The 1153433-nt window shown below is 38.0% G+C and overlaps 9 protein-coding genes, 5 long non-coding RNA genes and 1 other non-coding gene across 36 annotated transcripts; 8 read left to right on the top strand and 7 right to left on the bottom strand.

The window, feature by feature from the left end:
* The first annotated feature begins 12559 nt into the window (after positions 1 to 12559).
* LOC113256299 (olfactory receptor 5K1) lies at positions 12560 to 13528 on the top strand. The gene has a single exon (XM_026500082.2). It carries the CDS (start codon positions 12560 to 12562, stop codon positions 13526 to 13528), a length of 969 nt encoding a protein of 322 aa, XP_026355867.2.
* Positions 13529 to 42640: 29112 nt separating this feature from the next.
* On the bottom strand, positions 42641 to 50293 carry CLDND1 (claudin domain containing 1). 4 transcript variants are annotated; one of them, XM_026491724.4, is made up of 5 exons: positions 50186 to 50293; positions 48474 to 48783; positions 46294 to 46404; positions 44226 to 44363; positions 42641 to 44078 (listed from the first exon to the last, which is right to left on the bottom strand). In XM_026491724.4, the coding sequence occupies exons 2-5, from the start codon at positions 48763 to 48765 to the stop codon at positions 43858 to 43860; spliced, it is 762 nt and encodes a 253-aa protein (XP_026347509.1). In that variant the 5' UTR covers positions 48766 to 48783; positions 50186 to 50293; the 3' UTR covers positions 42641 to 43857. The 4 variants fall into 4 exon arrangements, with proteins under 4 accessions (XP_026347509.1, XP_026347501.1, XP_044237234.1 ...); XM_026491716.4 differs by having other exon boundaries at positions 46294 to 46425; positions 50186 to 50283; XM_044381299.3 differs by lacking the exon at positions 50186 to 50293 and adding an exon at positions 49008 to 49073 and having other exon boundaries at positions 46294 to 46425.
* A 7596-nt stretch (positions 50294 to 57889) lies between these two features.
* GPR15 (G protein-coupled receptor 15) lies at positions 57890 to 59108 on the top strand. Its single transcript, XM_026491738.3, has one exon. The coding sequence runs from the start codon at positions 57920 to 57922 to the stop codon at positions 59000 to 59002; it is 1083 nt and encodes a 360-aa protein (XP_026347523.1). The 5' UTR covers positions 57890 to 57919; the 3' UTR covers positions 59003 to 59108.
* Positions 59109 to 84019: 24911 nt separating this feature from the next.
* Positions 84020 to 99360, bottom strand: LOC123000639 (uncharacterized). The gene is made up of 3 exons (XR_008957278.1): positions 98848 to 99360; positions 98554 to 98650; positions 84020 to 92458 (listed from the first exon to the last, which is right to left on the bottom strand). It is a non-coding gene; the product is annotated as an uncharacterized LOC123000639 (long non-coding RNA).
* A 4018-nt stretch (positions 99361 to 103378) lies between these two features.
* On the bottom strand, positions 103379 to 117992 carry CPOX (coproporphyrinogen oxidase). Its single transcript, XM_026491789.4, has 7 exons — positions 117310 to 117992; positions 115101 to 115244; positions 114740 to 114850; positions 112960 to 113101; positions 110762 to 110980; positions 107317 to 107421; positions 103379 to 105402 (listed from the first exon to the last, which is right to left on the bottom strand). Exons 1-7 carry the CDS (start codon positions 117836 to 117838, stop codon positions 105315 to 105317), a joined length of 1338 nt encoding a protein of 445 aa, XP_026347574.1. The 5' UTR covers positions 117839 to 117992; the 3' UTR covers positions 103379 to 105314.
* Positions 117993 to 118006: 14 nt separating this feature from the next.
* On the top strand, positions 118007 to 153915 carry LOC113250385 (soma ferritin-like). Of its 6 annotated transcripts, XR_007188727.1 has the most exons (8): positions 118022 to 118206; positions 121754 to 121832; positions 123817 to 123888; positions 129442 to 129574; positions 147083 to 147203; positions 151248 to 151391; positions 152367 to 152492; positions 153615 to 153915. XR_007188727.1 is itself a non-coding variant. In XM_044381316.2 (6 exons), the coding sequence occupies exons 3-6, from the start codon at positions 123844 to 123846 to the stop codon at positions 153765 to 153767; spliced, it is 468 nt and encodes a 155-aa protein (XP_044237251.1). In that variant the 5' UTR covers positions 118007 to 118206; positions 121754 to 121832; positions 123817 to 123843; the 3' UTR covers positions 153768 to 153915. The 6 variants fall into 6 exon arrangements, 2 of the variants coding, with proteins under 2 accessions (XP_044237251.1, XP_044237253.1); XR_006408762.2 differs by lacking the exon at positions 129442 to 129574; XM_044381316.2 differs by lacking the exons at positions 129442 to 129574; positions 147083 to 147203 and having other exon boundaries at positions 118007 to 118206.
* Positions 137983 to 146863, bottom strand: LOC130542607 (uncharacterized). Its single transcript, XR_008957279.1, has 2 exons — positions 142706 to 146863; positions 137983 to 139853 (listed from the first exon to the last, which is right to left on the bottom strand). It is a non-coding gene; the product is annotated as an uncharacterized LOC130542607 (long non-coding RNA).
* Positions 153916 to 165913: 11998 nt separating the features above from the next.
* Positions 165914 to 170371, bottom strand: LOC113250400 (uncharacterized). Of its 3 annotated transcripts, XR_003314035.4 has the most exons (3): positions 170254 to 170358; positions 170073 to 170175; positions 165914 to 166382 (listed from the first exon to the last, which is right to left on the bottom strand). It is a non-coding gene; the product is annotated as an uncharacterized LOC113250400 (long non-coding RNA). The 3 variants fall into 3 exon arrangements; XR_008957277.1 differs by having other exon boundaries at positions 165914 to 170142; positions 170254 to 170371; XR_008957276.1 differs by having other exon boundaries at positions 165914 to 170175.
* LOC123000643 (uncharacterized) lies at positions 166250 to 184917 on the top strand. The gene is made up of 3 exons (XR_008957274.1): positions 166250 to 168055; positions 179146 to 179187; positions 182625 to 184917. It is a non-coding gene; the product is annotated as an uncharacterized LOC123000643 (long non-coding RNA).
* On the top strand, positions 170168 to 176547 carry LOC130542606 (uncharacterized). Its single transcript, XR_008957275.1, has 2 exons — positions 170168 to 170844; positions 171381 to 176547. It is a non-coding gene; the product is annotated as an uncharacterized LOC130542606 (long non-coding RNA).
* A 59797-nt stretch (positions 184918 to 244714) lies between the features above and the next one.
* ST3GAL6 (ST3 beta-galactoside alpha-2,3-sialyltransferase 6) lies at positions 244715 to 305205 on the top strand. 6 transcript variants are annotated; one of them, XM_044381359.3, is made up of 12 exons: positions 245039 to 245530; positions 254081 to 254257; positions 263198 to 263352; positions 275688 to 275787; positions 278339 to 278416; positions 280491 to 280594; positions 281604 to 281667; positions 292900 to 292995; positions 295906 to 296092; positions 296203 to 296340; positions 299834 to 299986; positions 301329 to 305205. In XM_044381359.3, the coding sequence occupies exons 4-12, from the start codon at positions 275699 to 275701 to the stop codon at positions 301413 to 301415; spliced, it is 996 nt and encodes a 331-aa protein (XP_044237294.1). In that variant the 5' UTR covers positions 245039 to 245530; positions 254081 to 254257; positions 263198 to 263352; positions 275688 to 275698; the 3' UTR covers positions 301416 to 305205. The 6 variants fall into 6 exon arrangements, with proteins under 6 accessions (XP_026347676.1, XP_044237294.1, XP_026347657.1 ...); XM_026491891.4 differs by lacking the exons at positions 245039 to 245530; positions 254081 to 254257 and adding an exon at positions 244715 to 245020; XM_026491872.4 differs by lacking the exon at positions 254081 to 254257.
* On the bottom strand, positions 303081 to 991638 carry DCBLD2 (discoidin, CUB and LCCL domain containing 2). Of its 6 annotated transcripts, XM_057306590.1 has the most exons (21): positions 991119 to 991638; positions 851506 to 851593; positions 834381 to 834423; positions 725395 to 725642; positions 562284 to 562361; positions 401813 to 401910; positions 366841 to 367068; positions 346392 to 346529; positions 328341 to 328392; positions 326062 to 326134; positions 325606 to 325739; positions 323737 to 323777; positions 322687 to 322902; positions 321736 to 321860; positions 317015 to 317165; positions 316163 to 316249; positions 315899 to 316024; positions 312903 to 312996; positions 310949 to 310998; positions 307338 to 307475; positions 303081 to 306673 (listed from the first exon to the last, which is right to left on the bottom strand). In XM_057306590.1, the coding sequence occupies exons 7-21, from the start codon at positions 366953 to 366955 to the stop codon at positions 306204 to 306206; spliced, it is 2010 nt and encodes a 669-aa protein (XP_057162573.1). In that variant the 5' UTR covers positions 366956 to 367068; positions 401813 to 401910; positions 562284 to 562361; positions 725395 to 725642; positions 834381 to 834423; positions 851506 to 851593; positions 991119 to 991638; the 3' UTR covers positions 303081 to 306203. The 6 variants fall into 6 exon arrangements, with proteins under 6 accessions (XP_057162573.1, XP_057162574.1, XP_044237280.2 ...); XM_057306591.1 differs by lacking the exon at positions 851506 to 851593 and having other exon boundaries at positions 991026 to 991638; XM_044381345.3 differs by lacking the exons at positions 562284 to 562361; positions 725395 to 725642; positions 834381 to 834423; positions 851506 to 851593; positions 991119 to 991638 and adding exons at positions 422194 to 422401; positions 423666 to 423815.
* On the bottom strand, positions 770502 to 770631 carry LOC113257040 (small nucleolar RNA SNORA20). The gene has a single exon (XR_003316797.2). It is a non-coding gene; the product is annotated as a small nucleolar RNA SNORA20 (small nucleolar RNA).
* On the top strand, positions 938435 to 938656 carry LOC113250463 (non-histone chromosomal protein HMG-17-like). The gene has a single exon (XM_026491962.4). It carries the CDS (start codon positions 938435 to 938437, stop codon positions 938654 to 938656), a length of 222 nt encoding a protein of 73 aa, XP_026347747.4.
* A 150-nt stretch (positions 991639 to 991788) lies between the features above and the next one.
* Positions 991789 to 1140644, top strand: COL8A1 (collagen type VIII alpha 1 chain). 2 transcript variants are annotated; one of them, XM_026491952.4, is made up of 4 exons: positions 991789 to 991980; positions 1090645 to 1090763; positions 1134675 to 1135005; positions 1138698 to 1140644. In XM_026491952.4, the coding sequence occupies exons 3-4, from the start codon at positions 1134678 to 1134680 to the stop codon at positions 1140602 to 1140604; spliced, it is 2235 nt and encodes a 744-aa protein (XP_026347737.2). In that variant the 5' UTR covers positions 991789 to 991980; positions 1090645 to 1090763; positions 1134675 to 1134677; the 3' UTR covers positions 1140605 to 1140644. The 2 variants fall into 2 exon arrangements, with proteins under 2 accessions (XP_026347737.2, XP_044237348.2); XM_044381413.3 differs by lacking the exon at positions 991789 to 991980 and adding an exon at positions 1060678 to 1060825.
* The last annotated feature ends 12789 nt before the right edge of the window (positions 1140645 to 1153433 follow it).

Genomic DNA, 1153433 nt, shown 5'->3' with positions numbered 1-1153433 from the left:
GCCAGGGTCACCGAAACAGAGGAACGTATTAGTGAATTGGAGGATGGGTTAATAGAGGAAAAAACAAAAATAGAAGTTGGTCTTAAAAAATCCACGCCCATGAATGTACTTTATGGGAGATTACTGACTCAATGAAACGATCCAATGTCAGAATCATCGGCATCCCCGAGGGCGTGGAGAAAAACAGAGGTCTAGAAGAGATATTTGAACAAATTGTAGCTGAAAACTTCCCTAATCTAACGAGGGAAACAAACATTCGTGTCCAAGAGGCAGAGAGGACCCCTCCCAAGCTCAACCACGACAAACCTACGCCACGTCACGTCATAGTGCATTTCGCAAATATTAGATCCAAGGATACAGTATTGAAAGCGGCCAGGGCAAAGAAATTTCTCACGTACCAAGGCAAAGGCATCAGAATTACGTCAGACCTGTCTACACAGACCTGGAATGAGAGAAAGGGTTGGGGGGGCATTTTTAAAGCTCTTTCAGAGAAAAGCATGCAGCCAAGGATCCTTTATCCAGCAAGGCTGTCATTCAGAATTGATGGAGAAATAAAGACATTTCAGAATCGCCAGTCATTAACCAATTTCATAAGCATGAAACCAGCCCTACAGGAGATATTAAGGGGGGTTCTATAAAGGTAAAAAGGCCCCAAGCGTGATACAGAAAAGAAAGTCACAACCGATACAAACAAAGACTTTACTGGCAACATGGCATTATTAAAATTCTATCTCTCAGTGCTTAGTGCCAATGTAAATGGTTTAAATGCTCCCATAAACGCCACAGGGTTGCTGATTGGATAAAAAGAAATGACCCATCCATTTGCTGTCTACAAGAGACTCATTTCGAACCCAAAGATGCATTCAGACTGAGAGTAAGGGGATGGAGTACCATCTTTCACGCAAATGGACCTCAAAAGAAAGCTGGGGTAGCAATTCTCATATCAGATAGATTGGATTTTAAACTAAAGACTATAGTTAGAGATGCAGAAGGGCACTATATTATTCTTAAGGGAAGTATTCAATAATTGGATATGACAATTATAAATATATATGCCCCCAACAGGGGAGCAGCAAGATACACAAGCCAACTCTTAACCAGAATAAAGAGACATATAGATAAAAATACATTAATAGTAGGGGACCTCAACACTCCACTCTCAGAAATAGACAGAACACCCTGGCAAAAACTAAGCAAAGAATCAAAGGCTTTGAATGCCATACTCGACGAGTTGGACCTCATAGATATATATAGAACACTACACCCCAGAACCAAAGAATACTCATTCTATTCTAATGCCCATGGAACATTCTCAAGAATAGACCGTGTTCTAGGACACAAAACAGGTCTCAACCGATACCAAAAGATTGAAATTATCCCCTGCATATTCTCAGACCACAGCGCTCTGAAATTGGAACTCAACCACAAGGAAAAATTTGGAAGAAACTCAAACACTTGGAGACTAAGAACCATCCTGCTCAGGAATGACTCGATAACCCAGGAAATCAAAAATCAACTTAAACAATTTATGGAGACCAATGAGAATGAAAACACAATGGTCCAAAACCTATGGGATACTGCAAAGGCAGTCCTAAGGGGGAAATACATAGCCATCCAAGCCTCACTGAAAAGAATAGAAAAATCTAAAATGCAGTTTTTATATTCTCACCTCAAGAAGCTGGAACAGCAACAGAGGGACAGGCCTAATCCACGCACGAGGAAGCAGTTGACCAAAATTAGAGCTGAAATCAATCAAGCAGAAACCAGAAGTACAGTAGAGCAGATCAACAGGACTAGAAGCTGGTTCTTGGAGAGAATCAATAAAATTGACAGACCGCTGGCAAGACTTATCCAAAAGAAAAGAGAAAGGACCCAGATTATTAAAATTATGAATGAAAAAGGAGAGGTCACGACCAACACCATTGAAATTGGAAGGATTATTAGAAATTTTTATCAACAGCTATATGCCAATAAACTAAGCAATCTGGAAGAGAAGGAATCCTTCCTGGAAACCTATAAACTACCAAGATTGAAACAGGAAGAAATTGATTTTTTAAACAGGCCAATTAATTATGAAGAGATTGAGTCAGTGATAAACAACCTTCCAAATAACAAAACTCCAGGCCCGGACGGTTTTCCTGGGGAATTCTACCAAACATTCAAAGAAGAAATAATACCTATTCTCCTAAAGCTATTTCAAAAAATAGAAACAGAAGGAAAGCTACCAAACTCATTCTATGAGGCCAATATTACCTTGATCCCCAAACCAGGCAAAGACCCCCTCAAAAAGGAGAATTACAGACTGATATCCCTAATGAATATGGACGCCAAAATCCTCAACAAGATACTTGCTAATAGAATCCAACAGTACATTAAAAGGATTATCCATCATGATCAAGTGGGATTCATACCTGGGATGCAGGTGTGGTTCAACATTCGCAAATCAATCAGCGTGATAAATCATATAAACAAGAAAAGACTCAGGAACCATATGATCCTCTCAATTGATGCAGAAAAAGCATTTGACAAAATACAGCATCCTTTCCTGATTAAAACCCTTCAGAGTGTAGGAATAGAGGGTATATTTCTCAATCTCATAAAAGCCATCTATGAAAAGCCTACTGTAAATATTATTCTCAATGGGGAAAAGCTGGAAGCCTTTCCCTTAAGGTCAGGAACATGACAAGGATGCCCACTCTCGCCACTATTATTCAACATAGTACTAGAAGTCCTTGCAACAGCAATCAGACTACAAAAAGGGATCAAAGGTATCCAAATCGGCAAAGAAGATGTCAAAATGTCTCTCTTCACAGATGACATGATACTGTATACGGAAAACCCAAAAGAAGCCACTCCCAAACTATTAGAAGTTATAGAGCAATTCAGTAATGTGGTGGGATACAAAATCAATGCTCAGAAATCAGTTGCATTTCTATACACGAATAATGAGATTGAAGAAAGAGAAATTAGGGAATCCATCCCATTTACAATAGCACCAAAAACCATACGTTACCTTGGAATTAACTTAACCAGAGACGTAAAGGACCTATATTCTAGAAACTATAAATCACTCTTGAAAGACATTGAGGAAGACATAAAAAGATGGAAAAATATTCCATGCTCATGGATCGGAAGAATTAACATAGTTAAAATGTCCATGCTACCCAGAGCAATCTACACTTTCAATGCTATCCCGATCAAAATACATTTTTCAAAGAACTGGAACAAATAGTCCTTAAATTTGTATGGAAACAGAAAAGGCCCCGAATTGCCAAGGAACTGTTGAAAAGGAAAAACAAAGCTGGGGGCATCACAATGCCGGATTTCGAGCTGTACTACAAAGCTGTGATCACAAAGACAGCATGGTACTGGCACAAAAACAGACACATAGACCAATGGAACAGAACAGAGAACCCAGAAATGGACCCTCGGCTCTTTGGGCAACTAATCTTTGATAAAGCAGGAAAAAACATCCGGTGGAAAAAAGACAGTCTCTTCAATAAATGGTGTTGGGAAAATTGGACAGCTACATGCAAAAGAATGAAAATTGACCACTCTCTCACACCATACACAAAGATAAACTCCAAATGGATGAAAGACCTCGATGTGAGACAGGAATCCATCAAAATCCTAGAGGAGAACATAGGCAGCAACCCCTACGACATCGGCCAAAACAACCTTTTTCATGACACATCCCCAAAGGCAAGAGAAACAAAAGATAAAATGAACTTATGGGACTTCCTCAAGATAAAAAGCTTCTGCCACAGCCAAGGAAACAGTCAAAAAAACTAAGAGGCAGCCCACGGAATGGGAGAATATATTTGCAAATGGCACTACAGATAAAGACTGGTATCCAAGATCTACAAAGAACTTCTCAAACTCAATACACGAGAAACAAATAAACAAATCAAAAAATGGGCAGAAGATATGAACAGACACTTTTCCAATGAAGACATACAAATGGCTAACAGACACATGAAACAATGTTCAAAATCATTAGCCATCAAGGAAATTCAAATCAAAACCACACTGAGATACTACCTTAAGCCAGTTAGAATGGCAAAAATAGACAAGGCAAGAGACAACAATTGTTGGAGAGGATGTGGAGAAAGGGGATCCCTCCTACATTGTTGGTGGGAATGCAAGTTGGTACAGCCACTCTGGAAACCAGTGTGGAGGTCCCTTAAAAAGTTAAAAATTGAGCTACCCTATGACCCAGCCATTGCACTACTGGGTATTTACCCCAAAGATACAGACGTAGTGAAGAGAAGGGCCATATGCACCCCAATGTTCATAGCAGCAATGTCCACAATAGCTAAATCGTGGAAGGAGACAAGATGCCCTTCAACAGATGACTGGATTAAGAAGTTGTGGTCCATATACAATGGAATATTACTCAGCTATCAGAAAGAACGGATTCTCGACATTTGCTGCAACATGGACGGCACTGGAGGAGATAATGCTAAGTGAAATAAGTCAAGCAAAGAAAGACAACTATCATATGATTTCTCTCATCTATGGAACATAAGAACTAGGATGATCGGTAGGGGAAGAAAGGGATAAAGAAAGGGGGGGTAATCAGAAGGGGGAATGAAACATGAGAGACTATGGACTATGAGAAACAAACTGAGGGCCTCAGAGGGGAGGGGGGTGGGGGAATGGGATAGACCGGTGATGGGTAGTAAGGAGGGCACGTATTGCATGGTGCACTGGGTGTTATATGCAACTAATGAATCATCGAGCCTTACATCGGAAACCGGGGATGTACTGTATGGTGACTAACATAATATAATAAAAAATCATTAAAAAAAAAAAGAAACTAGGAATTGTTCTGGCTAATCTAGGTCTATTGCATTTCTATATCATTTTTCAAATAAGCTGGTCAATTTCTACAGAAAAGTCTGCTGGGATTTGATGCAAGTCTGCTTGTCTGCTAATAAAGACTGTTTTATAAACATCGGGGTGCATGTATCCCTTTGAATTAGGATTTTTGTATTCTTTGGGTAAATACCCAGTAGTATTTACCTATTGCTGGGTCTGAGGGTAGTTTATAGCAACATTATCAGCAGTAGCCAAATTATGGAAACAGCCCAAGTGTCATTGACTGATGAATGGATAAAGAAGAAGTGTATACAGAGAAAGAAAGAAATATATATATATATGTATATATATTCATATATATGTACATATATATATATATGAATATTACTCAACCTTAAAAAAAGAATGAAATCTTGCCATTTGCAGACATAGATGGAGCTGGAGAGTATTATGCCAAACAAAACAAGTCAGAGAAAGACAAATACCATATGACTTCACTCATCTGTGGAATTTAAGAAACAAAATAAATGAGCAAAGGGGAAAAAGAGAGACAGAAAGGCAAACCAAGAAATAGACTCTTAACTAAAGAGAACAAACTGATGTTTATCAGAGGGGAGGTTGGTTGGGGGATGGGTTAAACAGGTGATGGGGATTAAGGAGTTTACATGTTGTGATAAGCACCGGGTGTTATATGTAACTGTTGAATCGCTAAATGGAACACCTGAAATTAATATTACAATGTATGTTTACTGACACATAAATAAAAACTTAAAAAAAACTAGGAGTGGCGCGCCTCGTCGCTCTTTTGTCTCTCACATTTTTAGAAATATATCTCTTGGAGATGAGCATGTCTGAACTTCCAGGTGACTGAGAAAAGACAGCATCTCCCTTTTAGATTTGGAGATAGGTAAGAGGCCTTCCTATAGGAAATCATAAATACGAGATGAGCAACTCACTCATATAAACCAGATTGTCAAGATCAGCAGGCTTCAGACCATCATCAAACCCCCTGATCTGTCACAATCAGCTATGAGATGCATCACAATGAATGAGTTTCCAATAATAAAGTATCATAGTTTAATAGGATTTATATTTTTAAAATGCAACTAGAGTGAATTCCAGATTACCTCAGTAATACCTTTCTCAACCCTTTGCATTACAATATACTGTCTTGAGTGTGAGAAAATAAAGGGGAATCATAGTTAGCCAGCTGGCAATTGCTCATTACTGGAGGAAGCCCAGACGAGTGTCAACATCATCTCCCAACTTGCTCTCTCAGTGGGGAGACAGGGTTGAGTGCTGCTCTTCCAGTTGTATATTAATACATTTTGTTTCCCGTTGGTTATCTCCAAGTCCAGTCAAGGCATATACAACAGATCCCTCTTAATTTCTGTGCAGCAGGGAATCATTTGGGCCACAGTGAATGAGAGAAGAATGTCTTCTTGTGGCTCCCAAGGGTTTGGCAGCAGTGGTGACTACTTCCCCAGGGAGAAAATGAGAATCTGGAGAAAGGTTTGGAGGCTGTGGAGATTTGTTCCTCCCACATAGACAGTTGATCTCTAAAGTATTATTTTATTTGGAAAAAGACAGTTTTCTTACAGAAAACCTTTTTTAACATGCCCAGGAAAATTAAGTCACTCCCATCTGTTCTGAATATATAATTATATTATAGATTTTATTATTTTGCATTCTAATCATTTGTTTACATGACTGCCTCCCCAGTACGGTAGGTCACAGCAAAGAGGAATTAGGTCTTACACTGCTGTGAATTACTGTTGCTTATTAGCACTATGCTTGGCATTGTAACAAGCACTACCAACTTTTGATGATGAGTAAAACACGACTAGAAAAGCAAAACAACATTCATCACATTAATTTGGGTCTTTTTGTTATATTCACTATTTACATATAAAAATCTTAATTTAAAGTGACCTTTATTCCACAGCTGTAATCTTACATGGTACATAAGGGGCACCCAAATATTTGTCGATTAATTTATCATCCTTGTCATATCAATATTCAAAATATAGCATACAGAAAAAGCAATGAGTCTCACATGGAATTGTTTTTCTGAAACTGAGATTTGATAGTCCCTTGACAAATTTAGTCAGGGCCTATTAAATGAAATTCAAGCTCCTTGATTTGGCATTCTGACCCCACTATTTTTAGGATACATCCTGTGATATCTGTATCACTGCATTCTACATGCACCAGGCATTTTGTATGCTAGATAATCTGGTCTAATGTAAAGCAGAAAGTCCCTAAGGGCTCTCTCCTGATCACCAGTCTCTCTTCTGCCTGCCCACTCTTCCTAGTTCCAAGGCTTTAAATATGAACATGCCAATGACTCCTTATCTTTCATACTCAGTTGCCTGTTTGACATTCTCTGCTTGAATAACTGATATGCATCTCAAACATAACATTGAGAAAATAAAACTCATATTTTTACCTTCACCCCCCTCCACCAAGAATGTATTTCTGCTCATGTTCTTCAATTCAATAAATGCTACCATCTTTCCCTTAGATGCTCAAGGCAAAAAAAATCTAGGCATTTTTCTTGCTAGCTCTTTAACCCCCTCACATCTCCCTCTCAAATCCAAATCATCAGCAAATCCTATTGACTCATCCCCAAAACACAAACACAGTGGGGATTCATTACACTATCACTGATGAGGGAGTCCTAAATAAGGGAGTACTTTGAGGAAAGGAGCTTTTTGAGAAGCTTCTAGATTTGCTAGAACAAATTAAAGTTTATTCTAGTACCTAAGATGTTAGATTAAACACATTAGGAATATATTTTTCAAGAAAGATTCTAGAAGTTGTCTACTGATTTTTCAAAAAGGTGGGAAAGGTGTCACTTTAAGACACGTGCTCATCCCACACGTTCTTCTTTCTGGCAACAAATCCTAGCTTAGCTTTCACTTCTTTTATAAGCCTTTACTGACCAATCCAGTGAGAATTTTTTCTTTCCACTTAGAAGTCTATATTCAGATTGATGATAAGGATAAATGCTATAAATACAAATTAATTAAAATCAAAACATAGCCCTTAAACTTTGTCTGGAAAATGGGCATTTGCTTTACTCTCCAGGTCCCGAAGGATACATTTAATTATTCCCATTAAGTGTTTCTGTAATGTTTAAAAAATTAGGTCTCTCAGGCTATACTCAATGTCAACGCCAAGTAAATCCCCTCAGAATTATTTAAAATTTTAAACCATTCTCTATCAATGACACAAATATTATCACTGACCTGTCAGTAGAAATATTTCCCTAAACATTCAGAAGGATAGAGTTTTATTTGTGGATCTACTCTAAACATCAACACCAGACAACCGCTAGCTTTTATTAAACTCTTAACAGGGAAATCCAGGTGAGTGAGGATTTAACACTCTTGTTGTTGTTGTTGGAAATATTAACCGCCAGAAACATTTCTTTAAATTCTTTAAGGTTTTTTGGTTGCAATTCTTATCTTTCAATCTTTTAAGTTCTTTTAAGTCTTTCCTTTAATGTAAAGTTTATTGTGCAAGAAATATACAAATGGCTATAATTCATTTGTATCACTTCTGAATTTAAGAGAAGCCTAAATTTACTAAAAATAAATAAGTAAAGGTGTACTTTTATAGTAATAACGAAAACATTTACAGTATTCTTGAAACTTCTTTAAGTAATATGGCTTGCAATATAACTTACAACTTACCAGATGAAATAGATTATTAGTCTATATAATGAAATGGTATTTAAACTGTTTGTTTTGGACATTCCCTATATATAAAACAAATCGTATGAGAAAGGAATGTACTATTAACCCTTGAACAGTGTGGGTGCTAAGGATGCCGACCCCATATATAGCTGAAAATCTACATATAACTTTTGACTCCCAAATCTTAACTACTAATAGAAGTTAACCAGAACTATTCATAGCACCCTTTTTGACAACATAAACAGTAGATTAGCACATATTTTGTACGTTATACTGTATTCTTACAGTAAAGTCAGCTAGAGAAAAGAAAATGCTGCTAGGAAAATCATTAGGTAGAGAAAACACACTTACAGTATGGGAAAAAAAAATCCATGTTTAAGTGGACCTGCACAATTCAAGTCTGTGTTGCTCAAGGATCAGCTGTAATTTTAAGCTATTCTTTTAAAATCTTGATGTAATTTGAGGGAACTTTCTAGTTTCTCTTTTGATTCTTAGAGGAATAAAATATCCGTGTAAAACTTACTTCCGTCTAATTATAATCAACTAGGAAAACTCAAGGAAATCTTACTATTTTATGTAACTCCAAGCTGGCAAGTGTAAGGCATTTAATGGAAAAAATTATTGAAATTATATAGGTTTAAAATATTCATTTTTAGACTTCAGGTTGCCAAGAGTAAGTCATTTAATGAAAACCTAATTCAAAATATAGAGACTTCAAATGTTCATTTTTTAAATATTGCTCCTAAAGGAATCAATCCAAAATAGTCTTAAAAGTTAATAATATTTTCAGGAAGGCAAAAGGGAAGAGATCTTACATCTCTCCAAAATGCCCTTCCTTGGTTCCTGAAATACAAAGTGTGATTATGGTCAATGAATATCCAGAAAACTATCAACGTGGAAATGTCCAGAGGATCAATTGATCTCAGAAAATATGTAGCACAGAGCAGGCATTTAGTAAATACCAGATCAATGAATGAATGATTCTTGAATTAACTAAAATAAGCAAAGGTAGATTGAAATACAGCATTCTTTAATAAATTAGAACTCTGTTATTAAGGAAAAAATGTAAGGGATAGGTCACTGAAGTTTTAAAAATATACTCAAAGTGTAATAAATTATGGAAGCTTAAAATACCATGTAAACACTTGACACTAAAGAGAGTAAAACTTGACACCAAAGAATCATTGCTTTACGTAGAGACAAGTTTCCTTAAGAATACATTACCACAAGATGTGACTATATTCCTGAATGACTCAAGATACACCCAAGACTGTCAACTAACTATTATTATTTATAACCGTGTATGTCATGATCACAAAGATGGAGCAGATACTTCCTCAACACTTCCATTGTGATGTTATCCACAATACAACTGTAAAGTGCAGAAAACATTAATTAGATCCCTAATGATTATTGTGGGGTAATAAGCTATAAAATACAGCAGACCTAGAGCATATCATGGAATTTATTTAATAAAATTTTTTTATCCTGAAGTGCCTGGTGACTCAGTTGGTTAAACTACTGCCTTCGGCTCAGGTCATGATCCCAGGGTCTTTGGATCAAGCCCCGCATCAGGCTCCCTGTTCCATGGGGAGCCTGCTTCTCCCTCTCCCTCTGCCACCCCCCCCCCCCCGCCGTTTCTACTCTCTCTGTCAAATAAATAAATAAAATATTTCAAAAAAATTTTATATTCTGATTATAAAAGCAATATTCATTGCAGAAAATTTGAAATAGAGGAAAATATAAAGAATATTCCCATTGCACAGAGAAAACCAGTATTAACATTTTGATGTATTTCTGTGCTGCTTTTCCTTTACATTCATAGTAAGTATTTATTTGGAAAATTAGCATTATTCTGTATATGAACATTATATTTTATTTTTCCCGTTTTATTGTGCCTATTTTATCATTATATTAAATATTAAATAATGATTGCACAATATGCCATCATATGGATGATTCATACTTACTTAATCATACTGAGCAAATGTTTACCATTCAGGTATTTTGAATTTTTCACTATTATAAATGATTTTACAATGGACATCATTACGTGGAAGTCTTTATCTGAAGTTCTAATTATTTCTTTCTGCGAGATTTGTAGCTACTGGTCACAGGGTATGAACAGTTAAGAATTCCATTAACTTCCTACCAAATTATTTTCCAATGATTGCACCAATTTATACTTCTACTAGGCAGGGCTTTGGGTTCCCATCTCACTGTATTTTAGACAACACTATTATCGTAGTTTCTTTTTTAAAAATATTCTATCTTGGGGCCCCTGGGTGGCTCAGTTGTTAAGCGTCTGGCTTCAGCCCAGGGCATGATCCCAGGGTCCTGGGATTGAGCCCCACATTGGGCTCCCTGCTGCACTGGGAGCTGCTGGGAGCCTGCTTTTTCCTCTCCCACTCCCCCTTGCTGTGTTCCCCTTCTCGCTGCCTGTCTGTCTCTCTGTCAAATAAATAAATAAAATCTTTAAAAAAATAAAAATAAAATAAAATAATTCTATCTTGATAAGCAAGGTAAATTGCCCTCATAACTTAAAATGCTCTCTGATTAGTAATGAAATAAAACAAAATTTTATTTTGTTAAAATTGTATTTCCTTTGATATTTTTCTGTTCCTTTCCTTTTTCTTTTTTCTAGTGATTATTCCTGTTGGTTTCTATAAGCTATATCTAGGATACAACTATGGAAACATCATCATATTTATTGCAGTAATTTGCCAGTTTGCATTAGACACTTGCTTTTACTCATGATGTGTTTGAAATATAGTTATAGAATTAAATTTATCTATTTTTAACCCTTAAGATTTCTGCAATTTCTTTTTTTAAAATTTTTTTATTATGTTATGTTAATCTTCTGATAGCATTTAAATTTCTTATGCATATATGAATAACTTTACATTTCATGCAGAAATAGTATTATAAGTGACCTGGAAGATTTTACATACAGCCTGATTTTTCTTTTCCCTCTTCCTCTCTCTCCTGTCTGCTTCCATCCACATCATTTTCCCTTCCCAACCCCCAGAGTTTTAAGTACCTGGTAAAGAGCACTACTTATTCCCAAAGAGCATTTTATTTTTAAATGTATATTTTGTTCTCATTAATGATAGCAAATTGCTAAGAATTTGTAAATGAAAATAGTCTTTTAAAAAAATTTTTATAATAAAATACACATAACTTAAAATTTACACCATATTTTAGTATATAGTTTAGTGGCATTAAATACACTATATTGTTTTGTAACCATCATCACTATTTCAGAATATATTCACCACACCAAAATGAAAGTCCGTACATGTTAAACAATAACCACCCATTTCCTCCCTCCTGCTGACAACTATCATTCTACTTCCTATCTCTATGAATTTGATGATTTTAAGTCATGTCATTGGAATCATACAATATTTGTCCTTTTGTGTCTACTGTATTTCACTTAGTGTGACATCTTCAAGGTTCTCCCATATTTTAACATGTGTCAGAATTCCATTCCTTTCTAAGGTTGAATAACATTTTGTTGTACATATATACCACATTTTGTTCATCCATTCATCAATGGACATTTGGGTTGTTTCCAGCTTTCACTATTGGAAATACTGCTGCTTTGAACATGAGTGTATGAAACAGTTTTCTCAACATCATTGTTAATCAGTACATATACAATCACTGAAATTGTCTGGGAACACTGATGCTAATGCTGACACTTAAATTATGAATCAGCTTTACCTGAACCATATAGAGAAGATTTTTGCACTGAATATTCCTCTCAAGACCTCAGTAGCCATCCCTGTGCATGTAATCTGATATTTTTCTTGAAAATATGCTGGAAGAATGTTAAGAGTAGCTGCATATGTAATAGCTTCGGGACACTGATACTACCCCAGAATTGGGCATGTGCCAAATCCGCATAACCTATGAAAGCCTTGTAGAATGTGCTCCTCGTCCTTCTGAATCAGTTAGTTTAGCAGTCAAATTGGGCATATTATAAATTAGTACCTCACTACTCCACAATTTTTTTCTCAACAGAGAAGGCAGGAATGGCTGAAGAAAATCATACCATGAAAAGTGAGTTTATCCTCACAGGATTTACAGATCACCCAGAATTGAAGACCCTTCTGTTTGTGGTGTTCTTTGCCATCTACCTGATCACCATGGTGGGGAATCTTGGCCTGGTGATAGTGATTTCAAAAGAGCATCATCTTCACACGCCAATGTACATCTTTCTGGGCAACTTGGCTATTGTGGATTCTTGCTGCGCCTGTGCCATTACTCCTAAGATGTTAGGGAACTTCATTTCTGAGAACAGAATGGTTTCCCTCTATGAATGTATGGCACAATTTTATTTTCTTTGCACTGTTGAAACTGCAGACTGCTTTCTTCTGGCAGCAATGGCCTATGATCGCTATGTGGCCATATGCAGCCCACTGCAGTACCACACCATGATGTCAAAGAAACTCTGCATTCAGATGACCACAGGGGCCTTCATAGCTGGAAACCTGCATTCCATGATTCACGTGGGGCTTCTGTTTAGGTTAGCCTTCTGTGGATCCAATCACATTAACCACTTTTATTGTGACATTCTCCCTTTATACAGACTCTCCTGTGTTGACCCATATGTCAATGAACTGGTACTATTTATCTTTTCAGGCTCAATTCAAGTCTTCACCATAGGCAGTGTCTTAATATCTTACTTCTACATTCTCTTTACTATTTTCAAAATGAAATCCAAAGAAGGAAGGGTCAAAGCCTTTTCTACCTGTGCATCCCACTTTTTATCTGTTTCATTATTCTATGGATCTCTTTTTTTCATGTACATTAGACCAAATTTGCTTGAAGAAGGCGATAAAGATATACCAGCTGCTATTTTGTTTACAATAGTAGTTCCCTTACTAAATCCTTTTATTTATAGCCTGAGAAATAAGGAAGTAATAAGTGTCTTGAAAAAAATTCTGAAGAATAAAATGTCTCCTGAAAGTTGGAAACAAATGACATCTACTATAACTTAGTGATTTAAAAGTGGAAAATACTTCCAAGTGAAAATACACAGAGAAGATGCACACATTATATGTAAAATATAAACATATATCATAATAAAATCAATTTAGGAAGCCATACTTATGGGAGAAAGCATACAGGAAAGAGAAAACTGTGCTAAATCTTCAAAATAACAAAAAGCAAAAACAAATTCGTAATTCATTCGAGAAACAGCCTAGCATGTTGCCAAGCTCATAGACTATGTTACCATCAGAGATTGGGCTTATCAGCCCCAACAGGAAAACAACAGAATTATCAGTGTCACATATAAAGAAGAATTCTATTTAACATTTACAGTCAGTCCCCTTTAAAAGCTTGGAGCATGAGCGCTCCAGTTAGACTAAAAGAGTGTAAGGGCACGTGAACCTTCAGCCAATGAAATTGCTCACAAACATGAGAGACAAATTTAAAGTAAATAAATTTTGAGGAAGCAGTTTTAATAGCATTGTGGGGGACACTATAGTTAGGATAGAGGTAATGAGGAAATGAAGGTGTCAAATAAAAGTGAGTTTATATCTCCAAGTTAAAGTTCCAATGGAGTTGAAAAACTCAACACAGAATGTCAACTTCAAGAGTAGTTATCTTCAGAAAGAGTTATTCACTCCCATATGTTCACTCATAAAGATGCCATAACACAAAGTTCCAGGCAAGTAATCAAACGTCATGTAAGATTTGAAGATCCTCCATTGTCAGTGAGCTACATTCAACTTCTCTTTCTTGAGGTGAGGAAAGTGTTCAACAATGAGGACAATACTATATTATATAGAGACATAAGGTATGATTGTTGAGCTGTAGGTATGGCTTGTCTACAATAATTCCTTTTTTTTTCACCATTGCAAAACCTGAAGTTATAGAATGTAAGTAGAATTAAATGATTTTATTTACTTTTTAGAATTAAATGATTTTAACGTGACAAAATGAAAGAATTACTTTTCATTTATTTATTCAACATAGATTTATTGAGACCTTGCTATACGGAAGGTTCTGGGATATATCAGTTACCAAAATACCAGCTTTTCCATCTTCTTATATAATAGAACATTGTCATGATTTTAATGACTAACTTCTGGATCAAGGAGGACCCATATGAAAAAGAAAATTTCCCCCTTCTACATCTTTTCTTGATGCTCTGAGGTCACATCTAAATTCCCAAAAGGCAATTGTCAGGTTACAACTCTGGTCCAGGCTAGCCAGCCACTGACGCTGACTTCACGTGGAAAATCAACATGCTGAGTCTATTTAGAAAAAGTTGTGGGAACATAGATGAAGTATTTCCAATCCCCTAACCCATGAATACAAACTCGTAATCACTTTGTTTTCCTTTTTAACCTCCGAAAAATCTAATCTATTTAATTCCGTATAATTAGACATTTCAACATTTCAAGATCGTCTTGGTTGTTTCTAATTTATTTTAATTCCTTTAAGATTTATTTATTATTTTATTTTAGAGTCAGAACACACAAGTGGGGAGAGGAGCAGAGAGCGAGGAGGAAGGAATCTCAAGCAGACTCTGCACTGAGTTTGGAGCCCAACTCAGGGCTCCATCTCACAACCCTGAGTTCAAAACCTGAGCCAAACCAAGAATCAGAGGCTCAACTGACACAGCTACCCAGGCGACCCTCATTGTTTCTGATTTAAACCCCATCAATTTAAGATTTGCCCAACCTTACCACCATCCTTCCTTGAGTGCATCTAAATGTATAGATATTTGTGTGATGGGGCATTAAAATGGTGTCATGTTACAATTGAGCTCTGTCCCTGCAATATTCCTTTGAGATGTTTGATCTTCTTTGACTTTCTGGTTATCTCTTGGTGCCACTATCAGTTTTTATTTCTGTGTTTATATCCAGTCCCCAGGCTAGACATGGAAGCATGATTTCACCTAGAACATTTGCTTTTTAATTTCACAAGGTTTCTGTCAAGTCTGCTGGTTCCGTCTCTCTTGCTATCTCCCTCTGCTAATTTCTGAGTAAATTCTCTTGACCCCCATGTTTAGGATAATTAAGAATATGGAAAAACTGGTATTTGAGTAATTGATATACTCCAGCACGTAGCTGAAGTAAAGTCCACAAGAAGGCTGAAGGGTACTATTTTAAACTTCTGATGACATGCAGTATGGGTTCAATGTAAGATTTTTGAAAGCTATCATTGGTCCCTCTGGAAGGTTCTTTTTGCCATATTTCTCCAAATGTCAATGGGCATTTGATTGTCACCCCATCTCATTCCCAGATCAGCCCCCCTCACCCCGAGAATGTGAGTCACAGAACACCATCTCAGCAAGCACCAATTATTTCCCTCGGATTTTCCTTTTATCTCCCAACTCACTACATCTTTATTTCTTGGGTGATACCTAGCTCATTATCATAGATACTTCCCAAATCTAATTTTATGAAAAAATTTAGACTTTGGAACAGTCCTTAAAAGTGAGCGTTTCTCAATCTATTCTTCCTGTCTGGATTTTCAAAGTTATGCTTAGGGAAGAAAGCAAGTGAGATTAGCATTGTCGTGCTCTGATCTTTCTCTAAACAATAAATCTGAACTGTACAAGCTACTGTCTGAAATGTCAGAAATGATCACTGGGCAGAACAGAATCACACAGTGTTTTCACCTATGTACGGCTGCATACAGGAAGAAAAGTCTAAATTAGTCCTTTTAAAATCTTGATGATTACTTCATTCAGGAATATTGTGTGTTATGACAAGTCTTACCTCCCTGAGGAAACACTGTCACTTCAGAGACTTACAAATTGATACTATGATAGCAAGAACCTCTGTGTTGGTTCATCAGTTAATATTGAAATGTGACCTCATTATGTATATAAATATTAACATTTGAGCTAATTTGTAGGTATTTTTAATGCTGACAATACTTTCTTTTCACATTTTCATTACTGGGGTTTTACCTGAATCCTATTATGCCATTTCCTGTTACCAGACTGAATTCAACTATCTGAGTATCCAGAGTTTGGGGACATGAAGAATATTTATTCTATACATACACCTCTATGCAAGTAATTTGCCTCCTCTTTATAGACCATTCCTTTTTAGGATTATATTAGTCCTCACTCAATACCCATTACCAGCCCAGAAAAATTACTCTAAAGTTGGCAATGCTTGCTGGTGCAGGTCTGCTTTATCAATGAACCAATTTCACCACATCATTTTAAATATTGCTTCATAAGTGATGCTGATTAAGTATCAGAGAAGCAGAATGTAATATCTATAGCCCATTCAACTCTAGAAATCACACTTACTGTTAAAATTTTGATTCCAATTAATATCATAACTCTCAGGTTGTACTTTAATCTGATAAGAAGGAACTATAATTGGACCGTGTGCAGGAGAGGAAAAAAGCCCCTATAATTTAGTAGATAATTTTTCCTACAACAGAGCAAATAAAAATCTCCTTGCATACTTGGATATTCCTGCATCTTGTATGTCTTTCAGAAATTTAATACTAATATAATGAATTATTTCTATTACTTTAAAGTTTTCACTAATCTATTTATAAAACAAAATTTTAATTAAATAAAGACATAAGTTTTCTGTTTATTTTTTTTTTTTTTTGAGGAAGGTAAACTTGCTAGTGGATTGGGTTCTTTCATTCCTTGAAAAAATACTTATTAAGATGTCTGTAGCACCAGCACTGGGTACATGAGGAATGAAAGGAAGTATGGTGTGATGCAAAACAATATAAATATACAATATACCACAGTAACTGTATTTATTCAAAAATATTTTAATGTGTATACACTTAATAGGTAAATTCCTAACTTGGTGCCATCTTCTACAGCTCGTAAGACATAAGTAAAAGAACATAGTAAAAGAAAAGGTAAGAGGAAAAGAACATAAGTTCTATTTTAATACAAACATTTACATCGTACTGGTATCATCAAAAATTTACTAATACTCTATGGATCTTGTAGTTAATGGATAAACAACTTTCAAAACTTCAGAAAACTTAATTTTAAAGATAATTTTTAAAATATATGTAACAATTTTGTTACATGTATGTTTTAAAAGAATTTAAGGCAATATGTTTTAAAAGATTTCCTAAGGAAATACTTCCTGGTTAACTATTCAAACTCTTAAAAATCAAACATGTCTCATGGACATTAAAAAGACGATAAAGAAATATTATGAACAACTCTATGCCTACAAATCTGATAACCTAGATCAAATGGACCAATTCCATGAAACACACAGTCTGCCAAAACTCACACAAAAAGAAATCGTATGGAAGAGTTAAGATGGCAGAGTAGTAGGGGAACCCCAGGCTTGTCTTGTCCCTCAAGCACTGGTAGTTCAACATCAAATAATTTTGAACACCTAGGAAATTGATCTGAGAATTAAGAGAACAATCTGCATAATTAGAGGGAAAGAACATGGCAGGTATGAGGTGCAGAGACATGAATTAGGGGAGAGAAAGCTACAGTGCTGTGGAGGGGAAGGAGCCCTTTTTGCAGAGAGAAGAGAGAAGGAGAGAGGGAGAGAGAACAGCACGTTGGTTCACACAAGAAAAACACTCCTCCAAAACCATTGACTGGGGATTTGAGAGAAACTGACTATCACAGGCGTTTGCAAACAGTGGAGCTAAATTCTGAGGTTTTAGAAATCTGTGCCATTCACTGGGAGTCAAGCCAGATGGGCAGCAGTGCTCCTGGGGAGAAGGAGGATGGAGGCCCAGGAGTGGACAGTGTGGTGTAGGGTTGCCCTGGGTCAACGGGAGAGAATGTTCCCCTTTCTGGAGTACATTTGGAAGAGTGTATATTGCCACTCAAAGGACAAAAGACCCTCCAGCACCATTGAGCAACCCGTCAACAGCAGGCAGAGAGAGGCACATGCAGAGGACAGATAATCTGGTTGCAGCTTTTTTCCGCGCTTCACCATAACTCCAGGCACCTGCACACCGCGTGATTGATTTTTCTGGGACAGAACAGCACCAGACACAGTGCTTTGAGGCTGTCCTCTGGAGGAGGGAAGCAGGTCCGTACCTTGCCAGGTCCTTTAAGATTTGGAGTTTTGAATACTAACCACCCAGAGATAAACACTGGGGTGCCAGGCGTGCTAATGGCCCAGGCACAGGCAAGTTGAGGGCAGGGATCTGATAGAAGACTGGGACTCGGGAGGGGAGACTGTTCACTTTTCTGTGATGGCTTCCTGAGTAGCCAGGGAGCAAACTCCACTCCCCACAACAAGAGCCAGGTGATGCCATCCTCCCCCCTCCCACCTGCCCACCAGCACTGACAGACTTCAGTGAGCAACACAGCACTCCCAGTGGAGGCTGGAGCGGCTTACACCAAACTCTGCCGCCCTGTGCCCTGCAGGGCAACTTTACTAGGACAGGTCTGACTGTGATCCAGTGCAGCAGGCCTCTCCCACAGAGAACCAACACAGGCCCCTGCATGTACCAAGTCTACTGATAACAGAGTGCTCCAAAACATCAGAATCAGTTCTGGGGGAAATAGGACCAGGCTTTCTTTTTTTCTGTTTTTCTTTCTTTCTCTTTCTTCTTTCTTTTTCTTTAGAATCAGGTTTATAGTTTTTTGTTTCTCTGTTTGTGTGTTCCTTTTCGTTTTCTCCCTTTTGGATCAAGCTCCTCCCTGCCCCAGCTTATTTTAACAAACAAATCAAAGCACAACTAGTTAAAGATCTGAACACTCCTCACTGAAAGCAAGGAGGAACTTTGAAGAGGACTGATCTGTGGGAAAGAACAGCCAAAATACAACAGCGGAGTGTGTACAACATATACCAGAAACACTTGCTGTTGTACCAGGCCCTGGACAGTATATGACCCTTTCTTATTATAGCATTACCCTTAGGAGAAGGAGACATAACAAGCTTTCATAACATGCAAAAGACAGAAACCTAGACAAAATGACAAGAAGGAGGAATTCTCCGCAAAAGAAAAATCACAAAGAAATCATAGTCAAGGATTGGCTCAAAACAGATATAAACAATATATCCAAACAAGTATTTAGAAAGACAGTGATAAGAATACTATCTGGGCTTCAAAAAAGCATAAAAGATACCAGAGAAAGCATTGCTGCAGCTATAATAAACCTAAAAACTAGTCAGACTGAAATAAAAAATGCTACATCTGGGATGCAAAACCAACTGGATGTAATCACAATGAGGATGGAAGGAGCAGAGGAATGAGTAAGTGATATAAAAGATAAAATTATGGAAAATAATGAAGCTGAAAAGAAGAAGGAAAGAAAACTATTAGATCACGAATATAGACTCAGGGAACTCAACAATTCTATAAAGTGCAATGTTATCCATATCACAGGAGTCCCAAAGGAAGAGCAGGAAAAGAGGGCAGGATAATTTGAATAAATTATGGCTGAGAACTTTCATAATCTGGGAAAGAACAGTCATTCAAGTCCAAGAGGCACAGAGAACTCCCCTCAAAATCAACAAAAACAGGTCAACACCAAGACATATCATAGTAAAACTTGCAAAATACAATGATAAAGAGAGAATTCTGAAAGTAGCTGGAGATAAAAGGTCCTTAACCTGCAAGATTAAGGCACATAAAGACCTATCCACAGAAACTTGCAGGCCAGAAAAAAAGTGGCATGATCTATTCAACATGTTAAATGGGAAAAATATGCAACCAAGAATACTTTATCCACCAAGACTGTCATTCGGAATAGAAGGAGACATAAAGAGTTCCCAAGACAAGCAAAAACTAAAGGAGTTTCTGAACACTAAACCATTTCTACAAGAAATATTAAAGGGGACTCTTTGAGCAGGAATGAGATACCAAAAGCAGCAAAGACTAGAAAGAAACAGAGATGATCTACAGGAACAGTGACTTTCCAACTAATACAGTGGCACTAAATTCATACCTATCAATAATTGCTATGAATGTAAATGGACTCAAATACTCCAATCAAAAGACATAGAGTATCAAGGTGCCAGGGTGGCTCAGTCAGTTAAGCTTCTGACTCTTGATTTCAGCTCAGCTCATGATCTCAGGATCGTGAGACCAAGCCTCCTGTCAGTCTCCATGCTCAGCACAGAGTCTGCTTGAGATTGTTTCTACCTCTGCCCTTCCTTACCTTGTGCTCTCTCTAAAATAAATACATTTTTAAAATATTAAAAAAAAAAAGGGTTTCAGAATGGATTAAAAAAACCAAGACTCATCTCTATGCTGCTTATAAGAGATTGATTTTAGACCCAATGACACCTCCAGATTGAAGTGAGGAGATGGAGAACCATCTATCATACTGATGAATATCAAAGGAAAGCTGGAGTAGCCATATTTATGTCAGACAAACTAGATTTTAAAACAAAGACTTTTATTCTAAAAAGAAGTATCTAAAAAGTAAATCTAACAATTATAATTATTTGTACTTCTAATTTGGGAGCAGCCAAATATATAAATCAATTAATAACAAACTTAAAGAAACTCATTGATAATAATACAATAATAGTAGGGGACTTTAACACCCCACTTACAAGAATGGATAAATCATCTAAGCAGAAGATCAACTAGGAAACAAGGCTTTAAATGACACACTGGACCAGATGGACTTAACAGATATATTCACAGCATTTCATCCGAAAGCAGTAAAATACATATTCTTTTTGGGTGCACATAGAACTTTCTCCAGAATAAATCACATACTCCATCACAAATCAGGCCTCAACCAGTACAAAAAGACTGAGATCATATCATGCATATTTTCTGACCACGATCCCATTAAACTTGAAGTTAATCACCAGAAAAAGCTTGAAAACACCACAAATACACGGAGGTTAAAGACATCTGACTAAGGAATGAATGGGCTAACCAGAAAATTAAAGAAGAAATAAAAAATACATGGAAGCAAATGGAAATGGACACACGAGAGTTCAAAACCTTTGGGATGCAGCAAAGATGGTCATAAGGGGGAAATATATAGCAATACAGCCTTCCTCAAGAAGTGATATAGTCTGTGAGAAAAGTGAGAAAAGTCTCAAATACACGACCTAACCTTACATCTAAAGGAGCTGAAAAAAGAACAGCAAATAAAGCCTAACACCATTAGAAGAAGGGAAATAATAAAGATTAAAGCAGAAATAAATGATATAGAAATTTAAAAAAAAATACAGTAGAACAGATCAATGAAACTAGGAGCTGCCTCTTTGAAAGAATTAACAAAATTGTTAAATGCCTAGCCAGACTTATCAAAAAGAAAAGAGAAAGGACCCAAAAGAAACAAAATCATGAATGAAAGAGGAGAGATCACAACCAGCACCTCAATTATAAAAGAATATTATGAGCAGGCACCTGGTGGCTCAGTTGGTTAAGCAACTGCCTTGGACTCAGGTCATTATCCTGTAGTCCCAGGATTGAGTTCCACTTGGGCTCCCTGCTCAGTGGGGAGTCTGCTTCTCCCTCCAACCCTCTCCCCTCTCATGCTCTCTCTCTCATTCTCTCTCTCTCAAATAAATAAAATAAAATAAAAAAAGAGAGAGAGAGAGAGAATATTATGAGCAATTATATGCCAACAAATTGGGCAATCTGTAAGAAATTGATAAATCCCTAGAAACATATAATCTACCAAAACTGAAACAGGAAGAAATAGAAAATTTGAACAGACCTGTAACCAGCAAAGAAATTGAATCAGTTATCAAAAATCTCCCAATGAACAAGAGTCAATGGCCAGATGGCTTCCCAGGGGAATTCTACTGAATATTTAAAGAACTAATGCCTATTCTTCTGAAACTGTTCCAAAAAAAATAGAAATGGAAGGAAAACTTCGATTCTCATTCTATGAGGCCAGCATTACCTTGATTCCAAAACCAGACAAAGACCCCACTAAAAAGGAAAATTACAGACCAATATTCCTTATGAACATGGATGCAAAAATTGTCAATAAGAATCTAGCAAAATGAATCCACCAGTATATTACAAGAATTATTCACCAGGATTGAGTGGGATTTATTTCTAGGCTGCAGGGGTGGCTCGATATCTGCAAATCAATCAACCTGATACATCACATTAATAGAAGAAAGGATAAGAACCATATGATCCTGTCAATAGATGCAGAAAAAGCGTTTGACAAAATACAACATTCTTTCTTGATAAAGACCCTCAAGAAAGTAGGGATAAAAGGAACATACTTCAACATCATAAAGGCTATATATGACAGATCCACAGCTAATATTATCCTCAATGGGGAAAAACTGAGAGATTTACCCCTAAGGTCAGGTACATGACAGGGATGTCCACTATCACCACTGTTGTTCAACATAGTACTGTAAATCCTAGCCTCAGCAATCAGACAACAAAAAGCAATAAAAGGCACCCAAATCAGTAAGGAAGAAGTCAAACTTTCAGTCTTTGCAGACAACATGATTCTCTGTGTAGAAAGTCCATTACATTCTATCCAAAACTTGCTAGAATTGATATATGAATTCAGCAAAGTCACAGGATATAAAATCAATATACAGAAATCTGTTGCACTTCTATACACCAATAATGAAGCAGCAGAAAGATAAATCAAGAAATTCACGGCATTTATAATTGTAACAAAGCCCATAAGATGCCTAGGAATAAACCTAACCAAAGAGGTGAAAGATCTATAATCTGAAAACTATAGAATACTTATGAAAGAAATTGAAGGAGATACAAAGAAATGGAAAAGCATTCCATGCTCATGGATTACAAGAACAAATATTGTTAAAATGTCTAAACTACCCAAAGCAATGGACATATTCATTGCAATCTCTATGGACATATTCATTGCAATCTGTATCAAAATACCACCAACATTTTTCACAGAGCTAGAATAAACAATTCTAAAATTTGTATGGAACCAGAAAAGACCCCAAATAGCCAAAGGAATGTTGAAAAAGAAAACCAAAGCTGGAGGCATCACAATTCTGGACTTCAAGCTATAGTACAAAGCTATAAAGCTATAATCAATAAGATAGTATGGCACAAAAACAGACACATAGATCAAACTAACGAAATAGAAAACCCAGAAATGGACCCACAACTATACGGTCAACTAATCTTCGACAAAGAAGGAAAGAATATCCATTGGAAACAAGACGGTCTCTTCAACAAATGGTGGTGAGAAAACTGGAGAGCAACATACAGAAGAATGAAACTGGACTACTTTCTTACACCATACACAAAAATAAATTCAAAATGGATGAAAGACCTAAGTGTGAGACAGGAAGCCATCAGAATCTTAGAGGAGAACATGGGCAGCAACCTCTTTGACATTGGCTGTAGCAACTTTGTACTAGACATGTCTCTGGAGGCAAGGGAAATAAAAGCAAAGATGATCTATTGGGACTTCGTCAAGATAAAAACTTCTGCACAGCAAAAGAAACAATCAACAAAACTAAAAGGCGATCTACAGAATTGGAGAAGATATTTGCAAATGACATATCAGAGAAAGGGCTACTATCCAAAATCTATAAAGATTTATCAAACTCAACACCCCAAAAATGAATAATCCAGTTAATAAATGGGTAGAAGACATAAACAGCGATTTCTCTAAAGAAGATATATAGGTGGCTAATAGACACATGAAAGATGCTCAACATGTCCCATCATCGGGGAATACAAATCATCCATGATGAGCTACAACTTCACACCTGTCAGAATGGCTAAAATTAACTCAGGAAACAACAGATGTTGGTGAGGATGCAGAGAAAGGAGAAAGGGAACCCTCTTGCACTGTTGGTGGGAATGCAAACTGGTGCAGCCACTCTGGAAAACAGTATGGAGGTTTCTCAAAAAATTAAAAATAGAACTACCCTAAGATCCAGCAATTGCACTACTAGGTAGCTATCCAAAGGATACAAAAATTCTGATTCAAAGGGCACATGCACCCCAATGTTTATATTAGCACTATCAACAATAGCAGAGTCATGGAAAGAACCCAAATGTTCAGCAACTGATAAACAGATAAAGAAGTGGTATACATGTATAATGGAATATTACTCAACCATCAAAACGAATGAAATCTTGACATTTGCAATGACATGGATGAAACTAGAGTGTATTATGCTAACTGAAATAAGTCAGTCAGAGAAAGAAAAATACCATATAATTTCACTCATACATGGAATTTAAGAAACAAAACAGATGAACATAGGGAAAGTGAAGGAAAAATAAAATAAGATAAAGACAGAGGGAGGCAAGCCATAAGAGACTCTTAAGTATAGAGAACAAACTGAGGGGTGCTGGAGGGAGGTGAGTGAGGGGAAGGGCTAAGTGGTGGATGGGCACTTGTGGAGGACACTTGTGATGAGCATGGATTGTTAGATGTGTATTGTATTTAAGTGATGAATCACTGGATTCTACTCTTGAAACCAATAGTACACTATATGTTATCTAACTTGAACTTAAAATCTTGAGAAAAAAATAGAAATCGTCTGTATCTTGCAAGAAGAAATGCTATTTTTAATGAAGTTCAGCTTATCAATTCTTCCTTTATGGATCATGCTATTGGCATTATATCTAAAAAGTCATTGTCAACCCCAAAGGGATCCAGCTTTTCTCCTATGTTTGTTTAGAAATATAAAAGTAAATCCAGAAAAACAGTTAAAAGAGTTGAAGTCGTTGACAGTTGGGGAAGGCAGAAATTGCAGTCAGGTTATAGATGCCTTTTTTCATTTTAAGCCATGTAAAATAATATGGTTTCCAAATTCTGCATATGAATTATTTCGATAAAAATAAAAGATAAACTTGAAAACATTGGTAACAACATATTACTTTCAGCTTCAACACGTGTTCCTTTCCAATTCTAATGTTTATGGTAGAAAACTAAGTTAACATTTTTGAGGAAAGATATGTTAGTTTCAAATGATTGAAATTCCAAGCTTCTTTTGCCTTCTGTGTCCATCATAAATAACAGAAACTCCTTGAGAAAAGTATTCCATTACAAGAAGTGGCAAGAGAATATGCACCATATTTGCCAAGGCAGGACCTAAAGAAAGGTGTATATTAATTGTTGCATACAGGAAGTGAAAGAATTGTTGGTAAAAGGTGAGAGATAGGCTTCAGGTATCTAAAAAGGGTAAGACTTTATGATGTTCATCCTGAAAAATGCCAGAGCTGACCTAAGCAGAAGGCAGACAAGGCCTGTTCCTGTCACAGGTCATATAAAATATTGCAACTATAGGATATGTTGACCCCTGTGGAAAGAAAACTTCCTTTCTTTCCCACTGTGACTGATGCTCCAGTTAGTTATTGTTATACGGCCTTTAAACTCAGTAATTTAACATGATAATAATCACTGTATTATTATGTCCCATGGTTGGGGGTTGACTGTGCTCACCTGGGCAAGTTCTCACTCAGTATTATCATATAGTTGCAGTCAGATGATGCCTGGGGCTGGAATCATCCTAAAGGTTTTTCCATTTGTATGACTGGCCGTGGTCCTGACTGCCAGATGGGATCTCAGTCAACATGGGTGCCTCCTTGTAACCTCTTGTTATAGGGTTGAATTGTGGCCCTAAAAAGATTTGTTGATGCTCTAACTCCCAGTACCTCAGAATGTGACCTTACTTGGAAGTGAGATCTTTAATTAGGCAATCAAGTTAAAATGAGGTCATTTGGGTGGGTCTGAATCCAATGTGACTGGTGTCTTATATACAAGGGGAAATTTGGACACAGAGATATGCAGAACGAAGAAAACACAGAATGTCCAAAAATGCCCGCAAACCACCAGAAGCTAGGAAGAGGCAAGGAATGATGCTTCTGTACAGGTTTCAGAGGGAGCATGGCTCTGTCAACACCTTGATTCAAACTTCTAGGCTCCAGATCTGCGAGATGATAAATTACTGTTGTTTCTAAGCCACTCCCCTTGTGATACTCTGTGACGGCAGTCCAGGAAACAAATACATCTGAGTTTCCTTACGGCAGGGCTACTGAGTTCCAAGAATGAGTGTACCAAGAGAACAAGGCAGAAGCGCATGGCACTTTGGAGGTCCAGTTTTGGACATCACATAATGGCACTTCTGCTAGCTTTCATCACGGAGACAGCCACACATTTTACTTGCATTCAAGGAGGGGGGTAGAGACTCCTTGATGGGAAAAGCATCGGCATCACATTGTACGAACTACATGTGGAATGAGGTACAGTGTGTTGGACATCCCAGCTTACACAGATTATAAGGGTTCAGGAAAAAGTGAGAAAGATAATAGGGCGGCAGTGAGAGCCGAGTTCAAGGACTGCTTGACTCACTCGTTCTTCGTAAAATTTGTTTTCCCCTGAAAAAAATGTAAGATGGTTGTTTTGAAACAAAAAGTAAAGTAGTGAAGTTTGAGTTTGGCTCTTCAGTTTCTGGGTCCCCCAGATCTTCCCTCACTTCTATCCCCCCAGTAAGCCAAAATACTATGAGAGAGGCACAATTATTATCCCCATGCAAGAAAATAAAGCCCAATACAGTTTAGTCACTTGATCAATATCGCACAGTAGTATTTTTCATCTGAACCCCAGGCTAACTACAAAACCCACATTCTCACTTATCACACAGGAAGTCACAAAGATCCTCCAGGGGTTGCACAGAATTGTTTTAGTTTAGCCCAGGCCGTGCAGAACAGCATAGTACTTTTTAAAAATTAATTTCCAAGATTTAAAATCAGGAGAACATTTATAAAAGCAAATTTTTACTTCTCTTGAAAAGTTGGGAGATCTGGCAAGAATTAGCTCTTTTTATGCCACCTATCTGTCCCCTTTGAACACTTGAATGTGTGATTTTGCATTACAAAATACTGCCTCTCAGCATACTTAATTGTTTCAATACTTACTACAGTAAAAACATTTGCCAACTTACTATTATAAACTATAAAATCTGCTGTTTGAATAGTTTCCCGCTGTTTCAGCTCACTTTTTATAGTGAAAACATTAAGAAGAAGAAATAACCAAAAAGACCCAGAAGGGAGAATTTATTAATTCACTAATTAATGTGCAGTCAGCTACATAGTGGGTGATTAAAAAAACAAAAATAACTAACAGTAAATAAATAAGCTAAATAAGTTTATTTTTCAAAAGGAAAATCTCATATAGTAGACAGTTGACTGTCTTATTTTTTTTAAATTGTTTTAGTTTTATTGGGCAGGAGGTACACGTACGAACTCGATAGAAATATGGTAGAACAAAGTCAGTATAATTCCTTGTAAGCAAACATGCTCTCCTTTTATTAACTAGAACTTATCATCTTACTTAGTTTAAATTATCTTCAACTCTTTGCATTATACTTTTACATTTGTTTTTGCTGGTGAGTCAATACCAATCCCAGGAGACAGACACAAGACTAGTTAGTCTCCTTTAACTTGTTTACAAGGCAATTCTCTTTCGTAAAGGAACGAAAGCCAAATGCTAATGTGGGAAACAGTGCATTATCAAGTTAGTATGCTAATTTTGGAGAAATGAATCATTATATGCTGATATTACTTACAGACACATTTTCTTTAATCCTTTGAAGGTGAGGATAAAAGAGCACATGTGAAATAAAGGAAAACTGGCTGAGATAAAAGTCCAAATCTTTCTGTGAAAAGAAAAAAAAACCACGGGGAATTTTTTTAATGCAAAAATATGCATCTGTGTGGAACTAATTCTTCATAAAAGCAAAGGGGGAGCATGAGAAAAGAACAGCCTCAGGGCTGTGACACTGACGGGCAAGCTATGCAGGCATCTAGGCTTACAGGTATGTCCTCTCAGAGGAGGCTGTGGGACTATGTTTAGCATATTTGCCATAAATCTGAACATATGCTAAAAGACTTACTTGAGGTGACCACAACCGAGGCAGGGACAATAGGGCAGGGAAAATTGATTTATTCACCTCTGGAAGACAATGCATGGACTAACTCTATGAGTGTCACAGTAATGTAATTTGAGGGGCTCTAAGCTATTCTCCTAGTCGAAATATCTCTCCATCTTGATAGCAATGACATATTCCACTATTAGAACATTGAGACAAATATGGTGAGTAGATTTTATATTTCCTGCCAAATGAGCAAGCAATAACATGATTAATTAATGAAGGGTATTGTTCATGGACTCAAAAATGAAATATGTTTTGCTTCCCCATTAGAGAAAACGATTTGTGTTGTGTTTTTAGTGGCTGCCCGTGTTCCACATGACTTCCAAGAGGGCAGGGGTGCGGTGTGCATTCTCGGGGCCTGTTACAGTGCCGGGCATCAGCTGAGGTATTCGAAGAGTATAAGAAAGAAACAAAGACAAGCAAGAAGGGAGAAAGATAATAAATGAAAAATTAAGAATAATGTCTTCAAAGTCCAGGTGTTAAAATGGAAATAACTTACCTGGAAGGTATGACTCATTATCCCAACAGCACAAATCAATTCAATCGGTATTTTGACAATGATTCAGAAGGAAACAGCCTAGAGGAATGAGGCACAAACCTGGGAAGCCATTATTCTCACACACCAAAAGACAGATAATGCCCCAAACATGTGGTTCCCGGAAGGTGGGGCAGCCTGGGAACACCAGGATGGACAGGAAGAAGCAGAACTAAAAGTCTCCTTCTTCCTGAGGCCCCTGAAACAAATTATCTTCTTAGTTTTATGTTGGCTACACTGGAGGTGTGACTCTCAAAGGGACACATCGCCTGAGCACTCTCTTCATCTTATCACAAGAAACAAACGTAATACTGAAATTTATTATGACAAGAATTCTTACAGAAGCAAGCTATGACCACCAAAGAGATGAAGTCTTTGACATAAATTTCCCCAGTAACCTGAGGGTTGGCCTCCTTTTTACTGCTCTCCAGTGTCCTCAACCCCTCCTGTATAGTATGTCATCTATCTCCCTGCCATCCCCAGGAAAGCATGTACTGAGCTCCTGTTAGTGCAGGAAATGATACAGGACTACACACAGTAAAAAGAATTACATAGGCATAATTCCTGCTCCTCAGAATGTATCTCATGCAGGCTATTTAAAGGAAAGAAAATGGTACAGGATATTTATAGTGTATTCAATATAATTGACCAAAAGTAGACTAATAGAACTTCATTCTCCACAATGCTTCCCCTCTCTCATTTGTTTCTTCTATTTAACTAACTTCATAATTAAGTATGTAGCCCCTACTTAGAGGGGGTACTAATTTTCAGAATAGAAGATTTATTACTCTCCTCCTGAGGCAATGTGCTCCAAGAAAATAACTTTTATTCATTTGAGGACTGATGAGAGGAAACAGTGAAGCACAAAACTTAATAATTATGTGTATATCTTCATGGTTACATCTGAAAAATGAGGACTGTGGATAACAAGATTTAAAAGATTAGTTCATACGGGGCGAGAAGTCAGCTGCATAACTTGTTTATTTATTCAATAAGTACTCATTGAGCATTTCACCTTATGTCATACACTGTGCTAAGCAGTGCTGTAGTATGAAGGAAGTCAGACAAGATTCTGCTCTTGTGGTTTTAGTAACCCAGGGGAGGAAGAAGATGATAAACAAGAATTATTGCAATTCAGTGTGTAACAGGATTTAAATGTAACTTACCCTGTCATTTCAGTTTAGTTTTATCAGAAGCTCCACATTCCAAATTGAGATGTTAGAACCCTGTACAGGATTTGCAGAAAGTGGGTCTAAAACCTATCTTGGGACTTCCAGGGTCTCACCTCCACAAAGATACATAAATGATTTGGGGTGATCAGAATTTGGAAACTAGGAGAGAGACATCTCTTGGGAGAGATGCTGCAGGCTTACAGGCTTTCCCCAAGTCCCACCCACTGTGTGAGGAGGGAGCTTGCCAGTGAAGAAGGTTTTTACTAAGGGAACTTGCCATGTGCCCCCTGGCGTTTGAGAAATCTGTGGAAGAATATTTAACTCACACTTGAAAAGTCTGGCAATAAAAGGGACTGGCCAGATGTGTCTGAAACATGAAGCAGTGAGACCCAAGTTGAATTGAGAGAGACTTAGCTGTTCTTGTTACCTGGGAGCTAAAGGTCTCCCTCACAACAGGAGCTGACTTGGAATCCTGGTAAAAGAGAAAAAAGAGAGAGAGAGAGAGAACTCCTGAACAACCTGAGAGCAATATGACCCCAACAGAGAGAAATCTCCCCACCAGGAACCAGGGACGGAGAGGGGGGTGGTAAGCACACAGCTAAAGGAGAGACATTGATTTCACTTGTTAAAAGAAATACAGTCTGAAGGTCTGCAGAGGGGGGTCTCTGAGAAACTCCCCAAAGTGGATTTTAAAAGAAAAAGAACCAGCAATTGTGCATGGGCTACATGCCCCAATGTCAAATGACAACTGTACCAGCCATATTAAACTGTCTTTCTCCTTAACCTACTCTTCCCATGGTTTGACCATGGAGGGCCAGAAAGTCTCTGTCCATGTAGGAGAAAGTGACTGAGGGCAGAGAGAAGCCAACTAAGTCCCCTCCCTTATTGTAGGCCTCCCAGCCAGAGACAAGCCTAAGCTAAGAGAAGAGACAGTTTCAACTTTGAATGCCATTTTAGTTTTAATATTTCACTGACTTACCTGGATTATCAGACTGGACTGAACTTTTTTCATGTCCTTCTCAAAAAAGACTTCATAATTATTTAGTAACCCCAGACTTCCCTGATATTATATTAAGGTATGGGATGATTGGATCCATGGAGTTTAAAAGGAGTGATGACACGTAGAATCACTCCCCAACTTGGACTTTACTACCACAGTCAAGAACTTCACAGTTTCTGAAATAATAAGAGGGAGAACGAGCCCAAGGTAGATGGTCAGGAAAAATTTGCTGAATAAGTAAATATTAAGCTTGATTAGAAAAATCAATAGGAGTTAGCCACGCAAAAAAGTGGAGAGCATGGGGTGGGCGGTCAGAGAAAGCCATTCAGAAAGAGAAAAAAGACCTTTTGAAACCCTGTGGTGGGAAAGGAGATTATTCTAGATACTGTGACTGCATAATTAACAACCCCAAAATGTAGCAGCAAAAAACAACAAATTACTATTATCTCTTACAGTTTTATAGATTGGGCTTAGCTGAGTTGTTCTTGATTGGAGGCTTGTAGGGGTACAGTAAGATAGTGGTGGGGCCAGAGTCGTCTGAAGACTTAGCAGGACTAGACATCCAAGTTGGCTGAACACATGGTTGGAAGATGATCTTGGCTGTCAGCTGGGAGCTTAGCGTGGGAATTTGACTGGATCACCTACACAAAGTGTCTTCGTGTGGCCTGGGCTTCACAGCATGGCAAGTGGGTTTGGAGAGGGAATGTTCCACAAGTGAGTATTCTAAAAACCAAGTGTTTCAAGAGAGCCAGTCTAAAGCCACATAACCTTTTATGACCTCACTGTATTATTTAAATCAAACTCTATTGGTCAAAGTGATACAATTCAGCCCAGATTCATGGGACGGGGACAGAAAACACACCTCTCAATGGGAGGGTGATCAAAGAATTAATGGGTCATGCCTACTATAGGCATGACCCATTGAAAAAATTCAGAAGTCAGTTTGTTTGAAGAATGAAAATTGCTGGCAAGAGTATAAGGCCGTTTTAGGAGCTTGGAAGGTATCCTAAGAATAATGGAACAAAATGAAAGATTGTTGATAAATAATTACCAAGCACAATTTAGGAAATCATAAATTTTTATTGAACCAAAATATCTGACTAATTTCCTTTGAAGGAAATAAAATGTTGTTTATTAAATATCTATTAATCAAGGTGAGTATTATTTTAATAATAAGAGAGAATGGCATAATATTGTACAGAGTTCTTTGAGAACAAACCCTGATTGGAAATATATGATAAAATTTCCTCTTGATGAAAAGTTACCTCTTGATGAATATGCCTTTGAAATAAGACATCTTCATTTTCATATCCATTAAAGTACTCGTACTCCCCTTGATTTACCTATTAAACTTGTAACTTTATTAACAATGCCCCGATTTCATTGTAGAACTCTACTTCATAGTTTAAATATAGATAAGGATAGATAAGGATTTACTCCATCAAACTTTTCCAACAGTGTTGAGTTCTGAATTTTTTTGTTTTTATTCATATGTTGTTATTGAATATGTGTTTTGATAGTATCTCACAAAAGGAAAATATTATAGTAACATACAGTAAACATTACAATATAAATGACAATTTGTTCATGAAAACTGGTAGTGGAATTGAAAAGAGCTTTTGAGGCAATTGAATTTCTCCCGAAATTTGTTGACTGAATAATAGTCATTATTCATCAGCTTTTTCAACAGGTGGCTCTCAGAGCCAGTCTGTAAATTACTGGTGATGGCATTTCTTTAAACATTAGGTGGCATCAGGCTCCATTACTTTTTAAAAATTGTAATTCCAGTATAATTAACAGTGTTGTATTAGTTTCAGGTGTACAATATAATGATTCAACAATTCTGTACATTATTCAGTGCTCATTACAACAAGTAAATTCTTAATCCCCTTCCCCTATTTCACCCACCCCTCTACCCACCTCCCATCTGGTAACCACCAGTTTGTTCTCTATGTTTAAGTCTGTTCTTTTGTTTGTCTCTTTTTTCTTTGTTCATTTGTTTTGTTTCTTAAATTCCACATATAAGTGAAATCATATGGCATTTGTTTTTCTCTGACTTATTTTACTTAGCATTTACCCTCTACATCCATCCATGTTGTTGTAAATGGCAAGATTTTATTCTTTTTTATGGCTGAATAATATTCCATTGTGTATATATATACTACATCTTCTTTATCCATTCATTTATGGATGGGCACTGGGTTGATTCCATTATCTGGCTATTGTAAATAATGCTGCAATAACCATAAGGGTGCATATTTCTTTTTGAATTAGTGTTTTCATATTCTTTGGGTAAATACCCAGTAGTCGAATTACTGGATCATACGGTAATTTTATTTTTAATTTATTGAGAAACCTCCATACTGTTTTCCACAGTGGCTGCACCAGTTTGCATTTCTACCAACAGTGCACGAGGCTTCCTTTTTCTCTACATCCTTGCCAATTCTTGTTTTCTCTTGTGGTTTTAATTTTAGCCATTCTGACAGGTGTGGGGCGATATCTCATTGCAGTTTTCATTGCATCTTTGGAGAAATGTCTGTTCATGTCTTCTGTCCATTTTTAATCAGATTACTTGTTTTTTGGGTGTTCAGCTATATAAGTTCTTTATATATTTTAGATACTAATCTCATCAGATACGTCATTTCCAAATATCTTCTTCCATTCAATAGGTTTTTTGTTTTGTTAACTGTTTCTTTTGCTGTGCAGAAGCTTTTTATTTTGATGAGGTCCCAATAGTTTAATTCGATTTTGTTTCCCTTGACTTAAGAAATATTTCTAGAAAAATATTGCTATGGTCAATGTCAGAGAAATTACTGCCTATGCTCTCTTCTAGGTTTTTTATTGTTTCAGGTCTCACATTTAGGTCTTTAATCCATTTTGAATTTATTTTTGTATATGATGTAAGAAAGTGTCTCAGTTGTCTTCTTTTGCATGCAACTGTCCAGTTTTTCCAGCACCATTTATTGAAGAGACTTTTTTCTATTGCATATTCTTGCTTCCTTTGTCAAAGATTAATAGACCATATAAGTATGGGTTTCTTTCTGGGCCCTCTATTCCCTTCCATAGATCTATGTGTCTATTTTTGTGCCAGTACCATACTGTCTTTTATTACTATAGCTATGCAATATATCTTGAAATCTGGGATTGTGATACCCCCAGTCTTGTTCTTTTTCAAGATGGTTTTGGTTATTGGGGTCTTTTGTGGACCCATAGACATTTTAGGATTATTTGTTCTAGTTCTGTGAAAAAATGCTGTTGGTATTTTGATAGGAATTGCATTAATTCTATAGATTGGTAGCATGGACATTTTAACAATATTTGTTCTTCCAATCCATAAGCATGGAATATCTTTCCTTTTTGTTTGTGTCATCTTCAATTTCTTTCATCAATGTTTTATATAGTTCTGAATTTTTATCTTCTGATCAAGTTGATAAAAAACTCTAAACATTTTATAGGATAAGCTTTTCATATGAAATGTGCAAAAAAATCACAAAAGCCTAAGTGATTAACTTAAATTGCTCAGTTGCCATCCCAACTGGCAAAGAAATGTACCTACATCCTCTTCTAGGAAAGGGAGGGAAGGCTAAATCTATAAATCTCAAAGTTACTTGCAGGATCTGTTACAGAGCTTTCCCACCTAAGTGTTAAACTTGAGCTCTTGTATATCAATTCTTATTCTTTTCTAGATAATTTAATTTCAAGCATATATTTTACAATGGGGCTTTCCAATAATTTCAAGGATTATAACTCAGAAACCTCTTATTTCTTGAGCGACTACTCTTTGCAAGGCAATGTGGAAGATGTTGGGAGATACAAAGATTAAAGAAGCAATGAGTTCTAGTACAGAAGATGAATGCATATTAATCAGTGTTATGTAAAGTAGAAAGTGACCAAAGCCACCAGAAAGAGGTTACTGCGTGTGCTATAAGGAATTCAAAAGAATAAGACATTTTAGGTAAGCTTTAAATTATTCTACTTGGTAAAGGAAAATGTTATGATTTTGAAACTGTAATTTCAATAAAGTGATATGGACAAAATTTGAATATATGGAGAACAGTATCCCAGAAATAAAGGCGGTATAATAAGAAGCATGGACCTAAGAAAGCACTAACTGGGAACAAGCAATAGTGAGTTTGACCGAAGTTAAAGGAGGGGAACAGAAAATACTGCAAAGATAGAAGTAGCTAGTGCTAGAACTTTGATGGAAGACTAAATCTAGATTCTTCTAGATTGTTTCTATAAGCAATGGGAAATCATTGAAAGTTTTCTTTTAAAGATTTTACTTATTCATTTGAGAGAGAGAGAGTGAGAGAGAGAATGAGCAGGGGAAGGGGCAGAGAGAGAGGGAGAAGCAGACTTCCCACTGAGGAGGGAGCCTGACAAGGGCTGGATCCCAGGATCCCGAGACCATGACCTGAGCCCAACACAGGCACTTAACTGACTGAACCACCCAGGCTCCCCTCATTGAAAGTTTTTAAATAAAAGGTTGATGTGATCAAATCAATGCTTTTGCAAATTGGACGGCAGCGTGTGTAAAATGGATTACAGGAGAGAGCCTGCAGTGAGGAGACCAGCAGAAAGGCTACTCATCCAGTGGCCTGAAGCAGGGTAGGACAGAAGGGTTTTAGTGAGATGGACATTATGGGAGTAGAATCATAAAGCCTTGATAACCGACTGGATATTAAGGCACAGAAACAAGAGGAGTTGAAGGCATTGTCAGCATTGAAAATCTAGGTGATGGACCACATCTTATTAATCCAGTCATCTGTTGAAGGGCATCTCGGCTCCTTCCACAATTTAGCTATTGTGGACAATGCTGCTATGAACATTGAGGTGCATATGGCCCTTCTCTTCATTACGTCTGTATCTTTGGGGTAAATACCCAGTAGGGCAATTGGTGGGTCATAGGGTAGCTCAATTTTTAACTTTTTAAGGGACCTCCACACTGTTTTCCGAAGTGGCTGTACCAACTTGCATTCCCACCAACAGTGTAAGAGGAATCACCTTTCTCCACATCCTCTCCAACATTTGTTGTTTCTTGCCTTGTCAATTTTTGCCATTCTAACTGGTATAAGGTCATATCTCAACGTGGTTTTGATTTGAATTTCCCTGATGGCTAATAATGTTGAACATTTTTTCATGTGTCTGTTAGCCATTTGTATATCTTCCTTGGAAAAGTGTCTGTTCATATCTTCTGCCCATTTTTTGATTTGCTTGTTTCTCGTGTATTGAGTTTGAGAAGTTCTTTGTAGATCTTGGATACTAGTCTTTTATCTGTAGTGTCATTTGCAAATATCTTCTCTCTAAGGCTGCCTCTTAGTTTGTTTGAGTGTTTCCTTGGCTGTGCAGAAGCTTTTTATCTTGATGAAGTCCCACAAGTTCATTACTCAGCCATCAGAAAGCACAATTACCCAACATTTGCAGCAACATGGATGGGACTGGAGGAGATTATGCTAAGTGAAATAAGTCAAGCAGAGAAAGACAATTATCATATGGTTTCACTCATTTATGGAACATAAGAAATAGCAGGAAGATCGGTAGGAGAAAGAAGGGAAGAATGAAGGGGGGTAAACAGAAGGGGGAATGAACCATGAGAGACTGTGGACTCTGGGAAACAAACTGAGGGCTTCAGAGGGAAGGGGAGTGGGGGATCGGGATAGGCCGGTGATGAGTATTAAGGAGGGCACGTATTCATGGAGCACTGGGTGTTATACGCAAACAATGAATCATGGAACACTACATCAAAAACTAAGGATATATGTATGGTGACTAACATAACATAATAAAAAATTATTATAAAAAAAAAGAAATGTAAAATACGGAACAACCACTTCAGAAAAGTCTGACATTACATATACTACTCCCACAAACTGAGAAACTTTGCTCCTAAGTATATATGCAAGAGAAATAAAAACACGCCTACATTAAAATGCATATGAAGTTCACTGCAGCTATGTTCATAACAATCAAAAACTGGAAAGAGAATGGATAAACAAACTGTAGTATATGCATACCATAAAATATGACTTAATAAAAAAGAGAAAGAAAATCTAGGTGATGGAAGAAACATAAAATGAGAACTGGAAAAATTATGAGAAGAAAGATGAGTTTAAATCTGGACATGTTAAGTTTTAGGTATCATGAAAATATTCAAATGGAACTGTCTTGAAGGCAATTAGAAAGCTTAGAGCTAGAGCCTGGGACAGAAGGGAAGGCTGGGGATCTGAAATCATCTGCAGATTAATTATGGTTAACATTTCTTGAAATCCTAAAATGTGTTGGTGTTTTGCATGTATGATTTAAGCCTCACAACAAACATGAAGACGGACATTTTTATCCCACTGAGACGTAAAAAATGTATTTAAATTGGCAAAGTTTCTCAAGCAGTAAAAGGAAGAGTTGGGATTTTCAGTAGATCTGTCTAAATCCAAAGCAGTTCTGTGAATGTGAAAGTCTTGAATGAACCAGAGGGTCACACTGCTTGTTTGCCTAGAATGGTGTCTAGCATGTGGAGGAAGTCCATACCTGCCTGCTGTGGAGGAGGAGAGGAGAAGGCCACAATATTCTGAGACTCAGGCCTCTTCTTCCCTTTTCTCCCTGCCGTCACTTTCTTAAGTGTGGAGGGAGGGGGAGCACTGCCTGGGGTGATGGTTGCAAAGTTAGGATAATAAAATCGGTTCTGCTACCACTAAGTAAGGCCTAGAAGGGGTTTAAGTGTTTGAAGTCTTTCTAGAATTTTTTTAATTTTTAAATTTCTTGTCTTACATGCCCTTACATGCTCCTTTAAGTCCAGGGCAACAAGAAAAGTGCCACTCTGTAACTTATTATAAGTGCTCACGAATAATACCCAGACCTTGGACCTATCGTGTGTGTTCCTGAAATCTGTTGCCATGCTTAGCTCTTCAAATGAACCATCCAAATCAAATTGCATTGCAGGTGGCTAGCAGTTGATTTTAGGAGCCTGAGAATAAGCCACAGAAATCCGAGTTCTTCCTGTTCCCTCAATGGATATGGATTTAAACAAGATAAAGACAGGTTTTTCAGGCAGCTAATCTTAAATCACCAACTGATGCTTAGCAGAACCATTGAAAAACCAAAGATCCCACATGAGTGCAGTCTTGTCTGAGACAAAAGATAAAAACAGAAGCTTTAAAAATTCTTCCACTTTGAGATGCAAGGATGGCTAAAAAGCCCATGTAACGAATGAAGCACTGTCTGTTTTGAAACGAAACTTCAACTGGAAACTAGACTCTCCCGCTAACTTAGCCCCAGCCCCAGCCCTAATCCCTGCTGGACGGCAGTCACAGGACAAGCCAGAGCAGCTCCAGCCCCTGCACACACTAGAGCCTGACCACACAGGCCGGGCAAAGGCTGCCTCCTTCCCGTGTGCTGTGTTGGCCTCCAGAAACGAACACCTACCGTTTATTAAGCTCTTACATTTCAGGATCTGTTTAACTGTCATGGTAACCTGTCAAGACAGATACTATTTTTTTTTTAAGATTTTATTTATTTATTTGACAGAGAGAGACAGCCAGTGAGAGAGGGAACATAGCAGGGGGAGTGGGAGAGGAAGAAGCGGGCTCCCAGTGGAGAAGCCTGATGTGGGGCTCGATCCCAGAGCACCTGGATCACGCCCTGAGCCGAAGGCAGACGCTTAACCACTGCGCCACCCAGGCGCCCCAAGACAGATACTATCTTATCCTCATTTTCTATGTCCATTCTCAAGCACTTCCGGCTTGTGCAGAGATTAGTGTCAATCACTCATGCCCCTGTCCTGTGTGATTCTAACTGAAAGAGCAGGAATGCAATGAATTGATAAGCAGACAGGGGTCAAAGTACTCACTTTATTTATCCAGGCCTAACCACTCCAAAGTACAGGGTCCCTGAAAGTACCAGATTAAAGAAAGTAATTTGGAACTGAAGCCAAAACAAATGAGGTTTCCTATACCTCTTGCCAAATCTGAATCTTAGGACGAGCCACAGGAGTGTATCGGGTCTTCAGGCACACGCTTCATACACATCTCCACTCAGCAGTGGTGTGATGGATTGGGGCCTGTCTCAGAGAGCCAGTTATCAACAGAAGAGAGTGCTGGAAAGGACAGGAAAGAAATGGCTTCTAGAAAGTAGGCACTGTACCAGGTCTATTTACTTGACAGAGCACACAGTCACATTCCAACAATCTGCCTAGGAGAGAGGGAATCCTATTTCTTGCTTTTAAATGTAGTTTCAAATATAGTTTCCAAATATAGTTACCCACTGGAATCACTTTGAAAGGTTTAAAAAAATCTTAGTGACCTGGCCACACCCTACACTGAATAAATCAGAAAATCTCTAGGGTACAAATATTTTTTAAAGTTCTCCAGGCAATTCCAATGTGCAGCCTAGGCGGAGAAGCACTGCTCTGTAGGCTTGGTAACCTCATCCCCTCCTCATGCAGCCAGTCATAACTAGCATTTTTTGACTGACTACTCTATGTTCAGCAATTTACATAATTGCAACTGTATGAGGCAGGTATGATAATCATAGCATTTCACAGATGGGGAAAGTGGGTCTTGGAAAGGCTAAGTGACAGACCTGGGATTATAAATTTAGTATTCCAGAATGTCTCCTGAGCTAGATACTTAACCATCACACACTGTGCTGTTTTTTGTGGATGCCGTGATCCTAGCAGTACCTCTAATCATAGTATATTCCTTCTTTTTTAGGGAGGAGCAAAAATGACTGGAGAAACTGAAAGAGTTCATTCCAATATTTCCTCATCAAAAAGAACTCAAAACTCCCTCTGTGTAAGTTGAGGAAGAAGAGAAAGGTTTTCCAACAACTAACTGTTGTAGAGATTTGGAGAACGTGTGGTAGGGAGTAATGATACATCAACAGTTGGAGATGGTTTAAATTGTCGAGCAGCTAAAGTCGAAGAGCGTAACTTTTTAAACAGAATCAGCTGAACAGTTTTCAACAGCCATCCTTGGTATCTTGAGACTGAGAATAAGAAAACTGGATAGCACCTTCTATGAAGATAAGCCTTAAGCCTAAGGATTGTGAAGGGAGGGGCCGTGGAAGGTTTTAGGAACGTGGGAGTCCACGCTGCTCCTGGACATACTGAATACAGCACAAGCCGCATAGAGAGCAACAAGAACAGAAGTCTAGAAGACTGAGAAGGGCGGAAAGGCTGAAGGAGAGCTGAGGTCAAGTTCACACCCCGAAACACTGAGTCAGATGAAAGGTGATGCATTACCCAACAAATCAAGTATTTTAAAAGGTGAAGACAAAACAGAAAGAATTATCTTTTTCTCATTTCATATTTTAAAAACACTGCAAAGGTAGAAAGTAATATAAATTGGATCTCACTTTATGTTAAGTTTGCAAAAAGTGTGTAAATGTTAATATGTCAAATAAGATATTAACTTTGCTAATAGATTTTTTAGCACTGAAGAGGAATTAAAGGACTCTAACGGCAATTTCTTCCATAGAGCAAATAGCCTAATTTATTCTTTTTGCAACTTAAAAGTCTCATATAATGAATTCGCAAGGTGCTGGCATGCATCATAATTTGATCCAAGGGAAAATAGTATGTTGGAACACCTGATGAGTAATAGAAAAAATTCCTATACACAGATGTGTTTCTTTGTCTTATTCCTCTTTTCGAAGTACGAATCATTATTCCCTTAGGAGCAGAGGGCTGAAAGGAGGACGAGACTACACACATCTTGGCCAGCACAGAGTTCCATCGAGCTTGTGAAATTACAATTTGCATCTTCGAAGCTGAGCCCATTTATTCGCTAGGAAATCTCGGAGAGTGTTGTAATAGGCAAAATCAGGTTAATTCAATAGGTTGTTTTCATTTCTGGTGAAAGTTCATGAGGGTTACTTTTTAAAATGCCCTTGCACTGGGGCGCCTGAGTGGCACAGTCGTCAAGCATCTGCCTTCGGCTCAGGGCGTGATCCCGGCGTTCTGGGATCGAGCCCCACATCAGGCTCCTCCACTGGGACCCTGCTTCTTTCTCTCCCACTCCCCCTGCTTGTGTTCCCTCTCTCACTGGCTGTCTCTGTCAAATGAATAAATAAAATCTTTAAAAAATAAAATAAAATGCCCTCACACTATCTTCTTATAGTCAGTTGAACATGAATGGATCTATAAGTTTTAATAGTGCTTGTCTACAGTTTGGTGGTCTCTAGAATGGATAAACAAACTAAATTGATCTGTTCTATGGTCGTCTCATTTTTCTCACTGGTGTTACTAAATCAGTCCATCTTTAAGTGACTTATCAACTCTGTAACCTCCCCAACACACAGACACAGAAATACTTTTAAGCAGGCAAATGTTAACACATTGCTATTACTACATTATTAAGTTATTGAGACCCTAGATATCATGACACAGATAGTGGGTGCAGTGTTACCTGAATAAATTTTTCTGGATTATTCTGCCCTTTTTATTGTGTCAACTTTTACTGTTTTTATGGCTATCTCTAAAAATTTTTGAATCTTTTGCCAAAAAGGATATAAAAGATACTTATTCATATCACTTAATAAGGTTAGGAACCATAAAATTATGATTTTAAAACATGTTTCTTAAAAAATTACCATAAAACTCATGTTCTGAAAAATCTGAATATTAAGTTTTAACTCTGGGGGCTGCTTTCAAAGATTAGGTGAAAAGAGATTAACGAAACTTTACTTGCCACTGATTTTTGATTATCAGTTTTAAACAAAAATGGTCAAATATCAGCAATTTCACACGGTTCTACCTAATTAGAAACAAGAGAGAGCGGAAAAACTAATTTTCACATCAAATGAAACACAGTCCTATGCATTCCAAAGAAAAAAGTCTTCGCAAGACAGGATGACCTCAGCTATTTTGAAATGTGCTTGAATTATCAACTACAACACATATGCAACAGCAGGGCTTATGGTGCTGGCTTTCCATGTTTCAGGATGCTACCAGTGAGGCTGTAACTCCCAGCCCGATAGTGACTGTGTTTCCACAGTGCATATTAAAGGCTGGTGTTGGACTGACAGTCACAGACAACTTTGGGGTGACAAGAGGCAGGGACGTTGTCCAAAATAAGTATCTTCCCAATACAAAAATGTCATGTTGGTCAATAATTTTAAAACCCCGTGCTTTGTATGTTTTGTATGTTTACTTAGCTTTTCTACCTTCCACAGAAGGTGCTGAGGCAACGAAACTTCAAGAGTGAGGAAGAGGTAGAAAAGTGAGTAAGCAGCAACCGCACGGGCAACAGTCATCTGCAGAGTAGCATTGGCTTTAAGTCAGAAGCAGGCTTGATGATTTCTGTACAGACACAAACATCCACAGCCATTATGTGACTTTTTAAAAATCTAGCCACATTAAATGAGACACATAGAGATCACAGAACTACTTTGAAAATATGTTTCTAAAATTCTGAAACACAATGGATAAAGAGGCTCTTGTTTGCTAATGGGGGCAAGGGGTTACCATATTATTTGGAAGATAAAACAGAGACCCCAGAAACAAGGCATTTTCCAAAGAACCACAGAGATACTCATTCAGAATACTGTACTCCTTTATCCTAAAATACTGAGATTTAAATCAACTCAGACACTATACACAATTGAGTTTCTTCTCATTTTTTATTTTTTAAAAAAGACAGATTTAGGATATTGTAAGAAATTACTAAGTTACATTTTTTAAAATCTGTCAAGTGCTACAGTAATGGAATAAATAAATAAGATTTTTTAAAGTTCAATGTTTATAGACATATTTATAAAAAAATGACTGAATTAGAAGATGTTAAATAATGTTGATACACACCAGGAAGGGATTTAGGCAAGGAAAGGCACATCATTTCACCACAAGAAATAAAGACCATAGTTGGAAGTTAATGACCAGCCAAAGCTTTAGGTCTTGTGGTAGTTTTCCTAGCTCCGGAGGGTCATTATGGTGGACACTTCTTCATGGTACTGAGCTGGAATAAATAGATAGCAGTTGGAAAATTTTAATCTGTGACCCCAAAGTAGTGTTAGAAAGAAAGCACTCTTAATAAGTCTGATGTGTGAAGAGGCAAGGAGCAAAAATCCAAAATGGTTTGGTTGTACTGAAAATCCTATTGACATATTAAGGAGAGTTTTAAAAAAATACAAAAAAAGATAAAGTAAAATAAGGTTAATCCTCTTGTCTGGCTGAATTGGAATTCTTGCAGTTACAAAGTTAAAGTTTCAAGTAAACACTGTATTTTTCACTTCCTTTCTTGTAGACAGACACAGTATGGATAAACAGCTGCCATACTTCACCTTGAATAAAGCTATATGCCAATATTTGGGGGAAAGGATCTTAGATAATCTCCTTATTTTATATAGCTTAAGTCTTTGAAAATAGCACTAATGCTCTGGCTGACTGGCTAGCTACAATTGCAAAGTGACTGTAAGTTCTGACCACGATGAGATGTTTCTCAGAGACACTAAAAGGTTTCTAGTTCAATTGACAGTTATTTACTGAAAAGTCTAACAGACATCAGTGGATGTGTTTGGGTCAATTTCCCACTATCAGTTTTCTTTCACAAATTTGTGCCAAGTGTCTACCCATTTCTTGCTGTCTGGACTCTGAACCTAGATTAGTTTTTAAAAGATGGAATCATTCAGAATAATCCATATAAATTTTAGTGGTATTAAGAAACAACTGTCTGTATGAATAAATAGAATGGATTTTCAGGATAAAAGTTATATCCACAAAAAAAAAAAGAACTAAATCAAAAACAATGGGGGGGGAGACAAGGGGAAATAGTAATATTGAAAAATAAAAATGGCAATTGCAAAGCAGGCAGCTTCCCACTCATGCCACACGATATGCCTTCATTAAGGTGTACTCTTTCCGGTTGGTATGAGCAGCCCAGATGAAGAGAGCAGAAGCCATGAACTGTAAGGGAGCTGAGACGCAAGCCAGGCAGAAGGACCATCCAAATTCACCAGACACGTTCTCAGGCAGCTCTAGCTTCTGGTGCAGTAGCTCAATTCCAGCAACGTAACAACTCACTGAGCCCAGCGTACACAGACCTTGGAGGAAAACAAAACATAACTAGATAAGAGCACAGTAAGAGCTTTTGAGGCAACAGACAGGGCAACAATGTGTGAATGTTTAAGAATTATGCCTCTGTGGAAACCAGGAAGAAAACAAAAGGTAAGCGTGATGACAAGACTCACCTGCAAGGAGATGGAGAATGCCTGTGGCAATGGTGGGATAGAGACTCCGGCAAATGCAAGCACAAAGTCCAATCACAGCCCCAAAGCACATCAAACCTAGACTAACAAAAGGTAAAAGGAACTGGCAACGCCAAAGATCTGATTTTGAAAAAGAGAAAAAAAGATATGTTACCATGATTTCAGACAGTTTTCTCACAATGGCAACTTCTTTCATGTACTAATTAGATCTTTTCTCAAAAAGTGAGAAAGGAGGGGCCCCTGGATGGCGCAGTCGGCCGAGCACCCACTCGTGGTTTCTGCTCAGGTGGTGATCTCAAGGTCCTGAGACCAAGCCTGGTAACGGGCTCCACGCTCCGTGGGAGTCTGCTTAACATTCTCTCTCTTTCCCCCTCTACCCCTCCCCTGCTCATGCTCGCTCTCCCTTTCTCTAATATACACTTTTAAATCTTTTTTTAAAAAGTGAGAAAGGAATACTTCAATATTGGAGTTCCTTTTCTAAAGCACTTTGTTCAAAAGGAGGCCACCTGATAAAAGTAAAAGGCACTAACAGTTAACAATTACTGAGGGCTCACTGTGTGTCAGGCGCTGTTCTACGCATCTTTTGTGTATTAATCCTCCCAAAATCCCTATGAAGGATGTACTATTATCTCCATTTTATAAATGAGGGAACTGAGGCAGAAGGTATAAATAACTTGTACAAGGTAACACAGTAAGTGGCAGAGCCAGCATTTGAAGCAAAACCTTCTAGCTCCACATACAAATGAATCTACATCCTTATAGGATCGCAAGGCAGGCCTAAGAAGGAGATGAATGGTGATTGTAAAAGACCTGTTGAAAGAATATACATAAAGCACAAAACAGAGGATCTCTGCACTCAATAAATGGCAGTTGTAATTATCATAAATTCCCTCAACAACATGGGAAGAAAGCTGATGACTTTACAAAGCACCCCCTTCCATTTTTACATTATTTTAATTATTAGTAATGTATTAATATCAACTCTAAACCAAATTCTACCCTCTAGTTCTAGTTTTACTTTTTGGAACTAGATAAAAGTCTTTTCTTCAACTTCCCTTCAAACTCTGTTAGTAATAAACTTCCTCCTATATATTTGCAATACAAAACTGAATACCTTGAATAACACGGGTTTAACTGGCAGGCTGACTTACATGCAGATTTTTAATAGAACAGTACTGTAAATGTATTTTCTCTTCCTTATGATTTTCTTAGTAAGCTTCTCTTTTACTTTATGTAAGAATACAGCATATAATACATATAACATACAAAATATGTCTCCATTGACTGTTTTATGTTACTGGTAAGGCTTCTGATCAACTGTAGGCTGTTAGTAGTTATGCTCTGGGGGAGTCAAAAGTTACACATGGATTTTCGACTGCATGAACGGGCCAGTGCTCCTAACCCCTACATTATTCAAGGGTCAACTCTACTTGCCATTTATTCAATGCTTCCTCTCATGACATGGTCATTCTTATGGGCCAGCTCCAGTAAGTCTCTATGGCCTAAACATTAGGTCCAAATCTGAAGACAGTATTTCCTAGGTAGTCTGACCATCAAAGAACAGAATGCTCCTAATAAATACTTTCATTTGTTTTTGGTATCTATACTTTTGTTACTACCTCCTAAGACGGGATTAACATTTTTGGTAGCCCTGACCCTTGACTCACATAGAGCTTATAGTCAACTTTTTTCACATATCCCTATCTGAACTCAGGTAACTGAAATGCTTATCTCAAATATAGGAATTTATTATTTATTCTATTAAATTTACTCTTTAAAAGGGCCCACTAATAACATCTTTTGGGGAGGTCTGGATTCCGTCATCCAATGTATTCACTGCTTCTCTCAACTTCATATTTGCCATTTGGTAAGTACGTATCTAACTTTAAAATATGTTATCAACAGAACAGAGTTCACTGAGATACCATTAGAGATCTTATTTCAAGTTGATGTATTGTACTGACTCATCTTGTTCTAACAACAGAGATCAATGAATGGCAAATTTATTTCCTTTCTCCCCCAACTGTACTGCTGAGATCAATGTACTCACAGGTCCGAAGTAGATCAATCCCACTATTGTGGTTTCCGGGATCAACAAATTTCTCCATGAACTGATCATTTAGCGTGAAACTCATGCATTTTGTGACCACATCAAACGACTCTGGAACATGAATAACAATGACTGCTTGCTGTTTTAATCATAAACATTTAACAAAAATCTCTTTCAGTAATTATTCTCTGAAATAAAAAGTGATATAGAAAGATGTCTCCAGAGAACAGCAACCTCTTTAGCCTTGAATGACACACAGGATTCACTGATGCCCAATGGATGCCAGTGGTTCTAAGCAGTAGGCTTATGACATGGGCACAAGGAAGGAAAAAAAAAAGTAGGAGCAATAAAAATGAATGAGAATAGATAGGCAAGAAGACTAGGAAGGAGGAGAAGACAAAGACTTAAATAAATAGGAACTATGATTTTCTCTTTCCAACCTACTCCCCCAGCCATGTTCCCATCTCAGGTAATGACAATTCCATCCTTTTCCTCAGACCAGAAACTTTAGTCATTGTTGCCCCACATGCATCCCACCAGGAAATCCTAGTGAGTCTACCTTCAAAACCTATCTAGACTCCAACCACTCACTGCTCAGTACTACCACCATGGTCTCAGTCACAATCCTCTCACAAGAATTAGTGCAACAGCCTCTTGGCCTCCACCTTTGTCTACTGCCTATTTTCAACACATCTGTCTAGATGACCAGATCATTTCTCCTCTGTTCAAAGCTCCACAATGCTCCATCACATTCAGAGTAAAAACCCAAAGCCCCTATCATGCCTACAGAATCCTGCAAAGTTTGCCCTATTCCCAGAGTGATTTCTGACAGCATTCTCAACTCTCCCTCCCCCTCCATTCCAGCCCAGTGGCTTCCTTGCTGGTCCTTGAATATTTCAGGCATGCTCCCACCATAAGGCCTTGCAGTTGTGGTTCTTTCCAACTTGAAAGATTCCCCCTGCAGCTTTCCATATAGCCAACTCCTAATCAAGTCTTTACTCAAGTGACATCTTGTTGAAGCCTATCCTGCCTATACTACTGAACATCATTAACTATGCCCATCAATATCCCTTTCCCTACATATTCCAAATCCCTTTATTTCGCTGCATTTTCTCATAGCATGCGTCATCTTCTAACATACTATATAATTAACTATTGTTTATGCCATTATACTTTTTTATTCAGTTTACTGCCGCACCCCTTATTAGAACATTAGCTCCCCAGGACTAAAGATATTTGTATTTTTCCCTGATGTGTTACATGGAATATGGAGGCATGTAATAAGTATTTGTTGAATGAATGATAAATGATTGGTAAGATTCAAACATCAAGTGTTCCTATGCTTTCATAAGTAGAACTGAACACTTTACAATTAATTTCAATCAATCCCCCCAGACCCCACCTACTTTCTTTTTCCCATTATATAATCACGATTGTCCTTTTGATGTATGGTAATTGTTATGCTGTGATCTGAATACAGTGCTTCCCACTAAGTGATCAATAGAAGTAGTCATAAATAGAAACAAATTGTAAAGTTTTTCCTTAGAGCTCTAAAGTTTCCTTTTAATAACTGGAAATTAAAATTTTTTAATGTTAATGCTTGCAAAATAAATCAGACAATTTCTTATATTTTTTTTTATTTCTGTTATGCATATTTTTAACCTACAAACTCTAGATAAAGATTGTTATAAAACAGCCTAAAACATGCACAATTTGAATGCAGAGTTGGTCAAATTATATCCTCTAAGATTTACAGGGCAAATGATAATAACTACCAAAACACAGCTAACACAGAAAAAGACTATCAATTCATATTTGTTGATTTGATTTGGATACTAACTCTTTTACCAGTTACCAAATATTTAAAGTCTTCCTATGTACCTTTCCAATTATTTCCTCATGACATATGTGAAATTAAAAAAAAGAATTTTACTAAGTACAAAGATTTAAAATGGCTTTCCCATGATGAGGACAGTTACTTATCCAACCAATATTAATGAGTATCATGGTAATTCATAGAAGTTGGGCAGAGAAGGTGGTTGGGCAGAGAGAGAAGAGATATGTAGATTTATTTCTTTGGAGAGAAAAAAACCCACAAACCTGCTTATACATAATTGGGTCATCATCACATCACTTTGTTTATTATTGAGTAAATAGACAGAATAAAATAAGAGAAATACCTGTCCTTTCTGGTGGGCTATACCAGTATGTATTTTGAGGTATAGTGATACACCGTCTCCACAATCCCATTGTGCCATTAAATCGGAAAAGTGCATCATTATAAGTCTTTTCATCTGCCTCATCACTAACGAAGTCGGTCCAGATGCTTTTGTTCAAATCACTGGAATTTTCTTGAACTGGACTTCGATATTCATACCAGAAGTCTGTGCCAATTGAGGCTGCCATGTAGATGGTGGAAATGAGGCTAAGCACACAAGCAATTACAAATGCTGTAGCAAAACGGTTATCCATTCTGGCATTCAGACTGCTCTGTTTAAAAGTTGGAGAAAGAAGAAAGTTAGACTTCAAGGACATACAGAGATTATTTTGAAAGGAATTATCTCAAAATCACCCTTTATCCTGTTCCCCACCCCTTGACCCTTAAAGTAATGTATAATCATTAAAGAATAAAAATAAATAAAGGCAAACATGTTCTTAATTAAGTTCAAAATAAAACTCATTATCATGAAAGTACTTATTGAATGCTCACATACCCAGGATGCTACGGAGACAGAGGTCTTGTTCTCTAGTCTATCACCTGCACACTAAAACAGACAACACTGAAATGGACATACACATTACAGATACAAACAATAGACATGCTCAGAGTCAGCAGTGTACCATACATAAATTTTTAATTACAGACTGAATTTTTATTCAAGCTGCAGAGCATTAAGGGTTCTGGGTTTGAGAGTGAAACGGGCGTAGGAAAAGCAAGCTGAGAAAATTGGCTCCTCCCAGATTCCTGAGGAGGAAAATCTTCTAAAAACAAGGTTAAGAGTCAGGAGCTACTTGGAAGGCATAGTTGAGATGTTTGTTAACCCACACAGAAAGGTTGTTCGGGTGCGCAGAAGAGCAATGAGAACAGTAACATATAATAATGCTAGATAGCAATCGGCTCCTAATCTATGGAAGCTAAGGAAAACTCCCCTACGCTGCCAAATTCTCCACTCCTATCTACTCTCCCCATTCCTTACACTTTTGAATCTCCTCATCTGCAAACTAAATGATTCCTCCTCAGCCAGAAAGAAAACTGAATTAGGCAAAATATGAACACTCCCAAGGCGTGGACAGGGCTCTACGGCAGTAGTAAATGGCCGCAGTAAAATGACTCAAGGCGGATCAAGCTGAGTCAAATACTGCAAGTATACACCGTGACCGCACCAAACACCTTACAAAGGCGCACGAAAACAGGCTCTCGCAAACTGGGGTTGCTGAGTTTGGAAGACAGGAAGTGTGACACAGAAGAGATCAGGGCAATTACAGTGATTAACAATAACTCCAGAAGTTGGTATTGTATTCTTATTCTTTCTAATCCTCTTTCAACCTGGTGCTCTCAAATGACCTTAAAAGGTCCCAGCACCGTCAGTGGCGGTTGCCAGGCCGGCCAACTGGCTCTGTCACCTCGCAGGGCGCACTACCGAGCCGGGGGAGGTCGAGGCAAGCTGGGGCCAGGGCCCGGCAGTCCTGCGCCACCCCAGGCCAGGGGCCCCAGGTACTCGACCAGGCCCCTCCCCAGACCATTCGGCCGAAGGAAAAACCCCACCGCAGCGCTGCGGCTCGGAACCCGCCCGGCTCCGGCCCCTCCCGGGGAGCGACCCCTCTTCAAACTCCTGGAAACGTCCAACGGCTACGCGACCCCCACCCAGCGACGCCGACCCCGCTCACTCACCGCCCATCCTCCTGCTCCGCCAGCTTCACCCTCAAGCTCGGACCACAGCACCCTACTCTCCCCGCGCCTTCTCTGACGCACTTCCCTGCAGATCCCGCCCCCTCCATAACTCCCGCGCCTCCGCCTCCGCCTCCACCCGAGGCCCGGCCTAGGCCCGGGGCCGAGGGGGCTTGTGGGAGTTGTAGGAGGGACAGAGGGAAAGCTGAGGGAGGTGGCGGATCGCATTTCTGGCGCCGCGCGCGGTGCATTGTGGGGGATGTAGTTCGACTCTGTAGGGAAAGGAGGTGCTGCGCCAAAGGGCGGTCTGGGCTGATGGAATTCTATAATTTATGAAGGAAGGAACAAAGGTCCGCAAAGTAAGAGGACTTCTCTCTGGTCGCGGCTAGTCACTGATTGTGACTTATATAACAGGCTTTCCAGGCCCGTGCTTTCCCTGTCACACACCCTACCTCTAAACATAAACATGTCAACAGCAATGAGATTATACTTTTGAAGTACTAACCTATTTAATTTCCTTTCTTACAACCTGACACAAATTGAAGCATAGTCTTTCTGGTTTTATTGCTTAAGTTTAGACTAAGAAGGCTGTGACTTGATGTTATGCACGTAGAATGTAATGACATTGTTTGGGTTTCATATAATTTATGTTAGTGGCTGCTTTTTTTTATGACAAGTGATACTAATTTTCTATTTATTGTAGTAAAGTTTCATTTTAAAATCAATTCCAGTTAATTAAATTAAAGTACTAAGTTATAATAATACTGAGGGTACCAGATATGTCAGAAACCATGAATTTAAAAAATTGTTTATGTAGTGTGAAAAAGACTGAATTTGGGGGAACATAGCTTTGAGCAAATAAGGTCACGGACAGCCTCAGAATTCACAGATGGCCATGTGTTCACAGCAGGAACAGAATGACTCTAAGCCTTCAAGTATTGTGCAGAAATTCACTGACAGAAAGCAGAGACATCTTTGCACTAATGCGTGTGGACCCGTGAACATGGCCTAGGACCAGTAAGTGATGGATTTCTCAACAGATACCTACAGAGACAGCTAACTCAAGGACCAGAAAACCTCTCAAACCCCATGCCATTCACAAATGGCCTTGGAATTTAGCTCAAAGTTGATATTAAATTTCTAGCAGCCTGACAGATTGAAGGCATCGTATCTGTTTCTATGTAGTTATATTTCTTTCACCTGAGTTGGCAAACTGATATTCATATCCAGTACATAAATAAAATAAGGTAATAGTCAAATATAATATTAAAATATGACTGGATTTTCATGTAGGAGAACTTTTGTCAGGCACCAACTAGAGAAAGTGGTGGAAGTACGCAGGCAGATTGTTAATGTGCAGTTTGACTCCTAAATTCATTTATGCACCAGGAAGTATCTTCATCCATTGGCCTTCTTAGAAATCCCCTACCTTCAGAATACCTCTGTGATGAAATCACATGGTAAATAAACCCAGGTAAAAGGGAAGTCTGAAAGAGGAAGAGGAAGACAACACCTCAATTCATAGTCAAGGAAGCTGAGCCCAGGGTGAATAACTGACTTATCAAGCTTGAAAAATGGGGTGCACTGACTAGTTTTGTGACATTAGACAGCTTAGTTAACCTCTTAAATCTCAGTTTTCTTTTCTCCAAAATATGAATGTTGTTAGTACTCCCTATCCCAAGTGACCATTATGAGGATTGAATGAAAAAAATGCATATAAAATGCCCAGCCCAGGGCCTGGGGCATAGTAAACAATCATTAAATTATTAGTATTTGCAAATATTTGTTGAATATCTATAATGTTTGGTTAGGGTCAGTATAAACAGCATCTAAAAGCTTCTGATTCTCCTAGAACCTGGAAATAGGCCATTTATAGAGGTAGATGTCCTACTCAGTCCAGGAGGGTTTTGAACCTCTGGACTAACTGCAGTTGACTAGGAAGGACTTGCCACAACCAGATTCCCAGGCTGGGCTCAGAGCATACATAAATCTTCATAATTCAGGAGATAGATGTTCCTGGGCAAACCGGTAAAAGATGCCGCTTGCATCCGTCAAGTCTGCAGAATGAGTAGAAAACACACAACACACATTCCGCTCACAATTTAGTATGGACCTGGAAGCGTCCGTGTGTTTGAGGTTGTGACAATCCTGCTCACTCAGCACAGAGGACTTGAACTGCCTCATGACACCAGTGCCACTTCTCTTTTATCTCTGCATTTTGGGTGTTTTCTGTTTTCTGTTTTGGGTGCTTGCTTGTTGTGCATGCAAAATAAATCCTTAAAAATTAATAGAGATAATTTCTGCTTCCATTCCTTACTCTGCTCTTTGGGAAAGAGTAGCTGGCCTGACATGTTTTCACAAGTGTTAAGGATGATTTAGTACAACCAAGTACAGATTAATGAAATTTAGATTAAAATATAAACTTGAACTAGACTCTGGCTTAATTTGTTAATGATGGTTCTAGTCTCACCAGGAAGGTGTTGTGGTTACAGTACATTTTAAATAAACCCAATAACTGAAAATCTAGATATGCAGATATTATAACTTGTTTATATTATGTGTTTATGTAATGACTACTTGTGTGAGAATTCCCTTCAATACCAAATTCCCTAATATATTTAAATATTACTTTTAACCACACATTTTTAGAAACTAAAAATTATCTTAAGAAAGATAAATCTACATTATGTTTTTCTCATATAATTTTGTCCTGGTTGTTTTCCTTATAAACTCTGGAATGCAAAATGGAGAAAAATAGAAATATATGCGAGCTGTGGGTTCCAATCAACAGCCTTCCTCAGAAAAATGTATCAATCTTTGAATTTCCTTGTACCAATTCACTACAGGACAATGGTGAAATTAATCAAGGACAAGGCAGATAGACAAGTGCATGTAAAATGGTTTTCCTTTTAGCAATTCCTGTCAAATGCTACACAGAGTAGCAAACTATAGTTGTTTAGATGTCCATGCTTCTGAAGGACAGTGCATGGACCAAATGTAGGTGAGAAGTTTAAATTTAAATTGTCCTCTATTTCAGTATCATCAGTGTGAGTCTTTAGTAAGTGATCCTTTCTCAGTCCCAGCGTCCTCATTCATAAAATGGATATACTAGATGATCAGAATAACGTAACTCTAAAATATGGTTATCATAGAGCCACATGTTTTTAAGTTTCATTAGGAGATTCTTGTATTCTACACCCCCAGCCTAGGCAATGTACAAGAAGACAGAGATAGTGGGAAATGCAGACGGATAAAGGAAAAGAGGAAGGCTCTGTATTTCTGATTAGAAAAGACAGAGTAACACAGGCCTTTGCTGTTTCAACGATAAACAGTAATCATGGAAAACAGAAGCTGTCTAAGAAGTTTGTGAAAAGTCCCTATTCATTGGAAATAAACTCAAAATTCAAGCATAGTTCAGGCCAGATCTACAAATACTAATTGGCTATCTGTCATACGCCAGACATTGTGCTGGGTACAAGGGACACCAATATAAATAAATACGATTTTTGTTATGCACAACTAAATCCAGATTAAATCAACTATCATGAAGAAGCCTAAAGTATATGTGCCTAAAATAGGAACGTCGCTTTTGTTTGTGTCAATATGGGGCACCAAAGGAAATAAGCTAATAATTGAAGTGGGGGAGGACCCTGATGACAGCAAATACGTGCCACTTAGTCTGGCATGATACGTTACTTTACATTATACTACACTTGCCAAGGAACTGTCCAAATATAAAAGTCACTGACTCTTAGAATATAAACAGATCTCTTAAACTGGCCTGTTTCAATGGTTATACCCTTTATGATACTCAAATAAGAAATGGACAAGAGAATCTTTCAAACAAATGAATATATAAGTCACTTTCATTGACCGATAAGATCAATGAAAAACAAATACTTTGCTTCATAATCTTTGTCACTTATTCAGAAACATATCAGTAGAGCATATGCATAGAGATTTCTTTCTACTGTGCTATTTGCTATATAATCTGATTAATCCCTACCTAATATGGGGTCAGAGAGATTGACAGGGAAAAAGCAGAAGTAATATGCAATAATGCCAGTTACGGTTGGCTGTACTCACACAAAACCTTTAGGCAACCTGTGAAGCACAGTCTGCAAGTCACAGCTAAGGCTGTGTGACAGATAATATATTCACTCGAGCAGGAGCAGGTATTTCCGTGAACAACACCTTACTCTTTCCCCGTCTTCAACATTTGACTCACTACTGCACATATCTCAGAAACGGAGATACAAAATAGGGAGGGCCCAGAAGTCTAAATTAATTCTGAAAATTTTGTGAGATCCAGGCTAGAAAATTGCTAAGAAGTTCAAGTGTATTTTTTTATTTAAATTCAATTATCCAAAATATAGTACATCATTAGTTTCAGATGTAGAGTTCAATAATTCATCAGTTGCATATAACACCCAGTGGTCATCCCATCACGTGCCCTCCGTAATGCCCATCACCCAGTTACCCCATCCCCCAACCAAGTTTAGGGGTGATTTGGAAAAAGAGCCAAAATAGTGATGAAGCATAACATATAAAGTTGGTTGAGATATATAAATTAGAACTGTGATTCTAACCTTTAGTGTGTGTAAGAATCACCTTGGAGGTTTGTTAAATATAATGTCTTGGAGTCCACTCCAAATGATTCTGACTCAGTAGATCTGAGACAGGGCTCAGAAAGCTCTAATTTGGGAGTCACCCCAGGTGATTCTAATGGGGAAATGTGGCCTGGCATCCACCGGTTCAAAACAATGGCTTTGAGAGTCCAAAAAAGACTTCAGTTGGGTAACTCCTATGCTAGAGACAATGAAGAGATAATGGATGGTCTCTCCCTTCAGGTTGCTCATGATCAGCTCAGGAGGTCACACACCAAAACAACTAACCATGTGAAATGAGGTAATAAGAACTTAATAAGGAGTATTGTAAAAGTTCTTAGAGAACACAAAGGAGGAAGCAATTATCCCTGCCAGGGATGGAAAGCATAACATATAAAGTTGAATATAAAGTGTATCTATGTACTTGTATATAAAACAAAGGAAAGTTGAGCATTTTTTTTTTTGGAAAAACAATTCTTAAAAGTGGACATGTGCACTGTCATTCGGTTGTTAATATTTACATCTTACTCTTTTTTTTTTTTTGTCATCATCTTGTTCTTGCTCCCTTTTTATAGGCTTATGATATCCAGTGTTGTTTCTGAGTTTTGGTCTTGTCTACTTGGTTATTTATTGTTAGTATCCTCATGTTTATTACAAAAAACATGCAAAGTTCTAAAAATGACCGTTGCACTAAGCTTATTTGGAACAATGACTTCCCCTACTTTATCTAGTTGGCTTTTATTGTGGGTTCTGTCTTATAATAGCTTTGCACTCTGAGTTATTAAAAGCCCAGTACTATGCTATTTGTTCCCCTTTTGCCTCAAAACACTTAATTTGTTTTCTGACTTGGGTCCCAGGATAGTTTTGATACATGGTAGATATTCTCACATTGCAACATTCTACCACTAACTATCGTATTCCAAAGTGACTGTATTATGATAAAGCAAAACATTTGGTCTACAGCTGCTTCAAACTTTAGTGAGGAAGTCAGATTTCTTTGAGATAGTTTACACCAAGCCAACAACTTTGGAAGGCTGAAATAAAATTTAAGGCCTGCAGAATAAATATAGGCCAGACGTTTTCCTCTAGAGTGTGGGCATGAACTTTTCTCCATTTTATAACACTTTTATGTGGAATTCTTGAGACACAAGAAAAATAGATATACAGAGAGACATATATAGATATAGTGTTTCAATATTCTATGTTTACCGCATCAATCCTTGTCAAGTAAATATTGTCCTACCTCAAAACTATTTGACAAAATGAATTATTCTATTAAATATGTAAGGCTTACTTAGTGGGAAAGATTTCTATCCCAGAAATTTCAAAACATTAATTAGTTTCCCTCATCTGCAACCTATACTTAGGGAAGGATTACCCCCCCCTCCCCATGAACAACACCGAGCTGCCAGGGACATAAGAGGGGGCAGAGCCAAGTCATAAACCAAATTTCAAGTGACTTGCTGGGGCTGCCCCCGATCAGGGGAGCCCTCATCCTTCCCTGCTCTACAGACATACACCTGAGACTGAGGCCACGTTAGAACACATCAGGAAAAAGAGCAGAATCACTCTTTTCAATATATTAATTATGGGAGAAATAAAAATTCAGTAGAAGGGACCTTATGTGTTTAACAATGGTGTTTTTATCCACCGCATACATTTTTCTATGCAACAGTAATACCAGCCTGAAACTGGAACTTTGGTGACGAGATGAGGTGGAGGGAAAAAGAGAAGGAAAGAGCCTTGAGCTACATTGGCCAGTAAAAAATGGAAATAAATGGAGTCGGTTTCAGAATTTAGATTTCATTGTAGTTTTCCTAATAGAAAAAGGAATATGTGAGAGAAGACTAGGATAGGATCCTTTCTGATGTTGGCTTGTTTCTCAAGTGTTCTGAAGGAACCCCAAATCTTTCTTTTATCATGCCCGTATCAGCAACTCCATCATAATATCACTGACTAGAGGTCTGCCTCTTGCTAGGTCAATAACCCCCAAAGTGAAGCTCACTGATGTGTGGAGGTACTTAAAAAAAAGTCACAGTTCAAAAGCTAAAAATCACTGCTACAAGGTGTGAAGACGAGAAGATCAGAGGAGACCTAGAGTCTGCTGAAAGATAGTTATTCGAAGATTAGTAGGAAGCAAATCTCCTAATCAAGGATTTTAACTCTAATAAAAGGGAACTTCTTTGGTTGAACTACAATAGCAGATAAGAGCGTAAAAATGGCAATTTTTAAACCTGTGCCTGTAAGCTACAAAACTAACAAAAATACCTACAGTTGAACTCCAATGAACACATACTTGCTAGTTATACTGGATCACGAAAGAGTTTTCCTAATTAATTCAAATAAACTAGCATTTCTAAAGCACCTCCCATTTGCAAGGTGCTGCACTAATGACAGCGGAAAATTTTTACAAATGATAATAACAATAGCACAAGACATGTTCCCAGGCTCTGGAGGATTTAAGACTTATTGAATGAAACAGGATTAATTATATGTGAACTGAGAGAGCCTAATAAGTGGAAAGAATCTCATACCCTAATTGGAATCATTATGTTTGCAGCACATGTGGACTGGTATGATTTGGGGAATTATTAATTCACTCTTCCTGCAGTGAAAGACTGTTTTCCTCACTTTTATGTAAATAAAAGGAGCATCTTTGTCATCCTCACCTTAAAAATCTAAAAGAAAGTAGTATCTTGGGTGTGCAACAGAAAGTTAGATCAAAGGGATTGGCAGTGTCAGAAAAGGATACCTTTAAGGTAGGTAAGGGGGAAAAAGTTGATGTGTTTTTTAATTCCTGGATTTAAAGAAACAAACAATATCTTCAAGACAGAAGTCAAAAAACACCCCAGTCTCCAGGCAAATGCAAATAAAGAAAACCACAACCACAACCACCAAACACCAATCAGGGTGTTGTTCCTTGTAGGCCCTTTCTGAGGATTGGTAGAAACTGCATTTTTTTTTTAATCTCTGTTTTTATGCTTGTCCCAAAATCTTTTAAGGGGTGGGGTGGTGCGGGTGGTGGGGAAGAGGCAGCCACAATATAAAAGAAGCCACCTTGTGATTTCAAAAATTTATACAAAAACTTCCTAGAGAAGGAAATACCAGATTTGGCAACTGATCCTTTGCGATGGACCCAGAAGCAACCTCAGTTTATTTGGATTATTTCTATGCTACCAGCAAAAATCCTGATCTTGAGGACACCCACTCCCACGTTCCTTATACGGCGGTCTTCCTTCCAGTCTTTTACACGGCTGTGTTCCTGACTGGAGTGTTGGGGAACCTCGTCCTCATGAGTGCCTTGCACTTCAAACGGGGCAGCCGAAGACTCATTGACATCTTCATCATCAACCTGGCCGTGTCTGACTTCATTTTTCTCATCACGTTGCCTCTCTGGGTGGATAAAGAAGCATCTTTAGGACTGTGGAGGACAGGGGCCTTCCTGTGCAAAGGCAGCTCCTACATGATCTCAGTCAACATGCACTGCAGTGTCTTCTTGCTCACCTGCATGAGTGTGGACCGCTACCTGGCCATCGTGTGTCCAGCCATGTCCAGGAAATTCAGGAGGAGAGACTGTGCATACGGAGTCTGTGCCACTGTCTGGTTTACCTCCTGCCTTTTGGGTTTGCCTACTCTTCTGTCCAGGGAACTCACCCTGATTGATGATAAGCCATACTGTGCAGAGAAGAGGGCTACGTCGATGAAACTGACTTGGGCCCTCGTGGCCTTAATTTTTACTTTCTTTGTCCCTTTGGTGAGCATTGTGACCTGCTACTGTTGCATCACAAGGAGGCTGTGTGCGCATTACCAACACTCGGGAAAACATAACAGAAAGCTGAGGAAATCCATAAAGATCATCTTTATTGTCGTGGCAGCCTTTGTCTTCTCCTGGCTGCCCTTCAATACTTTCAAGCTCCTGTCCATTGTCTCTGGGCTGCAGCAAGAACTCTACTTTTCCTCAGCTTTTCTCCAGCTGGGCATGGAGGTGAGTGGGCCTTTGGCATTTGCCAATAGCTGCGTCAACCCTTTCATTTACTATATCTTTGACAGCTACATCCGCCGGGCCATCGTGCGCTGCCTGTGCCCTTGCGTCAAGAACTATGACTTTGGGAGCAGCACGGAGACATCAGATAGTCACCTCACTAAGGCTCTCTCCAACTTCATTCATGTAGAGGATTTTGCCAGAAGGAGGAAGAGGTCTGTGTCACTCTGAAAGGGACTGTGACATTTCGAGCTCTTGGTAGACTGGAGAGTTAATTTGTGTCAGCAACAAAGAAAGAGGAAAAATATTGCTGATACCATTCAGAGTGCTTCATAAATACAAGGAAGAGTTCATTTTTAGAGAGATGACTGAAAAGTCCCTGTGTTCATGGGTATGATTGGGTCGTATGCTGGTTTGGGTTTTTTTTTTTTGTTTTTTCGGGGTTTTTTTTGGCTGAGTGGCCTTCTTCAACTCCTGTCAATCAAGTTCACCAGGCAAAATAACGACTCTTATGGTCCTTGAACTCTGACATAAAGGCTCCGCTTGGGCCAGTTCCTTTCGTCATGATTGCTTATGCATATTCAGTCCTTGTCGTCTCTCGAGAACCTTAATCCACACCACCCTTCATATTGGGCTCCGACTGGGCTACATCTAAAAGATTCTGCCCACTTTCATCTGGTGAGAAATGTGGTAACAATGCAGGTAGCAAAAAATATACCTGTGCCCTGTAATTAATTGTTACTAACAAAGTAAGAGCTTGGCCTTAATCTTTAAAAGTTTGTATAGTGATTCTTTACTGTCTTCCAATATTATCTTTCACCCTTTGCCATTCACAATAACTTTGGACTGGCAAAAAACTCATGGGGATAAAACCATTCTGTATTGTGTTTGTGATTCAGGACTTAATTTATCACCTGGTCTTCTAGAGTATTTTAACAAGAAAGCATTGGGCAAAGTTTGACCTTTATTTTCTTTGTAAGATATATTAGTAAAAATATATCTCGTTATAATGTTATAGTAACCATTTTTCCTTAGGGTTTTACTATGCTCTTTTGTTTTCCTTGAGTTCATAAATTAGGGTATGACTTTGCTTTAATTACATGTTTTTAATTACCCAGTTATTCAGTTATCAAATGAGAATGTTACTACTAATATAATTAGAGCTCATCAAATGCTTAGCTACAGCATCCTGTGGATTATCATTTTGCATTTTAATTAAAATGTTAGTGCTACACATTCCCTATGGCATCATCTGCTTGGTGTATATCATTTCAAGACTTGATTCAGTAATATAGGAAGACAGGATGCTCTGTATTCAGCTGAAGTTAAAATTCCATAATGAAGATGTTACTGGCATTTTATATATATATATTTTTCCAAACCCAGAGACTTTCCTGAATTCTTTCACCCAATAAATATTTATTCAGTCTACTTGTACCTATATTCCTTTTAAAGACTTTGAAGTGAAAAACATGTAATTAGCAGCAACCACAAAAGGCTTTGCTGCAGAAAACATACTATTGTAAACATCTTTTGATTCAAGAGAAAGTGGGTTATGTTTTGACCTTCGGTGTTGACTCAAATGAATTACTGTTTTACTTCTAAATATTAGGTTTGAACATTAGAGAAACCTTATAATCTTTTCAGAGATCAAATAATTCAAGTTCATCCCATGTATCTTTCACATTAAGAGAAATCTCATATTGGGCAAATTCTAATAATCTATTTGGAAGTTGAAAATACAGTTTTGGTTTTATAAATTGGTTAATTTGTTAATTTCTCTTAAACTTTTATTAAATAAAAATATTTCCTTATTTAAGTATTCTATATTGTATTAATTTCTATCACACATTACTATAATATTGATATTATAACAGCCTTTCAATACTTTGTCATAGATAAAGAAAAAAATGACTATAAATCATAAGAAATAAGTTTTCTTTTCTTTTCTTTTTTCTTTAAAAATTTTATTTATTTATTTGACAGAGAGAGACAGCCAGCGAGAGAGGGAACACAAGCAGGGGGAGTGGGAGAGGAAGAAGCAGACTTCCAGCGGATGAGCCTGATGTGGGGCTCGATCCCAGGACCCTGGGATCACACCCTGAGCCGAAGGCAGACGCTTAACGACTGAGCCACCTAGGCGCCCCAAGAAATAAGTTTTCTTGGAAAACGTCAAAACTGAACTCAGAATAATTAAAATGATCTCCAAATGTTAAACAAAAACAAAATATAGAAGGTAGAAGACATCCGCTTTTTAAAAACAAATCAGCAAAAGCACTATTACTAATCAGGAAAATAAGTGTCCTTGAGAAATGCTACTTTTAAAAAATAGCTCAATCAATCATGTAAAGCATTTGTTAGGAAAAGAAAAAAATTGGGTTATTAGATTCAGTTTCATCCTTAATGTTGGGTCATTGAACAAATCATTTTAATTTTTCATACCTAAGGGTAGTTGCTAATATCTATGTCTATAGAATTCTCAACAATATTATAAGACTCATAAATATAAAGGTATTTTAAAATCTTGAGTTAAAAATTATTATACAAAGCTATTGAGTTTCTACTCTCAATTATTGAGATTTGCTTTAAAATTTCCAAACTAGAAGGGTTCCTGGGTGGCTCAGTCAGTTGAGTGTCTGCCTTCAGCTCAGGTCATGATCTAGGGGTTCTGGGATCAAGCCCCAGGTTGGGCTCCCTGCTCAGTGGGGAGTCTACTTCTCCCTCTCCCTCTGCCTCCTTCCCCACCCCTCCCCAAGCCCCCTGCTCCTGTGTTCACTCTATCACTCAAATAAATAAGTAAAATCTTAAAAGTAAAATAAAATAAAATTTCCAAACTGGAATATCAAGTGATAATCACTCTCATTTAACAAATATTAAGAATCCATCTTACTTCTGTTTCATCCCTTTAGCTTTTTCCGGGAATATGTAAAATAACATTGAAGAAAAATATATTATTGTACTTTTTAATACCTCAAGTAGATATGCTAATTTTGTACATTAGAAAATCTCAGCGGATTGTACATTCATAATGCCCCAATGATGGAAGGAAAAATAGACATAATTTTACAGATGGAATAACTCTGAGAGTAAAACGTTCGAAATTTGATTAAGTTGGTATGTCATACGGATTCCTCTGGTAGGAAATGTAATTTGCGTTATAATAGCATTAAAAGGTTTATTATAAATTATATGGTTAGGTTCCATTTTACATATTTCTAAACCATAATATTTCCACATTTTCAATACAAATTTGTTTATATACATATATACATACAGACACATGTAGAAACATAGCTTATCAAGATTTTTATTGTCTCAAACTACTCTGAGGGCTACTTGGTTGTAATTTCATGTCATTATTAAAATAAATCAATACATAATGCCATGAATTTTTCTAGAAAATTAATCTGACATCCTAACAATCATGCCTTGCCAGTTATATCTAAAGTTAGAAAAACAAAATAAAACTTGATAAGAGTAAATATATGAGGAAATCACTGCAGAGTAACTTTATTTGTTGTGATTTGTCTAAGCGGTCCAAAGCTACCGCCAGGATTTTCATGACAAATATAAAAGGATAGTCATTTCCCAAGCATTTCTCAAGCGATTTTTCTTGAACTTACCACAGAAAAGCTCTCCAAGAAAGTCTGTACAAGATGTTGTCAAAGACCTTCTAATTAATTTTAAAATCGAGGTACTCAAGGTGCACAGAGTCGCAAGCACTCCATTTGGGCCATACTGAAAGACTAGAACTAACCTGATGTTTCTGGGAGTCCCATAATTTGTCCACTCTAATGAGTCAAAATCACCTCTGAGTGAGACTAACACTAGTAAGAGTAACGGTCTTAAAGGAAATCTATGTGCGTGACTGAAGGTGGAATGTTACTAGGGGTCACAAGTTAGTTTTTTAAATAGATGCAGAAATGCACAGGATGATGGTGAGCTGAGTGAAAGAACTCTTCTCCTATGATTCATCTTGACTCCTTCAATCATTCTCTATACCCCCTGGCAATCTCAAAAGTGAGAAATGACTTGTCAGGTGTACGTGCCACAATGAACAGTAAGCGTCAGTTTTCCTGCAGAGCTCATTCAAAGAAGTTAAGCAATAGTAAAACAATTACAAATTTACCTGTAAAAGAGCCACTGGTGTAGCCAGCTAGCAAGATGATGGTCTCCACACCAGGAGAAAAGGAAGTGCCAGGAGAAAAAGCAGGAGAATAATTCCAACCATCAGAATATTTGTAAACAGTTATTGGACTTTGCCTTCCACAGAGACTGGGATGGATTGGATGGTCCATTGCAAACGGCAATTTTTGTTTTAGATTCTTTTCTTCGAGTCAACATTCTTTGTTTTTATCAAGTATATGAGTAAACAATTATGATTAGACTTTACATACGTGTGCAGGGAGAAACAACAGTACCAGTGCCCTGATTTTATACTGCAGATATAAAAATCCACCTTAGAATGAGTTACTCTTGCCGCTTCTCATTGTCTTTGTCACCTCCTTAGTAGATGTACATTTCTTAATCGTATTTTAAAAATGGGAATTGCATCCTAAGACTGCATCCTGCAACACTGAAAAGAAAACAAACAAACCTACTTAAAATATCCAATGAGTCAAATTGTTAATGAAGTGAAGGCTCTATGGCAAGTTAACTCATAGTAAAATATAAACTCACATGAAATGTCCCTTTACTAATCTCAAAGTAGGGGGAAGTATTCTGTTTGTTGACCAATCTTATTAAACTACAAAGTTCTTGGTTTAAGTATGTGAGTAACAAATTTCTAAGATACAAAGGTACTTTTAAATTATGGTAGAAGTTGTTCGAGTTGACCACATGTGATTAAGTTAAACTGTAGTTAACTTAAGCAAGTCACCCATTTAGAGAATATATGATACAATGTTCATAATATTTTTATAATGCTCTACAGACCTAGTAAAGGATATCATCAATCCAACATCATTCGGTGACTTTCTTATTTGCTACTTAAGAAGATTTAATAATTAGCTACTTTCCTATCACTGCCATATTAACAAGAGTTAGGCTTCATCTACGAGTACTTCATGATGTCAACACTGATGGGACAAGACATTTTTATCTGCTAGCTCCTACCAGTTCTGATTGGAAAGATTTCATTTCCATATTACCGTTAGTTCAAAATGAAATATAAACGGTTCTCCCTGCTAGAAAACTTTATGATCTATACTGCATAAATTCATCCATCCACTTGCTTTTAATTATATACAAGGCAGAAGATATAAATATCCTTGTGATGTTCTTAGATCAAATAAAATGTTATGCATCAAACAATATATGTGACTGAAGACTATTTTTAATTTTTAAAAAATTTTCTGTGGCAGAGTCTTCAACAAGCAACTCTGCTCTTTTTCTTTTTGGAGGACAGCAAGTATTTATGAACTTTGTATTGCAAAACCTTCACAAATTTCTAAATTTGCAAATTCTAGAATCATTTACTATATATGAATTTAATACAGTGTAACTTGTTCAGAGCTACTGTATGACATGTAGATAAAGCAGAATTGAAAGGTCAATTCTGTATGTTTGACCCCACCCAACAGGGCATTTACTGCTCTTTACATCATAGGTCAGTGGTTTAAATCTATGCCTTTTATGCCATAGGCTTGTGGAGTTCCTTGAACACAGTCAATAACTCAAAAAAATCCCAGTGTTCTTGCAAAGTGTCTACTGTACGCAATGCACTGTGGTAACCCAAATTCCTTATTATAATTGACGGATCCCAAAACAGGCATTTAGCAGTCACTTATAAACCTTCTCTTTTTCTCTGTTCATCTCTCATACACACACACACACACACACACACACACAAACACACGGTGTACAAATGCAGTTGATAAGTATCTATTGAATCTTGTTGCTAATATTCAGTCTAAAGTACTTGACGGAGTGCAAGAAAGAAGAAAACAAAGCAAAGGAAACATACAGTAAATGGGAAATATAAAGTAAAATGGCATATGTAAATATATCAACAATCACAACAAAAATATAAATGGATTATAATTCCCTATTAAAAGGTGGAATAAATAGCCTGTTCCCACAGTCATCTACTATATATATACAGCACTAATAGACTCCGTGGGATTTACAGAGGTTAAAGTAGAACTTGTTTCTTCACGAAATTTATAATCCCCATAGTTTCTTGTTTTTTTGAACCAAGGAATGAAGTACTAATGCCCAAGAAGAGCTTATTAGACGGGGGGGAAAAAAAAAGACAAAGCTTATTAGACGGGGGGGAAAAAATGCTTTCTTTGATCTTTTCCAATGTTTACGGAAAGGCCCATGAACAGTCCTTATACAAGTCACTTCATGTAACTGCCATTTTGATACGGTGGTTTCCTAAATATTGTCACATTTTTAAAGAAATGTTCATATTGGCATCCCAAATAAAAATACCTTCATTGTTTTTAAAGATTCTCAGAAGTAAATGATTATTTAAACATGAGAATGCATATTGAATAGTATTAGGTTTAAATTTATTTTCAAATGACAAACTAAAATAAGATATGCAAAATAGATAACTCTATACAAATCTTGCCCAAAGACATTGATTTAATGAGATGCCCTCTCACTTACCCTTCCTTTTAGACCAAAAACAAAACTGACAACTCAGGTGGAGATGTGGCAACTGAGAAATGAAACCTGACCTGTGGTTTCATGTTTAAAGCAAAAGGAAAAAAGAAAAAAAAACAAAAAACAAAAAAAACCAGATTCAGACCAACTAAAGGTAGATGGAGAAGGCTACTCAATCTTAATGAAAAAGATGTCATGCAGTGACCTGACTCATGTGCATTAATAAAAAGTTTAAAATTAGAAAATTAGTAAAGAATTGAAAAAAAGGAAATGCAGAACTGCACACTTCTACGGTGCTCAGGATTATAAACAACAATGTCAGTTCTATGATTCAAACATAGACAAAAATACTACCAATAAACTTAGGAGAATATTTAGCATGATAATCAAAGACTGCCAAATTAAAATAACAAAATACAATTTTTACCTATTAAATGGGCAAAGATATAAATGTTAAGTACTGAAGTGGACCAGGATTGGAGGTGTGAGGTGCGGGCAAGACTTCTTGGACTGTCGACGGAGTGTAAGTTGATTAAGCTAGAGAAAATTTAGAAACATGTATAAAAAGCAATTTCGCTTCTAGGATGTTAATGTAATCATGGAATGTAATTGTGTATGAAATTATGGCGCCGTGCAAAAATATACGTGCATGCATTTTTATTTCAGCATTGTTTGCAAAAGTAGAAAAGTGAAAATAACCTAAATGTCCACTGATAATGACTGAATAAATTAAGGTTCCTATACATCCTTAATGGAAAACTACACAGCCTTTAAAAGTACTGTACCATGTACTGACATGAACAAAAAATCTTCATAATAATTAAATGGAATTAAGTTAAAAAAAGACCAGGCTACAAAAGAGTATCTAAAGAATAATCACATGTTTGTGACTATTTCATTTATATAAGAATACAGGAATTCCAGAACCCTATACAGCAGAATGTTAACTTCGTTCCTCACTACGTAGTGAGGTAACGGGTGATTTTCATTTTTGTTATTCCTTATATTTTCCAAAAACAATATGCATTAATTTTGTGGAAAGAAGAAAAGCTGAATCTAGTTCAAGTTTTTTAAATGAAGTACACAGGTAAAAATAGTAGCTCAAAAGTAAATTTGTTGTAAAACATCCATTCCACATCCTAGGTCCTCCAATTCTTCCTTGTACTGTATTTCTGATTTCTGAGTGAGTATAACTCCTACATTGGCCTTGAAACTTCCCTAATAATCTAATGATTCTTTTCAGGAGGGCTTTTCTGTTACCCGTACAGGAACCTGATTCCTTAAGAGCAACAATTTCAGAGCTGTTACACGTTTAAAACGTTTAAATGGTGATGAGGGGTTGACCATTCCAGCATTCATTCCCCATTTCCCAGTGTCCTCCCGTAGCACAGCGGCACTGCGACCTGCCTATGGAGTCATTGGTGGTCTGTCCCCTGCCTAGAGCGAGGGGGAGAGCCATGCTTTCATTTTTGTATGTCTATATCCTTGCTCCAAATCAGGCCCTCATGGTTATTGAACTAAACTGAACACTCTAGAAACATCACGCCTTTGGCTAACATTTAAATGAAGAATTTTTACAAATGTTAAATACTCTAATTTTTAATTTTTACTTCTTTTGCTTCTAATACGTTGTAACTTTGAGGCCCTGGAAACCTGAACCAGTTACGCTTCATTTGGGGACACGCATCTTGACACTCTCGTTTAACTTTTTAGGTCATTCTGGTTGTATTATGATTAGAGAAGTAATTGGTATAGTAACTCTTACTTAATTTCTCACTGTGACACTGATTTCCTATTTAAACGGAAGGTTTTTCTTCAGTGCAAATCCAATACAGTAAAAAAATAGTGATTTGCAGTTATAATCATGTGATAGTCAAGAGTTCCTCCAGCTGTTGCCAGGATACTGTAAGCCTTTTCACAAACTCCAAGCCTATATTCCATATTAGATAGTAAGTAATGTATATGACTCTGCACTTCCGAGAGGAAATGAGAATAGTATTACGGGTCAAGTAATTGCAAGGTAAACTCCATAAACTCCATAAAAACTAAGGAAAACGCCACAGCATTTAATAATCTGTTTCTGGCATGACCTGGGAAGAGCAGAGCTAACTCAAATACCATGATATAAGACATTTAAATCATTAGCTTATAGTATTCATTATGGTACAGCAAGAACCACAGGGAGGGTGATATAGCATTGTGGCCAAAGGACACAGATCCAAACTTGCCATCTATTATCTATGAAAGGTGAGCAAGTTTCTTAACATTCCTGAGTCTGTTTCTCTCCATAGAATGGGGACAGTTATACTCGCCTTAGATCACGTCAGTTCTAATTAATTAAAGTGAGAATATAAGGAGTTTGGCAGAGTATCTGGTACACATTAAGAGCTCAATGAGGGGCGCCTTGGTGGCTCAGTCGGTTAAGTGTCTTCCTTCAGCTCAGGTCATGATCCTGGGATCAAGTCCCACGTCAGACTCCCTGCTCAGTGGGAAGTCTGCTTCTCTCTCTGCCCCTCGCCCCGCTCATGCTCTCTCTCTCTCTCTCTCTCTCTTGCTCTCTCTCAAATAAATAATAAAATCTTTTAAAAAACAACAAAAAAAGATCTTGACAAGTGACTGTTGAGAAACAGCTCCATTTTACAGGTAAAGGAAATTGGATTCAAAGTAATCAGATTTCACATCATTCTTAACGAACTGGACCAAAAATGAAACTTGGTTTCTGTGAAACCCAGGCCTACCTATGTGATTCCAAAACTCATGCTTTTTCTACTTCATATTTGTTTCCTCTGATTCCCAGATTCTTTAATAGATTCTGTTAACACCACACCCTTCCTCTGTTTTAGTTTATTTTTTCTATCTCTCATTACTTTTCAAATTCAAATTCTATTTCTTATTTTTTCTAATGCAAATATCTCAAATCACCAAACCCTTTGCCCATTTATGGCTAACATAATGAAGATACTGCTCAAGGGAAGAGGAAGTCCACTTAATTGAAAATACAATCTCGAAAGAATAATATTTTCTTGTAACACGTTTCCCTGTAATGTGATCCCTTAATCGTAATTCATTGGAAATGACATCTTCTATACTTTCCAGCAGGTCACTAAAAATCTGATATAGACAATCCAACGTATGCTGCATGTAGGGAAGGGACAGCTGTCTCTTTTCCTCCCTCTCACACCCAACCCCACATTAAAGGACAATAGCATCTAAGACAGTGACCTCACAGGAAAACTTTTTTTTTTTTTTTTTTACAGAGCATACACATACTAGGTAAGAATTATAGTCTCGTTTTCTTTCTTTCTCAAATTTTTTCTAGTCGCAGATTTCTTATGATATTTCTAGGCAAGAAGAAAAGATAAATCCATTGCCAAAGTTCCCACTATAGACTGTGTGCCTATGGGTTATGTCATCAGAACTGGTATCAGACACGGAAATGTTTACCATCTGTCTTATGAAATGCTGTTTGTTATGACAAAAAGCTGCACTCACTGCTCTACGTGCAGAAGAATTTCAAAAGACATGACTCTTGTCCTCTAGGAGCCTCATTTATACTTTTTAGAGAGCATACGTAAAAATTTGTACCAATGACTCCCTAATATTACTAAGGACTTCCAAATGGAGCTTTAAAAAAACATAGGGGTTTTTCAAATTAGGAACATTTGTACTGCCCCAAACATGTAAAATCTTGATTTAAATTTACTTTAAATAAGAAATAATATTTTCCATGCAACATTTTTAGGAGGGGCAGTTGAGTATGTTCTGAAGTAAGATGATAATAAAGTCAATAGCCCAATGACCACAATCAAGGAGAAAAGGAAACATAATTTTTAAGAATAAGAGAGCATAGTATTCGAGTATTAAACCTGCTATTTATTTTATAAATACATATATTTTTGAGAATAATTATCTCAGCTTGCTTTATTTTGAAAGTATATTCAAATGTCAACAATAGTTGTTTTAGGTGGTAGAACCAAAGACAATTTTATTTATTTATTTTTTTAAGATTTTATTTATTTATTCGACAGAGATAGAGACAGCCAGTGAGAGAGGGAACACAAGCAGGGGGAGTGGGAGAGGAAGAAGCAGGCTCATAGCGGAGGAGCCTGATGTGGGGCTCGATCCCATAATGCAGGGATCACGCCCTGAGCTGAAGGCAGACGCTTAACCGCTGTGCCACCCAGGCGCCCCAAAGACAATTTTAATTTTAAATATTTTTATGAATGTTTTACATTTTTTCTAATGAATATGTATTTCTTTCTTAAACTTTAAGATAAAGGATGCTAAAATAATGTCGCATGTGGCATAAAGCACACATTAATATTTCAGCACAATTTTGCCTCTTCCTCTCAAGTCAAAATAGGATTTTTTCAAATGTCATGTTCAATTTTAAATTTAATATCTGTAACTTTGGAATTATTTAACTTTGGACAAAGCCTTAATAAAACTCAACCAAATCATATTTGCTCTCATATCAAGTGCAGCAACTCATTGTTTGGTTCAAGGCTTCCAATTTACTTTTACTAAATTGGCTTGTCCATTAAGTCAAAGGTCAGGCTAGTTTGTGTGCATAGATGCAGTTTTTTAATCTCATTTTAAAATATTTCAACTTTTCAATTAAGCACAAATTAGAATTGGTTAAATAATAGATGACTATGAGTTTTACCATTTAGTCCAAATGCTCTATTTTAAAATATTTTCAAACAACATATTTCTCAAAAAGTGCAAATATTTCCAAGTGAAAGATTACTAAAATAAAAGTAACGATTTTTTTAATTGAGCAATCATATGATGAAGAATGTTGACTTTTAACGTTTTTCTCTGTCACTTGGACTTACCTAGAAACTTTGCCAGCTTTCAGGATGTCTAAACATCGTTTGCTAAGCACTCAAGGAAGGAGAACCCCTGGCCTGACATCAATTTTCCATTGTAACGGTACAGCTCTGTTACCAAGAAAAATGCACGGGGCAGATGACTTGTAACAAATATCTACAGTTCTTGGTGTACCTGGGTGGCTCAGTCAGTTAAGTGTCTGCCCTCAGCTCGGGTCACGATCCTAGGGTCTTGGGATCGAGCCCAGCATCAGGCTTCCTGCTCGTGAGCGCTCTCTCTCTTTCTCTCTCTCGCTCATTCTCTCTCTCAAATAAATAAAATTAAAAAAAAAACAAGTATCTATAGTTCTATCACAATGATTTTTTAAAATGGAGATTAAGAATGAGATCTATGTTTATGAAGTATTCATTTAGTGCCAAGGAACTGTTAAATGATTCACATATGTTATCACACTTAATCCATAAACCAACCCATGAGAAAACCTATCCAGTCCTCCTTCCTTTTCTCTCTTTTTCCACAGTGGTCAGAGCTCCTTTTCCATCTGAAGCTTTCTCTCCAGCCTCTCTAGCTTCTTCTCTCAATAAATCACTTTCCTACTCTTGAGGTCTGCTTCTCCGCAAACTTGAACTAACATATAAAGGGGAAAAAATCTAAGAGAATATAAATTTCTAGGGTTAAAGAACCCTTTTGGAAAATACTTTCAGACATGTCAAAGATGGAGCATGTTATACATTAGAATAACAAGCGTTTTGTGCATTTTCAGACTGCTAAAGTCATATGTTAAGCAGGGAATTGTAAAAATGTGCGTTTGAGAAGTATCTTGATTAGCTGTCTTAAGAAAAGTCCTCGATGACGCCTCAGGTAATAGGTAATAATTCTCAGCACTACAGTGATGGCTGCTATTGTAGTCATCATTAGAGTTTATTTGCACCTTTCTACTCTTTTCAACCTTTCACGCACATTCCTAGAAAATTAAAATGAGGAATGCCTTCAAGTAATGGAGTGAAAAAAACATGGTGTGATGTAGTGGAAAACATAAAGGCTTTAGAATCAGCAAAATATGAGTTGGAAACCACAACAAACGACTACTGAAGTCTGTGTAATCTTGAACAAGTTATTGACATTCTCTGGCTCAGTTTTCTCACCTATGAAATGCGGGTAACACTGTTCCTTGGGGGTTACTGAGGACTAAATAAATGAGCAAACTTCTGTAGGTGATAAGAGTAATGTTTGTTTTGTTCTAAATTCCGTACGAATCTTGTATGCTCACAGTTGTATGTATGTATCTCAAAAACACATTTTAATTTAAAATAATTTAATTGTGGAGACAAGGTTTATCAAGTTGCTATTGGAGTATATGTAAACTATATATAACATTAAATATTAGGCAGACTATATACGTATCCAAATATGCAGACCCAAAAAAACAGGGTCTTTATTCATGGTTAATAAATTTAATGTATCCTCTGGGTGGCAAATTTTATAAATTATATTTGAGAGCTATTTTGTTCAAAACATTATAATACATTTATTATTTAGCTCTAGTTAGCTGTAACAAAAAAACACCTTTAAAGAGATAAGATGATCTTTATCCCTGTGACTCTACGTGTTTTCTTAGAAGTCTCTCTAAGAAGTAGGAAGATCAGTAGGAGAAGAAAGGGAAGAAGAAAGGGGGGATAAACAGAAGGGGGAATGAACCATGAGAGATTATGGACTCTGGGAAACAAACTGAGGGCTTCAGAGGGGAGAGGGGTGGGGGAATGGGATAGGCTGGTGATGGGTATTAAGGAGGGCACGGATTGCATGGTGCGCTGGGTGTTATATGCAAGTAATGAATCATGGAACTTTACATCAAAAACTAGGAATGTACTGTATGGTGACTAACATAATATAAAAAATTGTTATTAAAAAAAAAAAACTCTGTAAGGGGGGCCTGGGTGGCTCGGTCATTAAGTGTCTGCCTTCGGCTCAGGTCATGATCCCAGGGTGCTGGGATACAGCTCTGCATTGGGCTCCCTGCTCCGCTGGGAGCCTGCTTCTTCCTCTCCCACTCCCCCTGCTTGTGTTCCCTCTCTCGCTGGCTGTCTCTCTCTCTGTCAAATAAATAAATAAAATCTTAAAAAAAAAGAAGTCTCTGTACGATTTTTCAGCTGGATTAATTAATGCAGTTGTGTGTATACCTAAAACTCTATCGGAAATTATGTATAAAGATGGAGAGGGACCTACGGATGTACCAAACCAGGATAGCTCTTTGCTCTGAAGATAGGAGAAAATATTGGCTATAGTCAAAAATTTCTCTCTTTGAAAGTCAAAACCTTTCTTGGCTTTGACATTTTGATGACTTAAATACAGAAATCTACAAAAATAGATCTGCAAATATTTTAAATGCTCCCCAGACAGACTAAACATTCAAAATACCACAAACATTTTACACATGTCTCTACGTAGGAAAAAAATAGGAAATAGATATAATATTCTTCCCACCCATAATTCTGGTGTCTACAGACAACACTGCCCTTTGGAATAATTAAGTCTGTTTTGGGGCAAGGGACTGGGTGGGGAGGTACAAGGGACAAGGAGGAGGATGGGAAATGGGAAAAATAATCATCAGTGTTACGGACTTTCCATTTACTTTAGGAAAAAAGATTCCTTCCCTCTGGTTTTTTGTATCTGAAAAGACTGGCGAGTTGAGGACCTACGAGGTTGGGAAGGCTTCTCAGGGAGTGAGAGAGCAGGCAGGCCAAGCCCTGGAGAAAAACTCACATTCTCAAAATTGCACACCAGCTCTGCCCTGAGGGCACTGACCCGGTGGGAGAGGAAATGACCTATGACTGCTACTCCCTCTACCCCTCCACCCTTGGGTAACCCTACCAACAGCGGCCATGAATGAATTACTTCAGCCACTGAACCATATTCACATGAATGGATGGCTTCCATCTTAACTCTTAATTTTTCTTTAGCCACTTCTGTTTTTGTACTTTTCTGCTTTCTGATAAGGTCAAAACAACATTAATCGTTTTTAACGTGTTAAATGGTTGTTCCCCCCCCCCCGCCTTGTTTTACTGTAAAACACAGAAAATGAGAAACAAGAAACCCTTCATGGTCTTTAGAAATAGTGCATTTGAAAATTTCAACATAAAGATCTAGTTAAATTCAGACTTAATTCAGTTAAATTTAATGTGCCAAGTTTTAAATGAAAATTTGGTTCTCTGCATTTTAAGATGCATAACTGTTTACTATATTCTAGTTAATGCAGACGTATCACAATGTGCATGATAGATAAAATTAAAGGCTTATTTATATAAATTTTATAGAATATAGCACAAACATTGCTGTCAAAGGAGTTGTAAAATCATCTAATTTAATCCACTCATTTTTCAAATAAAGAATTAAGTGAAGAATCTTACTCACAAGCAAAAATTTTTTGCATTTTTAAAAAAGATCATTGAGCTAGGGGCGCCTGGGTGGCTCAATCAGTTAAGCATCTGCCTTTGGCTCAAGTCATGATCCCAGGGTCCTGGGATCGAGTCCTGTGTTGGGCTTCCAGCTCAGCGGGGAGCCTGCTTCTCCCTCTCCCTCTGTGGCTCCCCCTGCTTGTTCTCTCTTGCTCTCTATCTAATAAATAAATAAAATTTTTTAAAAAAATCATTGAGCTAGTACACATGGGTACAATTATAAACACTGTTAAATTAAGACAATGTTGTATTTCTGTTTCAGCTGGTAAATAGCTACTACCCTGAGTCCTCCGGGTGCCCATCTATCATAGCCCTCTGTCACCTTCCTTAGGTGGACCCTGGACCCTGGACCCTGGACCCTGCAACATCAAGCGACTAAAGGGTTAACACTCTGCAAGCAAGAGGCCTTTGGGAGCCAGGCTGGCTGGTGCCCAAGAGGGTGCAGGCTGTTGACAGTTTTGAGTATCACCCCCCCTGCACGCAGTCAATGGCAGCAACATAAATTCTCAGCCTTACTGGACATTTGTTCGTTGACCCAGCGTCCATTCTCATGCTCTACCCTTACCCCAGGCAATCATCAATCTGTTCTTTCCCACACAGTTCCTGTGTTTTGGTAAAAGTTGAACCCACTCTCAGCCCCATGGAAAAGCCTGGATAAACTTCAGGTCCTCGGTAACTTCTATCCTCTGGCTACAGGCACCACAGGGCAAGCAGGTGACCAGCCAACCAGGCTATCCAGAATGCCAGGACAACATTGCTCTCTCCTCTCCCAGGCCCTGTTGAAATTTGCAACCACCTTATTAAGAGCAAGAGATCCAGTCCTGGAATAAAACTAACATTGTTGACAGTAAAGAGATAAGACAGAAAAACAAAGCAACACAAAACAAGCCAAAATGAACTGTGTCCTTACTGGCACGGCTGAGGTGCTAGATCAACCAATCCTGAAGTCCTCCCTAATTTGGACTTTCCAGTCACCTGTACCTAAACATTTCTTTTGTTCTTTAAGACCTTCTGAATTGGCTTTTCTTTAACCTGAAAGCTTATGGGACTGCATATGTTAATATAGCGGCCCCCCAGCAAGTTTAGCTAAAATTCTCCAGTACAACACTTTAGTTAATTATACCACAAAGTTATAAAACAAAGTGGATTTTCTCAAAATGTGTTTTGAAGAATGACTAAAATAAAAAATACAAGAAACAAGTGTTGGCGAGAGTGTGGAGAAAAAAGAATCCTCTTGCACTGTTGGTGAATGTAAATTGGTGCAGTCACTATGGAAAACTGTATGGAGGTTCCTCAAAAAATTAAAAATAGAACTCCATGATTTAGCAATTACACTACTAGGTATTTGCCCCCAAAATACAAAAACGCTAATTCAAAGGGATACATGCACCCCTATGTTTATAGCAACACTATTTGCCATAGCAAACTATGGAAGCAGCCCAAGTGTTCATCAACAGATGAATGGATAAAGAAGATGTGGTATATATATTAAACCATATGTTATATCATATATATATATATATATATATATATATATATATAAAATATTATGCAGCCATAATAAGGATGAAATTTCGCCATTTGCAATGACATGGATGGAGTTAGAGAGTATTATACTGAACAAAATAAGTCAGAGAAAGACAAATACCATATGATCTTACTCATATGTGGAATTTAAGAAACAAAACAAATGAGCAAAGAAAAAAAAAAGAGAAAGTGACAAACCAAGAAACAGACTCTTAACTATAGAGAACAAACTGATGGTTACCAGGGGGAGGCAGGTGTGGGGGATGGGAGAAATAGGGAATGGAGATTAAAGAGTACATTTATCATGATGAAATAAACTAAAAATACAATAAAAAAATTATTCTGAAGGGCACAACTTCCAAAAGAAGTTGATATTACGGTCCTGAAGAGGAACAGCTCAATATACAAAGTCAAGTAGATAGACCTGGATCATCTAACAAACAAGATTTGTGGTAATACTCAAAACACAATTTAATTTTTTATTCTCATTCAATTCTTTTCAAATTTATTCAGTAGGGCAATGATTCCCTGCCCATGCCTGAGGACCTTGGCAGGTCTATGACTTTTCTACTTACTCTTTGGGAAGATCTTTAAATCTCTTTAAATAGTATTAATTCAGAAAACAGAACAACTTCTGCTCTTTCCTTCCCCTCACCATTCACCTACTCACCAGCTGCTAGGGGAAAGGTGGGGTGGGGGTAAGTTTGCCAGATTTTGTAGATAAAAATATAGGATGCCTAGTTAATTGGAATTTCAGATGAATAACAAGTAATTTTTAATATAAGTATATCCCAAATATTGCATAGGATATACTTATAATAAAAATTGTTCATCGTTCATCTGAAATTCAAAATTAACTGAGCATCTTGTATTATAGTGCTTACTTTCCTGAGTGACTTCACATTCCTTGGGCATGGCAGATGTTGAAGGTGACTCATATGTGCCAATTTGGAAAGTTCTTTGGACATTCCATCCTAGGAGACCTCTCTAGCATCAACTTGAGAGATACTCCTCATTCGCTCCAGATGTCCACCCCATTTAGCCCCTAGTCACCAGCTGGGGGCCCCACAGTGGTTACGACCCTCTGCATTGTCTTATGGGGAGCAGTGAGGTATCTTTGCCCCCATGCAGCAGTAAGCGCTTAGATTGGCCACCAAAATGCTAATAAGCCAACTTTTGGATCTACATTTCCAAGGAAGGAATCAACCTCAGTCTGCAGTGTCCCTGACATATGGGAACACACATTAATGTCCTTAAGTAGTCCCAATGAAGCCACTGGGCTTGGTGTAGGAGGCAGCAACTTTCCCAAGGGTTAAAGGTGGGGACACCGTAGCAAAGTGACCAGTCTCTCAAGAAAATCTCAGGAAAACCTCTCTATTCTCTGAAAGGATCCAAGAATTGTGGAAAAGTCCCCAGATATTATGTCACATGGCGACTTAGCAACTCACTTGGGAATTTAGCATTTATTTTATCTTGATGCCTAGTTGAAATTTCAATTTTACATTCTGTTATATAGGTTTCTTTTCTGGGAAAATTCTCACAACTTTTAATATAGCATACATTATGAGTCTACACGAAGGGGTGGTAGTTTGCAGTAGTTCCCAAATGTATTTAATTACATAAACTTTTTCCTTTTTCTTTTTCTCAGGAGATTGGAATAAAATTGGTCTTCCATGGCTCAGACATTGGAATGTATCATCCTAGAATATTTTTTGTTTGGTGATTAAGAGCAAGATTAAGAGGTCTGAGTCCAGATTTGACTTCCGGCTCTGCCATTTACCATGTAACTTTAGGCTCTGCGCCTCAGTTTCTTTATGTAACTATAGAGAATGGTATCTACCTCACTGACTTGTTGTGGAAGTGAAATTAGTCAAAACATGGCAAAGCACTTGGAACGGTGCCTGGCACCGAGCATGTGCTCAAAAACATCAGCTGCCATTAGCAGCAATAGCGTCGGTCACAGTCAAAGTAGTAGTCTTGGGGCTGCTTAGGTGATCATTATGAAATGACAATCTTAAATGTTTGAGACACCGTGTCGGTTTGCAAATCCACCTGTTTCTACTCTTACAGATCTGAAAAGCAAATGTTCCCATACATTGGAATATGGCTAAGTGAATCAAAATGCTCCAATAGTCCTTTAAATAATACCATAACTTTTGAATCCTCTCGTGTGTAGAAATACAAAACTTCTTTGTAATGTTGGACCTTGTTTTCACAGAGCTAGAGGATTATATAATTAGGAATTACCCTTCTTGTTATCATTAGGTACTTTTTAGAGAAAGGAGCAAACTTCATCTCAAAGAAAAAGGACATCCTTAGCAACTTTGGGTAAGAATAATAACTGCAAAACACAGAGTAGTCTAGTTCATAACCAAATTTCTAAAGATGTGCAACCATTCCTGCCATGTAATTTTTCATCGCTTGCAGCTCTGCCTGAAGCCCCCGTCCCTTAATGGAGAGAACCTGCCAAAGACACCGCTGTCATTGCTTCTCGGGCAGTGTCTCTCTTGCATGTGAAACTCAGCAGGGGCAGAGGGAACACACCAGGAGCACCAAGCCCAGCCAGGACACGCCCCCAGACCACTCACTGGAGACACAGTGCTGTGTCCTAACTTGTGGCAAGCAGCACACGCCAAGCCAGGGTGGGCGCTGGAGACGCCCGTGAGAAGTGGCCATCAGCCCGTTTGGTTCCGAGTAGCACAGAAAGCTTGAGTAGCTGCGTAGCTATTTCATTCCCAGTTTTGACAGATGGGATTGTTATGGGATGAACTGCGCCCCCTCCCCCAAATAAAAAAAAAGATGTGTTGAAGTCCTAACTGCTGGCCCCTTAGAATGCGACCTTGTTTGAAGACAGGGATTTCCCAGAGGTAATCAAGTTAATCAAGTTAAAATGAGGTATTTAGAGTGGGCTCTAGTCCAGTGGATGTTCTTATTCAAGAGGACATTTGGACACAGACATACACAGAGGGAACACGATGGGAAGAGAGGGAGAAGATGGCGTCTACAAGCCAAGGAATGAGGGAAGCTACCAGAAACTGGGAGGGAGAACAGAGCAGACCCTTCCTTAGAGGATTTAGAGTGAGCATGGCCCTGCTGACACTTCGCTTTCAGACTTCTGTCCCCCAGAACTGAGAGAGGACACATTTGCGTTGTCCTAAGCCACCCAGCCTATAGCACAGTTACAGCAGCCCTGGGAAACTCATACATTGTCTGAAAGTAGATCTTGCCAAACACGCCAATTCCTAAAAGCAGCTGTTCTATCCTTTTTCCTGCTCACTTTCAATAGCTCCTCAAAGCTCAGGACCTCCCCGACGACGTTGGTAGAAATTCTGCATAGAAGAAGCCCACATCATGAAGATACAAAGGAGATCAAATTAGACGGACAAGGGGCACCTGGGTGGCTCAGTCATTAAGCGTCTGCCTTTAGCTCAGGGCGTGATCACAGGGTCCTGGGATCGAGCTCCGCATCGGGCCCCCTGCTCTGCTGGTGATCTGCTTCTTCCTCTCCCACTCCCCCTGCTTGTGTTCCCTCTCTCGCTGGCTGTCTCTCTGTCAAATAAATAAAATCTTTAAAAAAAAAATTAAACAGACAAGAATGCCATTTTTGTATTGTCAATTTTTAGGTCAAATAGTTAAGAAAATATCTCTTTTACTGAAGGGGTCACAGGTATATTCTTCTTCTGAGGTCACCACATTTAAAAAGAAAACATTAGTGTTAGAGGCCAGCCCCACTACATCAAGAATACAGGCATGCCTCGGAAATACTGCCGGTTCGGTTCCAAACCACTGACACAGAGCATGGATAGTAATAGAGTCAAATGTATTCTGGTTTCCCAGTGCATATACAAGTTATATTTACACCCTACTGCACTTTATTAAGTGTGCCACAGCATTATGTCTAAAAAAAAATGTACATACTAGAATTAGAACATACTTTATTACTAAAAAATGTGAACCATCATCTAAGCTTTCAGCAAGTCATAACCACCGGTCACAAATCATGATAACCACAATAATAATGAAAAAGTTTGACATGTTGCGAGAATTACCAAGATGTGGCACAGAGACACGAAGTGAACAAATGCTCTTGAAAAAACGGCGCTGATAGACTTGCTCACCACAGAGTTGTCACAAACCTTCAGTCTGCAAAAAGAAAATGCGGTATCTGTGAAGGGCAATGAAGGGGCACACAATGAAATGGAGTGTGCCTGTAAAATGTAAGTGTAATGGATAAACCCTGGGAGCCAGGGGCGCCTGGATGGCTCAGTCGTTAAGCGTCTGCCTTCGGCTCAGGGTGTGATCCTGGCGTTCTGGGATCGAGCCCCACGTCAGGCTCCTCCACTGGGAGCCTGCTTCTTCCTCTCCCACTCCCCTTGCTTGTGTTCCCTCTCTTGCTGGCTGTCTCTATCTCTGTCAAATAAATAAATAAATCTTAAAAAAAAAAAAAAACAAAAAAAAAAACCCTGGGAGCCAACCGATGATTGACAAGATGCCTCCACTCCCTTCCCCATAACTAGCAGGTGAAAGCTTGAGCCCAGCTCAGCCAGGCTCGGAGCCACCCCGGGCCCTCATGCACAGGGCACGACTAAAACAAAGCAGGGGGAGGAAGTAGGCTGCTGTCATGGGCTACCTGTCTCACACATGCCCTGACCCCTGACTATTTGCTGAAAATGTCCTCCGTATTAAAAAAAAAAAAAAAAAAAAAAAAAAAAAGACAGAAGTTTTGGGTGGCTGGATCACTGTAAGATTCCTGGTAAAGCACATTCCTCAAAGCATACCTTGGAAAATTCTCACAGAAGTTAAACACGTTTCCCCTTTTTTCTTTTGTTCTCTTCTTTTCATCCTTCCTGCAAAACACCCTGGGGAGGCCTTTACTCCTCAGGCCTCTAATCTGAGCCGTGGCACATGTCAAATCCAAAGTCTCAGGGCAGAAAGATTAGACCAAAGAAATTAGGGCCATAAATTTCATGGGATCTGAGTAAACACTAACTAGGGGCTTTGCATGAGGGCCTTCACCATCTGGTTACAGAGATCTCCGTTTCCTCTGCATGGAGGGAGGAAATTGTCCTACATGGCTTCAAATGACCCTTGTGACATGAAAATCCTGTGACTTTGATTCTGTAGTCACAAGAGAGGAGGGTATGGGTCCTGTAATGATCTCACATTTTAGGTTCATTTTAGAAAGAACAAAAGGAAGAAGTCTCACTGGGAAGATGGAGACATTACCAAAGGAGAGTAGAGGGTTTTTGTGGTAAACTCCTGTGGCAAGTGTTACAGTTAAATGATCCTCTCTGGAAATAGTAAAGCAAGACTTGCAACTGCAAGAGACCAAGCCATTCCCGGGCAGTGGGTCCCACCGGCAAGCAGAGACCTTGGTGTCTCTCCTTCTACCTGGCCCCCCTTCTACACTTCATATTCCACCAGTTCGGAGTCCAAAGCCCTATTACAACTAGTGGAAGAGCTCTGTTTCTCTCTTTGTCTCTCTCTCACTCTCAGATGATACAAACTCATACTTCACATTGAAGATATCTCTTACATTCTCTCATTCTATTGCGTGATGTGTCAGGCTCCCAGGAGGGAGAAGATGGCTTGCCAAAATTACAATAATTCAAGGCGGCTTAATAAAGAGGGTTAATAAAGGATAGTGCAGTAGCCTGAGATTGACAACAACAGAGCTTGAATCGTTCAAAAGGAGCAGACGGAGAGCAAGCCATTGCCACACATGGAAGGAGAGTCGTGCACCCCCCCCAAACATCACTGGAGGGGGCTGCCAGCTTGAAGCAACCCCGCAGACAGGGAGCCAAGGGAATGAATCCCCTCGAAGCCAATACAAGGCATTTGGAAAACATTTCAATCCTTGCTAGTTGAAGAAAACTTCCTGAAATAATTCTCACAATGTCCCCAATCTGGTAAAAATGTATGCTTACTGAGGAAAAAGCCAGAGGTAGATAATTTTTGTGCCAATGCACTCTCTAAGCAATGCAGAATTTTTGGTGTTGGATAGATACAAGTGTGCAGATTTAAAAAGATTCCTTAATCCCAGAATAAGCTCCTCTACCTGAGAAGAAAAGGTTGTCAAAATTAAAAAAAAAAAAAAGTTCTAAAATTTTGCTACTTATTACTCTTTGTAATTAAATACATGAGAGACTGGGTTTTCTTTGGATACACTCAATGTGAATACAGGGAACCAATGACCACACTCCTAGATTTAACACCGGGGAAGTCACTCTCGAGCCCTCTCTTAAATGCCAGCATTTGTTTCCGAAGGCCATTGGGATCACACTTCTACAGTCTTACCATAGAGCTATTTCAATCTGAGAATCTTATCCTGTGTCCTGCTTTGTCCCGTGTCCCCTCCAAGTTGGATCTATTTTAATTACATTCCAACACCCCAAAGCATAAGCCAAATTCTCTGCAATGTCTTATCTGGGGTAGCCCATAATATTGCAAAGGGTTTCCACTTTTCACTCCCATACTCACAAGAGATGTGACTAATCAACCCGTTTTCAGTTCCTGGAAATTATGAACTATGGTAGTGTCTCTGTCAACCAATTCTCTGTTAAGCAAAGGAATTAGCTTCTGCACCCTTCCTCTTTTAGTCCCTCCAGGCCTTCAAGGTGGTGTTAATATATACTATAGAAGCCTTGTTACAGTCTATTGCAGTAAGTCATTACCACATAATAATCGCTCGCTCCCCTGCAATTAACCTCCCGCTGGCATTGCTTATAAATCATGCTCCTCTTTCATATCTGCTCCAGTTGATCTTGTAACATCCCTGGTGTTAAGGAGTAATCATAACTAATTACATTTACCCTTCACGGAGGCCATGCTCTAAATACTCTGGTCAACAGTTTGTTTTCTTACGGGTTTGCCATTTACAACCTAAACAAGAATTCTTCCACTTCTGAATGAAACTGGAATTTAACTGAGGCAGAGAGAACATCAATTGGGGGATACAGCATTCCCTCTCTGTCTTATGCTTTAAAATAAATCAAATGAAATCCTGGAATACCAAAGTTGGGAGGAAAAAAACCTTTCTTGATGCCGAAGACAGGTAATTTTTAAGATAATGCAAGACACTTAAAGAACTTGTGATATACAATAAGTAATTTAAACTAAGATTAGCTTCAAGGGAATGTAGATAATTATTGGATAGTTTACTTTACGGTCCATTCATTTGATCAACGAATATTAAGCATTACCAAGACAAACAACTGGCATTGTTCACAGGCTCTTCCCAAACTTTAGAAGTTGCCTGGAGGGCATTTACCAGGTCATTCCACATACTACCCTTGGATCTGTCTGAAACAGGTGGGAGAGAGGTAGGTGGATCCAGATCTGATCCAGTTTGGCATTTCCTACAATCTTTCAGCATTTTTTTTGCAGATACTGATTTACTCAAATGCATAAGAATACTACTACTAATCCAAACGCTTTGATCTGAGTGATTATAAAGAACATGTATAAATAGACAAAAATAAACATTCCAATTGAAGTCTTACCTGTTCATCTGATTAAAATTCTAATTTTTTAAAAGATGGATGTTTTGGTCAAATAGTTGACTTTTTCTATCCTGTGTATGGGGCTAAATCCGTTTCTCTAATACCGACTTTCACACCAACTTTATTCACTGCTGCCCAAAGTCCTTGTGTCTAATGATACCAGTCTGATACTACCCAGTCTGATAATATACTGAATTTTTGCCAACAAGAAAGAACGCTCATGGAATGCAATGATTAGCGACTAAACTATTTGAAAATGCTATTGGTTTGCTTTCTTTCTAGAGGATATACACACAGGAACAATAATAAAAGTTCAAAGAAGCCAAAATCTTTCTTCCCCCTTTTACCACATAAATTGCCTCCTCCTTTATAAACAAGTGATTATTTACAAAGCTGGTTAAAAAGTAGTTTAAATTAGGATTCGTTTAGAATTTCTCAGCCACTTATTTTGTTTTTCTCCTATTATTTAAGAATTATTTTATTGCACACATCATTCCAAGTACTTAAACATTGTTGCGATTTTTTAAAATGTAGTTAGAAAAACAACAGAGGGGAAAACATGGCACTGGTTTTGAAAACAGTCATTGAAACCATATTTATCTCAGGAAGAAAAGGAAACCAAGGATGCAACTTAAGCAAAAAAGATTTTTCTAGTATTGTACTTGTTGACTAGGAGGTGACTGATCTTTAGGAGAATAAACACACCCACCCTTTTCTACTATTCAAAATACCTTGTCTTTACACATAAGCATGCAGAATCTTACCTTTAAGGGGACGACCGCAGCCTACTCTATCACTGCTCTTTTAGTCCAACTAAAAATCATACCTTGGTGTTTTTTAAAAGTTAAATGAAATCCAGAAAGCCAAATAAGAGACAGAGAAAAATGAAGGAAACCAGATGTGTGCTGTATTTCAGGAGGAAGGGTTTCTGAAGGCTTTTTTTGAAACCTCTTTGGTCCAGCTAAGGTTGAGGTTACCCCGAGCATCGCGTGCCATTCTTGAAGGGCCCTCGGGCTGACTCATTTGCTTTATCATTTCTTGTGAAAACGAGAGGTGGGAGCCATCACTGGAGAGCAAAGGGTGACTTGGTGACTGATCTCTTTACTAAAATGAGTAAAGCAATCACACGCAATGTTCAGTCTCCCCGCTCCCAGAGACACCCAGCAGCTTTATAGAAAGGAAGTTCTTTCTATCTAAGAAGACAGGTGGCAACTGAAAATACAAATGAAGAAAAGAAGAATAAACATCTTTTTCAGATATGTATCAGCAGTTACAAATAATGAGTGTTATTCCAATTCTCTTAACTGCATTTTGCAAGTTAAAATAGAATTGATCGCTGTGTTTGTAAAGTTCTGTCTTTTTAAAGTTCTCTGCCTTTCTAAATGTATCACTTCACTTTTAACTGTCCAAAGAACCCTTTAAAGTTTACTTCCTCTAAAACAGCTGCAATTTTAGTAGAACGGTGGGGGCCAAAGCCACACTACCACCCAAAGAGTTGAGGAAGGAGCATGGGCGCAGTGTGCACAGAGAGGGGTAGGAAGTAATAAAAGCCCTAAGAGAAGTCATGGGAAGGTCAGAGCTCCTGTCTGCTGGGACCGTGGGGCTGGACTTCTGATGGAGCTGAGCTTTGGGGACAGACACTAATGTCTTCCCTGCGGATCTGGAAAGGAAACAGAAACAACAACAACCCTTGCCGAACACTTAACATGAGTGGGAGGAGGGAGAGACAGATACTTTTCTAAATACTTTGCAAGCATATCTATTTTTAATCCTTAAAACAATCTGGAGAAGTAAATATTGTTATCCCAATTTTAGAGATGAGGAAGTTGAGACACCAAGTTTAAGAAGGAGAGTAAAACTGATGAAATCAAAGCAGACTGATCCGTTTGCCATTTTGGAGTCTAGATGTTTCTAAAGCAGATCTGGTTCCTATGTGACTAAACATTTTTGTATTACTTCAACTAATGAAGCACATTCTCTTACATTGTCTCAATTTATCTTCATTAAAGCACAGATAGGGGTGCATGGTGGCCCAGTCGGCTAAGCGACCGACTCTTGGTTTCAGCCAAGAGGTTTTGATCTCAGGGTTGTGAAATCGAGCCCTGCTTTGGGGCTCCGTGCTCAGCAGGGAGTCTGCTTGAGACTCACTCTCTCCCTCTGCCCCTCCCCCCACCATACTCACTCTCTCTAAAATAAATAAATAAATCTTAAAAAAAAAAAAAAAGAAAAAGAAAAAAGCATCGATAGGATGCTCTTGTTGTTAGGCTTGTTACTCAGGTGAGAAAAACGCGTCTTGGGATCACTCATCCAGGAAATGATAAAGCCTCAACCAGAACAGAGATCCTGTGCCTTCAGTTCTTCTGCTCTTTCAGTTTTGTCTCTAGCCTTTCATCTCTGCTCCCGTCCTTGCCTTATGATTCACGGGAAGGCTGTGCAGTCTGTAACTTCTCACCTCCACCTGCAGCCAGAACTGAAGTGTTAGTCCATCAGCTTTATAGCTTTGTTCTGGTTAAAACACAGAAGCCCTTAGGAGAAGGGATGTTTTAATCTTTCATTTGCCCTTCAGTATGACAAAGGGTCTGAGATCAGGTTTTCTTAAATAAACTTTACTTTTTAGAGCAGTGTTGGGTTCATAGGAAAATTGAAGGGAAGGTGCAGAGGTTTCCCACATACCCCATGCGCCCACACATGCACAGCCTCCCCCATCATTAACATCCCCTGCTAGAGCCGGACATTCATTACAACTGATGAATGTAGAGTCATGCATCATTATCGCCCCGAATTCATAGTTTACATTAGGAATCACTCTTGGTGTTGCATATTGTAGAGGCTTGGCTGAGTGCATAATGACATGTGTCCATTATTTCTTTATCATGCAGAGTAGTTTCACTGCCCTAAAAATCTTTTATGTTCTGCCTATTCGCCCCTCCCTCCACCCTAACTCCTGGCAACCACTAATCTTTTTATTTATGTTTCTAAAATCAGCTTTTGATGGTGGTAGATGAACATAAGAACAACAAACAAAAAACACAGAAGATGAGAGCATTTAGTTCATAAGATATACGGGGCGGGAGGGGGAGTATGGGTTGGGGAATTAAATATCTAAAGGTAAACTCTAGCAACTTTACGAGTGAGTTAAGAGATGCACCTCTCTGCCCCCCCCCCCATCCCCACATCTTGCTGAAGGCTCAGCTCCTGGATTTCAAGCATTTTTAACAGTGAAACCTATGTTGAAATAAAAGCTTACAGGGATGCCTGGGTGGCTCAGTAGGTTAAGCATCTGCCTTCAGCTCAGGTCATGATCCCAGGGTCCTGGGATCAAGTCCTGCACTGGGCTCCTTGCTCAGTGGGGAGCCTGCTTCTCCCTCTCCCTCTGCCTGCTGCTCCCCCTGCTTGTGCTCTCTCTCTCTCTGACAAATAAATAAACAAAATCTTAAAAAAAAAAAAGAAAGAGAAGCTTACATTTATATGCATAATACAATAACTAAAAATGTAATTGTTAAAAATTTATGTTAGAATGAAAGTTTAGGTATTTTAATGACTGTCATAGTCTTACATACACCTCAGCATCTACTTCTGCTGGCAGCCTCCAATCTATTTGTTTAAAATTTTTACTCTGTTGTGTGGCATTGAAAAAAATCTAATTCAAAATAATAAATATCTTCAAACAGTTCTTTAAAAGAACTCACCTGCAGTCTTGGACTATTTCCATTAAACTGAATCAGAACGTATGAAGGGCACTACTTTCTTTCATTCTCTAGTATAAACATAAAAGTTTGACATATATCTAAAACATAAAGTTAGCATTAACACTATGTATATAAAAATATCAAAATATGACCAAGTTATGTGCTCAGTTGCTTTTATCTGAGTGTTGATGCTTGAGGAAAACATTCACTGAAAGGCATCCCCGGGTCTTGCCAGGAATGCGATCACGTAAGCATTATCATGGTATACTTTTAGTGGTGTGCATTTATAGGCTTAAATTTTGCAAGTGTCAAGCTATAAACCTGTCTAAATCAATCACTTGTCTGCAAGAGCAATCTATGAACAGAGCCAGGGTAAACTCCAGAAGAGAAGACTATTGAAGAGGACTAGCCTTGCCAGATATTCTAAGATATTACAAAACTCTAGTAATTAAACTATTTGTGTGTTGGAATAGATGGACAATCAATGAGAGAGAAAAGGGTACAGAAATAGACCCAAATATATATGAGATATAAATATGATATGAATATGATAAAGTTGAGCATTTCAGTATAAAAAAAGTGAATTTACCATTTTGGGGGGGGAAAAAGCCATATGGAAAACAACAAAAAAAGAACCTGGATCTTTCTCATCCCTTATGTCAAAATACATTTCTGGTGCAGTGATGTGCTAGACCCGCCATATACCAGCTGGCAGGAGCCAATTGTGCGCCTCTCTTCCTAGCTAACTCTGTGCTCAGTTCACATTGATAGCTTATAATTGGGCATGGTGGGGGTGTTTATACTTCAGTCATTGGCAAATACTACAAATCAGGGCTCTTGTTGTTGTTTCCGTTTTTTGAGACCCAATTTTCCAGTCACCACTGCTGGTAGAAAAAAACGTACAAGATATGAACCAGAAGATAATATGAAGATTTTTCTTTTAGTAATTTTAGAGGTGGTAGAGAAAATTTTTTATAAAATCCAAAATATTTTTTAAAAGATACCCTGCAAAAAATGAAAATATTCTCTGAAAAAAACTCTATAAGTCATGTTAAAATTAAAATGTCAAAATGGGGTGAATATGACACATATAAAAAACAGCTAATTTTCTTATGCAAAAAGCTCTAATGAATTAATGGGAAGAGGCTGAGCAATTTAATATAAAGGTGAGTAAAGACAGCAATTGACAGTTAACAGAAATATTAACTGGTTAATAAATCTATGAAAAAATGCCCAACCTCATGCATAACTAAGAAATCCAAATTGAAAAAAAAAAGATCTTTGTTTTTAAATCTACAAAATGGCAAAAATCTAGTGTAGGCTGTGATGTTGGGGCAGATGTCAGGAAACCCATTTGTTCATTGCCATTGTAGGACAATGTTAAATTGAACGTTATTAAGTGAAATTTACAATTCACATTCTTTCCAACTCAGTAATTTTACATCTAGGAATTTGTTTTATAAGATTTCATAGTGTCGCAAAAATGAGCAGACAAGGATGATTGTTACGGCACTGTTAGTGTTGTAGTTACCCATTACTGCCTAAGAAATTACCCCACGACTTAAAAGCTTTAAATCATAATAAACATTATTATCTTACAGAGTTTGTGTGTCTCAGGAGAGGTGCTTAGACAAGACGGTAGGCAAGGTGTGGGTGGAGGCCTCTGAAGGTCTGACTGGGGCCGGGAGATCAATGTGACTCACTCATACGGCTGAAAGCTGTAGGAGGATTCGGTTCCTCACCCCACAGACTTCTCAGTCAGCAGAAGGCTGGAGTGTCCCCGTGACATGGTAACTGGCTTCCACCAGACTGAGGCACCCGAGGGAGAGCAAGGCAGAAGTCCCAATGCTTTTTAGGACCTAGTCCTGGAAGTTATACATCAGCATATCCATAATACCTTCTTGCTACACAGGTCAGCCCCATTCAGTGAGGGATGGGGATACACAAGGGCTGAAGGCCACAGATGAGACTCCCTGGAGGCCATCTTTTGAGGCTGGTCATCACAGTCTGAGGTAACAACAACAAAAAAGGAATCTCAGTATCCATTAATAAGGTGCTGGTTAAATAAATTTCTTAAAAGAAATGTTGTAGAGCCTTTGAAAAGAAGGAAGCAGGAGCATACTATATGTGCTGCTATAGAAAAAGTGACCCAAATTTGGAACATACATTTATATGTTTATGGTAAGAATCCCTGAATACTCTCATAAAAATAGGCATATATGCATAATTGCATAATGGTATACATAAGAGTATACAATTTCTGCAACAATTTATAAGGAGTTTTATTAGTGGGTAGAATTGAAGGTGATAGTGGTTAGGGATATATAACTTTTTGCTTTATGCTGTACACTTATACTGGTAATGTTTGGAAAAAATGTTACTATGCACATATATCACATTTATAATTTTTAAAGCTAGTTAAAAAACAGGCTTCACAAAGGACTGGTATCCAAGATCTACAAAGAACTTCTCAAACTCAATACACGAGAAACAAATAAACAAATCAAAAAATGGGCAGAAGATATGAACAGACACTTTTCCAATGAAGACATACAAATGGCTAACAGACACATGAAAAAATGTTCAAAATCATTAGCCATCAAGGAAATTCAAATCAAAACCACACTAAGATACCACCTTACGCCAGTTAGAATGGCAAAAATAGACAAGGCAAGAAACAACAATTGTTGGAGAGGATGTGGAGAAAGAGGATCCCTCCTACACTGTTGGTGGGAATGCAAGTTGGTACAGCCACTCTGGAAAACAGTGTGGAGGTCCCTTAAAAAGTTAAAAATTGAGCTAACCTATGATCCAGCCATTGCACTACTGGGTATTTACCCCAAAGATACAGACGTAGTGAAGAGAAGGGCCATATGCACCCCAATGTTCATAGCAGCAATGTCCACAATAGCTAAATCGTGGAAGGAGCCGAGATGCCCTTCAACAGATGACTGGATTAAGAAGTTGTGGTCCATATATACAATGGAATATTACTCAGCTATCAGAAAGAACGAGTTCTCAACATTTGCTGCAACATGGACGGCACTGGAGGAGATAATGCTAAGTGAAATAAGTCAAGCAGAGAAAGACAGCTAGCATATGATTTCTCTCATCTATGGAACATAAGAACTAGGATGATCGGTAGGGGAAGAAAGGGATAAAGAAAGGGGGGGTAATCAGAAGGGGGAATGAACCATGACAGACTATGGACTCTGGGAAACAAACTGAGGGCTTCAGAGGGGAGGGAGGTGAGGGAATGGGATAGACCGGTGATGGGTAGTAAGGAGGGCACGGATTGCATGGTGCACTGGGTGTTATACACAACTAATGAATCATCGAGCCTTACATCGGAAACCGGGGATGTACTGTATGGTGACTGACATAATATAATAAAGAATCATTAAAAAAAAAAATAGGCTTCACAGATATTTACAGGACAGATAAAGAAAGGGGGATATTATTTGAGCCAAGCTCAGACAGACTTCCTCCTCACTCTAGCTCCTGCTCAGAGCTGCTGAGGGGTAAGCAGGAGAAACACAGGAGGATTTTCTGAATCGGAGGATTGAGTGCTATGAAGTCTCCCTAATCTCCAGGTCTCCAGACTCTGCAAAACTGGATTAATATGAGACGGGAATTATCCCAAAGTAAAAAGCCGCTGTGGTGGATTTCTCCCTATTCTGAGGCCACAGAGTCCTATGGACGGTCTGGCAGCTGAGAACGTGCAGGAATGCCAGGATTTATAGTGTGCAGCGGCTACACAGGGTCACTCAACCATGGAAAGCCTCACAACACCTCAGTGTTGGTGAATCTCAGCGCCCATGGATTTCCAAAGCATCCACTACCAGGAACACAGGGAATGTGGACCTCGGTCCTGGAAGATCCTCAGGGACTGCAACAGTGATCACTTACGATGGATGATCGGGATGGGGATGTGGACCCAGGTCAGCATATTACAAGGTCAAATTTGTATTACAAACTTGCATTACAAGGTCAAGAAGACAGGCACTGGGTTGAGGAAGAGGACGATTGAGGACTGTCTGCACAAGCATGAGCAAGCTAGAGTTATAGATTTTTAAGGAATCCTCCTAATAGTTTGTAACAAAATGCCAAAAATACAATGATAATAATTATAAAGATGCAGCTGACATTTATTGAATGTTTATTATTCATTTACTAATTATGCCCATTTTACAGATTAAAATGCAGAAAATAGGAGAAGCTACGCAACCTTCCCGGGGATATTACACAACTTTTTTTGGAATTTCAGTTTTAACACATAATTCAAAAATGTATTTTAAAAAAATAAAATTTGAACCAAACATTCTAAAAACCCCTAAAGCACTTTTGCTCAAGAAATCAGAAAACCACTGCTTTGCTTAGGGGCGCCTGGGTGGCACAGCGGTTAAGCGTCTGCCTTCGGCTCAGGGCGTGATCCCGGTGTTATGGGATTGAGCCCCGCATCAGGCTCCTCCGCTATGAGCCTGCTTCTTCCTCTCCCACTCCCCCTGCTTGTGTTCCCTCTCTCGCTGGCTGTCTCTATCTGTGTTAAATAAATAAATAAAATCTTAAAAAAAAAAAAAAAAAAGAAAACCACTGCTTTGCTGATCCAACATCTGAACCAGTGAGTAGCATTTACAGAAGGATAAATTTCTGTTCAGTATAAAGTATAAACTGATTCATACTTAAACTGTCAATCATGGAAGGACATTGGTTGAGATAGTAAGCGTCCTATCACTGGAAATGTTCAAGCAGAATTACAACTGCCACCTGCCAGGTATATGCTAGAGAACTGTGAGCCGCATACCCTCGGGTTCCTTTCCTATCTGATCTCTGATGTTGCTACGAGAATAGAGGCTTCTCTGTTGTTATCCTTCAGGTTAACTGAGTTGAAGCTGCTGATTGCAGGAGGCGTGATTAAATCTATTTCCTAAGATTGTGGAGTTTTAGTAATAATAGTAAACAGAGATAAAGTACTGAATTCGGTGCCTTGCACTGTTTTAAGTGCGCTCCATAAATTAACACAAGTAATCTTTTCAACCATCCTAATGAGGCCTGTATTATTTACGCAGATTTATCTAAGATCCAAACCTCAATATCTCGCTACCAAATCCACGCTCTTCCACACTGTGATACCGTAGTGAAATAGCTGCAATTATACGACCCTACAAGAAGAGAAGTTTCACTAAAACTCTGCAGATAAATGAATAAACAGACACAGGAAGTGGTTTGTTGCATAATAGGGAGTTTCTGTCCATGTTTCTAGTTTTGTCTCCAAAGCACAGGTTGATACTTTGAAAAAAATCAGTGCCAGAAAAGCCTCCCTATCATTAACATTCCTCCTTTCTGAATTCAGTACAAGTCAGCTTAATCTAAAATTTTTAATTTAATGGAGAAAAAAAAAGATAAGGAGAAAATCATAAAAATAGTATTAGTAGAGTATAAGTTCCCTAGCGTTTTTTTTTTCTTTATTTTTTCCGTAACAATAGGATTTGTTTCCACAGAGGAATAACCACACACATTTACAGGTCCCTTATTGAATGCAAATCATGGTGAAGTGCTGAAAAGTACCCAGTTGTGAGGCAAAGTCTTGACTCCAAAGGAGCCTTCCTAACTCAGACTAGTTGGGGCTGGGAATACTTCACCCTCACCCCCACACCTCAGTCTTACTCATACATGCAATGGGGATAATGGTACCTACCCCCCCATAGGAATATTTCTAATATTGAAAAGTTAACGCATGTAATTCTAGAACAGTGCCCGCCATGTAGTAAATCCCCAGTTAGGGTAGCTATTAATATTAGCTAGTGTGAGGAGAAATAGAGCGTGTAAGTGTAAATCTAAATTTACAAAGAGATAAATGATACTGCTAAGCAGTGTGTGAGAATCAGATGGTAGTTACAGATACCAAATATTCCTGGGTTCAGTGTCGGGTGAGAAGAATATGGTGGGAGGACCAGGGCTGACTGTCAGGGAGGAGGCTTTTGCAGGGCCAGGAAACAAATTCTTTTGGCCACCTTTGATGTGGCGCACTTTCAAATGCTGTCCCCAGTCTGTGATGTACACTTGACCCTAAAGGAAAAAAACAGAAAAACAAAGAAGAGAATGAAAAAGTTAAATAATAGGTGGGAAACAGTGCTAAATAAAAGAATTAAGATACACAGAGGTAACATGTTACTTCCTTTCCCCAATAAATATATATTTTAAAATGTGCTTAATATTGTGATGGATGTGTAAATACCTATCACTGAATTGTTTGTCACTTTCCCAGCTAAATTCCTCCGTCAGATGACCCAAGTTTCTTAGCTTTATTTTTAAGATTTTATTTATTTGTTTGTCAGAGAGAGAGAGAGAGAGTGGCACAAGCAGGGGGAGCAGGAGGCAGAGGGATGAGCAGACTCCCCACTCAGCCAGGAGCCTAATGCGAGACTCAATTCCAGAACCCTGAGATCATGACCTGAGCTGAAGGCAGATGCTTAACCAACTGGGCCACCCGGGTGTCCCTCAAATTTCTTAGCTTTAAAAGTAATGATTAGTTTTTACACTGACCTGAAAAAGTGAAAAGCAGTTTAATTTTAATTTTTTAATTTAATTTTTTTTCACACCAAAGGGTTTTAATTTAAGACCCCATAGCACTGAAGCTCTGGGATTGGTAAAGTCAGTTTTGATGGCCGCTGCCTCCAGGCCAGGCAGGTGGCACAGGTGTTTATGTGTGAGGCAGAAGAATCCAGCTTCCCCCCCCCTACCCCCCCCCCCCCCACACACACACAGGAAAACGGACAGGCAGTTTTATAAATCCCACCTGGAGGGGAGCAAGCATAATGCAAATGACTCGACTTTTCTTCCTGACAAGTCTCACCTCCTCCTTACTTTTAAAGTGACCACTAATCATTTGTCTAGTTTTCTGATCGCTTGTTTTCATGTCTTCGAGATGGTTTTAACTGATTTACTAAATACCTAATGTTCAGACAACACTTACCAGGTTACAGCACTCTTTCCCACACATGATCTCACAGTAATTTTGAGAGGTGCACATTACTCATTCTAGTTTTCAGATGAGGTAACTTAAGAGTAGAGTCTGTGTGACTTTCCCTACATCACAAAGGCACGACTGGTCTATCTGTCGGCTGGATAGATTGGGAATATTATAAAGGGTTTCAGAAATGCTCAGTATGCATTTAAGGGTCCCCTGGTGTCTGGTCGAAAAAGGAAAATTTGGGGGAGGAACAGACAGTACAGACTTATATTTGAGTCTCTGCCTGTAACTTTTTTGTGTTGCCATCTATTGGTCTTACTTTCATTTCATTTTTGTTTTTGTTTTCTCTCTGAAAGAAAACTAGAAGGTTATTTTCCCTCGCAAAGTTCAGAACCCTGCTGGGAGAGCAACTTATTCCCACAACCTCCTGACTACGGCCTGGGGTCCCTATTCAGAGAAACAAGAGGTAGAATGATGGAATGAGATGCCCCTCCAGCAGCAGAGACCCATCGGACCAGACTGCTGGGTCCCAGGAAGCTTTTCCCAGAACTGCCCCATTGCCTTGTCCTCATTGGGGTTTAAAGTCAACTGTTAAAGCCACAACTGTGTGTACTGGATTCATGAGCACCTAGGCAATGTGGCCTGGGTTAGCAAAGCTGCTTCCTACTGTGAAATGCTTTAACAGAAGTGGTGGTTCAAGACAGGCCTGGAACAACATAAAGAGTTTTTACAAGAGCAAGGGGGGCAGGACCATTGGAGGAGAGGTTAGCAGGAGCCCAAGACACCCCAGGAGCCTATTCATAAGCAGTCCTTGTCCATCAAAAAGGGCGAGGAGCTTCACCCAATCCTGGAAATAGGAACTTGTGGCCTGATGTCTCCTTAGTGTAAGATGTAAGAAAACAAGGATTAAGGCAAGTTTCAAAGACTAGGAAGAATTGAAAGGAGGCACGTACAGAGGCAAAGAAAGGTAAGTGGAGGGTAAAGGCAAAGAGCAGGCTTGAGGGTGTGATGGTTCATTTTATGTGTCAACTTGGCTGTGCTATAGTGCCCAGATAGCAAAATAGTAAGATGGTCAAGAATTATTCCGGATGTTTCTGTGAGGGTGTTTTTCAATAAGATTAACATCAAAATCAGTGCATTTTGAGCAAAGCAGATTGCCTTCCATAATGTGGATGGGCCTCCTCCAATCCCTGAAGGCCTGAAGAGAACAAAAGACCCACCGCCCCTGAGCAAGAGGAAATTCTGCAGTTGTTGGCCTTCACTTGGACTTGAACTGTAGCATCGGCTCTTTCCTGGGTCTCCAGTCTGCGGGATTAAGATTTTGGACTTGCCAACCTCCATAACTGCATGAGGCTATTTCTTAAAATAGATCTCTTTATGTGCATATATACTTTGATGTGTGTGTGTGTGTGTATGTGTGTGTGTGTGTGTGTATCTCCATATATACACCCCAAATACATATTTCTCTGGAGAGCGTTGACTAATAGAAATGAGTTGTAATCCTCAGGCTATAAGAAAGAAAATTGACAATTGAGGCTGGTGAACAAAAACCAGGGATACAGCACTAAGAAACCAAACTGTGGCTCTGACTGGCAACATACAGGTACTGACTGCAGTCTTGGCTTCTTCATTTCTCAGCATTAGTTTCTCTTTGCTAACTTTTCTTACTTTCAATTGAATTCATCCCCTCCTATTTTATGTGTGGTTATAAATCACCTTAATTCTTTTTTAGGACAAGTTAGAAGTATACATAAGTAAATAGATTCTCATCATTTCAAGCAATTATGTAAGGCTAGATTGAGATTTCTACGTTTAAGGAAGAGGCATATGAATTATCCAAATTGAAGAAGAAACGATGAGGAGAGATAGATGATAAACGCCCAGAATCTAAGGAGATATTCAATGAAAGTCCAAGTGCATGTCAAGGGAAAATACTGTCGTAACAGAAAAGTATTGAAATTCATCCAGAGGATAAACACCAAGCCACAGAGATGTGATAAAGAACCAAAAACTCCACATTAAAAAAATAAAAGATGAGTTACAAAAAGAGAAAATGCATTTGTGTTAGCATATCTACCTAAATTTTTATGAGATTTATGTAATTAAAAATATTTTATGATGGGAGAAAATTAAAGGGTTCAAGGAAAAGACATGAGTAGAAAAAACATTGTAAAACAATGAAAACATTTTGCTATGTTGTCTTTGTGTATATGCATTTCAAATGTGTACACTCTAACATATTTTTCTGAATTAATAATAACTTAGGTACAATTTCATGCTATGCTAGTAAGAGGAGTCTGTGGCATTTACGACTTTATGCAAGATGACAGCAAGGGACTGAAAAATTACGAGGAGCAAACATCAGTGGAAGAATGTCCCACCGCAGAAGTATAATAAGACTGAGACGACTCCACCCCGCCTGCCCACATAAGAACCTGGCCAGGGTGCAAACCCAACCATCTAACAACACTGATAGAAAGCCCAAGATTTCAGGAAGAAGGATTCTTCAGCTTGTAACTCATTTTTCCTCAACGGAAAGTACCCTTCAGTCTCATCTCTTTGCTCACCTGTGTTGTATCTCAGACCAGTCTGACCATGAAGTCACCATGCTGTGGTGGCTTGCCCATAGATTGTGACAGTCCAGGGAGGAGGCCAGGTGTTGTCTCTAAGACCTGGCTTGCCTTATTCCCTCCATACAGCTTCCTCTAATTTGGTGGGAATCAAAGGGGAGCGTGAGGGGTTGTGGGTTTTTGTTCTTTAATTGGGTAACTTTCCTTTCATTTCCCCATTCTAGGGATTGCCAAGGAAACCATGCTGAGGTTTTTCAGCCATTGGTAGCAGGCCCTTCAAATGTCACTAAAATATACTTTGAAGAAAACAAAAAGTAAAGCTATAAAAACTGGAACATGTTTTGTTTTGTTTTGTTTTGTTTTTAGGTTTCTTTCTTTACAAACACAAATATGCTCAAGTTCCTCTACGACTCATGAGATGCCTTTGTGGTTGAGCCAGAAGGCTACTGCCTTTAGAAAACATAACCCAGAAACTGTGGTCAAGCTGTTAGATGGTCATTCACTTCAATATAACTTCTAAACTCCCAAGCTAAAACTTTAAGTAGGTCACATATCTGGGTCATTGTCCAGCACCCGCCCTCTGAAATACCTTCCCCATATACCTGGATGTGTATGAAATACACAGTTTGAATTGTATGAACACTAATTTTACTTATTAGCATATATAGAAAAGATACTTGAGTGCCGCACAGTAAGTTCTATGAATCCTGAAGAATTATTAGAACCTATTAAATAATTCTTTTTTCTAACGTATCTAGTCTCTTAAAGTAGAACTATTTAGAACATAACATGCATTTAATTAATCTTAACAGTGAGGTTAAAAACAGGAAGAGCTCTTTAAAAACACTGATAAAGTAATGACAACTCATGATAAAAAATTAATGTAACAGAATGGAAAGTTCTTTCTGATAAGAAACACCTACATGATGGAAAAATATGCATAAAGAAAATGATATTTTGAGACCTTAAAAAAATAGATGGCTTTTACTTTTTAATATTCATATTAATCTAATAAATCAATGCCTGCAGTTTAAAAAAATCAAATATAAATAAAGGCTTATAATGAAAAACAGCCATCTTCTATCCCATTTCTATCCACCCCAGTCCTGCTCTCCAAAAGCACTGACTTTTAAATCTTTTAGGTCTATCTTCTGTTTACCTCCATATTTCTAAATAAGAAATTTAATCTCTTATCTGTCTGAGGATATTAATACTACAGGTCTGTTTGTCTCTTGTCTCTGCTTATTTCTCTCTCTTTCTCATATTTGGAGATTTTCCCCAAAAATCTGATGATCCATTCCTCAGAAGAGACACTAAAGACTGGATTAGGTGCTCTGGAGGTAGAGAGATGGGGGTGCAGGGATGGGGGTGTACAAAGGAAAGAGCTAATCGTTTTGTGGTGAAAACACCAAAGCTCTCAGTGGTAACGTGTTATTTTTTTTTTTCCCCTTTAGAACTGTTCTAGAAAATAGTTTTCTAGAAAACAGCCCTTGGATCTCCTGCCCAGCTGGAAGCCAAACTCCCTTGGACAAAGAGGGTAAGCAATGGTTTGAGCCCCCAGTCAGTAGCACACTTCCAACAAACCTGTTTTCAGTCCCAGCCTGTCCTTTGCTTTTGAAAGTCTTAAAAGGGAGAAATGCTTAAGATATAAAGTTAAATGGGAACTATCAGGATACAAAATTATATACATAGTATGATTTACCTGTATTCGAACATGCATGAAATAGCTAGAAAGAAATACACCAAAATACTGAGTAGTTTTGATGATTTCTGAGTAGTGTATAAAGTGTGATGGTTATTTGCTTCTTGATACTTTTGTTTATTTTCCAAAATTTCCACAGAGTATAGGCATAAATTTAAATATTAGGGAAAAAATACTTGGTTTAAAAAAAAAAAAAACACATCAAGATGCCAACAAGAAAACCCACAGAGGTTTATGTTGATATCAGAGGAAAAAGTTTTTTAGCTCCTAGCTTGGAAAATTGACAAGTAAATGTTTGACATTTATTTACATTTAGAAAATATGAGTAGTATGCTAAGAAATTTCCTATTGATGTGTTGAAATACCAAAATGGCCACTTGAGAACTTGGAAGCGCTCTGTAAGTCCTGACCCAATCCTTCTCCCCACTCACCTGAATTTGTGTTGTCGTTGGTTTTTCATTAGTTTTATCACCTAAAAACAGCCTGTATGAAAATTACAGCCTAGGGAGTATCCTCAATAGTATCATAATAATGTTATATGGTGACAGATGGTGACTACACTTTGTGGCGAGCAGTGAATAATGCATAGAACTGTTGAATCACTATGTTGTACGCTTGAAACTAATAAACATTGTATGTCAACTACACTTAAATAAGAAAAGAAGTCTATGGTCTAGCTTTGAATCCTCTGAATTTTATACAAATGAAATCATACTGTATGTCTTATTCTACAGGGTTTTTTTTCACTCCATATTATATTTGTGAGTTTTGTGGATAATTCTGGTATTTGTATTTCTATTCTAGTGAATACTTTTATTATTATATCTTCATTTAACATCTCAGTTCTTCATTTCTTTAGACATTATCCATTAGTTCCCTCTAAAATCAATGAGAAATTAGCATATTTACATTTCCCCACCTGTAACTCCAGCCAGAAGTCAAGTTGTATTGTTTGTATGTTTTCTTTCTTTATCAATATATTCTGCTTTCTGATTTCTCCACTTTCATTTTTAGTCCTTAAAAGTAAAAATGTACACCATTTATATGGACAAGCAAATTTTGAAATTTTTTGATCATGTGCTACTAATTTTATACCCCTAAAATATCCTTATTTGTAAATTAAGTATATGCATTAATGTGCTAATTTATTATGGACAAATAATTAATTACACACAAAAGTAGAACTCTTGAAAGGATAAAAATGTTTTCTTACCTTTCTTTCACTGAATTGCCAGGCACATCCTCTGGAGTAGAGACGCTCTCCTGATTTAGATGAACAGTGCCCAGTCCTTTCAGGATCCTGTATCCTTTTGAGAGTCAAGTCAGCATTACAAACTCTAAGAAAAATGCACACATTTCACATGATTTCAGGCAAAAACTCAGGAATTCCCTAGGAATTCAACAGTATTGGGATTAGAGACATTGCCAACTCCAGAATCTCTGTAATGAAGAGAAAAATAAAACATAATGGAGCCGTTTGCCAAGATATAAACATGATAGTCAAACTAACCCTGCTTGATGAAGTATGTAATAACGTGTTTAGATAACCTCGCCAACAGTAGCATAGTTGAATGAGTGATCCCAAACAGTTCTATCTTCTCTACTGCCTCCCTCTTCTTTCTGTCATCTTCTCCCTCTCTCATGTCCCTCTTCTCTCTCTCCCTTTCTCTCCCTCCTTGTTTACTTTTCTTCACTTTCTCTTCCCTCTCCTCCTGCCCCCCCCCCAGTAAACCCCCAAAACCCAGGATTAGATTTTCTTCAACAAATGTGCTCCACCTACTGGTACTTTAAAGAATTTCACATTTAAATACAATTTGAGAAACTGGAAACACTATCAGATATTTTAATAGAAATTATTTTATTACCTAAATTTTAGTACCTCAGAAGATCTTGGTAATTTATGGACTAAGATCATTTCTAAGAATCTAAATACATGATTTGTCAAACATTCACATGCACATGGAGCATGTATTATTTTAATATCCTCTCATATGTAGAAACACAGCTTTTGTAATGTTTTAAAACTTATCAAAATCATATCCAACTCGTCCCATTTTTAAAAAAGATTTATTAATTTTAGAGAGAGAGAATGCGAGCGGAGAGAGGGGCAAAAGAAGAGGGAGAGAGAGGAAATCTCAAGCAGCGTCTCCTCTGAGTGTGGAGCCGGATGTGGGGTTCAATCCCAGAACCCTGAGATCTTGACCTGAGATAAAATCAAGAGTCGATTGTTTAAAGGACTAAGGCACCCAGGCACCCCCCCCCCCCCCAACTTGTCCCTTTTGATTTCCTTCTTCCCTCTTCCATTGGCTCAGGAAGCTACTTCTCATCCTCTTTCTCTCCTCCCGGTTCAGTCTCTGACTTTCCCTTCTTACTACACTACTTGTAGTACCCTACATGTACTTCCTTGGATGACTCACCTTCTTCCACTTTTTCAATTATTGCCTTTACACAAATAATTGGTAAATATTTGTTTCTAGAGTGAACTCTCCTGAGCCTTAGACTCACATCTCTAAATACCAGCTTGCAGGCACGTCAAGCTCATCAAAACTGCTCTCCTCTCTTTTGTTAATAACATCTAACCTTATCCACTTATCCACTGGTCTTGAACAAGCCACCCCAAATTTAATGACATAAAATAGCAACCAGTTTATTATGTTCACAGCTTCTGTGAGTCAAGAGTTATGACACAGCAGGGCTGGCTTGTCTCTGCTCCACATACAAGGGCGTCAGCTGAGAAGACTGTCTTGCTGTTACAAGATATGGTATTTCCCTCACCTTACTAAAACAGTGGAGGAAAGGGAGGTAAAGATGAAAAGTAGGTCCTTGTTCTGTTTCCTAGAAACATTCCCATTATTTTGAAGTACCACACTCATGTTAAATAGCATATAAGATCAAGTTCATAATAAAGAATAAAAACTACTTCCAGCAGAAGTTAATTTGTATTGATATAATTTACAATGTTCTTTTGAGAATAAATTTTTTTAAAGATTTTATTTATTTGTCACAGAGAGAGTGCGCGCACAAGCAGGGGGAGGGGCAGGCAGTAGGCGAAGCAGGCTCCCCGCTGAGCAAGTGTGACTCCATCCCAGGACCTTGGGACCCTGACCTGAGCCACCCAGGCGTCCCTCTACTGAAATTTTTAAAGAATCTACAACTGGAGCTACAAAGCAATTGATAAGTTGGGTTGAAATTTTGCATATTAAACTTATTAGAAGGATGTCAAACAGCAGACATGGAACATTCTGAAAGCCTCAGGCTGCCTCACCAAATCAGAAAAGGAAAGTAACTTGACCAACCTACATTTTAAATTTATGGATGCACTATTCCCTTGTTAAATAAAGGCATCCAACTGGTGCAACTTTATTTATAAACTTGAGTTTGATACTTCCTTAACCATTTCATAAGCAAGCACGTCAGTGACACCGTCCATGTTGCAACTCCAAAGCCAGTCTGGTTTCCTAAATGTATTTGTGTCAACTCCTTGAAACCATGATGGAGTAAACTGTGTCCACTTTTATTTTCAAGCATGTTGTGAAGTATGAATGGAATGAATAGGTGAGGCATTCTTTAAAATGCTGATTACTGATTCATGAGTTTAACTTCTAGAATCAAAACCAAGAACATGGATTGGAAGGTGAAATGCAATTTAATTACCTTGCTCTGCTGGTCTGCTAGTGTGTATCTGGTATTAACCGACCTGTAGAAACAGGTCTGTGAGGTTTTTTATTGTACGGCCTATGACTTGGTTTCAGGCAACACTACTAAATTCAGTCAACTATTTGTAAGTGTCTAAGCTTCACTAACTTAAAGGTGCTAACTTAAATTCGAATTTTACAAGTGTGTTTCTTTAGGAAGAAGGATCAATTTTTTTTAAATGTGGGATTTCAAATACACAGTACTCATGTCAGGGATAATACAATACATCCCCGAAAACCATTTCTGAACGGGTTGTTAAGAGATGCATACTTCTCGGGGCGCCTCGGTGGCTCAGTCAGTTAAGCGTCTGCCTTCAGCTCAGGTCATGATCTCAGGGTCCTGGGATAGGGCTCCGCATTGGGCTCCCTGCTCAGCGGGGAGCCTGTTTCTCCTTTTCCTGCTCCCCCTGCTGGTGTGGTCTGTCAAATAAGTAAAGAAAATCTTAAAAGAAAAAAGAGAGACACATACTTCTCTTAATGGGAACTTCTGTCTTCACGCACTACGAATAAGACAGTTACATAGAAAGCCAAATAATACTAAGTTTGATTATACAGTATACTGTACAAGTGTTGGAAGACAAGGGTTAACATGTCATGCGCAAGGTAGCTGGCATTACATACGAGGAAAGACCCACCTTAGATATTTTGGAGTAAGTAGAGTATACGTTAAATGACAATGTGCATACAGACTGTGATGAGAGCAATACTAACAATGAAATGTGCAGAGGGGTGGAAGAGATTGACTTCTGGGAAGGTTTCTTGGAAATCTGAACTGGGCATGGAAGGATGGATGGAAGCATAAGAGATTCCAAGCACGGGTGGCAGCAGCCTGACTAAAGGCCAGATCATAGAGGTTTAGGAAATGCTCAACAAAATGATGAGTGGTGGTCATGAGGTCCGAGGCCAAAGTGCAGAGGAGGAATGTAGAAGAAAGAGCAGAGAAGAGAGGTCAGACTCAGATGGTAGATTGCTTTGAATGTCGAGTTGAGTTTAGCAGCATCTTTTCTGTAGAAGGGGGGATGCTTAGAATATTTGAGGAAGGCAGTGATAACGGGATTTGGGGAAGTTATTTTGAAGGGAGAGAATGGAAGTCAGAGTGACCAGAGACCGGTAGGACATTGCAGAAGTAAGAGGGAATGTGGGACCAAGGTAGAGTGGTGGCAGTGGACGGAAGATTGGGAAATCAAGAAACATTTCAAAGCTATACTCAACAGGAATTGACTAGGGCAATGAAAGAGGGAAAGAGTCGGATTTACTTTGTGGTTTTGGGATCTAATTCCCTTCCCCTTGAATCTGGAGCTGGCCTTAAGTGATTCACTGAAAACCAGTGCAGTTTGGAGGAAGTGATACTACACAACCTCTTGGACTAGATCAGAAGGCAACCATGATACCTCTGCCTTGTTTGCTGGAATATGTGTGCTGAGCCACCTGAAGGCACTGTGCTCTACAGTCCCGAGTCCTGAGCTGAACCTAGCCTTCAAGTTGTCCTAGCCTAGGCATAGAGGTGTCAGACGATTCCTGGCCAGATGAACTGTAACAGCAAAAGACACATGGAAGGGTAAGTCATAAAGGAACAGATTATTCGGCATTCTAATATGGTGCTCTTTAGCATGCAAAAGTTTTTGTCTCATTAAACATTCGGTTGCACAGGTGGGTAAGCTGAGTATAGTGATGGATATAAAGTAGTGGTTAGAAGTTTGCTCCAAAGCATTTACATACCATCCCCCAAAGTTCCACCCCTTATGACCACTAAGATGCATGTATAAGACACCAGCAGTTAGGTGTTCAGGGCATTTGGAGGTACACCCTGGGCCTCTAGTAGACTCAGAATAAACATCAATATGAATTTAAAAGAGAAATTCATTTTGAATAAGAGTAGAATGATCTATTTTCCAATAGTTACTCAATTCTTTTCTTTTCCCCCATCTGTAAGAGAAATACATGGTTATTAAGAGAATGAAAAACTGATATTCTGAACTTTCGAAATTTCATCTTAGTCCAATGCCCAGACCTGACAGTCCTAAACACAATTAAATAAACTAGCAGAACTATATGCCAAGATACTTTTTATTATAAAAAGTAAACTGAGGTTTATTTGAACATTTGTTCCTATACACCTATATTTTTTCATTTAATCAGCTTTATTAACGTATAAATCAAATATACAATAAAACTCCATGATTTTAAGTGCCAAGGTCAATGAGTTTTGATACATGTAAACAGTCTGGTAACCACCGCCATAATCAATATATAGAACATTTCCATCCCCTCAAAATATTCTTTTGTTGCCTTCCATAATCAATTCCCCAGTCCTAGCTAGTCCTAGCAAGCACCGAGGTGCTCTCTCGTTTGAATTTCAGCTTTTCTAGGTTTTCACATAGTGTAGTCATACAGTGAGTCCTCTTTTGTGTCTGACTTCTTTCACTTGGCGTAATGCCATTTTGCCATTCGCCCAAGCAGTTGTTCCTTTTCACTAATTAGTAGTATTTTCACATACTGATATGTCATCATTTGTTTATCCAGTCATCTGTTAATGGACATTTCTCTTGTTTCTAAGTTTTGGCTATCTTGAATGAAGCTGCTATGGAAATCTGAGTGAAAAAAACTTATATTTTTCTTGGGCAAAATACCTAGGAATGAGGAACGATGGTTTTAATACTAAAAAATATTTATCTTCCCTATATCAATTATTCTTTAAAAACTGAAAAATACAAACAATTCTTAGCCATATATCATAATAAAATTTATCAGCAGATCTGTGGTAAGATAGTTGAAGAATTCACACATTTTCCCAGCCCTAAAGAGTCACACACAATCACACACATTTAACATATTCCAAATAATGCTTAATAATATGTAGGAAGATACTATCCCTTACAAGCTTCAATATATTATGTAAAATAAAATACACTAAAAAAAAAAAAAGTAAAAAAAAATACACTCATACTATTATACGAACAAAGAAGCCACATTAAGAATTCTGTTGTGATTTTCTCTTAAAGGCAAAGAGCTGCAGAATCTCTAATTCTAAAAGAGGACAATTTTAATAAAATGCCTACATGCTTCTCACACGAGTTATGTTGACTTTAATTAACGAAGGAAAATATTTCTCATTTGGCAAATGAGAAACATTTCCTAACTCACAACAATCCCAGGATTGTTCTTAAAGCTCCATATAGAAAAGTCTGGAATAGGAAATTTCAAATATCAGACTCCAAGGTTATAAGGTTTCACATTCAAAAGTGCAGAGAATCCAACATGAACAAATTATAGTTCTTCCAAAACCAGAACCACATCTTAGATGTCCCTTATTTAAATAACAGTGATGGAGTTAACCACAGGGAATCGCTGAACTATAAAACATGGAGAGATTAAGAAAACTTCAAGTGTTCCTAAATAGCATTAGAAAAATGAACACTTTACAATATTGATCTCTAGAGAAAGACACGTCAAGATCATGATCAACGAAACTTCAGTCACGTCAAAGTAAAAATTTTACCTTCCTTTCAAGCTGCTTTCTAAACATATGAAGTCTCAACCTCACTGAATTAATGAAAATAAAATGTATCCCACAACAGATTTTTGTGGCAGAAAGTAAAACCTGAACAAATACATGAAACGAAAATAGCATGAGAAGTTTCCTGACATAAACTATATTTAGATTCCCTTAGCTCAACACTTGGAAACTCCATTTCATATTTTGTCAACTAATCATATAAAATGATTCTAAAAGTATAAATGAGTTTTATATCAACCAATTGACGCTGACAAGCTGCCATGTCGCCACCTGTCACCGGCAGCTTCCAGTGGAAACTCGCAGCACTTAAAACACAGGTCAGCACCTGCCAAGGAGGCAGACTGCAGAGTGAGGACTGCAGCTCTGAGACACAGCTTATGAACTGCCACACAGTGGCAACGCTGCCAGCCCGGGGACGGGGCACACGCTCTGTGTCCCCCACGCCCCAGGAAGGCCGCTCCGTGTGCATCAATGCACCCAGTCTCTCGGATGGCGCAGAACTTCCAGAATTTCCGCTTCCTTGGAGTTCTCTGGGGGTGAATGCATGTACTCCCATCTATAAAGGTCCAAAACAAAAGCAAAACATGTAATACTAATAAAAATTATAATGAACAATACACATACCTCTTTACTTAAAATCAAAGAAAAATAAAATTCTAAGTAAAAAATGTCTTATACCTCCTTGTCTCCAACGTACCTAACATACCTTTTACCTACTAGCCATTTTTAAAACAGTTGCTGCTAAAGAAATATTTTAATAATTCCTGAGCATACTTTGACTAATATTAATATCCCACAGCCAAAATACACTTTTACTATAAACCAGGGTTTCACATATTGTAGAACCGCTAATGATCCACGGGCAAATTTTGTTTTTTAGCTTAATACTTACGCATTTATTTTAATGTGTTACTTTCTATTTATAGCAATAATATTGGTTTGCTTTTCTAAATAAATTCTCTCAGAAAAAATAAGAGTAGAAAATTTAAGCAAATAATACCTCAGATAATATACAAATATAGTCAAAACGGTTATAACTGTAGTATGAAGTCTGGCAGACACTGGTTTAGACCAGGAGTCAGCAACCTTTTCCTATAAAGGGTGACAGGTAACTTTAATTTAGGCTTTGTGAGACCACATGTAGTCTTTCGCATATCCTTTTTTGTTTTTAATAATCCTTTAAAAATGTCAAATTCATTCGTAGTTCAAGGACTGCACAAAAACACTTCACAAGTGGACCTGGATTCATCTTACAGCCTGAAGGTTACACACCCATGGTATCGACTATAAGAAGCCAGAAGGGACCGTCATGTTAACTATTCAAATGAGCAAGGGACTGATGTATAATCGACCCATTATCTGCGGCTTGGAATGTACCTTATAATTAGGGGCCAGTAGTAATCAGGAAGACTACTGGAGGCCTTAAAAACTTATCTCTACTTTTTATTCACATCTCGTCTCTAGGGCGGCAGGAACACCTAGCAGGGATGTGCATGAGCTTTCAGGACACGAAATCCCAAGAACAGCAGTTATACAAGGACAGAGCCAATGCCATTCTGAAGGCAGGCACAACCATACAGGGTACTAATCTCACCAGGATAGATCTGGACAGCAGAATGAGACAAGGCATTCTTCCAGTGCCATCCAGCAGTCCATTCTTATTTGGACACTTACACCCACAGAAAAAAAAGAAGATTCTAGGTCTTATAAAACAAGCAATGTAATTTTTCTTTTTTTCTGATCTTTTCCATTTCAGTCGGGACACACATCATTCTCACTTTCTTATAGTCAAAAAGTCAACCTAACTGAACCAACATAAATATATCTGTCTTTAAAATTCCCCCCATAGGGTGACTGGGTGGCTCAGTCAGTTAAGGGACTGACTCATGATCTCAGCTCAGGTCTTGATCTCAGGGTTGTGAGTTCGAGCCCTGTGTTGGGCTCCACGCTGGGCATGGAGCCTACTAAAAAAATTGCCCCCACAGATTCAATTAATCTTTATGGAAGCCCACCACAGCAACATATAAGCAAAAAGAGAAGGCCAGGCACCAACAACAATCCCTTATATTTTCAAACAAGCCATACTTCATACTGGAAAGTAAGACTTTTCCTCACAAATGTAACAATTTCTAACAAAATTAAATTGAAAAACCTGATATGCTCAAATATATTTGCTTTGTCCATAACTTTTCCTAGAAAATTACCAAGTAGGCAAGGACACCACCATCCACCCCATCTTCTCACTCCCTCTACCCTTCCCGGCTGTCACCCACAAAGCCATGTCATTCAATCTGCCATTCATTCTTTAAAAAAAAAAATTACTTATTCTTTGACTGTGATTTTATTATAAAATCAGCAAAGTCAAAACCAATGAAGTCTTTAGATAAGACATTTGCAGTGTTAACGTTCATGTTTTGTAGGGGGTTAATAGACAGAGAGTGGAGGGATAACTACGATGACTTATTCTTACCGAGCAGTTAAAGGTAAAGACATCAAGATGCTTTCAATCCTGGATCCCGGAGTGAAGAGGCCAAACTTTGTACCCCGATCATACAGCAGGTTAAATTCTACATACCTGACATAAAGACAACAAATAACATTAAAGACCAGCTGAATAAAATCTTTCTTAAGATTAGTCCATAATGAATACTCTAAGGGGAGTAGGGGATGCTTCGTGCCCACTGACCCTCCTCCTCTCAATCAGCTGGAACAGGCACAGGGAACGCCAGTCTACAGCCAGCTGAGTCTTCTCCATCTGGACAGGCATAAATAAAAGGGCATTCTACCCAACAAACAATAGGATATAGATTCAGCCCCAAATTAGAGCAGTTACAAAACAAGAAGGTTATGTTTTCCAATAAATAAACAGAATGAACACAAAGCTGAGAACTTTAAGGCACTAAAACAATTAAAGGGAAAGAAATGGCACCCTTATCAGTATAGAACACGGCCTTCCACCATGGTCTGAGATGTTTCAGAAGACTTTATTTCACCCCCTATAACTTCCATGTACTAAGATACAAAACTTTCGTTAATTGAAAGGCCAAGTACAGGTAATGGCAATCTACTAATTATTACTAATGTATTCTAGAAATTTCCTTTTCTTAAAGTAGTTAATAACATTGATAAGCAGTCATATAATTCAGTCTTCCTGCAAATTAGGGGCAATCATAATAATGAGTGGTTGAGTGGCAGTGCTCAATTTTATTTTGCTAAGAAAAATATCCTTAGCATCAACTAAAACTTGGTTCAATAAATTTATGTTTCATTAACTGACACGGCGTCAGATCTAAACTCTGTCTAGCTTAAAAATCTCTGACTGCCTTTAACATCATGGCATCTTTTGTAAAAGGTTATTTAAACTTCAAAGATAATTTTTACTACTCATATGGAATTTAGAATGACCCATAAAGCTGAAAATTCAATGAACAGTCCCCCTTTCAGAGTATTTCTCAACTCATTCGGAAACTATTCTCTTGGTCTAAACTTCCCTCCCACAGTCTTGTTTACCTACTGATCAGTTTTAGTCACACCTGCAGGAAGATATCCTCTAGAATCCCACAGTACTTGAATTCTTAGAAAACACCCGTCTGTGTGCAAACTTGCCAAAAGCCCTGAGAAAGTTTAAATAAATTACATCCATGGATCCCTTTCTAGTCCACAATATTGATTCATCACAGATTGAATTTTGTGCATTAATAACTATTTAACCTCTTCTACCTGTTTCAAAAGATAATAGAAAGCAAAACTTCTTAATTTCTTCCTAAGACCATGGAAAAGAATTTCAGTCTCTCAGCCACCTTTTTCACCCCTGCTGCTGCCGTTCTGAAACACAGTATTGAAGGGATGGCTGTGATTCCCCAGTTTGTATAGATGTCTCTTTCAAAGGCCCTTGTATGGAACTCACTAAATGCTTTTCTGTAAGGATCCCTGTACTGCTTTTCTTTTTTGAGTGAAGAATGCCTCTCTGACTCCTACCAGGTTTCACTTAGATCTGATCTTTCTGTGCCTTCTCATACATTTATCCTCTCTGAGATGTCTGCAAACCATGAACCTTAGCCATTCCCTTCAACTTAACAGAGGCGTAAATTTTATCCTGTTTCCCTTACCTAAAATACAGCAAAGCGACAAGAAGTTCAACATTAGTTTCTGGGGCGCCTGGCTGGCTTAGTCGGTGGAGCATGCGACTCTCGATCTAGGGGTTGTGAGTTTGAGCCCCACACTGGATGTAGAAAGTACTAGCATACATACACACAATCAATCAATCAATAAGGGCAGCCCTATCTGGGGCTGAGGAAGTGAAGCAGGTGTAACCCGTGAAGGACACAGATAGGGTGACACGTGCCGTGTGCACGGTGAAGACAATGCTGACAACCGCAGTGAAGAGCTGCGGTTATCTGAAGTCCCAGAGTTTACTGCCAGCTTAAGGCCCAGAGATAAGGGTGGTTGAAGGAGGTTCTCTGTGAGAAACAGTCACAAAAACCAAAACCAACACAAAAAACAAACACCAAAAAGAACACAAAACATGATTCCTACATCTAAGAAGTTTTAAGGTTTCACCTAATTAGTATTCACAGAACCGGTCAGCTTTTTTTTTTTTTAAAGATTTTATTTATTTATTCGACAGAGATAGAGACAGCCAGCGAGAGAGGGAACACAAGCAGGCGGAGTGGGAGAGGAAGAAGCAGGGTCATAGCGGAGGAGCCTGATGTGGGGCTTGATCCCTTAACGCCGAGATCACGCCCTGAGCCGAAGGCAGACGCTTAACCGCTGTGCCACCCAGGTGCCCCCGGTCAGCTTTGCACATAAAATCCTATGCAAAACTAGACCACTGCCCTTTCCAGAGGTTTTTTTTTTAATAAATTTTCATTGGATATTTATTTTATAGACATATAATTGTTATTTTAGTTTCAGGTGTACAATATAATGATTCAACAATTCTGTACATTACCCCATGCTCATCACCAAAAGTGAACTCTTAATCCCCTTCACCCTATTTCATCCATCCCCCCCACCACCAACATACCGCTGGTAACCACTAGTTTGTTCTCTGTATTTGGCTCTAGTTTTTTTGTTTCTGGCTTAGTCAGTAGAGCATGTGACCCTTGATCTAGGGGTTGTATGAGCCCCACGGTGGGTGTAGAGATTATTAACATACATACATACATCAAATAAATAAATAAGGGAAGCTCTTATTTGGGGCAGAAGGAAATGTCTCACATATTGGCTGGCACACAATAAGGACTCCATAATTAGTTAATATTATCATTAAGTATAAATAGTTTCAGAAATGATTATGTCCATTACAACGACCTCCATGAAATCTTAAAGATGAATGGAAGAGTCTGGGATTCCAAATTTATAAAGCAGCAAAAACATTAAATGATGCCCATATCTTGGCATAAGGCTGGAAGGCATTGCTAGAAGACTAAAAGGAATCAGCTGAATTAAACTCAGCAAGTACCACTACCTGGCTGCTATGCATCTCTAACGTACAGACAAATGAAATAAATAAAAAGCTTTAAAAAAACCCACAAAATTTATTTGCGAGAGTGTGAGCAAGCACGGAGGGGGATTGTGCAGGGAAGAAGCAGAGGGCGAGGGAGGAGCAGGACCCCCACTGAGCAGGGAGCCTGTGCGGGCTCGATCCCGGGACCCTGAGATCACGACCTGAGCCGAAGGCAGACGCTCACCCACCCAGGTGCCCCAACCTTGCTCTTTTTATAATACTATTTAACACGATTTTTAATATTCACTAAACATTCATCTAGTTATAAACGCAGCTCAGGATAGTATTAATACAACTCTAGCAAAATATCTGCCCAAGACAACACACCACCCACACTTACTCCAACTGCTCCGCTTCCCCCGCCAGTTATGCAATGAGACTATCTATTCTCCTGTTGCTCACTCACCGTCCTCTCCGGAGCTGCTGCCACAGCTTCTCCTGGGGCGTGAATGACTCATCATGGTGCTTCTTCACAAGAGGAATATAAGAAGGAACAACAGCCTGGGCGCAGCTCTGCACAAAGCGAAACACTTCCTCCTTGGAAGGAGAGTCAAGATCATCGAAAAAGATGCCCCCGATGCCCCTCCTTTCCCCACGATGGACTATAAAGAAGTAATCATCACACCTGGAAAACACAGCAAGGCCTTGTCAAGGATCAAAGGGGAAAAAAAGACATGAAAATCAATGTGAGCATTTCAGCTTAGGGCACGCTATCCTTGACTCACGTCAACACAGGGTCCTTACTTTCTGTCCAACTATGAAAATGAAACTAGGACTTTAGTCAGATTTCCTGTCATTAGCACCCATGTAGAAAATGCTTATGCTTCTATCTGCAAAGCAAGTAAGGAATTTAACACACGTCTATCGAAAGGATATGAAATCTAAAAACTTTAGTGAAAAAGAAACAAAGAGCCCAGTATTAATAGTGTATTTCTCAGAACGAGTGACGTGGCTGCCCTCAGCAGCACTGTTGCTTTTGCAAGAGGAAAGACAGGAATCCTCCACCAACACCACCAACCAGGTCTGTCTGGGCGCCAACCCTTCAGCTCTTGAGTTAGTTCTTTATTCACCAAAGTACAGTAAATAATCTCTAAGATCTCTTTCAGCAATAAAATGTGAAGGCTACAGAGCGTGCAGGACCGAGGGAGGGGCTGGTGGAAGGAGACGTTCAGAGAACACCTACAGACATAGGAAAGGTTCCCCTGTGAGCCAGCACATCGAACTAGCCATCTGGTCTTGGTCTGGAGTCTTCCCCCTCTCTGTGCCTACCACAGCGCGTTTCTTAAATGCTAAATTCGCAGAACAGTTTACATTGTAGAAATAGCTTGTTAGATGATCTCTAGAAGAATAAGGGTAAGTAGAAAAACCTGTACAAACAAAAACTAAAAGCTATTTAAAAGGTTCTATTAAAAATAACCTTAATTTAAAAAAATAGCCTTAATAGCTTAAAAAAAAAGGTAGCAGCTGCAAAAAGGTAGCCTAGAGCTGATGCATCGGTCTAATTAACCTTGACTGTGACTTGTTGGCTTTCCTTCACATGCACATTTTATGAACACAGTTGAAGTACATCCTGAGCAAGGCTGTGGAGTCAGCTTTAACCAAATCACACTATTTCAAAAGCTCCATGAAATTACAAAATTAAAAAATATGCTAAATACTTATATTGAAAACTTAACTAGCCTGCATTCTAGATATCTTAGTAACTCAAATCACTCAGCTGAAGTCATCTCAAAAATAGCAGTTAAAGAAAACCCAAAAAAAGACAATGTTATCCATACCAGTTCTTTTCCTGGAAGGATGCTGATTTGTGAGAGAAAAAAAATCCCTCACACATCCAAGCTTCCACAGCTGTGCAGTTTCCAGTGGCAGTATCAATCAAAAGGAGAATGTATCTGAGGATTTTAAAGCTGAACTCCAAATCTTACATAAATAATATCAAGATTCCACAGTTATTAGTTCAAAAACCAAAGCAAACCCCTCCCCAAATAAAAAATCACCAAAACCTCGCCTGTCCTTCCCTTTTCAAGAATGCCAACTAGCTCTAAGCAAAGTTGGGTACTTTACTCCTATTCCAAACAATTTATCCCTCGACTCCATTTCACATCTACCAAATATCCTGGATCTCCTCACAACTCATTTGTTTCCCTTTCCTTTATCATTAGAGTTTCTTTAACAGAGTTCCAATCCCACTTTTCTCCTTGTCCAAAGCATCTGGTATATTTGCATCTTTTCCTAATAGTTCTCCAACCCTTCCTATGTTCTATTATTTCCACAGCAACAACAGTTCTCATCTGAGAAGTTAATATCCCACAGGAGGATTAAAAAACTTCTAATTCTGAGGTACAGATCACATTCAAATTTATATCCTAAATCATCTGGGATCAAAAAATATGCTGTTACCCAATTTTTATTACAGATATTCAAATATTTCTAAGTAAATAACCTAATAAAACCACTTCGAACTGGTATCCCACTTCTAGTGGGCAAAGAAAACAGATCGACCTTCACTGAAAAAGGTATTTAGTGACATAGTAGTTGCCTTCAGGATCTGCAGAAGGAAGGAATGAAATATATTTTAGGTGTCATGACAATACCTTTACCTACCATTTTTTAAATTTAGGGTAGAGATCGGGACCATGCTGGTCACAAGCCTCCTTCAGAGTTCTGTGAAAATGGACAGCATCCTCTTGGTTCAAGTATGTTGGAGTAAGGTCACATCCACCGCCAAACCACCACTGTTTGTTACCTACGAAATCAAGACATGACATTCTCATGCACGCTTTGGACTCTGAGACGTAGCACACTACTCACTGTATCTGCAAACCAAATTTATCAGCTTAGTTGACTAAACACGGAATGGGTGACAATCAAAAAATATTTAACTAAATTTAACTCTGAATGACCACTAAAGCCCAGGCAGGAAAGAAAAGGTAAAAGCAGAAAGAAAAAGAAATAGGAGGGGTGCCTGGGTGGCTCAGTCGTTAAGCGTCTGCCTTCCGCTCAGGGCGTGATCCCGGCGTTCTGGAATCGAGCCCCACATCAGGCTCCTCCGCTGGGAGCCTGCCTCTTCCTCTCCCACTCCCCCTGCTTGTGTTCCCTCTCTTGCTGGCTGTCTCTCTCTCTGTCAAACAAATAAATTTTAAAAAGGAAGGAAGGAAGGAAGGAAGGAAGGAAGGAAGGAAGGAAGAAAGAAAAAGAAATAGGAAATTAAAAAGCGAGAGAGTAGAACCAGGAGCAAAAGGACACATACGGCAGTGAATGATGAAACATCACATGGGTGGACTCCAGCTGTGTATCAAATCACGTGAGGAGCGTAAAATGCCTCTGCTAGGTCACAACTTAAAGACCAAACAAAAGACAAGCAGATCTCCGGCCCAAGCATTGGCAGTTTCTAAAAACTGCCCAGGAGATTCTGATGTTCCCTGTATTAAAAACCACTGCCCCCCTCCCCTTACCCCAGAAAGGGTAAAAACGCTTGCAGAGGGACACAACTTACCATTTGAGACTAACTATTTCATGTGCTTAGTTGGGTCTATAAGTTGTCAGTACCAGTTACCAACTTCTAACATTAAAAGGCTGAACCAAACTAATGTCTTCAAAATGCAAGTTAAATACATGGACTTTAAATGCCAATACCTGCAGACACACCCACAGCCCCAGGGAGGCACTGCACAGACCCTCCGCCGGGAGGGAACACCTGGCCCAGCTAACTGCAGACAGGGGCTGGAACCACATGTCCATAATGAGGCACGATCAACTCCACCCCATCTTAAACCCACCGACAATGTGCTGGTGAACAGTGAAACGATGCATGTGAAAGATATTTTCCATAAGCAAGTTCTTCATTTCAACGTAACCTAGTACATAGGTTTTCCTTTGGATTTCCTAAGGATTTCCTTTCCTGTGAAAGAACCCTGCGTGCACCCTGAGTCTGAGATTCAGTAAATCATTCCTTCTGTGTTGGAGGAAATAGGGGGAAGTCAGAGCCCAGCCAACACTATTTTCTCTTTTCACCTCTAGCACATAATCCATTGCACCTGCCAAGGAATCAGGCTTCATCTGCCTTCTGAAAAACCTAGTTAAGATTTATATGTTCCTTCTCACGTTTAGATTATACCCTCTGGCTTTTTTTTTTTTTTTAAGATTTTATTTATTTATTTGACAGAGGCAGCCAGCAAGAGAGGGAACACAAGCAGGGGGAGTGGGAGAGGAAGAAGCAGGCTCCTAGTGGAGGAGCCTGATGTGGGGCTCCATCCCAGAACACTGGGATCATGCCCTGAGCTGAAGACAGACGCTTAACAACTGCGCCACCCAGGCGCCCCGTAGCTTGTTTTAAGATATACATTTTTTGCACAATATTTTGCACAGCTCCAGGGATGCTTACCATCAGCTTCTTCTACTTCAAAGTACCTGTAGTTGAAATGGATAGTAGGAGCATGAGGATTCTTGGGGTGGATAACAGAGCTCACACCCATAGCGGAAAATGGCAATTTACCTGGAAAATAAAACAGAGTGAGCAGCGCTCAATCAGCCAGCTTCATTAACTCCAACACAGTTTCGGAATCAATTGTCAAAAGCTGCTTTTTGTGTCTTAAAAAACAATTTTAAAAAAGGAAATGTGAGCATGCTTCTCTGGCCTATGTACCCAAATGGATTTTTACAGAAGCACTATTTATTTTACAAAGAAAACGTGTGGGGGAGACAAGGTGTGCAGGGACTGTGACAGGCTGTGGAGACTGATTTACCATCTGCAGTCTTCAGAATTTTTCCTCGGCTTCTCATTTGTTTTGCTGCTTCCTCAGAAAGATTCCCATGGACAACAGAAATGCTCACCCCAGCCTTTTCAAAAACATGCCCGTCTTGAAGCACGCAGCTGATGCCGCCACCTCCTGTTTACAGAAATAGCATGTGAGGAGACAGTAGAAGGGTAGATGCAAATCCGAAACAACCCCTGCGCGACGGCGGTGGGATTAGGAGTTATTTTCCTCCTTTATTTTCCAAATCTTCTATAATGTCAGTTTATTTGTAATTTTTAAGCACCATAAAATTAGATAATCAGCTTAGCTCGAGGACATTGCTACTGATAGTGGGCAAATATCGTATCTCCCCCACATCACTAAACGGAGGATTTCTTCCACATCTAAAATAAATCACAGGAATATTTTCCCTTCAACTACTGTGCAGAATGACATCCACTGGTGATGATATATGAGAGAAGGCTGAGGTTAAAAACAGGTATAGGTATATTTGAGGAATGTTCTGTTATTACCGAGTTTAAGAACTCCATATTATTTCAATTGTTTTTTCTCAGCGTGTTACCATTTAATTTTGTTTACAGGCAATTAAACAGTAGGTAGTTGAACTCTTCAGGGATTTGGGAAGCTTAAACTGAATAAGACACACATTAATATTTAGGTATCTGAGCTTTATTATTAATAGTTTGTTTTTAAGACACTAGAGTTATCACCAAGGGAACAGTTTCACGGAAGTACCTATTTGTCTTGTTTTATTTCTAAGAATTTTTAGAGCTGGATGGGACGTAAGATGATCCAGTGAAACCCCCCCAACCCCCCCCCCCCACATTTCAAATGAGAAAACGAGGCCCAGAAAGACAAAACACCTTATCCAAGATCACATAGCCGGCAAATGGACCAAACAATTTGTTTTTCTACACATCAGACAATATTTTAAGCACTTCATTTACATCCATCCTTATAATACCCTCATATATTATTTCTAATCTCATTTCATAGATGAGGAAACAGAGGCACACAAAAAATTCAGTGACTTCTGAAGGCCACACTAGCTATTCTAGTACTTGAGGTTGTGGTCTGGTTCAATGGTCTTCACTTGAAAACATGACAAGATGGAAAACACTTTGAAGACCAGATTTAACTTCATTTAATACAGATGTGCAGTATACGGCTCAAAATCTGCTAATGAGAAGCTGCTGCAGTATTCCTAGCTAAGAAGTCAGGAATTCTTCCAGTTTATGACCAAGATGTGCAGTTTCACTCCATAGGCAATACCATGGTCATGAATACATGATTCTATAAAAACTGGGTTTTTATTATTGAAGTATTAGCATATAACATTATACGAGTTTCAGGTGTATAGCCATTGATTCAATATTTGTATACATTGCAAAATAAGTCTAGTTACCATCATCACAGTTACAAAATTTTTCTTACAATGAGACTTTTCAAGATCTATTCTCTTAGCAACCTTAAAACATGCAATACAATATTTTTGACTATAGTCCCCATGCCGTACATTACCTCCTCATGACATATTTATTTTATAACCAGGAGTTTGTCCTCTTGATCCCCTTCACTCATTTTGCCCACTCCCCTCACCCCCTCCTTCTGACAACCACCAATCAGAAGAAATGGGTTTTAACACAGAAGATTTTTGCCACTGGAAAGTAAGATTTTCCTAGCAGGAAATCTGATGTGTGCATTTGGAAGAATTACTGACAAGCCAAATATTTCTTGTGCAACTTGAGAAAAAGACATACTGACACAATTACACCCTCGGCTGGAGGAGTCTGGCCAGATACTTAGCAAATAGAAGGCAAGTTCATCTTTCCATCTCTAAAGGAGGAGAAAGGGTAAATGCACCCAGAGAAACATGAAATGTGGGTAAGATCGATGCTCAGTTACAACTTTGGACATCCAAGCTTGTTGGCTAAAAATAACCGTAGGACTTCCAGAAAAATGCCATTATAAAATCGCATAGATTTTGAAATGTACAGTTTTAGAGTGACCAAAGATCTGCATCCAGATGTCTCATGACCCTTTTAGTATCCCTCTTTTTAAAGGTGTCTCTTCTAACCTAGCAGCTGCTCTTGTAGGTACCTCTCTCCTACTTTCATCCACCATTCTCATTTTCTGCCAGCAACTTAAAGCCCCAACTCTAATTCCCACCTCCACCTCCCTCTACGGTCCTCCTCACCTTCCTTCCTCTCCCACCGGTCCACGGAGAAGCGGGCGCCCCCATCGACCTGTGCCAGCGCCTGGCACACCTGGGCCTGGGTCTCCAGGATCAGCAGCTCCATCTTGGTCTTCATGTCGCTCGGCCTCCCCCGCAGCTCGCGCAGGTCGGTCACAGGAGGGGCCATGAAGCAGCTGCAGCGGCGGGTCAGCTCATCCTCCTCCTCCTCCGGCCTCCCGGACGAAGGTCTCAGCGCCCCCGAGCTCTTGGGCACCATCTCCGCCCGCTCCAGGTGCCCGAAGGCGGCGGCGGCCAGCCCCGCCAGCCCGGCCAGCCCCGCCAGCGCCGTGGTCAGGCCGGTCCCCAGCCGGGGACCTCCTCCCGTCGGGATGTGCCCCAGCCCCCGGCACTGCTCGGTGCCCGCCGCGCCCGGGGCCCGGCAGATTCGTGCGGCCGCGCCGCGCCGGGGCCGAGCGCACAGCCCTCCGCGGCCGCCCTGCGCCGCTCGCCAGCAGGAGCTCGCGCTCAGCCTGCCCAGGTGCAAGGCCATGCTTCCGCGCTGCCACCCCGGCAATGTCCACGTCCCGGAGACCGGCCCCTGAGTTCCCTGGGAGTCCCAAGCTGGCGAGCCGCTCAGGCAGAAGGAACCTTTGGCGGAGAAGAGCTACTACCGGGTCGGCTCCCGGGCGGCCGGCGGGACACGGGGATGCTGGGAGCTGTAGTTCGGCCGCTATCGCCGCCTGCACGGGCGCGCCGCGGAGATAAAGAATCCACCGCCCCAGAAGGGCGGGTCCCAAGACAAGGGATCTGGGTGCGGGGGAAGCGGGAGGGCAGTGGAAGCGAAAGCAGAGATAAGAGGCTTTCTGGTCACGTACAACTTCTGGTCTGCTGGCCAGTCAACCACAAGGAGAAGACAAGGTAGGGCTGGACGCTGAGGACTAACGGGGCAGAAGTATGGCCAGAGACCCCCGCCCCAATTTACATTTTCAAGCAAATTCTGGTTCTGAATCTACAGAAAGCCCGTTCGAGCCTAGTTCCAGTCCGTGAGACCTTCTAGAGCTTGCAGGATTGGCTGGGGGCGGAGCCTGGGAGACTCCTTACTTACCAGCAGTTTATAAGGGGAGTCGGCAAGGGCAAGCTAGAAAAGGGCGCGTAAGAAAATCCTAGTAAAAGAGTTTCTGGGATCAATTCATATCGCAGTTCATCATTAAAATCTTCCCAGGTCTTGCTCCTGCACTTCCCACTTGATTATTTTAGAAATAGGAAAAGCAAAGTGATTGTTCTACTAAACCACCATAAAACTAATGACCTGGTGTGTTTGGGCGACCAAGGAATAAGAGATTTAGAAATACTTAAAATTTGGGATGCCTGGGTGGCTAAATCGGTTAAGCATCTGTCTCCGGTTCAGGTCATGATCCCAGGACCGTGGGATGCAGTCCTGTGGGCTCCTTGCTCAGCAAGGATCCTGCTTCTCCCTCTGCCTGCTGCTCCCCCTGCTTGTGCTTGGTCTCTCTGACAAATAAAATATTTTTTAAAAAATAAAATAAAAAATAAAAATACATAAAGTCCTATAATTGTGGGGTCCTGCCAAGTATTTCTCACCTGTAGTACTTTCAAAAACTCCTGTAAACTAGGCCCCGCAAACATCCACGCTTCTTCCTCCCTGCTACCCCCAACACACACTTTCTCGCACACACACAGTCTTCAAAAAAGAAGAAAGAAGCTAACGTAGATTTGACAGATTTTTTGTTGTTGTTGTTCCTGTAACCCTACCACAGTTCTATGTTGTCTGGACATAAAAGTGTTAGAATGACTGTCATGGAATGGTTTTAATTTTTTTTTTTAAAGATTTTATTTATTTATTTGAGAGAGAGAGAGACAGCCAGCAAGAGAGGGAACACAAGCAGGGGGAGTGGGAGAGAGAGAAGAAGGCTCCCAGCGGAGCAGGGAGCCCAGTGCAGGGCTCGATCCGGGACTCTGGGATCATACCCCGAGCGGAAAGCAGACGCTTAACGACTGAGTCACCCAGGTGCCCCGGAATGATTTTAATTTCTAATGGTAGATAATAATTTAAGCCACTGGTGGTAGTCTCTACAAGTTTTTTCTTAGTGGCTAGATGCAGTGATGGAACTTCCATGGCTATGGGTCAGACCGGCTGTTCAAGCCAGTGTATCTTACCTATCCACAACTGCGCCTGGCAACACTCCCACTGGGACACAGCGTTAGCTGGGTAGGCACACTTGACTTGCTAGCAGATTCAATGAAAGGTAAAGGCTTGGATTGAGAAGTGAATAAACTACTTTGGGAGAAGAAAACCAATGGCTTTTAGCTATAGTGTAACTTGCTGCCAAGCTGAGTTGCAGGAGGAAAGGGAAGGTAAGAACCATCACTTTAGGAAGAGTTGTCTCTCCTAGATGCCTGTGATAGGATTTGGCTGGGCCTGGGGGTAGTAATTGAACCTCATTAATGGAAAGAACCTCTGTAGCCTATCTTTCTAGAAGAACCCCCTTTCATTATTGCTCTGATTCTGAGAATACCCATAAAGGCAAGAAAAGATAAGCAGGCACAGGCCATTTTGAACATATGCCCAGTCAGATAGTCTGGTCTTGAGCCAATTGTGTACTAGTTTGCAGGTTTCCATCCCTCCCTGTCCTTAGCCTCTTTATGCAAGGGGCTGCTCTTCTTTCTGCTAAAATCCAGAGCCCTCCCTACCCTTACCTAATTATACTATGCTTAAGAAAGTCTTTTATGACTATCAACCTTAAAAATAAAATAGCCTGTTATTCAATCAACAAAGATGAGTTTATCTGGGAACAGCAAAGGAACTGCGACTCAGGACATGCAGATTACAGCACACAGAGGCAAGAACAATAGAGAGGAATGAAGAACAGAGGAGAGGGACTTGCTTTTATAGAGGAAAGGAGGGTGTTGGGAGGGGTTTCTTTGGAGGAAAGTTCATAGGAGGAGAAGGAGAGTTCTAAGTTGTGGTGGCTTCTAATTGGCTGGGTTGTTGCTGGGTGAGGAGAAAATCTTCCTTCTTCCTGCAGGGTTATGTAAAGTAAGCTGGGATGGATGCTGAGGGAGCACCATCCCTTCATTGCTCCTGACCCTACTTTGAATTGGGTTTTCTTTATTCATTTTCACACAGCCTGATTAGTGTGAGTTTAAATCGTCTTCCTATGGGTAGAAATTGTCTCCAAGGGATTTAAGCCCAATTTTTCAACATGGGATTTAAAAAAAATCCCCTATTCAAGCAATTTCAAACATCAGAATGCTAGTGGGAACAAATAATAGGTTTACAGTAACTTATAAAACGTAAGGGGTAAGGTGAGGGTTCTCATCCTTTTTTGAGTCCAGTTGCCTCTATTGCTTTATGCTCTGTATGACCCTACCAAGCAACAAGATTCTGAATAGCCTTACACAAATTCATGAATTTTTGAAACTCCACATGCTTCTCAGAATCCTTATGAATTTTTCCTCTCCTCTATTCCCCAAAGCCTTGAGCATAACTGACTTTAGGCCTGCCCTTTTTTAGCGAGAGTCAGAAGGGACTCTGACTTCATCCCCCTGACAGCTTTACTGTCTTTTAACAACACACACACACACACACACACACACACACACACACACACCAGGCCGGGCTGCGGGGGGGGGGGGGGGGGGGGGGACACTCATGAGTCCCATTAGCTTTACTAAATTGTACTATTTTCACCAATTCCCCAATTTTGAGATCTGAATTTAAGAAATGCATGATCAAAGTGACTCAGGTCTGCTACTCCCATATAGATAATTAGACTCTGGCTAATTATTAACAAAGTATTGCCAAACAGATGTGTTTACCTTGGTGCATTTCTGCCAATTTATTAAAAATTCTAACGGGGATGTTGGTGGGGTGGTAGTAGTGCAATTAGCAAAGCAATGGACTTTTTGCTGTTTTTACTCTATTTTTTTACAATTTATTTTTTAAGTGTTTAGGTCTTTAGAGGCAAGTATTTACATATTTCATTAAAACAGTTGGTTCTTAAAGTTAAATGTAGGTTGAATATCCAATGCAATTTGGTGTTGTTGCCTTGCTTTTTCTTTAATTTTAAAGTTAGTTTTTCAGAGAGGTATAGATACCACCCAAATATTCCAGAAAAGTTTTATGAAAGGGAGGAGTCATGGTGCCTGCCCCTTAGTCCTTCGCCTTTTGCCTTTAGCCCCTCCATATTTTTCCTCTACAATAATATGCATATATCTGGAGTTGCAGCAACCATTTGTGATGAAGATTTTAAAAGTCACATGAAAAAGTTTGCAGAGCAATAAGATAGAAGGAGCCTGGTTCCTGATACATCCTTGAGCAGATGTTGTAGCCCTGGGCTAAAGTTCTTGTTATATGAGAAAAAAATAAATTAAGGTGCTGTCTGTCAGCTTAAGTCTTTCTAACATCCTAATTATTCCATCTTGATTTGGATGTCTACCCTAGAACCAACCAACAATGGCCAGGAGGAGAGGATGGAATCATATTAGAACATGATGACCTCCCACCATAACTGGGGGGAATGGTAAGTGTGGGGTATCATTTCTAGAAAAAGGAAATATGATAAGCAGACAATACCAATGATACCCACTATAGAGAGAAATTTTTGAAGATAATCCTGGGGTATTGAGTTTGTGAATCTAAGATGACAAAAGTATTGAATTCAGAAAGAACTAGCAAGTTTAGGTGTATAGGAGGTAATAGGTTTAATCTAGATAATTATTAAAAATTATTTCTATTGAGGTGCCTGGGTGGCTTAGTCAGTTAGGCAGCTGACTTTTTTTTTTCTTTAAGATTTTATTTATTTATTTGACAGAGAGAGACAGCAAGAGAGGGAACACAAGCAGAGGGAGTGGGAGAGGGAGAAGCAGGCTTCCCACCGAGCAGGGAGCCTAATTTGGGGCTTGGTCCCAGGACCCTGGGATCATGACCTGAGCTGAAGGCAGACGCTTAACGACTGAGCCACCCAGGCACCCCAGGCAGCTGACTCTTGATTTTGGCTCAGGTCATGATCTCAGGGTCCTGGGATTCGGCCCCACATCAGGCTCCATGCTCAGCGGGGAGTCTGCTTGGGGAGTCTCTCTCTCTCCCTCTTCCTCTGCCTCTCCATTCTCTCAAATAAATAAATAAATCCTTTAAAAAAAAGTTATTTCTACCAGTTCAGCCCAAGTCTCTAGCTGTTCCATTTGCCTAGGTACAGAAGCTTCCTGATTACCTCACCCCTTCACTATACAGTGCTCTCCACAACCAGTCTCAGAGGCTTAAGCATGCCATGGGCCAACTGAAAGGAAGAGTTGTTTGGGAAGATGTTGGGACAAAGTGTTAGGGTCTATGCAGGTATCCCTGCTGTCTCAGCAATCAAGGAACAACGGGCATGGGACACGAAGACATCAGACAGCAATAAGAAAGATATTTAACATTGCTCATGTGTATCTGCTTCCATGGTGATTTCATGGCACTTGCAAATGGTGGTGTTTGCTCAAGAGATGCAAAGCTGCTTTCACTCATGTCATGGCGAGTTCATGGTGAACTAGAACGCTCTCTTGGAAAATACACATCTAAGACTTTTTAGCTTAAACTCATATCAACATCTTTTTAAATTTAGGAGTCAAGAATCAGTTCCCTTAGTTCTCTGCATCTATCTACAGAAATATTTTCTTCTATGTCTAGCTATTTAACTGGGACCAGGATCTGCTTCTAGAAGTGATGAGGTTGAATGAAAACAGAGGGAGAGGGTTGCCTGGGTGGCTCAGTTAAGCATCTGCCTTCAGCTCTGGTCATGATCCCAGGGTCCTGGGATCAAAAAGGTCCTGGGATCAAGCCCCTCATTGGGCTTCATGCTCAGCGGGGAGCCTGCTTCTCCTTCTGTCTGCCACTCCCCCTGCTTGGCTCTCTCTATCTCTCTGGCAAATAAATAAATAAAATCTTTTAAAGAGAGAGAGAGAGAGAAGAAAAAAAGAAAGCATAGGGAGAAAAAGGCACATTTGAAATAGTCTCTTTTACTGCAAGACATGCTGATATGCTGGTGGGTTACAAACGGAAATGTGGGTCCAGAGGTGGGAGGACTGGACGGGTAAAGATTTGTGAGATACCCACAGTTCTGTAATGATGAAAAGGTCATGGGAGAACTTTTAGAACAAAAGGATAAAGTGCTCCAAGTCAGAACTCAGGGAAACAGAACATTTAGGGACGAAGGAAACAAGCAGTCATAAGGCCTTTGGTGCCATGTCTCAGAAGCATGGGGGGGGGGGAAGTCCTCCAGGAGGAGAGTGTGGTCAGTGGGCAGAAAGCTGCCTTCTCTGCTCAGAGAACACAAGTGCTGAGTACCAGATACTGGGAATTACAAAGTCGCTGACTGCCTTTGAGACACAGCTTCAGACTAGTTGAGGGGGCTGCTAAACTGAAAGGGTACATAGAACAATAGTAATGCAGGCTGAGCAGGTACAAGATGCATCTTTTGTTTGAGGTGGAAAATTAGAGCATGTTTTATGTTTGTTTTTTGCTGAAAGGAGTGAGGCAACAGAGAGAAACTAAAAATGCAAGAATATGCACCACTAGGAGACCCCACGGACAGAGCCCAGGTTTGTTTTCTCTGCTCCTTTTCCTAAATTGAACCCGGCCTCCATTCAGACAGCACAAAGATCACGGGGAATGGGAATGTCAACTGGGCCAAAGGGATGAAACACCCTTGGTCCTAACATATGTACCTTCAAAGGACCTGTCCTTCTTGCTCCTAATACCTCCCCCCCTTTCACCCTAACCAGCACCCAGGCAGCCTTAATGTTCTAGCCTCAACTATGAGAACTTTGTAGGGTTACTACTTTTGGTCAAACTATGTCCTGGATCATTCATTTCTCTGCAGACATTTATCTAGCACTTGCATGTGCTATGTTCCAAAGCACCCCGTAAGGTAGATGGAAACACTGTTACGGCCCTTGTGTGATGGGTCAGGAAACTAAAGCTTAGATTTAGGCATAGATCAAGTGTGGATCTTGTTTCTTATGCCCTCTGAACATTACTGCACTGTTCTTCATCTGACCCAGGAGTGTTTTCCAGTAAAACAATGAAACCAGTATTTTCTAAACATCTATACCTTACTAGGAACGTCAGGGTACACAAAGAAGTTACTGCCCTTCTCCTGTCCTTCCAGAAACAGAGATTCCATTTGAGCCACCAGATAAACTCTTCCAATGAAATACTATAGAGGCAGTCACCACTTTGCATGGTACTTTAGGACCATGAAAATCACAGTGCAAGGGGTGCCCGGGTGGCTCAGTCAGTTTAACGTCCACTCTTGATTTGGGCTCAGGTCCTGATCTCAGGGTTGTGAGTTGGAGCCCCACCTTGGGCTCCACACTGGATGTGGAGCCTGCTTAAGATTCTCTCTCTCTGGGGCGCCTGGGTGGCTCAGTCACTAAGCGTCTGCTTTCGGCTCAGGGCGTGATTCCTGGGATTCTGGGATCGAGCCCCACATCCTGCTCCTCTGCTGGGAGTCTGCTTCTTCCTCTCCCACTCCCCCTGCTTGTGTTCCCTCTCTCGCTGTGTCTCTCTCTTGTCAAATAAATAAATAAAATTTAAAAAAAAAAAGATTCTCTCTCTCCCTCTCCTTCTGCCCCTCCTCCCACTTAAAAAAAAATCACTGTGCAAGCAGAAGCCAAACGAATCAATCTTAAAAATCAATGTGGAAAAAAGATGATTGTTCTGTGATCTTTAAAACTTTTTGTCAAAACATTAAAAACTCAGTTACTGTAGGTTATAAATGAAAAAATATCAAAACTAATATTTAGTGCACTATGATTTTAAGGCTTAGAAACATTCAGAATCAAAGTGTCTTATTTCTCTGTACTTATCAAGAATAGTTTGAAAAGTGCTGGCCTTCTCTTCTTATTCTGTAACTTCTTTTTTTTCTTTTTTAAGATTTTATTGATTTATTTGACAGAGGGAGACACAGAAAGAGAGCACAAGCAGGGGGAGCTGCAGAGAGAGAGGGAGAAGCAGGCTCCCCGCCGAGTAGGGAGCACAAAGCAGGACTCCATCCCAGGACCCTGGAATCATGACCTGAGCCAAAGGCAGAAGCTTAACTGACTGAGCCACCTGGGCACCCCTCTTCTTATTCTGTAACTTCTGACATGGCATGAGTATCTTTTCTCTACCTGGGTGAACTGTCGTGCTCTTTCTAAGTTTAAATCAGCTTCCAACATTTTATTCTTCGTGCTTTCAATGTTGTGGATTATCCCAAGAGTTGCTTTAAGTTTTATTTATTTAAGTGATTCCTGCACCCAACGTGGGGCTTGAACTTCTGACTTCTAGATCAAGAGTCACACGCTCCTCTGACTGAGCCAGCCAGGCTCCCAGCCCTGCCAAGAGCTCCTTTCACGTGAAGTTGTTGTTTTATCACCGTCACTTCTGGCTTGTCATAACCACTTTATTCATTTATATTAATAAGTTTGCCTTCACCAAGTTCCCGTGATGCTTAGTTTTCTGTCTCAACTTTGTTGGGCCGTGGTACCCACATATCTGGTCAAAACCTGAACTACAGCATCAGCTTTTCTCTGGGTTTCCAGTCTGTTGGCTCATTCTGCAGATTTTGGACTTGCCAGCTTCCATTATCATGTGAGCCAATTCCTTAAAATAAATCTCTCTTTACACACACACACACACACACACACACACTATTGGCTCTGTTTCTCTGGAGAACCCTGACTTATACAGGTCCTGTATCTGTTTCAAAATGTGGCAGTAATGAAATTTCCATAGTCAGCTCTTTCCTCTATAATTTCAAGTATATTCAATTGGAATTTCACTTCCAGTGTTACCACGTTTTGTTTCTTCACTACACTTTCATCTTTGTTGGCCCATTACCCTTTTCCTTTATCCACTTTTGTAAAATGTCATGTGGGCTTATTGCTGAGAGACAAGGAAGCAACATAGCTCCACACTTTGACTGAGTAACAGGCATGCAGTGACCAATCACGGACAGACTTAGAGAGAAATAATGTGATTGGTCAGTGAACCTTATGGGCACCTGTTATTTATGTTGTTATTTGTGGACTGAAGGGCTAGCAGAAAGTTTGTACTTTGTGCGATGACCCACAGTTATATAATGTGGTTACTGAAATTTGAACTGTGTTGTTGGGGGAGCTGGTGATATTTTAACTAAGCCATGGTAACTAACTGTAATTTGTGCATACTGAAACCACGCAGCACAAGGACTGCCTGTATTTACTTTGAAACCAGTCGTCTAGATCTATAATTTAGAAATCTCTACGATGAAGGAATCATAAGGCGAAGCAAACAAGGTTCAGCTTGCAGCATCTCTGTAAAAATTCTGTCATTTTATTAACTGGCGTTCTTGAAATACTTGAGACTTATTTTCTTGACTATTTTCTGTAAAGAACTGGCTGCTTAGAGAATAACAAAAAAAATATCCAAATAGAGGCAGTGGTTTGTGGTAGAGACAACTGCTAACCATCCATGTTCCCTCTCCTCCTTTAATGATGGTACTCCAGGTTTCGCGGGCCAGGTAGCTGCCTCACTAAGGACTATATTCCCATCCTCTCTTAGGGCTTATGACCAAATTCTGGCCAGTGGGTTGTGAGTAAAGCTGTCATCTGCCACTTCTGGGTTTGTCCTTAGAAGGAATGGTTATGCTCTTCCCTGGCCCCTTCTCCACTGCCTGGGATACAGACGCAAGGGCAGGAAGTGGAGCCGACGTTTTGAACCGAGAAATGGAATCTGTGTGTTGAGTGTGGGTGTCAGAGCTTCACTGTATAGACTACTATCTCTGGACAGTTGTCTCAGAGAGGATAAAGTCAATCTTGTTTTAACCATTACATTTTAGGGTCTTTTTGTTACAGACACTTAACTCTAACCTAAAAAATACACGGATGGCTTCCTGTTTGGGAATAAGCAATAGACTAACATAGTAAACAGGGGATTTTTACACATCATACTAAATAGTGAATGGGCTCTCCTCCCTTCCAACTTATTTTTAAAGAGGACAAGAGGAAAGCAGAAGGACCTGAGTCTAATCCTCTTCTGACATAATAAACTGAGTAGGACCTACTGAGGACGATTAATGATGTAATGAAGCCACTGCAAATAGGATGAGTAAAATCTGCCCCTTGCAGAGAGTGGGTGTGGTGTTTCCCAGTTATCACCTACTGTGCGCTAAGGATACGAACCTTCATTCCTAACAAACGGGCTTGTTGGATTGGAGCCTTCCAATATTTAAACTGAATTCCCAGGAGCTGTTGAGGTCTGATGATAGAGACTGTTACTGGCAATATTTATAGAATACTTTTGTGACAAAAATCAGTTTAAGGTAGCATTCATAAGTTAAGACATCAACATGGAAATAATTTATCCTAATACAGCCCTTAAAATCTGTACATCATGAAATTCGGCTATTTTGTACAAAATGATAAAAGATCTGATTCAACACCAACAAATGTGTAATGCTCAGGTGTATACACCAGAGGGCACTCATCTACTATTTTCTGTTTGAACAAAATTTACTGTAATGGTTTTCAAACCAGTGCATAGAAGAATCACCTTGGGATCTTGTTTAAAATGTATACCTCTGGGCCATGGAGGGGACCATGAATCTGCATTTTTAATGAGAGACTGTATGGAAGCATGGTAAAGAGAATGGCTTGTGGAGCCTGACTGCCAGGATTTGAAACCCGCCTTTGCCGGTTGTGAAAGTGAACAATTATTTCACCTCTGTGCTGTTTCTCATCCATCAGATGAAGTTAGAAATAAAAATAAAAAAATAAATTAAAAAAAAAAGGGTAAGAAAGAAAGAAGGAAAGCAAGCAAGCGAGCACTTACCTTTTAGGGTTATTATAATGAATGATTAAATGAGTTAACTTAGAACATACAACCTAGTGCCTGGCAATAAATATTCACTCTATTATTACAAGCATTATTTTCTTCCTTTTTTTTTTTATCATGTTCAGTTAGCCAACATATAGTACATCATTAGTTTTTGATGTAGTGTTCAACGATTCATCAGTTGCGAATAACACCCAGAGCCCATCACAACATGTGCCCTCCTTGATAGCCATCACCCGGTTCCCCATCCCCCCCCACCTCCCTTCTGAAACCCTCAGTTTGTTTCCTGGAGTCTAGAGTCTCTCATGGTTCGTCTCCCCCTCTGTTCTCCCCCCCCCTTCATTTTTCCCTTCCTTCTCCTAATGATCTCCCTGCTATTCCTTATGTTCAACATATGAGTGAAACCATATGATAATTGTCTTTCTCTACTTGGCTTATTTCACTTAGCGTAATCTCCTCCAGTTCCATCCGTGTTGATGCAAATGTTGGGTAACCATCCTTTCTGATGGCTGAGTAATATTCCATTGTACATATATACCATATCTTCTTTATCCATTCCTCTGTTGATGGACTTCTGGGCTCTTTCCACAGTTTGGCTATTCTGGACATTGCTGTTATGAACGTTGGGGTGCATGTGCCCCTTCTTTTCACTACATCTGTATCTTTGGGGTAAATACCTAGTATTGCAATTGCTGGGTCATAGGGTAGCTCTATTTTCAACTTTTACGAGTGTAATTTTTAATAAAGACTTTCATTGATTTTGTTGTGGGAAGATTTGAGGAACACATGACTACTCTTAAAAGAAAAATATATGTTCTCCTGATACTCTGCAGCCAGGCTAAGACTTCAGGTCCTGACCCTCTGCTGAGTGGTAATGGAATGGCAAGAACCAAAGGTGCAGGATGAATGGAACAAACAAGACCTGTCTTTGCATGTTCTGCTAAAGGACTTGTACTTTATTCAGAAGTCAGTGGAAATCCTTTGAAGGCACTGAGACCAAGGGTGGCATGATTAGATTTACGTTTGAGATACATCCGCTCTGCAAGCAGAGTGGGGGATGGAATGTGAGGGGTGAGGCCAGAGGCAGTTGGACAGAGGAGCTCAGGCAGTTGTAACGCTGCTCCTTTTCATTCTAAGGGAGAGTCTCCAGAAAGCATCAGGATTATTCACATCAGTGACTCTAATAATAACAATTTGAACCTTATAAATCCTTTCTTCTCCGGAGCTCAGGATACAGTCAAGTTTGTAATAAAACACTCTCTCTCCACTCCACCCTATGATTTACATACTCTATGCAGTATACACAGTTCCCAGTCGGCACGCTCCCTGGGTTTCGAGGCAGCAGATCCTGCAAGTAGGACTCATGTGAGCTACGCAGGCACCAGGGAAACACTGGACTGCTCTCCACGGCACCAGAAGCTGAGAAGTGAGGTAATTCCGCATCTCACTTGGTGATCCTGTAGACAGTGGGGCAGATTTCCGGGAATCATGGCAACTTTGAAATGACCGACCTAAGAGAAAGAAATTTCTGCTCTGACTCATCCCCAGCCAGAATGGGAGGAGCTGCGGGGGGGGGGGGGGTGGGCGCAGGAGTGCAGGAGAGGGGAGGGGAGGATGGGAGAGCTAAGGTCACAGTCTCCCCCTTGACCCTGCCTGGAATTCACGGACACTGTTCGCCTACTGTCAAATCAGCAGGGTCAGCAGTGCCAGGGAAAATAGCCACCTGCGTCTTTTAATACCTGAGGAGTGACTGGATGATTTCAGGAGAAAGGAATTTATCCCTGGGGGCTGCTCTGCAAGATCCGTTCCTGCCTGTGCACTCGGCCAAGCTTTGTATCTAGTCTCGAAGTCTCCTGGAAACCTATCTGATTCTAAGTCTCTGAAAACATGTAAAATGTAAATAGATAAAACAGCTCTTCCTCTGTTAGAGTTGTTCAGATGGAAGAATGGTAGGGTATTATCTTAGACTGTTTGAGATGGAACTCAATCTAATGGTTTTCAAATTTGTTTTAGTATCAGATCCCTTGAAATGAAATCCTATGAAAAAGTTCCATTAATATGTGGGCAGAAAGCAGAGCTGCTTCTATTGAAGGAGATTTCTGGTTGGCGATGCCTCTCCAGGTTGTCATACTTCCCACATCCTCTCGTGTGACTTAATTCTTTGAATCCCTAGAACCTAGAGAAGCAGAGATAATGATTAAATCAATTCTTCCATTTTATGGAGGACAAAAATGAGCCCCAGAGAGGTACTAATTATTTGAGTGCAAAGGCAGCAGTGCACAGAAAGAAAACTGAAGGTACTAAACAAATTCATGGTAGAGAATGGAGTTTGGTTAATGGTGTCTTCGGAGTTGGATCAGTGAGTCAAGAAGAAAGGCAGATTGGAATGTGTGAGTGGTGAGAAGAAGGTTTACCTTAGATCCGGAGAAGGATTTCCAAGAGGAAGGGATACAAACTTTGGAACTTTGATGTCTCCTGCCTGGAATTTGTATAATGTAGCAAAGCTGATTCTCTGTCTAGAGAGAATCAAAGCAAGCTTTGAATTATAGTCCTGCATTGAGGTGGAGACCTTCAGCCCTCCCAGCCATTAGTCATCATCGTCCCTGACATTATCAAACATCCATGAAAGGTCATTACCAGTTAAACACAGAGGCGCATTTCCCGCCGGACACCGTGAAGGTCAGTAGTTTAGACAGAAAACAACATGGCAATTTCCTGATAATTCATGGGAGAAACATTACCCAGTTTCAACCTGTAGAGGCTGCTTTTAGGCAACAGACTTGAGCAATGGAAACGAGAGCAAGGCCAAAGGGCCCACAGTGACCACTGAACAGAATACAAACAGGGCTCATAAAGCAACCCACCTCAAAATAGTCATAGACTCTAACCGACCAGTTACAACCAGGCACAGTTTTTAAGATTACAGAAAAAAAGGGAAAATTCCATACATCCCCATACTCCTTCACTCCGCCCTATAACTGCGGCCTCTCCCCCCTGCCTTGTGGCACACAGTCTCTCCTTTGCTGTCCTGCCCGCCACTCCCTTGCAGGGGTGTATTCAATAAACTTCTATCTCTTTTGTTCTGCCTTGGATGAATTCTTTCACTGCCCTGGCCACCCGCCCCCACCCAACTGGGTCGCCCCACATTTGATGGCCCCTACCCAATTGGAACACTCCACACAACCTTTCTTACTTTCTTTTCTATGTTCAAGATCAAACTCAAAATTTACCTGGTCCGGGAAGTGTGTACCCACCTGATTCAGTTCATTATTGGGTTTAGCAACTTCTATTCTTAATTTATCTCACTGAACCTCTGTTCTTCACCTATAAAGTACAGATAATAAGAAAGATTTCTCAGTGTTTTTATATGAATAAAAGGAAATAAGATATGTTAGCTGTTTAGCACAATTGCCTGATAGCAATTACTTGAAAATGGTTAGTTTCTTCTCTGGCATGGATTTCTAATCGACCAAAAAAAATTTTTTTTTAAGATTTTATTTATTTATTTGAGAGAGAGAGTGAGAGAGCATGAGCAGGGGGGGAGAGGCAGAGAGAGAGGGAGAAGCAGGCTCCCAGCTGAGCAGTGAGCCCCATGTGGGGCTCAACCCCAGGAGCCTGGGATCATGACCTGAGCTGAAGGCAGATGCTTAACCAACTGAGCCACCCAGGTGCCCCTCTAATAGACCAAAGTAATAAAAATTTGAAAGAGGTTAAATTTTTCTTTAGGTATCTTTCCCTCTTTTCTTTTAGAATCCACTCTAATTCTGGGCTCTCTTATTTTTTATTTCTTCCCATCTCCTCTGCCTTTCTTTTCATTCTGGACTAACTATGATTAGTTTCATAGTTAACATAGATAACTTTCATTAATGTGGAAGTTAACTCATTTGTCAAGAATCAAAGTAGAAAATGAGTCAGACACCAATATCCAGTAATATAGTTTGGCTTTGGTTACAAAATTGTTAGAATTCTTTCCCTTAGACATTCACAGCAGAGGTGTTTGTTTCTCCTGACTGTTTCACCTCTAGATGGTTAAAGAACATCTTGGATCTGTAAATAATAAATTCTATAGCATTGACCAAGGGTAAGTCTCTGTAGATCAGCATTTGGTCAATCCAGACCAGCTGAAATTAACCCATGTTATTCAAGTGGAAATGCTAGAACTGGAAAGTGCAATATCTGAAATGAAAAAATTCAATGGATAGGCTTACCAACTGTCTGAAGATTTTAGAAAAAAAGTTATTAACTTGAAGACAAATCAATAGAAATTAGCTATTGATAATTCAAATTCAATAGAAAGTAAACAATGGAGAAAAAAATTAAATAAGGTTGAACAGAGCCTCAGTGAGGCTCAGTTTGTGAGACAATATCAAAAAGTTATATATCTTTGTAGTCAGAGGGAGAGAAGGGGGAGGGAGAAGGGAGGAAATTGGCAGAAAAAAAATTTGAGGAAATAATGGCCCAAATTTGGTCAAAAACATCAGTTCACAAATATAAGAAGCTCAGCAAATATTTAGTAGGATAAATACAAAGCAAACCACAACTTGGAATACTATAGTCAAGCTAATGAGCACCAAATAAAGAGAAAATCTCCAAAGACAAAAGGCATATTTCATACAAAATAAAAATATCTGAAAAATGGCTGACTTCTAATGGAGACCGTAAGACAATGAGATCATATACTAAAGTTCCAAAAGAAAAAAAATCTATCAACCCAGAAGTCTATATCCAATGAAAATCTTCCTCGAAAATGAGGATAAAATAAAAACAATTTCAGATAAGTAAAACCTGCAAGAATTAATCATGATTAGACTATCAAAGACTACTTTTATTTCTTAATTTAAAAAAGAAACTAACCGCTTAAAGCAAAAGTAACATTGAACTATCAGTTTTTAACATATGTGTATATAGAACATATGACAACAATAGCACAAAGGATGAGGGAGGAAGTATACGGGATTCTGCTGTTGTAATGTTCTTAACTTTACATGAAGTATCACTATATTAACTCCAAATAGATTGTGATGATTTAAGGATGAATAATGTAATCACTAGAATACCAGTTAAAAAACCAAAGAGGTACAGCAGCAATAGAGTAGAGAAATTAAGATAGAATACTAAATTTTTTTTATTAATTCAAGGAGGAACAGAGAAACAGAAACAGATGAGAAAAATAGAAAACAAACTGCAAGATGGGTGTATGTATTCATCTTGAAGGGCAATGCTCCTTTCTGTGAACACCTTAGTCTTTCTCACAGAATTTGTTCACATTCCACCGTGCGCCATAGTTAGCTGTTTATAATTTTTTCCCCTCTTACTAGACAACAAGCTCTTTGGGGATGAGAACCCTAGCCAAATGGAAGAAGAGATGAAAACCATTCAGACCTTTAGGTTCACTAAAGATTCAGTTTAAGTGTCTTCCATGTGACTAGCTTGCTTCCACGTGAATCCAAAAAAAAAAAAAAAAAAATGAGTAGCAAAGGGTAGGTTTGAGCAATCTGTACACATACTTGTCATATTTCAAATAAACTTTTTGCCCCACTGGCCAACTGGCTTAATCATTTCTATATGGTGCCAACTGATCAAGAGGTCACGAAGACTACCTGTAAACCAGATGATAGAGGTTTCTTGTTGATTAAGGCCAACTCCAGCTAACTGGTCGTGTGGCCATATCACACTCAGCAGTGAAGAATGTCGCAATTGCCTTAATACCAGCCATGGGTACAGGTGGGAGAAGTACCAGCACACCTGGTGTTTAGCAGGATCCTGATTTAGGGTGTCATAATGCTCATGTTTACTGTGACTACAGTCCCTGGATTTTCCAGAGCAATCTCATAATACACTCTACATTATCAGATAATGTGTTCAAATTTGAGGTTCAGAGTATATGATCATCATATTTATGACAATATTATTCATATGAATCAACATGGAGTTTCCCAAAACACTCTCTACAAGCTCATCAGTTCCTATTCTTCCCATTGTTACTCTGCGAACGATGAGATGAACTTGCTAATTTCGGTCCAAGAGTAAATGAACTCACTTCATTCTTACTATTGTTCTTATGAAGGACACTTTTATTATACATATCCTAACGGGGTGATGTAATACCTCATTGTATTGAACTTTTTTTTGTTTGTTTCCTGTTTCTTACACACCTAATAGCATGAAATTAGTTTTAGATTCTCTTATTTCCAAAAAGACCTCACCTAGATGACACATATTGTAAGTGACCAATGAATTCTTCTTTAAATTAGGTTAACATTGATTAAATGTTCATTAAAACATCTAAGGATCTAACACACTTGCTAGGAACTGATTTAAAAACAGTAGCCTACAATAGGGACCACAGTAAGTTGAAAGACAGCTGCAGTGGTTTATGTTCCTTAAAATCCATAAAGAATTTTCAACTTCTGGTAATGGCAGACAGAATAATTTTGACGAGTTGTCCCAGAAAATTTAGACAAACTTTTTTCAAAAAATTCTACTTGTAGGTATTGGAGAGCTAACAAGGCAGTGAAGCTCATTAGGGCCAAGATTGAGGAAAGGAAGGAAAAGAACAAGGGTGGAACAGTACAGATGAAACTACCAGTTTGGTCACTTTTGTCCTAAGGGTATACACCAACTATGGAAGAGATGAATAAAAAGTTGGGCAGAGATTTTAATACCCTCATCTGGATGGAGGACAAAAAATGGATAATAGGGCTAATCAAGGAAGGGAGGTGGGGAATGGGGGGGTCATAATAAATACCCCAAAGGCTAAATGGTAAGAGTATAGAGATCAAGATTTAGCCTAGTCGTATGATATCTTACTCCCTGATACTATATCAAAGTGAACTTGCCTTGCTAGTAGTTCTAGACACTCCTCAGATAACTGTAAATCCACTTAAGAAGAATTGAAAACTCCTATGAGCTCTCTGTAGGATTAAGGAAAAAAAAATCTAGGTACATCAAGGTAAATTGATGAAAATGAAAGAGAAAATCTTTAAAAAGAACAAGAATTATTGAGATTATCTTCACAAGAGCGATTATTCAACTGGAGGCTGACTTAGTAATATAAATAATGGCATCCAAGACACACTCGAATGATTTACAGAGTTCTGAAAAATAAATATTGCCAATCTAAAATTCTTCATCCAGCAAAATACCCTTCAGGTATGAAGGAGAATGCATTCTTTTCTATTGCTATATAATAAATTAGCACAAATTTAATGGCTTAAAACAGCACCATTTATTATATCCCACTTTCTACAGGTTAGAAACTTGGGTATACCTTAACTAATAGAACATTAAATGGAGCAGTAAGAGTAATGAAATCAATCCAAAAGAAGGCAGAAAAGAGAAAAGAAACAGGCATGACATATAAAAACTGAATATTAATATAGTAGATTTAAACTCAAGTATATTGGTACTCACAGCAAATATAAATGCCCCGAAGAAAAAAATAATTTTCAGACCAGATTTTTTTTTTTAATTTTAAGTAGGCTTCACACCAAATGTGGAGCCTGAACTCATGACCTCAAGGTCAAGAGTCACATGCTGTACCAACTGAGCCAACCAGCTGCTCCTCAGACTGGATTTTAAAAATAAAACACAACAACTATAGGCTTCCAATAGTAGGTAGATCTTAATTAGAAACATAGAGAAAAGGTAAAAGATGGTGGTGCCTGGGTGGCTCAGTTGGTTAAGCATCTGCCTTCGGCTCAGGTTATGATCTCAGGGTCCTGGGATCAAGCCCCGAGTTGGGCTCTCTGCTCAGCGGGGAGTCTGCTTCTCCCTCTCCCTCTGTGCTATCTCTTTCTCAAATAAATAAATAAAATCTTTTTTAAAAAGTTAAAAGATGGACAAAATCATAACATACAAACACTTATGTAGCTAAATTGATATCAACAAAATGATTTTAAGACAAAAAGTATAACTAGGGTTCAAAAGGGATACTTCATAATGATGACACAGCCAGTTTACCACGAAGATATAGCAGTATGCACTTACAAAGCATCACATTTTATAAAACAGAAATAACAGACCCTCAAGTGAAAATAATGTATATATATAGAGAGGGAGCTGTTGATACACTTCTCCTGGTTACGGATAGAACAAGCATAAAACTTAGTAAAGTTAAAAAATATTTAAACGATACAGCTAATAAACATGACTTAACTCACACATACAAAACATGGAATTTAACAACAGAAAAGCAAGTGAACAGTTATTATTTACAGGAGTTGATCTTATCCTGGGTCGTAAAGGCAAGTCTCCACAAGCTTACAAATGATTGGTATCGTACAGAAAATGCAGCCCAAATGCAACTGGGCTGGACATGAATCATAAGCCATGACTAGAAACTCATCACGGATTTGGAAGGCATGTAATTCGTGGTTTAATACTTTTTTAAAGATTTATTTACTTATTTTAGAGAAAGAGAGAGAGCAGGGAGAGGGGCAGAGGGAGAAGAAGAGGGAGAGAATATCCAGCAGATCCCCTGCTGAGCACGGAGCCAGACATGGGCCTCGATCTCACAACCCTAAGATCATGACGTGAGCCGAAACCAAGAGTTGGATGCTCAACCAACTGAGCCACCCAGGCGCCCCATGTAATTCATTTTTAAATAACCCATCGGTCGAGGATTAAATACGATAGCAGTCAGGAATAGTTTGAATTGAAAGAACATGAAAATATGGTATAACCAAATCTGTGGGATGCACTCGAAGGGGTGCTTAGAGTGGACTTTATAGCCTTGGATACAAATATGAGAAAAGAAAACAGGCAGAAAATGAACTAGCTAAGCATTCTTGTCTAAAAGTGAAAAAAAAAAAAAGCAAGTTAATCCTAAAGAAAGCAGAAAGAAGGAAATCATAATGATCATGCACAGAATGATGAAACAGAAAAAACAAATTTACAAACCCGAAGTTGTTTCCTTGAAAAAAATGAATCCCTGGTGAGACTGATAAAGAAAAAATAGGAGAGAGTACAGAGATAATAAAGGGAATCAAAAACAGACAAACTAAACAGACAATAAAGATAGGGTTCTAGGGGTGCCTGGGTGGCTCAGTCGTTAAGCGTCTGCCTTCAGCTCAGGGCGTGATCCCAGAGTGCTGGGATCGAGCCCCGGATTGGGCTTGTCCGCTGGGAGCCTGCTTCTTCCTCTCCCACTCCCCCTGCTTGTGTTCCCTCTCTCGCTGGCTGTCTCTCTCTCTGTCAAATAAATAAATAAAATCTTTAAAAAAAATAAAAATAAATAAAAATAAAGATAGAGTTCTATACAATTCTGAACACTTTTATGCCAATGGATTTGAACATTTATATGGAATTGACATCAAAATCAATACAACTTTCCAAATATGACAAAAGAATAAAAAATAAGAATAAATCTCTAATTACTTAATCCAAAATTTAAAACCTTTCCACAAAATATTCCAGGCCCAGTAGACTTCAGCAGTGAATATTACCAAATAGTTAAGAAGAAGTAACACTGATCTCACACAAATTCATTCATATAATATTTCAAAAAGTAGAAATATTTCCTAACTCATTCTGTGAGGCAGCATAACCCTGATACCAAAACCCAGCAAGGATGTCATGAGAAAGGAAAATTTCAAGACAACTACACTAATCAACACAGAGGCAAAAATTCAGAGCAAAACATTAACAAAATCCAAAAATACGTAGTAAGAATAATCCATCCTGGGGTGCCTGGGTGACTCAGTCAGTTACGTGTCTGACTTTGGCTCAGGTCATAATCCCAGGGTCCTGGGATTGAGTCACGCATCAGGCTCCATGCTCAACAGGGAGTCTGCTTCTCTCTCTCCCTCTGCCCCTCCCCCCAACTTGTGCTATTTCTCCCCCCCCCCCCAAATAAATAAATAGAATCTTAAAAAAAAAAAGGGGGATAATCCATCCTGAACAAGTTACATTTAGCTGAGAATGTAAGGTTCCTTTAAATTCAAAGATTAAGCAACGTAATTCACCACAGTAACAGAATAAAGGAGAAAAATCATAAAATCATCTAAACAGGTGAAGATAAAGGCATTGGTAAACTTTAACATTTATTTCTGATTTAAAAAAAAAACAACCTCTTTGGTACTGCCACACTGAGAAATAGTTTGGCACTTTCTTATAAAACTAGACACAAAGGCCCCAGATGATCCAGCAATTGTGCTCATGGACATTTATCCCAGAGAAATGAAAACTTACATTCGCACAAAAATCTATACATACATGTTCATAGCAGTTTTATTCATGATGATCAAAAACTGAAACAGTGTGTGAATGTTAAACAAAATGTGACATGTCTATACTATGGAATACTACCCAGCAACCAAAAAGAATGGACTACAGTACTTATATATGAAACAACTTGGATGAATCGCCAAGGAATTATGCCGAGTGAGAAAAGCCAATCCCTGAAGATTCATTACTATATGACTTACTTGATTTATATAAAATTTTTAAAAATAAAAATTTTAGAAATAGGAAATGTTAGGGCTCACTGTAAGTTAGGGGTAGTGACCAGGAAGAGGATAGAAGGGAAAAAGTTTTGCTTATAAAAGGGCAACAGGAGGAATTTTTGTGGTGATGCAACTGTTCTGTATTTTGAGTATGGTGGTAGATACAGGAACTACAGATGAGATAAAATTGTATAAAACTAATCCAAAAAAAAGGAACTAATACACATGGCACAAGTAAAACTGGGGAATCTGAGTAAGATTGGTGGATTGTAATGTAAAATCCTGATTGTAATATTATACTATTGCTCTGCAAGATGTTACCATTAAAAGGAACTGGGTAAAGAGTACATAGAATCTCTCTGTGTTATTTATTACAACTGCATGTTAATCTACAATTATTTAGAGGAATTATTAAATTATTTTTAAAGTATCAAAAAGCAATATAAGCTAAAGGAGCGTAGTACTTGCACAAAAATGGACAAAAAACCCACTGGCACAAAATAAAAAATGCAGAAACAGACAATGCTTGGATGAACACACAATTATGACAAAAGTAGAGTTGCAGAAAAGTGGGTAAAAGATGGTCTTTTCCATAAATAGTGCTGGGTCCATGCATTAATCTTGTATAGCTGTCATAACAGATAACCATAGACTTATCTTAAAACAACATAACTTTATTATTTTATGGTTCTTTATGTCAGAAATCCAACACGAGTCTCAGTGAGAGAAATCAAAGTATTGGCAGGGCTGTGTTATTCTCTGGAGACTCTAAGAGAAAATCCATTTCCTTGCTGTGCTCAGGTTCTAGAAGCTTCCAGTGTTCCCAACTCATTGTTCCACATTGACTCATGGTCCTTTTCCTCCATTTCCAAAGCCAGCAATGTTGCATTTCTCTGATAATTCGTTCGTAGTCACATCTCTCTCTGACCACAGCCCGGAAAAGTTCTCCTGGTTTAGTGACCCATTTGATTAAATGGGTCCCGATCAGAAAACCCAAGATAGTCTCCCCATCTCAAAGTCACATCTGCAAAGTCCCCTTTGCCATGGAAATCTCCGTGATTAGGACATGGACATCTTTGCAAGGCCATCATTCTGCCTACTACAGTCAACTAGACATCCCTATGTGAAAAAGAAGGAACTTCCTTTACCTCTTACCATACACAAAATCAATCCCAGGTGGACTGTAACTCCAAAAATAAATGAAATTTTGGAGGAAAATATAGAAGAACATCTTCATGTTTTTAGGGTGGCGAAGAATTTCATAACTAGGACACAAAAAACATTTAGCATAAGATTGAGAAATTGGTGTACATTAAAATTAAGAACTTCTTTTCGTTCAAAGATCCTATTTAAAAAGTGAAATGCAAGCCACTGAGCGGGAGAAGACGCATGGAACACACACCACCCAAGAACGGCTATGTCCGTTTGGATTCCCCCAAAAGCAGAGCCTGAGAAGAAGACCCAGGTACACTTTACAAACATACAAGTTAACAACATCGACTCCCACCCCCGGGAAGAAAGGTCTTAAATGTAATAGTTAAAAATTATGAAATGCTTTCTATCTGCTAAACTCTGGAGTAAGCATTTTGTGTATATTAACTCAGTTAAGGCTTAAAATATGCCGAAGAAGTAGGTTCCTTTAGAGTTCCCGTTGAGGAGGAAGCTGAGTTACAGAATAATGTCCTAAAGCTACTAAATATTGTTCCTGAAGGCGGAGATTTTGTCTTTTTTGTTTACCGCTACATTCCCAGTGCCTAGAGAAGTGCCTCTTAACTGAGTCAAGTGGCAAAGACGGGGTGCAAACCCATGCGGGCTCTGGCAAAGGCTGCCTTCTCCACCGTGGTACAAGACACCTTATACATTTTCTCATCAATTTCAAATCGCCTATTCGGGCCCAGGCTGTGAGAATAAAGATAATAAAAGTACAGGAAAATGAAAATTAACTTATAAATTTCATCCATTAATCTAGATGCCTTAGAGAAAAGGCAGATGGGAGAAACAAAAGCCTGATTATTTCAAAATACTTCTTCCCCACTCGGTTTAGGATTGAATTCCTGTTATTGCCAGTCACCACGTTAGCCCTTACCAATGATCTTCACGGATTATAAATACCAACCTTCCATAACCCTTGTCCCAACATCCCAGCCTAATCCCTCATGACACTCTCTCAGCGGAAAGACCTGTTGGGGCTGGCTGTTGGGTCAGCAGTGGTTACAGCCACTGAGTCATAGGGAGCCGAAATCATGTTCCTAAAGCAAACACATGTTCCTCTAAGTAACAGCCAGCCAGGGCTTTCACACTAAATACCGAGCATTTTTCCCCCCAGCAGTCTGGGAGCTCTAGCAGTTCAGGGATGCTGATCAAGAAATGTATTGTCCAAACTACAGATCCCCCTTTAGAAGTTTTTATTGCTGGTGGTGATGGTGGGGTGTTGGTGATGGTGGGGTGTTGGTGGTGTTGATGATAGTGTGTGTGTGTGTGTGTGTGTGTGTGTGTAAGTTCATTCAATGGTGCACTCTCCTTTCAAGAAAAGTGATTACAGTATAATTTCATATAATAAGACCCTAAAGTCTCTTCTGAGAGATCACAATTTCCCTTCTGTTGGAAGATGGCCAGGTTGTTTTTTGGTGGGCAAGGGGAATTATTCAAAAGTATTATTCATATTTTTTCACTGAAATGTGCATTTAAGTTAAGGACCACAAATCAACATTTGTCAATCAAAGCTACAGAAGCGGCTATTACCATGACTGTACATATAAGTTTTTGGCACTTGTGATTATGTCTCCAGGGAAAATAAGCAGTCTAAAATATTAATGGATTTCTATTACCTATGCATTTTATTTTCTATGAAGTATATTTATGTATACCTCCATTATCATATCAAATCACAATGCCTGATTATTGCTATTCCTTGAGCCTGTTGAAAATGGATGATTTATATTTATATTTTCCTTATAATATATTAAGTTTGTGTACAGTTACTTATTCAGTCAAAAAAACTAATTTATTTTGAAAACTATAATTTCACATACTCTTACTAGAATTATATGTAGTAAAGTTGCAGCCTGGAGAGAACAGTTTAAAAAAAAAAAGTATATCTGGAGGACAAAAGAACAAATTTCAAATATATGGTACACAGGATTATTTATTATTTGTCAAATATTATATTTTTTTACTATATTTTCATTTTCTCAATATAAGAGTCCATATGTAAAATTAAACGTGTTTGTTTGTCCTCTTGAAAATTGAGGGTATTTGTGATTTTCCCCTGAAATGAAGAGAGTTTACATAAGGGGTCTCTGGTATGGAAACTAAACCAGGAGAGAGCCAGGATCATTTTTAGGAGATGCAGTTAGTAAAAGGTGTCCACATTCCAAACCAAAAACCCTTGATGGTAATATGATAAAAGGGAGTTAAGGAGAGGAGGGACTCAAGGTTAATAATCAGCTAACTTTATGATAGGGAGATTATCTTGCATTAGAGGGATGGGCCCTAAGTAATTACAAGGGTACATAAATGTGGAGGATGGACAAAAAGAAAATGTATCAAAGTAACATGATGTGGGATAGATTCAACAGAACATTACTTTCCCCCAAAAAATGTTGGAGGGAATGTGTTGATTCTTTTCCCATTAATGTAAAATTTATTGAGTTCATTTGCACAAATACCCATGATTTATTTTTATATGTGCAACAATATACTGGGTTATGAATCAATAAAGAATTCAGAAAGTAAAGACACGCTTCCTAAAGCCCCAGGTGCTCTAGGAGCACAGATAATGTGCACCCTATAGAGGCATGATTATGGATGTGTTGGTGTTTGAAATATATGAAATTATATGGTGACTAGACTCATGCCAAGTCTGTAGTAAGAATTATATGAGGTAGCGTTAATTGAGAATAAATAGGTAAAATTAAAATTATAATGGCAGTGTTAATCTTGATTTTTTTCCCCCTGAGATACAGAATGTTTCCTCTTTTCCATTAAGATAGTCACTTTCCACTTATGTTACCATAGACAAAAAAAATGCCTTTTTTTCCAAGCTGGTATTGGACTCAGCCAAAACTTTTCTACTTCTCTTCCACTCCTTCTGGATCTCAGGCCTAAGGCCACCTACCTGATCACCTGCTACGTGGCCCTCATCCACAGAGTGATGCCCTTCACAATACTGTCCTTGGTGTCTTCACCAAGAACTTTTGAGTCACTGAATTGTCGGAATGACTTCAAACGTAAGGTGTTTTTCAACATGAACAACATGTTAAGGGACCTCTCCATCTGCAGCACCTGCTTTTGGACATACTCCAGGCCATGGTCATTAGCCCCAGCATCTCCTGGTTGGCCAAATTTAAACAGAAATCCACCAGTTATGTCTTCCATTTCTTCTCCTCGTGGGTCCCCAGTGTGTCTTTCGTAGTAGCCTCATGCTGTACGCCATGCTTCGAATGTGACCAAGACCAACCTGCTGAATATCAACAAATACTTCTCAGTTCCGCCACAAACTACATCATCTGGAGTCTGTTCTTCATACTGACACACTTTAGACATGCCTCCTCTGCAGGAATCATGCTTCTTGCAAGCACATACATGGTGGTGATTCTCTTGTCTGGGTATCAGAGGCAGTCCTAGCACCTTCACAATACCAGCCTCTTCCTAAGAACCACCTCAGAGAAAAGGGCCACACAGACCATTCTGCTGTGGTGCGTTTCTTCATGGTCATGTGCCTGGTGGACTTTATCACCGCATTCTCATCAACCCTATTATGGGCATATGACCCAGTCATCCTGGGTGTCCAGAGTTTTGAGGTAAATTTATTTAAAAAAATTTTTTTTAAGATTTTATTTATTTGAGAGAGAGAGAGAAAGAGAGAGAGTGCATGAGTGGGGGGAGGGGCAGAAGGAAAGGGAGAGGGAGAAGCAGACTCCCCGTTGAGCAGGGAGCCTGACTCAGGGTTCGATCCCAGGACCCCAGGATCATGACCTGAGCCCAAGGCAGACGCTTAATGGACTGAGCCACCCAGGCTATACCTATTCTTCCGAAGCTTTACCTGCCTGCGGGGGGCAAAGTGAATTGCATTTGTTTTTCTGCCAACCGTGTGGTCATGGTGAGCACTCAACCAATTAAAAATCGAAGGCTTTTTTCACATGAACTGCTGTTCAATAAGCTTTCCCTCTTTCTGTTTAGGGATTATTGGATTACTGAACTGAAATACTGGATTTTTTATTCATCTTAATTACATTTTATCATATTAACTTCAGCCAATTTGATTTTACCTGTTCAGTTCTGTTGGTCATTAATCTGTCATTATGCATGCTAATTATGCCTTCCAGACTTATGTTGTGTAGATCTGATTAAAGTGTAAAACTCTATTCATTCAATGAAACAGGCCCCTGCCCCAGAAGATCAGCAAGAACATCCAGCTGAGACCAAGTTTACCAATCAGAGAGAACTGTAAAACTGCCCTGCTAGGGGAAAATAGTACATAGGATTCATGTTTCTTTCCCCCACGATTCTTTAGTCTTTCAATTTTAATGAGTTTTCTCTTTCAATTTTCAACCAATTTCTTATTTATCAACTATTTTTTAAAATCATTTTTAACTTTCATTTTCACAGTTACATCCTATCTTTTCATTGTATTTAATTTTATTTTTGTATGCATATATATATGCTTTTCTTTCTTTACAATTTTGGGATGCAGTTTCTTCTAACAAACCAACCAAAATACACTCAGGATATAGTGTTTTGTTCTGTTCTGTACACCTGTCTATTTATATTCCTTCTTTTTTTTATTTCTCTTTTTTTGTCTTTTAATTTTCATTTTTACAGTTATAGTCTATCTTTTCATTCTATTTAATTTTATTTTTGTACATATGTAAGTTTTTCTTTCTTTACAGTTTCAGGATCTAGTTTTCTAACAAACAGACCAAAATACACACAGGATCCAGTGTATTGATCTAGTCTGTTGACCTGCCAGATTATATTCTTTTTTCTTTAATTTTATTATTTTTTTTCTTTTGCTTTTGGGTCTCTTCTGATTTGCTTAGTGTATATTTCTCTGGGGTCATTGTTGCCATTTAGTATTTTGTTCTCTTGTCCATCTATTCTCTGGACAGGATGACAAGACATTAAACTTACCTCAAAAAAGAGAACAAGAGGCAGTACTGATTGCCAGAGACCTAATCGGTATGGATGTAAGTAAGATGTCAGAATAGGTGTTTAGAGTAACAATTATAAAGATACTAGCTGAGTTTGAAAAAAGCATAAAGACACTAGAGAATCTCTTTCTGGACAAAGAAAAGAAATAAAATCTAATCAAGTCAAAATGAAAAAGGCTATTAATGAGATGCAATAAAAAAATGTAGGCTCTAACTCCTGGGATAAATGAGGCAGAAAAGAGAATTAGTGATATGGAAGACAAAATGATGGAGAATAAAGCAGCTGAGAGAAAAAGAGATAAACAACTACTGAATCATGAGGGGAGGATTCAAGAGATAAGTGATACCATAAAGTGAAACAATATTAGAATAAATGGGATCCCAGAAGAAGAGGAAAGAGAGAGAGACAGAGAGGTATATTGGAGCATATTATAGCAGAGAACTTCCCTAATCTGGGGAAGGAAATGGGCATTCAAGTCCAGAAGGCACAGAGAACCCCCCTCAAAATCAATAAAAATAGGTCAACACCAAGACATATAATAGTGAAACCTGCAAATCTCAGAGAGAAAGACAAAAATCCTGAAACCAGCCGGGGACAGGAGATCCATAACCTACAAGGGTGGAAACATTAGACTGCCAGCTGGCCTAACCACAGATACTTGGCAGGCCGGAAAGGACTGGCATGATATATTCAGGGTGCTAAATGAGAAAAATAGGCAGCCTAGAATACTTATCCAGCAAGGCTGTCATTCAAAATAGGAGAGAGAAAATCTTCCAGGACAAACAGAAACTAAAGGAATTTGTGATCACTAAACCCCTAAAAGAAATATTAAAGGGGATCCTTTAAGCAAAGAGAGAGTCCAAAAGTAACTTAAACCAGAAAGGAACAGAGAAAATATACAGAAAGAGAGACTTTACAGGTAAAACAATGGCACTAAATTCACATCTTTCAATAGTTACTCTGAATGTAAATGGGCTAAATGCCCCAATCAAAAAACACAGGGTATCAGTTTGGATAAAAGACCCATCGATATGCTGTCTGCAAGAGACTCATTTTAGACCCAAAGACATCTCCAGATTTAAAGTGAGGGGGTGGAAAATGATTTATCACACTAATGGACATCAAAAGAAAGCTGGGGTGGCAATTCTTATATCAGAAAATTAGATTTTAAACCAAAGACTGTAATAAGAGATGAAGAAGGATGCTCTATCATAATTAAAGGGTCTATCCAACAAGAAGATCTAACAATTGTAAATATTTATGCCCCTAACATGGGAGCAGCCAATTATATAAACCAATTAATAACAAATTTAAAGAAACACATTGATACTAATACAATAATAGTACAGGACTTTAACACCCCCCCCCCACTGCAATAGACAGCTCATCTAAGCAGAAGATCAACAAGGAAACAAAGGCTTTGCATGGCACACTGGACCAGATGGATTTCACAGATATGTTCAGAGCATTCCATCCTAAAACAAAAGAATACATATTCTTCTCGAGTGCACATGGAACATTCTTCAGAATAGATCACATCCTGGGTCACAAATCAGGTCTCAACCAGTACCAAAAGATTGGGATCATTCCCTGCATATTTCTGGACAACAGTGCTTTGAAACTGCAAGTCAATCACAAGAGGAAATTTTGAAAGATCTCAAATACATGGAGGATAAAAAACATCCTACTAAAGAATGAATGGGTCAACCAGGAAATTAAAGAAGAATTTAAAAAATTCAGGGAAACAGATGAAAATGAAAATACAACTGTTCAAAACCTTTGGATTGCAGCAAGGTGGTCCTAAGAGGAAAGTATATAGCAGTACAAGCCTTTCTCAAGAGACCAGACAGGTCTCAAATACACAACCTAATCCTACACCTAAAGGAGCTGGAGAAAAAATAGCAAATAAAGTCTAAACCCACCAGGAGAAGAGAATTAATAAAGATTAGAGCAGAAATCAATGAAATAGAAACCAAAGGAATAGTACAACAGATCAACGAAAACTAGGAGCTGGTTCTTTGAAAGAGGGCAAATGATGTAACGAGTCCCAGGTATTATATAAGGCTGATGAATCACTGACCTCTACCTCTGAAACTAATATACATCATGTTAATTAATTGAATTTAAATTATATATATACACCTATTTTTTATATTATATATACCTAAATTATATGTGTGTGTGTATATATATATATATATATATACAACCTAATGCCCAAGACCCATGAAAGTTTATATTTCTTGTTATTTTTTTACATTTTCATTCCCCTCATGTATTTGTCTTCCATCTTTTCATGTTTGCCCTTCAAACATTTGACCATTTACTTACTCTTTTATAGTAAATGGACATCTTTTGACAAACCTGCTGTACCCTGATCTTTGCTAGATGAGGGCAAAACCTAGTCATGACGCAAGTGTCCGTCTTCAAGGAGCTCATGCACTAGTAGAGAAGACATACAGGTAAGCAAGCAGTTACAAAGGTGTGAAAAGAATTCCTATCACCAAGGTGCACAATGGTGGGGATGCTGAAACCCAAAGTCAGAAAACATGTTTTGGAGGATACGACAGCCACGCTAAGTCTGGTCATAGAGGCTGCAGGCTACGTGTGCCATCATGTGGGTTTCTGTAGATGCCATCTCTCTCCTTCTCACCAGACTCATTTGGGAATCTTAGCTTACAAGGCCTACTACTGAGCTATTTGATATATTACCACATTTGTTTACACTTTCACCCATAACCATTTTTTAAAGATCCACTCAGTGCCTGGGACTATTAAATATCGTCCTTTCTTTCAAAGACTTATGACATAGAAATCCCTGTTTTCTCCCTCCCACATGATGTTTGGGAACTTTTGAAATCTGTTTTTCCAAAGTGCAAAGTACTCATTTGGCTCTGCCCATTGTTCCTTTCTCCACAGCAACAACTTTAAGCTTTTAGGTTCCTTTTTGCTTTCAAATTGTTCGGTCAATATAATTCACTGAGTGCTTTCTATGGGCAACGCACTGTATTCAGTGCTCTGGGAGACACAAAGGTGACTGAGATGTAGGCTCTGTCCTCATGAGGTTTATAAACTAATAGGAGAAACGTGCACAAAGAACACAATAAAGAGAATAATAAATGCTCCACTAAAGACATTTTATTTTTGATGATAAAAATTTCTTGGTTAGAATTAAGTCTAGAAGAGAGATCCTTGCTTCTTCCCTTAATCATTAGGGGGATGGTAAAATGAAATAACACCGTATGGACAGAAAATTTGGATCAGGTTAAAAAAAGTTTAAGAGGAGTTGTTTAACTAAAAAAAAAAAAAGTGTCTTTGTATTTTCAGCACATTCCAGGGGAGAGGGTACATGGACCAGTCTGATCATATTCCATAATTCAAAAGTCAATTCATCAGGTTACCAAAATTTAATAGTGGTGCTATGAATCAAATTAGATTTAAAGGTATATATCAGAACTATGGTGTTATCCATGGACTTTCACTTTCTACACTACATATTGTTGAAATTTTGGAGTACTTTGTAATGATCATACACTACATTTATAATTAGGAAACAAACAATATGTTCACAAATATGTATGTGAAGCTTCCATTAGAGAAAAGCATTGTGTTCATTCTCTAGAAAGGTTTTATTAGGTTCTTTTTCAAAATGAAAAATAGAGAGAGATTATAAAAGTTTCAAAAAATATGAAAAATAGAAAAAAGGGAAAAAATCGCCTATAAAGCTCCCATACTCACACAATTGTTACTAACGGTGATGATGTGTTTCTTTTCTCTCTTTTTTCCTGTATATTGGTGAGGTAGCTTTTAAGTGATCAGATGGTAATGTTTCTTCATTGTATTTAACCCACAAGAACAGGAACGTTTTCTTCTTATGTATCCAGTTCCGTGTTCAGGCCTAGATGGAATAGGAGGCCATGGAATGTTTACACGAAAAATCTTGTAGATACCTAGAAATATCCAAACTCTCATCTTATCTCCCAGGAAGTAAAAATCTTTATCTCCCAAATTCACCGTTTTGTAGATGGGGTTATATTAACAGTTATTAATCCAGATACTATGGTCACTTTTCCCCACCTGTTCACATCGGACCCTAATCTCCTGAAAAGTTTCCCCAAATTCTTTTGGGAGTTCAGGTAGTGTTTTACACAGACTGAGCACAAGCAGTTGACCATCCAGTCAACTCTCATTTCTTTCCTCTTCCCCAGCTCGAACCTTGGTAGGCCAGATCTTGCGGCTGCCATGGAGGGTCTGCAAGTGCTGACAAGCCAAAGCAGGGCAGGTGTGTGGAGCAGCAGCTTGGAAGGCCCCCTCTCCTCTCCCAGTAGAGGGCTCCCCAGCTGTGCCATTTGTGTTCCATGTCTTGGCACCCTTGCTCTTCAAAATGTGGTTCATGGACTGGCAGCATTTGGTGGACTTATCTGGACTTATCAGAAATGCAGAATCTCAGGTCCCTAAATCAGAATCCGCATTTTAACAAGAACCCCAGGTGATTTGTATTCAAATAACAGTTTGAGAGGCACCTACTTAAAGCACCTCCCTGGGATTAAAGCATGAATTCAATTAGGGGCAAGGGCAATGTTGGGTCAGGGAACCTAAGTGACAAATAATAGGACTTTTGATAATGATGCCTTCCCTTTGATGACCTCATCTTTGTGACTGGGCCCAACTTGGAATGCTTGGGTACTTCTGTTAGGAAGAGCTCTCCCTTAGGAGACGCCCTCCCTCCTCACCGCCTCAGAGAGATAGACTTTTGATGACCTGTCACTTCTATGTCAGTTCAACTAAACATGGCTGAGGCTCAAACTAAGAATCCACCAGACTATTGGAAATTTTACAGTGCTGCACACGTAAAATATATTTTTATTTAGTCAATGTTGATTTAGTACCTATTATTTACAAAATACTTCATGATGGGCTTTGGGAATACCAAAGTAAGTAAAACAATCTCTGCCCTCAAAGGAGGCAAATAAAACGTATGATGGGACAAGTAGGGACTTTCGGAGACAGTTTGAAGAAAGAGCCCAAAGTTTCCCAAATGAAGCACTCTTACTGCAGTTTGGAGAAGCCACTATTCTATCTTGTCCCTACAAGCCTCTGTGTGCCTGTTCTCCAGGTGGAACGCCCTGCTTCCATTTCCATTTCTCTCCATTCCAGCCTCCAAGGCCAAGTTCAAATGCCAACTTATGAATAAAATCTGCCCCAATCCTCTCAGCTAAATATGATTTTGACACTTTAGAACTCTCATCATAACCTGCCTTGAGACAAATTACGTGTGTTGAGGCCTTATGGGGTGGGGGATGTATCATTTGTAGGCAAAGAATGTATTGTAGTCAGTCTTCTTGGATTCCCCGTAGGACCTAGCATGATGTGCCATAAATAGTTTTTGAAGAAAGAAAAAAATTACATATAATGCATCTACTCTATTAGTGTTTCCCTGTTCAGGAAATGTACCAGCTCTCTCAAATCATTGTCAGAGTGAACACGAGGGAAAATGCTGAGCACTGCTGGGATAGTTAAGAGGATTATGCACCTTCCCCCCCCCCCCCCATTTTCCTTTGGTCAGATTGGTTCTTTCACACAGAAACAACATCCTCATTGGTAGATTAGTTGCTGTGAATCTCAGCTGAATGGAATTTCATCTAGCTGGATAGAAGTGGGCTGGCTGTATTTCCTGTTAGTATTTAAGAAGTCTCCTACTTTAATGGGTAGCGCTTTTTATGCCTGGTTTTCCCTAAAGCTGAGATGGCATCCCAGGCTCAGAAACCTCTTTGTGAGGCGTGTAGGGTTGCTGTTAATTATGCAGCATCTTCTGAGCTGAACGTCAGTGATGCTTATTTTACCATGGTTAGTATGAGTTCTTGAGGCAGCGTGAGGGAGGCTTCAGCTCTGATTTGGGTGATGACATGTCTTCTGTATCCTTAGTAATGGTGGTTATGGCCGTGTTTGTGGTTTGATACTAGATGAGACTTGGTGGCTAGGGTTTTGCTGTGCTGTGATCCCATGATTCAGAGCTGCAATTGCAAACTTTGGGAGATGATAGGGAGAATCACAGTTTTTTCCAGTGGTTTCCCAATGCTATATGGGCATCAACTATGTGGGAAGACTGAATAAATAATTTTTCACCCATATAGTATTTTAGAGTTAATGTAGATGTATTAAGATTGATGAAATAGATTGATATTTAAAATGTCAATTAATACTGGACTTGTGCCAGGAGTCCTCATGATTACTGGAAATAAGTATGAGCATGTCAGGCTCACAAATCTGATCCCTAAAAGGGCCATAATGGCCAGAGATTAAGCACCAGCGTATTAGAATCTGGGTGGCTTCTCTTTGAGACAGCCTGGGCCTTCTGCAAGTCAAAGGACAAATTAAGGAAAGAACAAAGAAGGTCCCTTTTGGACAACCACAGAAATAATGAAATGAGCTCATGTAAAATTTCCAGTCCTGAAATTCAGCTTCTCTCACCTCCGTTCTGTTCCCATTCTCACCCCCTGTTCCAGACCTGTTACTATGATGAAGAGTCTGATGTACCTGTTTACATCCCCTTTTTCCAAGACCAAGCAGAGGTGAAGAGACAACAGGCAAAGCAGTTCATAAAATATCTAAAAGAGCGTCAGAGTAAAGTCTGCCTTCCGGTGACTAAGGTGACTCTACCTTTGTTCTAATGATCTCCATGGGGCCTTTGCTGAGTCTAGGGAACTCCATGGTTAGTTGCTACCAAACTTGTAAGATTACTTGCTTTCTTTTCTTTTCTTTTCTTTTCTTTCCTTTTTTTTTTTTAATTAAGATTATTTACTTGAGAGAGGGTGAGTGAGCAGGGAAAGCAAGCAGGGAGAGCAAGAGGGGGAGAGAGAGCAGGGAGAGTAGCAGAGAAGAGAGAGAGAATCTGAAGCAGACTCTGCTGAGTGTGGAGCCCGATGTGAGGCTCAATCCCAGGACCCTGAGATCATGACCTGAGCTGAAACCAGGAGTTGGATGCTTAACTGACTGAGCCACCCAGGCGCCCTTGGTTATTTGTTTTCTTACGTGGAATTACAGCCACTGACTTTGAGGGCAAGCATGTACTTCTTTGTAACCTCTTTATATTATTGTGAGTAAATCATAACCACTAAATGCTTGTTTGAATTTTTGCTAGTTTGGGTTTTCTTTCTTAAGTTTTTATTTACATAATCTCTACACTCCAAAGAAACAGTCTAAACCTTAATTGGGGGTATTGCATGTAGTGACATCTGTAGTTACCCGATGGGTTCTTTTAACTCCAGCTTTATAAAGAGAACTAAATGTGTGCTGGTAACAGAACTGAGCTGCCATCACAGAATTCCAAAGCTAATGTAATAGTGCATGTGACTGTGCTGGTGGTCACCACGCTTTGTAACACATTAAAATTACCTGACGGGCTTTTGAAAATCTTGATATCAAATTTATACTCCATATCAATTAAGCCAGAATTTCTGCAGTTGAAAGCCATACACGAGTATTTAAGATGCCCTGCTGGTTCCAAGGTGCCACAAAGTTTGGAAACTACTAGCCTATGTAAACCTAGTCACAATCCAACCTAGGGTGTAGGGTGTAACAAGACTTCGGGGATAGAAAAGTGACTCCCTTGTTCTCTTCACCAGAGGCCTGACGTAGAGTCCTGGGGAACTGACCTGCAAGCTATAGTGATCGCTCTGGAGTTGGAAAAGGCATTACACAAACACCTGCAAGACCTGAAGAGCTTGGCTTCTAAGAATAGTGAAACCGATGTAAGTAGTTAATTGGTTCTGAGAGCAGGGTTATCTTTCACTTCTAATTATGACCTTCTTCTAAGACATGGGTGCAAAACAGTGGATCACCCAAAATGTGCTTGTTTCTCCCCAAGGCAGTATATGAACTTATTTCTGGGAGTTGGTTGGTGTGGGAAGAGTAGCTGTGCTGGAGGAATGCAACTCAACACAAGATGGAGAAGACTTTCCAGGAATAATGCACTCTGAATAATTAAACAAAATAACTTCTGTTGCTTATAAATCTCCTAGACCAAAAGAGCTTAAATTTTAATGGCTAACAGAATCACCTGGAGGACTTACTGAAACAAACTGCTGGGCCCTATCTCCAGAGTTCCTAATTCAATTGATTTTATGTGGCATCCAAAAATTTGCATTTCTAACAAGTTCCCAGGTGATGATGCTACTGGCCAGGGGCCACGTTTTGAGAACCACTATCCTTGAGTGTCCTTGAAAAAGTGAATATTAATGGTGACTTCTTATCCTATAAGCTTTTCTGAAGTCTTCTTGGTTAAGGATGAACACTCTACTTTGTAGTGGTAACTTTCTTACCAATCCCCTAGCTTCTCTGAGTCAGTGAAAAAAAAAAAATGTCCTAATACAAAGTTATCAACTCTAGATAATACTGGACTAACTGAGGAGTTCTGAAGAGCTACAAATGACTAAGTCTTACACCAGACCACCTAAATCTAAAACTTTGGTAATGGGGTCTGGGTGCCTACTCAAAACCTCCACGTGATTCAAATAAACAGGGTGGAAAAACCATTGCACTAGGAGCTCATTACTTAATCTGTATTGTTGATGAGATGCCTTAAAGCTCATATTCATTAAAAGTGGATATTTGTATTCACCTGGAGGTCTTGAATGTCTTAGATCAGGGCTCTTTGAATTTCAATATGCATATGAATAGCCTATTGCTGTCTTAAAATCTGATTTCCTAGGTCTGGGTGAGACTTGAGATTCTGCCTGTCTGACAAACTCCCAGGACTGCTGGTCCATGCAGTCACTATAAGTTGGTAGCAAGATCTTAGGTCGTCTTCCCTTGCAGACAAGGTCTTTAATGAGTCCTTCCCTTGCTTTTTTTTTTTTTTTTTTTAATTGTAGCTCTTAGAATTCCTGAAAAAGTTCTTGGATAAACAAAAAAGGAACATAAAGTATCTGGAATACCAGCATAGCTATCAGAAGGATTTAGAAAGGCTGACTGCGATGGAAGGCTCATCTGAACAGCTTGCCGCAGCGTCAGGCAAAGAGGCTTAACGTCTGAAAGCAGCACAGCAAGTCTTCCATTGTGGTAGTTCCCAAAGGCAACTACTTGAATCTCGATCTCTATTTGACAGAAGATGGCTTTCCTTTTAATCTAGTATCCCCATTTTCATTGTTAATCATGGAAATAAATTGATTTTGCATTACAATTTTGTGTTAAAGAGATTGCTATTGGAGTACAAGAGGGTTATTTCCATCACTGAATTTTGGTGAAAGCTTCTCAGGGAAACCAACAACAACAGAAAACCTTCCCTCATTGTCCCAAGGACACCCAGATGCAGTCAGGATTTGATCAATTCAACCACTCCAAGTGGATATGGTAGAAATTAATTTCCTTAGGTCTTATTAAAGCTCTCCTCCCGCCTAGCTTGTATACATATTTTAAGCTTCAAAATATTAGGGTTTTCTTCTAATTAAATACAAAGCTAAATTTGAAAACAAGAGCTCTTGGTCTAGAAAGGGTGGCTCTTACCTAAAAGTGGACAGTGGACAGGCAGCTACAACCCAGTGTCCTTTCACAGCTGGAGATAGACTTAGGGAATAGGAGGGTACACAGGCAATGAAGACACTGAAGACAAGTATGGGGATGCCCTTGCTCATCCCAGTGTGGGCCAACTAGCACATACTAGGGTAATTGCTTTAGGAGCATATAATGAGCATGCAAGCTTGGGTCACCCCAAGGGCCTCATGTAAATAGTATGAGTTGGGAAGAAAGGTTGCTCTATAGGATTGTGTACTTGCTCTAAAACTTACTATCTTCATGGCCTTGAATAAATTTTTTACCTCATTGACTCAGTTGTCTATGAAGTGGGGTTAATAGTATTTAGTTCATAGTTAACAAGATTAAGTAAATTGTAAAATATCTAGAAAAGTACCTATTCAGATGATATATTCTGTTAAAATAGTTTGTAAAATAGTGCCAGTTCTTAAACTTGAGGAAAGCCAATACATGATAGAAGCAATTACAATGAACAATCAGTGAGATTGAGACAGAATCTTAAAACATTTACTCTTAGACAAAAAGGAATCTCTTTTTTGAAGCAAGAAAAAGTGGTCATAAGAACCAATTAGATACCATGGGGTAAAAAGAAATCAAGTTAAAAAATAGACTGAATATTCAAACATAGGTAATCAAACAAGGGATTTAAAAGTAAGGTAAAAAATTCTCAGCCAAAGGAATAAAGAAATAGTTTTTAAGATGTTAAGACATGCAGTTCCAACAAAAGATCTAATTAGAGCTCTAGGAGGAAAGAGAAATTGAGGAAAAAATTATCCATGGTAGTGAATTTTTAGAGCATCAAGAATAAAAAAGCTCCCCATAAAGGATATCTCTTACGAAGAATGAAAACTGACATATTAATAACAGCTTTCTCATCAATATTAGAAGAAAACGGAAAACTGAAAAACAGCCTCAAAATGCTGATGAGGAAAATAAAAGTTCAGGCTGAATTAGACCTATTTGGACATAAAAATATTGAGTTCACAGATGCTTCTAACCTAAAGAAGGCCTTCACTGCAAGTGATACTGTTTTAATGGCAAAAAAGAAAGGCATACAGGTCCAGCGTAATCTAGCTGATATTAATTAATCTTGCATAGTAGTACTTTACGCTTTAGTAATTCCAGTGAGGAAGGGCATGTCCCCTGGCAATAATCAACCACATAATAGACTTTGTTACCTACCTTTTCACATCTTTTCTACAACTTTCTCTTTTTGAGAACCACTGCCACGATTAGCTTGTCGCTACTGGAGAATTACTAGTTCACAAAGCGTTCTTGAATAAATTCCTACTTTTATGATTACTAACTTATGTCAAATTTTATACCTGTTAATATTAGATATTCACGTTAAAATCAGAAATAAGAGAAGATTGCTTTAACCTCAGCACTACTTTTTATATTACTGGAAGTTCTCAAGCAGGGTTTCTCAATCTCAGCATTATTGACATTTTGAGCCAAATGACTCTTTGTTGTGGGGAGGTGTCCTACACCTTGTGAGATGTCTTACGGCATCCCTGGCCTTTATTTACCAGATAGTTGTGACAATCAAAACTATTTCCAGACATGACCAAATGTCTTCTGAGGGGCAAAGCTACTCTGCTTGAGAACCACTATTCCAGACAATGCAATAGAAAAACTAAAGGAAAAGAAGCTATATCTGTTTTAAAAGACTTACTTAATGCAATATGATTATAACTAGAACTGAACAACTATTTTAACTTACAAGAAAGTTTAATAATGTTGCTGGATACAGGATAAATATCTACAAAACAACCTTTCCTATATATAATCAGTAAACAGAGAAAACATTAAAAAACATTTCTTGTTTATAATATCCACAAATATATAAGATATCTAGGAATAATCCTAACAAAAGCAATTTGAAGACTGTATGAAATAAAAATGTTTCCTGAAAGAGAGAGAATAATGAATTTGAATAAAGGGCATTTTCTTGTAAAACTAAGCATATATCTACCCCATGAATTTTGGGAGAACACAATTTAGCCCATAGCAAATTATATTGTTGGCTAAATTTGGATGGAGAAAGCCATAGAGAAAAGAGAGTAGGAAGAACTTACAAGCTAACTCACTTGATGCTCATAATAGGAAGCAGTAGATATTGTCTGAATAAAGAAGGTTCTAAGGGTATTATATGAAAGTCTAATTATAAATGGAGCACTGGGTGGCACAACTGGCACCTGACTCTTGATTTCATCTCAGGTCGTGGTCTCGGGGTCCTGCGGTTGCCCTCTGTCCAGCTCTGTGCTCAGCATAGAGTCTGCTTGGGTCTCTCTCTGTCCCTCCCCCCATGTGTGCTCTCTCTCTCTCTCTCTTTCTCAAATAAATAAAAGAAATAAATCTTTTAAGAAAAGTCTAATTACAAAGGCAGGCACTAGAATAAAAATATATTAAGAACTATAATTTTTAAAATAATAGCCTCCTCATTGAAAATGTATATAAATATAATATTCATATGTACATTTTATTTTTACCCCTTAAGTTAGCCCTTGTTTTGGTCCTAGTTCTAATATTCACCTCCAGTCTTTTTGATGAAGTTTTGCCCGATCATCTTTTGGTTGAATGAATTTTGTTCTTTTGGGGATGCTTCAGTAAGACCTAATGTGAACGGTATTCCCTGAGTCCTTGAGTTGCAGCAATTTTTGCCTGTAGCCTTGACACTTGAAAGACAGCTTGAATGGATTTAAAATTGTTGGCTCAAACTTTCTTTCTTTAAGTATCTGACAATTATTGTTCCATTTGTTAGCACTGACTGTAGCTGTACCAACTTGGCTTTCTTTCACTAAGAAATGATACAATGTTTTTGCCCAGATGCCCAAAGTTTGCTACTGATGTTAGTAGGGTAAGTGTAATGTTTGTATCATTGGTGGTAGTAGGAAGTCTTGGTTTTGGTCATTCTGGGACAGTTCTTTCATATCTAGAATGTGCCTTTTAATACACAAATTCAAGTCTCCTCTCAGAACATTTTATAATGTATGTTTTACTCTATTTTTTCTTCCAATGGAAAAACTCAAATTAGTCTTATTTTGAATAGTTTTGCATATCTTTTATAACTCACGCTTTCTCTTCCCTTTCTTTTAAAAAACTTTTAACTTATTTCTCTCTCACTTTCTTCACTTTTCCTGTGTGTGTATATTCTCTATTTTGTGTTACTCTTTCTATAGTGTCTATTTCCTCTTACGCTTCTTGTAATTTCATCTTTATTTACAAAATGATTTTGTCTGTGTCTTATAATCCTTTTTTAAAAAGATTTTATTTATTTATTTATTTATTTTAGAGAAAGAGACAGAGATAGTGAGAGAGAACATGAGCAGGGAGGAAAGGGAGAAACAGGCTTCCCGCTGAGCAGGGAGCCCAATGTGGGGTTCGATCCCAGGACCCCGGGATCATGACTGAGCTGAAGGCAGATGCCCAAAAAAATGAGCCACCCAGGCACCCCTGTGTCTTCTATTTCTTTCCTAAATTTTGCTAGTTAATCATTTCACATACTTCATTGACTGACCATCACCTTCCATTTGTTGGCTCTGTCTTCCCTGAGTTCTTGTATTTTTTTTTATTTTTTTCTTTCCTGGGATTATGATTTTTTATTTATTTTTTATCTATTTTTATTTTTTTATTTTATTTTTTTAAGATTTTATTTATTTGACAGAGACAGCCAGCGAGAGAGGGAACACAAGCAGGGGGAGTGGGAGAGGAAGAAGCAGGCTCCCAGCGGGGGAGCCTGATGTGGGGCTCGATCCCAGAGCACCGGGATCACGCCCTGAGCCGAAGGCAGACGCCTAATGGCTGCGCCACCCAGGCTCCCCTCCTGGGATTATGATTTATCCCCCTTTATTCATGTTGGGATGTTGTGTTGCAATATTCCTCTGCTTTGGAGCAATATTTTTCTAGTAAGTATTTGTAGTCTGCAAGGAAGTTTTGTATCTATTTTCAGGTCCGTTTTGCTCTTTTCTTTTCCTAGAGTAGCTTTCTTTGGATCTAGTTCTAGTTGCACAATTACTTTGCTAATCATATTTGAATGAGTTGGATTTTCTCATTAGAAGGAAGATCTTTTGAAGTGAGGGAAGGAGTAGCTTTCCCAGTTTCTCAGTTAAAGAGCTCCCTCCTCTATTACTATGATAAATGCCACTTTAGGGACCAAGCCTCACTTAAATTTCAGATCCTAACTTGATTCAAAAAGGTCCCTACCACAGCTCCAAGCTTCTGTGGTATCTTCACTGCCTCTGGTGAAGAAGCCACCTGCACTGGAGGATCCTGCTTCTGCTTGCCACATTCTAACTCCCCTTTCTTTTAGAAGTGTTATCTTGTAGAACCTGCCCCCTCTGTGTGAGTTCTCACCCAAACACATTCTAAACCTTCTGTCTTCAACTGTCCCATCACACCTGCCCTCTTTGATCACAGCAGTCGTCACTGATGAGGGGCCCCATCCTTTAAGGAGTGAATATTTACTGTTGGTCTTTAACATCTGGCCCTCCCAGAATTCTTCTGCACACTCTGTTCTCAGAAACAATCACAGCACTGTGTGGTTTCCTGAACTAAGCCTGCTGGCTTCAGATAATAAAACCAGTTATTATTCAGGATACATCAAGAGAGACAGTGGAGGACAGAGAATCCAGTACTAATACATACCATAAAGCACACACACATTAAAATGTTTACTTCCCAACTGAGCAATACCTCTTGAGTGCAAAGCCATATCCTTTGCCTCCTAAAGAAGGTTCAGGAATAGGACTGGGCTGGCAGAAAGCCCTTTCAGAACTATAAGGTACGTAAACAGAAAAAGGCAAGGCTCTATAAAGAATCATGAAGACTAACTAGGTTGGAGGAAGGCAGTTGATTTTGTGACTATGGAAAAGAGAGAAACTGCATTAAAAAAAATTAAAGTCACTTAGCCTAGATTGCTATTCTGGCCCCTTTTCATCTACAGGAAACTCTTGAAAATAGATGATCCAGAAATTCCCAACTCAAACAACAATGAGAAATATGACAGAAAGAAGAAGGTGGGGAGAGAGCACTGGCATGGCCTCTATTAGATGCTATTAGAAAAAAAGCAGGGGAAATGAAAGAATGTATTAATATATGAAGAATACTTTGACATGGAACAGCTGAAAATCAATAAAAAACCTTTTAATTTTAGCTACTCTAGTGGGTAAGTGCAGCCATCCTACTGCAGTTTATTATTATTGAAGTATAATTGACATGTGATGTTATATTAGTCTCAGGTATATAACATACTGATTCAACAATTCTATACATTACTCAGTGTTCACCGTGATAACTGTAATTACCATCTGTCACCACAAAACATTATCACAATATTATTGGCTATTTTCCCCATGCTGTACCCCCCATCTCTGTGACTTATTTATCCCACAACTGGAAGTTTATACCTCTCCATCCCCTCCATCCTATTGTAGTTTTAACTTGCATTTCCCTGATGACTCTGAAAAGCAATGCTTAAAACTGTTGGAATAGAATATCAGAGAATGACTTTACTCTCTGCCTTGGTTCTCTAGGGCAGAACTGAGCCTGATTAGGAGAACTATCACAACTGCAATCTATTAGAAATGGAAAACACTGACACTGAAGACCCTCCAGTATCCTGCCTGTTCGCATTGGAGATATGACCACAGGGTCACTGAATGGAGGTTCACGGATGCTCACAGATATTACTGTTACTATTATCATTGTATTTACCTTAAGCCTGAAAGATACAAGAGCAATTATGCCTTTGCAAACAATTTTCCTGTGAATCTTTTTAATTCCTAGCAAGGTGACGTTACTAGCAGAAAATAAATTTCTTAAAAACACTGGATAGTTTCTTAAATATCAGAAAACAAGACTGCTAGATTTTGCCCCTCTTCAGTCATATTAAATCAGATCAATTAAACAAGTATATTTTGAGCATCTTCTATTTATCATGGACTTAACTTAGATCCTGGGAATATAAAATTGAATAGGCCTTGCCATTAAGACACGCACAATCTAGTACAGAACACACATATAATGGAAATAATTAGAATTCAGTTTGGTAAAGGCATGAATAAAAGCCTGTATGAGGCAGAGAAGAACACAGGGAAAGAGCAACCATATGTGCTAGGGAAGAGGGGATATGATACAAAATCTTCTGATCTGGGCTTGGATGGGTAACTCAGAGTTCAATAGAATGGGAAGGAAGAACAGAGCATTTCCAGATAAGCCAATGGCATATGGTCAGATCATGAAGTGCCTCTTATGGCACGTTAACATGCTTGGGTTTTGTGTTTCAGGGGATGGGAAAGCAATGAGGAGTTTAGACAAAGTTGTAATATGATCAGATTTGCAATTTAGAACGATGACCTTGTAGTACAGTCACTGATGGTGTTGCTCTTTTTTTTTTTTTAATATTTATTTATTTATTTGAGAAAGAGCAAGAGAGCAGGGCAGGAGGTGAAGAGGTAGAGAGAGAGAGAGAATCTCAAGCAGACTCTGCCCTGAGTGCTAAGCCCAATGTGAGGCTCAATCCCAGGATCCTGAGATTACTATGTGAGCTGAAACCAAGAGTTGGACACTTAACTGACTGAGCCACCCAGGTGACCCTGATGATGTTGCTCTTGACAATGCTCTCTGCTCTCTGCTGTCATATGGTAAAGCAAATAAGTAGTTATGTTGGTGTTTTTGAGAACTGGGATTTCCTGTATGGAATAAAAGAGAAATAAATGTAGGATCGATAAGGCTAAGTAAAAATCCTATAGATATTAATTATGAATATCAGAATGAGCTCATGATATATATATATATTTTAAAGTCCTAGCTGTCCAATGAAAAGACCTGGAAACAAGTAGCAATGATCATCCTTGCACCTTCATTTTGGTCTCTAAATAGCATTTGTCACTAAAAGGAACAAAGGCTCCTTTGAGAAATGGCTTCTTGTAGTTTGAGTCAGGAAATTTATTAAACAATCCAGAAACATTACCATATTAGAAAGCAAGGTTGTCAAAAAGAACTCAGAACCAACTTGAAGAGGCTTCTCTTCAGTAAGGATGACCACTTTCATGAGAAAAAAACCACAATGAGCTGAAACGTATCAAATATGCTTAAATTTATGAGTAAAATATTAAATAATAAGTACTTAATAATAATAAGTGATTATTAAATAATTATAATACATTATAATAAATAATACTAAAAAGAAACCAGTGGTCACCTTTGGAAGGTAGTAGAAAGTTAATTCATACTAAAACTCTGAAAACTGGTAAAGGAAAAAATTGTCTTTCTTATATGAACTACCTAGAGTACCCAAAATAGTTAATAAGGGGAATTACTCTTTCTACAAGATAATACAGTGTGCACAACACATTTTTGCCAAACGTTAAAAATAAGTAGGCAATGATCACCAATGGCTGCTTTTAACAGGAAAAAAAAAATGCAGCCAATCAGGCATTTTGTACCTCCTGATGAAATTACACACTAGTACGCAAGAAGTAATTTTGAAAAGAAAAAAAGGGGGGGGGTAAACTATATCATAACAAGCCTCAAACTTTAACTATCCTCTATAGGAGATACAGAAGAGAAGAGTCTATTGACACAACAGGAATGCACTGAACAAAATCCAGAATGTGGAAAACTACAGGACAAATGTCCCAAGTTCTTCAACAAATAAATAACATTGAAAAAAAAAAAAGAAGAAGAAGGAAGGAAGAGAAGTGTGGTCTTTGTTTGATCCTGATTGAAATAGAAATTTTTAAATGTGAAACTTGAACACCAAAAGAATATTTGATGATATTATGAAATTATCAATTATTTTTCAGTATGATCATTATATTATGGTTGTGTATAAAATAAGAATCATTATCTTTTGGAGAAAGAAATATTTATGAATGAAATGATAAGATTATAAAAGGGGGAAGAGAATGGGATTAAGATGAAACTAGCTTGGTTATTACGGAAACGGGGTGATGGGGTCCTTGGGAGTTTATCACACTATTCTGTATGTGTTTCAATAATAACTTTTTTAAAAAATCATTGCTTTTAAAGAGCAATTTTGTTTCCTAACATCTGGACTGGGGGGAGGCCGATTGACTATAACCTCCAAACACTGATGTTGGCACCCTGCATTTTTTGACAAGATCTCCATGTTTTTGTCTCAGAGCCCAGTGTAACAGTCATCACCCCAATGTTCACGCCATTGTGCTTACAGAGGTGGTCAGAGTTCCGAGAACTCATTAGCCCTCTTCAAGCTGCTACAGTTAATCACTGGACCCAAAGATGTCTGGTTTCTTATTTCCCTTAAGTAAAGCACAGTCAGATTGTCACCAGCAAATGGGATACGGGAGTATTTAACTACTGGAGTAGTTCTTTTCTGCATAATTTTTCCAAAACATAAACATGTTTCTAAAGAAGGCCTAAAAAGCAGCCCAAACACAGGTGTCCCTGATGTCTCCAGCTTTTATGACATCTGATGGAGGCTCTCACGTACCAGCCGTGTCAGCTGGCTTCCTGTGTCGCTGGGCAGCTGCTTTCCCTGTTTGGCTCTAACCAGCTCCATCTGGAGCCTGAATACTCATGCACAACAGACTTTACTGAAGATTTGGGGATAATGAAATGGAATTGCAGGGAAGCACAAAGAAGTAACCAATTTACAGTAGAATAGCAGCTGTCTCACTGCCCCTGAGCTTCTCAGCCATCCTGCCATCTCTAGCAGTTTCCTTCCGGGCCAGCCAGGCTCAGGTGGGGCCAGGCCTCTTTGTTCCATGATTTCTCCAACACCTGAGTACTTGGATCTCCATCCCTCACTCAGGAAGAAACGAAAATTGTTGTTTCTTTAATATGCAAAGCACTAAAGTCTTCTTTGTCTGAACCAGACCTAGAGGACCCAAATCTGTTCATCTATTTCCCTAAACAGATGCGCAACTGTCTTTCTAACAGGAATTCTGTCTCCCTCCTCAGCTAAAAAGCTCAAACTCTGGCTTACCTCCCAGGATCACAAGCATTTAAACTAACATTTTGTTTTCTTTTCCTTACACAATATTTCTGCTTAAACCTGAGCAGGCACTAGGACTTGCTTTACACACCGATGTAATAAAATAAGGTTGTGCCGACTCCACAGAGAGAGCAGGTAGATGAGAGCAAACACACCCACGATAAACACCCCCAGAAACGATGTTGCTTTTTACTATTTGCTTTGTGTTATAGGATGCTCAGTGACCTCAAGTATTGTCAGGAAGGGAAAAAATAAACTTCCTGTGCTGTGACTGACTTTTAGTCTTTGGTATAGTACGTTAATCTACTGTGAAACTAAAAGCATAGACATAGATGGAAAAACCACTTAAATGTGCTACTTACCAAGAAGCATAAAATGAAGTAGAAGCGTGACATGGTTTAAAAGCCATTTTGGAGGCGACAGGATAACAATAATAGCAGCCAACATCTCCTGAGAACATATGATGTCCACACCCAAGTGTTTCATATTAATGCGCTTAATGTACCTTCACTCCTCCTCAGTGCTTTCTACATTTAATCCAAGGAACAGCTATTTGATGGAGGCTCTGTCATTAGTCCCAACCACAGTGAGGAAACCAAGAAGGGCAAGTAACTCACGCAAAGCCATCTGGCTCCAGAGCCTCCACTCTTAACCACCATCCCAACTGCCTCAGGGGTAACCAGTCAGATGTGAAGATCCTCAATGATCTGAATTAGAAATAAGAGCAGGTAATCTCTTGGTCCCTGTTCTCTCGGGCTACGTAGTCTTTTAGCCGGCCCTGTATGTCTGCTTCTTTCTTTCTCTCTTCACTGTGTATCCACTTTGTTAATTCATGGTCAACTGAGTCCTCTCAACCTGATGTGTCCTTCATTGAAGAACGAGCAAAGACTGACCAATGGCCTTGAATTCAAAATCCAAAGTTCTAGGAAAAAGACTTCATTTAGGCTGAGATGTCAGGGATCCCTTGCCCCTGGGGTAAATGGCTGCAGCTATGGCGGAAAGGCTAGCTTGCGTGTCATAAAAATGGTTGCCTGGGTTCGCGGAAACTAGTTTCCAGAGAGGTGTATGGGTTGGCAACCCCCCCCCATGCTTGTATTATTACACTGGTGTATGTGTTCACTGTATTAACATTCTTTGCATATACAGGTTCATTTGGGTTAAGATCATAAGAATATTTGCAGGTTAAGGTCATATGAATATTTCCAGAACAAAACCTGTTTGTATTCTTCCATTACCTAACAAATAAAGAATTTGGGTAGACTTGAGATAGAAATCAGAGTTCGTTTTCTACATCACCACAACAAACTACCACAAACCGGGTACCTTAAAAGAACAGAAATGTATTTTTTCACAGTTCTTTAGGCCAAATGTCCAAAATCAAGGTCTCGGCAGGGTCAGTTCTCTCTGGAGGCTCTGAGGGAGAAACCATTTTATGCCTCTTTCCAAATCCCGGTAGCTGTTTGCAATTCTTGGCATTCTTGGCTTGTAGATGGCTCACTCCAATCTCTGCCCCCATCTTCACATTCCTTCTTCCCTGTATTTCTGTTCTTCTATCTCTTATAATTTTCACTGGATTTAGAGTCCACCTTAATCCGGTATGATTTCACCTCAATCTTGTACCCTAATTACATCCACAGAGACCCTTATTCCAAATTAGATTCCATTTTGAGGTTCTGGGTGGACGTGAATTTTGGGCGTACACGATCCGACCCACTACCACATCCATAATGCCTCTTTGTGACTAAGACCCTAGGAGCCCCACTTGTCCCCTCCAAATTGATTTGTTTTACTTTTACCAAACACTTAATATATGGCAGGCACCGTTCTAAGTATATCACAAATAATAACTCATTTAATAGTTGTTTAAATTGGTATTGTTTTTCTCCTGGGTGTTCCCTCCCATGAGTGAAAGGCTGACCCCCCTGCCCTTAGCAGCTGGCCCAGGGCTGTGTGCATGGTCACCCTGATAAAGACCAGCATGAGATCCGGCTGCAGCTGCCCGACACTGACAGTCTATGTGGGCTCTCACTTAAAAATAACATATCACCTCCCGGAGTAAGAGATTCAGGAACCCAACAGATGAGATTTAAGATTTCTTATGTAGGGGCGCCTGGGTGGCACAGCGGTTGGGCGTCTGCCTTCGGCTCAGGGCGTGATCCCGGCGTTATGGGATCGAGCCCCACATCAGGCTCCTCAGCTATGAGCCTGCTTCTTCCTCTCCCACTCCCCCTGCTTGTGTTCCCTCTCTCGCTGGCTGTCTCTCTCTGTCGAATAAATAAATAAAATCTTTAAAAAAAAAAAAAGATTTCTTATGTAAATATCTCCCTGGAGAATAAACAGCAGGACCTCTCCTAAGGAAAGAAAGAAAGGGATAATAATGAAGACAGCGGAGCAGCCCTGGGAGGAGGCAAGAGTGGCTGAGCCATGCCATGCAGGTTCATAGTGTTCAGGGATGTTCCCTTCACTGCAGAAACAGGGAACTTTCTGGACCATGTGATCCTCCAGGTTTTTCTACGTTGCCACTTGTTTCTTCTTGCCTTCCTTCAGACCCAGAGAGCCAACTCCTCACTGAGGTGATTAGCTGGATTGAATACGTTTTGATACTTGTCTCTTGTTTTAAAATACCACGAGGGTCTATAACATAGTAAGCTGGGAGCCAAATAAGAATCCAACAAATGACATTTTATTCCCTTTTAGTAGAATAACCAACCTAAGAGTTGACATGAGATTGGAGCTCCCGATTTACTTAGAACAGATTTTTATCAGCCCTGGGCGTGCAATGCTGTATTTTCGGTGTGTTTCTGTCTTCACGAAGTGTAGCTGAGCTGAAGTCTCCATTCTGGAGCCATTCCATAAAATATAGTGCCTTGTGGTCTGCCAGAAGGATTAACTGCCAACAGGTGACAAAGGTACATTTCACAGAACAATGGATGGATAAAAATGATTCAAGTGATAGAACCAAGTACTTATCCATTGTAAGAGTATCGCCCACAGTGGGGAGAACTGAAAGCCGGCATCAATTATGACGCCCTCTGTTCCAAACACAAAGGAATAGAGAACTGCAACAATCCAAAGCAGGCAGGAGTCCTACTGAGGCCTGCATCTTTCAGGAAGGAAGGTTCGGGTCACCCTACGAGGTAAAAAAATCATAACCAGTTTAGGTGTTCACTGAAGGCAAAGGGAATACAGAATGGGTAGTAGAAGGAGTCATACTAACTAACCAGACATTTACTAATGGGGCATGGTTTTTGTTCCAAGATGTTATTGGTTAGTTGGTGGATAATTTATTTTACCATGTTATTATAAGTAGAGCAATTTAGTTTTGAAAACTATCGGGAGATCTAAGCCTCACGGATTCTTTTCTTTCTTTCTTTTTTTTTGAGAGCGAGAGAGACAGGGAATGTGTGCGTCAGTGCAAGTGGGGGAGTGGGGAAGGAGCAGAGGGAGAAGAAGAGAGAGAATCTTAAGCAGGCTCCACACCTAGCCCACGCAGGTCTCGAAGGCAGGTCTCGATCTTGTACCCTGAGATAATGACCTGAGCCAAAATCAAGAGTCCAATGTTTAACCAACTGAGCCACCCAGGCACCCCTAAGCCTGATAGATTCTTATTACATTTTACTTGTGAACTTTTCAACTTCTAATTCTCTTATTTAAAATGTACAAAATAATTTCAAGAAAAAAGGTCAAATCTTAACCTATCTCTATAGTACTAGCTGAATTAGAAAACCAAAAGAAATAAAATATAAGATTTCATGATATTACATAACTGTGGGTTTTTGTTTTTTGGTTTTTTGTTTTCAAATTAGCCATGGTGGAAGAAGAAAGCATTCACTTCCACTTTTTGCCATTAGCTGCCCTGTCTTCCTACCCTTGATTATATTCAGGTCCTTGACAGCAAACGTAAATTCTGGCTGGAAAGGGGAAAGAAGAGAAGTAGAAATTTGTAGTTCAGGGCTGGCCATTCTAAAATTTGTGTGCCTTTGCCTCTTAGCAGGACACTTGCTTAAAAGGTGCTCATATACTTGCTTCCTCCAAGAACTTAAGTTTGTTAATGATGCTGTAGCCTGGGGTGGGTGAAAGCCTCCATAAAAGGACAGAAAAGGACCACAAGGAACACAAGTCCCAGTGAAAAGTCCAGCTCTGTCAATGATTTTAGCAAGTCCTGTTACCTTTCTAGGATCAAGAGATCTCCCCTGTAAAATGAGGAGGGGATCTGGCTCATCTGTTCTGTTCTTACCCCTTTCCTGCTGTGATACACACAGATGACCATCTCATGATCCCATTGAGAAAAAAAAAAAAAAAGAGGTGGTTTAGCTCACAGACATACCCACCTGAAAACGGACTCTGTCCACATACGAGAACGGTCTTACTAAGAATGTTTATATGAGTATTACTGTTGTTAAAAAAAATAAAGCTTTTTATATGTTTGAAAAATAACTGAGGAAAATAATCCAAAGCATTTTCAGAGACATACAGCAAAGGGCAAGCAGATTCGTTTATTTATTTTTTATCTGTTTGCTGTTGGTTTTAACACACCATGAGGGGCTATAACAGAGTCCAGCGGCAGTCAGATAAGAAGTCAGCAGAATGAACCTTAGTTCCATCTGGTGGAGTAGCCACAGTTCTGCTTTCCCCAGTTTCAGTTACCCACGGTCAGCCGTGGTTGAGGCAGATGACCCTCCTGAGGAGTGGTCGGTCAGGGCTACCTAAGGCCACGTCACAACGGCCGCCATTGTCATTCTCCTCACTTCGTCTCAACACGTAAGCATTTTATCATCTCACATCATCACAAGAAGAAGAAGGGTGAGTAAATATTTTTAAAATGAGAGACCACATTCACCTAAGTTTTAGTACAGTATATTGTTATAATTGTTCAATTTTATTATTGTTGTTAACCTCTTACTGTGTCTAATTCATAAATTAAACTTCATCACAGGTGTGAGGTAAAGGGAAAAACCTAGTATATATTGGGTTTGGTACTATTCCCAGTTTCACACATCCACCGGGGGTCTTGGAGCATATCTTCCGTGGATAAGGGGGGACTACGGTATAATGGTTAACAGAGGCCTGTTTTTGACATGACATTCCTAAAAGTATTTACAAGCTTATGGGGAAATCACCATTTATCTCATAAGCAAAAATAGAAATAATCCTTAAATTTTTCTTTGAAAAAATAAACATTGATATTTTTAAGTCTTCTACTCCAAGGTAAACTACACTGAACTGATTTCTTTATGCCTTTGCATATTTAATTTTCCGACATGGCTTTCTAAAAGAGTAATAGTGCAAACAGCACCACTCCCTGAAGCAGTGCTGTCTGGGACAGTGGTTTAAAAAAAGTTTGCGTGATGAGAACCTGAGATGTGGAACTGGAGACGTGGGGCTTGGTCCTAATTCGGCAGCTCACTGCATGCCCTCAGGCAAATCACCTGAACTCTGAAGTTTTGGCTTCATTTTATGATAATCACAGGTAATCAGCTGCACCTCTCAGAAATACAGTGAAAACAAAAAAAAGCTAGTGACTTTTTTAAAAGAAATATCATTTTATTACCTTACAGAAATACAGTAATAGTAATTCTTAATTCTAACAATGCATCCTTGATTTAATGAATAAAGAACGTTCATTTTTAATCAGCATTTATTTTTATGCAAATAGAAGCTATTGTAATACTCGAAAATAGTTCTCTTAAGTTGGGTAAACATTTCCCTCTGAAAATTTGTTTAGATTACTCCTTTGTTTAGCAAACTATAATGCAAATCTAAATGCCTTTTCGGTGTTGTTCAATTCACACAGGTGCTACCAACTTCTTAATGATAAATACATTGTTACTGGATGATAAATGCAATTAAATGTTTTCCTATTTGTTTGCACTTTGACAGAAGATGCTTATTTTTATTATAGATAGACCCAACCTTCAGGCCACACCTGAAATTTCTTCCTACTGACTGGAGTCACGGGAAATGGTTCAGAAGTGAAAATTTCATGTTATTTAATGAGAACCTATTAAGCACTTACTGTGTACTTCGAAAGATTCAAGATAGGAATAAGACATTGTTTTAGCCTTCAAGTTTCTCATAATCTGATTGCCACAGTTTACCCTGGAGTCTTACCCTCTTCAGTGCCTAATGCAAAAGTCACATTAATATCTCCCCCCCATTTTATTAAAGTCAATCCTTTTTTAAATACATAAGATGAAGGTAACAGCTAAATAAAAAACAGAGATGGGCATTTACATTCTCTACAGTTTGTAACCTCATTTAGGAAATGGGATGCTCATACTTTTATTTTTTTTATTTCTTGGGGAAGGGATGCTTACACTTTTAAAGTCTTCAGTATTGTCTTAATTGTTTGCAGATGCTATCAACATCTTTATAACAAGGAAAGAGTGAACTGTACCACACACAGGGAAAACAAGGAAGAAAAGTAAAAAAAAAAAAAACTGTACTATTTTTATTCTTTTTTAAATACTAGAAAGGTTATAAAAATGGATTTCATTTTAGTTTAATCCAGAGCTAGCAATATCTCATCCCTAAAACATTTACTTGCAGAAAAATTCTTAGCATACAGAAAATAAGGAACACTAGTTGAGCTTTTCTAATATTATAAAGTACATCTATTAGCCACTCAAATACATCAAATCAAGAAGAGGCTGGAAAGCCCGCCAAGATACGTGTGAACTCCAGGTTGGCAGTGGCATTAAAATTGGTGCACTATTTCTAGCAACACAGAACAAGAACCCTAAAAGAGTCACAGCTTTTGACCTAGCGAATCCACTATTAGAAATTTATCTTAAAAATAATAAAAACTGTTTATACATACCTTTGTAAAACAGTAGCATTTATAACAGCAAAGCCCTGGAAACGTCCGACTGTGCAGCAGCACCCAGTGGCTGATTGTACAATGACAAACGGTAAAGGGGAATCTGTGCAACCATTAACAACAGAAATAACTCTTTAATATGAAAGTATACTTTTATTTTGGGGAGATAAAATTTACTTACCATATGACTCATCCGTTTAGGGTTTTCCGCACCTGCCCACAAGGCCCTGGCTCTAGTCCCTCCGCAGTGGCGGAAGGGGAGGCCCCCGCGCCCCCTCCCCGAGCGTCCCCCCACCCCCGCCGGCCTCCGGCTCTGGGCACCGCCCTCCGCCTGCGTCTCCGCCCACAGGACCAGGGGCTGCCCCCTCCCGGGCTTGGCTGCCCCAGCTGGCGGGGTTTGAGCTGCGGGAACTCCACCGCCAGGAGCGCGGGCGCGTTCCAGGCGAGGCAAGAGCCGCAGATGTCCCAGAAGACTCAGTAACGGTAGATGACACGAGCAGAAACTATGGAAAGGGGATAAGCAGGTCTACCATCTGAAGCTGTCAGTATGGCATCCAATCAAACACTGGACGAAAAAATTTGAAGCAAGTATCATGAATCAATAAGCAAGAGCTTGCTCATTAAGATTTGGAAGGAGTTTCGTTCGAGGGGACATCGTAACGTGCGCAGAATTTTCCAAGGAAACTCTATAAACACTTGACTGCGCCGCCTTCCGTCCCGTGGTTGAAACCATGGGTACAGGTTGCATATTGTGTTACTAGAAAGGAATTGGGTAAGCAGTACACGGGTATATGGAACTTTCTGGGGTCCTCCCGTGAAAGACAGGCTGACACACTGCTCGTGCCTGGAGCTGGCCTGCTGTGTCCCGCAGCATTTTCACCCTGGCTTCAACGCAGCTCATGAAGAGCATGTCTTTTCACTGATACTTTTTTGATAGTTTTTATATATTAAAAAAATCCTTATCCAATTTATAACTGAAGATAATAAGACACTATAAATGAATTAAAGTAACATATTTGTGTTACCTTTCACTATTTCTATTTCACATTAATTTTTAGTTGTAAAATGTTTAAATTGATTCTTACTGTTAATCTCTACCTTTTTTTAACTGGTTTTCAGCTTTATTTAAGTGTCAGAGGATTTATTGTCTTAGGAATAGTGTATTGCTTTGCAATATTTAAAAAATAAGCCACTGAAATTTGCATGCCCGATGCACACTTTTTAAATTTAAATTCAATTAGCCAACCTATAGTACATCATTAGTTTTTGGTATAATGCACGTTTTGATTAATTTTCTGTATTCTTTAGTCAAAGGCATACATCACCACGAATCCTTCATAGCCATGGACACCTCCATTCTCCTTTGTGTGATGTCAGCTTCTCACCATGTTAATCCTATACTGTTTTCAAGGATTTCTGACTGATGGTTAGTGGGGTATTTGAAAAGTTCTTAATTGACCATGTGTAGCCACTTAGTACTGCAATGTAGATCACTCAATTTACCAATGTATTTTAAAAATTAAAACATTTTTATCCCTCTTAAAAAAACTCCTCTGTTTAAAGTATACAATTCATAGAATGCTTATTGTTTTATAATGTTTTTATAATTACTAAAACTTTTCCATTTTTTTTCTTTTAAGATGAGGCAAGAGATCCGTAGATCTAATTGCCTGGGACAAAAAACAAAACAAACAAACATGAAGGAGTCACATTCTATTTTGTTTAAGAACTACTGAAATATTGTTGCCACTCCACCCATGCAATGAACACAATTTCTGCCTAATATCCAAATAGATGTCCAGTCAGTCCAACAAGAGTTTCTAAAAATTCAAATCCAGATGGTTGCCGGGGGGAAGGGGGTCGGCGGCGGGGGGGGGGGGGTATGAATAAAGGGCAGTGGGAGATACAGGCTTTCAGTTATGGAATAAAACGTGCATCATAGGGAATATAGTCAGTGATACTGTAATAGTGTTGTATGGTGACAGATGGTAGCTACACTTGGGAGAATAGAATAACATAGAAATTTGTTGTATGTTGTACATCTGAAACTAATATAACATTATGTGTCAAATATACTTCAATTTAAAAAAAAAGAGAAACAAAACCCACTACTAACCTTAAAAAACAAAACCCACTACTAACCTTAAAAAACAAAATTCAAATTCATTGCTGCCAGTAAATTACCTTTTTATTTTCCAGCTTGCATTAAGTTTCATATTTTCTCCCAACTTGTCCTAGCAGTTCAAATCCAACATGTCTGATGCCAACTTTGGGACCCAGAGCTTTGGTAAGAAGAAGGGAATAATATATACATTGGCTTTATTCTCAGGAATAAATGTGGAATAATGGTAAACACACAGCCTTTGGATTTGGACTTGGATTTGAATCCTGGCTGTGTATTAACTACTCTGAAGCTTACTTGGCCCTGTGAAATAGGGCTAATCATACTTACTTTTAGGGTGATAACCAGCATGGTGAATCTAAAGTACTTAACACTTAGCTGGAATGTTGTTGAGGCTCACTGACAGGTGTAATTAGTATAATTATTAATCCTATTATATTAGCATAGACCAAAAAACACACAAGCCTTGTTTCTCAGACCACACCAACTCTGAGAAAACCAATTAAGGGTGTGAGTTACTCCTAAGGAAATTTTATTTCAACGCCCCCTCACCCATTTTCCTACAACCTTCCTTGCAACACCACTCAGGCTGTATGACATTCTAGAGAGGAGGGGAGCCCTTCTTCCTTCTGCATGCCTGCACCCATGCACATCCAGGGAGCTAGTCTACCTCTGCAGAGTCTCCACTACTCATCTTCCTCTACCACTGAGGACCTGCCCCCAACAAAGTGCCATCCTCACCCCAAGCACGTGGTTCTGCTTTTCCTAAACCATAGCTTTTGGGAAATTCTGAAGGCTGGTCTTGTTCCTTGGGGGGGGGGATACCCAGGCACACCAGTCTGTGACTATAGAATAAAGTTAAACTTCTACTGCTTTGGCTGGAGCCCCATCAATCTATTTTCTGGAAATTTCCATACGTACACCTCCACTTATACTGTATGCCAAATATTTTTGAGATGTTTCCAAAGTGCTGCCCAAGGCATTTTGGTTATAAATCCCTTAGGTTCTTCTGATAGTTTTCCTAGACTGCAGTCCAGGATATGACTTGTCTAAAAAGGTCAGAGCTCTAAGAGTTGAAAGAGAGTAGGGTGCCCTGGACTTGAGGGAAGCAGGTGGCAGAAAAGAATTTGTAAGTGGGAGGGCCTGTCCAGTTCCCACATGGGGGGTACCTGGGTGATCAGGCAACAGTGAGATTCCTAACTGTGAAGTTTGGTGTAGAACACATTGTTCAACTCGGACAGAGAACATCTGACAGTGGGATCAAGGTCAGAGGCCCATCTCAAATTTCCAATAGGCCTTGGGATTCCTCATAGACTCCTGAGATAGAAAACAGGTCCCACCTCCTCACTCCATGAATAACATTAGATTTTCTGTCAGCTGAAAATTGGATTTTCTTCCAACGTTGGTGGATGTGTGGGAGAACAGATTAATTTAATTTAGAAAAAATGTTTAAAAGTTATATTTCTTTCACTTTGAGCGAATGAAGTAAATCATGGTTACTTTCTTATTTCCACTACATTTAACTTGCAGGGCTCTAGCAAGTATCCTAGGCTAATTATTGAGAGGTTCTGTTAACTTCTCTGTTACCTTGAAAAGTAACATTCTCAAGGAATGATCTGGAAAGCAAAGACAGATTTATATACAATGGATTATTATTTTTTTTAATTGCTAATCGTTCCAGTCTTTGGATTGTATTTCTTTGGAATTTACATGATTAAATTCAACTATCTGGATTACTTAAGTGAAATATTTTCTGACGAGACAATTTGTGGATTCTGAAGAAAACTACAAGAGGTGACATAAATACAGTGCAGAAAACAAAACTTTTGGAGACAGAAAAACAAGCTGTGAGATGCTGGACAATTTGCTTACTTCCCCTCGGGCTCAGCATTTTCATCTATGAAATAAAGATATGGAGTATATTTTCCATCAGGTTATGATGAAGAAGATAATGAATACATACTTAAAAGCACAAGGCCTTCAATAAATGCTCATTTATCCTCTATTGTAGCCAAAATTGGCTACTTTATGATCTCCTTTATTTAAATAAGTTTATTGATATGTAACATACAGAAAAGTGCATCGTAAGCATAGAGCTTGATGGATTATCACAGCAGGAACACAAATTTATAATCACCATGAGATTAAGAAGTAGAACATAACTAGGGTCAGGGAAGCCTCTCCAGTCCGGTTCCAGTTGGTTCTCCTCTCCCTCCTCTGGTAATGTAACCAGTGTCCTATCTTCAACACCATCGTTTAGTTTAGTGTTTTGTTTGTTTGTCTTGGGTTTTATTGTGATAAGGACACACCATGCGATATATCCTCTTAAACATTAAGTGGACATTGTGGGCTACAGACACAATGCCATAGCACACCTCTAGCACTTTCTCATCTTGCTTAACTGACACTTACTGCCTGTTGATTAAACCATCATTTTAGCTTGGTCTGATTTTAAATGTCATAGATATTGAACCATAGAGCCTGTATCAGTATTCTTTCACTTACATTAATGAAATTCATTCATATTTTGCATTAAATAGGAGTTCGTTCGTGAAGTTCATTGCTAGGGTTTTTCCATTGTTTGAGTATACCATTTTATATTTGTCCATTCGAATTTGGGTGAGCATTTGTGTTGTTTCCAGGTTGGGGTCATTGTGAATAGTGTTGTGATCATTTGTACTCACAAGTATGCATTTCTGTCGGGAATATGCATGAGGGCCAATTTGCTGGGCCGTAGGGTATGTATATGAACGGCTTCTGAAGGTCCTGCCCAACAATTTTCTGAAAAGGCTGTGCCAATTTTCTATCTCACAAGTGGCAGGAGAGCTCCTGTTATTCTGCATCCCAGCACGTGGTATTGACAGTTTCTTCTTTTTTAATTTAGCCTTCTGTGCAGGATAGATTGTTATCTTGATGTTGACACTTCCCTGACAGCTACAGAGGTTGAACACCTTTTCCCACACTGGTTCATTATTTGGCTATCCTCTTTTGCGAAGTGCTTGTTCAAAAGCTTTTTGAGCATTTTTTTATTGGGTTGTATGTCTTATCATTAATTTCTTTAGTAGTTCTTTATATACAATCTTTTCTTCACTCCATGGCTTGCCTATTTGCCGTAGGCATTCAGATTCTCTAATTCCGTTTCAGTTGTCAACAGTCTATTCTTAACTATTGCGATATTATAGTAAATATTGATATTTAGTATAAGTGTTCCAACTTTTTTCCTTTTCTTCAAGATGATCTTAGCTCTTCTTGGCCCTTGCATTGCCCTATGCATTTTAGAGTTAGCCTGCCAATTTTTTCACAAAACCTGCTTGGGCTTTCATTGAAATTGCATTAAATCTGTAGGTCAGTTTAGGAAGCATTTTACATATTTAGTATGTTGAGTCTTCCAAATCATGAATATGATGTTTCTTCCATTTACGTATATCTTCTTTAATTTATTATCAATAATGTGTTGTAGTTTTATGTAGAGAGATTACAGCTTTCATTATTTTAAAAGATTGTATTTATTTATTTTTGAGAGACACAGAGAGAGAGCATGGGCAGGAGGTAGGGGCAGAGGGAGAGGGAGAAGCAGACTCCCCATTGGGCAGAGAGCCCCATGTAGGGCTCAATCCAGGGTCCTGGGATCATGACCGGAGCCAAGGGCAGATGCCTACCTGACTGAGTCACCCAGGTGCCCTTCTTTCATTATTTTTAACTAGATTTTGCTATTTTGGAAATTTCAACTTCTCAAGCTTTTATTTGTTTTTAGTATTAAGAAATATAGATTTGGTCTATATTACCTAATGCAATCTACACATTTAATGCAATTCCTATCAAAATACCACAGCATTTTTCACAGAGGTGGAACAAACAGTCTTAAAATTTGTATGGAACTCAAAAGACCATGAATAGCCAAAGCAACCTTGAAAAAGAAAAGCAAAGCTGGAGGCATCACAATTCCAGACTTCAAGTTATATTACAAAGCTATGATGATCAAGACAGTACAGTACTGGCACACAAACAGACACATAGATCAATAGAACTGAATAGAAAATCCAGAAATGAATCTACAAGTCTAGGTCAATTAATCTTTGACAAAGCAGGAAAGAATATCCAATGGAAATAAGATAGTCTCTTCAACACATGGTGTTAGGAAAACTGGACAGAAATATGCAAAAGAATGAAACTGGACCACATTCTTACACCATATACAAAAAGAAATTCAAAATGGCTGAAAGACCTAAATGTGAGATAGGAAGCCATTAAAATCCTAGAGGAAAACATAGGCAGTGACCTTTTTGACATCGGCTGTAGCAACTTCTTACTAGATACATCTCCTGAGGCAAGGGAAACAAAAGCAAAAATAAACTATTGGGACTTCATCAAAGTAAAAAGCTTTGGCACAGCGAAGGAAACAATCAACAAAACTAAAAGACAACCTATGGAATGGGAGAAATATTTTCAAATGACATATCTGATAATGTTACAGGATTTGTGTCCCCTTAGTGCCCACAGTTCTTGGTCACACCACTTTGAAGAATGAAGAGGTAGACCAGACAAAGAGTGGTGGGTGGCAAAGCAAAATTTATTGAGCAAGAGTATAAAGCTCCTGGAAAGGGAGGGGGGGTCCAAGTGGGTTGCCTCTAGAGTTTCTAAGTTTAGCGGTTTTTATGAGCCCTTTTGTGGAACTATCTCAAGCAATCAGGGTGTTCTGAGTCATTCCAATCAGGGCTTTGGTCACGTGTCTGTCTACCAATTGGGTTAATGTCCAAGTGCTGATGGTCTTTTTTTTGCTGACATCTGGGGACTTATGTCTTAATGCACTTGCCCATGATTTTGACAAATGCTTTTATGGTTAATTGTCTTATTTTAGGACATTTTGCAGAGGTCATTTCTGCAAAGGCTGCAAAACAGGATGTCAGTGCTGTTTTATTTTAGCTGTCCTGACTCCATATTTTCTTATTGAGGACCCTGGCCCTGACTACCTAACTGTCCAACTAAGTCCTAACAATAAAGGGTTAGTATACAAAATCTATAAAGAACTTATAAAACATGGGGCAACTGGGTGGCTCAGTCGGTTAAGTGTCTGACTCTCAATTTGGCTCAGGTCATGATCTCAGGGCTGTGAGATTCAATGTCAAGTTGGGCTCTGCATTGGGCAATTTATTGGCATAAAGTTGTTTAAAATATCCTCTTACAATGTTTCTAGTACTCGTAGAATCTGTAATGATATCTTCCTTTTCATTGCTGATATTATCTATGACTTCTTTCTTTTTTCCAGATCAATCTTACCAGGACTTTATCAATGTTATTAATTCCTTTCAAAGAACCAACCCTTGAGTTATTTGATCCCCTCTATTATAAATTTGATTTTTATTTCATAAATTTCTGCTTTTATCTTTATTTTCTTCCTTCTAGCTTCAGTGGGTTGAATTTGCAGTTCTTTTTGTAACCCCTTGAGATTACAAATTTAGTTATTTGGGTATTTAAATAATTAATTTATAGACATTTTTTAATATTTGACATGAAGGCTATAAATTTCCTCTTGAGCATTACTTTTGTCTAGTTAACAAGTTTGGATATTCTGTATATTCACTATCAATTCAGTTTAAATATTTGCTAATTTTACTGTGATTTTTTAACATATACCTCATTTAAAACAATGCTCCTTAATTTCCAAACATTTGAGACAATTAAATTATACTTATTTTAAGTGTGGAGTTCAGTGAAATTTGAACAATGTATGCACCTGTGTAACCTCCAACAAATTCAAGATAGTATACACTGCTATCCCCTCTCATAAAGTACCCTCATGCTCTTCAGTCATCAATTTCCCACATCCCTGACCTAAGAAACCACTATTGTGCTTTTGTCACTATAGATTAAGATTTTCCTATTATAGAAATTCATATAAATGGAATCCTATACAGAATGTAAACTTTTATCATCTGGCTTATTTTGTCAACATAGTGTCTTTGAGATTCACTGGTTTTTGTGGCATGCCTCAGTGGTTTGTTCCCATTTACTGCAGAGAAATATTTCATTGTATGGATATACCACAGTTTAGTAATCCATTAATCTGTTGATGGTATTTGCATTTTTCTGGTTTGGGGTTATTTTGAATAAAGCTGATACAAGTATTTGTCAATACATATGCACACATGTCTTCCTGTCTTTCCCAATGTGAAATTGCTGGGGAAAATGGTACTTGATAAGTAATTACCAAACCATTTTCCAAATGGGTTGAATCATTTTCTAGTCCCAGTTTATGAGTGGGTAGTTGCTTCACATCCTCACCAACACTTGGTATTGTTGACCCTTTTAATTTTAGTCATTATAGTAGGTTTGTAGTGGTATCTCACTATGTTTCTAATGTATATTTTTTCTGATGACTAATGATGGTCAGCAGTTTGCAGGTACTTGTTTGTTGTTTCTACATCCTTTTTTGTGAAGTGTTTGTTCAAATTTTGTGCTTATATTTTAAAATTGGGTTGTTTGCCTTCTCTTACTATTCAGTTGTAAATATATTTTTTAATGTCACCTTACTTTCCTTTTTTTTTTTTAAGATTTTATTTATTTATTTGACAGAGAGAGAGACAGCCTGCGAGAGAGGGAACACAAGCAGGGGGAGTGGGAGAGGAAGAAGCAGGCTCCCAGCAGAGAAGCCTGATGTGGGGCTCGATCCCAGGACGCCAGGATCATGCCCTGAGCCAAAGGCAGATGCTTAACAACTGACCTACCCAGGCGCCCCGTCATCTTACGTTCTTAATGGAATATTTTAAAGAGCAGAAGTTTTTAATTTCGATGAAGTCCAATATTTATTTATTTATTTACCTATTTATTTATTTATTGCTAGTGCTTTTTAGCTTTTCGTGTCCCCTTTTCGGTGATTTTGCCTACCAGTGGTCACAAAGGATGTATATGTTTTATGGAAGATTTATAGATTTTTTTTTCCTTTATATTTAGATGTAGAGTCCATTCTGAGCTAATTTTTGTCTGTGGAGTGAGGTAAGTGTTGAGGCTTTTGTTTTTTAACCCTAATTATCTTTTGGTTATTGATTTCTTGATTACTTGAATTGTCATCAGAGAATGACACAATTTCAGTGTTTTGGAATTTATCAAAACTTCGTTTGTGGCTCATGATATAATAAATTTTGGCAAATGATCTCTGTGGGATGAATGTGTATCCAACAGTTGCTGATCACAGTGATTTACATATATGTCAATTAGGTAAATTTTGTTAACTGTGCTGCTCAGATCTGCTGAAGGTCTACTGATCTTTTTCCTCCCACTCCTTCTCTTCCTCCTTCCTCTTTCAGCTTGCTCCATCAGTTATTGAGAAATCTGTGTTTATTTTTTTTTAAAGATTTTATTTATTTATTTGACAGAGATAGAGACAGCCAGCGAGAGAGGGAACACAAGCAGGGGGAGTGGGAGAGGAAGAAGCAGGCTCCCAGCGGGGGAGCCTGATGTGGGGCTCGATCCCAGATCGCCGGGATCACGCCCTGAGCCGAAGGCAGACGCTTAACGACTGCGCCAGCCAGGCAGGCGCCCCGTGAGAAATCTGTGTTTAAATTTCCCACCATGATTGTGGATATGCCTATTTTTTCTTTTGTGGTTTTGTATGTATGGTTTTACTTTAAGTATTTCAAAAGCTTCTTGTTAAGTCATTTGATTTTAGAATATTCTATCTTCCTGATGAATTAAACTTTTTATCATTCGAAATGTCCTTTTCATCTCTGAATGTTTCTGTCACCTTGTACTGCTCAGCACCTGCATGCTGTACATATTTCCGTCCTTTCTAATCTTTGTGCATTCTTATATTTAAGATGTATCTCTTGCAAGCAGCACATAATATTTTTATTATCAAGTCTGACAAGTATTGTCTTTACTTAGAATATTTAGTCTGTTTACATTTAACACAGTTACTTATACTTAGAAGTTTAAATTTAATGTTCGATTTTCTCACTGTCCCTCTGCTGCTCCTTCCCTCTCTCCTCCTTCCCTCTCTCTGCCTCTGTTCTGCAATGTTTTGAAGTAGGCCTTTTATTATTCTATATTTCACCTGTATGAGCTTGCTAATTATACATTTTCATTATTCTTTTAGCTCTTACTCTAGAGACTGCTACATGCACCCTTGACTTGTTAAAGTCTGATAAAAAGTAGTATTTTAATTACTTTCCAAATAATGCAAGGTTCATAGAACACTTTAACATCATTTAGCCTTTTCTCACCTTTTGTAGTATTGTCATGGATTTTACTTCTGTATATATAACTAAAACCCTTCCAGATATTATTATTATTTTACACATTACACATTCATTTAGATTTGTCCATGTATTTATCTTTTTTGTTGTTCTTTATTTCTTCCTGTTTCATTGCAATTTCTACCTGGAACAATTTACCTTCCTTTTTTTTTTTTTTTTTTTTTTTGAGAGAGAGCACGCATATGCGTGCATGAGTCGGGGGGGGGAGGGGCAGAGGAAGAGGGAGAGAATCCTAAGCAGGTTCCATGCCCAGCTCAGAGCCTGTCTTGGTGCTCAATTTTCAAAACCAAGATCATGACCTGAGAGGAAATCAAGAGTCCAACACTTAACCAAGGGAGCCACCCAGGTGCCCCTGGAACAATTTACCTTCTGACTAAAGAACTCCCATTAGTATTCCTTTAGTATAAATTGGTGAATAATTCTCCCAGTTTTTTTTTTGAAGATATCTTTATATTGCTTTCATTTTAAGAAGACATTTTCAGTGGGTGTCAAATTCCAGTATAGTTCTTTTCCTCCAGCTCTGATGTTAGATGTCATTTTATGTTTGTGGCCTACCTTCTTTTGTTAAGAATTCAAAATCTGTCTTATTGCTGCTATTTTGAAGATCATATATCTTTTCCCTCTAGATTGGATTACTATTTTCTTTGTCTTTGTTCTTTTTTTTTTGGCAAGTTTTACTATGATACACTCTTGTTCATTTTATCTATATTTAATTTGAATGGGGTTTATAACCTGAATTAGTGGCTTGACATTGTATAAAATTCTGTCATTTTGATCTTCAAATTTTGTCTCTGCTTCATTTGTCTCATCTGTTATTTTTTTCTTTTTTCTTTTTTTGGTAGATTTCAATTACAAATATTTACATTAAATATTTCACCATTTCCTGTGTATCTCTTATGTTTCCTTTTTTTTTTTTTTTTTTGGTATTTTTCCTTTTTTTTTTTAAGATTTTATTTATTTATTTGACACAGAGAGAGAGACAGCCAGCGAGAGAGGGAACACAAGCAGGGGGAGTGGGAGAGGAGGAAGCAGACTCCCAGTGGAGCAGGGAGCCTGATTCAGGGCTTGATCCCAGGACTCTAGGATCACGCCCTGAGCCGAAGGCAGACGCTTAATGACTGAGCCACCGAGGTGCCCCTCCATTTTCTTTTCTCTCTGTTTTTTGCAATGGATATTTTCTCCTAGTATGTGTTCCAATTTACTAATGCTCTCTTTAATTGCTCCTCATCTGCTTTAATTAACTTTTAAATTTTAGTTATTATATTTTTTCAGTTCTATATTTTACTTTTGAAGAATTTTTATATTTTCCAGATTTATGCTGAGATTTTATGCTATCATCTGGTTTACTGAACATATTAATACATTATATAAGGGTCATGTATAACATCCAAATCCAATATTTGGATTTCCAGTGAGCATATTTTTTATAATTTGTTTTTCTCTTGTTTTTTTTTTTGTCATGTAGTCTCATCTCCTGGTGCACATAGTAATTTTTGATTTGTAGCCAGACAATATATATGACAAATTATAGAGATAATTTAAGACTCTAGATAATACTATCTTCCAGAGAGAATCTATTTTTGTTTGGCAAGTGGATAAGAGAAAGATTAATTGTAACTCTGTCAAGGATTTAATTGATTGGATGCCAGCCTTCATTATATTTGAGGGCACATCTAGCCCTTCTGGAGTTCCAAGTTAAAACTGGAGTGTTCACCTGGGGCTCTCCTCGTTGGTGGTGCTCAAGTCCCATTTTTGCCCACCAATACCATAAGACTGTTGGAAACTCTGCTCAGCTCCTCAGCCTCTTGCTTTCTGCTTTCAAATAGAGAAATCTAAAGAGCCAATTTGGCTCAATTCTCCATACTTTCATTCTGTCTTGGCCTAAGTTCCCTAGAAAAGAATTGTTTATTGGGATGTATAACCCTGAGACAGTGAAAGTAAAGGGAAAAGAAAGTTGGGCAGAAAGGAAGGAAAAGTAAATACAAAATAGTATCTTATTGCAGATGACCACAGCTTCATGAAGAGACATAGCTCACTGCCTAGAGACAGCCTGTCTTGGAACAGTCTGTCAGAGGGAGAATGGGAGAGGAATTTATTCAGCGGCTTCCTCCATTGAATGACTTATCTTTCACTGGCCAACATTTACCCCACAAGGCATTAACTTCTATGCTTTTCCAGGTTTTTCAACTGGACTCTTCAGACCTACCGGAGAAACAAAATTCTCTACCCTGCAGCATGTTGCTTCATCCAACTCCAGAACTAGTGAGAGAAGTCAGATCCTTGCTGGGTACAGTGGGGCCTGCCGCCATAGCTGCCACACCTCCACCTGCATCAGGCACAAAGGAGTCCACACTGGAGACTGGCACTCACCTTGGGGGAGGCTGAGGCAGGCTGTGGTGCTATTGATGAAGTAGTGGTGACCTCAGGTCCATAGTAAGTTTGAGGACCTGGGAGACAGACAGGGCGTGGAAGATTTGAGAAGTTTCCTCAATTTGTGCAATGTGCTTTCTCCCAGGAATCTTGACCTTGTGGCTTCAGAATTCTCCAATGTCTTCAAGTTGATTGTTTTATATATTGTCCAGCATTTCAAATTCTCAAAGGAAGTTTTGGTCTACAACCAACTATTCCCTGTTACTGGAAAAGAAAAAAAAAAAAAAGATCGTTTCAAGATCTTCTTATAGTAATATAAAATGTTTACCCCATGTACCACTGACACTCAAACATAGTTAAAAACTAGTCGACATTGGACTTACAGTAAAATTTGTGGAATGTCAGGTTCTCACTAGTAGATATAAATCACCCCTGACTTATATATTGACTCCTCAGATGAGTTCAGTCAATATTTTTCAGTCAATGTCAAGCTGCCCTTGATTTTCTCAGATTGAGCCACTGACTATTACTCATCTAATGGAAATTCCCATCCTGACTTGAGCACTTAATCATGGGTGGTGCCTTAAAGAAAGGCACAAAATTTACCAATTACATCATCCCCAGGGCAGAAGATTCACAACTGGTTTAATCCTGATTGCTTCAAAAATTTAATTGAGACTGATGGGTATCTCTCCTTTCTCTTCCCAGCTATAAACCTACTTCTGGTCTAACCTAGCCCGTGATCAACTCCTTCTGACATACCCTAATAATTGCAGAATCTCCCCACCTGTTGTCCTAAAACATTACCGACTGTATGAACCCTGTAGTTTTAGGCCAAAGATATTAGTTCTTAATGAAACCATCTTATAGAAGTTTACTATGGTATCAGTTCTGTATTTTCATGTAATATGAAACAGAACACATCAATGGAAGGAACACTATTAGAAGGTCTAAATAAGAGTCTTCTCTCCCACTTGCTACCATCTCAGGGCACCTGTGATGCCTCTCTTAACATAAAGACCACCCTTTAGAGAATGGTAATAGATGCATGCTTATTGATAAAGATCATGGACATCCAGAGATGTTTCACTAGCTTTCTCCAAAATAACAAGTTCACTACAGAGATTTTAGGGTAGTAACCTTTCTGTACTTCCTCCCCATCTGTCATTTGTCACCACCATGGGTCATCTTCGCTACTGGAATTTGAATGTGTGGTCAGTGGGAAATGTTGACATTTCCAAAGGGAAGAGATCCTTTCTTCAGGAAAAGGAATATGTGTGGCTGTGGCTCCTGCTAGAAACTAATCTACAGCCCCCATCTCCACATCAAGAAATACTTTATCACAAAATTGTGTATGGAGTTTAAAAACTATGTGTGCAGTATGATCTCATTTATTTGTTATGTAGGTCTGTAAAACTTAAATGCATGTATGAGGATATGTACTAAAATGTTAGATGTTATATCAGGATCGTGAAATTATGGGAGCAATCTATACTTCTATGCACTTACTAATACTGACATCATTTTACTTAATGGGCGTATAGGTGTTTGTTTTTTTTCCCCAAAAAAGCTTTTTAAAAAACTGCTTGTCTGATGTTGGGCTCTTCTAGGTACAGTGCATGTGTTATGCTCCTCTAGGCAATTAGATCAGGTAATAAACATGAAAAGTATAGAACAGGACCTGGCACATAGTCTGTTCTAAATAAATGTTAGCTATTGTGTTTACTGTATAGGAAATTAAACTCATCTTTTTCACAAACTGCAAATTTTAAATACGTATATTTAGGGTCTTAAAGAACATACAGATCTACAAAGGCACCAAATGATCTATTAAGGATGCTTGCCTCCTTTTTTTTAAAGTGAAGTATAATTGAAACAGGGAGAAAACATCTATGATAACCGGTAGGCAAAGGAATATAAGAGGTTGGAAGTCAGCAACTCTGTGAGCGCTGCCACTGGTTAGCTAAGGTTATAATCTGGGTAGAAAAGAATGAAAAATATCTGGAGAGGAAAGTGATGAGCAAAGGAAGAGTGGAAGAGGGAAGAGACGGCAGAAATGGAAAGGAAAAATTGGAAAGAATGTAAAAACTAATTGGAGAAAGAGAAAGGAGAAGATAAAATGAAAGTGACAAATGGAAGAGGGGCATCTACAAGGCCAGTCAATGTAACTTACATTTGCCAGGAGTTCTGTTAAGTGTTTTACAAGAAATGACTCATTTAATTATTAGAACAGTCTTCTGAAATTAGCATTTTATTGTCCCCATTTCACAGAGGAGGAAACAAAGTTTTTCAGGATTGAACTGATTTTTCCCCAGATCATGGATTGCATCTCTTTAATAAGATTATGTCAAAAAAAAAAAAAAAAACCAATTCTCTTTGAGCTTCCTTTGGTCTGATTTGTCTTTTTGGGGGTATGATGTCAGATTTTCCCAGATTATAAAATAAAAACCCAAAATATCTTCCCCTTGCCTGATGTCCTCTATCTGGTCATTATTTTCTATCAACCTGTGAAGCAAGCAGGTGTATTAAGGTGCAGAACAACATAACATGAAGAGAAATGAGAGGCCTAACTTTAATACCATGTCCATATTTTTTAAATTAAAAATTAAATTGTTAATTTTAAGACATTAGACTTGCAAATTTATTTTATATGAAATTTTAGTAAGGTATAAAGAGAAAAATCACAAAACATTTTTTTGAAAAGCATCAAATTAAATAGAATTTGTTTGGCCCCAGAATTTTAATATTGTTACCATAATACCTGACATCTGTGTCACCCTTCATTAAGTAAGAAAATGTTTTTTTAAAAAAAGAGAAAGAGCTAAATGGAAAAAATAGCCTCTGTGAGGTTTTATATTTTTTGCAATCTTTCATTAAAAGAGTTCTGGGTTGGTAGTCACAGGGTCTGTGTTATTTAGCTCCTGCTCTGTCAATTGTGCAATCTTTGCCCCAGCTCCTAACTTCTCTTGAGTTTTAGTTTCCTGATCTGTGAAAGGAAAGATATGTTTGCAAAGATTGTAGGACTGTATAACCTATAAAAAACAAGGGAGGGAGTTCTCCTGTGATGAGAATTAGGTCACAAGGAACTTTAGAATAAATATTTTAAGGTTTCTAGTAACACTTTGCTGGAAAAAAAATCACATGTTGAATGATGATTGTTGACTTTTACTTGATGCCATAAGTGATAGGAGACATAGTAATGGTAGGTGATGATACTGAACAAAAGGAACAAAATAGGGGTGCCTGACTGGCTCAGATTGTATAGCATGTGACTCTTGATCTCAGGGTCATGAGTTCAAATCCCACGCTGGGCATAGAGCTTACTTAAAGAAAAAAATAGTCATCCACATGTGCCAAGTTAGTGAATGCTATTCATCTTCATTATTTTGTTATATTTGTATAAGATATGCAACAGCCAATAGCTTGGTCAAAATTGAAATAATCCAAAAAGAGTTTCATGCATTTCATTGATTTGCATGGTAGCAATCACTGGGGTGACCCAGAGTGAAAGTATTTAGGGGGGTAGGGAAGGTATGGAGGAAAGAGAGGTAATAATTACTCAATAGCTCTTAAAAACCATCCTTCAGTTAAGGTCAAATACCACCAACATGTTACTTTGTTAAGATCTAATAACTTGCTACTTAAGATACTTTTTTCCCAATTTAAAGATTTGGAAATCTTGGGGCGCCTGGGTGGCTCAGTCGGTTGAGCGTCAGGCTCTTGGTTTTGGCTCAGGTCATGATCTCAGATCCTGATTTCAGGGTCATGAGATCAAGCAGAGCCTTGCCTTGGGCTCCCAGCTGTTCAGGAAGTCGGCTTCTCGCCCATTCCCTCTGTCCCTCTCCCCACTCATATCCTCTCTTTCTCTCTCTAAAATAAATAAATAAATGTTTTTGAAAAAAAGATTTGGAAATCATGAAAAGTGGAAAATTTGAGAACAAAATTTTTTTGAGAAAAAAAATTATTTATTTGAAAGAAAGAGAGAGAGAGAGAAACAGAGGGAGAGGGAGAACCAGACTTCCCGCTGAGCTGGGAGCCCGATGCCAGGCTCAGTCCCAGGACCCTGAGATCTCTACTTGAGCCAAAGGCAGATGCTTAACCAACTGAGCCACCCAGGCGCCCCGAGGAAAAAAACATTTTAATTAAGTTTTTAAATAGCTATATTTCTCAAATCAGTGTGTGAGTATTCAGCTTCAAATAATAGAACTCGCTGCTGAAAGTGGCTGAAAAAATAGGGTTTTGTTACTTTCTAACCCAGAAATCTGGAGGAAACTATTTCCAGGTTTCTTAGAGCAGCTCCTCAGTTTCATCAGGCGGCAGGACTCCCCATCTGCCCTACGTGGCACATTGACTTGATACCTTCACGCTTGCAAGATGGTTCCCCCTGTTCCAGGTACCACGTGTAAATATGACAATATTTGGGGCCCCAGAATGGAGCCCCATGTGTCACTTTTTGTTAGAGACTCCTTATTTCCCACTGCCCAGAACTGGCTCCCCTGCCACAAAGGGCCTGTACAGGGTCTAACAAAGTGGTGCTTGCCATTTCCATCTCATAAAAGCCGTGCTTTGCCAACATGGAAAAGGGGGTATGCAGCCAACACACCCACTTTTACATGTTGGTCTATGTCCTTCCAGAAATTTCTTCCTTGCAGAGTTTTTATCTGCACGTTTTAAATCATACTATATATCAGGCTTTTGTAACTTGCCTTTATCCTTCATATTCTACCATAAACATTTGTCCCACAGTAATAGTCTTTGGAAATTTTATTTTAAATGGCGACAGAACATTCCATGCCAAGAAACATATCCTAATTTACTTCACTTGTCCTAAGCAGCATTCCTTTCATTTACACAATACTTACTGGGTAGTGAGTACTATATACCAGAGGCTTTACACCAGTGCCTCTAATCTTTACAACATTCCAGCAAGGTAGCTATTAGCATTCCATATTTATGAATGAGGACACTGGAACTCAGAGAAGTTAAAGTTTACCGATATTCCTGCTGGTCAACTGCAGAACATGATCTTGGGCTCAGGCCTATCTGATTCCCAGACCAGCTAACACAATGATATTTATTCAACATTGTTGGGGGAGGGGGGAAGAAATTATAGCCCAAATCAATGGCCTAATTCATAAATATAAATTAGGTAAGTTTACTATTGAGCAAAACCAACCAAACCAAACCAAACAAAAACAAAAAAGAATTCATGCAGGCAGCCAGCAAGTGACTACAAAGCTATAATGGAAATGTAGCTCTATTACCACGGATGTGAAGCTACAATTCATCATCTTACTTTGAGTAAAGCATCAGTCGTTATTCAATTTGCATCAGTAGTTACATCAAGCCGACTCTGACATCCTGTTTTTCATAAATCTTGATCAGGCTTATTTTCATGCTTTGTGCTTCATAATTATTCATCAGTACTTCCCATGGTTGCCTCTGACAGAGTAACTAGCACATACAATTAATTAGTCACATTCTTCAACATTCCTTGGTAAGATTAGATTAAGTTCAGCTCCTCAAAGCACCAATAAGAAAAAGCTCCCGATTTAAATCTTGTATGCCAAAATAAATTCCATTAGCCCACAGAACATTCTATAAACCATAGATTTTTATGATATTTCCTACAATACACTTTGTCCATATCCTCACACAAGTGGCAATCAGTCTTTTTGTTCTAAAGATATTAAGAAGGCCATACAGTATCTTACATACAGGTGTCAGCAGTTAAATGCAGCACATGAGTGAAAAATGAAAAATAGGGGCACCTGCGTGGCTCAGTCAGTTAAGGGTCTGCCTTTGGTTCAGGTCACAGTTCCAGGGTTCTGGGATCGAGCCCCACATTGGGCTCCCTGCTCAGGGAGGAGCCTGCTTCTCCCTTTGTCTGCTGCTCCCCCTGTTTTGTGGGCTCTCTCTCTCTTTCTCTGTCTCTCTCTGTCAAAGGAATAAATAAAATCTTTAAAAAAAAAAGAAAAAGAAAAAGAAAAGGGGAAGGAAAGCAAGGAAAGAAGGAATAAAGAAATGAACATACAGGGCAAGAAAAGGGAAAGGTGGACGGTGCTACAGTCACTGTTGATTCTGTTGTGATAGAATGAATTCTAGGCCAGACTGGAAAACAGCACAGGGCAAATGTTTCTGGCCAGCCAATAGGACCAGCAGAGACTAAGCCAAAAGGAACTGCTGTCCCTGACTGAATCACTTCAGGTTACCTTCCCTGAGGTCTGACTTTTCCTCCTCCTGCCCCTCTCCGACTTGGGCCACTGGTTACAACAAACTCCCTCCCTATTTGGTTTCAGGCGCTTTGGGCCTAGTCTACTTTGTTTTCCTATCCTGTTCCAGGACCTGCCCCAGAGCGCTTTCCCAAATACCACCTCTTTTCAACAAGGAGTCCTCACTTCTTGCTTCCACACCCCTCACGCCCCTGCCATTCCTGCCTAATGGCGTGGGTGGTTCCAGGAAAAGGGTGACATAAACAGGTTTCCTCCGGACTTGACACAGCAGAGCCAAATAGGAAAGGACGCTGGCAGCTTTCCCGGGGAGGCCAGACACTCACTGAAGTGTGTTGACAGTGTGGCAGATGGGGAATCAGTCCCTTAGAGAGCAGGGAACACTCACAGAGCCTCGCAGCCACTTTGCCCTCTGGGCTAGTTATCAGGGCCGCTCTAGGGTCAATAAACCAGAAAGTTCTCAGTCTGTCTGGCCAGACCAAGATAATTTGTGGGATTAGACCTCATCGTGGCTCTTTGTCCCGTCCTGATACAAGCCTCTGGAAGGGACAAAGGAATTCATAAATCTGCTTCAGTTTAATCTTTGTTACCAAGCAAGAAAAAAATGTTGTTCCTACTTTTTCTCCATTCTAGATTACTAATACTCCCACTTGGTACCTCATTAATAATCCAATGCTACAAGTCTGGGGTTTATTTGAGACAGAGCAAAATGATGTGTAAACAAAGATGTGAGAAGTACATCTTATTGGGATATTCAATATATACATCAAGATTATATTATATTATATAATTATATATTACATGGTATATGATTTATAATATATACTGTGTAATTACATATATGAAAAATCTTATTGGGATATATTATATATTATGATTACATTTTATAATTATATATTATATTATACAAGATGCACAAGCAAATTTTACAAGTTTATAAAAAGGAAAATAATAGATTTTGGATAAATACAGATCTGGTTTTCATTCTAAACACGGTAACAAAGGATAAGTTGACTAACTTTTCATGCATCAATCAGTTTTTTCATCACTGAAATGAAGGTTATGATATCTACCTTAGATGTTAAGAATTATGAGAGAATGTCTATAGGGTATAAGGTGTAGAGTGATTGAAACGAAATATTAGTTCCCTTTCCTCTCTAACCCATCAACACAAGAAAACACAGATTTTTTTTTTTAAGCTTTTCAATCAGTCTGCAAATGTACTGAAGTATTAAAACATTAGGGCTCTCAAAGAGTTTACAATTTAGTTGGGGATTTAATGTTAAGTCACGTGGAACAGTAAGAGAACAATAGAAGTTCACAATTTAATCGAGTAATCAATTGTGCAACATGTGGTTCCAGTTAATGAATTATAATTGTCGAGAAAAAAATGAAATAAAAATGGACAGAAGTTTTCTGTCACGTAGTCCTTCCCTCTTCTGAAATTTTCTAGGTGTTGTATGGAGCAAGAAATAAGTCTGAGTTAAAGTTAATTATATAAAAATATTAATTTATATTTTTCTGTATAAAAACAGACTGACATATACTTGATGACATTTTTAGGGGTGCTCCAGACAAAGTGCTACTAATCTTCTGAGGACTAGTCCAAAATCTCTTTCAAAAACAGAAAAATCCTCGTAAGAGTCCATGTTAAAATCAACCTCTCCTCTGACACTCATAATCCTCTAATTCTTTGCTGTCACTTTGTGCCTATCGTGATGATTACAAAAGTATTTTATATAGATAAATTGTCCCATGCTTATTTTCATTTGATAGAAGAATTCATCAAAAGTGTATGAAGTAGTAAGAATCCCCAAGCTCCCTTCTACTCCCATTCACCAAAGAAGCAGATAGTCTATCAAATACCAAAAATAATGAAAATATGCAAATCCCCCTCTGGAACTATTTCTGGGTTCTAAATTCTATAGCGAAAAAAATATAAACCTGTTAGATTTTCCATCTTTGTCTTTTACTTTTAGAGCAGTTGATAAAAAACATTTGCATTAGTAAAAGTATTTTCATATGATTCATGAATCATGTTCCTTCTTGGCCATCTAATACAAACCCAGGGTGTTATTTACCATGTCTATAGAAACTACTCTTTCATATGCCTCTGGTCAAATCTTTTGCCACCTACTAAGGAATTATGATGCTTTTACTCTCAAGAGTCAGACAAAGTCATAAGTGTGGCAGAAAGACAAAAAGTATTATCTGGATAAAAACCCAATAAGCTCAGTCAAAATTAAAGAAAAGAATAAAGTAACTTACACGTATTCTGCCTACCATGTGCCAGGCACTGTTCAAAACATTTTATAATTGGGGCCCCTGGATGGTGCAGTCGGTTAAGGGTCTGACTCTTGGTTTCGGCTCAGGGCATGATCTCAGGGTCACGGGATCGAGCCCTGCCCTCAGTGCAATCTCCTTAAGATTCTCTCTCTCTCCCCCTCTACCCCTTCCCCTCCCTCAAATAAAGAAATAAATCTTTAGAGAAAATCCCACATTTTATATTTCATGTAATCCTCCTAATAGTCCTATGCAGCAAGTATAACTGTCCCCATTTTGTAAACAAGAAAAGTGGGGTAAGAGTCACTTACTCAAGGTCAGAGAACTAGTAAGTCAGCATTCAAACAGACTAAATGGTTATTCCCAAATGGGAGTTTCAGAAGCACCAGTAAATTCTGAGTGAGCATTGTAGAATCTTCCGCTGGTATAATTAAAGAATGGAGTATTCTGTTAAGCCAGAAATTCCTTTAAAAGTCTACACTTTGTTGTAAACCTCCCTTTAAAATAAATTAATCTACTACTGCTTTTTCTTATAAATGTTATATATCAGCTATGAAATAAACACGTCCCAGGGATGTAAGGTATAACATGGTGACTATAGTTAATCTTACTGTACTGTATATTTGAAAGTTACTGAGAGTAGATCTTCAAAGTTCTCCTTATGGGAGAGAGCTAGCAAGATGGCGGAGGAGCAGGAGGTCTAAGTTCCATCTGGTCCCAGGAATTCAGCTAGAGTACTATCCAACCATTCTGAACACCACGGAACTCCCCAGGAGATCGAAGAAAAGAATAGCAATAACTCAATGAACAGAAAAGCGACCACTTTCTGGAAGGTAGGACATGTGGAGAAGTAAATCTGAGATGATATACGGGGGCGGGGGGAGGGAGCCGCTGTCAGCCGGCTACCGGCAAGTGCTAGAGCCGCGGAGCTCAAAATCGTAACTTTGTCTGCTCTGGTGAGGTACGTTACTCTGGTGGCTAAGCAGGTAGTGGGACCCTCGCTGGGACAGTGTGGTCTCAAGACTCTTGGGGTCACAGAAGGACTGTGGGTGCCTGAGTGCGGCAGACCTCCCAGATATCGGAGTGCGGAAGCTGCCGCAAAGAGTGAGCTGAGGCGTGGGCTGTCAGCTCGGGATGGCCATAAACCGTGATCCGTGGTACAGTCAGGCCGCTGCTCTTCGAGTGGGGCCCAACAAGCGGCAGATCTGGGGAGAGGTGAGCACTGCCAGGGACCAGGGAGACAGGAGTGATTGATGGCTATTCTCTGAGGGTGCACTGAGGAGCGGGCCCCGAGCTCTAGGCTCCTCTGGGGACAGAGACTGGGAGGCCGCCATTTTCACTCTCTTCCTCTAAAGCTGTGTGGAAAGCCTTCAGGGAACAAAAGCTACAGAGAGTAAAGCAGATTAGACATTTGGGCATCATGGCAAAGGCCCCTCCCCCAGAGATCAGCAAGAACATCCAGACAAGACCAAGTGTACTGATCAGTGAGAACTGCAAAACTCCAACACTAGGGGAATGCAACACGTAGAATTCATGGCTTTTTTCCCCATGATTCTTTAGTCTTTCAAAGTTAATTTTTAAAATTTTCTTTATTTTTTCTTTTTCTAATTCTTTTTTTTTAATTTTGCTTCTTTCTTTTTCAACCAACTTCTTATCAATGCCTTTTTAAAAATCTTTATTAATTTTCATTTTTACAGTCATATTCTATCCCTTCATTGTATTTAACCTTATTTTTTGTATAGATATAAGCTTTTCTTTCTTTAAAATTTTGGGACGCAGTTTCTTCTAACAGACCAAAATATACCCTAAATCTAGTGTAAGTCATCTGCCTGATCACATTCTCCCTTTCTTTCCTTCTTTCTTTTTTCAACCAACTTCTTATCTTATCAATTCCTTTTTTAAAAATCTTTATAAATTTTCATTTTTACAGTCATATTCCATCCCTACATTGTATTTACCCTTATTTTTGTCTATGTGTGTGTGTATATATATATATATATATATATATATATATATATATATATGTTTTAAAATGTTGGGAGGCAGTTTCTTCTAACAGACCAAAATAAACCCAGAATCTAGTGCATGACTCTATTCTATTCACCAGCCTGAACATATTCTTTTTTTTTTCCCCCTGGTTTTGGGTCTCTTCTGATTTGTCTAGTGTATATTTTTCTGGGGTCGTTGTTACCCTTTTAGCATTTTGTTCTCTCATTCATCTCTTCTTCTTGGGACAAAATAACAAAACAGAAAAACTCACCTCAAAAAAAAAAAAAAAAAAAAAGAACAAGAGGCAGTACCGAGTGCCAGGAACCTAATCAACATGGATGTTAGAATATTAGAATAGTTGGGATCCCACAATAAGAAGAAAGAGAGAGAGGAGCTGAAGGTATATTGGAGCAGATTATAATGGAGAACTTCCCTAATTTGAGGAAGGAAACATGCATCAAAGTCCAGGAGGCACAGAGAACCCCCCTCAAAATAAATAAAAATAGGTCAACACCCCTACATCTAATAGTAAAACTTACAAATCTCAGAGACAAAGAGAAAATCCTGAAAGCAGCTGGGGACAAGAGGTCTGTAACCTACAACAGTAGAAATATTAGATTGGCAGAGACCTATCCACAGAGACCTGGCAGGCCAGAAAGAACTGGCATGATATATTCAGGGCACTAAATGAGAAGAATATGCAGCGTAGAATTCTATACCCAGCTAGGCTGTCACTGAAAATAGAAAGAGAGATAAAAACTTCCAGGACAAACAGAGACTAAAAGAATTTGCGATCGCCAAGCCAGCCCTAAAAGAAATATCAAAAGGGGTTCTCTAAGCAAAGAGTGAGCCTAAAAGTAATATAGATTGGAAAGGAACAGAGACAAGATACAGTAACAGTCACTTATAGGCAATACAATGGCATTAAAGATCATTAAAGAGAATATAAAGATCAGAGCAGAAATCAATGAAATAGAAACCAAAAGAACAATAGAACAGATCAATGAAACTAGGAGCTGGTTCATTGAAAGAAATAATAAGATTGATAAACCCCTGGCCAGACTTATCAAAGAGAAAAGACAAAGGACCCAAATAAATAAAATCATGAATGAAAGAGGAGAGATCACAAGCAACACCACAGAAATAGAAACCATTATAAGAACATATTATGAGCAACTATATGCCAACAAATTAGGCAATCTGAAAGAAATGGATGCATTCCTAGAGATGTATAAACTACCAAAACTGAACCAGGAAGAAATTGAAAACCTGAACAGATCCATAACCAGCAAGGAAATTGAAGCAGTAATCAAAAATCTCCCAACAAACAAGAGCCTAGGGTTGGATGGCTTCCCAGGGGAATTCTATGAAACATTTAAAGAAGAATTAATACCTATTCTTCTGAAGCTCTTCCAAAAAACAGAAATGGAAGGAAAACTTCCAAACTCATTTTATGAAGTGAGTATACCTTGATCCCAAAACCAAAGACCCCATAAAAAAGGAGAATTACAGACCAATATTCCTGATGAACATGGATGTTAAAATTCTCAAGATACTAGCCAATAAGATTTTTTTAATGTTTTTTTATTATATTATGTTAGTCACCATACAGTACATTCCTGATTTCTGATGTAAAGTTCGATGATTCATTAGTTGCATATAACACCCAGTGCACCATGGAATATGTGCCCTCCTTACTACCCATCACCAGCCTATCCCATTCCCCCATCCCCCTCCCCTCTGAAGCCTTCAGTTTGTTTCTCAGAGTCCATAGTCTCTCATGCTTCATTCCCCCTTCTGATTACCCCCCTTTCTTTATCCCTTTCTTCCCCTACCGATCTTCCTAGTTCTTATGTTCATAGATGAGAGAAATCATATGATAATTGTCTTTCTCTGCTTGACTTATTTCACTTAGCATTATCTCCTTCAGTGCCGTCCATGTTGCAGCAAATGTTGAGAATTCGTTCTTTCTGATAGCTGAGTAATATTCCATTGTATATATGGACCACAGCTTCTTAATCCAGTCATCTGTTGAAGGGCATCTCAGTTCCTTCCACGATTTAGCTATTGTGGACAATGCTGCTATGAACACTGGGGTGCATATGGCCCTTCTCTTCACTACGTCTGTATCTTTGGGGTAAATACCCAGTAGCACAATGGCTGGGTGATAGGGTAGCTCAATTTTTAACTTTTTAAGGGACCTCCACACTGTTTTCCAGAGTGGCTGTACCAACTTGCATTCCCACCAACCATGTAGGAGGGATCCCCTTTCACCACATCCTCTCCAGCAATTGTTGTTTCTTGCCTTGTCAATTTTTGCCATTCTAACTGATGTAAGATGGTATCCTAATGTGGTTTTGATTTGAATTTCCCTGATGGCTAATGATTTTGAACATTTTTTCATGTGTCTGTTAGCCATTTATATGTCATCATTGGAAAAGTGTCTGTTCATATCTTCTGCCCATTTTATGATTTGTTTATTTGTTTCTTGCATATTGAGTTTGAGAAGTTCTTTGTAGATCTTGGATACCAGTCTTTTATCTGTAGCATCATTTGCAAGTATATTCTCCCATTCCGTGGGCTGCCTCTTAGTTTTTCTGACTGTTTCCTTGGCTGTGCAGAAGGTTTTATCTTGATGTAGTCCCACAAGTTCATTTTATCTTTTGTTTCTCTTGCCTTTGGGGATGTGTCATGAAAAAGGATGCTTTGGCCGATGTTGTAGAGATTGCTGCCTATGTTCTCCTCTAGGATTTTGATGGATTCCTGTCTCACATCGAGGTCTTTCATCCATTTGGAGTTTATCTTTGTGTATGGTGTGAGATAGTGGTGAAGTTTCATTCTCTTGCATGTAGCTGTCCAATTTTCCCAGCACCATTTATTGAAGAGACTGTCCTTTTTCCACTGGATGTTTTTTCCTGTTTTATCAAAGATTAGTTGCCAAAGACCAGAGGGTCCATTTCTGGGTTCTCTATTCTGTTCCATTGGTCTATGTGTCTGTTTTTGTGCCAGTACCATGCTGTCTTTTTGATCACATCTTCATAGTACAGCTTGAAATCCGGCACTGTGATGCCCCAAGCTTTGTTTTTCCTTTTCAACAGTTCCGTGGTGATTCGGGGCTTTTTCTGGTTCCATACAAATTGAAGGACTATTTCTTCCAGTTCTTTGAAAAATGTCATCAATATTTTGATTGGGATAGCGTTGAAAGTGTAGATTGCTCTGGGTAGCATGGACATTTTAACTATGTTAATTCTTCCGATCCATGAGCATGGAATATTTTTCCATCTTTTTATGTCTTCCTCAATGTCTTTCAAGAGTGATTTATAGTTTCTAGAATATAGGTCCTTTACGTCTCTGGTTAAGTTAATTCCAAGGTAATGTATGGCTTTTGGTGCTATTGTAAATGGGATGGATTCCCTAATTTCTCTTTCTTCAGTCTCATTATTCATGTATAGAAATGCAACTGATTTCTGAGCATTGCTTTTGTATCGCGCCACATTACTGAATTGCTCTATAACTTCTAATAGTTTGGGAGTGGCTTCTTTTGGGTTTTCCATATAGAGTATCATGTCATCTGCGAAGAGAGACATTTTGACTTCTTCTTTGCCGATTTGAATACCTTTGATCCCTTTTTGTTGTCTGATTGCTGTTGCAAGGACTTCTAGTACTATGTTGAATAATAGTGGCGAGAGTGGGCATCCTTGTCGTGTTCCTGATCTTAAGGGAAAGGCTTCCAGCTTTTCCCCATTGAGAATGATATTTGCTGTAGGCTTTTCATAGATGGTTTTTATGAGATTGAGGAATGTACCCTTTATCCCTACACTCTGAAGGATTTTAATCAGGAAAGGATGCTGTATTTTGTCAAATGCTTTTTCTGCATCTATTGAGAGAATCATATGATTTTTGAATTTTTCTTTCTGGATAAAATCTAAGACACCGATCAATTTGCGAATGTTGAACCACCCTTGCATCCCAGGGATGAATCCCATTTAGTCATGATGAATAATCCTTTTAATGTACTGTTGGATTCTATTAGCCAGGACCTTGTTGAGGATTTTGGCGTCCATATTCATTAGAGAAATCGGTCTGTAATTCTCCTTTTTGATGGGGTCTTTGCCTGGTTTGGGGATCAAGGTAATATTGGCCTCATAGAATGAGTTTGGTAGCTTTCCTTCTGTTTCTATTTTTTGAAATAGCTTTAGGAGAATAGGTATTATTTCTTCTTTGAAAGTTTGGTAGAATTCCCCAGAAAACCATCCGGGCCTGGAGTTTTGTTTTTTGGAAGGTTGTTTATCACTGACTCAATCTCTTCATAATTAATTGGCCTGTTTAAAAAATCAATTTCTTCCTGTTTCAGTCTTGGTAGTTTACAAGTTTCCAGGAAGGCCTCCATCTCGTCCAGATTGCTTAATTTATTGGCATAAGCTGTTGATAAAAGTTTCTAATAATCCTTCCAATTTCATTGGTGTTGGTTGTGACCTCTCCTTTTTCATTCATAATTCTATTAATTTGGGTCCTTTCTCTATTCTTTTGGATAAGTCTTGCCAGTGGTCTGTCAATTTTATTAATTCTCTCAAAGAACCAGCTTCTAGTTCTGTTGATCTGCTCTATTGTACTCCTGGTTTCTAATTCATTGATTTCTGCTCTAATCTTGGTCAACTGCTTTCTTGTGCATGGATTAGTTCTGTCCCTCTGTTGCTGTTCTAGCTTCTTGAGGTGAGAATATAAAAACTGCATTTTAGATTTTTCTATTCTTTGGAGTAAGCCTTGGATGGCTATGTAGTTCCCCCTTATGACTGCCTTTGCAGTGTCCCATAGGTTTTGGACCGTTGTGTTTTCATTCTCGTTGGTCTCCATAAATTGTTTAAATTGATTTTTGATTTTCTGGTTTATCGAATCATTCCTGAGCAGGATGGTTCTTAGTCTGGAGACTAAGTGTTTGAGTTTCTTCCAAATTTTTCCTTGTGGTTGAGTTCCAATTTCAGAGCATTGTGGTCTGAGAATATGCAGGGAATAATCTCAGTCTTTTGGTATTGGTTGAGACCTGTTTTGTGTCCCAGAACATAGTCTATTCTTGAGAATGTTCCATGGGCATTAGAATAGAATGAGTATTCTTTGGTTCTGGGGTGTAGTGTTCTATATAGATCTATGAGGTCCAACTCATTGAGTATGGCATTCAAAGCCCTTGTTTCTTTGTCGATTTTTTGCCAGGGTGTTCTGTCTATTTCTGATAGTGGAGTGTTGAGGTCCCCTACTATTAACGTATTTTTATATGTCTCTTTATTCTGGTTAATAGTTGGCTTGTGTATCTTGCTGCTCCCCTGTTGGGGGCATAAATATTTATAATTGTCATATCCACTTGTTGGATACATCCTTTAAGAATAATATAGTGCCCTTCTGTGTCTCTAACTATAGTCTTTAGTTTAAAATCCAATCTGTCTGATATGAGGATTGCTACCCCAGCTTTCTTTTGAGGTCCATTGGTGTGAAAGATGGTATTCCATCCCTTTACTTTCAGTCTGAATGTATCTTTAGGTTCAAAATGAGTCTCTTGTAGACAGCAAATGGATGGGTCATGTCTTTTTTTTCAATCTGCAACCCTGTGTCATTATGGGAGCATTTAGGCCATTCACATTGAGACTGAATATTGAGAGATATGATTTTAATGATGCCATGTTGCCAGTACAGTCTTTGTTTCTATAGATTGTGACTTTCTGTTCTGTATCACTCTTGGGGCCTTTTTACCTTTATAGAACCCCCCTTAATATCTCCTGTAGGGCTGTTTTTGTGGTTACAAAATTGGTCAATGACTGGTGATTCTCGAAGGTCTTTATTTCTCCATCAATTCTGAATGACAGCCTTGCTGGATAAAGGATCCTTGGCTGCATGTTTTTCTCTGAAAGAGCTTTAAAAATGCTCCCCCAACCCTTTCTTTCATTCCTGGTCTGTGTAGACAGGTTTGACGTAATTCTGATGCCTTTGCCTTGGTACGTGAGAAATTTCTTTGCCCTCACTGCTTTCAATACTGTATCCTTGGATCTAATATTTGTGAATGCACTATGACGTAACGTGGTGTAGGTTTGTTGTGGTTGAGCTTGGGAGGGGTCCTCTCTGCCTCTTGGACATGGATGTTTGTTTCCCTCGCTAGATTAGGGAAGTTTTCAGCTACAATTTGTTCAAATATCTCTTCTAGACCTCTCTTTTTCTCAACCCCCTCGGGGATGCCGATGATTCTGACATTGGAACGTTTCATTGAGTCAGTAATCTCCGGTAACCTACATTCATGAGCGTGGATTTTTTTAAGTCCAGATTCTATTTTAGTTTTCTCTTCTACTAACCCATCCTCCAATTCGCTGATACATTCTTCTGCCTCATTCACCCTGGCCGTCAGAGCCCCTAGTTTTGACTGCATTTGCCTCATAGAATTTTTAATTTCTGCCAGATTCACTCTCATTTCCGCCCTTAGAGATTCTATATTCTCATTAACATTTTCGTTAATACTTTTTTCAAGTCTACCAATCATCTTGACCATTGTTACTCTGAATTTCATTTCTGATAATTTGGTTATATCCATATCCATTAGTTCTGTGGCAGAGGCCACAGACTCATTGTCTTTTCTTTGCTGGGGGGGTTTCTCCTTCTCGTCATTCTGTTGAGGAGAGGTTACAGGATTGTCCAGAGCCCAAATTATTGACCAGACCCAGGCAGTGTGCACTTGTTTTATAGGGACCTTAGGGATGTGGGCTTCTTGATTTTTCAGCCTGCCTTCTGGGGGAGGGGCCTGCCACGCCGATACTCAGGCAACCCTGTTTGGGTAGAGTCTCCGTGTCCCCTGCGAGGGGGGGATGGGGATGGGCACAGTGTGAGCTGGTATTTCCAGGCTTTTGTTCTCCGGCGGCTTACCTTGGTGGTTTGCTGTGCCTCTTCTGAGACTCAGAGCAGCAGTGGCGGAATCTCAGTCTCTGTCTCAGAACAGAGGGATTGCGGACCGTTCTCCACTGATGTTCTGGCCACTTTAACTCTGTTTCTGTTGGTGCTGCCCAACCCTGCAGCGTCTCGGGATGTGTGCCCCACACCCGGCGTCCCAGCCCTCACTTTCTGGGGCAGCGCATCTCTGTCCTTTGTGTTTCTAACACCGCCAGCCGCCAGCCGCCCCTGCGCGCTCCGGAGCTCCCGGTCTCAGTCTGGTTCCAGTGAGCACACCGGAGCTCCGTTTCAGTCTGGTGGCGTGCGCTCCCGACTCACTGTCTCAGTCTGCTCTCTCGCAGGTGCGGGTCCACGAGTCCACCTGCTCCCCCACGCAGGTGGCTACCGATTCCCGGCATCCAAACGCAGCGGCTCCCTCCCCCTTCCGTTTATCTTCCGATGTCTGTGTGGGGTTTCACGGCTCCCTGCTTCGTACCTCAATACTCAGCGCTGGAGATGTTCATTTGTAGAGATCCAGATGTATCTTCCTGCGTCTCATGCTGATTCCATGGATGTTCAGGCTGGTCTGGTACCTATTCCTAGCCAATAAGATTTAACAATACATTAAAGGATTATTCACCATGACCAAGTAGGATTTATTCCTGGGCTGCAAGGGTGGTTCAACTTCCTCATATCAGTCAATGTGATACACTACATTAATAAAAGAAAGGACAAGAACCATGTGATCCTCTCAATAGATGGAGAAAAACATTTGACAAAGTATAGCATCCTTTCTTGATTAAAACTCTTCACAGTGTAGGGATAGAGGGAACATACCTCGATATCATAAAAGCTATATAAGAAAAGCCCACAGAGAATATCATACTCAATGGGGAAAAACTGAGAGCTTTTCTCCTAAGGTCAGGAACATGACAAAGATGTCCACTCTTACCACTGTTGCTCAACACGGTCCTAGAAATCCTAGCCTCAGCAGTCAGACAACAAAAAGAAATAAGAGGCATCCAAATCGGCAAAGAAGTCAAACTCTCACTCTTCACAGATGACATGATACTCGATGTGGATAACCCAAAAGACTCCACCCCAAAATTGCTAGAACTCATACAGGAATTCAGCGATGTGGCAGGATATAAAATCAATGCACAGAAATCAGTTGCATTTCTATACACTAACAATGAGACAGAAGAAAGAGAAATTGAGAAGTCAATCCCATTTACAATTGCACTGAAAACCATAAAATACCTAGCAATAAACCTACCCAAAGGAAAGGATCTGTACTCAGAAAACTATAGAACACTCATGAAAGAAATTGAGGAAGACACAAGGAAATGGAAAAACGTTCCATGCTCATGGATTGGAAGAACAAACATTGTTTAAATGTCTGTGCTAAGTAGAGCAATCTACACATTCATTGTAATCCCTATCAAAATACCATCAACTTTTTTCACAGAGCTGGAACAAATAATCTTAAAATTTGTATGGAACCAGAAAAGACCCAGAATAGCCAGAGGATTGTTGAAACAGAAAAGCAAAGCTGGTGGCATCACAATTCCAGACTTCAAGCTCTATTATAAAGCTGTAAGCATCAAGACAGCATGGTACTGGCACAAAAACAGACACATAGATCAGTGGAACAGAATAGAGAGCCCAGAAATGGATCTTCAACTCTATGGTCAACTAATCTTCCACGAAGCAGGAAAGAACATTCAATGGAAAAAAGACAGTCTCTTCAATGAATGGTGTTGGGATAATTGGACAACCACATGCAGAAGAATGAAACTGGACCATTTCCTTACACCACACACAAAAATAGACTCCAAATGGATTAAATGTGAGACTTAAAATGTCTCACTAAATATGAGACAGGAATCCATCAAAATCACTGAAGAGAACACAGGCAGCAACCTCTTCGACCTCAGCCGCAGCAACTTCTTCCTAGACACATCACCAAAGACAAGGGAAGCTAGGGCAAAAATAAACTTTTGGGACTTCATCATGATAAAAAGCTTTTGCACAGCAAAGGAAACAGTCGACAAAACCATAACACAACCGACAGAATGGGAGAAGACATTTACAAATGGCATATCAGAGAAAGGGCTAGTATCCAAAATCTATAAAGAACTTATCAAACAACATCCAAGGAACAAATAAGCCAATCAAGAAATGGGCAGAAGATATGAACAGACTTTTCTGGAAAGAAGACATCCAAATGGCCAACAGATACATGAAAAAGTGCTCAACATCACTCGGCATCAGGGAAATACAAATCAAAACCACAATGAGATACCACCTCACACCAGTCAGAATGGCTAAAATTAACAAATCAGGAAAAGACAGATGTTGGCTAGGATGTGGAGAAAGGGGAACTCTCCTACACCGTTGGTGGGAATGCAAGCTGGTGCAGCAAATCTGGAAAACAGTTTGGACGTTCCTCAAAAAGTTGAAAATAGAGCTACCCTATGACCCAGCAATTGCACTACTGGGTATTTACCCCAAAGAAACAAATGTTGTGATCCAAAGGGACATGTGCACTCCAATGTTTATAGCAGCAATGTCCACAATAGCCAAACTATGGAAAAAGCCTAGATGTCCATCGACAGATGAATGGATAAAGACATGGTGTGTATGCATACACACACACACACACATATACATATATGTATATATATATATGTATATACACACACACACACACACACACACACACACACACACTGGAATATTATGCAGACATCAAAAAACTGAAATCTTGCCATTTGCAACAATGTGGATGGAGCTAGAGGGTATTATGCTAAGCAAAATAAGTCAATCAGAGAAAGACGATTATCATATGATCTCACCTATAGTGGAATTTAAGAAACAAAACAGAGGATCATAGGGGAAAAGAGGAAAAAATGAAGCAAGATGAAACCAGAGAGGGAGATAAACCATAAGAGACTCTTAATCTCAGGAAACAAACTGAGGCTTGCTAGAGGGGAGGGGTGTGGAAGGGATGGGGTGGCTGGGTGGTGGACAATGGGGAGGGTATGTGCTAAGGTGAGCACTGTGAATTGTATAAGACTGATGAATCACAGACCTGTACCCCTGAAACAAATAATACATTATATGTTAATAAAAAATAAGAAATAAAAATAAATAAATAAATAAATGTTATATGTTTATATATGTTTATATACTATATATAATAAATCATATATATGTGGTTTATTTTAAGGAATTATGGAATTTATTTTAAGGAATTATTATATCATTGATAATTAATGATTATGATGGCTGGCAAGAGAACAGCTGATGCAATTCAAGTCTAAAGGCCATCTGCTGGCAGAATGCCCTCATGCCCTGGAAAGATCAGTCTATCTTTTGTTCCATCAGGCCTTCAGTGGATTCTAGGAGGCCCACTCACATTATGGAGGGCAATCCGCCTTACTCAAGTCCACTGATATAAATATTAATCTCATCAAAAACGCCCTCAGAGAAATATACAGAAAAATGTTTGACCATGTATTTGGGCACCATGGCACAAAATTAACCATCATATATGTGTCCATCATATATATATATTTTTCATAAAGGATGGAAGGTATTCTTGTAGTGCCTTAGGGATCATAAATAGGAACATTTCAAGTCACTGTTTAAGGACTGAAGATATAGAACATTGGGCTGAATTATGTACTGACCACTGGACAGAGCTCGAAATTTGGTTTCATAAATAAATCCTAAATATTAGCTTTATTTATGATCTACCTCTTTCTCTTAAAGCCTGAGAGCAAATAAAACAAAAATAAAATTAATCAAGATGTTCAATAAAATGAGATATTTCTTCATAAAAATACTGTATCTATTTATCTACCTGAGACTAAGAAGTAGGTCTTTGAAAAAATTAAAGAGTAGGACATACTTCCAAAGTCGTCTTATGAGGCCCCCATTATCCTGATACCAAAGCCAGAAAAGAACACCACACAAAAAAGGGAAATATCAGGCTAATGGACATAATGAACACAAATGCAAAAATTCTCAAAGAAATACTAGCTGATCAAATTCAATAATACATTAAAAAGATCCTATATCATAATCAAATGGAATTTGTTCCAGGGATGCAAGGATGGTTCAGCATACGCAAATCAATCAATGATACAACACATTAACAAAATGAAGGATGAAAATCATATTATCATTTCAATAGATGCAGAAAAAGCATTTGACAAAATTCAACATCCACGTATGATAAAAACTCTCAACAAAGAGCATAAAAGGAACATACTTCATTATGATAAAGGCCATATATGACAAACCTACAGCTAACATCCTGTTCAATAGTGAAAAGCTGAAAGCTTTTCCTGTAAGGTCAAAACCAACACAAGGATGCCCACTGTCTCCAGTTTTATTCAACATAGTACAGGCATACCTCATAGACATTGCAGGTTTGGTTCCAGACCACCACAATAAAATAAATATCACAAAAAAGTGAGTCTAGTAAATTTTTTGGTTTCCCCATGCCTTTAAAATTTATATTTATAATATAATCTATTAAGTGTGCAATAGAATTATATCTAAAAAAATGCACAAACCCTAATTAAAAACTACTTTATTACTAGAAATGCTAACCATCATCTGAGTTTGAAAGATTGTAAGAATTACCAAATGTGACACAGAGACATAAAGTGAGAAAATGCTGTTGGAAAAAATGGCTCTGATAGGCTTGTTCAACATAGGGTTGCCACAAACATTCAATTTGTATAAAACATAACATCTGCAAAGTGCAATGAAGTGAAACACAGTAAAACAAGATGTGCCTATTGTGGAAGTCCTAGCCACAGCGAGTAGATGAGAAGAAAAAAGGCATCCAAATCAGAAGAGAAGAAATAAATCTCTCTCTATCTGCAGGTGACAAGATACTGTATATAGAAAACCCCGAATACTATAAAAAAAAAACTGTTAGAACTGATAAATGAATTCAAGTAAAATTGCAGGATACAAAATCAATATACAGAAATCTAGTGCATTTCTATACACTAATAATAAATCATCAGAAAGAGAAATTAAGAGGAAAACAATCCCATTTATAATTACTATCAAAACAATAAAATAGCTAGAAATAAATGAAAGACCTGTACACTGAAGACTATAAGACACTGATAAAAAGAAATTGAAGATGACACAAATAAATGGAAAGATATTCTGTGTTCATGAATTGGAAGAATTAACACTGTTAAAATGTCCTACTATCCCCCCAAAATCCACAGTTTCAATGCAGTCCCTATCAAAATTTCAATGGCGTTTTCACAGAACTAGAACAAATAATTCTAAAATTTGTATGGAATCACAAAAGACTTTGAATAGCCGAAGCAATCTTGAGAAAGAAGAACAAACCTGGAATATCACAATCCCAGATTTCAAAGTATACTGCCAAGCTATAGTATTCAAAAACGGTATAATGTTGGCGCCAGAAATAAACCCACATATATATGTTCAATTAATTTATGACAAAAGAGCCAAGAATACACAGTGGGGAAAGGACAGTCTCTTCAATAAATGCTGTTGGGAAAACTGGACAGCCACATGCAAAAGAATGAAACTAGACCACTATCTTACACCATACACAAAAATTAACTTAAAACAGATTAGAGACTTGAATGCAAGACTTGAAACCATAAGATTCCTTGTGGAAAACAGAGGCAGTAAGCTCCTTGACATTGGTCTTAGCAATTTTTTTTTATTTTTTTGGATCTGACTCTACAGGCAAGGGAAACAAAAGAAAAATAAACAAATGGAACTACATCAAACTAAAAAGCTTCTGTACAGTGAAGGAAACCGTCAACAAAATGCAAAGGCAGTCTACTGAATGGGAGAAGATATTTGCAAATTATATATCCAATAAGGGGTTAATATCCAAAATAGATAGGGACACCTGGGTGGCTTAGTCAGTTAAGTAGCTGCCTTCGGCTCAGGTCATGATCCTGGGGTCCTGGGATCGAGCCCCATATTGGGCTCCCTGCTCAGCATGGAGTCTGCTTCTCCCTCTCCCTCTGCCCTTCCCTCTGCTCCTGCTCTCTCTCTCTCTCTCTCACAAATAAATAAATTTTTTAAATCTTAAAAAATATATGCAAAATATATAAATAACTTATACAACTCAACAACAAAAAACCCCCAAATACTCTAATTTAAAAATGGACAGAGGATCTAAATAGTCATTTTTCCAAAGAAGACATACCAATGTCTAAAAAGCACAATGAAAAGATGTTCAATATCATTAATTATCAAGGAAATGAAATCAAAACCACAATGAGATATCACCTCACACCTGTTAGAATGATTATTCTCAAAAAGAGAAGAAATAATAAGTGTTAGCAAGGATGTAGATAAAAGGGAACCCTCATGCACTGTTGATGGGAATATGAATTGGTGTAGCCACTATAGAAAACAATATGAGGTTCCTCAAAAAATTAAAAATAAAACTACCATATCTACCCACTCTTGGGTATTCCACTTCTGGGTATTTATTTGAAGAATATGAAAACACTAACTCAAAAAGATACATGTACCCCTATGTTCATTGCAGCATTATTTTCAGTAGCCAAGATATGGAAACAACCTGTGTCTATTGGTGGATGAATGGATAAAGAACATGTCCTATCATCTATCTATTATCTATCTATCTATCTATCTATCTATCTATCTATCTATCTATTATCTATCTATCTATCTATCTATTATCTATCTATCATCTATTATCTATCATCTATCTATCTATCATCTATTATCTATCTATCATCTATCATCTATTATCTATCTATCATCTATCTATCTATCTATCTATCTATCATCTATTATCTATCTATCTATCTATCTATCATCTATCTATCTATCTATCAATCATCTATTATCTATCTATCTATCTATCATCTATTATCTATCTATCTATCTATCATCTATCATCTATCTATCTATCTATCTATCTATCTATCTATCTATCTATCTATCATCTATCATCTATCTATCATCTATCTATCTATCTATCATCTATCTATCTATCTATCTATCTATCTATCTATCATCTATCTATCTATCTATCTATCTATCATCTATCTACTCAGCCACTAAAAAAAAAAAAGGAAAATTTACCATTTGCAGCAACATGGATGGACTTACAGGGCATTATGCTATATGAAATAAGTCAGATGGAGAAAGAAAAATACTGTATGATTTCACTTATATGTGGAATCTAAAAAACAAAACAAAACATATAGAGAACAGATTGGCAGTTACTAAAGGGGTAGGGGTTTAGGGAGTAGGTGGAATCGGTGATGAGACTCAACTGTATGGTGACGGATGGTAACGGTAGTGATCACTTTGTAGTGTTTACAGATTATAATGTTGTACACCTGAAACTTACATAATGGTATATACCAATTTTACCTCAAAAAAAAAAAAAAAAAGGTCCACATTCTACCTAAGCCAGAGCTGGGAAATCCTGTAAGGATTCTAGGATTCTAGGGCAGACTAGACCAAATATGCAGATATATGCAGATATTTTTGCTTTTCAAAAGGAGGATGGCAGACCTCCCCCTACAAAATTATGTACAAATGATTTAATTAAAGTAGTGTGACTTCTCCCAGAATGTTGTTGCTGGCCCTGGTGATGAGAAATTATCAAAAGCACTGCTGCAAATACTCTCCAGAAGGTACACCAGACAATCCACTGGGATGCAAGTAGAAAATACGGGAGTATATTCCTTCTCTTTATACGTAGTTTTAGCTTAAAATTAAATACACTTGCCCTTGTGACTACTGGTCACTTGCTGCATACACTATGAGAGAGAGCTAAGGGGTGAGTGGAAGGTAAACAGTTTGACAATGGCACCCCACCCTGTGGATTTGCTACATAGTGCAGACACGTGTCTAGTTAAGTGGATTTACATATTCTAGTTCTATTTGCAACATAACTAACCCTCACAAAATGAGTAGGTGACTAAAAAAACATATTCTGGCAACTAAAGATGCTGATTATGCACAAATGAACAATAAGAAAACTGCAGAGCTTCACTCTTCCTACCACAAGCTCTCGTCAGACATACTACAAATTAGCAAGAATATTATTGAAAAACCAATTTATTTCTTTTTAAAATTTTATTTATTTTTATTTTTAAAATTTTTAAATTTTTTTCACTTCTATTGTTTTTTTAATTTTAATTCCAGCATAGTTAACATACAGTGCTATGTTAGTTTCAGGTGTACAATATAGTGGTTCAACAACTCTATACATCACTCAGTGCTCATCATGATAAGTGTACTCTTTAATCCCCATCACCTATTTCACCCATCCCTCCATCCTTTGTTCTCAATAGTTAAAAGTCTATTTCTTGGTTTGTCTCTTTTTTCCCCTTTGTTCAATTGTTTTGTTTCTTAAATTCCACATGAGTGAAATCATATGCCATTTCTCTTTCTTTGACTGACTTATTTCACTTAGAATTATACTCTTTAGCTCCATCCATGTTGTTGCAAATGGCAAGATTTCATTCTTTTTTATGGCTGAGTAATATTCCAGTGTGTGCGTGTGTATCTCAAATCTTCTTCAGGTATTCATCTATCCATGGACACTTGGTCTGCTTCCATAATTTGGCTATTATAAATAATGCTGTGATAAACAATTTATATGCATTATTATGGTGTATGGCTAATATAAAAAACAAACACTATTATTGATTTAGTTTAATTTTTATTTCATTTTATTACAAGATTGCAGAAATGGCCACAAATTCTATTCATTCCCGTATGCATGTCCCTTTACAATGTGACTATGGCAGCCATTCCCATGAAGCGGTAAAGTCTATTCTTCTGTCCCTTGAAGCTGGACTTGACCAGGTGGACAAAGGGATAGTGGGGAAAAATTACATAAGCAGAGACCTACAAAGTGGTCGTATACTGGGGCTTGTTCCCTTGCTGCTTTTGGGAACCCATCAGCCACTGGCATATAAATTAGCCTGTGTCAGCCTGCTGGATGATGATGTGTGGCTTAGTACCCATATGAGAGCCAGCTAACCCCAGATATGTGAGGCCACTGTCCGCCAGCTGACCAGGAAACATAAGACTAGCTAAGACAAACAGAAGAACCAGTCCACAATGTCATCCCATAGGATCCGGAGCTAATAAATAAATGATTATTGTTTTAAGCAACTAAGATTAGGAGTGGCTAGTTACACAGTAAAAACTGATATAGAAATTAGTACCTAAAAGTGGGTTGTTGTTAAAAAAAAAAAAAAAAAAAAAGCAAGCAACCTTAAAACATGTGACCTTGGGTCTCTGCATTGGGCAGAGACTGACAAAACATTAAGCATCCAGCAGCAAAAACTAGAAAAAGGGTGACTGAACTATTGATGGTTCCTGGAAAAAAAGGTGAGAAAATTATTATAGCTGGCTAGAAAAATGGCAACATGGATCATGTAGTTAAAAGCAATTAGCCTGTAGTAACTTAAAAGATTAAATATATTTTTTCTTCTATTGAATTTATGGACCTTGCAAGATGACTTTCCAGCAAAACGTTGAAAGCGTTGATTGGTTTCATTTAGCTGCCTAGGAAGCAAGAAGTGAGCTAAAGAAAGAATTTAAAGGGAATTTGTAGAAAATAAAACTGCTTCTCATCTCTACTCACTTTAGCCAGTAAAAACACTTCAAGTGAAAGAAGTCTGCAGCCGAAGATAATATCAAGATGTGGCTATTAAAACTTCATTAAGATACTTCAAAGAATTAAGGGGATATTTGATAGACCCTCTCAACAAAAAGAAGGGGGCTGGGTAAGAATTTTAAGAATTTTATCCCACAGTAGTCACATCCACAAAATTCTATCTCCAAAAAATTGTGGGTGTGGCTTTTCTTGAACCAAGTCATCTCAAGTCAGATTCATAGCAAAACCACAAAGTTTTGAGAATCGTATTGATGAAAGGACCACACACTTCTGATGAAAAATTTGAGATTGCTCAAATTACAAAACAGCTTCTGGAACACTTGCTTTTTACCAATAGGAAGCAATCAGAGAAAGCTATTTAGCTATAGACTTGAGTTTTTCCTTATAGAAAAGGTACAATGTCCCAGAAGACAGAACCAAGAGCTCAGAAAGTAGGAGCTAAGAGCCTTGGAGGACAATGGAGCAGAGACATAAAACTGACCTAATCAAGAAACATTTCTTCCTCCTAGAATGGAGAGACCTGCAACAGATGTCTAATTGGATTTCAGAATCATTATACACCAGTGGCTGCTATGTGTTTTACATCCTTTCCTTTTTCAATGTCAGTGTGTACTGTGATGATCCAGTCTCTGCTTCATCATTGCATGTTATTGGGTATGTTGGGGACAGATAATTAGTCTTTTTTTTAGTTCATAAGTCTCTAGAACAAGAGGAGACCATCTGAGGATTCTCACCAGATCTGATTTAGATCCCAAGACCCCACACTAGCATGATGCCATCATTAGATGAGATTTGGGGGGTCTAACATGTGGAAGGAATAATAATTATTTTGTCCAAAGGATAGACTGTGCTAGATTGCAAAAATGGCTATAATACTTGGTAGCTTCTTTCATCAAGGTATGTGTAGTTCTCTTTGAATCTAAACTAGTCCTGTGACTTATTTCGCCATTAGTATGCATCAAAGGTGATGTTGTGCCAATTCCAGGCCTAGAATATCTTTGCTTTCTCTGTTCTGGTCAACCACCACCATGTGAACATGCAGGGGCTACCTGCTGATGATGAGAGGTCCAAGGCCCAGTCACCCTTGACACTCCAGCTAACAACTAACAGAAGCAAAAGCAGAGCTGCTTGATTTTTTTCTCTGCTCAGAGACACCTGAGTGAGCTAAATGAACCAGTTGAGAAAAGCATCCAATTGATCCCAGCCCAAATTTTTGACTTAAGAATTATGAAATAAACACATGGTTATTATTATAAGCACATCAATCGGAGGCAGGGGAGGTTATCATGCAGCCATAAGTAAGTGATACAGGCACCCAAATGTCACAGAACAATTTACTGCTATCCCATCCTTTCTCCTCTGATCTTCAATTCTTTCTCTGACATAAATCAAGTGTCTGTATGGCAGTGGGTCTGTCTGCGGCATTGCAGTCAGTCCCAGCAGTCTATTTGCCTGTGTCCACATCAGTTCAACACTATGTTTTCCAATGTAGCTTGATAACTGATGAGGCAAGTCTCCCCCAATGTACGTTTTTCTTCTTCATGAGAGTTTTGGCTATTCTTGGCCTTCTGTTCAACTCTGTAAATTTTGAATGAGTTTATCAAGTACAATAGGAAAAAAAACACCCCTGTGGGATTTTTCATTGAAATTTTATTAACTCTATAGACAAATTGGGAAGAATGGACATATTATTTATTTATTTATTTTCTTTAAAGATTTTATTTATTTATTTAGAGAGAGAGAACAAAGAAGCAGTGAGGAGGGGCAGAGGCAGAGGGAGAAGCAGACCCCCCACTGAGAAGGGAGCCTGACATGGAGCTTGATCCCAGGACCCCAGGATCATGACCTGAGCCAAAGGCAGATACTTAACAACTGAGCCACCCAGGCACCCCACGAATGGACAATTTTTTAAATTGGCTCTTCCTACCCATAAACTTCTCTCCATTATTTAAGTGTTCATTGGTCTCTTTTAATACATTTTTATAATTTCCTACGTAAATATTGGTTCCATCTTTTTCAGATTTATTCATAAGTACTTTATATTCTTATTGTTGATAGAAAATAATATAAATTAAATGAATATAAATTAGGTTTATAAATAATCTTAATCTTATTTAGATGATCTTAATAAATACAAATTAGATTTTTAAAAATTTTCCCAACCAACTGAATCAAAGTATAAATGACTCATCAATTATAATAATTTGTTTGTGTATATTTAAATATTTTTTATCTAATAATAATCTAGACAAAATAGCTCTCTCTCTACCCCTAATGCTTGGAGGAGTTCAAAGCAACAGTTGCACATATATAAGAACAGAGGAAAGAAAAAGAGACAAAGCCAAAAATGCTCCATTCTTCCACTAAAGGTGGCAAACTTGAAGCAGACAGAGAGGGGAAAGGAATAGCTACTTAGATAAGAGTTTGTAATTTTGACATTACACTTGCAGGAATGGCAATGGTAAATTATTATTAGACCAGACCAAACTTTTATTTCCTAAGAGCAACTGCAAGATCTCTGGCACAGCAGAACATTTGTTCTCTTCAGTGTCCCAAACTATAAAAGCAATTTAAGCTTTATGAAGAAAAAGAAGTGCGACATCTATTCAATGCTTCTCTGAGATGGCAAGGAAACTAAAGTACCCATGAATAAAAGTGGGAAGTGAAAACAACATGGAAGTTCCTCAAAAATTTAAAAATAGAATTACCATATGACCCAGTAATTCTACTATGGGTACTTACCCAAAGAATACAAAAACACTAATTCAGAAACATATATACACCCCAATGTTTATTGCAGCATTATTTACAATAGCCAAATTATGGAAACAACCCAAGTGCTCCTTGATAGAGGAATGGATAAAGAAGAGGTGGTATATATATACAATGGGATATTACTCAGTCATAAAAAAGAATGAAATCTTGCCATTTGCCACAACATGGATGGATCTAAAGAGTATAATTTTATGTGAAATAAGTCAGAGAAAGACAAAGACTGTATGGTCTCACTCCTGTGGGATCTAAGAAACGAAGCAAATAAAGACAAAAGAGGCAAACCACAAAACAGGCTCTGAGCTATAGAGAACAAACAGAAGGTTACCAGAGGGGAGGTGAGCAGGGGGAGGGGTGAAGTGGGTGAGGAGGATTACGAGCACACTTATCACGATGAGCACCGAGTGTTGTACAGAGTTGTTGAACCACTACACTGTACGCCTGAGACTGATACAGCACTGTATGCTAACTCACTGGAAATAAAATTAAAATGCATAAGTAAAATGGGAAATCTAAGAGGGAAGCGAGAATCAAAGCCAGCCTTTGCCTGAATGCATCTCCAGATCCCTGGCGGCTTTGCGTTTCTGTTTTCATGACTGACCAATTCTGGTGACAGAAGGTAAGACTCAGAGACCAGCAAGGATGGGAGTCCAGTAGGACTACCCCTTGCATAGCTGGAACCCTGGTAGGCAAATAACGGCCCTCCAGAAATGTCCTCATCTTAATTCCCTGAACCTGTGAGTGTATTGTTACATGGCAAAGGTGAACTAAGGCTGCAGATGGAATGAGAGTTGCCAGTGTGCCGAGTGTAAAGTAAGTGGGTCATCTTGGAATATCCAGGGGACTCAATGTAATCACAATGGCCTTTTAAATGTGGAATAAGGAAGACAGAGTCACAGAAAGATATGAAGATTCTTTGCTGCTGATTTTGAAGATGGAGGAAAAGACCAGAAGCCAAGGAATATAAGTGGCTTCTAAATGCTAAAAAAGGCAAGAAAACAGATTCTCCCATTCAGCCTCCGGAAACAATACCACCCTGCTGACACTGACTTTAGCCCAGCGAAACTCATTTCAGACTTCTCACATCCAGAACTATAAGACGATACATCTGTGTGGTTTTTAGCCACAAAGTCAGTGGTAATTTGTCACGACAGCAATAGAAAAGACCCCAAAGGGATAATATATTTCCAGAATGTTTTCAATACAGGATTGTTAGGGAAGACTATGGCTATAGAGATAATATAATAATTTCTATAATAAATGTTAAATGAATGTTGAAAATGAAATACACACAGCACACTCAACCCATACCGAAGCTCTTGCTGATTGAACTGGATTTAATGAAATAAAAAGCATTATCTGCCTCTGGGAAAAGCAGGGCAAGGTTCATTAATAATACATTTACTGGCAAAGGAAGAGCTGAGTCATTATGAGCCTGAAACATAAAAATGATTTCAGTCATTCTACAGAATTCAAATACCATAAATAGAAATAAATGCCCTTGTCTGCAATCGGCTCCTTCCTCCTCCTTTCAGATGCCTTGATCTTTTGCCCCAAACGGAAAAAGTGATATTTGTAAGTGAAGCAAATAATTCAAATTTCATGACATTTAAAATATGAATCATGAGAGCTATTTGGGAAACCTTTTACATGTAGGAAATGCAGAACTTAAGTGCACAAAGTAAAAGCTCAGTAATCCTTTCTGTCTCTTTCCCGAACATGTTCCTGCTTCCATACAGAAGTGTTTCCATCTTCTTTTAACCACATGGGCATTTGATATTATAGCGTGACCTCATAGTTTAATATTTTCCTCTCAGAGCTTATGTCTTGTGTTTTAGAACTTTCACTAATGAAAGGATTTTGTGGTGGTGGTATAGTGACCTCAAAACATTTGAAGGAAAGACAAATTAGTTGGTTGAATGGTAACCGGGATTAAAGGGACTCGATGTTGGGGAGCAAGGAGCGGAAGATAAGGGTCTAGCCAGAAGACCATATCATTGGGTTTATCCAGCGATATGAAACAGCAAATTGTATTCCCCTTTAATGCCCTTACCCTTGACTTCTGCCCCTTGCTACGTATTCAGGAACTAGCACTAAGCACTGGCAGCCTATACCCTCCCCACAGCTACTCTGGACAGAGCCCTACCTGGATATATCTTCTATTTTCCATCTTCACATCCCATCAAAGCTCAGCTGTTAGGATTTTCTCATTCCTCTGCTCCCACTTCTAGCTATTCTTATTAGGCAGCAGCTCATAAACTAATACGTACGTGATATTACATGTAAATGATTCCAGCATTGTTCTTCCTCCCTACAAGCCAACAATGACTCAGACCACGGTTTCTTTCCCCCAGTATCCATCCACCCACCCACCCAGGGAGTGTCTTCTCTGCCAACCAAGTCAGTTCCCAGAATTTATGTTGAAAGGTGGCAATGGAGGGAGAATCTGAGATGTGAGAGGAGGAAGGAAAGTGGTTAGGTTAATCCTCAAAAGAAAGAGATAAGAGAATTTTGGAAATTTAGGACAAATGAAAGATGCTGGTGTAGTGTGAGTATAAGGTAATCACGGAAGACGGTAAAAAGGTAAGAGAGATGTTGCTGGTGGGAGGGTGTTAAAGAATCCGCTTTAACACATTTATAAAAGCACAAAAATTAGAATGTAATTCCATTTTTATAACTAATAGATACTTGATCTGGTCCTTTATGAATGAGACTTTATAAACAGACCGGACCGTCTGGGTCAGAGGTTAAAAGGATTGGACACCAGTTCATTTTGGTTGGCCCAGGATGTCTCCAATCTTAGCACTAAAATTTTCATATCCTGGAAAGTTCTTCAGTCCTTGTCAAACTGGGATATTTGGTTACCCTAAGTCATTAGTAACCAATAATGGCTTCACATGTTCTGTTTCCTGAGAGAACAGTAAACTCGTTTTTCCTGAGAATTAGTTGCTGAAGATGAAGGGAAAATTATGATGACATTTGCCAAGAAAAGGATGAGGAAGAAGGAAGAAGGGAAAGAGGAAAAGAAAGAAGGGTGAAAGGGAGAGAGGGGGGGGAGAGAGCGAGCTTTTGTGTGTGTGTGTGTGTGTGTGTGTGTGTGTGTGTGTGTGTGTGTGTGTTTAAAGGGAGGACCTAAAGAAATCTTGACCTAAAGCGGTAGTTTTCAACCAGGAGCAATTCTATCCTACAGGGGTTATTTGGCAATGTCTGGAGAGAGTTTTGGTTGCACAGTTGATATCTACTGGAATCTAGTGAATAGAGGCAAGGGTGCTGCTAAACACCCTACACAGGACAGCCCTCCACAGCATCCAGATGTCAGTAGTGATCAGAAAAGCATACAGGAGGAGGGTTGGGGGTGCAGCCCTCCTGTCGCATTTTCAAGTGTCTGAAACGGAAGTGCTAGCATAGAAATAGCATGCTTGAAGAATATGAGCAAAAAGCAGGAAACAGGTGTCATTTCTTTTATTCTGATGCCCAGGTCTAGCATAAAACATTTGACCATGCAAATAACAGTCAATACTTTTCTCCAAGGTTTTCTGATGTTAGGAAAAGGGGGAGTATCCCCCTTTGCTCAGAATCTATAAAAGATAGTGTCAAATTGGTATTAAATCAGTCATTAGAAGAGGTGAAATTGATCTCATGAGTGTTAGAACCAGCTCATTCATTTGCTCAACAAGCATAATATCCTTTCATGCCAGGATTCTTGAGGAAGCTGGAGATGCAAAGATGAGCATGACGTGCTGAGGATACAAAATAAATAATTATTTAAGATGAGCATTATGCCATGGGAACAGAAGAAAGGAAGGTTCTGCTTGAAGAAGGTATCTCAGATCAGGTAAAATTTTACCTGGGCCTTGAAAAATGAGCAGTAAATGGGAGTAAATAATCCACCAGAGAAGACAAGGGAAGGACAACCCGGATGAAAGCAACAGTAAGGGCAAGTCATGGACCTAGGTTTCAAAGGACCTAGGTTTTTGAACACTCAACTTTGCAGCAAGTTGACTTCATGGAAAAAAAGAAAAGAAGAGATTGTATATCAGAAGTTAAGGAAAAGATTACAGGATGCTTACAAACCATTCTCTCACGTCCAACAGCATATACGTTGTCCCCACACCCAAGGTTGTCCTCTCTCCTGAGTCAGCCCACATGTCCCTCCCTCTTTATCCACTAAAATGCTTTTCTTCAAGGTCCCCATATGCACTCCTCAGGCCAAAGAGACATTTCTGTCCCTGCACTCTGCACAGTTCCTACCACCCAATACTCATTTACCCCTTCGTTGTAGTGACTGCATTTCCTGAGTATACATCTTATAATTGCCCATCTATGCTGTGAACTTTCTAAGAGATGGACCAAATCCATATGGCTTGGTTCCCCCAAGGATTAGATTGCCACAGTCATCAGCAATCATATGTACAGAATAAATGTTGGTGAATTAATATTATTAAAATAAAATACTGTTGGATGTGGACCAAAATGGAAAAGGACACTTAAGTATGAAACAGTTACTATAGTGCTCTGTTAAAGGTTATTTTTCAGGGGGAAAAAGAAAGTATTCTTCTACCACTGTGACTAGTAAATATTATGTTATTTGATACATAGCACATCTTAGACACTCAATAAATATTTGCCTAGTAAATAAAATGTCAAATAAGATGTTCAAAATTGAGTTGATGTTAATGGTTAGATTTCGTCTAATGTGTCAGGTCACTCTTTACCTCAGCATTCTATCCCTGTGCTTCTGCTTTCAGTGCAGAAAATAAATAATCAATTGCCCTGATACACCCTTACTCACATGTCCCAAAACGTATGACCATGTTTGTACAGAGCTGCATTCTTTTGTGAGATAGGCAGATGGGATTCACCCTGGCTGACACAGTACTGTGTTCTATTGAAGCTTTGTCGTGGGCGGGAGTGGGTGGGATGTGGGTTTCTGTCCTCTTTGAGAAAAACATGACCCAGTATATTGAACGTCACTTGGGCTTTTTGTTGATGGCTCAGTCTCCCCTAAGGTTTAACCAGAATTATCAGCAGATAGGAATTTTAGAATCATGAAAACTTCAAGCTGGAGGGACGCTCACAGGATCATTTTGTCTCATTCCCTGACTCTTGGCTATAATGTAGCATCATTCTTGCTCTATTTTTTATATATTTATTTATTGGTGAAAAAATTTAAATATTTACATGTATTTATTTATTAACTCATTTAAAGTAACAAAAATAAGCCCACTACATGTTATCATAATGTGAAACTATGAAAAATAATTATCCTGGGGCGCCTGGGTGGCTCAGTCATTAAGCATCTGCCTTCGGCTCAGGGCGTGGTCCCAGAGTCCTGGAATCAAGCCCCACATCAGGCTCTTCCGCTGGGAGCCTGCTTCTTCCTCTCCCACTCCCCCTGCCTGTGTTCCCTCTGTCCCTGGCTGTCTCTCTCTCTCTCTCTGTGTCAAATAAATAAATAAATAAATCTTTAAAAAAATACTAATAATTATCCTTTCCAAAACAAACAAAAGGCTGTGATACAAGCGACATTGTTTTATATGTTTGCCAATCTCTTTACTATTTTGCTTCATAGACGACTGGATTCTCATCCGTCCACTCCTTTAATCTGCTGTTATATACTGTTTTGGTTGAAATAAATGAAGAAACTCCAGCGTCACACATATGAATAATTGAAAAGGAAAGAGGCATTTTAATATCCTTTTCAAATAATCGAGGGTTTTATTTTCTGCCACTACCCCAAAATTTGACGTTGTCAAACTCTGAGATGAGACTTCACTTTTCTGAGCCTCAGGGCTGCTGTGAGAATTACGTCAGATTACACCCTCGAAGAGCTTCGGACAGTGCCTGCTACGTGTGTGTGTGCACGTGTCTGGATGTGTACATGACATATATATGTGGCACATATGTATATATGCATATCCGTGCATGAGGGGTTATTGAAATATGAGATGGAGACGGAAAGACCCTAAAGTATGAGTTATAACACATATGGATTCAGTTGATCATTTTAGATTCCACATTACAACTACTCTTTATTTTTCTTTCTTGATCCAGAATTTTTGTTCAGACTTGCTTGCTATTTTAGAAGTTATTTTATACATGTATAAAAGAATCAAACTGCAAAATATAGGGAATACTGTCTTTTCAGAACCAGCCCTTGAGCACTGACTAAATGCAAAAACGTAAATGTTTTTAGCCTTAAGAAAATATGGTAGCACACATTTTATATATACATAGATGTATACTTATATATTTACAAGTAAATTTGTATATAAAATTTATATACAAATTTATATATAGAGAAAGACACATACATCCCAGTTAGGTTTCTTTGCTTTGGACTGAGATAAGGTGGTTAAAACACTTTGGTTGTTGATAAACTTTACCTGCTTTCACAATACAAAGACTCTCCGGGCCTCCAGGAGGCTAGTTGATTAGATAACTGGTCACTCAGGCTGAAACTGGATGGCAAGGGAATGACTGTTTACTGTAGCTACCAGCTCAGAGAAGAGTGCCTGGTGTGTAACAGATTAAGAAAATTCTAAGAGCAAAGGCCTCTTGTTCCAGGAGCCAGCTAGTACCCAGCACATCAGGAATTTGGACGCTGGCTGAGCCCAAAGCCATGATCCTCTTACTCTTGCTCCTCACTGTTTCTGGAAGACAGGAGGCAGTGTGTGAGTGCCTCCTTCCTACATGGCGTCCTGCTGACCTTCCTCATTTCACAAAGTACAAAATCTTCTCACTGCACCCTTCTCACTGCAACAATGGGAACCAAATTTGTTTCTACCACAACTAAGGAAAGAAGGTAGGGCTTAAAAGAAATCATCCCCAAAAAGGAATTTCCATCATCTCATATGTATCTGGAGCTAACTGGAGCTTAGAAAGGCCAGTGGTTTCTTATGTGTCTATCTACAAACAATTTGACCCTGGTAAACCATTTCCTAAAAATGATTCTTCTGGTGCCCATCCCAAAGTGAACGGTTTTGTTTGGTCAAGTGTTGGTTTCTGGGTAGTTAGTGTATGATGAAATGTTACAGTCAAGGGGGTCAGGGGTGGACACCACTGCCTTCCTCCATTCTTGGGCTCGTCGGACCAGTTGGAAGAGATGAGCTCCTTGGTTGCTGGCAGTACTTTTCAGGCTATATGGACTGTAGAAGGGGTTTAGATCAACCCATTATTTCCCAGTCCTGACCTCCCACTGCCCAACTCTGTCCAACTAACTCCCTCACTTTTCCTGGGGGTTTCCTTTTTTTTTTTTCTGTTGATTGAGCCAAGGGCGAGGCTTGGATCTTAGGGTGGGAAAGACTTTAAACAATTTGCATTCGAAAAGAGGAAGCAGAAAAAAGAAAAGAAAAACATGAAGAGGCCAAGCCAGCTGTTTCCTACAAACCTTTGACAGCTTCGCAGCTGTTCACTGTCCTTTTGCCCCAGTGGCAACTGGCTTGCTCTGTAGCTCCAGCTGCTGATTTTCCGGTCTCCTTTGCCTATCCTGACAGCTGTAACCTTGCCACTGTCATTTCTCTTAAAAGGTAAGATTCTGAGATGATGTTATGTGAGTTCTGGGACCACTCAGTCAGTTCTTTACTCAATTATAACCAAAGCTGTACTTTTCTTATGAAAGCCAGATCAGATGACGTTGTCCAGTTACTGCCTCGTTCATCCTCACAGTTACCCGGTGAGGAAGACTATTACTATCCTCATGTCACAGGTGAAGAGAGTGACAGGTAAACTGGGTATCCAAGTCATCCGGCTAACTCCAAGGCCTGGTCTCCAAACTGAGGCTCCCAAAACATCTTCCCATCAGTTGTGTGTTGGTTAAAAACAGATTTCCAGGCAGCCAAGTCAGAGACCCTGATTGGGCAAATGTGGAGTGGAGCCCCAACCTGTTTCTGAGAGATGTCTCTCTGGTCAAGGCAGGATTTAAATTTACATCTTTATATACTCTGCTTGCTGCAGCCCTTGCACATTTCTCAGCTCTGATTAATTGTTCCTTCCTCTGGGTTCTCAGAGCACTCTGTTCTCAGAGCTAGTACAGCAGGAAACAAACACACTGTGTTAAAATTAGCTGATGTTATGTCCGTCTCCCTGACTAGTTCCCAACTACCTGATTTCCAGAATCCTGTTTCTCTTTCACTTCCTCTTCTTGAATTGCTTCTTCCATTGATCTTTCCATAGCGTGGTTCTCCTTTCTCAGAAGCACCGGTGGGCCTCCACTTAAAAGTTCCCTTCTCGGGGGAGGGAGTTAAGATGGCGGAGGAGTAGGGGACCCCTTTTTCAGCCGGTCCCCTGAGTCGAGCTGGATAGGTACCAGACCAGCCTAAATAACCACGGAATCAGCCTGAGACGCAGGAAGATGCATCTGAATCTCTACAAATGAACATCTCCAGCGCTGAGTATTGAGGTACCAAGAGGGGCGCCGTAAAACCGCGCACAGATATCAGAAGATAAACGGAAGGGGGAGGGAGCCGCTGCGTTTGGGCTCCGGGAAGCGGCAGCCACCTGCACGGGGGAGCGGGCGGACTCACAGAGGGCACCTGCTTGAGAGCGGACTGAGACCGGTGAGCCGTGAACGCGCGCCACCAGGCATCTCCCGGAACACCGGAATCCCGGTGTGCTCACGGGATCCAGACTGAGACCGGGAGCTCCCGGAGCGCGCGCGGGGCGGCTGGCGGCTGGCGGGCCACCTGCACGGGGGAGCGGGCGGACTCGCGGTCGGCACCCGCGAAACAGCAGACTGAGACTCTCAACCGGGTGCGCGCGCCACCAGGCTTCTCACGGAACTCCGGAATCGAGGTGTGCTCACCGGGCATAGACTGAGACCGGGAGACCCGGGAGCACGCGGGGCGGCCTGTGGCTGGCGGCATTAGAAACACAAAGGACAGAGACGCGCCGGCCCTGGAAGTGAGGGCAGGGACGCCGGGTGTGGGGCTCACATCCCGGGACGCTGCAGGGTTGAGCAGCACCAACAGTAACAGAGTTAAAGTGGCCAGAACATCAGTGGAGAACGGTCCGCGATCCCTCTGTTCTGTGACAATGCAGCCTCTGCTGCTCTCTCAGAAGAGTCATAGCCGGCCGCCAGGGAAAGCCGCCAGAGAACAAAAGCCTGGAAATACCGGCTCAGAGCGCGCCCATCCCCATCCTCCCTCGCAGGGGACGCCGAGACTCTACCCAAACAGGGTTGCCTGAGTATCGGCGCGGCAGGCCCCTCCCCCAGAACACAGAAGGCAGGCTGAAAAATCAAGAAGCCCACAACCCGAGGCGCCTGGGTGGCGCAGTCATTGAGCGCCTGTCTCCGGCTTAGGGCGTCATCCCAGCGTTCCGGAAAGGAGTCCCTCATCGGGCTCCTCCGCTGGGAGCCTGCTTCTTCCTCTCCCACTCCCCTGCTTCTGTTCCGTTCTTGCTGACTGTCTGTCTCCCTCTCTCAGATAAATAAATAAATAAAATCTTTAAAGAAGAAGCCCACATCTCTAAGATCCCTATAAAACAAGGGGCACAGCTTGGGACCCAGTCAATAATTTGGGCTCTGGACAACCCCGCAACCTCTCCTCATCAGATTGACAAGAAGGAGAAGCCCCCCCCAGCAAAGAAAAGACAGTGAGTCTGTGGCCTCTGCCACAGAAATAACGGATATGGATGTAACCAAATTATCAGAAATGGAATTCAGAGTAACAATGGTCAAGATGATGAGTAGACTTTAAAAAAGTATTAAGGAAAATGTTACTGAGAATATAGAATCCCTAAGGGCGGAAATGAGAGCGAATTTGACAGAAATTAAAAATTCTATGAGCCAAATGCAGGCAAAACTAGAGGCTCTGACGGCCAGGGTCACGGAAGCAGAGGAAAGGGTTAGTGAATTGGAGGATGGGTTAATAGAGGAAAAAATTAAAATAGAAGATGGTCTTAAAAAAATCCACGCCCACGAATGTTGGCTACGGGAGATTACTGACTCAACAAAACGATCCAATGTTAGAATCATCGGCATCCCCGAGGGGGTGGAGAAAAACAGAGGTCTAGAAGAGATATTCGAACAAATTGTAGCTGAAAACGTCCCTAATCTAGCAAGGGAAACAAACATTCATGTCCAAGAGGCAGAGAGGACCCCTCCCAAGCTCAACCATGACAAACCTACGCCACGTCACGTCATAGTGCATTTCGTAAATATTAGATCCAAGGAAACAGTATTGAAAGTGGCCAGGGCAAAGAAATTTCTCACGTACCAAGGCAAAGGCATCAGAATCACGTCAGACCTGTCTACACAGACCTGGAATGAGAGAAAGGGTTGGGGGAGCATTTTTAAAGCTCTTTCAGAGAAAAACATGCAGCCAAGGATCCTTTACCCAGCAAGGCTGTCATTCAGAATTGATGGAGAAATAAAGACATTTCAGAATCGACAGTCACTAACCAATTTCGTAACCACGAAACCAGCCCTACAGGAGATATTACGGGGGGTTCTATAAAAGTAAAAAGGCCCCAAGAGTGATACAGAACAGAAAGTCACAGCCAATACAAACAAAGACTTTACTGACAACATGGCAGCATTAAAAGCATATCTCTTAGTACTCAGTCTTAATATTAATGGTTTAAATTCTTGCTTAAAACGCCACAGGGTTGCAGATTGGATAAAAAGAAATGACCCATCCATTTGCTGTCTACAAGAGACTCATTTCGAACCCAAAGATGCATTCAGACTGAGAGTAAGGGAATGGAGTACCATCTTTCATGCAAATGGACCTCAAAAGAAAGCTGGGGTAGCAATTCTCATATCAGATAAACTGGATTTTAAACTACAGACTATAGTTAGAGACGCAGAAGGGCACTATATTATTCTTAAAGGAAGTATTCAACAAGTGGATATGACAATTATAAATATATATGCCCCCAACAGGGGAGCAGCAAGATACACAAGCCAACTCTTAACCAGAATAAAGAGGCATATAAATAAAAATACATTAATAGTAGGGGACCTCAACACTCCACTCTCAGAAATAGACAGAACACCCTGGCAAAAACTAAGCAAAGAATCAAAGGCTTTGAATGCCATACTCAACGAGTTGGACCTCTTAGATATATATAGAACACTACACCCCAGAACCAAAGAATACTCATTCTATTCTAATGCCCATGGAACATTCTCAAGAATAGACTATGTTCTGGGACACAAAACAGGTCTCAGCCGATACCAAAAGATTGAAATTATCCCCTGAATATTCTCAGACCACAACGCTCTGAAATTAGAACTCAACCACAAGGAAAAATTTGGAAGAAACTCAAACACTTGGAGACTAAGAACCATCCTGCTCAGGAATGACTCGATAAACCAGGAAATCAAAAATCAAATTAAACAATTTATGGAGACCAATGAGAATGAAAATACAACAGTCCAAAACCTGTGGGATACTGCAAAGGCAGTCCTAAGGGGGGAAATACATAGCCATCCAAGCCTCACTCAAAAGAATAGAAAAATCTAAAATGCAGTTTTTATATTCTCACCTCAAGAAGCTGGAACAGCAACAGAGGGACAGGCCTAATCCACGCACGAGGAAGCAGTTGACCAAAATTAGAGCTGAAATCAATCAAGCAGAAACCAGAAGTACAGTAGAGCAGATCAACAGGACTAGAAGCTGGTTCTTGGAGAGAATCAATAAAATTGACAGACCACTGGCAAGACTTATCCAAAAGAAAAGAGAAAGGACCCAGATTATTAAAATTATGAATGAAAAAGGAGAGGTCACGACGAACACCATTGAAATTGGAAGGATTATTAGAAATTTTTATCAACAGCTATATGCCAATAAACTAAGCAATCTGGAAGAGATGGAATCCTTCCTGGAAACCTATAAACTACCAAGATTGAAACAGGAAGAAATTGATTTCTTAAACAGGCCAATTAATTATGAAGAGATTGAGTCAGTGATAAACAACCTTCCAAATAACAAAACTCCAGGCCCGGATGGTTTTCCTGGGGAATTCTACCAAACATTCAAAGAAGAAATAATACCTATTCTCCTAAAGCTATTTCAAAAAATAGAAACAGAAGGAAAGCTACCAAACTCATTCTATGAGGCCAATATTACCTTGATCCCCAAACCAGGCAAAGACCCCCTCAAAAAGGAGAATTACAGACCGATTTCTCTAATGAATATGGACGCCAAAATCATCAACAAGATACTTGCTAATAGAATCCAACATTTCATTAAAAGGATTATCCACCACGATCAAGTGGGATTCATACCTGGGATGCAAGCGTGGTTCAATATTCGCAAATCAATCAGCGTGATACATCATATCAACAAGAAAAGACTCAGGAACCATATGATCCTCTCAATCGATGCCGAAAAAGCATTTGACAAAATACAGCATCCTTTCCTGATTAAAACCCTTCAGAGTGTAGGAATAGAAGGTACATTTCTCAATCTCATAAAAGCCATCTATGAAAAGCCTACTGCAAATATTATTCTCAATGGGGAAAAGCTGGAAGCCTTTCCCTTAAGATCAGGAACACGACAAGGATGCCCACTCTCGCCACTATTATTCAACATAGTACTAGAAGTCCTTGCAACAGCAATCAGACAACAAAAAGGGATCAAAGGTATTCAAATCGGCAAAGAAGAAGTCAAAATGTCTCTCTTCGCAGATGACATGATACTCTATATGGAAAACCCAAAAGAAGCCACTCCCAAACTATTAGAAGTTATAGAGCAATTCAGTAACGTGGCGGGATACAAAATCAATGCTCAGAAATCAGTTGCATTTCTGTACACGAATAACGAGACCGAAGAAAGAGAAATTAGGGAATCCATCCCATTTACAATAGCACCAAAAACCATACGTTACCTTGGAATTAACTTAACCAGAGACGTAAAGGACCTTTATTCTAGAAACTATAAATCACTCTTAAAAGACATTGAGGAAGACATAAAAAGATGGAAAGATATTCCATGCTCATGGATCGGAAGAATTAACATAGTTAAAATGTCCATGCTACCCAGAGCAATCTACACTTTCAATGCTATCCCGATCAAAATACCGATGACATTTTTCAAAGAACTGGAACAAATAGTCCTTAAATTTGTATGGAACCAGAAAAGACCCCGAATCTCCAAGGAACTGTTGAAAAGGAAAAACAAAGCTGGGGGCATCACAATGCCGGATTTCGAGCTGTACTACAAAGCTGTGATCACAAAGACAGCATGGTACTGGCACAAAAACAGACACATAGACCAATGGAACAGAATAGAGAGCCCAGAAATGGACCCTCAGCTCTTTGGGCAACTAATATTTGATAAAGCAGGAAAAAACATCCAGTGAGAAAAAGACAGTCTCTTCAATAAATGGTGCTGGGAAAATTGGACAGCTACATGCAAAAGAATGAAACTTGACCACTATCTCACACCATACACAAAAATAAACTCCAAATGGATGAAAGACCTCGATGTGAGACAGGAATCCATCAAAATTCTAGAGGAGAACATAGGCAGCAACCTCTACGACATCGGCCAAAGCAACCTTTTTCATGACACATCCCCAAAGGCAAGAGAAACAAAAGATAAAATGAATTTATGGGACTTCATCAAGATTAAAAGTTTCTGCACAGCCAAGGAAACAGTCAGAAAAACTAAGAGGCAGCCCACGGAATGGGAGAAGATATTTGCAAATGACACTACAGATAAAGGACTGGTATCCAAGATCTACAAAGAACTTCTCAAACTCAATACACGAGAAACAAATAAACAAATCAAAAAATGGGCAGAAGATATGAACAGACACTTTTCCAATGAAGACATACAAATGGCTAACAGACACATGAAAAAATGTTCAAAATCATTAGCCATCAAGGAAATTCAAATCAAAACCACACTGAGATACCACCTTACGCCAGTTAGAATGGCAAAAATAGACAAGGCAAGAGACAACAATTGTTGGAGAGGATGTGGAGAAAGGGGATCCCTCCTACATTGTTGGTGGGAATGCAGGTTGGGTCAGCCACTCTGGAAAACAGTGTGGAGGTCCCTTAAAAAGTTAAAAATTGAGCTACCCTATGATCCAGCCATTGCACTACTGGGTGTTTACCCCAAAGATACAGACGTAGTAAAGAGAAGGGCCATATGCACCCCAATGTTCATAGCAGCAATGTCCACAATAGCTAAATCGTGGAAGGAGCCGAGATGCCCTTCAACAGATGACTGGATTAAGAAGTTGTGGTCCATATATACAATGAAATATTACTCAGCTATCAGAAAGAACGAGTTCTCAACATTTGCTACAACATGGACGGCACTGGAGGAGATAATGCTAAGTGAAATAAGTCAAGCTGAGAAAGACAACTATCATATGATTTCTCTCATCTATGCAACATAAGAACTAGAATGATTGGTAGGGGAAGAAAGGGATAAAGAAAGGGGGGTAATCAGAAGGGGGAATGAAACATGAGAGACTATGGACTATGAGAAACAAACTGAGGGCTACAGAGGAGAGGGCGGTGGGGGAATGGGATAGGCTGGTGATGGGTAGTAAGGAGGGCACATATTGCATGGTGCACTGGGTGTTATACACAACTAATGAATCATCGAGCCTTACATCGGAAACCGGGGATGTACTGTATGGTGACTAACATAATATAATAAAAAATCATTATTAAAAAATAAAAAAAATAAAAAAAATAAAAGTTCCCTTCTCAGGGAAACCTTTTCTGATGACCTTAAGAATTAATTAAGAAGGCCATCACTCATTCACTGTCATATTACCCAATTTCATCATCTAGCATAAAGCACAGAGCTTCCCACAGTAGGTGCTCAATTAGAACTTGAAGATCCAAAGGCAGATTAAGCACATTTTTAGGGCACCAGTAAAAGAGGTACCAAACATTTTTTTTTATACCAGAGAAACTAGATTTTATCTTCTTTTTATTATGTTATGTTAGTCACCATACAGTACATCATTAGTTTTTGATGTAGTGTTCCATGATTCACTGTTTGCGTATAACACCCAGTGTCCCATGCAATAGGTGCCCTCCTTAATACCCACCACGGCCTATCCCAATCCCCCATCCCCCTCCCCTCCGAAACCCTCAGTTTGTTTCCTGGAGTCCACAGTCTCTCATGGTTCGTCTCCCCCTCTTTTTCCCCCCTCTTCATTTTTCCCTTCTCCTAATGATCTCCCTGCTACTCCTTATGTTCCACAAGTAAGTGAAACCATATGATAATTGTCTTTCTCTGCTTGACTTATTTCACTTAGCATAATCCTCCAGTCCCGTCCATGTTGCTGCAAATGTTGGGTAATCGTTCTTTCTGATAGCTGAGTAATATTCCATTGTATATATGGACCACATCTTCTTAATCCATTCGTCTGTTGAAGGGCATCTCGGCTCCTTCCACAGTTTTACTATTGTGGACATTGCTGCTATGAACATTGGGGTGCGTATGGCCCTTCTTTTCACTACATCTGTATCTTTGGGGTAAATACCCCAAACATTTTTTTAAAGATGTTGACATATAGTTATATTTTTAAACTATAGAAGTCACGTGAAAATAAAATTAGGATCTTGCTGGCCTCCATTCCACTTACATTATAACTTAGTATTATTTTTATAGAGAATTATATATATATGTATATATATAAAGATTTTATTTATTTCAGAGAGAGAAAGAGAGAGTGCGAGTGGGGGGAAGGGCAGAGTGGGGGAAGGGCAGAAGAGAGAGAGAGAGAATCTCAAGCAGACTCTGTACTGAGCACGGAGCCTGAGGCAGGGCTCAATCTCACAACCCTGAGATCATTACCTGAGCTGAAATCAAAGAATTGGATGTTTAACCGACTGAGTCACCCATGCACCAATCCGGAAGCTCTCTCTCACCCCCATCCTTTAGGGATTTATGGAGGCTTCCTTACATAGGCATGATTCATTAAATCATCGGCCATTGGTGACGGAACTCAACCTCCAGCCCCTCTCCCCTCCTCAAAGGTTGGGGTGTAGGACTAAAAATTCCAACCCTCTAATCACGTGGTTGGTTCCCCTGGCAACCAACCCCCTCCTTAGGTTCAGTCCTGAAGTTATCTCATTAATATAACAAAAGACACCTTTGTCACTCTCAACACTTAAGAAATTCCAAGGGTTTTAGGAGCTCTGTTCCAGAAATGGGACTCGTACCCGATATATACAAGTCTTTCCACTTTTTGAAAGTTTGAGTTAGGGCACTTCACTTTTACGAAAGAGCTTCGTACCTCAGTACCTGTTTTCACTAACCAAACACAATCTGAAGAGGATTTTCACTTAGTGAAAAGAGAGTTTAGTGTTTGTTTTGCATGGAGGCGTTACAGAGGCAGCACATACCAAGCAGTGAGAGGGGTGCGTCTGAGCTCCTTGCCTGGGAATCACACTCAGCATCTCAGCATCAGGCTGCCATAGTTTTGAACTGTGTCTGTGAGCATCTGTGCTTTGTCTCTATTTTGTGCACCTGCTAGCAAGATGTGTCCTGAGGTATTGGAAAAGCCTAAGAGAGGTTATTTTGGGGGTTTGGGAATGGTCAAAAAATATTTTCATATAAATTTCAGTTTATAAAAGATTTCATAGGAGTGCTCTACTTTCAGACCGTGGGGGAAACCTGTGTTTATAAATTACAATATTACAATATTCCACCAGTTAGGGAGGGCCCAAATGCCAGAGCATCTACAAATATAGAAAATAAGAAAATTGGGTTACGCACTTTTTAAAAAAGATTTTATTTATTTGTCAGAGAGAGAGATCGCACACAAGCAGGGGGAGCGGCAGGCAGAGGGAGAAGCAGACTCCCCGCTGAGCATGGAGCCAGATGCAGGGCTCAATCCCAGGACCTGGGATCTTGACCAGAGCCAAAGGCAGAAGCTTAACCAACTGAGCGACCCAGGCACCCCTGGGTTACGTACAGTAGACCTGTAAACTCCGTAAAGGTGATTGAAACATAGCAGCAGGCTTGTGGAAACCATCGCCTTCTAACTAGAAAAGGGTCTACGAGAAGTGGAAATGCTTGGTCTTTTCACTGATTCAGACATTGTAATTAAAGTTTGACTGGACTGACATTCTTCCGTAGACTCCAGGATGACATCAGATTTTCTCACTCTGTCCAGCTTTGAAAGAAAGGATTCTTACAAATGTGTTGTCCTTTATCAATATTCTCAACAAACTTTGGCAAGGATGTGCCTCAGAATGAAACTACTTTTTTTTTTTAACCTGTAAATGCAGACATGGGTCCTGTAAAATCTATAAAGAGAAGCAGTGTGAGAAGAGAAAAGCATGTCACTGTTATCTCTGAGGAGTTGTCCCTTTCCAGAACCTAAACTGGGCCAGCAAACTGTTTCAGCGCATCTTGATTCAAAATGAGGATCAGATGCAGGTGGCAGAAGAGGAAATGAAGTGAGAAGCCTAAGAAGATTATAAGGGTATTAGGGTTATATGGTCCAAAAAGAACGTTTAGCAGAAGTCAGGGATAGTTCTCTCTTCCACACAAGGGAAGAACATTTATTAAATAATCTTTTGCTGCAGCCTACATTAATTTGTTGTTGCTGTTGACATAGTTTTCTGACTGTCTCTTGGTTGAATTTTTCAATATCAGATGAATCAGTTTATCAATATATAGTGAGTTTAGTGCAGTGCTTACACATTTTGATGTCATAGGATTGTAGATATTTTAGAAATTAGGAAATTAGAAATTTTTACCTAGGCAGAAATTAATTCTGGGAGGGATTTATTTAATGCAGGCAATCCTTCCCATTTCTAGACACCCTGTAATGTTAACTATAATTGGTTGGATAAGTACATAGCACTTTAATGATATGACTTGATCCAAAAGATAAAACTGAGGATAAACAGAGAATAAAAATGAACCCAAAAATGTGTCTAACAGAATCTCCTACCAGAAAATCAGGTCAGTAATCTGCACTCAAAATTCATTCTCAAAGTCAGCATTTTGATAAGACCAACAGAGAGTCCGTGGTCATTTTCTGCTGAGAGCTTGCACTGTCGAGGGGTCTGTGATACTAGTTTTATATGCAGGATGCTTTCTGGGCTGCAAGAAAGAAAAGTGTATATTTTTTCTGACACCGAGTATATTTGACCGTATTAGGTATTAGTATAATAAATGACACACTACATGACGATTCCGGGGTTGGATAATCTGGTAGCCCATGCAGCCCATCAAGAACCCAGACCCTTTCTGTCTTCTTGCTCTGCCTTCCTCAGATGTTAGCTTTGTCCTCAGATGTGTCCTGTCCCACTTCAGGATGGATGCCACATCTCCAGGCATCACATCTTCACACAAAGGTGTCTCATAGTTGGAACAGAGAAAGAGAGCACTCACTTTCCTCGCTTAACTTTTGAAGGGATGAAGACTTTACCAAAGGCCTTCCTCTCCTCTCATTGGCAAGAAGTGGGTCGCAAATGCCCATTCCTGACCTAAATAACAACAAAAGCAGGGGTTACCGTGCTTGACTCAGACCAAGCCTGGCTAACACTCCTGGGGCTGGAGAGAAGCCCAGCCTCCCTTAAAGTTTATGGCCCACCGACTCCTGAAAATACTTGGGTTTCTATTGACAAGGGTAAAGAAGAAAATGGATGTACGACAGACCACCCCATAAAGCAGGCAGTGTAGGGGCGCCTCGATGGCATAGACAGTTAAGTGTCCGACCCTTGATCTCAGCTCAGGTCATGATCTCAGTGTCCTGAGATCGAGCCCAGCGCTGGGCTCCATGCTCAGTGGGTATCTGCTTAAAATGCTCTCTCTCCCTCTCCCTCTGCCCCTCCCCCGCTCTCTCTTTCTCTCAAATAAATAAATAAAAATCTTAAAGAAAAAAAAAGAAGAAAACAGTGTATTTTGACAGTGGTGCACAGAGAGGGGAAGGAACTGATTCACAAGTACCAAGATGAATGTTTTTGCCATTTCTACTGGGGCTTGGATATTTTTTTCTGGATAGAAGTAAAGTAAGTCTAATTTATTGTGTTGTGCCAACTGCCCAAGCATGGTATTTAAATACAGTTCTCACGTGACTCCTGGCTAACATCCCGAGGGCTCCTCAGCCATTCCTTGTGGTTTCCAATCCTTCACTATGTCTTCTCACTGCGTGTCCCTCACTTCTCCCTAGCTAACTACAAGAACCTGAACTTTTAAGACCCAGCTCTGGAAAACCTTTCCAAGTCCTCTGTGGCTGTTATATACTCCGTATTCTCTAGTCACTGTCCTCTCGCTCTCTACCTCAACGTCAATATTTATGAAACACTACATGCCAGCCAGTGTGCCAGAGGCGTTATGGAGAATCTCACCGAATCTTCATAAGAGCCCTACGGGACAGTTCTAAGTTTATCTCAATTTCAGAAGTGACAACATTGAGGCACAGAGAAATTAAGTAATTTGCTTAGGTCACACAGTATATAAATGGTGAGGCCAGGATTCAAAACCAGATGATTAGTCTTCGGAGTTCTGGCTCATACGCACCTCACTGTACAGCCTCATACGGTCTTATCTGTATCTGCAGAGTGCTCCTTGCCCCATGCCTGGCATATCGTGAACACAGATCTTTGCTGAATGAATGAATGATTCGTGGTCATTTTCTTCTACATAATACCATTTATTAATTTCTTCCTGGAAAATGTAAGCCCCCCCTATTGACAGCACTACTGCAAGTGTTTTTTGACCAGAAAAAACAAATGGCATATGTAGGAAGTCAAATAATGCCCCCCCCACCACCACCAAAGATGTATATGTACAGATCCCCCGAAACTGTGAATGTGCTACTTTAAATAGCAAAAGAAACTTATGGACATGATTAAGTTAAGGATCTTGAGATGGGGAGACTATCCAGGTGGGCCCAAGATCACAAGGTCCCTAAAAGAGGGAGGCAGGGGGGTCAGAGGCAGAAAGGGGATGTGTTGAGAGAAGCAGGCATCTCAATCAGAGAATCTGAAGATACTACACTGCAGGCCTTGAAAATTCTGGAAGGGCCATAAACCAAGGAACACGAGTGGCCTCTAGAATCTTGAAAAGGCAAGGAAATGAACCTCCCCACTAGCCTCCGGAAAGAGCCCAGCCTTGCTGACAAATTGATTTTAGACTTCTGGCCTCCAGAACTGTAAGGAAATTAATTTGTGTTGTTTCAAGCCGATAAAGTATACTTTACTGTAACAAACTTTAGCGGGGGGGGGGGGGTGAATAATTGAGCATAGATACTTTTTTTGATTGGTTATGATGTTTCTATTAATAACTCAGCATATCCAAGTAGTCCTCTTGACACTAAGCACGTTGGATTTTCAGACTTGCAAGTGGATTAAAATATAGATTCTCTCCATTTTCATGTTCTTCTTTAAAGCATCTTAATGCCTGTCCTCTCATGTCACCAGCTCCTCTGGATCGTCACCACCATCCTAGTGCCCGTTTGCTGTTGATGACGCTCCCTAAGAGGTTTGTCTCCCAAGAGGCTTGTTCACAGGAAACAACACAGTCCCCACGTCCCTGGGGCTGCCTTCTAATCGCAAAGTCTAACATTACACTACTTATTTGGACATAGTCAGTTTTTTTTTAAATTCTAAATTTCTAAAACATCTGACTACAGGAGAGGAAAAGAAGAGTTAAGTCAAATCATAAAGTATCCCAACTTCAGAGTATTTCAAATCTGGAAAATCCATGATAGAAGGAAGTTTCTACCTTCAAGATAATTGTCGCATTTAGGATATGAAATATTTATTATTTTACTTAGTTTTGGCTACCTACTTAAATTCGCATTTTGTGAGTAACTCAGGCCTTCTTCCTCCTGTGAAACAGAGATAGTATCTGCCTCACAGTCCTTTAATAATGAGTTTAACTTGGGAAGTTGGTATATTTAATTCCCTAAACCATGCTTCTTAAAGGGCGTGGTCCCTGGACTGGCAGCATCAGTGACTTCTGGGAGCCTGTTAGAAATAAAAGTTCTTGAGCCACAGGCTAGTTCTACAGAGTCAGAAGCCCTGGGATGATGCCCAATAATCTGCCTTAGGGCTTGGAGCTATATCGGGTAGTCAGAGTCAGAGTATCAGATATCTAAAGACCTTTTCGGAAAAGTCACACACATCTCAGTGGCTAGGAATCCTTGAGTAGAAGTTTTCTTCTGGCAAACTCTGAGTACATTTCCTCTATTTTAAGCAAAGGTAACTGTAAGAAAGGAAAATCCCTAAGGAAAAAAATAAGTGAGGAAGATTAGTTTCTGCATAAAGAAAATCACAAATGTCACCTTTCAAGATGCTCCCATTAGTTGTCTCCTCTAGTTTCCACCAGTCTAACAGTTATAATACGGTGATAAACAGTATCTGTCTACAAGTCTCCTAGTCTGCAAGCATCATCACAGTGGAGAGTCTGTCAGTTCACCACTGTTTTCTTTGAACCTAGCCAGTGCAGGACACATAGAGAATCTCAGCAAGCATCTGTAGTCGGAGTGTCTATTTCCCTCGTATCACTTCTCAAGACTGGAACGCTGATATCTAGAATTCGGCATGTCTGGAGCCTTGAATGCTACTGCATTGGGCATTTGGTAGGTTCCCAATAAACACTAAATGAACAAATCAATGTTAAATTATGATGTACTTATCAAATTCCAGTTCCACTACTAACACGATCATAAAGTTTTGCTGGAAATAAGTAGACATGGGTCAGTGCTAAAGGAATTTCTGTTGTACTATGATTTTGATTGCAAAATATTTAACATGACAGCATTTAGATCGTGCAAGCTACTTCTTAGAGACGAAGAAAAGCCAGCTAGCAAAAAGATACCAGATTATTTCAAATTAACCTGAATTTTGACCAGAATCCATTTTATTACATCTGAACCAAAACACAGTTTATAGGGGCACCTGGGTGGTGCAGTTGTTAAGCGTCTGCCTTCGGCTCAGGGCGTGATCCCAGCGTTCTGGGATCAAGCCCCACATCAGGCTCCTCGGCTAGGAGCCTGCTTCTTCCTCTCCCACTAGCCCTGCTTGTGTTCCCTCTCTCGCTGGCTGTCTCTGTCAAATAAATAAATAAATTCTTTAAAAAAAACCACACAGTTTATAATGATGATGAATCATGTTACTTACATAATAAAATATTAAGTAATGCTGATAACTGTATGGTTCCAAGAGCAACACGGTGGTGATTTTATAATAAATCTGTATCTGCAAGTTTGCCATATAATTTTTTTCTAAGTATATTTCTCATGAACTAAGTGACATTCATGTCCAAGTTTTATATTCATGGTTGATGTCATGAAAGGATCCCAGCCCTTGCTCTTCTAACTGGATACGTAGAGAATCAAATATACAGCAATTTTGTGTCTTGTTGCAACTGGCTTTGGGGGATAAAGAAAAAGTAAATCGTAATAGAATACTGAAGAAAAGAGTCTTTCCCCCACAAAAACGAGCTTGTTTAAATTTAACTATTAATTAAAGTTAAGCACTTGTTGTCTTGAATATGCTAATAGGTATTGTGTATGGCTTTAGGTGGGTTATAACTCAATCTTACTTGTCTAGGAATCCTTTGTTCTTTAAATTCAGATTAGTGTCTCGCAAAAGAACACAGTTTGGGAAAGGCCACTAAATTCCAAAAGCAAGTATTTAATCTATCATGAAATAATATTTGTAAAGAGAGGAACTAGGAAGGCCCACTGGACACTGCATCAGATTGTTTTTACTTGTTAGGTCATTCCTAGATGGGTCTTTATTTTTAAGGACAGTAAGAAGAGCATAGTTTCTACTAAGGAAAAACAGAAATGTTAACGTAATGGAAAAGTTTAGTTTGAAAATATTTTTAAAAAGACATAAATAGATCACTAATTTATTAAAATCCAGAAACTTGGGAGTTAAGTTATATCTGTTCTCTTTTTTTTTCTTCCCCTGTGTACGTCAGAGTTAGTTAAGAGATTTCTATGCAAAAGTATTAAATCCCTTTCCCTCTGCCAAGCGAATGTATGGAATGTAGGTGCCGGGGCTCTGGACCCATATAGACCTTGAATGAATCTGATTTCATTCCTGTTTTTGCTTTCTTCATACTGTCTCAATAATATCGAACTTCCAGGTTTGTTACAATGAAATGTGATAATGAACCAAAGCCCCTCCTTTAGTGCTCAACAAATGTTGCTGTTCCACCAGTCCTCTCACATCTGTCTAGGGCTTTATTCATTTGGGGCTGCCAGATTCTGCCTTGTGTTGTAAGATAACTGTTAGTAAGATTTTGTCCTAAACCTCTTACATCCCCCTTGGGGCTCCCCATGCACCCCCTTAAATCTCTTACATCCACCCATCCCTGCTGTAAATATCCCTCCCCCATCTCAAGAAGGTAACCAAGCTTTCGTGTTCTATTGGTGTTCAATGACTTTTCTGTTACAGGGTTAGAAGTTAGTTAACAGATCCCTAGAAGACATCTCAACTTGCGCTGTTTTTTGTTTTTTTTTTTTCCAAAAGACTGATAGAGGCAGAGTGGGTGGAGTCCAATGTTGTCTTTTCTTCTAGTGGTGTGAAGGGTCAGGGAGGCAGGGAGAAGAAGAGGGAAGCATTTCAACTGAAATCAAGATGAAGGGATCGACAAGATGACATTTGAAGATTCTTGCAGGACACTGTTAGTAAAATATAAGCTTCAGGAACGCAAAAATGTTTGCCTGTTTTCCCCACTGGCAAACTATTCTTAGCACCTAGAATAGTGCCTGGCAGGTAGCAAGCAAGTATGTATTTAACGACTGGATGCGGAGTGTGTTAAGGACATGAAGGATGGAAGTTCAGGTAAGATGGGGAAAAAGAAGGAGATCAAGGATAGCTCTAAGATTTTAAAAATGGGAAGTTGGGAGAAAAGCATTATCAGTAATAAAAATGATTAAGTGAAAAGAAAAAGCCGGTCAGGGTGGAAGACTAAAAATTTGGCTTTGGATTTGCCGACCCTGCTTTTTGTGAAATACTTTGCCTACAGCGGATGCTGATAAATACATGTTGAACTGAACGCTTAGCAAGTAGTTGCAGGTACAAGCCTGAGAATTAAGAAAGTAGTCAGAGCTAGCAGTAGAGGACTCCCAAGTCCCACTCTGGAAATGGTGAGTGAATCCTTGAGAGATCTCCAAGATATAGAATAAGTGTGTTCCCTGAACGGCAAGGGTATGCACATTTTCCGAAGTCATGTGCAAATGAATTTATGATCACCTCAGTTAAATAAAATTTAGGGACAACTTCCAAATAGTTAGTATTGGGATTTTATTGTTTTCCAGCTTGTGGATTAATTAAAATTTTGTCTGAGAGATTCTCCGTGACAGGACTCTTACTTAGCTCTAAAGGACCTAGGAAGATTCAATGGTTTTCAGCTTTTTACTCTATAGCCAGTAAAACTTTTATCAATTATGCAAAATTTGGTGGATCTGAATCTACGGCCTAGCTGACTTGGTTAAAATGTATTAATTTATCACGTGATAAGCACAGACACATACAGTTAAGTCCTGCCTACTCCCGTCTCTCTTTTTAAGCAAAAACATCATGTGCTTCTCTTTAGTCCCTTAGGCAGAGATTCAGAAATGCTTGATTTTATGCAATAATACTAAATGATGATAAAGATTAAGATTATTTGTATTTACCATTTTTGAAGCACTGCGGATAGCTGCTTGGATGGTCAGGGTATCACCATGTGGCTAATATACTTGTAATGATTAATAGTCATGTGAAGGATTTGGAAAAACTGCTGCCAATATGGCACCTGAGTGCAAAAAATAAATTTGGAAGCTTACCAGAAGATACAGTAAAGACAAAAATTGTAAAAACTGTAAAACAAAAATTGATTACTAGTCAGTTTGAATCCTTCGTTTTACCTCTACTTCAGATGTTCATGGAGGTTCCTATATCTAGAGCTCTTTATTACTGATACTGATTCTCTTGTGTTCATAATGTGCTATAGTGTAATAAACTGTTCCTGGTGTGGAATGGAAATGAAGAATTGAAGTACTGGGTTTGCATGCTCCTGGGAAGCTGCCAAACATGCTTTCTTTGTGATAACCTTGATGCCATTATAGTTACTGCTTCTGCTACTATAATTACCTTAAAAATGGGATCTATCCCTCAAAGAGAGTTCAGGTATGAAAGAGAGTGGACTCAGGCAGGAGGAATGATGACTAGGGTCTTGAAGAAAGGTTTCAGTGATCTATAGTCTATGTATCCTTGGAGAAGACATTCTGGTTTGGGGGAACTGGAACTGGGACAATGGGACCTAGAGGGACAATGGGAACTAGAAATGACCGCCATCCCAACTCAGCTGACATCTTGATACCCACACACAAAAAGCTAATGAAGGTTTCACAGGATTCCCATTCAATTAACCATGGTTGTAAGTGTTTTCCTGAAATGTCATACTCTAGCATAACAGTCATTAATTTTCTCACATCTTTCATCTCTTGACTAGAAAGGCCCTATGTCACAGGTGTGCAAAGAGAGCCTTGGAGTTCAACGTGGGTCCAAATTCTAGGTTTGATGCATGTAAGTTCTGCCCCTTGGACAAATTATGTAATTTTGCTCGGTCTTCATCATCTCAGCTCGCAGGATTGCTGTGTGTAGTAAACGATATAATCTATAAAGCCACCTAGCATCTGGCAGGAGTATAATAAATATGAGCTCACATTTGAGTGTATCTAATGGCTTCCACCTTGCCTTCTTTTTCCCCCTTTGCACTTGGTGTCTCCCGGTCCTATCTCCAGGTGTAATGGGGGAAGGCTGGGAGAGGTTCCTAGGTATAGGTGGGCCATGGTTCTTAGCGGAGTCTCCGGAAGCAACTTTGTATCCCAGTGGTATCTCTCTACTTGACAAGTCACTCTCTTATAATAGCCTTTGGTGATGTGACAATCTCCTGCAAGCTTGGGAGTAGACAAGTTTCTTTAATTCTGAGGTTGAGAATAGAAACCCAAAACACCGTCACAATCAAGGTTCAGATGAAAATGGTACACAATCACTCATTTATATCAAAGCTTTTGTCATTACCTCTCAGAAAAACCACTGACCACTTCCCTGACTCCCCAAGAAGTAAAGCTCAATTTGATATGTGTCTCTAAGCAACCACATGTAAAAATTCCTAAAATATAAAATGGTTTGAAAATTTTCCTTTTTTTCAGTTAAAAATAGTGAAAATCAAACATTCAGAATTGTCTAATTTAGGAAGAAAAGCCCTCCAGTGACAGCTAATGTTCACAGTTTATGTGTACTCCCTCAGATACTGTGTGCGCTCACACCAGCTGTATTGTAACTATCATTATTTCTATTTTTTTAAAAAACATATTTAACAACATCAGAATCCTACTAGGCAACCTGTCTTGCAGTGTGATACTTAAATTTAATAATATCTTGGACATTATTCCAAGTCACTAGATAAAAGACTAGCTCATGGTTTTAGTGACAGTACGGAATTCTATAGTATATGTATACCCTAGAATTCCAATCCTTACTAAAGGCTGTTTGAGTCATTCCAGGGTCTCCATTATAAGCAACATTTAAAAGGCAGTTCTTTTTTTTTTTTTTTAAGATTTTATTTATTTATTTGACAGAGAGAGAGACAGCCAGCGAGAGAGGGAACACAAGCAGGGGGAGTGGGAGAGGAAGAAGCAGGCTCCCAGCGGAGGAGCCTGATGTGGGGCTCGATCCCATAATGGCGGGATCACGCCCTGAGCCAAAGGCAGACGCTTAACAACTGCACCACCCAGGCGCCCCCTAAAAGGCAATTCTTATATACAACTTTATACAACTATGCAAGGATACCCGTAACAGAAGTTTCTATTGGTGAGATTTCTGTATTAGAGTATATAAATTCAATCAGTGCAGTCAAGACTCCTCAAATTTACTAGAATGTAAGCTGCATGGGAACAGGAATTATTATGTTTCCTTCACTGCTTAGATTAGTGCCTGGTACATAGCAGACATACATATTTGCTTAATTAAGTAATGTATGTTTTCTTTTTCTCTTCAGAGAGCTTCCTGTCCATATAGTTTACTTATTTTTCTATTAAATTCTTGGGTTTTTTTCCCCTAAGAATTCTTGGTAAAATAAGAAAATTAACCATTTGCCACATGTTGCAAATACTTTTACCCAGCTTGTCTTTGTATTTCTGTGTATTTTGCCATTTAGAAAGTCTACATTTTCATGAAATCAAATGTATTCTTCATGCTTCTTTTATGCTTAGTTTTTTTCCCAGCAAAATAAAAACAAGATTCACAAAGGTTTTCTTCTTATTCTTTCAATGTGGCCTTAAGGGTTTTGTTTTGTTTTCACCTGATATTTCTATTTTGGTCTCTATTGATTGGGGAAAAAATGCATTACATAGAATGAAGAGTACACAGGTAAGGAATCACCAAGGTAGAGAGCTCAGATATGTGCTTAAACACTGACACATTTTCATTCTGGATTTTTTTTTTAAAGATTTATTTATTTATGTGACAGAGAGACAGCCAGCGAGAGAGGGAACACAAGCAGGGGAGTGTGAGAGGAAGAAGCAGGCTCCCAGAGGAGGAGCCCGATGTGGGACTCGATCTCAGAGCACCGGGGTCACGCCCTGAGCCGAAGGCAGATGCTTAATGACTGCGCTACCCAGGCGCCCCTCATTCTGGATTTTTAATCTCTTTTCCTAAACACATAAAAATAACTTTGTTAGCACCTTCTTTTAATTACAAAATTTATTCGTGTACATTGTAAAAAGTTCAACTTGTCAGAAATATTTAGAATAAAAAGCAAAAATCTTCCTTCACTTTCTCTGCCTCTATAATTCCACTCTCTAGAAGAAATCTCTGTCAACACTCCCTATGGATTCACAACTATGTACACACATGTTAATGATCCTTTATTTTTTTCTGCTTGATATTAATGAATCATAATACCTATGATATACTATATGTACATTCAGTATATATTTTCTGAATGTAGAACTTCTGAAGCCAATATACTACAGCTGTCATCACATTCGTGAATTGAATGTATACACACATTTATAATAGCTTTGCAACATCTGCGTTCATTATTAGGAAATACCACAATCTAATTAGTCACTCTATTCCTGGACACTCTTCTCCTGTTTTTAAACATTATAAGCAATGCTGCTATGCCCACCCCTATTCATATTTTTGTATTTATATGTGATTATTTCTACAGATGAACTCCTAAAAAATGGCACTGCTGGTTTGAAGGTGACACGCATACATAGCAGATTGGGGTTTGGGAGACGTAGAGAAGCCCCTGTACCATTCCCAGCTCACTGTCATGACTCTGCCTTGCATCCTGCTTCAGAAGTGCTATTAAAAATGGTTTCTTTGGTTCATTTGTTTAGAGTGTGAATTTCTGAACATGAAAATATAAAGTAGAAAATTATTTGAGTGTAGGCTCATGTGTGCTTTGCCCAGGATTTTCACTTTTTGGGATCCGTCCTATAAAAACATTCTCATGAAGTGAAACAGCGTTAAGTTCAGCTCTGTAAACCAGCTGAGAGACAAAGGGGTTAGCTAAAAATGTTAATTAGTGGGCTGAGTGCCCCAAGGGAAGGTACCTGTAATACGCTGACAGAATTATCCGTCGAGGGACTGGAGTAGAAATTAGGAGAGCATCTCCACAGACAGATGGGGGGGGGTGGGACATCTCCCTCCTCTCCCGGGAGTGGACCCATCAGCGAGGACAGTGGTTCAGGCTTCTAACACTTCTCATAATCCAGTAAGTTCCCCAGCAAGCTGCTCCAAGATGCAGAGGTTTGCAGACTGCACCCATCCAACTGCAGGAGGAGCCCTACCCTCCCACGGTTTGTTCAGGGAGCTGCTCAGTAACCAGAAGGGCTGCCCTCTTTTGGACCAGGGCAACCAGGGGTCAGCTAAGAGATCCTCTGTCTTTTCCGCCCTTTCCTCTTTCCCACCCACTCCTCTCTCCTCCTTTGCTTGGCTTGAGGCCAACCTGTCTTCTAAGGAGGAAGTTAAGGAAGTTTAATTAGTATTTTGAAATTCAAACTCATAATGACCTTGTACATTTGATAGCAATCACCAAATTGCCCCCTAAAGAGGAAGTTCTACTTCATGCTTCCTTGAATAGTTTCCTTCACACCTTGATGGAGCTCATTAAGCTCATTAACCTTAGTTTTTGCCAATCTGATTTCGCATTTTAATCTACATTTTCTTAAGCAAAGACACGAAAATCACTGTACCTATTTGTGGATTATTTGTATTTCTTCCATAAATTGGTTGCTTAGGACCCGCGTCCTATTTTTAAATGGGGTATCTTCTTCTTACAGATCCATAGGCATTCTTGACATGTTCTGAATATTAACCCTTTTAATAATACACTGCAGTTGTCTTAATTATGGCTTCCCCCACCATACAGATACTTTACATGTTCCTGTGCTTAGAACACGCTGAACCCCAGGGCCACTCTCCCTCCTCCCCTCATCCTCCAACTTGTGGACGGAGAGCAAATGCAGTTCCTGAGACTGGGCTACCAAGAGCCCTGAAACCTTGACAGGACTAGCAGAATAAGGAGACACTATTGTTGAAGAAAGTTCCAAGAAGCTTCCAGATAGACTCGCATTCCTTTTTCTAGTGCTGGCAGTATTGGGGGAAATCCACACAATGGTTATTTCCATATGCAAACACGGGGCTGAGGCCGTGCTCTGCAATGGAGAAGTTAGAGAAGTTAGGGCACTGCTTAACAGAACTAAGCTGCCTTTCGCGAAAGAAAGAGTTTTCCCACACTGTAGGCAGAGGCAGAGCTCCTGTGAGGAGAGACACTGCCTCCTCCCTATGGCTTACTCTTCTTGAGATGTACATGTTCTTTAAATAATTGCTAACAGTAGCTAAAACCCCAAGATACCCGGAAGGCCAGGCGGGTAAGATCTTCACGGAGAGGTGGAGGCATAATGGGATGCAAAAGTGATGAGCTTGGTCAAACTCAGTCTTGAGCCAGATACTGTTTAAAACTGGAGAACCCAAGCCTTGAGAAATGTTCGAAAAAAGAAAATTTCTTTTTATTATTAACTTATAAGAGGATATTGTAAGAAAGTGGTCTCTTGTCACTTCACGGGTCTCTCACCAGTCCTGGGGTTCACTGGAAGTGACTGTCCTGCTGAGAGCACACAACTTTGAGTAGGTCTCCTCTATGTGAAGCAGACAGTCCTACATCGATCATGCCCAAAAAAGCCAGGACACGTCACCTGTAAAAGTGATATAATACAACCTATCTTCCAGGGTTTGTTCTTTTGGCAGGACCTACACTGGAATTGAGAAAGAGTACTATTTTCTGTAATCTTACTCTACGCTGTGCTTAATGGCAGCCCAGGGTGGTGTGGAGAACGTGGGTTTTACTTGTCCCTAGGGACACAGAGGCCATATCCTATGAAACAATGTGATTTTAACAAAGAGATTACATCATCCATAAGCACAAAAGAATCCTAGCAAATGCCCAACCTTGTATGTACAATGCCTAAATATTATGATTTTGGGGGCCATTAAAAGAATTTGCATCTTCCAAGAGTCCTCTCCTACTTCCTGGTCCTTCCGCTCCTACCTTATTAGGATAAACCTTTTATGCAAAGGCTAAATTACATATATTTACAGAGTGAAAACATTTTCCCCAAAACAAGTGCCAAAAACACTATCCCAGAGAGAGCTAAAACCCTATAATCCCATCACCCTGCTTAATTCTTTATCACCTTCCACAGGGACTCAAAATGTTTGCACAGCTGCAATCATGTGCCCATACAATGTGTCCTGCGTTAGAAAAAAAATAATGTCACACAGCTCAGAAGTCCCTGCTCCACATAACTACAGAGACATGAGCTGTCCTGGAAAGAATACTGATCTTGGTCTCAGGCACTTCCATTTGAATCACAGCTCCAATGTAGGCAGTGTGACCTTGGACACATTTCTTAACCTCCTGACTCTGATTTCTTCATTTCTAGGGTGAGATTATTCTCGCTCGCAGGATGGATGGGGGGAGCAGATAGGATGCAGAGGCAGCAACTGACTCATAGTGGGCAATGACTGGTAGGTAGGACTTATTTCCTGAACTGATGGTTTTTGTGCCAAGCACTGTGCCAAGAATTCTCTAGATCATCATCTATTCAAATCTTAACAACCCCTGAAGATAGGTTGTATTATATCCCTTTTGACATGAAGGAAGTCCACTGAGGTTAAGGCACTTGCTCAAGGTCGTGAGGCATGCCAGTGGCGGAGGTGGAATTTTAACTAGGTTAGGGTGAACAGTGCCTTCTCGGCCACTCCTATAAAGCAGCACAAACAGCACCTAAGAATAGCTGATGACCTCTCCCCTTAGCACATGACTTTGCAGATACAAAAATCCAAAGAAGGACTGAGTGGATGAGATGTAATGCTGGTTTAATTCTGAAGATCATGAACAAGAGAAGGATAATGAGAAACTAAAAGAGCAAAGCAACCTCAAGGATAATTGACCCAGATGGGCAAATTCCCTAGACATCATTCACTACTCTGACGCCTCGGGAGCCACCTTTAAAATTTCAAAATTTGTGTGGGTGACTTCAAAGGCAATTTGTAGAAAAGGAAAAAGATAGGCATTTTCTGAATGCTCTCAGTTTTTTGGTTAGTAAAACCGGGAAAATAACAAGTGCTGTCTCCTAGGGCTGTTGTTAAAATTAACACAAATACCAGAAGTTCCATCACAGATGAAGGACTTTGTTTCAGGGCCGTGACACATTGCCGCTTTGAATTATACCCAAGTCTGTGGCTCTTCCCTCTGGGGTCATTTGATGGCATGTGATTACAACGCTCATGTCCGAAGGCTGGAGCTATTAGCTGAAGGTTGCTAGACAATGAATTATTTCACAAACACTGAAATATAAAAAGTATTCAGAGCCATCCAAGTATGAGGACTTTATTAATTTATGCTTTTCTCAAGAGAGCTACTTTAACAAGAAAGAAAATGCACGTCCCATCTTCGTTCTTCTCCTCCAAAAGACAAAAAGCACTAACACATTTGTCCTTGGAAGGCGGAGCCTAGGAATTCCGACGCTCAGTACACCCCCCTCCCCCCTTCTGCGAGGGACCAAGCCGCCTGCCTCAGTCGGTGTCACAGAAGTCCCCGGTGCGCCAAGCAAATGTGTTTACTTCTGCTGCCCGCCAGCCCGGCGGGGAGGGGGAGTACCCTGGCCACCCCACACTTTCGCCCCTGCAGCTTTCCAAACAAACCAAGGCGGCATGGGAGTGTCTTCTTGGCTGTGGAACTCGATCCTCCTACCTTGTCCTGAAGCCACCCGCTGCTTTTCCCCGGCCCTCCCTTCGTGGTGATTTTCCTGTCCGGGACTCCCGGGAAGGGCGCGCTACTGGTGTCCGCCCAGCCCGAAAGGTACGGGCTCGGCTGCGCTCCGGCCTCCCTGCTCCGGGGACGCGGAGCCCCCCCAGTCTCCCTCTGCATTGCACCTTCCTCCGTGAACTTGGCGGCGGCGGTGGTCACCGCGCGTCTGGCGCCAGCAGCCGAGCAGGAGGAGCTTCCCCGCTGCTCCGGAGGCGCTCGGCGCAGTCGCCTAGGATCCGGACCCGGGCGCGCAGGGCAGCGCACGGGGTGCCGGGCGCGTCGGGGTGCCGGGCGCGTCGGACTCCGGGTGGCGCTGCGCCGCGCCTCGCCTTCCGCGGCTCCTCCGCCTGGTCGGTGGAGAAGGAATCGTGCCCGCGCCGCCCCTGACCCGGGCCACCTTCCTCCGGTTTCCGCCGGCCTCGGGCTTCCGTGGCCCGATGCGGCAGGCGCCGCGGGAGCAGCAGCAGCCGGCTGGAGCGAGCGGCGGCGGGCGGAGAGCAGCGGGCCTCCAGCCGCCGAGCCCCGTACGCGTCTGCGGTCTTCGCTCCTGGGCCTTGGCCGGTAACTCTCTCCCGCCGGCTTCCCGGCGGGTTTGCATTGACCGGGTGAGGGTGACTGGGGGTCGGGGAGACCGAGTTCCCGACCCTGGCTGGGGCGGCCAGGGGTCTGTGCAGCCTGAGGCTGAGCGTCGCGGGTCGGGGGCACGCTGAACCGACAGCTCCTCTGCGCACCCTCCCAGCCCCGGCAGCGTCGCTTGCGCTCGCCCCCGCGTTTAGGGGCTGGGGGCGCACCCGCGGCGGAGAGGAGCTGCTGGGCGCTCGGACCCCCAAGGCGGGAGGAGGGGCGCTGCGAGTCGAGAGGACCTGCTTTGGGACCCGCTTTTCTCTAATGAAGAGGGAGCCTGGGCACTCGCGTGCCGACAAGGGTGGGGGCTCCTTGCTCACCTTTGTTTCGTAAAAGGGTCTATATGCGAACGGGAGCTAGAGGTCTGGAAGGTTCTCGTCTTTAAACATTTCCACGAAACCTTCCTTCCCGCCACAGTAGAACTAGACCTAACAAAACAAGCACCGAGGCAGTTTGGGGGAAAGAGCGGTGGTGAGAAACTCGCAGGGTTTGGGCTGCGGTTAGTTTTCAAGATAAAAAATTAGCAACTTGTGATTTTGAGGCCCTTGTTCCAGGGTTCTCTGGAGATCTCAGCCTCTTTCTACTGTGCTGTTATTTTGGCTTAAAAGAAAATCTGTAGGTGATTTCTAGAAACTAAAAACAAACCCCAAACACCTTATAGGATCTTCAGTAGAAGGGATAGGGAGAGAGGGGTGGGGGGTGCTTGCTATTAAAAGGTAATATTTAAAAACTGTATGTGGGAGAGTGGATGAGAATAACATCCGCGGATGCCAGCAGAAACCACATAAACCGCAGATTCTAAGCTCAGAAAAGTCACATGCATCTGAGTACTCTGATTAGGTGGGTAGTTAAGGGAACTGCGGGAGGGCCAGAAACTCCTTGCCCTCCTTGGCTCTTGCCCCATTTTCACACTGATGTTTAGGGTTCTGATGGCTGCCGGTACTGTGCTAGCGTGGGTGTTTGACTTTCCGGTCTTCGAACTTCCTCTCCTAACTGCAGATGGTGGCACAATCTTTTTATTTACACGGGGATGTTAAGTATTTGGGAAGATCTGGTCAGGCTGCCAGGTTATTTTCCTTTTTTTTTTTTTTTTTTTATTTTTTATTATGTCATGTTAGTCACCATACAGTACATCATTAGTTTTTGATGCAAGGATTGCTTTTCACACCCAGATACACAAAAAAGACACTCAGATTGTTTTGTAGTCTGTAGTGGCTGATACGGCCCGTTGCCTCAGAGACACTTTATTATTTTTTTAAAGTTTTACTCATTTCAGAGAGAGAAAGTGGGGGGAGGAGGGGACAGGCAAAGGGAGAAAATCTTCAGGCAGATGCCCTGCTGAACACAGAGCCCAACACCAGGCTCCATCTCTGGACCCTGAGATCATGACCTGAGCCGAGATCAAGAGTGGGACGCCTAACCAGCTGAGCCACCCAGGCGCCCTGACTCAGGGACACTTGAGATAATAGCAACTTCGGTTTATAGGGAGAGAACTTTTTCAGAGACTGATTGTATTACCCTGATCCGGCTTGGTGAGCCTTCCTTAATTGTTTATGTGGAGAAGAAGATTGTCATTCCTTGCCCAGTGGGGCTTCTTCCCTGGAGCGATATTTTTACCATAGTCCCTGAATGTCACAATCCAGATTGTATGTCTCCTTATACAGATGCAATAAAATGAGACCACGTTTCAGTAGATTTGTTGGACATATTCAATTCGTTCTTATGCCCCAAATCCATAAAAGTCTTTGAGGCTCAGAAAGGAATAGACAGTAATTGCCAGAAGAATACCATTGAAAGCATACTGTTGGGAAAAAACAAACAAACAAACCAAAACATAAGTCTGTCTTTTGTGAAAATATAATTCTCAAGAAAATTATAATTCTCAGATTATCTCATTCGAGAACGTAGTGGCAGCTGTTTTCCTCTGTCGGAGGTACTTCTGTGTTCCACATCACGTGGCATATTGTAGGAGAGAGGCGAAATGTGCCGCGTTTCCCATAGGTCTCTGATAAACAGCCTCTGCTAGCCATGCAGATTACCCCTTGGCTTCTGTGGGAATGATTCCATCCAGGATCGGGGGCCAGATAGTTATTGAATCTACAGTCCAGTGATGCTTATCAAGGAGGTAAGGAAAACACGAAACTTCTGTGGCACCCACTGTGATCCCGTGTGTTCACATGTGTTATTTTATTAAATCTTCCCCCCAGCTGTATGAGACAGGAGTAATTAGCCCCATTTTATAGTTAAACTAAGATTGCCCTGGTGTGAGTGACTTAGAATGGATCCCATGAATGTCTGCTCACCCTCTGCCTTAACCCCATCCCAGGAACCTGCATAGCAATCATTCCTCACAGATTGTTCCATTATCTGTGCACATCATTCACCTTTGCCTTGCACACACTCAAGGTCTATATCCTCTGATCTGAATATACTTTCTCAGTTACCCCTCAGTCTGGGCTTCTGGAACAGGTGGTCTGCGTACTTTGTCTTTCTTTCCTTCTGACAACTTCCGACTTTTGTCAGGTATCTTCTGTCTTCTCTGTATCTTTGGTGTGCTGTGTCTGGCCAAATTCAGGAGGATATGTTATCTCCAAGGGATTGTGTTCTAAAAATTCTTTTCATTCTGAATATATTTTCACTGAAGTTCCTCCTCAGCCTTCTTGCCTGGAAGAAGTCTTCCCAGGGGTACATCCCTACTCTTACAGTTTAAATGAACCTCCCCTATTCTGACTATGGTGGATAACAGCACACACCAGAATTTCCAGGTGAACCCTTTATGGGTTGAAAATAAAAATCTACTTGTTATTACACCGTATGTTAATTATACTTCAATAAAAAATGTCTTTGATTTGGAGCAAGCTTGATGTCCGGCACCCAGTGGATGCATTGGACATCACAGCGGGTCAGTAAGAAACTGTATTTCTGGTTCTACAGTAGGATGTCAGAAGCGCTGTTCCCTCGCCTGCTGAGGTAGCAGGCGTTCTTTCCCCTGGTGGTGATTCCCAGCACTGAATAAGCAGTAGGGTCTTAGACCGGGTCAGGAACTTGGCTGCCATACAGTCAGGCTAAGAAGGGGTAAGGTTCTGGGGATGAGTTTGAGGGCAAAAGAAAGTAAGGACCAGTAGGACCTGAGTCTGTGTTCCATGCTCATATTTCCTCTTCTTGGAGACTTTTTGTTAACCGGGGGTGGGAGGCGGGTGGAGGTGGGGGAGTGGGGTTGGCTAGCTTACCATTTACTGTCAGCCTTCTGCACCGACCAGGGAGGGGCTTTCCTCTTCTTGGACCACTGGGAAAGAGAGGCAGGAAAGCACCCAGCCCTTGGGAATTTTTTTTTTTTTTTAAATCACAAACACTGAAAAGCTGGGTGAAAAGATGTTCTTCCCCATTCTCTCTTTTTGCCCTCGTACTTAAGACACAGTGTGCTTAGTGGCATGTAATGCTGGTCTTTGAAGGATCCTTTAAACCTTGACCTACTTTTATCTGGTTGGGAATGGAAAGATCTGTAGATGAGGAGCCTGAAGCCTCCAGATGAAGAAGACATGGCAAGGAAGCTGGAGATGCTTGCGAAGGACGCGAGCTGCCGCAGGTTGTGGAAGAGGGCCTGGAGCTGGTGTGGCTGTGGGTCACAGTCACCGTGGTGGAAGGTAGGGGTGGCAAGGGAGCAGAGAGTGGTTTTTTGGTAAATCTTGAGTGACTTTCTGCATCCTTAAGGTGGGAAGTGAGTTTCAGCTAATATTTACTCAGTATCCTCTACGTAACGGGAGATAGTCTAGGTACTGGAGATGGGGGAAGGGCATGCAGTGTTGAACAAAATAGACAGAGCTCCTGCTCTTATAGACCTTATGTTTTTGTGGGGAATGGAGTCAATAAACAAGGTACGAATAAATGAGAACTATCTTTCAGATACAAGGCAGTGCTCCTCAGGGCGTGCTAGAGAGGGAGCTTCTTTAGAGCAATAGGAGAGCGTCTCTGAGGAAGTGGTATTTGAACTGAAATGTGAATGAGAAGTGGCTGTCCAGTGAAAAGCAGAAGGCAAAGCTTTCTAGGAAGAGGGAACAGCAACTGCAAAGGCCCTGAGGCATGAATGAATTGGGGGGTCTTTGGAGAACTTGTAGGTGGAGAGGAGTGCAAAAGGGAAGAAGATGCAGTCAGTGAGGGAGATGGGGGGGGAGACCATTGATGCGAAGCCTTCAAGTTTTGGAAAGGAGCTTTAATTGTTTTCATTAGAATGGGATGCCACCAGAGATTTTTAACTAGAGATTATATCAGTCTTCACCCACTGGGCATGGGCTTTCCTGTTTGTGTCTCTCACTTTCTCTCCCTGTCTCCCCTCCCACTTCTCTCTCTCCCTCTGTCATACACACACACACGTAATCACACATTCACCCTCACTCAGCTTTACTTCTGTCTTTTAATTGGCCCTCAGTGATTTCTCCTGCCTCACCCCAGGCCAGGGCGCAGGCATCCATGCAGAGAAGCAGGGCTCAAAGGACCCCAGACGCTGGACCTCTTACCCTCTGAAATAAATCCATATACTCACTTAGTTTCATCTTCATGCGTAAGACTGCATCACTAGCTCTGATTTCTCAATCTCTCTCCAGACTGGACCTCTAGGTATTTCTAAGAAGTCTTTGGGTTGGCTGGTGAGATCTAAAACTAGATACTAAAAATTATGTTAGTTAGGCAAATCAATTGCAATTGATATCTTTTGTAAGACAATGATTGTCACAAGAGGTGAAAATTTAAGTAATCCAAAGGCCTTGCCTTTCCTGAATACCTGCTCCTTCTCTCCCAGGCTGATGCCTACGCAGTCTGTTATGGGAGGTTTATTTGCTTTTTAGAGTACAGTTTCAGTGGAAATGTGCAAGATTTTTGTAATATTTGTCATGGGAATAGCCTATGCCTGAGAAATTTCATTTCTATTGGTCTTTGTAAATGATTTTAGAGTAATACTTAAATCATGAAGGCTTATGTCCAGGCTGGTGTCTTCTACTAGCACTGGTTTATCAGAAATGAACAAGTCCCCAGCCTCTTAGCCATTATCCTTTGACTCCAGGATAGCTCCTCATCACCAGTATATTACCCTTTGGGGGAGCTTGGTACATTCCTTAGAAAATTGTTACTGAAATTCTTTAGCCACATGCCCTGTTTATTAACTTAAATACTTAATGACACTAATATACGTAACTTGAACAACTCACTTGAAACTTTTTGTATCTGTTTTTTTTTTTTTTTTTTTTTTTTTTTTTTTCTGGCTGATGGGCTAAAATCTGGAATACCTTTCTATCTAATAAGGCAATGATTACATCTTGTCCTGTTCGCCCCTGGTCTTCTGTACTTGGTGCAGTGTTACAGATAGAACAAACATTTGCCAAATGACTCAATCAGTGTCCTTGGATTAACTCACAATGTTAATACATTAGCTCAGTTGTAACATCTTTATAACTATTATGATTCATTTTTTGTAACTATTAAGATTATCAACTTGGTATCTCAAAAACTACCCATTGGAGAAAGCAGGTGAAAGATGAATTCATCCCTGTGGATTTATATGTTAATTAAAACTCTTTTGGCTTTGAAAAGGTTTTTCTTTTTGAAAATATTATAGTGTACTTGTGTTGACAGAAAGAGACCAGTATGTAAATGTCATCAGATGGATAGTCTTAAATTTGTTTCCATGTACAGTAAACTTTCTTCTTTTTTCTTTCCTCCCTTCCTGCTCCCTCTTTCTCTCTCTTCCTTCCTTTTTCTTTCCCTTTCTTTTTTCTTTTCTTTTCTTTCTGTTTTTAAGTAAGCTCTAAGCCACACATGGGCTTTAAGTCACGACCCCAAGAGCAAGAGTCGCGTGTTCAATCAACTGAGCCAGCCAGGCGCCCCAGTAAACTTTCAGTACAGTTTCATAATTCATAATTTATGACGATTTGAGTTGGGTCAGGTCTGTGGTCATATTACTGAGGAAATAAATGTGTGTGCCAAAGATGTGAATAATAAAGTCATTTCCCTCTTTAATAGTACATCTTTAAGTCCACAGTTTCAGGCACTTTGGTAGGCAGAGACATGTATTGCTCAAGTGCCAACATTTATTGTAAACTTTCTTAGATTCTTATCTAATAAGAATAAGAATCATTTAACCTAGTTAAATGAGATACATATAAATGCCGTGGGGGATGAAAAGTTCCCTTCATCAAGACTGCCAGAGCTGGGAGGAATGGGAAGAAGAGCTGGGGAGCAAGAACTGAGGGGCTGTGGTTCGTCACAGGGGCCAGCTAGGGGCTCCTGCTGAGACTCATAGTGACAAAGTTTCTCACAGAGAATGATGTCTTCCAGAGCACCGTTTTGGTTAATAGAGGTATTCTGTATTCATATTTTTAAAATCCTAAATATTTAGAGGTTTTGCCTTTTATATTTTCTGTCCCACAAACACATAATGCTGTATAAACACAGCCTTCTTGTTTTCGAGCTGTTTCTATGGAGTCTGCTCCCCCCACCCCATCAGATTTTAGTCCTCAGAGAGGTTATCAGTCCTTTGTTCCTGACAGTTGGTGGAATTTTCTTCTTAGAAAATATTCTATTGCAAATATTTAGGCAAGCACTGCAGAAGGTGCCACTTTTATTAAAATTAAACGTGTTTTTAAGATAAACTAATACAAAGAAAATATATGAAACAAAATTAAATGCTTTTATTAAAATCTTGGGCAATCCTTTAGTATAGAAGAGTTGTTTATGAAAGGGTAGAGGAGGCAAATATGAGGGAATGTGTACATTTTCTGTGTTTAGCATGGAGCCAAAGCATAAAAAGGTAGAGATTTAAAAAAAAAATTCCCAGACATTTTAATGGATAATTTATAGCTGTATTAACAAGTTGAAAATGGGTTATCCAGTTGCATTTAGATAAGAGCAATGAAATGATAATCCAGGCCTTCAACTAGGACATGAAAGGATATTCAATAGCTTTTTAGCAACAACAATTAATTTATAATTTTATTTAACTGATAGACTTGAAAGTTAAAAGAACTTTCTGTTGTAAATGTAAATGATGTTTGTGAGATAAAGGACACTTCTTTCAAATTACTTTTGATATTTGGAGCCAATATTTTAGGTAAATGTCAAATTTAGGTATATGCCAATATTTTAGGTAAAAGTAGTTTAGCTAATTACTCTTGTTTGATTCCAGCTTTGCTACAAATAAATTAGAAATAATTGGATATTTTGATAAGCAGGCTATTAAGAGGGAGGCATGCTTTCTGGTCATGAAGTACCTATATATGTTTCCAGACACTGAGTTGTTTGGAGGACAAATCTGGTCCACCTATTGCCAAAAAAAAAAAAAAAAAAAAAAAAATGTTTTCACAGCTTTGGTGGGTAGGGGTCTTCTGCTCTAACCATAAAATGATACAATAATATTCTTAATCTTCTATCTAAGCTCTCTACCTGTGACCACCAATATTCCTGTCCATGTACCTTTTATGATAACATCCTTGAAGCATGGTTTTCATTATGGAAATTTTTTCTACTCAGAAATCCAGAGAATTTCTCCAACTGGTCTTTGAAGTTTTCTGTTATCTCACGATGCTACCTTTCATTTTATTCTCCCATTGGAACCTGTAGTCACTGCCGGCCTTCCAGTGCTTTCGCTTGAGATGGTCTGTTGCTACTTAATGCCTTTCCCCTTCCACCCCACACTTCCCCCACAGGCCAGAGGATATCCTGTGTTCGTTTTCTAGCTTCATGGCTTATAACTGCGTGACTTTGCACAAGTTGCCTAATGACTCTGAGCATCACTTCCCTTGTTTATAAACTTGACGTAAGGGCCATATCACATTATTGCAATAAAAGAAAACACACATAAATAGGTCAGCATAGTTTCTGCCAAATACCATTTAATCTGTATTACTTACCGTTATTATTGTTAAAACTCTATAATGATAGCTATTATTACAATTCTATTCTTCCTCAAATTGTTAAAAATTAACTTTCTCCAGAAAGACTTTCTGCTTGGCCTCATCGAGCTCTAATTTTTCCTTAAGTCTGTTTCATCTTAGCACCTGGCTTCACTTTGGACTTTATTGATGTACTCATGTTGTTGTATTTCTTTATTCTTCGGTGAACAGGAGCCAATGTTTGGGCACCTATGATGTGCCAGGTGCTGTGCTGTTTATTATCTAGGGATCTAAAGTCACATGGAGGAATGCAGTGTATGTGTGTGCACACGCGTGTGCCCCCGCGTGCACGCACATGCAGGCATACGGGCTTTGGGTGGAATTGGGAATGAAAATCTGTTGGTTGAGTAGCACTAGGAGTTTTTCACAATAAACAATAAATTTAAGAAGTAAAAACTGCTCTATTCAGATGCCCACTAAAAATCTCAACATCTTTTAGCCTGAATTTTTTTAGGTGGTTTAAAAAGTATGATAGTTATCTTATTCTTGAAACAGCGTTACCTGTGCTTTCTTTCTTAGTCTCTCCTCTGTCCTCATCCGAATGCAGAGTGAAGGTAGAAAGTGAAGTCCTCCCTGAAGAGCAGAATACAAAAGATGATTCTGAGCTATGGTGGGGAGAGGGACTGTTGGGAAGGTGAAGAGAACATTCCAGAAGGTGCAAACAGTGCGGTCAAAGGTGCTGAAGCATGAAACAGTATTGAGAATGACTAAGAACTGTGCAAAGGTTAGTGCTTTTCGACCATGGTGTTCAAAGTGAAGCATTTTAGGAGATGCACCAGGAGAGAACATAGGCGTCAGCTCAGTCAGACTCAGACCTATGGCCTAGGATGTTTGCATCTCCTAAGAGGTCGCGCACTTGGGGAATGTAGGTCTATATGGACAATTTATAATAGGCAAATGGTTCACATTGCTTCTAATACTGGATTTGGATTGTACATGTGGCATGGAGTACATCTCTTCCATTTGCTGCTTTCATGAGAAAATGATGAAAACATTAGTAATGGTGATGGGTAATTGGTGTTGGAGCTCTCATTTTTAATAGTCCAGGTATTTCAAACATAGAAATATTAAATGTCATTTGAGACTTCTGAAGCATGGGATTCTATTTGCAAATTGAGAATAGGGATGGGCTTCAGTGGGACAGAGACACCCAGGGAGAAGAGTTAAGAGGATCACTACAACTTCCTAGCCTTGAAACTTTCGGTTCCTCCTTAATACATTTTACACAACAGAAAGCCCAGTGCTTCTGTTCATAGCTTCATTTTCTGTAATTGCATGCTGTGTTTTTACTCCAAAAATATGTTTTCCGCTAAGTCTGAGTGGTGTCCAGCACTTTAACTCTGTCCTTTGGTGTTGATTTCTCTTGCTTGGAGATTAAGCAATCGGACCCAGAACACCCTAACCACAAGAGTTTAAAATTCCCAGAGAAGAATGAGATGTGAAAGAAAAAACTTTGGAACTTACTTGAACTGTAATTAGCCTGAAAATGGAATGTGTGGGAGAGGTCTGCAAGGAGGGTAGGAAAACAGAGGGCAAAGCAAAAAGTGCCCTAGCATGTTTCCAGCACTGCTGAGGGGGGGATGTAGCCTTATGACTTATAATGGGTCTCTGCTAATCAAACAAAATTTTTAATTATCACTCATATATAGGAGTTTCCAATCTGCCAGTTCAAATATGTGATTCCTTGGCCTTCGCATTCTTCTCATCTTAAGTAAATTACTTGAGCATTTCTGGTTACACACCTGCTCCTAGGAGTTGAACATCTCAGGTAAACTGGTCACTCAAGTGGCTAACGCTTGGGTTGTGGCTTCTCCCAGACAGTGCCCCTCTCTGAGGCTCTGCTTAGGTTGCTAAGACCTCTATTTTCTTGGACAGCTCCAATTTCTTTAATTTTTTTAAAGTAATGTTTTCATGGAAATATATCGGACATACAGCGGAGTACAAAACCGTGTAAGTGTAGTTTCCTGCATTTCTTCCCAGCGAGCCCCCCCTCCCCATGTCACATGCCTCTGGATGAAGAGCTAGGGCACTGCCTGCCCTCCAGGGCTCCCACCCTGTCACCACTCTCCTCCTTAAACGTAATCACTGTTCTGACTTTCACTACCGAAGGGTAATCTTTTCTGTTTGTTTCTCTTTAACTTGAATTAACACCCAGGTATTCTAAAGAGCTCTAGAGCACCAGAGTCCTTCTGGCTGAGAGTGAGGACTGGGCATGTCAGGAAGAATGTTCTAGGTTGAATTGTGGCCCTCAGAAAAAGACACGTTGAAGTCCTAAATCCCAGTACCTGAGGTTGGGACCTCATTTGCAAATAGGGTCATTTCAGATGCAATTAGTTGAGATGAGGTCATGCTGGAGTAGCATGGGCTGCTAGTCCAGTATGACTGGTGTCCTTGTAAGAAGCACCCGTGTGAAGACAGAGGCACAGGGATAACACCGCATGGAGACAGTGGTTGGAATGACGCATCTATAAGCCGGGGAATGCCAAGGAGTGTTAGCAACCCCCAGGAGCTAGAAAGAAGCAAGGAAGGATTTCTCTGCTACAGGTTTCAGAGGGAGCACGGCCCTGCCGACACCCTGGAGTTCTAGCCTCCAGAACTATGAGACAATAACCTTCTGTCATCAGAAGCTACCCTATTTGTGGTACTTTGTGCTTGAAGCCCTGGGAAACAAACATAGAGCTTTCCCGTCATTGCCTGCCGGGCCTTTGCTGAGGAGTCCTTACCCGTCCTACCACACCCAGGCCCGGGCCGCATCCTCCAGCCAGTTTTCCCCGGTTCCTCTGGTCCTTGATAGGGAAACCAACCAACCAACCCAAACTTTATTCTTTAAATGAAATCTCTATTTTCAAATAGTATGGCATGCTGTAAATTAAGGTTTCATTTTGCTGACCTTAGAGATATCAAAGACCAGTTCTCATTTGAGAAAATAAAAAAGCCCTCAGCTCAAAAAGCAGCCCAACAATTAGGCTTTAGTAAGTAATAAGAAACTACGCAAAACATACTGGACAACAGAGTACTTCCTTTAGCAAAGGATTCGTTTTAGTCTGCCTTACAACTTACCTATTTTTTATTCCGGGCTGAGTTTCTGGTGTTAGGGAAACTACAAGGACTGTACTGTTGTGAGGTCCCCAGGGTGGGACCCACAGACTTGGGCCACTTCCTGTTCTCTTCGTTTGTAGCCTTGCTTGGGAACCTAGGGACTCGGTGGCTTTTGCCTTACTTAACTGCTCGTAGCACAGACTGTCCCTTAGCCTCATATGTCCGTAGCATATACCCCTTCCTTTCTGTCCAGAAGTCATTCCTTACTGCTACTAACTATGGGGAGGTCTTCAGGACATTTTTAAAAATCATCAGATGTGGGGGGGAGTTTCAAAAGTTCAAGTGATCCTACTTTTGGTTTCTGGTCTATCTGTGATGCCTTATACTTATGCTGAGTCTCTTTCAACTTCTGGTTCCTACTGTTTATACTATTTATTTCTATTTTGCCCTTTGAGGGGGAATGCAAAACAAAATTGTAGGTTTGGGGCTAATCATGTATTCTGCACGATACACATATTGTGTGATGAAAACTGATAAAATGTGCACTTTGAATCTGTAGGTAAGAGGTTAGAATGAGGCAGAAGGTTATGTTTGGTATGTTTGTCTGTGTTTAAAATTGTGACTGTAGGGGTTTGCTTTCTTGGCCCAGATACCCTTACACTGTGAGATCTCGTGCCATGGGATGTCTGAGTAATAAATACCTGTGATGGATGGACAGATAGATGAATGAATGAGGAAGCTGCCTCTTGGCCCGTTATTTTATTGAACTGCTGGTAGGATAAATTTCAGTTGGGTTCAGGGCCACCTCCGGAAGCCTGGAAGGGTTTTCCTAAGCTCAGTAACATTTCTTGGGCTGGAGTCCAGGGATCTAGAAGTGATATCTCCTTGACTTGCCTATGGAACGTGCTAAGACATTTGGCTTGTGTGAAAATGGGGCCACACAGTCTGAATCCATTGGGACCCCCAATGTGATGGAGTTACTTCTTTCATTGGAAATCCAGATTTCTTCTTCTATTTACCTACATGAGGGTGGTGTACCCTTCTTCGGAAACCTGCTAGGAGACTTTACTTCCCTTTCCTTCTAAGGACAAATGCCCTTCTTCAAATTCCCTTTTGCATTTTCTGGACTAAGTTGTCTTCTAGCATGAAGAATGCAGCTATTAGTAAACAGTTACCCATATTTTAAAACATCGGCCTTTGGAGGCTTTCCCAGAAATCTTCTTTATAGGAAACAATGTTAAAGGTGTAGGAATCCCATAGATGGGTCTTCACGGATTTGTGGAGTTGATTTTAGTTTACACTTTATAGTAAAACTTGCTACAGTGTCCTTTGAAAAGTTCCATTAATGTCAGTCGATGATTGTTTTCAGTCCCACTGTTTATAGGCCTAACGACTTCAAGATCGTTTTATTGCTTTGTTTAAGGGTCTTCTTTAGCAAACATTGACTCCGGCACATAGTAGGCAGTTGCCAGTCCCTTGAGTCTAAAGAAAGATTTGGTTATCTTTGTGTGTGGTTGTGCCTTGGATTATTTTCTGGCCAAAGCACAGAACAGAGCATTCCAGAGAAATGTTTGTTTTGTTTATCTGCTTGCTCAAATGCTCTGATTTTTCTGAGTGTGGTTGCCCAGAAAGAGAAAGTGGTTGTAAGATAACAGACTCTTTTCTGCACCTACTTTCTCTTCAGTCTTCAGTATGTTTTGTTTTCAACAGGATTAGTATAGATTCAACTTAACTAGAAATTTACTTTCTCATTTAAAACACTGTTAACTTCCCCTTTTCAGAGAGCTGCAGTATTTTAATGATCTAGGTGTTTCTATATGACTTGAATTATCAAAGATTTCTTTCTTTAGAGAAAAACCCTATTTAAAAGGGAAATTTTCAATTTTATTTTATTTTTTAGGAATATTTTATTTATTTATTTGAGAAAGAGAGAGAATGAGGAGTGGGGAGGGGCAGAGGGAGGGGGGGAGATCCCTGGACCCGGAAATCATTACCTGAGCTGAGGGCAGACGCTTAACCACCTGAGCCACCCAGGCACCCTGGAAATTTCAATTTTGAAGTATTTCTAGCAATTTCTAAGATTCACTGTCTCAGTAAAATATTTTATCTAGATTGGAAAAAAAAACAAGAGATTTGGCTCCGAAATGGCATTTAGATAAGCAATCCTCTGAAAGCAACCTAAATGTCTGCTAGTAGGGAATGGATAACTTTGTGATATATTTGGTCGATAGAACATTCTCAGAACTTGAAAAGAATGAGCCAGATCTTTCTGCATCACATCAGTATGGATGGAACTCAGAATCGAAAGTGTCGAGTGAAAAACACAAATTTCAGAACGTTATAAATTTGTTATGTAAATGTTAAACATTACTTAGAACAGTATCATATGCCATATAATGTTTATGAATGTGTGTGTGCGTGCGTACGTACGTATGCCTGCGAATAAAAAGTGGACTGGCTCTCTATCAAATTCATGATAGTGGTTGTCCCTGGGAGAAGAGGAACAGGGACAGGAAGGGGAGCATAAATGTGCATTTTAAAGAAGTCCCTGAGAAGATATGGTTATCTCAGTTAATGGGTTCACGGGCATTTGTTATATTAACATATGGACTTCCATTAATGTTTTGTAATAAAAAAATTCCTTGTAACATTTCCTAACGAAATAGGTTCCAACCAGGAACTGTGTGTTTATCAAGACTCTGGAAATGAGGCTGAAGCTATTCGAATACATCTCTATTTCACAGTGCCATTCTGTGGAAAAGGAAAGTTGACAGAACGAATCTGGAACGTGAGGAAAGCCCACGTTCACCTGCTCCTGGGAAGTTCTCGCAGCTTACGGGTCCAGAGTTAGCACCCAGGCAGCAGATTCCCTAGACGAGACCGCGGCTTGCCACCTTCCAGCTTTGAGATCCTGGGCAAGCTGACCTCTCTAAGCCTTTCTGTGGCCTTAGCTGTAGAATTCGAGTGACATTGCCCGGGCGGTGCTGGGGAGGACTGGGAGCTCACGCGTGCAGTAGGCATGCCGCCGAGATTAGCTGTTACCGTTGCCAGCGTTACTCCATCAGCAGCCTCAGTTCTTCTGTGTAAAGTTTTCATTCTCACCTAAGAATCTTTGCAAATGCTCTTTCCTCTGCCAGGAATGTTTTTCATTTTCACCCTCTTTCATCTGGTTAACTCTTCAGTGGAGTTCTCTGAGAATTCCCCCAGACTCTTCAGAGAAGCTCCCTGTCCTTCCGGACCTGGGTCAGTTTCTACCCATATCATAGTTGTACTTCAAATAATTACTTGTGAACTGCTTGCTAATATCTGCCTCTCTCCCGGTTGGTCATCTGGGTTTTTTTTCCTTCACTACTTTATCTTTAGTGCCTAGGACAATGTCTGGTATACAGTAGGCATTGAGAAATTATTTATTGATGAAATCAACAGTTATTATAGATGGTGGAAACGTTCAGAGTTAATTTTATCAGGAAATCAATTTGACTCACTTTGCCAAAAGGATTAACCTACTAGTATTAGAAAGTAAATCTAGGATTATATGATTTCATAAAAAAATACTTATCACATGTATTTGTTTACTTGTAATAATATTATAAAATACCCCAAATTAAGATTTGCATCGTATTTGTAGTTTGGCTTTAGAGAATCATCTGATGGATAGTAATATAAGTATCATCACATATTTTCATGTGCTGTGGAAAGCAGAAAATTTTCCAGTACTTTACTCTTAAGATTTTGTGCAGGTTCATCTGACGGCTTACCCATGTTAACTCACTTTTATAGCAAAAGAGGAATTAACAGGTGCTACTTCCCGAGGAGCAGAATAAGCTAGGTTCATTCAGAATTAACTGACAAGTAAATAAGCAGCTTGAAAAAAAGGGCTTTTGTCAATCAGATAGAATGCTACTTATAACTTTCAAGCAAACTGAAACAGCGAACTCTGACTTTCAGAGTCAGAAGAAAGACAGGAGACTGGTTCCCTCTTAGTTGTTGGTTTATTTACTCTGGGAGAGAAACATAAGAACGCTTTCAAATTTAAGGAAGGTCTGTGTTCAGATATTAGCACATTTCTCCAGGAAAGACATCACATAGGATTTCGAGCTGATTAAAGTCCAGATTTATTTGATAGGGGAGCAGAGCCGAAACAGGGACTTTCCAAACACTGAAGGAATTTTTATGACCCAGGTGGATGGTAGGGAAGTGAAATTTCAGGGCTAGATAAATAATGCAAAGCCCTCCATTGAAAAGGCCACAAATTGTAGCCTTGGGAGACTTACCCCCTCCCCACCTTTGGAGACACCCGATTTTATACCACAGAACACTGGGAAAAATTTATAGCTATATTTTCTTTCATTCTACTTCTCTGTTCGCTGTTGTATACTGAAATCATAAGTTACTGCATTTTTGAAAGCTGAGTGCTTATTTACAATGTAGTTATTTGCTTTTAAATATTTGCCAAGCTTGGAGGATGACCATCATTTTTTTTTAGTGGAAGTAAAACATCTCTTCTTTAGAATTGTGCAAAATTAATTATTGTTCAAAAGTATGATGGGGGCAGGTCCTGTAAGATACCAAGATACAAACTTTCTTTGAATTTTGAATGTGTGGACTCACAAAATCCTGCTAATCACCACTTACGCTATTTATTAGTCATCTGCCCCCAAATCAAGGTGGAAGAGTCCTTTTGAAGTCGTATGGTTAGAAGACTCTGTGCACTTTGGGGAACACTGGTTTAAATCACAGTCTAAGGCTTATAGTCGAGTCACATTCTTGACAATCTTGACTCACAGCCTTGACATTACCTGGCAGCTTGCTAGACATGCGGATTCTCCGGCCCCACCCCAGACCTACTGAATCAGAAGCCACAGTTTAACGAGATGCTCGAGTGATGCCAATGGACATTTAAGTTTGTTAAGCACTGCTGTCCAAATGCTTCCCAAGTGGTTTTTAGAACAGAGTATCTTTAGTAACAAGTGACTCATTAGCCAATAATGCAACCTGTATTATCTTTCGGCAACCCAAATATTAGCAGGTTCTCTCTTACTGAGCTCAAACCTAACTCCTTGAATACTGCGTTTACTGGTTTGGGCTTATACCCCCCCTACTCCCCCCCCCCCCCCACCTCACTAAGCCTTCAGAACCAGGCTAATGCCTCTTCTTCATGACGGTCATTCAAACATGAGAATGGGTGATCTTGTTTGCTGCCTTGATTTAAGTTTCTCCAGGTGTAACTAAGTCCCCATCCCCCAGCGTTCCTGATGAGACTGCTTGGGGTTTCTTTACCAGGTATTCAGACTCGATCATTTTAAAGGACCCTTCCAACTTCAAAATTGTGATTTCTCCTTTACTTTCAGCTGGTAATAAGTACTAGTGGGCAGAAGATGATAGAAACCCAGGAGCTGTACTTTCTTTGCATTTAGAGAGAATGATTCTGAGGCACAAATGTATAATTATCCATAATTTCCTTAGGCTCAAAATTCTGCTTCACAGTGGAGACTTCCATTATAATAGAAGCTACTAGAAAACACCACTTTGCCTTTCTTCTAATTTCTAAATGCATCAACTACTTGGCATTTCAAAAGTGGAAATAAGCGTTTTTTTGTGTCTTATAAATTTTCAATTTCAAAAACCAGAATTCCCTGTAACCCACAACTTAGCAGATCAGCGGATTTCATTTTTCTCTAGTGTCGTTCAGTAATGTGTCACATGCACATCCATCTTATACACAGAAATAATTTTCGTGTTCTCAGCTTCTCAAATTTTTCCTTCTTGATAGAATCTAAATATTTTTTCATGTTATTAAATGATTTTCATAATAGCTAAGTACAATTATTTCCTTATTGTAGGACATTAGAGTTCATAGTGACTTCTTAAAGTATTTGCCATATTTTGTTGGTTTTATATTTTGATATTTGTTTCCTAAAAAAAATTTTTTTAATAATATTTTCTACTAGCACAAGGGCAGAGTGTGCAATGTTTTGGTTTGTTTCTTACACAAGACACCGCAATGTCTTGTGTAAGAAAGGCTGTAGCAAGAGCAGTTTGGGATTTTTTTTTTCAAAATTTTTTTGAGAAGGTAGCCCACAGCACATTCTTAAACCAGTTGTTCTTGTAATTTCTCCATGCTTCCTTTCCCCTCACTTTCTTCTGGATATTTTCATTCTTCTTAACCTCCTCCTCATTCTCCTGTTTCCCTTCCCTTCCTCCTCGGAGGGTTTTCAGAGCAACAGCTCCCTCTCTCACCTCTGCATTTAACAATAAAGCTGTGTGTATGTGTGGAGAGAAGCTGAAAAATAAGACAGATGGTTCTTTCATTACCAGGTTGTTTTGGATTAATTGAACTGGATATGGGTTGTTTTTTTTTTTTTTTTTCCTCCCAAGGAGACCGAGCTGGACCCTGTGGATAACCAGCCTTGAACTATAGTAATGCAATATATGCTGCCGGTTTTGTTCTTGGATTTTTGTTTTGTTTTTGGTGATTTCATCATTCTGTCAAGCATTTTGGGAGGGGTCAGAAGTGAGTTTACTAAGATAATGTATTTATTAAACATTTTTTAATGGCTTAAGGTTTTTCTTGGGCAGTTGAGCCCATTCTTAATAAGCATACTATCTTTGTGTTTTCTTTCAGCTCTTGCAAGTAACGAAGCAACCCAGCCCTTTGTCTTGGGTTATTTCTAGTGGAGGGGCTCCGACAATTTAGCAGACAGGCTCCCAGGCCTCTGGGACCCTAACCACATCCCTCACCTTCGGGAGCCTTTGGGAAACAGATTCCTAAAAGTGCAGGTAAGAGAAGGCAACACTACCACTGCCTCAGGCTTCTTAGATGTGAGTTTGAACACTTGGAATGTTCTTATACAACGTTTCCACCTCTAGCAAATGACTTTAAAATGCCTATTAATTTATGTCTTACTAGTTCAACATGGGGCCAGAGGGCCCTTGAGACTTTTAATGTAACCAGTGACTCGTCAGCATATCCCAAAATTGAGCTATGGAAGTTATAAATACTTTTATTATTATTTTAAAGTTTATTTATTTAAGTAATTGCTACACCCAGTGTGGGGCTAGAACTCATGACCCCAGGATCAAGAGTTGCATGCTCTTCTGATTAAGCCAGCTGAATGCCCCTTAAATTTTTGTTTTATTCTCAGTGTGAATAGATCTTCTTTGGGACTATTCTAAGCTAATATGGAAGTGAAAGAGTAAGAACATTACATGCATCACAGCTATTGTAGAAACCACTGTTAATAAGCTGTGTAACCTTGGGCAAGATGCTTGCCCTCTCTGGGCATTGTTTTCTCAATAGAATGAACTCAGTTCCCTCTCCATCCTTAAATTAAATAATAATTTTATTAAAGTACCTTGTATGATTTTTAGGCCTATTCTCCTTATCATTCCTGGAACCCATGTACAAATTTAAAACCCCACTTCATAAATTTATTCTGAGAAAGCTCTGGAGCTCACATGTCCGTCAGGAATCAGTTCCACATTTTACCCGTGCATCTATACAGTCTTTCTGATTTGTGAAGGCTCATCAGAAAGAAGTTATTTTTCGAGCAAATTTGTTACATTACTGTTTTGTTTGAAAGTCGTTTTTGCGAAGGACACCCATTGGCTGAGAACATAATGCCTTAGTGGTACTGGCAAATTTGGACATGTACAATGGTTTTGGGATTTGGTCCTTGGGACTTTTCTGAGCTCTTCATTGTTCACACAGAGATTATTCATGAGTGGTTTCAAAGCCCTTCCCCGGGGTCCTGAGCCACTGGGCTTGCAAACTTTCGAACACCACAGACTTAGGGCTGGATCTGCAGGTTTCTTACTGCTCGACGTATCTTAATTTAATGGAATCTGGGCTGTCATCATCTTGGTGATTTGTAGAACTGTCTTTCCTGCCAATCTTGACATCTCCTGGCATCAGACGCAACTATTTTGAGTCTTTATAGCATAATGGTGAAGGGCATGGATTCTGGCGTGTGCCTGCGCTCGAATTCTAGCTCTGCCGCTTACTCCCCGGGGATTCTTGGGTACGTTACAATTTCTCTCTGCTTTAGTGTCATCATCCGTGTGACAGGGATGACAACAGAAAGGGGGATTTTGAGGATTAAAGGAATTACATATGTAGACTCTTTGAGCAGTTCTGTTATGTAAGCGTTCAGAACATTTAAACTGTTTTTATTGCCATCTGTTGCAGTGTTTCGTTTTCTGCTCCCGTTCTCTAAGGCTAACAGACACTCAGCTCCTCACCCTCACCTTGTTAGACATTGCTGATTGACCCTGCTATTTTTTTCTGAATCGAGAACACAATGTTTGAATCCTTCTCAGTAGTATAATGGTGTAAGATGAAACTTTTTGTCCACTCAAATTATTTCCAGAGTTCTTGATTTTATTTCTTGCTTCAAGACATAAATTTGATATGCTAATTACAAGTCTAGGTTGTTTTTTACTAAAACTCTAGAGCAGTTTTATTATGAAAAGCATAAAAAGATGTAGCTTCTCTAGCCAGAAATAGGGTCTAATTCTAACATGAGTTTTGCTGATGGATTGCTACTGCCTTGAACCAGCCCTTTCATTTTTTATTCAGAAGCAGATGAGTAAGTCTTCCTATCATGGATACTTTGAAATGTTGAAATGAATGTGCAGAAAGAGCTAGCATAGTAATGGAAGCTTCATTTTCTGAGGCTATTATTAGTACAACATCATTCGTTCTTTAGGGTCTTTGCCAGGATGTTACAAAGTTCATTTTTTTAGTAAGGGCTTGATCTGTGGGCAGCCAATATTTCACTAGTTTTAAAAGTAGAATGAGAACAAGATTAGGAGAGTCCTTACCGTGTGCCCGACTTACCCAAGTGCTTTATATTTACTACTTGCCATAGCTCTGTTGGGTGGTATTATTCCCATCTTACAGCCGAGAACACTGAGTTATGAAGAGGTTAAGCAACTTCCCAGGGTCCTATAACTGGTCAGATACGTAGAGCTGAGACTCAAACCCCCAGGGTCGGATTGCCATGCAGGCAACCTTAACACCTCATTATGCTGCTACCTGCAAAGAATAAATTGCATGGAGAGGAAGAGAAGACGACGGAAGGACCAAATTATAGAAGTCCGACATGCCAGCCGAAGTGATTTTCTGTTTCTTTGGCAGATGGTGGGAAGCCACTGATGGTTTCCCCGTGGAGTGGGTGACAAAGGAGAGCTGGGCTTTGAGGATTTGGCTCCAGGTGCAGCGTGTGGGCTGGTTTAAAGAGAAGAGAGATTAGAGATCATTGCTAGAAGCTGAGAAGAAATGGGCACATGGGTTTAGGAACTAGCATTAACTAAGATAAGAGCTTGAGCACGCCCACATTACGTGTGCCCAGGAGGAAGAGACCTAGAAACGTAGGCAGAGAAGTTAGAGGAGTGAGACCCAGGCCAGTGAAGTGCCACCCAAGGGAGGTGGCTTGGGAATTGAGAACCGTGGAGGTTGAAGAGGACTAGAACAAAACCAAGACTAGTGGGTTATTACTGTGCCCCCCACCATGAGACTGGAACTGTGCTGGAGGAAAGTCTGCATAAAAATGTGCTTCTGTGCCACGGACTCTGCTACTTGTGAGTGAGAGCCCCTTTGGCAAGTTTTTAAATTTTTCTAAATCCTGGCTGTCTCTTCTATAATATGGTGACGTAAGACCTTTCTCTGTCAAAGTGCCATGAGCTCTTCCCAGCTCTGAGGTCGGTAATTCCGGGGTTCAAGCTGGGAACAACAGTAATTGGGAATGCTGTTGTAAAGGTTTGCCTGGTGATGCAGTTGACCATTTTAGGCAATGCAGAGTGAAATGTGTGTCCTGTAGATACAACGAGAGGGGTGTTTCCTCCTAAAATACCAGGAGTATCGTGGTGATAGTGGTAGCAAGTGGAAGGATAAGACTGAAAACGATATAGGAATGAAAATGTTTAGGGAATTTACAAGGTGACCACAAATATTCCCTGGAATGTGAGGGAAATTCTTCTCAAAGCCCCTTATTTCAGAGAGAATCTGGTTTCTTCAGAGAAAATTCTGTTGATTGGAAAATTGAAAAGACTTTTTTTTAAAGGAGATAGTGAGGAACTTAGAATGAGCTTCTGGTTCCTCTCAAAAACCTTTGTTGTGAAGCCCTGACCCTCCCGGATATAATTTCTCTTTCCCTGACCATCTCCATCAATACTTCTCAAACACACAGATCACCTGGGGGGTCTTGTTAAAGTGCCAGTTTGATGCAGTGGATCAAGGGTTTGAAGCTGTGGTTCTGCATTTCTACCAAGTTCCCAAGTGATGCCAATACTGCTGGTCCGCGGACTCCACTTTGAACAGCAGGAGTCAAAATATTTTTCAGGTCTCCCAACAGATAGGCCTATATATTTAGAAACCGTGTAACAGTTCCCTCCACAGCCTGTAAGCTCTGTTTCTCAGCTGGGGGAGTACACATCCATGATGAGCGCTGGATAGTAACAGATGTATTAGTTCTTCTGTCAGTGATTCAAATTGTTCAGTGGCATCAGTAACTTGAATTATTATGGGTGGAGGGTTTTTTGTTTTTTCTTTGAGGAATTGAAGCAACTGTGTTCAGGAATAGGCACCAGAATATAATACAAAGTGTTTGCATAAAGTTAAACATACATTTACTGTATGACCCATGCTTATCCAAAGACTTGTACTTGAATGTTTAATGTAGCGCTGCTAACAGTAACAACAACAAAACCCAAAAAGAGCCAAATGTCTGTTAGATGGTGAATTGATAAGTAATTGTGGTATAGGCATACAATGGAATTCTACTTAACTGTAAAAAGGAGTGAAGTCCTGATACAAGCAACAACATGGACATTTTTTTCAAAAGCATTTATAGTAATTGAAATAAGCTAGAAATAAGATACTTACCATATGCTTCTATTTAAATGAACTTTTAGAAAAAGCCCAAGTATAGCGATAAACAGATCAGGAGCCAGGAAGTGGGGGAAAGGGAATTGGCCGTTAAGGAGGAACATGGGAACTTGGGGGGGGGGGGTTGTGGTGCTGGAAATGTTTAGTATGATTTTAGTAGTTGTTACATGACTGTATACATTTGTCAAAACTCATCAAATTGTGCACCTAAAGTGAATTTTATTGTATAAAAATTTTATCTCAAAGTTAATTTAAAAAATCAGCCACAATCATTAACCTGTTAACCATCTAATACTCCTTGGAGGTTATCTTACTAGTGGGGTATTAAAATTGGGAAATAGAGAAAATTTCCACTCTGGGAGAAGGAATGAGTCTCTAGGAGAAAATATGAATAAACAGTAGGAACGTAAGAAGTTCCCTTAAAAGCTTCTTTGTGTATTTCAATGTAGCTGAGTCTGAAGAGAGCGATCTTGGAAAACAGGAACTTGAGTTCATATATTTTTAGCATCCAGTATAGTATGCTATTAGCTGAATGATTTCAGTGTGTCCCACTGTGCTATTAAAAAACAAAATTCTGCTGAAAAGTCATTTCTGTCCTTTTTATATTCTTTGCAGTAAGCACACCCAGTTTTCAGGAGAGGACTTGGTCATCTGCTTTGGCAGGGAAAGCTTAGCTTTAATTAGGTAAAAAGATCTGTCCACATATGCTAAGGATGAAATCTGGCAAAAGCAGTGGCTTTCTTGAAAGACTGAAAGAAGAGTGTGTGTATAGTAGACCTAGCTGCCTATCATTGTATTAGCCAAAGAATTGGGGGAGGAGGAGAGAAAGTTAATTATCCATGTTCTCCTTTTGCCATGCAGAATGAAAAAACTATGTATTTAGGAATCAGCCAGGATGTATACAGGTGGTCCAGTTTGTTGAAACTAGACAATTATTTGGGAAAGGGGGATGGTGCGTAAATCAAATTCTCTATTTATTCAGTAATGTCCGATGTTTTCCCCGCTTAATTTGTATCAGATAGCAGCAACTCAGCATTTCAGATTTGAACTTCACTTTTTCAGGTATAATATAGCATATTAATTTTGTATGTGCTACTCTTTATTCTTTAATTATGGCCTACTGAGAATTTTCAGGTCCTTCTAGCAGAAATCTCATCAGAGTACTGAGTCCTTAAGATTTATTTTTTAAAATTATAAACATTTTTTCATATTATAATGTTTCTAAGTGTATTTTAATAAATGCATATATTTAATGTGTATCATTCCCCTTTTTTACTTTAAAAGAGGTATTAAGTGAATATAAAGTTCATGATATAATAGTTTTTTAAAAAGGTGATTATAGTTTCCCATATGTACAATTTAAAAGTTTTCCATAATGTGCAATTAAACTCAGATCTGAGTTTGAGTTCTGGCCACTGCTCTGGTAATTTAGCGTCTCCAGCATGGGGATACTCTACTTGCTTTCATCATCATGTGTGAAAAGGGCTTAGTGCACTGTTGGGTATTTAGTGAGTACTTAATAAACTGTGTTATTATTTACAGGATCATCAGCACCAAAGGGTGGAGTTCCTTTTATGTTAATGAGGCTACCAGACACATTACATCCAATTAGTAATAAGGACCATACTTTAAAAAGAGGTGGTAAATGAGTTAAAGAGGAATGAGCCCTTTACATAGTCTCCATTGAGGCTTGGGCTATATGGAGATGGCTAGGTCTAGGAGGCTTAGGGGACCTATGGGGCTGGACCAAAAAATCTAGACATTACTACATAGCTAGACCTGGAGCTAATGCTCACATGGGCATGTGATGACAGAATAGCCATAAACTGAGCAATAAATACAAAGAGGAAAGCAGCAGGATGTAGGATTTGTTGGCCAAGTTCACACAGTCTGGCGTGTGTCAGTGTGAGCTGGGGACTGGTAGAGACCTGTGTGGAGAAGGAGCTCTCTGAGGGCTGGACACCGGCTGCCAGCCGGGCCACCCAGTAAGGCTGCGGAGGTGAGCCAGGAACAGGGGCACCTGCCTAAGGGGAAGGTTGTGGGTGAAATCCTGCCCATGCCAAGATCTGTGCGTACGTGATGAGGGGAGCCAGAGGGGATGTTCTTATCTAATACGCACAAAGGCGCAGGTTGTTGGGTAAGACTGTGGAGCAGCAGTGCATGGCGTGCGAGGCGAGACCAAGGAGTGGAAGAGCAGTCACTGTCAGTCACTGAGGCGGCAGAGGGCATGAGGAACAGAGTAGATGGGGACGTGGTTTCAGGTCCAAGTTACCAAAAAGTTGGAAGTTTGGCTGCAGAGCTGCAGGGGTGGCTGAGAGAGAAGAATGCAGACTTTGGGAAACAAGGATGTCATCCAGTGAGCCGGCAACAGACTCAGGCCTGGTGAAGAAGATGGCAAAGGTCAGCGTGGAATGAGCCAGAACCTGACCAAACTATTGAGCTGCTCCTCCAGGGCTCCTCAGGCTCCCTTTCCTTGGGCCAGGATCAGTCCCAGAGCCTGGGTGGGCCTGAGCCTACTGACCAGAGGGGCGTTAGGGAGCGTCCGCAGCCAGGTTGTAGAGGAAATGTCACGGAGAGGCCAGGCAGGCTGGGTCTGTGTGCTCAGCATCTGGAAGAGTGAACACAAAGTGTGTTTGTTCCTTCGTGTTGTATGATCCTGAGATACCCACAGGGCTTTCGTGCTTGGTGAATAGAACAATTATTCCAGAATTGTTGAACACACTTTGTTCTAGCTGGATGTTGGTAAAACGAACTCCTTTGGGTTTGAGAGGGCATTAGGAGAGTCCAGAAATAAAAATCCGACCACTTTCAAGTGTCATTCCATAGGGTTGGTTGGTTGGTCTTTATAGGTAACGCCATCAGGCTTGCCCTGAGGCTCAGGAATGTGCATCGAAACAAGCACCCTCCTGTCCTCTCCTCTGTGTACTCCGGTTTGAGAATCCCTGCTCTGGGACACTCAACACAACCGCAGAGGAAAAAAAAATAATGGGTTTCCTGAAATCCAGCAGACTAAGTTGGGAAGAACAAGGTTGGGAGTAATAGGGTTTTGCTTCAGCCCCGTTTGCGACTACAACCTTCCTCTTGATTTCCTCAATCCCTAGAATTTATACTGCTTACGGAGCTGGTAGGATAGACAAATGAGAGAAATGTTTTGTAGTGTTTACTCTGCTCTCAAAAAGATGGGCCTGCACCCATGGATGAAAGCTCACATCAGGAGAGAGGCGTACAGTGCATGGGCTCCCGTCTGCTAGAAAACGGTTGGAGTTCTGGGTTTGTGACTTATCAGCTCAGGAGAGTTACTGCTCCTGTCAGAGCTTTAGTTTCCCGATCCATAAAATGGGAGTTGTAAGTTTACTAACCCCTTCACGGGGTGGTTGGGAGGATTACAAGAGGTAAGGCATCAAAACCATTCTTCACCTGCCTTGGCACGTGACGAGCACGTGCGCAATGCTCCTGTCTTAATGATGCTGATCAGCCATCACCCATGGGGCGTTTGCCACATGTTGGGCATTTCTCGTTACAAAAAACACAGCATCTAATTATGGGATGTGTAACTACATTCAACAGCTATCTACTTAACATCTTCTGTGTGACAGGTATTAGAAATGCTGGAAATAAAATGATAGACAAGACCGACTATCTTGCTCTTCGGGAGCTCATAGTCTAGTCAGGAGAACCACTGTAACATCTGTGGTGGTCTCTGGATTTCAGTAAACCCATTTTTTTTTTTCCCTCCCCGGTTCTCTCGAGCATACAATGGCAGTGAATTTCAAACTCTGGTATGTGTAAGAATTGTATTGAAAGGTGCTTGTTCCAATGCACATTCCTGAGAGCCTGAGATTCCGGTCCAATAGGAGCTCAGGAATGTGCCTGTTACCAAGCCCCCGTCTGGTGCTGACCCTTGGACCTGCCATGTCACTCGGGGGCACGCTGGCCAGAGCTGTTTCCCTTTCACGGATATCTGAATTTACCCTTTAGGAACTCTAGCAGCCAGAGGAGCATTGTCAGGAAGTTGTAGATTAGAACTCTCTTTTGGTTCCCCTCATGCCTTTTGTCTTGAGAGACAGGATGACACCAGGAATAGAACCGTGAGGAAGAAATGGTCAGACCTTCAGTCTATTTCTGTCTCTCAAACTGTGTGACCTAGGGCAGTTCAACCTCAGACACTTTCAGTTTCCTCATTCATCAGGAAGATCATGCCTATGTGCCATTTATCAAGCTTGTTGTGAGCTTTAAATGAAGTGAGTGACGGAAGAGATGAACTTTGAAGCTCCATACACTGTTACTATTAAAGAGAAGGGAAAACCGTTGCCCAAGATTGAGCTCACTATGACATAAGGAGATTATTCATAGATCGATATAATTTGAGAAGAGAGAAACAGTTGATCTCTGCCAATGTTCCTGTTCTCCCATTGAAGCCCTCTACCCACACCTGAGATAAATAATTGCTTTATGACTTAAATTTTGTAAAGAATGTTATCAGGAAAAAAAAAAAAAAAAAAAAAAAAAAGAATGTTATCAGGACCCTGGTCTTGGGAACAGCTGCAGCCAAGAAGCTGGGTCTGTCATGATTCATGTCAACATCTTGAAACTTGTTTGTTTTGGTAAAGGAAGCTCTACTGAGGGCTTGCTTTTTTTTTTTTTTCCCCTTTCCCTTAAAGCAGACATTCTATGTTAAATTGTTCAAAGCAAAATGGTCATTCCATTTATAGAATTATAATTAGAGAATTTTTTTATTAGTGGAAGTTTTTTTCCTATGAGCAAGCAGAGGAACTAGACATGTTTATCACAAGGATATCCTGGCTGGCCCGCTCTACTTTGCAACTTGAAAATGCTTTGACTTGCCCATGAAATACAAGAAAGTGGCTACGCTTCCTAGATTTTTCTCAGCTGGTGTATGCAATGGCTCTTCAAGAGTAGGTTCATTTTAATTTTTAAAGGAAAAAAGAATGTTCTCTCATACTTCTGTGTTTTCAGCTAAAATACATATCAGTGAATGAAAAAATCTCGCTTACTTATACTTTTGTGCTTTGTAAAATAATATATAAGTTTCCTGAAGAACGCATTTTTGGGGGACAGATGTGCAAATTGAATTGTAAGTACTGAGTTCTTTCTCTAGGCCTTCAAATACTGTTTTATCTTACATGTCAATAGGTTTTTAAAAATTTGCTGATACTGGTAAGTGGCATCCATGTTGGGTGTTTGCATAAATCATGTTATTCTAGGTGGAGCCTTAAATATTCGAGCATTTAAGCAGACTGTTCTGTGACTGTATTGGCCCATGGTAAGATACCTTCCAGGACAGTCTTAAGTAATTTCTAAAACCTTTTCAGTTCAAGTGTGTCCGGGGGACTCCTGGACTCTCAGAGTTGCCAAACACCCCTGATGTCTGTGACCATCAGCAGATACAACGAAAAGGGGTTAATTACAGTGTATTTTCAAGGGAGTCACAGGATATATAAATAATCCCATTGTGTTCTTTGGAGTCTTTTATATTTATCCTCTACCCATGTTTGGGTAATACCTGCATGAGGAGGGGAAAAAAAAGCATTTTTCTGAGGTCACATCCGTCAAAGGGATGAGACAAGCCAAGTCCACATCAGTTCCCCCTGAGCACTGATAGGCCTGTGTCTTGTCATCACGAAGCATTGCTCATGGCCTTTGGTCAGCATTTAATATGATCATGTCTCCCTGTATGACAGGTTGCCTTTTAGCACCCAGCTGGGATCCCAGTTCCTTGACCTTTCTCAGTGCGCCCAGTGCAAGGCGAGGAAGGAAAGCTAACCTTTGTGGAACAAGTATAAGGGCCAGGCTCTGGGCTAGCGCACTTCTGCGTCTTTGATTCTTCAGTTAGCCATTTCGGTGATGCATAGCAACACCCCAAGTGTCTCGCTGTCTTAGATTTTGGCTGATAATCCCAAACCTTAATTCTCCCCATCACTTGGATTTTACCAAGTATTCCTTAAGAAACAGAACCATACCTTTTTTTAACCTAGTAATAATCCTGCAATTCATTTCTTGCTTTTTAACATGAAGAATTTAAGGCAATTTTTCGAATAAGCCACAATGCATGAAGATAGTATCAAACATAACAAATGGATGAGGAAGACAAAACAAAGTGGAAAGACATGCGCAGGCCTGAGGGGCGGGAGCAGCAGATCTAAATGTTCTTTACATACTTCACTCCCTTCTCCATCAGAGGATGTGGGCTTTCTGCCCACACCGCATGCAACCACGGCTTTCTGCCCACACCGCATGCAACCACGGCTTTCTGCCAGGGTGGTAGGAACGCAGGAGCGGCCGCGGCGGGATAGGCCAAGGCTCACTCTGGCTTTCTCAAAACCTGTGCATATTTCCACTTAGAAAAAGAGCACAGCTGACTTTCGTTTTAGAAAACCAAGAGTAAAGTACACCAACTTACTCAGCACATATTTTGTGTCCTAGGCTGTGCGAGACACCCATCATTTGGGGTCATCTTCCTAATAGCTCAGAGAGGTGGGTTGTGTGCTCTCGCTTGTGAACACGTGAGGATACTCAAGCTGGAAGGGGTAAACTGATTTACCGAAACCCCAAGCCAGGAATTATGTGGCGCTGGGCCGTGATTCATGTCTTCTGATTGCCAAGTGGTGTTGACTTTGCACTAAGGTAGATGTGTCCAGTTAGCTCCTCTACTGCCTCTGTTTGCTTCCCTCACACGGGCATTTCTCACTAACTTGCAGGAACGGCGTGTGGGCGTGGGGCTACCTGCAGAGCAGTGAGAAGCAGGAGCGGACAGCGACGGGGGGATCCAGCAGTCTCCCCGGCATACGGACGGCTTCCTAAACAGTCCCACGCCGCCCTAGTTCCAGGGGAGCCCAGCACAATTATGACATTTGTTAAGATGACCCCATGTTATCAAGGAAAGCTTAAACTGTATTTATTATCTTTTACTCATGAAGGCAAAGGAGTGCTTTATTTTAAGAGTTCCACCTGGCCTTATTTTACTGTGAAAAGGGAGACCGCATGATATTACTTGGAAATTTACCTCCTCAGACTCACAGTGTTTGCACGGCGTTGCCCCGACTGAGGTTGGTAGATACGAACAGGAGTGGGAGGAGTGGTACGTGCAATTGCCTAGATGAACCAGAAACTTGATAAGAGAGGCAAAGAGATAGTCCACTTGTGTCAAATCACAAGCATTGAAATCTATTATAAGAACCATACATTAAATTCATCTTTTGCATTGAATTGCATATAGAAGTGAGAACTTACTCATTTCTAGGAAGCAGAAGTGGGAACTAAATATGGTTAGGTTTTTTAAAAATATATATTCTATAAAGGGTTTTTTAATTTATATTCTAGAGAGGATTGTGTCCTGGTTTTTATCTATCTACAAATAATGGACCAAACTGTGTAGTGCAAAATTAAGTAAGAAGTTAGCTAAATTTACCTGGGCTGTGATACTGAAAAATCAAAGCGTACACCTCAAAGTATATAAAAATGGAAGATGTGGGAAATATTTTTTAGTAGCTTTTTCCCCTCAGCTTTTATAAAGTGATTTTTTTTGGTTTTTGTTGTTGTTGGGGGGTTTTGTTTGGAGAGGGAGGGAAGGGGAGGGGCAGAGGGAGAGAGGGAATCCTGAGCAGGCTCCACACCCAGAGCCCAACTCAGTCTCACCACCCTGAGCTCACGACCTGAGCCAAAATCAAGAGTTGGACACTTAACCGACTGAGCCACCCAGGCAGCCCTTCCCAGTTTTTGAAAGTTACACAAAGGACTTGTAAAAATAACAATGTAGAGCATTTAAAAATCATTTTGAGCACTGAAGAAATGCAATGTTTGTTTACATCTCAAGGCATATATTCACTTTCTTTGGAAAGAGTGAAAATAGATATTTTTTAATGTTTCTGAAAAAAGTTTTGGATATGGAATAGAGGTATACCATTTTGTTCTGAATGAATTTTTTTCTTTTCTAACATGAGAATGTAGTAATGGAAGCCACCAGCTTTAAAACAATGGTACTGTTTATTGGTCTACCTACCTGACTAAAGAGGCTGAGGAGAGAGAAAAAAATACTCTTTTCCTGCAAATTTAGTGGATATTTCCAAAAATAATAGGCCTACATCATTTACTTCTCTTTTTCCCTCTCTGTATGTTTGTTTACTAATCTTGTATTTGAGCCTTTGTGTGAACCCATCTATAGAACAAATAATATTGCCTTTTCTTGGACTTCATTCCTGTGTTTCAGGTGGGCCAGCCATGAGAGGGTACCTTGTGGCCATATTCCTGAGTGCTGTCTTTCTCTATTATGTGCTGCATTGTATATTATGGGGAACAAATGTCTACTGGTAAGTTTCATTTTTGCTCTTTATTTTTTTTTGGAATTTATTTATTTATTTGAGAGAGCGAGAGAGGGGGAGAGAGTGTGGGATGGGAGGAGGGACAGAGGAAGAGAATCTCAAGCAGACTCTGTGCTCAGCACGGAGCCTGACGCAGGGCTCGATCCCACAATCCTGAGATCACTGAGCTACCCAGGCACCCCATCATTTTTGCTCTTTAAAAATAATCCCCAAACTAGTCTTTCACAGAGACACATAAATGATACTAGAGGAACCTATAAAACAACAACAACAGACCCTCTTTAACATTTTGAGCCTTTTCTAGCTTTCCATTATAAATTGGGGTTTTACCATTCCGATATCTTATATGTTGTACTCTAACAGTTTAAAAGCTGATAAAACAGCACCTTCTTTTTATTGACTTTGAAGCAGTAATGTTGATTGTCTTTGGGACATAACATTCCTTATATAATATTTCATCTCCTTGAATTGACGGAATAATTCTTGGACTCAGTGGTAGTTGACTGTTGGGCCTAAAGTGCGTGGATTGCTGATTAAAATATAGACACTACATGTGGTTCTCTTTGTTTAAAAATATTTGGTGAATGATGATAGATGTACCTCATGAAACCATGTTGACTTAAAATGTCACATATAAAACTTTGAAGAGACACAAGTAGTTTTATTGCAGAAAAAACTTATAAGCTTTTTATTCTTTTCCCTATTGTCAGTCCTTTGGCTAGGAATAAAGTTTTGATGACCTTTAAATCCTGAATGGATGGTAGCATATGATATCAAACTAAATCACATCATAATTTCCTGTCTTAAACTATCAGTACTCTGCCAGTTTTTCAATAGGAGATCTTAGATCACGTCTCTGGGTTTTTTTGGTTTTTTTTTTTCCTACTAGATAAAAAAAAAAAATTGATGCTTCTGAATTTATTTCACCACTGGTTGATTGAAAAATTATTGTAATGCTCTTCATGGAAGGAAGTTAGGCAAATGGTCACTGGGAAAACCCAATGCCAGGTGGGTAGGTTTGGACCTAAGTTTCTAGGCTTTGGACTTAAATACTGAGGTGGAGGACTTAGAAGTCTTATTACACACTACACGAGGGGTTATACTATGGGGGTCTCTCCTGTCTTTGCCACATCCTGTCTCTGTACCACACTTAGTAACGGAAGACAAGAACAGAAGAGAAAGCAAGGAGTTCACGAGATAGCTGCTTCCCTACAAATCCTATCGTGTGTCACAAGGGAAATGATAAGACAATGTAAAGAATCTGAATTCTACACTGTCTTCTGTCATACAGGATTTGAGGAGTGTTTATGACATTCCTAAGCTAACACATCACTCCAGTCACATAAAGTACCTGGGAGATTACCTCAGGTGGCTTTTGTGCTGTGAACTTGATTCCTTAAGAATTAATTTAAGATGGATAACTTTTTTAAGCCACTCAAAGTTTGTCTTCACAATCTCCTAAAAGGTTTTCTATTTGAATAACCTTAGAAACCAAGTAATATCTTATACTTCATTTTATCCTCTGAATATAATTTAGTTTTTATGGTCTAAAATGCTGGTCCACCATATTTATGTACCTTCCTTATGTATAACCAAGGGATTCTTGCCATTTGTGGTATTCACAAAAGATGTTTCTCTGATAAGGACTTTCCTGGCTTCTTAGTATAGAAACCTAGCAGTTCCAACTATGGGGATTTTTTTTTTAAACAAAAAAAATGAAAAATTGAGACCAATTCTTTTAGTTTGAGTCCTATGATTATTGAAGAAAATGATCAACCAATAATGTACTGTATGGTCACTAACATATCCTAATAAAAAAAATGAAAGAAAATGGATTAGTTTTTTAAGATGAGCTCTTCACATCCTTGATCACTAACATGTTCTTCTGTTAAGCAGTTATGAAGCTGTCTAAATCTGGATCCTGTCACCCTGTCCCCTTCATTTATTTTTGTTGTCATGCTCTGTCTTGTTTCACAATACCCTTTTAAATTGTGGAGACAAGCACTCCATTCAGGAGACCCAGAAGGGCCTAACCTGTGCCAAGAATAGAGGAGCGTTACATATGACTCTGAATAGTGTGGTTTGTAGAGGCCAGATCACAAGGCCGCATCTGAACTGCAGGTCTGTGTTTCTGTGGCAGGTGTCCCCAGATGTGGCATGGAGGACTGAGATAGCCATGTGCATGGGCACGTGTTGGGTTTCTCAGGCTTTGGGGGGGGTGGCGCTTCTAAAGAGTCAGCCTGCTTGGGGCTTCCCCAGTGTGGTAATCCCAGCCCCTCTTGAAGGCTCTTTGTTCACTGCTCATTGAATTACTTCTGGGTCCCTTGTCACCTCAGCCTTTCTCTCTCTTACCTCGTATCCACACATCCTCCGACGTGTGTAAGGTACTGTCCTCCCTCAGAGGTTTCTGTGAGAGTTTTTAATTCCATGCCTGAGAAGCCTCTGGGTGGTGGCACCAAGCAGATTCCCAGGGCATTCGCTTTCCTCTGGGCGGGCTGCCTGGTTCTGGTTTCTGACTGACCTTATTTTTGTCTCCTAGGGTGCCACCTGTGGAAATGAAGCGGAGAAATAAGATCCAGCCTTGTTTATCAAAGCCAGCTTTTGCCTCCCTCCTGAGGTAAACATCTGAAAGAAATTGTGACGTACAAAATGTTCAAAATGTGTTTGTAATCATTTTTCACACTTGTTTACTTCTTTGCATATAAATCTTAGCAAGTAGAAAGTAGACACTCTGTATTTAAGGAAGGGCTTGAATATCCGGTCTCTTTTTGTGCTTTTAGTCAGAACTCTGCATATATTTTCAGCAAAGACATTGAAGAACTCAATCAGACCAGTATTCTTTTTACGCAGGTGACATTAGAGAGGCCGATTTGTGTTTGATTATAAAAAAGTGAACCATTCTTCAGGATTTTGCTCCCCTCCCCACCTTGTTGTTTCCGTATTATTTTTCACATTTGTTATTTTGTGGCTGTTTTTCCCTTGCCTCTAGGTTAAACTTTATGATGACACCTTTTTCCTGACTTGGAGAGATTTTCAGTGAAGTACTTGGAATGTAAATAATGATCTTTGTATTGTTGTCAGGACTTGTAGAATATCCACAAGTATTCTTTTCCTCCGTCACCTCAGCTGTGACAGATTGCTGGTCACAATGCTTCTAGAGAAATAGAAATAAATGGCAGTCTGGTAATTGTGTAAAACAGGTACAGGCTTTTCAATATTTTATCCATTGAGGATCAAAAATGTCCGTTTTCCTTTAATTATGTTACTGGACCTTTCCATTACTGGTTCTTAACCTCTTGGGGCTATAGATTCCTTTAAAATCAACTCTCTGGGAAAATGCAGGTACACAAAACATTTCTGCGTATGATCACAGGTGCACCATGGCTACTTGTAGTCTTTCCATAGCTGGGTGTCCAGTTAGGACCAGTGCAAAACCAGAAGAGTAGTTTTAAACTTTTTTTGACCATGACCCATAGTAAGAAATACATTTTACTTTGGAACCCAGTCTACACCTGGGGATAGATACATTTTACCTTGGAACCCAACATGTATAAATAAGGCTGGACCCTCGAGACTGCTGTCACTGTCACAACTAAGTCTGGGGCACAGATCCTGTGTTAAGCAGGAAGGGCTCCTCCTCCTCTGTTTCCTTAGTCTCAATATGATGTGAGTTCTAACTCTGAAGACCTTCAGCTCGTGGGACTTGTCCCAGGTTAGTAGGTCCTGAGTGGCAAAGCCAGAAGGAAACTGAAGCTGTGTTACCCCATGCCACTGCTGTCGCTTTCCTTTTTGTCAGGCAGCCCCTGAACCCCAGGGCACTGTGATCTGCACTGCAGTTTTCAGACTAAGACAGGGCAGTGCTGATAGGACTGGAAAAATGGGGCCAAGCGTGGGGGTCGGGGTAAGGGACAGTTTGACTCGTTCCTTCTCTTTAAGTAAAAAAACTTATTTTTTTCCTACGTCATGCTGGTTTCCTAAAGAAGTAATCCGGAGTTGGAATTCATTCAGTCATTTATTAACCATAGTAGCCTGCTTACTCCGTGCTGGGTGCTAAAAGCGAGGGGGGGGGAAATGGAAGCACGTGGCGCCCTCGTCACACTGGCTCCCTTGTCTGCGACGGTACCTGGGTGGGGGTAGCCGGGCAGGCCAGAGCCGGCAACTAGAAGACAGTGCCCACAGTTCTTGTTCTCGAGAAAGTCTTAAGGATATCCGAAAAGAGGTTAATCCTCGGCGCATTGAATTTTTATTATGTTTTTATTTTCACAGCTGACACAGCCTCATGCGGACGGTACCTTTACGTCTGGGAGTGGCTTCGCATCCGTGCTTTTATTTTCCCTTATTACCTCCTTTGTCTCTTCCCGTATATGGCTAACGTGTTATCACCTGGTGTTGGTTTATTTTTCAGTTTTGATTCCCCCCCTCGCTAGCCCCTGAAGGAGTGATGTAATTTTGGTCCCACAACCTGGAAAGTGTTTCTGTTCTGGTTGTGTAGTTCCATGGAACATTCCATTCTATCTAATATTTAAATACTGTTTCAGGTGATTTTTAAAAGAACTTAAAAAATAATTACACATTCACATATGGTCAGTGTATCAAGATGAGCTCTATACTACTTATGTTCAGCTGTGATTTTAGAAGGCCGCAGATATGGTAGGCATTTGGAGAAATCACTCTTTTTCCTTTTCTTGCAGGTTTCATCAGTTTCACCCTTTTTTGTGTGCAGCTGATTTTAAAAAGATTGCTTCCGTATATGGTAGCGATAAATTTGATTTGCCCTATGGGACAAGAACATCGGGTCAGTAATATTCTTTACCTAGCCCTAGTATTCTTTACCTAGCCCTAGTATTCTTTACCTAGCCCTAGTATTCTTTACCTAGCCCTAGTATTCTTTACCTAGCCCTAATATTCTTTATCTAGCCCTAGTATTCTTTACCTAGCCCTAGTATTCTTTACCTAGCCCTATTAGCGTGAACGGTGTTTGATGTGAACCACATGTTTATATAATTTTACGGCCTTTTAATCTTTATGCCTCATAATGATTCCTAAAGGAAATGGTTTGGAGATGGGATGAAGGAAATAAAATTTTAATATAGAAATCCCTACTCCTGTTCGAGGCAGTGTAGAATTTAAGAAAAAAATGGTAGACTTGTTTTTATTGAGAAACTGCTTTTTTTCTTTGGTTTAGCCATGGTTTTATTCATGTGTTCTGATGCCTTAGTTCATTCAATGTAGAATAAGCAGGATAACCCTGTGGGTTGGTTGAACGTCCTCCCTAGCTCCCCTTTTCGCCTCTTTACCTCTGAGTTTTATTTCATTAATTTAAGATCTAGCTCCTTGATCAGGCTTCTAACCAGTGGGTATTTGACTTTTGCCAAATTGAGAGAGAATCACTCTGTCTACTAATGACAGGATCGTTTTCTCTTTGCTTATTGGCACGTGACCTGGCTCTATGTAGCTTGTGTTGTACGTTTGGGAGAGACCCTGAAAGCCCAGGAGGTGACAAGCTTGTGGTTTTCTGAGTCAGACTGTACATATTTTGGGGGTTACTTTTTTTGTGAGCGTTTTCAGATTAAGCATCTTTCTTTTTTCTTTTCTGGACTTCTACAAAGTGTCCTTAAAGCATCTTTGAGTGTGCCTGCTGGCTAGTGCTAATTACAGTTGTATCATCAGTCTTCACCACAGGATAAATCCGTGGGGCTGTACCAGTTTGAAATGGGTTTGGGGGAGGGCAGGGGACAGATGGCTCACTGTGTACCTAAGAAGCCGTGATTCCTTTTATTGATAATATTCCATTTGTTTTCTAGCGGAGTATTTTCGACTTGCTCTTTCAAAACTGCAGAGTTGTGATCTCTTTGACGAGTTTGACAAGTGAGTTTATTTCCTTGCTTTTATTTGACTTTGAGTTTGAGCTAATGGGGTTCAAAATGTGCGCCCCAATCTAAAATGTCTTCGTTCAAGAAAATTCATTAGTATCTGTGCTTAACGAAAACCTCTAGTAGTTATTTCTATGATGTTTCAAATAAAGTACAAAATTAACTTCGAAGCTGCATAACTTGTTGCCTCCCAAGTCTGCAGAGTGCCTTCTGATGAGTAAGGCTCGTTCCGGGGCAAGACACTGTAAGCTTTTCTAAGTTGTTGATCCTGAAGAATTAGTTCATAGCCTCTGTTAGTAGGCTCACAGCCCCCTCATGGGCTCTTTCCTGTACCTGTCCCCGTATCTTTTTAACTGCTCATGAGGATCCTTTCTGTTTCACTTGAATATTGGATTTCAGAAGCAGCTCTCTTCCTCTTATTCAGAATTATACTGGAGCGAAGCAAACAGCGTGTGTAGGTAATACATTTTCTGACTACAAAAGGTCATTGAATGTGTAGAATATTCTGGTGTCCAGTTAGCCCCATAGGAATGAAACTGCTAAAAGATAGACTTCTTAGCAGGTATTCCTACTTTTACAGAGATAGACTTTCTTCACAAATTTTTAGCTTCATTGTAGAGTTTGGCCAGTGGTCCAGTGGGATGGCACAGGTAGCCTGCAGATGTCAGGCCTCCATTAAAAAGGAAAACGACAGAATTTTCCCTCTTGCTCAAGAAGAGAGGGGTGCTATTTAGCAGAAACATAAGTGAGGGTAGTGGACAGAGGTGTGAAAATGGAGATAGAATTGACAGCACAGAGCTGAGGGAACAGTGCTAGATTTTGTCTGAATTTATCTCCTTTTTCCTGGGAGCCCAGATTATCAAAGTGTGGATTATGTAATAAATGTTACGCGTTTCAGCTTGTACTTACTTGTTATAATTTAAAACTATGCCATCAACTTAATCTCCATTTTTGATTGCATATCAACAGCAACCACATATGTTCCTTTCTAACCTGAAGTTTTATAGCTCTAATGGGTAGAATATTGTTTTGTGCAGACCTTTGGCATATATGGATTATATCATGCTTTCTAATTTTTACCACCAACCTGCAAAATATCCCTGATAATACTTTTTTTTTTTAGTGGAGGAACTGAAACTGGGCACACCTATGTAGTTTGTCCCTGAATGGGAAGGCTCTAAATATCAGATGCATTTATAAGACAGAAAGCTTCCTCTTGCTCACAAGTGTCACATAAATGAAATCAGCAGGTTAATATCCGGGACTAGTCTACGGTCAGCAAATGCTAGGGCCGGGATGTGAACCTAGAGAGTTCCATCCAGCGCCTGGATGTTTGACTTAAGAGTAATTATCTACAAGATCCTTGTCCCTGTAGATGTGAGCTACTGTCATTCTTGGGGGAGAGGGGTGTGACTAGAAGTTTCACTGCTGGTTTTTATCTTAGAACTAGACTGTGCTGTATGTAGTTGTGTGAGAAGCCCTTCTCACACAGGGGTTCGTCGTCTGGGTGTGCCTCAGCCAGGCCATTCCGTCTCTTCTCGCGGATTTGGTTTTGCTGTCCCCCACCCTTTCCTCCTTTGTCACTGAGCATACCCCCCACTCCCACCCTGCACCCGTGTCGGGCACAGAGCATCACCTGTATTAGAGGGGAGGTGGGTGTGGGTGGTGAGGAGGGATTGAAGGTCCTGCTGGTCACACAGGACTATTGAGTCTGAAGCTGTCAAGAGACTGGAGTAGAATAAATGCAGTCAGAGACTTTTCAGGTGCAGAGTGAACGGAAAATGTCCCTGTAGGACCCCCGCGCACAGGGATGCGCTCAGATGGTCAGCGTTGCTGAATTGCTTGTTTGACTGTGCAAACCTCTTTCCTAGGGACTTGAGAAACAGTGTTTTGAACATAGATAAGAATATGCTTGTGACACTATTATGTTCTATTTGTATACTACCTTTCGGGCTGGGTTCTCATGTCATAATAGATTGCACCTATATTTTAAGCAAGGCCTTGAACGTTTGTCTGGAAGCTACTGCACCAAGACGGTAACAGACCTGTGTTCTGAATAAACCAGAAGGGCAGAATATACCAAATTACCTTATTGTTGCCTCTGAGTCAGCTCGCTTTGGCCCCTGAATGGCCTTAAACATCTCGCATTTCTCCTCTCCAGCTGGGGAACATGCTCTAGGAGAAGCAGGTCTGAGAACAGTCTCTCTCTCAGGCGCAGGGGATGGACTACCCCACCCGTGGTTTCGGGAGCTTGGCCCCACAGGAGCCAGGAGGAAGCCTCGTGGGCATCGGCTGCTCACTCTTTGTTGTGGGTCTGCAGGTCAAGGGGCTGAGCAGGAGAGAGGGAGAGCTCGGCCTTTCCGGCCCTTTCCCCTGTGGGCTGCTGTCTTCACTGATTTTATTCTCCCTCTATCCTCTTTGTCCCTTCCAGAAAGGTTCAGACATTTCGTCACTGTTTGAACCCTCCTCCTTTACACTTCCACCAGATGCAAGTCCTAGTTTTGTTCGGTTACATCCTTTAGCTTGTGTGATGCCCTCCGTGAGGACGGATTCCACTCTGAATGGGAAGGCTCTAAATATCAGATGCATTTATAAGACAGAAAGCTTCATCTTGCTCACAAGTGTCACATAAATGAAATCAGCAGGTTAATATCCGGGGCTAGTCTGCTAGCGATGGTCAGCAGGGACCTGGGCTGTTCTGTTGTTGAGTCTGCCATGGCTATATCCAGAGCTTCCTCCTAATATCCAATATGATGGCTGGACTTCCACCAATCTTGGCTGCCTTCTGGCCGATAGGGAGGAGAAAAGGGGAAGGCCATGCGCTTATCCATTAAGACTTGCCTCCTGCTTTAAGGACATTGCCCAGAAATCACATATAATACTCTTACACCCAGGAATGAGCTGGAGCCAGTTGGTACCCACTTGAGAGCTGCAGTTCTTTCCAGTTCTGTGTTCAGTGCCATCAAGGTAGAAACTTGAAATTAGCCATTTTGGGAGCATATATACCATGAAACTGGCAACTCTGCAAACCCGGGCTTCTCCTGATTACCTCTTTTTCTCCCAGAGAGACCTGGTGGTTAACATTTGCTCACAACCACTGATTATACCCCATTGGCTAGGGATATAATCACAAGGCCACACCTAGCTGGAAGGTGGGCTAGAAGTGTAGCCTTAAAAAAAAAAATTTTTATGAAAAGTGGCTGTGTGCCCATATTTTAAAAAGTCCCGTTTTAAGGGACAAAAGAAACATGATTATTGAGGGTCAGCTGGTCTCCACCTGGCTCTGTGCCTTAGGATTCTGAAGTCAGTTATATAACTATTCTAACCTAGCCAAGTGCTTGAGGAAGCCAACCGTGGTTTGTCTCTTGGAGAATTGCTCACCCGTGGAAGCTGTTGAAACATATTGGTGGTGTAGGTCATTTCGAAGGGGCATTTCTTTTTTTTTTTTAATTTTTAAATTTTATTTTTTTATGAAGTGACATTTTTTTTTTAAAAGATTTTATTTATTTATTCGACAGAGAGACAGCCAGCGAGAGAGGGAACACAAGCAGGGGGAGTGGGAGAGGAAGAAGCAGGCTCATAGCGGAGGAGCCTGATGTGGGGCTCGATCCCATAACGCCGGGATCATGCCCTGAGCCGAAGGCAGACGCTTAACCGCTGTGCCACCCAGGCGCCCCTGAAGTGACATTTTTTTTAAAAGATTTTATTTATTTTAGAGAGAATATGTGCGAGTCGGGGGAGGGGCGGGGGGGAGAGAATCTCTAGCAGACTCCATGCTGCGTGCGGAGCCCGATGCGGGGCTCGATCCCACCACCCTGAGATCATGACGTGAACTGAAATCAAGAGTCAGATGCTTAACTGACTGATCCACCCAGGCGCCCCATGAAGTGACATTTCTTATGAAGGACTTATTACATATGCATATTTGTTGGTAGTGTTAGTAAAGTAACTCTAAGGCAGAGAGAACCTTTTCCGAAAGCTAATACCATGAAGAAGTTGGGTGAGAAATAACCAAGGAAGGGAACAGAGTGTGTGTGTTCGGCTATGACACTTGTGTGACAGGCCCCCGGACCTAAACCATTGCAGGCTTGTTCTCTGCTGGGCTCCTCCCTTCGCTAACCACCCCCGCCACTCGCCACCAAAACACAAAACAAACAAACAAACAAAAAAGACTCACCTGTGCTAAGTTTTTCATCACCTAGTAATTACAATAATTTGCCTCCATTTGTGTAATCATATCTGTTAAAAAACTAATTGCGTTATAGAAAATTGCCTTTCCCCCTAATTTTGTGCCAGGGATTCTCTGGTCTCTGTGAAGAGAGGATACCATGCGATGGGGACATGTGTATTACTCATTTTATTTTATTTTTTTATTTTTAGTATAAATCTTGTACTTTTTCCTTTGTATTGTTTGAGTTTCTCTCCTGAGCAGTGGCCCAGCAGGCTGGGCTGGGGTCAACACTGGGGCACTGTTCTGTTCTGTCGAGAGACCTGATTACCTAAGCTTACCTCCCCTTGCTGTGTTGTGTGGCCTGAGAGCCAGACTCTAAGGCAAAGTGGTAAATCCTAGAGATGGTCGGAGGCAGGAAGGGCGGAGATCTACTCCAACCCCCTCACTCGAAAGGTGAGAGAACTGAAGTCCAGAGAGGTTAAGTGGAAGGTTATGTGGAGGTCTGCAGACTTCTGTTCTCAGTACCTCCCTCCACTGCATATGCACTGATGCCAACCCCACAATTAAATGTCTTGAGCTGAGTATCACCTGAAGAGATAAGGGTGAGAATTCTGGAATTGTGAATTCTTATAGACATATTCTTTAGGATTTCCAGGACATCTCGTGCGTTATTTAATACAGCTTATGGCTTTATCCTTAACCTCAAACCATTTTTAGCCAGATGAACTTTAATACTCTGGCAGGGTTAAACCAAAACATCTCCAGGGTACATGAGTAAGTTCATTGAAAACACATAGGGCTTTTTTTTCTCTTAAAGATACATGATCTCCATAGAATCTTCTCTGAATAGATACTACAGGAAAACACATTTTTCTTTTCTCATCTCTTACTCGAAGATCAAGCACAGTAAAAGTGCCTCTGATTCTGGCTCTGAGCCAGCAGATCCTAAGTGTGGCAAAGAGTAAAAGTCTCCAATGTTGACAAACCATTTTTTTTTTCAATTGAGGTGAAATCTACATAAAACAAACTATTTTAAAGTGAACAATCCAGCGGCATTTAGTACATTCACAAAGTCACGCAACTGCCACTTCTGGCTAGTTTCGAAAAGACAAACTTTTTTTTTTTTTTTTTTTTTTTAAACAACTAGAGCAACCCTTTCCGCGTTTTTTTTTTTTTTTTTTTTCCATGTTCCTCCTTTTATGGAAGTGCTCAGATTGGCTCTCAGGCCAGGACTTCGGCAGCAGAGGAGTGATCAGAAACCGGCCAGGAAAGGAGAGCTTGAGAGACAGGGTTTTGGGAAGAGGGTCGGGGTAAGGGGAGCTGGAGACGGGTAAGGAGGTAGACAGACATGGGACATTTACATAGATGGATCAGCCCTTGTGAAAAAAGGCACTAACTGCTTTGTGACCTTGAGCAAGTTCCCACGCTTCTGAACCTTAGAAAAGAGGGAAATGGAAGGAACTTCATATGCACATGATGCCAAGTGTGGCTTTAACTGTTAATCGTTAAATCAGTGCAACCATTGCGCAGTTGTTAAGTCAATGCAAGCGTGGGGCGGGGGAATGCGGTAAAGAGTACACAGGAGTTCTCAGTACTGATTTGGCAACTTCCTGCGAATCTAGAATTATTTTGAAGTAGAAAGCCCACACTGAAACCTGGGACCACCGAATTTCTTCTATATGAGTGTTCGTAGGAGCATTATTCAGAATAGCCCTGGCGTGGAAACAACCCAAATGTCCAACTGCTGAATGCATAAATTAAATGTGTATCCACTCAAAGGAATATTATTTAGTCAGAAAAAGGAATGGGGTACCGATTCATGCCACAGTGTGGATGAACCTTGAAAACCCTACGCTCAACAAAAGAAGCCAGTCATGAAATCCCACACATATGGTTGTACCTGATAGAACACCTTACCGTGTGCAACTATTGCATGATGCCATTTGTATGAAATGGCCAGAAGAGACAGAGCTATAGAAACAGAAGATAGATCTGTGCTTGCAGGGGAGGGGGAGGGGAAGGGAGAGCTACTGGCTGTGGGGTCAGAATTACGTAGTGGTGATTGTTGCACAGCTTTGTGAATATGCTAAAGCCTGCTGAATTTTATTTGAAGGGTGGATTTTAAGGCTTGTGAATTATATTGCAATTGAAAAAACAAAATGCTTATTTATTTATTTATTTATTTATTTATTTATTTATATTTTACTAGAGGGGAGGGAGAGGGAGAGAGAGAATATTAAGCAGCTTCCAAGCCCAGCGTGTGAGCCCAACTTGGGGCTCAATCTCAAAACCCCGAGATCGTGACTTGAGCTGAAATCAAGAGTCAGACGCTTAATCGACTGAGCCACCCAGGTGTCTTCAAAAATAAAATGCTTTTTAAAAAGAGGTGGGGTGTTTGAGGTGACCTCTAGGTTCCTTTCTAGCCTCTGTGGCACTTTGTTCGGAAGGCACCGTGAAGCCATGCCTAGAACTAATGGTTCGGAGTGACAACTGCAGTTCTTTGGTCGTCGTTGCGTGCCGCTGCCGTGGATTTCTCGGGACTCGGGTTCCTCTCTTTATTCCCCAAAGCACAGCTCACATGAGGTGGCGGTGTTCGACACAGTTCACCAACGACTGAGGATATTGAAGGAGATTGCATCACAGAAAAGCAATACCTAAAATGTGCCATGTAACGAGGCACTGTCTGGCTGGCCACGTAGCTCGTAAGCACCGCTCTGCACCCAGGGCCCCGGAGGGCTGGCACCTCCTTAGTGGGAACACGTTCACCCCCGGCCAGAGCAGCAGAAACCTTGAATCACAGACTCTCAGCTCCCACTTCAGTGCATGAACCGGCTCTCCACCCCCAGCTGCCGCCCACCTGAGAGCCTGCCAGATTCTGTGAAGAATGCTCCAGGCCTGCGTCGACGGTTACAGAGTAACCATCCGTAAATCTCGTACCTAGTCCAAGCCCCGTGCTAAGTCCGTTGCGTGCTAAATGGACGGAGATTTGTGACAGCTGCCTCGTTGCTCACCCAGGCAGGATCCATTATGTTCCATCAGCAGAGCTGGGTTGGACTGGCAACCAGCCAGGGCGGGAGCATGGCCTTAGACAACCTAAAAAGAAGAAAACGATTCAGACTTCAGCAGTTGTCCATGAAAAAGAGCCCAGGCTCTATAAGGGATCTCAGTGTCTGCATCCCTAGCCCGGGCATCCTGCTGTTTTCAGCCAAGAGAACTTCCAAACCATGCTCTTGCTGGGGGTGAAATCTTTTCTGCAGCACCTATTAGACTTCTCTAATACTTTCTGCCAAGGTGGGGTCATGGGGCCACCTCCAGACCAACCATTGTTAGGCTTATGAAAGCAGGGCTCTGCGAGCAGGCACCCTGGGTAATGGGTGTTGGGAAAGTGGCCCGTGGGATCTGCATAGATGGTTACACTGAAGACCAAGTGATATATTTTAATGTGTGTGATAGTGCTGAAGGGAAAAATGAACGTCAGAAAGCATTCAGAAGACAGGCCGCAGGTCATTTAAAATGGGTGATTCATGTTCACTTTCTCTGTATGGACGGTGTTGATGTTTACCTCTGCACGAGGCAGTCCGTCTTCTGGGTTTGCCTGGCTTGATGAGAAGCCTGCCTTTCACGTGGGGAAGTGTAATCTCTCACTATGACTGTTTCAGCACTTTTCCAGATTTTCCATTAGCAGGTTCAGGCAGTCTGTAATGATTTTGTTTTCTGGGTGAGCAGTTTGGGGCATGTGCACTTCCCTCTCTGTTTCTGGGGTTGGGGGAAGGAAGAACAAGTACCTGCTTTTCCAGACACAACGTGAGAAAATACTCACCACCCTTAATGTAACAAACCGATTTCTGAAGTGCACGGCCTGTGAATCAGGAAGTTTTAGGTGGGAAGGTACAGTCATAGAAGTAAGACTCCTCTTGGCCTCTAGGGACTCACATTGTCTGTACTATTTGTGCATAAAAGTGGTGTTAATTAAACATGGTGAAGTTATACAGTCACCCAGAGGACCCTGGAAGTTACTGTTTCACACTCCAGGGTACAAGACAAGCCAGGAGCCCAGACCCCGTGGAGGAAGCCAAGGAGATGATGACTCAGACGTTTGGTAATGCGTGGGTCCCTCCTGGGGAGAGCGTTGTGAGATGTGGGGTCAGACTGCAGAGCTGTACCATTACCTGTGTCCCGGAGTCATGGGACAGATGCTGCTGCCAAAGACTAGGCCTAGGAATGCCCCTGAGAGTTTCTAGTATCTGTATGATCCTCAGAAAAATGTGTGGGGCTTTGCAATATCCCGACCAGGAGGAAAGTGAAATTTCACTGACAAGATTTCAGAGGTAGTGGCAAACTTTTTCTACGACAAAGAGCCTTCCTCCCAGCTGCCCCTACAAAGCTCACAGAGAAGAAAACAGAAAGTGAAATTTCTAAGAGTGTAAAGTGTCTTCAGAATTGTAGTTCCCTTGAGTGAGGCAGTATCTCTAAGATTTCTTTCCATTTTTCCCAAGTCCTTGACTCTCCTGGGATGACAAACAGGCAGAGGCCGTAGAGCTGCGTACGTACGAGGAACAACCTCGTTCCTCGCTAAGCCTTGGGGCTCTTGCGGTAAAGATCTGCCTCTAAACCCCCCCTCCCTTTCCCCTTGCCCGGAAGGCTTGGTAGGATCTGTAAGAGGTGGTCCAGGCCCTCGAGCCTGAGTGGGGACCAGGAATGTGACATATTCCTGTGACATGTATGAGAGATGATTGCTTCTCTTATCACAATACTCTTGTGGCCACATGTGATCTGGGGCTGGACGACCAGCTGTAATCCAGTCTGATAAAAATAACACTGAGGGAAAGCTTCTGCGAGCACGAAGGTTCCACCTTTGGGTTTATTGCTGAGCAGTGATCATGGGACTGGCTGCATCTGGGAGTGAGCGGGACGGCCTCTTTCTGGGTCAACTTCAGAGATGAGCCTTGTGGGTCGGGTCCTTTGTGGAGGCTCCGGGTTAGAAACTCTGGAGACACGGTGGCGTGAGTTCCTACCTAGCCTGGTGTGTCTGATGATGTTGGAGTCAGGCAGCCTGCTGTCAGGCTGGATATCCCAGGCCAGGATGATGCTGTAGCCCCTGGGGCACCTGGGGACACGGCGGTGGCCTCTAGCCATAGGGGAGAGGGTTAGTCTGGGTGCCATAAGGACGGTGATTCCTCCTGCAGCCCCACGCATCTTCCGTAGGAACACAGCTGTTCTTGGTGTCCTCCATGCGTAGCCACTCCCTCCCCAGTGCGCACAGCCTTCCTCAGTGGGGAGGTGGAGCCAGCTTCGGCATGTCCAGCCTCTGGTGTGCATTAAACTGACCCCACGGTTCTGGAAGGAAGAGTCAAACAAGCTGGGCGGGTGAGAATTGCCCTTGTTAGAGGGTGTGCGTGAGGTGGGGCTGGTGAGGATGATGACAACATACCCAGAGAGGAAAGGGCTCCGAGTGTTTGCCAGTGTTCCCGTCTTCTCTGTGCCACCCGGTCGCAGAGCAGAGTACCACGGAGAAAGTTGCCTTCCTGGAGTTCTAGAGCATATTGTGATCTGTCCATGATGGGAGTTTTGGGGGGTACATCAAGGAGTGCCTGGACAATGTCGCCCCAACCCAGTCTCTGACACCGGTGACACTCTGGATCTTCTCGTCTTTGTAACAGAGTAGACACTGATTTAGACAGGACTTGTTAAGTGGGGAGCTAAAAGCCCCAAGTTAAAATATGTGGAAAAGCATTTTCCAGTATGAAAAAAACCTAACCAAACAGGTGAGCTACACAAATTCTAATGAGAAAAGGTCAACTTATGCTTCCATACATACAATGTGTACATTGTCTCTTCTTAACCCGACAGGGCCAGTGCTTGGCTCTTTTTAATTATTCCTGTAGTCCCGTATTCTCTACAATTGTTTATTGAAGCGTATTTATTTAAGTAGTCTGTACACCCAGTGTGGGGCTTGAACTCATGGCCCGACGTCAGAGCCACATGCTCCCGCAGTTGGGCCGAGCAGGCGCCCCTCTAAGTTTACATGTGCTGCAGTGTTTGTGCCGTGTTGCTGCTCATGACTTTCCTAAGAGCCTTAAGGTCTAGCGTTCATCTGGTCTGCTTTATTTCTTGGTTTTTAGAGAAACAATTTTTTTCTTTATACTTTCATGTCATGAAGGCCTTGGAAGGACAGTCTCAACAGGCTTCCCCTCTGTAGTCTTGTGTCCTAAAGGAGAAGGATGTGATCTGTGTTGTTGTTTCTCAAGGCCCGGCCGGGAGGCGGTGAGAGCCTGCAGATAGATGGGCCAGGTCAGGTTTGCTGAGAGCTGACGGTACCCAGTCCGCGGTCCTAGGCTGACCCCAGCCAGCAGCAGGAAGTCCCGCTTCGTCATCTGCTTGAAAGCTCTCTGCTAGGAACACAGCGTGAACTTCTGTTTATATTGGTTAAGCTCCAAGAAGCAGGACGTGTTTGGGGGAATTGAAGTGCTCCTGGGCAGGTCCAGGGAAGATACACCTTCCCCACCAGATTTCAAACTGTCTCTACACACGTAAGATGAAGCAGTGACCCAGAGCTAGAATCTCAGGATTCTCAGGGAGTGGAAGACGCTGGTGAAAAAATGTACAGCTCTGTCATGTAAACACACTTGAATCAATATTAACATGCAGAATCGTAGGCCAAGTGGTGTTTTTGTTGTTCAAGGGTCTGGATATGAATCCTGATTCTGCCTCTTGGGAGTATGACTTTGAAATGTTAACCAACACTTCTCTGAACGCCTTTCTTCATTTGTAAAGGAAATACTGGCCTTACCTATCTCAGCAGGTGGTTATGAGAATCAAAGGAGGGAATGTGTATGGCCTCACAGGCAACTGTTCGTTGCTCAGGATTATATACTTCCTGTGGAATGCTGTATCTTTCTAATACATCCCTAGACCTGTAAGTCACAATTGGTTCTTTTTCTACTTGTGCAACAAGTGAACTTTGGCATTGGGTTCTGGAAAGTATGAACGAATTCTTGGAATCACCCAGTTATGTGAAAGATGTCTCAACCTCTCGCTTGTCTGTTTGCCTAACAGTGTGCCATGTAAAAAGTGCGTGGTGGTTGGTAATGGAGGAGTTTTGAAGAATAAGACATTAGGAGAAAAAATCGACTCCTATGATGTCATAATAAGGTAAATATATATTTCCTATTTGCTAACCTGGAATTGTTTCAAAAGAATATGGTTTTCTATTTTAGTATGACTTTGTTTAAAAGGAAGACAAGTTGCTTAGATATATTTAAGTATATTAACACAACCTGTCTCCGTCGTCAACTAGAGTAGGCCTAGATTTTCAGGTCATTCACTTAGCAGATATTTGTGAAATCTCCTTAATATGCCAGGCACAGTTCCAGCCACAGGGCGTATAGGAATAAGTAAGAACAATGTTCTTGCTCCCCGTGGAGCTTACATTGTAATGAAGGGAAGAAAACAATAAATAAGGAAATATAATAATAAACATTTTTGATTGCCATGCAAACAGTTAAAACATACGTGACAGACAGTGATTGAATAGCTACTGTAGAACGGATGACCACTTTGAGGAGAAGACCTCTAAGACGGACCTAAGTGACCATTAAAGTATCAGCCATATGAAGACTACGGAAGAGCTATCCAGACAGAAAGAATGTTTAGTGCAGATCCTGGGGAGCATGTGATCCTAGGTTTGGGAAGAGCAGCAAGAAAACCAGTGAGGGAGGAGGGCAGCGGGCTCAGGGAGAGTGGTACAATCAGAAGCCGAAGAGGAAGGCAAGGAACAGGTTGTAATAGGACTGCGTAAACTGAGATTAGAACTTGGATTTCATTTTAAGTACAACAGGAAACTTTTGAAGATTTTTCAGCAAGAGAGCAATTTGATCTGGTTATGTTTTTAAAATACCTTGGCTGTGGCATGGACAGTGGGGTATGAGGGACAAGGGTAGAAATGAAGAAGGCAGTTAGGTGGCTACATTCAGGCAGATGGTGGCCTGGAACAGGATTGTTGTGACAGAGGAGGATGTAAGGGGTAGACTGAGACCTGTTTTAGAGGTAGAGTTTTCAGGATTTGTTGATGTGTTAGGTGTGAGGAGAGATGGGGCTAAAGGAACCACATACCTCTTTCTAGGTTTTCAGCTTAAGAGATTGACTGGATAGAGGTACCGTTTATTGAGTTGGGGGAAGACTAGGGTAGGAAGGTTTTTAGAGGAAAATCAAGATTTCTGTGTCAGGTTTGAGATGGTCATTAGATTTGCAATGGTAAGTCAAATGGGCATCTGGTTGAACAGATTAAAGGCTCGGTGGTAAACAGCCTGTAAGCTATATTTAAACCATGGTCTGGGCAAGATGTCCCAGGGCGAAACAGAGAAGAGGTCTCAAGATGGAGTCTTGGGATACTCTGTACTTGGAGGTTGAGCAAAAAGGAAAAATAGAAGTAAAAGAAATGGAAGAGGATCCACCAGTGAGGTAGGAAGTATTTTAGAAGAGAAGGGCTCAGCCATAACCAGCTGGTGGTGAGAGGTCATGCAAGATAAGGACAGAGAGTTCACCATTGGACTGACAACCTGAAGTTCACCATACTCTTGACAAAAGCAGACTTGGAGACATGATACGGCGAGTGGCCCAAGCAGGGTGGCTTGAGGAGAGAATGACAGGTGAGAAAGTGAGAAACCAGTGTAGGCAATTCTCTTGAGAAGTTTTGCTGCGGAGTTGAGAAATGAGATGGTAGCTGGAGATAGTTATGGAACCAAAGGAGGCTTTTTTGTTTTGTTTTGTTCCTTTTATAAAGATAGGAGATTGTAGAGCATGTTGGTAAACTGATGGAAATGGTGTGGTGGAGAGATGGGATGGGGGCTCCAGAATGCAAGTGTGGTTGGTCCTCTGCAATGGAGAGGAAAACTGGGATCGTAGTTAGGGCTACCAAGAGTCCCACAGATGGAGTGGCAAGAAAATGAGGACATTTCTAGCTCTATTTTCTCATCGAAAGGTTGAAGTAAGGTCATCTTGTGTTGTGTGTGTTGGGAATGGCTATGAATAGTCTTTTGAAGAGAGCAGCAGTGCGTTAGGATGACCTGGCAGTGCTTGGGGGTTTTGCCGGGTTACAGGCTGCCAAGAGCTTCTGCATAGTGAGGTCACCTTAGTTTTTGTTCATTATACATTTTGAGGAAGCTATGAAAATTTATCCACTGACAATTTTGAAACATGAATTTCCTGACCTATGATTGTCTAAACATTTGATCATCCAGAACCACAGCAAACCCTCGTGGGAGAATGCCACGGGTACAGTGTTTCTGCAAGTCATTTCAAGTGTTAAGACTGTCTTACGTTACACGGAGTCAGTGGCAAAGGGTGAAACAGTAGTTATCCTCCCAGGGGACACTGTTTTGGAAGCAAAGCATTCCTTTCACTGGCATGCCTCAGAGCGTGTGCATAAATAGTGCGTGTCTGGCGTTGGCTCTGCGCATACACAGACGCAACAGCAGATCCTTTGCGGTTCTTCAGTTCACTCCAGCACTAACATTCGTTTGGTTGTGCGTGGGTATAATACGGTAATTCTGTATTATCACTTTATTGCAGAGCTCAGCAGTTTTGGTGGGTCTTCTGATCACCTTCACAGTGATTCTTGTCTGTCGGTCCATGTGCTACATGACTGTGTAACCTTGGGCAAGTAACTTTCTCTGGCCTGCAGGGCCCCCTTATCCAAGGGGTTTTGTCTGGATGTCCTCCAAGGTCCCTTTTAACTCTAATATTCTGTGGCTCTATGTTCCCATTTTGTTTTATTTAGTCTTTGGTTTTCCTGGAGGTAGGACTGAATTATCAGTGCCCCACAATTAATGTTCAAATCCAGATGAACATTTCTACCTTTGATCAAGCAGCCGTTTCATGAAAGGGAATTATTTCCTTGGCTGTTACACATTAAAAAAGAAACAAAGCAGTCCGTTGCCTTGTAGCTTTAAGCACTGGACCCGCGGCTGCTGCTGTTTGTCCTGCTCTGAAAGCTCGGAGACTGTGATGGAATTGGCTCATACTGCACTCGGTCTACATATTTGTGTGTTTTACTACCCACAGAATGAATAACGGTCCTGTTTTAGGACATGAAGAGGAAGTTGGGAGAAGGACAACCTTCCGACTTTTTTATCCAGAATCTGTTTTTTCAGATCCCAATCACAATGATCCTAATACTACGGCGGTTCTCACTGCTTTTAAGCCGCTTGATTTAAAGTGGCTGTGGGAATTGTTGACGGGTGGCAAAATAGTAAGTTGGCAACATCCATCTGTCTTCCGATTACCTTCAGTTTTCTTTTTCTATTAAAAAAAAAAAGACAACCACAATGTTCTATTTTCTGTGTTCTTATTTTATTTCAGAACACTAACGGTTTTTGGAAGAAACCAGCCTTACACTTGATCTACAAACCTTATCAAATCAGAATATTAGACCCTTTCATTATCCGAATGGCAGCTTACGAACTGCTTCACTTCCCGAAAGTGTTTCCCAAAAATCAGGTACGTATTTTTCTTTGCACAGTTCCAAACTAAAAACCTGGCTGGGGTCGGGTGGAGAGACCCCAGCGTTCTCAGAAAGGAGGAGGACCACGACGCGAGAGGCGCCTTCTGAAGGCCACACCCGAGGTAGTGAAGTTAGCTCTCTGTGGGTATTAGGTTTTTCCGATTGCAAGGAAAGAACCTTAAGTGGAGTGTTTTTTACTTTTTCCTGCCCTTGCAGAGCCCTTCGGGGGTCTCCTCCTGCATGGCCCCGCGACTCTTCTCATAACCTCATCTTCAGTGTTCTGCGATGGGGAGAGGCTGGCGGGGGTGGGGGAGCTGCTGGGCGGACTCTGCTCAGAGCAGCGGGACGGGCTTCCGCGCAAGCGCCTGGCTACTCAGGCTAAAGAGAACGGTCTCAGGTACTCTGATAAAAATGTCACAGGAAAGCCAGAGGAAAGGTGGTCATAGAGGAGACACTGGCACTGAATTCTGAGATGTTGTTGAAACTCCAAATTCTTTAATTAAAAGGAGTCTCACCGACTTTGACTGTTGTAGCCCTTTTGTTTACATTCCCTAGAAGACAGTACCCTCTGGACCCATACAGTGGCACGGATAGGTTTTTCCTTGAAGCCTGAGAAACTGTGTGACATAATATCTCCACTGGAATGACGTTTCAACCCCCCCTTTATTTTTTATTTTTTTAATTTTTTATTTGTAATCGGGGAAAATCCAAAGAAACACACATCATGTATCTTTCTTTTAGTATGATAAAAAAATTCTGAACTTTAGCATTAGATTCTAATGCTTATGATGAAACAACTTACAAAGGAATATATATATCAAGTATGATTTATATTATCTTTATATTCTGTTATATATTATATATTAATATTTATATGATACATATAAAAATAAAGGAAATCATCCTCTTCCCTCTGTAACTCTCATTATCCCTCAAGCTTTTTTTTTTTTTTTTTTTTTTTTTGCCTTTTATATCCTTCTGGGCTATTTTCTATGCATTTACAAACACGCATACTTTTTTGTTCAATATAATTACAATTATACCATACTGTTCCCCTATTTATAGACTTTTCTGTTTGTATCCAGCTTTTTTCTTCTCTAAAGTATTTAGAAATGCATGTGATTATAGGGATTTTCAGCCCACTTGTATGATTTCTGTAGGACAGACTCCTAGAAGTAGAATTCCCAAGTCAAAAAGCATCAATGTTTTAAACTTAAGCCTTATTTCTTAGTAATTTTGAGAGGAAAGGTCAACTTCCTGGTAATTTCTTGGTAATTTTGAGGGGGGAAGACAGCTTCTGAATGTATGCTTTGTGACTTTTTCACTCTTATTTCCTAAGTGAGGTAAGATCAGGTACAACCCCTGGTTTTTGCTTTAGGTAGTATCTTCAAGAGAACAGGAAGACCCTGATCTTAAAGATGGTGCGAAGACTAGGTGTAACTAGACTAAAATTCCATTAGAACATGCCATCCCTCAATTCGCCAAATTGAGGGCACAGCAGTATTTCAGAGAGGTCTGTTATGTGGGATGCTGTCCACGGGTTGAGCACAAAGAGTAAAGCCTGGTTCTGGAAATGTGAAGTCATATTGCCGATGTGGAGAAGAAGGAAAAAAAAAAAAAAAGAAACCCTGCTTGAATTAGGTTAAAGAGAACATGGGACATGAGCAAGTGGAGGCAAATCTTTAATGGAGTTTTGTTAGAAAAGGGGGCAGAGAAATGGTTGAAAGACATGGGATCAAGGAAGGTTGCTTTTGTGGTTGTGTTTTAAAGACAGATACCATGTTTATATGATGAAGAGAACGATTCGACAGAAGAAAATGATGAGAGCCAGTGGGTCATTGTGGCAGCAGATTTGGAGAGAGAGGAGATGGGAGGAAAGAGTGCATGAGGGGAGAGGTTGGCCATAGATAGGGACAGGGACATCGCATCCATGTAAGAGTGGGTGCGGAAAGTGCAGGTCAAGATGAGGGTAGTTTGGGAGTTGGGAAGCTGGTATAGCTCTTCTCAGTTTCTGTTAGTGAAACAAGGCTTAAATGGGCAGTTTGAAGTAGGAAGGAGGCTGAGACTGTTGGATAGAAAGGTATAAAACTGTCATCTTGGAGAGTAGGAATGGAAATTTACTAGGCGAATACCGAAAAGCCGCTTGAGACTTTGGCCATAAATGTCATGTGTACCCGGGCACGTGTGTTTTCTCTCAGCTTGTTCTGCTGCTCGGGTGTGCGTGGAGCCAGGGTGAAGCTTCTGTCAGGTGATCTGTTTCTGTGGGTGAGAGGTGCAGAAAACGAAGGTCTACATAAGGGAATGATTACAATGATGGATGAAGTCCTCTAAGGTATGAGGAAAGGAAGTGGAGGACATGAAGGGAGGGACAGAAGAGGGAAAAAGTGATGGGATCAATGAGGTTGAATGACTCCCAGTTGTTTTTTTAATGTTTTTTTATTACATTATGTTAGTCACCATTCAGTACATCCCTGGTTTCTGATGCAAGGTTCGATGATTCATTAGTTTTAACGCAACCACTAATTCCCCTTTCTAGCAGATGACAAAGGCTTATGGTGTTCACGGTGGGGCATGGGGTAAAGAAAAGCTTACGCAACAGGCAGTTTTCAGATTAGCTTGCCTCCTGCAGTGTATTTGATACTGTTGTGCTTCTTGGATTTTTTCCCTCCTCCTCAGAATCATGTTTGTTATTTCCATGGAATCTGTAAGTCATACCTTAATGGAAAGGAACTCCCCTTAGATGGCTGTTAGGAAGTTTAAGATGTGTTTTGTTTTTGCCTTTGAGGGCCATCCTGGTGAGAATTAAACTGAATGAAGCCCCCCCGTCAAACACGTGACTGCATTTTCAGGAGATATGTACATGTGAGGGTGCTTGGCTTCTTTCCTTTTTGGTTTTTAAATTGATAACGATCCAGTGGAGGCTGTGACATTACTCTGTATACATCTGGAATTTTTATTTACTATACAAGTCAGAATCTTAGTGTTTGCCTTTGAAGTTAACTGATGAGTCTTTCCCTAGAGCTAGTTAAAATGATTAGGATTGTAAAAGAGATCTATTTTAAGGCTTATGTGAAGCCTTTTACAACATGATCCCACCCCTTAGTGAATTAACCGGTCCTTATGTTTCGTGTCCGGGTTCAAAATTCAGAGGCTCAGCTGTGTGCAGAGGAAGCTTATAAAATGAGGCAGCAGTGTCCTTTCCCCTGCACCTCAGTGTTTCTTTGATAGTTGTCCTCTGGGCTAATACTGCAGTTAAGTTTTAGTTGAAAGATTTTCTAAGATATCAGTCACATTTATATGCTTCTCAGAGTTAGGAAATTAACCAGGGCTTGGGACTTGGGCCTTAGACACCATGAGGGTTTAACTTAGGTATTTCTCACCTGATTACGTGTTCAGAAGTCCCAGTTTTATAAGATGAGGTCACCCAACTATGCTTTGGAAACAAGTTACCTTGTTTGAGTTTTTAAAAACTTTCATTTCCCTCCCCAGAAACCCAAACATCCAACGACAGGAATTATTGCCATCACTTTGGCCTTTCACATATGTCATGAAGTTCACCTTGCTGGTTTTAAATACAACTTTTCTGACCTCAAGAGTCCTTTGCACTATTACGGGAATGCCACCATGTCTTTGATGAGTAAGGTAAGACATACATACACACTTGGGTATAATCTTTGATCTTTAGTTGGAAAGCCTCTATTTTCTATCATTTTTACTGAGGGAACAGGTTTTGAGTATTTGAGAGCTGCTTAACCCTACTAAGAACTACCAAAAGCTGAAACTGGGACTCAAATCCAGGCAGTTCCAGTTTGTGGGCCTCAGACCCTTACAAATAGGACATAGTTATTATCAAGTAGCATCAGACCCCTAGATACCAAGCCTTATCTTAGATCATGTTTGCACTATTTAAATATGCGTATAGGCAACTTGCTCTTGATAATATGTCAGATTCACTTAAAAGCATCGCCATGGAACAGGGACAGGCATCCCCGTAAGAGGATTGAGCACTGAAACACGGTAAAGATGAAGGTAAATCTGGAGTTGGGAAGATGATGTAGCTTTTTTGCTGTGCTTTTCAATGTATTTTTTTTAGTTACATAGATGAGGAGGTCTGTAACATCTTTAACTCCATGAGGGAATATTCCTCAAAAGGCTGCAAATTATAGATCGTGCTTCTCTTGAATTAGAGATCAATGGCAGTAGATAGGGTTTTGAAGCCTTTTTAACTGAATGGGAAGGAGTTGTCTGAGGTTAGGGGCATATCACAAGTGATAGTAAAATGTTACTGGACATTTTTAATATGGAAATATGAATGGTTTGCTGTAAAGCATATGGATGTATCCTATGTAATCCGTCCCCTCAGATCATCATCCCCGCCCACTACATAATCCGAAGAAGGGGTATGATTCAGGTTAGACCTTCGTACTATATTACCTCATCTCCCACCCTTTGTGAGACAAACACTTGAGTAGTTCAAGTGTTAGGTGCCTGGGACAGACTTCAGGATCATTTCTCCTCAGCCCTAATCTTTTAGCACTTGTGGGATTTCTAGTTATCTAAACAACAGAACACTGAAACGATTTCCTGAGAAAAATTAGGATATCCATCAATAGAATTATATTTTAAAAATATCTTAGCCATGCCTTACAATAGTTTCTTTAGGTTGACTTCTGAGTTTCAGGTGCTGCTTTTATTAAAGTGATTAACCCATTTTGACTTAAAATTGTGGTCTCTAGTTTTATCTCCTGATTTAGGAGACAGGGGAATGATACAAAGGGGTGCTCTTATGTGAGGGTTTAAGTGGAAACAGCCGGCTTTAGGGAACACTCTGGCAAAAGAATGAGCAAAAAAAAAAAAGTAACAAAAGTTAAGTCTACCTGTGCACTTACGACTTTTCAGAAGCTTTTTAGATACAGTGTATCCCACTGTTGCTGTTAAGATTTTGAGACTGGGATAGTGATTTTATTTTCCTTTTCTTCTCTAGAATGCATATCACAATGTGACAGCGGAGCAGCTCTTTTTGAAGGACATTATAGAAAAAAACTTTGTAATCAACTTGACTGAAGATTGACTGTACAGACTCAGAAGATGAAGCTAACAGTTTTATTTTTATATGGCAATTTTTAGTTTATTTTTACATATGTTGGATGCACTTGTCAAAAAATTGTGTATATTAAGTCTGTTGCTGCCTGGTGATTTACAACCACCAGCTTAATTTCTGTGAATATATTTAATTTATAAAAACCAAGTTATGCTTAGTTAAGATATCAGGGAAAAATTTTGATTGCATTGTTTTAAAAACAAGCTAGTTTAACAAAGTGTTTTTAAACATCTTTTTATAGACTTTTGAGGGGATGAGACTTCCTAATAAGGGGCTTTAGTTTACCACAAATTTTGAACACAACATTTGGCTACTGTAAATGGGGGGGGGGGTGAATGGCCATGTGGTTGTGCCTTGATACGGCAAACCGGAACCACTTTAGGCATGTAGCTAGATGACTGTTTAGTTCCTTTTTGTTGTACTTGAGGAAACGGATTTGAATCTTAAAGCAGCCCTGAACACAGCAGTAGATACGGTTATGGAAATCTAAGATTATACTGATTTCATTAGGTTTTTGTCCTGCAATTAAGTAAACCATGATTATAATGAGTAATCTGATAGAAGGAAGGTGGTGTTTTTAAGGTGAGGGACATAGGCTAAACATGAAATTCTGGATAACACAGGAATGCAATTTCTAAACTCTGGTGACTGTATTATTTTAAAGCTAATACAAAGAAGCAGAGCTAGGCAAGCTCAAGGAGAGAATTCTTAATTTTTTTTGCCTAGCTTAATATCTAAAATTTGGAAGTTGAATTATATATTTTATAATTTATAATTATTAATATATAATTTATAAATTATATATTAAAATTTGGAAGTTGAATTAACTTAGGAAAAATGAAGATGAATCCTTGAGACTCCTCAAGCCGTTTTTGGATTTAAATGGAACTTTGATGAAAAAATCTCATCTTCAAAGAGAAGGCTTACCTGGCTACCTGGGGTGCATCAGGGAAGAGCCCTACTGGATGCAAACAAGTCAAAACCTTCGAACAAATGTGAGCTAGTCTCCCTTCTCGTTTGATACAGCCAATGGCTACGGGGAGGGAAAAAGGAAGAGAAGAGAATTACAAGAGGGATGGAATTAAAAGTCTGCAGAAGAGGTAAGAGTCAAATGGATTGTTATCCTTTGAACGATAATCATCACTAGGAGACGCTGCTGGTGTTACCAGAAACCCACCTGCCTCTCTAAACAGAGTATGTCAAATGCAGTATAAGGGGGGAGAAAACTCCTGGTTGATTTAAGCAGATCTAGACAGTATTAAATACAGACTCTGTGAGCACCGGCAGACTTGCGCAATACCATGGTTTCACTGGATTCCTCTAAGAACTGGGGTGCAGAAGACGGGTGTTTGCGTGACCTTTCCCTCATACCACACAGCCGGAGTTTGCAGCCTGGCTGCTGAAGTTCAGTTTGTGAACTAATTTAGGCTTCAAAAACGGATGGTCCTGGCTGTAGTAAAAGAAGTAAAAAAAAACCACCGGTAGCATTTTCAAATGTTACTGTAAGGTCTAGAATAATGGCAGTACAATTTCAGACTGATGCTAAAATTGAGGAAGCGGGCATTTTGTGTAGTATGAGAAAAGGCTGCAAACTTCAACGTGGCTTTATATAAGCCAAAAGAAATTCTCAGCAAGACACATATATACAATTTATTAAAAACACACGAACACATTAAAATCTCACTATTTATACATTCTAAATTCTAGCAACATATACAAATACTGAGTGACTACAGTACATGCCGAGGTAAGAAAAGTACATTCTGGGAGAATATCACTGACCCTCAAGCCATTTTTATTTCTAATATGTATTTCAATATATGTTTTGTTTCCACCTTTCCCAGTGCCAAAAAAAAAAAAAAAAAAAAAAACCACAACAAAAAAACTAGTCACAAATTGGAGTAAATAAGAATTGGTGCCACAGTTGAACTAAAAAGTATTCTAATAACCATCCAACTCTTACTAGATTTTGCAGTTTAGGGACTTCAAGTTCATAACAGAAAGCAGAGCTAAAAGGCAGTTTTGTTTTGTTTTTTTAAAGGTAGAGCTTAACTGATTTCGCTTAAAAGGGTTTGAAAAGTTTTTGTCCCACAACCTGTTAGTTCTGTCCTCCGACCTGGTGTTCCTGTAGCCCTTTTGCTCTCCAGGTGCCAATGTGGGGCCAAGGCAAAGAAGTTCAAGCTTTCTCACCTTCCATAGAATTTTAGATGAATGCATTTTCTGCTGGGGCAGGGGAGGGCAAGAGTATACATGACACTATAGTTTCAATTGCTATATAAATTCTCTACACAAACCATTTCATCAGCGGATAAACCCATTGTTCAATGCAAAGTGCAAATAGTGAAACATGAATTTAAATAACTGGACTAGACCCTGCACATACAATAGGATCTATGTAATGTTACAGCTTTTAATAAAATATAAATCAGCATTCACAATATCTTTAACTGTGCTGGTTCCTAAGATCATGTAACAGTGAAGTCGGCATGACTTTATGAAAACCTGTAAGGGCCACACTTGCTGTACCACTGTCTGATTTGATTTTTATAATTGTGTTAACAGGAAAAAAAAAATCAATAAACCAGAGTGACTTAAGTCTTTAACATGTTTCAAGCAAAGAATAAAAATTCAAGGGAATTTTGTAAAAAAAAAAATTCACATTTTCAGTTGATTGTCTCCACAGCTGCATCAGACAGATAAAACCCCAAACAAAACTCTACTATGAAAACGAACTAAAAGTACAAAATCAGAATAACCCTTTGTATCAGGCTCAGCTCTCATTTGGAAAGTAAAATATACAAAAGCAATAAAAATATTTTGTAAAAATCATTGGTAGTTCAAGGACCGCACAGTGGCAAAAACATGCATCATTTAAGAAGAAACTTTGCACCTCAAAAAAAAAAGTTCCATGGGAAATTAGGTGCACAAAATTAAAAACAAGCATCTTTGGGAAAATGAGATCATTTCTCTTAAAGCTTCTAAAACAGGCATGTGATTGGAGAAGTATGTTCACTGTGTACTGAGGATGAATAAAAAAATAAATTGGTTTACTCTTCCCACCCGAAAGGGGGTGACTGCATTAATACATGTGCTTTACACATTCATGTCTTAAGAAAAGTTCAACATCTGTGCTTTCTGTTTCAAACATTTTGAAACAATATATTTTTTCAATGAATAAAATTATGCCTTAAAGTTTGTCTGGAAAAGCAAAAGCAAATGAAGATAATACCAACAAAAATCATCAAACTAGAGGCCAGAGAGGCTGTAGAAATAATTCTGGTTTTGAAGCAATGCTTTAGAACACTGATACGCCCATGGAAGCAAGCAAAGTGAACACTGTCTTTTCTCACATCTAGCAAATTCTGGGAACAGTCTGGGGGCACAGGCCAAAAGAAATGGCTAGAACCTGATGGGAAATTATATGTTTTAATCACAGGGCCAGCTTCTCATCTTGCCAAAGAATTTTTGAAGATTCTTACACTGTGGGCTAATCAATTACAGATGATTTTTATTTCACCCATCTAAAACTAGTTCTGGGCAAACGGTGACAAAGAAGTTGCCTGGAAGTATCCAAAACGAGACGTCAATATTCACCTGCTAGGATGCTAGAACACCTGTTCCCTAGGCCTGCAATAAAGGACTGTCATAACTCCCACGCCACAGAGCAGGCACGCTTGCGCAGAGCAGAGGAATTCACGTTGGTTTTGTATTTCTTTCACTATTTTACTGTGGATAATTAAATATACTTTTTGACCAAAAATAACTTCAGAGAAATATCTCTATACATTAAAGAGGGCAACCTCCCCCCCTTTTTAAGGTAATTTATCTGAGGATAAATAAATCATTCTGAGGAATGATTCTGCCTTTCACTGTGGTAAACAGAAGGGGTCCTGTTTATAATGTTCACTCAGATGCCCTCCCAAGTACTCACAACTCGAGAAGACCAATCCCGTTGCAAATAAAGTCGGGGGCAGGGAAAGAATCTGTTAGAGCTTTTTAAAATCAGAGGATTCATGAGGCTGATGAAGCAAGCATCACTCACTAAAAAAAATTCAAAACAGTTTATAAACACAAGAATGGGGCTGGACCCAGACAGAACAAGCAGGGAGGAAAGAGGTCACGTACCGTGAAGTGTTAAAGCTCTTAAGAGTGTCAAAAAGTGGAAAATCAATGACCCCGCCGTTTACAAGTCAGTTTCCCACCTATAGATCTTCCTAAGGAAAGATAAGTGTATGACTGGAATCAAAACAATGATTAAATCACTAATTCTTGAAAAAAAAAAAATCCGTAAGGAATACAGGGATAGAAGAGAGCGAACTCATGATAGTACCCACCTTTCACAAAGAGAGCAACATTTCAAGCCAATAGACATTTCAACAACAGTACCATGCGCTATTGCCAGTCAGGCGTACAGAGCCACCTCGAGTCCATCAATGTACCTGCAGCATTGGTAATAAATACTCTCAGTGATTTTTTAATTTCTTTGAAGTGCATAGTAGGGAGCTTCTTCTGTAGTAAAAAATAGTGTTTTACAGTAGTAACAAACAGGATGTTTGAAATTTAACAGGCAAGCCGTAACTGCCACAGTAACACTTTTAAAGCAAGATGGCAAGATTAGTAGTTCCCTGTACCTCGGTCATCACGTTTCCCCCACCACATCTGTGACAGATATGTAACACATTCTCTATTTCACTACCACTAACACATAAAAAAGGCCATGTGCTTTAAAACGATGCTTTATAACAAGCAGCATCACCTTCAAAGAATTTCTTTAAAAACATCACATTCACCATCCCTCCCGGCTCCTGAAGCCTCCTGGGTGCTCTGAGGCACCTGGTACACCAGTTCGTCTGGGGCACTTGCACCTGGCTTCCCACCTTTTGGGGTGTCGTACTGGGCACGGGCGGAGGAGCAGCTGTCAGTCCTGGAGAGGAGAGTGTTGTAGGCTCCCACTGCTGGGGGAGGCTGGTTCCCTGTAGCTTTGAAAGTGGACGTCGAGGGCAGACCAACTGAAGCTGTGGGGTGCCCGGACATATCCATGACGATTGGGGTGGCGTACTCGGGCCCAGTAATTGGCAGTGGTTCAGCATAGGCATGGTAAACTTCTTGCACCGGGGAGTTGTAAGGATCTACGTCAGCGTAACTTGCTTCTTTCCCTTCTTCTGGTTTAAAGGTGGATCTCTGATGAAGGGTGCCAACAATTCCCCCCACAAGTGGTTGTGCATACTCTGTGGATAACACAGAACAAGCAACAGAAAAGTCACCTCATTCATACAGGGATCAGACAATTTAGGGTGGCAGCTGTGGCCTGACACCAAAAACAAACACTTCTTTATGACACTTTTGTTCCTATCAATACGGACCTATGGATTTCTCCACCAGAACCAACTGAAAAAAATTAAACATGTTATCTTGTATCTCATAAGAAGTTAATATGCCACAGAGCCTCATTCATGAAATTTTACAAAGAATGTTTGTATATGCTTTTCAGATTTATAAATAGTATACCACTGGGGGGAGGAAAAACCCTATTCCATTATTAGAATGATATTTTCAAATAGGGCAATGTTTAAAAATAAATATGTACTAAATTAATAGGATGAATCCTGTAAGGCTCACTACAGCTTTCCTACTCTTAACACTCAAATAAAACTCCAGGTTAACAGATAAAAATGCCCAGAGCTTTCAGAAATGCATGCTCCTATTTTTTGGAGAACATCTAAGGTGCAGAAACGACTCTCTCAATGTAATCCTTTTAAAAAGTAGTTCTACCTCAAGAAAACAGTTCATCTCTTACATATGAAAAAGATAAAAGACACTATAAATCCCAAAGCGCTTTGCAGGTAAGGGCAGCAGCGTCCTGTACCCGTGGCGAGGGCTGCACGCGGTTACCTGCAGAGTCCGTCTGCAGCATCGTGGGGACTTCTCTTGGACTCAGGTGATTAACTTCACTGCTGCTGTAGCGAACGGGGGTTTCCTCGTGTTCCACTGATTTGGCAGGGAGAAACTGCTTCATTCCTTTCCACCAACCTTCACAGTGATTGTAAGCAAGAAAGACCATTAAATAAAAACCCAGGTCTGAAATGACGACATTGTTTACAGGAGAAATCCTGTTGCAGGTAAGCCATTTCTGTAACACGTCTATACAAACTAGACTCTATGTTCAATCTCTTCTTTTTTTCATTGTGGTAAAATACACATTATATAAAATTTACGAGCTTAGGCATTTTTAAGTGTAGGTCAGGTGGTTTAAAACTCATTCACACTGCTGTGCAACTATCACTACCATCTATCTCCCTAACTTTACATCTTGCAGAACTAAAACTCTATCCCCATGAGACAGTAACTCCCCATTCTTCAGCCCCCCACCAATGGCAACCACCATTCTACCTTCTGTCTTTATGATTTTGACTCCTCTAAGTACTTCATCTAAGTGGAATCATACGGTATTTGTCTTTTTGTGACTGGCTTATTTCACCTAACATAATGCCCTCAAGGTTCATCCATCTTGTAGCATATGATGGAAAATCTTTCCTTTTTAAGGCTAATATTCCACCGCACGTATACAACACATTTTGCTTTTTCATTCATCAGTTGATGGTCTCTTGGGTGGTTTTCAGGTTTTAGCTGTTGTGAATAACTTTGCTATGAAAACAGACGTACAAATAGCTCTTTGAGACCTGCTTTTAATTCTGTTGGGTGGAACTGCTCAGTCATACGGTAATTATTTTTAATTTATCAGGAACCGCCAGTGTTTTCCGCGGCACCCAAGCCATTTTACGGTCCCACCAACAGAACACGAGCATTCTAATTTCTCCACATCCTCATCAACTCTTATTGTTTTCAATTTTTTTTGATAGGAGACCCCTCATGGGTGTGAGGTGTTATCTCACAGTTTTCATTTCCCTAAAGATTAGTGATAACGAGCATCTTTTCACATGCTTATTGGCCATTTGTATACATTCTTTGGAGAAAAGTCTATTCAAGTCCTTTGTCCATCTGTGAATTGTTTTTCCTTTGTTGTGTTTTAGAAGTTCACTCTCTATTCTGGATATTAATCCTTTAGCAGATACATGATTGCAAATACTTTCTCCCATCCTGTGGGTTGCCTTTTTACTCTGTGGATAGTATATTCTGACACACAAAATTTTTAAATTTCCATGAAGTCTAATCTCTTTTATTTCTTCTTTTGTTATTTGTGCATTTGCTGTCATAGCTAAGAAGTCATTGCCAAGTCCACTGTCATCAAGTTTTTGTCCTGTGTTTTTTTTTCCTATAAGTTTTACTGTTTAAGATATTACATTTTGGTCTTTCATCCACTTTTGAATTAATTTTTACAAAGGGTGTTAAGTAGGATGGGGCGCCTGGGTGGCGCAGTCGTTAAGCGTCTGCCTTCGGCTCAGGGCGTGATCCCGGTGTTCTGGGATCGAGTCCCACATCAGGCTCCTCTGCTGGGAGCCTGCTTCTTCCTCTCCCACTCCTCCTGCTTGTGTTCCCTCTCTCGCTGGCTGTCTGTCAAATGAATAAATAAAATCTTAAAAAAAAAAAAAAAAAGGTGTTAAGTAGGAGACCAACTTCATTCTTTAACATGTGGCCATGCAATGTGCCCAGCACTGTTTATTGAAGAGACTGTCATTTTCCCAATGCTCTTGGCACCCTTCCAAAAATCATCTGTTCATATTTATGAGCATTTCTCTCTGGGCTCTCCATTCTACTGGTATGTATTTATGCCAATACCACACTGCTTTGATTTCTGTAACTTTGCAGTAAATTTTGAAACCAGGATGTGTGAAATCTTCTAGCTTTATTCTTTTTTTTCAAGATTGTCTGGGCTACACGGAGTCCCTTAAAATTAGAATGGATTTTTCTATTTGTACAAAAAATATGATAGTTTTGATAGGGATTGCTATTGAGTCTGTAGATTACACTGGGTAGTACTGGCATGTTAACAATATTAAGTTTTCAATCCACAAACAGAGGGTATGTTTTCATTTATGTCTTTTAAAATTTCTTTAGCAATGTTTATAGTTTACATTGTACAGGTCTTTTACCTCCTAGGTTAAATGAACTCCCAAGTATTTTATTCTTTTTGATGCAATTATAAGTGAAACTGTTTTTATAATTTCCTTTTCAGATTGTTCAGTGTTCATGTACAGAAATGCAACTGATGTTAGTGTGTTGACTTTGTATCCTGTTACTTACTTGGCTTAGTTATTGGTGTTAACAGTTTTTTGTTTTGTGTGTGTGTGTGTGGCATCTTTAAGGCTTAATTCTCCTTTAAATGTTTGGTACGATTTTTCTTTTTTGAGAGATTTTTGATTATTGAGTCAATCTCTTTAGTAGTTACAGGTCAATTCAGATCTTCTGTTTCTTTGTAATTTAGTCATGGTAGGTTTTATATTTCTGGAAATTTGTCCATGTCATCTAGGTTTTCAATTTCTTGGCATATAATTATTCATAATACTCTCATAATCCTATTTCTGTAGAATCAGTAGTGACGCCTGAACTTTCTTTTCTAATTTTAGTAGTTTCAATCTTTTTTCTTATTCCATCTAAAAGTCTGTCAATTTTGTTGATCTTTTTGAAGACCTAACATTTGATTTCACTGATTTTCTCTATTTTCCCATTCTCCATTTTGTTTCTCTCTTATCTTTATTATTTCTTTCCTTCTGGGTAGCTTTGGGTTTAGTTTGTTCTTGTTCTAATTCCTTAAGTTGTTCAAGCTTATTTTTTTTTCTTTGATGGAATATCTACTGCAATGCAGAACATGGTAGAAGTTTCTATCGAAAGCATGCACAGAAGCAAACCACTGCCATAAAATAGTTTGTCTGTTGTAGGGTGGTTTTTCGTAAGTTCTTCTGAAAAAATACTTCCCAAGATCTACCTTGGGGTGTTAGCAGCACAGAATCTCCCCCCGCCCCCCACTGCTTCTTTCTACCTTGGTCACAGCAGGGAACTCTTCTGCCTTTTATTGTTCCAGTAGTGAGACTGGAAAGTAGGGGACCTGTAGGGGGCCTCCGGTGTCACCTGCTACAATCTGCCACACAGAGTAGGAACTCAGAAGACGACCACTCATTACAGCACAGATGGCAGAACTCATGACCCGTAAACTGCTAGGTTCTACCTGGGAAGGACCCACAGCAGAGTGATAAACACACACTGTGTTACCAAGACCACAATCCTTGTACACAGTGTTCATGAGGGTCACAAAGAAAGCTGGTCTCTTCAAGAAAAGCAGATACGTGGGACAAACCACACAGGTTTTCCAGGAAAAAGGAACAGAGTGCATGTTACAAGAGATCCTCACTTTTCATTTTGTTACTTATTGACTAGAAGAGATTTTACAGAAGAGTAAAAATGATCAGAACATTAGAGGGATACCATTTTTCTCACAAGTTCTGGGGAGTTTATGTGGGCCTGAAAACAGCTTTCCTCTTTTACTACTGCCACCTGGAGGGGTGGGACTTCCCTCTGGTGGAAGGGGTTGCAAAGTCCCGAGTTACCTGCCCGGTCCCAGTAAGGTAAGTCATAGGTGCCTTCGGTTTTTTTCTTTCTGGAAGAATACAGAAAAAAACATGTTAGCAAACAGAGTGAATTCACAAGTAAGACAGCTCTCAAGGTGCAGGATAAACATGAAAGTTAATAATTAGTCAGGAGTACATTTCCATTTGCTGGCCTACCCGGCAGGGTCCTCTATTTCACTTGCCTTTCAAAGCTGCCATTGCTAAAACTCACAAATTTTGGACTCTCAATAAATTTTTAAGTAACTGTCTCCTGAGATAGCTATTCTGTTACCCAAGGTACTTCCCACTCAAGGGATAAGTTTGTAGATAAAAAGAATCTAATCAAAGACCCAGGGGTGACATGGGTTCTTACGGGAAAGTTACTGTTAGGTCTGTTTCAGTTTCAAATACAAACTATGCGAATCCATTGAATCCATCTGTGTCCTGAGCACCTGCACTTCCATGGGGTCCTTGAAGCACCAGCCCAAACCGATCTCAAGACTTGCGTCCTGCCTCCCCCACAACCTCCCAATCCTCACCCTCTGTGCTTTGACCACAGTGAATGAGACTCGACTGCCACACACTCGGTCAGACCACACATCAGGGGCAGGGCTCTGCTCTGCTGCGTGTGGACCAGGTGACCTGTATGCACTGTCTCATTTTCTTCTGTGAAACAGTACCAGCTTTGTAGGTTGTTTTGAGGATTAAACGAATTGAACCATGGAAAGCACTTACAACAATGCCTAAAATCAGCTTTCGTTCTCTATAAGAACCAGCTGTTGCTGCTGTCCTCAGTGTTACTGTTGCTTCTACCCAGTTCCCTGAGAGCATCCTGAACTTTCTGCCCTGCACTTTCCCCGCCCTCACAGTAACTTGTTGGGTCTCTGTCCAAGCAGCCTTCCTAAAACCATCAATCCAGAGCCACCCCCTTCTTCAGCTTCTTCCCATGGCACACCCTGTATCGTGGTACCATTGCTGCCTGTCTTCTGCACCATATCCCCTCCAGCCCGTGAACTCTGGGGCTCAGCCTGGACTCCCAGCACACGTCAGTACTCAGCACAAGGCAGGAGCTCAAATATTTGAGTGAGCGAATTATGTCCTCCTCTTGCTCCACCAAACCTGTCCTCTTGCCCTGACATCTCCACTCATGACACCTTTCCTGGTCTAACTTCACAAGCCAGAGCCTGACGATCATCCTCGATCCCTCCTCCTTCCTTAGCAGATAGCCAGCTGCCCATGACCTGATAATATCACCTGTCTGCTTCGCCCTCCGCAGTGACACCCCCTCTACAGAATGAAACCTGAATCCCTCCGTCCCCGAAGCCCTCCCTGACCCAAGCCCAGGCTGCACCTCCACAGTCCTCGATCCGTGCTTTCCCATGCCCAGCCCATGTGTTAGCTCTCATGACCCTGCCTACACTCCACATCTGTGCCTTCGCTCAAGCACAGAGGCTGAGCTGTTCTCTTCCTTCCTCCACCTAGGCAAATCCAACGTTCCCCTTAAGGAGAAACGAGGATTACTTTTTCCTGCAGAAAAGCTTTCAGATAACTCTCATGGTTCTCACATCTGTGCTCCCCAGCATTTCAAAAAGAACTCTTCAAGCCATATGGTTCCGTGTCTTTTCAATCAACCCTGCCAAACACCTGGGAGACAGGAGTTGTGTCTTAGTCTTTCAGGAAATACTAAGCACCTATTATGTGTCAGACTGTGGTTCTTATAAATGTGTATATTCCAGCACATAAAGCAGATTTTGATATAATAAAGGTACTCAGTGACTGTGTTACTGAACATACTCATTTTTTATGGAAAGGAGAAACCAATGTATTTAATAACTACCTTAACTTTCCCCTTCTCAAAAAGGCAAATGGTAATTCACCTTCTATATTTAGTTTTTATTTCACACTTGGAAACAGCCCTTCTAGGACCGACCAGGTGAACTGGTTACGGACTCACCTGTTTCTCCAGTGCCAAGCGCACACTACGACGAGGATGAGGGTGGTGAGCACCATGACGAGCACCGGGACCAGGACCGCAGCCAAGGCTACGTCTGAAAACATGCCAAGGCAGAGTCATGAAGGGAAAGTGGGAAAGTCACCCACATCATCCTTCAAAGCATTTCTATCTCAAAAAATACCATACACGTTATTTATGAAATGAGAATGGGCATGTGTGGGTAATGGCAGAAGCGTCCACAGATAATGTGAAAGTCTGTCACACTGTTTGCTTCAGCTTTGTCCACACTTAAAACTTTTCACAGTAGCTTTTTAAATCACCAAGACAAACTGAAAGACCAATGAAAAACTTGGAAAATATATTTCTGAATATGTGATAAAGGGTTATTATAATCTATATATTACAGAATTCACAAGTCAAAACCAATCAATAGAAAAATCAGCAGAGGTGAATGAGCAATACAATTAAAAAACATAAGTGACTATTCAACATGTTAGCTTCACTAGTAATTACAGAAACAGAAGTTAAAACAAGAATAAGATGATATTTCTGCTCATCGAATTGGCAAATATTTAAAAGAATAACTGCTAGAAAGGGTATCAGGAAAGTTATTCTTATGGGACTTTAAATGGACACTTTCTGTATCATTTTGGGGCTATATGTATAAAAATTACTTGGCAATTCCATGTCTAGAATTTATTCTTAGAAAAAAATTAAGACAACATTCAAAGATGCATTTTTAAGGAGGTTTGTTTCCATATCTGCAAGAGTGAAAAACCGGAAAATAACCCAAATGACCAAAAACGGAATAAATACATCATAGTAAAATACTATCCAGCAACTGGGAATGATATTGCAACATGATGGGGGACATATTAATATATATGGAAAGGTAACAAACAGCCTAGTGTTAAGTATGAAAAAGACAATGCATATCCACAGCGCAGAAAAGGACAATGCTTGAGCCTACAGAGACGAGGAGATCTTTTAATCCCCTTATCTCGCTCCACAGATAAGTCCAGGCCCAGATAGAGAAAATGGTCTAAGGTCATTTGAGACATCAGCTTCTTCCCTAGTCTGGCACCCCTATCCCGGCAATGAGGACGTAGCAGCCACTGCTGGTCTCTGCTGGGAGCCAAGCACCAGACACTGTGGGGCCTGACCCACGGCATCTTGCGTACGCTTATGATGTATCCAAAAGAGAGAAAGAGGCTGCCGATACAGGAGCGGGAGAGGATAATCAATAACCTGAGGCCTCGGAGAAGCTGGATGGATGGGAACGAGGGCACAGGTGGATCAGCCTTGGACAGTACAAGGAACTCCCTCCTTCCACGCAGTGGACAGAGCGTACACGTGAGTTCACAGGCTCCACAAGTAGGGAGTTCCTTTACTTGCTTTTACTTTCTTTGAAAAGTTGAAGTGGTAACTGAGAGTGAGTAAAGAATCTCTGAGTCAAGGGTCTGAAAAATACGGAGAAGTGACTACTGAGAACAGACAGACGAGCTAACCAAGAAACGGCAAGACTGCCGGCTGGTGCTGAGGCCCCTCCTGGGGGGATTCAGGAAGCTATGGTGGCACAGATCTGACCATGAGAGCATTTTCTCTGGCATCGCTCTCAGCCTGGATGTAAAAATGGAAGAGAAGTGCATAAAACAGAAATCATGACTCAGGGCTAGAAAGCACCAAGAGTTCAAAAGGGTAAATGTGCTTTATCCCTAAAATTTATGAAACTGGATAGGGGATAATCAGGTTCAGGTAGATACAGTTTGATTTAACCAGAGGTTTAAAAAAATCTGCTTAGGTTCAAAAAATAATAAAAAGGCTATACACCACCATCCCAGAGAAAAGGAGAAAAGAAGTCTTTAACTGAAAAGACCTGTACATTCTTTGTTATTCTTCTGAAGCTTACAGGAATGCTAGTTCTGGGAGAAAATACTTTAAGGGCACTTTCAGTCTTGAGATTTTAAGATTATATAATCTGACTTTAAGAAGAGCAATACTTTTAAGTGAGTGTTCTTCCATCCAGGCATGTGGTCTGGGATTCCGCCCAAACAGACATCTTCTACAAAATGGTAAATGTCTGTGGGACACTGAGACCTCTAAGGAGTCTTGCTTCTCTTTAGCTTTTCCAACAGCACGAGAAAGAAAGTGGTCTGTTTAGAAAATACCTTAGAAGATAGGAAAAAAAGTGACACGTGGAAAGTTGGAAAGAGTTATCTGAATCAGGCAAATGTTCAGAAGATGAGAATGAATAAAGTTCTGTGTGCCAGAAGTTATTGGAATGAATTGCTTTCTCTTCTCTGCACTGTCCTGAAAATGCTTTATCTGCCAACACTGAAATTAATTCCTCTGTGACACTGATGGTTTTTTCCTAACTGAAATTTTATTTTTCAACAACTAGTAAAATCAAAGTATTATGTTTCGTGTGTGTTAATACCTTTTTTGGTAATGAAATTTGAAAGTAAATTCTGCATTTATAATATGAAAAAATTACGATTGTAAACATTTTCAAAATAGAGACCAAAGTTTTTTTATGAATATATTAATTCACAGTATTTTTAAAAAAGTGTTAGTTTTTCACCCAAACTGTTTTTTTCCCCCTGTTCCCTTTCTGCCACCAAATTCCCTATCCAACAAATATATAACCAGAGGGGAAAAAAAAGTTTGTTTTCTGCTATGGTTTTAGTTATTTCTAGAAATAGAGACTCCTTGTGTTTAGCTGTGGTGGGAAAAAAGATCACAAGAGGAGACCCAGAATACAGCAGCCATCTCTAAATATTTAAAGAACAATTCTACAACGACACCAGAGAAGAGAAATCAGAGCAATATAATCAGTTTCTTTTATAAGGAGAGAAATAAAAGTTTTTTTGTTCTTAAGAAATACAGTTAAGAGCAAAAGAAACAGGGTTTAAAAGCTGAAAATGCTCCTGAAAATTAAGTTACAAACAACATGAAATGCTGCTATGTAACAGGTGTCAGTCTCTGGATCTGCATACCTTTGGTTACACTTGGAGTCACGGTAGTATTTCTGATATCAGGAGTGGCTGTGGTTTGCTCTGTCTGTGCAGGAAACTCATTGTTACTGCGAGGCTGTAGTGGTTGAGTAAATTTTGGGGCTCGACCTTGAAAAAAGTTTTAAAACCCCTTTATTCATCAACTTGATTAAGATGAAGTTATTTTATAATGCTTTTAATATATTTGTGGAAAATTATACCACAAATCCAGGGAACATCAAATTCTCACACTTAAAAGAGGCATACCTTTGGCTATTTTTGGAGGGGCTGAAGTGTTTTTGAGGTCATTGTTGTTCCGAGGAGGTGGAGCTTGAGTAAGTTTTGGAGGACGACCTTGAAAAATGGTTTAGAAAAGTTTATACATTTTGCTTATAAGAGTCACAGTTAAAAACAGTAATTTAAGTATCTTCGACATTTCCTAGAGGACTTATTTCTGCCCAGTAATTTTAAGTCTTAGAGAACAGTATGCCGGAAGGATCAATATACTATGCATTAAAATACGCACAAACTTACTGGGATTTCTCACTTCGTATATAATTAAATTGTTTTGAAACAATTCTCGGAGAAGGAGAGCACGGAGGAGATGGACGACGTTAAACTCTAAAGCTCCAGAAGTATCCTCACAGCTTGACATGCTACTCATTCAGTCATTCAGTAACTGTGGAGGGCCCGCTACGTGAGGGCATTGTGACAGGCTTTGGAGATACAACAGGAAGTGAAGTATTAAAATATTCTAGACTACTGAAGGAAGTTACTCCCACTTTTAATTTTTTCAAAGGAAAAGACACTTGGACTAAGTTATAATCATTGGTGCTGGGGATACAAGATTATCTATGCTACATGGGACCTGATTAAAAATTGTTAAGATTGAGACTAGATCTGAAAAACAACCTCATTACATTATCTCATCAACGATGCTCTCTCTTCTTCCACCTGTAACCTTGTAAAACATTCTGGTAACTGGCTTAATACGATAACTATTTCTTTTAAAAATCCTCTTTAAGAAGACATTGTAGTTAAAAGCTGAACACTCATCATTATTTATTTTCTCTGAGAATAGCAAAGCCATCTTAAATTAAATACATGCTGTTGCTTTACCTTTAGGAATAAACTGACATCCAAGCAGCTCCATTTTCATGGCAATTTTTTGCTGCCATTGCGTAGGATTCACTCTAATAAAACGTGCAATAATTGGTGGCAAAAAGTTATTACGCACATCCTGGTGATAATCTTTGTTTCCTTGAAATATCTTTAAAAAACAAAAAATTGGTACTTTACGTCAACAGAGGTCAGGGCTAAACTGTTCCACTGAAACATATTTTTGTTTTCTGCTTTGGGTCTTAAATGAGATCTGTAAAGTATGACAGTAAGAATTAATTTCTCAGAAAATAAATTAATCATAATTTGGACAAACTATTAAGCTGCACATTCTTCATCAAAAACTTATAAAAGTACTGAATACAAAAATGATTTTAAAATGATTGAAACATAGCAAAAATGCTAACTTGGCAATTTGAGAAGGTTTCAGTTGCAGTGAGACAGTATAATTCTTTTAATAAATTAGTAATTCGAGTCCTGTGGAATTAGCAGTTATTAAAATATATTAATTTTCTTTTCAAAGTAAAGCACAATTGAACATACAAGGTCTTAGAGGAAATGCTTTACTGTGTAGTTTTCATTATTTTTCCTCTCAGAAAAGAGACAGAAAGGGAACATACACTAAGGAATGCAGAACAGTTACATACCCCCACCTGCTGGATACACTACATAAAGACAGTTCCCATATTCCCCCTTTTCATTCCTCGTTGCTATCTACACTAGACAAATGATTCTAATTTTAATGTTGCCTGCCTAACTTTAATGATTCTAAGCATTAAATGTATTATATGAATAGTCTTTAGGTAAAAATATGATTTCGAGTGACTGTCTCATCCCCTCAACCATTTTGAGCAAATAATGATAGTATGTAACACTGCAAGAGCTCTTATTTACAAAGTATTTTCATATAATTAACTCAGCTGTTCTCGGACAACCCCATGAAATAGGCAGAACCCAGAAAACTGCAGCTCTAGAATGTAAATGGACTGCACAACCAGTCAATGACTGAGCGGTGACCTGAGTCCGAGTCTTCTGACTTAACTCTAGGGATCCACTAAGCGAGCAGTCCTCCATGTTCCTCTAGGCAAATCACCTGGCTAGTTTCTAAAGACTACTAATAAATAGATATCTGCCTAAAATCAAAGTGGTTGATATTTTATCAGTTAATGTGAGAGCAAGTAAATGTTTAACTCTTCCATCAAGTCATGTCTAAATATAGCTATCTTCTTTTGGCTGATTCACAAAGCATTAGATTGTAAACTTTTAAGATGTGTTAATAGCCTTCATTTTCTACAAGGTTTGTTTTGAAGTTACAATAATCTCCAAGCTAATAACTTTCCATTATTTCCTCAGATATTACTCTGAAATAAAATGAAAGCAAAAATTTGCAGTCTGTTACATTAGTGGAAAAGGAACAGTAATCACTTTAGGACATAAAAACTATCCCTGAGGTCTTATTCCACACTGCAGTTTCATTTTTATAAAAAACCTTAAAGGAGAAAGATTTTATATAAACTAAGTAAAAAAGATCTGCTATAACCTATGAGCATTTATAATCTATGAGCCCCTGTGTGTAGTGAGGTCTGCTAGGAGTCATGAGGATAAAAATGGAAATGGAAGTCCAAGTTCCCACTGTCAAGGAACTTAAATTTTACAGGACATTACCACACACAGATATGGCACATTATTAAAAAGCAATGTATTGTGAAGCAAGTTGTATATATATTCCTATCTTCTGAAAACAAACCCAAAAGCTGTCTTAGTCTGTATGTGCTCGTGCATGTGTGCATGCTTAGAAACGATGTCAAAATGAATACACCAGTGACTCTTGAGTTTGGAGACAGATGAGGGAGCAGATGGGCTAATGTGAGGCAAGACACTGGTATTCCACATAACTCAGTGTAAAGACTTCCACTTTTATCTGGGACAGATGAATAGGGACTACATTTACTCTTTGCCTTAAACATCTGAAAATCGGATATAATATATGAAACAACGGTTTTCTAACACTGACAATAGGTAGCATAGGGCAATAATCCCAGAGAGAAGAGAAACACATGAGGTGAGCCTTTCTACTGCCCCAATATTGTCTGGAGAGAGCCTTGGTGGTCTCACCGAAACAAGGACACAGAGCTCAGAGACGGAGAGACCAAGATAGCTAGAATTTGTAAGATAGATTATAGGAGAGAAGAGAACTGCACAGAGAGAGAAAAAGAGACTTCTCGGATCTGTAGGGGGACTTCCCCTTAAATCTCAGTTACACATAAAGAAACAATCTGTGGATGGGAAAGAACCACTGGAAGGAGCCCACAGAACAATTCTCAGAGCTAGGGAGGGTTGCGAACAGCTCACATTACCAACAGATAGAGTGGATAAAACTCATAATACATGACCCTTTGGGTTGAATACTTGGAACAGTACTAACAGTAAAAAAATACTAGAACCAAAAGCTGCTCGGGTCCCACCTAACAAAGCTAAAATGCAAACCTTAAAAAAGACCAAATAATTCCAAAGCAACCTGTGCCCCAGAATAAAGCTCAAAAGTAAATAATAAAAGAAAAATCTAGCACCAAACAATGTAAAAGTTCATAATGTTTGGCAACCAAAAAAAAAATTACCAGGCATGTAAAATATGACATATAATATCCATCAACATGAAAAGACCCACGTGTGACACATTAGTAGACAGAATCAGCAGATAAGGGCCTCAAAAGAGTTACTATATATTCCATATGTTTTAGGGGTAGAAAAAAAGCATCAGCATGCTCAGGAGAGACTTGGAAGAAATTTTAAAAGCCCAAAACTGAAAATCTAGAAGTAAAAATGCAACATCGAAGATAGAAGTACACTGGATGAGATTAATAGGTTAGACGTTGCAGAACAGATTAGTGAACTTGAAGGCAAAACAGTAAAATTTTCCAAACCAGAACATGGAGAGAGAATTAAAAAAGAAATGAACACAGCATCAGTAAACTGTGAGACATCTTTAAGAGTCATCACAGTCATGTAATTAAAATTAGGGAGGCAACATATTTGAGAAAACATGGCCTACAATTTTCCAAATTTGAAGCAAATTATGACCAGCAGACCCAAGAAGCTCAAAGAAACCCAAGCAGAAGAAACATGAAGACTACACAAAGGCACATACAGCATAATCAAGTTGCTTAAAACAAATGATAAAAAGAAAATCTTAAAAACAGCTAAGGAATAAAAAGACACATTACGCATTGAGGAACAAAGGTGTGAAAGATAGAATTCTCGCTGGAAAAATGTAAACCAGAAAACAGTGGAACAGCATATTTAAAGTGTGGAGGGGAAAACAACGTGAACCTAGAATTCTATACCTAATGAAATTAGGTTTCAAAAACGAAGCAAAAAAGAGTCTTTTTCAGAAACATAATTCAATGGTACCAGATGTTTTTATAATATAAGCATGGATAATTCTTGTAATTTCAAACAATTAACTATATTCCACAAATATAATAAATATTCTACAAATAAGTATGGATGTGCTCAGAGTAAAAAGTAGCCAAGCCTGGGGTTATTAAGCAGAAGGAAGATAGGTATAAAGACAATACAGTTATTTACTCCGATGGGTAGAGCCTCACCACAGATGAAGGTCATGTGATATCAGGCAGAAGAGAGGGAAGAAGGCCTTGAATAACAACGGAAGAGTTTAGATCCATATGACAGATTATAAGGAGCCCCTGGAGTTTTCTGAATAGAGAGATAAGAAAAGTGGTAATTGAAGATATATTAGCAAATCATATATATGACAGAGAACTGATAGTATCATATAATTGAAACGAAACTCAGGGAAGTTTCGTTAAAAAAAGTTAGTGCTTTTAATTTCAATTCTAGACAAGAAGAAATCTACCTTCTTTGAGGACAAGGACTCCCCCAGTTACAAGGTCCTCGTGGTGGAACATGGGCCAGGAGCCTGGGTGAAGGTGATAGCTAGAGGACAGCCACTTCTCCCTACTCCTCACCCCTTACCATCTACTCTGGAGCATTCCTGCATTATCACGGTCTGCTAACTAAAACAACAATTTGATAATTAACACGGAAGTTAAGAAAATTCTTCATGTAGGAAAAAAACAGAAGTTTTCTAAGACAAAATTTGGTAAGGTGATCTTGAAAGGACCTTTCAAGTCTATATCCAAGACTATAATGCACTTTTGCCTTTAGCTCTTGTCTTTTGTCCCCCTTGCCTGCATAGAAGAAATCTGGGAATAAATTAGGTTCTCCATCATTTTGTGGATTATCAAGAAAAGCTTATTTAAGAAATTACAAGTTCCTTTTTAGAATTTTTTTTTAATATGTTAGCACCACTTACTGAAAATTAATCATTCATTCATCCATTCATTCATTCATGTAGGCTCTACACTCAATGTGGGGTTTAAACCCATGACCCTGATCATGACTCATGATCAAGAGTCCCATGCTCTACCGACTGAGCCAGCAAGACGCCCCTCCTTTTTAGAATTTCTTAATAAAGTACCTAAACAACTGAGTTAAAAATGTTACAATCATCAAAAGGTTCTGAGGACCACTGAGAACTTCCTAGCCATAGTTAGAAGAGTAAGGCTAATAACCAACACAACCTAAAATAACCAGAAGAGAACAAAGACCAAATGATAGCTAACTTGAACATCACAGGACAGCTTTAGTGATTTTTGGCAGAGGCCCATCTTTTAAAATACCTTAGGCAATCACTTTACCTTATCCTGCTCCACACCAGGCTCTCTGTACACAGTCCATCTCTGTCCATCATCACTGTATAGAACTTTGTAGGCTGACACATAGTAATTGTGCTCCACCATGGTGGAGCCAGTGGTTACAATGCCTGCGAAATGGAAAATTGCTTTCATTAGTGCACATGGTCTGATCCTTGTCGTTTGTTCAGCACTGAAGCATAAATACCTAAAGTACACCGTTAAAACATTTTTGCCAAAAGCACATTACCATCTCTAAGTGCAAGGTTTCATTATAATAGCTATTAAATCCTTGGCTTTGTTCCCTTGTAAAGATACAAGAATTATGGGTGCACATAGGGAAAGGACTATTCTATTTTGACAGCTTGTGTTCATAACACTGTAAAATATATCTAACCTACCAAGTAACAATGACTCCCTGGGAATGAATGGATTGAAACAATTATTTTTTTTCAGTACCAAATCAAAATAAATCTTTAACAAAATTACCCTAACCCAATTCTAATAAATTATTCTGACCATTTGATAAACTGCTCCAATGAACTTGTATTCAGCACATGCAGAATATTATTTATAGCACTTAAAATGAACTCCTTGAATATAAATTTTTTTAATGTTTTTTTATTATATTATATTAGTCACCATACAGTACATAAATTTCTTTTAATGACTCTAAAAAATGGTTATTTCAAATTTCAAGATCGCTTAATTAAAACACTACCTTTAAAGAATCTTATTACAGTGAAAAAGAAAAGCTAATAAAAATCAAATACCAACTCCTTTCCTCTACCACGTTTTATGAAACCGACTTTAGGATTATTTAACACCAGTAAAGAAAACTTAAAACCAGACAATTACATTTGCAATGACCTAATTTTCTGTGACAATCTTAGATGTCATCAGGTTTCCAAATAAAATCAGAACTATAAATCATTCTAGAAAATTATGTCTTTTAACCTGTTATCTTCTTTTCTTTATTCAGATCTATTTGTAACCACTGATATTCATCAGTGGCAAAAGCAGCCCAAGGTGGTCCAGGTTTCTTCAGCCTGGCCTTTTCAGGTTTCCAGCTGTTCTCTTGCCCGGTGTGGTCAGTCCACTCCAGCATAGATGATGCTGTGATCTGAGGATCGGCAATCACGCCAGATTCCATCCCCAGTGTTCCATAACAACCTGAAACAAAAAAGACAGTAAATTGGTTTCCAGATATAAGTTCAAAATCTGTATAAATTTGCTCATTGGAAACTTTCTATTGTACATGTAATTAACATACACTATGCTAATAATATACTGTAACAGAGGAATTTCAAAAGTAGGCAAATGTTTCTTGGGTCTATGTCTTTGTGTCTTATCAGGAAATGTACATACATATTTATTCACAAGCAATAACCATCAATTTAATGGCAATACGTTATCCTCTCCCTGGAACACTCTCTCTAGACCAGTGAATGACTCACACCCTACAGCCATTAGGTGTTTGCTCAGATGTCACATTCTGCATGAGGCCTACCCAGACCCCACTTAACACTCCAAACCAGTCTCTCCTACATCGCCTAGCCTCATTCGTTATTTTTCTACACCTTCTATAATATCATAAAGAGTATATCATATATAGTAATTTATTTATCCATTGTTTACTGTCAATCTCTCAATACCAGTATTTAAGCTCAAGAAAGGAAGCTTTTGTTTATTCTGCTCACTTTTGTGTCACTAGCATCGGGACAGTGCCTGACAAATCAAAGGTACTCAATACGTATTTTCTGTTCAATTAATTATTTCTTCAGACATATTTAAAAAAATCACCCTTCATAAGGAACTTTCCTTGCTTACATGATCATTTCCCTATTAATATAAAACCTCCAGTTTATTCCATCCATTATATTATTGTGACATATGAGAAGGTGCAAAAAAAAAAAAAAAAGCAATTGGCATAGTGCATGATAGTGTTTAAAAAATATTAACTATTACACAAATTATAATAAGTTATAAAGTCCATGAGAGGCTTACCACTTGTCTTAAATGTAAAAAGACTTGTAGATAAGTGTCCCCTGAAAGAGAGAAAAGTTGTTCTTGGTGACACTCATATGTATATAGACTTCCCCATATTCGTCTTAGGAAAACTTTTTTTGTTTTTGTTTTACTGTATAAAGAACAATATTCTATGGCCATATATTTGACAACTGATGCTGTTCTTAGCCCCTCCCCCCCCAAAAAAGTCTCATTTCAAAGCAGAACAACTTCTGAAATCGGCATAAACAATTTTCTCTACAAGTGTCTAGTGCCTGTTTCATACATGAAATGTGCAAGTATGCCCATGTAACCTTTAGTATGTACTTATTTATCTTTCGTGGAAATACACCGATTCCTCAAACTTTTCTGTGTCATTTGCTTTTGTTGCAAGTACACTGTAATTCCCAGAGAATGAGGCTTAAGCTTCCTGGGAGTTAACAGAAAAAAAGCTGGCTACTAATAGGAGAGACTGCATTTGTTACAGGAAATAAACACAGCTAAAGACAAGTTTCAGTGTTACAATGTAGCACTGCATCTGGATTTCAAAGTAACAGACAAGTAAATGCAGTTGGGGAAATGGAGAGGTGGGACAAGTGACTAGTTTACCAAGGACTCTAGAAAACTTGAGGGGATAAAAAGAACTTGGGGGGATAAAGAACCTGAAGCCTCCTTCCTTCAGTACAACTTCAAACCATTATTACAAGTGGATGCAACCTGTCCTTATTTTTTCTTAAGGTATAAAAGAAAGAGAACTGACAAAAAAAATTCTAAAGGCAGAAGAGGGTAAAAGAATGATAAGGTCTGCATAAAGCCATCTAGCAACACACAGCATATCATTTAGTTTTTGAATAAAAATTAATTAAAAATAAAGAATGGAAATGGTAAATACAAAAAAAAAAAAGAAAGAAAAAGAAAAAAAAGAAAAAAAAACACCTAGGAGAAACGAAGAGAAGGAAAGGTTGATAACGCTATACCAGGGATGGACAAATGATAGCTCGCTCATGCATGGCCTGTTTTGTATGGCCAGGGAGCTAAGAATGGTTTCTACATGTTTAAAGAATTTTAAATGAACCAAGAGAGAATAAGTGACAGGGACATGTGGTCCATAAAGCCTAATATATATGCTAGCTGGTCCTTTACAGAAAAAGTTTGGTGACTTCGGTTTTATACTGTCATGGATACGAATCATGCTCTCATTTTCTGGATGAAAACTAGCCTAGAACCTTAGAAGAGAAGCCAGTTTCAATTAGGCTTAGTATTGTCTATAGGACTGAGCCCATCTAACAGGCAAGATTTACCAAAACAGATTCCAAGTATTATATTTCTTTTTAATGTTTCAACTTTTCCTGCTTTTGATGCCTCATCTATGTTTCATAAAACAGATCACTGTAGCGACCATAAAAATACACTCTTAAAATATTCTCTTTGGAGGAGAGGAGGATTCATAATATGACTACCCCCGATTAATGTCAAAATTTAATTTATACTCAAGAGGATTTCAGTTATCCTCAATCCATCCTAGGTTACACAGGCTACAGGAAACAGAGTAGTTATGCCTTCTAATCTTTAAAATGAAGTAAAAATTTGGCCACAAACTTTTAGACCCTTACTCTAGACACTTTCAAAACTCAGAAAAGAGCAAATCATCTTTCTAAAGGACTCTCTTTGTGACGGAGAACATGCCTAGGTAGTGCAACCCTGCCTGTGCTCTCGGTGCGCTCGGACATTGAGCGCACAGAAACGGGAGCGCTCACCACACAAATGTTATTTCATGAACACCGTGAGCAGTGATGTTGCTGAGGTCCAACTTGCTGCTCTCCCACCCCTGCCCCACACCCTCCTATGACCAATAACATATATACTTACACCACAGACGTGACGTTGTTAGCCAAAGAGCTCTCATAGTATGGAATGCCTTTACTAATTACAACACTGATTTGGCCACCCAAAATGTTTGACACTACTCCTGCGTGCACACCAGCCATGCACAGTGGTGAGGACTTGAGGAAAGGAAAAATAAAAGATTAGTATTTAATGTTCTTTTGATAATTTATAAACAAGACACTTAAGCTTCCACAAGAAATGAGTTGACTGGGACAGTTTTCTCAATGAACACAGGGTTACTGATGTGGTAACATAGTATAGACTTGTTGCACAAGAAAAAGAATAAAACATTACATACATAATACTAAAAGAAATAATTCCTAGAAAATAAATCAAGATTAAAGATATACAATAGGTACACCAACCTATTCTGGAATTAAAAAAAAAAAATAAAGTTGTATTACAACTTGAACGTAAGTTTATGTTGCTTAGACTTACATCTCTATATCCATGAGGGATTGTTCCTGATATCTCAGCAAAAGGAAGCAGACAACCAGCTGGGCAATACTTACTGTGAAATAAAAACAAGTTAAAGGATATAAAACAGTTCTGTACTTACTGGGGGAAAAGAAGAAAAAAAAAAGTCACATATTCATTTTACAGTTCATTCAAATACTTTAATCTCACTACCCTGAGAAGCACTACTTTGAAAAAGCCCTTTCAGACTTTATTCCATCCATCCATATAAAACATCTTCACCCACATATTTAAAATAATTGTTTCATATTCTACAAACCTTTTTATTTTACTTCATAATGAACGGCAAACATATTTTTACTATAAGATCTATTCATATTTAACAGGTCTATGCTATTCTATTTTGTAGATAAACCGGTTTATTTCACCAACCTGCTACTGATCAAATTTGACTTAAAAATGTTTGGCATTCATTCATTTATTCACTCACTCACCCACCCACTCAACACATTTACCTGAATGTCTATTGTTGTCTGTTGAGTGCTGGGCTGTACTAGGTACTGGGTTTACAAACCAAGTAAATATGGCCCAGTCTTCCCTGGGTTTACATTCCAGAGGTCGGGGGAAGACATTAAACTAATACTTAAATCAGATTATAACTGCTGTGAAGAAAGGGCACTCCATAAAATGACCGGGAGGAAGCAAACTTAACACAAACATACAGTAAATTTACTATGTGCCAGGAGGCCTTCTGAGTACCTCAGGAACCCACCCAGGAACCCCAATGGTAAGTATTAGTATTATCCTCACTTTACAGATGAGGGAACTGAGAAACAGTGCGCCCAAGTCCCACAACTGGTAAGTGGCATATGGTCTCCAGAGACAATGCTCTTACACAGGGCTCTGCACTGCCCAAGTCAGGAAATGGGGCTCTGAGGAAGTGAAGCCTCAGCCAAGGAAGGGAAATGCACCCTAATGGACAGGAACAGTATGCCCACGAGGCAAGGTGGCCTGTGTGTGTATCCAACTAAGGATGACCAGTGTAGGCAGAGTACAGTGAGCACTGTAAAGCTAAAAGGTAACATTAGTTTGAGAGAAGGCTGGAGAGGTGGGCAGGAGTCAGATCGTGCAGAAGCCTTGTGGGCTATGGCGATGCATCTGGAAGATATTTCTAACTCAAAATGGGAAGTCAATGAAGGATTTTAAAGCTTATACACACATAATCTGATTCATTTTTCTGAAAAAGATTATTCTGGCTCCTGGGAAGAGATTGTAAGGAACGCTGAGGAGAAGCAGAGATCTCGGTAGGCTGGTGGTGGAGCAGTCCAGGCAAGAGAAAACGGCAGCCTGCCTGTGGGTGGTGAGGATACAAGGCCCTGTGGCAGGTCTGTGCGCCAGACACTGATGCCAGAGTCACCCCTGCTGACTGGGAGTCTCCGTAAGTGCTGACGAGCACACCCATCCCGCAGGCAGAGAACTCTCCTTGAAGACAAAATAAAGGTTGCTCTTTGGGGAGTGGTAGCAAGTTGGAGGGAGGTTAGTGAGACTGGTTTTAGGAGATGAGAATAAATTTGCCAAGCAGAGAGGAGTAAAGCAATTTCAGGCAAAAGTTCTGAGCTCAGAGCACTGTAAAGAATCCGTAAGTACATAAGATGAGACTGGAAAAAATGGTCCAAGGACTACCTGTGAAGGATCCTGAAACCCAGGCTAAGACATCTGGATGGCATTTTGTCTTAATAATAAGGAGTTCCTGAAGATTTTAAAGTACAGGAATGATCAGGCATTTATTTTAGAATGAAACTTGGCAGCAATGTAAGTGGCAGAATGAAAGCCAGCAAAGGTTAGAAACGGAAACTCATATAGAAGGGAATCCTAGTCAAGGACATAAAGCAAGGAAACAGTAGTAAAAATGTTGCTTGGGCAAGAACACTGAAGAATTCTGTTATAGCCTAAATCGTTCTCTTCCCTTTTTGAGGGAAAAAAAAAAAAAAAAACAAAACTCCTCTAACTTCATTAGCAATTTTGCCACATTTTGAAAAGCAACCAGTTCTACTTTTAAAGTATACTGAAATGATACTTTCATTATAGAGAAGATCCAAATGCTACAATTAAAGCAAAATTTAAACACAGTAACTCTATTGCTTTAAATAAGTACTAATTTATTGACCTCTTGAACAATGATTGTATGTCACACCTGTGACACATACATTAATGTACATTAATCCTAAGTGTATAAGAATAATGATGAAGTAGATGAAGAGTAACATTTAAGGGGGAAAAAGTCACAAATGTGGTCATACCTGAACTCAGGTTCCAAAAAACTGGATGCAGTATCCAAACAAGTAATTAGATCTAGAAAAACAAAAATAAAAAATGGATTCAATAATACATAGGTTTACTCTTACTGAAACACCATTTCCAAATCCCAAATAACGCTCTAAATTTTAAATCTGAACAGCTGTGAAGGTAGGACTAGCAACTTTGTACAAGTTTTTGTTAGCACAATTTCTTTTTGAAGTATCTTGATTTCTGGGGCTATGCCTCTCTAATACTGTTTATTACAACATCCCCTCACAGAGTCCTGTATATGTATACAGAAGGTACAGATAAGTATAATGTATAGACTTAAAATAACTTCTATTAAATTCAGCTCCTGAAAAGAGAAAATTATTACGTAACTGAAAAGTGATCCTCTGCTAGTTACGCACAAGGAAAACAATGACAAGTCAGATGAATTAATTTTGTTACTCTAAGGAACTGATACTGAAAATTGAGTCCATGGCCAGGACCAGCAGCACCAGTATCTTCTGCAAACTTAACAGAAATTCAAATTCTTCAACACCATCCAGACTTACAGAATCTCTGGGAGTGGACACCCAAAAATCTGCTTTAACAAGTCCTCTAGATAATTCTTAAGCACACTAAAGTTGAAGAAACACTCATCTAAATTAAGAAGGAACTTTAAAATTTAATATTTCTGTCTAGTAATCAAATCTGAATAAGAGCTAACCTGCTTCATTAAGAATTAGTTCAGAGGCTGGGTAAAAGGTGGCTCTTGGTTCCAAGAGGTCAACGTCTTCCTTCTGCTCTAGGACAGAGGGCCAAGTCCTCAACACAGCCCGTAGGTCTGGAAGTGGCAGCCTGGTCCTGTCTAAATCTTGTTTTGTACCTGTGCTGGTTTCCTGCCATACTGGCCTTCTTTGGTTCCCCTGGCACATGGTGCCTCTCAACCTAGAATGATTTTCTACTGTCCCTTAGCCTTGCTGGCTTAACTGTCGCTTCTTTACAGAAGCTGCTCATTTTCAACAAGTCAAACACCTCTAGCACATAGGAGGCACCTAAGATTTTTTTGGTTGTTTTAATGAGTAGGTGACTATTATGTGTTCTCAAAGTACCATGGGTTATGTAAGAACGATCCACTGATGCAGTCGTAGAGTTCTAAGCAACATCATTTTATAATGTCTAGTCTGTGGACAGAGAAGGCTGACAGTCCTCACTTTTGTATTGTCAGCAGCAATCACAGCATATGGTGTAACAGGAGGCTTTCAATCAACATTTATTAAATAAATGGATGAATAAAAAATTGTGACTGTTAGCATGTTTGGCTAAGTCCAATCACAGACTAACTTGTATGGAGGAAAACCTAGAAGGTCCTAATAAGGCAATCACAAGGGTAAGTGATTTCACATGTAAATGCCTGGCCGATCAAGTGTGCTGAGGGTGACAATACACTGAAGAGATAACACCCCACAGGCATCCTTGCACACTGACGGCATGCAAATATTCATTGAGTTGGTTTTTTTGTTTGTTTTTGTCAGAGAGAGAGCACAAGCAGGTGGAGTGGCAGGCAAAGGAGCGGGCTTCAATACGGGACTTGATCCCAGGACCCTGGGATCATGACCTGAGCCGAAGGCAGATGCTTAACCGACTGAGCCACCCGGGCACCCCACAAATATTCATTAAATCAATGGCCTCTACAGCAAGCATAGATAACTGATTATTCCATTTTATAATTCTGAAGAAATTATGTGATTATCACCCAAATGAAATGTGTCTTGGAAGAACTAGAGCACAACTGTTATACCAAAAGGAAAGTGATATTTTGAGAGCAATTGCATGGATTAATTAATGGATTAATACACCACAGGCACTTGAATGATGATTAAATCTGTGTTTTAGGAGTTTAAGAGAATACATGTCTGGTCACGACTACCTGGCTGAATGATTGAGAAAAACAGACACACTGAATTATCTATACCCTGGTTATTCCTGGCAATCTTCACACTGCATCAATTAGAACTGATTTTCTGCTTTCCTCCTCCATCAAAAGAGTTTCTAACTCCTAAGATTACAAGTTGAACTTCTAAAAGCCTGGGATGCAAAGGTACCTGTGTGGTCCAACGTGGCACTCAAAACCACAAGAAGACTGCCAGCTGGCCTCATTACTTTCAGGCCACGTGCCAGAATGCTGGCCAACTATGGATATATTTGATCAGGACAGGGCTTTATTTTAAGTCCATGCAGTGCTGAAACTCCAGATTATGCCATGCAAATGTATGCAGTGCACCTTGCTTTCAAATTCCATGGGGGCTCAAAAGAGGTCCCTAGGAGGAAAATAGGAATTCAAAATGGACAGCTATGAGGAGAGCCAAGAAGACTAAAGACAGAGAAACAAAATCATGGTTATAAATACTGAGCTTTATAACTCCACAGAAGCAAAGAAAACTTCAATTAAGATGCTTTAAAATGTGTCTTTCCTGAAAGCTTTTCCCAAGTAAACAGCCTTCCAGAAAACCACTATTACTACAAGGCTCCCAGCTAATAACACAGCTTAGGCAAGATGAATACAGCTCAAAAGAAACCATCTGCCTCAGAGCTTTTTGATAGCAATGTATAAGAAGTTATAACGAATGGAACAGAAGTGAGAGTCCAGAAATAAATTCTAAATTTAAAGTCAACTGATTTTGATAAGGATGCTAAAACAATTTAGTGGGGAGGAAGAATGGTCTTTTTAACAAATGGTGCTGGGACAAGAGGATACCCACATGCAAAAGAATGAAACTGGACCCCTACCTCAGATCCCATAAAAATTAAAGGGGATCTAAGTTTAAGAGCCAAAACTATAACACTGTTAGAAGAAACTGTAGGTATAAATCTTGACCTTGGATTAAGCAATGTTTTCTTAGCCATGATACCAAAAACATACGTCACCACATAAAAATAGGCAAGTTGAATTTCATCAAAATTAAAAACTTCTGTGCTTCAAAGAATGCTATCATGAAAGAGGAAGATAATCCACACAATGGGAGAAAATATTTACAAGTCATATAATCTGATAAGGATCTAGTACCCAGGATAAAAAATTATTCCAACTTGATTTTAAAAAGACAACCCAATTTAAAAATGAGCAAAGGATCTCTATAGACTACTCCAAATGAGACATACAAATGGCCAATAAGCACATGAAAAGATACTCAACATCATTAACAATCAGGGAAATGCAAATCACGGTGAGATAACACATTATACCCACCGGGATGTCTAGAATCAAAAGGACAGATAGTAACAAGTGTTGACAAGGACGTGGAGAAATTGGAACCCACATGCACTTCTTGAGGGATTTTTAAATGGTGTAGCTGCTTTAGAAAACAGTTCAGCAGTTTCTTAAAAAACACAGAGATACCATATAGCCTAGCAATTGCATTATGAGAATATACTCAAGAAAAATTAACGTTATATGTCCATACAAACACTTGTATACAAATGTTTATCAACTGATGAATGGACCAATGTGGTATATCCATACAATGGAATATTACTCAGCCACAAAAAAGAATGAAGTACTCATACATGACCTCTGAAAATATGCTAAGTCAAAGCAGCCAGCCATGAAAGACCACACACTGTATGCCTCCATTTTATATGAAATATCCAAAATAGGTAAATCTAAAGAGAAAAAAAGTAGACTAGTGGTTACCTAGGACTAGAGAGGGACAGGGTTAATGGGTAGAGAATGGGAAGTGACCACTAGTGACCATGGAGCCTCTTTTGGGGTGATGAAAATGTTCTAAAATTGACTATGGTGATGACTGCACAACTGTGAATATACTGAAAATCAATGAACTGCATATTTTGAATAGGTGAAATGTACGGCATAATAAAACTAATAAAAACTTTAAAAATGAAGAAAAAGAAGCTATCAAAAAAGTAGTTAACAATTTTCCTTTATATAGAGCACATGTGCACTGAGGGATGAAATAAAGCCTAGAAAAGGAGCCGGGATGGGCCGTCCACTTGTTTATTTATTTGTTCATTCATTCACTCAACAAATATTTAGTAAGTAGAGATAAAGCAAATAACACTCAGACAAAAATCTCTGCACATACGAAATATAATCTGTGTGGGGGATAAGAGAAGATAGACAGTATGAACAAGGAATAGACATAGTGTTAGCAGGTGATAAACACATTAGAAAAAAATAAGGAAAGGCAGGGAGGAAAAGTTAAGGGATTGCATTTTAAGTAATATGGTCAGGGCAGACCTTACTGAGAAGGTGGCAGGTGAATAAAACTCTAAAATAGGTGAGGGAGTGAGGTATGAGTGTGTGGATAAAACAGAATAGGCAGAGGGAGCACACTTAGCATGTCTGCTGCCAGAGCGAGCAAGGGAAAGAAAATGAAGAGATGAAGTCAGACAAGGAAAGAGAAGCCATATCCTACAGGGCCCTGTAGGTAAAGACGTTGAACAAAGGGAGGTGAGAACTTCATTTTAATAGATCATACTCACCACTAGGTTGAGAGTAGGTTGAAGGGGAGAAAGGACAGAAAGAAAGGTCAGCAAAAAAATTTCTTGCCATAACTGAGGTCAGAACAGACGGTGCCTTGAATGGGAGTGGCAGTAGTGGCGGTGTTGAGATGTAGTCAGAGGCTGATACATGTACACACAGACTCTGAGAAGTGGCTAAGGTTTCTGGCCCAGCAAATTAAAAGATGAACTTATTACATGTAAAGTGCTTAGGCAGTGATTATAATAATAAATAATGATAAAGTACTCATTGTCAACTCAATTGTCACGCTGGACCCACTGTAAGATGTCCTGTAATGCCAGAAAATCAGTGATATGTTCAAAGTGCAAGGCAGTATGTAATTTACTCCCTTCTCAACTAAGAGCTTCTGCATGGGATTTTAAAAAAAGGAATAAAATATTATACATTAAAAAGAGTTTTTTTTTTTTTTTTTTATTACTACACAAAACCCTAAACATACAGTATACTTCATTGGGGTGCTCTGGGTCATAGAGAATGGCAGCACTAGGACGCAGAATGCCTTCAGGGGTTCTGCTGAAGCTGATTGGCGTTCTAGTCTTTTCCTTGTGCACATTGACGGACAAGCGGCATCTATAGTGCAGCTTCTACTCTAGTCTTAGCAGGGCGGTCTAACCCAAAGTGAGTGTAATTATAATTTCTCTAAGAGCCTCCCTAATATCTGCTGCCTTCCTTAACCCTAGAAGACTTTCTAGAGGAGGCAGGCCTCAGGTGGGGTTGTGAAGGCAGAATAATGTCATTGTGATGAAGAATATGAGAAAATACAAAAACAAAGGCAAGCCAACCGTCAACAACAGGATGAAAGATTTCAAGGTTTTCTTAATGAAAACACCAACATCAGATAGTCTAAGATAGCTCCCAACTTAGTAATATTACTATCAGCCATAATTGATATCCAATGCATAAATTTTTCTTAAAATTTAAGTGCAATTAAACATTTTTCCAATACCTAATAACTGCATAGGCTGAAGAACTATAACTGCCCTATGAAATATTTATTTAAACATGACATCTAACGTTAACACATAATAACATCACAGAAATATGATAAATATTTTATAAGTTCACAAATCAATTAAAAAATAGCCTATTGGTTATAATTGCAAAAATATTTTTGATTGACAGCACTGGCTATTTCTGAGACTGTACAATTATGAAATAGATTTAGATTTTCCCAATTAATACTCTGTTTTGTGTTACTGAATGAACTGAAAAAACTCTCAGCAGTGTTATCACTGACTATATTAACGGCTGGGTGTGATTTTTGTCCAGCTGAAACCATTTACTTCTAAAGGAAAGGAAGCCTGAGTGCCTATATTTACTCTAATTTAAGAAAACATAAAGTACTATAATAAGTTACCATATTTATTTACTCCAAAGAAGAAAATAAATGAAGATGATGCATATTCTTCTCCTTTATTTGCTCTAATATTCTTTAAGTAACACATTTCCCAGAGCCTGAAGGAATATGAAATCACACCTTCCTAATTCACACTTTGTCAGCAACCTTGCATTGTAGCTATGTGATTGCTACTTTGTTCAAGTGCCACAGGATGCAGGACAAGACTCATCTTGTTGCTCCAGCCAATATTAGCATGTGACCTTGGGCATAATTCCTTGTTTCCATAATAGGAACCTGGTATTAATTTGTACCATCTGTCATTTACTGAAGGAAATTTACATACGTAATAGAACATAATTTATTGTGATTCAGAGTTAAATAACATTTACTCAGTGGCAGGTACTATAGGAGGCATTTTATATCTTCTCTCTTTTTACATACTGAAAGTAGAGATCAAATCTTATGTTTCTCTTAGAAATATTACAACATCATCTACAGAAGCTGAGTCTAAAGCAGTCGATTTTTTTTTTTATAGATGATGCAGGCATGACTCAGGTGCTTAATAAACAATGTAGTCAGGCTATAAGGTACATTATGGCGAATCAAACCCTCTTCATACCTAAGTTCTTGTATACGTACGTTAAAAAACAAATACAAGAATATTAATCATTATAAGACATTAAAATCTAGATTTTATATAAATATATAAGATATTAAGAATATCTTAATTATTAAGAATATTAAGATATTAAGAATAAAAGATTATAAAACATTAAAATTCTTCTGTGACCTACACAGTACCTAGGGCACTAATGAATACATCAGTAAAAGCAGCAGTGAAAGAATGTCACTGGATAACGTAAAGACACCACACAAACACGAACTCAGTCCCCTCACAGCATTCCTAACGCACTAAAAAAAATGAAACACACATGAAACACTAAAATCATCAAGGCCCTTCAGGTTATCTGCCACTTGCAATAAACTCTATTTGCCTCTTTGTGTTAACACTCTCTTAACAGATTGTTTTTAAGTGCTCTTTCTCTGCAAAATTGTTAACACTTCATTGGTTAGCACCTTTCTTCTACAAATTGACACCAAAAAACCAGATTATTGTTCTGTATGTATATTATACACACAAACATAATATTCACTTGTGTGTAAAGACAAATCTAAAAATATGCATATAAACAGAGACTTCATTAATAAAAGCTTACTTAATAGTTTAAGAGTTTTAAAATGTTTGCCAGCTACAACAACAAAAATTAGGAACACAGTAGAAACACTAAAAATAGAAACCTAGCTAACTGCAGTACTCAAAACAAAGATTTCTATAAAATTACTGTATAATTAAGGTAGCAAACACTCTTAAGTAACTCATGCTCTGTTTTTAAAACCAAAAGCATCCCATGAAAAATAACAACAAAACAAAAAACCAAAATAACCAGTTACAGAAATCTGGACTCTATTAGAAAGTAGTTCTATATTCTGACCTGTTTCATTTACAAGTTGATTTAATCTAATGTAAGATGGAAAAAATGGAAAATATTCACCAAAAAAATGTTGTTAAAGAAGGTGGCAGTCAGAAAACTTTTAAACTGTTGGTGTTAATTCTAAAAATAACCTAAAATAGTTTGGCTATTGTGGACATTGCTATGAACATTGGGGTGCATGTGCCCCTTCTTTTCACTACATCTGTATCTTTGGGGTAAATACCTAGTAATGAAATTGCTGGATCATAGGGTAGCTCTATTTTTAATGTCTTGCAGAACCTCCATACTGTTTTTCAGAGTGCTGTACCAGCTTGCATTCTCACCAAGAGTGTAAGAGGGTTTCCCTTTCTCCGCATCCTTGCCAACATCTGTTGTTTCCTGACTTGTTAATTTTAGCCATTCTAACTGGTGTAACGTGGTATCTCATTGTGGCTTTGATTTGTATTTCCCTGATAGCTAGTGATGTTGAACATTTTTTCATATCTGCTAGCCATGTTTATGTCTTCTTTGGAGAAGTATCTGTTCATGTCTTCTGCCCATTTCTTGACTGGATTATTTGTTTTTTGGGTGTTGAGTTAGAGAAGTTCTTTACAGATCTTAGATACCAGCCCTTTATCTGTAATGTCATTTGCAAATATCTTCTCCCATTCCGTTGGTTGCTGTTTCCTTTCTACAACAAAAACTAATGATGTACTACATGTTGGCTAACTGAACATAGTAATAATGATAATAAAAAAAAAACAACATATAGCAACAATAACCCTGTCAATTGGGAATATTTCCCAGGCTTAGCTGTTCGTAAATCGTAAGCAGGTGGTTCTCAGATTCTAAGGGGTCAGCAGGCAATGAATAAACAAGTGTTTCTGAATTCCAATTAGAAAGTTCATTAATACCTACATTGGCTCATTTTATTTCACATGAAAATTTAAACTATTTACTATTTTTTCCTACAAAAAAAAGCACAAACATACAAATGTATGACCACTACAAAATTCTGGACTGGTAAAAACCGAAATAAAGAGGTTTAACATACTTTTAAGTGATAATGTCAAGTTCTCCAAAAGAAGTATCGACTATCACTTCTCAGCTGCACGTGTACACTAAGATGCGTACATCCACTCCCGCCAATTTATGGCACATAACAAATAGAGGCTGCCTTAAAGGACTTGAAGCTTTCGATGTAAATATAGATATGTCTTCTGAGCTCATTGTTCTAAACTAAAATAACTGAAACATCATTGCCCAGAGTCATCCTACAAATGTTGTGTTTTCCCTAGAAACTGGCTAATGTTGAACAGATTCAAAACCAGCTATTTGGATCACTCACCTATAAAATTTATTTTATTTTTCAAGTCCATCAGTAAATGTTCTTAATTTTATATTTTAGAATGAAAATGTCAGTCTCCTTTATTACTCTATTAGATAAAAAGATCTTACTGACTCTGGACCTCTGGGTAACTGGTTTTGCTTCTCAGTAAGACCAGCAGTAACTTAGGAGTTTCTCTCAATAGACCTTCTCACCAGCGGTTGCTAATAGGATGTCTAGGACGTCTCTAGACTCTACAAAGTTTTTCAATTTTCAAATAAAAATTTCAATTTCAAGAAAGGATGCTGTATTTTGTCAAATGCTGTTTCTGCATCTATTGAGAAGATCATATGGCTCTTCTCATTTAATTCATGTAGTGTATCACATGACTTGATTTGCAGATGTTGAACCACACGTACAGCCCAGGAATAAATCCCATTTGGTCGTGGTGAATAAACCTTTTAATGTACTGCTGGATTCTATTAGCTAGTATCTTGGTGAGAATTTTTGCATCCATGTTCATGAGGGATATTGGTCTATTATTCTTTTTGGTGGGGTCTTTGTCTGGTTTTAGGATCAAAGTAATGTTGGCCTCATAGAAAGAGTTTGGAAGTTTTTCTTCCATTTCTATCTTTTGAAACAGCTTAAGAAAAATAAGTATTAATTCTTCAAATGTTTGGTAGAATCCCTTGGGAAGCCACCTGGCCCTAGACTCTTGTTTGCTGGGAGGTTTTTGATTACTGCTTCAATTTCCTTGCTGGTTATGGGTCTGTTAGGGTTTCCTATTTCTTCCTGTTTCAGTTTTGGTAGTTTAACATTTCTAGGAATGCATCCATTTCTTCCAGATTGCCTAATTTGTTGGCACATAGTTACTCATAATATGTTCTTACAATGATTTGTATTTCTTCGGTGTTGGCTGTGATCTGTCCTCTTTCTTTTCATGATTTTATTCTTTTGGGTTCTTTTCCTTTTCTTTTTGATAAGTCTGGCAAGGGGTTTATCAATCTTATTAATTCTTTCAAAGAACCAGCTCCTGGTTTCATTGGTCTGTTCTACTGTTCTTTTGGTTTCTATTTCATTGATTTCTGCTCTGATCTTTATATTCTCTTCTCCTGCTGGGTTTAGACTTTATTTGCTATTCTTTCTCCAGCTCTGTTAGGTGTAGGGTTAGGTTGTGTATTTGAGACCTTTCTGGTTCCTTGAGAAAGGCTTGTGCTGCTATATACTTTCCTCTTAGGACCATTTTTGATGCATCTCAAAGGGTTTGAACAGTTGTGTTTTCATTTTCATTTGTCTCCATGGATTTTTTTCATTCTTCTTTAATTTCCTGGTTGACCCATTCATTTTTAGTAGGATGCTGTTTAACCTCCATGTATCTGAGATCTTTCCAAACTTCCTCTTGTGATTAAGTTCAAATTTCAAAGCAGTGTGGTGTGAAAATATGCAGGAAATGATCCCAATCTTTTGGTATTGGTTGAGACCTGATTTGTGACACAGGAAGTGATCTATCCTGGAGAATGTTCCATGTGCACTCGAGAAGAATGTGTATTCTGTTGCTTTAGGACAGAACGTTCTGAATATATCTGCGAAGTCCATCTGGTCCTGGGTGTCATTCAAAGCCCTTGTTTCCTTGTTGTGATCCACTTCGATGATCTGTCCATTGCACTGAGTGGAATGTTAAAGTCCCCTACTATTATTATTATCAATGTGTTTCTTTCATTTTGTTATTAATTGGGTTATCTAATTGGCTGCTTCCTGGTCAGGGACATGAATATTTACAATTGTTAGATCTTCTTGTTGGGTAGACCCTTTAATTATCACATAGTGTCCTTCCTCATCTCTTTTTGGTTCAAAATCTAATTTGTCTGATATAAGGATTGCTACCCCAGCTTTCTTTTGATGTCCATTAGCATGATAAATGGTTTTACACTCCCTCACATTCAATCTGGAGGTGTCTTTGGGTCTAAAATGAGTCTCCTGAAGCTTATTGACGGGTCTTGCTTTTTTATCCAATTTGATACCCTGTGTCTTTTGATTTGGGCATTTAGCCCATTTACATTCAGAATAACTACTGAAAGCCATGATCTTAGTGCCATTGCGTTGCCTGTAAAGCCTCTGTTTCTATACATTCTCTGTTCCTTTCTGGTCTATGTTAACTTTTAGGCTCTTCACTTAAGGGATCCCCTTTAATATTTCTTGCAGGGCTAGTTTATTGATCGCAAATTTTTTTAGTTTCCATTTGTTCTGGAAGCTTTTTATCTCTACTTTTATTGTGAATGACAGACTTGTTGGATAAAGCATTCTTGGCTGCCTATTTGTCTCATTTAGCACCCTGAATATATCATGCCTGTCCTTTCTGGCCTGCCAGGTTCTGTGGATAGGCCTGCTGCCAATCTAATATTTCTACCCTTGTAGATCACAGACCTCTTGTCCTGAGCTGCTTTCAGGATTTTCTCTTTTTCTCTGAGATATGCAAGCCTCACTATTACATGCCTTGGTGTTGACCTAGTTTTATTGATTTTGAGGGGGGTTCTCTGTGCCTTCTGGCCTTGAATGCCTGTTTCCTTCCCCAGATTAGGGAAGTCTCTGCTATAATATGCTCCAATATACCTTCTGCCCCCTCTTTCTCTCTTTCCTCTTCTTCTGGGATCCCAATTATTCTAATATTGTTTCACTTTAAGGTATCACTTATCTCTCGAATTCTCCCCTCACGATCCAGTAGTTGTTTATCTCTTTCTCAGCTTCTTTATTCTCCAATATTTTGTCTCCTATATCACTAATTCTCTTTTCTGCTTCATTTATCCTAGCAGTTAGAGCCATTTCTATTGTACCTCATTAATATCCTTTTTGATTACAACTTGATTGGATTTTAGTTGTTTTATTTCTCCAGAAAGGGATTCTCTAGTGTCTTCTATGTTTTTGTCAAGCCCAGCTAGTATCTTTATAATTGTTACTCTAAACTCCAGTTCTGACATCTTACTTACATCCATACTGATTAGGTCCCTGGCAGTCAGTACTGCCTCTCGTTCTCTTTTTGAGGTGAGTTTTTCCATCTTGTCATTCTTGCACAAAGTGGTCACTTTTCTATTTGAGAACTGCAGCAATTCTTTTCTTAGATCTCAGGTTGAGTTCACAGGTGTTCAGAATGATCTGATAGCAATCCAGCTGAATTCCTGAGACCAGACAAAACTAAGTTCTCCTACTCCCTTTTTTAAAAATTTATTTGAGAGAGAGAGAGAGAGAAAGCAGAGTGAGTGAAAGAGAACACAAGCAGGGTGGGGGAGAGGGAGAAGGAGGCTCCCCGCTGATCAGGGAGCCCAATGTGGGGCTTGGGATCATGGGATCATGACCTGAGCCAAAGACAGATGCTTAACCGACTGATACACTCAGGGACCCCTTTCTTGATTAAAACTCTTTACAGTGCAGGGATAGAGGTCACATACTTCAATATCATAAAAGCCATCTATGAAAAGCCCACAGCAAATATCATTCTCAATGGGGGGGGGGGGGGGAAAGAGCTTTTCCCCTAAGGTCAGGAACATGGCAGAGATGTGCACTATCACCACTGTTGTTCAACACAGTCCTAGAAATCCTAGCCTCAGCAAACAGACAACAAAAAGAAATAAAAGGCATCTGAATTGGCAAAGAATAAGTCAAACTCTCACTCTTCGCAGATGACATGAGACTCTATGTGGATAACCCAAAAGATTCCACCCCCAAATTGCTAGAATTCATACAGGAATTCAGCAAAATGGCAGGATATAAAATCAATGCACAGAAATCTGTTGCATTTCTATACACTAAAAAAGAAAGAAATTAAGGTGTCAATTCCATTTACAATTGCATCCCAAACCATAAAATACCTAGGAATAAATCTAACCGAAGAGTCAAAGGATCTGTACTCAGAAAACTATAGAACACTCATGAAAGAAATTGAGGAAGACACAAAGAAATGGAAAAACATTCCATGCTCATGGGTGGAAGAACAAATATTGTTAAAATGTCTATGCTACCTAGAGCAATCTATACATTCGAAGCAATCCTTATCAAAATACCATCAACTTTTTTCACAGAGCTGGAACAAATAATCCTAAAATCTGTATGGAACCAGGAAAGACCCCAAATAGCCAAAGGAATGTTGAGAAAGAAAACCAAAGCTGGTGGCATCACAATTCTGGACTTCAAGCTCTATTACAAAGTTGCAATCATCAAGACAGTATGATACTGGCACAAAAACAAACACATAGATCAATGGAACAGAATAAAAACCCAGAAATGGACCCTGAACTCCATGGTCAACTAATCTTCAACAAAGCAGGAAAGAATATCCAATAGAAAAAAAGACAGTCTCTTCAACAAATGGTGTTGGGAAAATTGGACAGCCACATGCAGAAGAATGAAACTGGACCATTTTCTGACACCATACAGAAAAAGAGACTCAAAATGGATGAAAGACCTAAATCAGAGACAGGAATCCATTAAAATCCTAGAGGACAACACAGGCAGCAACCTCTATGAATCTGGCCACAGCAACTTCTTGTTAGATAAAGGCAAAATGGACTGTTGGAACTTCATCAAGATAAAAAGCTTTTGCACAGCAAAGGAAACAGTTGACAAAACCAAAAGACAACCAACAGAATGGGAGAAGATAACTGCAAATGTCTTATCAGATAAAGGGCTAGTATCCAATATCTATAAAGAACTTCTCAAACTTAACACCCAAAAAACAAATAATCAATCAAGAAGTGGAAAGACATGAACAGACATTTGTCCAAAGAAGACATACAGAGGGCCAAAAGACACATGAAAAAATATTCAACATCACTTGGCATCAGGGAAATACAAATCAAAACCACAACGAGACACCACCTCACACTAGTCAAACTGGCTAAAATTGACAAGTTAGGAAATGACAGATGTTGGCGAGGATGTGGAGAAAGGGGAACCCTCTTACCCTGTTGGTGGGAATGCAAACTGGTGCAGCCACGCTGAAAAACAGTTTGGATGTTCCTCAAAAAGTTGAAAATAGAGCTACCTTATGACCCAGCAATTGTACTACTATGTATCTGCCCCAAAGATACAAATGTAGTGATCCGAAGGGGCACCTGCACCCCAATGTTTATAGCAGAAATGTCCACTGTAGCCAAACTATGGAAAGAGCCCAGAAGTCCATCAACAGATGAATGGATAAAGAAGATGTGGTATATATGTACAATGGAATATTACTCAGCCCTCAAAAAATTAAATATTGCCATTTGAAATGATGTGGATGGAACTAGAGGGTATTATGCCAAGTGAAATAAGTCAATCAGAGAAAGAAAATTATATGATCTGACTCATATGTGGAATCTAAGAAACAAAACAGAGGACTATAGGGGAAGGCAGGGAAAAATAAAACCAAACAAAATCAGAAAGGGAGACAAACCATAAGAGACTCTTAAGCATAGGAAACAAACTGAGGGGAGGGAGGTTGGGGGTGGGGTAACTGGGTGATGGACATTAAGGAGGGCACATGATGTAATGAGCTCTGGGTATTATGTAAGACTGATGAATCACTGACCTCTACCTCTGAAACTAATAATACACTATATGTTAATTGAATTTAAAATAAAAAATATATTTAAAAAATAAATGAAAAATCTATAAAATAATTTCAATTTCAGAAAGTCCAGTTGGAATTTGATGTAATTATACCAATTCAGAGTAAAAAAACCAGTCCTCTAATAATTATTGCACATGTTAATAGTTGTTTTAATTTGTCTTTCCTTGCTACCCAATGGAGAAACAAAAACTTTTCACTGGCAGATATAATCTTTTAAAATTGAGATTTATAGGTAAAAATGAAAAGAGATAACTGGTAATGGAAAAGACTGGATACTACTGCTCAAAGACCATTAAAACTAACTGAGAGGAACAAAACCATGCAAGTTATGAAGACTGGACAGAAAAGTGAAGAGGACACCAGGTAAAGTGCCCTAGGCACAACCTGGGTATTAGAGGAGTTCCGATTCATACAAGAGGGCTTCTTTGTGTCCAAAGCCTCTTACTATAACTGAAACTCATGTAGGAAGAATCCTAATTCTTTGAAATGTTATCTTGTAGTAGATATGTCTGTTTCTCAAGTCTTTAAAAAGAATTAGGATCTGGCTTAATTCTAGAGTTACATTTATAACAAGACCTCTTAATTCAATCATTTCTGACTCAATACCCTCCAATAGCCTCTTCATTGGACTCCCTACTATTATTCCTGCCTGTCTTCAACCCACTCTTCACAGAGCAGGGAAGATCGTAAAAATAAACAAAAACACAAATCCAGTCAGATCACTACTCAGCTCTAACAGCTTCCACGCACTCTTAGGAAGAAGCTCTAACCCTGACATTTTCTACAAGGCCCTGAATAATGTGACCTACTCACCACACACTCAGTTCCACCTTAGCTGTGCCAGCTTCTTTTCTGGCACCTCCAAAGCTCCTTCCCACCACAGGGCCTTTGCATCTCATTTTCTTCCCTAGAATGTTTTTCTTCCTTGTCTGTCTAGAACTTCCCAATTAATCCTTCAGTTCCCCCACTTAAAAGGGACTTCCTTGGAAGAGTTAGGCTCTTTATCAATCTCCCACTCCTCCCACCCTTCTGGCCTCCTATTGTTGGAACTTTCCCTTTATCATACTTACCATAACTGCAGCTGAGCTATCATGTGTTTGAAACCTTTTCCCAACCCTGTACTGTAAGGTCCATGAAGACATAATTGTATCTTATTTACTGCTGTTTTCCCAGTGCCAGGCATATTGCAGGACACAGGGCAGTGAAGGAAATATAATCTTGCTATGTGCTCTTGCATAAAGGCATGAAAATTAGTCTACCTCACACAAAATCATGACTCCATCAACAATACATAGTATAACATTAACAAGTGTTTGTGAGAGTTTAACAAATGAAGAAGCTGTTGAAGGAAAATTTTTCACAATCTTTTCATTCCCAAATACTCTAAATTTCCAAATAGTTTGCTAAGCTGGGGACATGTAGTGATATTCCTTCAAAATATTCATAGAATTCAGTGTGGCAGCAAAGTTTCCTGGATGGAAACAAACTGAGGCTCTCAACCAAAGCCAATCAGCATTCAAATGAATGAGTCATTAAAAGAAATCGTGTCTGAAAGGCCACCCAAGAAGAAATGGTAAGAAATTCAACCAGGGTTCTCTTGGATTTAGCCAATTCACTTATAACTTCAAATAAAACAAATGCTTCATAGAGGCAAGGATATGCAGAAATGTAAGTAAAAACTCAGGAGAGACCTATGAAATGAGGATTTCCTATGATTATGCCCTTCCTATAAAGAAGTTCCTGATTATGGTAGATATTTCAAAAAACTTTGGCATCTAAGATTCATCTAAAATAGTGACATAACCATTTGAAATTTGGCAGACATATGTAAGTCTACAACATACTGATTCTGTTATCCGAGATCACTGTCAACTCTTAAACTTTAATACAGGACATTTAGGTTTCTGTAGAATAAAAAGCTCCGTAACTTAAATACCCAATGTAAAAGAAAATTTTTTTAAAATGAAGGGATATTTATTTTCAAGAAACCTTAACAAGGGGCACCTGGGTGGCTCAGTTGGTTAAGCAGCTGACTCTGGATTTCGGCTCAGGTCATGGTGTCGGGGTCCAGGGATCCAGCTCCATGTCGGGCTTCACACTAACCAGGGAGTCTGCCTGAGGATTCTCTCTCTCTCCTTCTCCCTCTGCCCCTCCCCCTACTTGTATGTGTGCAAGTGTGCATGCACTCTCCCTCTCTAAAATAAATCTTTAAAAAACGAAATCTTCAACTCAATAAATAACAAAGAGAGAAAGGTGAAAGTATAAAGAAGAAAAAAAGTAACAAAGCTGATACCCAGCGGAGAAAACCCAAGGAGAATTAAGAAGCAAATGAATTGTACATTTTCTACCCTCTTACCTATTAACTCAAGACTTCCAAGAAATAAAACTGAAAGGATGGGAATCTACTCAGTGTTTTTTTTTATCTTTTTAATCTTACTCTCCTGATGGTGGGGAATGAGTGAGTGTGTGTGTGTGTGTGTGTGTGTATGTGTGTGTGTACGGTGGTGAAAGGGGAAAACTAACATTTGTTTCCATCCTACTGTGTCATGTGCTTACAGACACTACATGTGTATTAGAGTTAGTCCTTGTCACCAATCCACGGAGGTTACAGGAAGTGAAATGACTGGCCAGCAAGCACCTGGCGAGCACGTGGCAGAGGCAGGGGTGTTCCTCCTCCAACACCACGCGGCCTTGCTTGCCCCGGTTCTGCGGGAAATATCGTTCATTTAGCGTAATGTTTCCAGTTTTTTCCTTTCCATTATTCATCCAAATGAGTCTTCTTTCTCACTCTCTCAGAGCAATTTTATTAGCTTTCCCACTCTGTTCCATAGCTTAGAAATTAGGAAAAAGTAGACCTTTCTTCCCACAGAACAGCTGCTTCTCTATCACTTTCTAAATGGAACTGTTAATGAGACCTATGGTGTCTACCTCAAGCCCAAAAGAGCTGAGAAGGAACAGCTTGCACTGCCCTCAGTCATTCTCAGTGCCCAACATTCTCACACTTAGCAGGTTCTTAATTTTCTCATTTATACAATATAAAGTAACAGCTTTTTAAAAATTTTAAATTGTTAGCTTAATCATTGTTCAGTATCAAAATAATCATCTATTTTCTAATTTAAATGATTGCTTTGTTTGGCATATTCTTGCATTAACAGCACCTCTTAAAACTTTCCTACCACAGTGCTCCTAACAGCAGAGGAAACAAATCCATACCACAGTAGCCAAAACCCAGGAGAGATTTTGTTCAAATTTTGCATTTTATTTTAGAAATTCAAGGAAATTTTGCATTCTATTCCACTGAATACGCTTACTTTTAATTTTCCCCCAAGACTGTCAACATTAACAACCTAGCAAATATCTCAGGTTTATTTTGTAGTGTCAGACTCTATTCCTTTGAGAAGAATGGTAATGTGGTCTTGAACACAGTACTATGAAATGGTAAGCTGTGGATAATAAAGCTTCAAAAATCTGTATAATACATTTCAATAACTGACAAATTTTTTAAAAGTTATTGTCATTTGTGTTCCAATATTATAAAAGTGAAAAATCAGTATTTCCTCTACTATGGAAAGGGAAGTGTATGGAATTTACATAAATGTTAATATACTTCTAATTTTTAGAATTCTGAAACTGAACTAATTTTATTTGCAAAATTTATGTATGTATTAACTGTTCAGTCTTTCTACTCTATTCTAACCTCAGATAACAAGTACTAGAAGAAACACTTCATTTTTGTTTTTAGAAATTGTAAAATGTGGAAGTTGTGGTATAAAGTTGAAAATTACCTTGTTTATCTATAACTGAGTATGAGGCCAAAAATCCTCGTCCAGAAACATGGATTCCACTCATGAACAGCACTGTAATTTCATTGCTTTTTGATTCAATTGAATGGTTCATCTGCAACCCCAGACCACAGTATTTGCCTAGGAATGAGGGGAAAAAAAAGATATTTGGTATGACTCTCATGAAGTCAGAAATATTTACAATGTAGGTAAGAGCATCAGAATAATATACTGAACTGGACATTAAATAGAAAATGATGATTAGGATGTTTAGTGATTAAAAATCACATTGCTCTGAAGAAAGAAAAAATGCCAACTGTAAATAATTCAAAGGAAAAAAATGACATAGGCATCAGTGATCTTACAAGGATTGCATTTCTTATTAAAGACATTTCTTGTATACTCTTTAAAATAGGAGTGAGGGATTAAAAAAATTAAAGCATTTCACGCATGCAGGTGGCTCATAAACAAATTGACAGTTAATCAGTAATATTCCTAACATATTCCCCACAAGGTACCCCTAGATTCTTGGGCTTAGGGCACCCCTTAAACCTTTTTCAGACTCCCCCCAATTTTTCTTCCAAGGATTAACTTTTAGTCAGTCCCTTTAGGTGATCGTGCCCAGTCCTACAGCTTTAACTATGTTCTGACAATTCACATACACTCTCCCCAGAGCCTTTCTCTTGAAGTTCAGGCGTAGATATCCAACTGCCAACTTTTATCCTTTAATGTCTAATAGACATATAAAAATAACATACCCTAATACAGATTCATAAAAGGGAAGAAGAAAAAAATTAGAGCAAGATACCCACCAATAACTAATAAAAATGCATTTTCTTATGTGCTTGGTAAAAATCACAAATTCTGAATAAAGAATAACATTCCAAAAATGTTTTAGCTTATGGCAATATCATTCTAGAGTAAAAGTAATGTGTATTTCCACAAACACCATTTTCAAGGACTACATATGATCTTCTGAGTAAAATATCCTAAGGAATCAAGAAAACCCCAACAGAACTGGGTAATGGAACTTTTAACAATGTCACAGGATCAATATACAAAAATCAATTATATTTCCACATACTGGTCACAAATAATCTGAAATTAAATTTTTAAAACTTCACAACAGCATCAAAAATATTAAAATATTTAGGGATCAATTTTTTAAAAAAAAATTCAAGGGGTGCCTGGGTGGCTCAGTCAGTTAAGCATCTGACTCTTGATTTTGGCTCAGGTCATGATCTCAGGGTTGTGGGATCAAGCCCCCTGTCAGGCTCTGCACTGGGTGTGCAGCCTGCTTAAGATTCTCTCTCTCTGCCCTCCTCTCTCTGTCCCAACCCCCATGCTCTTGGCACTCTAAAACAAACAAAAAAAAACAAAACAAGTCAGTACACTTAAAAAAAATAGAAAACACTGGGGCACCCGGGTGGCTCAGCTGGTTAAGCATCTGCCTTCGGCAAAGGTAATGACCCCACAATCCTGGAATCCAGTCCCACATCCGGCTCCCTGCTCTACAGGGAGCCTGCTTCTCCTGCTGCTGCCTCTGCCTGCCACTCTGCTTGCTTGCTCTTTCTCTAACAAATAAATAAAATCTAAAAAAAGAGAAAGAAAGAAAGAAAAAGAAAACACTGCTTGAGAAAAATTAAAGGAAACCTAAATAAAATGGGAGACAGACCAAGTTCATGAACTGGAAGACTCAATATTGTTAAGATGTCAGTTCTCCCAACACTGACTTATTGATTCAACGCAAATCCCTATCAGAATCCTAGTGTTGTGTGTTTTTTTGGGTTTTTTTTTTAGAAAATAACAAGTAGAGCCTAAAATGTATATGGACATGTAAAGGACACAGAATAGCCAGAACTGTGTAGTGAAAAGACAGCTGAAAGACTACTATAACATGATTTTTACTATACTACTACAGTAATCAAGACAGTACGATACACTGTAATGGCAAATCCTGATCTATATCGAAATCTTTATTTATATTATATCTCTATCTATATCTACACCTATATCTCTATATATTTCAATGGAGAACAGAGTTCAGAAATAAACGCACATATGTGGTCAACTGGTTTCTGACAAAGGTGTGAAAGTAACTCAATAGAGAAAGGATAACTCTTTCAACAAAGGTATTAAACTAGGTGGATATTAATATGCAAAAAACAAATGAACTTAAAACTTTACTTCAAATCAAAATGGATCATAGACTTAATTCTAAGAGCTGAACTTATAAAACTCTTACAAGAAAACGCAGGAGAAATATTTGTGAATTCGCATTAGGCAAAGATTTCTTAGATCCAACACCAAAAGGAAAATCCATTAAAGAAAGAAATGAGTAATCTGCACTCAATCAAATTTAAAATGTTTCCTCTTCAAAAGATACCATTAAGAAAATGAAAAGACAAAACAGACTGGGAGGAAATATTCATGAAACATTAATCTAATAAAGAACTCATATCTGAAATGTGTAAAGAATTCTTACAACTCAATCTCATCTTGTAAAATGGGCAAAAGATTTAAATAGCCACATCTATAAGATTTTATTTATTTATGTATTTATTTATTTAGAGCACTCGAGCATGAGCGGGTGGGAGGGAAGGGGGGGAGAGAAGCAGAGGCAGACCCTGGGATCATGACCTGAACTGAAGGCATATGCTTAACCGACTGAGCCAACAAGGTGCCCCATTGTAATATTTGTATAATTATTTTAAATACATTCATTATTTTGTATTTTATGTGTTAGATCTAAAACCAGGTAATTCTTTGTTTTTTCCAGAAAATGGGAATGATTTAACCCTAAAGCCATACTGACAGTTGTCAGTTAAAACAAAACCCCCAAATTCTAAAACATCTAACACTGTCTATAGATTTTATACATAGAAAAGAAGAAAAAAAGAAAAGTACAATAGTTGACTCTGTAGGTGCTTAAGTGAGTTCAATATATACCAAATAAACACCTGCCCCCACATCTTACTCCCCGCCAAAATGAATGTCTCTCTCCTCACTTGGTTGTCCTTTGATCAAAGGTTTTACCCATTATACAAGTAATGCAAGCACTTAGCAAAATACTCTGGGAAAGGAAGAAGAAAATTCATTCCTAATCTGGGCAATATATCCTAATCTGAGCAATATACTAGTTAATTCTTTAATTCCATTTTCCTAGTTTGGCCATTTAAAGGTACTCCTAAATCAACATAAATCATTTAACTGCTAATAATTATAGGTTCTACTGATGGCTCTCAAGCTCCGCCAATATCTCTAGAAGTTTCTCATGGATAAAATAAGAATTTCAAAAAATAGTATATGGATACACAAAATTATAAATAAAAAAACTCATCAAGTACAGTAATCACCATAGACCTATGAAACACTGGTTTTAGTCTAAAAGAATCCAAGCTCCAGGCAAATAAAAATGTTTAAAAAACCATTACCCTTAGGAAATTAGAAAAACAAATTAAATCCAGAGTAAGAAGAAGATATAAGGATTAGAGCAGAAATCAGTGAAATTGAAAACAGGAAACCAATAGAAAAAATTAGTAAAGCCAAAAGCTGATTCTTTGAAATGAAGGTCAGTAAGTCTCTAATAAGGCTAATTAAGGAAAAAAGAGGACACAAATCACTAATATCAGAAATGCAAGTGTGGACACCATTACAGATCCAATGGTCATGAAAAGATATTAAAGGAATACTATGAACAAATCTATCTCCACAAATTTGTTAACCTAGATGAAATGAACAGGTTCCTGGAAACACACAATTTGCCAAAACTCAAACTAGAAGAAACAATCTGAATTTTTTTTTTAAAGGGGTATTTTATTTTATTTTAAAGATTTTATTTATTTATTCGACAGAGATAGAGACAGCCAGCGAGAGAGGGAACACAAGCAGGGGGAGTGGGAGAGAAAAAAGCAGGCTCATAGCGGAAGAGCCTGATGTGGGGCTCGATCCCATAACGCCGGGATCACGCCCTGAGCCGAAGGCAGACGCTTAACCGCTGTGCCACCCAGGCGCCCCAACAATCTGAATTTTTATTTAAGAAACTGAATCAATAATTAATAATCTTTCAAAAGAAAGCACCAGGCACAAGTGGGTTCACGGATGAATTTTACCAAACATTTAAGGAAAAGTTATACTAATTCTCTGCTATCTCTTGCAGAGGACAGAAGCAGAAGGAATACTTCCTAACTCATTCTATAAGGCTAGCCCTACCAGAAAACCAAAATCAAACATACTATATGAAATGCAACTACAGGTCATTATTTCTCATGGAATAGACATAAAAATCCATAACAAAATATTAAGAAATCAGGGGCACCTGGCTGGCTCAGTCGGGAGAGTGCACAACTCTTGATCTCGGGGTTCTGAGTCTGAGTCCCACACTGGGTGTAGAAAGTATTTAAAAAATAAAAATCTTTAAAAACATTAAGAAATCAAATCCAACAATATATTAGAAAGAATTATACACCATGATCAAGTGTGATTTATCCCAGATATGCAAGGTAGGTTTAACATTTTAAAATAATGTAATCCATCATATCAACATGCAAAGAAAAAGTACTATGATCAAATCAATAGATGCAGAAAAAGCATTTGACAAAATCTAACATCCATTCATGATATAAACTATCAGTGAACTAGGAATAGAGGGGAACTCCTTAGTTTAATAAAGAATATTGACAAAAAACCTAAGCTAACTGGGGCGCCTAGGTGGCGCAGTCGTTGAGCATCTGCCTTCGGCTCAGGGCGTGATCCCGGTGCTCTGGGATCGAGCCCCACATCAGGCTCCTCCACTAGGAGCCTGCTTCTTCCTCTCCCACTCCCCCTGCTTGTGCTCCCTCTCTCGCTGGCTGTCTCTGTCAAATAAATAAATAAAATCTTTAAAAAAAAAAAAAAAAACAACCTAAGCTAACATCAAACTTACTAGTGAGAAATTCAAAGCTTCTCCAGTAAGATCAGAAACAACGCAAGAATGTCCCTTCTCACCACTTCTCTTTTACATCATACTAGAAGTATTAGTTAACACAGTAAGACAAGGGGGAAAAAAGTACCAGATTGGAAAGGAAGAAATAAAACTGTTTGTTCACAGAAGATATGATTACCTATGTAGGAAATACATAGAAAAGCACAATGCAGAAAATTGTGCAACAAAATAAAGTGGGACTGTATCAAACTAAAAAGTTGTACAACAAACGAAACCATCAACAAAGTGCAAAGACAACCTATGGAATGGAAACAAAAATGCCTGCAAACCATTTATTTGTTAAGGGGTTAATATCCAACATATATAAAGAACTTATATGACTCAAAGCAAACAAGAACAACAAAACCCAATTAAAAAATGGCAAAGGACCTGAACAGACATTTCTCCAAAGAAGATATATGAAAGGCCAACAGGTACATGAAAAGATGCTCAGTGGCACTAGTCATTAGGGAAATGCAAATGAAAAACACAGTAAGATATCACTGCATGTCTGTTAGAATGGCCATCATCAAAAAAGTAAGAGACAACAAATGCTGGTATGGATTTGGAGAAAAGAAAACCCTGTGCACTGTTTGTGGTATTGTAAACTGGCACAGTCACTACAGAAAATAGTATGGAGGATCCTCAAAAAAATTAAAAATAGAACTACCATATGATTCAGCAATTCTATTTTTGGTAATATATCCAAAGCAAATAAAAACACTAACTCAAAAAGATATCTGCACCCCCACATTCATAGCAGCATTATTTATAATAGCCAAGATATGGAAACCACCTAAGTGTCCATCAATGGATAAATGGATACACGTACATGTAACAAAATATTAAACAACAAAAATATCATTCACCCATAAATCATGAGGAAATCTTACCATTTGTGACAATGATGGACCTTAAAGGCATTATGCTATGTGAAATGAGTCACAGAAAGACAAATACAGAAAGACAAAAAGTGAGATGATCTCACTTACATGTGTAATCTAAAAAAACCCCCACCAAACTCACAGAAAACAGTGTCAAGCTTATGGGTACCAGAGGCAGAGGCACCTACGCGTGGGGGTCGGGGGAAGAGGAGATGGTGGATGTTAGCTGAACCTACTGTAGTAATCATTTTACAATATATATAAATGAAACCATCATCCTGTACAGCTTAAATTTATATAATGATGTATGTCAATTATTTCCCAATAAACCTAGAAAAAAATACCAGTGAATTATCTTGTGGCTATCAACAAAATGATTTGAAAGGATATATGGAGGGACGAAAGACCCAGAATAGCAAATATAATATTAAAGAAAAAGCTGGAGGAATGACACTACCCATCTTTAATACTTACTATAAAGCTACAGTAATCAAGACAGTGTGATATTGGTGAAAGCACGAATAGATCAATGAAAAAGAAGAGAAAGCCAAGAAGTAAATCCACATAAATATGGTCAACTGAACTTTGACAAAGGACCAAAGGCAATACAATGGAGCAAAGATAGTATTTTCAACAAATGGTGCTGGCACAACTGGATAGCAATATGGAAAAGAATAAATCTATACACAGACCTTACACCCTTCACAAAAATTAACTCAAAACAGACCTAATAGTAAAATGCAAAGCTGTAAAACTCTTAGAAGATAACACAGGAAAAAATCTGGATGATCTTGGGTATGAGTAAGATGATGACTTTTTAGATAGGACACCAAAAGCCACGATCCATGAAAGAAATAACTGATAAGGTGGACTTAATTAAAATTAAAAACGTCTGCTCTGGAAAGACAATGTCAAAAGAATGAGAAGACAAGCCACAAAGTGGGAGAAAGTATTTACAAGATACACAGGTATCTTGTAGACAGAGGACACATCTGATAAAGGACTCTTTTCTAAAATATACAAAAAACTCTTAATACTCAACAATAAGAAAACAACCTGAAACAAAAATAGGCCAAGACCCTGACAGACACCTCACTAAAAATATACAGATAACATGTATATAAAAAGGTTCACTACATTACATGTTATCAGGGAAATGTAAATAAATAAATGAAATGTCACTAGACACCTACTGGAATTTAGAATGGTCAAAATCCAGAACACTGACAACACTAAATGCTGATGAAAATGTAGAGCAACAGGAACTCTCATTCATTGCTGGTGGGAAGGCAAAATGGGGGACTCTTTGGGATTTCTTTTTCTTTTTTTTTTTTTTAAGATTTTATTTATTTGAGAGAGAGAGAGACAGATAATGACAGAGACAGCGAGAGAGCACAAGCAGGGAGGAGAGGGAGAAGCAGGCTCCCACTGCAGAGGGAGCCCAACGTGGGGCTTGATCCCAGGACCCCAGGATCACTACCCAAGCCGAAGGCAGATGCTTAACCCACTGAGCCACCCCGGCGCCCCTCTTTTTGGGACTTCTTACAAAACTAAAAAGTCCCACCGTACAATCCAGCAATCACATTCCTCGATACTTACTCAAAGGAGTTGAAAACGTATGTGCATAGAAAAACCTACACACAGATGTCTATAGCAACTTTATTCATAAACTGCCAAAGCTTGGAAGCAACCAGGATGTCCTTTAGTAGGTGAATGGATACATCCAGATGATGAAATATTATTCGATACTAAAAAGAAATGAGCTATCAAGCCATGAACAGACATAAAGAAACTTTAAATGTACATTACTAATTGAAAGAAGAGAGTGTGAAAAAACTGCATATTGTTTGATTGCCATTTTATCACTTTCTGGAAAAAAAAATGATAAAAAGATCTACCTACAGTAGAAGACAATAAAAAGATCAGTGGTTGTGAGGCATTGGGGGAAGAACGATGAATAGGTAGAGCACAGAGGACTTTTAGAGCAGTGAAAATATCACAATGATGGATATATTTCACACATTTTCCAAACCTAATAGACTGTGCAACACACATACACATGCACACACATTGTTAGCCATTAAGGAATGCAAATCAAACAAACCCCAATGAAATACCACTTCATACCCACTACAATGTGAAGGAAGATCAAGGATCTGGAAAAACTGAAACCCTACCAACACTGCTAGTAAATGGTGCAGTTGCTTTGGAATACAGTCTGGCAGTCCTTCAAATGGTTAAACATGGAGTTACCATGTGACCTAGCGACTGTACTTCTAGGCATATACCCAAGAGAAATGCAAACATATGTCCACAAAAAAACTTGTAAATGATAGTTCAGAGCAGCAGTATTCATAGTAGCTAAAAATTACAAACAACACAGCCAGTATTCTGGAGTTCCCAGGATAAACTGTCATAGAGAGATGGTGATAAATCTGAAAGAAGGAACAACGTAACCTTTTGGAAACAGAAGGAATTTTGAGAATTGAGAAGATCTATCTGGAGTTGGCTGAAAAAGTGTCTCTTGTCTTTTGGGAGAAGGAGAGGATGTAACTTAATGGGAAGAAGTGTAATAAGATATGTGGGTCATCTGTGTGGAGTCCTGGGTGCTGGAGAGGGTTTGGTGCAGGGCTGTCAACCCCATGGGAAATGTAACCCGCAGCAGGGCATGAGGAAGCCTTGGCGAGGGACTCCAAGTGCGCTCCACAGGAAATGGAGGTGGAGGGCCTCAGGAAAACGTGGTAGGGTCTAGAACCAATCATCTCTGAAATAATTCTTTCTAAGTGGATAAGCCATAGGATATGTGACTATTTCCTTTATCATGGACATTTAGGTTTCCAATTTTTCCATACTTTGGATAATGATATAATAGATTCATTTACACATACAACTTTGTTCCATACCTAAAATAATTACTGAGGCCAGATTTTTTGAAATGAAATTACAGGACTATGTTGCTTTCCAAAAGTTAAATTAACTTACACTCCTACAATCAATAGAGGGTGTTTATTTCAAGGCAGCCCTTGTATCACCTTTTTCCAGTTTATAAGTACTTTTAAACAATCTATAAACTTCACAAAAATTTGGAATATAAAAAGAAAACAATAAAAAACAATAATCATTCTCACATCACCTTATTACACCAAGATAATAGCTAATACTACTTGGGAGGGTACCTCTCTCTGGCTCAGCTCTCTCCAGCTGTGAAATAAAAACAATAGTGTTTATCTTCTAGGGATATAGTCATCATTAAATGAACACAAATGTGTTTATAGGGTGCATACACATATGCACAAGCACAGTGTCATCTAGCTCTTCATTCATCATTCGTGCAGTCTGTGACTTTAACACGAACTATTCCCACTGAACTGCTTTTCAGAAAAGCTGTATCAATTTATTCTCCCCACGCTGCCCAGTAGTATTAGAGATAAAACTGGTAATCTGTTGTTTTCTTAATTTGTGAAGATGAACTTTTCCAATGTGTGCTTAGTTTAAAATTTCCTCTAGTATGTGATATTCTTATGCTCCTAGAGTATTTTCTTACCAGCATCCCTGCCTTTAAAAATTTTTTTAAATTATCTGTATATTGCATATATGGTAAGGAGATCTTCCTGGGTTGGCCTGACCTAATCAGGCGCTTTGAAAGCAGAGTGTTTTCTCTGGTTAGTCACATAACTGGAAATGAGAGAAATTCCTGCTGGGCTAGAAGAAAAAGAACACCTATGTGTTGATTGTAGGAGTGTAGGAACTGAAAACAGTCTCTGGGCAATAGGTAGCAAGAAAATGGGGACCCCAGTTTTACAACTACAAGAAAGTAGTAGTAGATTCTGTCAAGAGTCAGTGAGCTTGAAGAGAACCCTCAGCTTGAGATGGGAACCACATCCCCAGCTGACTACCTTGATTTCAGCCAGGCAAGACCTTAAACAGACAATCCAGTCGTGACAAACCCCGACTTTTGGTCTACAGAAACTGAGATAATAAATTATTCTATTTTAAGCTGTTACGTTTGTGATAATATTAAAAAACAATAGAAAACTAAGACAGTCAGAAATTTACTTTGGTGTACCAGCACACTTCATTTTATTGCGCTTTGCAGATACTGCCTTTTTTCTTACCGGTTGAAGGTTTGTGACAATCCTGCATCTAGCAAGTCTATTGGCACCATTTTTTCAACAACAGTTGCTCACATTGTGTCTCTGTGTCACGTATTCGTAATTCTTGCAATTTTTCAAGCTTTTTCATTATTGTTACATTTGTTATGGTAATCTGTGATTTGATGTTACTATCATAATTATTTTGAGGTGCCATGAAACCCATATGACTGGCAGACTTAATAAATGTTGTATGTGTTCTGGCTTATCCGCGAACCAGCCATTCCCCAACTCTCTCCTTCTCCTCAGGCCTCCCTTTACCCTGAGACACAACAATATTGAATTTAGTCCAATTAATAACCCTTCAATGGCCTCTAAGCGTTCAAGTGAAAAAGTCACATCTCTCTCACTTTAAATCAACAGTTAGAAATAACTAAGCTTAGTAAGAATGCATGTCAAAAGCTGAGATAGTTCGAAAGTTAGGCCTCTTGCACCAAATAGCCAAATTGTAAATGCAAAGGAAAAGTTCTCGAAGGAAATTAAAAGTGTTACTCCAGTGGACATGTAAATGATAAGAAAGTCGAACAGCCTTATTGCTGATGTGGAGAAAGTTTTAGTGTTCTGAAGAAAAGATCAAACCAGCCACAACATCCCCTTAAGCCAGAGCCTAACTCGCTTTAAATCTGTGAAGGCAGAGAGAGGTGAGAGGCCACAGAACAAAAGTGGGAGGCTAGCAGAAACTGGTTTAAAAGGTTTAAGAAACCATCTCTAGACCATAAAAGTGCCAGGTGAAGCAGCGAATGCTGATGCAGAAGCTGCAGCAAATTGTCTAGAAGATCTAGCTCAGATCATTAATGAAGCTGGCCACACTAAACAACAGATTATTAGTGTAGACAAAACAGCCTCCCATTGGAAGAAGATGCCATCTAGGACTTTCATAGCCAGAGAGGAGAAAACAAACCTGGCTTCAAAGAACATGCTACCTCTCCTGTCAAGGGGCTAAGGCAGCTGGTGACTTTAAGTTGAAGCCAATGCTCATTTCATTATTCCAAAAATCCCAGGGCCCTTAAGAAGGATGCTAAATCTATCCTGCCTGTGGGCTAGAAATGGAACAACAAAGCTTGGATGATAGCACAGCTGTATGCAGCATGGTTTGCTGAACATTTTAAGTCCAGTTAAGATCTACTGCTAAGGAAAAAAGATTCCTTTCAAAATGACTGTTCACTGACACTGCACTTGGTCACCCAAGAGCCCTGATGGAGATGTGCAATGAGACAAAGGTTGTTTTCATGCCTGCTAACATTACACTGTTTCTGTAGCCTATGGATCAAGAAGTGATTTGGCTTTCAAGTCTTATTATTTAAGAAATACATTTCATAAGGCTACAGGTGCCATAGATAGTGATTCCTCTGGTGGATCTGGGCAAAGTCAACTGAAAACCTTTTGGAAAGGATCCAACATTCTAGTTGCCATTAAGAACATTCAATAACATCAAATTATCAACATTACTGGGTTTGGAAGAAGTTGATTCTGACCCTCAGGGAATTTAGAGGGGTTCAAGACGTCCATGGAGGAAGTAGCTGCAGATGTGGCAGAAACAGCAAGAGAACTAGAATGAGAAGTGGAGCCTGAAGATGGGACTGAACTGATGCAATGTCATGATGAAACTTGAATGTATGGGGAGTTGCTTCTTACGGAGGAGCAAAGAAAGTGGCTTCTTGAGATGGAAACTAGTGGTGAAGATGCTGCGAAGATTACTGAAATGACAACAAAGGATTTAGGAAAGTTTATAAACTTAGTTGACAAAGCACTGGCAGGGTTTGAGAGGATTAACTCCAACTTTGTAATAAGTTCTGCTGTGGGTAAGATGCTATCAAACAGCGTCACAGGCTATAGAGAAATCTTTTATGAGAGGAAGAGTCAATCAATGCAGCAAAGTTCACTGTTGCCTTATTTTAAGAAATGTCCACAGCCACCCCAGTCTTCAACAACCACCACCCTGGTCAGTTAGAGCCACTAACACTGACACAAGATCCTCCACCAGCAAAAAATTGACTCAAAAGATTGAAAGCGCAGATGATTGTTAGCATTTTTAGCAATCAAGTATTTTTAAATTAAGCCATGTACACTGTTTTTGTTTTTTTTTTTTAGATGTAATACTATTGCACACTTTAAATAGACTATACTGTAAATGTAATTTTAATATGCCCTGGGAAACCAAAAAATTCGATTGACTCACTTTATTCCAATACCTGCTTTCCTGCAGCAGTACAGACCTGAACCCACCATCTCTCTGAGGTATGCCCGTTTAGTAAGACTCTCCTGCTCTAAGATGATCAAATCCGGGGAAGTACACAAGGCAGAATCTACCCATGGCTCGAGCCTGAACCAGATGTATTTTACTTGGCCTCTTGGACCATACAATTTGGGGTCCTAGACCACTTGCTTAGAGCTTAGAGGTATTAAGGTTGTGTTTTTCAAAGTCTATTATTAACCATACTTTTGGCAGATGATGAACAGCAACAAACCCTGGAAGTTGTTAAATGAAAATACTTGTATTCAGAAGAGAGGAGAAATCCCTCTGATTTGAAACAGATTGGAGGTGGTGTTAATACCATCACAAAACTTAAGGAATCTGATCTATGTTCTCAACTAAATGGAAGATCATTTAGCCTATGGAGAGATCTGCCACCGCACAACACTCCTCTTAAAAACTTGCAACTTAAAAAAAGAAGATGGGGGTGGGGAGTTATTTGCTAGAGCAAAAAGCATATCAACTGTGTCCACCTCCAATAGATACAACAGATGGAAATGGAGTTTGTTTAGGGAAGATCACTCTTCATGACGTATGAGTGGGCAAAGATTTTAAAAGAGAACACAAAAAATGGTAATCCTAAATGGAAAAAAATTAATAACTGTGAACATTAAAATTAAGTTAAAATTAATGTCTGTTTATCAAAAGGTACCAATGAGGTAAAAAAAAAAAAAAAAAAAAAAAAGGCCATAGAAAGGGAGAACATACACTTTAATACATATACCCCAAAGAACCCATACCAGACTACAGAAAGAATTCCTACAAATAAGAAAATGACTGCCCAATATAAAAAAGAATGCATAAAAAAAATCAACACTTTTCATAAAAGATATTCAAATGGCTAACAAACATAGGAAAAGAGAACAATATCATTAGGCATCAGGGAATGCAAAGCAGAGCTACAATGTGGTATCGGTACACACACACACACACACACACACACACGAACGGTTAAAATGGCAAAAGTAGAGACAAATAACTGGAACTCTCATACACTTGTGGTAGGTATAAACTCGTACAACCACGAATGCATTTATCAATATCTACTAAAGCTGAACACATGCACATGGGGAGCAACTCCTCTTCTAAATGTAGAATTGTACTTCTGCATTCACCAAAAGACAGGTAAGAAAATGCTCATAGCAAACAGTGATGGCTAAGAATTGGTTATATGCTAGATATACCTTAATTTCCTTACTGTTAGAAATTTAGATTGCTTCCAATTTTTCTATATAGTGAATAATGTTGGAATAGACATCTTCCTAACACAACTTCTATTTTTGAAATATCTCAAGAATGATTCTTAACATATACTTCTAGAATGCTAGCCAAGTGATCTACACCAACTAAGAGTCTCAATAAAAAAAAAAGTACCAATTTCACTACACCCATGTCAACATATTAAAAAAATTTTTTTTTACTAATTCAAGGAGGGAATATAGTTAGTTTTAAAATTTTGTATTTCTTTGATTATAAGCACAGTTGCCTCCTCCAATAAGCTCTTCCAGAATGGCAGGTTGGACAAAAGAACCCACAACTTTTTATTACTATCCATGACGGTGGCCAAAGGGCCTTGATGGAAAATTTTATAGTATTCATGTGGACCAAAATACCCACAAAGCAATACCAATCCTCCCCATCAAATTTTTCTTAGTGGGCTTCCCTTCTCTCTTATGAAACTTATGCTTTTAGGGTTTTAAGACTTATCTTCTGAACACCCACAAACTGCTGGACAAAAGAGAATGTCGTTATTCTGCTTTTATTTTTTAATAAAAACTTTTGAAAAGGTAGTGACTCAAGGCTTTGGTTTCTATTAAATTGACAGCTTCTTTCTTGATAGCTGGCAGAATTTCTCATACCAAGTATACTAATGTAAAAAGCAATGAGTCACAACAATGTGTAAACTTCAATAAAACCAGACGTGTTGTCAAGCATCACAGGTGAGACATACACAGCATACTCATGAAATTTCTTTCAAAGCTTTTTTAGAAAACTAAATTTTTACCACTTAGGAAATGTCAAAGCTTTTTAATATTTCCTGTAAAGGCTCACAAATAGGAATTCTTGGATAGGACTGCACAGATTAAGTTTTATCCAGTTGAACACTGTTGAAAAATGAGACAGTTGACAATTCCTCATTGACATGCCTCAAACCATTAGGGGAAACGTTTTGAAGTGATGATATCATTTATAGAAACAAAGCTTCAGTATTTATTTTCTGTTCTAGGCCACAAACCAGCTTGACCATTCCAGGGCACAAAGATTCACTTAAAGTCTTTTGAATTGTATATGATGTCTGTACTTTGCAACGCTACAAACAACCTCATATGATACTGTCTCATCAGGCACAAATCCAAGTTAAATTTAAGTTCCCATTGAGCCTTCTCATGAAAACCATCCACAGTAATCAATGTATTTTCATGATGAACAGATACGAGATGCCTTAGCCTTCTTGACTATTTTCCAAGGTCAGGACTACTCACATAAAACTCTGTGGCTCTTACATCTATCATTCAAGATAAGGTAAATAAACTTCTCAGAAAAACAATATAAAAAGCCAGGCAATAATGGAAGAGTATTGAAAAACAAAAAGAAAGAACAGGTCAATCAAGGACATATTTATATATAATCAAGCTGTCCCTCATGTCTCCACATAATAAAATTTTTAAATAAGCAGTTTTAAACATGCAAGAAATTCTGCACCCATAGGTCCCGCTTGGAATCAATCTATTCCAATATGAACTTCACCCACTCACAATACAACTGGGAGAACTTGCGCAAAAAGACATAGAGTGAACATTTAATATTTTTAAATACAGATCTAGGAAAGTTAGAGATGGGTTGAAGAATAAGATGTATGATGTAGGCTACATGTTATGAATTTATGATCTAACAGAGTCAAAATAGGGAGAGAAGGGAGAAGAAAAGAGGAAAGTAGAATAGTTCAAAGAATGTTATATAATAGGAGTTATAGACAATTGGTGAGATTTAACACCATTAAAAATAGCCAAATCGGATAGTAAAGATTAAGACAACGGGATCACAGGCATTTAAAAAAGTATAAATTTTTTTTTAAAGGTTTTATTTATTTATTTGACAGAGAGACAGCCAACGAGAGAGGAAACACAAGCAGGGGGAGTGGGAGAGGAAGAAGCAGGCTCCCAGCAGAGGAGCCTGATGTGGGGCTCGATCCCAGAGCACCGGGATCACGCCCTGAGCCGAAGGCAGACGCTTAACAACTGCGCCACCCAGGCGCCCCTAAAAAAGTATAAATTGAAAGATAACACTTAGAACAAAATTATGAGTTATTAAGCTCCAAAAGCAGTTTAAAAATAGAAGAAAACAATGTAAAGAAATAAGCACAACAAATACATATAAGTTAAAATACGACAGAGTTGAGACAAAACATTTCACATGATTCTATTTTGCAGACATCACTACAAATAAATTTGAAGACCCAGGTGAACTGTGTAATTTACCATGCAAAGAGCTTACTAAAACTGAACTACTTAAAGATAAAATCTGAAAGAGATCATTCTCCTTAGAAAAAATAAAGAAATAATAAGGACCTATCCTACCAAAAAAGCATCAGGCCTGGATGGTTTCACAGGGTAAAACCATCAAATACCAGCTTTCCAAAAACTCTTACATTTTTCCAGAGCAGTGAAAATGAAGGAAAACTTCTGAATTCTTTGCACTTCTTATAAAGTTAGGTATTGATGTTACATATATAAGGACAATGCAAAATAAATTATACACTAATTTTTGCTTATCAATATTTATATAAAAATACTAACTGGATTATCAGGAAACAGAATCCAATGCCACATTAAAAGAATGACACAACAAAGGGATATTCATTCCAGGAATGCAAAGTTTGTTCAATATTAGGTAATCCATTAATATAATCCACAAATAGATTTCAGAAAAAATCATATTATCATCTCCACAGATGTTTAAGAAGCTTTCTGACACAATCCGATTCTTTCCTAATGAAAAACACTCAAGAAAATAGAAATCAAGGATTACTTCCTGTTACATATCCCCAAAATTAATTTGTTGAAACTCCTCCCACTCCATGTGGACATATCTAGAGATAGGGCCTTTATGGAGGTAATTAAGGTTAAATAAGGTCATAAGGGTAAGGTCCTAATCCAATAGGATTAATTTCCTTGTAAGAACAAACCAGAGAACTCACTCCCTCTTTCTCTGCCATGTGTGGACAAAGAAATAAAGTAACTGTCGATAAAGCCAGGAAGAAAATTATCAGCAGGAACTGAATCTGACACCCTGATTTCAGAGTTCGAGATTCTAAAGCTATCAGAAAATAAGTTTCTGTTGTTTAAGCTATCCAGTATATGGAATTACGGTAGCCTGAGCTAACATTTCCATTAAGATCAGGAACAAGATAAAGATACCCACCATCTCCATTACTGTTTAAACATAGCAATGACTGATAATATTAGCCAATGTAATTAGGTAAGAGAAATCAATCACAGGCACAAGAACTGGAAGAGAAGTAAAACTATCTCTATTTGCAGATATGACTGTGTACCTAGAAATTCCTAGAAAGTGAATGATAAAACGGATTTAAAAAAACAGTAAAGTAGTAGGATATAAAATCATCATTTAGAAATCAACAGTCTTCATATAATTAGTAACTAGTAAGAGGATACAATAGCAAAACAAAACCAAAACATTTCCACTTAACAAGCAACAGAGAAGATATTTAGGAATAATTTTAACCAAAAAAATGTGTAAAATCTACATAAGAAAGTTCAAAACACCCTTGAAAACAACAAAATTAGATTTGAACAAATAGAAAAAGAGCAGCTCTTGTTCTTGAATAGGATGACTCAACAAAGACAAATTATGAACAATATAATCACAATAAAAAATACCAACGAACATTTTTATGAAGTTGGACAGGTTGATAATTAAACTTCAGATGGATCAATAAACAGGCAAGAATAGCCAGGAAAACACTAAAAATGAACATCCTTAAAGAGAGACACATTAAAACACATTATAAAGCTTCTATCATTAAAACTGTGACGTTTTGGTTATGTGAATATTGACCAGTGGAACACAACAGAAAAACCAGAAATAAACCCAAGTATGTACAGAACTTGAGTATATGATAAAGTCAGTACCTCAAATCATTGAGGCAAAGGCAGACCATTAAATGCATAGTGTTAGGACAAGTGACTAGTCATCTGGAAAAGATACAATTAGATTGACACTTTGTATCATACAAAAGAATATTCCCAAATGGACCAGGAATCTAAATATATATTTTAAAAAAATGAAACCATATACATGTACTAGAAGAAAGCATGGGTAAATTTATATTTAACTGGGATGTAGGGAGAGGCTTTCCAACTAGGACTCAGAATCTAGGTGCAAACGAATGATCAACTTGCTACATTGAAAAAAAAACCTGTGTGGCAAAAAATACCATAAAACGAGTTCTATAGGGGCTCCTGGGTGGCTCAGTCAGTTGAGTGTCTGCCTCTGGCTCAGGTCATGACCCCGGAGTCCCGGGGTTTGGGATCGAGGGATCGAGCACTGCATCAGGCTCCCTGCTCAGCGGGGAATCTGCTTCTCCCTCTGCCCCTCACCCCACTTGTGTTCTCTCTCTCTCTCTCAAATAAATAAAATCTTAAAAAACAAAACAAACAAGTTCCATTAACAAAGTCAAAGAGAAACTGTTTGCAGCATGTATCCCACAGAGGCTACTATCACTAAAGGGATAGTAACAGAATTCCCAGCACCAGAGAAAAACAAAGACCCCCCCCCCCCCCAAAAAAAACCCTGACAGAAAAATGAGCAAATGACAGTTATTAAAAAAATGAACCTTCGACATACAAAAAAATATGTTCAACATCACTCATACTAAAAGAAATGCAAATTACAAGTATACTGAGATACCATTTCTCACTTATCAGTTGGCAAAACTTAAAAAGCACGATGATGCACATGCTGGCAAGGCTGTGGGGAAACAGGCATTTTTATGCACCGCTGAATGGAAATGCAAGTTGGCACAACCCTTGTAGAGGGGAATCTGGTAATAGCTAGCAAAGCTATATACACATTTATCTTTTGAACCAATAATCACATTTCCGGAATTTATTCTGAAGATAGACCTCCAAGAATACAAAAATACATATGGAAAAGTTATTTATTGCACCACTGTTTATAACCGCACAATACTGGAATATCTGTACACAAAAGAGTGGTTAAATAAACTGCAGTACCTCCACACTATGGAGTTCTCTGTAGCTGTAAAAAGAATTAAGGGCTATGTCTGTGCACTGTTGCTGGAACGATTTCCTCGTTAGGTGGGGAAAACACAAAGTAGAAAACAATATCAATAGTATATTAGATTTAAACTTCGGAATGTCTCTAACAACTGAGATCTTTTTTTTTTTTTTTAAGATTTTATTTATTTATTTAACAGAGATAGAGACAGCCAGCGAGAGAGGGAACACAGCAGGGGGAGTGGGAGAGGAAGAAGCAGGCTCATAGCGGAGGAGCCTGATGTGGGGCTCGATCCCATAACACCGGAACCACGCCCTGAGCCGAAGGCAGGCGCTTAACCGCTGTGCCACCCAGGCGGCCCTCTAACAACTGAGATCTTAAAAAAAATAATTATAACATTAACACACCAAAAACAATCATTCTTGCTACCACTGAATGCCGATTCCTCCTAAAATTTCTCTGGATTATCTTTAAGTCTTCCTGCAGCTTGAATCAAGATCAAAACAAGGTCCACACATTATTTTTGGAAGATGTAGCTCTTAAAGTATGACAATGCCCTCTACTTCTCCCCTTTCTTTTTTTAAAGTGCTATTTATATATAGTCTTTAGGGTTGATAAATGTGTTTCCCTAGCTCCTTTATTCCCTGTGAACTGCTAGGGACTGTGGCTCACCTTTCTTCACGGCTGTTGCAAGACTGATTAGGTGGTACTATTTACTCCCTACTGCATCACGCAATTAACACCCAGTTGCCCCACACTAGTGTTACAGTGGTTTCTAGATCCTCAGGCGATCTGAGTTACTAAAAGCTTATCTGAGACCATAAATTCATGGCAATATACGCAGGGTGATCAAGCTACCAGGTTAATTAGGAGTTGACTGAGAGACAACAGAGGTTATCAATCAGCGGTCAGAGAAGCTGGCCAGGAATTGTTTCTCTCATAGGTAAAAGAGGCCAAAAAGTAGAGAAGAGATGGAGGATTTGACTAGAGATGGAGAGAAGGCCACCAGAGGATGAACATCATGCTGACAGAAAAGATACTGGGTTATAGTTCTAAAAGATACTTTATACACGTGTACCAACAAGTATTTCCTAATTAACTCACGGAGAATTCAAGATTTATTTTATGATATTAGTTTACCCAAACAGTCTTAGACATTTTTCCACCTTTAACCCTAAGGGACTGATCTCTAAACCAAAGATTCTCAACATGACTACAAAGCAGGTTCTCCTGGGAAGCCTTTAAAATCTGAAGGCGTGGGTCCCACCCAATCAATTCGGATTCAACTGATCTAGGATGGGGATATAGTATTATTTAAGATATAGTATTATTAAAAATCTTTGCAGTGACTCTAATATGCAGCCATAATTGAGAACCACCGATCTTAGCTAAGAATAACAACAATAGCAGCTAGTATTAGTAAGCACATATTACATGTTATGGACTGTTCTAAGCACTTCGCATGTTACTTGTTCATTCCCTATCTTACAAGTGAAAGAACAGGTCAGGTAACTTGCCCAAAGTCACCTATAAGCTAATAGCAGAGTGAGGATTTGATACCAGGCACTTTGAATCCAAAACCTATGCTCTTAATCACCATGATATACTGCCTCCTAAGCATGAATTATACTTATATTCTTTAATTGAAAATAAAATGATTAGAAAAAAACAAAAAATTGAGATACTTAATGTCCTCCTTGGAAGCAGCAGAGTGGCATCTTGTTGCAAAAGTACTGACAAGCTTATTTGGAGAGTAAATAAACAGATAAGAATCTTCTCTTCCCAAAAGGTTCAAATTTGAGATTCCCACACATCAACACAATTTCCTACATATCATCCTATATAGCCTGGTTATTTAATGTAAGTATCAAAAATTGCTTTAGTTTTAAAACTCAGGGCAGTGATGTATTACATGTACATTTATAAGAAAATTTCCTACCTATTTCAGTTCTGCTAACTCCAATGCCATTATAAATTCTCAAGTAATTAAAGTGACAAGAGTCAGAATCTTCAATGTCAAAGTCACCAAATTTGATGCGCACTCTCTCTCCCATCTTTACGCGGATCTCCCACTCGCAAACGGTGCTGTTGGGATAGGTCTGTGGGTAGTTTATGGACGTGAGGGTTCCACTTTCAATGCCTAGTACAGTATGTCCACATCCATCACCTTAAAAAAAAAAAAAGTTAAAAGAACGATAAGTTATTATTACATCTTTAACATTACAAATAATAAGGATTTTTTTTTTTGGTGAAAATTTTAAAATATGTATGACAAATGTTTTATACCACCAACACTTCCTTTACACAAGATAAAAGGGATGGCAGAGTTCTTAGTATATCTACTCACAGGAACCAAAAGCCGCCAGGTAAAGTCAAAATAATCAATGATTACCCTTATGAGTTCAAAGAGCTTTCCAATCTCAATAAACAGAAGTAAACATAGCTTGGCAATAAATTTATATTCATATAATAAATTTAATCTTTAAAAGAGTGTCAATTCACAGTAATTGTTCAAAATAAATGTAAACTATAAAAATAAAAGTATGGGATCAGCTTCATTCATTTATCACAAAGCCTTCTAAAATCTGTGACAAGTAGGAGGAGATCTAAACACACATTATACGTTGCGCAGATTACTGACCATATTACAGGATTTCAAGGCATTCATTCTTGAAGGCATTAAAGCCATATTTAATGAAATTAAATTTTACATTCTATTGAAATTTGACTTTTTAGTAGTGCCTCTCCAAAAACCTCACTTTCCCCCTATAGAATGACAAGAGAAAAATAACAGTTTAATGACTTAGTAAAGATTAAGAAAAATGAACTTCTTATCTTGGTAGCAGCACTATCTGCTTCAGCATTCCTTCACTGTGGGAACTCAGGGAACTTAACATAGTATTATTTGCATCCTCCTTTTATGATAAATTTTGGTGTTTGAGCACCTAGAAGGGGCATGCAATATTGAGAAGCTTCAGCTGCTGCTTCAACTGTACCATGTAGCATTCCTTAGCGATAGGATTCAAATGAAGCTCTTTCTAAAACAAAGATGAAGACATCGTACTAAAATGATAGTATTTTTTTCCTTCAAAATAGCCATTTATAATCACCTTTGGAATAGTTCAGTACTTACACAAAAAAAATTATCAAAAGTGACAGTGCTGAGTTTTAAAGTCAATATGGATACAGACAGCTATAAAAGGATTTTCTATTATATTGATTTATTATTTTTAAGAATGATGCAGTGCTGATACCATTTACCAGAACAAATGAATGAAAGCTTTAAAAGCCTGTGAATAAGAAGTTATTATAGTATCTAGCAAATAGTTGCAAAATATTTATTAATTGGATGTATAAGGAACTGTACATGAACCAATGAAAAAGTAATTTCAAACCAGTCTCAAGACTCACTTTAATTAAGGAAAAACTGTTTACCTACATTATGATGACAATACTTCATAACCTTTTCTGATCAAGAAATTTTATTCTCAAATCCCTACTAGTATTGTTGGCCCACTTTTAAAGGTCAGTACTAGCGATCTGGCTTCCTAAACAAACATCTCCTAGAAAGCTCAGCTTTTTAGCAACACTGAACTTTAGCTATCTCCACACCTGCTTTCATTCTACACATAAAAAAACTAGGCATAGCCACTCAATAATATATAAAGGCACCGTGAAATAAACACGTGGGTTTTTGTGATACACCTACTGATCTTCTGCAAATATAAAACTTAAAGGTTATACAACTCAGGGGGAAAAAAACACTCAAATTTTCCCTGAAACTATGATGAAAATACCTTGAATATCTCTACTGAATATAATTTAAATTAGAAACACAGGGATATAAAAACCTTCACTGTGAAAATAAATGAATTGTAATATAAATAACTTTTGAATAATCATTAAAATTTTTCCTTAGAGAAAAAAAACTATTCCCTAAGACAAAGTTTCTAACATTATGAAACTAGTCTGAAATGTTCTCTTACGAAAAGATGAAAATGTGCTTTCTGGAGTGTTTAAATCTTTGAAAAGTAGCCACTGAATAAATAATATAACTCAAAAAATAAATGTATTTTCTTTAGTGAATAGAAACTAAAGCAGCTTTTTAAGTGGCTGGAAGTGCTGATAGATTTCAGGAAGCCAAGAATTTCCTATTAACAGCTGAATTCATGACTTAGTAATGGCAGACTGTCCCATCTAATGTATTCCCCACAGGCTACTATTTAACTTAAGGTTGCCATTTTAAAATGAATTTTACAAAAAGAGTACAAGCAGTATTAGGAGTAATTTTTAAACGTCTTTATGCTCTTATTTATGTTTGACTGTCCATAAATACACAAATGTTTCTTGCCCTTTCCTCCATAAAGCATAATTTCTACAAGTTAACAAAATAAATACTAACTGATGAAAAACAGGACTTTCGCATGCATCATGATGAAGAAAACAATTAAAATGGAGCTGTCTTTTTTTCAGTATCTTGTGTAGGGGGAGGGCATGAACAGTCCACAAGTAACGTGCCAAGAATGTTCTAAAATATGTGATGGAGCTCAAAGCTTCCTCCCCCTAGCAAAAAAGATGATATGCACCAGAAACCAAAGTTAAAACAAAGTCTCAAATCTACTACTACAATGAACAAGTTTGAATGTCTCATACTTCCAAGACTATAAGTTTAACCTGACAAGATAAATAGATTAGCTGGCCTGGATAAACACCTACTGCTATGAGGAATATGTTTAGAATATTCCAGTTCGAAAGGGAAGGCCGGGTTTATACGTTATCACTAGGCCAGCAGTTTTCCAATGTTTTTCTCAGTTATTCCAAAGTAAGAAATACATTTTACACTGTGATCCTATACACTCCTGCATGTATAATCCCAACCCACTAAAGAGTCCCCACCAGCAATCTGGAAAACACCGTAGTAGGCATCCAAAGGTCATAATGTTGAACTCTCAAAGAAGACCTTGTCCTCACTTTTACCCTGAACTTAGAAAATGTGCTTCCAGTTTTTCAGTTATTAAAAGCAAATCCTATTCTGTACCAATACTTAAAATGACAAAGTATTTAAAAGTAAAAGTAAAATCTGGAAAAAATTCTTTATCAGCTAATCACCTAATACTTAGATAGTGGCGCTCAAATGGGGGAGACACAGAAGCTCCCATGAGAGCAATTTTACCTCCCATTTGGCAGTGTCTGGAGATATTTTTGGTTGTCTGTCACAACTGAGGGGGTGGGCTGATACTGGCATCCGGTGGGCGGAAGCCAGGAATGCTGCTACACATCCTACACTGCGCACAGGACAGCCCCCAGAACAAAGAACGATCGATCTTAAACTCAATAGTACTGGGGCTGAGAAGGCTGACCTAGAGCAAAGGCCAGGACATCTCAGAAGATCTGCGGGAGTTCCTGGGCAGGTTTCGTTTGGCCTGAAGGATATGCTGTTCTGTCCACTGAAGGTACCACCTAAGGAATACTTTCCTCCCATGGTCAGCAATTATACTAAGGAGTTTAAGTCTCACTTCCCAATTTTTTTTTTAAGATTTTATTTACTTATTTGACAGAGATAGAGACAGCCAGCGAGAGAGGGAACACAGCTTGGGGGGTGGGAGAGGAAGAAGCAGGCTTCCAGCGGAGGAGCCTGATGTGGGGCTCGATCCCAGACCACTGGGATCACGTCCTGAGCCAAAGGCAGACGCTTAACGACTGAGTCACCCAGGCGCCCCATCACTTCCCAATTTTTAAAACAAGTAAATGGAAGTTAAAGGAAAGAAAATGTCCTTTTTATTAGTCTTACAGTCCTGGAATAATTTTTTTTCTGGGTCAAGAGTTCTTAAAATTAGGGTCTGAAAAAGGGTGCTAATAGGGTCAGGAGTAAGTCTCCAAATTTTCTGCTTAGCTTTGGATCCTGGAAAGAATAATGACCTGTGACCAGGCAACAACACCTACTGTTATTCATTTTCACAAGGCAGAATTGACAAATACAGTATAACTACGACAGGAAAAACAACTTTCACGATGGTTATCCTAGGACCAACCCATGAGCCCTCACCAGTAACTCCCACATCACCAAATCTTTCTCCTTCTCCAACTCCATCACCACCACCATCACTGTCACCTTCTCCTCCTCCTCTAGATGGTCTCCACCAAAGTATAACTAACCATAAAGGACAGGAGCCTGTTAATGTAATTTTTGAATTTCAGTTTTTATTCAGTGGAGAAGAAACACTGGAATTTGATCTTACTGCTCCTTTGCTCGCCTGCCGATTTATCTAGGGGATTACTCATAGAACATGTGTTCATTTCCTCCTAAGAGTCTAAGGTCAGATGTGTTAAGCCAGATACAAATTTTGGTATTTTTCCAAGAAAATAATTTTTTTTAAACTACTTATCCTTAGAGAAAACAGAACATTAAACATTTAAATAACAATGAATTAATACAACAAAGAACATATTCTTATTTTAGGCTGCTCTAAGCTTCAAATTAAGTGTTTGTTTTTTTAATAAATACATACTGGTGATACTGATTACCTGTGACCCTTCAGCCACCCCATTTTAGTCATATTACTAATACGTAATATAAATTATCTTAATGATTGAACTGTATTACTATAAACACTGCGTGACTTCTAAAAATACTTCAACAATACCAAACACAAATGTACAAATATGCCACAAATGTAGAGCAATGTAACTTTCATTACAATCATTATAAACTCTGAACAGTTTATATTTTTGCAGTGAGCTTTCAAGGATTTTTTTTTTATCACTGTCAACAGGTGAGTCTGACTATACTTCCCCTAAGTGTCATTTCTGTCACATCTTATAATGCATCTGTGAGATCTTAGAATAAATCAACTGGGGGAAAAAGGCATTTAGAGTAGAAAAGCACTCAAAGGAATAACTTGCAAGAATTAACTAATACATCCTATTTCATCAGGCTACAATGAAGATCTTTATTTTTTTAATATTCTTTTAAAGATTTTATTTATTTATTTGACAGAGAGAGACAGTGAGAGAGGGAACACAAGTAGGGGGAGTGGGAGAGGGAGAAGCAGGCTTCCCACCAAGCCAGGAGCCCAAGGTGGGGCTCGATCCCAGCACTCTGGGATCATGACCTAACCTGAAGGCAGATGCTTAAGGACTGAGCCACCCAGGCTCATAGTAGTTAAGTCAATGAGCTCTGGAGTCACAGAATGAATTTAAATGCCCTATATCCACCATCACTGTGACCTTCAGAAAGCTATTTATTGCTGCTAATCCTCAGCTTTGTAAAATGGGTTACCAACAATTCAAACACACAGGGTAAAAATTAAATGAGATATTCTATGAAAACACCTAGTATTGAGGGCCTAACCTACATATAATAATGTGCTCAATAAACACTCTTTGAGGGTCCTAGTACAGTCCTAAAACACCAGAAAAGCTTTTGTCTGTCATATGTATATACGGGGCATTTGGCCACAATCTAAAGTAACAGAACAACGTTTCAATGGAAATTTACATCAGCTTTAAAGTTTCAAGTGCAGTGTCTTGTGAAAAGTATAAATCTATGAGAAAGTAATTCTCACTCATCTTCTCCCTGATGACCTCTACTTTCTTCAGTAACTCTCTCAGGAGCACAACCTGGACTTTATTTTTTGCCATTGTTAGAAACTCTCCCATCCACCTGTGAAAACTCAAAAACTTGAAAGTCTCACTCTGTTGGTCAGTCTCCTGACCTTTCAGCTCTCTTAAACCCACATAACTTTCTGAGAACTTGACTTCTCTCTTTTCTCCTCATCTGTTAATCTTGTCCTGGCCTCATGTCTTTCCCTACCCAGCCTGGATCTCACATCCAGTATTAACTATCTCTTCCTAATACCTTTACTTCCTAGCCACTGTGTCCTTCCTGAGTATCTGCCTGCTAAACCCTCAATTATGGATCATGTGATCTCTCTTTGCTAAGGGGCTGAGCACTACTAAGAAGAAAAAAAAAAAATCACAAAGTCCAGGGGGATAGGTGTCATTAGAGTTATGGGTTCCAGTCTCCGATGGGCACTCAAAGCCACTCAGTATTCTCTTATTCAGTGGTTCTCAGATTTAGTTAACATTACAATAACCTAAGGGCTAACTAAAGGTTTTCAGATCCCCCTCTCTATCTCCACAGATTCTAATAAATATGTCAGAAAAAATATTACACTTGGAAATTGGTTAAGAAAGAAAGAAAGAAAGAAAGAAAGAAAGAAAGAAAGAAAGAAAGAGCGAACAGCACATCTTTTAAATGTGACAGAATCCAAAAGCTGCCTAAGGATTTTAGGGCAAAATAGTTAGTTGGATTTACTATTTATCACTGCTTAATAGTCCCAGTTTTTGTTACATGTTAACGTATAGATTGTTGTCTGATAGAAATGCAGATCATTTCTGTACAGTTGAAAAGATAATCCCAAAGGTTACTGTTTATGACCCTATTGGTCCATTAACCAGATTTGGCCATCTAATCTAGCAATCATATCCTAAGATTATAAACACCTAGTTTCTCAAATATTCTCTGGACATGATTTAACATCTTACTGGTTTCCTCATTAATGAATGGATTGAATAAAATCTTTGACATGTGTTCATTTTATATTTGCAAGGCAGGTATAATTTTGCCTCTTTTGCAAATTATAATCAGTAAAATAGCTCTACAGTACAGCCTAGATTTTGCACTTCAACAAATCATAAACACTAACAATAAGAACAACAAAATACCACAAAAAACTCTTTCTACCAGTGTCCCCCGATATCTACCATCTTCTTGCTCACTTTCCCTTTCTTTCACAGAGAAATTTCTTCTACTCTCCATAATTGACATCTTCTTTGCCTCCTGTTCTAAGTTTCACGGCACTGCACTTCAGCTTCCAAACTGCTACAGGTTGGATTTTGTCCCTTCCAAAAAGATATGTTTAAGTCCTAATTTCTGGTGCCAATGCATATAACCTTATCTGAAAACAAGGTCTTAGTAGATGTCATCAAGTTAAAATGAGGTCATACTGGGCTAAGGCAGACCCTAATCCAATGACTGGACTCCTTATAAAAAGAGGAAAATCTGGACAGAGATAGACACAGCAAGGACACTATGTTACAGAGGCAGAGGTTGGAATGACGCAAAGAACTCTGAAGATTACAACTGCCAGAAGCTAGGAAGAGGCAAGGAAATATCCTCCCCCAGCATCTTCCGACAGAGAGTATGGCCCTGCTGATACCCCAATTTCAGAATTCTAGCCTCCAGAACTGTAAGACAGTAAAGTTCTATCATTTTAAGCCACCTAAATTTGTGGTAATTTGTTATGGCAGCCCTAGGACATGCAGACCTACCTCACCAATGAAACTATTCACTAAAGCAGCCAGTTTCCAAGCTGCCAAAAGTCCATGGATACTTTTCCATCCTTATCATTTGTGACCTTTCCATATTATCTGGCTTTGCTGACCCTTCCTTCCCTCCCATCTTTCTTCCTTCCTTTCTTCGTATCTTACCTCCCTCCTTCTTAAAATTCTTCTTCCCTGGCTCAGTTCTTTGAACTAACTGCAACTTCACAAGCGTCTTTGTGGACTGCTGATGCTGCTCTTCAGTCTTCTCCCATTCTGTGTATTCTACCAGGGATATCTCCCTCCTCTGACTTCTGTTACCACGAAGTCTCCAACCTTTCTCCTAATCCTCAAACCTGTATCTACTTCCATATTAATCACCTCTGCTCATACTGATTCACCCACTCAACAAAAATGTACTGACTACCCAAACAGATTTGATCCCAGCCTTCAATTCTACAAAGAGAGGTGAGTTCTATATTTTAAAACAGTAAGAGTGTTAAGGAGATATCCTTGGTCGATATGCCTAATATTTAAATCCAGGTGTGTCTGACTCCAAAGTCTCTGTACTTTCACAGTCCATCAAAGAAAGTATGAAATAGTGAAGACAAAGAAAGTGCTCAGGTTTTTCAAAGTAAACACAAGCCAAAACCAAAAAGGGAAAAACCTGACAGTTTAAATGATACTTGCAGTAGAGCAGAGACCAGGCTGCAAGGAAATCAGCATTTAACAAGTATTCGCTGTGCGCCAGACACTAAGAAAAAGTACAGCACAGATGTAGTCTACTTGTTAGAAAGTTCATCCCTGAAAAAGGCAGATATAAGGTACCTGGAAAGCAAACAGCTGAGAAGAAAGATGCACAAGAGCCAGTGGTATTTTGAGCATGACTCCAGCTACAGAGTAAAACATGCCATTCAAGTTTGAATTATACTGAAATATAACTTACATTCCCTGATGAAGCAGTGTTCTGGACAAGTGGAAGAGATGGTTTCGGCAAGAAGGAAAGGAGGCAGGAGGCAGTTCTGTGCAGGGATGCGAAGCAGGGCAGGAGTTCAGCTCTACAAAGTGGGGCAGTTGCAACACTCCTGCTGAGCAGTAAGCCCCACTGGAGATCTGATTAGTCTTGCTTGTGGTAGATCTAGTCACAACGGCCACATGACTTTCTCCAGTAACCTTAAGCTATCCAGAATCAGAGAAGACAGAGTGGACTGGCACATGAGCCACATCTGGGATCTGTCAAGGACAAGGGGAAGAGCATCAAAGAGCTGAGGGACCTGGGAGGCTGGGATGAGACAGTGAACCTAGAGGTAGACAAATGGACCGGGTGAAGGCAGAGGAACCTAAGGATGATGTCTTGCTAATACTTCAGGTACAAACTCCTGTCTGCCCCCCAGTGGAAAGTCCTCCAGAATCTTTTCCACTTTCCATCTTTCCTCCACTGACTTTTCTAGCCTTCATTTCTCATTACCTTCCTCTGACACCAGATTACTGAAACTACCTGAACATTCTCCAGGAATAGGGGGTAGTGAAAGAAGAAGGAGGCAGGCAACTACTAGAACCACAACTGGGGGGACTCTGGCAATGCAAGAGGTGACCACTCAAATCAGAGTTTGAAAGACAGGGCAAAGGAGCGCAAAAAACTTGCTGACACTGACTTAGGCTGTTAACTGTTCTTAAAGATGACCTATCTGACAACATGGGCACAGTGGTGTTTTCTAAGAAGTAACCATGGCCATGTGCAGAGTTCTAGTGGAAAGACTCCTCTCACCAAGGGAGCAAAGAAGTCTAGCTCCCAGACAGAGGGCAGCTGGGAAACACTAGGCGGAATGTGAGGCCCTGAGCAAATAGGTAGCAAGGTTCAAGAGGGGGCTCCACTCTCAACAGACTGAGAAGCCCAGGCTCGGACTGTTAACTGTGGGGAGGAGACAACCGACAACAGCATGAAGGGTGTGCAGACGCCCAGAGACTAACATCAAATCATGTAGCTGGAGCGGCAGACGCACTCCAGAAATGGATTCTTCTTATTTTTTGAATGACAGACATCATGATAAGTATTAGAAATAAGAAAATGAGTATGACGTTCTGGCAGGACAAATAAATATCTTACATTCAGTGCGATTAATGAATGAAAATAAGTAACTGAAAAGTCCTGTCTGGAGATGAGTGTGTGGTGATGGTTAAAGAACTCTTCTCAGGGATAATACCCAAGAAAGGTTTTGAAGGAAGGTGAGGAGTTTACCAAGCGAAGAAAGAAAGAAAGAGCCCCCCTTTCTAAGTAGAGAAAATAGCATATGTAAAGTCACTATAGGGAACAAGGCAAAACAACAAACAAACAAAGCCATGAAATTATACTTAAGAGCAATAAAAAGTAGCTCAGGCTTACACATGAACTACAGATAAAAGTTAAGGGACGCTGGTATGAGATTAAGCTAGAGTGGAAGGGAGAGACCAGACTGTGACAAAATCACAGGGATAATACGCAGAGGAGTTAGGACTGTCTCGTACAGGTGATCAAGAGGCTGCCAGCCACACTGCTCCAGGAAGGCAGAACCCCGGTGCTTAAGAGCCACGGCGAGCAGTAACCAACCAGCCAATATCTGCCCCCAATTATTAGGCAGGAACAAGGCATGGGACTCAAGAAGGAAGCAGGAAGCCAGGATCAGAGGCTCAGAGTCTTGCTACTCATTGCACCAAGACAGGCTTTTACACTCCCATGCTTTCCCGACTCCTTGCTGTTCTGTTGTTGTGATCTTCACTTCTCAAGGTGGACTATGAACCTACCAGTCCTTCAAAGCTCACTCCGTTAAAACCACTTTATCAGCAAGGCTTCTCCTACTTCCTTCGGCACTGTAGGCTCTTCTTCCCTTCAAACCCACAGCAATATGCAACCTCCCTGGCTTATTTTTATATATAATTCAACTTAAAGACAATTTTTCCCCAACTAGACTGTAGGTTCTCTGAAGACAATTACAAAGTTTTACTCTTCTCCTAAATGTCTCAGGACTGTACTGACATGTGTGCACACATGCGTGGGAGCTCAGAGTTGGTACTGCTTCATGCTGCAAGTGCTTAATGAGAGGATGATAAGGAGTACCAATATCTTTTCTTTGATCAACCAAGCAATTCAGTTTTGACTGCACACTGCCACGCACCCAACTCAACAAAAGCCCTGCAAGAAACTTGGTCCACTCTCAGAAAGCAGTTAAGGGAGCCTGCACCTTGGGGGTCTTCCCCATAATTCAAGTAGCTAATCAACATTTTTCTTCCAACTACGTATGCTTCGGAGTGCAGGCTGATCTAATAGGTAATGTTTTAGCAGACTTTTAAGATCACCCAATTATCCCATCTGCTTTAGCGGACACTGGCATTCATTAAATATTCGTTTATTTGAATGTCTGTATTTTCTGTCCTCATGGATTACACTGATTTAATCCACATAATGATCTGGGAAATTAGCATTACGTAGGTTTTCTAAGCTAATATTTCGAATTGAAATACCTTCTTAAAGATCACACCCTAAATAAAGAATTTAATCAAATGGACTAAAGAAAATACTGTAATAGCAATTCTGAACAATAATTACTTCATAACGTCTTGTGATGAATTTTTACATTTTGAATTTTTTGTATTTTTAAGTGTTTGCGTGTCTTAAATTAGCCTACACAATACACAATTAATTTTAACACAATGTCTACAGAACATAACACAACACGATTAAAATTACAACGATGTAAGATTATTACATAGGTGTGTGAATGTGGAACAGGAAAAAGCATAAAAATCATAATAGATTGGAGGTAGAACTGTGGATAATTATCAATTAAGTTTTTGGTTCTGAACAACTATAATTATCTGTATTTAAAAAATAAAGTGGAAAGGCCATGGTAAGGTTGTTACAAAGTAAACTGAATCCATGAACCACACAAGAAAAACTGCCAAGTTGTCTCACTTCATATTTCAACAATCACATTTCACTATATGAAGCTTTTCCTGATCCTATTAATTTTATATCATTCCACATCCTTCCAACTAATCAAAGAAGTTCAAATAGAAACTATTTGCATGCATTCAATTAATGCCCAATACTACCACCTGAGCTTTCACATCCTAGGTTCATTTTGTAAAGTATAATCCTAAACTTAAAACCGCCTCTATATGACTGTAGTCTTTCCTCATCTTACTATAATCTCATGATTTCTTTTTAGAAATTAATTCATTTGTCACTTTCACGGCAGCACTGGTACTTTCACTTATACTGAGTTCACCATCTTGAGGGGTTTTTTTGCTTGTTTGTTTTTATGTTGGTCTTCCAGAATGAAGCTCAGCTATTTCAACAGAATTATTAACCATCTCCAGTGGGAAATATTTTCGCTTTGCCTATCACATTGCGAAATCTACCTAAAATCAATGACCTCTAATTTTCCAATAATTATATTGACCAATTTTTCATTTTCAAGTTTAAAAATGTGGATTTTAAACCTAATCATTAGCACGTGTGGAATTTATGTTGTATTTCTCATTTTCACTGGGCAAAATCAATCAGAAATATAGCAGGAAAAGGACGCTTTGATTTTTGCCTCTGAACAAAACTACACATAAGAGGCCTAATGTTTTATCGGGCCAAGAAAAGACAAGGGAAAATTCTAAATTAACCTAATGTCGACATTAGAAATAATTACAAATGTTCACTGAGGGAGATGTGTTCATTTCTGACAATACAAATATTGTTGAAAAACTATTTACTTGCATCACAACCATACAAAGACATTACTTGACAGAAAACAATTTTTTCCCCACACGGTAGTTATGACATCACTGTGAAATTGAATGATTAAGAATGAACTTGACTTGTTTCATAGATTAGCAAATAAAAATCAATACCTTCACAAATATTTCATATTAATAGGCATAAACAAGTCAGTCTTAATAAATTGTAAAAATTAATTCCCCGATATTTTACCACATTCAAATAATCATCTAACCCAGAAGGTAGCCAAGCCCTCCCGGACATGAACTAGGAAGCTGAGCTCCTGAGGGGACACAAATTTCTAGTCAAAATGTAAATCAGGGACACAGAACCATTCATAGTACACTCTCAACTTCCTATTAAATACATTTATTACAGTAGCAAATATGTAATCAGCATGATAAATTTCACCAATTTAAGTTTTTCAGACATGTTACAGAAAACAATGCTTTCAACAATAAAAAGATTTTGAAGATGAACTCAACATCAAACTTAGAACTTAAAAATACAAAAATATAAGCTTTATCTAAAACACCAGCATAGCACAATTAAATGTGAAGAAATACAATCTATTTATAAGTAAACGAAATAATATTGGTTAAAATACATCCCTGCTATGAAAGGCTGACAAATTTCCAAACCAATGATAAAATTTTATTCTGAGCCAAATGACAAGAAAAATCACTCTGTCAGCAGAAAATCTGCTCGGGAATAGCTATGTATACAGCATTACAGCTGACCCTTGAACAACGCAGGGGTTAAGGGTGCTGACTTCCCCGTGCATAGTTAAAAATCCATCTATAACATGAGACTCCCCCAAAACTTTACTAGCTTACTGCCGACCAGAAGCGTGACCAGTCTTGCAGATAACATAAACAGTCAATTAACACGTATTCTGTACGTTACTGGTATTATATACTGTATTCTTTTAATAATATCTTTTTCAATGTTTTTAAAATATTTCTAGGCTATGCAGTTCCTCTGTGAATTTTTTCAAATTGTTGCAAATCTCAAAAAAATTTCTGATATATTTATTGGGGAAAAAAATCAGCACATACAAATGGATCTGCACAGTTCAAACCTGTGCTGATCGAGGGTCAACTGTAATTGGAATAAGAGTAACATCTTCTACTTCAAAATGATGTCCGAAAGATTTTTTAAAATTCCTGAAGCACGGTTCTCCTTCAAAATATACATTAAACACATTTCTACCTAGACTGGCTAAAGAAAGAAAAATCTAAGTATCACAAAACATTTTTTCACTGCTTATATTTTGACTGTATGTTAACTGCAAAAAATTTGGAAAAGCATACAGAAATTACCCACAACTCTACCGCCAAAAGACTACTACTATTTTATTATTTCTTTTCAGTCTTCTCCCTAAGATTTCTTAGAGTAAAAACTCCAGTTTGTCACTTAACACAATATGTAGACATTCCCATTATTAAAAATTCTATAGGTGTTTTAAAACACTGCTTCCCATTTTGAAATTAGACTTCTTTTCAGCTTATGTGAGGGAATACCGGTGGACCCCGAAACAGGTCTGTTGGATTAGTTAAGACTGGCTTAAAAGCACTTTCACCACAAACTGCATCAGGGTCCTTTGAGTAAAAAATGTAATTTTTAAAAATTAGGGAATTGAAATTTCACACAATTCCTGAGTTTCCAATGATATATACCTAACTCGTTCTTCATCAACTTCATAAACTCAAAATTAATAATGATAATCACCTTTAGCTATATTATGCTTTTCCATTTACAACACTCCTATGTACTATCATTTCATTTTTGTTAGGCTATGAAATAGGTATGTATTCTCTTATCACTGATGTAGAAAACTGAGGTACAAAGAAATTACCCAATTTTACCCAATCACAAAATTTAATCAACTTAAAAGAACTAGAGATCAGAGGTCTTTTAAATTACCACCATCATTTCTATTTGGGTTAATCTACACTGTTTATATAAGACATCACTGGGAAAGAGAAACATTATTTGTTAAAATGCTGTGCTAAAAACTGAAATTACACCTTGAAAGAAAATAAGGTAATGTTGTATTAGTTAATTAGGCCAGGTTCGAGAAATTCTGAATATTAAGGCAACTGCCTCATGTGGGGAGACATACAACTGATTCTATACTATTCAAAGATTTTTTTAAAAAACATGATATAAACACTCTCAGTCTAGAAATAAGCAAAACAGAGTATTCTGCTTATGCAGTTACATTCCTTTCTGTATCAAGGTACCTTATTTTTTTGTGTCTCAGCTCTCTTATGTTTGAAACGGGATAAAACTATCTCAGCTGGGCGTGGTGAGGATTAACTGACTTAATACACGTGTATCACTTAGAACTGTGCCTGCCACAAAGTAAGTCCCAATTAGTGCTGGCCTTATGTAAGCCTTCTTGTTGTTTTTTGTTTCTCCTACTAGAAGGAAAATACAAGCATACACTCTAAAACTTCAGTGGGGGGAAGGATTTCACACTTTATTAAGTGCTGATGTTTAAGAATTTATTTAAGAAGAGGATCTAACTAAAAACCTAAATGCTGAGCATCTAAAGTTACACTATGTAGAAATGTGCCTAGAGCTAAAAGAGGTCAGTTTACCAAATATATTTTTCTTTATTGTTAGATTATACTTCCAAATGCCTGTCAAAGTTTCAGCATCTTCATGATGACAGGCTTATAGCCATGATTCCACACTTTACTGAAATCCACATGAGAGCAACATTTCAGCTGGACTTAAACATGGAGATCAACTTAAAATAAAAATCTTCCCAGCAATAAGTAACAATCCAACCCATATCCTTCTCATTGCAATAAAGAAGAAAATGCAATGGAAAAAATGTGTTCAATAACTGATGCCAAACTGATTCAAAAATTGCGGTTCAATGCCTGAAAATAGTACTAAAGGGCGGAGGAGAAATCAGCCCTGCATTCTCTTTCCATTATGATGATTATTCAATAAACAGTTTTGCTCAATTCTGAAATAGGTATTTCAAGGACTGTGGATGGAAAAAAGTTTTGTCACTTTCTGGAAGGGCTTACCCTTTTAACTCGGAATGCTCCATCTGGGAACACAGCATGTTGCTTTGGGTCAGACCGTCTGACCCAGGCAATCCAGACCACCAATAGGAATAATATAGTAAGGCATCATAAAGCGCATGTCCTGAATCTAAGACTCAAAGCTAACCAGAATCAATGTCATTCCGTTTTGAACCCGAGCACTTTCACAAAAGACGATAATTATCGCCACTTGCCTTTAATTGGTTTAAGATGCTATTAATTATCTTGCCTTTCTACTCTGGCCATCAGTGTAGCCTAACTTTAGGGGTCACACCTCCCAAACTTCTCTTTTTCCTCCCAAAGATTTTCCCCAGAAGAATCCAACACCAAAAAGGAGGCCTTCATAGCAGGCTCTCACTTCTCTCTTTTCAGACAAACCAAAGGCCTTGTCAAAAAGTAAAGCCGCGCCAACTTGGGGGACAACAGGCAGAGCCCACCTTTGCAACTCAACCCACCGAGTGCAGGGCCAGGTCTGGCCAGGCACCGGGGCGCACCGCACCTCCCCCGCACATCTGCAGATTCAGGTCACGTCCCGGAGACCCGGCATCCCCGAGGCTCCCCCTGCGCCCCCGCCGCCCCAGGGACTCCGCGCGTCGCGCACACCCCGGGGACCACTCACCTTGCTGGGCTCCGGCGTCCTCTAGCAGCAGGACCAGGATAAGTAGGAGCAGGAGGAACAGAGGCATGGGGAAGGAGGAGGAGGAGTTGGAGGGGGGAGGGAGAGGGCGGGAGAGGGGGAGCGCGGCCCGGGCGGGGGCGGCGGCCGCGGCCCGGACTCGAAGACCGTGAGGGCTGCGCCCGGCTCTCACCACCGCCCGGCTCCCCATCGCGGTGGCCGGCAGTCCGCCTGCATAGTGCGAGCGCCCTGGGCGAGGAGGCAGCGGCTCCGGCGGGAGAGCTCGGCAGCGCGCGCTACGCCCCGCGCCAGGACCCTCTCTGCCCCTTGGTCCGCTTTCGCCTCCTCGGCTTTGGTTCTTTTCCTCCGCTCCCTGTCCCGAGACCCCAGACCAGAGCGCAGGGAAAGGGAGGGAAGGAAGTGGGGTACTCGAACCGCTGAGGGCGGCTGCGGAGGAGCTTGGGGGACGCGCCTCCCACACCGCGTTCCTCCACACAACCCCGGCTCGCAGCACACGCCCGGGGCTCCTGCTAGCTGGCAGGCAGGCGAGCCGCCCGCTCCCTCGCGCTCCCTCTGGCGCGCACTGACCACGCCTCCTCGGCCCTTCACGGCCAATCCGCAGTTGGCTCCGGTCCGTCTCCCTCAGCGCCTTCCAATCAACACGCTCTCTCCTCGGTCGGCCCGTTAGCTCCCCGGCCCACTCCTTGAGCTCAACCGCCCCTCATCTCTCTCCTCCAATCCCCTGCAGCTTTAGGAAAGCGTCCCACCCGCCTCTCCCAATCCGGGTTCCGCCCCCAAGCTCGGGCCCCCGGCAGCCCCGCCCGGCCCGCGCGCCTGTTATTGTTGGGACCTCAGCCCAAGCAGATCTCGCTGAGGCGGCCGCTTGCTCTGGTCAATGACTTCCGGGACTTCCCCCATCCCGCGCGCCTTGCTCCTCAGGCCCAGCCTGTTCATTGCTCCACCCCTGCCACACATCAGGCCACTTGAAGGGGTGGGAAACCAGGATCCTCGATGGTTTTAGCTGGGAGCTGAGGCTAAGAAACCTTTTACAAAAAAAGCAGAGCGTGTTTTTTTAAATTAAAACTACAGCCAGTTGTTACAGCAACTCCGAGTTAAAAAAATACAGTGTTCAATTTTTAAAAATATGTATTTCTTGTTTCCTTCGCCTTTTACTATATTTACTCTCTTGGCGGAACAAAAAAAAAACATATAACAAGATCCATGCCTCCAAAGCAGTTAATACCTAACATCCTAACATTCATTCAGCCATTCTACCAAGAGTTGTTGACCACCTGCTATCTGTTTGCAAACCTTATGCTGAGACTTGGAGGATTTACAGCCATAATACCGAAATCTTTCCAGCATCTAGTGTTGGTACAGAGATGGAAATGCATCATGAAAGAGTGCAACAAATGCTAATTAGAGTCACGAGCAATTCGATGGCGACATTAAGTAAATGGAGGGACAAAAACAACTGGTTTTTGGGAAAGGGGAATCCACAGGGCTAGGCAGTGATTGGTTTTAGGAGAAAGGTGCCATCCTGGATGTTTTTCATATGGGCCCCCAAGAAGAGGATGGTATCATTAACAAATACAGAAAACTGGAAAGGTGGATCAGGTTCGGTAGGCAAATTAATTTTGGACATACTAAATTTGAATTGCTCACCCAGCAGTGAGTATTTGAAGTTGTATAACAGGCAGGTGGACGTTTTGTTCTAAAGCTCAGGTTGAGGTGTGCCTTGAAGTCATGGGTAAGAGTAATAAATGGATGTGATATTCAAAACCATGGAAAGGACTGGTATCTTCAAATGAAAAGCTAAGAGTTGGAAAGGACTCTGGAGGTCATCTTGTTCAACTCTATTATAAACCCCTCATGCATTAAACTCTTCCAGCAAATGTATTCAATAAGCACTTTTTTTATTTTTAATGATTTTATTTATTTGTTTGACAGAGAGAACACAAGTAGGAAGAATGGTAGGCAGAGAACTAGGGAGAAGCAGGCTCCTCGCTGAGCAGGGAGCCCAATGCAGGGCTCTATCCCAGGACCCTGGGATCGTGACCTGAGCCGAACCACCCAGGCGCCCCTATTAAATAAGCATTTATTGGATGTCTGTCAGATCCTACTATGTTATAGGACTGATGTAGGCAGTGGACGTAAGTTCAACAGGAGGAGCCTACATTCTGTGGGGGAGGTGAACAAAATTATTGCTGTCAGTGCCATTTTGGAGGTATAGACTAGTGGCACAATACCACAGTGGAAGGTGCTCAAGGAACCCTTTATGGTGAGTATGAAAGTCCAGCTGAGTCTTAAATAAAAAGACAAAGTGAGGAAGGTAATCTGAAGCTACAGGCAAAGTAGGCTGGCTCACAGGTGCCACGGTCAATCGGTCAATCGTGTTGAGGGAGCTCAGTGGGGTTAACTACTGCTGTTTTAATAGGAGGAACTGAAAACTAGTCTGGAAAAGTTGATAGGGGCAAGATCTAAGACAGGCTAAGGAGTCAGGATTTTATTTTTATAACACTGAGAAACAGCTAAAGGGCTCTAAGAAAGAGTGGCATTATCAATTTTTTTTAAAGATTTTATTTATTCATTTGAGAGAGAGAGAGAGAGACAGCCAACGAGAGAGGGAACACAAGCAGGGGGAGTGGGAGAGGAAGAAGCAGGCTGACATTATCAAATTTTTATTTCAGAAAACTCAGCCAGGCAGAAGGGTGATGAATAGATTAGAGAGAAAGCAAGACTGGAATCCTGGAAGAGTTCACCTGGAGACTAGTCCAGTGACTTGTGCAGTTAAAGGCAGTGACCATGAACCCGAACTGCAGGGGCAGTGGGCTTGGACAGGGAAGACTGACATGAAGGATATTTGTGAATGCAGTGACTGGTTAGATGTGGGGAATAAGGCAGAGTCAAGGAAGATGCTCAGGTTTCTGGTAGAAAGCACTGCCTTTCACACAGCAAGGGAACATGCTAAGGGGAACTGGCCTGGTTGGATGTGGAAGTAGGAGATAAGATCATGAGTTCGGTATTGGCCATGTCAAACGTGTGCTAACATGGCAAGCACTCAGTCACATCCTAAGACTTATAGTAATAGTCTCTCTGAGTCAGCCCATCTTGTTTGTTGGACAAGTCCTTTCATAGGGCACCGAATGGTGACTTTAAGGCCACAGAAGCGGAGACAGAGCAAGGTATTCTGTTGACTACATAGAACTGCATCAGAGGCAGAGGATCCACCTGTGAACCCTCAGCGTTCTAGAAGCCTTGCTGGAACAGGCAAAACCTGGCCTAGAGTCCCCTCCATGCCTTGATAACACAGCATGAAAAGATGCCCACTATAAATACCTAAAGTAAGAGGTAGCAGTACTTACATTTTTTCATCCCTGTTTTACTGACTGTCTGGTATTTTAAAGGGGGATTAAAAGTGGAGAATAGAGTAGTGAAGAGCTCCTGAATGAGGTCAATGGAAGGAAAGGGCGGAAGGAGGAAGGGGCAAATTGGAGTTGTATTTAAAGAGGTGAAATCAGATGTTCTCGGTGACGGATACTGACAATTTCTGTATTTCTGTTTCAGCTTCCTGGGTTTTGCTTTGGCACTATAGAGTATGGAACTCTGGCTAGAGAGCGTCTCTGGAGATCCTGCTGCCATATGTATAAGGAGTTATAACGCAGATGTGGGAGATGGTTGGTGCTATTTCTGTCACTATTCTTTCCCCACTTCTGAGCATTGTCACTCTACTGAGCTGCAAAAACAATGATGAGATGCTCTGTGATGATGAAAATCTCCTTGTGGGACCGCAGGCCGATGTAATATAACAGGCATTCATTTCTAGGACAGTGCCTGGATAGAGCAGAATTATAGTTTACATTACCTTTCTCACTCCCTGCGTGCTGCTCTAGCCAACTTAGACATCTTCCTTACCTCTGGGACTTGGGTATGTTTGGGGGTTAACATCTGCAGAGGCAGTAAGAACAATACTTGTCCAGGATCATTTTACCCACATGACTCAGATGGCTGGGCAAGGTAGGAACTGGGGATTCTAGTCAGGACCCAGAATGGATAGGTCTGGAGGAGGCCATCATCATAACAGTTAGAGGCTTTCAGACGCTCAAGTGCTTCCACAAGGCAAGTCCAGGTCCCAGCTCCTTCTTACAGAGTTTCAAACAGAAATGGGTTTTAGAGTTTCCCTTAGGGACAAGCCCAACATAGAAAACACAACTTGAGCGGTGTCTTCATTGCACACCAGTTTACTGACATGTGCTAGGACTTGTGGCAGCCATGGTCATCTGCATTCACTGGTAAATAAATTAATGCTTTGGATGAAGTCTCTGGGGAAGACTAGGGCTTCAGGAAAGGAACACATGGGACAGTAATATATGAAATACCAGGAAATTACAATGTGTATTGTTTGGATATATTTGTTTGTTGCTCCATGTTAAGAAATTTAAAAATAAATATAGAGTCTTTTTAAAAAATTTTTTTATTTATTTGTTTGTCAGAGAGAGCACAAGCAGACAGAGCAGCTGGCAGAGGGAGAAGCAGGCTCCCCACTGAACAAGGAGCCCAATGTGGGACATGATCCCAGGACCCTGGGATCATGACCTGAGCCAAAGGCAAGACACTTAAGCAACTGAGCCACCCAGGCATCCCTAAATATAGAGTCTTAACCTAAATTTTAATTCACCAGAACTTGTTCCCCTTTTGTCTTCTCCCTCTTGGTCTTTCTTTTTTTTTTTCCTTTCTTTTCTTTCTTTCTTTCTTTCTTTCTTTCTTTCTTTCTTTCTTTCTTTCTTTCTTCTCTTAATCAATAATGACTGGAGGAATACAGAAAATAGAATTGATCTATAGAGTAAATGAAAATATGGAAAGAATGGTTACAGCCTGCTATTTCTGCTTTCAAATGAATCTCAGCTCAGCCACTGCTAAGGAAATGAGAATGAAGGGAAAGAACCCAGGGGCTTCTGTTCGTACAGAAACATCTGGGTTTTAATGGTATGATACAGTAAGAATCATTGGCACCATCATTGCTATTAAATGTCTGTTAGGCATTAATAAAACAGAAGAGACTCATTTAATATGGCATTTATACTGGAAACCTTGGGATGATGGTATGTAATGAATCACCGGTGGGCTTTATCAGTGAGTGTGTATTTTTGGCAGGATCACAGAAAGGGAACAAACGAGAATTTACTTTTGTGATCTTCCAGTGGGATAGAAGAGAGAGAAGAATGTGGCAGTTCTGGGGAAATATTTTAAACTTCAAAGACCAGAGCCCTCAGATCTAGTTACTGTTCTCACAGGGGCATTTTCTCTGTCCTGTTGACTGTTTGGACAAATGTTTGCAACCAAGATTGTTGCTGAATGTCTGAATTCGGCTGAGGAGACATTCTTCCTTTTCATCAACAGAAGTGGTTTGAATACATTTTTTTTCTTTATCTTGTAGCTTCTCTCAGTCATTTCATTCAAGTCTAACTCTCAGGTTTATTATTCACATTTTCTTAACATTTGTAAACTACTTAGGTAGTACAGCAAATTTAGGACTGAAGTGTTAGGAACCTAGTTTATTATAGGAGATATTTAATTTCTGCTAGTGGATAATGGCTAAATACTTTTTTCTTGGCATTTTCATCAACATGACTGACTTTGATCATTTGCCCTTCGCCTTTCTCTCCACTATAACCATCTCTCTCTTTCTCTTTCTACTCCTCACTCCCACCAACACCCCCTCGGCTTTTCTAGTAACATAAAAACTCAACCAACTCATTCTCTTGTGAATCACAACAAGAAGGCTTCAGCTTGGTATTTTATCCCTAATGGAGGCTGCAAAATATTTTAGTAAAATCATGTGAAAACTGCCCTCCATAACATCAGCATCATGCCTAGAAATGAAAGAATTATTCATGAATGGTAACAGAAAACTAGAAAAATGAATAGGGAACATACCAGAGTATCTGAGATAATATGATTTAGGTGTGTAGTAGCTGTGTGCCTCCCCTGCTATACGCCTGCATTCTTCCCTGTGGGACCTTTGCTGGCAACACAGTAGAAAATTAAATACACAGAGCTGAAGTGCTATTTGGCTTCTGAAAAATTGAGTTGCTTCATGAGATCATGGAAACAGCTCTGGACCAGACTCTTGTGTCCACCTTCCTTTTGAAAGTGCTCTATGACCTCCAGCAAGGCTCCTAACCTCTCTAGGCCTCAATTGCCTTATTTATGGACCTTACAATAGGTTCAAAGTTTGACGATTCTTCCAAATTCTCATTATCCACAGCTTGCTTTCATCTCACAGCCAAATTCTAAGTCCTCAATGGCAAAATAGCTACCTAATGTAGGAAGGAAACACCAGCTGATGACTGCAGAATTCTTCCCTAGAAGACCAGGAGGGAAGGGTGAGTTTAGTTTGGAAAATAACCCTCATGCCCTCTAACCCTGGCCTGGTGATGCCTTTATGAACTGGGGCTGGATGAAGAGCCCCAGTTCTGTTCAGTGAAAGAAGCAAACAGGACCTTGGAGTGGGGAGGGTAAACTTATCAGCAAGGAGATAGCAAGGTCAGAGGACATAAAGCTGGTTGTGAGGTGGTGGGAAGCTGGAGCTCAGAAGTGAAAAACAGTAAAAATTCCCTAGTGGTTAGAATGCAAAGGTGTTTTGAAAGATAGAGATACCTAAGAAAAAATTGTTAGTTGTTTGCTGTATGTGCTATATTGTAACATCCCCCTGCCCCCCACCTAGCCTCTCTCCCAAACTCTCCCTTAAATTGACTACAGTTTAAGCTTTGATCGTTATTAAGGAGGACACATGAGGTGATGAGCACTGGGTGTTATACGTAACTGATGAATTATTGAACACTACATCTGAAACTAATGATGTACTATATGTTGGTTAATTGAATTAAAAAAAAAAAAAGCCTTGGGGCGCCTGGGTGGCACAGCAGTTAAGCACCTGCCTTCGGCTCAGGGCGTGATCCCAGTGTTATGGGATCGAGCCCCACATCAGGCTCTTCCGCTATGAGCCTGCTTCTTCCTCTCCCACTCCCCCTGCTTGTGTTCCCTCTCTCACTGGCTGTTTCTATCTCTGTCGAATAAATAAATAAAATCTTTAAAAAAAAAAAAAGAAAGCCTTGATTGGATGAAACTCTGGGGAAGGGGGGTCTTACAAGTGAAGGGGGGACAATCAGGTTGGTGTCCAACTTATTGATTCTTCATGGAAGAATCTTCTTCATGGAAGGAGACAGTGTTCTCAGGAGGTGAAATGAAAGCAGAGATGAAAAGGTCAGAAATCGCAGGAGACTCCTAGAACCAGAGTTTGAGAAGCTTAAACCTCCATGCTGCTCACCATCCTCTTAACAAGAGGCTTTCATGCCTGGGTAAGTCGGGATATTTGAACAATTTTGTGGTTTTCGTATTTGTTTTTTTTTTTATTTCCAGTCAGTATAATACAGTGTAATATTAATTTCAGGTGCACAATATGGTGATTCAGCGCTTCCATACATCACCTGGTGTTCATCACAAGTGCTCTCCTTAATCCCCATCACCTATTTCACCCATCCCCCACCCACTTCCTTTAAACAATTTTGTTTAAATGTAAAAGGATGCAGTGACCATAGCAAGCTAGCAGATTTGAAAGCATCCAGACAGCTGACATTTATTACACTAGGACAAGCAAATAATAGTACAATAATTCTACCTTTTATTTTCTAAGAACCAAGAGACTGGAAATAAAAATTGGGATTTTTTTTTTAATGCAGGCAAGTTTTGCTTTGACTCTTTTAAATTAAATTTTATTTTTTTCTTTTAATTAAATTTTAGATCCTTTAAATTTAATAAGTTGATAAAATAGGGACTAATATTTTAAATAGCAAGGCTTTGGAAATGCAATGTTAAAAGGAATACTTAAGGTTTTTGAAACAAAGAAGTATATCCTCTTCTTTATATCACATTCACAGACTAGCTGTTGGTCTGCTTTTCAACACAAGATATAAATGAGATGCAGAATATATTCTTCATTTTCCTTTAAACAGATCTTTCTATTGTGGGCATTCTTTTAACCATGATTTTAAAATGGCAGATTATGGACCAAAAGGAAAAATATGTTGTTCAGATTAACCTTACCTTCTGGACTAAAAGGAAATAACATGTTGTTCGGATTAACCTTAGCTTCCATGAGCTTCTGCATTAATAATCAGGCTTTAATGACAGTATAAGTAATACTTTACATTTGACTGATATGTACAATCATTTGTTCGTAGTTAACGTGTTGCACGGAAGTAAAAATGTCCGAGATTTTTCTAAAGGGTTCATTGCAAACCAAGATAACTCCTGGGAGGGAAACGAAGAAGAATATAATTTCCCTGACCTAGCTAATTAAAAAAATGAAAAAACAAACAAAAAAACCTTGAAGGACTGTATATGCCTAGTGCTCGTAGAATTTTGAATAAATAAGACTGTTTTCTCACCACGTATCTGGCATTATTTATCGGTTATCCCTTTAAATCAGTGCTTGGTTCCCATTTATAAATGTGAAGAATGTGTTTTCATTTTTGGAGCATGTAATCAGTATAGTGGATACTACTGACTTGACTATAATGGAGGGTGAGAGCAGGCCTTGGTAAAAGACAGGTACTAATCAGTCACAAGTAGTCTCGTAACAAAAATTCATGGATTTCCTAATTAGTTAGCACTCATTTGGAAGACCCTCAGAGAGTAACAGCTCCATCTCATGACGCAATTGAACTATTAGCTGTTTGATTTGATACAGTAAAAGCAGTTTTATTTCCCCCAAATCAATGACCATACATAAAGTAACTCAGGATTCACTTTAGTCTTTTTGTCATTTGCTATTATTCTCATACTGAGAAATAACTAATATTGAGAAAGTACTTCACTATCACAACGAAAATATATCCACTCACTCTAGATGCCATTAGCCGCATATGTATGGAATTAATTAAATCACCTACAAAATAATGTCCCCACCAGAAAGCCATGCTGAATCAGCACCCAGATTTTATTTTAATAACTGCAACAGTGTGTATAATTAAATTGAAATTCTCTCCAAACTCAGTCATCATGCATACTTATGGCAGTCATCCATTTCAAGAAATTATAGTTAGACATGGCCCAGAATGAATTTTTAAACACCATCTGTGCCCTAATGGAAAACAAAATGAAACAAATGAGCCATGTTTGAAGATAGGTTAAAATATTATACTCAAATCCCATCTGTAATCACATATTCTCTCCTGAAATTTACTTCCCAACAATTATGTCTATATATTTGGCATGTAGAGAATTTGTTTTCTTTATCCAATTTTTCTTGGTCCTGGAATCTTTTTCATAAGTGCATGTCTTATTCCATTCTATCATATGAAATAAACCTCACCTTTTCCCCAAAATAAATGAATACGGGAGGTAGTTAACATTCATGATATGTAGAGTGAGTAGCTTCTAAATATTTTTCTTTAAAAGTTGCCCCTGTGGGGGCATCTGGGTGGCTCAGTCCGTTAAGCATCTGCCTTTGGCTCAGGTCATGATCCCAGGGTCCTGGGATTGAGCCCCGCCTCAGGTTCCCTGCTCAGTAGGGAGTCTGCTTCTCTCTCTCCCTCTGCCCCTCCCCCCTGCTGATGCTCTCTCACTCTCTGTGTGTGTGTGTCTCTCTCTCAAATAAACAAATACAATCTTTAAAAAAATAGTTGCTCCTATGGACTTAACGTAGCTAATAAATGATAAGAAAACTGTGTAAGAGAAGACAGTACGAAAACTGTGTTTAGAAGAGAATCTGAAGATATTTTGAGAATGTAAAATGTCCTTTCAAAAAATGCAAAGAAGCTTAGAATTCTACACCCTACCCAAAGAATGTTAATTTTTCCCCATCAGGTTTCCAAATTGATTTAAAAACAAGCTGCATAAAAAATATGACCTAATTTTACACACTATGGAATAAAATGAGCTACTCTGCTGAGATGAGCACCAACAGAATCACCTGATGGGGCGTCCCAAGTTCTGAGAGCCCCTTTTGGAAACCTGTGGCCTGCTTCCAGTAATGGTAGGAAAAATACGAGAACCACTGGGTTAGAAGATTTAATTCTGACAACGAGGCTGTGTGAGTTCATTAGGGCTTTGCTTTTTTCAGATTTACATTTAAAAATCCTTATGTGTCTATTTCCATCAAGCTTCTGTCCATCCTAAGTCGTATATCTTCCATATTCCTTCTCCTTTGCTGTAAGAGTCTAGATGAAACACTTTGAACCATTAATGGAATGTAGTTGACCCAGTGCCCTCTCTGTCACAATGTTGATTCACAGCCACAAGGAGCACTGGGCAGCGAGCCCAGATGCCGTCAGTGTCTAAATCTCAGCAACAGGTCAAATGTGGTACTTGCTTAATGGGCCCCTCTGTCTTGAGCAAGCAGGTTGCCTGTCACAGTGGGTACAATTTCTCTTGGTGGGAATTAGTTGTACACAATTTCCTGTCACCAGGATTCCTCAGAAGGCTGTTTGTGACCAGGATGTGTTACTCTTCTGTAGCAACTGAAGAATCGTGTACTCTAATGCTGGCCGCTCCCATGCTCAGAGCTGTGGCCAGAAGAAGAAGGGGAGGGGATTCATGTTTAGTGAACCTCTACCTCTGGTTGGCATTTTACCCATGTGCTATTATTGATGTCTCGCGGCATTTCAGTGAAGTAAGTATAATTATTAGCACATGGGCACACTGATTCAGTGATTAGGCTGGGACTCAGCTGGGTTGAGACCCCAGGCCTGTCTAATGTGAGTGTCATGTTTTTTCCACTTGACCACACTGCCTCCATAGTTATTCTGGGAATTTTGCTTATATCACTCAGTGACCTAAATTCTTTCTAAAGCCTTCTACCAGCAGACAACAAAACACACCTAATAAAAGCACACCATGTTTTGGGTCACAAAATGATTATTTGATACAAATGCCTATTTTGGAAACTGTTAGTAAATGTCCATTTTATCTCTTGAGTTTTCTGAAATTTCATCAAAATTTTCAAACCTTGAATATTTTGGGAGGTGCTCAAGCTTAGATTCTGGAGTTGTTTGGTTGAATTCAGTGCTCAGAGAATGTGGTGGCATGCCTCATCTTTCCATAATGTAGTCCCACAAAGGCTTGGAGAATCTGGGAGATTAATTTCCAGTTAAAAATGGTGGATTGACCATGAACATTTATTCTTTCCTCCCACTCTGAAAATGATGTTAAAATGACATAAGGAGAATTAAGAAGGTATATCAGTAAGGACAAAGGCTAGAGTTTTATAGATCAAGGGAACATCAGGCAGAGGACTGATTTAAGAACCAGAGCCAAAAATGGAGTTGGGAGAGTACATACGTAAATGTCTTCATACTGAATTAAAGGGCACTAGTGCTCTTTCACCATCTGGCTTTCACAGTTCAAAAGCCCAGGCCACAATGTTATCTATACATTAAATGGAATGTTCTGAAACTTAACTGAGGTTCTGAAACATTCTTCCATACCATTACTATCTATGTGGCTTAAATTTTGTCTTAGGCCTGCTGTGGATTGCAGTATGGTGGGCTTGGTCAGTGGTTATCTTCAGCCCATATTCCTGGTGTCTCAGGGCCCTGTTTGCATTTTAACAGCTACTTACTAAGTGGGCAAGAGCATGTATCAACTTAGTGCCAAGCTAACCTGAGAAGTGGCAAGCTAATTTCTACTGAGCCAGTTTGGCAAGATGAAAACATGAAATTTTCTAATGAAACATACACTAATTTTGTGACAAAATTAACTGACTCCTGATAGTATTTCTTTTCAACACCAGATCTTAGAATCACTCTTTAACACCATAATCCCCAAAGAGACAATTATGTCAAAAGTCATGCTTATATCTCTACTTTGCCCCACCACCCTTCTTCTCCATGCTTTATGCACTATTTGCTACATACAATTGCATGAATTCCACCCACGCTTCTCCACGGTGTGAGCAAATGGCATGCTATAAACTACCAAGAGTTAGCTGGAAATCACAAATCTCTCTTCACATTTTTGGATTCTCTTAGCATATGCCTAAGGTTTTAGAGAATCCCTTCCAGGGGCTGGATTCTTTTCTTTAATCTTGCTGTGAAGGAATCCATAGACCAGTCCTTTAAAATCATGGGGTTCTTAAGATCCAAGCTTACCTTATCTGTGACTCATCCTACCTACATGCTGATACTGAATTGTTTGCTGCTGGAAAGCACGGACTGTTTTATATGATTTTAGTGTCTCTTGACAATAGCACTACAATAGGTTTATGATAAAGCTTTGATGAATGAATAACGTATAGATGAGAGGACTGTGACTCTTTTGGACTCAAAAATTCTCTTATTGTTTGGATGCCAGGTGTCGCCCTACTATTTCCAGGTTTTACCACTAGCTTCTGTCCGAAGGCCCACATTACAGGACAAAAATTTAAGATAAACCTCTGTTTACTTAAGTCTATATATTCAGGTTTCTGTTATTTACAGCAAAATGTGATTCTAACTCATACATATGTATGGGAGGAGGGAGGTTGTCCTGCTGAAATAAAAATTAAGCAGGTCCACACTGGACATTTTCTAAGAGGAATTTGTACTGAAAAAGACTTTGTTTTAAATTGGTGTAACAGTCCCTTTCATAAATGCTGAGTATAGATTTATATGAGCCTGCTATTCCCTAATCCCTAATCGGATTAAATAAATATTAAGTCATTTCTAACTTGTTTAACATATTGTCCATAATACTATAGCAAGATATAAATATGCATGAGGAATGACTCTCTAATAAGCTTCCATTAGAGCTTATTAGAGATGACTGGATAAGTACAAATATATATGATACAAAGTGCAGTCCAGTGCACACCACGAAATAGATGTAGACGGGATGTGGAGAGACACTGCATTTTGTTGAAGGGATCTGGAAAACTTCATACAGCAGTCCTTTGAGAATGGACAGGATCTCAACAGCTTGAAAGGTTAGGACATTATCAAAGAATAAAATGGTACAAAGTCCTGAAGTTAGGTGTGATCTAAAGAGCTATTAGCTACCGTATAAACTATGCTAATTTTTTTCAGCTCCTGACTACCGTTAAAATATCATTTTAGATCATTGAGATCCCCCCATTTGCATTTTAATTTAGCCACCTTTGATACTCTTGTCAGAGAAAAAAAAATTATTTCTCCATTTAGTTCTAGCAATGAAAGTAGGGACTTGAAGATATTACAATTTTGAGGGCATTAATGTAAATGAATTCCTTATTTGTACCCACTGTCTGTGAGAGAGCTTGGAATATACTAGTACATCTTCATTTTCCATGATGATTTGAAAGATGCCTATTTTAGTGATATTAGGATTATAATAAATGCAATCTCCTTGACTATCCTTGCCCACTGTATAATGTGTGATGCTCTTTAATTGCACTCCTTGTCAAACAAAAGGAAATTATACAAAGGAAGTGATACAGCCTGTGAACAGATAAGAGTGTGCACTTTGTAAATTGTTCTGGAGTGTGGGAGAATCCCTAATGAATCTTTGATCATCATTTTCTCTCCCTTATTTTTAAAATGCAGTCTATGACATTCTTTCTTGATGGTAGGATGGAGAGATTACCCTTCTTCAAGGTTGCCAAATAATTAATACCATGGAATTTTTGCATATAACCTGAACAAATCATCCAAATGGTTGAAGAGATTGTAAGGGTTTCAGAAAAGAAATTTAAATAATAAAAAGCATATATATAAAAAATTAGGTCGACGTGTGGACACCAAGAACAGGAATAATGCTACCTTTGAGAGTGTCACATGCAGACTGTGAACTGGTCAATTCTAGAGAGTGGCATTCACATCATAGTCTCTCGTTCCTGAGTGGTGCACAACTTCCATGGCCATACAAGGCAGCCCAGGCCATTCTTTGAGTTGTCTTTTGTTTTGCTTATTGTGGCTGCAGGGTCTCCTTACCAAGTTTCCCTGTGTTTGGGGCCTTTCCTCCAGCTCGTACTTTTCCTGGAGCATTGGCAATGGGATTGACTGGCAGCTATGTTATCTGCACTGTCTTTGGCTATGTCCTTGACTCCCTACATTACCCTGAAAACTAGCATTCATGTATCCACAGTCTTTGTCAGATAATTAGTGGGGATGTTTTTTCTTTGTCACCTTTTGTTTGTTTGTTTGCTCCTTCCAGATGCCAAGGTCTTTCCCTGCCTATGACTTTCTGCTTTAAAGAGAATCTCATTTTGTCTTTGTGTCCTTTCATTAGAGTAGCTATGTCATACATTGTCCAATCAGGGATACTTTAAGATATATTACTTGGTCATCCTAATAGAAGGTTGATATTGATAATGAAACTGGAATAACGGGTATAAACTGGGACTGTGCCAGGAACCCTGGGATGTCTGATCACCTATCCTTCTCTTTCTCTAAGCTGATATACAACAGGCTCACACCTTTAAGGGAGAAGCTATGTTTGGAATATTTACATTCAGTAAACAAGTAGTCATTGTCCTAATGTCCCCGAATGCACCTCACTTCACGGCACTACTTCCAGGACTCTCCAGAACTCCCTACCCTTTCCTTTAACGTCTAAACTGCCACACTTGGTGTGGCTGGAGGCCTCTACCCTGTCCCAGGCCTACGGTTGGCATCTGCTGTGATAGGAGCTGTGCCATATCACTCGCTCAATGTTTATAACATTACCCCAGCCTTTCCCTATCCATCTGCAAAGTCCCGTTTTCTTTTATTTACTCTGTCATTCTATCAGAGTGCCGTTCCAATACTGCAAAGATCCCAAGCTTCAGTTTTCTGTTTCATCCCTACATAGAGGTGTGTTACATTCAGTTTTGCAGACGTTAGTTATATACATGTTAAAAATAGCAAGATATTTTTCTTTGACTCAAGGAGAGAAAGGTATTTGATTTTGTTATCAGCTTCATAGAACTGCACTGTGATTATGGTTACTTCAAGCAAACGGCTTTGAAAGAAGAGCTCTGTCTCTCATCATAATAACAGAATTCTGGAAAGATTGTTTCTGTCTGTGAACTGCCTTCTCGAACTGGAATGTGCAGAAGAGGACTGGTCTCCATGAGTAAGGTGAGAAAAACGAAAAAAGAGTGTCGAAGAGCATTATGACTAAAAAAAGGGTAGAAAATGATTATGTCTTTTGCTTAAAAATCACAAGCCAAGTATTTCAGATTACTGGGTCAAATTAAGACATTTCAAGGAGCAATAGAAAAAAAATTTAAATTTTGTGATTGGTGAAACAAATTCTCCCTTTCTTGAGAGCACCAAATAAGGAACCAGGATGAAGTTCCCCTCCCCTATAGCAACTGTGAGTTGAAGGGTGAGCTCTGGATTAAGAGCCAGTATTTTCATGACATATATAAATGTGAGATCTGAAATATTTAAAATGCTAAGAGGTCTTTAATAAGAACTTCTTTGAGGAGTTAGTCCCTTTTTTGTCATGCTCAGAACCGAGATCGAGAAAGGCATAAGGAGAGCATAAAAAGTCTAGGGATATGATGGGGCTACAGAAAGACATAGGACCTATAGTGAAATGAAAATCTGGGTTCAAATCCAACTCTGTCCCTCACTAATTAACCTCTCTGTGCAGCTACTTCCTCATCTTAGAGCAAGACAAATACTACTTTCCCTATGAGGTTATTATGAAGATCTTACAATTTAATGTGGATAAAACGATTAGCATGCCTACCCCACAGTAACAGCTTGATAGATTTGTATATTAAAAATGGGGTAGTTAGATGCAGAGTGTAGGAACTAAGGAGACAATTTTTAAGGAAGAGCCTAAGGCAAAGAGAAAGAAAGGATCAGTGTAAGCTGAAAACTAGATGGGGGTCTGAGGAGTGTGTGAAGAGCTGGAAGAAGACCATAAAACAAAGGAAGGAGAAAGAACAAAGCTGGCTCTCCTGGAGACATTGACGTCATGTCAGGTTGAGATGAAAAGCAATCCTGGCATATACACAATCCCCTTGCTTCTCTGGAGACCGAAGGGAAAACAGTGGCAATTTCTGGCCCCAGAATATCAAAAAGAAGGCATACTGTTACAATGACTGCACCCCATGGGTCAGTGTTCAGATGAGAAGTTCATAGCCCTGATGTCCGTGGACTCCTAGAGGAGCCGTCAGCGTGCTTTGGGAGGCCCCATAAGGCCCCTAAATTGTGTGAAAATTTTGGCGTATATTTGTGTATTCTGGGAACAGACTCCGTTGCTCTCTTCAGATTGAACAAGAATGGTTGTGGACATTCTGTGGCATTGTGTAGCAGCGGTGTAGTTTGGGAAATTAATATCTCCTCTAGGGGGGTGTGCTTGATCTACAAATAATCCCATGCCCCTTTGCAATAATCGGTTTGATATTAGAAAGAATTGAGAAACAAACCTGATATAGCCATCACTCAGCTTTTTCTCTGACTCTTGAGAGAGCAAAGCTGCTCTTCCTCTAAATGCACATGTCTGAAGAGGCACATGGCCCAGCCTGGAAACCAGCCTACAGTCATAACAAGATGAATCTGACATTGTGGGTAGAGAAATAGAGAGATGAAGAAAACTGGAGTTCTCAAGACATTCTTGAGCCAATGGTTCAACAATGTCCTGAAGCCTGACCTACATCTGAACTTCCTCTCCTGTAACTAATAAATGTTATTATCTAAATGAGCTTGAACAAAGTTTTCTGTTATTTTTAACCAATTGTATCTGCAGTGACCCTCAAAGTGTGAGAGCCAGTAGCTTATACTACCTTAAATGGAGAACAATCATAGGGAATGAACTGTTTAATGTTAAAGCCATTTCAGTACAACTGGACGGCATGATGTGCTTGTGTATTCTACCTCAACTACGGTGCTTCAGCAACATGTGCTTTCACTCCGATGCAGTTGTAGGAGTGCCCTCGAGCCCTTCAAAGTGGTAGGAGGATGAAAGAGCGCCATCATACAAAAAGAGGTGGTGTGGGAAACATAGGGAGTGTGTGTGGGGAGGTCTTTAATTATGTAGTGTATATACATTTCATGTAATCACAATAGTTCAGAAAAACTCAGGTATACAAGAAGTGTAATTGGGACAGTGTATAATACAACTGCCTCAAGGCATCACTGGAGAGGGAGGTATCTGCTTTTAGGTCTTGATCAACCCCTTGCTAGTCTTTTGCTCCAGAGGTAACTCATTAGGTTTAGTACTCGGCAGGAGTGATTCAGTACTCTTACTTCATTGACAAATGAATGCTCTGTAGGCACCAACCAGCTTGTTCTCTGCCTCTGGCTTTGCAACCTGCAGACACAGCTAAGTCCTAATCCAAACTTTAGTGTAGACTAGTCACCCTGCCTCTTTCTGATATGCACCCCCTTCTCTAGACTGCAGAACTTTGGTTAGGCACGTTATCTTGCTTTCTTTCTATAGCACTCTCACCTAAACCCTACATTCTACTCAGAGCCCACAACAACTTTCAAATGCTCTCTATATCATTTTAGGACTTGGACAACTTGGGAGGATGAAGATGGAAACTTATGGCCCTCTATTGGCTAGATCTGCCATGCTACTCTCTCTCTATAGCCCTTCCCATGACTGTGTAAGGCTGTTTCTTCCAACATTCTAGGCAGAAAGCTAGGCGAATGTCCACTCTACTCTTGGAACTGAAACTTGAAAGGAAATCTGAGAAGGAATTCTGTGGGTTTGTTCTTGATGCTATCCTCTTTGCATTTTTATCAAATTTTATCTATTTAATAAATAGAATCAGTCCACGGATGACAAAATGCTGGGAAAAATGGATGAACATAAAATCATAGCCACAAATACTTGTCTAGTGCTTACTATATCCATTCTTCTATGTGCTTTACATATATTAGCTCATTTAATTATTATTTCATAGATGAGGAACTTGGGACATGGGGACATCAAGTCACTTGCCCAAAGTCACACAGTAAGGAAAGAATAGAGTAAGGTTTGAATCCAAGTAGACTGGCTCTAAAGTACATGCACTAACCATTATGTTTTGATGCCCCTAGCATGGTATAATAGTCAAGACAATAGAATAGATTCTTTAGATAGCGTAGGTAGGGAAATACAGATTTTATAATAGTCTATATGACAAAAGACAATGGTTTTTAGTTGGTTATCATCTGGATTTGAACAGGAATACCTGCTTTTTAAAATGTTAACACAATCCCAGATTTCTGGCAAAGAAAAATATGATTCAGCAAAAAGGAAGTAAATGTTCCACTGTGTTCGGACTACTCTAACCTATAGGTTATGCTGGAATATTTCATCTAAGTCTAGTGCCAGAGTTTACAAATAACACTATTGGACTCAAGATGTCTAGTATATAAGCCAAAATGACGTTCAGTCCAGTGACCACTTCATATGAAATGGGACAGAAACTTGTCAAAAAGGCCAGGTAATAACAGCTTTCAGATATGCCAAGAATCATAACAAGGAAGAGGTATGGTCCATGAGGTCATGGAGTTAATATTTCAGCTCAAGACTGAGAAGAAAACCCCTAAATGTTCAAAGTCTTCCACAGGGGTCAGGGCTGCCTCATTATGCAGTGAACTCCCAGGGAACAGAAGTTTGAGGAAGTGTCTGGATGACTCTTTTTTGAACATCTCATCTGGTGGGAAATGACATTAATTGAAATGCCATTCCAACAAAGTTGTTTTAGGAATTTGGCTTTTCAAAGGTAGTTTTTAGCCAAAAAAATATTTCCCACACAATTGTGAATTTAAAAACATCCAATTAGTATAGACTTCCCTAAACTCATATTAGCACATAATAACAGGCAACACTGCCATTAAACTTGAAAGAATGAAACTTAAGATGATATTTCTAAACTGCTTACTTCCTTACTTACCATATGTTTTGCAAAAATGTCGAAAGGCCAATTCCAAAGGTTATTTTCCTGCGGCTTTAATATCTTTAAGTACTCTGGCTTTGGAAAGACGCTGCAATAAACAGAAGTGTGCACATGAGGTGGTTGATGGCCCCGCCATGATGCCCTGTAACCCAACTGCACAGGTGATGAGTGAGGAAGGCAGAAAAGGTTCATGTAATTAGAGAAATGAATTCTGGGTAAGCCCAAAGAACATGTCTTGTGAGTCATCCATGTTCACATTTCTCTGAACTTTGTCTATCCTAAGGAAGATGAAGCAATTACGTAGACATCATGTCTTACCCTTTCAGTACAATGCATCCCACATTCTTCCATCCATTCATCATCATCAGTGGTATTTGCGTTCAGTGCTGTCATGCAGAGCTAGTTGCCAACAATTACTAAAAAAGAAACCAAAAGGTTATGCATTAAGGAGACCAAGCAAAACCAATTTTCATAATCTGTACTGTAAAGACATCAATCCATTAAGGCGAAAAGTCACTAAGGAGCCCCAGAAAGATGTCTTGCATCAAGGGCTGTCTCCAGAGAACTAAGAAGTAAATGAAGTGTTTATCTATCACTCATGATTTCTCTTCTCTGAAACAGAATCCACAATGACTATGACAGATGTACCACAGCTTATCCCTCTCCGTTTGCTGTCCATTTTACCTACATTCTCACTCACTGCTTGTGAAAACTTATTCTCTGGATCTTCCTCATTACCTGTTTTTTCCTTCCAAACAACAACAACAAAAATACTCTAAGATTTTATTACCAGAGACATTTCACGTTTCAAGCATCCTGTCTGATACAGTATTGCTCCTATCTCTCCCAACTTCTTAGAAAAAGAAAGAAAATGTTCTAAATGTATTTTTCTCTTCTTCTCTTCCTCTCTTTCCCTCCCTTCTTCTTTCCCTTCCCATTCCTTTTTTCTCTTCTCTCCTCCTCTTCCTTCTCCCCTACCTCTGGAACTCATGTTTCCCTAAAAAAATTATATATTCTTCAGTCTCTATCAGTCTTCTCATATTACTAAAAATAGCACTTCTATAGTGCCTGCCATGTACCAGGCAGTGTTCTAAGCACATTACATATATTGGCTCATTTAAGCTTTTCAACAACTCTAGGAGGTATGCAGTATTGTTATATCCTTTTGTAGAAAGAAAACTGAAGCATGGATAGGTTATGTAATTTGCCAATAGTCATGTAGCGAATGAGATCTGAGTACAGTTTTTGTGGTTCCAAAGTCCATGCCTGAACCAGTGACATATACCACTCCATTAACACTAGAGTTTTTCAGAGCAGTGACTTCCTTAGAGACTGAGAAAGAAGGGAACTAACATCCTGGGCTTCTAATTTATGCCAGTTACTCAATGTTATCTAGCTAGATTTCTGTAACCAGTTAGGTATTATTATCCCTGCTTTCCAGACAAAGTTCAACAACAACAACAACAACAACAACTTAACTAGCCTTTACATGAGGCCTCATCTTTGGCATGGTCTTCTTGCTCATTCTGATATCCTGACCTCCTGGACACTCTAGAAAATTTGAATTTTCAAAGCTTCATCTTCCTTCCTTCCTTCCTTCCTTCCTTCCTTCCTTCCTTCCTTCCTTCTCCCTCCTTCCCTCTTTCCCTACCCCCTCCTCTTCCTCCCTCTCCCTCTCCCCCTTCCTCCTCTTTGTCATCTTCCTCCTCCTCCTCCTCTTCCTCCTCCTCCTCCTCTTCCCCCTCCTCCTCCTCCTCCTCCTCCTTCTTTTTCTTTTTCTTTTTCTTTTTCTTCTTCTTCTACTTCTACTTCTTCTTCTATCTTTCTATTTTAATCTACTCTAAAGAACTTATTCTCTTATCTGGGTACCTACAACATCCTCTGGTCATGAACCATATTGCTGACACTGACCTGGATCACACATTTTCCCCCTTTCTTTGTTATCCCAAATTCTGAAATGGGATATTAAGAGGAAATGATTAAAGGAAAACTATATGCATCACATTATAAAAATTACTAGGTTGAACCATATGAAACTAATCTTTTTATAAGTCAAATAGTGCAACTTAATATGGATCAACATCATATAAGTTTTATAATCCCCATTTTTAATTCCACAATTTGGGAAGTACAAATTACAGAAAAAAGGCTAGTTTTAAAGAAAACATAATCCTATTACCAAGAATAAAATTGTCAGTATATTTTATATAATTTTTATTTCTTGTATAAAATCATTATAAGTGTAGACTAAGCAGTCCTGGCAGCTAGGATTTGCCATGCTGCCAAATCTCAAAGGAAAATAAAAGATACATTGTGCTCCATGAGAATAAAAATACAGCATATTAAAATTTGTGCTATGCAGGTAAAACAGTGCTGAGAGAAAAGTTATAGCATTAAATACTTCTAAAAGAAGAAAACCCTCAAATTATTAACCTAATCTCCCATCTTAAGAAACTGGAACAAGAACAGCAAAATAACTCCAAAGCAAGCAGAGAAAGGAAATAATAAAGATCAGAACAGATATCAGTAGGGGCGCCTGGGTGGCACAGTGGTTAAACGTCTGCCTTCGGCTCAGGGCGTGATCCCGGCGATCTGGGATCGAGCCCGACGTCGGGCTCCTCAGCTATGAGCCTGCTTCTTCCTCTCCCACTCCCCCTGCTTGTGTTCCCTCTCTCGCTGGCTGTCTCTGTCTCTGTCAAATAAATAAATAAATAAATCTTTAAAAAAAAGAACAGATATCCGTAAACTTGAAAATAGAAAAACAATAGTGAAACAAAGACCTCGTTCTTTGAAAATATCAATAAATCTCTAGTAAGGCTAACAACATTAAAAAAAAGGAGGGGGGCAGAGAGAGAGAAGACAAATTGCCTATGTCAGGAATGAAACGGGAGATATCACTACAGACCCTGCAGACACCAAAAGAATAATGGGGAATACTACAAACAACTCTCTACACATAAATTTGACAGTTTAGTTGAAATGAACTAATTCGTCAACAAGTACAAACTAACACAACTCATTCAGTGTGAAATAATTTGTATAGTCCTATAACTAAGAAAGAAATTGCATTCGTAATTTAAACTCCCCCCACACTTCCCAATTCATTTTATGTGGTTAGTACTGATACTAAAACTCAGCAAAGATGTTACAAGCTTTAAACAATAACAACAACAAAAACTACTGACCAATATCCTTCATGAACATATACACAAAAATACTCAATAAAATATTAACAAATTGAACCCTGTAACATGCAAAAAAGGGTAATATACAACAACCAAGTGGAATTAATTACACAACAAGTGGGATTAATTATAAGAATGCATTGGTGGTTCAATTGTTAAAAATCAAACAATACATTCCATTATTAACAGACTAAAAATCACATGATCATATCAACTAATGTAAAAAAACCCACTTGATAAACACAATGTTTTTATTATAAAAACTCATCAAACACAGCATAAAAGGGAACTTCCTTAACCTGATGTAAGGTATCTATAAACATGCCACAGCTAACTTAATACTTAATGGTGAAAGACTAAATGCTTTCAAAGACAAGATAAGAATGTGTACTATCAAATCTTCTATTTGCCATTGTACTAAAAGTTCTAGTCGGTGCATTAAGACAAGCAAAATAAATAAAAAGCATATAGGTTGGAAATGAAGAAATAAAAATCACCCGACTCCTCAATGATATGATTATCTATGTAGAAAATCCCAGGGAAATTGCAACAAAAGCTCTGAGGATAAATAATTGAGTTTAGCAAGGTTACATGTTACAAAGACAACATATAAATATCAATCATATTTCTTTTTTAAAAAATATTTTATTTATTTATTTGACAGAGAGAGAGAGAGAGCATACTCAGGGGGAGCAGTAGGTAGAGGGAAAAGCAGACTCTCCGCTGAACAAGGAGCCAGATGCAGGACTGGATCCTATGACCCTGGGATCACTACCTGAGCTGAAGGCAGATGTTTAACCAACTGAGCCACCCAGGAGACCCTATTAATCATATTACTCTATACAAGCAATGAACCATTGGAAGTAACATTAAAAAGCAGCAATACATATGATAGCTATATAAAAAAAAGAATACTTAGGTATAAATCTAACAAGATGTGCAAGATTTATATACTGATAACTACAAAATGATGATGAAAGAACAAATCTTTTACCTCTTTGGTTAGGTTTATTCCTAGATATCTTATGGTTTTTAGTGCGATTGTAAATGGGATCGATTCCTTGATATCTTTTTCTGCTGCTTCATTAGGTGTATAGAAACGCAACAGAGTTCTATACGTTAATTTTATATCCTACAACTTTGCTGAATTTGTGTATCAATTCTAGTAATTTTTTGGTGGCGTCTTTTATAGGATACTTATGAAAGAAATTGAAGAGGACGTAAAGAAATGAAAAAATATTCCACGCTCATGGATTGCAAATATTGTTAAAATCTCTATACTACCCAGGGGCATCTGGGTGGCTCAGTTGGTTAAGCATCTGCCTTTGGCTCAGGTCATGATCTTAGGGTCTTGGGATCTAGCCCTGTGTTGGGCTCCCTGCTCAGCAGGGGGTCTGCTTCTCCCTCTGCCTCTCCCCCTACTTGTGCTCTTTCTCTATCATTCACTCTCTCTCAAATAAATAAATAAAATCTTTTAAAAAATGTCTATGTTACCCAAAGCAATCTACACATTTAATGCAATCCCTGTCAAAATACCAACCACATTTTTCACAGAGTAGAACAAGCAATCCAGAAATTTATATGGAACCACAAAAGACCCAAATAGCCAAAGCAATCCTGAAAAAGAAAAGCAAAGCTGGAGGAATCATGATGCTGGACTTCAAGCTATGTTACAAAGCTGTAGTCATCCAGACATTATCAGATAAAGGGCTGGTATCCAAAATCTATAAAGAACTTATCAAATCAACACCCAAAGAACAAACAATCCAATCAAGAAATGGGCAGAAGACATGAATCAACATTTCTCCAAAGAAGACATACAAATGGCCAACAGACACATGAAAAAATCCTCAACATCAACCAGCATCAGGGAAATACAAATCAAAACCACAATGAGATACCACCTCACACCAGTCAGAATGGCTAAAATTAACAAGTCAGGAAATGACAGATGTTGGTGAGAATGTGGAGAAAGGGGAACCCTCTTACACTGTTGGTAGGAATGCAAGCTGGTATAGGCACTCTGGAAAACACTATGAAGGCTCCTCATAAAATTCAAAATGGGACTACCTATGATTCAGCAAATGCACTACTAGATATTTACCCAAAGGATACAAAAATACAGATTCAAAGGGCCACATGCACCCCATTTTTATAGTAGCATTATCAACAACAGACAAACTATAGAAATAGCCCATCAACTGATGAAGGGTGTGTATACACACACACACACACACACACACACACACACACACACGATGGGATATTATTTGGCCATCAGAGAGAACAAAATCTTGCCATTTGCAACAATGTGGATAGAGCTAGAGAGTATTATGCTAAGTAAAATAAGTCAGAGAAAGACAAATATCATATGATTTCACTTATATGTGGAATTTAAGAAACAAAACAGATGAACATAGGGGAAGGAAAAAAGAGAGAGAGGGAAGCAAACCATAAGAGACTCCTAACTATAGGGAACGAACTGAGGGTTGATGGAGGAAAGTGGGTGGGGATGGGCTAAATGGGTGATGAGTATTAAGGAGGGCACTTGTGACAAGCCCTAGGTGTCATATGTAAGTGATGAATCAGAAAATTTTACACCTGAAACCAATTTTACCATATATGTTAACTAACTAGAATTTAAATAAAAACTTAGAGGAAAAAAACCCCAAAAAACAAAATGATGATGAAAGAAAATTCTTAAAGAAACCTAAATAAATTTGGATGCCTGGGTGGCTCAGTCAATTAAGCGTCTGCCTTTGGCTTGGGTCATGATCCCAGAGTCTTAGGATTGGGTCCCGCATCCAGCTCCTTGCTCAGTGGGGAGCCTGCTTCTCCTTCTGCCTACTGTGTTTTCTTGCATGTGTGCTCTCTCTCTCTAACAAGTAAATAAAATCTTAAAAAAAAAAAACCTAAATAAATGAAGAGACATACTGTGTTTGTAGATTGGAAAACAATATAGTTAAGATATTTATTCTCCTTAAATTGATCTATAATTTAGCACGATTCCAGTGAAAATTCTAGCAGGATTTTTGTAGAGCTCAAAAAGCTAATTTTAAAATTTATGTGGAAAGACAAGGAACTAGAATTTATAAAACAACTTCAGAAAGATAAAGCGGAAGGCTCACAATCCCTAATTTTGAGACTTACTATACAGTTATGGCAATGAAGTTAGTGTGATATTAACAAAGGGACAGACATACAGATCAACAGAACAGAATAGAGAATCCAGAAATTGACCCACACAAATATGGGTGATTGATTCTTAATAAAGATGCAAAGGTAACTCAATGGAATAAGCATAACCTTTTCAACAACAGGCATTGGAAAAATTGGGTAGCCATGGACAAAGATTTGAACTTTGACTTAACTCATACCTTATATAAAAATTAACTCCAAAGGGATCATATATCTAAACATAAAACAAAACAAAACAAAAACCCTACAAATTTCAGAAGAAAACAGAAACTCTTTATGACATTGTGTTAAGCCAAGAATTCTTAGATAAGAAAGAAAATATCGATAAATTGAATTTCATGAAATTAAAACTTTTGCTCTGTGATAGACACTGCTAAGAGAATGAAAAAGACATTACAATCTGGGAGAAAATAATTGCAAATCATATATCCAACATCTAGAATATAAAAATAATTCTCAAAATCCGATAATAAAAAACAAACAACCCCATTAAAAATAGGTAAAAGATTTGAACAGACATATCAACAAAAAAGACGTATGGGTGGCAAACCAACCACATGAAAAATTCTCAACATTATTAGCCATTAGGGCAATCCAAATTAAATCCACAGTAAGGTGCTACTACACACCTATGAGAAAGACGAAAATTAAAAAAAAAACCCAAACAACACCACCACCAAAACCAACTGACAATATCAAGCACTGTCAAAAATGCACAACTAGAACTTTTATACATGTTGGTGGGAATGAAAAATGGTATAGCCACTATGGAAGAGAGCTTTGGAGTTTCTTACAAAGTTACATATATGTTTACCATATGATTTAGGAATCTTACTCCTAGGGGTATGTAAAATGAAAACTTCTATTCACACAAAAATGTAGTGAAATGAAAGCTTATATTCACACTAAAAATCCTGCATATCGATGTTTATAGCAGTTTTAGTCATACTAGCCCCCAATTAGAGACAACCCAGATGTCTCTTAATGGGTGAATAAACTGTGGTACATCTGCTGAATGGAATACAGCTCGATAATAAAAAGGAATGAACTATTGCCATGCCAACGTGATGAATCTCAAAGCCATGATGGGTAAAAAAAGCCAGTCTCAAAATGTTATATACTGTATAATTTCATTTATATGACATTCTGGAAAAGGCAAAACTATAGGGATATGACACAGATCAGTGATTTTTGTTACACGTAGCTCTTTGTTCACTGTCTGTAAGTTAAAATTTTGGGAGAGTTATTGCTACTTTTAGTCAAGCAAAAGAGACAACATGGGGAAAGATTTTTCTTACTTTCATATCAAAGGTGGCATATTGCTACGGTTCTTCTCAATATGAAAGAGTAAATTCATTGCCATCACCTTTAATTCAGAAATTGTCTGGAAGATAAAGTTTCTGAAATCAACAGATACTTATTAAAATATTCTATTCATTTGATAATTGGAAAGAAAGCTTAGATTGTAATAGTGATGCTTTCAAGGATTTTAATAATGATAAAAAACGAAGGTGTCAGATCTTTCTGATTTTTTAAAATAAAATAGAACTAATGAAAATTAGAAACTGAATGTAATATCTTTTGTCAGTTTAAGCCTTGTTACTCTCGTGGGGAGGATATGGGGAGGAAGCATGGAGGGACTGTGAACTCCTGTGATGTGGTTCGTAAACTTGGCTATGCATCACAATCACATGAGAGCTTTCTTATGACAGATTGCTGGACCCCACACCTCCAGCACGTTCTCTTTGGTAGACAGAACAGCAAAATGAACAATTCTGGTATACAACTGCCTTGCTGTTTCAGGCACTGCACCACCATTTTGGGGTAATTCTGCCAACTCAAGGGACCAGCCAAGGGATTTAGAAGGGAACAGGAATGCCAAGAAGCAGGGTGCATTATACTTCTTCAAGGTCATTGCTTAGTTTTCTTCAGGCCCTTGGACTAAACAAATGGATTTCTATCATATTTAAACTTTTGCTTATTCTCATAGTAGAAGAATCACAAATGACCTAGTCTCTATGTCACTGTCCAGAGAATTCTCTCTTCGGTATTAGGGAGTGGAGCCACATGCTCTCCTTTAATATTATAGATTCATGGTGCAACTGAATTTAAGTCACAGTGTTTCTGGAAAACATGCAACCACTATTATAAGTATTCTTGGCTACATTTCAGCTGCATGAGAATTGCTTTAACTATTCTTCCTGATTCTAACAATCTCTTCCCCTTTACTGTATTTAGCATTAACTTTGAATTACAGTGTATGGTTGAAAATAGATTTTCAGCCACAGTATAAATTTATAGATGAGGTTTCATAGCAGTTCAATTTCCTTTAAAGAAGGCATGGCATATTATCAATATTTAACTCTGTGCTTATTCACTCTGAGTAATTTACTTGCAATTATTAAGTTGCTGTACTGGGTTTCATTTCTATTAAGCACATTTTTTCCTCAAACAAAACACATCTGAATGGAAAATTTCCTTCTCCCACCTCAAACTTCATTGTCCCTGCAGTCAGGACCACAGCAAAAGGACCAATGAAACATAATCACAATTTACAGATGTCATGTATTTTATGAGTTGGAGATTTTAAATGTCCTATGAAAAAGATATGGAAACAGAAGGGACTTTAAAAATTATTCGATTTAGCTATTTTGTTTTACAGATTTAAAAAAAAGTTTGGGGCACCTGGGTGGCTCAGTCAGTTGAGTGTTTGACTCTTGGTTTTGCTCAGGTCATGATCTTAGACTTGTGGGGTCGAGCCCCACATTGGGCTCCATGCTTGGTGTGAAGTCTAGAGGATTCTTTCCCTCTCCTTCTCCTTCTGCCCCTCAGCACAGGCACACTCTCTCTCTTAAATAAAAAAAATAAATAATAAATAAATAATAAACAAACAAACATCTTTTTTAAAAAAATGAAACAAAAAGAAAAAATGTCTGAGATTCACAAAGCTTAGGTAACCTGCTTAGGGTCACAGGACTAAGCTACTGACTAAACTAGTACTAGAAATGGGCCTCCTAGTGGTTGGGAAAGTCAATACTAAAACAAATGAACTGAATCCTAACATTTCAAAGGATATATAAATTATTGTAATTCATTTAGGCCTATTTGATGGGGCTTTTAAAAATCTCATAATTCAGATATATTCTAATCAAAAAATAATGTACTGCAGAATTTAGATATTGATTTCCTTCCAAACAGTTCATTAAAATATTTGATTTAAACCAAATAAAAGCAATCATTAATGATGTATTCCTGCTGACTTCTGCTATAAATAAGTGGTACAGGGAGAACCTTGCCGAAGGAATGAAGAGCTAAAGTGAAGCCATAGGAGAAAGAGATGGTCCAATGGGAATGTATTTGGAATAAACTTTTTCTATAATAACTTTCTCAACATTTAACTTTCTCAATTTCTCAACATCCACATTTATTTTTCAGACTTATATTTTCGTTCACTCTATATGTTTTCACTGAATTTTAAGACACAGGTGGATAAATGTTTCTATTGGTGGCAATAATACATTTTTATGGCAAATTAATATTCTAATTGAAGAGGGAGAGGGGGAGAAGCAGACTCCCTGCTGAGTGTGGAACCTAATGTGGGGCTCTATCCCAGGACCCTGAGATCATGACCTGAGCCGAAATCAGACTTTTAACTGACTGAGCCACCCAGGTGCCCCAGACCTAACATGTAATTTGTGTTTACTATTTATAATTACTGCTTAATGTATATATGTTATTTAATCCTTAACACCACCTAATAAGGTAGTTCTACTTATTACCAATATTGCCATTTTCCAGATGAAAAAATAAAGGCAGAGCAAGGTTAAGCTACTTGTTTAAGATATTCAGCTCCTAATTGGTAGAGCTGGAATTGGATTTAAAAGCAAATTCTTAATCATTCCATTCTTCCTCTTAATCAAAGCTCAGGTTAGAAATATTTAAAAAGAAAGATAATTTATATGAATCAAAACAAATTACTCATGGAAATTAAAAACACATGCAAACTGAGAAATTTAGTAGATGCACTGAGATATTAGTCCATCCGGCATTTTGAGTAACAATTACTGTTATTATAGCTTCTGTTAACAAAAACCTGAGATTTTAGTATCTGAGAAATGTAGGGATATAAAACATTTTATGAGATGATGTGGCCCATTCTTTGTCTTAAACTCAGGATGACTAGAACAACAATCTTGAAAGTCAAACTTCTGGGTTCTTTTTTTCAACAAGTATTTACTTGTTACTATTATGAATGATTTAAAGAATTTTGAGATATAGCTCTTGTCTTCATGGTACTTACTACTAGGAAAACTTGTCATTCACATTGCACATTAGATAACCATATATATCAACACAGGGTAATTAGATTTAGTTAAGTATCACAATGAACACTACCCTTGTAATCCCTTACTAGATGAATTCAAGCAGGGCTAGAACAGTGTGGATTATTTATGAGAAGTTTCATGAAGGAGGTGAGCTTGAGTTAGAACCTGAATGCTGGGTAAGATGAAGAGAGTGGTGAGGTGGGCTTACTAAGTTCGAAGTAGGATCAGCTTGGTATGTTTAGGAGACTGTGAGGAGACAGCTGTGGCTGAAACAAGGTAGTGCAGAGAACAGTTATGTGGGTGGGGTTGGGTGTACTCTAAGGTTTAGGAGTTTAGATCTTAAAGCAGCATAGGATTATGAGAGGCCGTGAGGTGATGTTAAAGTGTTTTAGGATGATAATAACAAAGATACAGAGAATAGATTGGAAAGGAACAATCTCAAGTTTAGGAGAATAGTTAAGAGACTACAACACAAATCCTGTTATGGAACAGAAGATATGAAATAGGATGGATTGTGTATGTCTCCTGCAGAGATGTCAGTCAAGCTAACTGATATCAGGGCTATTCCCTGGGGTGGTGAGTTCAGACAGAGTCGCAACAAACTATATCAAAAGAGATAAGAGTTCCAGAGCTCAAAATTCAAGACACCAAATCTATTTTCAGCCCAACATAGGGCTGAGAAGCAGAGATAAAGCCAAAAGGAGCTGGGTAAAGTCAAGACCTGACCAGGGGGTGAGGAGATGGGATGAGGGCAAAGTGAGAATTCTGGGAGAAGGGCGAGAGTTTCCCTGTAGAAATAACTAGGTTGGCTAAAGCTCTTCTGCTTCATAGCCTACCAATTAGTCATTCTGAGCAGAGGATGGATAGACAATCATCACTCTGGCTTATGAAACGTTAGGAAGCCTGCTGTAGTGGCCAGCAGTCTTGATGGGCATTTGACCATAGTTTTGAGGACCTTGGAAAACCTAGATTGGTTCTAGGGGCTTTCTCAGGACTTTGCTTTTCTCTGAAATGACAGAATATTTTGGATGACCACAAGTTTTGCATGATCTGAGTTTTTTTCATAATAATTTTTTATTATGTTACGTTAGTCACCATACAGTATACCCTTAGTTTTTGATGTAGTGTTCCACTGATTCATTATTTGGGTATAACACCCAGTGCACCATGCATGATCTGAGTTTTGAACCTCAGAGAGACTGCAAGATGGAAACGAATTCAAGAAAATTGTAAAGCTGGATCAAGATGTTTAAAAATAGATAAAATCTAAAATTAAAATCATATAATTTTAGAGCAGAAAGGGACCTTCGAAATTATTTATAGTTCCCCACCTACAGTCTAAGCTAGATTCTCAAAAATAACATTCACTATTGTTTTAAAAGTGCTTTTATATCATCAAGAATATTTCTATATATTTTATAGCATTTGAATCTTCCCTTTTGTAATAGACTGGACCCACAGAGAAATCCTTTTTTTTTTTTTTTTTAAAGATTTATAATGAATCATGGAACTTTACTGCAAAAACTAGGGATGTACTGTATGGTGACTAACATAATACAATTAAAAAATATTATTATTAAAAAAACCCACAAAGATTTATTTATTTTAGAGAGAGTGAAAGAGGGAGCATGGTAGGGGGCATGGGGGAGAGGCAGAGGAAGATGGAGAGAGAAACTCAAGCAGACTCCGTGCTAAGCACCAAACCAAAGCAGGGCTGGATCTCATGGCCCTGAGATCATTACCTAAGCCGAAACCAAGAATTGGGCGCTCAACTGACTGTGCCACCCAGGTGTCCCTCACAGAGAAATGGTTAAGTTTATAATAATAAACTACCATGCATCTTATTATAAACCCTACTGCCATGATAATATTCATTAAGGAACAAAATAAATTGAGATACTTAGATATAGATGATGGTATAAAAAATAATTAAGATCCACTGCCAAAAAATACAAAAAGTTGTTTTAAATGTTGTATTTGAGAATTCCAATGGGAAATTTCTAGCGTCGTTAATACTACTATTCTACTGTTGTGCCCCATGTGTAAGTACACATGCGATATTTAAACAGTAACATCTCATCTGTTGCTGCCGGGGAGAAGAGCTGACAGGGCTACAGGAAGTCATACAGATCCAGTGATGAACGTACCAGTGGCAGACATTTTTAAGAAGCATAGAAAAAGAAAATTTTTACTTTAAATCTGAACGTTGACCATGCCCAGAGAAGGACCGGGGATATTCACCTATTAAATTTTCAGTCTGGCAGGAGCAAATGAGCAACCATAAACATTAAGGTAATAAAAGAGAGATCCATGAGGGATCAGGATTTTCATTAGCTACACCTGGCTAAGCTTTTCATCAGCTCTCTATCTGGAGAGGAAGTGACACTAACACCAGGACCAAAGAAACCTAATCAATATTATTTTTAGTTTGTATATATGTATTTATGTTTAGAAATATAATTATCATCTCATTATTCTATTATCCCTGTAAGTGAGAGAGGTAGGATTATGAGCTGAAGACATTGGATTAACTGTAACAGAGTTTTCTTCAGCAAGTTGAGTACCTCCTGGCTCATTTGCTTCACTGTTTCTTCTCATTAATTTGAGCATGAGAAATATTCTTAAAACCATAGTACAGAGTCAATCACAGAGACTAATCTGAAATAAAATCATATTTTTTCTCCACATAAAAAAAGACAAAAACAGTATCAACGCATCCTAACCAACCTGTTTTCCCCGGAGAATACATTTTCTGCCACAAAATAGCTGTACATCCCATCTTGTTCTAATTATAGTTTAAGTCATACAATGAACTGTGAAGAGAAGGTTACATGCCAGTGTGCCTTGTCCTCATACTAAACAGCTTTGGAGCACACTGCAGTAAATGTCAGTTTGTCAGTCCTTGTTTAAAATATGATTCTTGGGGATCCTTTGGAGGTAGCCAACTACAACTTCAATGCTATTAAGTTATTCTTTGTTTCTTCTTTTCGATATTGTTGGGTAACTTTAAATGTGCATCAGTTTCCAATATAAGCCCTCATATATTACAGATTTATAGTAGCATTCTCTGTTTTTTTGCAGTAAAACTATGAAAGTAAACTTACGAATCATCTGCTCAGTGTGCAAGCAGAACGACACATTTAAATTGTGTGGACATCACTGACCAACTAGTTAGTAATGTAAGAAATTGTCTAAAAAAAAATTCTGATCTGGATGTCTGTCTTGCTGAATTAGCTAATTTAGGGAAATGGCTCCAAGAAAGAGAGATGAGTAATACGCATGCCCAAGATGATAGAAGGATGTGAATCATTTCTGTAAAAGCGGAGCCTGTCCCTCCAGTCTTACAAACATTCAAGGATGATTTTACATGGGATGAATGAAAACATTTGTGCCTTGCTGGTTCAGAAAGAGAGCTGCAGATTACAATGAAAGGTTTGCCACCACAAGGTTTTCTCATTAGAAATCCTCATTTATTTAACAATTTAGCTATACACTCAGGTTTGCGTTGGACTCCTGGGGCCTGAGTCACATGCAATGATTAGTCAAGATAAACTCTAATAGGAAATGTCCATGGACCATTTAGATTTGTAGGAATGAGAAAAAAATGACCCAGGCTAAAAACTAGTGGTGTATATGGGATACACAAGGGAGGATGTCTTCTGGTGAGTGAGAGGCACGCCAGGGACATTTGGTCTTCTTGTCTCTGCAATTTATTAAAATTGGTAAAAGGGAAGTTACTATTTGTCTCCAATATAAGTCAAACCTCCACGAGAAAAATATATTAAGCCTGAAAATAAACCTTTCCCCACTGCCACTAAGTACTCCTACTTGTCTAGTAGCTAATCCTTGAATTTGTGTGTATCTATCTTGTAATGACTGAAATGAGAAAAAAATGGTGCCTGAAATGCAAACATCACCAGCTTTAATGCATAAAAAAGAGCAAAGGGAAATTTGAAACATTTTCGTATAGTCAGACTTAATGGCACTTAGTCCAATGATTATTCTTTTCTAATTTTTTTTTGATTACAGATATAAATGTTCTGGAAATCCCACACTGCATTGGCCATCTTTCTTTACTACCTGTCTAGGAATGCACAAGTTTGGAGTTTATGGAAATTCCTTTTTTGATTTAGTGCCATGTGGAATTTGCTGAGAAGAAAATATGATTCTGTGTTTCTCAAAAATAAAAAAGTTGATAAATTCTTTGGAAACCAATCAGTGATGAGAAGCTACATTTAAAGAGAAGAGTGAGGCGTCCCTTCATAAACCTATGAGCATTATATAAGTCACGTATTGTGCAGTGGAGATAGTTAAGTAGAATAGTCCCACATGAAGCCATGGTTTTACTATTAGAATTCCCAAATGAGAGAAGATGAAGCCTGGAAAGGAATGGCCTCCTGGGAGAAATCCAGGTGTGCCAGATAGTTTTTTTATTAACTTAAATTTTTAAAAAAATTTTTTTAAATATTTTAATAATACACATCATTTCCAGAGTATTTTCTATGTACCAGTCACTGTCCTAAGTATTTCACATGCTCTATACCAGGCTTCGCGCTAAACACTTCTCATTACGTAATCACAGTGACACTATGAGGGAGGCACAGTTCTTACTGTGTCCATTTTGCAGGTGTTTTGCCTAGCTTCAGAGCGTATGTTCGACATGCAATATTGTAGACATTGGAGCAATAAATGCTCTGATTTATGAAAAGCAAACAAATCTTTTATGTAAAATTACTTAAACTGAGCAAATTTGGGTTCCAGTTCGGTGCTGCTGCATCAGGGCTCACCACTGCTCTTGGAAGTCCCATCCAGCACAGGGCATAGTTACTTAATAAGGAGAATTATGAAGTTTTTTCTTGTTCTCCCACTTCCTCCTCTTCTTTTCTCCTCCTTACACTCATGTCATAGTCCTCATCAACATTATACATTCTTGGCTTTAAGAATTATTTAGTTCAATACTGTTCTGAAATTTCAATTCTCCTTTTAACATTCCCACCTAGTGCTTGAATACTTCCCAGCAGGGAAGATTTCTCCCTACTGGTGCTGCTGATTCCATTTTGGACTGCTCTGACAGTGAGGAATTTATATTATATTAAAGCTAAGAATTTCTTTCTGTGACTGAGTTTTACTCCCTATTTCTAGTATAACCACATGGCCTCACAGGATAAGCCATTCTCAAAATGCATTTGCTGAGTAGATCAAGTATATTTTCTACAGAACAAGGCATTTGTTAAGTAACTATGGTAAAAATTTCATGATTTTGTACTATTGGTAAATGGGAAGAGGACAGATGAGGAGAGGAGAGGGGGGCAAAGGAGAAAGAATTTTAAAAGCTTTAATGCAGACTATTTTGAAATGAATGCAATGCTATTCTTCTATGAAGACCCAGCAAGCAAGTGGTTAAAAACAGAAGGCCACAGGGGCGCCTGCGTGGCTCAGTCGTTAAGCGTCTGCCTTTCTGCCTTCGGCTCAGGGCATGATCCCAATGTTCTGGGATCAAGCCCCACATCAGGCTCCTCTGCTGGGAGCCTGCTTCTTCCTCTCCCACTCCCCCTGCTTGTGTTCCCTCTCTCTCGCTGGCTGTCTCTCTCTCTAATAATAAATACATAAAAAAAATCTTTAAAAAAGAATAGAAGGCCACAGAATTTCTCAGATACATCAAAAAGTCTAAAATCTTCAACTAGGCTGGGTTTTTGTTGTTGTTGTGGGGGGGGTTGTTTGTTTGTTTTTGCAAATGATACCATCACATGCTTGCTTAAAGACAGCTATCTCAAGACCAAAGAGAGGGCTGTTTTTTTGTTTTCTTTTTTTTTTTTTTTTTTTTAAGATTTTATTTATTTATTTGAGACAGAAAGAGAGAGAAGCGGCTGTTTTTCTATACTGGATTCCTGTTATTGTTAGTTTACTTAGTAAACCTTTTTTTCATACATTTTACACATAGTACAGTGGCCAATTTCAGGATTGAATATTACCAAAGTGTAAGTTAATGGGATCTGATGATTTACAGAGAAGTTTAAAAATATTTTCATATTGTTATTATTCTTTCTGAGGTATAGTAATTGTCCACACAATCCAATTTCAGTTATATTGTTTCAGTTTTTAAAATGTGGTACTAATAATGCTCATATTATAGTAATAGTACCTAACACAGAGTTAAGTACATATTAAATATTCAATAAATACTTGTCTAATGTAACTAAGTTAAATTAAATTAGGTAATAGATTAATTTTTATGCAGACTAGTTGACCTTACAGAGTTGATGAAAAATGTTTTGAAGTCTAAATTGTTTTTTTTTGTAATTTATCAAAAAAATTTATTCATTATGCCAATTAATCAATAATAAAGGTGGGTGTACTTGTTTTTTCTATTTCAACTTTTTATTTAAATTCTAGTTAGTTAACATATATGGTAAAATTGGTTTCAGGTGTAGAATGTAGTGATTCATCCCTTGCATATAACACCCAGTGCTCATCACAACAAATGCCCTTAACACCCATCGCTCGTTTAGCCCATCCTCTACCCACCTCCTTCCATCAACCCTCTATTTGTTCCCTATAGTTAAGAGTCTCTTATGGTTTGCTTCCCACTCTCTTTTTTTTTTCTTTCCTCTATGCTCATTTTTTTTGTTTCTTAAATTCTGAATTATGTTTTAATTTTAGCTGGACACCACACAAGGACCTAAAGGGAACACAGATGTAAGACTGGAATAGTTTAGACCTGACACCATAAAACTCCTAGAAGAATACATAGGGAAAAATTTCTTCAACATTGGTCTTGGCAATGATTTTTTGGACGTGACACCAAAAGCATAAACAACAAAAGCAAAAATCAACAAGTGAGAGTATATCAAACTTAAAAGCTTCTGCGCAGCAAAAGAAATAATGAACAAAATAACTCAATATCCAAAAAACCAAACTGATCTAAAAAGTGGACAGAGTATCTGAAGAGACATTTTTCCACAGAGGACATATAGATGGCCAAGGAGTATATGAAAAGACACTAAACATCACTAATATCTAAGGAAATGAAAACCAAAACCATAATGAGATATCACCTCATACCAGTTAGAATGGCTATCATCAAGAAGAGATAACAAGTGTTGGAATGAATATGGAGAAAAGAGAACCCCTCTACACTCACATTCTTGGTGGGAATGTAAATTGCTTCAGCCATTATGGAAAACAATATGGTGGTTTCTCAAAAAATTAAAAATAGAGCTTACCATATAATCCAAAAATTCTGTTTCTGAGTATATACCTAAAGGGAGTGAAGAAGGGATTTCAAAAAGATATATGCACTCCTATGTTTATTGTAGCATTATTCACAGTAGCCAACAAATGGAAACAACCTAAATGCCTGACACTGGATGAATGGATAAAGATGTGTGTATACATACACATATTCACAGAGTGGAATATTATTCAGCCATGAGAAAGAAGGACATCTTGCCATTTGTGACAACATGGTTGGACCGTGAAAGCATAATGCTAAGTGAGATAAGCTGGATCAAGAAAAGCAAATATAGATAATATCGTTTATATGTGGAATCTAAAAAAGCCCAATAGGTAAAAACCATAAAATGGTGGTTAACAGGGGCTGAGGATTGGGGTGATAGGCAAGATGTTGTTTAAAGATACAAACTTGCAATGAATAGTAAACAAGTCCTAGAGATCTAATGTACAATATAGTGAATATAAACAACAATATTCTATTATAATCATCAAACTTGCTAAGAGACTAGATATTAATTATCATAACCACTAAAAGGAAATGATAATTAAGTGATATGATAGAGGTGATAATTATTGTTACAGTGACATATTATAATATATAAATGTATCAAATAAATATATTGTGTACCTTATTTTATGCAGTGGTATATGTGTATTTGTGTATCAAGTATATCAAGTATATTTCAAAAAAATTGAAGTATTTCAGTGAATACCACCACTCCAATAAGGAAGTCACATAAAAATGTAGTATGGAAATAGTACTAACTTGAAACTTGGAAACAAATGATAGGAGTGAAGCTATTAAAAACCAAACACGTAGTAAATAGCTTAACTTCTCTGAACCTCCAATTTCTTTATCTATAAACTCATGATGACAATAGTTTAATCCAACAAACAGTGGGATAATTTAGTTATCAAAGTTACCAAACAGTAAGTGTCCCATTGTATTATTTAGTAGAATTAAATTAAGTGTGTAGAAGAAGTTCTGGAAAGACCCAGAGTGGATGCCTTTGGTCAGATGGGTGCTTGGATTATCCCTACATTAAACAAATATTTATTGAGTTTATATAGTGCAGCTATTTATTAGCATTTTAACTCCTTATTTTTTCTTTTGATGTATAATTTTTTAATTGTGGTCAAATATACATAATACAAAATTAATCATTTTAACCATTTTTAAGTATTCAGTTTTATGACATTAAGTATATTCACTTTTATTTTTAGTATAAGGCTGGTCCATTCTATTTTAAAAACTTAAAAAATTTTAATTGATGTATAGTTGACATCAGCCCTCCATTATTAAAAACAGTTCAAAGCAGGAATAATTTTCTGAAAGTTAATTAGAAATGAAAAAGCAAAGAAGTGAGAACTTCAACTCCCCACTCCTGCCAAATTCTGAAAAGCTGACCAAAATGAGTAGAGGAGGGCATATTCACCTAAATTTACAGTGAACAGTATGCCAAACACTGATGTCCACTTCTAAAAATAATAAGTCCAAGATTAAATTATAATGGTGACCAACTTGCTTTTCCGTAAATTGGGCAAAAACTTGTTTGTTGCCAAATTATCTAGAGTCCTTGCAAAAGTTGCCTAGTGTTTATATTTTTGTAAGACTTTTTTAATCTAAAAGTTTAGAAATCATAAAAGCTCTTGGTTAGACTCTGGAAAAGATGGTCATCGTAAGTTCAGGGAATGTAAGAGTCACCTTAGGGTTGAGTAACGTATCCTTCATGTCAAAGGCAGTCTATTGCAGAAGTGTTTCGTATTGTCCACAGGAAATGTTGGGAAGGCTCTTTCCCTGACAAAAACTGTGGCATGCAGAATCTTCTCTCTCCACAGGTGAAAAGAATGGTGCTTGGGTAAGTGATGTATATAGTGCTAAATAAATCTAGTCCTTTGAGAATCTTTGGCTTGAGGGCTGTTTTACCAAAAGAACTCACATACCCAATGACATCAAACATAGGTGTTTCACGAACAGTCATATTAGCTTCCTAGTTAATTTGTTTTGCTAGAAATTTATTTTTATTCAAAATTTCCAATTTGACTATTTACATTAAGATTAACAGTGACTGTGCAGCAATAATAGTAGTAGTAACAGTGACAGGCACAGACAGCTTGTTTGTTAATGCAGTCGATGTAACCAAGGGGCATTTGATAAACTAGTAGGTGTTCTTGGGAGTAGTCAGATAATATCAAGGGAAAAAAAGAGATTTTGTTGAGAAAAGGCAGGACTTATTAGAAAGATCGACTGATATCAGGACCCCACAATGAAAACAGAGAACATGAAGTTGTAGTAAAGAGAGTGGTATGTATAGGGTGCCAGAAGTCCTGAGTTTGAGACTAGATAGTCATTTACTAATGTTGTGCCATTGGATAAGTCATTTAACTTCCTTGATCCCAAGTTTTCTTATTTCTTAAGTATGAATAATAATAACTGGTGCTTTCCCTACCCATGCTAGCATTCAATCTAATAAGACAGGGTTCTCCCAGGATATAAATGTCACTCATCCTGAGACAGGAAAGGGGGTAGGTATTGGAATGCAAAAGAGAGGGGGAATGTCTTCCCTTTCAGAGTTAGGTGATGGGGGTGGAGAGGGCGTAGGTTGTTCCGGGCCTCTGTACTAGAGACCCTTCTGGAGCTAGACAATCTGTGGCACTATTGATGAGCAGTAAGGCACACGCTGTGGGTGTTGCTTAAAAGAGCTTTAGGAACTAACTTGCTGAAACGCTGAGACTCTCAACCTAGAGTAGCACTAACCTGATACCACTCAACAGATTTCCACTCGAACCTGGAGAGTCTGCTGAACCACGTGTGCGCCAGCAGCAACAGTCAAAAACACTTCAACTCCTCAGTTATTTGATAATTTTTTCCTGGTTTCTCTCCTTTAGGTGATAGTAACCAAGTTGCTTGACTTCCTAAGGTGCAGAGTAATCCATCTGTTGGAGTTACAACAGGAAGGGAGACCCTGAGAAGAGAAAAGGGATATCCTTGCAACAAGTGGGATGGGAGCTCAGAATCATTTTATTAAATGATTAAATATTAAAACGAGTGGTCTCCATTTTGTATTCTAATGTAGTTATGAATAGATTTGTGTACATATGTGTGGTGTGTGTGTGTGTGTGTGTGTGCACCTACAATTGTCTTTTGGAAACCCTGAAGTATAATGAAAACTCTTCGCACAGTCGTTTGGCTGTATTACTCAAACACATAAACAACTTGGAAGTTGGGAGTAATATTTGGAGGATATAAATGATTTAAGTGATGAAAATAACATCGGAGGGTAGGCCATGAGGAACACCTGAAATAGAGGGATTTCATTTATTTCAAAAAAGAACACTTGGTAGAAGGAAGCTATTATGGACTGAACCGTGACTCCTTCTGACTCTCCCCCAATTCCTACGTTGAAGCCTTAACTCCTAATGTGACTGAATTTGAAGATAGGGACTTCAAGGAGGTAACCAGGTTACATGAGGTCGTAACTTATAGTGGGCCTCTACTCAGGTAACACTGGTGTCTTTATAAGAAGAGGAAGAGACATCAGAGCTCTCTTTCTCCCTGTGCATGCAGAATAAAGGCCAGAGAGGATACAGTAAAAAGGCAGCCATCCACAAGCCAGAAAGAGAGCCTTCATCAGAAACCAACCGTAACTGGCACCTTGATCATGTTAGAACTGCGAGAAATACATTTCTGTTGTTTAAGGCACTCAGTCATGTTATTTTGTTATGGTGACCCAAGCAGATTAAAACAGAGGCCTTCCTGTTTGGATGGCACCAAGGCCGATTTGTGACAATTGTGGCCAAGTGGGAAGTAGTACACCTGACCGTCCTTGATTAAATATCGTTGGAGTGATGGATCGAGTTGTAGAAGCAGAGGGTGGTAATTTGTGGACATGATAAATTATGAAGGCAATAGTAACGACAGCAAAAAGTATCTTTAGAGTCGTGAGGCTGTCCAGCATAGTAGGGAAGTGTATGGTGTCTGGTGCCCGACTGTCTGGGTTCAGAACCCACCTCCAACACTTGCTAGTTGTATGACCTTGGGCAAGTTAAACTGTAAGATGGTATAACTACAATACATCTTCTCTATAGTATACCTACAGTACACCTACTATGAAAGTTCATTATAAGGATTGGCTGCATTAATATATGCAAAGTGCTTAAATTAATGCCTGAGCATTATCAGTGTGAGTTATTATTAATAAGAAAAATATTACAATGGCTTGCACTTACAAGAATTTTCCTTTTCAGGGGCGCCTGGGTGGCTCAGTCATTAAGCGTCTGCCTTCGGCTCAGGGTGTGATCCCGGCGTTCTGGGATCGAGCCCCACGTCAGGCTCTTCCGCTGGGAGCCTGCTTCTTCCTCTCCCACTCCCCCTGCTTGTGTTCCCTCTCTCGCTGGCTGTCTCTCTCTCTGTCAAATAAATAAATAAAATCTTAAAAAAAAAAAAAAAAGAATTTCCTTTTCACTTTCAGAGTCTCATCATTAGAGTAATACTCACTAACTACCCTAGAAAGCACTTAGCCCTACATCATATAATTCTCACTTTCACAAACCACAAAAATACTCACTTTTGTTTTCAAATGAAAATCATTAAAATATATATAAACTCATTACCTTTTTTCCTAAGGACATGAAATAGCAGGTTTGAATCCTAGGTGGCCAACAAAAGAACTCTACTATAATGATTTTTATATTCTCTGGGAATTGATATCATCTTAGGGCTTAAATCCTGGAGGATGCCTCATCCCCAGTATTGTAATTTCTTTTGTCTCAGTGACATAAAACTTTGTGTCATAAAACTGAATAGTAATTTGGATAAATCAATATCAAGGAAAAGAACATGCTCTGATGTTCCCAAACTGGGGTGGACCTAGAAGGGTAATGGCCAGTTGTCATGGAGCTCACGCCAAAGGGGTGATTCATGCCTTCTCTCTGGGACTCATTCAATTCAATCTCACTAGAATCCTTGGTGCTTATAATTACTGAAAAGATTAATCTAATGGGTATATGTACTAGGAAGTGGTGGAATTTGTATAACCTACACTGTAGGTTTCCAGAAAAATTCACAGCCAAAGTGTTATATTAGGAAAGCAGAGCCAAATGATGGAAGAATAAGTTATCTTTTCTTCATGTTAGGACTTGAGTGATTAACCTTAGTTAGCTTGGTTAGCTCATCTGCTAAACTGTATTCTCCTTCGAGATGAATTTCCTAGTAAAACTGTTCGTGTTGGTCATTACAGACTGACAATGGTTTCTGTCTCATCCTAACACACTTGTAAAGAAACCTCTCTCTGACAGCTTTCTATTGCTAGGCTAATGGAACTGCCCGAGTTTATGATTATAAATGGCCTGTGGTTAGCCTTATTGGTTTTGGCATGTAAATCCTCCTATTTAAAACCTCTTACTTTTTTTCTAAGTCTCCATCAGTAGTTTTGGCAGACTGCGTTCATGATTCTTACCTAAAACATCTATTTTGTACCTGACACTTGGAGGTGTTCAGTGAACAATAATAAAAACAATTTTATTCTAAAGTAAAAAATTTTTTAAATTTAATTATTTTATTATTATCATTATTAGGTTGTTTGTAATGCAGTCTTACTATGGGAAACTTATTTTTTTCTTGAGAAAAAGACATTTTCTCTAACTGGACAGTATACCAGAAACACCATCATTTTGAATATTAGGAAAGGAAGATGACAATGATTTTCTAGAAATTCATTTACATATTAACATAATGCAAAGTGAAAAAGAATTCTGACAATTATGACTATAACATTTTTTATTTCTAAATCTTTGTTCTCTACTATATTGTTCCATTTGGTTATTCAATGTCTGAGCAAAACTCAATTCCTCACATGCTGAATCTAACTGTCTGCAGTTTTCAATGAACTATCTTCCTGGTCAGCCCTATTTGAAGAATTAGCAATATCTTTGAAAGATTTCTCAATTTTTATTCAAATGATCCAAAAATGCAGTGATATCTACTTATTTATCCTTTGAAATAACACACATTTTCCCAATATGTCCATTCCTGCCCTTTCTTTGCGCTATCAACCCCAGGCCAGGGCTTCCACTAGTTCACATTGTGTCTCGCTCTGCTGCTCACTGCCAGTAACCCCCCAGTCGTCTTAAGCTGCCATTTTCAGATGCATTTAACTAGAATAACTCTTTCATTATTTCTCTCTCAATTGCCTTTACACTGCAAGCAAGCATCTTGAACTGAGGAATTACCATATTTCCATAAATCTAAAGACTCATTACTTAACACTTGCTCAGAAGAAAAAGAGATATAACTGAAAAGTTAAGACAAATTCTCATTTCAGATATATTAATATTTGGGGGAAAGCATGTACCTAAGGACCAAGGAAATATGGTACATCATCTCTGTAACTTAGCCTGGTGTCTATTACATCGTACATATTCCTAATTGTTTCATTATTACTTTTTTATCATTAATATTGTTATTAACTAAGTATTAATTGATGGCAAAACAAACACTATTATTTCAAATGGATATACAAAGTCTTTGGTTCTCCGTTTATCCCGCTCCATCTTTAAAACCATATGGTTTTTAGTTTAGTGTCTTTAGTTTCTTTACTTTCCTGATCATGTAAATTCCTTCCTCCGAGACTTCTTTTTTTCTTTTGTGTTAGGTTATCTTTGTCTTCCAGACCGGAATAATGTCCTGCCTACCCTTCTGTCCTCTCAGTTCTGAAATCTTACACTTGATTATCAGCAGTTTGGCACTTGGTATTGCTTATTATTATGATGGAACCAGATAAACAACAACAATTATCTGAACAGCTGGTACTAGAACTTCGCTTATTGAAAGTAACCGCACGTGCTGCATGTGTTTAAGAAAATATCCTCATGAATGTGAAAGGAGAGGCTTCTGAGCAGAGCCTGAAAGAAAGGCAGAATTAAAAAAGAAAAAAAAAATCGGGAATGCCCTGCATGAGAAACCACTAGTAGTAAGAACTTGATTTTTATTTCTTGTTTTTGTTGGCTTTGAGAAAGAAGTACACGTACAGCAACTTCAGCAAGAGGCTGCAGGGAAGGCTAGAAGTCAGAAGACTGAGGCAAACTTGACAGAAAAGGCCAAGGGACTTCTAAGCACTGACGACCGTAGTATTCACTTATTTTTTTCTAGCATCATCATTGCCTTAACCCGCTGGTATACTCTGCCGCATGCACAAAGACATTGTGGGCAAGGGTTACCTTTGCAACAATCACATGGGTACAATGTCTGGGTTATCCGGTGTGGAACAGACAACACACGTAAAACCCCACGATGGTCCATAAGTCGACATAGTATAACACGAAGCTTGAGGCAGATGTAACCAGGAAAGCCATCCCACAACCATTCCTCATACTGCCATTGATAAGGGTTAAACCTGTTTCCCTTGTCCCTTCTGTAAGATCATTATTAGCAGAAACCTCGGCTTGTTTCCTGCTTTGCCAACAGAGTATGAAGCTCATAGTACAGAGTCAAAAAACTCTATTTGAACAATTTGGCCATTTTAATTGATAAAGAAAGAAAATTCAGACGCACAGAGTGACTGAGGTTCAGCTTGATTTTATGTATCTGCCCTTAATCACTAGAGATATATCTCTCAGGTACTTTATTAAATAGCTTACCAATAACCCACAACCCTCAGACCAACTTCTCAGGTACTTTATTTCCTAATACGTAATTAAAGCCTTGCGTACAATTACTATTTCTCATCACTTGTCAGTGGAAATGAATAGGATAGCTATAAGAGACAGAATAAGAATACAGTTGAGAGAATACGGTGAGTGATGGTCTTGGTGATTTATATGGGCAAGAAAAAATACATTTACCTTGAGAAAAATCCAGATGGGCATTTTTGCTTAACACTTATTCATATGTCATTTAACATAGTTCAATATCATTTTTCACTAGTTTGATAACATCTAGCCTCTAGTTACTGGTTTTTTTTTTTCTTTTGAAGGGAGCATGTGGATGTTTTTTTACTGAGTTTCTCCATGGAGTAGTTTATAAGAAAAGCTATAAGATTAATGAATAGGAACTTCCTCCAGTGATACGAGTAGATAGAAACTGTGGGAAACAGATCGGTAAAGAATGCAGTACTGGTTAATTTAGGCTGACTCAGCAATGCTTACAGCTAGGAGAGTTCAAGGGATACTCATTCAATCTGCTGGAGCAATTTAAGCTAAGTTCTATAATTGCTCAATAAATAATATTCATCATCTGTTATTTGGGAAGCATGGAATTAGACACTAAGTGGAAAGGAAATATGAAAAAATGGTTTTATATTTAGAGATTGTATAATCTAGGATCAAAATCTGGTTTATAATCTGGGCATTAAACTAACAATAGCAGAAAATGCCCTAAACTACAGTAATGAATTACAGGGTTCAGAGGAGGACATGTCATTTTCTGTGGCTTGATCTGGGGACATAAAATTTGAGCTGAACCCTGGGGTTGGGTTGGGTTGGATTTAACAGGTGAGCACAGGGAAGAAGAGAAAGTGGAGAGGAATCTAAGGTAGAATGAATGACATCTGTCTGCCTCCAAAAATCTCTCTTCAATTTACTTCTTAGCATTACTACCTTTGTACTTACCAATTGTTAACTGTACTTAAAAATTGTACTTAATAATTGTACTTAGTAATTATACTTAACAATTACTCTTGTTACTTCCTGCTTGCCTGCCTCCTTAATAGGTCTTCCTTCTCTTCTGATTTAGCCTCTGAAAAGCATCACCATATTTGTTACTCTACTACTAAAAAACATTAAATGTTTCTAATTGCATACCTAAAAAATAAAGTCCATATACAAGGCCCCTCATATGTGGCCCAATTCTATCAGTGGTGATTTTGTACCGTTCAGGGAATATTTAACAAAGAGTGGAGACATTTTTGGTTGTCACAATTCAGGGCAGAGTGTTTCAAGCCTCTGGTGGGAGAGGTCAAGAATGCCACTAACTATCCTATAAAGCAGAGGATAGCCCTCCACAACAAAGAATTACCTGACCCCAACCATCAAGTACGCCGAGACTGAAAAACCCTGGTTTACACAACACTTAATTCGATTGTGTAGTTGTAATAACTACAACAGATTTGAGAAAAGAGACCACTGACTCAATCAATGTAGCCGTCAACCAGCAGCTACAGGATTCCAGTGAACAGGAGAGTAAATTATCAGCTATGAGCACTTCACACGTCCTACACATCAGCCAGTATGTTTACACAGGCGAGGCAATGCAGTGTTGTTTTAGTGGACAGGAAGGAAGGAAGCTTTACTGAACTTGTATTTTCCTGAACAAGCTATATACCTTCACATTGCTGGACTCTTGCATACATTCTTCCCTCTGCCTAGAATTCCCTCTTATTCTCTGCCTGGCAAACACACTTATCTTTCAAGTCCCACAACAATATTATATTCAAGGGAAAACTTTCCCTAGTTTTCCATATGGTCAGTTGGTCTAGCAATTTCCTCATACCTCAGTCACTTACAACATGCTTCACAGAGAATTGTAACTGTTTACAGTGTATGTTTCTTCTACATTAGAATGAGCTCTTTGAAGATAGAGTTCGTGTTTCATTCACCTTCTCATTCCCGGTACTTATCACAGTAGCTGGCACATAAAAAAGAAAGCAACCTATGTTGATTTAGTAAATGAATAAGGAGGAATGAAAAAATTATATGTATGCTAGAAACAGGGAATAGTCTACTTTGACGGAAAGGCAGGCATGAATGAAAGAGTAGTGAAAGCTCAGTCTGCTGAGATATCTGGGGCTTAGACTGTAGTGTGCTTTGAGGGCCTGGAGTTAGTGGTTTATTTGGCAGGATTTAGAGAAGCTACAATGTTTTTAATCAAGGGGTCACACAAAGTGGCACTGTAGAAACATTAATCTGGTGGAGCTATTTGAAAGTATTTGGTAATTATGAAGCATTTAATCATTGGATCATAATGTATACCAGGCTTCTGTAAATATTGTGGTTTTGGTGTCTGTGAAGAGAGCCTGTGAACTTAATCTGGGGTCACTCCCAAGCCTACAAGACTAAGAGAAGGAGGCAAAATATTACTGTAATCGCAATACCAGTCTCAGGGGATCTGTGTATTCCACTGAAGAATGGGAGTGGATCCAATCGGGGAAACCATGACAGGGAGTCTGGATAACCATTAGAACTGCCCAAAGTCAGGGATGCCCAGGTGCATGCCTGTGCCCCTCCTGGTAGATCTGCTTTCTTGGGAGAGTCCATGGTGGGCCTTGCTCTCGGTATCTAGGTCATCATAGAGGAATCTGGTAGCTCTTGTTTCTGTCTACTTATCTTTCCCAACTTTCTTTTTATAGCCACAGCATTTCCTTTTCTTGGGAGAATTCCATTCCTATTTACCTGGTTCTGGTCCACGTATCTGTTACTGCACAGCTAACTTTTACCTTTTCAGGCACAACTGAACATATGGCTCAGGCTGAGCCAATCATAACACCACATCCACCTGGACAGTTTTTCACAGGGTTGTGCATAACTGACCAGACCAGGCCAATCAGAATTCTTCCCCAGAACTTCACAGATGGAGTTGGAGAGGAGATGCTTGCTTCCACTAAGTCAACTATAGGGATATGGATCTAGATTGTCAGTGGCCATCCTCTCCGATGCATGGAGACACCGTTCATGGAGTTGAAAATAAAGGAGCCAACATGTAAAGAGAAGCAGGGACCAACAGAAATAAGAACTGGATGGAGACAAATACTGTTGTGGCACTGAAGTCCCCGGTCTGGTCTCTGAGTGACTGGTCTCGGTGGCTTCTCTTCCAAGTTCATGACCTGTCAGAGCATGTCTCCTGACCAGAGGAGTCCACTCACTTCCCTTTTTGCTTAAGTTAATTTCTGTTAGGTTGCGGTCATATGTAACCCCAGGAAATGTACGTAATAGCTATCCCTTAACATAAGGCTGTAGTGATAAGGGAACATGGGTCAGGAGCAGGCTGGGGGCCGAAATATGGGCTCTCAGTGTGACACAAAACTTCCCTCGTTCTTGATCAGGGACACAAAATAGGGATATTCCACCTTGATTCTCTACCAAATTCTTCTCAAAATCCAACAAAATTATTAAAAATAAAAACACAAAGTTTTAATTCTAATAGCAAAAGAGCTTAAAGCATTTAAAATGCGGAGAATTCTGCTCTTCGTCTGCATCACCTCAGCAGTGATTCAGAGTGTGTTCCATCCTAGCAAAGTCCGCCTGTCACGTCCACGTGCGGTTCCTCTCATGTGGAGACTTAGGAACCACAAAGACGGGTTTTCTCCATCTCCTCCTGCTCGCCAATAGATGACAATGGGAAAAAAGGACAGGATAGCAGCAGCAGACACACTGATTTGGAGAGCAAAGAATGCAGATAGCCAGCAGTCCCTGAGGTGTGGAAGCTCCGAAATCCCACTGAGTGAGCACTGCGAGCAGCAGAAGCCTTCCTTAATTCATGGCGCTGGGCCTCTGTTCTCTGGAAGAAACTTTTTGTCTCTAAGACCTCACCATTTCCCTTTATTCTTCAGTGGATCTGAAGTGGGTATTGGGGGCATATTTCCTCCTTGGGGGCTGAAGGAACCTCCTTAGAGGTTCAAGACCGGTTTTAACTCAAATGTTTTTTGGTCAAATTCTTGTTTCTTTGGCAATTCGTTCTCTTGAAAGTGGGCTTTCTTTTCTTTTTTTTTTTTTAATAAGATTTTATTTATTTATTTGACAGAGATAGACAGCCAGCGAGAGAGGGAACACAGCAGGGGGAGTGGGAGAGGAAGAAGCAGGCTCATAGTGGAGGAGCCTGATGTGGGACTCGATCCCAGAACGCCGGGATCACGCCCTGAGCCGAAGGCAGACGCTTAACGACTGCACCACCCAGGCGCCCCGAAGGTGGGCTTTCTTTATCGGGATACTTAGGGCTAGCTGCCACAACAGACATTCTGACATCTCCGTGTTTATATACCCAAGGGTTAATCTTGAGATGGAGGAAAGGGAGTGAGACTCTGGCACACTTCCTGCAAGGTCTCCTCCAGTTAGCCATGTCTTTCCAACAGAGTCATTGATTCTCTCAAGGCAGCAGGCATGACTCTTTCTCTGGGTTCCTGTTCTGTTCCCTCCCCTCTTAATAGCTTGGGTATCAGGCTATTACTAACTCTTGAATGTACAATTACAATAATCCACATCTCTGCAAATGTCTCTTTGTAAATAAACTCTCATGAAATTATTCTGACTACACCATCTGTTTCCTCTTGGGACACTAAGTAATTCAGTGGATGTCTCTCTTTGAATCTATTCTCCATGATGCTACTTTCTCTTTTATTGTTGCTGTTGTTGTTGGCACTTTGTCTGTGTATGATGCCTGCTATTCATGCCATTTCTGTGTATTTCTATTTAGTATTATGTGTCTCTGAACTGCCTTTATATTCTCTGCCTAATAAGGACTGTGATTTTCAGATATGAAGCATATTTCTTTTTTATTCTTTTATTTCGAAATAATTAAAATCCTGCAAAAAAGTAGGAGGAATAGTTTGGAGACCTTTTTCATTTTGAACCATTTGAGTTAAGTGGTTGGTAAGATGTCCTATAACTTCCAAACACTTTAGTATAAACTCTAAATACTTCAGTGTGTATTTTCTACAAATAAGTTTTCTATATAACCACAGTAATACCATCGAAGTCAGGAAATTAATATTTATACACGCTACCATCTAAATCACAGATGCCATTCAAGTTTTGCCAGTTGTCCCAATAATGTTCCTTATAATCAAAAGAATTTAATACAAGATCACATGTTGCACTTAGCTGTCATATCTCTGTTATCCTTTAACCAGGAACTTTTCCTTGTTTTCTTTTTATTTTTATGACTTCGACAATTTCATCTAGTTTATCAAATGTCTCCAGATTTGGGTTTATCTAGTATTTTCTTATGATTAGATTCAAGTTGTGCTTCTACTAGTGCTGGAATACCATGGTAATGATTTTCTGTTATTATTGCATCCAATTAGGTGGTACATATTTTCAATTTGTCACCTTACTGGTGACGTTAATTTTAATAATTTGCTTAAGTGGTGTCTGATTTCTCCACTGAAAAGTCATTCTTAACCTCTTTGCAGTTAATAAGCATTTTTAGTTGAGACTGTGTAAGTATTCCATTTCTCGTCAAACGTGCACTCATTAATTTTAGCATCTATTGATGTTTCTTGGCTGAATTATTACAATGATAGTTGCCAAATGTTTATTTTCTAATTTCACCCTTCTTCCTGTGTTTACTAGTTGGCATTCTACTGTAAAGAGTTTATTCCTCCCAATTCATTTTTTCCACTTATTTATTTATATCATACGAATTTATGCTCTCCTGTTCTATTCAATGGGTTATAATATTTTACTGACATTATTCATTCTGATGCACAGATTGTCCCAGATTTCCCAGTGGGAGCCCTTCCAAGATGGCTTCTATAACTGTTTAACCATTTCCTTGCTATATTGAATAAAATATCTAGGCTCATCTTTGATTTTCCCTGCTCTAGCCCTGAAGTCAGCTATTTCTCCAAGGAACCCTGGTTCCTTTTAGCAGAGAATTGTATTTAGGAACCAAAATCTAGGTACCTGGAATGCTCTTTGGTTTTCATGTATCATTGCACCCAGACCCCGTCAATGGATAGAGCTGGGGAGTATATTTAAGTATGTAATCTCTATACATACATATATTCACAAGTGTATTAGTTATCTATTGCTACATAACAAACTTAGTAGTAAAATAATGGACATTTAGTACTTCAGAGTTTAGTCCAGAATTCAGAAGCAGATTACCTGGGGGGTTCTGGCTAAGGCCTCTCATGAGGTTGTTATCAGGACACTGGCCAGGACTACAGTTTTCTTAAGGCATGACTGGAACTGAAGGATCCACTTTCAAGGTGGCTCACTCACAGTTCTGGCAAGGCAGGACTGGTTGTTGGCAGAAGGCCTCATTTTCTCACGTCATTGCTTTCTCCACAGGGCTGCTGTGTGTCTTCATAACATGGTAGCTGGCCTTTCCCAGAGCGAGGAAGCCAGAATGTCTTTTATGCCCTGGCCGCAAAAGCCTTATTCTGTCATTTCCACCGTATCCTACTGCTTACACAGGTCAACCCCGTTCAGCATGGAAGCAGACTACACAAAGGTATGAATGCCAGGAGACGAGAAAATTGGGGGCCACTTTAGAGGCTGGTTACTGCAGTATCTGCATTTCTTATTTCTGTATCTCTCTTTGTATATCTATATCCATCTTGTCTATCTATCCATCTATCATCTATCTATCAGAAACTATGTGTTTATACCAATAACTCCAAATTCAGTCCAACACCACAGGATTCATTCTAGGTTTTGCCCTTTCTGTGACAGGGCAAAAGCTGACTCCCATTATTCTCATATAGTTCCAGTGTATTTACTTATTTGATCAATCCTTCTGTATGTAACCCATCTCTTGGCCCCGTGCCCAGCTACTTCCACCCCCTGTGCAAATGTCCCCCCTCACCAAGCATCTGGGCTCTTAGCCCATGCCAGGCCACGGCAGCCCCCCTCCCTCCCCACCCCACATGAACTACTGGCTCCCTAAGACCCCACCTAATGGTGTCTGAACTGAGTCATCCAGGAAGTTATTCCATACTATTCAGGAAGGAAGCTAAGTAGGTATGACCCTGTTTTTGTTGTTGTTGTGAATGTATTGTGACAGTGGAAAGAATTTATAATAGATTTGGGCTACAGATACAAACCTCTAGACTTAGTCTAAACTGAAAAAATCTCCCCACGTGGATAAAGGGGTCCGAGAATGGCCCCATTTCCTGTGCATCTGGGTCTGGCACTCCTGCCCTCCGTGAACAGATGCTTGTTTAAACTGTGAAGGATACTGTTAGGGAGACCACATTTCTATTCTTTTATCCTCTCCCTCTTCTTGCTTCCCCTTTCCTTTGTTTCTTTCTCTTCTATTTCCCTTTCCTTCTCATTTCCCTCCACTCCCCACAGCCTTCATCCTCTCTCATGTTTTAAAGTTGTCTTTGCTTTAAGCTTGTCACAATGTCTACTGGCGCACTCAAAGACACTGTTTTTCTCAGAGCAGCCAGAAGGTTATTGATTGGCTGGTACTAAACAAGCAAACCTCCATTCATGCTTCATTAAAAAAAAAAATAAGTATATTCAGGGCACGTGGGTGGCCAGGGTCCTGGAATCGAGGCCCCCCCTCCCCAGTCGGGCTCCCTGCTCAGTGGGGATTCTGCTTCTCCCTCTCCTTCTGCCGCCCAACTCCCACTTGCACCCTCCCACTTACGCTCTCTCACATGCACTCTCTCTCAAATAAGTAAATAAGATCTTTTAAAAAAAGAGTATGTTAGAATGACTGTTCACACTCTAGCTCTCTGTCTGAAGCAAAATGCTTACTTTGAAATCATGGCAACAGAATTTTCAAAAAGTCACCATTATTCCTATATTTCTTCTGAAGAGCTTCTTACTGACCTGAGGACTTCAGTTTCTGCATAAGACCTAGGTAGAGGCAGGCCGCCTGGGGATGGCTCAGTCATTAGGCGTCTGCCTTCGGCTCAGGGCGTGATCCCAGGGGCCTGGGATGGAGTCCCACATGGGCTCCCTGCTCTGCTGGGAGCCTGCTTCCTCCTCTCCCACTCCCGCTGCCTGTGTTCCCTCTCTTGCTGGCTGTCTCTCTGTCAAATAAATAAAATCTTAAAAAAAAAAAAAAAGAGAGAGAGAGAGAGACCTAGGTAGAGGCAAGGCAGGATTTCTTACCCACAATTTACAATTAGTCTAACAATTTACCTTCTCTATATTACATGCTGATGAATCACAGAAAACATCTTTCCTAACTCTGATTCTTTCCTTTCCCCAGAAAGTCCGGGTGATTAACCAGATGAGACATTTCCTGCAAGTTATGAGACAGAGGTTCCAGACACATTAGAGGGACGAAATTATGACTGAGCGAGCTGCTAAACCATTACACCCTTTAACAAAAAGAAGGATAATGGATTTTTTTTTTTTTTTTTAGATCTAGAATTAGAGGTTGGATTTGGTTAAGTCACCCACAGAATTCCATGAAAACTGGAGGATTTCAATAGGAGTTTTTTTCTCTCCTCACAGAAACCCACCAGCATGTTTGCTATGCCCTGCCTGTGGAGAGACACGTGGTAGGGGAGATAGCACACAGGACATGTCGGAGCCGGGGGACTGACACCTCCGAGCTCAACAATTCTTACACCTCACTTGAGAATAAGATGTGGTGAAGGTCAGAGGAAGGACTGCCTACTGTGTGTGCACATGGGAATGCACGCTCATTAGGGAGGCTCAGCAGGGCGCCAGGGAAATGGGAGCAGATTAGTATTTAGTACACTTCATGGGCTCCAAGGTTAGCATTGCACAAAGCTAATCTGTCATGTCAGTTTTGTGCTGTGAAGAATTTACCACAGCTTGTAAAATGGCCTACATTTTTTGAAATAAGGTCAATGCCAAATTTTATCTAAAGTAACTCTCTAGAAATATCATTCCAGCAACTTAGGAAAAGGATGAAGCAAAACAACTGCAGAAGATAAAAAATTTCTAAATGTGATGGTTGACACTTTAGAGGAATACAGAAAATTCCTGGATAAGATAGCATGACATTAGCCACATTATAGAATAGAGAGAGTTTCCAAATACCACTTTTATCTTGTGCTTCTGTTTAAGTATGCTGAGATTTCCTGAAAGGAAACTAAAACTGCTTTTTATCACTGTTCTTTTCGATTTTAAAAAGATAACAAAATAGCAACATTTCTCCTATGTGAACATTGACAATAAAATTTCTTTGTCTTCATTCTAACTCCAGTTTTTCTGGATGCATTTAATGTTTTCCTTTAAGTGGGAAAAAAAGGGGCATTAATGTAAGGAAAATGCATGAGGAGAGAATGAGGTATGATCTCACTCTGGGGAAGGAAGGATTGGAAAGGAATAAAATCCCACTGGTTCTCTTCCAGGAGTCATCATGGAAAAATTAAAAAACAAAAACCAAAACCATGGTTTTACTGAGCTCTCAACAATTCAGTCTTTCTCTTTTTCCTTGACTTTGTCTTTCATTTGTCTTTATGTGATGACTAAAAGGAGCAAGGTTCATGGAGTTTGCAAATAAGATTTGCAAATGATAAACAAAAATAAAAAACATATATAAACAACATATATAAACAATTTTCTGTTTATGAAAGGCATCTTTCCTCCCAGTGGGGGAGAATTCCATATGAACAGTATCATTAGAATTTCTTAACCTTGGCATAGAGCCTGTCATTATTTTTCAAAATAAGCAAAGTTTTCTATTTCTCACTGCAATTTTTTTTGTGGCACAAAATATTATTGGTTGTTATGATGCAAATTTATCATCTTGACCCTCTAGCATTGGTTACTCCTTCTTCTTATACCATCACCTTCATTTTCTTTAAGATTTAATCCTTTTTCCATTTATAGTTTATGTGCCTAAGGGTGAGGCTGACTCTACCTCTCCTTGGCTGAGTGACTTAGGCCCGACCAATCAGCACATTGCACCCCTTGGTGCCAGCGGTTGGTTCCAGGATCATCATGGGATCCAATTTAGGTCAATGAGGGCCAATTCTGGGACTTAGGTGTACACATCAGTAATAAGAAACTTTGTTTCTGGGATTTTTAGCTGTAGGTAGTAAGGGAGGCCTGCAGGTGCTGGGACTATCACACAGAACTAGCCTGAGAAGACAGGTAACACAGAAGAAAGTATTGAGGGGAGGAAAAGGACATATTTCACACCTTTATAGAAGTTTAAAATGAAGTTCGTTTTTTTAGATCAAATTTCTGGTAAAAAAAAATTAACAGAGGGCAAATGCAGGCTATATAGAGAGTCAATATTGGTTGTTAAGCAATAAGTACCCAATTAACCCTGAAATTTAAATACTTATTTGTCTTAAGTTATGCATATTTTAAAAATTATTTAACCAAAACATTTTGTACTTATCTTGTGTCAGCCACTATTTAAACCAGCTTACCAATAACAGCTCACTTAATCCTCCTAACAAACCCATGGTGTAGGAATTATTGACATCCTCATGTTACCACGGAGGAAAATGGGGCACAGAGAGGTTATATAACTTATCCAAGGTCACACAGAGAGCAAGGAGCAGACCAGACCTGGGAACTGGACCCTGTCAGTTTGACCTCTGTTCTATTCTAACAGTTACTTATACTGCTTTTTCGGAATAGTGCTCTACCCTGTCCAAGCTCATAAACAAACACAAAGTATGTATTACTGCGCATTTTATGAAGAAAACTGACACAGATGGGTAGTGTCACACAGCTTGTAAGTAAAAAATAAGTGAGAGTCTGAGAGGCAATATGGTGTTGTGATTAAAAGTGTGGACTCTGCGTTCAGACAGCCTGCATTTGAATTCCAGCTACACTAACTCCAGCTGTGTGGATAAATTACTTTACCTCTGTTTGTCTTTGTTTTCCCATTTACAAAAGGGAGCCAATAGTCATACTTACCTTTCCAGGTTGTAGTGAGGATTAAAAGCTACAATGCCTATCTAGCATTTTGCAGAATATACTAATTTAACTATGATTATCAATAAATCTCATCTTTTTTTGTTATACTTCTCTATGCATGACGTTGTTTTCTCTCTTTCCCATTTATGTTCTATTTCTCACTGCAATTATTTTTGTGGCACAAAATATTATTTGTCATTATGATGCAAATTTATCATCTTGACCCTCTAGCATTGGTTACTCCTTCTTCTTACCTCTCAATACATATTCTGTTCTCATTTAAACTAATGCTTTAATTATTTTCTTACAATCTTCTTTTAATTAAGTTCAGTCTTTTAATCATCTCTGATTTTGTTTTAATTATTTCTTCCAGTTCTAACAGCTTTTTCTTTTGGTACAATCAGGAAAAGGGTGAGATACAGCAAAAGTCAAGTCCCTGACCTTACCTTTGGCCTCTGTTTTGAGAGAACCAACAAGGTAATAGGTTACATCTTGTTCCTTTAAAAGTTGAGAGATAGTGGTGTCACTTTTTCAGCCCTTCAAAGAGTTTTCTTTGGAGAGAGACTATCAGGTATTTGTTAGAGAGTTGCCCCTGGACCCCATGATTCCATACAGGAAGCCAGTGCACACATTAACTTGATTTTCAAGGGTAAAGGTCAAGAACCAACTAGTAGGTGAATTTTAAAATTTTGCTACTCTGTCTGAATGACTAGTATGAAGGTATTTAAATATATATAGTGATACGATACTACTAGAAAGTCTGTACTAAGCATTACTGATTGTGGTTGCTTAGTTCCTAAGCTAAGTGGATCATGGGTAGCCACAATTAAGTGCTTCAGAATATTACCTCAACCTGGCCCAGTGACAGATGCTTTGCACTCACAAGAAAAGGGCAAAAGAGTGTTTCTCTCCTCTATACCTGAGAAAAAGGCCTGATCTACCCCAGGAAGAAGCATTATGGCAATTAGAAGGAATCAAATGACTATTGTATTACATCTATCTTTTTTTCTTTTCTTTTCCTTTCCTTTCCTTTCCTCTCCTCCCCTCTCCTTCCCTTCCCTCCCCTCCCCTTTCTTTCTTTCTTTCTTTCTTTCTTTCTTTCTTTCTTTCTTTCTTTCTTTCTTTCTTTCTTTTTCTTTCTTTCTTTCTTTCTTTCTTTCTTTCTTTCTTTCTTTCTTTCTTCTTTTTTTCTATCCATCTTTCTGCTCTTGTGACTTCCTATATTAATCAGCCATGGAGATAAATTTAAATCTAATCACCATATTTTACCATAATTGTATACGAACTCAATAGTTTAGTTCCCCTGGACTTTATTTAAATCAAGATAATAGCAAAGGCTGACATAACTAAAATTTTCCAGTCTAACATTTTGTGACCCAGTTAGATTTTGAAGTTAAAGGAGAAAATTGATATAATAGTCTTTTATTCTTAAAAATCAAATTTAATCTCTTACATTTTCTCATGTGATAAAGAAATGTTAAAAGAAAATATTTTTACTTGTCTGTTTCATCTTTATAACAAGACATGTTATGAAACAACCATCACCCTTTCCTCTGAGGAATTCTCTACTTGGCCATTGCTGGTGTCATGTTGTGGGATTAAATGGACAAACATGAACTCATGCTTCCTGTGCTAATGTGGACCTTTGAGGAAGATTAAGAAGTTTTTCCAAACAACTGGTTTAAGGTTTAAAGCATTGAGGTAGATAAAATAGAAACATTGCCCTATTTCATCTTGGCACCAACTTGTCTTTCAAACCATGAGTCATCTTCCTCTTAACAAGTAAAAATGCTCTTAACACAGCTCATTATTCAATGATTCAGAAAGAATTTAGAAAGACTGATGACAATGTTGTCCATTCTTTTACAAAGGCAACAAACTTCTCTGATTTTCCCAGGTCTAGGGGACTTTTCTAAGTCTTTGCCTTACTATTTATAGGCAGTGAGCTGGCATAGTTGCTTTTTTATTGGGGTGTTGTCTTAGAGATGAGTTCCTAGTGGTCAGGGCCAAAATACTTGGATCTACAGATTCCTTGATGAATTGAGCCATTGGCAAATTGAAAGAACTCCCTTAATGGTGACTTGCTTTAGCTCATTAGATTGCTTGACTCTACAGGAAATAAGATGAAGCAAGAGCTTAAGATTAAAACTTTCAATAAGAGGTAATAATGTGTTGACTGACCTGTTGTTTAAACCAGAAAGAATCGAGTACACATGGAACATTCTCCAGAATAGGTCACATACTGAGTCACGAATCAGCCCTCAACAAGTACAAAAACATTGAGACCACTCCATGCACATTTTCAGACCACAATGCTATGAAACTTGAAGTCAACCACAAGAAAAAATTTGGAAAGACCTCAAATACATGGAGGTTAAAGAACATCCTATAAACAATGAATGGGTTAATCAGGAAATTAAATAAAAGAAATTTTAAAAATATCTGGAAACAAATGAAAAAGAAAACACAACAGTCTAAAACTTTTGGGATGCAGCAAAGGTAGTCCTAAGAGGAAAGTATGTTAATACAAGCCTACCTCAGGAAGCAAGAAAATTCTCAAATACACAACCTAACCTTACATCTGAAGGAGCTAGAAAAGGAATAACAAAGACTAAGCCGGCAGATGAAGGGAAATAGTAAAGATTAGAGCAGATGTAAATAATCTAGAAACAACAACAACAACAAAAAACTCAGTAGAACTGATTAACGAAACTAAGAGATAGTTCTTCAAAAGAATTAATAAAATTGATAAACCCTTAGGCAGACTTATCAAAAAGAAAAGAGAAAGGACCCAAATAGATAAAATCATGAATGAAAGAGGAGAAATCACAACCAATACCACAGAAATATAAAAATTATAAGAGAATACTATGAAAAATTTATGCCAACAAACTGGGCAACAAACTGGAAGGAATGGAAAAAATCCTAGAAACTTACAAACTATCAAAACTGAAACAGGAAGAAATAGAAAATTTGAACAGACCTATAACCAGCAAACAAATTGAATCAGTCATCAAAAATCACCCAACAAATAAAAGACCAGGGCCAGATGGCTTCCCAGGGTAATTCTACCAGACTTTTAAAGAAGAGTTAATACCTATTCTTCTCAAAAAGTTCCAAAAAATAGAAATGAAAACTTCGAAACTCATTCTATGAAGCCAGCCTTACCTTGATTACAAAAGCAGACAAAGATCCCACTAAGAAGGAGAATTACAGTCCAATATCCCTGATGAACATGGATGCAAAAATTCTCAATAAAATATGAGCAAATCAAATTAAACAATATTTAAAAGAATTATTCACCATGATCAAGTGGGATTTATTCCTGGGCTGCAGGGATGGTTCAATACTTGCAAATCAGTCAATGTGATACACCACAGTAATAAAAGAAAGGACAAGAATCATACGACCCTGTCAATAAACGCAGAAAAAGCATTTGACAAAATACATCATCCATTCTTGATAAAAAAGCCCTCAACAAAATAGGCATAGATGGAACATACTTCAACATTATAGAGACCATATACGAAAGACCCACAGCTAATACTACCCTCAATGGGGAAAAACTGAGAGGTTTCTCTCTATGGTCAGAAGCAAGACAAGGATGTGTACTGTCACCATTACTATTTAACACAGTATTGGAAGACTTAGCTTCAGCAATCAGACAACAAAAAGAAATAAAAGGCACCCAAAATTGGCAAGGAAGAAGGCAAACTTTCACTAGTTACAGATGACATGATACTCTAGGTAGAAAACCCAAAAGACTCCTCTAAAAAATAGTTAGAACTAATACATGAATTCAGCAAAGTTGCAGGATATAAAATCAATGTGCAGAAATCTGTTGCATTCCTATACACCAATAAAGAAGTGGCAGAAAGAGAAATCAAGAAACTAGTACCATTTACAACTGCACCCAAACCCATAAGATACCTAGGAATAAACCTAACCAAAGAGGTAAAGGATCTATACTCTGAAAATTATAGAACACTCATGAAAGAAATTGAAGAGGACACAAAGAAATGGAAAAGCATTCATGCTCATGGATTGGAAGAACAAACATAGTTAAAATCTATATGACCCAAAACAATCTATATATTTAACGCAATCCCTATCAAAATATCAACTGCATTTTTCACATAGCTGGAATAAACAATCCTAAAATTTGTACGGAGCTATAAAAGACCCTGAATAGACAAAGCAATCTTGAAAAAGAAAAACAAAACTGGAGGCATCACAGTTCCAGATTTCAAGTTATATTACAAAGCTGTAGTCATCAAGACAGTATGGTACTGGTGCAAAAACAGGCACATAGATCAATGGAACAGAGTAGAGAACCCAGAAATGGACCCACAACTGTATGGTCAACTAATCTCAACAAAGCAGGAAAAACCATCCAATGGAAAAAGGACAGTCTCTTCAACAAATGGTGTTGGGAAAACTGGATAGCAGCATGTAGAAGAATGAAACTGGACTACTTTCTGGCACCATACACAAAATAAATTCCATAAGGATGAAATGGCTTAATGTGAGACAGGAATCCATCAAAATCCTAGTGGAGAACACAGACAGCAACCTCTTTGACCTTGGCTGCAGCAACTTCTTACTAGACACATTGCCAGAGGCAAGGGAAACACAAGCAAAATAGAACTACTGGGACTTCATCAAGATGAAAATCTCTGCACAGGGAAGGAAACAATCAATGAAACTAAAAGGGAGCCTACAGAATGGGAGACGATATTTGCCATTAACATATTTGATAAATGGCTAGTATCCAAAATCTATAAAGAACTTCTCAAACTCAATGCCCCCAAAAACAAACATCTAGTTAAGAAATGGGCAGAAGACATGAATAGACAGTTTTCCAAAGAAGACATCCAGATGGCTAAGAGACACAGGAAAAGGTGCTCAACATTTCTCATCATCAAGGAAATACGAATCAAAACCACGATGAGATACTACCTCACACCTGTTAGAATGGCTAAAATTAACAATAAAAGAAATGACAGGTATTGGTGAGGATGTGGATAAAGGGGAAACTTCCTGCACTGTTGGTGGGAATGTAAGGCACTCTGGAGAAAAGTATGGAGGTTCCTCAAAAAGTTAAAAATAGAACACCACTACTAGGTGTTTACCTAAAGGTTACGACAATACGAAAATACAGATTTGAAGGGATACATGCACCCCAATGTTTATAGCAGCGTTATCAACAACAGCCAAACTATGGAGAGAGCCCAAATGTCCATCAACTGATGAATGGATAGAGAAGAGGTGGTGTGTGTGTGTGTGTTTGTGTATGTATTCCAACATATACATTGGAATATTACTCAGCCATCAAAAAATAAAGACATCTTGCCATTTGCAATGACATGGATGGAGTTAGAGTGTATTACGCTAAGTGAAATAAGTCAGTCAAGGAAAGACAAATACCATAAATCTCACTCGTACGTGGAATTTAAGAAACAAAACAGATGTACATAGGAGGAGAAAAGAAAACAAGGAGAGAGAGAAACAAACCATAAGAGACTCTTAATAATAGGGAACAAACTGAGTGTTGACAGAGGGAGGTGGGTGAGGGGATGGGCTAGATGGGTGATGGGTATTAAGGAGAGCACTTGAGATGAGCACTGGTGTGGTATGTAAGTGATGAATCACTGAATCCTACTCCAGAAACCAATATTGCACTGTGTGCTGACTAACCAAAATTAAACAAACAACCCCAGACAGAAATGTAGAGGGTAGAGGCCGTTGTTCAAGTTACTCACACAAAAACCACACATACATATAACTTTGTTAAGGAAAATTAAGAGTTTTGAGGTTACTTAACTGTACTGTTCAGATAAATAAAATTTATTTTTGTGTATCTTTTTTTTTTGCATATAACAGATTATCCTGACATAATTTGGATAGTCACAGGTTTTACAGGTAAATGGAAGGGGTCCATGGTAAGATGTAATCATTTCATTTTTATAAAAAAAAAGGTGATGTGCTTATCAATTTAATGGATAATTCATAAACAAAAGATATCTAGTGTTAACCATACACTCGCCAAAGTGATGGCCTAGGCAAAGAGAACGGTCAGGAGATCCTACTGAGGTGCATTCAGTGTCCTGGCAAGTCAGAATGTCAGAGTGATGGTGAAGCCAGGGACAGATAACATTTGGAGATGGAAGAAGCTGGACAAACTGCACCATTGTCAAAAAGTTGTTAGTAGAATGCTCAAAGGCAGGAATTAAGGTCTGTGAGTGAATTTCCAGGAGTAAGATTAACAGTCCTGGGTCCTCCAAGGGCTAGCTCTTAGGAAGGTGACCAATGGGGATTAGAACAGGGATTGAGTCTCCAAACTTGTGGTCACTCACTGGGTTTCATCAAGGCAGAAGCTTAGTTCAATTAGTCAGTCAGTCAGCAAACAATAAATAAAACTTGGGTGCCGTCAATATACTAGGTTCTGAGGGTACAAAGGAAAAGAGGGCATAGTTACTCTAACTCGACATAGTTAGAGACTGGAATGCAAATTTATGACCTAATTAAGAGCAAGTATCATAAGGTAATGAATGCTAGATAGAAAGGTGGCATTATTTATGTCTTTTCCTCCAAATGTCAGGATTAGTCTCTTAGATTGGGAGTAAGGGGTAGACTCTACAGGTGGGGATCAAGTAATTCTGTATCTAAGGAAAAGAAGGCTGTGGAGGTCAGGAAGTGTCCGGGCCTGTCTCTACTGAAACCGTACGTAGGAGCACATAGACGGCATCTTCAAAGCCTCGGCAGATATTTCCTTGTGCTAGGTCCTGTCATTGCTTGAAAAGAGCAGATGAAAAGCTATGAACAGAGTTGGAGTTCTCCACTCTCAGCAAACAGTGAGCTTCGCACGTTTTAGTTAATCTGCATGTCAGTGTGTTTCATGGGGCCAATGTGCAGGAAGTAAAAGAACTCACTGGAGGTTGAAAGGAAGCCATCCAAGGAAGGAGACATGGTAAACCATGTTTTCCTCTGCTCATTTCTCTAGGAAGGGTAATCTTGATGACTTATCACCTAAATGATTTTTTAATAATTTCCACATGTGATTTCTTTATATAGCTCTTCATGGTACTTTGTTGACACCCATTGTTTATACTAATCCTAAGGATGCAACCCAAACAAATTTGTCATTTCATATGCTATAGGACATAAGGTAATAAATACAAGCAAATCTCCCTACTCCAGTCCTCCGAATACTGAGCTCAGTCCATTAGCAAGAAGTCTGGCAGGCCTCACGGGATGGTGGGAATTAACCTTGGCCCACAAATCGGAAAACTGAGTTCTCAACTCTGCCTTCCCCTTTCTTGCAGAGTGACCTTGGCAAGGTCCCATAATGCTTATCTTCTCTTGTTTCCTCGTCTCTAAATCACTTAGGTCATGCATATGTTGCAAGTTTTAAATGAAATGATTGCATACATACAAATACTTCTGATTGCCTCATCTCTTTGCCCTCACCTTCCGCAGAATGCAATAACATCGGGCCTAGAATTTCTTTTTTTATCCCTCCTACTTTAACTCAGAAACACTTGTTATTTCCTACCACCTAGACAACAACGAATGAAGATACAAAGTAACTCTTCTTGTTTCCTTGATGAGTGTGGTTCAAGTTGGTTAAGCTGGTTGCCTCTTTCTGGTATGTTTGGCTTTCACCAAAATTCAACAGTATGTGATACTTTGTCCTTTTCTGGTAATTTGGATTGATCAGAAAGGTGGTTTGAGTAGGATACCTTACTTTAGAGTCAGTAACTTATTTGGGGTGCTTCTGTCAGAAATAGATAAAACACATTTATAAGTCTAGAATGACTTCCGTTTACAACACATAACTGATGGACTGTTGAGCTATTCTGCGTCAAAGTTCCTCAGGGGTATACTGCTCCAATCAGATATATTGATTATTCTATTTTTCTGTGAGCTCTTGAAGTAGTAACAATTTTTTTTCAGGATATGCTCTTATTATTCTATTTGTTAATAAATATATGCTACTAACAACAAAGGCATATAATGTTTTTGAGAATCACGATGATTTGCCAGGAATTTTGAATGTTATCAATCTTATTAGCCCCCCTTTGTCAAAGCTCAGAAATGTTTATAAATAAACCAGATCAGACCATTAGTATTTTTCCTGTCAGGATTCAAGGCCACATCTGCCTGCGTCTAAAATGCAACCCCTTTGTATAACGCCTGGAGGCAAACCTCAAGTTCTAATTTCAAGATTCAACTTGCCAGAGCGAGCCCAATTTTGCTTGTTTCACGCTTTTATGTTTTACATGGAGATACCTGCTTGTCTCCTTGATTCGGCACACGCTCGGTGCTCTGTAAGGACAGAATAAGTGAAGCAATGGGTTATAGTTGCTCTCTATGTACATTCCCGAATTACTCTGGAGAGCTTTTCTGGAGCCTGGGTGCAGGTGTGGTGGTTCCAGCACTCACTGCCCGGGAGGTCTGGAGGGTGGGGGAGGTGGTTTCCTATAGGAAGAGGGTTGGGTGGTAAAGCCACAGGGGTTCGCAGATACACTTGCTGACGTAACTGCTGGTCATTGAGAAAGCTCTTTTGTGGTCCATTACCAAGGTGTTTCCCGGAGTGCCACTGCTCCCCAGAGCCACTCTTCCACTGGAGTTGATGGTTTCCTGGTCTGCGGCAAAGGGCAATTATTCCCTCGATGCCAACCCTGATCTCTGGATCACTTGACTCCAGGAATGAGCAGAAAAATAAGTATTACCCAGGAATCAATTTTTGCAGAGGGACGGAATGTCACTAATCTTTTGATTCTGAAATGGTGGTGGTGTGTAAGATTATCTGAGCATTCTCAGGAAGAACTGTGGCTACTATCTGCAGAATTAACAGACGGAAGCTAAAGTATTCTCTTTGCATGAAAGTCATACATTTTCCTTTTTCTTTTTATAGTTGGTTATTTTATGATTATAAAATAATGTATGGGTATCAGAGAATATTATGATGTAGAGAATAGTTGAAAGAAGAGAAAAATATCATTTACAATTCCAGCCCAATAACTAACATAGGTATTGCTAACATTTTGGTGGACTTCCTTCTAGTCTTGGCGTTTTTTAGTCTTGGAAGCTGAGATCATAATAAACATATAATTTTTACCTTCTTTTTGCCTTTTCACTAATGTTCTATGAACTAATATATTTTAAAAATGCAAAATATATTCTAAAGGATTTTTTAACTTAACGTTATGATTATTCTCAATGTTATTATAAAGTCTCATATGTATATGTTAATAATAACTATATAATATTTCTCTTCCTGTTAATCAGCCGTAATTGTCCAAGGTCACATACCTTGGTATTCATAGAACTAGAACTAGAACCAATTTTTTTCTTATTTTACTAAAAGCATAATCCAAGTTTTCTTTCTTCATCTTCTCAGAAGACAGATAATATTCAAAGTAGAATTGAAATTTTGATTAAAACTAAACTTATTCACTCTTAAAGAAGAGTTCCACATCCTGTATATTCAGTCTTTTTTTTTTTTTTTTTAATGCTTCCAGCAAGATCATTCTGTCATAATTAAGTGAAAAGAATGCAGGGGAAGAATAATGCCAGTAACACACTCTAATGGGATTTATTTTGCTGGTTAAAGAATACGTCACCTTTGTGTTGGTACCAGATGGAATATAAGCTGATTTTTAGTGACAAATGATACAATATTATGGCATCTACTATAGGTTTGTGCGACTGGGTTAAGTTGTGGTTTTAATTATAACAATTTGATCTATAGTTTGAGTATGAATATTGAGATTCTCCCCTCCCCCACCCCCACAAATATTCCTTGTCATTTTTTATAGACAAAGAAATAAGAATGTGGAAGTAGAGTCATTTGTCTGAGGTCACAGAGGGAGATGATTACACAGCTGGAATATAAGCCCTGCACTTGACTGAAACCTTGGCTTTGTCCACAGGCCCAGCTAGAGGCATAAAGCTTTTGTCTTCCCCAGCAGTGACTTTGAGTACCAGCTTTCAGAGATTTATTTGACACTGAATCTAAGCATTGTGATCAGTATTTAGCAGGAGAAGAAAGGGAGGAATTACTTATCCTTTGACATACATTAGCATGCAAATAAATCCTTTCTCTGCATTGTGGAAGGGTCTGGAATTGTCACATATCTATCTTTCATCAATGGCCCTGAATACAAATGCTTCTTTGAAGAATCCACGTTCAGAGCCCTTCTCCAAACATTTACAGTACTTCTTTTTCTTAGGATTAGATCTTCTATCTACTGTCATTTTTTCACCAAAGGAGAATTATGAATTAGTTTATTTATTATTTATACCCTTTCAGTTGCCCCCAAATGTTTTAATATGGCCTGCATTGATATCCATGTACACGATAGAGCTTTAAATAGAATATCTGCCTCTATTTAACAGACTTGGAGCAGTTACTATCCGCTGGGAAGGTTTCTACTAAAGATGCAAGAAAAAAGTGTCCTTGTCTTACACTTTCCCTTTGACTGTCTCAGCCAAGACTGAATGGGGGTAATACAGGGGAAAAACACTGAGATAATTTTTACAGCTCAGAAACGACCTCGTAAACAGTGACAAACCTGTTTTATTCCAAAGAAGAACCTAACATTAAGTTTTAAAAAAATGAGCAAACAAACCAAAAAGATACTATCATTATAACTCTCATGCATTGTATTTACATGGGTAAATTATTGAGCTTCTCTTTTAGATCGGGGTTTTTTCTCCTCCAGGGTAAATCAGGAAGAATCACTCGAATCTCATTTGATTAATGGAAACATAAGATCATTTCAAGTGTGGTATAATTTTTCTGTATTAATATTTTAAATTAGTTTATTCCAAGCGATTTTATATAAGGGGTCTTATCGATGTCTAAAGGCTACAGCTACTATTGTTTGAAGGCTCGGGGAAAATCTGATGTTACCGGGTATGTACTGGCTGGGAAATAATCAGCTGATATCACTGGCTGATGCTGCACATTGCAGGATAAGATTTGAGAATGTTTGCCTAACACACTGATCAGTGGAGAGGACCAAGCTTGGAAGTAATCTAAATTTCAAAACTCTTTACACAGTGATAAACTGACTTGGAATTTTTAAAATTATTATTGGTTTTATGTTTCTTTCTCTGCTTGTATATTTTTACTGATCTGCAAAAAGCTTCATATAAGGACATTATATATTAAGGATATCAACCTTCTCTGATAATAAGGAAATAATTTTTCTAAATTCATTGCTCACTTATTTATAATTTCTGGACTCGTATCAGATATAGCAGCAAATGTGATGCGGTGTTCTCAATAGGGGTGATTTTGCGCCCTAAGGGACGTTTGGCAATCTCTGGAATCATTTTTGTTTGTCAGAATTAGGGGAAGGGTCCACAGGCAGTTAGTGGTTAGAAGACCGGGATGCTGCTGAACATCTTATAATACACAGGGTAGGTACCCCCACCACAAAGAGTTATTCAACCCCAAAAGCCAATAATGCTAACGTTAAGAAACGCTAGTCTGAACAATATTTCTGTATATCGTTTTTTCTGGTTTTCTCTGTTTACAAAAGACAACATGAAGATTTCCCCAGAATTTTCCAAGATTATGGTATCTGTTTATTTCTTGATCCTTTAAGACTTACTTGCTAAGCAGCCATTAGCTGGTTAAGGAAAGCTAGATGAAATCATCGTATCAACTTTCTCTGATGAATTAAAGTCATCATTATTATTTTAGAGGCCCTGCAGAGGAAACTGATCAAAACGTAAGACGGTCCCTCACATTAATTCCCCAAACTAGTAATCCTTTCCTATCGAAATACCCTTGACCTGCGTAAAACTGGGTTCCTAATCCACAGGCAACCCTTCCCAGTCAGGGGGTCCACTCTGACTGGCAAGCCTGACACATGGCAGTTACCCTTTCTGCTCTTTATTGACATTTGTGTCGGAGACCTGATTGCAAGTCATTGTTCCTCCTACCTAGCCCTGTGACCTAAGGTAAATGACAGTATCTTTTGTCCTCCATGCCTAATTTCCTTAAAAAAAAACTTAACTTTTCTGAGATATAATTGACATACAATAAATTGCACATACGTGAAGTATATAATTTGGTAAGTTTTGACATATGTGTACATTTATGAAACCTTCACCATAGTCAAGATAATGAACATATCCAGCACCCAAAAATTTCCTTTGCCCCCGTCTAGTCCCTACTGCCCTCTCCACCTCATCCTTAGGTGACCACTGACCTGCTTTCTGTCAGTATAGGTATGTTTGCATCTTCTAAGCATTTTATATAACTGGAAGAGTCATACATAATGTTTTCTTTTTTGGTCTGGTTTCTTTCACTCCACATAAGTATTTTGAGATATATTCATGTTGTTGAATGTATCAGTAGTTTCATTTTTTACACAGAGTGCTATTCTATCATATGGATAAACCACAATTTAACTGCTCGCTTCACCCAGTTATAAACCCAGTAGACTCTACGGGGGGGGGGGGGAGATTTAAAGGTACAATACCTTTTTGAACTTACTTTTCTGTAATAAAGTTTTACACTCTTTATGCTTCCTTCTGTAAGTACTTGAGAATGAATTTAAAATGTAAATTAAAAGGGTCCATTGGACCCATGTGGTAAATCGTAGTGACTATTTTTCTCTGGTACACTGAAGGATGACCAAGGAAAATTCTCTAAAGTTCTAATCTCTACTTACCAAAAATATTGCTGGAATATAAGTACTTTTTTGAAGTTTGAGATCTCACTTTGAGGAGTCTTTTATCAAATAGAAATATACATTGGACAAATGTTAAAAAGACCACCACTAGCACCACAAAAATGATAAAAACGGAGAGACTAATGACAACACTAAATGCCTAAGTCATCAGCTTTTTTTCTCACATCTTTTAAGCGATTGGTCTTCTCAGGTTCTCAGCTCGAGGGAATGACATCCATTCATTCCACTTGGAGAGTGGAAAGCAGTGAGTAAGAGACAAATCGCTCAGGACACATAAAGGATTTGGCCCATGAAGTTGGGTAACCATCCAGCTTAAAATTAGAATAATGAGCTGCCTTTTCTACTTGGATGAAATATTTCTTATGTTTCAGATTTCAGCACTGGAGAGCCCTTCTGGACAGCTTCCTTCTCTCCAATTGGTTGCAAGTGAAACACAAAGTATCTGCTGATCTCAGGCTATTTGATTTGGAATATTGATTAACAATTATCAGCCAGGAAATAGGAACAATCTCTTTTGATCTCAATGGTTTATCCCCCTTAAACTGAGTCTAGGAGCTTCTAATCATGGTGCCCAGAGTGCTACATCAAAGGATACATGTCAAAAATCCTGAACTATTAAGCAATTTCTAGTTATTAAAGAGTCTTTGAACAGAAGGAAATCTGTTATCATTGGAAGCCTTCAGTCTGTGAGTTGTTCCCTGAAAGTAAGTAGGACAGGGAAAGAATACGCAATATAGGTAACTTCCCCTGCGGAACTTCCACACATTCCTGGACAGATGTGAGTGTGGATCCTGGGCCATTGTTATGACATCTTCACTATCACCGCAACAGTTAAAAAACGTGGCTTTTTATAATTTTTTTACTATTTATTTTATAATATATTTTTAGAGTTTTTATAATTTAAAAAAACAAGCCAATTAGCCTATCCATTGATAGACCTCATTGATTTGATTAGGTCTAAGCTATTCTCATGACATAAGAATTTACATTCTACCATTTATGGAAAATTCATAGAAGCACCATTTTTTAAACAGGCTCATTTCTTATCTTTATTTATTGGAAAATGAAAAATATATTTTTCTCAGGTTACCAAGAAACACTAAAGAACCCACTCAACTCCCAGCCTACTTACTGTTCTTTTCCTTAATTGCTTTTACGTCATGTCCAAGTCTTGAGCATTTGCACTTAACACACGTTTGATGAACTCTACCAGGCTGACGGATGCTTGTCTGTCTTACATTCCTCGGCCTGTGAAGCATTTTTTTTCTGCTTCACATGCCTAAAGGGGCAAAGGTCAAAGCTCCTCTGCTGCAGATGAGGTCATCCCTGCTGGTCCTCTGCAGCTGATCACAATAAAACAGAGTTTCCCATGTGACCGTCCTCCCCTTTTAGGAGCAGTGATGTCATCTCTGGTGAGACAGGATGAGACCTGCGACTAGTTTTAAATTGAACTACATGAATTTTCTTTTCACTGCAACCTTTATTTACTTTACCAGAAAAACAAGTTTGGTCATTGTTTCAAACGAAAAAAAAAGAAAAGGAAAAATTAAGGAAGCTTATATTTTACAAAAAGTCCTTCATATCTATCAGGTTGAGTGAGATGAAATCGCCTTTTTTTCTTTGTCAAAATGATTGAATAATGGCAGTCTCAAACGGGTCATCCTAACAGTTTCAAAGCACCTACCCCCAAGAATAGCATATGTTCTTTCATGAGTTCCCGAGTCAGGCAGACCTTAGTTTGAATTCCAGCTCTGCCATTTACTAGCGGGGTGAACTTTAAAACTTTAGGGTAATTTTCTGAACCTTCGTTCCTCTATTTTTCAAAATGAAGAAAGTAATATTTACCTCACAGGTTTATATTCAGGTTATATAAAGTGCTTAGACGGCCACTTGCCCGTAGGAGGCATTTAATCCATGGTGCTAATAATAATAGCAGTAATACTGGTCATGTAGTAACACAGATCCCTTAGCCAAACCCTTAGGGTCAGTTGTGTTTAAAAATTCATAACTTTTCAGATTTTAGAAAGGTACTCCAGTGTTTATACTCAGGACTACCTGTATACAGCTGACCCTTGAACAATGTGGGGGCTGGGGGCATCAGTCCCGCTGCAAAGTCAAAAATCCACATGTAACTTTTGACTCCCCCAAAACTTAACTCTAATAGCCTGCTGGTGACCGGAATCCTTACTGATAATATCAACAGTTGATGAACATGTACTTTGTCTATTACATTTATTACATATGTATTCTTATAATAAAGGAAGCTGGAGAAAAGACAGTGCTATTAAGAAAATCATAAGGAAGAGAAAATACACTTACAATACTGTGTGTGGAGACAGATATATATAAAATTTTGCATATAAGTGGACCCGTGCAGTTCAAACCCTTGTTGTTTAAGGGTCAACTCTAAATTGCAGGTCCTATGCAAAATGAAAAATGGAAGATCTCTTGTTTAAAATTTATTAAAGACTTCAAGACGGTGACAGCAGAGCTTTAAGCCAAGTGTAGCATCTAAGAGTGGGGCCCAGTGTGACTGCCCTGCTTACACAATATTTTAATAGATACCCACAACAAGGGTCTGAGACAGTAAGGAAACATGTTAACAGCCCTATAGTGAAATGTATGACTGTTTATACCAAGTGAGACAGATAAAGACTATGGATATCTTCGTGTCAGGTCAGGTCAGATTTACCATCAAATGAGTTTATCAGAAACTTATGAAAAACATATGGTTTTTCAGAGCTTTTTTGGATTTTGGTATTCCAGATAAGAGATTCTAGTGGGATTTGTATTGTATTTTCCAGGCCAGCCACATATTGGACATTTACGTGATAGACCTAATAGTCAGTTAGAGAACACTGAGGCCAAGGGGAACTGGGTTCGGGTCCTGTTTTGACACATATTAGTTGTGAGACTTTAGGCAAGACAAAATGGAGGCAGAAGTAGTGTGGTTTTCACTTCAGGGGAAGAAGCCTGGGCTGGGGGAGAGGAGGGATCGGAGAGAAACCAAAGCCTTTAATTATTGGTGGTTGGATGGGCAGCAAGCGTCTAAAATCAACAACAACAAACCAAACTCCCCACCAAAAAAGCCCTATAATTTGACTTCCTCTTGTACTTAGTTGGAATCCTGCTTTCACATGCTTGCTTCTGATCCTTTTTCATCATGGCCATGCTGTCATGCTCTCTCTCTCTCTCTCTCTCTCTCACACACACACACACACATACACACACATTTACAAATGTGCTCACGATGCAGAATGTGCTCAGATGGAGTAATTGTGCCTCCTATCTAAGCACCCACCCTAGCTTTGTCTTTGGCTAGAATTTGAGTCTATGGGATAATAACGTGTACCATTTACTGACATGTGTCATTTGGTAAACAGAGGGCGGTTGGATCCATGAATAGTAGGGGCTTGGATTTGGGCTTTCTATTAATATTTGTGATTTATTTATCAGGGGCTAGGTATACATGCGATACCCTTTAATTACCCTTTAAGAACAATCCCTGAGGTAAGTGGTCTCAATGAAACAAAATTAAACATAAGTATATTCTTATATTTTCCTCAAAATACAGGAAGAAATCAGATTATTTTAATATGTATAATATGTATTATGTTATTAATATAAAATCTTATTAGAACATAAAATAAGTAGGCAGAATTTTTAAAAGTTTAAAAGAAGAAAATAGAATTTTAGTGGAAAATTAAAAAATGGAAGTGACAAAAATAGATGCAGAGACATGCACCAGAAAAAAATATACTGGTTTTTAATATCCTTACAGAACAAGGAATAAGACAGTTGATGGAATTGTCCTAGTAGAATGCAAGACTATGCAATCATTTCAAGCATTTGGGATTGCAAAAATGAAGGGCAAGATCTGTGTTCCACTGATTTGCTTCCTAGAAATTGAGGCTGCCTAAGAAAGCAAGCATGACCAACTCCAATTATTTTTCACAAGCAGTGCGTGCAATTGTGCTATCATTCAATAGAAGTTCAAGGTAGGAAAGTATCTTATTACAGTTGGGAACACATCAAGATATTTCCAATTGAAACAGCTGGATTGTTAGAGTGAATGGAAATATTCAGAAATGAGTACGTTACCTAAAATATCTCAAGGTGACATGCAAAATGTTTGAACATATCTCCCTCGCTTTTAATAAAAGAAACGAACACAAATAAAATGGTCACTGAGATCAAATCAGGGGTGGATTTATTTGGTAATCTGCAGGTGCCGATTTGTGTGAGAGGAGTTTGGATGAATTGCAAATCCTAAACCAGCAACAAAAGTGCTATCAAAATTTTAAACAATGGACTTTAAAAAATACCTAATGGGCCTCCTAAAAATAACAACATTTTATCATAAAATACCCATGATCCAGGGCCACAGGAGACTCTACTTCCGCTAGATGGCCATTAAATTTCACCTGCTACTCCTCAAGACAGGACAGGCTCAGGTTCAGCATTTCCGGGGACCGTCCCCTCTTGGCCTCAGGCTGTACAAGGTCACCTATTCTGACAGTTTTCTTTCATTTATCTTCAATTAGATGAGAGGTTTTGAAAAGTCATTAGGAGTCAAGACAGTACAACCAACCAACCAATCAACCAAGCACATTAAAAAAAAAAAAATCCCACAAATTTAAAGAATCTGCCTTGTAAGGTTTCTTATCCAGACTTGACTGCATCCCACTCCATGTGACTGTGGCCTTCAGTAGGCACCCATAGCCACCTCTGCTCTGATCTTCCCAATGGAGTAACAGAACCCTCATCTCTGCGAAAGTGCCTTCTTATTTTGTGGGAGGTGTGGGGATGCTGTGACTTCCTTCAGTGTTCTGTACTAACCCTTTATCGTTCGCGAACGTCCAGAGATGTGGAATCTCTAAATATGTGTTCATTTCTGTCACAGCCTTCTTCTTTCCAATTTCCTCAGTTGGTTTTGGTTTCACTCTTCGAAATCCTTCTCTCAATTTTGCCCGCTACTTCTGCACTACAGGATGAATCATAAGAGTAGCCACATTTCTATAGCCCTGACTCCGGGCCAGGCGCTGTTCTGACTAGCTCACATCATTCCTTCATTTGGCCGCACCACATCTCTCTGGGAAAGCTGTCATGATTATCATGTTCATCTTAAGTGAGGAAATTGAGTCAGAGAGAGGTTAAACACCTGCTCGGGGCTGCATCATCATAAGTGACAGAACCCTGATTCAACCCAGCAGTCCACTCCCAAAGCTTGATTCTTAACCACTCCCATAGCACTGTCTCCTCACTAGACTTTCTCTCTGCTGGTTATTGTCCTTTGTGCCTTTAGCCCAGTATCATTTTATCCCCTCATGTTTAGAAAGTCTTCCATTTTTAAAACAAACCAGAAATAAATGCTAAAAGTATTTTGAAGCCTTTTTAACTGTTCCTAGCTGAGACATTTTTTTAGCTTCATCGCCATGTACACAACCTTCTCTGAACCCCAAGACTTCCCTTATGTGCAATATAGGGATTTTAACAACTGCATCACAGTGTTATGATGACGCTCGGTATTTGCTCATTCATCTGGATGCTGTGATGGGACTCCTTCTTTGGCACTCTAGACAACAGAATCGTAATTTTAATGGTTAGTTAGGGTCTATCCCGTCTAAGAATCTAGTAATACCTGGAGGGGTACTTGATTTTAGAACGTTAGGAATAAGAATTTTTTTTTTTTTTGAGAATCATTACACTCACATGGTGTAGTTAATTATATACAGCTTCTCATTCATATCTGCCACTCGCCAGTTTGTTGCCTCTCCGCTTCAAATTTACTCTCCCACATCTGCTCTGCAATACTGGGTGGGATTCCTGTGAACATCTCTCCTTCACAGTGAGGATGATGTTCCTCAGTAAAGGGCATGAGAAGGACCTGGCAGGAAGAAGGGGATCTCCTGTTTTCAGAGATGGTAAAATCAGTCAGGGGTGTGGCTGTGAAAACATAGGGTTATGCTCTCCCTCAACGAAGAACCCAGAATGTATGACCCCTCTACATCCTCACAGCTCCAGCCCAGCTTGGTGATCACTCTCCTGTATCCTTCTTGACATAGACACTGCTCACTCCTGACCTCCTGCCCCCAGAGTCACCTCTACTCCCTCAGCATGCTGGAGTCCCTCCCTGGCCATTTGGGGAGGCTCACTCATTCTCTGCCTGTGCCTGGAGGGCTATCTCTGCAAGCCTCTGCCCCAGAAGGTTGTTCCCATGACTGCGCAGTGACTGCAGACCAGCTCTGGACCCGGCAAATCAGGAAATGTCTCTGTTACCCTGTGGGCTGTAACCTCACCTTCTCCAGTGAAGTCTGAACTCAGCCTCGGGGAGGAGGTCCCCCTTCCAAAATTGGCCTTCCTCACATTTGTTCTCCTGATCTCTCAGCTCTGAAGATGGCTGGATAATGTGGCACTTTGTCATCTCTCCCTAACCTGAGGGTACTCTTAACGTTCTGCCGAGGAGACTCCACTTTCTCTCCCCATGTTAACAGTGACCTCCATTTGCAGTGACTATGGGAGCGGCTTTAAAGGTGGTTTGACAGGGAGCCTCTTCAGTCCTAGCACCTCACAGGAAAATGGACCCTCACATTCCTTCAGCACCATGACACTTCCTGTGTAATTCCACTGCAGGATACAGCTTTCCTTTATGAAATCAGTTTCTTAATCTTTTGCAGTGTTAGAGATGCTGGAATAGAAATTCATAAGGTTATGCTGATATTAAGTGGTAAACAGCCAGACATTTTAAAATCCATAGTTCCTGAAGGACAAATTATGAATGCCTATCTGTTAGAGGTTGCTATTGATTGAAAATGGCTTATAGTTTCCCATAGGGAGGAGCCACTGAGGAACTGTGGAGTTTCCAGAATAAGCTTTGGATTGGAGCATTTGAGGAGGAGTGAGTTGTGAATATATAAGGAGAGCTGCTCTTTCCTTTGCTCCTGGAGCTGTTCTATAACTCAGCCTCACACATCTCCCCTAATGCCTGACAGCTCCCAGATGACTCTTCTCTGGTCTCAGCTTCCCACATTCTTATCCCTGCTCTCACAAGAACAATTATGCTGGAGGCATAGTCTAGCAAACTCCCTGCTGTTAAACATTTTATCAATGAGAAGAACAAGGAAGAAACATTCATCTCTTGCGTACACCATAGAAGAATTATGGTGAAAAAAAGGCCACAAAGAAATTGTTTTTTCCTAGGACAGTATTTCCCTCTGCTGGTGAAAGCCTGCAATACCTCCCCCCCACCCCTTCCAATGTGGCTTTTAAAAAGAAGTAATCAACCAGGATTGTTGTTTCTGTATTGTAGGGAAACATTTGGTGTTTTCTTGTACATAATATGTTGTTTTTAGAGCCTGACAAAACCCCCAAGGAAATCATGTGTTACCTCTTTTTTTATTTTCTCACATATTCAATTCTGAAATTTTCTTCCCCAAACAATGCCCTGGTGTCTGGGGAGAGACTGCATTTATTTATCAAATGAGCATTTCTCTCCCATCATGTGGTTTATTTTCCACAGAGCCCAACTAATTATAATTTAGAAGAAAGCTCTTTCAGTGTTTACCCCTGGAGATTTTCCTCTTAGTGCTTCCAGAGAATTAGCAAAATTGGGAAATGATAGGTATCTCGTATCAAATTCGGTTGACTTAGTAAGATCCTTGTGACCTAAACTTGAGGCCATCCCACTGATTTCTGTCTTTTGAAGAAGGTTAAGTCAGACAGTCCTGAAGGAAGTGGAATGTTCTAGTGACTCACCTGGGAAAACCCAGAGGAGATGCCTTATTAGACTCAGAGGATAACTGAGCCCTATTACATCTACCCATTTTTACACTAGTGTGATGTGTGCATTGATATTTAACACACAGATGAAATAGGAAAGAAATACAAGTAGAGGGAGAAAAAGGAAACTGACATTTGGATTAGACTTATCTCAACATTCATCTTGAATGTTTTTTTTTTTTTTTAAAGATTTTATTTATTTATTCGACAGAGATAGAGACAGCCAGCGAGAGAGGGAACACAAGCAGGGGGAGTGGGAGAGGAAGAAGCAGGCTCACAGCAGAGGAGCCTGATGTGGGGCTCGATCCCATAACGCCGGGATCACGCCCTGAGCCGAAGGCAGACGCTCAACCGCTGTGCCACCCAGGCGCCCCTCATCTTGAATGTATTGATGAAGGCAATGGGGTACATAATTAAAACAATGTATTTACAGGCGGTTGTCAGAGTATTAAATGACTACTATTGCTATCCCAGTATTATGTGCTTAAAAATTTAAATCCATCCTTACGGCATTACAGAATTTTTTCTCTGTGGGTGCCGGCGGTTCTTGGTCACACAGCTTCGAAGAATGAAGGCGTAGACCAGACAGAGAGGTGGGTAGCAGAGCAAGGTTTACTGAGCGAGAGCAAAGTGATAATACAAAGCTCCCGAGAAGGGAGGGGACCCGAGAGGGTAGCCGCGGGAATTCCTAAATCTAGGGGCTTTTATGGGCCTGTTGGCAGGCTGTTCTAATCTGATTAACCCTCCCTGTGACTGTCATCCAATCAGGTTTTTGTCACATGGGAAAGGGTGAAGGGCTCCTTCTATGGTGATGTAAAATCCTTTTAAGGATGGTTTCCTCTTAGGGCAGCGGGGGTCCCTTGTTCCTGCCTGCCCGCCTTTCAACTATCCTTCATCAACAGCACACTAATAATTATTCCGAACTCAACTCCCCATTAATTTTGACAGCCTGGTGTCCCCTTTCCACTCCTTTTTTTCCTTTTCTTGTTTCGAACTGAATATTTACTTTCTCCTAAACCTAATACTATTTTGGAGAGCATTAACAGATAATTTTCAAAAATAGGTTAAAATTATGACTCTCACAGAAATAAAAATGAACAGGTGTTAAAGATTTTATTCTACTCATTAACCAAAAAGGCTACCAGGCAGATGGTACAACTGGTTCAAAGAGAATCTGAACAGACACATTGTAAGTCAGGAATCCTGAAGTGAACGTGCAGGGTGGAGGCAAATAGTTTTTCCACAGGGAGAAGGAAAGCAACTGAAGCTCTCCCGGACGGGAAAAATGTGCATGACAATAGACAAGAATTATTTTGCTTTGTTACTAGTTATCTTCAATTTACAGACTTGCAAAAGAGCTCAAGGACAATAAAAGACTAGAATCAGATAATCCTGAGAGTGTTCTCTAGAGCCCAGACAATGCCGTTTTCCAGAGAAGCAGAGTTTTGTTTTTTTTTTTTTTTTTTTCCTGCAAGAGAAAATAATTTCCTGCACAAAGCTCTTTCCTCTAGCAGTTCTCTAAGAAAACAGGCAGATCCAAGCGTCAGTCTGCAACCTCTGAGTTTCCATATCAGATTCTACTTGTTATTTCTCTCTATATCACACAAGATATAATGATGTAGGTAAGAATTTGCATTGTACACATGTGAGATAGTTTATAGTTAGAGGGTTTTTTTTTTCCTTCAATGAAGTTTTATTTAGCTATACAAAATATCCAATTTTCTCTCGTTCCTTAGCATTTGTTCTTTTCATTTCGCATTTACCAATCACCTACTTACCCTGTGTCAGGCTTAAGAAAACAGAAGTAGATCAGACAAGGTCTCTCTTCTCAAGTAACTTGAATCCAACAGCTACAAATTTTATTCAAGAAAATCAGAGGCAAGGGGGCGCCTGGGTGGCTCAGTCGTTAAGCGTCTGCCTTCGGCTCAGGGCGTGATCCCAGCATTCTGGGATCCAGCCCCACATCAGGCTCCTCGCTGGGAGCCTGCTTCTTCCTCTCCCACTCCCCCTGCTTTTGTTCCCTCTCTCACTAGCTGTCTCTCTCTGTCAAATAAATAAATAAAATCTTAAAAAAAAAAAAAAACAACTCAGAGGTATAAGAAATATCAACATTCTTTCTTTTCTTCAAATCAAAGGTATTCTGAATCTGAGACCCAGAAACCTGTTTGGCAGATAATTTAATCTGTCATTATCCAGCTTCCTTGGGGTCATATGAAGGACCCAAGGGTTATAAAAAAGCAAAATAGTTGTGGGGCTTGTCTGTGGTCTTTGGTCCCATGGGGGAAAATTGTGCAAAACTTTGTAATCTAGTGGGCATTCTAGCTAGCTCATCCGTGGGGTTGTCTCTGCTTTCGGTCTTTTACAGGGTTATTTTTTAACTTCCTGGAGATAGAAGTTAACTAATAATAATGCAAATATTTCCTGTGCATAGCTAAGCAAATGATTCCTGTTTATGGCAATGCAAATTAATTTTGTCAGAGAATATAAATCTCCGGAAATCAAATTTCCATTTGAAGTGGTTTTTATCTATGTTACTGGTTCTCCCATTAATTATTGAACTAAATAAAATTCTTTATGTGTTCATTTCATATTTGGACGACAGTCATGATTTTATCCTCTCTTAAAATGTACCCTGTTTAAGTTCCACTAATATGATCCCACCGAAGCTCATCTGTCATTTGAAATGGCTTCCTTGCCTCAACAGGGATGATAATCCTTGCCAGGGTCTGGAGTTTCAAGGCTGCAGCTTGGCGCACAGGTTTCGCAGTACTCAACTCTCAACTCTAGGGGGTGCCATTCACATGGACCAGGAGTAAAATAACGGTACCATTGCTGCTTGACAGCAGTCATGCGCAGTATATTAATGAATGTATGTGTCTGTGTTCCCAAAAAACGATTTACAAAAACAGGTGCTGGCCCATAAACTGAAGTTTGCCAGCTTCTGACATATACCACCAGAGCTTGTCAGCCGACCCCTCTTGGAGAGCTCTAAGACAGTGAGAAGTAGGGGTTCACCGTTTACTTATTTTTTCCTCTGTTCCCCTACTTCTCCCTCAAAAGGCACTTGGCATTTGTTTCTTGTTATCCTCTAGCATAATGTCCTCAAAAAAATCAATTCTTTTAAAAATGAAAGACAGGAGGGAAATTGTTAGGAAATTTTTCTTTGGTCTTACGATGGAATCAAAGGACAAGAAGACTGGCTACCTTGAATGAAAAGGAGAGGAAAAAATATAAGATCAGAACACAAACTGATATCTCAGTAAGTTATCCCATCACAAAGATAAGTCCTATTTTTTTCTGTAATCTTTATTTTAAAATTTTTTCTTACTTTTGTAGAATACTCTCTGGTCTTTCAAAGCATTTTTCCACACAGAAGACAGGCCCAGAAGACAAAGCAGCAAGAGCTAAGTCCGTGATGTTCTAGTCATTGTCCGACACAGAGAGTGTCTGCACAAGCAGGAGGAATGGCAGGCAGAGGGGGAAGCAGGCTCCCTGCTGAGCAAGGAGCTGAATGTGGGACTTGATCCCAGGACCCTGGGATCATGACCTGAACTGAAGGCAGATGCTTAACCAACTGAGCCAGCCAGGTGTCCCTTGCCCAAGCCAGCTTGAGCTCAGCCACCAAGTCAATGCCTACACAGATGAGCCAAGAAGTATCTGACAGTCACCTCCGCTTCATTATAATGTTAAAGTCTCAGCCCTGGGATGAGCACAAACTGTTAACATAACATGCAATACACATATAGGTGCTTTTCTAAGTATACCTGTGCAACGTTATGCCTGACTTTACATGTGATGACAAAGCATCCCTTTTTAAACATTCATCCTAAACCCTAAGTAAGAAGAACCTGCTCACTCCTGCTGGGGTTGGGGGGGGGGTGAGTCACGGGTTTGAAATTATTCCCTATGATCTCCTTATTTGCTGCAAATAAAGATTACTTCATATGACAACTCCACCTGGTGTAGTCTCTATTGGTAACTCAGCAAGGAAGAGACTCATGTTAGTCCAGTTACAATTGTATGAGTGAAGGAGAGAGAGGAGTCAAAGAAGATTCTAGAAGATTGAATTTTTTGAAAATAATTTCACCATCTTGAGCAACAGGAAAAAGAGAAGATAGTACAGATGATTTTGACTACATTAAATTTGGGATGTGTCTTAGCTCAGCCTACTATAACAGAATACCATGGACTGGGTGTCTTAAAGGACAGAAGACTGTTTCTTGCAGTTCTGGAGGGGGGGGAAATCTAAGATCCAGGCACCAGCAAATCCTGTGTCTGGTTAGGGTCTGCTTCCTGGTTACAGATGGCCATTGTTAAAAAGCAAAATTCAACTGAGAAAATCTGAAGGTCGTATTGACTTTATTCAATGATTCATGAATTGGGCAGCATCCTGTCTATGAACAGAAAGGAGTTCAGAGTAGCTATATAAAATTAATGGCAGAAGGGAGCAGAAAAGGAAGTGTCTAATAAGGAGTAAATTGTTTTAGGCAAGGCCACTTTCCTTTGGGGAAAGGTGGGAAAGTCCATCAGACTGCTTATCTAGAGCCGATTAGGTAATTTCAGATTGACTGGAAAAATGTCGCATTCCTGAGAGAGGCTGAAACTACAATGAGAGTAGGTTTTAAGTCTTGGTTCACTGATGAGTGGCTCAGCACAAGTGACTCTATTTGGGCCTGCTGTATTTTTTTAACACAATTTTCTCATTGTATCCTCACATGTCAGAGAGCAGAGAGTCAGAGAGCAAGCTCTCATGTCTCTCCTTGTAAGAGCACTGTGATATGACTGGTAACAAGAATTAGATATTTGGTCTCTATCACCACCCCTGGCAAAGAGCTCCTAAATTACCCTTGTAGTTTCTTAAGTGAGAGGGCCATGAAGGTGTCTTTTGTTATCAAAACAATTTCTTTCAACCACACCTGAGTTTTCATTAATGAGGTGACTTTTGGAAAGCCCCTAAATGTGGGAGCCTGTTCTCAGAGGAACCAATTATATGATGAGAGGATTGGAGCTTTTAGCCCCATTCCTCAATCTCCAGGGAGGGGAGAGGGGCTAGAGGTTGAATTAATCCCCAAAGGCCAATGATTTAACTAAGATTGTCTAAATAATGAAATCTCCATAAAATTCTGAAGTACAGAGAGCTTCCCAGTTGGTAAACACAGGGAGGTGCTGGGAAGTGGCGTCCCCAGAGACGGCATGAAAGCTTCACTCCCTTTTTACATACCTTACTCTATTCATCTCTTCCATTTGGCTATTCCTAAACTATATGCTTTTATAATAAACTGGTAATCTGGTAAATAAAATGTTTTCTGAGTTCTGTGAGCCATTCTAATAAATTAATTGACTCTGAGGGCAGGGTCATGGGAACCTCTGATTTATAGGCTGTTTGTCAGAGGCACAGGTGACAATCTGGGATTTGTGATTGGCAACTGAAGTGAGGACAGTCTTGTAAGACTGAATCCTTAGCCTGTGGGACCTGATGCTATCTACAGGTGGAGAGTGTCAGAATTTAGTTAAATTGTAGGACACCCAGATGTCCCACCGGAGAACTGGAGAATTGCTTGGTAGAGGAAAAAAACCACACATCTGATCATAGACGCATTCAGCGTGATTTAGCAGAGAAGAAACACAGGATTTTAACATATGAATCACAGGGAGACAGAAATATTTAGTCCATAACAGGATATGTCAAAAATAGTATAAATGTTTACAAAAGGATTTGTACAAGAATATTCCCAGTGCTTTAATCAGGTTATCCCCAAACTAGAAATAACCCAATGCTCATTAACAGGAACTTGTCTAAATATCTAAGTTATTAAAAGAGATAACATCCTTTAATTAAAATACAATGTTGATATAATATCCTTTCCTTGTTTAATGTTAGTTTTCTTTTTTAGAAAAGAGAATACGTGAATAAAAAATAAAACAGTTGGGAAATCAACAGGCTTTAAAAAAGAATGAACAGTCACAATATGTTGGTATTGAGCTGATTTTCAAGAAGAGGAGATTGTTTCTGAGGAACACAGAGCTTGGAAGATAAGAAAAAAGACCCGCAAGAGAAAATCTTTCACTGAAATGAATCTTTTACTGAGGGCACAGTGTGGACCAGGTTTCATTCTAAAACTTCTGATTATTTGAATGTAAACTTTGACCTATTGTTTTATTTGAGCCGTGGATATTCTATGTAACCATTGCAAAATTACTACATTCCACACAACTTACTTTTTTTTTTTTTTTTTAAGATTTTATTTATTTATTTGGCAGAGAGAAAGCCCACGAGCAGGAGGAGAGAGGGAGAAGCAGACTCCTCGCTGAGCAAGGAGCCCAACGCGGGGCTGGATCCTAGGACCCTGAAATCATGACCTGAGCAGAAGGCAGAGGCCCAACTGAGCCACCCAGGCACCCCTTACACAATTTACTTCTAAAAATTCCAGCAAGGATTTTATTGAAGTATTATTGCGCACACACGATGAAAAAATTCTAATAGTTCAAAAGGGTATATGATAACAAAAGTCAGTTGTCCTCCTATTTCAGACCCTTTCCCCCCTTAGTTAAAGGCAACCACAGTCAAGAGTTTCTTGTGGATATTTCAAAATATTCTATGCTTATGCAAGCATACATAGGTGTATGTATATAACATATATCCAATTTTTACCCAAATATATTCTTAATTTTGATGTATCTGAGAGATTGTTCCTTTTGGATCTACTCTTTTCATGGTGGCATAACTTTCTAATGTATGAACGTGCCAATATAGATGTCTCATATATATAGTGTTATATACATTATATATATATGACTATATATTTAACATGTTTCTTATTAATAAACATTTGGGTTACTGTCAAATTTTTTAAAAAATTACAAGTGCAGTTAACGTGTGCATATATGCATATTTCATACATGTAACATAAGTACATAGATACCAGTGTAGGTATATGAGAGTTTATAGCATAAACTGAAAGTGGAAGGGATAGATCAAAGGGCATATGAATTTTATATTAAAAAAAATACCAAATTGCCCCCAAGGAGATTTTCCCAGCTTCACTCCCACTGCTCATTTTCTCACATCTTTATGGATGGATTTCATCATTGAAGAGTTATTTTTGTATTCTAACTTGTAAAAAACTATATCACTGCTTTAATTTGCATTTTCTTAATTATTAGTTAGGTTTATATGTCTTAGATATATTTTTGGCCAGTTATATTTCCTTTTCCTTGACCAGTTTTCTTGCTTTTAATAGATTTTCAAGGCTCTTTCTCTATTAGGGACTATTAATAATGATGCATTCAGTTGCAAATTAGTAAACTGGCCCGTAGAGGAGTGTGGGCCAATGGAAGGCACATTCTTGTCATCTCACCACACGGGGACCAGTGAATAGAGCAGGGTGACCATAAAGTGGGAAGTCTCCTCCCAATAATTCCGAAAGGATCAGGACTTCTGTTTTACTAGAATGAAAATTATTTTCATATAATTATTATAAACATGCCCAGCAGCACGAATGATGATTGAATGGTCTATATCCTATTTAAAGGATGGTGGGACAATGATACAAAACATTCTTCTATTTACAGTAAAACATTAGAGCTGGCTTCTCAAGTGGTGAGTTAGCTGAGCTCTGTGGCCTAATATTCATCCTAACTTCGGTATTTGCTTCTATATCTCCCGTTCTAAAATAGATTAGCAGAGATGGAATGTTTAAATGTTTAGTAGGCACATTTTGGGGATTGGAATCAAACCATATATTTGTTTCTGTTTCAGCCTCGTCAGGAAGAACAGTTTTCCCAGGTTGGGATCATCGTTCCCGGGTCTGCAGAGCACCCTAGAGACCGAAGGTTTAATTTTCTCTTAACAGGGGTGTTAGAAATGGAATTTGGTGTTCTTTGCTCAAATATGGACAAAGGGCTGAGAAGCTGAGTACAAGCAAGCCTTACAGAAGTCAGCAAGTATGCATGTGCCGCCCAAGGAACACAGAGAGGTTATGAATTGAATTCTCCTCTCGTCACGAGGGGCCGGTGTGCGGCCAGCCCTGCAGTTCCACAAGGAAAAAGACATTTCTTCTCCGTGTGACTGCAACTGCCACTGTCGCGTCTGCAGTGTCCTCCAGATGGCCCAGTTTCCTGCATCGCTTCGGTGCTGTACCAAGAAGGACCAGAGATCCCCAGTTACGCTCCCCAGACTCCAGCTGTGGCCTTCCATCTCCTTACTTCAGCGGCTGAGCAGAAATGATCATTTAGAGGCTACTTGCTAGATGCGTTCAGAGACTGAAATGTCAGCCAGTAACTTGAGTCATAGGCTCACAGGGAGCCAGATGCTTATAATCTACTATCTGCTGGAGGCTTTATGCTTGACAGAGGTCTGCTGTTTTAAAGATTAGTCTCCAGATAAAATCATCGGCTGATATTCATGCTGCTGTTTTATCCAAATACTGAAGAGGTAGAAAGTGTTCTAATGAAAAAACAATGTGCAGCACATTGAAACATATAAAGGATCAGCAAATAGACTGAATGACATGATGGATCAGAGGGGTTCTTAAGACAGGAGAGGGTGATTGGTACAAGAAGAAGAGCTATCCAGTGCTATATACTGAATACAGGGTATCTGCTGACCCAGAAGGAGACACCTGAGATTTTTGCTGCATTTCTGAAGACTCAAGTAGGAGTAGCGCCTCTAGGAATAGATTTAGGCTCCGCGTCTTTAGCAGGAATGCCAAGGAAATGGTGCAGTCTTCTCATAAACCCTATTAGGAGGCATACTATGTTAACTTACTGTGACTAATGATATTTACTTTGATCCCTTGATTAAAGTTGTATCCACCATGCTTCTCCATTGTAACATTATACTCTTTCCCTTTTGTAATTAGAAGGTATTTTGCGGGAAGATACTTGAAATCTGTATAAACAGCTCTTTCCTTATTACTTTCAATTTACCCATGTATTTATTTGATGTTATTTCGTTTTAATAGGTAATAATCTGTTACTACCAATATGTATTTGGATACTCAAATTCTCCCACAGCTGGCCAGAGGGAGACTCTTTCAGCTTTCTTTTTTGTCATTGTGATGTGGCCCATTCTTCTTGGAGTACCTCCTGAGTTTCTACCACAGTAAGATATTGTGGGTTCATTATTTCTTATCTCTTCCCCAATCTGAAATCAGCTATTATCCCCAGGTGACTGTTAATGGAGACTTACCTTTAAACACCCTGATCTGGGTACTAAGTGTTCTCACTGATTTGGGATGTTGCTACTCACAGATCCTTTCAGTGGTCACATATAAATATAGATGCTTCGCATTTACTTCTCTATATTTTAAAAATCAATTTTATTGAAGTTTATTTACATGTAATAAAATGTTACCATTTTAAGTATAAAATTAAATGAGTTTTGACAAATGTACACAACCTTTTAACCGCCCCCTTGCCCCAGTCAAGATATGCTACATTTCTATCCCCCAAAAAGCTTCTCTGTGCTCCTTTGTGGTCATTCCTCCAAAACCCACCACAGGCAGAAAACAATTTGATTTCTATCACCATAAGTTGTTTTTATCTATTCTAAAAGTTTATAACAGAATGATATTGCATATACTTTCCTTGTATTTGACTTTATCTACTCAGTACAATGTCAATGAGTTTCATTCCTGTTATTACACGTACCGGTAGTCAGAGCCTTCTCATTGTCGAGTGGTATTTCTCTGTATGAATAAGCCATGATAGGTTTATGTCATCATCTGTTCATGAACATTTGGGTTGGTTGAGTTTTTGCTATAGAAAATGAAGTTGTCAGCAATATGTGTACAAGTGTTTTGGTGGACATATGTTTTCATTCTTCTTGGGTAAATACCTAAAAGTGGAAGTGCTGGTCATAGGGATAGTGTATGGTTAACTTTATGAGGAAGTGCCCGATTCTTCCAAATGGCTGTACTCTTACCAGCAATGAGTTTCAGTGGCTGTATACACTCTGACACTTGATCATGTTAATTTTTAAAATTTTAGCTATTCTTAGTGTGTGGAGGTATCTCACTAGAGTTTGAATTTTTATTTTGTTGATGAGTAATGTTGTTGAGATTTTTGAAATGTGTTTACTGGCCATTAATGTATTTTCTTTTTCATTTTCAAATATTCTGGACATCTTTTTTTTTTTTATTGAGTTATAAGGGTTCTTTTAAATTCTGGATACAAATGTTTTGTCAGACATATGTATTAAAAACATTTTCTTCCAGTCTCAGGTGCCTCACCTTCCAGCTTTCTTAGTAGAATCTTTTAAAGAGCAAAACTTTAAAATTTTTCTATAGTTTAAGTAACTTTTTTAATTCTTACGTGGTTGGTGATTTTTTGTGTCCTGAATAAGAAATCCCCTAACTGAAGTTTACGAAGATTTTTTCTATGTATTGAGTTTATTTTTGTGCCAACAAAGAGGACTGCTAGATTGTATCACATATTTGAACTTTCATGAAAGCACTAATAAGTATACTGGATCAAGGAAGATGTCTTCTTCCATTGTAAACCATGGGAAAGGACCTTTGGGGTTAAGCCATGGTTGGGCTTCCTTAGTGTTCTGGGTGAAAATGTTTTGAGCAAATACATGTAGAAATCAAAGTTTTGAGCATTCCAAATTTGGTTTTATTGCAAAAAAACCATAGAAATAAAAACATGCTTCACTCAACATCGGACTGCTTTTATTTTTTTAATTGCTTTTTTAGTGACTTTACGGCTCAGAAGAGAGAATGTTAACTGCACTGGTCCATGAGCGTATAAAGTCAAGGAATGATTTTCTCCACTGAATAATTCTTTTTTTTCTAATTTTATAGGGAGGCAGCCGACTTCCCCTTTTTCCTTCTGTTTGCCACTGAAACGGTGGTTATTAGCCGTGTTGTCTTCATACTGAGTGCCCTTCTCAGGACTGTTTCTGTGTATCATAAACCAGGGTTTTCGATCTTGGCACTACCGACATTTTGGGCTGGATGACTGTATCAGTTTGCTAGCTGCCGTAACAAAACACCACAGACTGGGTGGCCTTCCACAGAATTTTTATTTCACAGTTCTGGAGGCTAGGAGTCCGAGATCGAGGTGTTGGTAAGTTTGGTTTCTTCTAAGGCTTGCAGATGGTTGTAGGGGTTTTCCTCTGTGCATTTCTTAATCAGATTGGACTTGGGCCCACCCTAATGACCTCATTGTAATTCAATCACCTCTTTTAAGGCTCTATCTCCAATGAAGTCACATGTTCAAGTACTGAGGGTTTGGGCCCCAACATATGAATTTCGGGGAGGACAGGATTCAGCTCGTACCAACAATTCTTTTTTGTGGCGTCTGGCCTGTGCACTGTAGTATGTTTACCGGCGTCCTTTACCTTTACCCATTAGAGGCCAGTGACACTCCCCAGCTGCAATAACAAATGCTTCCAGAAACTGACTGATGTCCCCCCTGCAGAAGGGGGATGGGAAGAGGGGTTGAGAGCTACTACCTGAAAGAACTTAGAGATATTTTGTAGTTTGCTTACTTTCTTCCCACAGGTTTTACCACAATTACATAAAATCCCTCAGTGGCTGAGATAATTTTGAACTCAGAAATTATTTGAACTTGAGTCTAAAAACCACATCCTTTCTACTTCTCCTTACAACCTAAACATTCAAAAAAATTTAAGTGAACCTGAGAACATAAATTACTAGGTACTTATTAAATGCCATATGCAATATCTCTCTACCTATCATCCATCCAACTTTTATCACCATTTGCAATTCTAATCCAGCCATACAGGATGTTATTCTAGTTTTCTATCTTTCCATATTTTTATGGCCCTTTTTTTTTGGCAGTGAGAAACCTCCCTATATATATGTGGGGGCACAACTCTATGTCTATTTCTCTGTATGTATATCACAATCGACAACCCCCCCCCCCGTATGTATCTAATCTCTCATTGCTGTTGTCACTACTGATTTCCCACCCCTGATGTGTACGTCCTCCTTGGTTTGCTGGGCTCCAATATTCCTGGGCTGTTCCCCTTTTCTCAATGCTCCAACATTATGCCCTTTGCTGGGGTGCCTCTGCATAGATGTCGTTCTCACCTTCCTTGGTGATGATGTGAGTTGAGCTGCCATTCTGCCAGGATGACCTCATCATGCTTGGACTCTGACACCTCATGCTGAGCCACCCTTGCATAGATACCCTCCTCTACCCATCTTAAGCTATGACATTCTGCATTCAGCCCTCCCAACCTTCTCATGGAATATGATCTCCTGTGTCTGCCCCATTCCCCTCACATCACATGGATACTCTCCTCATCCTGCCTGGGCTCTAATAGCTCCTGCTGGCCTGACACCCTGTCTGGATGTCCCTTTTGCCCTCTCAGACTCGGCAGCTTTGCTCCCTACCCTCTTGTATGGATATCTACTTTCTCAGCCCCATCTAATGAATTTGTGCTGATTTTTATGTGGTTTTTTTGGGGGGGGGGTTAGTGAGGAAGAGTAGGGAAAGGAAAGGAAGGGAACAGAGGCAAAAAGACTTTAAAGGGGCTAAATGGAATGAAAAAGAATTGATCAGTAGAGACCTTATTCAAATCAAGATTCATTGTCTTTCTCCACATGCTAGCCTTTTGATATTTTCCTAATCAGCAGTAAGCTTTTTGGTGAAAAATTAGTCAGTGAGCATCTGCTAAGCACTAGTTAGAAAAGAATTTTTGTGAATTTTTCCCAAGCTATAGGGGTTTCTTCATTGTCTTAAGTACCTTAAAACCGTTTTTGTTTTTTTTTTTTTTGAGTTTTGGGATCATATAATAATAAAGATTCCTTACTCAAGTGTCAGAAGAATGCCAACTTTCCCAGTACTTTTGGGCCCTGGGTGGAAGACTACCTTTCATATTAGACAGGGATTATACCCTGGTGCCAAAAATCTGTTTAAACCTTGCAAATCATATGTACTGATTCCTCTTCCAAGAACTGTCATTAATTCATTGTTTCATTAGACAAGTCCTGGGCTTTGGTTTTTCTTTTAGTAGAGTGAGCATAGCATTTCCCACTGGCCAAAACAAGCAGAGGTCAGCACAATAATAAAAAAAAAAATTTAGAAACACGACATGCTGCACTTTTCAGGTGAAAACTTTTATGTAAGTACAAAGTATTGATTTATTTCTAAAATATCCTTATCTTTGTTAGAAACATTCCAGAGGGCAAAACACTTCATTGCTTTGGAAATTAAAGTACTGGCAAATATTGGCTTTAAAAAATGTAACTAACTCACCATTTTGAAGACAATCATTTTTTTCACTGACATTTGAAATAAAATAATCATGCAACGAATGAATGTTTTGATTACTTGTGATAGAAAAGTACAGAGGTTGGCTTCTTGGTCATGGAGTTTAAAAAAGTGAATGGGAATTTGTGGATGCTTGGAGACAGACAGATTGATCCAGCCACCTCTGGAATACTTCTGCTAGATATTTTTTTTTCCATGACTATTTTATTCTTTCATCAAACAAAACATTGGGGTTTTTACAGCTTAACTTTATGACCTGTAGCTTTTCTTATAAACTATTAGTTTTGCTAGTAGGAAGTCGCCTTGCTAAGTTCTCTTTGTATTTTATTGACATGAATGATTCTAGTGGAATTGCATTCAGATAAAGTTATCAATTATTATAGTTGTCCTGGAAGGCCAAATGATTTTGTGGAAAGCGTTACTGGACAAGGAGTCCTGAGAACTGGGTTCATGCTCCAGAACTGTGGAATCTTAGCTAAGTTCTTTTCCATCTTGGGTCTTAGTTTCGTTTCTCCAATAGGGCATAGAGCTGTTGGGCGTACCCCCTTCAGCTGGCTCTCTGTGACACTGAATAAGTGTGAGAGCGATTTTTGAACTCCTTTGAAGCTGTAGCCTAGAAGACCCTAATTTGTACTGAATTGCCTCGGTGGTGATCTACATCTGTCAGGTGAAATCATCTTCATTTCCACATCTACTCCACGTTTTAACTACTCCTTTCCTGTCATCAGTGACATAGCTAGTCCTCTAATCATACGGGTTGGAGATTTTGTAGATCAACTCTATTTTCCTGTGACATTTTTCGGCTTTCTCCAATTTTTCATCAAGTCTCATTATTTCTTTCTTCATGTTATAGCTCATTTTTACTCTTTTGCTCTACTATCATTACTATCAACTTATATTGAACCTTCTCTTCTTTAGGAATAAGTCAGGAGATAGGGTAGTAAGAACCATTTTCAAGTTTATTTTTACTTTTATTACTCTACAAGGAGTCCTCCCTCACAAAAGAATCCTTAACCAGCCACATTTCGCTTAATCTCCCCAACAGAAAGCAGATTTGGCTTTTATGTCTGATACATGGAAACCTGTTTTGGTGCAGGATTCTGGGGATACCTGAACTTGCATAAAAGGAAAACATGATGTCCAGATGTTATGGCCACAGACTGCATATAGAAGAGACACAGGGAAAAAGATGGTACTCGTGGTTGGGGGAGAGGTTTTCCAAAGAATTGAGATTATACCACTCATGAACAGAGCGTAAGGTTCGTGACTCTAGAAATGGGTGATATTTGGAAATCTGGAGAAGGAAATAGTAAGTTATTGAATTTTTCTGCGAATCAGTTTCCTCATCTACAAAGTGGGGATGATATTGTCTATGAAATAAGATTGTTGTTAAGACTTAAGTAAGATGTTATATAGTTTTGGGAACTATACTAAACTATATATTTATTGATACCTTCACTGATTTTAAAAATAGCATTTCTACTACTTTCAAGTCTGAGAAAAACAAAGAGGCTTATAAAATCTTTTGAAACAATTTGCAAGGCTGGCTTTGTTTCTTATTTCAACTTTGGGAGTTCTTTGCCTTTGGGAGTCACTTTCTTAAACAAGATTAGGGCACCTGTTTATCTGTTTTTTGTTTTGTTTTTTTTAGAGCAAATGCTAACAAGCTAACAAGCCATACTTTCATTCAACAAATATTTATTGAACATCTGTTATATGTAAGATACTGTTCTAAGCCCTTGGGATATTTTATAAACGAACCAAACAGAAGTCTCTATTGTAACAGAGCTTGCGTTTTGGTGGGCAAGGCAGACTATAAAGAGTGAACATAATACATGTAATATAGTAGAATGTGTTAAGTGCTATGGAAAAAATAAAAAGGGAGAAATAGAGCATTGAAATTTTAAATGGAGTATTTTAGGGTAGACCTCATTAAAAAGATGATATTGGAACACCTAGACCTGTGGAGGTGGGTGTATAAGCCATGTGGATATTTAGAGGAAGAGCGCTCCAGGCACAGGGACCAGTCAGTGCAAAGGCCTTGAAGTGGGAGCTCGCCTGCCATGTTCCAGGGCAGGTACCAGAAAACTACTGCTCAAGGCCAAATCTGGCACCAACTGTTTTTGTTCATAAAGTTTTGTGGACGCACAGCCATACTCATTGTTCACATATTTGTACATAGTTTCTTTTGTGCTGCAACAACAGAGTTAAGTAGCTGCAACAGGAACCTTAAGGCTTTCAAGATCTTAATGATTTGAAAAACTTTATGAAACAAATTTGCCAACCCTTATTCTAGAGGCCAGTGCTGGAGTGAAGTGAAGAAATAATAAGTTCCTACTTTTTCTTTTTTGTAAGAGATTTTTTTAAAAATTTCATTTATTCACTCTTTTTTTAATCGAAGTTCCTTTTTTACTTAGCCTAGTCTAGACAAAGCACGTTGTTAATACAGAGATCCAGGTTGTCAAAAGACCAAATAAGGGACTCTACTGCCTTTTATCGTCTTTATTTCCCCTAACACTAGCAATGATGTTTTTCTTTATCCTTTAAATTTTGTTCCTGAAAAATGCCCAGCCTTTTTGCAAAAAACAAAGGGTGAACGGAAGTGCGATACCAGACTACATCCAACAGGTGGCTGTATTTCTCAAAGTTTCAAAACCAGCCAGCTTGCCTGTTGCATGCACGTTTACATCTCAGTTTTCAGTTTCCTCACGTTAATTCTATGATTCCAGGATCATTAGTTTCAGGACAAAGGGCTAAACAGCAGTGAAAAAGAGAGAGGTCTTCACAGAACCAGAGATTATTTCATTGGCTTTATCCAGATCAGTGACTCTATTGCTCATGCAACACATTCCTAAACAGTATTTGTCTGTAACTTCAGTCTGGTTAGGCAGTCTGTGGTAAACTTGCAAATGACACGGGAAATATACAAAAGAGCTGAGGCATTGACTGGAGTCCCGGATGTGTCATATAGCAGCTGAATGCACTGGGAAGCTGTTTATCCCTTGGAATCATTTAATGAGTAAAAGACTTTAGTAATCATTCCTACTTCATAGTATTTTAGGAGGTTTCATATGGGATGTTGACAAAAGTCCTTAATTTTTATTAAGAGGTTTTTTACTGCATGTTATTATTACTATTCATCTTTCTTCTCATTCAAATATTTTTCATGTTCTATTTTATTTTATTGGAAACTTTTATTCTATCAGATGAGTAGATTTCATCTAACTTTGTATGATCTCTAAATGGTTACGTTGATCTCATTGTTTAAAAGATTTTTAGTTCCTTCTTACTCCCTCTACACTGGCACAAGGACATCTGAAGCCATGTTATTCCCAAATTATTTTCCAGATGTTTTTCCTTGAATATTCCCGCACTTGTGTTTGTCTCCCACACTGCCATTATCCAAAATGGAATCTAGTTTTACTTCAAAACACAGTTTTAAAATCTTTTGTTCGGGTTAGCAAGTTTTTGTTTTTGTTGTTGTTTGTTTTTGTTTTTAAATCAGAAATGATCTTTCAAATCCTTATAAAATAGTGCTATCTGGGGATAGCACCATTATTTTGATAAGTCAATGCACAGAAAATGAAATCCAGCAATTTATAAACTATGTACAAGACACGGTGAAAAATGTTTTAGCATGTGAAACTCTAACCCCAGGAAGGTTATAAGCACATGTGAAATATAGTAAGAGGAGATAATCCCCTACGCTAAAAATTGGAATAATCTTTTCTTTTTCCACTCACTTCATTACCAGATATCCACTTCCCATATCACTCTCTTTCTACAGAAAAACTGAAGAGAAGTGGGTGGACATGAAAAATGTTGGCAGGCTCTCTGTGCATTTCAGATACATGCCTATACCTCCAGATTAGCCATGCCAGTCACCATATATATGGCCTCACGCTCCTCTGCACCTCTCTGCCTTGAGGATGCATCTTGAAATAAAATCCGACTATCCTCCTATGCGAAATCCCATCCAGATTTGTGCATTTTTTAGTCTTTGAAATACTGTAGCCTTTTTTGATCATTTTATCTAACACAGCATTTGAAAAAGCACAAAGAGTAAAATAATCCAGAGCCTATATTGATTAGGGAAGGCCAATGGAAAAGATTACAACTTCTTCTTAGTATTAAAAGATACTTGGCTGAGTTGGAATATAAATTTCTATATTCATTGGAAGTGATCTGAACACATGAGACTGTAATCATTCACTAAAGGTTTACTCAATAAAGCTTTGAAAAGTTATGGCCATACAGTAATCCAACAAACATTTGTTCGTTGCTTTTTATAGATCAGGCACTATGGTACACAATGAGGGTATAATGATAAGACAGACATCATCTCTGTCCTCATGGAGTATATTAGATTTTTACAGCTTCTGTAACAAATTACTACAAACTTTGTGACTTAAAACAACATAGATTTATTATTTTACAGTTCAGTAGATCAGAAGTCCAACATGGGTCTCACTGGGCTAAAATCAAGGTGATGGAAAGACTGTATTCCTTTCTAGAATCTCTAGGATAAAAACCATTCCTTGCCTTTTCCAGGGTCCAAAGCCTGGGCTTGTGGCCCCCTTCCTCAATCTTGAAGGTCAACAATGTGGCATCTCTCTGACCCTTCTAAAGGCTCTCTACTTTTAAGAACTCATGTGATTAGAGTGGGCCCACATGGAAAGTCCAAGGTATTCTCTTCATCTCAAGGTCTGTACTCTTTTTGTTGTTGTTGTTGTTGTTTCCATAGGCTCCATGCCCAATGTGGGGCTTGAACTCACAATGCTGAGATCAAGACCTGGGCTGAGATCAAGAGTCAGTTACTTAACAGACTGAGCCACCTGGGGCCCCTCACGATCTATACTCTTAATCACATTTGTAAAGTCCCTTTTGCCTTGTAATACATTCACAGGTTCTGGGGATTGGGACTAGACTCTTTGGGGGTCATTATTCTGCCTATTACATGGAGCTTATAGCCTAGTGTATGAGTAGCAAACTCAAATTCCAATAGGGCAGATAGGTGACTGAGATGAATGAGATTGGCAAATGAACTGAATCTTGATGAGATTGTGAATGAACTGAAATATTCATGCTGATTGTAAGCACATGAAAATACTGGCTTCATGTTGCTAGATCTTTCTTTATTTCAAGAAAAGTTAGAATCTGGATTATATGAAATATACTGATTTTTAAAATGTGAACAACTGCCTTAGGTTGTTTCCCTAGAAGCAGATCCTGATTCGAAAATTTGTATATTCCCTCTAGGGAAGCTGGGAAGGGACTGAGAAAACTAGGAGAAGGAGGGAAAATCCCAGCAAGGGTACAATTTCAGGCAAAGTCCTACAGAATAACTCCAAAGGGGAACTCTGAAGCATGTCATATCTCATAGTTACCCCCATGCACAGCAAGGGATTTGGGGCACTGCTCAGCCATTGGTTAAGAGATACCTGAGGGGCATGTAAATTGCCTGGTATTGCTCAGATGATCATGAATCAGTGCCCAAGTTATTTTCTTACTTGGCCTGATCTTTGTATGGCCCTAGACATCAGGGTAACAACAACTGTTAAAAGTATCTGTGTGCTTACGCCAGTTAGAATGGCAAAAATAGACAAGGCAAGAAACAACAATTGTTGGAGAGGATGTGGAGAAAGGGGATCCCTCCTACATTGTTGGTGGGAATGCAAGTTGGTACAGCCACTCTGGAAAACAGTGTGGAGGTCCCTTAAAAAGTTAAAAATTGAGCTACCCTATGACCCAGCCATTGCACTACTGGGTATTTACCCCAAAGATACAGACGTAGTGAAGAGAAGGGCCATATGCACCCCAATGTTCATAGCAGCGATGTCCACAATAGCTAAATTGTGGAAGGAGCCGAGATGCCCTTCAACAGATGACTGGATTAAGAAGTTGTGGTCTATATATACGATGGAATATTACTCAGCTATCAGAAAGAACGAGTTCTCAACATTTGCTACAACATGGACGGCACTGGAGGAGATAATGCTAAGTGAAATAAGTCAAGCAGAGAAAGACAACTATCATATGATTTCTCTCATCTATGGAACATAAGAACTAGGATGATCGGTAGGGGAAGAAAGGGATAAAGAAAGGGGGGGTAATCAGAAGGGGGAATGAAACATGAGAGACTATGGACTATGAGAAACAAACTGAGGACTTCAGAGGGGAGGAGGGTGGGGGAATGGGATAGACCGGTGATGGGTAGTAAGGAGGGCACGTATTGCATGGTGCACTGGGTGTTATACACAACTAATGAATCATCGAGCCTTACATCGGAAACCGGGGATGTACTGTATGGTGACTAACATAATATAATAAAAAATCATTAAAAAAAAAAAAAAGTATCTGTGTGGCTAGTTGACAATCCTATTTCTAAATGCACTTTTGAATCTAGGAAAGAATGCAAGGAAGATTGTGATAGTGTCTTTAAGGTCAGCAAAAGGCTTTATAGTTTAGCCAGTTGAGCTCACATATTGTGTAAAGAAGGCATGAAAAGTAGAGTAGGCCAGTGTTGGTGAGAAAAATTTATTCCACTCTCTTTGATCCTTTCCTGGAAACCACCATCCATTGCCCAAGACTATATCTAACACTTGATGTTGCTACTCAGAAGAGTGTCATCAGCACCTTTGCTACAGTTTCATGAAGTAATCTGGCTTCTTATGAAATGATTGGCTTTTCGTGTTTTTTGTGGGATAGGGGTCACAGATGCTGGTTTTTATTGATGTATCTTCCAAAGTGCTAGAAGAATCCAGATGCATTATAAATTTGTCATATGTTAATTAAGACATCCAGGTAAATTGGCCCCTTCTTCAGAGCTCAAAGAAAATAAGTCAGTTGATATTTTTAAAAATATTTAAGAACATCTGTGACTCTTTTGTCACTCTTTTCTGCAAGATTTTTGTAGGAATTTTGATAATGAACAAATTTGGTGAACACATTTAGTTACAAGTTAACCTACTTATTTTTGGGTGTCTAGAAGGGGTTGGAAATGGCATTAGAAAGTAACAATAAGGCAGTTGAAAATTTGGGAAGCCAATGTTTTAACTTTACTGTTTCCATAGCTGAATGAAATTGGAAAAATAGAGCAGTTGACTCTTTATCATGCCCAAGACAACATGTGGTGTTAGTCTGAGGATAATCTCATGAGTCTTATTAAAGAAAGATTATGACTGTGTATTGAAAGCTTTGGCTCAATTCTGATTGTCTACACTTAACCTGTTCATAATTACATCCTCACAATACTCTAGATGTTGCAACTGCTATCAATTGCCCAACTAAACAATAGATTCCATATGGACACATTTGTCTTGTGGAGTTCAAATCACAGTTTTTCACCAAAAAATCTTTTAATTGGTTTAAAGCATCAACACCATGTACTGAAGGCTACCAGTGCACTAATTTGAAGACCAGTTCAGAAAAAAAAAAAGAGAAATATTTATATGTTAAATTCCTAGAAGTTTTCTATGAGATCAATAACTTGGCTTTGTTTTTATAGAGTGTTACTGAGTAAAATTGTGTATATAATTTGCTAATATCTCTTATGTTTCATCTTTACACTGTCATGTGTGAGGTCTCAAATGTTACTAAACCTACAAATAATCATGGTAGAGAGAGGCGAGTTAACTTTGTCAAGTGTACATGGGTGTTGGTTATTTGTTCCAAAATGGTGATGGGGTCAAAAGGATACCAGCCTTCGAAGTGGGAAGGCTTGGTTATGACTTTCACTAGCATGTGACAACACATGAGGGTCTTAGCCTTTAAATATCTATTTCCTCATCTCCAAAATGAGGAGATTAGATTTAGACAACTTTTGAAGTCTTTTCCAATGCTGACACTCTGCCTCATTCTCTGTTCCTCCATTCAGACAGGCTAGAGACAGGTCAGAATGACATCACTGTCTCCTCCCTTGCTAAACTGATTTATCCTACACTTGTCTGGCCATTTCTCTTCTAATCTTAAAGTCCAAGCATAGGAAATACTAGCTAGTGTTCTGGAGTCACTAGACCCTATAAAGGGAGGCATGGGACTTTCTTCTAGCCAGTTAAGCCATTTGTTCCCTTCACGAACATCATAAAAATTATCTTTCTGTTTCTGCTCTTTTTGCCTTGACTCATGAGCAGTGAAGAAAATTGTGCTTAAGATATCAGCCAACTTTCTTTTTTCTTGCCTCTTTCAACCGGTAGTCCTGGTAGGGGAACAGGAAGGAATTGACAAGCCAGCTAGTCTCTGGAAGACATGGGCTATATGGTTTCTTCCACCTGCAGCATTTGGACCTTACAGGATAGACCCTGGGGAAGGCTCTCCACTGGGATCAGGGGTTAGGGTACACTTTTGTCTTTGGAAATAGGGACATTCTTCTTTTCTGAGTGAGCATTGCACTGCAGGGTTAGTTTAAACAGTTCAAAATTGTGTTTACAGTACTTATATGTTCTACTTGGTTCCCCCCCCCCCATCTCTAGTTTTGCATTTTTTCTTCCAGAGCAATCTATATGCTCTTTAGAAGCCTGATATTCCTTTTTGGAAAAGGAATTATACAGCCTATAAAGGTAGGGAAAGCCAACGGAGAGGAGAGGAGAGGAGAGAAAATGAGCCACTTCTACTTCTTTTCCAGGCTCTCTTCCTATCTTGAAGATTTATATTATGAATGGAATGGGGGGAGGCATGGAAAGAGACCACATATTTTCCTCACAAACCTTATAAAAATATTTTTTTTTTCCCGAAGAGCCTCATATAGTCAGAGAGTACTGAGAGTTTAACCCAGAGAATCCTGGCCTTTACAGCCTTGGCTCGGCTCCTAGGCGTGCTTCCCTCGGGGCAGGTGTCTGAAAGCTATATGAGACTGTCAATCTCATGAGACCAACACAGTTGCTCAGCCCCCATTTCTTGTCCATTGCCTCATTCCAAATACTTCCTAGGCTTAAAAAGATAGTCAAACGAAATAAAATTATTCTTTATTTAAGATTGTTGTGGGGACACGCACCCCAAGGTAATGTAGGGAGACATAGGAGAGACTTAGAGGGAAATAGCTTTTATATCTCAGGGTTTCTCAACCTTGGCACTATTGACAGTTTGTGCTGGATAATTCTTTGATTGGTGGGAGGCAGTGGAAGTGCCCCATACATTGTAGGAAATTAGCAGTATCTTTGGCCTTTACCTGCTGGATGCCAATAGCACTCCCCCTGCATTCCCCAAGGTTGTGACAACCAGAAATGCTTCCAGACATTGCTAAATCTCACTAGGGGACATAATCTCCCTTGACTGAGACCACTGGTCTATCTTAAATAGATCTTGGTTTTACACTATTCTAGCACATTTGATAGAACCATCTCTGCTATGTGGAAGCTAGTTGATCCATGTGAAATCAATTTGACAAAAGCCAATTCACTAAATGCCCATTTACTGAAAGCTCAAGTGTCAAATGAATAATTCACCAAATTTATCACATTTACTCAATTCATAAATATATTATTTTAGGAATATTCTTCCTGAACATATTAAGTAAATTTCAACAGTAATAATAATAGTAACAATAGTAATAAACATATTCCTAAGAAATACACACTCAAATTCTTTGGATATATTTTAAAATAGTATCCTTAAACTTGTTTTTAGCAAATCAATGAAGATGGAAACATAGCAAATTTGTTTTTCAGTGAATGAATTGGTTTTCAGAAAATCCATGTCAGGGAACTAACTTGGAGTCCTACTTTATCTGTCCCCATGGCAGCCAAACTGGTGGCTATCTTGGAAGGGACCCTAGGACCACGAAGGTAACTCAGTAGACATGTTAAGAAACTGTGTCTCTTGAGAAGGATGAAACAGAAGGTATGTTGGTATCACTTCTCTTTGCGGCAAAGAAAACCGAAGTGTCTCATCTTGGGTTCATGTTATATACATGGGTTTGCAGAGGAAGTATATGGGTCAGAGGCATTTTTTAGATAATATCATGGTTCCTGTGCCTACACTAAAATAATAATATGGCCTTTAAGTTGCGTAACAGATAGTACCTACCTAGAAGGAACTTTCCTTGCTTGGCCTCCTTAATTGACATAATATTTCAAATTTTCCCATATTACAAGAACAGCATGTGTTTAGAAGTGGGCAAGAAAAGCAGTGCTATGGTACACCTATTGCATTCCAGTTAATGTATGGAGATTTTATTTGGAAAGTTTATGGGAGCAGGAGGCATAGAGTTGAAAAGATGTAGGAAAGGAATAGAGAAATATTTTAAAACCCATCTTGCCCTGAAGTATCCCTAAAGCTCCACTATTAGATTGACTCCCTTGGGTTAAATAGTAAGATTGGGAGGAACAGATCAAGGAAACTATGGTCTCCAAAAAGGCAGATATTATTTAGAAGGCAGGAGAATTCTGGGGATGCCACTAAGATTTATGTATCCTTTAAATTCAAGTAAGGCTTAAGGTGATCCTTCTACCCAGTGATCTTAGAGAGCACTTTCAGAGGGGTAATAGAGCACACAAGATATGGAGCATAAACCCAGCTCCCAAAAATCTCTAGTTGAGTTACTGGAAGTCAGAGCTGTCCACCAGCAGGCATGTGTGGTGGAGGTGGGAAGGGAAAGAACATTTCAAAAGTATTGTACATAGGTTTGGGTCAAATCCTACCTCATGATGTTTATTTTTATTTCTTAAACTAGGGTTAGCCTGGTTGGCAAAACTTAGAGAAGATGCTTTTGAATGTTTGTTGATTCCATCACTCACCAATATGTTACAACTTAGAATTGACATAGAAAATATGCTGTTGATTTCCCATCCGTATCAGACATGACTGACACAGTACTTTTTACTGATTAGCTTAGACTCAGCTTCAGAATCTTACTCATCATAGTACTTTTAGCACCTCCTACGAAATAATTAGAGTTGGCCCATGAGTTAAAGCTTATTTATCATCTCAGATGTTTACAGATTAAGATGTATACCTAATCATTACTATAGTATTATTACTAAGTTATCCTTTAAATTTCCATCAAACCCAGATCCTTGTCTTTAGAGTCCCCTATTTTGGCATATACTTTAGAGTACACTTGGCTGGACATTAAATGGCTTAGAAACTTTTCCCTGATAGAGCACATTGTCTCATTCTTTCATGGTACTTTGAAAATCTCAAATCTTTTATTTGAAGGTGGAGAACTTTAAGCACTCAATAAATACTTGTTCATTTGACTTGATCCAAATTTTCACATCATCACCAATGATAAATTTTATTCAGATAGTACTGTTCTGTGTAATTCCATCCTTATTTTAATGAGAGATTCTACTCTTTTGCCTTTAGAAGGAGGTCAGGAAGCCCACCTTCCATGCAAAGAGGTAGAGTTGAATGCCACACGACTATCCTTACGCAGCTTTGGAGTTGTTCTGCCGTGCTACATTGCTTCATTTATGTTTGGCTTTACAAAGGCCAGGTTTTTAGAACTTGGAAAAATAGGGCTTTATCCGCTTCAATTACTTTGTAGTCTTTCAGAATAAAATTTTTAACTTTAGCCAAATAGATACACTCATGGCTTCCTCATTGTTATATTCCATGTTTCCCTAAATGCCTTAGAAATTTTTACTTAAACATGTCAGCTGTATTTGCCTAGTTTTGGAATCTTTTTGAAAGGTCCATATCCTCCTGTATTTTATATGCATATTCGTTATATACACACATATATGAAATATTTAAATGTTTACAGCTTTTGTGAGGTCTGTTAGTGGTGTTCTCAGTGGGTTCAGTTCTGCTACTGCGTCACTATCTGCCCATTTATTTGTTTATTCAAGCAACAAATATTGAACCTCTACTGAGAGCCAGGAACTGTGATAGGAACAATAGGAAATATGATACCGGGAGATTGTGGCATTTTTTCCTTTTGTTGGTAGATGCAAAACCAGCATCTGCATTCTTTCATTAGAATGGCCACAGGCTAGTGCTTATCTCTTAATTTAGGGACCTTCAAATCAGTTTTGTCTCTTCTATATCAAAACAAACAAACCAATGAACAAACAAAACAACACCCCTCCCCCCCTCCACCACACACACAAAACACAATTAGGATAGCTTTAAATTCCAGTATCTAGGTCATGTTATTGGTCTGTATTAGCATTAGGCTCATTATCAACTAAAGTCTTTTTATATTCTCATATATAGAGCTGCTAAGTTATATTCATTTTTCCTGAACTTGCGTAATTCATTTTCTTCTTATTCTATGTACAATTTCCTTCATTCTCACAAAACTTCATGTCAATATCAGACACATTTTTAAGCCCAGAATGTTTTGAACCATTGTACTGTAGATGAAGCTCTTCAAAATATTGGTTTCTAAACATATAAGCATGCTTTTGTCATCATACAAACCACTGATAAACACATGGACTAGGACAAGACCAAACACAAGCCTTGAAGCACAGTATCTCTTCAGTCAGGCACAAATTCCCCTTACTCTGCCAAAAGCTGGGTTACATTTCTTCATCTTATATATATTTTGAAGAGTTTGTCAAAAGTCTCAATACATTCTCCCTTATCTACAAATTTTGTTCCTCCAAATTGTAAATGAAATTACTTTGGAATACCTGCAGCTTAGACCTGCAGATAGGCCATTTCATGTTCTTATGATAGGACAAAATGTGGAAAGCATCTCTCTAAGATAAATTAGTCAGTGCATCTGAGACTGGGTTGGAGATGGAAAGACAGGAAAAAGGAACACAAGAGAGGAATCCATTGACACAATAAAAATGATAGGTATTGAAAGTCCCAACTAAGGTGTGGGGAATAAATAAGGATGGGAGAAATACTATGCATATTGGAAAGAAGGATCAATAGAGCTTCTTGACTTTGAGGGAGATTCAAGGATGACTCTGGGGTCCTAAAATGAGTAACTTTGGAGGGGGATCTAATATTCTAAGATGTAGCATTTGGTACAGAACAGGAGACATTAATTATTAATGTTAATTTCACTTGAAATAACAAGTATAAAGTCATAGGCAACTCTTTCATTCATGACACATCACTTCACAACATTCTCCTTAACTTCCCCCCACTCCATGCACTGCTAGCTCCATGGATGTCTAAAACGAATCTGTAACTCAAAATGTATGGTATTTGAAGGTTGGGCAAGAGGTTGAGGTTAGAGGTGGAAGAATGTTGGAAATCATACGGGAGGAGGAATAGAGGAGGACCGAAACAAAGATTAATTGGTCAGTGAGGTAGGAGAAACAAGAGCACAAGGATGAATATGAGCCCTCAAATACCTCACCGTCTAAAAAGGCACATGGATATCAATCTAATGACAGCATAGAGAACTAACTAGTTCTATGAAGGTGTGCTGGGATCAATCCACTCAAACTCAGGAGCTTTACCAGTGTGTTAGAAAAAAGAATGATGTCATTTAGAACTTGCAACACTACTTAAAGAGGGGTGGCTTGGGAGGAAAAACCTAGCAGGTAACTCCAGCAGTTAGAGGATGGCTGTCATGAGGTAGGAGAACGCTGAAGCTACAGAATATGCCTGGGTCTGTCCTAAACCCAGAAACAGATAGGCCATAAACACAATGCCTAATTCTTGAGTTTCAATGTTTTTGTTGCCTACCAATGAGCAATTAGCACACAACAGTATGTGATTCCAACCCAGGGTTAGAATGAAAAGTTTCAAAGAATTAAGCCTCTACTCTCAAACAATAGTATCATAAATTTGCCAAGCTGATTTTGGAAGCCAGAATAGCCCACATAAATCAATTTGACTGGGAAGGTTTAGATCTAATCTCAACTAATAATGAACTTCAAATGGGATGTTGTCTTTTCTCCAGCAGTTACCCAAATAAATATAGATCATTTATATTTTGACTTATCCCCATGGCTCTCACTGTTAGGATACTGGAATTATTGTCAATGGCAAAACACAAAAGGAGAAAGAAAAGAAGGGGACTGGGAAAATGAATTTAAGTCCAACTTTTTCTTACTAAACACTTCCCTTCTGTTTTATTATTATTTTCACAGAGCTATTAAATATCATGTTTGGAGTAAATGTCATTAAAAATCCAGAGGCAAATTAGAAAAATAACATCTGAATTTAATAATAAAATATCTGCTTAGAACTCTACGGGCTGGTGAAAAGAGAATTCTCTACCTCATCACCCCTCCACATGTTCCCAACTCACATACCACCTCCAACCTTTCCTCTCCAAAGGACATCCGGTAGTACACTTACCCAATGAAAGACAACTGTCTCACTGGCTTAGAAATTTTTTTAGCCGCTCAAGTTATGAAGTTATGAAAAAACACTATTCTTCCCGAAAATGTTCTCCTTAGGACATGATGCAAACCATCCCCCCAAACTGGCGATTTGAGAAATTGCACACGATATTTAGCAGTTACAGTCTTTCTAAATGTCAGCAACATGCCAGCCAATACTCAGATTATAGAATCGAGGTGCTCTAATTTTAGAGACTTTCAAAAAGGAACATTTTTGTTCCAAACCCACATTAACCTACAGTGAGAAATACTTTTAGGCTATTTTCAAGAGATGATTGCAATGTTCAGATGTCCTACTTAATGATAAAAGTCAGGTCACTACATTATTGATGGTCCTTTAGAGATACTGATCTGATTGTACTGCACATTGTCATAGGGTTAGAAATATCTAAGATACTTGTTTTCCAGCTTGATCTACAAATTTATTTTAATAATGACTCTACCTAATTATTTTAATTTCTTCCTCAGATAAAGGATTATCATAAACCTTTGTGGTGGGGAAAAGGGACAAATATTCATTTGATACTTTGTTTTTTTCCAGATACTGAAAAAATGACTTATATCTTAATATATTCACTTCATTTTTTGATAATAATATAATTTTTTGAGTGTCTACTATATGATGTTTCTTTGCTGAGGACATTTCACAAACTGTCTCTAAACCTCTCAACAGCCCTGCATGCTAGGTATCATTAATTCTCTCTCTCTCTTTTATTTTCATTTTTTAATTTTTTTTTAAAGATTTTATTTATTTATTCGACAGAGATAGAGACAGCCAGTGAGAGAGGGAACACAAGCAGGGGGAGTAGGAGAGGAAGAAGCAGGCTCACAGTGGAGGAGCCTGATGTGGGGCTCGATCCCATAACTCCAGGATCACGCCCTGAGCCGAAGGCAGATGCTTAACCGCTGTGCCACCCAGGCGCCCCCCCCTCTCTTTTTTTAAAAGATTTATTTATTTTAGAGAGAGAGAGAGCATGAGCAGGGGGAGGGACGGGGGGGGGAGAGGGAGAGAAGCAGACTCCCTACTGAGCACAGAGCACAATGTGGGGCTCAATCTCACAACCCTGAGATCATAACTTGAGCTGAAATCAAGAGCTGGATGCTGAACCTACTGAGCCACCCAGGTGCTCCTTATTAATTCTCTTTTAGAGATGAAGCAGGTGAAAAATGGCAGACGTGAAATTTGAGTTCAGACCTAGGGGATCCAAGGCTCCACCTATAACTAGATCAAAATGGTATCTTCTATGTAAGAAATGACGACTTCACTTACACACAGTTTTCTGTTCACACTCTTCCCTCCGAAACATCACCCATTAGACTACAATAAACGTAGTTTCCTGCAGTAAATGTCATTTAAAATCTAGAAGCAAATTAGAAAAATAACATCTGTGCTTAATAAGAAAATTTCTGTTTAGAACTGTATAAATTGGTGGAAAGAAAATCTCTGTATCACCACATGCTCCCACAGACATCTTGCGATAATGCACATATCCAGTGAAAGACAACTATCTCAGTGGCTCCATAAGTGAGAGGGCATGCACACGGTGTGAAAGGTGCCCCCCCCACATACCAGTAGCCACTCATGTAGCTGAGAATCACTCTATCTAGATATCCTACAGCATTTTATTCTCTAATGTAATCATGGACTTATAAAAAAAGTTCACCTGAAAGATATGTACTTCCATAAAATTACTACTGTAAACATGATGCTTTGTGATTTAATGTTTCTTTCTTTTTTTTTTTTTTTAAAGATTTTATTTATTTATTCGACAGAGATAGAGACAGCCAGCGAGAGAGGGAACACAAGCAGGGGGAGTGGGAGAGGAAGAAGCAGGCTCATAGTGGAGGAGCCTGATGTGGGGCTCCATCCCATAACGCCGGGACCACGCCCTGAGCCGAAGGCAGATGCTTAACTGTTGTGCCACCCAGGCGCCCCGTGATTTAATGTTTCTTAAGAATCATTTGGATACATTGTTAAAGTTCAGTTCTGGGAAAATTTGTTTTTTCTAATGAAAGAAATAACAAAAATGTTGGCGAGAATGCAGAGAAAGGGGAATACTCTTTCACTGTTGGTGGGAATGCAAGCTGGTGCAGCCACTCTGGAAAACACTATGGATGTTCCTAAGAAAGCTGAAAATATAGCTACCCTATGACCCAGCAATTGCACGGCTGGGTATTTACCCCAAAGATACAAATGTAGTGATCTAAAGGGGCACCTGCACCCCAATGCTTATAGCAGCAATGTCCACAATAGCCAAAGTATGGAAAGAGCCCGGATGTCCATCGACAGATGAATGGATAAGAAAGCTGTGGTATATATATACAATGGAATATTACTCAGCCATCAAAAAATGAAATCTTACCATTTGCAATGACGTGGATGAAACTAAAGGGTATCATGCCAAGTGAAATAAGTCAATCAGAGAAAAGCAATTACCATGTGATTTCACTGATATGTGGAATTTAAGAAACAAAATAGAGGATCATAGGGGAAGAGAGGAAAAAATAAAACAAGACGAAACCAGAGAGGGAGACAAACCATACGAGACTCTTAATCATAGGAAACAAACTGAGGGTTCCTGGAGGGGAGGGAGGTGGGCTGATGGGGTAACTGGGTGATAGACATTAAGGAGGGCAGGTGATGTAATGAGCATACACACACACACACACACACACACACACACACTTGTATAAGACCAATGAATCACTGAATTCTACCTCTGAAACCAATAATATATTATATGTTAATTAATTGAATTTAAATTTAAAAAAGAATATTAATAACAAGATAACTCTGAAGCAAATAGCATAAAGTATGGCAAAGAGCTCATCAGAGAAGGAGAACAATCATGTTTATGTTTTGCTTTGTGCCTTGGCTCTCAGAAAATTCAGATTTATATTTTGCATTAAATTACAGCACTTACTTTATCTTAAATTGCCAGTAAAAGTGACTTATTTTTGATGGCCCCTATTATTTGATACATACTCTTGTTGTTAACTTAATGTTCTGTTTCATATGTCTTTGATTTTAAGATGTCTCAAATAACTTTTTATATGAAAGGACTGTAAATAATACAATTAAAAATAAGTTTTTATTTGTTCCATTTAAGAATGCCTAAGTCTCTTTTTTTCTGACACTGTTTTCATTAATCACACAAATCTAATCATTCATATATTCTTTTGACTCTTTACTAAATAGAAAAGATCCTTTTTTTCCTTCCTCTCTCTTTCTACCTGCCTCATTCATTCATTCTTTCTTTTTTTTAAGATTTATTTATTTTAGAGAGTGAGATGAGTGGGAGGGGCAGAGGGAGAAAGAGAGAGAGAGAGAGAATCTCAAACAGACTCTGTGTGAGTTTGGAGCCCAACGTGGGGCTTGATCCCATGACCCTGAGATCATGACTTGAGCTGAAACCAAGAGTCAGATGCACAGCCGACTGCACCACCCAGGCACCCCTCCACCTGCCTCATTCTAGTCCAAGCTTTCCTCATTGTTAAATTACTGAATGTTCCCCAAATATTTTCCTCTCTCCAGTCTCTTGCTAATTCTCTTCTCTCCCTCCTGCCCATAAATGGGCATTGGTTATTAAGGTATTCCAGTTGTTGTATACTTGTGATTTAATGATGCATAAGATAGACACCAAAGACAGACTTTAAATGAATACTATAAATCAGGTGAATACTGCAAAAGAAATGTGTGGGTGCTGCTATGATCTAATGCAGGATTTTGCACATTCAGCACTACTGACATTTTGAACCGGGGGCTGCTATATTGTGTGCATTGTAGAATGTTTGGCAATATCCCTGGCCTCTACCCGCTACATGCCAGTAGTACTCCCCTGTTGTGACAAGCATCTTCTGATATTGCAAAATGTCCCCTAGTGGAAAAATTGCCCCCTAGTTGAGAATCACTGCTCAATTGTAATCTGTGTGGGTTAGGGGTGGTTTTGTGTGTCATGTTTACCTGTAAGTAGGCCATTTGGATTGAGAACTGAAAGATGAGTATGGATTAGTAGGTATTAAAGTTGTGGCATGAAGGTGGTAGGAGGCTTTGGGAGATGGAAGAGTCTCAGTGTTCTAGGAAGGAAGCCCAATACATCAAAGACCCTGAGATGGAAATGAACCTGGAAAATTCCAGGAACTGAAAGAAGCCCAGTATGGCTGGACTAATACAGAGTGTGCTGAGAGAGTGGCTACCACTAAGGTTGAGATATACACCCATCCATCAAGTCTTTGTAGACCATGCTCAGTACTATGAACAGTGAGAAACACTAAATGGTTTCTAGCAGGAAAATGACATGATATTGGATTCAACCAGGATAATGGTAGGAGTTGGGATGACGGGAAAGACAGTCTGCAACAGTATCTTCAGTGAATGAGGTTAGGGCTGGGCAGGTGGATTAACAGCTATGACAAGAGTAGCAGGGGTATGGCTAACTGGCCAATGGTATAAGGCTTAAGAACATGTATATATGTATAATCTTCCTATCTATTTTAACAAGGGAGTCGATTTGAAAGAATCTTGGGAGATCTTTCTTGTAGAAAGAATTCTTGTAGGATAATACCATCTACCCCTCCCAACCTTGCAACCCTTAGGGAGGGAAGATGGGCATGGTGTAGAAAGAACAGCTTCCACTGGAAAGGATCAGGGAGGAAGCAGTCTTATAGGAGACAAGGAAAGAAAGAATGTTTGTTGAAGAAGTCAAGGGTATAAGCTTCCTCAAACTCCTGAGGATACCGTTGGATGCAAGGGAAAGATGGGGTAGAGTCTGGGGTTAGAGCAAAAAGAGGTACAGCTATTTCTAGGGGAGACAGCCTGGCATGGTTTAGATGCCTGGGGATCCTGACTCTCTGGGCAATAAACACAGAAGGCCAAGAATGTGATACAGGTGGATTCATTCTGAGTATCTTGTGGAGCAGAGTGGGTAATTGGATCTAACAGGGAGATGTGGAGATTTTGGTATCATAAAATAAATCTCCTTCAGTACTCGCTTTTATAATGCTACACTCTAACTCGTTCCTCCCCAGTCTTCCCAGAAACCTGGAAAACCAGTAAGACCTTTTATAGCCTATCTTTCAAACCTTGGTTGCAGTTTTGCTTCACATGAGTTTTGCTCTGCCTGGCTTGCTCGTATCCTTTTCACAGCATGCCTTGTTCTCTTCCCCCTGTTCAAGTCCCTCTTCAAATCTTACCCATTTTAGAAGGCCTACCTCATATCCTGCCTCCTATATGGCACCTTCCCAGACCACTGTGCCCACAAATGTTGCCTGCTCTTCTTAATTGGCACTTAATTAAAAATTGCCTAGGGGGTTCTTTTGTATTGGTATCTTATATGTTAACTTTTCATGCTTATGAATTTGTTGTTTCTAAAATTGAATTGCAAATTTCTTGACATCCAGAATCAGGCTCTGCATTTCTTATACTCAAAAGGCCTAATATAGAACTTGACACACAAAAGTAACTCAACTGTTGGTTTAATTAATGCACTGGTTAAGATACATATCATTTTTTCTGGGAGAGACGCAGAGGAGCATTGGAGTCCCTGCTATGTGGCGTGTAGACTCAAGGTGTGAATCTGCCTGTGCATTTATTATTTTTTTTCTCTTTTTCACAAAGGCTTCAGGAAGGAATCTGACACACTATTTTGCTCACTTAGAGAAAACTCATTGTCTTTTGTCAGACAACTCTGGGATAGACACAGACTGGTGACTTCAAGTCTCTAGCTTTAGTAACAAGGAGTGAGAATAGCTCTGGGCATGAATGGAGTGTTCAGGAATGCAGCAAAGGACCTGACTGAGCCAGGTCACCCACGGGAACTATACAGACATCAGGGCGAAGGGAAGAACAGGAGGCTGAGGGATGTCAAAAAGAGATGACAATTATTCAACAATTTGCCTTGAGTTTATGTTCTGAAGTTCATATTGTGAATTGCTGTGAGGAACATTTCAGAAAGAGTAAGCAAACTTTCATTTACCAATTAACAGACTTTTACTTCTATGGTCACAATTGGAAATACACCTTCTTCCCAAATTTGCATTTCCAGACACTTAGCTGAAATAACACGTGTGGAGAAAAGAAAGGAAGAGTAGTGATGTGTACATGTTTGTCTGACCACTTTGAGCATTTTCAAACAAAAATGTGGCTGTTACTCTGCTTTGTAAAATCACACCTTTGCCAACTCTCCTCCTCATTAGTACAGATGATGGTAGCGCCATTTTCCCAACCTGTCATTATTTGGTTGCTCTTTGGCAATTGACAGATTTTCCATCTCCCTCTGGTGGGGTGGGGGCAGCAGAGTGCTAAACCAGGCACAGGCAACACTCTAACAAAGGCCTAATGCCAAGCATGGTGGGAGCGTTATTGCACTGTCTCTTCATATTACCCTTTTGTTATTCCAGCTCAGGTTCATTTGCACCATTAATAATAACACTGATGCGTGCTGAGTCCTTCAGCAAGCCTGAAACCAAAAACTCCCTTGTTTTAGACTAGGAGTTAGTTTTCCAGGTCTCACTGCCCCACTTGAGTCAATCTCACTTAGATCTGAATCTAAACCTATGGTCAGTTCAGAAATTCCTACTCATTTGGAACAGGCTACCTAGGGCTGATTTAAAATTCAGGATCAAGAACTTCTTCCTCTTCATTTGTCTTTGCAATAAGGAAGCTTTCACTAATCTAGGAGTTTGCAACCCTGGATGCATGTTAGAATCACCTTGTGGTGAGAGATAGCTGTTAAAATATAATTGAGTAACTGGGATCCACCCAAGAACAATTAAAATAAGGTCTGTGGGGGCAGGGCTCAGAAACTGATATTTTTTTAAAGCTCCACAGATGATGACATTATACATCAGGATTAAGAACCAACACCCACCATTTGCATCGACATGGATGAAACTGGAAGGGATTATGCTAAGTGAAATAAGTCAAGCAGAGAAAGACAATTACCATATGGTTTCACTCATGTGTGGAACATAAGGAATAGCATGGAGAACATTAGGAGAAGGAAGGGAAAACCGAGCGGGGGAATCTGAGGGGGAGATGAACCATGAGAAACTATGGACTCTGGAAAACAAACTGAGGGTTTCAGAGGGGAGGGATGGGGGGGGGATGGGTTAGCCCAGTGATGGGTATTAAGGAGGGCATGTATTGCAAGGAGCACTGGGTGTTATATGCAAACAATGAATCATGGAACAGTACATCAAAAACTAATGAAGTACTGTATGGTGACTAACATAACATCATAATAATAATACGAACAGCGTACAAAAAAACAAAACAAAACAAAACAAAAAAACGAACCACTGTTGTAAGCACATGACTTAGGGACAGGGAACTCCAACTTGAGAAACTGACTAGAGTACATTTCTTCTTCCTTCCATGTGAGAGTTCAGGAATCACTAACTTTTTCCTGTGTGACAAGTAAAGGGCAACTTAAATCTAATTATTCCTAACTGCTATCCCCAGTGATGTGTGCTGATTCTTACAAGGTTTGAACTTGTTGGATCAGCACTGTGATTATTTTCTTCTAGGCACTTTGCTATTAGAAGACATTGTCTCCAAGTGGGCTTTTTCTTGAACTGTATTGGTTTCCCATGGGTGTGGTTAATAAAGGAATCAACACATTTATTTTCTTCTGGATTCTCCTGAAAATAGTACTTTCCTTCAACTGGGCAAAGGAATATATACAAAAAGAAATAGTATACACTTTCAGATCAGGGGTTAAATAAGTTTAAAACCAAAACCTAGAGAGTTTGATTTTGTATTTACTAACCCTGAATTATTATTAAACATTGCTTAACATAGTTAAGGCTTTCTCATTCTTGGGCAGAATTAGGTCACTCTGAATATCTTATTCAAAGTGGGTTTAAGAACCAATCTCACATGATTTTCAAATTTTGACAGCTCCAATAGGAGTCAAAACTTCTGGTCTTTTATTCAGACTTTAATTCTAACAACCATTTAATACTTTCATTGAAAAGGCATCTGTTTGGATTTTCAGTATCTTAGCACTTCATTCTTTCTGATTTCAGTTGGAGAAAGCAGAAAACCACAGAGAAATGTTGTATAGATTTTGACCTTGGTAAACCTACTCATTGTTTTCTCTCTCATGGAAAACTATCTTTTGAGTATCTCTTCTAGTTCTTGCTCCCTCTCAACTGGGATTTGCCATGTGTTTATGTGCCTTGACACTCTTATCAATCAGAAAAACCTAGAGGCATACATTTCTTGCTTAAAGCTTTAATTACCAAAGTCTCACTTCACTAAGATAAGAGAATTAAACAGAACCTGTGTTCTAAGTACTTAAAAAATATTTAAATAACAATATTGTTTCTCCATGGCACAACAGAAATAAGAGTCTTATTTTAAAAATCATACTGAAAGCATAATGAAAGCTTCTTAATATTCTCATACATAAAAAATCTTTTCCAAGAATATCAAGATTTCTTTTCTTCCATTCTTTGGAACACACTTGAAATATAATGCTTTCATTGATGTGATCTAGAAATTAATTAGATGTTTATAAAAGTTAATTTAATTGACAAAGAACATGTCAAGAATTTTTCATGTTATTGTATTACTAAGGATTGGTAAGTGTCCGTATTGGTAATGGAACACTGTTCAGTACCTGCAGAAGAAAAGTATATCTTTCAAGAAGGTATAAAAAGGCACCACTAAAATTACACGTGTAATGAAGATAAATATAAAAGTCTTGAAATAAGGAATTAATGTTACCCATTCTCTTCCTTAGTTTTCCACTTAGGATTTGTATAGAATCTTTCATATAATGAACAAAAGTATTATGTTTTATCCTGTGAATTCATGTCTTAACTCATTAGAATACAATGTTCATGAATTACAAAAGTGGAAATGAAACAAAGACCATGACCGACTACATCATATACACGATACACCACTCATCTTTGCTTACATTTGTAATACTCAGTTGTCTCAGCTTTTGATTTCCATAAAAAAAATCAGATAGATCACATGGTCAATACAATTGAGCACAAAACTACTGCTGCAAATATTATTTTAAGTGAGTGAATTGTCATAAGAATCTCTGCTTTCCAACAATTTCAGGGTGTAAATCACCTTGAACTGGCACCAAGAAGAGCAACCTCTTATATTTCTACCAAGTCTCTAGCAGTCATCTACACAACCTCATCCCTTGTCACTGTCCTGTTTTTAGTCAAACACCCCCACATACGTCTCAGAATTGTTTTTGAGGGCATACTACATGTAAAGCTAGATGCTGTATAGAGACAAAGATGAGTGCAACACAGTTCCTCAACGCAGTGAATTCCACTTTTAGCTGCAGTATAAGGCAAAGTATGTCAAATAACAATAAGAAACATTTAAAAAAGCTCATAGTGGTTCAATGGAAGGAAAAATACTTGGTTTGGGAACTGAGGCAAACCTAATAGAAGAAGTAATACTTCATCTGCTCATGCATTAAACAAATATAGGCAATGAGCATAGTAAGATTCAAGAGGAAGTGGGGGAGCGAAGGGGAGAATGATAGAGTTTCAACAAGTAGGGGGAAGATTTTCAAGGAAAGCAAATGGTGCGTAGTAGTAGTCCTGAGGGAACATTGATTGAAATGATACATAATTATCTATAAATCAGGAATTAGAGATAAAGTTTTAAATTTTTAAAATTCAGTTTATTTAAACTAAAAACACTCCAACATTTCATCCATTTCTTTCACTCCTCCCCCTCCCTTCTGGGAACCACCAATCTGTTCTCCATATTTGTGAGCTTGGATTGGTTAGTTGATTAATTGATTCCACATGTAAGACAGATCAAATGTTATTTGTCTTTGTTTGATTTATTTCACTTAACATAATTCCCTCAAGATCCATCCATGCTGTGGAAGTTGGCAAGATTTTATTATTTTTTATGGCTGAATAATATTCTATTTTATATATATTGCAATTTCTTTATCCATTCGTCCAACATTGAACACTTAGGTTAATTCCCTGTCTTGGCTACTGTAAATAATTTTGCAATGAACATGGTGGTGCACATATTTTTCTGAATTAGTGTTTCCATTTTCTTTAGATAAATACACAGAGGTGGAATTGCTGTATCATATTATGGTTCTCTTGTTAATTTCCTGAGAAACCTCCATACTGTTTTCCATGGTGGCTACAATTTACATTCCACAAACAGTTGATGAGGAGTCCCTTTTCTCCATATCCTTGCCAAAGCCATTTTTACAGTTTTGATGTGATATCTCATTGTGGTTTTGATTTGCATTTCCCTGATGATCACTGATGTTAAGCAACTTTTCATGTGTCTGATGGCCATCTATATGTCTTCTTTGGAAAAATGTCTATTCAGGTCCTCTGCCCATTTTTAAAAAAAGATTTATTTATTTTAGGGGGGGGGGAAGAGAGCAAGCAGGGGGAGGGGCAGAGTGAGAGGGAGAGAGAGAATCTCAAGCAGCCTCCCCACTGAGCATGGAGCCTGATGCAGGGCTTGATCTTATAACCCTGAGATCATAACCTGAGCTGAAATCAAGAGTTGGACAACTTAACTGACTGAGCCACCCAGGTGTCCCAAAAATGCAAGTTCTTTTTTTTTTATAATAATATTTTTTTTTATTATGTTAGTCACCATACAGTACATACCTAGTTTTTGATGTAAAGTTCCATGATTCATTACTTGTGTATAACACCCAGTGCACCATGCAATACGTGCCCTCCTTACTACCCATCACTAGCCTATCCCATTCCCCCACCCCTTCCCTCTGAAGCCCTGAGTTTGTTTCCCAGAATTTGTTGTGTCTAATACGCAGTGTGCCAATAGATTAGATATCTTTTCTTGTTGAAGAAGAGTGACAAGCCTAATTAGACAAAAATGCCCACTCTCACCACTTCTATTCAACATTGTACAGTGGATTCTAGCGTAATAAGACAAGGAAACAAATAAAAGAATTGGGTAAAAAAAAAGTATAAGAATTGGAAAGGAAGAAACAAAACTATTATTATTTACAAATGATGTGATTGGCTAAGTAGAATATAGTACATAATCAACAAATTGTTAGGAGAGTTTAAAAGAGCAATCGGACATAGAAAAAAATACAAAACAAAGTGCACATCCGTGCAGCAGCACAAACAAAATATATTTAAAAAATTAATAGTCATTTACAGTAGAAACAAAAAAGATAGTAATAAATGTAACAGAAGATTTGTAAGACTTTTATAGAAAACAGTTTAAAACTTCAAAATAGTTATTGGTTTTCCCCCAGATTAATCTATAGATCCCATGCAATTCTATTAAAAAACTCGACTGGATGTTTTGAGGAATTTGACTAGCTATTTCTAAAATATCTAAGGACGGGTAGATGCCTAAGATAGCTAAGTCATCCCAGAAGTAGAATAAGGGGGGGGGGGTGCACCTGGGTGTCTCGGTCAGTTAAGTGTCTGCCTTCAGCTCAGGTCATGATCCTGGGGTCCTAGGATTGAGCTCCACGTAGGGCTCCCTGCTCAGCAGGGAGTCTGCTTCCCCCAACCCTGTCCTTCCCCCCAGCTCATGCTCTTTCTCTTGCCCTGCTCTCTCTGTCTCTCAAATAAATAAAATATTTAAAAAAGAAGTAGAATACAGGGAAAATTTATTAACATTTATTATATACCTATTGGTATCAAGATAGTGAAATATTGGGCCACAGATGGACATACTGAGCTGAACACCCGAGAACCCAGAAACAAATCCAGCACATTAAAAAAAATAAGGATAGAGGTGACATAATATATCTTTGGAATATTTATGAACTATTACACATGGAAAAAATGAAGTCAGATTCTTACTTCACACAAAGCACAAAATTCCATTTGAGCAGGATTAAAAGAGTTAAATGTGAAATGCAAAACTTTAAACTGTTTAGTGGAAGTATAAGAGAATATTTTATATTGGTATAGGGAAGGATTTCTCAAATATGACACAGAACCACTAGCCGTAAAAAGAAAATAAGGAACATTAAAGTTAAGAACTTCTATGCATCACAAGGCACCATAATAAATACAGCAAAAAATATGGGCCACAAACTTGGAACACATGCTTACAACATATAAAATGGATAAAAATATTATTATACAGAATTAGGGTGGTACCATCGCAAAACTTCAAGGCAGACAATCACATCTATTCTGAGTTCATGGCAGCCTCTGCCTTTGAGAATGTGCTTCTTAGAATTGTGCAATATGGTATCATTGCCTAAAATATATAAAGAACTCATAAGTAATAAAACAAACAACTATATTGAGTAAAAGACAAACCAGTATTTCATGATAGAGCAAATGCAAATGGCCTATACATGTTATAATAAGTGCTAATCCTCAGTATTAATTGGAAAAATGTAAATGAAGGTCACAAAGAGATTATTTTATACTACAATTGGCAAATTTAAGCTGACCAACAATACTAAATGCAGATGACTTAGAGTCAGAATTATACTGTATAGGTCTGTTTATTAAATGCCAGATATTTGACTTTCAATCCTTTTCAGGAATGAGTTATATAGCAAAGTAGGAGTCCTCTTATAAAAAAATTTAAGTAAATAAAAATGCCATATTTTACAGGAAATATGAAAAATCTCTTGAGTAAATAGGATCCTATAAATATATGGGTTTAACAAATAAATACCTTTAAAAATATCTTCGAATTTCATTTTAACACAAAAGACATAATATATATATATCCCTCTCTTGAGCATGGAAATGGCTATTTTTCTAAAATTCTCCTGTGGAATCTTGTATAAGTAAATAACCCATTTTCTTCTCTTGTTATGGTGTCTTGGTAATCCGCGAGATACAGCTTCAAGGTAGAAATGATCTTCTGAACTTTCCAAAGTTGAGTAGTAGCTTGTTAAATGTGGTTGAGTAGTAGCTTGTTAAATTGAAGAAAGATACTCTCATTTGAGAGGAATTTCAATTTCATTAAAAAAAGGGGGGTCCTTCCTAAATAGTCTTGTGGTCTGAGCTTTTTGTTTGTGGTACGTGCTGCTCTTAAAAGTGGCTCAGTTTTATTACATGTAAAAAACAATCTTCCAAGGAAAATAATAAATACATTTCTAATTTTGTCCTTGTGGGATTATTCCATTGGAAAAAAATTATGTGAAGCCTTGGGACAGGTATCCAAAAGCAGTTGGAAGTCCAGAGCAGTGGGGAGGGCATTTAGCCTGAATGTTTTGTCTGCAGAATCTGAACTTTTAAAATTTTATTCCTTCTAAGTTTTGTTTGAGACATCTTTGTTTTCTCCAGCCTTTCCTTGCAGACATTTATTTTTAAAAATTTGGTGAAGGATTATTTTCATGGGCCTGCTCTGTAAAGTCTTGAGCGACAGAGAAAAATGTTTTTTTACTTTTACTTATCTAGATATTTGCTCAATACTCCATACTACAGTTGCTCTTAATTTTTATGGAGCTAAAGATTTCTTTAAGAATATTATAAAAGCTGTAATTCAACTCCCACAGAAAGTTTTTTATAGGCACATGTAAATTGAAGGGTATTGTAGTCCCTCAGATGAAGTGCCCATGCGTGCGTGTGAGAGTGTGTGTGTGTGTGTGTGTGTGTGTGTGTGTGTGTGTGTGTTTAAGAGACCATCCTTTCCCCATTGAGCATTCTTGGCTTCCTTTTCAAATGTTAGTTGACTGTACAAGCAGTGATTTATTTCTGGGCTCTCTATAATGTTCCATTGATAGGTCTGTGTGTCTACTTTTATGCCAGTACCACACTATGTGGGTTGTTTTGTTTTTGTTTTATTTTTTTAACTATAGCTCTGTCACATAATTTGCAAGGAAGTGTAACATTCCAGCTTTGTTCTTCTTATTCAAGATTGCTTTGGCTATTTAGGGTTTTTGTGATTCCATACAAATTTTAAGATTCTTTTTTCTATTTCTGTGAAAAGTATCTTTGGAAGTTTCATGGGAACTGCAATGAATCTATAGATGGTTTTGGGTAGTATGGACATTTTAACAGTATTAATTCTTCCAATTCATGAGCATGGAATATCTTTCCATTTATTTGTGTCTTCTTCAATGTCTTATAGCTGTCAGTATGCAGTCTTTCTTTATTCCTAAGCATTTTGTTGTTTTTGATGCTTGTAAATGGGACTGTTTTCTTAATTTCTCTTTCACACAGTTCATTGTTAGTGTATAGAAACACAACTGATTTTTATATATTGATTTTGTATTGTCCAGTTTTACTAAATTTGTGTATTCTAACAGTTTTATGATGGAATTCTTAGATTTTTCTATATATGCTATGACATCTGCAAATAGAGACAATTTTATTTCTTCCTGATTTAGATGCCTTTTCTTTTCATTAATTCTGTCTTTTTTTTTATGGTCTAATTGATCTGGCTAAGACTACTAGTATTATGTTGAATAAGAGGTGAGAGTGGTCATGTTTGTCTTGTTCCTGATCTTAGAGAGAAAGATTTCATCCTTTTACCATTTAGTATGATGCTAGCTGTGAGCTTGTAACATATGGCCTTTATTATTTTGAGATATGTTCTATCTATACTCACTTTGTAGAGAATTGTTATCATGAAAGGATGTTGAATTTTGTCAAATGCATTTTCTGTATTTATTGAGATGATTTTATGATTTTTATCCTTCATTTTTTTAGTGCTGTGTATCATATTGACCGATTTGAAGATATTGAACCATCCTTGCATCCCCAGAGTAAATCTGTCTTGATCACGATGTACAATCCTCTTAATGTACTGCTGAATTCAATTTACTAATATTTTTTTTTTTAAGATTTTATTTATTCGACAGAGACAGAGACAGCCAGCGAGAGAGGGAACACAAGCAGGGGGAGTGGGAGAGGAAGAAGCAGGCTCCCAATGGAGGAGCCTGATGTGGGGCTCGATCCCATAACGCCGGGATCACGCCCTGAGCCGAAGGCAGACGCTTAACCGCTGTGCCACCCAGGCGCCCCCAATTTACTAATATTTTGCTGAGAATTTTTGCATCTGTATTCATCAGGAATATTGGCCTGTAATTTTCTTTTCTAGTACTGTCTCTGTCTAATTTTGGTATCAGGATAACATTGGCCTTGTAAGTTATTTTGGAAGTATTCCTTTCTCTTCTATTTTTAAAAAAGAGTTTGACAGGATTGGCATTAAATCTTCTATAAATTTTTGATAAAATTCACCAGTGGAAACATCTGGTCCTGGACTTTTCTTTATAGGGGAGATTTTTGATTCTGATTTAATCTCCTTACTAATAAATATTCTACTTAGATTTTCTGTTTCTTCTTGATTCAGACTTGGCAGCTTGTGTATTTCTCAGAATTTATCCATTTATTCTAGGTTGTCTAATATGTTGGTATATAATTGTTCAAGGTAGTATTTTATGATTTCTTGTATTTGTGTGATATCAGTTGTGATGTCACCTTTTTCATTTCTGATTTTATTTGGGTCCTCTCTTCTTTTTTCTTGGTAAGTCTACCTAAGGTTTTGTTTAATCCCCCTGAATTTTCTATTTCATAGTTCTTTTAATAAACTGAGTACTTGTCTCCCATATAACATCATAGATCTTCTTTTACTTATGACAGGGTTACAACCTGATAAACTCATCAAAAGTTGAAAATATTTTTAAGCTAAAAATGCATTCAATCCACCTAACCCACCCAACATCCTAGGTTAGCTTAGTGTACTTTAAATGTGCTCTGAACATTTATATTAGCCCACAGCTGGGCAAAATCATCTAATATAAAGACTATTTTATAATAAGTTATGTACTATTTCATGTAATATATTGAATAGTGAGAGTGAAAAACAAAATAGTTGAATGGGTAGAGAATGGTTGTAAGTGTATCAGTTGTTTGCCCTTATGATTACATGGTTTACCGAGAGCTGCAGTTCACTGCCACTATCCAGCATCATGAGACAGTATTGTACCACATATCACTAGCCTGAGAAAAGAACGAAATGCAAAATTTGAAGTACAGTATCTACTGAATGTGTATTGCCTTCACATCATCCTAAAATAAAAAAATCTTAAGACAAATTATTCTAAATTGAAGACTGTATATTAGTTTCAGGTGCAAAACATAGTGATTTAATATTTGTGTACACTAAAATGACCACAAGTCTTGTTACTATCTGTTACCATACATAGTTAAATTTTTTATCCTTCTGGTAAGATCTTTTAAGATTTATTCTCTTAGCAACTTTCAAATACGCAAGATATATATATATAGATCTATATAGATCTATATATATAGATCTATATAGATCTATATAGATCTATATATATGTAGGATATATATAGATCTATATAGATATAGACATAGATATAGACATAGAGATAGAGATATAGAGATAGAGATGTATCTATCTATAGTCACCATGGTCACCATGCTGTACATTACATCCTCATGGCTTATTTATTTTATAACTATAAGTTGTACCTTTAGATCAACTTCACCAATCCCCAGCCCCCTCCCCTCAGACAACCATCAGTGTGTTCGATGTATCTATGAGCTTGGTTTTTTGTTTTATATTGCTTTGTTTTTAGGTTCTACATATAAGTAAAATCATATCACATTTGTCTTTCTCTGTCTGACTCACTTCACTTGATATAATGCCCTAAAGCAAGATCCATCTATGTTGTCACAAATGGCAATATTCCATTCTTTCCTATGATGGAGTAGTTTTCCATTGTGTGCGTGTGTGTGTGTGATATTTTATATTCTTTATCTATACATCCATCCATGGACACTCTGGCTGTTTCCATATATTGGCTATTGTAAATAATGTTACAATGAACACGGAAGTGCATATTTCTTTTCAAATTAGTGTTTTTGTTTTTTCCAGGTAAATAGCTGGAAATGGTATTGCTGGATCATATGGTAGTTCTAGTTTTAATTTTTTGAGGAACCTCCATACTGTTTTTCATATGGCTGCATTGATTTACATTCCCACCTATTTACAAACCTACAGTAATGTAAACAGTATGATGTTAGCATAAAAACAGACATGTAGATGAATGAAATAGAATAGAGAGTCCAGAAATAAACCCATGAATGTACACTCAATTCATTTGCAACAAATTAGCCAAGAATATAAAATGGGGGAAGAACAGTGACTTCAATAAATGGTATTGAGAAAACTGGACAGCCACATGCAAAAGAATATAACTAGATTACTATCCCACACACAAAAATTAACTCAAAATGGATTAAAGACTTGAATGCAAGACCTAAAACTATAAAATTCCTATAAGAGAACATAGGTGGTAAACTCCTTGACGTAAGTATGGGTCATGAATTTTTGGATCTGATTCCTAAAGCAAAGCCAACAAAAGCAAAAATAACCAATTGGGGCTACATTAAACTTAAAAGCTTTTGCACAGAAAAGGAAATCATCAATAAAATGAAAAGGCAACCTGCTGAATGGGAGAAGATATTTGCAAATCATATATCCATTAAGGGGTTAATATCCAAAATATATAAAGAACTCATACAACTCAATAGGTAAAAAACAAATAATCTGATTTAAGAAATCGGTGGAGGGGGCACAAGGGTGGCGTAGTCAGTTAAGCATCTGACTTTTGGTGTCAGCTCAGGTCATGATATCAGGGTCATGAGATTGAGCCTCGCATTGGGCTCCACACTCAGTGAGGAGACTGCTTGAGACTCTCTCTCTCCCTCCGCTCCTCCCCGCTGCTTTCTCTCTCTCAAATAAATAAATTTTTAAAAAATAATTGGTGGAGAACCCAAATAGACATTTTTCCAAAGAAGACATACAGGTGACCAACAGACATATGAAAAGTTGCTCAATATCATTAAGGAAATGCAAATCAAAATCACATCTCACATCACCTCACAGCTGTTCGAATGGCTAGTATCAAAGAACAAGAAATAACAAGTGTTAGCAAGGATGTGGAGAAAAGGGTACTTTCAAGTCCTGCTAAAGTTTCATCTATTTTTTTTTAATCTTTCAAAAAACCAGCTTTTAGTTTCATTGATCTTTTCTATTTTCTTTTTAGTCTCTACTTCTTTTATGTCTAGTCTGTTATTTATTTCCTCCTACTTCCTTGAGGTGTAAAGTTAAGTTGCTTATTTGAGGTCTTTCTTGTTTCTTGATGTAGGCATTTATAATTGTAAACTTCCCTCATAGAACTCCTTTGGTTGCATCACATGTTTTGATATGCTGTATTTCCATTTTCGTTTGTCTCAATATTTTTTTTTATTTCTTTTGATTTCTCCATTGCCCTATATGTTGTTCAGTAACATGTTTGATCTCCATAAATTTGTGAATTTTTGAGTTTTCTTCATGCAATTGCTTTCTAGTTTCATACCACTGTTGTGGGAAAAGACATTTTATATGATTTCATTCTTCTTAAATTTATTAAGTCTGCTTTTGGGGCCTAACATATGATCTATCCTGGTGAATGTTAACATGTATCTAAGAAGAATGTGCATTCTGCTGTTGAATGGAATGTTTTCTAAATATCCATTAAGTCTATCTGGTCCCATATGTAGTTTAATTCAATGTTGCTTTACTGAATTTCTTTCTTTTTTTTTTTTTTTAAGATTTTATTTATTTATTCGACAGAGATAGAGACAGCCAGTGAGAGAGGGAACACAAGCAGGGGGGGGTGGGAGAGGAAGAAGCAGGCTCATAGCGGAAGAGCCTGATGTGGGGCTCGATCCCATAACGCCGGGATCACGCCCTGAGCTGAAGGCAGGCGCTTAACCGCTGTGCCACCCAGGCGCCCCTACTGAATTTCTCTCTCGATGATTTATCTATTGTTGAAAGTGGAGTACTGTCGTCCCCTATGCTATTGTATTGCTGTCTATTTCTCCCTTCAGATTTGTTAATATTTGCTTTATGTATTCAGGTGCTTCTATGTTTGGTGCATAAATATTTACAAATGTTATGGCCTCTTGATGAGCTGACCCCTTTATAATTATATAATGACCTTATCTGTCTCTTGTTATATATAGTCTTTGACTTAAAGTCTATTCTGTCTGATAAAAGTACAGCTACCTCTGCTGTCTTTGGTTTCCATTTGCATGCAATATCTTTTTCCATTCCTTCACTTTCAGTCTACTAGTGTCTGCAAAGTTGAGGTGAGTTTCACGTAGGTGGCATACAGTTGGGTCTTATTTTTTTAATTCATTCAGCTACTCTACATCTTTTAATTGGATAATTTAGTCCACTCATATTTAAAGTAATTATTGATAATTGTGGACTTATTGTCATTTAAATTAACTGGCTAATTGGTTCTGATTATTTTTAATTCTTTAATTCCTTTCCTCCTCTCTTTCTTTTTTGGTGATCTGATAATTTCCGATAGTGGTATTTTTTGACTTATTATTCTTTCTTGCCTGTGTATCTACTATAGGTTTTTGTTTCGGTTACCATGAGACTCACAAAAACCATATTTTATTTATAATAGACTATTTTAAGTGGAAAATAACTTAGCTTTGAACACATAGGAAAGCTGTACATTTTTACAGCCCCCTAACGTTTTATGTTTTTGATGTCACAATTTACATCTTTTTGCATTGTGTATCCATCAACAAATTATTGCCATTATGATTATTTAAGACTTTCATCTTTTAACCATTATAGCAAAGTTATAGGTGATTTTCCTACTACCATTATACTATTAGACTATTCTGTTTATAGTATATCTACCTTTACCACTAGAATTTACTTCCCTATGTTTTCCTATTACTAATTAGCATCCTTTTGTTTCAGCTTGAAGAAGTCCCTCTAACATTTCTGGTAAAGCTGGTCTAGTGGTGATGAACTGTAGATTTTCCTTGTCTCTAAAACTCTTTATCTCTTCAATTCTGAAATACAATTATGCCAGATAGAGTATTTGGGAATGGCAGGGTTTTTTTTTTTTTTCCTCTTTCTTTTTCTTTCTTTCTTTCTTTCTTTCTTTCTTTCTTTCTTTCTTTCTTTCTTTTCTTTCTTTCTTTCTTTTCTTCTTTCTTTCTTTTCTTTCTTTCTTTCTTTCTTTCTTTCTTTCTTTCTTTCTTTCTTTCTTTCTTTCTCTTCCTTCCTTCCTTCCTTACTTTCCTTTCCCCCTTCCTTTTTTCTTTTCTTTTTTCTTTTCTTTCCTTCTTTTCTCTTTTCTTTTCTTTTCCTTTCTTTTCTTTTTTTCTTTTTCTCTTTTCTTTTCTTTTCTTTTCTTTTCTTTTTTCTCTTTTAGCACTTTGAATATATCATGCCACTCCATTCTGGCCTGTGAAGATTCTGCTGAAAAAATCTGCTTATAGTCTTACAGGGGTTTCCTTATATATAACAAGCTTTTTTTCTCTTGCTATTTTCAATATTATTTCCTTTTCTTTACTTTTTGGCAACTGGATTTTAATGTATCTCTTGGTGTGGGTCTCTTTGGATTCATGTTATTTTAAGTTCTCTGGGCTTTCTTGATCTGGATATCTGTTTCACGAGCATAGGGAAATTTTCAGTCATTATTACTTCATAAAAGCTCTCTGTCCCTTTTTCTCTTTCTTCTCCTTCTGGGATTCCTATAATGCAAATATTGATTTGCTTTATGGTATCCCATAAGTCCTCTAAGTTACCTTCACTCTTTTCCATTCTTTCTTCTTTTTGCTCCTCTAAGTGAATGAATTCCACTGCCCTTTCTACCAGCTCACTGATCCCTTCTTCCACTTGATACGGTCTGCTGTTGAACACCTCTGTTGAATTTTTACCTTTGTTCTTCATTCTTTATCTTGGTGATTTGTTTGGTACTTTTCTTTATTTTCTATCTTTTTGTTGAATATCTCACTTTGTTCATGCAGGTTTCCTGATCTCAATGAACAGCTTTATGACTAATATTTTGAACTCTTTGTCAGGTAAAGATCACTTATCTCTGTTTCATTAAATTCTGTTTCTGGAGTTTTATATTGTTCATTTGTTTTAGTGTATTCCTCTCTTTCCTCATTTTCCTTGACACTCTGTGCATTACATAAAACCATCACCTTTCTAATCTTGACAGAGTGGTCTCATGTAGGAGATAAACCTTGTCAAGTAGCCTGGCCGATGCTCTTGAATGTCTCACAAACTCTATGCTCGTCCAAGCTGCCTTGTTTATTTTTAGGAGCTTCATGTAGTTGAGTGTATGCCAAGACCCAGCATGTCCCAAAGTGGAGGAGTAAAGTTTGGCACTTGGATGCAGGTCAGTTGGAAGCTGTACCATCAGGGAACAACTGGACAAGTATGTAATAGCGACTTCCAAGAAGAAACTGGAAGGTGGACATTTTTTTTTCTATTCCCTCTGCTAAGCTTATGTTTCTGATGAGAAGAAAATTGAGAGGTGGATTGTGTTTTTGTAGTGCCTTCACAGTTTTTGTATCAGCAGCAACCTTTTTTTTTTCTCTCTAAGCTTTCCCTATCTATGCCACTTATCAATTTATTGCCCCTCAGCTTCAAACTTGTTTGCCCTACTTTGCACTTTTACAGCTGGGCTCTATAAAATTTCTCCATTGCTAGTTGGCTCAATGTTAGGCTTTATTAATAGAGGAGGCTGGAGGAACATGTCAAGGTATAGAGAGGAAGAGACTTCTCTTTCTGCTTCTGAGGTGTTTTATTTTTAGCTCTCATGGTATGACTGACAGTGAGAGACCCGGCAGCATTCAATCTTCAGCAAATCATTCTGGCCCCTCAGCAGATAGCTTCCTGAAGACCAGCCTGTTAGCATCCTAGCAAACTTCTGCTCTCTCCAGCAGGCTACAGCTATACATTCTTTAACAAGGTCAGATTTACAGTCTTGGGGTGAGGGAGTGGTCCTCCTCCAGGTTTTTAGTTCTATCTTTGGGTACTCTTCCTCAGCCCTAGAAGTCATTTGTATTTGTTCTTCCTGCATTCTTTCATCCCCTTTACCTTTATAGTAGCTGACCACATTTTATTAGTTATTAATCCATTTCATTAAATTCTCCCTATTCAAATTACTGGTGCAGTTTCTGTCTTCTGACTGGACTTTAAATTTCAACTTTTAATTTAATTTAATTTCAACATTTAATTTCATCTTCAATGACTTTTCCATCTTCAAGCAGTATCATTTAGATTACTAGTACCACAATGTGACTCCCCCCTACTCTTTAAAAATAGACTTTGGCAGCAGTTTTTGTTAGGGACTGATATCTAATTCCCCTCTACATAGAGGTACCTGGAAGGATACCCTTGAAGTTAGGCAGATAACTGGAAGTGATGTGCATCATTTCCATCTAGAACCATTCAATGGCTAGTGCTCAACCCTACAACTTACTCTCTCAATATCTGTGTCTTTGTTTATTTGGCTGTTAAATTAATCTCTAAATTAATTTTCAATATCTACAACATGGCCCAGTAATTGCCAAAAAGAGTCCTAAGGAAGAAGACTTGTTAGGCAAGAAAATTAATTGGTCAGTGGTATGTTAAAGTATTTTCCCCCTGCAGAGCTTCTGAATATGTTTAATATGCTAATATGTAACGTCCATCTCTAAGAAGGGGGCATTTGTCAAACTGTTTTGACCAAGGAGTCCATAACTGCTGTAGCAGGTGAAGACTGTGGGTTGGCAATTGAACTCTATCAATGGAATTCTTCAGTGGGGAAGTGACATTCATCTCCTCTGCTCATTAAGAAATCCTTCCAGGTACCGCAAAGAAAAGGGGAACTGATGATCAGTAAAGAATAGCAATGTATGCCACAGACTGTTGTCAAATTAATTAAAACAACAACAGCACACAAAACAAACTTGTGATGAACAGTGGGTGTTGTATGTAAGCGAAAAACACTAAATTCTACACCTGAAACCAATTTTACCATATATGTTAACTAACTTGAACCTAAATAAAAACAAAATAAAATAAATGAACTTTTTGTGATGGTGGGAACCCTAAGAATATTGTTTAACAGTATAAAAGTCAATTAAGTTAAAATTGAACAACTGACAGTTTGATTGACTCTGTTAGATGGTTTTTGTTCCTTATACATAGGATACCCCAATACACATGTATTACTATGCTTTTGCTTATTGGAGAAAACCACATAAACAGATTAAATGCTTTATCTCTTACAGTTATTGAGAGAAATTCAATTCTTTATCTCTACAGTTCTACTCCGTGACCAACGCACACTACTGTTCCTTAACTATTAGTAAATGTCTGAAAGCCTTAAAAAATATTGATAGTTAAGGATTTTGAATATTTTACTAATTAACGTTCTAAGCTAATGTTCAAAAGAGTCATTGATTTCTTTAGGTTTGTTCTATTTGATGTGACTCCTTTTATATTTTCTTCTTTGCATTAGAACCATGTTTTTGCATTAATAATAAGCACCTAGCATGAACCATTGCTGCTCAGGCCCAAAGTATAGTATGACTAAAAGGGCCTTAGAAACCGGGATTCTAATTCTAGCTAGTAAAATGTAATCAAATAGTCAAATTCTTTAACTTTTCTTGTCCTTGTTTTTTTTTTCCTGTAAAATAATAGTGGATTTGAAATAGGTGATCTATATGACCCTAGAATTTTTAATAAAAATATTTTATAATTTTAATTCCATTTCCTCTATAGGAATGTCTTTATAATCAATGTGATAGTTCATATTATGTGATTAATTAATTCATTCATCAAATATTTAATGAGCAACTTCCATTATATGAGCACCTTCTATCGCTTTACAAGGCTCTGGAGATGAAGTGAATAAATTAAATGGGTCTATGATATCAATAAGCTTATAGCCTAGTATTAAGCTTTAAAAGATGTTAGTAAATGAGTGCTAGTAGAAAAGACCATAATTACACCAAAACTCCCTGTTTTCTGTTGAAATGTAACAGAACTTGGCTACTGAAGACAGTGGGAAGATTGCATTCTGGTCACTGGGATAATTAGGAATTTTCTCTTTCAACAATGTGAATGAAAGATTACTGTTGATGTCACATCTGAACAAAGTGAAATGGAATTATGAGTTTAAACTGTAAGAAGTTGCCACAAGAAATAATAAATCCATTTCAAACAAACAAAATTTGACACAATTCATAATTAAACACTTGAAAAAATGTTTCAGGGACACAGGGTTGAGAAATTTACAGTGGCCATGAGATGGCAGTTGTCTGTCAATAATAGTTAATAAAAGAAAATATTTACATTTTAATTTTTAAAGTAGTTAATCATTTTAACTCTCTAATAGACCCTGATGATGAAAAAGAAATGACTTTGATGATAAAAAGAAAAGCTATTCCCTGAGACAGAATTGAAAGTGTTGGGTTTGGGACTTGTGGGGAGACATTGTCCCAGAGAAGTGATTGCCAGATGCTTGAGATTTGTTTTTATGAAGGAATATGGAGGGAGCTGCTGTCTTCTTGTTTCTAGGAAACTTCATGGGGTACAGAAGGTGGGATTCATGTCATCATTGTTTTATGTCAAATCTGTTTCACTTAATTTTCTGTGTTAGGTAATAGGCATTTACAAAGCACTGCGTGAACGAGGGGAGTCACCTACCCCATCCCTATATTTTTTCCCTTCTGAAGAAGATAAAGACAGACTCTAGAGAAGGCTTGGAAGTAATTGCTTCTTTCATGCTTTTCAGCTCAACACTGAGGCACTTTCAGGAGCTTAAAATCAGGATACATCGTGGTAGATATAGAAAAGGGCTCAAATGGGCACCTGGCTCTCACACATAGTGCAGAGTTACCCCACACCTGTACAGGGAAAGCAATGCTCCTCAACCATGTTAGGATCAACCTTCCTTTACTTCTTCCACTAACTCAGCTTAGGTCACTATCCTCTTTCTGTGTATTAAGGAATCTAGCCCATGATACACATTGCAAAGATGATACATAGAGTAAAACAGAGAAGAAGCTCCAACTCCATCCTGGATTCAGTCATTCATTCAGCAAATATTTACTGAATGTCTCCTATGTACTAGACACCATATTAGGCATTGAGGGATGTCATGCTGAACAGGACAGACATACATAAAAAGATAATCTGGGGGTGTGAGGCCAAAGTAAAATCCAATAAACAGATAAATAATTACAAATTTTTATTAGGTCAATGAAGGAAATAAACAAGATGCTGAGACAGAAATCAATGGTAGAAAGGAGTAATGATTTTTGTAGAAACATTTGGAGAGGTTTGTCTATGTAAGTGATATTTGAGAAAATGTTTTAGCTGAAACTCCAGGGATGAGAAGAAGATGATTACCTGAAGACTGGAAAAAGTGTCAGGCAGAGGAAAGAGCATATGCAAAAGACAAAATAGGAAAGAGTTCAGTGAATTCTTGAAATCAAATGAGGACCATGTACTTGGAGTATTATGGTAGGGGGAAAGAATGGCAGTGAGAGTTGAGACTGGAGCGGTGGCCTGGGGTTGTCATGTAAGGCCTTGCAGGTTGTCTTGTAGGGCATTTTCCCCCCTAAATGCAATGGGAAGTCATTGAGGGCTTTTAAACTGGAGTTTAACATAATCAAACCTCTGCTTTAATATCATGTGCTTGTATGGGTTGGATTGGATGGAGACAAGAATTAAGGGATAAAGAACTGCTAGAAAGCAGATCAGAGATGATGTCAGAGTAGGAAGTTGGAAGTGGAGATAAATAGAATTGGATAGATACTTGTTAGGTAAAAAGACTATAGTATGAAAAAGGACTTGAAGATTGTATCATGAAATACAAATGCAACTCTTGCATATCAAAAGATAATAAAAGTAATTTGTAGGTCATGTAGTTCAGTCCTTTCATTTTACAGATAAGTCTGAAACCCCGAGATGCAAAGACTAGTTAGTGGGGGACTTATTTCAAAATACCTCTTCTGATTTCCTCTTTGGTACTTTTTCTCATGTAGAATATTGTGAATTGTAAGAATAAAATTATGGAGCATTTACCTATTTTTAGTTGGGTACATTTTAAAATTCTAAAAATAAAGTTCATTGTAGTATCAGGTAAAATCTGATGAAATCTGTTTATCCTGAATACTGTTTCATCAAGACGACTTGTTGAAGATTAAAAAAAAAATGTGTTTTTTTGTTGTTGTTGTTTGTTTTTGTTTTTTTGTGTGGAGGGAGAAGGAAGACCAGACCTAGGAATATCTGGATGACTCAGAATAGCACAGTACACCCTAAGCTTAACTTCTGAATACCAAGAAAAGAACGTTTAGTGGGCTACACACGCAGATCTTTAGTCTTTTTTTTGCAAAGTAGTGTCTAAATCGGCAGAATATATGATGAGGTAGAGAGAAAGCTTAGGCGATTAGAAAGAGTTGCCTCTCTTACCCGGACTGTGGCTGTCTTTGGATTCTCCTTCCTTCTGGTAACTGGAGTTAAACCACAGGAATCAACCACTGGTAGGCGGGGAAGTAGTTGATGTGGTGATAGTAGACACAGTGAGTGCTTCACAGCATAATAGAAGTGAGGCTAGATCCTTCCTGGGCTAACTGGCTAAGTAGAAGTGGGTTGGTAGATTTTCCTCACTCTTCAAATACAGCCGTCTACCTCCACTGGCTGGTAATATCATCTGAAATTTTCAGAGCATACACTTTTCATGTTAGTGGTCATATTGTTTTCTTAATCTACCAATGTCTGCCCGCTCTACCCCAATAACCTGCTTTTCTATAAGTGCCTGATTTAACTGAACTAATCTCTTCATTTAACTCAGGATATAATTCAGTAAAGGTGCAGTTTACAAAATTAATATACTGAAATCTGTTACATTTCTATAGACTCACAACAAAGTATCAGAAAGAAAAATTCAGAAAACAATCCTATTTACAACTATACCAAAAACAATAAAATACCTAGGAGTAAATTTAACCAAAAAGATGAAAGACCTATACTCTGAAAAATATAAAACCCTGATGAAAGAAATTAAACATGACATAAACAAATAGAAAGATATATATACCATGCTCAGGGATTGGAAGAATTAATATTGTTAAAATGTCCAAACTACCCAAAGAAATCCAAGATTCAATGTAATCCCTATCAAAATATTTATAACAGAGGTGCCTGGGTGGCTCAGCGGGTTAAGCATCTGCGTTCGGCTCGGGTCATTATCGGGTCCTGGGATCGAACCCCTCCTCAGGCACCTTGCTCAGTCAGGAGCCTATCCCTCTCTCTTTGCCTGCTGTTCCCCCTACTTGTGCTCTCTCTCTCTCTCTGTCAAATAAATAAATAAATAAAATCTTTAAAAAATATCTACAACATTTTTACAGAACTAGGAAAAATAATCTTAAAATTTGTATGGAACCAAAAAAGACTGAATAGCCAAAGCAAACAAAATGGGAGGTATCACACTTCCAGACTTCAAACTATACTGCAAAGCTATAGTTATAAAAACACTATAGTACTGGCACAAAAACAGACAAAGATCAATAGAACATCAATAGAACAGAATAAAGAGCCCAGAAATAAACCCACAGGTATATGGCAAATTGATCTATAACAAAGGAAGCAAGAATATACAATGGGGAAAAGATAGTCTCTTCAATAAATGGTATTGGGAAAACTGGACAGTTACATGCAAAAGGATGAAACGGAATCACTTTCTTACACCATATGCAAGAATAAAAGGGCTTAAATACCTAAATGTAAAACCTGAAACCATAAAACTCTTAAAAGAAAACATAGGCAGTAAACTCTTGGACACTGGTCTTAGCAATATTTTTTTGGCACTGTCTCCTCAGGAAAGGGCAACAAAAACAAAATAAGCAATTGGCACTATATCAAGCTAAAAAGCTTTTACAGAGTAAAGGAAACTACAAAATGAAAAGATAATCTACTAAATGGGAGAACACATTTGCAAATGATATACCTGATAAGGTATTAATATAACTCAACACCAAAGAAACAAACAACCTGATTAAAAAGTGGGCAGAGGGGCGCCTGGGTGGCACAGCAGTTAAGCGTCTGCCTTCGGCTCAGGGTGTGATCCCGGCGTTCTGGGATTGAGCCCCACATCAGGCTCCTCCGCTATGAGCCTGCTTCTTCCTCTCCCACTCCCCCTGCTTGTGTTCCCTCTCTCGCTGGCTGTCTCTATCTCTGTCAAATAAATAAATAAATAAAATCTTTAAAAAAAAAGTGGGCAGAAAATCTGAATAGACATTTCCCCCAAGATATAAAGATGGCCAACAGACACATGAAATGATGCTGAACATCACTAATCATCAGGGAAATGCAAATCAAAACTACTAAGAGATATCACCTGACACCTGTCAGAATGGCTATTATTAAAAAGACAAAATTAACAAGTGTTGGCAAGAATGTGGAGAAAAGGGAAAACTTTTGCACTGTTAGTGGGAATACAAATTGGTGCAGCCACTATGGAAAACAGTATGGAGGTTCCTAAAAAAATTAAAAGTATGAATACCATATGATCCAGCAATTCCAATTTTGCATATTTATTCAAAGAAATAAAAACACTGATTTGAAAAAAAATGCATGCACCCCTATGTTTACTGCAACATTATTTACAACAGCCAAAATACGGAAACCACCTAAATAGATGAATGGATAAAGAAGATGTGCTACATATGCAATGGAATGTTACTCAGCCATGAAAAAGAATGAAATCTTGCCATTTGTAACAATATAGATGAACCTAGAGGGTATTAGACTAGATGAAATAAATCAGAGAAAGACAAATACCACACGATTTCTGTTATATGGAGAATCTAAAAGAAAACCAAATAAACAAATCAAAACAGAAACAGACTCATAAATACAGAGAAAAATTGGTGGTTGCCACAGGGAAGAGGTGGATGAGAGAAATAGGTGAAGGGGATTAAGATGTACAAACTTCCAGTTATAAAATAAATAAGTCACAGGGATGTAAAGTACAGCATGGGGAATACAGTCAGTTTTTTATTGTGACAGATGGTAACTAGATTTGTGATGATCGTTTTGTAATGTATCTGATTGTTGAATTACTATGTTGTATACCTGAAACTAATATTGGATGTCAACTATACTTCAACAACAATGAGAGAATATACAGATTCTACAGCACTAAAAAAAACAAACAAACAAATTATACTTAATTAGACAAATAGCCTGGTGAAATGAAAAGGAAAAAAGGAAAACGAAACGAAAGCAAAATTCTAAATTATTTATGATTTTATCATTTGGCTGTATTCTTTGCTGTCAAAAGACTTTTTTGGCCAACCACCTGCTCATCATTTTCAGAGATTATAGATTCATACTTGGTTGCTTTTTACTCAACTTTGAGAAAGTTAAATGCAAATATCTTGCCATGTCATAGAGAAAAGTTGGTATTTAAGTTGAAAAAACTTAAATTCCAAGGTAATTTGCATCTCAAGATGTCTTCCCTTTTTCCTCTTTTCTCATCGCATCTCCCTCTAACTATTCCTTATACAATAAATGAAATCCTATAGATTAAAAAATATACAAATGAGGTGCACCAGGTAGAAGAACATATAGACGAGAAAACAATCCTATTCCATTTATTAGCTTGAAGTAGGTTTATATAAATCCATCTCTACATTCTGGGTCTTTCATATTTGGTGTATACCCCCTTATTAAATAAATTAGATGTATTTGGTTTGTCTCAGTTTACATTAAGTTCCTGGCAAGATCAATTACATTTACCTAATTTTTAAAAAAGAGTTACTTATTCAAGGGAGAGAGAGAAAAAAGGTATGAGCAGGGGGAGGGGCAAAGGGAGAGAGAGAAGCTCAAGAAGACTCCCTGCTGAGCGTGGAGCTTCACTGAGGATTGGATCCCACAACCCCAAGATCATGACCTGAGCTGAAACCAAGGGTCCAGAAGCTCATCTGACTGAGACACCTGGTGCCCCACATTTATCTAAATTTTTATGAAAAAAAGACATGGTGATAGTCTCTGTAGATTAATGCTATGATAAATTAATTTCATCTCTATTTTTATATCTAGTAGAAAGATTATGGTGTTCAATCTTGGGATAAACCACAAACCTCAACCTAAAACATTTACACAAAGTGTAATAAATTAAAACTAAGCCTGATGGAACAGTCTAGCTCTTTCATAAAATATTTCTAGAATTGACCCGATGGCAAAGATCATAACTAGGAGAGTTTTTGAAGGTCTAATTTAAGTAAAAACTACTGCAGAATTATGTGAAAATTTGGTGTGGATTGGATTATAAAACATTTTAATATTTTTGGTTAAGACTCATATTCACTTGAAAAACTAGTGAAAAATGAGGAACTTGACTGTATTAGTAATAGTTTACTCTTTGGGAAAAGGGAGGAAAAAACTAACTGAAGCTAGCAAGCCCAAATATTGACATTTATATTGCCTTGCTGTTGGCTACATAGGTGTCTATTCTTATTTTTTTCTATTTGTTTAAAATATTTTGTTTAAAAAAATTTTAAGAGTGGGAGTATTGTCATCATCTTTCTTAACTTATAGAGATACAGACTGAAATATATTGGGATGAAATGATATATCTGGGATTCTTTAAAATACTTAAGCATTAATAAGAAAATAAAAGGGTTAGGATAAATAGAACAAGTGTGGCACGATCTTCTTACATGTTACATATAGATGATAGGTTTGTGCATACATACATATTTTTTTAAATGAAGGATAATACATTATCTTAAAGCTTTTGGGACAAGGACACTTTGATGAACACAAAAGAGAGTGATAGATTAAGTAAGGAGACTAACTGGCATATATTCCTTTTCACTGATTCTGAGTTTCTGAAAGTTTTCATTGTTTTGCTTATATCATTCCAAAAATTCAGCTGGCTCATTTTTGACAAGCATGGAATAACAGTAGTTACAAGTTAGGTTCCTGGGAAATTCTAGCTCTTTGCCTGTATAATCCCTATTAGTTGGCTGGATAGTTCTTTAAGCATTCTTAAGTCATGCCCCCAACTCTGTATTGACCACCTGTTCCCTCCGAATGAGAACTGTAACCATGAGGGACACCTGAAAGCTGTGTCCTAGGGGTAAAAATGAGTATGAACAGGAATTAATGGGAGTTAAGTAAGGAATATTCGGAAACATGCACCTCAAACTGAAAGGATATGGCAACATTCTCAGCAGGATGGAGTCCTGGGACAGGTGAATATTTACCACATCAACATCTATGATTAATAAATAGGTCAAATGTATTTATCAGAGCTCATCTTAAATAACCATTCTTTTTCGATTATGTGCTATTTCCTTGTTTCCCCCTGTAAACACACTTCACATAAGAAGTCACTGTAATGCAAAGTTAGTTTAGTTCTTGGAATTTTTGTTAAAAAATATTTGCACATAAAATGAAAAGACCCTGTTATTTGGAAATTAGCACACATCTTTTATCCTGCCCCAAAGGCATGATAAATCCTTTATTGTGTTTCCTTAATTTTTCCTATGTCCTGTATATTTTGGACTTGACAGCATTGCGTTGCATCCTGTGTTGGTGTTTCTGCTTTGGTTAACCAGACTAAGTCCGGGATTCAGGCCTTTTAGCGCCCATCCCAACGCATGTTAAATCAATTATGGAGGCAGAGGGTAGCAGTGAAAGCATTTTTACCCAAAAGGCCCTGCTAAAGCTGTTAGATTCAATTAGGTACAAATTCTGTCTTCGGGATTAGAGTTTTATATTCCAAGCCAAAGCTCAGTTACCTTTGTTCTCCCCTATACACACACACACATTTTGCCACTGAGGCCATGTGTCCCTGCCATGCTGTCTAGCCCTGAAAAGACACGGTGATTCACAGTCCTCCTTCTGAGAAGTTGATTACATTGACCAGTTGGGTTTGGAAGAATTCTGAAGGCTTCTTTTTTTGGGGCAGGGGTATGAGGGAGAGGGCATTTTTTTGTTGGTTACTACAGGAGAGATTTGGGTTTTGGGTTTTATTTTCATACCAGGGTTGGGTTGCCGAGCCGGAAATTGAATTAAAACTGGCACCTCTCTGTGGCTTCATTTGCTTTTCTTCCGGCCATGGGACAAGCTGGCACCAAAGCCTTGTTTTTGAAACCCTGAAATCCAAGCCTTAGACAGGCAGTGCCAGTAGTGTGGGTTAAAATTGCATGATTTGAATTTCCATAGAATTGTGGGAACCCAAATAGAAAAGTTGAATGGGAGTTTGTCTCAGCAGCCAGTAGAATATCTTCTTTAGGCAGACTTTGGTAAGGGACTCAGGCATTGTCTTACAAGATGTTAAAAGTTAAACTTGTACCAACCCTTCCTCTACTGTGCATAGCATCCTGTTTATCAGAGAAAAGAATAGATGTGTAAAGGCCAAAAAGAAAAAGTGTGGGCTGTCACATTTTGAAGCTGAGTTTGTGAATATTTTGTAGAAGGAATAAAGAAAATTGGGGCAGGAATTTTTTCAATGTGGGACACTGGGAGAAAGGGGATGAAGAAAACTTTTAGAGACATTTTTGCTGTATTTTATGAGTGGAATTCTCTTTGGAAACACTTTGAGAAACAAGTAAACATTTAAATTGCTTTTAAGTGCCCTCCAGCCTTATTTTAAAAGATAGATTCCTTTAAAAATGGAGTGCTCAAGCACTTATATAGATTAAAAGTGATAGTAGTTTGGACTCGTTCTCGAGCTAGTTGCACAGTTCACCTAATATTCTATCTTTATAGTCAGGAAGAGTTTTAAACCTCTCCTTTCATTAATTTTTCTTCAATATTAGATTTTGAATTTGGAAATCTCTCTAGTCCAAGTCAATGCAACAGGAAATTTATCTCTTTTCATTAGTTTTTATCCAATATTAGATTTTGTAATTAGAAATATATTTTTTAAAGATTTATTTATTTATTTATTTGACAGGGAGAGACAGCCAGCGAAAGAGGGAACACAAGCAGGGGGAGTGGGAGAGGAAGAAGCAGGCTCCCAGCGGAGGAGCCTGATGTGGGGCCCGATCCCACAACACCGGGATCACGCCCTGAGCCGAAGGCAGACGCTCAACCACTGTGCCACCCAGGCGCCCCTAATTGGAAATATTTTTAACTTTAGGCAGTATATTATTAATAGAGGGGTCGGGACATGTAATGCTCACCGTAACTGAAGTCCAGGGGACTGTGTAGATGCAAAAATGAAGATTGGGTAAGAGCGTAAAAACACAACCATGAGACTCCGTGTACTCTTTTTTTTTTTCCTCGACAAGACTATAGATTGGAAATATTTTAAAAATAGTCAGAAACTATGAAATGTGGAAGGAAGAAATGCAGAGGAGAGAATGCTATCACATCTGTCATGTGGAAATGATAATCAGCTAGACTGTTCAAAATGTCAAGTAAAGCTTGACTGGAAGAATGAAATGAGAATGCAGTTGATATGCTTTTAAAGATTACTTTCTAGGTAAATTGACTCAGGATTCAATATTTATAGTTTGGTCCAGGTATAAATTTGAGAGGAGGAAAACAGATGACTTTGGTATTTTCTGTGGATGATTATTATTATTATTATTATTATTATTATTATTATTATTTTGGCAGTGGATAGACTTATCTAGCCTACATGGAAGCACAGACATTGCAACTTAGAAGTGTGATAAAGGCCCATTTTTTTCTTAAAACAAACAAACAAACAAAAAATTCTCTCAGTTTATCTACTGGACATTAAAATCATATTGAAAAGCTTCTCATGCTTGGTGATCTTGGTGTAAAAAGTGGAGCTTTTGTTTAGTGACCCTTAGCCTATATACCCTTTATCATTATCTTTTATGAAGGATATTTGAAGACACATAGGCCAAAAGAGACAACTGACAGTACTGTGAGTCATGGGCCAATTATAGCTCACATAATTTAACAAGGATTGGTGGTAACAAAACTTCCCAGGTTAGGGAAGCTGAATGCCACATACTATATCATGCCAGATTTGGATAACATGAGTGTTTCCAATCCTACATCTGTACCAAATTTCATTAAACTTCTCTGGTTATTCAGATTTGACTCTGTGTACATTCTAGTTCTCCTTCTATGTAAAGCACAGAATTGTTGGTTTACTCTCATCTGGCTGTTTGGGTAGTAGCTTTTGGAAGAAAGAGTTTAACCAGGAATTGGAGAATGTTATTATTTTATTTGGGAAAGAGTTAAAGACATCACTCTGAGTATGATTAAAATATGTTTTTAATCAATACATTCTAAAACTATGATGTTTAAAAGTGGAATGAAAGAAGAAAGTGTCTGTTTATTTAGGCTTTAATGTAGTCTTGCTTTCCACAGTGGTCCTTAGAGAGGAAATGGGAAAGGAGTGGAAGTTACATTAATCATACTTAGAATGAGTCTCAGGCTAGGCCTAATTTAATTTCTGTACTTGATAGATAATATCATGGCTACTCTAGTCAACTTTCAGGTGGATTGAGACTTTAATGAATTTCCGAATCAAAATATTTCTGAGAAGTATTAAGGCCAAAAACAAAGACTGTCCCATTGAACCAAAGAAAATACAGCCAATGAATCCTACTTCCAGGAACTGAGGGATGTTCAAGTTCGAGACAGGCCTTATCCCCAATTCCAGAAAAGACTATGCTTCAATTCTTACCAAAAGGTGAGTGTCTGCCTAACCCTAAAAAAACTCCTCCTTCTAAAGGAAAGAATTCTATTTTCTTCAATAAATAAAAATTATAAGTGTTTTCCCTTTCAAAATCTGAATCCCCCCTACTTTAGCAGAGTTCACTGTTAGGTGGTTATCCAACCTGGTACGATTCTGCGACAGAACACAAATAAAAACATAGATCCCCTGGCATTATAAATGCAGCAATAAATTGAATTGAGAGGAGTGTTTTTCAGTTTTTGAACTCTTTTCTCCTCCCAAGTGACGTGTCATTTTTCTTGAAAGAGTGTCAGAAATACAGGAACTGAAACGTTGATTAGTCATGACCACCTTGCCTTTGAGATAGCTAAGGATCAAATGAGCCATTGGCTAAAAAAGTACCTGAGAATTCTAAAGTTGTATTTGTATATGAGATATTATTTCCATGGCTCGGACCCTGATAAGCTGTATTATGTTAGGTCAGTCATTAAAACTCGTAAGGTCTTGGTGGCTTTGTAAGAAAATAAAGAGGTAGGATTAAATAATATTTAAGACTACTTCTGGTTCTAATATTTTATGATTTCAAGATCCTTGCTTTTTAGTTAATTCAAGTCTGTTCTAAAAAAAAAAAAAGGTGATTATCCCAAAGGTAAATAATCCTGAATTTGTGTCTGGAAGCCATGGGTTTGGGAATATTGGTTCAGTAGAAATTTATTTCTTTTTAAAAATAAAATCCCTGTTCTTTTGTAACCTGGGTTATTTGGGGTGGACCTGAGAGTCTTGTACACCTTCCTAACTCAACACAGGGCCAAACTTTTTTGGTGAAGAAGTTCCAATTATACACCAAACATAATCACAAGGATCTGGCAGAATATATTGCCCATGGTGTCCAGAATTTTCACATTCTCTGCTGGTTTGGGAGATTGGTTTTTGTTAAGTACTTTCCAACATTGCTCTTAATTGAACCCTGAAGGCTTTTCTTGGCAATTGATCTCAGCCTTCACTAAGTCTGAGAAGGCCCCTGAATATGGGCAGAAGCAGTGCACTGTGAGGATGCTTGATCCCTCTCAAAGGTCTGCTTAGGCAAACAGAGACCATCTCCTGTTGCTTGATTGATGCCAGGCAGGATTTTCCAAGATAGAGATTGCTGGTGCATGGGGTTTAGAACAAACCCCACAAGGGCTGCCAGGGAATGTGGTTTTGAGACTGGAAGTTATGTATTCACATCTCCCTATTCCTCTTGGAGTCACTTCTCTTGCTCTCTAGAGGGCAAAAGGAGTTGGCTAACAAAACTAAGCAAATTAGTGATTGATGGTATTTTCCCTCTATTGAAATTCATTAGCATTTCTCAAACCATCTGCAAGTTGATGGTTTGAAAGTTCTTCAAAGGTCTGAATTGTGACAAAATGTAGGTTTCTCTTTGTGCTTTTCTCTCATGAGGCCAGAAGTAGCTAAATGAAAACAAGTTTATGGGAAGATAAACAAACATTACTTTGTAGATTTGCTTCCATAAAGGCAAGGTGTGGAACTAATGAATTTATATAGTGTTACTGGCTAAAAATCAGGATACAGCCTAGATTATAGTGAAAGAAAAAATGTCCTCAGAACACTTTACTGTCATGAAGGATGTGTGATGTCTGGTAAAATGATTTCATATTGCATCAGCAGGAATCCTGCCATTAACAAATGAATAAGTTTTCACAGGGTGAGAGAATCAGATTGGAGGTGATCTCTGGGGTCTATATTACAAATAAGTTGGTCTATGTTCCACCAGGTGACATGACTGTCCATATAATCGTTTCCTAGTTAAGGCTTCTAGTATGTATCACTTGTAGTCACCAGGGCCAAAGTCTGCTTGTTCTCTGTTACCCAGTGCTGGCTGCAATATAAAATAAGTAAAACATTTGGAAGAAAAAAAATCCCCAAATATATATCAATAAATTTTATTTTATTTTTAACTTCTATAAAATTTATTTTATTTTTAACTTCTATAAAAATAACGTATTCACACGAGATCAGAAGAGCAGGGGGAAAAAAGCCTGCATACTTCTATCACCCATTGAAAACCAATAGTAACAGTTTGTGTATTTCTAGCTAGTCTTTTTTCCTATGCATTTTCAGCATTTTCAATCATGATTGTGATGATAGTGTACATAAAATTTTAAATCGTTTCTCATTACTTTTTCCCCTAACGTTATTGAGATGTAATTGACATAAAACATTGTATAAATTTACACTGTATGTGATCATTTGATATACATTTTTATTGTGCCATTTATTTTAATTCAAGCATTTGTTTGTTATATAACCTCTTCATAATCATAGTTGAATTTTAAATAATGGCTATATAACACTTCGTAATTTAGATATATTATAGATTATTCAACATTTATTTATTGATACTTTGTTTTCAAATTCTCAATGGTACAGATTACAAAAACATCTTTGTTGTATAAATATATTTCCTGAAAATTTCTTTTTTTCCCTTATGTGAGAGATAGCCAGAATCTCACTCATTCTTCAAGTTTTCATTGAGCAATAGAACTTTAAAGAACCTCGGAAATTATCTCAGCTATCTGCTCACTTTATAAATGAAATATGTAAATGGCAGAATGCAATAAAAATTTTAAGAACATATTTTTCTTTCTTTTCTTGCTTGGTTTCTCTTTAAGATGATTATATCTGTGCCATAAAGGAAGCAGAGGCGGGGAGTTAGGTATTCCCTGCAGTTATAAAAAGGATATCTCTCGGGGCGCCTAGGTAGCACAGTCGTTAGGCATCTGCCTTCGGCTCAGGGCGTGATCCCAGCGTTCCACGATGGAGCCCCACATCGGGCTCCTCCGCTGGGAGCCTGCCTCTTCCTCTCCCACTCCCCCTGCTTGTGTTCCCTCTCTCGCTGGCTGTCTCTCTGTCAAATAAATAAATACAAAATCTTAAAAAAAAAAAAAAAAGGATATCTCTCAGGTGACTGTCCTTAGCAACCCATCCAGGATGAAAACCATGTTGGAGACTGGTATATCTAGTAAGCACTGTTCTGAGCCCATTTGCGTGTTAGCGCTCCCATTCTCTAGGCCTTGATATTCTTTGCACTACTGTTTCTTTCCGCCTGGGCATGATCTTCCCTTAGTTTCCTCCACGCTGCTTCTTGGAATAATTGATTGCACCTGTGTGATAAGCTACTGAGCAGGAACAAGGATCTGGTGTCCTTATTCCTAATCCAATGATGAAGCTTCACAGGCAAGTTGGGAATATTACTCTGGTATTGATTTATCTAGCTGAAAAAACCTATTTTTGAAAGTTTAAATCCAATTTGTTGTTATATGTTTGTTTTCAATTTTAAAGTGACTTTCTTCTGTCTTCAGTTTTCGTATTTTCTTGATTGCAATAAAGAACTCTCCAAACTGAGAATTTTGGTGCATACTGGGAGCTCTTATCTTTCTTCATTGCCTCTCCCTTGTTTGTTTCCTTTTATGTCAATATTTTCTCAATTTCACCTTTGTTCTTCCCCTGAAGCATTTTTTCTTTTGACTCAAAATTGCTGCTCCACCTCTTCCCCCCCCTAAACTTTTGGGAATAGAGAAAAAAATTTAAAAATGGGAAAAATTCTCAATTTGAATTGGAGCCAGATGGCTTGCCTTTGAATACAAACTCTGGTACTTGTCAGATGTATAGTCTTGGGCCAGTTACTTAACCAGTCTGTGCCTCAGTTTCCTTATCTGTAAGACTGGCCTATTATTGTAACTTTCCTCATAGAATTGTTTGAAGATTTTTTTATAATAATATTTTTTATTATATTATGTTAGTCACCATACAGTACATTCCTAGTTTTTGATGTAATGTTCCATGATTCATTACTTGCATATAACACCCAGTGCACCATGCAATCCGTGGCCTCCTTAATACCCATCACCAGCCTATCCCATTCCCCCACCCCCCTCCCCTCTGAAGCCCTCAGTTTGTTTCCCAGAGTCCAGAGTCTCTCATGGTTCATTCCCCCTTCTGTTTACCCCCCCTTTCTTCTTCCCTTTCTTCCCCTACTGATCTTCCTACTTCTTATGTTCCATAAATGAGTGAAACCATATGATAATTGTCTTTCTCTGCTTGACTTATTTTGAATTGTTTGAAGATTAAGTAAGACATTACAGGTAAATCATAATAATCACATATAAATGTTTGTTGTTATTTATTGCATCTATAAGAAACAAATAAGCCTATACATTCCAATTTTAAAGTGCAAGTATACCCTGAAGGTTTGAAGCTGACCAGTCAGTTGAATTATTTTAAACAATGTACTTAAATTTTGAAAGACTATATGCCATCTATGAAGATAAGGACCTTCCTTATAGTATCTCATCCAAACCTCAAAACAAGCTTACAGTATGGTTAAATTGTCTTTAGTGTGCAGATGATGAAAACGAGTCTTACAGAGGTTCCCTACCTTGTCCAACATCATTAACATAGCTAGGGAGTGCCAGAATGGATTTCTAACCAGTCTGGGCTACATCTCTTCTCAAAAACTTAGCCTGTGGCAGTTAGATGAGAGGAAAAATAATTTTTACTGGGGTGTAAGAAAGAAGGTAGAATTGAAAGTCAGAAATCCTGTAAAAATGAAATTATGAATACCTTGGATTTCTAAGAGTTGAGAAATGGGTGCTGAAAATGCCAAGAACAAAATGTCCACATTGCAGTTGTGACTGGTAACTAATGTTACCTACATGTTGCATGGCACCAAAGTCATCTTTCCCATGGTAAGCCTCCATGGTGTGGGGTCATGTTTAATGTTATTGGCCAGTTTAAAAGGACTAATGATGTCAAATGATAAAGAATAATAATAATAATTTAACAGGAAATTTAAAAATATTGTAGATATACATTATAGAAAGGTAAATTTTAGTTTTTCTAATAATCCTTAAATAGGTTTTAATCTTAAAACAGACTAGATCAGAGCTAAGATGGCAGAGTAGTAGGAGGACCCTAGGCTTGCCTGGTCCCTTGAACTCAGCTAGATAAATATCAAATCATTCTGAATACCCAGGAAATCAATCCAAGGACTAACAGAACGAACTATACAAGTAGAGGGAGAGAAAAGGCTACATCATGGAAGGTAGGAGGTGTGGAAATATGATCTGGGGGAGGAATAGATCACAAGTGCTATGGCAAAGAGGAAACCCTGGTCATGGAGAGAGAAGAGAGAGAGAGAGAGAGAGAGAGAGAGAGAGAGAGAGAGAAGTGCATAGGGGATTGCACAAGGAAAACACTTCCTAAAGCCATTGGCTTGGGAAATGAGAGGAGCTAAAATGCATGAGTTTTTACAACCAGTGGGGCTCAAAGGCTGGAATTTAAGAGGTCTGTGGCATAGCCAATGTGGAGCCCTGTGAGTGCTTCAGTGCTCCTATGGAGAAGGAGGACAGAGAGTCCAGGAACAGACAGTGTGATCTCAGGATCCCCTGGGACGCACTGGGAGAAATTGTTCCCTCTTCTTGGAGTATATATGGGAGAGGTGGCATTGCCATTCCAAGGACAAAAGAGCTTGGTGGGCACCATTTCCCTCTCCTGCCCCTCAGCATAAACTAACTGCAGTGAGCAGCACAGCACCAAAGCTGGTGGTCTAAATCACTTACACCAAGCCCTGCTACTCTGCACTCTGTGGTGCTGCTTTTCTCAGGCTAGTGTGCCTGAGAACCAGTGCAGTGGACCCCTCACCCAGAAGACCAGAACCCCCACCCCCTGCACCACATCTACTGACCACAGAGTTCTGCAATGCTTCACCTTTAGTGGAAATAGCATCAACTATCTTCTGTCTCTTTTAACAAGCAGACCAGAGAACACCTAGTTAAAACTCATAATGCTCTGGCCAAGATCCAAACACTCTCCATAGCAGGTAAGGAGAAACTCTGAAGAGAACTGACCTGAGGGAAAGAATAGTCAAAACACAGCAGCAGAGCACACAGCATACACCAGAGACACTTCCTGAAGTGCCAGGCCCAGAAAAATATATGACCTTTTCTTTATAAAGCCATTACTCTGAGGAGTAAGAAAAATAACAAGCTTTCTTAATGCAGACAAGACAGCAACCTAGACAAAATGCCAAGATGAAGAAATTCATCCGAAAAGAAAGAATAAGAAAAGTTCATAACCAGGGCTCTAATTGAAACAGATATAAGTAATATGTGTGATCCAGAATTTAAAGCAACAATCATAAGGATACTAGCTGGGCTTGAGAAAAGCATAGAAGACACCAGGGAATCCCTTACCACAGAGACAAAAGACCTAAAAACTAGTCAGGCTAAAATAAAAATTGCTATAACTGAGATGTGAAACAAACTGGTTGTAATGACCACAAGGATGGAAGAAACAGAGGAATGAATAAGTGATATAGAAGATAAAATTATGGATAATAATGAAGCTGAAAAGAAGAGGGAAAGAAAAATACTGGATCATAAATGTAGACTTACGGAACTCAGCAACTCCATAAAATATAATAAGATTCTTATCATAGGAGTCTCAGAAAAAGAGAGAAAAGGAGGCAGGAGGTTTATTTGAGGAAACGATAGCTGAAAACCTCCCTAGTCTTGGGATGGAAGTAGAGATCCAAATCCAGGAGGCACAGAGAACTCTCATCAAAGTCAACAAAAGCAGGCCAACACTAAGACATGTCATATTTAAATTTGCAAAGTGCAGAGATAAAGAAAAAATCCTAAAAGCAGCAAGACAAAAGAAGTTCCTAACTTACAAGAGAAGACAAATAAGGTTAGCAGCAGATCTTGCCACAGAAACTTGGCAGGCCAGAAGGCTGTGGCATGATATATCAATGTGCTGAATGGGAAAAATATGCAGCCAAGAATCCTCTATCCAGCAAGGCTATCATTCAGAATAAAGGAGAGATAAAGAGTTTCCCAGAAAAACAAAAACTAATGGAGTTTGTGACCACTAAACAAGCCCTGAAAGAAATATTAAAGGGGACTCTAAGTGGGAGAAAAAAAGTCAAAAGCAATAAAGAATGGAAAGGAACAGAGAAAATCTACAGAAAAAAATGACTTAACAAGTAATACAATGGCACTAAATTCATATCTATCAATAATCACTCTGATGTAATGGACTAAATACTTCAATCAAAAGACATAGGGTGTCAAAATGACTAAAAAAAACAAGACCCATCCAAATGCTGCCTACAAGAGACTAATTTTAGACCTAACAGCAGTAGACTGAAAGTGAGCAGATGGAGAACAATTTATCATGCAAATGAAGATAAAAAAAAATGCTGGAGTAGCAATACTTGTATCAGATAAACTAGATTTTAAACCAAAGACTATAACAAGAGATGAAGAAGGGCACTACATCATAAAAAAAAGGGATCTATCCAACAGGAAGATCTAACAATTGTAAATATTTATGCCCCCAACTTGGGAGCACCCCAATATAAAAAGCAATTAATAGCAAACATAATATTGATAATAACAGGATAATAGTAGGGGACTTTAACACCCCACTTACAGCAATGCACAGATCATCTAAGCAGAAAACGAACAGGGAAACAATGACTTTAAATGACACACTGGACCAGATGGACTTAACAGATATATTCAGAACATTCCATCCTAAAACAGAACACACATTCTTTTTGAGGGCACATGGGACATTCTCCCGAATAGATCACATACTAGGTCACAAATTGGCCCTCAACAAGTACAAAAAGATTGAGATCATACCATGCATATTTTCTGACCACAATGCTATGAAACTTGAAGTCAACTACAAGAAAAAATTTGGAAAGATCCCAAATACATGCAGGTTAAAGAACATCCTACTAAACAATGAATGGGTCAACCAGGAAATTAATGAAGAAATTTAAAAAATACATGGAAACAAACACTAATGAAAACATAATGGTTCAAAACCTTTGGGATGCAGCAAAAGCAGTCATAAGAGGGAAGGATAGAGCAATACAGGCTTGCCTCAAGAAGCAAGAAATATCTCAAATATGGAATCTAACCTTACTTCTAAAGGAAGTAGAAAAAGAAAAACAAATGAAGCCTAAAGCCATCAGAAGAAAGGAAATAATAAAGATTAGAACAGAAATAAATGATATAGAAACAACAATAAAAACAAAAACCACTAGAATTGATCAATGAAACCAGGAGCTTGTTCTTTGAAGAAATTAATAAAATTGATAACCCCCTAGCCAGACTTATCAAAAAGAAAAGTGAAATGACCCAAATAAATAAAATCATGAATGAGAAAGGAGAGATCACAACATACACCACAGAAATACAAATAATTATAAGAGAATATTATGAAAAATTATATGCCAACATATTGGGCAATCTGGAAGAAATGGGTTAATTCCTAAAAACATATAAATTGCCAAAACTGAAGCAGGAAGAAATAGAAAACCTGAACAGACACATGACCATCAAAGAAATTGAATCAGTAATAAAAAATCTCCCAACAAACAAAAGCCCAAGGTCAGATGGCTTCGCAGGGGAATTCTACCAAACATTTATAGGAGAGTTAATACTTATTCTTCTCAAACTTCTCCAAAAAATAGAAATGGAAGGAAAACTTCCAAACTCATTCTATGAGGCCAGCATTACCCTGATTCCAAAACCAGACAAAGATTCCATTAAAAAAAGAGAATTATAGACTAATATCCCTGGTGAACATGGATGCAAAAATTCTCAAAAAAATACTAGTGAATCAAATCCAACAGTACATTAAAAGGATTATTCACCACGACCAAGTGGGATTTATTCCTGGGCTGCAAGGGTGGTTCAATATTCACAAATCAATCAACATGATACACCACATTAATAAAAGAAAGGAAAAGAGCCATATGATCCTCTTAATAGATGCAGAAAAAGCATTTGACAAAGTACAGCATCCATTCTTGATAAAAACCCTCAACAAAGGAGGGACAGGGAGAATATAACTCAACATCATAGAGGCCACATATGAAAAACCCACAGCTAATATCATCCTCAATGGGGAAAAACTGAGAGGTTTTCCTCTTTGGTCAGAAACAAGACAGGGATGTCCACTCTCACCATTACTATTTAACTGGAAGTCTTAGCCTCAGCAATCAGATAACAAAAAAGAAATAATAGGCATCCGAAATTGGTAAGGAAGAAGGCAAACTTTCACTATTTGTAGACAACATGATACTCTAGGTAGAAAATCCAAAAGACTCCTTTAAAAAATAGAACAAATAAATGAATTCAGCAAAGTTGCAGGATATAAAATCAATGTGCAGAAATCTGCTGCATTCCTATACACCAATAAAGAAGTGGCAGAAAGAGAAATCAAGGAACTGGTACCATTTACAACTGCACCAAAAACCATAAGATACCTAGGAATAAACCTAATCAAAGATGTAAAGGATCTGTACTCTGAAAACCATAGAGCACTCATGAAAGAAATTGAAGAGGACACAAAGAAATGGAAAAGCATTCTCATGGACTGGAAGAACAAACATTGTTAAAATGTCTATATGACCTAAAACAATCTACATATTCAATGCAGTCACTATCAAAATACCACCAGCAATTTTTACAGAACTAGTACAACCCTAAAATTTGTATTAAACTACAAAAGACCACAAATAGCCAAAGCAATCATGGAAAAGAAAAACAAAACTGGAGGCAACACAATTCCAGACTTCAAGCTATATTACAAAGCTGTAGTCATCAAGACAGTACAGTACTAGCACAAAAACAGACACATAGAACAATGGAACAGAATAGAAAACCCAGAAATGGACCCACAACTGTATGGTCAACTAATCTTCAACAAAGCAGGAAAAAATATCCAATGGAAAGAGGACAGTCTCTCCAACAAATAGTGTTGGGAAAACTGGACAGCAACAGGCAGGAGAATGAAACTGGATCACTTTCTTATACCATAGATAAAAATAAATTCAAAATAATGAAAGACCTAAATATGAGACAGGAAACCATCAAAATCCCAGAGGAGAACACAGGCAGCAACCTCTTTGACATTAGTCATAGCATCTTCTTATTAGATATGTCTCCAGAAGTGAAGGAAACAAAAGCACAAATGAATTATTGGGATTTCATCAAGATAAAAAGCTTCTGCACAGCAGAGGAAACAATCAACAAAACTAAAAAGCAGCCTATGGGATGGCAGAAGATATCTGGAAACAACATATCTGATATCTGATCTCTGATAAAGGGTTAGTATCAAAAATCTATAAAGAATTTATAAAACTCAGCATGTGAAACCCAAATAATTCAGTTAAGAAATGGGCAGAAGACATGAACGACATTTTTCCAAGGAAACCCTCCAGCTGGCTGAGACACAAGGAAAGATGCTCAACATTTCTCCTCGTCAGGGAACTGCAAATCAAAACTACAATGAGCTATCACCTCATACCTGTCAGAACGACTAAAATTAACACAGGAAACAACAGATGTTGGGGAGAATGTGGAATCCACTTACATTGCTGGTGAGAATGCAAACTAGTACAGCCACTCTGTAAAATAGCATGGAGGTTCCTTAAACAATTAAAAAAAAAAAACTACCCTATGTGCAGCAAATACTCTACTAGGAATTAACAGAGAAAGGATACAAAAATAATGATTCAAGGAGATACATGCATCCTGATGTTTATAGCAGCATTATCAACAATAGCCAAATCATGGAGAGAGCCCAAGTGTCCATTGACTGATGAATGGATAAAGAAGATGTGGTATACACACACACACACACACACACACACACACACACACACACACACACACAATGGAATACTACTCAGTCAACAGAGAGTGCAATCTTGCCATCAACAATGACGTGGATGGAGCTAGAGTGTTTTATGCTCAGTGAAATAAGTCAGTCAGAGAAAGACAAATACCATATGATTTCACTCATATGTGGAATTTAAGAAGTTAAGCAGATGAACATAGAGGGGAAAAAGAGAGGCAAACCATAAAAGAGTCTTAACTATAGAGAACAAACCGAGGGCTGCTGGAGGGAGGTGAGTGGGGGGATGGGTTAAATAGATGATGGGTATTAAGGAGGGCGCTTGTTGTGACGAGCACTGGGTGTTGTATGTAAGTGATGAATCACTAAATTCTATCTATGCCTGAAACTAATATCGCACTGTATGTTAACTAACCAGAATTTAAATAAAAACTTGAAAGAAAAAAATCTTTAAGAAAGACTAGCATTTCCTCCTCAGTTAAACTGAATAATTTCTGTTTTTAAGCAGGTCCATTTTCACATGATCTGATATTCTTCTAATTTACTTCAAAGAAATTGACAATCTAGCTATATTATTTAGAAACTAGGGACAATACTTCCTAATATTGCTTTTGTTTCTTTATGGACTAGACCTTGCAAAATTTTTTCTATCTTGTTCCTTTCTCTCATGGTCCTTCTTGTTGACCTCTGCACATCTCCTTCATCCTCTGAATAAGGGATTTAGGTAAAGATAGGATGGCAGCTGTACCAGAATTTGGTCTGTAGGACAAAACATTGATCAGTCTGTATTTTACTGGTATATCAAATGAACTAAGGGGAAGTCCTAAAAGTGATCTAAGCAGTTTCTGTGACCATGGATCCTACATACATATTTTCAAAGTAAGAATTAATGTTAGACTGATATATCACCCAGGGTTTAAGGTTTTAGCTTCTTTGTTTTCCCTAAAAAATTAGACTAGGTCATTGGCTCCTCATTTAAAGGCCCTTCACTCCTTCCCTCACAAATATTCATGAAGAATAAGGAGTGCATGTTATTGACAGTGTATTAAAAAATTCAGAGTGGCACCTGGATGGCTCAGTTGGTTCAAAGTCCCACTCTTGGTTTTGGCTCAGGTCATGATCTTGCAGTTGTGGGATTGAGCCCTGTGTTGGGCTCTGCACTCAGTGTGGTGTCTGCCTCAGATTGTCTCTCCCTCTCACTCCCACTCACTCCCATTCTCTCTCTCTCAAATAAATGCATAAAATCTTTAAAAAATTTTCAGAAATAATGTATTCATCAAAGGCTCACTGAAAATTCAAGTTCCTTTGTTTTATGTTATCAACAGTTGTGTTAGTATGGGTTCCTAATTAGTAGCTCTGACTAGAAGTTTTGTTTTATATGCTAAAGGTGCAAAAGTACTTACTAATACATGAAGTTCATTCCATGGAATCAACGACCACCTATAATCTTGTGACTGTATTTTTTCAAGTCAATCTCTCTCAACTCAATTTCTCAATAAGACTTGAATGTTAACTATCCAACTACCTGACAAATATCAACTACCACATGTTCTACTGTTGCTTTAAACTGAACTCATATCTCTCCTTATTTTCTCTGACTCTTCTTCTGGCTTTCTATTTTTATTAAGCCATCACCCTCTGCACATTTCCTAAGTAAGGCATTGTAAAATTTCTCTTCAGCTTCTCTCTTCAGCTCAGATCTCTCTTCAGCTTCTTCATCTCTCTTCAAAAGTAGCCGTTTAATTCTGTTATTTCGTTTTACTTCTGAAATATTGCTTATGTCTTTCCCTCTCCCTGTCCATGGGTACACCCTTGGTCTAGGTACTTGACCCACAGTCGGTAGTGTTGTAAAAATGTCCTAAATCATGTCTTTGACTCTCTTCTCCTTTGTGAAGTGCACCCAACCCATGGCCACCACAGATCTGCTCATGGTATTTCTGTTTTTAAAATCTATCTGTATTACACAGAGAACAAGTCAAAAGTCCTTAGCAAGCATACAAGACCTTTTAATATATGGCTTCAGTCTAACAAACTGCCTCATCACCTACTATTTCTCATGCACATAATCATTCACTGAAACATCCATGCCCACTTTTATTCTTTGTCCATTTCCTTAGCCAACACTGCTCCTCCCTACCTAATCTGTCTTGTTAGCTTCTACTAATTTCTTTAAAGCCCAGCTCATTGCCACCAATCTTTAGTGTATCTTTCAGGTATAATTAGTCATTCCTTTTCATTGCATCCCCACTGTATCATTTTCTTCATGTACTCATCCATTTCATTATCCATTTGTTTTTATATTAATTCATCTATTAATCTATACAAATATTTATTGTCTTCTATGTACTCTAGTAGCGGATGATATAGCAGAGAATAATGCCAAATCCTTACCTTATGACTTTTTCATACAGTCTAGTATGAAATAAATAATATATAAATAAAGATGGAACTAATATGAAACAGTTGCCAGGAATAGAAATAAAACAGTTTGAGAGGCTAGAAGGTGACAGAGGTTGGGGAAAGTGGCTATATTAAAGAAGTTCTTTCTAAGGAAGTGATAATTGAGTAGAGACCTGCATTAGGTGCTGAAATCATGCCGGTAAACTTCTAATGAATTGGGTATGGGCTAACATAAAATCTAGATTTGGGACATGGGCATTTAGATGAACAGTGGCACCATTTATTGCAATGAAGATTAAAAGGGCAGGGAAGGGAGAACATGCTTATTATTCACTTATTTATTTAGAGATTTATATCTCTCATTAGTTTGTGATTTTCTTGAAGGCTGGTGCCATGTCTTTGACTTTGGACTAAATAAAATGGGAAAATATTTAGAAATCAGGAGAATTATTGGAGGTGGGGAGTGCTTATAAAAGGCCCCTGGGTGGCAAAAATGTTAGAGACCACTTTACTACATTATTTCTACAGTCCACTTCCAGCTCTATAATTGTATGCATCTAAGTCTTAAAATTTTAAGATGGGCAATTACCCAGTTGTTGAAAATCAAGTACTTATTACCAAAAGACATTCAGAATAATATTCTCCATATACAAAGTACCCTACTTTCTTCTCTAGAAACTTTCAACTTAAAATAGTATCTTCAATATGATGCAGAGTAAAAATAAAATAGCAAGTAAAAAATGTTAGATGAAATAAAGTTAATAATAGAGAAGTCCTGAAGTAAAACTTTAAACTCAATGTCATCTTTTTCGTGAAGTCTTTTTTGCTTACTCACGTGATCTTTCCCTTTTCCAAACATCCACTACACTTACAGATCTCTTATCACATACGAAGGAGGTAGCATAGTGCTGTAGAAACAGAGGGAATGGGAAGATAGGCTTTAGCCCCACTTCTGTCACTTGTTAAGTTGGAAACCAATTTAAGCCCTCTGAACCCCATTTTCATTGTGAAACAGAAGTAATCAAATAGGCTCTGTTCATCTCATAGGGTTATGGAGACTATTAGCCAAGTGGCTTCATGAACTTAAAAGCTCTATATGAACTGCAAAGCTTCATTCACAAAGTTATCCCTTTTATTTATGAAATATTTGCTTTTTTCCAGGCAGTACAAGGGCCTCAAAGATCAATAAGACACAATCAATATTCCCTGAGAGCTTAACCTCTAGTAGGAAAGATATGAGCATCCCCAAGGAGCAAGGGAGATGCCCAGCAAGATGAGGAGGCATTATTATTAATGTCATCTGTAGTGTGGTGTTTGGTATTCTCCTTCATTTCCCAAAGAAGTAATAAATTCCTAAATAGTAGAGACCATGTCTTGTATAATATTCTTAGATTCCCACTACTGGCAGAAGTTAGGAACTCAATAAAGATTAGTTATACGAATAAGCCCAAATAGGGAAGCTGGGCTGAGGAGCCATATCACTACATATATAAACACTCTATAAATCTCTCAGTCCATATATACAGTTCCCTTGCTCTTCTGTTTTCCTGTTTTGGACTTTGGAATGTCCACTTTATGGAACTAAATTAGTTTTCTTGGGCTCTACTCCTTATCCCTGGTGTCAGGATTATCCTCCCATAAATATTTCCAAAGACATTCCTGAAAGATATGCACACCTCGATTTTCTTTTAAAAATGTATATTCCCCACAAATGTTTTGGCAAAGTTAGTTCAACTTGAAGCTTGTAGAAAAGCTGGTTCAGGGTTATAGTTCTGTTTATTTATTGATCTTAAGTATGTCTTACATATTATAGATATTTTAGTAATTGCTTATACTAAAATTCCCCAGCACCCAGGGGAGTCATCAACAGGCATACTCCCAGGTTACATCCTGATACCTCCAGCTTAAACTGGTTAACTGTAGTGGGGTTGTTACAGATGCAGGAAACAGCTGCAAAATGACAAACTTTGCCTGGAAACTTGTTTTAAATGGTCTAATGCCAAACTTGCTATCTCTTCTGAATATACACTTCTGTGCAATGATGTCTTTCCCAACTGCCTCCCAAATACATTATGCCAACTTTTAAGTATGACTCAGCATTAATATTTAACTTGCCTGAATCAACAGGAACACATGGTATATGATAGATGATAAAATATAGAAAGTGATTATTTGATCCTTTGCGGCATGACATGATTTTTCACACTCCTTTAAGTGGATATATCATCTAATAAGTGTAATTAGCTGCATGTTTTCAGTTCATGTGAATTTTGTTTTTAGGTCATGCTGATTTGAGCACAAGCAACATGATGTATCGGGAAATCTCCCCCTCAGAAGTCAGGAGGCCAGAATGCTGGTTCCATCTTTGCCACTGATTAACTCAATAACCTTAGATAAACCACTTCACCTTTTGAAATCAACTGTTCTTACAGGTTAATGGAGAAAATTTGGACTGAGTTCATGATGGTCTTTGCCAGTTGGAACATCTTTAGTGCCAATCGCTTTTAGTATTAGAGAGTGAAAAATAATTAGTCTAGAAAGAGCAATGTGTTTTGAGAAAGTTCTGAATGGCAGAAGGCAGAATACTCAGTGACCTAAGTAAAAAGAGAGCATTTATATGTATCGGAAGCAAATTATAGGACTAGAAATTTCAATATATAGAATAATTAGGTGAACAAGAAGAAAACAACAGGTTAGTCAGCTTAATTTTCTAATAAGGTTATTTAATGAGTCTTATTAAGGCCAGACCTCTTCAGGTCCTATTGAAAGGTGACCAGATTGGCTCCTTTACTTCAAACATCAGTATACCCTGCCCATTGGTCTTTATGAGAAGACTAGAGAAATTTGAGAATGACTGGAGTCTAAGACAAGAGAGCTGGAATTTCTCCTTCCCTTTCATGGAGGAGATAGAATGCTGCTCTTTTTGGTCCCCAAATCAAGGGATCCAAAAGACTCACTTTGGAGACTAGAAGAGTAAGTCATAATGGGAGTCTGGCATCTCATTATTTGGTGGGATGTATGCCAAGGCAGAAGATTTGCTGAAAGCCCTAAGTGTTGAATGGAGCAGAGGAAAGGGAACTGGAGGGACATAGATTAGAGAGATGGGGAAAGGACTGAGGGAAGGGACAACAGTGCAGGATGGGTACAACTCACTCCCACTATTTGTCATGGGTGCAACACCTGTGGATCAAAGGTCTTCCAGCAAGGGCAACCCAGAGGCAAGATCACTATGGAAAGAAACTGATAGATTCAAAACTTCAAGCTGGAACACATCTCCCATGCAGAAACTGTGCGGTTAGAAGTCCCCATAAAGGTCCTTTAAAGAACCCAATTACATGGCTATTAGGGAACCATCAGATCAAGATCATTTCACAGGGAAGGCTACTGTAGCAAGACACAGGTCAGAAGCATTTGCTTATGATCTTCCACTTCTCCTCCCAACATGCCAAAAGAGAAAGGGATCCAGAAAGGGGACAAGATGATGTTATAAGGAGCAAACTGTGCCCCTTGCTCATTCTGTATTCTTCAAGTCAAAGCTAAACTTGACCCAGGGGATAGGAGGATATGAGGTTAAAGTTTGAAATAATTAAATTTGACTAGACTTTTTGACTGAAAATAACTGGAAAACTGAAAGTGATTATGGCAACTGAGATTTCACAAGAGATCAGAAATGGAGATTCTTTCTGGCACAGTGAAAGCAGCATTAGCATGATAGGAAGCCATTTCACTTTTGTGTCCCAATAAATCTAGAATGTTTAACAATCTGGCAGACATATGTCAGGTTATTCTAATGACTTTGTCCAGAATCTCAAGTGTGGGGAAAGTGAACTTGTTGCAGATGATGATATATGTCATTATTGAGTGGGTAATATGACTACTTTATCTAGCATCTAGGATTTGCGGAAACTCATGAAATACTAGGATGGAAATATTTTCCATCAAGGAGTAAGGATGCTAGCTTATTGTTCTAAATTATATGCAGAAAATATCTGTACTTTTTTCGGGGAGACAAGTCTCCATGAATATTTTCCTATTTTTGCATAGTTTGGGATTTGTGATTTCATAGCAAACTTGCTGAAAAATAGAGATTGTGCAATGCTCCAGAGAGATTTAGAGAATTATCTCCCCAGAGCCATTTGCTCACATCCAGGGTAGAGCCTTCCCTCTATTCCCCAGGAAAAATCTGGCTACATTCCAGAGTGAAGTTCTCTTTGGAGAGCAGGAGAGAGGTACAGATGTGACAGCTGCTCTATATAAACTCTGGGTCATAATTTCAGGGTTCCACTCCTCTGATGCAAATCTCACTGCATGACCAGGTGAGTAATGGTCCTCATCCTGGCGCCTGTGGGGAACTGGAGCTGAAATGCTATGTGTTAGTAATCTCGTCTATAATCCAGAGATCTTGTATTTACTGTCAGTGTATATAACATTTTATATGTGCATGTATACATAGACACATACACACATACATACATGTATACATACACAGATACACACACATTGAGATATACTACTTATATATGTAGTATATGTCAGTTTTGCAAACATCAATAGGATAAAGTTGTTGAACATCATAATGTTGAACTGGTATAAATTATTTCTATTATGGTATTAATTTTTATAAATTATTTTAGAGATATTGATAGTTTATTTGCAGAATGCAATTATTTGATTTTGTATTTCTGAGAAAGAACATTAATCCTATCAGAAAAATACATTCTAATGACCTATTGTTCAGACATAAATTTCCTGAGTGTTGACTGAATGCTGTAGATTCCAGAGTTAAGGCCTAAACTAGGTGTGCATTTTGAATTCTGACCCAGCTGGGTGTATCTGTAAGGGTCAGTGGAACAAATTGTGTTTTAATAAAGATCTTGTAAAGTTTCTGATACAAAACTTGGTTAGATTAGCTGGGTAGTGGAAGTCAAGGGCCACATTCCTTCCTCTCCTGGGAAATGAAGCATGGGAAGAGAGAGTTGGGGTTTGAAATGATAAGAATTAGTGAGGAATGATTTTGAGTATAGAACATCACAGTACCACTTAATTTGTTTTCCTGCCTTGCCCCAGGAAAATTAACCCAGGACTTGGGTGAGAAGGAGACAAAAATGAATTAGTTGATCTAATCAGATGAAAGATTTTTATCCCTTGGTGAGGGAGACCACAATGAGGGATGATGCTGAGGTAGAAGCAATAACACAAACTAGCATATTTGGTGATCAAGTTGAATTTAGTTCCAGAAACACTTACTCATCTCCTACTGTGCACAAAGTACTATGCTAGGAACTGGCCCTTAAAAGATGAGCAAGATACAGTCCTTATGAATAAGACATAGAATAAGACATGTGTGGGACTTCAGTATGAAGTAGAAAGTGCAGGGACAAAGGAGCAAAGACATAAAGATGGGAAACAGTATGATGTCCAAGGAGAATGAGAACAGTCTAAGAAAAGCAGAGCAGTGCTTTTCAACTATGGTTGCATAGTAGAATCGTCTCATGAACGTTGAAAAATAGCCCATGCCCAGACCTTACCTCAGACCAAGAAAATCTGCATTTCTGGAAAGGGAGCCAGGCAATGGTCATTTTTTAACCTTCTCAGGTGATTTTTGTTGCATTCCAATTGAAACCCACTGTCACAGTAATCAACTGTGAAGCAAGACTTCCTGAGAAGTGATGGAGTTTGTCCATCTGTAGAGGTTGTTATAAAGACATTTGAATGTAATAATGTATTTGAAAATGTTTTGTAAGCTACAAAGTCCTCTAAAAATGCATGATAATATTAGCTCTCCTGTGTGACTGAGAGCCCTTTGTATGTAAAGAATTGTTAATCTTTATTAATATTAATCTTTACATGAATCTTATTAATCTTTGCATCTCTACACTTCCCAATGTAGAATCTGTCAGGTAGTAGATGTCCAAAATATTTGCTCAATGGGAGAAAAAACAAATAAAATCAACAATGAAAACAAGCACACACTGAACTTTTGAAACAGTATCAAAACAGAAAAGAAATGATTAAAGCAAAAGTATATTCTTATGGTTTATATTCAAAGGGAAGGTTTAGAAAGGCACATAAGCTTGTGGAGTGATTCAAATTAAGATGATTTATTGCAACTTTCAAACAAAATGTGAATGAACTTTAAAAATATGTATAGAAATATGTCCATGATTTTGAGTGTTCCATCTGAGAATCCAGCTTGGTGTGTAGACAATTTAAACCGGATACTTCCAGAAAAAAGTCAATATTTGAAATCAGAACACAGTGGACTTCTTGGAAAGAAATCACATTTTCTTTGGAGTCTCCCACTTTTTTTTTTATATGGTCTACTTTGAACAAAATCATATGTGGTGCATTTGTGTGTAAAAATGATGTGTGGATTTAGACATTATAGAGATGTTCAGATAAAATAAATCTATAATTTAAAAATAATTTAAAAGTGATTAGTAAATTTTAAATTTAAGAAAAAAAGTTGCTTGCTTATTTAATGGATGAAGAAAGGGAAAGAACTATAAATGCATTGTATTTGCACTCTGTCCTTTGTGATTTTCAAAGCAATATCATAAAATATACCCTCATTGGTGTCAAGGAAAAGCTAATATTTTTGTGTTTTTACTGAAATTTGACTTTCTAACAGGCTAGACACCAATTCATCTTCATTCTGCCTTTGCTATGCCCCATTAATCAGCTTCATTTCCCAGGAAGAGACTAATGTATGCCCCCATCCAATGCTAGAAAAGTCCATGTGGACAAGAAAGGGACATTATATTGAGGGGAAAAGTAAGAACAGAAACAGTACTCCCAGAGAGTGCCATCTGTAACAGTAAGTTTTTCACAGTTCAGAATCAATGAGATATCAATATCTAATTAGAACTCTGTTCTACGAACACAGGATAATTCATACATAGCTTCAGAAGTTTGACACTGACATGGCAATAACATTATTTTGAATGGTATCATGTCCAAGAAGATCATTGAAAATAAGAAAATGTGATGAGCAGACAGGAATTAGGAGAGTAGATTCAAGTTAACAGACCAGGATATAGAGCAGCACTTCTGGGGGTCTCTGGTCTAGGTAGGGAGATCCCAAATGGAAAAAACTCAAGGCCTCAAGGACAGCAGGTAGCAAGTAGGAGGTATGCCCTCAACACAGGATGTTCAGAAGGCCTGCCATCTGATAACTTCACCAAATTTCCTCCACATATGCCTAATGACAGTAGTCAAGACCATTTTTCAGAAGATACTATTTAATGGGTTAAGAAGTTTTGCTATAGTGCTCTGTTAGAGTTAGTCCATGCAGGCTAATCTGCGGATGGTCAGCAGCTCATCTGTCAAGCTGGATTGAAACTAAACTGGATGGGAATTAACATGTTGTCTCTTAACCTTGTTCATATTCTCTTCATCTCTTATTAGTATTATCATATGGTCCTCTACCTAGTTACCCTGCCTCCACTCCACCTCCACAATAATCTTCCTAAAATAGAAATCTAATAGCATCACTTCTTAATATCACTGTTTAAAAAACCTTCAGTGTATCCCATTACCATGAGGTTAATCCAAAAAAATCTTAGTATTGTGTATAAGGTACTGCCTCTATTTCTTTTCTAGCTTCTTCTCTGGCTACTTTCCTCACCCTCCCTTTTTCTAATCACAGAAAACTGCCCACTGCCCACTCTCCATTCCACACTGTTTCAGCCTCCATTCCTTGGCTCTTACTGTTTTCTGTGTCTGGAATACTCCAACCTCTAGACTACTGAAATTCCACACATCCATCAAGGACAGGTTTATCTCTGGGTAGTTTTGTGCGAATTTCCAAGCTAAGCTTTCTTTGAATAGTTTGGTCACCTTCTCTTTTTGACCTTTCTATATAACCTGCAAATTTGAATTGCATATTCATGTCTGTGTCCTCCATAAATATGTGAGCTCATCAGAAGCAGGGAATCTCTGATTTGTCTTGTTATCCCCAGTTCTCAGCTCTTAGCATGATGCCCAGTACACAGTATATCCTTACATTGCTTTTGTTGAATTAATAAATGAATATACATTGTTTGGGATTAGATTTGATTCAATGCAATAGAAAATTCAAAATATATGACTCATATGAGATAGTGATTTTTTTTCTCATGTAAAGAAAATTCAGAGACAGGTAGTCCAGGGCTGTATGGTGGCTTCATGCTGGCATCCATGTTACAAGAGTCTACTAAAATTCTGCTACCCATCTGCAATGGACCCAATTGTGTCCCCCTGCATTTCAAATTAATGTTAAAGCTCTACACATTGATGTGTCTGTATTTAGATATAGGGCCTATAAAGAGGTAGTTAAGGTTAACTGAGGTCATAAAAGTAGGGTCCTCCTAGGAGAGGATTAATATCTTCATAAGAAGAAATACCAGAGCACTCCTGCCTCTTTCCACTCTCTCCATTCCCAGGGTTCCATGTACACAAAGAAGAGATGTGAGAACACACCAAGATGGCTGCTGCCTACAAGCCTAAAAGAGAGGTCTCAAGAGAAACTGACCATGCTGATACCGTGATTTTGGACTTTCTAAGCTCCAGAACTGTGAGAAAATAAATATCTGTTGTTTAAACTAACCAGTCTATGGTATTGGTATTTGTTATGGCAGGTCTATTTAACTAAGACACCAACCCTCTGGATTTGCTTCTGGTTTAAGATGGCTGCTGGGGAACTGGTGATTATGTCTGGTGAGTTCTAGATAATGGGAAGGAAAAAGACGGGAAAAGGAAAAAAGGCAAGAAATTTTCTCTCCTACATAAGTCAGTGCTCCTTTAAATTTCCTAAACATCCACTTAGGTAACTCTGACATCCTTGGCTTCAAGGGAGGCTGGAAAAATAATTTTTAAGTGGAGCACATTGCTCCTTTGAGTAAAATCATGGTTCTGTTTGTGAGGAAGATGAGAAAACTGGGTATTAGGTTGCTACTAAGCAGTCCCTGCCACATGGTCTATCTTGACAGTTTTGGCTTTTGGAAAGAGAGTTTGTGTCGTGGTTGAATGGGGTGGTCACCTTGGTTGCACTAAATTTATAAAATGAGCCGTCATTTAGGTACCAGGGCCAAGGACATAGACAATAAAAGTTTTAAATACATTTGATGAAAGGATTGGGCAGCACAATATTTCACTATATTCTTAGAAGAGGTTTTGATAGGATATTTTCTTTTTCTCCCAGCAAGGAGAATCTCAAGTAGATATTCAGATATGAAAATCCATCTTGGACATATTACTTCAGAAAGTTTGATTATACTATACTCATCAGATTTAATCTACCAAAGCCCATAGAAGAAAGGAAATAATAAGATCAGGGCAGAAATAAATGAAATTGAGACCAGAAAAATAATTAAAAAGATCAATGACAGTAAGAGCTGGTTTTTTAAAGAGATAAACAAAATTGACAAACTCTTAGTTAGACTAAGAAGAAAAGAGAGAAGACTCAAATAAACTAGAATCAGAAATGAAAGAGGAAACTGCTACTACAGAAATACATAGGATTATAAGAGATCACTATTAACAATTACATGCCAAGAAATTATATAACCTAGAAGAAATAGACAAATTTCTAGAAATATACAGCCTACCAACTGAATCAGAAAGAAATAAAAAGTCTAACTAGATGAATAACAAGTAAAAAAACCCATAACAGTAATAAAAAATCTTCCAATACAGAAAATTCCAGGACAAGAGAGTTTTACTGGCAAATTCTACCAATTTTAACAAAGAAATGCCAATCCTTTTCAACCACTTCTAAAGAATTGAAGAGGACGAAATATTTCCAGCATTACCCTGATACCAAAGCCAGATAAAGACACTACAAGAAAACAAAAGTAGAGCTCAATCCCTGATGAATATAGAAAAAAAAATTATCAGCAGAATATTAGCAAACCAAATTGAACACATTAAAAGCACAATATACCACGATCAGGTAGGATTTATCAAATCATTTGATATCAGTAGATGCAGAAGAAAACATTTGACAAAATACAGCATCCTGTCATGATAAAAACACTCAACAGATTTTTTCTCAAAAAACATATCTCAAGATAATAAAGACCATATATGACAAACCCACAGCTAATATTATACTCAACAGAGAAAAACTTATAGGTTTTGCTCTAAGATCAACTGCAAAACAATGACACCCACTCTCACCACACCTTTAATTTAAATTCAATTAATTAACATGTAGTGTATTATTAGTTTCAGGGGTAGCGTTCAGTGATTCATCATTCTCATATAATACCCAGTGCTCATTACATCACCTGCACTCATAAATGTCCATCACCCAGTTACCCCATCTCCTCACCCACCATCCCATCCAGCAATCATCAGTTTGCTTCCTATGGTGAAGAGTCTCTTATGGTTTGTTTTCCTCTCTGATTTCATTTTGTTTTATTTTCCCACTCTTCCTCTATGATCCTCTGTTCTTAAATTCCACATATAAGTGAGATCATATGATAATTGTCTTTCCCTTATTGACTTATTTCACTTAGCATAATACCTTCTAGTTCCATCCATGTCATTGCAAATGGCAAGATTCCATTTTTTCAATGGCTGGATCATTGTCCATTGTATGTCCATTGTATATACAAACCACATCTTCCTTATCCATACATCTACTGATGGACATCTGGGCTTTTTCCATAGTTTGGCTATTGTGGACATTGCTCCTATAAACATTAGGGTGCAGGTGCCCTTTCAGATCACTACATTTGTATCTTTGGGGTAGATACCTAGTAGTGCAATGGCTGGGTCCTAGGGTAGCTCTATTTTCAATTTTTTGAGGAATATCCATACTGTTTTCCAGAGTGGCTACACAAGCTTGCATTCCCACCAACAGTGTTTGAAGGGTCCCCCTTTCTCCACATCCTCCTCAACATCTGCCTTTCCTTGACTTGTTAATTTTAGCCATTCTGACTGGTGCGAGGTGGTATCTCACTGTGGCTCTGATTTGTACTTCCCTGATGCCGAGTGATGTTGAGTATTTTTTTATGTGTCTGCTGGCCATCTGTACGTCTTCCTTGGAGAAATGTCTCTTCATGTCTTCTGTCCATATCTTGATTGGATTATTTGTTCCTTGTATGTTGAGTTTGATAAGCTCTTTACAGATTTTGGATACTAGCCCTTTATCTGACAAGACATTTGCAAATATCTTCTTCCATTCTGTCAGTTATCTTTTGGTTTTCTCGACTGTTTTCTTTCCTGTGCAGAAGCTTTTTATCTTGATGAAGTCCCAATAGTTGATTTTTGTTTTTGTCTCCCTTGCCTTTGGAGACATGTCTAGCCAGAAGTTGCTGTGACGAGGTCACAGAGGTTGCTGCCTCTGTTCTCCTCTAGGATTTTGATGATTTCCTGTCTCACATTTAGGTCTTTCATCCATTTTGAGTCTATCTTTATGTATGGTGTAAGAAAATGGTCCAGTTTCGTTCTTCTGCATGTGGCTGTCCAATTTTCCCAACACCTTTTGTTGAAGAGACTGTCTTTTTTCCATTGGATATTCTTTGCTGCTTTGTTGAAGATTAGTTGACCATAGAGTTGTGGGTCCATTTCTGGGTTCTCTCTTCTGTTCCCTTGATCTATGTGTCTGTTTTGGGACCAGTACCATACTGTCTTGATGACTACAGCTTTGTAATAGAGCTTGAAGTCTGGAATCATGATGCCACCAGCTTTGGTTTTCTTTTTCAACATTCCTTTGGCTATTTGGAGTCTTTTCTGGTTCCATACAAATTTTAGGATTATTTGTTCCAGCCCTGTGAAAAAAGTTGATGGTATTTTGGTAGGGATTGCACTGAATGTATAGATTGCTCTCATTAGCATAGACATTTTAGCAACATTTGTTCTTTCAATCCATGAGCATGGAACATTTTTCCATTTCTTTGTGTCTTCCTCAATTTCTTTCATGAGTGTTCTATAGTATTCTGAGTACAGATCCTTTGCCTCTTTGGCTAGGTTTATTGCCAGGTATTTTATGGTTTTGGGTGCAATTGTAGATGGAATCAACTCCTTAATTTCTCTTCTTCTGTCTCTTTGTTAGTGTATAGAAATGCAACAGATTTCTGTGCATTGATTTTATATCCTGCCACTTTGCTGAATTCCTGTATGAGTTCCAGCAATTTGGGGTTGGAGTCTTTTAGGATTTCCACAGAGTCTCATGTCATCTGCGAATTTTGAGCGTTTGATTCTTCTTGGCTGGTTCAGATGCCTTTTACTTCGTTTTGTTGTCTGATTGCTGAGGCTAGGATTTCTAGGACTGTGTTGAACAACAGTGGTAAGAGGGGACGTGTTCCTGACCTTAGGAGAAAAGCTCTCAGTTTTTTCCCCATTGAGAATGGTATTCACTCTGGGCTTTTTGTAATATGGCTTTTATGATATTGAGATATGTTCCCTTATCTCTGCACTGTGAAGAGTTTTAATCAAGAAAGGATGCTGTACTTTGTCAAGTGCTTTTACTGTACCTATTGACACGATCATATGGTTTTTGTTCTTTCTTTTATTAATTCTATAATTAATTTCTTTTTATAATGTAATTGATTGATTTGCTGATGCTGAATCACCCTTGCAGCCAGGAATAAATCCCACTTAGTTGTGGTGAATATTCTTTTAATGTACTGTTGAAGCCTATTGGCTAGTATCTTGGTGAGGATTTTTGCATCCGTGTTCATCAGGGACATTGGTCTGTAATTCTTTTTGGTGCAGTATTTTTGTCTGGTTTTGGGATCAAGGTAATGCTGGCCTCCTAGAAAGAGTTTGGAAGTTTTCCTTACACTTCCATTTTTTTGAAACCAGCTTCACAAGAATAGGTATTAATTCCTCTTTAAATGTTTGGTAAAATTCCTGTGGGAAGGTATCCAGCCCTGGACTCTTGTTTTTTGGGAGATTTTTGATTACCGCTTCAATTTCCTTGCTGGTGATGGGTCCATTTGGGTATTCTATTTCTTCCTGTTTTAGTCTGGGTAGTTTATACATCTCTAGGAGCGCATCCATTTCTTCCAGATTGCCTAATTTGTTGGCATATAGTTGCTCATAATATGTTTTTATAATTGTTTGTATTTCTTTTGGTGTTGGTTGTGATCTGTCCTCTTTCATTCATGTTTTATTTATTTGGGTCCTTTCTCTTTTGTTTTTGATAAGTCTGGCCAGATGTATATCGATCTTATTAATTCTTTCAAAGAAACATCTCCTAGTTTCATTGATCTGTTCTACTATTCTTTTGGTTTCTATTTCACTGATTTCTGCTCTAATCTTTATTAATTCTCTTCCCTTGCTGAGTTTAGACTTTATTTGCTGTTCTTTCTCCAGCCCTTGTAGGTGTAAGGTTAGGTTGTGTAATGGATACCTTTCTTGTTTCTTGACAAAGGCTTGTATTGCTATATACCTCCTTCTTAGGACCATCTTTGCTGCATCCTAAAGGTTTTGAACAGTTGTGTTTACCTATTTTTTGTGTTTCCATTTTTTAAAATAATTCTTCTTTAATTTCTGGTTGACCCATTCATTTTTTAGTAGGATGCTCTTTAGCCTCCTTCTTTAATTTCTGGTTGACCCATTCATTTTTTAGTAGGATGCTCTTTAGCCTCCATGCATTTGAGTTCTTTCCAAATTTTCTCTTGTAATTGAGTTCAAATTTCAAAGCACTGTGGCTTGCAAATATGCAGGGAATGATCCCAATCTTTTGGTACTACTCGAGACCTGATTTATGACCCAGTATGTGATCTATTCTGGATAATGTTCCATGTGCATGTGAGAAAAATGTGTATTCTGTTGCTTTAGGATGGAATGTTCTGAATATATCTGTGAAGTCCATCTGATTCAGTGTGTCATTCAAAGCCCTTGTTTCTTTGTTGAAATTCTGCTTAGATTATCTGTCCATTGCAGCAAGTGGGGTGTTAAATAGTCCTCTACTATTATTGAATTATTATCAATGTGTTTATTTAATTTTGTTATTAATGGTTTATCTAATTGGCTGCTCCCATGTTAAGGGCATAAATATTTACAATTGTTAGATCTTCTTGTTGGATAGACCCTTTCATTATCATATAGTATCCTTCCTCATCTATTATTACACTCTTTGTTTTAAAATCTAATTTTTCTGATATAAGGATCGCTACTCCAGCTCTCTTTTGATGTCCATGAGAATGATAAATCGTTTTCCATTCCCTCACTTTCAATCTGGAGGTATTTTGAGGTCTAAAATGAATTTCCTGCAGACAGCATATCAATGGTTCTTGCTTTCTTAACCAGTCTGATACCCTGTGTCTTTCAATTGGGACATTTAGTCCATTTACATTCAGAGTAACTATCAAAAGATAGAAACTTAGTGCCATTGCATTACTTGTAAGGTCACTGTTTCTTTATATTGTCTGTTCCTTTCTGGTCTATGTTACTTTTGGGCTCTCTCTTCGTTTAATGTTTCCCCTTTAAAATTTCTTGCAAGGCTTGTTTAGTTATCACAAATTCTTTTAGTTTCTGTTTGTCCTGGAAGCTTTTTATCTCTTCTTCTATTTTGAATAACAGTCTTTTAGATAAAGTATTCTTGGCTGCCTATTTTTCTCATATAGCACTCTGAATATATCATGCCATTCCTTTCTGGTTTGCCAGGGGTCTGTGGCTAGGTCTGCTGCCAGTCTAATGTTTTTACCCTTGTTGGGTAGGGACCTCTTGTCCTTAGTTGATTCAGGATTTTTTCTGTCTCTGAAATTTGCAAGCTTCACTATTATATGTCGAGTTGTTGACCTATTTTTATTTATATTGATGGGAATTCTCTGTACTCTCACCACTCTTATTCAATATAGTGCTGGAAGTCCTAGCTACAGCAATGAGGCAAGAAAAAAATGAAAGATATCCAAATTGGAAAGAAGTAAAATGGCAGATGATATGCTCTTATACATAATAAATCCCCAAGACATAATGAAAAAACGAATTCAGTAAAGTTGCAGGATATGAAATCAATGTACAGAAAGCAGTTGCCTTTCTATACAGTAACAAAGAAACATCTGAGAAAGAAATAAAGGAAATTATCTTATTCACAATAGTAGCAAAAACAATAAAATGCATTGGAATGAATTTAACTAAGGAAGTGAAAGATTTCTACACTAAAAACTATAATACTTTGTTGAAAGAAATCAATGAAGACACACCCAGAAATGAAAGATATCCCATGTTCTTGGTCAGACAAATTAATATTGTTAAAATGTCCATACTGTTCAAAGCCATATACAGATTCAAGGCAACCCCTATCAATATTCCATGGCTTTCCCCCACCCCCAACAGAAATAGAAAAAAAAAAACAAACAATCTTGAAGTTTGTATGGAATTACAAACAAAACAAAACAAAACAAAAAAAATCAACCCACACAGACAAGCAATCCTGAGAAATAGGAACAAAGTCAGAGGCATCATACTTATTGATTCCAAACTTCACTACCAAGTTATACTGATTAAAACAATATGGTACTGGTACAAAAATAAACACATAGACCAATAGAACAAAACAGAGTGCCCAGAATTAAACCCCTATATTTGTGGCCAACGAGTATTCAACAAGAACGCAACTGGGAAAGGACAGTCTCTTCAACAAATGGTGATGGTAATACTGAAGAACCACATTCAGAAAAATGAACTTGGACCCTTTTCTTACACCACTCAGAAAGTGGATCAAAGGTTTAAACAGAAGACCTAAAACCATAAAATTCCTGGAAGAAAATATAGGGAGGAAGTCCCTTAAAATTGGTCTTGGCAATGATTTTTTGGGTATGACACCAAAACACAACAACAAAAACAAAAATCAACAAGCGGGACTACAAACTTAAATTCATGTTCACAGAAAAAAAAAAATCAGCAAAAGGCAACCTAGAGAATGGGAGAAAATATTTGCAAACCATATATCCTACAAGGGGTTAATATCCAAATTACATAAAATCTCATACAACTAGGTAACAGAAAAATAAGCAATCCAATTTAAAAATGGGCAGAGGAATTAAAAAGACATTTTCCCAAAGTAGACATACAGGAGAAGATATTTGCAAATGACCTAACTGATAAAGAGTTAGTATCCAAAATCAATAAAGAACATATCAAACTCAACACCAAAAAACAAATAACCCAGTTAAATGGACAGAAGACACGAATAGACATTTTTCCAAAGAAGACATCCAGATGGCTAATAGACACGTGAAAAGATGCTCAACATCTCTCATCACCAGGGAAATACATATCAAAACCATGATAAGTTACCACCTTGCACCTATCAGAATAGCTAAAATTAACGACACAAGAAACAATAGGTGTTGGTGAGGATTTGGAGGAAGAGGAACCCTCTTGCTCTGTGGGAATGCAAACTAGTGCAGCAACTCTGGAGAACAGTATGGAGGTTCCTGGAAAAACTAAAAAGAGCTAGCCTATGCTCGAGCATTTGCATTGTTAGGTATTTACCCAAAGGATACAAAAATAGGGATTTGAGAGGGCACATGCACCCTTATGTTTATAGCAGCATTATCATCAATAGCCAAACTATGGAGAGAGCCCAAATGTCCATCAACTGATGAATGGATAAAGAAGATGTGACATATATACAATGGAATATTACTCAGCCATCAAAAAGAATGAAATCTTGCCATTTGCAATGACGTGGATGGAGCTAGAATGTATTATGCTAAGCAAAATAAGTTAGTCAAAGACAAATACCATATGATTTCATTCATATGTGGAACTTAAGAAACAAAACAGATGAACATATGGGAAGGGGGAAAAAAGGAGAGAGGGAAATTAATCACAAGAAACTCTGAACAATAGAGACAAACTCAGGGTTGTTGGAGGGAGCAGGATGGGGCATGGGCTAGATGGGTAATGGGTATTAAAGAGGGCACTTAGTATGATGACTAACATAATAAAAAATATTATTATTAAAAAAATAAAGAGGGCACTTAAGATGAGCACTGGGTATTGTATGTAAATGATGAATCACTGAATTCTACTTCTAAAACCAATATTGCACTGTACGTTAACTAAAATTTAAATAAAAATTAAAAAAAAACAAAGAAGGCATACAAATGGCAAACATGTACATGAAAAGATGTTCAGCAGCACTGATCATTAGGGAGATGAAAATTAAAACTACAATGAGATATCACCTCATACCTGCTTTATGTCTATCATCAAGAAACTTAGGTTACATGTTGTCACTTTCTGGTTCCAGTTGCTCAGAGGTCCAAAGGGGTATCCCCTTGTGCATTCTGGTCCTTAGGCTACCTTGAGTGGTTTGAGTTCCTGACAGCCATTGATCCCAGAAGGAGGCAGAAATTAAGGGAGGAAAGCATTATGAGGAGATTTTGGTTACTAGTGTAAGGACAGCAAGGTTAAGGATGCAGTCTGAAATTTATCCATCCATTCAGTGAAGAAATAAGGGATTAGCTTTGCTAAGGGTACATTCTAAGTATTGTGGTAGTTGGGAGAATGAAATGGAGGCAACCTGGCTCTTCAGGGGAAAAGAAAGAGACAGACTTTTAAAGAGAAATTTCCTGGGAGCAAAGGGCCGGTAAAAAAGTCTTTGCTAAAGCAATGGTCTGCAAAGTAGAGGGTATGGGATGCTGTGTACAAAAGTGCAAAATCATTAACTAGGGTACAGAAAGAAATTTTAGAACTTTTAAATATTTTTTCACACTTTAAATTATTTGTGTATAGTTTTATAATGTACATAATATGTTATAAAATGCTAAAGTTGTATAACTTATATATAAATATATATACATTGTGGGTATATAGTCAATAATTTTATTGATAGGGTTACATGGTCAAAAAAGTTTGAGGCCATAGCACTAAAGTATCAAAGAAGCAGGATGTTTATCCTCCTAAAAGCCAATTTGTAATAGACATCATAGGGGTAGCGACAGGAAGGCAAATGCTTTAGCAAAGTAAAAATAAAACAGTATGGGGGCCTGGGTGGCTCAGTCAGTTAAGCACCTGACTCTTGATTTCAGCTCAGGTCATGGTCTCAGGGTTGTGAGATGGAGCCCCATGGCAGACTCTGGCCAGAGTCTGCCTGGAATTTTTCTCTGCCTCTCTCTCTGTCCCTCCCCCCAAAATAAATAAATAAAATCTTTAAAAAAGATAGTAGAAACAGGTTCATCCTAATTCTAGAGAAATTTTACATATTTATCCTTTTGGCCTTGTGCTTTCTTGAAATCCTTACTTCTTTCTTAATGAGGTGAGCTTTATGAAATTGGGAATAGAATAAAACTCAAGTATTTTTATTTCATTACTTTTCCAGACCAAAGATTCTTAGTCATCATTGACTGGTCTCAACATACCAAAAGATATCAGGTATAAAATGAAACATGTCTATAAAGCAAGAGCCAAAAGAATCTACTTCGCTTTTTTTTTTTTTTTTTTTTTTTTAAACTGAGTGGTTTTCAGATGTCCCAATGGCTTATTGTTAACCAGTCATGGAAAAAATAAAGAATGGCTTTCAGATTGCTAAAGCTAAGGCAATTGGTCTTTTTTCCCTTCACATCTGAGGTAGGAAAATAACAGAGGAGACCAAAAAAAAAAAAAAAAATCTTATTTCAAACATTGAAAAACCCTTGGTCTCACTACAGGTTATAACAATTAAAATGTAAAAATCGATCAATTCAATAGCAACAGATTCATTTTCATACGTGTACATCTTTAGACCCCAAGAAAACAGAATTTACAGTGCATATTAAAGGGCAGAGTTCTGTCTTTTGTTTTCCAAATAGTGTGAGAGTAGAACTATTTAATAAAAAGGCAAGGAGACAGAGCTATTTTTGGCATGATGGCATGTATAAGAAGTGTAAATTATTAACAAGGGAAGGTCCATCCTATAGATGCTCCTTGATGGAGGTAAAGCCAAGATCCTAGGAAAGGGGGGGCTGGGGAGAAATGATCAAGAGAATGGGGATGAAAGTAAAGAGTAAGTGGAAATCACAAAGCAAGACCAGAGCCTAGGTAAACTGCGGTTGATCATCCCAAGTAGATCATAAATGAATTAAGGATGAGACATCGGGAAAGGTTAAAAAGAAGTTTTGTATTTATATCATCTTTTAGAATCTGTCTGTGTGAACCACCGCATAACAAGAATTTCTTTCTGGTCAGAAATCTCCTACAGGCTCTGTGACTCAGGACGTTCTCTGGAAATGGACTGCCAAATCGCCATCCGCTTGCAGTATTTGCCTATCACGAAGTTTCAGAGTTAAACTAGCAGATTCTGCCAACTAGGGGATGTCAGACTTTACTGCAGAGATGATTACTATCTCTAGAAATTTCCCTAAGTCAATGTCTGCCTTTTCAGAAAGATGTAATCAAATCTAACCCCCAAACCTATGACTGGGTTTGTGCTGCCAGCATCATATTCACACTGCGCTTAGTTGTAATGGAAATTCGACTTCTCTATTTCCTTCCTGTATTATTACTAAATTTATTTATGGTGTTGATTTAGATTTCTGTTAGCTTTACGCTGTTTTGGCACATCTATAGGCCTCTGTATGATAGTTTTTAAATACTATCTTTCCTAGGCAAAGTCTAGATTAGGGGCTAAGTGACAACTAGAAGTGTGAAACTGAAGCAATTTATGACAAACCCATAGCTCATTCTTTATATATTTGTAAGTTCATAATTTGCCACACACTCCTCTGAGCATTTTTAAGTGATAAAAATTAGAATATACGTAAGATAGTGTGATGGTTAATTTTACGCATAAATTTGGCTAGGCCACGGTACTCTGTTGTTTGGCCAAATGTCAGTTTAGATGTTGCAAAGGTAGATTTTAGACGTGATTAATATTTAAATCAGTAAGTAGACTTTGAATACATTACCTTCCATTACATGGGTGGGCCTCATCCAATCAGTTGAAGGTCTTAAGAGAAAAGACTGAGGTCCCTGGAAGATGAAGAAATTCTGCTTCCAGACTACCTTTGCACTTAAGACTGCAACATCAACTTTTGCTGGAATTTTCAAGGCCAGTCTGCCCTGCAGATTTTAGACTTTCTAGTGTCCATAGTAGTGTGAACAAATTCCTTAAAAATCTCTCTCAATATAATTTATATGCATATATAATTTAATATATAACATATATTACAATTTATATATAAATATATAAAAATATAGAAATATAAACAGAGGGGCGCCTGGGTGACACAGCAGTTGGGCGTCTGCCTTCGGCTCAGGGCGTGATCCCGGTGTTATGGGATCGGGCCCCACATCAGGCTCCTCTGCTATGAGCCTGCTTCTTCCTCTTCCACTCCCCCTGCTTGTGTTCCCTCTCTCGCTGGCTGTCTCTATCTCTGTCAAATAAATAAATAAAATCTTAAAAAAAAAAAAAGAAATATAAACAGAAAAAACCTCAACTGATAGATTTTTTCCTTCTCAAATTAGTTGAATAAGTTACGTTGGCATTTTTTAAAAAGATTTTATTTATTTATTTGAGAGAGAGGGGAGAAAGCATGAGCTGGGGGGAGGGGCAGAGGGAGAGGATGAAACAGACTCCTCACTGAGCAAGAAGCCTGATGGGGGGCTCAACCTCAGGATCCTGGGATCATGACCTGAGCCAAAGGCAGATGCTTAACTGACTGAGCCACCCAGGGGCCCCTAGCATTATTTTGAGAATGAATAAACACATGTAAACACATGAAATCACATACCAATTATTTTTTTACCAAGTATGTAATGGGAAATGAAACATGGGAAGAAATGTATGTGTCCAGGGACTGTGCATTTCACCGAGCACACCAACGAGAATAGCGGAGCTTCGCTGACTTCATTTTTCAATGTTCTACTGATCATTACCCCCTTGATTCTGTCAGTTCTGACACCTGCTAGCTCAGAGAAGCACTGCCAGGCCTGAAGTCAAGTCCCAACGATGCTAGCCCTTACTTCACCCAAAACATCCTGTGTGGAAGTGCAGTCCAAGCATTTCCATAGCTGTGGTTAGTCCACCGTTAAAAATGGAACTGAGATTTTGAAGATTATTAGAAGTTTTCCAGATGCTGAGTATATACATGCAACCTATCTGAAAATCAGTCTGCTTAGATCCTCAAAGGTTTACCCCATAAAAATGATTATTTTGTTTTGGCAGCTGGCCAATGTAAGCAATTCTAAGAGGTTCCAGTCATTTTCTTCCTTGATGTGCTGATATTAATAAGTTAGAAATGTCTGTCTGTCAGCAAACAGATTTTATGCCTCGTCTTTTAAATCTAAGACATCTATACAGTTAGACTGGAATCATGGAATGCCAAAAGGTTGGGTAAGTTCAAGTGCTTCATTTAAATATTTGGCTCCTCAGATAGCCCCTGAATTACAAACTCATCCCTAGGGGAGAGTTTCCCTCCTTAGGATTGTCCTTTACCCTTGCCTTGCAAAACTGAAGAACTAATCTGGCTGGCTGGTCTGATGCTCTTAGAGGGTCATATTGAGCCACTGTATCAAAATGCCTACATTTTTATATTTTCCGATTCCGATGTAGCTGTGAAAGCAGAGCTAGAAAGACAAATACTAGCTAGCTTTTAGACATTAACCTTGTCTAATTATGGAATAAACTACATTTTAAGGAGAAACTTATTCCGGGTACAGTGGGATAAGCCATGGAAATCCTCAGATTGACTGCAGATATTTCTTTCTCCATTTATCCTTTATTATATAGATGTCTCATGTTGTTCAGGGATCACGGGGAGAAGCCTGGAGTTTGAGAGCACTAGGATACAACAATAAAATGTGTAAACGTGATGCATATTTAATCATAGTCATGTCTTAGACAATATAATTTGAATGAATTGCATATCTCACTAAAAGGTAAAATTATTCTACCAATTTCAGCTATCCTAGGTTTCTCACAAAGTTCCTTCATTCATATCAGAAAGGAGTCATACTTTTTGTAGAGCCAAGATAAGAAAACAGTCTATGCCTCATTTTGGTCAGGATGAAGCTAGATCAACAAAACCAGGAGGCTGAGTTTAAGTTGTCAAAAGAAAGAGACACAGATAAAAAACACCTCAGACTAAACATTTACACATTGTCTATCTGGACTTGACTTTGACCGGTGTGTTTTTAAGTCTCTGGTGATACGTGACAGACAGTAGAATAAGTGGTCCTGAAGACTGCCAGCCTCTCATCCAGGGGCGTAGGTGGCCACAGGCATTTGACCATCAACGTCAAGATTCAGAAAGTCTGAATAAACATCAACATTTTCATAAGGAAGCTGAGGAATTCCAGATGCACCAGCCCAGTGAGAGCAATACCCTGGAAAGGAAATCGTAGCAGACGTTCCCACACCTCTTGGACAGACAGTCACATTTCCTATTTGGGGGCACCCACTAACCCCCAAATGTGGGAATTGAACAAATATCACTTTTGCAACCAATCCAGTGAAGGCATATTTTGATTCCAGAAATTTAGCAAGCTGACCAAAGGAGCCTACCTCCGAAAATTCCTGGCTACTTCCCCACAACCTGAGACAAAAATGACAAGGAATATTTTTTTTCTCTCAGGAAAGAGAATCCTGCTGAGATTTAAACTCTTCATTTTAGACAGGGTCTGCCTTCTAGAGTTTTAGGCAAGACCAAGTCAGTTAAGAAAGATTGTGTGTAGCAAAATAAAACAAAAAAGAACTGCCATGAACATTTTTGAGTATTGTTATATAAGGTGTTTTAAGGGAAAGATATATTTTTATAAGAAATAGAGGCCAGAATAATTTTCAAATATATTCTTTCTTCTAGGTTTACTATTGCTCCTCCAATCAAACCCATTAAATGAGGAAATGTCTTATTTAAATGTGGTAGAGGGTAATTCAGCTCAAATATTGTTAATACTGGAAATAGAAGTTATTCTTTTTGGACGCCATGGCTCTACAGTCCTTCTGCTAGCTGTCAGGTGAATTTCTGAACTGTATTTCCGTGTGTTCGATTTCTGTTATAGCTGGATGCTTCCCTGTATGGAGGATGCCACACTGTTATACCCCGTTCCAACAGGTGTAAGGGACCACTGACCATCCCTTAAAAAATGGTGACAATATATGTTTTCAGGTTTTTTAGGAAGAAATATTCAAATGGTTACATTTGAAGTCAAATTCAGTAAAATCAGTTTTAGCAAATGAGTTGTGAGTCATTTATGTGAAAATTATTTCCCTTAGAGACATCATTCATTGATTTAATATTTATTGAGTAGCCTAGTACATTCACATGTATTTTAAGTCTTTAATCCCTAGATATGAAGTGAAAAGTTTTTTCTTTCTAAGAATTTTGAGGCATCTGAAAGTAGATAGAGAAATCTAAAAATGAAGCAGAAATAGGCCTAAACTCCTGCAAGAGCGGCAAATGCAATGTCCTAACCAAAATTAATGTTTCTCTCGATTGGCACATGGGAGAAAAGAAGACGATAGGCAAAGAGTTGTTATTCCTGAAAATTTGTCTGTTTCATTTAAACCAGGACTCAATTTTACAAATGATAGAACTGCTAACCTGATTATATTCTAGCCTAAACAGCCGTCCTAGATGCAGTTCCCTTTTCTCCTTTTGATGTCTGTACCTGGTGAGGCTATCAATTAACCCCCCCACAATGTAATTGAAATGCAGACTTGTGGCAGAAGAGCAATTAGAATAAAAGAGGTTAATAAAATTCTAGGAGTGCTCCTTATGACTCAAAACTTATGATCTACACATTGAGTAATTTAGACTGGAGTCACCGGAAAAATAAATTAGGAATGGTTGAAGAGTTCAGTAGACTCTGGCTGTTGGTTTTCCCTGCTCCCCTCCACAATAAGAGGAGTATAACCTATTAATTTCAGTGGAATGCTTGCTAGCTCTGCACCATAGGAATGAGCCAGCCATTATATTGAAAGTGGGGACCTTGTACACTTGGATTGAACAAATTCAGGACTGCCAACCATTGTCAGTTAGTAGCTAAACTGCAGAGATCTTGGCTCAGAGGGTTTAAAAATATGCTCTGGCTGGCCCCCAAAGACTTAACTTGCTCTTAGAGCACTTTGAAAAAACACTGAGTCACAGCGTAAGGCCAAGTGTGCATTTGGCACAGGTTTATTGACTATATTCATTTGTATATTTTCATGGTGCCTATCAGTATGTCTAAGCTTTCATACAGAAGCATAATACCCTTGAGTGGAAGTGACTGGAAGAGAATCCATTTGCTCTGTAAGCTGAGGCTATGAAGTGCATATAGGGGACTGGGGTTGGCCAAGCTTGTAGAACGTGCATCGTTTACCATCTATATACTTCACATGTGACAATCATCCATTTCTAAACTGATCAGTAGCAATGCAAGGAAGTTTGCTTCGCTTCACATAGAACAAAAATATATATAAAATAGGGCCTTCCCTGGGACGGCAGTGTAGCATTATTTAAAGAGAGCTAAACTTGGTCTCCCCCAGTTCTACAAACGCACCATGTAACCATGGTCAAGGCACAATCATTCTGGGTCTCCTTCTTCTTGGTTTTGCAAATCAAGGGGGTTGACTCTCTTTTAAGATATATTGCACTCCACTTTTTTTTTTTGTTGTTGTTGTTTTTCCACTTGATAGTTCTTGATCTTCAAGGAATGAGAAGAAAACAGAAGGGGTACAAATATGATTAATAATGAGACAACTTCCCAGATTTTGTTCTTTGCCAAGTGCCATGTCTATGAAGCTTTCTTCATCAGCTCTAGAAGCTCTCTTTATTCAAGTTCATTATTCCCATAATTAGGTCAGGATCCAAAAAAAGGGCACAAACTACCTGGATTCTAGAGTCGTAATGATTCAGTGGCTTATGAGGCCAGATCGAAGTTGCTGCAGAAATAGCTAGTTTCATAAGCATTTTGGCACGATTAACTTCAGGGACCATGCTTTGAATAAACAAGCTTTTGACACCAGACAAGGTCTAGGGACAGAGATTCTTATTCAATTCAAGGACTTCAACATCTTCTCAGTCTCTGTGAGAAAAGGCCTCTGGCCTGGGCCAGCTTCATGGCCGCACAGCCCACTTAGTCTTTCTTGTTCCCACTTCCCCATTTATAAGATGAGGTGATGTGTGTATACTGTTCTGATAGTCTATCACTTACAGAATATTTAGGCCCTAGGATAGAACAAAATAGTCAATCCTCCTTAACTGTATACTCTTTGCAAGACTAATTAAATGTATTAACTTTTATTATGATGTACAACAAGCTGACAGTAGTTTTCACTTGTATGGAATTAATCAGCGTGACATCTTTGGATCCCTCCTGTTCTTTTTGAAGCCATGCTCACTGAGTATAAGCAATTCCTGCCTCACTTGCATCCCAGATTTATTAGGGCTCCCTTAAACACAGAAAAATATCTCTTCTTAAGTACTCTTTGAATTCCTCTGGTTACATCAAAGAATTCATTCTTTTTAAGAAGACACAAAGTTCTCTGTAGCAAGTAGCAATGCTGGTCAGCACTGGGATACTGCCAGATAGGGTGAAATATCCATTAGGTTACTAGGGCTGTTGTGACAATGCAACACAAGCTGGGAGGCATAAACAATAGAAATTTATTGTCTCACAATCCTAGAGGCTAGAATCTGAGACCAAGGTGTCAGCAAGACTGGTTCCTTCTGAGGGCTACGAGGGAGAATCTGTTCTAAGCCTCCACCCTAGCTTCTAGAGATTTGCTAGAAATCTGACATTTCTTGGCTTATAGAATTATCACCCTGATCTCTATCTTCATCTCCATAGGACATTCTCTATATGTGTGTGTCAGTGTCCAGATTTCCCCTTTTTATAAAGACACCAGTCATATTGGATTAGGGACTACCCCCACTCTAGTATGACATCACCTTACTAATTACATCTGCAACAACACTATTTCTTTTTTTGGTTTTTAAAGATTTATTTATTTTAGAGAGAGAGAAAGAGAAAGAGTACATAGGGGGAGGAGCAGAGGCAGAGGGAAAGGAAGAGGGAAAGAATCTCCAGCAGACTCTGAGCTAAGCATGGAGCCCGATGGAGGAAGCTGGATCTCATGACCTGAATAGCATGACCTGAACCAAAACCAAGTCAGATGCTTAAACAACTGAGCCACCCAGGTGCCCCCAACAATCCTATTTCTAAATAAGGCCATGTTATGTGGTACTGGGGGTAAGACTTTAACATGTGAATTTTGGGCAGACACAATTCAACCTATAATATATGGCTTCCAATATTCTTAGTACAGGGAGAATCCCATAATAGCATTGGTTTTGAATTTTGTACCAGGGTTCAGTTGCACTAATAATGAATTCCTCAGGAAAGATCTTGGCTAAATTATGAAGAAGATGAGTTTGCTTTCTGTTACCTTCTTCTGAGTCTTTTTGCCCCTAGGGGGCCCTCCAGTTTTAGTTCTTTCATGTTCTTGCCCTTCGTAATGTACATATAATTCATAATCTTAAATTTGTACCATAGCATGTGTTGCTTTAGGGAACATCTACTGATCACTCTTTGTTAATCATTACAGAATTTTGGAGTCTTGTTTAGCTTATCTGGCAGCTTCATCTGACATGCTTATAGAATAACAAGAATTTTGATTTTAAATCCTCTATTTTTCTCACTTTGCATTCTTTATCTAAACTGAATTCTTCACCTATATCAGCACAGTTACCATTTTAGCAAAATTTTCATTTCTCGGATCATTATTTTTTGTTTTCTGGTTTGAGTAAAAGAACCAGAGCCTCTTAAAGTCTTCTTTCCCTTCATCTCCAACATTCCACTTTTCAGTAGTCACTATCGTTTGCTACTTTGACTTGTGTCTCATTTTTACCATATCTAAGAGAAGTGTTAGGCATCTGTTTTGGCACTTTATTTGGGTAAAATAATCCTAGCTTTGCCTATCAACAGAAATATCTATCAGCTACTCTTTGTGATGGAGGAAGGCAAGATATAGGGGCCTACGTTTCACCAAACGTTGGACACTTGGCTAGGCATTCTACATAGCTGATCCTATTGGAATCTAACAATAACCCTCCAATGTATTCCTGCCTAAGTTTATGAACAAAACAAAGACAAACCAAAGAATTTGGTGATTATGAACTGATAGCCAAGAAGGAAGGAACTCTGGAGTTCTTTCCATTTCAAGGACAGTTGAACTTTAATAACATTTTGAATGATAATAATAATGAAGATGATTTCATATTTATGGACTACTTACTCTGTACACTAAGTTCTGGCCCAGAAGCTTTTTGCCTATTTATGCCATTTTATCTTCACAACAATTCTTTGAGGAAGGTGTGAACCCTGTTTTATTTTTAATGGAGACGTGATCGACATTTATTAGTTTTAGGTGTGCAGCACGATTCAATATTGGTATACACTGCGAAGTGATCACCGCAATAAATGTAGTTAACATCAATCACCACACATAGTTATAAGTTATTTTCTTTTGATGAGACTTTTTCAGATTTACCCTCAGCAACTTTCAAATAGGCAGTGCATTATTATTAACTATAGTCGCCAGGCAGCACGTTACATCCCAGGACATATTTATTTTCTAACTAGAATTTTGTACCTTTGGACCGCCCTTTCAACCATTTTGCCCATTACCCTCCTCCACCGCACCAATCAGTTCTCTCTTTCAATGAGTTCAGATTTGTTTTGTTTTTTAGATTCCACATATAGCTGAGATCATACTGTATTTGTCTTTCCCTGTTTGACTTGTTTTACTTAGCAAAATGCCCCCAAGGTCCACAAATCCTGCTTTACAAGAAGAGAAAATTCAGGTTTGGGGAGGTTAAATAACTTGACCAAAGTTTCATAGCTAGGAGTTAGTAAAACCTATATTGGACCCACACCGGCTTAAGTTAAGATCCTTCACTATTAACCACAACACTATATTTGAAAGTGAAAATATCATACATTACTTTTTATTCAGTCATGTTTTGCAAAAACAATTTCCGGCTCTCTTTATTAACACTGCCACACGTAAACACTACACATCTCCCCATGGTGTCTAGCTGAGTGTGGGGCACAAAGCTTATGTTCAGCACATGCTTTTCCTTATAAGCAGTCATATTTAAGCCATTATAAACTTATAAACACAACTGGAAAAGTCATCACTGAACTTTAGGCTGGGAAAAATATTGGACAGAGAGTTAACAGATCTGTGTTCTAGCCCTGTGTAATACCTGTGATACTAGGTTCCCCCGTTTGCAAATTTAAAAGTTTGGTTTTAATGGTTTGGGCTCAAAATGGTTTTAAAATGCATACTTCACATTTTGTAGTTCTAATCACGTTTTAATTATGTTGGAAAATATTTTCACTTCTGGTTAACAGCAAAGAATATATGGAATGTCCATTTCAGCACAGCGATGACTTTTTCCCATGGTATTTAGGAATGCAAATTATGTGTATCCAGGTTTTGGCTGACCTACATATTTGGGGTGTGAGTGTGTGTGTGTGTGTGTGTGTGTGTGTGTAGTATCAGCGGTCAGATCTAAACTGTGTATTCCCTCAGAAATACACATATGCTCAGGGTTCAGCTATATTAACTATGAAATTAGGTGGTAAAAAACATTATCTTCATGACGTATTCTATTATTATCTTCATTGACGTATCCTGTTTTTCTCCTAACATTTAGCTTTTAATTACAGCCCTTAAAAAGAGACCAGTTAAAAAGAGAGCAATTAGCATTTTCCAGGTACAAAAATTGGCAGTAGGTGAGCTATAGTATATTAGTTATATGCTTTGAGATCCAAACAGACAGGCTTCCCTTAGATGTGGTATGAAAACCTATAGCTAAATTTTATCTAGTGTTTAGTGTTTTTCAGATGCGGTGTACTTACTGGTATTATCTCTTCCAATCCTTATACTGATCTTATGAGGTCGGTGGTATTAACCATTCCATCTTGCAGATAAGGGACCTGAGGCAGAGAATCATGAAATTTGCTCAAAGGCATACAACAAACCAGCATTTCAATCCACATAATCTGATTCCAAAGCCAACTCACTAACCATTCTTTAACATAGAAATTTGGACACCTTTCCGCTCAGTGACGGTTTTTAAAATAGAATTTTTAAAAATTAAATTGCCATACTTAATAAGAGGTAAATTAGTCTGAAAAAGCCAGTTTGTGACAACAAGTTTTCAGCGAGTTACCCTCCTAATTCTTAGCTGTTATCAACCTCCACTTAATTTTCAGATTTGATCCTGGTCACCTTTGAATTCTTATGCATATAACCTAATCTCCTAATTTAGAATGTTTCCAGCTCCAGTGTTTCCACAGCTTCTCCAAGTATAAACTTTTACACATTTTCCCCGTTCCTGAAGTTTTTAATGTCTTCAGGGAATGACTCTTAATTGTGAGGCACACGAGGAGACATTTAAAAAAACAAAACAAAAACAAAAACCTTTCTTTTTCTCACTCTTAGCTGGTAAGAGAAACACTCTCATTTCAAAGAATTTTACAGAAATTAAGTCGCTAAATTAATAAATAAATGGGCTTCTTAGGTCTAGCTGAAAAGCAAAAGCAGCTGGAGTACATAATCACCCCAATTAAGCCTTCAAATCAAAATCGGATGAGTAAACAGTACCATGGTAATATCCTTTGCAAAAATATTTGCAAATTACTAATTCAAAGCAATAGGAGTTAAAAATGGAAGACTGACAATACCCATTTATTGCTCTCTGTACACTACCAACAGTTAACTGCAAGGACAGGAAGCTTATGAAAAAGTGGCTCCTTTTCTCCTTTTCGTATATTTTGGATCATTCAGGTTTATGCTTCCGTGAATTGCCTGCTCATAACCTCCACCCATTCTTAAGTTTGTCTTTAACTGATTTATAAGAGCTGTTTGTATATTTTAGGTAGTGGTTAATTGTTGGTTCTAGGTATTATCAATATTTCATCCCAATCCGGAGTCCTGTATTTCACTTCATTTGTAGTCTTTTGTCAAATAACAGAATTAAACTCAGTAGTCAAATATATCCATCTTTTCCTTCATGTGTGGCTTTTATGTGTCTTGATTACATAATCCTTCACTACATGAAGATATTCTCCAATTTTTAAAAATATTTTTCTTCAAAAAATTTTTGAAATGTACACATACACACATTCTGGGAGCGCTGCACTGTTGTGATATTGAATCTTCTCATCCAGCAAGATCTCTCTCACAGCTATTTCTAGGATTCGCAGTAAGACTTTATATTTTTCCTTATAAGGTTTTTGCACATCTTTTATTGTCATGATTATAGGTACCTTATTTTTATTGTAAGTCTTTTAAAAATCACATAAGTGTTTCTGCTTCGTAAAAATATATTTACGTTTTTTATAATTTTGTACACTAGTCCTACATCCAACAAGACTTTGCTGAGCTTTCTTATCAGCTTTAACGATTTGACAACAAAAATCACCATAATTTTTAAATGTAGGTAGTAAAATTGTTTGCAAGTACTTTATTAAACAGAAGCGTAATACTTTTCATTTTGGACTTGAAAGGGAATTCTCTGATGATTAAGTTATTGCTAATTTTTATCACTAATTTTTTCTTAGCTATCTTTTATCAGAAATTCTATTTCCTTATAACCAGTGATTCTGTGATGATCAAGAGAGCAACAGAAGCATCTTGGAGAGCTTTTTAGAAGAGAATGCTAGCCTAACCCTAAAGTTTCTGCTCTAGTACTCTGTGGAGGAGCCCCCAAATTTGCTTTAGTAGTAAGCTTCTAGGTGAGGCTGATGCTTCTAGTTACCCACACTGAGTACCACTGCCTCTACTCTATGTTACACTTAAACCTCTGTCCTTAAAATTTGAGATGTATTCTGATGGTGAGATGATTTTTATTTGTTCCCAAACTTGCTTATTCCAGTTTTATTATGATCCTTTGGTATTGAGGTCATTTGTTTACAGCTAATGACTGCAAATGGTTTTATAAATATTTGTCCAGCTTTTATAGTTTTCTCTAGCTGATTCTTTTTATATGTGGCTATCCTTTGTTCATAGTATATTCCTCCCAATATTTTATTATGAAAATTTACAAACATGTAAGAATCGAAATAATTTGACATTAAGCACCTGTATACCCACTACCTATATTCTACTATAAACATTTTACTATACTTGATGTACATACATTTTTCCATCTATCAATCTCTTTTTATCAGTAGATCTTTTTTAAATAACATAGTTTTTAGATTTTATTTGAATTAATTAACATATAGTGTATCATTAGTTTCAGAGGTAGACTCAGTTATTCATCAGTTGCATATAACACCCAGTGTACATTACATCACATGCCCTCTGTAATGACTGTCACCCCATCCCCCCACTCCCCTCCCTTCCCCTCCAGCAACACTCAATTTGTTTCCTATGGTTAAGAGTCTCTTACGGTTTGTCTCCCTCTCTGATTTCCTCTTTATTTTATTTTATGCTTTTTTGTATCCTTTTCTTGTATCTTTGAATATTGTTTTTTTTCTCTTTAATCAATTATACACATACACACACAGACACACACACTAAGTTCAGAATCCCTATCAGATTCTATTTTCTGCCATTATTCTATTTTCTGCTATCTCATTCGTGGTGGATTGTTTCCTTTTACAATTGTATTGTTAACTCATTTTCATTCTTACAGGAATCCTGTGCAGTCTAGGTTGAAAGCATGTCCTATCAAGGAATTTTTGTGTTTCTTATTCCATGACTCTCAGAAGTATTACTGTTACAAGAGCAATTTTTATGGCCCTTTCTTTCCCAAACCAGACAATGTTTGGTACAGACCCAACTGAGAATTTTTTTTTTAAGCCACTCAAAATTCAGGCTAGAGTAAACATCCTTATATTCTCCTGTGTCAGTGCAGTTTTCCTTTCTTTTTTCCTTTTAACCTTTTGAGTACAGGCCAGCCAGGTCCCAGCTTTATTCTCGTGGCCTCAGTTCCAACTCCTTGATTTTCTGAATCCCACAGTTTCTGCTTCTGGTTCAGTCTGGGTTAAAACCCAAGATTAGCACATCCCCAAGAGCAGACATGCCTCAGCTCATGTGCTTGCCACTCGATTCTCTTTTTTTTGTTCTCTGTCATTTCTGGTTTCCCGATTCATTTAAGGAATGTCTGTTATAAGAGACCTTTTCATGTTCTCTGCTCCTTGTATTCTTAGCAAACAGAAGCCTACCTCTACTTCACTCGCTCGGAATTAACTTTTGTGTACATTCTGAGGAAGTGCCTATTTCTGTTTCTTGTTGCTTATTTACCTATACTAACCAGTTTTAATTCTATCTTCTTTTATATTTTTCTAACTGAAATTACCTTTATTTAAAATTCACCAATGAAATTTTCTCTCCATTTTAAATCTTTTTAAAGCTTACATGTTATTATAATCTAAGAGAAATTTTGAACTGTGTTGAATATATGTGCAGTAAAACCCCTTTGGTCACTTGCTAGATGAATGGATTCTTTGTTTTCCCCGTAAATCACGTGACGGAGGCTCATGGCATAGCAAACACTCATGACCAGAGACTGTTTTCTTCTCCAAGCCACACTGTATTTTTGTTCCTATCAGTCGTGTTGTAGAGATAGGAAGAGTCAGGTTTTTTGTTGCTTTATGTTATTTATTTTATTTAGTGTTATTTTCAATAATTTTATTTTATTTTTAATTATTTAATTTATTCAAATATATAACTTAAAGAAATGTGAGTGAAAAATAAAGTTTTTCTATCAAAACCAAGTTCAGTTCTCTGATTAAGGAATGATAATTTTATGTTTCTAAATGAAATTTTCTTTTTTTTTTTTTAAAGATTTTATTTATTTATTTTGACAGATAGAGACAGCCAGCAAGAGAGGGAACACGAGCAGGGGGGGTGGGAGAGGAAGAAGCAGGTTCCTAGCGGAGAAGCCTGATGTGGGGCTCGATCCCAGAACACTGGGATCACGCCCTGAACCGAATGCAGACGCTTAACGACTGCACCAGCCAGGCGCCCCTGAAATTTTCTTTTAAAATTAAGTGTAGATAAGAAAATTATAAATGACTGGGAAAATATTCTCAAAATCTTAAGACTTATGCACCAACATTAGTTTGCAAATGTGTTTAAATTTTCACTTTAAAGAAGCAAAAGTTGGAAATTAGAGAAATATGGTCTTTATACAACTACTGTGGAGCACACCAACCAAAAGATATTTATGTATATTAAGTTAAAATATTATCTTTAAACAATATATCATTTAAAAAATATTCTTTGGGGCCCCTGGGTGGCTCAGTCAGTTAAGTGTCTGTCTTTGACTCAGGTCATGATCTTGGAGTCCTAGGATGGAGCCCCACATCAGGCTCCCTGCTTGATGGGGAGTCTGCTTCTCCCTCTTCCTCTGCCCCTCCCCTCTACTTGTGCTCTCTCTCCCAAATAAATAAAATCTTTAAAAACAAATAAATAAATAAAAAATATTCCTCACATTAAATGACTTTTTGATTAACCAATTACTGGTCCAAAGTGCATATGATAATAGGACTTCTAATTTATTTGATTTCATTATTATTCTAATCCAATTTTCTTGCTGTCTTGAGTATCAATAAAATGCTTATATTTATATTTATTTGAAAATTGGTCCAAGAGAATAGACAAGAATCAATAAGTCTGCTCAAAGTAAAAATATTTTAAAAATTATTTATCAGATTAAGATAAAAAATAAAATAAAGAACGTTGCATAGTGCAGTGCATTCAGGTTGCCATGAGAGGACCTGGACTACAAACCAGCCTGCCTCTACTCCTGGGATAGTCTTTGCTTGTGGTCACCTTTGTTTGTATCACATGACCCACAACTCTTGGGAAAGCTAATTAGGTCAGGGCTGAGGTTGGAAAACATGACCCAGAGACATGCAGTAGACCTATACAGGTGGTTGAAGCCCCAGCAAAAGCCCGTTCTGGTGACTAGCAGCTCAACTGATCCTCTGAGAAGAGATGAAGTCAAGAGTAGAAAAGTTCAAAAAAATAAAAGAAGATAATAATATATATATATTTTAAGAAGATTTTATTTATTTATTTGTCAGAGAGAAAGAGAGAGAGAGCACAAGCAGGGAGAGCGGTAGGCAGAGGGAGAAGCAGGCTCCCTTCTGAGCAAGAAGCCTCATGTGGAACTTGATCCCAGGACCCTAGGATCATGAACTGAGCTGAATGCAGACACTTAACTGACTGAGCCACTCAGGCATTCCAAAGAAGGTAATAATATTACCCAAGAAGTTCATAATAAGCAACTCAAATCAGAAAAAAAAAAATGAGACAGAGAAAAGGAGTGTAGACACAGATTAGTTTACATGGAATAAAAAGAAACATCTGGAGAAAGTAGCAGGGTGGTAAGGGCGGTGTCCTAGGCACAGGAGATGAGCATCTATAGCAGCTTTTCAGAGATGCCCTCCAGCTTCTCCAGCTTTTGTTGATTCTGGTAAACATGCATGTCTGAATTTTCCTCAAGCCCTCAGGAAAACATGTTCTGTTCTTTCTTACTTCTCCTTGAAACCCAAAATTAAACTCCACCTGAAACCATAGCATACAGTGCTCCTTGCATACTGAAAGAACCTAACTAATATAAGTGGAGAGGGAACTAATTTATAATTCTGTTATCTTTAACAGAACATTCTTAAAGGCAGGGACCATATGTCTATCACATTTTGGCATGCTAGTAAGACATCAGAATAAAAAGAGCTATTGTGAATTTGCACAAATTTGCTCATTTAGAACTCTATCTTAGCAGAGAGGCTTTCCAATATGTTGATATAACTTATATTTTTGCATAGGGTACTGTATGAATTAAAGGCTATAAAACTTTGGATGGAGAGTCAGAAAACCTTGATCTTAATCAGGATCCAACCATGACAAGGAGCTTCAGTTTCTTTATCTGTGGGGCTCATGTGTTTGACTTAAGGTTGTAAAAATCAGAGAATATATGTGAAACTACTTTGTAAATCTGATATGTCATATAAATATAGGTGATAAAGCTTTCAAATCTCAGAGTTGGAAGAGACTGTAGCACCTATTTCCAGACTTTACCTGATTCAGAATAATTTTTTTAAAAGATTTTATTTATTTATTTATTTATTTATTTATTTATTTATTTATTTGACAGAGAGAGAGACAGCCAGTGAGAGGGGGAACACAAGCAGGGGGAATGGGAGAGGAAGAAGCAGGGTCCCAGCAGAGGAGCCTGACATGGGGCTCAATCCCAGAACGCTGGGATCACGCCCTGAGCCGAAGGCAGACGCTTAACGACTGAGCCACCCAGGCGCCCCCAGAATAATTTTTAATTCTTTTAATCTTTTACTTATCCTCTGACTTTCATACCTGTTTCATTTAAATATGGAAATATTTTAGCATATCTTGTTCAAATGAATTTCCTGATATTCCTAAAATAATATCTAAAACAAAGGCTAGATGTATTTTTTCTCTCAAGTTATTTACTAAGAACAAAGGGAAGAATGGGAGAATTCACTTTCACACTCCATATGTACAAAGTTGTTAGCAGAAAGCATAGAAATCCAATGAGTGTACTACCAGATATGTTTACATCTGATAGGACTTGGTCTGGGAAGAAACTTAAGGTGGAATCCCTCCTGTACCTCTTTCGTAGCTCCTAGAGTTGTCTCCCATCTCTGCCCTGTAAGTCTGACCTAGCCTCCCCTCTCCTTGTCTTTAAAAGATATGTGTCTTAGATGATCTGTCCATTGCAGTGAGTGGGGTGTTAAAGTCCCCTACTAGTATTGTATTGTTGTCGATGTGTTACTTTGATTCTGTTATTAATTGGCTTATATAATTGGCTACTCCCATGTTAGGGGCATAAACATTTGCAATTGTTAGATCTTCTTGTTGGATAGACCCTTTAATTATCATTTGGTCTCCGTTCTCATCTATTATTACAGTCTTTGGTTTAAAGTCTAATTTGTCTGATACAAGGTTTGCCATCCCAGCTTTCTTTTGATGTCCATCAGCATGAAAAATGGTATTCCACCCCCTCACTTTCAGTCTGGAGGTATTTTAGGGCCTAAAATGAGTCTCTTGCAGACAGCATATTGATGGTTCTTGCTTTTTTATCCAAACTGATACCCTGTGTCTTTTGATTGTGGCATTTAGCCCATTTACATTCAGAGTAACTATTGAAAGATGTGAATTTAGTGCCATTGTGTTACCTGTAAGGTCACTGTTTCTGTATACTGTCTCTATTCCTTTCTGGTCTATGTTACCTTTGGGCTCTCTCTTTGCTTAAAGTATACCCTTTAAGATTTCTTGCAGGACTGGTTTAGTGATCACAAACTCTTTCAGTTTCTAGATCAACAAGGAAACAAGGGCTTTGAATGACACACTGGACCAGATGGACGTCACAGATATATTCAGAGCATTCCATCCTAAAGCAACAGAATACACATTTTTCTCAAGTGCACATGGAGCATTGTCCAGAACAGATCACATACTGGGTCATAAATCAGGTCTCAACAGGTACAAAAAGATTGGGGTCATTCCCTGCATATTTTCAGGCCACAGTGCTTTGAAACTTGAACTCAATCACAAGAGGAAATTTGGAAAGAACTCAAATGCATGGAGGCTAAAGAGCATCCTACTAAAAAATGAATGGGTCAACCAGAAATTAAAGAAGAATTTAAAAAAAAATTTATGGAAACAAAGGAATAAGTAAACACAACTGTTCAAAACCTTTAGGATGCAGCAAAGACGGTCCTAAGAGGGAAGTATATAGCAAATGCAAGCCTTTGTAAAGAAACAAGAAAGGTCTCAAATACACAACTTAACTTTACACCTAAGGAGCTGGAGAAAGAACAGTAAATAAAGTCTAAACGCAGCAAGGGAAGAGAATTAATAAAGATTAGAGCAGAAATCAGTGAAATAGAAACCAAAATAGTAGAACACATCAATGAAACTAGGAGATGTTTCTTTGAAAGAATTAATAAGATCAATAAACTCCTGGCCAGACTTATCAAAAACAAGAGAAAGGACCCAAATAAATAAAATCATGAATGAAAGAGGAGATATCACAACCAACATCAAAGAAATACAAACAATTATAAGAACATATTCTGAGCAACTATATGCCAACAAATTAGGCAATCTGGAAGAAATGGATGTGCTCCTAGAGATGTATAAACTACCCAGACTAAAACAGGAAGAAATAGAATACGTGAATGGACCCATCACCAGCAAGGAAATTGAAGCAGTAATCAAAAATCTCCCAAAAAACAAGAGTCCAGGGCTGGATGGCTTCCCACAGGAATTCTACTAAACATTTAAAGAGGAATTAATACTTATTCCTGTGAAGCTGTTTCAAAAAATGGAAGTGGAAGGAAAACTTCCAAATGTTTTCTTTGAGGCCAGCATTACCTTGATCCCAAAACCAGACAAAAATACTGCACCAAAAAGGAGAATTACAGACCAATGTCCCTGATGAACACGGATGCAAAAATCCTCACCAAGATACTAGCCAATAGGATCCAACAGTACATTGAAAGGATTATTCACCACAACTAAGTGGGATTTATTCCTGGGCTGCAAGGGTGGTTCAACATCAGCAAATCAATCAATGTGATTAATACATTAATAATAAGAAAGGACTACATTATAATTATATTACTACATTAATAATAAGAAAGGACAAGAACCATATGATCCTTTCAATAGATGCAGAAAAAGCACTTGACAAAGTACAACATCTTTTCTTGATTAAAACTCTTCACAGTGTAGGGATAGAGGGAACATACCTCAATATCATAAAAGCCAGATTAAAGAAAGCCCAGAGTGAATACCATTCTCAACGGGAAAAAACTGAGAGCTTTTCTCCTAAGGTCAGGAATATGACAAGGATGTCCATTCTTACCACTGTTGTTCAACACAGTCCTAGAAATCCTAGCCTCAGCAATCAGACAACAAAATGAAATTAAAGGCATCTGAATCAGCAAAGAAGAAGTCAAACTCTCACACTTTGCAGATGACATGAGACTCTATGCGGAAAACCTAAAAGACTCCGCCCCAAAATTGCTGGAACTCATTCAGGAATTCAGCAAAGTGGCAGGATATAAAATCAATGCACAGAAATCTGTTGCATTTCTATACACTAACAAAGAGACAGAAGAAGAGAAATTAAGGAGTCGATTCCATCTACAATTGCACCCAAAACCATAAAATACCTGGCAATAAACCTAGCCAAAGAGGCAAAGGATCTGTACTCAGAATACTATAGAACACTCATGAAAGAAATTGAGGAAGACACAAAGAAATGGAAAAACGTTCCATGCTCATGGATTGAAAGAACAATTGTTGCTAAAATGTCTATGCTAATGAGAGCAATCTATACATTCAGTGCAATCCCTATCATAATACCATCAACTTTTTTCACAGGGCTGGAACAAATAATCCTAAAATTTGTATGGAACCAGAAAAGACTCCAAATAGCCAAAGGAATGTTGAAAAAGAAAACCAAAGCTGGTGGCATCACGATTCCAGACTTCAAGCTCTATTACAAAGCTGTAGTCATCAAGACAGTATGGTACTGGTCCCAAAACAGACACATAGATCAAGGCAACCGAAGAGAGAACCCAGAAATGGACCCACAACTCTATGGTCAACTAATCTTCAACAAAGCATCAAAGAATATCCAATGGAAAGAAAAGACAGTCTCTTCAACAAATGGTGTTGGGAAAATTGGACAGCCACATGCAGAAGAACGAAACTGGACCATTTTCTTACACCATACATAAAGATAGACTCAAAATGGATGAAAGACCTAAATGTGAGACAGGAAATCATCAAAATCCTAGAGGAGAACAGAGGCAGCAACCTCTGTGACCTCGTCACAGCAACTTCTGGCTAGACATGCCTCCAAAGGCAAGGGAGACAAAAACAAAAATCAACTATTGGGACTTCATCAAGATAAAAAGCTTCTGCACAGGAAAGAAAACAGTGGAGAAAACCAAAAGACAACTGACAGAATGGAAGAAGATATTTGCAAATGTCTTGTCAGATAAAGGGCTAGTATCCAAAATCTGTAAAGAGCTTATCAAACTCAACACCCAAGGAACAAATAATCCAATCAAGATATGGACAGAAGACATGAAGAGACATTTCTCCAAGGAAGACGTACAGATGGCCAGCAGACACATAAAAAAATACTCAACATCACTCGGCATCAGGGAAGTACAAATCAGAGCCACAGTGAGATACCACCTCGCACCAGTCAGAATGGCTAAAATTAACAAGTCAAGAAAGGACAGATGTTGAGGAGGATGTGGAGAAAGGGGAACCCTTTTAACATTATCGGTAGGAATGCAAGCTCATGCAGCCACTCTGGAAAACAGTATGGATATTCCTCAAAAAATTGAAAATAGAGCTACCCTAGGACCCAACCATTGCATAGGTATCTACCCCAAAGATACAAATGTAGTGATCCGAAGGGGCACCTGCACCCAATGTTTATAGCAGCAATATCCACAATAGCCAAACTATGGAAAGAGCCCAGATGTCCATTGGCAGAGGAATGGATAAGGAAGATGTGGTATATATACACAATGGAATACTGCTCAGCCACCAAAAAAATGAAATCTTGACGTTTGCAATGATGTGAATGGAAGTAGAGGAACTTATGATATATGAAATAAGTCAATAAGAGAAAGACAATTATCATATGATCTCACTTATATGTGGAATTTAAGAAACAAAACAGAGGATCATAGAGGAAGAGTGGGAAAATAAGACGAAATCAGAAAGGGTGACAAAGCGTGAAAGACTCTTAAGTGTAGGAAACAAACTGAGGGTTACTGGAGGGTAGGGGAATGGAGAGATGGGGTATGGACTGGTGACAGACTGGGTGGTGGACATTATGTATGATGTAAAGAGCACTGGGTGTTATATAAGACTGATGAATCACTGAATGCTACCTCTGAAACTAATAATACACTATGTGTTAATTAATGGAATTTAAATAAAAATAAAAGATATGTGTCTTCTGAGCTCTGCCAGAAATAACCAGAGTTAAGGAAGAAATAGCCTTGTAAGAGCAGGATATCTTTCTCACCTTGAATAATATTTGCCTTTAAAAGCTGCCTGAAGAAGGATGAATACCTTGAATTGAAGGGATTTGCACTAAGAATGAGGAGCCCAGTCAGATGTGTATCAAGTCCTTCCTCAAGACTTCTCCTATGAGGCTCATGGGTAGGCCAAGAAGCAGGCTACCTCTCTTCACAAAAGATGTAGCTGTGTGTGTGTGTGTGTGTATGTGTGTGCGTGCGTGTGCACGCACGTGTGTGTACACATGTGTGCATGTGCACACGCCTGAGTCACCATCTTGGGAAAAACAACTAGAAATTGGCTTTCTACTCATTTTTACTATAACCCCTAAACGGGATTGCTTTCCAAAGTGATTACATCTGCTATCTTTGCGTCAGACAGCTGGCCAATAAGTGTCAGAGCATGATTTTTCTAATCATTGACAAGCCTTTTATTGATGGAGCCAGCAATAACCATGTTGGAAAAACATTGTTTATTCATGATCCAAATGCATGCTGCTATCTTGTTAGGTCCAGATGTTCATATTCCTAGATATAATCTTGACACCAGAGCCCAAATCAGCATTATGCTGGGAGACTGAATTCCTCAAATTCAGCTCTTATTATTGCTACTCCATTGGGAAAATGTATATCCCTTACCTCCCCTGCCTCCAACACTTCCAAATTACAAAGAGAACAGTTCAGAAACAATCAAATACAATGGAATTGAATTTGGTGCAGTGGGATTTTAGGCCTTCCTTAGCGATACCCAGAGCACCAAAGAATTGCAGTTATTTGAAGCCCTCTCCACAGCTGAGCTACAGTGGAGTAACAGAATAATAATTTCAGAAGAACTCAATTGGAAAAGATACAAAGAACAATCCAGGAAATAACAGCAAGAATGATTAATGAGATGAAAATTGGATCAGATAAATAAGGATTATAGAAGAAACGTTTCTGGTGCCAGAGAAAATTAAGTCCTACTAATTGATTATTACTAATTGGCAGAGTTTGATTTGGAGTTCTTAAACAAATTGTTACAAAAACTCTTTCTCTACAGCCTCAATGATTTTAGGCAAAGTAGGGGCCATTCAAGTAGAGCTATGCTGATGTTCTGCTTCAAGACCATGAAAAGTTGCTTTAAATAAGATGCTGGGACATTGTCTATACTGAAAACCAAATACCAATAAGTGGACTTACACTAGTGATTAGAAAGTTTGGTTAGATTTACAGAAGATGTCCTTGATTCTAAGGGTGAGTGATTATACACTGAGAGAGCAAAAGAGTTTGGAAAGACATCTATTCCTAAAATATGTTCAAGCAGCACCATAATACAAACAAAAATGTTTTATGTTCCTTTTATAGTTTAGTCTCTTTCCATCATTTTACCTTTTTACTGAGTGAGTGTTGACTGAACCATTTGAACAGTGAGTAGTTACAATCTTGTAGGCAAAATAATGACATGTATATAATAAGAATAGTAGAGTGGAAACCAAGACTGTACACTTTCTGGTAGGCTGCTTTTGCCCCAGCATAAATTAAACTTTCTTTCAGACTGTAGTGGTTTTAATTAGATTACCTAATATACTGAATGTTAAATTTGAGTAGCTTTTTAGCCACTAAGATGTATTTAGCCACCCAAGAGTATTTTTTTCAAAAGGAAAATCTATTTCCATAAATTAACAAACGTAACAGTGGGGATTTTTATTTTATTTTTAAAAGATCTTATTTATTTATTTATTTATTTATTTATTTATTTATTTGAGAGAGAGAGCCCAAGCAGGGGGAGTGGCAGGCAGAGGGAGAGGAAGAAGCAGGCTCCTGGAAGAGCAGGGAGCCCTACAGGGAGCTTGATCCCAGGACCCTGGTATCATGACCCGAGCCAAAGGCAGATGCTTAACTGACTGAGCCACCCAGGCACCCCAGTAGGGATTTTAGAGTCACAAACTACCAAACAGAAAAGGACCTGGAGGGGCATCATGTATGCCAAATGTTACCAAAAGTGTACAAATTTCATTGACCTATTGACCATGATAATATATAAACACTTCAGGCAACTGTTTACCGGCCCAGGCCAGCCCAAGGAGGTACTGAAGACTCTTACCGAGAATTCAACTGCAATTCAGCACCAGAGAGGAGGTCGCGAAGATACACAACGAGCAAGTATCAAATCTGAGACTGCAATTCAGCACCAGAGAGGAGGTCGCGAAGATACACAACGAGCAAGTATCAAATCTGAGACTGCAATTCAGCACCAGAGAGGAGGTCGCGAAGATACACAACGAGCAAGTATCAAATCTGAGAAAGTTCTGTGCTAGACGACGTACTATGTGGGACCTTCACTTATAATCAAATTAGCCTTTACTGTTCAGTTTGTGGCTAGATGATAATATCAAACTTCGATTTTTGTAAAATTAATTCTTCCTCTGCAGGCAGTCTTTTACATAAGATGTTCTATTGTGGTCAAGAGCTCTTCCCTTGCATGAATCCAGGAAAGGCTTCTCCATACCTCTGGCCAATTACCTATACTTTGGATGTAGCCACCCACAATGTGGTGTTGAAGAGGTCCTTCCCATGATACCAGCAGAAAATCTTACAGAAACAAAACAAAACAAGGGAATTAAAGAAAGCACCAACTGCATACATCCCCCTGAGGTAATGGCAGATAAACATCATTGGCTAAAAAAGTTGGTCTTTCACAGATCTTAAATGGTATGCAAGAGTATTTTTTATCACTATTAAGAACCGAATTATTTTGAAAAACCAGATTATTTCATTGGAGAATTATATTTAGGATCATGCTCACAATTAGGCAAGCTGCATGAGTACCATCAAATGCTGGCTGCTCATTGCTGCTCTAGATTTGATCTATAAAATGTTAAGGAGTTCTCAAGAACTTGCTTCAAATTATGCACCCAATCAAAATCACAAGAAAATTGACCTGAAAGCTTTTTGACTTTTTTTTCTCCTCATAAAAGCAGTGCATGTTAAATTGTTGGAATTTTTAAAAAGTTATAAATAAGCAGGGATATGGAAAAAGAAAAAACTTATTCAAAATGTGACCACTGAGAGATGGGAGATGGGCACGGTTAACATTTTTGTTTGCTTCCATTTTTCAGAAAGTGTGTGTGTATGTGTATGTATGTGTGTATGTATTTACATTTTGTTGTATGTTTTCCCCACAATTTATTATGAACATTTTTTATGTTACTCAACAAATACTGATTTCAAAATAGGCATGTTTGAAGATTAACAATTATAGGAAGAATACTTTCACAGCAAGCCTTTTTTTTTTTTTTAGTTTTTATTTATTTATTTGAGAGAGAGAGAGAGTGCAAGAGAGAGCACGAGCAGGGGGAGTGGCAGGGAAAGGGAGAACCAGCAGGGAGCCTATGCAGATGCCAGGCTGGATCCCAGGACCAGGAGATCATGACCTGAGCCAAAGGCAGACGCTTAGCTGACTGAGCCACCCAGGTGCCCCACAAGCCTGGTTTTGATTCAGAATGAACAATACATGATAAAAGGCAAGTAACTGAAACCTTCTTAGGGAAGTTTCCTTCAGAGCTTTTTTAAGCTACATAATCATTTAAGTGATTTTACTCAATGTTGCCGAATTAGTTATAGGAGACATACTGATAGGTTACAGGCAGCTTGCCTTGGTAGATATTATAATAACTTGGGAATCAAAGGCCTGGGATCTAATGAGGGCGCCACTGTACTGATTCAGTGAGTAACACCAGGCAATGGAATTAACCTAGATGTCTGTTTATAATATAAGCCTATCTAATATTGCCAGACTAAGATTCTTTATGTCATGGATAAAATAAGTGTGTTTTGGTGTGGGTAATTTTGCATAATTTAGTTAAGAAATCTAGTCTATTACTGTCATTTTTGTGAGGAGAGCTGGGACAACATAGGAATTCAAAAATTTTAAACCTACTTACAAAGCTATTCAATACATCTTTCCTTGAACCTTAGAAAAAATTTTCCAAAACATATCAGTCACTTAATAAATCTACTTTTCTCTTTAATTCAAAATTATACAGGACTGGACCAAATGCTCATGCATTTAAATGTAACTCTTTACAAAAAAGTAATCGAAGATAAATTTTTAAGGAAAAATTTTGAAAAAAAAAAGCCAGTAATGATAGTTTATACCAATTTCTTTATGTGCTGGTAATCTTTTTTCTTTGATGGCTGTTCAAAAACTAGAATCTCATCTGCCTTAATGACAAACTTCGTTTACACAAGTCTCCCATTGCTATATTAAAGTTTTCTCAGAGAAAATTAGAATGTACTAGCCACAGCACTCAGACAAGAAAAATAAATAAAAGACATCCAAAATGGTAAGGAATAAGTAATATTCACTATTTGCAGATGACATGCTACTATATATAGAAAACCCAAGGACTCCACCAAAAATCTGCTAGAACTGATAAATGAATTCAGTAAAGTCACAAGATACAAAATTAATATTCATGAATCTGTTGCATTGGTATACACTAATAATCAAGTAGCAGAGAGAAATTGAGAAAATGATCCTATTTCTAATTGTATCAAAAATAATAAAGTGCAAAGGAATAAACTTAACCAAAGAGGTGGAAGACCTATACTCTAAAAACTGTAAGACATTAATGAAAGAAATTGAAGATATCAAAAACAAATGAAAAGATATTCCATGATAATGGACTGGAAGAAAGAATATTGTTAAAATGTCCATACTATCCAAAACAATCTACAGATTTAATGCAATCTCTATCAATATACCAAAAACATTTTTCACAGACTGGAACAAATCCTAAAATTTATATGCAATTCCAAAAGACCCCTAATAGCCAAAGCAATGTTGAAAAAGAACAAAGCTGGAGGTGTCACAATCACAGATTTCAAGATACACTACAAAGCTGTAGTAATCAAAACACTATGGTACTGGCCCAAAAATGAACACATAAATCAATGGAAAACAATAGAGAACCCAGAAATAAACCCATGTTTGTATAGTCAATTAATATGCAACAAAGGAGGCAGGAACATACAATGGGGGAAAAGACAGTCTCTTCAATAAATGGTACTGGGAAAACTAGACAGCTACAGGCAAAAGAAGGAGACAGAATCACTTTCTTACACCACACACAAAAATAAGCTTGAAATGTATTAAAGACCTAAATGTGAGATCTGAAATCATAAAACTCCTAGAAGAAAACATAGGTAGTAATTTCTTTGATGTCAGCCATAGAAATATTTTTCTAGATATGTCACCTTAGGCAAAAGAAACAAAAGCAAAAATGAGCCATTTGGACTACACCAAAATAAAAACCTTTTGCACAGTGAAGGAAATTATCAACAAAACAAAATGGAAATGTACTGAATGGGAGGAGATATTTGCAAATGATATATCTGATAAGGGGTAAATATCCAAAATACATAAAGAATTTCTACAACTCAACACCAAAAAACCCCCAAATAATTCTACTAAAAAGTGGGCAGAAGATCTGAATAGATATTGTCCCAAAAAACACATACAGACGGCCAACAGACACATGAAAAGATGCTTAACATCACTAATCATCAAGAAAATGCAAACCCAAACCACAATGATATATCACCCTAGACCTGTCAGAATGACTGTTACTGAAAAGACAAAAAATAAAAAGTGTTGGTGAGGATGTGGAGGAAAAAGAACCCTCGTGCACGGTTGGTGGGAATGCAAGCTGGCGCAGCCACTATGGAAAACAATATGGAGGTTCCTCAAAAAATTAAAAATAGAATTACTGTATGATCTAGTAATTCCATTACTGGGTATCTACCCAAAGAGAATGAAAACAGTAATTTGAAAAAATATATGCACTGTTATGTTTACTGCAACATTAATTACAATAGCTAAGGTATGGAAGCAGCCCAAGTATCCATCAATAGATGAATGGATAAAGAAGTGGTATGCATGTATGCAATGGAATATTACTCATACAAAAAAGAATGAGATCTTGCCATTTGGAACAATATGGATGGACCTAGTGTATAATGCTAAGTGAAATAAGTCAGAGAAAGACAATTACCAATAATCTCATCCATACACAGAATTTAGGAAACAAATGAATAAACAAAGAACCCAGACAAATACAGACAACAAACTGGTGGTTACCAGAGAGGAGGTGGGTAGGGAGATGGATGTAATAGAAAAAGGGGATTAAGAGTACACTATCTTGATGAGCACTGAGTAATGTACAGAATTGTTAAATCACTTTACTGTTCACCTGAAACTAATATAATACTGTATGTTAATTATACTTCAATAAAAAGAAAGACAAAAAGGAAGTAAAAGAAAGTAAGAAAAAAGGAAAAAAGAAAGAAATTTGGGGTGAAAAAAAAAGATGGCTTTTTTTTGGCAGGGTAAATAAGAAATTACCAAGGGAAGAAGAATTTGCTAGGACAGTCCCATCTATCAAAGTTTTTTTTTAAAGATTTTTTTAAAATTAATTTATTCGACAGAGATAGAGACAGCCAGCAAGAGAGAGAACACAAGCAGGGGGAGTGGGAGAGGAAGAAGCAGGCTCAGAGCAGAGGAGCCTGATGTGGGGCTCGATCCCATAACGCCAGGATCATGCCCTGAGCTGAAGGCAGACGCTTAACCGTTGTGCCACCCAGGCGCCCCACCATCTATCAAAGTTTCGACAATATAAAATTATGAGGAGAACCCTCAAGATACATAATCAGTGTATTTCTTTCAGCAGCAGCACATAGACCCCCTAAATATGGAAAAATTCTCATCTCTTTTACAGAAGGAGAGTTATTCAATAACTTAAACTCATCACAGGAAATTATTCCAAACAAAATTAAGTCCCTTGCAATTTAGTTTAAAGCCATTTTATCTTGTCCTATGCATGTCAGATTTTAAAAACAGCCAGCCATCCTCACTTAATAAAGTATATTTAAAGACTGGCATGGGAGGCACCTTGGTGGCTCAGTTGGTTAAGCATCTACCTTTGGCTCAGCTCATGATCCTGGGGTCCTGGGATTGAGCCCTGTGTCAGGCACCCTGCTCAGCAGGGAGTCTGCTTCTCATTCTCCCTCTGCCCCTCCCCACTGCTCATGCTCTCACTCACTCTGTGTCTCTCAAATGAATAAATAAAAAATCTTAAAAAGAAAAAAAAGAAAAAGACTGGCATGAAATGACTATTGGAACCTTTCCCATCAAGTTGTAGGGTTCTAGCTCTATTAACCTCTAAATGCCAGTTTTCATTTCCAGTCCTTTAATTATCTTCTGGATCATCTCTAAAGCATTTCCATTGTCTTTTGTGAGTCAGTTTTGCTTCAGTAAGTCCCCAACGGCTAAGAAGCATGTCAGGATTTATGTTTAGTTGTCAAAGCATTTTATGTCTCTTGATCTGTATTTCTTTGAAAACTCCAGGCACAAGGGCAAAGCAAAGAGGAAACTTGCAGAGATACAGCTTTGTTTTTGTTTGTTTTTTGTTTTGTTTTGTTTTGGGTATTATAAGATTACAACAGCTTTGCTAGCGAGCCAGAGATTCTTTATCTAATAACATATTTCGAATTTAACTAAAAACAGGGATAAAACTCTGGTTACACTAAACTTCACAAATTCTAGATAGCCAGGTTTTTCATTGGCTGAGAGTTTCTTCCTTTAAGAACCTTAAGTTTGTTAATTACTATTTGGGTGAAAAGCTTCCAAAAATATATGACACTTTTCTTCTTTTTACATATTCCACACAGAATATATTTTGGCATTTTTGTTTGATAATGTAATTCTACTCAATATATATTTATTGAGAACCTACGAAAACAATATGCTGGGGGATATGGAGACAAAGTGCGATCTTTAGATCTACTTATGAGTTGTAATCTACTAGGAGAGATAAACAAGCATGGAAATTACTCTAATACACATTAGTGATAAATAGCATTAAGTACTTGGACATAGATATTAAGGGAATTTCAGAGGGAACAGAATTTCACAGAAGTCTCTTTAAGCTAAGCTTTAAGGTGATAGAAATACTTTCCTTTAGAACAACAAATATACCTAAAATCTGAAACAGAAAGTAAGGAACAGTTAGAAATTCAGTTTGTTTGGCATATAATGCTCTAAAATAGTGGTAAATGGGTATAGATGATTTTTGGCCTGAATAAGTGGTGATTTGAAATATAACTAGAGAGTTTATAAATTTTGCAGATAGAAGGAAATCATTGTCATTTTTTCAAAGTGGAAATGGGATGAACAGAGCTGAATTGTAGTAAGACTCAATTAGTATCCATGAATAAAATTGATTATCCAAAAATAAATTGTCCAAAATAAAGCCAAGAGGAAAGAAAATAAATGACAAAAAGTGAATATTGATGACCTATGGGACAGTATCAAGTAGACTAAAATATGTATATTCAAAATTCCATAAGTACAGAAAGGAGAGAAAGGAGCCCACGAGTATTTCAAGAAATAAAGGCCAATTATTTTTAAATATATAATAAATATAAACTCAAATTCAAGAAACTCAGAAAATCTCAAAAAGGATAAATTAATAGACAATCAAACCAAAGCATATCATAAACTGTATAAACCAAAAAGGTAGAGAAAATCCTAAAAGCAATCAAAGCAAAAAATAATGTATGATATCAATATAACCACAATAACTACGAATACTCACTTTTTGATAGAAACAATGTGATACAGAACATAATGGAATGATATTTTTAAAGTGCTAAGAGAAAAAATTCAGAATCCTATATTCAGCAAAAAATCATTCATCAAAACTGAAAGTAAAATAAAGGCATTTTCAGATAAACAAAAACAGAATATTTGCTGTCAGTACAACTGTATCATAAGAAATATTAAAGGAAGTTTTCAGGCTGAGAATAAAAGCATCTAAAAAAAATCTAGACTTAATGTTAAAATACTGAACATAATCTGTTCTTACCATTTCTATTCAACATTTTACTGAAGGTCCTAGCCAACGTAATTAGGCAAGAAAAGGTGACAGATTGTATAAAGATTGAGGGGAAAAGAAGTAAAACTTTATTTTTAGAAAACATGATTATCTATATAGGGAATCTAAAGGATTCTATAAAAATTCTGCTAGATCTAGTGAGTAAATTCAGCAGGGTCTCAGGTGAATATAAAAAAATAATTATATTTCTACATGCCAGCAAAAAGGAATTAGAAAGTGAAATTTAAAAAATGATGCCATTTATAATGACATCAAGAATATATGATACCTGGAAATAAATTTTTAAAAAGAAATCAAAGATCTTGCATTTGAAAACTGTAAACATATTGCTGAGAGAAATTTTTAAATATTGATATAAATAGAGAGATATACCATGTTTATTAAGTGAAAGATTCAATACTTAAAGATGTTAATTTTCTCTAAATTTGTCTATAAATTCATTGATTGAAATTGATCTATAGATTAAATGCCAGTTTAAAGTTCATCACGCTTATTGTTATTTTTGGTAAAAATTGACAATCTGACAGTAAAATCTATATGGAAATATATAAAGGACCCAAAACAGCTAAAGTAATCTTTAAAAGAAAGAGCAAAGCTGGAGGACTCATACTCTTGTCTTGAAGACTTCCATAGATCTACAGTAAGTAATAATACAATGTGGAATGGATATAAATAGATTAATGAAATACAATAGAGAGTCCAGAAATAGAGCCACTCATTTTGGTCAAAAGATTTGTTACAAATCTTTACAATTTGTTTGTACAAATTGTACAATTGTACAAATTTGTTACAAATATGTTAATTCAATTCAATGTGAAAAGGAAGGTGTTTTCAACCAAATTCTTTTTTTTTTTTTTTTAGGATTTTATTTATTTATTCGACAGAGACAGAGACAGCCAGCGAGAGAGGGAACACAAGCAGGAGGAGTGGGAGAGGAAGAAGCAGGCTCATAGCGGAGGAGCCTGATGTGGGGCTCTATCTCATGACGCCGGGATCACGCCCTGAGCCGAAGGCAGACGCTTAACCACTGTGCCACCCAGGTGCCCCTTTCAACCAAATTCTGGATCAATCATATACTAATACAGAAAAAAATGGGCCATGACTCTACTTCTTACCATACATAAAAATAAGTCAAGATGGTTTGCAGACCTAAATGTCACTGCTAAAGCTACAGTTTCTAGAAAGAAAAAAAAAAGCTTATATTTGTGACCTTGGGATAGGCAGTGGGCTGAATGGTAGCCCCCCAAAAGTTATGGCAACATCCTAATTGCTGGACCCTGTGTATAGGACCTTGTATGGAAAATTATATGATTAAGAATCTTAATAGGGGGAGCTTATCCTGGATTAGACAGGTGGGCAGGAAATGCAATTACCTCTATTCTTATGAGAGAAGTAGAGAGAATTTTGAGACAGAAAAGGAGGTAGCAATGTGACCCAAAAGTAGAGAGATTAGAGCAATAGGACAAAGGAACTTGTGGAAGCTGCAGGGGACAAGAAAGAGTGCTCCCTAAATCTTTTGACAGATTGTAGCCCTGCCAATATCTTGATTTCCAACTTCTGGCATGTAGAATTGTGAGACAACACATTTCTGTTGTTTTAAGCTATCACATTTATGGAAATTTGTTACAGAAGCCACAGGAAAGTGATATAGGGTAAAGGTTTTTTTTTAAAGATTTATTTACTTACATTTATTTATTTATTTATTTATTTATTTATTTATTATTTTTATTTATTTATGAGAGAGAGCACACAGAGGGGTAGGGGCAGAGGGAGAAAGAGAGAAGCTCAAGCACACTCCCTGCTGTGTGCAGAGCCAGCTGCAGGGCTCGATCTCAGAACCCTGAGATCATGACCTGAGCCAAAACCAAGAGCGGGATGTTTAACCCACTGAGCCACCCAGGCGCCCCTAGGGTAAAGATTTCTTACACAGAATGCAAAAAGCAACAATGATGAAAGAAAAAAATGAAAGAAACTAAACATCAAAATCACAAACATTTGCTCTTCAGAAAATACCTCATAAGAAATGAAACCAACGAGTGAGAGAAAATATTCTTGACACACGTGTCCAAAAAAAGACTTCACTCTGGAACATGTAAAGAATTCCCAAAAACCGATACTAAAAAGACAACCCAATTAAAATATGGACAAATTACTTGGACAGATATGTCACAAATATGTTTTATAAATGGCCAGTAAGCACATAAAAAGAGGTTTTATATTCAGGAAGTAAAAATTAAAACCATAATAACACTACAATACCTACTAGAATGGTAAAATTAAAAAAAAATAGTAATGCTAAATATTTGAGATGAGGAACAACTCTCAAATCTTACTGGTGATAACTGTAAAGTGATATAACCATCTTAGAAAACTTATAGCAGTTTTTAAGATAAAGTTAAGCATACACACATTTTATGATATAACAATCCTACGAGATATTTATCCAGAAGAAATGAAAACATATATCAACAAAAATGCTTTATTAATAATAGCAAAAACTTGGAAACAATCCAATATTCATTAATAGAACAGATTAAAAATTTTAGTATATTCATTCCCCTGCAACAAAACACGGATAAATATTTAGGACATTATGTGTTGTGAAAGCAGCCAGACACAAACAAATACATAGTATAATTTCATTTATATGAAGAACAGGCTTTAGAAAATAGGCGAAGCTATTGAAAAATGGGCAAAACTAATCTGTGGAGATTGAAATAGATTAGCGACTGTCTCTGCAAGGCAGTGGGAGGACTGAAATGGAAAGTAGTAATGGAAGTTTCTGTGGTGGTACCTTGATTGGGGAGTTTGTTATACATCTGGCAAAACTCATCTAACTATACACTTAGAATGTATAAATTTAATATGTAATAATACAGCAGTTAAAAATAAATCCACTAGGGGCGCCTGGGTGGCGCAGTTGTTAAGCGTCTGCCTTCAGTTCAGGGCGTGATCCCAGCATTGTGGGATCGAGCCCCACATCAGGCTCCTCTGCTATGAGCCTGCTTCTTCCTCTCCCACTCCCCCTGCTTGTGTTCCCTCTCTCGCTGGCTGTCTGTCTCTCTGTCAAATGGATAAATAAAATCTTTAAAAAAAAATCCACTAACTAGCTTAAAAGTTTTTACATGTACAATCTCTTTGTTAAAAAAATTACTAAAAAAAAAAATGATTTCAGCAAAAAAGAGTTAACCCAGAGTAAAGAGTGAGTTGCAGGAGGAGGTGGCAAGCAAGCTTAAAAATATTATTAACCTAAAAATGCATTTAGGAATGTGGAATAAGAGATTCCGATAGAGTTTTTAGAAGTACTTAAACAGCAAGTTATTGTTTTCGTATTACTTAGGAGGAGAATAAAGATATTAACTAATTTCTTACTTTTTCATAAAAATATGAAGCTAATTATGTTTTAAAATTTGAAGGTGAAGGTTGTGACAGAAATAAAAGCTGTAACTTCTAAATTAGCAGAAGAAAAATGAACAGAAAACCTTATCAATTCAACAAGAAATCAGAAAAGGAGATTTAAAACATGGTTCCTAATAAAAAAAAATGGTTCCTCTGTAAAATACAGAGATTATAAGACTGGATAAAACTATAATATTCACTATGTTATTTATAAGAGACACAGGTAAGCTACATAGGAACATGAAGATTTAAAAGTAGAGTATTTAAAAACGATAAATTGGGAAAACAGAAAAAAAGCTGATGTCAAAGATGATTCCATGTCAAAAAATTTTTATTGTGTTTAAAAAATGCATTTTGGGAGAGAGAGAGAATCTCAAGCAGACTCCACAATGAGTGGGAGCCCGATGCAAGGCTCCATCCCAAAACCCCGAGATCATGCCCTGAGCCAAAATCGAGTCCCACACTTAACCGGCTAAGCCACCCAGGTGCTCCTCATATTATTTCTACAGCAAACCTCGGCAATCCTAAATATCTTTGAATGTTCCTCATTGCTACAGGATAAAGGTCTGGAGTACCGAAGACACTGCTGAGTGGGTCCAACCTGTGTCTCCAGGTTAATCTCTAATCTCCTGCCTCTCCCCTTCGTGGGAGCCTTGCTTTAGTCCCTAAACTATGCACTTTGAGACCTGCCAACGCTTTTTCACACCTGATTACTGCAGAGTTTACTCTTGCCTTTCTAAAATGCCTCTCTCTATTTCTGTCCAGAATTCATTCTGCTTATCCTCCAAGACCCAGCCTTTCATTTTCTTGGAAAAGTATTTTTTTATTGTATTACTATAACATTGTATGCATTATTCAAATTATACTTCGTCAGTTTCTCAAACTCTAATTCACAGTAGGAGCCCAATAAATGTTTGTGAATAAATTGATTTCTTAGTAAAAAAAATAGATAAATAAAAAATAAAAAATACATTTTGACTAATTTGGGCTCATGCCAGGAATTTGAAACCAGAATAAAATAAAAAATATGCAATTTATCACATTAATGGATTGAAGAAAAGTTACGTAATTTTAATAAAAGCAGTAAAATTAGAAAAACTGAATAACCCATAATTTAAAAAATGACTTATAAACTAGGAATTAAAGGGAACTTTCTTAAATTCATAAAGGATATTTACCAAAGACCTTTATCAAACATCACATTTAATGATAAAAATCTTTATGATAAATACCTTCAACCCCCCAAGCCCTCACTAAATTCACTACTATTCAACATAGTACTAGATATTATGACCAATGAACAAGACAAAGTAAAAAGCTTAAGAATTGTAAATAAAGTAAAATTGTCATCTTTAGATGATAATTTCAGAAAATCTAAAAATTAAGGAAAGACTTGCAGGACTGCTCATACAAGGTCCATATACAAAAATCAATAATGATAGTTCCAACCATCTATTTAGATCTGAGCTTTATTACAATGACCTATTTATTAGACTTATTATTTATTTATTTTGTGATATCTCATACTACAATAGTGTTCATATGTATTAGTTTAAAAATATCTAGAAAATGTAGCAATAACATAATGCTATATTTAATAGACATAAAATCTAAAAAAAAAACCCTACTAAATCTAAAAACTGCTATGAATAAATCTAACAAAAGATTTACAAAATCTTATGGAGAAAATTATTTATTAAAAGACATAAAAAGGAAAGCTGAATACATAGAGGGGAAATTATTATTTATAAATTGGAAAATTTAATAAAGATGTCATTTCTATCCAAGCAAATGCATAAATTAAAATAGTTTTTTCAACACAATTCCAATAACAATGAACTAATAAAATGTTTTTAGAAAATTTCTGTAAATGGAAGATAGCAAAAATATAAAAGCAGAACTAAGAATAGTCACAAAAGTAATGACAATGGTTGCTTCTGAGCAGAGAGAGAGAAGGGAGTTGGCAGAGGGAACAAAGGAAATCTCATTAGCAAGTTTTATTCTTCATACTAACAGTATCTGAAGGACAAAAAGTATGAACACTGAAAATTCTGGCTTAAGAATTTGTGAGTGTTTATTTTAGTGATATCTTTATATCACATGGTCTCCTCTGAATGTTAGTAGACAATAGCGAGATGAATTTTCATTTTAATTCATTTCATTTATAATACATAAGGCTTCCACACACCTGAGTTATAAACAGGTGAAATTCTATACTGTTACAAAACTAAGAGGAAAGTATTATCCTCCAAAAATGGAAGGTTATGGTAATTGATTATTAACACCAATTTTTATTTATATATTTATTTGTTTGTCTGTTTTAAAGATTTTATTTATTTATTTGACAGAGAGAGACAGCCAGTGAGAGAGGGAACACAAACCGGGGGGAGTGGGAGAGGAAGAAGCAGGCTTCCAGCAGAGCAGGGAGCCTGATGTGGGGTTCTATCCCAGGGCCCTGGGATCAGGCCCTGGGCCGAAGGCAGACGCTTAACGACTGAGCCACCCAGGTGCCCCTTAACACTAACTTTTACTATAAAGACTGACACCACTGACTTTTTTTGAACGAGAGGAAAAGGACCCCATTTGCTCAGTTATATAATTTGCCTCTGCAATGCCAAGGGATGTGTTAAGTCCTAGAAATTACCCTAGTTATTTAGAGATTGATTTCAATTATTAGGAGTTACATATAATAAAAGCGTTGCTTTTGTTCTAAAGTTATTATGACAAAATTATCAAGTCTATAGCACTTATAAAGCATTCACTTATAATCTCATGTTAGTCACTAAGTATTCTAAGCAATCACTTCAGCTGAAAATTTTTTGATACTGTTTTCTAGATGTAGAGCTGTTTCAATACCTACTTGTTCGTGCTTATTCAACATCATATTGTCTAGACAAAGTGAGTTGTGTAATTACTGGTTCTAATTACATTTCGAAACTTCACTGTATATTTATATTACTAAGAATCATTTTGTTCCAATTGTTATCGAAATATGAACTCTTATTGTTTTTAGAACCAGAGTTATCTAACAAGTGAATAAATTTCATGTGGGGGAGCAAAATATATTCAAATTAGTGCTCATGTACTTAGTACTGAGAATGTAAAAAAAAATAATAAAAAAAATCCAAAGATTTCCATAAAGGAGAATCTCTTTTGAAAGAGAGGAAGGATTTCTGAAGAAACGATTGCCCAACATCACAGTTGAATTTATCCAGGCTTGAGAGAATATGATCTCTATTTGATTCAAGAGAACCTGGAGAATTTTCTTATAGGAGAACACAGATTACATAGTACAAGTATCATGTTTGCATATTAGTATTTACCATCTCATGTTAATAGTGATTGACCTGAAGTAAAGAGCTAATAATACTGATTAGATCTTGTGTATCTCAAATGACGTTCATCTCCATTAAGGATGTGAATGAAAAAAATATTTTTGTTAAATATATTCTTAAAGGAAATTACATTCCTTAACAATATGCTTCAAAAATGATTCCTCCTGGTAATTTAATATTAGAAATGCTATTCAGGGGAAAGCTTGAATTGGAGTTGGTTTATATCCATTCTCACTGAAGAATGTTCCCATAGATAACACATAATAGGTGGTGTTTCATTTAATTCATTAATTGGTTGGATTCAAGGTAATAAAAAGGGAAACACAGCTGAGTGCATGACACAGCATCCCTCTGTACACTTCAGAAGAATTAATCTTATGTCATGAGACATGGAAAATATATTTGTATGCCCTGGAGAAACTTGCTCTAATCAAAGCTAAAGGAGAATTGAAGTCTGTGATCTAAACACATGGTTGGAACAATCTCCTATCTAGTTGTTGGGGCTTAAAAAGGCCTAGGCAGTTGGAAGCATGATTAAAGATTAAAAGAATTAGGATTATTTGGGTTGGAGAAAGCATAATTAGAAATGGCCTGACCATGAGTCGTTAAACATGACATTATTATTTGGAGGATGTTGACCAGCTGTTCTCCAGCCTCAGCAGGTCCTGCATATAAGAAAATTGTTTAAAATAGCAGCAAGAGGAGTGTCTGGGTGGTTCAGTTGGTTAAGCGTCTGCCTTGGGCTCATGTCATGATCCCGGGGTCCTAGAATGGAGCCCTGTGTCTTCCTGCTCCGCAGGGAGTCTCCTTCTCCCTCTCCTTCTACCCCTCCCCCTGCTTGTGCTCTTGCTCTTTCTCTGTCAAATAAATAAACAAAATCTTAAATAAATAAATAAATAAATAAATAAATAAATAAATAAAGTAGCAACAAGAGAAATACAGGCTAGATCAAATGAAGAATTTACCAACTTCAGTTTAAAGATATTAAGGGCTAGCTGAAGAGACAGTATAAATGGCTATTATAAATATTTATAATATATGCAATATGTATAGTAAGGGAGCTCTTGGCCAGCCATATGAATCCCATAATATACTGATTGCAAAAATATTCTTGGCAACACTTGTGACACTCATTGGGATTAAAGAGAAATAACTATTGACATGATTACACAAATTACAAGGTAATGATCTTTTATATCACTAAAAAGCAAAAAGAAAAATGACTGATAGAGTTCTAATTTTTCTTTTAAATCACTAAAGTCTTGGGGCGCCTGGATAGCTTAGTCATTAAGCGTCTGCCTTCGGCTTGGGTCGTGATCCTGGGGTCCTGTGATCTGGCCCCCATCAGGCTCCCTGCTGGGCCAGGAGCCTGCTTCTCCCTCTCCCTCTCCTGCTCCCCCTGCTTGTGTTCCCTCTCTAGCTGTCCTTCTCTCTGCCAAATAAATAAATAAAATCTTTAAAAAAATAAAATTAAAATAAATCTCTAAAGTCTTTCTCAAAGTAAGCTAAAGATGGGATCTGCCACACGAGCTATGATTCTTTGATCCCATGGTCATAGTCAAAGGCATTCAATAAAATGAGGAAAATTGCTCCTCCTAATGTTCCCAAATTTTTACATTTTTCTTAGTGATAGTTACAAGCTGAAATAGCTATGAGTTAATGAAGTTTATGTAGTTGAAATTGTGCTTCGCTCCACTGGGCTAGCTTGAGACACAGACAAAGCAAATTGGAAGACAGTACTAGCACATCAATAAAATTCTAGCACAATGACAGAAAAGGAGAAAATACACCAAGGACAAAATAGCAAATCTAACTCCACTTTATTTGTATATAAATCTGTCCAATGTTTCCTATGGAGATATTACAGTTAGTAGTAGAAATACTCTATCTTTACACTTTATGAGTTTAGAAACATGACACACTGATTTGTTTAATCAACTTTATTGAATTATAATTTACATATAATAAAAGGCACCCATTTAAAAGTATACATTTCAATGAACTTTGACAAGCATATACACCCATGTAGCTACCCTGACAATAGGCTATAGAATATTTCCATCATCCTGACCAGTTCTCTTGAGTCCCTTCCAAAAAAACATCCCCCAGTTTCCTGCCTCTGGAAACAACTGATCTGCTTCCTGTCCGTGGATTAGATTTTTCTCACAAATAAATGTAATTCTATGGTATAACACTTTTGTGCCTACCTTCCTTTTTCAGCCTAATTTTTAAAGATTCATCCATGTTGCTGTGTGTATCGTGGTTTCTCTATCAGTGCTCTTATATGATAGACATATGAGTTGTGCTCATTTTGAGGTTTAATAAAACTGCTCTAAGTTTTTTGTATGAGTGTGTGTGGACATGCATTTTCAATTTGAGAGTCAACATCCATGAGTAGAATCTCTGAGTTGTATAGTAAATGTATATATAGTATTAAGAAACTTAAAAACAGTTTTGAAAATTGTTTGTGCTATTTTATATTCCCATCAACAATGTAGGAAAGTTCCAATTGCTCCACATCCTTGATAATACTTGCTATAGTCAATCTTTTTTAAATAATAAAATGGGTGTACTGTGGAATCCTACCGTGCTTTTAATTTGTGTTTTCCTATGATTATGTTGAACATATCTTCATGGGCTTATTGTTAATTTGTATATCTTTAGTAAAGTACCTATATAAAATTCTGTCTATTATTTCTCTGGCTTTTGATATGTACATATTCCCAATCTTATGGGGAAAGCATTCAGTTTTTCACCATTAAGTATGTAAGTATGATGGTAGCTGTGAGTTTTTATAAATGCTTTTTATCAGGTTGAGAAAAAAATCATAGTTTGCTGAGAACTTTGGATCATAAATGGTGGTTGAATTGTTCCAATGCTTTTGAGGAGGAACTACTTGCTCAAATAATAATATTATCGAATGTTACAATCCTCAAACATGGTATATTCCTTCATTTATTTAGGTCTTTAAATTTCAATAAGACTTTGTAGTTTCCAGTGTATAAGACATACATATTTTGTTAAAAATTTCCCGACATCGTTTATATTTCTGAAGCTACTGTGAATGGTATTTTATTTTATTTTTTAAAAAATACTTATTTATTTTAGAGAGAGGCAGAGAGAGCATGAGTGGGAGGGGTGGAGGGAGAGGGAGGTAGAGAAATCAAGCAGACTCCCTCCTAAGCACGAGGCTCAATCCCATGACCCTGAGAGATCACGACCTAAGCTGAAAACAAGAGTCGGATGCTCAACTGACTGCGCCACCCAGCAACCTCCAAATGGTACTTTTTTTAAAAGATTTTATTTGTTTATTTGACAGAGAGAGTGACAGCCAGTGAGAGAGGGAACACAAGCAGGGGGAGTAGGAGAGGAAGAGGCAGGTTCCCAGCAGAGGAGCCTAATGCGGGGCTTGATCCCAGAACGCCAGGATCATGCCCTGAGCCAAAGGCAGATGCTTAACGATTGCGCTACCCAGGCGCCCCTCCAAATGGTATTTTAACTGTAATTTTATTTTTTGTTGTTGCTAGTACGTAGAAATGAAACTATTTTGACATATTGACTCTATGTCCTGTGATCTTGCTAATCTCAACTCTTGTTTTACAATTTTTTTTTAAGATTTTTATTTATTTATTCTACAGAGATAGAGACAGCCAGCGAGAGAGGGAACACAAGCAGGGGGAGTGGGAGAGGAAGAAGCAGGCTCATAGCGGAGGAGCCTGATGTGGGGCTCGATCCCATAATGCTGGGATCACGCCCTGAGCCGAAGGCAGACGCTTAACCGCTGTGCCACCCAGGCGCCCCTTGTTTTACAATTTTTAAGGAGATTTTATTTATATGTAAACAATCATGTCCTTTGTGGATAAACATTTTGATTTCTTCCTTTCTAATCTGCATAATCTTTCTTCATTTTTCTTGGTTTATTGCACTGGTAGGACCTCCATTACAAATCTGAAGAGTGATTGTGTGAGGGGGATATTTTTTGCCTCATTCCTAATCTCAGGGAGAAAGCATTTGGTCTTCAACCATTAAGTATGTAAGTATGATGTTAACTCTAGTTTCTTCTTTTTCCTTTTTTTTTTTAACATATGCTCTTTATTAGTCCGAAAAATCCCTTTTATTTCTAGTTTGCTGAGTTCTACCATGAATGGATGTTGGATTTTTCAATTTTTTTGTGATAAAAAACAGAAAATTTATCATCTTAGCCCTTTTAAAGTATATAGTTTAGTAGTAGTAAGTATATTTACATTGTTGTAAAATATATCCCTACAACTTTTTCATCTTGCAGAACTGACATTCTATATCCACTAAACAATAACTCCTGATCTCCTTCACCCCCTCTCCTCCTCCACCTGGCCTGGTAACCACCATTCCATTTTCTATTTCTATGAATATGACTACTTTGGAATCTTTATATAAGTGGAGTCATATAATAGTAATTTTCCTTTTGTGACTGGTTTATTCCACTTAGCATAATGTCCTTAAATTTCATTCATTTTGTAAGATGTGAAAGAATTTCCTTCCTTTTAAGTCTTCATGGCATTCCATTATATGTTTATACCATATTTTGTTTGTCCATTCATCCATCAATGGACATTTAGGTTGCTTCGATCTCTTGGCTATTGTGAATAATACTGTTATAGACAGAAGTGTGCAAATATCTTTTCAAAACACTCCTTTCTTTTGGATATGAACTCAAAGTGAGATTGCTGGATTCCAAGATGATTCTATTTTTAATTCTTTGAGGATCTTCCATATCATTCTCCATAGCAGCTGCACCATTTTGTACTGCTACAAATAATACAGAAAAGTTTCCACTTCTCTGCTTCTCTGACAACAATTATTTTCTATTTTTTTAATAGTACCATCCTAATGGATATAAGGTAACATCTTCTTGTAATTTTGATTTGCATTTCTCAGATGATTAGTGATGGTGAACATCTTTTGTTATGCTTATTGGCCATCCGTCTACCTTCCTTCAAGAAATGTCTATTCCAGTCTGCTTTTTCACTGGCTTCCAGCAATTTATGATTTGCTTTTGTGTAATTATGTTTATGTGCATGTATGTGGCACTGTTTGATATTATCCCACATGTAACTGATGCACTATTCCTTTTTTTCCAAGCCATATTTTTTTTCTTCATTTTGGAGAGATATTTTATTGGTTTCAAGTTTATTGATCATTTATTCTTCAGCGTTGAACCCATTAATATCAGTCAGTGAAATTCTTATCTCTAATACTTAATTTTTCATCTCTAGTTCCATGGTTCTTTTTTCTAAAATCTATTTTCCCTCATTATGTTCATATTTTATTTTAAATACTTACACATTATATAATAACTTTTTAACCCTTCTTTTAGTTTTTAAGCTTCACCATTTTTTTTTTCAGATTTTTTTGCCTCATACTGGGTCACAATTAACTGGTTCTTGGACTGCCTAGTAAATTTTAAAAAAATATTTTATTTATTTATTTGTCAGAGAGAGAGAGAGAGAGAGAGAGAGAGACAGCACAGGCCTGGGAAGTGGCAGGCAGAGGGAGAAGCAGGCTCCCCGCTGAGCAAGAAGCCCAATGTGGGACTTGATCCCAGGACCCTGGTATCATAACTTGAGCCAAAGGCAGACACTTAACCAACTGATCCACCCAGGCATCCCTAATAATTTTTTATTGGTTGTTGAACAGCATGGATATCATGTGCCTGAGTATCTAGATTTTTGTTGTCTTCCTTGAAATGTGTTGAGTTTCATTTTGATAGGCAGTGAAATTACTTGTTGAAGTTGAACCATTTGTAGGTCTATTTTTAAAGTTTTCTAGGGCAGGTCTAGAGTTGCCTTCACTTCAGACTCCAGGACTAGTTCAACTCTACTTCCAAGAAATCATACTTCTGGCATCTTCGCTGAACACCTAGCATATCTCCAAGGGCTCTTCATTGCGATGTCAGCGTTCAATTTCTCCTTGTGTAAGCTCTGGGAATTGTTCAGTATATAATTCCCAGTTGTTCTTTGTGGAGTTTTACTATAATTATATCCAGCCTAAAACTCAGAAAAGACTCAAAGGAACTACTGTGCACATTTCTGGAGCCCTTTTTATGTATAGCTCTCTTCTTTATGAAACACTGCTCTACAATTTCCAAATATCTCAGTCTCTCTGAACTGTGATCTTCATCTCCTCAGTTCATCAAGGCCACTGTGTTCTTTTTGTCTTCCCCTGTCATGTATTTGTGGTGGAGAAACTGCCTCTAGGCAGAAAACTGGAGCAATTGTAGGGTACATCTTCTTTGTTTTTCTTCTCTGAGTCATCAAAATCCTGTGCTGCTTGATACCCAAAGTTTAAAAGCAGGTGTTTCATATATTTTGTCAGTTTTGAATTGTTTACAGTGTGAAGTAAGGCTCAGGATTCATCATTCCAACATCACTCATAACTGATTTTATATTTGCAAGTTTGACAGTATTTCGCATATACAGAAAATTATAGAAAGACATATCCATTTTAACCAGATTAGAAACTACTTCACTGTTATGGTCCAGATCTTTTAATTTGAAAGGAAAAAAAATGTTGCAGATGCAGTTGAAGCTGAAGTCAAATCCGTTTCTCCTTCTTTTATATTAGTGGCAAACATTGGTGTATATGCTTCCCATATTTTAATAATTTCACTATAAATCTATTTGTCCAGAAACAGTATGTAATGAGGTTTTATTCAGATTTCAGCTCCATAGCAGTTGCTCTCTACTAAACATCTAAGAGTTTTTTCCTGCTCATTTAGAGTGCACCCTTCCTTGAGCCAATGAACAGAAGGTAATATCCATCTAGACTACTGCTTCCTCCCTTATAGTCTTCACCTGTCTGGCACACCGATCCTGCAAATTTCTGCCGTATTAGCAGGGCCAAACTCCTATATCTTCCTCTTCATCTCAGTAAGTGCTGTTTCCACTTGGGCATCACCAACTTCTACTGCAGTCATGAAAGTTCCTCTAGTAAGAAAGGTGGGACAAATGTAAAGCTCATATCTCATATTCCTTTTTTTTCTTGTCAAGTTTCAAAGTATACACTACCTGTTGTCCATACCAAAAATAATCAAAATGTTGCTTCATCCAGTTTTATAGTAGGAGGGTAAGTCTGAAACCAAATCATGACTAGAAGTAGAAGTTTCCAGATGTACTTCAAAAAGTGCCATAACTGATTCTGTTATGTAATAATACACCACATTCATAGAACTTGTCCTAATCCATAGAACTTGACCCTGAAAATAAAATTCAGATATATCTTTTTCTCACCTCAAGTTTCCTTCCTTTTGGTTATATCAATCAATTATTCTCCGAAATTCTCTGGGTTATGTGACCCTGCATTTTTATGTATCCATAAGCTATCTTTATGTCATACATCCTTTTTCTCTTGCTTGAGTTCCATAGTTCCTCCCAACCTCTCTTATAATATACTGCACTCCCTTGTCACATCTCCTCTGTCCCATCAACAGAATCATCAATTACCTTATTTATTTTCAAATCCAAAGGACCTTTTTTTTGCTCCTATTTTGGCTTATCATTTCCCATTTGACACTATTCTTGAAACATAGTATTCTTTTAGCTTCAATCCTTCCTTCTTTCATTACTATCAGCTCAATGTTCTTTGAGGTTCTTTTTCTTCTACTCATTCCTTGAATGCTAATTTTTCTAGGGTCTCTCCTTTCTTTCCATATACTCTCCTTGAGGAATCACTTTCACTCCAATACTTGTAAAAGTGAAAATTAAGCTAATGTAATAAAGAGACCCTATCATTCAATCACTTAACAAAAAAAGATTTTTTTTCAATGTCACATAAAAGTCCATGGTAAACATTTTAGGCTGGTGGGACACTTTGTGCAAGGGGTCCAGGTTTTCTCCAAATCACTGCTTCACTATTCTATAGGTATTTGCTGTGGTCTCCATGGCCAAAGCTGAGTTGTTCCAGGTTCCAACTATTCATACAATGGGAAGAAGAAAAAAACGTAGAGAAGACATTCCAGCTGCCTCCATTCTAGTTCAGGAAGCTACTATCTCTATTCTCTTAATTACCATTAAGAGAATTTATATTTATCATTTCTACCTTTGGTCCATTTTCTACACATAAAAATACAAATCTGCTCATGTCATTTAAAAGCAATAGTTAAAAAGATAAAGTCATACAAAATTAATATACAGAAGGCTATTGTACTTCTATACAATAATAATGAAATAGCAGAAAGAAAAATTAAGAAAACAATCCCATTTTTAATTGCACCAAAAAAGAATAAAATACCTAGGAATAAACTTAACCAAGGAGGTGAAGGACTTGTATTCTGAAAACTATAAAACACTGATGAAAGAAATTGAAGATGATACAAATAAATAGAAAAATATTCCATGCTCAAGGATCAGAAGAACAATGTTAAAATGCCCATACTACCCAAAGCAATCTACAGTTTCAATGTAATCCCTATCAAAATACCAATGGTATTTTTCACAGAACTAGAATAAATAATCCTAAAATTTGTATGGAACCACAAAAGACCCCAAATAGTTAAAGGAATCTGGAGGAAGAACAAAGCTGGAGGTATTACAATCCCAAATTTCAAGATATACTAGAAAGCTATAATCATCAAAAGAATATGATACTGACACAAAAACAGACACGTAGATCAATGAAAACAGAAGAGAGCCCAGAAATAAACCCATACTTATATAGTCAATCTATGACAAAGAAGGCAAGAATATACAATGGGAAAAAGACAGTTTCTTCAATAAATTGTGCTGGGAAAATTCGGCAGGCACATGAGTGAAACTGAATCACTTTCTTACATCATACACAAAAATAAACTCGAAATGGATTAAAGACCTAAATGTAAGACCTGAAACCATAAAAATCCTAAAATAAAACATAGGCAATCATCTCTTTAATATCAGCCTTAGTAACATTTTTCTAGATGTCTCCTTGGGCAAGGAAAACAAAAGCAAAAATAAACTGTTGGGAATACACTGAAATAAAAAGCTTATGTACCTGAAGGAAACTATCAACAAAATGAAGAGGCAACCTACTGAATGGGAGAAGATATTTGCAAATGATGTATGTGATAAGGTGTTAATATCCAAAATATACAAAGAAACTATACAATTCAACACACACACACACACACACACACACACACACAAATAATCTGATTAAAATGGGCAGAAGATATGAACATTTTTCCAAAGATGACATACAGATGGCCAACAGATGTTCACTATCACTAGTCATCAGGGAAATGCAAATCAAAACCAGAATGAAATATCGCCTTATACCTGTCAGAATGGCTAGAATCACAGAGATGAGAGAAATAACAAGTGTTGACAAGAACTTGGAGAAAAGGGAACTCTCATGCACTGCTGAGGGGAATATAAATTGGTGCAGTCACTGTGGAAACAGTATGATGATTCCTCAAAAATTTAAAAATAGAAATATCATATGATCCGGTAATTCTACTACTGAGTATTTACCCAAAGAACATGAAACACTAATTCAAAAAGATATATGTGATTCTATGTTTATTGCAGGAAGGATTACTTACAATAGCCAAGATATGGAAGCAACCCAAGTGTCCATCCATAGATGAATGGTAAAGAAGATGTGGTATACGTATGCAATGGAATATTACTCAGTCATAAAAAAGAATGAGATCTTGTCATGTGAGACAATGTGGATAGACCTAGAGGATATTATGCTAAGTGAAATGAGTCAGGATAAGACAAGAATCATTTAATTTCACTTATATGTGGAATCCAAAAATCAAAACAAACCAACACACACACACAAAAACAAAAAGCAGAAACAGACGCACAAATACAAAGAACAAACTGATGGTTGCCATAAGGGAGGTGGGTGAGGAGATGGGCTAAATGGGTGGAGGGGAATGGAAGGTACAGGCTTCCAGTTATAGAATGGATAAATCGCAGAGATGAAAGGCACAGCACAGGGAATGTAATCGGTGGTATTGTAATAGCATTGTATGGTGACGGACGGCAGCTACACTCATGGTGAGCATAGCATAACATATAAAGTTGTTGAATCACTATACTGTATACCTGAAACTAATGTAACAATGTGTGTCAACTCTAATGACAATAACAATAATAATAAAGATAAAGTCAAAACTCTGAAACTTGGCTTATAAACCTCTCTACATTCTGGCCTTTAATGCTCAGCTGTATCCAGGGACACTCTTTCATATTTGTGAATCTATAGTCCAGCATTATTGAACTAATCTCAGGTTCTTGGTATAATATGGTCTATTTCACCTGGGTTTCTATATATGCCATTCCCTTGGCTAGATATCATTTTCTATTTTGCTTGGCTATTTTCTACCTTTCACTCATTATTCAGGTTTCAGCTTAAATTTTCTTCCTCCAATGAATGTGTAGGAGACATTAATGTAAATAATCAGGGAAATAACTGAAAGAGAATGTATAAAATACAATGAGAAATGTCAGTAAAATCCCTAACTTAGAAAGCTATTATGTATGCACTCATTGGCTATAATTTTTAGTACAAGTTCTGTTGCAGATCGCCAGCACATTTCACCAAAAAATGAGCAATCTAAGATTCACTAAAATTAGGTATCATCCAGTTATAAACATTTATATTTATATTCCTATATCTGAATGCAGTAGTATATAGGGAGCATGTGGGCCTTTATTTAGGCATTTTCCCCTTGCTCAATTGTCTTCTTTTTTTACTGCCTTAAAATGTATTTTTCTTAATGGAACATAGCTAGTGAGATCTTCTATAATGTCAGTTCAGTCAATGTTTTAAAAACTGAAATCTACCGTGCATGGCCTATCATTCACACATGGAAATGGGTAGTTTGGCCCGGGTATCTTGGCACAAATGTTATATTTATTTTTAATCTGACTCATCTCCATTTCAACTTGAAAAACTGCCTATGTCATTGTCACTGCCAGAAATATCTCATCAAAGCCTGCACTTTATCTAATTTCTAAAAAGGTGGGGGAGAATTCTAATTTTTGTTAGGTGGTCTTAGTCATTTCAGGCTTGGGACAATTTTAGAAAAAAATTTTTTCTTTTAGACCAATATCTTTATTAAAATGTTTACAGAATAAAAATTTATCTCAATAAGCTCCATTAACTATATTGGCATTCATCATACAGCTTTTTATTCAGAACTTCTTTATAAATCTCTTTTGTCTTATACAGGACTGATTATGTGTGCCTTTTTTTTTCTTGTATAGGAATGATTCTACAATTTTCAATTTCTCAACTAATAACTTCATGATATAGAGAAAAATACCTGTTTTACCTTTTACATAGCACTTAAGGTAGTGCATAGCACATAATAGGTGCTCAGCAAATAACTGAGAAATAAGAAGTCTATGGACACTAATGAAGTGACTGGCAGGTATGCTTCCTGAAATACAGGAGGAAACTATGCAAGAATATAAAATATTTCCATGTTAAAGTATGTTTTATTACCTTCTTCCAAAGAGAATCATTTCCTAAACTAATCTCTAGAGGTTTCTGATTATAAGTAAATAAGCACTAATAAAATAATTTCCATGATGGTGAAGAAAAGAATCAAAATATTAAATGCCACATGCGGTGATTGTTACTGTGAAAGAAATAACGCATGAATCTTCATAACAGGGTTGTATTAGTCTTAGTAATATGTTAGCTTCTTTTTACTGCACCCAAATAGTGTCTTGAATTTCTGCGTGGTAAAGAACAAAATTTTCTAGAAAAGAGCACAGAGAAAAGTTCACAGTGTATTAAATAAGTATATACTTGGTTATACTTGTTACAGAGGGGAAATAACAAAATAATTGAGACAGGAGACTCCATGAAAATGGGACAAAGTCAGGTTAACTACAAAAGTAATGTCTCTGAGGGAGGGGAGTCTTGCCGTGGTGATATGGACCAGAGTCATGTGAAATTCCACGAGCCCTCTTCTTCTTCATCCCACTGAACATATATGTCTGTTTGGCACCAAATGGTATCATAGGGGATAGTATGGGGGTTATTTTAATCCTACCCTATTTCAGGTGATTTTGCAAAGTTAGAAGTATTTAATGTTTTTTTTTCTTCCTTACTTGGAAACTAGCAAGAAGAAAATATATTATTCTCCCCACAATACACACTGTTATGTATTCCGACCTGAATCTCTCAGTCTCCAACAGAAAAAACAAAAAACAAAAAAGTGACATGCCAGTAACTTTTAAGATATACAAGGGTTTCATTACCAACAGGAATCATATGGGAGATTGCCTGTCACAATCGTGAACGCCGCTTAAATTCTGAAGTATTGTTTTTGTGTATGTGCAAATAAATGTCTGAAATGCTTTTCAAAAGAATGAAAATGAAAGGCAAGGAAAGATTATAATTACTTAAGATCCAAATGAAGATGTTGGGGTTCCTATGTCATTCATGATTTATTTACCCAGGATTTTTCCGATATAATGGGCCTGTAGAAAAGGATTTGTGCAAAGTTCACAGGTATATTTTTAAACAAACTTTCACTGAAACATGGGTATTGTTGCTTCTTAGATTCTTGGATTCTCATATATCAGAGGATAAAGAGATGAGCATCGGGGTACTGAAGGAGAAGATCAAGCACCAAATCTCCTGAAGAATCTATTGTTCTAGAATCCTTTGGATAAGCGCAGTAACCTTTACAAACATAAAATTACGAACAGTGCCCCACTTTTGTTTCCAAAAAGTATTAAGCTAAGTAGCTGGCTAGAATAGACAGTTGTACTCTTCATCCTCAACAGTTCGAACATTTCTTTCAGGCTACACACCCAAGTTACTAAGGAAAACCAGAGGACAAGTCTCAGAAAGACAGACTGCCAAAAATAGCTTGCTCCCAGTTTTTAAACTTCTTCCAAAGTGGTGACTCTGTGTACATTGACTTTAAACATTCCCAGCATACTGGAATCTGATGGTGAGATTTAGAAAACTGTATGAGTTTCAAATGGTTTGGCATATTTTTGTTTTCCTTTTAAGTCAAAGAATTTAGGTAAAACTACTGTTAGATTATAGTTAGGTTAGTGAACATTTTGGGAAGAAGTACACATTTTTACAAGGTCTGGTGATTTTTCAACATGTTATAATTTCCAGGCTCCGTTAAGTTTTCCAGAAGAATCTACTGTGTAACACTTACAAAACATTGCTTATAATTGTGTTAAATATACCAAGATAAATCTTTAAAATACCAATGATCTCAGGGCATCTGGGGGGCTCAGTCGTTAAGTGTCTGCCTTTGGCTCAGGGCGTGATCCCAGGGTCCTGGGATTGAGCCCCGCATCGGTTTCCCTGCTCAGCCTGGAGCCTGCTTCTCCCTCTCCCACTCCCCCTGCTTGTGCTCTCTCTCTCTGTCAAATAAATGAATAAAGTTTTAAAAAATAAATAAAATAAAATACAAATTATCTCAACAGTAGAGAATTTAAAAATGTGCACGTGTACAGACATGCACCTTCTAAACTAAACTTTTTAATAGACTGGCAGACATGCTTAACCACTTTAAGGGCTTGGGACTACTAACTTTGTTTAAAACTAACCATTTTGTTTAAAAAAGGGCTTTGTGTTTGACTTTGAGTGTACTGATGGCTGGGGAAATGAGAGAAACATCTAAGAAGTTGGATTTTTTTCATAAAGATTTTATTTATTTGAGAGAGAGAGCACAGGAAGCAAGGGGAGCAGCAGAGAGAGAGGGAGAAACAGACACCCTGATGAGCAGGAAGCCTGACTTGGGGCTCAATCCCAGGACCCTGAGATCATGACCTGAGCTGAAGATAGACACTTAACCGACTGAGCCACCCAGGCGCCCCTAAGAAGTTGTTTTTAAGAGAAAGAAGTATTCTTTAGAGGAGTTAGTGTCTTCATGGCCTGGTTCCCTTAGAGACCTGGCTTTAAGAATTTAGTTATGAGCAACAGAACCAAGAAACACCAACTCTCTCATCTCCTAACAAGTTTGAAGACATGAGCCTTTAGGAAGCAGTGTAGGGCACATTAGAAGCACTGAGCCTGGAAGTTTCAAAGGAAGCTGAGAAATAAGCAGCCATCTAATTTCCCTACAATTTTGCCTGGAAATCTCATCAGGAAAATAGAACAGGGAAATATATATACACACACACACACACATATATATATAAATTTATATATGTATATATTTATATATGTATATATAATATAATATATATGTATTTATCTATGTTGAAATAGTATTTAGTTTATGTAATTGAAAATTTTGCAGTTACAGATTTGCCACTGGATGATGCTCTTGTGTTTTCAGTAAGTAAATATAAAGTTTGAATTATAGTTTCTGTCACCATAAGTCCGACCAGATGGTGAGAAACAGTAAGATTGCAATGGCAAATTTTGAAAATAGGCATCTTGTAAAGAGCAGCATTGGGAAAACTAGAAGGCAAAAAAGTGAAGCAGGGAAGACTGGACTATCTCTATGTTATCCTGGTGTGTAAGTGCTGTGGATGGGTGATATCTTGATTTAATAACCAACTGGATATTGGTGGCTGTTGGTCCCAGTAATACTTTTATTTATGGCTTTGTGTCTCCTAACATGCAAAATCGGCCATGAGGTATCTATTGCCTCAAAGAAATGTCACAACACATCTGAGAATTTAAAATTCATACTCTCAACTTTTTCATTGCAAGGAGCCAAAATCCATGAGAAAGAGGGCAAAAGACGTCAAGGACACAGGACTATGATCAGTTGGAGGGTCTGTTTTCTTCTTCACTTTAGGGACCTATTATATGGGATTAGACTGTGGGAGAAAATGAGGAATAGAGGGGAACTACAGTATTAAATACCTGTTGTCTCGGAGAAGGAGCCACTGCCTATACCCTGGAGCTTAGCACTCTCGGGGAATACAACAGAAATATTATGGACATCAATGTTTTGTATTTTATATACAAAATCAATGAGATACCAGTTAATTTCATTTTCTCTTCATAAATACAAATGGACAATTAACTATCAGAAATATTAGAAGAATGCAACCTAAAAGAAAAACTTTTTCTGCTGTTTTCTGCTATTATAACTTGAGTCCAAAGACAGTCTAGAGATAGAATTTCCTTTGCCTTGGGGGATCGCAGTCTTTTTCTCTTAAGGCCTCCACACCGTGGAGGGAAATCTCCTTTATTCAAGTCTACTGATTTAAATGCGAATCTCACCTAAAAACAGTAACTTCACAGCAATATCTAAACTAGTGTCTAACCAAATATCTAGGTACTGTGGCTTATTCAAGTTGACACATAAAATTAATCATTATAAACATGAAAACTTTCAGCAGAAGGACTGGAAAATAAAGTTTGGGAAATTTACTAGAATGTAAACAGAAGAGGAAAAGCATGGCATATATGAAAGCAAATGGTTGTGTCTTAAGAATGCAAGGGATCACAAAATAGCAGAATTATTAAAAAATGAAAGATGACTGGCATCTAAAAAATTCTTCTGAAATTTCAGAACGTCAAAATAGAGAAGATTCTAACACTTTCCAGAGAGGAAAAAAATCACTTCTGAAGGACTATGAATCCTACTGGCATCAGAACTGTCATCAGCAACAACTGGATGTCAGCAGACAATGATGCAGGACCTTCAAAATTTGAGGAAAAATGTGATACGTGACTTTAAATTCTATTCCCAGGCAAACTACCAATTAAATCAGTCAGGAAGAAGGAATTTTCAGACATGTGATGACTCAAAGTTTATCTCCCACATATTCTCACTTACAGACTTATTTCAAGGTTTTCTCCAGCAAATCAAGAGGTTGAAAAAAGCATCAAGTGAGAAGACCACTCTTTATGTATACCTGAGGCAAATAAGTCAAATTTATTACTTGCTAAACAGATAAGAATTGTGGGTATAGAATGAAATCTCTGAACAAAGCAAAGAGTAGACCTTTTGTAAGCCCTGAGGAAGGTGGAGTTAGGTTAGTTAGTTAGGCTGACTTTCAGAAGCATCTGGAGTGAAGCATCCACTGATCAGCCAACCACGGGAGGCCTGAGTACGTAAGTGACATTATCACGGATTGAGAGGGATACATTTAAAACCTGTTCTGAGGTATCCTATTTATGATTTGGATTTGGGGCAATAATAACAAGTCAGTATTTGGTGGCAAAATAACAATCAATATTTTCTTGATCTTGGACAAGAGGAAATGTTATTCTCAAAAGACGATGGTATGGGGTTCAGGAAAGTAGATTCAAGCAAGAGAAAAGACAAGTACCAACTAAGCCCTAGTGAATCATGAGGTTGGAAGTCTGCAGGAGAGAGGTATTTAGTGCAAAAGGGGATTAAATAAAATATAAAGTATATTTGAGGGTTCAGAAGGAAAATATAATGTAGTGCAATATCATCATTATAAGAACAAACATTGGAAGCCACCTGGCTGTGCTTGAGTCCCCTCTCTATTGGCTACACATCTCCACTGTATGACCTAAAGCTTGCCACTTAATCTCTGTCTCTTGCTTCATTTGTAAATTGACTATAGGAATAGTATCTATCTTACAGACATGTGAAGACCACACAATGTGTATTGCTTTGTTACAAATTACTGCAAAATTTAGTGGCTTTAAACAATGATAAGCATGTACTATCTCTTATAATTTCTGTGGGACAAGAAGATGCATGGGCTTGGCTGGGGAGCCCTGACTCGAGGTCTGTGATGATGTGGCAACCAAGATGATAGGGCTCTACTGCATCACTCACTGGCAAGTAGCGCTGGCTATTGACAGGAGACCTCAGTTCCTCTCGATGTGGGCCTCTCCCAAACATGCTGAAGGGTCCTTATGATGTCGTGGCTGTGGCTGGCTTTCTCCAGGGCAAATGATAGAGAAGAAGAGCTTGGCAGAGGCTACCCTCTTTACGACCTAATTTCAGAATCATCACATCACTTCTTCCTTATTCTACCCAAAAGAATGAATCATTCTGTCCAGCCTGCATTTGAGGGAAGTGGACACAAAAGGAGGTGTGCCAATGAATTTATACATATCTTAAACCTCTTACATATATAGAGTGCATAGAACAGTCCTTGACATAAAATAGTGTGTAAGCATTTGGTATTGTTATTTTCTTTATGAAAATTATAAACATATTTTTCAGCTGCTTGGTTGTGGTATATAGAAATATGTTTGACTTTTGTACATCTTTTTATCTTGTATTTAAAAAAAAATTGTTTTATTAATTTGAACAATTTGTTCATGGGTTTTTTTGGGAGGCTTTCTGTGAAATCAACCACAACATCTACAAATGAAGGATATTTTATTTCTTTCAAATCCTTACATATTTTATTTCTCCTCTAATTTGGCTGTGCCGGTTAGGATCTTCCGTATGATGTTAAAAGTAGCAGTGATAATGGGAATTCTTGGTTTGTACCTGATATTCAGGGCCATACTTTTAACCATCAAATTGTGATGTTGGTAAGATGCTTTTGCAGATACTCTTTGTCAGTTAACTTTGTGTGTGTGTTTATGTGTGTGTGTGTGTGGACATAGCTTGCTAAGAGGTTGGGGTATTTTTTTAATCATACATGGATACTGAATTTTATTTTTCTGAGGCTGCTGATTTTCTTTTCTTATAATGTGGTAAATTACATATTATCTTTTTTTCTTCTTCATTGCATCATTCCAGAGCGAAGCTGGGTCCCAAACTGAGGTTACTGAGTGAAGCAGACCAGAATTTAGGGCCAACTCAACTCTGAAAGTAGACCTTTGGTTATTAATTGTTCACAATTTTGTCTCTTGCAAATCCCTTTGTAGAAGACGAATTAAAAAAAAATTAGGATATGCATTTATTTTAACCATTTTTTTAGAGTTAATTTTTTTCTGCCCTGTATTTAGTAAATACATTCTCTTGTTTTTGCAGAAAGAGCTCTTATAATAAGCCTTCGATAGTATTTCTCATGCAATGAAATAGTTGTCTGGGTCTTTCTGTAGAAAATACCAAAAAGGCATTAATATGGAAAAATTACATTTTCTTGTTTAACTTGTTTAAAACAATGTGGTCAAATACACACACACACACACAAATACACACGTGCACACATTCAAACAAGCAGTGACTGAATTTAAGTACAGAAACAGACTGCTTTCCTAAATTAATCTTTCAGTTTTGCATTTCACAATTATTAGTTGCTTTTGCCTTAAGTAGGAAGGTTTCCCTCAGGGCTCTTGAGAACAAACCATAACATCCCAGAGCTGGAACCAGGCAGTACACAGCCTGCATTCAGTGAAGCAGAAACAAAGCCTTATTTTATAAGCTTCCTCTGAGAATTACGAAAAAGAAAGGAAGAAAGAAAGAAACTAGCTTTTCTTTTTTTCCTTGGAATTGAGTCCTGTTGACTTTAAAGATTTTACCTTTTCCCTACTTAACACGACAACAGGTTAGAATTGCTGGTGACTAGCCAGCTAGAAAAACAGAACAGCCTCAACTCACTTTCCTTCTTTTTAGGTTAAGCTGGACGGAAGTGGCTTGTTCTTCGTCTGGTGGTCAGTGTTCTCAGAACATCAGGACTGTCACAAGGAATTGCAGGTGTCAAATCCCAATAAATGTCAAACAATTTGTTGATTTCACCAATTATGTATCCTGTGTCTCCCCTAGGAGAGTGAGGGTTGGTTTAAAGAAGAGGGTGTATGGGAAAAGCTGGCTAAGTCTTTGTACATGTTGGCAAGGCATAAAGAAAGGCAAAGTTGGCAAGAGACAGAATAATAATTACTACCATGTTCGGAGTGCCTACTATATGCCAGGCATTTATAAACATAATTTCATTTATTCTTTTGCCACTCCAGGGAGTAAGCTGTGCTATCTCCAGTTTATATATGAGAAGCTGATGCTCAGAGAAGTTAAGTAAATTTTACTTCAGTTAGTGGTGCAGCTAGGATATAAACACAGTTCTATCCAAGTCTGAAGTCCGTGCCTTAGTCATTCCACATGATACATTTTCATTTATGCTTCCTTTTGTTTGAATACATTGCCAACTGCCAATTGTATTTAAACGAATAAGCAGGTTTTAACAGTCAAATAACAGTAAATGAGCTAGAATAATCAGTCATATGTGCTTTGAGTAATACCGCATCCAGGACTACGTCGACAAGATATCCCTCTATTTGGGGTGCTATGATGAGGTAGTATCCTGCCAAGTGTTCTAAATTCAATAGGCTATGGATTTTATTAGGCATTCTCCTTAGGCAAACAAGCAGCACCTTTTTTATGGATCGTTAAAAACACCATTCTGGTATAAAGAAGCTTTCAGATTTCGTAAATTTGATTGGTTGTCATTGGTTTATGATCATGAACAAATTACCAACCAAAAATAAGTGCACCACTTCTAACAATTTTATTAACTTCAAATGATACCACCACCTGTATTAAAACTGCTGGAGAAATAACAGACTGCCCTTCAACAGATACTTGGACAACTGGTTGTTGCATTTCCAAATTTATGTTTTTATAAAACATTATTCTGCTTTTATTTTGGCAAGCAATTATATTTCTATGAATAGCTGTGAACACAGGACTTCTGGAATTCAGAGAACTAAACTTTTTACAAATCTAAGATACCTAGATAAAATGCAACAGCCTAATTTTATGGACTTTCAACTTTGTTCTAAGACAGTTGTAAGTTGGGAGAAGAAACTGGTTGTATCAAGAGGGATTCTTGCACAGTAGTGCACGGATAAGATAAGTACAGTGTTCCTACCTTATGTGGGAGATAAAAATTGTGTGAGACTGAGCTTCAGTTTGGAATAACTATATAGAAAAACAAGGAAGGAAACTACAATCTTACATACTATAGCCCCAATTTTATTTCAGGCATTCATTCTTTTATTGGTATATAATTTAGTAATATATTATTTACTCAAACATATTATCAAAACCTAACAATTCCCCAGGATATAGTACAAGGGAAATGTTTGCTTTTGTGGAAACGAGACAAAAAGGAGACATATACAATATATAGGACACAGAGGAAGAATCAAGTAGCACCCTGTAAGTCTTCTGCCCCATCTGGTTATACACTTTCCATCTGTTTGTACATTCATCAATTGCTATATAATAAATAGAAAGCATTCAAACAACTGAAATATATGTAAAGCAAAAAGTGAAAGTCTCTCCGGATTTTTTACCCCACTCTGACAATTTTCATTAAGTATATATCCATTCAGACTTTTCCTATTATTATAAGCACACACATATTCACAAAGATTCTATTAAATGACATATTATAAATATATTCCTGCTTCATCTATATTATAAATCATGATCCTTTCTATCAATACATCTCAATCCACCAGATTTTTTAACAGATTATGAGCATTCCATAGTATAAATATATCAGGATTAAGTTAACCATTGCCCTATTCATGGATATTTATAGTGTTTCATTTTTACCTTTATTTGGAGGAACTTCCTTTTCCTATCAATATAGTAATCATAGGCTTATAATTACTTACTCCCAAATCAACACTGAAGAAAGTATAAAGAGAAACATGGACTCAAGTTGTTTAAAAATGCGAGACAGTCTTGAGAATGAGGGCTATTTTGGATGATGTGGCAGAGACTGCTGTGGTGTGGGGTAAAAGGCAGCTGTTTCAAGTGAGAGGGTCTGTGTTACTGAGAAGTGGTTAACAGTCTTCTCTGTTTTTTACACTGCTGTTGCCTTGAGACAGTCATCATTTGCCCCCCTTTCTGCAAAAATCTGAGGCAATGGTCTAAATTGTAGTATCCAAAGAGCAGCTCAGAAGCCTTGATGAGCTGAATGCTGGATAAACTGATGAGTACTGATTGACCTTTGCCTCCTCTGTTTCCCCTCCTTTTAAGTTCACAGGGCAGATGAATCTTCATCTAGTGGTATTTTCTCCTTCCCATGCTATTTCTCATTGAAAGTTTAAAAATTAAGCCCTGACCTAAAGAGATACTTGGTGAGGTGATAGCAAATATGAGTCATTACTTGTGGAATGCTCCACCATAAGAAGAGCCTGATATTCCCAGGAGTATCAGAGGAATTTATATTCTCAGTAAGAATATAAACTTATAAGCCAAAATAATAGGACATCCAAAGAGGACAACTACTTCAAAGAAAAATGCCAAACTTAAAAATATAACCAAAAAAGCAGGAGCAAAAGAACAGAAAGACCACAGATTGCAGAGAAAAATACTAACCATACTAAAAGACATAGGGGGAGATACTAAAAATGTGAAACAAAAAATTTAAAAAAAATCATAAAAAAGAACAAATGGAAATATTAGGTCTGAAAATATAATACATAAATAAGAACACAATAATTGAGATAAATAATGGATAATATGTGACTAAATAATATATTAGTGAGTTGGAAGATCAGCCTGGGAAACTCTGAGATTAAAGCAGGGAACAATGAAGTAACTGTAAATTAAAAAGAAAAGTTAAGAGAGATGGTAGACAGAAGCAGAAGTACCAATACATGGGTAAAAGGAGATCAGAAGGGAAGAAATAAAAATGGAGCTGTACAAATATTTTCTGAAATAAGAAAAGAGGGACAAACTTAGATTAAGAGATTTCACAGATGCCAAAAAAGAAAAACTAGCACGTAGGAAAATATTAGTAAAAATCTAAGAATGTAAAAAAAAAGAGAGAGAGAGAGATGACAAAAAAAAAAAAAAAAAAAAAAAAAGAAAAGAAAAAGGAGGCAGAATCTTTCTTAAAGGAATGGGCTTTGTTTCTCCTCTCTACTATTGCTTCATAAGAAGCAGAAGCAGGGACTTTTTGGGACTGAGTAAAGCAATACAGCTGTGGGAGGTCAAGGTTAAAATTAACTGGATGATCGAGGGACTGATTCAGTGTGAATCAATGAAATGCTGGAAGCACACTAGTTTTAAAGAGCCCTGCTAACGTCAAACATTGGGGTCCTGGGCAAAAATAAAGCGGTGTGCCTGGAAACCAGTTAGTATTTTGTGCTAATATTTAATGCACTAAACTGATTAGCAAATAAAAGGAGGTTATTAGCATTTAATACAAGAATTCAAAAAAAATAATAAAATAAAACTCATTCATGTGACTGGGAGCAATGAAGTCAAGCCTTCTAACTATAAGCATACCTGGAATTTCAGTGAATGTTGGTATTAGAAAATACATTATTGCTGAAAATAATAAATGTCATATACTGCAGAGCTAACAAGCTTACGTGTATTTGTTGTGTCTTCTCCCAGTTATCTTATAATGTCCTAGAAACATGTCTTAGAACATGGTAAATGTTTAATATATATTTGTTAATTATCTAATAAATTGTCTTCATTATAGTGAATAAGCATTTTACACAATGGTAGGCTATTTAAATGTCTCATTAAACAGTTTCTCTCCAAATTAATTATTACTAAAATGCATTGATTAGAGAAAATGAAAATATCACAGGAAAAATTTCAAACCACTCATGCTTCCATTCGTGCTGTACTGTTAGATGGGTTTTAAATAATTAATTACAAAAGTATTTGGTTCTGACAAGTATTCTGGTATTAAGCAATTAACACAAACATTAGCATATGTGGATTTTAGAAATCTGCCAAATAACAAAGCTGTTGAAACAAATTAGATGCTTCTTGTTTCATTTTTCTGCTCTAAATGACAAATATCCAGTTAACAAAATTAAGGAACAGCCTCTAATTGTACACTATAAACAAAACGTAATCACTGAAAAAGTGATCCTATACGTAGGGTGCTTTGTTTTATGAGGCTATAATCCAGTCATGAAAATAAGCTCTGGTCCACATGCTCACTGTCTAAATAAATCAGACCACCAGATCTGAAGGAAATCTAATACACACCTTGTTCCCTTATTATGTCCTTTCTGTTTAAATTTCTTAGGTCTTTGTGTTTAAAGGAGCAGTCCCAGTGCATTTGTTAGGAGAAGAAACTTCTATTTTCTTAGCCACGTGTAAGACAAACACAAGAAAGAAATGAAGGAGGAAGTAGGGGAAAGGGAATTCAGAAAATAAGTGCAGATTTCTTACAACCAAGTCCTTGCATTTACTTCTATGATTGCCTCATGCACCTTTATCTCTTTCTGGTCTGCCATTGTGTTCTAACTGCTTCCCTACATCTATTCCTTCCACCTTTACACAGCAGCCAAAATGCAATTTTAAAAAGATGGATCAAATCATATTTGTCACCCGTTTAAATCCCCCCAGTGGCTTCTTATTCAGAGAATAAAAGCCCAGCATGACAGTATGAACTACAAGATCTAATACAGTCCTGTCCCATCCAGATGTTATACTTTGCCAAGTGCCCTAACCCCACCATGTCCCAGCTATAATGTCTCCTGGCCTGGCACAAGACAAGCCAAGGTTTTCTGCCTTAAGCTTTACAGCTGTTGCTCCCTCTGCTAAGACAACTCTATTGCAAGATCTTTGCTTTCTAGGCTTTTGGATCTCAGTTTAAATGTTACATCCACAAAATTCCCTCATCACAAAAGATAATGCGTCTTCTGTTCTATCCCTTTCTATTCTTTCACCCACCTTTATGTTCTTCATAGCAATAATTGTTTTCTGAAATGATCTTGTTCATGTATTTATTTTCTTCAACTCCCTCAAGAGGTACTCAGTAATATTGCTTGAAGTCATGAATCATAAATAATTCTGAAGACTATTTAAAAGACTGGCACAGTGTGCAAGTTAAGATCTCTGAATGAGATTTCTCAGAAATATTTCCTTGTCTTCTGTACTAGTGGTTTTAAAATATTTAGAGAATGTGAATACCTTCTGACATGTATGGTTAGGTCTATAATCCTATCTTCAAAGAGCAGTATTGGGATAGAATCCATAGTTGATCAATCAGATACCAAATCATATGCATCTGCATGGATTATATTTTTAGGGAATCCATAGAGGCACTTCATGGAAGAGTGATTAGGAATCGCTTACATTTACACATACCTAATATTGTTCATTGACTTAAGTCTGATATTGCTTTAACATTGTAGTTGTTCATTTCTTAGAAATGAGGAAAATAATACAATTTATCCAACACTATTAGATTCTAGGCACTACGCTAGGTGATAACTGATATATGGAGATAAAAAAGAACCCAATCCCACTATCTAAAACCATACACTGGAATGTATGACACAATTATCATAAGACAAGATACCATAAAAAGTATTATGATAGAAGTACAAAAATATATTAATTTAATTTAGGAGGTTTGGAAAGGCCTCAAGGAGCAGGTAAAATTTAATTAATCTTTTAAAGAATAATATCAGCTTGACATAAGGCAGTTGGTGGCCATGAAACTGACTAAAGACAGAACTTGGCTAAATGTTTTATCTAAAGGAAGGTTGAGAAAGAGAGGTCAGCAGAAGAGACCAAGAAGAATGGTTTAGAGACACAAGAAAGAAACAGTTGAGCAGAGTGTCACCAGGGCCAAGAAAGGAAAATTGAAAGGAGGGGGATATAGATTCAAACACTGCAGTTATACCAGTAGAGATTGAAAAGTAAGAAGGATGTTTTTGCCAATATATTCATAATGTTTCATTAGATTAGCGAAAGGTTCAGAGACCAGATGGGTTTTGAGGACTAATGGAAAGTCAGTGAATTAGAAGGACAGAGTATAGAGTTGGCTTTTAATATTTTGGTAGGTGCGGGGAAGGAACACAAATGGAAGAATGACTTGAGAGAAAAATACTAGGGGGATTGTTTTGGTTTTCTTATTTTTAAGATAAGGAAGATTTGGACAGGTTTGTTTATAGGTACAGCGGAAGTAGTTGAAGAAAGAATTTGGAAATGAGCGATGACTGATGGCACAAGAGGTCAGATTAAACAGACAGGTATGATACAAAGGTGCTGGCAAAGACAGTAGCTATGCAAAGAAAGATTGTGTGCGTATATATACATTTTTTTTTTTTTTCTGAGACAAGAGGATGATGAAAATAGAGAGGCAAAGTATTAGGAAAGACTAAGTTTTTTTTTAAACCTTTTTTTCCTACTGAGGTAAAATCCATTGTTTCAACCATTTTAATGGGCACACTTCAGTGGCTCTTTGTACATTCACAATGTTGTAAAAGCACCACAACTGTCTAATTCCAGAACATTTTCATTTTTCCAAAAAGAAACCCTATGCCCAGTAAGCAGTCACTCCCTCAAACTTCCTTTTTTTCAACCCCTGGAAAACATTAATCCAGATTAATGTTGGACATTTCATATAAATGGAATCATAACAATAAGCGGCCTTTTGTGTTGGACTTCTTTCACTTAGCATAATGTATTTAAGTTTCATCCATGTTGTATCTTGTATCATCACTTCATTCCTTCTTATAGCTGAATAATATTGTACTGTATGGATACAACACATTATGTTTCTTCATTTGCCAGTTGATTAATATTTAGGTTGTTTCCACTTTTTGGCTACTGTGAAAATTCTGCTATGAACATTCACGTACGAGTTTCTGTTTGAACTCTTACTTTCAGTTCTCTTGGATTCCACCCAAGGGGAATTGCTGGGTCATATGGTAATTCTATGTTGAACTTTTAAAAGAATTGCCAAACTGTTTTCCACAGTGGCTGATCAGGTTACATTCCCACCAGCAGTGTATGAGGATTCCAGTTTCTCTTCATTCTCATCAACACTTGTTCTTTTCCATTTTATTATTTTTACTATTATTACCTTCCTAGTGGGTGTGAAGCTGTCTTTCACTGTGATTTTGATTTGTATTTCCCCAGTGACTAATGATGTTACACATCTTTTCATGTCCTGATTGGTCAGTTATATATCTGCTTTAGAAAAGTGTCTATTCAAGTCCCTTTGTCCATTTTTAATTGTTTGTCTTTTGTTGTTGAGTTGTAAGAATTCTTTATCTTATGGATACTAGACCTTATCAGATAGGATATTTGCAAATACTTTCAGTCATTCTGTGGATTATCTTTTCACTTTATTGGATGTGTCCTTTGATACACAAGCTTTGAATTTTGACAAAATCCAACTTGTTTTTTTCTTCTGTCATTTGTGCTTTTGGCGTCCTATCTAAGAATACATTGCCAAATCAGAGATACTTGAGATTTACACCAATGTTTTCTTCTAAGAATGTTATGGTTTTAGCTCTTACATTGAAGTCTTTGATCCATTTTCAATTGATTTTTATATATGGTATGAGGTAAGGGTCCAATATCATTCTTTTGCCTGTGGTTATTCAGTTGTTTCAGCACCATATTTTGAAAAGATTATTCTTTCCCTCATTGAATGGTCTTGGCACACTTATCAAAAATTAATTGACTATAAATGTATGAGTTTATTTCTGCATTCTCAGTCCTATTCCATTGGTCTATATGTCTACCATTGCCAATCCCACACTTTGATTACTGTAGCTCTGTATCAAGTTTTGAAATCAAGAAATGTGAGTCCTCTAAATTTGTACTTCTTTTTCAAGATTGCTTTGGCTATTAGAGTTCCCTTTCAATTCATTATGAATTTTGGAATCATCTTGTTCATTTCAGGAAAAGAATGAATTAGAATTTTGATAGGGATGTCACAGAATCTATAAATCAACTTGGGGTGCCTTGCCATCTTAACAATATTAAGTCTTGTATTCTATAAATACAGAATATCTTTCCATTTATATAGACTTCTTCTATCATTAGCCAGCCTTTTCTGCCAAGCTTTTCAGCTTCTTATTTGCCCTGTTATTCCTTGCCCCAGGTGGCAGCTGCCCATTCATTTGCCTTTAAAAGGTTTTGACAAATGCCCTCTGAGTAGTCACCTCAGCTGTGGAATTTTCCAAGTTAGGCAAACTAAAGGTAAGCCCTTTGAGGTGGTCCTTCAGGGAGCCACTAGACAGGTCAAAATGGCCATAATTCTTTGAGAGTGAGTTCTGTTCTGTTCCCTCTGGTACCAGAAATCTGTACTAGAAATGTGGTTTGTTGTCTCCAAGGCTACCCGTGAGCTGAGAGTAGAGAATGGGGAAGGGGTAAGTTAAAATGCCATAAAGCTCCTTATTGAGACCTAGATTCTTTTTTTTTTTTTTTTTTTTTGGTTAAGCATTTACCTCATTGCTATAAACTCTTGGTCAGTTGCCAGAGTCCTGTTAAAGTTGATTTTGACAGCCCTTGCCAGTTTATTCACTGCTTTTGTAGAACAAGCTTTTGGAGATTCCTACTCCACCATTTTCCCCGATACCACTCTGAGACTAGGTTTTTGTCAAGATAACAAATAACCCCCAAATTTCAGTGGCTCAATACCACAAAGGTTTTTTCTTCCTCATGAATCATGTCCACGTGCATAGACTGGGGATCTGTTCTACCTTGGTTTCAAGACTCAGCAAAACGGAACAGCCAGCATCTGGAGTTGTGTCAAGAACTCTGAGGGGAAAGTGGATGTGTCACTGACTTAAAACTTCCATCTGGAAAGATTCATTTACATTTCATTGGCCAAAGCAATTCACATGGCCATGCCTAACTTCAAAGCAGGGTGGTGGGGAATGTACTCCTATTGGGTAAGCAGAAGGAAAGGAAACTGCTTTTTCAAACTATTTGTGAAAAGCATTAACTGTGAAAAGACAATTTGAGGAGATTCCTAGTCAAGTTATGGTGAAGAGTATATTAAGTAGTCTTGAGGCTCGCAGTACATAGGGAAGTAACCATCTGAATATGGGAAGTGAGGGCTACATGGGGGCCCTGAGAGTATGTAAAACATTTGGAACCCTTGTCATATGTAGGTAAATCAATACAGTGGTAATTTAAAAATGAAAGGAGCTGTTGAGCAGTGTTGAGCAGCTGAATTAGCTATGTATTTGTAATGCATCATTATAATCTTCATTATAATCTTTATGGGATAGTCTCCAGTAATGCTTCATAGCTTAAGACCAATGAAATATATTTAGCATTACAAGGTGACTAACACAATAACGTAGCACTGAAATAGAAGTAAAGGCCATGCTTGAATTTGGGTAACTGTGCTAATTTGAGATGCATTTTCTTTCCTTCTCATAGGCTCATATAACATTTTGGACAGTTCAACCTCACTTATTCTACTTTGACTAAATCCAAATGTAATGAGGTGAAACCTATGAGGGAAGACTTGCCTGTGGCTTGGCTGGATGACCCAACCATGAAATGTTCTTGACAAGATATAATTCTTGGCCTCCAACAAGAATTAAAAATATTTTTTAATTTTAAAAAATGTATCTGTGACAGTTTCTATTGTTTCACCTCCTGAAGTTTCTAAGAGGTTTGGGAAATGAGAAAGTATGATAAAGAAATAGTTATTTGTGGATTAAAGAGAAAAACATAAGAGATTTAAAACCTAGTGATCAGGTACTCTCTACCTGGACTGAGAGATGAGAAGAGACAATTCAGTTAGATGGAACAGAACTAACTAAGCCTTTGGAACAGTGGATGGGATGGCAGGGTTAAGGTTGAATCTAGACCCAGGAGGCCCTGTGCTGGTGATTGACAGCTCTGGGAAAATTCTTAAAGGTTGTTAAATGTAGGAGGAGCATACTGGCCAGATGATAATAAAACCAAATCCAAAATCTAGAGAACATCAAGAGGTAGCTGCTTAACACCTTTCCTTCAGTGCTATGCCTGATGTGACCTTCATCACAGTATTAAGTGGGAGGAAAATACATAGAATTCTAGAACTGTAATACCACCAGCCTTGTTCACCTGTTTGCAAGCCTTGGCTTCATCACCTTCTCCTGGGTAAAACCAAGGACAAGACAGAGGCAAATGAGAGAGTAACTGCCTTCAAAAGAGGCTTTTAAGAGGGCTATAAAGGAAGTTTCTAGTGAGGCATACCTGGTTTTATTGTGCTTTGCAGATATTGCATTTTTTAACAAACTGAAGGTTTGTGGCAACCCTGCATCCAACATATCTACTGGCACTATTTTCCAACACCATTTGCGCACATCCTGTTTCTGTGTCACATTTTGGTAATTCTTACAGTATTTCAAACTCTTCATTATCATTATATTGTTATGGTGATTTATGATCTGTGATGTTTGAGGTTTCTATCGTAATTGTTTTGTAGCACCATGAACCATGCCCATATAAGAAGACAAACTTAACTGATAAATGTGTGTCCTGACTGCCCCACCAACCTGCTGTTTCCTCGTCTCTCTCCCTCTTCTGGGGTCTCCTATTCCCTAAAGACACAGTAATATTGTAATTAGGCTAATTAATAACTCTACAATGGACTCTAAGTATTCAAGTGAGGAAGAGTTGCATGTCTCTCACTTTAAATCAAATGCTAGAAATGATTGAGCTTAGTGTGGAAGGCATGTTGAAAGCTGAGAGGCAGAAACCTAGGCCCCTGTGCCAAACAGTTAGCCAACTTGTGAATACAAAGGAAAACTCTTGAAGGAAATTAAAAGTGCTATTCCAGTGAACACATGAATGATAAGAAAGCAAAACAGCCTTATCACAGATACGGAGAAAGTTTTAGTGGTCTGGAGAGAAGATCAAACCAGCCACAGCACTCCCTGAGGCCAAAGCCTAAACCAGAGCAAGACCCCAATTCCCTTCAATTCTATGAGGTCTGAGAGAGGTGAGGAAGCTGCAGAAGAAAAGCTGGAAACTAGTTGAGTTTGGTTCATGAGGTTTAAGGAAAGAAACTGTCTCCATTACATAAAAGTGGAAGGCAAAGCAGCAAGTGCTGTTGTAGAAACTGTGTAGCAAGTTCTCCAGATCTTACAAAGGTAATTCATGAAGGTGGCTATACTAAACAACAGATTTTCAATGTAGACAAAATGGCCTTCTATTGGAAAAAGGACTGTCATAGTTAGAGCGAAGTCAATGCCTGGTGCCAAAGTTCCAAAGGACAGGCTGACTGTCTTGTTAGGAGCTAAAGCAGTTGGTGACTTTAAGTCGAAGTCAAAGCTCATTTTCTATTCCAAAAATCCTAGGGCCTTTAAGAATGATGCTAAATCTACTCTGCCAGTCCTCTCTAAATAGAACAACAAAGCTTGGCTAATCGCCCATTTGATTACATCATGGCTTATTGAATATTTTAAGCCCACTGTTGAGATCTACTGCTCAGGAAAAAAAAAAATCTCCTTTCAAAATATTACTACTCAATGCACCTGGTCACCAGGAGCTCTGATGGAGATTTACAATGAATTAATGTTTTCATGTCTGCTAACACAACACCAATTCTATAGTCCATGGATCAAGGAATCATTTCAGTTTTTTAAGCCTTATTATTTAGGAAATACATTTCATAAGGCTATAGTTGCCATACATAGTGATTCATCTGAGGGATCTGAGCAATGCCAATTGAAAACCTTCTGGAAAAATTCACCATTTTAGATTCCATTAAGAACATTTGTGATTCATGAAAAGGGACCAAAATATCAACATGAAGAGTAGTTTGGAAGAAGTTGATTCCTACCTTCATGGATGAATCAAAGGGGTTCAAGACTTCAATGGGGGAAGTAGCTGCAGATGTGGTGAAAATAGCAAGAGAACTAGAATTAGAAGTGGAGCCTGAAGTCGGGACTAGGATGTTGCAATCTCATGATAAAATTTGAACATAAGAAGAGTTGCTTCTTATGGATAAGCAAAGTGGTTTTTTGAGATGGAAAGTACTCCTGGTGAAGATGCTGTAGAGATTGTTGAAATGGCAACAAAGGATTTAGGGTATTTCATAAAAGGAGTTGATAAAGCAGCAGCAGGGTTTGAGAAGATTGACTCCAAATTTGAAAGAAGTTCTGTTGTGGATAAAATGCTGTCAAACAGCATCACGTGCTACAGAGAAATCATGCATGGGAGGAACAGACAATTGAGGAGGCAAACTTCATTGCTGTCTTATTTTAAGAAATTGCCACAGCCACCCCAGCCTTTAGCAAACACTACCCTGGTCAGTCAGCAGCCATCAACATCAAGGTCAGACCCTCCATCAGCAAAAAAAGATTATGATTAGTTGAAATCTCAGATGATGGTTAGCATTTGCTTTTAAGATTTTATTTATTTATTTGAGAGAAAGAGGGAGAGAGAGATTGAGAGAATGAGTGGGAGGAAGGCAGAGGGAGAAGTAGACTTCCTGCAGAGCAGGGAGACCAAAGCCAGACTCAATCCCAGGACCCTGGGATCATGACCTGATCTGAAGGCCAATGCTTAACTGACTGAGACACCCTGGTGCCCTAATGGTTAGCATTTTTTAGTTAAGCAATAAAGTATTTTTAAAGTATGTGCCCTTTTTTAGACATAATGCTATTATACACTTAACAGTCTACAGTATAGTAAAAGCATAACTTTTATATGCACTGGGAAAATGAAATGTTCATTTGACTTGCATTATTAGGATATTTGCTTCACTACAGTGGTCTGGAACCAAATTTGCAATATCTTGAAAGTATAATTGTATCCATAACAGAGGTGCTTGAAAACAAAATTGACAGCCATCTATCTTGAAAGCTTTAGATTTCATTCCATAGATAGACCAAGTATATTAATCCAATAAACCTTTATTGAGTCTTGTTGGAGATAAGAACCACATTAGTCACACATAGGCAGAACACAGCTGGAAAACAAGTGGTTATTGTCCTTAGGAAACTTACAATATGGCAAAGGTTAAAGCAATAGTTGTAGACCTCTAAAGCTAGAAAGAATATAATAAGAGACACAAATAAGGCAGAAACAATTCCAAGGGAGTTTCAGATAAAGTGATGCTCATGTTAGTTGGATAGAGGGGCAGGATTTCACCACATTGAAAAGAGGTGTTATTCCAGGCAGAGGAAATGACGTGAACACAGTCGAAGGAGTATGAGGTATTTTCTGGAAATAGAGTTTTTAAGTTGAGCCAGAGAAGACAGTGTTACTGAACTATAGGACCTATGACAGAGAATATTTATAGGAATTAGACTATGTGGACCCCAGAATGCTAAAATGTAGAGAATGTTTTATCTAGTCGACAATGGAAAGGCGCTCAAGGCTTTAGAACCCTTCCATAACATGACCAAAACTGTGTGTAAGGAAGACATCACTTTAATTGTCACTTGGAGTAGCCTAGAATGGGTGAAGATCAAAGTCAAGGTAACTAATAAAAATAGACCTGGGTAAGATATAAGGACGTGAATGAGTATGGTGAGAGAGAGAATGAAAGCAACATCAAGGTGTGAGTAGTAACACTTGGCAAGTGACTGGGTATGGGGGGGAGGGGAAGAACTAAATTTGACTTTGATGGTTTGAGGTGAGTAGGAGTCTTTAATGGTGCCATTGATAAAAACAGAGGAATCAAAAGAATGAAGGACCAAGAGGGAAGAGACACTCGCTAGTCTCTAAGTCCAGATACATTGGTCAAGTCATGTAAATTGTTTGGGTCTCCTTAAAATCCTACATATTGAGTTGGGATTATTAAATAATTGCTACTAACACATACAGCTCTATGAGTTGATTTTGGTGGGGAAGGAGGAGGAGTTCATTTTGAAGTATGTTGAGTTTGAGATACTTGTGGAATATCTATCAGATGTCTAATATACAAATAAAACTCAGAGTTTGGAATTAGAAAGTATGGAAATGTAGACTATTTAAAATGTATTCAAGACCATTCCAACCCTATTTTAATTAAGCAAAATGTTGTAGAAAGTTATCCTTTTGGCAGAAATTGTTTACATTTGGGTTGTATCCAAAAGTGTATTTCTTTTGGAAAAAGAATGATGCAAATGCGTTAAACTATGTTTGAGTTAGAAGCAGGTGAAAAAGTATCTTTTACTATTGTTAATCTAAAATTCCTTTTAGTAGATTGCTTATAGTGAAAGTTTAAAAGTTGAGACTTCATAGGTGTCAAGTTATCACTGAGGAATTTATTACTTAATAAAGTCATTGTTACCATTGAAAAGAACTTTGTAGAGAAAGCAAGGTCATTTTCATAAGACTGCCTTAAATGGAACAATAGAAGCTCAATTTCTTTGAACTTTACTGAGGTGAATGGATCAGCAGACAGAAAGGAGTAATGGAAGGGACATGAAGAGAGAAACATGATAAAACGGAGAAAATACATTCCTCCTTTTCACTCTCTTTGATTTTTATTAAAGAGGAAATAAGAGGCAACAATTTGAAATTGCTCAGTGTTTAGGTTCCAGACATACATACAGACAGGCCAAGAACTGTGAAAAATGAAGTTTCTTTTTCACCATGGTGCACATTCCTTAGCAGTTAATTTAATAGTCTAAATCATGCTTTTTAGAAAATGGTATGAAACATGAGAAACACAGGCCTAGTACTATTTCACTTTCTGTATTTGCGTTTGGAAGTATAATTTGTTTGTACACATGTACCTTTCGGTCTGGGTGTTAGTCATGCATTGAATTTGAAAATTTCCATTCTTTTACAGATGGCATGATGGAGAAACAAGTCTCTATAACTGCTACATAACTCTGGGTGGGAAGTGGAGAGGACAGTCCATCCAGATGGAGAGATTCACAAGGTCTCTTCCTGTGATAATCTTTTGAGTTGGAATGCCATTTATATTTTATTTCTTCCTCTTTATGGTACATAGGCAGCCTCTAAGATGGCCTCCAATGATTCATACCTCTTGGTATTCATGACCTTGTATAATCCCCTCTTCTTGAGTACAGGCTGGCTACTACATCTAATAAATAGAATACCACAAAAGTAATTGAAAATTAGTTTACAAAAAGACTATGACTTTAGTTTTGGGCACACAAACTAATTGAAAATTAGTTTACAAAAAGACTATGACTTTAGTTTTGGGCACCCCTCCAGTCCTTTCTCAAGCGTAACAGCTGCCATGTTGTGTGCTGTCCAAAGGAGAGGCCTAGTTGATGAAAACTTGATGCCAATGAGGACCTAATGCCTGCCAAAAGCCATGTGAGTGAGACTGGAAATGAATCCTCCCCCAGTAGCCCTGAAATGATGGCAGCCACTACTAACACCTTGATTTCAGCCTTGTGAGAGGCGTTGAGCTAGAGGCACCTTGTTGAACCATGCACAGAGTCCTGGTCCACAGAAACTGCAGTATAGCAAATGTATATTATCTTAAATTGCTAAGTTTTGGGGTAATTTTTTACCCAGAAATAAAAACTCATGTATTTTCTTAATGCAAAAGATTGGTGAACTGACCAATGATTAAAAAAAAAAAAAGTACTTTTAACTTAAGTCAAATATGCTTTGGGAAGACCTTATGGTTTATCCCCAGAAGAGCAAGGATTCATAAAGACTATCACAAATGAGACGTAAGTTTAGTTATGGGGATCATTTTCTTTAAAGAGTAGATGATACTTCTTGAGTTATCTCAGAGTTCATGAGGTCTGTTCTGACTCTTGGAGAGATATGATCATTAGAAGTCTTGTCGGATCACTGGGAAAAGTACCTACTATGTCATTTGTTCTTCCACTCCTTCTCCATTGTTTTAATCAACTGAGTACACAAATAGGACACCATATTCAGATTTTTGATACTATGTCTATTATTTGTGTGTACCTGAACTCTCTTTGCTAATGTTAAGAAGTTATGGTACTACCAATCTAGTGAACTATATACTAATCTAGTATGTTCTACTCAGCATACCTCCTCTACCGTAATATATATTATACCATAATCTTGGCCTAAGTCATTAGTTGGTAACACTGGATTCCCAAGCTTTGTAAATTTCCATTTTCTACTGGAATTTTTTTGGTATCACATCCTTGAATCCTTGCCTTAAAGTAATTTTCTCCAAACTGCACACTAGGTCTCCTCTATGAATTTTGGAATTATCATATTGATGGATCATGAGGGCCATGGGACCCATGCCTTACATTCATGAAGGTATTTGAAATTGAGGCTTTTAGGTAATCTTCAGATGAGGTTATAAACATACTTATCACTGAATGTTGTACTTGTAATCATTATTGGGCCTCAATTTTCAAGAGCATACTATGGCAATATATGTATAATAACTCTTACAATTTTCTTTTAAGTATTATAATTACATTGCATAGTATTTTTGTATTAAAATATTATTTTATTAAATATTTTTTTATGTTCCACAATTTTGAGAACATTTTTTGATATTTTAAAGTTTTTAATATATTGGAAGTCTCAGTAAAATGGTAGTATCCTGGGCTATTTGATGTCTGGGAGTCTACATCTAGACCCCACAAATTCCTAAGTGTGTTGCAACATGTTGCCTTTCTTTGCTCTCCTTTACTAATTTTAATTTAAAAAATAGGGAATGGAATTGGTGAAAAAGAAACAGTAGATAAGAGGGTGCTTTCTAAGTATGCGCACACTTTCAATGGTGTTTTAAGAGCTAAGATAACCTCTTTTTGAAAGATTTTCTTGTTTTCCTCAGGTTAAGCTTTTTGAAGTTCTCAGCATTGTCTTAATATCTCTAAGCTAGTCTCTCTTCTACTGAATTATAATTTCAGGTGATTATATTTTACTTCTCCATTTCAACTCTCCCCCCCCCATCAGACTACACTATTCAAGGCAGAAAATGTGTCATCCTTGCTTATATATTAGCTCCTACCCCAACCACCACCCCTGGCACAGAATGGGCATTCTACACACCTCTTTTGAACAAAAGGAGGGGGAAAAATAAAGAGGACACTTTCTTCTTTCTTTGGTGTATTGGTATGTCAAAAGAACTTCAGGTTTTGTATATGTTCATTTAATGCATCTATTAGTCAATTTACTTCATGGAAGATATCCTGGGTGTTTAATATGCTCATACATCATGAGAGGCAAAATAAGAGTTACAGAAAGCCACAAGATGAGTGCCCTACCTTCAAGGAACTTACCATCTAATTAGTAACTTTGATGTCCCAGTTGAAAAACCAGGTGGCTGTTTGTGATCTAGGTACCTAATAGAATATGGTATGAACAAGTAAACAAACACTTATGTTACCCAGTAGTGTAAGAGACTCCTACTCTCCCTTTTAACCAAAAAATTGCAGTGAGTTTTCTATATGTGCATTTTCTCATGGTACTAGGTTTTAGTCAACATACGAAATCTCTTTGAAGAAAAAAAAGAATGAAATTTCATAAGCAAAATTTATGTAGAAATTTATTTAATCTTAAGTGATCAGAGACAAAAAACTCTTTCACCTAACTCAAACCACATAAAGGACTTTCAGAAACATTTGAGCATTCCTGGGCTCTGTTCCCTCCACATATCCTACTAGCCAAACAAGGAAGTACCTCTTTCCCTATGTGAAATCTCTTCTGTTGGACAATTAGTTCCATGGCTTGGGATCTCATTTCCTAAGGTCCTGCCAGTGACCTTCTCTTAAAAACCATTAATTCTTGTGAGATTTTGGCCAGGTAAAGTTTGGTCTGGCTCCTGGACAAGGGTGATCCTGGGCAGTCCTGTGAAGCCTAAAGCAATATTACACATCGCCTTGAAGTTGGAACATTTGTGGCCTTTCAGTGACTGGCTCAGGAAGGTAAAATGACAGGATGAAGGCTCACTGTGCAAGTCATAACTCTATAATCACAGTTGTGTGTATATTTTTTATTAAAAAAGAAAGTATTTGGCTTTGAGGTGGCAGGCAGCAGTGGTGAGCTCTTCCAGGGAGTTCTTGTGACCTTTGCCAGGGTTATTTATACTCAATGAAATGGTTCCTTGAGCTCTGCCCGGTGACTGGTTCCCCACCTATACACCCAAGTCCCATCAAAAATCAAATCACACCAACAACACCTATGTCTCTACCTTCTTCCCTGAACAGTTGGAGTTTTGTAAGGTTATTTGGAACTCCTCTGAACTTTCCTTTAGAACAGGTCAACACTTGTTGACTACAGCTGGTACTTTGTTCCAGGGAAAAGAAAAGGTTAAGAGAAGTGAGGGACATTTTCTTTTTGACTATCAGCTAAGATCTCTATTTTTCTTCATTTAAGACATACTACCTTCCAGTACATCTACCTCTCTAACAGAGGGGAAAAAACCACACGCATTCTAAAATGTATATGCACTGGCTGCACCCTTCTGCTTTTCATTGGTGGAATGAGAATTTAAAGGGAGAGGAAGAGAGACCAAGATGGGAAGCATTGTTGACAAATGAAATAAAGGAGGAAGCACTAACTTTATGAAGAATCATGCATCTTTTGCTTTAATATGTTTATTGGAAAGGAACATTTACTGACTGAGTATAGATGTCAAAGACACTACTTCCCATGTACAGACACTATATTCCGTTTACTTGATCAGTCAGTTAATGTTCACTGTGTATAATCCAGGCTCTTGAGAGGCACTGGAAGACTGGGTCAGTTCTTGTTCTCCGCTGAGATTTAGATCCTCTCTGTGGTAGAAGATTTCTGGCATTGCTGTTGGAATGAGCTGGTCTCCTGAGTGTTCTTTGAATGGGGGTGGTCTAGAGTGAAACTCTTAGGCTACTCTAGAATGATGTTCATGTCTTCGGAGATTTCTAGGATTGTAGTGGCCTCAAAGGTCTTGGCACCATTCTGTTCTCCTCATCATTTCAGTTTATTTTAGGTCTCAGTCCAGGCAGGGATTCTGGGGAAGCCCATTTAAATATCTTGCTGAAACTCTTGTAATGCTTCGTCTCTAAAGAAGCACATGCATACTCTTTGAGTTAGGGAACAACTATTGCTATTATTACTATTGTTGCTGTTAATACCCTCTATTCTATACAAACTTCTAATGGATATGAATAATCTTCACAACCAAGATTAATATTCTCCTCTGTTTTAACACATTAGAAAACTGAAGCTCTAAGAAAATAAGTAACTTGCCAAAACTGTTAACTAGCTAGTAAAAGGGAGAATCAAAAATTGAGCCCTGATTATTCCAATTTGAAAATAGATGTCCATATTTTTTCTACTCTAAATTTATAAATTATTTAATATATGAATTATTGAACAGCAACAGAGTTTGGTTAATTATAAACTCACTTAAATTTTAAAATTCATTTTTTATAACTTGAAATTTCTTAAATAAGTATACATTTTGTATATGGTCCATTACAATTTAACTCATCAAATATTTTTTGAGTGCCAGGAATATGTTTTACCACAGGCATGAGATCAATGAGCAAAAGAAATCCAGTTTCTGATTCATGGTGTTATACTGCTTATTTTTGTTTTCTAGTGAGGGGAGACAAAATAAACAAATTTTAAAAATCTATACACAAGTGATGATAAATTCAATGAAAAAAATTAAGCAAGCTAAGGCAGAGAGATAATGAGAGTAATAGGGAAGATTTGTGCTACTTTTGAATAAGGTAGAAAGGACTGCATTTCTGATAAGATAACTACTTGAAAAGAGGCTTGAAAGAAATGATGAGGTGAGTCATGTGGAAATCCAGTAGAAGAGTTAATTCTAGTGTAGGAAACCCCTAGTACAAAGGTTTTAATGTGGGACCATCACCAAAACTGCAGGGAACCAAGTCTACCTTGAGCAGAGGAGAGGAGACAAGAGGAGGATGTGATTGAAGAGAGGCAGCAGAAAGCCAGAACCTGTTGATAATGGGTGGTCATAGTCACCATCATGACAAGGGTTTTGGATTTCACACTGAGATTGGAAGTCATTTGTGAGGTCTGAATGGAAGAAAACATTATTTGACCTAGATTTTAAAAATATCACTCAGGCACCATGTCAAAACCAGCATGGGAACAAGTATGGGGACAAGGGAACCCATATGAATGCCATTGGTAGAGTACAAGTGAGTAAAGATGAAGAGTTGGACTATGGTGGGAGAAATCAAAGGGAGGCAGTGGCAGAATTTACTGATGGGGTGAATGTGGGGCATTTGAGAAAGAGGGGAGTCAAGGATGGCTCTAAATTTTTGCCTTTAGTAAGTAGAAGGATGAAATGGTATTTATTGAAATAAAGAAGTTGTGGAAGGAACAGATTTGGGAAAATGTTTTAGGGGAGATCACACATTCCATTTTAGATAATGGTAAGTTTGAGCTGTACTATATTAGCCATTCAAAGGAAACTTTTAAAGAGTCTGCTGGATATTAGAGTCTGGGGCTTAGGGAATCAGGAAGGTAGAAACAATTAGGAGACGTTGATGTATTAAAAACCGTAAGCCTGAAGGAGATCAGTTGGGTGAAAATAGAGAGAGAGTGAAACAAAGAAGAGACAGTGTTCAAAGACTGAACCCTGAGGCATTCAAGTCCTAGTGGCCAAGAAGATGAGGAGGAACCACCAAAGGAGACTAATCTCCAGCAAAGGAGCAGCCAATAAAGGAAGAAGAGGAAGAATAGAGAATGGTGGTTCTGAAGCTCAGGAAAGAGACTATATAAGAAATTAGGTAGCAAAACAACTATGTCAACAGATGTTATTAATTAGGTAAAGTATGGTAGGGATTGACATGATTCCACTAGATTGAGAACAGGGACATTACTTGAGGCAGTATCCAGTGGCACTGACATGGAATAAACAAATCATTTTGTATAGAATTATTCTGAATAATTAACACATTCCAGAAAATTATTCACTTGACAGTTATACCCTAAAATTTATATTCTGGTTGTATGTAAATATATAATCAGAAATATGAACAAAAAGAAACCTCATTCTTCCTATTTTACTTTCCAGAACTTGTACTCAGTCTGGTGAAGACTTCCTGTTGAAAGGCCTTTGAAATACTGGAACTTCTCATGAGCCTTCAAAGGAGACAGACTTTCTCCCATCTCCCAAGAATGAACGCCTAACTCACATAGTGTATGATACACATAATTGGAGACCCTGGACCTTTTTAAAGGGAAGTCATTACGATACAACCCTTTACACTGGGAAATGTGATGACAATACACAAAAAAGAAAGTTGTGTCCTTAAGTAGGCTCCCAGTTTTGAGAGGTCACCTGACAACTTTGATAAAGCAGAAAATGCAGTGTCCAACAAGGTCCTCTTCTTTTCTTTTCCTTGTCTTCATAAATCTATGAATACCATTTCCTCTTTTATTAAACTCTTCCTCTAAAAATATCAGGTAGTATTCCTGGATTATTATGCAACGTAAAATTAGGTGGTAAATGATTAGCTTTGAAATAAGAAATAGCAACGATTAAATTCTGAAAAGAAAATGAGATAGATAGGAAGGAACACACAGAATTTCCCAAAATAAAACGGGGTTATGTGTTGAGTGTTCACCTTGCTTTTGGGTAAGACTAGATTGCTTCCTTCCAGGGTATAAAACAAAATAAAACAAAACACCACCAGAACAACAAAAAAAGATGGAGGGGAGTAGAAGAAAAAGAAAATGAAGCAATGAACCAAGCAAATTTATAGCTTCAGAAGATTTGGAACGTTCAGTGCTATTTATATTCTGCACCCCTTTATCAGATCGAAGCTCTTTGAAGGTAAGATAGGCAAGTCAAAGTATTCTCAAAACAGCTTTTTGTCCCTCTCTTTACTTGAAATACTGAAGTAAATGATGAAACTGTTACTAAATTTGAAAATTCTCAAGGTTTCTTTCTGCCCGTTTTCTATACAGGAACTCTGGAGCCAGTCATGAAAAGCACCACCAAGGCACATAGACAGAGCCTCACTAGCATCCAACACTTACACTTGCTTAAGAAGGACCACCGTGGAGTTGAGCAAATGCTTGTTATTTCTGTAAATTAAAAGCAGGCATTTCAGAGCACCCAGTTCTGTAACATTTCTTGCAAAGCACAAGGGATATTTTTGGTAGAGGCCCAGGCCAAATACAAAAGCAGGGCTACTTGTGCCTCATTCCAAGGCTTTTGCAATAGTTCTGAAATATAGTAATACCCCACACCTCCCAATTAAGACATAGTAAGTATGTTTATTTCCAGGACCAATATTGGGGGAAATGGAACATTTATTTTTGGTAACCCTCTTTCTGTTCTGACTTTAGGTACCCAATTGTCCAAACTCCTTACTTTTCTCTTCTTCCTGTTCCCAGCAACTTATCTAGGTTTATCTTTTGCAAATGTACACAAACACCCATTTCTGAATCTTTTCCTGCATTATTCTTTCCTTAAATCACTCATTCACTCACTTACTCATCAGGCATTTAACAAATATGTCTTCAGAGGTTACCATGTGGTCAGCAATGTGACAGGCACTGGGTATAAAGTGGTAAACAAGACATGATTCTGTATTTATGGATATCAGTGGGAAGAGGCAAGAATAGTAGACAAGAATAAAAAGGGAAACTACAGAAGAGTAAGTGACATTAACAGAATTGAATAAGATTATATTTTAGTAAGGGACTAGGTGGCTCCATTAAAATATATCTTCCTGTACTAGACTCTCCTAGGACTTCACTTTTGGATTTCCAAAGTAGCAAATAATTTGAAAAATCCATGTTTTTCTGTTAAAAACTTCCTTTCATCCCTTTTAATTAATTTGTAACATCTGCATTCTTGGGATAGTGTCACCACCCCAATGAGTGACTAAGACTAGACATTTTAAGTACCAAAGCAATGGAGTGAGATATTTGGGAGCAGACCATGGTTTATCCCCTAGGCTGACCCAGAGTTTGGATGTGCTTGGCCCTTTACTTCTTTTATAGATTTTCAATCTAAACCTGTCTCCTGAGCTCTTAGTGCCTGTTTTTTTTCCCACTGTATTACACAGGAAAGGACTTAGAACCACTCCCAGTGGGTTGCTTCTCTTTTGTCTTTATGGCCCTGTCCCCATTCACTGCTGTCTCTCCTCACAGCAATTGTCTGCCGTTTGCCTTGTGGCTGTGTCATTCTACCCCTGTCACAGAGCAGATGGCCTTATTTTTGCCCCTTTGAAGGCCATTTCATCCTGTACACAGAGGTCTTTTGGTTTTTTATTTTTTTTTATCGGAGAGTGACAAGTTGTCTAACATTTCAAGGAATGAAAGCCTAAATAAAGGTATTTCCTTGTGTCTTAAAAATTCCTTTTGGCTCCATGCAACTTGGGATTGCCACCTTTCCAAAGAAAACGAAAAGCCTAGATCATTAGTTTACAAATTTTATGGGTCTCTGAAATTCTTACGAGCTGTTTTTCATGCCTTAGACTCCAAACTCTCACTGTAGGATTGGGGCAGTGCCTGCTGCTGGTGGAACAGACACAGAACAAACATCTCCCAAATGGCCATGTTATTTCTCTTTCAAGGAACCCACAAGGGTATTGTTAGTGTGGGGAGAAAGACAGGAAGGAAAGCTATATCTAAACCCTTCAAGTGTACAAGCCCTAAAACCAGAGACCATCCCAGGATGGTAGAGGAAAAAGGCAGGCTGACAAACAATATGGTCTGTGCGTGAAGCAGGCGGAAGCAAGCACAAATTGCAATACACAGGGAAGTCTAAATGACGGCATGTTAGGGCACTGCAAAACAGTTCCTCAAGGCTTAGAAATCTGTCTTGGGAGTTCCCCTCCTGGCCCCTAGAAATACACAACTGTGGTGAAGTTTTGTTTGGGAGTATCTTTTCAACTGGACCGGGAGAAAAGTTAATACATCTGTTGCAGGCCCCAGGAACAGTGCCAGCCACTAAAACTCTGAAAGTCAGCTCGCTGGAATTCTGAAATTTAATGAAATAGTTTGAAAAGCCCCATTCTAGATTAGTTTACTATGTAGTACCAAAAATTTGTGGTTTGAAAGGCTCCTTTGATATCTATGCCAACCCCTTCATTACACAAGTGAAGAGAATGAAGCCTGAATAGGTAGAGTGACTTGCTTATGTCTTATAGCTACTTAAGAACAAATAGGCAAGTATGAAGTTAATTGGGAAACCTGAAAATATATGAAGTTGAATACACATTTTACTAAGAGACTACAGTTTTACTAATGGAAAGTTATATATTTCTTGTAAATTATACACACACACACACACACACACACACACACACACACACATATTTGGGAAATTTAGAAAACCAAATCAGACTATGACTGATTTCATAAAATGATGAAGTAATGACTGGAAGTCAGTCATCTGTTCACCAAACCACTTCATGCTATAAAAACATCCTAAAGTAACTAAAACGTATGTTACATGCTGTAACTTTTTAGGAAATAAAGGCTTTCAAACTCTTAATCTACTTGTTTTTGGGTATCCTTTACGTTATTACATAATTTAGATTTAGGAGTTAAACAAGTATAACATCACAACTACGTGAATGAGGAGCATTAGAAACAAGACAACAGGCCCACAATGGAATTGCTTATGCTAAGTCCCATGTTACCAAACTAAGACTTAATTATAGTTCAGCTCTCCCAGAGATGGAATCTTAAACAAGTTAAGCAGGAATTGCCTGACCAGCACTAGTTAGGTCATCTGCCTGAGACCCCCGCCATCCCCTAAAGGAAAGTGACCTTGCAGTAACCAACCCACTTCTTTTGCCTCATTTAAGGTCTTTATTCCTGCTCCCTTCTGCCTATAAAAGCCTTTCATTTTGTACAGCTCCTTGGAGCTCCTTTCTATCTGTTTATATTGGATACTGCCCAATTCAAATCAATTTTTACACAAATAAACTCTACATTTTTAATATGGCTGTTTATCTTGTAACAGTTCTCTCCAAACATTTTTGGTTATACATCCTACCGCATAGCTCATTAGATTTAAAATAACCAGATTTGCTCACACAGACCTCCTAGAGTATTTATGTGTTCATAACTTATATCTACATATTGCTGAACTAATGTTTAAAGTTAAATTATAAACAAGAGAAATTAAAAAATAAGACAGAAGTGAAATGAATACTTTATGTATTCACCAACAATATAAAAGTATTTTGCTTTCACTTACATTAATGATTTTTGCTAAAAACAAATATTCTTTCTTATTTTAAATCTTAGTTTAATAGGTTATGTATGGTGATATAAAAATTGGGTTTTAGGTTCAGCTTATTTTACATTTGTGCTAATAGCTGCTTTAATTTTTTTAAAGATTACTAACAATAATCCAGAGGTCCAAATGAAATAAATGTGCCATGGGTTATATTTAAGCCCGGAGATTCATTTTTTTAGTTTCATCTACCAATTATGAGTGGTTTTTGACAAAACTCAGCTAGTAAAGTTCCATATTCCCTATGTCATTGTCCTGATAAATATGAAAAGGTAGTCTATATTTATATTTTTACAAAACACTTTGAAAATACCCTAGAATTTTTCATTTGGAAAATGTTCTGGCTAGCGTATTCTGAGATTATTTGTACAAATGAAAACATTTGATTAGATATCAACTTTGCCAACAAAGTAACACAATAATAGAAATATTCTCCCACAAATTCTCTTTATATGAGGCTTCTTTTGAAAGGCTGTTTCTCGCTTGTTGCTAAAATGTCACTGTTATCTCGAAGGGTCAAATTAATGGTGTTTGTTTTTAAGAAAATATCTGCTAGGTAGCCTACTACCAACAATAACTTGTTATCTTATCAAAGGTCGACTTTGGAATACAGGTTTTTTGGTAACAGTATTTAGCTTATCTTTACATTTAACAATGGTTATGTAGATTGAGTGAGGGCACTAGTGTGCAAACTCTAAATAGTCTTGCTAAATAACAGCAAAATTGAATTTCTTCTCACATTCCCATGAATCAGGTTGCCTGTCCCCTTGGGTACATACAGCCCACTGTGGACACCACTAACGGGCTCTTTATTTTCCAGTGTTGTCTCTTGGATTGAATCCATCCTTCTATACTCTGTTCAGTAAAGCTGCAACTGGGAAAACACAGTCTACATTTTCCAGATTCCTTTGCTACCTGGCTTCCCCTTAGGTTCTGCCAAGTGGAAGTAATAGAGGCAGACTGGAATGCAGGAAAAGAAGGTTGTTCTTTTTCCTGTTTTCCTATTAGCATTGCCCTAGCAGTAGCAATTCACCCAGGCAGTAGCAGGTCAGCCCAGCAGTTTCTAGTTCACTCCAGTTTCTAGTTCTTTCAGCGCTTCCCAGAGCCAGCCGCACCGCGCCCATTAGCGGTGCCAGTAGGAGCCATGCGGAGGTCTGAAAGGACAGAGGACATATATTCTCAGGGGAGTCCTCTGAGTTTCTAGGATCACCCCCAATTCTTTCCTTCGGTTCTCCTAGACCCCAGGCTGGTATCTGCTTCCTTCAGTTCTCTTTGGGCTGAAACAAAGTGTTCCTCTTTTGTCCTCTCACTCCTTCAACACCTGTGTAATTTAATTCTCTATATTAAACTCCCTTTTCTGAAATACCTAGCATGGCTCTGTTTACTAATTATATCTTAACTGCTACAAGGGATTTATACAATAAGACAACTTAGAAATTTCCACCTCATTAAAAAGCAAAACAAAGATGACTAGATATACTAAGAACCTAAATGTGAAAAGCAAAACTTCACAATTTTTAAAAAAATTTAGGGTCATATCATCATGACCTCAGGAAAGAATTTTGAAGAAAGACATAAAAAAATCACAAGTTATAAATGAAAAACTGATAAATCTGACTATACTCAAGTATAAATGCATGTGTCACAAAAGATACCATAAATAAAAGACAAGTAATACACTGGGAGAAGATATTTATAGTGCATATAATTGATAAAGAGTTAAAGTCTAGACTATTGAAAAAATTCTCAAAACAAAGAACACAAATGATCCAATGGAAAAATGCAGAAATGATTTAAATAAACAATTTTTTAAAAAAGGAAACTTCCAAGGGCTAACAAATACATAAAAGTTTCTCAACCTCATTTGTAAATGTGGAAATGGAAGTGAAAGCAACAAGAAGACACCATTTCAGCACGAAGGCAACACTTAAAAGTATGAAAATACCCAAATTTAAAAGCCTGACAGGCCAATAATGCTGCAAAAGACATGCTCCTATATACTGCTGCGGGAGCATCAGTGGTTTCAGGCTCTTTGGAGAACAATTTGGGAATATCTAATACAAGTGAAGATATCCATTACCTATGTAGGTGACCCAACAATTCCATTTTTACAATATGCATAAAGAGACAGGAGTTAGGATGTTTGCTGCAATCTTGTAATAGTAGAAAACTGAAAATAGTGTAAACGTCCATTAATAGGACAATGGATAAGTATTCATACATTAGAACTATTTGGTAATTTAAAATATTCAAGAAAAATCTGTATTTCCCAGAACTGTAAAAACACAGATGCTTTTTTCCTGAAAGTAATAAAAATTATGATCAATAGGGCATATAAAAGGAAAAGCATTAGCTCATATAAAAAGAAACCTGAGGTAGGATAGCCTGATGATTGGTTAATATAGCTTCTCCTCATTTTGCCCACAGTTCTGCTCTGCTATGGTCATTACGTTCATTATCTTCAGGCCAGCCACCTCAAAATATCAAGATGGCTGCACAGTTCTGGGTCTTACAGATAGGACAACATCCAGCAGAAGATGAAGCCATCTCTCTCTGTACTTTCAAGAATAAAAGATCTTTACCAGAAACCTTCCCGCAGGATTCTCTTGCTTTACTGACCTGAATTAGGTCACATGGCCCTGTTTAGTCCACTCACCAGGAAGGAATAAGATTACCATGACTGCTTATACTAATTGGTATTCACCTTTGACATGGGGATAGTTTCTCCTTTCCTAAGGAATGGAAATCTCAACAAAACTGGGACTCCTTTATCAAGGAATAGGGAGGAAATAGTTAATGGGTAGGCAATCACTAACTCTAATGAAAAATAACACAACATGGAAGAGGACATGTACAGCTTTGTGTCTTTGTAAATATTTTTAAAGCACTGAAAGCATACTAAATATTCTATAAAGAAGGGCGCCTAGGTGGCCTTGGTCAAGCATCTGCCTTGGGCTTAGGTCATGACCCCAGGGTCCTGGGATCGATTCCTGCATTGGGCTCCCTGCTCAGCGGGGAGCCTCTCCCTCTCCCTGCAGCTTCACCTACTTGTGCTCACTGCCAAATAAATAAAATCTTTAAAATAAATAAATAAATAAATAAATAAATAAATAAACAAATAAATAAATATTGTATAAAGATATAAACATCTATACTGAGTGGTCAAAAATAAATGTGGGCACTTTATGGGGTTGTTATTGGGCTATTCCATTGCACAACAGGAGTTCCACAGTACACGGCTTGCATCCCTTAGCAGCCTAGGTGGCCTTGGTCAAGCATCTGCCTTGGGCTTAGGTCATGACCCCAGGGTCCTGGGATCGATTCCTGCATTGGGCTCCCTGCTCAGCGGGGAGCCTCTCCCTCTCCCTGCAGCTTCACCTACTTGTGCTCACTGCCAAATAAATAAAATCTTTAAAATAAATAAATAAATAAATAAACAAATAAATAAATATTGTATAAAGATATAAACATCTATACTGAGTGGTCAAAAATAAATGTGGGCACTTTATGGGGTTGTTATTGGGCTATTCCATTGCACAACAGGAGTTCCACAGTACACGGCTTGCATCCCTTAGCAGCCTAGGTGGCCTTGGTCAAGCATCTGCCTTGGGCTTAGGTCATGACCCCAGGGTCCTGGGATCGATTCCTGCATTGGGCTCCCTGCTCAGCGGGGAGCCTCTCCCTCTCCCTGCAGCTTCACCTACTTGTGCTCACTGCCAAATAAATAAAATCTTTAAAATAAATAAATAAATAAATAAACAAATAAATAAATATTGTATAAAGATATAAACATCTATACTGAGTGGTCAAAAATAAATGTGGGCACTTTATGGGGTTGTTATTGGGCTATTCCATTGCACAACAGGAGTTCCACAGTACACGGCTTGCATCCCTTAGCAGCGTTCCAGATTCAGTGACTTCATGGTTTTCTTCAGGAAAAGGAGGGGAATGACATGTGGAGGGAGACATCAATGACAGCTACCCATTATATTTCTTTTAATAAAGAAGCAAATATGGCAATATAGTTAACATTTGTTAAATGTGGGAGGCAAAATGAAATCCATCATTTTAAGTATCAAATAGTTTTGGACCTGAAGCCCAGGGTACACTTTGTTGTGTTCAAATTCCTGTGTGTTGATTATCTGGCTTTTTGAAAAAAGGAAAACAGTATTTCAAAGTACAAAATCGGTACATTTTAAGCCGAAGCAAATATATTTATTTTGGCAAAGCCATTCGAGATTTATGAATGATGATTAAAATGATCAAAATGTTAGCATTTCATTGTTACAATTCCAAAAGGCTGTTCTCCAACACGAATTCCCAGACAAATGTGAATGTGGCTTTTGGCTATTTTTTTAAATCGCTAGTTGGTTTTGGGTTATTCATTCATGTAAATCACTGGGGAACAGGTAAGCTTCTGTTTCCTCCCTAAATTAACCCCTGCTTATGTACACACCCTAAACAGTTGTATGTGGGCAGGACCACTGCTTAAGCCCTGGGAAATACACGCTAGCTAATTATAAACACAGTCCCTGTCTTTTCTTTCCAATTTTCTCCAGTCATTTACATTAGCATACATTTTGATTTCCCACGACAAATTGTCAGGGTGGTGACCTTTCCATTTTTCAGCTCCCTTCTCTTCTCACTCCTCCAGTATAAGGGGCTTCTCTACAAATTAGGAAAAACAGGGTTCATATAGCCTCTTGCCCATGAACCTCAGTGGTCCCTCTTTCTGCCAGGTAGGGATCAAGAAGAAAAATAGCTTTTGTCCATGAGAGCCTCACACTCTTTGAAAAGTGGCATATGCTTTAACAAGAGCTTTCTGGCTGATTATTTTGTCATCAATACTGAGAAAATCCAACCAGAAATATTTCCAAGGAGCTGCAACTGGGTTGGTAACTCTTCATTTTACATTCCAGAGCAATGGTGCCCAGGTGCCCCTTAACCATTGGAAACACTGTGGTTGAAGAGAGTTGGCACAGATCTCAAAAGCTGTAGCCCCCTTTGGTCTTCTCATTTCACTACTGGCTCATCATCCATTGGCCAGGAGTAGGTCCCACATGGGATCCTATAACTTGAAGTCCGAGTTCGCTGTGATCTGAGTGTGGGGTTTTCTTCTCACTCCTGTCACTATCTCCATTTTATTTCCCAAAGAGTAAGGAAAGTCTATTTCAGGACACTCATCCAAAGGCATAGGTAGACAAATTGCTACATAAAAAGGGCTGGCACCGTCAGCAAGGTTTAAATATCAGATTAAAGGAAAAGTCAGTTCTGACTCATAACACGGCCCTTCCTCAATTGGTTTTACGGAAAAATGAAGGGGTATCCTTTGTTAGTTGTGCTCTGTGCACTTACAATAATACCGTAAATATTATTTCTGCTTGTTGGTTAGGACTTTTCCTTCTCTTTCTGAAACTGTTTGCTTCTAAATGTTATGTTATGGGTTTGAATCATTAACCTTTAGACAGGACTGCAGTTCAGTGGTTTTAAAGAGCAATTTAGTGGTGGGTGTAGCTTGAATGGTGCAGGAGAATGGTATTAGAGGTCATTTTGGAGACAAGTATAATAGTGCTATTTTTCACTTAATTCAAAAAGGATCTGAGCAGAGGAATTCTGTTGACTCACCTTAAATGAACCTCTTAGCCACAGTCTCAGTTTTCATGGACTCAGCACCAGATTCTTATGCCTACCTGTCACAGCAGCATTTTAGAGAGTACCTATAGCAGTGTTTCCCTGATCATGTTGCATCTGCTCTACTTACGGCTAGAACTAGCTTCAGAGTTCATAAAAAGGGAACATAGGTGATTTGAATGTAATTTTTACTCATAGAAACACCTAGCGTGAGCATTCTTCAGGTTTTGTATTAAAACCTTCCTCCTAGAAGCTCAAAGCACTTTTATATATAAAATTTCATTTATCTTCACCCAACTGCTATAAATATGTAAGTTGGGGTCAGGTTTTAATTATTTCCTTGTGGTCCATACAGATGATATGCTATTATTTTATGGTAAGTGAAGACTTCGAAGATAATGTCTCAAAGCAGAATAAAGGAAATCACTGTTTCTTTTCCTGAAAACATGCATCACCGTCAAGCTTTGGCAGGCCTGTGTCTGACCTTTTGTTCTTCTATTATCTAAATACTTACTTGGCTTTAAGAAACCAGCCATGTATGTCTGGAATTATTACTAAATGTAACCCTCAGATTGTAATGCCAGCTTACAACTAAGAAAAGGGTAAGCTAAGCCATGCTGAGGTTTCCAAAAATGTTCTCAGTGAAGGCATGGACCACTGTCTGCTTCATCCTCAGCTGGGTGCTTCTGCCTAAAACATCATGTCAGTCCATAAACCTACACTGATGACTTGGCTAACTGTAGTCTTTATTACCAAATACTCCAGGTCACCATCCTGTGAAAGGGACACAGCAGTAGCAGAACAGAAAGGAAGATTTTCTCACCCCAGTTTTATTGTCCTGTCCTTATGGAATTTGGTGCAATGGTTCCCAGTCTGAGGGCCCTAGATTTCTATCAGTCCTCAAAAAAACAAAAAACAAAAAAACAAAAAAACAAAAAAACCCAAAAACAAACAAACAAAAAAACCCCAGAGTTATGTCTAATGAAATTTGAAGTCTCACATGAGACAGGTATTTTTGCATCATTGTTTTGGTTTGCAAGAATCTCAACATAGTATATTAACACTGTAAGTTTATGCTAACTAACAGCTCTAGCTGGCTACTATTTGTGTCTTTGAAAAAAAATGAATTATTACTTAATACATATGGTGAACTTGGTGACACACAGAAATCTTTTCAAACTTCAAACTTGAAATATGTGGGGCACTATGGTGGTGGGAAAGTTGGCTCCCTCTGTCATCAGTTTGGCGTCACAGTTACAAAGGGTGCAGAACCCTCTACTTCACAGAATTCCCACCTGATGTGGCTTGGTCCCTTACCCAGAAACCTGGAGATCCAAGAGCTCCTGAGTGCCAAGTATTAAGAGCACAACAAATCCCATTAAAAGAAACAATTACAAGTAGGCCCCACTTCTTAGAGTCACACTCACTTGTTGCACAGATATAGTGGCCATGATGGGGACTCTATGCTGGGCACTTGGAACACAAAGGTTCTTCGAGACACCATTTTTTTGTTGTTGTTATTGTTCAATTAGCCAACATAGAGTACATCATTAGTTTTTGATGTAGTTTTCAATGATTCATTAGTTGCTTATAACACCCAGTGCTCATCACCACACGTACCCTCCTCAATACCCATCACCTGGTTACCCCATCCCCTACCCCTTCTTTCTGTATCCCTCAGTTTGGTTCCCAGAGTTCAGAGTCTCTCAGGGTTTTGTCTCCCTCTCTGATTTCTTCCCATTCAGTTTTCTCTCCCTTCCCTGTGGTCCTCCACACTATTCCTTATATTCCACATATAAGTGAAACCATGCGATAAATGTCTTTCTCTGCTTGACTTATTTCACTGAGCATAATCTCCTCCAGTTCCATCCATGTCGATGCAAATGGTGGGTATTCATCTTTTCGGATGGCTGAGTAATATTCCATTGTATATTGTATTTCCACATCTTCTTTATCCATTCATCTGTTGAAGGGTATCTTGGCTCTTTCCACAGTTTGGTTATTGTGGACATTGCTGCTATGAACATTGAGGTGCATGTCCCCTTTCTTTTCACTACATCTATATCTTTGGGGTAAATACCTAGTAGAGTAATTGCTGGGTCATAGGGTAGCTCTATTTTTAACATCTTGAGGAAACTCCATATTGCTTTCCAGAGTGCCAGTACCAGCTTGCATTCCTACTAACAGTGTAAGAGGGTTCCCCTTTCTCTATATCCTCGCCAACACTTGTTTTCCTGTCTTGTTAAGTTTTGCCATTCTAAGTGGTGTAAGGTGGTATCTCATTATGGTTTTGATTTGTATTTCCCTCATGGCTAGTGATGTTGAACATTTTTTTCATGTGTCTGTTAGCCATTTGTATGTCTTCTTTGGAGAAGTGTCTGTTCATGTCTTCAGCCCATTTATTGACGGGATTATTTGTTTTTTGGGTGGGGAGTTTGAGAAGTTCTTTATAGATCTTGGATACCATCCCTTTATTCATAATGTCATTTGCAAATACCTTCTCCCATTCCATGGGTTGCCTCTTATTTTTGTTAACTGTTTCCTTTTCTGTGCAAAAGCTTATATCTTGAGGAAGTCCCAAAAGTTCATTTTTGCTTTTGTTTCTCTTGCCTTTAGAAACATGTCTTGAAAGAAGTCACTGTGACCAATGTCAAAGAGGTTACTGCCTATGTTATCCTCTAGAATTTTGATGGATTCCTGTCTCACATTTGGATTCCTGTATTTCACCCATTTTGAGTTTATCTTTGTGTATGGTGTAATAGAATGGCCCAGTTTCATTCTTCTGCATGTAACTGTCGAGACATCATTCTTGCCCTCATGGACATTGTAGTCTAGTAGGGGTGACAGATGTTTATCATATAGTCCATTAAGAGAGGTAATATTAGAGTCATGGTAAATGCTATCAAGGAGAGGTACATGAAAAACTTGACTAGGGGATGTGACCTAGTCAGGGAGTTGTGAAAAGCTTCCCCAAGGGAGATAAACTTGACCTGAAACTGGTAGTTGAGAAAGAGTTGACTAGGCAAGATAGGACAAAGAAGCATTCTAGACAAAGGAACCATTTATGTAAATACTCTGTCTCCGCAAGAAGTTGGGCCTATAAGAGGGCATTTTGGTGGTGATACTGGAGAGAACATGGGAGAGTCAGTGAGAAGTGAGCCAGAAAATGTAGTGTTAGAAGTTTTACCATGAAGGACCTCTGAGGAATTTTGCTTTACCTTAAAATGGGAAGGTATTGAAGGAGGGTGAAGAGTACATGTTACACAATCAAACTTGGTGTTTTTTTATTTTTTTTTAAAATCACTTTGGCTACAAGAAAGAAAAAAAGACTGGAAGTGAAGAAGAGAGACCAACTTGAATTCTATTGCCATAGGCCAGAGATCATGGTGGCTGGGACTCTTGCAGAGTTGCTAAAAACAGAGGGAGATGAAATCAAGAGATTTAGGAATCTCTCTTAAATTCTTTGGTAGCCCCAGATGTCCCTGTATTTGCCTATCTCTCAGGTCAAGAGATTTTCCTCAGTTTCCCATTACACCTTTGATCTTTTGTCATTTCTGGATCCCACTATTAGTAGATGAATCTCAATTTCTTTACGGTTTGTGCTTCTTGGTCACTGGTATGGGCTGCTTACTTTATTGTTAGGTTGACCTGAGGTACTGCTTCTAGGTGTAGCTCACAGATTGTCACCCAGGGCATGATGAGTAGAGCTCTAATGGCAGAGGAAGTATCTACTGCCACACCAGGCTGGTCCCTAGACAGGGCAGCCCTTATACAATGTAAAGGTTCCACTTTGGTGGAGGTAAACTGACCACCAAAGTTACCTAATAAGGCTTTGCTTAATAATAGAAAACTTCCCTACTCAGAGAGAAGGAAAATCAAAGCTAACTTTGCAGAAGAAATGGCTATAATTCTTGCTACAACTTCTGGCAGAACTACTATGTGAATGATACTGGCTGAGGTTATAGAAGGGAGTGAACTTCTTCTCCCTTTTTGTATATTATGTGCAATAAGTGCTTAGTACATGTTCATGGTACAAATGAATTAACCAAAGTGAAGTATCTAGTCTGATTTGCCCAGAGTTAAAAAGAAAATGAAGTTATAAAGAATGGTTACATTCTGAAATCTAACCAAAAATTTGGCAAGAAATGAAAAGGTTAGCAATTTGGTTGAAATGAGAACCAAGACAGGACCAGAAAGAAACTGAAAAAAAGAAAAAGATTTTGGTGAGAAGGTAGCATGGGAAAAATGACTTGATTCTTATTTCGGCTGGAGACAGAAAAGCTGGAATCGGTGTAAACTGAAGGACACAGCGTGACTATGCATGCCCCAGCTGGGTTTACTCCATCTCCTCAGGCTACTGTGACCGCCCAAGTTTCTTGAAGTTTGAGTTTCTGGATTGAAAATCAGTCTAGACATTTTATTCTCAGACTTTCCAGAGGAAACTCAGATGGTAACCCCAACAGCACATCAAATTGAGAACCTGCATTGTTCTCACCTTATGACAGCCATTTAGGGAATGTCCAAGCCAATTCAAAGGAATGGGGAACTATTTCCACTTTGTAAGAAAGTAAATACTTCCTTAAAGCCCATTATGTGGGTTACTAAAAAGAAAAAAAAAATGCTAATACAAACTATTAAACAACTTGTTTAAATGGGAATATAAGACCAAGGCATGTTAGAATTTTCACCTTTGCTCTTCGTTATTTCTAAATATATTTATATATTTTTATATTTAAGCCCCCACAATCTTAAATTCCAAAGAAAAACTTGGAGATATAGTGAAAAGAAAAGAGGACTCCAAATGAAGATAAACAGGTTAGAGTTTTAATTCCACCGTGTGGAACTTGCTACTTAGTCTCTCTGGGTGTCCGTTCCTTCATTTAAAAAAGTAACAGTGTTATACAAATGATCTGAAATTATGTTCTACCTAGAGTCCTCATTGATTCTATTTTGGATATGTAACAGATTTCAAAATAGAGCAAGCAAGCCTGGCTAAGAGAGTCTCTTTTAAAAAGCATTGGAGAGCATAGGAGGAGGAATTTATCCACCTCCACTGAATTATTTTATTTGTTATGTCATTAATTAATACCTCAAATATTTTTTGCCTGACGTTCCTTCTTTCTCTACCACATAGTTATCGGATTCTTTTTAAAGCAATCTTCTTGGGGATGCCTGGGTGGCCCAGTCAGTTAAGCGTCTGCCTTGGGCTCAGGTCATGATCCCAGAGTCCTGGGATCAAGTCCCACATCGGGCTCCTTGCTCGGCGGGGAGTCTGCTTCTCCCTCTGCCTGCTCTGCCTGCTGCTCCCCCTGCTTGTGTGCACTCTTGCTTGCGCTCTCTCGCTCTCTCTCTCTGATGAATAAATAAATCTATCTTTTAAAAAAAAAAGTGATCTTCTTTGAGATTATATTTATTTATTTTAGAGAAAGAGAGACACACAGTGGGGGAAGGGACGGAGGAAAAGGGGGAGAGAGAAAGAGAGAGAGAGAGAGGGAGAGAGAGAGAGAGAATCTCAAGCAGACTCTGTGCTGAGTGCTGAGCTTGACATGGAGCTTGATCTCACAACCCTGAGACTATGACCTGAGCTGAAACCAAGAGTCAGATTCTTAACCGACTGAGCTACTCAGGTGTCCCAGAGTTATCAAATTTAACAAATAAAATTAAAGGATGGCCAGTTAAATTTGAATTTCAGATAAACAACATAAAAGTTTTTAGTCTAAGTCATGCCCCATGTAATACCTGGGTCATACTTATATTAAAATTCAAATTTTACCGGCCATCTTGTATCTGGCAGTGCTACTAACACAGGCCACCTTTCTACCTTAGTTTGTGTAAATAACATTCTACATACGTACTTTTATTTACATATAAGAACATTGACTCTGACTGGAAGTTTGGAGAAACCCCTCTAAAAATCTTCAGGTATGACAAATAACCAAATCTGTCAGAAAATATTTCATTAAATCTTTTTTTGAGGTAGGGGAATAGTCTCAGTGGTTTCTGGGAATTCCATTCAACCTAATATTTGTGAGTCCCTAAATCATACAATGATCAAATAATAAGCTGACTAAAGCTTCATGAAGGCAGGGGTGTTGTAGGTCTTCATGGAGCCTGGCATAATAGAGATGCTGACCACAGCAGGCATTCAGTAAATATATACTGGAAAAATAAGTAAGAAAAAAAAATCCCTTAAAATCTGTTTATGCCAGAAATAATAAAATAAAGGAAAACTAGAGCAGAAGTTCATTTTCAACTATGGATCCAGAGTCATAAGGTCCCACAGACACTTCATAGTTACTGTTTTACATTCATGCCTGAAGCTGTGTTCTAAGGTATTATGTGTGGTTTCTTAGAAGGCCCAAGACTCTTTGGAGGGGTTGGGCCAAACCAGTAGAGTGCTTTTCCCTCCAGATGCCATATAAGGGTTCCCAAAAGATAATATTTTGACTCCCAAATCTAAATCCTTTTGTGGACCCCAAGGGCCACCTGCATATTTTCTTAATCCAGAGTAAGAGGCCTTTTAGAGAACTTAGAAATTTAATTTGGGGTTTGCAAATGGAATCTGTTTATAACTAAGGAAAGCCATGTTGACTTCAAAAAAATACAAATGGGCAATCGAGAAAGAAAATCAAACCTAATTAATTTATATTTAATTAAGCCTTTACTCAGCTATTTGGGAAAATCTGAAGTTTTTCCAGACTTAACATTTCTAAAAGAATTCTCAAGGGGGAAAGAATTGTAAAATGATAATAATGCTTCTGATTTCACCTCCTCCCAATAGAAATTTTTTTAAAAAACGGGAAGAGAGGAAATACAGAAATTCTCTCACATGGTACTTTTGGTACCGATTCATGTTTCAAAAAAAGACTATTTTTTAATTGTCATCAAGAAAGAGTCTGTCTTAGCTTGAAATTGGTGGCAGATTTCTATAAGAAATTCATGTCCTCCCTCTCTTCCCCCCTCTCTCTGTATAGGCATAGATGGGGGTATATATGAGTGAGTTAGAGTAAGATTTACATGTTTCCATCATGAAGCTTACATGCTCTAATAAACTTTTCCCTTTGGCACCACCTGAAATATTTAATAAATATTGAGCAGTCAAAAATAATGACACAAAATAAATGAAATGCCTTCCCTTGCGTGAGCAGCAGTCAGATGAAGAACATATATTCATTATTGCGAACAAATCATAAAATTATTAAATTATACTTTTCTGTGCATTATAGATTCACTTATGGAAATGTAAGGTCATTCAAACATTTGCTAAGTCTCTGTTACATAAAAGAAGTTTTCCTCACAAGTAGCTTTCAGTGGAGTAAGAAAGATAAAACACATTAATAACTGTGTTCAAAACTTTCTACTTTGTATTATACTTTTGCATTTCTTTGGGGATGTATTTAACTTTGTTCCACCTTGGTTTTCTTATCAATTAAAATAGTACTGTGAGGGTTAAATGAGAACGTGTGTGTGTGTGAGCTCCTGTGGGCAAGCATGCGTGTGTATTCATAGATTACCACAATGCCTGGCACACTGAAAACTCTTGGTCAATATTAACCTTTATTATTGTCATCTCCTTCCTCATTTGACTGTCATCACAACCCTGGGACGAAGATGAGAACTCTGAGTTGTTGGGAGATTAAGAGATCTTCCACATAGCCTGGAGTTTTCAGAATCTAATCTTTACCTTTCTCTTCTGATGTCAGGTTTCTTTCATTATATTACATTTTCTCCAGAATTTTCCAAATTGAAGAAAGACATGAGTCATTAAATCAGAGTGTATCTGAGTAGCAAACAGGATATTTAAAAATTTTATACCTAGCTATGCTTTAATAAAACTTCTAAGCATCAAGCATAAAGAGAAAATCTTAAAGTGACCTTGGAGAAAAGACCAGATTATCTACAACTAAATAAGCATAGGCTGACTTCGTATTTCTCACCAGAACAGGAGACCAGTAAAATTTGGAACATTATCTTCAAAAGGCTGAGGGGCAGTAACTTAGTCTGAACCAAGTGACCGGCTTAACTATTTTTTAATAGTGAGAACAAAACAAAGACATATCGAAACATATATATAATCTTAAAATTTAGCACAGACATTCTCAATTCAAAAAAAAATGCTTAAAAGAGCATGTATTGCACAGAGAAAAGTAAACTTACAGGGAGGGAAAGAGGTACCAAAACCAAATGTTAACATGAATTCTACTAAATACAGAGATAGATATAATTGTTTTAGAAATATCTAAATAACTTCTAAAATATCTAAATAACTTCTTGAGTTTTAAGAAGACAAAATTTAAATGCTTTGCAAAAATAAAAATATAATGGGATTTTAACGGAGATTTACTTTGAATTTAAGGTCCATGTGCTCTAGGTAAAATAGTCAACTTTGTTTTGTGGTAGTTAAATATATACGTTAAAGGAGTGAGTGACACAACTAAAAAAACTAAATAAGTAAAAAAACAGTGCATGGTGTCAAAAGCAGCAGGGGGGAAAAAAGACACAGAATAGTTTAAAAAAGGAAAAACAAGATCAATTAAATGCTAACCAAAAAAAAAAAAAAAAAAAAAAAAAGAACCCAAACAAAAACAAAAAAAACTGGTATGGTAATAATAAAATAAACAACACAGAATTAAAGGCAAAAAGTATTGATGGAAATGAAGAGTTAATGCACCATAGAAGGAATAATTCTGTAGCAAATCATAACATATGTAAGTTTGTGTATTTCTAATAGCTTTAAAATGCATAAAGTGCCAACAGACACATGAAAAGATGTTCAATCACTAATCAAGGCAACACAAATCAAAACCACAAGGAGATATCACATCACACCTGTCAGAATGGCCAGTATCAAAAAGACAAGAAACAAGTGTTGACAAGGAAAAACACATACATACATTTATACATACGCATAAAAAGCAAAAACTGGCAGCTGCAGTACAGTGTTGAAGTTAAATGTGTGGATAGTGACATCAGACTGATTGGGCTTAAATCTTGACCCTACCAGTTACTAGCTTTGTGAACTTCTTAATTTTTTGTAACCTCTTTGTACACTCAGGAAATGAGGCACTCACTTCACAGAGTTGTTGTAAAGATAAAATACATTTGTATATGCAGAGGACACATAATGGTGCCCAAATAAGTAGATGCATTAATTTTTAGTAATTGAGAGAATTATAAGAATTAGTTTTGGGGCACCTAGGTGGCTCAGGCGGGTAAGCATCTGCTTTCAGCTCAGGTCATGGTCCCAGGGTCCTGGGATCTAGCCCCACACCAGGCTCCCTGCGGAGCTCCCTGCTTCTCCCCTCCCTCTGCCTGCCACTCCCCCTGCTTGGGATCTGTCTCTCTGTGTCAAATAAAAAAATAAAATCTTAAAAAAAAAAAGAATCGTTTTCCCATAATAATCTGAAAATCGATAATCAGGCAAAATATAACCTATACAGGATTTTCTCTAACAGAGAATATATATTGAACACTAACTCCAAAAAATAAAGAATATGTATTTTTCAAGTTATTGAACTATTATAAAATTAATCACATACTAGGTCACATGTAATATCTGAACTATTTTCAAATAATTTCTACCACAAAAACAAGGTCTTCTTTACACAATGCATTAAGTATTTAATAAAAAATAAAATATGGTTATTTTAGGAAAGATAATGTATTTTCATATGTAAAGTATGAAAAAAAAGATCACAATAGAAATTAGAGAATATTTATAACTGAATAAAAATAAAAATATATATCAAAATCTGTCAGATGCCTCATACAGCAGTAATTACAGGGAAATTCACACACATAAATTTATGAGAAATGGTTGAAAATAAGACAGAGGTTTAACTTAGTAAGACAGGAAAACAGAATAAGTCAAATAAAAGGGAAACAAAGAAAAACTAATGACAGTAACAGAAAATAATAAATAAAATCAACAAAGACTATTTCTTCAAAAGAAAGAAATAAGATAGACTGACCTGATCAATAACAAAGAGAAAAAGCATCAAAAATAATAATGGAAAAAGGGAAGGAAATTATAAAAAGGGAAAGGAGTATATTTCCACATTTTTTTAAATGTCAAAAGCACTATGAAGAAATTTATGGCAATGAACTTGTAGATTTATATGAAACTGACAACTTTCTAGGCAAATATGTTAACAAAATTGTCTGAGAAAGAAATAATAATCATTAAATAAATGGAATAAATTATACAATCAGACAAGAACACCAAAACTTCTAGAAAAAAATAACTCATACAGTATAAAAATGTCTCAGAAAATAGAAAATGAGGGAACGCTACACAACTACTTTTATGAGGCAAGCATATATTCATACCCAAAGCAAACACGAATAATGAAAGAAAGAAAATCCTGTAGATACCAAAAAATTCAATAAAGTTCAAGACTCACTTATGACTATTTTCAGCAAATTAGGAATACAAGGAGAATCCCTGAATTTATCTGCAGTGAACACCATACTTTCATGTTAAACTGTAGAAGCATTTCCAGTTATATTCAGAGGCAATATGAGGATGCCTCCTATCACTGCCTCTAACAAACAATAAGTAAAAAAACTAAAACATATGAAAAATTAGCAAAATTATCTTTATTGAGTAAGTACTAGTTATAAAATCCAAGAAAATTTATAGACAAACAATTGAGACTAAAAGAGAACATTCGGGAAGTTTGCGAGATAGATCAACATATAAAATCAATAACATCCCTAAATGTGAATAATCATCAATGACTAAAACAATGGCAAAACAAAAACAAAAACAAAAACAACCCAGTAAAGTATATAGCAATAAACTTAGCAAAAGTTGAATAGTAAGCTTTCAAGATAGATAAAACTATAAATTTGAATGATATTTTAAAGCACTATGTATAAATGAAAAATTACGGTATGATAGAAGACCTAATATCCAAAAGGTATCAGTTCACTCTAACATTCTACATTTTTAATCCAGTTTCAACAATAATCCCAGAAAGAATGGGTGTGAGGAGTGTGTGTGTTTTATGGAACTTGCCTAGCTTATCCTAAAATTCAGATATACAAACACAAATCCAAAATTAATAAATTCAGAAGAAAAATAAAAGAGGATATCAAGGTATATTTAATGCTGGAGTGACTAAAATAGTGTAGAGCAGAAACTGAAATAAACTATGAAACCCTTTTCATAGACAAAGAGTCAGAAAAGAGACCCTGAGACTGATTCGTATAGGTATTGAAGAATGAGAGAGAAGCGACATTACAAATCACTAAGAAAATAATGGATTTTTCATAAATAGCAATAGAACAACCAGGTACTAAAAAAGCCAATTCCAAATATTTGAAAGCTTTAAATATGAAAAGCAAAACTTTAAAACTTCTAAAGAAAACAGAATATCTTGAAGTTGGGAAGGAGATATTAGGTAAGAACTAAAATGCAAAACTCACCAAGTAAAAACTGTTACATTTGTCGATATTACAATTAAAACTTTCTATTTAATAAAATACCACAAAGTTAAAGGAAGCTGCAGGATGGGAATTTATATTTGCATGGAGTGTCACCAATAAAGATTCTGTATTCGGAATGTATAAATGATTACAAATAAGAATAACAGCCCGATATAAATGAAAGGCAATATACACGAGCAAGATAGTCAAGAAATGTTCAAATAGTCAATAAAATAGAGTAAAATGCTCAACCCCACAGATAATTATGGAAATGAAAGTTAAAACCACGTCCAAATTAGAACCACAGAGCTTTTCAAACTCAGCAGGCAAAATGGAAGTCTGGCTATACTCTAGCCTTACAAAAGTTTAAGGGGTCACAGGGATTCTTATGTACTGATAGTGAGCACAGAATATCTACTTTGGAGGGAGATATAGCAATAGTTAACAAAGTTTAATATGCTGAATTAGTTTTTGCAGTCATAATAAATTACTACAAACTCCATGGCTTAAAACAATGAAAATTTGTTAGCTTACAGTTCTGGAGGTCAGAAGTCTGTCATGGATGTCACTGGGCTAAAATCAAGGCGTTTGTCTGCAGGGCTGCATTCCTTTCCAGAGGCTCTAGGAGAGAATCCATCTTCCCTGCCTTTTTCCACCTTCTACAAGCCATCTATTTCTGGGTTCGTGATCCCCTTCCTCCATAAACAAAACCAGCAACAGCTGGTTAAATTCCTTTCAGGTGGTAACCTCTGACCCTTTATTCTGCCTCCTCTACTTTCAAGGATTCACGTGATTCAATTGAGTCTTCCTGAGTAATGCAAGACAATCTCCCCATCTGAAGATCCTTAACCTTAATCACATTTGTAAAATCCCTTTTGCCGTGTAAGGTAATATAGTCACAGGTTCCAAGGACATCTTTGGGAGAGCCATTATTCTACTTACCATATGCACATGCACTCCTTGAACAAGCAATTCTACTTCTGAGGACTAAAGGAACTATTGCAAATGTGCTCAAAGAGATGTTCACAGGGGCTCATGGGTGGCTCAGTTGGTTATGCCTCAGACTCGATTTTGGCTCAGGTCATGACCTCAGGGCTGTGAGATGGAGCCTGGCACGGGGCTCTGTCCTGGGTGTGGAGCCTGCTTAAGATTCTCTCTTTCCCTATCCCTCTGTCCCTTTCCTCCCCCTCCCCGCCCCCCCCCTCCTTTTCTCTCTCTCTCTCTCAAAAAAAAAGAGATTCATAGATATGTTCATTGGAGCTATTTGTGACTATTACAAAAGAATTTTAAAATCATGTTTATCAATAGGAGAATGAATAAATACTATTGGTGCATCCATACAATGGAATACTGCTTTGGGTTAAGATAAATCTTAAAAACATAATATTGAGCAAAAAAAAATGTAGAATTATGTATGTGTGAGTGTGTATAGATAGATAAAGATCATAACTACTTGAGTTGGCACAGTAAATTCAAGATTTGGTTTAAGGTAATTTCTGGGAATCAAGGGGAACAAAGACACAAGTAAAGCACAGTGTTTACATTCATTAAAGCTAGGTAGGTACACATATTTTCCTTAAAATATTCTCTAGGATTTTTTTTTTTTTTTTAGATTTTATTTATTTATTCAACAGAGATAGAGACAGCCAGTGAGAGAGGGAACACAAGCAGGGGGAGTGGGAGATGAAGAAGCAGGCTCAGAGCAGAGGAGCCTGATGTGGGACTCGATCCCATAACGCCAGGATCACGCCCTGAGCCGAAGGCAGACGCTTAACCGCTGTGCCACCCAGGCGCCCCTAGGATTTTTTTATGTTGATGTGTTTTAGAATAAGATTGGTAAGCTTTTGGGTGAGGATACTGAACTCAGTGAAGGCATCCCATAGCAGGAGCAAAGGCCAAGAGGAAAGCACAGAGTTAAGCCTATGTTAACTGATATAATATAAAAACACAAGACTGAAAATCAAAAGATGAGCTTTATTCCTGGCTCTATTACCTCCTAGCTCTGTGACTTTGAGAAAGATACTAAACACAACCAGATCTTAGTTCCCCCATCTCAAAAGTGAGGACATTGAATCAAAACACTAGGTCTGTTTTGACTGTAAGATAGTTGATCTGATGACTTTTACATACAGTATGATTTTTTTATCACTAAAATACGATTTGACAAAGTACATCTTCTTGAGGTTGGTGATCCATGGAAATTGTACACACACACACACACACACACACACACACACATATGCACCTTCTGTAATTCTGGACTTTTGCTTAAAACCACCCCAGCCAGGTTTTGTTGTTGTTGTCGTTGTTGTTGTTTTTGGCTTTTAGAGATGGCTCCAGAGTGGGGATGGGAGAGAGCAACGATTAAACTGAGGTGGGATTGAATTTGGAGTCCTGTTCTTTGTGGCCCTTGCAGAACGAAGCTCATTCATATGACCTCCTTGGAGAACATGCTCCGTGGTGAGCTGTTACAGTACATCTCCAGAACACTTATTTCCCAAAACAAATCTATTAATGCCATAGAATTATGGTAACCGCCAGTCCTAATTTAGGAACAGACAGTGTTAGACTATGGGGTAAATATTTCCTGGCAAAAAATATGGCCATGCAAATCCCAGTGTTACTGACTGATCTCCTTGCCTATGCCAAAATGGCCCTCGGACTGCAAAAAGAATTCCCTTTACAGATGCTCTGCCACCTCACAAATGCTTCTTTTGTCTTATGTGCAAAATCAACTCTAAGGACCGCCCTGACTTTATACTTGATTCATTTCTTTGGACACTATTTGGCAGGCCTTTGCAAGCAATGTCTTCTTCAATAAGAACAAACCACTTACTTCTGATGACATAAATTCCTGAGTAGGGCTCTGACTAGGACAACATTGCCTAAGGCAGCAGGCTGGACTCATTGGCCCTCTTTTGAGCAGCCCTACTTTCATGTCCCAGTTACTCAACTTTGAGCACAGCCAAAAATTATCTCAAGCCAAGTTCTTCTGGACAAAAAACGCTCAGAAATCTTGCTTGCTTCAAGCCAGTAGAAGACTCCAGCCGGATATTGGACCCGTCAAGTAGTTTTAATAACTAAAAGAGAACATATTAGATTCTGGTTCTCCTTTTCTGCAGTGCTGAAGCCACATTCTTATAAGCCATTTCTGTGTGGAATTTTTATGTTTTAATTTAAATCCTCTGCTGGTTTTATTGCTTCTGTACGCTTGACAATATTTTAGAATATAGTTTGCAATCATGTATATATTCCCAAAGACCCATGGAAATGAGGACTTCATGTATATATCATAATTCTCTGTTTTAGGAGAGAGTATTCCAGATATTGTATAATGATCTCTCTTGTCATTGCATTCTACCTATCTCCCAGTCATTTGCCCCTAATCTTGGGAATTTGATCCCAGGTTTGTTGTTTTCTTCTCCAACCCACTGAATGTTCACGTAGGCAAGTTATCCAAACCCCAAATATCTGTAATTGAGAACTTTCTCCATCAGTTACTTCCTAGAACATGCCATTGCACAAATTGCTCCAATTCTAAAAATTAGGAATTTAAGTCCCTCACTTCCATCATGCCCTCTAATATTCCTAGTTTATTTATATGTGGACACTACTCTACCCTTCTGGGCTCCCCAGTTCATTGACTCTTCTATTTCTACCTTTTTATCACCTTTTTTCTCTCCCTTCATGATCTAGAATTTCTGTAATTATCCTGATAAAACCATCGATTTTTTTTTTTTTTTTTTGCTTTTTTTCCCCTCAAAAAACTCCTGTATCAACACTCAATTATCTGCCTTGGAAAATAGATCTCACAATAAATTTGGAATTGCAAACCTTATCTTTTTCTCAATCAACTTGCCTTCCTACTTTCTCCAAAAATTATTTCAAAAATTTTTTTCTATATTCAAACTGCAACTTCTTTCTCAATCTCAGACCATAGGTATTTATTTTTAGTTGATGCTATTACCATTTACTTTACAGAAAAAAACAAGTCCACTTGAAAAGAGTCAACTAAATTCATGACCATCCAAACCACAAACGTGCCTGAATCTGCGTGCACCTTCTTCTCCTTCCCTCTGCGCTACTAGAGGAGGTGGCCCTTTGGCCTGAAGCACTTCTTAAAACTATCTGGGCTCTGGGCTCCCATGCCCACCTATTTACTCTGGAGCCTTTCACTTCTACTTTCCCTGAATCATCAATCTCCCACTTCATATACGATCTAGTTATCATCATCATTGCTTAGTCTTTCAACCATTTTAACCACTCTTCATTTCAGTAAATTTGAAAATCTATGTTTTTTAGTTATTTGAGTTCCTTTTTCTGTGAAGGTTGTATTTATATAGTTTATGCAATTGTCTTTCTATGCAATTGTCTCTTCATTGATTTATAGGATTTATTTAAGATTTCAGATGTAAGTCTTTTACCAGCTAAACATAGCACTAAGTGTTTTTCATTTGTAGCTTGCATTTTAGATTTGTTTATGAGGTCTTTTGTCATACAGGAATTTTCACTTTACTGTAATCAAATTTAATAGGTTTTATGGTTTATGCTTTTTGTATCTTTTTTAAAATTTTGTTTTCTAATAAAACATACATCTTAGTATTTTCTTCTAGAATATTCAAAGTGTTGCTTTTATATTCTTTAATTCATATAAGAATTTTAAAAGAATACTGTAAACTAAGTATAATTTTATTTTTTCTTACAGCTAATTATCTGGGCATCATTTATTCAATTGCCCAATTTCCATCTGAAGATTTGAAACAAAAACTTAGTCATCTATTTCTGAACTTTATTTTTTGTCCCATTGGCTGATTGTCCATTCACGTACCAGTATCACACTGCTTTTATTATTACATTGCAATAGGGTTTTTTTAATATATTTTGATATCTGGTATGGTAAGTTCTTCTACCACATCTTTTTTCTCAAAACTCTTGCACTTTTATTTCAATTTTAGTTATCAACCTAAGTCATAAGAAATTTTATTAGATTTTTTTTAGAATTGCACCAGTTTTATAATTTTTGGTGAAATGACTTTTTTAATAATATTTTTTATTCCCAGCCACAACTGTGGTATACTGTTTTCATTTATTTCGGTCTTCTTTTATATATTTCAAGAATATACATTATGCTTTATCACTACAGTTGTTATGTCTTTTTTTATTCTGATGTTTTATTTTATCCTCATTTACTTTAGATTGTTTTGGGTAATAATTAGGAATATATCCTATATCTCCCTAAATTCTCCCAATAGTGCTAATAGTTTGGTTGTATATTTGCTTAGTCCCTATATATGATAAGATCTCTCTGAACAATGACAACTTTGTTATTCCTCTTTTGTGCATATACACTTTTATCTTCCTTGTCTTGGTTCAAATACTCAAAATGTGTTAAGTAGAAACAATAAGAAAGAGAATCTTTATTTTGGACTAATGATGTTTGTTTTAGGGTTTTATCAATAACATCATGTTTGGGAAATTTCTTTTTATTCTTAGTTTGCTAAGATTTTTCATGAGAACTGGATTTTGAATTTCATTGAATCTTTCATTTTCCATCTTTGAGGTGGTATTATGGCTTTATCTTTTATTTTGTAATGCAGTAAATTATGGTATGATTTTTCTGAAGTTAAATAATTCTTGAGCTTGTGGGACAAACTCTGTAAGTTAGAACTATTTAATACATTGCTTGATTGGGTTTGGTTTTGTATATTTGACATTTTAAAAAATCTATATTCCCACATTTTACACTCCCAGTCTCTCCACGTATTGCCAACATTTGGCATTATCAATCCTCCTAGATTTAACCATTACAGTGGTATGAAATGCTATTCCCTTGTGGTTTTAATTAGCATTTCACTGACTAGTAATGATATTGAACAGTTTTCATATACTATTGCCCATTCATGTATTTTCCTTTCTGAAGGTATTGTTTGAGACTCTTACCCATTTCATGGTATTTGTCTTTTTATTGAAGATTTGGAGGCATCTCTATATACTCTGCGTGTAAGTCCTTTGTCAGATATATGTATTCCTCCAGAAGCAATAATTTTTTCCCTGGAAATGGGAGTTTTCTGCTCTTTGCACATGGACAGATTGGTTTTGCTTCTATCTCTTCCCCCTGGAAATGATCTTTCTCTGGGTCCTATGGGCAGGAATATTCCTGCCCCTTCTCTAGTATTTTAAGGTTTTTGTTTCATATGAAAGAAGAATTCAAAGACATGTATAAAGTTTCATGCTTTTCTCCCAGTGGTAGTCACCAGGACATCCCTCACCTGCATGTCTACACCACCAAGGAAGGTTCTTTTCAGGTGGTTGCCCTTCCCCAAATATATATATATATTGGCATAGGCAGGGGGGAGAGGCAAAGCTCAGAGAAGCGGATGCCCCACTGAGCAGAGAACCCAACCTGGGGCTGGATCCCAGGACCCAGAAATCAGGACCTGAGCCAAAGGCAGACATTTAACCATCTAAGCCACGCAGGCGCCTTCTCTTCCCCAAATGGTCCTATAAGCACCGGGTGAAGATCCATTAAAACACAAAAACAAAAGCTTGTAAGTGAATATGAACTGCCTTAACTGTCCTTATGTTTGTAATTCCTGGTTATTCTAAACTGATATGCTAGGCCACACTTAAATTAAGTTAAAATTTGAGCTGATTTCTCTTACCTGCTTTCATGGTGGCCTCCTATCCTTTTCCAAATAGGAAATAGTTTGTGTGTCCCCTCTGTTTGGGGGAAATTTGTTACTATTCAGAACTTAGTGCACTTGGTTACCTTGAAATTTCAGCTCTACAATGAGTTTAATTAAAATTATGATTTTGTAGAATACCCGACTTTTTCTCATTGTTGGGGTAGGAGAAAATTCTCTTGAGGCTTCTACATCTTAAGCATAAGCGGAACTTCTGATATTTTGATTGGCATTGCATTAAACCTATTATTTCAATCTTAGGAAAATGAACATCTTAATAACAGTATGTGTTTCAATCTATGCACATGGTATATCTTTAAATTTATTTAGGTTGCTATTTATTTCTTTCTGCAGTGTTTTGTAGTTTTTAGTATAAAGGTCTCACATCTCTTCTTGTTTGTTTTTTCCTAAGTAATTTTTGTTTTTACATGCTTTTTGGATGCTTGAGTTTGATTTTCAAACTGTTCATTGCTGTTATATAGAAATACAAATGATTTTCTTATACTGACCACTAACTTATGAACTTACTAAAACCACTTATTCTGATAGTTTTAGGGGAGACTGATTGAGATTTTCAATGTAAAACTAATGCTGAATACAATAAAAATAATTTTACTTCAACTTTTCATTATAAAGTCCTTCCCCCACCTTTTTTTAATACTTTATTGCACTAAGATTGCCAGTGCAATGCTGAATATAAATGATAAGAATGAATTTCTTTACATTATTAACAATTACAGGGGGAAAGTGTCATACATATTTCATCATTAAGTATATTGTTAGCTGTATACTTTTTTCATCAATGACTCTTATCAGATCTAAGAAGCTCTAGGAGGACATGTATTGCATGGAGCACCGGGTGCTATACATAAACAATGAATCATGGAACACTACATCAAAAACTAATGATGTACTGTATGGTCACTAACATATCATAATAAATTTAAATAAATAAATAAATAAATAAAAATAAATAAAAGAAGCTCTAGTCTATTCCCAATTGTTACAAATTTCTACATGAACGAGTACTGTATTTTGTCAAGTGTTTTTTCTGTATCCACTTAGATGGTCATATGATTTTCTTCTTTACTCTGTTAATGGGATTATTTATTTTAGATGTTAAATCACCCTTTTATTCCTCTCAGTTGTTTATGATATTTTAGCTCAATTTGTGAATATTTTGTTAAGGACTCTTGTGTCTATGTCCATAAGAAAAATTGGTAGGTGGGGATTTTCAAGGAATTTGTCTATTTCATCTATTTCATCTAGACATTCTTATTTCAAGGAATTTGTCTATTTCATCTAAGTTGTCATGTTTCTTGACATACATTTTCTTTATTATTCCTTTCTTAACTTCTTAACATTTATAAAATCTGTAGCAAGAAATTCTCTTTTATTCCTGATGTTGGACATTCGTGTTCTGTTTTTGGTTTTGGATTGGTCTAGCTAGGAGATTTATACATTTTATTAATCTTCTCAAAAACTAATTATAGTTTTCGAGGTTCCTGGGTGGCTCAGTCCCTTAAGCATCCAACTCTTGATTTCGACTGAGGTCATGATCTCAGGGTCCTGAAATCAAGCCTTATGTCAAACTCTGCACTCAGTACACAGTCTGCTGGAGATTTTCTCTCTCCCTCTGCCCCTCCTTCCACTCATGCGTGCTCTCTCTCTTAAATAAATAAAATATTTAAAAAATAGTTATGGGGCGCCTGGGTGGCTCAGTCATTTAAACATCTGCCTTCGGCTCAGGTCATGATCTTAGGGTCCTGGAATTTGCCCTTTATCCGGCTCCCTGCTCGGTGGGGAGCCTGCTTCTCCCTCTCCCTCTCAGTCTACCACTCCCCCTGCTTGTGCTCTCTCTCTCTGTCAAATAAATAAATAAGATCTTTAACTAACTAACTAACTAACTAACTAATAATTATGGCTTTCATTTATTCTCTTATTTTGGGGTTTTATTTCATTGACGTCCCCCCTTTTTAAATATTTCTTCTGTTTACTTAGGAATCAATTGGCTTCTATTTTTCTAGCTCCTCAAGTGATAATCTTGGGTAATTTTTTTTTCTTTTTCTTTTTGATAATGTAGTTATTTAAAACCATACATCTCCCTTTAAGGACTGCTTTATCTACTTTTCAAAACTTTTTATATATTTTTAGTAGTTCAAATTATTTTCTTATTTCCTTTGAAATATCTTTTTGAACCACAGGTTACTTATAATTATCTTGCTTAATATTCAAATGTTATAGATTTTCTAGATATTGTTATTCATGTTTAATTTTAAACCATTGTAGTCAGAGAACCTATCTTACAGGATTTTGATCCTTAGATTCTATTGAAACTTATTTTATATCACAGTGTATGATCTATTTTGGAGAATTTCTTATGTGCATTTGAAAAGAATGTGTATTCTACAGGTGTTTTATGTAGATTTTGTAAATGCCCATTATGTTAAGTTGGTTGATAGTGTTTTTCAGACCTCCTATATTTTTAATGATTTTTTTGGTCATCTGTTCATTCATTTACTTGAAAGAAAAATGTATTCCTGACTTTAGTTCTGTTGATTTTGCTTCATGGATTTGGAAGCTGTCATTCATACAGAATTAGGTGTTTATGGTTTTTTTTTTTTTTTTTTTTTTAGGAATTGACTATTTTACCATTATAAAATGTCTCTTTCTTTCTCTACCTTTTTCTTGAAATCTATTTTGTCTAATAATTATATAGCCTAACATTTTAATGCTGATTTTTGAATAATATCTTTTTACTCTCACACCTTCCACTTGTGCATACCTTTATATTTAAAGTGTGTTCCTATAAACAGCATACAGTTGATTCTTGCTTTTTTGTCCATTCTGACAATCTCTATTAGTTAGAAGGTTTCATCAATTAATATTTGATAATAGTTTTTTATATGCTTGGTTTATCATTAAAAAAATATCCCTTTTTTTTTGCTCCCCATTCCTCATTTTCTGTATTCTTTTGAAAAGAACAAGTATTATTTACCATACTTTTGTATTTTTTTTATCTACCCAATTATGTTTTTTTAGCTGTACCTCTCTGTTTGTTTGCCATTTATAATGGTTACTTTAGACTGTACTGTCCAATATAGTATCCACATAAGGCTATTAAATTTAAATATATTAAAATGAAATAAAATTAAAATGTAGTCATACAGACACAGTAGCAATATTTCAAATGGTCAGCTGTTACTTATAGGTGAGAGACACTATTTGGATAGTGTAGACATAGGACAGTTCCATTACTATAGAAACTTCTATTGGATAGGGCTACTATAGAGATGATAATATGCATCTTTAACTTACCACAATTTTCATTCAAGTCACATATTCAAGTGTGATGTTCTGAGCTTCAAGGATATATGGGTTAATATCTTTTATCAACTTTGGAAAATAATAGCCATTATGTCTTCAAATATTTCTTCCGTACCATTTACTTTCTCTCTTCCTCCTGGGACTCGGGACACCTGGGTGGCTCAGTCAGTTGGGCATCTGCCTTCGGCTCAGGTCATGATCCTAGGGTCTTCTTCCTGGGACTCTGTTCACATGTATGTTAAACTGCTTGATTTTATTCCCATAGATCTTATATGCTCTGTTCCACTTTTATCTTTTTTTCTCTTTGTGTTTTGGTTTGGATGATTTCCAATTTTCCGTTTTCAAGTTCACTTATCACTCCCACTGCTTTGTACCATCTGCTACTAAGCCTATCAAACAAATCTTTACTTCTGTTTTCTTCTAGCATTTTAATTTTGTTGTATCTTGTCTTGAGCTTGTTCTATTAAAGCTTTCATTAGAGATAGTTAATTCTTTCTTTAAATATTTTGAATGTGAGATTAAACCTTTTGCTTCATCAGGGCTTAGAATCTGAATACTAGAAGACTCTAAAGAACTCATTATACTTATGTTACTCCAGCCATTAGCTTTCCAATGCATGGGAGTTCAGCTGACACCTCTTTGAGTTGTTTTCTTCTCCAGTTCTGTCCTGGAAAAATCACTCTCTGCTCTGTCCCCTGGCCTAAGCCCTTAAAGCCTGCTGCAGTGCATTGGCTGCAGGTGGAGAGGAAGAGCGAGAAAGAGGGAGAGAGGGAGGAGGGAGAGAGAGAGGGTGGGAGGAAGAAGGGAGGAAGAGAGAGAGAGTTAGTTCCTTTGCTGTCTGGCTATCCTGCCTGGACCCAGTCTTTGGTATAGTTGGTGAAGAAAAGGATTGGTGGGTGGCTACAGGCTCTTTCTGAGGCTAGAGGTCCTTGCATTTGAATCCATCATTCCAGACCACAGGTGGCTATTAGAAATTTGGTAATAGCCTGAAATCTTCTTATCATGGATTCCTTCTCTTCTTACTGGTCTTTCATGGGTAAAAACAGCTATAAGTCTCTTCATTTAGATTTATTTTTACTCTCAACTCTCTGATGGGTTTTTAAAACTGTGAGTCTCTAGCTTAATCATTTTGCTTCATTTCTCTGAATAATGTTTTGTTTCTCAATAAATATGGCAGAGAATTTCCTTTACTCAAAAAAGATCCAAAAGGACAAAATCATTTCCTACCAGAATGTTCATTATATAAAGGAAACAGTTTATATTTGGGGGGGGGGGAGGCTTTATTATACAATATAAACAATATATTTTTGTTTCCTTAGAAAATATTAGATTCAGCCTTCCTTTAGCATTTAGTCCTTGCTGACTCTAAAGTGATCATAAGCACTGAAATTTTAAAAATCGTCACAATTTCCTCCTAGTTCCAATAACACAAAGCTGTAATTTCTGGTTCCTAGTTTTGATGTTTAGATCAACTTTTTCATTTTGTTGGTTAATATTAATAGGTTTTTTATTGGCAGTTTGTTTTGGTCAAGTCTTACTCTCAAAGAACTGCTTTTTATAATGAAGGAACATAATAAATTTCATTTTCAAAGTGCATAGAATAAATGTGGATCAGTCATAAAGTCACAGAAGGACAAAGGAGCTTTAGGGTTTTCGTAAAAGTATGTTTTCAACAATCTCAAGATTATTTCTACTTCTTTTTTTTTTTTATTTCTACTTCTTTTTGTTTTGCTCACTGATGAGATTATTCCATTCTTGGTAACCATGCCAGGATTGCCCTCTTCCATAATATGAACTTTTTTTGAATAATCAATTCATGGCATTGACACAAGGAATTCTTACTGTATTGAATCCAACAGGACATGTAATATGTGGATTTTACATATCCTGCTATTGCAGTAGAGTCATAAACTATGAATCTGAAATCACAACTACCTTAACCATGAAGAATTCTTCAACTATTAGCAGATTTATACCCATATGGTTAGTAGAGCTTCATCAAATCTTAATAAATCAAAATAATTCTCAGATGGTATTGATTTTCTTTCTCTTTTGACAAATCTGAAGACAAAACAAGAAATTGGCATCTAGGTCAATTACAAGAGTGTTGGTTTATTCAAGGGCTTCTGTTAATTTGTTGCTTATATTCAGCGTCTGGTACTGGTAGAGTATCTGGTACACTAGTCATTGTCACTCTCTGCTCCAAACCTTGTCTGGCCTGTGACCTCATCCACTGAATTCAAGGATATCGTATCCTCCAAGAATAGATTTTCTTTGTTTTTTCTGTTCTTCAATGCTGTTCCACTATGGGGGAGGGCAGAGACCATAACTGGGACTAATCTTGACTTCAATTCCAGTTTTGATCTCTGTCCTGGCCCTGGCCTCAGCTTTAAAATGAAATTTTAATGATCTCCCTTTCACTAAACAAATGGGTCCTTAAAACTCAATCAGAGATTCATCTGGTTTAACTACCTACTCCTCTAGAGCAAATGGGCCTTGGAAAACCACCAGTCTTTTATATGGCAGCATGAATTATAACTGTATTCTTTCCACACAACACCTAATTGAGATGAGTTACATGAATAAACAAAACAAAAACAAAAACTTCTGTCAGAGAGAAAAAGAAGATTTGAGTAATCATTTCAGATCAGACCTAAATTATTGGATCAAGTAAAGGTTCTTGGTCTTAAGGTGCTAGTAAGAAGAGATGCAGCCAGTAGGAAATGGTGCAGAAAGAATGAGAAAGTGCTGCCAAAGATGAATTTGATCAGCTTAATAATTCTGACTGGATCAATCCCTGTTGAATAATTTTTCAACTTGCCATTGAGAATAAAGGAAGCAAATCTTTTTTTTTTTTTTTTTTTTTTTGCTTTGCACTTAAAAGTTAGTTCTCTGTTCTGTGAGGAAGCCATACATTCGGAAGAGGACAAGGAGAAGACACCTGCTATTAAGTGATGAAGAGAATCTGAAATAAGGTCAGAAGAGTCTCCCAAATTTTTCATATATAAAGGGAACTGGATTCTTCATTTTTTAGGAGGAAAGTTGAATCTGATTTTGGAAATCTGGATATAAGATCAAAATAGTCAATTCAGGGGCACCTGGATGGCTCAGTCATTAAGCGTCTGCCTTCAGCGGGGGTCATGATCCTGGGGTCTTGGGATCTAGCTTCACATCAGGCTCCCTGCTCAGCAGGAAGCCTGCTTCTCCCTCTCCCACTCCCCCTGCTTGTGTTCCCTCTTTCACTGTCTCTTTCTCTGTCAAATAAATAAAATCTTAAAAAAAAAAAATAGTCAATTCATCAGACATATACTGTATGCCAGGTATAACACTGTAGGACCTAAACAGAGATAACTGTTAAAAGAACAGAATGTTTTTTAGTGTTCATTTTTATAGGTCATATGAAAAATGGCTACAAATAAATGGCAAAATCTTTCAACAACAAATATTTCAACATGACTTGGGATGCACTGACTTTGGAAAAATCACACTTTGTACTGTGCAAACTCAAGCAAAATCATGTGTTATATGCTATTTATAAGTGTAGGGATCTTGAATTTACACTGACATTGAGTTGATAAAAGAAAAAAAAATTTCTTCCCCTAGTTTATTTTTGTCCTTCTCCTAATAATGCCAAAAAAGTCAGGTAAGTTTTCTCATACCAGTCATTTCATATCTGCTTGAGATACATTTGATACATATAAATATTTTAATAGTTATAATGCATATTGCAAACAAAGGTACATAGAATGAAAGAATAGAAATCATTCTGAATTCATTTATATTTCCATTCCTATTCTCACCAGGTCAAGATCTTCACTTATGTTTTAGAAACACTTGCGTTAAAAATATTTTTTCCCCAAGACTTTTGGTTTTGGCTCCTACATGAAAAAAGCTTGGAATATGTCACTCCTGTTCTTACAACAAAAGAAAGATAAACAGAAAATCAATGGCTTTTCTTAGACCCATCAGAAAACAGTGCTACAAGGCAAACTCTATCCTGAAATCTGGAAAGACAGGTGAATACTGAGAGTCACAGACAAAACTTGCTTACCTGAAGGATAAGCCACAGCAGCCATAAGCTAGTAGGAACACAGGTGGTGATTTCGATGAATTGCTAGGAACTGAATGTGGACCAGCAAGAGAGTGAGAAACCCAAGTTTTGGGTGAGGGTGGAGGCACAGTTTGGGAGGATTTACCTTCAAGAACCCCACAAGGTTCTCTTGATAAAGAACCAAGAAAAATATCCTCATAGCTTTGGCAAAAGCAGGGGAAGAATGATCATTAGGAATGAGAGCCAGAGTAACGTGGGAAACAAAAACAAAAGAAATGTACCTTAAATTAAAATCTCCTTATAGGTTGCAGCCTACTGGTAGGTACCTGAAACATGCAGAGCATGACCTTCCTCAAGGAACTCGTGGCTGCCTTAGTGACTTAATGTTTAAAAGTAACCTTATGTTGACAGCAGCTGGCCCCTCAAGGTCCTGAAAGCCTTGCTTCCAGATTCCCTAGAGACTTGAGCTATCCCTAACCCCCACTAATTAAAAAGTATACAATCAGTCACTCCTCACAATCCCAGTGTAGCTCTTTGTGCCCACAGGTCCTGTCCCATGAATAGGGAAAGGGTTTAGGTATAGGCAGGAGAGATAGGAGGCCCCTGACTCCCATGACTAGGCTCCAGAACTATTCCTGGCAGGTGGAGATGCTGAGACAGAGCTGAACAAGAGACAAGGGAACAAGAAGGGTACGAGTATCTCAAGGCCACAAACGTCCCAGTCAGTGTTCTCAAAATAAAAGACTGCCACTAAAAGCCCTCAGTGGCAATTCATTCAGGACCCCTCTCACTCTAGAGACCTTTTTTTTTTTTTCCCTTCTCACCTTCACTTAATAAATTTTCATTTCACTTCACCCTTTTGTGTCCACAAGATTCATTCTTTCACTCTGAAACAAGAACCCTGCAATCCTGCAATAAGAGGGTTTCCATAACAAAAACCTATTTTCAAAGAAAAGGACTTCATCAGACGTTTTTCACGTCTGAGGTAACAGCAGAGTACTCCAGCCCCCTCTAGCCTTCCTGTCTCACCTAAGAGAGAAAGCTAGGAAATACCGTGAAGGTCACAGACACCACCCTGAAGGACGAAGTTCCACTGAAAAGACAGAATTAATCAGAATTAAAGAATATTTCCACCCCACGCATTACTACCATACTAACAGGGCTTAGTACAGTAACTGGATTACAGATAAGAAAACTGCAAGACAAAGACTTTCTCGAAGGAAGAACTCTTAAGGAAGCTCTATGTCAGGGTGGGGGGGAGGGGACACCAGACGAATTTGAAGCCACTGCACATACAGCTATAGCAAACATTACATAGAGCCCAGCTCATAATCAGATCAACATACAAGCTTGTGCTAAAGGCTTCTTTGCCTCAGTTCCCATAATGTCAAGCTTTCAACAACAGCAACAACAAATTACAATGTATGCTAAAAGGGAAGAAATACCACAGTCTGAAGAAACAAAGCAATCATCAGAACTAGACTTAGGTATGACACAGTTGTTGGAATTGTTAGACATAAAATTTAAAATAACTATGATTAATATCTTAGGGACTCTAATGGAAAAAGTAGACAATGGGCAGCAACAGAGGGACAATGTAAGCAGCAAAGTAGAAAATCTAAGAAAGAATTGAAAAAATCAAAAACACTGTAATAAAGGTAAAGAACGACTTAGGACTTATCAATGGACTAAACACAGTCTAGGAAATAATCAGTGAACGTGAATATAGGTAAATAAAACTTCCCAAACTGAAATGCAAAGAGAAAAGATAATGACAAAAGCAGAACAGAATATCCAAGAAGTGTGGGATAATGTCAAAAGTATAACATATACATAAATGGATTACTAGAAGAAAGAGAGAATGCAGCAGAAAAATTATTTGAAGTACTAATGGTCAAGACCTTTTCAAAATTAATATAGACCCTAAACCACAGACCCAAGAAGCTCAGAGAACACAAGCATAAGTACTAAAAAAAACAAAAACCTCCTCAAAGAAACAAAAACATACAAAAAACAAAACAATAAAACAACTTGAATATGACTTGTCATATTCAAGCTGCAGAAAATGAAAGACAGAGAAAGTCTTTTAAAAAGTTAGAGTAAAAATAACACTTTACTAATAAAAGGAAAAAAAGAAAAGAAAAGAATTACAGTGAACTTCTCATCAGAAACTCTCCCAGCAACCAGAAACAACAGATATTGGTGAGGAAGCAGAGAAAGGGGAACTCACTTAACACTGTTGGTGGGAATGCAAGCTGGTGCAGGCACTCTGGAAAACAGTCTGGAGGGTCCTCAAAAAGTTAAAAATAGAGCTACCTTAGGATCCAGAAATTGCACTACTAGGTATTTATCCAAAGAATACAAAAATACTAATTTGAAGGGATACATACACCCCAATGTTTATAGCAGCATTAACAACAATAGCCAAATTATGGAAAGAGACCAAATGTCCATTGACTGATGAATGGATAAAGAAGATGTGATAGATATGATATATATATATACATATATATATATTTCACATATGAATATTACATATATATACATATATATATATTTCACATATGAATATTACTCAGCCAATAAAAGAGAATTAAATCTTGCCATTTGCAATGATGTGTGGGAACTAGACTGTATTACACTAAGCAAAATAAGTCAGTCAGAGAAAGACAAACATCATATGATTTCACTCATATGTGGAATTTAGGAAACAAAACAAATGATCATAGAGAAAAAAGAGAGAGGCAAACCAAGAAACAGACTCTTAACTATAGACAACAAACTGATGGTTACTTGAGGGGAGGTAGGTGGGCGGACGAGTTAAATAGGTGATCCCTATCACCTATTGGGTACCCACCTCCCCTTGGGTAAGAATTTTCTCCATAGCTAAGTCTTTTTTTTTTTTTTTTATGTTAGGTTAGGTTCATAGCTAAGTCTTGACTTATATTCTCTGTCAAATGTAAGGTTGTCGTAGAACACTAATAAATATTTCAGATGATTTGGGTTACATATAACCAAATAACCAAATAACTTTCATTGCTTATACTTTAAAAATTAATCAATTACATTCAGTAAAAAAAATATTTAGTGAGCACTTACCATTGACAAGTCTTACAATAGAATATAAAGATGAATTAGCCATGTGGTCAAAAGAGTTTAATAAGCTATTCATATGGAATGATTCCTTTTCAAATAGAATAATTGTTAATAAAACCAGAAGTAATTTTTAGTTATTGTGCTCATGAGTTTTTAGTAAAGATCAATTAGTCAATTAACAAATTTCTGTGGATTATAAACTTTGTGTCCAACTTGAAGTACTCAAGATCTAACAAGATCGCCTGTTACTATTTCATCTTCCAATGCATGACAGACCTCATTAAATTATCTTGCTATATTTTCAAACTGGGCTTGGATGTCCCCTTAGAATCTTTTCAAACAGCTTAAGATATTTCTCCTGTTTGATTAGAATTGCCATACAAGATGAAATCTGTTGTCATCCCTGGTTTAGATTACAGAAATGTAGCAATCATGTTGTCAAAAATAGGAACATTGGTAAGGTCTGGATAAGTGTGGGATCATATTCTAATTCATCTCAAGACATTTGAGTAACTGTCTCAAGAATAAAAACTAAAAATAAAAAGTTTAGGGATGAGTTATACAGGGGAAAGAAATCAAGGCCAGCAAGAAGGCCATAAGAAACAAACTGTACTGAATCTCGTTATTCTAAAAACATTAATTGGTGTTTCAAAAGAATTAAAACAAGACTGGAAAATGGTGTGCCTTGGGATGAGTAGAACTGATGCAGGATAGTTGGAAGAAAGGCAGGCGGGGACAAGGGGGCCCCTGCCCTAAGAGGAAACCACCCTTAAAAGGATTTTACACCACCCTGGAAGGAGCCCTCCACCCTTTCCCACGTGATAGATAGATGACAAAAACCTGATTGGATGGCAAGGTCATGAGGGTTAATCAGATTAAAATGTATTAAAGTAGACTTTAATGAACTGTCATTACCTATGGGAGTGTCAATTTAGTAACATGTAGAATATAATACTTCAGTAGATTGAGTCTTTTGTATTGGCAGTAGTATCCTGCAAAGATAAATCTTCATCCAAATTTGGATTCTTAAATGTCACTTAAAATATCTCAAGAGATTTTAAAACATGGTCTAGCATGCAATTTAATTGAATGTAGCATATAATGGGGCATGCCTATAATTTTTCAGTGTTTCCATTAAGGACAGACAGAAAAGTTGGATAATATTTAAAATAACTGTTTTAAAGCATCAAGCATCATTGCTGAAGCAATGAAGTTAGGTGTGGCTAAGATTCCAGAGAGGACAGAACTATGGAGAGATAAACTGACAGACTCCAGCAGCTTTTTCTGATGGGGCCCCATGTCAATCTGGGTGTGGGCAAGAGATTGAGAATCAGCTTTGCCCTGGCAAAAAGGTACTATTAAGAGAACAGAAACTTGCAGTCTTTAGAGTCTCACACTAGAGTGACAATTTTAAATGCTTGAAAGATATTTTGCACTCAGTTTTCCCCTCATGACATATGCTGATTTCTGAAGCTTCATGGTGAAAGAGTTAAAAGAGCTAAAACAAAACACCTGTGAAAAGCAGAGCAGAGATTTTGGCATACTCATGGTCCAAAGAGACAATGATTTGCATTAAGAACCCACTGTGGCAGGGGATCTGGTGAGAATAGTCTCAGGTGAATAGACTCTCAGTTGAAAACACCAGAAAGCATTGCCCAGTTAACAGGGCATTCTTAACTGGGGTATGCACAGGTAACAGAGGCAGATTCGGTTTTACCAAAATTGTGTCCAGTATCTACCAAATTTGATCCTTGTTGGAATAAAGTGATTAGTCTCCACTCTATCTGCCTACCAGAGGAAATGGTAAATTTTGTCTGAAGGAAAGAGCATCATCTGAAGCCTCTATAATTTGCTATATATGATGTTTGGAATTCAGTAAAAAATCATTGGTATGTACAGACACAGGGCCTTATGACCAAAACCAAGAGAATAGACACAGGTGACCCAGATATCAGAGTTCAGTGACATGAACTTCCAAATACCTATGATTAATATGTTCAGGAATAGAAAACAAAGGATGGAGAAATAGATGAAAATATGGAAATTTTCACCAGAGAAATAGAATATATATATATATATATATATATATATATATATATATATATATATATATATATATATAAAAGAGATTCTGGAAATAAAAATTTACAATATTTAAAGTTAAGAATTCAATAGGTTAGATCAATATCAGGTTAGACAAAGCAAAAAAGCATGATTAATAAACTGAAAGCAGGCCAATAAAATATACAGATTAAAGTACAGAGAACAAGAATGAATAAATATAGAAAAAAACAAAAATGTATACAGACATAATGAAAAAGTATAACATAATTTATAATGGAAGTTCCAGAAGGAGACAATGGGACAGAGATAATATTTGAAGGGATAATGGCTGACAATTTTCCAAAACTAATGAAATCCATTAACCTACATATTTCAGAAGTTCAGTGAACTTCAAGAGAGAGATAATCCAAAGTAAGCCAAATTTAAGAGCATTATAATAAAACTGCTGAATAACAAACTCAATGAAAAAAATTTAAAACACTCAGATAAAATGGCACATTATCTGAATAGTAGCAATTATATGAGTAATGGAAGACTTCTTGACAGAAATAAAACAAGTCATAAGACATGAAATGAGACCTTTTAAGTACTGAAAGAAAATACCTACACCCTTAAATTCCGTATAAAATATAGAACTTTGAAAAATGGAAGCAAATGGGGAGTTCCACTGTTGCTTAGAAAGTGTAGAAAGCTGGGCAAGAATATCAGGTGATATTCTCTTTCACTTGAATTGAAGAAATAGCTAAAGAATCTACAAAATCATAAATTTGTTTTTTTGCACATTAGAGAGCTAAGGTTATCAGGCAACAAGGAACTGGATTACCAATGATAAAGTGTCTAGAGATAGTACACACAAACTGTTTCACTTTGGGGACAAAATAAGAGAAACAGGTAACACTCAGAAAGGTGAGTAAAAAATAAACAACTAAAATTTTAACAAATTCTCAAAGTCCATGAATGGGCCGAAGTGACAGCTGGGAATCTCTGGGATCCTAGAAATAAGAGGATTCTGCAAACAAGGGCTAGTTTTAGTTTTATAAAGGGGCCTCTGCTAGGTGCTCACAGAGAAAGACTCAGTCAAGGAAGGGACTTGAGAGAGCTGCCCTCAGAGGTGCAAGCAGTCCTGCCAAAGTTTGAGGGTGAAGCAGAGTCCTTTTAGAAGAAGGCCTTGTAGAACCACATTCCAGGCCCTGCCTGAGTACAAAGTGGTGATCACCTTCCACAAGGAGACTAGCACAAAACTAACCTTTGACCCTTCTCTGATGATAGCAAAACAATTTGCAAAAGGGAAAGGGGCAAAAACCTCACTTAACCTCCAACTTGATCATGCTTTAAAGCAAGGGGAAAGTTACTGGCCTCTGGAGAAGGGGCAAGTTACTATCTCCTTCACCTCATCCCAGGAAAGGTGATACTAGGGAAGGGCCAAAAATTTGCCCATTAACACCCTGTGCTGGTAATAGGCAAAAGAGATATGCTTTCGGTGGAGGGTAGAATACCCAGCCCTTCTAAGAATCCTGTACTGATATAAAGCACAGGTCTGCTGCCAGTCAGGAAGAAGTCAAGCACCCACTCGCACCCAAGATCTCTCATGATAAAAGGCAGGGTTTGAATCACATTTGGAGGATGGAAAGAAAATCTTGCTTTTAGACTCCAACCCTTAACAAAGAGTAAGAGGCAGAGGCTGTGTGTGGCAGAGGCTGTGGGTGGCAGGGAGGAACAGACACCCCTGGAGTTCAGGCACCAGGACCCTGCCTAAGACTAACACTAGAACAGAAGAATCAAGAAAACACACCAAGAAATGTGCACCAAGTAACAAGCAACAAGAGCATGAAGAGAGACTATCACACAGAACTGCAGGCCCTACTGAAAGCTATTGTTGGAGCAGGGCTGAGAGAGTTCCTCTAGAGCTCTGGCTTCACATTAAATGTAAGGCAATCGCATGGTGCACTGGGTGTTATACGCAAATAATGAATCATGGAACGTTGCATCAAAAACTGGGGATGTACTGTATGGTGACTCATAAAACAAAATAAAAATTATTTAAAAAAATAAAAATAAATAAATAAATAAATATAAATAAATAAATAAACGCAAGGCAGAGTGGGTCCATTGCCAGAGGATTTGAAGCCTGTGGTGCACTGAAGGTAACCATAACAATAACAAAACCTGAGCCCAGCTGAATTACTTTTTAGATTTATTCAGTCCCAACCCTAAAGGCTTGACAGAGAAGATGCTTTCCTATTTCCTGGCATAAATATAACTTACCTCAGGCTCTACTCTTTTCATTTTTATAATGTTCAGCATTCAATTAAAAATTATGAGATAAACAAGCACAAAAATTATGCTTCATTTTTAAGCAATAAAATGATCAACAGAATCAAACACAAAGATGGCCTGGATGTTGAAACTATCAGATAAGGACTTTTAAAAATAATTCTTTAATATGTTAAAGGATAGAGTGGAAAAGGTGAATAATATGCATAAAAAGGTAGAAAATACCAGCAGAGAGATGGAAATTAACAAAAACACAAGAAATAACAAGTGTTGGTGAGAAAAAGGAACCCTTCCTTGTGCACTGTTAGTAGGAGTGCAGAATTGGTGCAGCCACTGTGGAAAACAGTATGGATGTTCCTCAAAAAATTAAAAATAGAACTACCCTATGATCCAGTAACTCCACTAATGGGTATTTACCCAGAGAAAACAAAAACACTAATTCAAAAAGAGAATATGCAACCCCACGCTTATAGCAGCATTTACAACAAGCAGATATGGAAGTAACTCAAATGTCCATGGATAGATGGAGAAATAAAGAAGGTGTGGTACACACACACACACACACACACACGAATATTACTTAGCCATGAAAAAGAATGAGATCTTGCCATTTTTCAAAAACATGGATGAGCCTAAAGTATACACCACTAAATAAGCCAGTTGGACACAAATACCATATGATCTCACTCATATGTGGAATTTAAGAAACAAAACAAAGGAACAAAGAAGGAAAGAATAAAACAAACAAACAGATTCTTAAACACAGAGAACAAACTGGTGGTTACCAGAGGGAAGGTAAGTGGGGGCAACGGGTGAAATAAATGAAAGGGGATTAGGAGTACACTTACACTGATGAGCACGGAGCAATATAGAGAATTGTTGAACCCTTATATTGTGCACCTGAAACTAAGATAACATTGTATGTTAATTATACTTGAATAATAAATTACCATTTGTCTCAATCATGTCCTTTTCAGCAAAATAAAAACAAAAAAGTATATGTTTTTTAAACTTGTTTGATCATGGAAACTTTTTCAATACTGGTCTTATCACAGTAGGTTAGAAAATGTATTTTGCAGAATATACTTTGTAAAATATTGCTCTGGTTTTACAGTATAAAAATACATAGATTTTTTTCAGAAATATAATATATGCAATATTGGGTTGGACAATATTGTTGGTTACTCAAATTATAGAAGAATTTTCAAATTAACAAGTTACAATTTCTTTTAAAAATAATTTAATTTATAAAAGCATTTGGTTTCAGAAACGTATCTTTCAGAAATAAATCTAGTGCTGCAAATTGTTGTCATTCTGTAAATTGCAGATTTCTGAGCAAGAACACCCAGATTCTATGTTCTATAACCTAATACCACATATATTCTCCAAAACTATCTAGTTAATACGGTTACTGGGAATATATTTCAAATTTAATTTTGAGGTGCTACTTCATGCAGAGTTAAATATTAAATAAAAGCACACATAAACTCTGTGTTTTGTACCACTTAAATTTAACCTAAGCCTTTACATCATCTGAAGACCATTTGTAGATCCAGACCATGTATTAAAAGTAATTATCATAAAACCTACAAGTGTTTATGAATATCTTTCTAGCTTACAAAATTATTTTATTTGCTCCTCACAAATAGATATAAATAGGTCTAGTATTAATATTCTTATTTTACATTTTAGAAAACTGAGATTCAATATCCCATACCTTTGCCTGCACCACTACATCTCTTCCTACCTGATCACCTGAGCCCTCTCCTTACTCAATCTCTTGGCAATATAGGGCATTGTTAACTATGCCTTGTTTCCCAAAACTTTTCCCCAAACATTTATGAATTATGTACAAAAAAAGATACTTGTCTAATGATAAGGCGGTTAATTCAGTGAAGAGACAAGTAACAAAATGAGAACAACAAAGGACCGATATCTAGGCAACACAGGAAACACTAGTCAATCAATAAGAAAAAGACATCGATTCCCAAGGGAAAAATGAGTAAAAGATGAACAGGTAATTTTTGGAAAGAGAAAATACAAGAGGCTAACAACTCATAAAGAAATACTCCAACTCACTGTTTGTAGAAAAATTGTAAGCCCCCCAAAATTCTCACATAGGTGAATGTGTGCCTGGATATTCTTTGCAACACCATTAGGGTGGTAGAAAGCTGAAGGCAATCTACATGACCTTCAGTGGGAGAGTGGAAGCATACCATTAAAAACTAGGCAGTAAGTAACACAATGGTTAGATACACATGGCAACAGAATTTAATCTCAAAATAAACAAAATCCAAAATACAATATTCACATAAACTAAGAATATATGCTTACAAAGCAATATCTCATATTTTGCAAGACGATAAGCCAAAAGATACACATTAAACAATCTGGATGATTGCCTCTGGTAGGAAGGAAAAAGGCAGTGGACTATGTGGATTAAAAGAAACAATGGGGGAAAATAAATAAAAGAAACACTCTCTTCCTCCCCTGTCTTCAATCTGTCTACTTCTCTCCATCACCACTAATTGAAACCCTCCTTACTTCATTCTGAGTTTCTTTCATTTTCTTTCCTTTTCTCCTCTACTTTTCCACCTTGGACACACTGATCTTTAAAAAATCCAAATCTCTTCATTTCATTCCCTTTTAAAAACTCTTCAAAAGTTTCCTTTAGTTTTCTGGGTAAAGATCAAATCCTTAACACAACCCTACAGTTCTAGCCTCATGTTGGGCATTCTGTTCCTTGAAAATGGTGATACCTTTACCTCAATGCCTCTGTCTAGAATATTCTTCTGTCCTCTCCTCGACTAAATTGCATTCATCTTTCACATCTCCACTCAGAGCTGTTTCTTAACAACTGACTAGATCACTTCCCTTTGCTGTGCTCTCAAGAGCACCTTGAAATTATTATTTATATCACATCACAGATGTAATTACATCTGGAAATTATTTCAATAATTTCTATTTCTACCAATATTTTTAAGTTCCTGGTAGGTAGGGACCCTATTTGTTTTGTTCACCATTATAGTCAAAGAACTCAGGGTGCCTGGGTAGCTTGACTGGTTAAGCATCTGCTTCAGCTCAGGTCATGATCCCAGGGCTCTGGGATTGAGCCCTCCATCATTGGGCTCCTTGCTCAGTGGGGAGTCTGCTTATCCCTTTCCCTCTGGTAACACCCCACCCTCCGCACATGTGCACGCATGAGTACTCTCTCTCTCAAATAAATAAAATCGTAAAAAAACACACAAAAACTCAACAGAGTGCCAGGCACATAGTTGGCCCCTAGTAATTATTTGCTAAACAAATGATTAAATGTAAGAATTCCTGTTTTAAGGAAAATATTGGATATTCGATTTCATAATTAAAAAATGAAAGATTTTTAGAAGGAAATTTAGAATAATAAGTAATAATAAATAAGCTATGACTCAGAGAAAGAGATGTTCAAAAGCAAAAAAAAAAAAGAAAGAAATAAAGAAATGAAGACACATCTGCAATACTTCTAGACTTATCTATTAAGTGATTATTATAGTTGTGTGAAAAAGATGAGCATCGTGTGTCCGTTTTACATTTCTCTATTCAGAGTCCGCCTATAATTCTATAGCTGTTGAAAATACGTTTTTAAATTGCATTCCAAGTGACAGCCTTTAAACAATAATATTTTCTCTGAAACAAAGCCAGGAGATTTTACATCACAGATGTCCATGTACCCAAAGAATCCATTGTGCAGAAACTAATTCCAAAGCATTCCCCTTTATAATTTGCTTACGCATTTCCTTATGTAAACAAAAGTGAAGACAGTCCAACATAAGAGAAGAATGAGAATGTTGTCACATTTTTCAAGTATACAACATCTGTTTTCTAATCCTGTGGCATTTCAACTAGCCTAAAGAAAACCTCAGGGAGAAAACTATAAATGGTATACCCCATGCACACACACTTAATAATGACCAACACACATGGAATCTGTAAATTTGAGAAGAAAATCAATGTTTCCCATTGAAGCTAGTGTGACTATAGAGAGGAAGCCTCCAAAACAGGAAATTTGTCATTCAGGAGCCAGTGTTAATCGGCCTAGATATATTTTTAAAGTAAAATAAAATCTGATCAGGGCTTAGGTGCCAGGTGCTTTATACAAATATTATGTCACTTAACCTTCCCCCTCAAGCCCTGTGAAGCACATATAAATGCCAACATTTACAGAAGAAGAAACTGAGACAGTTTAATTATTACCTGGGGTAGACTCAGACAACCATGGGGTAGGACTTGAACTCAAGCATAATTCCAAAATCTTCATATTTTCCAGGCCTGCTTTGAAGAGCCCTTCAACTCTTCTTTAAATCCAAATCTTTCTCAGCCAGTGACTATATCTCTAGAGCTCTTAAAATATTACTCCTTCCACCAGTTTGCCTCTGTCAACTTTGAACACTTTCACAGTAGTTACCACGATGGACATTAGAAAAGTAGGGACCTATTGTTCATCTAACTAAAGGGTAAGTAACTTGAGACTAATTCCTTTTTTTTTTTTAAGATTTTATTTATTTATTTGACAGACAGAGAGACAGCCAGCAAGAGAGGGAACACAAGCAGGGGGAGTGGGAGAGGAAGAAGCAGGCTCCCAGCAGAGGAGCCTGATGTTAGGCTCGATCCCAGAACGCCTGGATCACGCCCTGAGCCAAAGACAGACGCTTAACAACTGAGCCACCCAGGTGCCCCCAGAACCAATTCCTATTTTGCATCTAGTTTTCTTTCTCTTTTCCTCTCATGGGTCACAGAATGCCTTGGGCAAGCATTTACCATGAGTACTAACAGTTTAACATAGGAGGAGTTGAAAAAATAATATGATAGGGGTGCCTCGGTGGCACAGCGGTTAAGCGTCTGCCTTCGGCTCAGGGTGTGACCCCGGCGTTGTGGGATCAAGCCCCACATCAGGCTCCTCCACTATGAGCCTGCTTCTTCCTCTCTCACTCCCCCTGCTTGTGTTCCCTCTCTCGCTAGCTGTCTCTATCTCTGTCAAATAAATAAATAAAATCTTTAAAAAAAAAAAAAAGAAAAAATAATATAATAAATGACACTATCATTTCCAAATTTCTGGTGCAGACATTAGCTTATTTTAGAATACTTTTTAGGTATATTGGACTGTAATGTTTTCCAAAATGAAATTAAACCAACAAAATATTCCCCTGATCAGAAGTGCGCCTCATTAATTAAAGACCATAATGAAGGGGCAAATTCCCAAGCTAATACTAAATAAATCTCTCCTACTCAGTACCTGTGTGTATTATTTCCCTACCTCATAAAACCGAAGAGATTTCTCTTCCAAAGAAGAGACCAAGCCTCTCATATTCATGGACTTTTCTCATCTGCACCTTCTTAAGCTTGGGATTCTAACACTTGTTAATTTAAATAATCTTCAGTAAATTATTTAACTTTGCTTCAGTGTGCCCATACACAAGAAAAGTTGTAGTAATACATAATGAGATTATCTTCAAGAATTAAATAATAAAGCTTTTTTAAAGTTCTCAATGTTTGTTTCTCTTTCTTCTTGTCTCACTTCTCTAAGTTCTCATCAGCTCTTGCTCTGTTACCCTGATTCTCTTCCCTTCTGTAATTTATTTATCCACTAATACCCTGCAATCTTGAACTTCTTATTCTGAGTTAATTTCTATCAAACCTCAAAGCCTTTTCTAACTGGAGTTTTTATCAACCTCCTATTTCTCCCCCTTACTCTAGAGTAGCCTGGAACTTTATATCAAAGACTAATTTTTTAAAGTGGATAGGCTGTGGTTATGTAACTCATCTGGAACTTGAGCATGTCAACAACCTTCATTAAATTCACATGTCCTGTGTGAAAGGGTAGAACATAGTTATTTCCTTCTCAACATTTCTGCAGAAAAGCAGCATGTCTGTATTGAATTAGAGTCTAATGTCTCTGTCTCTTGCCAAACTGGAGGTATTTCCAAATCCACCATGACTTTTGAGAGATGGGGTGGCTTGTTACAAGGCTTACTTCCAGTCAACTTGATATTTGGGTATGTGCTATATAAATTATAATAATAAGCAGATCTAGGAAAATAATTAAGGGAAAGATAATACTCAAATGGTCATAAGGAATTAATATTATCATAGTCAGTATGGTAGAATGGCATGTTATTTAGGTTTAATGGTAATATCAATGACATTGCAGAGGTTTTAAAACATGGTCCCAAAATTTTCTTGACACTCTCTCATCAAGGGGTCTATGTCCCTTACCTTTAAATCAGGGCTCTGTGACCACCTGAGCAATAGAATATGTCAGAACTCATAGTATGCAATTTTTCAGCCCCAAGCCACAAAAAATTGGTAACTTCCATTTCCTGTCTCTTAGTATACATGCAGTGAGGAAGCCCAAACAACTCATGTAAGAGCCCACAGGAAGATAAACCAAGGGCTCTGGCCCACAGCTCTATGGAGTTCTAAGGAGTCATCTTACCAGTGGATCTTCCAGGTTCCAACAGATGCCTGTGGAGCAAAATGAGTCATTCCCATCAAACCTTGCAAAATTCTACACTTGTGAGCAAAATAAATTATTGATGTTATTTGATCTATTAAGTTTTGGGTGATATGTTAGGCATCAAAAGATAACTAGAATAAGCACATATTCAAAGGGCATCAGTGTTACTTGACTAAGATGTAGGGAGTAATGTCACAAGGTGGGTCTGTGCCCTCTGTGCTCCCTATACCCAAATAGGCTCTGAGATGTTCCTACCTAGTATCTCAGTGATTCTGCCATATATAGAGAGGCATGCATTTACAATCAATCCCCATTATTCACAGATTCTGCATCTGCAGATCTGCCTACTCACTAAAATTTATTTGTAAACCCTAAACCAACAGTCACAGCACTGTAACAGTCATTGGTGGACACACATGTGATACGCATTCGCAGCTGAGATTGAACAAGGCAGCACCACCGCCTTGTTTCAGTTCTCCTACTATAAAGAAGTGTCTTTTTAGTGGTCTATTCAGTGGCACATTTCTTATAATTTAATTTTGTGCTTTTTTTGGGTGATTTGTTGTTTAAAATAACCTCTGAGCATCATGTTCAAGTGTCTCAAAGTGCAAGAAGATGTGCCTTTTGGGAAAATATGTTAATCTCTGTCCAGGCATAACTGGTAATACAATTGGCTTGAATTCAATGCTAATGAAACAGCAATACATAATAAATAAGATGTTTTTAACAGAAACACTTTTTAAACAAGTTTATATATTGAGTGGTTGATGAAAATGTTGTAACCAGAAGACTGCAGGAGCCTCATATTGTATTTCCCCTGGGAACAATGGTTCAGTAATCACAAAAGTCAGGGTCTGTGGCTACTTTATAGAATGTAACTATGATGTATAATGAGAATCAACTGTATACATCCCAACCTAATATCTCAATGATTCTACCTAACTTCCAGCTATATATATGTACACACACACACACACACACACACACACACACACACAAATCTACATAAAAGATAGCATGATAGTACAGAAAATTACCAACATACACTTGGAAACATCAGTCCTGCTTCTATTTGTCCTATTACAATATAAAATTCATTAAAATATATGAAAAACTGTAAGTGCCATTTTATGGACAGATCTACTAATACCGTACCCAAGTAATCTGTTTCCCAACCATCCCCATCACTCATAAATAATTTTATGTACACTTCACCTTTTAAATGAAGCATTATTTTCCAGATAAGAAGTGAGGGGAAAATCATGAATTCCTACATATAGTGAGTTTAATAAAAGCTATGTCTCATTGAAATGTAAATGATCAGATAAGTACATGGCAAAGGTGACTTGATTGATTAAAGTTGGATGCTATAAATAGACTGGCTAATCAAGCAAACTCTTAGGTGTTAACAAAGTTTTTGTCTACCACTTGTTTATTCTTCCCTTCTCATTGATAAATTTCATAGTTCCACTCTCAAAAGCTGACCTCCTTCTGAATATGTAATGATTATATAATGGATAATCTGTAGACCCAAATGTCAACTTATACTTCATTTCCTAAATCTAAACTCAAAGGCAACACCCTTTCTTTTTCTAGTGTAGAGTTGGTTCATGACAGCTGAAAGGTTGAACACAGAGGAATATCTAAATCTAACTTTTCCTGAATGAGCGACAAGTAATCATCTATCCTTTGCTTCTTCCAGATGTTCATAATCTCGCCTACTAAACCTTCTGATGTACGACATGCTGGAATTCTGAAGAGCAATGAGTACTTTGGTCAGATAAGGAAATAGAGCTAGACATGGAACAAGGAACCAAATTCTAATTTAAATAAAGGAGCTCAGTAGAATCTGAGGCTTTCATTTCATGCTCTGCTGTGCTAGGAAAAAAAATACTCAAGATTGTTTTTATTATATTTTTGTCTTAATGAAAAATCTTGATAAAAGTAAATGTAACTTCAGGATGGAAGGGATATTTGGGCTTCTTTTTTTTTTTTTAAGATTTTATTTATTTATTTGAGAGAGAGAAAGAGAAAGAGAGAGATAGCAGACACACACACACACACACACACAAGTGGGGGGAGGGGCAGAAGGGAGAGGGAGTGCAGACTCCCTGCTAAGCAGGGCTTGATCCCAGTATGACCTGATAGGAGGGCTTAACTAAGCCACCCAGTTGCCACAGGCTTATTTTCTAATGCAGCATCTTTATGTTAGTTACTTTTGATTTTTTCTAGCTTTATTGAAATATGATTGACTAATAATATTATGTAAATTTAAGGCATACAACATGGTGATTTGATATACATATATTGTGAAATGATTGTCACATAAAATTAATCAAAAACATCCATCACCTCACATGGCTATTCTTTTGTGTGTGTGTGTGTGTGTGTGTGTGTGTGATAAGAATACTTAAGATCTACTCTCTCAGCAACTTGCAAATATACAATACAGTACTGTTAATTATAGTTACCCTGTTGTACATTAGATCCCCAGAACTTATTCATCTTTTAGCTGAAAGACTACCCTTTGACCAATATCTCCCCTATTGACCATTTCCCCCATACCTAGCCCCTGGCAATCACATATAAGTGAGATCATACAGTACTTGTCTTTCTCTGTCTGACATTTATTTCACTTAGCATAATACCCTCAAGTTCAATCCATGTTCTTACAAGGATTGCCTTCTAAATGAGGAAACTGAGTCCCAAAAAGACAACGCAACCCATCCAAGCTCTCACAGCTTTCTGGTAACGGAGCTTGAAATGGAACCTAACTCTTAATGCTATTATTGTTGTGTTGTAGATGAGTCAGGAAATATCAGAGAACACCCAGAAAGAAACTGTAATAGTATATTAACATTCTTATTTCTTGAACTATACTGTTACTGGATTGATGTAAGTAACAGAAAACTTTGGGGCCGTATCCTAAGAGTTCATAATCCCTGTTTTGCACATTTAAAAAGTATGTCTATGGTGATACAGTGCTATTAATTCTTTTATCGATACACCAATGAGAGGACTATCTTAGGATTGCTTATTTTATTGACATGTAAAATTATGGTGTTTTTTTTTTTTTTTTATGTTATTGGCAACAGCAGAGAATGCTTTCTTCTCTTCCCCATTATAGCTGTGAAATTCCATCCAGTAAAACCATCCCAGGCAGTTTGGAAAATTACCACTGCCTTCATCTAGCAATAGCAACAATAATCTCTGGTGAGAAATTAAAGCAATTGGTTGCAGGCAAGACTCACTGATACTATGATCCTGGAGCCAGACATAGCAGAGAAAAGCAAATGAACACAGCCCCTGCTTATGTTTTGGCTGGTCTCTAGAGTGAAATAAGCATAAAAGAACTGTAATCTTTGTTAAAATTCAGTATTATCCTATGGACAGTGGAACATGGAGAAAAGAGAGCATGAGTCTAGAAATATGTTTGGTCCTTAACAGGTCCTGATGTGTCCATACAAAACCTGAATAGCTTTGGCTAGTTCAAGCAGTGTCTAATCTAAAGCAAGTGTTTTTGCCTAGTGACTACAGTTCCCTTATTGAAGTTGTATGATTCACTTGAAGTATTTTGCTGTAGCAAACTGGTTAGCTAATTTAAATAATGAACCCAGATACGTTATTTGTTCCCCAGACTTCTTTCAATAATGGTTAGTTTCTTTCCTTTCTCATATCCAAAACACAGCTATTAAAATGGGAACATTTTAATAATTTTGGGAAACTCAAGAGAATCCCTCCAAAGTATAAAATATGAATAGAACATGGTACATGAGTCATGGTTTAAACATATTCTAGCCAATGTTCAGGGCCTCTGCATGGAATAATTCCAGCAGCTATCATTTATAACATTTTTTTTTACACAGATGGAACATCTAGACTATTAGTCTGGCTCAAAGAAAAAATAATTCTGAGAGAGGGGGTAAAGGGACTATGTGAACATGGACTATGTGAAACAAACATGGACTATGTGAAAAGCCTTGACTCAGATGAAAGAAGAGCATGTTCATGAGCAAAAAAAAAAAAAAGAGAGAGAGAGAGAGAAATGAAATAATAATCTAGTTTGGAAAACATGCAAAACACTGTCAAGTCAATCAGGGGAGACAAAAATTATATTCACATCTAAGATCACAAAAATGATAGGGTTGAGCTCTGGCAGTGAGAAGGGCCTCAGCTTCCTATTTGTGAAGTCTTGAATAGTTTTCTTGCTTGTCTCTACTTCCATCTTGTTCAGTCATGCCCACACTTGGTCTTCACACTGGAGTGAGAGGGTTTTTGATTTTTTTTTTTTTAATATAAACCAGATCATGTTGCCACCCTGACTGAAATCTCACAGAGTCATTCCTACATGACTTAGCTTGTTTATCAGGGGACACCATCTGACATGTGCTTGCCTCTCCATCTCCTGCCGACTTTTTGTACCTTGTTTCCTACCACTCTATCCCCTATTCCATCTGCTCCATTTCTTTGCCTTCCTTTTTCTTGCATAGGCCAAGAATATCTCCACTGTAGGACTACTTTACTTGCTGTTCCTCAGTGTGGAATAGTCTACCCAGAGATATTTTATAGTCTCTTTCTCAACATTCAGATCTCAGCTCAAATGTTACTTCCTTAGTGAGGTCTTTCCTGAGCATCTAACTTATATTAGTACACCCTGGCCCATAGTTTCCTATTGTTTTATGGTATTTTATTTCATTTATGTAACCTATGATTAGCTGAGATTATTAGATATTTTTTTATTTACTGCCCCCCCTGCATTTTCTCTCTGTCTGGTTCTCTGCCGTATTTCCTCCAGCAAGAACTTTGCCTGGCACGTAGTTGTCACTCATATATTTAATAAAGAAATCAGTATTACCTTACTTAATATCACTTTGTCAATAATCGGGCCTCAATTAGTCCAGAAATAAGCAAGAGGAACTGCTACTTTGAACTTAATTCTTTGTAAAAACAACAACAACAAAAACCTGATTGAGTCAATGAGAGTGATAATAACTTTGAAGAATGTGAACAATGTTCTTGGAATTAAAAATAAAGCTGTGGAAAGGAATTCTGGGGGAAAGCCAGACATCTACCCAGGACTTCAGGAAAGTACATCTCAAAAAGTATAAGACAAATTAGGTATGACCACATGTCCAGAGATTCTTAAAGGGAAGATTGCTTCAGATAAATGGAAGAATAACAATGGCATTTTGATAACACAGGCATTGATTATACTTTTTAAAACAACAACAAAAAAATAGAGCCTTAGGTACTGTCTGGAATGAGATCATATTTTAAAAAGATGTGCACAAAAGACAGAATAAACAGTGTATAACCAAATGAAAACAAGAGTGCCATAAACCCATAAGAATCCTAGTCAAAGTCCAAAATGTACTAGGAGTACAAAAAAATAGAATCTAGACTTAAAAACCAGAGTGAGAAGAACATGAAGAGCCAAATCCACTTGGGTGAGACAGAGTAATGTTAGTACAAGACTAAACTCTTTTTTTCTTTTTTAAGATTTATTTCTTTATTAGACAAAGAGAAAGAGAGAGCACAAGCAGGGGGAGCACCAGGCAGAGAGAGAGGGAGAAGCAGGCTTCCTGCTGAGCAAGGAGCCCAATTCGGGGCTCCATCCCAGGACCTTGGAATCATGACCTGAGCTAAAGGCAGATGCTTAACCGACTAAGCCACCCAGGTGCCCCAAGACTAAATTCCTGATTATTGTTTTGAACTCTCATATAAAGAAAAATTATTTTTGAACTGAAAAAAAGAAACATGGAGAAAAGGAAAATAAAGCACAAGATAGATAAAGACAAATAAATTAAAGGGGAGAGCAATATAACCCAGCATATTAAAACAATTTGTAATCACACAATCTTTAAGGAATCACAATGAACAGTAAAGGGGGTGGGGAAGCCTCACCTTAAAGCTCACAAGGGGTAAAATGAATCTTTGAAACTACATACTTATTAATTTGGGTCCTTCACAGTAAAATTCTAAAGCATATTATTGGGGGTGTAAGAGAATATATCTTAACGTGTACTCCATGAACCAGGAACATGGCAGGATGTTAAAACAAACTAAAACACCAATTACCACCCAGATTTCCTTATACAAATAAGCTTTAGAAATGTTGGGTTAACCGAACTCAAATAAGACTTATTATTACTACAAGCCTCCTCAGTTTATAATGTGCAATATTTACCGAGACTTCCCGAGAAGGGCATTTAGTACGTGGTGTCTCTCAAACTTATCTGACAATGGAAAATTTTTCCTTTTTTTTCCCTTTTGTCATCTCATGGAACTAGCATCTGGAAGGATATAATTTGGAAAATAGTGTTCTGATGGCATGCTACAAAGTTTTGTACTTAGGTCTTTTGTTGTTCAACGCTTTTAGTAGTAATTTATATGAAGACAAGAGGGCCTTTTTTTTTTTTTTATCACATCTGCAGCCAACACAAAGCTGGAAGAGATGGTTAATATGATGGATGTCTGAATCAAGTTTTAAAAATATTATGACAGGTTGAAATATTGGGTTGAACCTAACAAGATATTATTGGTTTCCAAGATTATCTCACAGGATAGGAGACACCTGCCATAACAGCGATTTCTATGAACAAAATCTAGAGGGTTTACTTGACTATAAACTCAATATGAGCCAATAGTGTGTAACTCTTACAAACAAAAACAACATAGCAAAATTGTTAAACTGGGATGTTTTCACAGATGAAAAATCAGATAGACAGGCATTCCTAACTGGTCTTCATACTAGTCACACATCTGGAAGGTGGAATTAGAGATTGCAATGTGCTTAGCGCAAGACCACAAGAAAGAAGGTGTCTGGATGCCATGTCACAACAGGAACACAAAACTGGAAATGTTTGGTTTAGATAGATAGAAGAATATTTTCATTAAGTTCCATATAAGGAAAAACATTCTTTGATCATTCACATTTCAAGGAAAACAAAGTAAAATGCTGACTTACAAGGTGGTGAGCTCCTTATTGTTGAAGATCAAGTTAGGCTGAGTAATTATCTTTCCAGGATGTTGTAGGAAGAATTCCTACACTGACTCCTACTCTCCTAATCTAAATGATTTCTAGGAGTCTATTATATTATGCATTTCAATATTGTTGTTCTGTTCACTGAAATCTTATAAGATTTTCATATACAGCACTGTAAAATGGTAGACCTGGAACAAACCTTAGAGATAATCTTTGTAGGACTCTGCTTTTTAGAGGTGAGAAACCAAGGCTCAGAAAATTTTCATTTTTTGATTTGCCAGACATTTCCTGGGTACAAGGCCCTGAAATACATACTATGAAGGACACCAACATGAACAAGAAGGACTTGCTTGCCATCAGCTTATAATATAGTGTAGAAGACCAATGAACAACTAACATAAAATGCAGGGACACAAAATATGTACAGTTGAGGAACAAGCATTCATTCTGATTGGCAAATCAAGAAATGTGGAAGTTGGAAAGGTGTTCTAGCTGAGAAAATATTAACAAACTCAGAGAAAGGGACGTGTTTTGGAATTGCCTTCTGTGGAGTTGGAAGTGGTCTCATATAAGACCAACCCAAGGTAAAAGACAATGTAGTCCTTAGGAATGGACTCACGTCCATTTGAATCTGGGATACCAAGTTCTGGGTTCTAGCTGTCTTGGATGTGACCTCAAAGGTAGACATATTCCAGGTGGGCGCATCCCTTTAGGCCCACAAACTAATTGCCCCATGGGAAAGGGCACAAATTAGGGCCAGAATGAGATCTTCTAGAGTTCAAGGCCAAGGACAGGACACCTTCTTGACTTATGGTAGGAATTTTGGTTTCATTCGAAAGCCTTTGAGAGCCGTTTGAGTTTTCTGCAGAGGGAAGTGGCATCATTTGCCTAAGGTCATGCTGCTGAACCAGGAATGCATATTTTCACATCCCTACTCCAATATGTCCTCCATTACTCCACACTGTATGTATTATTATCTATTAAGATCTGTGTTCAACATTGATTGAACTCTAAATTAACTTTCATGGGTAACTATTTAAAGAATATCTTTTAAATATAGATCTAAAATAATACATATAAATATTTCCAAGAGGAATCAATCAGTGCGTATCTACATTAAAGACTTATTTTAGTTAAGGGGGTAAAAAATATGAAGAATAAAGTATCAGAAGTCATTAAGTCAGTCCAAAATGATGTTACTATTTACTGAACACCTCTACATGTTTCTATATTGATTTTAGTTCTTGCAACAAGTCTACAAGATAAATATTATTAATCCCCAACAACAGATGAGGAACGGAGGTTGTCAATGGAATGACAGCCAGTAAGTCACTGCACCTAGGTACAAACTCAAATTTGTCTGCTTCTAATGCTTATGATAATCCCTCCACAGCACACAATAGTCTACTAAGGGAAGGAAGGAAGCGTTGTTCAGATTGTCCTTTTCTATGCATTCATCTCTATTTTATAAGAGAAGTAACAGTAGGTAAATTCCTCAAGGAAAACAATCCTACTTTATACTTTCCCTACCCCCCACGACTGCAATCAGTACGGCAACAGAATACAACAAGCAATTCCACCCAACTAAAAACACATGATTCATTCAATAAATATTTATGAAAAGTCTACTATGTGCCAGGCACTATTCTTGGCCCTGAGGTTGTATCAATGAATAAAACATGTAAATTTCCAGCCCTCAGGCAGAATTCAGTTTCTTGCAATTTTAAGATTAGAAGATGTTTACCATTCCCTGACACCTGGCCCTCTCTATAACATGGTAGTTGCTCATTCAATGTCAGAAAAACAAGGTCTCTGCAGCTTCCAGCTTCTGACTTCTATCTCTGACATCTAAATTCAAATTTACAGTGCTTATGTGATTAGGTCTGGCCCATCCAGATAATCTCTGTTTCTATTAATCCCAAATCAGCTGCTCAGTAACCTTAAGTATATCTGTATAATATTTAAAACTAAAAGCAAAATCTGCATTATTTAAATCTGTAATTAAACTTAATAATCTTATTTACATCTTCAGAAATCCTTTTTGCTAAATGATGTAACATAATCATAGGAATGATATCTCATCATATTCATAGATTCATCCACACTAAAGAGGAAGGGATTACATAAGAGTGAGGCACTGGGGATCATCTTAGAATTCTGTTTAACACAGGCAATAAAGGAGCTTGAGGATTCATTTCTTCCTATCTTTGGCTTTATGTTTTCCATTCATTAATTCTTTCATCTAATATATGTTTACTGAGCACTTATTATATGAGCAATGCACTAGGGGTTAAAGTTAAGTAAATGAGTAAGACAGAAGTCACTGCCTTCACAGATCTAAACATCTAGAAAAGACATTTTGATTAATAATAGTAATAATAAGACAGTATGATAATGCAATAAGAGAAGAGGTAAACTTGAAGATTTGGCACAAAAGGAAATCATCGAAAAGGGCCATATGGCATTGTGAAAATGATGCAAGACCTTGTGTATTAATAGGTGTTTTCAAACTCTTCTGAATACATAGCCTTTATCTTGAGACTTTCATGGAAGACGTTATAATGAGACATATTTTTTTGTTTCTATTTAACACCATGAATGTCGTTTTCCCACATCTACTAAGGTGCACCTTACTAAGTGTGGCTACTTACTCCGTGGGTTAATCAACTTTTCAGTTAAGTCTATAAAGTGAAATTGATGAGTCCATGGAGAGATCTTTCAACATTCACAAATGGGGTCAAAAAAGTCCCAGTTTCTATTAACAATAAAAGGAACTACTGGTTTTAAACTTTCTTGCATTTGCAGGTTGGAAATACAGGTTAAGTCATACCACTAGTAAATCTGTAGCAAGATCCCACAGGGCAATAAAAAACAGTGAACACATTCATTTTTGGCTTATATACAGAGGGAGTACATGGATGCCTGGGCTCCAAAGGAACAATTTTGTACAGTTCTGTTTGTAGTTACACATGGTCTGTATAAACAGATGAAGGGTCCTTGGCTTCCTTTTGAACCAGGAAGGGTAGTGAGATTCTAGCAGCCAAAAGCAAAACACTAATTGTTGGCTATAAACAAGTTTGATCAATGGTCTGGGAGCTTTAACTCACCATTCTATTTCCTTAGCAAGCACTTCATCTTGTGCCAGGCACTTCTGTGCACCCTCTTTGATTTGGGGACTGCCTATTCATCATCCCTTCGTTTTCTCATCAAGCACAAATGTGTCAACAGACTGCTTGTTGCCTCAAGGTAGCAGGTGGCAATGTTGGCTGTTAAACAGTCAGCAAAATGTCAATCTCAGTCTCTGCTTTGTTCCTGAAGAACATAGAACTGAATGGAGGCCCATTTCCCCTACCTCCCAAGGTTTTTCAACTATCAGATAGTTGAAAATAAGAAACAAAAAACTTAGCAACATAGAAGTTTCTCAATAGCTCAGGATCTAATTGATATTTATTTCAAGAATAAACTAATTATTCATAGAGTCTATCTGATATATTGGAAAAATGTTCTTCCTATAAAATAAAATATAGGAATTGTTTTTTGTTATAAGATTTTGAGTGGTTGATTATTTCATTAAGTGATCTATCATGTCATCTGCAGGGTTTCTTAACCCTAGCATGCTGGCATTTGGGGCCATATATCATTCCAAACTAAAATGAAACATGATGGGAACACTGTCAATTATCTGCCTATTTCACCCCAGAAACCTCTTATGGTTTCTTTCTGTACATCCATCCCTCAGCTCCTCTGTACTGTGCTCCTAATGGCTTACTCCAGCACCACGTTTCAGGGGCCTGCTCTTGGGTGACTAAAGCTGTTCTGCCCACAGGTGCAGAGAGAGGGGAGTGCCTGGGAGATATCAGCTACTAGGACAGCTCATTGCTTTGGGGATCAGCTCTGGGATTCAATTTTTGCTTTAGTCTACCCTGGAGAAAGGCTGAGATTGGGACTAGGTTTGACTCCTCCTTTGTACTCCCTCATCAACTTCTGGAAGAACTTCCTTAATAAATTAACTACACAGTCAGAGAAGTATTTTGAAGAGATCCTTCTGGCTGTGATATGGAGAAGAGAGGACTGGCTGAGATTATAAGAAAATAAGACTGGCCCCGTAAATACAGAGCATATTATAGTTCTCTGGAGTAGAAACATCTTGGGGGTACAGGGGGAGCATGTAGTCCAACCTTCACTCAAAGCAGGAACCCCTTCTAAAGAATCCATTACAGATCAGCTTCAGCCTGAAGATCTGGAAGCTCACTCTCTAACAAAACAGTCATTCTTTTTCATATAACTGTAACTGTTAGAAACGTCTTCCTATAATGAGCCCAAATGGGCCTGTCGTGAGTTTTGCCCATTATTCCCGGTCTGCTGTCTAGAATCTTGCAGATAAAAACTATTTTTTTGTCCACATGTGGTTAATTTTATGTGTCAACTTGACTGGGCCACAAAGTGCCCAGACATCTGATCAAACATTATTCTGGGTGTCTCTGTGAGGCTGTTTCTAGATAAGATTAATATTTGACTCAGTAGACTGGCTAAAGTAGATTGATCTCCCTCATATGGGTTGACCTAATCTGATCAGCTGAAGACCTGAATAGTACAAAAAGGCTGAGAAATAAGGTACTCTTCCTTTCTGACTACTTGAGCTGGGACATTGGTCTTTTTCTGCCTTCAAACAGAAAATGAAAACTCAGCTCCTCTTGGGTCTTGAGCCTGAAGGCTTCTAGACCAGTACGATATACTAGTACTGTATACTAGTACTATATACCAGTACTATAACTGGGTCTTCCACTTGCCGTCTGCAAATCTTGGGACTTCTCAGCCTCCATAATTACATGAACCAATCCCTATAATAAATGATGCTATAAATATATTTTTATTGGTTCTTTTTCTCTGCAGAAACTAACAAACACAACATGAAAACTTTCAGGTAGGGATTTCCCTATGAAGTCTGATGTAAGAGCAACTGATATCCCAAATATATCACATCCCCTCTGGTTTGTCATATATTGATACCATTGACTATACTGCTTTGGATTAAGGAAATGTACCTCCATGAAAACTTTGCTTAAATGCACATTTACATTAGAATTACATGAGAAAATAATACATTAATTCAAGAATAATTTTTATTTTACCATCAAAGCTCTAAGCAGATGAGATACAAGGAAGTATAGTTTAATGGGGGATGTGGAAGGCCTACTAAAAGGATTATCTTAGCAGGAAGTGAGGCTCCAGTAAGGTTCTGTAATTCAAGGTTCTAGAAGTCCTGAGGGTGGCATGAGGTGTTTGAGAAGGGTATAAGAAGGCAGACAAAAGACTTCTGGTCATCATTTTTTTTCTCAGACTGGCCCAGCATAAAAGAATTTCCACTGATAATTTTAACCTATGTCTAGTTTACACATACGTTTAGAAGAAATTAATACATTTAATATTTTTTGTATACATTTTTCAGACATGAACGATTTACTTTGGTCACCTTTTATGTGGTAAATCCAGCTATTAGGAACGGAATCAACAGAGTACTCTCCTTGGTTATAAGACAATTGTTAAGACATATATTAATATCTGACTTGTTTGGAAACTTTAGGATAAAATTTTTTAAAAGACAAGGAAATAAAACCTAATTACCCTAAATTATAATCATGCATGTAGTCTAGGATTTTAAGACCCTAGGGTAGAGAGATTCCACATGACTTACACATGTGAAGAATTTTTGTGTGTTAGCAAGAATGGTTATTTCCTGGGAAAAATTAATATCTTCATGAGAAGGTTACTTTCATCTATTTTTAATCTTGGCCATTTCTCTTTATGTATTATTCAATAATTAATGAGTTAATAAAAAGGATTTTAAAAATTATAACAAGCACTGAACCATTTGAAGACCTAGACATCTTAACTGTATTCATTTATTTTACTTACACCACTGTACATTTGATAGTAATTTTCCTTTGGCTACATACCAGTATCATTTCTAACTTTAGTCAACTTTATTTATACACATATTCTTTGAAGAGAATGTCTATCATTTCTAATTTGCAGCCCAAAATTATTTTAAATAATCTTCTATTACACTAAATTATCAGTATTTATTTCAACCTCACCCTAAATTTCATCACCTTTTAAAATAGAGAACATTGTCTGAAGCTCCGAAGAGCTGGTTGAAGTCCAGGAATTAAACTATGGCTAGGTGACCTTGAGGAAAGTCATAACATCTTTTCAGGCCTGCTGCTTTTCCTTATATGTTAAAAGAGGCTTTAAAGAATATGATTTCTTTCATTTTTTTTAAAGAATATGATTTCTGAAACCACTCTCAACTAGGATATTCTATAATTAAAGTGGGCTCTTTCACTACTAGTTATATGTGTGCTTTTGGTTTAGCAGCACTTATTTTTTTAATTCAAGTGAATAAAAACAGTGAATGTAATTTCAAATACTCATAGGAATGCCTAGGAATAAATTAAGACATCTCTAGCATATTAACTTTACAACCACTAGCTTATAAAGTGATGGGAACTGTCAGAAGATGTGGGGTAGGGTTAGGTAGGAATGACATCTTCCCTTTATCATGCAATATTCTACCTCTAAAATTCAGTAGGTTCATTGAGTCTACTTCATCTTCCTGCAATTTTAGGAGACAGCAGAAATTCTCCCTTCATTCTAGATTCCCTACTGGTACTAGGCTTACATCCCAGTTTGAGTGGGAAATGATCTTTTCACTGAATTATGAGTTAAAGTATGTGGTTTCAACTGATAGGGAAGATAAATGCCAGGCCACTGGCATACCCAAAATATACAGGATTTGCAGGAAAAGCACCAAAACTCTCTAGGGAATGCTTCTGGAAAGCATGTGGTGGTTTCTTTTACAGATATCAGATCCCATGGAGACTCTAGACACTATAGACAGGCTTGCATTTGGGGTGTACACATGTAAAGGATGGAGACAGACAACATAAACTGAGAGAAAAAGGTGTTTTCGCTTGGATTACCCACACTGAATCAGCCTCTTCTATTTTTTTTTTTTTGTACCTAACATCCTGAGAATAAATAACTATGAATTACTTATTGAATAATCATATACAGAGTGGTTCATGAGTTCATGTTAATGTAGAGGATACAAAGTCAGATATTAACAAACATTGCTCTTAAATGGGTGATCTAACTGAAAAGCCAGACATAAAAGTAAATACGGCACAAATATACTAATTGAAGCATGTATTAAGTGCAGTGATAATACAGAATCAGGGAAAACTTCACGAGGTAGCAATGCTTGATCTAGTTTTGAAAAGATGAGTAGTATATTTCCAGGTGGGCTTGGGGTATTGAGAATATGAAGCAGAATCAGGACTCTGCCAAGTGCTGAGAAGTAGAAACAGCACATACAAAGGCACATGGGGCTAGAAAAGCCATGGTGTTTTGGGCAACTGCACAAAATAATTTGGTATGTGTGGAGCTTAAGGATGAGAAGAAGCTGGCAAGATAGGTTGGAGAAGTAGGTTATAGGTAGGTATTTCAAGCCAATTTCTAATATATGGACATATATTCTGTTACTGTTACTGGATACTAATAGCAGCCACTAAATATCAAAGACATTTTTATACTCCTAAATTTTTGGTGACAATTTTACCAATTTTATGGTGAAGTTATATTTTTAAGTACTTAGCTTATGCAAATTTACCATACAAGCACCACTATACAGGCTCTACAGAAGCCAAGACAGGACAAACAAATGCAACCAAAATCCAAATTTGTTAATGCCATCCATTGTTCCACTTAGTAATAATCTTATAGTCTGAGCATGATGTGGGAGGCTCAACTCTGCTGTTTCCTCTGTTGATCTCAGTTCCAGAGCATCTCTCACTGTGTATCTCTCCTTACTAGGTTAAGACTATGGCAAAATGTATATTCTTACTAGATTTAGTATGCATCCTTACTAGATACAGATTGTGTAAAAAAGGGGGCACCTGGGTGGCTCAGTCGCTAAGCGTCTGCCTTCGGCTCAGGGCGCGATCCAGAGTCCTGGAATCGGTCCCAGCGTAGGGCAACCTGCTCCGCTGGGAGTCTGCTTCTTCCTCTCCCACTCCCCCTGCTTGTGTTCCCTCTCTCACTGGCTGTCTCTCTCTGTCAAATAAATCAATAAAATCTTTTTTTAAAAAAGGCGTATTTTTTAAAACACAGGTTTTTTTACACAATCTAAATACAAGTCAATTGCTTTACCTAGTGCTCCACCCAGATATAAATGACCTATTTCAATACTGAAGAAAAAAATGAGCTGCACTGGATTACTTGAGAGATGCTATGTTGATCTCCAATGTGTACCTTCCTAAAAGACACAGGATTAATTTTGATTCTATACAAATCTCATGCTCTGTATCCTCCACTTTGGATCCTAACTCTGGTGGAAAATGTAAGTTCATGGTACTCTCCTTGTAAGTTCTTCTTTAATTCTAATAACCAAATTAAAACTTTTGAGAAAAAAGACAAAAGAGTCAATAATGCAATAATTCCACCACTGTGAACTGTTATTTAATATTAATGAATATTTGTAATCCTTTTGATATCCCCTATCTAAAAAGCAGGAGCAGCAGCAGCAGTAGCTTTATCATTAAAGGAAAGTTTTCTAGAGGAAAACAATAGAATAATATAGCAAAACTTGGATGAGGTAGAGTTTGCTCTATAATGTCTCAAATTCTTTGACCTTGGTGAATGGAGTCTTTAATGCCATCCTGACTATTGCCTATCTTATGCTTTCATCCTGAATGTGTTCAATCTTTTAAGGGAAAACTTTATAGTTTATCCAGACCCATGATATTCTGCTAGTGGAAGGAGGAATTTCCAACCTTTTTGTTTTAAAGACAACAGGGTGGTTTTGATAAATATTTGTAAAACTTTGACAGTGATACATTCTTGCAGAGAAGCCTATCATAGCTGGGAAAATGAGTTGAATATCAAGCATACTCATATTACTGAATTATCTTTTTCTCCACCCAGATAAACACTTAAAGGATAACATGGCTCTGCGTCTCTTCAGTCACTGATGTAGAAGACAGAGTCTGGGTGTAGGGAGATCATGATGGGGAAAGTCTGACTAATGGCATTTGGTTAGGAAATTTGTTGGGATATGTAAAAAGATCAAATCTAAATTGAAAGTTATAAGCCACTCCCAGGCCAAGAATTCAAACTTCTCTAGCACAGGAATGTTGGCCATTGCCTTACTGTGGCTTATCTGGGCTGCAGATTCTCACACTATGTGTGCAATGCCACTGATGTGGGAAAGAATAATATATATCGTTATTTGAATCTACTATCCACTGGACACTGTGTAGTGATGTATATTAAATGGAAGATATTTTATAACCACAAAGCATTATCATTTCATCTCATAAATGTCTAAACCAAGCATAACTTTTTAATAAGAAATAAAATATGGACTTTGCTTTTCCAAGACAAATAGAACACCCTATGATTTACAGTAGAGGAATAAATTAGGAGATGTGTAAAAAATTAAGAGTTCCCACAATATATAAATAAATGAAATACCATTTAGAAAATCCTTAAGATGTGGTATTTTCTTCCATGAACAGTTTTTTATTTAGGCTGCTAATAAAATACTCATAAATTATTGACCCAAGTGTTAGTATTACATCCTGGATCTGAAAAATGAGAGAAGGGTCTTAAAAGCAAATGAAAAAAGGTCAGAGGAGGCCACAATGGGGAAGTTGAACTTAGTTCGAGTTTGAAGAGTAGAACTTAAACTTAGACAAAGACAGAGATGAAATCTTTAGGCAGAGGAACCAACGTGATCAAAGGCATGAAACTGGGGCTGCTGATGACTCATTTTGGAGTCAACAGGCACACTGATCTAGACTGAATAGTGTAGTTATGATGAGGATAAGAGGCAAAATTAGATTTGGGACAGAATGTAGAAGGCCAAGAATACCAGGTTCAAGAAATTAATATAAATATAAAATTTCAAACTGTCACAGAGATTTTACAGAATATTTTATGATTTTGTATATTTTTTAAAAGCAAAAGTTAAAAAAAAATAAAAAGCAGAAGTTACAAACCATATAAGTGATAATTTGACTAAATCAAAATTTAAAATTTCTATATGACAAAAATTAAAAGATAAGGAATGGTACAGCTTTTTAGAAGACCATTTGCCATTTCTTACAAAACTAAACATATTCTCACCTAATGATCCAGCAATCATTCCTTGGTATTTATCCAAATAAATTGAAAACTTATGTTCACACAAAAGCCTGCACATGTATGCTTTGTTCACAAATGCCAAATAAATACTTATTTATAACTGCCAAAGCTTGAAAGCAATCAAGATGTCCTTCAATAGATGAATGGATAAACAAAATGCTGCATCTATACAATGGAATATAATTCAGTAACAAAAGAAATGAGCTTTCAAGCCATAAAAAGACATAGAAGAACTTAGGTGTATATTGCTAACTGAAAGAAGCCAATCTGAAAAGGCTAAAAATTGTGTGATTTCAACTATATGACATTCTAAAAAAAGTAAAACTATGGAGATTGTAACAAGATCAGTGGTTGCCAGGGATTCCGGGATGGTAGATTGGGAGGAAGGGGTGGGGCACAGGTGATTTTTAGGGCAGTGAAACTATTCTGCACGATATTGTAATGGCACATACTCTCATAGTACATTTATCAAGTCCCATAGAATGTATAACACAAAGAATGAACTCTAATGTAAACTATAGACTTCAGTTAATAATAATATATCTACATTGGTTCATCAGTCACAACATATATACCACATTAATGCAAGATGTTAATGACAGAAGTAAACTTTGTGAGGGTGGGGAAGGAGGAAAACTCTGTACTTTCCATTCATTTTTCTACAAACCTAAAACTGTCCTAAAAATAAAAGCTAGTAAATAAAAAATACAGACGACAATAGCATAAAGATATCAGAAAAATACAGAACAACAGGTTAGTAGCTGGAATATATGAAGAACTTTCTAAAATCAGTAAGGAAAAAAACATGCAATCCAATAGAAAAATGCACAAAGGAAATAAGCTAGGCAATACACAGAAAAAGAAACCTGAATGGCAAGTAAATATGTGAAAAGATGCTCAGTCTCACTAGGAAATGTATTTGACAGTCAACAAAATGCTTATTGAGTCTCTACTATGAGCCAGGCACTATTTTAGGTGCTTGGGATTCATGAGTGTACTAAGTATAAAGGCATGTGCATATGGAGGTAAAATTATTGCAAGAAGGCATTTCTTCTGTACTCATTGTATTAGTAAAAATTAAATATTTGCTCCTATCAACTGCTGGCAAAAATTTAGAATAGAAATTTTCATGCCCTGATAATTGTAAAAAGTTGTTTAAAATGTTATGAAAACCCTTGATAATATTTTGTAGTATTAAATGTGCATATCCTATTAACCAAAAAATTCCACTTCCAAATATATAGCCTAAAAGATTCTTACACATGTACACAAGGAAACACAATAATGTTTATTACAGCATCGTTGTAATATTTTAAAAACTGAAAGCAATCAGGGACTGGATAAATATGAGGTAGATATATACAAAAGAATGAAAATTATAAAGCAGGTAAAAAAAATTAAACAGATCTCAATATCAACATGGCTAGATCTCAAGCCATATATTTGAAAGGAAAATGCAACTAGCAGAATATAGAGTATATAATAAATCATGCTAATGAAAATCATATAAAACAATATTATGTTCTTGTATATATATGTATATATGTGGAGGTATAAAATATTTTTAAAATAGATTAGAACAATCTCTCCTAAGTGTAGTATTGGTTGTGTATAGTGAGAGTGGAAGGGAATGGAAAATGGCTATGGGGGATAAAAGTAAATTCAATTTTGTCTCTAACATTTAATTTACTTCATAAAAAATTGATTAAATGAGGAAGAATGTTAATAAAAGTCAGTCTTAATGAGTATATTGTTATGTTATTTTTTGTTTTCCTGTACTTTAAAAAGATCTTTAAATATAAACAAAAATATAAGAACCATAAATAAATTTGTTACAATGCTACTCCAACATAAGCAAATATTTTTTTGCAAATATTTGTATATACTTATCGGAATTTCTGTTTTAAAATGTCATCCAGCAAATAAGCCCTAACAAGGCCACTTTCAACTCTATGAAAATCAAGGATGTAGACACCAAAAAAGTTAAATGCTCCCAGCAACACAGTGACAATATCAGCAGAAATTTCTCCAATTTTCAGACCAATGGAATTGAAAAGATTACAATCTGTGGACTGTTTATGTAGTGGAACTGAAAAAAAGCAAATCTGTTCCCCAGAAAGTAATTAAATAATCCCCTTAGCTCTCCCTGTAGTCTGGTCATTGGTCTAGAGAGGGGAAAAAAGACCTCACTAGGCAGAATGCTTAGCAGCCTCTATAACCCCTTAAGATGCTGTTTTTGTAATGAGCACAGGTGGAACCTCTTTACACCTGCAGCCATCAGTATTTCTTGGTCTACATCTCATCTATGGAGAGGCCACACTGAGTGAGAAGTTGAGATAGCTAAGCAGTACTGAGTTGCATTCCAGGTCATGGAATCTCCACAAGTAAATCATCATGGCAGATGTTCTTAGTGCAGGCAGACCTTACCTGGGAATTTGTTCAAAATGTAGGTTTCTAGGCCTTCCTCCTCCTAATAATAAAGATTGTGATGCAGGGAGTCTGGGAGTAGGTCCAAAACTCTGCATTCTGATGTTGACTAGTTCATGATTACAATTCAAAAAGCCCCATTGAGAAGAGCCCCATTGAGAAGAGCCTTTGTAGCAAGGCAAACTGGGTACTGCAATTTTTTCTTCTATTTTGTGTACTTCATTTAGCCATATATTATACACTGAGTCCCAAATCAGTCCAGCAAAACTGAAAAGCACAGGAATTGGAATGTAATTCAAACTGACCATCTGACTTTGGTTGTAGATCTGAGAAGAGACCCATACCTAAGTAAAGAAAATGCAGAGCCAAAGGCAATTCACTTACCTCTTGGTCTGTTGGCAAATACTGTTCTGGATATCTTTTTCCTTGTTCAAGAAGAAGTAAACAGACAGATAACAACATGGGATTCATGGGAAAACACTACAAGGGAAAGGGCAAATTTCCTTCAATTGCAAAGGGAAGAATAAACCTCTGAAAACAACCTACTATTGAAAGAGAAATAAAATGTTATAACATTTTTTTATCTCCTCTTTAAAATATAAGACATGTTGTCTTTTTAGCAGATGCAGGAAGTCATAAAAGAAAAATCTGAAATGACTAAATAAGATGAGAAAGATAGAAGAAAGAGAAGGGAGAAGGGAAATAAAAGAAGGAAGAGAGAAAGAAAATAAAAATACAGTATCAAAAGAAGGAATAAAATTTAAAAGGCAGAAAATAAATCATCAATTTAAGGGAAAACACAAAAAAAAACTCCCCCATAAAATATTTTGAGCTCCAGTTGGCTTATGTTGATGGGTAATTGATGGGTAAATCCACTCTGTAGCCCAGGTACCTGGCTGGCTCAGTGGTGAAGTATGTGACTTTTGATCTCGGGGTTGTGAGTTTGAGCCCCACAATGGGTATAGAGATCACTTAAAAATAAAATCTTTTAAAAAACATTCTGCAGCCCAGGAGGAAAGCTCACCCTTGCAGTTATGAATAAAAAAAGGTCTGCATAGGGGTCCCATCAGGTCTTCATAGCTACTAGGTCTGGCATACATAAACGTAGGTCTCCTTGTAGCATAGACAAACATGTTCTACTAGATTGACTTTTCTGCAAATAATAACCATTAACTTTTGGCAAAATGCAAAGGAAATTATATGAAAGAATTGGATAGCACAAAACATCAGGTAGATTCTGTAATTGGAAGGTAAATTTTTTAACTTGAAAACAAGCTATACTTGGCACCATGTAGATGGCTAAACCTCAGTAGAAAACACTATGTCTTTCAGGCCTGAAAATCCAGAGTACAACTGCTGGAAAGTGGGGTGGGCGGGGGGGAGGATATCCAGAAAAAGAATACACTAAAGAGGGAGTGCTGCAGTTTCTGTGTACACATTCTGCCATGAGCTATGAATGCATGGAGCCAACTTTAAGCCACTCAGCTAAGAATAGAAAAAAATCAAACTGAAGATTGAGCAGTTATCCTAAAGGCATAATTTGCAGTCTGAGTCCAACCATGATAAATGCCTTAAAAAACAAAATAAACTGTTTTGACAGAGTGACAGAAATCCAAATAAATGATTAAGAGACTTTTTTTCTAATTATCTTCTTTAAAAGATATCTAATTATCTTCTTTAAAAGATAATTAACTCTTTAAAGAAAAAAATATTGAACAAAATGGTACAGCTAACAAGCTAATAGTGGAAATAAAATGGCATATTCAATGTCAAATATTCAATTAATCTGTAAAAGGTAAGAAAAGAGAAAAAATAAATAACAAGTGAAATAATTAGAAAATAAATTCACTATGGTAGATTTAAACCCAAACGTGCCAATAATTACACTAATGCAAATAGCCTAAACACTAATTAAAAGGCAAAGGTCATCAAAGACTTGATTTAAAAAAACAGATCTACATTAAATATTAAAAATATAGATTAATAGTAAAAGGATGAAAAATATGCCAGGAAAGCAACAATCAAAATAAAACTGGGGTGGCTATATAAATATCAGACAAAGTAGATTTCAGAATAAGGAATATTATTAGGGAAAAAGAGGTATGTTTCCTAATGATAAAGGAGTCCATTAATTAAAACACAAACAAAGAAAAATAACAATCTTAAACGTGTATGCTCCTAATAACAAAGTTTCAAATTACACAAAGCAAAAACTGAAAGAATAAAAAGGGAAAAGTAGACAAAATCTAATTACAGTTGGAGGTTTCAACACCTTTTTCTTAGTAATTGATAAAAGTAAATGAAAATCAGCAAAAAGTACCAATGACTTGAACAATATTATCAAATGACTTGATCAAACTGACATTTATAGAACATACCATCCAATAACTGAAGACTATACACTCTTCAATTTCATACTGAAGATTGCTTAAGATAGACTATATGCTGGCCCATAAAATATGTTTTAATAAATTGGAGAGGATTGAAAAATACATAATATACTCTCTGACTAAAATGGAATTGAATTAGGAAATAATAACAGAAAACTAAGAGGGAAAACTTCAAATATTTGTAAATTACAAATTACAGTTCTAAATATCCCACATATTAAAGAAGAAATCACAAAGGAAATTAGAAAATACTTTGAACTAACAATGAAAACATAATGTCAAAATCAGTGAGTATAATTAGTTAATTTGTTGCTTTATTTGCTTATTTTATAAAATAAAAGGTCTAAAACCAATAATCAATAATAAGCCTCAAGAGTTTATAAAACTTACTTTTTTTTAAGTGCAAATTAAACTCAGAGTAAGAAGACAGAAATAATAAAGACAAACCAAGAAGGAATGGAATAGAAAACTTTTAAAAAACAATAAAATTAAAACCTGAGTTTTTGAGAAAAGAAATCAAGAAAATTCACATTCTAGTTTCAAGAAAAACAGAAAAGATACACATTACCAATATTAAGACTGAAAGAATGGACATCATTACAGTTTATTAGTAGAATAGTAAATTAGTAGAATAATAAATCATTACAGATATTAGTAGAATAACAAAAAAAATATTATAGACAATTACTGCCAAAGAATTCAATTACTTGGGTGAAATAGAAACATGCCTTCATAGGTAAAAATTAACAAAACCAAAAGAAAAAACCAAGTAAAAGAAATTGAATTTGTAATTCAAAATCTTCCCATGAGAAAACTGGTAGAAAGACTGTTATACCAGTGAATTCTACCAATTATTTAAGGTAGAAATAAAACAAATCTCACACATACTATTTCAGAAAATAGAGGAGAAAGAAAAGCTTATGAATCCATTATCCAAACAAAGACATAAGATGTCTCCTCAGGCAAGGGAAACAAAAGCAAAAATAAACTATTGGAACTACACCAAAATAAAAAGCTTTTGCACAGCAAAGGAAACTTTCAGAAAAACGAAAAGGCAACCTACTGAATGGGAGAAGATATTTGCAAATCATATGTCTGATAAGGTGTAAATATCCAAAATATGTAAAGAACACATAGAACACAATACCAAAAAAAAAAAAAAAAAAAAAAAAAAACCCGAATAATCCACCTAAAATATGGGCAGAGGACTGAATAGACATGCCAACAGACATATGAAAAAATATTCAATATCACTAATCATCAGGGAAATGCAAATCAAAACCACAAGAAGAACCACCTCACACCTGCCAGAAGGCTGGTATCAAAAAGAAATAACAAGTGTTGATGAAGATGTAGAGAAAAAGAAATCCTTGTGCATCAAGGATGGGAATGTTAATTGGTACAGCCACTATGGAAAACAGTATGGAAGCTCTTCAAAGAATTAAAAATAGAAATAGTACATGATCCAATAATTCCACTACGGAGTATTTACCCAAAGAAAACAATAACACTAATTCAAAAAGATATATTCACTCCTATGTTTAATGTGGCATCATAAGAGCCAAGATATGGAAGCAATCTAAGGGTCCAATGATAGATGAATGGATAAAGAAGATGAGGTAGATATATTTAGCGGAATATTAGCCATAAAAACGAATGAGATCTTGCCATTTGTAACAACATGGATGGGCCCAGTGAGTATTATGGTAAGCGAAGGAGACAGACAGAGAAAGACAAACACCATATCATTTCACCTACATGTGGAATCTAAAAATAAAACAAATGAAAAAACAAACAAAGCAGAAACAGACCTGTAAATACAGAGAACAAACTGGGGCGAGGGTGGGCAAAATAGCTGAAGGGGTGTGTGTGGGGGGTATAAGCTTCTAGTTATTGAATGAGTAAGTCATGGGAATGAAAGGTACAGTATAGGGAATATAGTCAATGGTATTATAATAGAGTTCTATGGTGAGAGATGGTAGCTACACTTGTGGTGAGGGTAGCGTAACATATGGAACTGTTGAATCACTATGTTGTATAACTGAAACTAATATAACATTGTGTGTCATTTATACTTCAATTTAAAAAAAATAGAAAGAAAACAACAGAACACTATCTCTTACATACACTCAAAAATTCATTTAATGTATTAGAATACCGTATCTAGTAATACATAAAATTGTAATATAGAATAAATAAGTAGAACTTATTCCAAGAAAGCAATACTGATTTTATATTTGGAAATTAATCAGTATAACTTATCATATTAACAGAAAAAGAAGAAAACCACTAATCATTTCTATAGATAAAGGAAAAACATTTGATAAAATTTAATACCCATTCATGGTAACAGTTTAGCAAACAAAGAATAAAATTAAAAAGATCTCCTTTACTATTGATAAGCTGAGTCAAGACTAGAGTTTTCCCTACATCCATGGAATGCTACTTTCCATGCCTAGATTTCCCCTCAATTTGATAATACTACTGATATCTGCAATTGAGAATATCAAGAGTAAAACATAATTTCCAGATTAATCTATTACTTATGGGGGTAACAATTAAAAATGAACAAATACTAGATTATAATGGTAGCTTGTGTTTGGTAAGTTCCATCTGAAATTCTTTATTATTTCTCAGCTTCTAGATTCTCTGATCCATTCTACCCAGAATTCAAGAACCACTTAGACTTTATTTTTCTTCTCAGAAATCTGTTCCAGGATACTGATTATTATTCAAATCAATGGTCCTAGGAATTAACCACAAAGTCATTTACAAATTGTTCCCTGATTACCTATGCTTTCAAGTTTGAAACATGTAGTGTTATGCTCTTGGCTGGAATAACCTCTCCTTCTTTTTCTCTACAAAGCAGCTTACAAACTTTTTCAAGATAGTAAGTATTTTAGGCTTTGCAGGCCAGGGGGTCTGTGTTCCAAATATTTAACCCTACTGTTTTAGTGTGAAAATAGTCATATATAATACATAAGCAAATGGAGGTGACTGTGTTCCAATAAAACTTTTATTTACAAAAATAAGCAGTGACCTGCATTTGGTATGTGGGCCATAGTTTATTAACCTTGTTGTTTGATGTCTTTTCCCTCATTCAAAAGATTGCTCAAAATCTAGTTTATAGTTAGGACCTGGAAGACCAAAGCACCTTGCTTATTGTCTCTAATATTTGCAGTCATTCTGGAAGAATAAATAAGAAATTTAACTAAAAGTATGTGGAGGAACTACTAAGAAATGTTATCTGTGTATTTGTCTTCTTTCTGTTATTAGAGTTAAATTACAGGGCTAAAAACCCAGGCTGCCATTTCTGTGCACACAAAAGATGAACAAAAATAAATCATGATCATGGTAATCAAGATGACATGTAAACTTTTTAAGAAGCATGCAATTAGTGCTTATATTGAAAAAAAAATCAGTAAAGAGAAGAGCATGCACTTTTAACCTTTGCTTGATCTGTTTCTGGAAGGATCAGGTAGTTTGTAGCATAGCCAAAGGAAAAATAGACACCCATGCAATGTTGATCATCTTTTTTTGGTTTCTAAGACTGGATGAATGGACACAATGAAAAATAATAAATAAATACAATCTAGTATACAGTATGTGCATGGGGCTATGTTTGATACATCTATGTATATTTACAACACGTATTTGGGCTACTTGGTTAGAATTGCAATAAAGAATTAATCCAAGAACAAATACCAGTATTACAGCACATCACAAATGCTTTTAATTAAGAGTTAGTTTTAAAATGTTAGCTAAATACTTCCACAGCATTCCATTCTCCCTAATAATCCACTGACAAGCTCCCTTGATCAAGGTCCAGTGTATCTTCAGCAGTGAAATAAATCTCGTTCTAATCAAAAAGTGATCATATTATTATAGTTCCCTAGAAACTACATTTAGCACACATAAAGGTCACACATTTCTGCCTTGCTGGAGAGCACTGGCTGACACATGATTTGATGGATATGCCTAAGAGAGTTCTGGCTCAGTTTGGCTTATTTTGAAGTCATGAGAATTGAACCCTACTCTTCCATTCCCATACTAAAGCCCCCATGCAGTGTGGGTCATTACCATCCCCTTTGACCTTGTCTGTGTTGAAGCCATAGGTGAGCCTCCCAAAGCAGCCTGGTATTTCTCCCTCCCATACAACATTGTCAGAGTCTAGAGTCTCCTCAGCTAAATCAAATAACTTTTCATAAGTGGAAGTTAGAAGGAATATAAAGTATCAACACAGGCAGGTAGGCAGAAACCTGTATCTTTAGTGCCTTTGCTCCTCAAACTAAGTCTTCTTTAGTTAACATTTAATTGGTATTTGGGGGTATGTGCTTAAAACAAGTGTTCATTGCTGTATTTTCACTACCTAGAACAATTCCCATTATATGTCTGTTTAATAAGCAAATCAGTGATCTTAAAATGATGGATTAAAAGTTTACAAGAATTTGCATTCCATCTCTTGACTGTAATCTATTTTACCATCTATTACAACCAGATTATTTTGAAAAATTGAAATTGAACTTTCCATACTTGCTTGTTTCCTTTGATCAACCAATACTGTATGACTAGGGTAGAATTATTAATACAAGAGGTTAAAAAATGGTTTTTTATCCTCTACCAATAAGAAAAAGAAAGGCTCAGAAGGGAGAATATACTTTCCATTTCAATCTTAAAACTCTTATAATTCATTCATGAAAAATCTCTTCTCTTTTCCCTATAAAATCTAGGAAATCATGTGCAATTTATCCTAGCTTATAAAACAGAATACCTTCAGATTTGCCTGTGTTATGTGTATTTTTCTTTGCAGTCCACATAAATTTGAGCACAGGCATAGTGTGCCTGGAGAGATCACATTATAGCTTAAGGAGTCATTTTCATTCCAGTTCCCATATGAATTTACTCTTTTCCATATTTAGAATTAACATTTGGAGTAGTCAGGCTTCCATGAGCCATGCCAGCTGCACTAATGATTCAGGTGAGGGGAGACCCCACCAATCCTGACAACTATCAACCACAGTTTTACAGAGCGCTATTGCAGCGGGGGGGGGGGGGGGGGGGGCGGGTGGAGGTTACTATTTATCTTTCTGTATTTGATCCCTTACATGTGAGAAGTGGACGCCATTGTGGCTTGTCCAGACTGCTCTAACTCCACTACCCGAAGGTTGCCTTTTAGCTCATTCTTTTCTGGGTAGTGCAGTTTCCAAAGGAAGCCAACATGTTCTTCCTTTATTTGGAAGAGAATGCTGTTCAAGGGCTGAATACAGAGTGCAAGGGAGACAATTCTTCACATCTTTTACATCCTGTCAAAATTCTCAGAGGAAAAAGATAAAAAGTAATTGAACCAAAAGAAAAGGAAAAAAAGTGACTGAAATAATCATTTTTGTTAACAGGTGCCCACCATGTGTCCCACACTGTGCAGGAAGTGTAAATGGACAAATGAAAAACTAGATAGACAGATAGATAGATGATAGATAGATAGATAGATAGATATTTAAAAAACAGTTTCTTCACTTGTTTATAATCTAATGAAAAGGCAAAACTTACCCACCTGAAATAGCAAAAGTATACTTAACACTGATATTTATACTAAGTGTAACAGACATTCAAAAAAGAGGGATAGATTGTGCTATATTATTATATAGAGTTACCTTTGATTTTCCTGTGAGTGACATTCAAATTCAATCTTTGTTGGCAACCTAAGCATTTTACTAAGAAATCATCTTACTTATTCAAACTGCCAGAGTTAAACCCTTCTCACTGAGCTAGAACTAAAGCTATCAACCAAACTCTGGAGCTCGGCCGTTTGCACTCATGTTATGACTTTGTTAGATATGTGGACTCCGGTAAATTGCTTGACCTCCCTGTGCTTCAGTTTCCATATTTGTAAAGTGAAATATTTCTAAAATATTCCTCATAAGAATATAGTAAGGATTAAGTAAATTCATATCATTTTTAGTACAGCGCCCACTATAAGAAGTACTATTATTTCTAGTACGATGCCTGACGGTAAGCATTATATATTTGCTATGATTTCTGGTTTCTACCACCACACAGCTGACCTTCCCCAAAACATCACATATAATTTGGGAAGGATAGACCAGCACAGTATCTTACAATGGGAAATTTACAATTGCTGAATGAAAGAATCCAAGGCAAGCAGGGTGCAGGTAGCTTGAGTGTGCCCAGAAGGCAGAGGCATATATAATGTGACAAAACTGGCCTGATCTCCCATTTCTTGAGTGAGGAAATGGCTATCTTAGAAAGTTAAGAAGCCTTCACTTCCACAGGCTGACAACTTAGACCTTAATATTCCAACTATATCTCAGTGTGCTGTTTTTATGGCTGGCTGCTTTTCTATCTGAGCCTCCACTAGCCAGGGGAGGCGCATGTGTGCCACCGCTTTTTTCTCCCTGAAGGTGTCATAAGGATGAATTTGCTCAAGATTGTGAGATTTTCAAAGATAATCATCATCAGGGCTGCACTACTGGAAAGCAGTAGGAAATTAGACACAATAACCTTGCTTCCTCAAATCATTCCTCTATTAGTTTCATTTTCTTCACAGGGAAATTTTGTACTCTGTTTTCTGCTAATGAAAAGTCAGAAAGTTCACACCTACATCGGCAGCTAAAAGAGGAGCGATCAATTAGCCTTGGAATAGAAGATAATAGTCTCAGAAAATAGCATATTTTACATTTCTGTAATGTTTTGCAGAGTATTTTTTTTTTTCATTTTTACATATATTATTTGCATGTGTCTTCAGAGGTAGAGAAAGCAGTTGTCCTTATCTTCACTTTTGGGGAGAAACTGACTTAAACACATAAAATGCTTGATCCAATCATCTTTTCACACTTTAAAGGGTGTTAACTCCTTTTTAGTGGACCCTCAACTCCATTCTCTTTCTAATCTTCATGAGTGAAAACTTGATTTTCACAAATGCTGATAAAACTACAAAGAAAAGCAGTTTAAATTACTTAGACAAAATGTCTTAATCTGACTCATTGATTCATATTTTATCCGATTATATTTGTATCTGAAGGGAATGAAAAATAATTATTTGCTCTTTCTCCCCAAGTCCTTTTGACCCTGTCCCATAAAGGAGAGTCCCACGGTTCCATCAATGAAAACACAACTTCAAATTATATTATCTGTCTCCATGAACTTCCTTTTCATTACTTCTTGGATCTTAGTCCCACATAGCTGATAACAAGTGGTGTCTAGTTCCCACTCCACCCCTGCTCCTCCCTGTGTTCCAGATAAGGGGAAAAAAATCCCCATAATCAGGGTACAAAGAAGAGCAAGTGCCAAGAGTGTTTCTGAACTGGTAGAAAATGCTCATACCCCATTTTCTTATTGAGTTATTTGTATTTACACAAACTACTTACTAAGAACCTATAATGAACTAAGCTCTGGAACAAGTGCTGAGAAAACAGATTTAAAAGATAATAATAAAATGTAATAAGTAAGTAAAATAAAATAAAACCGGAGCTGAAAGCGCTTCTGACCAGTAGATCTCAATTGCAATGTTTTATTACAATGTTACATGTTAAATGCTCTGGGATGCCTAAGGAAGGCTCCCTGGGGAGTGATATTAACATACAAAAGATCATCTGAGAAAGAGGAAACATCTGTTTCCACTGAATGCCACCAGAACCACCGCAAGTTGTCTCCGTGGGAAAGGTAGAAAATAGGGGCTGGGAAGAGTTGGTGTTCCCCTTCCCCCATTCAACGATGTTTTCATATAGAAGAAATCAGCATTGGAGCACCTGGGTAGTGGCTGACTGTTGATTTCCTCCCAGGTCATGAACTCAGGGTCCTGGGATCAAGCGCTGTGCTGGTGGGCTCCCCACTCAGCGCTGGGAGTCTGTTTCTCCCTCTACCCCTCCCCCTGCTCGTGTTCCCGCGCTCTATCAAATAACTAATATCTTTTAAAAAAATAAAAATTAAATTAAAAAAAAGAAAAAAGCATTAAGACAGCTTTGAAGGAAAAGAGGTATACAACAGGTAAGCTGGAGATAAATGGGTAGGGCAGGAGAGGGCTTCCATTCATCTTTCACCTTGGAGTTCTGGGAGGGAATGCCTCAGGCCGGTCTGGACACACACTTCACTACTTCAGCCAAACACGTGTTTCCAGATTCATTCGACAAATTAGGCAGAAATCAGTAACCCTGGGTGATAAGAAAAAGTATACAAACAAAGTACAAGAAAGGTGAGGCTCTGGTCAAGAGCGACAGAGGGGAAAATAGAAACAATTAGAAAGGAAGACTGACAAAGTGTTAGTTTCATTGCTGTTTTTCCCTGCTGAGAGATTTTAAGACTTTTAGGAAGCAAGAATGAAGTTTAAAAAGTTGGTACAGGTAAACTAGACTTAATTGTTTTACTGTTGATAGGATTTTATCTTTCTTTTGTTCTTTTGCTTTTTTTTTCTTCTTTTTCATTTTTATTTTTGAAACATTCTGACATCCTCCCACAAAGGGACTTTTAACAGAGATACCCACCCCCTCCAAAAAAAAAAGTCAAATAAATCGCTCTTAATCTAATAGTCTAATTCAGTTCCGATATGTCCAATGACAAGTAAATAAATAAATAACAATAAACAACAAATAAATGGCTTCCGTAGTTTTAGCATATAAAATGGGATACTGACAAGGCTGTGGTCTGGAGTAGAGAGCTGACAGAATCGAAAAAAAGGGAAGGATAATGAATGATAAAGGAATGAGTGTGTTAGTGCTGAAGTGTATGTAAAAGGAAAATTCCAAGTCTGTCTCGGTCTCAGCAGGGCATGGGGGCTGCGAGGAATTCTAGAGGAGCACCCAAGGGAGGACATGTTCTAGCCTGAGGCCCACCTACTAAGGGAAGTTAGTATGAGAGATGTTCAAATGGTATTTCTTTTGAAGAAGCAGTTAATCTTGAATTAGAATATTGGGAATAAGGTGAGAATTGGAGGTGAAAACTCTGCGTTAGTTGAAGTTGTTGTTGTTAGCTAAATTCTTAATGTTGAGTAATTTTAAGAATAACAGTAATCAAATATTTTTTAACACGACATGTCTGCAATTATTGATTAGCGGCCTCTAGTATACAATAATTATGGTAAGATAGGGTTTTAGAAGCTTAGGACAAAAGCCTGAATGGCTGGTGGGAAATAAACACGTCCATCTTCCCATCCTGGTACAACCCACTGGGTTTTTCTTGGGGGCAAGGGCTGTCTACTCTGATTAGTCAGACTTTCCCTTTGATTGATGTGCTTCAACCACTCAGATTGTTAAATATTCTGAATAACGTCCCTAGAATCATCATACCAGAAAAACAGCCCTGGTCAAGTGGTATTGTTTGCTCCCAGGTGAATATTTTATAGAGCAATCCTGCTCTTGTAATACTGTCTCCCCAAGTAGTGGGACCCATCAGCAAGTAGGATCTCCTGGGAACTGTTACACTAAAATGAATAACTCAATACAGTCTATATATTATACTGTAATTATCAAGGAGACTGGTCTTGAGGAAACCAGGACTGTTCAACGGCAGGTCAGAGTCCTGACCCACTCACATGAGGCTTCCTGTGGAGAACATGTGGGGAAGCCCTGGTCTCCTGAGACTTTCCCCAAATCAATAATGCCAAAGAGATCTGTAAAACAAGTAAGAAGAAATCTCCATGTACTTCTGGACTCCTTCGAGCCTCTTCTGCTCCCCCCAGTATTCAGGTAACCATGTAGCTTTCAGCCCTGGCCACCGCAATGCACAGATGCCTCACTTCATGCACTGCAAACTCTGAAACAATCTAACTTCATAACCTGTTGAATAACGTGTAAAGAATGGCAGTCAGATAGATACTTAAGTATAATATTAAACATGCAAGTGACAGTCATTCCACTTGGGGACTGAGCAGCAGGGATGAGTTCCAAACAGTAGATGTGCTCTGGAGTAAATTCTCCATTTAGAGTAGAAACTAATGGCTCCATGCAGCTGCTTGCTGAAATCTATATGACCTTCAGGAAGCCAGCTCTCAGCAGGCAGAGAAAATGGAACTGCAAAAGAAAGTTGAGGACAGAGCCATAGAAAATCTTACTCTTCTGTATTCAATGAAGGTGTTTTTTTTTTTCTTTTACAAGGAAACAACTTTCTTATTTAGTTTTTTTGGGACATGTTTTATTATTTTCCTTGTATTGAGACATGTTCTAGAACCTCATGGAATACACTGAGCATCCATCAGATTCAGAAGGAAAAACTATCATGGATAAATAAGTTTGGCTTTCCTTACATTCCTTGGACATACCTGACCTCATGAAGTTTGGATTTTTCTGTTTCTTTTATATTTATAAATGATTTTCATCACATCAACCTTCTAAGACACCTGGTCCCAAATGGCAGAAAGCCAGCCACAGATAGTGGCAAGTTCTCAGGGCGGGACAGGCATTTGCTTTGCTTCACTTTGAGAGCAGCCTGCATGTGACAACATGGCTTTGATTTTTCTTCACATTTTTCTGTTAACATGCATGTCAAAAACACAAAAAAGAAAATACTCATACCCTGACCAAAGAATTACTATTTCTGCTCTGGGCATTTGCTTTGATAGAAAGGGAAATCTTATCAGATGTCCACATATGGAACATGAATTTCAGTTGCCCACCACCAGACCGTGAAACTGACATGCTCGTTTGAAGAGTAAGTAACAACTACAAACTTTACAGATGGAGATGAACTGGTGAAGTTTAATCATAGAAAGGATTTGACCCTGGTAGTAAAACCTGGAGCTTTAAGGTCAAGTTCTCAAAATCTAGGACAAAACAGACTTTTAAATGATATTTCACCTTCACAAAATTTGGTTATGTTTTTCCTCTAAATGTATTTAGACTGACTGTAGAATGGTGTGCTGCTTTAGTCCATGCTGATATTTCTATAAAAATACTTCACTTGAGACCAAAAATAGAACCAGAAGCAAAGAAAAAAGTTAACAATTATTATTTATTGGACATTCATTCATATGCATAAATATTTGCTCACAAATATTTACTGGGCATCTGCTATATGCCAGAGAAAGTACTACTATGTGTGAAGAATACAGAAATGAGGAGGACAACTAAAGCCCCTGCCTCCACGAGCTCAAATTCAAAAACAGGAACAGAAAATAAGATACATAAATATATGATAGAATGACATGTAATATAAGTGCTGAAGAGGGTACTGAAGCAGAAAAAGAACCTAAAATGTAGGTGCTATTTAGCTGTATTGTTGAAGAAAGTCTCCCTGGTCTGGGAGTGTGGGAGAAATAATTTCAACAATCGGATAGTCAAATAAGGGTTAAGAGCATAGTGTCTGATTTTAATTTATTAGCGAAGATAACATAAATTTTAAAATGTGCATGTGTGGTGATGAGCACTGGGTGTTGTTATATGCAACTAACGAATCGTTCATTACATTAAAAATTGATTTATTATATGTTGGCTAATTGAACATAATAAAAATTTTTTTTAACTCAAGAAAATAAAAATATAAATGGGTGGAGGTGGTCAAAAGGTACAAATTTCCAGTTATAAATAAGTTCTGGGGTTGTAACATACTATATGATAACTATAGTTCATAATACTGTATTATGTATTTGAAGGTTGCTAAGTGAGTAAACCTTAAAAGTTCTTATCACAAAAAAACCTGTAACTGTTTGAAGTGATGGATGGTAATGAAACTTACTGTGGTAATCATTTCATAATATATGCATATATCAAGTCATTATATTGTACACTTAAAACTAAAGCAGTGTATGTCAATTATGTCTCAATGAAACTGGAAGAGATACATAAAAATGCATGACATTGTATAAATTCACAAACTTATAAACATTTCTGACCTATTTTTTTCACAAAGTACTGTGAAGTGAATAGAAGATACTAATATTACTCTCTCTCTCTTTTACAGATGGCAAAACTGTTAAGTAAGAAGAAATTCACATAGTTTGTAAGAGGCAGAGCCAAGATCATGAACAAAGACTTCCTGACTCCAAAAAACATCATGTGTTCAAAGTAAAAGTTTTATCATCTATAACCAAAATGAGGTATTGAGCTTGGAGAAGATCTCTTTTATTATAGATTGCAAACCAAGGTACGCCTGCCTGTTATTGCTTGCGCTGTCTGTGGACCCTGAGTGAAAGCCCACGCTTATGCTCTCTACCCATGCCCTCTTTCTCCTACAGCTGATTCTAACCAGAATGGACCCATATTCCAAGAGGGAGAAGTAGCCAAAGACTTGATTAAGTTATTCAGATGCCATTTGATAAGAATTTGGACTAAGAGGTCAGTGATCTTTAGACAATGGCTCTTATGGGTGAGCTGAACTCAAATGGAAAGAGCTCTAATGAGCTATTTGCACAGGAAAGAACAAGGAAAATTCACTAGGAGAGAGAGAATAAAAGAAGAAGAAAAGAAAGGAGTAAATTAAGACTAAGAAACAGAGCAACAGGATTTTCCCTGTAGAAGGTATGGAATTGCCCAAAAGTCTGCTTCAAATCCTCAACTGAAACATATACCATTCACAGAAACTACAGCATTGGTAGCTGGACTGAGAAGACCGTTGATTTTTATCCTAATTAACACCTCCAGGGATAAAATTCCTACATTTTTGAATGACTGTTATTGATGAGGATGAGATAGGACTTGAAGAACTATCATCACTTGTCTACTAGTAGAAGTAAAAACCATAGATCATCTAAAAATCTCTTCTGGACTCCCTTTTTCAACTTCTCCACCCACAGTAAAGAGCTATAGCATCTCAGAACTGGAAGAGAATGTAAAGATCAAATCCAAGTAGGTCAAGATAATTTCCTTTCATTTAGGCACATAATATTCCTGTAGGTTGGGGCAGGCAGAGAATATGGATGGAGAAGCTTAGGCACCAACAGGCTTCATCCAGGTCATGAAGCTTATACGTGGCCAGGAATTCCTGGCTCTGAGAACTGTGTCTCTTCCTCAGCAACAGTTACATGACAGGTCATACTTTATTCTCTTAAAACATTCCCCAGAGACACTTTGCCAAGCTCAGAGAGAATAGCAAGGCTTAAGACTTTCCACTTCAGAATAACAGCAGGCCAGTGGACCCATGCAGAAGACAGATCTCAAATGAATGCAAATGAAACAAAAAGTAGGAACTGGGAAGAGTGGCTATTCTGGGGCCTAGTAGTTTATAGAACTGGACATGTTCTAAAACTAAGCTTGCTTCATGGGTCTATCCCTGTTTATTGGGATGAATTGCCCAAGTCATATTGTTTCCCCAAGCCCAGCTTTCATCTGCCAAACAGAAATAATAGTACTGATCACCAGGATGCTGTGAGGAATACAAATGAACAAAACAAAAGGAGACTGGAGGCACAGAGAACTATGGAATCATGGGTTGATAGAGCTAAAAAGAGGTTTTGACACGTAATCTAGCTTTGCGATACAGAATAAGATGAATTGCAGTGCTCTGCCTTGGTAGCTATGAGAGATGTGCACACATATGTACTTATATCTTCAGAACACTTTGTCACACAGTCAGGAAGAGTGCAGAATGGAGAGGGATTCACCAATCTCCTCCCACTGCTCTCCTTCACTCTGGGGCTCTTTTATCAGTTCAAGATGAGGAACTAACTGGGAAAACACAAATAGATGTGAAATAGGGTAAAACACTTCTGCAAACTTTTTATCCATTCCTATTCTTTCAACCGTTCCCACCCCAGTGCCCAGCTGTCCTCCTCACTATATTTTGCCATATTCACTATTATAATTCTTTATGCGATACATGATTATCCAAGGCAACTGACTTAAATGACAAGAAATGTTCTCCCCCAAGAAACAAGCTCCCTTCCTCTCTAGGCTTACAAAAGTAGTAGCTATCACATAAATTTCATGTACTCTTCCACAAACACTAGTGGAGCCCTATAATTTATTAGGTACTAGCTTCATCTTATAGACAGTCTTCTCATACCACAGAAATTCTTAGCCGGATGAAATATAACTAGATTCCAAAAGAGTACAGTGCTAGAACTGTCAGATACATAGCAGGCCAATAAAACCTGGTACTTACAACCCCCAGAGACTGAGAAGGCAATGATCCACGTGGGACAAGGCTGGGTCTTAAAATGCTAAATATGGGTAGGATCTGACATCGGCCTTGACCTTTCTGTTCTCAGGCCAGCTGCTGAGCCTGAGCTTTCATCAATGGACATGGGAGCGTAAGGGAAGCTCAACTCCCAGCAGCCCCCACGAAGTTAGAGGATAAGAATGACCAGCAGATATTGATCTGGCTCCGAAAGGGAGAGAAGCTGAGAGGAAGTTTGTTCCCTCCATGCTCAAAAGACAAACAGTTCTTTTCATAAAAAGTAGAATGAAGTCAAAGGTACACATGTGACCTTAGATTGAAGAGCAGCTAAGTATTTACAGATTTCTCCACTGATGTTCAGAAAGATGCCCCATTTTTCTCTATTCAGTTGAAGTGGCATGTCTTCAACTCTCACAGCACTTGTTATGAATAAACCAGACTGGCCATGTTACCATCCGAAATTCTGTAACAAGTATTTTTCGGCCCTGGCCAGCATAAGGAGAATAGCAGAATTCCACCATTGCAAAGTCCAAGGAAATCAAAATATGAACCCACTGTTGATATATTTTCTTTTGACCCACGCAATTTTACTGAAAGTGCTGACTTGGAATTTGAATGTAAAGATGTTTTACCTGAAAATTCTATAAGTATCAGAAAAGTCCATTATATCCTTATTACTGTAAAGTCATATTGCCCTCTGATTCTGAATTCACTATATTCTTACATGTAGAAGCCCATTCAAAACAGTTCAAACTGTAATCCCAAGTATAAACCCCTTTTTTCTTTTTTATTCACTTTGTAATTGTACAAAGTGCCAAATATGAAAGATGCCAAATATGAAAGATGCTTCATTTACTACTATAGCTAGCAGCATATCCATTCCCAGATTTCTGAGACATCTATCAAGATCTATATCTCAGTCCATGTGCAAAAATATCATGGGCTGTGTGTAGATCTCTGTTTTCTAGGAAGATACGTGAGATGGAAATTGGCAAATTGCAATTGCACTTTAGAGTGTCTGGTGAAATTATCTTGGATCCTTGATGTATGGGAAAGTGGTTTGGGTGGCTGACCAGACCCGACATTGTGAACGCTCCTGCCAGGGAAGCCAAAGCAATACACTGACCCATTCCAACCATTGGGGGGGGGGGGGTAAGCTGCTTAATTAGGGAAGTCTGTAGTTCTGAAGGCTGGGTGATTTAAATGCTCAGTGGGGAAAATTATTGGTCAGTTGATAGGTCAGCCATGGTCTGAAGACTTTTTCTCTTAACATAACAATTTGTCTTCAGACTTTTTAAAACCTCGAGTAGATTCCACACTAGCCAAATATTTAGTGGTTTTATGAAGTTTTTTGGTATTCATGTCAACTGCAGTTCTTCAGAAACCCATTTAAAATGTTGTTTCTTTTCCATATGGCATTCTAAGAGGGAACAGGGGATTACAAATTTAAGATTGTGACAAAAAAGAATGCTCTTTGTAACTGTTTCTGTAACTTTCTAAACTTCTTAAATGAGTTTGATTTATATTGTGCCAAGAACTGAATACCATGTTTATCACTAGAATTGTGATTTAAAAAAAAAAAACATATATTCCATTGGCAACTGGAATAACTGTACGTATGGTATGTTGTCGGCTTTTAGTTTTTATCTTTTGCTATGCTTTTAGGTTTGATTGACAGATTCCACAAATGAGTCTTGAAGGTTAAATCATCTGTTTCATCTCAACACCTTCCAAGCATGTTTAGCACAATTTTAAAGTTTAGGACTCAGAGCACTATTTGCAAAGTTGTTCTTAATCTACCCTATTGTTTTATTATGTATGCTGGGGACACCACATTTTCTTAGATTTTCAAACTTTTGTGGCCATAACTTTGCCCATTTTCATGAATATGACTCTATGAGAAAAGCCAAATAATGTACGCTTCTGAGAAGCCTTGTGGTCCCTGCCAAACCCATGGCCCCCTTTAGGGTGGTTCTCCATTCATAGATTGCTGTATCCTGTGATCCTCACCCTTCCCCCTACTCTGGCTGTAGCCTCTCCAGCAAAGAATGTGTGTCTCACCCAGAGATAGCCATCTATAGACTCGGCAAGGGCCAAGAAGGGGTCCAGCTGGAGAACCCTACTCAACAAAATGGTGGAATGATTGATCCCATCAAATCTCTTACTTGGAATCTGACTGGGAGATGTACAAAGTCAGAGTGAGCAGTGGGAAAGGATTTGAGAAATAAATGAAAGAAAGTAGAAGATACACCAAGGAGTAGAAGCCCAAAGGCAGCAAAAAGTATGTAGATAACAAAGCAGAGGGGAAACTGAACCATGAACATGACAGAATATCATTAGGGTTACCATGTATCATCACAACTGGAAGATTATTAAAAATACTGTTGCATTCTGATTAGTTCTCTAGGTCTCTGTAAGTTTGGTTCTGGAGTTGCTGAGACTAGTTCCATTCCTTCCTACAACTGATCTCTGTTAATAGGGATATAAGAATCAGGCTTGTTCCAGTTTCTGACAAGCATATTAGAACCCTAAGTAAATAATCCATTTACTGTGAAATGAAGCACCTACTTTGTAGATTGATGTTCTGACAAGTTCTATGAGGACTACAAAGATGAAATCTGCAATTACTCTCTCAAGGGGTCCATTATTTAAAGAGGTAAGACCATAGAGTGTGGATGAAGGCAGTGAATGGTTAAAATTGGGCACTCTGAAACCAGACTTCCTGTTTACAAATCCTGTATCAATATCAACTAGCTGTATGACCCTGGGCAAGTTATTTACCTCCTTGAGCTTAGGTTTCCTAATCTTAAAATGGGGCACCACTCTGCAAACTACCACTTAAAGTTCTTGTGAGGATTACATGAGGCAAGGTCTGTAAAGGGCTTGGAACAGATTTCAGAATTACTGAGATTGCCCACACCCTTCCCAGGTGTCTGAGGTCTTTGTGGCAAAGGAAGGAATTGGGTGGATTAGAAGCAACTCTGCAGGAACCCATTCCCCACAGGAAGACAGTCTGAACGGTAAACCAGGCAGTGTGGTTGGGGAGTTACACCTAAATCCCAAGGCAACTATCTATAGAACAGATATCCACTCAGTGACCTTGATCCTTGGCACAGAAGATCCCTCCTCTCATCGGTCACTCACATTCCAAGGAAGGAATTTGGCTCTCCTTCCTCATCACCCTCTCTTTGCTCTTCTCTTTGCCAGATATCTGCTACATATGCTGGTCTTGTGTCTGCTTCATCTTTCCCCACATGATCTTGGTCTCCTCCCTTCTCTTCGCTCCTCATACTTTCTTACAGGAAAGAACCAGGGGCAATTTTCTTTACAACACATGTAACCACACAAAACACATATTTCCCACTTGGCTCTGGTGTGTTCATGAGTCAATCAAGACCATCTGTGCTTGCATATCCAATATCCCCCCTGTCTACCCCACCCCCTAAATCTAATCCTTTCTGTGTAATTTAACAGGGTCTTTGTGTTACAAAGCCCTTAATAATTTTTAAACAAAATTGCCTTAATACATAGCAATTGCTAAATGCAATACGGAAATATTTATTTCTCTTGCCAGCTATAGATTCCAGAGTCTGTGGCTGCTTTGCACAACTTGCAGAACTCTATGTGATACCAACCATATAAGACACATTTCTTAAAAGCTACTCCTTTGGGAAGTCTAGCAACACATCACATTCAATTCTACAAGAGATGAACATTGCAAATTATCAGCAAGTTAATTGCCCAGGGCAAGAACCCAAACCAGCTCTATAATGTTTAATTTCGTCTTGACCCTTCTATGATTGATATTTGATAGGCAATACAGAGTCTTTCCTGTGGCACCTGATTTCTAATTGTTGAGTTGTGCTTATCATCACAGCAACATACTCAGGCATAAGCTGTACAGATAGACAGGAATCCAGCTGGAAATTAACACCATCACAGCATCCTGGAATATGTAATATACTGTAGTCATGTATAAGCCTTAAAAATAAAAAAATAATTTTTGTAATCTAATGTTTACAAAATTATTTAAGTATTCATAAATTTTCCAATAGATGTGGGTATATTAAAGAACTATTCTTACAGGAATTCTTAAAACCCCACAAGTTAACCATTTGCTCCAATGAATCTTTTAAATTTTTCTAGTTCTACTGGATCATTCAACAAATGCTGGTTGAACCCTTTGTTGTATGTAATACACTTGGATAGATTCTGTGGAGAATACAACAAAAATCAGATACATATTTGGGGACCTAAAAGCTTACGACTGAGTAGAAGAAATGAGACAGACATACATTTGGTAAGCAGATTAATAGCCACCCAGAGATATCTACTCCTTAATCTCTAGAATTTGTCAATATGTTACCCTACATGGCTAAAGGGACTTTGCATTTGTGATTAAGATTAAGGACCTTGTGATGAGATTATCCTGGATTATTGGAATGGGCTTGAACTAATCACATGATTCCTTAAAATCAGAGAAACTCTTCCATCTATTGTCAGAATGAGATGTAAATGGTTTAAGTTGCTGGTTTCCAAGGTAAAAGGGGCCATAAGCCAAAGAATGTGAGTGGTCTCAAGAATCTGGAAGAGGCAAGGAAATGAATTCTCCCCTAGAACCTCCAGAAGGAAATATAGTCCCGTCCACAACTTGATCTTAGCCAAGTGAGAGCCATGCCAGATTTTGGACCTCCAGAACTATAAGCCAGAAAATGTGTGTTGTTTTAAGTTATTAATTTGTGGTAATTTGTTATAGTAGTAATAGGAAGTTAATGTAATGCATAATTTATATGTTAGAAAGTGCCAATTGCTATAGAAGAGATACAATGAATGATATCTTAAATGAAGATTGCATGAAAAAATTGACTATTTTTATCTTCTCTCTTACCCTTGTCATTCTTAACTCCAGATTTGTATTCTTTTTGGATTTGTAACAAATAACACACATATCCAAATAGCATTATAATGTGTTTCTTATCTTCCTGGGAGCTCTGCAGCAAAACGCTAAGACAATGCATATGGGGTGCGTGACTAGTACAAGATGGGAAGCTGGCAAACTGGCTAACCCCGAATTGAACAAAGTTTACAACCAAGAGAAAGTTTCCAAATTTTGACTAAGCCAAAAGTAAATTTCTGGGATCAAAATAATAGATTCATGATAGAATCCTACTGATGTCAAGTGTCATGCTATCTAAATAAGACCTTGTTTTCACTTTAAAATGTATTCATATAGCATTCTTGGAATCCTTGGCAAGATAAAGAAACTGGGTCCAAATATTAACACCTTTGCTGTAGTCTGCATGGTGAGTCAAGGTTGGAGTTGTAATTGCTAAAAAGTCTGACCAAATGGAAAAGATTTAAAAATGAAAGAAGAAAAAAAAAAACTGAATCCAGGTGGGAGTCAGTAAAAATAATACCCTGTACAAATATACATGCATATTTATGCATGATCATGCTTAATATTTATAACAATGCTGTAAAGCTCTTATTATCCTGCTTCACTGATGAGGAAACCAAGGTCCCATAGGTTCGATGACTTATTACTAAGCAGCAATGCCAAGACTCAAATCAAAGAGTAACTAGAAATTTATACATCTTTTTTCTAATACCATCCAAGAAAAAAACACGAGACTGTAGGTCCCTGGAGGACAAGGGCTGGGAATGCTAATAACGCCATTACATATCTAGCAGTAAAGACAATGCCTGCAATAAGAGGAACTCAAAAATAATTGTGAAATGAAGGAATGCTAGTCTCCCTGTATGTTCCATCACCATGCAGCTCTTGACAAGAACATACAACAACATACATTTTGATAAACTCCTTAAGTCATTCTAGCCAGAGGTTTTAACCTTTCAGACATATCTACATCACCTGTGGAGCTTTTAAAATTCAGACACCCTGATGGATAAAATAAAGGACCCATCTATATATGCTGCCTACAAGAGACTCACTTGAAATCTAAAGACACACACACAGAGTGAAGGGATAGAAGAAGATATTTCATGCAAATAGAAATTAAAAGAAAGCTGGTATAGTAATACTAATATCAGACAAAACAGACATTAAAACAAAGGCTGTAGCAAGAGAAAAAGAAAGATCATATAATGATAAAGGAATCAATTCAATACGAAGATATAACATTTGCAAATATTTATGCACCCTACAAATGAGTGCCTAAATATATATAGCAAGTATTAACAGATGCAAACAGAGAAAAACCAGTAATAGAATAATAGTAGGGGACTTTTAACACCCCAGTTACATTAATGGCTAGAAAATTAATAAGGACACATTAGACCAGATGGACTTGATAGATATATAAAGAACATTCTACCCAAAACCAGCAGAATACACATTCTTCTCAAGTGCACATGGAACATTCTCCAGGACAGATCACATGTTGGATCACAAAACAAGTCTCAATAAATTTAAAAAGACTGAAATCATATCTAGCATTTTTTCCAACCACAATGCTATGAAACTAGAAATCATTTACAAGAAGAAAATTGGAAAAAACACAAATATAACACTGAACATGCAACTAAATAACCAATGGTGAATAAAGAAATCAAAGAGGAAACCCAAAAATACATAGAGACAAATGAAAACAAAAACCCAATGCTCCAAAATCCATGGACTCAGTAAAAGCATCTCCAAGAGAGAAGTTTTTAGCAATACAGGCCGGCTTCAAGGAAAAAGAAAAATCTCAAATAAACATTCTAATCTTATACTTAAAGAAACTAGAAAAAGAAAAACAAACAAATCCTAAAGTTAGTAGAAGGAAGGAAATAAAGATCAGAGTGGAAATATATTAAATAGAGACTACAAAGACAATAAAAAAAATTAATGAAAGTAAGAGCTGGGTCTTTGAAAAGATAAACACAGTAGATAACCCTCTAGCCACACTTATTAAGAAAGAAAGACAGAGGGCTCAAACAAATAAAATAAGAAATGAAAGAGAAGAAGTTACAACCAATATCACAGAAATATAAAGGGTCATAGAAAACTACTGCAAACAATTATACACCAACAAATTGGACAACACAGAAGAAATGGATAAATTCCTAGGAATGCACAACATACTAAGAATTGGAACATACCAAAGAAGAAATGGAAAATATGAACAGACCTGTTACTATTAATGAAATTGAATCTGTAAGCAAAAAACTCCCCCAAAAGTCCAGGACCAGACAGCTTCACAGGTAAATTCTACCAAACACTTAAAGAGTTAATACCTACCCTCCTCGAACTATTTCAAAAAATTGAAGAGGAAGGTTTCCAACCTCATTCTATTAGACCAGCATTACCTGGATATCAAAATCAGACAAAGACACTATAAAAAAAGAAAATTACAGGCCAATAACCCTGGTGAACATAGATACAAAACTTGTCAACAAAATATTAGCAAACCAATGCAATAGCAACAATACATTAAAAGAATCATATACTGTGATCAAGTGGGATTTATTTTAGGAATGTAATGATGGCTCAATATCCACAAAACAATCAATGTGATACAGTATATTAACAAAATGGAGAATAAATATCATATAATCATCTCAATATGTAGAAAATGCGTTTGACAAACTCAACATAACTTTATGGTAAAAATTCTCAACAAACTGGATATACACAGAAAGTAGTTCAACATAATAAATGCCATATATGACAAACCCACTGCCCAAATTATACTCAAAGGTGAAAAGTTTAAAGCTTTTCCTCTAAAATCATGAACAAAACAAGGATACTTACTCTTGTCATGTTTATTCAACATAGTATTGGAAGCCACAGCCAGAACAATTAGGCATGAAGAAATAAAGGGCATCCAAATTGAAAAGGAAGAAGTGAAGCTGTCATTATTCACAGATGAGATTCTATATGCAGAAAACCCTAAAGCCTCTACCCAAAAAAACTATTAGAAGTAATAAATGAAGTCAGTAAATCTGCAAATACAAAATTAATATACAGAAATATGTTGCATTTATAGACACTAACAGCAAACTATCAGAAAGAGAAATTATGAAAATAATCCCACTTAAAGTTGAATCAAAAAGAACAAAATACCTAGGAGTAAACATAAGTAAGGAGGTGAAAGAACTGTACTCTGAAAACTATAAAACATTGATGAAAGATATTGAAGATGACAAAGATAAACTGAAAGATATACTCATGAATTAGAAGAACTAATATTGTTAAAATGTCCATATTACCCAAATCAATCTATAGACTCAATGCAATCACCATCAAAATACCAATGCAATTTTTCACAGAACTAGAACAAATAATCCCAAAATTTGTATGAAACCACAAAAGACCCTAAATAGCCAGAGAAGAACAAAGCTGGAGGTATCATCTTCCTGGATTTTAAACTACAGTACAAATTATAGTAATCAAAACAATATGGTACTGGCTAGAAAGAAGTTGTTGCAGCCAAGGTCAAGGAGGTTGCTGCCTGTTTTCTCCTCTAGGATTTTGATGGATTTCTGTCTCACATTTTTACACTGCTGGTGGGAATTCAAATTGGCACAGTCACTCTGGAAAACAGTATGGAGGTTCCTCACAAAGTTAAAAATAGAACTATCCAATGATCCAGCAATTGCACTACTAGATATTTATCCAAAGAACACAAAAATAGTGATTTGAAGAGGCACATGTGCCCCAATGTTTATAACAGCAATGTCCACAATTGCCAAAATATGGAAAGAGCCAGATGTCCACTGATAGATGAATGGATAAAGAAGATGTGAGATACATATATATGTAATGGAATATTACTCAGACACCAAAAAGAATGAAATCTAGCCATTTGCAACAACATGGATGGAACTAGAGTATATTATGCTAAGCAAGATAAGTCAGTCAGAGAAAGACAGATACCATATGATTTCACTCATTTGGGGAGTTTAAGGAACAAAATAATAAGGAATTTAAGAAACAAAATAATAAGGAATATATAAGAAGGGAAGGAAAAATAAAATAAGATTAAAACAGAGAGAGAGGAAAACCATAAGAGACTCAACTATAGGAAGCACACTGAGGGTTGCTGGAAGGGAAGTGGGTGGGGAGATGGGTAATTTGGTGAAGGGCATTAAGAAGGCCACTTGATGAAATAAGCACTGGGTGTTATATGCAACTGATGAATCACTGAACTCTACCCTGAACCTAGTAATACACTATCTGTTAACTAACTTGAATTTAAATAAAAACAAAAACAAAAATGATATGGTACTGGTGCAAAAACAGACACATAGATCAATAGAATAGAAGAGAGATCTCAGAAATAAATCCATACTTATATAATCACTTAATCTACAACAAAGGAGGCAAGAATATGTAACAGGGAAAAGATAGTGTCTTTAATAAATGGTGTTGGGAGACTGGACAGCTACATACAAAAGAATGAAACTGGATTACTGTCTTATACCATATACAAAAAAACTCAAAATGGATTAAAGTCTTCAAAGTAAGACCTGAAACCATAAAACTCTTAGAAGAAAACATGGACAGTAAGATCTTTGACATCAGTCTTAGTGGTATTTTTTGGATCTGTCTCTCAGGCAAGGACAACAAAAGTAAAATAAACAGGACTACATCAAACAATATAGTTTTTGCACAGCCAAGAAAACCATCAATAAAATGAAAACAGAGCTTACTGAATAAGAGAAGATATTCACAAGTGATATATCCAAAAATGGGTTAACATGTAAAATACATGAAGAACTCATTAAACTCAATATTAAAAAATCTGATTAAAAATGTGCAGTGGGGGTGCTTGGGTCTCAGTCAGTTAAGCATCTACCTTCTGCTCAGGTCATGATCTCAGGGTCCTGGGATCGAGCCCCACCTCCCTGCTCAGTGGGAGTCTGCTTCTCCCTCTCCCTCTGCCCCTCCTTGCCACTCATGATTCCCCCCACAATAAATAAATAAAATCTTTTTTAAAAATAGGCAGTGGAGCTGAATAGACATTTTTCCAAAGAGGGCATGCAGATGGCCAACACATAAATGAAAAGATACCCAACACCACTAATCATCAGGGAAATGCAAATCAAAACCACAATCTAATATCACCACATACCTATCAGAGTGACAATTATCAAAAAGACAAGAAATAATAAATGGTGAGAATGTGGAGAAAGGAGAACCCTCGTGCACAGTTGGTAGGAATGTAAACTGGTGTAGCCACTATGGAAAACAGTATGGAGTTTCCTTAAAAAATTAAGAGTAGAACTACCATACAATCCAGAAGTTCTATTTCTAGGTATTTATCTGAAGAAAATGAAAATACTAATTTGAAAAGACATATACTCCTATATTGAATGTAGCATTATTTATAATAGCCAAGATACAGAAACACCCTAAATGTACATCAATAGATAGATGGATAAAGATGTGATATATATATATATATATATATATATATATATATATATATATATACACAATGGAATATTACTCAGCCATAAAATAGAATGAATCTTGGCATTTGCAACAACATGGATGAACTTAATATCATGCTAAGTGAAACAAGTCATATAGGGAGACAAAAACTATATTTCACTTACTTGTGGAATCTAAAAAAATAAAAAAAAGATGGAACAAACGAAACAAAATGGAAATGGACTCATAGATAGACCAAACTAGTGGTTGCCAGAGGTGAGTGGGTGGGGGATGGGCAAAATAGGTGAAGGTGATTAAGAGGTACAATCTTCCAGTTAGAAAATAAAATAAGATACAAAGATACAATGTACAGCATAGGGAATATAGTTAATAATACTGGAACTAGTTTTTATGGTGGCAGACAGTAACTAGACTCCTTGTGGTGGCCATTTCATAATGTTTTGGATAAATATTGGATCCCTGCTGTAAGACACTGTTGTAGCCCCTCTTTGGGCTACATCTTACTATCAGTCTTTTAACCTCATTGAAACACAGGTCTCAGGACATCAAAGAACAGAAACCAAATGGTCTTGCTCCCTTTTTTTTTCTATTAAATAGGATATTAAGTAATTAAACAAATGATACTCAAAACTTTCCAGCCTCCTGATACAAGCGACTATAGCTCTGGACCATAAATAGATCTGGTTTCCCTTACAAGAGGGTGCACAGCTCATAGCTGACAACTGAATTCTATTAGTAGAGGAAGAACAATGGGAAATTGAAAACTTGTTCTTCTGTTGGAGAGGTCTGTATGTTTGTATGTATAGTCAGAATTTGAAATTTTATGAGAATATTATACCATAATCTTCTTACCTCATTCTTTACTCTGAGAGCCTTGTTTTTCTGTATTATCTAATAGAAACCTAAAACAATGAGCACTCATAATTCTAAATAGAGATGGAATTACATGTTCTCCTACAACATGTAGTTTATTTTCAGCAAAGGGGGTACAGAGATCTGAGTTAGTTAAAAACAATGGTCACAGTTTATTGAACTCATCTGTTTTCTTAAAAAGACAAAATTGTTACCTGATGGTGTGCAGGGTTTTCTTAAGTTCATCTCAGGAGAATGGGCCAGACACAGAGATTTTTGAAAGAGGTCCATAGGTCATTTGGATGGACACCAGAATTGATGACCAATGTTCTGTAATCAAAACCTCAAATCCTCACATGGGTGAACTGTGGCCAACCTTTCATTGATCCTTCATAGAACAGGTATAAGTCTTGAATTCACAATGCCTTTCATTGTCTTAATGAAGCCAATTTTCTCAGTTCACCTAAATAAAAAGAAAGGGACTGATGAAATGTAGGAAGGTACTATTACACACCTACACACACACATACACACAAAGCAAACAAACAAAAAAAAACTTTTTGAAATTATAGCTAAAAAAGATTTGGGGTAATAACAAATTATTTTAAATGGTCTAATGGTAGAATTTTCTCAAAAGGAGAAAAACAAATGTTCAAGTAGCCCTTTTGCAAGACAGTCCCAACAATGAGGTCAGTCAAACAAAGTGGCATTTTTCCTTGGAATTCATTGAGGTATTCAGGTCATAATTGGCTGTGGCATTTGGGAAAATATGGAGGAAGAAACTTGGCTCTTGGAAAGGAGGGAAAAATTATCTCAATGCCCCAGAAGTTGTCTTTCAACCTCCAGATTTGCAGTGGGATATTTAGAGTTAGAATTTCCAGTAAAGAAGAGAATGTATCAAAGCTGCAGATTTTAAAGAAGGTCAAGGAGATGGTTAAACAAAGTTAAAAAACAACTCTGGAATAAATAGTCTTAGATTGTTGAATGGTCAAATAATCTTACTGAATCATAGGAAAAAATGATGTCGTGTCTAAATGTTAAATTGGTGGTGGGTGTCTTGTGCTTATAATCTGATTACACATTTCTTGAGCACAGGTGTACTGGAAGGATGCCACTCCCATTAAGAAGAGCCATTTATCAAGTTTAAAATGATAATTATTTATCATATTTCCTCCTTGGAATCTGTCTCACTTGCTTTTTCTTTTCTTTCCTTGAAAACATTGAGGATTACTAATATTTGTAATCCATCACTTGATCATATATTTCAGGACTACGCACTATGTGCCTGGCACTGTGCCCAGGAATATAAGCACCACAAAGAGTAAAACAGTAAAACATGATGCCTATATACATGAAACTTAAAATCTAATTATAAAAATAGAATTTATGCACATGCAGACATTAAGTAACAATTGTCTATGTGGTGCCAAATGGAAGTATGACATGATTTCTAGAATGAGAGGGAGCTATGTAGACTAGGGTATCCAGGGAAAGACCTCAGAGGAATATTGGGCTTGATCTAGACCTTGAACAGAATGGAGGTGGGAGGCATTAAATAAGAGAGTGTGAAATGAGCTCAGAGGCAGTAAAAACCTCCGAGAGTACAAGGAAATGAATGTATCTCCTTGACCATTGGGCTTGAAACATGTATTTGAGATTTGGGACATGAGTAATGGATAAAGACTGTGGTACAGTGGAATGAGTCCAGATTCTAAGATGAATTCTGATTTTGCCATTATAACCTCAGCTTCTATCTAATATATATTGAAAAAAGCAGAAATTTTAGTGCTACTTATTTGAAAGTGGCTCCTGATTTATCTTTTCTTGAATATTTCTCCTCAGTCTCTGTGCTTCTCAAAATTGCTTCTACCTCTCATCTAGGACCATTGTCCCTCTCTCTGCTGCAGGTCACTAACCAGAACTGTTGGGCATCCTTCACTTGGAAGGCTATGTATTGCTTCTTCTTACTGAATGGCACTATGGGCTTAAGGCAGTGGTCCTCAAATTGGTCAGCACATTAGAATTATCTGAAGAGCTTCTAAAATTCTGATATTCAGACCACTGAACCAGAATCTTTGTAAAGTTGAACCCAAATATTAGGATTTTTTAAAGCTCCCTGGTGATTTCAATGTGTAACCAGGTTTGAGAACTATAGGTCTAAAGCAACCATTTGAGTGATTCCACTAGACAGTAAGGGCTGTCATACTCCAGTTTCCAAAGAATGAAATGGAGGGAAAGAGACTTGCTAAAAGAAGTTCTGCATCTCAGCTCAGGTAAAGTAGCAACCCTTCTAGCAGTTCTCTTTGAGATCTGTCCACCAGTATGGGTTTCAGACAAATCTGTTCCCTCCTGTAACTGGCCAATGAGTAGATATTGACACATGTTAGCATGGCTTCCAACAGTAACTATTCTCAGAGATTACACAGTTTAAACCCAAGAAAGGAGTACAAATATATTAAAAACTGCCTCATAAATTTCTCACAGTTGAGTCTACATTTTACACAATTAAACAAAGGTGAATTTCTTCCTTCCCTTTCTCTCTCATCCCATGCCTTTTTCAGTTTGTGGCCACTTTTGGCCCACTCGAGAGCAGGAAAAAAATTCAATGTTGCACTCCATCCATTTAATACCACTCTTTTGGCCATACACAGAGTAGCTGAATATTGAGGATTATACCTCAAAAGAATTACATATTCAAACACTTCAGCTTCTCTGTAAGGATGAGAAAGGAAGTATTGTTGAATTCTTCTAGATAATATCTATTTAAACTTTGGCTCAGTTTCTTAACCTGTCTGAGCCTCAGTCTTAACTAGAAAAAGATAATATTAGTGTCGAATTGTAGGATTCTCAGGATATTATATCCATTTATGAAATGAAATACTGTGTGAAGCACAGTGGCAATATGGGAGTATTCAAAAGCTGACCATTAGTATTCCAACTTGAAAAAAAATCACAGGTCGGCTTTTCATTTTAAATAAGAAAATAAAACAGAAAAAAAAAAGGAAGAAGGAGAGTTGGAAAGAAAAGGAAGAAATAAAATTCATATTATTTAAATGCCCATTATGTGCCAAACCCTATGTTAAGGTCTTTATAAATATGTTATCTCATTAATACCTACCCATGCAATAAGTATTAAGATGCTCATTTTTGTAGATGAGAAAATAGAGACCTATGGATTTTAAGAGAGAGGAAGCGACTAAGCCAAGTTTAGAAAATAGATTTTAAGCAACTTTTAGTTATGAACTTTTCTTGAGCTACTTTCTTCACCCACCCCCGTTAGATGCCTATGGTTTCCACAGGGGCTCCTGACTCTTAATATTTGTCTTTAGGAGGCTGAGAGTCTTGAGAAATTATCAGAATTCCCACAAACATGGATTATGTGGGGTGTGTGTGTGTGTGTGTGCACGCATGTATTGCTCAGGTGGAGAGAGGAATTCAGGTTGAGTTAATTCTGTTTCCTCATAGTATATTATCTCCATTGGTTATAGCAAGAACCATTTCATTTCTCACTGTATTTTTTTAATTCCCAGTTATCACAACTTCCCACATCTACTACTCTTGCCCTTCTATGGGATCCCATCCTAACATGTTTTTGATTTATTCCTTATTTATTTGTATTCTTATAATAGCTATTTTGACTGATTCTGTGTATGTGCACACACTCATGTAAATGAATGATATCTTGAATATCATGTTTTCAATATTCTTCAATGTTAATTTTAAAAAAATCTATTCATGTTTCTCTGTATACTTCAAGTATTTCTTCTGTCATGACATATATTCCCTAGCGTGCAGTAAACCACATGCCCAGTGGCAGACACCGAAGCTGGCTGTAATACCTCAACACCACAAACAATGCCATTCCTCTCTAGACTTGGGTGAGATTTTTTCTAGGGTAAATATCTAAATGTGGAATTTCTGGGCTATGTGGTGAAGCTATACTTGTTTTAACTGAGTTCTGTTCACTAGAATGGCCTACACGCATTCTACTTGTACAGGATGGTTCCTACAATATTCCCATATTGTCTCCAGCATCTGGCATTATCTGAAGAACATGCTATTTTAAAGTAGCATTCACCTCTATTAACATTAAAATCTAAAGAGAGAGCCCAAAGAAAGATATTTCATAAATCAAATACAGTTTTTAAAAACGTCTGGTTGTGATCCCTTCATTATAAGAGACTGGAAACAGTACAGAGGTGTGGTTTATGTGTCCACTAAAGGACATTGCATGCCCTCCATTTGGAGGGATAGTCAGTGCTTTAATTTAATGGGAAGACTTAAAGCTTTCTTTTGTAATCACTGTGGACTGCAAAAATAATTTCTAAATGAGAGAGTGAGATGAGCACTAGTGCCTGGACTTCTGCTCGGCCTGCCAAAGACAAAATGAGGACACCAGAGTTTTACATTAGACATGGGCCTGAAAAGGCTGCAAGGCTACAGTGGCAAATGGACAGTCTTATCACCTCACAGAACCTATAAGAAAGTGGAAAAGACAGAAAGCAAACAATAATTACAAAAGATACTTGTGAGTCTGAGATTTAAATAGTCCTACTGAAATGAGCTTTTGAATCATCTGAATGTCAGAGTCTGGTTACATGGAATCTGTAGTTCATGTGTTCTTATCACCCAATTTAGAAGCCTTTCTCGATTCCCCTGTCTGCAAGAAAGATGAAGTACCTTGCTTGCATAAGATACTTTCCAATTCACAATATATCCAGGCCCTTGTTCTTTTTATTTAAGCAACATTCTCTTAATTTTAATTTGTCTGGCATGTCCAGATCCATCTTTATGGCCAGAACATTATTCAAAGATTAATGGTCCTGAAAGAATGATGTTCTTCACACTAGATTTCTAAGGAGCTGTTCAATCTCTTTTCTAATCCGGCAGTGAGAGTGATGAGCTGGAACGAAAGTAACCTTGACAGGAATTGTCTTCATCTATTATTTTTCCTACATCTCAAGAGGATCTGGTGGGCTCTTGAACTTGCCCTTTGAGCTAAGTCGTTGGAAAGTACTTTGACTCCTGGCAACTTACCAAGTAGTCTGATAAATGTGACTTAGCTACCTTAGTTCTGGTTTGTGGGAAACAGCAGAATTTTCTATGGTTATTTTGTGCACTCTTACAAAAGAGAATTATTTTCTTTCATATGTGTGGGCTCTGTAGACAGGAAAGATTGCGAAGGAAAAATTATATGGTAACAACAAATCTGATTGACTCCTGGGATTTTCAGTACGACAAGCAGTGCTTTTCTCTCCACATTATCAATTTCATGGTGTTTAGAAGTAACTGCTAGGTTTTCTTTTAAATCTATTAGAAAATATTGGTGTCTGACTTACTGTTGATACGACACATGGAATAAATTTTAGCAAAAGGGCTGCTTACTTCCTACATGATATGTGGGTTATTATCTGTGTTAAATGAAAAAAATATTGTGCTTTTTATTTTACTTTGTGGAATTGAAAGTCTGCAACAAAGGATATATGGAGATTAAGGGAACTCCAGCATTTTCTCTTTTTTACAGCCATTTTTACACTAATATACTCATAAATAAATTATGTAGTTGAGACGATCCTATAATGATACTATTCATTGGACACTTACTTTATTTCGATTGTTCATTCATTTATACATTTAACAAATATTTATTAAGTACTTACTATGTGATGAATACTCTGCCAAATATTAAAGCTATAATGTCAAGACTTAGTCCCTAACCAGTGGGGAAGACAGAACCAGAACAAAAAATAAGCATATAATCAAAAGAAAGTATTTTGAATCTTATAATAAAGAAACAGGGCACTCTGAGAGAACAAAAGGAGAATTAGGCTAAGGGACAGGAAGACAGAGAAAATTGTTTAAGCTGAGACCTGAAGGAGGAAGAGAGTTATGCAGGAGGAGAGAGACAAGAGAAGTAATTTATAAGCAATGGAAACAGCCTTTGGGAAGATCACAAACCAAAAGATAGATTATAGTATATTCAAGGAACTAAAATGAGTCCTGGTTTCCTTGACCTGATGTATGTGAATAAGAAGAGTTTGTAAGCAGTGGCCATAATATGGAAGTCTTTTTAAGGTATATTTAGGACTTCAGGATTTGTCTTAAGATAAATCTTATCCTATCCTAGTACTACTTATCCTCATTTAACAGATAAGAAAATTGGCCGAGAAAGAATAAATATGCTCCTATTTATCCAGCAAATAATTAATCAAACCAGGTTTTTAAACAAGTACTACCTGCCTCCAAGATCTATGACTTTTACCCTTTAGTTTATGGCCTCTTTTCTCATCTACATGGGTGGTCTTATCTTGACCAAGTGTCATATTCAGAGAAATTTTAATACAATATTTAAACATGATTTTTTGAAGATTAAATATATATTACTGTCTCTCGAGAAAATTCCAGAGTGAGAGTAGTTTCTAATCATAATTCAGGGTAAGGCTTTATATCTCTTTTTCCACCTCTTTTCATGTCAGTAACCCCCATGCCTGTAAGTCATTTGTCAAGTCTCTCTTCCTTCCATACTCTAAACATAAATGCTCTAAGCCCTGGCTGTATAAGAACTCACACTCCATTTCCTCACCTTTATTGTAATATTCATTTTTTTTCCTGCTAGTAACTCTCTGTACACTCCAATGTGAATTCAGCCATCCTCTACAGATGCTCTAGTTCTTTCCTCTCTTTCCACCAACTGGCAAGGCAATTAGCTAAATGGAAACCCTCCCGACAATTCCCTGTTGAAGGATATAACAACCAAGATGATCTTGGCTGAGGAGAATGCAGACATATCTCAGACCTTACATCCACATGAATGAGGTGTATATATAGGATGTAACTGAGAATCCAGTCTCTTGGAAAGAGGTTTGCTTCTCTGCAAAAACAAAACACCAAGGGGCACCTGGCTGGTTCGGTTGATAGAGCATGCGACTCTAGACCCAGGGTTGTTAAGTTCAAACCCCACATTGGGCATTGTTTGTTACTTAAAACAAAAACCCCACCAATTCTATGTATTGTGGGATGGGAATCATATAGGGTATCTGGCTAGCCATGAAAGTAAATCTCTTGGTATGGAGAGAAATATGGCTTGCTACATGCAACTTTGGGAAAAACAAAGCTATTTCCTTAATGTCATTGTCCCAGAAAGAACATGCAAGCCATTCCAACTTTCACCTAAATAGAAAAAGGCTTTTTCTGAAATTCCTTAACAGATAAGTTTTAATTTGCCAAACTTATCATCATCAATTACCTGGAGAAAAACTCATTATGGCATCATTTACTATCTCACTCATACCTGTTGATAAAAGCAGGTAATGGAGCTATTTAAGGGGACCTGATTACTTATGGGAAGATGGTGGTATCAAGAAAGAGTGGAAGCATAACTAAAGGCAGAAACAGAAGAAAACTCTAATCAAAATCTTAATCTTCTTAAGAACATAAATTACAGTACATACATGTGAAGAATTTTTGAAACAAAAACAAACTTAAAAATTAGAGAAATTGAAAATAAGCGGGCTACCACTGAAAATTAGGTTTTATAATTTAAAAAATACATCACACAGTACTAAGAAAGGAAAATAATGCATGGAACTTTACATCAAAAACTAGGGATGTACTGTATGGTGACTAACATAATATAATAAAAAATATTATTATTAAAAATTTTTTAAAAATAATGAATGGAAACACAAGAGATATAGAGAAGAAAAAACAGACATGGTAAAGGTGATAATCATAGAAATATTAGAATGTAAACTCAATGGGGACAGAAATCATGTACTTCTTTATCACTGCCAATATCTTTAATGATGCCAAACCCACAGTAGGTGCTCAATGAACAAATGAAGGAATAAATGAATAGAAGAAAATTTACCTAGAGTGAGGATTTAAAGGTACACTTATAGATGAGGTAAAGCCATTTTTCCCTGCTCCTCTCTGGCAAATACAACTATAAACCTTGGAAATGGTGTAAGTCACAAAGAAAAGAGAACTCCAAAAGATAGAGAAAAGAAGATGAGCTAGCTTAGGGGCCCAGGACTGGTGCAACTGCACAATGCCAGGAAGTCTTGCATACCTCCACCCAGTGAGGAAGGTCACCCAGGCCCAATGTTTTCAAATACCTAACCTAGCAAAAGAAGGCAGCTGAGGCAGGCTCTTCCCTTCCATAGATTGAACAGAAATCTCCCTGACAACATCAGGTGAGCTAGACTGCTTAGGTAAGGACTGGGAACCCAACCTAAAATAAGTAGCCTGTGGAAATATTCTTCCTTCTTGAAGAGCCTGAGTCTCCTTTCCACAGTAGATATGAAGTGAAACTGGTAAAAGAGACAGCTGAGTCTGGAAAATTCATTGCCTCAGACACCTGAGAATCTCCTATCCCTGCCCAGAGATATTGGACAACCAGGAGGTATCAGCCATTCCTCACTGAGAGATGCTCAGCAGTTCACCATAAGACACCCCTTCTCTTCCATAAGGCAGCACTAGTAGGAACAACAGGTGCCCCAGAATCACCAGGTAAATCAAGTAGACTAAACTAAAACCACAAAGTCTGTAAAAATAAAACTACCATTGGAGCCCCAGTCCAGAAAGTAGGCCAAACCTCATGTGATAAATCTAAACAGGGTACTACTTGGAAAAAGAAAAGATTTAAATAAGATCCAGTGTCCCCTAACAACAGACAAAAATGTTAAGAATATAAGAGAAAGTCAAACACCATATCAAGAACTCAGAAAATCACAACTTAGATGAAAAAAGATGATCAACAAACACCAAAACAAAGATGAATCCAATGTTGGAATTATCTAGCAAAGATTATAAAGAAATTTCATTAAAATCTTCCAGCAACTGATTACAAATTCTCTTGAAACAAATGAAACAATAGTTTCAAATATTAGCTAAGAAATAAAAATTATAAAAAAATCATGTGAAAAATGTGAAGCTAAAAATGCAATAACAGAAATAAAAACTCAATTTATGGGTTCGATAGTAGAGGGGAGATGACAGAGGATAGGATCAGTGAATTGGAAGACAAAACAGTAGATTGGCCATTTGTTCATCTAATCTGAACAACAGAAAGAAAATAGACCAAAAGATATTAACAGAGTCTCAGGGATCTGGGGGATAATAACAAAAATCAACATGCATATCATTTGGAATTCCAAAATAAGAAGGAAAAGAAAGTGTGAATGAAAGAGTGTTTGCTCTAGGTAGCATAAACATATTCACAATACTTGTTTGGAGCATGGAATGTTTTTCCATTTCTTTTCCATTTCCTTCACGAATATTCTATAGTTTTCTGAGTACAGATCCTTTGCCTCTTTGGTTAGATTTACTCCTAGGTATCTTATGTCTTTGGTGCAATTGTAAATGGGATCAACTCCTTAATTTCTTTCTTCTCTCTCGTTGGTGTACAAGAATGCCACAGATTTCCGTGCATTGATTTTATATCCTGCCACTTTGCTGAATTCCTATATGAGTTCTGGCAATTTTGGGGCGGAGTCTTTTGGGTTTTCTGCATAGATTATCATGTCATCCGCAAAGAGTGAGAGTTTGACTTCTTCTTTGCTGATTCAGATGCCTGTTATTTCTTTTTGTTGTCTGATTGCTGAGGCTAGGACTGCTAGTACTATGCTGAACAGCAGTGGTGATAGTGGGCATCCTGCCATGTTCTTGACCTTCGGGGAAAAGCACTCAGTTTTTCCCCATTGAGAATGATATTCTCTGTGGGCTTTTTGTAGATGGCTTTTATGATATTGAGTATGTTCCCTCTCTCCCTACACTGTGAAGAGTTTTCATCAAGAATGAATGCTGTACTTTGTCAATGCTTTTTCTGCATCTATTGAGTGGATCCTATGGTTCTTGTCCTTTCTTTTATTAATGTAGTGTATCACATTGATTGATTTGCAGATGTTGAACCACCCTTGCAGTCCAGGAATAAATTCCACTTGTTGTGATGAACAATCCTTTTAATGTACTGTTGGATCCTATTGGCTAGTATCTTGGTGAGAATTTTTGCATCCATATTCATCAGGGATATTGGTCTGTAATTCTCCTTTTTGGTGGGGTCTTTGTCTGGTTTTGGGATCAAGGTAATGCTGGCCTCATAGAAAGAGTTTGGAAGTTTTCCTTCCACTTCCATTTTTTGAAACAGCTTTATAAGTATAGGTATTAATTCTTCTGTAAATGTTTGGTAGAATTCCTGTGGGAAGCCATCCAGTCCTGGACTTTTGTTTTTTTGGGAGATTTTTGATTACCGCTTCAATATCCTTGCTGGTTATGGGTCTGTTCGGGTATTCTATTTCTTCCTGTTTCAGTTTGAGTAGTTTATACATCTTTAGGAGTGCATCCATTTCTTCCAGATTGCCTAATATGTTGGCATAGAGCTGCTCAGAATATGTTTTTAATTGTTTGTATTTCTTTGGTGTTGGTTGTGATCTCTCCCTTTCATTCATGATTTTATTTATTTGGGTCCTTTCTCTTTTCTTTTTGATAAGTCTGGCCAGGGCTTTATTGATCTTATTAATTCTTTCAAAGAAACAGCTCCTAGTTTTGTTGATCTTTTCTACTGTTCTTTTGGTTTCTACTTCATTGATTTCTGCTCTGATCTTTATTATTTCTCTTCTCCTGCTGAGTTTAGGCTTTATTTGCTGTTCTTTCTCCAGCTCTTTTGGGTGTAGGGTTAAGTTGTGTATTTGAGACCTTTCTTGTTTCTTGAGAAAGGCTTGTATTGTTATATACTTCCCTCTTAGGACTGACTTTGCTGCATTCCAAAGATTTTGAACAGATGTATTTTCATTTTCCTTTGTTTCCATGATTTTTTAAAATTCTTCTTTAATTTCCTGATTGACCCATTCATTCTTTAGTAGGGTGTTCTTTAGCCCCCATGTACTTGACTTCTTTCCAAGTTTCCTCTTGTGATTGAGTTCAAGTTTCAGAGCATTGTGGTCTGAAAATATTCAGGGAATGATCCCAATCTTTTCGTATTGGTTGAGACCATATTTGTGACCCAGGATGTGATCTATTCTGAAGAATGTTCCATGTGCACTAGAGAAGAATATGTATTCTGTAGCCTTGGGATGGAATGTTCTGAATATATCTGTGAAGTCCATCTGGTCCAGTGTGTCATTTAAAGCCCTTATTTCCTTGTTGATCTTTTGCTTAAATGATCTGTCCATTTCAGTGAGGTGGTGTTAAAGTCCCCTACTATTGTTGTATTATTGTCGATATGTCTCTTTGGTTTTGTTATTAATTGGCTTACATAATTGGCTGCTCCCATGTTAGGGGCATAAATATTTACAATTGTTAGATCTTATTGGATAGACCCTTTAAGTATGATATAGTCTCCTTTAAAATCTAATTTGTCTCATATAAGAATTGCCACCCCAGCTTTCTTTCAATGTCCATTAGCATGATAAATGGTTTTCAACACTCTCACTTTAAATCTGGAGGTGTCTTTGTGAAAATGTCTATGCTGCCTAGAGCAATCTACACACTCATGAAATCCCTATTAAAATACCATCAACTTTTTTCACAGAGCTGGAACAAATAATCCTTAAATATGTATGGAACCAGAAAAGACCCCAAATAGCCAGAGGAATGTTGAAAAAGAAAACCAAACCTGGTTGCATCACAATTCCAGACTTCAAGCTCTATTACAAACCTGTAATAATCAAGACAGTATGGTACTGGCACAAAAACAGGCACATAGATCAATGGAACATAATAGAGAACTCATAAATGGACTCTAACCTCTATGGTCAATTAATCTTCAACAAAGCAGGAAAGAATATCCAATGGAAAAATGACAGTCTCCTCAACAAATGGTGTTGGGAAAATCGGACAGCCACATGCAGAAGAATGAAACTGGGGGCGCCTGGGTGGCACAGTGGTTAAGCATCTGCCTTCAGCTCAGGGCGTGATCCTGGCGTTATGGGATCGAGCCCCACATCAGGCTCCTCTGCTATGAGCCTCCTTTTTCCTCTCCCACTCCCCCTGCTTGTGTTCCCTCTCTCGCTGGCTGTCTCTATCTCTGTCAAATAAATAAATAAAAATCTTAAAAAAAAAAAAAGGATGAAACAGGACTATTTCCTTACACTATACACAAAAATAGACTCAAAATGGATGAAAGACGTAAATGTGAGACAGGAATCCATCAAAATCTTTGAGAAGAACACAGGAAGCAACCTCTTCGACCTTGGTCGCAGCAACTTCTTTCTAGACACATTGTTAAAGGCAAGGGAAGCAAGGGCAAAAATGAACTACTGGGACCTCATCAAGATAAAAAGCTTTTGCACAGCAATGGAAACAGTAAACAAAACCAAAAGACAACTGACAGAATGGGAGAAGATATTTCCAAATGACATATCAGATAAAGGGCTAGTATCCAAAATCTATAAAGAACTTATCAAACTCAACACCCAAGGAACAAATAATCCAATCAAGAAATGGGCAGAAGACATGAACAGACATTTCTCCAAAGGAGACATACAAATGGCCAACAGACACATGAAAAAGTGCTCAATATCACTCGGCATTAGGAAAATACAAATCAAAACCACAATGAGATACCACCTCACACCAGTCAGAATGGCAAAAATTAACAAGTCAGGAAATGACAGATGTTGGCAGGGATGTGGAGAAAGGGAAACCCTCCTACACTGTTGGTGGGAATGCAAGCTGGTGCAGCCACTCTGGAAAACAGTATGGAGGTTCCTCAAAAAGTTGAAAATACAGCTACTGTACAACCAAGGAAGGAAGGAAGGAAGGAAGGAAGGAAGGAAGGGGGAAGGAAGGAAGGAAGGAAGGAAGGAAGGAAGGAAGGAAGGAAGGAAGGGAAAGAAAGAGGGAAAGGAAGGAAGAGAAAGGAAGGAAGGAAGGAAGGAAGGAAGGAAGGAAGGAAGGAAGGAAGGAAGGAAGAGAGGGAACATGGCTGAAGGATCCCTGTTTTTTTTTTCAATAAACATAATTCCTTGAAGAGTCATCCAAGATATTATTTATATCAATTGTCCTTTCTTTCTATATTTCCGAGTAGTATTTTGTGGTATGTATATACTACCATTTGTTTAACCACTTACCTGTAGAAGTGAGGATAGATTGGTGATTACCAGGGTTTAGGGTTGGAGAAAAGAGTTGGTGCAAGAGGGAAGAAGGAATGCTTATAAAAAAGCCACAGGAGGATTCTTGTGGTGTTGGAACTGTTCAGAATCTTGAATGATGTGTTGAATATATGAATCAACACTCATGATTTAATTGTATAGAACTTAATACACACAAATGAACATATATACATACACAAATGAGTAGGAGTAAAACTGAGACAGCTGAATACAACTGGTGGATTTTATTAATGTCAGTATCCTGGTTGTAATGTTATACTATTGCTTTGCAAAATGTTACCATGGGGGGAAACTTGGCAAAGTGTGTGTTGATCTTTCTGTATAGTCATTGAATTTAAATCTACAATTATCTCAGAAAACTCTTAATTAAACAAAAAGGTAAACTACTGTGCTAGCCAGCATCCAAGTTGGCTTCCATTGAGCCTGCCCCTGGTATTCACCCCTCACGTAGGTCGTAAAAGACATCACAGCTTCCACCTTACTTTCTCCTGTGTCATGCACTCTGGGGAAGCTACGCATCTAGCATCAGATTTCCCCTCTACAACAATGGAAAATAAAAAAGAGAGAGCTATAGAGTTATTAATGAGAAAATTACTATTATAAAGATTCTTATCCTTCTCTGAGATATCCTTCATTTTTGTATCTCATAAGGATTAAAAAATTACACACCCTTTCTCTCCATGTATTCAATCACTGAAGCAAGTACCTGAGAAAGCACTCTAACCAAGAAAATTATATGTAAACTCTAGACAGAACAAGTGTTTATAGAAGACAATTGTGAGCAATAAATGGTAATAATCATAGTAAAATCTGAATAAATCTTTTTAATGTAATTGAAAATTATAATATGTAATAAGCAATAATTATGCCATAAAAACCAACATTTTGTCAGGGAAAAATATATTAACAAAGAAGCAAATACTACTTCAGCAAACTCAGGAGTTGGGAGACAAGTAAAAGATTTATTTGGAAAATATAACCATCCTGAAGGTCTGGTTTCTGTGAGAATGATGGGCAGAATTAGCCAAATTCTGAGTGGGTATCATAACATTAAGTTTTGATATATTCTGTAGTGATAACTATTACAAATAAGTTATTTAAAATAAGAAAGCAGTCACTAGTCATACTTTGCAACTCAGAGGGATAGAAAAAAATTTGAAAAAAAATCATAAGAAGTTACCTACTTTAGATTTTATAGCAAGGCAGAGATAAATGGCCAACTGGCTCCCAAGCCCATGTGTTTCTACACTATTATTTGGCTTTCATCTATGATCTTAACAGATTTATACTGAAGATATTTCAAGCTAACACATCTACCTTACGTTTTCATCATTTCTAAGGTCAGAGAACAAAAGCAGATATTAATAAGTCACCCTCATAGCTTCAATTGTCACTGTAAAATATCAGGAATAGCAACAAAAATAAATGAAAAAGAAACAAATTACATTTATGGCAATAGTTGCTGACTAAAGGAAAAATGCACTACATATGAGAAAGGGAGAGAGAGGAGTTAGAGGGGGGTAGGTTTGCAGAGGGAGAGACAGAATCTTAGGCATCTCCACACCCAATGCAGAGCCTGATATGGGGCTCGATCTCACCACCATGAGATCATTATCTGAGCCAAAATCAAGAGTCAGATGCTTAATCATCTGAGTCACCCAGGTGTCCCTAAATATATATACACCATCCTTATTTATGTTGTTAATAAAGTAACAGCTATATGTCAGCTGTAAAGAAATAATCAATTTCTTAAAGCATCATGTTCAAATGGTATTTCTAGCACTGGTTAGTAAGGACCCCAGCCACAAATGAACCTGGAAACTTGAGGGCCTATTTGGAGGTAAATTAGGTTTGCAAAGAATTTTAGAAGGAAAAAATTTTTTAATTAAAATTTTATTTTTAAAAAATTGTATCCCTCTTTCAGGAGACTGGTGCCTCTTTGGGGATGTTTCTAAATATTCTGAGACAGAAGAATCCATTTCTATCAGACAGTGCAATATTGGTCCTCTTTCTAATGGTGCCTAGTGCTGTGAATGAGGTTTCATGAAAGAGACAGGACTTGAACTAGGAGCTTTTGAACCAAGAAGAAGCATCACCACTTAATATTACAACTGAAGCTACAGGTACAAGAGGCCCTGAATTATTTCTGTCCTGCATTGCGTGTGTGTATCACCTTGAAGTTTCGGAGAGAAAAGTCTCATGTGGAGATTTGGACCTTCCCTTCCAAAAGATTTAGAATATTTTTTTTTAAATGGCAAGTTTTGAACACAAATACCTAAAAGATTGAAATAGCTAGAGGCACTGGATAACAGGGAAAGATGAAAGACCTAATTCAAATGGTTGGGCCAAATAATGACTAAGGAGAAATAATAACCATCTGCAAATATTTGAGGGAAATATGGAGCAAGAAGGGGAGAGGAATTTCTTTAAGTTATCCAAAGGGGTATAACAAGAGAAACAAGATTAAATTGAGCAAAGAAAAATGTAGGCAGAGCATGAGGAGGAAAATGACCACGTAATGGGATCTGTCAGTTTGTGGAATAGTCATTCACAGGAAGTGGTGGAAACCCCATCACTTGAATCCTTTTCAGCTGAGTGGAAAAACTGCTCTATTAAAGAAGACTATTCAACCCTGGAAGAAGCGGGACTTGATGAGCAATGTGTCTTTTTCATCTTTAATTTCTGTAGTTTTGGAAAAGAAAGAAGAAGAAAACTAAATAAGAGAGCAACCTGGTAGAATAACTTGAAAAAATTTTTTTAATCTAGAAACCACAGAGTAGCAGTGATGAGCAAAATGACCAGATGAGCAAAATGACCAAATGAGAGAGAAATCCCACTAAAAGACACCAATTTTGGGGCTTCTGGGCGGCTCAGTTAGTTAAGTGTCTGCCTTCAGCTCAGGTCATGATCTCGGGGTCCTGGGTTGGAGCCCTGTGTCAGGCTCCCAACTCCGTGGGGAGTCTACCTCTCCCTCTCCCCTCCCCCTACTCATGCTCGCTCTCTCTCTTTCAAATAAATAAATAAAATCTTTTTAAAAACACACCAACTTCAATAATTATGGAAAAATTTAAAGCAAGGCTAAAGAGGAAATGACTTCAAAGAGAGGTTGGGTATTTATTTAGGGACTTTTGTTGTCTATCCACAATAAAATATTAAACTCATCTCAACATTCCTCTTAAGTTACTTAAGGACCATCACGATCATCTCTGTGTTAGACTAATACTGTTGTGTTCCTCTAGGACCCCAGCAAATTGGGATACTTCAGAATGATCTGGATGGTCCAATCATCTAAGGTGGCTAGACCACTGAAATACAGGTTAGGCAAAGAGCTACACTCATCATAATTAAATAAGTATAGTGAAATAATTAAATATATAAGTTCTATAAACGTATTGACCATTGACTACAGGTAAAATACAATCAATATCGGATAATGTCAGGAATACAGAGGTGCATAAAACTTGGCCATTTTTGTCCTTCAGCTTTGAGTCTATTGAGACAGACAGATAGGGAAGCTTCATAGATCTTTGGGTAACTAAGCATGAAGGCTCCTTGTTGGACAAAGATATTTTTCTTACTACTGTTCAAAATCTCACGGACTCAGCCTGCTTTTCTCTTCTCTTAGTAGCTATTTCTTCCACCCTATTCATTCTTTACAAACTCCACATTCTCCATTTCTTTTTTGTTTTTATTTGAAGTACAGTAGACATACAATGTTATATTAGTTTCAGGTGTACAATTTAGTGAGTCAAACGATGATACACATACTCAGTGCTCACTATGATAAGTATAGTGCCATCTGTCACCATACTATGTCATTTCAATATTATTCATTGTATTCTCTATGCTGTATTTTTCATCTCCATGACTTATTTTATAACTAGAAGTTTGTACCTCTTAATTCTATACACTTATTTCATCCATACCCCCATCCTCTTTCCCCCTGGCAAATACACATTTGTTCTCTGTATTTATGAGTCTGTTTCTGTTAGGTTTTTAGTTGCTGTTGTTTAGATTCCACACATAAGTGAAATCATATGGTATCTGTCTGACTTACTTTGCTTAACATAATACCCTCTAGGTCCATCCATGTTGTCACAAATTGCAAGATCTCATTCTTATTTTATGGCTGTGGTAATATTCCACACACACACACATACACACACATATCACATCTTCTTTATCTATTAAATAAAGACATCTATCTAAAGATATCTGTGGATGGACACTTCTATACCTTGGCTATTGTAAACAATGCTTCAGTAAACATAGGGGTGCATTTATCTTTTCAAATTAATGTTTTTATTTCATTTGAATAAAATATTCAGTAGTGGAATTACTGGATAATGTGGTATTTCTATTTTTAATTTTTTGAGGAATCTTCACACTGTTTTCCACAGTGGTAGCACCAATTTACATTCCTACCAACAAAGCATGAACATTTCCTTTTCTTCACATCCTCACCAACACTTATTTCTTATCTTTTTGATACTAGCCATTCTGACTACTGTAAGGTGTTATCTCATTGTAATTTTGATTTGCATTTCCCTAATGATTAGTGATATTGACCATCTTTTCATATATCTGTTGGCCATTTGTATGCCTTCTTTGGAAAAATGTTTACTCAGGTCCTCTGTCCATTCTTTAACTCAATTATGTATTTTTTTTGGTGGTAAGTTGTATAAATTCTTTATATGTTTTACAGATTTTATTTATTTATTTGGGAGAAAGAGTGAGCAAGTAAGAGAGAGAGCACAAGCAGGGGGAGTGGCAGGCAGAGGGAGAGGCAGAAGCAGACTCCCAGCTGGGCAGGGAGCCCAATGTGGGGCTTGATCCCAGGACCGAGGGATCATAACATGATCCAAAGGCAGATGTTTGACTGAGCCACACAGGCACCCCTAAATTCTTTATATATTTTGGATATGAACCCCTTACCATAATATCATTTGCAAATATCTTCTCCCATTCTGTAGTGGGTTGCCTTTTTGTTATGCTGATGGTTCTCTTTACTATGTAAAAGCCTTTTGTTTTGGTGTAGTCCCAATAGTTTATTTTTTGCTTCCCTTGTCTTAGGAGACATATCCATAAATATATTGCAAAGGCAAAGAGATTACTGTCTGTTTTCTTTTAGGTATTTTGTGATTTCAAGTCTCGTATTTAGGTTTTTAATCCATTTGGAGTTTATTCCGTGCACCATGTAAAATAGTGACCCATTTTCATCCTTTTGCATGTAGCTGTCTAGTTTTCCCCATACTATTTATTGAAAAGACTGTCTTTCTCCAGTATACATTCTTACCTCATTTATTGTAAAATAAATTGACCATATATGCTTGGGTCTATTTCTGGGCTCTCTATGCTATTCTATTGATTTATGTGTTTGTGTTTGTGTCAGTGCCACACTGTTTTCATTACTACAGCTTTGTAGTATACCTTGAAATCTGGGATTGTGACAATGCAAACTTTGTTCTTTCTTCATTGCTTTGGCTATTTGGGGTCTTTGTGGTTCCATACAAATTTTAGGATTATTTGTTCTAGGTGTGTGAAAAATACTTTTGGTATTTTGATAGTGATGGTGTTAAATCTGTAGGTTGCTTTGGGTAGTGCGGACTTATAATAACATTATTTCTTCCAATCAATAAGCATGGTATATCTTTCCATTTGTCTATGTCATCTTCAATCTCTTTCATCTATGCCTAATATTTTTCAGAGTACAGGTCTTTCACCTCCTTGGTTACATTTACTCCTGGGTATTATATTGTTTGATGGAATTATAAATGGGATTGGTTTCTAATTTCTTCTTTCTTCTACTTTGCTACAAGTGCATAGATTCAACAGATTTCTGTGTATTAATTTTGTATCCTGCAACTTTACTGAATTCATTTATTCTAAAATGTTTTTGGTGGAGTCTTTAGGGTTTTCTATAAATGGCATCATGTCATCTGCAAATAGGGATCACTTTACTTCTTTCTTACCAACTTCAATGCCTTTTATTTCTTTTTCTCATCTGATTGCTGCAGCTAGGATTTCCAGTACTATGTTGAATAAAAGTGGTGATAGTGAACAACCTTGTGTTGTTCCTGATCTTAGAGAAAATCCTTCAATTTTTCACCAGTATTATGTTAGTTGTGGGTTTTTTTTTAATATACGGCTATTATTATGTTGAAAGATCCCTCTAAATCCAGTTTGTTGAGATTTTTATCATGAATGGATGTTGAATATTGGCAAATGCCTTTTCTGCATCTTTTGAGATGATCATATGGTTTTTATTCTTCCTCTTGTTAATGATGTGTCACATTGGTTGATTTGCAAATACTCAACCATTCTTGCATCCCAGAATTAAATACCACTTGATTGTGGCAACTGATCCTTTTAATGTATTGTTGAATTTGGTTTGCTAATATTTTGCTGAGGACTTTTGCATCTGTTCCTCAGAATACTGGCCTGTAGTTTTCTTTCTTGGAGTATCTTTATTACCAGGGTAATGCTACCCTCATAGATTACATTTGGTAGGGTTTTTCCTCTTCTGTTTTTTGGAATAAGTGGGAAGAATAGGTATTAACCCTTCTTTAAACGTTTGGTAGAACTCGCCTGTGATGGCATCTGGTCCTGACTTTTGTTTGTTGGGAGTTTTTTGATTACTGATTCATTTTTGTTACTAGTATACTAGACCTGTAATAGGTCTGTTCAAATTTTCTATTTCCTTCTAATTTAGTCTTAGAAGATTGTGTGTTTCTAGAAATTTACCCATTTCTTCTAGGTTGCCCAATTTGTTAGCATGTAATTTTTCATAGTATTTTCATATAATCCTTTTTATTTCTGTGGTATCAGTTTTTACTTCTCTTTCATTTCTGATTTATTTGGGTTTTCTTTCTTTTTCCTATATCAGTCTGGTTAAAGGTTTATTAATTTTGTTTATCTTTTCAAAGAACCAGCTCCTGGTTTTATTCGTCTCTCTCTCTCTCTCTCTTTTTTTGTCTCTATTTCATTATTTCCACCCTTGTCTTTATTATTTCCTTCCTTCTACTAACTTTACACTTTTTCTTTTTCTAGTTCCTTTAGGTGTTAGATGGCTTGAGATTTTTCTTATTTCTTGAGGTAGGTCTGTATTGCTACAACCTTTCCTCTTAGAATTCTGCTTGCTGCATCTCAAAGATTTTGGACTATTGTGTTTTCATTTTCATTTGTCTCATGATTTTTTAAAAATTTCTCCTTGATTTCTTTGTTGATCCATTGGTTGTTTAGTAATGTGCTGTTTGGCATCTATGTGTTTGTATTTTTTCCAGTTTTTTTCTTGTAATTGATTTCTAGTTTTATACTGTTATGGTTGGGGAAAAATGCTTGATATGATTTCAATTTTCTTAAATTTATTGAGGCTTATTTTGTGGCTTAACTTGAGGTCTATCCTGGAGAATGTTCTATGTGCATTTAAAAAGAATATGTATTCTGCTAGTTGCAGATGGAACGTTCTGTATATAACGGTTAAGTTCATTTGACCTAATATGTTGTTCAAAGCTTCTGTTTTCTTTTCTTTCTTTCTTTCTTTTTTTTTTTTTTACTTAAATTCAATTTTACTCCAAAGATACAGACGTAGCAAAAAGAAGGGCCATATGCACCCCAATGTACATAGCAGCAATAGCCACAATAGCCAAACTGTGGAAGGAGCTGAGATGCCCTTCGACAGATGAATGGATAAAGAAGATGTGGTCCATATATACAATGGAATGTTACTCAGCCATCAGAAAGAATGATTGTCCAACATTTGCATCAAGATGGATGGAACTGGAGGAGATTATGTGAAATAAGTCAAGCAGAGAAAGACAATTATCATATGGTTTCACTTATATGTGGAACATAAGGAATAGCATGGAGGACATTAGGAGAAGGAAGGGAAAAATGAAGAGGGGGAATCAGAGGGGGAAACGAACCATGAGAGACTATGGACTCTGGGAAACATCTGAGGGTTTTAGAGGGGAGGGGGGTGGGTTAGCCCAGTAATGGGTATTAAGGAGGGCACGTATTGCATGGAGCACTGGATGTTTTAAGCAAACAATGAATCACGGAGCACTACATCAAAAACTAATGATGTACTGTACAGTGACTAACATAATAAAAAATCAAAAAATAAATTCAATTTTCTTATTTTAGTCTGAATGATCAATCCATTCATGTAAGTAGGGTATTAAAATATCCTACTATTACCGTATGACTGTCGATATACCCCTATTAATATTTACTTTATGCATTCAGGTGCTCCTATTTGGGGTACACCATTATTTGCCATTGTTACATCCTCTTTTTAGACTGATCCCTTGATTATTATGTAGTGCCCTTCTCTGTCTATTGCTATACACTTTGTTTTAAAGTCTATTTTTCTGATATAAGTATTGCTATACCAGTTTTGATTTTGGTTTTTGGTTTTTTTGCTTCCATTTGCATGGAATATCATTTTCCATCCCCTCATATTCAGTCTGTATGTGTCTTTCAAACTAAGTGAGTCTCTTATAGGCAGCATATAGATGGATTCTTTTCTGGTTGTTTTGTACAAATTTCTCTATTCCTTTCTTTTTCTATTCTCTTCCCTTGTGGTTTGATGGCTTTTTTTAGTTTCATGCTTGGATTCCTTTCTTTTTATTTTTTTGCGTATTATAGGTTTTTGACTTGTGGTTACCATAGGGTTCATATATAACACCTTATGCATATATTATTTTATATAAAGTTGATAGTCACTTAAATTCGTACACATTCTAAAAGCATTAAATTTTTACTGCCCCTTCCATGTTTTATGTAAATGTCATATTTTACATCCTTTAATTTTTATGTATCCCTTGACTAATTTTTTTAAATATAATTGATTTTACTATTGTATTTTTAACCTCCATACTGGCTTTATAAGTGATTAACCTACTACCTTTACCATATATTTGCTTTACCAGTGATTTTTTTCCTTTCTTAATTTTATTTCTAGTTATAACCTTTTCTTTCCATTAAAGAACACCCTTTTTTTATTAATAATATTTTTTTATTATATTGTGTTAGTCACCATACAGTACATCCCTGGTTTTTTATGTAAAGTTCGATGATTCATTAGTTGTGTATAACACCCAGTGCACCATGCAATACATGCCCTCCTTACTACCCATCACAGTCCTATCCCATTCCCCCACCCCCCTCCCCTCTGAAGCCCTCAGTTTGTTTCTCACAGTCCATAGTCTCTCATTCTTCATTCCCCCCTTTAACCTTTTTTGTAAGGCTGATTTAATGGTGATTTGTTTGTTTGTCTGAGATACTCTTATCTCTCCTTCAAGTCAGAATGATAACCTTGCTAGGTACAGTTTTTTTGGTTGTAGGGTTTTTCCTTTCAGCACTTTGAATATATCATGCCACTCTCTTCCGGCCTACAAGGTTTATGCTGAAATATCAGCTGATAGACTTCTGGGTTTTCCTCTTGTATGTAACTGTTTTCTTTTCTAGTGTTGCTTTTAAGATTCTCTCTTTATCTTTGGTTTTTGCCATTTTAATTATCACATGTTTTGGTGTGGACCTGTTTGGGTTCATTTTGTTTGGGCTTCTCTTTGATTCTGGACATGAATGCCTATTTTCTTCCTCAAATTAGGGAAGTTTGCAGCTATTATATTTCTTCAAATAAGTTTAATGCCACTTTTCTCTTACCTCCTGGGATCCCTATGATGTTAGTGTTATGATACTTGATGGTGTCATAGAGGTTCCTTAATTTATTCTTATTTTTTATTATTCTTTTTTTCTTTTTTGCTGTTCAGATTGGTTCCTTCCCATTATCCAGTCTTCCAGATCACTCATCCATTCTTCTGCCACTTCTAATATTCTGTTGATTCTCTCTAGAGCATTTTTGTCTTCACTTATTGTATTCTTCAGCTCATTATTTTTTGTTTTCCATCTCTGTTGAATTCTGAGTTGATCTGCTCTTATATCAAGTCTGGTGAGTATCTTTATGACCATTACTTTGAACTCTTTATCAGCCCTATTGCTTGTCTCTGTTTTGTTTAGTTCTTTCCCTGTGTTTTTATCTTATTCTTTCATTTGGGACATAGTCCTCTGTTTCTTCATTTTCTCTAACCTTCTGTATTTATTTCTATGTTTTAGGTATGTAAGTCACATCTTCTGGTCCTCAAAGTACTGGCTTTGTGTAGAAGAGGTCCTGCGGTGCTCTATAGTGAACCTCCACACATTCAGTCATCAGAACCATGCACTCCAGGGGTTTCCTTTATGTGGACTGCATGCACCCTCCTATTGTAATGGCTGAGTTGCAATTGCTGTGAACATGGTGGAAGAAGGGGGGCTGGACCTCAACCCATGACCCACTTCACTTATTGTGGGTACACTGGGCAGGATTTGCTCCCCACACTCTTGAGAAACCCAGCTGAAGCTTCTGAGGATACACTAATAGGAATAACTTGCCCTCACTCTGGTTGTCTGCAATTAGCTGCTGTGATAGCTATGGGGGACCCAAAGGGCAGAGTTTATGGTGAGGCAGGAGCTGCTTTTGAGGGATATCTGCAGAGGTAGGCAGGTTGTAGGGGGTGGGTCTGCACCCACCACTGCACCCACCACTGAGGGGCAAGGCACACAGTGCTAGAAAGGTAGATGGAGAGTGTAAGACTTGGCCCCTGCAAGCCTCCAGCTACTCAGGCTTGGGGAGGGGAGGAAAAATGGCACCCACCAGCACTTTTATTCCTGGAGCAATCTCCTGAAGATCACTACCTCTCTAGCAAACATCCTAAAATTAGTCAAGAAATTTTCTTCACATATACCCCAGGAATTTTTCAACTACTGCTTCTGTGCTGTGTGTCAGATTGAGTCATTTAATGAACTGGCCCTTTATGGGCAAAGACTTGGTTTCCTATAACCCTCTGGCTTTCTAAAATTAAACCCCACTGATTTTCATAGCCAGGTATTATGGGGATTTGTATTTCCATGCAGGTCTCCTAGGCCAGGAGTGCCTGGTATGAAATCTGATTCCCTTGCTCCTCCATGCTTGTGATGTCCTTCCCACCTGTGGTTAGTTGCACCAGGGGTTTGGTTCCTGACATCATCTCTACCCCTATGCCCTTTTCTATGTGGCCTTCTCTCTATGACTAGCTTTTGGAAGATGTGTTCTGCAGTCTCCAGGTAATTTTCAGAGTTTGTTGCATAGTTATTACTTCAGTACATCTGTGGGACAAGAAGAATTCAGGATCCTCCTACTCAACCATCTTCCCTGATCTCTTCCAGGTTCCCCATTTCTTAGTGTCATGAAGGAAAGAAGACAATCCTTTTTCATTTTTCAGGTTGAATTAGCACTGGGGTATCAACAGGAATCCAAAATAACAACCAGTATTTATTATGCACTTATTCTATGCCAGGTACAGTGCTGAATCCTTAAAATCCACTGTTTCTTTGATCCATGTCAAAATCCTATGAATTGAGTAATTTTCCACATTATATAGGTTATCAAATTAAGACTAAATGATACTTATAATCTATCCAAGATGAAACAAGAAGAAAGCAACAGAGCTATAATTGAGCACATGTTGCCAGGGACTGAATTTTTTTGCCTTAAATCCATATATTGAGGCCCTAATTCCTAATGTGACCATATTTGGAGATAGGGCCTTACAGACATAATTAAGGTTAAATGGGGTCAAAAGGGAAGGCCCTAATCTGTTAGGATTTGCATCCATATAAGAAAAGGGAGAGACACTAGATCTCTCTCTCTCTCTCCCTCATTCTATGTCTATCTCTCACATTACAAAGAGAAAATGCCATGTGAGGACACAATGAGAAGGGTCCATCTACAAGCCAGGAAGAGAGGCCTCACCAGAAACCAATCTTGAGAGCATCCTGATTTTGGAATTTCAGCTTATAGGGCCATAAGAAAATAAATTTCTGGTTTAAGCCACTCAACCTGTGGTATTTTGTTATGGCGGCCTGAACAGAATGATATACATATTATCTCCTTCCACAGCCTTTTCCTTAAACACATCTTCTAGTCTATGAATTCTTATTCACTAAGCCTCTGCAACATGCTATCCTTTAGGAAAGCAAAAGTCAAAGTACAAAAATATTAATTTAAATATTAGTTTCCACTCAAAACATCTTTTTCTGTTTAGCAATTCCATTAATAATCCTTTTCCCTTTCTATGAAACTACCAGTGTATGGATGATTATCCAATTTTATAAATATAAAAAAGTGTGCTGGAGAATCAGGCAAAGCTATTGAAAAATAATGACCTGGAAGAAGGAAACAATGGCAAAGATGATGTCAGAATAAACACTTTAAAATAGAATGGCTTTGAATAACAAATTATAAAAGACCATTGGGAAAAGCTGAAGTTTCCATATTTCTTTGTAAAAATTACCCTTTATGTTCTGTAAAATGTCAAATGTAAAATGAAGGGATGTTATAACATTATACCAAATGTTTCTGTCTGATTTCCCCACCAAAAAAAAGAAAGACAATTTGATTTACAATTTATTTCTTCCTAATATTAGCAGATAGTTGAAGTATGTTTGATATAATAACCTAATTATAGTACTTGGTTTAATAAATATACTTTTATAATTTTTAGTGTTAGTTTTCTTTTTTTTTTAAAGATTTTATTTATTTATTTGACAGAGAGAGACAGCCAGTGAGAGAGGGAACACAAGTAGGGGGAGTGGGAGAGGAAGAAGCAGGTTCCCAGCAGAGCAGGGAGCCCTATATGGGGCTCGATCCCAGGACTCTGGATCATGCCCTGAGCCAAAGGCAGACGCTTAACAACTGAGCCACCCAGGCGCCCGATGCTAGTTTTCCATATAAAATTCAACAATCCTTTTATGTTCACTGTGAAATATGAAATTCTAGTCCCTATAGAAGTAAATTCACCTTAAGTAGCCTTTTGGCAGAACTCAGTTATAAATTTTATAAAACTCAAATAACAATAGTTATTTCATTTATAGTTTTCCATTTACTTCTTAGAGAATAAATAGAAGCCTCTGGCATATTGCCTTTTTTTTTATTTATAAGAAGCAGAGTTTACAATCAATCCTCATCTCTTCCTCTCTGGTTTCTGTCACTACAACAGTGATAACAGCCAACAAAGGATATTATTTTGTGTTTAAGCCCTAAATTGAAATTAAATTTCTATAACTATTTTGGTTGACTCCTTTGATGAAAATCCAGGCTATAAAGACATGCCCTGTGTTTTCCAGTAGGACAGTAGTTCAGGCTAAAGATGAATCCAACAGATACAGAGGAAATGGCTCTAAGAACAAAGTAGAATGCTATTTGGGAGTAGATAATCATCATTATTAGAAAGCATCCATTATATGTACATTTATGGAATAAATATATATTCATGATGACAAATAGGAGAATAAAAGTTATTGTCCTGGGAAAATGCTGCTTTGGCCAGTTTCCCAATTCAATTTGGCATCATGACTTCTTCAAATATTTCTAAGACTCCTCAAGTGCACCTTTCCTGAGAAGGTGTTGCCTTTCAACCAGCAGTCTGAAGCAAGATATTAACAGACTGATACATTCTTGACATTTTTGAAAGCTTCAATTCTGTCCATACTAAGCGATTTATGCCTATTTCTGAAAAATTCAATCATTTCCCCCTGTATTTTTTCCTGGCATATGTTGAAAGGGTGATTTAAACATTATGATTTATGTGTCATTTACAGTAAAGGCAGTTTTTTTTTTTTCTCAGAGAGGTGTAATTTGGCTGCCATCTGGCTAAAATAATGAGCTATTTCCTGTTTAGTGACAAGTAAAAAGAAAAAAGAAGTGATGAGGACCAGAGAATCAACTCTGAACAACTGGTTTGGGGAACCATTTGTGTCTCTGTGCAGTAACAGAGAGGTAAGCATGAGTTTTGATGTCAAACAGACCTGAGTTCTGGTTCTGAATCTTCTTACCAGTGTATAAATTTGACCAAGTTTGTAACTACTCTGAGCTTCAGCTTCATCATTGGTAGAATGAAAACAATAATAGGTTTATTGTAAGATTGAATGTAGTAATATGTATATAGTGGTAAGCACAGAATTGCATGTGGCAGGCAAGTCAATAAAATTATACATTATTTTTATCAAAATATTTTATAGGAAATAAATAAAAGTTATTATTTTTTTTTGAGAGAGAGCAAGTGGAGATAGGGGCAGAGAGAGAGGGAGAGAGAGAATTTTAAGATTTTAAGCAGGATCCATGATCAGCATGGAGCCCAATTCAGGGCTTGGTTTCACAACTCTGAGATCATGACCTGAGCCAAAATCAAGAGTCAGAGGCTCAACAAACTGGGCCACCCATGTGCCCCAGTAAAAGTTATTTTTTTAAAATAACTCATATCTTATCAAGGAGCACATACATACGAGATATCTCCTCAAAGCCTCCAACATATGCACCACTTCTTAATTATTTGTTCCAATTAATATGAGTCATCAATATAGAAGACTAATGTGATATACTGCAGAGTGTCCAAATGGTTTAGGTCTCTTGGAGCTATATTTTAAGAGAGAGTTGGAAAGTTAACATAGCTTGAATCAAGACCAAACGTATTTCATATTTTCTATTTCATGTGAATACAAATTGTTCTTAATACACTTTTTGAACAACAGTGGAAAATGACACATTTGCGATATCAATGGCTACAAACTGTATACCTGAGTCTATATTAATCTGCTCTAGCACACCTCCATAGCAGCTGCAATTGGGGCTACAATTTTGTTGAGTTTTCAGTAGTGCACCACTATCCAACAGGATCTAAATTGTTCATGGGGGCAAGACTGGTAAATTAAATGATAGGAACAACCATCTTTGCCTCTTTTAGGTCTTAATCTCTGTCATTCCTTCTGGAATACAATATTGTTTTTATTTACCATCTTGACTAGGAGTGGGGTAGGCAGTTTCAATGACTTCCACTTAACCTTCCTTACTATCATAGCATTTATTCCACAGGCCAAGGAACAAGTGTGGGAGTTGTACCAATTACCAATTATATGTTTGGAGATAGGGCAACCCATGTGAGCCACCCCTAGGCCATTGTTCCATTTATTACCTTATAATCCCCAATCTAATACAGGGGGTCCATGGTGATGCTTCAGATTTCTGGGCATCAATGTCAATTCAGATCCTATATCCAAGAGCCCTTACAATGTCTGGATATTCTTTTTTTCCTTAGTGTACGGTTAACTGAATAAATGGTGATAGGTTCCTTTGGGGAAAGAATTGAGGGAATTATTACCATATACATTTACCATGGAGTTATATAGTCCTTCCTTCTGTGGATTCAGCATCTCCTTTAGTCAGTAGGTTCAAGGGCCTGAGACTTGGCTCAGGTCTGGAAACTGGACAAGGGATTGCCATATGATCCACATAGGACTGGTGCCCTTAGCTTCCTAATCATATAGATTTTTCATTTCTTTTGGTTGCACAAATTAAGCAATATCATTCTTGGTTGCTCATTTATCTTTCCCCTAATAATATTGTGCCTTGTTAGTCATTTTGTAACTGAAGGTCAGACCCTGAGTTGCCACTCCAGTCTTGCTTCTCATTACAGTAACTATGCACAGTTTGTTTCTGATGATTATGTACCCAGGCTCTATCCTTCCCATTTCCAGTTCGATAATAGCATCTCTCCATTCTTAGCTACAGGGGAAAGACATTATTGAGCTCTCCAGTGACATGGAGATCCCTCTCACCAATGCAATCCTTGTTGCTTTGGTAAACAGTATGTCTCCATAGCTCTCTTACAAACCTCCCACTGTCAGCTGGTATGTTTTCTAGGTGTACACAGTGCATCCCCTCTCTCTTCACTTCTCTCTGCCTATTGATCCTTATCTCAGCTGTTAGTTATAGTAGGTCAAAAATTTCCCCTTCATTTAGAACAGGAATTTGTTTTTTTCTAAGCTCCCAAGGATCATCTTAGCAGTATGTTAATACTTTTTTTTCTAAAGTCTTATCAGGGAATTGAATCTTGTATTCCAGAAGAGTGGCAAATAAACTCTCATTTATCCAACTCATGTTCTGTGCCCCTGATCCAGCACTTCAAGAAGAAACCCTATAAAAATTCTCTTGGCCCTTGCTACTATATGTTAACCAGGTCTTATTGAGTCTTTAGTATATATTCTTTTTTTTTTCTTCTTTAGCAAACCTAGCACTTCCCTGGCTGGGTTATATGGTAAATTGATCCTAGATATTGGTCTGACAGTCAGGAGAGGAGGTGGAGATAGATCCTGAAAGGGATGTATATTGTCTTACAAAGCAGAAGGGGGAAGCCCTAGCCTTTAGTAGGGATGCTTGGACCACTTCTGTGGGCTCGGAGAGATCTAGAGGATCTAGGAATTCAAGATTTTTTGATAAATTGACCCAGATGGCCACACTCCTAGGCCCAGGATTCCATATGTTTTCAATAGTCTCCTGATTATGGCATATCAGATTTGCCACAGTTAAAGTCAACTTTCTTTGAAGCTTTACTACTCTTGTAAAGTTCTTTTCTCCTCTTCCAGCTGCAGGAATTGAGAGTCTCTTTTTGTGCTACTAAGAATGCCCCTTGGTTTCAGAGCTTACATTTAACTAATTATTTATTACCCTCAGCATTTTAATGTCTTTCTTAAATGTACCAATAGTACTGAGCAAAGGCTGTCTGATTCCACAGTACTTATAATTACGATCCCCAGAACCTTTCAAATGCCTAAGATATTCTCCTAATGAGGCATTTCCTTTCACTAGCATCCCATTTCAGTTCACCATTAGTGAATATTTTAATAATATACCACTACAACATGTTGAGGTCTATGAGTACTCTACTTGCCAACAATGATAGAGTCATTACCATTGGCCAGAGGGAGATCCAATTCACTTTACAGTCTACTTCCTGGAACCACTCCTGACATAATCAACTGTCAGAGGATACATTCCCTCTGAGAGAAACAATGAAATGAAGATTTGTATGCAGGATATTTTTTGTAAAGTGCTCTTGAGAACAACACCTACTGAGGAAGGGAAAACAGTATTAGGACAGACAGACAAGTTGAACTGCAATGCAGTCTTCCAACAGAGGCTGCAGCCAGTCCTCTGGGAAGTTCTGGATCTGGGAATGGCCCTTGAAAGTAGTCTCAAATGGAGGCAATGATGTTGGACCTTTGCAACTTCCTCAATAACTAGTTATTGGATGCAGGCTGCCCCAGGGAAGGGAGCAAGCTTGGATGAGGTGGCTTCCTCTAGGTAAGGACAATTTCAGAGAAAGACTTAGCTAAGAGCTATTAGTAACCAGCATTTCTGTAACTTGGAGTAATGAGTGCTGCGGTTCCAGAAGGGTAGTATCTAGATTTCATACAATAGCATCCACTATATCCGTCACTACTGAATCTACTTTTAGGTGAGCCTAGACCTCTATACACCTTTCAATCTGTTCACAAAGAAACTTAGAGCCAAGAGAGTTCTTGGATTTGATTAAACAGACACTTTGAGAAAATGGAATCTGCCCAAGAAATGGCTCATTTCAAGTGTCCAAGAGTTTGACATTACTGCAGCTGCCTTCAGTATAATCCGCAATTGTTTCTAAAGATCTAAGACAATTACTTATTTCTTCCTAAGAAAATCTTTTCCAATTTACAAGTGAGGAGGGAATGTCATAATATTTAGAATAATAGAATGAGTTGGTATGCTTCTAGTAAAGCCAACCTTACAATTGAACTTCTTATTAAACTGATCCTCCTGTGGATAAATGGCCAGCAGAGCCAAAGTCCTCTCACCATCTTCTGAGTTTGATCTATGAGCCTGCACAATACAACATCTCAGAAGAAGAATTTTTGTTAACCCTTTATAATCTGCCATATTAATGTAATATTGCTTTTCCTTCCTCAGCAGGTATTGTTGCCAAGAGCACTTTACCAAAAATACCCTGTATATAAATCATCATCATCAACCAGTTAGTCAAAATGCTTGTTACATTCTTTTGTGCGTTTGACAAGATCTGTAAGATACTGAGTTATTGCAATATTGGTGACTCTCAAAGGTAAAATATGCAATTTCTTTCATCAGCATTTAATGTGTTAAATGTGACTTGTCTGATTTTTTTACTATGCATTTTTTAGAGTCAATAAGAAATCTTGTAGTAATCATTGGCATATCAACTTCCTAGAACTAAAGAATTCACAAGGTTCAGAAACAAATTCCTTGGTCTAACTTCAATGTCTGAATTCAGCTTAACTTAGATCCAAACCTTGCAGTTCAAAGTGAAGTAGTGAGCCTCCAATACCTAGAAATATCATATTTCTGATGATACTTACATGACACTTTACCTGTGGTGGAAGAAGAAATCAATCATGGATTGCTGTTAATCAGTAAACCATGAAAACTGGTTAAAGGATTGAACAGAATACTACACTTTTTAGCTGTCAGCAATATTTAAATACTTTACTGAATGCTAAAATTTGAAGACTTAATCCAAATACAATTTAAATAAACCAATTAATACATACCATACCTAAGGAAATAAGTATCAGCATGTGAATTCATGTTAAATTATTTATAAATAATGAACAGTTCAGGGAAGTTGGTTTTATATAGAGTACATTCTTCCCTTGGTACTTAGCATACATTTAGGGAAATGAAAATGTATTACAGTTGGAAAGTCACTGAACTGCTTTTTGCCAATGCTTAACACTTTTCTTCTGGATCCCACATTCAAGAAATCACTTGAGACTCTGCAGAAGTTTTAACCTATTCTAGATCTAACCCAAGGATAGAACTGCTTGGCTTCTTTCTGTACAAAAGAGGCACTGAAAAATTTTCAGGCTCTAGAAACAAATTCCTCATCAATATGCAAACCATACCACAACTTATTAAAATTCTATGAGGGTGATACTATTATTCCCATTCAGAGATGAAGTTTCTGAAACATAGAGATGTTAAATGTCTTGTCCCAATCACACATTTAGTAATAATAGAAACATTCAATCCCGGACAGTTTTCTTGGAGAACTTGTGGCATTATTGACTTGGCAATTCTGACTCCTGCCTATATTATTTATTAATAATATTAATAGAATCAGGAGTATTTGAGAAGAAGACTCAGAATTTTTTTAAAAAGCATATGAATCATGCAAACTAAGCTGATTGCACCATTTGATCATGGTTTTTCACCCCATCAGGCATTTGCATTTGTTTGCAAATGATCACAAGAATCATGACTCTCAAAGGACCATAAATGTTCTGGACACTTACATGGAACTAGATGGATAATTTTGCTGGTGGCATTTCTATGTTTTGCTATTGAGTTATAGAAGTTGCTTATATATTTTGGATATTAATTTCTCATAAGATATATTGTTTGCAAATGTTTTCTCCCATTCTATAGGTTGCCTTTTCACTCTGTTCGATGTTGCCTTTGCTGTCCAGAAGTTTTTAGTTAGATACAATATCACTTGTCTATTTTTGCTTTTCTTGCCTGTGTTTTTAGGGTTATATATGAAAAAACATTGCTAAGACCTATTTCAGTGAGCTTTTTCCTGTTTTGTTTTAGGAATTTTATGGTTTTAGGTCTTACATTGAAGGTTTTAATCCATTTCGAGTTGACTTTTATATATGGTGTGAGATATGGATTCAATTTCATTCTTTTGTTTGTAGATATTCTGTTTCCCCAAAACCACTTAGTGAAGAGACTGTCTTTTCTTCATTTTGCATTCATGGTGCCCATATTGAAGTTTAGATGACTATGGTGGGTTTATTTCAGGGCTTTCTATTCTGTTTCATTGGTCTATATGTCTATTTTTATTCCAGTACCATACTGTTTTGCTTTATAGCTTTGTAATACTTTGAAATCAGAAAATATGATGCTTCTAGCTTTTTTCTTCTTGCTCAAGATTGTTTTGGTTATTTGGGGTCTTTAGGGGTAGCATGAATTTTAGGGTGGTGTGTGTGTGCAAAATGTTACTGGAATTTTAATAGAGATTGCATTAAATCTATAGATCTCTTTGAGTGTTAGAGGTATTTTAATATTAATTCTTCAAATCTATGAACATGAGAGATCTTTGACTTGGATTGTCTTCAATTTCCTTCACCAATGTTTTATAATTTTTTCAGTGTACAAATTGTTTTTTGTTAATTTCTTTTTCAGACAGTTTGTTGTTCATGTATAGACATGGAACTGATTTTTATACACTGATTTTTGTATCCTGCCAATTTCTTGAATTTACTTATTAATTCTGAGAGGGCTTTTGGTGCAGTCTTTAGTGTTTTCTATACATAGGATCATGTCATCTGGCAATAGAGACTATTTCATTTCTTCCTTTCCAATTTGATGCCTTTTCTTTTCCTTGACTAATTGTTCTGACTACAACTTCCAGTACAATATTGAATAGAAGTGGTGAAAGTGAGCATCCTTGTTTTGTTCTTGATCTTAAAAGAAAAGCATTCAGCATTTCACTACTGAGTATATTAGTTGTAGATTTGTTATATATGGCCTTTATTAAGTTGAATTATAGTTATTCTGTATCTAATCTGTTGAGGTTTTATCATGAAAAGATGGTGAATTTTGTCAAATGCTTTTTCTGTACCTACTCAGATGTTCAAGTGATTTTTTTATCTTCCATTCTGTTAACATAGCACATCACAGTGATTGGTTTGCATATGTTGAACAATCCTTGAATCCAGGGATAAAACCCGTTTGGTCATGGTGTATGATTTTTCATTGTGCTGCTGAATTTGGTTTGTTAGTATTTTATTGAGGATTTCTGCAACAATGTTCATGAGGCACAACGACCTGTAGTTTTTATTTCTTGTAGTTTCATAGTTGAGCTTCAGTATCAGTATGCTGGCCTCATAAAATGAGTTTGGAAATGTTCCCATCTCTTCAATTTTTTGGAAGAGTTTGAAAAGGATTGGTATTAATTCTTCTTTAAGTTTTTGCATAATCCACCTATGAAGCCATCTGATCCTGGGCTTTTCCTTGTCATAAGGTCTTTGATTACTGACCCAATCTTCTTACTTATTATTGGTCTGTTCAATTTTTCTATTTATGGATGATTCAATCTTGATAGATTTCATTACTTCATATATTTAAAGCCTGTATTGTTGTCTTCACTTTTGAAGAAGTAGTTACCTTCTCTAATCTTACTGACTGGCTTCAAGAAAGGCCATAGCCAGTCAGCCTGGTTAGAGATTCTGGTAGTCTCTCAGACCTTTTCTACTGGTGCCCCTGCTCCACTGTTCTTATTCCTTCTTTGGATGGAAGATTAGAATTGCATGCTTCCCTTTAATTCTGCAAAGCCCTCTTGCATACTGAGTCTTTTGTTTATTTTCTCCAGGGAAGTGCCTGAAGTATCAAGGTTGTATGCCATCTCCCAATGCAACAGATTTGAGCCAGTTGCTGATGTTTGTGTGTTACACATGGGAGCTTCTGGAAGGTCTGTGATGACTCAACGCCATCCAAAGAGCTTTCTTTGTGGTCAGTTGGCAGGGGCGTGCCTGTTGCTGGTCACAGGGGGGCACACAGAGAGTGAGCATCTACTCACTGTGGGGTGCCCGTATGAGGGGTCCCACAGAGGTGTGGGTGGGGCACTCAGTGGAGACCCTGAGCATGTTTAAAGGATCCACAGCCTATTGTTAAGATCCCCTGTGTGCTGTGAGCCCCACCCTTCTCTCTGCTTCTAGTGGTCCTGAGATTTCTCAGCCATGTCAATCCCTTCAGTGTTTTGGGTAGGGCAAGAAAGAAATGGACCTCTTGGACAATATGCTAAATGATTGGGGAAAACTGGGGGCACACTTTGCTGTCACTCTTCCCCTTGGGAAAAATCAAGAACTGAACTTTCTTCCCACAGAGTTGTGCTTCCTTGAGGGGTGACATCGGTGAAGTGAAAACTGCTCTTCTCTTTTTCAATGCATCTACTCTCAGCTTTTTTGGTCCACCAAAGGTGCTGGAACTTCTCGGGTTTACTCTTGGCCTCCCATAAAGGTATTCTCATCTGGGACTATTGTTAAAAATCATTGTTTCTGTGGGAGGTACAATTGCTGAGATATCCTATTCCTCCATCTTGCTGACATCCTTCCCAATCTTAGTTTACCAAGGATTTTATCATGATTTTTTTTTTTTTACATCTATTGAGGTAGTCTTACAGGCTTTCTATTTTAATCTATTGATATGATGAATGATGTTCAAAGATTTTTTTGTGATATTAAATTTTCCTTGAGTTCCATAGGTAAACTTTAACTTCATCATATATATTTTGTGCTTTGAAGACTATTATATATTTAGTTTGCTAATTTTCTATTCAGAATTTTTGCACTTATATCCCAGGCCAGTATTTCTCATTTCTTCTGCCCTTATGTGGTTGTGATTTCAAATTTATGCATTATAGAATGAATTGGGGACCCTTTCCAGTACTTCTTGACACTTTTAAAGATTTTATATAAGATTAGATGATCTGCTCATTGAAAGCTTGTTATTACTCATGTGTAAAACCATTTACAATTGATGTTTTCTCTGGAGGGAAATTCTCTCACCAATAGTTATTTTTTTCCTACTACAAGAAACTATAACTTAAAAAATTAAAACTTACGATTTCTTAACTCTATTTCGTCCAACTTTAAAAACTTACATTAACTTTGTAACTTGACACTCTGAAGACAAAATTACATCAAACAATGTAAATTAAAGGATGAAAGCTATGTATCTTTCAAAAAAATCTTAATTTAAAATATTATCTCACCCACAGTATATTCATTCATGTTTTTCTAAGGACAATGCTAGCAGACCTGCATTACTATTTCTCTTTCTGTTTACTACTTCTCTTGTCCAAAATTTGCACTATTGTAATTATAGTTGTATTAAGTCAAGTAATTGCCCCATTTGCAAAACACTTATAGTTATTTACTTGCTTTTTAAATTTTTTTTTCTCACTTTTTGTTATGGTAAACTTAAACATCAGAAAGGGCTTAATATGTATCTGATATATTCCTCATCCAGCTTGAATAACTATCAAATTATAGAAAATAGTGTATCAAATATACAGTCACTTGCTACTCTCCTTCCCCAGATGATGAAGTTAATATCAAAAAAAAAATTTTTTTTTTCATTTTGAATACATCAGAATGTATCTCTAACACAGTAGTTCTAACAGTATGGTCTGGCTGACCTCTGTTGGTCCCCACCACCCTTTTAGGAATTTATTTTCAAAATAATAAAGATGTTGGTTGCCTTTTTCTTTCTCATCCTCATGAGTAGACAGTGAGGTTTTCCAGAGGCTACATGACATGTGATATCACAAAGGAACGAATGCAAAAGCAGATATTAGAATTCATCTGTTTTCTATAAAGTTTTTTTAAAGATTTACAAAATGTAAAATAATGTCACACTTCTATTTTTCTTGTTTTGAAAAATATACCTATTCTTAAGAAAATATGTTAATGTTTACTAGGTTATTATTTTTATTTTAAATGAATTAATTAATACTTTATTTTAATTTTTGTGTTTTAGTTTACAACACATGCATATCAATAGCCACAAACCACTTAAACAAAATAACTTTAGGGTCCTCAATGATTCTTTATAGTGCAAGAGATCCTGAGACCCAAAAGTTTGAAAGCAAGTGCTCTCATGTATGATACCACTCTTAGGTAAAAACTAATAACAGTCTTATAAGGTCATAAAATAGTCCAGTCAGAATTCAAATTTCTTCCATTTGTAATCATTTCTTAAATTTATTGAAATCAGAAAGCAAATGAGGTCTATACGTCACAATATAAATCCCTTTAAGTCTATAAATTCCTTTCCTCACTGGTTGTCGTTTGTGGTTGTTGTGTTTTCTTCAATTTATTTGTTGAAGAGAGTAGGTTGTTTTTTCTGTAGAATTTTTGCAGTTTTGTTTTTGCTGATTACATCCCCATGCTGTCATTTAACATGCTCCTCTGCTCGGTACATTTTCCATATAATATTACTTATATAGAGAGGCATGAACAGATTCAAAGTTAATATTCTTGGCAAAACACCTCGTAAGTATTATAATGTAAAGGTTTTCTCCCCCCCTCCTTTTAAGAAGTTACTAATCATTGGTGATCATTACCTAGAACCATTAATTTGCCTGAGGTTACAAAATGATGATATAATAAGCCTGTTATTCCTTAAGTTAGTAAACAGAATACCTCCATAAAAATAAATTTTTTGTCTTTAACTATTTCATCTATGTGGGACTATTTTCTTCTGCAATTCAGAATAACTGCAGAAAATTCGCTAAATCTATTTGGTCTCTTTGTAGACTATCTCCACTCCGTAGATAAAACAGCACATTTGTGATAATAATTAGAAGATAATCTTCACACCAAAAACCAGTTAAATCAGTAGTAAAGAACTTAACTCTCTTCTTCAGTCTGCCCTTTGGGTTGGGAGGTAGAGCAGGCAGGAGACTAGTGAAAGAAATATCTTCTCACCAAAAAATATGTGAAGTGTTTTACTTAACATACTCTCAGAAAATCTATAAACAAAAATCTATAAAATCTACAAACAAAATCTCAGAAAATCATGGTGTATTTCTACTTGTGATTTCATTTTGTTGAAAGCTACCTTTGTTCCTTAGGGACTGGACTGAAAACCTGAAATAGACTCTACTGGTGTGTGCTGTAACGACTTTAAAAAAATCACCTTCTACAATACCAGCAATTTCACTGCCAGCCCTGGAGAAGGCCATTAATTTTTATGACACTGTTTAGTCCAACAGCAGCAGAGTGAAAGTGAAATGCACTTGGAGCAGTAGATGTTGTTAGGGCCTCCTGCAGGATACTGGTTCATCTGGCCCACACTGTCAAGTTGTCTGGCTGTCCATTGCCTAAGTACTGGTGTATATTCTTCACACAGATGCTGTATATTTTGCTTTCACTCTGCTTAAATTGTCAGCATAAATTCAAGGCAGCACGTATGTATGTTATCTAAATTCTTAAGTGTTTCATTTCTTGTGAATAAACAGCAACATATGACACATGATTTTTTTTTTCTTTCTCTAGTTTCTGCTAAAAACTTCAAAGAGGCTGAGAAGACATGTGAATTGTCATGATTCTAAGGGTGCAGTCTGTCAGTGTTTTCCATCAGGCTTCTTCAAAAGCTGGTTGAAAGTGTTTGGTAGATTGATTCAGAAAGGAGTCTAAGGATACATACTTCAGAGGAGCCTGAACGTGCTTGTCACAAATTCACACTTCTGTGTCCTTTTTTCCAATTCAAAAAGGGTGAACAAAATAAATAAACTTAAAAAAAAAAACCCAAAGGGATAATATAAAACATAAATTCAACAGTGACAAACTTCAGCTCTTTAATTCTAAACATTCTTATTGGAAATGAAAGGATTTCAGAATACAAGAAAAATGTCCTATGTGGCCAGAGACAAAGGCATAGTAATAGCCAAGCCATGAAAATTTGCAATATGGTGCTTCAGTTTAATAGTGCTTCAATTTATAAATTTCTGATACTAAGAATGATTCTGGGTGGTACTTTATAGGGTATAAAGAATTTTTATACACATTTTCTTAGTGAAAAATCACAAAATCCCTAAGAACTTTCTGTCTCCAAAGCCCATGCTCTTTCTTTCATTTAGTCGCCACCTAGACTTCATCTGTTTAGCTTTGTTACTTAGTGAAGTATTTAAGTATATAATCTCGTTGGTCTTGGACTTTCCAGTCTCCCAAACTATGAGAAATAAATTTCTGTTGTTTATAAGCCACCCAGTCTATGGCATTTTGTTATAGCAGCCCAAATAGACTAAGGCATTGCATAATGAGAAAAAAATGGCATCACCGACAGAAATAGAGATGCTAGATTGAGGGTTTTTTTCCTAATACAAAACTACATATTTTCATTTGAGACTCTCTTAATTTCAGATTCAGTTAATTAAAAGATGAGTCTTTAATCTTAACTAAATTCCATGTAATCTAAATACCTGACTGACATTCTCACTTGGATATCTAAAGGAATACCAATTATGATTCTGCCCAACAGAGGTCTTAACTTCCACTCCTTGATAATTGTTCTTTCCTGAATCTTCCTTGTCTCAGTAAATGTTGTCACTTTCTACCCAATTGCTCAGGAGAAAAATCTAGAATTATTCTTGATTCTTCTATTTCCTTCACCTCAACATCATCATTACTATCATATGATCCACCAACAAACATATTCCACCTAAAAAACATATTCCACATCTGTCTACTTCTCTTTATTTTCACTATTTTCATCCTGGTCTGAGTCACTGTTATTTCCATCTTCGATTCCTGCAAAAGTCTCCCAGATAGTTGTCTCCCTTCTACTTGTGCTCCTTTATAATCCACAGAAAAGTCAGAGTAGTGCTTAAAAAACATGAAGCAGATTTGTTTTTCAAACTCGCACATCAAATTTCTTCAGTAATCTTCTATTGCATTTCAAATAAAATCTAAATTCCATGGCCCATTAGGTCCCACACAATCTGACTTGCCCTTACCTGTGACTTCTCCCTCCTTACCCTTCATTCCCTGTGCTCTTGCCACATTGTCCCCCTAGAATGGGCCAAAATCTTTTGCTCCCTGGAGGTTTTGTCATTGTTGTTCCCTCATTCTAGAGTTGTCTGTTTCTAGATCTTTGCATAGCTGGTGCCTTCTAGTCACTCAATCTCAGCTCAAATGTCACCTCCTCACTGACATTCAATTGTAAGTAGACTTTCCCACCACCCTAAATCATCACTTTTTATTGCAACATCTTACTTTTATTTATTTCATAGCATGTATAAAAAATCTCATTTATTTGGTTATTTGTTATTGCTGCCTACTTACCCCACTGCCATCCCTTGAAGGGAACATCTAGTCTGTCTGATTCACCCCTCTATTTCTTGTGTTTGGCATACGTTCATTCTGCACTGAATATTTGTGAAAGGAGCAAACGAACACAGTCCCTCTTGTTGTGTAAATCAGTATAAATCTGGCTATATACAATTCCCATTCTGCTAGTCTCAAAGATGGGAAAATATGAGGGTAAAATATACACTTTTGTGTAAGGGTTGCTACAGATTCAGATCTGCACAGTGGAAAATTTATTTCCATAAAGGAAAACAAAGGTTAAATTGTAAGAAATATTTGGAGATACTTGTGGACAGTTATGCCCCCATTCCATGGTCTCTGCAAGTCTATAAACAACAGAAGCCCAAGCCACATCTTGGCTGGTATGCTACTGCTTTCTATAGAATGTGGAGAAAACTTGGCTTGTGGTCCAATGGAACAGGACTGGTGGCTTGAGAGACAGCAGGATCAATCCTTTCCAAAGTGACAGGATCTCTTACCCTAGACTCCCAGAGGGCAGAGACCAAGGACCACATAACCACACAGGCCAGTGTTCTAACTTCTGGCAAATATACAGGCCCCAGGGTGAATAATGAGTTAGGCCTGGCAGATTACATGTTGCCCCAGGAAGAGATGAAGAGAAACAGAACAGGGATGGACAAGTGCCCATGGGAAAAGAAGAGTATTAGCTCTCACACAAACCACTGTGCCCTGAGTGACTGGCTTAAACAGAAATCTGGCAGCAAGAAAAGAAACTGAAGAAAGCGAAAAATAGCAGACAATCCTCTCCCCTCTCATTCTTTAACTTTCCGATGAGGGAATAAAACATTGCTATCAGATGTATCATGTGATGACATTAATTATCTTTCTTCCATCATCAAGAAAGAATTGATTCATATGATCATTAGTATAAGACCACTTTAGAAAAAGTAGTATATTGCAGTTATTAGTAATTCAAACTCTGGTCCCACACAAACTTGGATTCAAATTATGGTTTTATCACTTAGAGCCATGGCACCTTTTACAATGGCGATACTTTACTGTTACAACATAAGAATGGGTAAGGAAAACATAGACTATTCATGTAAAAAGTTTAATTCAGCACATGGAACACAGAACTCTCAATAAATAACAAAATATAAATAAGATATAAAAGTACTATTTTACTATCTAATCTTTTCTTTTTTCTGTCAATGGATAAAGCAAGTGGCCTAAACAAACGTAAATTTTCTCCACTAAGAGTCTATTGGATGTTTTGAATTTGACAGAAATTGAGAGGCTAGAAAAAGTAATTGTTTTATATCTAAATATGTGTATGTCTAGATATGCCATTGAAGTCAAGCATGAGCTGCAGAATTTAATTATTAAAAGTAATAATCAAATAGTGAATGAATACATATAATTTTAAAATTAAAGTAGAAACTTTATTCCAATTCAATGTACTATTATTTCCCACTCACCAGTTTAGCCAGGAATAAAAAGCTGAATGATGACTTTTAATAATAATAGTTTATAAAGAAACAGGTACACTGTTGTTGGAAGCACAGGTAAATGCAAACTCCCTGGGAAACAATTTCTCAATATGTGCCAATCACTTTAAAAATGATTTCTCTTTGATCCAGCAATCTCATTACCAATAGCTTATCCTAAGGAAATAACAGGAGTTACATAAAGATACATGCATAAGTATCTCATTTTAAGAATTTTCTAAAAGTCCTTGCCCCCAGAAAACTTGATCACACATTATTTGAGATTTTGTTAAATTATAATAGATATTTTGTAGTCACTAAAAATGATAATGTAAATATACACTGGCATTAAAATAATCATATGTTATACATTTAACAATTAAGCTATGGAAAAGAGGCTAGGAGAATGGCAGAGATGGAAGACCTTAAGCTCACCTCAGCCCATGGATACAATTAGGTAACACTTGCATCAGTATAAATAATCCAGAAAACAACCAGAAGACTGGCAAAACAAACTCCACAATTAAAGGTAGAGAAGAGGCCACATCGAGGAGGGTAGGAAGGATAGAGATGTGGTGGGGGAATGAAATGGACTGTGGCTCTCTGTGGTTGGGAGGGAGCTGCAGGCATGGCTAAGGGTGAGAAACAGACTATCACACTAGGAGCTAGCATGGGAACACAAATCCCTATAACGGCTTTGAAAGTGAGAGGGGCTGGATTTTGTGAGTTCTTACAACCAAAGGGACTTAAAGCCTAGAATTTTAAAAATCAGTGGGCCTAGTTCTGGAAGAGCCTGGAGGGCAACAGGAAGCTTAGTCCCCTACCTTAAAGAGACAGCATAACAAACAGCCCACAGAGATACAGGATAGAAGCAGCAGTTTGAAAAACTCCTGCAGCATATGGGAGGGAGAATTATTTACTCATCTCAGAGGGAGACTCCTCCAGGAACAAAGAGCTGTCAGGTGATATCTCCCTCCCCTGCTCCTCAGCATAAGCACATGGCCACCTGTAGGAACCACACAGTGCCCATGTTCACTAACTTGCTTACATCAAGTGCCCCCACCCCCCAAGCTCTTCAGCAGATCCACCCTTCCCAGTCATGCCTGCCTCAGTCCCAATGCTACAAGTCCCCTCCCTCAGAAGGCCAGTGCCAATACCATAACTCCCAACCCATGCATTTTGGTGGTGGCGGTGGTGGCAGTGGCAGTGGCAGCAGTAGGCCCTGCAGAAGCCTGAGGCACACCTTGTTACATCTGGGTACCCGACCCCAACTGGGGACCAAACTCTGCCTACAACAGGCAATTAGAGCCTCTGCAGATGACTGTACGGAAGGAAAAATCGACCAGGACAAAACAGCAGGGTGCATGTAATATACATAGGAGATAACCCCCAAAGCACTAGATTCTAGGTAACTGGGGACACTGCATTGCAGGGCACTACAGGACGTTTTCTTCATACAGCCATTATTTTCAAGAGCAAGAAACATAGCTGACTTTCCTAATACACAGAGAAACAGACACAGAAAGTCAGAAAAAAATGAGGAGACACAGGATTCTGTCCCAAATGAAAGAATAGGACAAAACCACAGCAAGAGATCAAAGTGAAATGCATATAAATAATATTCCTGGTAGAGAATTTAAAGTAATAATCATAAAGATATTCACCGGACTTGAGACAAGAGTGGAGGACATCAGTGAGACCATAAACAGATAAAAAAAAAAAAAAGAACCAATCAGAGATGAACACAATAACACAATAAATGAAATTAAAAATACACTAGATAGAATAAATAGTAGGTTAAAGTAAACAGAGGAACAAATTAGTATGACCTGGAAGTCAGAATAATGGAGTAATCAAGCTGAACAGGTAAGAGGAAAAAAATTATGTAAAATGCAAATAGACTTAGGGAACCCAGCAACTCCATCAACTGTTATAGGGATCCCAGAAGAAATAAGAGAAAATGGGGCAGAAAATTTATTTGAAGAACTAAGTGATGAGCACTGGGTGTTATACACAACTAATGGATCATTGAACACTATATCAAAAACTGATGATGTACTACTATATGTTGGCTAATTGAATTTAATAAAAGCAAAAATAAAAGGAAAAAGAAAGGAAAAGAGAGACAAAAGAAGAGAAGAGAAGAAAAGAAAAGAAAGAGAAATAATAGCTGAAAACATCCCTAATCTGGGGAAGGACACAGATATCCAGATCCAGTAAGTACAGAGATTCCCCAACAAAATCAACCTGAGGAGGTCCACACCAAAATACACAGTAATTAAAATGGCAAAAAGTAATGATAAAGAGAAAATTTTTAAAAGCAGGAAGAGAAAAGACAGTTACATACAAGGGAAACCTCATAAATCTATCAGCGGACTTTTCAGCAGAAACTTCACAGACCAGAAGAGAGTGGCATGATATATTCAAAATGCTGAAAGGAAAAAAATCCACAGCCAAGAATACTCTATCCATCAATGCTATCATTCAGAATAGAAGAGATAAGGATTTTCTCAGACAAACAAACTAAAGGAATTCATGATTACTAAACCAGCCCTATAAAAATGTTAAAGTGTACTCTTTGAGTGGAAAGGAAAGATCATAAGAGTATGAAAAGTAGAAAACCCAAAGCAGTAAAAATATATTTACTTATAAAAATCAGTGAAGGGATTCACAAAATAAAAGGTACATGCCACCATATACTAAAAGGTGGGGGAAGAGGAGTAAATAATGAGTTCAAATATAGGCAACCATCAAATTAATATAGACTGTTATATGAATAAGATGTTATATACAATCTAATGGTAACCACAAATCAAAAACCCATAATAAATATGCAAAGATGAGAAAGGAATCCAAATATATTACCAAAGAAAGCCAGCAAATTATGAAAGAGAGCAAGAGAAGAAAGGATCAGAGAAAAACTATTAAAGCAACCACAAAACAAGTAACAAAATGGCAATAAATACATATCAATAACTGCTTCCAATGCAAATGGACTAAATTCTCCAAATGACATGGGTGATGGAATGGATAGAAAAATAAGACCCATCTATATGCTGCCTACAAGAGACTCATTTCAGACCTAAAGAGACATGCAGACTGAAAGTGAGGGAATGGAGATTTGCATTTATCATGCAAATGTATGGAAAAAGAAAGCCAGGGTACCAATACTAGTAACAAACTAGACTTTTTTTTTTTTTGACAGCTCATTATTTCTAATGTGCAATACTCAAGACACAAGATAATGGCATCTAATATTGTTATAAAAGAGAAATCAGATCAGTCATCAAGGGCTCCTGAGTAAACATTTTTATAACCTCCATGCTTATCTTTGCTTTCCAGGTGTAATTTGATAAGATCACCAATTCGAAGAATAGTAATTGAAGCTTCTGTCACAAATTTCAAACTCTAACTTTCACTATGGTTTGTTCAAATACCCCTGTTTGTTTGTTCTCTCAAGGTTTACCAGTGACCAAATCAAGACCAATTCATTTTAGACTTTTGCATTCTGGGTCAACTTGAGCCTCATTTCAGAAAGCTCTTAACTTTGCAATGAGATCTACGGAGTTTGAGGCAGCATTAAGTGCCAGTGTGTTAGGAATAATAAGAAGAGATCTTGCAAACTCTGCAATAGCAATCTGTTTTTTGAGACCCAGCTGGTTGTATAGTTTTCAAGGTATATGGAAAGAGCTGCCTCTACAGCATCCCCACCTAGAACCGTGGGTTTTGACTCCAAAACTCTCTTCAAAACACAAAGATCATCATGTAAAGAGTGGTCCATCTTATCACGTGTGAAATCATTTGCCCCATATAATTGATGCAGATATATGAGCCTTAGTGCTATTTTAAAAAATAAAGTGAAGTTCTTAAATCCACATTTTTATAAAATCAGTCTATATAGAAATTCACCATAATCACCTTAATTGAATCCTGCTTACATGGTTCATTCAGACATGGAAGCAATATCTGGACTTCACAAAAGAGATTAAATGGGTACTCCATTTCCATTTACAATAGCCTAACATTGTTCTCTCCCATGTGTATAACTGCTTATATCACTAAAAGACTAGAGCAGCAAATCAGTGGAAAGAGACAAAATAGACTTTAACAAAAGACAAAGAAGGACACTATATAATAACAATCTAATAAGATATAACAATTGTAAATATATATGTACCCACCAAGGGGGCACCCAAATACATAAAACAATTAATGGCTAACATAAAGGAACTAATCGATAGTAATACAATAATAGTAGGGGACTTTAACACATCATTTACATCAATGGATAGATCATCCAAACCAAAAATCTACAAGGAAACAGTAGCTTTGAATGACACACTGGACTAGGTGGACTAGATGGATTTAACAGGTATATTCAGAAAATTCCATCCTAAAACAGCAGAATACAAATTCTTTTCAAGTGCAGATGCAACTGTCTCAGATTAGATCACATATTAGACCATGAAACAAGTTTCAACAAATTAAAAAAATGTTGAAGTCAAATCATGCACCTTTTCTGACCATAACTCTATGAAACTAGAAATAAACCACAAGAAAAATCTGAAAATGGCACAAATACATTAAGGTTACATAACATGTTAGTAAACAATGAATGGGTCCACCAAGAAATCAAAGAAGAAACAAAAAAGTAAATGGAGAGAAATGAAAATGAAACTACAATGGTCCTGAATCTTTGTGATACAGCCAAAACTGTTTTAAGAGGGAATTTATAGCAATATAGGCCAATCTCAAAAAGCAAGAAAAATCTCAAATAAACAACCTAACCTTATACCTAAGGAGCTAGAAAAAGAAGGACAAAACCCCAAACCAGCAGAAAGAAGGAAATAATAAAGATGAGAGCAGAAATAAGTGATATAGAAACTTTTTAGTTTATTTTAGTTTTTTTTAAACAAAAAAAAACCCACAATAGAACAGATCAATGAAACCAGGAAATGGTTATTTGAAAAAATCAACAAAATTGATAAACTTCTACCAGACTCATCAGGGCGTGGGGGTGGGGGGGACTCAAATAAACAAAACCACCAATGGAAGAGGAGAAATAACAACTGACACCAAAAAAATACAAATGATCGTAATAGAATGTTATGAAAAATCATATGCCAACAAATTGGACAACCTAGAAGAAACTGAGAATTCCTAGAAACAGATAACCTAATAAAATGAAACAGGAAGAAATAGACAATTTGAACAGACTGATTACCAGCAATGAAATTGAATGAGTAATCAAGAAACTCCCAACAAACAAGTCTAGGACCAGAGAGCTTCACAAGCAAATTCTACCAAATATTTACAAGAGTTAATATCTATTCTTCTCAAACTATCCCCAAAAGTAGCAGAGGAAGGAAAACTTTCACATTTAGTCTATGAGGCCAGCATTGTCACAATAACAAAATCAGATAAAAAAAACCCCAAAAAAGAAAATTACAGACCGATACCTCTGATGAACACACATGCAACAATTTCCAACAAAATACTAGCAAACAGAATCCCAGAATACATTAAAAAAATCATTCATCACAATCAAGCAGGTATTATTCCCAGGAGGCAAGTGTGGGTCAATATTTGCAAATCAATCAAGATGACACATCATGTCAATAAGAAAAAGGATAAAAATCATACGATCATTTCAATGGATGTGGAAAAAGCATTTGACAAAGTACAACATCCATTCATACCTTAATATAATAAAGTCATACATGAAAAAAAAACACACCTAATATCATACTCAATGATGAAAAACTAAGAGCTTTTCCTCTAAGATCAGGAATAAGACAAGGATGCCCATTCTCCCCACTTTCATTCAACATAGTACTGGGAGTCCTAGCCACAGAAATCAGGAAACAAAAAGAAATAAAAGGATCCAAATTGGTAAGAAAGAAGTAAAACTTCCACTATCTGAAGATTATATGACATTATATATATATAAAAATCCTAGAAGAGAGCACAGGTAGTAATTTCTCTGACATTGGCCATAAACATTTTTTTAGAGATGTCTCCTGAGGCAAGGGAAATAAAAGCAAAAATAAACTATTGGGACTACATCAAAATAAAAAGCTTCTGCACAGCAAAGGAAACAACCAACAAAACAAAACAACAACAAAAAACAACCTGTGGAATGAGAGAAGATATTTGCGAATGGCATATTCAAGAAAGGATTAGTATCCAAAATATATAAATAACTTATACCACTCAACACACACACACACACACACCCAAAAATCCAATTTAAAAATGGGCTGAAGACAGCAGACATTTCTCCAAAGAAGACATACAGATAGCCAATAAGTACATGAAAAGATGCTCAATATTACTGATCATCAGAGAAATACAAATCAAAACTACAATAAAATAATCACCTCGCCCTTATCAGAATGGCTAAAATCAATAGTACAAGAAACAAAAGATGTTGGTTCCCCTTTCTCTGCATTCTCACCAACATCTGTCATTTCCTGACTTGTTAATTTTAGCCATTCTGACTGGTGTGAGGTGGTATCTTGTTTTGACTTTGACTTGTATTTCTCTGATGCCAAGTGATGTGGAGCATTTTTCATGTGTCTGTTGGCCATTTGTATGTCTTCTTTGGAGAAATGTCTGTTTATGTCTTCTGCCCATTTCTTGACTGGATTACTTGTTTTTTGGGTGTTGAGTTTGATAAGTTCTTTATAGATCTTCGATAATAGCCCTTTGTCTGATGTGTCATTTGCAAATATCTTCTCCCATTCCTTAGGTTGCCTTTTAGTTTTGTTGACTGTTTCCTTTGCTGTGCAGAAGCTTATCTTTATGAAGTCTCAATAGTTCATTTTTGTTTGTGTTTCCCTTGCCTTTGGAGTTGTGTCTACTAAGAAGTTGCTGTGGCTGAAGTCAAAGAGGTTGCTGCCTGTGTTCTGTTACACTGTTGGTGGGAATGCAAGCTGGTACAGCCACTCTGGAAAACAATATGGAGGTTCCACAAGAAGTTAAAAATAGAGTTACCCTACCAACGAGCAATTGCACTACTAGGCTTTTACCCTAAAGATACAAACATGTTGATCCAAAGGGGCACCTGCACTCCAATGTTTATAGCAGCAATGTCCACAATAGCCAAATTATGGAAAGAGTTGAGATGTCCATCAACAGATGAATGGATAAAGAAGATGTGGTTTATGTATACAATGGAATATTACTCAGCCATCAGAAAGGATGAATACTAACCATTTACATCAACTGGAGGGTATTATGCTGAGCAAAATAAGTCAATCAGAGACAATCATATGGTTTCACTCATATGTGGAATATAAGGAACACCACAGAGGATCGTAGAGGAAGGGAGAGAAAACTGAATGGGAAGTCATCAGAGAGGGAGCAAAACCATGAGAGACTCTCAACTATAGGAAACAAATTGAGGGTTGCTGGAGGGCAGGTGCGAAGGGGGTGGGGTAATTGGGTGATGGGCATTAAGGAGGGCACATGATGTGATGAGCACTGGGTGTTATACGCAACTGATGAATTATTGAACACTACATCTGAAACTAATAATGTACTATATGTTAATGAATTTAAATTTAACAAAGGAAACAACAGATGTTGGTAAGGATGAGGAGAAAAAGGAACCCTTTTGCACTGTTGATAGAAATGCAAACAAGTGCAGCCATTGTGGAAAACATTACGGAGGTTTCTCAAAAAATTAAAAATAGGGGCACCTGAGTGGCTTGGTTGGTTAAGCATTCAACTTGTGATCTCAGCTCAGGTCTTGATCGCAGGGGTCATGAGTTCAAGCCCTGTGTTGGGCTCCACTCTGAGTGTGGAGCCTACTTAAAAAAATAAAAAATAAAGAAGAGAACTATCCTGTGATCCAGGAAACATACCACTGGGTGTTTACCCCCCAAAATCCACAAACTAATTCAAGGGGACACATGCAACCCTCTGTATATTGCAGCATTATTTATAATAGCCAACTATGGAAGAAGCCCAAGTGTTCATCAATAGATGAATAGATAAAAATGTGATATATATACAATGAAATATTCTTTCAGCATAAAAAGAATGAAATCTTGCCATTTGCAACAACATGGATCTAGAATGTATAATGCTAAATGAAATAGTCAGAGAAAGACAAATACCATATGATTCCACTCATATGCAGAATTTAAGAAACAAAACAAACAAGAAAAGGAAAAAAAAGAAAGAGAGAGAGAGACGAAGCAAAAAAACACACTCTTAACTATAAAAAACAGATGGTTACCAGAGGGGAGGTGAGTGGGGGGATGGATGAAATAGGGAATTAAAGGGGATTAAGGGTGCACTTATCTTGATGTGCACTGAATAACATATGGAACTACTGAATCACTATATTGTACACCTGAAACTAATACAACACTGTGTGGTAACTGTAGTGGAATCAAAACTAAATTTTAAAAAATAAGTAAAAATTAAGCTATGGAATAATTAACAGTATTATTTCATTTTTATTAAAAATAATTATTTTTAGGGCTCCTGGGTGGCTAAGTCAGTTAAGCGTCCAACTCTTGATTTTGGTTCAGGTGGCAATCATTGTGAGATCAAGCCCCACATTGGGCTCCCTGCTGCACATGGAGCCTGCTTCAGATTCTCTCTCTCTCTCTCCCTCTGTCCCTTCCCCCACTCTCTCTCTCTCTCTCTCAAAAAAAAAAAAAAAAAAAAAATATATATATATATATATATATATATACACACACACAGAAAAATGATTGGAAGGATATACCACAAAACACTAACTTTGGTTATCATTTGATTATATGATTACACTCTACCTTTATTTTATTTATACATTTGTATTTTTAAAACATTTTTACAATTTCAAATTTTCTTTTTTATATATATAATATTTTAATATTTTATTTAATAGATCAAAAACTATTCTATAAAGAAGTAGCAACTAGGCCTTAATATTTATGACACACAGACCCTTCAATTATATTGAGGTCCTTAGCAGGAATAATACAAAGTATAAGTTAATATTTTCCTATACTTAGAAACATGATATCAGTTTTTTGCTAGATATATATATATATATGCTTAACCTAGTCCATAGTCACTTTTTGTTTTGTCTTACCAGGACAATTTATGGTATATTAATTTTTTTTTCTTATGCCTTATTACTTGACCAAAATTGGTTTGAACAATGTAGCACAATAGAAAATATGGTGGTGCAGCACTGACTGGCAATGAGTCTTCTTGTCTTATTTTCAGTGTGTTTGTGAAGAAAAGTCACATAGTCTTCTGGAAACTATATTATAAAGGATAAAATGAGACACCAGTGTATTGGAAGCATGTAAGTAGAAAGCATAATGGTAGTGAGAGTATTCTGAAAACCTGTCATTTCAACAAGATTTAAATCAAAAACCAAAGAAGCAAGAGAAAATAGACTTGCAAATGAACATTTTTTAAAATTTGACATTGGAAGTTCATTTAGTTTTTAAACCAGCCAGAACCTTAAAAAGTACTGTTTTTTTCCCCCACTATAATTCATATCATCACTAACACCTAGAACATAAAAGATTTCTGCCTCTTACCTGTCTTGGGTGTTAGGTTGCAGCAGCCACTGAAAGAGAACTCAGCTTTTGGCAATAAAAATAAATTTTCATTTGAGGTCTTTTTCTTCTTCCAAGTCAATGTGTATTTAGTTAATGATTTTGATGCCATTTTGGACCAAATAGAATAAACTTTGAGCCAAATGTACAGCTTATTGCATGGTATGTTTCGAATCAGGTCTATACTGCCAAAGTGAGAAAGTTGGATAAATCTGAGTAGTACAGACAGCTCCTCTGGAAAATTCTAAGCATAAAAACTTGCCTTGTCTATCTGGAATTACCTGAATTATCAGAAATTGTTCGTTTATACATAAAAATGATTTCCTCTCTGACAAAGTCTGTGTTTTAGGAAACCAACTGGATTTGTTTTCACGACCCATGATCTAACTGGAATAGGTTGGCCAAAATAACATATTAGAAAATGGTGACACAGTGCAAGAGTCTTCACCACCCAAGATTATGTGAGTTCTCTCTTAGAAGAAATACCAAACAAGGTTTAAATACATTACAAAACAATGCTTAAAACCAAGGCATAATGGAAAAGAGACAAGATCTGTTTGAAGTATTTATTAATGTCTCTATATTAATTATACATAGCATATTCATATATTATATTAATAACAAGCTATCATTTGTTGCACACTTATGGCATGTCAAACCTTCTGCTTAGTGCTTTTTAAAAATCTCATTTAATCCCATACAGTCTGGTGAGAGAGAGAATATTATTATCTCTATTTACAGTTGAGAAAACTTAGAGAAGTTAGGAGACTCACCCAAGTTCATATAATCTAGCACGTGATTAAACCAGACTTTGAATCCATGCAGTGTGACTTCAGAGCCTTAATTTTAAGCATACATCACCTATAGCAATAGTAGGCATTGAATAAACCACAAAGAGACAAAAGATATATTTCCTCCCCACCCCATCCACAACCTATCCCCATCCCCACCATGGAATTTGCTTTTTGTAATAAAGCAACTTCCTAGAGAGAATGGATTGAGAAGAGGGTTGGTCCACTTTGGAGAGACCCAATTGTTTTTATATTTCAGAAGTTAATATGCTAATGATAGAGGTATCACACACTTGCTACTATTTCAAGAAACAACTCCCACTGACTGTCACTTCATACCTCATTTTGAAATGAAAGAGCGGAACTTCCAATTCTAGGAGGATGGAGTAGGTATATTTTTTTCCTATTCCTCCCACTAAGTTAAACTAAAATCCATGGACATTAGATGCAAAACAATGTAAGATGACTCTGAAAGGTGGAGGGCAAAAGATGATGTGGGACTACAGAACAGAACGAACAACACAGAAGTGAATTTCCTGAGTTTTCTTTTCATCACATATATCCTAGACTTGGAGCTGAGGAAGCCAAAAACCTAGAAATGCTGATGAACACAGACCTAAAGCAAAATAAAATAAAGTAAAGTAAAATAAAATAAAGTAAAACCTTTTTGATAAAAGTTCTGTCAGGCCAAAGGACTAGGGAAGGGGCAAAGTGGCAAGACAGAAAACTTTTAGACAATAACCATTTTATTCTATACAAACAACACACAAAAACTATGGCTTTTCCCACAGTTATGACATCAAAGGCTGAGTGGGGAGCCTAGACTTCCACACTTAACAGTAATGAGATCCTTTCCCCCTACTTGTTAGGATACTATCAAATAAGGCCTAATAAAGAACTGGGACTTTTGCCATCACCCATAGGTAGTTAGTCCACCTCACATCTGTGTCAGTGGAGACCACATGGAGAGCCAGAACTCTCACTTGCCCCAGCAGTAATAACCAGTAACCTTCCTCCAAATGTCAATAGAAACCAAGTGGGGTACCTGTACTTCTACTTCCATTTGGCAATAATAAAGAAATGCAATCCTCCTTTCCTCCACCAAAGTGGGTATCCAAAAAGCTAGCCAAAACAGAAAATATAATAAGATCCAGAATCTCAGAACATAATATGAAAATGTCCAGAGGATAAAATCAGGTAATTTTAGGACTCACCAATAGAATCACCAATTCTGGACAACACAGAAAATCTAAACTAAAAAGAAAATGTTCATACTTTCATAAACCTGTGGGACAAAAACAAAGGATCCAACATTTATATCATCAGGATACTCAAAGGAGAGGAAAAAGAGAGTAAGACTGAATAAGTATTGAAGAAATAATGGTAAAAAATTTCCAGAGTTGGAGAGTGATATCACATGATGGCAGAATAGGACTTTTTGCCCTCATCTCCCCACCCCCATACCCATAGAAACATTGATTCTGATAACCAACTACAGATGAGAATACCTTTGTGGAATCCTGGGAGTCCAGTAGAAAAGTCCCAGCTCTCTACCAGATCAAAAAGTCCAAGATGCATTGAAGAAGGTGAGAAGATTAGTTTTACTTTACCCATGTAACACCTCCCCTAAGATGGCACAGCTCAATGCCAAGAGAGATCTTGGTGGACAAGATCTGGATTTCCCAACCATGCTGGATGTTACCCAAGAGACCCACTTATTTCTCACCCTACTCTGGACACTGAAGGGATTGGCTCAGCATGGCTGAATAATCTAGGGGCAGCTAAGAGCAGGAAAAAGGGACATGGGCTTACAGCAACCAAGGTACGGAACTCAACAAAGGGTCTCCCTCTTGAGGGAATTCATCACCACTATACGTGCCTTATAAGAAATTCTAAAAGTAGTTCTTCAAAATGAAATTAAAGGTTGCTACTTCGCAACATAAATATATATATCTCACTATAAAGGTAAGTATATAAATTCAGAATAGTCTTAATTTGAAATGGTGGTGCATAAATAACTTTTAACTCTAGTATAAAACTTAAATGACAAATGAATTAAAAATAACTTTATTTACAATATTTATTAATGGATATAAAAAGACATAAATTATGACATGAATAACATGAAATGTGGGAGGGAAGAAGTAAAAGTGTAGAGTTTTCATATGTGAATGAAGTTACCAGATTAAAATATGCTCTTATAACTATGTTTTTTGTAAGCCTCATAGGAAGAACAAAGAAAAAAGTAGTAGATACACAAAAAATGAAGAGGAAAGAATATCACTAAAAAAAATCATAATCACAAAGAACACTGCAGAAGAGGAAGAAGGAAAACAGGAGCTACAAGATGGTCAGGAAATAATGAACAAATTGGCAGTAGTAAGATTTACCTACCGGTAATTAATTTAAATGTAAATGGATTAAAATCTCCAATCAAAGACATGGAGTAGATGAACAGATTAAAAGAAGAAGCAGACTCTTCTATATGCTACCTATAAGAACCTTATTTTAACTATAAGGACACATGTAAACTAAGAACAATGGGGTGGAAAAGATATTACATGGAAATTGTCATTAAAAGAGAGTGGGAGTAGCTATACTTACATCAGACAAAATATATTTTAAGTCAAAATTTGTCATAAGAGACAAAGTAGGTCATTATATAATAATAAATGGATCAATTTCATTAAGAGGATATAACAATTATAAATACATATGCACACAACATTGGAGCACCTACATATAAAAAGCGAATAACAGAACTGAAGGGAGAAATAGTGATAAATAAAGGGACTTTAATAACCTTTAAATACTTTAAAAATGAATAGTAGAACATTCAGATAGAAAATCAGTGAGGAAACAAAGGGCTTGGATAACATTATAGACCAAATTAACCTAACAGACATATACAGAAAGCACATTGAACAGCAGCAGAAAACACATTATTTTCAAGTGCACATGGAACATTCTCTAGGATACACCATATGTTAGGCAAAATAAATAAATGAATAAATAATAATAATAATGTCTTAACAAATTTAAGAAGATTAAAATCATACCAAGTAACTTTTCTGGTCACAATGCAGGAAACTAGAAATCAATAACAGGAGAAAAATGAAAAGTTCACAAATGTGTGGAAATTAACATACTCCTGAACAACCAAAAGGTCAAAAAGGAAATCAAAATGGAAACAAAAAACTACCTGAGACAAATGAATAGAGAAACCCAACATGCCAAAACTTATGGGATGCAGCAAAAGCAGTTCTAAGTTTATATTAATAAATGCCTACTTTAAGAAAAAAGAAAGATCTCAAATAAAATACCTAACTTTCCACTTTAAGGAACTAAGAAAGGAATAACTAACTGCCATTAGCAGAAGGAAGGAAATAATAAAGATTAGAGCAGAAAAAAAAAATGAAATACAGACTAGAAAAATTATAGAAAAGATCAATGAAACTAAGATGGCTTTTGAAAATACAAATAAAATTTGCAAACCTTTAGGTAGAATGAACAAGAAAATAAAAGAGATGACTCAAGTAAATAAAATTAAAAATGAAAGAAAAGACATTACAACTAATGTAACAGAACTAATATGCTTGATGAACATAAATGCAAAAATCTCAAAATACTAGCAAAATAAATTCAACAACATATTGAAAGAATCCTATACCATGACCTAGTAGGATTTATTCCTGGAATGCAAGGATATTTCACCTTATGCAAATCAATCAATGTGTTATATGACATTAATAGAATAAAGGATAATTATTATCTCAATAAATGCAGAAAATAATTTGATGAAATTTAGAATTCTTTCATGATAAAAGCTCTCAACAAATTAGGTATGGAAGGAATGTACCTCAACATAATAAAGGTCATATATGACAATCTTACAGCTAACACCTGACTTAATGATGAAAAGTTGAAAGCTTTTCTTCTTCCTCTAAGATCAGGAACAAGACAATCGTGCTCATTCTCACCACCTCTTTTCAACATAGTACTGGAAGTCCTAGCCTGAGAAATTAGACAAGAAAAAAGAATTAAAGGCATCCAAATTGGAAAGAAAAAAGTAAAAATGCCTCAATTTGCAGATGACATGACATTATATATAGAAAACCCTGGATTTGGCCAAAAAGCTCTTAGAAATAATAAATTCAGTAAAGTTGCAGGAGATCAAATAAATGTACAAAAATCAGTTGCATTTATATACACTAGCAATGAACTATCCAAAAAACAATTTAAGAAAACAATCATATTTACAATAGTACTAAAAAGAATAACATAGGAATAAATTTAACCAATGAGGTGAAAGATCTGTACACTTAAAACTATAAAATGTTGATGAAAGAAACAAGATGCAAAGAAATGGGAAAGTTTTCTTTGTTCATGAGTTGGAAGAATTAATATTGTTAAAGTATCCATACTACCCAAAATAATGTACAGATCTCTATCAAAATTCCAACAACATTTTTCACAGTAATAGAAAAAGAACCCTAAAATTCATATGTAACGATAAGCGACCCCAAATAGCCAAAGCAATCTTGAAGAAAAATATCAATGCTGGGGCATCACATTTTCTGATTTTAAAACATATTACAAAGCTATAGTAATCAAAACAGTACGGTACTGGCATATAAACAGACACATTGACAAATGGAACAGAATAAACAACCTAGAAATAGATCCACATATATAGGGTCAACTGTTGTTTGACAACAGTGCCAAGAACACCAAGAGGAAAAGGATAATCCCTTCAATAAATGTTGGGAAAACTGGATATCTACATGCAGAAGATTGAAATTGGACTCTTATGCCATATACAAAAAACAAGATCTGAGGCTGTAGAGCTATTAGAAGAAAACATAAGGGAAAACCTTTATGACATTGGTCTATGCAATGATTTAGATACTCCCCCAAACGTACAAGCAACAAAAACAAAACAGACAACTGGGATTGCATCTAACTAAAAAGCTTCTGCACAGCAAAGGAAAAAAATCAATGGAGTGGAAAGGCAATGTATAGAGTGGGAAAGAATATTTGCAAACCATATATCTAATGAGAGATTAATATCTAAAATATATTTTAAAACTCCTACAACTCAATCAAAAATAAGAGATAGCCTGATTAAAATATGAGCAAAGGACCTAAATAGACATTTCTCAAAAGAAAACACAAATAGCCACCAAGTATACAAAAAGGTGCTCAAAATCACTAATTATCAGGGAAATGCCGATCAAAAGCCCAATGACATATCACTTCATACCTGTTAAGGTGGTAATTATTAAAATAACAAAAAATAACAAGTGTTTGCAAAGATGTGGAGAAAGGGAAATCTGGTACAGTGATGGTAGAGATCAAAATTTGTGCAGCTATTATGGAAAAGAGTATAGAGATTCTTCAAAAAATTAAAACCAGAACCATTTTATCATTCAATAATCCCACTCTGGGTATATATCCAAAAGAAATGAAATCAGTATCTCAAAGAGATATCTGCACTCCCATGTCTACTGCTGCACTATTCATAATAGCCAAGATACAAAAACTACCTAAGTGTTTATCAATTGATGAATGGATTAAGTGAAATAAGCCATACACACAAATACTGCATTATTTCACTTACATGTGGAATCTAAAAAATTTGAACTCTTAAAAAGCAGAGAGTAGAATGGTGTTTTCCAGTGCCTGGAGGGTGAGGGGGAAAGGAAGATGTTAGTCAAAGGATATAAAATTTCAATATGAAAGATGAAAAAAGTTCTGGGGACCAAATGTATAGCATGGTGGGCATCATTAATAATACTGTATTGCATATTTGAAATGTACCAACGGAGTAGAATTTAAGTGTTCTCACCACACACCAAAAATAATGTTAATATGTGAGTTTCTGAATATTTAATACAGTTCTTACACTTCACACCAAAAGCACAATTTATAAAAGGAAAAAGTAACAAATTTGACATCATCAAAGTTAACTTTTGTTCTGTGCAAGACCTTGTGAAGATAAAGAAAAGACAAGCTGCAGAATGGGAGAAAATATTTGGAAATCACATATCTGATAAAGGACTAGAATATACAATATATAAAGAACTTCAAAACTCAACAGTAAAGAAAAAATAATAATCCATCTAGAACATTGGCAAAGGAGGTGAAGACACACTTACTGAAGATGTAAAGATGGGAAATAAGCATGTAAAAATCAACATCATTAGTCTAGGAAAATGCAAATTAAAGCCACAATGAGATATCACTACACATCTATTAAAAAGACTAAAAGAAAGTGCCACTACCAAATGTTGACAAGGATACAGAGAAATTGGATCCCTCATATATTGCTGGTAGGTACGTAGGATGGTACAGCCACAATGAAAACTGGTTTGGCAGCTTCTTATAAAACCAAAACCAAACCTACCATACAACCTAGCAGTTGCACTCTTGGGCATTCCCAGAAAAATAAAGACTTGTTTTCACACAAAATCTCTACATGAATATTTATAGCAGATTTGTATTAACAAAAACCTAAGCAGCCTGGATGTTATTCAATAGGTGAATGGTTAAATAAACTGTGATACAATTATATCATGGAATACCCGGGGGGAAAAGGAACACAGTACTGATACACATAAAAGCCTTGATGAATCTCCAGAGAATTATGCTAAGTGAAAAAAATCAGCCTCAAAAGTTTACATACTGTATGATTCATATAACATTCTTGAAATGACAAATCCATAGAAATGAACAAATTAACTGTCATGGATTAAGGAGCAGATGGGGATTAGAGAAAAGTGGGTACAGCTACATGAAAAATCTGTTGTGATGTAAATGGTCTATATCTTGACTGCATCAATTTCAGTATTATGATTGTGATATCATACTATAATTTTGTAAGATTTTACCATTGGGGAAAACTGAATAAAGGGTACATGAGTTCTCCCTACATATTTTTTACGAATTTATGTGAATCGATAATTATCACAAAATTTAAAAGTTTGGGTTTTCTTGAAGGACGAAACATAGCATTGGATTCAGAAGACCTAGGTTGTTGTCCAGGATCACCACTCAGGAGCCTATGACTTTGAGTAAGTCACTTCAATGAACTTTAAACAAGCAAAACTATTATTTAAAACCACATAGCTTTTAAATTCACAAAGGTTTTTCTCAAAACAGTTAATTTTTTATTCTGAGTTCAAATTGTATGAGTATGCTATATTCACAAAATAAAAGAGTGACATAATTTTGTACACATAATGTATACCTTGTGATATATACATAAAACTATGGAATTTATGATAGTTTGGGAGGGGCTGCTCTTGTGATTCTAACTAGTCAACCATGGAAATCATTCTGTATGCTTAAATATAATGATAGGGCCCCTAGCCTGTTTAAAAAAAAAGAAAACTTAATGGAGTTTGGGGACTATGTGAAGATTCTTGAAAGTTGTCATATTTGAGTTCTCCTTGGGATTTCTAAGTTAGAACTTGGTTTACATCATTTATGGCATTTATTAATTCATGATTTTTTATTGGAACTTAACTATGTGTGAAGTACTATACAGGTGCTGGGGGATGATTTATAGACAAAAAGGTGGTGATCGTAACACAGAGGGCTAAATTCTGTGAGGAAGGTAAGTATTAAGTGGAGGACATCAGAAATTATCTAACCCAACCTTGAGCTGAGTTTTCACATGTATGCTATTGCTTTTTAAATTCAGACCCCATGTAAAGAGAGACATTCCCATATTGGGGATATCACAAGGGCCCAAAGGTATCTAATTGCTGGCTAACTGGTATACCCAGAAATCTCCTGTAAATAAAAACTGACAATTCAAATCCAGACTACCTGGTGCTAGCAGCCTTGCTCACTTGTCGAGGTTGCTTATGCAAACTTCACTGCTCATGACAGACTAAAGGTAAGAATGGATCCATCATAAACGGTTGAATGTGTAATGCAAGCTCAGCAGAAATCTGGCTCTGATGGCCTCCCTAAGGAATGTTCTCCTACATAACTTTCCTTCTCTTTCTAGTGACTCTGGCCTTGTGATTTTGCCCTTCTTTCTCCAGTAAACCAGACCATGTGGTTTGTAGAATTTATCCTAAATCCCGTCACATGACAATGAAAACCCAATTGTACTTTTTTGCAAAATAGACTTCCTGGGTGATGTTGAAATGGAAATCATGAGAAAGAACATTAAGATTTTTCTCTTGTGTTCGGGAGAAACACAAGAGAGCAAGCTTGTTGGAGGCAAACTGAGTATGCTTATGGACGGAGTAACCTTAGGTTCCCCATATAAACCCAACTTTTCCCATTCCAGACTGCTGGACTGTGTGAGTGTCTGGTTTGTCTAATTTGATTATGAGCCCCCTGGGCAAGAACTTTGTCTAATTCAGTGTTCTCTACAGCACCTAGCCCTTTGTTGGCACCACTGAATGCCAAAGAACACTCAATCCCTGTTAACTAATAATAAGGTTGAATTCCCAACTCAATATGAGTTTTCTGTCATTTTTATGCCAGTGTTCTGATTTGTATTCATATTTGTGTCTGGAGAGCAAGCTTCATGTGTTACTGAATCACCTCTGGACTGATCTTCTTTTCAGGAAATGTAGGCATGAGGTTGAGTGTTTTTCAACCATGAGTTTTGGGAACACAGACTGCTCAAATATGCTAGTGTACATGAAGGGGAAATGTTTCTGAAAGAATCACTTTTTTTCAGCAGTCATGGAGATCTCTGTGAGCCAAGGATACAGACTGGTTAGCAGATGTGACCATAAAACCAGCAGGTCCTTTCAATGCAAATATTTCACTTTAGTTTCTCTGTTCCTAAGGAAAATAATCAGGTTGTTTGTATGTGTGTGTGTGTGTGTTTTGTCTAATGATTTAATACTACTTTTTAATTGTACTTCTTTAATTGTACATATTATTTGATCTAGTACTAAATAACTAAGTTTCTCTTCATGTTATATAGTCACCATATTGATTTTTTATAGGTAGAAATCAGATATTACACATGGAATTTCACAACACAAACATAACAAAGGAATTTTCTGGGTAATCCCATCTAACATTCAGGTGAATGGGAAAAATGTCTTCTTTAATAGAGGACACTGTCATTATATTTATTTATTTATTTTGCCATTTAGGATGCCTTATAACTTTTTGTTGAAAGTTAGACACAATGTACTAGGTAATAGGAACTGAGCTAAATCAATCTTTAGTGTGAAGTTTTATGTTAATCTATCTGGAAGTTGAGCAATATTCAACAATTTATATAGTTGTACATACTAGAGGCTTCAAGAAGTACCTTTATTGCCTTTGTTTTTGTCTTCCCAATCATTTCGAGCTTCCCTAAGAACTCCTCAGCAACCGTCTTTCAGTCCTTTCAGCTTTCACTCACTATTATATGGAGCCTTAGTGGGGTGTGCGTGTGTGTGTGTGTGTGTGTGTGTGTGTGTGTGTGTGTGTGAGGGGAGAGAGTATAAGGTGTGGGGGAGGGGGAGCATTCTATAATCTTATAAAGAAATCTGAGTCTTTTAGTGGGCCTGTGTCCCCAGGCTGTAACCTTCACCAATACTTCTTAGCTTTACTCCCCGTCTTAGGTGGGCCAAGATGGCACCAGATTTATATGTATGGCCTTCCCCTAGGTAGGATAAGGCTCTGGTAAAGTCTTATACCCTGGAGAATGGGACTTTGTTATGGTGAATGATCTCAGTAAGTTTAAAATTTTACTTTTTCCCTCCCCCTGCCAGAAGCACAGGAGATCTTTCTTGGCTCTTTACCAAGAGGATGGTGGGGTTCCTGGAGGCAAATACCATGAAAATGTGGGGTGCCTTCTACGACTGTATGCGCCAGGAGTTTCTCATTCTCATGCCAGTCCACACTCAGCATCCAAAAATTCATTATTAAAATTACTATTTAACTGTTGCTATAAGTTAATGGCTCCCATGACTTCTGCTCCAGGTAGGCAGATCTCTGTTGTGACTTTCTGAATTCGCATGGTTTTGAGGTAGCAGCTTGACCTGAGACCTTAGTTTGTTGCTGTGTCCAAGAAAGGTCACTGATTTTCAGTATGTTCAACTTTTTTCTTGTGAAGACAGGAGTGACAACTTCCAAGCTCTTCATATATTATTGAAGCTGAACCATTATATAATTTTTCACAGGTAAAAATAAATGTGATAAGGGAGTGGAGTTGACATACTGCCAAAAATTATTTTGAATTATCTTCAAAGCTTATTTCTAATAAGTAAGTGAATAGGACAATTGAGATGGATAACAGAGCTTAGCAGGGTTTCCATTGGCCCAATTTGGAATAACTCATGCAGTATAACAAATATTGAGTGGAATAAATTATAATACATTGAAGAAAAAGGAGTCCATCAGTTCATAATGATACACCAAAATAATAATTTCAAGTTTTGGGAAGACAGAGAATGAAAAGTTCTTTACAGAAAAATGACAACAAACAAATACAGAGGAAATTATAAAACTGGAAAATCACCCTTTTGCTGGCACCAAAGTAATGATTAATCTAAGCAGTACATATTAATGGATACCAAAACCACTGAGGGAAGGATCATTGAAGAACAAAATATTCATACAGCCTCAAAATATCACCTTGCAGAGTACTCATTAATCACAAAAGAAAAGCGTACCTGTACAATGAAGAATTACGATAGACACTACCTTAACCAAATAATCAAACTTAATTGCCCAAACTTGGATAAACTGATATCATGTACTTCCTCATATGATGCGCTATGAAGGACACAACATCACAACTGTTGTAGTCCTGCCAAAATACTCTACCTGAATCTAATTAGGAGAAAATAGTCATTTTAAGGATATTGTACAAAACAGTGATCTGGTCTCTTTAAAAGAATTAATGTCATATGAAAAAATAGCTGTGGACTGTTTTTGATTAAAGGAGGATAAATAAATTTGATAATTAAATGCAACACATGATTCTTCATTGGATCCTGGAAGGAGGTATGTGTTATAAAGAATTTCAGTCAGGTAACTTTGGAAATTTGAATATGGACTGTTTATCTGATAAAAGTTTCATCTCAACGTCAAATTTTCTTATATTAATTATATTGCAGTTTAAGGGAGAATGTTCTCATTTTAGGAGAGAAACGCTGAGGTACTGGACTAAGTGTCATGATGTCTACAATTAAACTCCCAAATAGCTGAAAGCTAACAATAAGTTTGTTGAAGAGTCCTGTTTGCAACTTTTCTGTAGGCTTGATATTTTTTAAAATAGAAGAATGAAAAAGTAAATAAGATGAATGACAGTAGAAATAGTCAGTATAAATTCAAATGCTTTATCCTTAGGGGTGTTAGACATTACACAAAAGACAAAGTTAAGCTTACTTTCAGTTGATAATACACTGAAAATTCTTTCAGTATGCTATTTGTGAATTGATCTTTTGCAAATGAATTATAGTAAAATAATTAGCCAAATATACAATTACAGTAAAATAGTTATAGTAAAATAATCATCCAAATACACAGAAACAAAGAATACAGTAGATAGCCCAAAAACTCTTGGGTGAAAAACTCTTGCTATAGACATAGAAATTTAAAAGGGCTTTGGCCAACAGTGATAGGGAATTAAAAGTAAAATTTTGGATGAAATAACTTCATATATATTCTATTTATTACTGACTATACATAAAAATGTCAATAAAAAGATTATATCCAAATATAAATAATTGCAATATAATGCCCTCCTATCTTAATGAAGAGATTTGCACAAACCTATTTTCTTCAAAACACTGTCATTTCACTGTATGGTTACTTTGACAACATGTGAAATAATGAGAATGTACACTTAGTCTTGGCTCTGATGCTTTCCCTAAATAGGGCACTTTTAAAGACACATTCTCTCCTGCAAGTGATGGTAAAGTGATTAAAATGATGGCAAAATCCAACATAAAGGTCAGACTGAGTATTACCAACTGCTAGAAACTTTCGTAAAGTGTCTGAGTAACGTTTTCATCCTTCCACATCACCGCCTCTACTTGTGGTGTGTGCCAAGGCCCCAGGGAAAGGTTAGCCAATGTGTTCATAGACAGGGCAGGAGAGTAATAAATGAGGGAGGAGGATTAGCTGTTTTCTCTATCTGGGGTAAAGCACTGGATGCTCTAGAAAAAGAAAATCCTTCTATGTTAAGACATGTTTTAGAAGTAGCTTCATTTCAATTAGTGTAATTTATAAACTCTTTTTGCCCTGAGGATTTTCAGGGGCTTGATTAAAAAAAATTCAAGAAAAAAACACCTTACTTAATAAGCAGCAAATGCCACAATTAGGACTGCAGTGTAGACATCCTTACGGGATATCATAATTAACTCACCTGATAATGAAATCTTACCTTCTTCCCTGCCAAATTCCAAGAACAAGTAGTCTGTTTTTAAAGGGCTATGTCACAGCTAGAGAAAGGGATAATGGATTTCAAGGGGGAATTGGGAATATATAGAAAAAAGCATTGGGTGAAGAACGCCTGTCCCTCCAAACCCTGCTTTTCCTTACATCCTCTTTGATACTGGGAGTTAGGCAGTGAGTGAGAGGCTGCGGAAATGGAGAAACTTAGATGGGCATTTAATCCCTTGCCTCTTTAAGACTTGCATTCTCCTTCCAACTCCCATTTTTTCTCCTTTTGGAGAAGTAGGATATTTGCATCTTAGAAACTGATGAGGGAGAACAGAAGGAAGGGCCTGAGACTAGCTACAGGAAGTGCTAAAGTCCTAGGAATTTTCTTTCAATTCCTGCCCTAGCTAGAGAGGTCTCCTGCTCTGGGCTGAGCTCAGAGCCTGGAGACCAAACAACATCAAGTTCCCCAGACATTTCTCTGAATTCCTTTGTCTCAAGACACTGGGATATAGCAAGAGCCTTCAAGTCAGATAGTTTGAGGTTTAAACCCCAGTTGTACCATTATTTTTTGTGTGTGAACTTGAAGTCATTTAACCAAGAGTTTCAGTATCTTCTGCTAAAAAACCAAAACCCACAAAAAACCAGGGTGAGTAGGCAGGTGGGGGATATTATTCGCAATAATTAGGGTGGCGTGAGGATCAGATGAGATTGAGAATTAAGGGTTCAGCATCACATCAGGGAATGATGGCTGCCCATGCTCTTCAGCAGCCAAAGAAGGTCAGGGATTAGTATCTTTCTTTTGAATCTCTTCATGGAGCCATGACGTGGGTTATGAAGGCTGTGACATGCAGTCTATTCTGGCTCCTGTAATGTTAACCTAGGCATAATGAACTAGACAGAGTTCCAAAGTAGACAGTATTTGTCTTTAATATTCTTGTCCTGCTCCTTCCAAAATTAGCTTTTATATCCAGGATCCCTTTCTCCACATTTTCTTTCTGATATTGGTGTTTTGTATGGCATGCCCCATACAATCCTCTCTGGGTCTTCACTCTTTTGGTAAACATATCTTTTACTTTCTTCAAGTTCTCTGTCCACTACTCCTGTAAATTAATCAGTGCTGAGGCTAAGTTCTGTTCTCTTTCCTTGTTGCATTGACAAAATCTTTCGGTAACAAAGGATCACAGACTTGATATCCAGAAAGTGAGCAGAATCATTCTGATGTCTTGGAATTTTATTGTTTCAAAAGTATTTTTCAAAATAAATACAATTTGGTAATATTTTCATTATTTTGAAATACAATATCAAACACTCTTTAAATGTTGGCATATTCTCTCATAAATATAATTGAAATTCTTTTAACTTTTAAAAAAACAAAGAATACAGTAATCTTAGATTAAAAATAGAAAATATGAACTTAGACTCAATGGAAATTTCAGATTGTTTCCCTACCACCAATTCATTTTCTCTAATTGAAAATGGTAATATGATAGTTAATTCTATGCTTATTCTCTGAAGCCCTCAGATTAAAAAAAAAAAAAGTTTCTTTGTGTAAGCAGACTATCAGTCCTTCTCAAGAAATAGTGTTCTTTATAGCTTTCTGAAAATATGCTTCAGTCCTACATATCTGGGCACAAAGTTCGGAAAATTCAAATTAAATTTCCCAGTATTTAGTTCATTACAGTGTTCATGCTAACTGCCTTAGAAAAACTGACTTTTCAGTACCTTATCATGGTTGTCACTCTCTTAAGCTATGCATTTTCCTTCAGTAAAATTCATTAGTTTTCTAAAAGTGTAGGTTTCACAATTAGTGAGATCATAGCATTTCTCTTACGTAGAGCTCCTTGGTCACCATAGGGCAAACTTCTCCTCACCAGTTTAAACTTCTCCCCATCTAATGCCTTTTTCTTTTTTTTTTTTTCACCATGTAAAAATGCATTTATTTTCCATTTCTTTTTTTATAATATTTTTTATTATGTTATGTTAATCGCCATACAGTACATCCTTAGTTTTTGATGTAGTGTTCTATGATTCATTATTTGCATATAACACCCAGTGCACCATGCAATATGTGCCCTCCTTAATACCCATCACCGGCCTATCCCAATCCCCCACCCCCCCTCCCCTCTGAAGCCCTCAGTTTGTTTCCCAGAGTCCACAGTCTCTCATGGTTCATTCCCCCTTCTGTTTACCCCCCTTCATTCTTCCCTTCCTTCTCCTACCGATCTTCCTATTTCTTATTGTTCCATAAATGAGTGAAACCATATAATTGTCTTTCTCTGCTTGACTTATTTCACTTAGCATAATCTCCTCCAGTCCCGTCCATGTTGCTGCAAATGTTGGGTAATCGTTCTTTCTGATGGCTGAGTAATATTCCATTGTACATATGGACCACATCTTCTTAATCCAGTCATTTGTTGAAGGGCATCTCAGCTCCTTCCACAATTTAGCTATTGTGGACATTGCTGCTATGAACATTGGGGTGCATATGGCCCTTCTCTTCACTACATCTGTGTCTAATGCCTTCTTCTGATACTATGTCACGCCTCAGGGATAAGTCAGCTCATGATAATATTCTCCCTTTATTCCACATCAAGATATCCAGGTCCTTCATCACTATAAGATTATTCAACCTTAGAACCTATTGCTTTCTCTTGTTATCTATAATTGAATATAAACCTTTGGGTACCAAAATTAAAAACAAACAAAAAAGGCTCTAACACTTCTTATTACTCCCTGTGTCCTCCAACAACAATGAAAAAATGCATACAAATCTTTGTAATTTCTGAATAAAAAACTCATACTTCAGTTTTAGTTTTTTGTTAGTTTGTTTTGCTTTTTATGATTTACTGAGGCTCTCTCAAAGGTTATTTGCCATCAAGGTGTCTTTGAAAGTGCAGTGAAATGTCTATCATCAGGCCAGCATATAAACTCTCTCCACAGATCTTATAAGCCCATGACTTTGTCATTTATCCTGAATTTCCTCTTTAGACTGTGTATTAATGCAAAGAGGGAAAAAGTGGAGCTTATTTTTCTTTCCCAGCCTATACACGTACTCAAAGTTTTCAAAGTAAGATGTCATGCTAGAAATAAAATAAACACAGGAAACTTTCCTCTTGGCAATATTTTTCAGAGGCAAAGACTAAATGAATAGTAGCAAAGGTGGAAAGAGCATGCCAAATATTTTTACATTTGTTGGAAATTATAAATAAAAAGATGGTCCCACGGTGAGCTTTGCCATATTGAGATTCTGGGAGAAATCTGCATGGAGAACATTCCTGGGGCTGGCACTCCTGGAGAGGGCTCCCTTAAATTCTTCACAGCTGGACTCCAGAGACAAGCAGCTGCTCTGTATGCCAAGGACATGGAAGGAGAGGGAACTACCAACCTGATTTCTGAGGAGGCTGGCTTCCAATCCAAATATGAAAATTACAGCCAAGACCATGATTATTTGTCACTTTTTCCCTGCAATTTTGAATCAGTAATCATATTCCTCTGAAGACAGATGTTCATAAAATTATTGCCAACCACATTGTACACAATCTTTAGTCATTAATTTGCTTAAATTTTCTAAACTAAGGATACTTCAGTTAAAGTTATGCTGATATCATATGGAAATTCACCTTGGTCCTTTAGGGTATGAATGACTAACCCCTTTCTTTAATCCTTTTGGCTTGAAGATCAGGATCTGCTGTTTTCAGGGGAGCTTTTTCTTTCTAATGAACACTTGCATCACTTCTAAATAAGCTATTTGCCTTCTCTGTCTCCAACTCCCTTTAATTATTATTCTACATAAATGCATTCATGGTTATTATATATCTCCCATGACTTTTTTACTTTCTAAATTCCTTAAGGATAGTGAGCATGTTCCTTACTATGAGCCCAAATCTCTACAAACATGTCAAACTTTTTGTAATTAAGCTACACTAAGATCCATTGGCTGTTTACAGTTATCTGTGAGAAAAACAAATTGTTTTTTATTCTCACTGAATTATAAAAAACTTTAATTATTTTAATAAAAAATGTTATCTTTCCTTATTAGAATTTTAGCATTTGTAATTTAAAAATTAAGTTTATCAATGACCACACCTTGATTTTAGTATAAGAATTGGTAGGTGTTGTTTTCTTACCATCTGATATTTTCATATGTATATGCTGCTTTTGGTTTTAGCATATGATTGCTCTCACCTTATTAGCTTCCTCACCTTGACTACTAACGTAAATTTCTACAAGATGACCCATGCATTGTCCATTAGCTACATGGAAGTACATGGAGAATGGTAAAGTCCCTGGGCATCACTATAATATAAACCCTAATTAATGTTTAAAGATGATATAAAGACATAAACATCCTTTACACTTTGCCATCCTCTACTGAATTCAAGGGATTCCAATATGGTTAAAGAAAGGGAGGAACTGAGCTTCATGAACCTGCATACTTTCCAACAACACTGAGCATTCTACTGTCTGTCGGCCTCAAGAGCAACCATTCTGACACCTTCTCAGCAGAATGCAGTTACAAACCCAATAAAAATCCTAGCTAAGTAGGTCAGACTGCTGAGAGCCCTGGCACTGACTTTATTCCGACTGGGCAAGGACTCTCTACCATGGAAGAATGACAACGACATAATAAATCTACCTTGTTGCTTATAAAGAAGTGATTTAATGAGAAATTTAGAGAATTTCTCTGATAATATCAAACAGTTCTTTTAAATTAAATCCTACAACTCTATTCTCTCTGTGTCTCTGTCTCTGTCTCTGTCTCTCTCTCTCTCTCACACACACACACACACACACACACACACACACACACACACTTTAATATTATTGAGGAAGGTGCCCATTCTTGATGTAGATTAAAGACGTTTAAAGTTTCATTAGCACAGTATCCACTATTTTTTGATGAAAACAAAACCTAACATGTTAAACCTTATTTATACAAAGGAAGGAAGGAAGGAAGGAAGGAAGGAAGGAAGGAAGGAAGGAAGGAAGGAAGGAAGGAAGGAAGATGGAAAGGAAAGGAAAGGAAAGGAAAGGAAAGGAAGAAAGGAAGGAAGGAAGGAAGGAAGGAAGGAAGGAAGGAAGGAAGGAAGGAAGAAAGAAAGAAAGAAAGAAAGAAAGAAAGAAAGAAAGAAAGAAAGGTTTTCTAGTACAAAAAATCCCCATCTGTATATTCCACCAATATTTCAAACTTAATTTACTGTCTTTCTGCCTATATCAATTGTCAAATTGCCACGTGTAAAATTTCAGAAATGCCCCTCTCTCCATGCAGCCAAGTTCTATGACTTTCACTTTGAAGCTATAATTCGATTCTATTACCTCCTTTCCATTTGTACCCCGTATTTCTCCCAACTAATTGATCATTCCATTTCCAATATCCTTACTTCCAATATTTTTCATCCTGTCACCAGAGTTTTATTCCTAGAGCACAAATGCAATCAAGCTATTCTTCTGTTCAAAAGCACTCAATAGCTTCCCTTTATATGCAGAATAGATTTTTAAAAATTTTAACATGAAATTAAAGGTTGGCTGATGATTAACTTCAGCTTGACTCCTTGGTATTTTATGAGATCTAATATTGTAATGTGATTAAGAATACAGCTTTTAAATTTTAAAAGCCCTGGTTTTAAATTCTAACTCCAATGTTTTCTGGCTATGTGACCTTGGAAATAGCTTTAACTTCTCTGTCTGTTTCTTTACATATAAAACAGAATTAAGAATACCTATCCTATATATTTGTTATGAGAATCAAATAGGCACATATGAACGTACACAATGAATACTCAATATATAGTAGTCATTACTGTGTTTTTTTGTTTTTTTTTTTACTTTTTCAAATTTATCTACTACTACATTCACTGCTACCACTAACCTATTATATACCTGAGGTGGCAAACAGATTTCATTACCCAAACCAAACTGGTCAAGAAGTAGTGTTTCTTGAGCCCTATGTTAAAAAGGATTCTCAGGCAAATTAGGCTCAGCAGGAAAGAATTTTGAAATAGATTAGCCATGGTTGCCACTAGGCACAGGAAAACATGTCAGTAACACTGACACAATACGCTACATTTTATTTCCTATCTTTATAAGTTTATCCTGTTTGTATCCTCTGACTAGAATGTTTGATGATTCTCTTTTTCTCCTTCTACCTGTCAGATCTTACCCATAATTTAAGACCCAAGTCAAATGCAGCCCTTGTCATAAGACTGCCCTTCACATGTGTGCCAAATGTACTTTGTGTCTCTGTTAGAGCTCTTACAGCAGCCTGAGTTGAATTAAAATTCACTCATATCTCTTGGGTTTCTGTACCTTGAAGGTAAGGGCCATAGTTCATTTATCTCTGTTTGTCCTTCAGCACCTGGAACAATGTTTGCAATAGGCCAATAGCAGCAATAACCAGAATTTATGGAGCCTTAACTATGCGTCAGGCCTTGCTGTAAGCACTTTTTACATATGTTAACTCATTTAATCCTCATAGTAACTCTGGGTATAACATTATCCTTATTTACAGAAGAGGAGAATGAGGCATAGAAAGTGAAATGACTTGCTTAAGATGGCAAAAGTCGTTGGTAGTAGCTAGGGGCTATGTTTGCTCAAATATGATATCTCTATTACATGTATGATTCAGTTCAAGTTGTTAATAGAATTGCTAGTATTTTATTTCATGTCGACATTTTCTTCTTAAAATAAACAAAAAATATAAAAATAAAATCTTTAAAATATTTCACGCACATAAAATTTAATGTTGAAAACTTCCTCTGTGAGATCATTGGAACCTGGCCAGCGAGAAGCAATCACTCTGAGAAGAGAAATGGTGTTCACATGTGCCAAATTAAGCCAGATGAAACCAGAAATGTTTTAATCCTTCTGTCAAGCATGCATATCCACATATGGGAACCTGAGGGGTGGAAGGATGTCATATTTAACTTGGACTTTGCAATAACACTTCTAATATGGATATTGTCTTCTACTTCTCATGAGCCAAGTCTCAACAGGAGATCATACCTTGCACTTTCCCCAACAACTGAATAACCAAAGAAGTAGGTCTAGGTGGGACATTTGCCACTTTCCTCTGGTTCCCTTCAGTCAACTCTGATGGTCTACTGAAGAGCTATATAAAAACAGAGCCAGGGATATTCCTGAATAAAGGACAGATGTGAGATCAGGTACTGGCTTTGGTAGAGGAAATCAGCCAGAGCTCTGCTTACTCTATCCAGCCAACTCGCTGTTTTTACATAGAATGCCTATGTGAGCCTTCAAGAGAATCTCAGATAAAGCAGACTGGAGAGCCTGCCGACGGACTCGCTGAATGCTTAACATATTTACAATCACACAACATCTTGATTACAGTTGCATTTCCCCATGATGTAGATGTGTCCTCCAACTCAGTTTACCCTTTTTATTTAATAAATGTCAATGTTTCACTTTTTCAAATGTCCTCCATTTGAAGGGCACCTGTACTCCTAAAGATCCAACTAAAATAACCATGAGCCTCCAAAAAGTAACACAATACAGACCTGTTTAACTGAATTCCTATCCATGTAAATAGTCATACACATTTTTCCTACACTCGAGATAAAAACCAGTCACCCTTTAAGATCTCCATGCAGTGATCCTGGAGCAGCACTGACTTGCCCTAGTAAGCCTCACACTCTTTCCTCCAGTCACACAATTCTTTTCTTTGACCTATTACAGAAGTGTTGGATGTCTTTGCCTTCTATAGTGCACTGACTCAGTAGGAAACAACTGCATAAGCTAAAATGAATTTGGCCTGATTTGGGAAGTACTAGCACGGTTTTTCCACCTAAAAAGTATTTTATAACTAGACTTCTGAGTTAGTGTCTGCTCCCAGTACTATCTTTCATCTAACTTTCTTTCCATCTCAGCATGTTCTCAAGAAGCACTTGAAAAAACTTAATGATTTTTTAAAAATAGGAACTGTGAAGAATTTTTACAATTGGAATGGTCTCTGCTCTTGATGGCTAGAGCTTCACATTTCCAGCAACTATTCAAATTTTATCTTGTAGGTAACAATAACTATATTTTCAGGTTCACTTTTTATAAGTGAAAGGAATTCATTGATGAATAAGGAGCAAAACCAAGAATTATAAGATTTATACAGTATTTCCCTGTATTTGCCATACTTTGTTTAATCTTCATCATTTATCACTGTGCCAAGCATACAGTAAGTACTTAGTGGAAATAGAATAAATGGAGCTATGTATTTATATATGAGTACAATTTATGTAGTTATTTTAAATATTTATGCCGAATATATGTGGCTATCATTTAATCATGATTGATTCATTCAGTTGGTAATATGGCTGAACTGACATTTCAAATACTGTATATTTTGGTTTATATTGCTTGCCTATATGAATGTTTGAGGCAGTTGAGGCAGTTTGAGATATGAATATTTCAGGCAGTTTTATGGCAAAAGGTGGTAATGGTTCTCTTTAGTGCTTTTCCCAAATTACTTCCAGTAAGCACTTGGTAAGTTTGCACTTCTCTACTCCCTTAGAGATAGGTGGGGTCACGAAACTCCTTTGGCCAATGAAATGTGAACAGAAGTTATGTTAATATGTTAATTTCTAGTTGAGGCTTAAAGGGCTAGTATCTGATTTATTATGCTCTCTTTCCCTTTGCTTTAAAAATGCACCATGTTCGAGATAATGTCTGCTCCATCCACTTGTGTCTAAGAATGAATTCAATCTGCTACAAATATAAAGGATGTTTTATATTGCAGCATAAGCTAACCCATCCAGACTGATACTGGGTTATCATGAAAACGAAAGGAAAAGTGTTTCTAGAATATAGGATTGATCAACAGTGCTAAGTGTCGGACAATAGTTAGCTATTATAAGGGCTAATGTCCACTGTATTAGGCTACAGGAAAGCCATTTTTTTATTTTTTTTTATTTCAATGAGAATAGTCTCTGTAGAGTGATAAGTATGAAAACAGACTACAATAGGTTTAGGTGTAAATGAGAAGTGAGGAAGTGGACAGAGTGATTGTAGAAAACTCAAAAGTTTTTCTGTGAAGGTAAGGAGAAAAGTAAGTTAGATATTGGAGAAAATGTGAAATTCAGAAAGGTGGTTTTCCCTCAAGACAGAGGCATAAAGCATGTTAAAATGTTGACAAGATAGGGCAATGGAAAGTGAAAGGAAAAAGAAGAAATAATAAAAAGAGCAGGGCCCTGAGAACGAAGGAAAGGATGAAATCCAGGACCCAGGCCGAGGCATTAGTTCCAGATGGGAGAAAGGACCCTTCTTTCACCACAGTAAGAAAGGAGATGAAAGGTTTGGTGTGAGGAAGGTGGAAGAAGCAGAAACTTGATGGTTCAAAGTCCACAGTGATGCTATCTACTAAGGATAAATGAAGAGATGGCATGGGATCCTGGGTGGCTCAGGTGGTTAAGTGACTGATTCTGGGTTTCGGCTCAGGTCATGATCTTAGGGTCGTGAGGTCCCCACATTAGGCTCTCTGCTCAGCACAGAGTCTGTTTGAGATTCTCTCTCCTCTCCCTCTCCCCTCACTCATGTCTTCTCTCTAGACAAATTAATAAATAAAATCGTTTAGAAAAATAAATACATAAATAAATGAGGAGACGGCAGGTCTACAAGTTTGAGGAGAACAGGACACATTAGTGATAAGACCAGTGAAAGATGAAAGTTCAATTATTAGGACTCAGTATGTAAACATTTTTAAATAAAAAAATCAAAGAACAAAGATAAAAAATATGATGCTAAGGTCAAAAATCAAGATTCATGTCAGGATATTCAGGAAAATTTGAAAACATTAGCTTTTTTTTTTTTTTTTCCAATAGAATGAACTGGCTATGTTAAAATAACCTACTCTTAAATTTATATATTCTTTTCCCAAATATTTCTATTATTTTATCTTCAGAGTTAAAAAGCATTGCATTAGATTTCCAGTTTCCAGGTGAAGTGGAAACCTTTCCTTTCTCTTCTACTGAAGGTCAAAACAAGAGTTAAAGAAATAGCAATATGAGCCCCATGTTTAACCACATTTAGAGATATCTATAATCCTAAGTTATGGTATTTAAAGAAAGAAAACAGAGGAATCATAAAAATCTTAGCAGAGAAAGGAAGGGTCAAATTCAAGTACCTGGTACAGTGGAGGAGGTAGACCTAATGGATAAAAAGTGAAAAATGCACCTCTGAGGATTTCAAGAAAGGTTCAACAATTAGGAGCATAGGAAAGAGCAAAAAAGTGGAGATTATGTAGGAAGCTGAAAAAGGGGTCTGAAAGCCTGTATATGGAATTCTTAGGGCCTAGGTGTCTACTCCAACCTGTAGCATCAGATGACTGCCTCCTTTCTTCAACTCTGGAAGCCAGAAGGAATTTGTTTCAGAGAAAATGAGTCAGTGAGACTCCAGAGACTGAAACACCAAGCACAGAGGAGGGCAGCCATGAGATTTCAGACTAAGGAGGAAGACATTAAATGTAAGTGTGAATATTAAGTAGTGAGACCCCAGCCTCTTTGTCAAACTTGCCTCCTGAGCATCAGCAGCGAGTTTCACAGTCCCCAGGCAAAAAGGTTAGAGGAGCTAGAAAACTGATATACAGACACTGACATTTGTTGCATCTGAAATGGAAATATCAGTTTTTCATCCAGTTGTTTTAAAGGAAGCTCACTACTTGGCATGCCACACCCATGCACACAGAACTCCAGTTAGCTTTCAGTTCCACACTCTTGTAGAGAGCAAAGATCAACACATATTCAAGGAAAGTCTCCGATATGGAAAAGAAAGAACAAAGCAAGCCAAGCAAATCTAAGAAACAGAGAAAATAGAGATAATGCAGAGAGATATTTAAATAAATTAATATTTAATACCTTCAGACATTTAACATGATATCATAATCTTAAAATAAGAACATATGTTACAAAAAGAGGAAAAGGAAAACACAAACTCTCAGAAATTAAAATCAAACAGCTGAAACTTAAGGAAAAAATGGTAAAATATGTAGTAAAATAAGGTAAGAGGATCACCCAAAAAGTAGGGTTAAGATGCAAAGAGGAATATTAGAGTAAAAAAGATATAAAAATCAGAGGATCAGTATCTAATAGTAATTAAGAGAAAGAGAAAATAATGAATAAATTATCAAAGAAAATATCCACAGCTGAAGGACATAAAACTACAGATAAAGAATTGGAGTATGTTCAGACCAATGAATGTGGAAAGGACCACACTTAAAAAAAAAAAGTGTGGAAAAATTCCAGTGTGCATTGTACTCCATTAAGGTCTAGCTAAGAAAGTGTTAGTTGAATAGTACTATTCAAAACTCTATTGTTCCTAATAAAACCTTTTTTAACTGAGATAGTTTTCTTTACTGATTCCTTAATCTACCCTAATGGTTCAATATCTCTAGTTCTTATTCCATAATAAGGAGTTGATTACATAAAACCTTTCCAGACAATACTGGTCTCCCTGTCCAAAGTGCTGAATCTCACTCAAAACAAACATTAACATCCATTCTACTCATTTGGGTCTGGCATCCATAACACACTTCAATACAAGTTAGTTGTCAAATTTTAAAACATCCTAATTCCATGGTCATATATGCAATTTTGGAAAGTTCTTAACAACTCCCAAACTCATCATATTTTGACTTCTGATGTCACTTACTTTTAAAAAACTCATTTCTTGAGAAAGATCTGAATCTTTTTTCAGATGGACTGTATATTTCGATTATGTATATTCAGTCAATTCCTTTTACATCTTTTCTTTTGAATAAGATGTAAAAGGAATTGGCTCCCCATTTTTTCTTCTTATTTAGAAAAATGGGATTTTCATTGACATCTCCAATAACAGATACCCATTATCACTTATGGAAAATATCTTCCCCAATCATGTTTCTAAAATTATACTACTCAATAATGCATTTGTAATATACAGAACTTTACATCAAGCTTTGACTATCTCAAATTTAGCTACTTTCATTTATTTTCTATTGGTGTCAGGTGAACACAAAAACCCTACTCACCAAAGAAAGTGGGAGAAAAGATATTCTTCATCTGATATTCACTTGAGGGCATTCTAGGATATTTAACATAGAGATTTAGTAAAATTTCTTCCCCTCAAGATTTCCTTCATAGAATTGTCTGTCTTTGAGTTTTAAAACCTGTGTATAGGCTAAAAATGCATTTGTTACATCATAAAGTGATTGTCTGCCATGAAATCCAGCTTGGAATCCTATGTCTGAGGCTTGATCTGCTATTTAGTTGATGGTTAAGATGTCAGGATAAATGTTATGGTTTTTACATATTGCTTCCTGATTTTCACTGACTAGAAATGAAATAACTTAGAGTTTTTCTTTGATATTAATTAATTTGACAACAGTTTCTAGAACATCTCAGATACTTAAATATCTGTTCCCCTTCTAAAGAAAACTATTAACATTAAAACTATCTACAAGTTTTGAAAATGAGGAAGCAGAGTCTACCTTATACTAAGATTTCAATTGATTCTTGTGTAAGGAATAACAAAGAAAACACCGAATGAGTGGGTAAGTTATTCAAAGGCACTGTCTATTTGCTGGCAGGTCCATAGAATTTGGAGGTAACAGATCTTCCAACAAATATTCAATGTGAAAAAAAAAAGAAGAAAAAAATGGTTGAAGCAAGAAATCATTAATAAATGTGACCCAAATGGCCACAGCTTCACTAGTTGTGGGTGTAAATGACGTTTCTTTTATATAAATGCCCAGCACTCCATGTTTCTAAGTAGACCCCAAATTTTGAGAGAATGACTTCAACTCCATCCCCTTAAAGGCTGCCTGAGATTTCATATGGTTTCCATTTTCTTCCACTGTGGTCTCCTCATCTAGCAGCCTCAATACTGTCTCTTCTTTCTGTTCCCTCTCTCCATTATAGCAATGCATAGCAATTTGCTGCTGGGGCTATACTAAGTCCCAAACATATGAAAGCTGTTCTGTGATGTGTGACAGAGTGGTCAGGTTAGGGGTAGAGGTATGTTATAAAGAAGAAACACTATTTATCCAAGAAAATGTTGAATTTTTGTCTTCATAGCTTCAAAAGAAGATGAATTTATCTGAGCCTTACAACAATTTTTGCCTAAAACTCTCTTATGGGCTCAAGAACACTTGATCAGGGCTGAGGCTAGGGTAAGAACCTAGTTTATCTTTCCCCCTTGTATTCTTTTATATATTCACCTTTCTCCTTCTTAGACATTCCTATATATACACACACACATTCTATGTCAGCAAAATCTACAAAAGTCCCTGTGTATATCATATTCATGCAAATTTTCTCAGTAATTGACAGATCAAATATTTTTACAAATAGTATTCGGTATGGACCTAGCTAAGAGACTTCTATATATACAAAAAGAGGACAAGGTATAGAACCTATATGTGGTATTATGGGCTGAATTGTGTCCTTCCAAAATTTATATTTTGAAATTCTAACTCTTAGTGCCTCAGAATATGACTGTATTTGGAGATAAGATCATTAAAAGTTAAGTAAGTTAAATTAGGTCATCAGTATAGGCTCTAATCCAATATGATTGGTGTCTTTATAAAAAGAGGAAATTAGGACACAGACATGTACAAAGGACATTGGGAGAAGATCACCATCTACAAGCCAAGGAGGGAGGCCTCAAAAGAAACCAACTCTACTAATACTTTGATCTCAGACTTTTAGCCCCATAACAATAATTTCCAATGTTTAAGCCACCCAGTCTGTAATTCTTTGTTATGGCATCCCTAACAATCTAATATATGTGGCATAAAATTTAAAGCAGAAGAAAAAAAAAAGGTGATGCAAAGTCTGACACTTGGTAGATACGTAAGTTATTAGTAAGGAAGGAAAGTATAAAGTTTGATCCATTTCTTGAGAATTTTTGTTCAATACCTAAATATCTCAGTTTTAAAGGATTATAGTTAGACAAAAACTCATAGAGCTAGAAGACATAAGACATTTCTTTTTCAATTTTTTTTTTCAATTAAAGAAATGGAGGCTCAGAGAGAGGAAGTTCCAAGTTCACTTAAAGGAAGCCAAGTACCCAATTTTGGGAAAGGGGTATGGTTAAAAATTCAGATAGAAATGCCATGCCATTTCCAGAAGTATGGCAATTAGAAGGGCAGAATACCTCAAAACATGTTGTCATCATGGTATAAGCAAAATAGGCTAATGGAGAGGATGGCTAGTAGCCCTCTTTCTTTGAATACTACAGTTTTGCCAACCAAACTCCTCTAACTCTTCTTCCTATTAGTTCCTCTCTCTATTCTCTTTCCCTTCATTCCAAACTTAAAAGGAGATACATTTTTATAAATGATGTTTCTGAAAAGAGAACACTAACATGGGATGACTGGGTTGCTGAACCTAGGGCAACCTGATTATCCCCTTTGATCAGTACCCACCCTTAGTGTCAGAGATCACACTAAGATAGTGATAGGCAGGAGCTGTCTTTAGGAAATGCTAGAGCAACAGCAAATGAAGATTCTCCTCCTCTTTATAGAGGGACATACTGGGAAGGAAAGTAATATGTATATATTATATATATAAATTTATATATATATATATAAATTTAAATTACAGTTAACTTACAGTGTTACATTAGTTTCAGGTGTACAATATAGTGATTCAATACTTCCATTCAACATCCAGTGCTCATCATAAGTGCCCTCCTTAATCCCCATCACCTATTTAACCCATCCCTCAACCTACCTCCCCTCTAGTAACCACCAGTTTATTCTCTATTATTTAAGAGTCTGTTTTTTGATTTGCCTCTCTCTTTTTTCCCCTTTGCTCATTTGTTTTATTTATTAAAGTCCACATATTAGTGAAATCATACGGTATTTGTCTTTCTCTGACTGACTTATTTCACCTAGCATTAATACTCTCTAACTGCATCCATGTCATTGCAAATGGCAAGATTTCATTCTTTTTTATGACTGAGTAATATTCCATTGTATATCTATACCACATCTTCTTTATCCGTTCATCATTTGATGACTAAAAAATGGACAGAAGACATGAATAGACATTTTTCTAAAGAAGGCATGCAGATTGGCAACAGACACATGAAAAGATGCTCAACATCATGATCATAAGGAAAATACAAATCAAAATTACAATGAGATATTACCTCACATCTGTCAGAATAGCTAAAATCAACAACACAAGAAACAACAGGTGTTGGCAAAGATATGAAGAAAGGGGAACCCTCCTGCACTGTTAGTAGGAATGCAAACTGGTGCAGCCACATTAGAAAATGATATGAATGTTCTTTAAAAGTTAAAAATAGAACTACCCTATAATCCAGCAATTGCACTCCTATTTATCCAAAGAATACAAAATTACTAATTCAAAGGGATACATGCACCCTGATGTTTACTGCATTATCTATGATAGCCCAATTAAAGAAAACGGTCCAAGTGAAAATCATTATATTTTTAACATCAAAAAAAACCCTTTATATAGGCTCTCTTTCAAAGCTAAAATTTGTCACTGAAGCAAGGTCATTTGTGTCTGCTTTGCCCATTGTCTCTATTCCAGCTGTTTTGGAACTTGATTCAAAAAGGAGGTAGTCAGATTTGGGTTCAGAGAATAAAACACTCCTTTGTTTTCCAGGAATGTTAGGCTGAGGTAATACTCCACATTTATAGAACCCTCCCCAAGGGGTAAAATGACAGGTTTTCCACTAAGAAATGATTGCTTTTGGAATGATAAGAAGGGAAGTTACTCTTACATAAGCATGTCTGTCCTGACTGGCTATAATTTTTGTTTTTAGTTTGCTCTTTTAGGTCAGATGAGATAAATCATCATATTCAGACAGTTTAACTTCATTTAGCAATAGTTTGATTTTCTGGCATACTAAATCTAACTTAAGCGTCAAAATAAATTGGAGCCAAGCTTTACATTCAGACAAAAATCATACAACTCTACCATATTTGAAAATGAGGTGGTTGCCTACCAGCTTGTAAAGAATGATTATTGACTTCATTGTCTATTATTTCCTGTAGAACAGCGTTTTTATTAATGACAAATCCTTAAAAAATTAAATGAGTCTTAATGAACACTTAATTAAATGAACACTTAATACTTTATAAATTTACTGAGTATGGTAACAAGTAATTTTCATTCTGAGATTACATACATATGACATATATTATTATACCCAATGTCAGAAAATGATAAATTTAAAGCCAGTTCCCATGATTCATTTTGGATCTTTTCTTTTTGCTATTGAGTCTACTTAATCAAAATCTGCTTCTGATCCCATTTCTCCCTGAATTGCTTCTCTGATTCAGGAATTATATCTTCCTTTCAAAAAAAGTTTCCAGTTTTTAATTTTTTCTTTCTTTTCCCTCCCTGCTTTCTGACTTTATTTTTGTTCCCAATCATTAATCAAAAAAATGCAGTGAGCATCTTCTCTGTACACTAACACATACATACAATTACATACGCAGGTATATATGTGCATACACAAGAATATAAAGACTCTTACAAAGATATAAAGAAACTTACAAGAACTTAGCTTCTACCCTTCCAAATTCCTACCAAGCTTTTTGCTTCTAGATTCTTCATGATCTGGCATCTTCCTACTAATCCATTCTTTTTTTTATCCACTTCCTCTCCTTACACTCCAAAAAATACTGAGCTGCTTGTAGTACCTCTCCCCTGCTTGTCTTTGAACATGATCTATACCTTCACTAGAACAAATCCAAATCCTCTTTATCCATAAGTCATTCCTCTATGAGCCTTCAGTCTGAATTTAATAGCCATCTTCTCTGAGAAGCCTTCCACGAGCAATCTCAAGAGTCTAACTTTTCTCCTAAGCTTTTCTTCTCTGTCTCTCTCATCCAGACTGTGTATGATGACCTCTCTGAAGGTGCCAAGACCACGAACATGATCTTTGATACATCTCTGTTTCCTCAACCCTTAAGATAATTCCTAGCATGCAATAGATAGCTAATAAATATCTGATTAATAAACTGTCAAGGGAATAAATTTCTTATGTAAAAGTAATTACCCCCTTTATTGTTCAATTCAGAACACTGAGAAGGTATACCCTCTAGTGAAATTCTTTTTGTATTCATGAGCTATTACCCCAGCAGATTCCTAACACAAACCATGTTTTCCAATGCCTTTTTCAGAAAAAGTGTTGCCTTTAAGAGAAAAAGATGTATTGAGACTTGGTATGAATTTGACAGAAATAATGGTATCCAGAATGGACAGACCTGATTAAAAGTGCTACACTTAAGGCATGATATAGGTTAAATCAAGGCTTTATGAGCTTGTCTAGGGACATAGATGTTCAGTAAGCCTTTATCTCTCTGATAAATAGATTATAAAGCCCCCCAAAATTGACATAACATGGATTATTTGAAACTTTATCAATCTAGGTGCCTTGGAAAGATTAATGAATTGGTGTCTACAGTAGCAGCTTGAAACAACACAAATCTATTATCACACTAGATACTCTGCTCCATGTTTCACAAGGTCAAAAATCAAGGTGTTGGCCAGGAGGGCTGTTATCAGAAGACTCTGGAAATAAACTCCTAACAAGCTCATTTGGGTTGTAGGCAGAATTCAGTTTCTTGCAGATTAAGACTGAGGCCCTAGCTCCTTTGCTGGCTGTCAGCCAAGAGCTACCCTTAGCTTTTAGAAGCTTCTCTGTAGATCTTGCATATGGCCCCTGCATTTTAAAACCAGCAAAAGCATGCTGAATCCTTCTCACATTTAATTCTCTTCCGATTCCTTCTTCTGTCACCTCTCTTCAGTGTCTCTTGTGCTGCATTTCTCTTCTGCTTCCAACCAGAGAAAGCTCCCTTTTAAGAACTGCTCTGATTAAATCAAGGCCACCTGGATAATCCAGCATAATCTTGTCATGATCTGTAATCATCATATCTATAAAGTCCCATATGCCATGCAATATAACGTATTTAAAGGTAGTTGGGATTAGGGCACAGACATTTTTGAGGACCACTATTCTGCCTATCACAATGCCAATTCAAAATTGTAGTTTTAAAATATTTCTTGTCCATTAATTTACAGGACAAAAAAACCCCTAATTTTATATTAATAAAAAGTATACATGTTGGATTTATTAACTTGCTTCATCTGGCCAAAACAGAGGAGAAAATTTAAGCAAAATATTTTCTATATTTGTGTTCTCTGTTTTTCTTCTGCAATTCTAATTGGTTCATTCCTGGATCCATATTTGAACACAGTGCATTGGTAATTATGGAATTCTCCTCTGGGTGTGTTTGCCTACACTCAAGCATATATACAGAGGCATGAAGGTTGTTTATAAAATATTCTTTCAGTTTAGTGTGTATATTTCTCTTTGTTGGCTGGTTGTTAAATTGTCATGCATTAGGCAGTAATACAAAATAGCTAAACCTTATGTATCTCGTCTAAAGCATCATTAGTCTCCCAGAACTGTGGTTCCCACTCCTTTCAGGGATTCTGTTTGCACAAGTGTCTGCTGCGAAATTTATTGCCAACCTGCTAAATTCATGGAAAAGAATGTTTTTGTCCAGATGTGGATCAACATTCCAGGACCTACCAGTGTTCCTCAAGCCTAGCACCATGCTTAGCCCATAGTCAGTGTATATTTGGTGTTCATATATTTATAAAATAAAAAGTGAGGAAGAAAGAACATAAATGGGATCACAGAAAGCAGAAGAACAACAAATACAAATTACATTTTCTTGAATGTCATTAGAAAGACCTAAAACTTAATGTAATGTAAAACTTGCAAAATTCAATATCATAAAGTGAAAATTATGTCATTTGTATCTATGAATTAATCTCTCTTTGAAAGAGTAACATTCCTTACAGGCAAGGTATTTAAGACAAGTTTTAAATGTTAATGCTTTCATTTTTTCTATCTTGAAGATGAGTAAAAATACTCCAAGTGTGAGCTAAGCACTATAGAACACTGAAGGAGAATGAATGAGGCTGAATATTACAGTAGTGGACGAGGGAAGATACATGCTAATTTGTTTAAAAAACAAAAAGCAAAAAATAAATAAACCACAAAGAAGCCAGGTCCCTTAGGGAAGGACAGTGCAATAGAATACCAGGTAAATAACAGCAACTTCCCCAGTCCTTCCCCAGAAAGGCTTTTCTCAGGTAATTGCAAACTAAGGAAAGGGAATATATAGATGTTTTTGAGGGATGTTGGATATGAAGTCTGACTGAACACTGAGTTGATTACTTGATAGTCCCAAAAGTGTAAGAAGGAAAAAAAAAGGCATTTCAACAGGATACTGCTTTCTATGGGCCAATGAGTCAGAGGGGAAAAAAAAGATTAATTAAAAGCAATCTACTAAACAACATTAACAATAATTCAATGATATTATGGACAATTCAGATACTGGGAAGTTAGAGTACATACTGTATTTTATGAAAAATTATTATTATAAATAAAAAGATGTATGGTCTCATAACTAATAAATTTCAAATAATCTATGATAAGTAATTCTCATATCTGAAGTTCTTTATGAAATTTCCATTTGTCTCTTAAAACTTTAGACATTAGATATTATAATACCCATTTTAAACATCATTTATGTATTTATTCAACAAATATTTATTCATTGTTTATACCAGGTTCTTATATTCTGGAGTCAGAAAACAGAACATAAACATTATAAATAAATAAATGATACAGTATGTTGGAAGGTAGTAAGTACTATGTAGAAAAGGAAAAGTAAACCAGGTTAAAGGGTGTCAATGCACCAGAATAAAAAGATGGGCTACAGTTTTAAATATGATGGTTAAGGTGGGCCTCGTTGTGAAAGTGACATTAAAACAGGTGAATACTGGGGCACCAGTGTGGTGCAGTCAGTTAAGTGTCCAACTCTTGGTTTCAGCTCAGGTCATGATCTCGGGGTCGTGAGATCGAGCCCAGCCTTGGTTCCATGCTCAGCGCAGTCTGTTTGAGATTCTCCATCTCCCTCTGCCTCTCCCACTCATGCGCTCTCTCTCTCTCGAATAAATAAATAAATTCTTAAAAATAAAAAAATAAAATAAAATAAAAGAGGTGAATATTAGTGAAAAAGTATCCTCAGAGAAGAAACAGTTAAGGCAAATTTCCAAAGATAGGAGCATGATGGTACTTTGGAAGGAAATCAAGAGGATCAGTATGGTTAGAGCAAAATGACCAGTGGCAAAGATAATAGAAGATGATGTCAGAGAACTAATTTGGAGAGGGGGGCAGTCAGATCATGTAGATACGTTGTAGGAATTTTAAAGAATTTGGCTTTGTCTGAGGGAAATGGGGATCCATGATTAGATTTTGAGCAAAAAGTGTCATGACCTGACTTATGCTTTCAAAGGATATTCTTGAATTCAGTGTTGGTAATGAATTGCAGAGGGACAAAGAAGTAGGAAAACTGGTTTGGAAGCCACTGTAACTATTCAGGTGAGAGATGATAATAGTTCAGACCCTAGAAATAGAAAAGGAAATGGTAAGAAGTAATTATGTTACATGTATCTTGAGGCTTATCCCAACAGGTATTTCCTGATGTCTACTGAGTATGAGAAGAGGGGACTCAAGGACTTCAAAGTTCTAGTCCAAGCAACTTGAAAGATGCTATCAACCAAAATAGGGAAGGTTGCAAATAGAAGAGATATGAGGTGAAAAAAACCAAGAGTTCGGTTTCAGACATGTTGAGTAAGAGATGTCCACTAGCCATCCAAGTAGAGATGACAGGTAGGTAGTAGTATATATGAGTTTGGGATTCTAGAGGGAAGCTTGGTCTAGAGATATAAATTTGAAGTCTGCAGGCTGTAGTTGGTATTTAAAGACATGGGATTGAGTGAGACTGTATCAGAAGTCAACATACATGAAGAAGAGAACAGGACCAATGACAGACATGCAGTACTCCAGCCTTAAGAGACTGGAAGATAAGGAGGGACTGGTGAGAGGCTCTGAGAAAAAACAACCAATAAGATGGAAAAAAACCAAAAATATTCTGGGAACTGGAAGTCAAGTGGTGGAAATGTATTAAGAAAAATAGAATGATCACTATGATAGGTCACATAAAATGAGAAATGTAAATTGACTATACTTTCAGCAGTGTGGAGACTATTGAGTAAGTGGAGACTATTGACTATCAGTAAGAGCAATTTCAGAGGATTGCGGACAGTGACAGCTTGACAGGAATGAGTTTAAAAGAGAATGAGAAGTGGAGACTTGGAGATACTAAAAATATAGGGATCTTTCATGACATTTTGCTGCAAAGGGGAGCTAAAAAGTAAAGGATCTAGGGAGGGGCATAGAGGAAACCAACCTACAAATAAGGGGCACAGCATCAGTGCCCTCCTCCAAAAAGATGGAAAAGCCCTTGCCCTTAGATTACACTGATTTTGTTATTTAGATATATTTCCAAAAAAATTTCAAAGATCACTCACTATGATGGAATTCTAAAACTATCCCTACATGCATTTAGATCCATACAATTTTGTAGTAAGAAGGAATCTTCAAAAATCTGCATTCAATACTCCTTAGTTCACAAACGGGGAATATAACACCAGAAAAGAAAAATCATTTGTTCCAGAATGAAGTTTATGACAAACTCAAAATGAAAATTTAAATCTTTGGCATTCAGTATAGTATATATTGTTCATGGTGGTATTTTATTTAAATTAAAATGTGATGATTTTTTAATGAATATATTTGACATATAACATTAAGTAAATTTAAGGTGGTATGTTACTTTGACATGTTTATATATTGTAATATCACTGGCAGTACAGTCATATTTATCCCATTACATAATTATAGTACAATACTGTCTATATTCACTATATGTACATTAGTTCTCTAGCCTTATTGAATACTCATTCAAGTTGATATCCTTAAATACCATCATTTTATCTCCCTACTCCCATCCCCTGGTAAATACCATTTTACTATGAGTTTGGCTTTTTTAGATTCCACATATAACTGATACAATATGATACTTTTTTCCTCTGGCTTATCTCACTTAGCATAATGTGCTCAAGGTCCATGTTGTTGTAAATAGCAGGATATCCTTTTTTCTCATGGCTGAATAATATTCCGTTGTGTATATACACCACATCTTTTTTTTATCCATTCATCCATTGATGGACATTTAAGTTGTTTCCATATCTTGACTATCAGGAATAATACTGCAATAAATATGGGAATGCAGATATCTCTTCACAATACTGTTTTCCTTTCCTTTGGGTATATATCCAAGTGGAATTGCTGAATTGTATGGTAGATCTATTTTTAATTTTTTGAGGAACTTCCATATGGTCTTGGACAGTGGTTGAATAAATTTATATCTGCACCAATAGTGAATAGGGTTCTCTTTACACCACATCCTTCCCAATGCCTCTTGTTTTGTCTTCTTAAAGACAGTCATTCTACTGAGCATGATGTAGTATCTCATTTTGTTTTGATTTGCAGTTCCCTGATGATTAGTGATGTAGAGCATCTTTTCATGGGCCTGTCGGTTGTTTTGATGTCCTTGGAAAAACTGCCTACTTAGTTCTTCTGCCTGGTTTAAGTTGTGTGAGTTCTTTATATATGTTGGATATTAACCCCTTATCTAATATATGGTTTACAAAATTTTTCCCATTATGTAGGCTGTCTTTTCATTTTGCTTATTTTGCTGTGTAGAAGCGTTTGAGTTTGATGTAGTCCTGTATGTTAATTTTTGCTTTGTTTTTGCTTTTGTTACCATGTCCAAAAAAATCATTGCCAAGTCCAATGTTGAGGAGCTTCTTCCCGATGTGTTCTTTTAGGACTTTTATGGTATCAGGCCTCGTGTTTAAGTTTGTGATCCATTTCAAGTTAATTTTTATGAGTGGTATGATATAGAGGTCTAATTACATTGTTCTGCATGTGTTTCTTCAGTTTTCCCAGCACCATTTGTTGAAGAGACTATTATTTCCTCATTGGTTGCTCTTGGCTCTCTTGTCAAATATTAGTTGACTATTTAAGCTGGAATTTAATTATGGGTTTTCTATTCTAATTTCATGGCCTATGCATCTATATTTTGTGCCAATACCATAATGTTTTTATTACTAAGGTTTTTGTAGTATAGTTTGAAATCAGGAAACATAATACCTCCAGGTTTGTTCTTTTTTTCTCAGGATTGCTTTGACTATTCAGTGTCTTTTGTGATTCTAGACAAATTCTAGGATTGTATTTTCTACTTCTGTGAAGATGCCTTTGGTATTCTGGTGGACATTGTCTTAAGTCTTTGGATGCCTTTGGGTAGTATAGACACTAACACATTAATTCCTCCATGATCAGTAACGTCTTTCCATTTTGTGTGTGTCTTTTTAAATTTTTTTCAGTAAAGTCCTATATTTTTTATTGCACAGATCTTTTACTTCTTTTGTTAAATTTATTCCTAAGTATTTTATCGTTTTTTAATTTAAAATGCACTAATTTCGTGGGTTTTTTTTTTTTTTTTAGTTTTTATTTAATTCCAGTTCGTTAACATAGGGTGTAATATTATTTCAGGTATACAATTTAGTGATTCAACACTTACATACAATACCTGGTGCTCATCACAACAAGTGCACTCCTTAATCCCTAGCACCTATTTAACTCATCCCCTCCACCCATCTCCCCTCTGGTAACCATGTTTGGTGTCTGTATAGCTAAGAGTCTATTTCTTGGTTTGCCTCTCTTTTTCCCCTATGATCGTTTGTTTTCTCTCTTGAATTCCACATATGAGTGAAATCATATAGTATTTGCATTTCTCTGAATTATTTTGATTAGCATAATACTCTCTAGCTCTGTCCACATCAATGCAAATGGCAAGATTTCATTCTTTTTTAAGCCTGAGTAATCTCCATTGTATATATACCACATCTTTATCCATTCAAAAGTCAATGGACATTTGTACCCTTTCCATAATTTGGCTATTGTAGATAGTGCTGCTATTAACATCAGGGTGCAAATATTCCTTCAAATCAGTATTGTTTGTATTCTTTGGGTAAAATGCATGAATTTTTGTGAATGCATTCTTTCCGAGGGTTTTATACTATACATATATTTTTATTTTATAGATTCCTTGTCCTTTAAGATCTATGAAAAATTGTGGTCACAATTTATTACTCCCTTTTCACTATCTTCTTCAGCCAATCTAATAGCTAACTCTTAAGGCGGGGGGTCTAATTTTGGCTGAGGTCATGATCTTAAGGTCCTGGGATCAAGCCCCACCTTGGGCTCTGCATTCAGCCTGGAGTCTGCTTGTCCCTCTCTCCCCCGCCCCTCCCCCACTCATCCACACCTGTGCTCTCTCTCTCAAATAAATAAAATCTTTTAAAAAAATAAAATGTTTTATAAAAAAAATTTGTTGATTCTGCTACTCTAAATTCTTTCTGTAACAACGTTGTGAATAAACACAAATTAAATAAATGCATTTGGCATTATTAAACCTTTTCTTCTTTCCTTTCTTTCTTTTCTTCATTCTTGTTTCACCTACATTTGTTAAATGAAGAACGTGTTCCAGGCACTACAGTATACAGGGAAAAGAGGGTTGATTTTGTTTATGTTTCTTTGTTAAGGGGGAGACAATCAGAGCCTCACAAGTTTCTCTTAGCTAGAATATAACAAGCAGTAAGCACAGTGAGAGAGTCTAGTAAAAACTAAGCACAAGTGGAGATGAGCACAGCATGCTGTTAGAGTACATTTGCACCCACATTTTCCCAGTTTCTCTCTTACTTCTGAGATTTAGATGTTCTATCTCTATCTTATTTTCTGAGGCCACAAATTCCTCCTTTTCTTTTTTACTAGCACTACAACTTCACCTGCATACTTCAGTTCCCAGTCTTGTTCCATATCATCCACCAAACCTGCAAAAGTATATGTATTCTAATCAGAATTTCTAATGATAATTCTCTTTACATTTTGCATTCTAGCTTCAGGCTGGATATTTTCATGTAAATATTCTGGAACTTGAGAAATATAAAATGTCAATACTTACTCTACTTATTAAATAATATTTACTTAAAATATTAAGTGTGTAAGATTCCGGTGTAAGATTCCTGAAACACAAATTTTGAAATGTATCTAATGTCTTTGTTTTCCATGGTTTCCATTCTTCCTCCACAATGTTTTTTAATTTGACTCTTCCTTATACTCATTACCACCATCCACATCTATAACTTCATCAGTCCATGCCTGAATTAGTGAGCAACCACCTTACTGGTTCCTCTGTGCCTAGTTTCTTTTTTATCTAGTCTGGATACATATCTCACTAAGAATATCCATCATATCAGTTCTTAACTAAAAAGCATTATAATGAGTATCAGTTTTGTATTCAGCATTATGATAAGCACACGATTTTAGCAAGCAATATATATGGATAAAATATTTGTATAAGAAAGAATTAACTTTATAAATGGTGAAAATATGATGCTATATATATAATATATAGCATTATATATGCATATATTATATATATAATGCTATATACTATATATAAAATACTATATGTTATATACTATATTTTACATACTATATGTTATATATATCATATACTATATAACATATAGTATTATATATAATATATATACATATGTATAGTTAACCCTTGAACAACACAGGGATTAGAGGCGCCAGCCCTTCATGCAGTCGAAAATCTGCATATAACATTTGGCTCCCCCAAAATTTAACTACTAATAGTCTACTCTTGATTAGACAGAAGACTTACCAATAACATAAACAGTCTATTAACATATATTTTGTGTGTTTTTTTGTATAATTTATTGCATTTTTACAATAAAGTAAGCTAGAGAAAAGAAAATGTTATTAAGAATCTTAAGGAAGACGGGTGCCTTGGTGGCTCAGTCATTAAGCGTCTGCCTTCAGCCCAGAGCCTGATCCCAGGGTCCTGGGATCAAGCCCCACATCAGGCTCTGTGCTCTACTGGGAGCCTGCTTCTTCCTCTCCCACTCCCCTGGCTTGTGTTCCCTCTCTCTCTGGCTGTCTCTCTCTCTGTCAAATAAATAAATAAAATCTTTTTTTTTTTTTTTTTTAATCTTTAGGAAGAAAAATACATTTACAGTACTGTTTGGTAAAAAAATCTGTGTATAAGTGGACCCATACAGTTCAAACCCATGTTGTTCAAGGGTCAATTGTATATGCATATATATATTTTATACACATACACAAAGACACACAAACACATGAATAAGGCAAAGCAAATAATCCAACAGAAACTGGTCAAAATATTCATGGGAAACTCACATTAGAGGAAATCCAAATGGAAAATCACTATTTGAAAAAAATGTTAATTTCAATTATAATCAGAGAAACGCAAGCAAAAACAAAGTTTTTCACAATAGCACTGGCAACATTTAAAAGTCTGACAATACTGTTTTGAGGAAAATATTGGGTAGGTGACTTATTCATATGTCACTACTGACCGTAAATTTTTATTATCATTTTGGAGAGGACAGCTCTTCATAAAATTACAAGGACATATATTCTACAATCCAGATATTCTACTTCAAGGTATATTTTCTAGAGAAGCTAAAAATAGCCATATAAGGAAACAAGTGCAAGAATATTAATTGAAGCAGTGTTGTAATAATAAAAAAATTAAAACAAACAATGTAAGTTAAAGAGAAAGAAATTGTATTCATATCTTGAATAGAATAATAAATTTAAAAGTATTTATGCTGATAATAATCAATAAGGGTGACTATCAGAAATATAAAATTAAGTGTGAAAAGGCAAGGAGTAAATCAGCAGGGTATACATTTAAAAACAGAAAACAATACCGTATTTTATTATGAATGTGTGTGTGTGTGTGTGTGTGTATATATATATATATATATATATATATATATATATATATATGAACTGGATGGACACACACCAAAACTATGATAGCGGCTGCTATTAAAGTTGGGGAAGAGAAATCAACCAGGGGTCATAGTTTAAACAAACACTAGCTTTATCTATAATAACTACTTTGAGAAATTGGAAGAGAAATATACAGGAGTCAAGTAATAAGTTAATTTTTTTACTTTTTCTTTTATTCCAAATATATTAAATAAGAGATTTCCAAAATGTATTTATTTAAATTATGTATTTGAAAAAATATATATTCACATGTGTATACATGTCCATATACACACATGTACATACATATGTTATATGTATGCATATTTTTAAAATTATGTATGTATATGTATACATACACAGAAAAAAATATAAACATCTTTACTGATTAAAAACAGAACCTACCTACCTGCAAAGCACTGGGAAGAGTTTGAGCCAAAGGCCTGTTTGATACAATGTAATTGGAAACAGGCATTCAGAATGAGGCATTTGGCCCTGCAGGAAACAGGAACAAAATGTGTTCCACACAAAATTATAGGGGACCTGAGTCAGGTTTACTACTTAATGCCAAGGACTAGGGAGAAGCTGCTCTGTTTGTAAGAACAGGCTGAAAATAATGTTGCTCAATAGCAGCCTAAGGCTATATTTTAAATAGAATTGAATTTATGGATTGCTGTAGTCAAACCCAACAAAACTGCAAATTATATTGCAATCTTAACCACAAAAAAATAATGCCAAAATGCCTTTATAAGACCTAGTTCTGAAAGAAGGTTGGGGAAATCAGGCGGAAAAAACTGCAAACTACTAGAAAAGAAAAACTCTTATTTAAAAAAGGCCTGCTCTCTATGACCCAAATATACAGAAGTAGTGAAAAGAAGGGCCACTTGCACCCCAATGTTCATAGCAGCATTGTCCACAATAGCCAAACTGTGGAAGGAAAGAAGATGCCCTTCAACAGATGAATGGATAAAGAAGTTATGGTTCGTATATACAATGGAATATTACTCAGCCATCAGAAAGAATGAATACCCACCATTTGCGTTGACATGGATGGAACTGGAGGGGATTACGCTAAGTGAAATAAGTCAAGCAGCGAAAGAAAATTATCGTATGGTTTCGCTTATATGTGGAACATAAGAAATAGCATGGAGGACATTAGGAGAAGAAAGGGGGTGTGGGGTTGGGTTACCCCGGTGATGGGTATTAAGGAGGACACATATTACATGGAGCACTGGGTGTTATACGCAAACAATGAATCATGGAACACTACATCAAAAACTAATGATATACTGTATGGTGACTAACATAACATAATAAAATAAAATTAAGAAAAAAGAAACTGAAAGTATGACATTGCATAAAGGAAAAGAAAAAGGCCTGCAAAATAAAATTGCAAAACATGTGAAGATTATTAGTGAAAAAGAAAGGTAACCAAAAAAATCAATGTGAATTCATTCTGAATAAAACAATATTACAAACAGTCTGACTAAAATGTGTGACTTTGGAAAAGGATGAATTAGACACCTTTTAAAAACTGAAAATAAACTATGTTTTAATCTCAAATGGAAGGAATTCTATACTGAACACAATCAAAGAGAGAATTAGTAAAATTATAGATTGTACTGAAGAATTTATCCAGAATGCTCAACAGAAAGATAAGGAGACTTTAAAAATATTAAAAGTTGTGGGGTGCCTGGGTGGCTCAGTTGGTTAAGCATCCAACTCTTTTTTTTTTTTATGTTAGTCACCATACAGTACATCCCTAGTTTTTTATGTAAAGTTCCATGATTCATTATTTCCGTATAACACCCAGTGCACCGTGCAATACGTCCAACTTTTGATCTCATCTCAGGTCTTGAACTCAGGGTTATGAGTTCAGGCCCTGTGTTGGGCTCCATGCATAAAAAGGAAAAAAAATTAAAAGTTGTTAAAATATATGAAGAATAATTTTAGAAGCTTGAACACATGTAGATTGAAAACAGGTTTCAGCTGTACCTTTAACTGTGAACACAAAACAAAGACACAACTTTAAAAATACAAAAATTAAAGAGTCTTTATTCCTACCCCTCTTCTAACCACTACTAAATTAGGATATTACATTTGGATATGATTAAGCAAAAAGAAAAAAAATAAGCATGAAGAAAAGTAAACACATAAGGAAAGCAAAAGTTAAACTACACATTGGGGAACACAGATAATGACAAAATATACTGATAAATTTAATAAAGTAATAATTATAAATTAATACATTTTCTATTTAAAATAAAAACACGTATAAAATTTCAGGATGTTGCTAAATTAGTATATATAAACCTTAAGCCTTGAAGCATATTTATTATTAAACAAGAGTATTTGAAAATAATGATTTAAGCAATCAAATTAAGAGATTGGAAGAAAAACATACTTAAAGAAAGTAGAAGGAAAGAAATAATACAAGAATAGAGAATAATGAAGTGGAAATCAAAGACAAAAGAGAAAAAATTTATAAAACCAAGAATGTAATGAAGCATGAGAGACTATGGACTATGAGAAACAGACTGAGGGCTTCAGAGGGGAGGGGGGTGGGGGAATGGGATAGACTGGTGATGGGTAGTAAGAAGGGCACGTATTGCATGGTGCACTGGGTGTTATGCGCAACTAATGAATCATCGAACTTTACATCGGAAACTAGGGATGTACTGTATGGTGACTAACATAATATAATAAAAAAACATTAAAATTTAAAAAAAAAACAAGAATGTGTTACTCACAAAAATACACAAATAAAAAATATTAGGAACGATAAAGGGTCACTGAGACAGAGAAGACATTAATACTATCATCAGAGAATAATACAAATTTTATAGAACTATATTTTTTAAATTTAATGAAATCGACAAAAATACATTCTAGTAGAAAAAATAAAGTTAACTCAAGAACATACAGACAACTTGAAAATACTTCCACCACTACAGAAAAATAGGTGTTAATCATTAATCAAAAATCTTTCCTATAACTTACAGAATGAGAGAAAAAAAATTATAAATCATATATCTGATAATGGCTTAATATCCAGATTCTGTAAAGAATTCTTGCAACTCAACAGCAAAAAGACAAGCAACACAACTTTAAATCAACAAAGGACTTGAATAGATAATTCTCTAAAGATCTATAAATGGCCAAAAAGCGCATGAAAAGGTATTCAGCATCATCTGTCATTAAGGAAATGCAAATCGAAACCACAATCAGATACCACTTCACACCCATTAGGATGGATTTAATCAAGAAAATGGAAAATAACAAGTACTGACAAGGACATGAAAAAATTGGAACCCTCATATATTGCTAGTGAATATTTATAATGGTGCATCATGCTGTAGAAAACAGTTTGGTTGTTTCTCAAAAATTTAAGTATATAATTACCATATGACCCAATAATTCCCCTTCTAGGTGTATTTCATTTCAAGAGAAATAAAAACATGTCCACATAGAAACTTGTACACAAAATTTTATAGCAGCATTATTCATAAGGGTCAAAAGGTAGAAATAACCCAAATGTCTATCAATAGATAAATGGCTAAACAAAATGTGGTATATACAAACAATGGAATATTATTCAGCCATAAAAAGGAATGAAGTACATGCTACAAGTTGGCTCAACATCAAAAACATTACGCTAAATGGAAGAAGTCAGACACAAATATCATATATTACCTGATTCCCTTTATAGGATATATCCAGAATAAGCAAATCAATCAAGACAGAAGGTACACTAAGGAGGTTATCAGAGGATTTGGAGAGAGGGGAGGGAGAGTGATGACTCAGTATGGGTAGGAGATGTTTTTATGAGGTGATGAAAAAGTTTTGAAACTAAAAAGAGCTGATAGTTATATAAATTTGTGAATATACTAAATACTACTGAATTGTACCCTAAATACAACTGAATAGTACTTTTAAATGGTTAATTTATGTTATGTGAATTTCACTTCAAAAAAAGTCTTCCCCAAAGTAACACCAGAACAAGATAAATTTACAAGAAAGGTTTAGAAAAACTCCATGGAACAAGTAATGCCTATATAACACAAACTGGCTCTTTGAATGAAAGAAATTTGCCATTTTGTTTTGTGAGGCTTGGAAAAGCAAACAGGACAGTACAAGAAAAGAAATTTAGAACAATCTCATTTTTAATAAATATTAATAGAGAAAACATTACTACATTCAATATACCAGCTAATGAAAAATCTGAATCATGACTACAGGAATGCCTTCAAAAAGGTCGTCAGTCGAGCTGACACAACTAATCAATAATCATGAAGATAAATCAATAAAAATTATCCAAACTAAAGAACAAAGATTAAAAAGAGAGAATTTAAAAAGAAAAAAGAAAAGGACAGAACATACAAACAAAAAGTCTAAATAAGTATAACTGAAATGTCAGAAACAGAAAAGAAAAATACTTAAGATTTTGCTGAAAATTTTTCAAAATTCTTGACAGCCACCAAACTACATAATAAAGAAGCTTAAAAGCACCACAGAGAATTTTTTAAAAAGAAATGACATGACATAATCTTGGCAGGAAATCCTGGAGGAAGTCAGAGAAGACACATTACATATAGGATTGCAGCAAAATTACAGCAGACTTCTCATTTAAAAACTAGAAAAGCCAAAAACAATGGAGTGACATCTTTAAAATGAAAAAGATAAAAACTGTCTACAAAGAATTATATATGCAGAGTAAATATCATCAAAATTACAAACTTCTCCTTAAAGGACTGGGTAAGAAAATGAAACAGCTAACTATAGACTGGGAGAAAATACTTGTAAATCACGTATTTAATAAAGGATTTATATCTAAATTACAAAAAGAACTCTCAAAAATAAATATTAAGAATATAATCCAATAAAAATGGACAAAACAGACACAACCAGGAAAGGTAAATTTATGGCAAATAAGTACATGAAACTATGTTCATAGTCATTTTAAACCACAATGAGATACCCATGCACATTTTTTTATAAAGGCTAATTTTTTTTTAAATCTGACAGTGTCAAGTACTGGCAAGGATTTAAGGAATCTGGAAATCTCATACCTTGTTAGTAGAAATGCAAAATAGCTCAGAATGAAAACAGTTTGGGAGTTTATTATAAAGTTAAATGTACAATTATCATATGACCCAGTAACATTTTGTTTACCCCAAAACCAATACACAAATCATTTAATTAATGTCACCAGCAATTTAAAACAACCCAAATATTCCTCAAATGGGGAATGGATAAACAAATTGTGATCTATTCATACAATGGAATACAACACAGCACTAAAAACTATCAAACTACTGATACGATATGTGTGGTTGTAGCAGAGTTCTGCAAGTCTTGAGAAACACATATACCAATACGGTTAAGACACAGAATAATTCTATCATCTCCCCAAATCCCCCATACCATTTGGAGTGTAGTAAACTCACTCTAATGCTCAACCCTGGCAATCATTTATCTGTTGTCTTTCCCTTAGTTTTACCTTGGCAAGAATGTCATATAATGTTATCAAATGGCATATAGCTTTTGAGCATGATTTCTTTCACTTAGCTAAATGTACTTAAGATTCATCAACCTTTTAGCGGCATTACATATACTTCCTCGCTTTCTTTTTATATTTTTGTGAAACTCTGTTGTGTCTCAATTTCCATAATACACAATCCCCCAGTTTTCCTTTTAGCTCTTTGGTACTTTCCTTTCAGTCTCCTTTGCAAGATACTCTTTCTCTATTCAAACTTTACGGTTTGACTTTCTCTAGACATCAGTCCTGAGCACATTTCTTCTATATCTACCCTCACTTACTAGGGTGGCAATAATCTTGCTTATGATTTCCAATGTTACCTAACAAGTCATAAATTTTTATTATGCTAACAAGTCATAAATTTTTATCTCCATATTATAAATCCAGATGTTCCTATCCAATGTATTAAGTTTTATTCTTTCCTCACCAGTGCACTGACTGGCAGAGCAGACCCACCTTGATTAGGGGTTTAAAATTCCCTTCTTTGGGGTCAGCCAATTAAGCCCTCAGCTAGGTTCTGTTTTCTCCACCCTCTCCCCATAAGAGGTTAGAAACTCCTTGTATAACTCCAAGGAAGCCCTCTAAAATGCTCTAAGTATTTTGTTGTCTGTATTCAGAGCATCAGTTGAGCTTAGTAATAAGCCACCCAATTCATGTTATTTTAATTCTCACTTCCCACATTTCTCAAATGCCTGATACATGAGACCAACTAACGGAGTCCCTTATACTGCTATATGGTCCCAGTGCACCACCAGTATACTTTCAAAAATTAGATGGTAGAATCAGGACTCTTTGTGTCCTACCTTCCACCAGTGATGGGATTACTCAGCCTTTAATCACTTTTGGTACCAACTTCACAGGTTATTATTTTCTGGGACATGGATTATGAGGCAGTGTTTAGCATACAGGATATTTACCATAGTGCTCTTGTAATCAATAATCACAGAAAGCAAGTATGAAAAGCAGAAGAAGTATGCCTAGCAACAGCATTGGCCAAGCCCATTAGAGCTGTAGAACTAGATGAACCATAAAGATTGTCCCCTGTTGGAGCAAGATGGCCAGGCTGTTATGAGTCACTGGATGTACCCATCCCCACATCCCCAGCAACAGCATGACATGTGTGAGGTGGCTTTCTGAAATAATCCCTAAAGGGGATGACAGATAGAGACTGTCTTTTGATAATGCTCTCATAGGTGGGGCAACAAGTTCTTCATTGAAGGGGGATCTGGGTGGTAAATCTCAGCATCTACTACAATGTCCCAAAGGAAATTCTTGAAATTCAACCAACACCCTCCTCTCCCAAATATAATCCCTTTCCACTATTCCCCATTTTTGGAATTTATCCAACAGTTCTAAAAGTAGAAATCTAGGAGTCCTTCCCAATATCTTCTTTATCACCAGCCACCCACAATATATATTAGCATTAAGTACAGACATTTTACCTCCAAATTATAACTTAAATAATTAAAGTCTCTATAGCCACTGCCAACACCCCAGTCTAAGCCATAATCATCTCTCACCTGGACAATTCCTATAACCTCCTTCCTAGTCTTCCTGTTCCCTCTTTTGCCTTTTCCATTCTATTCTCCACGTAAAAGTCAGTATAAACTTTGTAAAGTATAAATTGGATCATCTGAACCCCCTAGCTTCAAACCTTTAAGGGCTTCCTACTGAATTTAGAATTGAATAGAAACTCCTTCACCTCTCCCACCAGGCTTTTACTAATTGGTACTTTCTCCAATCTCATCATGGCTCCCTTTTTCCATTACTCACCACTCTTTGGCTATATAGAATTCCTTCAGTTTTTGGCTACTGCTGGGTAGTTCCCTGCCATAAATGAACATTCTTCGTTTTCTTCTAATCTCTGTTTTTTGTTTTTATTACTGACCTCTTTGTCATACTTCAGGTTATCAATTTTAACATTACCTTCTCAGAGAGTTCTTCCTTAATAGGCAGTGACTATATACCTGTGGCTGTTTAGCATCTCTTTAATATTCTTTTGAATCAATAGAAATTCTCATAATGCAGGTGATTCCCACATTATGAACCTTGCCTCTCCAAGGCAGATATCAGAATTCAACTTCCCAGCTGTTATGGCAGCTGGAATGCAGGTCTGTGATCCAGAAATTGCTAGCCACTTGCAGCAGAGTTAGCCTTCCAATGAGAAAAAAACAACATGAGGAATTAGTCTCACTACAACTCACTTATCAGAAAACAGGTGACAGAAATGACAAGCTCTGCAGAATAGTAATTGTGAACATTCTGACAGCCCACCTTGAACATCACTGTGTAGGTGGGGGGTTCGTTAAAACTCTTGTTTGGGAGCCGAATTAAGGTGGCTAGCTTCTTTTGCTAAAGTAGCCTCCTTCAGTGTGGTTGGGTATTGTCCCTGGCTCCCTAATTTTCCCAAAGACTCTGTGAGCCATCTTCTATATGTTGATAAATTCCTTTTCTCCTAGAACTAACCACAGTGGATTCCACTGTTTGTTTGTAACTAAAGCCTAACATTTATAATTTCCCATCTAGGGCACTTCTGCTCTATTATCCTCTATCTTAAAACTTTTTGTTTCCATCATTGCATTAGCATAATTTCTAATTGTGTATGTATTGTCTGTTTCGCTACTAGATAATAAACTCCTTGAGGGAAGAGTCTGTATTTTTCATTCAGCACTATATATGAAGTCTCATCATTGGTTCATTCAACAAACTTTATAGAACCCTTTCTATTTGGCAGACATTGACACAGGCACTAAAGATATAACATCAATAAGATGATTCTTCCTCTCAAAGTGCTTACATTTTATTTGGAGAGACAGACATAGAAATAGAACATTAAAATCTAATATAGTCAGTACATGGATAAAAATTGTCAAGCATTCTTTTAAGTTTACCAAGGAAGAGCATCTAATATAATCTGTGGGAGAAGACAGGAGATGAGACTAAGAAAAAGAGAAACAGGAAAGGGAAAGAGTCATGGAGTTTCAGGAAGAACTCTTGGAGGATGCAATGCAAAAGCTTAAAAGTGTGAGCAGAAGTTTGACAGGTAAAAGGAGAGGAGATGGGGGGATGGTATAGAATAAGAAGACTCCAGGTAAAGGTGAAAGGCCCTAGATGAAGAGCTATATGGTAGAGAGAGGGGTGCCTTTCACAGGAGGTAGGCAGGAGAGAAGACACAAAGTGAAGAGGCTGAAAAGACAAAGTTTACATCATGAATGGACTCATGCTCCACTAGAGATTCCTACAATTATGCCTGAATATGGAAAAGGCTCAGAAGAGAATGTAAAAAAAAAAAAAAAAAAAAAAAAAAGTAACTAGGAGATTAGTTTGAGTGATTTTATTCCATTTTTTAGTTAACTAAAGTTTGTAAAAATCCTTTTTCAACTATCTTCAACACACACTGGCCAATGGTTCTATTGTATAATAAATGCTTATGGAAAGAATATGCAAGATTATACTGAGGAAACTTGAATGTAAAAGGAACTCTTTGACTTTCTGTGACCGTTAATGTGTAATATGCCCACAAGAAATTCAAAATATCTCATTGCAATCTGGGTTATTCTTTGGCCTATGCTGCAAAGTAGTCCTTAAAAATAAATTATATAGTTGGGTAATGATGCATATCAATTCACATCCAGCTTTTGCAAATGATAAAACAGAACTCAAAGACTGAGATTATTACATCGAATCAAGATTTATAATCCTACCAGGGTTCACATAAATTTCCCCTCCAGGACCAGACAAACCACTTATCTAAGTAATCTTCTTATCTTTCAATTCTTAATGAAATGTCCTTAAGGCCTCGGCTGCAGGGTCCCTGCTTTATGCGCCAAGAAAATGGAGGTTTGTCACAAGATCCTTAGCAGTGGTATGCAAATAGGGAGCAAAATGCGAATAGTAAAGTGAAAAATACCATTGGCTGGTTAAGAAAAAAAATATAACTTCTTACCTTTCCCTATTCATTCTTTATATAAACTCTGGATCTAAAATGCTGAAATACAGACTGGGGAACAAACTTTCACATCTGTGGGCTGAATTTTCAGTGAATGCATCCTTCCAGCTCTTCCCTGTGTTTCTCAGAGCCACGTGGGCTGTTCTGTTTTCAATGGGTTAATTACCAAGGAAGCATTTTTCCTCTGTGGTCTAGACATAGAAATATCCAGATATTGTTTCCCTTGAAAGGCAGCCATCCTGCTGAATGTACTTGATCACCAATTCCCATGTTTTTCTAAGGCCAGATGGGGCTAAACATAATTTCTGAAGATTTTTCTCTCTCCTTTTATTCACCGATTAACAGCTTGTTTGTTTTCGAGTGAGGATTCTGCCAGGCAAATACAGGGATGAAAAAAAAATTCCTTCATTTTTAAGGTGGAGAAACTCAGGAATGATGGATTTGTTGTAGCCAAAAGGAAACAATCCTTGGACCTAACAAATAAGCCTGGGGGGAAAAAGTTTACTCAAAATTACATAATTTCAGTACTATGAGTACATAATGGGGATTTTGAGAATAATATAATTATCTTAACTGAAACCCAAAGGTAGGTTTGTAATGTACGTATAAATAGGTAGAGAGTGAGAGAAAGAGTGAAATCTTAACCTTTGGGGAAAAAAAAAATCTTAATCCTGACAATGCTATCTCTTTGACCTTGGATAAGTCACTTCAATTATTTGAGTCCTTGCTTTTATACATATAGACTAAAAGATGATTTTATATCTAAGATCTTTCCATCTCTAAAACTTTTTGATCTCCTGTGGTTAATCCCCAGCCAATAATAGTCTACCTGGGAATAATTCTGTTTCTCCTCCATTGTCTCCCCCACCCCTTATTCTATTTGGAAAGACTATCTGCCTGTTCTGCGGGAGTTACATAATAAGTGGGAAGTGAAGACAGCTGAACCTGCTCTGAAACCATGATAAATAGCTCCAATGTCCTGAGTGCACCTTCCCTGTTTGAGGCCAAGCAACTTCATGCAGACATGGGAAGGATTAAGTGGTACTTCATCTGAGTGCAGACTGGCACAGGGGCCAGGCACATGTAGGCCACATGAGGTTACTCTGAGACATCTCCTTTCTGGGAGGACCTGGACCTCCCCTCTCCCATTACAGTCTCAGGTTTCCTAAGTCCTAGAGGCCCGTCAGCCACAACGAATGGCACTGCCAGGAACAGTGGTAAGCAGGAGGAACCTAACCCTGACTATAACAGGACTTACTCCAACTCTTAATAACTCGGGCAACTAATTTGGCCACGAGCACTACCTTCTCCCAGCTTTGCTAAAATAGCCAAGTCTGTGATTGCTGATGCCCAGTAGTAACATATCCATTCTAGGCCAGGGACTGTGAAAAATATGCTTTAAAAAATGAGTCAATATGATTAATCTTAGAAACTATTTTTTTTAGTATCAAAACATCATTAAAGTTGCTGGAGAGACTGATCACTCTGGTCACTCTGTGACTAAAGGGACACACCACTCAAGTCCCCAGCTAACACAAGGCCGAACTTTGCTCAGATACTGGTGAGCCATGTGGGAATAACAAAGGCTGAATTGGCAAATACAGGAACATCACCTCTCACAGGCCAAACCCTCACTAGAGAGGAGCACCGCACCCTCCATGGAGTCACCCAGACTGGGCCTCCCATTTCTTTTGAAATGCATGTTCCAGCAGTCTTAGACACACTCTGGAAACAACTACACATTTCTGAATGATGAGTTCTGAGGTGAAGACTTGTCAGTAGTATGGTAATGTGGATAAAAGAAAAATATTTTATTTGGTGGTAGAATTTCCTGACCCCTAAAAAGACACTACAAAACTTGATTTGACTGTAGACTGAAGTTAATGATCAAGGTTTTATGTCTAATTCGTTGTCACAGACGAAAACCAATCCTCCCTCATTTTTTTTTTCCTTGCTGCATGTTAGATGCCACATTAAAGCATACCAAAATAGCAATTTCAGCCTCAGGGACAGATTTTTAATGCAAGACTCCTCACACTAGATTGCTTTCTTCAAACATCCGAGGGTATGTTTTCCAGCCCTATCTGCCCATCCAAAAAAAAAGTTTCTAATTAAAAATACTTTAAATCTATCCCAACCGAATAAAACCACTGGGTAAACACCACTGAAGTGGTTGGAGAGACTGATCACTTTCGGTCCCTCTGTGACTAAAGGGACATATTACCCAAGTCTTAGCTGACATGAAGCCAAACTCTACTCAAGCACTGGTGAGCTACATGGGAATAATGAAGGCAGAATTGGCAATGTACAGGTGTTTGGTCTCATAGGCCAAACACCTCACCAGAGAGATGCACGGTGTCCTCTCTGAGTTACCCAGACCAGGCCTCTTGCTTCATTCTGAAATGTGTGTTTCAACTGTATTAGACACAATCTAGAAGCAACTACACATTTCTGAATGAAGTCCTGAGGTGGACACTTGTCAGCAGTAGGATACTATACAGCATTCTGTTCTGTGATGCTATCATAATTCATTGATCCATTCTATTCTTGGCAGGCTCTTGAGGAGTTTTCCATTTTTTTACTATTATGAGTAGTGTTACTAAGCTAACCTAATTTATGGCTTTTGATAAAGCTATGCATACATTTCTGTTGGTTATGTACCTGGTAGACCTAGCACAGCACTGTTATATGGTGGTTCCTGGCTTGCCCTTCCCTGATGACGAATGAGCTTGATATATTTTATAAGTTTATAGGCTATTTGAGTATCTTTTATTGTAAATGGTCTGCTCAAGCCTTGTTCATATGTCTATTGGTTTATCTGCCTTTTTCTTATTGATTTCTAAAAGTTCTTTTTATATTCTTGGTACAATTATTTTGAAGCTTTTACAGAGGCTCTTGATTTGGATATGAACCGAATTACCATTTTGTTTCAAAATTTTTTGTTTTTGCAAGGAAAATAAAAGCAAAAATAAACAATTAGAACTACATCAAATTAAAAAGCTTTTGTACAGCAAAAGAAATCATCAACAAAACAAAAGGCAACCTTCGGAATGGGAGAAGATATTTGCAAATGTTATACATGGCAAGGACTTAATATCCAAAATATATAATGAACTCATACAACTCATGCAACTTAATCTGATTAAAATTGGCAGAAGACCTAAATAGACATTTTTCCAAAGACGACATATGGATGACCAACAAACACATGAAAAGATGCTCAACATCACTAATCATCAGGGAAATGCAAATCAAAACCACAATCCAGCATCATCTCACACACGTAAGAATGGTTAGTATCAAAAAGACAAGAAATGGCAAGTGTCGGCAATGATGTAGCGAAAGGCAACCCTCATGCACTGTTGGTGAGAATGTAAATGGTGCAGCCAAATACAATATGGAGGTTCCTCAAAAAATTAAAAATAGAAATAGCATTATATAATTCAGTAATTCCACTTCTGCATATTTAATCAAAGAAAATGGGGAGCCTGGGTGGCTCAGTTGCCGAAGCATCTGACTTCGGCTCAGGTCATAATCTTAGTGTCCTGGGATCAAGCAAAATATCGGGCTCACCTCTCAGCAAGGAGTCTGCTTGTCCCTCTCCTTCTCTCTCTGCCCCCCCCCCATGCTCTGCCTGTCTCTCAAATAAATGAATAAAATCTTAAAAAAGAAAGAAAACAAAAACACTAATTCAAACAGATACATGCATTCTTATGCTTGTTGCAGCATTATTTACAATAGCCAAGATATGGAAGCAACCTAAATGTACATAAACAGATGCAATACACACACATATACACACAGGAATATTACTAAGCCGTAATTGTCATTCATAACAACACGGATCGATGAATGGACCTGAAGGGTATTATGCTAAGTGAAATGAATCAGACAAAGAAAATACCATATGATTTCACTTCTATGTGAAATCTAAAAAAAATCAAAACAAGTGAACAAACAAAAAAGCAGAGACAGGCTCATAAATACAGAGAACAAACTAGTGGTTGCAGGAAGGGACTGGGCTAGGGGCTTAGGCAAACGGGTAGGGGGGATTAAGAGGTACTGATTTCCAGTTATAAGGTGAATAGATCATGGGATTAAAAACACAGCATGGGAATATAGCCAATAACGTTACTAATAACTTTGCATGGTGATGGATTAGTGGTTTCATTTGTCATGGTGAGGATTTTGTAATGGATATAATTGTCAAGTCATGTATTGTACACCTGAAACTAATATAGTAATGTAAGTCAACTATACTTCAATTAAAAATTTTAAAAAATTTAAAAAACTGTTTTTTTAAAAAAAGTGACGATGACACAGTAAAATTCATTCTTTAAAAAGATCTAATTACTAGAGCTTATGGTAGATAAGAATATGTACAAATATATGAAATATTTCATTCAGGGAAGTGAAATATTCATTCCATGGGATAATAATGTTATAATAGGAAATAACAACAAAACTTTCTTCTTGTGCTCTCTTTGAAAGTCTTTGCCTGCTTTAAGATCACAAAGTTAATCACCTCACTTTTCCTCTAAAAGCTGTATTGTTTGTCTTTTCCATTTAAATATATAATCCATTTGAATTTGATTATTTTCTATAAAGTATGGAGGGCCAAGCACATATTTTTCATAAGGATATTCAATTGACTCAGCATTATTTATTGAAAAGACTATTCCTTCTTCACTGTGCTTTTTTATACTTTTATCTTAAGTCAAGTGACCATATACGTGAGTCTAAAACCAAACTCTATTCTAATTGTCAGTTTGTCTATCCTGTTACCAAAGCCATGCTGTCTTAGTTACTATAATTTCATAATAAATTTTGATATCTGGCAAAGTAAATCCTTCAGCTACGTTCTCCTCCAAGAATACTTTAGCTATTCTTGGCTCTTTGCATTTCTAATTCTCATTTAACAAAAAGCATGCTCATATTTTTTATTAGGATCACACTAGATTTGTAGATTCATTTGGGCAGAATATTCTTTTTTTTATAATAATTTTTTATTATATTATGTTAGTCACCATACAGTACATCCCTAGTTTTTGATGTAAAGTTCCATGATTCATTACTTTGGGCAGAATATTCTAACAATATTGAGTATTCCATCTGTAAACATGGGCTATGTCTCCATTTGTTTAGATCTTCCTTAATTTCTCTCAGTATTTTATAGTTTGACTACAGAAGTGTTTGCACATGTTTTATTACATCAGTTGCTAGATCTATGATTCTTTAAACGTTATTATAAATGATAATGTTTAAATTTCATTTTCCATTTGCTTCTGGTATATAGAAATATTTATAAAATTATGCATATTAAACTCATATTCAGGGGCATTGCTAAATCTTCTTGTAAATTCTTGTTGTTTTCCTATAGTTTGTTGATGTGATGAATTACACTGAGTGATTTTCTAATGTTAAACCATCCTTGCATATCTGAAATAAACTCTTCTTGGTTACCACATTTCTTTTATGTATTGCTATGTTAGCTTTGTTAGTATTCCTTCTGCATCAATATTAATGAAAACACTTGGTTTCCTTTACTACATCTTTCACAATTTTATAATCCATGTTATGGTGCCTCTTAAAAAGAGTTAGAAATCGTTCCCTTTCTTTCTATTCCCTGGAAGAATTTGTGTAATAGTGCTGTTATGTCTTTCTTAAATGTTTGGAAGAATTCGCCAGTGAAACCATCTTGGCCTAAGAATTTGATTATGAGAACATTTTAATTAAGAATCCATTTTTAAAATATATATCTGACTGCATACATTTTCTGTTTCTTTTGATGGTAAATTTAAAGGTAAATTTTATCTATCTATCTATCTATCTATCTATCTATCTATCAATTACAGAGAGAGAGAGCATGAGCAGGAGGGGAGGGCAAGAGGGGGAATCTTAAGAAGGGTCCACACCCAGCATGGAGCTGAATGCCAGGCTCGATCTCACAATCTGGAGATCATGACCTGAATGGAAATCAAGAGTCAGCCACGGGGTACACGGGTGGCTCAGTTGGTTAAGCATCTGCCTTTGGCTCAGATCATGATCCCAGGATCCTGGAATCAAGCCCCGAGTCAGGCTCCCTGCTCAGTGGGGAGTCTGCTTCTCCTTCTCCCTCTGCCCCTCCTTCTGCTCATCCTCTCTCTCTCACTCTCTCTCAAATAAATAAATAAAATCTTAAAAAATAGCAATAAAAAAAAGAGTCTGCCGCTTAGCTGACTGAGCCACCCAGGTGCCCCCAAAGATTTGCACAACTATTCTTTTTAAGACTTTATTTTTTTTTTATATAATCTCCACACCCAATCTGCGGCTTGAACGCACAACCCTGAGATTAAGAGTCACATGCCCCACCAACTGAGCCAGCCGAGCTCCCCTTCTTCTTGTGGCAAATTTATTAAGCTGTCAGGTTTTTGAATTACTAATCCATCTCCTCCAAATCATCAAATTTATTGGGAAAGTGTTCATGTTATATCCCATTTGATGTATTATGATCTATACATTTTCACTTTTGAAAATTTGTGGGACTTTTTTTTTCATGATCACTATTGTGAGAAGTTTATTAATTTTATGAATTTTATCAAAATACCAATGCTTAACTTTGTTGATTTTTCTTTTATATTATTTTTTATTTCTGCTCTTTATGACTTCTTTCCTTACATGTTCCTTACTTTTGATTTGGTCTTTGTTTTGTACCTTCTTAAGTTGTAAGTAAAGTGATTTTTAGTCCTTTTTCTTTTCCCATATACAGAAATATTCTCTGACCATAGTAGAATTCAACTCCCTAAGAAATTAGGGACCATTTTGAACTGAATAATAATGGAAAGATATAAAACATTATGTTGCTGCAATTCTTTTTAAGCATTGTATTAGCTGCAGCAATATAATTTTTGACATGTTGTACTTTCATTATAATTCATTTGAGATATATATATATATATGATATTACAACTGTTTTATATGGCCCACATTTACTACCCTGGAGTTCACAATTTCCTCTTGTATTTCCATGTTTCATTTGGAATCCTTTTTCTATCTGAATAGTTTTACAAAAGTGGCCTCCTAGGGACATATTCCCTCATTTTTTCCTTTGACTGAAACTAACTTTATCTTCATTTTTTAAGAACTTTTTTTGTATAAAATTGTAAGTTGGCTGTTATTTTCTTTCAACATTTTAAAGATGTTATTTCATTGTCTTTTAGTTTTCATCTTTTCTGTTGAAAACTTATATTTAAGTCCTGGTGAATTGTTTTTAAAGGTACTGATTTTAACTTTTATCTTTATATTTGGTTTTCAGAAGATTTTATGATGTACTTGGGTATGCTTTTCTTTGTTTATCTTCAACTTGGGATTCCCAGATTTTCCTGAATCTCTCAGTTGATATCTTTCATATGCTTTGGAAAATTTAAGTAACAATTTCCCCCCAATTTCTCTCATTTTCCTTCTGTGACTCCTATTATATGTATGTTAGACCTCTGCACACACATCTCCATTAATTTTTTTCTATTTTTTTCTATATGCTTCATATTGTATATTTTTATTGACTTGTCTTTCAATTCACTTTTCCTGTATACTTTTCTCTCCAATATACTCCTAAATCCACTCATTGAGTTCTTACTTCAACATATTGTAGGGCACCCAGGTGGCTCAGTGAGTTAAGGCATCTGCCTTCAGCTCAGGTCATGATCTCAGAGTCCTGGGATCAAGCCCCACATTGGTCTCTCTGCTCAGTGGGGAATCTGCTCTCCTTCTCACTCTCCCTCTGTGCTCTCCCTTTCTCTTTCCAAATAAATAAATAAATAAAATCTTTAAAAATATATTATTTTTTCTTATTCTAGATTGTCTATGTTTCTTTTTTTTTTTTTACAGAGTATAGTTCCCTAAAGAAATTCTCCATACTTTTTTCCATCTTCTCTAATGTATGTAGTATATTAATCATAGTAATTTCAAAGAATAGATTAGTAACTCTGATATCTGAATCATCTATTGGTCTGCTACTAGTTTCCATCTTTCTCCTCCTGATCATCAATTGTATTTTTATGTATTTTTGTATGTAGAGTAATATTTTATTGTGTGTCAGACACTGAGTATAAAAGAAATGAGGAGGATCTCAATCATTTTATCTTTCGACAGAAAGGTTCCCCCATGCACACACTTTTTCTCTGTTATGCAGCTAGGATAAGAGGCTGATCATTCTAGCCAATCAGAAATTGACCTAGGTCAGAGCTGGATTTCAGAGTAAGTCTCAGTGGACATCTGTTTCAGCCTACTTGCTTAGGAATGGCCATCTCAAGCTTACTGAGAGAGAAACAAATTGGTCTCTTTCTCCTCAATCCTGAAATACTGTAGGACTTCCAGCTCAGACATTCGTAAGTTTCCAGCCCAGCTCTTCAGCTCCCTACGCTGGGCATCTTAATCATCTAGCAAACATCTTGACTGAAAGACTAATGGAGTGCTTAAGGCAGGCCCCCTCTCCCTTAGATTTCACTCTGCCTTTTTGAAGTTTTGGTCTTTCTCATCTCCACGGCTGTTACAGATCTAAAATTGAGCCAATGTCACATGGCGTGAACTAGTTATATATAACCAAGAAGCCCCTAAGGTTTCCAGTTTGTGTCTCCAGCCTCCTGACACTGCTAACACACAACAACATTTTGATGGCTTTTCTTCTTCCCTGTAAGTATCTTAATGCCTAAATCAAGTACAATCTGCAGGTCATGCCCTGAGTCAGTTAAGTGCCTCAAAGGGAAAAATTCCCAGGGTCCAGCAAATGTTCACAAGAGAAAAAAATCAGCTCACCTCAGGAGTTCTCCCATCATTTTAGAGTCTTTGTCTTCTCTCCCTATGGAAAGGTAAGGGGAGATGAGTTGGGGAGTGAGTGAACTCACTAGCCAAGTATTTCTTCAACTCTATTACATAAACCAAATCCAAGTCCTTACAATTTCAAATGGCAAGAATTAATCATTTTCCATTTAAGCTGTGACCTGTAGAAACCAAAGTTTAATAAAAACAGGGTAAGAGTGAAATAAACAAAGAACTTATAGAGATAAGAAGAAATCAGATTAATCTTTTCCTCATCATTCTACAACATTATCTGGCTCTTGCCTATACTCAACTAAAATTTCACTCTCAAGTATTCCCCCTCTACTCACTAAATCTAACAACCATTTTTCAAGTTTTGCTTTTTTATTATTAACCTTCTACAGAATCTGATATAATATCCCAGAAACATCAGAATACAAGGACATTCAGGAGATAGTTAAGAGGCACTACTGATCTTATTAGTCTTACCCATTTTTAATGAAAAAAAACAGTATGAATTACAGTCATATAGTTAATCAAGATTGCATACCCCCCAAAATACCCAATTCTTACAACTCATATTAAATCTAAATAAACCATAAGCATATTCTAGCCTATAAAGAGACTGTCTAAATGTTACAGAAAAGAGAGCATGTATTACTGAGTTCTGTTTTAAAGCATTCAGCTACAATGACCAAAATGTTTCCAGCTTGCTAATGCATTCTGGATCATGTTCATTACTTTATGCTTGTTTTTTTCCAAAGATATTTATTATCATAACATGTAACAAACTGAACTCACTCTGAAAAATTAAGACAATATTACCTTTGGTTCTTTGGTATCAAAAATTAGCTTGTTCACAATTCAGTAATGTGGCGGGATACAAAATCAATGCTCAGAAATCAGTTGCATTTCTATACATGAATAACGAGACCGAAGAAAGAGAAATTAGGGAATCCATCCCATTTACAATAGCACCAAAAACCATACGTTACCTCGGAATTAACTTAACCAGAGACGTAAAGGACGTATATTCTAGAAACTATAAATCACTCTTGAAAGACATTGAGGAAGACATAAAAAGATGGAAAGATATTCCATGCTCATGGATCGGAAGAATTAACATAGTTAAAATGCCCATGCTACCCAGAGCAATCTACACTTTCAATGCTATCCCGATCAAAATACCAATGACATTTTTCAAAGAACTGGAACAAACAGTCCTTAAATTTGTATGGAAACAGAAAAGGCCCCGAATCTCCAAGGAACTGTTGAAAAGGAAAAACAAAGCTGGGGGCATTACAATGCCGGATTTCGAGCTGTACTACAAAGCTGTGATCACAAAGACAGCATGGTACTGGCACAAAAACAGACACATAGACCAATAGAACAGAACAGAGAGCCCAGAAATGGACCCTTGGCTCTTTGGGCAACTAATATTTGATAAAGCAGGAAAAAACATCCGGTGGGAAAAAGACAGTCTCTTCAATAAATGGTGCTGGGAAAATTGGACAGCTACATGCAAGAGAATGAAACTTCACCACTATCTCACACCATACACAAAAATAAACTCCAAATGGATGAAAGACCTCAATGTGAGACAGGAATCCATCAAAATTCTAGAGGAGAACATAGGCAACAACCTCTACGACATCGGCCAAAGCAACCTTTTTCATGACACATCCCCAAAGGCAAGAGAAACAAAAGATAAAATGAATTTATGGGACTTCATCAAGATTAAAAGTTTCTGCACAGCCAAGGAAACAGTCAGAAAAACTAAGAGGCAGCCCACGGAATGGGAGAATATATTTGCAAATGACACTACAGATAAAGGACTGGTATCCAAGATCTACAAAGAACTTCTCAAACTCAATACACGAGAAACAAATAAACAAATCAAAAAATGGGCAGAAGATATGAACAGACACTTTTCCAATGAAGACATACAAATGGCTAACAGACACATGAAAAAATGTTCAAAATCATTAGCCATCAAGGAAATTCAAATCAAAACCACACTGAGATACCACCTTACGCCGGTTAGAATGGCAAAAATAGACAAGGCAAAAAACAACAATTGTTGGAGAGGATGTGGAGAAAGGGGATCCCTCCTACATTGTTGGTGGGAATGCAAGTTGGTACAGCCACTCTGGAAAACAGTGTGGAGGTCCCTTAAAAAGTTAAAAATTGAGCTACCCTATGATCCAGCCATTGCACTACTGGGTATTTACCCCAAAGATACAGACATAGTGAAGAGAAGGGCCATATGCACCCCAATGTTCATAGCAGCAATGTCCACAATAGATAAATCGTGGAAGGAGCCGAGATGCCCTTCAACAGATGACTGGATTAAGAAGTTGTGGTCCATATATACAATGGAATATTACTCAGCTATCAGAAAGAACAAGTTCTCAACATTTGCTACAACATGGACGGCACTGGAGGAGATAATGCTAAGTGAAATAAGTCAAGCAGAGAAAGACAACTATCATATGATTTCTCTCATCTATGGAACATAAGAACTAGGATGATTGGTAGGGGAAGAAAGGGATAAAGAAAGGGGGGGTAATCAGAAGGGGGAATGAAACATGAGAGACTATGGACTATGAGAAACAAACTGAGGACTTCAGAGGGGAGGGGGTGGGGGAATGGGACAGACCGGTGATGGGTAGTAAGGAGGGCACGTATTGCATGGTGCACTGGGTGTTATACACAACTAATGAATCATCGAGCCTTACATCGGAAACCGGGGATGTACTGTATGGTGACTAACATAATATAATAAAAAATCATTAAAATTAAAAAAAAAATTAGCTTGTTCAGCACTTAGAGTTGTTGGCAATACTGAGATGACATTAAAAAAGAGAAACTACATGCCAGTTCCATGCATTTTGAAAGCTTTCAGCACTGGGTTACACAATGGAAAAATCTCAAGGACATTCCCTATGTCTGTGTGCTTGTAACAATTACAAGAAATGAATTGTGCTCAAAGTTAAAACAGAGTTAAATACTGGGTGTGTGGACTAGGTTCCCTAAGAGGGACTGGTACTTTCATGAAATGACTTGAAGATAAGGACAGGGAATTTGCTGTTTTATGAAGATCATCCTGATCACATAAATGAACCAAAGTGGTGGGTTCATTTTATGGCAATTCACAAATTGAGATTAAAAGTTATTTTTTTCTATTTGTGGGTAGTATTGATGTTCCTTAAATAAAAATGTTAGCCTTTTTTTTTTATCAGCTTAAAGTCCACTTAGGATACCCCACAAATTCCTTGGCCATGGCCTACAAAACCCACCATAGTCAGGCTCCTGCCTATCTTTATAATCTCACCTCTCCACAAACATCCTGCTTTTCAAGAACTTTAAGTCACTTGACGTTTAAGATGCATAATGCTATTCCTCATTACTGTGCTGTAGCACAAGCTGTTTCTTCTACCTGCAATTTCTTTCCCCACCCTTCTTTCTTACACAGTGAACCCAATTCAAATGTCATCTTCTATATGAATCTTTTTCTGTCCTCCCTCAACAAAGTCAGATACTTTCTTTTCCTTGCTCTTGTAGCATACTATTCATACATTACAATCTCCACCTCATTACTCTCTCTAGCTTTTGCATCTTCTAAGGTAGGGAAAATATAAGCACAATGACCTTCCTAGTCAGCACTTTATATGAAACTATAAACTAACTATAGTTAACTATAGTTAATAAGTGTAGAAGGAACAAAGAGGAGAGTGAAAAAGAAAAAAAGGAAAGAAAGACTTTAAACTTAAATATAACCCCAAAAAGTTTCCAGAACCTAAATTTGCAATTAGCAATCCCACAATACTGTTTTGAATGAGCAAAGAGCTTCTAAATATTCAAAATTTAGTGAAATAATAAGAAAAGGAGTTTGCACATAATGTATAGTCTTATAAGGTTATAACATCTGATGCAAAGATAGAGCAACTTACATTTTGGTCTATTTTTTACTTTGCCTTCCTCCAGTGAAGTTCATTTTATGTTAATTTCCTGTTCAGATTTTGTTTTCTGTTTGGTTACTTTATTTCTCACCTGGTTTCTTAGAGACTTTTTCTCTATTCAGTGATGGCAACTGGTACGAACTTTTAGTGTTGTGGTGTGAAATAATTCTGTAAAGTGTTATCTTTATTATTATTACATTATATAGATTTAAAATTGGAGTTGCTGATGTATAAAAATGATATGAGTTAGTGCCATACCAAATACCAGTTCTATTTTCTGAGACAAAATTGGGGACTCATTAAAACCTGGACTCAGCTCAGACAACCCCAGGGCTCAGAATAACAGTATTCTTCCTTCCTGATAGTTACATAGTGCTTATAAGTCACGAAGTACTTAACATGTAAGATCCATTTGATTATTTATCTTTCAGGTGGAGAAACTAGGGCTCCTAAAGGGTAAACAATGGACACATAATTACTTAGCTGGTATGTTCCAAAGTTAGGGCTTAAAAATGGTCTTCTAACTTCAAGCACTGTCTCCTTTTTTACTATACTAGAATTATTTTCTTGTACATACTTATTCCTCAGCCCCTTCTGAACATGCCCCCACAGGCCACCTCTAGTGCTGGCTAATCATATGTTTCTTTAACCTCTACTACTACATCTTTTTTTTTTTTAATATTTTATTTTTATTTATTCGACAGACATAGAGACAGCCAGCGAGAGAGGGAACACAAGCAGGGGGAGTGGGAGAGGAAGAAGCAGGCTCATAGCCGAGGAGCCTGATGTGGGGCTGTATCCCATAATTCCAGGATCATGTCCTGAGCCGAAGGCAGACGCTTAACCGCTGTGCCACCCAGGCACCCCTCCACTACTACATCTAAGGTCATTTTCATGCCTATGAAGGACCAACTATCCAGAAGTACAGGTTGAAATCTAGATGTATCTATGAGACCCAAGTACCTGACAAACGAGTTCCTAATTAAAACATGCTTCATCATTTACTGGGTTTAGGTGGATTAGCATGAATTAAAAAGTTCAGTGTGGTTGTCATTTATGTTGTTTACCAAATACTTTTAGTTCTCCTTCCTGGAATTTCATAGGACTATACTCCTGCTCTTGAAGTTAGGTGTGGCTATTAAATATGTTTAGCCAATGGAATGTGAGCAAAAGTGTTGTGTGTCAATACTAAGAAGAAGCTTTAAGAATCTGTATATGGGGGCGTCTGGTGGCTCAGTCGGTTAAATGTCTGCCTTTGGCTCAGGTCATGATCCCTGGGTTCTGGGACAGAGCCCCACATTGGGCTCCCTACTCAGAGGGGAGCCTGCTTCTCTCTCTCCCTCTGCCTGATGCTCCCCTGCTTGTGTTTGTTCTCTCTGTGTCAGATAAAAAAAATCTTAAAAAAAAACAATCAGTGTATGTTCTGCTCTCTTCTTTTTTGCTCCCCCCCTTTGTTTTCTTTTTAATTTGACAATCTGGCAGTGTGGACATGTAGTCTCCACTATCCTGTTTCCTGATGGAAGACAATGAACAGATTCTCCTCCACCACCACTACCCTGACACCAACCTACAGTGGACATGTAATGTGAGCAAATGTTCTAAACTTCTAAAATTTTACAGTTCTTTGTTATAAAGCATAACTCAGCCTATCTTAACTGGTAGACTTACTTTATTCCAATCCAGTACTAATACTCAATGGAATAGGTCAACAGAGTCTTTTTGAATCCATGAAATTTTAGTACGGACTGCTCTTAATTAAGGATTTTCCTTAAGACTATTATTTAAACATTCAAAGGCTCATTGGCAGCTTACTGCTAATAAGCTTTTCAACAAATATTTCAGTCTATGACACAGAAAAATAAACCAGTAGAAGAAACTTTCATGGAGAGTCATCTGTGTAAGGAGATCTAAGAGGAGGGATAGGAATGGCTGCAGTTATGAGAACCTTCTTATTTTCCTCTCCTCCCCCAGTCTCAAATGCCTCCACAGGTCACAGTTTTAAGACCAATTCTTCCTGTTGAGACAAGCTAGACAATCCTTCCTTTAGAGACTTCAGAGAAGTATTAATCTTTGGCAAACTCTCTAAGAATAAATAGAGTTTAAGACATACTCTATTATTGCACCTAGATTCTCATCCAGCCTCAGAGGTTGGGTGCTTCATTTTATAGATTTCAGAGTCCCTTTGGGCTTTCTTAGTCTTGACTGGCAGCCCCAAACAAAAAGATCCCTGTAGTGAATGATCTGAGAATTCATTAATGGACTAAGCAATTTCCATCTCTGTACATGATGACCACTCAGATCTAGCCACTCCGGCCAAATCTTGTCCACACATGTGCTGGCAAGGTTTCCTATCAAAACCACAAAGGCTGTTTGAGCAGAACTAAGAGTAGATCTGGCCAAAATCTGTGTTTTAACTTAATATTTATATTATAATTTTCATCTGGAATTTACCCTATAGAGTCGGGACTGAATTTCCAAAGAAAAAATTTGAGTAAACAAGGACTGGACACATAGAGGTACATTTATGTCTCTCAATTCAACATAAATGATAATTCATCCAAACCCTACCACAGTGGTTGTGCTCATCACCACAATTAATTGGGTTATCACACCTAATAGAAAATGTAATTAATTACACTCAAGTTCAGAATGGTCTCTGTCCTCTGATTTCTGGTTAGATTCTCCCCCACCCTGGGTCAGAAATGTGAAGCGAGGATTTTGTACAAGAAATTGTTTTAAATGTAATTTAGTTAGGAGGGAGCAAAAATCTTTAACTCTTATTATCAAAGTAAGTTCAAATAAAATAAACCTGACAAAATTTTCCCATCTCTTGGATTAAAGTGAATATAAAACTGAAGATGATTTCAATAGGATCTGCCTATATTTTTAACTAATTGAATGAACATCAATATTTCTAACAAGCAATGGCTTAGACATGTTGGAATACTATAATACACTTCTCCTAATCATAGACCTGTTGTTTTGGTAAAGACAATCAATCAATCAATCAATAATAAAGGATCACAACTTTCTTCAGAAGGTATGTTTTAGTAATATATTTTAAAATCTCCATTTTTAGATTTGAACTTTTATTTTGTTTTTTTTTTTTTAAAGACTTTATTTATTTGACAGAGAGAGCGAGCAAGCACAAGCAGGGGGAGTGGCAGCCAGAGGAAGAGGGAGAAGCAGGTTCCCTGCTGAGCAGGGGGTCTGATGCAGGGCTCCATCCCAGGACCCTGGGATCATGACCTAAGCCGAAGGCAGATGCTTAACCATCTGAGCCCCTAGATGACCCGAGATTTGAACTTTTAAAAAATGTTATCATCTTTTAATCAGCCTGCAAAATGTAATTATTCTATTTTAAACATTTTTAAATGACAATAGGTTTTTAAATGAATGATATGAAAAATTACATTAAACTATGATTACATACAACTAAATAAACCAAAATGATGTCCATATCAAGATTGTGATACAAATGCTAGAAGCTTCAGGGATAGAGCATACGTGAGGAAAACTCAGAATAAAGACATAATGGTAAGTAAACTCACAGGAATAACTTCAACTATCTTTCAGGCACATTATCCCTTTCTAAATCACTTGAGATACATGATTTTCATACTCCGGGAGAGAAAAAAAGACCAAACCACATTCATCATCCCTGCCAGGAAATAGCTCTGACGATTCTCTTTGCTTGTGGCTACATCAGTTGTACAACAGCTGGGTGTGTGGGTGGCGCACATCAGGTCTGCTAGTTTCCAAAGAGCAACCTGGGCCTCCTAAAGTGCTACAATGCCTCCTGGCTCTGTGGGGGGTCCGTGGCTCCTGTCTATGCATTGGAATGGGGGTAGGGTGGGATGCATGTGAAATAGGGGAAGCACCTGAGAACACATGCCTGGCATCTGTGGAGACCACCACTGTGTAAACCACTTATGTGACAAAACTAATTCCAAAGGGAAGAGGAGCAGCCATTTCCTTCCTTCAATTCCAACAGCTGCAACCCTCCACACAGCTGCTACTCTGGGTTTGGGATAGAGGAAAAACAAAAGAGAAGTGGGACACTCACTCTGCAGTGGTTTGGCTGCTAAGAAGTGGGCAGAGTGTAAGGAAGCCACCAAGAGGAGAGCAGACGTATTCTTCCATATGCCCTGTACTGTTCAGCATAGGCTGTTACGCTGCTATGCTACCCCACCCAATACCACAAAGGTTGATTCTCGTTCACACAAAAATCATCTGCAGTCTAGGATACTCTGCAGGGCAACTGTCCCTCCTGCAATCCAGGCTCAGGGTCTCTACTCTCTGGCCACATGATCTAAAACACATGGCCCCCTTGGTCAGCATGGCAGTGAGACAGAGAGCAGGAGAGTCCCCTACCAGTTCACTGAGACTACAAGGGATACATGCCACTCCCACTCCCACTTCATTGGCCACCTCTAGTCACTTTTAGGCGATGCCCAACTTTAAAGGGCATTGGATTGCACGTATCTCTGTGTATCTGGAAGTCGATTATGATGACCATATGCCCTTATCCTCTGAAATCCTAAAATCAAGTTCTAGTTATACATAGCCTCAGCTTTCCAGAGGGTGTACCTGCCCATTCTGTAACGCCCTGTTTTCTCAGGTCTTGACTCTGGACTCTAGTCTCCATTCCAAAGGAAAGACAGAGAGGAGGGAAATCCATAGTCTAGTCTGTGGGTTTTGCAAGTGGAGAGTTACCTCCCTAAAAGTCTGTAAAGGAGAAATTAACCAAAAATGCGTCACAGTCTAATAGTTTTAAGCAGCTCTGCCCCCTTCTCCACACTGAGAGCTAGTAATACTGGGAAGGAGATACTGACTTGTATCTCACTGCGTTTTGCCTTTCTGCTCTTGTTTTGTGACTGACTTAATTTTTTTAAATTTATTGAGGTATAATTGACATACAATATTATATTAGGTATACAACACAGTGATTTGACATTTTGATACATTGTATATAATGTATACATTGTGAAATGGTCACCACAGTAAGTCTAGTTACCATTTGTCAATATACAAAATTAATATATTATTAACTATATTCCTCATGCTATACATTATATCCCCATGACCCATTTATAACTGGAAGCTTATACAAACTGGGTGCAGTTTGCTAAATGTAACCCCAATATTTCTGGCAACCACCATCTGCTCTCTGTACCTATGAGCCTAAGTTTTTTTTTTTATCCCACATATAAGTGGAATCACATGGTATTTGAATTTCTCTGACTTCTTTCACTTAATATCCTCCAGTTCCATCCATTAGGTTGGAAATAGCAAGATTTCATTAATTTTTATGGCTTAGTATATTCTATTGTGTGTATGTGTGTGTGTGTGTATGTATGTATATGTACATATATACATCTTCTTTATCCATTCATCTATTGATGGATGTTTATGTTGTTTCCATATCTGAGCTATTGTAAATAATGCTGTAATGAACATAGGGGTCCATGTATCTTTTCAGTGTCTTCCTTCCTTCAGACAGATACTCAGTAATAGAATTGCTAGACCATATGGTAGCTCTACTTGTAATTTTTTGAGGAAACTCCATACTGTTTTCCACAGTGGCTGTATCAATTTACATTCCCACCAAGAATGCCTAAAAGGTTCCCTTTTCTCCGCACTTTTTCCAACACTTATTATTTCTTGTTTTTTTAATTTTAGCCATTCTGACCGGTATGAGGTGATATCTCATTATAGTTTTGATTTACATTTCCCTGATGACTAATGATGTTCAGCATCTCTTCATATGTCTATTTGCCATCTGTATGTCTTCTCTGGAAAATGTCTATTCAAATCCTATGCCCATTTTTAATCAGATCAATTTTAATCTTGGTTTTGAGTTGTATGAGTTCTTTATATATTTTAGATATTTACCCCTTATCAGATACATGATTTGCAAATACCTTCTCCCATTCAGCAGGTTGTCTTTTTGTTTTGTTGATGGATTCTTTCACTGTGCAGAAACTTTTTAGTTTGATATAGTTGTAACTGCTTATTTTTGTGTTTGTTTCCCTTGCTTTTAGGATCAGATTAAAAAAAATTATCTAAGATTGATGCAAAGAAGCTTATTTGCCTACATTTTCTTCCAGGAGTTCTATGGTCTCAGGTCTTACATTCAAGTCGTTACCCATTTTGAGTTTACTTCTGTGTATGGTATATGAAAGTTGTCCAGTTTCAATCTTTTGCATGTTACTGTCCAGTTTCCCAACACCATTTATTGAAGAGACTGTTCTTTCCTCATTATATATTCATGCTTCCTTTGTCAAAAATTGACCATATAGGTGTGGTTTATTTCTGGGCTCATTATACTATTCCATTAATTTACATGTCTGTTTTTTATTGTCAATACCGTACTATTTTGATTACTATAGTTTCGTAGTATAGTTTGAAACCTGGTCGTGTGATACCTCCAGCTTTGTTCTTTCTCAAGATTGTTTTGGCTATTCAGGTTCTTGTGTAGTTCCATACAAATTTTAGAATTATTTGTTCTAGATCTGTGAAAATGTCATTGGAATTTTGATAGGCATTGCATTGAATCTATAGATTGCCTTGGTAGTATGAACATCTTAACAATACTAATGTGTTCAATTCATAAGCACAGAACATCTTTCCATTTATTTGTGTCATCTTCAATTTCTTTCATCAGTATCTTATAGTTTTCAAAGGGTAGGTTTTCAACCTGCTTAGTTAAATTTACCTCTGGGTATTTTACTTCTTTTTGATGCAGTTGTAAATGTAATGGTTTTTCTTAATTTTTCTAATGACTTGTTATTAGTGTATAGAAATGCAACAGACTTTTGTTCATTGTTTGTATCCTGCAACTTTAATGAATTCACTTATTAGTTCTAACAGTTTTTGGTGGAAGCTTTAGGGTTTTCTATATAGCATCATATCATCTGCAAATAGTGACAGTTTCACTCACTCCATTCCAATTTGGATGACTTCTATTTCTCTTTTTTGCCTAATTGTTCTGGCAAGGACTTCCAACACTATGTTGAATAAAAGTTGGGATAGTGGAAATCCTTGTCTTATTCGTGATCTTACCAGAAAAGCTTTGAGCTTTTCACCACTGAGCCACACCATATTTGCTGTGACTTGTTATATATGGCTTTTATTATGTTGAGGTATGTTTCCTTGATACCCAACTTTGTTGAGACTTTTTATCATAAACTGTGAAATTCTTTTCCTGCATCTATTGATATAGCTCTTATTTTTCATTTTGTTAATGTGGTGTATCATGTTGATTGATATGTGGATTTTGAACCATCCTTGCATCCCTATAATAAATCCCACTGATCATGGTGTACAATCTTTTTAATGTGTTGTTGAATTTGTTGTTGAATAATATTTTGTTCAGAATTTTTTCATTTATGTTCATATGAGATATTGGCCTGCAATTTCCTTTTTTATGTTTGTGGTATCCTTGTGTGGTTTTGATATCAGAGTTATGCTAGCCTCATAAAATAAGTGTGGAGGCTCTCTTTCCTCTTCAATTTTTTGAAAGAGTTTGAGAAAGAGAGTTATTATATCTTCTTTGAATGTTTGGTAGAATTCACCACTGAAGCCATCTGATCCTGGACCTTGTTTGTTGGAAATATTTGATTTCTATGAATATGTCCATTTCTTCAACATTGTCCAATTAGTTGGAATATAATTACTCATAGTAGTCATAATTTTTCATAATTCTGTTGTATTGGTTGTAACATCTTTTTCATTTCTGATTCTATTTGAGCCCTCTTTTTTCTTGGTTTGTCTAGCTAAAGGTTTATCAATTTTAGCTTTTTAAAGAACTAACTCTAAGTTTCATTTTTATTGTCTTATTTCCATTGTCTATTCTCTATTTCTATGTTCCCTTTTCTATTGTCTTTTTAGTCTCTATTATGTTTATTTCTATTCTGATCTTTATTATTTCCTCCTTCTACCAACTTTGGGCTTCATTTGTTCTTTCCCTAGTTCCCTTAGGTGTAAAGTTAAATTGTTTGAGATTTCTCTTGCTTTTTGAGGTAGACCTATATTGCTGTGAACTTTCCTCTTAGAACCACTTTTGCTGCATCCCCTAGATTTTGGTATATTATATTTTTGTTTTCATTTGTCTCCAGGTATTTTTCATTTCTCCTTTGATTTCTTCTATGACCCATTAGTTTTTCAGTAATATGTTTAAACTCTATGTATTTGTAGTTTTAATTTTCTTCTTGTAGTTGATTTCAAGTTTTATACCATTGTGGTTGGAAAAGATGTTTGATATGATTTCGATCTACTTGAATTTATTGAGACTTGTTAGATCACTAGAATGTTTCATGTGCACTTGAGATGAATTTGTATTCAGTTGCTTTTGAATGGAATGTTCTGTATATATCTACTAAGTCCATCTGGTCTTATGTGTCATTTAATGTCAGTGTTATTTATTGATTTTCTGTCCGATACATTCATTAAGTGGGGTGTTAAAATCCCCTACTATTATTGGATTGCTGTCAATTTTTCCTTTTCAATCTGTTGATAGTCTTATTTTTTCTTATCCATTCAGTCACTCTGTCTTTTATTGGAGAATTTAGTCCATTTATACTTAAAATAATTATTGATAGGTATGTACTTATTGCTACTTTGTTTTCTGGCTGTTTTTGTAGTTCCTCTGACTCTATCTTTTTATCTTTTTATTTTCCCTTGTGTTTTGATGACTTTCTTTAGTGTTGTGTTTAGATTCCTTTATCTTTTTTTTCTGTGTATTTACTATAATTTTTGTTTTCTGGTTATTGTGAGGTTCACATATATCATCCAATGTATGCAACAGTCTATTCTAACTTGATAGCAACTTAAATTTGAATGTTTTCCAAAACTCTACACATTTACTCCACCCCACTATGTTTATATGTTACATTTTACATATTTTTATGCATCTCTTAAATAATTATTACAGTTTTAATTTTACTACTTTTCCTTTTAATCTTTTTATCAGCATTGTAAGTGATTAATACACTACCTTTACTGAACATTTACCTTTTACTGTGAGATTTTTAGTGTCATATGTTTTCTTATTATTAATTAATACCATTTCTTTTCAGCTTAAAGATTTCCCTATACTATTTCTTATCAGACCTGTTTAGTAGTGATGAACTCCTTTAACTTTTGCTTGTTTGGAAAACTCTATTTCTCCTTCAAATATGAACAATAAACTTACAGGGTAGATTATTCTTGGTTGGAAGTTTTTTCCCTTCAGCACTTTGAATATGTCATATCACTCCCTTTTGGCTTGCAAAGTTTCTGCTGAGAAATCTGATAGCCTTGTGGGGTGTTTCCCTTCTATGTAACATTTTTTTTTCTTGCTACTTTTAAGACTCTATTACTTTTGACATTTTAATGTATGTGTCATCTTGTGTTTCTATTTGTCTTAATTTTATTTGTCACTCTCTGGGCTTCCTGGGCCAGATTTCTATTTCCTTCCCTACTTTAAGGAATTTTTCAGCCATTATTTCTTCAAATAAGTTTTCTAACCCTTTCTCTCTCTCTTTCATTTTCTGAGACTCCTATCATATGAATGTTACTCTGCTTAATATTGTCCAAGACATCCCTTAAACCACCTTTTTTTTTTTAATTCTTTTTTTCTTTTATGTTCTATCTGTGTGAGTCCCATTGCTTTGTCTCCCAGTATACTGATCCATAATTCAACTTCATCTACCCTGCTGCTGAATGTTTTTCATGAATTTTTAGTTGTTTTTTAATTCTTCATCTCTGTTGACTGCTGTTCTGTGTTCATCCATTCTTGTCCCTAGTTCAGTGAGAATCTTTACGACCATTATTTTGAATTCTTTACCAGGTAGGTTAGTTATTTCCATATCATAATGTGTTTTTCTGAGGTTTTATCTTGCTCTTTTATTTGGAACATCTTTCTCTATTTTCTCATTTTGCTTGACTCTCTGGGTTTATTTCTATGTATTAAGTGAAACGGTTACTTCTCTCAGTCTTCAAGCAGTGGCCTTGTGTAGGTATTGTATTTAACCTTGCCCTAACTCTTAGACTTTTGTGATTATCTAAACCATCTGACTTACTCTTGATACACACCTGTTTTTGAGGGTATGCCAACACCTGTCAGTCATCCAAGAAGAGGAATCTCAGCACCTAGTTTCAGGCTGACTGGAAACTAGGCTGTCAGGCAGCAGCTTTTAGAGTGGAAATATATACATTTTTGTGGGGTCACAATTGTAATCCCTGTTGACTTCCAGACCAGAGGATCTGGAGGTGTCCCCTGGGTAATAGTTACAAAAATCAGGGCTCCAGATGAGTGTATAAGCTCCTTTCTGGGAAGTCTTGTCAAGCTGTAGTGAGGCCAAAAGAGTGAACATGGATGGTGTCTCCCTGTTTACATTCCCTCAGAGTGTCTCCTTAGCCTCCAGATGTGTGGGAAACCTGGAGCCTCTCCCTCAGACTGACGCTCCAGGCTAAATAAGCAGGCCTTTTCCACAAGAAGACTGGTGTTGTGTTTCAGTCCACTGTCTGTCCAGAGCCCTGGAGATGGCAATGTGCCAAGAGCTATCTTTCCAATTGTTACAGTCCTGTGTAACTCTGGAACACCAGCCCTCTTGGCCACTAGGGCCAGGCCATCAAGGGATGTCCCCTGTGCAGATTGTGTGCAACTGCTGGCTTTAGGCAGCTAGAGAGTATAGTGGGTGAGGCATGCTCTCCAGCTTCAGAAAAACAGGAAAATGTCTTAACTATGTGTTCCTGTGGGCTTTACCAATGCAGCAAGAGAGTGCATTGTTTGTTTGCACATGCTGACTTCAGGCTGGGAATGGGGGAATGCTGTGCCTACTCATGCTCACCAGCCCCCAGCCATGGAGCAGGTGAGTGTCACAACCACCTATGTTCACAGACTTTAGCTAGGGAACAGAAGAACCCTGTGACCACTCACATTCACCCACCCCAGCCAAGGAACAGGGACTGCTGCAAGTGCCTATGCCCTCTGGTCTCAGCAAGTGGCATGATGCTCATCCCTTCCCTGTCCAGCAAGGTAGTGAGAGGCTGCCACATCTGAAGTCACCCACTTGTGCTACAGACTATGTGGAGAGTGCAACAGTAGTGTCTGTGCACCTTTGTTTTGACAGAATGTCTCAACTGTCTCCCATCACTCCAGCCAATGCTCCAAAATCAGCAAAAGAGTCTCCCTTACGCATAATCTAGATGTTTTTCAAACTCTTGTTTTCACTGAGTTTGGGGTAAGCGAGACCACATGTAAGCCCTCTAAGAGGAGAATCTTAGTTTTTCTATAGTACTCTGCCCTCCCCCCCAAACAGCAGCCCTGCTCACTGGCTTTCTGAGCCAGATATTCTGGGAGCTCATCTTTCCAGTGCAGATCCAAGGGACCAGGGTGCCCAATGTGAGGCACCAACCCTCACTCCTCTAGGAGAAATGCCTGTCTGGTGAGATCCCTCCCTATTGTGTTGCCACTCGGGGGGGTGGGGGAAGGTGGTGCGAGACCGTGTGTAAAGAGTAATTCATCTAGTTTTCACATTTAAAAAATGATCCCTATGTAGATCCATACAGATTTGGTGTGGCTATAGGAACAGTAAATTTATGATCTTCCTATGTCACCAACGGACATACACTACCCCCCACCCGGCTCTCACCCTATCATGACTGACTTTTCTTATTTGCTTTCTGGGTAGAGATTCAAATGAAGGAAGGAAAGAAGAAGGGGGGGATAACTTAAAAATAACCAGTGCAATTATAAAGTTTTTTCAAAGATATCAATTCATATGACCTTCAAAACAACACTTAGAAGAATGACTATTATACACACATACATATGTGTGTGTGGGGGGAGGGTCTCCACTATCTCCCATCACTCCAGCCAATATTCTGAAATCAGCATTGACATAGATATAGATTATATAGATAGATATAGATCTCTCTCCATATTACCAGTGAAGAAACTAAAACTCTGAAGGATACATAAAACAAATTTAGGGCAGAAATAAGTCTTACTCAGGGACAATTTCCACTGCTACAGGGGAAATAGAAACCCAAACACAAGACCTTCAAATACCAAAAGACAAGACCATGTTTTAACCCATGCCTAGTCTCTTCTGAATGTCAGATATCACTTGCTTTTTATCTTAATGGTTATTTCCAGTTTTGACATCTCTATTAGCTTTACCTAAGCAATTACTTAAGTCCCTGATCTTTTCACTTTTTTCCAACTTATCAAAACTAAACCTGGGAACTCAAAGTGTGCTTGTCCTTATTTTGGATCATAGACATAGCATTTTGAAGAGTTCTCCCAAAGGTTCTCCTCTAGCCCACAATGCCAATTCATGCCATATGTGTGCCCAATCTGTGCTGCCTCACCTCCCCACAAATGGGGTTCCAGTTAAAACCAGCTCACTCCAGTACTTGTTTTGAACCATGAGCCACATCTTAGAGATTATAGGTAGACATGAGAAAAAGGAGTGGAAATGTTCTCTGAGGTCTGTGAATTCCTAGGCATAATGCTGAATGCTACCTTTAGCCCAGAAATTAAAAGCCAGACTTCCAAATAGAGAGGCAAAGTCTCCTATTTGTCAAACCAATTAGAAGAAAAATGTAAATGCCAGCACCCCGCTGCCAGCAGGACTGCTGGAAGGTATGGGGACTTATAGACTGAGGCAGTAGCGTAGCTATCTGATGAGATAGGGCCAAGCCCGGCTAAGAAGTATGCAAGAGGAAGAGAAGGAACAGGAATGCATCTCCAACAGCATGTTTGAGAACAAGCAATTATTTTCCCCAGAGCCATCTGTGAGACTTTCAACTTGTGCCTGAGAAAGAAAAGGACAAAACAGAGAAATGTGAATTACTGGAAAAAGCAGGTATCTCTTTGGGAGTTGCAAGTGCAGAAAAAAGACTGTCTACCAGTCTGTTAGTCTTGGCAGATGCAGATTTATGATTCTGGCCACAGTCAGGGTTTCTATGGCCCTGCTTCTGGAAAACGTGGCAAGGGTTTAACCTGAAATGTGGACTGTGGATGGTTCTGGTGTGATCTAAGTCAGAGGGAACTGTGAGTTCCCAACCTACGTCCCTGAGCAAATGGGGTCAATCACATGACATCATGACTAGTTTGGCCCTTACTTACAGACAGCCTTTAGTTAATAGAAGACTCCAGGGGAACATACCTCAGATTGGACTGGAATCTCCCAGGAGGCAGGTCCATCCAAGTTTTTTATCTCTCTTGATTGTAGCCTGAGTGATGTTCTGAAGTGTCTGTGATAGATGAGAATGTCCTCATTGACAAAGAGGCATTTTGCCAAGCACTCTTCCCATGCAGTACAGGGCCTATTTTCTGCCTGGAGCCCCAGTGCTTCCTCTCAGCTACTTAGTATTCTACAAAAAATATCATCTCTTTTCTTCACAGTCATAGGAACTGCTTTATTTAGGAATGTCTTTGGTTGCAAGTAGCAGAAAGTCTACCTTATAGCAGCTCAAACAGAGATGTACTTTTCTCACATAACAAAATTTTGGATCTAGAGGATAGTCAGAAACAGTTCAGGAGCTCAGTGACCTCAAGACAAGTATCACTGGAATTCTCTTACCATTTCCCTCATGCTTGTCTCTTTCATGGTCACAAAACGGCTGCTAGTGGATGAGTGAGTAGATTTTTAAAATCGTGGTACACACATACAGACACACACACACACACAACTAGAATATTATTCACCCTTAACAAGGAAGAAAATTCTGCCATTTGCAACAATATAGATGAACTTGGAGGACATTATGTTAAGTGAAGTAAGCGAGACACAGAAAGAACCCTACTCCATGACCTCATCTATATGTGGAATCCACATATTAGCAGAGAGTATAATGGTGGTTCCTAGGGGCTTTGGGGAGAGGGTGGAGAATGGAAAGATGTTAGAGGGACAAAGTTGCAGTTATGGAGGATGAACAAGTCTACAGATCTAATACCCAACATGATGACTACAGTTAATAATATTGCATTGTATACTAGAAATTTGCTATAAGAATAGATTTCAGGTGTTCTAACAACAAAAAGCTATGGTAACTACATGAGGAGATAAATATATTAATTAGTTCGACTGTAGTCATCACTATACATATATGTATATCAAAACATCATGCTGTATACCTTAAATGTATACAATTTTATTTTTCAAAAAAAAATGGCTGCCAAATTGTTGGGCATTATGTTCATGTTCAGAGCAGGAGAAAGGGAGAAGGGCAGTATCCCCTGTGATAATCCCCATTTATCAGGACAGCAACACCATCAGAATCCCCATCAATCCTCTGACTGTGTCTTCCTCATCAGATCTCCATCACACAGCCACACCTAGCATAAAAGGACCCTAGGGACCTGGAATTTAGCTGGACACCCTGTCAGTTTGAACAAAATCAGAGTTCTGTCAACTATGAAAAGGGAATGGTTACTGGGGAGGCAGCTAACAGTGTCTGCCACACCCTGTACATAGCACTGATTAAATTGCATTGAAATGTTCTCTTTCAGTCTCTGTCTCCCCTCCCACTAGAATTAATGGCACTTGGCAGACAGAGGCACCCAGTCATCCTTGTATTCCTAGCACATGGCACACTGCCTGGCACAAAATAGACTTAATAAACATAACTCAAGCTAAAAAAACACTGGCTGAACCAAATTCCAAATAGAGAGTCAAAAAAATTGCATTCAGATCCATTTTTGCATACACTTTTCTCTCTAAAGATAACAGGAGATACTAATGTAAGAGAAACAGCAGTAATTCAAAAGCTGGCACTCAAAGGAATGAAAATATGACGACACTTGGGATGCACAACAGCTTCTAACACAAATATGGTATGTGAGTAATAATATTAGCCACCACTATGAAAAATTTGATGCTCTATGTATGCTACCTTTAATCCTATTGTCTTTACGAGCTAAATATTACTTGCCTCACCTCAGAGATTCTGGGAAAGCGGCACAAGGTCAAAGAGCAGTAAATGATGGATAAAGAGTATAAACCCAAGTGGATCTATCTTTCTCCACTGTCTCCATGCCTCCTGCATGATGGTGCTCAGCACCCTCATTTCACTCAAGGGAAACTCCAGTGCCAGAAGATCAGATAAGAGGTCCAACCAGATATCAGGGGGACACCCTTCCATCTTTACTCTCTGTCTCCCTCAACATTTGACAAAGCACAGAGAGCAATGTGCTATGCTACTGAAGATCCAGTGATGTTGATGAGGATGAAGAAAGGCTAAATGACAGCTGGCTTTCTTTCCAGGATCCATGATAAACTCATAGAGAAGGAAAGGAAGCCAGAAGAGGGCAGGGTCCTCTGAAGCCCATTCCCACATAGACTGTCCCAAATTTAGACCTACATGTAAGAATAGAAACTTCCTCTATTGACTCTTCTTTCAATGAGTATTCTGATGACATTAGGCTGAACAGAATAGTTGAGGCATGCATATGTGGCTTTGGACCACTGGATGAAACATGTTATAAATTTCTATAAATTCACATGAGAAATTGCAAACAAAGAAATGGCTGCATTTGGCTTATGGCTTCAGGTTGCCCTCAGTGGTCCACAAGTGACTGTAGTCCTCTGACCATCACCTCTTTAATTGATTAATCAAGCTCTGTGCCAAGAGCTGGGAGCCAGGTATGCCTCAGTGGAGAAATGTGATATTTTAATTCTGACTTACCTAAAATCCAGTATCACACAGACTATAGTCTGTGGATGTGTCCAAAGAGTATCATTTGCATTGCTTATGGCAAATATAATACAGATGAGGTTCTTCAAGAAATCAGAACCTAATTCAATAAAATCTACTCATGCAATTCAAAAACAGTCTTCTCTGAGGATTTCAGGATGCCCAGGGGCTGCGAGACAAGCCCTTCCAAGTAGTGTTCATGATACTCTGGTTTCTCTTCGGATCATATAAATCTTTTGCCTTTTACCAAATAGTGTTCATAGCACATGCTATGAACTCTCCTGAAACATTCACTTCTGAGAATATGTACAAAATAAGGGTGGAGTTGGATGCAGTGAAAAACCTCAGATAAGTCACAGCAAACCAAAACTGGCTTTTAAGGATCTCAAGCTCAGCAGCAAGATACACATGGAGGTCTTATAATCCTTTGGATGGAAGAGGGGAATTCTCCTTTATACTGAAAACACTATTCTGAGCTATTCAGGCACAGAGACTGTACGTTTTGGCAGGGAACACTGCTGATCTGGGATTTAAAGCCAGAATTATAAGCTCAAAATGAGAGAAAAGATGAACGAGGGCTGTCAGAAATAGAATTGTTTTATTCTTCATATTTTCACCAAAATAACAATTATACATTTCAACAGTGGGGTTTTTTTGGTACCAAATGGATTTCTCAGGAACTTATCATTTTGGTTTGCTGAGAATAAGTATAACAATTGTTCAAATAAGAGTACAGAGTTTACAACTGGATAAACACGGGGAAAGAATCAAAGAAAAGCCTATTGCACTGAGCTGGGAGTCTCTTATGTGCTAAGTGTCACTTGTAGTCCCAGGGCCCTCAGCCAAAGTCCATGTGGCCAGGAACTCCTGGGGCTGTGCCTGGGACCTCCAGGGTTATGGCATCTTGTCTCAGTTCCCCAGTTTTGTTGTGGTCTGCAAATCTCTCTCAACCAACTCTAAACCAGAGGTAAATCCTGAAGTGAACCATCTGATTAATGAAGTAGTTACCTTAGAATTCACTCATCATGGCCAAGGGTTCAGGGGAATTGAGGGGACAGGGAACATAAATCCAAGGCACCGCTGGCTGGCTGCATATGTGGGGCTCCAGAAGAGAGTGTCAAGTGAGGAATGTTAGAAGAAAACAACACACGGAAGAGGGAAGCTCATAGACATCAAGAGTAAAAGGGATTTCAGAGGATCTGGGCTGAGTCACAAGGCAATCAACTGTGGGTTTAACTCTACGGACAATAAACTTCGAAAAATAGAATATTAAAATCCCAGGGCTCTGGTAAGGTCAGCCCTAAATTAATTCTATTACTGCCTAGTCACGAGACTCTGGGACTTTGGACAAGTCATTTCACATTGCTGAGACACAAGCTATTTTTTTTAATGGAGGGATAAAAGAGAAGGTTATAATAATTTACATTTTTGGTACATTTATACTGTGCCAGGTGCTAAGGGATTCACTTGCATGATCTCACTGGGTGTTGAGTGCTATTTTCCCCATTTCATAGATCACATAGCTAGTGTTTGAGTCATGGTTCAATACCAAATATGTCTGCTTCAAAGCTGTCCCACTACTGGTTCTCAGAGGGAGTTCATGCTATTTATAACTCTAAAATTCTACTATTTAACCTCATGGTCTATGAGTTCACAATGTATGAGATCACAATGCACGACTCTTGGGGGCACTGATTACCATCTGCATACCCCATCCAGAATTTGGCATAACTGATATACTCCATACAGCCCCAATGAAAAAAGTTAAGATGAATCCTCATGTCAATTCTTCACGATATACTTGATTAATATGTTTAATTCCAACTACTCTTGGTACCTTAGTTGCAGGGATTAGCTTAAAAGAAGATAACTGAGATGTCAGGGCCTAATGATTATTGTAAGAGCTATCCTTTTGCTAAACAAATAAATAAAAATAAAAAATTTAAAGGCCTTTCTTTCCTACTGCATGTTGCTCAGAAGCTGCTGGCTGGCTAAATAATTCTTTGTATCTTTCAAATCCATAGTTTCCCCTAAGCTAGTGTGTTACCTCTGTTCAAAAACAAAAGACTTAAGACTAACCTAAATACACACATCACCTTAAAAGTTTGTGTCATTTATGATACAGGAGAGGTGTTTTTCCACCTCATACACCACATCTATGTTTCAAGCACCACCTATGACTTTGACTTAGATTAAACACCTGAAGAATAGGACAAAATTAGAGTTCTATGGAAGTTCTTATCAGAAAGAATTTACTTTATCAGAGGAGCTCAAAACACCTTGACATGAAGATCTACTCCCACTATGGCTGGTACTTATCTCCATTATAAAGATGACAAAGAAGACATACAAATGGTGATCAGACACATGAAAAAATGCTTAACATCACTTGGCATCAGGGAAATATAAATCAAAACCACAACGAGATACCACCTCACACCAGTCAGAATGGCTAAAATGAACAAGTCAGGAAACAACAAATGTTGGCGGGGATGCAGAGAAAGGGGAACCCTCCTCACTGTTGGTGGGAATGCAAGCTGGTCCAGCCATTCTGGAAAGCAGTATGGAGGTCCCTCAAGAAGTTAAAAATAGAGCTACAATATGACCCAGCACTTGCACTACTGGGTATGTACCCCAAAGATATAAATGTAGTGATCCAAAGGAGCACCTGCACCCCAACGTTTATAGCAGCAATGTCCATAATAGCCAAACTATGGAAAGAGCCCAGATGTCCATCAACAGATGAATGGATAAAGAAGATGTGGTGTGTGTGTGTGTGTGTGTGTATACACACACACACACACACACACACACATATATATATATATATATATATATATATATATATACACACATACACATGGAATATTACTCAGCCATCAGAAAGAATGAATACTTACCACTTACATCGACACGGATGGAACTGGAGGGTACTATGCTGAGCGAGATAAGTCAGGCAGAGAAAGACAACTATCATATGGTTGCACTCATATGAAGAATATAAGAAACAGCACAGAGAATCATAGGTGAAGGGAGGGAAAACAGAATCAGAAGAAAATCAGAGAGGGAGACAAACTATGAGCAAAACTGAAAGTTTCTTAACTATGGGAAAGAAACTGATGATTGCTGGAGGAGAGGTGGGTGGGGAGATGGGGTAACTGGGTGATGGGCATTAAGGAGGGCACATGATGCGATGAGCACTGGGTGTTATATGCAACTGATGAATTACTGAACTCTACATCTGAAACTAATGATGTACTATATGTTGGCTAATTGTATTTAAATTAAAAAATCAGAAAGAAAAAAAAGATTACCAAGTTATCATTATTTGTTTATATGAATACATCAGTATCCCCCTTGAACATAAATCTCCTTGATGACAAAAGCCTAAGAAAGACTTGGCAAAGCCAAATCTTAGCAGAGCACAGATGCATGGTCCAATCACAACTCCACAAGGACTCAGTTGTGAGTCAGGGAAGGAGTAAGTCACAAATCTTAGCAAGATACGTAATGATCTAGAGCCTGAGAATCTTGAGATCAAGGTTTGCCACCAATCAGCTGTGTAACTTTGGTTTCTGTAAGAATTAAAAAAAAAAAAAAAAAGAGGCAAGAAATACTGAGATATTACATAATCAAATAAAAGTGGGAAATTCTACATTAATACAGTTAATTATTTTCTTCCATTTTTAGGATTCCTCAGGGACCATAATATGTTAACATGCATTGTGAATCTCCAGGAGGAGAAAGAGTTCCATGTTTCCCAAACATTTAACCTTGGAACCCTACTCTCAAATATCATTTCTTAGAATTAGTATTCTACTATACACAATCTAAGAACTGTTACAAAGACTCCCAAAACACTTCAAGCAGTAATATTCTGAAATTTTACCCTATGAGTCTCTTTTTCTCTCCTCTAATCCTAGTGAGGACCTCCAGTTAAGATTCTACATATCCAAATCCTTTGTAAACTTCAAATTACCAAATTAATTGTTAGTTATTTCATACAAGGGCAAGACCTAGCGGAGATGGAACAGATTCTTCTGTCATCACATTTTTCTCTTAAGAGATCCTGACAGCATGGGCAGCAAACAATCTCCACTAGAAAAATCTCTGTTCTGACCTTCAAGCTTGTTTAAAAAAAAAAATACATGTGTGTGTGTGTGTGTGTGTGTGTGCGTGCACGCATGCACGAGCACATAATGACACATCTAGAAAATAAATTCTAGACATCTGGCACCATTTTGTTTAAAAAAATAACAAAATCCTTTGTTTTGTGTTAATGGTGTTGTAACTAATTAAGGGGGAAATCAGCTGCCAGGTTACATGAAAAGAGAAGGCCTGATTCCACTGACATCTTCTTTGCATCCACGAGAAGCAAGCTGATGGTCTGCTGCCTGTGTGGTGTTCAGCTTAGCCTCCGCCGACTGGGACTCATTAGCCAAGGGTAACAAATACGTAACCAATGCTTTTTCCAGATATTCCACCACAAACCAAGTACCATGGTGTCCGTCCCTTGCCTCGAAGGTCTGGGTCTGAGCCACTCAAGATGCTCCCTCCAGCTCAGCCTAAAGCATGGGATTTCCATTAGATGGAGTTCCTTGCAACCAAGCAAGCACTGCTGCAATATAAATGTTGCTCCTTTCTTTGTGGAAAGGTAGAAAGGGAGATGAACATGCTAATAAACTGCCTCTTTAACTTCTTAATTTTAATGTTTAAACTTGTTCAACTTTAATTTCCTAAGGCCAAGTCTACATATAGTCCAAGCGGTTTTGGGAATTAAGTAAGTATTACAAAAGCTAGTTCTCTGAAAGGGAGTTTGTCCTGTTGTGTGATTTGAGAAGCTTATTCACAAGCAACATTAACCAGAAGTGCCTCAAAACTGCTTTTGCTTTGTGGGGCCCAGGATAATGGGATGTCCATGCAGACATTAGAGGCCTGAACGAACACACAAAGCCACATGCAGCCCAAGAGCATGGTCTAAGTTTTACTGCTCTGGAACAAAGCTACCAGCAGGCATAGGACTAAGCTGGCCAAGCGAGCCTCCCACCGTGAGGGATGCCCTCCCCAGCTTTCTCTACTTTGCCCTGTGACTGTCCTTTAGGCCAGAGAGGAATAGCAGCTCTACTCTCTCTAGATGGCTACTGTAAAAATCTACCAGTGTTTCCTACCTCACATTTACTTCTCAGATGAGACCACAATCCTTAAAAGAACTGAGAAAATAAGACCATGTCTAAGGAACAGGGTCACAGGAAGTCAGATGGGACCTTGATAGGTTGTAGGTGACAGAATGGCAGAATCTATACCCAAGGGCTACCCACAGGACATTCACATTCGAGGAGACCTGACCAACCAGAGCCGGAAGGGAGGAGTTAGAGAAGTATGTAGGGAAAGAATTCCAAAAGGGATCTCAGAGGAGAAATATGGCAAGCCAGTTTCACTAACTGCTAATAAGAGCACCCCAGTATGCTCTCCCAGCAAGCCTGGCCCAGGCTCCCAACATGATCTATTGAGTTTTTCTAGTCAAACAAGAAGTTATCCACACTCTCAAAATAAGAAGCAAAAACAAAGAAAACACTAAAAATAATGAACTTAAATCACTTTAACAGTTTAGTACTTCCATTTATCCTGAAGCAAGATATGATGAGATTTTAAAGACACAGACACAAAAACATGTGTTGTGTGTGTGTGTGTGTGTGTGTGTGTGTGTGTGTGTGTGTGTGTTTCTCAGCATTTAAAGGTCCTATACACCAGAGCTTCAGCCAATCCAATTCAATAAGAAATTCATTCACCAGGGCTAATGATTTAGTTGGGCCCTAAAAAAAAGAAAGAAAGGCAATATAAATAGGACTGCCCTGCTGCATTTGGCTGAGAGGTAAAAATTAAAAGTGACAATTCAAGTTTAGGAGATGTCATTGCAAGAAATTAGTCAAAAGGGCAAACACACTGAGGACCCAGAAACTTCTAGTAAACTCGTTGAGAGGAAGGGAAATAAACAAGTGAGCTGAGTGGCCTTGTTTTTCTCCTACTGAGACTAGTTCTCAAATATCACGTCTTCAGTGGCGAGAACTCCAAACCTTGGCAGTTCTGTAGTTTTGCCACAAACTTTATTCTTGAGAAGTCAAAAGCAGCAGAAAACCTAACTGCACGTTTTCCTTTTTCTTTCTTTCTTTTTTTTTTTTTTCTGAAAAACCCTTGAATTTCCCTTCATGGAAATTTTCTAAGGATAAACAAGGTAAAGTAGGTGTTTAAAAAAATCAGACTTCCCCACGTCCAGGATATTCAGCTTGAACTTCAGTTAAATTTCAATACATACATACACACATACAATAAATCAAGAGTCTTTACTACTGGGTTGACAGAAACCTTAAAGGAACCCAAAGGCATAACTTTAGAGATAAACCCAAGGCTACTTAAATAAACCTCACTTTAATGAACCACAGCATAGCTGATTGCTGATGCAGCCTCACAACTACATATTTATACTCCTGTCTGCTAGTAGAATAGGTGGCTGGGCTTTTGTTTTGCTTTATCCAAGTGGAATGCATTTCTCTAGGAGCACAGTGTATCTCAGACCTGGGTCTGGATGGAACCCAAGGAATGTAAGATCAGAGAATGTCTGAAGTTACCAGAGAATGGCCAACAGGCAATGAAGCTTTTGATTCTGTAAAATAAAGAAATTGGACTAGATGAACTCTCAAAGTCTTCCAGTTCGAACATTCTGTGATTCTATGATTCCACCCCACATTCCGTATTCATCGACAAAGAAGGAAAATCTGATCTGGACTGGTGGTTTCTGAAACCTCACGATTCCATGAAGCACCAGGAAAATGTGGTCATACCAGACATATTTAATTTGTATGTATTTCATCATTGCTGAGCCTTCCCCAAACATTAAATTGGGGCTAGGGTTCAAGGGCATTTGAAAAAATCACAGAAAGGTTCTGGCTACTAGGTTTGTGCTATATTAACCTATGGGAAAAAACGGTGAAGTTTCTGAGACTTTCTTATAACAGATGACTACCATCCTAAGGGCTACAATCAGCTCTCTATTGGAAAACTCTGAGGAGAGGAAAGTTTTTGAGGGAAAAGGATGGAAAGAGAGCTCAGATGGCCAGTCAGCCTGAAAGTTTTGTCCAACTATTATTAGTGATATTTTCTGGTTGAGACTCACCTTATGCTAGGAAAAATAAAATGGCTTTGTTTATTAAAAATAAAATGCACTTGGATAATGTTACACACACATTTTTTTAAATTAAGCTTTAACTTACATCCAGTAAAATTCATTCTTTTTAGTATAAGGTTCTGTGAATTGACAGATGGTCATGTGGAACTAGGATGACAATCAAGTTATAGAACAGTTCTATCATCCAAAAGCCCTCTCCCATGCGTCTGTAATCAACCCCTCCATCCTTGCCCAACCACTGGCAACTATCTGTTCTCTGTCCTTACAGATTTGCCTTTGAAAGAATGAAAGTAGTCTGCCTTTTTAACCCGGCTCCATTCACTAGCATGGGTACATCTGAGATTGATCCATTTTGTTGCATATATCAAGTTTATTCCTTTCTACTGCTGTGTAGAATTCCATTGTATTGGTTATGCCACAGTCGAAAGCCACTGTTCAGTTGTTGGCAATTACAAATAAAGCCACTGCAAACATCCCCATACAGATTTTTGTATGGATGTGAGTTTTCATTTCTGTTGAGTAGGTACTTAGGGAGTAAGACTGCCAGGTTTGTGTCCAAAGTATATGTTTAACTTTACCAGAAACTACCACACTGCTTTCCAAACTGGCTGAACCACTGGCATTCCCATCAGCACAGTACTCTCTACATCTTTCCCATACCTGGTATCACGAGTATCTTCTTTAAGCATCTCTAATAAATGTGCATATCACACATGGTTTTAATCTGTTTTTCCCCTAATGACGAATAATGCTGATTATCATTTCCTATGCTTATTTGCCATTCATGTATTTCTTTGGTGAGCTGTCTTTTCAGATCTTTTGTTCACTTTTTATTTTCCTATTATTGCCTTTTCAGTGTTCTTTCATATTCTGGATAAAAGCCAGTTGTCAGATGTGTGATTTGAAGACACATTCTCCCAGGCTGTCTTTTCATTTTCCTGACAGTGAATTTTGACAAGTTACAGGCCTACTTTGGGAGTCCACAATTTAGAGTTAAGAGGTAATAAGGAGACAGAGAAAGCCCACATTTCTTACTTGATCTCCCTCATCTCTGTTGTGAATGTTCCCCGGAATGAAACTGTGCTATCAACACCAGCAGGAGGGGATTGAAACCTCCCATATTTGAATAAATTTTAATAGAATATCTTGTTCTGTAAACAAGAACATATAATTCCATTAGAAAGAATCTCTACTCCTGTGACTAAGAGAAATGCAAATGTGAGGTGAGCCAGTGAGGAAATCGCAAGACTAGTAGTGGAACTGGAGAACTGTAAACCCACCAAATGCCTTAGATTTAAAACAGAGGAGATAGATACAGCACACGCCAAAGGAGAGAGAAATGCACATCAATGCCAGCAGATTCCAGAAAAGGGAATATTGTGAGGGCAAGGACAGCTGATAATTTCTATTAGGAGTTAGCATGGCTTCATTAATAGATCAAAACAGATTAACCTACCTTTCCTGCTCTGGCAGGCCAAGAAAATGTAGTAGATACAGAACATATAATTTCTGCACTTTACAGGGAGTCTCTAAAAACCTGAGTTGATAATATGAAAAAGTGTGAGTGAAATGATCAGGTCTTTGCATTTGTAATTTTTAAAGAAATACATGCAATGGGTATTTATCAGTGGATCAGTGGCAACCTAGACAGAGGTTGCCTTGATTCTCTCATACCAAATAATTTTATCCATGACTTATATAAAAATATAGGAGGTAGGGATGCTAAATTTGTATAAAGCTGGAAATGATTATAAATTCAGAAATGATTATGAATGATTTAGGACCTAATAAAAACTAAAAACATCTTTCCAAGTCAGGATAAATACAATAAGATGACTTTTTAATTTGCTGTTTGTATATATTATTAAATGATCACAGGAAGTCTAGTTAACCTACATAGTCCATCACCATATATATAGTTACAGAATTTGGTGGGGGAGGGGAGATGAGAACTTTTAAGATTTAGTGTCTTAGCAACTTTCAAATACGCAATACAGCATTATTAACTATAGTCACCATACTGTGCATTATATCTCAATGACTTATTTCATAACTGGAAGTTTGTGTCATCTGACTCCCTTCACCTATTTTGCCCACTACTTTTTCGACCTCTGAAAATCAATAATCTGTTCTCTGGATCTATGATATTGTTTTTTTTAAGATTCCACATAAAAATGTAATCATATGGTATTTGTTTTCTCTGACTTATTTCATTTGGCATAATGCCCTCAAGGTCCATGTGTGTTGTTGCAAATGGAAAGATTTCATTCTTTACAGCTGACTAATATTTCACTGTGTATATATACCATATCTTCTTTATTCATTCATTTGTTGTTGGACATGTAGTATTTGAAACAAGTGTCACTCCCTTCTGGACTACAAAGTTTCTGCTGAAAAATCTGTTCATAGTCCCATGGGGATTCCTCTCTCTCTCTCTCTCTCTCTCTCTTTCTCTCTCTGTTTCATGTATATATACATATACATATACATATATATATACATATATATAACACAAGGTGTTTTTCTCTTGCTGCTTTTATGAGTCTCTCCTTGGATTTAATTTTTTTTTTTTTAAAGATTTTATTTATTTATTTGACAGAGATAGAGACAGCCAGCGAGAGAGGGAACACAAGCAGGGGGAGTGGGAAAGAAGCAGGCTCATAGCAGAGGAGCCTGATGTGGGGCTCCATCCCACAACGCCAGGATCACGCCCTGAGCCGAAGACAGACGCTTAACCGCTGTGCCACCCAGGCGCCCCGGATTTAAATTTTGACATTTTAATTATAATGTGTCTTGCTGTGGGTGTCTTTGGGTTTACCTTATTTAGAACTGTCTAGGTTTCTTGAACCTAGATATCTGTTTCTTACCTCAGATCAGGGAAATTTTCAGCCATTATTTCTTCAAATAATGTTTCTGGCCCTTTCTCTCTCTTTTCCCTCTGGAACCTCTATAGTGTGAATGTTAGTTTGCCTGATGTTGTCACTAAGTCTCTTAAGCTACCTTCATTTTTTTCCCTTTTTTCTTTTTGCTGATCCAATTAGGTGAGTTTGCTTGCTGTCTTCAAGTTCACTGATTTCTTTCTTCGTTTCCATCTAGATTGCTGTTGAACCTCTTGAGTAGATTTTTCAGTTCAATTATTGCATTCTTCAGCTCTGCAACTTCTGTCTGGCACTTTCTTATATTTTCTCTTTATTGAAATTCTTGCCATATTTATCCATTCTTCTCCTGAGTTTGGTGAGCATCTTTATGACCATTACTTTCAACTCCTTGAATCAGCTACATTATTTTCTTCCATTTCATTAAGGTTCTCCACTCCCCCACCCCAAGGTTTTTATCTTGTTCTTGCCTTTGGAATATATTCATATGTTTCTTCATTTTGCTTGTGTCTGTGTTTGTTTCTATGCATTACATGAAATAGACATCTCTTCCACTCTTGAAGGGTTGTATCTGTATATTGGCCTTTTAAGAGACGTTCCTTAGTTTGCCCCATGGGTCTGTTGAGCATTAGCCCTATTGGTGTTCAAAGCCAGATGTTTTGGGTACTTATGTCTCAGGCGTTGGTCTTAAAAGTTGAGGTGCCCATGTGGGGTAGGAGCCCTTTGCTCCTTAGGAGAAGTCCAGACATGTTTTGAGACCCCTCATTATGGGTCATCATGCTAAGGATGGGGTTTATGGCAAGTATGTGGCTCAACTTTTCTTACCCACTTTGATGTGATTTCTCTCTCATTTGTCCAATGTGAAGAGGCCATTCTGCCAGTTTTCAGTTTTTTTAGAGGAAATTGTTCTTACATATACCTGTATACTTTTCCCTATGCATAGCTATAGATTCAGTGCATCTGTGGGAGGAGGTAAGTTCAGGCTCTTCCTATATTACCTTCTTCAACCAGAACTAAGATGAGTTTTAAAGAAGATAAGTTTTAAGTCCTGCTCTGAAGGCCAAAATGCAGCCTGAGTTCTGGGATAAGGGCTCAGCACAAAGAGGTGAGAGCATGTTAAATCAACAGTAACCCTGATCTGAGTCAAAAATAAAATATAATGTTCAAAAATCCTAGTATGCAATCTGGGATATATTTATGAGAGTTAATCATTTCAAAGATGAGGAAGGATGATGGTTCTATCTGGGCATACCTGGACTTTGTGTCCAATAGGGGGCACACTCTCCAGGAAGGCTACAAACTGGAGCAAGATCTGAGAGAAACAGCCAACCATATAATGTAAGCAATCACCAAGAAAATGGGACAGGATGGCTCTGTGAGGGAAGAGAAAAATACTTTGAGATCCTATAGTTGCTGACATAAATAGCAAAAGGTTTACAGTCATTGAAGAACCAGGCTTACTCAAGATAACTCCAAAGCGGTTATAACTTCAAGAAAACTCCAGAACTAAGACCAAGGGGACAAAAGTCCTAGTAGGAGAAAATTTCTGACACAGTTGCTCAAATATGGGATACATTGCTTTTAAAGTTAGTAATTTCTTTCTTTAAAAGAAAGCATTCAAGAATAAGCCAGATTATCTCTTAGAGAATGTATATAAAGGAGGTTTTAAAATGCAATGAGTATATGTATAAAATAACTATGGTCTTATCCAATCTAATGAGTATATATTCCAGTGATCATGTGGTACTTGTTTGAACTTTCATTTTTCTGAAACTCAAAAAAAAAAAAAAAAAAAGGAAAATTAACAAATATGCAGAAGGAAATAGGACCAGTAACTACAAAAGAATATTTGGAATCAATTTGGTAGTGTTTCCAAGAAGTTGCATTTGAACAGTTTGGGTTGTTTTTGAATTTTGTGTCAAACTGAAAATTAGATTTTAAGATTTTCTGAGTTTCAGACATATTAAATTTTTTACATTGTTTCTTATACTTGACATTTATAAGAAATCATAAGCAAATGAAATAAAAGTAATAAACAAATATAATGTTAAGTGAGGCAAGGTTTTTTTAGATATAGTGGAAGACTTTTAGAGTTTTGGTGAAATTAAAGAGAAAATAAATTAACATTTGGAAGGTAAATAAAAAGAGTATACTGTATAGGAGGCTCAGTATTGACAAATACAGTAACAATTTCCAGGATAATCAGTGGGGAATTAAGATGAATAAGAATGTCTTAAATTATGTAATAGTCTGCAAACAATACAAGATAATTAAATAACAAAGGAAAATTTATGGAGATATAACTGAGCAACAGAAACACAACTGCGTGGTAGGGAACTAAAAACCATCAAACTCATCAATAACAATCACACGCCTTCTCTAAAAGAGGATCAGCACTAAGTATTGTCAGAAAATCATCCCAGAATCAGTTTACTCTGGGTTCATAGAGTTCAACCTGTTAAATGGCTGAAAGCAATCAATTCAGAAGCTGAAAAGTTCACAATGCTCTGGGAGTGGAAAATGACAGTGCCAGATACAAAGAGAAGATAATAAAAAGTTGAATTAAAATTTTCCAGACTTTCTCTATGATTCTTGGCAACCTAATCAACACCATTTAGTACTATAACATGTTGTATGTTGTGTGATATAACAGACATACACGTACACATATATACATCTATATTATAAACATGTATATACATATACATATACTTTTTTTTCCTGTCATTCCGTTTTCCTTTCCCCTCATCACTCAAGACTACACTGGGAATAAAAATGGAGAGCTTGCACATATATATTACATTTCAAGTAATAGGGTTCATTTATCAGTTTTTAGAGTTTAAATAATACCATGACTAGGATTTTGTAGTCATACAGGCTACAATGCCAATGGTTTCCTACCCAGCAAGGGGACAAGAAGAATGGGAGAATCTTCTCCCATTCCGTGGGCTGCCTCTTAGTTTTCTTGACTGTTTCCTTGGCTGTGCAGAAGCTTTTGATCTTGATGAAGTCCCATAAGTTCATTTTTTCTTTTGTTTCTCTTGCCTTTGGAGATGTGTCATGAAAGAATTTGCTGTGGCCGATGTCAAAGAGGTTGCAGCCTATGTTCTCCTCTATGAATTTGATGGATTCCTGTCTCACATCAAGGTCTTTCATCCATTTGGAGTTTATCTTTGTGTATGATATGAGAGAGTGGTCAAGTTACATTCTTTTGCATATAGCTGTCCAATATTCCCAGCACCATTTATTGAAGAGACTGTCTTTTTTCCACTGGATGTTTTTTCCTGCTTTATCAAATATTAGTTGCCCAAAGAGCTGAGGGTCATTTCTGGGTTCTCTATTCTGTTCCATTGGTCTATGTGTCTGTTTTTGTGCCAGTACCATGCTGTCTTTGTGATCACAGATTTGTAGTTCAGCTCGAAATCCGGCATTGTGATGCCCCCAGCTTTGTTTTTCCTTTTCAACAGTTCCTTGGCGATTCGGGGCCTTTTCTGGTTCCATACAAATTTAAGGACTATTTGTTCCAGTTCTTTAAAAATGTCATTGGTATTTTGATTGGGATAGCATTGAAAGTGTAGATTGCTCTGGGTAGCATGGACATTTTAACTATGTTAATTCTTCCGATCCAAGAGCATGGAATATTTTTCCATCTTTTTGTGTCTTCCTCATTGTCTTTCAAGAGTGATTTATAGTTTCTAGAATATAGATCCTTTACATCTCTGGTTAAGTTAATTCCAAGATAACGTATGGTTTTGGTGCTACTGTAAATGGGATGGATTCCCTAATTTCTCTTTCTTCAGTCTCATTACTCATGTATAGAAATGCAACTGATTTCTGAGCACTGATTTTGTATCCCGCCACACACTGAATTGCTCTATAAATTCTAGTAATTTGGGCGTGGAGTCTTTTGGGATTAAGAAGATGTGGTCCATATATACAATGAAATATTACTCAGCCATCAGAAAGAATGATTACCCAACATTTGCAGCAACATGGATGGGACTGGAGGAGATTACGCTAAGTGAAATAAGTCAAGCAGAGAAAGACAATTATCATATGGTTTCACTCATTTATGGAACATAAGAAATAGGAAGCTCGGTAGGAGAAGAGAGGGAAGAATGAAGGGGGGGTAAACAGAAGGGGGAATGAACCGTGAGAGACTGTGGACTCTGGGAAACAAACTGAGGGGAAGGGGGTGCAGGACTGGGATAGGCCGGTGATGGGTATTAAGGAGGGCACATATTGCATGGAGCACTGGGTGTTATATGCAAATAATGAATCATGGAACATTACATCAAAAACTAAGGATATACTGTATGGTAACTAACATAACATAATAAAAAATTATTATAAATTAAAAAAAAAACACAATAAAACAGGGGCTCCTAAAAAGAAAGAAGAAGAAGAATGGGAGAATCTTAGGTATCCACCACAATGGTCAAAGGAAAGAAGAGAAGGGGCCAAGAAAGGAAGGGCACAAGGTGAGTTGTTAGAAAACACCTTTGACAAACTCTACTTTTCTTCCCATTTTTGCTTCAACAGATCCTGGCTTTCATAATGATCACTCCCAAGTCATCTAGCACAATGCAACATGGCAGAGGTGATTTTACTTTAACAATGATCAAAACAAATTTTAAAAACCATTAAACAATGGCTTCAGCTCCTTATTTCAGGTTGTGTTAAGGCACATGCTAAAGAAACACCCTCCTGTTGATTAATTCTTTTGTTTTTAAGAAAACCCCCCAAACTGCCTATTCTTCAAGTATCTGCTATATTATAGAAGTGATTTCATGTGGCTTTGTATAAAAGATTCTCCAAATAACACCTCCTCCATGAAGCCTTCTCTGATTCCCCAAATCTGCTTCCCAGTCATCACTGTTCATGTTGCTTTATGGCTCTGTAAGCCCCTCTCTTAGCACTTCCTTAACTCTAATGAATCATTCAGATTCATCTCCCCAGTTAGATAGAAAACTTTTACATTCCCAACATCTAGCCTAGTACTTGCCACAATGATGATGTTTGATAACACTTTGATATATGAATGACCAAATATCAAAAAACTTATTACATTATAAGTGCATGTTCCTTGACTATCTCCTTTAACTGTGAGCTCCTTGGCAAATACATTTAATTATAGGACAATACTGCCCATCAGTGACACTTTATTCAAAGTATCTCCCTTGGAATTATGGAATTATTTTTCCTCATAACTTAGAAATTTTAAAATCTGTTACCTAACCCTTAACAAATAGTAGGTGGTAATCCTGCACCACCAGGAAGATAAGAGTACTTATTTGGAGTTTTCCTTATTCCCAAACCATTTCAGAAGCATTAACAAACCAATATTATACTAACTGGCAATTTAGGAGGCAGTTGTAATGTCTTCTTTGTCATCGTTGCCTTCATCTCATTCTTGTAAAAATGTCAATGTGTTTGGGGAGGTCCCAGGGAAATGAACCAAACTTTTTAAATCAGAACAACTGAATCCACAGCCTCTTAGTCTGCAGACCCACGTAGAAACCATTTCCCTCCTGCATAGGAGTCTACCTCTGCCAAGGCAAACAGCAGGCACAAAAGCAAACGGAGTGGGTTCCCTGGCTTGGCCTTCTACCTTTGATTGGCAATAGGCGTTTTCTCCCTCCTTCTTATGCCTTTCACAGAATGCTCAATGATCACCCCTGGAATTTCCAAGTTCTTTGACAAGTGCTCATGGAGGCCAGTTGGATTTCTCTTAAAGGGTTTAAATTTCTCCACCCTACCACCTAGTCATGAAGAAATTCAGAAGTTATGAAAGTTCTGGAATCAATGGCTTCTTTTTTATAAAAGAGAATATCTTACCATGCAACCACTGACCAAAATAGCATATACTTTAAGCACCAGAGAATGTCAATGTTTACTTTGGGATAGTACTGGATATTTTAAGTCCTTGCAGTAGGGCTGAAATGTGTATGCAACAACTCAGATATATCCTACACCTTTTGCCATTATCTATAAATTATCTTTCTATAGAACCCCTATTAAGGCAAGGGGAAAAACCCCTTCTCTTCAAAATTAAAATTATTTCCTTGGGTTAATTCAGTAAACTTTAAATTTCTTACTTCTTTAGGGGTTCCTCTAACCCAGCTCTACCTTCCAAAGATGGTATCTGGGTACAGGAGAGGCTTCCATATCTTTCACTGTTGTTTACTTCCCTCTCTAATACATGGTGGATGGTCTTGCCACTAGTCTTATCCCTAGGAATGGTTCTGTGATATCTGTTGAGATTAAATTGATCCCTGGCATGGCATCAGTTTAGCAACTTTTGCTGATTTCTTGTCCTGATTCAGTGCTTAGGTGTTTCCTAGCCAATGTGTACAGAAGTACCTGGATCCCCTAAAGGCCACACCTAACCTACAGGTTACCAGCACATCAGGTCTAGCCTATCTGCCTTGACATAGAACTATTTCAAAATGCTTACCTGGATGGAACCATAATGCTTCAGCGTTTGCAGAATGAAATAAATTCTCTAAAGGACTGGCTTCAATTATTGTCTGAAAAGTAAGGAGTAAGCTCTCTGCACAGGGAGTTTCATGAAATTATCTATGAATTTCTACTTCTCACTTCCAGTTCTTGGGACTTTTCTCCAAGAGAATTAAACTAGGACAATAACATCTGACTTTTTGTTTCTCTTCCTCCTGCTTTCCAGTCAGCACAGGAAAATAAACCAAAACCAAAACTGAAAACAAAACCTAAGTATCCTAATGGGGACCTTCCTTAAAATAGACTCCAACATTTCTATATAATGACTTATAATAAAACTCTATGGGAGCTCCTGGGTGGCTCATTTGGTTAAGTGTACAACTCTTGCTTTCAGCAAAGGTCATGATCTTAGGGTTGTGAGGTTGAGCCCGGCATCGGGCTCCATGCTGGGCAAGGAGCCTGCTTAAGATTCCGTCTCTCTCTGATCCTCTGCCCCTCCCACCACCACCACCACCACCACCACCACCTCCCCCCGGCTCTTGCACATGCACAGCCTCTCTGTAAAAACAACAACAACAACAGTCTATGAAACAAGTGTACCAGGCTTGGTTTTTGATATGTATACTGAGGGAGAACTGGAAATTTAATAAATTCTTTTCTTTTTCAAAAAAAATAGATCTCAAAACCAGTCTATTACTATGGACTAAAAAAGTCATCTTAGAGACTCATTCCCAGGGCAAAAAAATTTATGGTTTAATCTTACAGGAGGGCTTCAGGAAAAAGCTGGTTTAAAAAAGAATAGAGAAAATAAACTCAAAATGGATTAAAGACCTAAATGTGAGACCTGAAACCATAAAAATCCTCGAAGAAAGCACAAGGCAGTAATCTCTCTGACATTGGCCATAGCAACATTTTTCTAATATGTCTTCTGAGGCAAGGGAAATAAAAGCAAAAATAAACTACGGGGACTACATCAAAACAAAAGGTTTCTCCACAGCAAAGGAAACAATCAACAAAACTAAAAGGCAACCAACCTATTGAATGGGAGAAGACATTTGTAAATGACATATCTGATAAGGGATTAGTATCCAAAATATATAAAGAACTGATACAACACCCAAAAAACAAATAATCCAATTTAAAATGAGCAGAAGACATGAATAGACGTTCCCCCAAAGAAGACATAAAGATAGCTATCAGACATACAAAAAAATGTCCAACATCACTCATCATCAGGGAAATACAAATCAAAATGACAATGAGATATCACCTCACACCTGTCAGAATGGCTAAAATTAAAAAAACAAAAACGAGAAACAAGTGTTGATGAGAATGTGGAGAAAAAAGGAATCCTCTTGCCCTGTTATTGGGAATACTTACTGGTGTAGCCACTGTGGAAAACAGTATGGACATTCCTCAAAAAATTAAAAATAGAACCACCTTATGACCCAGTAATTGCACTACTGGGTATTTATTCCCCAAACCCAAAAACACTAATTCAAAGTGATACATGCACCCCTATGTTCGTTGCAGCATTATTTGTGATAGCCAAACTATGGAAGCAGCCCAAGTGTCCACAGATAGTGAATGTGTAAAGAAGATATGGTACACTCACACACACACACACACACACAGGAATATTATACGGACATAAAAAAGAATGAAATCCTGCCATTTACAGCAACATGTATAGAGCTAGAGAGTACAATGTTAAGTGAAATAAGTCAGACAGAGAAAGATAAGTACCATATGATCTCATTCACATGTGAAATTTAACAAACGAAACAAACAAGCAAAAGAAAAAAAAAGAGACAAACCAAGAAATAGACTCTTAATTATAGAGACCAAACTGATGATTACTAGAGGGGAGGCAGGGGAGAATGGGAAAATAAGGGTGGGGATTAAAAGCGTAATTATCATGATGAAAAAAATAAAAAGAGAAAGAATGATAAAATACAACTGTTACATGTTTTCAAAATATTGACACACTTTTAGATGTCTTCCTGATAAAATAAGAAACAACCAAAGTTTTATATTAAACCACACCTCCATTCTCCACAACGTGGTCTGCTCTATAGAGTTGCTAAATATAAATAATTTCCCTAAAAGCATTTGGAGGTGATGTTCTAAAGTAAAACTTGCAATTTAAGAAACAAACCCAACTAACATGCGTAGGGTCTGCCATATGGCAGGCAATGGAGATAAATGAATAAAGATCATAGTCATAATCATAGCCATTTTCATGTTTGTTCTCTGATATTATTATCTTATCATTTTTCAACTATCCATCTAATTATCTCATACACATACACCCCCCCACACACACACAGATATCTGTATCTGATACTAATTGCAAGGCATCAACAGTACCTTGCTGTTTTTTAATTCTTATGACAAACATTGTGACAAGAAGGGGTAGCATTTAAAAACTCATATATAGACAATAAAATTGAGATCCAATAAGTTTAGGCAATCTGCCTAAAGTTACCCAACTTATGAATAATAAGTTGAGACTTATTATTAAGTAACTCTCTTCACACTTAGTTTGCTATTTCTTCCATGCACCATTTTGCATCTCCTTGGTATGAGAATCTCTCCAAAGAAAGGTCTAATTTTCCCCTAAGGGATCAGAAAACATGCAGTTCAGAACCCAGATATGTAAGCTGGTGCTAGGATAGTTAGGGAATTTACAGAGACAAAGTTAGATACCCTATTCTAGTATATTCTGCATACTGCTGCCTACACACTTCTTCCCTAATATTCTTTTTTACACTAATAGAAACACTGCATTTTAGCTGGATGCCTGCCTTCTCCACTCCCCTTTTCTGCAGCAGACATGGGGAAGTGGAGGAAAGCTGTTATGGACCATGGGGACTGTCCCTAGCACAAGTCTTAGGGATGGTGAAGCAACAGGATAGAAAGGTCCCAGAGCTCTCACTCTGTGGAACCAACCTACTAGTCTGGATTGCTTTATGCCTAGACTATTAATAGACTAAGAAATAAATTTTAATCTTCTTTAAGCCATTTTAATTGTTGGTTCTCTTTCACCAGCTAAACCTGTACTTTCACTAATATGCTTATTTTCCAAAATCACTCTTTAGCATATGTTCGTATTTAACCATTAACAGTTCTCCATTGCTTACAGAATGAAATCCAAACCTAGCATTCAAAGACTTTTACAATTGGGCCCCCACCTACCTTTGCCACATTATTTCCACTCTTTCTTTCTTTTCTTTTTTTTTTTTTTTAAGATTTTATTTATTTATTTGACAGAGAGAGAAACAGCCAGCGAGAGAGGGAACACAAGCAGGGGGAGTGGGAGAGGAAGAAGCAGGCTCCCAGCAGAGCAGGCAGCCTGACATGGGGCTTGATCCCAGGACCCTGGTATCAGGCCCTGAGCCAAAGGCAGCCACTTAATGACTGAGGCACCCAGGCACCCCATCCACTATTTCTTTTCATTCCAGACAAACTGATGGACTCACTGTTTCTTGAACATTCCTCCACTATCCCACCTCCCCAAAGACTCTTCAATGAACTCTAGTTTCTAAGCCTCACTTTATACTTTCAATGCAGTGTTTATAGCCTACCTTTGAATCCACAGTATCATATGTCTAGAAAATGCTTAATAAAGACTCTTTTTTGTTGAAAAAGAGAAGGCAGAAAAGGAGATTTGAGGAAGGAGGAAGAAAAGGAGAAGGGGAAGAAGAAGGACATAATAATAAAGAGGACAAACAAAAACAGTTGGAAATGGGTGACTCTTGTGTTTTGTTAATGTTGATAATGATGGAGGTGATTGGTTCAAAAAAGAACCTGTAAAAACTATGAAAGCATGGAAGGAAACCCTGTGGCCATAAGCATGTCTTGTACCTTTTGTGAACTTTTTATTTAATTGTTTGTTATTTATTCCTTGAGAAAACAATTAGGCAAATGAGAAATATTAAGAAATTGGTTTCTATTCATTTACTGATCTATTTTCTCTTCATGCAGAATAATTTGAATAAACCACAAATTAATTTTCTATCAATGGTGCCAAAATGTCTCAGAGCATTTTAGGATATTCAGAGTGGCTATTTGAAATTGTATTTATTTTTCAGGACAGTCTTATTGCAAGTAAAAGTCCCAGCATATTGGTATATTTGAAAGGAATGCCATTCTGTTTTCACTTAGGACTTTGTGTGTTTGTTTTCCCTGATATAAAATAACAGCTGTATCTAGGCAACATCTTAAATAATTCCTATTTTAAAGAAAAGTTTATATGAAATATTGAAAAGGAGAATATTGGTAAGAGGAATTAGCAAAAGGTTACCATGAGAAAGAGTAAGTTCAATTAAAGGAAGACTTTGAAGTGATGGTTAACAAAATGCTATGAACTTCAACCACAGTGTAAATAAGACTGAACCTTTGCAATTTTTTTCTAACTTCAAGTTTCCAAGTCCGTATCCCCCATTGTATTTCTAAGTATTTCCAATGTTCTTAAAGAGTATGAGTGTGTACCCTCATGGTGATTACTATATGGAAAGACGTATCCCCCAATAGCAAAGGGTAACAAGTATCTCCTATGATAGCTGAGAGAAGTAAGTACTATCTTTCTCTGTGCACAAAGAATGGTTTCTCTTGTCAAGCACTGGACTGAAAGCAACAGCATGTGCAGTCTCCTTGGTACCAGATGTAGCCCGAGGATAAATTTAGCCAGAAGATATTGTAAGCCAACTTGGGGCAGAGCCAGAGTGATCCTCTTGCTCTCAGTGACCAGGAAATGGGCAAGCCCTCCAAAGAGCAGGACTCAAATTGTGCATCTTGTTGTGTAGATAATAAAGTCTGTCACAATACCTTTAACCTAGGTTATTTGCATTCCATTCAAGTGTAGTATCATCAAAAGCAGACTCAAGTCTGCTCTAGATTTGTTTTCCAAGCCCACTACATTCTACCATGATTTACTGAGATATAAATCAGAGATACAAATACCTGACACTCCCTACTTTACAAGTCTAAAATTATGATTCATGATTGAATACCAACAACTCTTGCTATGTTACACAGGATTCTTTTAGAATAACAACATCTTACATTTGTATCACATTTTATAGTTTCACATTCATTATTTCAAAATGCAGCGTGTTATTCCTTTGTGATTGTCTTGTTAAATTTTTGGAAAATGTGTCATTTCATGTTGCCAATATTTTTATTTAATACACATTTAATTCAACAAGCACTAACTGAGCACCTACTATCTTCCCAGCCCATGTCATACTCTAAACACATTTACTAAAGTTAACCAAAATGTTTTTCCATTACAACCTTAGATAAGTGGATCCATTATATCATAAATCTCATGTCTACCACATTAATAAACTATACTTCCCTATATGACATTTCCAGTCAAAGAAAGGAGGTTAAGAACATAACTAGATCAATCAAGCTTGGATGACTATGTTGGTTTTTGTTTTTGTGTGTGTGTTTTTTTATATATGGTTCTATAACCTGGGGTAAGCTTATAGGCTTTTTCTGCTTGAAGCAGCTGCCCACTTGCAGTCACCAAATATGCCATAGAAGAGCTCTGATGTCATGTTCAATGTAGATTAGCAAAAACTGTGTAGCAACAAGGAATAAGCTACATTGTTTTCTTTCACACAAGGGAGTATTCTCCACTGATACTTTGGGTTTGCATAAATCTCTGGATGGTTCCCACAGCCGGAAGCTATCCTTATGTGCCCTCAGCTTTTGTAACTACTTGCTGCCCGCTGTTATTGTTCCACAGTCACGCCTTAAGGTCTTTTAGCCAACTCTTGTCTCCCAGTTGACCCCTTCCCTGGAATACACCCTAGTCTCATCCTCTGCTCCCAGATAATCTGCTCTTCTCCATAGACAGTATGTCCAAACAACTCCAATTTGTATTCCATGACCTTTCCAACAACCCACACACCCTCTTAAATGAATGTTTTACTCATAAAATCATGATGCTTTTGTTTCCCTAGGATTTTCTATATTAGATAGTTTAGAGAGCAGTGCCCTGGTTTTTAAATCATAGGCTTAAGGGCTAAGATTTATTGGACGTTTGCATTGTGCTAGGTGCCATGATAGAAATCTCATTTAAGCTCCATTACAATTTGGAGGTCCATATTAACCCCACAATATGAGTGAGAAAACATCCTCAGAGAGTTAAATGACTTGACCAAGCAGATTGCTCATGGTGGGTCAAAAGTAGACTTTCACCTACATCTCTCAGATTCAGCATCCCTCATGGTGCAGCCAGGGGACCAATTCCCATACCTGGTAATTTAATAGAGGGAGTTTTCTAAGGGTATTTGTTACAAAGTCATTAGAAGAGCCCAAACAGAAAACACTGGAGGGGAGGCAACCAGGAATTTCTAATTACAAGAGGCTGCAATTTTCCCCAGAGTTGGATGGTAAAGGGAAGAGGTGATGTTGCCAGAACTCAGGAGCTGAAGACATGCAGAAGCTGGAACCCAGCAGGCTTAGACAATGGGAGTTGGGGCCATGGAAGAACAAGCAAGCTGTCTGACAGGAGCTGAAGCTTCAGAAGAAAGAGTCACTACTAGAGATACCCCTGAAGCAGAGAGAGGTGAAGATAAGCACCCTGGATTATCCCTTGCTCCATCCCTCCTATTTCTTGCCAGTGTCTCCCAGTGCCACTCCTAAGGGAGAAGCTGAATGGCAAAGTTTTGTAAATAACAAGGGTAGCTTCTCTACCATACAGAGAGGGAAGCAGGCAAAAGACAGGAAATGGATCTGAGAATAAACAGGCAACTGATTCCAAAGTCCATACTAACTTCACTAAGATACAACTGCTGCAAAGAATTGGATTCTTTGCATCCAATACTGATAATGGAATGCAGCCTGAAGCTGTGACAATCATCCATTTGTCAATTGATTAATGCCTGTTTTTCCTCTTAAACACTGCCAAGCAACTCACACAGCCGCTAGAACATTGTGGGCATTCAGTGAGAACAGTCTGCTTTCTTCTCTCTCAAATGTTGACTAAGCCAATCAAATTATCTATAGCTATGGTAGTGTAAGCATAAGACATGAATCTTGAGTAACTAAAAAGAGAAGTAATTCTCATGATTCAAGGAAGATAAGAGAACAGTATAATTTTCTTTTCAATTTTATTAACTTATTGCTAAATCAGTTCCATGGCTCAGGTGACTAGGAGTTCACCATGCAACCCCAAAAGCTGTCTAGGTAGCCTGGGAGGCCTTCAGAAAGCTGTCACTTACTACCTACCCCCAACTTCTCTCCTCTGAAGAGAAGAAAACACCAAAACCACTTTAATGCTGTCAAAAGTCACTTGCTCAGCTTCTTCATTACACCAGTTGATATTATTGTTGGAATTCATTACTTCTCAAGTGTCCCCTATTTAATCTATTTCACATTCGTAAGAAGTCTGTAATCCAAAACCAGCACAGACTCAATTATACTCATTACTTGATCTTAAATGTAATTCCCTAACATATGGAAGAAGGAGTATTTTGGGAAAATGTCAATGGGTCTGGAGCATCAGAGTGACAAAGTTCCCAATGTTGGATACTCATACAAACATATTTAATCCCTTTCATTATAAAAATTACAAGAGAAATTTCATAAGAACCATCTTACTAGCAGAATTCTAGGTATTTCCTGTTCCCAAGGGCAGAGAAATATTGCAAAATCGACATTTTTTTAATGACATTTCAGTACTGTCTCTCTTGGCTGAAAACAGAAAAAGCAAGAGACACAAAAAATGAAAAAGGGAAAAAAGTTAATTAAAAAATTTCAGCCCTTAAATAGCTGATTTTTATGTTAAACCTTTAGGCCAATTTGTATTTTATTCAAACAAGCTTGCCTATCTGTGGTGACATCATGAATAAATGAAAATAAACATATATGCCTCCTCTAAGTCTAATTCTTCCATGATAACTATAGTAAGAAATGAATATTAATTTCAGTGTAAAGACTGAGCACCACTTGATTGAATCATTTGGCTATTTGTACATATTAGAACAAAATTCTGTTACTACTCATTTGGAATACAGTCTTAGATTAGCTCATTTGAACTGGTGGCAAAATCTAATGTTTTATTAAAGTCTGTGAAATGAATTCATGTTGAATATGATCCTTTGGTCTGAAAACTGAGTATCAAGCCAGCATAAACTTCAACTCTTCTGGCACTAAAGTTAAGCATTTCTCTCAATTTCAGACTACCCGCCGCCCCCCATCCCTACCCTACCCTACCACACACACACACACACACACACACACACACACACCTTTTCTCCATCATATTACCCAGAAGGCTACTACTATAAGAAGAGTATGCTGAGCCTTGGTCTGTTTGTCTCAAATCTATTCCTCTCCTTTCCCCTACCCAGCTCTGTAACAAGGACGTGCTGCCCCCTGCAGGTTCCATTCCCTGAACTTTCAGCTGGCTCTGGCTTCAGCTAAAGAGGTAACTTGTGGGAACACTGGGAAGCAGGAGAAAAGGAAAAGCCTGGGCATTTCTACCTCTTTTTCTGCCTCAGGCTGTATCTCCCACATGGCTTCATGGCAAGAAAAGTCAGTTGCAGGTCTAACTTCCACTGCATGACCCCAACTCCCAGGATCCAACAAAATTCATATTGGAATGCATAAATGTATCAAATCAACCCCTGTATACCTTATACTTACACAATGTTATATGTCAATTATACCTCATTAAAAAATACTCTCCCTTTTTCTCTCTTGTTATAGTTTTTTTGTTTTTTGTTTTTTGTTTTTTGCTGCTCATCTCTGGCTTGTCACTCTATCTCCTATTTGGTTTCTCAGATCTTCCATCTTATCTTTAACCAATTTGCCGTATTAAATTCCTACTATTTTAAACACTTTTAGTGGCTTGTATTTTCCTGGTTGAATATTGACTGATGGCATCAGTTTAAATTAAGGCTGACAGGGGTTATAACCCACTGTTTTCTATTATCCCTCATGTAGGCTTCATAGAAACCAAAACCCTGAGAGGAAGAAGAGAGGAGAGAACAGAACAGGACAGGAAAGGAAAAGAAAGGGAAGGAGAGAAAAAGGGAAGAGAGGAGAAAGGAAGGGAAACCTGAGGAAAAGAGAGGAGGGAAGGGGATGAAAGGAGAGAACTCTCTTCCCATGTGCCTCCATAGAGTTCAGTGTTGTTCTCTGGAGAGATCCAAACTCTCCTGAATAGCCAGTTCTTTGGCACTCCTCTAAAAGAAATTGCAAACAGTCCCCTGAACCAAATGGAAGTAGGTGATCCTCCTCTCCTCTGCTCCCCCACTTCCCGTGCTTAACCCTACCAATTCTTGCTCCCCACATGCTCCGCCAAAATGAAAATGACAGAAAATATAAAGAAATGTGAAAGTTCCTTAGTAGCAATAAGTAATTGAGGGGAAGGAAGACACCATGAGGTTATTTAAGATCCAATCTCTGACCTCCATGTATTGCTGGATACGGAGAGAGATGAACATATAAATATGAAATGCCAACAGAGCACTAGGTACAGAATGCCTTGGGCCAACACAGAAGAAGCCAGGTCAGCTGTGGGGGCAGGGAGGGTGGGCCTCTGTTCTTGCCTTTTTGTCAGCTGACTTGTAGTGAACACCGGGGATTCAGAGAATATGAGAATGTCTGGAGGCAGGGGGTTCAAGATGGAGGTGTAGAAAGACAGAACAAACTTATAGCTACATAGAGAATAATTTTCCTTGAAAAGGACCTGAGAACTAGATAAGCAGCACCCCCAAAACAAAAGAGATGCAAAGACACAGCCTGCCCAGGGCCCCACTGCAGAGGTGGTGATCCCATAATCAGAAATGATTCCCAAAATATGTAACTCTTCCTTGAGAAGGTAAAGGATTGTGCCACATACCAGATACTCTGACCCTGGGAGCCCGCATGGGAAAGAGAAACCCCCTGAAATGTTTGTTTTTGCAAACCAATAGGGATTAATTCCAGGAGAATCCTAGAACTATAGGGAACAGATATCCCACTATTACAGGGCTTGAGAAAAAAACCACTCACCCTGAGATCAAGGGAAAATGCAAGATTGAAAAGCATCTATACCATAAGCAAGGAAGACCCACTTACTATTTTTATACCAGCTGCTGGAGAGGTAGGAACCTATAGGGACTTTAGCCAGTGAAAAAGCACTATTGGAGTCCATTTTTACAATCTCATCCTAACTTGCTGGTGACCAAGCCCATGGGCACCATCTTTGGTGCACTCTCTCTAGCTTGCTAGCACCAGAGGGCATGATCTCCCTACCCCACACCATAACAAGGATGGGCATTTGCCCCAAGTCTTATGCACTCCACCTATCCCACAATATGGCCAGGCAAGTTCAAAGCTGCACGCAGCCCACCCAGAGACTGAACTGCAACTGAGACAGGCAAGCATTCTGAGCCCCAACCACCCCAGGCAGCAGCAAATCCAAAACTGTGTAAGCAGCCCACCATCAGGACACGTGAGCAGCCCCAGCCCTGCCCTCCCCACACAGCAGTCAACTCAAAACTAGACTGGGTACACACCCGGAGTACTACTGAACCTATACAGAAAATAAGTGCCATCCAACCTGCATAGACACCGAGCTGCAACCAGGATGGGCAAGTAGCTTGAACCCAGTTCTCCCCACAATGACCAAGCCATAACCCGGCCTGGTGACTGCTTTGCCCAAAGCTCCCCATACAGCAGACATGGCCCTATCATAGCTGGCAGGCATATCCAGCTACATAAGGGGTGAGCACAGAGTGGTAACCTAGGAAAATCGTACTTCTGGGCCATAGGTTACAACTCCTACACAAGACCACTCCTTCAGGAGAGGAAGATGGCCATTTAATCTAACACAGATAGACAAACACAGAAAGAGAAGCAAAATGAGGAGACAGAGGAATATGTTCAAAACCAAAGAACAAGGCAAAGCCTCAGAAAAGACCTTAATGAAATAGAGATAAGCAACCTACCATATAAAGACTTCAAAGTAATGGTCATAAAGAAGCCCACCAATCTTGGGAGAAGAATGGGTGAACACAGTGAGAACTTCAATGAAGAGAGAAAATATAAGAAAGCACCAAACAGAAGTTATAACAAAACTGAAAAATAAACTAAAAAGCTTTCAATGGCAGAATGTATTAAATAGAATAAGCAAGCTGGAAGACATGGCAATGGAAAATATCCAGACAGTGCAGCAAAATTTTAAAAAAGAATTAAAAGAGGTGAGAATATCTTAAGGGATCTCTGGGACAACATTAAGCAGAATAACATTTGCATTATAGGGGTCCCAGAAAGAGAAAAGAGAGATGAAGGATAAGAAAAATTACTTGAAGTAATAATGGCTGAAAACTTTCCTAATCTGGGAAAAGAAACAGACATCCAAGACCAGGAAGCCCAGAGAGTTCCAAGTAAGATGAACCCAAAGACAAACACACTGCGATACACTAATTAAAATGGTAAAAGTCAAGGATAAAGCAAATCTTAAAAGTAACAAGAGAAAAGCAATCTCTTCTGTATAAGAGAAATCCCATAAGGCTAGCAGATTTGTCAGCAGGAATTTTGCAGGACAGAAGGAAGTGGCATGACCTATTAAAAGTCTGAAAGGAAAAATCTTCCAACCAAGAATTCCCTACCCAGCAAGGTTATCGTTCAGAATTGACAGAGATTAAAAGTTTTCCAGATAAGCAAAAGCTACAGAAGTTCAACACCACTAAATCAGCCATACAAGAAATGTTAATGGGACTTTTCTAAGCTAAAATGAGAAGATACTAATAATAAGAAAACATGGAAATAAAAGTGTCACCAGGAAATGTAAATGAATAATAAAGGTAGTGGATCAGTCTCTTATAAAGCAAGTATGAAGAGTAAAGGACAAAAATAAAAAAATTAATTAAAAATACAGTCATCAGTTAAGGGATATTCAAAATAAAAAGACGAAAAATTTTTCATCAAAGATATAAAACAGGGTTGGGGGAGTAAAAATAAAAGGTAAATTTATAGTAAATACACAGAAGAAAAAGAAAGTAATCTAAACATAACACTAAATACAACAAACAAACAAGGGAAGAGAGAAAAAAAATAGAAAAAAACTACAGAATAACCAGAAAACAATGAACAAAATGGCAATAAATACTTACCTATCAATAATTCTTTTAAATGAAGTACTAAATTCTCCAATCAAAATACACAAGGTGGCTGGATTAATAAAAAATACAAGACCCTCCTCAATGCTGCCTATAAGAAACTTGCTTCAAATGTGGGACAGTCACAAACTGAAAGTGAAAAGATGAAAAAAGATATGCCATGCAAATGGAAATGAAAAGAAATTAGGGTAGCAATGCTCATATCACACAAAATAGACTTTAAAACCAACTGTAGCAGAAGATAAAAAAGGGGCTTACATAATGATAAATGGTCAATCCAACAAGAGGATATAACATTTGTAAACATTTATACACCCAACATATGGTGGGGCACCCATATATATAAAGCAAATATTAAAAGAAATAAAAGGAGAAATTTAAAAAATAATACAATAATAGTAGGGTACTTTAATACCCCCACTTACATAAGTGGATAGATCATTCAGACAGAAAAGCAGCATCAGTCCTAAATGACACATTAGACTGCATGGATTTAATATATACATACAGAACATTCCATCCAAAAACAGCAGAATAGACATTCTTTTCCAGTACACATGAAGCATTATCCAGCATAGATCACATGTTATGCCACAAAACTAGTCTCAATAAGTTCACAAAGAGAAGACTAAAATCATATCAAGCATCTTTTTTGACCACAAGAGTATGACACAGAAATCAATTACAAGAAGAAAAATGGAAAAAACGCAAACACAAAGAACTTAAAAAACATGCTATTAATGAACCAATGAATCAATAAGGAAATCAAAGAGAAAATGGAAAAATACCTTGAGAAAAACAAAAATGGAAACACAAAGTTCCAAAGTCTTTGGGATGCAGTAAAACCAGTTCTAAAAGGAGAATCCATAGCAACACAGGCCAACCTCAAGAAACAAAACTGTCAAATAAGCAATTTAACGCTATATTTAAAGGATCTAGAAAAAAAACAAAGCCTTACATTAGTAAAAGGAAGGAAATAATAAAGATCAGAGCAAAAATAAATGAATTAGAGTCTAAAAAGACAGGAGAAAAGTTCATTGAAATTATGAGCTGATTCTCTGAAAAATAAACATTGACAAACCTTTATCCAGACTCATCAAGAAAAAGAAAGCCCAAATAAATAAAATCAGAAAGAGGAAAAATTACCATTGATATCACAAGAAAAAAATCATAAGAGAATACTATAAACAATTATATGTCAAAAAATTAGACAACCTAGAAGAAATGAATAAATTCCAAAAACATACAATCTTCTAAGACTGAATCATGAAGAAATAGAAATCTGAATAGGCCAATTGCTATTCATGAAAGAATCAATAATCAAAAAACTGCCAACAAGGGGCTCCTGGGTGGCACAGTCAGTTAAGCATCAAACTTGTGGTTTCTAAGGCCAGCATTATGCTGATACTAAAATCAGACAAAAACACTTGAAAGAAAGAAAGAAAGAAAGAAAGAAAGAAAGAAAGAAAGAAAGAAAGAAAGAAAAGGAAAATTAAGGGTCAATATCCTTGATGAATATAATGCAAAAATCCTAAACAAAGGATTAGCAAACCAAATTCAACATTACATTAAAAGGATCATACAACTTGACTAAGTGGTATCTATTTCAGGAATGCAAGGACTAACATTTGCAAATCCATCAATATGATAGATCACATTAAATGTGAAAATCATACAGTCATCTCAACAGATGAAGACAAGCATTTGACAAAATTCAACATTCATTTATGACTAAAAAAAAATCTCAATAAAGTAGGTATAGACAAAAGTTACCTAAACATAATAGAGGCCATATATGATAAGTCAGTAGCTAACATTATATTCATTGGTGAAAAAAATGAAAGCTTTTCTTCTATGATCAGGAATAAGACTAGGATGCCCACTTTTACCTTTTTTATTCGACATAGTATTGAAAATCCTAGCCAGAGCATTTAGGCAGGAAAAAGAAATAAAAGGCATCCAAATTGGAAAGGAAAAAGTACAACTGTCACTATTTGCAGATGACATGATGCTATGTGGAGAAAAATCCTAAAGATTCCTACCAAAAAACTATTAGAACTAATACATGAATTCAGTAAAGCTACAGGATACAAATTTAATATACACATCAGCTACATTTCTATACACTAATAATAAACCAACAGAAAGAGAAATTAAGAAAATGATGCTATTTACAATTGCATCGAAAAGAATAAAACACTTAGGAATAAATTTAACCAAGGACGTGAAAGACCTGTAGATTGAAAACAATAAGACCTTGATGAAAGAAACTGAAGATGACCCAAATAAATGAAAGATACACTGTGCTCATAAATTGGAAGAATTAATATTACATTAAAATGTCCGTACTACCCAAAGCAGTGTACACAGTCAATGCAATCCCTATCGAAATACTAATGGCATTTTTCACAGAACTAGAACAAGAATCCTAAAATTTGCATGGAACCACACAAGACCCTGAATAGCCAAAGCAATCCTGAGAAAGAACAAAGTTGGAGGTATCACAATCGCAGAATTAAAGATATACTACAAAGCTGTAGTAGTCAAACAGTATGGCACAAGCACAAAAAGAGACATGTAGATCAATGGAAAAGAATAGAGGGCCCAGAAATATATGCATGCTTATAAGGTCAATTAATCTATGACAAAGGAGGCAAGAATATTCAATAGGAAAAAGACAATCTCTTCAATAAATGGTGCTGGGAAACCTGGGTATGTGCAAAAGAATGAAACTGGACCCTTTCTTACTCTATACAGAAAAATTTTTAAATCTAAATAGATTAAAGACTTAAATGTAAGACCTCCCATTAAACTGTTAGAAGAAAACATAGTATGCTCTTTGACATTGGTCTCATCAATTTAATTTTGGGTCTATCTCCCAGGGAAGAACAACAAAATTAAAACTGAACAAATGAGATCACATCAAACTAAAAAGCTTTTGCACAGCAAAGGAAACCATCGATAAAATGAAAGACAACTTACTGAATAGAAGATACTTGCCAACAATATATTTTATAAGGGGCTAACATCCAAAAAATATAAAGAACTCATATAACTCAATAACAACAACAGAAAAAAAAAAAACCAATAAAATATATGTGGAGGACCTGAATAGACACTATTCCACAGATGACATACAGATGGCCAACAGGCACATGAAAAGATATTCAACATCATCAGGGAAATGCAAATCAAAATCACAGTGAGATATCACTTCCACACTTAGAATGGTTATTATCAAAAGGGCAAGAAATAACAAGTGTCAGCAAGGATGTGGAGAAAAGGGAAGCCTCATACACTGATGGTGGGAATGTACTGATGTAGCCACCATGGAAAACAGTATGGAGGTTCCTCAAAAATTTAAGAGAAAACTACCATACAATCCAGCAATTTTACTTCTGGGTATTTGTCTGAAAAAAATAAAAACACTAATTCAAAAAGATTTATGTACCCCTGGGTTCACTGCAGCATTATCTACAAAAGCCAAGATATGAACATTCTCAGTGTCTATTGAAAGATGAATGGATGGAGATGTGATACACACACAGACACACATGCACACACACAGACACGCGTGCACACACACGCACATGCACACACACATGCTGGAATAGTACTCAGCCCTAAAAAAGAATAAAATCTTGCCATTAGTGACATCATGGACAAACACACAGTATATTATGCTAAGTGAAATAAGCCAAACAAAGAAACACAAATACTTTATTATTTTACTTGTATCTGGAATCTAAAAACCAAAAACATACTCATAGAAAGAACAAACTGGTGGCTGACAGAGGGACGGTGGAGAGCGTGGGCAAAATAGGTAAAGGGGATTAAAAGGCACGACCTTCCAGTTAGAAAATAAATAAGTAATGGGGATGTACTGCACAGCACAGAGAATATGTCTAATAATATTGTAATAACTTTGTAGGTGACAAATGGTAACTAGACCTTTTGAAGTAATCATTTCATAATGTATAAAAATATCAAATCAGTATGTTGTATACCTGAAACTAACATAATATTGTATGCCAATTATAATTCAATAAAAAATTCTTTTAGCTATTTTTAAAAAAGAGCATGTCTGATGCTTAAAAATCTCATTTACTTTAGCCATAGGGATTCAAAGAATTCAATTTTTCTTTTACATTTCTCAGTTCCCTTTTGGGTTTTTATTGTCATTATTTTTGTTTATTTCTCATAAAACCTGAGTACTATGGAAAAATTCTAAATATATTTACTGCACACAGATGTTCTTATTGCCAAAATTTCTTGCTTTGAGAAGTACTACAAAGTAGAAGGATCTGGTAAAAGACAAACTAATTCTGGGTTCATGGACCTAATTATATATGTATATTTTGAAAGGCCTTAATGAAATGCTCTGATTTCCTTTCTTCTGGTGGGTTTTCCACTATTTTTAATAGTAAATTAATCAATATTTATAACTTACTCCTGGCTGTGTTAATTAAATACAACAACATGGACATTCAGGTCTTGAATATACAGTTGGTCCAAGTTTTTGACTAGTCAATTATGAGATTTAGTACTCACAAACTGCTACCTGTTCTCATCCAATGAATTCTTTCTTGTTATTATTGTTCCCACTGATGCTGTAGAATTCCAATGAAGGCATAATCTTCAACAAACACATAGCTAGAATGCTTTATTCCTTAGCTGCATGAACATTTAGCTTATGAAAAAGAATGATACTCATAGTAATGTGAGGAACTTCCGGAGGGGTCTCTATGAGCCTAGATTTCCATATTAGTCCTTTTGGGGGGGGGGGGGAACAAGCCTAGGTTGCATACTTGAAATGTTTTCAATCGGCAGTTTCACATGCCAAGCTAAATCCGCTTTCTACTTCCCTGGTCAAATCTCTAAGATTTGTAAGGACAGTAGACTTTTTCAACTGGTCAGCGCCTTTATGGAGTCAGATGTTCTTATCTTAAGCTCTAAGTTAGTTTACTTGTACAAAATTGGCCACTTAAACTGTGGACAGCTTTCTGTCTGGTGGGTTTATGTGGGCTCAATCTCTATCATATAAACTTGGATTGCGGCGTTTGAAAAATCATACCAGGGCCTTCTCTGGAACTCTAAGTCCATTTTTTCATATTAAGACCTGTACTACAAAAATTGTTATGAAAGTTAAAGATTAAAACTAAGTAAAACAGTTGCCATTATTATTAGTAGCAGTATTGCATTTTGAATGGAAAAAAATAAACAGATTTCTATTAATAGCACAACTGAGAAAACAAAATATGCAGGGGGGAACATAGAACAGACAGATCTCTAAGCCCAGGCTTCACCTAGGCACCAGCAGAAATTCTGTGCCCATGTTCTGGAAAGTCTATATAGCCTTCCCTGGAAATGCAAAGAACACACTGCTGAAATGATACACTAAGAATGATCTGCAACTGAAGATGGTATGAATATCATGCAACTGTACACTTTCAGCCTCCAGTTTGATTGAAGTGCAACCGCAGCTTTTCACTGAATAAGAAAGAGTCTTTTCCATTTTAGTGATGGACAGTGTGATGGCTGGCCAGGATTAGAAAAAGTCCATGGCAGGAAACACAGCAGCACTCACACTCCAAACTACCTCAAAAGCCATGAGTCGGGTTTCACAAGAACAATATTTTGGAAAGACAGTTGTTATCTTATTATTTAAACAATATTTTGTTTTTATTTGTTTTGGCTGATTTTTAAAGCAACCTTCCTACTTTACTCATAATTTTTTCTTACTGATCTTAATGAGTATTTTTATAAATAACTTACAATTATGTGCATAGTCGTCGGATGTGTCTATTAGACAAGGATTGTAAGTAAAGGAAACAAGTGTGAAAGTGCTACAACATCCTTGCTCCTTTGGCTCTTCTGACAACTATGCTTATCTTCAAATAGCTTTCCCAGGCACATGGCTCTGAACTCAGTTTAAACTCAATAAAAGCTTCTGGAACCTCTGCTGAAATTAAGGACACACTCCGCCCTTTTCTAACTGACAGCATTACAGTTTTTTGGAAAGAGGATTATATTTCTTTCCAGTCATTAAAACTTCCTGAGGTCTGTTAAGGTATGCATCTATTATGCTCAGTTGTTAGAGACCAGCATTTCTGGTATAGACTAATAAATGCTAGAATTATTCTTCAGCTCCCAGTGTAGGTTCACGTTCGAACACTGTATATACAGCAACTTATAATTTGTAGGCAGCAGAAATGACACCATTGAGAAAGATAACCATAGACCACAAATAAAAAAGTAAATTATTTCCCCAGATGCTCCTTCTGAGTTTTCAAGTTTTAAATGAGTCATTCACCCAAGGTTGTAAGGTTTATTACAACTGCAAAGGTTTCATTATTAATATGTAATCAAAAAAATTATTATCTCTATCAAACCTATAGTACCCTCCAGGTGATCCTGAATCATAGAGTTTCAAATGTGTTTGGGCTTTTGCCACATGAACTATGGCATTTACTGGGCCAGTCTCTGTCCTATACCAGGGAAGGGAGGGGGGTTGAAATAGAGATGAAAAAGCCATCAAAATGTAAAAGTGAAAATATAATGACCAGAGTGAAAAGCATTCAGGTAGAATAGTTTTACCTACATGGTAAAGATCAGTTCAATATGTCAGATATCTACTGAGTAGTTCAGGGCTAAAAACTATGGATAGAAATTCAGGGCCAAGAAGCGTCAGTTTATGTATAATGTGAGCACTTAAGACCATACCTTAATTACACTTAAAAAACTTGAGGCCAACTGGAAAAATGAGCTAACCTAATCTTGAGTAAAACTGAATGGATATTTTAGGGAAAAAAATGAACAAAACTGCCCCCACTGAATCACTAGCTGTAAACATTTTCACTGAATATTCAGAAATCTACACAGAAATATCACCAAACATATACCTATTTCCATTTTTACATAAAGAATTTAGCAAAATTCCAACTGATATGACACGCATGACTTGGGACTCAAATCTATCTCCTATTAAGGTAAGCCCAGAGATGAATCTACTGTTAAATAAGTAGCTTAGACCTGCAGTTCTGGAAATGTGATCTATGGTCTTGCAGCATCAGCATCACCTGGGAACTAGTTAGAAATGCAAACTCTAGGGCCCCACAATGGACCCACTAAATCAGAAGCTCTGGGGGTGGGCTTAACAATCTGTATTAGAAGCAGTTTAACAACCAGTGGTTTGCAGACACACAGTTAAGATTGCAAAGTAAGGGTACCTCTACTTCTATTCTCTTCTCTGAAACGAGCTGAAAAGAAACAATAAGGAACAAAAAGAAGGAAATTCCATCTTAAATGATAATAGCTACTATAATACCAAACCAAAAACTATGAGGAATACAGTAAGATTTGAATTCAATTGAGCATAATAGATGCATACCTTAACAGACCTCAGGCAGGGCATGGAATTCTACAAAGGAAGGAGACACAGCCCTGAGGCACCTGACCAGTGATTTCTTATTTGAAACAGCAAGTGGTAGAGAATGACAGGCAATGTGGAACCAAATGAAGAATGAGGTAGACACACCATCTTTGCAACTAGTAGGCTGGCAATATAGCAAAGAGATGGGGATTGACAATCAGTTGCTATTTTATAGTTGCTATTCAAAACCGGCAAAGTAAAATTAATAAATATTACATGAATTAAAATTAAAACAAAATTCATACAAAATCCCAACACATTGCTTCACTGCCAGATAAACAAACTGAATGGGCACATCCCTGACAGAAGCGCACAAAACTCTGTCCTCTAGCAGAAATTTTAGAAAGAGAACTGAGACAGCATAAGCATAATAAAACTATTTTCTGCCCAGCTTACTCCCCCAGCCCTTTCTCAAACTGCTGTTCAGCAAATAGCTAGCCATAAAGGAATGGTCCCATTCAAAGATGAGAAAAATATCAGAAAGAAACTATCATAAAACCAACATATATGGATATAGGAAGAAAAATGAAAAAATAATACAAAAAACACACAAAAATTACACATAACAATTACTGAAAAAGAGATGATTTCCCCCAAATACTTTTCAGTGATATTTTAAAAATTAAAGAAAACAGTCTTTTTTGAAAAAGAAGTATTTAGAACAAGAAAGAACGGCTCCAAGAAGAAAAGATAAGCCAGTAGAAGGATATTAAAAGTGAGCTGGCAGAATTCAGCAAGGAAACAGAAGAAACAAATATTACTTTCAGACATAAAATCCATTTTAGAAGAGAAATTTTTATAATGGATATCACCAAAAATATGGACTGCTCAGACTTGAGAAAATTAAGTAAAATGAACAGTACAAGAACAAAGAATTATAAAGTATTAGAAAAAATAATTAAAGAGCTATTAAAAGGGGTATGGAAGACAAAGCATTTTCCACATGTACATAAGATGATATTCTCCATGAAAAAAAAAGAAAACAAATAGCAAAAAAAATTAAAGTTATATTAGAGGAAAACATTCCCAGATCATGTTACTAAAGAGTAAAGTTTGAATTCAGGGCAAAAAGCAAGAAATTACTCTAAGAGAAGGATTTCATAATGAACAAGTATATGGTCTATAATGAAGATCTAACAATCCTGAATCTCTAAGCACTAAATAATATATTTAAAAATATATAAAGCAAAAACTTTTAAAAATTCAAGGAATATACACAAATGAATAGTAATAGAAACATATACACAGTCCTTGACAGATGGTATAGATTAAAAATTGGTACCAATACAGAAAAAACTAAAAACCATAATAATATGAATGTTATATACATATACACACCTAAATAAAATTTTAAAAAGCAGTATTTAAGGGTTCATGGAAAATAAAGTTGGCAGTTTAATAACTCCTAAATAAAACCTCAAGTTCTCCAAAGTGAAATACATAGCAACATTTTCTAACCAAAATGCCTCAACATTAGAAATGATAATAAAAATCAATATTTTGTACATCCACACCTTACACAATGATATATGTAAATTCTATTTCAATATAATAATAATAAAATTAAGGCTAATGCATCATAAATGAAGCATTCTCCAACAACTCTTGATTCAAACAGTAAATTAAACTGAAATAGCCAGATAAGGAGACTGAGACCTTGAGGATTCTTGGCTCTATTTCCCAGGAAAGGCCACCAGGTAAAAGCTTTTAGAAATAGTTTCAAAAAGAAAATAAGGAAACAAATAAGGTTAGAAATAATAACATTCATATATAAAATTAATTGCTGTCCCATAATAATAATGGACTTGAAAATATAAGAAAATTTCATTTTCAATAGCAATTTTTTCAGGGCCTAACTGTAAAATAGAGTCCTGACATAATTAAATACAGAGAATAAAGTAGTTGTGAAGTTATTAGAAAAGCTGAAAGAGCAATAGGGAAAGGTGTTGCCAAAACATCAGTAATAGCACAAAACTCCTTATGTCCCTAAACTGGCAGGCCGAGGGGAGAGGGTGGTATTCCTGGAATCCAGGATCTGTGCCCCCAAGGAAACTGAACTTTGACAGGACTGCCTATTGAAAGCTATGTCTACGGAAGGAGCTAGAGTCACAGAGGAGACTCAACCAGGGAAGCCATCAGGAGCAGATGGTTGGGAGAGCTGCCTTAGCATTTTCCCTGCTTATTCTTTTCATTGTCTTTCCTATGCCTTCTACTAGTCAAAATGAAATGGAAGCCATTTCATTGGGGGGGGAGGGGGCATGGAAATGTAGTTTACATGGTGACCTACCCCATAAATGCAAATTCAGGAGAAGGGAGAGAAATGGATCTGAAAGCAATAGATAAAAAACTAAGCACAGCAACCAAAATAAAAAGAAAAGAAAATTAGCAGGGAAAGTGGAAATTAGCTCTATTTCCCATATTTCACTTAAAGGCCCTCAATAGGATATATGTTATAGGCAAAGCACATGTTTATTTAGTGATTTTTAAATATGGAAAAGGTACATTATATAAGAATGATATATAATAAGAAGTGAGTTTCTCTGTCACCCCATACCTGTAGTATCTCTCCACAGAGGTGGCTACTGTTAATTATTTTGTGCATACTTGTGGAAAATTTCCATACACATACATGAATATTTTTAAATGTCCTCAAGCACAATGTACATGTTATTTTTCCTCTGGTTTCTTTTGCACTTAACAATATATACTAGAAACTTTGTCATAATTCATTTTTCAAAGTCTCCATTTGATGAATAAATAGGCTGTTTCTAGGTTTTTGTTGTTACGAACAATATATCATAAGGGTGAGGGAATGCTGATAAAACTGCTAGCTTTTGTCTTTACATGTCTGGTACCTGAACTGATTCAGTTAGCATGTGTTGAGCCAGGGCAATACAGCTAAAAGTAGAACTTAAGTGGAATATGGGATTTAAAATTAAGTCACTGGAACATGGAGCTCATTTCATATATATCTCACAATCAGTGTTACTTATGATTCATACCCATATGTAAGAGAGTTAAAAGGACATGCAGATGTAACCAATATGTGCATCTTTACTCCCAAGGCAATTACACATACCAATGCTCTCATGCTCCCAAAACTAAATAAAACCTGATCCCCTCTGTTTTGGCCACATCAATGCACTTGCCTCTGAAAATTTTCAGGTTTTTGAGGTAGCTTGGCTGGATGACCATGGACAAGGCCTTAACCTCTGTGGTCCTATTTCCTCGTGATTAAAACAAGGGTGTCGGGGCGCCTGGGTGGCGCAGTCGTTAAGCGTCTGCCTTCGGCTCAGGGCGTGATCTGGGCATTCTGGGATCGAGCCCCACATCAGGCTCCTCCGCTATGAGCCTGCTTCTTCCTCTCCCACTCCCCCTGCTGTGTTCCCTCTCTCACTGGCTGTCTCTCTCTCTGTCAAATAAATAAATAAAATCTTAAAAAAAAAAAAAAAAACAAGGGTGTCTATCCCACTCCTAAAATTTCAACAATTCTGCTTTTCTCAGCTCTCACTGTTAACATTTTTAAGAGTAAAGAAGAAATGAAATGCCCTCTTCTTTCTTGTCCCCCCTTTTTCTTTTTGAGGAATTAAGTTTTAGAATTAAGGAGAAGAAATCTTGGGAACTGATTCCCTAATATTTTAGGATTTTTACACTGGCCTCTATCTGTAATCCCTGTGTTCTCCCCTTGATCCTTGTGAAGCATTAGAGGTTCTTTAAATCTCCTCCCAGGAAGGAAATTAAAAGAATAAAATGTTGGAGAGAAAGCATGAGGGTGAAACTTGAACATTACCATAATTTTTGATTACTGTAAGGTCTCCAAAAAGAATGAATTATAATTCAGCCTTAAATAAAAGCTCTATATGGAGTCAACTGCAGTCACATGACGGGCCATGCAGAATTAAGGCAGTAGAAATTGCCAAATTTCAGAAAATATCATAGAAGTTTCAAAGTTAAGAGTTTAAGGGACTAATACAGATCCCAACATATTATCAGGCAAATTCTAAACAACTGGCTATTTAAAGCCCTCAGGAGGCTGTTAATTTCCAGTGACATGTAATTCAATCAAGAAAAAAACAGAAATTTGAGTTTAACCAAATAGGAAATTAAGATACAATTCTGGTAGCCTTCAACACATTTAGAAATAATTCAATCAATTCTAAAGGTATAACTGCCTAAATTACCAGCATGGATTACGGAAACCAATGTCATGACTTTAAGCACCACCACCAAAGATAATCCTATAGAATCTTTAGGAGTATGAGAAAAACACAGAATAAACTTTAGGATGTTAAAGAAAAGTTGTATGTAGATTTGCTTTTAACAGTAAAATATTCTTAGTTTAAAAATTGTGTGTGCATTAACTATAGTGTTTTCCCTAGAAAGACTACATTAAATAAACATTTATGTTGAGAAGATATGACAATTAGCTGAGATATGTTCCAGTGGCATGTTACCAAGCTAGAAAACCTAAAGAAATACAGTAAGGACATAAGAGTTGGCAATCTCAAAGGAGTGATTTATTAATTTAGCCAGGAGGGTCAAGAAAGTTTCGATATAATATGCCAAATTTTAAATACATTTTGAAGGATGATATGTAGATTCCCAGTCATAGAAGAGGGGAGGAAGATTTCAGGAAAAGAAAATGGCAGGTACAAAGGCACTGAGAAATGTTTAGAGAAAAAGGGGAAAGTTTAGTATAATTTCTAGAACATAGTGTATATGTACAGCAGGAAGAAACAAGGCAGGAATGTATGGTGGGACTATAATGTATTGTGGAGTTTGAGGTATGTTCAGACACCCTGGCTTCTTTAATAATAAGCAACCATGCTAAACTATAGAGCCGTGTGTTTTATCATAGCACATTTATGACCACATGTTAGAAAGGAAACTGGAAAATAACCATCGGTTATGGCAATGACTCAAACATTCTCTATTTCAGTCTTCAGAGCACCAGCATACAAGATGATATTTGGGAGTATACTCTCTCTCTCTCTTTTCTTTTCAATTTAAATTTTAGTTAACATACAGTGCAATACTGGTTTTTAGAGTAGAATTCAAGGATTCATCACTTACATACAACATCCAGTGCTCATCACAACAAGTACCCTCCTTAATCCCATCACCCATCTGGCCCATCCCTCACCCCCTAACCCTTCCCTCCATCAATGCTTAGTTTGTTCCCTATCATTAGAAGTCCCTTATGGCTTGTTTCCCTCTCTTCTGCTTTATCTTTCTCCCTTCCCATATGTTTATCTGTTTTCTTACTTAAATTCCACATATGAGTGAGATCACACGGTATCTGTCTTTCTGATTGACTTATTTCACTTAGCATAATACATTCTAGCTCCATCCATGTCATTGAAAAAGGCAAGATTCCATTCTTTTTGATGGCTGAGTAATACTTCATTATATATATATATATATATATATATATATATATATATATATATATATATACACACACACACGTGTGTGTGTGTGTGTGTGTGTGTTCCTTCACACACACACATCTTCTTTATCCATTCATCAGTTGGACACTTGGGCTTTCTCCATAGTTTGGCAATTATTGACAATACTGCTATAAACATCTGGGTGCCTGTACCCCTTCAAATCTTTATTTTTGTAGCCTTTGGGTAAGTACCTAGTAGTGCAATTGGTGGATCATAGGGTAGTTCTATTTTTAACTTTTTGAGGAACCTCCAAACTGTTCTCCAGAGTGGCTGCACCAGTTTGCATTTCCACTAACAGTGCAAGAGGATTCCCCTTTCTCCACATCCTTACCAATATCTGTTGTTTCTTGTGTTGTTAATTTTAGCCATTCTGACAGGTGTGAGGTGGTATCTCATTGTGGTTTTGATTTGTATATCCCTGTTGCCGAGTGATGTTGAGCATCTTTTCATGTGTCTGTTATCCATCTCTATGCCTTCTTTGGAAAAATGTCTATTCATGACTTCTGCCCATTTCTTAACTGGATTATTTGTTTATTGGGTGTTGAGTTTGATAAGCTCTTTATAGATTTTTGGATACTAGCCCTTTATCAGATATCATTTGCAAATATCTTCTGGGAGTATACTTCTTTACATCATACTAAAATAAGCAAAAGCCCAGCTATTCTAACAGAAGTTAGACTGTAGATTTCTACATCTTTACAATGGCTAACGGATCTACCTCCATGAGATATGTAGATAACACAGTACTAAAGAACCTCAGAACTTTCAAGGTCTCAGGGCTTCTGAGCTTCTGAAACCAAAAAGTAGCTTTAACATTTTTAAGACCATGTATATTTTCTCTAACTGTATTTCCCCCTTTCCCTAACCTATTGGTATATTTACTCTTACACATACATGTCCTGGGTTTTGCCAAATTCTGTGCTCATACCATTCTCAATATCCTCTTTACTTAATCTGTCTATTCAAATTCTACCCATTCCTCTCCCCTTAGTTTGAGCATTATTGAGCATGTATAAGAAGCAAGAAATGTGTTTGATGGCATGTGGTGGTGGTAAAACAAGAGGAATGGAGCAAATGTATATTGAACACCTAGAACATACCAATCACTGGAAAGTTTCAGATCATTAATTTTATATAATTCTGTGCTAAGAACTATCTGTGCTCTAGAATCTAGACCCAAATGCCTAGTACTTTCTCCTTCACTGATTTCAGTCTTATGCAGTTCTATCCTCTTCCTCCTATCCCTCCTATGATGCTTTTACTGGATTTATTAATATTCTTATGTTTCCCTACTTCCTCGATAGAAATTTTTTCTTCAAACACTCTTTGTCCCTTAGTGAACTCAAACTTTTCCTGCTAATCTCAAAGCCCTAAAAGTATCTAAAATTAAGGATTTTTTTGAAAAAGCATTATTGCTACCATTATAAAAGGCTCCTGTGATTCATTTTTATCACTTAACAAAAGAAGAAATTTTCAGGATCATTTCACTAGTCTTTCTCAGATATTTGGCAGTAAATAAGAATTTTTGGCAAGACAAAGAAATAAAAGGCATCCAAATCAGAAAGGAATAAATTTGTCACTATTGCGGATTATATGATTTTGTATATAGAAAATCCCAAAGACTCAACCAAAAACAGTTGGAACTTATCAACAATTTCAGTCAAGTTACAGGATGCAAAATCAACATATGGAAACCAGCTGCATATCTATATACTAACAATGAAACTTCTGAAAAAGAAATAAAGAAAACTAGCCCATTCATTCACAATAGCATCAAAAATAATAAAAGACCCAGGAATAAATGTGACCAAGTGAAAAATCTATACAATGAAAACCATAAGACTTTGCTGAAAGAAATCAAAGGTACAAGCAAATAGAAAGACATGTCATATTCATGAATTGGAATTAATATGGTTAAAGTGTCCAAACTACCCAAAGCTACCTATAAATTCAACATAACCCCACCAAAATACTAATGACATTCTTCACAGAAATAGGAAAAACTACCCTAAAATTTGTATGGAAACACAAAATCCCAAATAATCAATGCAATCCTGAGGATAAAGAACAAAGTTAGAGGTATCACACTTACTGATTTCAAAATATGCTACAAATCTATAGTATGGTATTGGCATAAAAATAGACACAGACCAATAGAACAGTATAGAAAGCCCAGAATTAAATCCCAGCACATATGATCAACTATTATCTGACCAAAGAGCCAAGAATACCCAAAGGGGAAATGATAGTCTTGTCAACAAATGGTGCTGCAAAACTGGAGAAAGACATGTAGAGCAATAAAACTGGATCTCTATCTCATACCGCTCACAAAAATTAACTTGAAATGGATTAAAGACTTAAACATAAAAACTGATACCGTAATACTCCTAGAAGAGAATTCAGGGAAGAAATTCTTCAGTGTTGGCCTTGGCAATGATTTTTTGGATATGACATTAAAAACACAAACAACAAAAGCAAAAATAAACAAATGGAACTACATCAAACTTTAAAGCTTCTGCACAGTAAAAGAAACAATAAAATGAAAGGCAACCTACAAAACGGGAGAAAATTTTTACAAACCATAGACCAGATAAGGAGTTAATATCTAGGGGCACCTGGGTGGCACAGCGGTTAAGCGTCTGCCTTCGGCTCAGGGCGTGATCCCGGAGTTATGGGATCGAGCCCCACATCAGGCTCCTCTGCTATGAGCCTGCTTCTTCCTCTCCCACTCCCCCTGCTTGTGTTCCCTCTCTCGCTGGCTGTCTCTATCTCTGTCGAATAAATAAATAAAATCTTTTTTTAAAAAAAGGAGTTAATATCTAAAATACATAAAGAATTCATTCAGCCCAGTAACAACAACAAAAAAAATCTGATTAAAAAATAGGCAGAGGAACTAAATAGACATTATTTCAAGGAAGATATCCAAATGACCAACACGAATATGAAAAGGTACTCAGCATCATTAATCATGAGAGAAATGCAAATCAAAACTACGAGACATCACCTCTCACCTGTTAGAAAGTCTACCATCAAAAAGACAACAGATAACAAGTGCTGGTGAGGATGGGAGAAAGGGGAACCTTTGTGCACTACTAGTGAGAAGGTAAATTGGTTCAGACACTATGACACAGAGGTTCTGCAAAAAATTAAAAATAGAGGCACCTGGGTGGCTCACTAGGTTAAGCGTCTGCCTTCGGCTCAGGTCATGATCCCAGGGTCCTGGGATGGAGCCCCACATTGGGCTGGCTCCCTGCTTGGCAGGGAGCCTGCATCTCTCTCCCCCCTGCTTGTGCTCTCTCTTGCTCTCTCTCTCTCAAGTAAATAAATAAAATATTTTTAAAAAATTAAAAATAGACCTACCATATGATCCAACAATTCCACTTCTGGGTATATGCCGAAAAGAAATAAGCAGGGTATTGAAGAGTTATATGCACTCCCTTGTTGATTGCAATTTTCACAGGAGCCAAGATATGGAAATAATCTAAGTGGTCACCAATGGATGAACAGAAAAAGAAGATTCAGTATATATCTACACAATGTAATATTTTCAGCCATGAGAAAGGAAGACACCCTGCCATTTGTGACAATATGAATAGATCTGGAGCACATTATGCTGAATGAAATACCAGACAGAGGAAGACAAATACTGTATGATATCACTTATATGTGGAATCTAAAAAAAAACCACTTGTAAAAGCATAGAGTAAAATGGTGGTTACCAAGAGATAGAGTTGCAGGAGATAGCAAAGATGTTTAAGAGTATGAACTTATAATGTGTAGTACATAAGCCCTAGAGATCTAATGCACAGTGTGGTGAATATAGCAACAATATTATGTTATAATCATCCAACTTGCTAAGAGGCTAGACCTAGTCATTCCGAAATGAAAAAGAAAGGTTAATTATATAACATGATAGATGCGCTAATTATCATTATAATGGCAACCATATTAATATATACAAATGTATCATATCAACAGGTTGTGCACTTTAAATTTGCAAGCTATATGTCAAGTATATTTCAATGAAAAAAATTAAAAGAATTCCCCTAAAGCTCAGTGTAATCAATACATTATGGTCCTGATTTCTTAGAAATGATGACTCAGTCACTTCTTAACGAATTCTGGAAGAGAACACTAGGTATCTAAAGGGTGAGGACACTCAAATCATGATATTATACTCCCAAGGCCAAGACAATCATTAATTAGTTCAAGTGTTTCAGACTCCAAGTATTTTCCCTGCTGGGTAAGTTGACAAGCCATAGGGACTCATTCAAATGATGAATGGGACCCAAAAATATTAAAACTGACATCAAAGATCAGTTGGTTAGGGTCAAGGGCTTATTGAGTACGAACTTCTGCATTTTGATGATGAAACTGGGCCACTTTGAACTTCAAAAATCTGGCGAGTTACATCTTTAGAACACTAGTGTTTGTCAGACAAAATTTGTTTTAAGGACTTGATTACAAAATCCTGCCAGAAACCAGAATATGGTCTCTAGAGAAATATTAAACTCTGTTTATTCTAGAGTCACATGAAAGCATATTCCAGTGGGGGAAAAATTAGTGTTAGTAAAATCAGGTAACAAATGGTTCTTTAGAGACCCTGGTGTGAATCATGTGAGCCTGCAGTATTTCTGCAACACATTAGTTGGCTGAGACATTTTGCCTCATTTTGGTCATTGTCATCATGCTCCCTCCATTTTTCTGTCTCTTTAGAGACTAAAAAGTAACTACGAGAATTTTTCCATGAGAAAATCCCAAACCAGGGAACTATGGAAGTTTGACTTGAATTTTATGTCAAGTTTGAGGGTTGTTGGGTGTCACAAAGATAAAGCTGACAAAAGCATGCATTGGAATAGAAGCACACTCTCCACAGATTCAAGAAATGAAAGCAGCTGAAATGAGAACAATTCTCCTTGCTTACCCTTCAGAGACAAAGCAGCAGGAAATTGTGAGATTCCTCACAGAGCCCCACTTGCGAGGAAGCCCATTTAGCAAATGGTATGAGTTGTGGGATCTGTTGTTATTGGTTTTCTTCCCTGGGAACACAGCACACTGGGGATTCAGCCGTACCACAAAACGGTCTTCTAAACCCTCAGACTTGTCAAGTGTAGACTGAGAACTACTCCTTATGGGTTTGCAAAGAGCCATAACTCTCTTTTTTGGCTCACTCATTCTTGGCACTCTCAAATTGCTAGAAGAAAGCTTTTGAACCCAACTTGGTGTTATGGGCCACCATTAGCTCAGCCTCCTAACATCTGTTCTGTGTTTTTGTTGCATAGGGAACCTGAAGCCTTCAGAATGAAAGTGACAAGCCAGGAACTAAGCCATGGAGAGTCTTCAGGGAGAGAAGTACCCAAAATATAGCTTCCATCTTACTACCTACCAAAATTAAGTCACAGTTTTCATACTTGACTAAAGTTCTTCTAAACACCAAAAGAAAACAGGGGTGCCTAGGTGACTCAGTCAGTTAAGCACCTGCCTTTGGCTCGGGTCATGATCCCAGGGTCCTGGGATTTAGCCCTGCATTGGGCTCCTTGCTCAGCCAGGTGCCTGTTTTTCCCTTGCACTCTGCCCCTCTCCCCAACTTTGATCTCTCTTGTTCTCTCTCTCTCTCTCTCTCAAATAAGTAAATAAAAATCTGTTTAAAAAAACAACTCCAAAATAATTTGCTATAACAGAAATATAAATAAAAACAATTCCCAAATGTATGTGTTTCTTGAGGGGGGGGGGATTTCATTATGCAGAACATCTAACATTTATTGTTAGTGCCTGCTATAAGCCAAGCACTACTGTAAGTATTTTATGGGTATGAACTATGTAATTCCCACAATAAGCCACAATAAATTAGTGTTGAGTAGATATCAGTATCGTCTGTTTTGCTGATGTGAGAACTGAGATATGTCTCATGTCTAAGGTCCCAGAACTAAAAATAGCAGAGCTGTGACTTGAACCCATGTAGACTGGTTCCAGCATCCAGATTCTTAGCCATTTCATCATATTGCCTTTCCTACTTACAAAAGCATAGAAAGTCAAAGAAATAAAAATCAAGTTCAGAGGTTTAAAACCTCCTAATTTTTACATACTGGTAATTACTCCCACAGGAATCTGTATTTCTTTTCAGGATTCCATAGATAGGTACACAAGCCAACTAAAAGGTACAGAAGGCACTTTTAGATTCCTTCTCTTTCCCAGATTGGGCATTACTGGACCACAGCAGGCAGCAGCAATTCTCACTGTACTTCCCAGGCTTGTGTGAGAGTGAGAAGGAAGGGGATTAATATGCAGCTGGAACAATCATTCTCCTGTTGATAATAAGCCATGTCAATTAGGAACTGTGTCTCTTTGGTTCACTCTTTGTATGTCAGGGTTCTTCAAAAAACAGAACCAATAAGAGATGACAGATAGATAGATGGATGGGATCTATCTATCTATATCTATCCTAGTAAAATATGGATAGATAGATTATGAGGAATTGGCTCATGGAATTGTTGAGACTATTCAGCCCTACAGTCTACCTTCTTCGTGTTGGAGATCTAAGAAAATCCGTGGTATAATTCCAATCTAAGCCCAAAGGCTCAAGAACCAGGGGAGCTGGTAGTGCAAATCCCAGTCCCAGGGCAGGGGAAGATGGATATCCCAGTCCAAGCAAACAGGCAAGAAGCAAAAGGGTTAAATTCCTCCTTCCTCCACTTTTTTGTCCTGTTCAGATTGGACAATACCAACCCACATGAGGGAGGTCAAACTGCTTACTGAATCCACCAATCCAAACGCTAAGCTCTTCAAGAAACATCCTCACAGGCACACCAGAAATAATGTTTAATCTATGCACCCTGTGGCACAGTCCAAGTGACGCATAAAATTAACCACAACTGCTATAGCTCCAGGGTCCGATACAGTGCTTGACATATAGTAGCCATTCAGTCACTATTTGTTAAGTGAGCGAATTCAGTCATGCATATACTGACTATTGGATGCCACATACTATTATCTCTGGGACTGTATCAGGCACCTATATGTTTATTTTATTATGGAGAGAGTTTTAGATGATTGTGGGTTCACAGAAAACATGAACATTACACTTGGTGAAATGCCCAAATAGAAGCAGACAAGACTGTGAACACAGTACTTTTAAAGGAGAGGGAATGTCTGCTTTAATCTAACTGAAATGAGCCTGACATAGATGGATAGGAAATGGTAAAATATAAATGATATCTCTTTAAAGCATTTTTAATAAATAAGAGACCCAAAATAAATTAGAGTCTCTCATTATAATTTGTATCTGCCAAGTGTTTATTAGAAAGATTTAACTTGGTAGATACTGTTTTTATGATACCATCTTTACTGCCAACACAGCCTTGAAAAAATATAGTTGATGAAAGAGGATAATGATTCCTATTGAAGACTGCATGAAAATAGTAAAAAATATATCAGTTGTATGTCATCCAGAACAAAAAGAGATTAAATTTACCTCACCCCTGGATGTGGTATTTGGCCCCAACTGCATTTTTGCAGCAGGGTGGAGTTTGAGATCAAAAACACCAGAAATATTATGCATTTAATGAAAGCCAATCTTCTGGCAACTAGGCTAAGCACTGTTTTGTCCTATTTCTGTGGAATTTTGGTCACATCCCAGATATCAAAGAATATTCTTTATTCCTACAGAACTATAGCCTGAAGAAAGATGGACACCATATCTGCAGTATTGCTTAATTCAAAGGCCAATTGCATTTCTTCATTTGTAAAATTAAAGTACATATGAATAAACCAACAGAAAACATTATACATTTAGCCCCTTCACTTTAAAAATGAACATAGACGTCTTTCCTGAAAAAAAAAAAGACAAAAGATAATTATTGCCTGTCGAAACTAGAAAACCATTAACGTTTTTAGAGCTCAAAGGTGACCTTGGAAATAATCTAGTCTCATCTCCTGGTTTCACAGGCAAAGAAACTGGAGTACTGAAAAGTGCAATGATTGATCCATAACCTCAGACCTAGTGGACAAAGCTGAGACCAACATCCAGGTCTTCTATGTATAGTCCGGAGAATTTCTATTGTCCTACGCTGTCTCGACGCACTGTCCCACCCTCACAAGATATTGCTAAGTGCCTTGGTACACCCAGCCTCTGGTGAGAGTTCTGGGACTGCTTTTCACTTCAAGATACAAGGCAGTGCCCTGGAAACCTGGCACCAAGTATCCTGGGGTCTCTTTACAGTTGTTGCCAGCACCATCACCTGGACATTGATCAGTATGTAGAAGTTTGATTTCCTTCTAGTTATCATTCACTTGTCACACCCTGGGTCAGATCCACAACACGACCATGTTTAATTCGTGCTATTACATAATAGAAAGAGTTTTTTAAGACACTGACCTAAAACGCACCTTTCAATTTTAACTTTCTGTGTGTTTTTTTTTCCTGAGTAGTCAAATTTACTATATTTGCCGACTGTCTGAAAGGAAACCTCTTAACAAACTCCCTTCTGCATAGTTCTTCCACACATTTTTTATTTCTTAATATCTCATCTACTTTTCATGGAACTCATCAAATCTATGATACAGCAGCATGTATCAGAGTCAGAAAGACAAAACTCTAGTGTAACAAAGAAGCTGTAAAGGCTTGAGTTGATTTCCATGGTGCTCCTCATCATATGATCTAAATTGAACCACAGTCCCCAGGTCAGGTGGGTTGATCCTCAGGGTGTCAGGCCACTAAGATCAGCTTTGTCTCCACTATTGTTCCTGTCACTCTAGCCTACAGATACCCGGTGTTCCGCAGTGATGGCTAGATAGTAGGCATGCTCATATCCATGTGTATCATCCTATTGACATTCCCATCTAGAAAATAAATGCCTTCTAGAATAAAGAATTAACTGGAGGTCCTTTATTCTACAATAACTGGAGACTAATAGAAATGGAACAAGTCACAACAACATATGTGACGGTAATGAGGCAAGGCCCCCTAGAGTTAAAAGTGAATCCCAACACTGTTTTATAATAGTTCATTTTCCTAGAACTGATGGAGGTACCATTTAGAGATGCAAGAAGCTGGGCAGCTGAAGGAGTCATCAACCTAACTGCCTCCACCCTTGGTTTTGTTTGAGCTCAGGGCTCCAATTCTGAGAACTGAGGGACTTAGATTATGATACCAGCCTGGTTTCTTATGTGCTTGCTCACAACAAGCCCCTTCATGGTCACATGCATTTGATATCCACCAAGAGAACATAACATCTGCTTTCTCTCAGTAATCTGCTTAATTTTGAAGATCAATGGGAAAAAAGTCTCTCAAGGATGGAGATATCAGGATTATTATTGTAAATTCTCAGTTCTACCTATTGCATTTTAATAGAAATTCCAGTTTCATAAAATAAAAGTTATTGGTAAGGGAGATTAGAGTGACATTTACAAGTCCTTTATGTAACACTTCATGGTTTGCACATTATAATTCAGTAATAAGAAAAAGAAGAAACACTGCATATTTTCTCTCATAACTATTCAGAATACTTAAAATTCTTATGAGAAATTACCAATTTCTACTTTTATGAAATAACCTTAGCTATAACCCATTATGTAAAGGTAGTATTTAATTATATATCATTTCCAGATTATTGTAATTACTGACAATAATGACAAATAATTACCCAGGACATTCTAGTAGAAAACCGTGGAACTTCCTTCTCTTTTTCATATAGTCAGATCTTCATTCACTTTAGTTTTGCTCTTACAATTTATAACTCAGAATAGTTATTGTGATTCATTTAATTCTGTGCTTGGCTTCAATCAAGGTCCACACAGAAGCATTCTCCAGACCTTTAAATTGTTAGTAATTTTCAAATTTTTAAACTGTTTACAAGAGGTAATTCACAGGTACAAAGGGAGCACTTACCTTAATGTGCAGAAATATCTCAAAAGGGATTGCAGCTAACTCAGTCAATCAAAATAGAATCCCCAAGGTATCTAAACCTGATGTGGATTTGAAGTTGAAGAGGAAGAATCATACTGACTGGGGTGGAGGAGTGGGGTTGGTCTTTATAATTAATTATCAGGAATTTCTCTTATTAACTATTATCACTGTCATTTATATTATGTGCCAAATTCTGTATTAAGTCCTTCACATGGAACTTCATCACTCAATTTTCACAATGAACTCTATGGAATAGGTTCCCATTTTATTCATGGTGTGCTTAAAGATCTAAGAGGTAAATCGCCCACTAAGCAACAAAGCCAAGAATTGAAGCCAAACTCTCTGAATCCAAGATCAAGATCTTTCCTTCTCAGAGTAGGTAAGTAAAAAAAAAAAAAAAAAGAGGGCCCATTTTAACCTTTGATAAAACTTAATTACCAGGAACTGATTGCTACATAATACATTGAAAACTTAAACGGTCAGTTTCAAATAGGCAAATTCAAAAGGTGGTCCAATGACCCTGAACATGAAAAAAGATGTTGAATCTCTACTAATTAGGAAAATGCAAACTGAAACAGCAATGTATTATCTGTTTTTTCATCCCTTACTTTTGGATGCAAGAGTTAAAAATGTTAACAATATCTGGTTTAGGTGAAGATGCTGGTAAATGGGCTTTTCTTCCATGTGCTATTAATTGTGACTAACACTAAGACTTTTTTTAGAGGAAATTCAACACTTGCCATTTAGAAAGACATTTGACATTCTGGATGGAAAGGAAAAAAAATGAAATAGTTACAAAGGATAATATTTTTCAATGTTTACCTATTTTCCCTGTATGCTCTTTTACATTTTTACTTTCTGTATTTCTGGTTATCCTAATCTTTTACAGTAAGAACACAGTCATATTACCCTTGTGCAATTTAAGACATTGAGACTAAAGAGTAGACCATGAGGGTTCCATCAGCTAAATTGTACCTACTTCTCATTTACCATATTCTTTAATCACTGTTTCCTGTTATTCCTGGGATATCTGGAGAGAGGCCTGCTTCCCCTTGTCCTGCCAATCAGAAGTGCTGGTATCACAGTTCCCTCACTCTTCTAACACACAGATTCCCATGGCAAGCCCTACCATCTGTGTTCTAAACAGAAAGAAGATACTGAAATTGACCCTGAGTTGATTTTCTACTGAAACATAGACGTACAGCAGGAGCCCCTAGCAATACCCACTTCTCTGCCATTCTTACAAGGCAGGGTGGGGTTTCAGGCTTTGTGTCAACCCAGTATCTGTTAGGCCCAGGATGACCAACATGCTCCTGGGAAAAAGCCCTACACCGCTATCAGCAAACACTTATGCTCTGACTCTGCCCCTAAGGTTGCTTCTTTTCCACCTGCAACGCTTCGGGTTTTACATGGTCCATTCCTTCCTTATCACATTTCCTCTAACTTCTTTCCCGTCAAGTGTCTGCTTGTTCTTTCCTTCCTTTGGCACTCATTACCCCTATCTACCTTACCCACAGTGCCTGCAAGACCTCCTCACACAAATTCTCCTGGCCACTGCTGGCCCTGAGGGCCTGCACATCCTGGCATTCCAGCCTTTGGGACTTCAAGAACTTGTAAATTAAACACAAAAATAAAGTGGAGAATTGGCAGAAGGCTGCCAAAGTACCAACTTTGCCAAGTGGGCAATCAAAACAAGTAATACCAACTATCACCACCACCATTTTATGGAAGAAAGGCATACTAAAATGGGAAAAGGTCATAATCTCAGTAAAATAAAAATCTGTCTTAAAGAACAGTGATCAAGCAAAGACCTGAGGTGGGGAAGGGACACACGATGAGAAGAAGCTGGTTTACTGAAAAACAGTTCAGCCTGGTTGTCTAGCACAGGGAACCCTCTTGGAACCCAGATAAAAGCCATGGGGAACTGCAACACCTCCCCTCACATCTCAAGGTCATGTGAGTGAGTTCCCCATGCTAAGCTAAGGAGTCACACTAGCTGCTCTTTTCTCTCAGAAAACTCCATCTATCCTAATGGCAGGCCATAATGGAAATGTCCAGCAAAGAGAAGCTCACTTATGCCCAGAGTTTGCTGACCCCTTCCCCAATTCAAAGACAGCTCACAGACTCTTCTTTGTGTTCTATAGCCTGGGATACTTTAAGCTCTCAGCAGAAGTACTTGGCTGAAAGTAGGCAGTGGCACCCCTGCAGTGCTCTTTCTTGTCATGGACATGTACCTGTCCGTGCAAAAGTTTTTAGGGCACTCACTGATATACGCCCCACTGTGAGACTCTAAAACCCAAAACGTACTTACTATGGATATGTTCTTTTTAGGTGAACACAGTTCTTGAAATGCAGTTCTTTCACATTTAATAAAATCCATTTTAATATTCACCCTGATGACTCATCACATATTTGTTCTAAAGTCAAAGGGTAAGTGGCGAAATGGCTTTTTTTCCCCCCCGCGAAAAGCCTAGGTTCCAACTACTTTGACCTAGATTGCCAGCAGAAATATCCTAACTCTTTCAGGCTTTAGGGAACCAAATCCCAGACTTTTTATCAGGAATCTGTGAAAGGGAATAGAAGGAAATGGGCTAGGCCCAGAGCCAAAAAGGAGTTTGAGTTATGAGAGGGAATTGGTCAATTTCAGTGCACATAATGGCATCCAGAAAGGACAGATTGCATAGATGCCCCCATTTCCTCATGTAGCAAGGAGACATTAATGGTCAGTTTTTACAGTGGCATGGTTTATGTGCTCCAGTAACAATTGTTAGCAGAGGCATTGCCTTCCACCCAGGCTTATTGCTAAATAATACGGAAGCTAGAAGGAAATGCACGAAGAAAGTTGAGAATGTGAAACATGTGGTGAGGTCAGAACACACACTCCCACATGCCCACACAACACATGACTTTGCACTTTCCTCTATCACTGTGAACACGAATGCCATTTCTATCACCATCATTATTTAGAATAAAAATTCATTATTTAGAATAAAAATTCTTAAAACTTGCTGCACCATTCATCTCTAGAGCTAAGTAGGATTATTCCAGGCTTTCAGCCCAAGTTTTCAAAAAGCCTCGCTGATTAGAAGGCATTAACATTTATATTTTGCCAACACTGATTACACTGATTGCTGGCAAGTGTTTATGTGATAACTAAGACCTAACAAGAGAGATGCAGAAAAGGACAGATAGCAGAATACTCATATGTAAGGGGCACCCATCAGTAACTGAGCTGACACCTCCTTGGCAAAGCAAGGATGCTAACTCACAGACTTTGAGGCACTTTCTAGAGCTAACACTTTATAACTTTTCAGAAAGCATCTACTACTGAATAACAGGAGATTCAAAGTCCTTCAAAGGCTGATTATCAATTCTTAGTGCTCCATATTCTTTTTTTTTTCTTCCTGCCTTTTATCATGTACTCATTTCTCCTTGACACTGCTAATTAAAGAGGAAAGAAAGAGTTCTGATAAGTCAAACTGAATGGAATAGGAAGTTGAAGTTCTGAGATTACCACAGAGTTCTCCACATACTTAAATTCTCTGAAATATCTCTTTCTTTGTGGCATCCAGCAGAGAGAATTAGCTGGGATCAGAACTCTACTAAAGTCTAAAGGTTTGTTGCAAAAGTACCTGTGAAGGAAAAATCTCAGAGAGAATGCAATCTACTTCTGCAAGAGACCCCACCACAGCTGGCAACCGGGAAATCCATGCTGTTTGTGATAAGAATGAAAGCAACCAATAGTCTTTCCTCTAAAAAGCAAAACAAAACCAGAAGCAATGACTTGCAAGTTTATGGCAAGCTTATCTCCTTCAGTTCAGAACTATTTGTTTGCCAACTAAGTGTTACTTTTCACAAATATAAAGTTAAATCAACAACTTTCTTGGCATTCATGACACAGTAGGTAAAAGAGCCTGTGAAATGTGGAATTAACTTTTCAGGTTTTGAAACTGATACATCAATTTTAGAAAAATAAACCATTTGATAAGTGTTTTGCTGGCTCATTTACACTCCATTCCCAATCATAACTGCTGACTCCCCAGGCAAGGAAACAGAAAAAGTGTGTGTCGTGTCCAGAACAGAACTGAGTGCTACTTGGAATAGGGGTTAAACACGCGTCCATTTATTTTTACCATTTCCTACTACCATTGTTACTCTTATTAACGTTGTACATTAAATAGTTTACCAAGTGCTTTCACATATTTTTTCCCATTTATGCATGACCCTCCCAATCCTGTGATATAGATAAAATACTTATCTACCTCAAGTAATTAAGCATCTATCACCATCCCCATTGCCACCATCATTTAATAAGCACTTACTGTGTGCCAAGCTGTACACTCGATGTTTTATGTGGATCATCTCATTTAATCCTCACAACGACCCTAAGCAACTGCAACTATTATCTCTATTTTAAAGATGAAAAAAACATGGTTGATTAGGTCCTGGAATCTGGGGTTTAGGAGTCCAAGTCCAGTGTTCCTTCCACCTTGTTTTAATAATAGAGTTAAAAAAGAACAAAGAGAATGCTAAAGTTTCCAGTTCATTTCATATCAGTTCCCTTCAGACAGAAATAAAGCAAGAAAGGGACCATGAAAAGAAAGTTAAATTTGCAGCCTCTTCCCAAAATAAATACTTACAAAAATGCAGCAGGCAAAAGTATTTGCCAGATCTTCTAGAGCTTTTGTAAATTGCAGTAATGTTGCAATTCCACTACACTAGCAGCTAAACGCAAAATTCTACTTTTAATTCTCCTGCCGACCAAAATACCAAACAAACAAACAAAAAGCTTTTAAAATAGAAAATAAAGAGGACTTTGTTAAGCACCCCGACAGTGTGGGGTCGCCTACCATGACTGATAAAACCCTTGGGTTTTCAAACCACCCCCGTTGCAGCCTGGTTGGTCTTTGGCTCTACCAGATTCAGTTTCTACTCAGAAATATTTAACGGAGTACCTACTGCATGTTTGGTGTTGGGGGATATAGAGATGAATACGAACACTCATTGTTCCTGCCTTTCTGGAGATTATTATGAACTAAAGGCAAAGACAGATAAGAGATTAATTACAGTGTAATAAATTTCAGAGCAAGGGATTTATCCCAGTACTAGGAATTAGAGGATGCTTCCCTGAAAAAAAATGGCATTTAGATGAAACCTGAAGGAACGCCAGAAGTTAATCTGATGAAGAGGTGGCATGAGGACTCAGGGGAAAGAGAAGCTGAAGGGTAGAAATGGGGTTACTCACAAACCTGGAAGATAATCTACACTCTTCACAAGGTGGAGTTTCCATAATCTACCCCAGGGTGGAAGTTCAGAGGAGAGCATGTTATACAGGGAGTCCATCTTTAAAATAGTTCTCTTGGGGCGCGTGGGTGGCACAGCGGTTAAGCGTCTGCCTTTGGCTCAGGGCGTGATCCCGGCGATCTGGGATCGAGCCCCACATCAGGCTCCTCAGCTATGAGCCTGCTTCTTCCTTTTCCACTCCCCCTGCTTGTGTTCCCTCTCTCTCTGGCTGTCTCTCTCTCTGTCAAATAAATAAATAAAATCTTTAAAAAAATAAAATAGTTCTCTCACTCAGCCAAGAATTCCCACACTCTTAAGGAACTAGCATATACTTCCCTTACTCTGGAAGGACTGTAAAGGAAACACACTGATAGTTCCTCAGCGAATTACAACAGTGGTTTCATGAATGTCAGAAAAAAGGGAGGGGGGGGAGATAGTCATTTAATAGGACATGAGAGGAGGGTGCCTAGGTGGCTCAATCAGTTAAGTGACTAAATCATGATTTCAGCTCAGGTCATAATCTCAGGGTGGTGAGATCAAGCCCCATGTCAGGCTCCACTCTGGGCATGGAGCCTACTTAAGATTCTCTCTCTATATATCTCAAAAAAAAAAGGCCATGAGAGAATAAAATGGAGATAGAAAAAGAAATATGACTGGGGTAGGGATGTATAAAAGGAAGGAAGGAAGATATACCCTAAATGAAATAGACCACAGCAATGAAAAGTTTAAAAATTTAATTTGAGCTCTCAGTTACCTACCTCAGGCTTAAAGAATTTATAACACATTATTCCAGAATCATTTATACTGGACTTGGGACCACCAGAGAAGATAATACAGCGAAGCAGATTTACTTTCCTACTTTCTGCTTAGGTTTGTTAAAGCCTGTGGATGAGAAGCAATACACTAGAAGCCTTTATTTAATTCCTTTGCCAACACTCACACAAGAATTAGTGGTTTGTTCTGCTTTGTTTTTAAATATCTTTGCATTTAAGCATTAGTTCTGAATTGCTAAGGACACTAAGTGACAGGATAAGAAAGCAGCCCAAAGAGCACTAGGAAAGAAGGAAAATGATAGTTTTCCAGAAGTAATTCATGTGCTAAATAGTCTCTATCTAGATACACATATCAATCTTTTCACCCTGCTCTGTCTTCCAACCTCTTCAGAGGTTGACCTGCATGAGGAGTTCCCTTGAGTTTTCAGTCAGGTGTAGTCAATGAGAGGCACTGGTAGGAGATCAGAAAAGAGGGACCAGTGAGTTTGAGGTGCTTTGCCATCCCTCATTGGTTTCCATTAACCTTGCTCACACCTTGAAAATAGCCCCTTTATTAATCGCTCCTTACCGGCTTAAGTTGAATGTGCTACCTCTTTCCCTACCTCCACTCCCCAAAATGGTAAAAAAAATTAAAAAAAAAAAAACAGTATAGTCACACAGAAGTCCAATTCAAGCTTAGGGAAAGCGTGATTGACAAGAAAAAAAGGTATATTTATGAGAATAGTATGTTAGAGCAAGAAACCCATTTGAAAATGCCTTTGGAGTATATCCATTGAATTCCTCTCTCCCAGCAAGGTGAGAGAGAAATAACAGTACATTGGGAGAAAAGATACAGCCAGAAACATTTTAGACAGTGATTCAGGAGAACCACCAAGGGATGGGACACCCGGAGAAACTATTTGGGAGGAATTGATAAGGACACAGGACTTTTCTGTAGCCCCCCAAAATAATAAAACCTTCTAAGTAGTCACTTGTGCACATCTCCAGGGCTCATTTCCCTCTTCATAAGGTAAGCCTGGCCAGGACGACCTCAATAGCCTCACTCTAACCCTTCTTTCCAAAAAGGAAGATTTTCTAAGAATACTTACCAATTTGGCAACAATTCTGGTAAGTTATAGAGGTCAGGCTGCTAATAGTATTGTGAGAAAAGAAGAAATTCTTATCACTTTATTACAACTATGGCAAAGTTCTACTGGCTTCCTCTCAGTTACATGCATTAAGGAATACAAATTTAGCTAAATGTCAAGAACTAGCCAATCAGTCAATCCCTTTCTAATGGGCTTAAGCCAATCACCAAATGTTTATTAACTATCTCTGCTTCTTAAATGAAAAAATATGTATTACACTATTCAAGGTAAAGCTGCTCATTTTAATTTCTGCCATCTTCCTGTGTCGTTCCTTAAGTAACAATGACAGCTAAATTATTTTTTCTCAGCCCAAGAGTAATGTGTTGGGCTTCCTTTTTAATGACAACACTCTTTTTGTTGCCAAATGCTTCACGTCTTAAATAATGGCTTGAATCTTGGCTGCAATTATAAGATAAGCTTGTTCTCATAACCTTTTCACAATGGATTTTCATCAGCTCCTTTATAAAGGAAATTAAAATTTGCATTTAACTTCAAGCTCATGTGTCTGAAATTGGACACACCATTAGCACATTCAGACATGGTATATATAAAGAAATAACAATTGGTTTATAGGGTTTTGCTTACTATTTTATCTCTCAAGGAAAAGAGAAGGAAAATCTATCTGAAATTAATGAAGAATCAACAGAGGTTGAATGACAGGGTGACTCAGAAGTGAAGATAATATATTTCTGTAAATATAATATGCAAACTTCTAAATATGCCCCAAAGAAAACTTCGAAAATTTCTCAGTAACATCTGAGATCCAGACAACATAACAATAAGCAGGTTTGATGTATAACAGAATGTAAATTGCCATACGATAAAGGCCACAATAGGTATGAGTTCTATACAATGAGTGACATGACATCCTCATTGTTCAGGATAGACAACATGACAATAGCTATGGTTTAATAAAAGCAAGATGTCTCCAGGAATTAACAAGAACCTCCTTTCAGACAACATTGTCAGCTCATTTTTTCCAGAACCCAAGCTGGGACTTTGCATAACCTGAGAGTAAACATCCCTGATGCCAGGACTTGAGAAATACCAAACTCCAAACTTGTGGAGAAGTGTCTATCCCTGATCCAGGATTCCAGCTCCCTGGCTTGCCCCAAATGTCTCCTTCCTTTAATGTTGAGCAAGGACTGCCAACTTTGATAGTAGGTGGGATTTGCCCATATTACAGCCTCAAACAGGAGAAAACATTCAAAACTAAATGAGACAATGGCTAATTCAAAGGCAACATCTGTGGGAAATATGATTGCAAACTAGGAAAGCAAGTTGTCTATCAGGAGACGAGTGATTCATAAATGTTTCTGGCAGGGTCTCACACAGATGGAGTCGTGCACACATGCTATTTTTTCCCGCTAGGATTTTTGCCTAACAGAGTAAGTGATTGCAGACCTGAGTGAGTATGCATTGTGATCGAAAGCAAATGTAATAAACTTTCTGATCAAAGCACCATTGAAACTCTTCCCTTGTGATATTCCCTGCTCTGGCCCCTTCCCTTCAGTAGGCAACTTGGGGAGGTTCTTGACTGAAATGTTTGTGCAGATGCGAATGCTGTGACTTCCCTCCTGGCAGGAATTTCAACCCCGAGAGGATACAGAGAAAAGAAAAACCCCAGTATCTACTTCCCAGCAACTCTAGAAAAAAATGCCAACAGTCCTGTCTATGCCAAATGAGGCACAGGAGTTGGTCTCTAGTGCAGAGATACTACACACACAGAATTTGAGAATGTTATAATTGGGATCTTAAGGCTCCCGGTCCAAACTTCTCATTGTACAGTGACTGAGACCCAAGGAGATCAAAATGACTTGCCAAATGTCTCCTCAATGACAGAACAACCCAGTTCTCTTGATTCCAAATTTAGTGGGCTTTTCCCCCATTGTGACATAGAAATTTTTTCACTATTTATACATCAAATATTTATTCAATGCCCTGTCATTTATTCAATGACAATCAATGTCCTGAGTGCTAGAAAAAGAACAAGAAACAAGAAAGAAAATATTTTACCTCAATTAGCTCACATTCCAGCAGGATAGGATAACAAAATTCAGATAAAAAAATAAATATATAATATTATGTCAGGTAGTGGCAAATGCTTCAGAGAAAATAAACAAAGGTCAAGAGGTAGAGGGGGCAGCTATTTAAGAGAGGGTGCTTGGGGGAACTCTCTCAGCAGTGACATTTGAGCAGAGTCTGAATGGAGTTAGGGTGTATGCCACACAAACAGCTGAGGGGAGAACTTTCTAGGCAGAGAGAATGTACAAAGTTCAGAAAGCTGGAATGTGCTTAGTGTGCTTGGGAGGTAAGGTGGGGAAGGGGTGTTTGCCTAGACTAAATGAAAGGGAACAGTAGGGGTGAAGTCAGAAAGGCCACTAGAGGGCTTTCAGCAGCGGAACAACTTGATCTTAGATTTTTTTTTTAACAGGTTATTCTGACTGTTATGTGAACAGACTGAAGAGAGGGGAGAGAGAAAGGGACCAAGGAGTCCATGAGGAGGGACCACCCTAAGGCAGAATTTAAGTTCTTTGACAGCAGGGATTTTTATGTAGCTTGTTCATTGCTGCAAAATCAGCACCAAGAATAGTGCCTGACAAATTACTGAGGTCTTAAGAGGTGTTTGCTAAATGAATGGATGCCTGAGCTGTGAGATAGAGGGGAAATTGACAGTGGCTTTTATTAGGATAACAGCAGTAGAAACAGTGAGAAATGGGTAGATTTGGGTGATGTTTTGATAACAGAAGTAACAAAAAGGTTCAAGGTTGGATATGTATACTTAGTAAGAAAGAACTGAAGAATTGTTCCTAGGTTTTTTGGCTTAAGCCCTCCAGGTGAATAGTCGTAAATTCTCAGGGAGAAACAGATTCAGTGGGGAAAATTGAGAATGCTGCCTTGATCATGTTACATTTGACCTGTATATTGCTCTTTCGAATGGAAATACTATGTTGGGTAAGCAGTTGAAGTGTCTGGAGCTCAGGAAAGATACTAATGTCGGAGATATAAGTTGATATTATTTAAAACCACTGAACACTACGATGTCACCCAAAGAATAAGTATTGATGGGGTCTGATAGGTCCAAAGAGCCCTGAGACATTCCAGTGTTTCTGGGTAGGTAGTGGAAGAAGAACCAGCAAAGGACCTTGGCCTAAGATGAAGTAGTACCGGCAAAAAAGGCTGACAATAAGAAAACCAGAAATTGAGGTGTCCTAGAAGCCAAGCAAGGAAAGGCTTTTGTGTTTCAAAAGGAAGGAGTGATAAACTGTTTCAGTTGTCCCTGAAAGGTCAAGATGAGGTCTGGTAATTAATCATGGTATTTGTCCACACAGGTCATTGGTGACACTAACAAGTGTAGTTTCAGTGGGATGATGGAGACAAAAGCTTCACTGGAATGAGTTCAAGAGGAAAGGAGAGAAAAGGAAGGGGAGGGTACAAGTATAGATCATCTTTCTAAGTAATTTGCTATAAAAGGTGTAAAGACATGGGGAATGATTTGGAGAAGATGAGGGAATCAAAGGAGGGTTTGGGGTTATTTTTTAGGTGAGAGTCATTACAACAAGCTTGTATGCTCATAGGAAGGTCCATTAGAAAGGGAAGAATTCATGGACAGAAACAGGATACCTACAAGAGAAAATTCCAGGTTAGACAAAAGAAAATGGGATCCACTACACAGACCTTAGCTTCAGAACAGAGCAGGTATAGTTAATCTGGAAGGGAAGAAAGGCATATTACTGGTGAAGATATGATTTGGTGGCACCAAAGACAGCAAGTCCCGTTCTGATGGCTTTTTTTTCCAGTGAAATAACAAGGTCATCTACTTGAACATGGGGAAGGAAGTGGGATCTGAAATTGAAAGAGGAGGAGATCAGGTAAGACCTGTAGGAGACTGATTCCCAGCAAGATATTCTGTGCAGTACCAGCACAGAATGGAATACCATTAGAGAATATTAACAGTCGTCCAGTTGACAAAAAAAAAAAAAAAAAAAAAAAAAAGAGTAACACTGGCAGAACCAGTGAGGGCAGTTACGGGAAAGGAGTGGCTCCAAGCAAAAAAGACATGCAGAAAGAGGCAGAAGGAGGTGTTTTAAACAATATTATAGGAGCCCTATAAATTTCAAAGAGAACATCAAGATGGAACAGATCAATGTAGCTTTCATGGAGATGCAAATATTAAAAAGTAATAAATTATTTTTTCAGAATTCAGGAGGAAAACATTTGCTACCTAAAAGCATTAGTTCTTTCATCTATTAACTTATAATGAAATAATACAGAGCCACACTTTGAACCAGCAACCATGGATATGTCTTAGGACATTTAATTGTGTAGTAATACATCCCGTACAGGACAGAAAATTAATAACGTTTAAGTAGAAGCAATTATCTAACAATAATAATAGCAACAGTGACAGAATTATATGTTCAGAGTGCTTGAGAGTGTGGGGACTGGAAACACTCATTTAATCTGAAGAGTTCTATTGTTTATTCTCTATGGTAGTTTTTATTTTTAGCTGCCTGCTTTTTTATGGAAGGTTTTAATTAATTCCTTTTACTGTTTTATAAATCTCTCTCTAAAGTACAGTTTCAGATAACACTGCAATTCAAATCTCTGAGTAGTCTGAAGGTTTCCTTTTTCCTTCAACACTTTTAAAACACATAAGTTCCACTGTGAGAGATCCAAAAAAAGCAATATAAATAGCTTAGCAATTTGGACCTTCTTTGGGTTAAAGGAACCATAACACTGCCTTTTTCAAATTGGTTTCTCACCCCACTTTGTGAGGGAGGGGATTAAAAAACAAACCACACACACACACACACACACACACACACACACACACACACACACTGTCTTAGTTCTTTCAGTCTGCTATAACAAAAATGCCATAAACTGGGTAGCTTAAACAACAAATATTTATTTCTTACAGTTCTGGAGGCTGGGAAGTTTCAGGGCAAGGTGCCAGTATGGTTGGGTGTCTGGTTCAGACTGCTGATTTCTTGCTGGGTCCCCGTATGGTTGTTCTATATGGTGGATGGGGTGAGGGAGCTCTCTGGGGGTCTCTTTTATAAAAGTACTAACCATGAAGGCTACATCCTCATGACATAATCACTAATCCTAATTACCTGCCAAAATTCACATCTGCTAATATTATTACATTAAAGGGTAGGATTTCAACATATGAATTTGGGGAGACACAAACATTCAGTTCATCAGACACACACACACACACACACCTTACAGCTTTTTTCCAAACTCAAATGAATTTAGGGCACATCACTGCCTATTCTTTAGATTTCATTGCAAGAAAGTGCCCTAATAATTTACTTTACGTTTTTATTCTGAATTAAAAAATGGACTTTCTATTTGAAACATCTTGTATTGTGCTAACCCAGGTCTTGATAGAATATTTTCAAAATGGTTCAATATATTCTATTAAGTTGAAATTTTTTTCTTTCAAAAGAAAACGTGTTCTTCATTTCCACTATTATATTTCTTTTACCTTTTTTTGTTGATCCACTCTACCATTGAGTTTCTGGAAGAACATCACTATAGACCCAGATGGCACCTTCATATACCCATCTGGATTTCCTTGGGTGAAGGAGAAGCCCACTTGTCCTGCACAATCAAGACCATGGCTAGGTGACTACTTCTTTTAATGAGCTGATCTCAACATGACAAAAAAGACAAAAGTATTATTATTCTACGGTTTTCGCTCCTGCTGTGATCAATGCCCTCTATCTATGCTGCTGTAATCAAGTAAATTGCACGATCTCAGGGCTGCCCAGGAATCTGAGAGGACCAGAGCTAGGTGAGATAAAGGCTTACAAGTCCAACTTAGTTGCAGAAACAGGCCTGGATTGGGATAATTAGCTAATAAGCCAAGGTCATATAGTGTTAAAAGCTTAGTGTTTGGCATCAGGCATATATTCAAGTCCTAGCCATACAGTTTGGTGAATGTTTAATCTTTAAAATGTTATTAATTTTTTTGACATTAACTATCAAGTGAGGATAATGGCCTTACCTCAGAGACTTGTGAGGATCAAAAAAAAGATCTTTCATGTAAGGTAATTAGCATAAAAGGCATGTGTTATGCTTTTCTTGGCCCAATTTGTAGAGGATTGATCTTAGTTAATACTCAAAAGAGTCCTATGAGGTAGGCTCTATTATTATCATCTCTGCTTTACAGACAAAGAAATGGAAGCACAGAGAGTATGAGTAAATTACTCAAGGACATAGAGCTAGTCAGAGTCAGAGACAAAAATCTAAACCCAGGCACAATATGGCTCTGGAGTCTGTCCTAACCACTATACTAACCCATTTCTCATAGTTCTTTGCTCTGAAAGGTCTGTTGAAATAGGAGTTAAAACTGTGATTAGAATCAGTCAGTTCGTAGAAAAGAGGAGGACATAGCAGCAGTGATAACAGGCAGAACTCAAGTTTAGCACCTAAATAGGCAGTACATAGTATTACAGGTGATATATCCATACAAAAATGGACATCAGACAAGAGGCCAAAAGCCAGAAAAGACTGGAAGAATCTTTGGCGGGGGGATCAAATACTATCTTGTGTCCAGCTCTCACAGAATAAAACTTCAAAGCAGTATAAAGACATGCAGGCAATGCTGTATAGGATACGAGGGAAGAGATCTTCTCTTTATTTCCCTGAATCCTAAGTCTGACTGATGGAGAAAATGACTTGGTACACATCAGACAGCTACAGAGCTCAAAGAAAGAGAATCAAAGCAAGGACTGAAACCATATATTCCAGGACACCATCCATAAGATGGCAAGATTTAGTGAGACCTTTCTCATCAGCAGCAGATTTTATACTTTCTTTCCACTGATTAGCACTTGATGGTTAGGGATATAGAATATTAGTCTGGATATGCTTGGCTGAGTTTGCTTAACAGCAGCATGACTAGTAGTTCCAGATGAGACACAAAAGATTATGCTGTCTTGACCTTCTTTTTTTTGTAAACCTCTGAGTACCCATGCCCTTTTGCACAATCTCCACCCTCTCTTCTTAAATTGGAGAGTAGCTTGAAACTGTAAAGTGTAACTAAATTTCCTTTGATTATGGGTCTGACCTCTCAAAAAGTTGTTTCCTTCAATGGTTGTTGGATATATGGCAAAACAATTCCAGGCTCAGGTTGTATCTGGTTTCATTCACATAGTCAGGCTGGCACTGGGATTCTCCCTTGATTAGCTACAAAGGGGCTAGAAAAAATAGCTGCCAAACTGGACATCTTTACCCAGTTCATATTTAGATCTATGCTATTCCTATCCATTCCTTTCTTCTTCCCTCCTCTCCTATTCTCTTCTCTCCTCAGATATCTCTAGATAGGACTCACCAAGACTACCAGCTGATTTTCTGTTCTCTGTAGGGCAAACAAGCTATGGGCAATCAGCACCAAAACCAGGGACAGCTCCTTTCCCTGGGGCTTCCCAGCCTGGTTCCCAGTTGTGGTTTTACTGCAAGGCTTTAGTTGGTAGCTAGGAGGTTCTCCAATCTCCCACCCTCACTGTGGCTTTTAATATCAGAGTCTGGCTGAATCGTTAAGTTTATCTGCTATAATATTTTCAGAGCTCCCAAGGCCTAGTAGTAGATAAATAGAGTCAAGGCTGAGCTCCTGGAATACCTACCTCACTGCTTCTAGGGCCTCAACAATTTCTTTTGATGCGTCTATAAACTTCCAAGAGAACAGCATATACAGTTCCAGTACTATTTGGACATACCTTAGAAGTTTAAACTGGCACTTCTAGAGTTATTTGAGCATGTATCAGGACATACCCCATGTTTTGGGGGATATTTTAGATAGTCTCTGGCATTCCCATCTCAGGCTGATATGCTCTCTGTGGGCAACCACAGGTGACTGAGTTGGAATGTGGTTCAGAAGCAAGGGATGTTACATCTTAGAGAGTCAGTGTTCCCTGGGGAAGCTTAAGGAGCCACTTAAGACTCTTTGGGTGCTAGAAGATACTCTGGTTTGGGAACATTAGTTTCTCCAGGTATAACACAGAGTACTGAGTTGTTGCTGAGCAATCACTAGATTCTCCAACCTACCTGCCCTAGCTCATGGAGAAATTTGTGACCTGTCTTAATGGAATTCCAAGTATATATTTCTCTTTTTCTACCAAAATAATAAAGCACTTGAAGATTCTTTCTAGATTCTTTCTAGAATCTCATGTTTAGGTCTAGTATCCCATATACATATGTATATATATATGTATATATATGGAAAGTAAGCAGGAGCACAGTCAGTATGGACTTCACAGGCTAAAAACACTTTCTACAACAAATGGCTTTCTCAGATTCAATGTGTTCAGCTGAGACCATGCCAGACTGTGCCACATGGGCAGACTGACATTTGCTCTCAAATAACAGAGGATTCAGTTATGTGAACATGTTTGGAGGAATTCAGAAAATGAAAAGAAGCTAGATCCGTCAGCTGAAGGACACTGAGTTTATAGTTACAGGATCAAGGACTCAGTGGTATGAGTCCAGCTATAAGAATGGCCCCTGTTTGGAGGCACCTGGGTGATGCAGTTGGTTAAGCATTTGACTCTCAATCTCAGCTTAGGTCTTGATCCCAGGGTTGGGATCATTCTGGGAGCTTATTAAAATGCATATTCTGGGGGTGCGTGGGTGGCTCAGTCAGTTAAGCATCTGCCTTCAGCTCAGGTCATGATCCCAGGGTCCTGGGATCAAGCCCTGTGTTGGGCTCTCTGCTCAGCAGGGAGCCTGCTTCTCCCTCTCCCTCTGCTGCTCCCCCTGCTTGCACACTCTCTTTTTCTCTTTCAAATAAATAATAAAATTTTAAAAATAAAAAAATAAATAAAATTTTTAAATTTTTTTTTAAAAAAGCATATTCTGGAGCTTCTACCCAAAGATACTGATTCAATACATCTCCTAGAGTCGGGCACTTACTTTTTATCAAACATCCTATGAAGTAAATCTGAAGTAGTCTAGTTTGAAAACTACTGGACTAAACCCCCAGAGACGTAACTCAGCAGATCTCTGGTCCTAGAACTAGGGCCCTGATTGAATTAGCCTACATGGGGAAAATGTACAAGGGCACTGGCTTAGCTGCCATCAGTGATGGCCCAAAACCTCTTCCCCTGAGGACAAACAGTATCCTGTCCGAACTCAGTCGAAGACCTTAGAGAACCTTTATTCAAGGGACTGCTTAAAGTATGGGTAAGGAATATGAATTTTTATGAGCATGCCAGTCTCAAGACAGTCATCTGGATGATGAATGTGATAGTGCTTTCCCATCCTGGGCTTTAGGGACAAGTTTCTCTGGAATTTCCAGAGATTTATAACAATGAAATTATTCTAGTTTCATATGTATATATTTTTGTGATGATGAGAGCTTGTTTAAAGCACCAGTATATCAAATCAAATTAACTGAGATGTAAATGTTCCACAAGTATTCAAGTGGTACCATTGTGACTCCAGGACATATTCAATCCCACCACTAGATTCACCCGCTTCTGCTTAATGGGAAAGCAGAGGTAAAAAGTGTTGTAGAAAATGTCAGCAGGCTGTCAGCTACAGAGATCCCAACAGATGGAGAAGGGCCTCCCTTACCATGTACTTTTACTGAAGCAGCATATCTGTGGTTGGACAAGATATGGCACATTCACCTGTGACTTTCTGCTGTGAGATATCATGAACTTATTACAAAGTAGGGACTGTACAGCATAGTGATTGTGATCCTAGATTTTTAGGATCTACTCCTAGATAATTCCAGAAATACCACTTAGGGAAAAAGTTTCTCCTACAGGAGTTATACTAATTGTGTCTATATTTTCCATATACCCAATGATAACTTCTGCATATGTCAAAATTACTTGAGGTAATGTCTTTGAATGCTTTTACAACTCAGCTGGGTTCTAACATGAAACCATCTGTAATCTCAGACATGATGAGGGAGGGAAGGAACTAGTGAAGGTACATCCATGGAAACTGACTGACTACAAACAAAGTCTTGTCCAGAGAACCTGAACACATTTATTTTGGAATTATAAGTGTACAGATACTCTGTAAGACTTGATCTCTGTTTGAAGTCCCTGTGAACCCCAGAAAGAGGAGACACATGGATTTAGAGCTCAAGACTAAAACCAGAGATCTAATTTAATCTCTCATTTCATCCACAAAACAAAGATAAGTTTCCAAAATCTGACAGGGCCAAGAAATTTCTTGAAAATCATAAGTGGATTTGGAGGGCCTGTCAGTCAACTAATACTACAATAATGCTACATAACAAACCCACAAAACATCATTGACATACAACAATAAGCACTTATTTAGCTCATGCAATGCAAGTTGACTAGAAGTTAGCTAATTCAGATTGGACTTGGCTGGATGGTTCTGTTCCACATGTCTCTCAACATTCTCCTGGGACTAGCATTAGTCTGGGAATGTTCTTCTCATAAATATAGCAGAAGCACAAGAAAGCAACTGGCACACTGGACTTAGCACCTGATGCTACTGGCCAAAACAAGTCTCATGACCAATCCCAAAGTCAGGCGATAAGAGGACAAACCATAGAACTTTAATAGGAGAAACTGAGCATGGCAAAGAAGATGAATACAGGGAAGGTGATCTGCCACAAAAGTGATCAACAAGCATACCGAAAGACAAGCTAATCATAATGGGACTGCTGCACAGATGTGAAGATTACCAGAAGACCTATTGTCCTAAGTCAGAGTTGCTTCTGCAAAATGTATTCCCTTCCTATGATACCTGGCCTTGTTACTACTGACTCCAGAGCAAGAAGAATGAATATGGAATTAAATTTCCTCTGGCCTAGGCATACCTTCCAAAACAGCTCTCCAAGAATGAAATGGTGTTCATCCTTCCCTTTAAACATTATTCTTTAAATTCACTAAGCATACAACTAATGTATGTGAATAAATAAAAATATTCCAAATGCCTTACAAATCCTTTATTATGTGGACACAGAGGGGTACTCATTAGTTATTGTATAATAATTACATGGAAAATAAACAACACCTCTGTCTTTTCCAGGCTTTAACAATCTGACCATCTGGGTGTGGATAGAATGAACTTTGAAATTTCTCTTCAGGGACTTCCAAATGCATTAAATTCTCAGTAGGCTTGGCAGTAATTGTAGAAATTACTTGGTGTTATGACTACCAAGTAAGAAAGCTAGGTCTATCATTTCGCTACATAGAAATTATTATAAAATTAAAAGCAATTCAATAGAGCTTTGGCAACTTAATATCATGTCCTTGAATTTTGAACAGTGTGTGAATCCATTCAAATTGGCTTTCTCTAGTATGATTTTGTAGAATCATAGAGGAATTAAGATGACACTTGCCATTACTTTGATTTTTGGATCATACCTTAAAGATTGTTCTGTGTCTTCACAAACTCTCTTACTTGTTTTTCTCTTTTATGTGTCTTGCCAGAATATTTTATCTCAGAATATTTAACCAAGTACAACTCAGCAGCTGTTCTCAGTTAGTATCTTCAGGTTAAATCAGTACACACACTGCAAACTAAAACCTGCTTGTGGTGTTTGTTTTTAAAGTCAGCAAGTGCATGCACAGCTTTGAGACTTGTATTTCCCCCCCAGCATTCTCCAAATCAGGATGTTCCAAGGAGATCGAATAGGTCATTGCACTTGGATGAGTGGGCATATATTTCAAAGACATATTCATCATTAAGGAAAAATATATGCATATTGTGTTGATTGCCCGGATTATCAATGATTGTTACTAGAAAAATCGATCTGCCTGTGTAACCATGAACACATCCAGACATTATTAAATTTCATTCTTTAGATAATCCCTTTTATTTCTCTAAACACAGCCTGCCACCTAGCCTTAAGGAAATATTTCAAAATATTTTCTTTAACATGACAGCTAACAAATATAAACTGACCCTATGTAACTAAATTATATGAAGGCTATTTTGACATTTTAACATTTGTTAAAGTAAGGAATAAGGCCACCAAAAAATTCCACAGGACATTTGTGACAGTGCAACCAGAAGTCACAGTTATAACATGAACTCATCACTCTATGCACCCATTGGCCTAGACCAGTGGCTTTCACATGCTTTTCACTATGACATGCTGTAAAACACACATTTAACATCATAACTCAATACATACATACTCACATCCTCACACACACATAACTGAAATAACAGTTTTAGGAAATGGTACTTAACCTCACTGCATCATGCACTCTGATATTTTGCTTCTCTATTTCATTATGTTTTCAAATGCTGATAGCAATGTACTGAAAATGATTTCAGAGCCCACTAATAGACTGGAACACCTGTTAGAGTTTTGGAGAAATTGCACCTTCATGGATGTCAAAGTCCAGGTTTCCTGGAAATCTGACCCCAAGATAAAGCTTTAGTGCTTTGGAAGTTTTATCTCAGGAAGGCAAGAGTGAGAGGAAAAGGAAGCGAGTCAGGGGAAACGGAAGAACACATATAAAATGGTGCATTACTAAACTGGCTGCAGCTTCACAGGAGAGCACAGCTGGTTACCTTGTCACAAAGGACAGACATCTCCAGCATGTCTGCATGGAGCCATTTGTGAAGGGTGAAGGAGGAAGCCAAGCTATTAACAGCAAGCTTCTTTCCATGTGTATTCTCTGCTTGGTCAAAATTTGCCCCATTTCAACTCCCCCCACATTTCTGGATGATGTCACCCAGTTCTTCCAAGGCAGACTCTCTTCCAGTAAGGTCAGATCCCACGCTAAGGCTGCTGGGGCACCTGCTCATAGAAGAGATGCTGACACCCAGATCTTACCCTCAAGGGAGGCTGAAATAACCTGAGATGAAGAGATGAATACGGCAGCTGGCGTTTAAGAACCTGGAAATAACACAAGTTGTCACTGTTCTCTATACAGGAAGTGGATAGGTAGCCAAGGCCCAGAAGTCACGTAGTGCTCAGTATACCAAAATCAGGACACTGTATGCAGGAAAGCACAGATCTTAGAGTTGGAAAGCCTAAGTTCATACCCCTCCACCTCCACTTCCCACATATGTGGTTATCTGTGTAAGTTGCTTTACCTCTTTGATGGATGATATTAGTACCCTTGAGAAGCTGCTATAAAAACTAGAGATAATGTATAATTTACTCCAAAAAAGGGCTTTTATATCTTTTATTAGATTTACTCCTAAATAGGTTGTATTTTTATGCTACTATAAATAGAATCTTTTTATTTTTGTTAATGCAATTAAATTTATATACAGCAAACTTGCTAAGCTTTGTTCATTTTAATATTTTATTTGTAGTTTTTGATTCTCTATGCAAAGAATCAATATCTGTTAATGACACTTTTGCTTAGTACTTTGCAATAATAATGACTTTTTTTTTTCTATTTTACTTTCTCTGCTAGCTAGGGCATTCAATACAACACTGAGTAGACTTATAAAAATAGACACACTTGTCTTATTCCTAATATTGAAGGGAAAACTTTCAGTGTTTCATTACTAAGTTTGCTATGTGCTGCAGGCTTTTTTAAAATTCAATTTAATTAAAGGATGACAAACTCCTTTTCATTTCTAGTGTAGTAAGAGGATTTTTTTTTCATGAATGGATGTTAAGTTCTATCCAATTATTTTTCAGTTTGATACAACAATATTATTTGGTTTTTTTTAATCTATTAATGTGGAGAATAGCACTGATTTTTCTATTTTTTAAAAAACTTGCATTTCTAGGATAAACACAACTAAGTATGATGTATTATTTTTTTAGACACAGCTGAATCAGCTTTGCTAATTACTGTATCTGCTCCTGAATGAGATTCTCCAGGAATTTTTCTTTCTTCTATTGTCCACATCAGGTTTTGGGGGTCAAGGTTACATAAGCACCATAAAATGAGTTGGGAAATGTTCCCTCTTTTACTCTATTTTGGAATAGTTCCTGTAAAATTGAAAGTATTTTTTCTGTGAATGTTTGCTTGGGCTCCGTGGTGAAACCATCTAAGGCCTGGAGTTTTCTCTGTGGGAAGATCCTCAACTACCTGTCAATTTCACTAGTGGTTAGATGACTTTTCATGTGTTCTACTTCTTCTTGACTCAGTTTTGTTAAGTTACATATTCCTAGGAATTTATCCATTTCATATAAATTTTCAAATTAACTGGCATAAGGTTGTTCATACTATCCTTTTATTATCTCCTTAATGCTGGCAGTTACAGCCACGTTCCTCATATTGTTTAGTTGGAACAGTTCTTTTTTTCTTGATCAATCTTGACAAAAATTTGTCAATTTTATTAGACTTTCCAAACAACTAAATTTTTTGCTCATCCTTCTTATTAAATGCTTCTTTTCCATTACATTAATTTTGGCCCAGATCTTCGTTTTTTCCTTTCTTCCAGATTCTTTGCATATATTCTGCTCTTCTTTTCCTATCCTCTTAATATATCACTCATTGGGTTTCAATCTGTGTTTCTGTTTTGATATAATCATCAAGAGCTAAAATTTCTAACTGCTGCTCTATCAGCATCTCATAAGTTTTGATAGCAGTACTCTCACTACCACTCCATCCTAAATGTTTTCTAACCTCATTATGACATTTTCTTTCACTTGTGATTGATTTACTTAAATGTGTTTTTTTTTTTTTTAACAAGAGGGAGTCGCTCTGAAGCAATAGCTTTTCTTTTTTTTTTTTTTTTTTTTTTTTTTTAGAAAGAAGAGGGCCAGGAGGAGGGACAGAGGGAGAGGAAAAGAATCTTAAGCAGGCTCCACACTTAGCTCAGAGCCCCACATGGGGCTCAATCCCACAACCCTGAGATCATGACCTGAGCCAAAATCAAGAGTCAGATGCTCCAGGTGCTCCACTTAATGTATTTCTTAATTTCTCTCTATATGAAATCTCATTGTTATCTTCTGCTTATTGATTTCTAGCTTAACTGCTCTGTGTTCAAAGAGCAATACAGAACTATGAAAATTATTGAGACTTTCTATATTGTCAATTGTTACAAATGTCCTTTGTGTTCTTCTACAGAATGCATATTATGCATTGTGTGGGCATGTTTTTATACATGCCCATTGGGACATGATTTTTAATCATATTGTTTAAGTCTTCATTTTTCTTACTGATTTCCTATCTGCACCATCTGACAGGTATATTAATACCTTCTACAGTTGTGAACTTATTTATTTCTCTATTAGTTTTGTCAATTTTTGTTTTATTCATTTTGAGATATGTCACTAGGTACACACACATTTTAAATTATTATATTTTCCCAGTGAATTAAATGTTCTATTACCAAGGGAAGAAATTAATTATGTTTTATGCTTTAAAGCATATTTTGTGGGGCGTCTAGGTGGCTCAGTCAGTTAAGTGTCCGCCTTCAGTTCAGGTCATGATCCCAGGGTCCTGGGATTGATCCCCATGGCAGGATCTCTGCTCAGCAGGAAGACTGCTTCTCCCTCTTCTTCTGCCTGCCACTCCACCTGCTTGTGCGTGCTTGCTCTCTCTCTCTGTGTCAAATAAATAAATAAAATCTTTAAAAAAAATTTTAAAAAGAATTTCTTTTTTTTTTAATTATTACTATGATCGTTGTTACATCTATATGGTGAAATACTACTGAGAACTTGGGTAAATCACTAGAGAATTATTTTGAGTGAAAAAGCCAACCTCAAAAGGTTAAATAATGAATTATTCCATTTATATGACATTCTTAAATTGACAAAATTATAGAAATGGAAAACATTAGCAGTTGCTAGGGGTTAAGTAGGAAGTGGAAGGTGGGAGGAAGTGGGTATAATTGTAAAAGGGCAATATGAGGTGTCCTTGTAGATTTGGAAATGTTCTTTACCTTGACTTCAATGTCAACATCATGGTTTTGCTACTGTACATGGTTGTACAGATTATAATATGTTACCATTGGGATAAACAAAGTAAAATGTGTAAGGGATCTCTCTGTAGTATTTCTCACAACTGCATGTGAATCTATGATCACATGAAAATTAACATTTAATTTAAAAAGTGACTTTAAAATGCACTACGTATGCTTACATATTAAATGCTTACATATTAAATATGTGCATACTAAAAAATAATTCCTCAATGGCGATTATTTCTTCTTGGCAAATTGAAGATAGATTTCACTGGCTTCTGGCTTCCATTGCTGCTATAAGAAATCAGCTGTCAGCCACCCCTTGTTAGTGATCCATTTGTTCCTCCTGACTGCCTTACAGATATTTTGTCTTTTCTATTCTCTGGTTTCAAGCTAATGTGTTTCGGTGAATGTTTCTTCTTTAATAGCTGCTTTGGATTCGTTGGCTTTATGTATCTGAGGATTAATGTCTTTCAATAATTCTGGAAAATTCTCCCATTCTTTTTATTATCTCTTTATGAAACTCAAATTAATCTTGTGGCAAATATCTCACTCTCTCCTTCGTGTCTCTTCATCTTTTTCATATGCTCTGTGCATTTGTCTCTAATGGGAGGTAGCATTTTCCAATTCACCTTTATATGGAGAGCAAAGTGCTCCTGTCCCCACTTTCTGAAAGAAACTTCTTTACTAGACTTCACGTCTGAGTTTTATTTCCTGTCTCATAACTCTATGAGGAAGTTGAAGCTGAAGTTTACTACGTTCAGTAAATATCCTCAGGACAAAACTAAAATTTAGAGGCAGTTTAGTTCTCTGGATTTCTATCTTCACCTGCCTTAATTTTAGCCTGATAATTCCTGACTTTATCACCTGCCCATTGATTCTTTTAAGCACCATTATATGGCATTTTTAGTAGTTTTCAGTGGAAGGGTTTGCCTGAGTACCTGGCCCACCATTTAACAGAAACAAAAGGTAAAATTATTCATGTAAATTTTCAGGTACAGACAAGGAGTTCAATAAAAAGTACCTGTTATTATTTTTAAACTTGATTCTCCTAGCCTAACTAGCATGTCTGTTACCTTCTTTTCTTCATGGAATGATTATTCATTAAAAAAAAAAATTAGATGTTTTTAAATCAGTAAGGAATTAATTCTTCATTGGTTTTCCTACTAATAGAATGCCAAGGCTAAGTTCTGAATTCTAGTAATTTGAACCAGAAAAGTAAAAAGCCATAGTCATACATGTGTTTCAAGGCTCTCTAATAAGGCAGGAAAAGAAAACCAGCTCCTTTTATTTTAGGTTTGAAAACAATACTTTTGATCAAGCAAAACATGGTGAAGAGTTAAAAAACAAAACAAAACAAAAACACAGATCAAATTATGCAACAAACTTTTTCAGAAAAAGAAAAAAAAACCCTATTTTTCAAAACATAAATATTAGTTGGTTAATATAAAATAAAACATGTTTTATGGCTGTGTGGCTGTATCTGATCAAAACTCCAATGTTTGGTGAATGTTGCTGTCTCTGTCTGGAGGAATAGGAAAGAGGTTTGATGCTGTAATTTCAGAACTTCTAAATCAGACAGGGTTACTTCAAGGATACATGAAAGTTATCATAATCCTAAATCACAAAAGTAAATATGAACATGCCTAAATGCCAATATTTCCTTACTATTATCTCTTGCCAAGTTTCTACTGACAGAACTAATTAAAGGAAAAGTGACATTTTTCCACATTTATCTCATTGGTAAAATATCAACCATATGACTAGCTTTTGAACTGTCAAGATAATGGCAACATTTAACACTTCTCAAGGGAATATGTCAAAGAGAGACCCAAACTGTTACTTAATACTGTTGCCCCTTTTCAGATGCGAAGCTATAATTCCAAGGACAGCAGTACTTCAAGAGTGGCACACCGTAAAAACAGAATCAATCATGATGGAATAGTTCTTTTATTTGTTTGTTTGGGTTTTCCCAGATATGTTATATGGATCAAGGTTATTGAAACCCTAAACTCTTACAGCTCTGAATTATGAAACAGTCATCAGCTATCCTATGGGAGGATATAAAAATTTTTCCACACTTGGACATTTCCTCACAAGTACAGGAACCCTAATGAAAGAGAAGCTTGGGGTCATGTAAGGTGCATCCCCATTCTCAATGGAGAGATAGGCAGTAAAAGGAGGGGAAGTAAGCCAGTCATGAGACAGTTTGGAGTTAGTGTGAAGTGTACAGGACCAGTTGTTTGCAAGTTCCCAAAACCAGCCCCAGGAGAGGAACTGATAACTGGAACTAGTGGAGATCAAAAGAATGAGGAGGCAGGCTTCAGACACCTGCCTGGCATATGTGTGAACTTTATTCTAGAGTATCAAAATGCAAAGGCAGGACCAGGACACACTGCACAATCTGCAACAGTTACAGGAGGACAAATATCAGTAACTAGATTGGACACCTATATGAGTCACACTAAGGGAAAAGCACTAGCTATGCATAATTATATTAAATTTTTGAGAAGCAGATATAAAGGCTGAGTTTGCTGATTTCTAAATCTGCTCCCAGTTTTACGCCTGAATAATATGCTGATGGTTGGGGTATTTGAATCATGAGCCATAAGGGCTCACAGTTAATCTTAGTTCCAAAACCAAAGTAGGAATTCTATATTTTAAGGAAGAAGAAACCCTACACATTCAAAAGATTTTTTTTCATCTTTACCTATAATATAGATTGAAAGCCAAACCAGGAACCAGAAAATATTCTTTAAAGAATGATTTACAATGTACAATAAAGTCCTTAGCTTTTTACTTCTTAGCACTGTGTACTGTTGAACCAACAGTATTGTAAAACCATTCAGTTTAGCAGAACAAATAGGAGTTCATACCTATTGTGTGCCAGGAAGTTTTCACAAAACAGACAAGTAAGACTGGAGCAAACATTCTTTATCAAGAGGCCATAAAGCGTCTAAGACGAGCCTTGCATAATTTCTTACTTTTAGTATTTAGGGTTTGTGTCCATGTGGCTCTAGACATTCAGTCACAAGGCAGGGGCACCATAAATGTTACCAAATGAAGAAGTACCATTTATTTGGCCCATGTATTAGTTTTCTATTGTTGCTGTAACAAATAACCACAAATTCAGTGGCTTAAAACAATACTCACTATCTCACGTTCTGTGGGTCAGAAGTTCAGGCATAACATCTCCCAAGGTATCTTTACTCAGGGATCACAAAGCAGAAATCAAGGTGTTAGCTGGGCTGGGATTTAATCTAGAAGTTCTGGGGGAGATCCCACTTTGAGGTAGAATTCATTTCCCTGTTGATGTAGGACTAAGATTCCCATTTCCTTGACAAGTGGCCCTTTTATCTTCAACCCAACAATAGCACCTGAAATCTCTGACTTACTGCTCTGCTACCAAGCAGAGAAAGATCTCTGCTTTTTAGGGTTTATGTGATTATATTAGGTCTGCCCCCAAATAACTCAGGATAATCTCCCTATTTTAAGTCTAGCTGATCAGTAACCTTAATTATATTTGTAAAGTCCCTTTTGCTATGTAACATCACATTCACACATCAGAGGGCCAAAACGTTCTGCCCACCACAAATCATTTGATTGCAAGTGATATAAATTGTAGTTTTAGCCAAAAGGGAGCTTATTGACTAACTGGGAATTTAAGAAATGCTGCTGCCTTCATCTTGGGTAAAACTATGCCTGAAGATTTATATCTCAGACTCTCTCTCGGCTTTGTCCCCAGCTAGGTATGTGGAGAATGGCCTCATTTTCTCCTACTGTAGATGGATTTACTTCAATTCCTATTTTGTATGTTCCCCAATTAGTGACCCACAGAAAAAGGGAACTTCTCTATTCTAATGTCCAATCGGAGCCCCCACTTTTTGGACTTTGAATTTAAGCAGAGTATTCCAGTAATGGGAAAGTGGTTGGTGCTCATTCACTCTAATACCATAACAACTCATTTTGATACTGAGATCCACTATATCTCTCAGATAGCTCTGGGTCATGACCTTTCCTGACTCTTACCTTCTTGCCCTCCTACAGTAGATGCTGTGGTATCCCATTTATATCCCCTTTACCAGCCAGTGTATCTACCACACAGCCTCTGTGTGTGCTGCATCTAACAGCTTATAACTGCAACTTTCTCCAGAACATTGCCCTTGCCTGACTGGGATATCTCATTCAGAAATGCCTGAGAGGTTTCAGTATCCCCCACTCCAAGGCAGCCAATGATTGATAGGGAGGTATGAAAGTCCATCCTAAAATATACACCTCCAAAGCTAAACATAAACTTTACCTAAGACCACATCCTTGTGTAGCTCTTTGTTCTTAACTATACCACTTCCCTCCATTCCTTACAAGTTTTCCTGAAGAACAACCCCTCAATAAACCATGGGCACCTCAATCCCTGTCTCAGGCTCTGCCTTTAGAGAACCTACCGAGACCTTCCTGACTTTAATGCCTTAATGTCCCACCCAAATTCTCATTTTTGCTCACATCAGCCAGAGTTCATTTCTATCGCCTAAAATCAAAGAATTTCAACTAATACTCCAAGAACAGGGAAAGGGAGGAAAGGAGAGAATGCTTCATGATCACAACACCACGAGGGCCACATAAAGTGAAAAAACAGGCTGTGGTGAGAAAACTATACTGAGTGTCTTAAATCCCTGACTAGTTTGTATGATCCAAGAGAGCAAGAACCATGTGGTAATCATCTTTTTATCTGCCAGAGCATGTAGCAAAAGGCCTTGAACAAAACAGATGCTTAATAAATATGAGTGGATCAATTTCAAGAAGGTAAATTCCCCAAAGTGATTACTGTATCACAAAACAATGTGGAAACAGGTCAATTGGAAAAAAATGAAAGTGTTTTTCTTACATGGATCATATTAATTACAACTAATATTTACCTAGTAAATCACAATCACAAAGTATCTCTACATACATTGTTTCATTTACTCATTTCAACAATCATGCAAGGTTGAGTTTTAACAATAGCCCCACTTTACAGATGAGCCTCAGGGAGGTAGAGACTTGCCCAAACAGCATAGATAGCAAACATTTAACAAGAACATCTGCTCCAAATCCTATATTTCTTCTTCTGAGCACGACCTCCCTGGCAAAGGCAGTCACCCACACACACACACAGTCTTGTATTTTTCCAGAAAGGACCTTGTGCTTGGTGTTCTTGGCACCTGAGATGAAAGAGAGTGACTAGCCTGTGGTGATGACAAAGTGTGTGGTGCTCTGCAGTCTGTCACTTTTTTTCAAAAAGGAGATTAATAGCAGCATAAAGTCAAGCCACAGAGGATGCTTAAGTGACGTGTGGAAGACAGCAGGGGATGAAGCAATCAGGAGTGTATGAAAAATTAAGGAAAACTTTGTCCCATTCACAGCTTTCAGTCAGATTTTAGTATTGCTCTCCTCTAATTCCTGGCATCTATTGTTTCAGCTGCTGAGCACTCTGAGTTTCTTCCCCCAGAAAAAAGCAAAGGCAATCCAATTTCTCTTCAATTATAAAGTTTCACTCATATCCTTTAAAACATAATTTAATGAGGGTGGTGTGTGGCCACTTCCAAACCAGGAGCCAAAACTTTTCCTTTAACCATTAGGAAAACATCTCCCACCCAGGGAGAAAGCTCCCCTTGCTTGTTCTCAATGCCAAAAAGCAGAGAGTGAGAACAGGTCATCTGTCTCAAGTCTGCAGGTATCATACGGGCCCCTTGTCTGGTCATTGAGGTCCGAGAAAACACAGACCCCTCTGAGTAGCTCTTGAAAAATTTCTGCAAATCTGTTTGAAATTGTCTGCTGGCTGGAGCTTTCACATTCACACTGATGGTGTCTGATTTTCCATTCTTTTCTTTAATAACATTTTTCTACCTAGGGCCACTGATTTCAAGCTATTTTATTCTAGGGCTGTTAGGCTTCATTCCAGCTGGAAAAACAGGCAAACCTTTCCTGGGTATGACGTTATCCCTGCCAGCCCACCATCCACCTAAGGACTCACCAGGAATCACTCTGATCTTGCCTGGGAATGTCCTCAATGTCAGCCAGAAGATCCTTCCAAGTGGATTCCAAGCACACGCAGAAGACAAAATCATCTGCTTTGATACATTTGTTCTTTGACCAAGAATTTTAAAGTGCCTTTCCAAGAACCCAAAAATGAAATCTCCCTCCATAGATAGCATTTTATTGGCCAGTATTGTTACAGCCAAAAGGGGCTCAGCCACACATTTGCCTACATTCTTATTTAAGGGTCAGAGAACTTAAGGGATGTACCCTAAATCATCCAGGGGTTCAAGAGTCAAGGGTAGAGTTTCTTGTCCACACTACTCTCCCTAAGTCTTAGCATTGTTGTTTACAAAGACTATTTTCTTTGAAAGAGCTTGTAAGTTTTTTCATAAGTCAAACCAGTTATTTTGGTGCCAGATTCTAAATATAGGACCACTTTACCACTCTTTTTGTCTTTCATCCTCTCCATTTAAGAAGCTATTATTTTAACTAAAAGAACATCTAACGCTGATATATTTCATGGAGAGAGGATGTAGGGTTGAGGAAAGGGGAACTAAAATCCATTGATGGTCCCAGCAAGAAAGTGAAGACCTACTAAAAGTAGATTAATTCAGAGGGAGGTATTTCAGCAAGATGACTCACTAATGTGTGGACTTAGGAGAGCTACAAAGGCGAGTGCAATAATCTGGGGACAGTGACAGCTGAGGTCTCACCACCGGTGGATGTGAAGAGAAAGGAGAGGAAGCAGTTACCAGAATTCAGCAGGAGAGAGAATTGGGTGAAGTCCATTATCTTATGAAGAATTGTGACGTTTTGGTAGAGACACACAGCCAGGTCTCACAGGGAAGGGGACAAGGAGGTATATTCCTGAGCTGTCATCTCCCTCCCACAGCTTCTTGCAAGGGCTTCCCTTTGGCCCAACCTGAAAGGAAGCCTGCAGGCTTGGAGAGCCCTAGTGACATAGTCGATACAGCTCAGCCTCTCAGGCCTGACAATTTTGCTAGGTTCTGTGATGTCTGGAAATGAAAGTAAGAACTGTGCATAGCATTCCTGATATGTACCAGGCACTCCTATTTTATTTCTTCTAACCCCTCCACCACCCTATATTGCAGGCATTTTATATCTGTCTTACAGATGTGGAAACTGAGGCTCAGAGACTCAATAACTTGCCCAATGTGGTCACACAACTGGTAAGTGCCCCATCCTGGTTTAAACTTCATTTTGTCTACAACCAAAACAAGTATTCTCTCTGTTATGTCCCATTGCATGTTAAGTACCCATCATTGTGTTTAGTACGTAACTAGGTTCAGTAAATGGTAGTTTGACAGGTAATATCATTAATGATAACAAAAGAGCTGCCTTTTATCATGCAATCACTATGTGCTATGTGCTGTGCTAAGCACTTTATATATATCATCTCAGTTAATCTTTACAACCACCAATAAATCTTGTCCAAGAAGAAAAATTCACTTATCAAAAGATGCACAAATTTTTACCAAGGGTTGTTTTGGCCATTAAAATATGTCTCTCAGATCTCCTTCTTCGAGAGCATAATTGATTAAGAGTCCTGGGGCTGCATTCTGAAATCTGACTACTGTCTTTGTTCTGAGGTCACAATTTCCACCAGCTATTCCCAATCAATGACTGAGTGCAACAGAGACACTAAAATCACGCCTTCTCCTGGCAGATGTGAGATTCCTCTGATAAACAACTTTGTCTTGAGGACTCCTCAGTGGCCTCGCCAAACTCTTCCTAGAATTGCACTTCGGTCTAAGAATTGCACTTTGGTCTAGAATGGCACTAAGGTCTACCCAAACTTCCTTCCTACCTTCCCTCATTTGGCGTCAGATGCGCATTATAGTCCGAAGTCTCTCGCAGGCTTTCCCAGGTTCCTCCCCTTTTTTGTTCATAGGCATTTCCCCTAAAATTTTCTTGCAAGTTTAATTCTGTCTTGGTATTTTTTTTTTTTTTTAGCAGATCTGCTTCTTAGCAGACCCTGCTAACATAGGAGTCTCACTGAAATTATAGGCTTAAATATAGTGTTATATAGATGATTATTGAGTATCTGTTATTTACAGAGTTGTGTAAAAGATAAATCAAGCCAGCACCTATCCACAAGCAGCTTACAGTCTAGCAATACATTTGGTATGTCCAAAGATATACTGTTAGCTGGTTACCTGATATGCCAGAAGGAGAGACCATCGTGGGCGGTCAGATTCCATCTTTTGTGTTTAATGCTATTATCAGTGGGAATTTCATGCATGTTCCCTGGCAATATGTTTCTTTGAAAACTTGGTTCTAAATCCAATATCAAACTGTGGTTTTTTGAATTGTAAGTGGAAATGGCTTGGCAGGAAGAAAAAAATGAACCAGCTGTCCTTGTCCAACTGTTTGAAATATGTATTTTCCAAGTGTCCATTCTTTCCACTGTTTTTTTTTTTTTTCCCAACAAAGACCCCACAAAATATGTTTGCACTCAGGAAGTCCTCCTCTCCTCTGAGGTAGATGAAGGTAGAAACAAAGTCATTGACCTAAAACATTCTATCTATAGAACAGACTACTATCTATGTGCATCTCTCCACCCAAAGAAAAGACGAAAACTCTCCCTGAAATTTTCTTATGTAGTTATTTGACCAGTATTCTTTTCTTCCCTCATAAAAAAATTTTGTGGTGTATCACACACAGACACACACACACACACACACACACACACACACCCCAGAAACACACAGAAAGAGAAAGATAATTCCAGTTGCCTCTCTTTTTGAGTCTGAGAATTAAGAAATGAAAGACAATTCCAATTTTCTATCATTTTCTTGCTTGAGGGAAGTCACGGGATTTTATTTGAAAAAAAAAAAAAAATAGCCGTGAAGTCCTAAAAACTAACAAGCACCTTTTTAACAGGCATGGAGTCTGTAACAACTGATGAATCCTGCCTCCAGAAAGCAGGATGAAGGACGACATAGATCATCTCAGTAACCTCCAGTTATGCTAAATTAGTTTAGTGAGTCAAGTGATTTTTCACCTTTGATATGTTATTGAAAAAACAAACACATAAAAAGTTAGTCAAACTATTGAAGGGAAAGAAAGCCTCGAAACCTTTAAGATGTCTTCTCAAGTGCTGGGATATGTCTATTTATACTGAAAACAACCTACCAAATGTAAGAAATTAATGGAGAAAGTCTGCTTTTCTAGGGCTCTCTAAATGATCTGGCCACAGGTCTTTAGTTATTATACCTGTGGCATCTAGCTGATTCGGAGAATCCCAGCATGAGTTCTAACAAGTATTCAATGAAACATGGGTCCCAAGCGTTACCCCTTCAACTAGGATCACAAGTGATATCTCACCAGCCTGACCAATCAGAGGTCTCTGTCAGTTGCCTGGCACTTATTCAGCTGAAGGAGCAGAATCTGCTTTATCTCAGGTTTCACTCCAAATAATTACCCTTATTTGAAAATAATTCTTGACAGAAGTAGAAGAAAAATAAAAGAGTGTTGAAAACTCAACGAAATGAGTAAAATTTCATGACCTTTAGTTAGTCTCAAGAAAAGCCTATGTCTTTTACAGAACCTTGTCTCCCTTCTCTGTGGTCTGTAAACTTTCACGGTCTTAGCACATACAGTAGTTCCCCCATATCTGTGGGGGATAATTTCCAAAACTCCCAGTGGATGCCTGAAACCTCAAAGAGAATCAAACGCCATATATACTATGAGCTTTCCTATACGTACATACTTATGATAAAGTTTAATTTATAAATTCAGAGTAAGAGATTAATAACAGTAACTAATGATGAAAGAATAACTATAGTATACTACAATAAAATTTACGTGGAATAGTGTGAAGAAGAAGAGGTGAGAACAACCCATGTACCAACCGAAGCCCACATACTGCTGCACGCCCATGTCCAGCACCTATGACCCCCGCTGTCACCACCATGCCCAAGAAAGGCTGGAAAGAGAATGTTAAAGGAGATAAAACCGAGGTGAAAGATGAGCCACAGAGAAGATCTGCAAGATTATCTCCTAAACATGCTCCTCCAAAGCCAGAGCCCAAACCTAAAAAGGCCCCTTCAAAGAAGGGAGGGAAGGTACCCAAAGGGAAAAGGGGGAAAGCTGATGTTGGCAAGGATGGGAATAACCCTGCAAAACAGAGATGATTTGCAGACCAGACACAGAAAGCTGATGGTGCTGGAGATGCCAAGTAAAGCATGAGCAGTTTTGATAACTGTGTACTTCTGATGGCTGTACAGTTTGAAACACTATTTTTTATCAAGTTTTATTTAAAAAGTTTTATCAAGTTTTATAAAAAAAAAGAATTTTTTTTTTACTTTTTTTTAAGCTATGTTGTTAGCCCCAGAACATTTCATTGTTGTTTTGGAGGAAGGGCATATGTCACTTACAGAATATCTCTGAAGCTATATTGATATAGGAGGCAAACACCTTTTCCTTCTGGTTTTGGGAAACTTCCTCTTGGTTCCCAGGAGGATGGATTCCTTGATGTTGATTCACATTAGGCACCTTGGCACAAACGCCTTGTGGTATGGAAAAACTAAAATTCATTTTTTATGTCCTCTTCTCCCTCTCTGCCTTCATCATAGATTTGATTCCCTTAAGCCCAGAGACCTGTTGGAACCTGACGCCAAGCAAGGTTCCCAGTATGTCAGGTAATCTGCACTTGACAGTGTCACCATGGAGATGTCATCCCTCAAAAGACTTCTTTCCTTAGCCTGTGGATCTTCAGATTGATAATTCTGCCATTTTCACTTCATTTCCTGAAAGTCTGGGTTGGCTTGTGAAATGTTGTCGAAACGTGCTAAATGTGAACTGTCAGCTTTCACTCTAAACTTTCCCTGTTCAGAGCATCACATGAAGACTGCATTGAGTTTTATAGTGGCTTTCTGATTTTGGTAGTGCACTGAAGAAAATTTGAAAGTTGTTGTATACTCTTTTTTTTTTTATTAGTTCCAGAGGTAGAATTGATTCATCAGTTGCGTACAACACCCAGTCCTCATCACATCACATGCCCTCCTTAATGCCCATCACCCAATTACCCCTTCCTCCCCCACCTCCCCTCCAGCAACACTCAGTTTGTTTCATACAGTTCAGCATCTCTTATGGCTTGCCTCCCTCTCAATTTTCATCTTATTTTATTTTTCCATCCCTTCCCCTATGTTCATCTGTTTTGTTTCTTAAATCCCACATATGAGTGAAATTTGTTATATACTCTTAACAACTGACTGCTCATGTCCTGCCGGAAATACCGTGATTGTTTATGAAAAGAAACTTTAATAAAGTTGGACACAGTTTGAGAAAAAGTTATGTGAACATGCCTTTTTCTCAAAATATCTTACTGTATTGTATTCACCCTTCCTGTGATGATGTGAAATGAGAAAATGCCCACGTGATGAAACGAAGTGAGATGAATGATGTAGACACTGTGATGTAGCATTACGCTACCAATGACCTTCTGAAAGTAAGTCTAAAGAAGGATCACCTGCTTCCGGACAGAAGCTGACTGCAGGTAACTGATGGGAGGTAGGGGGGTGCAGCAAACTACTGTAACTTAGTCCCAATCTGTTTTAACTGAGCTATTCTTATCTTCCTTTAATGTAGCACCTTGAGGCTAGGAATCCCACGTATCCTCCCTCCCCGTGATCCACCCTACCCAGCAAAATATGCAGTGATTTGCATATAAACCAAAAAAAGGAAATGAAAATTAGATGCCCTAAGAAAAATTAATCAATTACTTTTGCCTTGACATATATTTTAACTTTCTGGACTACTGATTGATGATCAAATTAGTAAAAGAGAAATATTTCAAAAATCCCCAAAGATCTTTTCTGTAATATATATATACATATATATAACATAAAGCTTTATATATATATATATATATATATATATATATATATATATATATATACACACAGACATTTGTAAACTGAACAATATGTCTCTTTAAATTTCTATGACCAAAACTATTTATGTGACCATAGAATTGTTAACTGGTTACTTTTGTCATTTAGAGTCTTTTTTTTTTTTTTTTTTTAATCTCTTCCTCTTTCCTGGCTCACTTTCTTTCCTTACATCTTGCTGGGAAATTTCCCTTTCAGGTTGGATTAAAAGGCTGTGGATTTCCTACTTTGTGTGCGACAGCCCACTGGAGGAAAACACTAACTGACCAGGATGGGCAGAGATAAGATTCCCCTGAGGAATAGTTGAGCTTTAAGAGGCATTTCCCAGGGTTATATGGCATTGCATTTTGAGGTGGTTAAGTCAGAATTGTAGCGGTTGGAAGGAATCAAGATTCTAGCAGGAAGGTAAAAGCATTTAAAAGCTGAGGCAGCACTGATCAAAATTTAAAGGGCCATCTGGGAAGCAATTCTGACTCCACAAGCAGCAGTTGCCAGTCTACCCCTTTTGTTTCATGCCCAGAATTTTTGGAGACAAGTTGATAAGAGGAGAAGCCTTGCAGGAAGAGAGAAAGTGCTTGCCATGCCGATGGCTTTTCTCTTCCTTTTATGTTCCTTAACTCAGCAACAAACCATAAACCTCATTAAACACAAATACAACAGAGGCCATTTTCACCTGACAAGAATTGCACTCTGTAACTGAAAGCTATCAAATGCTTTTGCTAGCACATTTGGTGTTACTAATGACCTGGAATACTGAAAGATTTTTTCCAATCCCTCAGACAAAAACAGAAGTGGCCACATCAGTTAGGCAGCACTAAAGAGAATTTTGAGCATCTGGATATTTAAGTAATTAAGATGGCCCAGAGTACTTCAGTCCATTATTAAGCGCAGATGAAGAAAAGTAGTTGTTTCCATAATTCACAGATATATTCCCTGCCTTATCTTACTTGTGTCTTCTGCAGGCTGAGCACTGGAGTCAGAGTCCCAAGAACTGCAAATGAGCCCTGGTACCACTCACTATTTTGTAAAGTGGGCAAATTACTTAGTCTCTTCAAGCCCGAATTTCCCCACCTACAAAATTGGATTATTTTTATCTGCCTTACTCAAAAGATCTTGTAAGGCTCAAAAGAGGAAAGGATATGAAAGCATTTTATAAATTCTAAATCACTATGTAAGAGATGGTGTTAAAGGAATTAGCTGTTGGTGGGGGTCCTTAGATGATCTTTGCATGAGTTCCACTAGCCATCTAACATTTGGGTGGTCCTGACCTGACCACTATGCAGTCCTCAGGCAGACCTTTCATTGTCTAAATCCAGTATTGGGTGGAGCATGAATGAATTGAAACCAAATCAAATCTGCGTTCTGCTTGTTCCTGACAGACCTCCTGGTAATTAGCATTCCAGAATTGTTTTCAAAGATGAGAATTTCAAGAGAAATAAAAATCTCATGGTTTTAGGTACCTAAACTATAGGGAATTGTCTGTCCATGTATTCTATTAAGTTATTTTGGAGCATCCAAATTAAATGATATCAGTTTATGTATTCCATAAGAATGTACATAAATATTCATGTTCTTTGCTTGAGTTCTAAAAAACTGCAGTGAAAAGTATTCCTTTGCCCCTTGGATTTCAGTAAAGATGTTTTATTCTTCCTACTAAATCATTTCAAATTATGTTCCGTGCCCAAAGTGTGCATTATATATCCTGCCAGTCAATAGCTAGACTGCAGTGGCATTCATCCAGATTCTCATTTTTACATAAATGGTTTTAAAACACGTTCTCTATATTACATCCTAATCCCATGCTGGCCCAGCAAAATATACATGATTCAATATAATGCAAATAATATTATGATGAGAAAAAGTTACCAAGGAGTCAAAATGGTGTTATATAGACTTACTATAAAATCCATATGCTCACTCTGAAAATGTTCCAAATAAGCACTAGAAACTGACAGTTTAATGTGGTACTGAAAAGGTCAGATCAAGAAGCAGGAAGGCTCATGAAACCGAAGCACATGCAAAAGAAATCGCCAAACGAGTATCATGACTCCTGTAAAGAATTCCGTATAACACGAGGCCCAAATTTCTAGTCCCAAACTTAATTTACTTCTGTTCCTATCAGAGACAAAATGTCTTTATGATAAACACTGGAAAAGCAGAGTAATGTAGCTATTGTGTGTTTGCACTAATCCAAATCAATGGAAAATTTAGCCACAAAATACCTTCCTTGCATTAAATGTGAACACCTACATTTTAAATCTCCCCGCATACCAAGACTTTACATGTCCGTCTGCCATTTAATTCAGCTGTCTGATGAGAATTCTCCACGTGCATCACACTTGACTATGTTTTCTATACAGTTTGCATCTGGCTTTCTAGAATAATGTTTCAGGCATGGTTATTGGTTTATATCTTCCTATGGTGCTTTTTCAGAATGAACATCTTAAATAATTTTTGCTTACTTAAGTGTAGCTTCAAATATGCATCTTTTAAAAGGGACCTTGAAATATTTGCCAAGACCTTATAATTCAAACTTATGGCCTATCACAACACCATCCCTGTATTGTATCACATTCCCATAGTCCAGATGGAGAAACTGAGGGAGAAAGCGGAGAACCTGATCCAAAATATTCAGTGATTGAGTCCAGTAACAGAACTCATGTTTCCAAATTCCTTTTATTGTAATAGCTTTCTCAAGTTGCCTTAGAAGATCTTCCTCCAGGCATGATCAGAACTCTGACAAACAACTAACTACTTTGAAAAACAACAAACTGTCTGCTGGAACTCCTTCAAACTCCTTGGCATATGTGAAATCAAAAGCCAATAGGACCAAATAACCTTGGCTCAGGCTGCATGGCAATTCCAACAGTAAAACTGAAACACAAACATGCAACCGTTCAGAAAAAAAATAAAATAAAAGCTTCAACATTTCTCTCAATCCAACATAAATCAAAACAAACAATAATGGTCATGAGAGGCTTCCAAACTGGCCTGGACAAAGCAAATCACTAAGCTCCAATGTAAAATAATTGCAGACAAGCTCTCTTCTCTGAATCAGGCAGCAAACCCCAGGATAGCACATCCTTTCCTCTTCTGCTTTTCCCACCAATATAGCCACCTGATCAGTGTGAACTGGGGTATACCTGCTCCAAGGGGAAGTGGAAGCCAACCCCCAATCTGCATTTAAATGAGAATAGGGGTCAACAAAGTATTGAATCACATATTTTTTGCATTGAGGGAAAGCACAAGAAAATCAAAGCAGAACACAGAAATCATAGGCAGAAAGCAGGGTAAGCCAGCATTCTCCTAACTCTAGAATGAGAACTTGGAACAATGACAAGAAAAGATTGAATTTTGAGAATACTTTGGTTTGTGGCTACTGCTAAGTACCCTTATATTTTGATTCAAAAGTTATTTATTAATTCTTACAGCAACACTAGTAGCAATGTGCACTTAGGAATTTGGCCTTCTTTTTAAATCCAAAATTGATAGACTATTTCTGTCTCAAAAATATAAAGTGAGAATCAGTAAAAGACAACAGTGTCATAGCAAACCGTTGTAAGTCAGCAAAAATAATAACACCGGAAACAAATATCCTCACTTGCTAGCTGAGAGAGACCACTCCCTCCCCTTCAATAATGTTTATTACAGCATAGGTATGATTTTATGTTTACTTTGCACTATTTCATGACAAGTTCTTCCTCAGTTTAGGAGTCATTTTGGAAATGTTCTGAATGGCAAAGTATGTTTTGAATCATTCAAGAATTCATAACAAATTAAACTATGCAAAACCAAATTTCATACATTTCTGAGACCTATTTCTAAACTGAGAGCCATTCGAAGAAATTGTGTGTTCATGTATATTCCATCTGTTACAAATTCATGACTTTTTGAAAGGAAACTGTTTATAACGGGCTTGTAAGCTTGTAAGCTAAAGGCTTTGGAGACCACCTACTACAATGCGCTCAACAGAAAAGGAGACTGGGTTAATAGGCCAAACCCTAACCTCCAACATGACAATTTCAAATAGAAAATAAATCTATTAAGACATTGCTAATGACTTTGTAAAACATATTACAGGCTATTACTCTTCCATTAAAGGCTTGTTCCAATCCTTTCTCACTAATGCCAAAAGAGAAGTCAGCTTTGATATTTTATAACTTACTTCCTAAATATAAGAAGCCATATGTACACACAGTGAGCTGTTTATAATTCTGATTTTCATATATTATTTGTATTTTCTTATTCCTGAAGATAGCGTTTTTAATATTGTGAGTGGGAAATGTATGTGTGTCTTTAAGAAATATCATGGGCACAGAGGAAACATGAGTAGGTGCCTCTCTGAGGCCTCTGGAAGAGAGCAAGAATTAATATTCATGGTTGCATGTAATGAATTTTCACTGTCAATATCATTGTGACATTTCAAGGGGAAAAAGTTCCACAATTTCTGAATAGCTATAGTGAATGTATAATTTATGATATTATACCAACAGGTTATACTTTCTTCCTGCAAAGAGAATGAACTGAATTGGTGGGTATCAGCCAGCATATCAGAATGTGCCAGTTCACAGATCTCCTTTCATGCAAATAAGGGACTCCATTTGATGACTACTCTTTTATGACAAATAAATCCAGATCTTAAGAACCCTTATTTTGGTAAAGTTAAAGGACAGATATAAAACAGCATGATTCCTGCAAATCCATGGAAACTTATCAAAGAACTGCAGAATTCTAAACTTGAGACCATCTTATTCAACATCCTCGTTTCGAAGAGGAGAAACATCCAGCTAGAGAGGTAAAGTGCCTTGTTCAATGCCCCAGACAATAAAGTATGGTTTATAACTAGAACTCCGAAGGCCAGTCTACCTGAGTGGTTCTTCTGACTAATAAATGCAATGAGAGAACATAAGAGAAGTGGCTAATGTGGTTTTTCCTGAAATCAGAACGTGACCGCCACGTATACTCACACCTTTTCATCTGTGATTTCTGATTGGTACTTAACTACCACATTAAGTTGATATTCACATGTTTATAAAATAAACCTAAACTCAACTCCTCCAGACTATTACTATTTAAAACATATATTTTGTTTCCTCAAACCCTGAAACCTGCTCTTAAAACTTTCACATAAAAGTTCCATCTATAATTTAAAGATATCCTACATCCATCTCCTTCATGATGCTTTCCTACAGGCTTCAGCCAGAAACGGAACCTTCTAAACCCTAGGATATTCCACTCACAACTCTTATTTAACATTTGTCACATGCTTCTCTGTAGTGATGTTTTCTATGTGCACTTCATCCTCCCCACGATGCCAAAAACATTTTGAGGTTTAGCCAGTACAGTATTTCTCCCTCAGTTACACTCCTAAAGCACACCATTTGTCTTTTGGGGAAGCCTATCAGCCCCTGAGAAGTCACAATCTGATTTGTATTATAGGGAATTATTTATGAATCCAGATCCTGCAACAAATTAAGAAGCCCTCATCGTCTAGGATTATGTTTATTTTTAAAAGCTCTAGTTGCATTTAATTAATTATTTTATGTCCTTTTACCCTAAAAATCACCTAGCTATATAAAATTGTGCAATAAAAACTACAGGGCTTCTCATGATATGGGGTTAGAGGAACAATATACCAAAAAAGGGGGGGGGACAACATTTTAAAAAAGATAGGAATCAATAAAAACAATGGTAGAACAATTTTATACAGAAGTGGATAAGAAGTACATAAATACAATAGATATGGCACTCAACCTTTAAAAAGACCTGAAATTTGCTTGAGGAAGTGGGCATCAGAAGCACTGTAGCTTGTGAGTTATTATGAAGTGGTAGAAGGAGGGTTATCTGGAATCAGATGGAAAGTTTAACACCAGATGTGGACAGGTGTGGCTCCTAACACACACACAGAACTGAGGTAGCTGGAGATGTATGAGGTGTCTGTGTTTTGTGTTTTCCCAGGCAGCTTGGTTCAGCTGGGTGCAGTTTCCTGCCATCCCTTAGTATTTCTTGCAAAGGAAATTGTGCATAAGCCAAAGCAAAATTCATGTTATGCTCAAAGTGTTCCCTAATATATCAATTGCACTGGAACAAATTCACATTTTTAAAGTAAAGCGTTACAGCAGAAGTGACTGCATATGTATCTTTAGATGCCAGCACTTTCATTCCTATGGATTAGATTTCCAGGATAGAGATTGATGGGTTGACAGATTTGTGTCTGTGTTTTTTGTTTTGTTTTGTTAAATATTGCCAGATTGCTCCCCAAACAGTTTTAACAAGATATTTTCTATTTTCACATCCTTAGAGAAAACAATTCAGTCCCATACCATACACCCCATGTTTTTCCCAGTTTGAGATAACAACTGTGAGACTGAGTGAGCTTTCCAAGAAAGGATCCTTGAACCTGCTTTATACTAGCCAAAGCAGCCAAATAGTTAACTTAAAGAACCAGGCTTTTCCTAGGACAACTAGGGAAAAGAGCTACTCTTTGCCCCCTCACCTCCATCAACGTAGCTCAGGACCAGAAAGAAGATTCTTAGAAGATTATTCAGACCCCAAGGTACTTTTTAAAGTACTTTTTTTCAGGTTATAAAATTTTAAAAATTCTCTTTGGGGCAGGGCTGAAACATATTTTAAAAAGAAAGGGAAAATAATATTTACTTATGACTCTACCAGGTGGAGATAGCCAATTTTAATACATTGGTGAAGTCTATCATATGTTGACATATGATATTTAATTCTATCTTTACTATTTTCATGTCATAATTATCGTTAAGGTGCTTTATAATTAACACTATATACTTGCATAATACTCCATTTTACAATATATCTTAAATTAAGACATTTTTCTAGTGTTAAAAATTAGATTTTTTCAAATGTATTCTATTTTTTTAAAAGATTTTATTTTATTTATTTGACAGAGAGAGAGACAGCCAGCAAGAGAGGGAACACAAGCAGGGAGAGTGGGAGAGGGAGAAGTAGATTCCCAGGGGAGCAGGGAGCCCGATGTGGGACTCGATCCCAGGACCCCGGGATCATGCCCTGGGCCAAAGGCAGATGCTTAACAACTGAGCCACCCAGGCGGCCCCTCAAATGTATTCTCTTATAAATATCTCTTCCACTGGCATTTTTGTGTGTATATAAATATAATTATTTCTTATATATATTTGTATATATAAATGTAGCCTACATATATTATATACATGTAACTATTTCTTTAGAATACTTTACAAGGAGAATTTCTGGATCAACATAAAAATATGTTTAAGGCTACTGACATACTTTGCAAAATTCTTTTTCCAAAAAGGTACACCCTTTACAATTCTACAAATCCAGCCTTAACTAGATTTTAATATTTTTTGTAAGCCTATCCTAACTTGATATTGGACATATTACATTTCCTTTAATTTGCATTTCTATTACTTGTAAGAATAAAATGTTTTTTTATTTTTAATAGCCACTGTCTTTCCTTTTCTGAAAATTTTCAGGTTCTATTTTGTGCCTCTTAATTTGAGACATACTTAATCTTGACATATTAATTATATTAATCTTTTGTCTATTGTTCATCTTTTTATTTTTTGAGGTTTTTATTTTATATTACTGATGTTTTACTAAAGTTTTAAATTTTTATCTCATTAAACTTATCAAAGTTTCCCTTTGGTCACCTCAACTTGTTTGCAATTTGAGATTTTCTTTTTTTTCAATTTACAATCTATAAAATTCACCCTTGGTAATGTAGAGTTCTATGGGTATCAAAAAATAAATGGAGCCTTTTAATACCACCACAGTTGAGAAAGAAAACAGTTGCATCACAGCAAAAATTCCCTCATGCACTGCCTCCACCCCTGAGCCCTAATTCCTGGCAATCACTGATTCATTTTCCCTCCATACAGTGTTCCTAGGATGTTATATGATAGAATCACAACATGTAACCTTTGGGGTCTGGCTGCCTTCATTTAGCAAGGCAAATTTGAGATTCATCCTTGTTGTATTAGTCATAGGTCATTCTTTCCATTGCTCAGTAGAAGTTCATGGTACAAATGTACCACAGTTTGTTTATCTGTTACCTACAGGAAGAACATTTTAGTTGTTCCTAGTTTGAGGCAAATAGGAATGAAGGTACTATACATTTCCATACAGATTTTGTGTGAACGCAAGTTTTCATTTCTCTTGGATAAATACCTAGAAGGATTTCTAGATCATATGGTAAGTTCATATTTAACTTTGTAAGAAACTGAAAAACTGTTTTCCAACTGACTATAGATTTTTGCATATCTATGAGCAGTTCCCAGCAGTTCCAGTTGCTCCACTTGCGGTCAGCATCTGGAATATCAGTTACTTCTTCCAGCCATTCCAATATATATAAAGTGATATCTTATTGTAGTTTTAATTTGCATCTCCCTAATGACTAATGAAGTTGAGCATATTTTCATATGCTTATTTACCATCTGTATATCTTCTTTGGAGAAGGGTGTGTTCAGAGGTTTGTTATTGCTATGGTTACCCTCAATACACCTCATCCTTCAAATACTCTAGCAATCTCTTGTGTTTAGGGTAGCAACATATTTGCTAGAGGGGTTTCCTAACATCTTATCATCCCTCAGTCTTAGACCTACCCTTCACATTTAGGGATTAGAGAAGGGATGGCTCCATACTGTTGCGACACCCCCCTCTCACCACCCACCCCCCCGCCAGGAGTTTTCAGCTGGTATTTGTTATTTGACACTTAATTGCCCTGGTGTTTGGGGAGGAGGGGTGCGATGGGAGCCTCTGTTCTGATGAACACTCAGTGTTAGACATGCACTGTGTGACTGAGTCTTGAGTATGTGTTACTTTCAGTGTTCCCACCCCTCCTCCAGCTGCAGTTCTAGACCTGGAACAAATATATACCTGTGCTTCCCTCAGAGTTAGAGGATTTTTTCTATTCACTTCCCCCAGATGCAAAGGCCTTTTACCCACACACAGATTAAGGCTTTTGCTTCATAGAGGATGTAGGAAAGAAGTGTCTTGGTGAGGTTTTGGACATTCTGCAGTGACAGTAGCTCTAACAGTCTTGGTGAGTGAGATCCCATACTGTTAGGCTTATGCATAACCTCCACCTCTACCATACGGCTCATTGTGCCAGCACTGGGGACACCAATGGCAAAGGCTAGCTGACAACAACTGGCCAAGACATGTGTCCATTAGTGTTCAATACTTATTCCTTGGGTGATGCCCTCTGGTAAGAGTTAACATTTCACAAAAAGACTTTTACACTTTTTTCCCACCTGCTAGTTCTACCCACGTGCCTCCTTCCCATTCTTTTCTTTAATATCCTAATATTTCTCCTTTCTTCACATCCACCCCCACCCTGGTCCAACCACCAAACCATTAGCTACAACTCAGGAGTCCATGTATATTCTTATCTCTGGCTGCTTTTCTTTCTACATGAAGTGGATTACTGAAGCTCTGCTTATTGGGAGAATTTTCCCTCACTACTGTCAGAGTTATCCCAAGTGGGATAGCAGGAATCCTTTTTAGCCTGCCCCTATATATCAAGCCTACACATATGTGAAACAAGCTCTGCTTTTATTCTCCCTCCATTAGCTGATCTTAAGGAACACCTCATGACCGTAAAATGAATGAGAGGCTCTGGTACGCCATTTTAGATGGCATGTGTCTATGGACCACCAGCTCATGCCTGACCCTAGATAAGCCACTCCCTTCTTTTTTTTTTTTTTTTAAAGATTTTATTTATTTATTCAACAGAGATAGAGACAGCCAGTGAGAGAGGGAACACAAGCAGGGGGAGTGGGAGAGGAAGAAGCAGGCTCATAGCGGAGGAGCCTGATGCGGGGCTCGATCCCATAACGCCGGGATCACGCCCTGAGCCAAAGGCAGACGCCCAACCGCTGTGCCACCCAGGCGCCCCATGCCACTCCCTTCTTAAAATGGATTACTGTTTGCTGTCTGACCTTATAGCTTTGAGAGTCTGACAATGTTCTGCTAATGATGAGCAGCTCTAGCTGCAAGGTCACCCCGTGTCTCAAGTTAGACACTCCACCTCCACTCATATCCAGCAGCAAACCAGGAGATATTTCCAACTGGTTTATAGTTCGCTACCACAAATGCATTACAATATACACCACATTACAATAGCTGCAGATGGTATGCCACTATTTCAAAACCGGAGAGGTCTACACTGTGATGCTCTACAAGAGCTTTCCATAATCTCCACAGGACATCCTCTCCCACCACAAATACTTTACTATCAAAAAGTCTGCTGAAATGCAGGCCCAATTGGCAGGGCTTAAATAATAGCCTGAGCTGCCACCAAAGCCTTTCCTCCTCTGGGCCTCACTCAAAGCAAGCAGTCTTCTGTGTCAGCTGGGAAATGTTATCAGAGTAGTACATCCAAGTGTGAAATATGTTGCCTCTGAACCAGAGGCGCCATCAAAGCACTGTGCTTCATTCTTAATGGTAGGAGTTTCTTCACATTGGAGGGATATCCTGGTCACCTCACTAATGTGCTGGGAAAATGAATCTGCAGTTTATTTCCTACCATGTATCTTACCAAGGCCTCCAACATATTTGTTTGTCGGTCCAAATAACATGGTATCATCAATAAATCAACGTGATATTTTATGGGACCTCCAGGTGGTCCAGGTCCTGTTGGACCACATTATGACAGAGGGTGGTAAAGTTAACAGGGCCCTGGGGTAAGACCACAGATATATACTGTTGTTTCTCTCATGTGAATGAGACCTGATTCTATCCTCCTATTAGGTATGGAAAATAAAGCATTTTTCAGATCGGCCTTGTACCTGAGGTTCTGCTCTAGCAAATATAGAAGGTATAATTGGAACTACCCTTTGGTTGAATTTACTAACCTCTAAGACCCAATCTGGCTTTTGTCGGGGCCATATAGGTGAATTAAATGAAGATGTGATAAGGAGCTCCTCCTATGCATCCTTTAAATCTCCAAAGGTGACATTAATATCTGTCACCACCCCTCTACTCGAGATATACGTTGTTTTTAATTCATTTTGACAGTGGAGTGGAGGCCAGTTTCAGATGCCCCCACTAAAATCTTCCCAGTGGAAATTATAAAAACAATTACCCCCACAGGCTTAGAAGCCAGCATGTATACACTGTCAGCTACCAAGTATGTCTATGTCAATTATACATTAAGGGACTGAGGAAATAACAGGGTGAGTCTATAGCTCCAGTGAATCCATGTGATCTAGTCTTGGGCCAGGATTCCATCTCTCGCCTGGCCTCTGCCTATCCCCACTCGACAAGGGTACTATGATTATGTTTCAGGTACCTAGGTATCCATGTCAACTCAGACACTGTGTCCACTAGTCCTTAAAGTGTCTAGCTATTACCTGTTTCCCAATGGACAGTTACTTGGGTAAATATTGTAAGTCCCTTTGGGAAAGGATCGAGGAATTATCGCTATATTTACTTGCCATGGTGTTATAGGCTCCTTCCTCATGGGGATCAGCCTTCTTCCTGTGTCAGTGGGTCCAGAAAGTACAACTTTCCTTTGGGTGTCTGCTTTGGCATCTTGATCATCCATTCTTGATTTCCTTTGTGAATATGAAATAAGTAATATTCTTATAAGTAATATTCTCTTCATCTACCCTGTCCCCGGGAACACTGATTTTTTTTTTAACCTTCACCAGAACTCTATCCAGGTCAGATCCACTGGCTGCCAAGCAGACAATGCTCTTCCTTATGATAAATGCACATATCTTTGTTTAGAGTTAAGTGCTACCACATGGTCTTTTTACCAGCCTGAACTTAAACAGGACAGTGATCAATCAGCTTCTCAGACACACAGTTGTGTGTCTTCCAAATTCCTCACCACTTTGGTGAATAACATGTCCATCAGGCTTTCCTATAGAGTGTAGTCAGCTGGTGAGTGTTCTAGACATATTTAGAGATCTACTTGAGCAGGCCCTGATCTCTCAGCCTTTTGATCCTTGCCTCTACTGTCTGCCACAGGAGTCTGGACATTTCTACTTCACTTAATGTGGGCTCTCATTTCTCCCAAGATTCCAAGAGCCATCCGAGCAGCATATTAGCTCCATCTCCTAGGTTCTTGATATGGTGCTAAATTCTATAACCTGGAAGAGTGCTCTCATGCAGATAAATTCTCCCTTATCCAACTTGATGTTCTACCTCCACCCCTTGATCCAGCACCCTCAGGATATAAATACATTACACACACCCTCCTGGCTCCTGCCAGTACATATTAGACTTGCCCTGTAGTTCCGGGGGCATATATATATTCTCTTTGCTCCCTTAGCATGCCCAGCACTCCCTGGCTGGGTTATGTTGTGAATTAACACTAGTTCTTGATCAGGCATCCAGGAGTGTAGGTAAAGATAGTTCCTAAAGGGAGTGTGTACATTGTCTCTGAAATCCTGTTTGTCAAGAAGCAAGGAGGACCAGCATTTAACAGTGTGGAGTGGGCCACTTCTGTGGGTCCAGAGTTTAAGAAGATCTGAAGATTCAAGGTTTCTAAAGATATAAACACAGATGTCCCCATTTCAAGTCTCAGGGTCCTACTGTTTTCTATCCAGGACCCTAATCTTGTTAAAGTAGACTTGCTGGGGTTGAAAATTCAACCTTCTCTGAAGTTCCACTATGCTCATAATCAAACCCTGGAGTTGATCCTCAAATTTCTCTTCCTCTGCTTGTAGGAGATAAAATTCTCCCTCTGCTTTGCACATTTCACCTTAAATTCATGATTAGCCATCCTTAGCTTTTAATTGTTTTCTCCAATGCATTGCTTACACATACCAAAAGCCAGCTGATTCCACTAGCCTAATAATCACTGATTTACCTTAACTTCTCAAATGCCTGAGACATTGATCCTACCAGAATATTCCTTTACTGTAACCCATCTCAATTCACCACTTGAGAATGTTCTAACTGCACTGCTACAGCATGCCAGAGGCTCAGAGTCTACCCACCATCAGGGATAGGGTTGTCATTGCCCTCCTGCCAGTAGCTGACCCAGCCCCAAAACTCCACTGTAGAGTCTCAGACCACTACTGACCAACTAGTTATTTAACCTGGGTACCCCAGCAAACAGACTCACAGGCTGAACACCCATAAATGAGTCAGTTGAACTGCAGTACAGTTGTAATAGGGCCTCAGCCAATCCTGCAAGAAGCCCTGGAGCTAGAATAGCTATTCAGAGTTTTCCAGATTGAACCAAGGAGGAAGGGTCTTTGTACCCCCACATACATCAATGTGACCTGTCTCCAGGGAAAGGGACCCTTGAACAAGGCAGCTCCCTTTGTTCTAGAGAAATTTCCAAAGATACTCAGCTGTAAGGTGTCCAAAGCCATTACTCCCCACAGGTGTGGGAATGGGTGCCACAGACCTACAGGATGAATCTGGATGATACATTACAATACTTATTACATACTTCCACAACAGCAACAAAACTGTAGTTGAAAAAGATATTTATAAAAGTCAGTATACTCTCTCTCTCCAAAATAAATAAATAAATCTTAAAAAAAAAAGTCAGTATAATGATCAGGTAGGAGAACAAATGATATTCTAAGTAGGGAATTCAACATGCTCAAGCAAAAGTGGCATTTGAATACTACGATTATCAGGAAAATTGTTCATAGAAGTCCACATAATGAACAGGTATGAGAATAACTGTTATAAATGCAAAAATTAGTATCATATAGTCACTAGTAAATAAAAATTGGAAGTGACCAAACAAACTCATGCTGAGAGATGAATACTCTTGGCACAGGACGCGCAGTGTTAGTCACACAGCCTTCCTAGCCCTGAATCTATCTCCACCTTTCAGCTGGTACACTGGGTCTAAACAAATAAACCCTGCCTATCTTCCTGGCTACCACTTACTGTGTTCTCCCTCAAGGGCAGGACAGTAATGGTGCAAGGTCTGATTCCAAAATGGCTGTTGTTCTGTGCAATTACATCAACTAATACTCTTCAGTCAGCTCTCTACTTTAACTGGGAAAAACTAGCAAAGAGGGGGGGAGGGGCATCTAGTTGCTGATTCTTCATGCAAATAGCTTAGAGGCCACCACTCTGTCCCAGTAGCAAGCGAAAAGCAGAACAGACTTAAAACTCAACAACTCATCATGTAACTGTAGTAGAAGAGAGGACACAGGGCAAACCACTGCCTCCAAGATTAGTGAGAGGGAAATAGTGGGAGTCACGGCTTCCTGGAACAGAGACTTACCTTGGGAACGAAGCGCAGCTTAGGAAACAAGGAACGGGGGTCGGAAGAAGATGGTGGAGGAGTAGGGGACCTTTTTTCAGCTGGTCCTCTGAATCGAGCTGGATATCTGAACTCCCATGAAATCAGCCCAAGATGTAGGAAAATACATCTGGATCTCTACAAACGAACATCTCCAGCGCTGAATATTGAGGTAGGATGCGGGGAGCCATGAATCCGCGCACAGATATTAGAAGATAAATGGAAGAGGGAGGGAGCCGCCGCACTTGAGCACCTGCAAGCAGTAGCCACCTGCACTGGGGAGGCGGCCAGACTCTCGGACTGGCACCCGTGAGAGAGCAGACTGAGACCGTGAGCCTGGGAACATGCGCAATCAGACTGTAAACTGGAGCTTCGGAGCGCACACTCGAACTAGACTGAGACCAGGAGCTCGGGAGCGCACGGGCATCCAACCTGAAAACCCGCGCTCCAGAGCGAGCACGAACCACACTGAAACAGGGACCTCGGGAGCATGCGCAGGAACCGGGGGCGGCTGGCGGTGTTAGAAGCACAAAGGACAGAGATGTGCTGGCCCTGGAAGCGAGGGCTGGGAGAGTGGCTGTGGAGCGCACAACCCGGGACGCTGCGGGTTTTTAGCAGCACCAACGGAAACAGAGTTAAAGTGGCCAGGAGAGCTCAGTGGAGAGTGGACTGTGATCTCTCTGTTCTGAGACAGAGGCTAGGATATGGCCACTGCTGCTCTCTCAGAAGAGTCACAGAAAACCTCCAGGGAAAGCCGTCAGAGAACAAAAGCCCGGAAATACCAGTTCACATTGCACCCCTCCCCATCCCCCCTCGCAGGGAACAGGGCAACTCTACCCAAACAGGGTTGCCTGAGTATCAGCGCGGCAGGCCCCTCCCCCAGAAGGCAGGCTGAAAAATCAAGAAGCCCACATCCCTAAGGTCCCTATTAAACAAGTGCACGCTGCCTGGGTCCTGGTCAATAATTTGGGCTCTGGGCATCCCCGCAACCTCTCCTCATCAGAATGACGAGGAGGAGAAATCCCCCCTGACAAAGAAAAGATACAGAGTCTGTGGCCTCTGCCACAGAACTGATGAATATGGATATAACCAAATTGTCAGAAATGGAGTTCAGAGCAACAATGGTCAAGATGATGCATAGGCTTGAAAAAAATATTAACAAAAATATTAACAAGAATATAGAATCTCTAAGGGTGGAAATGAGAGCGAATCTGGCAGAAATCAAAAATTCTATGAATCAAATGCAGTCTAAACTAGATGCTCTGACGGCCAGGGTAAATGAGGCAGAAGAATGAATTAGTGAATTGGAAGATGGGATGGTAGAAGAGAAGGAAAAAATGGAAACTTGGCTCAAAAAAATCCACTCTCAAGAATGTAGATTACAGGAGATTACTGACTCAATGAAACATTCCAATGTCAGAATCATCGGCATCCTCTAGGGGGTGGAGAAAGAGAAAGGTCTAGAAGAGATATTTGAACAAATTGTAGCTGAGAATTTCCCTAATCTGGTAAAGGAAACAAGCATTCGTGTCCAAGAGGCAGAGAGGAGCCATCCCAAGATCGATGAGAAGAGACCTACACCACGTCACATCATAGTGCAATTCGCAAACATTAGATCCAAGGATACAGTCTTGAAAGGGGGCGGGGGAAGAGAATTCTCACGCACAGAGGGAGGAACATCAGAATAATGTCAGACCTGTCTACAGAAACCTGGCAAGCCAGGAAAGGTTGGCAAGGTATTTTCAGAGCTCTAAGCGAGAAGAACATGCAACCAAGGATCCTTTATTCAGCAAGGCTGTCATTCAGAACTGATGGAGAGACAAGGACCTTCCAACACCAGCAGAAACTGAAAGAATATGTGCCCATCAAGCCAGCCCTACAAGAAATATTAAGGGGGGCTCTATAAAAGTAAAAAGACCCCAAGAGTGATACAGAACAGAAATTTACAATCTATTATAGAAACAAAGACTTCACAGGCAACATGACATCATTAAAATCACATCTCTCAATAATCATTCTCAATGTGAATGGCCTAAATGCTCCCATAAATGCCACAGGGTTGCAGATTGGATGAAAAGACATGACCCATCCATTTGCTGCCTACAAGTGACTCATTTTGAACCTAAAGATACATCCAAACTGAAAGTGAAGGGATGGAAAACCATTTTTCATGCCAATGGACCTCAAAAGAAAGCTGGGGTAGCAATTCTCATATCAGACAGATTAGATTTTAAACTAAAGACTGTAGTTAGAGATACAGAAGGACACTACATTATTCTTAAAGGATGTATCCAACAAGTGGATATGACAATTATAAATATCTATGCCCCCAACAGGGGAGCAGCTAGATACACAAGCCAACTCTTAACCAGAATAAAGAGACATATAGATAATAAGAAATTAATAGTAGGGGACCTCAACACTCCACTCTCAGCAATAGACAGATCACCTAAGCAGAAAATCAACAAAGAAACAAGAGCTGGACCAGATGGACCTCATAGATATATATAGAACACTACACCCCAGAACAACAGGTACTCATTCTTTTCGAATGCACATGGAACTTTCTCCAGAATAGACCATATACTGGGTCACAAAACAGGTCTCAACCAATACCAAAAGACTGAGATTATTCCCTGCATATTCTCAGACCACAATGCTTTGAAACTGGAACTCAATCACAAGGAAAAATTTGGAAGAAACTCAAACACTTGAAAACTAAGAACCATCCTGCTCAAGAATGATTGGGTAAACCAGAGAATTAAAAAGGAGATTAAGCAATTTTTGGAGACCAATCAAAATGAAAACACATCAGTCCAAAACCTATGGGACACTGCAAAGGCAGTCCTAAGGGGAAAATACATAGCCATCCAAGCCTCACTCAAAAGAATAGAAAAATCTAAAATGCAGTTTTTATATTCTCACCTCAGGAAGCTGGAGCTGGAACAGAAAAACAGGCCTAACCCATGCACAAGAAGGCAGCTGATCAAGATTAGAGCAGAAATCAATGAATTAGAAACCAGGAGCACAGTAGAACAGATCAGCAGAACTAGAAGCTGGTTCTTTGAAAGAATAAATAAGATCGATAAGCCACTGGCCAGACTTATTCAAAAGAATAGAGAAAGGACCCAAATTAATAAAATTATGAATGAAAGGGAAGAAATCACGACAAACACCAATAAAATAGGAAGGATCATTAGAAACTTTTATCAACAACTTTATGCCAATAAATTAAACAACCTGGAAGAAATGGATGCCTTCCTAGAAACGTCTAAACTACCAAGACTGAAACACGAAGAAATTGATTATTTAAATAAACCTATTAATTATGAAGAGATTGAAGCAGTGATCAAAAACCTCCTCAAAAACAAGAGTCCAGGGCCTGATGGATTCCCAGGGGAATTCTACCAAACATTCAAAGAAGAAATAATACCTATTCTCCTGAAGCTGTTTCAAAAAATAGAAACAGAAGGAAAACTACCAAACTCATTCTATGAGGCCAATATTACCTTGATCCCCAAACCAGGCAAAGACCCCATCAAAAAGGAGAATTACAGACCGATTTCCCTAATGAATATGGACGCCAAAATCCTCAACAAGATCCTTGCTAATAGAATCCAACAGTACATTAAAAGGATTATCCATCATGACCAAGTGGGATTCATACCTGGGATGCAAGCATGGTTCAACATTCGCAAATCGATCAGCGTGATACATCATATCAACAACAAAAGACTCAGGAACCATATGATCCTCTCAATTGATGCAGAAAAAGCATTTGACAAAATACAGCATCCTTTCCTGATTAAAACCCTTCCGAGTGTAGGGATAGAGGGTACATTCCTCAATCTCATAAAAACCATCTATGAAAAGCCTACAGTGAATATCATTCTCAATGGGGAAAAGCTGGAAGCCTTTCCCTTAAGATCAGGAACACGACAAGGATGCCCACTCTCACCATTATTATTCAACATAGTACTAGAAATCCTCGCAACTGCAATCAGACAACAAAAAGGGATAAAAGGTATCCAAATCGTCAAAGAAGAAATCAAATTGTCTCTCTTCGCAGATGACATGATACTCTATATGGAAAACCCAAGAGACTCCACCCCCAAATTACTAGAACTTACAGAGCAATTCAATAATGTGGCAGGATACAAAATCAATGCTCAGACATCAGTTGCATTTCTATACACGAACAATGAGACTGAAGAAAGAGAAATTAAGGAATCGATTCCATTTACAACAGCACCAAAAATCATACGTTATCTCAGAATTAACTTAACCAGAGAGGTAAAGGGTCTATATTCTAGAAACTACAGATCACTCTTGAAAGACATTGAAGAAGACACAAAAAGATGGAAAAATATTCCATGCCCATGGATCAGAAGAATAAACATAGTTAAAATGTCTATGCTACCCAGAGCAATCTACACTTTCAATGCCATCCCAATCAAAATACCAATGACGTTTTTCAAAGAACTAGAACGAACAGCCCTTAAATTTATGTGGAACCAGAAAAGGCCCCAAATCACCAAGGAATTGTTGAAAAGGAAAAACAAAGCTGGGGGCATCACGTTGCCAGATTTCAAGCTATACTACAAAGCTGTGATCACAAAGACAGCATGGTACTGGCACAAAAACAGACACATAGACCAATGGAACAGAATAGAGAACCTAGAAATGGACCCTCGGCTCTTTGGGCAACTAATCTTTGATAAAGCAGGAAAAAACATCCAGTGGAAAAAAAGACAGTCTCTTCAATAAATGGTGCTGGGAAAATTGGACAGCTATACACAAAAGAATGAAACTTGACCATGCTCTCACACCATACGCAAAGATAAACTCCAAATGGTTGAAAGACCTCAATGTGAGACAGGAATCCAACAAAATCATAGAGGAGAACATAGGCTGCAACCTCTTTGACATCGGCCACAGCAACTTTTTTCATGACACATCTCCAAAGGCAAGAGAAACAAAAGAAAAAATGAGCTTGTGGGACTTCATCAAGATAAAAAGCTTCTGCACAGCCAAGGAAACAGTCAAAAAAACTAAGAGGCAGCCCATGGAATGGGAGAATATATTTGCAAATGGCACTACAGATAAAAGACTGGTATCCAAGATCTATAAAGAACTTCTCAAATTCAATACACGAGAAACAAATAATCAAATCAAAAAATGGGCAGAAGATATAAACAGACACTTTTCCAATGAAGACATACAAATGGCTAACAGACACATGAAAAAATGTTCAAAATCATTGGCCATCAGGGAAATTCAAATCAAAACCACATTGAGATACCACCTTACGCCACTTAGAATGTCAAAAATTGAGAAGACAAGAAACAACAAATGTTGGGGAGGATGTGGAGAAAGGGGATCCCTCTTACACTGTTGGTGGGAATGTAAGTTGGTATAGCCACTTTGGAAAACAGTGTGGAGGTCCCTCAAACAGTTAAAAATTGAGCTACCCTATGATCCAGCAATTGCACGACTGGGTATTTACCCCAAAGATACAGACGTAGTGAAGAGAAGGGCCATATGCACCCCAATGTTCATAGCAGCATTGTCCACAATAGCTAAATTGTGGAAGGAACCAAGATGCCCTTCAACAGATGACTGGATTGAGAAGATGTGGTCCATATATACAACGGAATATTACTCAGCCATCAGAAAGAGCGATTACCCAACATTTGCAGCAACATGGACAGGACTGGAGGAGATTATGCTAAGTGAAATAAGTCAAGCAGAGAAAGACAATTATCATATGGTTTCACTCATTTATGGAACATAAGAAATAGCAGGAAGATCTGTAGGAGAAGGAAGGGAAGAATGAAAGGAAGGGAAGAATGAACCTCCTTTACCTGGAAAAGGGAGGTAAACAGAAGGGGGAATGAACCATGAGAGACTATGGACTCTGGGAAACAAACTGAGGGCTTCAGAGGGAAGGGGCATGGGGGATTGGGATAGGCCAGTGATGGTTATTAAGGAGGGCATATATTGCATGGAGCACTGGGTGATATAAGCAAATAATGAATCATGGAACACTACATCAAAAACTAAGGATGTACTCTATGGTGACTAACATAGCATAATAAAAAATTATTATTAAAAAAAAGAAGTACTTAAATATGTACTTTAGAAAGTTTGTGATATTAAAAATGCATTAAAAACAAAAAATAAAAATAGAATACTAAAAAAATAAAAAAACAAAAAACATTGAACTGAGGAATCTAAAAATGCTAGAAAAGTTCAAACTAACAAGTTCAATCACCAACACTTTTTTTTAATAAACAAAAAAAGTATTCACTCTCGTTCTGAACCCACAGTTAAAGGGATGGCTTGGACAAAGGTCCCCCCAAAAGCATTTTCTTAGTTACAATTAAGGCCAAAAATGAGCAAGGAAAAAAAATAAGATTATTTAACAATCTTCTGTCCCAAATATGAAAGAATTATTGTTTTCCTAAAGTATGACTTCCTACTTGTATGTGTAATTTTTTTTTAGTCAATTTTAGTCAATTTTATATTTCTCCTCTAGAAGTTAAAACTAAACACATTTTTATTGGGGGAAAAAAAGGAAACAAGGAACTATAATTGATGAATTGTTGGAGGCTCCGCACAGACAAGTCTGAGAGTTAAAAACTCCACAGGGACTCAGTCATAGAGGGAGCCCACAATATTGTGAGATTTACCTCCAGGAACACCAACCAGATTCCCTCAGAAAACACAGGGAGAAAAATCCTCTTCTGCTTCCAGCTGAGGGAGAAAGAAAGGAACCCTTTCGAAATATCCCAGAGTGCTCTCTGTTCTTCTCTGACACGGGGGAAGGGAAATACCCAACTCCAGACCACTCTAGCCATCCCACACCACCTCAGGGAGGGAAAAAAGACCTATAAAATTCTTGTGAAGTTCACAGTCCACAGAGGCAAAGGCTCACTAAAAGACTGAGACCTAATCATAGGACTGTGGAATGCTTCCCCTCCCCCAACACCCCATCACACCTTATTAAAAACTCATTTTACAGAAGTTCTTTTTACCTGGTACATCATGTCCAGCTACAGACAAAAAAAATCATAGGCATACAAACAGCAAAAAACACAATCTGAAGAAGCAAAGCAAACATCAGAACCAGACATGGCAGGGGTATTAGAAATACCAGGCCAGAAATTGAAAACTATTATTAACATTCTAAGAGTTCTAATGGATAAAGCATACAACATACAAGGCAATGTAAACAGAGAGATGGAATCCTAAGAAACAAACAAACAAAACAAACAACAACAACAAAAAAACTAGAGCAAAAACACTGTAACAGAAATAAAGAATGCCTTTGAGATGCCAGGGTGGCTCAGTCCAGTTAAGTGTCTGACTCGTGGTTTCAGCGCAGGTCATGATCTCTGGGTGGTGAGATTGAGCCCCTCTGCTGGGCTGCATGCTCAGCAGGGAGCCTGCTTGGGATTCTCTCTCTCCTCTCCTTCTGCCCCTCCCCCCACTTGCTCTCTCTCTCTTGCTCTGAAATAAATTTTAAAAATCTTTTATAAAAAAATGCCTTTAAAAAAAAAAACACCTTTGATCAGTTCATTAGTAGACTAGACACAGCTGAGGAAAGAATCTGAGCTTGAGGACATCTCAACAAAAACCTTCAAAACTGAAAAACAAAGACTTAAAAAAACAATATCCAAGGACTGTACGACAATTATGAAAGGTGTAGCTTTTGTGTAATGGGAATACCAGAAGGAGAAGAAAGGAGCAGAAGAAATGCTGGAAACAACAACTGAGAATTTCTCCAAATTAATGTCAGATACCAAATCACCAAATCCAGCAAGCTCAGAGAACACCAAGCAAGATAAATATCCAAGAAAGAGATTGAAATTACTTGAGTCCATCCAATCCTTCCCTCTAAACTGAGGGTTATTAATCAGCACAAATTATAGGAAGCATGCATTTCAAAATTCTGACCAGTTATCTAGATCAGTCTTCATTCAGTTTGGTGTGTCAGCTACTCTAATCAGAGACTTTTGAGATCCACCAACCCCACTTCTCCTGTTTGCCATGCCAGAGAAAATTCTTAGCCCCGTTAATGATAGGAACAGTACAGTTTTAAATAAAGAGAGCTGAATGAGGTGGTTTCCGAACTTTATTAAAGACATAGATAAATTATCATGCTACAAAAAGTATAGAAATCATTATATTGTAAATATAAATATTCTACTAACCCACTCAAGGCCAACTTTAAACTCTGAGAACTGGCAATATGGACCGAGGTGATCTTTGGATTTAAATAAACCTAAATTTAAGTCCTGGCTCTACTTCCTTAGCTTTGTTTTCATGGGCAGATTATTTAACTTGACTAAGCTTCAGGTGTTTCACATAAAATAGATACATTAATGATACCAACCTCATTCAGTGCAATAAGGATCATTTTGCAAAAGCATATGCAAATAGCACCAGACTTAGCACTTAACTTTTTAATTAACGATACCTATGCTAATTTATTATTAATGGTATTAATATTAGCCACTGTGTAAGAATCTCCTTTCCCTGTGTTCTTGGTTTGTCAGAACACATCCTACCAGAGGCAGAGTTGGTGTTTTAGTATTTTAATTGTGGCCCTCCGGAGGACCGGCAACCCAACTGTGCTTGTTTAATGTGGTTTGTTCTGCACATTATGCGTGTGGGCTTTTAATAAATGCTATTTGATGATGATGATGAGCTCCTGGAGACAGAGCTGTGTTCGGCAGAGTCACTACATTATGCTTGGCCTAACTTTCTGCTACTCAACTTCAGGAATGCTCTTCTGAACAGTACAGAAACTTCTGAAATTTCCATTTGAGGTGAAGCACTACTGCCAGGAAGCCTCACAAAGGGAGTCATTAACACTTACCCTTTTTTCTTGTGGCCCCTTCCAAACTGACCCTCAGAAGGACTTTCTCAGCAGGCTGCCCTGGAGCTCTCAGCAGTCCTATGCATTCCACAGCCGTGCTATCTGCCACACTATCTGCCATGCTTCCCGGGAAAGCAAGGGGCTCACAGCAGCTGAGCTCAGTGGGCCAACTCCCAAAGTCCAAACTGTGGAGAACAGCTTATCACAACTCCACCAAAAGGAAAAACACAACCAAGGCCTCATAGACTTCAGCCCCTAATCGATACAAAATGAGCTTATAGCTCCAGGGACTCAGACAAGGCTTAAACTTTTTTAAAACAATGTTTGCATTAAAAACAGTGATGTATGAAAACATCCAGCCTGAAAACTAAGATCAAAAGCAAAGACTTTTTTGGGGGCGTCTGGGTGGCACAGTCGTTAAGCGTCTGCCTTTGGCTCAGGTCATGACCCCAGCGTTCTGGGATAGAGCCCCACATCAGGCTCCTCCGCTGGGAGCCTGCTTCTTCCTCTCCCACTCCCCCTGCTTGTGTTCCCTCTCTCGCTGGCTGTCTCTGTCAAATAAATAAATAAAATCTTTAAAAAAAACAAAAACAAAAGCAAAGACTTTTTCTCCTCAACTTATATTAAAGTGACTGGGGAGGGGGTGATGTGAAGGACTTTTTATCCAATGGGGATCAGGCCCTTTGAAAGAGCACAATCTGTTTTCAAAGGTAGTTTGCTTTCTAAGCCAAGAGGGCTCGGGTTCTCTGTTGGTTAAGTTCCCCTCACTCCTATAAAACTAGATTTGCCAACTACATTTGAATTAAAAGTCTTTTTTGTTTCAGATGGATCCCTTTATTTTTAGAAGATAAAGAATTTCTTCTTGGGTGAAACAAACTTTCTTACCTATGAAACTTCTACCCTCCTGCCCAAGTGTTGTAGTTGGAAAGGGTCTAGTGACCCCTCGTCCAACCTTTCCAAGTAGGATGCTTTGAACAGAGTGCTGTAAATGAACAATGCTTCCTTTCAGACAACCTGGCTTTTCCAAACATAGAGATAGCTGTGATGCTTTGCCAGACCAAGAGAGAGCCCTAAGTTTAACAGTGATGACCTGGACTTGAAGCAAAGTTATGAGCTTTGCAGACAGTCTGTCTATGCAGGCTTAGACCTGGTTTCCAGGGTTCATTGAGATTACTGCTTGAAATAGCAGGGAAGAGTGAAAAGAGATTCAAGAGAGTAGAAGGACATCAAATTACATTTGAGGGCAAAGAAGACACAAGCAGTGGCCTGAGATCACTTGCCTCTCCTTGGAAAACAACAAGACTATGAATTTAATATTGCAAAAGTCATAGAAATGAGAAATCTTGCCTTACTGCACCTAAGTTTATGTTTGCTGTTATACTCCAAGCCATTTAATCAAATTTTACGGCCACTTGATCAATCATTTCATCAAGTTTTTAAATTCATCCACAGAGATTTTTGCAAGAATATCCTGGAGATTTCTTTTTTTTTCATTGTGGACAAATCTGTTGTTACTGGCAATGTGTGTAGGAACTAGTCCTGGTGACCTCTCTGTGAACCCACCAAAAAGTCAAAATTTGCAATTTCTTGTTCAGTGTAAAGCTGAGCTTTGACCTTGAGGACTTTGTTGTGGTGGCTTTCCCCAGGAAATCAAAGAGACTGGTCATTTCCCAAGTCCCCAGAAGCAGTTCTGTTGTGAGAATCTCTCAGTGGCCTCTGAGTAAGCATCTTTCAACTTAATGGTTCAAGTACAAATTTTCATTGGTATACAGATGCTATAATCTAAATTTCAAGTCTTGCAAGAGGTGACAGAAAGACAAAAGGAAGTGAAAAAAGAGAACTGTTTTTGAGAAAAGAGGTGAAATGCTATAAAGTGTAAGAGGATGGGGTCTGTTTGTGCTGCATGAGAGTATCAGTCTTTCCATCTTTTTGGAATGTCTCACTTCTTTTGTCAGGTACCTTCCATTGTTCTTGCTGGCTCTTCTCAAGTAGAGAGCAAATACTTTCTCTGCCAATTACAACTGAATGTCTTACACCTCTGCTGGGAACATTCTGTAGGTTGGACTTCATTCCAATTTACTTGGATGCCCTTCCCGTTGACCTTATTTTCCTTGTGTCTCACGTAACAGCCCTCCCCAAGAAGTCAGGTACTGCTAATCTACATCTCACTCAGATGTTGATATAACTTTTGTCACCAGCAATTTTACTTGTCAAGAGGAGTTGTGCGTGCTCTCAGATGTCCACAGCCCAGAGGACCATCCATAGGACAAACTTCAGTGAAACACTCAATTTGCAGATTCATTCACCCATTTCCTTTTCCTCTTGTTTACCCAGCCCATGGGACAATTTCACTCTCTAAGAAGCACATGGCTTTGTGAGGGACAACATCAGTAAGATGGTATTAATTGAATGAGCATCCACTATTTGCCAAAACTTTGTGAGAAAAATAAAATGTACATCATGAACAGAGCTGAAAAGGACCCTACAGCTTCAGTCTATTATGTCTCAAACAAAGAAATTGGGATCCAGAAAAGTAATTTTTTCAAATCATCTTACAATACTGTGGTGGAACTAAATAAGAAAACAGTTCTTATCACAACTGCAGGGCTCTCACATGCTCATGGGGCTTCCAGTTTAGTTGCAATGACAACTTAAATTCTGTAACATTCTTAAATTCTGTAACATTATAACCCATTTACATATAAGCTTACATGGTTCCTCTAGTTTTAAAAAATCTATGCTGTTTGAAAATGTTTATTGATGGCTCATCTTCCTGATGTCTCTACAAAAGCAAGCTCTAAAAAGCGAATGCATTATTTTATTCTTTCCGTTATTCAAATTCTCACTGACCTCATAAGTCCCAGGAAATCCTTTCTATCAACAGACCTAAAAGAGTCACAAAAGAACAAACAAGTCAGCAGTGACCTCAGTAAATACAGAACTGCATATGACAGAAAATGAGTGGGAAGCCTCAGAACTACATGTAATAATTGAAAGATGGTAACTCTTATTTTGACCAGTAAAAATTATGGTAAATTAGGCTTAGTAAAGCATTCAGTAGTGTCCAATTTTTTTTTAATTTTTAAAAATTTTTTCCAGGTATTTTTTAAATTTTTTAATTTAAATTCAATTAATTAACATATAATGTATTTATTGGTTTCAGAGGTAGAGGTCAGTGATTCATTAGTCTTATATAATACCCAGTACTCATTATATCACATGCCCTCCTTAATGTCCATTACTCAGTTATTGCATTCCTCCACCTCCCTCCCCTCCAGCAACCCTCAATTTTTTCCCTATGATTAAGGGTCTGCAATGGTTTGTTTCCCTCTCTGGTTTCATCTTGTTTTATTTTTTCCTCTCTTCCACTATGATCCTCTGTTTTGTTTCTTAAATTCCACATATCAGTGAGATCATGTGATAGTTGTCTTTTTCTGATTCACTTATTTTGCTTAGCATAATACCCTCTAGTTCCAACCACGTCATTGCAAATGGCAAGATTTCATTTATTTTGATGGTTGAGTAATATTCCATTACACACACACACACACACACACACACACACACACACCACATCTTCTCTATCCACTTAATGGAAGCATTGCCTCCAAATTTTTAATCCAAATAATCCCTTTACTACTAAACACATGTGTCTCAAGTCTGGTCCAGAGTTCCTTTGAAGGAAGCATGCGTGTATGCATGCACATGCACACATACAACTTCCACTTAGTGAGACTTTTGGAATAACTACAATGTGTAGAATAGAGGGGCTTAGAGAAGAAACAAGAGAACACAGTCCCTGTTTTAGAAGCCATCTTGCTCAGCCCTCAATGCACGTGCCTTCATCCAAGTGTCTCATCTTTTGACTTGGACTACATATACCCCAGGTGTTGAGAAGAAAACATATAAAGAGTAGTCCTTACTTCAAATTTTTCCTCCCAATACCTAATCTACACTGAAGTTCGTTCTTGCTTCTGGTGTGTATGGTCCTACTTTTTCAGATCTTTTGAGTCAAATCCTCAACCTCTTGTACAGACTCTTGGCCAGTAGTACTAATGCTGTATTTTCTGATACTACGTGGACCCCGAGTCCTTAGGGTCTCTCTATTACTTGGCCTGGGTTCACTGTCTCCACACTCCCATTTCTTACTGACTTTAACTCAAGACACCTATTTGCTATCTCTGGACTTCACCAATGTTGCCCTTGATACTGTCATTGCTAGTCCTTTCTGACTTTCCGGTATATTCTATCCCTGATATTTTAGAAAGAAATTAATGTTGACAAACAAGACATGTGAGTGAGGTCTTAAAAAAATATCAGGGTACAGACGAAAACCCTCTGGGGCACGAGCATGATCAAAAGTCATTCATTAACATTTAGAACTGCTCATAAATTAGCAGATCTACATAATTCTGACTTTCAAACAATTCAAACAATTTTGTAACAGCTTCAACATTTTGTCAGAAAAATTAAAGGCATCGGGATGCCTGGGTGGCTCAGTCGTTAAGCATCTGCCTTTGGCTCAGGGCGTGATCCCAGAGTTCTGGGATCGAGCCCCATGTCGGGCTCTTCCGCTGGGAGCCTGCTTCTTCCTCTCCCACTCCCCCTGCTTGTGTTCCCTCTCTCAATGGCTGTCTTTCTCTCAAATAAATAAATAAAATCTTTAAAAAAAAAAAAAGAAAAGAAAAATTAAAGGCATCAAAACAAGCTTACATAATGAATTTGGTGTAAAAATTTTCTCCTAGATGTATGTCCTGGGGTCAGTATATATTCAGGATGATCTCTTGCATTCTATATAATTAATTCTAGATTCTCACACCAACGATCCTGGAGCAATGAAAGTCTTTTCTTCATTGATTTCAGATTAAAATGGCCCTATGGCCTCATGCAGACATAAAATAGTAGCAGACATTGATGTATGTTGAAATAATTTTCAATACCAAAAATTTGATCCCTTAATTTTTCAGAAAAAAATTAAATAGATAACATTAACTTCTAATATTCCAGCTAACAGAGATTTTTAAATATTGAATACAATGGAAATCTATTATAACCTGCTTTGTTAAATACTTGTATAGCTGAGAACTGAGTATCAGTTCCCTAAAATATGCCTGCACTGAGATGACATCACTAATCCCGCATCTACCAGTAATTATATTTAACCAAGTAACTTAAAGTCTTTAAGCCTCTATTCTCTCATGTGTAAAATAGGGTGGTAGTTGTTCAAGTGAATGAAATTTAAAGTTCCTTCCAACTGTGAAGTTATTTGATTACGTAGATTTTATAACAGTATTTGTGTATCACCCAAATATTATTCCTGTCCTTTGGCAAAAATTAAAAAAAAATTTAAAAATAAGCACAAAATAAAGTCTCATACAATGTCTCAGTGTGCTAAAAGCCTGTAATTCTCATTGACTCTGAAAGGAATTCTGCAGATGTGGAAGGAAGAACATAAATACTGTGCCTTTGTGAAGTGAAACTGAATGACTGTGAACCAGCCAGCTGCACCAAGAGTGACTTCACTTGAGCTGTGCTCTGGTGCCTTGCACTCAAACCAGCTGTGCCACAATCTCTAATCCAATTTTATTTGGAACTAGAAAGTGTTAGGAGAGGCAAGAGAGACTATTTACCTGCAGGAGATAAGAGATTGAGAGATAACCACAACTAACTTGCAAGTCATTGGTGATTAGGAAATTTCTTAAACAGAGACATCTGCTAGGTTTTCTGCTTTATTTTTTTTCAAACCAATATCCAGTTGAATATCAACCATATACTAGACTCCATAGGAACAGAAGGATAAATTAGGCATAGCTCTTGCCTTCAACTCTGTAGGGAGACAAGACATACACAAATAGATATAGCACAATACAGTAGAGACTGACCCACAAATAACTGATAGAACATTCTCCAAGAACTTCAAATAGGTCTTTGGCTAATCATCATCGAGTCACTGTGATATATATCACATATACATATGCACACACACGCACACTTATTCCAAGTCAAGAAATATGACCACAGTAATTAAATATTTTTAAAACAACAATACTGAGCTGAATAAACTTGGGGAAAATTCAGTGAGACATGTAATTATAACCCTAGTGACCCATTTTACCTCATTAATAAGTGCTGGCATTTGTTGTTCTAGCAGAGATCAATAAACCTGTTCAAGGTAGACAGACATTTCATACATCTCCCTGTATTAGATGAAATGTTTCTTGGAAAAACTAACCTAAAAGCAAAATGGATGACTCCACCCCAACACACTGTTCCTTGGAATTCCTGACAATCTTGTTTAAAAATTAAAGCATTACAATTTCTAATTTTTATTGTCTTTTCTTGTAAATAGTTTTCAATGGAATCTTTAGTATCTAATGGAAATGGCACATTTAGTAGAAAATATAGAATAAACCTGAATGTAACAGTTTAAACTTCCTTACAAAATTGGCCACATGCATATAACTCCTCTCTCCAAAAACGTGCTCAAATGTCAGTAAAGGAGTAAAAAGATGTACATCTTAGAAGAACAAAAATAATGGGAAAGAAAACAGAGTAGGAGAGAGTTCAACAACTTATTGGAATGCTGCAAACCAATGGTAATTGATAACTGATGAAGGAGTAGTAACTAAATAAACTACAATCTGAAGTGCTTACAAAGGACGTAAGTCATGTTCCTTAGAAGCAGAGACTGAAATAGGAATTCCTGCACAAATGATTTACTGATGGGGTACTCTTCAGGAGAAAGTTGTAAAAGCAATGAGGGATTCAGGCTAAAGGAGAAGAAAAGGCAAGTCAGCTATGTGATTTTAGAGGAAGTCTAGCCCCACCCTGATCCCACAGAGAGCACTGGAGGATAAAGTGTATTAAAAGACTATTCCATCCAGAAAGAAAGAGGGTGAGCTGTTATACCCCTGCATAATTACTGCATGGCCATGGGGCTGCCCAGGCAGAGAGAGAAAAGTGCCATCTCCCTCAGTCCAGGACCATCGTGCAAAGAACTAAGTGCAGGTGTGAGCCATTAGCAGCCAGAGTCTGCAGCAGCAGGGAGCTGGTGTATACTCCTAGTAAAAGGGATCTGAGCAGGGTGCCACAAGCATTTTCTACAGTACTCCCCCTTCCCAGCTCAGTCCACTTGCTTCTCACATTAAGTTTACCCCACCTGTTCCCTGCTTCTCCACGATTCTAGTTGGCTGCAATTTCCAGCACAACTTACAGGAGGACAGTTAGTGGAATGAGCTACTGTCTCCCTACTGAAGTTGTTGCCAAAATCATAACTGACACACATCTCCCTCTATTATTGATATATGCAACAACACGACAACACGGCTGAATCTCAACATAATTACGCCAAATGAAAGAAACCATACAAAAAAATAAACAGCACAAACGGTATGATTCCTCTTATATAAAACTCTAGAAAATAAAATCTAATTGATAAAAGAAAGATTAAGGGTTTCCTGGGGAGAAGATACATGGACAGAAGCAGGAGAAAGTGACTTACAAGGGAGCAAGAGGAAACATTTTGGGGCAATGCATATGTTCACCATCTTGATTGTGATGATAGTTTAAACTAATCAAATTGTAAACTATAAATATGTGCAGGTGACTGTAGTCAATGATAACTCAACAGAGCTCTCAAAAATACACTCAAAAAAGGAATAGTTTTTAAATAAATATGGGAAGTAAGTAACCCATTTTATTCAGATGGCATTAATTAATTCATTCAATAGTTACCATATGGCTCCTTTGTGTGAAGCATTGTGCTAGATGTTGGGAGTGGAAATATTTCTAGAGTATGATACCCTTTCCTGTGGACTTCATAGATTTCTGAAATAATAGTCACCTACCATTTGAGGAAGATAAGCTATGATATTTGTTTCAAAGATGGTAGTTAATGTTCCTTACATTTTCTTTATATCAAAATATTGAATAAATTTAATAAGTAATGTTAGCAGTCCCTTTCACATAAAGCCTTCTTCCATTAGTAGCTGTTTCTGTGTTAGTCTCACTTTACTAACCACTGCTTTTTGGGTAGCAATAGTATCTTCCCCTTTTAATGTTAGTATATTAATGTTCCAAAATCATCATTACTTATTGACCATCAATAGTAATGTAGTCAACTCTTAATCCATATTTTACCAGTGGATTTTCCAGAAACCTAGCTTTGGTCCTTGCACCCTTCTGCATTTGGGGACATTTCATTACTTGCTAGCACCTCCATCAAGAATGTTAAGTAGGAAAGAAGAGGTAAAAAAAATCCATCCAAAATTCTGCTGAGAATCATAAAATCTTAACATTGGAAGTAATCTCCAAAATTATCTATTTGAATAATTATCCAGTGCTAAAATCTCCTCTAGCCTGTCCCTGACATATTCGGCTAAACTAGATCCTGCTTGAACATTCTGAATAACAACAGAGCCAATGCTTAGTTACTATAATAATAACATTTATGGTGCCCTGGTTTAGCTCTCTTTCATGTTAGCAGTTCAAATAGAAGCTCCAAGGTGATTAGAAACAATATTTAAACTTTGGTTAGGAAATAGTAATATGTATGTTAGTTATTATACACACACATAATCAAAGCATGTTTGGAAGAAAGAGAAAGAAAGAAAGAAAGAAAGAAAGAAAGAAAGAAAGAAAGAAAGAAAGAAAGAGAAAAAGAGAAAAGAAAGAAAGAAAGAGGGAGGGAGGAAGGGATAAAGAAAGGGAGAAAGAGAAAGAAAGAGGGAGGGAGGGAGGAAGGAGAGAAAGAAGAAAGAAAGAAAGAGAAAGAAAGAAAAGAAAGGAAGGAGAAAGGAAAGAAAGAAAGAAAGAGGGAGGGAGGAAGGAAGGTATAAAGAAAGAGAGAGAGAAAGAAAGAAAGAGGGAGGGAGGAAGGAAGGAGAGAAAGAGGAAAGAAAGAAAGAAAGAAAGAAGAAAGAAAGAAAGAAAGAAAGAAAGAAAGAAAGAAAGAAAGAAAAAGGAAGGAAGAGGGAGAGGAAGGAAGGAAGGAAGGAAGGAAGGAAGGAAGGGAGGAAGAGAGGGAGGGAGGGAGAGAGGGAGGGAGGGAGGAAGGAAGAAAGAAAGATGGGAGGGGAAAGGAAAGGAAAGGAAAGGAAAGGAAAGGAAAGGAAAGGAAAGGAAAGGAAAGGAAAGGGACGAGAAGAGAAGGGAAGGGAAGAGAAGGGAAGAAAGAGAAGAGAAAGAAGGAAGAAAGAAAGGGGGGAAGGAAGGAAGGAAGGAAGGAAGGAAGGAAGGAAGGAAGGGGAAGAGAAGGGGGAAAAAAGAAAAGAAAAGAAAAGAAAAGAAAAGGAAAGGAAAGAAAAGAAAAGGAAAGAAAAGAGAGAAGGGAAGGGAAGGGAAGGGAAGGGAAGGGAAGGGAAGGGAAGGGAAGGGAAGGGAAGGGGGAAGGAGGAAGGAAATGTTAAACTAAAGAATGAGTCCATTAGTGCTATGGGCTGAATTGTATCCCCCTTCAAATTCTTTTGTTGAAGCCCTAATCCTCAAAGTGACTGAACTTGGAGATAGTACTTTGGGGTTCAATGAGTTCATAAGGGAGGGTTCTTTATGTAGTAGGGTTAGTGGTCTTACAAGGAGAGGGAGAAGAAAAAAATCCCTCTCTCTACTATGTGAGGACACAGCAAGGAGGCAGCCATCTGCGAGCCAAGAAGAGGGCCCTCACCAAAACCTGACCATGATCTCAGACTTCCAGCCCCCAGAAATGTAAGAAAATAAATTTCTGTTGTCCAAGCCACTCAGTCTATGGTATTTTGTTATGGCAGCTCTAGCTTTTTATTAACAAATTTAGCCTTAGGAAGACTTTCTGGAAGTCCATTAAAGCATTTGAGTGCTCAAAATACACTTTTGTATACCTCAAGCCAATTTAAAAAATGTTAAAGACTCACTTTTGTTCAGACCGTTTATTTAGTCTTAACTTGATTTTTTTTTTCTTTTTTGAAAGAAAGCAAAAAGAATATGGGAGAAAAAAGAGCCCGTATGGGGCGCCTGGGTGGCTCAGTTGGTTAAGTGACTGCCTTTGGCTCAGGTCATGATCCTGGAGTCCCAGGATCAAGTCCTCCATCAGGCTCCCTGCTCAGCAGGGAGTCTGCTTCTCTCTCTGACCCTTCCCCCCTCATGCTCTCTCTCTCTCTCTCAAATAAATAAATAAAATCTTAAAAAAAAAAAAAAGAGGAGCCCATAAAGGGGAGATTGGATGCCAGGATACTGGACAATATCATCTGACATAACTGATGTTCAGTTGCTCTTCTATAAAATGAACAGCCGAAATTTTAAGTGACTCCAAAGCTTTTTCCACTTACAGACTCTAAACTTTTCAATCTAAAAGGATCTTGTAATATTTGAGGAAATGGAACAAATTTGTAGTCAGTTCGGCTAAATGAGTAAAGGACTTTCTAATCAGATAAGAGGGAATGATAACTACTTGCTAACAATGAGTATTACAGAATTCTCCATAAGGAAGCTGAATTTTTCCTATTAAGGATTGAAGTGCCCTAAAAGTAAACATTATTATTATTTGAAGTTCAAGTGTGAAAAGAAAAATTATACTTGAGGCCTCCAAAATTTTAGTCTGTAATTTCCCCTTCTATCTAAAATGATTCATTCATCCAACATACACTAGAGACCTAAATACAAAGACGAAGCTTGATTCCACCACTGGGAGTCAAAAACTGGAGAGCACTCTATTGTTAGTTTTTCTAATGAACTCAATAAACATTAATAATTGGAGGTATGTATATTTTGATGTACAAATAAAATCTCTCTATTTAATACAACAAAATATGCACACTGAAAGAGAAGGATATCCTAGATTCAGGGAATTTTAATGTGGGAAAACAGTTCAGATACACTTTTTCCTGAAGTCACCTCAGATGGCCTCAGAGACAGCAAGCTGTCCCCTTGTTGGATCTTCCACAGTATTTGATTCTCTCCCCGTAACTGCATCTTGTTACATTATAATATCCATTTAAATATGTCTAGATGTTGGGGTGCCTGTGTGGTGCTGTAAGTTAAGCGTTCAACTCTTGATTTCGGCTCAGGTCATTATGTCAGGGTCATGAGATCAAGCCCTGTGTTAGGCTCCACACTGGGGGTAGAGCCTGCTTAAGATTCGAGATCTCTCTCCCTTTCCCTCTGCACCATCCTCCCCTCCCCCACCCCATGACTCAAGCTCTCTCTCTTTCTAAAAAAAAATTTTTTTTTTAATTAAATATGTCTAGATATCAAGAGACATCAGACACAGGAACCAAGCCTTATTCTTCTTTGTTTCTCAGGAACTTGCACCACATCTGAGCCATAGCTGGTGCTCAATACCACATTTTGTGGATTAAGAAGAATAGATTTGGTTGAACTGGGTGAGGAGGCTGAGGTTCACAACTACTTGTCCAAGGTCTCTTAGACAGGTGTGGCAGAGCCAGGTCTAGGCCCCAGATCTAAGGCTCAAAGTTCAGGGTTCTTGCCTTCAAAACAGCATGCAGGAGGGGCGCCTGGGTGGCTCAGTCAGTTAAGCATCCAACTCTTGGTCTTGGCTTAGGTCATGATCTCAGGGTTCTGAAATGGAGCCTCACACTGTACTAGTCATGGAGCCTGCTTAAGATTCTCTCCCTCTCCCTCTGCCCCTCCCCCACCCCCACCTTCACCCACCTCTGTCTCTCAAAAAGGAAAAATGGCATGCAGGTAAGAAACTGGTACCTCACTCAAACCCCATTTCTGTGTCCACTTGGGAATAACCAGAAAACTAGCAGTATAAAGAAAAACAACAAAATTTAAAACAAGAGGAGATAGTGTAAAAAGAAAAGAAACTGATTTGCATAGAAACTTCTCTAAAGAAGATATACAAAAGACCAATAAGCACATGAAAAGATGCTCAGCATCATTAGTCACGAGGGAAATGCAAATAAAAACCACTTCATACCAATTAGTATGGCTGTAATCAGAAAGACAAACAATAAGGCTATAATAAAAAAGGTAATAACAAGTGTTGGCAAGAGTTTGGAGAAACTGGAACTATTATGCATTGCTGGTGGAAATGTAAAATAGTGCAGCCACCTGGAAAACAGTCCAGCAGTTCCTCAAACAGTGAACAGAGCGTTAATATATCATCCAGAAACTCCACTCCTAGGATATACCCAAGAGAAATGAAAATACACGACCACAGAAAACATGTACATCAATGTTCATAGCAGCATTATTCACAACAGCCAAATAGTGGAAACAATCCAAATGTCCACCAACTGATGAATGGATAAACAAAAATGTGGTATATCCATGCAATGGAAAGGTAGTATAGCAATAAAAAGGTTATGGTATAAAGTACTAATGCTACGTACATACATGCTATAACATGAACGAACCTTGAAAACATATGCTAAGTGAAAGAATCCAAACACAAAAGACCACAGATTGCATGATTCCATTTATATAAAATGTTTAGGACAAGCAAATCTTTAGAAAAAGAAAGTAGATCAGTGAGTGGTTGCCAGGGGCCTGGAGAAGGACAGAATGGCGGGTGATTTCTAATGGTCTTTTGGGAGCTCTTAAATGTTATGGAATTAAATGGTTTGCACATTTTTTAATATAAAAATCACTAAAATACCTCAAAAGCATGAATTTGATGGTATGTAAATTATATCTCAATAAAAACGAAGAAAAAGAGAAGAAACTACATAAAATGGCCAAACTTACATGAAATAAATGTCTTCATGAAACAATTTTTTAATGGTGTTAAGTAGAACCTGGTATAAAGTAAAATGAAATATTAGTACCTAATATGTCTCACAAGAGATATTGAAGGAACTCAGTGTTTATTTAGAGCCTGGTATGCCAATTCCCAGAATAAGTGCATTTTCTACGTTTTCTCCTTAATCTTTTGAGCAATATATTACACATTTTACAAATGAGAAAAAGCCCCAAAAGGGTTAACTAATTTTCCCAAGGTCACACAGTAACGTAGGACAGACCTGGGAATCTAGTTCAGATATACCTAACTCCAAAGCATGTATTCTTTCCACTTAGATAGTTTTCAAATTCCATAAAATTCAGTTTCTTGCAAGTTCCTCCATAAGCTGTGAAGTCAACTAGAACAAACTTATCTTCAAAGGCCTATGCAAATGCTGGGCAAAACTGATAAGCTCAATGTACTCCTTTATGTGTCCTACTTGCCTTCTTGATCATCTCCTTCATGATTGCCAAAGTTGGGAAGAGCAGTTTACCACAAAGCCCCTGCCTATGCCTGTATACCTGCAGGATGTCTAGTTCATCATTATGGTTCCCAAGCCTTTGACTATACTTTGCATTCAGCAGGAGTTCAATGCATAATTGTGGCAATTGAATGAATAAAACTTCTCTTCCACTTAGAGCTCTTGTAATCCTTTGGAGAGAAAAGTTGAGGCTATAGTAAAGTTAACCATTTTATCATTTCATGACCAGATGCACCCCAACAAACCTTCTTTGCAGGAACATGTAACTATCGGCAGACTTGGTAGATGGGAAGCTGTTCCCCAATCCTTCTTGTAGAGGGTTATAGACTGATAGCCATGACCATCGTCCACATGATTGGTCGGGTTATACCCTTTAATCCTCTCTGGTGGGACCGTGTGTCCAGTTCTGGAGAACACATTGCAAGTCAAAGTAACAGATATTACTTGTGGGTTGAACATAATTCCTGATCTCCTACACACTTTTCAGCAACTGCTGGGATGGTAGTTGCTTCCTCAGGTACAGGAGGAACTATAGAACAGAGCCCCCAACTGACCCACATGGACATTTCATTAGCCACTGAAATTTTGAGGTTGTTTTTGTTTCTACAGCATGACCTAGCCCATCCTGACTGATTCAAGTCTCTGAAGTCAAGATTATGTGTGAGAAGAGTGAGCAGTACAATTTAACTGGAACATCCTTGACCATGACGAACTGGAGAAGATGGGATCAGAAAGATAGTTTGGGGTCAGATAATACAAAGCCTTGAAACTCAGACTAATGTAGAAGGTATATTGAAGGAGGAAAGCATTACAAGAGGGAAGAATAATTACATTAAGCCCAGAGAAACTATTGGCAGAAAAAAAAAAAAAAAAAAACCTAAAAGCAAGGAACGCACAGTCAGCAGCAGACATCAAGACATGGATGATGATGCTTTGAGAGCCAAGAAGGGTTGAAGGTAGACAGCTGAGGAGAGAAAGCAGCCACTAGGCAGAAGATGCTAAAAATCAATCTGAGAAGTACAAAGCCTGTGGCTGGGAACGGAGCTGCATTCATTGTCTATTGCTACCGTGTCAAGTTACCACAAATGTAGTGCCTTACAACCACACAAGTTTATTACCGTACATGTATGTAAATTAGAAGTCTGACCTGGATCTCACTGTCTAAAATCAAGGTATCAGCAGATCTTTGTCCCTTTCTAGAGGCTCTAGGGGATAATCCTTTTCCTCACTTTCCTTAGCTTCTAGCCACCACTTGCACTGCTTGGCACTGTTTTTGAAGTCAGCAAGGTAGCATCGCTCTGACCTCTCTTCTTTTGTTTACATCTTTTTCTCTTAAAACAGCTAGGAACGGCTCTCTGTTTTTAAAGGCTCATGTGATTAGACTGGGCCTGCTCCGATAATCCAAGATAACCCCATCCCACCGTCCTTAATGACATCTGCAGAGTCTCTTGAACCACACAAGACAATATACACACAGGATCTGGGGATTAGGACATGGCCATCTATGGGAAGCCATTATTCTGCCTACCCCAGTAACCAATTATAAAGAGTGAGAAGAGTCAAGGAATCAAGAAACAAGAGTGTGGTACTGTACAGGAGAATGGCTCTATTTTAATGTACTCCGAGCCACAGCAGGCCAGCCCACTCTGCACAGTGGCTCTTGTTCTTTGGCCCCAAAGCAGCAAGTTCAATGGTTGGAATGAGAAGGGCTTAGGCCTGTACTTTGATAGTGATAGGGAATGTGTAGCGCAGGCCGCAGTGTCCATGCTGCCCTGAGATTAACCCCTGGCATGCACAACACATAAGTTCAATAAATACAGGCTGAATGAATGGATGTGTGAATGAAATGCTGACTAAATAAACAGGACTTGACAATAGTCTGGACACAGAAGGCACCAGAAAGAGAAGAATAAAAATATTTGACTGTCAGTGAAGCAGCTAGGAGAGGTACAAGGCTAGACTTTAAAGAAAACATGGGGGAGAATTACATGGAATTTCTTCCCAGCTGTGCTCTGAAAATTTTATTGTTTTTCAGAATTTAATTTCTTTTACATAGCTGAAGGAGCAGATATGCTGGCAAATAGATATAAGCTAGAGAACTGTAAGAAATCATATTAACTATATATTTAGAAAAGGATTATTGGGCACATGTTTTCCAGGAAACCAAAACTAGACATAATATTTGTGAGAAAGAATTGGGGAAGCTTCTAATTAGAAAAGTGGGATCATTTTTAAAGGAGATTTTATCTTTAAAGAGATCTAAAGAGATAGGACCATGTTTTAATTATGAAACAATGTTTCTGAATGTGTGTGCCCTAGATCTCTCCAGTGGAGGTAGTCTGCATCTGGGTCTATTGACTCAGTCACATGTAGTGAAAACTGAAGACTGTAATAAATCACAACCCCTGTGGGCAACACCCGATTAGATTTCTTTCTGGCTTTTGCACAATGGTGGCAATGGCTGTAATCCAAAACATAAACAAAAACTCACATGGAAGCAACAAACACATTTTTTAAAAATTCTATTATTCCCCAGTCCAAAGAACTTTTTGTCTAAGACTGTCTGTGGTTTATTTATATTACTGAGTAACTCCACCCAGTGAACATAAAGCACAGATGACTCCAAAAAGGCAGCATTTACATAGCCTAATGATTCCCATGTATGGATGATAAATGTGCAAGCCAAGAAGTCTGGCAATTCCTTTTGGGAAACTGGTTTAATAAGATGGTGACAAGTGAAGTGTGTACATGGTCAGTCCCATGATAACCCAGACATTTCTATTCTCATCTCAGGAAAAGCAAGCCATTCATTCTCCATTACCAACTTGCTTTAAAGCAACATGTAAATAATGGGCAAACTGCCACAAGTTAGATTTGCTAAAAGCAGTCCCATGGTATAAATAGAAACCAGAGCTATAACCATTGCTAATGCAATATGATAGTTGATGGGAATGACACAGTCTTAAACCTCTTGTTTCTCAAAACAGTCTAGAGAACTGACAAACACTGATAAAACAAGAAACAGAAAGAATCAATTTGGCCTGTCGCTTGAATTATGCGTTCTTCCAGACATCCACATTCATTATCCTACTAATGTAAATTGTCTCTGGTTAAACTTCAACCTTATGCTGGTTTTCCCCACCACTCAATACATTCTTGTTTCCTGGGCATCTGGGTATGACTGTGCTTCTTACCTACATAGGAGATAAGATTTGCATTTCCCATTGGGTCTTCCTAGAACTTTATCAATACCTAATGGGATTTGCCTAATTGGGGATATTATAAAGATTAGTTGAGAAGAACTGACCCCTTACTGTGGAATAGTTAGCAAGCACATGCAAGTATACATACATATAACATACAAACACGAGAGTATTTATCTGGAGTTTACCACCAATCTATCAAGCCTCTAATAAGGGTCCCTAGAGTCATACTCTAAACACACCCTTGGCTTTCTTCTGCTCTGTTTCCAACATTATGTCGCTTTTACTCCAAGCAAAACTTGGTACAATGATGTTTCATCTTTTCTTTTCTTTTTTTTTTTTTTAAAGATTTTATTTATTTATTTGACAGAGATAGAGACAGCCAGCGAGAGAGGGAACACAAGCAGGGGGAGTGGGAGAGGAAGAAGCAGGCTCACAGTGGAGGAGCCTGATGTGGGGCTCGATCCCATAATGCCGGGATCACGCCCTGAGCCAAAGGCAGACGCTTAACCGCTGTGCCACCCAGGCACCCCTGATGTTTCATCTTTTCATCGTTGATGCCCTCTGAGACTGGTAGCACAACACCCTGATCTCCATCATGTTTCTTACTTGGTGCCTGTGTCATTTTTATTCATCGATCCATACTTTTCCATGAATATTTATTGAAAATGTCTCTGGGGGGGCGCCTGGGTGGCACAGCGGTTAAGCGTCTGCCTTCGGCTCAGGGCGTGATCCCAGCGTTCTGGGATCGAGCCCCACATCAGGCTCCTCCACTATGAGCCTGCTTCTCCTTCTCCCACTCCCCCTGCTTGTGTTCCCTCTCTCGCTGGCTGTCTCTCTCTCTGTCAAATAAATAAATAAAAAATCTTTAAAAAAAAAAAAAGAAAAGAAAATGTCTCTGTGTACAGGCACCATGGCAGGCACTGGAAATATATTGGAAAACAAGACACAGATGTTTGACTCTCAACTTTCCCTCACAGATCAAGTCTTAGCCTGATTCCTCCAGCTATGCCCCTTCCCCACTTGAAAATTCAATGCCCCAAGAGGGCCCATGGCCCACTACCCTGGCACTGATTGTAAGACAAGCACTCCAACCAAACTGCCGCTGACCCTCCAACAGGGGCATAGAAGACATCTGTACAATGGCAGGGCCTAGACTGGCACTTCAGCATCCCACACTGCACTGTCTCTTTTTGGTGTCGAGGCAGACACTACAAAGCATTTGTAGCTACTCACCTTGCAATTTCTCAAAGGTCAATGCCTAAACTATGCTGAAGAACTCCACTGCATTTAGTTATTTCTTTACATTGGTTACTTTTTAACTTCTGCTCTTAATAGCTTTGTATAAATCTGTGCCATTCTGGGGCATCAGGAGATGGCTTTCTTGGGCATGACTCACTCCTTTTACACAATATCAGTGTCTTCTGCTTCAAGGGAAGAGGTATGTACGTGGAAGAAATGGACTAGGTATAGAAAGGAATGCCTTTTTAGATGAATGCTGTCTAGAAGACTCACAGGCCCTTTCCTGTCTGTCTCTCCAAATGTCCCTTAAAGGGAAAACAAAAACAAAAATAAAAAACTCTGGTTACTACACTAAGTCTACAGGCTCAGATAATTGCTGTTTAATTTTTGCTTTCCCACAACGTTTACACCCACCCCAAGAAAGTACCCTCATGTTAGTATCAAATGAAAAAAATCATACACAGTAATGGAAATTTAGTGCAAACTACACACATTCAAAATATAGGAGTTTCCAAATACAAATTGGGGACAGAGGGAAGTTTCTAAACCATCCAATGAGTTGTCTATGTTAAGAATGTCTAACAAATCTGTATGAAATTCTCTGCTATAAATAAAATGCTTTGGTCAAATTTCAAACTTTTTCTCCAATTTTCTCCCAATTATATTACAGTCTAATATTGAGTCAGTCTGTTTTACACAGGCAAATAGATTTGGCACACTGACATGGAGTCAAACTATCTGAAGTCTATCTCCCTCCACATGAGACAGTATCTGAAATTATGTGGATATAACTGCACACAGTAGAAAAGTTTTCTCTGGGCAGAGTGTTTCAAGGGAACAAAATGTTTGCAAAATAAAAGCAGAGGAAAACTCTACCCTTTACAATTCCAAGGATTCTCTAGCCATGCAACTGTGTTCTCTTTACCCCTACCCAATCAATAATTTTCTGACACACTAAGTCCACAACTACTAGAATAATGTGTCTCTTTTCTCATCTACTAGGTTGCCCTATATTAATCATAGCTAATGAAAATGAAAAGACATAATGTACGTGGAAATGCTTTGAAAAGCCTCAAGTGCTACCATACTTAAGAGGGAGTGGTGATAGTGGTGGTCCTAGAGGTGGAGATGTGGCAATTTCTTTGACAGGGTTTCCCAATTTAGGGCATACAGAGAATTAGTTTTTTGAAAAGTCCCTTGGAGTGGCAGCTCAGTGTGGGGTTGGTTGGGTAACCAAATAGTGCTAGAATTAACATTATGTATAATATGTCTACCTTTCAGAACTTGAAAAAGCACATTAGCCATTGAAGGCTTGGAAAAGCCCTGCAATGAGGAAATCTGTCTAATTTTAATAATCCAAAATTTCTGAAACATAAATGCTTTGGACGTATTTTTTCTACATAAAATCTATTAATATTCCTAGGCACTAGGGGCACCTGGGTGGCTCAGTCAGAAAAGCATCTGACTCTTGGTTTCAGCTCAGGTAGTGATCTCAGAGTCCTGGGATTAAGCCCCGTGGTGGTTGGGCTCTGTGCTTAATGGGGAGACTGCTTGAGAATTCTCTCCCTCTCCCTCTGCCCCTGCCCCTGCTGGTGCACTCTCTTGCACTCTCTCTCTCTCTCTCTCTCAAATAAATAAAATAAATCTTTAAAAAAGTATTCCCAGGCACTAGACTCCCACAGAGTATTACTATTATTATTTATAAGGAACCGAGAATTAAATTTTCACTTCACTGAATAGGTCAACTTCTTCCCCCCATAAGACCCCAAATTCTTACCTATACTAACAACATGGTAGATGGAATTCTTAATTTATGAGTAAAACTAGTGATACTGACATTTCCTTCAAAAATTAAGACCCAGGGGGCGCCTGGATGGCACAGCGGTTAAGCGTCTGCCTTCGGCTCAGGGCGTGATCCTGGAGTTATGGGATCGAGCCCCACATCAGGCTCCTCCACTATGAGCCTGCTTCTTCCTCTCCCACTCCCCCTGCTTGTGTTCCCTCTCTCACTGGCTGTCTCTATCTCTGTCGAATAAATAAATAAATAATCTTTAAAAAAAAAAATTAAGACCCATATTGGGACCTAAAAGGGTCATCCCAAATCCCTAAAATTTATCATATTTTATACATATGCCCACATATACTTTTGTCATAAAGAGGAATATTCAGATGAAAATACATTCATAGATTTTAACGATGGTAGTCTTCATAGTCTCAAAGTGGAAATAAGCCAACAAAAGTTTACTAGTGCAATTAGCCCTGTGCTAGTGTTTTGAGCAACACATTTTCCTGCTTTCAAGGAGCTCACAGTCTTTTTGAGGAATTTATAATCTAGAAGGCAGAAGTTAGCACAAGATAACACAATTAAAATAGCAAATAATATTCACTTGTGTTGATACAAACATGCATTATCCTCAGAAATGTCCAGTAAGAAACCCTCTTGGTCTAGTCATTGAAAGTGGGGAATGGGGAAGCCCATCTGATCCTGAACAATGTTCTTCCTGTGCCACTTGGCCAGATGTGATCCCAGTATCCACCCGAAACTCTCTGATAATAAGTCTAGTGCAGGAAGTCTAATTAAAAATGAAGGTTACAGGGTCCCTGGGTGGCTTAGTCAGTTAACCAGCTGCCTTCAGCTCAGGTCATGATCCCAGGGTCCTGGGATCCAGCCCCACATCAGGCTCCATGTTCAGCAGGGAGTCTGCTTCTCCCTCTCCTTCTGTTCCTCCCCCCCGATCATGCTTTCTCTCTCTCTCTCAAATAAATAAATTAAAAATCTTCTTTAAAAAATGAAGGTTCCAGAAAGGATGCAATATATACACAAGAAGATAAAACTAAATTGAAAACTGGAGAATGAAGAATTAGAACATGGAAGAAATGAGGATGGGAAAAATAAAATCAGACCAAAACAGAGTGACACAGACTCCTTCTCCAAAGTTCAATGGAAACAAAGCTGTAAGTAACAACTTACAAGAGTTTCAAGGGGTTTAGCCACCTTTTGCACAGAAATTTAAGTCTCACTTCTTAACAGGTCATTTCTCTTCCCACTCTCTTCCATAGTAATCTAAAGCCCATGTAACCACGTGTCAATAGCTGCAATGCTTTTAAGGTTTCTTGCAAATAGACTTAACGATTTCCTTATGCATCGAGTGAAACTCCAAGATTGTGACTTTCCTTCTAGAAAAACAAGTGGGCTGTCAGAGATGAAGAGATCCTGGTATTGGCATACTGAATGTACTAAAAAAACCATATGGCAGCTCTAAGCAGAGGTGACAAGGGCTAACCATTATATGTCCACATTTAAGAAATAAATTCATGAATAACAGAGTAGCTAAGGTATGTAGGACTCTGAATTGTCCCCCTTGTTGTCATGGAGGCTCTATAAGGACATCTTGTAATATGTTTCCCTTAAAAGGAAACAGATGAGAACAAGACACCATGATATGATATCCAGCCATCAGGCAGGGTCCAAAAATAAGTGGCCAGAGTTCTTAAGTGCATTCAGCATTAGGTGCTGCCTATTGTTCATTCATTCAGTCAATCAAAAGCCTTACAGTGTGATGGTGTATACCAGAAGAGTACATTTGGGCCCTTTTTATTTCAAAGCAATATTGAAACACATCTGCTCAAATAATCCTTATACTTCTACTGACTTACAAGGCAGAAAGACTCAGTTTGCAGAGCAACATGCAGACCGACCCTCCTGATTCTCAACCAAAAAACATAAAGCACATCATTGTATTTTCACCCTAACAAGTAAGGACCAAACTTTTCTTCTCTGTTTCTTGATTCCATCTTCTGACTTATACTTTGCATTCTGAGTTACCATCTCAAAGCTCCCCCTAATGAGCAAGACCTCCTCTGAGCTCCTGTCATAGAGCCCAGTACTTATCTTGCCCATAGAATTTGCCATGTTGAATAAAAATGATCTATTTATCTCTGTCTCCCTGACAAGACTGTTTAAATTTCTCAAAAGTGGGAATGAAACCACATTGGTCTTTGGGACTCAGCTTCTACAACGTTGCCAGAAAGATACCAGCAGCTCTAAATGTTTTGTTGTGGTTGTTGTTTAGTGTTTTTGTGTTGTTTTGTTTTGCTGAGCTAAATGGGGTGTAACGGGCTAGGAATAGAGAAAGGTAGGAGAGAATTTAATAATTTTTTTTTAAGTTCCAGAATCCACAAACATATATTGACCACCCATTCTATCTTAGGCCTGGTGTTACAAAAATGGGTTAAACCTTCAAAGAGAAAGCAGTGAAGTTAAGGAGAAAAGAGGTGATCATATATATAAAACACTAGATAGAGAAAAATATCATAAAAGAAGTATGGACTTTCCTGGCAGCTTCAGAAAAAGGATCAGAAAACATTTCCTGAAGAAGGTAATATTGAAGTAATAAAGGATATGAGCACGTGTCCAGAGGTGGTTCTGGCAATAGGAGCTCCAACCACCATCACATCGAAGATGAAGAGTCAAAGGCACAGACATTGTGAAAAGCAAACTGTCTCCTCTGACAGAAGCATAGGGTATATGAGTGGGGTTGGAAATGAAGAATGGGCTTGAATCATGGAGGGGGACCTTGATTGCCAGAATACAAATTCAGATTATTTTTACAAATCAAATAATGTGCTGCCATTAAAGGTGTCTGAATGAAGGCATGACATAATCATTCCTGGGTTTAGGGTGATTGCTCTCAAGGCAACATGAAAGGTGATTTGGGGATAGGACATGGTGGTCTAAGGCGAGGGCACTTCTTAGATCTGTCATCGCAGATAAACATTTTTGCCTGTCAAGCTGGAGTTCTTCATGAAAATCTTAAGTTGTGTAAGATGTAACTCTGAGCAGGAAATAGGGGATTTATTACAATTGAACATGAGGTAAATATTAACAAGAACCTAAGAGAGTAAACCACAACCAGAAAGAATGGAGGATAGAAGATAAAGCAGAGTTAAGAATTATTTAGCCAGGGAATTCTAGAATCAAGACAATTCCCAGACAGTAGATAGGGTCTAGGGTGTCCTAAAGTAAGGGAGAACTATATTTTACTAACCCCCTGGAAAGCCTTTACTTTTCCACTCCTGAGTAAAAAACAATCCCTGGACTCTATCTCCCCCTCTTCGTTGCACTGGCCCCATGAAAGAATTCCTAAAATGAATTTTTTTAAGGTATAAAAAAGGAACAGTGACTCTAGTTGTCAATGGTTATGGGGAAGGTGAGAGCCAGAAGAAGGCTCACAGACCCTAGTAAAAATCAAATCATTTGGGAAACTAAAGGAGTTATAACAATTTAGACTATATTGAAAAGGGCAACCAAGATTTTCCCCATTAAAGAAATAAAGAGGTGAGGCACTGGGGAAAGGGAGGATTTTCCAGTGGGAGACCCATAGAGATCTCCTTAGGAAATCAGATCAATTAATTTAATCAAGTAAATCTGACACAATGGACAGAATTTTCAGAAACCAGGGATAGGTATGGTGTGGTCCCACTTCCATTAGGCAAAATGAAAATTACTACTTGATTCAGAGAAAGACAGGTCAAGGCTTCCAGGTTTAGAGGCTGACAGCTAACACAGGAGATTTCTGCAGGTCCTACAACTTAGAGTGGCAATGATTACAGTTAAGGGCTAGCTACGTGGCGATGGTACACGCCACTTTGGGATTCTGTACCTGGAATACAGATAAGGTTTGATACTGGGGTGTAATCCCGTTGTAGCAAACACTGGATTCATGCACTATGAGCTCTTACTCCCATACCTAAAGCTATGCATGTGTATCATTGAAAGTTGGGTTGACTTCATGGGGAAGAGTAAGAGGATCTTCTATCTGACTGGCACAGAGTAGGCATCTGAAGCGTGGCAGGAAGTTTAGAGAATGTCTGGTTAAGCCTTCTTATTTTGCATACGGACACTAAATCCAAAAAGGATAAAACACCGGCCCCAAGTTTTCACGGGTAATTAGTGGCCGAGCTGGGACTAAACCCCAGATTTCCTGACTCTCTATCCAGTGCTCTTGACAAAGCCAGCGGGAGCTGTGAGGCGGTCGTCTGTAGGATCACCCGAGTCAGCTCTCTACCATCTGGGCCAACAGGAAAACAGTGACTCACAGAATCCAGCATTCCTTTGGAATGCAGGAGAGGTGTGCCTTTCTTCTATGCTCTGAGCCTTTTCAATTTCTGTAAATAAAACCCTATTTTAAATGCCCTGGGAGAGCTGGCAATTGTGAGTGCCTCGCGGGCCAAGATCATATTTGGTGATACTGAGAACAAGCTTAGGTTGACTGACTGATGGATCATTTGATAGATGGAGAGCAAAGGTCTGTACATCAAACTTGAAATCGTCAATGATTTTTGCTTAGACTAAAAGCCATGTTCATTTGCATTTTGAAGCACTTAGGAGTGGTAGGAAGAATGAGAGGCTGAAATCTGCCAAGGGTAACACATGTAAAATCATAGCAAGTTAGCTGTTTAAAAGCATACATATGAAGGTATAGCTCTTAATGCCAGGTTCCACTGTTCTCTAATCCAGGAACCCTTGAAAACTCATGATCTCATTCATCAGACCTACTATCTCGGAGTGGATACTTTCTGAGAACCTTAAAGCTGCCACAAGTAAATGACACACAGAGCAGACACCACCCTTCACATTAATCTCATCTGTCATCCGGGCCATACTCTGGGAGGGTCCTGCCTTTCTCTCTCCTTACAACCACACAGGGCACTGATAGAAATAGAGTCACCACTCTTTCTGCCACCTCACACAGGCCTCCAAGTCCGCAGGACAAAGACACTCCGATTTCTCTATTTCTAAGTACGCTAATGGCCCTAGACATACCATGCGCATTTAGCTGCAAAGCTATAAAGACACCATTCAAACAAAAGTGAAATCTTTTTTTTAATAGTTTTTTTCATCAAATGATGCTGGAGCAATGGATATCCTTACGCAAAAAAAAAAAAAAAAAAAGTGAATCTAGAGGAAAAGTGAAATCTTAATAGTATGCCATTCTACTGTTCAAAAGTGTTGGATGACTTCTCATTGCCTACAGTACACAGCTCAGACTACTGAGGTGACATGTAAGGCCTCCCACAGGCTGATCCCACCTCTCCTTTCCTGTTTCTTAACCTCATTATTCTGCTACATAGACCCTTCCCTTTCAGTCATACTGGCCAATTCAATATCCCCCAAATATTCCTGTACCTTCCTCAGCTGAACACATCCTCTTCCTTGGCCTACTGTTTAACACCCATGTATCCAAACGCTACTTTTCATGGCTCAGCGCATTGCCAACTTCTCCTCTTTGCTACCCAACTAACAAAATTTCATGCAGAACAGATCTACATTCTTGTTTTCTTCAGCTTTGAATACCCCACACTGTCTGGTATTCATTCTTAATAAATATGTGTTAATTGATTAACTCCAAATAAGAAAAAAAAAGGGGGGGGGTCCATATTTAAAGCTCTTTAAAATAAGGTAATAATCCGGAGCTGTTATTATATTATCCACACGATGGAAACTTCAGAGCATCTAATATGTTGTCATTGGATTCCTTTCTTTCCACAGAAGACCAAACTAGGTCATTTCAAACCTCAGTCACCTTCAGAGAGATTCTAGGAGGGCCCGCTAAGAACCAGCAAAGGAATCACATTCCTGGATTCCTTACTTGTTGTCCAGATCTGCTACTGAATCAGATTCAGGCAAGTGTGAACTGGAGAAATGAACTAATCATTAGCACCATCCAAACAAAATGAAAGGAGCTCTTTTGTTATGTTGGCTGGATATTCAGGTTTGAAAGGAGGGAGTAAAGGAAGAAAAAGCAGAAGAAAATTATAGCCATCAATTGCCTTCCCTTTGAATGTACTTTTCTTGCCTTTTCTGTTTATTTTCTTTCTTTCTTTTTTTTTTTTACAACTATGTGATGGAACTGGAATATTTGGGAGGCATAAAATTAGGATTGAAAAGATGATTTGCTGTAATCTAATGAGGATATTTCCTAACATGTTTACCACCGAGATACTCCTCTAACTGGGTCTTGTTTAGTTTGTCCAGGATACATTTCTTTGCTAAATTAAAAAGTGCCAGAAGTGGTACCCTGCCTATAAAATGACATCTGATTTCAGAGGTCAGCTCCAGAATAGTCAATGCAGTCCTAATTCTAGGTCTAGTAACAAGAGTTATTCATTTCATAGACTTAATTTCATGGGTTTGGCCACATCCTTAAAAGACAAACATACTATTTGGAAAGAGGAAAACTGAGTTATGGAGGATGAGAAAAGAGTAAAACCAAATAGAAATAGGCAAGAAAAGTAATGTGAACATTCTAGCTTTCTAAGCATTCATTAATTCTTTTATTTCATTCATTAAACTAATAAATAGTGGCCATTTTCTATGTGTCAGTGCTCAGTAGTGTCATTTATTCAATTACATTATACATATCCATTGAGTACTTATTTTCTGCTAGCTAGTTAACCACTAGATATAACTTCTTTGCAGCCTAAAAGTTACCGAATATTAATTCAAATGGCGGGGGGACAGATATGAAAAATTATAAATAGTAAAACAAAGAAGCAATTCCCAAAAAATCATATCATCTGGAATAATTGTTCCAATGTCAAATTTGTCTATGATAAATTTTAAATTTTTCATCTGGTATATCACTAATCTTCCTTCATACCCCAGGCACATGGGGTTCTACTTTGTTGATTTCCACAGGTATCCAGTTGAGAATAAGCTTAGTTCCAAAGGAAGCAATGGAAGCTCTGGGCTCCAGAGGCAGACAGATGAGAATATGGCTATGTAAAAAACTAAATCCAGTGTAAACTTCACACGTGTGGAAACTCGTATTATTGTTACCCAAATGCCACTATTGAGCGTTTTCTTAATAGATTTCTTTAAATCCTTTTTTATAGTCGTGACCTTCTTTAGACCAATGGTTCTTACAGGGAGGAGAAAATTTTGCCCCCCTACCCCAGGGACATTTGGCTAAGTGTAGGGACATTTTCAGTTTCACCACTTAGGAAGGATGATGATACTGGCATCAGAGGTGTAGAGACCAGACTGCTCAACATTATGCAGTACACAGGAAAGGTCCCCACAACATCGAATTATCCAGCCCAAAATGTCATATTACCCTGTTTGAGAAACCCTGCTCTTGACCATTATTTTCCTTCTCTTGGAGCCTCGTAACTCTCAAGGATATCAGGATTGAGCTAGGCGTTTTATATGACATATCCATTGAGTACTTATTTTCTGCTAGCTAGTTAACCACTAGATACAACTAGTGGTGCACAGAGTTCACAAGCTTTGAAAGCTCAGTAGCTGTAACTCCCCATCTTGTAAGTTTGAGCTAGTCGCTTAACTCCTTTAAGATTCCCTTCTTTAAAAAAAAAAAAAAAAAATCTACAGAATACTTACTTCATAAGGTTGTGGTTAACACTGAATCAAGTTTTCTATCTCTCTCTATATAGATATATTTATGTAAAGAGCTATTGAGTAAAAGTCCTCTTATTCTTCCCAGACCACTTACCCCACCCCACCCCTCCCTTTCCCTTCTCAATACCCCCCCTTCCTCAAGGCTCGGGTTCTCTTTTTTTAAATGTTTTAATTCCTTTGGTGGCAGAAATCAAGCTTGGGCTCGGAAGTGAGTCACCACTCAGCAGCTAAAGGAGCTTGTTTTTCTTCCTCTGAATGTATTCCTTAAGAATTTCAGCCTGATCCTTCAGCCGTTTGTTGGTTGAATCCTCTCTTAATGTTTAAGACACACAGAGAGTGAGCTATGGCACCAAGACATTTTCCAATTGTTAGGAATGAAAGTTTTTTAAATACCGAAAATAACCAGAGGGCAGAATCCTGAAATCCTGTTACCTAAGCAGATGCTGGAGGACCGAGGTTGGTTTTGAGGCTCCTTTCTCCACAAGCCAATCTCCGCTGATCCTCCCCAACCTTTGCTGGATTTACCTTAACGCTGCAGAAGTCTCAAGGGGGGCCTCTGGATGCTGCATGCTACCGGCAGCACTGGGAGACCTTTCTCGTCAAATAAGCACTGCCGGGAGTGAGGACTGGAGGGCGGGTTTTACCGGCGGCTGGCGAGACGGACCGGGGCTGCGGGCGCAGGGGCACCGCTCCTCGCCGCGCGCTGGGCTCCCCGCCCCGGGCTCCGCGCCGCGGTCGGCCGGGCGGGCGTCCGCCAGCACTTGGGCTGTGCTCCTCGGACGCCCAGCTGCCCCTCCTTGGCCTCGCTTAAGAACCTTCCGTTTTCCTGAACCGTTATTTAGTTTTTCAAAGTCACAGAAAACACCTTTAGTCCTAACAGTCACCCACAACTCCCCTCTTAAAATAAAAAATAATAATAAAAGGTCACACAAAAACAGAAAATAATCCAATTCCCCTTTCCTTCCAGACCGTGCGTGTTTATCTCTGTCTCCTATTCATTTTCTCCCCAACCCTTTTTCCCTCTGTGGTCTACATGCCTTTTCCCTATTGCTCTTCGTTCCCTCTTTTCTCTTTCTCTTTCTCCCTCCCTCTCCTGTTTCCATTTCTTCCACCGCTTCTACACCCCCGCCCCCCCCCCCCGCCCCGTCTCTCCTCCCTCTTTCGGGCTCCTGCTCTGCCCTCTCCGCCCCTCCCCAGAGAAGAGTGTCCAGCTCCTCCCGGGGCTGCCCGCCCGCCGCTCCTTTCCTGCCCACCTACTATGAGGAGCAGCTCCTCCCACCTGCCCATAAAAGCCAAGTGCATGTTACCAGCAGCCGATCAGAGCACTTTCCCGGTCCTCTCCTGTGGGAGCCCCCTGAGCCTTTCTCCTGGATCTTACGTGCTCAAGGTAAGACAACACTCCTGCAGGCATCTGACCTACTAGGGGTTGCTGCGGGGGTGGGAAGTAAGTCTCCTCTGGTCAACACGCTTACTGTTTGGTTCGAGCTGACTCTTTCGGATGCCAGATCAGCTGCTCCTTTAACTAGCAACTGGTTTGAAAACAAACTTCTGTTTGAACGGTAAAATAAAAGTTCATTTTGGGCAGAAACAGCAGCAGAAATACTGCAAAAACCTTCTCTTTTTTTAAATCACTTTTCCCCCTTTGCCGACTGTTGCTGAAGTTAAAATGTATCTGTGTGGGGTGTTTTACTGACGCTTTTCATTGTAAATATTTCATATATCAGTGGGGCAAGGAAAACTTTGTCCCATTGTCAAAAATGTACTTTAAAAGAACACAATTAGTTTCCTAAAAATAGCACAGTCAAAAGGTCTGCTAACAATTTTGCTATGTTTTCCAAACCCCCTAAGACCGCTTCTGTGAGTCCTTTAAAAAGTATCTTTCCAGGTTTAAGCGCTTGGAAAAAATGATGTGAACGGGTGCCCTTTGCACAGGGATGGTAATCAGGTGGCTGGTAGATAGGAAAGAACAAATCCAAATTTACAAGCTGGGGCAAAATGTGCTCTCACAAAGCTAACTTTTCAAGACTTTTCTAAAATGAGAATTGTGTTGGAACCAAGAAAGTGTATAAAAGAACTTCATGAATTTCTATACATACACCTAAACATAAAGCGTTTCAATATGTTTCACAGCAAGAGAAAAATAGAGGCCAGATTATACAATTCTTCTGTGTACACCAAACGGTTGTAAAGAAAGATCAGCTCAAAGGCTTTGGAAGTTTGAACCCTGCTTGCCACCTTCTTTTCCCTCATCTAGTGAATTAAAATTGACCTGATTAGCACCCGGTTCTCAGAGCTATCCAGTGTTTAAGCTCCCATCACATGTAAAGACTGCTATATCTTCCTATTTCTGAGGTCGAGGAAAGAGTACCGTGCGTGCACCTGTGACAGGAAAAACGTACTCCACAGCTACTTCTGTAAAAACCAGACACTTGGTCCATGAAGTTTGCCGTCAAAATCTGTGGGCTGTGTGGGATGAAACTCTCTCATGTGGGAGAAAAACCCTCTTCAAATACTTCCTTTGGGGAATTAATTGCACAAGACCGCTTAGAGAAGGCAAACCAAAGCTGGCAGTCAGGAAACCAAACCACTATTTCAGCCCTTAAGGTTCTTAAAGTAAAAGAGGAAAAGTTTCACTTTTTTTTTCTTTTTTGGTTTGTTTATATGTTTCACTTAAAAACGGGAAACTCACCAAAGCTGTAAATAATTCTTCACTATTAAAGAAAGTAGAATCATCGGAAGATTAACGGAGTGTCCTTCCAGCCTTTGCTCAGTATCATTAGCATATCAAAAGAAATAATAAAGATATATTAAAATTCTGTTGGCATGGAGGGAATTCAGTGCTATTATTCAAATGAAAGACTTACAGTAAAGCTTTCTGTCATGCAAAATTTTGCTTCATTGGAAAAAATTATTGCAAGGAGTGTGGTTTCCTTAAAGAAAATGATATAAAATTACTATTGGCTGATAATATGTGACCTGAGCATATTAAAATACCTTTCATCTCGAGCCACAGCGCAGACTGCTTGCTTCATATCTGATGTAAGTGGGTAATCAACCACGACAAGAGCACAGGTATGAGACAAGGCCAAACCAAGTGTGTGGCATGTCCAAGTTAATTCTTCTTTTATGGTAGTGCCGGACTCACGCCATCATCACAAGGGTGAAAATACACTACTTCATTCACCAGATTTCCCTTGAGGGAAGTTATCTTTTCTGAGAGAAGAAAAAAAAAAAAAGTGCTCCCAACGTAAAAGAGCTCCTGTTATTCCTAAATTTGGGGATGAAAAGTGTTCTCCCAGAGTCTGCTTCTGCTTTTCCTGGCAGCTGATCCACTCTACCAGCTATGAACCACTTAAGAGTAACTGCCTTCCCCTTGTGCCATCAAGTTCAACACCCTAAATAACTGGGTGAGATCACAGAGATCCCTCATGACCTAACTTTCCCAGGGCCCTTTACTGGACTTTTAAAGTGATTCTTTCCCTATAGTATACACATGAGGCACAATGACTCTCGTCTTAAGTTTTTAGAAAAAGCAGGTTTGGAGTTTTATGTAGTTACCCCAACATCTCCCCTTTGCACTGGGTATGGAGACCTCACATGAGTCTTCTCTTTATGCCATTATATAGCCACTCCTGGATTGGGTACATGGCCATACCTAAGTGACACCATTCCAGCAGACTTGCCCGACTCCTTTAATGTTTCTCAAAAAAGTAAAAAGAAACAGCCTCCTGTTTCACTGGAGACACAGGGAAGGTATTCCACCGATTTTGAGGGCCGGCTATCCTTAGGGAAACACACATTTGAGATTTTCTACTATTCTCACAATTCTAAAGTGATATTCTTTCCATGACCAGCAAGTATATCCTACTTTTTTCCATTTGTGCTACAAAAATCAAAGAGAAGAGAATGGGGATGACAACTGAGAGTGAAGCGGGAGGTATCTCTCCTAGAAAGTGCCCTGGGAGAAGAGAAAGAGCAGAATCTCTGTTACAAACGCAACTTCTTTTTGCCTTTACCGATGTGGGACATGAAGAGATGCGGAGGGGCAAATATTCATATGTAATCTTGGCCTCTGTCTTAAATCAATAAGAGTATTTACACTAATACGTTAAGATCCGTCTCTGCTGTGCCCTTCTCAAAAGAGAATAGCCCACTTCTAAAGACCAAAATGATTTCAGGTATACCCACCATTAAAACCCATAGGACTTTGCCAGTTACAATTTTAAAAACTGTATTATGAGTATAAAAACCCTCAGAACATTAACGGGTGGTTCACATCAACAAGCCCACCCCTAACTTTTCCAAAGGGCCCAAAGTTGGGTAATTATTTGCAAGTGAGAAGTTAGAAGCAACAGTTTACTCCTTCTTATCTATGGTCACGCACTTTGATATGGCAACTTGCAGAGTGATTGAGATACAGACCTATTTCCCAACCTCTGGGCCTCCCAGTAATCCTCTGAAAACCAGGTCTTTCTTCATGCACTGGCTTCCTTCTCTTCCACCAAGTCTTCATAAACATACATATGCATAATTTAAAGAAGGTACAGATCTTGAGATCAGAACCCAGTCTTCTGAGAGGTGCACTGTTCTAATTATTGAGCTAAAGGAAAAACAGAAGGAGGGGAAAGGAGGAGGTTAAAGGGAGAATGAATGCTCTTTGGAATTTAGAGAATGTTTTACTTTAGCATTTTGTGAAATGGACCTCTTACTACCCAAAGCATCTAGACCTTAAAAAAATAAATAAAATTTTTAAAAAAGACCAGCTCACTAGTTGTTGCAAAATGCTAAGGTTATAATGAAAAAGATCTTCCTATGACCTGGCAGTCATTAACAGCAGTTTACACCCGACAGTACTGAATGAGGCCTCTGCTAAACTTGCCTTTTCCAGAGAGGCAAGGAGTGAAGAGTGGGAAAGAAAAGTAACCGCATTTCAGCACCAACAGAGAAGCCACTAATCAGACATTCCACTATCGCTTTGGTAACTATGTTTGCTGTTTAAGGAAGGAGGTTCTTTACAGTCTATCCTCAAGCAAATAGATTTGCAGGAAGGGGGTTAGAGGGAGTCACACAGGGTCGGAATGTCTATAATCTGGGGGCCCTGTGGACGCAAATCCACAAAGCCATTGAAATTGCATGGAATCAAACTGAAGTAACTGAAACAAAAATGTTCCTGAAAACTGATTATAGAGAGTAATCAGCTAAAATAATACTGAATTCTAACTGTTCAATGTAGCATAACAGCAAAAGCAATGCACCACACCTTTAGCTGATTATATACAATACTGAAATACACCTGACGGTTCACCTTCAATCTCCTCTGTTAATTTTGGGTTCACTGCCATGGTTCTTCCTAGAAAATGAAAACTTCCCTTCTCTCCTTCAGCACAAGATTTGCAGATGCATTCATGGACCCCCTGTAGTACCCACTTTTTTCTTTCAGTGGAAGAAATCTCTTTTCAATTATTACAGATCAAGTTTCTGGAGTACCACTCATACCTGTGGATTTTCTCATTACCAAAAGTCTCATACTTCTCTTAAACAGGATGTAATTTTCACTCCAGCAAAAAAGAAGGCTTTACATTTTTATAAACCTTAATTAATCCATCTAGAAGAAAGGTAATTTAAAATTGCTATTGCCTCCAACAGGCCCCTCTGAATGACGTTTCTAAACACTTTATCTAGTCCCTATTCTCAATTTCTTGGGTATTACACTTAGAGAATCACAGAATATAAACACTGGAAGGATCTTTGGAGCTAATTTTAACTGAAGTCAATTTTACAGGTGAGAAAAGGTCAGAGAGGTTGATGTCATGCCCAAGGTCACACAGACATGTGAAGTAGAACTAGGGCTACAGTTCAGATAGCCAGACTCTCTGAACAATGTTCTATCTTGGATAACCATAGTGTGTTTTCCCCATATAGTATGTTCGAACATGTCTTAAAATGTGGTTCCAATATTTATGTGACAGAACGAATGTATTATTTTGTGATGTTTCATAGCATAACTTCTTCTTCTCCCACCCAATAGACAATGTGTTGGCACTATAACCACCTTACTTCTTACCAGGTCTTTAATAAGGAAATAAAGGCCAAATACACATAAAGAGCAACCAGAGGAAAGTTTGAGACACAAAGGGATTAAGGGGTGTAAGCATGAAATATGTCATGTCAGAGGAAAGGGGTCAAGGGCCCAAGAGTGTAGAGACAAGATAGTGCAGCTAAGAGGGCTCATTCTGTCTTAGACAGAAGAGGGAGAAATTCTAGAGTTTTGAGGTGCTGAAGAAGAGATATTTTAATATGTCTGATCCAAGAGTCTCTCAAATGTTTGGGAGATAAAATCCTATTTAGGTCAGGCTCCTTTCGGTACAATGCCATTTGAGGACTGACTCACATGGGTAAAAGCTTTACAAGTATTACATCTTAAAATTCTTCTTAACCCTTGACTGGGAAAAGAGCCTCATTTGACCTCTGACTCAACTAACCTAACATACTAACTCCATAGATGTCAAGTCATCAAAATGTTCTCTAGTAAGATAACGATACAATTTTGGGTGATACATAAAGTTATCCAACACAGAAAATGATGAAGGTAGAAAAGAATATTCTTGTACCATTTCTGCAAATAATTTACCCTGAATCAGGGGACAGATGTTACCCCCAGATGCTTCTTCACTTTCCTCTAAAGCCTGACAATTGTTTGCATATCTTTGAAATAGTACTTGTGTTTCTGAAATTGATTTATTGTATGTTAAAATTTACATAGTCTATGACTAAGCATCATCGTGAAAGCATTCTTTTAAGTAAGTCTCTTGAAGACTGCCTCGCTTAAGCTCTCTATTGATGTGTTTACATCACAGGATATTTAGGCATTGGCATCATTTGATGTGCTGAGATTAAAGACAATCACTTCATGTGCTACTTTTCCAACTCTAACTGAATAGGCCTGGGTGTGGGTGTCAGCTGTTGGCTTCTCCAGGAAATAAAATGTGTCCAGCCTGTTGGGGCACTTCTCCAGTCCTCTCTCTCAGCTAGATAAAACAGCTGTTTTTCTGAAAGTCTGGGCCAGTGACCTCCATAATTCAGACTTCATGTATGGCTGGTTTATGCCAGAAATTATGCTACCCGGCAGCAGAGGGGTAAGTCACAACTGCCTTCAGTTCAACAGGAAGACAGTGAATCTTAAGAACTGGTTCAAGAGCATTGTCCTGGGGCAGCTGGGAGACATTCTGGCAGCTATTATCCTGTTTGGTATGTTCCTCCAACGATCCTGCCACATGCACTCAAAAGATAAACCTAAACTTGGTTCATAAATTCAAAGTGGTGACTGTACATCATTCTATTTCCTTAAAGATCTTTACTTACTGATAATGTAGTCTTAAAATCCAGCAGTCATGGTGTTCATCGGTGCTATAAATCCATACAAGTGGCCTCTTGTTAAAAGGCAGACGCAAGATAAGGTAAAAACTGATGTGAAGGGAGACACTAGATTGAGCTAAGAATTTGTGGCTTAGGTGGCCAAAATCGAGGTTGGAAAAATAACACATAAAAAGAGATCTGCAGCAAAAATATGCTATTGGATCCATAACTCCTGATTTTACAACGTGTCTAGGTCCCCTCTTAGCTCCCAGTTTATTCCAATCAAATGTTCAAATGAGTGGGGAGGAAAGTCAATGACCAATAGAGGGAGCCACGGGGCTGAGTGTCTCAAAAAAAACCTGACTTGTTCCCAGAGGGGCCCTTTAGATTTGAATTTTTCTGATAAAAGGCAGAGCCAGGTGTCCTTTGTAACCAGTGGCTGAAATGTACTATAGGAGTGTATCACATTGTTGGTTTTCTTTAAAAAAAAACAAAAAAAAAAAACAATTTAAGCCTCTAGGAATAAATCACCTGCGTTTCAGCAATGCCAGAAATTTCCAGACTTATAGAGGTTTATTTGAAAGAAAACCAATCTTAGAAAATGTTCTTTCCAAGGCCACCACCAGCCAAGACTAAATGCTCAACTCAGTAAAAAACAAACCCTGGAAGCTGGGGGTCAGTGAGAGGAGGGCAGGGAAGCTCAAGCGCTGAGAGTTCAGGAGCGTGCAAGGGGAGTCCTGGTGCCCTGCCATGACTAGAACCTCCTGTCAACAGGCGCGGGAAGGGAGCCGGGAGGAAGAAAGAGGCAGAAAGGGGCCAAACAGGGTTCTCGGAGATGGCCCCGAACCCGCACTCCTGGATCCGGGTCTCTAAGGAGCAGCCAGGGCCTTGCCGAGACCGAAGTGAATACGTTTCTGTTGAACATTTCCATTGCACAGCTGTGTTGGGGATGGCTTGTTAAGACTTGAGACACTTGCATCATTCAGAACCCTTTGGGGGATAGAGATCAATTAGGACCATAAAAGAAAAATCCCTGGCACACCAGAGAAAAGCTGCTTGCTTTGTACAACTTATGACATTCACAGTAATACAGAGCAGTCCTCTTTCTAAGTCTATTTCTGATGTCAATAGGGAGGAACCTGTGAAGTTGGTATGCATGTGGCCTAAGAAACCCCCATTCGAGAAAATCTTGTGTTTTAATCTCAAAATCACCTTACTCTTTCTGGGGTCTTAGGAAAGTCATTAATCATCTCTGCGCCTTAATGTATTTATCTTAAATAGAACTGTTTTCAAATAACCACTCCCTTTATCATTTAGAGACACTTAAGGTCTTGCTAATTACTTTGCAGGATGACGCTACTTAAGCATACATTGTTACCGTTACTTATATAGCAAATTGATTATACTCAACACCTGGTAATGGCTCATGACATTTAAGCAGAAATCAAGTTAAAATGGAATAAAATTCCAAATAAGCACATAACCTTTCAAGATGTAGCAAGAGCATTTTTGTTTCTTAAAATACAAAGGATAATTCCTAATGTCTCAAAGAGCCAGCCAAGGTCAAGGGTAAATAGAAAAGGGAAAAGAAACAATTAAATTATGGCTTAAGAGTCTCAAAAGGCCTCAATGTTCACTTCTGCATAGTTTGACATCAGTTAAAAGCTAATTCCCCCACACACACAAAAAAGTTTTCGTGGTTTTAAGATTCTATTTTAACTAAAGAAAGATGATATTTTTAATAATGATGTTGTATTATGTAAAATCTGAATATCGCTTCAACATTTAACAAAGTGTGTTTCAAAAAACAGTAGTACCTGAGATATTAATATGTGTTTATACAGAAAAAGCTTCTACAGTCAAATAAGTTTAGAAATACTCAATGAAACAACATGATTAGTTTAATTCACTGCAAGACTTCACAAAGACCTTAATATGCTAATTATATTTTCATTTTTCAAAAATGTTACACTGAATAGTGTACCTTAAACTTATTTGCTGACAAATCTTCCCAACTTGAGAGCATCTCTTGGGACTGATATTCTATGGAACAACTTGGGAACAGTTTAGAAGTCACTGCTCTACTTTATCATTTCAAGATCTACTGGGACGTGGTAATTTCAGTGTCACTAGTTATTATGTAATACACATTGAGTGTCAGTATAGCTTATGTCCTATGTCAGATCATAAAGTGAGAAACAATCCCCGTATAATTTCCAAACCCAGGTGAAAAAGGAACAACAACAAAAAAAATGAGCATGTCTTGGTTTAATGGCTCAGTTCTTCATAATAAAAATAATAGCAGAAATGCCAGAATAATTTAAGGTTTTAAAAATCTAGAAAGATAGATGATAAGAAGGAAGGAAGCAAGGAGATTGGACAGATTAAAATGATTTCTTCCTTCCCTCTTCTTTCCCATTGTCTAGAGATTGTGTATAAATAGAGAAATGACCATCAATAAGCAATAAGTTCAGTAAACAAGGAGCCTACATAATTTCATAAATTAGCTCAACAATCCCTGATCTGATAATTCTGTGTCACCTTAACCAGTATTAATAACTAAGGTCATTAGCCAAACTTCTTCCCTGAGAATTTACTTTCTCACCATAAATAGGGAGCTAATTCCTATAATAGGATCACACTTACTAGTATTCTAGTATATCTTGCTATATCAGGGATTATTTGGTTTATTGATGACACTCAGACCTCCAACCCCTATCAAATCCCCTATTTCTCTTAGGGCCATACTCTGGGAATTCTCTTTCTCCTTCACAAAGATAATGCCCAGAGATCAGTATCCTAAAATTGTCAGACTGGAGCATCCTCTCCTTTAAGAAAACTAGTAGTTCACAATCATCCAAAGGAGCAACTCAAACTCATCATTAGTAGTTATAGTAATACACAATATTGATTGTCTAACAGGATCACACATTGTATCATTATCTCCATTCTTTAAATCAGCCCTACAAGAGCTGTATTATCATTCTCAATTTAAAGACAAGAGAAATGGAGCCTCTACTTGGTCAAGCAACTTGCCTAGGGTCACACAGCTAGCAAGTGGCAGAGCCAGTATTCCCATCAAGGTCACACTCCACACTGCTCCTCCATGCTGCCTTTCATAGTGTCTTCTAGTGTCATAAAAGGAAGAAAAAACATCAATTCCCTGTGACAATGCCTCTGACTCATAAAGAAAGTGAGAGAATTCCAGTGGCTCTGTTCCTAGACACTGCCGACTGGCTCTGTTTCTTGTTTAATACTGTGATTTTAATTTCTTTTTCTTTTCTGTATTTTTTCCTAAAAGCATGCTGTCATTTTGGAGCCAAAAAAGTAAGGGCTATGTAACTAGAAAAACCAAAAAAAAAAAAAAAAAAAAAAAAACCTATCATTTCTCCCTAGAGTATTTTGTAAGGGGTAAGGTTTCTCCATAAATTCTCCCCAAGTGATCCCAAGTTGCTTGGCATCAGTCTGGGAGAGAGAGTGACAACCTAGCATGTCATTTCTAAGGCAGCAGAAATTCCCATGATTATATGAGGAACAGACAGAACAAAGGCATTACAGCATGTTAAACGAACTTGAATCTGGCTCATCAGATCATTCTTTTTGGCGTTACTTTTATTATCATCCATAGCCAGATGATGAGAGTCAAGACAACTTAAATGATTCCCTCAAGCCATGTGAGTCACCTTTAAAAAAAGTCTATATTGTCTACACCTGCTGCTTAACCAGCAGTGAGGGTATAAATGGAAATAAGTATACCTCGAGCCCTTCCTTTGTGTGGTGCCAAAGACAAAAGAAGAAACAAGGGCTAGTGCTTTCCATATGGTCACATTCTAAATACTTTTTTTTGGTTTTGTACTTGATCTTCCCTCTCTGCATGTGGTATTTCCTGCGTACCTACTGAATTAATTTGTACTCCTCCTCCAAAATTCAGGTCAGGTATCTTCTGCTTGGAGAAGATATGCCTGCAACCCGCCTGCCCCAAGCTGCCTTGCACACCTCTGCCATGCTCCCTAGCACTCTGTGCACAGCCATTATGGCCATGCCCTCGCTGTAACAGCACCAGCCTGTTCTACGGGCAAGACTGTGAGATCCTTGCAGAAGGATTCAGGTCTTCTTCATCTCTGCACCCTCAATAGTTAACACATAATAGGAACCTAATAAATCTGAAAAGAAGGAAAGGAAGAAAGCAACAGGGGAATAGAATACAGTGATGGTGAATGAGAAGCCTCTAAATATGCTTTGCTCCATCCCCATAGATTGTTCCAAGAAAACACAGTTTTGCCTAAGTCCATTCACACCCCTGCATATACATACAGTATTACTAGAATGACACTTTTTTGTACAGCGTTAACACCTCTGGAGCTAACCATGCGGCCCAAGATGAACTCCCATTGGTACGCTAATATTAAACACTGGCCTTCTAGCTACTGAATTACATAAGAAAAAAATTATTTGTTGGGTGGTGCCACTGTCCCAGGACTGACAGTACTCTGCTCAGAACTATTAGTGACATTATGAAACGTGGAACAAACACCTTAACTTGCCAGTCAGGCTATTATTCCCCCAACCAACCTCTTCCCTTTTCTCTACTGAGTGCCCCACATTGTTCTTTACACTTGCCAAAATAACCATAAATTCAAAGTCTTTTTAAAGTCTTCCCAAATACCGCAGCCTGCATTGATCCTTCTCTATTCTCAATTGACAAGCAGTTACTATAAATGTCACTTACATGTTGCCTGTACACTATATTGAAGAAATCAGAGCTGTCTGCTAGAATAATCCATAGTGATGAAAATGTGCTCTATCTGAGCTACCCGGTGTGATAGCCACCAACCACATACTGGCACCTGAGCACTTGAAATGTGGCGAATGCAATTGAGGTCCTAAATTTTTAAATTTTATTTTATTATAATCTCCTTAAATGTAAAAGCAAATAAACACATGTGGATAGTGCCTACTGTATTGGACAGCATAAAATATTTAAGCTTTCATGCGCCACATCTTGTATCCCTTGATGAGCATATGAACTACTGAAAAAATTGAATAAGATGCTTTATGTATCCCAAGTGAATGCCATGACCACAGTAGTGTTCTTTAAACACTGTGTTCAGTGTATTGCTTCCCCACCATGCCTGCCTCTGTTGTATTATCTTAAAGAAGTCCTCTTCCCTACATATATAATTTTAATAAAATACTACAGATAGTATATCCTTTTTTTTTTTTTTTTTGTGGCTTTAACTCACACAGAATGGCACTGTATTGTTATCTGGATCCTTTATCACTATACAAACAAAATAAGATAAAGAATGATTTGAACCGAGTCTTTCCAAAAGGAAGTTCCATTATTCATTGCCATCTCTTCTTTATTCCTTTTTGTGGGAAAAACATGTTTAAATACCTACTCATAGAATTGCCTCAGTTTTCAATATGACTGTTTCTACAGAGAAAGACTGTCCTGAGGTATCTGAAACAAGTTTAGTAAGAGATTTTTGCTTTTATCTCCCCCTGAAACCCCATGGCTTTCTGAAGGAAGGTAGTTCTTTATCATAGATTTTCCCAGAGCATTCTTGTCTCTATTTCTAGTGAACAACCTGAGGCTCTTTGAAGAAGGCTAAACCGTCTACCAGAAGGTCAAGGGAGGTCACATGTTTTTGGAATTTAACAATGATGTGCCCCTGGCACTTGCTGGTTTACCAACGGCCCTTCAGGAATCATCATGCCAACAGGCCAACCATGCAATAAAATCTTGTGCCTGGCAAAGCCTAGAGCAAAGTGATCAAACAGCCTGGCTGCAGATTAGATTCTAACTTACTAATAAGGCTTCAGAAAATAAACCAAAGTGAGTCTTTAACTGCAACAGTTTACAGGAGATGTTTAATGATTTCGGAGGTCGGCCACCCCGCATGCCTTCCTTCTGACTCAGGGAAGAGTGGGACAGGGGCAGAAGACACGCTCAAGAAGCCACAGCAATCAGCTGTATCTTTTCCATTTGCAGCTAAGTTTATTTGGAGTGACTGGAAAAACTTTCAATGAAAACTTTTTTTAAAATAATAAAATAAAAGAATTCACCCAGCTATCATGAGCCAGACAACATCGAGAAATAATTATGGGTGTGTATTTTCTCCTGCCTTGTAAAGTATTTACAAATTACAGCATGAGCAAGCTCTAAAGTAAATGGTAAAGATAGCAATAACATTTAACTTGTAAATTTTTTATATTTAGCCATAAAAGAATCACCATGTGTTTAAATCACATTTGAATACGTATAAATAAAATTCTCATCTGCAGACATGAGCCAGTGGCTAAAGAAAGAATCCATGACTCCCTTTCAACACAACAAGAACACTGGAGAAGCTTAGTACCTTGTTTTTATAAAACAGAATTCATTATCACCACATCAGCAAAAGTGTTAGTAAGTATCTCAATTTGGGAACTTTTAAAATGAAGAGAATGATACTGACAAGAATAAACTCTATAGAGAAATTTACTGTTTATGATGCGTTTATATACATTCTTTCATTTGAATTAGATAGAGGAAGAGTTTACACATTTTACACATGAGACAGTGGAGGCTTAGAAAGGTTAAGTAAATTTCACATCATTTAGATATTGAACGTTGGAGCTAGAATGTGAACTTGGATCATTCTCCTCCTGAAGCCCTCGTCTTTCTGCTAATTCAGGCGGAGCCTTAACAGTATCACATCCAGAGTATCTTGGCAGCATAAATCAGAAACTATAGCAAAGGAAAGTAGAATGATCTATAAGAGTTGATACGCAGGATTCAGTGATTAAGAATATGCTTTTCGGGGCACCTGGGTGGCTCAGTCGTTAAGCATCTGCCTTCGGCTCAGGGCGTGATCCCAGCATTCTGGGATCGAGCCCCACATCAGGCTCCTCTGCTATGAGCCTGCTTCTTCCTCTCCCACTCCCCCTGCTTGTGTTCCCTCTCTTGCTGGCTGTCTCTGTCAAATAAATAAATAAAATATTAAAAAAAAAAAAAAAAAGAATGTGCTTTTCAAGAAGATAGAATTCATAAGATATTATTCAACAATAGAAACAATTAGGGGCGCCTGGGTGGCACAGCGGTTAAGCGTCTGCCTTCGGCTCAGGGCGTGATCCCGGCGTTATGGGATCGAGTCCCACATCAGGCTCCTCTGCTATGAGCCTGCTTCTTCCTCTCCCACTCCCCCTGCTTGTGTTCCCTCTCTCGCTGGCTGTCTCTATCTCTGTCGAATGAATAAATAAAATCTTTAAAAAAAAAAAAAAAAACAATAGAAACAATTAATGTGTATTGAGGATTTACTCTGTGTCAAGCAGAATGCTGAAGCTTTTTTTTTTTTTTCATTTTATCCTGATCACTTTCGTTATAAACAGGAAACGATGGCACTTAAATCACTCCCTTAAAGTCACATAGCTGTAAGTAAAGGACCCAGAACATAAAACAAGTAGATCAGATCCTGAGCTCTCCTCTTTAACTGCTCCTTTTATCCCCAAAGAATCATTCACAACATCCTATTACTATAGCAAACAGATTTTCAGTGGTGGAAGGACAAGTGACATAAGAAATGACACTGATGACCAGCAGGAATGGTATTGTAGGTTGTCCTCTACACAGTTTATGATTTTAAAGGACACACAGTCCATTTTTTTAAAGATTTATTTATTTATTTTAGAGAGTGCATGCTGTGTGCCAGCAGTGGGGGAGGAACAGAGGGAGACAGATTAAATTCTCAAGCAGACTCCCCGCTGAGTGCAGAGTCCCAACTGAGGGCTCAATCCCAGGACCCTGAGATCATGACCTGAGCCACAATCAACTGACTAAGCCACCCAGGCACCCTGACACACAGTCCATTTTAAACCTGCCTGTCATTTTTAAAGGGTATTTTTTTTTTATTAATGCCAAAATGTATGTCATCTATGGGGGAAGATAACAAAAGATCTTAAATCATCTATGAGACGTCATTGTAATGTCACAAATAAAAGTACTGAGTTGAACATAAAAAGTCATGGGATCAAATCCCACTTTTGCCACCTAACAATGCAGCCACCCTGGGCAAGACAGTGACTTTCACTGAGTCTTTCTCACCTCTGCTCCAAAATAAGTCTACCTCTCCTGACTGTAATAAATGTTAAATGAGATAATATATGAGAAAATGTCTGGTGCTCACAAGGTACTCAGTAAAGGTCATTTGATAATAATCACTACCAATTATTGAATGCTTACTTAAGTGCCAGCATAATGGCCATTTAGGTGAGTAGAAGCTTTGAGCGTTGCTTTCTACATATTGCAAATAAGAGCACTAAGGATCTTTTTGCCTTGTAGTACATTTGATGAACTCTGGACTCCCATTCCAGGATGATGCTGTGCGCATGTAATGGTGGCAGCGTGGGCTCTTTATGTGCTGGTGTATATCTCTGGTCCTTGGAGTTTTTGGTTGGGGGAGGGTAGAAGGGTTATTTTTTGTTTTGTTTTTGTTGTTGTTTGTTTGCTTGCTTGCATTAAATTGCACTGCATCCATCTTCCACCAGTTCCCCAAAGGAGGAAAGTCCATGATTGCACAGCCCCTTCCCAGTCCGAGGCCACCTCCCTTTCATGGCAAAGCACACCATGTTTAGACAGGTGTGGTATCATCAGGAAAAAGATGGCTGTCCTGGGTGTCTCATCTAAGGTCTTAGCTCATCCTGGGGGCTTCGGGAGTTTTATGCTGCTATATCCTTCAGTACTCCCACCAAGGCTGCCAGGGTCCCAAATGCATCCTGGCCCCTGGATTTTGATGCAGTAATATGCCTTCTTAAGCCAAATGCATGCTCCCTATAACATTCAATGCCAGCACATCAAAATCCTTCCTTACATGAATTTCATTTTCCTGATAAAAATGTCCTAACTTTTTAATCCCTATGCCTTGAAATCTTCCAATCCAGGCTCCTTCAGAAAAAATGGCTTTAAGAAGCCCAATGTTAGAATAAGGAAAATTGCAAGCTACAGTGGAAGGCATTTTAGTTCATTAAGATAAAGGAAGAAAGACCATGAGAGGTTTAAAAGACATTGTCCCTCAAGTTCAGTTACCCTAGTTTTGTTTGTTTAGGACTCCAATCTCAACCTCACTTATTCATTCCTTCAACACATAGATATTGGGGCCTACCATGTGCCAAGCCCTGTGCTAGACACCCCTGCAGCTGAAAGACACAGAAACCAATAGAAAGCCACTTGGAGTATAAATGTAAGAACCCACTTCTTCATCTTCAAAAAAGGAGGCCACTTTTTGTGCATTTTTCACGTGAGTCAAGGTGTTCTGAGTCTTCTCTGAGACCATCATCCTCTTACAACCCACCTATCCCCACTCAGCAAGGGTTCTCACTCAATGTCAAGAATAATAAATTTGAACTCCATCCTGCTCACTGGTGCCAAAAAAGTGATAAGTCAGCACTTTAATAGACATATTTCAGACATTCAACACACATATATATAAATGTACAAAACAACAAACTGACTCTTAGTATTCTTTCAACTAACATTATTGTGAATTTTTAATTTTGTTGCCAGAGAGATGCAATTAATACTGACGGTCCTAGAAATGACACTGAGAGATTCTGAAGTCCTGGAATAGAGTCAGGTACTTTATTTCCAATAAATCCTCGTTGGATGAAAACTATCTGAATCACTGAGAAAAAATAAATTATCCTGAGCTGAGTCTTAGAATTAAAATATATTTAATGTACATTTTCATAACCTAGAATTCTAATTTCTGAAAACTTCAACCCTACAGAACACAACAGAAGACAAAAAGGAAGTCAAATGTGCTCAGTGGTTAAGAGAGTGGTCATTAAGGTTCATACTCATAAGCCATCACATGAACTTCTCACTTCAAAACTATTTGTTTCCACTTTACAAATCATTCTAATGAATTTGGTTCTCTGAGTCCTCAGAAAAGAACTGACTTGAGGTACCTAATTTGAATTGGGAAGGAGACTGCAACAGGTAAATGCATTTCCATAAAAGTATGGAAGCCTAGCAATAAAGGAAGAGAAAAAGAAATATAAAGAGATAAATGTTTTTAAAGCATAATGGCATTCATTGAGGAGACAAGTAGCCATATAGCCTTAGAAAGTTTATTTTTTTAAATATTTTAGTTATTAATTTATATGAGAGAGGGAGAGAGAGAGAATGCGTGTGCACAAATGAGGGGACGGGCAGAGGGAGAGGGAGAGAGAAAATCTCAAGCAGACTCTCCACTGAGTGGGGGAGCCTGACATGGGGCTCGATCTCACAACCCTAGATCAAGACCTGAGTCAGATGCTTAACCATCTGAGTGACTCACTGAATTACAGCTGAATATAATTATTGACATATTTAGTAGTGCCTTTTGAGAATTAAGGAAATTTCATATTTTTAAATAGATCCTATCAAATCAAACAGATGTAAAAATATCAGCTTTGGGAAATGTTTAATTATCCAAAATGTCTAATTCTCTAAAGATTTGGGAAAGTTGAGGTTATTTGAATATATATGAGTGTGTAAGCACATACACACACACTTATGCATCTGAATTATATTAAGTAGAATTCATAGTAAGCAAGAAAACCTCATGTCCCTAACATGCAGTATAAAGGATTATTAACTTTTTGGTTGTCAGCATCCAATAAAAGCATGATCAAAGTAGTTACCTGGAATCCAAAACCTTGAGTTCATGCTTTCTTTTCATCTACTGCAGTCGAGACCAGGGAGATTACCTCACTGCTCAGTGACTCAATTTATCTATTTGTATAATGAGAAAAACAAAAGCTTACCTCACAAGGGTCTGGTGGACTTTGTTCCTGTTTCAAAGCTTGGAAATGCTTAATATAAATCCCAATAATAGCCTGGTTTGGGGTTATTATTTTTTAAGCAAACACCCCTCAAGGAAAAGATGCAAACTAGTCTTTCCCTGCTTTTCTTTCCTTACAATCTTTCCTTTCCAAAGATCACCACAAAGAAACAAAGAGCCAAACACACTGACTCACGTCTTTTTCTAATAGTGTTGTGGTCAATTTGCTCCCGCATAAAAAAGTAGTAGTGCAGCTTTGAACTCTGGGTTTTGGAAGGCCAAGAGTGGAAAAACGTCTTTAGCAGCAAGAACGGCACATTCCAAATCTGTCCAAATCTGTCCAGTGTTAGAAAAGTCTGCTTGGGCGTGCAGTTCCCATTGAAGCCTAGATTTCTGTTATCAGAATTTTCTGACAGAGGAAGGGGCTGAATTTTGCTTTTGATGAAATGTTGAGTCAGTTATTTTTTTGTCATGTCAGACCTTACTCATTCAAGCCTTAAGATGGTTTCTCAGTTTGAACTTGGTTTTAGGACAGATGGGAAAATGGTGTAACTTTGTGCCTGGAAAACCTGGCTCCATCCTTCTTCGGGAGGGAAAGTTCTACATGGTTCAGAAAGCTGAAGATGCGCTAAGAGTCTTCACACAGGTTTCTGATACTGAAGGTGGTTATTACATTCCATCATTAATCAGATGTCATGCTTTTTGTTTTCTTAGATGTTGCTTTCTTAAAGTCTCTCACAATCTAATACAGTCATATAACTTTATAGTCTTAAAACTTTATGAAAGTACATTCACCATCTGAAATACATATGTATGTAAGTCTTGGTACATTTCTAAGTGGCTTGTGAAGTTCTTTGGCTACTAAGGTTGAACATCTGGCTTATCCTATGTATCACCCAATTAAAGAATTTATCTCAGTACTAAAATCTTATCACCTAAAGTTCTTGAAGGACATCTCGGGTATCTTCACTCTTTTCTCCCTGGGAGGAAATTTCCATAAAAACACTCTCAACTTACTGTTCCCCACCACACATCTTACCTGCAGACCACCCTATCCTTTGCTCCTTCCCTCCTGTTACAGTGGAAGAGATATTCCTTCCATATTCCCTGGGTGTTCCTCAGCCACCCCTCCTGCCTTCTGGGGACTTCACTCTGAATCATTTGCATCACCTGGCTATTGTAGCTGTAGTGCTCTTTTTCAGCACAGCCCAGACTGTGACTCACCTCTGTTCAAAATCTTTCAGAGATATTTCATGGCCCTCAAATTAGAGTCCGAACTCTCTCACAGGATTTACAAGGCCTCTCATGGTGTTGGCCTGCCCATCTTTCCAGATCCATTCCTTGTCATGCCTCCTGCTGTCACCAACCCCACTCTACAGTCACATTTCTCTTCAAGTGCTGTAGCTCTTCTATTCTAGGGCTTTCATCCACACTGCTCTTTCTGCGTGGAGCACTCTGCCTTCTTATCACCTCCCAACTACCTGATCATTCCAGAAGCCTTCCTTGACCCCAGGACTGGATTAGTTGATCCTGCTGTTCGCTCTCACATTGTCTTAACACATTCTACGGCATCTAACCCTCTCACTGTGAATGTTTCATTAACTGACTATCTCTTCAATTGGTATGGCCTGAATTGAGTCTGTCTTCTAAGCAGTGTGTCCCCAGCACAGGAGTCTGAAACTGAGTACAGATATTCAATACTTTTTGAATGAAGGAATGAATGAGGATACAAAATAATCATTAGAGGAGCACAGATAAGAGACAAAGCAGTAGATTCAAAGATCAAGCAGAGTTCTAGAAAAGGAGAGTGGTCAAAAGTCCAGCCAAAGAAGTCAGAAATCAAGAAGTCTTTAGAAACCAACAGTGCAAGGCTGGAATAAAAGGTCTAAGACAGGCCCTTAGCAATAATATATTGTAAGCAAAAAACTGCTAATCACAATCCCCAGCCAGGCTCTCTCATCCTCATCTTGGGCAAAGTTTCCCAGATCATGTCATGGCATGATCCAAGGACTACCTGCATCATGAGTCCACACCACTCAACTAGTCCTACTGACTCAGGATCTCATGGGGGTGGGCCAGAAATGTACATTTTTTAACCAGCATCCCAGAGGATACTTATCACCTCACCTTCCAGGCTTGAAGTGGGGACAATTACAACAGTTGCCGAATAAGGAGAACAAGAATAGGAAGAAAATACCCTTCCCAGTTGTGGCTAACTGAGTATTTTGAGCCCCCAGCTGCTCTACATGTGGGATATGACTCCTGTAGAAGGACATCTTTGACCTGGTTCATCGATGGTGAGGGAATGCCTAGCTGTCTCATGGTTGGCCCTTAAGAGGCTCCAACAAGAGTCATATGGATAGGGGGAGGGCTGCATTCATGGCACTTTAGTCATAATTCCCACTTAACTTCTCACTGTGACCTCCCTTCTTCTGTTTGAGGCATAGCCCAGTCTAATCCATCTAGTTAGCATTCTGTCTGGACTAATGAATACTTAACCAACATTCAATAAAACAATATTCCCTTGTCCATGACCTGGACAAAGGGCTAATAATAAATAACTATGAAAAATTCATTGTAAGCTATTGCTCCTCTGAGAAAAACAAAAATGTCCCCTTTATCCCCACTGAGCCTGTGGTTTTAAAGCCCTTTCCAATTTTGCATTATTGTCAAAGAAAAATAATTAGATATGGCTGACTGAAAAAAACATCTAGAAAGCTCTATCTGACGAAAAGAGGCTTACCTCAAACCAACATTTCTTGTTTTGATCTTATGTTCCGAGCAGTCTCATTTTTTCCTTCGGGTTGTACATATAGTTTTGTCATTTATGGGCATGCCTGTAATCTGTCATGCTCATGAGTCAAGAATAAACACTGATATTTATTACTGTTCTATCATTTATAGCTTAAGATTACTCTTCACCTTTCTCCCAAGCCTCTGTTCTGTCACTGGCCATTTGACGTCAGTACACTGCACCTTAAGTCCTCGATAAACCAGAATGTATGTGATGTGGGCAGAAAAAAAACTACATCTTGACTTTCCCAAAGTAGTTTGAATCAAATGTTTTAAGTATAATTGAAAACATATTTTTACAAGCAAATAGAGCCAATAAACTAGAAAAGCCATATGGAAGCACCAGGCCCCACTTCTCTGGTTTTTAATCAACTGCAGTAGAGGTCCTTAGGAACAGTGAGACACTTGTGTGCCAGCATGGAATCACACAGAAGGACAAGTGCTCCTCCACCAGTGCGGTTCATCTGTCGCAAGTGCTCTGTATGGAAACTTTAGCAGGGAAAGAAGAGGAAACATGTAAAGCCATCATGACTTTCTATAACCTTCATAATGTCAGTGTGGGGATCTCACAGGGTCTTACACAGCTCGTATGAATGAATGGGGAGAACTGCCTTCCTTTGTCCCCCTCTGGTCTCCAGTGTAAAACCCGGATTATCTTCCTATAATTAGTATTTTTAAAAATATAACTACAAAGGATATATCCTCCTGGGACACATCCTTTTCTCAATTGCAGTGACACAACTCCCACCAAAACTGTGGGCCACCATTGCCCTTCATCCCAGTCCCAGATATTTCAGTTGGCTTGGCCTTTTCAGCCCCTGAAACTAGAAGTCTCTGGTGCTGCAGTGGGGCTGGCAATGGGAAAGGATTCTGGGCTAAGAGACTGAATCTTTGGCATACACTGAATCATCTGGCATACCGGCTTCTCCTATAATTTCTCTAGCTATGAATTGGCGTGGATTTATTTACTCAATTTATAAAATGGTACCATTCATTAAAGTAAATCACTTGAGGTAAAAGAACTAATTATAGAGCTTTTAGTCAAAGTAAAGTAAAAGCTTTTACCTCTAGGCCTGGGGGCAGAACCCAATGTCCAAGTTATAGGTTTTTACTGTACATATGTGTTAAAGTTCCAAGGGACATGATTTGACCCAAATTTGTTGAATCGTTAACCATGATGTAACAGGCTCTTAATGTTTGAAGAACAGAGTAACTATGTATAAAAATATCCCTTTCAATGTCTATGTCAATTTTTAAAATCTGTCTCTTATGCAGTGCTGACAAGGGAATGGAGATGGGGGAATGGTCATACATTTATTGGTAAGAGTCTAACTTGGTACAACTTTCAGAAGTTGAAATAGTAGGGGCGCCTGGGTGGCACAGTCGTTAAGCGTCTGCCTTTAGCTCAGGGCGTGATCCCGGCGTTCTGGGATCGAGCCCCACATCAGGCTCCTCTGCTATGAGCCTGCTTCTTCCTCTCCCACTCCCCCTGCTTGTGTTCCCTCTCTCGCTGGCTGTCTCTCTCTGTCAAATAAATAAAATAAAATCTTTAAAAAAAAAAAAAAAAAAAAAAGAAGTTGAAATAGTAATTCCACCCAAGAATCCATCCTATAGAAATACTCATATGTTTGCCTTAGGACATAAGAATAATGATGTCCATCAAAAGACGAAATCATCAGAGTAAAAAGGCAACCTACAGAATGGGAGAAAACATTGGTAAATCAAATATTTGATAAGGGGTTATTAGCCAGAGAACTGCTACAACTGAACAACAACAAAAAGAACAAAATTTTTAATGGGCAAAAGACATGAACGGACATTTCTCTAAAGAAGAGACACAAATAGCCAACAAGTACATGCATGACGAGATGCTCACCATCATTAATCATTAAGGAAATACAAATCAAAACCACAATGAGATACCACCTCACACCCATTAGCATATCTAGTATTATAAGAAAATAAAACTGAAAATAACAAATGTTGGTGAAGATGTGGAGAAATCAGAACCCCATGTACTGTTGGTGTGAATGTAAAATGGTGCAGCCCCTGTGGAAAACAGTATGGCAGTTCCTCAAAAAATTAAAAATAGAATTACCATATGACCCAGATATTCCACCTCTGAGTATATACCCAAAATAATTAAAATCATGATCCCAAAGATATATTTTACACACGTTTGCTACAGAGCAACATTATTCATTCACAATAGACAAAAGATGGAAGTAACCAAAGATAAAGGGATAAACAAAAGGTGGTATATATACACAATGGAATATTATTCAGCCTTAAAAAAGAAAAAAATTCTCACACATGCTATATAACATGGATGAAACTTGAAGACATTATACTAAGTGAAATAAGCCAGCCACAAAAAGACAAATATTGTATGATTCCACTTATATGAAGTACCCAGAATAGTCAAGTTCATAGGGACAGAAAGAAGAAGAGTGGTTGCCAGGAACCGCAAGAGATGGGGAATGGAGTTATTGTTTAATGGGTATGGAATGACAGTTTTGTAAGATGAAAAGAGTTCTGGGGGTTGACTGTACAACAATAGGAATGTACTTAACACTACGGAACTATACACTTAAAAATGCTTAAGATGGTAAATTTTATGTTGTATTTTACCATAATTTTTAAAAAAGGAAAAATGGTGTTGATTATAGTAGTAGCATCCATTGAAAAGATGTTGTCTATATACATGTATTAACTTAGAAGAATGTACAGATCTATGTTTTCAATCAAAAAGCAATTTTCAGGACATGACTATAATGACTGTATTAGTTTGCTAGGGCTGCCATAACAAAGGACCACAAACTGGGTGACTTAGAACAATTGAAATGTATTGTCTCACACTTCTAGAGGCCAGAAGGCCAAGATCAAGATGTCTAAAAAGTTAGCTCTTTTGGAAGGCTGTGAGGAAGAACATGTTCCATGCCTCTGTACTAGCTTCTAATGGTTTTCTGGCAATTTTTAGCATTCCTTTGCTTGTAGATGATGCATCACCCCCAGTATCTCCCTTTATCTTCACATGGTGTTTTCCTTGTGTGCATGTTTAGCTTTGTGTCCAAATTTCCCCTTTGTATAAATAAGGACACCAGTTGTATTGGATTAGGGGCCCACCCCCTACTCCAATATGAGCTCATTTTAACTAATTATATCTGCAGCAAACTTATTTCCAAATAAGGTCACATTCTAAGGTATTGGGAGTTAGGAGTTCAAAACGTAAATTTTGGGAAGACACAAGTCAACCCATAACAATGATGTCATTTTATATGAATATACAAAGGACTGAATGGTACATATCAAACCGCCAACTGGATTTACCCCCTGGGAAATGGGGAGTGAGGAGAGTAGATGGTCAGTACTTATACTTTCATCTCCACACTTCTGAACGGATGGAAGAGTGTTCAACCAGCATGTATAACTATTGCAAACTTAAGCAAGCAACTTAAAAGCTTTTGAGGCACCTTGCAGATGTCCATCAAAGTAGATATTAGGCGGGCACCTGGGTGGCGCAGTCGTTAAGCGTCTGCCTTCGGCTCAGGGCGTTTTCCCAGTGCTCTGGGATCGAGCCCCACATCAGGCTCCTCCGCTAGAAGCCTGCTTCTTCCTCTCCCACTCCCCCTGCTTGTGTTCCCTCTCTCCCTGGTTGTCTCTCTCTGTCAAATAAATAAATAAAATCTTTAAAAAAAAAAAGTAGATATTTGGCTGCCTTGGAGATAAGTGGGAACGGCAACAATTAAGTGATCCAAAACTGTTGGAATACTTTTCAGATATCAATGTGCAAAGCAATAATACTTTATATGTTCACCAAAAAAAAAAAAAAAAAGGCTGAGTCAGTGGCAGAGCGGAAATAGCACTGCACTAGGGGTCCAGAGAGCCAGGTGGAGTTCCATTTCTGGCACGAGTTGACCATGTGACCTTAGGTTCTTAACCACCCTGGCATTTGCATTTTTATCTTTAAATATTTATATAAATTTCAGATATGCAGTACCTTGTCCTATGTTTATTCAGATCTAGCTGATGCATGTATGTTGTGCCTCAGTACAAATTTTGACTGAGCCTAAAAATAGCCAACCATCATTTCTCCTAAACAATTATCTGAATGAATATAGGAGGCCACTGATCTGACCTGTGTGTTTGAAGGACAGCATTTCGATGTTATATGATCAGGCAGCCTGATTCTTCCACTCTGCCTCTGCAAAAAGTCTATGCCACTTCCACTATTGCTAAGGGAAGGGCAAGTTCCACCTCAGACACATATGACAAACAGAGCTGAATTCTTCAAACTTGTGTCACTCTTCCAGAGCTTCTCTTCATTCCTCCATTCAATCAGGAAATCATTATTAAGTACCCACTATAATAAGCCAGGACTATATTAGGCCCTGGGGATTTAATGATCAGAAAAAATAAACAAGGCCCTTATTCAGCTCCACTAAGGTCAAGAAAACAATGTGAAATGTGTTTTGGTAAAGGAATTATACAGTGTACTGGGTGGGGTGTCAGGAGCAGCCAGCTCTTTGAGTTAGGGGTTCCTAACACAGACTTAAGACTTAAAAGGTTTTCCAAAGGCTTCTCTTCACAGAATGGCATCAACTCAGCTTTGAAATCATGAGGTAATTTTGCCTACCACCCACTGGCTTTCCAAGAAGTCTGTCTCCCAGTTGTCTCTATGGCTGCTGGAGAAGGGCATGGCTCAAGCAGGGAGTAACCAAGCCACTATGGTTCAGCTGCTCAAAGAAAAACAATGGCATCTCTGACCAATGTGTTCTAGCTGGTTTTCACTCTAGGCAGGAGAATTCACTCTGCCAAATCCAGGTATAAAGGGCTTCAGGTATTTGACCATAAGACATGAGAATAATAAGGAATACTGAATCTTTCCTCATCAAAGTCAATATCTACCATAGACTATGCCTCATTTTTCCTCACCATTCCACTAAACACAAAGCATCCATTTGAAAGTCCTCAGAGTACATGTTTATCCATTTCTCCAGGCGTAGCACATACCAAGGTGATAGGGCTCACATCCCTTCTCTATTTTCCCCAAGTCCCCTCAGAATTCTTGTTTCCTGTCCTAATAATGTTTTTTTAACATTGGATTACAGAGCTCAAGTAAATACACAGTTGTTGTTGCTGATTTTTTTTTTAAGATTTATTTATTTTTAGAGAGAGAGCGCTGAATCAGGGAGAGCAGCAGAGAAAGAGGAAAAAAAAGAATCCTCAAGCAGACTCCCCACTCAGTGGGGAACCTGACATGCGGGGCTCAATCCCAGGACCCTGGGATCACGAGCTGAGCTGAAATCCAGAGTTGGCTGCCCAACCAGCTGAGCCACCCAGGTGCCCCATTGTTGTTGTTGATTTTTAAAGGAGTCCTGATCTAAGTGGTGGGGGCAATGTTTTGTTTTGTCTTTTCACTGCAATATGCTCTATAAATTTACCAACTTCCAATTAAGCTGATGTCTGAGTCTTTGACCTTTAATTCTTATTTTCCAGCAATGACCACTGTCATTTTTTTCCTATAATTGATTTCTAAAATCATGAAAAACTTACACTAGAGGAAACAAGCTTGGTGAGGAAGGGACGAAAATGGTTAAGATTTTTTTTTTCCGCCACAGAAAGGGATACACATGGTTCCCTTACAGAAGCCAGGTTTCTTTGGAATTTCTAAAAATTTAGAATATTTTAAAAAATTTCCCCACATACATTTTTTTTCTTTTTTTAAGTTTTAATTTAAATCCAATTAGTTAATATACAGTGTTATATTAGTTTCAGGTGTACAATTTAGTGATTCAAGAATTCATCACCACCCAGTACTCATCACAAGTGCACTCCTTAATCCCCATCACCTATTTAACTCATCTTCCTACCCACTTCCCCTCTGGTAACCGTCAGTTTTTTTTCTCTATAATTAAGATTCTGTTTCTTGGTTTGTCTTCCACACACAATTTTTAAAAATTATTAGTTTAAGTTTTTTCCTAATCCTGCTCCTATTCTGTAAATTCATCTACCATAGTTTATATACAGTGGAAATTGCATCAAATTCATCTACTTGGAGATTCCAGGTTCCCCTTCCTGCAGGCATCCTCAACTTTCACATGAGATTCTTAGAACCCCTAGCTCTCTGGCCCCTGCTCACTGACCGTTGGGGATTAGAAAGCATCCACAGTCTCCCTCCCTCACACAGGAAAATCTTCTCACCATGAGCACTGACTCCCCCACGGGCTGATGTTCTCAGTTTCTACCTCCTCATCTTCTCATACTTTCTCAGATAGTATGGGATTGGGGTGAGGGCTGATGGGGAGGAGAAGAAATGTTAAGTTGATTATCCCACGGCTGATACTTCTAGGGTTGCCTTAGTAAGGCCACATTGGGTGTGAGGAGCAATTGGTGAATCTTTTTGGATTTACCACTTCTCTGTTTTCGGCTGGGACCCTACACATCAATTTTAGTGCAACAGGAAAAGTCCCATCAACATCTTGTTATTTGTGCTACAAGAAATATTGTCTTTTATTCCCATCGCTCAGAGCCTAGCATAGTGCCTCGTACTATAAGCAATGATGGAAACACTCAACAAATACTTCTTAATTCTTACTATAGAATTAGATACTTGAGACCATGACCAGAAATTCTAGACCTCAACCTGAAAAACCTGCTGAAATAAGATTGTAGGTATCATGTCACGAATCCTGATGAAGTCACAGAGACCTCACACCCAGGGGGACATTCCTAAACCCCACTCTGAACCTTCACAGGGTTGTCTCAATGCTCTAATCATCAGAAAATCTCCCATACGGAGAAAGAACAGGGGCAGTGTTTTAAAAATGAAATGCATGCTTAGTGAGAAATTAAAAACAGAAACGTTTGATGAGACCATCTTTTATCTCTGAACAAACTCCTTGAGTTTCAAAATGTTTCCTTAGCTCCTGGAATCTAATGTCACCAGAGTCCCAAATTGGAAACATTTTTCCACAACTCACAATTCACAAGTAAGAATCCTCCTCCTTGGGATTTGATTCATATGTGGGCCTCCTCACTGGGTTTTCTCCCTTTCACAACTCAGATAAATAAAGTGTGGCGGTCCATGTGGTTTTATTTTCACATTCACAGCTTCAATGAACTTTTTTGGATCTTCACTGAACACATTAGATATATTCCTCTGTAATATAGGCATTCAGAGAATAAAAACTCAGATTAGTGTGGATGGTTTTGGGGAGGGGTGGATTTATCTAATTTTGTTGGTTTCAGCTTCCCATCAAAACTTTTTTCACATCCTTGTATAAACCAATTTCCCTCTCTATTCTTCCCTCACTCTCCCAGTAATAAGGGACATGTCTACTCTTCTCAAACAAGTGCCACAGCAATAAAAGAGAAAAATAGTTTTGGGGTGCCTGGGTGGCTCAGTCAGTTCAGTGGCTAAACGTCTGTCTTCAGCTAAGGTCATGATCTCAGGATCCTGGCATCGAGCCCCGAGTCGGGCTTTCTGCTCAGCAGTGAGCCTACTTCTCCCTCTCCCTCTTGCTCTCTCTCTCTCAAATAAATAAATAAATATATAAATAAATAAATAATAAATAAATAAATCTTTTAAAAAGAGAGAAAAAATAGTTTTAAAACAAAATTTTGAGCTTATAGAAGAAATATCCTTTGTTCCATCAAAAATTTTGCAATTAACTGCATGTCCCTGGCATGTCTTAAACTCCAGGCCTCATTTCCTCATCTGTCAATGTAAGGCCAGGCTAATATACTGTCCATTGATTGCTTCTTCTGTAGCAGGTTCCATGGAGAGCATTTATCATATGTTATTATTTTATTTTGTATTTGTGACAATGCTATATGAAAGGAATCCTAATCTGTATTTTCTAGGTGAAGCAACAGATGCAGGAAGGTTAAGTAACTTGCACAGCGTGTGGTGTGGCTAGGCAATGACAGAACCTGAATTCAAACCCTCATTCTCTTAATTCTAAAGTCCTAGTTCTATGTGCTATAATATGCTATCACCTATTTGAGCTCTGTAGTTCCTAAACTATTCCTTTAGGTTCTAGTTCTGAGCCATGACACTATTTCATTTCATTGCAAGAGGCATCATTGGTAAATTACTATTGCTGGTTTTATACATAATAAAAATAGTATACCTTAATATTGTGTAACAACTGTTATGCTGTGAATGGTGGAGAAAAAAGAAATATACAGCCTCCCTCGGAAGACCATCCTTACTGTTGTGAGGAAGTTTTTCTCTATCTGTGGCTCCCTTCTACTCCAATTTACTGTCACTATTTTAAAATGAATTTGATCATTGTTTCCTATCCCTCTCATGATGGGAAATAGAACAGGATGCGCTTAGGGGGAGATAAAAAATACTGCATTGAGACACCACAAGGAATGTTAATTCTCCTTTCAATCACTGTTTCAGGAGTTGTCTGTACAGATTAAAAATAGAAGGAATGAAATGTCCATAGATGGATAAATGAGGAGCCCGAGACTTACATAAAAGTGTTCATCATCTACTCTTTTTTTTCAAAATGTTTTTTCCTGTGATGAGAACTTGTAAGATCTCCTCTTTTAACAACTTTCAAATATACAGTATGGTATTAGTAACTATAGTCACCTTGTTGTACATTACATCCCATGACTTATTTATTTTATAACTTGAAGTCTGTACCCTTTGACCCATTTAGCCCACCCTCTACTCCCTACCTCTGGCAACCACCAATCTGTTCTCTGTAGCTATGCCTTCTTCTCTTCTTTTAAATAACAAAAATTCAATATCATCTGTGCCTGCTTTTTTGCCCTTGGAGAAGTAACAGTTAAGGAAGAGGGTGGAGAGGAAGGAAAGGTAGCTCCAACTGATAATTAACTGATTTAATCGCAAATTATCTAACGTGCTTAATAAGAATTATCTTCTCCATATGTGCTGGCCCAGAAAATGAAACATGTCTTGTCCATCAAGATTTTCCTATCGGCTAAACACTCAGCGAAAGGGAAGAAACATTTGTAAAGATAATACAGCATTTTTTTTAAAAAAAAATTAGAAATGAATGAGAATTTGTAGACCTCTTTTTTAACTTTGGCAAAGCTATTATAAATAGCATTTTTTAAAACCGTCTGGCTAAAACAAAACAAATGTTTCCTGTCAGTATGGAAAAAGAAATTCCTGTCTAAAACTGTGTTATCGTGTTATCTGGCTTTTAGTCCACTTAATTAAGAAAGCTGCTAAATGTCATGCTACATGTCATCAAATGCCCTTTTTAAAACTGATTTCAATTTTTCATGAGTTCATTCCAGTTTTGTGTTTTCACTATTTAATCCTTTAGGGTTTTTTAAGTAAAGTCATCATTTTTAAAAGTCACAGTTACATTAGTCTTGCCATAATTACTTTTTGCACATCAGAGTTAAAAAGATACCCTAATATAGAAATACACTGAGGACGAAGTCATCTACTAAAATATAATACAGCTTCACACATACCATTAGTACTTACTTTTAAAGAAAAAAAAAAGATATGCAAACTGCTTGAGCTGAGTTGAGCTACATTAAGTCTAACCCTCTAATTTTTCACATTAAAAAAACTTGAGGCTCAGAACTTGAATGAAATGAAGCTATGAAGTTGGTGGCAGAAAGCTGAGTTACTTTCTGCAAAGCCAGTGGACTTGCTTCACAACTATACTCTTCAAAAAAATTTATTAAGCAGCTACTGTGTTCCAGGTACTGTGTTATGTTCTGATGATACAAAAGTAAACAACACAGGGTGTCCCTCTGAAGTAGCTTATAATCCAATGGGAGAGTAAATAAATAAATTGATGATAAGTAAGTTTTTATGTAACAAGTGATTTAGAACCTTAGGAGCTTAAAACAATCTACAATATACATTTATTATCTCACAGATTCAGTGGATCAGGGATTGGGCATGGTTTAGCTGGTCCTCTGCTTCAGCGTTTCTCACAAGGCTGCAATCAAGGTATCAGCCAAGGCTGAGGTCTCATTTGAAAGCTCAATTGGAGAAGGATTCACTTTCAAGATCATGTGGTTGTTGGCAGAATTCAGTTCCTGTGGCCTGTTAGACTGAGGTCCTCAGTTTCTTGCTGGCTATTATCCAAAAACTACCTTAAAAACCTTGTTACGTGGATTTCCCCAACATGGTTGCTTCTTTAATCAAAGAACGCAAGTCAAAAAGGCAACAGAGAATGTCTGCTAACAAGATGGATTCAGGAACAACTGGGGGCCATTTTAGGTCTATCTGCCACAGAATTCTATAGTAAAACATGAGAAATCCTGTGAAAGAGAAAGGCATGGGGGCACAGGGGATAGGCTTTGAACCAGACTAAGGAGGCTGGGCTGTCATCTGACTTGAATTTAAAGGAATGATTAGTTATCAGGTCAACGAAGAAGGAGTGAAAGTAATTCTGGACAGAAGCAGGGTCTGTAAATGCATAGTATAGACTCCAGATGGAGAAACTAAGGCTCAGAGACATTAAGCCTAGCACATGGTAAATATTTAATAAACATTGAAGGAATAAACAAAATGCCTTTGAAGCACTAGAAATGAGATTCCACTCTAATATGCCACATAATAACCATATAAGTCAATCTCCATCTCTTTAAGACAGTTAGGAGAGAGAAAATGACAAGTGTTAGGAGAGAGAAGGAAGATATGTTTTACAGTAAGAATTCTAGAGAAAGCCAGAAGCTAATGGAAAAGAAACAGGAAGCTTAGATTTCTAATATCTACTTAAATAAAAATAAATGAGGAAATTGCTGTGGTGTCGTACCACCTCTTTGGGGGTGTGGGGGTGGAATGCTTTACAGGAACATAAGGTAATAATGAAATTTTTATAAATAGTTCTGCCAGTCCATTCCAGGAAGAAAAAAGGTTTTCCAGAGCCTTCTGAGCTCACCAAAATCCTGTACAATTTCTGACTCAAAAACATGTAATACATCACCTCTAGGACCCAAGACAAGAAATGGTTTATAGTTCACATGTTTATGTCAGACTTAGCATTTTTGCCTTGATATGCTATATATATATATATATATATATATATATATATATATATATATGTCAGACTTAGCATTTTTGCCTTGATATGCTATATATATATATATATATATATATATATATGTCAGACTTAGCATTTTTGCCTTGATATGCTATATATATATATATATATATATATACACACACACACATATATATATATGACTTTATCCGAAGAGCATATTTTTCAAATGAGGAAAAAAAAATATTATCACTACATTAGCAGTAATTACCTAAAAGACAAATATTTTTAAGTTATAACCATTATAGAAATTTTTTGAACAAAAAATTGAGTGATAATAACCATATCTCTTCTTGCATGTCAAGTATGATTATATGAAATATATTGAATAGGGCTACACATTTATGATTCTTCCATTCATATAAAGTCAGACTTAAAATATTAGTCAAAGTTAGTCATCCTGTTGTCTAATGGTAATGGGTAATCACACTTGGTGTCAGTTTTCAGAGAAAAAGCAGGGGGCTCTCAGAGTCCATTAGTGAAGACACCCTCTTTTTACTGCCTCTTGGGATGCTGTATCCTTTGCCATCTTTTCTTCACCACTTGGGAGACAGGCAATCTCTTCTGGTGTGTGTGTGTGTGTGTGTGTGTGTGTGTGTGTGTGTGTGTGAGAGAGAGAGAGAGAGAGAGAAATACTGTGTAAATAGGCACAGAGAGAAATTTAAAAAGTATCATTCCTTTCTGCCAATTCTCTACAAATCTACAACAGTACCAAAATCCTTGAAGATAAAAAAATTTTTAAGGAATATAGAGCATGGATCAATGGGAAAGAAGATAATTTAAAAGGAACAGGAATATTATTTTTAAAATATGAAAAAATAAAGGTAATAATTAAGACATATGTGATATCAAAACATTCTTTGAGAGTATTATAGAAAAGACAAAATCTTCAGATGTTTTAAGGTTCAGGAATATTTTTTAATTTATTTGATGACAGGATGTTCTAAGGTAGAAAACTTAGCTTTGATTATGTACACCAAATTTTGAAAGAACTATGTATTCAATTATCTAGACTATCTCTCCTAAACCTTCTACAAAGGGAAAAAGCAAGATTTTGGGAACTTTAGTCAGTTGATTAAACTATAGAACACGCTAATTGAATTATATGGTGTTTACCCACTTTAGAGCCTAAGAGTTTTTAACAGAGAAAAGACACAAGTAATCTAGAAATGGTAAAACCTAGAAGGCTCTGGAGAGACAAACACAAAACGAACTAATCCATAGGGAGTCTCCACAGCTCAGAGCAGAAAAATTTATTTGATAACTCCTGCATTTTCAAAAAAATTATTGAAAACCTATTCACTATTTCAGTGTCAAAATTTCCTAGATGACATCACTTCTTTTATGGAAAAAATACTGCTTTTTTCATAAGAAAAATTTTGTTACTTCTGTTAGATATGTGTTGAAACTGCTCATCCCTGACTTCCATGCTTTCTTAACTCCTATTTTCCATCTCTTTATGTCTTCAGGTTGCATTTTGAGTGCTTTCCTCATGCCTTCAGTTTATCTAGAGCTTGGCTTAACCCATTTCTTGAGGTCTTATTTTAATAATATATTTTCATCTTTAATGAACACAAGTCATTTCTATAATTGGTATTTGATTCTTTTAAAAAAAAATCTGCCTTTTGTTCAATATGCCCTTCTTTTATCTCATGAATATCTTCATTCTCTTTTATCACTAATCATTTTTTACATAATTTATGTCTTTTTTTCTGTTTTGAAATGTTACTTTTAATATTTCTGCTACTGTGCATTCCTCATTCACGATATTACCTGTGTTTTTTAAGGCTTTAATTTGTTTTTATTGGATACTAAATACATAAAAATAACTGTAATGTATGTGTAAGGCTTAAAGAATAACAATACCATGAACATTCATATATTCAATATCTAGTTTTAACATGGACTGTTACCAGTGCAAAGATTTGGAGCCAAATTCATTCTGTGTTCCTCTCCGGTCTCTTCCCTCTCTCTTTAAACCTAAGGTAACCATGATTCTGAATTTTATGCTTAGCAATTCCTTATTTTTCTTTATGATTTTATAATTCACAATACACTTATTTTTACACCTATTTTAAGTGTCCTTTAGATAATTATACTATCAATAGCTTAATTTATCTAACAGAATTCTTCCATTATTTGCATCAACTAACTCTCTCTTAAGCAGTGAGTTCCTGCTTGCGCCTTGTAATTTCCATCCGTGAGCTTTACCTCAGAGAAAGCTGCCTCTCACCTCCATACTCATTATACCCTGAAGTGTAGAGATTCCTTTTGGGGACTAGTTTTGCATTTCCTCCGCTGGAGCTCTATAATAGTTTCACCAGTCCACCCCAGCTTTACCTTAGACTCTAAAGTCGTGCTTCTGCACCTCTTGGATTATTCAAGTTCAGGTCCCACAGGCAGTCTAGACTGGACTTTCAGTTTCCACAGATCCTTCCACCCATGGCTCAGAGCAGACAATCTGTTTCCATGCCACATTACCATGCGATATACCAGCCCTGTCTCTGGACCAGTTTCCTAGCTCCCTTCATGAGCCCAACAAACTATTTCCAGATCTATTTCCCCATTGCACAAAGAGCTTTAGACATTAGCTTTATATATCCATGCAACTATCTTCAACCTGCTTGGCATCAACCATCACTCATTACAATGACTTCAGTTCTCTCCATTTCCTGCTACTTAGAGATACTCCGTTCTGGCATTTGAACTCAGCTTTATAGCTAATATTATTTAACTTATTTTGTAGCTGGCATTCCTATGTATTTCAAGTTAGAAGATACCTTTCTTTCATCTGCTTAGTCAACCAACCTTTCCAGAAATCAATACTGTAGCTGAAAAAGTAACTTCAGGGATTTTTGTAGGATTTTGCTTAATATCTTATTGAAGTAATGCTTTCCAAGAAATAGACTCACTTCTCTGAACTATCAAACTTTCGTTTGTGAACTTTTTTTAACGTTAAGAAACACTTTGTTGTGAAAAATGATACAAGATCATAAGTTTATCTAAATTACTACATGTGATTTAGTAAATGGGAGACACATAGTTTAATATCACTTACTTTGGCAGACAAAATATGAGGGAGAAGGGCTTGGTTGCCCTTCTTGATTAAGAGTTCAAATCTTTAAGGCTTCTACTAAAAGGAGATCTGAGTGAATTTTCAGACTCAGATATTAGGGACATCCTTCTTCCTTTCAAAAGCCATATGAAACTACAACCCACGAATTTGTCTAAGTCATTTTACATATCTTTATATATCAAAACAGTTTTTGCCTTTGTCGTGATTAACATGTCTCTTATTCACCATATTAATCAATTTCCCTATTGTAAGTCCTTAACATAAATATGTGAAAGATTTTGAGGAACACTCTTTTGAGAGAAAGTATTTTTTCTTGTTTTTTATTATCATTTTATTTTCCTGCCTTCATTTCACTCTGATTCTGAGGCAATTGTTGATTTGGGGGTATTTCTTTTAAAATCTCATTTTATGTGCCATTTTTTAAAAAGTAGCAGGGCGGATGTGTTAAGATTCCCAGTTCTAGAGTCAGACTGCCTATGTTTCAAAGCAGCCTCCACCACTTACTAGGAATTGTGTAACCATAGCAACCTTTTTAACCTCTGTGTACCTCATATTCTACATCTGAAAAATAGGGATGCTGCTGCTGATGGTAATAATGCCTGCCACATACGGCTGTTACAAGGACTAAATGAATTAATACACATAAAGCACTTAGAACAGCCCTCAGTTTATGTTAATTATTATTATTATATTTCAAGTTTCCGTGAAGCTTTTGGCACAGGCATGTCTAAGAAAGTGTTCCTAGACATAACCTAGCCTAATGATTTCATGGTTTTATGGGAAAATCTCAAGACACAATATCTTGAGGCATATAGAAACAATCCTATGTTATCACTTTTCATGATCTCTTGCTTTTTTTCATGAATGGATGCCTTAAAGGTAATGAATCCAAATAACCCCCACGTTTTTCAATCACAACCCTTTGTTGAGACTGTTTACAGGAAATCTCTTGGGAATGAAAGGAGTTGAGGCAACAGAAGAACGCTTCAGCTTTGTGGCCAGAGAGGGCCCTCACCCCCACCCCTGCTGGTCCCGTGGGCCAAGATAAACATGCTTGGCAAGAAGTGCCTTGCTCACTCCACCCTGTCAACTCGGAGGTGAGGGTTTTGGACTGTGGTATTGCTACTCCACCCAACTTCTGTTCCATTTTTAATATACCTTTGTGATAAAATGTATTGTATCCATTTTTTAAAAAAGTCTTAAAGGTGTGGCTGACAAGAAGGAAAGCAATATCCTGCCACTGCCTCAGACATGAAAGACACTCCAGCCCCAACTCATAGCCCACCCTCCCTACTTGGCTGTACAGCTCAGACTCCACATTTTGTTCAATAAAAGCAACAACATTCACATACCTCACCACCTGGGAAAATGCCATAAATTGTCCCAGTCATGTGTGCCCTGGAAAACACCCAGGTATATCACTGAGCTCTCAATAGCCAATCACAGAAAGAATATCAGCACACCTTGCTTTCTTAACAAATGTATTGCTAAAACTGCATGAAAATAAAATGTTTGCAAGTTAAATCACTTCTTAAATGCATTAAGAATTTGCTGCTTAATGAATACTGTGGAGGACTATTTACTGAACAATAAAATTCCTTTGTAAATTAATAGTGACCCTAGTTTATCTGTTTTCATGCCTAAAATTTTGTAATCTGGTTTTCCTTAAAGCACGATGTACCAATAATATTAGTTTCTCCACTGTAGGTGTCACGTAATCTTTGGGTGCTCAGTTTTCTTTAGAGGAATATTAGGGCACAAGATTCAATGGCTTCTGCAAGTGCCTTCGAGCTCAAAATACACTGGCTTCCTAAGGCACCCCAGGAATAATTAGACAAATATCCTTCTGTTTGCTTATTCTTTCTTATTTCTCATTCCCCCTGTAGTCTGGGGGAGTGTGTACTTTCCACTAGCAGTTTCTCGGACAGCTCCATCTGATACTTCAGGATGAGACTGGCCTGAATGCCTTGAGGACATGACAGAGGGAGCAAGAACTATGGTAAACTGACATTCTGAGGCTCCTTCAGAAATCTCTTTCCATGACTATCTTTCCTGCTTTGTTTCTGGTCCAGAAAAAAACATAAAAGATCAAGAGTGCCTTTAACAATTTCATAGGTTAGGACCTTCTTTCTGGATGATCCCTGTAGCATTAGATACTACGTACAATATTTCATTATCTGCCATGAGCACCGGAGATGCACAAGGGGAAAATTGCATTAACTCCCCCTCAGATACTGGAAAAAAGTACCATAAGGTAGTTAGTTAGGTGACTTGCCCAAGTCACACAGCTAGTTACTAATGAAGCCAAAGGTGCTGAATTTTGTGATAGAATTACTAAACTATGTTGTTTGATGTTGAAACGTCTGACACCAGAAGTATTTTAGTTAATAACTTCCCCTGTCATCCCCACTGAACATCACACTCTTCATCCAGAGAGTTCATACATTCACCAACTCACCCTTGGAATAATCTCAAAAACAAAAGGCAGCTGAAAAGGTTATATTTTAAATGTTAATGAGATATTGGTGGTGTACCTCAGTTCACCCAAGCCACAAGCCTCTGAACCCAAACATAACTAGTATTTTAACTCACCCGCTGGCTAAAGAAATACTTCCATTAGTGGAAACATTTGAAATCACAGAAATAAAAAGAAAGTGTGATTCACGTAAGTATTATTTCATCTCATCTAATGACATAAATAAATGTGATAGTCGATATGAAATGGCTTGGCAAGCTTCAAAGAATGAAAAATCATTTTTGGCATTATTACTGGTTGTAAGAATAATAGCATTGTAAACTATCCCCTGTCATTAAAAAGATCATTCAAAGAATTATAAAACACTTTATGCCAGTAAATATGACTTATATGAAAGTTTTACCAAACTGACAGAAAAAATAGGAAATCTGAATGGTTCAATATCATCAAAGAAATTGAACCTATTTTTATAAACCTTTCCATGAAGAAAACTCCACATCCAGATAGTTCACCTGTAAAGTATCACAGAACTTAAAGAATAAATAACTCCAATGTAACACAAACACTTCCATGGATAGAAAAAAGGGTATGAAACACTTCTCTACTATTTAGGAGCCCAGCATAATCTTGATGCCAAAACCTAACAAGGATGTTACAAGAAAGAAAAATAGCAGACACATAAGTGCAAATATCATAAACAATATTAGCCTGAAGTAGGGGCTTTATTCCAGGAATGCAAGGTATTCCATGTAATTTACCACATTAACATTAAAAAGAAGAAAATTACATAATAAACTAAAATTCAGAAAAAGCATTTGGTAAAATTCAACACCCATTGATGATAAAAGTGCCTAGCAACTAAGGGGACTTTCTTAATCTGATAGCATATTTAGCAAACGTTCTAGAGCAAACATTGTCCATGCTTGTGACTTTGGGGACAAAACAAGAATGCCCACTATCACCACTTTTGTTTAATTTATACTGTTGGGCCTAGTCAGTACAATAAGGCAAGAAACAGGACTAAAAGGTATAATAATTGAAAAGTAAAAAAAAATAATAATAATACTCTTTTCATTAATCATTATTGCAACAAAGAAGTGCATTTATCAAGCCCATTGGGTGCCAGGTCCAATATTCAAAAAGTCATTAGCTTCTCTATAAAAACATTAAAAAATAGGAAATGAAACTTTTTAAAAGATGCCATTCACAATAACATTGAAAAAATCCGTTTAGCAGGTATGTGAAACAAAGGAATTTAAAGAATAAGCATCAAGAAGTGACTATGGTAAGAGTAATAATAATCTGATGAGACCAGTGCTTCAAAATAGATCCAAAAACCACTCTGGAAAACAGTATGGAGGTTCCTCAAGAAGTTAAAAATAGACCTACCCTACAATCCAGCAGTTGTACTACTGGGTATTTACCCCAAAGATACAGATGTATCTGAAAAGAAGGGGCACCTGCACCCCAATGTTCATAGCAGCAATGTCCACGATAGCCAAACTGTGAAAGGAACCAAGATGTCCTTCAACAGATGAATGGATAAAGATGAGGTAGATATGTATGGGAATATTACTCAGCCAAATATTACCCATCAAAAAGGATGAATACTTACCATTTACATCAACGTGGATGGAACTGGAGGGTATTATGCTAAGTGAAATAAATCAATCAGAGAAAAATAGTTATCATATGGTTTCACTCATATGTGGAATATAAGAAATAGCACAGAGGATCGTAAGGGAAGGGAGGGAAAACTGAATGGGAAGAAATCAGAGAGGGAGACAAATCATGAGAGACTCTTGACTCTGGGAACCAAACTGAGGGTTGCAGAAGGAAGGAGGGTAGGGAGATGTGGTAACCAGGTGATGGGCATTAAGGAGGGCACGTGATATGTTGAGCACTGGGTGATATATACAACTAATGAATCATTGAACACTACATCAAAAAATAATGATGTACTATATGTTGGCTAATTGAATTTAAATTTAAAAAAAAGCAAAATTCATGTAAACATAACTAATTTTTAAATTATTTTCTATTTTGAATTATTTTCTAAAACCAATACCCAAATCTTTCCTCTTCCCCCTCTCTCTTGTTATCTGCTACATTTTTTAAAAGCAAGATATCACAGTTATTTGAAAATTCACCAGTGATTCCCTAATGACAGCAGAAAATAGAAATGGAATTCAGGAAACTTTTCATGGAAGCCACTGGTTTTAAACTTATTACCTGCCTCTTACAGGGAGAGTACCAAAAACAAAAACAAAAACAAAAGCTAAAACTAAAACTAAAAACAATTAATCCATGACAGTCAGAGGTCACTCTGGCTCTGTTAGAAGTATAATCTTCCACTTAGCAGATAGCTTCTTCATACAGAACATCTTATAGTATATCTCATGAAAGTATACAAGGTGTCTAAAGAAGCAATTTTGAACTAATAGATAACTTCTGAATACCATCTTGGGCAAGCTCTAAAGTACTCAAATATTATGTGGCTTTCTGATGAATATGCTCCATGCTGGGGCCTTCTGTACTTTTCCATACAGTTCCGCACTCAGAACAGCTCCAGCTGTCTACGGGAAGGCTCTGAAAGACAAAGAACTAGGATTTGGCTATTTACTCACAGAGCATAAATGCATTACCCAGAGCGCGTTGGCAGAGAGATTTGAACTTAAGGACATGCGACAATCTGCACAGGTTGCCAATGGGTTGTGAGTTGTGAGAAAAGAAAAGGGAAGTTAGAAAAAAAAAATCTTGCTGGCATAATTTACATTGGACCACATGAGCACATTCCAGTCAATCCACTTCATAGACATGATCTCACTGGTGTCCCCAACATCCCTACAAGGAAATGAGGGGGACAAGTATGACTCCACCCTTTAGGCCAAAGCCTCATCCTTCACTCCCACTTGTGGCTAGGAGTGGGTGGAACACATTTATACACAGGAACAAATTACCATCTTCCTTGCTTTCAGGCCCCTCAACATGTGGGTGAACAAGTTTGCCTTTCACTGCTTGAGGCCATACAATTCCCAAAACAACTTGTCTGAAAGGTTGGGGACTGAGTCACTGGTCAGTGATAATTCTCAAACAACTGCTGGTTTGTTTCTCAGTCGTCGTTTGGCCTTGCGGATTTGGATTCAATACACCATGTAATGTAAGTGGCTGGGATGAAATTTTCCTCATTGGCCTAGAGGAGGCTTTTTTTTTTTTTTTTCTGAAAAGTAGCTCCTTAATGTGTTGTTGTTGTTGTTGTTGTTGTTGTTGTTGTTGTTATTTGAGTATAGTTGACACATAATGTTATATTAGTTTCAGAATCACAACAGAGTGATTCAACATCTCTATATCTTATGCTGTGCTCACCACAAGTGTAGCTACCATCTGTCACCATGCAACACTATTACAGTATCATTGACTAGATTCCCTCCTTTTATTCCCATAACTAATTCATTCCATGGAAAGGGAAGACAATAGTGAATATGGAAGGCAGGGCACTTTACACCTTTGCACTAGAGGATATGTTGCTACCCCTATGCTCATCTAGAAGATGAGATTTGAAACCAGGAACTAAATACATTGGGTGTCCAGAAGTTCTCCCAAATAGTAGGCTAGATCTTCATTTTTCTGTTGTTGTTGGGGTTTCTTTCTGCAACTATATCACCATTCAAAACTTCACTCCTCCTTATGTGTGATTAAAAAAAAAAAAATCTGTGGCAAAATTGTTCAAATTCCCCATCAAAACAGTTACTAGTAATTGTAATTTTGAGGAAAGGTCACTGAGGAAGAGCATACCAACAAAAATGTATTGGATAGTATTTTTCACATTAGGAAATACGAGATAATTTATTCAAAAACCAACTCCTTAGGATTCATGTTCGATCTCCTATACTTAAAGATATGTTTGGATTTTTCTTTTTCCCACTATAAATAAAACTGTCCCAAATATTGAGGGATAAAAAGTACAAAAGATCATTTTCCATATAAATGTTGACACACATACTCGCTTTACCAACATATGGGTATGTCTTACAGATACAGAACGCCGCCGCGTAGAGAAGTATTCTGAGATGAGCACCATATGTGACATAATAATGCATTATTTCACTAAAGCTTTCAGAGCTTAAGAAAATAGCCTGAGGAATAAGACTGCTCCTTTCTGAGCCAAGGCTGCAATCTTCTAAGTCCAAGACGTGCTTGAAAACAGTCATTAGGTAATTGTAAAAGCCAAGGGAAATCAGTTTAAGAATATGAAATAATATTACTACTGACTGCCCTTTTCTGTGTTCAGTCCAGATGGAAGCTGGACACATGGGAAGTGACATTTGTATAACAGCAAAGAAAAAGTGAAGGAAAGAGCAACCTTCCTACCTATGTTCTCTTTGTAGGATTTTATTACTATCTGCTCTAATGCCCAGAAAATGGGAATATTATATCTGTTCAATATGATATGGAAAGTCTCCCTCTGTCTTTTTATAACATAGTTTCATTTTATTGCCAGGCAATTACATATCAATAGTAGCCTATTAGTTTATTCAAATCAACAACATGAAAAGCACTTCTTGATATCAAATAAAGAGCCTTTAATGGAAGTCAGAATACTTCACTCTCACTAACTTGGTGTATGACCTTGAGCAAGTCACTTAACTTCTCTAAGCTTTGCTTGACTATCTGTCAAATGAGAAAGATGAGATAAATTATCTCCACAGGTCTTTCCAGAATTGTTCTATTCTATTCACAAATCAGTTTTTGTTTGCAGAAAAGGTTCAATCTGTTTCTGGCACGGCAATGACCAAATCAGAATCTCTATTTGGGACAGTGAGAAAAATAGTCCAACACATTTACAAGATGAATTACTGTAGCCAAAAGATACATAAATATGGATTGAGGGTATTTTTAATATCCAGAGAAATTTCCATCTCTGAATTACTTCATTAGCAGCCGTTACTTCACCTATCCCTGGCTGAGATTTTCCAGTAACACTAGGTCAGCAATTGTAGACTCCATTTTCTACAAAAAATCTCTGTATTTTCCATCTGCAAAATTTTCACACCAAAGGCCTTGTTCCTTAAGGATCCAATAGAGACTGAAAGATTAGAGGGAGAAGGGGAAAAAAAACGTTTATGTAGAAAGAGTTTCTGACTTGGGAGTGTATTTAGTCCAGAAACAAAAACTCTGAAGTGTGGCTGGCTTAGTAAAAGTCATCAAGAATATGAAGGACCAGCTGCTCTATATTTCCTCAGAGACCAGAACCCGAGGAAACTGCTTTCAATTACAGCAGAAGGCGATGCTTTGAGTTAGACCCAGAGAATTTCCTGGTTAGGTCTCTGAAACAAGTCACTAAGGGAGATTTTCACCACCCTCAAAGATATCTTGAGACTTGAGACAGCTATAACCAAATATTAGTCCATGTGTGTTCAGAACTTCTATATTCAGCCTCTGCACTAAGCACATTGTATCTGCTATCTACTTTTTTTTCTATTATTTATTTTATTTTATTCTTAAATTTAAGTTCAATTAATTAGCAGATAATCTATTATTGGTTATGGAAGTACAGGTCTGTGATTCATCAGTCTTATATATTTGCTATACACTTTTATCAGCACGACAGCCCAGGAGAGAAATGTTACTGTTATTCTCACTTTATTCATGAGAAAACTATAGGTTTTTTTGGTAGCTAGCAAGGAGAGGTGCTGCGATCTTGAACCCAGAGCAAGCTCTGTTCACCATTAGGCTCTAATGCCTTTCTGCAATCGATCGACTCTCAGCTAGTTAGTTGCAGTTTTACTGGGAATAACAAAAGGAAGCTACTGGATTTCACCAAATGTAGGAACACCTTTTATACAAAGAAATAGAACCTGATGTTCTTCATCTCCACCAATTCCGAAATCACGGGAAAAGGATTTAGTGGCTTGGAGTTGTGTAAAGACCACAGAATATGAGAATTTACTTACTACCTTCGTGACCTCAGGCATGTCACTTAACCTCTCTGATGATCAGTTTCCTCTTTTCTTTTTTTTAAGATTTTTAAAAAATTTATTTATTTGTCAGAGAAAAAGAGCACACACAAGTCAGGGGAGTATCGGGCAGAAAAAGAAGTAGGCTCCCAACTGAGCAAGTAGCCCGATGCGGCATTTGATCCCAGGACTCTGGGGTCATGACCTGAGCAGAAGGCAGATGTTCAAATGACTGAGCCACCCAGGCATCCCCAGTTTCCTCTTTCACCTATTCCACACTATTTACTGAGTACCTACTTACATCAGAAATTCAGTGGTGAATATAATCTGGAAAATGAGAAAAATAAGAAGGGCCCCACTACATTGCTGTGTTTCCCACTGGGTCAGTGTCAGTTCCCTTCCCACTTTCCCTCCTGCACAAGGGACTTGTATCACAGAAGGAAGAACTTCCTGACATTAAGTGTTGTGAAATACGCTTCTAAATACAGAAAGGGAGAATACAGAATTGTTATCTTCTGAATGAAAGGTGCTTTTTCCAGAAAAAGTCTAGAGAGAAAAAGCACCAGTGAGGTGTTACTTCCTTTTTCCTCTGTACTCTCAGAGAATGTTTTCATATCTCTATTATAGTGCTTATCATATTTAAAATATTAAATTATTCTTTTACATGTCTTTCTCCCCCATGAAACTTTAGATTCTAGAAGACAAAGTCTATCTTTTGTTCCTTTCTGTATTTACCAAAATCATACCAAGCCCTGGCACATCACAGACACATAATATTTGTTGAATGAATCAATAGGTAGGTAGATGGGTGGGTGTATGGATGAAGAGATAGATGATAGATAGATAGATAGATAGATAGATAGATAGATAGATAGATAGAGGTTCCTGGTTGGAAAAATAAGAATAAAATCACAGGAGAGGAAATATAAATTGGAACTTACTTCACATATCAAGACTAGTAGACCATTCATAGTTTGTGCTTTGTTTTGATGTAGAAGAGCTGTAACTAAGCATAATATGTAAGTGTCTTTTATGAGTGTTTGAGACATCCAGAACTCCCTTCTCAGCAGTGTTTGGGGGAACAAGATAAATTCTAGTTTGTGAAAGGAGTGGGTGGTCCTGCCAGGAAGCAGGTGGATAGGACCACTTGATTTCTTCCAGCCTGAGCTTCAGTGACTCAATAATTCCAAATGAACCCTCAGGAATCCTTCCAATCAAATGATTCTTTCCAGTTACTCAGACTGTGCCTTAAACAAGCTCACACTGAAAGAGCCCAAATATTTAACCCAATATTGTCATGTTGCAAAGATTGTTTTTACATCAGTGAATTCCCTCAGCCAAGCAAAAGTGCTATGAATGTGGGCAAGGAGAGGTTGTGCCTTTGTCTCTAGGAGATCAAAACAGGCTGAAAAATCGAACATTTCATGAAACCAGGTTTGAGAGCCAATATCTGAAATAAGCTAATTTTTTTTCAAGTGAATTGATGAAGTAAACTCTTCAGAACAGTCAAACAGGTTGGAGTCCTGGGACCTACACTGGTGACATCAGATCTGAAACCCTTCAGTCTTTTGCATTCACACAGGCCATTCGGCAGCAGACAGTGCAAGCCAGCCATACCAGCAGGGACCACACTTAGAGTATGAATTGAGAACAAGGACTCTCTTCTCAGGATTAATCACTGGGTATCAAGCACCTTCTAGGTGCCTGGGACTGTACTAGACATTTTATATATACTCTCTAGAACCCTAAAGACAATCCTAGAAGGCAGAGGTCATTATTCCCATTTTATCTGAAGAAACGGGGCTTCAGAGAGGTTATAGAAACTGCCCGATGCTCTCCAGCTACCAAGTTAGAGTCAGGATTCAGATCCAATGAATGAATCTCTCTGCTTCCCTTTCTAAATTAGGCGGATTGGTGGACTGTTGGATTATTTACAAGCATTTGAGCCTAATGCTGTGAAAAGATAGACCAGTAAACACAAAGCTTTATTTTATGAGTAGTTGCTATTCTTTAATAAGAGTTTTGTCATTTGGTTCAGACCAGTTACACTCTTTTTCCTACTGAAATGGAGAGTTGTCAGGCCTCAATAACCCATTTCCCAGGGCTATTTGCAAATTGTCAGTATTATTTTACGATAGAATCATTTCTTAAGGTAGAGTTGTGTGTTTGCTTTATAATGTCTGAATTTGGCACCTTGTAGAATAATTTTCTGAACGGGAATTGTGCTTCCATTACCTAATTGCAAAAAGTTGCCAAAATTTTAAAAGGCTCTGGGAAGGGGAGGCAGTACAAGAATTCAAGTGACCTCAAGGTCTCCCTTTTAAAAGAAATGGAAATATTTTTGGACTGGATTGTCATCCTATTTGTTGGTATAGCTACAGCTGGAAGGGGAGAAGAAAAGGCAATATTTTTCTCCCTACTTTCTCCAGCGACACCTCCAGCTGAATTATGTTATTCATAAAGAGAATATTCCCGGGTAATTTGCAAATTTTACCATCTTCTAAAAAATGTTAATGTACTCATTTAATGCCTCACTCTGAGGAAAAATTAAATTCATTCTTAATGTAATAGAGACTCTGAGGAAAAAAATGTCAATCAACCAAAGTGAAAGCTCAGGCAGGAAGAAGACAAATGTGAATAATGCAAGTATGACATCAAAAGCTGATGGACAGGGATACTGTTTCACACTGTCTTACTACCACCAAAAGTGCGGAGAGGAAAGAATAAGAATTTGCATACCCTTGGTGTGCCCAAAATGTGAATATTTCCAATTGCCACACATTTCAGCATTTTATTTTGGATTTTATTTCATATACATAACCATGAAATAATATTAATTTAATCACATTCTACTGGATAACAAAATTAGTATGTTACTATTTCCATGTTCACTAATCTTTCTTTCTCAGTTTCCTAATGAACTTAAAATTTTGCTAAATAAAAATGTGTCAATGTGAAGAAATGAGAGTAACCTTTCCCTACACGGTCTATGCCATACTTTATGCCCGATATACATTTTTCTCCCCTTTTCTCTATGTTGTAGAATTTTAGAGTTTTCTTAAAAATTCTCCTGTATTGGTTTTCCATTTATAATTCTCCTGATGGCTTTCCACTGAGAATAAAAGATTTTGCTTTCAATCCAAACATGTAGAATTTACCCCTGGTTACTAAAAGTCTATGGCCAAGTCATGCCGATTTTACTTATTTAAGTCTGTAATATGGTAATAAATTGAATAGGTTCTTAGTAAGAGCACTAATTCATCCACCAGAGCAGTTTTCTGTGATTAAAAAAATATGGCTGTAAGAATCAGGCTACCTTACCCGTGTGAGGTAGGGGACTTGGCTGGGGACTTGGCAACCTTTTCAATGATACAAGTGTTTCTGTTTTTGTCTTTTTTGTTTTCAATATTGCATAAAAGAGTTTTGCCTCTAATAAACATCTTAATATCCTTCTTCTTCTTCAAATGCTGGAGCAGAAATCCCCCAAAGGTAGCTACTTTTAAAAATTTCACAACCTCACTTCATTAGACTAACCTGTAGCCCTAAATTGATCCTACAATTTTCCAGAAAGGACAAAATAAATTCAAAGAACATGTTGCATCTTTAAAGCAATAGTGGAATGAATGGTTACATTTTTTTTTTTTTACCGAAGACCTGCACTGAGCTTTTAATAGAATTACCACAATACCATGTAATATTAGGGATAAACCTTCAGTATTTAGTAGAAATCGTTTTACAGTATATGAAAATGAAGAAAGAACAATTAAGTAGCTGATCATTTATTTCACTTCATGTTGGTTTACTTAATAGGTTTCAGAGATGTAAGTCCATCAAAGGGTCCACAAAGTAAGAACGAGAGGAGCATGGGGCGAGGTCTATACTCAAGCCAGCAGCCAGAGAAATTCTTTCTTCCCCTGGCCTAGGAACAGTGAAGCTTCAAGAGGAGATCTCCCAAGGTCCCGAGGCAGAGAAATAAAGTCTTAAAAGCAGGAAAACATTAGAGGCCAGCTGTCAGGGCCACATAGTGGGGCTCTCCTGCCATAAGTGCTCAGTGTGACCACCACGATGACCCTGGCTGAGCTCTATCACTGTCACTTTCTGAAAGTCCAAATGCAACAGAGCCACGTAGCCACAGGTGAAACAGTGACGGCCAAGACAGAGAAATAAAATCCAAAGCCCACCTGCCTCCACTGCCTTTCTGACATGAGTCAAATCACTGAGATTCTTTTAGTCCCATTTCCTAATCTGTAGAATATTGATAATAACAATGTACTAAGGATATTGGAGGTAAAAAGCACTTTGTGGGCTATTAGGCATCATGTAAATGTTAGTTATGCTTATCTGTTCATGTGTGAGTGTGTGTGTGTGCGTGTGTACTATTATTGTGGACTAGATGATTGTAAATTTTTTTTATTTCACAAATGGAGAGGAGTATATGAGGAAATTGCACTCCATGAGCTGAGGTCGGGTGTGGGGCTCTGTGCCCGGGCAGGACGCTGCAGCTGTGCACGCAGGCCCGCCAGTGAATACAGACACTGTGTTACACTTAGAAGACTCCATGCTGCAGTGTGAAGGCCATCTAATTGCTTCCAAGCATACTTGATATGGACCAGAAAAAACCTGATACCATCTTTATCTGGGATTCAAATTGAAAAGCACCATTGCAGGGAGGCTTCGGTAAGAAACTTACAATAATAATCTTAACAAGTAACTTAATATGGTGGTTTTAAAAATTAATGAAATCATTTAACTAAGAGCAGAACGAAATGTTTGTGATTTGGGAGATTTCATAAATAATTGTACAGTCACTGCCACAATAGTTCCTTGTGGCCTGCATTTTCCAACACACCTGATGAATTCTGTCACCCATAAACGGCCTATGAAAGATAGCTTGAGTTAACTTGAATCTATCAACTAGCTGTTACACCCACCAGCCCATCTTCATCTGTAGGATCATCAATGTTTACGCAAAACCCCAAAGTGCCTCCCATACCCTTAGAGAAAAAACGTTCCAAGTAACTATAGGTTTAACTGCATTTTGTGTTCTAATACACTAAAAATCTGAAATCTGACCTTCCTGCTTCCCTTTCCTAAGGACCCTTGTGGTTAGATTGGGCCCATCCAGACAATCCAAGATAATCTTCCCATCTCAAGATCCTTAACTTAATCACATCTGCAGAATCCTTTTTGCTATGTGAAATAATATATTCACAGGCCCCAGGGATTAAGGCATGGACATTTTGAGGGTCTGGTATCCAGCATACCACAGATAGTTTATTGTGTTATCATTACTTTCTCCCTGAAGGAAAATAGTGCATTGGAAGCATTAAAAATTTGGTCAAATATGTCCAATGAGCCTGTGACTAAGCTCTGCAATCATTATGTCCAGTTCTTCCTGTCGTGTCAGTCTAGCATAAGTTTTCTCACCCTTAGCATTATTGACATTTAGGGCCAGATATTTCTTTGTTGTGGGCGACTGTCCTGTACATTCTGGGAATTTTAGAAACACCCATGGCATTTACCCACTAGATGCCAGTAGCACTGCCCCCACAGTTATGACAACCAAAAATGTGTTCATATATCACTAAGTGTACCCTGGGTGGAAAAAAATCACCCTCAGTAGAGAAGTATTCATCCAACATAAAGCAACCAAATTATTGTAATGGCCTCTTTAAAGGCAATAACTCACAGAATGCAAAAGATCTGGTGGTATTTTTTTTTTTAGATTTATTTATTCATTTTAGAGAGACAGAGAGCACAAGCCAGGGGTAGGAAGAGGCAGAAGGAGAGAGAGAAGGAAAGAAGCAGATTCTCTGCTGAGCAGAGAGCCCGACGCAGGCTCGATCGCAGGACCTTGAGATCATGACCTGAGCCAAAACCAAGAGTCCTATGCTTAACTGACTGAGCCACCCAGGCACCCCAAAAGATCTGATGGTATTAACTGATGGCTAATCTTAAGGAGCCAAATGCAGGTTATTTATCTCAGCATTATAGGCTAAATTTACCACTCAGTTTATTTGTCCAAAAGACAAACTCAGAGTTAAGTTTTACTGGCCCTAACTCTTCTATGTAACGTGTCCAGTGGGGTTATGTATGAAGCTTTCAATTCTTTGGCGATCAGGCTGAGAGTGGCATCTTAGTATGCCCTGTCTTACAAAAGCTGTGAGCGCTTCAGTGGCAGGAACCATGTCTTATTATGTTTCTTTCCACAGACCATAATCTCCTCAACCTACATTCAAGAACCTTTTCATTATACTACGGTGCTCCTCAAACACAGCGTTGGTTTTTCTAGAAGGATACAGGGCCTTAGAATTTGCTTCTTGGCTAATCCCCCAGGTATTGGTTCCCAAGCTTTTACCATTTGTACCCCCTTTCACAATTTCTTTTTGTCATTCTTTACTTGGCATTTGTCTTCAAATCTACGCATGTTTTTCAAACATAAATACTACTTTAGCAATTGTATACATGAAATCATGTTCCATAATGCTATTTTAATTTCTCTGAAATACATTACATTAAATTAAATTAAATACATAACTATAAACTATTTCATGTTTGTCCATGTGCCATTTAAAAGAAGCTCACTGTTAGTTACACATATTATACTTCAAGACATATTGCCCTAATGGACAATCCAGTAGGTGAAGGGGATTAAGAGGCATAATCTTCCAGTTATAAAATAAATAAGACATGGGGATAGAATGTACAGTGTATGGAATATAGTCAATAATATTGTAACTTGTTGTATGGTGGTGGATGGTAATTAGGCTTATTATGATGATCATTTCATAATGTGTATGTATAAATATCAAATCACTATGCTATACACCTGAAACTAATACAATATTGTATGTCAGTTATTCTTCAATTAAAAAAAATACATTGCCCTGGAAACAACCAACTTCAGCAAAAGTAGACAGTTATTTCTAATTCTAAAGATGTTTTCCCATCTGTTCAAGTTCCTCACAAGTGAGGGAACATCAAAGTACAACAAACCAAACTGCTCACAGAGATGACGCAAGTTCTCACAGCCAGAGAGAAAAGCTCAGGCTACTATTTACACTGTTTCCTAAAAATCTTCCTTTTCATTTTTCTTTAAAATATGTAATAGTTAAAATATAAACCCTTTAAAAAAACAGTATTACCAAGTAGTTTGTCCTGATATATTTAATGTAAGATATGAGCCATATAACCACAGAAAAAGCAAACTAAAAAATTGGGAAAAGTAATGCAGACCAGTGTTTGCCAAAGTGCATCCCATAGAATATTAGTTCTATAAAATCTTAATAGACATTGCATGAAAAAAAAAGATAAGGGGGATTTGGGGGAATCTATAGTCAAATGATTTTGAGAAATTCTTTTAAACAAAATGAAAAGAACGTTTTTATTGTAAGGCTTCTCAGAGATTTTCATATTCTAATGTGCTTTGTGAAACTTAAGAGAAGTGTGTATTAAACATACAGTCCTAAATTTATTTAATGACAAAATCCTTTTTTTTTCCTAAGACTATTTCTTGGGGCTAGTGTTCTAAGGAATGTATCTTGGGAAATGCTGATCTATCTAGATTAGAGAAAATTTTATTTTCCTGAGAAAAAGAATGAGGTTTAGGGTAATGGATATTCAAAAATGCATGCTATCTTATTTTTCTAAAGAACATAGAAGTGCAGACTGTCTTTTCTGGATTAATTTTGTTAATCACTGCCTTTGCCCCCAAGGACTCAGAGAACCATTACTGGATGTGAATGATAAATGAACATAAATGACAACATGGAAATTCTTTTACCTGCTATAGTATGGTTTATATTGGCTACTTCTTTGCTTTGAGAAGTAATTAACTTCTTTTTATCTTAACATAGAAAGCTCCACAAAATATAGGCCCTGATCATCTAAAAACCTTTGCTGGACTTGGGTGACATTGCTGGTTGAGTGTCCAACTCTTGGTTTTGGCTCTGGTCATGATCTCAGGGTGTTGGGATGGAGCCCCTCAGGGTGAGTCTGCTTGGGGTTCTCTCTCCTTCTCCCTCTGTTCCTCCCACTTGTGTGCTCGCACATGTGCGTGGTCTCTCTTTCAAATAAATAAATAAATCTTAAAAAAAAAAAACCTTTGTTGGAACTGATATCACCTGAAGAGCATTAATGGACAGCTGTTAAAATTCATGGAATCGGCAAACAGGAATTTTCTTTAGCAGCCTCTTACTTTCTTTCCACGCACAGTGCATAAACATGCAAGGGTCATTCTAAATGGAGATTAAGGCCATGAATTTAAAATTAGTTAATCTGCTAAATTTAATTTTTCTAGCCACTACTACGTATGCTTTGACATGACACTGAAAGTGAATCAGAGTGTGGCCAAAACACTGAGCCCAGAGTGGCTCCTAAAAAACGTGAAGCCACAAAATACTATCACCCAGAGTATTAGCATGGGGAAGGATAACAGAGATGTAGAAAGTGACATTGTCATTAAAATGCTACTGATAATACCAGGAATTCTTGTACAGGGTGCACCACTCAATTATTGTGTGAGTTTGGGAAAATCACTTGGCCTGTACAGGACTTGTAGAATGAGAAGGCTGGGGAAAAAATCACCTAGCACCTTGCTCCTCAAAGTGTAGTGCATGGCGTAGTGGCATCAGCATCACCCGGGATCTTGTTAGAAATGTAGAAACTCAGGCCTCGCCCTGGATCTACTGAGTCAGAATCTGCATTTTAACAAGATCCCCGATGAACTAATACACTGGTTTTCTAACTCCGTTCCTAGCACCTCAAACCACCCCTCCCTACAAACCCTCTCTGCCACCCAACTACCCTTGTGGACAGGGAACCTAAAGGCAGAATTAGCAGTAAGGATTAATTTTTTAAAAAGCTCTGGTAATCCAAACCTTCTCCTTTGACAGATAAGGAAACTGAGGCCCAAAGAGGTAGAGCAGATTTCCTGAAACCATACAGCCAATTAGTAGCAGAATGCAGATTTTATTAGTACCTTTTCCGGTGTAGTTAATTGTATTGCTTCACAAAAATGTTACCAAAATGGTGGGATTAAATTGCCAAATGTTAATGTTACAACAAATGAACAGGAATGCTTTTCTTCTCTTGGAAAAAAACTTTTTTCAAGTTTAAAAATGACTGCTTTTTAATGAAATTATGTTATTCCTGGAGGTACTTAGAGAAGAATCAAGTTACAGGGTGTCTCATTTCTCTTCCAGGCAGTAGAAGGCCTCTATACTCAGGCCAGACACTAACTGTCCCATTTCCTCCCTCTCTCAACACCCACTCACCCTCCTGTGCACACACGCACGCACGCGCGCACGCACATACACACACACACACACACCCCACAATGGTGACGTATAATTCAATTATGAATAACTGCAGAAACCACATGAGCCCATGATCCAGGATGCTCACAAGTCCAGTTTTAGTCAATAACCTCTTAGCAACCAGCAACCTTGTTTGTCTGAAACAACTAAAACCTTCTATGGCTTGAATGGATCTCAAATAACCACAAAAAATAGATGGATATATAGGTTAAGAGAATATTATAGTTAGGTTTAAATAAATTTCACTAATTGAACACTGAGTATACAGAAGTCTCCCCTTATTCAAGATCCCCAGAGGATGCCTGGAAACCACAGATAGGACCAAATCCTTCATATGTGTATACTACGTTTCTTCCTATACATACACACTTATGATAAAGTTTAATTTATAAATTAGGCATAGTAAGAGATTAACAATAATAACTAATAACAAAATAGAACAATTATAATAATATACTATATTAAAAGTTATGTGAATGTGGTCTCTCTCTCTCAAAAGATCTTATTGTGCTGTACTCACCCTTCTTGTGAGGACATGAGATGATAAAATGCCTATGTGATGAGACCAAGAGAAGTGAATGACATAGACATTGTGATGTAGTGTTAGGTTACTGTCGACTTCTCACGACATATCAGAAGGATCAACTGCTTCTGGATGGTGGATAACTACGAGTGTGGGGAAAAAAACTGTGGAGAAGGGCAGACTACTGTAACGGGCATTTGTATGTGCCCCAAAGACAAATGTCTCTTTTCACCTTGGGACAATCTTTTCTTTTCCGTTTTGTTCACACTCCTCTTTCCACTATTCTCATTGAGTGGTGGCCTAAAAACAAAGGCTCTTAGTACTACCAAAGCCAGGAAGAATAACAAAACCATTTGAATGAACAATTAAACATCCTGTATTTGTCCTTAGTAATACTGTCAGATACTTTCTTTAATTTGCCTCCAGACTATTCTGGGTTTTGCCTGGAATAAAAGTCCCAGGAACTATATTTAAAACAAAGAGGAGGGTCTCCTGGGTAGCTCAGTCGGTTAAACATCTGCCTTCAGCTCAGGTCATGATCACAGGGTCCTGGTATTGAGCCCCATGTCGGACTCCCTGCTCAGCACTGAGTCTGTTTCTCCCTCTCCCTCTGCCCCTTCCCCCCTGCTCATGCTCTCTCTCCCTCTCCCTCTCTCTCTCTCAAATAAATAAATAATCTTTAAAAAAAAACAAAGGGGAAAAATAATTGCATGGTGCCATGTTTACCCTTTGAAAATGATCTTTTCATTTCCTTCTCCCTCATACCATTATATCATCAGAGAAATGTCAAACCAAATGTGTCAAATCGAAAGTTAATTTCAGTACTTCTTTCATGCTTGATAAATCTAAAATATCTTTCTCACTCTTCAATTCTTTACTGTGTATAAATCTTTGTAAATGTGGGGGATTCTTGTTCTTAATCTTTTTTTTACACAAAATTGTGAGTTTTTTGATAGAACTGCAACACTGAGTGTGACAAGATTAGGTCACTAACAAAGTGTAGCCAAATAATACAAATATCTAGCATATGGATAGGAAGCAAAGAATAGATCAAAATGCATACTCCCTCTTTTCCAGAAATTTTTGACTACTGGCAGAAGTAAAAACTGCAGTGGATTTTTATAAAAGATGTTAGGGGACATAATTAACATCCTCTCCAACCAAATTATATATATTTTTCTTTTTTTAGTAGTAATTATTAAGTGTGTACATTTTAACAAGAATCCATCCAAATAATAAACAAGTCTTCATACCAAGATTCTATAGCAGTCAACTAAATAGAAATTTGAGAGTCATATACGTAATTAAAAGTTTTCTTGCAGCCACATTTGAAAAGTAAAGTGAAACAGGTAAAATTAGTTTTAGTAACATATTTTATTTAGCCTAATATGTCTAAGATATTATCATTTCAACATGTAATCAGAATTAAAATTACTAATGAGGTATTTCACATTAGTCATGGTAGTTTTGACATAGATCAGGGAGAGAAAATGGTTACAATGTAGAAAAAAAAGCATGAATGATTTTTAAGAAAATAAAATTTAAAAAAAAAACATTCTCAATGATAAACCAGCATAAGCCCAAAGATAATTGAATTGTAATGGCCTCTTGTTTGGGGTTTGATTTTTGTTTTTGCTTTTTTGCAACAATAAGTCTCAAAAGAAAACTGAAGGTTCTTCTCATCACCAATTACTTATTCTATGAAAGAGACTTGCAGTTAGTAGTCCAAGTTCTCCATTAAAAAAAAATTAAAAATAAAAATAATTTGCAGTCATAAGACCAGCTGGATGTTCTCTCTCTTCCTCCCTCTCCCACCTTCTCATTCTTGTATTTGTTCCCATCATAGCAAGACCACAATTATTAATCATTTAATTTATTCTTTGGTTTCCTTTTTCATGTGTGTCCCATAGAATATAAGCTTCATTAGAGCAGGAACCACAGGTACCTGCCCTCTTGCCTGACACATGAGAATCACTCAGTATTTGTTAAAAGAATTAAAAAAAAATTAAGGAGCATCAGCTAGGTCAGTATAAAGGCAAAGATCTTTTTTCATTAATAACACACCTAGAATTCTAAATATTACTTATCCTAATGTCTGAATTGAAAAAAAAGCAGAGTCAGTATATCACAATTTTCAATTACTATAGCACATTCCTGAATATTTTAAAATAACTTCTTCCTTCAAATGTCAAGACTAACAAGATTTAAAACTTGTCTGGGTCCCACCTCCAGGGTTAGGAAGGATCTGCTAGGGACACCTACCTGAGAAGCCTGGACCAAGGAGTAAGGTTCTGAGAGTTGGGATAATTCTACCCAGAGCAGACAAGGCCAGCTCAGTCAGGGAGAAGACCTGAAACCAGGTCAAAGGGGAAACCAAAGCAGGGCTGAGTGAACATCTGAATATCCATCTGAGAAGACAGGCAGAAGGCACAGTGTCTGGAAGGGCTGCAGGTCCATTTGCATGTGGCCAGTGGCTCACCAGAGACTACACCTGCCAGGGCCCTCTGCACAGACACCCAAAAGTCTCTCCTCGGGCCCCAGGGTGACAGGGTTACTGCACCATCATACCAGAAATGAACACCATCATACTTATACCAGATTATGACTACCAGACCTTAAGGTGGTAACCAAGGTAGAAACAGGGGTATTTACTTTGTAATTCATGTGACAGATTTCGGCACAACTGATTCAAATCTATTTTGTCATACCTTCACCATCTTCCTCTCTAACCCACTTTTTTCTTGAGTGTTTTCACTTAAAAAATTTCCTATGTAATAATTTAATCAGTTTGCTATAATCCCCACATGAAATATACAAAAACATGAAATCACACACAAAAATTTGCAGGCCTATTTGAAGTTTGAAATATTTCCTGTCAACTCCATGAGAAATTAAAGGAGTAGCTGCTCTAAACAAACTTTTGGGATGATTAGATCTGTTAATAAACGTTATAGGTTTATGACTCAGAATTAAATTAGTCAGATTAGAAAGTTAAAAGGAAAACAACCAAATTGTTTAAAATGCTGGCATTACCTAAAAAGATCAAGGAAGCTGAGATAAAAGCATGTTTTAGGGAGTTAACTCGAAATACTTTGGCACAAGAGAGGTGGTTTGAGAATCTTTCAACACCTAGGAGTGGGACTCTAGCTTGAAAAATACACAATTCTAACAATGAGGGTTATAAATTCTCACTGACAACAGACAAAGGAGCCTTGAGATACTCAAGAGTCATACACTGCTTACATCTGAAAGGCAAATTTCTTTGGGAAGATTTGTGAATATACATCTGAGCATTTCTTCTTCACTTCCCAACATACAACCCTCTTCATACCAAACTGTGTTTTTCCTCCATGCTGATAGCGCTACTGCTACCTGGCCCGCAAAAACTACAAGCATGAGTATAGAGGAAATACCAGAGTTGATCATAGAAAAGGATCTAGAGCAAAGCATTCAACAGCCATTTATCAAAAAAAACAAAAAAATCTGATAAGATCTTAGTCTGTCATCAGTAGGCTACACTGTTATGAAGGATGCCAAAGTAACATAGAACTGGCCTACCCCTGGGGGCAACGGGGTGGTTCAGGCAGTTGGGGCTCCGACTCTTGGTTTCTGCTCTGGTCGTGATCTCAGGGTCATGAGATTCAGCCCTGTCAGGCTGCTCGATCAGTGGAGAGCCTGCTTAAAAGCTTCTCCCTCTGCCGTTCCCCACTGCTCGCTCGCTCTCTCTCTCTCTCTCACAAATAAATAAATCTTAAAAAAAAAAAAAAACTGGCCTACCCTTGAGGAACTTATACTCTTGTTGGGAGAGAGAAAACAGCTACAAGCTAAAGCACTCCATTAAAAAAAATCAATATTAGCCCCCAGTCTCTATCACATAACTCTTTTGTCACTATGTGAAATTGTTTTGTATGTTTATTTATTCTATCTTTATTTGTTGATTATGATGAGTCTTTCCCATCAGAATGTAAGCTTCACATGGAGAGGGACACAGTCTGTGCTCCCAGGGCCTGGAAACAGAACATTAGTTGAATGAGTGTATCAATAATGAATAAAACAGATCACCAGCAGCTGTATATCATTAAGTACTTGACGAGTGATAAGGACAATAAGAGCTCCAAGCATTTGGCGTAAGAGTAGCATGAGATTTTGTCAAGGAAGGCTCCGTAGAAGAGGGGAAAGCCTTTGCAGGCAAATCCGATTTGAAGAAGTAGAGAAGGACCATTGCCAAAGTGAGATAGGAAGTTAAAAACAGAAACAAGTACTACTGGTAGGATAGCTATAGGTGTGCTCCTGAATTTCTCCATGTGATACATGTTCAGCCTTGCTGCATCCCTCTGCTCTTTAAAAATGCCATTCTTTACATCACATATACTCACAACTCTGTGGCCACCTACAACCCCCATCCACTCTTCATTACTGCCCTATAGGCAAGGAGTGTCCAAGTTCTAAAGAGACTACTCCAGATGTTTCTCATTCATCTCTACCCTCTCCTCCACTCACACGCCAACATCTTGACCAAGCCCTCGTTAGCATTTATTTGAACTGCTTCAAAATCCCCAATCTTACTAAGACCTGATTGTTTGTCCCAGCTCCGCCTCTACCTGTGTGACACTGGATAGAGATCACCAATCTATCTAAGCCTTTGTCTTTTCATCTGTACAAAGAGGACCTGGGATGGACTAGACCATCTCCATGGTCCCTTCCTATTCTCACACCTTAGAATCTTGGAATCCTTGGGTATCTGTCCTCTGCAGACCTAACACTGTGCTTTGGACAGAAGGAATGCACAAAGCTTATTTAAATATAATTGTGTAGTATTTTTCAGATACTGCTGAAAAATTATTTTAGAATTTCAAATCAAAGACCCCTTAAACATTTTTTCCTAGGCTTTATTTTACTTTCTCAAATGCATTTTCACTCTAAGTACAGGGCTATCTCCATTCTAGGGAAAAACATAGTTAATTTTTTATTCTAAGCAAAAAAGTCAAGTTTAAAAAGCTTAAAAATCTAATTTTTAAAAGCCTAGTTATTTCTCCATTTTACACAAAAATCTCTCTCCCATTCTCTGTTACACACACACACACACACACACACACACACACTTACTCCTTTAAAGTGTAAATGAAACAATCTAGTCATGGTCAATATAGAGTCATGCTTATAATGGGCTGAAATGAATGTTGTTGATTAAATAATTAGACGAATAAAAAAGAACATCAGAGCCTTATGAAACAATCTAGTCATGGTCAATATAGAGTCATGCTTATAATGGGCTGAAATGAATGTTGTTGATTAAATAATTAGATGAATAAAAAAGAACATCAGAGCCTTTTAAACATTAATGTGCACATGAACCATCTCGGGGTGTCGCGAAAAAACAGATTCTCATGCACTTAGTCTGGGCTGAGGCCGCAGACTGGCATTTCTAATGAGCTCCCACATGATGTCAATGCTGCTGCTCCAAGAACCAAGGTGCTAGCGACAAGGTGTGAGAACTCGGGGAACCTTAGAGATTATCATATTAAACTTCCTCATTTCCACAGGAAAGTTGAGGCCTAGATTGGTGAAACAGTGTGCCCCAGTCCCTACAGCTGGTGCTGGCAGCAGTGAGCTGAGACGGACGCCCAGATGCACAGGGCTCCGGCCACGCTGCCAGTGCAGAGCGCAGCTGTGCACCCTGCTCCCATCTGCCCCACGTGGTGTGAGAGGTCACACTCTCGCAAGAGCAGCATGTTTCTTATCACCTTCAATGGTGAGTGGAGATAAGTCCTCAAAGCTCATCTTCTTCACTTACTAGCATTAACCTCCAACCCACCAAAGACAGAATCGGGAGGAATATTATTTCTGCCAGATCAGCTGGGCTGCTTTTTCTCTATTTTTATCAAAACCGTGAGAGAAAATATGACTTTTTAAATTTTATTAAATCAGCTGATTATGAAGTCTGAGAAGCCCAGATTTAGACATACTGTCACTACCAAGCCACACTGCTGAGGCATCCTTTGAGTTGTGCTGTATATACATGTGCCTGAATACACACACACACACACACACACACACACACACACCGCTACCCCTGGCAGTGCGTGTGCTGGACCACATTTTGTGTACTTGGTGGAAGCTCCATGTTTGCAGACATGCAGGTTGTCTGACTTACACTTAGAAAATTCTAGTAGTTTCCCAAGCATAGGCCTCCCTACCCTTCTCACCCTAGATTCGTGATTTTGCATCAGTTCCTAAGTTCAAAAAGAACTTTATTATACAAAGAAAGGTAAAATAAGGGGAATATTCAGACAATAGAATAAGTTTCTTTTCCTCTGGACCAGGGGATGAGCTCACTGGAGAGCATCTAAAACCATAGCAAGAACCTGGTAAGGGATCTGGGAAACAGAGCACTCATTTTCAGTTAGTCTAGTAAGCAAAATATCAGCCTTGAATTCATTTGGTTTCAATTTACTTTTCACAAAACACATATATATAGTAAAAGATCTTGTGCTTCTGGTTTCCTTTCTGCTTGCAAATTTCACCCCATTTAAAACATAAAAGGAGAAAAATAGGGTGCTGACCAAAGGCAAACATAACATGATATAGGTGAACACAGTACAAATTCTCCCTTAGAAATCTTTCCCCCTAGACTTCATGGGTAAGACTTCTCCCTAATGGGGAAAGAGAAGCATGTCCTCTAGCAGTAGTGATTCAGTGTCTGTAGGGTACAACATATACCTGAGAGGATCTTTAGTCTCCTTAACTTTTGGGAACCCCACCCTCTGTAGTACAGAAAAGAAAATCAGACACACTAAGGAAGCAGTTTCACTAAGTAAGACATGTCATCCTCCTAAATTTGTCCTCTTGAAAGTAGAAGTTTAAAGAAGTTAAATCAAGTTTATTCTTGAATTCCAGATTCCTTCTCAGACTCCTTTTGAATCCCATGACATTGTAACCTATGGCATTTATGAAAACTTATGCCCACACTCTTTTCTCCTCCTTATATAAAAAAGGGGAGGCACGCCTGGGGAGCACAGTCGGTTAAAGCATCCAACTCTTGGTTTCAGCTCAGGTCTGATCTTGGGGTGGTGAGATGGAACCCTGCTTCAGGCTCTGCACTCAGCCTAGAGTCTGCTTGAGTTTCTTTCTCCCTCTGGCCCCACCCCCACTCATGTGCGTGCGCTCTCTCTCTCTCAAATAAATAAATCTTAAAAGAAGGGGGGAAAAAAGCTCAGCTATCAATTTGCACTTCATTATGGAACTCTAAAAATCATTAATTTTAGATCTGGAAGATCATTAGCCATCATATCCCATGCATGTGTGACTGAGACCCTAGGCAGTGAAATAGTAATATTTCTTAATTAGAGGCAGGGCCAGAACTTCTAACGCACAATCCTATGCTGTTTTCACTGTATCAGTTTTACGTGAAAGAATGAAAGCATTAATTGGAGAGCACTTTGGTATTATTGGAGTTCATTATTGTCCTGTGCCTTCCCATGCTTGTTATTCAGGAGTAAGCTTGTAAGTGAAGAATGAGGTGATCAAGGCCACTAACTATGCATGGGCCAAGAAGTCTCCCCAATAATGTCACTTAAAGTGCACTGGGAAGATTTACCTTTCTGCCTCCCCAATTCTACCGCACTCCAACAGCTTCCACCATTAGAGATTCTGAGCATCAGGGTACATATTACTCTGTCCCTACTGTCCTATCTTAAAATTCAAACATTCTGAGAGAGATGATATTTTAAATCACTAACAGTTAACTTTGAATTTGTTTATAAGGCAACTTCCCTCCAGGATAGGAGAAATAAGCCTTGATCTAAGTGACAGAAAGCTCAGAAAAGAGAGAAAAGTTCAGAAAGGAGAGATGAACTATGCCAAACTTAATCTGCTTCACTCTTGCATAAGCCAGGGTCATATGGCCTTGACCATATTAAAACATTGTTGACATGTCATAATACTCAAGGCACAAAATCCACATAGATTCTAGTTGCCTCTAATAACTGTAGCTAAGGACTGACTAGGGCCCAAAGAGAATGTAAAGATCAGTAGTCATTTCCAATTGAATTAAGAATGTTTTTGACAGTGCTCGCTTCAGCAGCACATATACTAAAAAAAAGAATGTTTTTGACAACATTCCAGAGAAAATCCAGGGGAGACTGCCATTCATGTTAGATAATAATAAAGATGATGATGACAACAGGTACTATCAGGTATGGCAGGTGAGTGTATTGATTTATTCATTCACTCAATTATTCATCAAATGCTCATTCAGTACTACTTTCTATGTGTAAAGCATTGTTATGGATGCTGGGGATTCAAAAAGTGGCAAAAGAAATAGAAAGCTCTTCAACTCTTGATGAAGTTTGCATTCTAATGGGGAGGCAGATAATAAGCAAACAAGTAGATGCATAACATGTCAGATGGTATAAAGTGCTATGGAGAAAAGAAACAAGGGTCAGGTGGAATTGCTTTACTTTTTTCCAATTAATTGATTTGTTGGATAGCTATGGGAAAGGAACAAACAATGGGCAAGTATCCCAAGAATCCTAAATTTGGTTAGTGCTTTTTTTGACTTTAATTATTTAAAAAAGTTTTATTCAATTTATTTAAACTAAAAAAAAAAAAATGCACCCATTTCTTCCACCACCATCCCTTAAAAACCACAGTCTGTTCCCTGTATCTATGAGCTTGGTTTTTGTTTGATTTGTGGATTCTACACGTGAGAGAGATCATATGGTATTTGTCTTTCTCTGATTTATGTCACTTAGTATAATGCCCTCAAGGTCCAATTGTGTTGTTGTAAACAGCAAGATTTTATTCTTTTTTAAGACTGAAATACACACACACACACACACACGCACACATATACACACACATACATATATACACACACATATACATACACACATACATATACATATGTATATGTGTACATACATAAAGGTATGTACATATATACAAACATGTATATGACTGATATATATATATACATACATACATAGATAGATATATAGATATATACACACACACACACATATCCTAATTTCTTTATCCATCCATTCATTGATGAACATTTATACTGGTTAAATATCTTGGCTATTGTAAATAATGCTGCAATGAACATAGGAGTGCATGTCTTTTTGAATTAGTGTTTTCATTTTCTTCAAATAAATACCCAAAAGTGAAATTGCTAAATCACGTGGTAGTTCTATTTTAAACTTTTTAGAGAAACTCCATACTGTTTTCCACAGTGGTTGCACCAATTTATAGTCCCACCAACAATGCAACAATTCCCTTTTCTCCACATTGTCACCAACACTTGTTATTTCTTGTCTTTCTAATTTTAGTCATTCTACAGGTATGAGGTGATATCTCACTGTGGTTTTGATTTGCTTTTCTCTAATGATTAATAATGTTGAGCATCTTTTCATGTACCTGTTGACCATTTGTATGTCTCCTTGGAAAAATGTCTCTTCAGATCTTCTGCCCATTTTTTAATCAGATTATTTGTTCCTGAGCTATTGAGTTGTATTAGTTTTTTTATATTTTGGATATTAGCCCCTTATCAGACACATGATTTGCAAATATTTTCTCCCATTCAGTAGGTTGCCTTTTCATTTTGTTGATGGTTTCCTTTGCTATGAAGAAGCTTTTTAGTGTGATGTCCCACTTGTTATGTTAAGGAATTTACTGCCTATGCTTTCTTCCAGAAGTTTTATGGTTTCAAGTTTTATGTTCAAGTCTTTAATCCATTTTGAGTTAATTTTTGTGTTTGGGGTGAGGTAGTAGTCCAACTTTCCCAACACCACTTATTGAAGAGACTATCCTTTCCTCATTGTATATTTTTGGCTCTTTTGTCATAAATTAATTGACCACATACATGTGGGTTCATTTCCGGTTTCTCTATTCTGTTCCATTGATCTATATGTCTGTTTTTATACCAGCTTTGTAATACAGCTTGAAATCAGAGTGGGATGCCTCTAGTTTTGTTCTTCTCTCTCAAGTTTGCCTTGGCTGTGCAATGTCTTTCCACACAAATTTTAGGGTTGTTTGTTTTATTTCTGTGAAAAATACCATTGAAATTTTGACAGGCATTGCATTGACTCTGTAGGTTGCTTTGGTAGTATGGACATTTTGACAATGTTAATTATTCCAATCCATTAGCTTCTTACTTATTTGTGTCTTCTTCAATTTCTTTCATTAACATCATGTAGTTCTCAATATACAGATTTTTCACATTCTTCGCTAAATTTATTCCTAGGTCTTTTATTCTTTTTGATGCAGTTGTAAATGGAATGGCTTTCTCAAATTCTTTTTCTGATAATTTGTTGTTAATGTAAAGAAACACAACAAATTTTTGTGTATTGATCTTGTATATTGCATCTTTACCAAATTCATATGTTAATTTCTTTTTAAGATTTTATATATTTATTTGACAGAGAGAGAGAGAGAGCACAAGCAGGGGGAGTGGCAGACAGAGGGAGAGGGAGAAGCAGAAGCAGGAAGCCTGATGCAGGGCTCAATCCCAGGACCCTGGCATCATGACCTGAGCTGAAGGCAGATGCTTAGCCAACTGAGCCACCCAGGCACCCCACCAAATTCATTTATTTAACAGTTTTTTAATGGCGTCTTAAGGTTTTCTATATAAAAATATCATGTCATCTGCAAATAGTGACAATTTTACTTCTTCCTTTCCAATTTGGATATCTTTTATTTCTTTTTCTTGCTTAATTACTCAGGCTAGGACTGCCAATGCTATGTTGAATAAAAGTGATGAGAGTGGACATCCTTGTCTTGTTCCTAATTTTAGAGGAAAAGCTTTCAACTTTTTACCATTGAGTATTACGTTACCTCTAGGCTTGTCATATATGGCCTTTATTCTGTTGAGGTACATTCCCTTTATGCCCTCTTTGTTGAGAGATTTTATCATAAATGAACTTGGAATATTTTCAAATGCTTTTTCTGCATCTATTGAGATAATCACATGACTTTTATCCTTCATTTTGTTAATGTGGTGTAACACATTTACTGATTTACAGATGTTGAACTATCCTTTCATCCCTGGAATAAGTTTTACTTGATCATGGTTTATAATCCTTTTAATGTATTGGTGAATTTGGGTTGCTGATATTTTGCTGAGAATTTTTGTGACATTCATCAGATATTGGCCTATAATTTCTCTCTGTGTGTGTGTGTGTGTGTGTGTGTGTGTGTGTGTGTGTGTGGTGTCTGTGTCTGATTTTGGTAACAGGATAATGCTAGCTTCATAAAATGTGTTTGGAAGACTTGCCACCCACCCACCTCCATCCCTCCCCAGCCATCCTGTTCTATTTTTTGGAAGACATTGAAAAGGATTGGTATTAATTCTTTGAATGTTTGGTAGAATTCACCTTTGAAGATGTCTGGTCCCAGAGTTTTGTTAATTGGGAAGTTTTTGATTACTGACTCAATCTCCCTGCTAGTAATTGATCTGTTCCGATTTTGTATTTCATCTTGATCCAGTCTTGGTAGGTTGTATGTTTCTAGAAATTTAACCATTTATTCTAGGTTGTCTAATTCATTGACATATAAATGTTTATGGTAGTCTCATGATCCTTTATGCTTTTGTGATATCAGTCGTAACATCTCCCCTCTTGTTTCTGATTTTATTTAAGTGCTCTATTTTTCTTGGTGAGTCTAGCTAAAGGTTTGTCAATTTTGTTTATCCTTTCAAAGGATACTCCTTGAAAGTAGCTCCACTAAATGTGTGCCAAATCTGAAGCTTGACCCTCAGTCCAAAGCCCCAGGACAAGCAAAGTCACCTCCTTCACAGAAAGACTGGAAGGTGTGCCTCAGTTCACTATATGTGAAGTGCCCTCAAAGTGGTAGCCTTCCAAGAACTGTCTTGCCACAGTCTCTTGGGGCCCAGGAACACAAGCCCTTCTGGCCACCAGACCCAGGTGATTAAGATCCATTCCCTAGGTATCAGCAGCAAGAAGCAAACACCAGACGTATGTAAAGCTCCCCCCAGGAGACATTGGCACTCTGGAGCATGGCAGAGAGTGAGCATGAAGATATCAATCACCTTCAGAGGTCTCTGGAAAGGATTGCAGTCAGTCGTCATGTGTGTGTTTAATTAGAAATCAGCCCCTCTGGTCACAGTCATGATGATTACCTAGTAGGCCTCCCTCACAGAAAGAGTCAGCTCCCAGGTCTGTTGCTTCTTATCATGTCCTGGAAGGGTGCTAGCTGCTTAAAAACTCTCTCTCCATTGGTTACTGTCCTGTGGGACCCACGAGCATAAGCCCCACTGGCCACCAGAGCCAGGTGCTATAGAGGCAACAGTCATAAAACTGAGCATACCAGACAGGGATATGAGCTCCTTTATGGGTGACACCAATTATTACAGTCCCATGTGACCAGGAACAAAAGCTCCCCTAGCCTCGAGAGCCAGACAACCAGGAGGCATCTTCTGGCTCAGTGTACCACACACATGTAAGGCTCTCTGCCAGGAGACACTGGTGCTTTGAAGTATGGCAAAGGGGCAATGAAAAAATGGTACCAACCAACCAGTCTCTATCTCTGGAGAATACTCCAGCAGGCTCCTAGATGTGTGTGTTAAATTAGATAGCTGTCAGGCCAAGGTTTTAATATAAGCAGGTGAGCCTCCTTTACTTTAGCTCTAGGTGAGATATACTATCTCCGAGCTGGGCCCTGGCGTGGGTGAGTCTGAGCACACAGGGCCCTTTAAGATCTGTCTTCCAGATTGCCACCATTTTGTGAATCTTAGCACATCTGCCTCATTGGTTTTCAAAATTAGACGTTGTGGGGTAAAATAGGTGAAGGGAATTAAGAGTATACTTATTGGGACACCCGGGTGGCTCAGTCTGTTAAGCATCTGCCTTTGGCTCAGGTCATGATCCCAGAGTCCTGGGATCAAGTCCCATGTCGGACTCCTTGCTCATCGGGGAAACTGCTTCTCCCTCTGCCTGCCGATCCCCCTGCTTGGGCATGCTCTCTCTCTCTGACAAATAAAGAAAATCTTTTTTTTAAAAGTACACTTATTGTGATGAGCACTGAGTAATGTATAGAATTGCTGGATCACTATATTGTACACCTGAAACTAATATAACATTATATGTTAATTATACTGGAATTAAAATAAAAATAAATAAAATAAATAAAATTAGGTGTTTTGGGGACTCATCTCTCAAATGCATGTCTTAAAAGTTGAGGTGCCCAATGTGAGGTTTAAACACTTTACTCCTCAGGGAGAAGCTCCAGATTTTGAGTTCCCTCCAGTTGTAGGTGACTGTGGTGGAGGTGGGGTTTATGATGAGATTGTGTCTCAACTTCTTTGACCTTCTTTGATGTGGTTTTCTTCTCATTTGCCCAAGGCGTAGTTATCACTCAGTCTGCTTTAGGTTTTTTAAGAGAAAATTGTTCCATATGTAGCTGTAGACCCAGTGTGTCTGGAGGAGATGAGTTCAGAAACCAGAACCTGAAGCTGCTTTTTTATAGACATAGTCAAAGAAGGCCTCAGTGTAAAGGTCACGTTTAAGCAAAGCTCTAAAGGAAACAAAGGAGGGAGCTTTGAATATTTCCAGGGAAGAGTGTTCCAAGCAGAGGACAAATGCCCTGAACAGGGGGGTATGCTTGGTGTGTTTGAAGAACAAGAAAGCCAGAGAAACTAGAGTTTCATAAGCAAAGGGAAGAATGGCAGAAGCTGAAGCCAGAGAGTTCCACGCAGATCCTTATAAACCATCAAAACCATCATCAGGACTTTGGCTCTCACCCTAACAGACATGGGGATTCTGTGGGAGTGTTGAGTAGAAGAGTGATTGGATCTGACTCATGCTTTAAAAGAATCACTCTGGCTGCTCTGTTTAGATTAGACTTTAAAGATCCAAGGACAGATGCTTGTATTAACTCACGAAGTATCATGAGTTATGAGATTTGTGCTATTTCCCATTTTGCACATGACAAAACTGAGAAAAGACACGCAGTTTGTAAATAGCAGAACCAGGATAACAGCCCAGACAACCTGACTCCAAAGGTCATGTGTTTAATCTCTACACTCTACCACTTCTCAAGACAGACGTCAAAGGCTGAGACATGGAAAATTTATGCAAATGTCATTGGATGGAGACCACTAGGGGTAGTCCTAATTGAGGAGAGAAGCATCATTTTGCCTCATTCCACTTCCATTATCTCACGGACTATATTGCACTTTGTAGACAGTGAGTCAGAAAGACATGCCTGGGTCAAAATGTTGGGGTTTTTTTTAAGTCTATTGCAAGTCAGGAATATAGGAGTTATTGGCAGAACCTGATAATAACTTTGTAGCAGATACCTAACCTGTCAACTGCACGAGTGGAAGGGGACCTTGTTCATTTTCTTGCCTGCACGGTGCAAAGTTAAGGGAAACATGGAGAGGACTGAGATTCCTTTTCAATGATCACTCTGCCGATATTACTCATAAGGGATTCTCAGCCCTCATTCCCAGATAACTCAGATTTGTCCAATTATTTAAAACTTGTAAAGAAATTCTTCACAAAATTTGTATTATAATCCTGTCAAATCTCCTCCACAATTCTTTTAAAGGTTAGACACCTGACTGTCAAAAGTTTGAAAAGAAAGTTATCATTAAATCTTTTTACCATCACCTTTGAACACAAGGAAACATAACTAAATTAGCTCCTTCTGTGATGTGCCAGAGTTTTAGATCTCTCAAAATTAGAATTCATAATATTAGTGAAAAGCCATCTTTTTATATAAATAATTATGTAAAATGTTTATCTAAGTCATTAGGTTAAAATGTGGTGACATATACATAAATAATCACATAATAATGATTATACTCCAAGCATGGTGTTTTCTTCTCATTCATTTTTTAGAAATTGCCAAGTCAATCAAATGAATCCCACCAGACAACCAAAACCCAATTCAGCTCAAAGAGAACCCACTGAGTGACTTAACACTTTGAAGAGGAAGCTAAAGAAATACTACACATAGGGTTTTCCTACACTCAACGAATTTACAACCTGGTCACAGGAGAAAGCATATATATATTATATCAAAAATGAGGAGGGGTGGCTCCGTTGAATTAAGCATCCAACTCTTGGGTTTCCACTCAGGTTGTGATCAAAGGGTTGTGAGATGGAGCCCTGCATAAGGCTCCATGCTCAGCAGCAGGGTGTCTGCTTAACATTCTCTCTCTTCCTCTCCCTCTGCCCCTCCCCCTTGCTCTCTAGCAAGAAAAAAAGGAGGAAAAAATGCAAAGATAGTAGTTAATAACAGTCCTGAATATGTAGCACAGCTCACAGCTGCCCTTGTTCCTCAGAGCAGTCCCGGACTCAGCTTCCAGTCAGCTCTACCCTGCCTCAGCATTCACTCCCTCCTTCCAGTCAGATAACTCCCATTCTCTCTCTGAGCCCCTCAGACTAAGAACAACCTGGATCATTTCATGTTATATTATTACACTTCTGCACTACTCTTCTGAATCTTGAAAGTTACATACATACACCTCTAGGAGTGTGAAAGGACTTTCCTCTTCTCACCGTCAGAGCGCCCCTCCACTGATCACTGATAGATTTGAGAGAAGAAAGGCTGAGCAGGCACTTTTGAACATGGATACCATGATAGTCTGGGGCAAGGCACCGTGGAGGCAGCTTAGAACGGCAAGAAAGTAGGTAGTAGATGTCGGGACTTTGGGAAAGGAATTATTAAAAGGTGAAAGAATTGTCCAGCAAGGCATGTAGGTAGGTGCTCTTTCAGATTTGACAGGCAGGACGCTATATCTAGGAAACAGATGACATTATATGTTATTCTGTTCCTGACCCCCACAAAACAAGCTAATGGTAGAGTCATTTGATTCCCATTATAATCTTCAGGTAGTTCTAATGTACTGACTCTCTGTGAGAGTTTATTTATTCATTTAAAAAATTTATGGAGCCTCTATTATGAATTAAGTGTGCCTCTGAGAACCAGATTGGAGCCCAACCTCCATCGTTTCCATAGGCAATCTATGTTCTGAGTTCTTGACCACTGATTTACACCATTGGGAATTCTTCTCAGTAAATAGAGGGTTCCTTATATTCTTTCTCTATTAGAATTTGCACACTGCCTTCTCTTTAATTTAAGGACATCATGAAAGTCCAGAAGAATGGTACACACCACTTGATTTTATTTATTTCTCTCCCTTTATATTTGAATTATTTGTATGCTGGGAAAAGCTCATGTGACAGCAATTTTTAAAGGTCCCAAGAGAGAGATCTATCACAGTAGGGGTTGAAAAAACTATAACACAAGGCAGATCATTTGATTTACATAGTAGTCTGCACATAAAGAACATAGCTTATGTTTTAAAAATTGGAAGAAGTTAAAAGTTCACTTTTTAAAAAAAAAAGTGGAGTGATTTCATTATGATTTGCAGGTGAATAAACTCCTGCCCCAGATATAATCTTTTTAGGGGCATAATGATCAAAGTAAAAGATGAATAATTTTTTATTTATTCAAGTCACCCAATTTTAACATCTTTCCAGCAGAGAGCAAACATTATAATAAATAGTAATACCTGTTTTAAAATATTGGCTTATTTTTTCATAGCACACATTATCTTTTCCTATCTCTTTATATGTTTTTATAAACATGTTGAGCATTTTAGGAAAAAGTCCAATTGTATGGTTCTTAATCATAACTACAATGAACTGAGTGACAGGTAAGTAAATTACTGTTAGGTCAGGAAAAATATGTACATACTTTAGAAGAGCAAAGGGCAACCTAGTCTTGTCCTCTCTACAACCCCCCAAAAAACCACACATATATGTGTTTGCAGTTGCCCTCCTTATTACTGGAAAAACAGTGATGGTGTGAACTCTTGACAGAAACATCAGAAAAGATCTGCAGGTAGGTCTTCTATTTTCCTAACATAATCTTATTTGAAAGAGCAAGGAAATTTTTCTCAGTGAAAACCAGCTTTGTTTCCAGAGTGATTTTCTTTTCTTTTTTTTCTCCTTAGTTAGAACCCAGCTAAGGAGAGTGGGAAGTTCAGAGTCTTTTTATAAAACACAGTGTGCTCATGGAACACTACATCAAAAACTAATGATATACTGTATGGTGACTAACATATCGTAATAAAAAATAAAAAATAAATAAAACACAGTGTGCTCAACCATCCGTGATATGGTCATTCTCCCAAGGAAAAATGGAGAAAAATTGCTGAACTCCGGACAGAATTCCAGAATTAGAATTCCAAATCTCTAAACACATTTTCAGACTGACGGCCTTTTGTTCTTACAAGATGACCTTTCTGTTTGATCATGATGAACAGTTCTGACTCGTTGGCTGGTTAGGACAGTTAAGTTTGGAGTCTGTCAGCTGCCATGTCTATAGAACACAAGTTACATCAATTCAGTCACCTAAATGTGCATATTTTCATGTCATTTCTAAATAATTAACTCAGACCTAACCTTTACACCTCTGCACTCGTAGATTTAGTAACTACTTAAGAAAGGTATATAACCTTGGCTTTTCATTAGTAATATCTGTATTTTATTGGAATCACTACCAAAGGGACATTCTCATATAAAGTGCCAAGGAAGAGAGCTAAATTTATGTAAGGGAGTTGCCAGGATCTGCACCAATCTCACTGAATGACCAACACCTTTGATTGATTTACATAATACGTGTTTTTTAAATTTCTCACTTTCTCTGTTCCTTGGGTCAGCTTTTAATGATGCAGACAATGCAGTACGATAAATAGGTTAATTATAAGTGAAGAAGAGGGGTCAAAGAGGAACTAAAGATAGAAAAGTAAAATGGAGTGTGGAGAAAGAAGGTACACCAAAGGGGCAGGTCATGCATCAGGCCTGGATCTTCCTAGCAAGCCATGTGCAAAGGGAAACATGATTGATTATAAAAATTCACACACACACACACACACACACACACACACACGAAATTAACCCTTTGCTCACACCATTGCTGACACCAAGGGGTAGAGCTGTGCTGATCTGAGGAGCAGGATTACAAGGCAGCAATCTGGGCAGAATAACCAGGCCCTCAAGCTCCAAGATGGCATCAGGGGCCAGTTCAATTTCACATCCAATGGAAGGGTACCTTCCCACCTCAGTGAGCTGAACATTATCATCCTTCTTCCTATAGTAATGACCCATCATTTCTTAGGAAGAGCAGGTACATAGCTACCTCCCCAACAAGCCGTGCCAGTGGGTTCAGGAAGAGGTCACTGCACCGTCTTTTGCTTCCATTTTATTTTGGTCCTGATGCATTAGACAGGGGTGTGGGAAAGGCACTCTGATCCACATGATGGGGCCCAGGCCCTGATTAACTTGGGGCATTATTCCAAGAGAGAAATTTGGATAAAGTGCCATCAAGTAAGAAAAATATAAAATAAATAAAAACAAATAAATAATTAAATTAAATGCCTGCTCATCTACATCAATGTACATATGTTTAGCAAAATTATTTTGGCATCTATTACGCACTTACTATGTGCACATACTGCTCTACATTCATTCAATCTTCCCAACAGCCCTGCAAGGTGGATACTATTGCGTGTTTTACAGATGGAAAGCTGAGGCACAGAGGGGTTAGGCTTTCTCCACAAATCACACTGCTAGTAAGAAATGCAGTCAGGATTAGAACCCTAAGGGTCTCACTCCAGAGCAGAGCTCTCCCATCTGTCAACTCCAACATCCACCTCTCCTCGTCCTTCAGCCTCTGACGCACATTCCTGGGACTACTACGTCGCACTTCCCTTCTCCTTGGGTTGGCCTGATTTTCCCAACATAAAAAAAAAAAAAAAGAAAGAAAGAAAGGAGGGGTACCTGGGTGGCTCAGGTGGTTACGCCTCCGACTCTGGAATTCGCCTCAGGACATGATCTCAAGGTCCTGAGATGGAGCCCCTCCTGATGTTCCGCACTCAGTGGGGAGTCGGCTTAAACTCCCTTCCCTCTCCCTCAGTCCCTCCTCACCCAGGTGCGCATGCGCACACATGCATGCGTGCGCGCGCACGCACGCGCGCTCTCTAAAAAAAAAAAAATTAAATTTTTAAAAAGAGGAGAAAAATGTTAAGAGAAAACCTTGGAGTGTTATTTGTGCTACCCATACATCATCCCGAACATTCTTCTCAAAGACGCAGCTGCTGGTGATATTGTAGTGAGCAGGCATCTGAGGGAGCCCTGAGCAAGTTCTGTTCTAGAACGGGAAACTGAAAAAGATGCCAGAGACCTCAAGACAGTCTGTGGTCAGGCACATAATTCCGATGAGAGCGGCTATGCTTAACTCCTCCTTTCTCCTTCCTCGCTGGGTCTCCATTCCTCTTCACCTCACATCAGAAACTCAGAGATTCACTTGTCTCTCTTGGCGCAATGATCTGCCTCACCAGAAACTCAACAGCTTGAATTCTTCTGATGACAAAACCTTCCTCCTGAGGCTAGAGCCCACTTCCTCCACCCCTCTTTGATCTCTGCAGAATTTTTCTTTTTTGGAAAAACCGTACTGGCAAACACAGCAACCTCCTTCCACATACTTGAGATTCTACAGCGGCTGTTTTGGAACCCCGCTGTATTTTACATGTGTCAGTCCAGCTCCGCCGGAGAGAGCCCCACAGGGACCTGTTGACACCTCGCAGCAGAATTTCACAAAATGTTCTAGGAAGAGATAATTTTCTAATTATACCACCAAATCCTGCTTATGAAGGCATTTTCCAACTACTCCATTTCCAGTGGTGGGAATGTCTGAGGGTGAAATTAGACCCGGGGTGCATACTTTCCTTTCTCCCTGTCTGTTTTTGGGGTGTGTGTGTGTGTGTGTGTGGTTTTCTTCTATTTTGGTGTTAGGAAGTTTTATCTGAAAAAGTAGGCCTTGCTTTCCAAGTGCTCACCTGAGAAGGCAACCCAACCAAAATATTTTTTCCTCAGACGAACACCTGGAAGCAAAGGAACTAGGACTCTTTCCCTGGACCCACTGGGTTCAGGGCCCCCTAGGAAGGAAGCCTATCATTCTGTATCCCTTTTGCCCCATCTCTAACACATTTCTTCCTACTCCTATCTGACTGGACAGATCTCCTCCAACCACCAGTTAGAAAGGCGACTCCTTCTCATCCTCTAGACAATTCTTAAGGCAGTTTTTCCTGAGTCACTTCACCAGTGTTCCCAAAGTGTGGCCCATGGACCACTACATCAGAATGACCAGGGACCAGAAAACCAAATTTCAACAAATTCCTAGGAGATTCATACACACAGGAAAGTTTAAGAATCTCTGCTGCATACTGAATTAATTCCTATGCTCTACCCTCTCATAGTCCCTGTCTACTCCCTTATCATACTGGTAATTGACTTGTTCAACATCCCTATTCTACATCAGACTATAAGCTCCATCAGGACAAGGAACATTACTGAATTTTAAAATTTTGGCACTTTCTAGTTTATAGTAGATGCTCAATAAATGTTTGTTGAGTTGAACTGAAGCAAATCAATTTCTCAGAAGGGGGAATGAACCATGAGAGACTATGGACTCTGGGAAACAAACTGAGGGCTTCAGAGGGGAAGGGGGTGGGGGAATGGGATAGGCTGATGATGGGTATCAAGGAGGGCACATATTGAATGGTGCACGGGGTGTTATACACAGGTAATGAATCATGGATCTTTACATCAAAAACTAGGGATGTACTGTATGGTGACTAACATAATATAATAAAAAAATATTATTTTTAAAAAAACTGTATTTTTAGGTAATCCTCAATTTTAGGAATTAATCTACTTCCATTTTTAATAAAAAATGATAAAGCAAATAAAATAATTTGATATGAACAATTTAGTCAGACATCAGAACCCACAGGGTGATCATATGTCTTTCTATATTGAATCTGACCCCATATCCATTCTGTTTGGTCTATGTGATCAATCTTCTGAATGTCAACAGAGGCATTATCTGGTAATTAAAATTAATTTCTGCCCAGAAGATGACTCTTTTTGTTGTAATGTATTTTGAAAGATTTTCAAGAACAAAGCTTAAAACGAAGTATTTTTTTAATCAAAATATAAAGAACCACAATGATACATAAAGAAATTCCTTTTAATCACACACCCAAATCACTTCTCTCATGTGAGGAGAGACTGGCTATTTAACTCACTAAAAATGCCATAGCCCAGAAACAAAATTCTGGGTTATATGATAAACTAGAGAGAGATGACCGAGGAATCCTGGAGCAAAGCACTGTCATCTATGAATTTGGGATAATTCCCAGACCTCAACTGGGCTACTTCCCAAATATTCTCTCTCTGTACCCCACCCAAAAGGGAAGTGTCACCCATGGGGGAGGAGCAGGTGGTGACAGAAGGAAAGCCACAGTACATATAAAATAAACCAGCTCTGTTATCTCCATGTATTTTCCAAGTACCAATAACAGGATTTAATACAGAAAAATAATAAAACTATAACTATTTTTTTAAATGTCAGTTATCCACATCAACGTAAAGGGTAAATATTCACCCTTTCTGATGGCTGAGTAATATTCCATTGTATATATACACCACATATTCTTTATCCATTCATCTGTTGATGAACATCTTGGCTCTTTCCACAGTTTGGCTATTGTGGACATTGCTGCTATCTATGAAAATTGGGGTGCAGGTACCCCTTCAGATCACTATGTTTGTATCTTTGGGGCAAATCCTATAGGAAACAAACTGAGGGTTGCTGGGTGGTGGAAGTTGGGGTAATTGGGTGATGGGCACTAAGGAGGGCACATGATGTGATGAGCACTGGGTGGTTTTTTTTTTTTACGATTTTATTTATTTGAGACAGAGTGAGCAAGCAAGAGAGCAAGCGAGCAAGACCCAGGGAGGAGCAGGGGAAGAGGGAGAAGTAGACTCCCCACTGAGCAGGAAGCCCAACATGGGGCTCAATCTCGGGACTCTGGAATCATGATCTGAGCCAAAGGCAGACACTTAGTTTAACCTGCTGAGCCACTCAGGTGCCCCAGAACTGGGTGTTATAAACACAGCTGATGAATTCTTGAACACTACATCTGAAACCAATGATGTACTATATGTCGGCTAATTGAATTTTAATTTAAAAAAAAGAAAGAAATCAATATTGCACTGTATGTTAACTAAGTAAAACTTAAATAAAATTTTTAAAAATTAAATTAAATTAAATGCCATTTATGTCCGAATTAAAGAGACATTGTTAAACTAAGCTAAGTTTCCAGTACCCCATAAACAAAATTCCAAAAACATTGCATGAACCAAAGCTGAAGAAATGCAAGCACAGAGGAAGAGGTTTTCACTGACCTTCCAAAAGTTTAATCTACTTGGTAGCTATTGTCAGGAAATGATCAGTCTGCTGACTTTTAATAATATTTGTGCCAGGCACAGGAATTATTATTATGATCATTATTACTACTATTCTTGTAATTATTCTTCTTTTATAGATGAGACAATAGAGTTAGAGACTCTAAATAACTAACCCACAGTCACACAAATGGAAAGTGGTAAAGTTAACATCCTGGCTGTTTGAGTCCAGGGCCCACGCTGCCTACACTGTTAAAGACTCGGGAAACTTCTGCTGTAAAGTCATAATTTCTTGAGGAACTGGGGAAATGTGAGGTAGAAAAAAAATACAGTATTTTCTTATATGATTTCTGGCCCCACTCCGGGGTCTCACCTATGGGAGATGACATCCACCATTTTGGAATTCTTTCTGGGTGCTAAAAGGCAAAGCCATCCTCAAGTCAGAAATGGTGAAGGGTGCTGAGAAACTTCGGTTGCCCGGGCAATTTATTATGACAATTCTAAGACTCTTTTCTAGACTTCTTCCCCCCCCAAAGGCAAACCTTTGCAGCGGACCAGGCGCTGGTTGAGCACAGCCCTTTCACTTCATTATGTCACATGTGAAATCACTTCCTTTTCTGGTTCAGGATTGAGAAGGCAATTTGAAAATCTTCTTTTTTGACTTTGAGAAACAACAGTAACAAAAGAGAGAGAAACAAAGAAAAAACTTGTGATAGTCATTCAGTAGTTACATAAAAATGGAATTGGATTTTAGTCTAAAAATGCAGAGAAAGGGAGTCACCTTAATAGAAACAAGTGTAACAGTCACCATATGATTAATTGTTTTGTTTTTAGCCCTCTAAAAACCCTTTGTCTTGTCTTCTCAAAACCCTTTCCCCTTTCTTTTTTTTTTCAAAACTCCTGGGATTTTTTTGCACATCTGCAAAACCAATGTCAGTTCCAGGTTCCTATTCTGGTGATGAACCAATCTGGCTTCCAGTCTCAGAAAAGGAAGCCAGTTCTGGCCAGACAAACAAGTGGAGGTGACCTAATACCTGGGGGATGTGGGGGTGAGGCCCCTTACTGATAAACCACAAAGGATTTCAGGCCTGTCTGGTCCTCAGACCATGGACAAACTGAACCACATCAGAGCTCAGAGGCAATTGGTGGGGTCACAGAAAAACAGGTGAATTTTACTTTTCAAAGCAGAGGGACAGAATACGGGCTAGAGAAAAATTAAAAGATTAAGCCAAGGAGAATGGTTCTTTTTTTTTTTTCAAGTCTTTATTTAGATTTCAGTTAGTTATCATACAGTGTAATGTTAGTTTCAGGTGTATGATATAGTAATTCAACATTTCCATACAACACTGGTGCTCATCACAGTGCCCGCCTTAATCCCCATCACCTATGTCCCCCATCCCCCCACCCATTTCCCCTCTGGTAACCATCAGTTTGTTCTCTATAGTTAAGAGTCTGTTTTCTGGTTTGCCTCTCCTACCCCATACACCCACCTACCCTGCCTCCGATGTTCATCTGTTTTGTCAGAATGGTTCTTTTTTAGCAGAATCTTTTTTAGGGAAAAAAATAAGCAAACGAGGGAGATATGTCCTACCTATCTATCTCCCTAATGATGATTTATGCTTCCAAACTAAGACTGGTTAAAAACAAAACAAAACAAAACAGCATTTAATGCTATCAATAAATAGAAGTAATGTTCTTGGTTTGTGACTTCTCTTTCCACTAATAAAAATACTTGAACCTGTCAGGTTTTTGTTGACCTCTATTAAATTCAGGTAAACTTGGAGTTGAACAAAACAGAAAATCTGTACTCTTTGGAAAGGGACAAAATTATACTTTGGAATAATAGATTTTAAAAGGTTAGGAGAGAATGCTCTTAGGGCCATTGGGGCAGAAACCAAAATCAGGTTTATTATTCCCACCTAGAACCGTGAAGAAATACTGAGCTATTTGTGACTATTGGAGTGGTACTTTCTTTGAGGAAAAAGATTCCAAACAATTCCTGGAAACTCTACCTCTCTAAGAAGATGGCATTTTTGTGAATTGAGGGAAAAGGCATGAGCAACATATGGAGTACATTTCCCCTTATAACACTGATCTTTTTCAAATTGAGGGAAAAACCTCTTGGCAAGGTGTACTGGCCAAGCCAATGGCAAAAGTCATTTCAGTTTATCCTGATTCCTTTCCATGGTCCACCTCCCAGCCTGCCGGACATCCGGGCCCTTGATTTATAAGCCCTGAATTGAAAAACAAGCCGCTGAAGATGCGTAGAGAACCCCGCTCTCCCTTGGCCTGTGAAACACAGCACTGCCTGTAGCCCCATGTCTGCAGAGATGATGTAAGGGAAAAGATCTAAAGATTTTCCAGAAACAAGGTGAATTTCAAAGAGCATCATGAGTGACTGTTTTTTTAAGCATTGCCTAGCCTAAGGAAGACCTCACAGAACTGGGAATCTGGCGTGGGACCTTTCCAAAGGTAGTGATTGCCCAGCCCAGTTTGCCCTGGTCTCTCCTGGTTTTGGCACTGAAGGTCCAGTGTCCCTGGGAACTCCTCAGTCCCAGGCAAACTGGGACAGTCAGTCACCCCAATAGGAGCCACCGAATGCCTTTGTGTCTCAGATGTTGAGAAAGAAAAGTTCTAGCAGTACTGAGAACAACTTGTCTAACCTGAACAAGGGAGAAAATAGAAATAAAAACTTTGATTGGGGCACCTGGGTGACTCAGTCATTAAGCATCTGCCTTCGGCTCAGGGTGTGATCCCTGCTCTGCTGGGAGCCTGCTTCTTCCTCTCCCACTCCTCCTGCTTGTGTTCCCTCTCTCTCTCTGGCTGTCTCTCTCTCTCTCTGTCAAATAAATAAATAAAATCTTAAAGAAAAAAAACACTTTGATAATAGCAGCTCACACTCATAGAGTCCTTGTTTTGTGCCAGGCCTCCGCTGTGTGCTTTGTAAACTTTATTTCACTTAGTTCTGATTACATCATTGAGAGTTACTTATTATTGTCCCCATGTTGCAGATAAGGAAACTGAGGATAAGAAAAATTCAATTAGGGGCGCGTGGGTGGCACAGCGGTTGAGCGTCTGCCTTTGGCTCAGGGCGTGATCCCGGCGTTGTGGAATCGAGCCCCACATCAGGCTCCTCCGCTGTGAGCCTGCTTCTTCCTCTCCCACTCCCCCTGCTTGTGTTCCCTCTCTCGCTGGCTGTCTCTATCTCTGTCGAATAAATAAATAAAAAATCTTTAAAAAAAAAAAAAGAAAAATTCAATTAATTTGACCAAGTTCACACAACCAGTAGGGAGAGGGCCAGAATGGATATCATGAAGTACACTGAACTTAACCAAGAGTGATCCCTCCCACCTTCCAAAATTCAAAGTCTCCTCATGCCCCTTGTTCAGCCTGTTTAAGCTTTAAGATGGAATTAGAGCAGACATATTTCTGCTTTTTTTGCTGTCCCCTGAACTTGCTAAATGCCAGATGCTCCCTAAAGGAGAGAATCCACAAGTTTCTATGGAAGAAAGCTGTAAACTCTTACAGCAGGGTTACTTGAGTCCTGCATCAGTTAAGACCTTCAGTACCTTCTCTCTAAAGCATTCTTTCGGTTGTTGATCCTGGGCACTGGGCAACCTCTTGAGAACTAAGTACCCTGCCAGACGGCCGCCTGGAAGCCCTGTTTAATCCCTCTCTCAAGGAGCAGTGGTATTGTTTGAATAAAGTTGCCGCCATAATCCCCTTGGCTTACCGTTTAAGAGTATTACAAACTCTTGGAATAGATTTGTGAAGAAAATACAATTAAAAGAAATGTTAACAGTGTTCTATTCAAATACAGAGTGTGTAGTTGCACAGGAGGAGACAGCTTGCCCCAGACTGGCCACCAGAGGATTTGTCTTATGGAGAGAAGCTGTTTTACTTAATCTGGTTTCCTACATAAAAACAGAACGCCAGGAGCTTGTGGCTCTGATGGGAGGGGAGGAGAAAAGGCAGTCTGGACGTTTCTCCAGGTTAACACTTAAAATCGGGCAAATGGAAAACACATCCAACGGGAAGTCTATCCATAGATATATTTGAATGACAATTTCAGACTTTCACATTTTAAATGAGAGCCCTTGACATCTCTCTCTCAACGTGTCTAAAAACACATGTATTGATGACTCACGGTACAGGGACCACCACCACACAATTGTGGCTGTAATGCAAGTGGCTCTATTCTTTTTCATATCCAGACCATCTGTTTTTGAGTTAGTGCTCTACTTGACTTCCTAAAACTTGACCCACCTCAAAGTCATGACATTCTATTTCCCCCAAGGGCACCCTCCATTATGAGAGTAAAGCGTAAGCATTAGGACCAGCTGGCTAGAAAGAAGCACTTTCTAAAGCCAATCTCATAAAGTTTCCAGATTCTCAAGGAAACAAATGACTCATGGAGCTCTTGGTGTAGGCATCTAGTGCTTCCCAAAATTTCCACAGACGTAATGATGAAATAGAATCTATCTGAGGAACTGACCTTTGTTCTGGGGCTATTACAACTTAAATACACTTCTGCATCTTACTGGCCACCTGTGAGCAGCTTCCTTTATGTTTGTTGGCCACAGTCCCAGGGATCTATTTCCATCCATCTGCCTGTCATTCATCTCTCCCTTCATCCACCCATTCATTCATTCAACAAATATTTAAGGCATGATTTTAGGCGCTGGGAGTACAAGAAAGAATAAGACAGGCTAAGTTCATTCTCTAAAGTAGCTCATAGTCTAGTAGAGAGACAGTAAACAAGAAAACAATTAAATAAACAAATTATTTTCAATTAAATAAACAAGTGCCATGAAGAGTAAATAAAGGGAATACTATAGAGAATGATGTGGGGGAGAAGGAGCCTCTTTACATAGGGAATGTCCCTTTATGGAAATGACATTTGGGTTCAGACTTGAATCATTTAAAATTTTGAAAGTTGGAAATTACAGGCCAAAGGAATTATAAATTCAAAGTTCTTGGGGACAGCAATAAGCTTTGTGATTTATGGGAACAGCAAGAAGGTCATCATGGTTATAGGAAAATGAACACAGTTGAGTTGGGTGTAAGATGGAGCTGGAGGTTCATATAGGGCTTTTTAGGCTAGGGGGAGTTTATGTTTTATTCTAAGTGCATCAAAAAGCCATAGGAAGGTTGGCAGTAGAGGAATAATATAATCTAATTTATAATTTTAATGAATTCATATGGCTACTAGGTGGAGAATGAGAGGTCAGATGGGATAGGGGTACAAGAATTGTAGAAAGAACATCTAAGAGACTATTAGAGTAAACAAATGAGAAATGATAGTAGCTTGGACAAGTAGTAGAGACAGTAAGAGATGAATATATTAGTGATATATTTGAAGATGCTGACAGGTTTACCATGATTTAGATATAGGAGATGAGGCAAGAAGAGAATCCAGGATGACTCTGAAGTACTGGGCTTATGCCATTGGGTAGGTGGTAATGCCATTTCATGACTCCCCATCAAAAAATCCTAAGCCGGGGGGCGCCTGGGTGGCACAGCGGTTGGGCGTCTGCCTTCGGCTCAGGGCGTGATCCCGGCGTTATGGGATCGAGCCCCACATCAGGCTCCTCTGCTATGAGCCTGCTTCTTCCTCTCCCACTCCCCCTGCTTGTGTTCCCTCTCTCGCTGGCTGTCTCTATCTCTGTCGAATAAATAAATAAAAAAAAAAAAAAATCCTAAGCCGGATAGGTAGAATGAGTCCTGTTAACTTTTCTCCCCTTTATTCCATGTTGTCTTGAAATGCTAAGAGGTTATTTATGCTTCCAGCAGTTGGTATCTGTAATGAAAGCCTTCCAATGCAACCCTTTTCTGCATGTATCTCAGAACAAGCAAAGACTTGTCGTGGCTAGAGCTACATAAACTGTCAGCAAAGAGAAAATAATTTTTTCTTGGGATCTGAGAAAATAAACAAAGGGTGGCATTCTGATTTTGCAGTCCTCCTTTGCTCCTTGAAAGAAGCAATTTGACTGAGTCATTAGTAAGTGGGAATGTTAAAAGTGGCGTTGGGTGAGGACCGGAAATATTTTTTCTCTAAACCAATCCACAAAGCCTAAGAGACTCCCAGAGACTGAGTCTCTGAACAGTGTATTATATTTCCATATTTCATGTAGTCTAAGAGAGAATATAAAATGTCTTATGCATTCACTCTGGGGGCACTTCTCAGATTGCCTTTATTAAAATAATTACCCATTATACTAGCATAACCCCTTTCTTCTAAGGGTGGAAGAATTTGTAGTCTGTAAACTCCTTACTATGTGATACCCATTTGAATCTAAATTAAATCCTGGTGTGCCACATCTCACTTTACCACACTCTGGCACATACAGAGGTTGGTAAATTTAGGCCAGAAGTAACCTGGTACAGTGTATGGTAATAGTTCTCTGGTAGACTTATTAACTGCAACCGATTGGTGTGTGCATGTAGGCAAAAGACTTCTCTGAGAGCGTTCTCAATTCTCATGTTGGTTGGGAGCACCCTGCTTATCTGAATTCCTTCAGCCAGCAAAAGTTCATCCATCAGACCAGCATCTTGAATAAGCACCCAGGGAGTTGCACTGGAAAAAATTACTTCTAAGACAAACATTCCATCAGAATGATTAGAACCAAAATGCAAAATCATTGACTCCATGAAGATAATACCTAGAGCCATTTAATAATACTGACAGTGGAATTTTTATATGCACTCTGTAAAACGTGCCCCCCAAAAGAAAGCTTATTAAATAGAATTTCAATCTGCATACCTTGTCAACAATGTTGGGGAAAAAAGGAGCCCAGACAGAAAATGTAAGAAGTAGCCTTTCTGACATATCAGATGACTCATGACCCCCCCTCCTCAGAAGACCTCTTAAAGGCATAAGCCACAATTGCAGTCAGTCCTCAGCATTGCTTTGCATGACGTTTGAACTTAGGAAAAAGAGTATTTTGCTAACCCCTTGGTGCTGAATGTTTGACCTTAAGGCTTACTGTTTGCTCCTTTTTTGTCTCAATCCTCATGACCACAAATGCTATTATTAGTCATAAGATTATTCAGTCACTTTTAAATTCCAGCCATGGTATTTGACTCTCTGGCCTAAATATAAAGGGAATTCAAACTCCTAATTATTTCTAAGGGGCCTAATTCTTTCATCTTTCCTATATACTTCAAATTTGTAGTATGTAAAAACATAGTTTTTAGTAATGTATGCCCCTTAATCTAACTTCACTGAGCAGAAAGAAAAATGCAGAGGTTTATGTGAGAACAAATCGCTACCAATGAGTTAAGTAACTTTGGGAAGATCATCAAACCTCTGTTTTGCGTAATAAATAAAAGACAATATTTACATGAACAGTTATTATATAAATTATATATATCACGTGTAAAATTCCTAGCACAAAATAAGCATTCAGTAAATAGCATATATTATCGATTATCACTACATCGCTCCATTTATGTAAAGGTAGGAGCTGACTGAATATGATTTTCCATTTCAGCCTATGTCTGGCAAGGCTTATTTTAGCCTTAAAATCTCTGATATTATGACTTTACTTTTCATGGCCGCACAAAGTCATAACACATCCAATATGCTACTTAGAACAATCGGTTTAAGAGACACTCTAACTATTAAATGAGTTTAGTCCGAAAATCTATCCCAGTTCATCCATCATGAAAGATCATATAAGTGCAAAAATGCAAAAGGAATCACGAAGTCATGAATCTTACAGTTCAGAATGTCAGTAGGAATCAAATGGTTCAATACCTATTAGCTACGGATGTAGAAACTGAAGCCCCACAAAGATAAGCAACTTTCACAAGATCGTGCAACTTAGTGGTGAGCTAATATCAGAAGACCAAGTCCCAGTTAGGTTTATAACTGGAAACCTCTCCTACTTTTTTAACCGAATGATAATCTTTCAGAGAGTTTGACTTGCCCGGTATTACAAATCAGTGATAAATTTGAGGCTAGATCATTTGTATCAGTGGAATTACCCAATTCAGATACTCTCCAAGGGCTCATCTAGCTCTAAATATTTTATTATTCCTCTGCTTGTTATTCGAGGATACCCTTCACAACATGGACACATGTTGTTCATCAACCTCCAGAATATTCTGCTCTTCTAGCCAGACCATTGTCTTAATGTTCCGACAAATATTTATTCCATCGCCAAATCTTTCCCTGTATGCATAATGACCTCCCTTTTCTTCTCTGTTTATACAACTCCTATTCATTCCGCAAAACCCAGTTTCCCACCTCCTCCCCAATATATTTCATTTCTCTGGCTTTCATAATCTTCCTCTCTTCTGACTCCTACAGTCTCCAAGATGAGTCCACACAACTGAGAACACAGTTATCTACTGTGTAGGACATCCTCCCCCATTGTTTCTTGTGTACATCTTATCTTCCCCATTAGACTGGCAGCCCCCCGCCAAGACAAGTACCATGGCTTAGGCTTATCTAATTGCAGTGGAGCAGAATGCTGAGATGAATGCTCATAGTAGTACTCAATTAATATTCAGTTGATTGGGCAAAGGGGCAGAGAGAAGAACAAACATTTTCTTGTTTCAGTAACCATTCTCGATAAACTTAAAACAGCTAAATTTGATTGACGTTTTGAAGTAATTACAATCAATTAGGGAGGGTAGGGAAGGACAGCAGAAAGGCTACTTGTAATCCCATCCTACAGTCTTTTTTTTGAAATGTAGAGAAAATCCACTTGAGACTGCAAAAGAGACTGATAGTTGTTTCTAAAGGAGGGGTCCACTTCTGCATCATCAATTTCTGGCAATAAGTCTTGCCCTTCACACCTTTTTTTGTGGGGTAAGAAAAACTTTATTGAATCCATGTGTTGGAAGATGAATAAAATGGATCTCTATGAGCCAAAATTAGTAAAAGCAAACAAACAAACAAACAAAGCATACTCATTCACACTGGAAAGCCACCGCTTCATTATGCAAGCATGAAGGAGCATCAGACCCATCTCAGGAAAAGGTTTCCTATCCCAGCTTCTTTTTATTTAGTATGTATTTACTGAGTGCCTCATGATAATAATAATGATAGTAATAATAGAATATCAAGTACTAAATAAATATAATTAAAAGTTAAGAGCCAAAGTGCAAGAGTCAAACAGTCTTAGTTTGAATTCTGGGTCTGTGACTTGGTAACTGTGTGGGCAAGTTACTTAACATTTCTTTTTTTGTTGTTTTGGGTTTTTTTAGATTTTATTTATTTATTTGACAGAGACAGGCAGCGAGAGAGGGAACACAAGCAGGGGGAGTGGAAAAGGAAGAAGCAGGCTCCCAGCGGAGGAGCCTGACGTGGGGCTCGATCCCACAACGCTGGGATCACGCCCTGAGCGGAAGGCAGACGCTTAACGACTGCACCACCCAGACACCCCCCCCCTTTTTTTTTAACATTTCTGTACTTTACATTCCTCACCTATTAAGTAGGAATAATAATAGTACTAATTCAGAGATTTGTTGTAAGGATTAAAATTAGGTAATGCATGAAAAAACACTTAAATAAGTGTGTAGCACATAGTAAGCACTCAGTAAATTTTATTTATCATTATTAGTATTAAATACAATGTCAGACACTGTGCTGAGCAATTTATATATATTTATTTATTTATTTATTTATTTATCAGATATAAAATTTGTAAAAGTTTATGAGTGCTTTCATTGATACATTCCAACACCAACAGGAGAACCTAGCCCACAGTAGGCACTGGGCTAATAGTCATTAAATGGATGAGTGGTTTCATTTACTGCTCACGAAAGCCTTATAATATGGTAGCCTCTCAGAATACAATACTGAGCAAGACAGAGGCCTAACCTTCAGGTCTGGTGCAGAGAAAGGTGGGGGACATGAAAGGCAGACAGAGAAGTCAACAGACAATTCTTATATAGGGTGAGCACTCTGATAAGGTAATACAGGACATTTGGGTGGAGGTATAAGGAATACCTAATTTAAACTCAAGGGGGCAAACAAGGTTTTCTGAAGGAAATGACATCCATACAGACATGTAAAAGGTGAGTAAGAAGAATTAGTCTGTTAAATTAGAAGTGCAGCAGCCCCCCCTTATCCAAGAGGGATATGTTCCAAGACCCTCAGTGGATGCCTGAAATGGTGGATAGCATTGAACCCTCTGTATACCATGCTTTTTCCCATACATACATACCTATGATAAAGTTTAATTTATAAATTTGGCACAGTGAGAGATTAACAATAATAACTAATACTAACATAGAGCAATTATAAGAATACATTGTAATAAAAGTTACATGAATGTGGTCTCTCTCAAAATATCTTGCTGTACTATCCTCACTCACCCTTCTTCTTGTGATGATGGAGATGACCAAACGCCTACATGACAAGATGAAGTGTGGTGAATGACGCAAGTGTTGTAATGTACCGTTAGGCTACTGTTGACCTTCTGGCCACCCACGTCAGGAGGATCATTTGCTTCTGTGCTGCAGTTGACCTTGGGTAATTGAAATCCAGGAAAGCAAAATTGCAGGTGTGGGGGAAGCTGCTGCAACAGCCTGGGTCAGTCCAGAAGGTGAGAGAGTGAGTGGGTCACTTTCTTTAACTGTATGTAACTCAGTAGAGATGCAGTGAGAGGGGAGAGAGGAGGAAGGACGCTGCAGAGGGCAGCAGGGCACTGAGCATAGTACCAGGGATGTGGACTTGTTCCGATGGCCATGGGACCGCTTCAGGGGGCTTTAGAATTGTCACTGGTGACTTTCTCCCTCTCTCTGAGTTCTCAGAGTTCTAACAGCTGCTCTGAGCTAGATTCACTTTGGCATTCATTTGCATATTTGCACATTTGTGAGTCCACATTGCTAGAATTATAATCATTTACGGTTTTCAGACCCAGGCCTATTTTTTGCCATCATTGTGACAGAGGTCTTAAGACCAAAACTATCTCAACTCTTAAAATGTTGGCAGTTCCTATCAAGAGTAGATCCAATTGGATCTATTGGTTGTGTCATAGAGCTTGTCGCTAATACCCTTTATGATTCAGTCAGTTGATCTCTCTGTGCTAAGTTTACAGCACAGGCAGTGACTTAATTGTTTGTGGTTGACCCAGCCTCAGAATGAGTGTGTTTTATATTATCTTGTAGTATTAAATGACAGTGGAGAATTTTCAGGGAAGAAGGTGACTGTCAAGATGTGGAATAAAAAAGCTCCAGAATCCTATATACCTTTTATTTAACATGTTCTTGATGCCAGGTATTAATGTGCTGAATACTGCATTACTCTAGAGGACTTCTTAAGTAGTCCTCCAGCCAACCTGAATTTCTCTTTATCAGAATTCAAGGTGACAATGTTACATAGAAATAATGATGTATAGATCTTCAGCAGGAGATTTCAAGGGAATTATATTCACCCAAAAGCAGCCTTTCATGTAAATGAATCATATAAATTGGCGTAAATATCTGAGATAGCCTAGATTAAAACAATGTTTTCCATCACCCCACACCATATGTGAATTGGTTTATCATTGAAGAATGAGCTGCTTGCTGGTTAGTGTCTCAGGAAAATTAAAGAATAGGACACATGTTCAAAACTGGAATCTAGTACTGAACTATGGGCTAAGAAAAGGCAAGTTTTGTTTCCGGAATTAAAAACTGAGGAGGGGGGTGGAAATATCATTTAAGACATGACCTTAGAAGCACGGTGAGGAAGACCACCTGGGTGGCTCAGTCGGTTAAGCAGTTAAGTGTCTGCCTTCCCCTCAGGTCATGATCCCTGGGTCCCTGCTGAGCCAGGAGCCTGCTTCTCCCTCTCCCTCTGCCCCTCCCCTGCTTGTGCTCTCTTGAGTGCCTGCTCTCTCTCAAATAAATAAATAAAATCTTAAAAAAAAAAAAAAGGATAGTGAGAACATTTAAAGAACCAAAAAAAATAAGGGGAAAGACCCTCCTGATGATTCTCTGAGCCCCACTTCCCCCTCACTATTTTGCTTTGATTTCAGGGTGGTGAGAGGAATGAGGGGTGGGAGACACAGGAGGGGCGAGGGTGGGGAACTGGAGGTAAAGAAAGGAATGACAAGATGAAAGGAGTGGTGGAGAGCATTCTCTAAACCATTCAGAATTTAGGGAGTAGAACTGAAGATAGGGGAGCTCAAGCGTGCCATTCCCCTTGCTCACCACCAACACCAACACCAAGCCAGGAGGCACGCCTACTGGTTCTACTGGTCGAAAGTACAAATGTCACTCAGGGACAAGTATCCTCAGCTATGTGGTGCAAGACAGGACAAAACATGAGAAGAACCATTAGAGGTGTCAGCTGATTGCTAAGCAGACCAGTCAGCCAGCCAGTGAGTCCAGGGCACTTGCTTTGTGCTCCGTTCCTACAAAAGCCACCACCACAGCCTAGGGGGTCAGGGCTGAGAGAGGCCTGAGCAGAGGAGCTCAGTGAGGCCCAGAGGGCGGGGAAGGCAGTGGCTTAAAACTCAGGTAGATGTGTTTTTTGAGGTAGGCAATAAATGGCTAGCAATCTTATAATAGAAAGTTTGGCTCAAATTCGTACAATTTCATTCATCCCATTTGATATCTGGAATATGATAAAATTCAGACTTCCCCTGTTTAATTAGCCATTAGGTTTGATGAAGAACATTTTTCAAGTCACATAGAAAAGACAGAAAAGTAAGGTGTGTCGACCAGAGAGGTGGCAAGGGAAGGCCAGGCTGATGCATGAAAAGGCATAAGAACAGAAGAAAATAGCCACCTTTAGTATAAAATCCCTGAGAACATTTCAGCAGACACTGGGGTTTTTTAACTGAAGGAGGTGATACGGCTAACCCTGATGTCCCTTCGGATGCTTAATTCAAAGTTCAGCAAAAGTTTAAAAGGAAATGAAGTGAAAATTGATCACTCAGTATATAATCACTGGAGAAAGAGATCCGCCCCCAAAATATTTCTGCCCTGGAATTTTTTCTATGTCCTACTTTTGAGAATTCTTTCAATAATATGATTTAAACAAAAAATCCATACTCTTTAAGTGTTTGAAATAAAGGAATTATCTTTTAAAGGGAACTTTATGTGTCATCGTATTCTCAAAATGCTCATTTTGTTTGTATGTGCTTTAAAAGTTCGCAGGGCATAAAAGATGGGAGAATATATCCATGTGGATAAAGATGGAGAATTACAGACTCCTTTCCAGTGTACTGAAAGCTATTTAATAAAAATACCCATATATAATATCAGTGGCCTTGCAAAAACATTTAGGTAATAAACTGAAAAATGATTAATCACAGGCAAAAACTTGTATCCTTTGACATTAGTGTATCATATAAGCAGGAGTAGATACCCAAGAGGACTTGTATTGACATATGTAAGTAATACCTTAATAAAAAATTTTTGAATAGAAATTAGAGGTTCTTGCTTGAGAAATCAGTAACAGGATGATGCACATTGGTCACTGTGAATAAAAATAATGGTAGTTAAGGGGGAATAGCTCTCTTTTTTTTTTGGCCAGAGAACTGCTTATAACATAATTATAGACGTTTTTAACATTAAGGTGATTAAGACTTTAAAATTATTTTGTTCATCTCATTTTATAGTTGTGAAAAGCAAGGCATTCCCTGCATTATGATATCTAAAGGTAAATTGCTTGCCTGAGGTGCTAAGGGCTAGGAAGTGGCCATGAATAGATTGAGACTATCATCTCCTTCCTTTCCAAGAAAGCATACAATATAAATTCCAATGTTCTTTTAGGTTTTCATGACCTAATACATAAGATCTGATTGGAACTACAGAAATGGGACAACTTCACATGTTAATATTTGTAGAATGAACCTCAGGAAATCAACTATGGAAATTCACAATGTTAAGGGATCGTGGCAATTTATCTTACCTTGAGAAAACAGAAGCCAATGTAAAAAAAGGACATAAATAGAGGACATCTGAAATGTAACTCCTTTATGTCCAGGAAGGAAGCCTGAGGTGTGTATTCAACAGCTGTGTTTAGAGGAATGGCTACTGGGGGTAGTACTCTCCTCCCTAAGGAGGAAAGAAGAAGAGGAAATGAATTTAAATTACAACCAAAGGAATTTAAGTTAGATGGAAAGATCTTATTGGCAATGAAGATTTTATGAACCCTGGAAAAGATTCCTGGGGAGGTTTTCAAATTCCCTATCTGGATATATTTAAGAAAAGAGAGATACCTATCAGCCCAGGGTGGTTGAGGTAGAAACCTGCCTGGAATTCGCTTTCAGCTGGATTCTGTAAATCCAGATTAACTCCTGACAATGTTTACGATGTCAGAGACAGTAAATGCTAGACAATGGCAAGAAATGTTGTTCCTTAAAAAACAAAAAACTCACCCAAAGTAATCATTTCCTTGGAAAAATCAATTGGCCTATGCTAGTTGGTTATAAGTGGAATGTACAATAATAATATATTCTGGCTTTTATTTTCTTTTTAATCTGGTTTTCAGTGGAAAAAAGGTTTATGAAATCTCTCTGGCAGTCTATGCCTGCTTAATACATTTTTATTTTTCTTCTTTAGTCTGGTTACAACCAAATCTCTTAGAAGAAACTAGCCTAAGTAGCAATATATGTGCCCCTGGAGTAAACACTTTTGAAGGAAAAAAACCTCTCCCCACACTCCAGAAGAAAACTTCCTTCCCTCCTAATTGAAAGAAACAGATGAGCAAATGATTTCACCACTACTGTCACCCTCTCCTCCTTACCCTCACAAAGGCTCCAGCAAGTTCTCTGCAACTTGCAGAATTTCCCCTTATTTCCAGCGCACAAACAGCACTTGCAGTCACAGTTCATACTAAAATTCTCTCATTTGTTGTACTTGTCTGTTTATACAGCTGTGCGTCTGTTTGCCCCATTGTGTCAACCACATCTATTGTCTGGTTTTTATTGTGAGCTCCTGGAGGCAAGGAATGAAGTCTGTTTAATTTGCTTTGCACAACGCTGCGCGCGCACACACGGGTGGACCCCGTGTGACTGTGCTTGACGATGATGGTTCCTGGCAGGACCAGATGCTCCAAAAAATAATGGTAAAATTTAAAACGTCATGAAATAATCGAAGTTGGAGAGAGAGGACTCAGTTCAAAGAGTCTGGGTCATCTCACGGTCCTCCCATATGCAGTACACTAACATCATAATGGGTCTCAGGGACCACACTGAGCAGTGTGGACAAAGGTCCAATCAACAAGTGGACAATCTATTAAGTCGGGACCTGAAACGCACAGAAACAAGACTGTGTTTATATGGAAGCTTGCCCTCCATCATGGTGCTCCTTTCCCTTGGTGCATAATCCCAGTCTTGCTGGGGTTCAGCTCAGGTATCATCTGTCAGTGCCCACTGCCACAGGAAGTTACTCTATCTGACACTCCACGGAAGACTATCAAGTTCATATAGTATCTTGGCCTTCTTATTTCTTTGTTTACAGCCCAGAAAGAACAACAGTCATTTTCACCATCGTTAATAATTCCTCCTTCCTACCAATCCTTGTACAACCCCCCTCCAGCCTTACTTTACACCAGTCTTCCTCACCGACCCGAGAGGACAGAGACCACACTATCCACGATTCTTAGTTGGGTTAAAAATTTCCAGTGCCTATTCATTCCTAAGAGTCTCAAAGTTACATCAAAGGGCAAAATGATTGATGAAAACCCTTCCCTCAGGGGAAGCACAGGAAATGACATTTCATTTAATTCAACAAATATTTTCTAGGCACCAATTATTTTTAGGCACACTTGCTGTGGGCTGGGGAGGGAGAAGGGAACAAAATATACTCTATCTTCAAAATGTGTGTATGTGTGAGTTAATTTAACATTTAAACAATCTTAAATATAAAAAGATTGCTTTATAGTAGGAACATGGTAAGGATTAAGTGATGTAATATATCTGTAAAATATACTTAGCACAGAGCCTGCCACATAAGACATCCTCAGTAGGTAATAGCTGCTAGTATTATTACTGAGTGATGGCTTCCTTCAGAGTAATTTTTTTAAAGAGGTTCCCCCTTGGAAACCAAATTTGACCTTAGATTATGAGCAATATAGTTTGATTGTTATAGGGTTAGGGGACCCATCACAGTCAAGTGCAAAAATAACCTATCATCTAGAACATGGAAGTAAATATCTTTCCACTAAAAATGGAGCTCAGCCACATCCTGATGTCTGGAGAGAATCTGGTTCTCATCCTATTTTTCCTATGAAGGTTCTGGAGTGTTTCAGAACCTCAATCATATCCCAGACACACACAGCATCTACTTTTCCTTCCTGCTTCCTCCTACCATAGTTTGGATCATAGTTATTCTACAAGACAAGTGACTAGAAAGACAGACTTATTTCAAAGGTACATGAAGTGATTATTTTAGGGCATGATTTTAATTAGTTGGCTGTTACCTAATCAGTATCATCAATTAGTCTTACACAAGAATAAATCAACTTTTGGGGTGTCTGGGTGGCTCAGTCGGCTATACATACGTCTGCCTTCAGCTTAGGTCATGATTCCAGGGACCTGGGAGAAAGCCCCACATCGGGCTCCCTGCTCAGCAGGGAGTCTGCTTCTCCCTCTCCCTCTGCCCCTCCTCCCACTTGTGCTCTCTCTCTTACTCTCTCTCTCTCTCAAATAAATAAATAAAATCTTAAAAAAAAAGAATAAATCAAATTTTGGGACACCTGGGTGGCTTAGTCGGTTAAGCGTCTACTTTTGGCTAAGATCCTGATCTCAGAGTCCTGGGATCCAGCCTCATGTCAGGCTCCCAGGTTGGCAGGAAGTCTGCTTCGCCCTCTCCCTCGCTGCCCCTTCCCTGCTCATACTCTCTCTCTCTCAAATAAATAAAATCTTTAAAAAAAAAAAAAATAAATCAACTTTTAACTAGAGGTAAGATAAAGTCAAATTTTATTTACCCAAGGTATTTTTTTTAAACTTACCCAAAACAAATTGCTTCACAGGTCAATTTGATGAGGCATGATGTTTAATTTATCAATTAGTCAATTGCATAAATAAACATATGAATGGACAATAATGCAAATGACAAGATGATTGAATCCAAGGATGTCATCACATAGCCCAAACAAAGGAATCCACTTACTTTGTATCTTTTGGTTCAATTTCTGCAGCGCCCTACAGTGCCAAATAGCTGGATAACCAAAAGGAGACTTCAAGCTAGGAGAGCTCCTATATGTACTTCATACATGACCACACCTTGAATCACCATGATTTATCCTGTCTGAAGATGCAGCCAATGGCTTCATTTGAAAAGAGCTATAATCTCTTGGCATGGATGAGGAACTTCTGGGAAGCATTTCATATATTTCTATCTATTGCAAAAGTGTTAGAAAGATGCACCTAGAATGAAAATATCATAGACCATTTTCTCTCGAATATCACTTCTTAAATTGTATGATGAGGGCCTAATTCTAGATTTCAACCCATGAAGCTGCAGCCCTCCAGTTCTCTGAACTAGTCACTATTTCTCAAACTTATTCATATATTGAAGTGTTAATTAATTTCTCACTTCTACTTTTCTGATTCCAAACTAATAGACCCCAAAGATTTCAGATACTCTTTAGCTATTTAGATCTTTTCCATCCTTTCGTCTACCAGATCATTTAGACTTGGCTTCTTTGAACTGTGTGATCATGACGTGGATCTTATAAAGGAAAACTCAATGTCTCTCTAACCATAATGTACTTAAAAGAAGGCCAGTGATCTCGCAACCCAGACCTTAAAAAGTGGCTTAGTACAATCTCAGGAGATGGTTTTTTCTCCTTTCCAATTTGTCAGGACTTTGTTGATAATTCATAATTGATTCTATTTTAGTAAAAATAGAATTCTCATTCCTAGTTTTTATCTTAGGCAGTGCAACCTTAAGTTTTTGTAAAAATCAGCTGAAGGATGAAGTTGTTCCTTTGGATGCAGGGGAGAAAAGGAAATGGGCCTTTATACCCCTCCCTCCAGTTCCCCAAACATTATTAATGAAACCAAATCAGATACACTACTCTATGAGAAGATAAAAGTAGTTTCCAGATGAAACCAGAAAGGGAGACAAACCATAGGAGACTCTTAACTATAGGAAAAAAACTGAGGGTGCTGGAAGGGAGAAGCATGGGGGATTGGGGTAACTGGGTGATGGGCGTTAAGAAGGGCATTTGATGGAATGAGCACTGGCTGTTATATGCAACTGATGAATCACTAAACTCTACCTCTGAAACTAATAATACACTATATGTTAATTAAATTGACTTGAAATTTAAAAAAAAGAGAGAAAAAATAGCTTCCAGAAACCTCAGATTGCCTCACCCAATTGTCTTTTTCTAATTCCTGGCATTTTTAAGTAATTCAGATGCACAGTTTTAAGTAACTCAGATGCCCAATTTAATAGCATTATTAATCAATGAACATTTTCCATGCTCAACACAACTGCCTGAATCTGTAAAATAAAACACAGTGTTGAGAAACTTGGAACTAAACCCTGGGATAATGTCAGTGGGATAAGAATAGGCCGTTCCTTCATTTGCTGATTCCTGATTCACTGACCTTCCACATTGTGTGAAAGAAGAGGATCTGTCTTCTCATTGACTTTACTCATTTGTTGCACTGTTATAAGGATTAAATGAAACCGTACAGATAACACAATTAGCAGGACTGGCCCAAAAGACATGTTTAATAAACATGTATTTCCTTTCTCTTCAAGAATCATAAGAATGTGGCCAGCCTGCTTTGTGGAGGAAATTCAAAACTGGTGAGGACAGACTATGTTGAAATACTTTTCCAAACTTGCGCCTGAGTGTCTGAATGTTATATAATTTCTGAAATGGTATGGCGTATCTATAAATAGCAATACAGATTTTTCCCATGGATTTTATGGAAATGGATCTCAGTACTGTAGGATCTTGGGATCATCCCCGGACATGGAGGCCCAACCACGGAGGGTCTGCAGTCCCCAGAGTGAGTGACAAGAGGAACACTTTTAACTGCCATCCACCCAATGGGGTACTTAGGACATCTCCGCATTCTAGAGGCTTATATTAAACCAGCCTCAAAACAGAAACCCTGTTTTCAACACTTTCAGTGCTGAAAGGAGATCTTTTACTAAGACTTGTTCCCCAGCCAGTAAATAAATCACATGCTCTGCAGCAGTAAAAATATTGGTGGGAGGGTGTATTCTTCATTTCAAAGCAAGGAGCCTGTTGAGTGGCGGTAGGGTTTTAAAAGTATCCGATTTGACAAGGGAGCTCTCATCACACTCCTGAAATAATTTTATGCTGTTATGATTTTGTTTGTGGTTTTTTTTCTTTTTTTCAAAATTGAAGCAATGTACTTAACTTTAATCAGAACTATAACCTTTAAAAAGTGCCCATATAATTTAAAATTTCTGTTTTTTTTTTAATTATGTCAAATGCTGTTTCTTTTGCACTGCTAAGCTATGTTGCAGAAGTACAAGAAGTATTTCCAATGCTTCCAGCAAATATTTGTGGAACACCTACCATGTGCCAGGTCTACTTCTCATAGCAAGGGATGTTACAGTAAACAAAACAAACAAGTTCCCTGCTCTCGAGGGGGGGTGGGGAGAGAGGAACTGTTGGTGTTGAGGCAGATTATAAATGAGTAAAATGTATAATTAAGGAAGATATAACTGCTACAGTACAACTAAAGAGGATTAGATTAGAGATACATGGAGATGAGTGGTTGACTTCAGATTGGATGATGAAGAGAAACCTCTCTAAGGAAACAATATTCACATTGAGATTTAAGTGGCGAAAGGCCCAGCTATGCATGGTTCTGGGGGAAGAGCATTCCAGACAGAGGACAGCAAAGGCCTGAAGGTGGGGCCCAGCATAATGTTTTCCATAAGGAGAAGGTCAGTGTGGCTGGAGAATAAAGGGCAAGGGAGAGAAGGGGTAAAATCGAGAGGTAGGCAAAGTAGGAATCATATGAGGCAGGGAAGCCAGAAAAGAAGTTTAGGTCTGTTCTAAGCTCTACGAGGAGCTATCGGGTACAAGGGGGTCGGGGAGTAAGCAGGAGAATAGCATAATCTGATTTCCTTTTCCAAAGTTCACCCCATCTGCTGTGTGGAGAGTGGGGCAAGAGTAGATACTTTTTAATGCAATTGGAACCGTTGAAGAATGGTAAGCAAGAAAATTGATGGTGTTTGCTTGCTTTTGTTTTTGAGATCTCTCTAAGGTGTAAAGACTGGACTATGGTGGAAAGGGATATATAGAGGGGCCCAGAGCCGAAGAAATGTGAGCGAATTTGGAAGCGATGTGAATTTAGATATGGAGCTCAGATGATGTCCTTGGAGTGTAAGAAAAGAAACAACACGTATTGAGAAACTATTTTGCTTATTTTACATACGTAATCTCTTAATTATCACTACCGCCATTGGTATACTTAGCCCCATTTTTCTTTTATGAAAACTGAAACTCAGAGAGATAAATAAAATTTCCAAATATCCAGCAAAAGTAAATGGCAAATCCAGGATTCATTCAAAGCTTGGTCTGTATGACTTAAAGCCCTAGGATTTTTCTACTCTAATGTGGTGTCCCTAGATCAGAACTAACAAAATATCTTTGAAATTTCATTCTAAATAATAAAATAATATTCTGTAACGTAAAATACATGGTTTATTTAATGGTACTGATTGGCATTTAGCTTGTTTCTATGTTTTTGCTCCTATAAATAAACTGTGATAAACATTTTATATATTATTTTACTTCATTTCTGATTACTTTCTCAGCAGAATTCCTACATTCCTAGTGGTATCAAATAATAGGATATTCTTAAAACTCTACTCATGTAATATCAATTTATTTTCCAGAAAACTTGTGCTATTTAAACTGCCACTTAACCCAAACCAACAGTAAATATAATTTTTTATCTTTGCCAATTTGATAACCAAACTTTTAACTCTATTATTTAATTCACATTTCCTTTACTTACTAATAAGATTGAACATTTTTTCCATGTTTCTTAGCCTTTTCATTTTTCTTTTGTGAATTTTATGTTCACTTAAGTGTCCATTTTCCTACATGGTGTTGCTATTTTTTTCTCAGTGATTTATAAGAGCTCTTTATATAAAAAGAATACTAAGATTGTCCTTTAAAAAAGAAAAAGACTGTCTTTATCAATTTTTGCAAATAACTTCCCAGGCTGTATCTCACATTTAATTTTCAAATTTTCATTGTAAACATATCCTACATACAAGAGGCTGTGCTCCGGTTACCTCTTGCTGCATAGCAAGCCACATCAACATGTAGGGGCTTAAAACAACAAACATTTTATTTTTCTCTCATAATTTTATGGTCTTGGCTGGTTGCTTTTTCTGCTCTTAACGGCTTACTCACCTGGCAGATTGGCTGCTCTCAAGAGCCCCAGATGGCTTGACTCACGTGTTTAGTGACCTGGCGAGGGTAGAAGGAAGACCGGGTTCCTCCGGCGTTGCCAACAGGAGCACCAACGTGTGGCCACTCCTCCACCGAGGTCTCAGGGGAATCACACGTCCTCCTTAGAGGCCCAGGACTCCACAAGACAGTATTTTAGAAACAAGGCAGCAACTTTGTGGCCTTGTATGAGCCAAGCTCACAGGTCACAGAGTGACATCTCCACTGTGCCCTCTTGGTCTAAGCAGTCCCCAGTCCTCCCAGATTCAGTGGGAGAGAACACAGGGGAAGATCAAAGAATTTATGGCGATGTTTTCAAACCCTCGATGGGGTATAAAATTGTGGCAAGAATAAAGCAAACTCCCCTTTACCTTTTAATTTTGTTATATGTTAATATGTTTTTATATGCAACTGGTTTTTAAGTATTTATATAACTTTATCTCTTTCTTCGTTGTGATATTTTCCATTGCTTTCTAATTCATTTTTTAAAATTATTTTCAAAGTGTCTGTCTATAAAATCAAGGACATTATCAAATGATATATTTGGAAAAATGACTTTAAGGTCTTTAGATATTTTAGGTACAATGTACTATAGCTAAATTCACTTAATTTGATTCTTAATCTTTTTAATCCTTAAATTGCCATCAGTAACACATTTGAAAATTCATCTAAATATGTAGGTTGAACCATACATTTAATTATGCAGGTTGCTGCGTGAAGGCAAAAAAAAAAAAAGATGAAGAAGAAGTCTAACTAAACTGTTCATGCTTAGTACTTTGCCACATTTCTGACTCACTCTTCCAAAATGAACTAAAATACAATGAGCTACTTTTGGCCTGTATAACTGGTAGTTCTTTTCAGGTCTTGCAATCATGTTTGAATATTGAATAATTTGATTTATTTTTAAGCAGTGATGGTAGCATTCTCTCTTACAGTGTTTTAATTGACACAGAAAAAAAAGGGTTATTCTGTTACAGCAACAAAAAAGTAGTAATTATTTTAAAGAACATTCTTCTGGCTACTAGAGAGGAAAGAACTCCTTTTACACATGTTATAAACACTCAGTAAATGCTAAATGGTGATACTCATCTCCTGTTCTAAAAATGTCGTTGGGGTCTTTTATTTTCTCTGCTTCCAGAGCTGCATTTCAAAAACTGGTTTTGTCATCCATGTGGGTGAGGAACTGTGAAAACTGCAGGAAGACGTGAAAGGAATGAGGTGTACGACACACACGATAGTGATCCTCAGCATTTCTGGCTAGCCTGTGTATCTTTCTCCTGTTTTATTTTCACCATATCCAGGAAAAAATGAATTTTGGAAGAAGACACTGGAAAAACTCCTATTGTCTAATACAGTTAACCACCATGAGGGCACAGGGCTCTATTTTCCCCCCACATTTATGCATCGTGCCTTGCACATAGCCGTGCTCTGTGAATATTTACTGAGGAGGAATTTGGGCAAAGACACAGAAGTATTTATCAGCCTGATCCTCCTGTCCAGTCTGAATCTGAAGTTTCTTTTTCATGGAGGTAGCTGTTCGTGCAGTGTCTCCTTCATATATGCCTTTATTAACGGCCAGTCACACTATACAGGAACGAACTGGAGAAGTCAAGCCCTTGAGTCCATGTACCATCATTGAACTTTATTATTAGAGATCATTTGAGATCCCATGGCTTTCTAGAGACAAAGTGTTCTCAAATCACCTATAGAACCTAAACTTGTGTCTGAAAATCCGCGAGTCGAGCCAAAGTTCAGAGTGTTGGTGCCTCCAGTCATCAGGCCTGCGTACACGTGTCAGAGCCGGGCCTTATGTTCTGGGGACACGTGTTTCATAGACATTCAGCAGCTAGAAGACATTCAAGGACTTCTTCACTTAATGTTAAATACAGAATACAGAAAAACTCTAGATTTATACTCTCTATTAGCCACAAGTAGATATTTAAATTTAAATTTATTAAAATGAAATAAAACTAAAAACTCAGTTCCTCACTCATACTAACCACCTTTCAAGAACTCAATAGTCCTATGTGGTCAGTGGCTAACAGATTGAATGTGAAATATATGACGTTTCCATTATCACAGAAAGTTTTACTGACTAGTACTACTCTAGAATATGACACTTATACCACATTGCAGAAGTTCTAAATTGGATACCCAATTCTGCCTTACTTCTTAACCAACCAATCATGGCTTTCAAATCTTTTTATTTCTCTAAATGTCTGAAGTTGTCCCTATTTAGATCTTTTTTGAGCAATAAATGTAGAGAATATTTCCTAAACAAGTCTCTACAAAATATACCAAAATAAGTTAGGGAGTATCTATTACCCGAAACACAGTTAAATTTCTGAAAATCGAGTTCATGTGGAGAAGTCCCATATGATTTGTAAAAAGTCTAAATTACAGATGATTTATAAAGTATTTTTAACTAATTAAATTATAACAAGAGCTCAAATGAAAAGCTGAAAGTGTTGCCAAATTAAACTTCTATCAGATCTGACTTGATAAATAACAAAGAACAATTTCTAATTCAAATACTATTGTATGCAAATTAGATGGAAATGTGTTGCTGGAAAAATCTACTTTTCTTAAGCAAATCTAACTTTTCTCCCTTAGGCATTACTTCCTCATAAATTTGCTTCCTCTGTAGCAAATGCCAAATCCTTTCTAAATTATCTCAAATCTGTATTAACGGGAATTAAATGAATGAGAACTTAACACATAATATAACCATGAAAATCAATAAAGATATACAATAGATTGCTTATCTGGACAAAAACTCTATATAGTGTATCTAATTAAAATAAGTAAGTGCGGGTTTGCATACGTAGAAACACAAAAAATTATTCTCTTCTAATCACTATACAATTATCTCTAATATCTTCTAAATGCGCACTTACATTTTGGTAAATAATAGCATTTTTTATCAAAGTATGTATTTATACAGTCCTATTATATAATTTTTCCTTTGATCCCAAAACAATATACTTTGATAATAACTCAAGCTTCTTGTTGTCTTCCAATTGAGTAAAAGTATCCTCTTTTTTCTCCCTCAGAAGCTGTTCTGGAAGTGAAGCAACATCTGGTGAAGAGACAGAAACCAGCTGCGGGCGTGCCACAGGAGGGCACGAGCAAGGACACTGGTTCTTGATTCCTCAGCCCGCCAAGTCTAAATGTAAGTGTGCGAAGCAATGGCGGGTGGCGCAGCGGCCCGGCCCTGGGTGGTCCTCAAGCCAACTGCAGACGGAAGTCGCCGTCCCGGAGCACAGCGGCCATTGGCAGACACTGGGGTATCCGGCCTGCCTGCAGGGCCTATGTCCCAATCCCCATTTTCATTGCTGCAAAAAGCCTTGAGACCATCGCTAATGCCAGGTTTTAAAATCCCCCAGGGTAAAATACATGTGCAGAGTGTGATTCTAGCTGATTTTTAAGCCCAGGCCTGTTGAATAGAGTCTTAAAATAATTATTTCCATAGGACCTGCCTAGGTATCCAAGTGTTCACCAGATGCTAGCAGCTAGATTTTGCAGAGGAAAATTGCTAACTTAAGCTTCTTTTCATGATTCAGCAGAGGGTTTTAAGTAATAAAAGATCTGGAGATTTGTAAAATAAATAATTCCAGTGCAAATGGGAAAATTAAAATAATCTTATCATCTCCCAGTCATGTCTGTATGTGCTTTTCTACCATTATCAAATTTCTCTTAATTGGGCCAAGGTTTTGTTGGGTTTTTTTTTCCGGCTGATACGTTATAATTTTAAGTTATGAGCTGAAATGAAGAAATGATTCCTTTCGGAGGACTGAAGTGACATGTACTAAATTATCCTAATGACAGTCTAGGATCTATGAACCAGAGCAAGATATAACAAACACAGTTTTATTCATATACAATATTGAGTATATCTGCAATTAAAAACCAACAGCATGCCAATATCTCTTATTCCTTAATTGATTTCTTAATTGAAACAATTAAAATATAAAGTACATCATTAATTGAACTTGATTGGAAAAAGAAAAAACACCATTCATTTCTGACGAGCAGACGTTATCTCATAGTATCCACAGCTGTCCTGTGCTTATTACCATTGCCTGGTTTTAAGTGTGACTTTTGGACACCCAACTCAGTATTTCCTGATATTCAATAGTACAATGGCTTCTCATAGTCTATTTCATTTTATTTAGTAATTTGAAGAGTGAATAGTTAAGATTCCTCAGATTTTTACATTCTCACTCAAGGTGTACTCGAACAAAGAGAAAAGCATAGCATCTGGCCCTACAGCTAACGCCACAGGACCACATCCTGTCTAGAACGAATTCGTTCACAGGTTTTGAAGAAATGCAAATACGTTAATGATTTTCCTAAGGTATCACACTTTTACGGCAGGTACCTCTAATTATTTTGGCTGGATTCCATCAAAGCCAGATGTTAATCAAATGAAATATTTATAAAGCAAAACCATTGAACAAAAAATAGATGTCCATTTAAGCAACAGCTTATAGGACTCAAACCAATGGTGTATTTTGGAAAAGCTGATGAAGAAGTGTGACTCTGTTACATTCATAATGTCAGTGTAAGGCTCTGAACTCAATCCAGAGAAATTTTATAATTGTTGCAATCAACTACAGGCTCGGCTTCTGGATTTCTTGTAACAAAATCTTGCTGCCAAGGACATTGATGGGCTCACCCAGTAAAAAATTACAATAATAATGTTAAACTAAATCATAAAAATGCAGGAGGTGATTATTATAGGGTAGAGGAGAGGAATTCCTTGTAAAGTTATAGTGGAAATATCAAAAATGCATTTTATTGGACTTTTAAAAAATTAAGCTTTGTTTTTAAACTAGGGTGCAAAAGCAATACAATGTAAAGGTTACTCAAAAAACGATTTCATTCAATAGTCAACAGCAATGATTCAGCAAATGAAAATAAAAATTACATTTATTCAACAAGGTCATCAACTCAGGCAGGCCGAAGCTTGTATATGATAGTTTTCTAATAAAAATAACCAGCTGAATGTCATTTTTAGGAAGGAATTTTGACAGAAAAAAGAATAAAGAACTTTTTGAATGGGTTTCTGTCAGTGAAAATGAACTTGGTTTGTGCCTAATTCACACAGTATAAAGCTCTAGATATTTTGTGTGGTTTTTAGAATTCCATGAAGAAATTCATTTGAAATGAATGTAGAAAATCACAACACAAAAAAGTAAATATGAAAACCATGGTAGACTTATAGTTAGAAAAATGGAAATAGGTCATGATTAATTAATCCTCTGTGTGCCCTCCAAAAGTAAAGAATGTCACTTTTAAAATTACTTTTGAATAATCTGGAATTACCCTTCTGATCATCTTTTACTTTCTGAAAATATAGATTACTGAATCATATGTCATAGACATTTTGGTAGAAATTTCCATATTTTCTTCAAGTTAAATAACACATATCTTTAAGTGACAATTATCTTGGAAATAAGCTCCTTTCACTCATTAAAATATCTAATGTGCCTTACACACAGTAAGCACTTAAATCATACGGATTGAACTGAATTATTCCCACTTTCTGTTGAGAGATTAATGTGTCTCTTGGACTGACACTAGAGAGGTGTCTCACACATGGGAATTAATGAGCTACATCTGTAACCAAAAACATCCATGGAAAACCTGCTGAATTGATCCATATCTGTCTTATTAATCAAGCCCACTACAGAAGGGCTTTCTTGTGGTTGTACTCTATTTTGGAGGTAAATAGAGTGGGGAAACCACAGTTCAATTTAGAAGTTGTTTGAAACATTGAAAAACGTGGGGTTTTATATTCTATGACAGCAATGAAGTCCAATCCTTGATGGTTGTAATTCTGATATAGAAGTATATAAATATCCTATATGTGTAATTTTAACTTCAGAACATGATGACAGTGGTCAAGAAGACCCTAAGTATTTAATATGGAATTTACTTCTTACTGACACTCCCTTCCTTATCTCTTTTTGAAGCAGAAAGGTTTGGAGGTTTTTGGTTTTGTTTTGTTTTGTTTTGTTTTTTTAAAGCTAGCTTGGTATGAACAGCTTTAGTTGAAGCAGATGGCTGGAAGTCAGAAGCCCCAGAGTCTATCCTTGATTCTCCTACCAACTGGGAATGTGGCCTTGGGCAAGTCATGAGAGTAAATCTATGATAACGGGTAGTAATGCCTTACATATGTATGGTGCTTTATGATCTAACAGAGCACTTACACATACAATATCTTATTTAATCTTCCCCCCAGCCTCCTAAGAGGAGGACGGCAGTTACTAACAACCTCCATTATAGAGAGTAGATACTTGAGACCCAGAGACACTAAATCACTGTTCACAGCCATTTCAATACCAACTGTCAGAGCCAAGAACAGGTACACCTGATTCCAAGCTGGTCTTTGTCTTCTTGCCTCTACACCACGGGGCCGCCCTCTGGTGCCTCCAAAGCTGAAATGACTAGAGCAGCACTGCCCAATATGGCAGCCATGAGCCACGTGGCTTGAGCACTTCAAATGTGGCTTGTCGCAGTTGAGATGTATTGTGAGTGTAAGGTACACGTGGGATTTCTAAGACTTTGAATGAAAACACAAATATAAAATATCTCAATACCTCATATCAATTGCACATTAGGATGATAATATTTTGGACATCTTGAGTTAAATAAAACATTAAAGTTAATCTCACCTGTTTCTTTTAACTTTTTTTAATGTGGCTACTAGAAAATGTGAAGTCATATATGTTTCTCTTTGTTTCTATTGTCTGAATGGCTCACAGTGTTTCTGTTGGATAAGGCTGGACTAGGGGATTCCATGGTTCAGACTTTTCACAGTACTAGGCTTGTTTATGCATCTGTCTTGATGTGGCTGAGATAAATTTCCAAAGATTCTGTCACACATAGAGCACTGCAGATTTGCAGTTGCAATTTGGTCGCAATTTGGCCATTCTCATATATCTTCCACATGCAGGGGAAACATCAGACGTCATTAGTTGATGCCTCAAATTGCTCATTCATTGAAAGGGGTCATGTTATACTAGCTGAATGCTTGAAAAGCTTAGAGTACAAGTACCATGGAAAGAGCTATAAATTATATTTATGACTCTGTACCACATTTTATTTTAAAATATGTTCCCATTAAACATTATGAGTGAATGAGACATTGGAGTATTAGGTGATACAGGCAATGTAAAATAGCAATTATATATAAATTTATTGTAAAATATGGCATATTTTATTCCCCCTACCAACTCTTTAAGACATTTTATATATAACCCTAAAGAAGGAGCTTATTTCTGTTTTGAAAAATCTAACTGAAAGTCCTCAGGAAAAAAATGGGTTCGTATTTAGGAGGAAAAAAATATATATAGTAAAAAAAAAAAAATTGCCCAAATCACTGAAAGCTAACAAGTACTTGGCATTAATTATTATGTGGACTCAGCACTCTGCTGAGAGTTAGACCAAGATTATCTCATTTGGGGATTTGAAAATTAGCAGCAGGGAGCAGAAGCTAAGCTCTTAACCATTGCTGCCTCTTACTGCGATGCTATTGGAAATCACAAAGCAACCTATCACAAAATATTAAAATATTTGGAATTTATTCTATTTTATTCATTTCAACTCCACAAGTGTTTACCCAGCAAACACAATGGATCAGGAATAGTTCTAGACATTGGAAGAATATTGGGTAATAAGACCAGAGCTCTGCCCTCCAAGAGCAGAGAGTTGGTAGGCTTGTGAACATGTTTTTAAAAAATACATACTTAAGGGGCGCCTGGGTAGCGCAGTCGTTAAAGCGTCTGCCTTCGGCTCAGGGCGTGATCCTGGTGTACCGGGATCGAGTCCCACATCAGGCTCCTCCGCTATGAGCCTGCTTCTTCCTCTCCCACTACCCCTGCTGTGTTCCCTCTCTCGCTGGCTGTCTCTATCTCTGTCACATAAATAAATAAAATCTTAAAAAAAAAAAAAATACATACTTAAAAACAAGATTATACAAAGGAAGAGTTACTCTTCACTTTCTAAAGGTTGCAACAAAAATTTTTGTTATTTTCTTTATGCTACGATATTTTTCTACATGTTATGACGGAAATCATTATAACACTGCTCCCAGTGTGTTGAAACTTGCCTGTTGTTTATAAAGCAAAGGTCTCATGTTAAAAAACAAACAAACAAAAACCACAAAACAGTGTGGTATGAAATTCAGAGGTGTGCTTTCCTCTATATATTATACCCAATTGGAGGAAATTTGGGCTGAAATGATCTTAAATATTTTCTTGAAAAAGAAGAATGAAAACGAACAAACAGAAAGGGACGTAAATCAAAATGACACTGAAAATCACAAAACAGTGAAAACTAGAGTTTTGTAACGTTTTGTACAATAATAGTAATATGTTATCTTTGAAGGTAGAGATGAAAAATTGTGTAAATTAGCTAATAATATATAAATTTTAAAAGAAGTTTTCAAAATATAAAGTAGAACTTATTGCCAATTCCCCAATGTTCTTGCTTACCTAGAATAAAAGAAAGAGAAAACAGCCAACTGCGGAGGGCAGAATTGGGGGCGTCTCTACGTCCTCAGTTCCCCTTTTCTATAATAGTTCCAGAATAAACATGCATTGCTTTCATAATTAAGTAAATAGAAAAACTTTCGTAATTGACTCCAAAATTGCCTATAAATGAGAAAGGCAAAAATTGTCTGAGAGGACTAAAATGCAAATTTTGTTCTTAATCACAAAAGTTAGAAATAATAATACAATTTATAGGTTCTCCTTTCAGGCATTATTTCCCTTCCTTTGATTCGAGATAAAGCACCCTGTGGACAATTAAAATTCTCTAGACAAGAAAGGTGAAAATTTGGTTAGGTTTTCTAGATTTTCTTGGGAAAGTGGTTTGCCCTCAGTGAACACAGGTGTAAAGATCAAGGTTATAAAATGAGCTCTGAAACTCTGAATTGTTACTGCAGCAATCAGAAAATGACAGCACCATATAAAGTGCAACTCTTCCATCTTGAAACAAGCTGGCCATCCATCATTTCCAAGGGCATCTGCCTAAACTGGTCCTGGTTCTTAGCCCTGGAGATGTGTAAAATGTCATGTGGGAATATATCATATAATCACTTCTTTGAGCTGGATAGGGTCTTAGCGATCCTCAAAAGTGAAATGTAGAATATTTTAGGCATCCCAATTAAAAATTCATGGAGAAGCATTTGGTTTGATAACTTCTTTTATGGAAACAACACTAAAATTTTTTCTACCAAAAAAACTCAGAAATGAGTTCTTTGGGCCATTTAATCATTAAATCATAAATCCACAGATTTATGGATCCTTCTAGATTATCTCATCCAATACCAATATTTTGCAGATGAGAAAACTAAGGAGCAGAAAATTTAATTTCTTGGGGAAAAAAGTGAAATCACTGAAAAATATTCCAAAGGATCCAGGAATTTCTGGAAACTTACTTCGGAAGAGCTAGGTATTCCAAATCTTACCAGAACTTTATAACTTGAGTTTTTAGTTTGGTTGTGGGTAGTCCTGTGCAAGGAAGGAGAGATGCTAATATTGACTAATATCCATATAATATGTGAAAAGCACATTCACAGCAATTGTTATACAGTAAAAACCAAAAATATAACAAAGCCAATGATTTCAGACCAGATCACTCACTCATTACTTAGCTTCCTTTCTCCAGTGAGTCAAATAATTGAAATGAGCTTTCTTTGCCACTTTTCAGCCACAAATCATCTATTATCATGAAAAACTGGCTACTTCCACAGTTTCTGATAGACCGAAGAATAATGGGACATTCATTCCTTGAGTTAAAAAAGAAAGGCTGTCAAAATCCTCCTGCGTTTATGCATTTATGAAAAATATGCTTATAATAAAATTACATGCATTAAAAACATATTCCTCTTACCTCAAAAATATATACTTACTATGCATTATGGAGACCATTGTGGAAAAAGTAAATATTAAGGCTCTTTTTCCAAGTTAAATGTCTGTCTAAGAAATGGAAAATAGTTAACACTTGATTTTAAGGAAAATAGAACAGTACATGTGTTTCTATTGTCATCTATAGACTAGGAATAAGAGTGGATGCTCACAAAGTTGTTTAAGGATTAAATTAATAGTAGATGTAAAATGTTTAGTGCCATACTTGGTGCATAGTTAATATTCAGTAAGTGTCGGCCATTTGTAGTAGTAGTAATGTCATTATTATTTATAGCATGGTAATTCCTCCACATACACCTTACCCCGCCATCAAACCAGACTCTTGCAATTCACCACATGCTTTCATGGCCCCACGTCCTTGCACAAGCTGATCTCTCTTTTTGAATATCCTTTCCCTGCTTCTGCTGGTGAACTCCTACCCATCACCCCCAAAGTTCAGCGCTGAAGCTTCTTCCTCTTACATAACTCCCTAATGCCTTTGCCTATCTTAGTTGCACTCACCCATTTTCCAGGGTATCCTGTGTATATGCCCCTCCTAGCAATTGGGAACGTGACTTTTTTTTTACTTGCTCCCCCTCACTTCCAACACACAAACACACAGAGGACTGAAAAAGCATCACACTCCATTTTTTATCCCTGTAAAAATGTCAATTGTAATGAATGAATCAACTCCTGTATAAAAAGATAAGGTTTTTTTTTCCTTCATGCGTAGGAATCAGGCTAGAATGTGTACTTGGTAGCCTTAGTTGCGAGGGAGAAATTGGTTGAGGGTGGAAAAAGCTGGAGGATGAACTTGGCAGCCCTGGGACCTGGCTCTGCCACAAGCCTAACCCTGTGGTCTTCAGTGAGTCATTTAACTTTTCTGGACTCAGTTTCCTTCTCAGCAAAATGAGAGAGTCGTACAAGATATTCTCTGAGGATCCACCCAGGGCCAACATGTATATGATGCTGAACGTTGGGTCATCTTGGTGGTCCTCTAGCTTTAAGCAGACATAGAATCATCAGGAGGGCTTGTTACAACACTGATTCCTGGTCAGCAGGTCTGAGATGGGGACCAGGTATTTACACGTTAAGTTCCCAGGTGATGCTGAAGCGACACATTTGGAGAACCACTGACTAATCTTAACATAGGATTGTGACACTGTCCTGTAGTCACCTGGCCAAAAGCACTCCTGATATGCAAATTTACAATAGGCTGGAGGCAGGTAAACCCAGGCTCCTGTGAGGCTACCATCAGGAGGACTGGTAGCCTGTGGGTAGGTCGCAAGAGCGGCCAGAGAAGGCAAACTTTGCTGACCCAAACAGTTCCGTTAAAGGTCCACCTTGTGGGGAAGTGGCAGCCTGAGTTCTCAGTGCTGTGAGGCACAGAAAATAGTTTCCAAGTTTGACCCATCTGCTAAAACCCGCTGCTGCAGAAGTCAGATTACAGTTGCCATCTAGTGATGGTTTTGAATTACTGCATCTAGAGGCGACAATGAAGTGCTTTCTTTTCGACACTGCTTTTTTTTTTTTTTAAACAAAACTATGTTCAAGATGAGAACCCCTAAGAATAAACTCTAATGTCCTTTGGTATTGTTTACATTTGTATCTAGGTAGTATAAAAATAAATACGTATATAGCGCTCATTAGGTACCAGGCACTGCTCTAATACTTTATATATCTTCAGTCATACACAGCAACCCAATGAGATAGATACAATTATTATCCCCATTTTCCCAGAAAGGAAATATAACCACAAGATACAAAAAAATTTAAGAACCTTGCCTGAGGCTGCCCAACCAGTAAAGCAGTACAGCTGGAATTGAACCTAGACAGCTCCCTGAGAGAGAGATTACTCCAGCCAGCCTCTCTTACATTGGCAATTTAAAACAGTTACCAAAACAACTGTTACCTGTAAATAGTTATGAGGTCCCAGGTCAATGTCTGAAAAAACTCATAAAATACATACCGAAGCAATGAGTTTTTTCCGATTCTTCCAAATGGAATCAATTCGTGTAGATAAAGATAATCAATTGTGTAGGCTTCTACCTACACAAAGACCTTGCAATGCAACAAAAAGAGCAACCAACTTGGAATCCACTTCCAACTTGTGATGCAACCTTGGACAACTGGCTTAACCTCTCTGGGCTCTACTTTCTTCATCTATAAAGTAGGAAAAAATTAAAATGTAATTGACATTGTTTGGGAGTTCTTAAAACCAGATTGAATTTTAGAGTTAGGGTTATCCAGTGTATGTGATCACAAGAGCAAATGCAGAGATCATGGGCAGTAACTCTGTGGGTTTTTCTTAAATGGTCCTACATGTGGGAAAGGAGCCAGGACAGAAGATTTGATCTTCTGGTCTATTGTTCAGGAGTGCAGTAAATAATAACATTCATGGCATTTGTAGTGAAGTGAAGAGCTCACCCAGGGAGATTTATGTTTCGCTTGTCTTCCTGGATGCTGCCCTTGGCCTGTGCACCTGAACTCTGAACTCCTGCCTGTTCCAGCCTCCCAGGAGACCTCACCAAAGGGCTCACATCTTTGCTGTGCATTGAAGTTTAACCCCCCTCACTTCAGACTCTTTCATCAGAGACTTGCTTGGATTTAAAAACCTGGTCCTTGCTAATTCTTTTAGCTTCTTATCTAAGACTTCTGTTACTAAACTATTTCTTACCTCAATAAAAATCAAACACTACAGAATGGTTACCAAAACAAGTACTAGTGGTTTCTTTGTATTGTGTATTTATAATGTGCTAAGATCTGCTGATATAAAGTTTCTTCATAATAGGAAAATAAACATGTAGACAGAGCTATAGAAATAAAGGGTAATAATTAAAATATAATAGAGTAAAATATCATTTTAAAATATCACTTTAATAGATTTTTATGCCATTCCAAGTATTTGCATATATTTAATCATCCCAGCAAACTCAGAATTAAGCTAGATAAAGTTTATTATCAACCTTATTTGAGAAATTAAGGAGATTGAAGCACAGAAATTTTAAACAGCTTCAAAAAAGTAAGTGAATCGTTGAAGGTCCATATATTCCAATGTTTAGGTCTCTGCTTGCCCCAAAATTATAGTTTCTTTCAACAATAAAATCTTGACACAAGATGACTACCCTCTGATACTTTGAATTAGAAAGAAGTTCCTTGTACAAATATTATAGAAGTAAAAGATTAATTAGACCTTAAGCATCGTAAAGAGTATTAATTCACTCAACAAATGTGTTGAGAATCTACTACGTGCCTGGCACCGTTTTAAGTTTAGGGAATTTAGCAGTGAAAGGGGTCAGAAATGACATTCTGGCTTCAGAGCTTACATTCTGTCAAGTTGAAGAGAAGACAATAAACAAGGAAAAAATAAATATGTAATACTGTGTCTGGCAATGAAGAGAAACTATTACCAGGGGAGCTGAGTGCACTGCTTTAAATTGAATGATCTGGGCAGACCTCTCTGAGATGACATTTGATCAGAGGTCTGAAGGAGGCCATTTTGCACAGAGATCTGAAGGGAGTTCAGGCAGAGAGAGAAGCAAGTGGAATGTCCCAGGGTTGGGAGCCAGTTGGGTTTGTTCCAGAATAGCCAGGAGACCACTGGCCAGAGCACAATGACTAACAAGATGGTGTCCAGGAAGAGGGCAGGGCCATAGTATGCTTGCCCTGTGGGCTGTGGAAGCAACTCAGAGTTCACAGAAATCCATTAGGGAGGCATGGGATGGTTTTGACAGGGCCTGGTACATCACTAAATTATCATTTTGGTTTCTCTGGGCAGATTAGACCAGGGCAAGAGTGGAGGCAGGGACTCCAATGAAGAGGTTATAACAATGGTCTAGGCAAAACATGATGGCACCTCAGTAATGGTATGTCTTTATGGAGAGGTCCTAAAACTAGCTGATATGTTGACTGTGTGAGAAAAGGACATATCAAGAACATTTCCTAGGTATCTAAAATAGTCCAATTCATAGAAGCAGAAATAGAATGGTGGTTGCCAGGGATTGGCGGGGGGAGAGGAAATGGAAAGTGGCTATCAAATGCATATAAAGTGTCAGTTGTTCAAGATGAGTAAGTTCTAGAGATCTGTTGTATCACATTGTGCTTATTGTTACCATATTGTACTATACCCTTAAGAATTTATTAAGAAGGTAGATCCCATGTTACCTATTCTTACCACAATTAAAAAAAGACGAAGAAGAAGAAGAAGAAGAAGAAGAAGAAGAAAAGAAAGAAAGAAAGAAAGAAAGAAAGAAAGAAAGAAAGAAAAAAAGAAAGAAAGAAAGAAAGAAAGAAAGAAAGAAAGAGAAAGAAAGAAAGAAAAGGAGGAAGGGAAGGAGGAAGGAAGAAAAAAAATTGTTGCTACTGTCCAAATAACATCAGACTTTAAAAATAATTCTGCACTAATTCTGAGAAACTATTTTTTAGGGAAATAAAATCAGTTTTTCAACATTATCTTTTGTGAATCATGCAATGTCATTTAATCATAGCCTACCTCAAAACTTAAATTTGGAATGTTATTATGCATTTATCAAAATAAATATAAATTTGTAAAAGGGCTACATAAACTCTCAGAATTTTGGATGAAACAAACAAACAAACAAACAAACAAACAAAAAGAATGTCTCCTAAACTTTGAGCCTGAGCAACCAGCTAAGTCGTAACATAATTTTCCAAAACAGGGAAGCCTGAGGTACAATTAGTTTTCCAAAACTTGTAGTCCTCTAACCCTCTAATTGTATTAGTTAATCTGATTTCAGAATTTTAAACTCCAAAATCTTTCAGCTACATTACCACTTTTTAAAGAACGAGCCATATACAGGCTCAGTGATACCCTGCTACCACACGGAATCCCGCTCTGAGAGAGAATTCTGAATCAATCAGCCAGAGCTGGTGTGATGTTTCTAAATGTTCCTTTGTAAAATAGTTTCAAAGACCCATGACTAGAGAATTATAAAATCATGCCTTCTGTTTACGACATATTTATAAATAGGAATAATGGAAGCATAGCTCTCCAGGCTCTCAAGAAGTACAAGGTACAAATCCATGGTTCAGTTCAAAGGAATGTTAAATATCGGCCTGAGATTTATACTCTTGAGAAAGAAATGTTACAGTGGAATCAGGAAAGAATGGGTTTGTGAGCCAGCAGCTCTTTTGTGGGAAGCCCCGTCTTGAACTGGGTCAGGCAGCTATGCGGTACTGAGATTGGCCTCCGAGGTTTGGGAACAGTGCCAGCATATCACCCATGCCTGATTGATAAGAGCAAGAGAACACTTTGGAGTACAAAGACTTAGCCAAAATCACCAGTAAATCTGGGATAGAGCCAATACTGAGAAAACAGTAGTTGTTAAATGGACACAGAAATTACTGGATTCATATGCAGAGAAAACTAAAGGGACACCAAATTCCAAGGAAATTGGGACTACAGTTCCTTTGTCCGGTCCCCACTTCTATAAAGAATGGCTGCTTTCAACATTTTCACCTGTCTGATGGATACTAACTAGCTATGATCATTTTTGTAGAAGAAAAACAAATGAAATTTAACGGCATATGAACTATATAAAGACAGGGGCCTTTCCATCTTCCTTAGTGTCGTGTCCCCAGCAATTGGAACTGTCCTTGGCACACACTGAGCCCTGAGCAAATCTTCGCTGAGTGAATAAATACATAAAAACCAGAATAAATTATTAAATCTAAGGAAGGAAAGGAATCTTTTCTTTTTATTTGTGTAAAAAAAAAAAAAAAGCCATGTTGCTGGGTCTAATCAAAATGACAAGAGGAAAGTCTCTGAGGGAGCAGGACTAGTCTAGTATACTCTTTCCCTCTGGTGTCGCAGCTGAGTTCCCCTTGCCCTGCATGTTTATATCATTCACTGACATTGACTGAGGCTTAGTGGGTCTTCCTCTCTCACTGGCTTTTAGGTGGTCTACGTTTCCCACCCATTCCATCCTCTTTGGTGAGGGGCATTACCAACCTGAAGAGTGAAACGAGAAAACGGCATAATTGACAGGCTGCAGCCCCCGAACTTGTGTTTTGTTTTGTTTTGTTTTGACCACCCTCCCAGCTCTGAGATTCTCAGATCCGTGTCTAAGACCCTAATTTGCCTTAAGCTTACATCGGTGTATTCACCCTTACCACTTCTGACTTCATCCTCAGCGGCAGCCTTTTTTCCATTGTCATCATTCTATCTGGCCGTAGCTGTTGAGTAGCTAAGGATGGAAACGAGTAAAGGAAGAAAAATAAGAACTTAAAAGGGAAATAAATGGGATACATCCATTCCCAGACCAAGGCCTCTTCAGGAAAGTATTGGAAGCCTCACCTACAGCTAAGCTGGCCTGGGATCCAGTCTGGGTGTAACAGGCTGTTAGCTCGCGGCCTCAAGTAGATGAACATGGATCTGTCCTTATAACAAATATTCTTTGAGATCTTTGCATCTAAGACCTCTTAGAAATGTATTTAAGTCATTCTAAAGTGAGAAAATGAATAGGATACATTCTAGTGGAAAGCCAAGGAGAGATAATAAAATAAATCTTTCCCATCTCCATTTTTGATGACATTACACTTTAAAAATAGGTACAGGGAGGAGCCCACAGGAGGAATTTCGGTTAGGCAAATTTACTTACAAGTAGAATTTCTTCCAGGATACAAGAGCCTTTGGCAAACATTGGTTGGCACATTCTTCCTGAAAGGTAAAAGCCATTTTTTTTTTTTTGGCAGGTTTTAAATGACACTTAAGAGTGTCAGGCAAACCTTCCAAACCATAGCCAAAAGGCAAATTTACCCAAAACACACAACATCCTCAGCCAGCTCAAGATCAACAAAAAAGTTAGGCCTCACCATTACAGAATGTTAATTGTGAAACCTAATTCCATGATATTTATGGCTCTGTAAACTGGGCAAAGCTACTCTTGAGTATGAAGCTGCACTCCATGCAGGGGGACAGTTGCTCATACTTGAAGCTGTAACATGTGTTGTATTAAAGAGAACCCCGGGATGGTCACAATCCGTGCATTAGCACATGGTTCTCTGCATTTAATGGGCCTAAGAATCACCTGGAGCAAGCGTGTAGAAAATGTAGATTTCCGGCCTGGTCCCCACGCCTATCTAGGTAGAGTCTGCTGGGGAGAGGACTGGAAAAAAGGAAGACCGGTGAATAAGAGGCAGATGGTCTGTTAACCAGACGTTGATGGAGAATCACTGCACCAGAGTGTGAAGTGGGGACTGTCTCCATGCAACTCTTAATTCCTTGCACCTGGCCCTGAAGCTGGCACCTGCAGGATACTCCGTGAATGTTTAATGAGCGAGAAGCAGTTAGCATTTATGGATGCCGGGCACTGTTCTAAGCATACTACAACTATTAACTCATTTAATCCTCACAATGAGGGACTTTTATTAGCCTTGACACTTGCTAGGCACTCTGCCTGCACACGGTCCAGTGTCACACGGCTGGTTCCTTTGTTACATTCAGCTGCTGCTTCCTCAGAAGAGCCCCTGCCCCCAACGGCCTAGCTGAAGTTGCATCAACCCCACTCCCATCGGATCACAAGATCTTGCTCTTTTTCTCTATAGCTCTGGCCTCTATCTAAAATTATCTGGTTTGGCTTATTGTCTGGCTCCCTCCCCTGAAATACAAGCACCATGAAAACAAGAATCGTGCAGGTCTTATTTGTCACTGTATTTCTAATGCCTAATTCATGGTAGACACCAAAGAAATAATATAATAAATGCAAAACAAAGGAATTGTGTTTGCCATATAATTCCTTAGTTCTCTCGGAGCTTCCAAATATTATTATGTTAAGTGTAAAAAGCAAAAGAAAGACTTCTAACCCCCAAATGTCCTCAGAATAATTCCCTAATCTCCCTTGTCCCAAGTCATAGCATGGACATGAGGAAAAGTAAAAACTAAGTAAGAGAAAATGGAAAGTTTGCATAGATTTCTCACTCTATGGCTTCGATATTTTGTTTGAAATGAACTCTTAGGACATCAGGCACCCCCATGGTCAAACATAAATAGAAAAGACATTCCAAGATCAATTTAGATTAACCTGTTTTTATTAGCCACACAATGACTGGGCTTTACTAGTTCAGAAAGCTATATCTGCCTGACACCGAAAGAGCTAGTTAAATCAGTGAAACTCGAACCAATTACCTCAATAGTAAAAAAGAATGGATATACCAATTCACTCCAAATGGCAAATGTGTCAGAATCATTGATTTTACCCTGTGCCAACAAAATCAAAATCAGGAACTGACTGTAGCCTAAGGACAGAGGAAGAAACTCATTTTAAATGAGTTTCTCATACAGTATGGCTCAAAACCATAGTTCCTTTGAAAGGAATCACTTGCTAGTTGACCTCATATCAATGCTAGCCAAGCCTGTGCAGGATTCTGACCGTGGATGTTCAAAATGATCTCCTCTTCGTGTATGGTGTGGGTCTCACACAAATAAGTGCTAGGGCTGGAGGACTGCTGCTGAATGAAGCTTTTTGTTCCAAGTAATGTTTACCACTTCTACTAAAATGCCAGAGAGTGAATGTTGTCAGTGATGTTGTTGGATAGAACATACTCAAAAGCAACTAGAAACTTAAAAAAAAAAATAGTTTTCCATTTTTTTAATTTTGGGAATATCTTTTTCTCTGATCATGCAGGCAGTTAGCCAGACCTGAGTTGGCTTCATTAGTCATCTCAGAGAATGTGGATAGGTCTTGGGAAAATCTTTCCATTTTTGAAGAATTGCTGATCCCAAATCACATTCATTTCGGTCAGTCACTTGGGGCTTAGTATGAAACTTGGAAGTACCAAAGTAGATGCGGGAAGCGGGTGGAGGAAGCAATGAGACCAAGAGCGAGGTCTGTTCTTACTACAGGAAGGTGAAGACCCTTTACAAAGACTTCACCCAGGACAAATTTTGTCGCTGCTACGCCCTCCGCCATAATCGAGAAAGATTTCATCAGAATATTTTAAAAGATAGAGAGGAATTTATTTTCATACTAAAAATGTCCCAGTGAAATCCATTCAAAAGCAAACATAATTTCTACATTCACTACCCAAGCCCTCAAAACCATCTGGGTTAACCAAAAGCCAGATTTAGCACGTTTTGCTTTCCATTTTGTGAGCAAAACATGATTTGGATTACAAATTTCTCTAAGGTTCATGCTTATAGCTGAGAGACTCTGTCATTTCCTTATCAGAAGCAACAGGAGAAATTCCAAATATGAGGAATCACAGAGATTTATTGCCTCAATTCCCAGCCTGACACTTGGCTCCGCACAAAGGGTAAACAGCCAAAAAGAAGTCCTTTGCTAAGGTACGAAAGGAACTGGCTGCTTGTGAAGTCCAGACTTGGGAGTGACACAAACGGGGGTTTGGGTTTTTACACAGCCAGCAAAACCTAGTCTGTTTGAAGTCGGATCAATTGATTTCTTGAACATTTCAAATAAGCAAAATTCTGCAGGAAATGGAAGCCAGATGCATTTTTAACTCAGGAGATCCTTGGAAGACAGGCAGAAAATAATCAAACAACATCCTCTCGTTTCATTTTGGCCCTCATCCTAGACTTCCTCTCCGCACTATACATCCTACATGATGTAAGACAATGAATGAATAAACTTGGGCAGGGGTACGAGTAGACATTTCTTTTCTAAATCATTTAAATTTCCTTAAATAATAATTTTAAATTTATTCACATATTCATTTTATTTAACTAAAAAAGAAACAGTGCATGTTTGATCTAAATGTATACCAATTTTAAAATACTACATTAGTTGGAAGAGGATCTGACATATTTCCGGAAGCATCCGTTGGTGAAGCAGGCACTGTACCGGCAACTTTCACAAGAACCCCCCGAGGTAACTTGTCAGTGTCACGGTGCACGCGAAGAAACTGAGGCTCACTGAGCTTCAGCAATTTGCCAGAGGCCACGATGACTGTAAACAGAGAGGTTGAAATGGACTTACCAAAGGAGTCCCCGGCTGATCCTCAGGACTGAAATCCACATGGAAAGAATCTGATTTTTGAGACTAGGCTTCTTCTACACTAGCAATTGCTCGTTTCCACCTCCTAGTGCATGGTGCAGGAATAAACTGGCCACTGGTGTGGAAGCTGGAACTACCAGGTCAGGAGTAGTTGACAGCTGTGTGCGTGCCAGCAACAGCGCCATGCCAAGTAGGCACATGCGACTTTCCCCCAGGAACTCTGAGGGGAGAAGGAAGGGGTACTCTCCTCTCTCCAACAAGCTTTGGCTTCAGACATTTAGAGAAAATATAAGGAACATGAAAAGAAGAAAACAGACTTACGCGGCCACACCTAGTTGCTGCTTTGTTATCACCTTGTTCCTCTTACTTGTGACTTTCACAGAAGAAGAAATACTTCTTTCCTCTTAACTTCACATATGCTGTCCAGAAGCCCCCAGGTTTCCTGGAACTTTTGTTAAGAATTCCAGCTATTCCAGCAATAATTTTCAGACACCAAGCTTTGGCTGACAGAGAACGGATACAACCAATGTCTGGGGATTTTCCCTCCGCTTTCTTCTACTTTTTCTTCCAATGAAATTGTCCCATTATTGGCTTTGATTTATTCATTATGATCATACCTTCCTTTCCAGAAATCTTATTTACAAGACAAAGGAAGAATAAAAATAGTGATGGATAGTCATCCATGGTATTTCGTTAGTTCTTCTCGGCTCTTGCTTTTGAACTGTCTGCTGTTTCTTGGCCACTTCTGTGTCAGTAAAGAAAATCATGGACATGGGACTTTTTTATGTGTATCTATGGAGGCCCACATACTATACATTTAAATCTTTAAAAGCTATGAATCAAGCCAACTGTTAAATAGTTAATGTTCTATCCCTTTGCCTTGGCAAATATACATTCGTAACAACGTGAAAGGCCATGTTCAAATTTAGAGTTCTTAGATTCCTCAAATTGCTACATCAGAATGCAGAGGCTCAGAGAGATCAGCCTACCCCTGGTGCATTTGTTCCCAACTCCAGCTTGGTCATAGACAATGAACCATACACCATACAGGGTTCACAACCATGCACGTGAACAATCTCTAACAAACAGCTACTCCCCAGCCTCATGCTGGACCCAGAGGTTGCACACCACAGGAGGACAGTTCATCTCAGGAGGGTGAACCCTGAGAAAAAGCCTCTGTAGTCACTGGAAAGAGATCAAGATCATTTGGGTAGAGAATTCTAAGGTCTTGCATATCCAGAGCAGAGTCTAGAAGAGTATGGGCTCCGGACAGCACAGTCCCTTGGCTCCTCACCCCATGGCAGTTGGAGGAGGCACAGTTTAAGGAAGAGCAGGGCAGAGGCTCCTGTTGGCCCTATCCAGGTGGTACTCGAAGTTAATGTCCTGTTGTAATGGCTTAGTGAGAATTAACCTTATTTACTGGACACTTTTCATTCATAGCTTCCAAGTAAGAGTGAAAGGCCTCTCGGAAGAAGATTTAGAACTAGAAGCTCAAGATCCATACTGTCACGTAAGGTTAGGCAGCTGTACCTCAGTATCACTGAGGATTATGCAATTTGCTCTTTGAATTGCAAGTGCAGTGTGAAGTGATCTGATTTCCTGCTCCAGTTTCCATGGTCCAAGGCCAACGAAGAAACAGAATCTGTTAAATATTTGTAAGGCGACATCATTAACCAATGAATTATTATCTAATATGGAAATAACTTTAATTAAGAGGAGGGAGTACACACACATATTTCATTGTCATACATTTCTTTAGAAGATGAAACAAGCAAGAATCAGAGAAATGTATTCTGGGAGACGAGAGGGAGGGAGAAATGGGTTCCTTGGGTTTATATTTCTTCCAAGTGAGGTAGGCTATGCTTTTCCCTGCCCATCTAATCCCCTGGACCTGCTCCTACCTCTATCAGTGATGATAGCAACAATACTTAGCTAATACTTACATCGCACTTAACTCTGTGCTGGACATCATTCTAAGCACCTTACCTGTTTTACTTATTTAATTTGCACAAAAGCCCTATGAGATAGGTATTTTTATTACTATTCTCACTTTTAGAAGAGGAAATTGAGACATAAGAAGATTTTTTTTCTAAAAAAAAAAAAACTTTGCCTAAGGTCCTATAGGAGGTTCAGAGCTGAGATTTGAACACAAGAGGACCCCTAGAGTCTTCACTCAGCCACACGTTCTACTGCTCTACCACTCAGGCACTGGCCAGCTCAGCCCCTAGTCACCCTCCACTCTGCCCTGCTTCCCCAAGTAAATGTGCATTTGCCTCTAGTGGCTGAAGGTTTGACCTGGAAGATCAGTTATCCCTTTGGCTGACCTGGAACTTTCCATTTCCTGTGGGATAAGGACAGCTTCCCTCTCCTAAGGCCCAATGGCCATGACCCACCAAAGCCCACAGAAACCATAACAGCTCACAATTCTCTCAGCGTCTAACTAGACTTTTTTTTTAAGATGTTATTTTTTTAGTGGGGTGGTGGGAGGTTCGGTGAGGGACAGAGAGCGGGGAGACAGAAACCCAAGCAAACTCCACACTGAGTACAGAGCTTGACAGGGGTCTTGATCTCACAACCCTGAGATACGACCTGAGCAGAAACCAAGAGTCAGATGCTTAACCAACTGTACCCAGGCACCCCCTAATTGAACTTTTCTAAGAGGAACTTTGTATATGAGAATTTACTTATTCTCTTGTCTTTAAGGTCCCCAAAGGTTAGGGGTTGTGGCTTATTTTTCTTTATTTCCTGTTCTTATTAGAGTTCTTTATACGCAAGAGGTGTTCAGAAATGTTTACATAAATGAGGTTTACTATATTCTTCAATAAGTCTGAATTTTAATCTGGCAAGTCAATGAATATAAAGAGCAGAAAAATTCCAAATTCAGGGTGCCTGGGTGGCTCAGTTGGTTAAGCATCCAACTCTTGATTTTGGCTCAGGTCATGACCTCAGGGTCATGACATCAAGCCCCGTGTCAGGCTCAGGCTCAGGCTCTATGCTGGGCGTGGAGCCTGTTTAAGATTCTTGCTCTCCCTCTCCCTCTCCCCTTCCCCCATCACCCTAAAAAAAAAAATCCAAATTCAATCATTGCAGATGGGTATGAATATGGAAAGTATATATATATATATATATATATATAGGGAGAAAGAGAGAGAGAGAGGTGGGGGGGAGAGAGTCTATTCTATATTTGAAATTTCTATTCAAAGAGGTGATATGGTGTAGTAGTTAAGTGCCTAGACCCTTGAGGCAACCTTCCTGAGTTCAAATTCCAATCTTGCTACTTACTGGGCTGTGGGACTGGTGATATGTTATTTAAACCCACTGTGAATCAGTTTCTTCATAGGTAAATAGGCATAATTATGATAACAGTCTCCATTTCAGGATTTTTCTGAAGATTAAATAAGTTAATCAATGGAAGGTGATTAAATGAATTAATCAATATAATGTGCTTTCAGTACTGCTTGGCAAATAGGAAGTTCTCCACAAATGCTGGCTGTCATACCAAGCCATCCCATAATTTAAACACAAAGGTGGTATCTTTAGCACATAAAATAGTTGTATTTTTAAAGGACTAACAAAGTAGTTAACCATATCTTCTCTTTACGCTATTAGAGAACAATTATTATTAACAATAGTTAACAGGATACAACCAGGAATAACAGAATATAACACCTGTTGCATTAGCCACCAAGTGTAGGCATTGTAATAAGTTATGAAAATATGGCTCACAGAGACATGGTCTTGGCTATCACAGAATCGGCTGATTCCTTATCCTCTCTCCTATGAGCTGGTTTCACCTTCCTGAGATTATAAGAAGCAGGGATGGGGCGCCTGGGTGGCTCAGTCAGTTAAGCGTCTGCCTTAGGCTCAAGTCATGATCTGAGGATCCTGGAATGGAGCCGCGCATTGGGCTCCCTGCTCATCAGGAAGTCAGCTTCTCCTTCGACCTCTGCCCCTCTGCCACTCATGCGCACACACTCGCTCGCGCGCTCTCTCGCTCAAATAAATACAATCTTTAAAAAAAAGGAGAAGCAGTGGCATCAGTCTTAGCTGTAGTCAGCTACAATTGCTCCAACTCACGCCAATAAACACCAAGGGGATAAACACCATTACCGGGGCGTCTGGTTGGCTCAGCCATTAAGCGTCTGCATTCGGCTCAGGTTGTTATCCCAGGGTCCTGGGATTGAGCCCCGCATCGGGCTCCCTGCTCAGCGGGAAGCCTGCTTCTCCCTCTCCCTTGCTTGTGTTCTCTCTTTCGCTGTCTCTCTCTCTGTCAAATAAATAAAATCTTTAAAACAAAACAAAACAAAACAAAAAAAACCACACACACACCATTACCAGACCAATGTCCTATCCGTTTAGCAAGGGGTATCTCGCGGGACAGGTAAGGCAATGGGAATCCACAAGCATGTACTTTTTTTTGTTTACATTTTCCACAATGAAGCCAGATGGAATTACAGCAGGACAGCAGTATCCAAGATGTTTCAAAGCATACCCACCAGTTTAAATCCTTTTTTCAGCCCGAATTCCTTCCCTCATGATCTCAACCTTTGCCGTACAAATTCTTCCCAAACTCCTTCCAAGGCCGTTCTTCAAGGTGAAGCTTGGAGCACTTATTGTACTACAACTACTTATTGTTTACTTCACTGGCATGTGACTTTCTCATTATAATACTATTAGCATAAGTCGGGGGGTTCTTGCTGGCAAGGTAACCAGAGTAATGTTCAGTTGGTCCTTTAAATCCTTCTGGTCATATCCATGTTCTTGGATTCCAGTCTAAGAATGTTAACATTTCATAGCTTCCTCCTATTTCTTTTATATATTTCTCCATATAGTCTCATTGGCCTATTACAGGTTTTCCTAAATTATTAACATTTCATTTTACTTCTAGTAGGTGTCCGCAATACCTTTCTCTGTTCCAACACAACAGATGCCTCTTCTGATGCCTACTCAAAAGCATGAAGGTTAAATTTTTCTTTCAGGAGAGTATTCCAAACATCCTTCAATGCAAGCATTTATATATCAGATGCTAGTTCAGCAAACCCAGATCAGATTATTTCTTTTAAAGATGGTTTTGTTTATGATTTAGCCTAAGGTGCCATCGGTTCCTGGAACTACAGTCATAGCAAGAATGTAGAGCCACATAATGTTTATTATAGCAGCTACCCTTTGTTGAGTTTCTGCTAGTTGTCAGGTAACTATCAGACATTCGTTATCAAATCATATTCCAATAAAAATGATCATTCCCATTTTCTAGGCTAGGAAATGGAGGTTCCAAAGGTTACACGCCTTGTAAATGGCAGAGCCAGGGTCCAAATCTGGGTGGCCTGAACCCCTCAGACCACAGACTGCCTCTACTTTGCAGGCCGCTTGTCAGCAACTTTACCCCAATCACCGCAGCACACTTGGGAAGGAAGAAATGAAACCCAAAGAGCTCAACCCAACTGTGCATTCAAGGCTGGGAAGCAAAGGATCACTAGAATTAACCTAGAAACGAAAACTAAACTTTTTATATTCCTGGTTCATTGTATAATCCTTCAACAATATTTCATCTTCCTCTAGTGTTTTTCATGAGAAAGATAATAAATTTCAAGAGAAAATGTGGTGCTTTTAAAATTAATACTCACCATAATAATTGGATTCGACTTTTGGAAGCCAGTGCTACTGATGGTTGAAGATGATGTCCTCTGGGGGAGGAAAACCCTCTTACAGCATTGCATTGCACATTTGTGCAAAGCATTAACTGCTTTGGCTCTTTCAAATATTTTTGTGTGTGTGCACTAGTTTAACAGTAAGTGTAGTACCAAGAAGCCCTTAAAGAGACGGTGTGTCCTCCAAACCTAAAACAATGTATGATCCATCTTTTTCCTGCGTGTTTTATCCCATAGCTCAGAATGTGCCACTGTGTACGATACAACTCCATTTCCCTTAGAGATGTTTTTCTCTGATGATTTGGGATCTTACCTATTTTGCTACAGTTTATTAATCCTGGAATTGCTCAGACACAAGGTTTTCATTTAATATTTAACTTTGGCACAGAGACATAGTCAAGTTTCTCCAGCCCGAAACTTGGAAAAGAGCTAAGGGAAAGTAGCCAGAAGAACTCTACAACAATATTTTTTAAACTTTCATATGTCCAGATTTAAAAATACATACATTTATCTTTTCTCCAGGAGCAGCAATAACTCTGAGCTTAATAATTCTCCTGGTAACAGCTGGTAGACCCAACATGTTTTTTTGAAAAGGAAGGAAGGAAGGACAGAAGGAAGGAAGCTCAAATACCTCCCATTTACCCATGATGACCTGGCTCAGTCCTGGAGAGGATTAGGAGCATTCCTTTCATAAAGTCACAATTCGTTAGGATGAACGTTTTGCTCCAACCCAGCTGTATCACAGCCTATCATCACCATTTCGGTTGATTGTCAAAAAGCAGGTCGACACATAATGCCTTCTGCCACTGGGCCTCTAAGTCATGATGTGCAAGATATGGAAGTACATGATCCCCTTTCAAAAGACAAAGAAGATGTCCCAGAATAAAGGAGTGAAAAGTAAAGATAATACTAATGAAAATCATAAGACGTATTTCTCAGAATTAGTGAGCATGAGAAACCAACTCTAGAAGAACGATTTAATTCTAGGACCTGTGAAAAGAATATTGTCGCATTCTCCTTTTGAATGTGATGTAAGGAGATTGTCACAAGCTATAAAATGCAGTGAAACTCATCAGCACATAACTAAAGTTTGGTTGAGATTGGCACATAATTAATCTCATTTCAAATGAGATAAGCTATTACAAATACTTGAAAATTTTACTTTTTCCAAACTAAAAAAGTGATTGGTGACATTAAGGTAAATTAATTGAGTTGTAAGAGCGCACTTAAAGGTTCTTTGAGCCAAAAAGATCCTACAGTCCTAGATATGGGGACTCCACAAACCCAAACTCTAGAAAAGCTAACCTCCAAAAGACTCTACTCTCCTTTTCTCCTTTTTCTGTGTCATTGTCCCCACAATCAAGCACCGAAACCCCTGGTCTGATTCTATCTGTTCCTAAATGACCACATAAGACTCACTGCTTGTAATCTGCTGATGGCAGAGGGGGACCCTCAGGTGGTATAGGCAATTGCTCCCCAAAGGCTGACATTTGTGGACCATGAGCTACCAGGTACTGTTCAGAGCACTGTATATAGAAAAATCTCATGTACTCCTCACAACGCCCAGGTGTCATATGCGGGGAGATAAATGACTTGCACAAGGTCACACAGACCGTGAGCAGCAGAGGCAGTATTAAATTCCACACAGGTAATTGCTCTGCTATGCTGTGCCTCACACCATCCTGCCAGTCAGTCTACCAGTCAGACTTCCCAAAAAACTGCCTTTTGAATACCTGATACAAAAATGTAAGCGTAGACCGAGCTTGGTGCAGTCCCCAGACCACTATCCTTACCTTTCTCATGGCCGTGAGCCTCTTTCTCCACCCAGGTATTCCCCCTGGGCAGCCGCACCTTAGAAATTTTCCATCTGCGCAGCCCTCCATTCCCACCTGTAGCCTTCTCACGCGATAATGATTTCCACTTGAAAATAACAAAAAAGTTAATCTTGTCAAAATTATTAATACTAGGGTGTGGATGACTTAGGAGGATAACTCTATCAGAGAGCATTTAACCCAAATGAACCCTACCAGGGATTCTGTTATTTGGTGATTTTATGGTATCTATGGCATAAAGAACACAGCATTTGGAGTCAGAAAGAAGTTGAAATCCTAGTTCTGCCAATATCAGCTATATAAAGTTAGGCAAGTAAATCAATCTTCTTCTGAGTCTCTGGTTTCTTATCCACTTTTTTTTTTAAAAAAGGCAAGAATTCTTTACAGTAGTATTGTAACAATTAAATAAGATGCTGTATGTCTAGCACCTAACATGCTATCTAGCACATGGTAGGCATTTAATCAATGTCGGTCTTTATGCTCTTCTCCTAGTACTTTCCAGAACACTAGAACTATGAGGCTAACCCTTGCCATAGACCATCATCATTTTCCAGGGGAAAACAGACTGACAAGGCTTCTTGTTGTTGGTATGGGCAGACATTCTGCTATCTCCCTTGTTGGCTGCTTGCCCTCCATTCATGCACTTGCTGGAAAAGGAAAATGAGTCAGCAGAGACTTTGGAAGGCTGGTGAAACTACAGCTTTGCTAGAGACCAGTGTTCATGATGTTGGCATTGTGTCGGATTATACGCCAACAGGGCATAACCTGTTTTTTAAAGAGATTCATCATTGCCTACAAACTTAGCCATTCACTCAACAACACGTATTCACCAATGACTGTGTGTCAAATGTTGTGCTAAACCCTCGGGAATACAGAAATCAAAGATTTTATTTATCCATTTGACAGAGAGAGAGAGCACAGAAGTAAGGGGAGCAGCAGCAGAGGGAGAGGGAGAAGCAGACTCCACACTGAGAAGGGAGCCCGACTCAGGGCTCTATCCCAGGACTCTGGGATCATGACCCAAGCCGAAGGCAGATGCTTAACAACTGAGCCACCCAGGTGCCCCAGGAATACAGAAATAAAAGTGGTCAATGAACTACCATGTGCAACCTGATAGCGGAGGTGACAATAAACAAGAGAACGGAAAAGAAGGGTTTCCCTCTAGAGTGAGCACTTGCAGGCAGCCACACTCACAAGACAGAGTCATACCCAGAGAATATGGATTACCATCCATGGTGTCATCCACTCAATTATTCATTCTCCAAATTTTTATTGAGTACATAGTACGTGCCAGCACCTGTGGAGACACCACAGTGAACAAGGTAAGCCAGGTCCCTTCTCTGACGGAATTTACTTTGGTAGCCAGGGAGATAGACAATGAATACATTTCTCCTAGGCATTTGCTCTATGTGGAGAGCAGTGTTTCCAGTCTTCCTGGCAGTATTTGTAGTGATGGAAACAAACAACCCAAACATAACAGTGATCTTAGGATATTTTTTAACTTAGTTGGACTGCTTTCCTTAAGCATTGATGGCTTGGATTCTTTTAGGAGTTTTAATCCAGAGTAGTCCTGAAGAGTGAAGCCACTGGAGATAGGCCATCAGATTTGAATCCTGCTAGCTACCTACTACCTGTGTGACAGTCTCAAGCAAGTTATTTAAACTCTTTGGGTCCTCATTTTCTTGTCTATAAATCGAATGTAATAGCATCTGCCTCCCAGAGTTGTCTGGATTGTATCAAATGACATCATTTGTGTAAAGCACTTAACACAGTGTCTGGTACTTGTATACACTTATTCAAAGTTTGTTACTCTCGATATTGTTAATATTAATAGAGGCAAACAGTGTTTAAAAGGTCCTAAGCCCTCATGGAATATGTGTTCAATGAATTAATAATAACAAGAATTCCATTAACCCCTGGTAGTGCCAGGGTCAGGGGCAAAGGATAATACCTGGTTTCCAGGTCCCAGTGAGCAAGCTACTCCAGATGTTGAGGGCAGTGGTAGCCAAGAGTGAGTCAGAGCCTCCTTTAGCAAGATTCTGCTGTACTTTACATGATGCTTCTGCTCTCTCATCGTTCTCTATCTACACTTGCATGTTTCATGAATCTGACAGGACACAAAGGAAATGAAAATCCAGGCTATTATAATTACTATTCACAAAAGATCTTTCCTTGAGGATCTTTACTTTAAAAGTAACTTTGTAGAAACTCGAGTTCTTTGAAGGATAACCCTCACATAAATTATAACACATAACTGTATTTTATGTTTTTAATCCACAAGATCCTTTAACAGATGCTGGAAATACCCATTTCCATATGCGACCGGAGCTCACAACCAAGCAGATAGCTAACCTGCGTGTCTCTGTATCCCTATGCCCACATTGATAACTACACGTAGATGGGGAGAGAAATAATGGAATAGGAAGATAAATAGGTGGTGGGTAGATGGTAGACACATCTAAAGAGGAATTTTCTTCACCAGTTACGTTATCATTTGGTTTGGGTAGAAGCTAAAACAAGTAAGAGTTCAGCAGTAAGAATCTAGTATGATTCCTCTAAAAAAAAAAAAATCCAGAATACCATTATGTGCTAAATAACATGTAGGTTCAGCTCTTCCTTGCCTACTTAGACTTTTATGGATAACTCATTTTTTTAATGTGCTTCTGTATAAGACCAGATGCTCATAGAGATAATTCAAAAGTTATTTATGTTTGCTATCCACTGTCTTCTACTTGCATTCTTTGCAAGTCTTGTTGAGACGGATATTAAAATAAGTTTGTTTTTTGTGGATACACATCAAGGACTAAAGTGCAGAAAAAGTCTAATCACATGCTGGAAGATGGAGACAAGCCAGTGTGAGATTGTAAAAATGCTGGCAATTATCATACAAGTAAGTCAGTCAGCCCAACACATATGAAGAGGAGTTGAACGTTTCCCTGTGACTAATTTCACAGAGATGGAAACTGATGGAGGAGAGGAGTCTGAGCAGTCAGTTCCTCAGCTAGCCAAACCCTCTAGCCTGTGAGTCATTCCAGGACAGGGACCTCATTCTCCACTCACTGTTGTGTCTACAGCACCTGGTATTTGCTAAGGACTGAACAGTGTTGAATGAATGGATCAATGAATTAGTCAATTAATGGGTGAGAGCATTTCTCTTCACTCTTTATATCTTAGAACTCCAATCACCAAGGAGAGCACTGAGGTAGGACCTGGAGGCTGCTGTGCAAACAAAGGCAAATGGCCAAGCAGTGTGTATCAGGGAAAGTCTACAGAGAGAGAAGCAGTGGCAGGTATGAGGGTGCCCTGCTGTCCTTAGCATATTCCAGGCTAGCACTGTGCACTAATATCCAGTAGGCCTGGAAGTCAGCCTCCGGGAGAATAAGCCTGCCCTTTGGCCTTCGGGCATTTAAACTGTATGACTAGGGAAGCACCAGCCCTTCCCCTGGTGTGATCAGAGGCTAAAATGAAATACCACTATCATATGGCAAAATGTTGGCTCTAGCCCTCTCCCGCCCTCTCATCAATCATGGCTGAAGAGAGTGCCAGCCCTTCTCCTATCTGGAAGATGGGGTCTGAGCCTTATAAACGATTAGGATAGTCTTCTTAAGCACAAATTTAGAGCTAGGTTGTAGCTAGTTTCCACAGAGCTTTTCTGGAGGTCAAGTCCCTTTCTGAGAGTCCAACCTGCAGGGGATCCCCCTTGAATGCATAAACTCTTGCCTCCCAATGGTAATGTGGTAGACACAAATTAATCATGCCATCATGACCAGCCATTCCATTCAGGAGCTGGGGCCTTGTGACAAGGCTAGGCTTCCTGCCTCCATCTCATGTCTCTGACTTCCCTAAGATACCTGTTACTTTGCTCCTCCATGTTCTTCTCTACCCATTCCCAGCCGGGTCAATCCACACAGACCCCTTACATGGCCCCAGGTCCCATTCTCCTAAATTCCCGAGTCCTAAGTCCCTGGGCCCTGTTCTCCTTTATTAATCAGTCACTTGTTTTAAAAAAAAAAAAAAAATCTTCGGAATATATATTTCCCAGATTCTGAAACTTTAACAGAAACTTCAGGCACTTAGCAGGTATTTTGGTTCTAGGTAGGATGGATGCTTTTTAATGCCACCCTAATGATACCACATTGACACTTCTTCTTTGCTTATAAGATGTCTGCCCTTGAATCCGGAGAGGAAGGAAGATGATTTGATCTATGTACCCCACTGTGGCCTTTGAAGACATTAGTTTTTATTTGGGCTCAGGTTCAAAATGGGCTGAAGAGGTTATAAACTCCAAGTGAACTCAAAAACCTGGAAAAGAACGAAGGAATTATGGCTAGAGTTGGGAAAGGACAAGGAAAAGGGAACAGATGTGAGAGAAAAGGGGGAGACAATGCCAGGAAGAAACAAAGGAAAGGAAGGAAGGAAGGAAGCAGGACCAGTTCATCTCTTTTTTACACATTGGTCTTTGCCTTGCATTGGCATTGAGGCAGAAGTGACATCTTAGTAATGTTTGAATCCTCCACAGTTGCTAGCATAGGGGTTCAAAAAATGTTTGTGAATGGCATGAACAAGAAAACTGAAGTGGTATGTAGGAATGAGCTTGGGTCATGGTGACACAACCCCAGTCCTCCTTGTGTGTTATCTGGTTAGCTTCACTTTTTAAGCAAACAAAAGAGAGAATAAATGAAAATAGCTTATTCTAGTGATAATTTCCATGACAGTAGCTGAAACCCATGTCTCTGGGGATTTCTTTTCTCTCAATATCCAGATTCTATTACTCTTAGAGCAGGGAAGCCTGAAGCCCCAAGAAGCTGAGTGGCTTATCCAAGGCCACACAAAGGCAAGTGTCAAGCTCAGGACAGTTATTCATCTTTTCCAACTCTCAAGGCTAGGACTGTGAGAAGAGGAAACTGAACCTCATAGGATGCTCTGCTCAGAGCAGACACAGATTAAATATAAGATTCAGATGAATTAATAAAATATAAAATGTGGGAAAATTAAAAATAAATTGCAGACTACACAAAGTTGAAATGGGATCATGACACCCGATCCTTAATCTGTTTGCTATTAGGGTGGAGAACAAGATCATGTTCTGCTCTTCTGGAATTCAGACACATCTTCTATTTATTATTTATAAATTTAAAGATTTAAAGGAATATGAGGAAAGCTCACATGGGCTGGGCTGGACCTCTTTATAATGTAAATACCTTTCCAATGGGGGAAAAATACTGAAAGATGGTAAGTTTGTCTTTTGATAATATTTCCCAGACATTTTTTTATTGTTAGCAAAGCTCTCTTGGAGTGTAACTAAGAGTTTCTGAGGAATGGTAACTTTAAAGCAAAGGGAAGGAAAATTTCAATAAGAACCAAACTGCCCCAACTCTCCCTTTATTTTTAAACAGAACCATCAAAGGGCAGCTAACGGAAATATACTTAAGTGGCATTAATTCATCCCTAAGAGGACTCTCCAAGAGTTTTATTGCTACGTAAGGGAAAGCCATAAACCAGCAGGAGGAGAAAGCAAAGAAAATAAGTCTGGGGAGTTGTCTTGTGTAAGAAAGTGAGCAGGTGGTCAATAATGTGTCCTTGGCTGGCTGCCACAGCAAGAAGACAGAAATTCATGGCAAAGATGTGGCCCACAAAAGAGGCAGTCACAGGGGAAAGAACCAACGAACTTCGCAAAGTGCTGTTGCAAGGTTCCCATGAACATGAAAGTGGTAAAATGTCCCATCTCTCCTCTTCTCACCACCCACCAGGTTTCATGTTATACCTGACTTCACAACTTATTGTCTGCCTCCCCCTGGTCTCTGGTATGATAAGGACAGATCGAGAAAGGTCTAGGTCGGATGGGGCCCAGAAGAGTGAGTCTTTAGACTGAAAAGTAATAACAATGGTCATTTAGTCCAACACTCTCAGTTTTACAGATGAGGAAATGGGTTCTCAAAGATTGCTTTCATGGAGCGAGAGAACTTCAGAGATTTTAGCTTCAGGTCTAAAGTCCTAAACAGGATGTGTAGACTGGCATTCAGAAAAATACTTCCATCATTCAGTCATTCAGCTCAAGCCAAATCTAAGACCTTCAGAGTAGCCACAGAAAGACTGACGAGCATCTTGCAATGAGTGAAACTGATCACCAATCTCAAGGTTATTTTACCTTCAACCAACCTTTCCTTGTTCTTTACAAGGTTGTTGGGTTTTTTTTTAATCAAAAAGAGCATTCCTCATTAACTTCTAAGGAAAAATGGCTATTGTGTAGGATTTTCCATTCTCATGAGCTGGCAGTGGACACCAGGACACAAAATCAGGAGCGTAAGAATGAAAATAGTAGGCAGAGAGAAGAGTAACATTGATTCAGTATCTGGAAACTGTCAGGTTCTTCACTCAGTCTTCCCACCACTTAAGATCTTATTTTATTAGAAAAGAGGGGAGGGCAGGGGCGCCTGGGTGTAGAGCTCTGACTCTTGGTTTCAGCTCAGGTTATGATATCAGGGACGTGAGATCGAGCCCCACCTCGGGCTCCATGCTCAGCCCATGAGTCTGCTTGAGATTCACCCTTGCCCTCACCCTCTCCCCTCCCCCCATTTGTGGGCTCTCTCTCAATTCTCTCTCTCAAATAAATTTAAAAAAAGAGGGGAGGGGACAAGGGTGGAAATATGGCACCAATCATATATTCATTCAACAAACATTTATAAAGCCTACTTTGTATACAGTTACAAACCAGGTGCAGAAAGAATTCCCAGAGATAAAAGTCTGATTGGAGTCCTCCAGACCCTTGAGAGGGCTCTTATATGGAGTTCCCCTCCTCATAACCAGCTCCCAGAATTTATAACGAAAAGGCCTTGTTCAAAATAAAATACGTTGTGGATTTGCTTCATTATTTGGGAAATTAATACTTTCTATTTAAATAAGTGCTTCTAGCTAAACACGGTTTGGGATTTATTGGGTATTTTGGTTTGAGGTTACATTTGCACTAACTACAAACTACCTGTGTATTAAACTGAATTTTTTTTTTTTTTTGGATACAAAACTCAATATAGTTTTGAATTAAGCCAGGGTCTTGGCTTCCTGGGTCTGCAATGAGAGGTGGGGTACATGAATCTTTTAGACATAAGTCCTAGAATATGGTGAATACTCCATAAGTGTTAACTATGGCAATATTGTCATTATTCGGATCTATAGAAAAGCTTCTAAAAAAAAGTGATCATGAGCTGATTATTTTTCTGACCTAAAAGTCTGTAACTATTATTACACTTGCAAATTTTACTTCCTTCAGCGATGAGATGTAGCTTAGCCCTGCAGCTGCTCCTGCAAGGCCAACCTGCTGCTATCACCTGCAAGAAGGGTCTTAGGCTGTCTGAATTTCAAAGCCAAAGCCCTTTGCAGTCAGTACAGAAACAGACTGCTCAGGGGTCAGGCCACTGAGGGAAGGGAAGCAGGAAGACATCCAACATTGGAACTGGTGCCCATGTGACGAGAGGGTGGGGCACAGGCCTCAATGGGAGGTGGGAACTCAGACACAACACTTGCTATCCACTCGTTTTTACCCAAATGTCTTCAGGCTCTCAACTAATTTTCATAATAGGTCTGGAGCAGAGTGAGGACAAAAGTCATCACCCTCCAAATTCTTCAAAAACAGGACAGCAGTAAAGCAAAATGTCATGGAGTACGTGCTTGTGATCCCCTCTGCTACGATTGCTTCTCCTCCTCCTCCTTCTTGTTGAAGTAACAGCTAATAGGTATAAAGTGCTTCTATGTCAAGGCACTATCCTAAGGACTTTAAGTGTATCAATTCTCTTTATCTCCTCTGCAATCTCATGAAAGAGGTAATGTTATCGACATCCCCAATGTATTGTGAGGCAATGGAGGCACAGAAAGGTCAAGTAACTTGCCTCAGATCACAAAGCTAGTAAGTGATAGAATCGGGATTTAATTCAGGCAGGCTAGCTCAGAGTTGCTACTCTTAAGCATTACCCTCCACCCCCACAGCTGCTCTTTAACAGTTTTAGTTGCCAATGTCTGCTTTTAGAAAATTTTGAGGAAGGACATGAAATGCCCTTCACTCACTGTCTTCTGCTGCACAATTCCTATTTATTCATCAACCCTTAGTTCTAAACAGTGTCCCTCAAGGATCCTGTGTCCGACCAATGCTACCCACCCACCCACTGCATCCAAGCTCTTTTCTGTCTTGAGTGAGACACTCTTACCAGATCAAGAGCTAACTTTCAACAGTTGACTGGAAACTCCTTGAGAGTAGGTCTTTGTTTGACTTGCATTTATTTTTGCATATTTCCAGCTACTAACAGGGTAGCACCTAAAATTTCAATATAACATTATTGATTTTAGTAATTAAATGAAGCAACAAATGTTGAGTAGAGAAGCAACGCCAGGACTTAAAATTGAAGCAAATAAAAGCATGGGATAGCCCCATACAGCCTTTTAGAACAAGAGAGATGTTCGAGACCATCTGGTATAAAAGTAGCAGCCTTGGTTCAAAGCTGGATGAGGCAGTGCTCCCTAGTTCATCACAAACTCTGGCCAGTCAATTCCCTCACTTCCCTCTCTCCCTGCTTCTCCAGGTACTCGGGTCCCCTCCTCCCACTGATCCATTTTCTTGATTTTATAGGTTAGGAAGAGGAGGCTCTGAAAGGCTCACAAGGGTGTCATGTCAGAGAAGTGACTACACCCCAAGTCTCTTGTCTCCAATTCAGTTTCCTTACACACATGGTAGGCCCTGTGAAATAACATTTGTAAAGCATGTTTATCAATGAAGTTCCATGTTTCTGTGAACTCTTGGTCCTTGTAGCAAGTTTTGGTCATAAAAAGAAAAGTCTCTTACCCACTCCCAGCCTCCTTCCCAGATGTATCCCCAAGAACTGGCATGGATTACATAATTCTTTGTCCTTTCCTCTCTCCACTGCCATTTGCTCTGAAAAATGTTTAGTGAATTAACTGTGAAAACCTTATGATTTTTCCTCCCAGACAGCACATCCATCTCTCTCTCCTTCAAAATAAATTCCACCCTTAGAAAAATGGAACTTTCAATACCAAGATAGCTGTGGTTTCATTGCTTCCAGTGCTCTGCCTGTGTTCAAAGGGCTGGATGTTACCACGTGGGCTAATTACTGAGATGGAGCTGTGGCAGAAAAGCAGTGGATTTCAGAGGCGGTCCTCTCTGTGGCTGACAATTTATCACAACTTGGTGTTTTAGGCTTAGCCCCAGTTTGAGAACTAAATTTTTTTTTAATTTAAATTTGCTTTTGGGAACAGTCTTGTGGAATGATCTCTGCTACTCTTGAACTGTGTAACAGAGAAAGAACAAATTCCCATTTTTACTGACCAAGAAATTGTCGAGAGTTTTTTAGTTGTTTTATAGTTTGGAAATTTCCAGGGCTAAAGATCACAACTCCAGTAGGGTTACTGTTTTGACTAGAAATTAGCTCGGGGTGGGGGTCAGGGGGCAATTTTGGAAGAAATTAATTATTTTTATTTCCAAGTGCTGTTGATTTGATTTAATGTTTTGTCCATGTGGGATAGAAATTCTAGGGCTTGACTTTTAATATTAAGTCATCCAAGGTTATGTGGCTCAGAGCAATTTTAGTTAAATTAAACTTCAACACTTGAACCCCCAAAATAACCAGCTCAAAAATGAAAAAGAAAGGTCAACAGTTGGCTGCCTCACACCCTGTAACTCTTGCCTTTAAACCCACAAAGACACATACGCACCACAGAGTAATTTAATTAATAAATATTCCAGTATTATGGAAGATGGGAAAGGCTAGGATTTGTTCCTTGGTTCAAGGAATTTTGTTTGTTTCACAGTTTCCTATAAAAATACCAAAATGAACAATCTAGTGCCATAATAGCCTGCGAATAAAAGGAAAATGCTAACACAGGAAGTTGGCTTGCTCACTTAATCTTCTGGATATACTGATAGAGAAGTACTAAGTGCCAATCAGAACGGGACAGAAAAAAAAAAAAAGATCTGCCCATACTTTCCGGTCCTTCCTTGCAACCATCCTAGGAAAGTACTGGCAGAAACATCTAAGGTGGTAAAGGGCTGTCTCTCCTGCTTCTAGGAAACGCCCATGCTGGCTGGGAACTGAGCACAATGTTCTTTATATTTCAACTTTCTCAATTTTCAAAACTTCTAATTGTTAAGAACAACCATTAACTCATTTGAGTTTCACCTAATCTCTCAACATTTCTTAAGATGCTGAGCAATAGTGAAGCATCTAGAAGGCATACAGAATTATAGAAAAGGAGAAAAGGCAAGAGCTTCTAACATAACAGCCTTCCTCAGAAAGTTGGAGTCCATAAGCAAGCCATCTACTCCTCCCTGGCCCTCCCTCCCACATCTAGAGGTTGCCCTAGGACCGCAACTTCTTACACTTTAGCACCTAGATGGCCATTTAGGGAACACGTCATGTGCTCTTGTCTTTTTGCCTAATTTGGTTTAAACTTTCTATTCTCTAGGACCTTTAGATATTTGGGGAACAAGTATAATTTTATCACTTTATTCAATTCATTTGTTACTTACAAAGGACTACTGCAAACACAACTACTAAGTTTTAACTGTCCCTGTGACAGGGATATTGCTGAGTTCTACTTGGTTGAAATTCACTTGTAATCTCATTGGTCTGAACAAGAGTTCGGGGCAAGATCGAAGTGTTTGCAGTGGGGAAAAAAAAGTGTTTGCAGTGAACAAATGTTACATGAAATTTTTATTTTACATAATAGATTATAAACATTTGCTCCAAATAAGTAATTTTACAATGTCCAGTTCGATGGATTACATTAGAGGAATCCTCCCCACACATTGTCCCTTGCAAAACAGCTTTAGTTCACATTGTATGATTCACACAAACTGTAGTAATACAGAGAAGACAGAAAGATGCTCTGCAGAGTGCTCACCAGTCCTCCTCGGGCTATACCAGGAAGGAACTGACCTTACTGCGTATTACCAGGCCCATAGGATGGAGAGGACATTATTCCTGGGATGCTCTCATCACAGCCTCCTTTACTACAGAACTGCCTTTAAGTTTTGGTTCTTCCATTTTTCTTGCATAATGAACATTGTTCCTCCAAAATACATGACTATGTCACACAATTCACTACCCACTTCTCCTTCCCAAGATGCATACTCTGTATTCATTTGTCATTTCTCTGACACGAGGCATACATCAATACTTGCTAAATGACTCCGAGGGAATTTTCGAGCTTACACATTGTAAGAAGTTTTTTTTTTAAATCATTTGTAGCCACTTTTAGAAGATTTCTCTAAGTAAGCTTCATTTTTATTCAATCTTTAAATATGGTAAAAAAAAATATAAATCAGATTTTGATCCCTTAATTTCGTTTCTTATTGAGGTCCTTTTTTTTTGTTTCTAGTCAGGTGCAGCTCATTTAATCAGAGGAATACTTACGGGGAGGCGGCGCTATTCAAACTCTTCCTGTTCCAGCTCCAACTGTCAGAAGGGAGAGAGAAATACTGAAAGATAACAGGAAGTAGGAGATTAATTAGCTTTATGGCATCCAAAAGGTTTGAGCATGTGCATTCATGAAATCATTAATCTAGGAAGTGTGGATGTTATTCATGCTCACAGCTACCAAAGAATTTTAGAACTACAGGGGACCTTGAAGTCATCTAGCAAATGTTCCCATTCTGCAAATGAGGAAACCGATGCCTCATCAGGATAAGTACCCGGCTTAGGCCCAAACTAGAATCTAGGTGCTCTATGCTCTGAGAACAATGATGTGGTCATGTTATGGGGAGAAAAGCAAAACAAAGCAAAAAAAGGAATCCACTTTAGAACTTTCTCTTTTAAGAGTCCTCTCAAGTATTTTATAAATTATTTGGTAGCTGACATGATTCCACTTAGAAAGACCAAAGGAGTTAATTGCAGACTTCGAGTATGTGAACTATTATTTTAAGAAAAATATTCTCCAGATGTTTCCCACCTCCTTTGAGAATGGAAAAAAGGAAATGAGTTTAAAGTTCAGCAAGAAAGATCCAGTTTAGATATTAAGAAATGTAGGTCTATGAAATCCTGCAGTCGGTTACTGGGGAATATTGTGAAATCTCCTCTTCTGGAGAATTTGTGGAATGTGGGGGTTGGTCATTTGTTTCAGAAGGGTGATGTAGATGGCCCATTTCTAGAGGTGGGGACACAACCTAATTGACATCTCAAGCTCTGTCGGTCCTGTGACGTCATTGTCTGCTGATAGCTAGTAGGTGAGGTTGTTTGCTGCTCTTGGTTATATCAGATTCATCAGTGAAGCATGTAAGTCAGGCTGCTTTATATTTATATCAGTCCTGATAGATGTAAGCGGGCAGATTAATTAAAACTAATGAGTGCTTATGGGACGATCTTGCCCACTGCCTTCATTGGAGTGACTGACCAACATCTGATAGGTTTAGTTCTTTAGGTTCCATATTAGCATATTCACCTTGCTACTGGCTTTCTAACCTCATGAATACCTTCCAAGCTTGTGCCTATAGTCCAAAAAGCTAAAAGAAAGGGATCCGGTCCAGGATCACATCCTATATAACAGAGAAATTCTTTATTTCAGCTAAAAAGGCAGCCTTGGTATTTGGAGGACAAGATGGAGAAAAGTGATAGTATAGTTAGGTCTGTATCTTGTAAAACAAAGTAGAAAGATTTGTCAGCTAATGTATTGGATGACGGCTCCCAAAAGTAATCAAATAAGAATTTAAAAATTTTAACTTGCAATCTAACCATCTTCAACTTCAGTAAAAATAATCAATTTTATACATACAGGATGGGAGATAGCATTTCAGTTTAACATTAAAAAAACTTATTAAGTGGATATAAGATTAATAATGTAATGTATTTGAAGTATGTTCATGGTGCTGGCATAAAGTAAGTGCTCAAAACCATAGCTAATATTATTATAACTTTTATGTTCATTGGCCCACCTCCCCCGCCGTCCTCTGGTTCTGGTTTTCTGGTTTTCTCATATTCAGTCACCAATTTTGCCCCTTGCCACCCTGGAGCAGCACTGAACCATTCTTCCACCTAACCCCCCAAAATCCATTCCCACAAAAGAATTAAGTTTTCTTCAGAACAATTAGGATTTCTTCATCTCTGAGGATATGAAGGAGGGGATTTACAATCCATATCCTATAATAAACATAAAAAGCCTGTCTGAAATGAGTTTTTCTTTGCTTGACTGCTCCTCCCCTAGAGATCGCCTTTTCTGAAACTCTCCATGTCACAATCAACTCTGCTCACACTTAATCTCCCCCAGAGTCCCCCAGAATTTCTCTATCCTCTAATATTTAGAGTTGCTTCTATCTTCCTTTAAAACCCACGTGCCAGACCACTCGAGCACAGAAGACTCAGTTTCTATAGTAAAATGGGTTTCAAAGAACATCATCTCCGCAAATAATAACCGTCTACGTCCTTACCGACCCTCTCCGGCTGCGTTTTTCTCCATATTATCCAACACTGCCTGTATTTAGGTTTTTGGTTATTTTTTGTGTCCCCATCAAAGCATAATCCTCAAAATGTTAAAAACACAATTCTCTTTCACAAGTGAACATGTCAAAGTTTTATTTAACATGATGACAAAGTGGGCTTGAAATAAAATATTGTAAACCTGTTTTTTTTTTTTCATAATGAGCTGTAAAAAAGAATGCTGAGGTGCTAAGCTACATACAAAACTGGTTGACATAGTAAAGGGCAATAAAACCATATCCTAGTCAACATAGTTTAGAGTTGTTAATATCTGTAATGCTAATCAATTATGCAATAAAGTTACATATCCCTAGATGATCCTAAGGTGGGCTTTTTGCAATGATAGTGAAAGGTCACGTAACCATTCCTCTTTTGCCTTAGCCAATTTGGGGATATATTTTTAATTTCCCTTTCCCACTTGCCACTAAAAGTAAGCTACATGTGCACTGTCATTTAAGAATCAGAAAAGATGGGTCTCCCCTATCAGCTGTTCAGGTAATAAAAATAACAACAAAAGTTGTATGACTTGGGGTGCCTGTGTAGCTCAGTCAGTTAAGTGACTGACTCTTCATTCGGCTCAGGTCATGATCTCAGGGTCGTGAGATCAAGCTCCACATTGGGTTCCATGTTCAGCGGGGTGTCTGCTTGAGATTCTCTCTTTCTCCCCCTCTGTACCTCCTCAACTCATGCTCTTTCTCTCTCTAAAATAAATAAATAAATCTTAAAAAAAAAAAGTTGTACAACCTGGTAATAGGTTGCTTTATGAATGCTTCTGTCATTATTAATATTTAAGTAGGAAATATGAGGGCTTTTTGTCAGCAACTGTTGTAGACAGTATTCTAAATGCAGAGTGAAGCTGAAGTAGATATCTTCTAAAGCCCCTATAAACACTAAGAGTTTTGGCTGTCAAGCTCTATCAATAAATATTGAGAAAACCAAAAGAATATCACATATTTTTCTTGTCCTCAGGAAGTTTGCAATCATGTTGAGGTCTAATGGACCAAAAAACAATAGGAAAAAACATAAGGTTGATGAGCTGCATTTAGTTTTGTGTTAAATTTTCAATAGGACAAGGAAGATAACGATGGTCGAAAAGGTAGGGAAGACTTCGCAGAGGAGGTAGGAATTGAGTTGGTCTAGAGGAATGGTAGGTGTATGGGCTGAGTTGTGTCCCCCTCAAATTCATATATTGTAGTCCTAACTTCTAGTACTTCCAAATGTGACTGTATTTGAAGAGGGATTTTTTTTTTTAAAGAGGAAATTAAGTTAAAATGAGGTCAGTAGGGTAGGCCCTGATTGAACATGACTGGTGTCCTTGTAAAGGACACAAACACAGCGGAAACCTCATGTGAAGACATAGAGAGAAGATGGCCACCTACAAGCCAAGGAGAGGGGGCTCAGAAGAAACCCACCACGCCAACATCTTGATCTCTGATGTCTCGTCTCCACAACTGGGGGAAAATAAATTTCTGTTGTTTAAACCATCCAGTCTAAGATACTTGGTTTTGACAGCCCTAGCAAACTTACATGGTAGGGTTGAAGTCTGGAGAAAGATTAAAAAGAAAAAAAGAAGAAACCCCAGGAAAAAAAGAATAGAATAAAGAGGTCAAAATGAGGAGAGACATAGATGAAGAATAAAGTTTTTAAAACAATGGTTTACATTAGTGAAAGTCACCTATAACTGCCATTGTGATAAACAGGACTTTCTAGGGTTTTTTAGTATTGTGCCTTGAAAGACAAATAAGCCTTTCAACTTTCACATCTCTATCCAAAATTAGCTTTTTCAGAGATGTCTTCCCCAACACCTTTCCAAAACAGTGTCTTCTACTCCAAGTCATTTTCGAGCCCTTCACCCTGCTATGTTTTCTTCATAGCACTCACATCTAAAATTGTAAAATATATTTTTAACTCGTTTATTATTGCCTGTCTCCCCACACTGGAATGTGAGTTCAGTAAGATCAAAGATCTCATCTAATTCACTCCTTTCTCGAGTATCCATAACAGTAACAATTCGTAGGCACTCCTTACATATCTACACCTAATGAATGAATTGCTCTGAGAACTGCAAACAGGACAGAACCTTCTTTGAGACGCATGGGAAAGCCAAAAAAACAATTCTGGTGAATATTGCAGGGGTAGGATTCTGTCTGACTTCCCCTTGCTTCAGGACAGATAATCTGAGGCTTTGAGAAACTACACATCCTGTATGAGGGGCTGCCCAGCAGCAGATGAGAGAGGCTTGTCCACAACACACATATGCACGCACACACGCACGCACGCACACAGATGTGTGCACTGTGTTAGCACCATGCGAAAGGGAAAGTTGGATTTAGGGCACGAACTGAAGGTTTAACTACTTAAACATTCTTTTGCACAGCAAGCCAAAATCTCATGGGGATAAATGTACAAATAAAAATGCTGAGGAGCGTCTAAAATAATATATATCACATTCTTCTGTTACATACATTAGGGGTCACATGAGGAAACTGAAACTCTCTGCAGCCCTTTCCAAATTTAGGGAACCATTTAGGGCTGTTCAAAATGATTAGGATTGGTGACTCTGACACCAGAATGAATAACTGCCTTGGTTCAGCTGTTCTTTTTTGCCATTTTTAACAAGTACATTTTAATGGCCATTATTGTTTTATTCATGTTAAGTTTATCATTACTGCAGTTAACCTCACATTTATTTTGGCTAGTATCCTTCTTTGAAAGTCTTTGACATTTCAGTTGGTTTTGATTTGTCTTTTTGGTCACACTCCATTAATAATAATTTAAATTTGAATGGTGCTTCTCAACTTACAAAAAATTTCGTATTATCATTCGTGTCCTTGAACAGCTCTATGGGAGAGGCCAAGATTATAATTTCTTTTTTATAGTTGCACTTTTATAGGGAAGGAAACTGAGGCTTAGTGAAGACAAGGGATTTGCCCAAAGTCATAGATATGGTGAATGGCAGAGCTAAACTCAACTCCAGGTCTTTGGCTTCTTCTATAAGGTTTTTCTCATAATGACATGAAACCCATCACTAAGTTGCCCTGACTGGCCAGGATCCATTGTCCACACACATCATATATGCTTATGTTTATGCATGTTTGTTTATATTTATGCATAGTGCACACACACACACACACACACACACGTTAACAAATAGAAATCTAAGAAAACAGCGACTAGAACTCACAACATTATTGTGTCCTGCCTTCACAGAAAAAGGAAAAAGAGGCAAGAAAACCCATTACCACCATTTCTCCCAGCAGAAATTCCAAGGCTCCTTCCTCCCGCCAGGTGTTTGTATAGCATTACACAAATCTGACGTTCTTTTGAGCGATTTGGGGAGAACCACCACACCACTTTGACCACCAAAAATATCCTCAGGGACAAGAGGGAAATTGGTAAGGGTAAGTCAAGCGGTAAATTCTAACCAGGGCCCCTACATAAATATTCAAGTTAAAACGGAACAAAGTTTATTTAAATAAAGAGCCAGAGAAAAGGCAGATGGCAGACCTAAGGAGGTGGTTTTCAGGAAAGAAAGGCCAAGCCTACAAGAGGAAATAATTGTAGTAAAGTAGGATCCCACTGGGCCTTTGGTATTCAACTGGTTTTCTTCCCAGGCATTTCGCTTCCTTCCAGTTTTCCAATGTTTCATTAGATTGTCCTGGTTTAAAGATTATTAAGTATAATCCAACACATTCACTGAATTGATGGAAGGGTGAAGGGCCAAGGGTGCTAGCTTATTCTTAAAGACATCACCACAACCTTAGGGTTTAGTAATTAAATTTAGTCATCCCCAAAGATGGAATTAAGTCCCAGCTTATACATCACCAGGTTTTACCATGTATTTCTAGTATGGATTAACATAGACATTGAATGTTAAGGACTTTAGAGAACAATTGAGTCTTATTTTTAACAAATAAAGAAGTTGAAGGGATCTGTTCAGATATACAAAACTGAGAAATAAGGTCTGAAGTTCTAGTCTTCTGAGTGAACAAAGTAAGGAATGGTATGTATAGCATAATGTAATTTGTGTCTTAAAAGTGTGTGTAGTATATGTGCCTATTCTCAGAACATCTCCGGAAACATATGAGGAAAATGGGAAAAGTTGTTACTTCCAAAGGAAGGGAGTTAAGTTACTGGACAGAAGTGGGTGGGAAATGTACTTTTTTCTGGCTCTCCCTCACTACTCATTAATAGATTACACATCTGTCACGCCTACTAAAAAAGTATAAACTCTGTGGGGGCAGGGCCCATTGACCATGTTGTAGTTATCTTTGCAATCCCTGGATGGGTCTAGCATTGTGTTTGGTAAGTAGTCAATAATTTATCAGTGAGTCCTTACAACAGATGTTCTTCTTTTCCCATCTAAAATAAAACTGACTATTACCGAGTATAAATCAGTACTAATTTTGTGGCTCTTTCCAAATGGTTTATAATAATTAATCATTCTTAGACAGAAAATAACTGCCTTCTATCTACTAGCACATGTATTATTTAGAGTACATTTGAATCAAACAGTTCTTGAGACTATTCTGATTTATGAAATGGGGAAGGCTTTATAAATCATTTTGCTGACAGATGTTTTGGGGAAAAATGACTAGTTAGTATACTTAGAAAAATTGTAAAGCAGTGAATTTTGTGGTGGAGATTGCATTAAATATTTTCTTAGGTGCTTTTTATTAACCAATTCTTCTGTAGCCTGTTCACACTCTTGGCATTACTCTTGAATAGGATGTCGCAAAATCAACACATATTTTCTAAGAAGTGGAAAACTATGATCCAGAATTAAGTAAGGCAGAAACAAAGAAAACAAATTCACAGAATGGAAATTAAAATTATTTAGAGATAGAAGTTTATTCAAAGTTCTCCAGAATATTCTTACATTAAAAATTGTGAGAACTTTGCCACTTCTTTCTCCAGCATAATGATGACACTCCACTGAGGATTCAGATTTTCATCAAGACCTTTAAAAAGGTGTGGGGAGCATCTTTTTATGCGGTGTCAATACCCAGGAGAACAGACTTCATTGTGTACCACACTTGCCCTCTAGTGGGCCTTTGTGAGCACTGCAGTTCCCTGGGTTTTTGGGTTTTCAGCCCTGGGCATTTCCAGAGGTCTTTTCGAATTGGTTTTTTATAAACATATAAACCCCATTAATATTTACTCCATTAACTGTTAAATTGCAAAGGATGATACTAAAGGGCTTGTACAGTTTATTTTCGTGAGTTTAAACATCATTGTTTTATTTATACAACTAGTTTGCCTTGTAAACTCCTTTCTTTCATAATAGTATAAAGACAAACTTCAGTGCACTCCAGGTCCAATTAGGCAAATTCTACATTAACGACTTTACAGTATTTAAGTAGAACGAAATGGCATTCCTGTATGTGCATAATTATGATAGTGATTTTTTAAATATTTTGGGACTGTCACATGAAGAACCTTCTTTCCAACTCAGAAGACTTCTGCAGTTTTCATTATTGTTGTTTGCTTACTCTATAATGCTTACATTAATTTGCGACCACACCAAATAAAAGGGCAGATGAAAAATTTCAGTCCCTAGTGTAACGCCTATCAATTACTGTTTCCACCTAGAATAGAATTTTGGCATGTACTAACAAAGCCTGACTTGCCACCAAGTTTGCCTCCTTTTGGAAACGTACTCTATCCACTAGGATTAAGTTTAGTACAAAGGCTGAGGTTTATTCTAGCTTGTTACTCCACCATGCTCAGTGCACGGATTTCACTTCCTGGTCCCAGGTGTCTGGTCTGTTTCCAGGCAACATAGCCACATTTCAGCCAGCAGGAGGCAGGAAGAGGGAAAACGGGGCCACTCTCTCTTAGGATCCTTTTCAGAAGTTGTACCCATTACAACTACGTCCAATTGGACAGAACTTTGTCACATCGCCACAACTGGCTGAAACGTCTTTATTCTGGGCTGCTCTGTTCCAGCTAAAAATCAAGAGTTCCAATACTATGGAAGAAAGCAGAATTGATATTTGGGGATACACAGCAGTATTTCCCATAGCTTATAATCCCACCAATTGCCTTCATTTGACAGGTCCCACTCTTGTTTCTTGCTTGTTTCCTACTGAGAGGTAATATCTTCCTCCCGTTCATTTGTCTTGCACGGGTGACGTTCTAATGTTAAAGATTGTTTCCTTTTTCTCCCCCTTCTTTCTCTAAGTAAACTCATCACTTGGCCTGCCAGTTTTCACCATGTTGGTGCATTCCTTCCTTCCGCAGGTGATGGCTGTGCCGCCCGGTCCTCTGCAGCTGCTGGGAGTGCTGCTTACCATTTCCCTGGGCTCCATCAGGCTCATTCAGGCCGGTGCTTACTATGGGATCAAGCCGCTGCCACCACAAATTCCTCCTCAAATCCCACCGCAAATTCCACAATACCAGCCCCTGGGCCAGCAAGTACCTCACATGCCTTTGGGCAAAGATGGCCTTAACATGGGCAAGGAGGTGCCCCATGTGCAGTATGGCAAAGAATATCCACATCTACCCCAATATATGAAGGAAATTCAGCCAGTGCCAAGAATGGGCAAGGAAGCAGCACCTAAGAAAGGCAAAGGTAACATCTTATTTCTGTGCTGTTATGAAACAGCAGCTTTCCAAAATCCAAAACTGGGGCGCCTGGGTGGCGCAGTCATTAAGGGTCTGCCTTCAGCTCAGGGCGTGATCCTGGCGTTCTGGGATCGAGCCCCACATCAGGCTCCTCCGCTATGAGCCAGCTTCTTCTTCTCCCACTCCCCCTGCTTGTGTTCCCTCTCTCGCTGGCTGTCTCTCTCTGTCAAATAAATAAATAAAATCTTTAAAAAAAAAAATCCGAAACTGTAAGATCAAGGGGGAGATGCTGAATTTTAGAAATTTTTATTTTGGAATGTGTTGCTGACATTCATTAAGTGTTTATTGTGTTCTAAACTCTATCTATGAAAAGTTCAATACCTAAAAATACAAACAAAATTACTGTTTTATGTTGTGCTCTATTATTTTAACAGCAGTAAATGGCACAAAACATATTTTTATTCCCTTATTCATTATCTATCCTAACATTTGGCAACTATTTAATGAGTATCTATTTTTGTGTCAGAAGCTGGGCCAGATGCTGGGGGATTAAAGCAGGTGGGTGGGTAGGGATGACAAGCCTACAGGAAGCTGCTGGAAGGATCAGAGAGCAGGACTGCTCTGCCTCTTCCAAACTTTTCTTCCCTGAACCTGAGGGAAACCAATCTGGATTCACTCCCTCTGGCTGACACTCAAAAAGGACACTTCTGATTAAGATGGTTAAACCTAGAGATGGACAGGTCATTGATGAAATTTCTCAGCATCACGATGACCCTGAGTGAAAATTGCACACGACTCAGTGCAGCAATATATTACCAGCAAGAATTAAAAAAAAAAAAAAAAATCCATTATCTTAAAGAAACAGCTTTCAAGTGCTTTTCTGCAGGTTATCAGGAGCGCAAGATAACTTGGAATAGGAATAACTTCTAGTTCTTAAGAAGCCACACCCTTAAAAGATTTAGAAAAAAGTTTACAACATCATCTAGTATACGAAGAAAACTTGTGCTATGATACCTTTTAAAAGGTATTTTTGAACACCATTAACACTGCTTTTTTCCAACAAGTATCTGGCCAACTTGTTTCTGCTTCAATAAATCTTTGGAAAACTCAAAATAAAAAAAGGTGACTAGTCAGTATTCTGAACTGAGAGAGTAATGTTGTTAAGGAGCTATTGTGTTTAAAATATATATATAAGCACTTGGTGAACTAGGTGCTGGATAAATACTGTGTTTTTTAGAGCACTTTAATTAAGTTACTACACCTGTTAATCAATAAACTGGTAGGACACTATGAAGAGTAAGGACTGCATGTAGGGATGAAAATTTTTCCCATTGCCTTCCAGCCATATTCATTAGTTATTCAACACCTACAAAATACTTATCACTGTGAAAGACACTTTCTTAAAACTTCATGAGGTTCACGGGGATTCCTAAGAAACCTAGCATTTGTAGGAAAGAAACTGCATCAGCATAACAATTCCCTTTGAGGAAGTAGAGGCCATTCCCACTGGTCCCTGAAAAAGCAGGAAGCTCTACTTCTGGGTACTAGTGGATTTGGTGCTAAGAGGCCTAGAGGCCAGAAATGAAAGACCTGAAAATAATATAATATTGTATGTCAACCATATTTCAATTAAAAAAAAAAAAACACCTCTCTGAAACTACTTTTCTTTGTCTGTAAAGTAAGATTTGTTGAGAAAATCAATGGCATAGGTAAGTAAAAATGCTAAGTAAATACTAAAGCATCATAAAAATTTTTGAGTTGCTACAGCTGGTCATTCAAGAAACCCCAGCTAAGAACAGAGTATGTTCCAGGCACTGTGCTGGACACCAAGGATTCCTGATGAGTAAGACATGACCCTGCCCCAGGCGCTCTTGATATTGTAATATGTACTACACAGTTCACTGCTTAGAAATAATATGTCTTAATAGCACTAGACTATCTACTTAGCATAAACGAAGTATTCCCAATTTTCTTCCCTTCAGGAGCTGATATTCCACTTACGGTATCATCTCAGCCCTTTGTGTCCCTTCCTTTCTTAAGCGGCCTGCCTGGCTCTTGGCACTTCCTGTACTTATTCTGATGGGTACCAGACTGCAATCAGAGAATTTGCTAAGAATATGAGTTTTACAGTTCTATTTTGTTCCCTGACAGTAGCTCAGTCAAAAATATAATGGTCAGCATTAAGATGCGACTGCTGGTTAAAAAAAAACTTTGAGACCATAAATTTCATTTATGTTCCATTTTAGTAGTGTAGAAGATCCGGAGTTGTGTTGCTCTGAAAGGCACAGCATAATCATCACAACAGAGATGTGCTTCGTATTTTGATAACGATTTGTGAAAGCATACGTCTTTCACATCTATTAACTAATCTTGTAGTGTGGCCATACTAGCCTTGCTGCACAGAGAGGCAAGCAGAGACAGTGGCCCAGTTCAGACCTCATTTCAAGGCCAAGAAGAACTTGCTGCTTCTCCCAGCTCAATTCCTTCTCCACACTGCTTGTCAGCCTAAAGTATCTTATTCACTTCTCCTGTTTGAAACCTTTTTGCAAATGAGAAATAATTTATTAAAAATTTGAATTCATATGAGACTTAGGAAATCCTATAGCACATTAAAGAAACTAAGCACCAGAGGACAGATGCAAAAGATGTTTTTTTGTTTTTTTTTTTTAAGATTTATTTATTTATTTGAAGGGAGAGAGAGTGCATACATGTGCACATGCATGCTGGGGAGGAGCAGAGGGAGAGGGAGAGAATCTCAAGCAGACTCCCTGCTGAGTGTAGAGCCCTACATGGGGCTTGATCCCACAACCCTGAGATTATGACCTGAACTGAAATCAAGGGTGGGTGGCTCAACCAACTGAGCCACCCAGGCGCCCCATGTGGAAGATGTTATTAAACTACATATGAGATAAAACACTTCTATTCTTCCCTGAATCCACATGATAATTACTCTCCCTAATACATCATACTGTATTTCAACACAAGAGGAAATATTATTTAGCCACAAATTATTATTTAAAAAAATCAAGGACATGGACAAATATAGCAGTAAGTAGAAAAAGTAATAAAAAAATAAAAATGGAGAATGACTCCATTATTTACACACACACACGTGCGCGCAAGCAAACACACATACACACACCTAGAACACATGAGACGGAGATACATAAAAATGTCAAGTGATTATAGGCAACTTTGATTTTTCTTTATCCTTTTCTGAATTTTCCAAAATTTCCATAGTGAACATACCATAACAAAACAGAGTTTTGAATTTTGGAAAAATATTTTTTCATTACTTTGTAGCTTTTTGCTTAACCAATGCTGATAAAAGCAGCCACAGGTATCAGTTCTCAAAACAGTATTTCAAACATAACAAAGCAATTATTAGCTTGATTGTTCTTTAAGTACTGATAACATAGTCCTGGAAGAGGAACACATTATTCCTAGTCTTTCCTCTCGATAAGTAATAGACTAAGGTGTCAGAACTACATGGAACATTACATCAAAAACTAAGGATATACTGTATGGTGACTGACATAACATAATAAAAGATTATTATTAAATAAAAAAAAATTAAAAAAAGAACTAAATAATGATCGTCATGACTTCCTTGAAGAATAATACTCATTTTTCTCTCTTTTTTTTCCTCTCCCTCCCCTCCTCCCTCTCCTGCTCTCTCTGTCCCCTCTCTCCCAATAGAAATACCATTAGCCAGTTTACGAGGGGAGCAAGGTCCCCGTGGAGAGCCTGGCCCAAGAGGACCACCCGGGCCCCCCGGCTTACCAGGTCATGGGATACCTGGAATCAAAGGAAAACCAGGGCCACAGGGATATCCAGGAATTGGAAAACCAGGTATGCCTGGAATGCCAGGAAAGCCAGGAGCCATGGGAATGCCCGGGGCAAAAGGTGAAATTGGACCCAAAGGGGAAATCGGGCCCATGGGGATCCCGGGACCGCAAGGACCTCCAGGACCTCATGGACTTCCTGGCATTGGAAAACCAGGTGGGCCAGGTTTACCAGGGCAACCAGGTGCAAAGGGAGAGCGAGGACCCAAAGGACCACCAGGACCTCCAGGCCTCCAGGGTCCTAAGGGAGAGAAGGGCTTTGGGATGCCAGGTTTGCCAGGCCTAAAGGGTCCTCCAGGGATGCATGGACCTCCTGGCCCTGTTGGACTTCCAGGAGTGGGTAAACCTGGAGTGACAGGCTTCCCTGGGCCTCAAGGCCCCCTGGGAAAGCCAGGTCCTCCAGGGGAACCTGGACCCCAAGGCCCTATTGGGGTCCCAGGAGTTCAAGGACCTCCTGGGATACCCGGAGTTGGAAAACCAGGCCAGGATGGAATCCCTGGCCAGCCAGGATTTCCAGGTGGCAAAGGTGAGCAAGGACTGCCAGGGCTGCCAGGACCCCCAGGCCTTCCAGGGATCGGGAAACCAGGCTTCCCAGGACCCAAAGGTGAAAAGGGCATAGGGGGTCTTCCTGGGGCCCTAGGACCAAGAGGGGAGAAAGGACCAGTAGGTGCCCCTGGAATGGGAGGTCCCTCAGGAGAGCCAGGCCTGCCTGGAATCCCAGGTCCTATGGGTCCTCCAGGTGCTATTGGTTTTCCCGGCCCCAAAGGAGAAGGTGGAGTTGTAGGGCCACAGGGGCCACCAGGTCCCAAGGGTGAGCCAGGGCTTCAGGGCTTCCCAGGAAAGCCGGGTTTCCTTGGTGAAGTAGGGCCCCCTGGCATGAGGGGTTTGCCAGGTCCCATAGGGCCCAAGGGGGAAGCTGGGCACAAAGGTTTACCAGGGCTCCCTGGTGCTCCAGGGCTTCTGGGACCAAAGGGAGAACCAGGAATCCCAGGGGGTCAGGGGTTACAGGGCCCTCCAGGCATCCCAGGGATCACAGGCCCAAGCGGGCCCATTGGACCACCTGGAATGCCAGGCCCCAAAGGGGAACCTGGCATCCCAGGGCCCCCTGGGTTCCCTGGAGTAGGGAAGCCTGGAGTAGCAGGACTTCATGGGCCCCCGGGGAAGCCTGGCGCCCTTGGTCCTCAAGGCCAGCCGGGCCTTCCAGGGCCCCCAGGCCCTCCAGGGCCCCCAGGCCCCCCAGCTGTGATGCCCCCTACACCACCGCCCCATGGAGAGTATCTGCCAGATATGGGGCTGGGAATTGATGGAGTGAAACCCCCCCATGCCTATGGGGCTAAGAAAGGCAAGAATGGAGGGCCAGCCTACGAGATGCCTGCCTTTACAGCTGAGCTGACTGCACCTTTCCCACCTGTGGGGGCCCCAGTGAAGTTTGACAAACTGCTCTATAATGGCAGACAGAACTACAACCCACAGACGGGCATCTTCACCTGCGAGGTTCCCGGGGTCTACTACTTTGCATACCACGTTCACTGCAAGGGGGGCAACGTTTGGGTTGCTCTGTTCAAGAACAACGAACCCATGATGTACACGTACGATGAGTACAAAAAGGGCTTTCTGGACCAGGCATCTGGGAGTGCGGTGCTGCTGCTCAGGCCCGGAGACCGAGTGTTCCTCCAGATGCCCTCAGAACAGGCTGCAGGACTGTATGCTGGACAGTACGTCCATTCCTCCTTTTCAGGATATTTATTGTATCCCATGTAAAAAAAGAAAAGAAAGAGAGATTTAATGGAAGAAAAGAAAATGATGCACCGAAAAAAATCCAAATGAAAAACATAATTGCTTCAAAACATTTATATAGTTGGAAAGTTATATTTAAGTGAAAATCTAAACCATCATGTACACATCAAAACTAAGATGCATGTTTAATGCTCTGCATAGCAGCCTGTAATTAAAAATGATGGAATAGATTTATGTATCAAGTACTGACACTTGTGTTGTACCCACTGGAATCATATTAGCTGTTGTATTGTTATATGCTTCCATGATAACCTGCTTATTCAGATCAGTCAAAATATTTCAGTAGGAAAGATCATAGCTAATGGAAGTCACTTGCTTACGTTGTTTAAAGATTTAGAAATATGGCTTAAGGAAATGTCAATGATAACAATTATATACCGTATTTACTTGCATAATTTCCTCTGTCTTCGGGCAGATGTTTTGCCAGGGAAGGTGGGGGAGGAGTTCTGTTGTGTTACAGCCCCAGTGGGAGGGAGTCAGGGGGCGCAGTAGGGTTTTAGTCCAAGAGCTATCTCCCTCCAGTCAGAGGTTGTGTCCTTTATCGACATGAGTCCTCAGAATTGTGTATCTCGTGTCTCTAAAAGAACAAGTGAGCCAGTCGCCTGCCGTGTAATTTACTCAGTAAATTCTGTGTGCCTGGCACTGGATGAGACATCTGAGGGACGTAAGACTGTGCCCCCAAAGGAACTAAAAAAAACAGTTGGGAGACAGGAACAGTAATTGACTCACTTTTTTCTCAATTTATTTTCTGTAACTTTTTTTCTTCCTTCCATGTAATTTCCACTGTGACCCAACTAATATAAACACATGGAAGTTATAAGAAAAAAACAGTAACTTTTCAGTTTTGTGGAATGTTCATTATCAACAGCAGTTTTTAATTGTGTTTACATGTGTATAAAAATTCCCCTCCTTTGCCTACCCATACAAATGACTACAATGAGGTTTTACCCACGAACTGGCTATCACTATTTTTCAGGAGCACTGAATTTTGAAGAAATTCCCTGGTGGAGTATATATGCAAATTGGTAGGTTGCCTCAGATTCCAAAGTCAATTTCCAAAATCCAAGCCATCTTTTATTTGGGGAGAAAAAAATTTTCAGAATTTCATAGGAAAATAACTTTGTTTGAAAAAATAATTTCTGAAGTTTTACATTTAAAAATGGATGTACTACTTCCTAGTGTAGATACTAAAATTGTAGGAAAAGCAACCTGTGGAAGAGCTCTCTGAAATGTCAAAGGGCAATAAGAGCCCACGCTTCGTCCGTCACCTCACACTCAGCACAAGTCAAGAGTCAACACAAGTTTAAAGAGAAATATAAGCATCTTCCCAGGTTTTCACTTAGGTAAATACTAACTGCTACAGGTATTCAAATCTGGTCTCAAAACACGGGCAAAATATTCAGTCATCTGTGAGTCTGCTGCTGATACTATAAGCCACTGGGGGAAATAATGTGGGGCTGTGGTGGTAGAATCTTGTATCTGTTCCTCAAAATTAAGAGTGAGAAGTTGAGGGGAAAGGTACAGATGGAAAAATACACAAATAAATACGGTATAAACACACATGGAAATGTGTCTATGTCAAATCTGAATCCTTTTAACCATCAAAAAATTTCTCCTCAACCTAATAGGTGTCTTTCCCTTATATGGTATACGAGCACCGTTTCTTCTCAATTCCTTAAGAAGAGAAATGAGTTCATTACCAGAGGGTTTCTTATTCACTGCTAATTATATGACAAACTTTTCCCATCAAAAGATATCTGGCCCAACCTTCATTTTCAAAGCAGACAGTGTCTATGTGGTCAAACATCCTTCAGATTGGTCTTGAGGATGCTGGTTTTGGACTGATGACTATGGAGGCAACAGGGATCCATTGGGCTCCTTCTGCTGAATAGCTGCATTGAAACGGCTTGGAAGCAAGTCAGATCAGCTGATCTGTAAATCCGTATTTATCTGTACATGTATGGGCTTTTTATTTCCACCAAGTAAGAGAGACAGTACCTCTTTAGTTAAGACCAAATTTCACTCTTTAAAATACCTTACAACTTATTTATTGGTTGTTACTCAATTGCCTATATATATATATATATATAATGTGCGTGAGTGTGTATATTATCAGGCATATGCTTCTAACTTTTAGATAGGGGAGGAGCAAAATTTATGCCAGATACTGTGTATTCTACAATGGTGCTAATCTCAGAGCTAAATGAATTACTCCATTTAATTTAAAAAAGAGTTTTAAATAATTATCTATGTGTCTGTGTTTCCCTTTTAAGTGTTGCACATTATGTTAACACATTAGTGTAAAAGCAGATGAAACAACCACATGCTCAAAAGTCTAGGGATGGTGCTATAATCCCAGTTTAATTCAAAATCAACTAGAACTTTTCCATGTGAAATGGACCAAACTGGCATTATGTTATTTAAACACAGAGTTTTAATGCAGTATGACATCCCACAGAGGAAAAGAATGTCTGTAGTGGGTGACTGTTCTCAAATATTTTATAGAACTCCATGAAAGGTGACCAGACTGGTGACTTTTTTGAGTTTCCATGATAGATATGAGACTTGTCAATAGCAAATCATTTGTATTTAAATTTTTGTACTGATTTGAAAAAAAGACTTATTAAATATCTTTAAAAGTATGTTTCTCATCTTGTTCGTATCACTCAGCGGACACCGAACCTCATGTTTTTTTTATCCCCCAGTGTACTAATGAGCTGCTGAAACAGAGACCGAAAACACTCACAGCTTAAAGAGGACAAGTATTTCTCTTTGACCTAATAGCTCCGAGCACTTGCAGTCCAGGGCTCATGTAGTAGCTCTAGTGAGAGCCCCAGGTTCCTTCTATCTTGCTGCTTTTCTGCCCCAAAGGTGTTGCCCTCATCCCCCAAGTCCAGGACAGCTAACCATCACAGCTACACTCCAGCCTTTGGGAAGGTGAAAAAATCAGGAAGAGAGGGGATGCTCCCTAAGCCAGTAGTTGCTTACAGTACTCCCTCCCACATCCTATTGCTCTGAATTTAATCACACTGTCCAAAGCTGCCAAGAGAATGAGGGAAATTGAATATTTATTCAGGGTAACAACATGCCCAGCTGAAATTCAGGGATTCTGTTAACATGGAAGAAGGGAGAATAGATGCAAGGGGACAATTAGTTGCTGCATCTGTCACATCCATCATAAAAGAAAGAACTGCCACAAACCTCTCTTCTCCCAGAAGAAACCAATCTTCAAATACTCTACTCTATTTTAGTTGGACACAGTAGAGCCAAATATTCTGAGGGGAGACAGTGGTGAGCAGAGCTACAGGGCAGACGCAGATCTGCTTCAAGAACCCAAGAGTCTTAGAAAGCATCACTGATAAGGAAAGAATTCTGTTGTGATGACTCATCAAGCTCAAATGATCGTCACTTATGCCTAGAATATTATAAAAGGATTATTCAAACCATTCCATAAGCAAGTATCACCAGCCTGTGGCTGATTAACTCACTTGCTTAAACCATCAATCTGGAAGCTCAAGACCACAGCTTCCATTCCCATTTAGCCCAATTAGTTCTGTTTCAGTCCACAGCGAAAGACTCTTCCACAACATGGATCAATCATCTCGTATGCACATAGTGTTGGTCACAGGAGTAAACAGAAGGATGGATACAGGGGACACAGACAGGGAAGAATAAATGGTTGGAATTCAGAGTGCCAGACAAGCAGGGCAAATCCATCATCACAATGGGTCTGAGGTATTCTTTTATGTTAAAACAAAACACAAAGTAGTCCTTACTTTGCACTTGATACCACTAGGCAATGTGAAGGATACAAAAGCAAGAGAAAACATGACCCTTCTCCTTAAAAAAAAAAAAAAAAGGTCATCTTCTGTTCGAAGGGGTTCTGTTTGTTTGTTTTCAAAGATTTTATTTATTTATTTGACAGAGAGAGAGAGACAGCCAGCAAGAGAGGAACACAAGCAGGGGGAGTGGGAGAGGAAGAAGCAGGCTCCCAGCGGAGCAGGGAGCCCAATGGCAGGGCTCGATCCCAGGACCCTGGGACCACGCCCTGAGCCAAAGGCCGACACTTAACGACTGAGCCACCCAGGTGCCCCTAGACATTTGTTAAACAAGAAATTAATTTCCAGGTGATTGTGAGGTGGTGTGGTGCTGACTGGATGCACTGTAGGCTGGATGCATGCCAGATTCAGAAAGTGAAAGACCATTCCATGCTGACATATCTCCTGCATAATTCCTCCTCACCCCTCAAAACACAGTTCAAGCATCACCTCCTCTTCCCTCCTGTTCAGTGTTAATCACCTTCTTCCCTGTGACCACCCTGCCTTGTACAGTCTTCTGTCCCTTCACTCCTGCCTTGTAACTGACCTGTTTCTGTCTCCCATATTTGACAGAGTGTATGGTCTTGAGAGCAGGCACCTTCTTTCATCTTTCATTCATAGCCCATCACAGAGTGCTAGGCCAGAACCAAGTGGGAAGGAAGAATGAAAAGTCAATCTCTCAAGGCTGCTGTGTGTGGGAGGAAAGTTGATATGAGTTACAACTGAATCCAGCTCTGGGATGCCAAGATTGTACAGAAGGTTATATATTCCAAAATTATTTAGAAGTTCAATTGGGATGAAACCTAATAACAGTTTTTGGAGATGATTTTTAAAGAAATCATCTTTAATTTAATGGAATTTGAATAGCAAAGGACATCCCAACCGGAACAGGCTCTCCTCCTCTAATAGGGAGGAGGGGAAACTGGTATTTTTTAAAACTTAAATTCAATTAGCCAACATATAGTACGTCATTAATTTCAGATGTAGAGAGGAAACTGGTATTTTGTGAGTGTGTGTGTGTGTGTGTGTGTGTGTGTGTGTGTGTGTGTTTTCTGGGACAGGTGGGGGACAAGACCAGCTGGGATAATGGAATTGGCCTGAGTAGATCAGAGAATCTATTCAAGGACTAGTAAAGGAAACCAGGTTAATAACCAAAGAAGGGTCAAATGATATAGGGCTTTACCTATAGGGAAGAAGCATTTATATTTTATCTAATATGCAATAAGAAGACATTGTAGGTCCTTAAGTGGGAAAATGGTATGAAAATAAGTATTTTAGAAAAGTTATTTTGATGATTCTACGAGGAAGGTGAATTGGTAAAACCAATGAGGAAGACCCAAACAGCTTCAATCCAGAAATGGGATGATAGGTTGATGGCAAACAGTCCTAAGCAAGTCTCATGAGTAAAGGTCACATGTCAGGTCAGGTGTCAGGATTTAAGGACTGCAAAACAATGGAGCTATTTCAAGGGCAAGGAACTGGAATAAAGAAGAATGGAAAACTAAAGAGACAGTTGGAAGACTGAGCTGACCTTGGGGTCAATCCCAGGATGGCCTTATGAGGGAGAAAGAAGCTTGGCCCAAAGGTGGTTTCTTCTCACTGATACACCTGGAAGATTGGGATGGTGCCCCAGACAAAAACTGGTGACCCACTAGCCGAGCCTGCTTCAGGCAGGGAAATGAGAAGACAGTCAGTTTATTTATAGACTTATGGGACTTCCCTGATAGTGGGAGGAAGATGCCTGTGCTCCACGGGTGCATTTGTCAGGGAGATGAAAGGTGGATCCATGAGCTTGGGAAGACATGTGGTGGCCTACAGTAATAAGGGAGAAAAAGACCAACTTGAAATTAGTAGCACCATTTGCAGACAAAAATCATTAAGTTGCTTTAAAACATCCTCCTTTTCTTACTGAGAGAATTTATTTAACAAATCCTTCATAATATAGCAAAGATAGATATCATCCCAATCCATATGGAATTACAATGAATTCTAGGTATACGGGGCCAACAAAGAATGCAAATCGATCATGATTTACCATATTTCAGAAAAGCTTTCTCCTTAATGGTCTTTGTGACTCTAAAAATACAAATGTTCATATCATTCCCTATCATGAAGAAGAAAAGTATCTATGGAGTAAGACTTAAGGTTATTTTTCTCTTAGCAAAGAGTTACACAGAATTTCTGATGCTTTCTTTCATTTTCAAACCCAATATTTATATCAGAATAAATTTTATCTTCAAACAAGTTATTTTTTATGATATCAAAAAGCTCTTAATGATTTTTATTATCAGAAAAATATTTTTTTGCTAATTCCTAGAGATAAGTGTAATGGAATTTAAATCAAAAGTGGGGCACATCATTCCATTTTAACAAGGTATACAGAAGTTTCTCATCTGTGTTACTGAAACACAGGACCATCTAATCAAATTTTCCTTTAAGGCATCCAGAACCTTTCCAGAGATTTTTCTTTCTTTACTATCTTACTGCAAGTAAAAATAGATTTTTATTTGAATCAAAAGAACTTCTAAATTAAAGTTTATGAATCCTGTGGAGACTTATATTTCACATGTCTTGTTAAAACCACCAAGACCTAGAAGTTAATTTTATAATGAGCATGGCCAAGTCACTTTTCATCTAACAAGTGAGTGGCTGGCAGCAGTGTTCACATCTGCTCTTTATTCATGGGATGAGAGACACGATGGGGGAAAGCTGGTGGAATGTTTACCTTACCAGTCTCCAATGGTCTACTAGTAATAATAATTGCCTTTCCCCCATCAAAGATGAAGCTGTCCTCATCATTTGCTCCACCAAACCAGAGCCATCAATATAGAACCTGTGAGGAAAGGGCTCTGGGGTCAGACTCAAAGAATAAATCTCAACTCTTCTATTAACCAGCTGGTCACCCTGAGTCAAGTATTTAACCTATCTAGACTTCAGCTTTTGCACCTATAAAATAGTAAGTAATAATAATAACTATCTTCTACAATAGTTGGGAGAGAGGATGAAGAAGTAGGGTGTGCTACAGAGGGGTAATGATTGCTACTATTGACTGAGTGCCAACCATGTACCAGAAACTGCTTTAAGTATTTTTACGTATTAACTTAGTTACTCTTCATAGCAACTCTATTGTTAGCTTCATTTTATAGCTAAAGAAACTTTGCCACAGTAACTTGTCGAAGATCCAATAAATGGCAATGCCAGGATTTTAACCCCAGCATCTGGCTTCATAGTCCACATTCTGAGCTATTACACCATATTGTCTCAAGGCAGAAGAAAGAAGTTCTCACTTGTCTAAGCAACTACCACTGAGGCCTCAGGATATTAGCTTGCCTCAAAAGAGAAAGAGAGATAACCAAGTTCTCAGTTTTTTTCTTTAGTTATTGTCATTACCAAAGACAACAGAAAGAGCTATATTGACAGATTCTGGCAAATCTATCTCTTAGGAGATAAGAGGGTACAAATATGTGGCTTTAAAAACTAAAGGGACCACCTTGCACCCATTAGGATGGCTACTAATGAAAAAAAAGAGAGCAGACAATAAGTGTTAGCGAGCATGTGAAAAAAATCAGAACCCCTGTGCACTGCCGGTGAGAATGTAAAATTGAGCAACCACTATGAAAAACAGTATGGTGGTTCCTCAAAAAATAAAAAAGTAAAATCACCATATGATCCAGCATTTCCACTTCTGGGTATATACCCAACAGAATTGGAAACAAGGATTCAAACAGATATTTGTCCATCCATGTTCATAGCAACATTATTCACAATACTTAAAAGGTGGAAGCAACCCAAATGTCCACTGATGGATGAATGGATAAACAAAATGTGGTATATACATACAATTGACTATTATTCACTCTTAAAAAGGAAATTGTGACACATGCCACAACATGGATTAACCTAGAGAGCATTATATTAAGAGAAATAAGCCAAGCACAGAAGGACAAATATTGTATGATTCCACTTATCTAAGGTACCCAGTCATATTCATAGACAGAAAATAGAAGGGTGGCTGCCCAGAGCTGGAGAAGGTGGTAACATGAAGTTATTGCTTAATGGATACAGAAATTCAATTCTGGGGGCGCCTGGGTGGCACAGCAGTTGAGCATCTGCCTTCGGCTCAGGGCGTGATCCCGGCGTTATGGGATCGAGCCCCACATCAGGCTCTTCCACTATGAGCCTGCTTCTTCCTCTCCCACTCCCCCTGCTTGTGTTCCCTCTCTCGCTGGCTGTCTCTATCTCTGTCGAATAAATAAATAAAATCTTTAAAAAAAAAAAAAGAAATTCAATTCTGCAAGACAAAAAGAGTTTTGGTCATCAGTGGTGGGGTTGGCTGCATAACAATGTGAACGCACTTAATGGCGCTCAACATATTAAAAATGGCTAAGAGGGTAAATGTTATGTCACGTTCATTTTACAACAATTTAAAAAAGTAATTAAAAAAAACTAGAAGGAAAACCACCTGTTAATAGGAATAGCCCATGACATAGAAGAGAGTTGGGAATGACCTCCAGCAGCCTCCCTTACCTCCGAGTTTACAACAGTGTTCGCCAGGTGGGTAAGGAGTCTAAGCATGGTGGCATGGTGGTCCGGATACTGCAAGTCCCAACCTCTGCCAGGCAAGCTCCGCAGACCTCTGTGGGGACAGCCACTCAACTGCCCCTTCTCTACTTCAGTGAATATTACCTTGTAGGGAATAAAGAGCTGGCTGCCAGACAGTCCACCTTCATCCAGTGGCCCCAGAGTACAAACTAGAATTAAGGTTGCTTTCTTCTTCAAGCATAAACATGCACGACAATTTTATAGTTCCAAAGGCGAAGTTAAAGATAGGGTTTTTCTTCCTATAAATGAAGGGATCTTTATAGAACCTATACATACTCAAGATATGAAAGAAACAAAATTAAGTTTTACTTCAGCCACCTGGCCTCACCAAGCCTGTGGGAAGAAAGGGAAAATTCAGTGCCACTCTAGGCAGATACCCTGCATGGGTTAGAAGGGAAGGAAGCTTGGTTGTAGCAATGTGCAGGTCCCCAAGGAACAATATCTCCCTCTCATGGCCGAAGGAGAAACAGCAGTTCCACTCACAGGTTTTTTTTCTACCACGAATCAGTGGGTCAGGAATTTTGTAGAGGACATAGTGAGGATGGCCTCTGGCCGCTCTGTGATATCAAGGACTACAACGGAGGGTGAATCAAGGACTGGGGCCTAGAATCACCACGAGGTATCTTCCTTTACAGGTCTGGTTGTTGATGCTGGTTGTCAGCAGAGACTTCAGCTGAACTGTAGGCAGAAATACCCACATATGTTATTTCCATGTTGTTTCTCTGTGCAGCTTACTTTGGGCTTTCCTATAGCATGACACCTGGGTTCCACATGAACATCTCAAGGTAGGAGTGTCAAGGTCACACTGTAAGGAAAGTATGCCGGATGGGAACTATTGGTGGCTATCTCTGGAAAATACAATGTGCCGTATGTCCGCTTGGTTGCTTAGTGTCTTGTCTGTGGTAGATACTCTCTGGTGGACCTAGATATGGGACACAAAAATCCACACACTTTTGCCCACTCCCTTAGGTCCCTCCACATGCCTCTTCTCAGATCTCTTTGCTATTGAACTTCAAATATTATATCTTACAGGCCCTTGACCCACTCAACTACACCATTTACTCATTGCTCATGACTGTTTATCTCAGACACCTTCTCTTTCCATTCAAAGGAGATGGTTAAATGTACATCTGTGATTGCAATATACCATTTACATTTATGGCAGTCCATCATTTCCTTGGTCCATCTGGCTTGGGGGTACCATACTGGTAACCCAAACCTCCTGCAGCCTTTAAGTCTTTTGGGCTGACATTCATCTCTGCATTTTCACTGGAGTGAGATATAGTTTCTGTTTACTATCTTTGCTGAGGACTGGGGTGTAGGGAGGTGGTTTCAGGGCTTCCACTCAGTTCTTCCTCTGTTAATGGTTCTTAACTTCATAGAACAGAGAATCAGTGTGATGGTTCTACCAGCTGCTCAGTATATCTATCTCGATTGTACACTCAGCAAGTGGAGAGATAACCACAAGCTAATTGGAGCCAAGGGAAGACACAGCTTTAGGCCAGGACTCTATTACCTTGCCCTATATGCTCCACTCTAACAGGAGGTTATAGGATTCCCTGCATCAATGAAGTTCACCCTGTATCCAACAGCCCTTGAGAGAGCTGGGTATCTTCCATTTCTCCAGTGTACCATCACTCTGGAGAAAGGCCACAGGTTACATTGGAAAAGATATGAGTACATAGTGTATACACTGGTGGTACTGCAGAGATCTTCCTCAGGACCCATATTCCCTATAATCAACAGCCTTTGGATTTGAGAACTGGCCCATATCTAGAAACAAGTCTGAGGATCATGTTCTTCCATTTTGGCAGTTGACATCTGCCGTCTCCTCACCACTTCTTCTTTTTTTTTTTTTTAATTTTTTTAATTTATTTATTCGACAGAGATGGAGACAGCCAGTGAGGGAGGGAACACAAGCAGGGGGAGTGGGAGAGGAAGAAGCAGGCTCATAGCAGAGGAACCTGATGTGGGGCTCGATCCCACAATGCCGGGAGCCGAAGGCAGACGCTTAACCGCTGTGCCACCCAGGCGCCCCTCCTCACCACTTCTTAATTGTGCCGTTTCCATTGTTGTTATATAGGTCAATCAAGACCCTCATTAACTTCTGATCTGTCTTGCCCCTAGGAATACCCATATGGTCTATGGAACATCACAGATCCCCTACATTTTAAGGATCCCTGACTGATCTTTACATTTGTTTCTGATGGTTAAGTGCTGCTACCTACCTTTGCTATTCTGAAATTCTATCACTCAGTTACTGATACTAGGGCATCTTCTACTGCCATCCTGGTCTGCACAGGACAGCTACCACTGAGCACATCAACTATGTTAATACCTACTCACTACTGCAATCTTTCTGCTTTAGTGAAACAAAATCTTCCAGGCTCTCCCAGGGAACAGTCAGCTGGTAGGTTCTCTGATCACACAAAATAAATCCATTCTATGAAGCCCACTACTTTGAACCTCCTGAACCTTTCCTTAATAATCTGCCAAGGCAGCTCTTACATGTCCTTCACTGTGGATTACCAGTGTGTCCAAGCTTCAAGTTGCCATTCTTATAGGGTGTTAGGACTTACTGAGAAGTTAAACCATCAGCCGCTGGAGAGTGTCCCCCTATCAATAACCTCTCTTCTACCCAGCTTTACACATTGCTGGTCCAAGACTCTCAAGATCTATTACCTTACAAAATTCTTGGTTTCTGTTGATATATTAATCTGTGGCTTTTCTTGTGAATAAATAATTGTCTTGTGTACTAGAGACTATACTTTTCACTATCTGTGCTGAGGTCTAACCCTAGTTCTTGGTGAAGAATCAATGAGGGAAGGTGAGGGCTCAATATTACCTTGTGAGGCAACTAAGATAAGGCCTTGAATGGTGTCTACGTAATGGGAGGCCACTTTCCTTCAGCAACAGGGAAAAGACCCTTCTCTGTATTCCCAGATGGTTCAGGAATCCAGGGGTTCAGAGACCTCAAACACATCTACTCAAATGTCCTCATCTTAGTCTGAGTCTTTCTCCTTCCCTTGTAGGACTTGACATTAGCATAGGAAACATGGCAGCCTGTGCATTCAATCTCTTTTTAGCTCTGAAACCCTTTGAATCAAATTCTGGGCTGAATTTAAAGTATAGTATGGCCTCTGGTTGCAGAAGATAGAGAGCTCTTTGAACACTGCCATGGAGAATTTATGGCTTTCTCAGCATGTTCAGAATTGGTAAAGAACCTATCATTCTCTTTCCCCAAAGCTTTTAGAGTAGTTAACGACAACCAGCCAACTCCACAATCTTTACAATTACAAATGCCCCGTATCTTCTAAGCTACCATACACAAGTTTCCCCCTTCACTTGTACCTCGTCCTAATCTACCACAGGTAGAGTGACTGAGTCTCAGTAATTGAGATGCTACGGTACACCAGAGGTTTTTTGTTTTTGTTTTATTTTGTTTTAGCACAACCAATCATCTTGTTTGCCATCTGATCAGTGAGTAAACAGATTTCAAAATTTTGTCTTGGGTATTTATAATTCCAACTATCTTCATTTAGGTTGTTTCCAAAGCAGACCCTAAGATAGACTTGGGTGCAGGTAGATTATGTGGGAGGTGATGTCAGGAAGTACAAGCGAGAGAGTGGGGAAAAGAGCCAGGAAACACAGAAAAGACAATAAAGTGTCCATCTTGGGACACTTTAAGAAGCTATATAAAGTGCATCTCAGAAAAAGGACAGAGGGCTGCCTGGGTGGCTCAGTTGGTTTGAGCGTCTGCCTTCGGCTCAGGTTCACAATCTCAGGATCCTGGGATTGAGCACATCAGGCTCTCTGCTCAGCAGGGAGTGTGCTTTTCCCTCTGTGCTTTCTCTCTCTACCTCTTTTTCTCTCTCTCAAATAAGTAAATAAAATCTTAAAAAAAAAAGATAAATTACAGGGAACCTGGAACAGTTATCTACTAATGCCTGTTCCCCTTTGGTTGAGAGTTGCCCTTAGGAGCATTAACGTCTTTAAATCTTGGGCTCAGCAAGATCCCGTGGTACCAGAGAAGCAGACAGTAGGGATGCTCAGGGAGGGAAGCTGTCAGCATGATGAAAATGGTCTACCACAGCTGCAAGGAAGCTTAGACATGAACCAAGGGAAAATGGAGCAGGGTGTTCACAGTATTGCTTCAAAGTCATAATGAAAGAGGGCAGTTTGATAAAAAGACAATGACTCTGTCCCTAGTTCCTGGCACTCCTAAAACCGGAGGAATTTCCTAAGTGATAAGGGCACAAGGAGCATCTTTTGTTCTAATATTTGGTTTTTGACCCTGGTTCCTGACACAGAACTCCTAAATTCCTTTGGAATTTCCTGCATGATAGGAGAGTCTTTCTTTCTAATAAAGTGCC

This window comes from Ursus arctos, unplaced genomic scaffold, assembly GCF_023065955.2.
Source record: "Ursus arctos isolate Adak ecotype North America unplaced genomic scaffold, UrsArc2.0 scaffold_4, whole genome shotgun sequence".
In the NCBI taxonomy this organism is placed as follows: domain Eukaryota; kingdom Metazoa; phylum Chordata; class Mammalia; order Carnivora; family Ursidae; genus Ursus; species Ursus arctos.
The sequence above is the reverse complement of the archived record's forward strand: the minus strand, read 5'-3'. Positions and strand labels throughout refer to the sequence as shown.

Coding starts and splice junctions, on each gene's coding strand:
- LOC113256299 (XM_026500082.2), top strand. CDS start 12,560: ATGGCTGAAGAAAATCATACCATGAAAAGTGAGTTTATCCTCACAGGA.
- CLDND1 (XM_026491716.4), bottom strand. CDS start 48,765: ATGGATAACCGTTTTGCTACAGCATTTGTAATTGCTTGTGTGCTTAGC. Junction 44,364..46,293: donor GATTGATCTACTTCGGACCT/GTGAGTACATTG, acceptor TTTCAAAATCAG/ATCTTTGGCGTTGCCAGTTC. Junction 44,079..44,225: donor CATTCTCCATCTCCTTGCAG/GTGAGTCTTGTC, acceptor TTTTCCTCCAAG/GTCTGTGTACGCTGGGCTCA.
- GPR15 (XM_026491738.3), top strand. CDS start 57,920: ATGGACCCAGAAGCAACCTCAGTTTATTTGGATTATTTCTATGCTACC.
- CPOX (XM_026491789.4), bottom strand. CDS start 117,838: ATGGCCTTGCACCTGGGCAGGCTGAGCGCGAGCTCCTGCTGGCGAGCG. Junction 114,851..115,100: donor AATTCTGAAGACTGCAGATG/GTAAATCAGTCT, acceptor TTTATTTTCCAG/GTAAATTGCCATTTTCCGCT. Junction 110,981..112,959: donor TACCCTAAATTTAAAAAATG/GTAGGTAAAGGT, acceptor TGTGTTTTCCAG/GTGTGATGATTACTTCTTTA.
- LOC113250385 (XM_044381316.2), top strand. CDS start 123,844: ATGCAAGAATATGCACCACTAGGAGACCCCACGGACAGAGCCCAG. Junction 123,889..151,247: donor ACCCCACGGACAGAGCCCAG/GTTTGTTTTCTC, acceptor CCCCTGTTCCAG/ACCTGTTACTATGATGAAGA. Junction 152,493..153,614: donor CTAAGAATAGTGAAACCGAT/GTAAGTAGTTAA, acceptor TTTTAATTGTAG/CTCTTAGAATTCCTGAAAAA.
- ST3GAL6 (XM_026491891.4), top strand. CDS start 275,699: ATGAGAGGGTACCTTGTGGCCATATTCCTGAGTGCTGTCTTTCTCTAT. Junction 278,417..280,490: donor GCTTTTGCCTCCCTCCTGAG/GTAAACATCTGA, acceptor CTTTTCTTGCAG/GTTTCATCAGTTTCACCCTT. Junction 292,996..295,905: donor TCCTATGATGTCATAATAAG/GTAAATATATAT, acceptor TACTACCCACAG/AATGAATAACGGTCCTGTTT.
- DCBLD2 (XM_026491850.4), bottom strand. CDS start 382,864: ATGGGGAGCCGGGCGGTGGTGAGAGCCGGGCGCAGCCCTCACGGTCTT. Junction 326,135..328,340: donor TTTTTGGAACCTGAGTTCAG/GTATGACCACAT, acceptor TTTATTTCACAG/TAAGTATTGCCCAGCTGGTT. Junction 317,166..321,735: donor CTGGTGTGGAGCAGGATAAG/GTAAAGTGATTG, acceptor TGTTTTTTAAAG/ATATTTCAAGGAAACAAAGA.
- LOC113250463 (XM_026491962.4), top strand. CDS start 938,435: ATGCCCAAGAAAGGCTGGAAAGAGAATGTTAAAGGAGATAAAACCGAG.
- COL8A1 (XM_026491952.4), top strand. CDS start 1,134,678: ATGGCTGTGCCGCCCGGTCCTCTGCAGCTGCTGGGAGTGCTGCTTACC. Junction 1,135,006..1,138,697: donor AGCACCTAAGAAAGGCAAAG/GTAACATCTTAT, acceptor CTCTCCCAATAG/AAATACCATTAGCCAGTTTA.